This window comes from Leucopleurus acutus, assembly GCF_964270905.1.
Source record: "Leucopleurus acutus genome assembly, chromosome: 6".
In the NCBI taxonomy this organism is placed as follows: Eukaryota; Metazoa; Chordata; class Mammalia; order Artiodactyla; family Delphinidae; genus Leucopleurus; species Leucopleurus acutus.
This window is the reverse complement of record NC_139149.1, coordinates 15,239,822-16,393,254: the sequence shown is the minus strand read 5'-3', so window position 1 is coordinate 16,393,254 and position 1,153,433 is coordinate 15,239,822. Positions and strand designations below refer to the sequence as shown.

At 37.5% G+C, this 1,153,433-nt stretch overlaps 2 pseudogenes across 2 annotated transcripts; one reads left to right on the top strand and one right to left on the bottom strand.

The window, feature by feature from the left end:
• Positions 1-191,760: 191,760 nt before the first annotated feature.
• Positions 191,761-193,203, bottom strand: LOC309962954 (small ribosomal subunit protein mS31-like; annotated as a pseudogene). The gene is made up of 2 exons: positions 193,156-193,203; positions 191,761-192,939 (listed from the first exon to the last, which is right to left on the bottom strand). The product of its transcript is annotated as a small ribosomal subunit protein mS31-like (transcript).
• An 855,929-nt stretch (positions 193,204-1,049,132) lies between these two features.
• On the top strand, positions 1,049,133-1,049,860 carry LOC309962926 (large ribosomal subunit protein uL22-like; annotated as a pseudogene). The gene has a single exon. The product of its transcript is annotated as a large ribosomal subunit protein uL22-like (transcript).
• The last annotated feature ends 103,573 nt before the right edge of the window (positions 1,049,861-1,153,433 follow it).

Genomic DNA, 1,153,433 nt, shown 5'->3' with positions numbered 1-1,153,433 from the left:
CTCTCTGGGACATTTCTTCACTTTAGTCTTCTTTCTCATCTACTGTTTGTTTTATTCTGACAACAATAATTTTAATATCTAGTTCTGTGATTTCTCTCTTTCCTAAGATCCTGCTCTTGTCTAAACATAAAATATGTACATTTCCCTGAAGCTATTTTCTTTGGCTCTTTTTCTTTCATTCTGTTTAATTATCAACCTATTTCATCTTACAGAATTTCTTGGAAATTCTACAGATCCTTCATTTTGGATTTATATGTATGTGCGCAGCAATAGAAAGGCCAGGTCACTCACTGTTTATAAATAGGTTGTTAATAGGCAGACTCGGGGGTGAAGCTGGCTGCTGTACTGGGAGAACTCTTAACATCAGGTTAAGGAGAGCTCTCCTTAGGGGGCCTTTGTTCTCCTCAGACACTAACTGCATGTCTGTGCAGAAGAACATTTCTGTCTAGACATAGATATCAGACTTTGTTTTGTGCACTCACATGGAATGAATAATTTCCACCTAAGTGTGTTCTATTAGACATGTGATTTAAGCCTGAGCCCTCGTTCTGGTCCACAGTGTACCCTGATTTCTAAATGTAAAGTGTCTCTGAAGCTCTGCCAACAGGCGAGTACCCTCTTTGAGTCTTTTCAGGCTGAAAGTGTCATTATCCTGTCTTCTCACTTTATTGTAGCTTGCCAAAGTGTTCTATTCCCCTGTGTTTATGGCCAAGGTTGAGGCTGGATTCCTCAATGCTCCTTCTCACTCTTTCCATCTTCCAATAATTGTTGGAATTTCCTGTCCATGGATCACTCTTTTCCCATTCTCTTTGCTATAGGTTTATGCCATGTTATGAATTTCTTTATTATCATTTTGTGGAATAGGAGAGAGAGAGAGAGGGAGTGAGAGAAAGAGAGATTATGTGATGCTGCTTTCCTCTGCCCTCTTTTACTTCTAGAAATGTACAACTACTCCCGTTTCTATTACTCCTAGTATTGAGTCTACCTTTGGTTCTACTATTAGCATGTAATTGGATCTAATATTTGTTTACAGTACCTTGTGACAGGAACCTTGTTATGAGATTTGTGTATTTCATTATTTCACTTAATTATCACCTTATCTTTACAGGTGTTACTATCTCCATTAAACATACAAGGAAATAGAGGTTCAAAAAATATCTTTCAGAGCTTGAATTTGCAATTTGGTCTATCTGACCACAAAGGTCATAGTCATCCTATTATGTTAGGCTACAGCTACTCTCTGCCTTCCAACAGGCGGTGTTTATAGATTTGCTTATTTGTTTGCAATTTGTGGCATACTAAATGACATCATTTGCACAAGATGAAGGACATCTGTTGATCCAGTTTTTTCCAGATGTTTTATTATAGTTTTCTATGTAATGACATTTTCCTTTTATATTTTACTTGGACTACATTTATATTAAATACCAACAAACTGGAATTATATTCTCTGTGGGAATATTTCACACCTGAAATGTAATATGAAATTCAAGGTGGAACTATATTTAACTAGCCTGAGTGTTCCAATTACTAATAAACAACTCTGTAAGGTGTCAGACACAAAGTTCTAAGGCAATTTCATGTTTTTCCCCAGGCTGTAAATCTTACCAAAACACTCAATAATAAGTATTTTGGCAAGATATATTTTGAGAGTATTTTATGTATGTGTTTTCTAAAAACATTGGCTTATCTACTACCTAAATAGCAGATTCTTGCAATTTACTAGTTTTAGTTGGGTTTTCTTATACTGGTCCATCTTGGAGTCTTATAATAAGTATGTAGTTATGCTTATGAATAAATGTTGAACTGCAAAGCAAGAAGACAATTTCCATCCTTCTTTTGATTGTCTAGATTCATGAGAAAGAAAAGTAAAAGAGAAGCCTAAGGGACTATGCAAAATAATTTATTTATCGTGAAGCTTAAATTTAAATATTCTTCCTAACTTTTTTTTTCAAATCCTTAGCTGTGACCTTGTGAACTTTTTAATCTCTATGCATTTGCATACTTCTCATTTTTTAAAATGAGAAAATTGGAATAGGTTAATAGTTACAAAAATATTTTTCCAAAAACCTTTTGTTAAAAACATTATAATATAAAATAGATAATCAACAAGGACCTACTGTATAGCACAGGGGACTTTACTTAATACTCTGTAATTACCTATATAGGAAAAGAATCCAAAAAAGGATAGACGTTTGTATATGTGTAACTAAATCACTTTGCTGTACACCTGAAAATAACACAACATTGTAAATCAAATATACTCCAATATAAAAATAAATAAATAATTTTTAAAAACTTAAAAAAACCCAATATTATACAAAATCCCAGTATATTTTAAAAATCAGATAAAAGCTGAGCATCTCTGGTAGAAACCCTGTGAGATCGAACCTGGAGGAGACTGGAGCCCGACTCCTCAGCCTTCACCTCACTTTAAATGGCAGCTTCAGGGTACGTCTCATGAACCTTTGGATGCTCAGGAAAACTGCTGACATACATGGCATCTAAAAATGCTTCAGTTTCTAAATGTACATAACACTATGACACAGAGTGATGAATTTGGGGGAAAAGAGAGGACTTACCTTCAATGGAAATAGAAAAGTATAAAAGTGATTGCTCATGCCTCATTTTAACTATTTTTTTTTGGAGCTTTCTGTAATTAAATCTACCTGTATTTCTCATTACTGTATATAGTCATTTGTATAAGATGTTCTAGGACCAAGGAATTTATTGCATTTTTCATAATGACATAAATAACAATTTTTATAGTTTTATATGCCACTTCAGAGAAATAAGCTCAAAGATCAGAAGCTCAAATATGGAGTGTTTGGCGCCCCAAGAAGTCTATATTTTTGATTCTGAAATCACAGACAGGATGAAGTTCAGTACCAGACCTATTTAGCAATAGATTTTCCATTCCACAGAAATCCTCTCACTCCTGATTTCCTTTTGCAGTTTTAATTGAGTCACTCAGGGGAACCTTAAATAGACCTTTCCTTATAAGGCAAGGTGCTTCTCTAAACTTTTTGATGTCAGGTATCATACCTCTTTCTTTTTGAATTCTATGCAGTATTTAGAGTAATACCTCATGCATCAAATGAGCTCAACCAATATCTGTCTTTGTTGGAAGAGGGGAGAGGGTATCATGGTTGACAGAACTGCTTCTGTATGGGATTTCTAAATTTCTGTTTTATACTTAGATTTATTTTGAACTCAGCAATATGATGTGGATCATGAAAAAAAATATCAGGTGAATGATGAATGGCAGAAAGTACAGTGATGAAGAATAAATTATAACATTTAATAGTTAAACTTATCTATTTTTCTAGTAGTGTTGCCTGAGCTATGATTATAGATTAAGACAGAAATGGTGAAATTGTAAGCAAAATAGGAAACAATGAAGTTTTTTGAAACATAGAAATTATTTTTAAAGTTCTCTGGTATGAAAACCTTCTTTTAAGTTCACATGAGACATTTTGTAAAACAGTGTTCAGTGTTTAAAAGTTGCATTTCATTGAGCATGAAAATACACATGTTTCAACTTGAAATGGTAGTGTGCTGGGTTGAGTCTTTGGGGATCAAAGATCAAAGGAGACACAAATTTATTAAATGAAAAATGCAATAAAGCCTCAGTATAAATATGAATATATCTTGATACACTTAATAAGTTCTGAGTCTTTTAGGGTTGTAAGAGTTTTTCCAGTCTCTCAAAAATTCATGTTGCAGAAGGCAATTTTATCCAAATCATAAATCCCTACATCAACGTTTTAGAGTTCCCAATTATCCAAATATTCATTCCTCCAGAGATAATAATGTACAGTTGGTAAATGTTCGAAAGAATGCTATTTTAAAAGTTGCTTCTTAGAGATGACAAAATAGTGGATATAACATCTAATATCAATCATATCTTGATACCAAAACAATGAATTTCAGAGCATTATGCATGCTCAAGGATGAGCATCTCAAATCATACACCATAAAATGTATCATTAAGGTTTGTATTTTCATGGGAATGTCAGCCATCCTCCAGGTCTATATTGTCATAATAAGCTTGAGCTCTATCTAGTTGTGAGCTCTATCTAAGTGGGCAGGACATATCACTAGCAAGGTTCATTCTTGTTTTGGTGAATGATAAGCAATTAGGCATGAAGTCTAACCTCCCAATACTTACATAAAGACGGCCACGCTCTGAGTTTCCCGAACCCATCCCATGGCTTCTGGTATCTCTGAGTAACTAAGTCTTTTTCTTTAGATAGTAAGTTTTCCAGAATTGTTCTACAACAGAATATCACTGTTTCTTGTCACTCTATATTTTTAGAACATTATAGGGTGGGGGAAGTTAGGAGGGATTAACTGTCAAAGGTTTCACTAAACAACGTATTTCTCTCATTACTATTTGTCAACTTTGAACTCAGAAACTCTGAGGCTCAATTAGGTGGGAATGTTGGACCTGCCCCACTGGATCTGCAGGATTTTCAGTGTATTTTTTTTAGCTGTCGTTTTCTCTCCTGAGAATCCCAATATGATTGCATATGATTTATATTTTTAGAAGTTTGTTAATATTATTAATCTGCTGCTGCTTCCCGATGTCCCCAAGCTCCTGTTCTAAACACTGTTGTTATTATTGTTGTTTCTATACTAACACTTTAATATACTTTTTTGGGGAAATTGAAGTGTTTTGCCACCTTGAACTAGAAGCCTGGGTGTATTTTATGAATGTCACCAATTTGAAAAATTCTCATGTGAAACTTTTGTTGCAACCATCTGACAAGGAACTTTAGGAAAGCTTCTATATATTCTTGTCAAACAGTCTTGCTTTAAGATTTTAAAACAGCTTCCTGTGGTGTTTATATGCTGAACATTGCAGATGGTAACTTCCAAATGAATTTCAATAATACTTTTCCAACCGCTATCAGTCATCGGTGTTGAAAATATAGAATGCTAGGCAGTCTGGTGAACATTAAGGAGATCAGGACTTAGAAGTAGCAGTCGTATGTGTTGTAGTCTTTGCTCTCTCAATTACTGACTATTCAACCTTGGGTCCTAAATTTTCTTATCTATAAATGAAATCGGACTAGAAGATTTCAGACTTTTTTTCAGATCTGTTTCATTGTCTCATGGTTTTAAGATACTAGTAAATTCTAGTCAGTGTTATTCCCATAAGAAAGCAATTATACTCCAATAAAGATGTAAAAAAAAAAAAAGAAGAAGAAGACTGGCTTACATTTTCAACGGATTTTTAACGTTGCAACAAAATCCTAGCGCTGTCACAGAAGGAGAGTGTTAGCACTTTCTGTCTTCATACTAGTTTTTCTCTGTTATAACTCTTTTAAAATAGAAATCCTTTGCACATTCTGTTACATAAGTTTCAAAGCCTGTGTAGATGTAGAATAAAATATGCAGAAGTCGCTAAAGTGGGTCACACAAGTTAAGTCTAGTCTTAAATTTTGTATTTATTTCAAGCATACATGATGTTCTCAGTGGCTCCCTATTACCAATATATCATCAGGACAAAAAAGGCCCTTTGTGAATTAGCCCCTCCTATTAGGAATAGAATTATGAGAGATACAATTAACAAATAAAGGAGAATGGTTAAGTTTAGTTACTGTTTCTGACAAGAAAAAGAGAGATTTAAATTACCAAAAAAAAAGCATAAAAGAAAAGGAAAAAAAATTATCTCAGAGTGCAAGTGTGATGCCACATATGCCCATTTAGCAACTACTGATGTTTATTAACTCAGATCTGTTATTTGTTATTTTTGTTTGTTTATTTTGTTTTCATTTTTGATACCTTGGATCTCAGCAGCTTGATGTGCTTTGCATATACTTTGGAAAAATACCAAAAACAACTAGGATATCAAACCATTCCCAATATCAGTGATGGCAGGGAAATACCAAGAAGTGGATATATGGTCTTAAGAATATGAAATTATGACTATTTAACTTTTTGTGGCCTACACAATTGATCTACAAAGTCCATATGATTCAACTTAACATAAGCCTAATTTGGTATATGTGTAGGCAGGAGGTCAGCTTCCAGGGAGGCACCAGGAGAGAACTTGAGTGGTGTTAAAGGTGATGAAAGAAAAGATACACTTTTTATTTTGTATGATGTTGTGAGTCCCTGTATTTGTGTTTGACAACAAGTTGTAAAGCAAATCCCTGTTCTTCCCAGTGACCCGAAGGCCAGCCAGAGTGAATAAATCATTAGCAGTGATGCCTCAAGTCCTCTACCTACTAGTGAGAACAAACAATTTATCATCCAACCTGGGGAACTTGTGAGAGCAAAGGGAGTGCTGTTGGTAATTACACCTTGAAAATGCTCCAAAACCTGGACTGTCTGAAACATGTTATGTAGGGTGACCCTACTTTCCCGGGCACCACTGCAATGACTGATTATGAGACTTGCACTTGAGAGCCTGGGGTCTACTTCCTGGTCAGTCTTAATGAGTTTAATTGGGATGGGCAGAGCATGAGAGCATGTTACTATAACTTTATAATTCTTGACTTTATCAGATACAAAAACCCCTTTACGATAAATATTTTAATACTCCTTTATGATCCTGATATTCACTAAAAACTATAACCAACCTATACAAGTTCTTTTGAAAATCAATGTAATGCTCTTACTGAATTATGGGAGAAAAATAAAAGAAAGTAATTGATAATAAAATAAGACATTATGCCATAAGTAAATGTTTGAAATATCTTCACTACAAAGTAAAGTGAAGGAGCCAAATGTTTGTAACTACATAGAAGAAATAAGTTTGGATTAAGAAATGTAAGATAATATTCAACTGGATATTATTATCATTTTTTGTTTGACATTTTAAAATAAAGGCCAAGTAAATGCATTTTTTTTTCTACACATAGGGTCACATAAGTGCTATAGCTACAAATGCATACTATCACAGATTCATTGTTTGGCAAATCAAATGTCATGAGTAATATTACAATTAGTGACACGATTTTCCAAATTGATGAACAAAACCTTGATAATATTCCTAAAAATGATGAACAACCTTACCTTAATATTCATGACTGTAGTAGTCCTGAAAATTTTCACATATATTAAATCAATGAAAAATATTTTCTGTTAGAGTCAAGTTCTAGGCTCTGATATTTATAAATAAATTTTTCTTCTATAAGAATGCCTGGTAGGGCATCCACATGTGTGCAGACTGTAGCATGGAGTCTATATACAGCCAAATCCTGCATGTTGCGGAGAATCTAGAATGTCTGGCACTTGCCCATTGGATGTCTATGTGCCCCCAGTTTTGATGACAATTAAAACTGACCCTGCATATTTCCAAAATACCCCCGATGAACCTTACAATTTACAAAATATCTTGAATCTATGGACTCTCATTATTCCTTCTGGTCACCAAGGAGGAGTGAGATCAATGATAGGATATGATAAGAAGGAAACACGTCCTCTGTGGTCTTCTTCCCCAAACCCTATAACCCCAGGCTGATTATTAAAAAAAAAAATCAGACAAATCCCAATTGAGAGATAGACTACAAAATACTAACTGTAGTCCCCAGAACTGTCAAGGTCATGAAGACCATAGAAACACTGAAAAATTGACAGATTGGAGGAGAATAAAGGCTACACGATAACTAAAGGGAATATGGTTCACTGGATTGGACTCTGGAACAGGAAAAGAACATTACTGGAAAAACTGGTGAAATCCAAATTAAATCTACGGTTTGACTAATATTAATAGGAATGAATCAGGATTTCCCTGGTGGTGCAGTGATTAAGGATCCGCCTGCCAAAGCAGAGGACAAGGGTTTTAACCCTGGTCTGGGAAGATCCCACATGCCATGGAGCAAGTAAGCCCAGGAGCCACAACTACTGAGCCTGTGTGTCACAACTACTGAAGCCCACATGCCTAGAGCCCCTGCTCTGCAACAAGAGAAGCCACTGCAATGAGAAACCTGCGCTCTGCAATGAAGAGTAGCCCCCACTAGCCACAACTAGAGAAAGCCCTATAGCAGCAATTAAGACCTAACACAGCCAAAAATAAATAAATAAATAAATAAATTTTAAAAAATAGTAATGAATCAATGTCCGTTTCTTAGTTTTGACACATGTACAGTGTCAATGTAAGGTGATAACATTAGAAGAAACTAGAATTTTGTGTGGAATATATGGGAACTTGCTGTTCTATCTTTGCAACTGTTCTGTAAACCCCAAATTATTCCAGAACAAAAGTTTATTTATTATAAAATATAAATGTGGCTTACACCTGATATAGTCACAGCCCAGGCTGCAAGTTGACTAGCTAAATAAACAGATAAATAAATAAATAAATAATTGTGAACAGGTCCTCAAGTAGTACAGGAGAATCATGCAAAATATTTTATAAAACACAATATAAAAGTATAAAGCCTGTAACTACACTGTATGGGAATTAACATTTATATGGCATCAATATAGCTCAGAGATGTAATCATTTCAGTAGAACATGCCAGGAAGATTAGTGTGTTTAGAATCCCTTTGGAGAAAAATAAAAAGCTAAGTGAGCAAGCATTTTGATTACTATTGTGTATGCATAGCTGCTGTGTCTTTAGTCTGTTATTTATTTTTATATTTATTTATTTTTCTCTATTTTTTCTTTTTATTTTTTGGCTGCGTCAGGTCTTAGTTGCGGCACGTGGGATCTTCGTTGAGGCATGCGGGATCTGCTGTTGCAGTGCTCGGGGCTGTGTGGGTTTTCTCTCTCTAGTTGTTGCGTGCAGGCTCCAGAGCACGTGGGCTCTGTAGTTTGCGGCACATGGGCTCTCTTGTTGAGGCGCGTGAGCTCAATAGTTGCAGTGGCCGGGCTTAGTTGTCCTGGGGCATGTGGGATCTTAGTTCCCTAACCAGGGATTGAACTCGCGTCCCCTCGCGTCCCCTGCATTGGAAGGTGGATTCTTTACCACTGGACCACCAGGGAAGTCCCTGGTCTGTTATTATTGAATTATTTTAGCCATGCTTAAATCATACTTCAATAATCATATTATAAATATTATTTTGTAGCTCTAAGTTGAAGCCAGCTTTCAGCAGTGGAATTATAGGTTCAAAAATGTGGGTGCACTTTAAAAAAATTTAGTGTTATATATTGAGAAACGGCCCACCACAAGTGTTGCACCAATTTCTACTCCTATTTTTAAGAACACTGATGTTAATTTAGATCTAAATGTGTATGAAATGCGTCAAGCCATCTAGCTTATTTACATTCATTTTACTTATTATTTAAAACATTGAAATATGTTTAATGCGTAGCTACTAATTTCAATTTATGTTTTAATTCAGTATAGTAATTTTTCTTTTAATCTACTTAAAGTGACAAATTGGATATCTTATGTTCAACAAATTTAAAAAATGCTCATAAGTTTTTTTGGAAATATAAATTTCTACTGCCTCACATTCTTTAGTTTTGCTAAACTCACTTTCCCTTTCCTTGAACACTATCATTCTCTAATGATCTGAAATGATATTCCCTATTGGTAATCATCTCTAATTTCAGATCATATAGCCTGGCCCTTGTTTAATGTATTGATAATGATACATGATTGCTCTCTTCTATGATTTATTTATAAAGTAATATCATCTCCTTGGGGCAAATTTTCAAATAGATCTTTGGTTTCCTTGTTGAGATTATCTCTGACAATCTCAGTTGGTTTTCATGTGAAATTAAGGGTTGTGATATCTACAAAACTCAATTTTATCAGCCAGCATTAGAAAACTACAAGGAGCACAACACACTGGGAAGCCAGAGATGCTTGAGGGACACGAACAATTTTAAATGGCTACTTCCATGGAGATACTATGAAGAAATATCCCACAGAAAATTGATTTGATTTCCTTGTTTGCACACATATTTATAAAGTATTGATGGCTTACAGAGGTCTTTCACATCAATTTTTAAATTTCATCATATCATCTGCTGTCTGCAAGCTGAAAAACTAATTCAGGCTAGATCTGATGGCTTAAGAATCAGGGGGACTTGAATCTGAAGTCCCCAGAGCCAGTAGTGCTGATGTTTGAGGGAAGGAGAAGATGGGTTCTCAGCTGGAGCAGCGAAAGCAAATTTGCCCTTCTTCCATCCTTGTGTGAGTATATGTGTATGAATCATGTTTTGGTTCTTGTTAGTTTTTAGCATGTCCATCGCAAAATTTAGGCAGTTAATCCAAATCACCCCAATAGAACTTATTTGTATAATCTCAGTTTTTACTTTTAATTTTATTTTAAAACTTTACTTTTCATCTTCTTTTTTGTCTGTATTTCTTGTTAGGCTTTATTTCCAATTTCTAAATGTATTTAATATTAGAAAATTTCCATAAAATTCCATGTATACAAATCAAATATCTGGCTTAAGCCATCACATAGGCAAAGATATTAGTGTTAGGCTGCACATTTGTGTTTCATTTATATCAGTATTTTCACATTAAGAATTAATAATAGATTGTAAAATAAATTTAGTAGATTTCTAAAAGAAGTTTCAAAAAACAGAATACAGAACAAAAGTAATAGAAAACAGAGTGTATCACACCCAATAAGGGTGAATATTGTTTCAGGAAACATTTAAGTGTATGTATGTGTGTGTGTGTGTGTGTGTGTGTGTGTGTGTGTGTATGCATATACTGAATAGCAATATAAAATAGATTTCTTCCTACAGATCATTATATCTGCCTGTATCCAGTCAGAAAACAGAAAACATACCAGTTACTTTAAAAGACAGAATTTTTAATAAAAGAATTGTTCACTGGACATTCAGGAAGTGAACAAGCAAAAGCAAAGACTTATTGATCAGTTGGAGCTCCTGTTGCTGAGCTGGAAGGAGGGGCCCCATGGAGCTACCTCCAGACTCAGAGGAGGAACACCAGCTGATGGCACTGGTGTCTCACGAGGGTGCCATGATGTTGAATCTGCAAGTGTTGGAAAGACTGCTCACTGGGCTCAGCTGTGGCTACTTAAGGAAACTGCTTGGGTGGCACTTGACAGGAACAGGAAGGCAACAATGAGAAAGAGGAAGAAAATGGAAAAGACCTTTCCAGACACCCTCTCATACCTCCTTTTTGAAGACTCTAAAAGGGGATCAGATGGCAAAGGATAAATGTAATTTTCAGGGTCTCAACCCTAGCATCACAAAGCAGCCTGTAGAATGGTAGAATCAAAGCTAAGCAACTATAGCTTAAGAATGGACACAGTTGTTTCAAAAGGCTCTCTCTGAATATTTTTAAAATTTCACTTCCCTTCCACAAATTATGAGGCCAATTCTATATGCTATACCAATGAAAATAAGTGGAACAATCTTCAATTTTATAATAACTGCTTCAATTACACATATCTACTAAAAATATAATTGACCACAAATAATTTACCTGATTATCATGTTTTCTCATAGCTGTAGTGTCCTCAAATCATTGCCTTCTAATTGTCATGCTCTCCAACCAGAAATGTTTTTGTCTGAATGAGAAAACAGAGGCAAAACTGGAGTCTAAATATTCAAAACAAACAATAATAACAACAAAAATAAAACTTTGTGGAATCTTCAGTTTAAAAAGGAAGTGGTCAGTTGACAGGCATTATGCTGAAAGTAAGCAGAATGGAGAGACAAAGTTTAGGGCCAAATATAAAATCTGGTGATTAGACTATTCTTAGGTTGCAGCCTCTGTGAATAGGAGTATTAAAAAGTATAGTATTAAGTAAGTATAACAATCAAGGAGTCATTGGAAGAGGTACTGTAGAAATTTTCTGGGATTTGGTCTAGGATCTAATTTATGCAGATGACAATTTTCCCATTAAATCTTTCCTTTGAATAATTCCTTTTGGCATCAGGTGAGTGAACTATGTAGCTGGCTTGCGAAGCAGTATCCTTTTTGATTAATTATTCTCTTATTTTTCTTATTCTTCTATTATATTAGATAATAATTTCAAGTTTTATACTAGATGAAAGATCTTCAAGTACAGTTTTGAGACAGCCAATATTTCTTTTTCTAGGTCCATTTCATAAATGAATATTCCTCCCACTTACACGGTCACCTTTATAGATAACAGTGAATAGATCCATGCAAATGTTATATGGTTTCTTAGTAAAATGACTGATTGAAATGGCAGATAAAGTCAAAGAAAGTCTGGAGCACTTCTTTGGAATATCACCGATTAGAGATCCTTTGAGCTTGTCCAGCTGGTGAGTCCTCTAAGTCCAGCCTGGTGGTATAGAATTTGGAAAGTTAGTTATAAGTGATAAGAATAACAGTTGGTATTGACATGGGAAATAAAAAGCATAGGAGGAAAAGACATGTTTTGGGTGAACGTGCAGATGGAGTTAAGTTCAATTAAATGGCAGGTGGAAGGGTACTTCCATCTTCCACCAAATTACACGTTGTACTCTAGAAACTGGTGATTCATTCTCTCTCATTGACTGGATTAGGTACCCAGAAGAAAAATGGGTTGTTTTTGAAAATATACCAGTGTCATTTTGAGACCTAGTAGAAAGCCCGGGAACATTGATAAGTTCAATAAGTTAGGCAACAATAGTTATTTTTAGTACCATAGTGAGGTCTCTTTTGCTAAATAAAAATATCTGGCTTTGAAGAGGGTATTTGCTGCCACCAAGATAATATATGATTTTAGGTCTAGAGAAGTCTTTTTCTGAAAATTAAGGAGATAGCTTAGGAGTAAATACTAGGGATGTCAATATTCTCTGTATGCCTTCTAATTTCCATGGACAGTTCTTTGCACAAGAGTAGACTTTATATGCCTAGTTAATGAACTTTTCCATACTGTGGTAGGACTGTCAGACATTAATTAAAGTGGTGAAAATAGATTTTACTCAATAACTATGGAGAGTAGGGGAAAGATCTGAACTCTATTCTAATTTGCACAGAGGTGACTGGGCATTTTAAAGGAGAATAAGGGAATCGGGAAGGAGAGCCAGTAGGGGCTCAAGTAGAGTCAGGAAAGTGAAAAATTAAAAGTGTTGGTCAGTGTAAATCAATTAGGCCAACTGGGTCTGCTTAGGTGACAATATTGAAGTTCGGATTCTATCAGCTCATAGAGACTGAGAGGAGGCAGAAGCTCTATCCTTCCTGATGATTACATTTTAAATGGATGACTTTCAGGTCCTTGAGAGAGATACTCCTGATTTGTAGGAGATACATCTCCAAAGGACAGAAGAAGGATTCACAATTGTGAGCCCATTTTAGTAAATGATCTAAGAAAGAGTGGTAGGAGGACAATTGTTAGGTGTTGGGTGGAATAAACAGTAAATTCTTTTGATAGTCCTGGGCTTTTCCAGATGGAAACTCAAAATGGGGTGGGGGAGAATCATCTCAAGGACGTGGCTTTGTGTTGCTGGAAATCATGTTACAGTTTGGTCAAGTCTCTTAGTGCAGAAATTTGGATGAAGTCTTTAAGTGCCAAGAGTTCTTGCAGTTCTCATTCCAGGGTCATTTACACTTAGCAAATCAAGGAAAAGTGTTTTTTGGGGGCTCTAGGATCTGTGTCATAGAGCTTCATTCCAAAACTGGCCACTACAAACAAATATGTTTATGTGAATAGGTTAATTGAAGATTTGAATTAAAGAAACTTCTGGGTGTGGGCACAGTGAACAGCACATGGTAAGATATTAGACCTGAAATTCATTTTTCTCCAAATGTAAAGTTAAGATTCTCATTCTTAGTAGGAGTCACTGTTCTTGCCTGGCTGGATGTTTTATGAAATTATAGCCTTTGGTGAGAGAGAAATTTACTTTACTACTACTAAAAAATTATGGAATCTTGGAAATATATATCCCGTTATAGAAAATGCCCATGAGATGAGAGTGATGATTATAGAGGGCCAAGGAGATGGGTTTATTGTCAAAGAGTATCCATGTATTGTACCTAGAGTCACTGGACTTGCATTAGAGTAAATTTGCTTCTTATCTTTGGATCAGGGATGATATTTAAAATTTCTGGAGATACCAAAATACCAAGATTCATTCAACAACTTGAACAACTCTTTTTTTTTTTAATCTTTATTGGAGTATAATTGCTTTACAATGGTGTGTTCATTTCTGATTTATAAAAAAGTGAGAACAACTCTTTTCTCAATAGTGACTCACAAGATTTGTTTCTTTTTGTTTGTTTGTTTGTTTGTTTTTGCAGTACGCAGGCCTCTCACTGTTGTGGCCTCTCCTGTTGCGGAGCACAGGCTCCGGACGCGCAGGCCCAGCGGCCATGGCTCATGGGCCCAACCGCTCTGCGGCATGTGGGATCCTCCCGGACCGGGGCACGAACCCGTGTCCCCTGCATTGGCAGGCAGACTCTCAACCACTGCGCCACCAGGGAAGCTGCACAAGATTCGTTTCTGACATGATAGTGGAATTTAAAAAAGGACGTCTTGGTCAAGACACTCACTATTTCCATTACAATGAAATCAATTCATCACTTTCCTCTTTTATTATTTCTGGTCCTAGAATTAAGGAATTTGCTTTAAAAGTTTCTAGAAAATTGATACATCTATCTAAAGTATACTGAATGAAGTTGGACTGGAACCACATTGGGCTGGTATTAAACATCTTTTTAGGTGACTCTTGGCTGAGTAAAAGAAATGGATTGTCTACCACTTCTCCATATTTAACCGTGTTATCCATTCTTTGGTTGGACTACTTCTGAGGGTTGTCTTGCATGAACCTAGGTTCCATCATGCCAAAGAGAAAAGGTGATCTCATAATTGTGAACTGAATCTTAGCCCATGTGAGGCAGAGGTCTCTGTTGCTTGGACATCTCTTCTTTCATAGTCTTCCAAATAGCTCATAGGAATTCCTGCAGGGAATCTTTATAATGACCTTTCACTGATTCCTTTCCTTTGCCAAGACCATGGTCCCATCATGTACATTTCATAGGACAAATAGTAAAGAGTATCACCTTATGAATATTGCCAAATTTCTTTTCTTATCTTTTTTGAAGTATAACTGAAATTGGGCCCTACGCTAACCTATCAACTTACTCCTGATAGTTTAGGGAAACCACCCAGAGGTTAATGTGTGTATGTGGAGGGGAGAGTGTTAAGGAAGGGTTAAGAAATGTAAGAAGGAAAGAGCTACTGTGGAAGTCTTTCATGTTCAAAACCCTAAGTTTCTACTGTAAGGTGTCAACATGAGGTTTCAAGGATGAATTTTAGTAAGTTAGCACCTGTATTTAGTGGGCAGCATTCTTAATAAAAGATAATGTTCTCAGTCAAAAGGTTGTAAAAATTCTCACCAAATCATGCATTTTTTCCTGAATATAGTTTGGACAGGAAAAGGCACAGTATATATCTATATGTTAAAACTAACAAGTTTTATTTTGCCCAACAGGGCTGGGGATCAAATCATTCTGAGATATTCTAGAGAGTAAGTTACAACCCTACCATGGAAGGCAGAGTTAAATGAGGTCTAGTAGATTCTGTTTCTGATATAACTCTTTTAGGTTTGGCCACATTACCATGACTTGCACCTTTGTCCTTCTATTGTCTCAAGCAATGATGCTTGATAACTTTTTTAAACCCTGTGTGGACTCTGAGACCACCTGTGTTCTCCTTCATGTAGCTTTCTCTAGCTGTTCAGACTTTCTGTTGCTGTTACAATTCATGCCCAAATGATCCTCTCATGTGTTAACTTTGATTAAATGTGACAATGTACACAAACAAGCTTCAGGTCCTGTACAGCTCAAGATCATTTTTATTAATAGAATATATACAATCAACTAACTCTTCAGCAAATTGTAAGCCTGTGCTTCTCAAGGTCCATTCCTTGAAAACTTCCTCAAAAGATATTCATAGAGAACAACTCTAAAAATTAAATAGTCTTTTTAAATACAGGATATCTCAGGTTCTTTAACATGTTACTGTGCATTATGAATATACCATATGGGAGGTGGTGATAGATAGATAGATAATATCTAATAGCCTAATTCATAAATTTCATGGCCACAAGGTGCTTTTTTTAGGAGTGACGTTTTTTCCCCTTGGAGCACATTTTGATATATGTTGGTGTCTCTTTCTTGGTATTGAGCACATTTGCTATCATTTCACTCATTGCAACTAGAAACCCAATTAAGTTCCAAGTGATTATGGAGCTAGAGGGACTGAGATAACATTTATTGAGTCTTAAATATGTACAATGTTTTCAGCTAAACACTTTATATATATAGACCTAGTAAATCTGTACCACCTTGCTATATTATCTTTAGTATTTATGCCATTATATGGTTGAAGAAACTAAATTCAAGGGGCAATTTGCCCAAGGTTGTGCATATGAGAGTGGTCAACATTTGGATGTAATCACAATTTATAAAATGTTCAATAAACCTCTGCTTACTTTATCCCTATTATTATTTATGTCCCATAAAGAGCCAGGCAGAACTTTAGTGGTTGTTGATTTTTCAGGTTTTGTATATATTTTATGAGTGACATGAGTAAGGTTAGGTAATTAACCCACTTAAGTGAGTTAACCATGGACAAAACTCTATAGGAATTTTGTAATTGCTATTATAACTATCAGTTTTGCAATAAAAAGGACTCATATCACTGCATTATTTCCCATTTCGATATTTAGAGGCAATAACAAGCACAAAAGATTTCCTGGGGATTAATGACCATCTGAAGTTAACTGTCCTCTACTCTGCCTGAGGCCCTCAACTCCTCCTTATTAGTAGTAGTTAATTCCTTAAAAAATACCACATATTTGAATTGTTATTTCTTGAACAATAGCACTTTGACTCTGTTGGGTGATCACAGTACAGGAGTTCATTATTGAATCTTTTCATTTTTTTGTCTTCTCATTTGCATTACAATTAAAAGATGCCGAATCCTAAGCTGACTTAGTCTTAATGACTAGATATTTGAAAAACATATTATTATTGATGTTTAGGACATTATATCATCTTAAGCATGTCCCCTAAAACTTTGAACTGCAGAAAAAAATATTCTAGCGATCTATCAATGGTCAGGTGATATGAATTTCCTCATCATAAACCACAGAACAGTTCTCCAATATAGACAGTACAGAGGGTATACTTATCCTCCAAATAATAGTGTGTCTGGGAGTATCTGTTTCAGTAAACATTAGTATAAATTTATGTTCACAAGTGCAAAATCTTTTCTAGCAAAAGACAAATGCCCTTTGTGACCTAGCTGGCTTCCTATGGCAAGCTATATTTGATTTGTGGTTTTTATCTTTTGGTAAATTATCTGAATGTGTCAGCGAGGGTTTTCAGTACTCTGTAAACTCAGACAGATAAGGCAGCAAGGAAAATATCAAGTCAGTTCATTCCTGGAAGCTATTGACTGAGAGCTGAATATACTAATCTGGTAAAAATGATAGTTTAATGAACACTTTCTTGCTTATCGTTGAGAAAATCACTAAATAAAGAGGTGTAAGTGATGCCTTATTTGACCTAGACAGTTTATCTTTCTGATCTAGTTTATCCAGATTATCTTTTTTCATTCTAAACTGTTGACTTACCTTTTTTTTATCACTACAAATATGGCAAGGCATAAAAAGTCTATGATGACTTCCCTGTAGTTTCCCATGGATGAGATGTGGTTTTATTGAAAAAAAAATTAATGTTAAAATAACCCAGTTCATTGATGTCTGTTGAAAAGCATCTAACTGATAATATCTTGCTTTTGCTTTCCATTTCATTGTTTACATAACCTTTAGCATTTTAATATGAGAAGGCTGGTGCCTCACAGAAGGGAAAGAAAAGACATCTATTCTGTTCTGTCTTTAATCCATTTTGAAATCTCCCATTTACTGCCCCCTTTGTTATTATTCTTTCTTATGTAAAATATATTCTATTACTTATCTAAACAATACGACTGTCACTCTTAATGCAACTTGCCTTCTTGCTTGCTTTGCAATTTGTGGTGAACAAAAAGGGTGATTCTGAGGTATTTAATTAGTCTGAATGGCAACTTCAATGTACAGACAAGGAAATTTTTCCTTAAATCCTGGAATAAAAAAACAGTTAAAGGGGAATACTTACAATGTGCTGTTTGGTTGGTATATTTGAAACTAACATGATATTATTTGAGAATTTTTCTTTGTCTGCAATGCCTTATACACTATGAAGGGTATGACAAGCAGCTTGTTAGGTAGAATGTCTTACTATCAAGGGTTTCCAATCCTTTGGTCAAGTCAAGGCCATAAAGATTTCAGGCAAAAATTGTCATGGTTCCTAGAAACCAAGGAATGTGAACAAGGCACAACCATACTCAATTTCAGCTGGATTTGGAATAATAAACATATTCTGGGGATAGAAAATTGGCATGAGTTCATGGGAGACAAAATTCACTGTCATTTAGGTCATAGGCTCATCTTGCCAAAAAAGTAGAAGTGATATCTTGGGAAACTGAGGTCAGATCTTAATGACTGGAATCTCACAGCCAGCAAAGGGAGAATTTTGTGTGATTACCCCAGATAGCATGAATAAATCTATTAATTAGTGATTAGTAGGTGATTAGTGATTAGTGATTAGGCAGAGGTCTGGGAAATGTTCTCTTCTTATTAGGCTTACCTAACTAGGAACCACTAATGATCTTTGTGTGCTTATTCAAATGAGAGATGTACTACTTTTAGTTGTGTAATTACGGACAAGTTTATTTAACATCTCTGTGCCTCCATTTTTCTTTCTTTCTTTCTTTTTTTAATCTGCAAACTGGGAATAATAGAGGTATTTACATCATAAGTTTACTGTGAAACTAAATTGGGTTATATACGTAAAAACCCTTAAAATGATGCCTGAAAGATAGTAAATCTGTTGTATTTGCTAATTTTATTACATTGTTTTTCTATGTAGAGCTGACTTTTGCTAGAAGAAGGGGAAGATGGCAAGGCAAGGGCATTTCATTGAATAATTTGGACAATGAAAAGAGACAAGAATTAATTAATGAATGCTTTTTCTGTGTGCTAAACAAGCTTTGTAAAATTTTCCTGAAGTCAAAAATGAGTAGATTTGTTACCAAATTGAGTCATCACTTAATTTCCTTCATTCTCTTTCACACTAAGGCTTCTCCTACCCTACCTGCTCCCGTATTCTATAAACCAATTCAGAGCCTCTGAATGGTGGTCCTCCTCTTGCCTCCAAGGTCTTTTATAATCTGGGGTGATTTCATTTTGAAGCATCTTGGAGCATGACTTATTTTACATTCCTGACCTCCTTAGCTCCAATGACCTCCATCTAACTCTACTTAACATCCACTCCAATAGCCACATCTTTGCCCTTGTCGTCATGGACTCCTCCAAAACTGAAATCTTATATGAAAATACCTTAGTCAATGACTGCAACCTCATTCTCCCAAACTTCCTCTGCCTTTTCCAATTCACCTTTGCTTTGACTTCCTTGAGACCTGTCACTTATGACTCCACTTCTTTTGTCTCATGATACTTCTGTCACATCTACCTGGGACATTCCAACATGAGATAGTTCTCACATTCTACCTTCTCCCCTTTCTCACAGGAGTTCCTAAGCAAGACCAAGGAAAATCTTCTGACTACTCAGCTTTGTGCCTTACAGATTCCTACTGCCAAGTCCCGCTGGGCACTCAATACTGTCTATAGTGTTTCTATAGTGATGATTTCAGATCGTCTCTTTCCCATATTCTGCTTCTATTCCATTACCCTTCTATATATAAACAATAGAATTCTGAAGAGAGAATCTTATTTACCTCCTGCAGAAAATGAGTTTATATACAATACATTTATAATATATATATTTATAATACTCAGAATCATGGAGGATACACAATAAGTGCCATACAAATATTTAATTTTTTATTTTGTTTTGTTTTTCCTGTTTGTTTTTTTGGCTGTACCGGGTGGCTTGTGGGGTCTTAGTTCCCCAACCAGGGATTGAACCCAGGCCCTTGGCAGTGAAAGCGTGGAGTCCTACGTACTGGACCACCAGGGAATTCCCAATATTAAATGTTTTTATTATCACTGTACTCATCAGTAGGTGAAAGTCCCTCAATATTTTATCCCTCTACATCCATCTACACAATCCTCCATGCCTCTCCCCACTGTCAAAAAGGAAAATATACAACAAACTCCTGTCTAAGGTCACATCTTTTCTTGTATTATGGACCCATGTAGATCTCCAATGATCATTTTTTCACTCTATTCCCAGCTTTCCTTCTCTAATGGTCTTTCCCATCATTTAACATATTTTGACCTCCTCTATTCCTCTCTCCAACCATAAGCCCTTGATCCTATGATTTCTTTTCTTTCCTTTAAAGGGCTATAGAAAGGGAATAAAAAAATTATAGAAAATGAGCTTTATTAAAACTCTTTTGACCTTTTGAGTTTCTACCTTCTCTTTTTCCATAAATGTCTCAACCCACGGCAAACTAGTTTTTGCTAGATCAACACTTAACAAAACCACTGTGGCAAAGAGTATCCGTACTCAGTTTCTTACAAAATCGTATGGATTCCTTTCATTATTATAATTTTTGACAATTGTATTCTTCTGAAAACTCCTTTTTTAGGAGTAGTTGGTATTGAGTTCAACTCCCCGGTAGCAGCACATTTATAATCTCATTTATTGTTTCCTCTTATTTCTTTGTTCCAAATGTTGGTGTTCCTCCCTGATTCTCATCCCCATATGTGTGATTTCATTCACATTTGTAGTTGCAAGACTGTGTGTATCTTTTTTTTAATCACGATTTATTCCCCTGAATTAGTTCTAGAATGATAGAGCCAACTACTTATTGCATATGTATCAAACTCAAAATGTGAATCCAGAAATCATCATGTCTTACTGGCCCACCCAAAATGTGTTACTTTTTGTAATCACTATGCTACATAGTAGCAATCAACTATTAATTAAGGCAGCAAAAAATTTGCTAGTCCATGTTGAATCTGCCTTTTACCCTTGCTTCCAAATCTAATCAATCCACTCAATGATTTTAAAAATTATACTTCCAAAATCTCTATCAAGTTTATCTTATTCTTCACTACTAGTACCAATACACTTTTTAAGGCCCTGGTTTTATTTGGTCCAAACCATTCTCGACACAAACTCCGTGATGATTGCTTTGAAATACAGTCGTGACAGCAGCATAAACTTATGTCAAGTCTCTGCTTGAGGTACTAGTAAGTAGTAAGCATTCAGGCAAGTTGTTTGAATGGCACTTAGTTATACTAAGTTCTTTTCCTACTTCCCTTTTGAATCTTTAACTTTGTCGGTGAAAACAAAAGAGCCACACATACAAAGTAATTGAATTGTCAGAAACGCACCATCTCTCATCAAAACTATAACATCTTTGAACTTGAATTGACTCACAATGGCAGGTATTCCCCGAAGCAAAAAGTAAATTATTTCATTTATTAAACACGGATCTTTGTACTAATAGATGTAATGTTGTATTTAAAATGTAAAATTGATGAGTTTATAATGTGGAAAGGGAGATTTTATTTACCAAAGGTAGCAATTCCTTTATTACTTTTAATATTTATGAATTAAAACTATCACTGTGATTTGTAGAGCCAAAACACCAAAATTGGCAATTTGATTATACTTTTTGTAAGTTAACTGAAAAAGGTGGACTAGCCTCTTTAATATAAATGAGACATCTCTTGTTAGAGAAGTATTTTTATTGTTTAGTTGGAATGCTAGCTATCCAGTATATATAGTACTTAATAAATGATAGTTGTATGAATGTCTAGTTTCAAAAGATTTTCTCTAGGCTGCACAGAAAAAAGTTATTTTCAGGATGACTGTTTAAATCTGCCTGAGTTATTTCTTGCCTACTACTACCGTGCTTTTATTTATGATCGTTCCTTGTCATTAATCCATGCTTGCAATTTAATATTCATTTGTTGATATTGCACTAAAAAGTTTCCTTGAGATAGACTGCAACATTTCAACATTATGTTCTAATAAATGCCCTCACACAAACATCAGTGTTTATGAGACATAAATTAGAAAACAATGCTTTGTTTAGCACTATTTTAGTTTGTTTGTTTTTGCCTTTTCCAGTGATAAAATATGCTGCCTAAGAATTTGATTTCGGAACTATCAAAGACCATTTCTGAAAACATTAGTACAATTTTAAGGGAATTCAGGTTTCTTTAGTATAATTATAAAGACTAATTTACATAAAGCTGACTAGTATAAATTAAATCTTGAGATAGTTAAATTTTTACAGCCTAGTATTGGCAACCCAGTACTTTGTAAAGAGAGCTCAAATTTATTTAACTTTAATTATTTCTTCATTGAAAAAATTGCTTAATATTTATAACCAGTAGAAGGGCTAAGTTATGACTATTATGAAACTAGGCATTTTTGCCTTCATGGGCGCCTTTTTCTATAAAAAATATTAAAAATTATATTTTACAATTGTATTGGTATAACAGTGAATATAATCCAGGCTCAAATTACTATTATATCTTCATTATTATTATTATACTATTTATCTTTTCTTCTGATTTTAAAAGAAATTAAAATTGAGTCATTTCTGTGGGTCCCTACAATTTTCATGGGCACTGTGCCTTCAGTCCTTAATGGATAAGCCAGTGGGTCAAATTAACAACCTCTTGTTTCGAATTTTGTTGTTTCTACTCCTCACCCTCCTGCTCAGATGGTTGGTTGAACACTGAATTTTGAATAGCAAGTAGAAACAATTCATCTTGGTTTACTGGTTACTTACTCCTTCTAAGTGATCATTTAAAATTTTTTTTCAGGTCATTAAGTTAGTGAGGGCAGAGAGAAAGTAACACTAATTTTGTGTTTGGAATGTAAATAATAGGCAAATGGGGCTTCCCTGGTGGCACAGTGGTTAAGAATCTGCCTGCCAATGCAGGGGACACGGGTTCGAGTCCTGGTCCAGGAAGATCCCACATGCTGCAGAGCAACTAAGCCTGTGGGCCACAACTAATGAAGCCCGCGTACTACAACTACTGAAGCCAGCGCATCTAGACCCTGTGCTCTGCAACAAGAGAAGCCACTGCAATGAGAAGCCCACACACCGCAATGAAGAGTATCCTCCACTCGCCACAACTAGAGAAAGCCCACACACAGCAATGAAGACCCAACACAGCCAAATATAAATAAAATAAATAAAGTTAAAAAATAAAATTAAAAAAAAAAGGCAAATGGTATAGCAAAACACACGTCTCAGTTAAGATTTTGGTTGAAAAACTAACAGAAACTTCCTTTGTGAAGGTGTGAAGGAGTTATATTTTATTTAAAATACTGTGATTTATTCTCTATAATCAAAATCTGTAATAAAAACATTGAGGTCTACTAATTGATCTGGTATTATGATAATGATAAGAACAATCATAATGTGTTGTTGAAATTCTGATGGAAAGGAATTAAAGAAGCTAGCCCTATTAGATTGATTGGAACAAACTATGAAAATTAATGGCCTGTGAGTTCTTTCCTAATTTATTTGCTGACGTTGGCAAACTTTGGATAACACAAAAAAATATAAAACATATTGATCTTCCTCTACTTCAGATGCTTCCTGTCCGATAGTTTACAACTGAACAGTAAAATGACTGTCAATTAATCATTTTTTCATTAATATAAAATGACAATTTTTATTTTTTTAATTAATTTTTATTGGCATACAGTTGATTTACAATGTTGTGTTAGTTTCTGCTGTACAGCAAAGTGAATCAGTTATACATATATATATCCACTCTGTTTTAGATTCTTTTCCTGTATAGGTCATTACAGAGTATTGAGTAGAGTTCTCTGTGATATAGAATAGGTCCTTATTAGTTACCTATTTTATATATAGTAGTGTGTGTATGTCAGTCCCACAAAGAAACAGTTTTTAAAAGTATAAAGTGAAGCTTGATTGAAATTTTCAATGCATATAGATACATGAGCATGTTTATGTAAATATTAAGAAAGCACAAGAATAGTCTGTGCTTTCCTTAGTAAAAAATTCATTTTTCAGGAAATTTGCATTGATATAATTGCAAATGTACTATTGAATTCCAAAGTGAGACTTAGCAACTGACTGATTCAGTCAGCTATGCATTTGCAAGAGCTTTGAGATGAAAATTAGATGAATTTTAACAGTAAATTGTGAAGTCTAAAGTATTTATAGAAGTCCTACAGCTATGTATCATCATATTTCAGCTGATTTCATTTGTACTACTCACTGAACCTGAGCCACATAAAAAAGTTTAGTTCTTTCAGAAGACATTGCTATTCATAATTGGTTTATATCATTGTTCCTCTGCTGAAAAATTGTACTTACTTAACATTCAAGCACTCCTGAAATTCTACTGACTAGAATTTTATATTTGAAAGGAGAAGGAAAGAGGACGGGCCTTGAGTTTAGACAACCCTGCTCTTGCAGGCTAGCTCAGCCAGTATTCAGCTGCAAGTAGGCTGTTTTCAGAATCTGTACTCTCAACCATTATTCTTGGCTATGTCTTGAAAACTGAGTCAAACTCTCCCCCATCCCTATAAACAAAAGCAAGTAGGGGTGGAACTTTTAGGTGCATTTTGACTTGTGGAGGGAATTTGGTAATGTGTTGAGGTTTCTCTATTTGGTTAAAAAAGTCACAGGGCACACAGTAAATATTTATTACTTATTCACACACACACACACACACACACACACACACACACACACACAAGTAAACAAAAAAGGTTACTCATGCAGCAATATGGATGGACCTAGAGATTATCATACTAAGTGAAGTAAGTTACACAGAGAAAGACAAATATCATATGATATCACTTATATGTGGAATCTAAAATATGACACAAATGAACTTATCTACAAAACAGAAAGAGACTCACAGACATAGAGAACAGACATGTGGTTGTCAAGGGGGAGGTGGGGTGGGGAGGAATGGATTGGGAACTTGGGATTAGAAGAAGCAAACTATTATATATAGGATTGATAAACAACAGGGTCCTACTGTATAGCACAGGGAACTTTATTCAATATCCTGTGATAAGACATAATAGAAAAGAATATGAAAAAGAATGCATATATGTGTATAACTGAGTCATTTTGCTGTACAGTAGAAGTTAACACAACATTTGTAAATCAACTCTACTTCACTAAAATAAGTTTAAAAAAAAGCTTACCCATTTTTGGCAGAAGCACTTCCATTCACAATACTCAAGAATATATTAGTCTAGAGTGAATCATTAGCTGCTGTAACAAACAATCCCCAAATCTCAGCTGCTTGACACAATAAATGTTTATTGCTCGCTTACTTAAAATAATTCACAAGGAAGATATTTTTTCTTGGTTTTCCTTCAACCTTTAAAAGAATGTCAGGTCATTCTATCTTTAACCTCTTATTGCTCAAGGCATTGAAATCTGTATTTCGCCTACATCCAAAGCAAGGCATCTGAAATATATAGGGCACTTCAGTTCTCCCATTCCAAAGAATGTTAGAATAAATTTATCTAGATACAGGTTTAAGATCTAATGTCGATCAGAGAGAAATTCTAGGCACTCATAGACCAAGAAACATACAAAGGTGGTAGGTGGGGGGAATTGGCAGTAGGAGTGGTCGGCCCAGGAAGAAAGAGTACTATATCACTGATACTGCCAGTGTACAGTGATAATAAAATCAGACTGACTTTTAGTTAGTTTTGTTATTCATTTGATATTCTCTACAGACAATAAATCTTTTTATCGTCTGTACTCAGAGCAGACATTTCCCTGATCCTGCTCTTGATATGCCACTGGAGACCCTCTAAACAAAATATTTTTCACTCTTAACAATTAAACCTTCATTTGAAGGATTGAGTTCAGATTCAGTCTCCCTACTCAGTACTCAAGTTTGCCATTACACTTGACGTTCACACTTAACCCTAGCTTTCTGGCCTGGGGCTGAAATACCCTAAGTACTGCATGCCATTTTGCACTCCAACTTGATTTCCAGTAGGTATTTAACAAAAGGTTTTTAAAAACCAAACCAAAACCAAACACCCCAAATCTGTAGGTTATATCAACCTTTCTGCTTTTGACCTCTGCATTTATCCACATTCATAACACAAACCTAGATAATTTTCTTGTTTAAATTAGAATATGCTCAGCTCTGGAACGTTGTGGACTGCTGTGTTTTGTCTACAAGATTAGTGTTCTTTCTTCCACCACCAGTACCCTCTGCTGAACTGAACCATAACAAAATGTGACCTAATTTTAAGCATGAGCCCTAAACACATGGTTTTCCCCTTGACTTTTGACTTTCTGTAGTTGAATCAGTTTCTGCAGACTCTTCTAGCCAACCTCATGTCTAGCTCTTGTTGGTATTGAGTAGAATACAGTTATTTCTAATCAAGACAGAAATATAAAGACAAACATTCTTTTCTTGCCAAATCTAAAACTATGAAGAAAAATAACTAAGTAAAATCTGTATTTGGAAACTATATATTGTAAGTACTCTAAAGGCATTTTTCTTTAGCTTTTTAAAAATATTTTTCAAGGAACAAACCAAGATAATGAAAAGTTTTAAGGATTTTATCATGATCATTTTTAACGTGCCAGAAAAAATATATATTGATATTATGTATTACTTACTTTATATTTGCCATTTTGAAAAGCTTATTTTTGAGTATAGGAGGGAAATGACTATCTGTATTGGTGAGGAACCTGGCTTTTGTAGAAAAATGAAATTTTCAGATAATCCCAAAATTGGATTTTCCCTAGTATTTTAAATTTTAGCTTCTATCAAACATTTCATTTAAGCTTTTGGATTTTCTGTTATCTCTTGTGGAGACATAGTAATAGAAAATTTCAAAAGCCTGACAAGCACAAGAAAACAGAAGGAGCAAGAGGACTGCTTTGAATCATCCAAAGATAAAATAAATCCTGGTGTAACTGATCAACTGTACTTCATTCAGTAACGATTCAAGCCTTTTAGAAGAGAGGATTGGAAGAATAGATACTCTGGTAGTGTGCAGATGACAATAAAATTGCTGATCAATGAAGGGAAGAAAGTTAGACAGTATTCAGTAAATATTTTTACTAAAAAATAAAACAAACAAATGTATACAACAAAACAGAAATAGACTCACTGATGTACAGAAAAAACCTAGTGGCTACCATTGAGGAAAGGGAAGGGGGAGGGGCAAGACAGGGATATGGGATTAAGAAATATAAACTTTATTTTATTTCTTACTTATTTTATTTATGAAAAATTTCCTTGGAAAACAAGTAATTGATTGCTTAAAAATTTAAAATAGAGAGATAAGACAAAATAGTTAATTTCATCTCAAATTTCTTATTCATTACCTGATAGGGTTTAAAAAGAAAGAATAATTTGGAATATATCATCTGATCTGTTTTGTATGTTTCTTCTGAGTTTCTCTATCTTGACATCAGCATGAATATAGTACTCTCAATTTATTACTCAAAATTTTGACATTTTTCCTCCCTGAAAAATAAATTGGTAAACTCTTCACACTATATTAGTATTAGTTACGGCTCTTCAGAAAAACAGAACCAATTGGATGTACATATAAAGAGAGACAAAGAAATTTATCATAAGGAATTAGCTCATGTGACTGTGGAGGCTGGGAAGTCTTGAGATCTATGGGGTAAGTCAACAAGCTGGAGACCCAATAGAGAGCAGAGGGTGTAGTTCCAGTCTGAAAACTAGCAGGCTTGAGACCCATGAAGAGCTGAGCTGATATTTCAGATTGAATCTGCAGGGAGGAAAAAGTCTGTCCTAGATGGAAGACCACCAGAGAAGAATTTTCTTTTATTCAGAAGGTCAATCTTTTTATTCTATTTAGGCCTACAGCTGATTGGACAAGGTTCACCCACATTATGGAGGACAGTCTACTTTATTCCATCTATTAATTTATATGTTAATCTCATCCAAAAATAGCCTCATAGAAACACCAGAATAATGTTTGACCAAGTATCTGGCACCCCATGGCCCAGTCAAGCTGACATAAAATTAACTATCATAAACACCAAGGGGAAGTGACTGATCAAAGAATTATGCATTTTTCACTTAAGGGATATTTTACACTTAAAGGGCACTATTTGAATGTCTCTCACAAATGAAAACACCTCTTATCGAGAAAGTATATATAGCAAATCAAGTTGGTCAAGCACACAGTTCTAGTTGGGCCCCCTTCAAGTCTCTAACTCTGGGCAGTTATATGAAGTAGTCTACAGTAGATATACTGCCTTGTTATTTAAATTATAGTTGCAAGGCAATATACATGGTAGCATTATAGTTATAGGAGACAGTTATAAAAACTGAAATTTAGATATTATATGTATGCATTTGTATAATATTAAATCCTAGAGTCACAGCATAATAGATACCAGCCAATAAGGAGACATGAGTGTTATTAAAGATGTTTATCTGAGATCCCTTTGTAGGAAAAAATGCCTCAACCAACAATCACTGCCAAGACAGCAGTAATTTTATAGTCTGATTCACAGTGGGAGTAGTGAATATCATTTCTTAGTGCACAGATATCTGTCTCTTGTTGGGTAGTTTCCTTACATTTCATCTCTTCATTCTTGACAAGCTGGAATTAGAGTTCTCAGTTTCAAAGTGATTGGTGTGAAGTGGTGTTATGATAAAAGCTGCTGTGATACCAAGAAAACCAAAACCAGAGCAAAACATAAGATATCCCTTAACAACACAAGCTGTCAATAGAGAAATATTTTTGAAACACACACACAGAGACACATTCAGAAAATACATTTCTTGTCATTTGCACTGCACAAGATAGTAATTTTTTTTCAGTAACTTCTGAATATTTTCCAGAAACATAAGAAACTTATGTTTCTTTTGAATTTGTGTTAGCAGGTTTGTTTTCATCCCCCTATGTGAAGGCTTATGGACTGTATTGGAGACCTCAATCTTCCTTCTACAAGTCAGAAGCTATTCATTATAGGACCCCCATAATTGAAGGGAGTGTCTCACTGTGAATAGGAGTCAGGTTTGCCTTGCACTTTTCGGATACCACCTGGATGGATGACTTCATTTTCTCATCTTCCACCAAATATCACCTATACAATGCTCCATCGTACTCCAGTGCAAATAAAACCCATAGACAGATGAGTTTAGAGAGACTCCATATTGGGAAGGAAACCCAATGGAATCAATTCACATAGCTCAAGGGAAAGTGATGAGGAAAAGCAATTCAAGTGAATGGCTTGTTGCCAGAAATGGGAATAGATATTTCACATTCAACATCTAATTAGGTCAAATGTACTGCACAGCCTTGTAATGTTAAATTAACAGAAATGAATGCATTCTGAAAATCACTGGAAGATTCTGATAGGTCATTTTTCCTTAAGAATTATGATAGATACTTTCTATCATTTTGGGGGAAACGGGAGAGCGGCCAAGATGATGGAGTAGAAATACACTGAGTTCTCCTCCTCTCACGAGCACACCAAAATCACAACTATCTGCAGAACAACCATCGATGAAAAAAACTGGAACCTACCAGAAAAGATCTTCTATAACTAAAGACATAGAGAAGAAACCACAATGAGATGGGTAGGAGGTGCGGACTCACGATATAATCAAATCCCATACCCCATGGGTGGGTAACCCACAAACTGGAAAATAATAATATTATAGAGATTCTCCACAGAAGTGAGAGTTCTGAGCCCCATGTCAGACTCCCCAGCCTGGGGTACAGCCCCAGGAAGATAAGCCCCCAGGGCATTTATTAGCAGGTCTTAATTGCAGGAGCACCACAGAACTGGGGGAAATAGAGACTTCACTCTTAAAGGGTGTACACAAAATCTCACATGTACTGGGCCCCGGAGCAAAATCAGTAATTTGATAGTATCCTAGGCCAGACCTACCTACTTGTCTTGGAGAGTCTCTGGGGGAGATGGCGGACAGCTTTGGCTAACCCTGGGGACATGAACACTGGTGACAGACATATTTGGGGCATTCAACCATGTGAGCACAGCTGTTGGTGGTTGATATCTTGGCTCCTTAGTATCAAGACCTGGCCCCATGCAACAGCCTTCAGGTGCCAGTGCTGGGATGTCTCAGGTCAAACAACTAACTGGGTGGGTTCACAGCCCCACCCATCAGCAGACAGGCTGCCTAAAGACTAAAGAGCTGACAGCCACCTCTAAACACACCCCTAGACTCCCCCCTGCCTACCAGAGGATGAAGACCCAGTTCCACCCACCAGAGGGCAGGCACCAGCCCCTCCTGCCAGGAAGCCTGCACAAACCTCTAAACCAGCCTCATCCACGAGGGGGCAGACACCAGAAGCAAGAAAACCATGATCCCATAGCCTGCAGACTGAGTCCAGCAACAATAGGCCAAAACCTATCCTGGGACCAGCTGGGCCCTGGCCCTGCCCACTAGCAGGTCAGTGCAATCTGCAGGACACCCTGGACCCCATACCCAACTGTGTCAGGAACCGCTCCCCGCCACCAATGATCTGAAAGAGCTCTGGGGTCCCTGACCCTGCAGTCTGGCTCCAGGAACTGGCTCTGCCTGCCAGTAGTCTGGCACCAACCCCAGGATCTGGCTTCAGCTGCCAGTCAGTGAACAAAAGCCCCAGAGTCTTTGGGACCCTGACTCTGCCCACCAGTGAGCCAACACTAACCCTGTGGGGATCCTTAGGGTTCCACAACCAGCTGCCTTGTGACCAGGCCCCACTAAAGAGCAAGCAGCAGCATCAATACAAGGCAGCGTCTGGCAACCAACCAGACAAGGGCCCGACCAAGCCTAGCAGACCACACATATAGTCAGCCCACCACAACAGAAGGATGCATGCAGCCCTCTCAAGGCGAATCCCTGGAGAAAACAGCTTGGTGTAAGACATTTTGTTAGGACATAGCTCTATGAGATAAAAATTAAAACTAGTAAGAACTAATACAAATACACACATATACATTGATAATGAGTTATACATATAATCTTTATCTATATACATACATACATATATCATATATATTAAATCTAATTTCTAGATTAGACTGTGCTTTTATATGTAACACATAAAAAGAAAATCTTAAGATTTGATAAGTGTATCCTCCTTTCATGAAATTTAATCTATAAACCAGATATTAGTACATTTATGTTTCCTCTTATCCTTTTATTTTAAAATTATTTAAAGAAATACATCAAAAAGAGGACAAAATTTTTTAATGAAATAATGAATTTCAACATAACACCATCATGTTGGAGTGCATTCTAACATGACTGTAATTTTTTTCAGACCATAATTATAGTTTTGATGCCTCCCTTCCTTCTCAGAGGAAAACACTACAAATAATTTATGCTTTATACCACATGTATATTTTCTATTTTCTGTTATGTGCACAGTGCATACACATTTTATAATTGTATATTTATGCTGATTTGTTTGCATTATGTTTGAAATATATATACACATATACATATGTATGCATACATATACATATATGTATATATATGTTTCAAACATAATGCAAACATATATATATATATATATATATATATATATATATATATATGGAGAGAGAGAGAGAGAGAGAAAGGAAGAGAGAGTCTGGTTCATTTGCTGAATTAGTGTTCCATAAATTAAAATTAAATATCCATTTTATTTTTGAAATTCACTTATGTTGTTTCCAATTTCTTGAACTGTGCAACAATAAATATTCCTATAATTGCGTACTTATGAATATAGGCTAGTTTTTAAAATATATCTGAGTGGAATTTCTGATATATTGCCAAACTTTTCTCCAGATTAGATTTACCAATTTATATACTTACCAATAGTTTGTAATTATTCTTATATTTTACATTCTTGGCAACATTTTGTATTCATAGACTTTTAAAATTTAGTGTAAATAGTCTGTATACTCCAGCTTTTAGGTGGCTCCAAGTATCTGGGTAGGCTGAAAAGGGCAGCTTAGCCATCTCAACCTCAGTGAAAAACACCTTCCATGTCCTTTCCAGTTGGTTTTGTTGCTAAACCTGGTCAAAGCAAATTAAGAGAGCCATCTAACCTGCAATATATGTTTCTCATTCATTTGCTTATCTTTTTTTCTAATATGTTTTTAATATTTTTCTTTTGATTTGTAGTTTTGTTCAGATCACCTGAATACTAATTCCCTGTGTTATATATATTGAAATTATTTTGAATATTTGTTTTACTTTCTTACTTTATATGAAAAAAATAATTTCAATGTAGATAATATCCTAAATATTTAATTTATATTTTACACTTTTTGAGTGTTCAAAAAATCATTCCGTACCCCAAATATCCATAGTAAAGGCTTCAAGATACGCTTTTCAGTTTTGAGTCATTAATCTAATTAGGAATTAGTTTACATGTGCGGTGTACTATAGGGTACTATCATCTATCTATCATATTTATTTTCACATGCTTAATGAATCATCATTTATGTTATAGTTTTAACATAGCTTACAAGAGCCATGTTATTTGTTAGAGTCCCACTTTGCTCTTCCTTAGGGGTTGTGTTAGTTTGCTCTGGGGCTGCCATAACAAAATACCACAGACTGATATTTTGAGTTGGCTTCTGGTGAGGCTTCACATTTTGGATTGTAGATGCCTGCTATCGTGCTGTGTCCTCACTTGGCCTGTCCTTTGTGTGCAAGCAGGGCGGGGCATGGCGGGAGATGAGAGAGAGAGAGAGAGAGAGAGAGAGAGGGAGAGAGAGGGAGAGAGGGAGAGAGGGAGAGAGGGAGGGAGGGAGAGAGGGAGGGAGGGAGAGAGGGAGGGAGGAAGGGAGGGAGAGAGAGAGGGAGAGAAAGAGAGACAGACAGACAGAGAGAGAGAGAGAGAGAGAGAGAGAGAGACAGAGAGAGAGACAGAGAGAGAGAGAGAGAGGTCTCTCCCTCTTCTTTTTTTTTTTTTTTTTTGCGGTACGCCGGCCTGTCACTGTTGTGGCCTCTCCCGTTGCGGAGCACAGGCTCCGGACGCACAGGCTCAGTGGCCATGGCTCACGGGCCCAGCTGCTCCGCGGCATGTGGGATCTTCCCGGACCGGGGCAAGAACCCGTGTCCCCTGCATCGGCAGGCGGACTCTCAACCACTGCGCCACCAGAGAAGCCCGGCCATAATTTTTTATCACCCCAAAAGCCCAGACCTAAATATTTACAGCCTGTAGGATTGGAAAGGGAAAGAGAAAGGTTTACTCTGCATTATTTTCATGATCTAAAAAGGCAAAGGCAGTTTATTTAATAACATTTTTGGAGCCCCTACTGTGTCCCGAGCACTTATTAGGTACAGGGGTTACAAAAATTAATTTCGTATGTTTTTTTTTCTGATACAATATATAAACTATCTAGGAGACAAATACATATTATAACACAATAACAATCTATCTTCTATTTATCCACTAAGCAAGGATCTATTAAATGTTTATTATATGACAAATAAACTGCATTTACACAAGTTGTAGAGCATCAAATTGTAGAGATGACTAACAGACTTGGATGAGAGGTTAGAGAAATGTCAGATAAATATGACCATGCTGTGAAAGACAAGCTCTTACCTAAGTCTCAAAGTTCTTGCAGGCATACTTGAGAATGAAGGAGAGAGGAGTTTAAGTGAAGTTTTCAGGATGAGAGAGGGATTGATATTGGTCAGTCCATTGAAAGAATGGGTGAAGGAAAGCAAATCACCAACTAGTTATATTCCATTGGTAAATAATCCTGAAATAGAAAATGCACATGTAGTATTGCCAGTGCAAATTTTATGATCACCCATCACTTGGCAGTCAAAAATACATGTGGTCAATGTTTCAGATACAGAACTGAACATGAAATATGAGAAAATTCACATGGATGAAAACTGTAATTTTAGCATGGAAGATAGATTTTTAGCAGGCAGATATTGTTCTAAGGAGAAAGATATATTTTAATGCAGTGGCAAGTGAAAACTTCTCAAATGCCATGCATGTACATTTACATTGGGAAAGAAAGGGCTTGAATTCTATGAAATTTCAAAAAGTACAAACTTTTTTCTAATATTGTCTGAATTACCACAGTCAGATGGAGCCTCCTTAAGAAATTGGTGACAATATTAACATATCCATCTCTGTCGCATACGATGTAGTAGGTAAAAATATTGTGAATGTCAAGATCATTAATAATAATTTTTGGGTTATTGGAAGGCAGGAACAATTACACAATTCAGCTTTGCCAAGATAGACTATATGAAAAATAAAAAGAGAGGCAAAATCGATAGAAAAGGATACCCTATCAGATATTATTGCTGCCAACAAAATAATATTCAGTAAGACTTGAAAATATTAAGTGATGATAGATTCAGATAAATGTCATTAAAATGGTCAACTTCTATTATCTGTCAGTGGAAGGAATCATGATACAAGTAACTAAAATAAAAATTTTTATAACAGCTTTAAAAATGTTTAGTTCATATTTAGCCACCTAAGATTCATTATGAAGGGATATAAGAGGGAAAACGGTCAGTATAGTTTGTAATGCTACACAATGCCATTTACTTAGCCTGTGTTTGACTAAGTTAATGAACCAAAAACATATTGATATTCTGTTAAAAACTAGCTTTTTATTTGAAATTTGCTGATTTTTATGGGATATTGGTAGTGATAGAGAAAAAAATGTATTTCAAGTATATGTTACATATTTAAAACAGTTAATTTATTTATCTTACATCTTACCTTGTTCCACACTGGATTCAAGGCAACGAGCAAAACAATGTGTAATGATTGGTAAAAATGAAATAGGAATAATTCAATTGTAATGATAAACTATACATAAAATAATAAAAGTTAATCATGGTAATGTTGATAATAATGACTATGACTTACAGCCTTCCTTGTACTAAGCAACATTTAAGTAGTGTGCATATATATTATCTCATTTAATTTTTATTCAGCCACGTCTGTTGTGTGAGTTATCTTCATTTTACAGATGAGAAGATGGAGGCCTAGTGAGGATAAGAACCATGTTCGAAGTTGAACAGCTTGGGAAAGGCTAATGCTGAAATCAAGCTGAAGATTTTTTTTTCTCCATTACTCAATATGCAGTGTCCAATGGATACACTTATCTAATCTTTAAGATGAATATAATTGTGATAGGTAATTTCAAATTTAGACTCAATTTCTACCTCTTAAAGGCTGTATACACTATTATCAAAATATTAATTGCAAAGTAATAATTTCAGAAAAAAGAAAAGCATCACAGAAGAATTCAAAAAATTTTGAAAAATATGTTACTGGCATAGGTAAATTTTAATATATACTTGGCACTTTCTAGATCCTGATAATTTAACAACTCTGGGATTTTGTACCAATATAACATATAATTCTTATTTTAAGTATAAATATGAACAACTTTTAAAGGAAGAAGGTTTAGTTAATTTGGTAAATTAGCTGGCTAATTAATGCTTAAAAATGTGTTTGCAAGTTTAATGGGTGACAAAGTTAAATAAAAAACTTATCATAAAATAGGCTCAAACTCTAATACCCTCAATTAAAATGAATAACTGTTTCTTTGGGGCATATTATCATTTTAGTTTATTCAACAAAAAAATAGCATACTTTGCCAAAATTTTGTATATATACAAAAAATTATCAGGTGAATAATTTCATTTATATTTATGACATTATTTACTGTTTCCAAAGAACCTCTTTAATTAGATGCAAACTCAATTCTAAATATTTATAAAGATGACTTTCATATCGGAATGATTAATGGTTATTCACTGAATAGAAAACTGAAGATTTTTCTTCCAAGCTTTTCTTGCCGTTGATTAATTTTCTTACTTTGCTTCATAAGATAGTGTGGATATTTATTGAGTTAGGCAATAAATTATAAGCTTAGGAATGAACAGGGGTTTCTATACTGGGTCTAAATTGTAAAATTTTATACATACATACATACATATATACATATACACATATATGTATCTATACAAATATGCATATGAACATGTATATATATATATTAATTTTAAATTTCATGTTCACTTAGTTAAAATGCTCAGTGCTTAACATAAAGCCTTAATTTCTGTTTCAAATTTGTTCATGTCATTAATATGTTGGCTTACTTTGTCTGGAAACTTGGTAATTAGAGGACTCCACAAAGTGAGAATATGTGTAATTCCTTTTTGGCCCATGGAGTAACTGATGAGATTTCCTATTGTGCTGGCTACAAATGTGGTAAATTGAGAATAGTATTAAAATTGGAACACATGATAGGACTCCACTTCCATTATTTATGTATGTCTTAAAGCTTGTTATTGAATCTTTGTGACACAGTTTTCTCCTCTTATTTGTGTAGATATAAAACCTGTATTTCAAGGTTAATATAGAGATTAAATGTGCTATTGTTTTTAAAGCATGGTGCTTTGCACAAAATAATATGTTTCTGGGATTTTAATAGAAGTAGTAGTTGTAGTTGATTTAAATAACAGTTGACAATGGGATTAGACCAAGACAAATCCAGAAGCCAGACTTCAGGTTTTGGGGGTGAGGGGGTGAGGATTACATCAATCTCTAATTGTTTCACTTAGTTTAAAGGGGAAAAGACTGGGTTCAGTAAAGTTAACTTATAGCAGGAAGGAGTAGGCAGGTATTAGAAGTCCAGATAGGTAGAAACTGGAGTAGAGAAGGTCAGTGACACTAATGAACGGGAAATAGTGAGGTTGGCCCAAAGTCTTGGAAATGGAATATTTTCTCTGAGTTCTGTTTTATACACTCTTCTTGCCATGAGCTCTCTCTGACACACAGGTATCCAGTATAACCAGAAAGATGTCAGAAAACTGGAAGGCAACTGTTAAACAATTGCAGGCAGACAAATGGGTCACTAGCAAATTTTTCTAATTCCGCTGAAAAGTATTCTAGCAATAAATGGGAAGTAAAAAAGAGAATATTAAATATTTTGGGGTCTGCTGAATTACAATAAAAAATGCACAATCAAACCAGTTGTAAAACAATAAAGAGAACTGAAGAATTGGCGCATATGGAAATATTCTCATTTAGTAAAACAAAAACAAAACAAATGTACACAGACAGGTTGCAATGCACACCACAACAATTCAAGCCCCTTTGGAATCTATTGAATGAGTAGCTGAATTCTACTTGAAGATTGTCTTCTTCAGAATTGAATCAGTTTCTGTTTAATATTCAAAGCCATGAATGCTTAAGGGAAACCTTTTAAGGAGGGTCTAAGTAGTAAAAATTTCCAAATACTTCCTTTCTCACATTGACTTTTCCATAGCTGTCTTCATTGAGGACCAACTCTGATGACTCACTTCTCATTAGCATTGCCAATACCACCAAGTCTTCAATCCATAAATTTCAGTGATGATTGCTCATATCTCCCTCTTCATGTCTTTACATATTCACTATATTGAGACACCTGGCTTAGCTTCACCCATTAACATGCTTGTTTGGTAAGTCATAATATCTTCACTGGAAAATCTGTTTTTATATATTAATGCTTTATGTAAATAAGGAAGCTGCTACCTATGAATAGCTTAGGTCTCCATAGGCTATTAGTCTATTTGTTTGAAACCCCCAAGTCCAAATGTATTACTGATCATCGTGCCATCTCATGGTAGCAAGCCAAGAAGGTAAACATTGTTCAAATCTATGACCAGTTATGAGCTACTATGAAGTGAATTCCATAGATATCTGTTTCAGTTCAATAATCTGCCTGAATATGTGTGAATTTCATTATTTTTGCTTTAAAATATATTTTATTATGTGGTAGGAAGAGTCAGCCATCTACTTTTATTTTTCATCTATAAGCTTTGTTTACTTTTTCAGATGAGGTTTTGAATAATTTATATCAGCCCCTAGAAAAGAATCTTATTGGGGTTTTATAGGAATTATAATAAGTCTATACACAATCAATTACAATTATCTAAATTTTAAAATTTTGAAACCTTTTCTAAATTGTACTTTCTCAATTTTAACTTCCGTAAGAGATCAATCTATTTTCTTGAAGATGGTAGCAATGCAATATATGTTTGACCAATTTGGCATTTGAATTTTAAATTTCTCTTGTAAAGCTTTTGGATACTAGTCATATGTCCATGTACCTAAGCAAAACACTCTTTATTGGGACTCAAAATCAATAATCCTAAACTTCTGTCAAGTTCTGTAATGATACATCTGCCTGGCTGTCTTCCTTTTCTTAATTCCACACTAATTATTGTCACCTAAAAACACAATGTTTAGCTGTTCTAGGAAATAGGCTCTGAGCTTTCCTTTGCCTTCATTTACTTAATTACATGAGCAGACGTTATGCTATTTTTCAGTTTTTGGAACACACACTCTAATAAAATAATAGGAAGGAAAGTTTCATTTTCCTTTGCTTTTGTGACTGTCTGATATTCAGTACTATTTGTTTTTGTCTCCTTTCCACCAAACCCCAATTGAGCATAGCTATGAAAATCACATTTGCCCACCAAACTCCCACGTATATACACAACGAATAGGGCCTCTATCGCACCTAGAACTCACATGTCACTGGCCTTTTCCTTTTAAAACACCAAGAGTTGGAGAGTGTTTTCTTTTAAAATTTGCACTATAATACATTTTCCATAGGAATATCATATTATTACTGAGAATACTGTCTTTGGGATATTTTGGAATTCATCTTTGTTTTGGGAGTGAAACATTAAAAAATTATTAAGAAATCTTTTACAGAAAATCAATCTTTTCTTTCTTTCTTTCTTTCTTTCTTTCTTTCTTTCTTTCTTTCTTTCTTTCTTTCTTTCTTTCTTTCTTTCTTTCTTTCTCTTTCTTTTCCTTTCTTTATGCCAAATGTACTCTGTCTTTCCTAGATAATGGAGCACAGGAAAATATATTTTCCCCAATATTCTTCTTTAATTTACCTCTGAGAATTTTTAGTAAAGAAGACTTGTAAACAAAGAGAAAACGATAGGCATGGAATAAAATTATTCAGAGACTCCACAATTGGGAGGAATGCAAATGTTCTTTTTGACACTTGGTAGCAAAGTATGTTGTGTTCCCTCCTGTAATTACTTTAGGATTCTTTACAATTTTTAAAGGTCATATTTATATTTGGATCTACTCATTGACTAACCCTTGGTCAAATTTTAAGCTGAATAATAATTTTTCTTACATAACAGATTGTTTCTTTCAACCTGAATTTTTAAATTTTCTAAGGATGCATTTGGTTAAGTTGTGGAGTATGCAGAGATGATTATAGACTTCATTTTGCAGAGAAGAAACTTAGATGGAAGTATTTATTCAACACTACGGAGACAGTTGGTAGCATAGCCAAGGACAAATCTCTGATTCTTATAGTTGGAAAGTTCTATGAGCTTTCTTTATATATATATATATATATATATATATATATATATTTATTTATTTATTTATTTATTTATTTATTTATTTATTTATTTTTGTGGTGAAGGAAAGTACAGCATTTATTGCAGGCACCAAGCGAGTATGTGTGGCTCATGCTCAAAAGACCCAGACTCCAAGCTTTATTTTATTAAGATTTAAAACCTGAACACAAACATAATCACTTTTTCACTTCCATTTCTGTAACGAATACCTTTTAAATACTTGGTATATTCTGGATACTCTTTTAAGCAAGAGAAATAAAAGATAACTTCTACCCATTCCGAATATATGATGTGATTGAAAATTTTAATATGCAAGAGAGGTTAACTAATAATAACCAGCAATAACTGATTGGTATCACTGCCACAGGAGTTCAAATGTACAACTAGAATATTTGGTTCTGATTTTATCAAGAGAGTTTCATGGAAGAGATCAAAGTAAAATTATGTATACAATAATGGTCAGAATCTGGTTAGGCAGAGCAGGGACTGTATTCCAGAAAAATGACAAGGTATATTATAATTACATGTGTTTGGAGAAATAAAATAAACTTGCTCCAGGGTTATTACTGACAGATCAACATTGTAGAGTTAGACTGGGGTCAAATTACGGAGAAGATGAAATGTCTGACTAGAGGTTTTGTAGAATTGGGAGTTTCTGCAAGCATTGGGAGTCATGTAAGTGTATGAGCAAAGTTGTGACACAAAAACTATGGTTATATTTATGCTTTTTATAATGAAAACTGCAAAAAGGAGAGACAGCAGATGTTATAATTTGAAAACCTGGGCTTAAATACTTTTAACGCGTATTTTGTTGTTATTTGATTTTTGGTTGGAGGTGGGGTATGGAAGGACAATGTTCTGAAATAGTCAGTTGGAAAAAAGAAACAACTACACGACTTCAGCACCACTAATATGAAGGATGTGAATATAAAAATAATCATCACTTGAGAGGATCACAGTGGAAGAGTATCCTCAAGGTAGAAACAGCTTTCAGATAGGGCAAGAAGAGGAAGAGAACTTTCACAAAAGGTAAGAAAATTTTCCATTGTGGTGAAAATGAATGACTTTTTCTTCAGTGGGACCATGTATTACAGAGGTATGGGGGAAGGTTAGGAAAGATAGAAAGAGGTGGAAAATGGATCATATTAGAAGATATAGAATGTCATATTATCAAAGAATATCAAAAGATGGCTATACTTTTTGAATTGTTTGTGAGGCCAGCAGAACCAACACCAAAACATGTTACAAGAAAAAAAAATATGTTGCAAGAAAAAAAATTGAAAATGATTATCTCTCAAATGATTAAGATGCAAAGTATTATCAAATCAAATATATTAAAATATTCTAAAAATATTATACAGCATGACAAGGTGGTTGTTTCACATTCAAAAATTCAACGCAATCATCACATTAACAGAATAAAGAAGAAAAATATATGATTATCTTAGCAGATGCAGAGAAAATCATTTGACCAAAATTCATGACCTATTTATGACAAAAATCTCAGCAACCTAGAAATAGAAATAAAAACCCTTATTCTTATGAAGAATGATTGCACAAAAGGCATAGCTAACGTATTATGAAATGAAATATATAAGTTAGGAATAAGGACATTTCTTTCTATTACTTCCATTTAAGATTTTACTAAAGGTGAGTGCAATAAGGAAGACTGTCATGGAATAAAAAATGGAAATGTGTTAATTCACAGATAATATGACTGGGTAAGTATGAAATCCAAAATAATATACAAAGGAATATTAGCACAAATAAGAATATTTAGCAAGTTTGTGGCAAACTGAATCAATATCTCAAAAGTTATTATATTACTGTAAAGTCACAAGGAACCATTGGAAATGACGTCTAAAGACTATACCATTTATAATAACATTTAAAAAAATCAGATACCTTTCCATAAACTTAATGAAAAAGTTGCTGAAGGAAATTAAAGAAGACAAATACATGGAGAAATATAAGATTGGAAGACTCAATATTGTTAAGATGGAAATTTTCTGCAAACTTTTCAATTTTTTTGGTGGAAATTGACAAGCTAAATTCAAAATTTTATGTGAAAATGCAAAGGAACTAGAAGAGCCAAGATAATCTTAAAGAGGAAAAGAAATTTAGAAGAGTAATAGTACCATATTTTATAACTTATTATAGAATTATAGTAATAAAACAGACTAGTGGGGGCTTCCCTGGTGGCGCAGTGGTTGAGAGTCCGCCTGCCGATGCAGGGGACACGGGTTCGTGCTCCGGTCCGGGAAGATCCCACATGCCGCGGAGCGGCTAGGCCCGTGAGCCATGGCCACTGAGCCTGCGCGTCCGGAGCCTGTGCTCCACAGCGGGAGAGGCCACAACAGTGAAAGGCCCGCGTGCTGCAAAAAAAAACAAACAAACAAACAAAAAAAACAGACTAGTGGTGTAGGGATAGGCAAATAGATCCATGGGACAGACTAGAGAGCTCAGAAAAATATCTACACATATGAAGCAACTAGATTGATACCAAATGTTCCGTGAAATTCTGTGGGGAATGAACTGCCTTTTAATAAATGGTGCTAGAACATCATACTGCAGAATCACTTTATTAGACCTAAGAAAGAAAAGTAAAACACTAAAAATTAGAAAAATATTTTCATAACCTTGTAGTAGGCAACTATTTCTTGGATAAGATGTAAAGACAATAGTCCTAAAGAAAATGATTAATTAATTTTATTGAATTTGAAAACCTCTATTCATTAGAATATTTTATTAAAATAATTAAAAAGTGAGCCTCAGATGAGAAGACAATGCAAATATTTGCAAAATACTTACTCCCCCAATATAAAAAAGACTTCACAAGTCAATAAAAATTATGAACAAGGGCTTCCCTGGTGGCGCAGTGGTTGAGAGTCTGCCTGCCGATGCAGGGGACATGGGTTCGTGCCCCGGTCCGGGAAGATCCCACATGCTGCGGAGCGGCTGGGCCCGTGAGCCATGGCCGCTGAGCCTGCACGTCCAGAGCACGGGAGAGGCCACAAAGTGAGAGGCCCACGTAAGGCAAAAAAAAAAAAAAAAAAAAAAAAAAAAATTATGAACAACCATATTTTAAAGAATATAAAATTCTTGAGTATTTCATAAATAAAATGATTAATAAGCACACAAATAGATGCTCACCTCTGCCAATCACCAGATACAAGTTACAAACATAATGAGGAGTTCCATGTCATGCAAGACAGCGAGAGGAGGTCTACAGATCCACTCCCCAGTGAAGATTATTTTACGAATTATTTTTAAAAGACCTAAGTTATCTTCTCTCCCAAAAATTCACACAATGTTTACATTCTTTTTAAAGGTATATGATTGAATTGGAGGAGTGGGTGTAGAGAAGAAAACAGGGATATGCATTGTATTGTCTGCCTTTGCTATTTGAAAGCAGTGGGAAATTGAATGTAGTAGTATGTATATTCTTCAGTTGTCTTAATTGCCATTTTATTATCTGTAGTTTTTCTCATTTCTCCTTTGACATTTGTATCTTACATTCCCATGTATATATATATATATTTTTTTTCTTTTCCTTTTTTTTTTTTTCGGTACATGGGCCTCTCACCGTTGTGGCCCCTCCCGTTGCGGAGCGCAGGCTCCGGACGCGCAGGCTCAGCGGCCATGGCTCATGGGCCCAGCCGCTCCGTGGCATGCGGGATCCTCCCGGACAGGGGCACGAACCCGTGTCCCCTGCATCAGCAGGCGGACTCTCAACTACTGCGCCACCAGGGAAGCCCCCCATGTATATTTGAAGATGCTTCTTATAAACTGAAAAAGAAAAGTCTTATTTTTGAAAAATTTATTTTCCCTTTAAACTCCCCTCACTGTATTTTTGATGGCCGGTTTAGTGGCAAGAGGAATATATTTCTTCTCTACTACTGTGTTACAAATTACTCCCAAAATTTCCAGTTTAAAACAACATGCATTTTTTATCTCAATTTTTCTCTTGGTCAGAAGTCCAGTTATGGCTTAGCTGGGTCCTCTGCTTGAGAGTTTCTCACAAGGCTATACTCAGGATGTACAGGGTTGCTGTACATCTTGGGTACATCTAGGGCTGCTGAAATCTCAAGGTTCAACTAAAGAAGTATCTGTTTCCGGCTCATTCAGTGGTTTTTGGTAGGAGTCAATTTTTCATGGACTACTAGACTGAGGGCATCGGTTATGTCCATACTAGCTGCTGGCCAGAGGCTATCCTTGGTACCTTGACATGTGGTCTTCTCCAATGTGGCAGCTTCATAAAAGTCAGCAAAAGGCAAAAAGAGTCTGTTAGCAAGATGGAAGTCTTCGGTAGCCAAATCTCAAAATTGGGATATTGCACTGGTTTGGGTTATCCATCCTGACAATGACAGAGAAATTCCATTGCCAATACACAATGGGATCATGGAGCAGCAAGTCTGGAGTGTAAAACGTCCCCTGGGAAACCTCTTAGTTATTACTGAGGTTGGAGTTGATGAGAAATGGATACTAGTTCTGTTAAGTATTGAGATTCCAGTTTGTTTTTGTCTTCACTGCCCTGCTTTATTTCCATCTTTTCTTGCTGGTTGCTAGCCATATTTACCTATGCTGATTCAAGTTCACCATCACTAACCTTCCATGAATGTCTCCACCAGCTTCCACAATTATGTTGTATTTAATTCCCATAATAAATCGCTTGCCCATGACACTTAGTCCAGTTTTGTTTCCTTGATCAGACACTGGATAGAAGAAAGAAAAGAAAGAAAGAGGGGGGGGAGAGGTTGGGAGAGAAGAAGAAAGGAAGGAGGAGAGGAAAAAGAAAAATTACAATTGCTAAGTATTAAAAATGATTAGTAGTAGTAAAAATTGTAATACATTTGTTGAACATCTGTTACATGCTAGACAATGTGATTTAAAGTTTTCTGGACTATCTAATTTAATCCTCAGATATTTATTTTGTACTCACTATAACGTGCACTGACACATGTTTTAAGTGTGTACTACTGTCAGCTCTATTTTATAGATAAGCAAACTGTAGAACAGAGCAGTTATTTAAATTTCCCTGGGTCACAGAACTAATAGCTAAAAGGTCTCAAATTCAAACCCTAACAGTCTGGTTCTAGAGCTCACACATTTACACTTGATCTTGGCCAAAAGCCTGAGAAGCAGGAGAGAGCTCATGCTTATTTCTCCATGTCTACCATAAACATCACAACATTGCAAATGACATAATCAAGGCTCAAAATTAAAGTAACTCTCTAAAGAACAAAGTGGAAGTAAAGGATGAACTGGGATTCAACCTGGGTCTGTCTGACACTAAAACGTGTATTCTTTTTTTTTTGCGGTACGCGGGCCTCTCACTGCTGTGGCCTTTCCTGTTGTGGAGCCCACGCAGGCTCAGCGGCCATGGCTCATGGGCCCAGCCGCTCCGCGGCATGTGGGATCTTCCCGGACCGGGGCACGAACCCGTGTCCCCTGCATCGGCAGGCGGACTCTCAACCACTGCACCACCAGGGAAGCCCCTAAAACATGTATTCTTGACCAATATTAAGTTGGAAATGATATGACAATTAGATTACTCTCTTTAAATGTATGTGGCTAAAGCTACATTCATAGTTTCGTCATAATTCAATATTGTCATTCAAGAATGTATGAAAATTAATGGAGTATTCAACACTATTTAGAGAAAGAACTCTAAACCTGAGGAAAGTTTGGAGAAACCTACACATAAAATATTTTAAAACAGTTAATTAAAACACAGAAGAACCATAGATTTAATAAACACACTCCAAAATTATTGTTTTGAAAAGACCAAATAATGGGTTAGCATTTGTAAGCTAATCAAGAAAAAAAAAACTAATACATAATATTAAAAATGATAGAGGAGATATAAAGAAGACTTTCAAAAATCTTTAGGACATACACAACATTCTGTTAATAAACTAGCAATTCTCAATGAAACGATGATTTAAAGGAAAATGCAAGAATTGTAAAAGAGAGCAGTAGAAATAAATAGGAAAAAATGTACCATCTGGGTGTCAGACAATCTAGGGATTATTCAGACGTTGCTACATTTGATATCATGCTATGCAGGAAAGGGCTTAATGTTTTTATCCTAAATATTGTCTCTCAAACCTCTCAAACCTCTAGTTGTGAAAGGAAGTACAGAACATTAGAATCGGCATGGACTAGACAACAAAGAATCTGCATTCTTGTCTCCACGACTTCCAACAATTATTTATCTCAACTGAACTCTGTTCTTCAACTATGAAATAAAGACGTTGAACCCCAAGATACTTAAGACCCCTTCTGGCTATATAATTATGTAGAATGTCAGCTTTCTCTTTTGTAGGGTGGTAATTTAAATTTTACTGCTAACAAGACATGTTCCTTTGAGGTATGATATCACTTCATTATTATCCTTTACATGGAGAGGAGGTTTATTTTTCACAGAAAATGCTTCCTTTATTTGCAATTCAATCTTTTAAAAGCATGAAGGAACCAGAGGAAAAAAATTGTGGTAATATTTTAAAACAAATATTTAAATATTCAGATCACCACTGTCTCTCCAAATTACTGTTTTCTCTCTGGTACAAAGGTATAATTTAATGGATTGTCAGAAACAATTGTAGTGTACCCTAGTTATCTGGAATCACTCTCCCTTGTGCCTAAGACCATGTGAAGAGTCAGGACTACTGAAGCATAGTAAGGAGACAAATGCCTCCGTCTTTGTTCATCCAAAGCTCTTAAATTTGAGTTACCTTTTCCAGTGAAATAATTCCTAAAAATGAATCTATTCTAGCAGACCTCATAATCTCACAGAATCATATTACTGAATAGTACCTTAGCAGTAATTTACCTTGTTTTGGCAGGGATGGAAGGTACACAGAGAGGAAGAGGTGTATTGGGAGTTACCATGTTAGAGCCAAGATTTGACCCAAGCGTTGGGTTTTCTGAGCTCTTGAACTCACTTGGATTTAAGGCTCGTTAATCCTCAAAAACCTCCAACATATTTTATGCCACTTGTTACAGTTATTTTTCTTTATTAAACATTGTTAAAATTTTAAAAATTATAGTAGAACAGGAATCAATAAATGTAGAAGAAACGATGGGGTTGGAAAGTCAACATTTTTTAGCAATTATGGTAACAAAGAATCATCAACAGCTGTTAAAACTAGTAGACAAACATTTAATGAGGATCCAAAATATCTCCCCATGAAGAGAGCATGCGCGTGTTTGTGTGTGCATATGTATACACAGAGGCAGCATGCAGTGTATTAATATATTAACAACTGATGAGTCATGGTAAATAAGGGTGATCTGTGTTGTTTTTGCAAATTTACTACAAGTTTAAATTATTTCAGTAAAGACAAAAATTAACAAAACCTCTCAAATTTAAATAGTAATATGCTCTTTCTATAAGAAATGATATCTTCCCAAAATGTGTAAATAAAATTATTAACGTCTCTTTTAATATCCCCCTCTATTCTTTTTCTACTGAACTAATAAATGTTAGCAGAAAATTTGTATCACTCCATCCCTTACTACATGCCCAACCAAATATATACTTAGTTGTTTACATAAATACACATGCATAAGAATTTTTTTTGTTTGCTTTCACAAATAATTTATTGTTTGCATTCTGTAACTTGGATCAATACATCAAGAATATCTGTCCAGTTTAATACATATAGAAATAGCTATATGTATATGTTTCACTAGTTGCTCAATATCCTGCAGTATGGAATATTCCACTCTTTGTTCAACCATTTCTCTAGTTGTTTGAAATTCAAGTAGTTATTCTTTTCCACAATTAGATATCATTGTGGATATATATATATATATATATATATATTACACTGAATCTCAGGCTTTGGTTTCCAGCAGTATAAACACAGAGGTATTTGTTGTTGTTTGTTGTTTCTTTTTAATCACACAGATAGGACCTAGTTCATAAACTCTTGAAACAAAAGCTTTAGGGGTAAGACAGGGTCATACTAAAGGGGGCCTTTATCATCTTAGGCATCTTAAGTTTTCTGCAGTAAGGTTTCTCAAGCTCTTTGTGAAGGAAGTTAGATTTTGGTTTTGATCTTAATTTTGAAGTTTCCAATTCATCAGGAACCAGTACATTCTGTTCGTGCTACATGAGATTCAGCACATAAGTTCAACCATACCTGAACAGATCTAGAACTGGTGTATAAGGAGATTCATTTGGACACTGCCACATTGTATTTCTAAGGGCTTATTCTCACTTTCTCTATTTTCTCATTGTTGACACAGCAAGTTGTGGACCAGAACTGGGGCCGCATACCACACTGCGAGTCATGACTAAGAAGGATGATTAAATTGACATAATTTGCTAACTTAAATCCCTCTCTTTGCTTACTCTTAAATCTTTGCTTTCCTGCCCTGCTTTTTGTCATCGCCTACTGCATATTTTCCTATCCTTATTTTATCTCTTCTCACGTAATGCAGAACTTAGCAATTATATTTAAAATGCAAAAATGATAAGATAATACAGAAAATCAGAGTAGAAAACAACAACAACTTCCAAACCCTGGAAATCACACCCCATACCAATGCCCCTCTACTGATGACAATAAATATTGTGAGGTATTGAGTATTCTCTGGTTAGACATATGAATGAAACACCATTCAAAAGCTGAACAGGGCTTCCCTGGTGGTGCAGTGGTTGAGAGTCTACCTGCCAATGCAGGGGACGCGGGTTCGTGTCCCGGTCCGGGAGGATCCTGCATGCCACAGAGCGGCTGGGCCCGTGAGTCATGGCCGCTGGGCCTGCGCGACCGGAGCCTGTGCTCCGCAATGGGAGAGGCCACAACAGTGAGAGGCCCGTGTAAAAAAAAAAAAAAAAGCTGAACATATCCAACAATTAATGCATTTAATTGATTTGTCAGGACTATAGGGACCGGGTATAATTGAAAGGGATTCATATCTGCAAGATTTTACATCGAGTTTTTAGAATTACATTTTTTAAATAGAAACTGATTCTCTTAGTAAGACACTTGTATGACAAAGACACTCAAGGGGAAAATAGAGAATGTAGAATATAGGAGCATTATGGGACATTAGCCTTGCTCCACGCAAAAAATAGCTGGCTTAAACTGTGATGTTCTCGGTATATGTAAATACTATTATTTTTTCCTCCTTTATTTTAAAATCTCATAGAAACATTTATATAGTTCCTAATTTGCTGTAGATTCCTGGTGTCTGGAGGGCTGACTGAATATTTGCATAAGAGCACAAATACTTACTAAATTCTGTCGCAGATACCCATGGTTACCTATGGAACATTCTCCCCAACCTCTCATTACCTAAACCCTAATTGTGTTGAGATATTTACCCTCAGGGAAGTGTAAGCCAATCATGGAAATTCCTTGAAAAAGCTTATTTTATGAATGGGCATGTGACCTAGTTACAGGCTACTACATGTGACAAAAAAGAGGAAAATGTATTTTAGGGAGTTTCTAAGAAAGATTTACTAATTTGTAAAAACGGACATCTGGGAAGAAGCAGATTATTTTTCCACTTGATATTAACACATCTGCAAGTGACGCCTATAAATAAAATAGGCTTTTTTACCCATGAAGAAATCCAACATGCTTAGTATGGCAGAACAAAAAGGTGGGGGAAACCTGGATTTTTAACAATCTTACTTAGCCAATGAGCTAACCAACTCTAGAGCTGCTTTATTCCTGGACTTTGGCTAAGGAAATTAACTTTTCATATTGTTTTGGTCATTTTTATTCATGTTGTAACTAAACTCATTTACTTTCTTCACTGTATTAGTCACTAATTATAAATATTTGAACTAGATATTACCTGGCTCTTCTGCAACTTGAATTCTTGTGCTGTTTCTCAGCACTTTCAGAATTAGGAAGGATCCACACTTCTTGATGTTAATCCTAAATTACAGATTAAGATCTATAGATTAATACTAGTATGTAGGTTATATGAAAAGAGTTTATATTATATATATTTATATTTTCAAACTATAATTTGGGGTTTGTTCACTCTTCTACAGGTCTGTAGTTTGGTCCAAATCTTTGTGGACTTTATGGACTGAGATGTCTTCCTTTACAGTTTCATCAAGCAGTTTGTTGCCCAAAGAGAGAAAACCAAGAATAGGTTTCAGCTCTTGTTTCTGATGAATGCTGGCTATGTGAATTGATAACAATTTGCATCTATATACAACTCTCTTAAGATCATAATGGAGTTGGAGATAGTCATAAGCAAACAAATTCTAATTTACTGTTGAAAGTGTTTTGGAAATGCCCAGTAATGCTAGGGTTAAGCTGCATTTTAAAAGAAATTTACTTATAATACCTTATAAGTGCATAAATTAAAATAAAGATGTATATACATATTGAATCACTGTGTTTCACACCTGAAACTAATATAACGTTATATGTCAATTATATTTCAATGAAAAATAAGTAAATAAATAAATATGACAAAAAAGAAATAAAATAAATAAAATGGACCTAATATGTAATTAACATTAATCAAATGTAACATATTACAAAAGACATAATCCATTCCATGCATTGAGGAATGATTCGAGAATTCTAAATCTCCAAAAACATTCTTGGAAAGATAAGTTAAAAAAAAAGTGTAGTGGTTTTAATATTGTTCTTTTTATTTAGACATATTTAAAGACAGGTGTCCAATCCTGAGTGATATCTGAAAGTAGATTTGTTATGTTGTTACAAATATTTTACATCATTGATTAGGAAGTTTACTGGTACTTACAAAGTATAAACCATCAGGGTAGGTAAGAAAGTTAACACTGTATTTTTCTTAAAAAGAGCATAACGTTTTAAAAAATGGGAAACACTAAAAACATTAAACAGATGTGGTGTGAAATAAAAGTTTTAATGAGATTCCTCCCAGGTAATTAGAATCATGGAATACTGTCAGGTGATATAGCTTCCCTGGTATCAAAACTCTTAGAAAGATCTGATATTCCAGATAAGCTCCCTAAGCAAAATTATACCACAGTGTTTAATTAACAAGAAATATGCTTTTATATCCATATAGTTTCAAATTGAAAGAGACAATTTGGAATGCACATTCATTGTGTACTTTTGTTAAATATAGGTGGTAAGCAATATTTGGCAATATTTGAACATCAGTTTCTCCTCCATAACCTCTTTCACAGATTATAATGAAAGCAAGTTTCAGTCAAACGCTACTGCACATACACTTTTTAACAAAGCCGGAAAAAGCCAATCACACAATCCCTTGTGTAAGCTCAGTGACCTGTGGTCTCCATGTTTTGGAGCTCCAAAACACTCTGCGTGCCAGTTTGACCTGACAAAATGATGGTGTTCTAGTAGCAGAACTAGGGAGTCCAATAGTCAGACTGAGACATACAAGAGATGCTCCAAATGAGTGGCTCAACAAAGGGTCAACTAGTCAATATTGAAGAGGCTGTAGGAGTCTCATACACTATTCATTTATTTATTTTTTTTAACATCTTTATTGGAGTATAATTGCTTTACAATGGTATGTTAGTTTCAGCTTCACAACAAAATGAATCAGTTATATATATACATATATTCCCATATCTCTTCCTGCTTGCATCTCCCTCCCTCCCACCCTCCCTATCCCACCCCTCCAGGCGGTCACAAAGCACCGAGCTGATCTCCCTGTGCTATGCGGATGCTTCCCACTAGCTATCTACCTTACGTTTGGTAGTGTATATATGTCCATGCCTCTTTATCACTTTGTCACCGTTTACCCTTCCCCCTCCCCATAGCCTCAAGTCCATTCTCTAGTAAGTCTGTGTCTTTATTCCTGTTTCACCCCTAGGTTTTTCATAACATTTTTTTTTAAATTCCATATATATGTGTTAGCATACGGTATTTGTCTCTCTCTTTCTGACTTACTTCACTCTGTATGACAGACTCTAGGTCTATCCACCTCATTACAAATAGCTCAATTTCGTCTCTTTTTATGGCTGAGTAATATTCCATTGTATATATGTGCCACATCTTCTTTATCCATTCATCCAATGATGGACACTTAGGTTGTTTCCATCTCTGGGCTATTGTAAATAGAGCTGCAATGAACATTTTGGTACATGACTCTTTTTGAATTATGGTTTTCTCAGGGTATATGCCCAGTAGTGGGATTGCTGGGTCATATGGTAGTTCTATTTGTAGCTTTTTAAGGAACCTCCATACTGTTCTCCACAGTGGCTGTATCAATTTACATTCCCACCAACAGTGTAAGAGGGTTCCCTTTTCTCCACACCCTCTCCAGCATTTATTGTTTCTAGATTTTTTGAAGATGGCCATTCTGACTGGTGTGAGATGATATCTCATTGTAGTTTTGATTTGCATTTCTCTCATGATTAGTGATGTTGAGCATTCTTTCATGTGTTTGTTGGCACTCTGTATATCTTCTTTGGAGAAATGTCTATTTAGGTCTTCTGCCCATTTTTGGATTGGGTTGTTTGTTTTTTTGTTATTAAGCTGCATGAGCTGCTTATAAATTTTGGAGATCAATCCTTTGTCAGTTGCTTCATTTGCAAATATTTTCTCCCATTCTGAGGGTTGTCTTTTGGTCTTCTTTATGGTTTCCTTTGCTGCGCAAAAGCTTTTAAGTTTCATTAGGTCCCATTTGTTTACTCTTGTTTTTATTTCCATTTCTCTAGGAGGTGGGTCAAAAAGGACCTTGCTGTGATTTATGTCATAGAGTGTTCTGCCTATGTTTTCCTCTAAGAGTTTGATAGTTTCTGGCCTTACATTTAGGTCTTTAATCCATTTTGAGCTTATTTTTGTGTATGGTGTTAGGGAGTGATCTAATTTCATACTTTTACATGTAGCTGTCCAGTTTTCCCAGCACCACTTATTGAATAGGCTGTCCTTTCTCCACTGTACATTTCTGCCTCCTTTGTCAAAGATAAGGTGACCATATGTGTGTGGGTTTATCTCTGGGCTTTCTATCCTGTTCCATTGATCTATCTTTCTGTTTTTGTGCCAGTACCATACCGTCTTGATAACTGTAGCTTTGTAGTATAGTCTGAAGTCTGGGAGCCTGATTCCTCCAGTTCCTTCTTTCGTTCTCAAGATTGCTTTGGCTATTCGGGGTCTTTTGTGTTTCCATACAAATTGTGAAATTTTTTGTGCTAGTTCTGTGAAAAATGCCAGTGGTAGTTTGATAGGGATTGCATTAAATCTATAGATTGCTTTGGGTAGTAGAGTCATTTTCACAATGTTGATTCTTCCAATCCAAGAACATGGTATATCTCTCCATCTATTTGTATCATCTTTAATTTCTTTCATCAGTGTCTTATAATTTTCTGCATACAGGTCTTTTGTCTCCTTAGGTAGGTTTATTCCTAGATATTTTATTCTTTTTGTTGCAATGGTAAATGGGAGTGTTTTCTTGATTTCACTTTCAGATTTTTCATCATTAGTATATAGGAATGCCAGAGATTTCTGTGCATTAATTTTGTATCCTGCCACTTTACCAAATTCATTGATTAGCTCTAGTAGTTTTCTGGTAGCATCTTTAGGGTTCTCTATGTATAGGATCATGTCATCTGCAAACAGTGACAGCTTTACTTCTTCTTTTCCGATTTGGATTCCTTTTATTTCCTTCTCTTCTCTGATTGCTGTGGCTAAAACTTCCAAAACTATGTTGAATAAGAGTGGTGAGAGTGGGCAACCTTGTCTTGTTCCTGATCTTAGTGGAAATGCTTTCAGTTTTTCACCATTGAGGATGATGTTTGCTGTGGGCTTGTCATATATGGCCTTTATTATGTTGAGGAAAGTTCCCTCTATGCCTACTTTCTGCAGGGTTTTTATCATAAATGGGTGTTGAATTTTGTCAAAAGCTTTCTCTGCATCTATTGAGATGATCATATGGTTTTTCTCCTTCAGTTTGTTAATATGCTTTATCACATTGATAGATTTGCGTATATTGAAGAATCCTTGCATTCCTGGAATAAACCCCACTTGATCATGGTGTATGATCCTTTTAATGTGCTGTTGGATTCTGTTTGCTAGTATTTTGTTGAGGATTTTTGCATCTATGTTCATCAGTGATATTGGCCTGTAGTTTTCTTTCTTTGTGACATCCTTGCCTGGTTTTGGTATCAAGGTGATGGTGGCCTCGTAGAAGGAGTTTGGGAGTGTTCCTCCCTCTGCTATATTTTGGAAGAGTTTGAGAAGGATAGGTGTTAGCTCTTGTCTAAATGTTTGATAGAATTCGCCTGTGAAGCCATCTGGTCCTGGGCTTTTCTTTGTTGGAAGATTTTTAATCACAGTTTCAATTTCAGTGCTTGTGATTGGTCTGTTCATATTTTCTATTTCTTCCTGATTCAGTCTTGGCAGGTTGTGCATTTCTAAGAATTTGTCCATTTCTTCCAGATTGTCCATTTTATTGGCATAGAGTTGCTTGTAGTAATCTCTCATGATCTCTTTTATTTCTGCAGTGTCAGTTGTTACCTCTCCTTTTTCATTTCTAATTCTATTGATTTGAGTCTTCTCCCTTTTTTTCTTGATGAGTCTGGCTAGTGGTTTATCTATTTTGTTTATCTTCTCAAAGAACCAGCTTTTAGTTTTATTGATCTTTGCTATTGTTTCCTTCATTTCTTTTTCATTTATTTCTGATCTGATTTTTATGATTTCTTTCCTTCTGCTAGCTTTGGGGTTTTTTTGTTCTTCTTTCTCTAATTGCTTGAGGTGCAAGGTTAGGTTGTTTATTCGAGATGTTTCCTGCTTCTTAAGGTGGGCTTGTATTGCTATAAACTTCCCCCTTAGAACTGCTTTTGCTGCATCCCACAGGTTTTGGGTCGTTGTGTCTCCATTGTCATTTGTTTCTAGGTATGTTTTGATTTCCTCTTTGATTTCTTCAGTGATCACTTCATTATTAAGTAGTGTATTGTTTAGCCTCCATGTGTTTGTATTTTTTACAGATCTTTTCCTGTAATTGATATCTAGTCTCATGGCGTTGTGGTCAGAAAAGATACTTGATACAATTTCAATTTTCTTAAATTTACCAAGGCTTGATTTGTGACCCAAGATATGATCTATTCTGGAGAATGTTCCATGAGCACTTGAGAAAAATGTGTATTCTGTTGTTTTTGGATGGAATGTCCTATAAATATCAATTAAGTCCATCTCGTTTAATGTATCATTTAAAGCTTGTGTTTCCTTATTTATTTTCATTTTGGATGATCTGTCCATTGGTGAAAGTGGGGTGTTAAAGTCCCCTACTATGAATGTGTTACTGTCGATTTCCCCTTTTATGGTTGTCAGTATTTGCCTTATGTATTGAGGTGCTCCTATGTTGGGTGCATAAATATTTACAATTGTTATATCTTCCTCTTGGATCGATCCCTTGATCATTATGTAGTGTCCTTCTTTGTCTCTTCTAATAGTCTTTGTTTTAAAGTCTATTTTGTCTGATATGAGAATTGCTACTCCAGCTTTCTTTTGGTTTCCATTTGCATGAAATACCTTTTTCCATCCCCTTACTTTCAGTCTGTATGTGTCTCTAGGTCTGAAGTGGGTCTCTTGTAGACAGCAAATATATGGGTCTTGTTTTTGTATCCATTCAGCCAATCTGTGTCTTTTGGTGGGAGCATTTAGTCCATTTACATTTAAGGTAATTATCGATATGTGTGTTCCTATTCCCATTTTCTTAATTGTTTTGGGTTCGTTATTGTAGGTCCTTTCCTTCTTTTGTGTTTCTTGCCTAGAGAAGTTCCTTTAGCAGTTGTTGTAGAGCTGGTATGGTGGTGCTGAACTCTCTCAGCTTTTGCTTGTCTGTAAAGGTTTTAATTTCTCCATCAAATCTGAATGAGATCCTTGCTGGGTAGAGTAATCTTGGTTGCAGGTTTTTCTCCTTCAACACTTTCAATATGTCCTGCCACTCCCTTCTGGCTTGCAGAGTTTCTGCTGAAAGATCAGCTGTTAACCTTATGGGGATTCCCTTGTGTGTTATTTGTTGTTTTTCCCTTGCTGCTTTTAATATGCTTTCTTTGTATTTAATTTTTGACAGTTTGATTAATATGTGTCTTGGCGTATTTCTCCTTGGATTTATCCTGTATGGGACTCTCTGTGCTTCCTGGACTTGATTAACTATTTCCTTTCCCATATTAGGGAAGTTTTCAACTATAATCTCTTCAAATATTTTCTCAGTCCCTTTCTTTTTCTCTTCTTCTTCTGGAACCCCTATAATTCGAATGTTGGTGCGTTTAATGTTGTCCCAGAGGTCTCTGAGACTGTCCTCAGTTCTTTTCATTCTTTTTTCTTTATTCTGCTCTGCAGTAGTTATTTCCACTATTTTATCTTCCAGGTCACTTATCCGTTCTTCTGCCTCAGTTATTCTGCTATTGATCCCATCTAGAGTACTTTTAATTTCATTTATTGTGTTGTTCATCGTTGCTTGTTTCATCTTTAGTTCTTCTAGGTCCTTGTTAACTGATTCTTGCAATTTGTCTATTCTATTGTCCATTCTATCTCCAAGATTTCGGATCAACCTTACTATCATTATTCTGAATTCTTTTTCAGGTAGACTGCCTATTTCCTCTTCATTTGTTAGGTCTGGTGGGTTTTTATCTTGCTCCTTCAACTGCTGTGTGTTTTTCTGTCTTTTCATTTTGCTTATCTTACTGTTTTGGGGGTCTCTTTTTTTTTTGCAGGCTGAAGGTTCGTAGTTCCTGTTGTTTTTTGTGTCTGTCCCCAGTGGCTAAGGTTGGTTCAGTGGGTTGTGTAGGCTTCCTGGTGGAGGGGACTAGTGCCTGTGTTCTGGTGTATGAGGCTGGATCTTGTCTTTCTGGTGGGCAGGTCCACGTCTGGTGGTGTGTTTTGGGGTGTCTGTAGACTTATTATGATTTTGGGCAGCCTCTCTGCTAATGGGTGGGGTTGTGTTCCTGTCTTGCTAGTTGTTTGGCATAGGATGTCCAGCACTGTAGCTTGCTGGTCGTTGAGTGAAGCTGGGTGCTGGCGTTGAGATGGAGATCTCTCGGAGATTTTTGCTGTTTGATATTATGTGCAGCTGGGAGGCCTCTTGTGGACCAGTGTCCTGAAGTTGGCTCTCCCACCTCAGAGGCACAGCACTGAGTCCTGGCTGCAGCACCAAGAGCCTTTCATCCACAGGGCTCCTTAATTTGGGATGATTCGTTGTCTATTCAGGTATTCCACAGATGCAGGGTATATCAAGTTGATTGTGGAGCTTTAATCCGCTGCTTCTGAGGCTGCTGGGAGAGATTTCCCTTTCTCTTCTTTGTTCTCACAGTTCCCAGGGGCTCAGCTTTGGATTTGGCCCCACCTGTGCGTGTAGGTCGCCGGAGGGCGTCTGTTCTTTGCTCAGACAGGACGGGGTTAAAGGAGCCGCTGATTCGGAGGCTCTGGCTCACCCAGGCCGGGGGGTAGGGAGGGTCACGGAGTGCGGGGCGGGCCTGCAGCGGCAGAGGCCGGCGTGACGGTGACGCTGCAGCCTGAGGCGCGCCGTGCGCTCTCCCGGGGGAGCCGTCCCCGGATCCCGGGACCCCGGCAGCGGCGGGCTGCACAGGCTCCCCGGAAGGGCGTGTGGCTAGTGACCTGCGCTCGCACACAGGCCTCCTGGCGGCGGCAGCAGCGGCCTTAGCGTCCCATGTCCGTCTCTGGGCTCCGCACTCTTAGCCGCGGCTCGCGCCCGTCCCCGGAGCTCTCCCAAGCAGCGTTCCCAATCCCCCCTCCTCGTGCACCAGGAAACAAAGAGGGACGTAAAAGTCTCTTGCCTCTTCGGCAGGTCCAGACCCCTCCCCGGACTCTCTCCCGGCCAGCCGCGGCGCACCAACGCCCTGCAGGCTGTGTTCACGCCGCCAACCTCAGTCCTCTCCCGGCACTCCGACAAGCCTCAGCTCCCAGCCCCGCCCGCCCCGGCGGGCGAGCAGACAAGCCTCTCGGCTGGTGAGTGCCGGTCGGCCCGATCCTCTGCGCTGGAATTTGTCCGCTTTGCCCTCCGCACCCCTGTTGCTGTGCTCTCCTCCGCGGCTCCCAAGCTCCCCCACTCCGCCTCCCGAAGTCTCCACCCGCGAAGGGGCTTCCTAGTGTGTGGACACTTTTCCTCCTTCACAGCTCTCTCCCGCTGGTGCAGGACCCGTCCCTTTCCTTTTGTCTCTGTTTAGTTTTTTCTTTTGCCCTAACCAGGTACGTGGGGGGTTCCTTGCCTTTTGGGAGGTCTGAGGTCTTCTGCCAGCGTTCAGTAGGTGCTCCGTAGGAGTTGTTCCACGCGTAGATGTATTTCTTGTGTATCTGTGGGGAGGAAGGTGATCTCCGCGTCTTACTCTTCCGCCATCTTCCCGGAAGTCCCCACTATTCATTTAAAGTCAGAGTGTCTATAAACTCTCTTAAACACTCACCATATCTTGATTGTTACTGATTTCACCAAATGACAGCCAAATTCTAAGTTTTAAGCTATTTAATGAGTCATATACTTCTCCACTTAAACTTTTTTTTCCAATATTCATTGCATTAATTAGAAAGTCTTCTGGTAGTGATATGAGTATAAAAGAAATGGTGTCCCAAACATAGTTTGGAAACTTCTTGGGGCCATGACTCACAACTTTCTTCTGAAAAGAAATTAGCATTTCTGATAAAATAAGTAATTTTTGAAGAACTTCAGAGGGAATAGATTTGTTCTGAAAATTATGGAGAAACTCTTTATATTCCCACTTAGCTGGCTGTCCAAAACTATAGTGACTTTAATCAGGTTTTCTTTCCTTTCTCTTTCTGTCTAATAATGATTATTTCTCCTATAAAAATGTCCTAACAAGAATGAATCTATTTTTGAAGAATGAATTTGAAAAAGAACAGATACATGTATATGTATAACTGAATCACTTTGCTGTACACCTGAAACGAACACAATGTTGTTAATCACCTATACTCCAATATAAAATTAAAAATTAAAAAATGTCTTCCTGTAATGTCTTGCACTAGGTTGGTGTTCAATAAATATTGGTTTGGATAATGAAATTACAAAGAAAAGAATGAATCTTTTAGGCAGCCTATAAGGGTCCTTTTCTCCTTCTATGTAATATTATAATAAAAATTTAGCACATGATCATAAATAAATAGCCTGAGAAGTTTTCTTTGTCAGAGATAATGATGGCTGAAGCCTTTGTAGGAGTTGCCCCTTAGAATGAGGTCTTTTCATTAAAACACCACCTTTGGAGTAAATGTTACTGATTACAGCAACTGATTATCCCGAGCATGTTGTTTAATCTAGCTAATAAGTACAGACTCTTGCAGTGTCAATGTTAAAATAGTTAATTATAAATGATATAGACTTCTGTTTCCAGAAAAATGGAAGAGATATATTTTTCTCCATACCTTCAGATAAGCACAACTAAAAACCCAGGGCATAAGAAAACTCTAAGAGGTGGAGAGGAAAAAAAAAAAAAAACCAGACTAGTTAGTGGTCCTAGAATGGAAACAACAATGGTGGTGAGTTTGCTGAGTTTTCTTTTTGCCTTATATGACTCAGATTTGGTGCTAAAGAAGATAACAACCTGGAAACACCAGTAGATACAGACCAAAAAAGTGTTAACAAAAATCTGCTCCTCTCTAGTCAAAGGACCAGGAAAAGTACAGCCTAAAAGAACTGAAAACATTTATAAAATAATGGCTTTAATCCATCCAAACACCACACACACACACACACACACACACACACACACACACACACACAAAATGAAAAAAACAACAAAACAGTGGTTCCACCACCAAATTGGTTCGCCAGCAAAGGCCAATTGGAAAGCTTAAATTTCCACCCTCATAAGACTAGAGCAAGGCACCCATCCTGTGGTGTCAGTGGAGACCATGTGGGAGCCTGGATTTCCACCTCCACCAAGCAGTAGAAAGGTGTCCGCTCCCTTTCCACTGGAGTGATGGGAGAGTCAGGACATTCAACACCACCCACCCAGGGATGAAGTCATCTTCTACTTTCTCATTGGTGTTAGTGAAAGCTACATGAGAACAGTAACAAAGCATCCTCCTAATCCCCAGCCAGAGGGCATCAGAAGAGACCTGGTTGGAAACAGAATTCTTATATCCATCCACCATTAAAGATGAACCACAACCTGGGTAACAATAGGGGTCAATTGGGGAACCTTGACTTATATCCTCATTTGGCAGTAATGAGATGGCATACTCCTTTCCTCTGTCAAAATGATGATGGAGAAAGCTAGCTAAGACAGAAGAGTTACATCTCTGTAACAGAAGATCCAGAGTCCCATACTACACAAAATGTCCAGGTTTCAAACAAAAATTATTTGTCATGTTAAGAACCAGAAAGATCTCAAAATGAGTTTAAAAAGATAATCAAAACATGTCAACATTGAGATGATAGAGATATTAGAATTATCTGACAGAGAATTTATTTTAGCCACCATAAGGAAAACACTCAAAAACACTATAGATACATCAAAGTAGAATGATAAAATAAAATTTCAGGTAACCCAAAGGAAGGAGCCTATGCCATGCTGCATGAAAATTCATTCTTGGAAATAGCATACAGAAATCTGAAGTATTTTAGATGATAATCCAATTTGCCAGGAATCATCATTTGGACATCTTAATTAGATAATTATACTAAAGTTTAATTTCCAAAGAAAATAAAGCACTGTGTATTCATGTATAAGAAAAAGACATGGCTGCACCTGGATCAGTGAGGATTATGGGCATATTTACCTGGGGACTAAATTCCTGGACAGCAGGGATTTCTGAATTTTTCACAAACAGACAAAAGGTACATTATCAGGAGAGAAATATAGAGGTTATATGCACATTTATTATGTGAGATATGCAAATTGCTTAATGTCTTTGTGCCTTGATTTTCTTTTCTCAATTTTGGGGAATATTTAGAGTTAATCACTCAGTCTTATCCATGATGATGATGATGTTTTATTAACATAATTTGCCTGGGAAGAGCATTTTAAAATATTAGAAAACATTCAGTTTTTATTTTTTTTTCCATTTAACAATTGCAACTAATTGGAAATTAAGAAACTCACAGGATGAAGGGAAATGGATAAGAAGAGATAGAAGAGTTTGTTTTTAATTCTACCCTCCTTGGTTTTATTCTGTCCTTTTATCCTTTTATGTACCGACCCATCTATACATCCATTCATCCTTACATAGCTATTTAGGGACAAACTCTGAATGCCATGTTTATGATGAGAAGGGTGTTAAGAATACCATGTAGTACATAGAATGTTTTTAATTATAAATAAAATGTAACATAATAGATTGTTTTAAAACTCAGGCTTGACTGATGGTTGTATAGAGAGATAGATGGATAGAATATGTGATAAAACAAATATAATAAAACTTTTATTGTACAATTAGTTGTTGGGGTCCATAATCCTCTTCCCTGACCCAAGTATAGCCATGTGCCATTATTCTTATTATTACTTGTGAAAACACAGTGCTTTATTTTCCTTTGAAATTAAAGTGTAGTAGTATTAGTAAATTAAGGTATCCAAATGATGATTCCTTACAAATTGTATTATCACCGAAAAATACTGTTGATTTTGCATACTCTAGACATTCAAGCACGGATCTTCATACAGCATGACAATGGCTCCTTGCTTGGCTTATTTAACCCTAAACTTTACCTATAGCCCAAAACTCATTGCAGGGTAGCTTTCTTCCAAGAAAAAAAAATAGTAAAAGAAAAGTGGAAGAAGTAGAGCTCCTGTTGGGAATAAGAAATTATGATGTACTGGGTAAACAAGTTTTTCTCTTTCTACCTGAATCAAAGAACAGATTTATCATATTTCCATAAGGAAATTAACCTTAAATTTTGCACCTTTCACTTACTGGAGCATTAATGGAGGTGCCTTGTAATAAAAAACTCATTCTTTAAACTCAATAGCTTTTAGTTTTACTCTTATTATTTCCTGCCTTCAAATACTTAGGGTTAAGATGAAGAGAATAAAAGATAAAGTTCTGTAAATAGTATATATATCAAAATTGAATTATTTAAAAATATTCCAGTTAACCACAGGAAGTCAAAGAGTGAGAAAGAGAGAGAGAGAGAAAGAGAGAGAGAGAGACAGAGAGAGAGAGAGAAACTTGCCAAAATAGAATGGCAGACTTAAGCTATATATGGGGATAGTAGGCTAAAATATATGATCCAAATTTACGTTGTCTGAATCTCATTTCAAATATTGTAAATAGACAGACTAAAGGATAGAAAAGATATGTCATGCCAACATTAATCAAAGGAAAGCAAGAGTGACTATATTTATACCAGATAAAAAAAGGACACATACAACAACAACAAAAAATTATCAGAGAGAAGGTGGGACATTTCATAATGATAAAATAACCAATCTACCAAGAGCACATAGCAATCCTAAAACTATGCAACAAAAGCAGAGTTGCAAATATGTGGAGCAGAACTTGAAGAAACTGAAAAGAAAGTAGACAAATCCGCCATGGTTTTTGGAGAATTCAACACTCTCTCTCAACAGCTGATAGGCCTATTTGGCAGAAAACCAGTCAAGATATTAAAAAAAAACAGTAGCACCACCACCAACTGAAGGGATCTAATGAACATCTATAGAATATTCATCATTTTTGGTGACTATATATGCTTTTCTGTTTTTTTTTTTTTGGCTGTGCCACACGGCGGCGTGTGGGATCTTGGTTCCCCAACCAGGGATGGAACCTGTGGCCCCTGCAGTGGAAGGGCAGAGTCTTAACCACTGGACAACCAGAGAAGTCCTTATTTATTTATTTATTTTGGCTATATGCTTTATTTTCAATTCCCCCCAAACATATACAAACACAGACCATATCATGGGCTGCAAAACAAATTTCAACAAATTTAAAGGAATTTAAATTCTATAGAGTGCAGTCTCTGACTACAAAGGACTCACACTAGAAACTAATAACAGAAAGATAGAAAAATCTCTAAAATATTGGAAACTAGACAACACATTCCAAAATAATCCATGGGCCGAAGAGGGAGACACTAAATAAATTAAAATACACACTGAACTGAATGAACATAAAGATATATCAAAATTTGTGGAAAACAGTTAAAACACTGCTGCTGAGAGGGACATTTATAGCACTAAATTCATGCATTAGATAAGATGAAAACACTCAAATCAGCAATCTAAGCAATCACTTCAAGAGCCTAGAAAAAAGAAATGCAAACAAACAAACAAACAAAAACCTCAAAACAGGAAAAGAAAAAGAAGGAAAGATCAGAGGAGAAGTGAATGAAATTGAAAACAAGAGAGAAATAAAATAAATGAAATAGAACTATTTCTGCAAAAAAAAGATCAATAAAATTGAACAAGAAATAGATCCACGCAAATATATCTATAGGGTTTTTGACAAAGGTGCAAAAAATTCAATGTAGGAAAGATAGCCTTTTCCACAAATGAAGAAAAAATAAAGAACCATAAAGTGTTTTGAAAGAAAAAGTTGGGGAAAATCTTCAGAACTAGGATTAGGCAAAGAGTTAGACTTGTTATCAAAAGCATGATTCTTAAAAGGAAAACTTGTTAAACTGACTTCATTAAATTAAATATGTTTCTCTTCCTGGGACACTGTTAAGAGGATGAAAAGACAAGCTACAGATTATGATTATGACGTAATTCATATGTCTGACAAGAGCTAATGCCAAGAGCTTATAATGCACTCTAAATCTCTATAGTAAAGAAACAATCCAATTATAACATGACCAAAACACATGAAGAGACGTTTCAGAGAAGATATGCAGATAGCAAAGAAGTCCATGAAAAATGTGTTCAACATCCTTAGCCATTAGGGAAATGCCATCCAATAAGTGTGATATTAGCTCTGGAATTTTTGTAGATGTACTTTACCATGTTGAAGAATTTTCTAGAATATTCCTATTTTACTGAGAGTTTTCATCACAAAAGGGTGTTGGATTTTGTCAAATGCTTTTTCTGCATCTATTGATATGGTCATGTCATTTATGATTTTTTTTGGCCTTTTTTTAAAAGAAGAAGGTTATCTATGAATAGTTTAGCACCAAGTTCCCCTAATAAGTACATTTAGCCTGTTGATGTGTTAGATTACATTAATTGGTTTTCAAATGTTGAACCAGTCTTGTATACCTGGGATAAATTCCACTTGGTTGTGGTGTATAATATTTTTATTCATGGTCTAATTCTACTTGCTAATATTTGTTAGTACTTTTGAATTTTTGATCATGAGAGATATTGGTCTGTAGTTTTCTTTTCTTGTAATGTCTTTGATTTTGGTATTAGGATAATGCTGGCTTCAAAGAATGAGTAAGGAAGTACTACCTCTGCTTCTATTCTCTGAAGGATATTGTAGAGAATTAGTATAATTTCTCTCTTAAATATTTGTTAAAATTCATGAGTAAATCCATCTGTGCATGGTACTCTGTATTTTGGAAAGTTATTAATTATAGATTCAACTTACCAAGTAGATACAGGCTTATTCAGATTGTCTATTTCCTCTTGTGTGAGTTTTGGCAGATTGTGTCTTCCAAGGAATTGGTGCATTTCAACTAGGTTATCAGTTTTGTGGGCCTAGAGTTCTTTATGGAATTCTTTTATTATCCTTTAATTGACATGGGATACGTAGTGCTGCCCCATCTTTCATTTCTGATATGTCCTCTCTGTTTCTGTTAGTTAGTCTGCCAAGAAACTGATCAATTGATTGTTATTTCTGAAGAACAAGCTTTTGATTTCATTGATTTTCTCTATTGGTTTCTTGCTTTTTTATTTTATTTTTTCTGTGGTACGCGGGCCTCTCACTTTTGTGGCCTCTCCTGTTGCGGAGCACAGGCTCCGGACGCGCAGGCTCAGTGGCCATGGCTCATGGGCCCAGCCGCTCCGCGGCATGTGGGATCTTCCCAGACAAGGGCACGAACCCGTGTCCCCTGCATCGGCAGGTGGACTCTCAACCACTGCGCCACTAGGGAAGCCCTGGTTTCTTGTTTTTAATTTCACTGATTTCTGTTCTAATTCTTCTTATTATTTTCTTCTGCTTTATTTGGATTTAATTTGCTCTTCTTTGTCTAGTTTCTTACAGTAGATACTTAGATTATTTATTTTAAATTGTTCTTTACTTCTGATATATGCTATTAAAATTATAAATTTCCCTCTAAGTACTGCTTTTATTGTTTCTCATAAATTATATACATTGTGTTTTCATTGTCAATTAGTTCAAAACATTTTAAAATTTCTCTTGAGATTTACTCTTAGACCCCTGTGTTATTTAGAAGTGTTGTTTAATTTCCACATTTTTTCAATTATCTTCCTGTTATTGATTTCTAGTTTAATTTCATTGTGGTATGAAAGCAGACATTGTATGATTTCCTTTTGGTTAACTTTGTTAAGGTGTGTTTTCTGGCTCAGAATGTGGTCTAACTTGGTGAATGTTCCATATGAGCTTGAGTAAAATGTGTATTCTGCTATTGTTGGATGATGTATTCCTTGGGGTCAATTCTCCAAGGAGACAGTTCTTGTACACATACAACCAAAAAACAGAGCACCAACCTACATCATGTGAAAACTGATAGAACACCAAGGAGAATAAAAGAATCACTATCATAGTTGGGGACTTCAACACATCTCTTTCAAAAATAGACAGATCCAGGCAGAAAATTAGTTAGGACATAGTTGGATTGAGGAACTAACTGACATCTATAGACTATGCCATCCAACACTTTCTCAGAAAAATAAAAATTAAGCAAATTAGTTGCCAGCAGGTTTAGAGAGTGAAAAAATAATATAGTTCAGATACTTGAACAGAAGAGCATCAAGGAAGAAATAAGCAGAGATAAAATTAAAAGTTTCATTTTTCTTACTCTTAACTGAGCTAACAGATGACAGTTTGTACAAAATAATAATGGCAACAATGTAATTGATTATATATACTTAACACATGTATCTTATGTATATATATATACATATATATATATACACTAATGTATGCTTATATATAGTGAAATGAATGAGAGCAAAAATACAGAAAACAAAAGGGAAGAATTAGAATTATTTTGTCGTTATATGGTACTCACACTATCTGTGAAGTATCATAGTGTTATTTAAAAGTGGACTTGGATTAGTTATAAATGTATATTGCAAAGTCTAGGGAAACCTTTAAATAAAGAGCTGTAACTGATATGCTACAAAAGGAAAGAAAATAAAATCATTAAAAAGTGTTCAACTAAACCACAAAAGACAGAAAAAGAGCAGACAACAAAAATAGGAACAAAGAGGACTTCCCTGGTGGTGCAGTGGTTGGGAATCCATCTGCCAATGCAGGGAACACGGGTTCAATCCCTAGTCTGGAAAGATCCCGCATGCCGCGGAACAACTAAGCCTGTGTGTCACAACTACTGAGCCTGTGCTCTAGAGCCTGGGAGCCACAACTACTGAGCCCTCATGCCACAACTGCTGAAGCCCACATGCCTAGAGCCGGTGCTCCACAAAAAGAGAAGCCACTGCAATGAGAAGCCCGTGCACCACAATGAAGAGTAGCCCCCACTCACTGCAACTAGAGAAAGCTCCTGCGTGGCAACGAAGACGCTTATGCAGCCAAAAATAAATAAATTTATTAATTTAAAAAAATGGGAACAAAGAACAAGGTCAACAAATAGCAAACAGTAACAAGTATAGTAGATATTAATCCAACTATACCAATAATCACTTTGAAAGTCAATGGTCTAAATTCACCAATTAAAGGACAGAGATTTCAGATTTGATCAAACCATACCACTCAATTACATGTTGTCTACATATAAAGACACATATATGTTATAAGTAAATGGATAGAGGAAAATATATCATGTTAACATTAATCATAAAAAAGCTACATTAATTTCACACAGAGCATACTTCAAAGTAAGGAAAGTTAGATTAAGAGCAAGAGAAATAAAAGATGTTCTTTGAATATGTAATTTGGTATCTGACATTAAACTGGGGGAAATTCTCAGTCATTACTGTTTCAAATATATTTTTCTGTTTCTTTCTCTCTTCTTCTGGTATCCTCATTACGTGTATGTTGCACATTTTGTAGTTGTTCCACAGTCCTTGGGTACTCTGTTCTGTACTGGGTAAAAGGAACAGCTGTAAATAGGCCTTTAGTAATGTGGTGGTGAGCTATGCATATGGGATGCTGTGGGAAGCATTCTATAGCCTATGAGTAGGTCTCCGTATTTCAATAAGCCTACACTTCTGGCCTGTGAACTTCCCAAGTGTTTCTCAGGGTTTTATTCCCCCATAGGTGGGACAGGATGGCTAGGGTTGGCTGGGGTTTGGTATTTCCCTTCTCCCAGGTCAGTTAGACTTTGATAATACTCCAGCAGGTTAGGCTTTGGTTAACTAGATTCCCCTGGGGTCAGGTCTTGTTAAGAACAGAATGCTTTTGTATATTTCAAAATGGTATCCTTTTCGTCCTCCTGCTGGAAGCATCAGGGGAGTTTTCTCCAGTATTTACTGTGAGACCCTGGTTGATCTCCTAGAGGTAAATCTCACAATACTGTGAGACCTCCCCCCATTACTGGGCCCCCCTGGAGTTTTTCACTATTAGAGTTGTTCATGCTGAGCCTCCAGCAATTCAGTAATTACAGGTCTGGTTTTCCTACCCCAGCTCTGGTTCCTGTGTGGTTTCTGCTCGTCTGTGCTCTGGTAAGTCATGAATCCCTGTATGCATCTGTCTCTCCAATACCGGGGGCAGTCCTTTGTCCTGTCCTCCCTTCTCTTATGACTTTAAGAAGTGTTGATTTTTCAGTCTGTTCAGCTTTTTGCTTGTTGTTAAAATGGAGTGACAACTTTCAACCTCACTGCATGATGGACCTGAAACCAGAATACTCCTTATTTATTCTTACTCAGAAAACAGATGAGCTTGTCTCAGAAGGCAGCTAGGGTTATGAACACCAAAGCTAATCCTTCCCAATATTTCCAACTTACCTGAAGGAAGAGACAAAGGTATTGTCATTCGCTCAGAGTTCAAAGTTTATAGTTCCATTGTCCCAGATATGAAAGCTAAATATCTATTTATTTGAGTAGGGTCTACATAGTTACCTGAATATTCACAAAGCAGAAATATTTCATTACATATTTATTTCCTATTAGAAGTATCATCAGAAAAACATTGAAATGCTTGCCACCTTTATTTGTTACTGCATAGCAACTTAGTTTTTGAGCCTGAAAACCTAGTGACTTAGCTCAACAATATATTATCTCCTTTCACAGTTCTGGAGGCTGACAGTGTTAGTTGGCTAAGATTGTTTGTTGAATGGATAAATGACCTTGAGTCAAACCAGTACATTCCATATTGATTATTTCTTCCATTGTTTTTAGTGAAGTTATTTGGTAAGTATTTGCTGAATAAATAGATACATAAATGTACCTGCAGATAAATGGTTGTTGAAGTAGAAAAATCTTTCTGTCGATTATTTCTGTAGTAGTCATAGCTCACAAGTAAATTAGTGATATAAATCTCAAAGTTGCCTGCTCATTTAAAGAAAAGTTCATGAGCCTTGCTAACAACAGATATTTCTGTGCTATAATTAGATTGAATTGGCTGATTGAATTTTCAAAGGAAAAGCATAAACTTAATTATATTCGTTTTGTTTATAAATATTAATCATTACTTACTTAGGGTTTACTATATTAAAGTTAACATGCAACATTTGGGGAGGTTAAAAAAAGTACTTAAAAATACTTAGAAAAGTATCTGTCATCATAAAACTTATGCCAAATATATTCTTCCTGAGTGAGGTTAGCAAGAAGAGAATTAGTCAAAGAAATGAGATGACTTCTCTAAATTTAATGTAATAATTGTCTTTAACAAAATAGTATAAATAATTGCCAGATATTCTTTGTTACGTATCTTGCTATAGACCAGTGTTTACATCTTTTCACCTTCAACATCACAACAAGGGAATAATTACAACAAAAAATCACAAAATTCTGGTAATGCTATACCAGACAAAACCGGAAAAGATCCATTATCAAATAACAGTAGAAATGCTGTCTGAGTTTCAAGTGCACAGGCAAAAATTCACCAATTACTTTTATCTTCAGAAGACACATTTTGTTAATTTAAAATTAGGATTTAAACGTGAAGGACATTGTTTCCTCCAGGCTTTCTAAACCAAATTAATATGGGCAACTTAAACCTTCCTTCACCTTCTAATCTTTGAAAATCTAACCAGGAAAATGTTTTTGTCTCAATATTGTATTATCATATTAAAGATATCTTATTGCCAGTTTTCCTGCTATTCTAAGTTCAGTGACTTTTTTTTTTTTTGCGTTATGCGGGCCTCTCACTGTTGTGGTCTCTCCCGTTGCGGAGCACAGGCTCCGGACACGCAGGCTCAGCGGCCATGGCTCACGGGCCCAGGCGCTCCGCGGCATGTGGGATCTTCCAGGATCGGGGCACGAACCCGTGTCCCGTGCATCGGCAGGCAGACTCTCAACCACTGCGCCACCAGGGAAGCCCTCAGTGACTTTTCTATTAAACTTAAGCAAAATGTTACTTACATGAGAACTTTTACTTTATAGTATCCCTAAAGGACACTTGAAGTCAGTTTTGTAAAATGAAATAAATTATTTGGTATCATTTCCTGAAATAGCATGCAAGTATATTAATTGCAACCTGATTCATTAATAAAATGTTTAATATATACTAGCCCTTCCCTGATTTCGGAATTCTCCTGAGAAATCCCTTGCTACTTCAGCATAGTACATTATCTTGGAAAGAGATGTATTAAAGTTAGGAAATGAAAATGAATGATTCAGCAAGGACCATTCTTTTATTTGCAGAAAGTGAGGTCATGAGAAATGATTTTAAAATATAATACTGTAAGTACTAATTTATAGAAGATGTATGTTTTAGTAGGTACCAGATAATTTATGGAAATTTTCTATGTGTATTTAAAAACTTAACAAATGTTATCTACATTTCTGTGTTTTTAATTTAAATAATCCTATATGATAAATGAGGACAGTATAAATGTAAGAATGCATACATTCACAAAGGGTTGTAAGAAATGTAGAAAGATTTTGATAAAATAATAATGACATTTGAAATATCAGTAAAGTTTAATTTCTCATTGATGGATATAATTTTTTGTTATTGTGGTTCAACATTATGGGACTTAATAACAATTGAAGTTCATGTATTCTGGACTTTGGGAGAAATAAAACACATGTAATGCTGATTTAGTCTCCTTTGTGGTTTATGCTATCAAAGATTTTTAACACATAACACCTATTCATATGTATATCGATATCCTGCGTATCACGGGGAGCTGGTATCTCAGAAAGCTGACTTAAATTTTAGTGGTCTACAATATATTGCTTTCTAAATTTACTATAAAGATGTCTTCATGGAATGAATGAATTAGATGTCCCAAAGTACCTTATCTTGTGTTTCTCTTTGCAAGAGAATTTATTACACAATTTAATTTATTCCTATGGTCTTTTGATGACTCCATGTAATCCACAAATATGTCTTTATCACATTTATTCTTCTCATTGGGCTTACTTATTTCATGTTTCTTTGACCTTCATTTGAGTGTCTTCCAGCAATGCTTCCTCATTTATTCTTCTGCCATAGGACAGGATTCCCATGCTAGCATCAGTATTCTCCCTAAAATAATGCAGTCTGGCACTTTCCTCATATTATCATAGGGGAAAGTGTTCCCAAAGTGCATCGCTGTTAAGGACCACTGCTATAGGTGATAAAAGACTACAGTGCAGTCTGGATGAAGATAGACATATCATTTCCTATTGCTGCCATAACAAATTACCACAAACTTGGGGGTTACAAACAGCATAAATTTAATATCTTACAGTTCTAAATGTTAGAAATCTGACATGGCTCACATTGGGCAAATATCCAGGTGTTGGTAGGGCTGTGTTTGTTTCTGGAGGCTCTAGGGGAGAATGTCTTTCCCTGTCCTTTCCAGCCTTTAGAGGTCACTTAGCTCGTGGCCCCTTCCTCAATCTTTAAAACCAGCAAAGTTGCATCTTTCTGACTCTTCTTGCAGAGTTACAATCTCCCTCTCAGACCAGCCTGAAAAGGTCACTGCTTTTAAGGACTCATGTGATTAAATTTGGCCCAACTGGATAATCCAGTATAATCTCCCCTTCTCAAACTCCAGACACTTAGTCTCATTTCCAAAGTCCCTTTTAGCAGGAAAGATAGCATATTATTTCACAGCTTCTGGGGATTATGGCACAAGTATTTGGAGGGGACTTGTATTCTGCTTACCACGAGCATCACACATTTTCACACAGTAAATTAGGAATGAAAGCTATACTTTGAGATCTGAACTTATTTTCTCCTCATATTTCACTGATATCGCCGCCCCCCGCCCCGATATTTAAGTCAAATCTCATTCAATTCTCAGTTCTATCCTGGTTTCTTCAATTCCAACCACCTTAAACCCATCCCTATTTCCACAAATGGCCTCCACTTATCATTAATTTCTTATTGTATTCCTTTTCTTCCTCTAAGAATTATTTTAAAAGAATATTCCCAGGTGTGTGGCCTTCAGTCCTGCCTCATTCAGCTAGAGAAAGCATAACAGTGCCCTCAGTAAACTGTACAGTTGATACATTTTCACCCCTCAAGATGTGTTGGAGATTTAAAAAAAAAAAGGTATAGATACTTCATTTTTAACCTGGATCAGGGCTGAAATACATCATGTGCTACATTTAGTGATTTAAACTTCTTCCCCTAAGTATTTCTATGGAATCTTTTTCAACTTTGGTGTCTAGTTTAGACTCAGTTCCCCTATGAGTACGTTGATCTGACATGTAGGGTGATGTGGTATTTAGATAATCCATTGATTTATACATTAAAAAATCTGACCAAGACTCATTACCAACCGTTTGAACATGGGCTATTTACTTAAACTGACTTATTCCCAGTTTCTTATTATGAAATAGAGTTGAAAATACCTGATACATTACTTTAAAAGTTGATTTTGAAGAGCAGATAAGAGCATAAAATATTAAAAATTGCATTATTAGAAACTGTGATTACATTGTCTAAAAGAAGTTCTGACAAATAATTCTAATTCCAGCTACAGTTTGATTTATATTTAAGATAAAAATGAGACAAAAGATATATTTTATAACTTACCTTTACACTTTCTCTTTTTTCTTGTACACCATATGTTTATAGACATGCTGCATGCTGTAAACTGTGATTCTTATCATTAATAAGGTGTTTTAAAAATTTACTTTATTCTTATTGTTAAGAGAAAAAATCCAGTTTATCATCTCAGTAGAAAGGCAAGCCATTTGCACATGGAACTCACCCACAGAAAGTATAAATGTAAATTGAAAGAAAATGTGATAAGAACAGTCAGTGTGTATGCACAGAGGCTGACTTACCCAGAAATATGAAGAGATTACAAAGTCTAATATTTCTAATAATAGTGACACTTATTAGGTGCCCTATATGATAGGTGAATTACATATTAAGTAATATATAAAAGTTTCAATATTAAGACTCACACCAAGCCTGTGATTAAAATATTTCTGACTCTATTTTCTGGATGAGAAACCTGAGACTCAGTAAAATTAAGTAAGATCCTTGAAGTTACACAGTTATTATAAATGCTGTGCCAAGATGTAAATCCAGGTCAGGTTGATTTTGAAGCTTGAGCCCTTATCGACTGTGCTTCATGAAGAGGTCTGTGATGCAATGACGAGATTTGAAAGAGGGACTGGCAGACACTGAGACCCTTCAGTGCTAGACAAGAATTAGACACACTGCTCAATGTATTCTTCTTAGCAAATCTGACATCTTTTTATAGCAAGAAGAAATGATTAAATACTTGTAATCATTTGTTAAAAGCTATGGCTATAGCAAGAAACCCCCTTTGTTTAATTTTGCTGTGAATCTCTTTAAATATAGGTCCTTTTATTGTTTCTCAAAAATGAACCAAAATACCCTCTTAACTAGCTCTCAAATAAAAGACAATAATCATAAGACTAGACTCACAATACAGGGGAAAATACAAAACTCTTCAATTTCTAGTGCTCACTCCACAAATGGTTGAAGTGGCTACCACTTAATTAATGTATGATTTTCTGTTTCATATTCATTTAGCTGACACTAATATAAATTGTCACCAAGTTTATGGCAAACTTGACAGCTATTAAAATTCTAGAGGAGAGATTCTAAATTTGGATTCTAACTGTGACCCACAAATATCAGAGATTCACATTTCAGAAGCCTGTGTGCATGGCCTGATGCCTTCGATTTATTTTACATTAAATAAAATTACACATAAAGTGAAATTAATGCATTAACCATCATAACATTTGGCACCAAAAGGTATTTTTAACTTTGGAATATAATTGTTAAATTTCAAAATAATACCTTGAGCCTTCCCTGCTTATAACATAACATAATGGAATTTCTTGCTTCAAATACTTTGAAAGATTTCCAAACTCTTAGAGTAAAACACAAAATCCTTATTATGATTCAAAAGACCCTCTAGGATATGACCCTAGATTACCTCTGCAGCCTGATGTTCTTGGTGTCTCTTGTCCAGCTATAAACATTTTCATTTAATTACATGAACTTTCTAAGTACTTCCTTGCCTCAAAATCTTTGTACACATAATTACTCTAATCAGAATATTCTTCACTATATATGTGACTATCTAACTCTTATTTAGCCCAAATTCTCAACCAACCTCAGCATAATTTACTCTCACATAAAATTCAATTATTAAATGTTTCCTTATTCACATCACAATTCTGTACATATTGCGTTCTGATATGAGCCCGATGTTATCAACAGGGTTGAGACACAGCAGTGAACATGATCATTCACAATCCCTTATCCATAGGCTTAGTTATAATTACTGTACATCATTCAGAACAGCAAACTCTGGTGATTATGAAATGGTAGGTTTATTTTATTTTCATAGATATTTTGATGGAATTCCTCCAAGAATTTTGTACACTAAACATCTTAGCCAATATATAAGAACTTTACTCAGTGTAATCTGCTTAGAGAAAGCAATTTATGGAATTTATTGTATTATTAATTGTCCTCCAAATCAAAGAACATTTCATCTTGGAAGACTGCTTTGAACAATTTTACAATTACTGAGACCTGGAGAAAATGGTGCGACCTATCTAATTCCAACCCCACTCTTTGTTCTCTCAGTTATATCTTCATATCTGCACAATTCAGGTTTCCAAACACTCACTGTATAAATTTTCATTTTGTGAACTTCCTTTTGCTATTGTACTTAATTTTTAAAATAGTTAACCTTACAATTATTCTTATCATCCCCATTTTTATGACTGCACTTATAAATTACTATTAATAATCACTGTTACAATATTGTTTTATAGCACCACGAAAGAGTCATTACTTTTCACAACCTTTTATTAAAGCAACTTGCATGTCATCCCTGTGAAACTCTTGGGATAATTAGTTTTGTAAACTCATTGAAAATTTGATCTGTCCTAAAAGTGTTACTTCATGCTTCTGATGTGTATGTGAGGGTCGATGGAGATTGGTGGGAGCAGAGATTAGATGATTTCAATGTCCTGAGATTTGAGTAACAAGTTGAGGTTCACATTCACTTTATCTATTTCCCAAATATATAGCTTTCATGCTGATCCTATTTAAATTTTTATAATTACAGGAAGTCCCATACATATGAATCTTCAAGTTGTGAACTTTCAAAGATGTGAACGTGCATGTCCAATCATGTAAATTAGTTCACGTGTCTGGTGTACTTTTCAAGGTACTGTACTGTAAGATTAAAAATGTTCTCTTTATTTTTTGTGTTTGTGTTTTATGTATTATTTGTGTGAAAAGTATTATAAACCTATTACAGTGCAGTACTATATAGATGATTGTGTCAGTTGGGTATCTAGGCTAACTTTGTTGGACTTACAAACAAATTGGACTTAATGAACACACTCTCAGAATTGAACTCGTTTAAATGTAGGGGACTTACTATATTAGTCTAGGATAATAACATTTTTAGTCTAAATGCATGCAAATTCTACTCCATCATTTTTCTCACGTATACCTTTTTTTTTTTTTTTTGCGGTACGAGGGCCTCTCGCTGTTGTGACCTCTCCCGTTGCAGAGCACAGGCTCCGGACGCGCAGGCTCAGCAGCCATTGCTCACGGGCCCAGCCGCTCCACGGCATGTGGGATCTTCCCAGACTGGGGCACGAACCCGTGTCCCCTGCATCGGCAGGCGGACTCTCAACCACTGCTCCACCAGGGAAGCCTCTCACGTATACCTTTATTCAGGTGTGTCAACTACCTGCTAATTCAATCCCAAGTGCAAAATAATTAATTAATCCATTCATTTATTCAACAAATATTAATGGAATATTGACTCTGTACTTGTCCCTAGGGATTCAAGTTCATAGACCACACCTTTGAAGAGTTTGTGCCTAATAGAATAACCAGAAAAGTAAATAAGCAAATGAAACATAAAAATGCCACAATACATGAAAACCCAGTGTGTTATGAAAGTATAGAGATATGACAAAATGAAACTGTCCCAGGAGTATTATAAAAAGTTTTCTTTAACAGGCAATATTTGAGTTGAGTTTTGAAGAGTGAATAAGAGTTAATCACATGAAGATATGAGGAAATGTTTCAGGCAGAAGGAAGGGCATGTTCAAGAAGATGTGTCCACATGGTTCACCCAACATAAAATCTGTCTTGTAAATGGAGCAGAGAAATGTGTAATTGATTAATTAATGAGAGGATGAATAGGAAGGATGAGTAAAAAATTATAGACTTGTCAAACTACCATAGGAATTTGGACTTAACAGATTCTGTAACAAAATTCCTCAGATGTATACCTTTTTTTAATTGAAGTATAGTTGATTTACATTGTTGTGTTAGTTTCAGGTGTACAGCAAAGTGATTCAGCCACATATATATTCTTTTTCAGAATCTTTTCCCTTATAGATTATTACAAAATACTGAGTATATTTCCCTGTGCTACACAGTAGGTCCTTGTTGGTTATCTATTTTATGTATAGTAGTGTGTATGTGTTAATCCCAAACTCCTAATTTATCCTGCCGCCCCCCCCCAACCTTCTCCCCTTTGGTAACCATAAATTTGTTTTCTATGTCTGTAGGTCTATTTCTTTTTTTATATATGAGTTGATATTTATCATCTTTTTTATGTACCATCTTTTTTTATACCTTAATTCTGGAGTTTAATTCCTATTCCCTGTAAAACCAGGACTGATACTTAGGAACACTAACAATTTTCTGCCACCAAAAAACAACAAATAACTGTTTCCAATGCCATCATGTGCTGTTTTATTTTGAACAATCCTAGCCCCTGCCCAAGTCTTCTTATTGTGTTCTGACTTACATTTCTTCCTAGCTCCTCAGTGATTTTTTCCTCCAAATTATTCCTGGCTCCTATATCTCTAACCCTTCCCATATACTGGATCATCTCCAGCTCATCAAATTCATTTATTAAGATAAACTAACAAACAAATCAGTGTTTGAGAGCAATTACGCTTGACAAGAAGTCTGGGAAAGAAATGTGGATAGACTTATTGAAATGTGTGCAAGTGAAAATATTTATGTGATACCCTTCTCTCCTTGTTGGCATAATGAAGATTAAAAAATTCTTAACAAACTTGGAAAGACAGAAATTATACAATACAAATGAAACTATAAAAATTGTAACAAATATTAATATCAAAGTAAGTTAGTTACAAAAACTTATCCTAGCTGAAATGGGTGAAAAATCTGATTTCTCTTTCTTAGAACACATGAAAAAATTTCAGCGTTACATAGCAAGCTATAGGGTGGTGCCTAAAACTTTACTTGGAGTAATAGTAAAAGCTGTAAAATATTTAATAGGAAAGAATTTGGTGTTCAACTCACTGTTTGAAAATTAAGGAAAAGAAGAAAGGTGAGTTAACTAAAGATGAAGTAGGATGCTAATGAATTAGAAAGCAACAATAAATAAAAGACAAAATTGCTTTAAAGCACAAAAAAATTAAGGACATATAGGGAAAGAAAAAGTTTTCCTCAGTCCTCTTAGAGTCCCTGGCTGGGTCTGAAAATTAAACTGACAAAGGTAGATTAAGGGGAGAAAAGCATAAAAGTTTTATTAAATTTTTACATATACATAGAACATGTAACAAGAGCATGAGAACCAAAGAAGAGACCAGAGTAGGACACTTTTATACTTTTCAGACAAAGAAACAACAGATTTGTGAAAAATTGACAAAGTGGTTGGGGATAGGAGTAATAAGTGGTGAAGTAGTAACTAGGAAGATGAAGGTTAGTTTAACAAAGTTTGTACAGATTTATCATCCCGAAATTTCCTATCTCAGGTGATAAGAATGTCCTCCCTCCTGGAACAGGGAGAATGCCTTTCACATGGGAGTTTTACGACCTGTTACAGGGAAGAAGGGTGAAGGGGGTGATGTCAGAGTTACCTCCTTGTTTCTCTTCTTTTCTCAAAGTCCTCCATCTTAAGAGAGTCAGTATACCAAGGTGCCATAGTTTGGGGTAGCATGTTCTAAACCTCATCAGAAACATCTAATCAAAATAAATGGGAGAGTATATGTATATGTGTGATATGAATAAACAAACAGACAATAAACCAAATACATTAATAAAATGTTATTTGGAATTTGAAAGGGCACAAAGTCAAAATATTTAAAAATATATATAATAGAAGACAATGTTAGGGGCAAATCTTTGTTAATATATATGAAATAAAATTCCCTTGTATGCTTCTGGGATGATATATATTACCAAACCCAATGAAGAAGCAGTATACATTTAAATAAACCAATACCCATGAAATAAATTTCTAAATTTTTCAAAAAACTATATCCAGAAACAGCCCAGATGGTTTCTAAGAAGGCTATTTGCAAAAGTTCTCTTTGTGATTTTTCCAAACTTACAGTTGTGATAAAAAGGCAAAGCTGGTTTGAACTCACATGTAAAGAAAATTTTCGGAGCAGATGGTTTTCCTCCTGTAAGGATTGTACCGAAGATTGAAATTTTAAGTATTCAATATGTTTCACAAGCTAGGAAAACTTCATAATAGTCAAAAGGCCCAGTTCACAAGAATATTTTGGTATCTGACTTGTTTTGCTTATTAAGATTAAGAATTTAACCATATACATGAATGTTTATTCTATTTGTATTGTGTTCCATTGATCTCCATATCTGTTTTTATGCCATTACTATACTGTTTTGCTTACTGTAGTTTTGTAGTATGTTTTGAAATCTGAACATATGAGGGTTCTAGCCTTGTTCTTCTTTCATAAGATTGTTTTGGCTATTCCAGGTCCTCTTTAGGTTCACCCTAGTTGGAGTCCTTAGAGCTTCTTGAATTTAGATGTCCATTTTCTTCCTCAGATTTAAATGTTTGGGGCTATTATTTCTTCATATAAACTCTCTGTTCCTTTCCTTCTGTCTTCTCTTTCTGGGACTCCCATAATGCATATATTGGTCCACTTTATGGTACGGCATAAGTCCCTAAGGTTTTTTCACTTTTCTTCATTCTTTTTTCTTTTTATTCCTCTGACTAAACAATGTAAAATGACCTGTCTCTGAGTTCTGATTGTTTTTCTTCTGTTTGATTATGTATTCTGTTGAAGCCCTCTAGTGAAGTTTTCAATTCAGTTATTGTATTCTTCAGATCCAGAATTTCGGTTTGTCTCTTTTTTATGGTTTCTGTCTCTGTCGACATTCTCATTTTGTTTGTGCATCCTTTTCTTGATTTTCTTTAGTTGTCTATCTGCATTTTTTTTTTTTGGTAGATCATTGAGCTTCTTTGTCTTCAAAATAAGACAATTATTTTGAATTATATATATATATTTTTAGGTAATTCATAGATCTCTGTTTTGGGCAGTTAATTTCAAAAGATTTATTTTGTTATTTTGATTTGGCCATGTGTCCCTGTTTCTTTATATGTCTTTTGATTTTTTCTGAGTTGTATGAATTTGAAAAAATAGCCACCACTCTCAGTCTTTGTAAGCTGCCTTTGTATAGGGCCATGCTCCACTCAGCCTAGCTAGAGATTCAGAGAACATCTGAAACATCTTTGGCAGACTGACAATTCTCTGAGTTTGTAAGTGTAATTTCTCAATTGGAGAGGTTTCCTGGTTTCTTTTTCAGGAGTTCATAATCTCTTGCTCCCTCTGGTGTCCGTCTGTGATACAGCAGGTTCTGTGGTCTCTGCTCTCTCTTTTTCTCAGTGGCCCAGGCATCCAAAGTATGCCAGCTCCCTATTAGCCCCCTGAGTCAGGTGAGACAAAAGTCAGTTCCTTGGGCAGCCCTCTGAAAAACCAGAATCCCAGATACATGCCCTACTCTTTTCCTTTCTTCCCCAAGGAGAAGTCATGAGTTGGGATCCTTCTCCCAATCATACTGAACCACACCCATCCTCTATCTGTGCCCCTGCTGGCCCTCTGGTATCACAGCAAGCTGCCTCCACTCTCCCTTGCTTTCAGTGGCCCCCAGACATCCAAACCATGCTGGTTTGGTTTCATCAGTGCTCCGAGTCAGGCAGACAAAAATCAGTCCCTCAGACAGCTCTTCAAAAAGCTAGAGGATTGCCCACATTTCCACCCTTCTCTTGCTCTCCCAAGGGAGAGGCTAGGAGCAGTCTTCTCTCCCAGTGGTCTTGAGCTGTGTCAGCTTGTGTCCGGAGTGACTGAGGGTAAAGTGAAATGGCTTCTCTGACATTCTTGGCTTTGCACACACATGGAGTACTGTAACTTCTTACACGATTTCTGCAATTCTCATCAAGACATTTTGGTCCCTATATTGTTGTAGGTTGTCTCTGTGAGGAAATGGTATCTGAGACTTCCTATTCCATCGTATTTCTGACTGGTATATACTTCTTTAGCAATATTTACACTGACAAATAAATGATTTAATGTTTTTGTGTTTAATTTAGGAAAAATAAGTATTTATATATATGAAGATAGTTAATCCTAAATTTGAACATTACCAGTCTGTAAATTTGATTCTGCCAAGATGTCAAAGGTATATTTTAGCTTAGCAAAGCAAAGGTCATTATCAGTGGAGTTTATTCTTCCTAAGGGTTCCTGCTTATCTGCTTCTATGTTTAGAAATATCAATGTAAAAATAACCAAAAGATACAAATTTTGTTTTTGCCCATAAGAAATGATGATAAAGTTTTGTGAGATTCCTTGGCACGCTTTTATAATACGAAGAGATCTGGGAATCCATGTTAAGTGCTAAAATTGCCTTTTTAGTTGTGAGCACGGCTATTCAGATGAATTTTTAGTTTCATATTTTTTATAATTTTAATTAAAATATATGCTAAAACAGTCATGAAAAATTAGACACCCATTGTTACAACGGAAGGAACAGGGATTTGCGAGTCACATTGGCCTGGTTTTAGATTCTTTATATGTTTTTCCTTCACTGTGGAACTTTAGTGAGTTACTTCAACTCTTTTAACCTCCGTTTCTACATGTGCAAAGCACGAATAATGTTGTTTACCTCATATTATTATGATAATTAAAATCAGATATCTTTACCTCAGATTGTTATGAGAATTGAAATCAGATAAAATGCCTTTACTCTACATTCGATAAATCTTAAGCATTATCATGACAAAAATTATTTCCTTGAACTCATGGTTCAAACCTAATTCTTTTCATGAACTGTGTTTTGGAGGCTATGGGATGTGGCACAAAATAATGATAAGCATTCAATATAATACGTTAAATGAAACTCTTAGAAAAATAAATCCAAACGTTTTGTGAATGTTGTTTAAAAGGTATCTCAGAGTTTTCTCATATTTTTTTTAATTTATGAAGATGCTATTAAGAGCATAATACTATTTGAAGTGATCAAGTATTAAAAAAACTTTTATTACAAAGCATCATATTACTTTAGTTATTTAAAGAATTCTATTTTTATATTAGATTTTGTCAGAATCTTTATGACTAGCAGAAGTGTTTTCTAGTATCTATAAAACTTCCATGTTTTTAATTGTATGCTGTTATGTTATACTAAAATAGAATATTAATGAAAGCACAGTGTAATTATTAGGCTATCAACTATATAATTATCAACTATATTGATAATTACAGTCAGGAAATTTTAGTATCAATATGTATACTTATATTTCAGATTTTATTGATGCATAAAGGTGTTACTTCATTACAGACTAATGAAAACACACAGGGGGACTTCCCTGGAGGTCCAGTGGTTAAGACTGCACTTCTACAGGGGGTACGGGTTCGATCCCTGGTCAGGGAACTAAGATCCCCCATGCTCTGTGGTGTGGCCAAAAAAAAAAAAGAAAAAAAAGAAAATACACAGAGGCAGACTTACTGTAAAACAATCCACTTAAACTAATTGAAGGATAAATAATCTGGGAACACTATAAATGAAGAAACTATAGATCAAACAGAAGAAAATGGTGGGATCATAACCTGGTGGCTAACACTTGTACTAAAATGTCAGAGTAGAACCTGAATATCATCAGTCAGAACTCTGTTTTGTGTCCACGCATATGTTCATAAAATATTATTGAGCCCCTAATGGCAGCAGTTTGATTTCAGCAAAATAATAGCATGTGTTATATTGAATTATTTTTTGCAATTTAAATTTAAGAGTTTATAGTTATATTTGTAGGTTTCTCTAGTTGTATAATAGTTATAAAGATGATAACATGGAGTTTACATTTATATAGTCAGTAATATGAAGATAAAAAGGATTTAAGGCAATACTTTTTTTTTCTCCCTTAAAAATTCTCCAAGCATCCACAGTCTGACAAACACTGATGGAGCACACAGTGCTACCAAGGGCATGGTCCATTTCTGATGAATCCATAGGCTTCTTACTTCCAAAGACACAGACTATACTTCAGCTCTTTCTAGGTAAGACATAAGTAAGGGCTGATTGAGAGGGTGAGGTTGATGACTTATTGGAAGGCAGATATTATTATCACTTTATTCACCAAAATAAAAGCTGAGAGAGATTCATTATAAGGGGCATTTCACAGACAATAAGCAGGTGGGTAATTTAAACCATTGAGAATTTAAACCACTGTTTGTCTGATTCTAAAGTATCTCTAACGATACATACTCAACACTGAAAATAAATAGTAAAATATTATCCCATCATAACTGAAGTTTTTTTGTTTGTTAAACACAAGAATTTGCTTTTTGAGGTCAAAATAGTTTAATGTGCATTAACATGCAGATACAACATTATTACTAAAAGAGGAATTTAAAATTCTGCAAGGAATGATGTGGAAAATGTCAGTTCGTACTCTCAATGCTACCAAAGCATTTTTACTAGTGAATTTTTACTTGTACATTGAAATCATTGACTCTTTCACAAATATAGGACTAGAATGCACGATCATACATCTTACAGCTTTATGATTCCATTACGTTCTTGAGGCAACAATCTAGAGAAACGAACAATTTCAATATTTGGAATGCATTCTGCTTTCTCTTGTAGTAAAATTTCCTATGTACCAAGAAAGCCAGTTTCTTAGTGTGGCATAAGATTTGCTTCATTATCTGGCTCCCAACTCCCTTCCCAAGGGCTGTCTCCTAACACTTCCCCGGGGTGCCATGTGGACTGGCCACGCCCTTGTCATTATTATTTCCTGAAGACAGCAGGCACTTTTATGTTCCCACTTCACTGCATGTGCTGTTCCCTTTGCCCGGAACCTAGTCTGTTCCCACTTTATTCTTGATGAATCCTTCCTCTTCCTCCAAGTCTCTGCTCAATTTTAAACTCTTCTGAAAGGTGATTAGACTCATCCCACACCTTGTGTACTCACTAGACTAGCTTACAACTTTACCTGAGTCTTCAAATCACATCAGATGTTATGTTCTACGAGCAGTTACTCCCATGTAATTTTTAAAATCATGACTTCTATTCTAAGCACTTATCTATGGCAAAAAAAAAAAAAAAAAAAAAAGCATGTCTTTCTTACATTTATGTCTCTAGCACCCAGCTGGATCATTACATTATAGGTCATAAATAAGTCAGTATGAATGGATTGACGTGGTTGATGTGAAATAACTATAATCAAGTCATCCATACAGGAGACAAATTACAACTTCCTTGTTTTCAAGAGAAGAAACAAAGTTTGATTTTAAAATATCAATTCATAGTTGGGGCACTTGCCAAAGGAATGGAATTGTATCTTAAAAATAATGAAAATAGAAGCTGATATGCAAGACAAGGAGTTTTATTGTGAATTTTGTGTGTGGTGCTAAATAATTGATATGGATGTTTATATTTGATGCACTTGGTTTTAAAAATGTTATTATAAAATGACATACTGTGCATTTAGAAAGCATGCAAAATACAGATAATTATTAAGAGTATAGCACAATTTTTATAATCACACTGCATAGAATGCCTAATTTTGCTGTAAATTTCTTTCAACATTCACAGACATTTTAGGATGTCATTAACAAAAATACATTATTTAAGCATTTATCACAGCTTAATATAGTCCATGCTAGGCTTTGAGAGATTCAGTGGTGAGCAACATTAGAATCTTTGTCTTTGTTAAACTAAATTAATCAAGATATTAATCAAATAATTTAAAAAATGTATAATTAAAAATAGCATAGTGTGTTATAAAAGAAAGATATATAGCATCATGACAGCACATCCCATAGCTTCATGACCCAGAATGGGGTTAAGGAATATTTTTACTGAGGCAACAACACATAACTTGAGATTTGAGTGTTGAAATTGGATGATTTTAATAATATGTAGAAATGCTGAAAATGCAATGTCAAGTAAAATAAATATTTGATCATATCACTTTCCCTGGATAAATAAGATCCTTCAATAAAAAATGAGTTTATCACAATGGAAATGGGAAACCACTGGAAGGGTTTTCACGTAGAGGAATTCATCAGGTATGGTCTATGATATTTGGCTTTTGTTAAAAAATTAGCCACAAAACCTTATTTGCAAAGCAACTTACACTTCAGTTTTATGAATAGGGGCAAAAAAAGACATGCCTCAGAGGCCAAAAGTATAATATTGGGGAGAGGGGGAAAGTCTCCTGTTCTCATTTAGTTCTGTAACCCCCCAAATAATTGTCCCTCCTTCCAAAGAATGTTTAATTTACAGCCACCCAAACATAAGAGTGCACTATTGTTACAAAAGTCTCTTCAAACATAAATCCAATCATAAAAATAATTGGTAAATCTATGGAAGAACTTACCATAGACTTTCTTCATATGGAAATTTTGTGTCATGCATGTCATATGAGGTTTATAGATTTGTATTCACATTCAACTTATTTTTCAGAAATACAATTTCTGGGAAAACATACAGTTTTTACCTTGGATCTAGCAGGTTTGAAATACAGCTTAGCCTTCTCTGATTCTTGATGGAATAACTAGGAGGGAACAGAAACTATAAAAATCTCTGCAATCTCTATCCTACATTCCATTGGTGTAGCAATATATTATAGTGTTCTATTTCGGTATGGAAACAAAGCAAAGAGAGTGATTCATGAGAACAGGGAGTGCTTTTGTGAGATACAAAATATATCTATAAATATAAAATAATATATATATTCCTTTATTCTTGTCTCAAGCACATTTTGGTAGTGAGTTTTATTTGTCTCCAACCCAGGGCAGAGGGAGATCACTTGACAGTGCCCAATGAGATGACACAGACAAGTTTAGGACCTTGTGGGCTTCAAACTATAAACACTAGTGAATGCTATGGAGTCTGAAATCCTCATTATATACATTTCTGTGTGTTAAGCTCAACATTTAAGATCAGACAGACACAGTTTTGCACGCTGTTTCTGCTACTTATTCACTGTGTGCTTTCAGACAATTATGCAACCTCTCCGATCTGCAAAATGAGAATAACAACATGTACCTGACAGGACCGTGGTTGGGAGAAGGTAAGGCAGAGCAGAGAAAATTCTTGGCATAAAGAGGCTTGGGAGGACTGTATCTCAGGAGATGGGCTGTAAATCAAAGGATAAGACATAAGTTTACCAAAACTTTATGTGTGTATATATATATATATTTTTTAACTTTTAATTGAAGTATAGTTGATAACATTTTATATATTTATATAGCTAATTTGTGCATACACATAGACACACAGACACACACACACACACATATATATATAAGAACAGTGCTAGATTGCCTTGGTAATGGCACTATGAAATGACAGATTTACTTTGAAGAACTATTGTGTCAAGAGGCATTTAGGCATTAATTTCAGAGATGTTTTATCAGATGGACAATAGTACCTGGAAAGCATGTATCACACAAAAATTGTGAAATGGTGTAGGGAAATAAATCCTGATGGTCTGACAGGAAACTATAGATGAAACACAAAATGTTTGTGTTTCTATTTTTTAGTTTAGTAAATATATTTTTGTTTATTTCTTTTCATTCTTTCACCTTCCTTCCTCCCATTCATTCAGATTCTTACTGTCATCTATTTTTATCTGAATTCTTTACTACAGTTAACATTATTTTCCTTCATCCATTGGATGACTAACTTTTGCCCTGCTCAAGTGAATCAACCTCACTACAGAAACCTACCTTTATTATATATTGAATGGATAAACAACAAGGTCCTACTGTATAGCACAGAGAACCATATTCAATATCCTGTGATAAACCATAAAGGAAAAGAATATGAAAATGAACATAAATATATGTATAAGTGAATCACATTGCTGTACAGCAGAAATTAACACAACATTGTAAATCAGCTATACCTCAATAAAATACATTTTTTTTTTTGGCGGTACGTGGGCTTCTCACTGTATTAAAAAATACATTTTTTAAAAAGCCTACCTTTATATTCTTCAATAAGTGTCTGAAGATTTGTGAATCCATGTCCACCAATACAAATCAGAGGCGAGTGCAAGCAGGAACTGTTCTCAGGGAGAATTCATTTTCTCTTCACACGCACACACGTACACTTAGAAATATAATAACATTTACCTTTGAGATTTGAAATGAAAGATTTTTTGCTCTTGTAGGTTTCTGACAAAGAACGTGACTAAGACTTTTTTTTTTTGCGGTACGAAGGCCTCTCACTGCTGTGGCCTCTCCTGTTGCGGAGCACAGGCTCCGGATGCACAGGCTCAGCGGCCATGGCTCAAGGGCCCAGCCGCTCCGCGGCATGTGGGATCTTCCCGGATGGGGGCACAAACCCGTGTCCCTGCATCAGCAGGCGGACTCTCAACCACTGCGCCACCAGGGAAGCCCTTAAGATATTTTAAATAATCTATTTTTATTGGTCTGAACTATGGGACCATATTTTAGTGTGGACACCTGTAAAGGTTGGAATGCAGTAAATCTAGTCAGAAAGTGTGGTGAATACAATGTTGAGAGTGAGAAAGATATTTATGGATGAAACACCACGAATGCAGGTGTGTAAGAATATTTTTTGCATAATAAAATTTGCATCTTTCCGGTCTCTCTTATTACTGTGAAATATGCTCACCTTAAAGTTTATAACTAAAAACAACAAATGGTGAAGGCAAAGATAAAAGGAATAGGTTATTCAAGTGACCGAGTATCCTCTCAAAATTCCAGTAAAAAGATGCACTCCTGCATTATTTTACAAGATACACCTCAGAATAAAATACATAAAGCAAACACTTTCCTATTAATTCAAAAATATTTTACACCATTTGTGTGAATCTGAATTATCTTTGCTTTCTATCATTCATTGCTAGTTTTGTAAGAATGTTATTTAGGATGCTGATTTTATTAGTAATTAATAGTATAACAATTAAATTTTTTACCATTATTATGTATTATATACTTTATATTTATCTAAATAGTTTCTACCCTTATATTATTTATACTTAGAAAACTATTCATACTAATACGATAAACTAAATCACATTATGAATATCAACAAAAAGCTTCATCAGGGCTTCCCTGGTGGTGCAGTGGTTGGGAGTCCGCCTGACGATGCAGGGGATGCAGGTTCGTGCCCCGGTCTGGGGAGATCCCACGTGCCGCGGAGCGGCTGGGCCCGTGGGCCATGGCCACTGAGCCTGTGCGTCCGGAGCCTGTGCTCTGCAACGGGAGAGGCCACAGCAGTGAGAGGCCCGCGTACCGCAAAAAAAAAAAAAAAGAGTCATCATATAAACAAAAAGAGAAGAATTTTTTTGCATGCGTCTCCTGAAAGTGGTTCAGAAAACAGTTTTTATATTGATTTGACCAAGAGAAATGAAATTTACATATGTTTTCTGATTATAACAATAGCTTGACTTCAAAATAATTTTAAAATACGGGATATCTTTTCCTATCTCTCAGGTTTTAGTCTATTTATATCTACTGCAATGGATAATTATTTAGAGCAAAAAAAAAAATCTCAGTTTAGAATCAAAAAAGAAAAAAGAAAATGTCTTTCCTCACAATTTAATTACCAGGCAAGTTAAATCTTTTTCCTATGATAACAAAAGTCTTTACGACAGAGTGGCAGTGAGTTCTCTCTCCCTTTTCCTTTTCTTTTTTCATTTTTTAAGTTATGTATTGTTTCTTAGAACCTGCAATAACAAGTATGACTCCTGCAGTGACTGTAATTTCACGGATAACAAAGGATTCTCTGCTGAAGTTAACATTTTCATATAAAAAAATATTGAGCACCCAAACAACTTATATTTGATCATATTGATGTTAGTGGGGAATTATGTAATCAATAATTTTCTTTTTAACATTTTACCTCACTAAAAATTTTATCAAAAACAAAACTCTTATAAATACAAAATAAAATACTGGCCAAAAAAAACCTCCAGTGAAATTAGGTTGCAAAATATTTCTATATAATATAGAGAAGCTAGATTTGTGCCCTTCAGAATAATTCTTTTATCTTATCCCCATACATAATTCATAGTGGGTTCAAAATCTCCTGACTTTTGAATAAATATATAGACTTGAAGGAAATTGAAATAGAAGAAAAGACACCCTACCTGGGTAGGAATATAATACCTGGTTGTGGGTTGAAAAGTTCAAAGATAAGGACTTTATTATCAGGAAAAAAAAAATAGACAACCTTGGAAGTTTGAAAAAATTCCATTTTTTTAAATGAAATACAATCAGAGCCATTGACATATAAACAAAACAGAATCAGAAATGATCCTTTGTTCAATACTGGTGACAAGAAAGAATAATATATTTGGTACTCACAGTTTAGAAGTTGGTGAAGTGAAGTGTCTTTAAAAACTTCTCTTCTACCCCCTATTTGACATTCACATGCTGTTTAATTTGGGAATGCTGTAATAAAATGTATAGAGCTCTCTGTTGGGAATCATGGTATCTCCCAGCCTTGCCATAAAAGTGAATTATTTAACTTCTTTGAGCCCCAGTATTTTTTACTTGGAAGTTAGAATTATAAATAACTTAAAATATCCTGTAAAATGAAGACTGAGACAAATTCATAGATATGCAAACTTACCAAAAAAAGTAAAACATCCCTTCTATCAGGAAAGTTTGGAATCAAGGTAATGAACTATTTTACAATAATACACATATCACACAATAAGAATTAGATTTGTGGAAATGGAAAAATACAAGTCAATGAGGCTTATTTTATCAGCATCCATCCTGTTTTTGCAGGAGTTACAGAATCTGTAGCCATTTGGTTTTGAGTATTATAGTTCTACGCATCTTCAACAAGAGCTCAAGAGCTCTTTTATAATCAAGTTGACTTCTGTAGTTCTTTCTTGATAATTATCAAATGTAGCATGGTTACAAGCATAGATTTAAAACAAGATTGGCTGGATTCAAATCTAAACTATGCTACTTATGAGCTATATGACTACGGGAAAGTAATATAGCATCTCTGTGTCTGCTATTTCTCATCTGTAAATGAATTGTTATAAAGACAAAAGTGGCTATTATTTGCAAAGTGCTTGAACAGTCTCTGACACATAGTAAGCATGCTATAAATGTTTGAAAGAAATAATGATTGGGCTTCCAGTTTAGAAGTTCCAATTTATAACTTTTTCCTAAGAGAGAGATCTCTTCTTTAGGGAAAAAAGTACTAGATTCCTGAATCTTCAAGTCCGAGGACCAGACTCAGGACTGTGATGCATTCCCCAAAGTAATTGATGCCGACACAGGAAGGTACTTGGTATAGAGCTAATTAAGCAGTTATGGTGATACATGACTTGCCTTCTGGAAATGAAACTTCAATGTTAGGAATGCTTTAGAGACTTGGAAAACACAAATTAAAGATCACACTTTGAAAGAGCTGGGGTGAAAAAGCTGAGATTCAACAATAGTTCTCTGACTCCATAGCCTGCATTATGTCAGTCTAGCCTTTTTAACATTTTATTATGGATTATGAACTTCAAACATATACAATAAAAAAAATTACAGTGTAATGACCCCCATAAACCCATCATCCAATTCAACAGTTATCAGTTAAAGGCCAACTTTTTTTTTCATTTTCATTAATTCCCCTGTCCTATATTATTTTGAAACAAATTCCTACATTTTATTTTATTTATGAGTATGAGAATTCTTTTAAAAAATCATAATTAAAGTAACACACTAAATAATTGACAATAGTGTATTAATAAAATCAATTATCCAGTCTATGTTCAAATTTCTAAGTTTCTTATAAATGTCATAATAAAAATTTTAATTTTCTCTACTTGAAATTACTGAAATGACTTTTAAAATCTTTAATTTAGTGGTTCCTACAACTCTTTTTTCCCTGTCCTGTAGAGTTTCCTGTAGTTTGGATTTTGGTAGTTGCCTCACAGCACATTACAGTGTAGTTTGACATGTTACTCTCTCCTCTGATTTCCTAAAAATTGATAATCAGGTCCACATATAGTTTTTTTTTTTTCAGAATTTCTTTATAGATAGTTGATTTAAAAAACTTTTTCAGGGCTTCCCTGGTGGCACAGTTGTTGAAAATCTGCCTGCTAATTCAGGGGACATGGGTTCGAGCCCTGGTCTGGGAAGATCCCACATGACACGGAGCAACTAGGCCCGTGAATCACAACTACTGAGCCTGCGCGTCTGGAGCCTGTGCTCCACAACAAGAGAGGCCGCGATAGTGAGAGGCCCGCGCACCACGATGAAGAGTGACCCTCGCTTGCCACAACTAGAGAAAGCCCTCCACAGAAACGAAGACCCAACACAGCCAAAAATAAATAAATTAATTAATTCAAAAAAGAAAGAAAACCTTTTTCATTCCATCAAGAAGCAATTCTGTTTGGTTGAATCTTTTTTTTGATTAGCAGTTATTAATGACATTGTTTAGATCAATTCAAAAAGAGTTGCAAAATGTTCATGTATTAAGTACACTATGTCTTCATTTTTATTGAACTACTTCTTTAATGATAAACTTCCATTCATCTACTATTTGGCTCTCCAGGGGTTCAGTTTGCATAGAAAACATAGGATAAATGTTTGCTTTTCCCTTTATTTATTAGTTTTCAAATAAGGAGCTGCTTCCCAAGTCTCTTCCAAAGCAGACCAATTAGTTTTATTATTTTTGCTTCCACATGAATTAATAAAATTAAACATTTTTGCTTTTTAACACACTTTAATATTTTAAATATTTTTAACATTTTTTGATAAAACTGTATAACCTAAAGAAAAGTTGAAAAATGGTGTAGTGTACAGTCTATAATCACCAAGCAATTTTACAATTAACTTTTTACTATATTGCTTTATCACATATAATGTATTCATCATCTATTATATATATACATCTATTCATGTCTCTATCCATCAATCAAGCCCGAGTTTTTAACTACACTACTATGCTTCCTTTTATTTATCATTAAAAACCATCTATGAAACACACAAGGTTCTTAGTATTCTTATCCTCATAAATATGTCATTTGATTTGATCCCTAAATAGTGGTAATAGAGGAATGAATGGATGGATGGATGGATGGATACGTGAGGGGATAAAGGGACAGAATGAAACCGAGAGGGGAGAAATTCAAACAAAGCTTTTCTATCTCTTCTTCTCCATGTCCCTTAATCCTATGGATTTCTTACCTTTCCAATTTATTGCAAATCTAAAATGGAAAAAAAAAGGCTGTATATTTTCCAATACTTCAAAATGCTATACATAGGCAAACTATGATGACAAAAATTATCATAGTTATTTATCATCATTGTTGAGATTTAGCCATCAACTCATTTAATCCTCACAAATATCCCCCAAATTGTAGAGAAGGAAATCAAGGCACAACAACATTAAGAAATTTGTTATGTCTCATAAAAATGTGCATATATTCCTCTTCTGATAACTTAATTTTAGTCTCTTTGTGAAAACATCAGTAATCCCTGCTGTTCAGGAATTACAGCGGTCAGGTGGTTATGCCCATATTCTTTTCACTGACCAAGCATTGCCATGTTTTTTCTTTTTTTTCTTACTTGTGAAGGCACATTAATTTATTTTCCTTGGAATTACACTTTAGTGGTATTAGTGAGTTAAAATATCCAAATGATTTCTTGCAAATTGGATCATCATCTGAAAATACTACTGACTTCAGCATGCTCTGTACTTTCAAGTACAAATCTTCACACAACATGGCAATAGCTCCTAAACTTTACCTATAGCCCAAAACTCATTGCAGTGCAGGGTAGGTTTTTTCCAAGAAAATAAATAAAGAAAAGAAGTAAAGAGTATTTTGGGAATAAGAAATTATGATGTGCTGAGTGAATAAGTTGTTCTTTTTTTGCTTGAATCAAAGAACAGATTTATCATGTTTCCCTGAGGAAATTAATCTTAAATTTTGTACCTTTTAGTTGCCAAAATAGTAATGGAGCTGAATTGTAATAAAGGACTCAATTCCTTGAACTCATTAGTTCTTACTCTTACCCTTTTCTCATTATCTTATTTAAGGATAAGATGAGAAAAAAAAAAGTTAAAGTTTATGTGAATTAGCAAGTAGTGAGAAAATCCTAATATATGAATTAAATAGAAAGTAAAGGCTCACTGTGTGAGTTTCTTTAAGGTTTTACTCTTTTCAGATCAATTTGGGCAATTTTATTGATGGTTTCCATATCTGAATCAGTAAAGAAAATCCATTATTAATTAAACTAAACAGCTTGGAAATCTAGATTCATTGCATATCTAACAAAAAGAAGAAAACAAAAAGCATAACTGAGTTTGAAGTGTTGTGAGGTGTTGCATACATTCATGTTATTTTTCCAACTCAGTGTATACATATTGTAATGGAAAAATCATATTACATACTTCCTCTCTGACTTCTTGGGCAAGATTGACATGAAATCATCTCTGTTCCTCTTTATGCTTTTCTTTCTTTAGCCTCTTCCACTTTCAGTTCTCCTGAATACTCCTTTCATATCTATTCCTATTTTGCCCTTATAACTTAGCTAAGAATCTTTCTTCCCCCCTGGAATGCCCTTATTACTCATGTCAATAGCATCTGCGTATCAAGCATAATTCAGTTAAAAGCCTACCTCATCTCGTCAGGGAGTCCTAAAAATCCCCACTTCTATGGCTTTTATTAGGTTTCCTGCTTTGGAGATTCTTCTCTGTATTCCTACTCCTTACTTCTCTGTAATCCCCCTTGGTGATTGGTATGGTCAAACTTCTGAATGGTTGCCACTCTAGTTGGTGTAAAATGGTGCACCTTTATGGTCTCGTTGGTATTTTCTAAAAATTTTTTCTCTTTTGAAAAGTGTATGTATTTTCTACCATGATAATCATTAGGATAACACTAATTGCTTAGTAATTTGACAGTTACTTTCTTTCTTTTTTTTTTTTCCAAAATTGACCGTATACACCCGAAAGATCCAATCTCATTCATTCTTATCTCTTTGTCATGAGTATCTGGCACAGAGGTACTCCTTTTCAAGGCATTCTATCAACTGTCAAAAGATAATCACTAGCTGTCACATTGCAGCCTTATATATTTAGATTGATTGAATATTAATGAAATCTAAGTATTTAAAATAATTTCAGACATTTATTTCCCACATTTATATGCAATTTGTTTTAGTCTATAAACATTACTGTTTATTTTTCTTTCATATTGGCATTTTATAAATATATGTAGAGGTTGGCCAGTTGCTCTATCACACCACCAGCCTGTTAAGGAAAATGCTTTGGATTTCTTAATTTTTTGGGGGGGGGCAGATGTCTAAATGTGGGGGTTTTGTTTGTTTATATTCTTGTATTCCTTTCAGTGAAACTGTCCTTATAAACCAGAATCACTGTGTTCTCACCAACTGAAATTACAGAGAACATATTTTAGTTCTTGCCAGACTTAAAAAAAAAAAAAAGAGTTCTCTTTAAATAGGTAATAGAAATAAAAGTTTAAAAAAACAAAGTTGAGTAAGAAAATAAACTAGTCAATATCCTCCTATTACTCAACTCCTGTTCCATAAGAGAGTATTTTCACAACCTGGTTATCTTAACTCATAATGGATATGGCTATTTAAAGATATAATGTAAAAATTTGCTTCTCTACCTCCCCCCTTACTCCACTGAGATTGAGAGTCGAGCTCCAGTTTTTGGTTGCTTCACTTATTCCTGTGGAGGAAGATGATAAGGTTTAAGTTGAAGTCCAAAATCACTTGGACAAGTAAATATTCAGAGGCCTTAGGCCCTACTGAGTCTCAGCCCTAGCCCTACCTCACTCCACTCAGCTCCACCGATTTGAGGTGGTGATAAGTTTGAGATTTCCTAATGCTTGTCCTCAAAGAGTATCATGTTAGAAGAGGGGAGATTTTCCTTCACTGATTTCTTACCCATAAGAAACATTTGGAGGAATTAATTCCAATTGTCTTAACTATTTTATTTTAATTAGGGAGACAAGATTTCTTAAAATAAGAATAAAAACATTTTACAGACCAGATCAAGCCAGCCAACACAAAGTTATCTTTGTGTATTATTCATTGTATTATATTTACCAAAACCTGTATAGCATATGAACCTCGAAGATAAATCTGCACTTCTATTTTTCAAGAGGAGAAAAGGCACACAAACAGAGGAAATTTCTAAATGTACAAACTGACCCCTTTTTTCTTTTCTTAGCACAGAAAATGTTAGACATCCTAAACTAAAATTTGTAAAATGTACCCTAAACTAAAATTTGTAAAATGTACCCTAAACTTTGGTGGATAAAGTGTTACTTTAATCATGTTGCAACAAACATATTTAGAAAGAAAATTCATCCCTCCATTTCTAAGTAATTGATATTTATAAAGTAAGTTTTGAGTGTTTATTCAAATTGATCACACATTTGGTGAAATGTAAAAATAAGTAGGCAGGGATAATGTACAATGCATGGTTGGTGCTATGATTGAGAGTGATGGAAAACATTAGAGCAAGAGTATCTTCCAGAACATTACTGGTCAGGGAGAGTTTTAATTGTGAATCTCTATTTTAGAAGTAGATTTGTTTTTAAAAAGTATTTAAGGAAATGTTATTGAAATGTGTCCAATAGTGTTCTAGTGCAAAAACTGTGTAGTAGTATATGGCATCACAGAGCTTGATACTTTTAGCACTAAAAAGCAATTTAGTGTGATCAAAGGCTTAAGAGTGAAGAATTTGCTGTGGGAATGTACTGGAAAAGATCTGGCTATACAAGACCTGTTGTCCTTATTCAGGAATGTAGTCAGTATTCTCAGATCAATGAGGAACCGTTAATTGATTAGAATATGACTAAAATAGCCTTTTGTAAGAACCTCACTCTGGTTAAAATGTGATGAATAAATGTGTAGGAGACAAGAATTGATGTTGGAGATGAATAAAGAAAGGATATAAGTTAAGAGCTTGGCTTCAACTGCACAGGCATGTGATAACATTGCTTTATACTAGACTGGCTGGGGTAGGTTGAATAATGCCCCCCACACCAAAGATATACACTTGTTAATCTCCAGAACCTGTAAATATGTTACCTTACATGCAAAAGGAATTTTGTAAATGTGATTAAATTAATAATCTTGAAATGGGAAAATTACCCAGAGTAGTTTGGGTGGGTTCAATGTAATGACATGAGTTTTTATAAGAGGAAGATAGAAGGGTTAGAATCAGAAAGAGGAGGATGAGAAGATACTATGCTGTTGGCTTTGAAAATGAAGAAGGGGGTCATGAGCCAAGGATGCAGGTGGGCTCTAGAATCTAGAAAACTAGCATAAGTATAGATGGTGATGATGAAGAGTACAAGTATTCAAGGTAAATTAATGAAATTAATAAAAATAACTTGGACCTAGATAGGATATGATGGGTGAGATAAGAGGAATTATCAAGAATGACTCTAGGCAACTTTGGGAATTGTCTATTTGAGGATGGGAACAGCAGAAGAGGACCAGATTTACAGCAGGAAGGTTACGAGTTTCTTTTTGGCTATATTGAACATGAGTTGCTTTTAAGATATTCAAAAGCAAATGTCAAGTATGGCACTGAGATTATGCTTCTGAATCTCAAAGGAGAGATTAAGGCTAGAGGGCCTGTGTGTGATAAAAATAATCACTAACTTCAATGACAATGAAGTTCTGAATGAGAACTGTTTACATTGAGATATGGGGCAGAAGCCAAACTGGAATGGTGTGAGGATAGCTGGTGTAAATACTTTTTACAAATAGTTTGGCAGTGAAGTAGAGGAGAGAGAATTCTAGAAGACAAGGAATTCAAGAGGTCAAGGGAAGTTTAGAAGGTTTTCAAAATGTTTGTTTAATATCAGAAAGCTTATATACTTTTTTTATGATAAGGATTTCTTTTTAAAGAGGAAAATGTTAAATATAAAAAAGAAAGAAAACATTAGTGGCATTGCAAACTTTGGGTTTCTAAAAGGTGAGAGGAGATAAGAATGCAATCAAATGGAGACATGGTCACATTGTCCATAGATAAGAAAATGACTACTCTGTATTATAACAAAAAAGAGAAACAAGAAAAGATTATTATGGACAGAAGTGAGTTACAGTTTGTGGTTAATGGAACATATGGTGTAAATGAAATATGTATATATAGTATTTACATATATATGTGTGTGTAAATATCATTAATCAATTACTTACATGGAGAGAAAGAGAGAGATAAAGTGAGAGGTTGAGAGACTAGACCTTAGATTATTTATCCTCTAAGAGCAAGGCTGGATAGATAGTGAAAGAATGAAAGTGAGCTTAGATATTGAGTAATAGAATTTCATATTGTGATTCCCTGTATCCTTAGCATCTTGTAAATGCTTGACAAATAAATGACACACAACACATTTTGACTACTTCCTTTTTTATTGCTCTATAGGTTTTCTTACCATAATCACTACTCATACACTATTATTTAACACATTTTTGACCGGAGAAGTATTACGGCCACAGACGTTAGTTTCTGCAAAAATCCCCCGGTCAATAATGTGTTAATATAATTGTTGTTTGAATAAAAAACTCTCCTAGGAAAAGTTCAATTTAGAGATTGCTTATAAAAAATTCCAGCAAAGCAGATTTAAAGAGCTTGTATGATTAATTGCTATTCTTGTTGTCTTTATGTAAATAACCAGGCCAAGTTTATTGAATCTAGACTTATTTTACAAACATATTAGTCTCAATTTGACTATCTTTGGTACAAATGGGTGTAACTGTAGAGAGAAAAATTATGTTTCAGCAGAAGCTATAATACACACTTATAGATACCAGATTTTAGTTCTATTAATTGTCTTTGAGATTTTTGCTATTTGCCTGAAAACTGGACTGGATCCTGAATTTTTCTAGTTTCCTCCAACATCTGGCTAAAACTCTCCAAATTAACCTTTCCAATATTCCTCCACCCTTTATGTTACCTAACCAAAAGGGGTTCACTTCTTGGTGAGTTTTTAATCAGAGACAATACCAAGAGTAATTGTCACACAAAGTGAAGTTTTTATTTGCAGCAAATAAAGAGACCAGGGGGAATCATTTTCCAAAGACATGGCTCCCAGAACCAGGAAAGGTTAGTTCTTTTATTAGGGCAGGAGATGAACATTCAAGCAGGAAACTTTATCATTACAGGTAAAGGTGGGCATAATCTCCCACAAGCGTAGTTTGGGAACATGCTTCTTCATACATCCCATGTTATGTTAATCAGGCTTAAGCTCCACCTGGGGAGGAGATTTCAGCATTAAAATAAAGCAAAGGTAACTTTTGGACACTCTTTGGTTTGTTTGCACAGTCTCCAGTCTTGTGGTCTGGCTCAAACTGTTTTGAGGGGGCTCTTGATAATGTATTATCTTCTTGGAGCTGTCCACGCCCTGAAAAGAAACAACTCAAGAAACAATACTGGATACCTTCTGCTCTGGAGTCCCCTAGGAACACAAAGGCCTCCTTGCATGAGCTACTCAAGGTCAGGGGCTGACAGGTGATATCTGAACTTGGAATCATTGAGACAAAAACTGCCCTTTTTCTGAAGCCCTGCAAACTAAAGCTAGATGACTTGACATAAACTTCAGAGAAATGACCACGGTAGGTCATGTTTACACAATCTTCTTAATGCTTGTTGCTATATGGGCCACTCAGAAAGTTTACAACTGATGACATCATCAGAGACATTCAAACTACAAAAGATGCTTCAACACTGACATCTAGAAATATTCTCAATTGGCTACCCTCAGAACTCAAACACTGGTTTATAATTTGCTCCAATTATTAACCATTGTTTTTGTTTATTTGTCTTTTTGTCTCCATAGAAATTCCTCTTATTAAATACCTGGTTGCTTGCACCACAGGCCTGACTTTGAGAGCCCACCTGCATCAACCCCTCCTGAAATGAGTTTAATTGAACTGACCTACAGTCTAGACTAAGAGCCTCTGGGTCAAAGAGATGGAACAACCTACCAGCTTAACTTTTAATATGTGAAACTTCCAGGGAATTTTCAGAGGAGGAAACTGTTAAGGCCCAGGGTAAGCTGCCCACAAATATGCCACAATGGATATTGATTATTTTGAAATAAAGCTACTTAAGAAACAGCCAATGCAAGAGGAACACTTTCACTCTTCTCTCTGTCTCCCCAAAAGCAAGAAATAAATCTCTCATGTGAAAGATAACCTCACTGTACCAAGAGATAGAAAGCCAACCTTATCACCAGAGGTAAGGAATTCAGGGCCAAGAAGCCTACATCATCAAACCTTGTTTCCTCTTTACTAATGTACTACCCTAAGCTCAAACTTCGCTTAAATTCCTTACTAATCAAGCACCCAAATCTAAATTTTATTGTCCTGTCAATTCCTCTCAAATTTATTGTTTGCCGAAAAAATATAAAAGCTGCCTGCTTTAGCCACTTCTTAGGTTTTATTCCTGTGTGCACAAATTAAATTTGTTTCTTTTTCTCCTTTTACTCTGTCTTGTGTCAATTTTATTATTAGTCCAGCCACAAGGACTCAGGAAGGGTGGAGGGGGAAAGTTCTCCCTCTCTGACAGCTGCAACTCATTTGGACATTAAGGATGAAATAGGTAAAAACAAATCGAAATAAAGAAAGATAATTATACATGAGTAGCTCCTTTGTGGTGGGTTTATCTTGGTATTTTCAGGAAAAAGAAAGAATAGAAGGATTGTTTGACAAAGGTGATGTATCCACATTTACAATATTTAATGTCTTTATACCTTCTTTAGTTAATTTTAACTGCATATTTTAAAATTTAAGTGACATTTAACAATACTATTTAGCATTCATCCATGACTATCATTCTTTTTTTATATTTGCTGAATCTATATTCTTATTCTTTGCTTTAAAAAGTAGAAGGTACCAAAAAGTTGGCATATAATATTCTTTAAAAATATGCAGTCTAGGTCCACATGTTCCATAGTTATAGTTCCAGCTAGACTTGATTATATTGCATTCAGTTTCTTGGAAGAGAGCAAGGTAATTGATTACATTATTGTTTATATTAAATGCCAGTAAAATAATATTTTAAAAACCAGTTTGAACTGCCCCAACAATGCTGTACATAAAAAGACAATCCAAGAAGAAATCAATATAATTGAGTAAAAAGACAAATCACAGTTGCCAGCAACCATATAAATAACACCCACTGCAGGCTGCTTGCCATTATTAACTACAGTCTTATATGCCTCACTGTAGCCAAATATGGAAGGAGGTGTGCATAGATATATCTAACTAATGGGGAAATTGATTTTCTGTATTTCCTAAGCTAATATGACTTACAAGTTTCTCTCTATCAGAGTTGCAAGTCTTAAGGCAAATGAGTTTTGAACTAAGCAGTGAAAGAGATGCTCACCTTAAAGAAGAGGAAGGTGAAATATATTATGGAGAGAGTGGCATGAGCAATAACATGGAATTATAGTGAGTAAGAATTTAGGGATAAATTGAGGATGTTGAATAGGGCAAAGAGGATCCACTACATTGGCACTCAACAAAAAATACAATTATAAAGGTGTTTGGTTTAGGAGGAAGAAAAGGAGAAATAGAATAGGACTACTTTAAAGAGATTTTTGACTGACGGTAGGATAGATTCATGGAGCGAGGTACCATCCTACTATATATAAATGGAATGTTGCACTGATGATCATGGGCTAAAACTTGACTAAGTCATTGAGCTTGTGCTAAAAGTCTCTAAAAAGCTTGCTTTAAAATTGAGCATGTTTAAAACTTTAAAATATTAGGCTATGAATGATTGAGGTATTGTCTCTTATTTAAGCCATAGAGACCTAAGGCACTCTGTTGAAATGGTATAACAACCAGTTACACTTATACTGATTTTATGGTATCAGGACAAAACTACAAAGTAGTCACATGTTTCTCAATGGGTTAAGAACACTAACCACAGCCATTTGGAAGATAATAAAAAAAGTATGTTGATTACAAAAGCTATAATAATCACATTCCTTCAGTAGAATTGGTTTAAAAATAAAACAGACTATGTGTACATTGGGAAGAAAAATAATGTAACTAAATATAAAGTTTACTGAATATGTTATAGATTATTTTAAAGTTTAACTTGTAAAGTGTCTTGTATTTTTAAATCACAATTATTAGAGTCTAGGGAATAAAGTTTTTCTGCAACTAAACTGATCTACGATAATACCCACACATAAATGCTATGACATTACGAGTCAAGTATCTCAGTGGAATCAGAAAAATTCAGTGAGATTTATATATATTGCCTTTGGGATGCCAAGTATGTGGACAGTATATTTGAAAATTTTCATTTTATTTTCAGACTGTTGTGGTGACAGATAAATAGTTATAAATGGTGGAATAAGTACAACCAAAAGGTTCCTAAGGAAATACTTTTTTAAAAATCACTCTTTATTCCAGCTATTAATCCTATTTTGTACTGTATCTAAAATATCTGGTACTGTATGTTTTGGAACAAATTAATAACTCCAGGAACTAAGTGAATTATTTTACTAATTTTTCATTCAATCATTCATAAAAATATATATGCACAAATAAATTTTGGGTGTGAGATAATTTTTTCCCCTTTTCATATTAATAAAAATGCATATAATGAGAGGGAAATGTTGCATGTGCATCACGTGTGTATGTGCTGTGATATTTGGGAACTGAGAGTACATAAGATGAATAAAATAGCCATTACTACATCTAAGGACCACAGAAGAATATTAATATTCCCCATCCATATGACCTATCCAATCAAGATTATAGACTGATAATAGAGTGATACTGATGTATGTCATTTACCCAAGGAGAATATATCCTAATCATATTTGTTCTACTTGTCAGGGAGGAAAAAATTTTCCTCTACCCTTGTAGGTTCTTCTGGCTGGTCTATGGATTAAACTGACATGAGACATTAACAGAGGAAAAACAAACAAAAGTTTAATAACATGGGAGAGATCCAGGTGAACTGAGTAATTTGACAAAATGGCTGAAATGCTCACCTTAAATACAATCTTCAGCAAAAGACAAAAGAGGATATTGGGGGTAGTGTTACTGAACCAAACTTGGGTCCACTTGCCCACACACAGCAAAGCCAGTCTACTGACACTGGGTCGTGGTGAAGGAAATTACTGCATTTATTGCAGGGCACCAAGCAAGGAGAATGGGCAGCTCATGCTCAAAAGACCTGAACTCTCCAGTGGCTTTCAGAGAAGAGGTTTTTTTTTTTTTTTTTTTTTGGTTTTGCAGTAGGTGGGCCTCTCACTGTTGTGGCCTCTCCCGTTGTGGAGCACAGCTCCGGATGTGCAGGCTCTGGACGTGCAGGCTCAGCAGCCATGGCTCCAGACGTGCAGGCTCAGCGGCCATGGCTCATGGGACCAGCCACTCCACGGCATGTGAGATCCTCCTGGACCAGGGCACGAACCCCCCATCCCCTGCATCAGCAGGCGGACTCTCAACCAGTGCGCCACCAGGGAAGCCCCAGGGAAGAGTTTTTAAAGGCAGTCAGTGTGAGGGAGGGGTCTTCAGGGTCTGTGATCAGCTCATGCATAATCCTTGGATTGGTTGGCATCAAGGTGAAGTTTCAAGCATCATCAGCTGCCTGGTTTCAACCAGTCTAGGGTCTATGTGCTGTGGTCAGCAGTTCTCATCTGGTGAGGCTCTGCTTCCTGTAAAAACAACTTGGGAATGTGACTCTGGACTTTATCTGTACCTTTCAGGGAACTGAGAGTTCAGTGATTCTGCTATGTGACTGATTTATAGTCTAAATCATTACCAGTTTTCTAACCCAACAACTATTCTTTGTCTCTACATCTTCACATTCCTAATTATTAACTCCTGAGTCAGCCTTTTGAGACTCAGGAGAGGCCTGAGAGACTAAAGCAGAAGGCTTTTACTTCACAGGACAGGGACACAGGGGCTTGTATTTGGTTTAAATCCTCCTTTTTCTCTGATACTCCTCAATCTTGAGGGGAACAGGTTCAGGAAAAGAAAGGGAGTAAAGTTCTGGATAGAGAGGTTAATCATAAACTTAGCAGAGGAACTCAGTTTTAGGGGACTTGGTGGTTTCAGTAGTGGATGGGACTTCCAAGGGGAGGGAGGAAATTGACATGGAGGTGGAAAAGCAAATGTTTGGTGAAAAATATTTGCTGGGCCAGGCAGAGACAATGGGACACAGATAGAAATTTTAAGACTTTGCTAGCTTCCTCTCTCTACTCATTGAGTTCATACTATAGTTACCTATGGTGACAGCTTCCTTTCTGGGACAAATCCTCTGTCTACATTCTTTAGGCAGTTAGGGGAAAGGTCAAAGTTTTTTCCTGCGTCTTTTAGGCCTTGATTGTTTTCAGCTAGAAATAATCTGCATGTCAAAGAGACATTTTGGGGTGGCAAATTTTGTTCACCTACATACTCTTTTCTTAATTCATGCAGTTGATAGAAATAGCGATATATTAATAATATGAGATAATATCTACTTTGTTTGGAGAATTTATTTGATATTCTCTTTAGGGTGTGAAGAAACCCTGAGGGGTAAATTTACTCCATTTTTACTCACTATATTACTTTCTAATAATTGGTTTTTGGAGTGCTGAATGTGACATGCATGATATGAGAGAGATCTGAGTAGTTATGGTCAAGATAAGGAATATTAGAGGTAATGGGGATAGATGATGGCTTTTCCATTTCTTTAAATGGGGAGACTGACTGATGTCGAGGGATTTTGGTCCAAATAAAAAATGAATTAAACACCTAAATTTAAGATAAATTTGGGCTAATGGTTTGTACATATCCTGTGTCTACCCAAGAAATCTTCAGTAAGTTTTTATATTGCTTCCTCGTGCATTGTGGAGTTGTATTATTTGATCTGTAATCTACCAAATTCTGTCCCTTGATTTTACTTTATCTTTAAAATGCAATGAGGTGAAATTTCAGAATTTGATGTGGCGTAGGTGGAACTGAAGTTATTCATAGGAGGCCACCAAATTGGGGTGAGATAATTTTAGTTTTATATACTTCATAATGTTTGTTTTATACTTTTAATTACTAACTCAATTCTGTAATTCCCTCTATAGCATGTTTGATAGGTGCCCGTGTATAAGTTATTATTTAATTTCATATGTTTAATTATTGCATTGTAGTCATTGTGTACTCTGTAATCTGTGGACTTTATCTTCTCAGATAGATTCTGACATTTTTATGAGCAAGAAGAGTGTTTACCTCCCTTCATTTTCTTTACTCATTATAGATGATTGATTTATTTTATATTCTTTATAGACTATCAGTTTACTGTTTCATTTTTAAAACTTTTGTTTACTGCATTCTATGTGTTAGGGGCTATATTAGACACCAAAGTTACAAACACAAAACAAATTATAATCTCCAATTTTTATAACATGGAATGATAACTATAGCATATTTGTATTAGTCATGTCCTTTTTATTGCCTATGAGCAAGATTTAAATCACATTGATGTTTAAGGATCCACTAAATAATACAAGCGCTAATATAATATGTTAATTGGGGTTAAGGAAAAACAAAATTAAAAAAACAGAAGTGACTTGTGAATTCCAGACAGAAAGGGTTTAATATAGGGGTCACAGACGTATGTGAGTGTTGGAAGAGCTGAAGGGGTTGGAGTGACAGATGTTGCCATTGAAGATCATGGAATGTGTCAGTCGGGGTTTCATCAGAGAAAATGAATCAACAGCAGTGATATAGAATGAGAACTTTTAATATAAGGTTTAACCTTATACTATGTGGGAGCTGGCTGACCCGTTTATGTCCAGCTATTGCTTCTGTGTCAGGTTCAAGGCTGGGGTCAATAGGGCAGGCAGTCAAGAAGAAAGGATGAATGTAGAGGTGGAAGAGAGCAAGGACAAGTTGGAATGCATAGGGGCAAACTGTAACCCATGAGGGTGAGCAGGAACCCATGTGGACCTCTCATGGCTTCTAACCTTCACTTCTGTGATATGAGCAATCTGAACTAGACGCAGGTGACCTGCATCCCAGAGCTAAAAGTGCATCTGTTTGTGGAGTCAGAGAAGCTGAAGAAGGAGATACTGAAGAAGCTGTAAGCTCTCGACTGGGCAGCTGCTTCCTGCCTGTAAAAGAGAAACAGTGAACCCATCAGAGTGCAGGCTGATAAAGAGCCCGAGCCACCACTGACTTGTAAAGAGTGTTCTTGAATGCTGCTTGACTTTCACCTTGCAAATCTCAGTGAATTTATCTTGAGGCCAACTTCATCCCAGAACTCAACAGAGGAGAGAATTCTGCAAAACAGAATTCCCAATTAGCTGATACCAAACCAAGCCATTAATAAGACTGCATAAGGCTCACTGAAGATCAACCCTAAAGCACGAAAGCAGGACACCTCCAAAGTTTACTACAAAGCTGCTCTAATTCTCAGGAATCTCTAAGAAATTCTCACCAACAGTTTGAAGCAGCAAAGTGTGTGGTTCTTAGTAGTCATTGAATCTCCTGTCTGCCCCACATATCTGACTACAATTTTACTAAAAGAATAATGGCTCTGTTGTCTTTCTTACCTTCCCAATTTCCAAAGCGTTTCTCTTATTGAAAAACTTCAAATCCAGAGTCATGAAGAGAAAGAGATTCTGAGAAATGCTGTTCCTGACTTCTCCCTTGCAATGCAGTAGAGCCCTTACAATGGAAGTCCTGGGGATGCTGAAATAGCCAAAAATAATCCAGAAAATACAAGTATTCAGTGATTTTATGCAGAGAAGGCTCCTATAATGTATCCTGAGAGGATCAGGAAATGACTATCAGAGGTGATGGTATATGAGCTGACTCTTAAGGAAAAATACAAGTGTTCAGGCAGCGACTCTAAAAGGAGAAAGTCGGGAAAGGAGGGCAGAGAAGACAGCTTATGCAAAGGCACAGGTAGGTGGGAGCACACAGTCTACCCCAAGAACTGTGATAATTGAGGATAACAAAAGTGCAGGGCCCATGAGAAATGGAAGGAGAGGGATCTGGAAAGGCAGGCATAAGGGGTTTAAGGTTCCCTTGTGAGGGAACAAGATGACTAAGTATGCTTTGTAAACAACCAATAATAGCCAGGCAACAGGAAGGGAGAAGAACTGAGAGTGTGATTGGACACAGAGAGTACAAACAGGTACCTATTTCAGAGACTTTATATGAGAAATGATGGAAAATGACTGAAATATTGATAGTTGGACTAAAAATATAAAATAGAATTGAAAGATAACAAGATGACCAAATTAAAGAGTTTAATGAGTTGCAGAGGTCTCCTGCGATCCTAGCTTGGGTGGCTGGTGTTCTGTCAATTGCTCTAGAGAAGACAGGAGAACTAGAAGAATCCAGAGGGAAATGGTAAGCTTGGTTAAAAGCCTATTGGTGTTGGTATTCTGTGAAATATTAACATTGTTTAGTGTGCAGTTGTAAATATGAGCATTGAACCCATGGAAGAAACTCATGGTGGAAACATGTATTTGTTTAGAATAACACTAAAACATGGTTGAGATACAGGCATGAATGAATGTTTGTTGAATAAACAAACAAAGTCATGGATAAGAAACCTCTGATTAAGTAGTTAATAAGGACTCAGTACTATGTTTCAATTGTGGATTAAAAAAAAGTGATTAATAAATTGTTCTTGCCCACAAACCAACAACTAATCTATTTGTATGTATGTGTTTGGTTCAGACTTGAAACTTAAGGAGGTATAAGTAATGTACTCATAAGAAACTGAACATAAATAGTAAAAATAGTGCGTATTTTACAATTATATTTTTTGTTGTACTCTCAGTGACAAATCTCACTATTTCTGTGATTTTAGCTTCAGTTTCTTCATCTGTGTAAAGTTGGGAGAAAATGAAATTAGAAAAGCATGCATAATAAATTTTTGACATAGTATTGAAATTCTATAGGTGCTTTCTAAGAATAGCTGTGATTATATACATCAAAGTTAAAAGCCCAAAAGAAACATTTAGATATTCAGCCATCTAAATGTTTATAAATGTCCTGCAATGGGATAGACCAGACATCCAGATAATCAACTCTATGTTGCAATTTTCATGCAGATTTCAGTTTAATGTGGAGACAGTACCTAACCACACTAAATAAAAATATATTCTGTCCATGCTTACTTTGTCCAATATTTCTGGTAGTAGAATGTTTATTATTTGCTGGAAAAAATAGCAGTTGAGGTTTCATACTGTGATGATAACAAATGAAAACAGAAGTACTACTTTTCATAATCTCTGTCTTAAGGCACTGCTTGATTGTAGGCACTTTAGCTTTTCTCCAAGGTCTGAACCACTGGTAATAAATTTTAGGGGAAGTATAAACACATAATATAGACATATAGTCAGATATAGCCATCCCCTTTAACTTCTTAAAAGGTCTCTGAGTGCCATTCTTTCCTCCTTAGTTTTCTGCATTCAATCATTCAAGAGAGGAGCTTAGACATGAATCATGGACAAAATGTTGTTCTCATGTATATATAATTATATCACAATACTAGAGGGGAAGAGGGTGGCTTTTGCTACAAGATAGGTTGGGATGAAAGTTTTATTTCCTTCTGGTTCTTCCTGTCTTTTCTCCTTCTCATGTGGCTAGATCATATCTGGAGGGTTAAGGAGCACTACTGTGGAGCCCACTTGAAATGAAACATAAGTCAAAACTGCCTTAGGACTTGTCATTTAATTGCAAAAGTGCACAAATCAGCTGTCCTCATCTACAAATGTGCCGATGCTGGAAGATAGAGGGTGTGTGGTAATGGATAACTAGGTCCTCTCATTTTTTTTTTTTCATAGTTTAAGTCGGGGTTGACAAACTTCTCTGTAAAGGGTCAGATAGTAAATATTTTAGTCTTTTTAAGTTATGAGGTCGCTGTTGCAACTGTTCAACTCTGCTATTACAGTACAAAAACAGCCATGACAATTTGTAAAGGAATGAAGAGGCAGTATTAAAGGACATTACGGTAAGGAATGTCGAGTGATATATTTCTGAAAAAAAAATTTAAAAGTTAAAAGACAAAAATTCTTGTCCTTGATAATATCCTTAAGTTGGTTGATTAGCCAAACACAGTGCTGTCCTGCCTCTGAATTTTGTTGAGTAAGGCAATGCATTTCCTCTTCTATAAGCCATTTGCAGCTTGTTGTTTCACTTGCAGCCTAATTTATCTTAAATGAATTAATTCCCTTCGGCCAAGTAAGTAATAAGATATCCAACCTTAGCAATTCATGCTTCAATAGCTATGTCATTTATGGAAATTGATTTTGATATTAACTGAGTGGTTAGTGCTAACTGAGCTGTTATAGGTTTGGTCCTCATGAGGTCATATACAATCATTCTACTTTATTATTATGGTCTCCCACTTTCTGGACATTTTCCACAGTTCAGTAAGTTGAAAAAGCATAGTGAGTATCATTTTATTCATTTATTCAATAATACTTATTGGTCAGCTTCCACGTGCAGAGACTGAACTTGCTACTGGGGATTTAATGGTAAGTAAAGCAGGTATGAACTTTGTATATATGCAGCATGCATTCTTGTTGGTGACAAAGACATTCATCGGATAAGCACAACACTATGTCTTGAAAAACTGTGATATGTGCTATAAATGACAAGTACAGAGAAGCATGAGAGTCATAATAGCCAGATATGATCTAATCTGAGGATTAAAAAAGATTTTCATGAGGAAACAATCCTTGAGTTGAGAGCTGAAGGATGTTTAGGAAAGAAAGAAGAGAGCTTAAGGCAAGGGGAACATTCACAGCAAGGCCCAAATCACAATGATTTGTTAACCCAGGATTTGAACCCAGCAATATGTATGATCAACTGTGAAAGACTCATATACAGTTTGCAGTGAGATTCTTGCAATGATACAAGTATAAATTAAGGAACTTCTACTCATTACTAGTTTTTTAGGTATTAGTTTAAAAATTATTTTTTCTATATAGAACTGAGAAGATTCATTAAATCTATTTAGCTTCAATATCTCATTGCAAGCCATTTTCCTTAATAGATTGTTTCTACCCTTATGTTTTATGAATCATACCACCAGTTATAAGATTTCAGATGTATAGTACTCTGCTTTATAGAAAACTCCACTGAATAGGCATATCAAATGCCATATGTACCAAACAGAATACACTCTCTCTACCCTTATCCTACTTCTAGCAGCCTTACCTCAAACTGGTTTCTCTCCTTGTATTTCCTAACTTGGTTGATGATGCCAAATTCTATCCTGCCCCCCAAGCCAGAAACATAAGGAGAACAGGTGACCCACTCTCTCTTCCTCATCTCTCATATCCTATCCCTGTAGTCTCTGCCTCAAATACTCTTCTGTTTCCCCATCAGTTGATTTAAACTAGACTTCCTTTATTTTTCATCTGGATGAGGGAGTAACCCTATGATTTTCTCCAAATATGGAATAGGTGTACTCTCCCTATGGCTACAGAGCTAGCTTGGTTGTCTACCTACCACAGAAGCTTAATCTCCAATAGAGATTAAGTAAATCTCAATCTAGTAAATCTTTGTGATGGCCCTGAACCCAATCAGATCTGGATCCAATCAGGTCTGCGCCAGATGACCCTCTCCTCTTCTTGGAATGAGTTCAATGTCTTAAGCAATTATCTATTAATAGAATCTGGGATAAGTGCTGAAATGCCCAGAAATTCCTTAGACTTTCTCAGTTAGGGGCCTAACCCAATGTTTACATCTGGTGCTACACTCCACATATCCAACTACGTATGCCCATTTATTCCAATGTTTCAATTCTAATTGGTAGAATGGTTTGCACAATTTCTACTCATTTTGAGGTACATTAAAAGAAAACTATGAATTATTTTCATTGACTTCTATTTCCTTGCACCTTAAACTCAGGAACCTTGTGGTTATGCTGAAAGTGTATTATTGGTGCAGTACAGCTATACAAGGCAGGTTGAGCCCAAAATCCCACTTGGCGGTCCTCCAAAGTTAAAAAAAAAAAAAAGTAAAGTAGGTGAACTTTAAGCTATTTACCAGTTTAGTATTGCAACAAAGAGAAACACAAATCAAACTCAAAAACTAACATTTGAAGATATATAGACTATGCAAAGTCACTTTAAGAAATTATATGAAAAAGGCTTATAGCAGAATATGCTGAAAGATTTCTTTAATTTTTTTCATAAGTGCATCTCCTAAAAGTCTTCTTAAAATCTTTATTTTCATATAATTGTTCATAGAATCTTCCCTCTTGTACCCTAAATCCTGCTTTCCTCCACTCTTCTGTTTATCATAAGCAGCCAACATCTATTCCCCCCATATCTATTCTCACATGGAACAATTTGATTGGTTCTCATTCTTGCCTTTCTACAGTTGTTTCATCAGTAAGAAGGCTGGAGAGGTTGCTTGATGATTAAAGAATTCTTCCCTTTTAGAAGATGGAGGGAAAGAGACAACCAATAAATACGTGTACTCTAACTATTTTGTTTTTAGTTTAACTCAGTCAGAAACAGTTTATATATATGATATATGATTATATGTTTAAGCTTATTGAAATAGGTATACTTCAAGTGAAAGTAATATCCCTTTTATTGGTAGAGAAAGATGCCCAACAATATTCTTTCTTTCTTTCTTTTTAACATATTTATTGAAGTATAATTGCTTTACTATGTTGTATTAGTTTCTGCTGTATAACAAAGTAAATCAGTTATATGTATACATATAAATCCATATCTTCTACCTCTTGTGTTTCCCTCCCACCCACCCTATCCAACCCCTCTAGGTGGTCATAAAGCACCAACCTGATCTCCCTGTGCTATGCGGCTGCTTCCCACTAGCTATCTATTTTATGTTTGGTAGTGTATATATACCCATTCCATTCTCACAGTTTGTCCCAGCTTAACCTTCCCCCTCCCCATGTCCTCAAGTCCATTCTCTAGATCTGCATCTTTATTCCTACCCTGCCCATAGGTTCTTCAGAAACACTTTTTTTTTTTTTTTTAGATTCCATATATATGTGTTAGCATATGGTATTTGTTTTTCTCTCTCTGACTTACTTCAGTCTGTATGACAGACTCTAGGTCCATTCACCTCACTACAAATGACTCAATTTTGTTTCTTTATATGTCTGAGTAATATTCCATTGTATATATGTGCCACATCTTCTTTATCCATTCATCTGTAGATGGACAGATGCTTCCATGTCCTGGCTATTGTAAATAGTGCTGCAGTGAACACTGGGGTACATGAATCTTTTTTTTTTTTGTGGTATGCGGGCCTGTGGCCTCTCCCATTGCAGAGCACAGGCTCAGGACGTGCAGGCTCAGCGGCCATGGCTCACAGGCCCAGCCGCTCCGCGACACGTGGGATCCTCCCGGACTGGGGCACGAACCCGTATCCCCTGCATCGGCAGGTGGACTCTCAACCACTGCGCCACCAGGGAAGCCCCCATGAATCTTTTTGAATTACGGTTTTCTCAGGGTATATGCCCAGTAGTGTGTTTGCTGGGTCCTATGGTAGTTCTATTTTTAGTTTCTTAAGGAACCTCCATACTGTTCTCCATAGTGGCTGTATCAATTTACATTCCCACCAACAGTGCAAGAGGGCTCCCTTTTCTCCACACCCTCTCCAGCATTTATTGTTTGTAGATTTTTTGATGATGGCCATTCTGACCATTGTGAGGTGATACCTCATTGTACTTTTGATTTGCATTTCTCTAATGATTAGTGATATTGAGTATCTTTTCATGTGTTTGTTGGCAATCTGTATTTCTCCTTGGAAGAAATGTCTGTCTAGGTCTTCTGCCCATTTTCGGATTGGGTTGCTTCCTTTTTTGATATTGAGCTGCATGAGCCACATGAGCTGCTTGTATATTTTGGAGATTAATCCTTTGTCAGTTGCTACATTTACAAATATTTTCTCCCATTCTGAGGGTTGTCTTTTCATCTTGTTTATGGTTTCCTTTGCTGTGGAAAAGCTTTTAAATTTCATTAGTTCCATTTGTTTATTTTTGTTTCCATTTCTCTAAGAGGGGTCAAAAAGGATCTTGCTGTAATTTATGTCATAGAGTGTTGTGCTTATGTTTTCCTCTAAGAGTTTTATAGTGTCTGGCTTTACATTGAGGTCCTTAATCCATTTTTAGTTTATTTTTGTATATGGTGTTAGGCAGTGTTCTAATTTCATTCTTTTACATGTAGCTGTCCCATTTTCCCAGCACCACTTACTGAAGAGGCTGTCGTTTCTCCATTGTATATTCTTGCCTCCTTTAGCAAAAATAATGTGACCATATGTGTGTGGGTTTATCTCTGGGCTTTCTATCCTGTTCCATTGATCTATATTTCTGTTTTTGTACCAGTACCATAGTGTCTTGATTACTGTAGCTTTGTAGTAGTCTGAAATCAGGGAGTCTGATGCCTCCAGCCCCATTTTTCTTTCTCAAGATTGCTTTGTCTATTTGGGGTTGTTTGTGTTTCCATACAAATTGTGAAATTTTTTGTTCTAGTTCTGTGAAAAATGCCATTGATAGTTTGATAGGGATTGCATTGAATCTGTAGATTGCTTTGGACAGTATAATCATTTTCAGAATGTTGTTTCTTCCAGTCCAAGAACACGGTATATCTCTCCATCTGTTTGTGTTGTTTTTAACTTTTTTCATCAGTGTCTTACAGTTTTCTGCATACAGGTCTTTTGTCTCCTTAGGTAGGTTTATTCCTAGGTATTTTATTCTTTTTGTTGCAATGGTAAATGGGAGTGTTTCCTTAATTTCTCTTTCAGATTCTTCATCATTAGTGTATAAGAATGTAAGGGATTTCTGTGCATTAATTTTTTATCCTGCTACTTTACCAAATTCATTGATTAGCTCTAGTAGTTTTCTGGTAGCATCTTTAGGATTCTCTATGTGTAGTATAATGTCATCTTCACACAGTGACAGCTTTACTTCTTTTTCCAATTTGGATTCCTTTTTCTTCTCTGATTGCTGTGGTTAAACTTCCAAAACTATGTGGAATAATAGTGGTGAGAGCAGCAACCTTGTCTTGTTCTTGATCTTAGTGGAAATTGTTTCAGTTTTTCACCATTGAGAATGATGTTGGCTGTGGGTTTGTCATATATGGCCTTTATTATGTTGAGATAAGTTCTCTTTATGCCTTTCTGGAGGGTTATTTTCATAAATGGGTGTTGAATTTTGTCAAAAGCTTTTTCTGCATCTATTGGGATGATCACATGGTGTTTATGCTTCAATTTTTTAATAAGGTTTATCACATTGACTGATTTGCATATTTTGAAGAATCCTTGCATTTCTGGGATAAACCCCACTTGATAATGGTGTATGATCCTTTTAATGTGCTGTTGGATTCTGTTTGCTAGTATTTAGTTGAGGATTTTTTCATCTATGTTCATCAGAGATAATGGCCTGTATTTTTCTTTTTTTGTGACATCTTTGTCTGCTTTTGGTATCAGGGTGATGGTGGCCTTGTAGAATGAGTTTAGGAGTGTTCCTCCCTCTGCTATATTTTGGAAGAGTTTGAGAAGGATAGGTGTTAGCTCTTCTCTAAATGTTTGATAGAATTCACCTGTGAAGCCATCTGGTCCTGGGTTTTTGTTTTTTGGAAGATTTTTAATCACAGTTTCAATTTCAGTGCTTGTGATTGGTCAGCTTATATTTTCTATTTCTTCCTGGTTCAGTCTCAGAAGGTTGTGCTTTTCTAAGAATTTGTCCATTTCTTCCAGGTTGTCTATTTTATTGGCATACATGTTGTTTGTAGTAATCTCTCATGCTCTTTGTATTTCTGCAGTGTCAGTTGTTACTTCACCTTTTTCATTTCTAATTCTGTTGATTTGAGTCTTCTCCCTTTTATTCTTGAGGAGTCTTGCTGGTGGTTTATCAATTTTCTTTATCTTCTCAAAGGACCAGCTTTTAGTTTTATTGATCTTTGCTATTCTTTCCTTCATTTATTTTCATTTACTTCTGCTCTGATCTTTATGATTTCTTTCCTTCTGCTAACTTTGGGTTCTTTTTGTTCTTCTTTCTCTAATTGCTTTAGGTGTAAGGTTAGATTGTTTATTTGAGATTTTTCTTTTTTCTTGAGGTAGGATGGTATTGCTATAAACTTGCGTCTTAGAACGGCTTTTGCTGCATCCCATAGCTTTTGGGTTGTCATGTTTTCATTGTCATTTGTTTCTAGGTATGTTTTGATTTCCTCTTTGATTTCTTTAGGGATCTCTTGGTTTTTTAGTAGTGTATTGTTTAGCCTCCTTGTGTTTGTATTTTTTACAGTTTTTTCTCCCTTAATCGATATGTAGTCTCAAAGCGTTGTCGGAAAAGATACTTGATACAATTTCAATTTTATTAAATTTACCAAGGCTTGATTTGTGACCCAAGATATGATCTAATCTGGAGAATGTTCCATGAGCACTTGGGAAGAAAGTGTATTCTGTTGTTTGGGATGGAATGTCTTATAAATATCAATTAAGTCCATCTTGCTTAATGTGTCATTTAAAGCTTGTGTTTCTTTATTTATCTTCATTTTGGATGATCTGTCCATTGGTGAAAGTAGGGTGTTAAAGTCCCCTATTACGACTGTGTTACTGTCAATTTCCCCATTTATAGCTGTTAACATTTGCCTTATGTATTGAGGTGCTCCTATGTTGTGTGCATAAATATTTACAACTGATATATCTTCTTCTTGGATTGATCCCTTGATGATTATATAGTGTCATTCTTTGCCTCTGTAAATGTCTTTATTTTAAAGTCTATTTTGTCTCATATGAGAATTGCTACTCCAGCTTTGTCTTGATTTCCATTTGCATGGAATATCTTTTTCAATCCCCTCCCTTTCCATCTGTATGTGTCTCTAGGTCTGAAGTGGGTCTCTTGTAGACAGCGTATATACAGGTCTTGTTTTTGTATCCATTCAGCCAGTCTATGTCTTTTGGTTGGAGCATTTAATCCATTTACATTTAAGGTAATTATTGTTATATATGTTCCTATTACCATTTTCTTAATTGTTTGGGGTTTGTTTTGTAGGTCTTTTCCTTCTCTTGTGTTTCCTGCCTAGAGAAGTTTCTTTAGCCTTTGTTGTAAAGCTGGTTTGGTGGTGCTGAATTCCCTTAACCTTTGCTTGTCTGTAAAGTTTTTAATTTCTCTATCGCATGTGAATGAGATCCTTGCTGGGTAGAGTAATCTTAGCTGTAGATCTTTCCCTTTCAACACTTTAAATATTTCCTGCCACTCCCTTCTGGCTTGCAGAGTTTCTGCTGAAAGATCAGCTGTTAACCTTATGGGGTTTCCCTTGTATGTTATTTGTTGCTTTTCCCTTGTTGCTTTTAATAATTTTTTTGTATTTAATTTTTGAAAGTTTGATTAATTTGTGTCTTGGCGTGTTTCTCCTTGGATTTATCCTGTATGGGACTCTCTGCGCTTCCTGGACTTGACTGACTATTTCCTTTCCATGTTAGGGAAGTTTTCCAGTATATTCTCTTCAAATATTTTCTCAGACCCTTTCTTTTTCTCTTCTTCTTCTGGGACCCCTATAATTTGAATGTTGGTGTGTTTAATGTTGTCCCAGAGGTCTCTGAGACTGTCCTCAATTCTTTTCATTCTTTTTTCTTTATTTTTCTCTGCAGTAGTTATTTCCACTATTTTATCTTACAGGTTACTTATCTGTTCTTCTTCTTCCTCAGTTATTCTGCTATTGATTCCTTCTAGTGAATTTTTAATTTCATTTATTGTTTTCTTCATCATTGTTTGTTTGCTCTTTAGTTCTTCTAGGTCTTTGTAAAACGTTTCTTGTATTTTCTCCATTCTATTTCCAAGATTTTGGATCATCTTTCCTATCATTACTCTGAATTCTTTTTCAGGTAGACTGCCTATTTCCTCTTCATTTGTTTGGTCTGGTGGGTTTTTACCTTGCTCCTTCATCTGCTACATATTTCTTTGTCTTCTCATTTTGTTTAACTTACTGTGTTTGGGGTCTCCTTTTCGCAGGCTGTGGGTTTGTATTTCCCATTGTTTTTGGTGTCTGCCCCCAGTGGGTGATGTTGGTTCAGTGGCTTGTGTAAGCTTCCTGGTGGAGGGGACTGGTGCCTGTGTTCTGGTAGGTGGAGCTGGATGTTATATTTCTGGTGGGCAGGGCCATATCCAGTGGTGTGTTTCTGGGTGTCTGTGAACTTAGTTTGATTTTAGGCAGCCTCTCTGTTAATGGGTGGGGTTGTGTTCCTTTCTAGCTAATTGATTGGCATTGAATGTCCAGCACTGGAACTTGCTGGCTGTTGGCTGGAGTTGGGTCTTATCGTTGAGACAGAGATCTCTGGGAAAGCTCTCATCAATTGATATTAGGTGGGGCCAGGAGGTCTCTGGTGGTCCAACATCCTGAACTTGGCTCTCCTACCGCAGAGGCTCAGGCCTGACACCTGGCCAGAGCACTAAGACCCTGTCAGCCCTGTGGCTCAGAAGAAAAGGGAGACAAAAAGAAATGAAAAAAAAATACTAATAAATAAGAAAAAAATATTAAAATAAAATATTTTAAATAATAATAATAAAAATAGAGAGAAACCAAAGCAATTATCAAATCCACCAATGATAACAAGTGCTAAAAACTATACGAAGATAAACATAAAAATCAGAAACAAATCAGTCACTGACAGCAAACCCAAAATTTACAGTTGCTCGCAAAGTGTACTGCTTCAATTTGGGGTGATTCATTGTGTATTCAGGTATTCCACAGATGCAGGTACATCAAGTTGATTGTAGGGATTTAGTCTGCCTCTCCTGAGGCTGCAGAGAGAAATTTCCCTTTCTCTTCTTTGTTCACACAGCTCCTGGGGTTCAGCTTTTGTTTTGACCTCACCTCTGCATGTAGGTTGCCCTCAGGCATCTGGTCCTGCCAATACAGGATGGGGTTAAAGCAGCAGCTGATCAGTCATGCTGGGGGGAGGGAGAGGTACCATAGTTATAATTGGAATGCAGGGCGAGCTTGTCCCTGGATCATGGGACCCTAGCAGTGGCGTGTTGCACAGGCTCCTGGGGCGTGTGGATAGTGACCTGTGCTTTCACACAGGATTCTTGGTGGCTGCAGCAGCAGCGTTAGTGTTTCATGCCCATCTCTGGTGTCCGTGCTGATAGCCGCGGCTTGTGCCTGTCTCTAGAGCTCGTTTAGGTGGTGCTGTGAATCCCCTCTCCTTGCGCACCCTGAAACAATTGTCTCTTGCCTCTTAGGCAGGTCCAGACTTTTTCCTGGACTCCCTCCTGGCTAGCTGTGGTGCACTAGCCCCCTTCAGGCTGTGTTCACGCAGCCAACCCCAGTCCTCTCCCTGGGATCTGACCTCCGAAGCCTGAGCCTTAGCTCCCAGCCCCTGCCCATCCCGGCAGGTGAGCAGACAAGCTTCTCAGTCTGGTGAGTGCTGGTCAGCACTGATCCTCTGTGCAGGAATCTCTCTGCCTTGCCCTCTGCACCGCTGTTGCTGCGGTCTCCTCCATGGCTCCGAAGCTTCCCCACCACGGCTCCGAAGCTTCCCCACCACAACCCCAGTCTCTGCCAGTGAAGGGCCTTCCTAGTGTGTGGAAACTTTTCCTCCTTCACAGCTCCCTCCCAGAGGTACAGGTCCCATCCCTATTCTTTGTCACGGTTTTTTCTTTTCCTTTTGCCCTACCCAGGTAAGTGGGGATTTTCTTGCCTTTTGGGAGGTCTGAGGTCTTCTGCCAGTGTTCAGTGGGTGTTCTGTAGGAGTTGTTCCACATGTAGATGTATTTTTGATGTATCTGTGGGGATGAAGGTGATCTCCACATCTTACTCCCCTGCCATCTTGAAGGTACTCCTCTCCCAACACTTTTTAATGCAACTGGTAATCAGAACCCTCAATAATAAATAGAAAATTTACAAAATTATCCTATAGAGACTCTTTCTGTTTTGGCATGCCACTCTAAAGACAAAGTCCAAATTTTGCGTTGAAGGAAAATGGAAAACTCATTTTTCACAGTGACAGTTCAAAAGTGGAGACTTTTGATAATCGAATGATTTGTAATTAGTTAAATGAATGCCTGGGACTCCATCCTTTCCCAATTCCACAGTCCTTTTTTTCAGATAGAAGCACAGCTGTGTGTATTTGGCCTATTCTTTGTTTCAATTTTTGGAAACAAGATAAAGCATGTATATAAATCTACCTTGTAAAGTCTACAAAGAACTGCAATGTATTTTTTTAGGTAAAGTTAACGGTTTTAATATGGTCTTGTGTTTAGTAAATACTGACAAGCATAATTAGAACTCTCTTCTTGTGAATGCTAAGAAGGAAGAAGGACATGTTCCAACCTGGGAGTGAATTTGCTTTGTCAATTTCATAATTGCTTTTATAACTCCATAATATAAATACTTGATCTCAGAAGAGATATCATAGTGTAGAGGAAAAAGAAAGGGAATTCAGCTCACTGCTCTTCGTATCCCAGACAAGTTATTAACTATGTGGTCTTGAGTTAGTTACTTAAAATCTTTGCACATCAGTTCTCTATGTGTAAATGGAGACAATGATATTAATTTTCAAATTTATTATATTATTGATATTACATATAGTGTATGAAAGTTCATGAAATACCTATGTAATTTAGACAATAATCTAAGATGACATTATTAAAAATGGGGACTGTCTGCCTTGTAGATGAATAAAATGGGAAATTTATCAAAATAAGTGGAGAGATGGGCTATATATGCTATTATTTTCAACTAGAGAAGGGAAGAATTTGCTAATAAATCACTAAATGATTTCCAAAATTCAATGAATAATTTGACATATTTTCTACTACTAAACTTGAAGGTGTTTCATTCACAAAGTGGGCTGACATTTCCCCATTTCAGTCTGCTGTTTCAGCATGGTGGGGCTGCAGCCCTTGTACTAACTTCAAATGAACAACATCAATAGCAAGCCTACAAAGTGTTACAATTCTACAGGAGCTGGTTTGTTTATTAACAAGACAATCAAATGTTCACACTCTCTAACAGCATCTGCCTTTTATTTATTGTGATCTCATGCAGCCACTGGAAACTGAAAAGGATGCAAAGTTGCTCACAGAAACAATTTTTCCTTAAGGGTATCTCTCCCTACTTTTGCAGTGTTTCAGGAACAGTGTGATATTGATCAGAGTAGGTATAGATTTGCCATTACCCTTCCCAATGTGAAATGGGTGCAAAAGGCCTGAAGGTCAAAGGGTCAATGAGCACTTATTTCTACCTGGAGAGAGGCCATTCAGATGGTTTACTCTGGTATGTCACTATCATTCCATCAATTCAATTCAAGAAAATGAGTAATTACTAGGTGCCCAGCAACGTGCAATGTACAAGGGATACAAAAATCAGCTATATGCCAGCCTTGCTCTTAAGAACAACTCAGTTTAATAGGAAAAATGATTGTAAAAAATTATCTTTATTATGATAGTTGCTTTGTTAGAGAGACAGATCAAGGCAAAGTAGTAGCACAAAGACAGGAGAAATAGTTAACTAGTTTTGGGGTTCATAACTAAGTGATACATTGCTTCACAGTGAAATTATTAGATCCATTAGTAATCAAACCTATTAGGTGGGGCTTAAGCCTGACTCTCTGTGTGTTGAATTTTCCTTAGTATGAACCGTATTGCATTGGGACCCAATCTATTTTGAGTCAGAGACAATAAAAAGGTGATAAATAAAAATTGTATCACGAAGTAAGTAGTTCACAAAATCGACAAATTCAAGAAATGAGCAAGATATTCTCTGCTAATTTTGCTACTAAACTGAAACAAAACCATAGATTTTAATTTAAACAAAATGGATACCATTGTACATGGACACAATTCAAATTTTACTGACCATGTTTGTACCATTAAACTGTCAGCATGATGATAAAATTCTAAGCACATCAAGATTTAATTTGGGCAAAGATTCAGGGCTATAGCATATTAATTGCTTTTTGCTGACATGCTAAAGTTGATGGGTATATTTTAATCCAATGTCCAGAATGGTTGGTGAGTTGTTGTCTATGTATATAATTTAGAGTCCTATAGATCTGTCTTTGTTATCTTTTTTGATACTATATCTTCTTTCATTTGAAGCAAAGCCCTGTTGTATTGGCAAGAGATATAACTGAACACTTTATATTTTTGATTTTAGTATGATAAGGTAATCTCCTGAACCCACAGAACCAGATCTTATTTCTGGGAGCAGCTCTCCTTCACTTTCTAGCTCTTAAAAAAAATATACAAAAAAGCAAAAACCAAAACAAATAAAAACCCTTCTTATAATAAAGGCAGTTTCTAGGGAGCAATACAATCCTGGATGTCACAAATGGTAGAATTACATTCATTTGCAGGATTCTGAGACGCTATCCCAGGCCCAATTTTATTTTGATGATGTGTGTTTTTCCCAAAACCCCATTTGAATATGAACATTTCAACTTCACCCTTTCTTGTATCTTGCTTCTGGTTTGGAGGTATGGATATGATCACATGTCTCTCTGTTATCTCCTGGATCTCTCTAATTTCTGAGTATTAATCAGATCTTTTTAACACAGGATATATTTAACATATTTGTATGTTCTCCTAATCTAGTTTTGTTATCTGAGCACCAATTCTAAGCAACTTATTCAGATTCCAGACTCTTTCTCTTCCATTTTTAAAAAATTTAATGCACAGAATTTATTGCCCTAACATCCATCACCTTATGTGATACAAAAAAAAAAAGTTTTTATTTTACCTTCACAATGAGAACTCTCAGAATTTACTCTTAACAACTTTCATATAAGTTATACAGCACTGGTAACTATAGTCAGCATGTTGTACCTTACATTTAGTACTTACTTATAACAAAGTTTGTACACTTTGACCACCTTAATCCAATTCCCCCTCCACCTACCTCCCACCTCTGGTAACCACAGAACTGATCTTTTTTTCTATGAGTTTGGTTTTATGTTTTTTGTTTTTGTTTCTTTTTTGATTTCATGTATAAATTAGATCATATAGTATTTGTCTTTCTCTGACTGATTTATTTCACTTAACGTAATACCCTCAAGATCCATCCATGTTGTTACAAATAACAGGATTCCCTTATTTTTTATGGTTGAATGCTATTTCATTACAAATTATATTATATATATATTATATTTATATTACATATATATATTCTTTATCCATGTATTTGTTGATTTGTTGATGAACACTTAGGTTGTTTCCATGTCTTGGCTAATGTATAAACAAATGCTGCAATAAACATAAGGGTGCAGATATATCTTCCATGCAGTGTTTTTTTTCCTTGGGATATATTCCCAGAAGTGGAATTGGTGGATCATATGGTGTCTGTATTTTTAATTTTTTGAGGAGCCTCCAGACTGTTTTCCATGGTGGCTATATCATTTCTTCTCTCATTTTACCTGGATTTTGGATCACTGGCTTCAGTTTCAAATTTGAGATTAATATAAAGAGTACCATTAGCCCTTTTAAACCAGATGTATTTTGTTCTCTTAATTCCTGAAGTTATTTCCAGTGAGCTTGTTATATCTGGGGACACCTGATCAGAAGAGAATAAATGAATAACCACAATGGAAAGAGGAAAATGCTTTCACTTATTTCTTTGTCTTGCTTACCAGGAGATGATACTGTGCCTTAAGGCTCTGTGTTAGACATGAACAAAAAAATAACCATTATAAGTATTATTCAATACTAAAATTCAAGCAAAGATTATATAACTCTAGAATAAATGAAAATAAATTCAGGAAATTTCTACATATAAAAAGTCTTAGAAGCTACAGCCTAATTATTTCTCAAGGGTGGGAGCATTTCACATCTGCTTTAGTGAAAGACTTCAGAGTTTCTATAGGTAAATAGTCAGGAAAATTCCTGTACAATTTGCTGTATTAAAATGCAAATGTATTTTCTTTCATTCTGTTTAATATCCCCTGATCCATAACCTAAGTTTATGACAGAATATACAGACATATATTTTCCTGGATTTGGTTTAAAATTTGTGGATGCCTAATACGTGCTCAGAGCTTTTATGTATTGTAAGAAATGTAATTCTTGGGTTCTGAAGGAAATGGGAAATTTATTTAAAAACATGAAACAATTACCAATTATATTTATTGATTCTTATTTTACATAAATATACACATGTGTTTCTCTGTGGTTAAGTGTTTCTACCTGTGTTACACAATGTGGTAGAAGCAGGTCCTGCCCAACAAATATTCCATGTCTTGCCTCCGTTTCCATGCAGTCAGCTGGGGTTCTGTGGCCAATACTGATCCTTGGACTATGAGTCAGTGTGCCCTTTAGGCTTGCTTTCCCTGTCCTGCTCATCCTGGGGACAAATGTTCAGATGGAGTAATTAACAGATGAAGAATGGTCATGTGGCCTGCATTAGATGTTACATAATGGCAAGTAAACCTTTATTGTGTTTAGTCACTCAGACTTCGAGGTTTCACTCTTATAGCAAACAGACTTAATTTTCTCAACTAATACTACACTTATATAATATTTAGGTCATTTAATATGTGGACTTCTCTAAACAATTGCTCTGTATATGATGGGGAAAGAATACCATAAGGGTCCTCACCTATTATTTCAGAGCTGAGCTGGATTTTAATTTGTTTCCTATTTCTACACAGCTCTTAGATCTGGAGCCAAATTATAGATCATCTTGTAAAATAGGAAAAAGCATCTGACTTCCAAGATTACTATGAAGAAAAAAAAATGTTATAATGCAGGTAAAGTATATAGTACAGAGTTTGGCACATATTAGATGTTAAATAAATAGAGCACTAGACGTTGGGTTAATTTCCATTTCATTTTCAATTAGCCATAATCTCAACATTTTCTAAGTGAGAAAAAATCACCAAGTTTTTATACTTTTACTTATATTTGGCATATTCATTTAGAGTTTTCGTGAAAGTCTGAAGTATAAGAAAAGCCCTTTGATAGTGTTAGTGATGACGAGGAAGACACCAAGGTAAATTTACACAGTATTTTCAGGATAAAGTATCACATTGTTACATCAGAGATAGAAGTGGGAGGCAAGTTATCAGTCTTTTTTTTTTTTTTACATCTTTATTGGTGTATAATTGCTTTACAATGGTGTGTTAGTTTCTGCTTTATAACAAAGTGAATCAGTTATACATATACATATGTTCCCATATCTCTTCCCTCTTGCATCTCCCTCCCTCCCACCCTCCCTATCCCACCCCTCTAGGTGGTCACAAAGCACTGAGCTGATGTAATTAGACCACACTCAGCTGGGTCACTGTGAGTTGGAATGTGTGATACATTTTTATTATTGTTTCCATTTTTCATTGCCTTCCCTTTGAAAGGATAAACACTCCTGCCCCATTGCCATCAGTCTAGGCCATGCGAATTGCTCACAGACTTAAACGTGAGTAGATATGAAGTATGCTACTTCTGCACAGAAGCTTTAAGAGCCAAGTGTGGTTCCTATACTTCCTTTTCCCTTCTGTGTAAGAAGAGCTATGCTCTAGTTAGGAATGTTACTACAGCCTGGAACAGAGTCATAGATAATCTGCAGTTTACATTTATCATGAGTGAGAAATAAGTCTTTGTTGTGGTAAGCCTTGAGAATTTTGGGGTTGTGTGTTATTGTGGCATAATCTACTGGGTTGGCTTAAAAATGCCTTTGGTTTTTAAGTAAAAATAAGACACATTTTTCATTTTCACCAAGAATTTATTGAACAACATATTCACCCTTTTGTTCCACTACCTTCTGCCGTTTTTCAGGCAACTTCATAATTCCTGTCTTCCCAAAACTTTTTATCTTTGTGAGCAAAGAACTGTTCTAGGTGCCTTTTACAGTCTTCCAGGGAATTGAAATTTTTTCCATTAAGAGAATTTTGTAAAGACTGAAATAAATGGAAAGCCAAAAGTGCAATGTCTGGTGAATACGGCTGATGAATCAGAACTTCCCAGCCAAGCTGTAACAGGTTTTGCCTGGTCATCAAAGAAACATGCGGTCTTGCGTTATCCTGATGGAAGATTATGCGTTTTCTGTTGACTCATTCTGGATGCTTTCCGTCGAGTGCTACTTTCAGTTGGTCTAATTGGAAGCAGTATGTGTTGGAATTAATTGGTTGGTTTTCCGGAAGGAGTTCTTAATAGAGGACTCTCTTCCAATCCCACTATGTACACAACATCACCTTCTTTGGATGAAGACCAGCTTTTGGTGTGGTTGGTGGTGGTTCATTTCGCTTGCCCCACGATCTCTTCCGTTCCACATTATTGTATAGTATCCACTTTCATCACCCGTCACAATTTGTTTTTTTTGTTTTTCGGTATGCAGGCCTCTCACTGTTGTGGCCTCTCCCATTGCAGAGCACAGGCTCCGGACGCGCAGGCTCAGCGGCCATGGCTCACGGGCCCAACAGCTCCGTGGCATGTGGGATCTTCCCGGACCGGGGCACGAACCCGTGTCCCCTGCATCAGCAGGTGGACTCTCAACCACTGCGCCACCAGAGAAGCCCCACAATTTGTTTTAAAAACGGAATGTTTTCATTACATTTCAGTAGAGAATCGCATGCAGAAACACAGTTGAGAAGGTTTTTTTTTTTGCTTAACTTTGTGGAACGCAAACATCAAAGTGAATAACATAACCGATCTGGTGCAAATGATTTTCAACGCTTGATTTGGATATTATGTCAGCTATCTCCTGCGTGGTATAACGTTGACTGTTCTCAATTAATGTCTCGATTTGATTGCTATCAACTTCAGCTGGTCTACCGGGACTGTAGAGCAACGTCCTGGGAGAAATCTCCAGCATGAAACTTTGCAAACCACTTTTGACAAGTTCATTCAGTCTCAGCACCTTCTCCATACACTGCACGTCTTTTTTTTGTGTTTCAGTTGCATTTTTACCTTTCTTGAAATAATAAAGCATAATATGCCAAAAATACTGCTATTTTTCTTCCATTTTCAATATTAAAATGGCTACACAAAAATTCACCAATTATGTCTTTTTTTTAAATGCACGCTGATACGACAGCTGTCGCATTGTTCTAACAAAATTGTTTTGAATGAAGTTAAAGACAGCTAAATGCTACTAGAGCCATCTTACGGAAGAAACCAAACGACCCTTTTGGCAACCCAATATTAAAAGTTGAATAAAGCAATACCCAGATAGGACTTTTAGCTGTATGTCTTTTTCTACTCTGTGAGGGAGAATTGATAAGCCAAGTAATTCATCTCTTTCCTGGTTCCATATGGCTTAGATTAATAAGTATACTCAGAGCTTTTCTTTGCACCTCCATCTATAGCCACAACAATACATTATTATTATTTTTAAGAGTCGCTTTTATTTTGAAGTACTTTAAATAATAAAAAATACATTTATATTTATTCTTGTAGTTACCAATTCCAGTGCCCTGCCTCCCATTTTATAGATCCATATTTCTATTCTATTTCCTTTTGTCTCACAGACTTCCTTTAATATCTTTTAGTTTAGGTCTGTTGGTGATGAGTTCTTTCAGTCTTGTATGTCTCAAAGCATCTTTATTTCGTCTTCATTTTAGGAAAATATTTTTGCTGGGTATAGAATTTTAGGTGATATTTGGTTTCCCTTTTTACTTTAAAGATGTTACTGTATTATTTTCTGCCTTGAATTATGTCCAAAGTGAAAGCAACTATCATTTTTATTTTTATGTCTCAGTACTTAATTTGCCTTTTTTTCATCTGCTTTAAAGATTTGTCTCTTTAAGATTGGATTATGATGTGCCAAGGTGTAATTTCCTTCATCTTTCTTGTGCTTTGGGCAATTGGGAGTTTGCATTTGTGGGTTTCAGCAAATTGGAAAAAAATAGGACTATTACTTTTTTAGTATTTTTCTACCCCTCTTTCTTCCATGGACTTTAATTACATATTTAAAATCTGCTAGAAGTTGTTCTTTGGCTCTCTGAAGTTGTGTTCACTTTTTTCAGTCTTTTTTTCTGTGTTTTAATTTGGGTATTTTCTAATGTTATGTCTTTAAATTCACTAAACTTTTTTCCTGCAATATCGAATGTACTGAATCTCAGGTTCTATATTTTTCATTTCAATCACTTTAGTTTTTAACTCAAGAATTTTATTTGTATCTTTTCTATATATTCCATGTCTCCATCATCCTTAACCTTTCATTTAACTATATGAACACACAGAGTGTAGTTATAATTACTGATTTGATGTCCTTGTCAGCTAGTTCTATCATCTGTGTCATTCTGGGTCTGTTTTGATTGATTTATCTCTCATATGGTTTGTATTTTCTTGCTTCTTTCCATACCTGGTAGATTTTTATTGAAGGCCAGACATTCGGTTTAGGAATTTTATCTTATTGAGTTCTGGATATTTCTGATTTCCTATAAGTATTTTTAGCCATGTTTTATGATATAGTAAATTACTGGGAGGAAGTTTGATCTCTCTGCCTAGCTAATAAACTTTGTAAGGTAGAGCCAGATCCACATGTTGCCTAAGGCTAATTTTTCCCCATTATTGAGGCAAAATCATTCTAATTACTCTACCCAATACCCCATCAATTATGAGATTCTCTATAATGGCTGATGAGAACAGGAACTATTCACAATCCCACATCAGCTTGAGATTACCCTTTCAGGTGGCTCTTTCCCCTCCTTTGGTTAGCTTCTTAACATGCTCACAGTGGTAAATCTTCAGCTTAGCACTGGAAGGGAGGCCCTATGCAGATTTCCAGAGTGTTATCCATGTGCTGTCTCTCCTCTGTTAATCTTCTCTGCTTACTCTTGTCACCTTGGTCTTCCTGGGCTCTCAGCACCATCCCATCAACTCAAGTTACTGCCAGGCTCCAGCTAGATTCTCCATCCCTGTGCCATGGTCTAAGAACTCTCTCAGGTTGACAAGTTGGAGAATCAAAGGCTTACTTCATTTGTTTCCCCCCTTACAGGGATCATTATAGTTCATATGATGATGTCCAATATCTTAAAAAATGTCTTGTATAGTTTGCATAATTTTTACTTCTTTCATACAAGAGGGTATAGTTCATCTCTGTTCGCCCATGAGGTTAAAGAAAAAAAATCTCCATTACAATAGATTTTATTGAAAAAAATGGCCATTTGTCTAAGATATTTCTTATATATATTACTTTTTTTCCCTAATAAATGTGTATAAATTATTTTCTTTCTTACAGTGATTGTTGCTTTTGCTGTTTTGTTCATTATAATTTTAGAAGACTGACATAATTTCTACAATTCCTTAAAGTCTCTATATATGGAATTTAAATAATATCTCATCATCTCCATTTCTTTTGTCCTTTCTACCTGTCTCCTTTTAAACACCACGTATGACACAAGAATTTCTCTAAAAGACACCAAACAAATATTCAAGTCATCCTTTGTCATAACACTTTTATTTTCAGTGAAGCTGTCTTTTCTACATTGGGGAAGATAAGACGACTCTTGTTATTGTAAATTGGAACGTGTTACCCAGTGACATTCAGACAGTGGTTTTAGTTTTTCCCTTTAGAGTTACAAACAAATACCTCTTATTTCTTCTTCTAGGTGACATCTGCTCTACAATGTGAAGACAGTTACATGCATCCCTCACACTCATTTGCTTTAATGATTCTTTCTGAAAAATCTTTTCTGAAAGACTCATCATCTTGGTTATTGTTCACTGTCTTCAAACTTTTCAGTAGCCCCTTATAATGCGGTTTTCAGGAGGGAACAAGGTAAAAGAAATGCAATTGAAACATCACAGAATACAGAAGAACTCTTTTTTTTGTTTGTTTTTTGTTTTGCGGTACGAGGGCCTCTCACTGTTGTGGCCTCTCCCATTGCGGAGCACAGGCTCCGGACGCGCAGGCTCAGCGGCCATGGCTCACGGGCCCAGCCGCTCCATGGCATGTGGGATACCCCCGGACCGGGACACGAACCCGTGTCCCCTGCATCGGCAGGCAGACTCTCAACCACTGCACCACCAGGGATGCCCCAGAAGAACTCTTTTTTTCTGTGATTCATACCCTAAAAGTCCTTTAATAGTATATAAAAAGTGTGTTGAAACTATTGCATCAGTTTATAGAGAGAAACTCACATTTGACCTCTGCAAAACTGAAATTATCAGATAATTTTCATGTAATTATTAAAAATACATATGATATATTTATTTTGCTATATCTTCTACAATCAACAACTTTTAGAAATTTTATTTTAAGATTTCAAACCCTGCCAAATTTACATAAAGATACACGTTTTTCAAGTTGCATTGACACACTAAAAAAAAGTGTCTCAAAAAAACTCCCTGAGTAGGAGATTATCTGTAACAATTATTACCTAATATACTTTTAGATTTTTATATTTAAAAAATTTACTTAATGTGAGCATTATTAACTTTAAGTCAATAATTATCCTCAAACATCTGAGTTGTCACAGGACTATAACCTTCTCTAGGGTAGGAAGCTAATCTTATTTTTTTTGTTGTTTATCCCTGACTATCTCATCCTACACTTGTCACAAAACAAGCATCTAATTCCTAGGTGCTAAAAGAACAGATAGGCTTTAGCTTTCTCAGAGAAAAAGTGGGCATATTACAGGGCAGCAGACATTGATCCTGTATAACAAAAGATTTTATAAATTCAAAACTACACCAAAGAGCTCTGCTTTGAAAAGCTACTTTCTTCACCTGAACTATTCAAGCAGATAGTTGGTGACAAGTTGTCAATGTTGTATAATAATGTACTGGAGTGAATTCTTGGATTCAGCAGAAATTTTATCTAGATAAGCTTTAGAATTTCTTCAAATCCTATGACTTGATGGTACTAATTTTCTGAGACATACGTACAATATAGGGGCCTTAGTTGTTTTATATAATCATATTAAGACAAAAAGTATACAAAAAGAATAAAAGGATATTTGTGTTCTTTGACGTTTTCAGTCTAAAAGGTAACAGGGGCATATGTCATGCTCAATCTGAAACAATAGCATTCATATAGAATATTCTATATTTTATGATGGATATGATGGAGAAAACCATCAAATTTAAAATTTGCTATTTTTTATATCATTTGACAATAGCATTCTCAGCTTAGCTGTGTTTATAAACACATTTTTCAATATAGGTTTAAGCTGAATCTTGTAGGATGATGGTTAGTCAAAGGAGGGCAAGAAGGAAGCTGTCTATGCCATGGTAGAAGCATGAGTAGAACACGAAAAAGCAAGAGGAACCGAAAGTCAGTTTGTATTTAGCAGATGATGAAGTAGGGAGTGATTCTATGGTTAGCAAAATACTCCTACTACAGTATTTTCAGCTTCTTGATTCTGAACAATGGTATTTTTACTTTTTTCAAAATAAAGTATGTAGAAAAGTCCACACTGAGATATCCTTAAAAGGCTGGGGAACACTACTTCTAGAGAAGAATATTCTCTAGAAATGGAAGAGGAAAAAAAGGTAAAATGTGAAAAAAATTTGGCCAAAGAAAAGATAGCAGAACTTTATCATGTAAATATAATGAAGAGAATATAGTTATCCTGTTCAATTTGATTCACCTCTATTTTTAGTTTTTTTAGATCAAGTTAGAATGAACCTAAGTGAATGAAGATTTCCAGGGAATTTATTCCCCTGAGAAATGTCCATGTATTCTAGAAATCAAGGGGACCACAGTCAAAAACCAAAGTATTCATCATAGTGACCTCAATGTGCTTTCATCTTCAAATTTCTGCAATGCAAGGGTTTTTTTTTGTCTTTTTGGATATTAAAACAGGAGTCATTCTTTCTCAGTTTAGCTGAGACTCCAAGGAAAAAGAGAAATAGACTAGGTAGTTAAAACCTCCACATCCTAAAGCAAGCTGCCAGACAACATAGGTAGCAGAAGCTGAGGCCATGAAAACTGCTTCTGCCAGTGTTAGGGATCACTCAGCTCACCTGTGAAACAGTGAGGGTCAAGAGTCACACAGAGCAATCAGTTCAGATAGTGTTATTGGAAGTCTATGCATGTCCCAAGCTCCCTAACTGCTTACACTCTCCATAGGAGAAGGGGGGGGGGGTGATATTTTGCTCCCAGTTAAGATAATTGGAGACAAGACTAAAGTTCTGATGATCAGTGTTTGACTCTCACCAAGGGCTTACAGATGAAAATCTGTCTGGAGTTGCCTCTACATGACACTACCAAGAAAGAAGGCTGCACTGAGAGTAAATTGCCCTCTGGTGGAGGTGAGGAAAGAGTGGAGTACTCCCAAAGTCAGCATTATCACTGGGAGAGGGTCAGCCTGGGCTTTCGTGAACATTCTGCCAAAAACGGTCAGTAAAAAAATAGATATAGACTGAGAGAGGAAAGTAGGGGTGGGTGTGGGGTGGTAATTGCTGGAAGTCTAGAGGCTGACTGAGGGAGGGAGTCTTAAATGCCTTGCCAGAGAAGAGAAGACGAAGTGTCAGGATGATCTCTGAAAACACACAAACAAATAAAAACAGAAAACAACATAAAAGCTCAGGAGAGAAAGAGCAGCAATTGTGTGCTTCCACCTTGTGCAGGGGAACCACTGTCACATTATAATGTCACCACACATAACAGTGTGCTCTCTGGTTAAAGCAAACCACACCCATCCGAAACCTTAGCATTCCAAGACTGAACAGGGCTAAGCTAGGGGTGATAACAAATGTTAAAAATTAACTAAACCTAAGAGAATTGATTATTACAATGGGCAGACCAATTCGTCTCTGAAATAAAGAAGTACTTGGGACAGCAAGGGACAGAGAAGCTATGAGACATGCGTGAAATTTATTTCATAGTCAGAAAAAGACCATATCCACGGAGGATCTTTGAAGGGACCTTAGCAAAAATAACATTACTTTATAGAGATAAAATAGCTAGGAATAAACCTAACTAGAAATATATAATGTCTATATAAAGAAAACTTTTAAATAATTTTAAAGGACACAAAGCCTTTGCACAAATGTTCTTGGAGAGGAAGGTTGAATAACATAAAGATGTTAACTCTTTAATTTGTTTTAAATTTAGTATGATCCAAATAAAAATGCCAATAGTTTTTCTTGCATCCTTTTTTTTTTTGCACTGTACGCGGGCCTCTCACTGTTGTGGCCTCTCCCGTTGCGGAGCACAGGCTCTGGACGCGCAGGCCCAGCGGGCATGGCTCACGGGCCCAGCCACTCCGCGGCATGTGGGATCCTCCCGGACCGGGGCACGAACCCGTGTCCCCTGCATTGGCAGACGGACTCACAACCACTACGCCACCAGGGAAGCCCTCTTGCATCCTTTGATGTTAGGACAGGACTAGATAAAGTGCTTTTTTGGTTCACTTGGAAAAACATAAAGAGATACAAATATCTAATAAATTCCAGAAAAAGAAAAGCAATAACCAGCTTCAATAGATATTAAACATTAAAGCCCAATAATATAACTGTGCTTTACTGGCATATAATGCAATAAAATTGTATTTAGCTAGACAGATCAATAAGTAGAACAGGAAGTCAAAAGTAAACCCAAATGTATATGGGAATTTAGTATACAGTTGACCCTTGTACAACATGGGTTTGAGCTATGTGGACCCATTTATAAGTAGAGTTTTTCAATAGTAAATATTACAGTACTACACAATCTGAGGTTAGTTGAATCTCTGGATGCAGAACTGTGGATGCAAACCACATATAGGGAGGGCCAACTGTAAGTTATACATATATTTTCAATTATGTGGAGGGCTGTCCCCTCTAACCTCTGAGTTGTCCAAGAGTCAACTGTATTTTATAGGTATGTGTCATCTCAAGTCACTGGATAATTAGGTGGATCACTCAATCAATGGTATTGGGAACACTGGGGGTCATTTGGAATAATCTGAAGGTGGATCCTTCATACTGAATGTTACAGTGATTTCTAATTGCATCACCATTCAAATGAAAAATAAAATAAATCCATAAAAATACAGGAGGAAAGACAATAGAAAAAATATTTCATAACCTCTTAGGTGCTGAGAACTTTTAAACTATGATTCAAAATACAGAAGCTATGAAAGTTTTTTTAAAGGATAAATTCGACAACATAAAAATATAATATCATATATACAGCAAAATACCACAACCTAAATCCAAAACCAAACGACAAACTGAGAAAAACTTATTTGCAATTTATATTACAAAGGATTAAGGATTTCCAGAAACAAGTAAGAAAAGGATTAATGAATCAATAGAAAAATAAACAATGAATATGAATAGAGAATTCAAAGAATAGGAATATAAATACTTTAAAAATATTACAACATGTTCAACCTCCTTTTAATAAGGAAATAAAAGTAAAGACGCTAATGAATATCATTTTTTTAATCCACATGATCAAAACGCATAAATCTGATAACACTGTGTGGTTGAGGCCATGGGAAAAACTATTGACATTTGGAATATAAATTTATAAAATCTCCCTAAAGGAAATTTGAATACATTTCTTGAATTTATAAACTCAAAGTGCCTTTTGACCCAGCAACTCAAATTCCTGGATTTTATCCTACACACGTCTTCAAGTATGTGAAATGATATATGTCAGCCTACCCAACTGGGAAGAGCATGTGGAAGAGCTGTATTATAAATCCATGTTTTTTAATCTATGGGAGAGAAACAACCTTTTCTTTATTTTACTATGAGAAGTATATCTTCAAAAACCAGGTGTCCAAGAGAGCAGTGGTTCCAGTCACCGAAAACCTTGAAACATCTCTGGCTTCTAGGATAATCAGCAATTTGTGTGCAAACCATGTCTCATTTCATCCCTCAGCATTTGACAGAGAGCCTTTGGAGAATAGGTGGCTAACAATTTTTGAATGCATAATAGATGGAAATACAAAGTGCATTAGCAATATTGCTATATTTATCATTCTTTATCACTGCTACTACATTTAGACTGAAAATTTGGTACATTGGGAATTGTCTATTCCCACTGGAATGTACGTTCTACGAGGGAAGGAATTTTTACAGGTTTATTATCAATGTATTTCAAGTACCTAGAATATTGCCTTATACATAGTAAGCAATAAATTGTAATGAAAAAAGGGAGCAAATATCATTCATGGTATCTTTGGCACTGTCATCTTTGGCACATGTCAAGAGCCATGGTATCATTGGCACTTTTACTTGAAGTACTTGTCCCCTTAATTTCTGTTTGCCTGCTGGTTACTAACTGTCCATATGCACTTCTGATAACCACTTTCTAACACCTGAGTCTTCCTATTTGGGCCTGTTTTACATGGGTTCTTTTACTTAGAATATTACATTATTATTTTTAAAAATTCTCCTTCAACTGAACTTCCAAAAGTTTTTGTCATAAATAAGATAATACATCTTATTATTTTTGTCTTTAAATTAATTTATGGACATTTCTTAAGACTCAAATGTGTGTAGAAGAGTTTTTGTGACTACACAGGATCTGCAAAGACATAGCTTCTCTATTAGTGGTAGTGAAGGCACAAAGATAAAAATTTTGCAAATTAGGACAATATTCAGGAAGTGAAAATTTCCGGTGGTCTACCTATACCATAAACAAAAATACGTTCTCTAGAACAATAATAACTCTCTCATTCCATGCCCCTGTGCTCTATATTTTAAATGTCTTTCTCCTGGTGGACTCATTTATGGCTTCTGAGTTCCTTGATCTCTTAGCAAATTATTTAAAGATCTTACCAAGTAGAACATGGGTTCTGTTAATAATAAAGATTTAGAGGCAGATGGGATCAATACAAGGTTAAGCGTTTTCTACTGGAGTTACACTGGTCTCATATCTAGATAGTGTTATTGTCTTGAAGCCACTTTAGTAATGATTTGCTGGCTTCCTGGAGACCTTGTTTGTTAGGAGAGCTCTATTTTAAGGGCTACATTAAATTTGATCTTCCCATTATTTAAGGATCTGTCACATTTTATCTCTCAAAAAATGACAGCTCTCAGTGATTAAGGATTAGTCCAACTCCATCCATTCAAGTCTTTTACTGAAGGATGGATACTAAATAAGTAATAATTAATAGAATAAACTCAATGATGAAAGTGCCTTTGAACATGCCCTTCTTCATTCACTGTGCATCTATAATTTGTCAGCTCCTATTTAGCAAAAGTCTCTGCCTCGTCCTGATCCAGCCCCTTCCTTCTGGGTTAGAAGCCACTCTTCCTTACTTCCATACTGCAATAGGTATAACTTTACCCTAGCAGACAGATTATACTGTATTATAATAATTGTTTAACTTCTCCATAACATCCTACACTAAAAGCTCGTAAAGACAATGGCTATGTCTATGTTTCTGTATTTTGTGCCTAGCAGAGAATGTGGCAAATAATAGAGACTCAGAAAGGAATTGCTGAATAAATGGATAAATAAATGAATAAGACTCTTAATTAGCTCTGAATTTGGAAAGAAAATGTATATAAGTCACTGAATGCCAGAAGGAAGAATGATAATTAAAGATGCCTATTTCTGCTAAAATTGATTTTAATGCTGATTGGTTTTAATCTTAGGAAATATACTGATAGTTAAATATCAGTTTCTTTATTTACCAAATAGTTGTAGCTAAAACTGTTCTTTTATGTTATTTATATATTTTGAAGAAATTAACTCTTCTAGGTGTATGCCATGAAATTCCTTTAGCAGCCTGAAGTCCCTTATGTATGGGTATATGCTGTCAGTTCCTGGATGATGATCTGTCCACACTATATCCCTGCCCCAGGCACAATGGCTGCAATATTACCAATGAAGGAAAACTAAGTTCTACTGAGAAACTGCTGTATTTCTCACAAGAGGTAGACTATCCCTTATTAAATACACTTTATTAGCATTTTCAGCTTGCAAGAATTCACCTTGATATGATAAAACAGAAAAAGAGAGACATTTTCATTTACATTGAAGTATGACATACAGAGTAGTGTACAAACCACACATTATAAATATCTACACATCTTCCAAAACGTAAACTTGTCAATAGATAGAAAATTACTAGCATCCCAGAAGCTCTCCTTGTGACCCGTCCCAATTTCTGCCCCTTTCTCCTCCCAAAAGACACTATCCTGCTGTCTGACATCTTGGATTAATTTTTCCTGCAAAGTATACCTGCAAAGTATAGACACGGCATTACACTTATGTAGCATTTTTTGTCTTTCCCTACTAGCAAATTACAGGCATGGAATTATACATTATATATATTTTCGGTCTTCTTTTATGAGATTCACCCATGTTGTTGTATATTGTGTATGGCAATACTTTGTTCATTATCTTTTTGTAGATTATACTACTGTCTGAATATTCCACAATGTGTTTATTCATGATATTGTTTATATGGACATTTGAGTTGTTTCCAGTTTGGGTTTGTTATAAATAATACTGCTATATACACTCTTGTCTATAATTTTGACACAAATACATGTATATCTTTTGGCTATATACCAAGGAGTGTGTGTGTGTATATAATTGTATTTACTTCGTTCCTGAAAATGAATTGAAGTTCACAGGTAAATGAAGTAACAGAGCATAATGGTAGGAGCTGAGGAACAAATGTGTAGAAGATTCTGAAGTTTTCCATTTATTGACAAATAACTGAAAATCTGGCTAGATGAGTGGGTGGTCATCTATCATTGTCATCCTGGATGAAGAAATAAAGAAATATTAATTTTAGAAGTGTAGAGGAGCATCTGTAGAAGACTCTGTCTTACTGATTCAGGGCTTAATTTATAACTGATTCTAAAACAAGATATATCTCTGCTGTACTCATGATGAAATTTAAGCCAGCCATCCACATTCATTTCTTAACCGATGTTGTCCCAATTTTATAGATAAGAAAATTGAATCTCAGTGAACTTAGGTAAGTTACCCAAACTTACCCAAGTAGTTGAAAAACCAACTATTAAGTAGAGGATTAAAGATTTAATTTATGCATACAGTATATATTATATACACATGCGTATACATGTATACGGACATTTTATTCAGAATATGACTGAATAAATGACAAAAGCATTTCATAGACAATATGAAATACTTGAGTTGGGAGAGAGAAAAAAATCACTGTTGTCTTATACAATTAAGGGATATTATACAGATTTGTGTGTCTAGAACTGTTCTTTATGGCAAAGTTGACCTTTTCCTAAGGTCAGAGGTGACTGGGAAAAGGAATGGGGCATTCCTTTCTTGTGGAGATATACCATACTAAGCTACTCTCAGTAAATACAGATATGTTAGTAAATAAACCTTCTGCTAGTCAATGGCTTTGCTTACATGCTCTTCCATTTTCCACTCCCGTAAGCTACAAGACTCTCACATTAGATTTTCAGTTCTTTAAATACCTTTAGGTGTTAGGAGAAATTGAAACTGCTTGGGAATTTGAGTTCTATGAATAACTCTCCACAAAGTTTGGAAATAAAAAGAGAAAAAGGAAAGCTTTGTAAAACATTAAAAAATAATTGAAGATTTTATTTCTGATCAAAAGATCAGAAAAACTGGGAAGCGCAAAAGTTAAAAAGTAACTGAAAAAAAGATAAAAATTACGGATGCTTGAAGAACTCTAGGAAGTCATTGTTTCCTCATCTTAGAGATCACTGTTGTAGAAAATGTGCTCTAAAATATCCTTTTTTTATTCTAATTTATGCAGTGAATCCTAGAGGGTTTTAACTATAAGTGACTCCCCAGATACGGTGGTCCTGGGACCAGCTGAACAGGTAAGATAATTGATTAGATAGAAGGGATTAGAGAAAAACAGTAAATGAGAATTATGATGAAGGTATATGCCAAGGCTTTTAGGAATGAGACTTTTGAGTTCAAATGGTGAAGTGAGACTAAAATCCAAGGGAAAAATGAATAACATGGCAGAGTAAAATGTTATGTTCTTACCACCAAAACAAAAACAAAAAATAAAAAAAGCAAAAAACAAAGGGACCATAAGGACATCTTGAGAGCTAACAGAAATGTCTGTTACCTTGATTGTGGTGATGTTATCACTAGTGTTTGCATAGGTCCAAACCCATCAGATTTCCACATTAAATATGTGCAGTTCTTTTTATGTCAATTATACCTCAATAAATCTGTTTTTCTCTTTAAGTATTAGATCAAAAAGAAAGTCTGGAGCTTCCCTGGTGGCGCAGTGGTTGGGAGTCTGCCTGCCGATGCAGGGGACATGGATTCGTGCCCCGGTCTGGGAGGATCCCACATGCTGCGGAGCGGCTGGGCCCATGGGTCATGGCCATTGGGCCTGCGCGTCTGGAGCCTGTGCTCCGCAGCGGGAGAGGCCACAACAGTGAGAGGCCCACATAACGCAAAAAAAAAAAAAAAGAAAGTCTAAATTTAAACCAATCAATAGTGAGAAACTTGAATTTTCTTTAATTATGTGATTCCAATATTGTGAAAATAAGAATAAAGGCTCAAAGGACCCTACAGTTATAAATTTATGATGAGGCAAAAATTCTGTATACACGAAATTGGACATCAATAGCTTTAGATGGGCTTTAAGAGTCTGAGTTAACTGATACATATTAATCACTTTAAGTATGACTGGAGCTGCCTCTGCTGATCTTATTGGGCCATCTCAGACCCTGAATACTGTACCTTGATTCTCTCTTATACCTTAACTATCTAGTTCTCAAACCAGAGAAGTTTAGAAAGATAAAATTAGGATGAAGAGGGAAAACACCAGAATAGAAAAAAGTGATAACTGACAGATTGCAAAAGGGGCTATAAAAAATAAGACATGGTGCTCAAAATAGCATATGATCACCTGGGGATTTACATAAGGATGCAAATGAAAGGGTCTAAGTTATCAAGGTAAGTGGGTAAGATTTACAAAAATAATGAAGTTTAAAACAGTAACCCCCAAATATGAGGCATAGTCCCTTTTTGTGGACCATCTCCTTCTTCAACAGTGTGAGATAACTGAGCTATAGCTGAAATGAGTCAGCTCTATGTTCCTTCATTAATATATAATTTGGGCACATTTCTTAACCTCTTTGAGACTCAATTTCAGTACCTGTAAAATGGTACTATTATGCACATCGCTGGTTTAACAAAATTATTAATAAAATACCATGTATAATATATCATCTATATATCTATATCTAAAGTATGTAACATAGGATTGGTGTCCAATTGACGGAAGTTGTCAGTTTTAACCATAAGACCATAAGATTAAAAAATAAGATTACATTTTTGGCTAGGTCTGATTTCAGATGCCACTCCTGGGCCTTTCACCTTTCCCATTACTGTTTAAATGGTGGATCTTCAGATTTGATTGCTATATACTGGACAACATTTAAAATGGACGTTTTGGATTATAATGAGGAAAAGAGGTCCCCATATGCTCAAGGTGACATTCCCACACATATCAACACACAGTAAGTTGTAAGCAGTTTATAACAATAAATGTGGGTGGCAATACCAGTGACAATTTTTTTTTCCCTGAATAAAATTAAGCTCAGAGGAAAAAAGTCTCACACATTAAATCCCATCACAGCCACCAAGCTGACAACATCTGAGGCTAATTAAATGCTTGTTTAACATAGTTTTCTCTAACCAATATCTCATTACTAGAATCTTAATTCCATTCCCTGAAGTCATGAGGCACTCTCTTGAGTTTCTCTTTTCTCCTTCCACAGTGTAGGAATGAGAATAACATGAGAATAACATGTGCAAAGATGTCTATCTAATGTCAATACTTTCATTTCAATAAGAGGCTTCTTGTTTTCCCATTTTTACTTGACAGGTATGGCTGTATTCCTGGAATTGAAATTAACCTTCTTTATTTTTCTATTTGACTAATAAAGATATTTATTGGAACAGAGAATAAAGGGGTTTACACAAAATGAAAACAGGGCATCACATCAATTAAATACTTGGACAAAGCAACCATTTGTTACACAAATTAAAATTCAATGCAGAAGGCACATTAATTCTATTTATTGGGAGCTTACTCTGTGCCAATGAGGAAGAAATCAGCTTCCACAATAAATAGAAGTTTGTCTTGTTGAAAGGTTAAAATCTCAACTAACAAAGAGGTACTTAACATTTTACTACCCAGAACAAACATTGCAACCTCACTGCATATCCTCAGTGTTTTACTCTGCTGGACAAATCAATTCTGAGACTCCTTCACAGATCCAAAGTCTCTCACAGTAATATGTTTCCTTTCAAATGCATGGTATCAATATTTCTTTTAAATAGTCTTCATTTTCTTCTTTGTCTGCAAGATACACCTTTCTCTCTGTTGTTAAGTATCACATGGTCTCCCCTCTTCTCTCAATGTCCAAGGTCCCTCTTCTCCTGTTCACTATAAGACAATTCTTTGAAAGGATCCTAGGTTTTGTTCATGTATGAATTATAAACTTGCTGTGTTAAGGAATATGGATGCTGTGGTCATCCATTATGGGTGGATATGCATTCCCCATCTTTTTTCCTGAATTATTATTCTTATGAAGAAAAAATTCTCAGTCTGTGGTCTTATTTCACACATAAAACATATTCCCAGTGCTTTCTAAATATCATTATTAAATCCTACAGCAAACATAATAAGATGTGTCTAATACTATCAATTTTAAAAATGAGGAATCTAAGATTTAGTCAAGGTAAATCATTTACAAAATATTATACAAATAAATGATAAAGCCAGAACTTTAAAGAAGCTCTGATTATTAGAACACTTGTTCTAATATAATGGTTTCCCTTCTTTATCAAAATACTCACTGTGTATTTGTAACACATGGAGAAAATATTATCTCCCAAGCAACTGGCCCAAAAGTTTCTTGTTGGGGCAAATGATTTTGATAAGTCTGTTGACACACAGAGAAGTGCAAGTATTTTAGAGCAGAAGGAGAAAGCCATCTAGCTCAATAAAGAAAAGAAGGAGAAAGATGGATATATGGGCAATGCCTGGGGATCTGGGTGTGGAGAGGGAAGTCTCTGGTTCATAGAAGGATTGAATAGGGGCTTTGAGAAACGTATGAAGGACTCCTGGAGTCTACGGCAGTGTGGATGTACATTCTGGATATCATCTTCAGTAAATCTTCAGTCAATATTAGATTGTACTCTGATGACTTTTGGAGGAACAAAATGTGTTTGTTTTATTAAAGCATGTGGAGAAATGCCAAGTTCTGCTGCAAAGACGGACAACTACAACAGATGCTGCCGAAGGGGCCAGCCAACGTGTGGGTAGGGCATTCATCGCTGAAACATGTTGAGGAGAAACGAGAGGAGAAAAGGCCTAACTCCTGTCACTGAGGACTTAAAATCTAGTTGAAAATTGAAATAAACATTTAATGTTTTGACAAGCTGAGTTGGTATTACAAGAGTAAGGAGATGGCTCTGTCAGAACTCTTGAAGAGACTTAAAGCCATTTTTGTGATATTTAAATAACATGATTTTTAATTTTTAAAAAATTTTTATTGAAGTATAGCTGATTTACAATTTTATGTTAATTTCTGCTGTACAGCAGTGACTCAGTTATACATATATATACATTCTTTTTTATATTCTTTCCCATTATGGTATATCTCAGGATATTAAATATAGTTCCCTGTGTTATACAGTAGGACCTTGTTGCTTATCCATTCTATATGTAATACTAACCCCAAGCTCCCAGTCGATCCCTCCTCCACCCCCCCCTTAGCAACCACAAGTCTAAATAACCTGATTTTTAAAAATTTAAATAATTCAACTTATTATAGTAAGAACAAAGATGTACACTTATCTATTTAGAAAATAGTACAAAAATAGTTCCCATATTGTTTTTATTTTACCGGAAACTGAGATGCATGCATATCCCGTTTTGATTTGGGGAAATAAGAATTATTTTCCTAAGATAATATCATCAGCTAGGATTGTTACATAATGCCAAAATGGCTAAGCTTTTACCATATGAAAGTAACAGAAATCTCAAGTGAGGCCCTATTCTAATTCTTTGTTACTTAAATAAATTTATTCTGTTCTCAGATTCAATGTTAACAAATGTCTGAACCCCTGCATACTCTGTTAGATACCACAAGGAGCAAAGAAAATAAATGGCAAAAGCTCTTGCTTCTACACGTTGCCATGAAAGAAGCAGGGCTGCTTAAATTGCTTTCTGGAGTCATCTAAACGCAGAATATCTTGTATCTGAGCCCCTCTCCCTAAACCATTCATAGAATAGGTGTGATGTGGGACAGGCCAGTTGCCTGTCTAGATCTAAAGAATCTAAAGAAAAATAAAGCAGAAATCGAAAGAAAAACTAAAAACACAATGTAATTGTGACAGTGAGCTGCTTCTTCTTTTTTTTTTTTTTTTTTTTTTTTGGGTTCGCGGGCCTCTCACTGTTGCGGCCTCTCCCGCCGCAGAGCACAGGCTCCGGACACGCAGGCCCAGCAGCCATGGCTCACGGGCCCAGCCGCTCCGCGGCATGTGGGATCTTCCCGGACTGGGGCACGAACCCGTGTCCTCTTCATCGGCAGACGGACTCTCAACCACTGCGCCACCAGGGAAGCCCTGCTTCTTTTTTTAAAAATCGTTATACTCTACCATTTATCAAGGTAATAGGACTATTTTTGTATTATTGTGTGCTCTGTTATATTCTGTCATGTGAACAATTTTTCAGGGAATTATATCTGAAAACATTATTGTTGTACTTTTGTATCACTCTAATGGCCGATTTTATGCCAAGAACAGAATGTTTTCCTAAAAAATAATAATAGATAATAATTTCCTTTGACAAGGACTATAATGAGAGCATAAAATGGAGGGGGAGAAAGTATAAATTTATTCTTGTGACAAATATTTCAATGAGCAGAAAATGGTGCACCATTAATCTATTTGTATGACAGGCTTTGGTTGGACTATCATGGAACTCAGAGGATGTCATATCCTACATCAGTTTCTCTCTCCAGGGGGAAAATTATTCAGCTCGTGGAATATGGACGAATACAGACTGAAAGTAAAAAATGTACCCTGCCCAACTACACATAGGAGGGGTTCTCTCAGCAATTCTGTAAACTCCCATTTTCAAGTGCCGTATGACACAGTTCCCATAATTCATCAGCTTTATGAGGCCGAGCTCAGTAGTCACTTGCTTTCAGAAGAAAATTAAAGGAACTGTTTCTGATAAGTTTAAGAATCATTATCAGGGTGGCTGAAATGATAAAACCATAGAGTTCTTATCACAGAAAATTTTTCCACAGAAAAGGAAAGAAATAAACATTTCCAAAAGTCACTAAACTTTCTATGAAAAAAAAAGAGTAGTTAACAGTTAAATAAATTGTGTAAATCTGTATAAATCAATGGGGTAACCAAAGATCAAACAAAGGTCATAATGTATTTGAAGTCAGGACTTCCCTCAGTCTTTGTGTTTATATATTTTCTATACTTATCAGATTAATAGTAGAGCTCTTTTCTGGGTCAGTGGAAATAATATTGGCTATATATCTAGATGAGGCTTGGAATCTGATCCTACATTATGAGTGTTGATTATCAGGCAAAATGTCTAGAAGAGAAATCTAGAACAATGAAAACAGACCAGATCTCATTTTTAGTACTCTGTAGTTTTCTAAAGAAATTTAAACTTTGAAAAGTACCTTCTAAAAATAAACCTGCCTGAGTGTATATGTTTTGATATAAGGCAGAATCTTGGAAGAAACTAGCATGTCTCAGGCTTGAGTTCAATCATAGGTAAACTGGGACTTTTGCTGATAAGAGTGGAAAATACTGCACACTGCTTGAGCCCAGGACAGGTAAACACTAACTAGGCAAAACCAGGGCTAAAAAACCAGAAATTGGTGTGGAAAGAGCTTGCTTTACACTCTGTCACGTACATCTTCTTGAGCTTACCATACATAGTAGTTTTCATGGTAGCCCCTAAAAAGGTAAGCCTAAGTCCAAATCCCTGGAAACTATGAATGTTAGCTTAGGGGAAAGGGGTCTTTGCAGATGGAATTAAATTAAAAATCTAGAGATGTGATCATCTTGGATTACTAGGCGGGCCCTATATAATGGCAAATGTCCTAACTATTAGAGAAAAGGAGAAGATGCAGAAGAGGAGGTGGCGTTGTGATGAGAGAAGCAGAGACTGAAGTGATGCAGCTACAAACTAAGGGGTGATAAGAATTGCCAGCAGCCACCAGAAGACAAGCATGGAATAGACTCTCTCCAGAGGGAGAATCTTGGGAGAGAGCACAGCCCTGCTGACACCTTGATTTCAAACTTCTGGCCTCCAGAACCGTGAGAGAATACGTTTATGTTTACTTTAAGCCACCCAGTTTCTGGTAATTTGTTACGACAGCCCTAGTCAACTAACATACTCTGTCATGTCCGAAGTGAAGTGGTAAATAAAAACATGCAAAGGGAAAAAAGGAAAGATGGATATCCCCATTTCTTTAACCATCCAAAACCATTGGGAAGTCTTAGGTGTAAAATATGCTGACATCTAAGAAGCGTGGCCAAAACAAGCCTGGATCCGGCAAGATGAGGGACAAGCTCCAGATGGGAAAGGCCCAGGTTGAGATGGCACCTTCTGTATACCTACGACAAACAACCTCTAATGAGAAAGACCAACTCTGCTCTGGTTCATACAAATATTACAGTTAAAGAAAACCAATCTTGTGAGAAGGCAGGCACGGCAGTGGGAGGCTGGACAGACTTGAGTGAAGGAAGTCTGTTGGCAGAAAATCTGGCAGATTCCTGGGGAAGACCAGAGAAAAGGGAAAGAGGCAGATGCTCGCCCATCTCATGTTCTGGTTGTAGCCAACACTGCTGAACCCTTGACTATCAAACTAGTCCCCATGCAATGTTAGCAGCCTACCATTCCCCACTAAGATGACGTGGGGTTATCCGACTATCTGAGTGGGTTGAGATGACCTGATGGAATGTATAAACTCTACCATGTTCTGGTCCTATTTTTTCCAAAGTTTATGCAATTAAAAATATTTTTTATTTTATATTAGAGTATAGTTGATTCACAATGTTGTGTTAGTTTCAGGTGTACAGAAAAGTGATTCAGCTATACATATACATGTATCTATTCTTTTTCAGATTCTTTTCCCATTTAGGGTATTACAGAATATTGAGTAGAGTTCCCTGTAATATATGTTCTGTTTCTTAATAGAGCCTCTTCAGAATTCCTAATGAACTCTTTAGAACTGTTTTTCATTTGTTTCTTGTTTTCAGAAGAATGTGAAAGTCCATAAGAAGGCACAATGCTTTCACTTTTCTTAAATATGTTTGTGTTTATTTCAACTGTTCAGCTGACAGGGGTAAAAAGTAAGAGAGAGGGTTTTAAATTGTTTCCACAGTGTTCAGCATGGTTTAACAGTCAACTGCCTCTCTGATATATCAGGAATATTATGCTGTGTGAAATATTCTTTCATTTGATAATGACAACATCATTTCTATTTTATGGTGCAGGTGCCATGGGGCAATTTGTGGTGATGAATCAGCATCATTTAGAGCTTCCTAATATGATAATTTTCCAGTAATCCTAAAACCTCTGCCCTGTTCATATCAAGGTTTAGCTACAGGCCTCTGAGTACCCCTCTGGCTACAGTTTTCAACCTGTTAGTCAGCAGGGAGCATAAAAAGGGGAGCAAGCATTCTGTGAAATGCAGTGAGTAAAATAAAATATTTTGACATAGTGACAGGGTTAAAGTCAGTTTTACCATGTACTTGCTGTGTAATAGAAGTTTCTTCCCTTCAGAGTTTCAGTTTCTGTATCAATCAGGAACTATAATCTGCTCCCACAATTAATTTATCCATTTATCTGGAAACAAGAATTTTGGTAGCTTCCAGTTCTGGAAGACTCTAAACGGCATTGCAATACATTTATATGTGTTATTTTTGGTGAACATAGGTACTCATTTCTATTGAGTATATACTTAGGAGTAGAATTACTGGGGTGTATTTTATATGCATATTTGTTTTTTTGAAGATGCTGCTTAACAGTTTTCCTAAGTGGATATATAAATTTTATTTTCTACCTCTGTTATGCAAGACTTCTAGTCGGTCCACATCCTCCCTGACACATGATATTGAACATAATCACATCTTAGCTACTTATTTTCTCTCCTAAGTTTCTTTTGCAAGACTGTTTCTTTTACAGTCTTGCACATTGTAGTAGGTGACAGCTGCCTTCCACACCTATGTGTCTGCACTGATTGCTCTCTCCATTTCTCTCCCTAAATCCAAAGAAGCACAAGCCCTGATAATTCTATTTCAAAACATCTTTCTAATGTGTCAGCTTTCCTCTGTCTCCATTGCCAACTTCCGATTCTAAAGAAAAACACTTTCTCACTTGGTCAACCTCAAGAGCTCCCTAACTAGTCTCTCCACTTCTCTTGTTCCCTCCAATTCATTCCTCATATAGCAGCCAATGGGATGTTTTCAAAAGTAAACTGATTCTTCCACGTCTCTGTTTACTCCTCATGTAAAATGTTCTGTAATTATACTATAAATCTTGAAGGTTCATTGTTCAGAATGTCATTCCTTTTTACACCTGGATAATATTCTATTGTCTAGCCATACTACATTTTGTTTATCCATTCATCTGTTGATGGACATTTAGGTTGTTTACATCTTTTGGATATTGTGAATAGAGGTGCTATGAACATTTGTGTACATTATGCTAAGTGAAAAAATTCAGGCACAAAAGGCCACATATTATACGATTGCATTTATAGGAAATTATACATAATCGGTAAATCCATAGAGACAGAAAATGGGTTAGTAGATTCCCGGGGGTTGGAGGACAAGGAATGGAGAATGACTGCTTAATGGGTATGAGGTTTCCACTCAAGGTGATGAAAAAGTTCTGGAACTAGATTGTGGTGATAGCTTTTTTTAAAAAAACTTTTTTTTTTTTAAAACCCTTCATATAATTTCCATTTTACTTCTACTAAATTCCAGATTTCTCGTCTTGGATAATCTGAGTTCTTCTGATCTGGCTTTCTGATTTGGAGCCATTCTCTGCAAATTAAGTAAACTCCAGCCATTTTTATCCCCTTTTAGTTCCTATAATGCACTGACGTAGGACTTGCTTGAAGCATCATTCCTCCTATTCTCCGCCATGGCTGAATATTCCAATCCTGCTCTACCTCCTGTAAGTCTTACTTTAAATGTTATCTCCTTAGACAGACCTCTTCTCATCCTGTACAAGTAGCCCTCAGGTTCGCCTCCTGCCCTTGTGGTCATTCAGTTTGTTCGACCATGACTCTTAGTTATCACCTTTCTGCTTCATTCCAAGTTTGTAATAATTGACTTATTTGTTTACCTGTTTAACATCTATTGTTCCCCCACTAGCATTGGGAACAAGTTTGTTTCATTCAGCAACAGTATCTGGCACATAATCAGTGCTTAACAAATATTTCTTGGACAAAATATTAAATTATTAACACATGCCTTTCTATGGTCTACACTGGAAGTTCACATTTCTACAAATGTTCCAAATGAAAACACTGCAGACACTTATGTGGAGCATTCGTATTCTGCCTAATCCATATAGAACCCCAACAAATGTTATTTTAAATAAATAAGGGAGTGAATAAATGAATGGAAATGTCGACAGATTTTCTTAGAATCTTAAATGTAAAGAGTTTCTTGGGCTTCCCTGGTGGCGCAGTGGTTGAGAGTCCACCTGCCGATGCAGGGGATACGGGTTCGTGTCCCAGTCCAGGAAGGTCCCACATGCCGCGGAGCAGCTGGGCCCGTGAGCCATGGTCACTGAGCCTGCACGTCCGGATCCTGTGCTCCACGATGGGAGAGGCCACAACAGTGAGAGGCCTGCGTACTGAAAAAAAAAAAAAAAGAATTTCTTATCTCAAGAGTAACACTTTTCAATTTATTTTAGTTTTCTTAATTTTAAAAGTTTTATTCTTTACATATATAAAATATAAATATAGTCACTCTACTTATATATATTATGTATAATATGTAATATCACTCTGTTTTCAATCTAAATCAAGTCCCACATAGCCAAGCTCTGTGACTACTTAAATTATAGACACAAAGTAAATTTTATTTTTTGATCTTTCTACAATTAAACTAATTATGAAAATAGTTAAATATAAAGATAGAAGGGTTGTAATCATCCTCAGTCACTTTTGTGGTACGTGGCAAATTTCTTAGTCTTTCTGTGACTCACCGTTTTCTACTTTTAAGTAAAAAAATTGGGCTAAATGAATGTTATAGCATCATGAGTTCCACGGCTCCAGGTGGAACATGTAGAAATCCCTTCTACATGTCTGCCATTCACTCTATTCAGTTCTGCCACTTCCATAAAAATAAATTTAAAAATAAGCCACTAGATTTTAATTCCAACGGGAGTTATACTTCTTTTGTTTATACAATTCCTTATTTATTCCTAAATTATTTTTTTTAAAGTCTCATACCAAATCAGAATCACATTTTTTTTTTTTTTTTTTTTGCGGTATGCGGGCCTCTCACTGTTGTGGCCTCTCCCGTTGCGGAGCATAGGCTCCGGACGCACAGGTTCAGCGGCCATGGCTCACCGGCCCAACTGCTCCGCGGCATGTGGGATCTTCCCGGACCGGGGCACGAACCCGTGTCCGCTGCATCGGCAGGCGTACTCTCAACCACTGAGCCACCAGGGAAGCCCCAGAATCACATCTTAATAAATCTGGTTGTCTAGCAGCCTTTGTCATTGCATATTTTTTTTAACATCTTTATTGGAGTATAATTGCTTTACAATGGTGTGTTAGCTTCTGTTTTATAACAAAGTGAATCAGCTATACATATACATATATCCCCATATCTCCTCCCTCTTGCATCTCCCTCCCACCCTCCCTATCCCACCCCTCTAGGTAGTCACAAAGCACTGAGCTGATCTCCCTTTGCTATACGGCACTGCTTCCCACTAGCTATCTATTTTACATTTGGTATATGTAAATATATGCAATATATGCAAATCAACCAATGTGATACACCATATTAACAATTTGAAGGAGAAAAACCATATGATCACCTCAATAGATGCAGAAAAAGCTTTTGACAAAATTCAATACCCATTTATGATACAAACCCTCCAGAAAGTAGGCATAGAGGGAACTTACCTCAACATAATAAAGGCCATATATGACAAACCCACAGCCAACATTGTTCTCAATGGTGAAAAACTGAAACCATTTCCACTAAGATCAGGGACAAGACAAGGTTGTCCACTCTCACCACTATTATTCAACATAGTTTTGTAAGTTTTAGCCAGAGAAAAAAAGAAATAAAAGGAATGCAAATTGGAAAAGAAGAAATAAAACTGTCACTGTTTGCAGATGACATGATAGTATACATAGAGAATCCTAAACATGCTACCAGAAAATTACTAGAGCTAATCAATGAATTTGGTAAAGTAGCAGGATACAAAATTAATGCACAGAAATCTCTTGCATTCCTATACATTAATGATGAAAAATCTGAAAGAGAAATTAAGGAAACACTCCCATTTACCATTGCAACAAAAAGAATAAAATTCCATTGCATTTTGCAAGAGCTACATTTCAAATCGCGTCTGGGAATTTAAACACGGTTGTAATTAGTTGAGCCCTGTAAATTGCAGATTTTATATCCTTGTAACGTATCTCAGAGATTTTGTGTCAAGACGTGAAACGATATAGTATGTCAAGATTTGGGAAAATATATGCCAAAGTGTGATGGTTTAGTTGAAAACACAGCTGGCTGGGAAAAAAAGCTGGGAAATGGTAGGATGCAGGAAGCATGGTTAGTGCGTTTGGAATGACTGTAAAAATATCTGTTTACTATGCAGTTTCTTCTTACTGTTAAGATGAAGTACTCCAGGAGTATTTGGTAGTATTGTCCCCCTTACTTTAAGAAAACTATACTCAATATTTTGTAATAATCTATAAGGAAAAATAATCTGAAAAAGAGTATATATATATGTACATATATAACTGAATCACTTTGCTGTACACCTGAAACTAGCACAACATTGTAAATCAACTATACTTCTATTAAAAAATTAAAAGTTTTAAAAAAGAAAATATAAATAATACAAAATAAAAAAGAGAGAACTAACTACTGACAGAATAAAGAAAGAATATGAGAAATGGTTGGAAGTCATGAAAAGAAGGTGCATAAATTATCCTGAATAGATAGGAAAACATTGATTGAAAATATTGGAAGAATTTACATAGATGCTGTGCCTAAGATGTGCACTGCCTTTTGTTTTCCTTTCTAAGAATTAGCATTTCTAGCGATCCTTCCTTTTAAGAAGCCAATCAACAGAGACATGCCTTTACTCCAAACAGCAGCAGTGCTTGTGTAAAGCATGTGAAGCCGAGTACAACTTTGTTGTGGAATTATTTCATGTTTGTGAGATACTTCCCTCATGTGACTATAAGATTTCTATGGGTGGAGATAACGTTACAGTTTCTTCATGTGCCCATGGAACGGTGGTAGGCAACTACCACCGTTCCATGGGCACATGAAGAAACTGGAAGTAAGTCAGAAAGAGAAAAACAAATACCATATGCTAACACATATATATGGAATCTAAAAAAAAAAAATGTTCTGAGGAACCTAGGGGTAGGACAGGAATAAAGACGCAGACATAGAGAATGGACTTGAGGACACGGGGAGGAAGAAGGGTAACGTGGGACGAAGTGAGAGAGCGGAATGGACATATATACACTACCAAATGTAAAGTAGATAGCTAGTGGGAAGCAGCCGCATTGCACAGAGAGATCAGCTCGGTGGTTTGTGACCACATAGAAGGGTGGGATAGGGAGGGTGGGAGGGAGACGCAAGAGGAAGGGGTTATGGGGATATATGTATATGTATAGCTGATTCACTTTGTTATACAGCAGAAACTAACACAACAATGTAAATCAATTATACTCCAATAAAGATATTAAAAAAATAGAACAGTGGTAGTGCAAAGATGACTACTTACTGTCTAAAGTCTGGTTAATTCATTCAATTCCACAACTATATATTGACCACTTATTCTATGTCCCAATATAAGCTGATGCAAAAAATTAAGCAGAACCACAAATGTTTTCTATCCCAAAGGGGCACCTCAATCCTCTTTCACATAGATAACACTTGCTTGATTTCAAGTCTTGTCATATAAAGCTGAAGCACTGGGTTTGAAGGTATGTGGCATAGTTCTGAGATGCTTTTGTGAGAGGCAACCTGGTCCTGTTGAATATTTCTGGAAGGGCATTTGAATTGATTTATTAATTGATTCAGGGTGGGATGGAGGGCAGGGCTTTAACAAATGAAAACTTATCCCTGAGCCTCAGGGAAAACTGAAAAATCAGTGGAAAACTTTAGTATCTTCGTTAATGAAGACACAGCTTTTAATGTAGTGCTTTAAAAACCATATTAGCACATACAGTATTCCTAAATCCATTTATGATGAAAGCTAAGCAAAGCTGAGAGATCTTTATGCTATGTAGCTAGAACGGAGAACGTAAATCACTGCTGTGTTCTGGATTCCATGTTAAGCACGTCACATAAACATTTACATTTTACTCTTGTAACACACTTCTTTTTAAAAAAATGTTTATTTAGTTATTTTACTTATTTATTTGGTTGCGCCGGGTCTTAGTTGCAGCACGTGGGAGCTTTAGTTGCGACATGGGAACTCTTAGTTGCGGCATGCATGCAGGATCTAGTTCCCTGACCTGGGATCAAACCCCGGCCCCCTGCATTGGGAGCGTGGAGTCTAGGCCAGTGGACCACCAGGGAAGTCCCTCTTGTAACACATTTCTAGGTAAACTTTATTCTCTAATTTTGCATAAGGTATAACTCAGGCTCAAGGAAGTAAAGTGTCTTTCTCAATTTCATGGAACTAAAAGGAAGCCGAGCCCTCGATAAAGGATGTCCTATGGGACTTACTCTCCCAGCTCTCTTGCTAATATGTAGAACAGTACAGAACAAAGTGGTGTGCATTAATATCCCTGCAACAGATTTTACGTATAACTTAGATAAATGTATATGATTTCACATTTTTAGCAAGGGTGGTTATTGAAAATTTAACAGTTGCTACACATAAATAGCAGATGTCATTATGCTTTCCTCCAGCAGAAAAACATTAAGGAAAAACTATACAATTGAATTTTACATTTGAAGTAAAGGGTAATCACAATAGACTATAAAGTTATTCTCTGGAAGTCGTTCTGTAAAACAAATGTTACTGATTTTAATTAGAGGTACATGTATGCACAATTTCACATTTAATGCTGAAATGAGAAATTAAAGAATTCAGCCACAGTGGCCTTAAGTCAATTCAGAAGAAAACATGTCTCACTTCAGAGCTTAAGCAGTAAACACAGCTTTAAAGTTCTATCTCTGAATTTCAGGTCAGTCTTTTTTTATTTTCTTATCATTTAGAAGGTTCAATTTTTAACCAAGTTACCTCCTATATATATATATATCTCTTTCCTCTGCCCAGGAAAAAAAATACCATTATGAAAATATAAAGTTTTCATTATGAAAATACAAAGTTTCGCAAAGACAATAAGAAACTCTTCAGAGGTTTTCTTTGAAAAGATGTTTTTGGGTGATTTCGATTTCTCAATAACTCTATCTCTTCATTTGTAATGCATATGGCATTTCACTCTAATCCCTTTTTTCTCTGATAATCACTGCAGAAACCACTCCTGATTCACTTTAATCAACAATGGATTGGGTTAGTTAGGAGACCTGCTTGTATTCAAATGACCTAAAATAAAATATAATGGTCAGGTCTTTTCGTATTTGCTATATGTCAAATAAACTGCTCCATTAAGAAATGGAAGGAAAACATAGCACGTCCTTGCAGAGAAGCATGTAATTACTGTATATTGCTTGGAGGAGAAAGTGCACACTTCTCCCAAAATGCTATTTAGAGTCTTCCATTTCTCAAATTTAATTTGCTCCTACATGGGCTTTGCACCCCCAGTGCTGACAGGCTAAGTGTAGAGATTGGGCAAGAGGTGATTGGGAGTGTTAATGGTGGAGCACAGTTTCAAGGGTTTGTTTATTCTTGTTGATTTATTTGTTTGGTTTTTAGAACAGAGGCTCAGCACAGGACAAAGAAGGTTTCAGAGCAATCTTCCTCAGAACGCTGTGGTGTGGAAACACCAGGATGAGTGGGCGAATGAATGAAGATATTCCTAAGCTTGGGAATAAAACTGAGGTTGGAAACCATTTGTCAAGTAGTCCAACGCTCTATCAAATGGAAAGATCTAAAACAGGAATTAAACAGTTTTTGCATTCCCGTAATTCTGTGATTTGCCTTTCTTGTTCATGAAAGACATTGTTCACTGATCACGCAAATATTCTCCAGAGAGATCAGATGTTGCAACACCCCTCTCTGCTATGATCACCAACAGAGTAGATTTACCAAGAGCTGAAACTGAGCTCATACAGTTAGAAGATGTGAGGTAAATAAAACAAAGAAATTAAGATTGGAGCCTCTCAGCCTAAGTATTGAAAACCCATGCATTTTCTCTTCACTTGAGAAGGCAGTATTCCTTGTGGCTAAGAAACTGGACTCTGGAGGCTTGTCTGGCTTTGCATCCTATCTCTGCCAGTAACGACTTGTGTAAATGTGCTGTAATTACATCTCTGTGCCTAAAATAAGACAAAACTAATAAACATGACTTTATGATGTTGTTGTGAAAATTGAATGAACTTACAACAATGAAAAAGGCACTATCAATGATGGAGATTTAATTATGTCAGATTTGACGGCCTTCCTCTAGCCCTAGCCAAAATGAACTCTTAAAATGAAAAGATTGTTGCCAGCTTCATTATCTTCCATTTCTTTTCCAAACTTCTGCTCTTGTCAGTTGGTTTTTCCATAGGCTTCTTAACATGTCTCTAAGTGTTTTCTCAGGTGGTGTGATAGTGTTTTTCGTTTGTTTTTGTTTTACTTTTTATTGAATATTTGACATGTAGCATTGTGTAATTTTACGCTGTACAGCCTGTCACTTTGATACATTTGTATGTTATAATATGATTGAAGTCGTAGTGATATTTGTCACATTACATAATTATAGTACAATATTACTGTCTGTATTCATTATACCATGAATTAGTATAATTCCAATAATTAATAATTCATTGACTTATTTACTACTTGTTACAAATTTGTACCCCTAAACAAAATCAATCTTATCCCCATCCCTGCTGATGGTCAGTTTTGTGTGTCAACTTGACTAGGCTATAGTACCCAGTTATTTAATCAAGCATTAAGCTAGGTCTCTCTGTGAAGGTATATTGTAGGCATGGTTAAGGTCTACAGTCAGTTGAGTGGGGGAGAAAAAATGGTCCTACATGATATACAAGCACCATTCAAAAGTGGACAGCTTGAGCAATACAGCTGGATGTTCACATTGCTTGAAGGGAGAAAAGCCCGGAAGTATACATGTATATTGATTCAAGGGCTATGGAAAATAATTTGACTGGATGGCCAGGGACTTGGAAGGAAAACAATTAGAAAGTTTGTGACAAAGAGATTTGGGGAGGATGTGTGTGGATATACATTTCTGAATGGGCAAAACCCATGAAGATATCTTTTCCAATGATTTATGCATCTATCTTGACACTGATGCTGCAATCTTGATTACTTTAGCTATATGATAAGTCTTGAAATAGGATAGGCTGATTCCTCCTGTTTTACTAAAAATTATTTTAAAAAATCGTTTTAGTTATTTGAGTTCCTTTGTTTTTCCATATACGTTTTAGAAAAATTTTGTCAATAATCAAAAAAAATTTTACTGAAATTCGATAAGGATTGTGCTAAGGGGCTTCCCTGGTGGCGCAGTGGTTGGGAGTCCGCCTGCCGATGCAGGGGACGCGGGTTCGTGCCCCGGTCCAGGAAGATCCCACATGCTGCGGAGCGGCTGGGCCCATGAGCCATGGCCGCTGAGCCTGCGCATCCGGAGCCTGTGCTCCGCAACGGGAGAGGCCACAACAGTGAGAGGCCCGTGTACCGCAAAAAAAAAAAAAAAAAAAAAAAAAAAAAGAATTGTGCTAAACCTGTGTATCAATTTGGAGAGAACTAAAATTTTATGTTTTTTTTTCCATTTAAAAAAATATCTTTTGTGATTTATTTCATCAAAGTTCTGGAATTTTCCATTTAAAAATCCTATACTTCTTTTTTTGACTTACATTTAAGCGTTTTATTTTATTTTGGTTCTTTTGTAAAAGTTTTTTTTTTAATTTCAAATTCCAATTGTTCATTGCTGTTATTAGAAAAGCAATTTACTTCTCTGAATTAGCCTTTTACCATGTGACCTTGCTATAACCACTATTAGTTTTAAAAGTTTTTTTTGTTTGTTTTTTTATTCACTGGGATCTTCTACACAGATAAATATGTCATCTGTGAATAAAGACTGCTTTATATCTTCCTTTCCAATGTGCATAACTTATATTTTCTTTTCTTTTCTATTGGATTTTCTAAGATTTCTAGTACAATGTTGAATAGGAGTGGTAAGAGACAACGGTTTTGCTTTTTCAGATCTTACGGGAAAGTGTCAAGTTTCTAACTTTTAAATACATTGTCAGCTGTAGGTTTTCTGTAGGTGTTCTTTGTCAAGTTGAGAAAGTTGTGTTCTGTTTGTAGTTTTCTGAGATTTCTTTTGGTCATGAATTGATGTTGGATTTTTTTTCAAATACTTTTTCTCATCAATTAATATTGCCACTTTTTTTTTTCTTTAGCCTGCTGATGTGATGAATTACATTAATTGATTTTTGAATTTTGAACCAGTTTTGCATACCTGGAATAAATCCCACTTAGTCATGGTGTATAACTCTTTTTATACATCATTGGATTCCATTTGCTAATATTTGGTTGAGGATATTTACATTATGTTCTTGACAGATATTGGTCTGTAGTCTTCTTTTCTTATAATATCTTTGTCTGATTTGTGTAATAAAGTAATGCTGTCCCCTAGAATGAGTTAAGAAGTATCGCCCCTGCTTCTTTTTTCTGGACTATATTGTAGAAAATTGGTATTACTTTTCCTTAAATGTTTGATATCATTTGCCAGTGGAACCATCTGGGCTTGGTGATTTCTTTTTTGAAAGATTACTATTGATTCAAAATTTTTAATAGATATAGGCCTATTCAGATTATGTGTTTCTCCTTGTGTAAGTTTTTGTAGTTAATTATTTATATACTTGGATTAATATCTACCATGTTTGTACCTATTTTTTATTTGTTGATTTTTTGTTTGTTTGTCTATTCCCATTCTACTTCTATATTTTTCTGCCTTGTCTGTGTATAATTGATCATTTTACCTGGTTCCATTTTATCTCCTCTTTTAGTATATCAACTGTATTTCTTTTTGAATTTGTTTTATTGGTTGCTCTAGAATTTCCAACATGTATTTTTAACTAATCTAAATTTATCTTCAAATAACACTATGTTGCTTCACATGTAGTAGAGTTACTGCATAACAAGTAGACAGTTCCTCCCTCCTTATGACATTTTTGTCATTCAATTTACTTATCTATATGCTATAATTTCCCAATAATACATTGATGCTATTATTATTTAACACAAGTGTCTTTCAGACCAATTAAGAATAAGAAAAATAAAATATTTTATTTTACCATTGTTTATTCTTTTCCTGACATTTTCCTTTCCTTTAGGTAGATCTGAGCGCCTGTCCTATATTACTTTTCTTCTGCCTGAAGTATTTCATTTGACATTTTTTGCAAAGAAGTTCTAGTGATGATGAATCCTTCAGGGGTGTGTGTGTGTGTGTGTGTGTGTGTGTGTGTGTGTGTGCGCGCACATGCATATGACAGATAATGACATTATGTTTTCTTTACTTTTGAAGGATAATTTTGCTGAATATAGAAGGCTTGGGTTCTATTTGTTTGTTTGTTTTATAATTATACTGCTTGTTCTCTGAGCAAACTGGATCTGTGATTTAGTGTCTGTAATTAATTTTGGAAAGCTCCTGACCTTTATTACTTCAAGTATTTCTTTGCTGGATTCTCTCTCCTTTTCCTCTTGTATTCGAATTATGTGTATATTACGCCTTTTGAAATTCATAGTTCTTGGAAAGTCCTTATTGAACTATCCTCAAGATCTCTGCTTCTTGCCCTCAGTGTGTCCAGTCTACTGATGAGCCGTCAAAGGAATTCTTCATTTACATTTCACTTTTCTTCCCTATAATATTTTGATTCTTTTTTAGAATTTAATCTCTCTGCTTACATTACTGGTATGTTTTTGAAGGTTGTTTATTTTTCCATTGGATTCCTTAATGTGTTAATTATAGTTTTTTTATATGTCCTGTCTGGTAATTTGAAAATATGTATCATCTGAGTCTAGTTCTGATCCTGGTCTTACCTATTTGTACTATTTGTTTTTCTTTCCTTTTTTAAAAAAAATTTTCTAATAGGCTTTATACATTTTAGTTACTGTTGTTGCAGGTCAGACAGCTTGTACTGGGTAGTAGGAACTGACATAAACAGGCCTTTAGTGTGAGGATTTATGTTAATCTGGCTAAAAGTTGGGTTGTGCTTAATATTTTATGTAGTTCCAGATGCCAGAAACTTCAAATTTTTCTTATATCTTTGTTTTTATCTCTGCCATTGACTTTGAGCTTCCTAAGAACCCTTCCCCAGAGATTCTTGGTCTTGAAGCTCTTTTACTTGTAAGCTACTGATATTATACTGAAGTCCTGATGGTGTGGATGTCGTATGCAGGGGGAGGGGAGGGCAGAAGCATTCTACAATCTTTTGATTAAATCTTAGTCTTTTAGTGGGCCTGTATCACAAGACTGTGACCTTTACCAGTGTTTCTACAGTGGTATAGCTTTCCCCTTAGGTAAGAAAGTAAAGATATAGGGACCTGGCTTGGGAGAATCATTTTTCTCCATTAGAGAAAAGACTGAATAGAATTTTTTTTTCCCTAGAGAATAGATCTTTGTTATAGAGAATGCTCTAGACATTTGAAAACAATGATTACTCTTCCTCTTCCTCAGCCAGAGCTAAGAATATATATTTTTCATGTCTTCACCATTAAAACCAGGTGGGGCTCATGGATGTAAAATTCACGAAGTATGGGGGCCTCTAAGACTGCAGCCTCTGCCACTTCTTGCTCTCACTAGTCCATGTTCAGCCTCTAGCAATGATTCAAAATTAATATTTAAGTTTTCCTTGTAGTTTTTATCTCTAGTGATTTCTGTTCCAGGTAAGCAGTTCTTGGCTTTGACTCTCTGGATTCACCTGTCTCTACAGATTTTATGATGAAAGTTTCAAAATTTTCTGCTGTTTCCTTATGGTAAGAATGGTGGTGACAACTTCCAAGCTCTTTACATGTCAGAGCTGAAACTTGGAAGACTCCTCGTTTTCTTTATACATTAGTAATTAAGTAGTATCACAGAACAAAGTATAAAAACTTAAAACTAATAAGAGCAGAGCTATTACCACCTCTGTACTTGAAGAGATGAGAGGAAAAAGAGGATCCCATAGAGAAAATTTAATAGTAAAGCTTCTCAACAGAAGCCATGATCTTCCATGGATGGTGAAGCCGAGTGATACCACACAGTGAGGCAACTCTCCCACCACCCATTTCTTCAGACTGATCTTCTGTGTTTCCCCATTGGCCACCTTACTGTTAGACAGTGGGTGGGGGAAGGGCAAAGGATGTTCTGGCAAACAGAAGGTATCCAGCACCACTTTTACTAGTGTTACCCACCTCAACTGGTAATAATACCAACAACCATCTATGGCGAGGAGATAATGATGGGGATATTAATAAGGAGGAGAAACCTGGCTTCTGTGGGAGATTTTCAGAACAGAGAACTCTCCATGTGCTCAAGACTTTGTTCATGTCTAGTAAATTTTCATAGTTTTGAAAAAGTGAAGAGATTATAAACTAGATCAGAAAATGCAGAGTAAGCAGGGGGGAAATAAAAACCAAGCCCTTAAAAGCAGGACAGTGCCTGAGTTCTTCCATTGTGGGGATTAGCTCCCTTGTGCTTTCAACATTCCCTCTACTTACAAAGTCCTCACGGAATCTCTCCTGCTCTACTTTTTCCCCATGCTCTGTAGTTTAATTCAGATACTATTTTTTCTTATAAGAAACATTTCTCATAGAATTTACTCTTTTATTTCTCTAAATTTCCATAGCACATTTTGATTCCCCACATTTCTAGTACATTACACCAGGCACTGTTGGATTTTATGTGTGATTGTTTTCATTCATTCATATATTAAAAATTAATTATTAAATTAAAGGCAAGTCATGGAAAATGGAATCATATAAAACACTAATATAAATTGTTAAAAATGTGATGTGGTTTGCAGAAGAAGCTAAACCTGCAAAAATAAGTTATGGCCATTTCATAAAAGGCTAGGATATGTGTGCTAAGATAATGAGATTGAATTTGTTTCTGGAATCCTAAGTGATTCTGAAATAAGAAGTAACTGTATGTGCAACTGAGAGTATGCGTTATTTTACCTTCATCCTTAAATTCCTCGGAATACTCTATATACTGATAAATAATTGTTAGATTGATAAGTAAGTGAATTTAACATTTTTCTTGTAGAAGCAAAACTGAGGCCTGGAAGACGAGGTTGCTCATGGTGATATAACCAGGTGGTGGCAGAGATTTCTAGTCTAGAAGTCTATATTACAACATGATGTGATTTCCCCTTGCTTTCCACATCTCTGTTCATGTTTGTGTTCATGGTATCAACTATTATAATTTCATGGTACAATGCCTAACCCCTGCTTTCTGCTAGACTAGGCATATTAGCATATTTTTTCTGCCAAATGAGTCACAAGTGATTAATAAAAATTAGGGAAATAATCTTAGTGTATAAAGGGAAAAAAGCATTAGCTCTCCCTATTTACAACCTTTATAAGTCCTAAAATATTCCATTTAGATACACATTCATGAAAGAGGAGACCATGCAAATTAAATCCCCTTCCCACCCCAAATAACAAAAGACAGTAAAAGAGTGGAATGTTGCTTGGTAATCTAAGAGCAGAGGAAGAATAAGTTTAGGGTTAGAAGAGTAACATATAAGACTTGTACTTAGACATTTTGTGCCTGGAACTTTTGTAATTTGCTTCTCTTGAATACAAATTTAATACTTTAGATCAGAGGTTTCCAAACTTTCTCTGTTCAAGGTGCTCTTGGTACCATATCTCAGTAACTTTTTCCTAGTGACCCAAAGCCAAAAGAAATAGCTAAGAGCCCTGTTTACTAAGCACTTAGGTCCAAACAACTTAGTGAATATTTATGCCTTAACAAAGTAGCAGCCACTTGAAAGAAAATAATACAAGTAAAACAGAAGAAATTAACTACAATCATGTAAGGGCTACTGCTTACTAAAAGGATGTATGTGCTTGTTTGTCACTGCACAGCTTCTCCAACCTCAGAATCAGATGAGCTAAGGTCACCATCATTTCCTGTTCCTGGTTAATTTTCATGCAGTACTTGCTGATTATCATAGTAACCAACAAAACTTGGCTTTGAAAGCTATGATATTGAAGTATATACAACATGATCTGATGTACAGCCTGCATTACTTAGTGATAGTTCTTCACTCAGTGTCATCAAATATCTAGTATCACTGTGCTGTCCATGAAAATTTAAAATATCCCTTAGCAACCCTGTGGCTTCACCATGATGCCCTGGGGAAACTTGTCACACAGCTTGGGAACCATAAGCTTAGATTATTGCAGAATTTCCTGTAGAAAAAAAAAATTTGTTTTCATCTTCCTTAGAGGTTAGAAGTAGATTCGAAAGTAATAAAGCCATAAATATGACATTTATGCATAATTTTCCCATATGGCAAACACCCTTGATTACCAGGTGATATAGGGTAGAGGTCTTCAGGCCAGAACCTGGAGAAATGTGTTCTATTTTATATTCTGTCAGTAACTCCCTGTGACTATTTGGAGAAATACCTCAATTTTTATTTTCTATACCTCAATTTTTCTATACCTCAATTTTTATTTTCTATACCTCAATTTTTATTTTCTATTGGTAAGACAGAGAAAATTATTTTTGCTTTCCACCAGACAAAATTTCTTACTGTTAACTGATGAATCCATGTGAATGTACATTGATATAGAAGACACAATTTACAGGTGATGTTATTATGAACAGTAATTACAAATAGATACAATTAAAAATTGATAAATGACCCACTTAAGCTAAGGAAATAGCCTTCCCTTGTGCTTTTCTCATTCTGACTCTACATTTTTTACATACCAGAAGAGAAATTACTGCATATCATAATATAAACCTGGCTTCCACACCCACCTTTGCCCAATTGCTCTATAAAATTTTAGAACTGATTTTGTTTACTTAAAAATTTCAAATTTTAATAAATAAATCTGACACATGAATACATGTTCATTTTAAAATTTTAAATACAAATTAATAAAAGCCCTCTCCTTGTGTCTCTGACCATTTCTACTAACTAGTATTCACATGAATAATAGCCCCTGTTAACAATTTATTGTATTTACTTCTATTTTATTTTTAATGCACTAAAATGATTATTATATTAGGGTTCTCCAGAAAAACAGAACCAATAGGGTATATATCGATATATAAGAAAAGAATATTATGGGAATTGGCTCATGTAATTATGGAGGTGGTGAAGTCCCACAATATGCCCCATGCAAACTAGAGAACCAGAAAATTCAGTGGTGTAATTCAGTCCAAGGCTGAAGACCTAAGAATCCTAGGGGTCACTGGTAAAATTCCCAGAGTGAAGGCCGGAGGACCAAGGGCTCTGGTATCTGAGAGCAGAAGAAGATGGATGTCCTAGCTCAAGAAGAGAGAGAGAGAATTCACCATTCACCTGCCCTTTCATTCTGTTGCAGCCTTCAGCAGATTAGATAACGCCTGCTACTTTGGTAAGAGTTGATCTTTATTAGCTTACTGACTCAAATGCTAAGTTCTCAAGAGCCACCCTCAGAGACATACCTGCAGAGACACACCCAGAAATAATGTTTCACGAGCCATCTGGGCAACCCTTAGCCCAGTCAAGTTGACTTATAAAATTGACCATCACAAATATGTATGTAAATTTAGAACTGTATGGTCCCTTTGTGTATAAAGATAAATAAGTTTTAGGTATTGATGGAGAAACCATTTTTTATCAGTAGGTATAACTCACCTCAATTTTTTATCTGCTGTTTCACATTCTATTAAATTTTGTGCTGGATATCTTCCATATGTCTCTCCAGATCCAGTCTTCACTCTTCCCCACCCTGCTCTGTGCCCTGGGAAACACCTGAAATGACTGCCTGGGAGATTCTCCATCTCCAACACTTTTCTTGCCCTTTGTCTTCTGGTTGCTCTGGCCAATGATGTGAAATCCATTGGTATGAAATTCAGAAAGGGAAAAAGTAAGACTGGGGCATTTATTCCCCATATTCCATTGTAGCAGTTAAAGAAGAATTTCTATAAGCTGCTACCATCATATTAACCCACTTAAACTGTATTCATGGTTTTATATATATATATATACACATAATTTTTTAAAGCAGAGAAAGCAGAAAACATAAAATAAATTATCAGGAAGGAGCCTAGATATCTCAGTAATATATATAATAATAAGTTTTATATATATATATATATATATATATATATATATATATATATATATATATAATCCTGGTTCACTACAAATAGAGTCCACACTTCTAGCCAAAGGCTGCACTTTGAATTGTATAGTAGATCCTATTCTCACTAATTTCCTTAAATACATCACTCCACCAGTTTTTGTCTCTTTCATTTATTATATCTATATTTAGGCTTGTGAGTTATCTTAGGAGTCAAACCTGTTGTGTTTTCTCCTATCTTAAAACAAACAACCAAAAACCCCCAGTTCTCTATATTCTGTTTCCCTTCTTCATGTTTAGAACTCCTTTTTTCCTCTTTACAACAAAACTCCTTAGAAGACTCATCTAAACTCATTTTTTTCTAAATTTTTTTCATATTATTACTTGAACCCATTCCAGTCAGGTCTATTGCTCCTGTTATTCTACCAAAATTACCCATGCAAGGTCAGCAATGAGTTCTTAGTTACCAAGTGAAGAGTCAATTCTTAGTCTTCGTCTTATGGCTCTATCTACGGCATTTGCCTCTCTCATCTCCAGAACACATTTTTAACTTGTATTCCAGATTATCAGCACTCTCCTGGATTTCCTGATTATGCTCTGACCATTCATATTCAGTTTTCTTCACTGTTTTCTCTCATCTGCTCTAATGATATTAGTTACCAAGGGCTCAGTCCTTGGATTTCTTGTGTTTTGTTTGTTTTCATTTACAGTTATGCTCACCAAGTATCATTCAGTCATGTGTTTTTAAATGCAATTTCTACACTAACGATTTTAACATTTAGAGCTCCAAACTGGATTTCACCCTGACCCAAAGACTTATAGAATCAACTTTTTACTTGACATTCCTTTTCTACCAGGCAACTCAAAAGAAACGTGTCCCAGACCGAACTCTCAGACTCTAACATGTCATCACTACCATCTGTTCTTCCTGTGGTCTTTGCCATCTCAATGTAAGGCAACCTGTGTTTTATTTTACAGTCCTGTGAAATTGTGCTAGATATCTTCCAGCTTGGATCTGTTAACTGCTTTCTTTCTAGAGGCTAAAACATAGAATATAGGTTTTCAATGTGATAGACTGAAAGAATGAATGTATCTTTTGAAGAATTATGGATTATATCAATTATAAAAGATAACTATTTGTCCTCTTAAGTGCATTTAACTAATATTCCCTTTGCTCTAATATAGATAATAACACACCTGATATTTTTAAACATATATCTGATATGCACTTTTTTCTTTCATTACCAACTTTTATAAGTTATTTTCTTCTAAGTATAACTCTTTTAGACAGGAAACATGATCACATTTTTAAACCCTATTTGAAACTAAGCATTTAAATTTTTAATTTCTTTATATGTTCATTTCATTTGTGATTACTGAGATGTCTAGGCTCCTTCCTGATAATTTATTTTATGTTTTCTGCTTTCTCTGCTTTAAAAAAAATTATTATTCTTACTTTGTGATGAATTCTTGTAGTTTTCTTAGTTCATTTTTTTCTACTAGTTTGAAAATGTGACATCTCACTAATAATTTTCAAATGGTTGCACTTGAAATTTTAACATGTGTATTTAAGCTTTTATCCTTCTATGCAGTGCCTTATGTTAATATTTTTCTTTATGTTTTTACCATATAAATCTAGAATCTTAGCATTTATTTTTCTCTTCCTCCCACCGCCTGCCATCTTTTACATCCGTGAGGTAAAAAGCCTATTCTACACTGAGATCCTCAAAAAATTAAATTTATTTTAAAATTTAAATTGTCATTTTTCCTTTATAAACTACTTGTATTTAAGCCGAAGTATAAGTTATACTTGTTTCATAGTTCTTCACTATTTCTTGTATAATCTCCCTTAGAGTCATTGTTCCTTTTATCAAAGTGTGCCTTCTAGTAATTCTCTCAGATAGGGGTGTTGGGTAAGAAATGTATCCTAGGCATGCTTTAAAAGTTTTTATTTTAGCTCTCATAGTTGACTGTTAGTTTGGTTGAATATAAAGTTCTAGTTACTTCAGATATATGAAGCTATTCCTTCAGAATCTTGTACCTATGGTTACTAATGAGAATTCACTTTTCTACCTGCTGATTATTCATTTAATAGTTGTTTCCAACTTCAAATTATCCCATGGAACTTCCAGTGAAAGAACTCCTTTGATTCTAAAATGTTATTGTGATATGAAAAGTTATGGGTTATTTTTAATTTATTTTTCTTATCTTGGGCTGACAATAAACACCTAAGGACTTATGTTTTCTCTTTAGGTCTATAGAATTAAAAATTTTTTTCTTTGTATGTCTTCTTACCTACTCTCCCTGCTCTGCTGACCCATTTGTATGTAACAAGTATTGATAGATGATGGAATTTTATTTATTTTCTCTGTGTGTTAAATTTTATTTTATTCTCTCTGTATTCACACACACACACACACGCGCACACACACACACACACACACACACACACACACACTTGTCTGTTGTATTCTATGGGATTCTCTTTCGAATCTCCCAGCTCAGCAATTGACATTTTTTTTTTTTTTTGCGTTACGCGGGCCTCTCACTGTTGCGGCCTCTCCCGTTGTGGAGCACAGGCTCCGGACGCGCAGGCTCAGCAGCCATGGCTCACGGGCCCAGCTGCTCCGCGGCATGTGGGATCTTCTCAGATCGGGGCACGAATCCGTGTCCCCTGCACCGGCAGGCGGACTCTCAACCACTGTGCCACCAGGGAAGCCCAGAAATTGACTTTTTAGCAGGGTTCTTTTTAGCTCATCCTTTGCTATATCTGACCCCCATTTTGATTTTTTTTTATGACTTTCATATTTTTCACTTCAAATATGTCTACCCAGATCTTTTAGTACTAATATCTACATCAACCTTTTCATAACACTTTTACCGTAGTCTGACTTTATATTTTGGTCTGAACAATATGAATTTGATTGTATGCAATTTGCTTTTATTCTCTATTTCACATATATATATGTATCCCATTTGTTCAATCAGATTATAAGTCATTCAAAGACACTTCATTCTTTTTTTTTTTTTGCCCTTTCTGAGCTCTTTTTACCTTGATGGGTGCAAAATATATATACGATTCATTGCTTCAAAAGCAAGAGCCTACGCTATTTGCTTCCTTGGGTCTTCCATTTGTACTCCTGAACATGAACCTTCCCTCCCAGTCCTAGAAGTACATGATCTCTTATTTTTTGCTTCTCCCCTGAGCTCATGAATCTCTGAAGCTCTGTCTTATCTATTTTGGTCTGTTTTTCAGCATCATTCAAGTAATTTGGCTGCAGGAAGTATTCACTGATTGATTACAAACGATACTGCAGTGCAAGAAACAGTGTTCAGTAAACTCAAAGTCTCACTTGTTCAAATTAGATTTAATTTTCACTCACAGTCACACATTGGCAATAACAATACTTTCCAGGAATTACTTAAGGTTACAACAGAAGTCAGAAAGAATTGTTATCTTGAGAAAAAATACAGAATTTATGGTCCCTGAGAAAAATACTTTTGTCATGCAATTATTTTATTTACATTTAAAAATCTGCCTTCTCTAGATAGCATACAACTTAATAATAGAAACTGCTATAAAAATAATAATGAGTGTAGAAATTTATATCATGAAAACACCAAAGTGAACAAACAGAACACATGATGAGCAACAAGTTTGAATGGAGACAACCTAGAATCAACCCTTCATTTTAGTAGCCACAGTTCCAGAATGTCAAAGAGACTACCAGACACAAAATGATAATTAAAGTACCTGCATTCACCCATTTCCATTGTGCTTATTAGGCATTTATATGCAAGGAGAACTTGGAGCTCTCACAGAGATATTTGATTTTGCAATAATTATTTTTATCAAATGGCCAGACACAATCCCAACAGTCACTTTAAATCTAATGGTTGAACTAATCAGTCCAAATGAAGATATGAAAAAGTGTGAAAAGTTAAAAAGAGATTACAACAGAAAGAACAACAAATTACCCAGAACAGCCATTATAGAAATCTTTGCAATTTCCCCTTTAGGAAATAGTACAAGTTTTTTGTTTTTTTTTTAATATTTCTTATAAAATAATAAAAAAGAGTTAAATCCATTTTCACTTATTGTTAAGCATTGACCTTATCTTTGCATTCAAAGTCAACCAGGAAACAAAACCATAATTGGATATGAGAGCCACAATTAGTTTTAAAATATAAAATCAATTTTATTCCATTTGAAGTAACAATTTATTTGTAGAAAGAAGCTTATGAATTTGGGAATATAAGACATGATGGAAGATGTCAAACAGTGTAAGATTCAGTCCTTGTACCAAAGGGACAAAAAGTGAAATTACAATCATACTCCCAGGGCATTGGATGCAATCAAAGGGTATATTTAACCATGAGAGCAAATATGGAGTTAGAAACTCTTAAGACTGAAAAATAGTCTTACTCTGAAACTTTATGTGGGCATTGTGAAGTTAAAGAAAGTTTGCAGAAAGGAACACATGCCCACATTCTTACATGTAATTCTGAATTTCAGTGTTTGAGAAATAAAGTGTTTCTTTTTTCATAATCCACTTGGCAGACAAGCCTGATCTAACAGTCAGGTGACCTAAAATTCTTATGTATCTCACTTAGTGAGGTTATTCACATGTTCTGCTGAAGAAATGTCCTTGTGCCCCTGCCCATCCTGGCAGTGTTACTTATATATCATGTATCTTTCTAATTCTGAGAAATTTTGAAATCTGAACCATACCTTGTCCCAAGTGTTTTGAGAAGGAAGAGTAGTTTTATATATGAGGATTTAATAAGGAGCAAGTCACCCAAAGCAGAAATTCTATGACCTTAAATCAAAATGTTACACTATTTTGAGATGTTAAAAATACAATTCTACTTATTTATTCTCTATCTATATCCAATTGAGTATGTCCCTTTAAAGCATTCAATGATTCCAACAGCCTTGCCATTTATGGCATTAGAAATTTCTGTTTGTTTGTTCATCTGTCACCGATCAACCAATATGCATATTGACATGAACATTAAATCATATAATTCTCACAATGACCTTGAGAGTGAGAAATTAGTAATTCTGATTCTTACGTAAGAAAATGGATACAGAGAAGCTAAGTGATTTGCTAGTGGCACACAGCTGGTGGATGGGAGGGCATTGATTTGAATCTGGCCTCCTTCTTCAGCTTCCTCATTTTCCAAAGAAGTTACCTGGAGCCTAGGATGTTAAATCTCACTCCCCTGATGAGTGAGAAAGCCAAGTTCAATGCTTTGATCAGATGACTTGCTGCCACGGAAGAGTAATTTCTAGAGTAATTTGCAATACTACCTCTGTCATATATCAGAGCAGATTTGAATCCAGGAGCTATAAGTGTGGTTTGTCTGCTACTGTTGCTATCTGGAAAACAGAAACCAATTTTAGCCATCTTAAGCAGAAAAACAAGGATTTTGTTAGAGTGAGAAGTAACTTTCAAGTAACTGGTAGGCCATTTTGCAGTTGATCTTAAGAAGTTAATAAATGAAGAAGGAAACCTATTAAAAGTAATTGAGGGCTTCTCTGGTGGCGCAGTGGTGGAGAGTCCGCCTGCCAATGCAGTGGACACGGGTTCGTGCCCCAGTCCGGGAAGATCCCACATGCCGCGGAGCGGCTGGGCCCGTGAGCCATAGCCGCTGAGCCTGCGCATCCAGAGCCTGTGCTCTGCAACCGGAGAGGCCACAGCAGTGAGAGGCCCGCGTACCGCAAAAAAAAAAAAAAAAAAAAAAAAAGTAATTGAAAGAAAATATGCTTAGGCAAAAACTGATTAGTATCCCCTTTTAATTTAAATTAATTATCTTTTTAGAATATCTGATTATTTATACTCTTTATCCCTTTCTCTTTCTTTCTTTCTTTCTTTCTTTCTTTCTTTCTTTCTTTCTTTCTTTCCTTCCTTCCTTCCTCCCTTCCTTTCCTTCTTTCTTTTCTTCCAGTTTTATTGAGATATAATTGGCATGGAGCACTGTATAAGCTTAAGATGTACAGCATAATGATTTGATTTACATTCCCCATGAATTGATTATCACAATAAGTTTAGTGAGCATTCATCATTTCATATAGATACATTAAAGAAGTAGAAAAAAAATTGATAAGAAATCTTAGGATTTACCCTCTTAACTTCCATAAATAACATACAGATGTTTTAATTATTTTTAACATTTACATTACATCCCTAGTACTGGAAGTTTGTAGTACCTTTAGCTGCCCTCATCCAACTCTCCTCCCCCCTCCCCCCTGCTCCTGGTAACCACAAATCTGATCTCTTTTTCTATGAATTTGTTTGTTTGTTTTTGGAGTATAATTGACCTACAACACTATGTTATTTTCTGTTACAGGATATAGTAAATTTTTTCTATATATTTTGAAATGATCACCACGATAAGTCTAGTTACGATATGTCACCAAAAAGATATTATCAATACTTAGTTATTGACTATGTTCCCCACACTGTACATTTTATACCAGTGATTCATTCATTTTGCCACTGGAAGTTCGCATTTATTACATTCTTAATGTGATTGGTCTTGTATTTTGTTTCCTCCTCAGTTTTCCTTTATGCACTTCTGAAATGCTTATGTGTTAAGGGACAGATAAATTATGACATAAAAAAGAGGATAGAATCTTAAACATCTCATATCAAGTTTTTAATTTAGTATCATACCAATACAATTTTATGTATTCTGAATTAGCTAAGGAAATCATTGTTTCACCTCAAGTTCCTGATGACCTGTCTGAAAATGTTCATTTTTTCTTAACATGGAAAATATTTTACCCCCAAACACATTTTATTTTCCACATATATTATCTCTCCGAAAAAAAATACTTTATTTTCAATATCCAGAAAAGTATAAATAAACATCAAAAGATAAAACGAACACTTGGATCCCCCGCCTAGGTTAGAAATACAGCATTACCAATATAGTCGAAACCGGTCTTGGGCATTTCTGTCCTATCACATTTATTTTCCTTCTTCTTCTCCAGACAAAACTTCTGTCCTGCATTTGATGATTATTAGTCCCATGGATTAATATGTACTTTTATGTTGTGTGTATCTAGTGAAATCTATTAAAATTGTTGTCCAAAATGTTCTAATAAATGTATCTTCTCATCCCAGTGTCTAAGAATATTATGCACTGAAATCGAGCAGGACCCTGTGGGGCTCCATGGCACAGAAGCCTTTCAGTGGCCCTGTTTCTTGTAGGAAACAGACTCCAGCCTCCATGACCTTCCCTGGATTTCAAAGGGCAGATTCGAACAGCTGCTAGTCTGAGAAGGGAGGGGATGCAGAGACAAGGGAAGAGCAGCCAAGAAACCACCTGAGGCAAGATTAAAGGAACCAGAGAAACTCATCAAGATTAGGAGACCACCTGAGGCAAGATTAAAGAAGTGCAGGCTGTGCATACCCCCAGCCTTGAACTATTGCTATAAAAATTCCTCACCAATTCCTCCCACGGTTGGGACACACTGTTTTATCAGGGGCATGAGCCTGCTGTGTCCCTCTTTGCCTGGCAAAGCAACAAAGCTATTCTTTTTGATTTCACCCAAAACTCTGTCTCTGAGTACGTTTCTGCACCGGTGCACAGAGGCCGAGCTTTTGGCAATATACCGCAACCTTACCTGGACCCGATATGAACAGATACTTTGTCAATATGAATGATCTAAAACAGGATCTAGGGGCTTCCCTGGTGGCGCAGTAGTTGAGAGTCCGCCTGCCGATGCAGGGGACACGGGTTCGTACCCCGTCCGGGAAGATCGCACATGCCGCGGCTAGGCCCGTGAGCCATGGCCGCTGAGCCTGCGCGTCCGGCGCCTGGGCTCAGCAACGGGAGAGACCACAACAGTGAGACGCCCGCGTACCGCAAAAAAAAAAAAAAAAAAAAAAGTGGGGTCCTGCATATTTTTATATGTTTATTAGCCACACATGTTTCTCTCCATCTCAGTTGTTAATTTATATTTTTGGCATTATCTCATGTAAATTTTAAGCTATCTTTGTAGAAATCTAAAAGAAATATATTTGTAATACTAATCGTTATTGTGTATACTGTAGATCCTTCTTCAAGGCTATGATTTTTCATTTCTTCATGATGGTTTTAGATAAACAAGTTTTTTGTTGTTGTTTATTAATTAGATTTTACTTTTTTCTTTCAACTTTAATAAAATTAAATATATCAATCGGTTCTTGCGTTCTTTTGTATCTGTTTTAAAAGTTCATTCTATACCCAAAGGTAATGATTATATCCCAAAATACTTTCTTCTAAAGAGTTTTAAGTGTTGCTCTTCATATGTGAGGCTTTGATGAACACAAAGTTGACTGGTATAATAGTGAGAGAGATAGTGTGAAGGGGAAGACTAAATATAAATTTTTAGGGAATTCCTGGTGGTCCAGTGGTTAGGATTCTGCACTTTCACTGCTGAGGGCGTGGGCTCAATCCCTGGCCAAGGAATTAAAATCCCACAAGCCACAAAGCATGGCCAAAAATACATAAATAAAAATTTTAAAAATAAATAAATAGAACTTTTTCTTCCCCAGGTAAATATCCAATGACCCCAGCATCATTTGTTGTAGAGACCATCACTTTAGAGTAATTGCAATACCACCTCTGTCATATACCAAGTTCCTTCTTATGTGTAGGTCTGTTTCCGTGCCCTTCATTCTTTTCTATTGGCTGGATTCTTTTCACATATATTTTAATTTTCCTATCAAGTGATATCTATTCAGGTATATTTTCTTCCTAATTTTATCCACATGCAATTTTATTCTCCTTTATAAATATTTCATATCATTTTTGTATGGTGAGTCGACATAGTAATCTCCATTTTTATTTTATGATCCTGTTTTCTGACTGTTAGATTTTGCATTTTAATTTTAATTTTTACTCATATTTTATGAGATCATTGACTTTTTGATTGTTACTTTTATGGTGACAAATCCAGACTGTTCATGATTTAGATTACAAATGTTCCTCCTGATAGCCTGGAGCCCGGTATCAATTCCAATTATTTAAATTAATTTAATTAAAAATAAAATTAAAATCCTTTTCTATCGAAAATAATTAGCATACTCCAAAGACTCTACTCTCGATTATTCTCAATATTTTAGAAGGTTGGAAATTAATGGCAATTAGACATGCTGTAAAGTTTAAACATTTACAATAAATTAGATAACATCATTGCAGCAAAAGGCAGTCTAACTGAGATAAAGTGTTAATTATCTCCAAAGAGTTAGAATAGCATTTTTATGATAACCATTTGCATTTTAAGAAAATAATTGAATTTTTATCAACCATCTTCTGAATTAAAGAGAAAACTATCGTTTAAAAATTATCATGGCACTACTAGTAATTCTGATAATCTTCTTATCCCCTGACATATTTATAAAGGCACAGAAAAATAAAATAATTTTTTCAGATATGTTTCTCTGGTGCCATTGAAACTGATTATAACAAAAAAATAGGTTTATAAATGTTCAGTTTGTGTACATGGTATTATGGGAGAAATTTGAAGAAAAAAATACCTTAGCTATGTCTCTAAGTACTCGCGAAGTTTATAATCTGAGTGGGGAATCAAAACTACGAAATATAAAAAAATGAATAACCAGAAGAGAGGTTATGTGGAGTATTGAGGTATTTGAGGTGTGACAAAGAAATATATGCCATGCAAGACCAAGTCATGAGGCAATAAGTAACTGAAAAGAGCAGGCTTGTGGTTCACCAAGTGAATCTGGATGAGAACACTGGGAATCTGCATAGAATGGAAACGGAAAAAATATTTATTGAACATCTAGCATAGGTTTAGCATTGTGCTTAGAGTTTGCTACCTTATTTAATCCTCACAATGCTGTGAGGTCAACGTTTTTGTTTCTCACAATTTTTAAATGAGAAAACTGTTACTGATAAAGCTTAAATAACTTGCCCAAGACGGTGGAGTCAGGATTTGTATTCATATTGCTGCGATTCCAAAGACAATTCTTAAAATAAAACATGGGAAACAAAGTCCTAAAGACCTTAATAAACCATTCTATTAATCTTTCTAAACAATCTATCTAACCATCTAAATAATCTGTATTTCTGATTTTCCCATTTGGAAAGGAGCATGTTTAGCTGGGACCTGCAATCTATTTTATCCCTAACCAATCTGGGTAAGGAAGAATAAGATTACCTCACCAATTCCCTTGTAAATTGCAAGTAACAAGTGTCCATACAAACATACCGATGGACTTTACTAGCGAGTCCTTATCTATGAAATGGTTTTAGTGTCATGTACCAGGTCCATCCTGATTGATAAATTCAATAAATGAAACCAAAATGCGTGGCTTTATAGAGCATAAACATATGACATAAGCTATGCAAGTGTTTGAGTATACATTAAGGAGGTTTTATAATAAAAATAGCCCTTTTGTTATGATGTTCCACTTAGATGTTGAATCAGGGTCAGGATACATTCCAATGTGGTGAGAAAGGACTTGGGGAGAAAGTGGTTGCTCCGTGCCTCTCATGTATCATGTGATTAGCTGTACCTTTCATTTTCTTCTTTGTAGGATGTGCTGGTGGGGAAAAAAAAATTAAGAAAAAGTGCACACACGGGCACAAGGGCAAAGGCAAAAAGAGCAGGCAGAAGAAAAGCTGGGGCTCTCTGCTCTCCAAACCTATTGGTGACCTGAGCTGGGTTTAGTGTCTTGGGAGACTCTCACCCTCAAACCTCCCCAGGGGCCACTGTCCCAGGCAGCCCAAAGGTATCTATGCCCAACAGACCTCGTCTTTGGCAATCCCTTGCCAAACAAAGAAAACACAATTTGTCATTAGGAGGGAGGTTCCTTTCACCAAGAAGAGAAAGGGGGGCGGGTCCTGGAGGCAGAAGACAAGGCAGAGTGGCAGGATGCCAGCCTTATTCAGTTTGATACCAAGCACAGTGCACTGAACATAACTATTCAATAAATATTTGTGGAAGAATAAGCTACAGTTTTATTTGTATCTTATATTGCTCTGAACAGCCCTGTGGTTACTATTTAGTTAAAATTAATAAAATAATAGATTTTTTAAAATATCATTTAAATAGATGACCGCTGTGAAAAACTATGGTTTCCTCAATATTTGAAAAATCTATTCCAACCTTCCTGTCCATTCCTTGTTTTTTCCTTCCTAAGAAGTTTGCCTTAGAAAAATAGAATCAAAAAAGGCTACTAGAGTATAGTTAATAATACTATAATGCATATTTGAAAGTTACTAAGAGAGTAGATGTTAAATGTCCTAACCACAAGAAAAAAAAATTGTAACCATGCATGGGGACAGATGTTAACTTAGTGTGGCTATCATTTTGCAGTATATTCAAATATTGAATCATTATGTTATATCCCTAACAATAATATAATGCTATATGTAAATTATAGCTCAATTCAAAAAACAGAACTTGTAATGATACATTAAATATTAATACCACCACCAGAAAAATAAAAAGGGCCACCAGAAGTGAAGTTAAATTTACTAATTTCCTCTTATTTAACTCTAAATTTTTGTTGTTGTTGGTAATGATTAAATTTATCATACCCCTTCCAAATTTGATTAAATGACTTCCCAACAAATTTCCCTTCTTCCCTCTATCATCCACATGCAGAGCACCCAACTTCTGTATGTGGATAATACAGAGTCAGTGCTGCCCTCCCTTGTCACCATGTACTGAATACTCAGCAACAATTTCTCAGGATTTCTGAATTCTAGATAAGCCAAAAAAGATGAATCTCCCCTTTGATCCACATCAAAGAGATTTATTCATTCACTTGTACTAAACTCCACAATAGTCATGGAGTCTATATCTTAATTAACATTTTAAAAAGAAAACAAAAATAACAAGAAATTGTCATTTTTCCATCCTTCTGTGTTTTATAATTGGAGTTCTTTTTTCTTATAACACTCCAGTTCAGCAGAAACAGCCAATTTTCTCAAGTAATTAGGTTGTCTATTTTGGGTAAATATGCTATAGTGTGAGAGTATGTAAAAGTGTCTGTGTGACTTGATATAAATTGTGTTAATTAAACACACCATTGTTGTAAGCAATATCTTTTAAAAACAACCACCAGGGATTTAGTCTTTCACATAGTAATCAAATTCTGGTGCTTAGAAGACGTAAGTCTAATGAGCCCTGGGAACTAACACCAAGTGAAGATTTTATGTTCTCAGTGACCTGGATCCACTGTGGGGCAGAGATGGGGTGAGTGTGTCAATTGAAGTCATCAGTGTCACTCTGCAAGGCAGTCATCAATAGGGCTAACACTGAAGACAGAGCTGAGAGCAGAAAAGCAAATGTTTACTGAGTACAGACCGTAACCCCCAAACAAGGCCATGTGCTAGATGACATCCATGCATTTCTTTTAAAAGCTGCTATAAGCTGTTCTTTTCACAAACATATGGGGATATATTTTCTCTAAAGAGGGCTAACTTGAACCCAAGTTTGCAGACCTTGGAAGTAACTTAGTAACTTCCAAGTTACTAAGTAACTTAGAGGTCACTAACTAAAGAGAGGTTACAGACCAAGAAGAAACTTTACAGAAAGCAAGGAAGCTGGGAACATCCCGTGTATCTGATGGAAGCTTATGCAATTGGAGGAAAACTCCTTACAGAAAAAAATACAAAATTGTGAATAGAAAATTAAACATGGGGCCTTGGGAATTCGCACATGAAAACAAGTAGCTCCAAAGATGCTGTTGTGCATTATAACATAATAAAACACCTCCAAAATGTAATAGCTTAAATCAATAAATTACTATTATCCTTCACATTTCTGGGGGTTGATAGGACTGACTAGGAAGTGTAATAGGGAAGAAACTTTGTATTCTGCTACAGGTTAATCACTAAAGGAATGCTGTCTATAAGCTTAAACTATGCATAGTGGCCCATCTCTGGGAACCCTGCATCTCAGGTAATGAGCATTAAGCTAAAATAACTTTGCTCAGATCATAGGAAACATCTTAACCTGACCCACCTGTGAATGGCTACAAGAAGGAAGAAATTAACAGATCCCCTCTGGAGGCTGACCAGAACCAGGAAATGTTTGACTTTACTCCTCCCCTTTCAGTGTAAAAGGAGCCTGAATTCTAACTCAGCCAAGATGGTTCTTTGGGACACAAGTCCATCATCTTCTCAGTCTGTCAGCTGGTCCCAACAACTCATCTCTCCATGTACTGGCCTGTCATGTGGTAAGCAGTACGAGCTTGGACACAGTAACAGTGTTCTTCATGTAGCTGGAATTGGATACCAACTGAAGCTAGAGTCAGCTGAGCATTTGATGAGCTGGACAACCAAGATGACTCATTTGCATGGCTGGCATTTCCTGCTGGTGGTCAACTGAGTGCTTAGCCAGGGTTGTTGACCATGATCTTATCTGGGGCTCTCATTATGGCTTCTTCACGTGGCTTGTGCCTCTGAGAGCATGGCAGGGTTCTGAGAGGTGGTATCACAAGACGCAGCTTTCCGAAAAGAATGTAACAGATTTTACAAGCCCTTTTAAAGAGTTATCAGAAATTGCATACCATTACTTCTACTGTTTTCTACTGGTTAGGCAGTCATTGGTCTAAGTCATTAGTCTCTTAGTCATTCCCTAAGAGAAAGGGAAATAAACTCCATGCCCAATGTGGGGAGCATGACAGAATTTGTAGCCATATTTAATCTACCTCTGCAAAGCAGATAAAATCCTACTGAAGAAATTAACAGAGCACTGTGAAATTTCAACAATGGTAAACTTGAACAGACAAATAAGCTGGTGATAAACACTGGAGTTTAAAAATGACCAAAACAAATAGGAAATCTTATTACTTTTCTGCCCTTCTTTTAATCCGATGCTGATGCAAGAAGTAGAGAAAATGGTAAGGGCAGAAATTTAAGAGGTTAATCTATAAATTGCACCAAGGAAGAACGAGAGAATATTTTCAGCTGGGAGAATCAAGATTACCAATCACACTTACATTACATATAAGAAAACTGACTAGGGTAAAGTAAGTGAATTGCTCAAAATGACAAGCAAGTAAGGGACAGGATAAGATTAATTCTGGGTTTTATAATCTTATAAATTTACAAGTTACAAAAACTAAAATTAAATTAAAAAAGAGTTAAATTTTTTAAAATCTCTTTTTCACTTATTTTACGTAAGTAAATGACAATTTACTTATGTAAATTTACACCAATTTAAATTTAGCCACAGGTAAAAACGTTTGCGGAGTGAGAATCCAAGTTTTTAGTTTGAACATTCATTCTTGTACTCATCATAATGTATGCTTCCCGAAGGAAGATAATGTGTCTCCTTTACTCAACTTTGCATTTCTGGGATTGAGCACAATGCCCGGTACATGACATAAAGACATTAAATAAATACTTTAAATAAATAAATAGCTTTTATTCTTTTGACTTTCTCAAATGTCTTAAAAGGTAAATGTAATTTGTTTGTCCAGTTGATATCTCAACTTATCAGTAAGGTAATATACTATGTATATTGTTTCTTGTTCTCCACCTTCTTCCCTGGAAGCCCACACTGAGGCCTGTTAGAATGTATGTCACTGAGGTTTCCGGTGCTTTATTATATAGCAATAGCTTACCAATAAAAAAAGTATTTTTGTTTGTTTTTGGTTATTGTTGGGTTTTCTTTTTTTCTTAAATTATTGTTTTGAAAAAAATAAACAAAAAGAAATCCAGAAGGTTACCATTACTTTTTGTCACTAAGAATACATTAATAGTATCATTCCATGCACCAAAATATAGAAATCTGAGGACTTGGAATCATCCAAGGAGTAGGGACAATTCTTAAAGCTAGACAGAAAAAAGCTAGCGACAAATGTCTTCCACTTTACAATTTAACTTGAGTTTAATCATTAGAAAATATTGAAATGAATTTTCTAGGATAATACAAACAATAAACTGGTTTAGTCTTCAGTTTATTGTACTTGCCCCATTTTTAAATTCCATTTAATTAAATGATAATAGGAATCATTAAGCTAAATGCATAACTAGTCTCAGCAGATTTCTATGTACGAAAATGTTCATATCCAAAGGTTTTCAAAAGGTTTCTGTTGAAGTAAAACTTAGCAGTGATATAAGGGAATACACGTTCACCTAATCATATGACTATCAGGCTACTGAAGATAATTGAGGACTTGAAGCATTTTAGGTAAGAACAAAAATCTTAGTTCCAGGTTTCTTTTTCCAGGGAGACATAGCATCAATGGTTCTGCAGAATTGAGATAAGCATAGCTATACCAATCCCCCAAATTCCCAAATATAAAATTATGTCTCATGGCCTTATCAAATTTTCTCCCGTTCTGGGTTGTATACCAGTGAAAGGGAAATGCACTGGTGTACAATGCTTTAGATACTTATGATTAACAGAGAAAACAGAAATTATAAGGCCATGTAACTGGATGGATGCTCATGGGAACAATGAATACTATAGGTACAATTAACAAAGCAGGTCTCCCACCCCAAAGTCAAGATTCTGATTGGGAAGGAAGGAAACTCTAAGATTCGAATTTAGTGACATCTGGGGTGATGCATTTAAAAATCTTGAGTTCCCATGACATTTACTATTGTCCTGCTCCTCCCTATTGAAGGCCAGTTCTATCCCCATACTGGAAGATGATTAAAAACCTCTATTGATCTGCTCTCAATTACTTTTTGGCCATTACGTCATTAAAACAACATAATAGAGTCAAATAAGTGCTGGACCTTGAAAGGAGGAAGAATACTGTACACTAAATGACCTGCAGAACTAGCCATTAAGTACAAGCAAGAATTGGGAGTGTATTTATATGAGTGGATTCTGAGACTCCTAGATCAAGGGGCTTAAACATGAAATTGGATAAAGTTGAGATTGTTCATAGCGGATCCGTCTTCCATTTTAAGGATTTTACCCTCCGGAAAAGACCCTTGGAAATAGAACTAACAAATGGAAACCAGAAATGCCCTAAACACTGTGACAGATAGTGGACACAGGGATCAAAAGGCTCAGAGAATTAGATATGCTAGAGAGGAGATCCTATGAACACTTTATATTAGGGGCTCAACGTGAAAAACAGTAAAGAATAAATATAACCTCCTAAACAGTACTCCGGGATCAATTTAATTCAAGGAATAGTAGAGAGATATTTATTAAACTCTCCCAAGGGCATATAAACAGAAGAACTTGCAAGGTAAAGAAAATTAATTAAAAATTTTCATAGAAGAACAAATTCAAGACAATAATTTATGACTATAATGTTTAGAGAATGGGAGAAGGAAAAGAAAAAGGCTTTTCAAGGTGTTAATGGATGTGCATTGAACTTTCCAATCCCATATTAGAGTGAAAATGTGAGGAGTAGGGAAGGAAGGACATAGAGCACAGACTGGCATTTTCCCAATTGTAACATGTCTTTACAGGTTTAAATTTCCCCAGGGAACAAATGACAATATTTTTAATGACCGAGGGGATGACCTCTGCTTCTGTGTGTGTATTGGAGCTAAGCAGTTTCCTCAGTCTGGGGCATCTTCTAGCCTGCCTTGTGTCTCAGCTGAGTACATTTAAAGGGAATGGGAGTATAAATATCTCTTAGAGACACGGATACTGTGTTGGTTGACAATATTATACAAATAAAGATAATGTGAAGTAAGATAAGTGTTCAAAGAGAGGTAGTTTATGTATGGCAGTGCAACTCTAAATTCTATTCGTCAGTACTATTGTATCTGACATGTGAGCCTTATGTAAGGATTTAGATAAAATCAAACATAATACCCATAACAAGCTATTAAAACTTGGATTATTTTCACTAAAATCCTTCAAATTATGACTACGTCAAGAACAATAATATTCATTTGCAATATGCCTGATGCTTACCTGTCCATACTTCCTGCACCTCTGCCCAAATTTTACATATATGATTAAATTTATTACATAAAATTGTATATGAGTATATATATATATTACATATAACTGTATGTGATATAGTTACATGTATATGTATATACTTATACATATAATTTATTTTTAGGTTTGAAGGTGAATTCCTTGGAATTTTTTCCTGAATTCAGTTTAAATTGATATGTGTAAGAAAAGTACTTCGAAGGCAATCAGCTTATTGTGTTACAGTGTTCTGAGGAAGATAAAATTACTTTGGCCTAAGGTGACAATAAAGTTTCCTTGATAAATGGGATAAGCTTTCTAATTTTTTTCTTTTTTCACCTGGAGGTTGAAGGGAGAATGATGAAATGTTCAGAAGTAATTGTTCTATAACTGTCCATGGAGTTGCTGTCATAGCCTAGAACCTCTTGCTATGGTGTCTTAAACTATTCTTTTTTTCTTTTTTCTTTTTAAAACATCATTATTTTCATAATTATGTTTCCTTATAGAGGGATCAGCATGAAAATCATCAGCCTTGTATTCAAGCTCCATTATGGCTTGAAAGTAGCCAGAATTCTATTTATTGCCACTCGCCCATAAGTCACAGTAGAAACAACAACAACAACAAAACAACAACAAAAAATGTTATCTGGACACATAAGACCATATTCTTACTTTTAGTCAGGAAACTTCCCCATTTTTCACCTATTTAAAAGTTATTGTTGAACACTCCAAGGAGAAGATACTGTGTAGACTTAAATCAGTCCACTTATATCCTAAACTTTCTTCGGGACCCATCTTAGTAGACCTCAAAAACAAAGTTCTGGATTCATCCTGACTTAGATGAACACCCTTGGTTTTATTCCCACATAACTTAGGTGTACCTAAGTAGGTTCTGAATTATTCCAAGATGTTCTAGAACATGTCCCCTTGAAGTTGTACTCAAGCCATTTAAATTTACCTTGATAGCTATTGCTGCCTCAAATAAAGTTTCTTCCTTAAGAGCAAGGAACCATGTCTCTTTGTCTTTCCCATTTTTCTTAATAGAGTGTAGTACAATACCACAGTACTTGGCAATGTATTCCATATTTGAATACATCTTATTTTATAAATATGCTCTATAAGTCAAATTTTATTTTGTGCTCTCCTCTATTGGTTTATGTTACAATTATGGCAGCTATCTTCTTATTGATCACCCAACTTCAGTTGGCAGTACCACCACTCTAATTCCTTTCTCTCTCTTACCTATCTGTTTGCAGCCACAAAGGCTGTTAGTTAGCTGGTTGGTTACTTTAAACAGTGCTGGAAGGTACTAGGGAAGCTGGCTACCTAAGAAACTCTGCAAAGAGTGCATCAGTATTATTTATTTACTTAAAAGTGTAATTATCAACACAAATTCCCAATGTTATCAAACTACCCTTCTTCCAGACATATCCAAATTATCTTTGGGACCTGTCATTTGATAACCTGGGTTATTTTTAAATATTTATTTGTTTTATTTTTGGCCACATCAGGTCCTAGTTGTGGCATATGGGGCTTCTGTAGTTGTGGTGCACGGGCTCCAGAGCACACAGGCTTACTTGCCCCGCGGCATGTGGGATCTTAGTTCCACGACCAGGGAATCGAACCTGCATCCCCTGCACTGGAAGGCGGATTCTTAACCACTGGACCACCAGGGAAGTCCCAATACCCTGGGTTTTCATAACCTAGTAAGGTCCATAGTTTCATGGGTAATTCCCTTCTGGTATCATGCTGTGTTCTCTCACTCTCTAACTCCCTCTCTCCCTTTCCATCTTTGTTCTGCAGCTGATGGATACTTAGGAAACCTCCTAGAAGCAGAAACAGCATGACATTATTTATTACACAACTGGATGATGAGAAATTCCCCTCTCCAGTATGGAAACAAGAAGGAAAAGAAGACAGTACAGTCAGCTTCTTTATATACTTGAAGTTAAAGGAATTATACAGTTGCATAAAATGAGCAGTTAGTGAGATATAAAAATATAAACTGTCTTCTATTGTGCCACTTCATATGAATTCTATCACATCAAATCATAACAACACTGTGAAGGTATAATAGTCATTGTAGCAGCCAGCATTTATCTAATTGGAAAATAACTCATTAACTACTCTATGACCTTAGGACGTATATCTGTAGGAAGCTCTCTATATGTTAATTCAGTGCCTACAGAAAGTGTGATTGGTAGGAGAATCAACTTTTTGTTTGTTTGTTTAAATGAGTCCTGCAGAACCAAGAAAGTTCCCCAAGTTATACAGCTAGAGTGACATTTTATGGATAAAATGTAAGTTCTTGTCATCCCAAACCTAGGCCTTTTCTCCAAAGGCCTATTTGTGAAATAAGAGAAATTGTTTTAACTCTTCCTCCTTAAACCCTCTCTGTCCATCTGGACTTTCATAGTTTTCAATAATACCATTGGTTCTCAAGACACCTACATCTCTCCCCTCTCTTATAACCTCCCCAAAAGCTGTGGGTTTTTTTTTTGTTTTTTTTTGCAGTACGTGGGCCTCTCATTGCTGTGGCCTCTCCCGTTGCGGAGCACAGGCTCTGGATGCGCAGGCCCAGCGGCCATGGCTCACGGGCCCAGCTGCTCTGCGGCATGTGGGATGCTCCCAGACCGGGGCACGAACCCGCATCCCCTGCATCGTCAGGCGGACCCTCAACCACTGTGCCACCAGGGAAGCCCAAAGCTGTGTTTTAATAATAAAATATTTAAAAGATCTAATTCACACTGTAATGAGAATGTTAAGAATAGATTAATGTGCTACTTTTTCAGATATGTTACTTTTTTTTTCCAAATTACCTTCTTTTTTGATGTTTAAACTCATAAATTTCATCTTTCACATTTTGCTTATCCTCACCCTAAAAATGTAAACTCAATTACAACAGGTCCATTGCCTGTCTTATTCAATACGTCATTACCAGTGTAATGGTATGGAGTGAGTATGTGATAAATACTAATTAATGAATTGTTTGATACTGGTTATTTGTTTGAATGAATCCAATATTTTTTAAAGATTTTTTTGATGTGGACAATTTTTAAAGTCTTTACTAAATTTGTTACAATATTGCTTCTGTTTTATGTTTTGTATTTTTGGCCACAAGGCAGGCGGGATCTTAGCTCCCCACCCAGGAATCAAACCCACACCCCTTGCATTGGAAGGTGGAGTCTTAACCACTGGACAGCCAGGGAAGTCCCTAATATCCTAATATTTTTCTTTCTTTCTTTCTTTTTTTGGCTATCCATCTAATTTTTTTTTTTTTTTTTTTTTTTTGTGGTATGCGGGTCTCTCACTGTTGTGGCCTCTCCCATTGCGGAGCACAGGCTCCGGACATGCAGGCTCAGTGGCCATGGCTCACGGGGCCAGCCGCTCCGCAGCATGTGGGATCTTCCCGGACCCGGGGCACAAACCCGTGTCCCCTGCATCGGCAGGCAGACTCTCAACCACTGCGCCACCATGGAAGCCCTATCCATCTAATTTTAATTATTCTGCTTAAAAGGTGGAATGAATTCCATAGCACAACTCTATTCCTAAGACCTGTCAGTATTATGAATAAAAGTCAACAAAATTTAACAACTGATTATCAATTTATTAAAAATGTTGATTTAAGCATCTGCAATGGTGACTTCAACCTCGATTCCTGGCTCAAGATGGAAGTGATCTGCTTGACAATCTCAGAAGGATGTGCAGGTCAATGAGTCGCTTGTGCATCCTCATCTGAAAACGATCCCAAGTCTTAGAACCTTCACCGCAAGGAGTTTTCCTTGTAGTTTCCTTGTTATTCTCAGAGTTTTGGTAGGGATCTGAACCGGTCCTTTCACTTTGAGATTCTTTTCCTTCGCATCAATGATCAGATCAGCACATACCCTCTCCAAAGACTTCATGTTGCAGCTGGTGAGGGTGATTCTAATCTGGTGAATCACCACCTGTGTCTCCATGGGATTCTTTCTGCTATCTTTATTGTTTTATTTTATTTTTCTGGAGTATAATTTTATTTTATTTTTTTGGAGTATAATTGCTTCCCTCTTAAGCTTCCCTCTCACCCCCCAATCCCACCCCTCTAGGTTGTCAAAAAACACTGAGATGATCTCCCTGTGCTATGCAGCTGCTTCCCACTAGCTATCTATTTTACACTTGGTAGTGTATATGTCGCTACTACACTCACTTCATCCCAGCTTCCCCACTGTGTCTGGAAGTCCATTGTCTATGTCTACATCTTTACTCCTGTCCTGCCATTAGGTTCATCAGTACCATTTTTTTTTTTTTTAGATTCCATATATATGCATTAGCATACGGTATTTGTTTTTCTCTTTCTGACTTACTTCAGTCTGTATGACAGACTCTAGGTCCATCCACCTCACTACAGATAACTCAATTTCATTTCTTTTCATGGTTGAGTAATATTCCATTGTATATATGTGCCACATCTTCTTTATCCATTCATCTGTCGATGGACGTTTAGGTGGCTTCTACGTCCTGGCTATTGTAAATAGTGCTGCAATGAATCTGATTGAAAAATGAGCAGAAGACCTAAATAGACATTTCTCCAAAGATGACTTACAGATGGCCAAGAGGTACGTGAAAAGATGCTCCACATCACTAATCATTAGAGAAATGCAAATCAAAACTACAATGAGGTATCACCTCATACCAGTCAGAATGGCCATCAAAAAATCTAGAAACAATAAATGCTGGAGAGGGTGTGGAGAAAAAGGAATCTTCTGCACTGTTGGTGGGAATGTAAATTGATACAGCCACTATGGAGAACAGTATGGACGTTCCTTAAAAAACTAAAAATAGAACTACCATAGAACCCAGCAATTCCACTACTGGGCATATACCATGAGAAAACCATAATTCAAAAAGAGTCATGTACCAAAATGTTCATTGCAGCTCTATTTACAATAGCCAGGACATGGAAGCAACCTAAGTGTCCATCAACTGATGAATGGATAAAGAAGATGTGGCACATATATACAATGGAATATTACTCAGTCATAAAAAGGAATGAAACTGAGTTATTTGTAGTGAGGTGGATGGACCTAGAAACTGTCATACAGAGTGAAGTAAGTCAGAAAGAGAAAAACAAATACCGTATGCTGACACATATATATGGAATCTAAAAAAAAAAAATGGTCAGAAGAACCTAGGGGCAAGAAGGGAGTAAAGATGCAGACCTATTAGGGAATGAACTTGAGGATACGGGGAGGGGGAAGGGTAAGCTGGGATGAAGTGAGAGAGTGGCATGGACATATATACACTACCAAACATAAAATAGATAGCTAGTGGGAAGCAGCTGCATAGCACAGGGAGATCAGCTCGGTGCTTTGTGACCACCTAGAGGGGTGGGAGAGGGAGGGTGGGAGGGAGGGAGAAGCAAGAGGGAGGAGATATGGGGATATATGTATATGTATAACTGATTCACTTTGTTATAAAGCAGAAACGATCACACCATTGTAAAGCAATTTTACTCCAATAAAGATGTTAAAACAACAACAACAACAACTCTATAAACAATAAATTCTGGAGAGGATGTGGAGAAAAGGGAACCCTCCTGCACTGTTGGTGGGAATGTAAATTGATACAACCATTATGGAGAACAGTATGGAAGTTCCTTAAAAAACTAAAAATAGAGCTACCGTATGATCCAGCAATCCCACTGCTGGGCATATACCCTGAGAAAACCATAATTCAAAAAGAGACATGTTCGGCTCTCTTTAAAAGCCATGGCTGTAGCACATCTTCCTGACCGACTTGTTCCTCAGCAAAAGTGAAGAGTTGTGAGTCAGGAGTAGATGCGTGTGACCCAAGGCTCCTCTGCAGCGGTGACAGAGTCTTCCTCAAAGAGCTTCTTTCATTTTTAATTATATTTTTTATCTTATATTTCCATGGTCCTTCCACTATTTGCTTTTAGCTAATCACTAATCCTAAAGTGAGAGACTGTATCAAACTTCTGAGAGCAGTAAGTAAAAAATCACCTGTGGGGCTTCTCTGGTGGCGCAATGATTGAGGGTCTGCCTGCCAATGCAGAGGACACGGGTTCGTGCCCCGGTCCGGGAAGATCCCACATGCCGCGGAGCGGCTGGGCCCGTGAGCCATGGCCGCTGAGCCTGCGCGTCCGGAGCCTGTGCTCCGCAACGGGAGAGGCCACAACAGTGAGAGGCCCGCATACCGCAAAAAAAATAATAAATCACCAGTGTCCACATTACCGAGGTGACAAATTCACCTGTAATTCATAACACACATGATTTATCTCCACAGCTTAGTTTCTTTTTCTTTTTTCTATTTTTCCCATTTTATTTCTTATGTTCAACTCTTTTATACATCTAACATTATTTTTATGTGCCATGTAAGATAAAGATCTTTGTGTTTTTAAATATTAGCTCATAATTTTTGTAAAATAATTTACTGAGGAAAACACAGGTTTGAAAAGGCTAGTCTAGGCTTGATATAGAGATTTGAACATTGTGAGCATAGAGATACATTTTTTGAAGCTGACAGGTTGGATGTGATCTCCAGGAAGTGTTCTGAGTATGAAAGCATATACCCTTAAAATTTTTTTCTACTCAAAGTTATTTATTCTTGGATGAATTTAAATAACTTTTTCTGAATTTTCTATTTCATTCCATCTATTTGTGTATTTATTCTTATGCATACATAAGAACGTGCAAGATTATAGATTATGCAGTGTTTCAATTTCCAACTATATTTCTTGATATCTTCTGTTATTTATTTATCCTTATAAACTCAAAAATCAAGTACTCATGATATCTGCTTTGCCCCACAAAACGTCTTAGTAGCTTCTACCTAACAGCCTGTTCTTCATACTAAGCCAGGGTTTATAATGAAAGATCAATGAATTTAAACTATATTACTTAAGAGAGCTAACATCTGAGAAATGTGGAGAGAGTTCCATTGACATGACTGAGTATTCTCTGTTTCTGGTGAAGCTGCTGAACTAATTGTTGATGTTTATATGTTCCATATAAAGAAGTCAGACTTGGACAGAGAGAAACCTCTGAAAGCACTTGCTTTAAAATTAAAATCAGTTAAAATCATGAATTTGAAGATAAATCTAAGTGAGGTAGTTCCTATGGACCCTGTATTAGTTTGCTAGGGCTGCTAGAAGAAAGTACCACAGATAGAATGGTTTAAATAACAGAAATTTATTTTCTCACAATTCTGGGGCTGGAAGTTCAAGATCAAGGTGCCAGTAGGATTGATATCTACTGAAGTTTCTCTCCTTGGCTTACAGACAGCCACCTTCTTGCTGTGTCTTCACATGGCCTTTTTTCTGTGCCCATACATCTCTGGTGTATTTTCCTCTTTTTATAAGAACACAAGTCTTATCAGATTATGGTCCCACTCATATGACCTCATTTAATCTTAATTAACCCCTTAAATGCCCCATCTCCAAATATAATCACATTGGGGGTGAAAGCTTCAGCATATGAATATCAAGGGGATACAGTTCAGCCAATAATAGATCCTATGGACTTGCCATGCTTTCTTTACCCCTCTAGATTTGGGGGTTTTGGTGGGACTATGCAATAAGTATTTCTATATTAATGCAAAATGTTGTTTGCTTCCTCTGAAAATGGAATAAGCTCTTGATGTCATTTTCAGTTGGTTCCTTTATGCACTAAATTTTGTTTTAAATAAATTACTTGTAGTTTTTTTCTTCCTGAATAGTGACAACCTTCTATATTTTCTAATGTTTTTGTAAGAATATTTTTGCTTTAAAAAACTTATCAACAGTATTCAGATACTACAATCACATATGCAAAAATCAAAAATCAATCATTTAATTCAATTAATCTTTGTAGTTTATAAAGTTTCATATGCATAGTTTTAGTTGTTCTTCCAGACTCACTTGTAAGATAAGTTGGGTGTGGGTGGATATGAGGCTATTCAGAGCAGATTTGACAGGAGGTAACATGTAGGAGAACTACTGAAGAATCATCCTGAGATGAGCCTTCGACAAAAGACATCAATGTTAGTTCCTTTTCCTCCCTACTAGGAAAAAAAAAAAGTAAGAGTAGCAATCTCTAATCTTCTTGATGCTTAGAAGGATTAAGTTCTAAGAGAAAAACTAAAATGAAAGAAGAATTTAAGGCAAGAATTTTATGTGAAGGGGCCACCCCTTGACTGGTAGCAAGATAATGGCTACAAAGCCCAAAGAAATTCCCAGGCATACAGAGAAGAGTGTACTCTGTTTATTCAGAGCACTACAACAAGGTTGGCAAGAGAGATGTGTGGTAATCTCCTTGGGTAATACACTGTTACAAAGGGTAAAAAAAGTGTATGTTCTATGTAAAAGAAAAAGCAAGGAAAATTCCTTTTCCTGCAATACCTATAACCCCATGACTTCTCACCTCTTCATAACCTTGGCTTTGAGTTGACGAACGATATATTATATACTAAATTTTACCTCGTTTTGTATGAAAACAAACATAAAAATTACTCTTTCTCTGTGATGACTTCTTATACAACCCAGAAATGCCCTTCTTGTTTCCAAGCTTCTCTTCACAGATCTGCTTCTTTAGCCAGGTTTTTTTAAATAAGAATAGCTGCACTAGTGTATACTCAAACGTACAGTTTAAAAATAAGATAGCAATATTCTGAATATTTCTGAGAATAAATGTTTTCTTGTTTTTATTTTGCGTTTGTGGAGTCAGTGATACAAGTACAAAACAGGAGATGCCAAGAAGTCAAGAGAAATAAATGAGTTACTCACAATGGGCATGAAACTGTTAAAGAACAAAGCCTTCTGCAGGTGCAGGAAGCTTAGCCCTATGATCAAACAGGCTCTTGGTAGTGCAGGTATGTGTAGTAATCATCATGAAGTAAGCATAAAGACAACATCTTTAAAATGGTGGTGATGTGATGCTGAGGTTAGAAGATATTTCTTCTTCACTTTCTTATGAAGATAGCCTGTTTCCAGGAAAAGGAGATATTCAAATATCTGATCCCACTTGAAGGGAAACATACAGGACAGCTATAACTTGTTATTCAGTAAAATATTTATTAATCTATTAGGTATATATTAAGTGGAAGGCACCAGAGGTATAGAAATGAGCAGATTTGTGCAATAGAGTTTTGGACACAGATAAAAATAAAAATGCGCAGACATGAAAACAGAAACAAAAATAGAAATGAACAACTCCAAGCATAAAAGGTACAATGTCTATAGTAAAAGGAGTAAACTTGGATTAATTAAATACTGTAGAAAAAGAAATTAACAGTAATAGTACCTGATATAACTGAGAGGACTGAGAAAAGCATGAACCTGGTTTCCTCCTGACTTTACTTCTTCACATTTTCCCTTTGTTAATTTTGCTTTGGATCCTTTTGCTGTAGTAAATCATAGTCATGAGTAAGACTATACTGATTCCTGTGAGTCCTGCCCTGACATAGTTGGTGTTAGAAGTGGGATGTGCTAGCGTGACCTTGACCCACTGAAATATGGCAAAAACATTGTTTGGGAAAAAGCAAGTTCAAAGGGTGGAGAAGGATAAACCTCCACTTGTTGGGTGTCTATAAGTTAGCCATGGTATGAAAGAGCAGCTGAATTGCTGTCTATTGTGAAAGGTAAAAGTTACACATGGAATTTAAAAATGATTTTTCTACTCCAGGAGAATCAGCTTGCTGGATTCTCTAGCTATTTTTGGTAATCCAACTACAGTGAGGAGAAAAGAATGCAGTCCGGTAATATCTTTGGATGTTGTCTCTCTTCCCAGTGCAAGGAGAAACAAAGAGACCAAACGTTCCCAAATGTGATCTTTAGATAGCCCAGAAATGTTAAAAGTTTATATTTTCTCTCCTCCAAGTGGGAGAAGAAGATTAGATCAGTTGCCAGAATTGGATCAAAGCTTTAGATAAACCAGACGGGGGATAAAAGGAAGAATACTCTTGCCATTTCTTCATCCTAACTGCTTCTTCAACTGCTGCAGACCTCCTGCCTCCGCTGTGCATTGCAGCTGGAGCTCCCCCAGAAACTGTGAACTTAAACCTGTAAATGTGAAATTTACTGATAAAGTTATAATAAATTTACAAGAGCATATAAAGAGATTTTTAATTGGCTTTGTACTTTGTGATTATTGCATCTGAATATATAATAAAATTTTTGTAAATGTTTGTAATTTCACAAATCCTAGAGGGAGCATCACAATCAGGGAAAGCTGCAAAGAAATGTGCTCTTAGGATACAGATTCCTTGCTTTTTATCATGGGTGAGTTGGTTGGAATTGAGGTTCTTGACGTATTTTAAAAATATGGCTTTGTAACTGATGTTTCTGATTCTGATTTTTGCCTACTATTAGAGCCCCTGAATAAAGGGAGATACAAGAACAGAGAGTCAATCTCCAGATGGAGATACAATTTTGATACTGTAAAAACAGTTTTTAATTGCTTATGAGCTCTTATAAAATAAGATATCTGACCCTTAGAGGCAGATACTTTTCTAGCCTAATGTGCATATTTTTGAGTGGATCAGTTTGGACACTCAGACTTACAAGACAAAAAAAGCTCAGGAGATCTTTGCTTGTCACTTGGAGTTGGAATACAGCTGTCTGGTCCTATTGAATTTTGGCTTTGCTGCTGCTAACAAAAAGCCACTGAATTTTTTAGAATCTGAATTCAGATACTCATTACCTGGATCTAACTCCAAGCTAAAACCTAATATTGCCTGTTATGGGCTGTTTTGGCCTCAGCATGTGCTATACTAAAACGAGGCAGGCATACTTCTCTAATAAACAGAACTCAGATTCCAAGACTGCTGCAGGTTTAGGATCTCCCTCTGTGGGATCATAAACTATGAAAATATCCTTGATGCTGACTGAACCATCTGTGTCATATACTAATGTCCACAGAAAAGGGCTTATTCTCTGATGGAACTATCTGAGCTCTGGACCAATTTTATATTTCTGAGACTGATTGCATTCCTAACTTGTGATCTCTGCCAAAGGCTGAAAGTTGGGAAGAGGACACATCATGGGGATGGTGAACCCTCCACCCACGTCCGACAGATGAGACTCTTGACCCACTGGGGAATGTTCACTGCTGTTGACCTGTGTTTGGCTTTTCTGATTTGTTATAGCTTGCAGTCATAAACCGATAGCTTGAGCCTACTTCCCTCAACTTTCTCCTGGTGCCGCAACTCAGTAAGCAGTTTTATTACTAAATGCAGCTATTTCCAGAAAAAGGAATTGTGTTTGGTAGGTTGCTCACTAGGTGAGTGATCAGAATGAAAGGGATGGAGGGTGTACAAACTCATTGCAAAAATTTTTGAAAACTCAGGATTTTGTTCTAATTTCTAAACATGAAGTGTCTTTCTGATTAAGTTGTATACAAGACTTGTTTTTTGTTTTTGTTTTATTTTGTCTTTTTTTAACTGGAGAAAAAGCTTGGACTCTCTTGCATACAACTTTTCTATATGAATGATTTGGGTAACAGTAAGGATAACTGAAAAAGTATAAAGTTATGATTGCTGAATGAGATACACTTACTTTTTACTAACAGTGAAAACAAAACCCCGGTACCTGGGCAGACATGGGGAATGAAGAGGGGATTAATGATCTTTATTTTTCAAAACTGTCCCTGGAAGCTTTTTCCTCCTACCGAAGCAAAGAGAAAAATCCCCAGTGTTGACTTTCCAAGCTGCTGTGAGCATTTTGAATCAATCTTACTGCTGGGCCTATGATCACACCTGTCTCTGAGACAGCAGGGGGTGGCCTCAGCACTTTCCACGCAGAACACCTCCAGATGCCATTCACATTTGCGATGAGGATGAACTGGTGTCAGGGACAAGCAAAACTATTTGGAATTGCCTGTCTCAGGCGGTTCATTTGAAACCAAGAACTGAACTGAGTTAAGTGGACGAGACTTAGAATCCTAGGGCAATAGGCCCCAGGGTGGGAGGCCACATCAAGGGCGCTATTAACTTATACTCTGCCTAATTAATGTAGATCCTGTTTGTGGGTCCCTAACAATGATAAATTCTTTATTATATTATAATGTCCTGCATATGCCCTCTGGGATTATACTTTTTATGTGTGTATCCTGTCAAGACACTGCCTTACTCCTGGAAGGCATTCAGGTCGACTTGAACTTACAGACCAGAATGCTGCTGTGACTAAATTGATGCTGTGGGCCAGGTTAAAAAGGGTAAGGAGGACGGCACTTGTTTTCTAAGATAGACTTTTATGGTAAATGGGATTTGTTTTAACTGAATAAATTCATGACCCCTAAAGGTTATCACTGAGATAACACTGCAATTTGGTGGGTTCTCCTGATAATAATTTTGTTGTAAATATGCCTTGACCAGAGGGCAAGAGGAGGACCGTGCAGAAAAAAGTTGAAATAACAGGGCTGAAACTACTTTCCTTAGTAAAGCCTGATTGCAAGGCTGGCCCTGGGCTGGGGTCTGTTAACTTAGGTTTCAAGGGGGTTCCAGTCATCCCCAGAACTAGTAAGAGTGGTTCACTGTGCCTAAATTGTTTGTACAACAATATGTTTTATGCTGAACACCTGCTTTCCTTCTTGGAGTCTGTAATTTTGATACGTGATAGCCAGAGGGTGCATGCATAACCAACTCCCAATAAATGAGTCTTTAATGAGACTGGTGAGAGCGTTTTACACATGTTGTCATAACTCACTGCTAGAGAAATTATGTGTCTACTGGGAGAGGACTTTTGGAAGCTTATGCCTGATTTCCTTGATACTTTACTACATGTGGCTTTTCCCTTTGCTGATTTTCTTGATATCTGTATTTGTTTACCAGAGCTGTGTAACAAAATACCACAGACAGGGTGGCTTAAACAACAGAAAGGTACTTTCTCAAAGTTCTGGATTCTAGAAGTTCTGGATTGACATGTTGATAGGGTTGGTTCCTCCTGGGGCCTCTCTCCCTGGGTTGCATATGGCCACCCATTTTCTGCCTCTTCACATGGTTGTTTCTCTGTTCATGTGCCCCTGGCATCTATCTGTGTTCCCCAATCTCCACTTATAAAGACACCAGTCATATTGGATTAAGACCCACTCTAATGGCCTCATTTTAACTGAATCACCTTTTAAAGGCTCTGTCTCCAAATACAGTCCCATACTGAGGTACTTGGGGTTAGGACATCCATATATGAATTCTGGAAAGGGTGGGAGAGGCATGATTTTAAGTCCAGAACAGTATCTATTGCTGTAATAAATCATAGCCATGAGTACAACCATATACTGAGTTCTGTGAGTCCTCCTTGTAAATTTTCAAACCTGGAGGTGGTGTTGGGGGCTTCCAACAAAATCAGTATATAGTCATTTTTTGGTAAACGTTCTGTGTGTGCTTGGTATGAAAAAAGATTATTTACCAGTTTTGGGGTATGTCATTCTATATGTGTAAATGTTGTCAACTTTGTTAATCATGTTGTCTTCATGGTAATTTTTTTTTCTGGAATGTTTTTTGGTGTCTTTGTTATTTTATTTTATTTTGTTTTATTTATTCTATTTTATTTTTCTGCTGGTTTTCTCTCCTTTCTGTGTACCTTATTTTTGCATCGTGAATCAGGCATTTAGTTGAAAAACTATTTGTAGCAATTCTTTTGTAGAAAAGAGGATTTACTTTTTCTCTTGCAAGGTGCTGGAGACAATGGCAATCTAAATCAGTTCATTCAACTCCAGGTTTTGAAATGATTTGAAATTGCTTTACAGCCACTAAGTCTGAACTACTTCCAATTAAACCATAATTTGGGGATGTAGCTTTTAAGAACCCAATGTACAGTTTTTCATCCAAGCCCTACAAGGCTGTTGATACCTCTGATACCCGTCTCGGGCATTTACTTTCCTTTACTCAGTTAAAAAATCCCCTAGAAAAAATGTTTCTCAGTTTTATTTCTCTGAATTTCCATTTTCTCTTGGATCTTATTCTAAGAATGTTTCACAATCTTGTAAGCTCTCAGGATGTTTTTTACTTTTTATCAAGCATTTCTGATCATCCTCAGTAGGTAGATAATTCCAAACTAACTAGTATAAAAGTAGAGGTCCTCTTAGCCTTCATTTCTCATTTATCAAATGTTATTATATCTCTAGTTTGAAGGTTTATGATGATGGTCAAACTAGATGTTTGAGTCAGCCCTTTGAGAAGTTTCTTGGCTGTGGTCTACATATACAAACTCCTTGTTTTCTTCATTTGATTAGCCAGATCAAAGAAATAAATCTTTTGGGATAAGCCCTTTTTTAATGTCTTATTTTAGTAAATGATACATTCATCTATCACATGAACATTGTGCTGTTAGAAAAGGCATTTTAACCTTATTTACTAAAAGAAAACTTCTCATTTGATGTGAGATCTATGTTTTTTTCAAAGATTAATTCAAGCTCTTTGTCTTTCTGGGAGACAACTATAATCTACTTTTCTCTTAATAAATATCACTCTAAACCTTCTAATATATTTTATATTAAATATTGCTTGTAAATGTACTTAAATCCTACAATCGTCTAATGAAAAACCATAGCATTTATAGATAGAAAACTGTAGAAGCTGCTCTGGGAATAGATATGTTCATACAGTCAACTTTTTTTTCCTTTGGCCACACCACAGGGCATGTGGATCTTAGTTCCCAGACCAGGGATAGAACCTGCGGCTCCTGCAGTGGAAACATGGAGTCTTAACCACTGGACCACCAGGGAAGTCCCCATACAGTCAACTTTTGTATCCAATTATTTCAAAATATTCTCAGGTGTCTTATAAGTAAAAAAAAAAAAAAGAAAAAGAAAAAAAATTAAAAAGTGTACTCAAAAAAGCTAGAAAAGTATTTTGAAGGAAGTGTAGAGGAAACAAGCTACACGATTTTGAAATAACGTGTTTCCAAAAGAACTTCTATCACCAGTAGTAAGCACTAGGGAGAAGAGAGCTCTAGACCTCTCCTTAGCAAGCATAAGTTTCTTTTATGCTTTATCAACTCTTCTAGAAGAGCAGAGTCTGATGGGCAACTTAAATTTCCACTGAATTGTATTTTAAAAGGTAACATAATACTATTGAAAATAAAAGAGATGCTGAAGGTTCCAAGCACAGCAGAGTTATACATTCTTTTCCACAGAACTGATGAACAACTAGAGCATGTTTGTGAAGTTATATTTATTAATAGAATTATATTTGTAATGCAATTCAGTGGATTTTTCATTAAAGGAATTGTGCAATAGTTTGTTAATGGATGTAGTTGTTGTCTGATGATATTTAAGCTTGAACTTTTAAATATTGGATTTTTTTTTCTAGTAAAATTTTTAAATTATAATATGAATCTCCAACAGCTTGAAATAAAAATTTCCATGGTCTTCAATTGAACTGTATGCCGCTTTCTTTTAGAATGTCCTGTTTTTCATTAAAATAATTTCTAAACCACTCTATATGTTCAACCTTCTGCTTAACACTCAGATATGGGTTTTTGGAAAGGCCACAGGTCATCAACTCCATGAAGTGGCGAATTGGTCCTTGTTTTGGAAAATCCTCCAGGTATTTATCCAGAAATATATGTTCATGAAATTCTGAACCATCATCATCAAAACCTGCTTCGTTGTTAGCTGGGAACTCCCACAATTTCCCCTCTTTTGTCAACTGGATCATCTCTTCAAAACCATTCTGAAAGTGTCGTACGTACTTTGACTGCCGCTAACTGCTTAGAAAATTCTACATCCCAAAGAGAAGGTGCTGCCTCTGTTTCAGGTGCCTCTTCAGTAACTGCCTTAAGCTCAAAATTATTAAGCCTCTTCCCCTTGAATATATTTTTCCTAAAACTTTTTCTCAAATCAGCAGCCTTCTCTTGGCCAACAAAATCATCAGTCCCTTCATCAAACTGAATCTGATGCACTGGTCTTGCGCTAACTCTCACTGTGGCAGATCTGGCAACTTTCATATCTGATATGATGTTAGTGAAACTAATTTTAGGTCTCTCTCCATCCTTCTGTGCCCTCGAGTCTTCTTCGTGCTGCTGGAGCTGCTTGAGCAGCTCTGACTTGTTCATCTGCTTAACAAAAGGGAGAGAGTCTGCAACCGCGGATGCAGCAGCCACAACTCAGGGACTCACTTCTCTTTGGGGGTCATCTTCTGGAGCTTTCTGAAGTCTGCCAATTGAAGCCTCCAAACTTTTAAGTTGGCTTCTGTTGGGTGGCTTTGTTGTTTGTACATTTACTGTGCTTATTTCAACTTTCATTCCCTTAAGAATCTTTTACGTCTTTTTACGTATTCTCCTTTACACTGTGTTGGCTCTCTGTCTCCTTGGAAATCTCACGAGTTGGAACAGACTGCTCATCTTTCTTGCTATAGATCACGCTGTTAGTGCCAAAATATCTTTGGATATTATTTTTTGTCCTGACCGTGTTCATGCAGAGACGCGAGTAGCACGATGGCGGCCGCCGATACCTCTGGGCCTCCGGAGCACAAAGGGAGGCGGGAAAGGGGGCGAAGAGGGAGGAGCGGAAAAACAGAATTGGGCACACAGGGGCGACAACGCGTCCTCTACATATTGGATATTTTTAAAGCAGTATTGCTCATAGTGATATGGGGATGAATGTAAGGAAATGGAATTTTGATTTGATATCTACTGCTTTTGACTGTTCATCATCTATCTCCTCTTCATTGGCAATGAAATGGTGAGTTTCCTTTGGAAAACTACCCTTTGTTTCTCATGCTCTCTTGATTCTACCCTGTCTAATTAAGAGGAATGTGACTCACTAGGCCAATCAGACGCTTCCTGTTGGGAATTTGAATCTTGAGCGGCATGGTGAGAATAACAAAATGTTTGGAGCTCATTTATCCCAATAATAGTGGCCTGAAAAGTCCAATCAGTTTGGCTGCCTTGGTCCCAGAAGATGCCTTGTGTCCTGTCCTCTGTATTACCTGATTACACTGCTTTCCTTTATTTGTGCCATACCAAATTCTTCCAGTAACTTTGCCCTCCTTTTCTAAGTTAATCAGAATTGTTTTCTGCACACAAGTGCCTAACCAACTGGTGATTTTTATACAGAAAGCACATGGAATAATAGGTAAATCTTTTTGTTTTTTCTAATTTCAATTTTTAATTGTTGTTTTCATAGAAATACATTTTATATTGGAGTATAGTTGCTTTACAATATTGTGTTAGTTCATAGTGTACAGCAAAGTGAATCAACTATACGTATACATATATCCACTCTTTTTTGCATTTCTTTCTCATTTAGGTCACCACAGAGCATTGAGTAGAGTTCCCTGTGCTACACAGTAGGTTCTCATTAGTTATCTATTTTATACATAGTATCAATAGTGTATATACATCAATGCCAATATATCCCAATCCATCCCATCCCACCACTTTCCCCCTTTGTATACATACATTTGTTCTCTACGTCTGTGTCTCTATTTCTGCTTTGCAAATAAGATCATCTATACCAATTTTTTCAGATTCCACCTATATACCTTAATATATGATATTTGTTTTTCTCTTTCTGACTTACCTCACTCTGTATGACAGTCTCTAGGACCATCAATGTCTCTACAAATGACCCAATTTCATTCCTTTTTATGGCTGAGTAATATCCCATTGTGTATAGGTACCACATCTTCTTTATCCATTCCTCTGTCGATGGACATTTAGGTTGCTTCCATGACCTAGCTATTGTAAATAGTGCTGCAGTGAACACTGGAGTGCATGTATCTTTTCGAATTATGGTTTTCTCTGGGTATATGCCCAGTAGTGGGATTGCTGGGTCATATGGTAGTTTTATTTTTAGTTTTTTAAGGAACCTCCATACTGTTCTCCATAGTATCAATTTACATTCCCACCAGCAGTGTAGGAGGGTCCCCTTTTCTCCACACCCTCTGCAGCATTTATTGTTTGTAGATTTCTTGATGATGGCCATTCTGACTGGTATGAGGTGATACCTCATTGTAGTTTTGATTTGCATTTCTCTGATACTTAGTGATGTTGAGCATCTTTCATGTGTAATGAAATTTCTGCTTGTGCTAAACTTATCTACTGCAGTGGTTCCAAAAACTGGCTTCAAATTAAAGTCAATGAACTTTAAAACCATGTTAATTGCCAATTAATTCAGACTGTTGAACATGAAGACCAAGCAAAAATGTGTTTTGTTTGTTTGTTTTATTGTTGTTGTTGTCAGTGCTTTTCATTTTAGCTTATTGTTTTAAATGTGGTTTTATTCTCTTATTTCAAAGAAAACATCTTTTATTGTGAGTTCTAAAATAATATTCCATATTCCCCTCCCTTTTCCTAAGGTCATACAGTCTTAAAGTATGGTTTACCTCAATTTTTATAATATCTTTTATCTTGGGTCAGTAGTAGTTTTATTTGTTTCATTTTTATAGAAAGATTTGTAAACAGTATAAAATACCAAATAATTTATCAAGATCTGTATTGAAAAATGTAGTCCCCTGACTCTTTCATTTCCTATTCCTATTTTTCCTTCTCTGTCTTTGAACTAAGATTTTCCTTCTGGTATTTATTTCATATTATTAAGTAAATAGTCATTTTTTCCTAATTTTTCAATTTTACATAATAAGTATTGTAATTATATTAGTCAGTGTTTTTCAGAGAACCAGTACCAATGGGATATATATTATTATTTATATTATTATTGTATAAGTATTATATTATCTTACTATATATGTTCTTATTGTAGGATATATATCAATTTATTTATTTATTATATATTTATCATTTATTTGTATACATATTATAAGGAATTGGATCATGTGATTATGGAGGCTGAGATATCCCAAGATCTGCAGCTGGCAAGCTGGAGACCCAGAAGAGCTGATGGTATAGGTTCTAGTCTGAGTTTGAAGACAGAAGACCAATACATTATCTTGGAATCAGTCAGCCAGAGAAAGCAAATTCTTTCTTACTCAGCCTTTTTATCCTAGTCAGGCTTTCAATGGTTTGGATGAGGCCCATCTACATGAAGGAGAGCAATTTGTTTTACTTAGTCTACTAATTTGAATGTTAATCACATCTAATTATGCTAAGAAGTGAGCAAATAACGTGTGATCTCTCATCTATCTCTCATCTATCTATCTATCTCTCTCTCTCTCTCTCTCTCTCTCTCTCTATTTTTGGAGCTGGAGCCCCATCCCTTATTCAATGCTGTCACTACTATTGGGTTCATGTCACTCTAATTCAGTTATATTACCCTAACGTTGCCCCTGTCTCCTTCACAGAGGCAAGGTTCTGTGAGCAATTGTTTAGCTTTCTTTTGGTTATGATTAATGATTCTTGGCTTTGGAGTATATTTTACCCAGTAAGCAAGACAAAGCCAGATAAAGAAGAATCTCAGTCTCAAAAGCAGTGTCATGGAAAATATCAGTGATTAATAAAATCCCATCTGACAACAGCTTAGATATGCAATATGTTAAATTGGAAATAACAATGAAAATAAACAAAAAGAATATCTTTTCTCATGTTCTCAGTGAAAGAAGTCCAATAAAAATTCAGCAAACTTCCTTAACACCAGTACACGTTTCCCGATTATTTTGTTTTTTGATGTGTTCTCTCATAAAAAATAGCTACGCCCTTTGCAATATGATTGATTCCATGTTTGGGGGCAGGAATAATTTAATTTGGACTTTGAATATACTATTATTGCCAGAAGGAAGGATTCTTTCAAGGCTGCCTGGTGGGAGATGACTAATATTAAAAAGACAAAAGGAACCATATTAAAGGGGCTTATAATGGCTGACTCTGACAATTTTAAATTAATGATGACAGGAAAAAACTATCAGAATTAATGGAAACAAATTCAGTTCTTCAAAGGCCATGATTTCATAGTGACATGAAACTGAGAGGACTTCCCTGGTGGCACAGTGGTTGAGAATCCATCTATACCAATGCAGGGGACATGGGTTCGAGCCCTGCTCAGAGAAGATCCCACATGCCGTGGAGAAACTAAAGCCATGAGCCACAACTACTGAGCCTGCACTCTAGAGCCTGTGAGCCACAACTACGGAGCCCACACTCCTAAGAACCTGTGCTCTGCAACAAGAGAAGCCATCGCAATGAGAAGCCCGTGCACTGCACCAAAGAGTAGCTCCTGCCTGCCGCAACTAAAAAAATAAAAGCCCACTCAAGAAATGAAGACCCAACACAGCCATAAATAAATAAGTTAATTAATTAATTAATTAATTTAAAAAAGAAAGTGAGAAATTAACATAAAGTGTATTAATTGCAATACAAAAGTAGGAGAGTATTATTGTATACACATTAACTGTTTTTTCTATTAAGTATATGTTTTTTATAGACTGCAAAGATGTACATGTCCTTATTTCTCTCAGAGTAATAGATAATAATAAATTCTGTGGTGGGGGGAAGGAGTGTTACTTATGCAAATAATTCTAGAGAGGTTAGTGGCTGTACCATGAATAAGAAAAATAAAGTAGTCCCAATGCCGTGTAAAATAGACAGGTAGATGAGGGTCCTGCAGTGTGTTTCAGTTTGGTGTATTGGCTAAATTGTTCCATAGAGGAGAATTTAACATGTAGATGTGATCCTTCATCTAGCATGAAAGACATCTTTTGAAGGACCTACTAAATGGAATTACATACAGATAAAATATCCTTATGTTTGCTTGTTTCTGTTTTTTCCCAACATTTTTATCCTAGTAAAATACACATAACATAAAATTTACCACTGTAACCATTTTTAAGTGTACAGTTCAGTAGCATTAAAATACATTCATGATGATGTCCTACCATCACCACCATCCATCTCCACAACTTTTCATCTTCTATAACTAAAATTCTATACAAGGTAAACAAGAACTCCCCATTTGCTCATTTTACCCCAGCCTCTGGCAACCATCATTACATTTCGTCTCTATGATTTTGACTAGTCTAAATACCTTATATAAGTAGAGTCATACTGTATGTGTCTTTTATATGACTGACATATCATTTAGCATAATGACCTCAAGGTTCATCCATGTCATAGCATATGTCAGAATTTTCTTACTTTTTAAGTCTGGATAATATTCCATTATATGTATATACCACACTTGCCTTATCCATTCATCTGTCAATGGATACTTGGGTTGTTTCCACATTTTAGCTATTGTGAATAACGCTGCTATGAACATGGGTGTATAGACATCCATATAATTTTAATAATATCTAAGAACAGACAAAACATTAGATTATATAATACTTACTAAAAATAAGAGTGTGCATAATTTGTCTCAAAAACTAGGTTAGAAAAGTCTTACAGGCATACCTCAGAGGCATTGTGAGTTTGGTTCCAAGCCACCACAATAAAGCAAGTATCACAATAAAGCAAGTCATACAAATTTTTTGTCTTCCCAGTGGGTATAAAACCTGTGTCTTGTGTTTACATTATTCTGTAGTCTATTAAGTGTACAGTAGTAGCATTATGTCTAAAAAAACAAGGTAAATATTTTAATTAAAAATTCTTTATTGCTAAAAAATGAAAACCATCATCTGAGTCTTCAGCAGGTCATAATCTTTTTGCTGGTGGAGGGTCTTGCCTTCATGTAGATGACTGCTGGCTGAAAAGAATGGTGGTTGCTGAAGGCTGGGGAAGCTGTGGAAATTTCTTAAGACAAGAATGAAGTTTGCTCCATTAATTGCCTCTTCCTTTCGCAAACGATTTCTCTGTAGCAGGCAATGCTGTTTGATGGCATGTTTCTCACAGTAGAACTTCTTTCAAAATTGAAGTCCATCCTCTCAAGCCTGGCTGCTATTTTGTCAACTAAGTTTATATAATATTTTAAATCTTTTGCTGTCATTTTCATAGTATTTTGTTATATGTTACAATTGTCATGATACAATTTTCATAGTATTTTCACCAGGAGTAGATTCTATCTCAAGAAATCACTTTTCTTGCTCACCCATAAGAAGCAAATCCACATCCATTAAAGTTTTATTATGGGGTTGCAGCAATTCAGTCACATCTTCAGGCTCCACTTATTTTTCTTTTTAACATCTTTACTGTAGTATAATTGCTTTACAATGGTGTGTTAGTTTCTGCTTTATAACAAAGTGAATCAGCTATACATATACATATATCCCCATATCTCCTCCCTTTGCATCCCCCTCCCCTCTAGGTGGTCACAAAGCACCGAGCTGACCTCCCTGTGCTATGTGGCTGCTTCCCACTAGCTATCTATTTTACACTTGGTAGTATATATAAGTCCATGTCACTCTCTCACTTCATCCCAGCTTACCCTTCCCCCTCCACTTTTAATTCTAGTTTCTTGCTATCTTGACCACTTGTTACTCCACTGAAGTTTTGAAGACTTCAAAGTCATTCACCAGAGTTTGAATCAACTTCTTCCAAACTCCTGTTAATATTGATATTTTGACCTCTTTCCATGAATCACAAATTTTTTAGTGGCATCTAGAAGGGTGAATCCTTACCAGAAGGTTTTCAATTGGCTTTGCCCAGATCCTTCACAGGAATCACTATCTTTGGAAGTTATCGCCTTAGGAAATGTACTTCTTAAATAATAAGATCTGAAAGTCAAAATTACTCCTTGATCTATGGGCTACTGAATGGATGTTGTCTTAGCAGACATGGAAACAACATTAATCTCATTGTACATCTCCAACAGGGTTCTTGGATGACCAGGTATGTTACATTGTCAATAAGCAGCAATATTTTGAAAGAAATCTTTTTTTTTTCTGAATAGTAGGTCTTAACAATGGGCTTAAAATATTCAGTAAACCATGTTGTAAACAGATGAGCTGTCATCCAAGCTTTGTTGTTTCATTTATAGAGCACTGGCAAGTAATACTGCTGTTTAGATTTTAAACAATCTTTACATCTTTATGTTGTCTCCTGACTTCTGTCTTTCAGTGTATGTGCTCAGTTATCCACTGAAAACTGAAGCCCTCCTATTTTAGTCAAAACCATACAAAAACTCTAGAAATTATCAAGCCACTAACAACAAAATATCAGAAAGAGAAATTAAAGAAACAATCCCATTTACCATCACATGAAAGAAACTGAAGATAACACAAATAGATGGAAAGATATATTGTGTTCTTGAATTGGAAAAATCAGTATTGTCAAAATGACCATACTACTCAAGGCAATCTGCAGATTCAATGCAATCCCTATCATATTACCAATGGTATTTTTCACAGAACTAGAACAAAAAATTTTAAAAATTTTGTATGGAAACACAAAAGACATTTAATAATGAAAATAATCTTAAGAAAGCAGAATGGAGCTAGAGGAATCAGGGTCCCTGACTTCAGACTATATTACAAAGCTACAGTAATCAAAATGGTATGGTACTGGCACAAAAACAGACATTGAAGTATGTACATTGTTTTTTAGACATAATGCTATTGCATGCAATAGATTATAGTATAGTGTAAACATAACTTTTATATGCTCTGGCAAACCAAAAAAAAATTGTGATTTGCTTTATTGCAATATTCACTTTATTGCAATGGTCTGGAACCAAACCCACTATATCTCCTAGGTATGCTTGTATGTCAATGAAGAAATTGGGTTAGGACCAGCAAGGAAGTGATTTACTGAGACTTGAAGTAAAGATCACTCAATAGAAGTAAAGATCACTCCTCCATGCCCTGTTCCCACTCTGTTCCAAGTGTTTATTCTGAGAATCCCTTGTTTTAGAGCTTAATTTCCAAGCATGTGTCTCTACCTTCACGTGTGCCCCTGAACCCACCCTCCACAAAGTGGCCAGAGTAACCTACCTCAAATGTTCAGTAAATATCCCAATTCTCTGCTGAAAACTCTGCAAAAATATTTTATCATCCACGGAGAAAAAGTTAAATTTCTTAACTCAAAAGATGAGATCCTGTTCCCTGTCTATCTCTAGCTTCACGTTCATAGCACTGTATGCCTCACACTTAACCTTTTACCAAATACTGAGCTGTTTTTATTTCTCACACATAATGCAGAGGGAAATTGTATCTGCTTCTCAGGATCGTTTTAAAATGATATATCTAAAGAACTTAATATTTTCCTCAAGGAAAGCGCTCAATAAAATTACCTTTTGAAAATTAATAGTATAGTGTTAATTCCATATATGACTTCCTTCATTCTGTTTCCTCCCTGTGGGACCCCATCAACTCCCCTGTCCCCTTCCCCTTTCTTGATCTTGTTAACTCCGACTTCCTTTCCTCTCCCACACCCCTCCCCCAACACATCTCACAGCTCATGTCCTTCAAGAATAGATACCTACCTGCTGTTTGCTGCCCCAGGCTCCGTTTATCATTAAGATATAAAGATATCCTTCTGAAATTGTATCTTTCCCACCTGTCTTTCCCACTGCTCTGGATTTGTCTCGAGAACAATAATGAAGATTTACTCATTTTTGCATTCTCAGCATTCAGCATAATAAACGGCACCCGATAGGAACTCAATATTTTTTAACATAAGATACAGCACTATTAAAGAAGTGATACTTGAAACACCCAATGTACACAAGAAAAGCTAAAAATTATTGCAAAAATATTAACTTATTTCATACATGTTGATCATTGCTGAGTTATGGCAGCCACTGTTTTGTTTTGTTTTAACAGCTGTCTATTCTGAAGCAGTGCACAACTAAATATGACATGCAAATGTTTTAGTAGTTCTTACACAGGCATACTTCAGGTTTGGGCCTTCTGACATATTTCTTTCTGTTAATTAAATCAGAATATCTGGAAGAAATTAATTCAAAATCCCACAGAACATTTTTTGCTGCTTGAAACTGGGAATTAAGTCAAAGAAATACAGACTAAATTAAAAAGAAACCATACACAGAAATAATACATAAAGGAATGTAAACTGTTTGTTGTTGTTGTTTTTTAATTTCAACTAATTAATCTCTGGTTTAATCTCTGAAATGTATTTGAAACCCATAAATAGGAAACTATTGCATATTTTTGACCCAGTCTCATCTGATTGCCTGACTTGTTACTCTAGTAAATTGGATATTGGTTAATTGCATACCTTATCAATCTGCAAGCTGCAACAGACGTTCTTTAAAATGTAATGATTCTAGATAAATACTGTTGTGGTTTTCATTTCAATTTTTGATCACATCACAATAATACAATATTTTCTCATTACATTTCACTATAGATCATGTCCTGACAATTTTTTTTCTAACCTGCTTACCAAATGTTTCTTTTTGCAGTATTACATTTTGTTAAAGTGGGAGTGCTTTAGAGTAGGTGACATCCTTCCTAATCAGAAGCTATTGTTAGTCATCAAAATTAACTTAAGTCAATGGAATAAAAAAAAATGCAGAATAGCATTCTATTAGATTGACCTTTGAAATGTTTTCATTTGTATAAGCAAATTTAGTAACCAAGGTCTTTAAATACCCACTATTATTTTTTCCTCCTTTAAGGGTAATACAGATGAGTTTTGGCAGCCACATAAGAAAATAGGGTATCTCTTGGAAAATATAGGGTGTCATCTTGTAAATATGGGTAACCATATGAAAAATGTAAATGCTATTGTGTTTAAAGAAATAGAAATGTGATGAGTAATATATACATGAGCTTGAAATGCTGTTTCAACTAAATTCCATTTTTTGTCATTATAAAAACTGAATTATACTCATATTAAGAAAGAAATATATATTTTTAAAAAGTAAAAAATTCACCAAGACTAACTTTCATTCTTCTTGTGTACATATATATTTTTACATATCAGATTTTTTCTCTTTATTAATCATAAGCCATTAGTAAATATTATGTCACAAATCATAACAATCCATTTAATTCTCAATAGTATCAAAAATAAATTATAAATAGCATACACAAAATTAACAGCCTCAAGAAACGTGTGTTTTCTTTTTGAAGAAAACGTAAATCAGAAATTACAAAGGATAAAGGTGATAAGTTAAAAGCTGATATATATACACTACTATGCATAAAATAGGTAACTAATGAGAACCTGCCGTATAGCACAGGGAACTTCACTTCACTGTACAATAGAAACTACCACAACATTGTAAAACAACTATACCCCAATAAAAAAAGAAAGAAAAATAAATAAAAGCTGATATAAAAACTTGCAAAGGCAGTTTTAAAATATGTATCTCTAGTCAAAAGATGTAAATATTTTCTCTCTGTTCACTTGGCTTCCATTGTCTCATTCTCGCTTTTCCATGGTATCAGTTTTTTCAAGGATATGCCCATTCCCCACACAGCTCAGTTGCTTTAAGGGAATTTGATCTTAACTTTCAATCTACAAGTGCATCCTGATTTAGTTAGTCCACTCAATACTTCTAATTATTAAGCCACCACAGTTAGGTAGGAGTGACCTAAGCCAGTTCAAATAAAAGTCACGTCTTTTGTTTAGAATGCTGGGACAAAGATGCTCTCCCTTTCTGTGTGCAGGATGGAGTCTGATGGGATGCCTAGAACTCCTGAAACCATTTCGCTACCATGAGATAAGTGGCCAGAACAAAAAGTTGACCCATAAAGGAGAGAACACCGGAGAGAATTAAGACAGAGATCTGATAAAACCATAGCTGAAACCCAGACTTCTTGCTGCTTGAACCAGTAAACTTCCAATATTTATTTGCTAGGGCTGCTGTAACAAAGGACGACAAACTAGGTGGTTTAAATGACAGAAATTTAATGTCTCACAGTTTGGAGGCTAGAAGTCTGAATCAAATAAGCTCATGATCTGAGAATCCAGGCACTTTGGATTTTGGGGGGATAATATCAACCCACTACATTCTGCCCTCTGGCCAACTAAAATTCACATAATTCTCATGTGCAAAATACATTCACCCTAACATCCCCAAACTTTTAACCCAATTCGGCATCAATTCTAAATCAAAAATTTCATCTAAATATCATTAACTCATAAGGTTCCTAATCTTACTATCTGAATCATCTATATCAGGTATGGGTGAGACTCTGGAAATGTGCCATCCTGGGTCAAGATTTCTCTCCATCTGTGGACCTGTGAAACTAGAAAACATGCTATCAGCTTCCAAAATACAATGGCGAGACAGGCATAGGATAGACATTCCTATCATGAGGAGGAATTAGAATGAATAAAGAGGCCAGAGGTCCCTAGTAAGCCCAAAACTTGGCAGGAAAAGTCCCAGTAGGAAAATCTCTGAGAATAATTTTCTGTGGCTTGTGTTTTGTTCTCCGGGTCCATAGCGGCAATAGACCTGCCCCCTCTGCCCTCTGCTTCTGCCACTATTTTCTCAGAGTCATTCTTCCTTTTTCTTAAAGTTAGCACATACTCATGGCCTAGTAGCTCCATTAGCCTATTTCCTGCCTGTAGAATCCCAGAGGTCTGACAGCCTTCCTACATTTTAGTCTTTTTGTCTCTTTCATTCCTAGCTGGAAGTGTTTCCACTGGTATAATATTCTCAACATCCATGCCTGTCTTCTATGCGTGAGAAGGGCATCCACATCATTAAACAAACAATGCTCCGTAGTTCTTTGCTGGATAATCCCTTCTCTACTCTGGGCTTCTGTTGAGATGGCTGATGGGAGTCACGAATCACAGCCTAATCTTCTTAGCAGACGGTTGTTCAGCCATACCCTTGTCTTTCCCTCTAGGACATGCTTTCTCAATAGTAAATTTCCTAATTTTAGCATCCTTCACTATCTGGATAGAATGAGAATATACCAATGATCAGGGGCTGGTTCTTTTTTTTTTTTTTTTTTTTGCGGTACGCAGGCCTCTCACTGTTGTGGCCTCTCCCACTGCAGAGCACAGGCTCCGGACGCGCAGGCCCAGCGGCCATGGCTCACAGGCCCAGCCGCTCTGCGGCATGTGGGATCTTCCCAGACTGGGCACAAACCCGTGTCCCCTGCATCGGCAGGTGGACTCTCAACCACTGCGCCACCATGGAAGCCCGGTTCTTTTTTACTAAAGAGTTCCTTCCTCAATTTATCTCTTTCCTTTTTCATTTTACCATAAGCAATAAGGGAAGTCAAGCTGACTTTCAACACTTTGCTTAGAAATGTCCTCACATAATATCCAAGTTTATCACATACAAGTTTTACTTTCCACCAAACTTCCAGTCAAATTTTCTGCCATTTCTATAACAAGAATTGCCTTTTCTCCAGTGTCCAATAACATGTTCCTCATTTTCTTCTAAGGTCTCACCAGAGTCATCTTTGATGTTCCTATTTCTACCAACATTCTGTTCATGTATATATATATATATATATAGATAGATAGATTATATATATATATATATATAATCTAAGTTGATAGAAGCTTTCTTCTATAGTGTTCCTCACTTCTTTCTGAATCCTCACTGTAATCACATTTAATTTCCAGATTTCCAAAATTCTTCTCTTCAAAGCAATCTAAGCTTTTTCTTAGAAAAACCTAAAAATTCTTCCAGCTTCTATCTATTGCTCAGTTACAAAGCCACTTCCACATTTTTAGGTGTTTGTTACGGCAGTGCTCTACTTCCCAGTACCAAAATCTGTACTAATTCTCTAGGGCTGCTGTAACAAATTACCACAAATTTGGTGAGTTAAAATAACAAAAATATATCATATCAGAGTTTTGAACGATAGAAGTCTGAAATCAAGGTGTCAGCAGGGCCATGGTATTTTGAAGGGTCTATGGGAGAACCCTTCCTTGCCTCTCCCTCAGTTTTGTAACTTTGGCTTTTTGTAACCTTGGGGCCTCCTGGCTTGTAGTTGCATCACTCCAATCTCTGCCTCCATCATCATGTGGCTTCCTTCTCTATATCTTTCTGTGTCTTCTATTTTTATAGGAATACTAGTGATTGGATTTAGGGGCTACTCCAAATCCAGGGTTATTTAATGTAAAGATCTTTAACTACTTACATCTGCAAAAATGGAAGATTTGAATTTGAGGAGAAGGGACACTATTCAACACATTACAGTTTGCATGTCATAATGTTTTGCTTTCATTTTATTTTACAGGACACCCCAAATTGTTTTCTTGTATCTTTTTCTTTACCACAATCTCCAAAGGATGACTGTTTCTATTCACCCTTTTCTCTCCCCAGGAGCACTGTGGTTGGTAGACTGTCTCCTTAAGTTGTAAACACATTTTAGATTTGCCCTGTATCTTGTGTTAGAAAATATCAAAGCACATTTTCATTATTTTTTTAATATATAGAGAAAACATTTTCCTTCTGGGAATAATTTTACATCTTTCTTAACTTTTCCAGAAGTTGTTTTCATATCTACTTGGTTCCCTGAAATTATTTTTGTTGATGGAGCTTGAGGAATTGTTCTACCAGAGATTTATCATTATTTTTCTACTTATAGTAATTTGAAGTTTAATCAACTGCCATGTCCTCAGCTACTTTCTCCAAAGTCTGAATTTTAATAAAAATATTAACCATAGACTATAGTATATTATAAAGGTATATTTGAAAGCTTTCTGAAGTAGACAACTAGAAATAACCTTATTATTATTTTAGATTATATTATTTGTTTAATTATATGCTGGTGAAATAATATAATTGACAAATACCAGTTCTTGTACAATTAAGTAACACATGCATAAGAGAGGTGACAAACAGGTATGTATGAAGTTAGGAATACAAAACAACAAATTCTTGAGTAAAAAGTTGTAAACAAAGACTTACGCAGATGCTTCTAAAATAAACAGATTTCGGGACTTCCCTGGTGGTCCAGTGCTAAAGAATCTGCCTTCCAATGCAGGGGACGTGGGTTCGATCCCTGGTTGGGGAAGTAAGATCCCACATGCCGTGGGGCTACTGAGCACGCGGACCTCAACAAGAGAGCCCACGTACCCTGGAGCCTGTGCAGCACAACTAGAGAGAAACCCGAGAGCCACAATGAAGATCCTGCGTGCTGCAACTAAGACCCAACGCAGCCAAAAACATAAAATAAAATAAATAAATAAAATAAATAGATTTCCCTGTTAGCTAAATCATAGAGTTTTGACTGTGGTTTAGGGTGTTCATTAGTACTTTTTTATTACAATTTACAAAATTCTAAGGTAGTGTAAGCAAATGATAACAATTATACGAAAAATAATAAACCATTAGCTCACTTAATTGAAATAGAAAATTAGAGTTAAAATTACTTCAGACATACCTGAATTGAGGTGGCCAATTGGTGATGTTAGACTTTAATTCCTTGCCTTAAATTCAGGATTCTCAGAGTATATGGTCACAACAGAGGAAGAAGGTATCTCTTCAACCAATGGACCTGGAAATATACGCACAAATGATCCAAATTGGCCTCCCTCGGTTCATTGGGCCATTGTCCATCAATATCTGAGTGCAGAAAGGGAATGAGTACCATGATTGACCAAGCCTAGGTAATGTGTCTACTCCTTGACTCAGGTTGATGACATTGTCTTTACCTGAAACACACTGACTCAGCAAGATTACCATGGAACTGTGGAGACACTGGAAAGAAAGAAATGTCAAGCCATGTTACCTCTCTCAACCCCTTAACTCCAGAATAAAATATGAACATTGATTTTCTATTTGAAATTGTCACAAGCGACCAGGCATTACTTTTGAATAATAAAAGTATATGTTATTGCTATTTTGAAACTGTTGTTTGTTGGATTAAATTAAAAATTATGGTATAATGACTGTGCTATTATTTCTTTTTTGATCACATTCCAAAGCTGGAATAATGTACTTCAGGATTATTTTGTTCTCATCCTCTAGTTCCTGGGAGTGTGGCTCAGAGAAAGACTGTCTGGTCACTATTAATCAGATGACATATGGGCTGATGCATCCAGTCTGAAGAACTCAAAACAGAATCTCTCCATGAAAAGATTTATATAACCCTGCTGATTTTGGCTCTGTCATGTTCACCTTGTTTATTAATACAGGTGCTACTGTCTTTTCTCTACATGCAGACAACTGGGGAGAAATTAGTGAAGTTCTTTGTTGGACTACATCTCTGTGCAGCCTCAAAAGTTGAAAAGTCCATTATTTTCCCTTTTGATAATCACAGACTGTTTCAGAAGCAAATAAGCTCTAAGAGTTAGAAGGAAGGAAATTGCAATCTCAAATTTCCAAATTTCAATTGACTGAGATATAAAGGCAAGAGGAAATAGAAGCTAATTATGAGTTTAATTGCTGGGAGAAAATATCACAGTATGGAATATGGTTATCAAATATCTGCCTTTTCCCTCATATTTATTTCTGGGAGTGAAGCAAACTAATTTTTCTGATGCAGTGGCTGTATTTACTTAGCAGAGCAAAATGAGTAAGATATGTATGCAATTACAAACACTTAAAACAATGACAGGGTTATTGATTAATTACTTAACCAATAGGAGTAATTGAGACAATGCACCATTGTAATTTTTATTCTACTCTTTTCATTTATAATTTTACCTTGAGCATTTTCCAATATCATTTGCCTTGTCAAAATATTTTTAATTGCTGCATACTATTTCTTTAAACATCTTTACCATTATTTACTTAACCAGCTTAGTTTATGAATGTTTCCAATTTTTACAAATCCAAAAAGAGCCAAATCTTTTTCTGGGCTTTGAAATACTTCCAGAAGTTTTATTTCAAGAAATATAAGGTTATTAGTATTTTTAAATTCTTAATACATAATCCCAAATTGCTTAAAAAATGATACCAGATTATACTATACTAAATATAAATTATATAGTAACAATATTAATCATAATTATTTGACTTTTTTTAGCTTTTGATTTGCATTCTCACAACTTAATAGTGTTCTTTATATAATTAAAAAAATTTTTAAATTAACATCACTTAAAGATTGTATGCTACATTGGTTTGTGAGGGCTGCCGTAACAAAATACCCCAGATCCTTTGCTTAAACTACAGAAATTTTCTTAAGTTTTGGAGGCTAGAAGTCCAAGATCAAAATGTCAGCAGGTGTAGTTTCCATATTTAAACCATCATTTTTTAATATAAAATCTCAAGTCACCCTTGATTATTATATAACATTTGAAAAATATGGTAAATTATAAAGAAAACCACTCATATAATCCAAAACTCTACTGCCCAGAAATGTGTCATGAAAATGTTGCTCCTTCCCTTTCAGAAATTTTATGTATTTATATCCAACTGAACTTAATTAGGGCCATACTAAATATAGTGCTGTTATTTTTAAATCCTGACATTACATTGGGTACAATTTTCATGAAATAAAATATACTTTAAAAACATACATTATAAATATTATATATTTTACTTATATTTCATAATTCACTTATATTTCAAAATTTATTTTATCTTTTCTCCTTTTTATTAAAGATAGGAAATTTTAGTTTCTCACACTTTCGAGTAACACTGTACTGAACAAATAAATTCCTATACAAAATTCTTATGTATCAATGATAATTTCTAGGTTATACATTCCCAGATGTGGAACAGCTGCCTAGAATTTGAATCTCGCTACCAAGTTTAAAAAAAATCTAATTACAATCCTTGTCATATAATTCCAAAATCTGATTCATCTCAGTGCTGGCATTAGTTCATTGACTTTTCTTATTCAAGTTGCAATTTTCATTGCTTTTGGGTATGGAGAGCGATTTTTTTAAAAGTGTCCCGGGCATTTTCGCTATTATGTTGGAAAACGGTGAGTCCTATTTAAACCTTTTATTTTAGCAGACAGTCACCTGAAAAGGAAGAAACAGCTTATCCAGGCTAGGTCGGTGGGTGCTTCTAGATGGGGGGAAGGGAGTAGCCATCCTGCAGGGACAAAGTGCCAAGCCTTGTGACAAGATCTTACCTTCTGTGCTGCCCAGGTATGTGGAATCTCTATGTAGGGCTGGTAGGGACAGAAAGTACTTCCTGGACAGACGCTTGTTAGAGCAAGATTCCTTTCACCAGTGCTGCCAGGCCACTCAGAGTCTCAGGGCCTACAGGAAAGGAGAGAGCTTCCCTCTGTTTGCAACTGACCCTCCTCATTGGGGCCGTCAGCAGGATTCCTTTGGATCAAGAGGAGGAATAATCCTCCCTGGGCCACCTTCCATTGCTAGGATGGTAGTCAGAAAACTGTGGGCCATGGTTACTTTTTCTGTTCGGTGGCAATTGTAAGTCATTCTGTTGCCTATGTTGTTACCCCAATCCTGGGTCACTATCCAGTCTGCTTTTCACTCTCCATCTTTAAGCATTCTTGGTTGCCTCCTCGTGAATTTTTTCTAGGGTTTATAGCTGTATTTAGTGAGAAATGAGTCTACACCACCTTGTAACAGACCGGAAGTCTCTCCGTGATATCTTTTAACTAACTATTCCTGAGTTTATGTGTATGCTATATTTTTTCTTGTGTCTCTCTTGAATAGCACATTATCACACACATACACATTATCACACACATACACAGTATAAATCATATCAGCAGTGGCTTCATTACAGATGCAGTCAACTTCACAGCCATAAAATCATGTTTCTTTGAGAAAAAAAAAAGCGTAAAATTACCTTTAAGAAATATAGACATAAACAAAGGTTTTTGCTCCAGGACACAGCATAGTACTCTGAGGGATTAAGTATCTGACTTAGCAATACTTTGACACTGTTCTTCAGAGAGGACACTTTCTATCAAAAGGCAAGGTTTTATTGCCTCTAAATGGAATAAAATCCTTTTTGCTTTTTTTTCAGTCTATCTTGCCTCCTGTGGCTATTGCAGCTGTCTCAGGCTTCAAATTTGAGATATGTCTGTAGCATGAGTAAAAGAATACAATGTTCTGAACTTGGCTCTTCCATGCTCATTCTCTGGTTTTCTGCTGAAGCCTCCAGCAAACTCCACTCCTTCTTTGAACTTTCCTTGACCAGAGTCAGTGAGTGACCAGCTGTGCATAGTATGAAGATTCTGGAAACAGCATTTATGATGCTCTATGCCCAAGGTTGGAGGTGTCCAGCACATTCTATTTAGAAGGAGAATGCTATAATGGAAAGAACGTGAAATTTGCAGGTAAAGAAAACCTGGTTTTTTAAGCTCTACTTCTTACTAGCTATGTGACATTTTGCAAGAATCTTGAGGCTGAGTTACCCCTTCTGTAAAGTGGGGAATAATGCCCCCATATTTTGGAGGAAGATTAGGATTAATGTAAGAAAAAGACGATACACACAGTACAGATTTAATAAACACAGCTATTAAGGTTATGTGCAAAACCACAAGAAAGATAGACACTCAGAACAGCCTCCCAGAGTTGCCAATATGCCTTTCCAGCTCGTTTCTGCCTAGATCTGCTTCTCAGCACATTAGAGCATGAACAAGGATGCTGCCCTTACCCAGTCAATGGTCCATGAATGAGTATTTGTTTATTTATGTCAACCATATTTTTTCTCCTCCTCAGTATGTCATATGAAATTCCCAGAGAGAACTGTAGATGTCTGACATTTTCTGCTCTGTATTTCTAAATCCTACATATGTCTCATTACCCTTCTTCCTACCCAACTTGTTCACACAGTCCCCTTTACGTATAGTTTTTGTGTCTCAGTTGACCTTGAAGTAGGAAGGACATATCTTGCTCTGTATTTGGTCTCTGAACTGAGCCTCACTCTTTTTTTTTAACTAGTCCTCATTCTCCATGCTATTATTAACTCTAAAAAATTCTCCTTTCCTTTCCGTACTTGGTTGTCTCCTTTTTGATATCCAGCATGATGCACATTCGATAAGTAATGGTGATCCTGGGGACAGACACTGACAACGGCAGGGCCGGTAAATGGCTCCACCAGCAACTTGTGCGGTAGCCATGGGAGTAGGCTTTAAAGACAGGAGTAACATCTCAAAACAAACTTCACTTTCTTTATAAGTTTGCCTCAGGATGGTCTGATCATCATGAGAGTTCGGAGACCAATGACTTTTACATGATTTCAGAGCAAAATAAATATGAACAATTGATGCATTTTTAAAGTGATGACATGACTAAGATGGGTCTCATTTGTCCACTCTCCACTTCTGGGTTAGAGACAGCAAAAAGATACATTTGCATGAATTTTGGAAAGTAGAAGTGAAGTGGCAGACATTACTCTCTGAAGGTTAAGTTCAGTGAGAGACTGCAAAGGTGCTGGGGAGTTCCAGCTTGTCCTGGCTCACCCCACTTCATGGCCAGCTCTTCTTCCTGGCTTCTGGTTGACCAACAATAATCCCAAGAGCACCACTGGAGGAAGAGGCAACAGTCTTCTACAGGCATCTCCATAAGCTGTCCTCCATGCCCACACCCTGGCAGGTGGGCACCCCTGGCTTAGCAGACTTCCCTGCAAGCTCTGACTTTTCCACCTGCATCAGTGTTTAGGAGGGCTGGTTAAGGACTCTTCTCTGATCCTCCAGAACCCTTTGTGGCCTTAGTTCCCAAACTCCTCTCTCAATTGTGTTATGTCTAGTTCCTCTCATAGGTGCTTATTCTTTAATAGTCATAATAGTTCAACTTCCCTGATCTAATCCTGACTGACATAGAAATGTTCTATTTTTTTTTTCTTCAGTACGCGGGCCTCTCACTGTTGTGGCCTCTCCCATTGCGGAGCACAGGCTCCAGACGCGCAGGCTCAGCGGCCATGGCTCACGGGCCCAGCGGCTCCGCGGCTTGTGGGATCTTCCCAGACCGGGGCACGAACCCGCGTCCCCTGCATCGGCAGGCGTACTCTCAACCACTGCGCCCCCAGGGAAGCCCAGAAATGTTCTATTTTTAATTTTCTATTTATAATTATAGCTATTAGCAGTTGTTTGTTTTATTTCTGATTCCAAGGACTATAGATTTAAGTAGTATTTTATGGACACATATAAAGGACATTTTATTGCTATTAATGAATGTAATGTTCAGCATCAGGTTTTTATCAAGAGTATCCTAAATATTTTGTATTAAAACAATAAGTTGAGTAGAGGGGTCAAGAGTATGATTTGGGGATCAGTAGACCTGGTTGGAATTCCATCTTCCTCATTTATTGTTTGGGTGATTTTATTTTTACAGTTATTTAACATCTCAAAATATCAGTTTCTTCACATGTAAAACTGAGATAATATTTATTTCGTGGCATTGCTCAAATTATTTAGTTCATTTAACGAAATCTCTGGCACATAATAGGTAATATTATTATGAGGTGACTACCATTTATTAACTCTCTGTACAAAGCATGCACTATGCATCACCTTTAATTAACAGCACTCAGTGTGATAGTTCTTATAGTTGTTCTTTTCTGGACAGGAAGATTGAAGTTCAGGCCCTCCTCCTTATAGACTGAATGTCTGTACTAACTTATAAATATGTGTCATAAAAAAAGCTTTATTTAACCTTATGGAATAATAATCAGGAAACATAGTAATTTTGATTCACCAGACTAACTGAAGAGTGAAAAGACATGAATAAGCCAAAGAGGTAGGTCACCCAAGATTATATTTACCTCATGTTTCACCATGAATCACATGCATTTCTCCAGGAAATTTGTTTCCTAAGTTAAAACAGTGAACTTGTTTTGCACCTTCTCAGTAAATATGACAGTGCAAAAACACTGAGTTAGTTCTGAAGGGTAATTGAAAAACAGAAGCAAATTGACCTCATATTCAAAACTTTCCACTGATAATTCTCCACACACACATAGTGCGCTAAAGCCAGCTAAAAATTAATAGACTTTTAAACCTTAGAAGAGCACATCAGCTTCTGTGGAACTATTACAGCAGCAGTGGCTGTTATGAGTTGTGTAATCAAAATTTTTGTAATCTTTTCCCTCCAGCTCTGACACCTAATATCTGTGCATCTTTGAACATATTTTTAAGTCACCCTGAGATTCAGTTCTGTCATCTGTAATAGGAGAATAACATGTACTACTATGGGAATAGTGCGAACATTAAAATGAAATTATAAAAAAAGACAGTTTGATGATATACAGACAAAAGACTTGAAAAGACATTTCACCAAAAAAGATAGCTAGATGGCAAATGGGCCATGAACATATGCTTAACATCATTATTCATTAAGGAAATTGAAATTAAAATTACAACAAGCCATCACTATACACCTATTATAATGGCCCCCAAACAAAATGAAACTAAACAAACAAACGAATCTAACAATAGCAAGGGCTGGAGAGCATGCAGAGCACCTAGAACTCCCATGCACTGATGATTGGAACGAAATATTATGCAGCCACTTTGGAAAAGAGTTTGTATTAAGTAAAATATACACTTGCCCTATGACCTAGTAATTCCACTCTCAAGGATTTACCCAAGAGAAATTAAAAATTATATTCACGCAATACATTTTATATCTAGGTTTATAGTAGATTTATTCACAGTCACCAAAAGGAGAAAGATCCAAATGTTCTTCAGCTGGTAAATGTGTAAACGAACTGTCATAACTCCATACAGGGAATGCGCCCCAGCAGTAAAGGGAGTAGACTACTGATGTGACAGCAAGGATGATCTCAGCTGTGTCAGGCTAAGTGACAGAAGATAGACTCAACAGAAATCTATGTGGATGACGGAATTGTTCTAGATCTTGATTTTTGTTATAGTTATGTTAAAGTATAATGGTATCAACACTCAAAGAACTGCACACTGGAAAGAGTGGGTTTACTCCATGTAAATTACACCCCAATAAAAAGACAACCTTGCATTTGTTCAGCTTTTTGTAATTTACAGTGTGCATTTTGTACATCTTCTATTCTCTCTTCAGACAATTTAGGTGGTAGATATGATTCTTGTCTTCATTTCACAGTAAAGAATGAAACACTGAATACAAACAAAACAGGATCAATTCCAGGTTTCCTAACCAGATTTTCTCTCTGGCAGACATTAAGATGCTGAGGTGTGTTTCTCTGAACCTAAGTAGTTTGATATTTTAAAAACACCCTATGGTATTTTTCCTATTTAATAGCTTTGTGACAAAAAATATCCCAAGGTATCACACTTTTGAAGCTATTTTTTCTCATTCTAAGAAAAGAGTGCAAACTTTCCTGGGATAATGGACTATCCATTGAAGTTTCATATTTTGAATCTTTATTCTATTGCTATTCTTTTCCTGAAAAAAAAAGAAAGTTAAATCATACATCAACACACCTCCTGCGAAACTACCCCAAGGGAGCTGCTTGTGGAGAACCTAAGAACAGGTTAGTTTTGTTTCTTCCTGTAAATTTTCTCTCCAGGGATGGTAAATGAGACAAGCTAGCTGGTCAGCTTTGAAGACACTCAAAGCAATCATGTGGCACCATGCAGATTACTTTTCTTTAGTGAGACAGGCATTTATCCTGCTTCTTTTCTCCTGTAGAGAAAGGCAGCCACACAAAGACATTTAAACCTGATGCGACAAGCAGAATAACCACTCACCCTGACATAAAAGTACTCCCTGAGGAACAATAGCAGACCTCTTTTCCCCCAGTATTTAACCATCAGATGAACTGAGAGGCCAAACCAGGGCACTAACACTTTTCTAGCTATTCAGACTGGTGACCACCAACCCCTCAGTGTAATTAGGGAACAATCTTAATCTTCTACTTTGCTAAAGAAATTTAGGCTGATTTTAAGTGGGAACCACAAGGGTACACTCATAGGAACTGAGAGAGAATTTACTTTGGTTCCTTGTAACTTATGAGCCACATTCACTGAAGGGGAAGGATTAGTGGAGAACCATTAAAAGACCCATAGAACATGTGGTTATTTGGCATCAAATTGAGATACGTAGGAAGGGTCAATAAGGGGGAAAAACACTGAATTTAGAGTCACTTCTATGTCTGCTACTTATTTATTATTGGTAACTTTAGCAAGGCCTGGGGCTTTTGTTTGGTGGTTAGTCAGGACTCTTTGATCATGAGACAGAAAGTCAACTGAAATAACTGAGAGAAATGGTGGTTTGGGTATAAGAGAACCAGATGTCTTTTGGAGCCTAAAACAGAACAAAAGCTGGGTTGGCAAAAGAGCTGAAATAAGAGCTGGGATTCCAACAAAACGCTCTGCTCCCAGGTGAATTTCTTTATCAAATTTGTGTCAGATGCCCCCTTCTAGAACAAAAAAATGTAATCAGAGGGATGAACAACTAGACTGACAATATTGAAGGGTAGTAACCTCTGGGCAAGTAAACTGTGTGGGGCTGGGAATAATTTCTACTATATCTTCTCTGCCTGCCACTCTGTAGGCAGGGGTAGGGGAAATTTCTAGTCAAGCACTCTAGTGATGCATTCTGGTTATTCTCTAGTGTGGTGAACACATACTTTGCAATCGAGTTGGCAGAGATGCTGCTTTGTTCAATGTGGATTCCTGGGCGCTACCTAAGATTCCTCAGGCTGGAATGCAGGAATTGGCATTGTCATAATATTCCCTAGAACATTCTTAGGCACATTAAGAATGGGGACCCAGTGCTCCACACCTTTCATTTGTAATTGAAAATAATCAGTTTGATGCTTGTTAAAGTCCTTTTAATTCTAGAAATGGACTCTTCTTACCAAGTGTAAGGTCTAGAAACTATAATCTGCTATATGGAACCTTTTGAGTACACTCAAATGTGGAATTTGCAGGGGTACAATCTGTCAGATTTGTTCCCTAATATATCACTGGCACTTAGAGCAGTGACTGGAACATAGTAGGCACTCAATAAATATTAGCTGCCTTTGTTAAACCATTGAATGCTCTTATGCATATTATTATATGGTAGCAAAATAATGCAAAAGTAAATAGTAAAAGAGAAGAACAATTACTTTGTTGTCTAAGAATAGACTCACAGTGCTGCTAGATCATAAGCTGGAGTAGTACATTGTTAATCCATATTCATCTCTTTATGCACTCTTTATATTCTCTTCTTAAACTTCATCACTTATAGTGAGCCAAACCACCAGCTTCCACCCAAATTCATGTTCTTTTCACTGCAAGACATTATTTCCTCATGGGCTTTTTTTCTTTCTAGTTTGTAAGTATCAGCAATTTGAATAAATTTGCTTAGTCAAGTGCAATCCACCTGAGTTTACCTTTACTAGTCAAGTGAAGTATAATAACAAATCTCTGTATGTATGAGACAGAACTTTGGAAAGACATCTACTATCTTGATGACATATGTAGAGTACTGATGATCTTGTTTATCTTAACCAATCCCCTCCAATGTTTTCTTTTTTTAATGTTAAATATATGTTTAAATATTTTGCTGTACATGACCAGCACACCCAGTGAAATGATCAGTAAAACCAGTGAAATCATACAGAAAAATACAATTAATTCCACCTATCACTTCTTTATCTCCTAAAAAGAAAAGAAAAAAAAGCTTACAGCCTGACATATAATATGTATTCACACATAGAAGTTTTTGTTGTTGTTTGTTTTTGTTGTTGTGTTTTTAAAGGGAAGGTATTCTCAATCTCAAGATTGCTTTGGCTATTCAGGCTCTTTTGTGTTTCCATACAAATTGTAAAATTTTTTGTTCTAGTTCTGTGAAAAATGCCATTGGTAATTTGATAGGGATTGCATTGAATCTGTAGATTGTGTTGGGTAATATAGTCATTTTCACAATGTTGATTCTTCCAATCCAAGAACATGGTATACATGTTATATCTTTCCATCTGTTTGTATTGTCTTTGATTTCTTTCATCAGTGTCTTATAGTTTTCTGCATACAGGTCTTTTGTCTCCTTAGGTAGGTTTATTCTTAGGTATTTTATTCTTTTTGTTGCAGTGGTACATGGGAGTGTTTCCTTGATTTTGCTTTCTGATTTTTCACTGATAGTGTCTAGGAATGCATGAGATTTCTGTGCATTAATTTTGTATCCTGCAACTTTACCAAATTCATTGATTAGCTCTAGTAGTTTTCTGGTGGCATCTTTAGGATTCTCTATGTATACTATCATGTCATCTGCAAACAGTGACAGCTTTACTTCTTCTTTTCCAATTTGGATTCCTTTTATTTCTTTTTCTTCTCTGATTGCTGTGGCTAAAACTTCCAAACTATGTTGAATAATAGCGGTGAGAGTGGGTAACCTTGTCTTATTCCTGATCTTAGAGGAAATGCTTTCAGTTTTTCACCACTGAGAATGATGTTGGCTGTGGGTTTGTCATATATGGCCTTTATTATGTTGAGGTAGATTCCCTCTATGCCCACTTTCTGGAGAGTTTTTATCATAAATGGGTGTTGAATTTTGTCAAAAGCTTTTTCTGCATCTATTGAGATTATCGTATGGTTTTTATCCTTCCATTTGTTAATATGGTGTATCACATTGTCATAGAGAGTGAAGTAAGTCAGAAAGAGAACAACAAATACTGTATGCTAACGCATATACATGGGATCTAAAATAATGCTACTGATGAACCTAGTGGCAGGGTAAGAATAAAGACACAGATATGGAGAACGGACTTGAGGACATAGGGTGGGAAGGGGAAGATGAGATGAAGTGAGAGAGTAGCACTTACATATATACACTACCAAATGTAAAATGGATGGCTAGTGGGAAGCTGCTGCATAGCACAGGGAGATCAGCTCAGTGCTTTGTGACCACCTAGAGGGGTGGGATAGGGAGGGTGGGAGGGAGGTTTAAGAGGGAGGGAATATGGGGATATATGTATACTTATAGCTGATTCACTTTGTTGTACAACAGAAACTGACACAACATTGTAAAGCAATTATACTCCAATAAAGATATTTAAAAAAATAAAGGGAAGGTATTATACACATTTTGTTGCAACTTGCTTTTCTCAATTAATAGCACCTATGGATATTCCTCCAGTTATCAGATTATCTAAATCAGTTTTAGAATTTGGATTTAACACAACATTTTTACTCTTTACTATAAATAGATATTCAGATTGGCCTCAATGCTTTGCCAATATAAACCATATAACGGTGACATTTTTTTCACATATATATTTAAACACATATTTAATTTTCTACAGATTAATTTTTCAAAAGTGTGGGTCAAAGGGCATACAAGTTTTCAACTTAAATGGGCTCTTCCAAATTAATTTTTAAATAAAAGTTAATATTTTCTCTAGCAATATGTCCATTTCATAATACCTTCACCAATATTAGATGTTGCTCTATTATTTTCCCTTAATTTTATAAGACAACATTGTGTCTCACTATAGCTTTACCTTTTATTTTCCTAAACTACTGATGAGGCTGGGCGACTTTTTATACGTTCGTGAGTCATTTTGCTGCAATTAAATTTCAAAGAACTTGGAACAATTATTTAAGTTACCCCTTCAGGAACCTCCTTAGAAACATTCCCTTTAACTTGAAAAATGAAAATAGGTTACTTGGTGTCAAGTATATGGATACTGACATTGTGAGAGAGTGGGACACTGGATGGGAATGGGCCTCAGTCTTGATCAGGGAGAAGTGTGAGGAAAGCCACGTGGGGGAGCTTGAGCTACTGGCAAAAGCTGGGGACATTTAGTGCTAAAGGGAGACTAGACCCAGTGTCCTTCTGGAAGGACTCTGGGTACGTGGAGAAGCAGGGCTGTGCTGTTACGTCTGGATAGAACAGAACTTAATTAAGGAAGAAGAATAGATGTAGAGAGGCTTTGTTTTCTCAACCACATGCCAGGCCAGACTGGAAGAAGAAACAAATCTGCCAGCAGATCACAAATGAAACGTGGTAAGTAGTGACCAAGAGCCAAGTTTTCACATGTAAATCAAATATAGAAACACCAGCCAATGAGTCCTGTAGTTTTGTGTAAATTCTGGCCCTACTTAGAAGGCTATGTTTTCTTCTGAGAAAAACAGAATAATCAGCTAAAGCTTCTGAGCAGCAACCAGATGGCCAGGGGTATGGGTGACCACAAAGCTCTGGTGATTTACTGAGGGAACACCTTCATTACCCCCTTGCCATCTACATCCTGTGGAATGTCAGGCCCTTGCATGTTTACAACAAAGGAAATGTAGACCTAACTGGATGAAATGACCTCTGGAAGCCTCTCCCATTCCTTGAAGCCATTTCTCACTCCAGACCCTAGACACCCACCTATTCCTTTGTAAGCCTGATGCATTTGGAATTCTCAAATCTGTTGATATGGTCATTGCCGTGCACCTCAACTTGAGGGGTAATCTCTTTCTAAGCCTCTGAGAAAGCAGCCACCTTTTACTCTCCAGGGCCCCTCTACACAGAGCTATCATTCTTCTGGCAGCCTGGGGACAGCAGGCTTACTAATTCACTTCCCTCTGCTTGGAGATAGGTCAGCTTGAACATGCCCAGGGTCTTTCTGAACGACCTGATTCAAGGCAGGCTAACCTTTCAACAGAGAGAGTCACAGAGAATTGCTGGTTCTCTGTGGGAAAATCACACAAAAAGAATGATTCTGCTGCCCTTCGGAGAAATTGAAGTCTGCCTGAGATACCCGTTGTTTCTTCTATTCCAAAGAAGATGCATTGTCCACAGAGTGAACACCGATCAACTGAGCTAATTTGACTATCTTAATTCAAGGAAGGTAAGCAAAGAAAAAAGGACTATTGGAATACAATGTCACTTCTGATTTTTCCCCCTTCAAAATGGATGGTCAGTCCCCCAGATGAGTCACTTTTTCAGTGACTCATTTTAATGGAATAGACCAATGCCTCTAATTCAGAAAATCTGTCTCCTCTTTAAAAACAATTTTGACATAATCCCATTTACAATATAAGTAAGTGGCTGCCAGTTCCCAAAGTGTTTATCCCTGAGTATAATATGATACAGCAAAATGGCACAAGATGCAGGTCAAGAGAGTTGATAGAAATAAAGAGGGAGGGTCATTTTTGAAGATGTTGCCAGTGGGGCATGTTATTGCTAAAACACATTGTCGGAAACAAATTATATATTATAGCAGCCTCACTGATAGAGCTGCAGCTTCTGAAATAATGAAGATGCAAAATTACATGGTATTAATCCTTTGGTACCTCCATCTGATTCTCTTTAATGACATTTCATGCTTAATAATGCCATAATGATATTTTGTATTGACTGTTCCATAAACAGAATGCCATGTGAGCATATGTCATGTGCACGCATGCATAGCAAACGGAAAAAGAGAAGACTTAATTGTATGTGTGAAAGATAATGTCAAAATACTTTTACAAGTTAGGTTACATTTTATTACACACGTGGTAGGAGATGATGTTCTGTATCAAGCTGATAAGGTCAAATTTGGCAGATCTACATTACATTAATAGTGCTTTATATGAGATGAAATTCAAGTAATCACTTTTGAAAATTTAAAGAATGAGATGATTCGTATATTTAACTCTTCCTAATTTTCTATTTTGGAAATTAATTGACAACTACAATACCAATTATTCAATTTGACCAACAGCTATTGGACTGTTCTATACATCTGTTAGGTTTTGACTATCTCCTGACCCCCAAGTTCACATCTGTCTCCGCCACAGAAGACTGTCATCTTATCCCAAGGTCCCCAAAAGTCTCAACACATTAAGCATCAACTATGAATCCAAAATCTCATTTATATCTTAGAAGTCCCAAATATTATATAAATTAAGTATCTGTGAGACTCTAAGAATAATTTATTCTGGGGCACAATTCCCCTCCATCTGTGGACCTAAAAGTACTTAAGAAACAAGTTATTGGGTCCCAAAATATGTTGAGACCAGCTTAGAAAAATATGTATAGCATTCTGGCTCCAAAATTGAGAGAGTAAAAGGGAAAAAAGGAGTCACCCTTACCAAGTAGTTTGGAAATCCAGCCAGGTGAACTCCATTTGCTTTCAAGCCCTGGAAATAATCCTCTTGGACTCATGGCTCCAACCTCTGGGCTTACAGCACTGTCCCCTGGATTTGCAACTCTGCCCTCTGTTCAGGCCAGGAGAATTCTGGAGGCCTTTGATATTGCACTCTTTCTGCCCCTTTCAGTGCAAGCTGGAAGAAGTTCTGCTGTATAACGTTCTCAAGAACCATGTGGGTTTCCTAGGTATGTTAGTGGGGATTCTCTCCATTAAGCAAGAGGCTCATCTATAGACCTTTCCTAGATAATCCCTTCTCTATTTTAGTTTTTTACCGATATGGCTGAGGGAACATACCCTTATGTTTCTGAGATGTTCTCTGGTATCATTGGTCAGATCTGTGGGTTGTACCCTTAATCTCTTCAAAGAGTCTTTGTGTGACTGAATGTTCTGATCTTTTCATCTTTCTAAGATGTTAGCAAAAAGTTAGCAAAAAGAACATACCCTTATGTTTCTGAGATGTTCTCTGGTATCATTGGTCAGATCTGTGGGTTGTACCCTTAATCTCTTCAAAGAGTCTTTGTGTGACTGAATGTTCTGATCTTTTCATCTTTCTAAGATGTTAGCAAAAAGTTGCACAGCCACATCCTCAGTCTTTATTCTAGAGTATGCTTTTCTGATAAGATAGCTCTTAATTTTAGCAGTTTTGCCATCTGGAGAGGCTGAAAATTCCCCAAACTACCTAATCCTACTTCCTTTTGGTTTAACAGGTTTTTCCTTAAATCATTTACCTCTATCCTCTCTCATTTTACTGTAAGCAGTAAAAAATAAACCAGACCACATCTCTAACACTTTACTTGAAAATCACCTCAGATAAAGGTCCAATTTCATCATTTACAAGTTCTGCTTTCCATGTAACTTCAGGACCCAATTGCGCTAGGCTCACTGCCACTATGTAACAAGAATTTCCTTTCTTTCACTTTCCAATAACATTTTCCTCATTTCCTTCTGAGGTCTCAACAGCAGGGACTTAAAGGCTCGTATTTCTATTAACAGTCTGTGCATAATAATTTGGAAATTCTCTGAGATGACTTGCATTTTTTCTGCCATGCTTCTTACTTCCTCTGAGCCCTCACTAGCAGAATCTTTAACATCCATATTTCTGTTGACAGTCTGTTCAAGGCAATCTAGACATGTTCTATCATGTTTCTCAAAATTCTTCCAGCCTCTGCCCAATTCCCAAACCACTTCTTCATTTTTAGGTATTTATTACAGAAGCACTCGACTTTCAGGTACCAAAATATTCAGAAACTTTCTATTGAAGCTGTAACACATTTTCACAATGGTAGTGTTTTAAAATAATACAATAAGTCAGATATCTAACATAGGTCTCACCAGGATAAAAATCAAGGTGTCAAGAGGCCTGCGTTCCTTTCTGGAGGCTCTAGGGGAGAAGCCATTTCCTTGCATTTTCAGTTTCTAGATGCCACTGACATCCCCTGGCTCATGGCCCCGTTTCCCCACCATCTTCAAAGCCAGCAACACTGCAGTCTCTTTAATCTTTTTGCAGTCCTCATATCTTTGACTCGCTACAGCTGGTAAAATTTCTCTACTTTTAAGAATTCATATAATTAGGTTGGTCCCACCTGGATAATTCACAGTAATTTCCCCATCCCAGTGTCCTTAATCTTAATCACATCTGCAAAGTCCTTTCTGCCAGAAGGTAACATATTTATAGGTTCTAGGGATTAGGACATAGATAACTTTTTCTCTTTTAGGGGTGTGAGTGGGGAGGGGTGCATTATTCTGACGACCACACTATAGAACTCATTGTCCCACAATAAAATTAATCAGATAGGTGGAGAAGAATTCTGTTCATGATGAGTCAGGTAAAAAAGAAAGCTTGAGGATAAAGCATTTCCTTATTTAGTGGGTTAAAAAATAAGACAAATCTAAAAACATCTCGGTTTAAGGAGTGATTAACTCATTTATAATAAACATATGCACAAATTCCCTACTGTGTCATTTCCTGGCTAGTTAACAATTTCACATACCATAAAAAATTGAATAAAGCTTTAAGGCCAACCTTGAAAGCTATTTCCAAAGGAAAAATAAATTGGAAACTCATCTTCTATCCAGTCTATCCTCCATGTGTAGATGTGCTCCAAGAAAGTGTTAGAATTGAGGTCAATACCAAAAGAGACAGTGTATCTTTATATAAACTCAAGCTAACAAGATTAATAATTTAGGAAATTGGCAGAAGAAAATGAGATTTGTTCAAAAGTTGTAAGGAAAGTATGGACAGTAAAAATCAAATTTATTTCACCAAAGTCTCTGGACACTTGAATGAGTCCTTAGTATTGGAAGAAACAATTTTAATATAAACAAAATGAAGTCATACTCCAAGCAGCTACTGTGATTGGCTTCCCCAAATCCATTTCCAACCATTAATTCCCCTGCTGGCTTTAACTACAGAAGTTTGAAATTGAAAACTGTGTCTCCTAATCTACCTACTATAGCTCTGCATAGCCGGGACATCCAATTTAGGTGTGTAAGAAAATGTTTAGGTCATCTGTAAGATTCAAATGGATAAAACATTGCTTTCTTAACTACAGCTGTACCATTTCCCCCTTCTTCCTGCCTTAGATGGGAAAAGGAGGCTTAGAACTGAGGAAGTGATATTGTTACCATAATGTCAGGGTAAGGAGAATTGCAGAGGTTCTGGCCCTGACAGTGCGAATCCCACAGAAACTGCCTATCTTTTAAGCCACTGTAAATCAAATCTTCTTTGAGTATAATCTTAACATGTTGCTAAGTAATAAAATCAGTGAAAGATTTATAGTAATTTTAGTTTTATAAAAATATTTAGGGAAATGAATGAATGCTAAAGATCTGAATTGGGGATGGGGAAGGGCAACTATTTCATAATACATTGGATCATTGAATATTATTCGTTATTTTTTTTTTTTTGGCGATATGCGGGCCTCTCACTGTTGTGGCCTCTCCCATTGTGGAGCACAGGCTCTGGACGCGCAGGCTCAGCGGCCATGGCTCATGGGCCCAGCCGCTCCGCGGCATGTGGGATCTTCCCAGACCAGGGCATGAACCTGTGTCCCCTGCATCGACAGTCGGACCCTCAACCACTGCACCACCAGGGAAGCCCTGAATATTATTCTTATACTGATGCAGGACCTTGTCAGATACAGAGAGCTGGGCTGAGCAAGGGATAAGGGGGAAGGCCTAACTCACACTATTGGGAGAAGATATAATTACCAAAATCACTGTGAATAGAAAAAAAAAAAGAAAAGAAGAAAAAGAAATGTAATCAGAGAGTAGAAGCCATAGTCTTTGGGAATAGTGATCTTAGAGAGAAATAATGATTTTTCTCTGTTTCATCAAGCATGCTTGAATTGTATTCTGTCAATTTTACAGATTTATTTTTACAAAACTTCCATATCTTTTACAACTGTCCTTTCATTGATGATGTCAGATTCATGGAAAGAATTTTGAAAGTCACCTTATCTTCATGGGAACCTGGCCTGTACTCTGAAAGTGTCAGCAGCCTGCCTGAGTTTAACAGGGTCTTATTCATGTCCAGTAGACTACAAGAGAAATAGCAGAGACACAGACAAATGTCACATTGCACATTCTTTATTTGGGAAAGGCCTGAACAATAAAACTGTATATTCCACAAAATAAGATGCTTCCCACTTGTGGCATCTGATAAGTCTTAAAATATCTCTGGGATGATCCAAATTTTACACTCAGATGTCCTCCAACTACTTTGCATGCACCTGAGGGAATAATTGACACTATTCTAGTTTATAGGGAAGGAATAAGTTCTGGTTCTATTGGACCATTAAGTTGTTAAATGGTTATGAACCGCTTCTGCCCCTCCTTAAGGACCATCACCACTAAAACTTCACTGCCTTCATTTGGGTGTTTGATCTGGGCAATTCCACATGCTCCATAAGAAATAATTTAGTATGTCTGTGAGATAGATGACAGGGTTTGGATCTTTTCTCCTGGGAGATTTAACCTGGAAATTCTTTTTAATGCTAATAGTAGTTATTCATGTCAAGGCTGGCATATTGATGGAGGAATACACTCCTAAATCTGTTTTTACAGTTTGTGCATACTTTGAAGGATTTTATCACCATATGGTCTTCAAAGATTTGTTGTCATTCGACCCACAGTGGTTACAAAGTAACATGTATATCGTTGTTACAGGTACACTACACCTCTATCCTGAGAAAGAAGTCTACGCTAAAAATGTTAAAGGCTAGAGGAAAGGGAAGAGGTGTAATCTATGTGATGAAATAGAATCTCACTTATACCACAGCAACCTGGAGAGACATAGATGGTCATTGGATGAGAGATGTATACATTTTTCCTTATTATGTGTCTACAAAGGGATGAAAGAAATAAAGGAAGGGTAACACCAGAAACTGTTGCTCTCTGTGATGAAAAATCTGACTAGGAAATGGCATACAGCTTACTAGTTCAGGGACAGGACTGACAAGGTTCAAATTCTGGCCATGCCTCCTTTTACCTGCATCATCTTAGCAAAGTGATTTAGTATCTCTTCGCTTCAGATTCTTCATATGTAAAGTTGGTAAATAATAATATGCCAACTTTGAATTAAAATCAGCTCATCTTTCACATGTTTGAAGAAGACAATTGTTCTTGCCTAACCTACATTGCCATTTTGGTGGGTTGTGGGAGAAGAAACTTAACAATATATGTGACCGGGGTTTGAAAATAAATAAGTGTAAGTGAAGATTACTATCCATGTAGGCCCTCATCTATGCAGTAACATATTTAAAGTCAAAGACACCACAACTGAAAGAACTCACTCATTTCTTCTGTTAAGCCCAACTGCTGCATATACCAAAAAAATTAAAAAAAAAAACACTTACAGTATATGATTTTGAATCATATAAATATTGCCCATTCTGTAAATCATGATTATTTGTTCAGTTTTCCTCCAGAAATCTGGTGTGTTATTAAATATATCCCCACAGATTCCATCTCAATTTTCTTTTATTAAAGCTACTAAAACTACTCTTATCATTTTTTCCTTCAAAATTTACTTATCAATGTTTCAAACAACAGCAATAATAATAAATTACAAAGTGTCTAATAAATTATCATGGAGGAACGCTTCAAAGTATCTGCAAAATTTGGATTGGACTTTGTAATAACTGGTGTGGTAGGCAGAATGATGTCTCCACAAAAATGTCACACGCTAACTCCCAAGTCTTGTGAGTACTTTATATAGCAAAGTGGACTTTGAAGATGCAGTTAAGATTATAGACCTGAGATGAGGAGATTATCATGGATTTTCCCGGCTTAATGTAATCATACAAGTTCGTAAAATCAGAGACCATTTCCCAGTTTTGGTGAGAGAGACATAACAGTGGAAGGAAAGTCAGGAGAGATTCAAGAGAGAGAGGGATTCAATCCACCATTGCTGGCTTTACATTGGATGGAAGGTCATGAACCAAGGAATGGGGGCAGTTTCTAGAAACCGGGAATGTCCCTTAGCTCACAGCCAGCAAGGAATAGGAGACTTCATGCCTACAACAACAAGGAAGTAAAATCTGTCAATAATGAGAATGAGTAAGGAAATGGATTCTCTCCTAAACCTTCCAGAAGGGAGTACAGTCTTACTGACCCACGTTGGACATCTGACCACCAGAACTATAATATAATAAATTAATATTTTTAGGCCTCTAAGTATGTGGTAATTTATTATAACAACAGTAGGAAATACAGTTGACATAAAGTATATCCTATGTGTTTATTATTTTTATTATTTTGCTAAGATATTATTCCTAATTAATTTCATAGAGTCGTGTGATTATCTAGGACAATTCTTGGTCCTCAGTTTACATATGTAACCCATTCCTGTGGATCGATATCTGAGCTCTGCTTTATATGCTTGTTTATGGATATTCACAGAAGCAGTGATGGGCTTAAAGGTGTAATTCTTTAAGATAAGCAGAAGGGGATGGGAATCAACCTTGGAACAAGTGAGTATCCTGGGGATGGGGATAACTTCAGTGCCTAGCCAAAGACGACTGTGAGCTAACTTAGAGAAGGCCATCAAGACAGTTTCTTTTAGAAAACTCTAGGGGGTTCTCAAAAATTGGATATCTTGAGAAATCTTGTGCCTTGAAAAAGTTAACCAATTCCAAAGTTGAAGTTAGAGAGCTCAACAAGAACAGTCATTCCCAACTGCTTTTTGGTCCACGACAGCATTTAAGTTGGTCCCTGAAATCCCACTTCACCAATGTTTGTTGGCTTCATGTTGAGAACTTGGGGATGTGACATGCCCAGGAAACTAGGAAATGGCATGTGTGAGGCATGAATGAGAACCTCTCTGGCCACCCTATCTAAATTGCAACCTTGTCAAAACTCCTGATTCCCTAACTCACTACATTTTTCTCCTAAGCACATCTACAATATCATATAAATGTAATGAGAAGTCTGACCCCATTTTTTGATGTTTGACTGCTGACAGCTTTAAAACCTCACTGTCTCTCTTTTTCTCTTGTGCCCCACATCTGAGCAATGGTAAGAAAGCCTGGGTGATCCCTGTTAGTACAGGCAGGTGATTCAAAGTATGCAAGCCCCTGACCACATGTGGAAACTCTCCACCAGCACAGACTCTTAACCACGATAAAAACCCAAGCCACCTCCTTTCCATGCTCTCTCAAGCCACTACAGACCTGGTTGAGAGTTCTGCTCTGCTCTCCTTAGAGACCCCAATCATGTAATAAATATTTTTACAGCCTCTTTATGAGTATAGTCAAATATACTCTAAGAACTAGAGTGCAATGCCAAATAAGAGAAACTTGGTATCTATTATATATCTTTATTCACTTAGGAAATATTTATCAAGGATCCTGTGATGAATAAGACAGATAAGTGCCTTGATCTCACAGAGCTGACAGCTATCTTTCTAATCTACTTCTCTTTTTGGAAATGTGAAAATATTAGATTCTGAACTCTACCAACCTAAGAGTCCATGTTTAAATGTTAAAAATTAATACACTTCTTCAAAAATATTACTTGTTTTTTATTCAATCATCCAATATCTTGTTGATTAGTGAGGCAGAGGCAAGTTTACCTCAACTTTCCTTCTTCTTGAGTATGCAGGAAGACTACATTCCCAGCACCTAGATGGAGAGACATATGACTGAATTCCGGCCTATAATAGGTAGAAGAAGTAAATTGTAAGCTACTTCCACTTCCAGCCTCAGAAATTATCCATGAAATACTTTTCCCTTTCCATCATGATTCTGGAAGCCATGAGTTTCAGATGATTTCATGATAAAGTACAAACTGTCTGGACCAGCAGATCACCCTTTGGAGAAGAATCATTGAGTATAGTTCCCTCATGAATGACTGTCACAAGAGCAAGAAATAAAAATTAGTTGTGCTAAGGCTTTGAGATGTAGGGGCTGATTGTTACTGCAGCAGAGCCTGGACTAACCTGACATGTGAGGTAAATGAGATATTTATTTTCCTGAGTATTCCGAGCCTAATACAATTGTTGGTCATATTATCTCCAATGATAATATCTCTTGATGTCAGCAAATATACTGACCACTTACCATTTTTAAGGATATCATTAAGAACAACTAGTGCAGATATAAATGGAATTGTTCAATCTTTGCTCATTTTTAGACCATGATATTGACACATCCATTCACTATTGACTGTATTAGCTGTTCAATTTGAGTGGATCAAATGCTGGATATTTCAAAGAAGAACAAAAATCTGTCACTTGGTATTTCATTACTGTGACAGAGAGGTAAAAATAAAGACATCGCCTTAGATATTTCTGTTGCTCAGTTGGCTCCCTTCTCATTTTTCATTAGCTGCAGGGAATTGCCCTCTAAATGATTAATTAAGACTGGTGTCCTGAGGTACCCAGCACTCCTAAGTGATAATTACTTGAGATTAAAAGCCAAAGACCAACAGGCTTTAAAGTGTTTAATGGGGCAAAGTAACAAGGCTGATGTATGTGCTTCACTGGATTTGTCACAGAGATGGTCTAGAAAACAGATGATTCTAACTTACTAGGAAGAGTATCACTTTCAACACATGCTGCTCAAATATCACGAAGCTCATGGAGCCAGTAAATCAACATTTCTATTACAGAAGCAGCACTTGAACAAAAGTCAGAAGCTCCTGAAGTGGCAGCTGTTAAAAAATATGTCAGTGGAAATTTTTCCCATTAATTTTTAATTTAAATCCATAACATTTCCATGCGTTCATGGGGTTATCTTCATAGGTACATATGTTGGATTACTATTATACAACTTTGGAATAAGACCTGGTAGCAGTGTTGAGGATCCAATCCCTTCATCTCCTATGACAGGCTAATTGGACCATTTGACTTTTGGAAGACAATTTGTCTCAAATATTAGGAACTGGGATTCAGAGAGCCTATGGAGTCTGTCTGCATCATTTGAGCTGAGATTTAGGCAACCTTTGGTGGGCATCTTCTACCTTGTGTCTGGAAAAGAAAGACCACAGATTTATAGGGAGAGAACATTGAAGAGACATCAGGGGATGAGTAGGAATGATGGACTACACAATCCCAGTGAAAGGGACACTAAAGTGTAGTTATTTTGGTTTTGGTTTCTAATAATAGCTCCATCTTTCTGAACCTGAATGTGGTGCAGTGTCCATATGGTTTTATAATATGGTATGTTTGTTTATCTAAGTGTTGAAGTAGTCTTTTGTTACCACCACCGCCATTAATAACAACAAAACACTAAGAAATGAGTGGATTTTAAGTTAGCTTAAACACAATATCTAAGATTGCCTCATATCATCTTTCTGATATTAAAATCACCATTTAGTTTCACTTACCGTCTGCCATAGAGAGAGTAGGTACTGAGTATAAAATGAATGATTGATCCTAGACACCAAAGGAACACCTAGTCGGTCGTAGATCCATGGAGAAACCATGATTATTCATGATAGAATCAACTGGGTACTTGTTTGATTTGGATGGATTAATCACCGGAGACTGGAAACTAAGAGATGCATGATAGTTTTTAATTTTTTTTCCCCAGTTCTTACTCTCCTGTTTAGTTCTTACTCTCCTGTTTAGTTCTCCTGCCAAAGGGAAAAGCAGCAATGAATGTTACGATTTGGGAAGATGCTTTCTAATTTCAATGTTCAGCAACCACGCACTAGCTGCGATATATTTTCAGAAAGGAAATTTTTTGGGGAACATAATTTTTACAGGATGTAACAGCACTATATGCTTTTCACAGCTTCCACTCATAACATTTGTGATATTTCAGGGAAAACTGCAAACTTTTATAAAGCTACAAAACAGATCTCTAAGGGGACCCATTTTAGCTCAGTTAATAAAAGTTCTCAGAGTATTTCAAGTTTTAAAAAATAGGCAAAGCATGGAGACCAAGACATCAGAACAGTCCTTCTTTCAAAATAAATTACCCTGGATCCCAGAAGAAGGGAGAGTTGAAAACTAGCATCAATATATGAGGAACTTGTATGGGCTTTGTGGCATATTTTCTCTAAACTTCTTTCTATTTAATTTTATATTGGAGTGATATAGAGAAAAGTGAAAGGATTTTTTCAGACTTATTGTTCCTTAACTTTAGGTTGGAGTGATATATATAAAATAAAAACTGAAAGAAGGAAAGCAAAAGAAAAAGAGACATTGTGGGAACAGGTATTACAAATTCCACTTAAGCATTTCTCAGAATAATGGTGTTACAATGAAAAGTCATGAAAGGAAAATAAAGTGCTATACATTTTCACTTTTGCTATGTGGGGCATTATAGTTCATAAATGTAATTTTGTAGTTGATTAAGAAGGACATAAACTGGAGATCAGATAAGTAGCTGTGAAAAAATTTGGCAACTTAAACAACATTCCTGTGCTTTAGTAACACTTGTCAAATGGAAAATAGGAAATTCAAACTAACACTTTTACCTGAATTTGATCTTAATGATATTCAAAAAAGTTTTGCATGCCTTATTTACTGTGGTAGATGTTTCAAATAGTTTATACAAACTTCAAAAAATATTCTAGCCTTAGCAATACCAACTTTAGAGTATTTTTGAAGATTAAGTGAGTATTTGGAAGCATGTAATATAGTCAGGGTTAGAAACAGAATTCCAAAATATTGGATCTATTTTAAATATGACTCAAGTGAAGAGTTAATTTAAGTTGTACTATTTCCTTCTAACATAAAATTGAAAGTGAATAGTCTTAAAATATATCCTTGAAACAGAGAAGTTTATAGGCATGTTCAAGGTTTCATAGAGGGAGAGTGAAAATTCAAACCTACGGTAAGTATAGTACTCTCTCACTTTACCAATTTTCTCATAATATATGGAATAATGTATGTTAAAATGTTTTCTGAAGTGAAAAATAGTACAAAATATGTGTATATTCATGCAAGAATGATTCAATAATTCATCCTTTTGACCAATTACTATTCTACATATACTCACGTGACAAGCACTGTGGTAGGATTTGGGACACAAATTCAAAAGACAAAATTGCTTCCATTTTCCAGCATAACACATGAGCAAGTAAACAGAAAAAGTAAATCCAGAATAATATGATATGAGATGGAATGGAGGCATATTCTAAGTTCTATAGGAATAAAGAGGCATAGACTTGCCTAGGTCTTTTGGTGGAAATAAAGGTGGAAGAGGATGTATTGAAAGCTTCCCAAAGATGGCAGTTATTCCCCCCTACTTTATTGAAGTATAATTGACAAATAAAATGGTATGTATTTAATGTATACAATGTGAAGTTTTGATATATGTATACTTCGTGAAATGATTACCACAATCAACAATTAACACATCTATTACTTCATATAATTACCGTGTGGGTGTGTAAACGTGTGTGTGTGGTGAGATCTACTCTCTTAACAGATTTCAAGTGTATAATACATAATATTAACTATAGTCACCATGCTGTCCATCAGATCCTCATAATTTATCTATCTTATAACTGAAAGTCTGTACCAATTTGTAACTAGTGGGAGCCGGAACCAAACTCAGGTTCGGCTGCTCTTTGCTCAAAAGTCAATGTTCAAGAGACAATGGCTGATGGAAAATGAAAGACGTTTTATTCAGGAAGCCAGCAACTTGGGGACACGGCAGACAAGCATCCCCCAAACCATCTTGCAGTTGCCGACCAGGCAGCAAGAACTTTTCAAAGAAAGTTTCAAGGGTGTGCAGATGGGAACTACGTGCAGAACAGCATAGTTAGCTCCAACAAGTATCTTGAAACTGGTCATGTGGTGGTCTGGTCAGTGTCATCTTGATTGTTTTAAGCACAGTTCATCTTCAACTCCAGGGTCAGTTTATTCCTATTTCCTTGAGGCCAGTTCTTGGAATTATGCAAGCCATAGACTCAAGACGGAGCAGCTTATGTCATGGCTACAATCTGGTCATCATGCAGTCAGCTTTTTCCCTCTGGTGGTTGTTTTAGTATCTGCAAAACAACTCAAGAATATGTATCGGATACTGTTATCTATGTCCTTCAGGGAGGAACTAAAGATTCTGTGACTCTATTGTTCTAATCATTAACTGCTTGAGCCTGCTCTTTTGTGACTCAGGGGAGGTCTGGGAGACTACAGATCTTCTACAAGCAAGAGACAGGGGACACAGAAGGGCTTTTGTACCTGGGAAGGCTCTGCAGGGTCATGCTGAGTTTCACTTTGACCAACATCTCCCCATTTTCCCCACCTCCCACCCCCTAGCAACCTGAATTATGCTAAATGGAATAAGTCACACAGAGAAAGACAAACACTGTATGACTATCATGTAAAAGATCATGTACATGGCCAGAGAGTAAGGTCAAGTTCCAGGTGTGGAGAATTCCCTTCTATCTCTTGTTTTCTCTTAGCTAAGCATACCTGGACATACCCAGACTTATTACTCCTCCTATAATTCTTGACCCACTGGCAAGGAGACTAAGTCACTCATCCCCTAGTACTAGAGTCTAAGTGTTATTTTGTTCTGTTTCACATGTTCACTTTCCTCTGGGTGGATAATTCAAACCAGAGATATCAACACAGATCCACACATCTTAGATTAAGGGCAGAAGAAGTCAGATGTAAGAGGCTACCCCAGATCTTGTAGACTAAGCTGCTTTGTATAATCCATTTGTTACAAGAGTTCTACATTTGGTGTAGACACTTACCTATCTATTATTAAAGTTACACTTTGTTTCTTAGATCAATTAAGGTAGCACTCAACTGCAAATATATTGTAAATACAGAAAACAGTGGACCAAGCAGGATTTCTTGGTTGGTGGTATTATTTTAAAATTTTTATTCTTTTCTTACATAACAAGAAGACTAGTATTAGAGATAGACAGCCCAAGGCCGATGAAGATGATAAACAATCATACAAAGAGTACAAGAGATAGCTAATTAGTGATGCAGCAGTCCAAGGAAGGAGTTAACTTTAGCGGTTATAACATGGATTATATTTTAGAAGTTTCAGCAGTAGTAAACATTTATGCTTTTTAACAGAAAGTTCCTGAATGCTTTACATACACTAAATCTATTAATCTTAACAACAGCAACAACAAAACTCTAAGAAAAAGAGCATTATTATTATGGTCCTTGTTTATAAGTGAGGAAATATTCCTAAGCAGAAGCTTTGAAGCCTGGAGTAGATATTAGTATATCAGACAGATGTTAGACAAGTAGCACAGTGTCAGGTGTAATCTATTGTAGAGTCAGGACACATAAACAATGTATAATCAGAGTCCCAAGCAGAAATCACAGAAAATTTGCAACCAAGCCAAACTGACAAAGGAGACTCTGAAAGCAGAGTCACTACATAGTAACTGCTAATATACTAATAAGGGCATTAGCCTCTAGTTTGCTCTGACAAGCTGTCCTTAACTGATATCTAGGAAGAGTCTTGAAGTAGGATTCAATCAGCAGGATTTTCCTCCCACAGTGTAAACTGTGCTGGGTAGGATGTGGGGAAGGTGATGACAATGGCTCATTTCCCCTGGGGTATAGCCTGGAGTGAGGGCTAAAATTAAGGGGAAGTATCCACACTCCTTGGTGGATATTGCTGGACAATAGTCATCCTGAAATGAAACTGGTTATCCAAATTATTAGGACAATTTAAAAGTCATTTGATTTCTGCCTCAAAGGATACAGTCAACAGAATGAAAAGGCAACCCACAGAATGGGAGAAAATGTTTGCAAATCATATATCTGATAAAGAGTTAATAGCCAGAATATATAAAGAAGTCTCACAACCCAACAAAAAATCAAATTGAAAAAAAATGGACAAAGGAATTGACTAGACATTTTTCCAAAGAAGATACACAAATGGCCAACAAGCACATAAAAAGTGTTCAAAGTAAATAAAATCAAATGCAAATCACGATGAGATATTATGTCATACTCATTTGGATGGCTACCAGAAAAATAAATAGATAAGTAAAATAAAAAGTGTTTGTGAGGGTATGGAGAAAATGGAGCTCTTGTGCATTATTGGTGGGAATGTAAAATGGTGCAGCCATTGTAGAAAACAGTATGGCTGATCCTGAAACAATTAAAAATAGAATTACTGTATGATTCAGCAATTCCACTTCTCAGTATTAGTGGGGAGGAAAAACTTTTCCTCTACCCTCTTCGCTTTATGGTCTAGGGACTGGCAAGTTAAACTAAAAGAAGACAGATTAACAGGAGAAAAGGCATACAATTTTTATTAATATTTTACATGCATGGACTTTCACAGAAAAGAAGTGAAGCTCAAAGAAGTAGTTAGAATTGGGGGCTTATACACCATTTTAACAAAGGAAAGAGTGTTTGGCCTTTGAGGCAGGATAAATCATGGGCCAGTTATTAGGAAATATATGGAAAAACTAATGGAAGATATGAGGTTTTTTAGTAAGGTTTATTTAAGCAGACTCATCTTGGTGCTCACTCTGTCTCTGTCCTTTTGCTGGTATTGGAAAGGGGGGCACCTTCATAAGGGAAATTTATGCTTCATTCACAAAGGGAAACTTGTACTACTTTAGGCAAATAAAGGGAGGACAGAGAACTCTTCTGCATCTGCTGATTTTCAGTTGTCTTAATCTCAAAATAATCCTTATGTCAAAGCGGCATATCCTGATCCCCTTCAACACATAGCCCAAATAATTTAACGTAAGGGTTTCCAACAGATATTTGTATTGATGTCCATAGGAGCATTATTCACAGTAACCAAAAAGTAGAAGTGGCCTAAGTGTCTACGGACAGATAAATGGATAAACAAAATGTGATATATACATTCACTGGAATATTAAGCCTTAGAAAGGAAGGAAACTCTGACAACATGGATGGACCTTGAGGACATTATGCTAAATTGAAATAAGCCAGTCATGAAAAGACAATTAATGTATAATTCCATTTATATGAGGTCCCTAGAGGAGTCAAATTAATAGAGATAAAAAGTAGAATGGTGATTGCCAGGGACTGGAGAGAGGGGGAAATGAAGAGCTATTTTTTAATGGGCATAGAGTTTTAGTTTCGCAAGATGAAAAAAGTTCTGAACATTTGTTGCACAACTTTGTGAATGCACTTAACACCACTTGAACTGTATACTTAAAAATGGTTAATATGATTAAAAATATGAACATGGACTGCCATGTCAAGAAAATTGGACTTCTTTCTGTAGGCAGTGGACAGCTGGCCGCTGAAAGTGTGTAAAGAGAGAAATGACATAAACAGATTTGTAGTTTGGAATTACAGTCTAATCGACATGAAGAAGATGCATGGGGATTGGGAGGGGTAAGGAGACTGAAAATAACTAAGACTCTATCCAACACACATGAATTTTGAAATATTATGCTATGTGAAAGAGGTCAGTCACAAAAAAACACATATTATATGAGTCCATCTATGTGAAATGTCCAGATTAGGCAAATCTAGATTGATAGAAATTGTATTAGTGTTTGCCTAGGGCAAGGTGGATGGAGGGGCTGAGAGGAGACAGAGTATGGGGTTTCTTTTTGGAGTGATGAAAATGGTCTAATATTGATTCTGGTGATACGTTGCATAACTCCGTGAATACAGAAAAGATTATTGAATTAGACATCTCAAATGGGTGAATTTTACCTTAATAAATAAATATATATATATTGTATTTAATTTTCTCTCTCTCTTTCTCTCTTTTATATATATATAGTTCTTAAAGTTCTTTCACAGCATCTAATGTGTTTAATATCATAGATTTCTGATCAGAATGGGCTTATTGCAAAGCTCTCATCAGTGGGTCTTCCTGGGCCCCATGAAACTATAATCAAGGCAGTAAGAGGCTGAGATGCTATTTTCATTTTCATCCTACAGACCGTAAACTGAGATGTCTCACATTTGCAAACTCTCACTAGTGGGCCTTTCTCAGGTAGCACAGGGTTCAACCAACCACAGGATGGTTTGAAGACTGGATTCTGTATAAACGTATTATGGGCAGGACACAATAGAAGTGGTAATATTTGCTCCTGGAAAGTCATGTTACTACTGAGACTGAAGGTGGAAACCATGGGATAGAGAGATTACCTGGCTCTCCCCGCTTACTTACAACTTCCCACCTGTGAGGGCGTGGAGCTGGAGAACACAGAAGAAAAGAGAAGAGAATGAAGAAGGAAAAAGAAGAGTGTAGAGCATTATTGCGATTGCATTCAATCAAAGTTTATGGAGAAGAATAAACTTTAATAGAAGAAGATATCAGTGCTTCCTCCTACTGCAGGAGCCAAGGAAGATAGACCATTATTGATCCTGTAGAATCAGCCTAGGGAAAACTTCAACATTACCTGGGTGGGATTGTGACTAGGATCCCCCTTTCATATAAGAACTGTATTTCAGGGAAACACCTGAGAGAGATCAGGATTTAGAAGTTGGAAGCTACCTTGATGCTTTAACCTGTCATTTGCATCATGACTTCATAGCTTGTCACATATGCTTTTGTAAAAATGTTCATCTTCTAAGTGCCTGATACTTTGTGAAGCTAGTAAAAAGAATAGTTAAACACTGACATTATTAAGTTGATCCAGAAAAAAAAAGTCATGGCTGACAGGACTGTAGAATGTTGCTTTCTACAAATTAATGAAGAAAAATATACTGTGGCTCTCTCTAAGGTAATAATTCAGTTGGCAAGAGCAAGCCAGAAGGAGTTTGGCAGTAGAATTTCCTTCTCAACATTCATTACCACCCCTTCAAATCTACATTGAGGTCCCAAGGGAAAAGTGGTGAGAAGAATATGAAGTGTTTAGGGTTTTGTTGGCATTGGCTTTTGCAAGAAAAAAGTATTACTATTACAGAGAGAAAATTTTAACTCTATCACAACAAAATTGTGGTTTAAAAACAGATGCTTCTAGAAAGTCCTCCATTCCTCTCTTCACTCATGTAAATTCTTTATGAAAAAATCAAGCTCAAGGTGCTATTTCTCATGGAGCTCACCAGCCCTATCTGATCTTCACCTTCTCACAACAACTTAGTGTTTGCACTGAATTATCCAGCATTTGGTATATATCCTTTTCTAATGATGACTTTTCCATGAGTCTCTTTCTGTTTTTCCACTGTAAGAGAATTTCTCTTTGTTTTTTTTTTGTTTGTTTGTTTTTTGCGGTACGCGGGCCTCTCACTGTTGTGGCCTCTCCCGTTGCGGAGCGCAGGCTCAGCGGCCATGGCTCACGGGCCCGGCCGCTCCGCATGTGGGATCTTCCTGGACCGGGGCAAGAACCCGCGTCCCCTGCATCGGCAGGCGGACTCTCAACCACTGCGCCACCAGGGAAGCCCTGTCTTTGGTTTTGAAGTCTAGCTCACCAATGTGCAAGTCAGAGAACTAGAATCCTACAAGAGGAAAATGTGTGCATCCATTAATGTGTAGAAAAAGAAAGTATGATGTCATATTGTTCATTATTTCTGTTGCATTTCACCTCCATCTCAATGTCTTTATTAACCAGCTTTTGACCTTTTAGCTTAATCACATATTCTAGGTTCTGGGAATCAACTCTTAGACTCAAGAACATATTTGGCTTTTCAGTTTTATTTTTACCCTGACCACTTCCATGAAGTTTTCCTTTGAAGTCTTTCTCTATTCTGATTTTTCTTGGCTACTGTCTAACTTACGGGGCCCTGGTCTCTAGGCCAGTGTCAAGATTGGGTTAATTGACTTGTCTTTCTGCCCAAAACACCTTGATCTGCGGCAGGAAGACTTTTATTACATGTATAATCTTCATGCTGCCAGTCATAATTTTGAGCATATAACGGCAATTGAAAAAATTTTCATTTAGTTATGTGATTAAAATTCAATGAAGCAAACCAGGAAACCAAATAAACAGCTTTGTCTACTAGGCTTCAAAAGTAATTTTAATGGATTCTCATTCTTCTGATGAGTTGATTGAATTGATTGGTGACCCTGGCTGTGTGTAGACACAACCTAAATGAACCCAGGTACTTAGTGGATCATTGGTATGGAAAATCTTTTGTTGTCTCTTGATTATACACAAAGAACAAGCAGAGAACAATAGAACAATTGCGTACAATACTGCATCTACTACAGTAATTACATGCTGTCATGACTGATGCTGGTTTTCCAAGCCTCTGAGAGACTAGTTAAAAAGAATAAGCATTTCTTCAAACTTAATATATGACAAGAAGCAAGGTCTCTCTTCTCTGGAGAGCAGCTATTTCTTCTTTCTGTCGCTTTCCAGCAAGCATTTTGTATTTCTTTGAAGTAGCAATTGTCATTGTTTGTTTTACATTTACTGACTTGATATAAAACAAGTGCTCAGCCAGGTATCCTAGCAACGCAGAGCCTTTTTTATTTCTCTCTGGTGCTTAGTTATTAAATGCTCTGGAGCCTTTTCTCAAGCTATTAAGGGACACATATGGCTCATCTAAGGCAACACACTTCATCTTGGTCTAACTTATTGGAAATCAAGATTCATTACCATGGATTATTCACCTCAAAAAGGGACACTCTTGGCCCTGAATGATCTCAGGAGGCTGGGAATAACTCCAAAATGGTGTTAACCTAGACACCTTGAGGAAAGCAAGGCCGCAGATTAGAAAGGGATGATGTCTCCTTCTCCCATGGGGCTCTGTCTCTCATCACCTTGACAGCAGGCTGCACTCCCAGGCTGAAGGATGTAGGAGTCAGCCAAATTAAATGTGGTCCAGCTCTGTCACTAATAAGTCTTGTGATTTTCAACAGGTGATTAAGTTCAGGCTTATTCATGATTTAATCCAAGAGAAGGGGGTGTCAGTCATCTGAGGAGACTGAGTGGACTGCCTGGCACTCTGTGTATCCTCTGAGGTGTTGACCAAAATCCCAAGACAAAAGCAGTCAATGGCAGAGGACACTATCCACAGGACAAATGAATGTGGGAATCGAAAATGAAACAACGATAGCAACAGTTGGGGAAATGGGCTTGGGAAAGGAGCTTCTAGAAAGGCAGAGATCTCAGACTCCAGACAGAATGGTTCTTTCTTCAGTACCAGAGAAAAGCAGAAGTAGTCCTAGTCTTTGGAAGGGGGTGGAAGTGGGGTTGCTACTACTGGTGTGTGAGAGTCACTTGTGAAGTTTTCAGAAATTTTGCTAGCTTGTTTTTAAATCTGCCACTGTTAAAATTAAATTACATAAACTTACAATAAAAAAATACGTTAGAACACAACACCAAATGCTGACGAGGATGTGGAACAATGAAAGCTCTTTCATTGCTGGTGGGAATGCAGAATAGTGCAGCCAAATTGGAAGACAATTTGGTGGTTTCTTAGAAAACCAAACATACTCTTACCATAAAATCTAACAGTCACACTCTGCTATATAACCGATGGAGCTGAAAACTTATGGCCGCACTCAAATCTGCACATGGATGTTTATAGCAGCTTTATTCATAATTTCAAAATTTGGAAGCAATTAAGATGTCCTTCAGTAGGTAAATAAATAAATAAACTGTGGTGCATCCGGTGTTCAAAAGAAATGAGCTATCAAGCCATGAGAAGCCATGGAGGAATCTTAAATGCATATTACTAAATGAATGAAGCCAATCTGAAAAGGCTACATACTGTATGATTCCAACCATATGATGTTCTGGAAAAAACAAAACTATGGAGACAACAAAAAGATCAGTGGGTTCCAGGGGTAAGAGGGGAGAGAGATAAAAAAGCAGAGCACAGAGGATTCTTGGGGCAGTGAAAATACTCTATACGACATCATAACGATGAATACATGTCATTATACATTTGTCCAGACCTATAGAATATACAACACCAAGAGTGAACCCAAAGATACTGTGGACTTTGGGTGATTATGATGTGTCAATGTAGGTTAATCCTTCGAAACAATTGTATCACACTGGTGCGGGTGTTGATAATAGTAGAGGCTGTGCCTATGTGTGAGGGCAGGGAGCAGATGGGAAACTTCTGTACTTTCCTTTCAATTTAGTTGTAAGCCTAAAACAGCTCTTAAAAAAAGTTAGAAAATGCATTTAAACAAAAGTAATACTCAAACTCCTCAGTCCCTTATTATTTTATTATATTCCAATAATATCTATGTATTGGTATTATTTACACTAGGAATTAGCAAATACTATAAATTAGAGCTTTGGAAGGAGAAAGCTGTATTGACTTTCAGAGCACTTTTTTTTTTTTTTTGCGGTACGCCGGCCTCTCACTGCTGTGGCCTCTCCCGTTGCGGAGCACAGGTTCCGGAAGCGCAGGCTCAGCGCCATGACTCACGGGCCCAGCCACTCCGCGGCATGTGGGATCTTCCCGGACCGGGGCACGAACCCGTGTCCCCTGCATCGGCAGGCGGACTCTCAACCACTGCGCCACCAGGGAAGCCCCAGAGCACTTTTCATATATCCTGTGAGGCAGTCAGTGTGATGACCATCATCATCTTATCACTGATGTAGATATTAAACATTTAAGTGACTTATTTGAATCATATCTTAAATGGCTGCATAGAGATGGAATCCTAAGTCTCCTGATTCCTAGTCCCCAAATATAACTTTTCTTTCTCACACTCCATTTATTTTTCTTTTCATAAGAGACCAGATAGTAGAACTTTGGTGATTTCATGTCACCCTTTAAGCTTGCTTAGCAGATCATTGTGTTATGTCTGAGACACACCTAATTCCCTGTTACTCTATGGGCCATATATTCCACTTTCCTCAAGGGTAGTAATACCTCCCCTGTCTACCTTACGGGTTTATTGTGAGAAAGAAGTGACAAATGGACAGGAAAGTACTTTGAAATAAATATAGTGCTGTTAAAATTTTATGGAGTATTTTTATTAGATGCTCTTAATTTGTATTATCATCTCCCAGTTATAATAATTACATTGCTAGTAAAAAGACACAAATGGTGTTTGTTATGTTTATGCTTCTGCTGTTTTCTCAGACTCTTTCAGCTTAAATTCAGTATGCCAAGGTAATAAAGATGTTAAAAAACAAAAAAGAGAGAAGTAAATTGGACACATGAAATTTCTGCCACATTCTCTCTTCACTCAACTGATTAGATTCATTTTACGGGTATGGTGAGTTTGTAGCTCAAGTTGAAGGAAGTGGTAAATGTAAAGAGAAAAAGTGGATGATTTGGAAGTTTTTACTAAATTTAAATAAGTAATTTAACTGAAGGTTATAACAGTAAGAGACAGAAGAAATGAAAAGGAAGTTAAGCTGTGACCAATATGAAGGCAAATGTTTCTTAGCAATATAAATTGTTCTTTGGTGGGACGTTGTGTGGAGGAGTCCAGAAGAATTAAGTTGTGTGGTTAAGTTGTCTAGGGCTTGTGAAACTCAAAATTGACTTCCATTAATCTGGAATTCTGTAAGAGGAAGGAGTCAACTGTACTTAGAAGACAAAATTACACTAGGTGACTGGATTATCACATAACGCTATTACAGATACAGGAGAGGAAAAATTTTCCTTGACCCTCTGAGCAATCCTGGCTGGATCTGAAAATCAAAGTGACAAAGACAGATTAACAAGAGAAAAACATACAAATTTATTTATGCTTTACATGACACAGGAGCTCTCAGAATAAAAGACCCAAAGATACAATTAGAACTGAGTATTTTTTGCTAGGTTTAATGAAGAGTGGATAGCTGTGGAGGAATATAATAGCAAAAGACAATGAGGTAAGTGCAGTAAACTGGGGGAAATTCACCAAAACCTGTTTGCATTCTTCTTAGCATCCCTTTGTTTTCGGAGATAAGAAAGCTCCTCTCCTCTGAGTATAGGGAGGGCACCTCTCAAATAAGTGTTTTATGACCTGTTTCAGGGGAGAAGGGTAGGGAGGAAGTTCAGAGTGACCTCCTGCTTCTGCTGTTTTCTCAGACTCTTTCAGCTTAAATTCAGTATGCCAAGGTGCCATATTTTAGGATACTCTGTCCTGAGCCCCATCACAGGCAAAAGTTGAAAAATGTAAATTTAGACAGAAAGAAACATAAGCCTTAGTTCTGATATCCTTCACAAAATTATAGACTTGGAATTAAGGAGGGAAAAATCTCATTGATTTTTTTCAGCATCAAACTTACTGAGTTTTAATTTTTCTTGCTCCCCTTACTTTTATGTACGTTACATGTGTATTTTTATTAATATCTGTAGCTTCATGTAACATTAGATACTAACAAAATTTTGGAACTCATGAATTAATTTTTAACCTCACATATAGGCAGTAGATATAGTTGAAGATATAATGGCCAAAATTTTTCCAGGATAATAGAAGTCAACAAAATATATGTCCAAGAAGCTCAGAGAGTGCATCAGGATGAACATAAAAACAGACTCAAATATACACACACACATATCTATAAATGTCATAGCCAAGGGGCCTAAAGAAAAGATAAAATCTTCATTGTAGCCATGGGTGGGGAAAAAAAAAGAAACAATGCATATAGAACAAAATTAAGAATTGCAGAAAACTTTCTGTCAGAAGAAAATAGAGGGAGTTACTTTTTTTATTCTGAAAGAAGGAAATAAAAACCTATCAACTCGGCATTCTAAATTGAGAAAAAAATATCTTTTAGAAATGAAAATGAAATAATAACTTTCAGGCAAACAAAAGCTGAGGGAATTCAGGCTTAGCAGAACATTCTTCATGCAGAATGAATGTGATACTTGATGGAAATTTGCCTATACACAAAGAAATGAAGAGCACCAGTATGATAAAAAATAAGGGTTAATACACAAATTTTAATGTTTCTATTATTATGTGTAATGACTTTAAAGACTTTACAAAGCCAATTTAGTAATAATATATTGAGGATTTTTAATGTATTTAGAAGTAAAATGTATGACAAAAATAGCAAAGATAAAGGAAGAAGTTAAATTATATATTTATATATATATAAAAGCATAGAGCAACCACTAAAAATAATTACAAAGCAAGTAAAATTCATAAGCCAATAGTGGAGATAAAATGAAGTTAATGATAAATTCTCAGTACAGAAGATGGCCAGAAAATAGAGGAAAACTGAAACGGAACAGATGAGACAAATAGAAATAACTATCATGATGATAGATTTGAATCTAAGTATATCAATAATTACAATAGGTATAAATGATCTAAATATTCCAAACAAAATCAGAGATTGTCACATTTGACAAAGAAAGTGAGACCCTATAATATCCTCAAAGATTTTTAAGAATATAAAGGGATTGTGAGACAAAAAAAAAAAAACCTCTTTGAGACCAGCTAATTTATTCTAATATACATATATTAATTAGGTTGGGAAGGAAATGCAGATTCTGTAATTTTAATATATTGGATTTCTGTAATTTTAATATACTGTCCATAACAAAGTAAAATGAAATACTATAATTCCAAGATCTACAGTAAATCTTGGGATTGAGAATGGGAAAATATTAATGGTGCATGATATTAAGTGCCTGTCATCCAACCACATTAGAAGAGCACATGTTCAGCTTTTAATAATCTAGCCAAAGGGAAGGTAAAGCCACTTCTTTTATACATATAGACTCACGTATATTTTTGGCCAACATACTGGTGAACATTTTTCTAACAGAGAATACATAGACACCCAAGTTAGCACATGGGCACTGACATAAAAATAGCTAGAGGAATCCCTTTAATCATGACTATATAGTGATAACTGGACTGGAGAGGACTTCAAATCAAATGTCCTTGCCCAGATGATATATATATATATATATATATATATATATATATGTAATATTTCAACTATCATCTGACTCCACCATCCTCAGCACATTCAACATCATTGTCCACACTCTTTCTGCAATAGTTCCTTTACTTACTACAGTTAAGAAGCACTCTCCTGGTTTTCTGTCCTCTTTAAGGAGTGCTTCTTCTCAGTTTACTTTGGAGATTGACACCTTCTACCTCACACTAAATTTTGGCATAACTTAAATCTATCAGTTCACTCTATTCTCTCTTTCTAGCCAATAATACATTTTTATTGGATGGATTAATGTATGAATGAGCATGTAAATGTTAATTAGTTCCAAATTTTCCAGGGAATGAACCAATGTGATTTTTCTTGGGAGCTTTCTTTCTCTTTGCAAAATTTATAATATATTTTATTTAACCCAATGTACCCAGAATACTATTTTTTTAACATTTATTTTATTGAAGTATGGTTGATTTATAATATTGTGTTAGTTTCTACTGTACAGCAAAGTGATTCATATATATATATATCTTATTTTTCACATTCTTTTCCATATGGTTTATTACAGGATATTGAATGTAGTTCCCTGTGCTATACAGTAAAAATTGTTGTGGGAGCTTTCAATTTATAACTATGTTTGTTCCTTTCTTTGGAAAGCATTTATTGCTTTGTCTTATTTCATACTGAGGGTTGATATCAAATCTATTGCTTACAGATACTTATCATGCATGAACCTGTAATGGATGCTGTATAGTTGTTTAATGGCTTTTATTTTTCCAAGAGTTGTGCTAGACACTTTATATGTTTCTCATTAAATTCTCACCACAATCCTGTTAGATATGTATTACAGTCCCAAATTAAAGATGAATATGTAAGTGTCAGGGGCTAAGTCAGCTGCACAAAGCAAACCCATCTAGTTAATTTTGAAGCCAGCATTAATAGAGGGTTGGTGAGACCTTCAAGATGGCATAGGAGTAAGATGCGGAGATCACCTTCCTCCCCACAAATACACCAGAAATACACCTACATGTGGAACAACTCCCACAGAACACATATGAATGCTGGCAGAAGACCTCACACTTCCCAAAAGGGTCTTGGTGCTCTGGCTGTGTGTCAGGCCTGTGCCTCTGAGGTGGGAGAGCCAAGTTCAGGACATTGGTCAACCAGAGACCTCCCAGCTCCACATAATACCAGATGAAGAAAGCTCTCCCAGTGATCTCCATCTCAATGCTAAGACCCAGCTCCACTCAAAGACCAGCAAGCTACAGTGCTGGACACCCTATGCCAAACAACTAGCAAGACAGGAACACAACTTCATCCACTAGCAGAGAGGCAGTCACATATAGGTTGACATCTTTAAAGAGTTCTTTCGTGTGTTTCTGAGAGAGTAAAACTAGGCTCAAGGGAAAGATGTAGACAGAAAGCCTGAAGTTTAGTAGGGGAAAACTATCCTAAGAAATCCTTCTTCTGTCTACTCATGTGCTGCTTGATTCAATCTTTCAATGGTTTTCTACTTGAGGCAGTAATTCAGGTCATTTATCTCTTTGATGCATTTCCAGAAAACTCATCAGAATTGAAAAACTTTGAAAAACTCATCAGAATTGGCATTTAGCTAGATTGACTAATAAAAACGAAAGAACATACCAAATAATTTATCAGATGGGGGCATTATTACCAACCTTACAGAAATAAAAAAGATTATAAGAGAATACTGTGAAAATTATATACCAACAAATTAGATAAACTAGATCAAATAAATAAAGTCTTATAAATGCATACTTACCAAAACTGATTCAAGAACAAATAGGAAGTTGGAAGAGACCTATAACAAGTAAAGAGATTGAACCTGTGATCAATTACCTCTCAACAAAAAAATTCCAGGGTCAGTTGGCTTTGCTGGTGAATTCTACCAAACTTTTAAAGAAGAATTAACACTAATCCTTTTCAAGCTCATAAAAAAAAAAAAAACAAAAACAAAGGATAGAAGAGAACACTTCCTAACCCATTCTGTGAGGCCAATATCACCCTGATACAAAAGCAGAGAATGAAAGCACAAGAAAACTACTGATTAATATTACTGTTAAATATAGATGCAAAAATCCTCAATAAAATATTAGCAAACTGAATCCAGCAACATAGTAAATCATTATACACCATGACTGAATTAGACTTATACTAGGAAAATGGTGTTTCGATGTAAAAAAATCAATCCATGAAATGAAGTGGGGAGGGGGGAAGCACATGATCCATTCAGTTGATGCGTAAAAAGCATTTAACAAACTATAACACCATTTCATGATAAAATACACACACACACACACACACACACACACACACACAGAGACATTGAAAACTAGAAATAGAATGAAACTTCCTCAGCATTATAGAGAACATTTATGAAGAACTCATATCTAAAATCATACTCAATGGTGAAAGACAGTGCTTTCTCTCTAAGATCAGAGAGAAGAAAAAGATGGCTGCTTTCATCACTGCTATTAGCATCACTATTTAACATTGCACGGAAATGGTGGTAGAAATGGAGATTCTGCATGGGCTCACATAGCCACTGTTGAGTGCTCAATCTGACACCAACAGAAATCAATGCTGATATGACACCGTCCCTGGGGTGATCAGTCAGGTACCTGGTGGCAGATTGATTACACTGAACCACTTTCATTGTGGAAGGGACAGCATTTTTTTCTTATTGGAATAGACAATTACTCTGGATATGGACTTGCCTTCCTAGCACTCCATTCTTTCACCAAAACTACCACCCACAGACTTAAGTATGTCTTATGTACCACCATGATATTCCTTACAGCACTGCTTTGACTCGACGAACACACTTCACAGCAGAGGAAGTGCAGCAATGAGCCAATGGGCCCATGCTCATGGAATTCACTGATTTGATCATGTGCCCCACCATCCTGAAATAGTGGGCTTGTTAGAATGATGCAATGACATTTTGAAGACTTAGTTAAAATGTCAGATAGGTGGTAGTGTCTTGCAGGGATGGTGCAAGGCTCTCCAGAAAGCTGTATATGCTCTGAATCACCACAACTACAAGAGAACTCAGTTACAGAAGTGAGGACTGTAATTGCCATGAGGATTTTCTCTTCATTTTATTGTAACTGTATGTGTGTGTGTGTATACATATATATCACACATCTATTGTATATATATATCAATGTTATATCAGAGCATTTAAGTTAGGCAGCATTATGACCTTGTTATTGTCTTTATTTGGAGGTTTAGTATGGTTTAAGGAGTTGCATATGGGTGTCAAGTTGACAAGGGGTGGACTTGTAATTATTAATCATATGTATCAACTTGACTGGTCACAGTGTACCAGATTAAACATTATTTCTGGGTGTGGCTGTGAGAGAGATTAGCATTTGAATGAGATTAGAATTTGAATCAATGGACTCAGTAAAGTAGATGTCCTCCTCAATGTGGATGAACATCACCCAGTCCATTGAGGAGCGTAGTAGAACAAAAGAAGGAGGACTTTGCCCCCTTTTTTTGAGCTGAGACATCTCATCTCGTCTTCTCCTGCCCTTGGGCTTCTACTAAATTATACCATCTGCTTTCCTGGGTCTCTAGTTTACAGACAATTAACTGTAAGACTTCTCAGCCTCCATAAATGTGTGAACCAATTTCTCCTAATCTCTCTCTCTACCTCTCTCATACTCTCTCATATATATGTGTATATACACATACATACATACATCTTATTGTTTCTGCTTCTTTGGAGAACACTAATACTTTTAATCATTTTGTCTGAAATAATTATCACAACCTCTCCAATCTAATGCAGACAATATTTAAATTATGTGATCATGGTTTACAATTATACAACTTATTGGGAGACATTTGAACAAGATATAGGTCCTCAGATTACAAATATAACTGATGTTCTCTCTAAAGTGTGATTATCTGTAGATATTTTAAGCCTAAAGATGTCAAACACACACATACAAACCTTTAGAAAACCAATAAAATTATGGTATACAGCAGTGGTATTTCCTCGAATGGCAGAAATAATAAAATTTAACTTACAGAAGACATTATTCTAGTGTAAAGTAATGTGAATGGAGTTATCTTCTAATGATATGAGGAAAAATATTTTCACATTCAGCTGAGGAGCTGAAGGGCAAATAACTCCATTTGTGGAATTTGATGAGCCTTAAAATGCGAGTAATTTCTCTTTATCTATAAAGAGAGCCGTGAAAGTCTCAACATAAGTCTAGTTCCCATTTGCTCCTCCATCAGTATGATTAACTGAAGTCTTTAGGTGGTTATTATGAGTTCTAATAAGGAGTCTGTGAGTGAATTTTTACAGTCTTTTAGAGTAACACTTCTGCTTACCGAACTCTGAAGCAAACATTTCAAGCCAACAGACATAAGACTGCTAGTGAAAGTACAGTTTTCCAAAATGTCACAATCCACTCCTTAGACATAGAATGTGTTATTGAGGGAAGACTATGTTGGCTTTCATATGTGGGAGTTTTCTCCTAGGTCAGGAGATACACATGAGCAGTTGAAATCTCAAGGCCTCCTACATCCACTTGGACTCTCATGATTCTCCAAGTACATGGTGCCTTAAAAAGCTAATTCCCGGTCTTCCCTGGTGGCGCAATGGTTGAGAGTCCGCCTGCCGATGCAGGGGACACGGGTTCGTGCCCCAGTCCGGGAAGATCCCACATGCTGCGGAGCGGCTGGGCCCGTGAGCCATGGCCACTGAGCCTGCGCGTCCGGAGCCTGTGCTCCCCAACGGGAGAGGCCACAACAGTGAGAGGCCCGCGCACGGCAAAAAAAAAAAAAAAAAAAACAACTAATTCCCAAAGCTCACATTGTATCTTGCTGAGTCTTCATACACCACACATTACTGAAAATAATTGAAAAATAGCAAGGAACTAATGAAAAATCCAAACTTTAATTTGGCCAGCCACTGGAAGCTGTCTGTGTATCTCACTTTTTAAATCGAAATTCCTTATTTTAAAATAATTAAATATCAATTTACTCTCTTTAAGTTTTTCAAACTACTTTAGCTAAAACCAATGGTTCAATTGTTTGCTTCAAAAAGAAATATGAGTATGTATATTCTTGTAAATTATAAAATTCAATTTTTATCATCTTCTATTCTTGCATTAATCTTTTTTTATCAAATGATGAGTTTAAGTAGATAAAATATCACCATTAAAAATATATTTACCCAGATATACACATACATACACGTGCATACACACCCACTACAGATCAACCCAAGAACAGCCCTCATGTTGATTTTCAGCTTAAGTCCACTCTTAGGTTTGTACTTGAAGCAACTGATTAACATAAGGTGAAATATATTGCAATTAAACTTTGAAATAATTTTAAGAAAGTGATGGCATCAAAAGAAAAGGGTAAAACCAAGATTTGCATATCATACCATTTTACCTTCTTCTTTTCTATATTCTTATGTAAAAAATGCTTTTTTTTCTCCTGACATTTCTTTTTAAACACCTTTTTATTATCCTTTTCAGTGGGTAAACTGATTTACTGTCTCGCTGCCTAAGCACTACTACTGGTGAACAGACCTTATCTCTGGCCTAATATTGAATTTTTTGTTGTTGTTTTTGCTTTTTGTTTTTTTTACTTCATTTTGATTTTGGACACCTGGATCTCCTTGTATCTATTAATGGGAAATTTGAGTGACTGGAAAATATCTAATACAGTATTTAGTACTTGTGTATCTTTAGAACACTTCCAAAGATATAGTGAAAAAAAGTGAAATTTTTTTTGAAGGAAGGCTTATGTTTTTTTTTTCCTATTCAATACAGAGCAAAGGGAGATTTGACCAATATTTAGCTCATCTGATACCATCGTCTCACCTGATTTCATTATGTCATGTATTTCCAATTGCACACATTAATCTGCAGCATCCTGCGATTTCCCAAAGTAGAAGTCATATTATGAAATTAAAAGGCTTTTATCAAGGTATTATGTCTGTTTACCAATGAACATGTGAAATAAAATCATTGCTTTCTAAGTGAGGTCAAACCTCACGATGGCAGGCAAATCACCCTGCCAAATCAGCACCACATCACACAAATTTCTCAGACTATGCCACAGTGCAGAGATGGCATAGGGTCTGATCTGCTTTGGTAATGAATTAACCTCATCCATGAGTGTATTTATACTACACACCAGTCCGAGAGATTGTGTATTATAAATGATAAAAAAATGAATTGAGTTAAGAAAATTGTTATGATCTCCAAGGGTCCTTCAATGCCTGCATTATATGATTCTAAGACTCTTACCTAGAAAACATCTGATTTAATTGACCAAATATGTTTGTCTATTGAAATTAACAGATACTGCAGATGTGAATCCTGGACTGGAGAATTGATAAAGTTAATTGTGTGAATGTTTTCTTTCCAGGCAGACAATCAAGAGAGTTAATCATTCAAAGCTTTTTGAAAATGGAGGTTATTGGATAATATAGTCTAATTATTCTACCTAAATCACAGTATTCTTGAATATTATTAATATTAGCCTTTTTTTCCACTTACCCTCTCATATTATTTTATTAGCCCAAACCTGATGTGGATAGACTCCTTCTAGCATTTTCAATCGTGAAAAGTGTTAAAAGGAACATCAATTGTATATAAATAAGGCTCCATATACATCCAATATTTAAGGGTAAAACAACATTAATAATATCTATTTTATATCTAATACCTCTCATTAGTTTTACCTGAGGTTTTCCATGTCTTTTAAAATATCTTTTAATTCTTAAATTCCGCTCTCATCCTCCTTCTTCCAAGCAATTTATTTGTAGAAGAAACCAGGTAATTTATCCTATATAGTTTCATACACTCTGGAGATATTAATTTTTACTAAGAATTCAACCAAAATGCTATTAATACAATGCTAACCATTTAACATCATATTTCACTTGTTATTTTTCCAAGGTTCTTTTACAGGATCTGATTTGATCCATTTGGTCCTTCCATCACAAGTAAAATCCTTAATGAGAATGGCACCTCTAGGGAACCGTAATGAGATACGAGGTTAAAGAAGCCGTGTCAATGCATGGGTTTGGATTTATGGCAAGCCCGTTCCCCTGGGCCTCTCATAGTGTCCCATGTCAGAGCAAACTGACCCCGAACCATTGCCTGGCCTCTGTCTGTAGGCCACAGGCACTGATGTGGTTTGCACAGTGGAAAAGAAAAGGGGAAAAAAAAAAAAAAGAAGCCAGGTCAGACTGGTCATATGTTTACCCTTAGTTGTTTGAGGTCGGCTGCTAAAAGCTGAGTTGCCATCAAGGTGAGATCCCAGGGATGCTTATCAAACTTCAGTGGCAATAAGCAAGGCAAAATTATTTTAAAGGAATACTGAATTTTAAAACAAGGGAAGAAGCAAAGACAACAGGATGCAAATCAAGGGAAGATTTGAGCAAACAATTTAATAGAGGCATAGCCATAGCCAGTACAAGTATGTGGAAACAATTTTAAGGAATATTTCTTCTAAGGCCAAGTTTGAAGTTTTATATAAATCTTAACAGACTGGGCACATATTAGGTTACATTGGAAATCCAAATATTAATTTCCTAATTTTATGGAGAAAATATTAAGCTCAGATTGATTTCTTATTTGAATAATTCTTTAATTTCAGCATACTGCTTTCAAATGATCTTAGTGTTTTTAATTCTAACATTCTATGTTGCCTAGACCAAGAAAAATATTAGTTTCAAAAACATATTTAGCATTCCCCAAAAAAACAATTTGATACCTACATAATCAACCAAAAGGATTTTTTTTTAATTCTAAGTTCATTAATCAACCAAGTTTGGAATCCACTGCTTAGATCAGACCAAACCTCACAGTTCTACCTCTTTTTATTTTATTGTTTGTTTGTTGACATATTTAAATGATAGAGACCAGAAGTAACAAGATACACAGAAAATTTTTCTTATTTCGGAGTCAACCTTGTTTTTCAAACTTGGGCAACTTAGCTTCTAAGAGCCTCCCTTTCCTCTCCTTTAAAATAGAAATTAAAATACACACCTTAACCATGAGTATTAAATCAAATAATTTAAGAGACTGGATGGTAGTAAGTACTCAATAAATGCTAGCTCTTAATCTTCTTTTAATCAATAATGCATTGTTTAAAAAAACAGGTGCACTAATGGCTATATTTAATGCCGGCATAATTTTGCCATTAATTATTTGTAAAAATAAAAGAAGCAATGAGTAGGTTTATTTTAATTCATTTTTAAACATATAGGTCTTGCTGTTGAGTTTATTAATTCATGCGTTTATGTTCAGGGTAAATTAGGGTCCTCTAGAGAATCAACGGATATTTTTTCTTCAATAACAAATCATTTCTAAAAGGGAAACTTAAAAAGCATCTGCAAGCTTTGAAGATTATAACATTTGCTGGTGTAAACATGGGAGAATACATGTAATATATATTACTAGTGGCCTGTTGGTCAAAGAAGTCAGAAATGCTCCCAGAGGTAAAATAACTGTGAGAGGCACATTTAACAACAAATAAGGTAGGAAAGAATTTTCCATGACCTTCTTGTTCTTGTCTCTTCCAGTCTCAACTAGTACATTAATCACTCAGACAACGAGACACACTAAACAGCTGGCCTGAACATCCTGTGAAGTCCTGGAGTTTTCATAATTGGTGTTGGCTAGTAGGGCTAGCCCAGGAATACTCAGGATGGCTACACTGAACGTGGAGATGCAAAAGATTTCTTCATTTGTCTGCTCCTCCGGGGAATCATTTGTTTGGAACCTGGAACCAACTGAGATTTTCTGTTATACAAGCAGCCTTTAGGTTATCCAACCACACTCAGCATGGGCTTGGCTTGCCAAGGAAAACCTCCCTGCTTCAAATTCTAAGATTTTCCTTTATACTTAAATTGCACATCTGGTAGCAGATTGCAAGCTTTTCAACCCCCACACAATTTCTACTTTTTCTGGGAAAGGGGATTACTAACCACGTAATTCAAACTAATATTATCTCTTTTTACAGAATTAACGAGAAGCTGTAATTACCAACACTGTTTACCTGCTACTCTGGGAGTATATTTCCAAGGCACATGAATTAGCCATCGTCAGCTTTATAATTAGCGTGTGACAACTTTAATTCCAAAGGCATGTTTAATCAACAGCAACAGATGGAAATGCGCCTAGTGGTAAGTCATCCCCTTAACAGCTCCTGATAGCGAGTTTGTTCCACTGGCTCTGAATTATAAGCTATTTAGCATAGTAAGTGCTAAATTACTGGTAATATTCTCCATCTTTTTTGGGCTATCAGAGTTACAATACATGAAAGTAATTATAATCACTGACATGTATGAGTACTCACTACATACTAAACACTATTATTGTTTTAACTTAATGAAGACTCTTATATTAGGTAATTTTAATATGCCCATTTTACAGGTGAGGGAATTGAGCCTAAGAAAATCAAAGTGACTTGCCAAGAGTTCCACAGCTCTTAGCAGTAGGGTCAAATTTGGATTCACTATGATCGTGCTGTAATAAAATACCTTTGTTATTCTCAATCGTATGGGGCTGTTTAGTGGTTTGGATTCTGCTAAAAAATTTGTGTTATTTTGTGGATCTTATGATTACAGGATCCAGTTTTTCTAACTTTTCTCCTCACAAGGAGCAGTCATATACATAGAGGACAGCAGCTGTCTGCTTGGTCCTTTTATTAATTCTACAAACATGTATTGACTCAGAGTCAGTCACTGTGCAAAGTTTGGACTCACCATTATCTATCTTGAATAGCAGCTGCAGAAACTTTTGGGGAACCCTCTCAGAGATGTTCTTTCTACCTCCCAGAGATTCACTGAAGTTACCTTCACCAAGCCTACCATATATACAGCACCTTGTGACTTTACCTCCAGCCCCCATAAGCCAGCCCCTTCTAGGGTTTCACCACTGCAGGAAAAAGATGATCCAGCAGGCTCGGATCTCCATTTCTAAAGTTCCCAGACTTAAGATATCAAATCAGATGCAGGGAAGGGATGCCAAAGTTTAGGAGTTTGGAGCACTTTGACCTCTCCCTATCAAAACACAATTTCTCCTTCCCCACTCTACTTCAGGGGACAGTATATCTAGACCTGGTACCAGTGATTTTTAAACCTATCCTAAACATTGAGATTATTTGAGGAATTTAAACAAAAACCTCAGCAAGTGTGCCCAAATCCATATCAAAATCTCTGGGGGTGTGGCCTGCACATTTCTCCCTGTGAAAACCTCCTCATATAAATGTCATGTCTAGCTGGGGTTGGGATGTATAGCTTTAGACATTCAAGCACAGAGGGTTCTTTAATGTTTTTCTGAAGTAAAAAGTTGTGTGTTTATATTAAATCCCAAAAGTCATGGGTAAATTGCCTGTAACGGTCATTTCTTAGGCACAGAAAGTGGAATCTGAAAAGGTTCTGGCCCCTACAATGATTCTGAGGGGGTTTGTCCCCTCTAATTTAGAATGTGTTGTTGTTAGAGAAATGACGACTGCCACGTGATCACACAAATACCACTTTCATTTCTTTGTAATTAACCCCGGGATGACTTTTATTCATTTTGGAAATGTAGAAATATCTAGCTGCCAAACATGGTTTAATAGCCTTAGAATTAAAAAAGAATACATTGCATTTTTTTCCTTTTTTGGTCCTCAACGATCATTGGCTTTTTGCCCCTTCGCTCGGTTAATGAATGGTAACTCTAAGATGTTCAGATCCATTGCCTGATCTTTCCACCCTTGGTGAAATTCTTTAAAACATAGGCACATGTGCCCACATACACACACACACACACACACATCATATCATGTTAGTAATAAAGGGCCTTTAGAGATCTTCGATCTACAAATGGGGAAACATGCATTATCTTTCACATAGCTTGATTCGTTTACAGCCACATACGTAATGTGACTTAATTGAACTGATTCACTGACAGTCAGGTATATGTTAGTAATACAACCCAAATGTAGTTTTTAATGTACCAGGCCATCTCCCTGAATATGAATAATGAAACTATCCTTTACATTACTAGGTGGCCTATGGACAAAATTAGACTATTAGCTAAGATTATAAAATAATTAATTCATCTAAAAAAAGTAAAATGTATCATGAAATCACTATTTTGTGCTGCACACTCAATAATTAAGTAAAAACAATAAAACATTCCAACTAATTCGACTTGGTCATGTGGGATAATGCACAGGTATGCATTTCCTTGCCACAAGACACTGAAACTTTTTATAAACCTAAAGGGGGAAATAACCACTTAAATATAACAATGATACAAATAATATTATTTCTACAGTGTGTCGTCAGTTTTTTATAAAGGATGAAAGGATGCCTTGAAGTAGATCCTTTGACATTGTCCCCTTCTCTCCAAGGCCACCTTTATGTGTGTATGTGCATAGGGTCCTGCATACAGAAGTGTCCATTCTTCGTTCAATACTCTTCTGTCACCATCTTGAATTCTTAATATAAATAAGGACTTTGTATTGTTATTTTGCATAGTCCATACAAATTATGTAGCCATCCCCCTTCACCCCTGCTCTTTACTCTTGAAACTAACAAGTTTATGCCCTGATGTGTCTGATATTTCTCGGCTTAAGCTCAAAGCTTGATGGCGGAAATTGACCCTTGACTCTCTCAGGCAAGATCAACACTTATTTCCTCTTGCTCTGTGCTCCTGACCGCTCCTGATGTTCTCAACACCTCATCAACCTCAGGAAACCTGAGGACACAATCCAGTGGCAGGGCTCTAACCTATGACGCCTGCTGGGTTTGCTCACACTCCCCTTATCACCCACTCAAGCAACTGATGAGAATCAAGCCATTAATTAAAAATTGGAAATGATTCCTTACAAAATGCAGTACACAAAGGGATATATACATATTTTCCATGCTTTTCTTTTATAACGTTGCACCTCACATTTAATCTTTACAGTTAGTATTCTTGTTCCTCTGACAACACACTAAGAAGCCATCTCAGAGTTACCCATTCTTCTCACTTTAATCTTGGTTCTATTAGCTTCAGTGTCAGAAAATGATATGTTCTTCTTTTTCCTCAAATTCTGGTCGGATACTCCATTTCCAATCTTACTATGGCACACAAATGCAGAGTCATTCTAATGGTGAAAATGCTTTTTCTTTCCATGAAAAGAGGTATGGGCATATTTTCTCTTGTTAAAAAAGTAATTTCTTAAAAGGCAACCAGCTCATTGGATTGGGGTGATTGAAGTATTTTGCCCTAACAAAATGACTTAATCAACACACACACACACACACACACACACACACACACACACACACACACACACTCCCCAACTGGGAAATTAATGGAGCCTATATTCAAGATGTTTAGTATTTTCAGACATGCTGGCAAATTGAACTATCAAGGACAGAGCTGCAAACAAGAAAATCATCTCACAACCATTTTATTAATATAAAGGAACACTTCAATATGTGAAGAGTCCTAGATTCAGAAACAGTCTGTGAATATTTTCTCAAGGATATCATTTGAATCCCATGAAAATATGTGTAAGAAATAAGAGCAAATGGGAGAGGATACAGAGGTTCTGTGAATATTATCCAGGCTGTAGTTAGGTTTCTATGTCATTGATCCTACACTCAAAATAAAATTCACTCTCCCCAAAATGATTGGCATTTATTTTTTCTTGGATTACACACACTCTTATTTTTTCCTCGGACTATACACAGTCTTATTTTTTCCTCATCAAGCTGTTAATATCATAAGATATTATTTAAAACATCCTTTCTTTTTTTATTAAACTTTTGAAAAGCTAATCTGCAGGCAAATAATTGTGTGTGTCTGCGATTGTAAAATTGTTATCTGCAGAGTCAGTTTCTGTGATCTAAAACTCTGGAATTCTATTCATTTGTGTGTGTGTGTGTGTGTGTAATTCCTAAGTGCTCATCTATGCTAACACTCTGCTATATTATGAAAGTATTTATTGCTAAGATGGTCTTATTACATGATTCAAACAAGTCAAAGTCAATTTAAAGACAGCTCTTGAGCACTTCACATTGGTGTGGTCAGGAACATAAGATAGTTCTCTAGGAAAAGACACTCACTTAGCCCCATGTTATAGTCATTGCCTATGTCTCTCAAGTTCAGAGTTGCTGGCCAGACTCTGATTATAGGGTCAGCAAATGACGACTCCAAGTACTGTTTGAATGACAAGCTTTGGCTAAATATGATATGTGGGCACACGATCAAAGATGTGGCCAATGCCGTTAACTTGCTTAACTGCCATTTAGCAAATTCGTCAAAAGCCACGTGTGAATACCGAGACTTCAGAAGTGGGATAGTTTAATAAGCCATGTAAGGTGAAGTGTGGAAGAGAGGACCAGAAATAACAGTAACAAATATTTATTTTTTTACAGACCTTATGTTGAAAGGTAAATATGTGTTTGTTTATATTTTAAGACCTCTGAGAACAAGGTCAACTTAAGTGTGCGACTGACATTTCCTCTAAATGAACGTGAGAAAGCAAAACAATAGCTATTAACCAAGAATAAAATAGAATCACCAGGTGCAACTCACTTAGCAAGTACTCTATCAGTCTACCTTTATTTTATAAAAATGTCATCTGACCAATAATACCATTTTTGCCCACTCAGGATTATTTTCATTCATGGAAATAAATAGGGTTACTATTAATATTAAGACTAAGCAACTTTCTAATGTCATATGTGACGTTATTACACCCTCTTTTTTTTTTTTTTTTTTTAGCGGTACGCGGCCCTCTCACTGCTGTGGCCTCTCCCGCTGCGGAGCACAGGCTCCGGACGCGCAGGCTCAGCGGCCATGGCTCACGGGTCCAGCTGCTCCGCGGCACGTGGGATCTTCTCGGACCGGGGCACGAACCCGTGTTCCCTGCATCGGCAGGCGGACTCTCAACCGCTGCGCCACCAGGGAATTCCTACACCCTCTTTTTAAGAATAACACCGCCATTACCAGCAGTCCACTAATAAAGCATAACTTTTGGTAGCCTGAAGACTCAGGAATTTCAAAAAGTAATTCATTAAAATTAAACTTCCCAGAGAAAAGGGTTGTAATTCTGCTACCTTACTTAGTATGACATATTCTTTATGTTATCCTCAGTGGTAGCACATTGTCATTCCCTGGAGAGAATTTGCTTTGGAGGGTTAGTCTGAATTTGCATAAAAGTGTGATGAATCTGAAAATGATCAAGCAATGAAATTCCATTCTCATCTTTAAAATATATACACTTACATAGCATGTACTGTGCATTGATTATTTTCATTTAAGTTACTAACTTCTGTAAGTTTGAAACATACACACACACACACACACACACACACACACACACACACACACACGGTATCAGAATGCATTAGGCAGGCTCTTCATATTCTGTATGCTCACCTGCTACATTCATTCACAAAAAAGATGGGAAGAATTACCCTGGAGTAATTTCTGGGCTCATTTGTTTACTATACACTTGCTCGATTTTATTGTTATCCTTGTAACATGTAATAAAATAAGCCAACATGTGTCACACAATGTTAGTGAATAATTATAAGGCAGCATGACAACTCTACAATTTCTTGGGAATAAAGAATAAAAGCAACAGGAAAACAGAGCAGAAAGGAATTTGAAAATATTCTCTTTCTAATAAAATATGAGACCTTCACAGTTTTATACACATTTAAATTTATATATTTTTTTCCTATCAGTTCTGGGAACTGTTGGATATTCAGAGTTGAATATACTTGATGAACTTACAATCAATTAAATAGTATTAAAATTTTTAAATTGGCTAAAAAGTTGGCATTATAAGTCCAGTATATTTTTTAAAAGTAATTTTATTAGTGTATAGTTGCTTTACAATGTTGTGTTAGTTTCTAAGTACAGTGGAAACCACCAGGCTTATGAGGACTTTGGAATAGGGTCAGGGAAAACTCTTTGGATGGAGGTGATATTTTATTTTCTCCTGCAGGGCAAGTGAGATAGAATAGCTTAACGATACATGGATGTCAGTAAATCACAATGCAATTATTTAATATTGGGCTTCTCAGCTAGACTCTAAGATCTCTGAGCTCAAGACAGGAAGAATATCACTTCTACCCCCTCCTATTTTCTTAATGCCTGGCAAAGAGTAGATGTTTAATAGTATCTTTTGAACAGATAAATGAAATGCAACAGCTGCATTTTTAATATAAGAAAGGGAGACATTCAGTAAAGGATTATTCTGGGAATATAAAATTTGACCAAAGTCCTGTTATTTGTGGAATAGAAAGTTTAGAGCCTTTGGTTTCTGGAGATTAAATTAAGTATAAGGCTAAGATGGGGGGTTGGTGCTACCATTAGTATAAACAGGGAGTCAGGAGAAAAGTTTGTCTTGAGTTCATAGGAGAAAAACTTAAATTAAGGACATTCGTATTTAGAGCTGCAGAATATTTTATACAGCAAACCGTCAGGTCAGTATTTCAAAATTCAGCACTGGATGCCTGAAGAGAGATCTAAGCCTTAACATACAGATTTTTGGAACTCCACTTACATACACCCGTGATAGATAGATGAAGAGCCGGATAGATAGGGCTAGAGATGTAGATATTGTACATTCAGATTTGAGGTTGGTATAGGTGTAAGTATAGATTTATATATATTTAGGTATACATGTACACTTTAAATATTTAAACATTTTAAAATTATGGTAAGAGGTAATAATTAGAACTGATAGAATGAATAAAATTTCTAAATAATAGAAATTGTTTAGAATACAATTTATCCTAAATTAGAATTAATTAATATTAGAATAACATTTATAATTAATTATGCATTAAATTTAATACTGAATATTTTAAAATGTATAAATCAAAATTTTATAAAGAACACATAAATATGTTATAATCTTATAGAATTAAGCACATTTTGGCTCTTTTTGAAGTAATTTTATTTTCTTTTTGGCTCAAGTCTAGACTAAAAATTTAATATGAAGGAGAAAAGCAGGAACTCATTTTCTACTAACAGTAAGCATTGATATTTTAAATCACTTTGATTTATTGACTCAGCTTCATTCAAATTGTTTTGGGCCTGTCATATTGGCAAAATATGTGATGTTTTAATTTCTTTTTTTCTCTTGACTTAGGAAGTATCCTTATCAAATGATCTTTTGCCTAAGGACAACTCCAGCAAGTTAGTTTTTATTATTGTTTTCCATAATAAATTATACTATAAAATGTCACCTCAGGACATAAAAGAGGACTTTAAAAAATAGTAAACATGCTCCTCTTCTGGATTAGAATATTTACTATCTAAAGTTGTTATGTCCACACCAATTAATCTGTGAATGAAATTCAACTGAAACCAAATTTCCAAAAGTGTTTTCCTATAGTTGTAAGTAGTCAAAATAGTCCTAAAGGTTGGTAGAATAAAAATATTAACACCCCAAGTTGAAATATAAAGGAGATAGGGTCTTGCCCTGTCTTGCATAGAACATGTACCCACTAAATTATTGTTGAATGAATAAATGAATTAATTAATGAAAAGAAAAGCTGGGAGAGTTGCAAGAGGATTGATAAGACTCTTTTGATACAGAGTGTGAAAGGAAGGCCTAAAAATCATAGTGGAGCTGACACTGAGAAAAATCTGGCAATACAGCTCCCACACCAAACACGAGGTATCATTAGATAAATGTAAAGCTGGTGGACCTGGGAGGGCAACCATAGCAACATTAAATCTCAAACCCAACCCAATTCCTAAATAACTTAAACCGGGCCCCCATAATAAAGGCAAAGCAGATAGAAAGGCATGCCACCTATTATCAGGTATAAAATCTATTTACCTTAGTCACTACTGTCCCACACAAGAGGTCTTGATTTAAAGAACAAAGATTATAAGGCACATGGAAAGACAAAGCAAAAAACAAAACAAACTGAAAAAACCAATAACATACTTCCAAGAGACAAAGTAATCAACTAAACAAAACCCACATATTACACAAATGCTAAGACTATCTGAAAAGAAATTAAAGATTTAAGGACATTTAAGGATGCAAATGGAAAGGTACGTGAGAAAAGATCTGATGGGAATTTTCAGCAGAGATATCAAAACTACATGAAAATATTGAATGGAACTGAGATGAAAGGAAAGCACAGTAATGGAGATACAGAACGCCTTCAGTGGGCTTATCAGTGGACTCAATTCAGACGAGAAAAGCATACGTCAGCTTGTAGAGACATCAACAGAAACAAACCAAACAGAAGCACAAAGAAAATAATAGATAAAAGAGCATCCAAGAACTATGGGACAACCTCAAATAGTCTAATTTGTTCATAATTGGAATACTGGAAATGAGAAGACAGGTAAATTGAAAGAGGAAATATTTAAAACGATGAAGAGGAAGAATGTTCTAAAAATTATAGCCAGAAAGATCCAAGAACCTTTATCAGCAAGCAAACAAACGATTATATAATTTTTGTAAGTTTTATTACTTTGACAGAAAATATGCAGTTATAAACCTTTTTTTTTTTTTTTTCCGGCCTCTCATACAACTTCCTTGTCCCTTAATGCTGTGGCTAAGAGTATGCAGATTTCACTTCCCAGTCTCCCTTGACAGCTGGTTTCTTGTTAGTTTCCAGCAATAAGAGGCATTAATGGGAGATCAGATGGCAAGAGCATGAGAGAAGCCACTTTCTTCCTCTCTATTTTGTCTGGCAGCATTTCTAGATGTGTGCATCTGCTAAGAATTTCTAGCTTCAATCACAAGACTCAAATTTCTTTGTTCTCCCAAAATGGTAGCTGCACCTCTGTTAACTCCAGTACTGGCCATATGCCCCCTCCTCCGATTTTGAAGGCTCCAACTTCTCCTCACTGTAACTCATCCAGCTGGGTTGTACTGGCCAGGGGCTGTTGTTTATCACAGATACTAACATCTGAGTTAATTTGCTACTCCCTTCTCTCTCTCTGAACTTCCGATACATGCAAATAATTTTCTTTATACTTGTTTCAGTTTTCCTGAAAGAATACTGACTAACAAAGAGAAAAGATCCACAAGGGTACAAAGTAGCTCCTTGTTCTTACTTGTTCAATTTTACGTTATTAAAACCAAACTCAAATATATATAATTTCTGAGCAAGAGGCAAATACTAAAATTAATCATACATTGAATATGAACATGTGCTTCTGTTACAAGGGAAATATGAATCAAGATACTTAGCATGCTACTAAAAACATATATTATCATTGTGTGTTTACAGAAAAGCATGTAGGTATCCACATCCCTGTTGGAGAAGAACTCCCAAGCTGACCAGTGGGAAGTGCCCTGTGGTAAACCTCTACATACTCACAGTAGGGGAAATGTAAGAAAACTAATTCTGATTGAGTCCTTTATTTTTGCTCGAGTTTCATGCATATTTGATTTGATTTAATTCCACCACTCCACACATTTATAAAGAAAGGTATTCTAATCTTCTTTTGTAGAGACTTTTATATAGATTAAGTGGCTTTCTTCAATGTAAACCAGGTTCTGTATGACTTCAAGTTTCATGTTGCTTCCATTATAACATTGATTTTTGATTAATTTTCTGTAACTCTTCTGGCTTTGGATGAACCATTTTGCCGACAAGTAATGTCAAAGATTGTATAAAGCACACATAATAAGATATAAGGCCTGTAACTGTTCTTTAAACATGGTAAACACTAGCCCCATGTAGCTATTTAGATTTAAAGTTAATTAGATTTAGATGAAATCTAAAATTTAGTTCCTATTAGCACTACCCACATTTCAAATGCTCAGTAGCCACATATGGCTCGTGACTACCATACTGACTAGCAGCACAGTTATACAATTTTTTCTATCATCAGAAAATGCTATTGAACGACATTGATTTAGAATATAAGGCCTTCACAAAGGGAAAGTAAACTCACACTGTGTGCTCTCTTATGAATTCTATGTCATTCCCAATGTTGCTCTTTAATACATTTCAAGGGCATGTCACAGAATTTCTAAAATTAGTTTTCAAGGGATAAAGCAAAAAGAATAAACTCTTCAGGCCAGATGCCCACAAAACTTAAAATCCAATATTACATGAAGATTTCTTTAGCACACTGACAAATAAACAGATGGAGTACTCAGGATTCAGGTACTATTTCTCACATTGGAAACAATGAATAAAATTCAGAAAATGATGAACACATACAAGAAATTATTGTCTAGAATCTGTAAAATATGAAGTAGCAATCACTGCCTTAAAGAAATAGGAATAAATTATCCAAATCACTTTGATGAAAAAGGAGTAGGAAAACTATTTTTAAGAATGTTTAAAGACACAGACCTAATAGAGAATGGACTTGAGGATATGGGGAGGGGGAAGGGTAAGCTGTGACAAAGCGAGAGAGAGGCATGGACATATATACACTACCAAACGTAAGGTTGATAGCTAGTGGGAAGCAGCCGCATAGCACAGGGAGATCAGCTCGGTGCTTTGTGACCGCCTGGAGGGGTGGGATAGGGAGGGTGGGAGGGAGGGAGAAGCAAGAGGGAAGAGATATGGGAACATATGTATATATATAAATGATTCATTTTGTTGTAAAGCAGAAACTAACACATCATTTTAAAGCAATTATACTCCAATAAAGATGTTAAAAAAAAAAAGAATGTTAAAACTCACCTTCTAAAACAGTACATTGACATCATGCCTAAGAAGGAAAATCACATTGAATGATGCTTTAAAAAGATCAACTCTTAACATGAAAAACAGCCAAAAAGAGCTGCCACATTTCTCTAGCAATAAGTATCAATATGTGGATTGACAGCAATATGAGAGATGGGGATTTTATTAGTCACACCCAAGTTAATGATGGCAGCACCAGGAATTCCCTGGCAGTCCAGTGGTTAGGACTCCACCCTTCCATTGCAGGAGACACGGGTTCAATCCCTGGTCAGGGAACTACTATCCCACAAGTGGCACAGCCAAAATTATAATAATAATGGCAGCACCAAGGGCTGCAGCATGACCATTGCCACTCACACACTGTGAAGCAAGTGACTCTTGTTCTCACCTCTAGGGGAGGAGCTCCACCTTGTGGAGTACAGCAAAGAGCATAATAACGTCTACCAGCAGGGAGAGCAGCAGTCCCAGGATGTCGACCCCACCACTTGCCTTGCTGGTTCAGAGGCTGCCAAAAAGACATGAGTCACACAGGCACTGGATGGAACAACGCTTTACTCAGAGAAAAGACAGAGCAAGGTCAGCGTCTATAGTGAGCATTGGTCCTTTATGGCCAGAGGGTTCCACCCTACCGCCAATGTAGGGAGATGGTCTCAACACACTCTTCTTGTGCTCCAGGCAGAGGACCACCGCCAGCAACAGATACAGCAGTGGGGTTAGCCACATGCCACCACAACACAGGCAGAACAAAGATGTACACATCAAATCTGGAACAGGAAAACTTAGTCCTAAACAAAGCAATATGCCCAGCACAGGCTCTGAGGACTCTTTATGTCCATGTAAGGAAATGTTCCAGAACCACTGCAGCATACTCTTGTGCAACTGTGCAGGGGTACCAGGTTCTGCACGACTGCCTTTCCCACACAGTCTCAAGTGGACTGCTCTTCTTCTCTTCCTTAGTTTTTCTGTATGTGTTACAGACAGATAATACTCCATGTACATATATATATATTATCAGTGTCAGAGTGCCATTGGGAGAACAAATGAAACAAATACTGGCTACAAGAAAACGTGAATTTTTCAAACCAGGTGAGGCCATTTTAATACAAGCTGTTGTTATATGAGTCCAAAATTTGAATTTGGCAATTTCTTATTAAGAACATAAATGTATCAAAAGTATGGTGGCAGGATTGGACCTGGTCATCCTTGACTAATATGTTTGCTTTCCTGATTCTTGTCAGCCCACCAGGGACTTACTTCTTAGACTAATCTCTCAAGATTGATATTACTCTCTCCATCATACAGTAAGGAATCCTTGGCTTTATAATACTTAAGTGATTTTTTTTGAGTCACATCATAAGTAAATAGTAGACTATAAGACACCTTACATATCTCACTCTTAATTTCAAGCTCTTTCCAACAAAAGTACTGAAGGAAATTAAATAAATAGAATAGATTTGACCACTCATAACTACCTCTTCAAATTTTACCACATTGGACCCGGATTATCATTTCCTACTGGAAAAAATGTGAAAAGAAAGTTAATTAGTAGGTTTATTTGACAGAAGCCAAAATCAAACCCCAAATAAACGACGATGAGAAAAAAGTATTCCAACAAACAGATTACTGAAATCAGTAGGAGAAAGAAGAGAAAGAAAAACACAACAAATCTACACCAATAAAGAGTTCTATCTGATAGGAGAAGAAAACTTTTAAATGAAATGAAAGCTTACTTTTGCAATCAAAACTATTTGTGAAATGTAATGTATGCACTGGTAAGTCAGTGCACAAATAACTGGGCAACAGTACTATTTGGAATAATAATAAAAGTGTTCACTTGCAACTTGTATTTTGAGAATCTATAAAATGAAATTGAAAAGGGGGTTTCAAGATACAAACAACACCATCTTACTTTTATACTGTCCATTGCAATTTATTCTGGAGGGAAAAACAATCCAGATTCTCTCACCTGACCAAGTTGGAGTTATAGTCACAGTACCTAGTGGTTCCGGGGTGGGGGGCAGGGGGAAGAATATAAAAGTACATTGCCTTTCCTGGTTACAGGGTGAGATGCCTTCTTGTTAAATGTTATAGCATTTCAACATAAATTACCTCCTTATGACTTGTTACCAAGGAAAGCCACAGGAGTTCAGTCTTATACATTAAAGAATGAAATGGATTTAGAGAAAAAAATAAACCCTCAGTAATTTTGGCAGAAAAAGTATAGGTTTATCCACTAAGAAAAGTGAGTGTTACTTTGTATCTTGAAAAATTAAAACAAAGTGATGATTCCTTGGAACAAACTCAAAATGAAATCTAATATTTTGTAATCTGGCGACTCAGGTTCAAGTTTGGAAACCACCGCAACAAGCCCTGTAACTTTGGGCAAATAACCTCTTTAACTCTTTACAGCCTGCATTCTAATAGTAATATTTCAGTGGGCTTTTGAGAAGATTGCATGATACAAGGTTAAAAGAACACAACAACAAACATAGTATTTGTAAATTGTAAATCATGTTGAATATACACCATGGTTATTATTATTGTCAATTGAGGAACGGGTAATTAAGGATTACCTCAACTGAAGTTTGAAGAACTGGTAAAATTCACCAGCCAAAGACATAAGGAATACATTTGGAGTCAGTAAAAGGTAAGTTTCTTCAGCTTGCTGCAACAAAGGATAGAGGAAGCATGTGGAGAGCACACACCGGGGAACTTTGGGGCATTTTGATAAGAGAGAGTTAGGAGAGACTGAATGACTTTTTTTTAAAATAATGTTTGAGATACAATTCATATACCACAAAATTCACCCTTTGAGAACATATAATTCAGTGGTTTTTAGTATGTTCAACAAGTTGTGCAACCTTCACCACTCTGTAATTTCAGATCATTTTCATTACTCCAAAATGTAACTCAAAAACCATTAGCCATCAGTCCTCACTTCCCACTACACCTAACCCCTGGCAGCCACAAATTTGTTTCTGTCTTTATGGATCTGCCTATGCTGTTCATTTCATATAAATGGAATCAAACAATATGTCAATATTTTGTAACCAGTTTCTTTCATTTAATGACAGTTTCAAGGTTCATACATGTTGTGCCTTACTTATTCCATTTTACTGTGAATAATACTCTATTGAGTGGATAAATGGCATTTTGTTTATCCACTTATCAGTTGATGAAAATTTGGGTTGTTTCCACTTCTAAGTTTTTACAAATAATGTTGTTATGAACATTCATGTACAGATTTTTGTGTGGACATGTTTTCAGTTTTCTTGAATAAATACCTAGGAGTAGAATTGTTAGGTCATATAACAACTCTATGTTTAACATTTTGAGGATTTGCCAAGCAGTAAATTACCAGGTTCAGTAAAACACAATCCATAAATAAATGAACATTGAGAGAAATTGTCTTCCAGATTCAATTAATTGAGTGGTTTTTGCTTATCATGTATATTATATTTCTATTTCAAAAGAAGAGCTAGAGAGAGAACCATTTCATAGATTCTTTTTGAAAAGTGGTCATATTTTCTGAACTAAGAAAATTTCTCCCTCTCTTTCTCTCTCTCCCTCAGTAATTTAAGAAAATATGTTTATTAATTTATGCAAATATTTTTACTTACAAAATAAATTAACTTCCTGAAATGAATAACTAAAATACCTGAAATTGAGAAGGTTCCTTGAACAAGGTGTGACATATACCCTTTCAAAATAATGAACAATCAAAACATTCCTGAAATTTATCCCCTTGATAAGCAATATGACTCAACAATCCACCCTGATATTAGGATAAGGCTTGTACCAAAGAATTTGGTACCAAAGTTCACTGAGACTTTTAACCAGTGAAAAATACTAAAACGTGGAGTGCTTTTCAGCAGTTATCATAGTTGAGTCAAGTTTTATTTTCTCAGAAGGAAGCAATGTGTCATCTGAAGGATTTATAAATTTGGGAAGACTGAAATAACTAGAATGGACATTTAGCAACTCACCCAATGCAACCTAAATCATCACTTCTGTTTGGAAGTTAACAACTTATCTTTCCAAATGCCCAGGTTAACATCCAGCCATCTTCACATTAAGAAGAACTGGGAGGTTGGCATGACAACTGAGTGTAATGTATAAGAAGCAAAATTGACTCAGCAGAACACAGATCGGAGGTTATTCTGACCAGCAAAGGTTATTGAAAATTGTTTTCCATGGCAATTTCTTTCCAAACCAAACTATTTCTTAAACCTGTAGGCCAATGTGTCTCAGTATATCTATAGTGAGTCTGTAGCATAATTAAGCCACCAATTAAGCCTTACCAACTCCCATTTTTATATTCTGTAAATATGTGGCAACAACAAAGAAGTCATTTGCTAAAACAAGATCTATTATACTCTTTTCCCCCTACAAATGCCAGTATTACTAACATCATTCTCTACTCTTTGTTGCCATTCCTTTTGTTACAATTTAATTTGATTTAAGTATATCCTACTTATACCTCAAGGTCAAACTGCAGTTCATCCTGGTTTATTAGGAATTCTATTAGGCATTCCAGTTCTCTCAAGCACTCTCCTTCTTTTGAGCATCTGTTATATGTTTCATAATGTCTCTCATTTGCTATTTACCAAACATTGCCGGATGGCATTCCTTGAACTGTCGTCTGACAGTTAAATTTTGTTTAACTGAGCTTATAAGTTGGCATTGGCTTCACAATAAACTTATAAAATGCAAGGAGTTAGAGTCTGTGTTTATTTCTTCTTTGTGGTCACATGCTAAATATGAGAAAATTAAGGACTAGAGATATGAAATTACTCTGGTTGTAACATGGAGATTGGATTGAAAAGGAGCAAAAATGGATGTAAGGAAGACCAAACAGAGTTTAATTTACCCAGTTGTCAGTATATTTTATATCAACAGGGTATATATCTAACACAGATCAATATAAATTCTGGACTAATTGAGGAATTAAATGCAAATGAAACCATAAGGAACACATGTAAAACTGTACTCAAGCTAGGTAAGTCTTGCTTAGTATAAATGCACAGGTATACAACATAAAGAAAATTCCTAGAAAATCTGAGCACCATTTAAAAAAAAAAAAACTAAAAAAATGCTTTAACTATTACATAAAAACTTAAGTAGGATCAATTTTTGACATATTCAAATAAAAATGTTAATATCCCTGATGAACAGAAAGCCTTAAAAATCTACGATAAAACCACTCTGCATCATCAGAGAAAAATTGTCAAAGAATATGAACAAAATATCATCTAATAAAAATATAAATGGCTAATTAACATACGAAAGCATATATTTAAAAAATCACATTAATATGCCAATATCATACGGATGGGAATAAATTAGTACTAATTCCATGGAAGTCGATTTGGCAGAACTACCAAAAGCCTTCAAAATATTTATACCTTTCCGTCCAGTATAGCTACATCTATGAATTCCTTCTGAGGAAGTAATCAGAGATGTGTGCAAAGACTTTAGGACAGTAATCAGTATTCTTAATCATATACAAAATATGAAATTTCATTGGTACAAGATCCAAAGAACAAATCAGTATGTCTATGTGATGGAATGTTATGTATCATCATAATCATGGTTTTGAAAGACATGTTTAATGATATGGAAAAATAGGATAATATAAATTTGAGTGAAAAATATTGATGTACAAAATGATAGAGAATATTATCCGAACTGAGTATCTATATTTATATCATGTATATCATACAGCATTTGTCTTTCTCCATCTGACTTCTTTCAGTTAGCATAATGCCCTCCAAGTCTATCCATGTTTGTCTTAAGAGATGAATTCTTTCATCCTCCCTTCACTTCCAAATTTCTAGACTCCATAAAGACCACTCTGGTTTGAATGAATTCTTCATTTAGGCAATAATACAATTTATTTTGTCACAAGTTTCTTTAACTACACATGTACCTACTTACCTGAATTAGAATTTATATTTACTGTGTTCTCCTCACTAATTCATTTGCAAGCCATTTCTTAAGTTGAGTTACTTTCTTGGGTGGTTATAATTCCATATGTTGTTGAATTTTTTCTAGATTGTCTCTAAGAAAACAATTTTGCATCAAATATTAGGAGCAGTTTACTAATTAGATACCAACCCCAACTCCTCTTCCTAACCCACTAACTTATCCTCTATCTCGAACAAGGATAAGTCTGAGACCCAAGAAACACTGAGTTTCCTGGATATTGTCCAATGGGTTAAGTCATATGAAAAAGATCCTTTATGATACTGAAACTGAGCCTCCCTTATGAAAGGCAATATGTATGAGACAAAATGTAAGGGCTTCAAGTTAAATATTTCCTTTACCTGCCATTTAGTAGCTATATAAACTTAAATAACTCAATTAAACTTTGAGTCTCAGATGACTCATCCATGAATTAGGGATAATAATACCTCCCTCAACAGATTGTAATGAAGGTTAAATCATTTAAAAGCTATAAGATGTCTAACACAGATATCTGCTGCATTGCACCTTCATCATTCTGAATTCTTAAACTAGTTATACCTGTATAATTAGACTAAAATGGCCCAAACTGGTGTGAATAGCTAACTAAAAATTTGGTGGATATTTGAGAACTTGATATTTAGGTGAATATCAATACCATTTTATGCTATATATTGTGTAGAAATTCCCAATTGGTTATAAAAAGTCTCATCATTTGTTTTCTTGGAGGAAGAAAACAACATTGAAAAATGTGTGCTGAAAGAAGCCAGATATTAGGTAAACAAGTCTCTAGAGTAACTTTTACAAAGCGGTGTCACATTCTGACAGGGAAAAACATGCTTCCCTGTAGTCTCAATGTGTATGTCAGACAAGCTTAGCTGCTGCATTGGTATATTTTCAGATCTTTCCATGCCATTTTTAATCATGTGAAATCTGGTACAATATTGAGTTATATTTTAGATCACAAAGTACAAAATAGAACATATAAAATACGACAACCCAGCAAAAGAAAGAACCAAAGTCTTACATAGTGAGATTTGTCTTTTTTATACGTTTCTAGAAAGCATGCTATCAATTTTCCCAGTAACTAGCCACTGGAGTCATATTTCGAAGCAACATCTACAGAGTAAAAGGTAATGCATGGCAGTTAGAGTACACATGAAGGATAACTATTCTATCTCCACACAATACAGTGTTTGCACTATGAGGGTAATCAAATTGCAACAACATTTGGGGATAATGGTGAGCAAGAGCGTTAGAACATCAGACAGATTATCAGTGATGACATAATATGTTTCACAGTGGAGGAAATGTGATGACATCATAGGGGAAGATAGCTAATTTGCCAAGGCAATGGGGACTGTCACTCCATGAGGGGATGAGTGGAAGGAGGATGATTTAGGGTCAAATCAACAAAGGTTGCATTGCATTCCTGTGTGATTTGTTCATACCAAAGAAACATTGTCCCTCTCAAATTCCTGATGCAAAAGTTACATTTCAGAGCCAGACACAAAAGAAAAATCTGACCTGAATACAATTTTAGCTTTTCAGGAAAATGCCAAAGTTCATCTTACTATAAGGTGAAGTTAGAAGACATTTCATATTTCTAAATATAGGTAGTTCACAAATCTAACCCCCCCAAAAAAAATAGTACCTGTGGGCTCACTAATCTAGTATTAAGTAATTGAAGTGTTGTGTTGTAATCAGGACCACATCAATGAGGTCATTTGATGAAGTAATCTAATTCTTACAGTGGACTCTCTGGCATGTTTTCTGCCTATGAAGACAGTAATCTAACTTTATTATATAACTTTGTATCCCTTTACCTTTTTCCTACACTGCTCTACTGACTGGCAAATGTTAATCATTCTTTAAGACTCAGTCCATGTATCATCTCCTTCATGAAGACCTCCTTTGATACCTGCAGGATGAATGAATCACCTCCCCCGTGCATCTACAACACCCACCCATACAATTCTCTGTCTATATTTCCCATGATACTGTAACACTTCAAGGACAAAAAGGACCATGTTTATCAATGCCAGCCCAATGTCTCCATGCTATTGGACAAACAGTGTGCTAATAATTAAAAGCTATTTGGTAATAAGAATTGTTATATATTTCAACTGGTCTATCAAATAATTAAGTGGGTGACATTTTATAAATTGCTGTCAGAATGATAGAGTTTCTCCAAGATCTGGGCATCACTCTTACCTCCACACTTTCTGCCTGTCCACCCAGGGAGGGAGCTCTGATTCCAGGCTTTCTGCAGTCCCAAATCATCTGAGGAAGCAGAAAGCAGAAAGGAAGGGATGGCCTGGAAAAGAGAAACAAGACAAATGGATAGGGAGGAGGAAGATGACAAGGAGGACAGACGTTTGAATGATAAATAAGTCCAAGAGAGTTGGTGATCCTAGCTCCCGTAAATTTAAATCAAACACAGTCAACCCTACTAAAATGCTAGAATATATGTAGGAGACAAGCAAAGGCAATAGGAATAAATAATTGCTATTTTCTAAATAGGATTATGTAGTGTGTACCAACTCTTCCTTGTTTTTTAGGAAAAGCCTCCTGGCCTCAAATGTAGTACAAATGTAATGAATGATGACTTACATCTTTTCTTCTCATGTGGAAAAACCAGTGAGTGGTGGAAGGTTTGTGAGATTTGGAGTGGAATGAGAATTTGATTTCTAGCTCTCGTAGGAAAATGACTTTAGGAAATTTACCTATTTTTTCTCATCCTCACTTGAAAATTTTTCAAGTTGAGAAATCAGTAATATCTAGCTCCAGGAGCTGAGTGAGGAGTCAGTGAGATGTTATGTGAAAGAAGCTCAGGACATTCTGGTGTGCGTCCCAGACTTAACATTTTCTGCCTCCCTTGTTCCTCCTTTCTTCCTCATCCCTCCTTCTTTTTCTTTTCTTCTCTCTTAATTTCAGCTATTGAAATGTGCATTTGTTTGTTTGCTTATTTTACTGACTTTATATCTGAACATGCTTCAGAAAAATGAAAGATTAAATTTGTTGCTACTTAAATAGATGTGCTAGATCTTAAAGCGTTCTAAAAAACCTCGCTTGTATTACACTATAAAAAAAACACTGGTGACTCATGAAGTGAAGTTGGACCTACAGAAAGATTTCAGTAAATATGCCTGGACTGGTTTGTTGATATGGCTTGGTTTAAACAAAACATCAGACATTTGAGGCATGTAGAATATGTGATTGTTATTATTCATATAACTTCTATGTTGTTGACTCTTGCAATAGTCCCTTAATAGACACTTTGTTATTTCATATGTCTTTCAAACATTTCACTTAGAAGCATCAGGTTTGAAGAAAGTCCTTTAAACATTTCCAAGACTAAACCTATAATCTCCACAAGACAGTGTCATTTCCAAGTTATCTACAAAAGCATTACAAATGGTTTCATTCCCCCATGTTTGACATTGTGACATCATTTTATCTTTTCCCTCATTTTCCCAGTTCTAATTTAATTTCTCTCTTTAATCACTTTCTGTAATTCATCTTTTCTTCTGCAATCAATGATCCCTATTATCCTCAGTCCTCAACATTCTTTTTTAAACATTTTCAAACATTTCTTCATCACATCACTTGCCAAATATTGATTTATTGTTTATTATATGCCAGATACTCTTCTGATTGTTGAGGAAACAACAAGGACTAAGATAGACATAATTCTTACAGTCATGAAATTGACTAGAACGTAAGACTGTAGTGGGAGAAGAAGCATAAAAAATAATGCCAAATGCTGATACATGCCATAAAAAATAAGCTAGACAGTGCTTGAGGAGAGGGAGGTGGTGGAGCTATGTTATAGAGACAGGCAAGGAAAACCTTTGAGGAGATGGGTTTTGAGCTAAGAATTGAAAAAAATGGGCCAGGAGGAAATTATTAGGCTGGATGAGATTGGAGTGAAGGAATTGATCCTCTGGTTCTCTCTAATTGATGTAACCTCAGGCTGGCTGGAGCGCCCTGCCTCCCTTTATCTCCACATGGCTAATGATGACAGCTCTGCTGCTGCTGTTACATCCAGATTCTTGCACTGTCTCTTGTGGTTTCCCACTCTTCACCTATACCTTTGTAATTAGTCACTTTGTAAATAAAGTCTCCTTAAATTATCCTAATTTGAGCATACCATCTTATTCCTGCTGGTTCCCTGACTGATACAGTAATTTGTACGGAAATGACCTCAGGAAAGAGGCCGTCAGAATTGGATTCTGGTGTGTGCTAGTCATATTTTGAGTAATGTAGGATGACAGTCTTGCTGGGTGAGGGAGAAGGTAAATGGGACATAGGTGGGACACAGGTGATCTATGGTAATCTGGCTTTGCGATTACTGAAATGATCACTGCTGGTGGCATGAGATGAAGTGCAGGTAGAGGGTAAAGCCTGGAGAAATCAAAGCTCTGAGTCACTTCGTTGCTACCACATATAGTGACTATTGAACCACCTGGATTCTCTTATAATAGCTTAAGAATGCACATAAGAGCAAAAGAGTATAAGAGCTATGAATACAAATTAAGAACACAAGTGGAGAAACACAAGGCCACCACAGCAGTTTCAAATCAGTTTTTGTACTTATAGGACAAGGACCGGAATTAATGTTCTCAACTATGTGAAATCTTTCTCTTCCTACCTTCTCAAATGTAATCCTAGGAATTTTGTCTATAAACAAAACATTTCTGGGCCAGAAATACTTTCTCTCTTTATAACAAGGCTTCACATTATATTGAGTGCTGCAGGTTCCATCATTTTAAAAGGACAGAGACATAAATGATAAATAATGGTATATAAATTATTACAATCAAAAATATTGTTTATGGAGTTTGGAGCTTGGAGATTCAAGTATTGATTTCAGGTCCAGGCTCTGGATTTGTTTGGAACATGTGCAGAGTTGCAGGGCTGTTTCAATACTCAATCACACCATGTTTCTCAAGTGAGAAGACAAATCAGTAGGGAATGAGACACTGACCCATAGAATAAAACCATTTAGGTATATATGAAAAGACTGAAACCTTAAATCTCAAAGTATTCTCTTCCTGTGGATGTAATCGTCTTCTGCCTAAAAGCCTTTAAATGACACACAAGTTATTACTGACCCTCCTTAGGACTTAGCACCACTCACTGCCTCCAAACCAATAAAAAACTTGGACAGAAGTAAGCCTACTTGGGAGGAAATAGTTTATAGTTCAAAGAGTTTTTTAAAAATCTTGCTAATTAGTATTGGCAAGAACCTGGGGAATAAATGGACTCTATACGTGTTATACCAAGAGAGGAAAATAGAAAACAATGTTGCCAAATCCATTCATATTGATATGGGTATCTTTGTCCAATACTTGAGAAGTAATGGGTTGGCTTAAGGGCCTGAGAATGACACTATGTTGGTGTTATGGACTGAATGTTTGTGTCCCCTCCAGAATGCATGTTGAAACCCTACTCCTTACTGTGATGGTATTAAGAGATGGAACCTTCAGGAGATACTTAGAATTGGGTGACTAAGTGCGAAGGTGGAGACCTCATAAATGGGTTTAGTGCCCTTATAAAAGAGACTCCTAAGAAATCCCTATCTGACAATGCTGGCGTCCTGATTTGACTTCCAAGTCTCCAGAATTGTGAGAAATAAATGTTTGTTGTTTAAGCCATCCATTTAATGATATTTTGTCATAGCATCCTGAAAGGGCTAAAACAGTTGAATAGTAGTAGTCTGGACTCAATGATGACCTACAGTTAATAGAGTCAACATGCTGGAACTTAACTGCCATACTATATAGTATGGATTTCAAAGTTTCAGTAAGTGGGAATGTTCAGACTGGATCTATCATGTGAAAGGCTCAGAAAAACAGTCCTTTCACCAAGACAGTAAGGCATGAAGAAATCACTGGTAAGGGGGCTATCATTGTCCTTGAAGATGGTGGTGATGGGCTGCAAATATGCAGTTAGGTTTCCTTATTTCAATGTGAATCATGGGATTCCAGAGGAGTATGGTTTACATCTTTCAGAGACAAGGTAGGCAATAACTACAATAAACCAGAGGAATGGAATGGTATAGAAAGTACAGTAAGTCCCCCACATACGAAAGAGTTCCATTCCAAGAGCATGTCCAATTTGTTCATAAGTCCAACAAAGTTATCTTAGGTACCCAACTAACACATTCAGCTATATAGTACTGAACTGTAATAAGTTTATAATACTCTCCCCACAAATAATACATAAAAAACAAACACAAAAAATAAAGAAGACATTTTTAATCTTACAGTATAGTTCCTTGAAAAGTACAGTAGTGTAGTACAACAGCTGGCATACAGGGGCTGGCATCGAGTGAACAGGCAAGAAGAGTCACTGACTGGAGGAGGGAGAGGAGGTGGGAGATGGCAGAGTTTAAGGGTCATCAGCAATAGGAGACGGAGGGCAGGCTGCAATTTCACTCACGTCTGACGTGGATGGCACAGGTTCAGGTTCCTTGCTGGATTCAATTCTATCTACCCTCTTGAAAAAATGATCCAGTGATGTCTGGGTAGTAGCTCTTTTTTCCTCATCATAGATAACAGAGTAGGACTGGATTGTATTCTGAACAGTTGCTGCATCCTTCATGTACCGTTCTACGTTTGGGTCCTGTGCCTCAAAAACTAACAGTGCTTCCTCAAATAAAGAAAACCCCCTTGCCATTTCCTGTGTTGTGAATCTCTTCAGTTCTTCAGTTACTTCTTCTTCCTCTTGTCTCTCTTCATCCTTTCTCAGGGCCTCCAATTCCATCAGGTCTTCATTAGTAAGCTCCTTGTGTTGCACCACAAGGAGTTTAATGAAGTCGTCCTCTTGAAGATCTATCTGCAGCTTCTCACTAAGGGTCACTAAGTTGCTGAAGACCCCTTTGGACTCCTCATCCACCTTCTCAAATCCATGAAAATTGTGAACAAACTGCAGGCAAAGATTCTTTCAAACCCCATTCATGGTGATGGCCATAACCTCATGCCAAGCAAAGTCAATGTTTTTTATGGTCCTGTAGATGTTATAGTTGTTCCAAAATTGTCACAAGGTTATTCCTGATTCATCACTCGTCTTTACTGCCTGACGAAAAGTGTGACGTAAATAATATTTCTTGAAAGTCGCTGTAACTATGACATAGTATATTATAGTATATACTATACTATGAGTGACATAGTATTTGGTGGCAGAGGCACTACAGCACTTTGACTTTGGGATGAAAGTCATCCATGAATGTGGGGTGGCCTGGAGCATTGCCAAGCAGCAAAAGACTGTTGAATGGGATGTCCTCCAAGCAATATTTCTCTACCTCCAGGATAAAGTGGTGGAAAAACCAGTTTTGGAAAATGGCCTATGTAACCCAGGCTTTGGGGTTACTCTTCCACACAACAGGAAGAAAGCCCTTGGCTATGTTTTTAAGGGCTCTTGGGTTCTCTAAATGATAAACTAAGAGAGACTTCAGCTTCAGATCACCAGAAGCATTGGCACCAAACAACATTTAGCCAATCCTTTTCTGCTTTATAGCTTGGCATCAACTTTTCCTCCTTACTGATGTAACTTCAGTCTGGCATCCTCTTCCAGTACAGTCCTGCTCATCCACATTAAAAACCTACTCAGGTAAACTTGCCTTCATCAATAATTTCTTGAACCATTTCAGGAAATTCCTGGGCAGCTACCATATCCACACTTATTGTCTTGCCACTTACTTTTACCTTGTAAATGTTGGCTCTAGCCTTGAACCGATGAAACCAACCATGGCTCGCGTTAAAAGATGGGCCCTCTGGGGGCTTCCCTGGTGGTGCAGTGGTTGAGAATCTGCTTGCCAATGCAGGGGACACGGGCTCGAGCCCTGGTCTGGGAAGATCCCACATGCCGCGGAGCAACTAGGCCCGTGAACCACAACTACTGAGCCTGCGAGCCTGGAGCCTGTGCTCTGCAACAAGAGAGGCCGGGACAGTGAGAGGCCCGCGCACAGCAATGAAGAGTGGCCCCTGCTCGCCACAACTAGAGAAAGCCCTTGCACAGAAACGAAGACCAAACACAGCCAGAAATAAATAAACAAATTAATTAATTATTTAAGAAAAAGGCTGATGCTTGCTTTAAAAAAAAAAAAAAAGAAAAGATGTGCGCTCTGATTCTTCGCCACATTTCATCTTCAAGTCTTCATAAAGGCTTTTAGCTTTCTCTTGAATCAGCATTAAACTGAGCAGGACTCGACACTGATGCTGATCCTGCAATCTCCCCCATCATTTTTCCACACTTCTTGGATATTATTGTCAACATCATCGGCACAGCAGACTTCACACATTCCATGATCGTGTCCTTGTTCTTTAGAATTGTGCTGATGGTTGAACAATTCATGTTATAAGAATGAACGACATCTAATATCCTTTTGCCTGGCTCCACTCTCTCAATTATTTTCACTTTTTTTTCCATCGTTATCACTTGGCACTGGCACTTCTCAGCAGTACCTGCTACATCACCACTGCTTTTATGCCTGCTTCTAGACATCCTGTGCTGGAAATAAAGATACTGTACTACTGTACTCTATACAGTACTGTCAAGTACACAAAAGCACAACCACTTGTAGAGGATGCACGCTCGTGACAATGTACACCAGACACGTGAACTAACTTAACGTGATTGGACACGCAAAATCATGTTCGCATCTTTGAAAGTTTGCAACTTGAAGGTTCGTATGTGGGGAACTTACTGTATTTTTAACTCATAAAGATTTGTTGTGATGACATTTATTGTGAGGTCCCTAGAAATGAAACAAATGGCCAACCTTATAAGGTATTGCTTGTATTATATGGAGGATGACTGGGAAAAAATTCGACATCTGAGGAGGTGTATAACTTGAATTTCCCAAGCAAAGATTTATGACCTTTTACCCATTCTCAAATCTAAGCTGGTTCTCTGTTCTGAAGTACCGTTACTAAGGAGATGATCAGAGGGCCCTGAGGAAGAGCCATGCAATGTGGTCTAAGGATGTACTGTGAATTTCCCCCAAACTATTACTGTCTTGTCCCAGGGCCTTGGCATCTCTTTTTCATCTTGTCATAATATAGGAAGAGGAATCTTGATCATTTAGGTATCCCATAGAACATCACATGGGTCCATTACACTAATCATATTATAACCAACTGAACCTGGTACATGAGATGTAGAAAGCACTTTTGATCCCTTATTAAGACATCACATGCTAGAATGCTGGAAGTAAACCCTATGAAGACTCAGAGAAATATCACGTCAGTGAAATGTCTGGGAATTCAGACACTTAAAATATCCAAAAGTATCGAATCTAAAGAGAGATATATGTCACTGTACCTTGTGCTACCTTTTCTAAACAAGAGACACAAAGCTCAGTGAACTTCTTTGTATGTGGAAGTTTTGAGTGGAACATAGGTCCATGACTCAGTAGCCCAATGATACTGGAGGTGACTGTTGCCAAGGAAAATGTTGTATAGAACCTATGCTAGGCCCCAATAGGAAAATCATGGCACTGATCCCACATATCTTGGTCCCTGAAACAACTATTTGAAATGAAGCTCCTGGCTTACTACCGGTCCTGTTAGAAACTGAATGGCACACCATAGGTGACCAAGTGACTATACTACTCAAATTTAACATCATAACATGGGTAATATCAAAGCTACCAAATCTTCTATGTATATAATAACATTTCATTGTAACATAGAAAGTATATATATAAGATAGGCCCAAGCATGTCCGAAAGTCACAAGATATCTGTAGAACTGATTTTTCTGGCCCTGAGGGAGACACCATACAATACTTCTTTCCTAGCTTCTGGTGGTTGCCAGCAATCCTTGATATTCCTCAGCTTATAGAGGTATCATTTCATTTTCTGTCCCCATCTTCACACCACTTTCTCGGTGTGCCTCTGTGTGTCCTTTTCTGTCTCTTATAATGGAACTCGCATTGGATTGAGGGCCTACTCTAATCCAGTATAATCCCACTTTAATTCTTGCCTAATTACATCTGTAAAACTTCTATTTCCAAATAAGTTCACAATCTGGGGTTCTGGGTGGATGTGAATTTTGAAGAGACACTATTCACCCTACTACATCACCTAAAGAGGGGATGCATTTTATGACAAAAAAGTGCATCAAAGATCTCAGTTCCATGGAATTCACCACTCTACCACGTGCCCGACCATTCAGGAACATCTGGCTTTATAGAATGGAAAAATGGTGTCACAGAGATGGCTAATAAGGAACACTCAATCTATTGAAGGGGTTATCTACAGGATTTGCTATTTGCTATCTCTCAAATATCCATGATGCATAGGCCTGGGAAACAAGAACCCTGTTAATATTATACCTAGTGACCCAGTGGATGGATACTTGACTCATATCTCTGTGACCTTGGACTAAGTGCATTTTTATAGTTTTGGGCCTAAGGAAAGAATGATTTTATCAGAGACTAGAGAAACTGTTCCAATGAATTGAAAATTAAGACTGCTACCTGATCTTTTAGGGCTTTTCATACTTCTTCACCAATAGGTACAGAAAGAGATTATTGTCCTGGTGATTAAGTTCAATTTCTAGGAGGAAGTGGACTTCTGCCACTCAAAGAGCAAGAAGGACTATGTGTAGATCCCAGGGGATTCTCTGGGACACATCCAGTACTCCTTGTGATGGTTAATTTTATGTGTCCATTTTACTAGGCCATTGGGCCCGGTTATTTGGTTAAACTTTCTGGGTGTGTTTGTAAGGGTGTTTGTGGATGAGAATAACACTTGAATTGGCAGACTGAGTAAAGCAGATTGCCTTCCCCATTGTGAACAGCCCCATCCAATCCTTTAAAGCCTAAATAAAATTTTTAAATATCAATACATTTTTCTCTCTGAAAGCCTGTCTCTGACCTAGGACATCAGCCTTCTTCTGCCTTCAGACTCAAGCTGGAACTTCCACCATTAGACCTTCTGGTTCTCAGGCCTTTGGACTCAGAAAAGATTATTTGCTCTCCTGGGTATCTAGCTTTCTTAATTCAGATGTTGGACTTCTCTGTCTCCATAATTGTGTAAGCTGATTTCTTTAAAAAAAAGAAAAAAGAAAAAAAGAAAAAGTATGTAAGATTTACCAATAGAAAGCAGGTAATGTTAGAGACATAGCTATAGACATAGATGTAGGTATAGATATCTCCTATATGTTCTGTTTTTCTGGAGAATCTAGATTAATACTCTTTCATATCCTATAATCCTATATAATAAAAAAGCTTAATAATCCAATAAAGATAAAGACAAGACCACCAAGGAGGCGTATCCTGCAGGATTGAAGATTTTGTTCAGAGGAGGGGCTCACAGAAGGCTAGGAAACCGTGACATTGGTGGTGGAAAAATACCACTATTATTTTCAATTTAGACCTTGTTATCAACTAGAGAGAGAGAGAGAGAAAAGATAGCAGCTGTATTTCATATGACTGAATTGTGTCCTTTTTCAATTTCTTCCTCTATGTGAAGAACACAAGTTGTATAAAACATTTTAGGTTTTGTGTGAGAGTGTGACTGTGAACTGTCATTATCTCATGCTTTGGAGACTTTATGTATCCCCTGCATTAGGATCATGTTTTCATCCTTGTGATACAGGACAAAAGTGGGAGCTGAGGAACAAAATATATACATTGTGCTAGATATCTCTCATTTGTCCTTCCAGATCCACTCTCTACCCGTCTCTATTTTCCTTGTTGCCTTGCAAGATTGACCTATATGGACATCGTTGCCTGCGTGGCCTGACTTCTAGTTGTGTTTGGCCAGTGGGGATTCCAGGCAGAAGAGTAGAGGAAGGAGATTGAGGTCAGAATGCTTGTTCTTTCCCTGGGAGGGTGCCTTAAGTTAGCTGTGTTTATTGACATTGATTACTTGTTCTCAAGGTAGATACTATGTATGGCTCTCTCCTTTCTGTCTCCAGCAATTTCTCTCTCTACTCATCCTTTTGGGACTAAGGACAGTGACAGTTCTGCTGTTGCTTCTAGCCCTATGTTCCTCTAGTTCTGCTACACTGTCCCTTATGGTTCACCCTCACATTTATAATGAATCTTTTTTAAATAAACCCTCCACAATAATGTTAATATGATTGTGCCCTCTGTTTCCTGTTAAGACTCTGACTGATAGAACTGTTATATCTTAGATGATGTTGAGACAAACCAATGAAAAGACAAACAGGCTGGGAAGTTCTGTTTTTTCCAAGGTAATGTTTCTGGCTTCTAATTAACTTCATCTTTATACTAAATAGTGTACCACTGACAATAAACAGGGTCTCGGCAATCTTTGCAGTTCTTTATCTCCTAGGAGATAAATGGACCCCTCCAATTAGAAAGAGATGGAAGTTAAAAAAAGGCCAGGGAATTCCCTGGCGGCCCAGTCACTAGTACTGGCGCTTCCACTGCTGGGGCCATGTTTGATCCCTGGTTGGGGAACTAAGATCCCACAAGCCACATGGTGCATGCAGCCAAAAAAAAAAAGGCATAGGAGGATAACAAAGACAACAGGAGGTAATGGTGGTGGCTGACTCGCAAAAGTAATACAATGGACAGGGTAATAAAATGGCAGAATAAACTATTAGATATGAGTAGTGCTTGTTGGGGCAAAAAATATGAAAGCTGAAGATTTACTATTGTGTTAGGCTGTCGCTTCCCAAGAAAGAACTGTGAAAATATAATATAGTCTGTGTAATTATGGTCATGCCCTCCCCACTCCTATCTTGGGAGTTTTGGTTGGTTGACATAGCATTGATATATATATATAATAAAATATATTATTCACCATAATTCTTTAAATAGATGGAGATGTCAACTCTTTTTATAACCATCATAGAGATATTGTCCAACATTAAATAATTCAAAATGCAACAAAGTATGTTTTCTCTTAGCAATGTTGTACTAGCTTTTTTTAGACCATTTTTCCATCCGAAAATAAGTAGGTAGGTAACATGAAATAATGCTAAAATAATTTTGAAGTCACTGGAAATCTTCAAAGGCAGTGAGGCCTTCTGATTCTGTGGAGCAAGAGTGCTGAGAATTGAGCCAGACATTTGGAGTCACTCATCCCTCAAGGCATTTACAGTTTGAAAGGAGTGGCTGAGAGACTAGAAGCTCTGCAAAGCTCTCAGAAGAATTATAGGGCTGGATGAACAAAAGCCGGATTCAGGGCTGGCAAAGGAAGAATGGCTCTAATAGATACACCAGAATTTTAGTGAGGACCCCAAAGGACTGTTTGCTAAGAGTAGAGTAAATCAGAAATTGGCAAGACCTATAAGGAACTGAGGCCCAGCTTCCAATTCCTGATTGGATTAATATTAATATAATCATAGAACAAAATAGAAAACATAATTACAGACCCACACATGTATGAACAATTGATTTATAAAAAGATGGTACTGGGAGCAGTGGGCACAGTATGGTATTTTTAGTAAAGGAGGATGGTTTCATTAAGTACCCATAGGAGAAAGAAAATTAGCAGTGACACAAACTGAACCATACACCAGAATTCATTCCAGATAGAGTGTAGATCTAAATGTGAAAAATAAAACAAGAAAATTTCTAGCAGATAATTTAGGAAAATATCTTTATAATCTTGAGTTACAAAAGATTTCTTGAACAAGATCAAAAATAAAAGCACTAACTACAAATTAACAGATTGATAAATTAGACTATATTAAAATAAAGAAGTCCTCTTTATTTGTAAACACTATTAAGAGAGTGAAAATGTAAGGTATAGGGTTAAAGGTATTTGCAATATATGAGACAGATTATTTGCATAATCAATCAGAGACTACTATAAACCAGTAAAAAGTTAAAATCAGACAACCCAATAGGAAAAAAGCAAAAAGCGTAAGCAGGCATATCTAAATGGCCAATAAACTTATGATAAGCAGTTATATCTTAATAATAACAGATAAATAAAAATTAAAACCACAATGAGATACCATTACTTACCAGAATGACTAAAAAAAAATGAAGAATTACAAGTTTGGGGAAGGATATGAGAATTAGAATCCTCATAGCTGTTGGTAGCAATGTAAACTGGTACAAACACCTGGAAATATCTGCTAAAGCTGGGTATATTTATATCCTGTGATCTAGCAACTCCACTCTTAGACATATACTCAATAGAAATTCATTGATGTGTACACTGAATGACATGCATGAGAATGTTCACAGTGGTTTTGTATGTTTATAGTAATCCTAGTACAGGTTGATTTGTGTCTCCCAAAAAGAGATGTTGAAGTTTTAAACCATAGTACCTCAGAATATAACCTCACTTGGAAATAGGGTTGTTGAATATATAATTGGCTAAATTAAGATGAGATCATACTGGAGCAGAGTGGGTCCTTAATTCAATATGGCTAATGTCCTTATAAGAAGAGACATATAGGGAGAAAATGGCCATGTGATGATGGAGGCAGAGGTGGGACTTATCCATTTACAAGCCAAGGAAAGACAAGGCCTGCTGGCAAACATCAGGAGCTACAGGAAGCAAAAAGTCTTGTCTTCCATAGGCTTCAGAGGGAACATGGCCCTGCCAACACCTTGATTTCAGACATCTAGGCTCCAGAACTGTGAGCAATAAATTTCTATTTTTTTAAGCCAGCATTTTGTGGTTCTTTGTTATAGAAGCCCTAGGAATCTATTTTAATGCTCAAATATTCATCAAGAGTAAAATAGATAAATAGATCATGTCATATGCACAAAATGAAGTACTATCCAACAACAAAAATAATATTGCTACATGCAGAAAAACAACCATAAAGTTGAGTGAAAGAAGCCCAATACAAGAAAGTATATACTATATGATTCCATTTGTTTAAAGTTTAAAAACAGCTAAAATAAATCTATGGTGTTAAATGCCCAGATAGTGATTATATTAGGAGATGAAAGAGGGTGTAATGATTAAGAAAGGACACAAGGGGGCTTCCCTGGTGGCGCAGTGGTTGAGAGTCCGCCTACCGATGCAGGAGACACGGGTTCGTGCACTGGTCGGGGAAGATCCCACATGCCGCAGAGCGGCTGGGCCCGTGAGCCATGGCCGCTGAGCCTGTGCGTCCGGAGCCTGTGCTCCGCAACGGGAGAGGCCACACCAGTGAGAGGCCCGCGTACCGCAAAAAACAAACAAACAAACAAACAAAAAAGAAATGGCACAAGGATGACTGATTTCTGATGTTTCACTTCTCCACCTGGATGATGATTATGTACGTGTTCACTTCGTGATAATTCATTATATACATTTTATACGTTTGTACATTTATATTATATAATTCAATAATAGGTTAGTAAATAAACTTATAGTACATTTGAAATGTCATTCACTAAAGAAAATAAATAAAAAGCTTGACAAGAAGAAAGACAAATGGTTTTAATTATCTAATGCCCCAGAATTTCTCTCTTGTTGCAATGATAATAAGCAATCATACTACTGAAGTAATAGAGAAGGCAAGTTTGGGGCCAGAAATGAACTCTTTTTTGGCTAGTCCATCCCCAGACGATACTACACACAATTCCTACCCCTCGTCTAAATGAAATATTCCAGTCCTCCTCTTAAAAGCGCAGTATGGGGGCCTCTCACTGTTGTGGCCTGTCCCGTTGCGGAGCACAGGTTCCGAACGCGCAGGCTCGGCGTCTATGTCTCACGGGCCCAGCCGCTCCGCGGCATGTGGGATCTTCCCGGACCGGGGCACGAACCCGCGTCCCCTGCATTGGCAGGCGAATGCTCAACCACTGCGCCACCAGGGAAGCCCAGTGTTGAATCTTTTGAAGTGTGGTTTATCAGGCTGAGCTGACATTCTGTCCTCATTACTCATCAAAGAAAAACAAGTTTAAACAGCAGTTTAAACTTGAACTATTGAAGTCTTTCATGAGTTTTGTAAAAATTTTCTCTAAATAAAATAGTTGGTAGATATGACTCACACAACCCTGAAATAATTAAGAGTTCTCATCACAGATTGTGAGGAGGAACTACTGAGGATGACGAGGCTATCCATTATTGGATTGTGGTTAAGAGCAGAATCTAGAGCCAACTTTCCTTGGGTTCCGATTCGTGTTCCACCACTCAATATCTATGTGAGTATAGGCAAGCTACTTAATTTTTGACGGTATCTTAATATAAAAAATCTTCCTTTTAAGGCTTAAGTAAGGCTAATTAGTTCACACAGCAAATTGTGTTGACACAGCTGAGATTTAATGCCAGAGCAATTTGAATCTGAAATGTGACCTTTCATATTGTCATGCAGGGTACAGCTCAGATATTACCTTCTATCATATGCTTTCCCTTGATCATCCACATCTAACCGCCTTAAGTATTGTGCAAATTTATGTGATAGTATTTCTCATGCTATTTTGTTATTTACGTGTGACTGATACCACAGATAGATATCAGCATCCCTCTGTGAACCCCAATAAACTGGGAGATCCTTCAGGGTAAAGGCCTTTTACATGTACATCCCCAGTCTACAACTGTGTTTCTGCACAAAATGATCAAAAAAGATGGAAAAATTGAATAGACTTGCATGAGTTAGATATTTAGAAATCAAAACATATGCTCTATGAATCTGAAACATATACAACTCTTGTCATTATGCTATGTTTCTAGGAGGTCTATGAATTAGTACCCGATATGTGAAAATAGTTTGTCTCTGGCAAGAATTTGATTATATGATACCTTCTGTTTTAAACTGATTACTCATTGGCAGAAATGATTGACCAAAATTTTCACAAATTCCCAACAAGTGTCAAGAACCAAATAATCAGTGGAGAACTATATGGTACACACATTTTTTTTAAAAGAAAATCTTCAAAGCATGAGAAGATGAAGTATATATTTTTCAGGGAGTTGTGAAAAAGAGTATGGCTTCTAAACTATTTTGTTTATGAAATAATCAAAAATACCTTTCTGATGTGAGTTGTGTTGGAATTGTAAAGCATTTCAAATATGAGGTAAAGTGTTCATATAAAGAATTAAAGAGGATGGTTCTGAAATGCCATATAGTTCTGCATTTTTAGTGGTTCCTAATCAGTGCATTCACTTTGATTTTACATCTATAATTTCGTTTCTTTCTACCAAACTCCAATTTCCAGAACGATGAGAACAACCTTGGTAGTGCTTTCTACTTTTCAGCTCTCATGATAACAATGCAAAGTATTCCTCTAAATGTTCTATAGTTGAACACTTATCTAGGCTGGTAATTCAGTAGTCATAAAACTATCCTGAAAGTTGAAAAAAATCGCTAATTCTAGTCTAATACCTTGAGAGTTATATAGGATAAATAATTTAAACAGTTTCATTTGGGCCCTACACCAGAACTATAGATTCTACAAAGGAGTAATGACAAGATCACTGATCCAAACAGCTCTAAATCCACTTCCCCTTAAAACAGTTTTAAATCTCTTTAAACTAATCAGCCAGTAACTCAAATGAATTCTAAATATTGTAAACATGAATAAGCCAACAAATTATTAATGGAATTGTTTACCATTTACTAAATTTGCATTATAAAATAATGTATAATAAAATTTGTACAAAGGAAAGTACTCCGATTTTATCATCTTTAGGTTCTTTGCTCTAAATTAATTGATAGTTGTAAACCTGAAGGTGAAACAAAGGAATCAAAGGTTTTTACTTAATTAGATGATTTGTCCTGAAATTTTCCTATTATTTCTGAATGTATATATTTTTCTGTTGCTAAGAGGTTGGATCCACAAAGATTGGAGCAAGCCAACTGAATATATTTTGAGATATTTTGTAAATAAGTATTTTAACCATTTAATTGACTATGTGTATGTATGTGTTTGGAATCGATTGTAATGCCAGTAATTGTGGGATATAATAATTATAAAGATTAAAAATAATGACAATAGGAGATAGTCATCTCTATTTAAGGTTGACTTAATTGAGAAAATTTCTAAGAAGATATTAATCAACCAAAAATCATTTCAAGAAAAATAAAATTAAATAAAAAGATTTTAAGATCACTTTAGTTATTACCATAAAAGTAAGTAAACTTCAGACCTTATCTTTTAGCATAGATGTCAGTCTTGGTTCAAGTTGAATATGCTATTAATATTTAGTATCTAGTAACAATAAAAGACACAGCAAGCAAGAAATTCATAATTTCAGTTTGATTAAGTAAAAGTTGCTAGAATCACTACTTTAATTAAGAAATCCAGATGGCTCCAGATTTCAGGCATTACAACATGCTGCCACCTTGAGAGGTGTCATCTTGGGTAGGTTTCCTCTTTTAAAATTATCACAGCTGTTCTCTAATGGAGAAAAACACCCATGGAACACAACTAATGATTTATGGGAAATTCAGTTTCTGATCGGACAGTCTATTTAGTTCCAGAGCATGGTCTTAGTATTATTATCTAGTATGTGATTTAATTATTCAGAAACAATGATTTCTGATAACCTGAACCTCATAGCTTATTGACCTATTTTTTCAAGAGCATTTCAACACTACACAGACTTGTCCTCTTGAAACAATAACAATAGGTCTACAAAGACAATGATTAATTTTCTCATTTTGGGGAGAGAAAAGTGGGGAGGCAAGACAGGGATATGGGATTGAGATACATATTACTATGTATAAAATAAATAAGGATAAGCAACAGGGATATCCACCTACTGTGGGTGCACTGGTAGGTGGGGCTGGACACTGGCCCAGCTGGCTGTGAGCCTGTGGTATGTGCGGTAGCTGTGGGCCCACTGAAGGGCAGAATTGGCTTCGCGTGCAATTAGTTGTGCGGCCCGGGAATTCTGCAGGCCTGCTGGTGACCAGGGATGGATTCACACGCAGCTGTTTGTGCAGCTCAGGTGGGCATGGCTCAAGTGCCAGCCTGTTGGACGGTGGGGCTGGGTCCCTGCACACCTGTCTGCTCAGCTGTGGGAGGGTATAGGGCTGCTTCTGGCCTCCCAGAAGATAAGCTGGAAGGAGGATTCCAAAGTGCTTGCCAAGGCTCATGTTATTCCAGTAGAATGAGTTCCCCCAAATGGCTACTGCCCTCAACGTTCATAGCAGCACTATTTACAATAGCCTAGACATGGAAGCAACCCTACTGCCCAACCACAGATGAATGGATAGAAAAGATGTGGTATATATATATACAATGGAATACTACTCAGCCATAAAAATGAATGGAACCTTATTTGTGACAACATTGATGGACCTAAAGGGTATTATGCTAAGTGAAATAAGTCAGAAAGGGAAAGAAAAATACTGTATGATTTCATTTGTATCTTAAGATTAAAAAAAAATCTTAAAACCAAATCAATAAACAAACATAACCCCACAGAAACAGAGTCATAGATACAGAGAACACACAGGTGGTTGCCAGAGAGGAGGGAGGCAGGGAGAGGAGAGAAATAGGTGAGAGCGATTAAGAGGTGTACACTACCAGGTGAACAATAAATGAGTCGGTGCTTTGTGACCACCTGGAGGGGTGTGATAGGGAGGGTGGGAGGGAGATGCAAGAGGGAGGGGATATGGGAATGTATGTATAAGTAGAGCTGATTCACTTTGTTATAAAGCAGCAACTAACACCATTGTAAAGCAATTATACTCCAATAAAGATGTTAAAAAATAAATAAATGAGTCATGAGTAAGAAATTTACAGTGTGGGGAATATAGTCAATAACTATGTACTATCTTTGTATGGTGTTATATTATAACTAGGCTTATCGTGGTGAACATTTCCAAACATACTAGAAATATTAACTCACTATGTTGTGTAACAGGAACTAACACAGTGTTTTAGGTCAATTATACGTCAGGAATAAACATGCAAATAAATAAACTCATAGGAAAAGAGATAAGATTTGTGGTTACCAGAAGAGGGTGTAGGGGAAGGGGAATTGGATGAGCGCAGTCAAAAGGTATAAACTTCCAGTTGGAAGATAAATAAGTACTAGGGATGTAATACTCAGGATGTAATGTACAACATGAAAAATATAATTAACAATGTTGTATGTTATTTATGAAAGTTGTTAAGATAATAAATTCTGAGTTCTCATCACAAGGAAAAACATTTTTTTCTATTCTTCAATTCTCTATATGAGATGATGGACATTCACTAAACTTATTGTGATAACCGTTTCATGTTGTATGTAAGTCAAATCATTATGCTGTATACTTCAAACATATACAGTGCTGTGTCAATTCTATCTCAATAAAACTGGAAGAAAAAAGGGAAAAAATTATAAGGTGGTGACAAAGACATCACTGAATACTGAATGAATACCACATATATTTATAAATATCAACGTTTTTTAAAAGTATTAAAACATATTGTTACATCTTGATTTCTCTGTTGTTTTTTTCATATCATCAATTACACAGGTAATGTTTCTTAGTGATATTCAAGAATTTTACTTCATACAATATTGTATTATTACATTGTACTCTGTTTTAATTTTTTAATTAAACTTTAGAATTTAGCTCTGTGCACTGAATTTTATAGCACTGTATCGAATCAATGAGTTTCTATACCCTTTTAAAAGCACCTATACATTCTCAGAGTATGTGATGAATAGAACACATAGCATGATTCTGTACTAATAGTTGTTTTCAATAAATAAGCATGTTTTGACTATAAACTTGTGTTTTCATACTCTAAACAAATAAAACAATGCAATATAAATTATATAACATTTTAAAAAATGCAATTTGTGTCAGGATGAAAGAAATATAATAAATAATAATAAATAATAAATAAATATAACTTGCATAACATATTGAAAGGAAAAAGTTCAGCAGATTTTATTGGAGTGAAATGATGCAAGTTTTAAATTGGGACAGCAGGAATGAAACGTGAATAGGTTAAGATGTTTCATCACCTTACAATGGTAAAAAAACCAAATACCTTTGGAATGAAATACCAAGGAAGGCTTTCCTTGTGATTTACACCATTCTATTTTTCTTTCCCTTGTTTTCTGGGTATGATCACTGGAATCACAACGTGAATTTCAACAGATGTAAAAACAGTATCAACCTGTCAAATAATGCTTGGAGGAAACCTGCTTTGGCAATCGACCGTATAGAGAAAGTTTTGAGGTTTTCAATGAACTTAAGATCAGTCTGAACAAATAATAACATCATATGATAGCTTTTAAATGGCTAGCAATCCCTTTAGCTGAATTAAGGGAACTAGAGCTCTACGGGATTCACATTAATTGAACTTTTCTGTTCAGTAGCAGATGTAATGTGTTAAGAGAAGACCTGGAAAAGAAGACTATATTCACAAATCCAGAGGAAGGTGTTCATGATGATGAGGGTTCTACTCATCATATCAGGGAACACACAAAGAAAAAAGTAAAACTTAAGAGATTGTGATATCTAGCTTGAAAAGAACCATCTTCTAGTATCTGAATGGCTGCCAGTGTTTTTGTGCAGTTTTGCTTCTAAAATAAGAACTTCAAAAGTTGGGTGGAAGTAATAGTTGTCAGCTCACAATATATATGTGTGGTAGATTCCATTTTTGTTCCAATTCTTCATTCCACAATATATCCACACCCTTATCATGTGACTTGACAGTTTCTGTCACCAGAGGCAGAATATAGTTCCCTGCCCTATTGATTTTGATCTTGTCTGGACAATGGAATTTGGGTCACTATGACACTTAGGCAGTTGAGAGCCTAGGAACAGAAAGTTCCCCAGATGGACAAGATTGTTGAGGGATCTCGGAGTGCACGCTGGAGGGCTTACCAAAGTGCTGGCAGAAGTGTCTTGATGTCCCAAATTCTACTTTTCTCCTTCCCCAAAATATTTTCTCAGAGCAGGAGGTCTGGACCAGTGTGGGTAGAAGGAGAGGGGTATGTCCTCAAGGCAAAGGTGGCCTTGGCCGCTGCTAGGGCAGCTTCTCTTCCATCTTCCACCCCTACTCTGGAACTCCAACTACCTAGGCAGCAGTGCGAGTACAATCCGGGCACAGCCCTATGGTGGGGGATCCCAATCCAGCCTCCATAGAAGTCCTCCATCCCTCTACTGTCCCAGAGGAGTCTGGCGTGGAGAAAAACCTCAGAGCACCCGATCAAGCTGAGGGGCCCTACAGGACTGACTGTCCACAAGTCAATCCTGGATGAGCCCCCCAAATTTTGTTGTCGAAACTCGATACCTGATCACCAGTGCAGAATAGAAATGTGGAGATGGAGTTTTAGGTGAAGTAGAAAAGAGTACCTTTTATTCCTTTGCCAGGAAAAGGGGGCCACAGTGGGCTAATGCCCTCAACACTGTGCATCCCACCCTGGAGGGGGTAGTGAGGCATCTTATAGTGTCCAAGGAGCAGGGTGTGATCAGCTCGTGGACATTCTTCTGATTGATTGGCATCAAGGTGAAGTTTCAAGCATCATCAACCTTCTGGTTTCAACCAGTCTAGGGTCTATGTGCTTGTGGTCAGCAGTTTTCATCTGATGGGGATCTACTTCCTGTAAAACAACTTGGGAATGTGAGTCAGGCCTTTATCTATACCTTTCAGGGAACCGTGAGTTCGGTGGTTCTGCTATGTGACGTATTTATAGTCTAAAGTGTTACCAGTTCCCCAGCCCAACAGCTATTCTTTGTTTCTCTATCTTCACATTTCCCAATTATTAACTCTTGAGTCAGCTTTTTACTTCAAAAGACAAGGACACACGATTTCAACACCAGAACTTTGCTCTTAACCAACAAGTTCTACTGCTTCCATAGATGAGATTTGAGAATATTGTACACTCTTTTACTCTCTAATAGTCTCAAGGCATATGCCTTGCCAATTAATTACAATAAAACTGAAATCCATTACTAGGTTTAAAGGGTGAGATTGTCAAGAACGGAGTGAAACTCAAGGATAATCTTGAGGATAGGACAAGTGTGCTTTTGTGTCCATTAGTTACATTTTTCAAACTGCGAACAATTAATTATCCACTTAAGGTCATGAAATAAGTAATAATGTCATTTTTTGGTGGGGATTAACAGCAAAAACAAAAGCATGCACGTATTTTCAAGATAATATTTTCTTGCCAATGTTGGGATTTAGTTTGTGTCTATGGTATATGTTGACTTTAACAAGACTATCCTCATATTATTTATTTCAATGAGCTAACGGTGCACTGTCATTTTGAGTGATTTTTTAAAATTAATTTTATTGAAGTATAGTTGATTTACAATGTTGTGTTAATTTCTGCACAGCAAAGTGATTCAATTATACATATATATATATATATATATATATATATATATATATTCTTTTCCATTATGGTTTATCACAGGATATTGAATATATAGTTCCCTGTTCTCTACAGTAGAATCTTGTTGTTTACCCATTCTCTATATAATAGCTTGCATCTGCTAATCCCAAACTTTCAGTCCATCCTTCTCCCATCCTCCCTCCCCCTTGGAAACCACAGGTCTGTTTTCTATATCAGTGAATCTGTTTCTGTTTCATAGATAAGTTTATTTGTGCCATATTTTAAGTTCCACATGTAAGTGATATCATATGGTATTTGTCTTTCTTTTTCTGACTTACTTCACTTGGTATGATGATCCATGTTGCTGCAAATGGTATTATTTCATTCTTTTTTATGGCTGAGAAGTAGTCTATTGTATATATATACCACATCTTCTTTATCCATTCTTGAGCTATTTTTACAAGATAAATACATTTAATGATAATAATTTTTATGTAAACCAATACAGTAAATATTGAAAATAAATTATGTCATTTGATCTTCACAAAAATCTTATGAGGAAAACATTAATCCTTACTATAATGAGGGAATAGAACTTAGAGAAATTAGGTAACTTATTCCAGATAAAACAACATATAGGTGTCAGCCAGGTAGTATTCTAGCCAAGTGTATCACCTGTTTCTTAACCAATGCTATCTCTGCCAATAATACAAACTACTGCAGTTTATAACATGAGGAAAGAGCATTTGCTTGAGATCCTGTGCCAATGCTATCCATGTAAGTAATGCCTAAGAGTGGCCTTCAAAAAATATATAATATGTATTTTGTCTTTTAGCATTGTCTTGTGCAGCAAGGTGGAATTGCAAAAAACTTGAAATTTCCACCAGATATTCTTATGTATCTGAAAGTGACATTCATAAAATTAGTGAATTTTTAGCTCATCAACAAATAAAATTATTTTTATTTAGAATCAGAATAAATAACACTAATAAATATGACCTTACTATTATGTTTTTCAGTATTTGAATGAGAAAAAAACAAGGATTTCTTAGCTGGTAGTTTCTATCCCACAAACATCAAAAAAAGAAATATAGTCTAATGAACGAACAAAGAAAAATCTTGCGGATATTGTTTGGTTAGAATCTTTCACATGTAGTTGCAGACTACTTATATGCCTGTAATTCTTTAACAGAAGAAAGAGAAAGAAAGAAAGAAAGAAAGAAAGAAAGAGAGAGAGAGAGAGAGAGAGAGAGAGAGAGAGAGAGAGAGAAAGGAAGGAAGGAAGGAAGGAAGGAAGAAAAAGAAAGAAAGAAAGAAAGAAAGAAAGAAAGAAAGAAAGAAAGAAAGAAAGAAAAAGAAAGAAAGAAAGAAAAGGTCACAAAAGGAAAGTGTAGACTTTGATTGAATTGGCTCCCTGGGAAGCTGATCTAAGGTAGGCACATATATCAGCTTCACTTGAAGGCAGTACTCAGATCAACTCTGTGGAGAGCCCCAGGAAAGGCAAGAGAGGGGAGTGAGGCAATTTACTAACCCCGAAACAGAAGGCACAGTGATGGTTTTGTGGATATTTATAGAAAGAAGACAAGAGTCACCACATAGAACCTTGTTCCTTCATCACAAAGACCGTATTTTTTTCTCAAAACTGAGATTCCAATTGGGACTTGCCAACCTGAAATCCAGGAGGTAGACAAGCATATTTTCAGTTCTTCCTGAACTCACCTACTCTATCTATCATCACTTTCAGTCTCACCCAGGACATTTATGTCATCTGCTGAAGCATCTGTCCTCAAACCTGTCCTCTTCCTCCCACTTCCCAGGAAATCTCCAATTGTGAGTTTTCTTTTTAATTCTCTAGCTTTCCTATAATGGTTTTGGTTTTTAAAAATGCTTACTTATGGGGGAGGTGGGAGGAGAGAGCATACCAAATCCTCAGAGACTGAACTGCCCTTGAAGACAGTGGACATTTGATCTAAATCATCAAAAGTCAAAGTTGTATTTGAAAAGTCCAAAAAGAACTCTATGCTCAAGCTCATCAAAAAGCAGTATTAAAGCTCATTTAAAAGCAGTTTTCAAATTAAACATTTAAGAATTCAAGCTCTGAAATTATATGAAAACGACTACAAGCTTCTCCCACATGGAGAAGGGATGGGCTTGAGTTACGTCTCACAAGGGCAGATCTGAGGGCAGTCTTTTGTTTTGTTTTGGTTTTGGTTTATTATTGAAGTTTAATTGATGTACAATGATATGTTACAGGTGTACAGTATGGTGATTCACAATTTTAATACTTGATTCATTTACAAGTATTATAAAATATTGGCGCTATTCCCTGTGTAGTACAATATATCCTTGTAGCTTATATTATACATAGTAGCTTGTACCTCTTAATTCCCTGCCCCTATGTTGCCCTAATCCCCTTCCCTCTTCCCAGTGGTAACCACCAGTTTGTTCTCTGAATTGGTGAGTCTGCTTTTTTTTTTTGCTATATGCACTAGCTTGTTGTATTTTTTAGATTCCAGATATGTGATATCAGACAGTATTTGTCTTTCTCTGTCTGACTTATTTCACTCAGCATAATACTTTGCAAGATCATCCATGTTGTTGCAAATGTCAAAAAAAGAATAAAATTTTGCCATTTGAGGGCAGTTCTGAGAGCCAAAGGAGATGAGAAAGCTTAGGTAGAGCGAAGGTGACCTGGGAGACTGGATGTATTCAAACTCAGGCTGGGTGACCACCTGACATTGATCTTGTAAAAAGATGTCAGCTTTCAGAAGCAGGTTGCCTTGGATGACCTTAAGATTTATGTCATCTGTCTGTATGCAAACAATTACATTTAAATATATTCAATTAGAAAAGTATATACACCTTTGGAAAATTACAAAAAGAAATAAGTGTTTAGGAATGCTTGGATACATGCCTTTTTGGTCTACTAAAATCCAAGTTTTATTTACCAATCAGACCTCCCCTGGCCTTTCATCATAATTTATAGAATCACACAACAAATATTCATTCATGGAGGACATGAAGACAGCCAGCATGAGTGAGGTGCTAGCTCTGCAGGCTGGTGACCAACAAAATATGAGACCCTGACCCAAGACGGCAAATTCAACAGGAAGGATGGAGGTTCATGCCCTGAAGTGTGACTGGTAATGAACATATAATCAGCCACTTAGTTACAATAGGGAGAAGTGCACAAGCACCAAAGACCCAGATCCTAAGAATGTGGAGCCTTAGAAATCTTTGAAAATATTATGAAGGCTGCAGTTAACATGGATTCGGAAATCTGAATGCAATATTTTGAAATAAGGCTAAAGCAACTAGGAGTCCAGGCTTGGTGAAAGCATCAGATGCCCATAGAGTCACCAAAAGTCTGGAACAAAAAGGGATAAATAACAAGTTGTGGCTTTAGATGCTGAATTTTGATGCCGAAGGTTTATATTCCCTGTGTTGTGTTGGGGGTCATTGGTTTTGATGTAGGCAGGAAGAAGGAGAGCCCTGCCCAGATCGACAATGACCTCTGAAAGTTTCTTATTTAAACACACCCTCAAGTGTATACTCCCTCTCCCACACTGTGCTTTGGACTACTTCTCCTCTCTCTGTTGCAGCCAAAGTAAATACTATAGTAAAAGTCCATATGATCATTCCCAAACTGATAAGAAGAAAGAAGCCTATTTCCTTTTTACAGTATTTTCTAAGCACTTGTAGTCAATGAGGGGGAAATTTTAAAAACAGCATCACTATTTATTTATGGCACTTTGTTATTGAGTTGTTAAGAGTTCTGCTTGCTTTTCCCTCAACAATCTCCTTGTTTGTCAATTTGTTCTTGGTCTTCTGCAGCTAAACTTTAACTCTTTAGCCATAGAGTACCTGGTGTTTTTTTTTTCCTCTGCTAGCCTATTATCTGTATACATGATGGCTTTAAATGCAAAGACCTGGACCAGGGAGACAGATGCTCTCTCCACATCTAGCAATTTGAACTTCAAGGAAAGCCTCTGATTGGTACACAGGATCATTCACAAAAGGACCCCTACCTTCCATGATTGCCCAAAATGAAGGAAACTGAACTTGAACATCGCCTTTATAAGGTACATTCATGTAACTATCAAATCATGTGAAAATTACTTAACTAGATGCAGGTCAATCTCAAAAAGCTAAAAAAAACCCCACTGTGTGTCCAAATCAGTTCACAGGACTTAACCTTCATGCTGCCTGCAAGATAAGTGCTGACCCACATACACCTGACGAAAACCACTGCCTAAAAATGAAGGTAAATTAAACACAAAAGAAAACACACACATGCACACTTGGCTCTAAAAGTAAGCTTTCAACATAATCTTACTTTCTGGTGTATTCCCTCATGGTTTTTCAGAGAACATTTTAGAATGTCTTCCCCAGACTTACTAATGACCTGTTAATGAAGTGACACAGACTGCACTTACAGAAATTATGGAGTTGCTGAACCTAGCGTTAAATTTTGGTACATTTCAAGGATATAAAATCAATCATCCTGATATTAATAACTGTCACTTATATGCCCTTTACATCTGTGCTACTTCTTGGTCCCTCCATCTTGATGAGTATCATAGGTGACTTTGGAAGCCTGGACATTCCCATACCCGATTAAACTATTTTCTCTGTGCATTTTTTGAAACTCAGTTTTCTCTAGGGTAGTTATTTTCGATTAAAAATGCCCAGGTGTGCAGATCACTGTGGTCAGTGAAAACCAAGAAGTAAGGAAAAAGGGGAGCTGCTCTTGAATAGGCTATAGCTTCTGAATATGAAGATGGTAGCACCACTTGTCTGACAACCTAGAAAGACGGTCAAAGGCATTGCAGAACTTGTTAAAACCTGACTTGGCCATCTTATTCCTTCAGTTCCTCACAGACTCTGACTTTGGATTCTCTCTCTCTTTCTCTCTCTCTCTCTCTGTCTCTCCCTCTATCTCTCTGTCTCTGTCTCTCTTTCTTTCTCTCTCTCTCTCAGTCTCTCTCACTGCCCTTTCAGAATTGCATATGAATAAATGTACTAATTAATTTTTTGACTGGGCAATCAAAGAAGGGCTGATGAATTGAGATCAGAAAACAAAATTAAAGTGAGGCAGTGAAACCTGCAAAGAAATTGTAAAAAGGAATGCATTTTATAGTTTCTGATTCCTCACCAATTAGCAGTAGAGCCACTTTCAGTACCATCCCTCCACATCCAACCTATTTTCATCCATCTCTCTAACCTCACCCCCATCCCCTTCTTTAAAACCAGGCTTCACTATTGCTCCTAAAGTTTATATTCACTAGTCATCTCTATGCATCCTCTATCTTCTTTATAATGCCTTGAACTAAAAAAACCGTTCAGGAATTTTATATGAAACTTAGCAAATTGAGTAACAGCCAATTGCCTATGAAAGTAAAGAAAGATGTTGGTGCCCGGAGAATACAAGGCTTCCATCCCAGGAGTGTGCTGGGCAAGATGTGGTGTGACAGACATTACACATACACAAAAGCCAGCGAAAGTGCACAGTCATGGGCTTTCCAGGTCTTGCTATCCTGATTTTCTCCTGGTATACAATCACATTGACAAACAGAAGCAGTAAATGATGAGGGAAGGTCAGGTTTTATGTGAAAGAGGGCAGTCAAAGTAAGAACCAGCTGGCTGGTGGAAAGCAGACAAAAGCAATGTTGCTTAATTATTAAAGCGCTAATTCTAGTACTATAATACTGTTTCAAATCCTTGTTCTGCCATTTACTAGCTGCATGACCTTGGGCAAATCACTTATAACTTTATGCCTCAGTTTCCTAGTCTGAAAAATGGGATTAATAGGGCCAACTTTATCCTTGTGTTATGAAGATTAAATGATAAAAAGTGTTTAAAACTTTAACACATAGTTAGGTCTATATCAGTGTTTATTATTTTAACATATGAAGCTAACAAACATGTAAATATATTTGAAAGTTCTTAGTGTATCATTTTATTTCAGCTCAGTAAAATAGCTATGCTCTTAATAAAGGCCCTGAGCATTAAGAGCACATTAAACAATGGTTAGTATCCTTTGTTTAATATAGTGGGATGGATATAATTATTTTAGAACCATTTTAGAAGTAGTTTCTCAAAAGAGAAGCGTAAACAAGGAATACTATTTTTCATTCAGAAGATATACTGATTTCCTTTGGGGGGAAAATAACTTATAAAGCATAGCTTATTTCCTAATGTTGCAAGAATAAGCAGTGCTACATATGAAGATATAAATGAGAGAGAGGTGGAAATATCATTACTGCCGAACTGATAATGCACTGAAAAATGTGCTTATATTTTGTAGGATATATTGGAGTAGCTATACGGAATAATGATCCTTTACAGGGTGAGAGTACATTGTGAACTTTATTTTTGCAGACTTCAAGTACTTATTTGCAATCAATTAAAAATGTATTTGACATCAGCTGTGAACTAGATGCTATGTGGAGTGCTAGGGATACAAAGATAAATAATATATATTGATACAGTCTGTATTTAAGGAACTGTCAAGCTGGTAGGGAGGAAAAACCAAGAAATTGTGATACAATGTAATAATTATGAAAATAGGTTTATACTAAGCACTGCTGTAACACAAAGGAAAGAGTAAGCAATTCCTCCATAGAAGCTGGCAAATTTTGATAAAAGATATACTGTATCGAATAGTGTCCCCCCTCAATTCATTACTACCTAGAACCTGTTGAATGTCATCTTATTTGAAAACAGTGTCTCTACAGATGCAATTAAGATGCAAGTTAAAGTCATATTGGATTAGAGTGAGCTCTAAACCTAATCACTGGTGTCCTTATAATGAGACACACGGAGACACAGAAGCACAGATGCACACAGAGGGGAGACGTCATGTGAAGACAGAGGCAGAGATTGGAGTTACGTTGCTACAAGCCAAGGAATGTGAGAAGTGCCCAGAAACTGGAAGAAACAAGGAAGCACTCTCCCCTAGAACCCGTGGAGGGAGAATGACCCTGCTGATACCTTGATTTTAGACTTCCAGCCTCTGGAACTGTGAGACAAATAAATTTCTGGTTTTTTAAGTCACCCAGTTTGTGGTAATTTGTTATGGCATCTGCAGGAAACTAATGCAGATAGGCTTGACAGAGTAGAAAGGATTTGAGCTGTTTGGGGTACTTTACATAGAATTTTTTTCATATGAATGAAGGGAGAAAGGTCATTGCAAGAAAGGAAATAGGATGTGCAAAGCTTGCAGGTGAAAGTAATGTGGTCTATTTAAGGAACCATAGTGTCTTGACAGAGGTAAGACCCAGAGTTCCTAGATGTGGGGTTCATAGAGGTATTTGCTTCACACTTGTCTCTTTACAGGGAGGCTGACTGCACTGAGACTTGCCTCAAGGTGCACATGAAAGGCCCATCAAGGGTAAGAGCTACCTCCTTTATCTTCTAATTGTCCACACAACTTTTGATTCCCCCATAGTAACCATATCGATTCCCTAACAGTTTTGTTTTTCTTTTTTGCATGAATTTCCCCTAAGTCTATAATACCTTGGATCCTCACTTAGCTCTTGAATGATTTTAGGACCTCCTTTCAAGATATCCTTATCCAGATACTGCCTTCCCCACTAGATTCTGAGCTAGTACACAGATATTCACATGTGTAATTAAGAAATATGTTCCATATCCTAGTTATACAGAAATCATACCAGCAAGACGAGTTCCTCCTAGAGGTATATTAGGCAGGTAAAAAAGAGAGTTGTACGACATATGATGAGGGCCTTCTATTTCAAGACATCAAGAGTTAATCATTTTCATCCAGGAAGCGGTTTAAACCAAGCTAAATAACATTAAATTCTGTGATCTAGAAAGCCATCCTTCAGAAGGAATAGAATTACTCTAGGGGCTGAAGGAAAGGAAGTGAATGTCAATTTCATCTTCCACCTTTGGTCCCTGTAGGTTCCACAGGTTTTTTGTTTGTTTTTTACTATTATTTACATACTTATCAGTACAGTTTCTCTCTTTGACTATTTGAAGAAATGAGTCAAAGAAGAAATGGATTGTGAAAAACTTTATTTGATGACCAATTACATCTTGTTATTTAATCACCTAGGCTGCCAACAGTAATTTTAATTAATAATTACTTTTCAGATTTTGCTCATATCAATTCATTTACTATCATTATAGGTGAATGGAACATTTTTTTTCAAGAATATTCTTACTCTCTGGGCCAGTGCTCTATATTTCCTGATGTATTTGGCAATAAGGAAACTCTAGGTGTCAATAAAGGGTTAATGTGGGATAAAAAGACAGAAGAACCATATCCAAAAATTCAAGGTGACCAAGTTAAAAAAAAAAAAAACTAATTTCTTATATTTTGTTGCTTGTTTATATTGCTAAGGACAGAGGACCAGGGAGAGAGACCTTAACAATTCATCTTGCATAGACAGTGCTCTGACCTCTCCCTCTGTCTTCTCCAAACCTTCCTTGAAAAGGCCACCCACAGCAGACCTCTGTTAGAGGCACACTGCGGAACGATGCACAGGTTAGAGATCACACATGGGAGAATGCAGAGAAGGAAAAACTAACAACTGCAGGAAAGAACACAGTAATGGGAATACAGAGGAACTTGAATGAACCGTGAACACAAGCACATCTAGAAATGTTTAGGCATCTTGGGAAGGACACCAGATTGAAAGTAGGATGGTGAACCTGAGTCTTTTTAATTAAAAATTAAAGTTTGGGATACTTCCAAAAAGACAAAGAACTCACAGGTGCTGGAGCTATATATGGCTAATTTTATAATGCAGAAGTATGTAAAAAAATATTAGGAATTTCAGAAAACTATTATCATTCAGAGAGAAACACATTAAAACTTTTCATCTTCTAAATTTTTATATTTCCACAATTTTATGCAATAAGCCATAATTTTATAATGAAAAAATATAAAAGAGGTCTGTTTCAGCTTCAGGATTCCCCTTGAATTGGACTGTGATACTATTAAATTATAATTATCCCTATGCTTTGCAATGCAACAAACCATCTTCATTTATATAGATTCATTAAGAGAAAAAAACAAATAATTAATGCACTTATGTCTTAGTATTTAAGAGATCGCCAGACATTCCTGGCTAATTTAGCAAGCCAATCTGAAAAGTTCCATAGCCTCCCTCACTCTCTGGATATCTAGTTCCTCAGTTTGAAGAGGAAATGAAATAAACATGAAAACCCTGTGAATATCCCTGCCAAGGCCAGCTCCCTGGAGAAGATAAGCTAACAATATCTACCTGAATTATTCTATTTTTCTGTTGTTTCTCAGGTATCTTGACATTTAAAATACCTAAATATCTGTGATCAAGAGTTGTGATATTCACATCATCTGAGAAGAGGAAGGACAAGAGAGAATGGGTAAAGGACAAGTGTGGAGACAGAAACTGAAAACCAGAAAATAATACAAATGATAAAAAAAGGCATATGAGAAATCTATTCATAAACTAAGCCCATTAAAAGCGGTTAGTGGGGCTTCCCTGGTGGCGCAGTGGTTGAGAGTCCGCCTGCCGATGCAGGGGACACGGGTTCGTGCCCCGGTCTGGGAGGACCCCACATGCTGCGGAGCGGCTGGGCCCGTGAGCCATGGCCACTGGGCCTGCACGTCCAGAGCCTGTGCTCTGCAGCGGGAGAGGCCACAACAGTGACAGGCCCACGTACCGAAAAAAAAAAAAGAGGTTAGTGGGGGACAGAGATAAGTGTGTTTGAGGGTAGTGTTATTATTGTGTAGTTTTTACTGAGCTAAATGTTATTTTACAATCCAACTTTGTTCCTATTTTCTAAGAACCTGCAGGGAGGTCTATTTGCCCCTAATCGTCAGAAAAGTCAGTTGAAACTTTAGGCACGATCTCGCCATCTAGCTGCAAAAATAATCCCGAGCATCTCTGTAGCCATCCCTGAGGGATATCCAGGAGCACTTAGAGCCTCCTGGCTCTGCCCAGGAGTTAGAATGAATCCTCATGACTTCCTGGACACAGTGCTATGCTTGTTCTTTCTCACAACTCCAGAAACTGCCCTCCCACATCTTTATAGCCTGCCTGACTCTGTCTGAGGAGATTTCCCACACCTAACCTCATTCCTGCTGGATCTTTTGTACTCAACATTCCATCCAGATCAGTCCAAACTCTGAAATTTTGTTCTAAACCACAGTCTCCATGTTCATTCCTGTCCTGCTGCTGAATAAGTCTTAGTAAGATCTGGAGGAAGAAACAAATATTTGCATTCCTTTGGAAAGTCGACATAGTCTATATGGGGAAACCAAGGGAGAATACAGAAATTAGAAAAATAAAATAAAATAAAATAATATAAAGAGATATAAAGGAAAATTTCCAATTGTGTTTTGGCAGGAAGAATTTTGGCGATCTCTTTTTCTTAAAAGAATCCCATAGTTTCTTTTTTAAAGTATTATATTTTAAATCTAAAATGCATTCCAGGGCGTCCCTGGTGGCGCAGTGGTTGAGAGTCCGCCTGCCGATGCAGGGGACACGGGTTCGTGCCCCGGTCTGGGAAGATCCCACATGCCGCGGAGCGGCTGGGCCCGTGAGCCATGTCCGCTGAGCCTGTGCGTCCGGAGCCTGTGCTCCACAACGGGAGAGGCCACAACAGTGAGAGGCCCGCGTACCGCAAAAAAAAAAAAAAAAAATACATTCCAAAAAACTGAGTCCTCCTTGTACTAAAATTTTGCAACAAGTCTTCAAGAAACAAATGTGACCTAATCCTAGGTTAAGGACAGATTTATTCATTGCTTTTTATTTGCTTTAAGGTTGACTGTATGAAGCCCAAAATGTTAAGGGAAAAGAAATCAAATATTCAGAAATTTTAATCCACATTATCAAGAAAATTATTTAATTATTTATTTTAAGTAAGATTAGTCAAATCCACTAACAAATGGGAACTCCATATCCAAGATCATCACGGTAAGAACTATCTAAGATTTTAAAGAATTGAAATTCTTCATTTTTCTGTATTCCATTTCTATTTCCCCATTGGTGGTGAAACTCAGAAAATGCAAAGAGCCTGTGTGCATGTGTTTTGGGAACAGCAGCCAAAGCATCATGGGATGAGGGGATTGTATATCATTCAGCAGTTCTCTTAGGTTACCAAGTATCCCAAATGACAATGTAGTGGTTAGGAGGCTAAAAGTTGAGACCCATAAGCTAAGTCTCTTACTTGTTCTAGCAACGAGGGGTTACCATAGATTAATCTAAGTTTACATATCTCTGGGTCTAATATAATGCTAGAAGAGACCCAAACCATTTCCCTCAACACACACGCCATGGAAGAATACTTATTATTAGCAACTCTGGACAATATTCTATCTAGACCCTTAAGGAATATTTTAGAGTCATGTAAGATGCCCCAACTTAAATCTGTCTTTGTTCTCATCTCTTTCTCAAGAGCTCCCTCTCCATTTCTTCCCTAACTTCAACTCTGTCAAAACTAACTTCATCAGTAAAGAGATAGGAAAGACTGAACTGCAATTTTTATGTTTACATATTAGATTCTAGTTATCTTTATTTCACAAACGATGTGTGTGTGTGTGTGTGTAGATATGACTATTGTGTCATTCACTGAGGATTAATTGGCACTAAAAATTGACATTTTATTTATGTTCCCCCACTTAAAATATACTGGGAAACAAAGAAGTTCTTTTTAAAATGTATCTCTCCTGCCAAGGAACCAGATTTCAGATTTTATTCTCTTTTTTTTTTTTACTATTCCGGTATTACCACATAGTTATCATTTTTCCAACATTTTTTTAAATGGGTGTGATCTAAGAATAATACAAACTGTCTGAAGCTTAAAAATCACATTATCCTGAACACTGCAGAATGATTGCTAGCAAATATTTTCCAGTATGTTGTTACATAATTTGACATACAAGTTAGATGTTGTGTAATGCATATATCAGGACAGAACCCTATGTTCACAGATTTTGAAAATATAATTTTTAACTTCAATAGAATAGAAACTAGATACCTATTTTCAGAGTGTAAATTCATTCTGGAACACTGACAGAGTGATTGATATTAAAATGAGCCCTGTATTCCAAAGTGACAGCCTACGCTAACATGCAACTTTCAAAGTCAGGACAAATCACTAGGATATACAGCCAATGTTTTTCTTCTTTTCTTTTCATTATTTCTTCCAGTATGTTCTGCATGGTATTTTCTAAGCCAAATCTAAACTAATTCTAAACCAAATCAACCTGACACCAGAGCACATGATTTTTATGCTATTATTTTCATACTGATCTTAGTAAATGTAATAACTCAACAATTAATATATACATATAAGCTTTCTTATTAGGCCCTGAATTATACAGACAAAATAGAAAACCCTGCCATCAGAGAGCTTAACAAACTGTTTTCATCAATTCAGCATACTTACTGTATGTTTTTAAAATTTTATATGTGTTTATTTTTAAATTTCCAAACATGAATCGCCCTTATTTACCATTATTCTGAAACTGGTAATTCACATATTAACCCCCATAGAAATTAACATTGATCCAACCATTCCAACACATTTTGAATTTGGATACATTTATTAACATAAAAAATACGTGGAGCCCCACATCACAAATGAGAGCAATTTCCCATTTATTCAGCATGTATCTTCAAAAAATATTCAGAGCTCTTTTCCCAGGATTATTATTGCTAGGCAAATGTCTTCCATCACTATGCTCAAGGCTGTGCTAATAATTATTTGTGAGCTCTCTGTAACAAACTGATATCATTTATTATAAATTTTTTAAAATGTAATTTTCAGGTGAGATGACCACATGTTTATGGATATTTGGATGTTTCACTCCATTTAATAAATTAATATATATTAATGTATATCTTAATATATATAGATATTTTAAAATTTAAATGCACATCTATAAATAAATATCATTATGTGTATTAATATATACGCCTAAAATATACACATATTTAAAAACTTGAATTGTCATCAAAATCTACACATAGAAACCTACCAGGGCTTCCCTGGTGGCGCAGTGGTTGAGAGTCCTCCTGCCGATGCAGGGTACACGGGTTCGTGCCCCGGTCCGGGAGGATGCCACATGCTGCGAAGCGGCTGGGCCCGTGAGCCATGGCCAATGAACCTGTGCGTCCAGAGCCTGTGCTCCACAACGGGAGAGACCACAACAGTGAGAGGCCCACGTACCGCAAAAACAAACAAACAAACAAAAAACCTACCAAATAGCAAAATCTGGAAGCATCTGTGCTAATAGCCATCATAATAGCATTGGATTAATACAAAAACAATCATAAACTCTGGGCACCTTCCAATTTTCCTTAACCCTCTCTAGAGCAAAATCTGCAAATATTCAGAACCTAGATCTGTGACCCACTGTGAAGTACCTTGGAAAGAATGAAAACTAATATTTTATTAAATCCAAGTCCACTTCCAAAGCATGATAAATCAACTCTAAACAGATATTTCCTTCAGTGAGAATGATTAGACTATGGAAAATTTCTTAACACAGGGAAAGACCACAGAATCCATGAATTATTCTAATTATATCCTTAAAAGGGTATTTGCATGAGGATTGAGAAGAAAACATTAGAAAATATCTCTGATTTTTGCCCTCAGAGAGAACTAAGAGGACATAGCTTACATAAAAATATTTCCAGTAGACATGAGAAAGGTAAAATCATAGGAAAGAACAAAATTTAGAGACACAGAAGCCACAAAAATGAATTTTTTAGACATTGGAAAAGCTAAATTCTATAGATTATCCAAATGATTAAGTAAAGGACAAATTTGAAAATGTTATGCAATTCATGAAATGACAAAGATTTCAAAATATCAAGGAAGAATATAATTTACATGGAGGCCAAATTTTAGGGTTCAGTGTAGTAGATACTAAGTGTTCCTTATAAGAAGTTCCAAAATAATAAATGCTCACTGAATCTTAACAAAACTAATAAAAGTGATGCCCGTCCAGTCATTTTAAGCTAGAAGCGTAAGATGCTTATACATAAAGGATTACTCACTAGCCTGTTGAAGAAGAGAAATGAAGTTAAATCTTAACTTTGTCCATGGTAAATTACAAAGGAATTACAAAGGATTACAAGCTGCAGAGATTTGAAGGAAAAAATGTGATATATTTTAAGAGTTAAAACTCAGTCAAACTTCAGTTATGACAGAAAGGTAAACAAACAAGCAAAACCTTATAAATGCAAGTGCTCAAAAATAAACCAAATAATACAATTCTTGAATAACATTCTTGTGTTAAATAAGAGAGTAACAACCAAAAGGGTATTAAAAGAAATAATTATAAATGTTTTAAATAGCCAAAAATCAAAGACATATAAAATTACTTTAAATAATTGGCTCAGAATTTTTTTTTTTTTTTTTTTTGCTGTACACGGGCCTCTCACTGTTGTGGCCTCTCCCGTTGCAGAGCACAGGCTCCAGACGCTCAGGCTCAGCGGCCATGGCTCACTGGCCCAGCAGCTCCGTGGCATGTGGGATCTTAACGGACTGGGTCACGTACCCGTGTCCCCTGCATCGGCAGGCGGACTCTCAACCACTGCGCCACCAGGGAATCCCTGGTTCAGACTTTTAAATTCCTTTATTAAAAGGGCCAATTCAATTAGACAACTTTTTAAAAGAGAGAGAGAGAGGAAACGGTCAGTGGCAATCTACTTCTAAAAAATATATATTTAAATATTTGCAATGGTAGTGAGCAGGTGGAAAAAGGAGTAAACTACTTTTGCAGGCTAAGAATAACAAGAAAGCTTCCAGTTCAGACACAACAATTATTTTTCTCTTCTCCCTGGTAAAATTCCACTAAAATTATATTAAATGATTGAATTTAATTTTTTTACCAAAAAGATCTAAAAAAGATGAACCATGAGTTGCACATGATATTTCAATAAATTTATAGCAGAACAAAAGATAATAAAATCTTTCTAAAATGAAATGGAAATGAAGCAGTAGTCTGACAAGAACCAATATTCCTTACAGAATATCTGGAGGTTTGGGCAGGCCAAAGGGTGGATGGAAGTGAGAAGCTGGGATATGCGTTAATTCAAAGCAGTATGTTTAATCACTGTGCTAGTTGTCTCCCCACACTAACCTACAACTTCTCTGCTTACCTCTTCCTGGATTTCTAAGTACATTTTATTCTAGGTAAAACCAGATGATTATTTTTCAAAAAAGCAAAAGCATCTACACTGAAGAGAATTTGATAGTTTAGATGTATGAAAAATATCATCAAGAGGTAGATATTCAATCAAATTTCACTCATATAAAAAGTATTATATATATAAATATAAAGAAACATACCTCTCAGTTACTAATAGTAAATAATATTCTTCAAAGAAGTTTTCAAGTCAACACAAGGTTAAAACATAATTAAAAATTCCATATCAAAGGAACCAGAGTTCCTTTGGATGTTTGGATGGTGGTGGTTAGGATGGTTGGTAACCACTGAAACCTCTGAATGTTATACCTAATAATAAGTAATGTTGTCATACGTCAGGGCAGGGTAAGGCTGGGACCCCCAAATCTTAGTGGCTTAATACATATACATTTGTTTCTGGCTCATAAACAGATGAATGCAGGTGATTGGTGAGTGACCTTCTGTCTTGTGACTTCATGTAGTGGGAGCTCAGAACTTTCTGTTGGATCTTCTGTAATCTGTTAGATGATAGGAAAAGATCAAGACTGGTGAATCACATGAAGCTTTTTTTGACCATACCTGAAATGCTTCTATCATATCCATATCCATTCTATTTGTCATATCTCTCATTATTACACATAACTTGGAAATGAAACCTACTTCTGTGTACAACAAGTAAGCAAAAAAGGGTTTGTTAAAAAAGAGTCCAGTTTCTGCCACAGTTACAAAAAAACAAAATTGTAAATATCTGTAGTAATTATTGATTTTTAAGATTAGTATAATACAAAGTAAAAAGCTGGGCATAAAACTGCAATGTAAACCAGCATATATTACTGATTAAAATTATTATCATTTCCTTACATTATTTAAGGAGAGATCTTAACATTAATACATTTCTATTTTCAAAATTAATCATAGAAAGAAATAAATTTAAATAACCAAAAGCAGAATTTTAAAAGCAAGTATACTTTTCAAGACATGATAAAAATAATCTATGCAAAACAGTACAAATGAGAGACAAGAACAATAAAATATAAACTAACATTAAAAAAACAACACCTAAGAATGCTAAAACCTGAGAATTCAGGAAGTAGTTCAAGATGGTGGCATAAAGAGAGCCTGAAGTAACCTGCTTCCACAGACACAACAAATGCACAACTACGTTTGGATCAATTCCCTCTCAAAGGGACCTGAGAACTAACCAAACACCTTTTCCACAATGAAGGATGAAAAGGACAACATTGACAGAGGTAGGAGGAGCTGAGAAACATTCTCACCAAAATCCCATGCCCCAGCATAGTGGGCGCATGGTAGGGAGGGATCTTATCAGATGGGCACTTCTCCCAGAGGAGCAAAGGGATTGGTGTCCCACATCAGGCATCCCGATCCCTAGGATCTACACCAAAGAGATGAGCCCTAAACCTTCTGGCTTAGAAAACCAATGAGGCTGATGTTCAAGAGTCCCAAAGTATTGTAGGAAATTAAGACTCCCCTCCAAAGGACGGGAATGTGGTTTTACTTGCTCTGAGACCCAGCAAAATAACAGTACTTTGAAAAGTTTCAAGACTATATGTAAAGGAGAGACATTTGCAAATCTAAAATCATCTGCTGGAGGGACAGGGGTTACTGGAGATGCTCCCCCAAGATGCAGGCACTGGCAGACACCCTAGCTACATTCCCCACCTAAACCATTAACACAGGCAGGTGAGCTCTGATGGCACCAAGGGATCATGGCACTGGCCTGCTGCACTGCTAAAGCCAGAGAGCTCTGGTGGTTGTAGCACTTCCTGCTTCCTTGCTGGGACAGGCACAAAAGGCTGCAGGATTCTCCTGTTCCCTAGCTAAAGTCTATGAGTTTGGGCAGCTGCAACACTCCCCCTCCCCCGGCAAGCCAGACAGCAGACTGAAACACATCCCCAAATCTTCCTGTGAAAAAGGATTATTTGCTTAGACTGGAGCTTCACCCTAAGGGGTAAGCTTCAGGTTTCCTACACATCTACAGGATAAGGAAGCCCTCCCGGGGGATGTAAGCAGGGAGACACCATCCTTGTGTCTAAGACAAGGGCTAAGAAACAGAGGCCAGAGCCCTGATCAAATCATGCTACATTACTTTTCCTTTGTACCTTTATATCAGTTTTGTCATATAAATTAATAATCATCCTTACTGGAACACTTTTCTCTCCTAATCTGAGTGTAATAGCAATGGGATACAAAGAGTCCACGGTCAGGTAGACTTAGTTCCTTATCCATGATGTCCTCATGCATTTATATCCTACTGTTATGGACTGAATATTTGTGTCCCCTCAAAATTCATATATTGAAACCAAACAAGCCCCCACTCTCTCTCACACTACCCCACCATATGATGGTGTTAGGAAGTAGAGCCTTTGAAAGGTGATTAGGATTAGATGAGGTTATGAGGGTGGAGCCCTCATGAATGGGATTAGTGTCCTTATAAGAGTCACTGGAGAGCTGGCTTTTTTTTTTTTTTTTTTTTTTTTGGTCTCTGCCACGCAGCAGGTTCTGCCTGGAATATGAAGAACCTCAAAGACTGTTACACAAATGAATATGTCTCCAAATTAAGTCATAGAGAAATAGCCCTTAAGACCATGATTCTTATTTTGAAACAGCCTTTTCTTTGGCTCTATAATTCTTAGCATTCATTCAGATTACAAAGACTGACTCAATAATTTTAGTCAGTTTATTTGTTCCACATAATAATAGCTGACTGGAAGGTCCTCTTCTTTGAAAAAAAGAATCTCCTCTGGGCAGCTAAGAAACAATACTTGAAGGATAATGTTTGATCATGAAACAATAGAGTTGAAGTTAAAGCCAATAATTCCATGACACAAATATTTAAATGTAGAATGTAAATTGTCAGACCTGTTTCATTTCATCCTTTTCAAAAGGAGTGAGCAGGCAGGTGTTAGAGTATTGAAGCAGAGCTGCAGGGTTTTAAAGGGCACAAAATAATCAGTTGAAATAACAAAAGAACGTCAATTGACTGGGTGCTGTGACTATAAACAGATGATGATGGTTATTTTTGTTTAATGATTTTGATTCACATGGTTACAAAAATATAGAATCTCAGAATTATCTCTAGGCACTAACATAGCTCTCTCTTAGCTGATATCCTGTCTCTTCTATAAGTGGTCAATGAGTTTACATTCAAACACCTCCACTGATGAGGTCACATTATCTCTTGAAACACTGCATTCTCTTTTTGGCCAATTCTAGTTACAATAAAATTCTTTAAAATTTGTAACTAAATTTTATGATCCCATAAGATTCAAACATTCATCTGATCTTTATCCCTTTGAATGACAAAAAGCAAAGCTAATGACTCTCTTGGACAATAGCTCCCAAATATAATTCCCAAAACAATTCTCCAAGGTAATCACTATTCTTATTTTGTACTTAAGTACACTAAACCTCACAGAAATTAAAAAATTTACCAAGTCTATACATCTAAGGATTGTCATGCAGATGCTGGGGTCTAGAACTATCAGAATTGTTAGCTGAATGCATTCTAACTGATTCAAAAGGTAAGAAAAGTGAACTGCTTTGACTTTTCCTTACTCATTCTGTCTTGGTTATAGTAAGAATGTGTATTATTTGCCAGGCACTGTGGCAGTGCTGGGAACTCCCATAGAGACTCTAATACAGAGATAGAGAAGGATAAATACAATTGCACAGTTAAACATATAAACTGTTGGGAGAGAAATTTTAAAAACTAAGGGGCTCAGGAGGGCCTGTAACATGATTAGGTGATCAATCTGGGGACTCAGACTCTAATCAGGGGGTAATCTTTTTTAAGGAACTGTGAGTTCTAGTGTTTGGAAATAAGAGGTAAAGGCAGAGTGGTTCAAACTGGATGAAAACACAAGACTCACAAGCATTGTTAAAAAAACATTGGTATTTACAACAAGAATCCACTGAATTATTTGAATGGGGTTGGTCTTTAGAACAACAAGCGTCTATTGAATTATTTGAGTGGGGTGAGGTGACACGATCATGCTTACATATCCAATGTATCACTGTTGTTGGCAGATGATTTTAATGTGTTTTTCTGTTTTATTTCGCTTTGTTTGGCTTGTGCTGTGGGGGTGGTGCTGAATTATGTGCATATTAACAAGCTCTACAGGTAATTCTGATTCCTGCCAACACTTGAGACCCACTGAAGGAGACTTTTATTTAGCACATTTGGTTCTCAGTCCTGGCTGCACATTAGAATCATGAGGGAGCTTGCTGAACTCACTTTCAAAAATTATCACTAAACCTATTTAATTGGTCTGGAGTGGAACCTGAGCATCAGTACATTTAAAAACTGATTTTAAAAAGTGTAGACAACTTTGAAAACCACTGGATTAGCCCATTAAGGAATTGACTCTAATTGCCCCAGGGAGAAGGATTTCCTAGCCTGGGAAGACAAAGAGGTGATAGATTATGGGAAGTGCATCCAGTTCCCACTCAAATTCTTGGCATATGGCTAGATATCAGAAGAAGGGATTGATGCCTGGACACTCACTGAGAGTACTACAACCTTGGTAATAGGTGAGAATATTCCTGATGGCCAATGCTGTAGGAGAACAGGGTCTTTCGAGATTTTCTGCATTGATGTACTGAGAGCTCTGCAGCACATGGAGATTAGAGACGGGGTGATATCCAACAGTTGCAGAAACAGCAAATGTGGGTCTACCACAGGTATGAACTAAGGACCAGGCCCTTTGCCCATTCTGACATTGTACACCTTGGGATGCTCATGCAGTCTCATTAGGGCAAGGGAAGTGCCAATTCACTGGAATTAGATAGCCCATAAGCCAAGACCCTAGTTCTGTAGTTTCTAAAATCAGGGTCCAGAAAATCAATTCTATGGCTGAATAGGCACAGTGTGCAAACTTACAGAGAATGAGAACGAGTCTAAATGGTTGATTAAGAAGCTACAGAGAACAGACTTGTGTTTGCCAAGGGGGAGGAGGAATGGAGGAGGGAAAGACTAGGAGTATGGGATTACCAGATGCAAACTATTTTATATAGGATGGATAAACAAGGCCCTACTTTCTAGCACAGGGAACTATATTCAATATAATGTGATAAACCAAAATGGAAAAGAATATGAAAAATATATATATATATGTATAATTGAGTCAATTTGCTGTACAGCAGAAATTAAACACAACATTGTAAACCAACTATACTTCAATAAAAATTAAAAACAAAGAAGTTATCTTGAATATGCTACAATATAACTAGTTGCTAAATTGCAGTATTTTAAAGTTAATATTTAAGCATTTTTGGTTTATTTATGAAAATCTTGTATAAATTTATTTGACCAGCACTTCAGAAACAAACAATCAAAAACATTTTTATCTTTTTATGGCTGAGTAATATTCCATTGTATATATGTGCCACATCTTCTTTATCCATTCATCTGTTGATGGAAACTTAGGTTGCTTCCACATCCTGGCTATTGTAAATAGACCTGCAATGAACATTTTGGTACATGACTCTATTTTTTTTTTTTTTTTTTTGCAGTATGCGGGTCTCTCACTGTTGTGGCCTCTCCCGTTGCAGAGCGCAGGCTCCGGACGCACAGGCTCAGTGGCCATGGCTCACGGGTCCAGCCACTCCGCGGCATGTGGGATCTTCCCAGACCGGGGCACGAACCCGTGTCCCCTGCATCGGCAGGCAGACTCTCAACCACTGCGCCACCAGGGAAGCCCTATTTGTAGTTTTTTAAGGAACCTCCATACTGTTCTCCATAGTGGCTGTATCAATTTAAATTCCCACCAACAGTGCAAGAGGGTTCCCTTTTCTCCACACCCTCTCCAGCATTTATTGTTTCTAGATTTTTTGATGATGGCCATTGAGTTATCTGTAGTGAGGTGGATGGACCTAGAGTCTGTCATACAGAGTGAAGTAAGTCAGAAAGAGAAAAACAAATACCATATGCTAACACATATATATGGAATCTAAGAAAAATAAATGCTCATGAAGTACCTAGGGGTATAAAGACACAGACTTACTAGAGCATGGACTTGAGGATATTGGGAGGGAGAAGGATAAGCTATGATAAAGTGAGACAGTGACATGGACATATATACACTACCAAATGTAAGGTAGATAGCTAGTGGGAAGCAGCTGAATAGCACAGGGAGATCAGCTAGGTGGTTTGTGACCACCTAGAGGGGTGGGATAGGGAGGGTGGGAGGGAGGGAGATACAAGAGGGAAGAGATATGGGAACATAAGTATATGTATAACTGATTCACTTTGTTAAAAAGCAGAAACTTACACACCATTGTAAAGCAATTGTACTCCAATAAAGATATTAAAAAAAACAACAAAAAACCCCATTTTTATCATCATAGCCTACAGAAAAATAAGAACAAGACAACCGTGATATTTATATTTTATTTAGTGCTTATTTTCCTTCAGGCAATGTTCTAAATGCTTTGAAGCTATTATCTCATAGCAATCCTGCTATTATGATCTTATTTTAAAAATGAATATTCCTAAGGAAATGACAAGATAAATAACTTGCCTAAAATGCCTGAATTAATAAGCCGTAGAGACAGGATTTTAATCCAGGCAGTAAAACAACTAAGCTATCACTACGGGTTCATATAATATTCTAGATAGATAGATAGAGATATGTGTGTGAGATGCATATTAATTTGATCATGAAAGAAAGTAGAAATATAAAATCATGATTCAAAATACATATATTTATTATGAAAATAATACTCATTTTAACTTAAGTAAAATTATGTTAACAGACCTAATTCAAAAGTTGATATTTAGTGAATAAATAATATATTTTAAAGGAGTATATGCAAAGGCTTTAGCACTGGCAAAATGAGTATATCTGAAACTAACCCAGCTAAAATGTATAACATAACTAAATATTAATTAAAAGACAAGGATATATTAAGAGATTCCAATATTTATTTTATAGGATTTTGTAAAGAAGAATATGGCGGGAATGGAGGAGAAAAAATATCTGAGCAGCTAATTATTGAGAAATTTCCAGAATTGAAAAAAATTGAAATCTGAGAAATAAGCAGCATATATATTAAAAATACTCATCTTAGTAAAACTACTGAAGTTGATGAATAAAGACAAAGTTAATTCTTTCAGAGAAAGAAACAAGATTCTTTCAAGTAGCAGTAAGGTCAACATATACACACTACTATACATAAAATAGAAAATCAACAAGGACCTACTGTATAGCACAGGGAACTCTGCTCAGTACTCTGTAATAACCTATATGGGAAAAGAATCTGAAAAAGAATGGATATATGTATATGTATAGCTGAATCACTTTGCTGCACACCTGAAGCTAATCCAAACTTGTAAACCAACTATACTCCAAAATAAAATAAAAATTAAATGAAAAACATACAATAAGGTCAATGATACATTTTCACTAGCAACAATAGAAGCCTGAAGGTATTAGAGCGATACCTTAAAAAGCTAAGGGAACCATATACTCAACCACATTATCATGCAAGAATAAATACAAAATATAATCATTTTTACATGCAAAAGACAAATACTTTATCACTGATTTAAAAGTATCATGAGCTGTTGCACTTCAACAAGAAGGAAAGTGACTCCAGATGAAAGAAATGGGTTGCTAGAAACATGAACACAGAAACTAGCAACACATGATTGAATTTTTGGGCCTCTCACTGTTGTGGCCTCTCCTGTTGTGGAGCACAGGATCCAGACGTGCAGGCTCAGCGGCCATGGCTCACGGTCCCAGCCGCTAGGTGGCATGTGGGATCTTCCTGGCCAGGGCACAAACCCGTGTCCCCTGCATCGGCAGGTGGACTCTCAACCACTGCGCCACCAGGGAAGCCCACACATGATTGATTTTTAAAAGCCATAATATTTTTGTATATTTTTTAAAAGGGATAAGGCAAAAAGTCTGCAGAACAATAGTAAGGTACAAAGCAGGAAATGAAGCCTTTTTATAAACTGAAGATCTTCATCATTGTCAAAGAATAGATATAACAACGGATTTATTTGAACAAACTTATTACAAATGCATCTTAAAATAAATGTAATCATAGAAACCAAAGAAATGTAACTAATAGCCTAGAAATCAGGAGAAGGAGAAAAAAGTCTCAAAAACAGAAGGCAGAGAAAACATTAAAAAGCAAAGAAAACAGATGGTAAAAAGAGAATACAAAATAAATGAGTAGAAAATTTACTTCTGTACTAGTAAACACATTAAATGTACACGGATTATTGAGTTAGATAAAAATTATATAATGTAAACTAATTTTGCAACATTATGTGGCTTACTATATACTCATCTGAAAGAGAACTGCACAGAAATGTATATAAATAAGAAGAGGAAAATGATGGAATAAAGATATATTAGCTAAATACTAATTCCAAAATCAAGAAATTGGGATGGTAATATAAATATTGGAAAGAACGTAAATTAAGGCAAAAAGCAATAATTAAAATCAAGATAATCCCTATAAAACAATTAAGAGAACAATTTATCAAAATGACATGAAAATCTTATACTGATATGACATATATAGTCCTGACCTCTATACAATAATAGTATTTCAAGGAAAAATTTTAAATTCCATAATTATAATAGAGTCTTTTTAATACATTTTTGCAATAAACATATAGATCAAGTAACAAAATTTAGGATAAAAGGTGTTGAATAATAATGAATTAGCATGATTTAAAAGATGGATAAGTCTTCATATAAGATGTAGAGAATGTATTATTTTGCTCCACGTTTTGTACAAGATTTCACTGAACTAAGTATTTGCTAAATGGAAAGGAACTCCCTCAAATATATTGGAAACTTCTCATTTTGTACCATTATTCTTTACTTCTTTTGCATGAATGTATTCTTTGGAATTAATTCTTTATTCTTCAATTTGTTTTACCTTTTAGCTACTAGTATTCACTGAAATATAACAAAAGCGTTATAACATAAGCAATCTGTTCTTGATGAAAATACTAACCAACAGCCTACTTGCCATCATTTGAAGCATTAGAAATTAACCCCCAAGCTCCCAGCAATTTCTAAAATAACACTGAAACACAGAAAACATTTGTGCTTGTATGTGTGTAATCTCATTTAAAAAAAAAACATGCTTTACTTCCATGTTTATAAGTTTACTTTTGTTTTCATAATTGGAGATTCATTTTAACACTGAGCATTTAGCAAAGGCTAAATTTGAGACATCCAAACACAATCTCCCTTTAATGGCATTGAATTCAAGATCCTTACAGGTGATTCTGTTGTCCTTTCTCCTCGTATTTGGAATGTTACTCAAACCTTTTCCAAGCTCTTCATTCTCTTAAAATGTTTTATTGAGAATATGGGGCACATATATACTTCTTTCCTGTATAAAGTGTGTAAAGTTTGGATATTAACAACCAGAAAGTATTCTATAGGCAAACATTAGAAATTCTAAGTGATATGCCTCTAGTAGTGTTTACAAATACAATACAACTTGTATCATATTGTATATAATTTACTCAAAAATGTTTCAAATTAACTGCTACTAATTGTTTTTAGTTTATGATTGCATCTTTATTAAGGGGTCAGGAGACTATTGTAGCATATTCATATTTTCTACATTTAATGCACATGCAGAACTTATATCTTATGTGATTCTTATTTAGAGAAATGATTTCCACGTCAACCAATATATTTCCCATTAAACCATTTAAAAATCGCTATTGGGTGACTGGTGAAAACAATATGAATTTTTTAAAAATTCCTTATAAAATTGACTTATATACATGCAAAATATTCTTTCAGTTCAAATATGCATTTTAAATATGTATGTATCTGAAGCATTGAATTTTGTATTTAAACATCACAGATTAAACACGCACGTTTCTCTGCTCCCTCCATTAATTCCCATTGAAAAGACAGCAGAAGAATCAGCTGGACAAATCAGCAAGGACATAAGAATTTAGGAGAGGATGGATGGCAGATAAAAAATGTCAAAAAAAGTTTTAGAAGATGAAAATTGGATGGATAAGTAGCAGCAAACTTGTGTTTGAGACGTTCCACAGAGTTAAGTTCCTGTGGCAGGATTAACAGCTAATCTGTAGACTTTCCTCTAGCTTTAGGGATACCTGAGGGTTTGACCCTTAGATAAATCCTCTTTGAAAGACCAAGTAAGGAAAGTATAGGAGTACTCTGTCCCCGAGATAAATGATGAGGCTGCTGAGTTTGCTCTGTACCAGACTAAGCCCTTGTACCTGGTTGTCGAGATTATTTATTAAGTGACCTGTTATTGATGAGTAACCTGAAATTGATAAATAAGCTGTAATTGAGGAGTAATGTGCAATTGATGAGGTGCAGTTTCACCAGGGAATGAGAGCTAGTCAAGGACCCCAGAGAGAGCTGCATGACTAATGAGGTCTAAATAAAGGCATCACTGAGAATGGCTTTCCTCAACCTCATCTCACATGATGACTTGGATTCTACGGGGAATGACAGAGATGTTTGAAATCTCCTCCAAGAATCCTGAGAGATCTACTAGCTGTTGCTATGTTTGTTCTTCTCTCTGTCTTATATTCTTTTTTAAACTAAGTAAACTTAGTACTAGGTTTACTGTGTCTCCAGAATTTGATTGTTAACCTCAACCTAAAACCATTGTGACTTGCCAAGCAGAGTTGATGTTAAAGGCTAAAAGAAGGAAGGGGGAGCAGAGAGGCTAATTTGTATCATAGACCACCAGAAAGTCCAACAACTTGGAAATACTGCCTTTGGGAGTAACAAAAAAAAGGCTTTCCTGAAAAACTTTTAATGAGTACATGTATCCCCATACTTTACAGCAACTATCCTTTTCTTAACCCTAGAGAAGGCCTACAGGTTTGCTTTGTAGAGACAATGCATTTGGTTTATATAGCACAGTGTCTCTCCCCTGGACTCCAGAAAGAAAGCTGAGACAGAGAGGTTCAAGAGAACTTGTTGGACTTTGGGGCACCAAGGATGACCAAGGGGAAGAATGAGGCACCGTATTTAAAGCAGGGAATTTGTGTAAAAACCTACACCCAACTGTGTACTCTAATTTTCCTTCTTCGCTCTTGAAATGTAGGTTTTGAGATGACACTAAAAATTGTAGGATAGATAAGGCATCTATGCTTCTGGATATTTGGAGTTTCTTCTAACAAAACAACCACATCTTATGAGAACATCTCATTCTGTGGACCAATAGTTGAGGAGCCCTGCCCATGCATAGAGAGTTTTAGTCACCCTCACATTAGAACTGATAAAATTTGTCAGATATGGGAAAAAGACTTTACTAAGAATAAAGACTCCCACCCGAAAAAGAAGATGCTGATCAATGGAATTGGGGAGTTAACTGAAGAAGAGGAAGTCATGAGGTCAGTGGAATAGGACTGGGGGTCAACCAAGGAGAGAGGAGAAGGAAATCCCCAAGTTGAGGGGGAAAGATGTTCTGGGATAAATGCTCTGCTTTGGGCAGAAAACAAGTCAGCACCCACTGGAGGAGAAGAGAAGAGAGAACCTAAGGAGAGTTCTTAGGAGAGAAATCTCCTAAGGAGAGAAGATTTCGAGGAAAAAAAGAAAATTAGTGCAGATAATTGACCTGATGTACTTAGTGATATTAGGATGAACATTTTAGTTGAGAGTCTGGAGATAAATTAGTGACCACTAAAAAGGAAAGGAAGCCAACAGTATAATTACTTAAGTATTGAGTTGAGAAAAAAAACACAAAGTTAATAAAAGTAAATTTCAAGCTATGATATTAATATAGTTGTGTGATAAAGACAGTAATATCGATTTAATGGAAACTGTAATATAGCTACAGTGGAAGGCCAAGAGATGAGCATTTATTATTTGTGGGAGAGCACATGAAGCTCAGTCCAAATACTCTATAGTAGAAAGTCCATAGATAATGCTATGATCTCATTATTTGAGAATATGGAAGTAAATGTAACATAAATAGCTAAATAACTTAAAAATGATTGCTTCTGGGGGGGCACAGAGGTGGAAACAGTGAGGAGTCAGGAAAAAGATTACCTTTTTACATTAGATAGTATTGTCTTGTTTTTTTAAAAAATATTTTTACTTGATAAACATAAAAAATTAACAAGTTCACTTTAAAAAAAATTGACAGATTTCTAAAAATTGAATGCTTCCTCTAATCCTTCCTATAGAGATAACCCTTTTTAACCCTTTGCTGTAAATTCTTTACCCTGTCTAGATCTAAGTCCAGTTTATCACTTAGTGTCCTTAGGCTAGTTTTTAATCAGTTTCCCTATGTGCCCATTACTTGATAAACATACTGTTGCGAGGAGGTCATCAGGAGGATGTCATGGATGGTTTACCCACCAGTGAGGCCCAGGCAAGCGGAGGCTCCCCATCTCCTCCCCTGTCCTTGGAATGTACAATCCACCTACTATTCTTATACTAGAAGCCATTTCAAGGACACAGCCTTGAGAGAGCAATGTGATGTTGGGACCATTTGGACTGAAGCCCATCAAGACCTCTATATAAACTTTCAAGATTCTGGTGGGCGAGTGGGTGGGGCTACTCATCTTGCTGCACCCAAGACAAGACTCATATGTAAATTCCCTTGCTTATTAAACCTACCACCTGCCAATCTGGAATGGTCTGCCTCTTTGTTCTCTCCTTGCCATTCATGTACAGGGGCTGGTTCGTGAGCCAACACACACCTCTTAGCATTGTTATGAGGATCTAATAAAATCATACACAGTGCTGCATAGTGCCTAGACTGTTTCCATTTTATCTTCACAAAGATTATAGGTTTGTAACTTCTTATATGGAATCTTATAAAAGATACTGGTTTGCTTTTTGCTTTTATTTAACTAAATATATAAGGTGAAAATAAATATATTTTCAGGCATATTTTCTCTGTCAGTAAAGATATAAATCAAGTTTTTTCAATCTTGGTGCTACTAGCATTTTGGGTGGGATAATTCTTTGTTGTCCTGTGCATTGTAGGATGTCTAACAGCATCCTACAATCTAGTGGCTCTATCCACTAGATACCAGTAGCAGGACCTCCATTTCTCAACTGTGACAACCAACAATGTCTCCAGACATTACCAAACATCCTCCAGGGGCAAAAATTGTCACAATTTGAGAAACACTGATACACATCTACCTCAATTTCCCCAATGTCTATATGTATCTCTGATTGGTGGATGTTTATTTATTTTTTTAATTTGATAAAACATGCTGAATGAAGATCCTGGTTTAAAATTTATAATCAAAATACTGTGAACATTATTGTACACAAACATCTGGTTATGTCTCATATAATGGCCTGTAAATAAAACAGTAAGGCATATATAATTAAGATTTTAAAATTTATAGTGATTTTAAAAATGCATAGATATATAAATACATGTATATAAATAAATATATGTGTATATATACACATATTTCATTGTCCCTAAAACCATCAGATTCTTTACAATAAATCTTATCCAAATAAAAATAAAACCATTTACCATTATTCCAAATGTCTCATAAACTTGGGAGCAAGAAATTTACTTGGAAAAATACTGTCACCTGATTTTCAGGTATCATAACTGAACTATGAAAATGCTCTTGAGAATATTTTTCTCTAGAAAAAGAAATTTAGGGCACATACTTTTGTACCAGTAGAAAGCTGCATATTTTTCCCTTTTCATAGAGGTCTTAGGAGACCATTAAAACATACTTATTATTTATGGGAGGTTCATATATCAGTTTGGAAAATACATCCTTCAGGATTGACATTTACTTGGTTTCTTGAGGCAAATAGATGTGCTGCTTACTTTATAAAATTAAATTTTTGAGGTGTTTTATGTATGGGAACAGTTATACCATATGTTACTATCAATTTGCTTATTCCAGATACATGATTAACAAGCTTTTAAAAACAAATAAATATAAATAAGGGAATATAATAATACAAGAGATGGACAGAAACAGCCCAAAGAGGAAAAGACAACAAAAGCATTTATTTTTCATTGCTTTGGTGATCAGAAAGTTCAGATATTTTCTTTCCATGAACAGAAAGCTGTCCAGATGCAGAGAAACATAAAAACCAACATAAAGTGTTAATGAGATTGAGTAGGTATAGGTAAAAAGTCTCCATCCTGAATATTTCATGATCTGTCACCATTCAGAGGGTGTCAGGATTTACCTTCCTTGCAGCTCAGTCTTCAAAGACACAATAAAAACAAGCAAACAAACTTCTGGTGCTTGACGACATCTTCAGCATAAATGTTCCAGAGACCTGTAATGCTTTAAGAATCTATAAAGAGAATTATAGTTGGAGCCAGCTGTATGTGTACTTTGGTTTTGGTTGTGGTTTTGTTTTTTGCTATTTGTGAAATGTGATTTCACACATGTCCAAATGCTTCCTTTCTATCCTCTCTAAATAATCTTCATACAGCTTTCGACAGCATCTACTTAACCCGGCACTCGTCACCACTTCGTATAATTAAAGCAGTCTCTGAATAGGCTAATGCATTATACAGGAATGATAATATTTTGTGTTCAATAAAATATTTTTATTACAATAATATGTTTTTCTTTGCATAAACTTTGAGAACGCAGACCACTAAAATTTTTTAAAACACTATACTTCCATTACCAAGAGACCATCACTTTTCTCACTTTTTATTATATCCTCCGAGACAATTTTTATGCTTATAAATGCATACTTTTTTTACTAAAATAAAATTATATTCTACACGCTGTTTTATAACATGTTTCTTCAGTTAATGACCTTCACTTTTCCATAGCAGTATATTTTTATCTTATATTACACTCAGTTCTACAAGCAGATTTCCTCAAATGTCCCCAAAATGTCCTTTACAATTGGTTTGTTTTTAAGAGAGTTTATTTCAGAAGCGCACATTTCGTTTGATATTCATGTTTTCTCAGCTGCTTTTACCTTAACAAATCACTTTTAATGACACTCATTTGTTGACAAGACCTAGCCTGATGTCCTACAGAAGGTCAATCCTTGTATCCTCCTGGTATCATTTGTTTGTCCCTTGAGGATCCTGTAATCTGAAAGTTAGATCTAAAATCTAGAGGATTTAAGTTAATCAAGTTTGCTAAAATATATCCGAAGTGATATTATGTACTTTATATTCCATCTCATCAAGAAATTTATAATATCTGGTTCTTCCACCATTAATACTGATAAGACTCACTGTTTATTAGAGTGATGGCAAGCTGAGCCCTCATTGTACACAAACATTTTCCTCCTTTCAACTAGAAGCTAAAACTGTGGTATAACTTTGTTATTCCCATATAAATTTCCAGTTTTCTCATCAACCATGTGTCTAATGGTTTTGACATCCATCCATAATCCTTTTCTGAATTAATATTTCATTAGAGGGGTTTGTAGAACGATGATTTGTTGTTGTTGATCTGGTTACTTCTCTAAAGTAAAGCTATCCCTCACCAGCAGGGCTTATTTTGTTATAGTTACTAATTCAAAATTATGATCCATGCTTTATCTTTTCCCTTTAGTTATCAATTTTGAAAGGAGTGGATTGGGTTCATTGCCACCTCAAATGGCAATTTCTAACTTTCTCTCTTTGTAACATTTTGGACTCTTGAATTTTCAGTGGTTTATTGCTTCAATTGGCTAATTTTTTTATTCTCAAATTTTTACAATTTGTACAGTGTGATACAAAGTTGATAGATCTCTTCATGTTTATTGTTGTGTCATTTAACTTAACTCAGTTGTTACTATTTCTTAACTTCAAATTGTGAATATTTTAAACATGTAGAAAATAGAAATTGTAGAATAAAGAATCCCACATTACCCTGCACCAAACCTCAAGAATTATGAACACATGTTCAAACTTGTTACTTCTATATTTCCAACCACTCTCCTCTCTATATTCTTTGGAAGTGAATTCCAGACATACACTTTATTTCATCCACAAGTAATTTAGTGTACTTCTAAAAGACAAAGACTCTTAGGAGAGCTACCGACCATTATATACCTAAAAATCTATTAACAATGATTTCTTAAATATCATTAAATATCTTGTTAGTGTTTACATTTCTCATTGTTTTTAAATGTTGTGTGTGTGAGAGAGTGTATGTTTAAGCTTTGCTTGTTTGTTTGAATCAAGATCGAAATAAAGTCCATGCATAATAATGGATTGATATGTCTCCTAAATCTTTTTAAATCTACAAATTCACTCCTCACAATATTTTCCCCCCTGAAATTTTTTGTTGCTGTCTAAGAAATTAGGTCCCTTATCCTGTAGAATTGCCTATAGTCGGTATTTTGTTGATTTCACCTCCACAGTGTCAATTGATCAATTAAGGTTCAATATAAGTGTTTTTTTTTTTTAGGATGCCTATTAAATGAAGATTGTAAAAACCCTTCCCAGTTGAGCAACTATTTTCAAATTAGCCTGCCATGTTTTCCAGTGAGCACATGCCCGTGATTTTAGGTCTATCAGACACATCTTTGCTTCTTCCTACTTCTCCCATCAAAGCTTCAACAAAATGAGTCTTAGGCACCCATAAAGACTTATGCTCCATTTGCTCGAATCGTAGGTTAATGAGGAAACATTGTTATACAGTCTTGTTGGAGATGCCCATTGGTCTTAATTTTGCTATTGCTCTATTTTTATTGGTGGATATTTTTTAAAAAATTTTATTTTATATTGGAGTATAGTTGATTTACAATGTTGTGTAGGTTTCAGGTGTACAGCAAAGTGATTCAGTTACACATATATCTATTCTTTTTAAAATGCTTTTCCCATTTAGGTTGTTATAGAATATTGAGCAGAGTTCCCTGTGCTGTACAGTAGGTCCTTGTTGGTTATCCATTTTAAATATAGCAGTGTGTACATATCGATCCCCAAATCCAAACCTACCCCTTCCCCTCACCCTTCCCCCCGGGTAACCATAAGTTTGTTCTCTAAGTCTGTGAGTCTGTTTCTGTTTTGTAAATAAGTTCATTTGTATCATTTTCTTTTAGATTCCACATTTAAGCAATATCATATGATATTTGTCTTTTTCTGTCTGATTTACTTCACTTAGTAATGATAATCTCCAGATCCATCCATGTTGCTGCAAATGACATTATTTCATTCTTTTCAATGGCTGAGTAATATTCCATTGTATATATGTACCACATCTTCTTTATTTCTTCATCTGTCAATGGGCATTTAGGTTGCTTCCATGTCTTGGCTATCATAAATAGTGCTGCAATGAACATTGGGGTGTATGCAAGACAATTAAACACTTACATTGTCACTACTACCATCTTCCCCGAGTTTCTCCATTAGCTTTTAAAATTCCCTTGCTTTCTAGTACAGTTGGATACCTCAGTCTCACTTTGCAACTTTCCAAAACTGGCACTGGCCATTTTTCAAGAAGCTCTATTTTTGTTCTAATGAGGACTCATATTAAAGACCAAATCTGGGCACTAGTGGTGCCCATTGCTAGAACTAGAAGTTTTAACTTTTTAAAAAAATGATCAATTCATAATAATATTTTCAATTCAATTTTAACATTCCAGTGATTTCACTTAGTTTTTGACTTTATATGTGCATTTCTTTTCCCTTATATTGAAAAAATCCTGAGTCTTAATATCATTAATAAAATAACTTCTTTGACTTATCAGGCAAAATAAAATAGTTTAAAAATAACATACAATTAAGAATAAAACTTTGAAAGGAAGCTTAAAATGCCTTTTTTCTTTTAATGCATAGAACATTTTCCACTAAGGTGGTAGAATCAAAATTTTATGTTATAAAGCCATTGAGAACAATACTTTCTGGGTATAATTATGCTAGCAGTTTTGGACCAGCTCTTAGGAGAAGGCCATATATAGAGAGAGGATGGCTTAGGATAGCTTCCTGGTTTCTCCCTCCAAGGGCTACCTCTACTTTTGCTACAGTGGAATGGAAATTTCTCTGAGCTGTGACATTATCAACACTGTTTTGTCTAACATTTTCTCCTCTTTTTTCCATCTTTTCTAGCATCCATGCACTATTCTTTCTATAGATATGCCCACAGGATTGCCCACAGTATAGATCCTCTCCTTCTGACAAATGTGTGTGTGTGTGTGTGTGCGTGTGCATGTGCGTGTGCATGCTGTGTTCTCTAAATTCTGCTTTCTCCACGTCCCCCACCATCACTTCTGGATCATCCCCATTGTATCTGTCACTCCACCACTAGCCCACTGTATTGTTGTTTCTTGTTCCAAGTCCATTGGTTTGGGGGAAATTTCTCCCAATTTATACCTTATTTGGTTTTTGTGACTTCTGTGGTTTCTCTCTCCTCTTGTATCAGTGAAGGTTTAAGTTATAGAGCTCTCATTTATGCTTCTAGTTATTTCAAGGTTTTAGAAGGAGAAACAAAGAGATCTGTGCTTGAGCTTGCTGCCATGTTCCTATTAGAACTCGCGACCCTTAGGTTGCTGCTGCCGCTGAATCCAAATTCATTTGTTGGATTATAAAACGCCTGAGCTTATACCCAAAGGTGATGATTGAATATATAAAGGAGGGAGAAAAGGCCTCGGTGTAGTTTACAACTGTGTACCTCAGGCCCCAGGGTCTCTGGGGAGTTAGTAAGAACAATCTAAATTTCCATATGCCTATGAAACATCTTCCCTTGGCTGAAAAATGAATACATTTCAGTACATTTATGGGGTATTGACTATTGAACCCTATTTTTTTTTTTTTTTTGCGGTACGCGGGCCTCTCATTGTTGTGGCCTCTCCCGTTGCAGAGCACAAGCTCCGGATGCGCAGGCTCATCGGCCATGGCTCACGGGCCCAGCCGCTCCGCAGCATGTGGGATCTTCCTGGACTGGGGCACGAACCTGTGTCCCCTGAATCGGCAGGCGGACTCTCAACCACTGCGCCACCAGGGAAGCGCTGAGCCCTATTTTTAAAAAATTAAGGATGGTAATAGGCAGGACATAGAAGACAATTTGTGTTAACAAACATTTGATTTGGGTACTAGGTTAAGTCTCTGCCAATGAGGGAAAAGATAGTCAGGTATTATACGCATGATGATGGTAAACAGAAGATCCATTTTATTTCATCCTCATTACATTTTTTCCTATAAAATCTGAGTAATTGTCCTTTGAGCAAATTTCTTCCAGGAACACCCCAGGAACGTTACAATTTGTTAGCACCATTAATTTTTTTGTTTTTAAGATGTTTTTGATGTGGACCACTTTTAAAGTCTTTATTGAATTTATTACAATATTGATTCTATTTTATGTTTTGGTTTTTTGGCCACGAGGCATGTGGGATCTTAGCTCCCTGACCAGGGAGCAAACCCACACCCCCTGCATTGGAAGGAGAAGTCTTAACCACTGTACCACCAGGGAAGTCCCAGTACCGTTACTTAATCTCATATTATATTCCAGACAAAGACATATTCTTCTTGCTGAGCAATTCATGTACTTCAAATTCTAATGATTTTATATTTATATATTTGCAAAATAATATATATAAAATGTTTCTAAATGTAATTTGAAAAACTCTTATAAAGTATATTCCATACATATATTATTTAATCTAATTATTTCTCCAGATTTGAATAAAATAAAAATTTCCCTGATCATTACTACTATCACCCCCCATGTTACTTTTTATTTTAAAAAATTCATGTAGGCATTTTAATACAATCTTCCCACCTAATAACTTTGCCATATATTTTTACCATTTTCAAATATATTTAGATTTTGCAATTGATAAAGTGCAATTTCACTTTAAAGTATGTTTTTTTAATACATAGTTTTTTCAACAAATTACATTTCATCTATTACAATTAAAGTACAGCTACATCATGCCACCTTAAATATAACTATTTTACAATAGAAAAGCAAATCAAACAAGAAAAGGTTGATATTTTTTAGTTAGCAAGGCTACAGCAAGGGCCATTTTTCAAGGAGGGCAGAACTGATCCTGTCACTAGAGGACACTGTGTTTCTAGGGAACAGAAAAATAGTTTATCAAGAAGGTGAGAGGGATGACATTTAAAGAAATAGATAAATATCACATATGCCTCCACAAAAGCTGGCCACTTTATATCTCACCTTTGCGAATTCCCATTGAACTATACCTGCTATAAACATTGATTGTTTTTTCATTAAAAATATATTTATCATTTATTTTTTCAAAACAAAAATAATACAATCATTGTATAATACTTAAAAAACAAATAAGCTAAGATAAGCAAATAAAAATTGCTACAATCTCACGAATCAGTCATAGGTACTGTGAACATTTTATATGAGGTTTTTAGTGTGTGTTTAAATATCTAAAGATAGAGATTTAAGAGTTTTTCCCCCACAATATTATATATAGTTTGACTGTCAGTTTTATTTGCTGAAATATTGTAAACCTTAGTTTAGTATATGATTAATATGGGCACACCTTGATTAAGTTATCTAGTCCACTATTATTAAGCAATTACTTCGCTTCTAGTTTTTCCCTTTTGTAACTACTGTTTTGATAAACATATTAGTAAAGGTTTTTAAAACATATATCTTGGGAGTTTTTTAAGATTAATTCTGAAAAGTCATATGGAGATACTGATGGGTTGGGTATGTATAAACTTTTGAGATGATGACAGAGACTGCTAATTGTCTGCCCAATATGATGATCTGTTATAAAATATCTTTACAAATATGTGGCTGTTTGCAGACTGCCAGGTGATACAGCTCTGGCAGTAAGACTTAATTGAAGTCAGAACTCTGGAAAAGTTCTTTAAAAGGAAGGCTGACCCTGTTATCATGGTTCCCTTTTGCCTCTAGCATTGGAGTATGACTAGGAGAACATCTTCTCAGGGTTGGAGTTTTAGCAACCACATGACAAAAACAAACAGCAACCTAGGAATGTCTGGATGCACACAAAGGAAGTATGGGAGAGTAAGACAGACAGACACAATTAGAATGAGGTTATGTCTTTATGGAACTGCCATGCTATCCCTGGATTTTCCACCTCCAGTTTTCTCATTATGTGAGAAAATAAAACACCATTTGGTTAAGTCACTACCACTTCAGCTTTTGCTATGGACAATTTAATTCCTAATTGATAAAATAGCTAAAGGCCTTCCAGAAATGTACAGTCCCACCAGAGACATAGTAAATAGCCTGTTTCACTGTGCTCTTACTATCACTGGATATCTTGTGTTTCAACTATTTTTTCTAACTGAATAGGGTACAATTTGTTTTTATTTAAAATTGTGTTTCTTTGAGTACTACAGGTATTACATTTTTTTAAACATTATTGACAATTTGTATTTTTTATTTTGAAAATTATATGTCTTTTGTCTATTTTTCTACTGGGATATTTGCTTTACTTAATTTATAAAGTTTCTTTGTAAATTGAGATTATTAACTTTTGATTTTCCATATAAGCTATGCATATGATTTTTCTTTTTTATTGAATTATAGTTGACTTACAATGTTGTGTTAGTTTCTGGTGTACAGCAAAGTGATTCAAATACATATATATATATATATATTCATTTCATATTCTTTTCCATTATAGTTTATTACAAGGTATTGAATATAGTTCCCTGTGCTATACAGTAGGACCTTGCTGTTTTTTTATCTGCTAATAAAAAAAGTAGTTTTTATCTGCTGATCCCAAACTCCTAATTTATCCCTCCTCCCCCCTTTCCCATTTGGTAACCATAAGTTTGTTTTCTAAGTCTGTGAGTCTGTTTCTGTTATGTAGATAAGTTGATTTGTATCATTTTTTTAGATTCTACATATAAGTGATATCATATGGTATTTGTCTTTTTCTGTCTGGCTTACTTCTCATAGTATGATAATCCCCAGGTGCATCCATGTTGCTGAAAATGGCATTATTTTGTTCTTTTTTATGGTTGAGTAATATTCCATTGTATATATGTACCACATCTTTCTCCATTCATCTGTCAATAGACACTTTGGTTGCTTCCATGTCTTGGCTATTGTAAATAGTGCTGTTATGAACACTGGGGTGCATGTATCTTTTTGAATTAGAGTTTTCTCCACATATATGCCCAGGAGTGGAATTGCTGGATCATATAGTATCTCTATGTTTAGTTTTTTAAGGAATCTCCATACTGCTCTCCATAGTGGCTGCACAAATTCACATTCCCACCAAAGTGTAGGAGGGTTCCTTTTTCTCCACACCCTCTCCAGCATTTATTATTTGTAGGCTTTTTAATGATGGCCATTCTGACCAGTGTGAGGTGATACCTAAATGTAGTTTTTATTTGCATTTTATCTAATAATTAAAGATTCTGAGCATCTTTTTCATGTGCCTATTGATGATCCATATGTCTTCTTTGGAGAAATGCCCATTTAAGTCTTGTGCCTATTTTTTGATTGGGCTGTTTGAATTGTATATGCTGTTTGTATATTGAATTGTATGTGCTGTTTTTATATTTTGGAGATTAAGCCCTTGTTGCTTGCAACATTTGCAAATATTTTCTCCCAGTCTATAGGGTGTCTTTTCATTTTGTTTATAGTCTCCTTTGCTGTGCAAACTTGTAAGTTTGATTAGGTCCCATCTGTTTATTTTTCCTTTTATTTCTATTGTCTTGGGAGACTGATCTAAGAAACCATGCTACTAATTACGTCAGAGAATGTTTTGCCTATGTTCTCTTCCAAGAGTTTTATGGTATCATGTCTTATGCTTAAGTCTTTAAGCCATTTTGAGTTTATTTTTGTGTATGGTGTGAGGGTGTGCTCTAATTTCATTGATTTACATGTGGCTGTACAGCTTTCCCAACACCATTTGCTGAAGAGACTGTCTTTTCTCCATTGTATATTCTTGTCTCCTTTGTCTAAGATTAATTGACCAAAGGTGGGTGGGTTTATTTTCTGGGCTTTTCATTTTGTTCCCTTAAGCCATATGTCTGTTTTTGTGTCAATACCATGTTGTTTTGACTACTGTAGCTTTGTAGTATTTTCTGAAGTCTAGGAGGGCTTTGTTCCTCCAGCTTTGTTCTTTTTCCTCAGGATTTCTTTGGTAATTCTGGGTCTTTTGTGTTACATATAAATTTTAGGATTATTTGTCTAGTTCTGTGAAAAATGTCATGAGTAATTTGATAGTGATTGCATCAAACCTGATTTTTCTATTTTGTTATTCATACTTGTAGATTACCACAATTTTTATCTTGAAATTTTTATTTTTGTGTGTTTTTTTCTTTTCACTGTGACTTCTGTTAGTATTTCAATACATAGGAAATCCTTGAAGTCTTTCTGTACCTCAAAATCAAATATTGACCTTTCTATCTGGTTGTATTTTAATACCATACTATTTCATTTAAATCTTCAGTATAGCTAAAATCTATTTTCATATGAGGAAAATATCCAACTTAAAGTTTTTTCTGTGGTGAACTATTTATCTCCATATCATTTATCAAATAGCAATTTATTTTATCATTTATCTTTAATTATTTTACATACTATTTTCTGTTTCTTGATCAGGAATATAACAATATTGTGGATATCTACTGTGTACCAGAATTACTATACATAGAGTGATGAATCAAACGTTCTGTCCCAAGAGAATTAGCTAAGTATTTTGGAAATAAGTAAATAGTTTATTTCAGTAAGATATGATCAGGACTGGCAAGACAGATCATCTCAAGGTACTCTGTATCTTTTTCCTTCTATTTCTATACAGAATCACATGTTAAAATAATATTTCACACACTTCATTTCTAGATTATTCTAGAAAAGTGTATATATTAGTCAAGCAGGTAGGGGGGCACACTATGCTTGGTGTGTGTGTGACATTACTGGTTGAATTATGAGGGCAGTGCCTTCTACTATGACCTACCTTCATGGGGATGTAATGCTTTGCTTTTAAATGTCACCCAGCTCTGCTCGTGGTTCTAGAAGGCAGACATTCTCACACTGTCCTCTGGAATCCTCAGAAGAATTCATCCATATGCCACTAGTTTAGCTTGGTCACCCCACAGAAACTCCTACCGTATAGAAACACCTATATTAAGTCACCAGCAGGAGCTGCCTTGAAAGGAATGACATTCCCCAGAGGAGGAAAATAACCATGCCATCAAAGGTTCTCTACAGGCTCAGATTTTCAAGCAAGATACAGTATCTGACAAACTGTCAGAAACCCAGCATGAAATGAGCCAATATGAAGCCAAATCACAGTGCCACTGTCAGAGGGGAACTCAACTGTCCTATTCTTTTCCTTGAAAATAAACAAAAATAAAATGTTTTGATACTGTTGCTTTATTTCTTGACTCCAGGGGTGACAGTGTTTCCTCTGATGATCAAATGAAGTTAAAATTTTATTTTATTTATTTTTTTATTTTATTTTATTTTTGTGGTACACGGGCCTCTAACTGTTGTGGCCTCTCCCGTTGTGGAGCACAGGCTCCGGATGCGCAGGCTCAGCAGCCATGGCTCACGGTAGCCACTCCGTGGCATGTGGGATCTTCCCAGACAGGGGCACGAACCCGTGTTCCCTGCATCAGCAGGCGGACTCTTAACCACTGTGCCACCAGGGCATCCCAAAATTTTATTTTTAAAGTGAATTCTGTGTTTGTTTGATTTTATATTGACCTCTGGAATCATGTGGGCCATCACTTTGTAAGCTAAAACTTGAAGACAGAATAATGTCACGATAGTTACTCTTTGTAGAAAGTAGTCTCAGGCAATGATCACAGCATCAGGGTAATCTGGGAAAGATTTCCATGTTGAATCTCAGAGAAAAAGTTAAAAATTAAGACTACAAAATATTGACAGGTAGCTGTGATTCTGAAGATGTTTCAGGTCTCCAATGCAAACGATGATTTCAACAGACCCCTGAATTCTCAGATTCTCTGACAGCTTTCAGAGGAATACATATTTATCATAGAACACTACCATGAAGTTTATTTACCTGGTGTTTGCCCTGAAAGTCTGGAACTTTACTATCCTGTTGCACCAGGCTGTACCACACACAGGTCAAGAATATGCTCTTCTACTTTTCTACATTCAAGGCTGACTGTGTGTGTATGTGTGGATCTGCTTCCCTGGACATAAGCCATATGCTGATCACGGCTCTCAGGGACTCAAAATCCTGAAAGCTAAAGGGAAAACAGAAATAAAAAATCAAAAAGAGTGGGGCTGTTTGCCAATAATTCTGCTGCATTTATATATTCTTCCCACTAAAAAGGGAATCTCCTAACGCTGTGGCCCAGGTGTCTGCTAGAAGTACGACTTAATGGCTCCAACAAAGATGCAGTCTCACACTGTAACACCTGAGAGGCAATGCTTGAGGAAGCCAGAGTTTCCCACTGTATGTTGGTGGGGTTTAGGCCCATCAGAACTCAGAAAATGAAAAAGAGATAAAGAAATTCTTCAAGGACTTGAGACTTAATTGAATTGGATCTATAGGTCATGCACCCCAATTTTGTAACATATAAATGATAAGAGGAAACAAAGTTTTAAGGAAAAAATTAAGTGATTTCTTTTTATTTTTTATTTGAGATTTTACTTCAGTGTGCGTGAGAGCCAACTTCCTTTTGATGGATATGTTGAATGGTTAATATTTAGGTGTAAAGTAGACACTTCTAAAAAGTTTCTGAGGTAGACAGGATTTGACATTTTCTAAGTGTGTCTGTGACTATCAACACCTTTTGGAAAGTAATAAATATTGCACAATGAATTTATATCACAGATGTTACATCTGTTCCTCGATGTTGGCATTATAAAGAGATTATAGTGGTTCTTATGTGATGGGAAAGTCACTTATGTCCTTTCTTCACCTTTCTTCCTTTAATATAGTAATTAAAATCATCTGAGGTATTAGCTATTAAGAGAGTCTTTGTATGAATGGAAATTTTAGGACTTCACATTTATATGATGTCATATGTTTATTAGGTAGTTAAAATCTAATTCAATATAACCATTCTATTGGGTTACAAACTCTGGAGCTTCCCAGGTGTAATCTGAAATTAATCTTATACATGGAAGGGCAGGGAGAGACCAAAGAAGGAGGCAGATTTCTCCAGATGGGCAGGTGACAGTTTTAGTGAGCAAGGAAACCTACTTATGAGACTTGTCTTGGGTGGCCTTAAGCTTGCGGTGACAGCATTATGTGGCAGCTTGAAGCAAGATCTTGGTTCTCTGCCTAGGAATCAAACCTGGGCCACCGAGGTAAAAACCAGGAATCCTACTACTAGACCACCAGGGACTAGTGGCTAGAAGCAGAGCCCTGGCTCTTGTCTTCTTTGAAAAAAAAAGAATTTTACAAAGAGACCAAGGTTGTAAAGACCACAGTGTTAATTGGAAACACAGTACATGTGGGAAAGCACACAAAGAAGCAGTTTATTAAGGACAGAAGCAAAGCAGAGCTACACACTCAGAGGAAAAGAGTGTGCGTGTCCTCGCTAGAGAGGAGCGCTAAAGGGGTAGTTTAAATTGCTTGTATAGAGGTCATCTATCCAGGTCTTTGGTTTCCTCTGGCCAATCATCTTGCTTTGTTCCTAATATCTGATCTGACTCAGGGTCCTCTCTGAGGTGCACACACACCTTTTAGCCAAGATGAATTCTAGTGTGAGGGTATCTGAGAGGCTGGCAGAACATATTATGAGCTAGTGCCCCTTCTCTTTTTGACCCCAGAGGAACCTTCTGTGCATGTGCAGTTGAAGAGGTCTCCTTGATCTCAAGAATGAAAGATGTGGTCATCTTATCTTTTTACTCAAGCAGAGCTTAGTTCCTCTCCCCTCCTACCATTATCTTTTTCATTGAAGTGTCAGAGGGGGACAAGCTCCAACTGTTCAGCCTGACAAACTCCAGATGCCCGGCCTGGGGCCCATCTACCTCCTGCCTCAGCCTCAAGATGAGTAGTTTTCCACACTTGCCCACCAAATCTTAAAACTTTGTATCAAGGCTCTAAATGAGTTCAGTCATGTACATTGTCTGGAGAGTCTCAATACCATATTTCTATATCAAGGATTTGTCCTTGGTGCAGATTCTGGGAGTGGGGAAGGCAAACAGAATATACATTACAAGGACAGGGGAGGGGGTGGGGAGAATTCTATTGCCTGGCTCCAAATCATGGGTCAATCTGCAGTTACATTTTCTTGATGACTTCCCTCAACACCCTCTAATGAGAAAAAAAATAGTTAAAAAAACTACTTCTACCAGAATTCAGATAAGCACTGTGGCTGTGGTCCAGTCCTGGGCTTGTAACTGAGCAGGACCCTATAGGGCCTTCCCAGGACAGATCTCTCCCCTATATCCTCTGCTGTAGCTCCTCTCTGAAGTACCTAGATAATAGTATCTGTTGCACATTTCTTGACTTGTTTTATAGATGCTAAAACCACCACCAAAAGAAATAAATTAACTACTTGATAAGCATGACCTGTTGATGCCTGAGGATTGATGTTAACCCCTGTGACACTGCTCTGTTACCTCACCATCAACCAATCAGAGAATTGAGCTGATCACATACCCTGTGAGCACCCTCCCTCACCTGGCTTTTGAAAAGGCTTTGCTGAAACCCAGAGGGGAGTTTGGAGTTTGAGTGTTTTGAGCACTAGCTGCCCTGGACTCCTTGCAATAAATGTCCTACAAAAAACGCTGCACTTTCTTTTACCACAACTTGGTTCCAGTAGATTGGCTTTACTGCACGTGGGTGAAAGGACCCAAGTTTGGTTCAGTAGCAGGCTCTTGCCATTAGTCAAGAGTGATCTAAGAGCACTAATCTACTTTTCTTACTTGGTTCAGTCATTCAGTCAACAAACCTACTGTAAGCTGGAACGACCAGCCCTCTTACCCCTCCTAAACCATGTCTAGCTCATGCGCCCTTCTCTGTTGTTCAAATGTGCTTTCTCCTAAGCACTGTGGAGGGGACAGACACCTTAACAGATTTATAGGGTTCAAGGGGATATTGTTAGTGACTACACCAAAAACAGACACCAGGATGAGATGGGAGCAAGAGTTAAGCTTGAGTGAATCTCACAGGTGGTGCTGAATTAATATTTTCTTCCTCCTGCCCCAATTTGGGTCCTGCTCTGGTCTTTGACTCACATTGGTTTTACTAATTCCTTCTCTCACATTTTTCTAACACTGGAGGTGCAAAGATTACCTCTCCATTTTAGGTCTCAGACCTTGTTTCTGGCCTTGGTCACAAAGGATCTGAGAGGACATACTTCCATAGCATTCTGCCTCTGCAACATGCAAGTCTTGCTGTTAATTGTGCCATTTGTTGGTCTACCTTTGTTCCTGGTGTGTCCAAGAATGGCTTGACCTCATTCTTGCTCCTAATTCCATGGATCCTGACCCCCTGGGAGAGTCTGTGTTTGGAATTTGTCATCAATCCTTTCCTTCCTTGACTAGAGGAAGACTAGGTAGAGATTCAATCTACCCCAACACCCACTATGTCATTTTGATTAGATTTTTCACATCACTGTGCTATTATTCTTTTTCTCGCTTGTGTACTTGGATGTATTTAACTACATTTTGTCTCCAGTTTTGCTCTTATCCTTTACAAATGTTCAGTTTCTGTTGTTTCCATCTCCCTCTTGGTTCTATTCTGGATTTCTGTCCCAAATTGAACTTGAGGTATGACATATGATCCTCCACCTGGGACAAGTCATTTATTGCACGTTCTCCTGTAGCCCCGCAGTTGTCCTTTGACCTTTCTTGGATTTATTCCCTGGATCTCTGATTTGACCTTGGGTTTTTTGGTAATTCTCACCCTACATATCCCAGAAATAACCTATTTTTTCCCTTCATTATCACTACCATTCCTAATCACCAGCTAACATTTATTGAGTACTTACCAACAAGCAGGCATGGTGTTAAGCACCTAATATTTATTATCTCACTTAGTCTTTCTAAAATCAGTGAAAACTTAGTCTTTCTAAAATCAGTGAAAAGTAGCTAAATTAATATCATCAAATGCCCCCACAGAAGTGTTGATTCATAATAGGCTTCTATATAGTTCTAGAATGAATGATGAATGACTCTTCATTTTACAACCAAAGAACCAGGGGCTTAGGAACTTATTTATATATATATATTTAGTTACTTACTTACTTACTTATTTACTTATTATTTTATTATTAATCTGGGGGAAGGTGAAACTGTCAGTCACAAATAAAAATAAACAAGGCTTGGGAATATATTCAGGGAAGCCAGAACTAAAAAATGGTATAGCAGATATAAAAAGACTATAGCTATACAATAACCAAAAGAAAAACTCAATGGCTAAGCTAAATGGCAAATCAGGCAACTAGTAATTATAAGAGTTAACTTTTATTAAATGTTTTTATTAAATGTGAGAGAGTGGCATGGCCTTATATATACTACCAAATGTAAAATAGATAGCTAGTGGGAAGCAGCCACATAGCACAGCTTATAGCTATTGAGTTCCCGGTGATATTCCAAATGCTTTTGCCAACGTACTAGTCATTTTGTGCATGTTGTTTTTCTTTTCCCATCATCCCATGAAAGAAAAATTAAAATAGTTCTGTGTTCTTAGAAGAATGTGATTAGGACTATAAGGAAGGAAAAATGTTTCCTCTACCTCCCTAGGTTCTATAGCTGGGTCTATGAAATGAACGGGCTGCAAACAGATAAACAGGAGAAAAGGTGTACTGATTTATTGATTTTAATATCACATGAACAGAAGAGTCACAGGGGAAAGAAAGTGAATATTCTCTCCTCCCTAAAAAAAGCAGTGAGATTTAGGAGCTTATATATCATCTTAATAGAGGAAGGGGAGAGAGAACGTAGGCAATTTAGGGGAGATGAAGTGATTTTTAGGAACGATGAACGAGCCCTTAGAAGGATAGATGGGAGGTGTGATAGTTTGTGACCAAGTTTGGGTGTGGTGCTAACTTCTAGTTTCTTCTCCAGTGATAAAACTCCGTCTTCTCTGGTTGATGAAACTTCTGAGGAGGGAATTGATGATAAATGAAGATCTGTTTTTAGGCAGGTAAGGGGAGTTCAGAGAAACACTCTCCCTGCATTTGTTATTTTTCAAATGCCTTCAGCTCAAAATAATCAATATATCAAAGTGGCATATTTTGGGGTGGCATGTCTTTAAATCCTCTGGGGCAAATGGGCAGAAATTTCAGAGAGGTATATATTCAAGGAAAGCAAAACTTTGTATGAACTTCTTTTCCTGATGATTTTCTCCATCAGAAATGTATTCAGGCAAAAGCTATGCAACCCCTCCCTAGGGTGCTGTGGAATGAATTCCAGCATATGTTGGGAGTTGAAAAAGTGATATCTGTGTTATCTTTAGCTTTAAAGCATCTATAGCAAGACACCTGGGGCAAAATAAACTTAAACAAACAAAAAAAAGAGATGATTGGGCATTTGGCTCTTCCTTATTAAGGAAGAAAACAAGGTACAGAAAACCTTGAGGGGAGAAATTTTACATAAGTAGAAATTCAGGCATAGTGTGGAGGCACAGTGATTATTTTCACCAACTACTCTTTACTGAGACAAAAGTTTCCACTACTCTAATTGCAGATATATTCACAGAAAGTATTTTTCCACTCAATTTCCTCAAGCATCTTGCCTTAGTGCAACTGGAGACCCTTTTTTCTGTGTTGGTGATTTCCTAAGCTACACAATTTGATTATGTTCATGGCACTTGAATCCTTGAACAAATATCTTGTATTTATTAAAAATTTACTGTATGATATTTGGATCTTACAGTAATTTCTTGGATCAGAAAATATGAGTTTTGTGAACTAGAGTGGATTTGACGCACCTGAATTATAACGTGGAGCCAACTGAATATTATTTCAAAGTTTTTGCATACATTAAAATAACAGGTACTAATATATACAATGGAATATTACTCAGCCATAAAAAGAAATGAAATTGAACTACTTGTAGTGAGGTGGATGGACCTAGAGTCTGTCATACAGAGTGAAATAAGTCAGAAAGAGAAAAACAAATACCGTATGCTAGCACATATATATGGAATCTAAGAAAAAACAATGGTTATGAAGAACCTTGGGGCAGGGCAGGAATAAAGACGCAGACATAGGGAATGGACTTGAGGACACGGGGAGGGGGAAGGGTAAGCTGGAATGAAGTGAGAGAGTGGCATGGCCTTATATATACAACCAAATGTAAAATAGATAGCTAGTGGGAAGCAGCCACATAGCACAGGGTGATCAGCTCAGTGCTTTGTGACCACCTAGAGGGGTGGGATAAGGAGGGTGGGAGGGAGATGCAAGAGGGAGAAGATATGGGGATATATGTATATGTATAGCTGATTCACTTTGTTATACAGCAGAAACTAACACACCATTGTAAAGCAATTATACGCCAATAAAGATGTTAAAAAAAATCACATGTACTAATTTTCACATTTTCTTTTGGTTGATCATCACAAAGGATGATTAGATGTAAATATTTAACTTAATCCTTTCCTCCAAAAGGATCAGAAGATAAGTCTTCTGACCCAGGTTATGTCTGCAAAGGGTACTCCATCCTGTTTTCAGCATAGCTGTTCCCTTGGATATCTCTAAGGCTTTGTTTGAAAACCAATAGGAAAGGATAAAGTCAACAAAAAAATGAAGCATATTAAATACTGTGAATAGTCAATATGAAACAAGATATTGAGTAGTGTCTATAAATTGTACTTTATACTGAACTTTTGGAATGGAAAAATAAGGCTGATTTTACATGGATTTTTGTTATGAAGTCTAATATCTTACAGATTAGGTCAATTTTCTCCAGAGATAAGCTGCAAAGTGTGATGGGAAAAAAACTGGCTTTTGAAGTTGGAGAACTTAGTACGTTCAAGTATTCACCTGCCATTAGGTGACCTGAAAAACTCTTGTTATCTCAATCAGATCACTTTACTCATCTGAAGAACTAGGAAAATGTAATAATACCCAGTCTGTAGGGTTATTATACAAATAAGTATTCAGAATATTGTGAATGTTTTCTTATATTTATTCAAGAAACATTTATTGAGACTGTTATACACCAATTACCAAGGATATACAGGAGAATAAAATGAAGCAGTAGTTTGTAAAATTTAAAGGAATATACACATTATGTAGTTTTACTCAAAAGTCTTCATTAATACATCACTGACTAATGTATAGTTTAGTCCTGATATTTAACTTTAGTGTTGTAAAATAAACTTAATATATGATACATTGAACAGATTGAATGTGACCGAATTTGCAAAGGAAACTCAGGTATATAATTCTTAACAGTCTCCACCCAACCCTTGCACACATGCCCCCAACACATCTTTTTCTCTCTATTAACTTTCAGTGTACAAATTTCCTTCTTGATCTTGCTGTCCTTATGCTAAAACACAACTGTTTTGCTTCCTCAAATTATAGGGAATTGGGGATGTTTCATTGTTGATTTATTCTGGAATTACACTGCACAATGACAGAAAGACAACAAATTATCATTGTTTTGGATGTTAGAGAATAATTAGATGTTTGCGTATCAGAAGAGGAAATATCCCCAGTGCCTATGATAAATGGTGAAATCAAGCAATTTAGGAGTCTCAACTAACAAAATCATAACACATTTGTTGTGAGATTGTCTCTGTGTTTCTAGCTAATGCTGCTCTACTGATGTTTCTAAGTGCTAAGAAATGATTTCTCAAAACATGTGATATAAAATACATGACATGATGAGCCCCAGAGAAGAACTATTAGTTGTCTTTCTTCATTAATCATTTTCTTCTGGTAATTGGAGATGTCAAACTTACCCTGTGTTTCTCTTACCAAATTTAGGGAGCTCTGTATGTTGCATCTTTAGCATTGTAATACCTAGCTATTATCTTAAAGTGAAGTACTTTGCCAAGGATATGGCCTTTAGTATCATAGGGGTTCCTGTGCAGGGCCCAGGATTTGTTGGGCAGGAAAATGCTCAGATTTTCTAGAGGTAGTCATGTAGTTTGGTGATAGTTTAAATACACAAATTTTTATTCAAGCACAGATAGGTTTGCATCTAGGCTCTGCCATTGATTTACTCTGTAAATTTCACCAATTTATTTAACTTTCTAAGATTAATTTCCTCAGTTATATAATGAAATAATGGCAGTCTATACTTTAAGTGGTTATAAGGAGTATTTAAAAACGTAATGAATGTAATAAAATTATTACCATGTCTGATATTTAGTAATCTGTCAATAAATATAAATTGTTGTTCATCACAGTCAAGATTAGAAGTATCCTAGTAGGTTTTGTAACCTAAGGACAATAAAGCTTTTCAATTTGAGAACACAGAGGATTCAGATGAGATCCAGAAGAACAAAACAAAACAAAAGCCATTCAGTTATCAAAGGGAGAAGAAAAGGTAGATGAAATAAACATTTCCATTAATGCCACTGCATGAATGGAAGTTCTACACACACACATTGTCTCATTGAATTAAATCCTAACATACCTTTTAAAAAAGGAATTTTTAGATAACTTTTTTTTATTTTATTTTTTTTTTATTTTTTTTTTTATTTTTTGTGGTACGCGGGCCTCTCACCATTGTGGTGTCTCCCATTGCCGAGCACAGGCTCCGGACGCGCAGGCTCAGCGGCCATGGCTCATGGGCCCAGCCACTCCGTGGCATGTGGGATTATCCCGGACCGGGGCACGAACCCGTGTCCCCTGCATCGGCAGGTGGACTCTCAACCACTGCACCACCAGGGAAGCCCCCAGATAACTTATTTTAACAGCAAAAGAGACTGAGAAATATTGATAGCTAGAGTAATATACCTGAGATTACATAGCTATTGAGTTGCAGAGCCAGCTTTGGATCCTGTGTCTTTTTTTAATTTTTTTTTTCCCACAAGCCAAGATTAAATATCAGGCATGCTCAGATTAGGAAATCTGCATGTAATACATATTCAAGTCAAATTACAAAGGTTTGGGATCATGGCAGTGACCAGATTGTATTCGAGAGCAGTGATGTAACTCTGATTCACCAGTAAAGACCATTTCCCGCAGGACATCCTTGGAAACTTCCCATCAGGGCAGGACATGAATGGCTGGGTCTCAGTTCATACCTTTGTGTTTACAAGTGACCATGGGTAACTGGGTGGGAGATCAAGAAGTGGCGTTGACAGAACATGCCCAAGAAGCAGAGTGCCAGTGACTCTTAGACTGTCTCAATTCCCATGAAAGTAATATAAAATAGATAGGAACTATAATAATAATATTCATTATACCGCTATGCCTTTATATCAGGCACTGTTAATAGGTACCTTCATCATACTAATGCTATTTTTTTAAGGAGCCATGCAACACTAATGTTAGTGTTTCCATTTTATAGGTAAATGTAAGGCTCTAAAAGATACAATAATTTCCCCAAGGTCATGTGATTAAATAATGGTAAAGAAACTAAATTGTATTAGAAATTAAGAAGGGTACAGGGCCCGTGAATTCTGTTACTAACTGAGAATCAGCAAAACCTCCAGTAGATTATTTTGTATTTCAGTATATAGCAGCACTATGTGAAGAAAGAGTACTTGACATTGACAGAGGATTCTTTGTTTTTAATTTTGCTTTATGGTATAAAGTGTAGCCTTCAACATATCATTCAATTAAACTATTTCACCCTCAGTATTCATTGTTGTAAAATATGAGAATAATGTTTCTCCTGTTTATTTCACTGTTAGGAAATCATGAATTGGTACTATATAAATTCAAAGATAATATGCAAATATAACATTATTTTTGCCTATCTTCCTGGAACTACTTTTAAATAAAATGGGTTTAATACACATGAAAATGCTAGACAATTATAATGAAAAATCAATAATCATTAAGGATAAGTGTAACCATTCCTGGGAGTATATAGGTGTTTGAATATTTGTACATAGAAAGGTCATTACTGTGCTTTCCATTCTCATTATTAATACAATCCAAGATTTTTTTTTTTTTTTTTTTTTTTGCGGTACGCGGGCCTCTCACTGTTGTGGCCTCTCCCGTCGCAGAGCACAGGCTCCGGACACGCAGGCCCAGCAGCCATGGCTCACGGGCCCAGCCGCTCCGCGGCATGTGGGATCTTCCCGGACCGGGGCACGAACCCGTGTCCCCTGCATCGGCAGGTGGACTCTCAACCACTGCACCACCAGGGAAGCCCAATCCAAGATTTTTTAAATCATATTTGTTCTGAATCCTATTTTTTTTGATATCAAGAAAACAAATCTCAGTGGGGACAGCTAACATGTCCAAGACCATATTATTAGTTAGCAGTGATATTGGGACTAGAATTCAGATTTTGTACTTCACAAATTTATTTTCCCTACACACCACTCTCTTCTGTACAAAAGGATGGATTTTTATACCCAATGGAATGATGGTGTAAGAATTAATTTAGTTCCTTCTTCAGAGCATTTGTATTTTTTTTTAATGTTTGCGAACCAGTAGTTTATTTATTTATTTGGATGGAGCATGCAGGATCTTTGTTCTCTGAACCCATACCCACTGCAGTGGAAGTACAGAGTCTTAACCACTGGACTGCCAGGGAAGTTCCGAGTATTTGTATGTTAAAAGCCACCTTTGAGCTCAAAACTTTAAAAAGGGGCACTGTAAAGCCGGTTCCCGGTTCTCTGGTGGCTTATATGGAAAGTTCTCTCTGCTGCTTTTATAGAACTTATTTCTGCTTCTGGATATTCCCTTATGAGCCCCAAGATGGATCCCATTTTCAAACTCCCTCCTTCCTTTATCTCCCCAATATTCTCCAGATTCCAAGGGCCCCTTTCCTGGTCCTCTGGCTAGTAAGCCACTTCTTTATTCTCACCACTCTGCAATGTGGTTCCTGAAGCTAAATTTGGTTGTGTCCAAGTGGCAGGAGGATAGAGAAGTGAAAAACAAGAGAGTTGTCCCCCAAAACTTTCTGGACCACAGTTCCTCTGATGAGAGAGAAGGATTTCTGTATCTCAGTGTTTCAGGTACCTGCATGGTCACTTCTGCCACTGAAATGCAGCATCAGGAGTTGGAATTGCCTAAGAGCAGGACTGGGAAAGAAACAAAAAGGTGGGGGGAAGGCGGAGATTTCTCACTGCCTCTGCCCCATAGAGACGTCCCTTCCCATTCACTGGACTCAAAATGAGAGCCTCTCTTGGAGATCTTCCTATCCATATCCGGTGCACATTGCCATGATTTATTTTGCCTTAAAAACCAGTAATAGGGGGGAGAAAAATAATAAACGGAAAATCATCATATAATTCATATTTGTGGAGATTTCCTCATATGAATATATTTTACACAGGTCTCTACTTAGCTCTGCTAGTGTAGGAGTATCCCTGAATTAAACAAACTCTGACACAATTATCAGAAAGCCCAAGAATAAGAAGACTTGAAACTATGATTATTCGCTAAACCATGTTTCCCTGTTGAGACCTAATCTAAATGGTCAGCATCCTTCCATAGACATTCTTTTGCTCAGATTCAACACTTCTTTTAATCTTTAAATGCAAATTTAAATCTTTAAATGTAAAGTTAATCTTTAAATTTAATTTTTTTTAGCTTTATTGAGATATAATTGACATATAACATTGGGCAAGTATAAGGTACACAATGTTTTGATCTGATACACATATCAATACATTGCAAAATGATTACCATCATACCGTTAGCTGACACCCCCAACAAATCACATAACTACCATTCCCTTTTTGTGATGGGAGGGTTTAAGATGTATGGTCTTAGTAACTTTCAACTATATAATACAGTATTATTAGCTATAATTACCTTGCTGTACATTAGATCTCAGAATTTATTCATCTTATAACTGGAAATTTGCACCCTTTGACCAATATCTTCCTGTTTTACTCTCTCCAGCCCTTGGTAACCACCATTCTATCTTTTGTTCCTACAAGTTTGGCTTGTTTAGATTCCACATATAAGTGATTTCATACAGTATTTGTCTTTCTCTGACTTACTTCATTTCACATAATGCCTTCAACTTTCAGCCAAGTTGTTGCAACTGATAGTATATCCTTTTTTCCCAAGGCTGAATTAAAGTTCCACTGTATATATATATATATATATATATATATATATATATATATATATATCACAACTTCTTTATCCACTCATCCATATACAGACACTAAGGTTGTTTCCATATCTTGGCTATTGTGAATAAAACTACAATGAAAACGGGAAGGTAGATATCTCTTCAACATCTTGTCTTCATTTCTTTTGTATATATACCCCACAAGTGGGATCGCTGGATCATACGGCAGTTCTAGTTCTAATCTTTGAGAAAACTCCATACTGTTTTCTATACTGGCTGCAATTTGCATTCCCACCAACAGTGCACAAGGGTTATTTTTTTCATATCCTTGCCAAGACTTCTTTTTTTGATGATAGCCATTCTAATAGGCGTGAGGTGATCTCTCCTTGTGGTTTTGACTTGCATCTTCCTGATGACTAGTGCTGTCCAGCACTTTTGCATGTACCTCTTGGCTATTTGTATGTCTTGTTTAGAAAAATATCTATTCAGTGCACCTGCCCATTTTCTAATCAGGTTGTTTGATTTTTTTTTGTTATTGCTATTTTGTTGTATAAATTCCTTACTTATTTTATGTATTTCAGAGCTTCTCCTATGTCTGCAATTTCTCAAAATAATCTTTATACCAAAGGTATATTCTCAGGTGACATATTCTGCTACTTTTCACTTTCTTCCCATCTCTCAAAAACATTGAAGGTCATCCCTAAACTGGATTTTATTTTTTTTTTACTTTATTTTTATTTATTTATTTATCTTGCAGTATGCGGGCCTCTCACTGTTGTGGCCTCTCCCATTGCAGAGCACAGGCTCTGGACGTGCAGGCTCAGCGGCCATGGCTCACGGGCCCAGCCGCTCCGCGGCATGTGGGATCTTCCCGGACTGGGGCACGAACCCGTGTCCCCTGCATCATCAGGCGGACTCTCAACCACTGCGCCACCAGGGAAGCCCTAAACTGGATTTTAAATAATCTTCCTGCTTAACATTTAAAATTCTCAATTTTTCTCTACATTCATTTTAATATCTGCTTCAAATCAACTTTCTAACTTTTCACTTACCATTTATCTTCTCAAATCAAAAAGTTAAAAGAGCTCCCCCAGGCTCCTCATATTAAGATTAATTTACAATGTTCTACAAGACAGCCCTTGAAAAGGTATCTTATTTAGTTTCTCACCTTTTCCTACTAATGACTCACCACTTCACTCAGCTAAGGTCTCTAGCTGGTTTTCTAATTTTCAAGCAAGACTACCTAGTGTGTTCTTGGTTTTGCTTATCTTTTACAAATCTTCATTATCCTCAGTTTTGATAAGGAAACCTAGTCTTTGAATTTGTTTTAAACCTGGTGGTATTTGAGTTACACTGTCTTATGTTATATCACCTAGCTTTTGATTGTTTATATTTCTCTATAGTGCTAATATCAATTTAATTTAACTTACTTTAAAAAGTGATTAATAATGTGGGTTGTACTTTGGAAACATCATGTTTATTTGTGGGGATTTTTTTGAAATTAAATTAAAATTTTTTTATCAATTGCATATTGTGTAGAAGACAGCATAAAGTCCCACCCAAATCCTTTATGGATTATGAAACTTTTTGGACACACTGGTCTTTTCCTTATCTTAATTCCCATAGACTGTATTCACATAAAATTATATTCTCTAAGATAACTTCTACGTTTAATAGTTCAAAATTTTACCTACAACTAAGCTGGCATTGGTAAAATTAGAATCCTATGCTTTTATCAGAAACATAAAATGTACATTTTGGTTACTTAGTACTGTAAAGGGTTGTCAAATATGAAATATGCACATTTCCAAGAAGTATAATATAATTTCTGATGTATTTAAAAATGAAATTAAAAACAACAAAGAGCCAAGCCATAAAATGTATTTAATTGTTAAAATAAGAAACCTATTTCCCAGATACTTCCAGAGCTTGTAACTACATTTATCTAAACTATCACACTCTATATCTCCAGTACACTGCACAAATGGACTAATGGCAAGCAAACTATCGACCTTAGTTCATCCCAAAGATTTGGCCCTCATCTTAAAAGCAGCAATAAATCCTCACATTTCCCCACACAGCTCATCATCAGTTTGCTGAATAAGCATTCTGGACCACGTGGACTGTATTTCCAGAAAGATGCATTCCCAAAGCAATATCCTCAGATATGCTGAATCAGCATGCTGACAAGGAACACAAAGAGACACATTTAAATGTTTTGTCTGAGCCAGAGTCTATTAGTAGAGATGAGTATTCAACATAAAGACAAAAACATACAGGTGGTAAGAATCTTTTAACCTAATACATGCATGTAAGTACGTGCAGTTTTTTACTTGATTATAGCTTTTATTTGATTCAAGAACTTGTTAGTTTCTGCCTATGAAGGACAGGCTATAAAACCATGAAGTTGTTTTCATAAATCTCTAAATCTGATGCATTACTGTGATTACAAGATTTGACAAGATGATTTAGGATGTTTTGCCTTATTTAAATCAATTTAACTCTGTGATGCTACCATGTTGTTAAAACATGTATTTTGATTTGTCAGCCTACTTCAGAAATACAATGGCTATCGATTTTTAAGGCAACCATTTATTGGGCTTCTAGGAGCTGGTGATCCAATCTATATTTAGCTAGACTTTTGGTTATAAAGAAAATAATCTCTAGGTGGTTATGGCTAACAGTTTTGAGGTTGTCTGTGAGCTATACCTATTCCAGATTGCTATCACTATAAAAAAGCTGAAAGTTGAAAAGGCATTATCATCAGATGTCCATCTTATACCAGGTTAATTCCCCACCACTTAAAAATATACACAAAAACACACTTAATAATCCATAATAACTCAAATCTTTGGCGTTAGTATTTTTTCCATTACTGGATCTCTTCAGAATTTCCAATGACTATGTTTGAAGACCATCAAGATTCGGTAAATCAAGCACTATAGCGTACAATTTTCTGATTATCCTGGCCAAAAAAAAAAGAAATAGTTTCCTATAAGATTAAATAAGATCATATATAAGTGGGAAATAAAAATCTTACTTAGAATTGGTGCTGGTTGATGATAGGCTGATTCATTCAAGAGCTAAATAATGTGTTCTCATATATTCATTTTAAATAATTTACAGCTCAACAAAATAATTTATCCATCTAATGGCATTTTATAATCTTTCACAAAGAAATGGAGGCAGAATATAAATCCCATGCACGCGAAAGGTCTATTAATGTCAAATAAAGACCTTTCTTCACTAACACCAATCCACTGCTTTTCAACTGATTGCTCAAGCTCCCTGATTCCTCTTGGCTCAACATCTCAGATCTTTCTATTCATATCAAGTCCCTTTGATTCTGCTGCTCCTTCTAGTTCCATTCCCTGGATGAATAGAAAGCATTCTCCCAGAGATAATTTTAAGAGTTATGTTCCTTCTATATTATTTATAATTCATTAAAGCACCCTCATTTTATTCCAACCTCACATTATTTAATTGAGTTGGGTCCCTCTCATATGGATTTCTTGCTAGAGGAGGGGGTGGACCAATAGACAACTATAGAAACACTGCCATGTTGAAGCTAAGCATGTTTAAATCTGTATTTAAAGACCTCCAAGATATTGAAATAAATCTGATTTGCAGTCTTCTTTTAGCGGTTTGCCAAACCAGCACTTATGAAGAAGATCAACAATATAAACTAGATAAAAATGAAAGAATGAGGACTGATGGGGTAGGAAAAGGCCTATATGCTTGATAATAGGACATTGAGGCACTTGTACCAAGACCTAGGATGAATCAGAGAATTAATTGTCAGACATTAAAATAGGTAATTTCTGGAGTTGCTTCCAGTTCAAGTGCTTTAAGGGTAATTATTATAAATGTATTTGTCATTTCTGTGTTTACTCTGAACTGTGTGTTGTATTTTTGTGGTTGTTGCTTAAAGTCATGACCTAAAATATATTAGGCAAAATACATCAAGTCAGCAAATCTTAGGTGTACAACTCAATGAATTTTCATAGAGGTATGTATTCACCTAACCACCTTCAAGATCCACGTATAAAACATTACCCCAGGGCTTCCCTGGTGGCACAGTGGTTGAGAGTCTGCCTGCCGATGCAGGGGACGCGGGTTCGTGCCCTGGTCCGGGAGGACCCCACATGCCACGGAGCGGCTGGGCCGTGAGCTGTGGCCACTGGGACTGCACATCCAGAGCCTGTGCTCTGCAATGGGAGAGGCCACAACAGTGAGAGGCCCGCATACAGCAAAAAAAAAAAAAAAATACCCCAGATGCTTCCCTAATGCAACTTACCAGTCCATGAACTACTCCAAAGGTAACCATCCTTCTTACTTCTATCACCATCAATTAGTTTTGTCTACTCTTAAACTTTGTATAATGGAATAGTACAGCATATGTTTTTTGCATGAAGCATTTGCCTAACATGATGACTGTGAAATTAATCCATGTGAATGCATGTATAAGTAATATATTCTTTTTATTGCTTTGTAATATTCTATTACAAAAAATAAACCAGCCATAAAAAGAAATGAAATTGAGCTATTTGTAATGAGGTGGATAGACCTAGAGTCTGTCATACAGAGTGAAGTAAGTCAGAAAGAAAAAGACAAATACCGTATGCTAACACATATATATGGAATTTAAGGAAAAAAATGTCATGAAGAACCTAGGGGTAAGGCAGGAATAAAGACGCAGACCTCCTAGAGAACGGACTTGAGGTTATGGGGAGGGGGAAGGATGAGCCGTGACAGGGCGAGAGAGAGTCATGGACATATACACACTAACAAACGTAGTAAGGTAGATAGCTAGTGGGAAGCAGCCGCATGGCACAGGGATATTGGCTCGGTGCTTTGTGACAGCCTGGAGGGGTGGGATAGGGAGGGTGGGAGGGAGGGAGACGCAAGAGGGAAGAGATATGGGAACATATGTATATGTATAACTGATTCACTTTGTTATAAAGCAGAAACTAACACACCATTGTAAAGCAATTGTACCCCAATAAAGATGTTAAAAAAAAAATTAAAAAAATAACCATAATTAATGTATCCATGTTCACTTGCTGAATACTTGTGTTTACAATTAAGTTATTATTAATAAAGCTGTTATTAATATACATGTGCATGTTTTTTGATTATATATGCACTCATTTCTCCTAGATATATACCTTAAGATAGAATTGTTAGGTCATAGGTAAGGCATATGTTCAACTTTGATAAATATTGTCAAACAGTTTTTGTAAATGGTTAGATCAATTTTCCTCCTCACTAACTTTTAGAAGGGTTCCAGTTCCTCCACAAATTTGCTGACACTTGATATTGTCAGTCTTATTAATTACAACTAATTTGGGTGGGTATGTAGTGATACAATCATCCCTCTGTATCAGAGGAGAATTGGTTCCAGGACTCCTGTGGATACCAAAATCTGCACATGCTTAAGTCCCTTATATAAAATGGTGTATTGTTTGTATATAACTATATACACATCTTCCTGTATACTTTAAATCATCACTAGATTACTTATAATACCTAAAGCAATGTAAATGCCATGTAAATAGTTGTAAATATAATGTGAAAGCTATGTAAATAATTGCCAGCACATGGTAAATTCAAAATTTGCTTTTTGGAATTTTCTGGAATTTTAAAAAAATATTTTATGTCTATGGTTGGTTGAATCTATGGATACAGAACCCATGGATACAAAGGGCTGACTGTACCTCATTGTAGCTGTAATTTGTATTTACCAGATAAGTAATGATATTAACCTTTTTATCAGATACTTACTGTCTCAATGGATATCCTCCTTTATAAAATGGTTCAAGACATTTGCCTATTGTGTTGTTTTCCTTTTTTTAAACTGAGTTATAGCAATTCTTTATATATTCTGGAAAAGACTGCATAGTTAGACATAAGTATTGTAAAGATGTTCTCAGTGTGTGATTTGTGTTCACAATCTGTTAATGACTTGTTTTTATGAACAATGATTCTTGATTTTAATGAAATCAAGTTAATCAAAATAATTTGTACTTTTTAATGTTTATGCTCTTTTGTCATGTTAAAGAAATCTTTGTCTCCTCTGTAGTCTTAAAGATACTTTTCTATGCTTTTTTTCTATAACTTTTTTTAACCTTTCATATTTAAGTTTATATTTCATCCCAATTAACATTTTTTCATATATTTATTTTTATTGAACAAAATAAAAGTGATAAAACCATTCCCTGGGCTCCAGTGTGATGAGTGAAGGTACTGTAACAGAAACTATACCAGAGGCTATGTGCATTCTTTCTAGATATTCCCACTGCCCTTATCTACTGAGTTTCCCCTTAGCATGATTAGACCTTACTCTTTTTTTCTTTTTTCACCTGTGATTTCTTAGAGTGAAGGAGAAAAAGAAGCTCTGAAGCAACATACTTTTATTTTGTATGTTTAACTGATTCAAACTTGACTTGGTCTACTATTTCTTAATTAATGAAAAATGAAAACTCCTACATAATGCTCTAAGGCAGGAACTGCAAACATTTTCCATAAGGAACAAGAAGGATGCCTTTGCAGGCCACCCAGTCTCTGTGGCAAACACTCAACTCTGCCATTGGAGCACAAAAGCAACCATAGATACTGTATGCATGAATAGGCAATATTTTGTTCTGATATAAATTTATTAAAAAGAAAAAAACTGACAGGGAGGTGGATTCAGACTGTGGACTGTAGTTTGCCAATTCCTGCCCTTAAGGAAAGGAAAAGCAACTACCGTTTTTGTCTGTCTAGTACACTATAGGTGTCATTCCAGAATACAAAATAGTCATGCAGGTTAAAATTTTATTTTTAAAATTTTCATTTCCAAGAGTCGGTCCATTGGCTAACTACCACGTTGGTTAGCCTGGTAGCTAACGTGATTGAAAATGTGACTAGTTTGAATAATAATAAGCATGATTCCAAATTAACATTTTTATTTGATATGATGTAAGGGTCAAGGCTGATTTTATTAGCTGAGCCTGCCTTCTGGCTCTGCTCCCAGTAGCTGATCCTCCTCTGAAGGAGGGTCAGAGCAACATAGCTCAGTATCCAAAACAGGAGAAACTCAGAGAAAAATTTCCTGAGTGGAGTCGACAAACAGGAATTTCAAGCAGTGAAATATAGGACAAATTCAGTCTAGAAAGTGAAACATTTTGAGCTCCTAAATTATACTTAGAAGTTGAAACATGAGGTCAACACCTCTCTCTCTACTTATAATAATAGAATTTCAACTAGCTACAGGTGTTGCCTTAATTACCCATATATACACTCATTAATAGTTTTTAAAAACCTAAACAGTGGATGCTATAAACTCCATATTTATGGAAGGAACATTTGTAATTAAATCCAGCGAATGTGTTTTCAAAATTCAGTTTTTGCAAAGCTCCCTATTAGGATTCTCTTAGCCTTTTTTGTTCTTTGTGTTCTCACTCTGCGTAATGAAAGCCATGCCATCCTGCAACGCTATCAGTAAAAATGCATCTAATGACGTGCAAAATACTTTCAGTCCTTCAGAAAAAAAAGTTGTATGTATTAAAATTTCCGAAATAGCAGCAGATCACAAATAGTCCAAAGCAATATCTGCATCAATTTTGGTAATAGTCCAGCTTATACCCAATCTCATTTTAAGGAAACTAGATATTTGCAAAAACATTGCAAAAATACAGCCTGGATATTAAACTAGCTTGATATTGGAGATGAACAAACAAATGAACATGTGATCAGTGAAAGAACACCAAACGCTTGAGAAATACATGTAGGCTGGACCAGAATTATTGTTCCTCCTTTGCATGTATTTATGGTGAATAAAGAATGGGAAAGGCCAAGGGTCCACTCCGTGTGCAGAACAGTCTTTCCATGCCCTGCAGTCCCACTCTCCACCCCACTCCAACCTGTTCTGTGTCCCACATGACTGATCTCTACAGAATGTATCAACCAGCCTTTTTTGCCCCATAGATTTTGGTTGAGTTCATCCAGAGGGAGGCACCAGCAGGGGAAAGGAAGACAGAAAAAGAAACATGGTAGTATTATTCCTTCAGCTACTTCTTAGCTGGCTCCTGTTTCTCGCACAGGGTCACAGCAGCCTTCTCATGTGCCACAGCGACAGTTCTCTCCAGATTCTTCCAGTAAAGCACCTTCCAGTTGGACCTTTGGACCTCAAGGTTGTATGTTTCCTATTGTTGTTGGCCCTGGCGTGCATTGCTGCCTCTGTTGGTTTCATTTCACTATGCTGGTCCCTTCCTCAAACTCTGTTCAGTTGAACCTACCTTTTTTAAGCTTTTATTTTGAAAGAATTTCAAAATTATAGAAAATTTAAAAAATTGATACAGAGAAATCTTATGTTCCTATATCCAAATTGACAAATTTCATTGTCTTGCAATATTTGTTTTACATATCTTTTCTTCATACTTATATATGAATATATATTTGTAAAATTAATTTTTATAAACAATTTCCCCATAATACTTAAGTGTGTCTTCTTTGTAACAAACATATTCTTTTACATAACCACAGTGTAGTTATTAAATTCAGGAAATTTAGCATTGAAATACTGATCTATAGCCCATATTAATTGTATTTTTCAATTATTTCAATAATGACTTTACAGCCATTCTTTTATTCTAATATAGGCTCCAGTCCAGAATCATGTATTGAATTTAGTTGTCTTGTCTCAAACCTCACTTTTGAGTATATTATCTATTTCCTGATGAGACTGTGAATAATACACTCCATATGAAAAGTGATGAATAAATGCCCCCAGTAGTCCTGATTGGAATTATGAGTATAAAAGTTATATTTCCTTGTTTAGTCTGCACACTTATTGGTCCAGAAAACAGTGTCCCCATTCATTCAGTGTTCATTAAGTTCCTGCTGCCACGTATGGGCTAAGTGCTAGGAATTAGAATGTGCAAGAGGAAGACATCAAAGAAATAGAAAAATAATTCTTATGTCCTATGAGTTCTAACCTTAAGAGACATGAAGATTTTTCTTTTTTCCCTCTGAAAAACAAAAGGAAGGTTATAGCAAGAACTTTAAAATTCAAAGTATACTACTGGACAGGACTGACAAATACCTGGAAAAATTCTGCTGTTTTATAAGCCTTGGGACTTCCCTGGTGGCTCAGTAGTTAAGAATCCACCTTCCAATGCAGGGGACACAGATTCGATTCCTGGGACAGGAAGATCCCACATGTCGCAGGCAACTAAGCCCATGAGCCACAACTACTGAAGCCCGCACTCCCTAGAGCCTGCTCACAGCAACTACTGAGCCCATGTGCCACAACTACTGAAGCCCTCATGCTCTAGGGCCCATGTGCTGCAACTACTGAGCCAGCATGCTGCAACTACTGAAGCCCACACACCTAGAGCCTGAGCTCTGCAGCAAGAGAAGCCAGCACACTGCAATTAAAGTAGCCCCCCCTCACCACAACTAGAGAAAGCCCGTGTGCAACAACAGCCAACGCAGCCAAAAATAAAATTTTTAAAAATAAATAAATAAAAGCGTTGCTGGTGCAGATGTCAAAAACTAACCATGGACCATTTCTACAGAGCCCAGTTGTGGTCTCAGAAATTTTCACACCACAGCGAACAAAGAAGTCATTATCAATTGATCAAAGCACACATCTGCAATGAAATCATTTTTTCCCATCTCTGATCTAGGAATAAGCATACATTGTAAAAATAATGTGAAGGACCCAGGACTGAATGAGGTAAAGGACACTAGCCAGATAGCCTGTAGACAATGCAAAAATGAGTGACCCAAAGCAAAACACCAGCAAATTCAGAAAATATGAGCAAAGCCTTTTTACTCAAATAACAGACAGCTTTTGTCTCTCAGTTATAGGGACGCTGTTTATTGGAAGTAAAACCAGACAACAATCTATCAGAAGATTTTTATACTTGGGCACTGAAGTGGGATTTGAACATACAGAGGTGCATTCACTGGCCTTTAAAGAATCTGATAACGACCCAGCCTTACTCCCCAGACTTACTACAAAGTGGGTAGAAGAGAGTCCGCAGAGAATTTGCAAAAGACCAAGTCAAATTAGAGATGTAAATAAAACAAACATTAACATCCTAAGAAAATGAAACAGAACTCTAAGCCATTCAGCTGAAACCAGCAGAACAACTAAGAGGAAGCAGAGCCCCTAAGGGTCATATTTGAGCCATGGTGAAGACTCTAAACTACCTATAAGCTTAATTTGAAACCAAGTAAAGTGTTTTTTTGTTTTTTTCTTTTTTTTAACCATTCCCCTAGGTAGGCAGCTGTCACCAGATCAAAGGCTGTTTAATATTCCAGAGCTGGCTAATCAACAAAATCAAAAGGATCTTGGATTTCCCCAAGAGGTGACATCCATTTCATTAAGGCTTATATGAGTGAACAGAAGGAGAACATTATTATAGGTTTTGCCTCAGGACACTCAAATGAAAATCACATTTCACTATCTTGATTGCATTTGCAATGCACAAAACAAAGGGGAAAAAATGTGACATGTTGCACATGGAGCAATTTTTCCACATATAATGTTCTTGTCCTCAAGGTAAATCCAACTAGTCATGCAAAGTTCTCACTTCCCACTTGGAAACACACACACAGACACACACACACACACACACACACACACACACACACATAATATATAATATATATATTTAAGTTCTTGAGTTAAAAATAAAACAGCAGAAACAAAAGTTGCTGTTTTCTCAAACGACAGCATAGGCACTTTCCTCCTGAAAGATGGTTTAATGCGGGTCATAGAGATAGTAGCAAAGCTAGGAATCTGGACATTTACTCCTCTCTGAAAGGGAACATACAGCAAGATCCAAGCCTTACACAAGACTGGCCATGGGTGTTGGCCATGTACGGGACCACCTACACTACACAATTTTAACTTAATACTTAGTTGTTTAAGACACTTAGGCTCAGTGAAAATGAAGGTAAGAGAAACTTCATAAAATAAGAGAAAAGCGTGAGTAGGAATTGAAGTCCTGGGGAATGTAAGAGTGTGAATTATTGGGAGCATCAAAGAGCGAGGCACCCAGCGGTGAGCGTGCCAGACCCAGACTTCCCCCTCTTCACGACATTACTGCCCTCTCTCTTTCTACTGGCTCTTTAATATGGTAGAGCCATGCCAAAGCCATAAATTCCTGCCTTTACACTTCGGATATTGAACTTGATCTGACTTTTGCCAAAGGAGCATTTCGGGGGCTCCTCTTCGTTACCAAGATTAGAGCTGTGAAAAAAATTAACACCCATGTGGAAGGTGTGAGAAAAAGATGGCTTGTAACTTTTCTTCTCTTTTCTCCTCATTTTCTTTTCATTTCTTCTCCACTTTTCCACCCCGCTCCATGTCTTTTTCCTTCTTCTTCAATCAGACTTTTGGTACATGAATTTTAAAAGGACACTTCATGTCAGGATTTAGTGGGTCAGTTTAGAATAAAGAATTAAGTCAATTAGCTCTACAGTCAGACTGCCCAGAGCACAGGTTGGCACACATTTTCTGTAAAGGACCAGATTGTAAATAATTTAGACTTTTCAGGCCTTAAGGATGGCTGTTGTAACTACTCAACTCTGATGTTGATTCATAGACTTATGTAAACAAAAAGGTGTGACTGTGTTCCAATAAATTTTTATTTATGAACACTTAAATTTCACATAACTTTCACACATCACAAAATACTATTATTTTTTTGATTTTTCCTCATTCATTAAAAATGTAAAAACAAGTCTTAACTCATAACACATACATAAACAAATGGCCAGCCAGATTCGGCCAACAGGCTGTAGTTTATCATCCTCTATGCAAGAGTTAAATACTAGCCCATCACCTGCCACATCTGTGACCTTAGTCATGGTACTTAACCTTTTAATTTACCTCATCTGTAAAAAGGTGGTCATTTGTTTTCTGGATCCTAGCTGGGTCTTGAGTTGTTTTGTGGATTAAAGATGGTAATACATCCAAAATACTAAATATCACCTTACGTATAGCAAGCTTTCAATAAATGCTACCTGCTATTATTACTAAAGTTATAGACTAATTTACATCCACATACTTGTAATCAATGTGCCCCATTAATAATTTACAAGAAAAATCATATTATACCTTACTTCAAGTTAAATTACATGATCTTGTCTGGACTTAAAAAGCAGTATATGAATTCTATTTTCATTATTTTGCCTAACTTAGGATAGCTGGTATGAAAAAGAGAGGGAAAGATGAGAGAGAAAGGAGATTTAACCTTAATTTATATCTGTTTCATGATTGGTGCCAAGGACATTTTGTGCGTGTGTGTGTGCGTGCATGTATATATATATATATTTTAATTTAATATTTAATAAGTCTTTGTCATATAGTATCCTCCTTTTGTCCACTGTAGAAATAAAAGTTGAAAGAGTAAATAACTTGACAAATATCACATGACTAAGCGAGTAATTGGCAAATCAAGACACAAAGGCGTTTAACTTCAGAGGCACAGCTCTTTCAATTACTACTATGTGTTTGCCTGGAGAAGCTGTTAGCTCAAGTCTCCAATTTTATTTATTTACATGTTTTTAATGAAAAATTTTGTACACAACAAAAGCGCAGAGAAGAGTATCATGAACCCTCCTCTCTACACCGCCTCTTGAAGAGTCAACTAGTGACCAGGCTTGTTATATCCCTACTCTCTGCCTCCCACCTCAGATCGGCACATTAATTTTTAAAATATGTAATTCTAATTCATGTAATGATGCATTAAAACTGGATATTCAAGAAAAAAGTAAAAATACCGAAAATAATGTCATTGCAAGAATCCCAACACAATTCTTTTTGCTATTCTCTATCAGGCTTTATGTAGGTGATATAATTTTTATTAGTATTTTGTCATAATTTTTTTTATTTATATAAATTTCATAACTTTTGTATTTAATCAATATAATACAAATATAATTAACTGTCCTCAATTATTAAACATTCCATTTTAGATTGAAGCTTATATTTGTCACAAATTTAAAAATCAGCTTTAGAAAACAATTTAATTTACTGCACGTTGCTGAGCTTTTCACAAAATTCAAAGCAGGCTTGAACTCCCAAGCATTGGGAAGGGTAGTACTAGAGCAGCTACGGGGACCACAGTGGCAAAGGTCTACTCTCTGAGGTGCTGCTTCTCAAGTTTTAATGTGCAAATAAATGTTCTGAGGTTATTACTAAAAGGCAGATTTCTACGCGATACACAGAATGGGTCCTGAGAGTTTGCATTTCTAACAAGCTCCCAGGTAACGCTAATATAGCTAGTCTTTGGCCCAATCTTGAATGCAGAGTTCTGAAACCCTCTATTTAACATGATGTAGCAACAAATAATTTATCCAGATTTTGGTTCACATGTTTGTATTCTTAGTTGTATTTATACATACACACACACACACACACACACACACACACACACACACATATAGTGTATCATATGCATATATAGACATGATTTTGATGCACAAAAGTTTTATTTCTGTGTTTAGTACCAAAACTGTCCATCTTTAATCTTTTTCATCTTTTCCCCCTGTTATTTCTATGCTTTGAGACAATTCCATTTCCAAAGTCATGCAACTCATTGAATCACATGTGAAAGAATTCCAGAAATTGGTTTCTGATGCTAAAATAATCAAATACAATATAGAAATGTGAAGAAGAAATTAAGAACCGTTGACCCTTGAACAATGTGGGTTTGAATTATGTAGGTCCATTTATCCATGGATATTTTTTTCAATAGCAAAGTCTACAGTACTACGGGGTCTGTGGTTGATTGAATCTGCGGAAGGGGAGGAAACATGGATATGGAGTTTTTGAAGGGTCAATTGTAAGTCACCAATAAAGATATATTAGTCTCATACTAACTTCAAGGCATCATATTAGATGCATTGAAAATATAAGTAAAAGAAAAACCTTTCCTTATTATCTCATGGAATTTATAAATTCCTATTTCTCTTTCAATTTGGTCACTTCTGGATTTTATATATTGGCTGGGCATGAAAACCTATATGAATTTCGGTAAATAGAAAATTCCATTTAAATCAAATCAATTATTTAAGAGTTTCAGTGGTGATGGTTGGAGTTTTATTGATTAGAGTTTGCAAGCCTGTCATATGTCACTCCTTCTTATGCATATATATTAGTAATGCCATTAATGCTACCAAATGTGTCTTGTCTTTGAATGCCAGGCTGTGTTTGCTTAATCAGGAAATTGAGTGAACAAGAGTATAGCACTATTTACTTAACAATAAAAGGATTTTTTCTATCAAATGCAAGTCTTTATTCAAATAGCAAGCATAATTACCTAACTATTAATAGTTATTCTCTAAAAATGTCAACCAATGGTCATTTTTATTAACTTGCTAATTTCTCTAGAAGAGATAACTTTCCTGACTTTTTTTCTTTCATCTTCCAAAAAACAAAGAAAAAAAAGATGAAGATAATGAGACCATATTTTCTACAATTCACTTTTACTACATCCCAAGCTACATCCCAAGATGCTTCATATACTTTATGTATTGACTTACTGTTAATCCTATATATGGATAAAAAAATCTGCATCAGTTACTTAAACTTATCAGTTAATATAACTGATAATATAAGTTTATAACAAACTTAGCATTTAATATAACTGCTTTAGAAAGCCATCAGGAGATTTAAAATAATAGTTTCTTGATTTCTTTCCATGGCATGATTTTAAGGATTAAGGTCTTTTTGCTTCTCTGAACATTCTGATCTGTATAAAAAATAAACTGAACCGGGCTTCCCTGGTGGCGCAGTGGTTGAGAGTCCGCCTGCAGATGCAGGGGACACGGGTTCGTGCCCCGGTCCGCGAAGATCCCACATGCCGCGGAACGGCTGGGCCCGTGAGCCATGGCCGCTGAGCCTGCGCATCCGGAGCCTGTGCTCCGCAGCGGGAGAGACCACAACAGTGGCCACAAAAAATAAAGAATAAAATAGAAAATAAAAAAATAAACTGAACCAAACTTAAACAGTGATATCAAACAACTTGATCACAGATTTTAAAGATCAACTGGGAAAATGGCACAGAAGACTCAAGCAATTTGCTTTTTAGAATCTTATTGTTCTGGCTAGTCTACTAAATTGTGCCCAGCTCTTAATCCATTCCCTGGAAACTAATTTGAAGTACATGGGCTACTAGTAAATGATCTGGTTTATCACGCCTGTATTTGGGATGATATTTGGTGATAGTGGTTATAAGAATTCCCTTACTTTCAGGCATGTTATATAATGTTCACCAATTGGGGGTCCCATTCCAGAGTTCACTGTAAATGTCCATTGTCCCAAGATATAGGTAACTTTAAGTGATTTTTCTGTGCATGAAATGGCCAGTAATTTAATTTACTAAAGTGCTTGGAGGCATGTGTTTATAGATCAATAAAGAGAAGTAAACATTTGTCCCATTACCAAACATATCTCAAAACACAGAAGTACTGTTTAACGCTAATGTGCTTTTTTGAGTAGAGAATCCATTTTCAGAATTCCCTTCCTGCTGCAGAAATATCACTTTTGGGGGTGGGGACATGGTTAGAAAATTGTGACTAATGGCCCAAATCAAGGTACATCCTAATAGACTCTAGCAAAGATACAAAAAGTCAGTCTCACCAGACATTTTTTGGAGCAAAGCACTCTCAGTCTATATGTGAATTTAAAGGTTATATCATTAATGTTATGAGTTTCAATCAATACAGTTATAATGACATTTAACCTTCTCCCAGTTCCCTAGTCTCCTTACCCTAAAAATGAGATAATTTTTTTCAGAGGTAGAACTTCTGAATTTCAGCCACAAAAGGCTATGAAGCAAAATGGAAAATAATTTTGAAATTAGATCTTGGTTCTTGCTGAAGTGCAATTTTCTCACTCATAAAATGGGAATGATAATGTCTCATTCATAATCGAGGATTGAACACATGTAAAGTGACCTCTCTAGTACCTGATATGGAGAAGAGGCTAGCATTGAGAGCTGATATTTTTATCATTATTATAATCATTATCACCTACTGGTGCAAATATACCAAAATGACTTATCTGGTAATTCTCTGAAAGCCACAAATATTTTGACTGTTTTTAATAGAAAGTATGTATAGGACATTGAATTTTTAACTACTATTAAGAATTGATGGGTTCTAGGAAATGGTGGGCTAGTAAACTGGTTCTCCAAAAAGAAAAAAGCCCTTATTTGAAGAGTTTGCAGATTTCTGTGGTCCAAACTCTCCCACCATGGCCAATTTTATGTACTGAATCTGAAGTTTAGAAGACATGCACAAGAGGGTCTCACGGTCTGGGGCACACTGCCTCCAGCACACTGCTGGCCTAGGTCAATTAAATGATAGCCAGTTATTGGAAAGACAAACTCAATAAATAACAAAATCAGAAAATGACCAACTCATTAAATGACAAATAAGTCAAATAACCCATTTACAAAGTGACAAATTTGTCAAAAGCCAATTTTCCAAAAGCTAACTTGCAGAAAAGTAATGTACCATATGATCAATTCCCAAGGCACCTTAATTACAAAACATATCAAATACCTTAAAGAGGAATTGAGAACTTTTTTCAACTGTTGTGCTTCCAGAGGCAGGCAAACACAGGGGAAGAAAAAAAAAGCTTAAAAATACAAAGAAGATAGATACTTACATGGGTGCGAAAACCCATTTAAATATAAACTGGAATATGTAACATGCGTGATCCTGACATTAAACCAAACTAGACTAAGAACTATGCAGCTAACGTTCTGAAATCCAATGAATAATTAAACTTTGAAAAATGAAATCCTAATCCATATGGCAATCTATTAATTTGCTATCTGCTATTTTCATCAACAGGCAAATTGAGTTTTCAGGGAATCGGCTTTACTTGAATTTATTCTCATTATCTTTGTGTGCTTTGTACCCAAAGATCCTGAAACACAGAGACTATTACTAACAGCAAATTTAGTCACTGAGGTCTTGATATGAACTTCCAGTGATTTTTTAAAAGCTTATTGTCAAATCATACAGATGTCTAATTATTTTAAATATAATTCTTCACATTAGGGGTAGGAGAGCTACCGAAATACAAAATGTAAATTCTCTGGCTTTGAAGTTGCACTTAAACTATCTAGGCATGATTTAACTTGTATAACTCACTATAAACAAAATGATTAAATACTCAGTTTGCCTTTATCTCATCTCTTTCACCAACTCCCCTTTTAGTGGCCATCTGTATCTTTTCTGAGTACACCCCTAACACTGCAGATATATCCTTTCATCTACTTGCAGGCTTACACACACCCTCAGCTAATGCCAATAGTCTCTTCCTATGCTTTCCTCAGCCTAATTAGTCTCAGAAAATGGCACTTTAGAAAGTATCATAGACATAGAGGTACTGAGATCTGAAAGGGACCTTGCATGTCATTTAACTTTATATTGGATTTTGTGAATTGGGAGATTGGGATTGACATATGTACACTAATATGTATAAAATAGATAACTAATAAGAACCCACTGTATAAAAAAATAAATCAATAAAAAAACTTTAAAAATTTATATTGGATTTTATTGGGGGTGAAATTAAATTCCAAAGAAGTCAAGTGATTTACTGAAAGTCACCATAAAATAAGTTTATTCATTAACTTTTTAGTTGGAATAGAATATTTATGGTCATAATTTCTTTGTAGCTCTTCTCATCAAATGATGAACTCTGTTTCTTTATCGTCTTGAATCTGGGTGGTCCTGGGACTTGCTTTGACCAATAGAATCTGGTACAAATCCAGAGACTAGGCCTTACAGGCCTTTCAACTTCTGCCTTTTCCCTCATGGAATGTTGCCCTGAGCCCACCAGGTAAGAAAGGCAGTTTAGCCTAGAGGATGAGAGGTCACATGAAGAAGAGCTAAGGCCAGCACTACCCACCCACCATGTGAGTGGAGCCACCTTGGACATTGCAGACCAGCCTACCCTCAAGCTAATGAAGCAGGATGGAATGAGCCCTGATGAAGGAGCAAAGTAACCCTCCGAATAACTTACACAATTGTCAGAATTAATAGATCACTGCTGTTTTAAGTCACTAAATTTTGGGATGGTGCGTTACACAGAAGTTAATTGATTTGTTTTTAAATGGCATTTCAGGTAGCCTACAAGAATATAAACACTGCAGATTTTCAAAAGCAAAGGAAATAATTCAGTATACTTCAATTAAAAATATATATAAACTTCTGGGGAGGGAGGATTGGGAGTTTGGGATTAGCAGATGTAAACTATTGTATATGATAGGTAAAAAACAAGGTCCTACTGTAGAGCACAGGGAACTATATTCAGTATCCTGTGATAAACCATAATGGAGAAGAATATGAAAAATAATATATATATGTATAACTGAGTCACTTTGTACAGCAGAAATTAAACACAACATTGTAAATCAACTATACTTCAATAAAATTTAAAAATAAGTATGTATATACTTCAATAAAAAATAATATTCAACTATATTTTAATAAAAAGGGAAAGAAAATAATTCAGAATATCAAGATGAAGGGCAAAGGAAATAATTCAGAATATCACGATGAAGGGGAAAGTAAAGGTAGTAAAAAAAATAGATGGGCATAGATAGAGACAAAAATAGATTCATGTATGGGCATATGGTCTACAGTGTCCTAAAGGAGAACCCTATGAGATACTTAAGAACAAGTCAGCAAGACCTGAGAGAAGCCATTCCATGAAGCAGGGATATGGTCAAATCATGAGTGTTGAAAGGCAGTTCTTCATGTATCTTTAACATTTCTGCATGTTTTGTAGGAAAGAACACCAACTGCCTTTGTTCTGGACTATCTTTTCAATAATGTTGGAAGAAAAAGACACTATCCTCATAGGAGCAAAGGAAGGCATGCTTATTCTGAGTATTATATATTGTTTCCCTAAACTTAGGTCTCTACTCCTATAAGACAAGCCCCTGTGTGTGCAGGGATCTCTGCTCCACTTTACAGCACCTTAAAGGAACTGAGATTAGGGGAACTGGTGCCAAACAGGCTGATGTTCATGCTGCTTGCTCTCCTGTGAGTAATCAAGTCATTTGTCCCTGTCTCAGGAGCCTTGTGTCATCTGCCAGCATCCCTGAAATTTCAGCAGGCTTGTTAGCCCTCAAGAAGGAAAAAACCATCTCAGACCTTTCAGTGTTAACAATAAAGTCTTTCACGACATATGTACAAATAAACACCTAGGTAAAGTTGTTCGCTTGTCTTAGGAAGTGTGTTTATGTGTCACCCATTATTAAGATGAGAGGGAAAAAAGAGCCCAAATCATGGAACCCCAAAGTCAGTATTCTCTTTTATTATGCATAGTAGGAAATTTTACGATAAATTCTCAACAAAGTATTAATAAATGATAATAGTTTAATTTATTACCCTTTTCATGCTTTCTAAAGTTTAATAAGGGAAAATACTTTAATCCAAATAATGAACAACCAGTGGGTAACTGCAGGATTAATCAAATAAATGATAAAAATATTTTCTGGCAGAAATTTCTAACTTCCCCCAATTTCTATGATTCAGCTTGCTGCTCATTTTAGCCACAATATTGTACAAAGGTAAGAGCAAGAGTTTGAGGTTAGGAATACCTGGGTCCAACTGTGATTGCATAGTTTCTATATTGTGCAACTTTGGGCAAGCGATACAGTTTTATTAGTTTCAATTTCCTCACCTGTAAATTGGTGTTTAATTGATAAAATGTAATGACACCAATCTGATGGCATTATTTTGAGGATTACAAACATCCGTGGTTTATTTCTATGCATTCAAATAACTCAATAAATGATAGCCTCCATTATCATTTCACAAATAGGTATTGCTATTTGGTTCTTTACCTAGAAATAAAACCATGGCTTCTAGTTCATCTCAGCTGTTATCAGAAGGGAGCTCACAGGACATGAATGCGGAGTCACAAAGTGACTTCACAAATAGAACATAAGCTCCATGAGGAAATGGTCTGTGTTCTATACCAGGCCCTAGAACAATGCTGAGGACACAGAGGATGCTCACTAAAGGTTTACTCAATAAATTAGTAGATAAAATGACCCGGATACCTTTGAGATTAAGTCCATAAAAAGAGAGCAAAAACAGGAGAGGGAATTCAAATACCCCCTGTGATGGATATCACTGAATCTGTGCCCCTTATGACTGCCATGATAGCCCAGGGATGTCTCAGGATCCAAGAAAGCACCAGTTACCTCTAAGGCGTAAGTACCTGCAAGCGAATGGAACAGAATGGACTGCAGTAGCCAATGCTGCAGCACAATCAGTGGAAGGATCTTAATTCATAATGGCCAAAGACCTGTGTTTCTAATTTGTAGTAACATGAGGGAGGCAACAGATGAAGTCAACCCCAGAGGTCTCATAACTATACCTGAAAATAATATAGGGGAGAGGTAATTCAGAAATTGACACCTTTAAAAAAAAAACAGAAGTAAATAACATTTTTGATTATTTTTAAAACAACCTAAACTTATTTGTTTAAAAAAAGAAAAGAAAAGAAAAGAAAAAGAAATAAATGAAGGAAAATAAAAAGGCCCTAAAAGTAAGAAAAAAAATTAAGAAGAAAATAAGAGTCATAAACTCAACCACCTTGAGATAAGGACATTTGAAGATTATTGAATTTTAAAGGTAGGTCTGCTTATCTACTAGAAATCCTCTTTTTAACAGATAAGGAAACAGAGGCGCAGAGGGGCTGTTACTTTTACGAAGTTGCATTCCAGTTCTCTGGTTCATATATTGATGACTGAAAGAAGAACTAAAAGGAGAGAGTTTATCTACTAGAAATGCATCACCAGCTACCACCTGCCTGCCTGCTAATTAGTTAACATTGATCCAAAACAATTTAGGCCAAAAATTTTTTCCAGAGCTGAGAGTTCCAATGATTTTGCCTTTTAAATATCAAAGTTAAAAATAACCTTTACAGAAACATCACACGAGGGCAACAAAACACTACACATTTGGCACCTTTCAGGGAAACAAGCTCCTCTTTGCAGTATTCCAGCTCTTTGCTGTAGCACAGGCATGACTTGCCAGATCAAATCCATCATAATGAAGAGCAAAAAAGCTGGAAACACTTTTTGTTCCCTGTAAAATGAAGAAAAATTAGAATCAGGAAGTCCTAACATGTACTTAATTTGGATCAAGTCATCGGACTTGGAAAGTATACTCTTTGAAATCACACTGCCTCAGCTCTCAGATGATTCATAGGGATTTGTTGACTAGGTATCTGGCAAATACTCCACACCATTGTTACTGGCATGCATGTCTAACAGATGTTAAAAATGAAAGGCTGACAGTTTTTATAGTATAATTAAATCTCTCCTTATTTCTCAAGTGCTATTTAATTTAATTTTAATCAAAAGTAACAACCATCCATAATTGCTGTAATAGAGGCCTTCATGTTCTATGTGAGGCATTACCTATCGTACTTTAGGAAGAAGCCTTGCAATGGGAATGTCTCTTGCTAGAAGTAGTTTCAAATCTTTCAAAACATTTAGAAGCAATGAATATACTCAAGGAAGATGAAGCTTCAGGTTGGGCCATAAAATGTTAAAAAGGCCACGTGGTCAATAACTCAGTAGGATGTTCTTTGCCAGTTTCCTGCCTTTGCTTTGTAACTGAAATCAGAGGAGATTTTTCTTAGAAGGGCTGTTATGAAGACATGTACTAGAAAGGGGTGATTTTTATTCTGCAAGACTGGTGAAAGTAACTGCACAGATGATCCTAGACATTGGTCTCTGTCCATTAGGGTTGCTACAACAAAATAGCATAGACTGGATTATATGCTTATAAACTTTTATTTTATTTGTTTATTTGCTTGTAAACAACCAAAATTTATTTTCCATGAGTTCTGGAGGTTGGAAGTCCAAAATCAGGTTGCCTATATGGTCAGGTTCTGTGTCTGGTGAGGGCCTGCTTCCTGGTTCATTTATGGTCGTCTTCTTGCAGTAACCTCACATGGCAGGAGGGGAAAAGAACTCTCTCAGGCCGTTTAATAAGGGTGCTAATCCCATTCATGAGGGTGGAGCCCTCATGACCTAATCATCTCCCAAAGGTCCCGCCTCCTAATCCATCATCCAGGACATTAGGTTTTCAACATATGAATTTTGAGGGGACACAAACAGTAAATGTATAGCAGTCACTGAGAAGTCACTGAGTTTAACTTGCAAATATTTATTCCATCAATTTCATTACAAGCATAGCTTAGAGTATCCATAAGGCTTAGGAAAAAGTGGAATCATACATTTCAGAGCTAGAAGGGACATAGGGGATGAGCTGGTCTGACACTGAAATTTTGAGGAAGGTGGAATCCAAGTAGCAGACATGATTTATCTAAGTTTGCATGTCTCCTGAGTTGATATACCAGAACCAGGACCCTGGTGTAAAGACTCCAAATCCAGTTGCTTTTACATCTGACCACACTGTCTTCTCATTAATGATGTTTTGGTAAAAAAAAAAAAAAAGAAAAAAAGAAAAATCAGTCTTACGGAAATTCTATTACAATAGTTCAGAACTGCTACACTTTTCTGTGTAAAATTTACCTGATTACTATTTCATTTCCAGTAGAGACATTCTCCATCTCCCTCTAAAGATGTTGTCTCTCTGGCTCACAATTTTATGGAGTTAGCACTCAGACTAGCATACTGTCCATTGTTTGAACTTAATTAATATATTTTAAATTACATCAGGCCTACCTCTGTGGTTTATTTTAACATACTGACAGGAAAGTTGTACTCGAAACAGATGTAATAAATTGTGGTAATCTTGGTAGCTTTTTCTTGGTTGACTCTAATGGAAACCTCATTTGGGACAAATGTTGACCGTATTAGGAAATAACTAGGGCACATAAACCTCTCATGTAGTGGAACACAAAATGGTGACTGGGTAAACGTTTTGAATCCAATGTTTAGAGATGTGAAATTTAGGACCCCTTGGTGGAAACGAAAGTCCTATCACATGCCTGTGGGTACTAGAGTGGTGAGCCTGAACACAGAATGGCTGGCATTGGGAGAGAGGCATAATACAGATGTCTGAAAACTGCAGAATGCAGCCCTCTTGGTCAAAGGTGATACATAGATCAAGTCCATTTCAAATGAGTATGCCTCATATCTGAGCTTCTCTCTGAGAATAGATTAGAGTGATGAGTGGGGGAAGGAACACTGGGCAGTAGGTTTGGGGGAAAATTTGGTATAGCATTATTGCTTGAGTAGGCAAAAATGAGATTGAGAGATAGGTAAAAACTGGGCAACTTTTGAATACTTAGGCAAGAGGAAGGTTAGAGCTACTTTTGGAGGCCAAAGTATATTGCTTTTGAATGTAGTACTTTGGCTTGAATGGGAGAATGTCAACCCATAGAAGAAAGGATTGGGACATTTAGTAATTTTTTTGTGATTTGGTATGGGGAATTATAATAATAATAAAGAAGTAATATTTGTGTTAATATATAGTATTATTATAGTAGACATAATATGAGGAAAAAACAAAATTAGAAAGACGGGAAAAAGTCATTAAGTAGCACAATTTTAAAAAGAGATAAAATTTTAGAAAGATAGGAAATGTTGAATATTTATCAAAAAAGTTATCAGAAGGGGTATCTATTTTTCGGAGAATTAAAGATAGATTTAGTTAGTAGAAATAAATGAAGTTGCTTTAATAAATTTAGGAAAAATCATACCAGTCAGTCAAAACTAAAAAATAAATTAAAAATTTAAAAATATATATTTAAATCACACACACACACACATGCACACACACACAAACACAAGAATGTCTATTTCCTTGTGACTCCAAATTGAGATGAGCAAAGTACACAGAAGGTGTTGGACCAGAGTTCATATCTCATCTAAAACTGCACTATCCACAAATTATGGTAATCACATTAAATAGATACAATTCTCTATCAATAGAGTAAACTAAAAGAAGAGGCAGACATGCAAATGATGTAGTTAGCTTTTTCTCGGGGTAAGATCTGGGAAGGAATTTAAGAAGGATGGGACAATGAATAATGCAGCCACAAAAGGGGAATTTCATGTAGGACATAAAAAAAGGGTTAAGTTAATTCTGTATGCCTAAGGAAATGTCTGGTACCAGAGATATTTTTTTCTTTTTTTTTTTACCTGCTAACCAATTTTTCAAATTTGTGTGATTAACGGTTCATGTACTTGCATAACCACATTGACTCCCCCATTCTCCTCTATGTAGAGCCATGCGGAAAGAAACTTCGGACCTCAGAGTAGAGGAAACTCTTTCTCTGGGTGGGCTGTACAAACTGACGTGAGATTAGAGCTATTGAAGCAGCCCGTGACTTTGACTGCTTTTCCTGTCCTTCTTGTTACCAAGCAGCATTTACACCCACTTCGAGGAGGTATGAGAGAAGAAAAGGACCTTTAATATACAGTCATCCTTGGCTTTTCGAAAGTTTTCTTTACACCACTTGCCTCATGCAAAAGACCTATAGTAGTACCTGTTCCACTAACCAAAAGAAATCCAAAGAGGATTTTTGCTTTTATGAAAAAAGGTGAAAAGTGAAAATAGCATTCTTGTTTGTTTTGCAGTGAGCCCCCAAGCTGCAAGAGTGATACCATCGGGCTCCTTCCCTGGGAACTACACCAGCATCTCAGCATCAAATTGCCATAGCTTTAAAATTGTGTCTGTAAGCATCCGTGCTTTATCTCAATTTATTCAGTGCATCCATTAGCAAAATGCATCCTAAGGTATTTGCTTCTATGATTTACACATTTGCGCTTATGAAAGGTTTCATAGGAACCTACTTTCAGATAGCAGAAGAGACCATAATGATGATATTGAGAAAAAGTTAAAATCAGTAGAATAAATGTATATGACTTGATAATGAGATTTGCTACATAGGAAAAAAATTTAAATGGTAAAGAATTATTGATGCCATAACAAATAATATAAGAACAGTGTTTAGAATGATTTTCACACTCACTGTATTAGTTTTGTATTACTGCATAACAAATCACCCCAAAATTTAGTGACTTAAAACAACAACCACTTATTATCTCATAAGATCTATGGGTCAGGAATCTGGGCATGGCTGAGCTGGGTCCTTTTGGCTCGAGGTTTCTCTTGAGGTCACAGTCAGGGGGAGTTTGAAGGCCCCACTGGATTTGTGGGACGCATAGCTTCTAAGCTCACACAAGTGATTGTTAACAGGCCTTATAATCTTTCACTGCATGAATCTCTCCACAGAGCTACCTCACAACGTGGCACATGGCTTCTCCCAGAGTGAGAGAGACATGGAGGAAAAGCATCCGTCATGGAAGACATACTTCTTTTGCAACCTAATCTTGGAAGTGACAGGACAATCTTGTCCCTGTTTTGCATATGTGGAAATCAAAGCCCAAACAGTTCAGGTAAGTGTACTAAGGTTGAACAGATCTTGAGTAGCAAAATCAGGATTCAAATCCAGACAGTGGGCTGGAGAGCCTGTGGCTTAAATACCACATTACACAGTGTTTCCTATCATAATGCTCAAAATGTAACACAGATGATGAGAATGGTGTTATTGATGGTGTAAAAGAAGAACAGCTGTTTGCTTAAGTCTTAATTAAAATGTTTCAACATGAGAACATCTCCAAGATACATGTTCTAGAGTAAGAACACAGCTTAAATATTTGCTAGGAAAAATTGGGGAATGTCACTCGCAGTTCAGTTTTAGTCTGAGAAATGTAACTGTTCAAATTCATGGAAGGGATGGGAACACTTAGGTTGTATTAACACAGGACAAGATGGAAGAGTAGAAAGCTTGGGTTCACCTCTTAGCAGCAATGGTTAAACAATGTATATTCGCAAGAGCGACGGAGAGGAGCAATTGGGGTTAACTCTTGCATATAGTCTCATAAATGTCTCAACTCCAGAGATCTGATTAGTATAATTTTTCCCTGTATATTTTGTTATGTTTTTCTTTTACCAGTCTTTTTCCCCACTTGGACAATGCTTTACATCATTTTCTGTGGTCTGGCATCACAGCCATAAAAGCTATTTTTCAATTCCCATGACTATCTCTAACTATATTGGCTCCAGTTAAAATTAAAAAAAAAAAAGATTACAGAGATTTTTCTAGTTTTATTTGGCCACTTCCAAAAATGCTTCAATATGCATTTCCCAGGTTATCAAACTAATATTTTAAAGTGCATATTCAAACAATCAAGACAAAGGAGAGTGAATTGTTGAAGACGTTAAACACAATCGTGACACAACTACTCTTCTAATTCAGTCAATAGAAAATATGTGTTAAAATTTTTAAAAAGATGAAATATGCTTCCCAAGCAGGATTTGCAAGGTCAGAAATCAATCTGTGTGACAAATTTTGGCTCTTGAAGTTTAGAGTTATTTTCCGTGAGGAAATGTGCTTTGGTGAGTACAGCAGAGATTAAACAGTATAATGGAAATTTACTAGGTTGTCTATTTCAGGAGAAAATACTAAAAATAAACTTTACTCTCATTTACTCTTCACTTCCTGATGTGAACCACGCTCAGTAAAAAATAGCACCCAGTTGGTAGTTACTGGACTGGGGACTAGCTTAGCTCTGCAACCAGTTAGGATTATCTTGGTTAAGCCCATAACATCTATTTCCTAGTGTGTAAGAGAGAGACATCAAAATAGATGTGACTTGAAGATTCTCTTAGGTTTAATATTCCCTGATTTTATTATTTCAAATTTACCACATACTGACCCTTTCATTTCACTCAAACTTATTCAATATCCCATTTTCAGATCTTTCAATTGGATTTCCTGATTATTATTCTGAGGGATCCTTCAGGCAGTTTTGATGAGGCCCATCTGAGCATGACTCTCATTATTATTCCCCAAGATTGAGCTGGAAATGATTTTCACATGATCACTTCTACCAATAAACATCAAGATTCTGACGGTCATGGAAAAAACATGCCCATTATTTTATAATTGTTGAACCTGAAATATGTCAGATAATTCATATGAATGCTTAAGAGAAATGAATAATTTTTCTGAGTGTTAGTATATTTATATAGCATCAAACACAATATCAACATTTCTTCAGCATATAATTTATCATTACTTAATAAGAGAGATAAAAGAGACCTAATATTGGAAAATAAGAGTATATAAAAATGTCTAGTATAATTTTATGCCTACTTTAATATCTTGCAGCAATAGATTTAACTAAAAATCTCCCATTTTTTCTCATAAGCATTGTCAATTATATGCTTTTCAGAAGTTTAATCAGCAGATTAATTAAGTGCTGTATATAAGAAGAATGCTATTTTAATTGTGCTCTAAAGTGCAATATAAGAATATGCCATCTGTTAATATTTTGATAACTGTGATAGTCATTAATGCTTCTCAGTAATGTTTCCTGCTATCTACCATAGAGGCTCATGATAAACTTGTACTTCTTGGCCTCCCATGGTTAGATAGAAGCATGTGAGTTCAGGCGAGTGAGTTATGTGCAAACTTGATGAGTGTTATTTCCTGGTTTCACATCTAATTGCCGATTGTGAGATATCTCAGCACCTTCTCTTTTCCCTCTGCCAATGTTCTGGATGGCAGTTCCTCCATCAGCCCAGGTCCAGAGTGAAGACAGTAATGACACACAGCAGAGCTCCAGCCAATCCTAAAGAGAGAAACAACATAACCATAAAATGAATATTTGTTCTTTTCATTTGTTTTGTTCTTATTTGTCATCACCACGTCACCTAACCTGACTGATACAATAACTACTAATATCTTCTATATTCATAAATTTAGGCTTGGGATACTACCAATTTCCTCTCTGCAGTCTAGCACTGAGAGAGAAAAGCCATTTGATAAAAGTAGGTACCACCAGATATTGTTAGTAGAATCTTAATCTTGAATTTTTTCTACAGATTCTTTCCAAAATTTGTTCAGCTGGGTTATTCCATTCAAAATCTCAAGATATCCTGCCATTAGATCTACTTGCTTTACATTATTTTCTTTACCTTTCTTTCTAATTTTCTATTAAGGCAATAATCATGTGGCTCATAAATTATTATTTATTATGCTCCAGACACACATCTAAGCCCTCTAAATCTATTAGCTAATTTAATTCCAGCAACCACCCTAACAAATATGTACAACTATGGTCTCTGTTTATGCTGAAAAAATTGAGATCTTGAGATGTTAAGTAAAATTCCCAAGGATACCTAACTAATAAGGTACACAGCTGATATTCAAAACTAGATAACTTAGCTCTGGAGTTTGTACTCCTAATCATTAATCAATACTGTACTACAATATGAGTCTTCCCTGGCAGTCCAGCGGTTAAGACGCCATGCTTCCGCTGCAGGGGGCACGGGTTCAATCCCTGGTCAGGGAATCCCCGCATGCCACACGGCATGGCCAAAACAAATAAATAAAATAAATAAATAAATACTGTACTACAATATATTCTATTTAAGATACTGAAAGGATTAGTAGGTATTGACAGAGAATTGATAACTATTAAACGAACTTCTGATGAAGGACTGTGTATATATTCACACACATATATACATGTCAAGATCTTTCCCCCAAATCTGGATATTTGAATATTTATACACTTCCTTAAGTTTCTTGGGAATATGCTGATAAAATAAATAGAGAGAAACAGCCTATTTCAAGTTATTGCTCCTTTGAACCAAATAAAATGTTAAAAATCAAATCAGCACATATATAAAAATAAATGAATCACTTTGCTGTACACCTGAAGCTGTTGTTATACAACATTGTAAATCAACTATAGTCCAATAAAAATAAATAAATATTAAAAAAAATCAAATCAGCACAGATACTTTCACATCCAAGTATGATGGATTAAGAAATGCAGGATGACTCCTACTCACTGCATAAAACAACTATAAAAACCTGGACTTAATATCAAAACATCTACCTGAAATTACTGGAGAGTAAACAAAAGCAGACAGTTTGGGAGCTGGGAGGAGTTTAAAGATGGCAGACAAAACAGCACAAGTAATTTCTCATCCCTACAGCTTTTCATTGGATGCTAAATGTCCTCTACTTTGTGAGAACAATGACTCCAGTGAGTCACATGTAAACCTCTCTGCATTCTGACTAGGGAACCAGAAAAGTGAAGCTAGGAAACCTGAGAACACTGAAAAGAGTGGAGAATCCTGGAAGGAAGTGAGCCAGAGAAGGAATCCACACTCTTCTTAGCTACATCATGTTTTATTTGAAAAGTTGATTGATGCAAAACAAAACAAAACAAGAAAACTTCAAGTGGAGAGATCAGCTGTACAAAAGCATGTGTGTTTGGCCGGGATAGAGCCAGTCAAACAGAGATATATCAAAAAAAACCCTCTTTTCCTATTTCTTTTCCAAAACAGATGTCTAACGACTTTGACCAAAAACCCCAAAACTTATTTTTTCACCTTGGCTACTGTTACTTTTACAGCTGATTCCTCCCAAGAGAATGGATGGCTGTTTTATACATGCTTTAATGCTACCAAAAATGCTAGAGCTCATCAGGAGGACCATACTGATGAAAGTTTAACATTATTGCGCAGACAGGGAAATAGTAACATGTGCTTTAGTGTTCTGATATGTACCAACCATAATGGAGAACTAGGTAGAAACAAACAGGACAGAGTGAAACATCAAAAAAACACCATGTCAGTTCTACTCATAAAACTGCCAAAAGAAGCTAAATGGCAAGATGCTTCTTTAATTTGGACCTCAGTTACCTCATCTAAAAATGAAGCTACTTGGATTTGGTAATTTCTAAGGTCCTTTTCCAGCTTAACTATTTTATGGTCTTAAGCTATTTAAACTTGATAAGGAGTCAGAATTTCATTCTGAGCCTGAGCAGCAGAGCAGTTGCACAGAGCCTCCATGGAATACCTATGTCAGGGCTTCCCAGAATATGGGAATTTTACTCTTTCATAACAGAGTAAAATTCCAAAAGTACTTTTTTGGGGGCTTACTTAATTAGTGAGGCCATCTTTTACTCATGCCAAATTAAGGGATTTATGAAAAGTGAAGAATAAAGATAAGAAAAACTATCATATATCATCTATCCCCTTTGTGAAAAAAGAGAAAATGTTAATATCAAAAAGGAAGAACAACAGACCTAGAAACAAACTCATGGTTACCAAAGGGGATAGCTGGGTGGTGGGAGCAGGACAAATTAGGAGTTTGGGATTAGCATATATACACTACCATATATAAAATGCGTAAACAGCAAGGATCTACTATATGACACAGGGAACTATACTCAATATCTTGTAATAACCTATAATGGAAAAGAATCTGAAAGAGAATATGTGTGTGTATCTGTGTGTAACTGAATTACTTTGCTGTACACTTGAAACTAACACAAAATTGTTGATTATACTTCAATTAAAAAAAAGTTAAAGGAATAACATGATGTCAGAATAAAGCACATAGCTCTAAAATTAAATTTATGAAAAATGTACTATATTGATCTTCTTCTCACTGCAACACTGACCAAGAGAAATTTTGTCTAAAAGCTGCTTTTTGGAGTGTTTGGAACCATTGGTCAATTCTGTTGTGTTTCTCCTCCTACGCTCAAACTTGGGTGAGAAGCTATTGTGTTCCTGAATCATAAAGCCTGCTTCTTTATCACCAAGTTCATATCATTTTGTCCCTCTCTTGATATCATCTAGCCAATATGAAAATTACTGTCAGTCTCTGAGAACAGGCGAGACTACTCTCAAGAATACCAAACAAAATCAAGGATATAGAACAACTAGAATTCTCCTACACTGCTGATGGAAATGTCAACTGGCACAAGTCTCTGGAAAACAGTTTGCTAGTATCTTATAAAGGTAAGTGTAGACCTACCATATGACTGAACAAGGCCGTTCCTTGGTTTACCCAGGAGAAATCAAATCATATGTATACACAATGACTTGTACTCAAATATCTATAGCAGGTTTATTCATGATAACCCCAATTTGGACAAACAAGCAAAAAAATGCCCATCAACTGGTCAATACATTGAATTGTGGTATATCTTACAATGGTGTAGTGCTCAGCAGTAAAAAGGAACAAACTACTGATGCATGCAACATCTTGGACAAATCTTAAAAACATCACACAGAGCAAAAGAAGCCAGGTATAGAAGAATCCATCCTGTATAAATGCAAGTATATGAAGTTATGAAACTAGCCAAAGTAATCTAAAGTGAAAGAAATTACCTCTGTGGTTGCCTGGGGTAGAGGGCAGTGATAGTTGATTGCAAAACAGTGCTTACATGAGTATATTGGTCTGTCAAACTCATCAAAGTATGTATTTAAAATGTGTGCATTTTGCTATATGTAAATTATACCTTAAAAACATTTGTTTTATAAAGCAAAAGAAAAATACATGTAAAAAATTTGAATCTTCATTTCCCAAATCTTGATATATCCGTTTTTACTCATAAAAAGAATATTCAAATATAAAGTTATTTCATGCTTAAAAGAATTAGTGGGAAATGGTGCAAAGTATGTACTTATAAAGTTGATTTAATACATGTAGTCATTTCAAGATGACTTGCTTTGAGGCAGAAATGATACGTATGTTCCATTTTAGTTTTTTAAAAAAATGCGTGTTAGCTAAAGGTGACATTTGTAAGTATACTTCTTCAGGCAACTTTTATTTCATCTAATCTGATTGTTGTTATAAATGTATATATAATTTACTAAAGTGTAAATTGCATATTATTGAAACATTCTGCCAGCTCCCTTAGGGGATAAAGGGAATGTCATATTATGTATCTGACAATACCTGACAGATTGCCTAACATTACTGAATATATTGAATTGCATTAAGTTAAATTGAAATGAGCTGAACCAGAAGCAGAAATGTACAGTATAAAGGGCACTGAGCTAGCGTTAAGAAACTTACGTTCTAGCCCTGGTTCTGCCTCTATATAAACTTGGATGAGTCACTTCATTTCTCTCAACTCCATTCTTCTCATTCACTGAACAAATATGTCAAGGCCTACTTTGTGTCCAAACCCTGATCTGTAAGCTAAGAATAGTGGCCTGGAAGGCCTGGCCTTGAACATCATACAGATGACTGTAAAATGGAGATGAACATGATTACACTAATATAACACAACAATGCAGCAAATACCAGGTGAAGAACCAGAAGGAAAGTAGGCATGGGGTGCTAGATCCTGCCTTAAACCCAAGCCTGGAGAAACTGCAGAATTGAGGGGGTGACTGAGAGTCACCTTAGATTTTATCACTAAAATTTCTGGTGTAAGTGGAAGCTAGAAGCATCTTTATGTGTAAGGGAAATTGCAGCCTAGAGTGGAAGAGGGCCAGATGCCACAGATGTGCTATATGTTGGAAGAGAACAGGTCTTATTATCCTGGATGGACCATGGCCTGCATTACCACTCACGTGAGGTAGGAACACAGCAGTGATAACCAGTGCCGGCCAGAAGCAGGTGGATAACTTCTGGGCTGTGCTAGAGCTCAGCTACAGTGGAAAGCAGTAAGAATCTGTAGCAATGGTATTTTCATTCACTGCTAATGGGAGTGCAAACTGATGAACCACTCTAGAAAACTAGCATTAACTACTAATGTTGGACATACAGATACTCTAAGCATACATAGAAATTTCACTTCTAAGTGTAAACCCCACACGTTCACCAAGCTACATAAAAGAATGACCATATCACTTTTTTTGTTGTTTTAGTTCAAAGCTGTAATAACATTATTAAGGTGGTTCACTGCTTAAAAGAAGAGGAAGATCCTGTATTTATCTCAGTAGATGTCAATAAGACATTGGATAAAATTCAACACTACTCTTGGCCAAGCCACACAGTAAACTAAAAATGGGAGAGAAATGTTTAACCTAACAAAGTATGTCACTAAAAAACACACAACAAACACTCTATAACATAACTAAACTGAGACTTTTTCTTTAAGAGTAGAAATAAGATAATGTTACCTATCACCACTTCTATTCACCAATGTACAGAAAATACCAGATTAGAAAGTAAGGCAATATAAACAAATAACAATATGAAGGTGGGAAAAAATAAATAGAACTTTATTTATAGATTATATGATTATCTATGAAAAAAAGAAATAAACTAAAGCACCTACCATAAATTATTAGAATTCAATAGAACTGTTTTTCTAGAATTCTTGGTTAAAAGATCAATATCTGAAATTGTATTGGTTTTTCTATAGCAATAAGATAATAACAGAAAAATGTAGTTTAAAATACTCTTTACAGCTGTATCAAACAAATAAATTATCTAGGAATAAATCTAAAAATAAATGTGCACAAAATTTACAGAAATATTTTTTTATGATTAAGAGCCATTATAGGACACCTTATAAATAGAGAGACAGACTGTGTTCACTGACTGGAAAACAAAATCTTGATGTTTGAGTTTTCCTGAAATTTATCTAAATGTTTAATGCAATCCAAACTAAAATCATAACAGTATTTTTAATGGAAATTTACATGTAGTTCTAAACTGTCTATAAATGAACAAAGATCTAAGAATAAAGAAGACAAATCCTGGAGAAAGAACCATAAATGTTAATTTTTCTTAAGGATTTATCATAAATCAGTAGTAACGAAGGAAATGTGTCATTAAATGTAGATAGACAAATAGAATAATGTATAAAAATAGAGAGTCTGTACATAGAATGGCAGAGCTAATAAGGAAGGTCAGTAATTAAAGGATGGATTTTGCAATAAAACTACTGGGATAATTATTATGCAGATTTAAAAAATAAAATTGGCCCCATTCCTATGCAAATCTAAATTCTAGTTGGGTTAATAGACATAAAACAAAACTAAAATTTTAGAAGTTAACGTAAGAGAATATGTAGACCTTCTGTAGAGAATTGTTTCTTAAACAAGATAATATAGCACTAACTTAAAAAGGAAAAAGTGATAGATCTAATTACATAAAAATTAATACCTCCTGCTTATGAAATCACACAAAAGAACAAGAAAAGAGAAGTCACATTAGGAAGAGATATTTAGAACATGTACAACTGACAACAAATTAGTATTCAGAACATACAAAAATGCATATTGATAAGAAAAAATTACAAATGAACAAAAGACTTGAAAAGTTAATTTATAGAGAAGGATTTACAAGTAGTCAATTGATATATAATAAGAAGCTCAACCTCAAAAACAATCAGGGATTTTTCAAATTAAAACCACAATGAAAGAGCATTGCGCATCCAATAGATTGGCAAAAGCTAAGTCTGACAATATGTAATGTAGGTAAGGATTAAAAAAATACTCCCATACTGTTAGTGGAAGTGTAAATTGGTAAAACAAACAAACAAAACAAACAAACAAAATTCTTCAAGATAAAAAGCAATATGTTGGAAAAGCTAAGATTTTTATATTGTAAGATCTAGGAATTCTCCTAGCTTCATACTGTGGAGATACTCTTGCAGATGTGCTCCAGGACATAAGTACAAGATTTGCATTATTGCACTGTGTGTAGTAGCAAAAAACCTGAAACAATTCAAATGTTCATTGATAAGGTAAATAAGTAACTTACATTCGTACAATGAAAAACTATACACCGGTGAAAATGAGTGAATTAGACTTATGCCCAATAACATGGATGACTCTCAAAAACATATATTGAGTTAAAAAGAAAGTTTAGAAAAATCTTTCTGCATTTAATAGAAATTTCAAAAATGTACAAGATTAAGTAGTATATTATTCTGAATATAAAAATATATGTCATGAAAACTAAAAAAATCAAAAGATTAAATAAAAAATTTAAAGAGTATAAAGGGGAAATTAAAAATTACAATGAAATATAATAGAGAGAAGCCTTGGAGGAAATATTGAGTCTGTGTGCCAGTAACTGAACAGTGTGATGATCTCAGTCCCCTTCAGTTGATGACCCAGATAATCATGGGCTAAATGGGCACACAAAAGACAACATCAACCTAGTCAAGGACCAAGAGAAGATTTCTATTTTCATGCTTCTCAGTCCCTCTGTACCCTCCTATTGCCTACAAATCTTGGCCAATCCTCCATTTATAACATTTGAAAGCTCTGTAAAATGATAAGAGTTCAGATAATTATCACAAATGGAGAGTGTAGAGATAAGGTGACATCAATACCCATTGTCTTTCATGTCCAGCAAGTTCACAATTGTAATAAGGCCAGGAAAACATGGGGAACATGATATTTACCATTAATTTTTTGGTCATGAAACTTTGATCCTAATATTTACATCCAGTTAATCAAGAATGATTGAAGGAAGAAGGGCTCTCACCCATCTCTGTAATTCCACACTTTTGCTCTTGCTTTGGATTGAGCGTATTCAGCCTGAGAGTTGCTTTTGTTTTGGTTAATGTCAACGATAGTAGACTCTTCTGGTAGCTTCTAAATAGAGTGAAGGATGGTAAATTGAGGGAGAGGTATTTTCGTCTTCAATGTTTAATCTTCACTGCTCCTAACACTGAGTTGTCAGGTTCAAACAGCCTCCAATCGATAAGCCGTCACTCAGAGGATGTGAAGTCCCTAAGCAGTATGCAGAGCGCATGTGTTCTATTAGGCTCTAAGGTGGTGTCTCCAGAAGCTCTGAAATCAGTTGTTGAGACTGTATGTAACTGGTGCATGCTATCAGCCACCTGGTCGCCTGTGGAGAAACAGCAGACCTCCAACAGCTTCCTGCATTTTGCCCTGCACAATCTTCAGTCATCCTATCTTTCCTCCTTTCTCTAACAACCATTCTTTACCTCCCCCTGCCTTCTCTTGTAGGTGAGAAAGGCCTAGGAAAAGAGGTTTCCATGCATACCATCAGCCTCTGAATCTCCTGAAGATTTCAAGTTTCAAATATCTCTGTCCTGGGAATAAATCCCTGCCATTGAAGTATTGAAGCTCTTTTGTAGATGGGAGAGATTGATTCTGTACTTTTAAACCTTTCTCTCTCCCTTTTTTTTTGTTTTGTTTTTCTTTCTTTCTATTTCTTTTTTGTTTTTAATATCCCTCTCATCCTGTCTAGCAGAGTAGATCAAATACAATGAACAAGATTATTCAAAGGTCACTCGGAGCCCTCTTAACGGCTAAGGGGAAACCTAGGTAGACTCCTGGGTAATCCCATGTCATACAGTGGTATTCAGAGCTCCCAGGGAGCTTAGCAGTAGCACCTGTTTCTCCAAGCAACAAGCCTTTTTGAGTTGAAGATACCGTTATGGAAACCTTTAGCTCAGTGCTTTGTGACTGCCTGGAGGGCTGGGATAGGGAGGGTGGGAGGGAGGGAGACGCAAGAGGGAAGAGATATGGGAACATATGTATATGTATAACTGATTCACTTGGTTATAAAGCAGAAACTAACACACCATTGTAGAGCAATTATACTCCAATAAAGATGTAAAAAAATTTAAAAAATAATGCAGATAAGTAAATATTCTGAGACACTGAAACACCTCCCTCAAGCTATCCTTCTCTTTGATGAAAATATCCCTAAAATGTATTACATCCCTTTTTACCTTCTTAACCTGAGCATTTAAAAATTATTATGCTTGAGACAGAGTTGTTGTTATGGGCAAACTAACTGTATTTACAATAATAAAGTGATGCCCTTAAGTACTGGAACAGTGTAGAAATTCTCCCTCACATATTGTATACCCAGATTGTGATATTTTTCACATACAGAAATTTTATTTCTCTACAATTTACTTGTTCACAATTACTAATATATTTAAATTGAGGGAAGAAAAATTACTACCATGAAAACTTTTTAAGGCAGTTGACTACATAAAAAAGGAACTTCTTTGTTGTTTGATTTCTAGGTAGCTTATCACATGTTTATTCTTTTAAAAATGGTTTTTAAAATAAGATGTGTAAAACACGTACAATAAAATTTGTATAATTTACAAATCTTATGTCTGTAGACTTAAGCCATGTAGCTACATTGTATAGCAAAATAACCACAAGCCAGATCCAGAAACTACTCTAGTATATTAGAAAGTTCCCTTGAGCTTATTTATCATCAATAATATCTCCAAGAGGTAATCATTATTTTAAATTTCATTATCAACTGATTTTACCTGTTCTTGAACTTGATATAAATTGGATGATATGGTATATATTCTTCTGCAAGACATTTTTGGTCTAATAATTATGGTAATGTCTGTAAGATTCATCCAGGTTGTTGCATGAATCAGTTATTATTATATTTTAATTGCTATGTAGCAGTCCATTGTATGAAATATTCCATAATTTATTTATCTATTTTTTTATTTATGGATATTTGTATTGTTTCCAATTTTCACATTTTTTTTAACAAAACTGCTATGTGCCTATATTTTGGTAGACATATACAGTCTATTTTCTTGAGCACATATGTTAGGAATGAGTAGCATTTAGTAAGCACTGCCAAATAGTATTACAAAGTATCTGTAATGATTTTTATTCTCACTGCAATGTATGAGTGTTCCAGTGTTCCTATATCCTTGCTTATAACTTTGTATTGCCAATCTTGATTTCTTATTAAAAATTTTAGCCACTTTGGTGGAAATGCAGTAGTGTCTTCGGGTGGTTTTATCTCAGATTTTTTATGGTGATCTTTATAATCATTTTGATTTTATTTTTATTGGTTTTGTTTCTTCATTAATACCTCCTGTATTATACAATTTTAATTAAACTTTTAATTTTGAGATAATTATAGATTTATATGCAGTTTAAGCAGATATTTGATTTTACTATTTTTGTCTCTAATATATCTGTGCCTTATATTATATAATTTTAATGTGGTTTTTCAAAGCTACCCAATAATGGATGCTATCAGTATTTTGTGTAAAGCAAAAGTACATAGACTTTGAAAGAATTTGAGATTTATAAGTAAATTAATGAGATTTTAAGCATGGATTTGTGACTTTGGGAGGAAGGGAGCTGCAAGGAACTCCTACTTTAGTTTGTAGGTAGGAGTAATCTGATATCCAGACAATGCATTGAAAATATTATTTCTGTCCAGAGTGTTTTGAAATGTTGTATATATTTTACATCACAAGAGTTTACACAACCAAGAGTTCCAAATATATAAGAATTGAGTTGTCTAAGCTATCCAAAAAGACAGTGCTACTGTGTCTTTGAATTCATTTTATAGTAGACAATCTCTTTTTTTCCTTAGTCAAACCACTATTTGTATTTTAACCTTGGAATCTATGATTAGACTCTCCAGAACAATAAAAATTTTCTAAAGACTATCTCTTACATCACTTCCTACATAATCCCTGCCCAGGACTCCTGACTCAAGAGCAACAAAATAGCATGATATGCCACAAGTTGAGTAGAACTGGCACCTTTAACACAAAATTAGGAGTATATGCATCTGTGTTTATTCTATAACAAAATTAATATTTGTTGATATTTCCAGAAAAAAAATGACTAAAGTTGAGAAAAAGTGTGCTAAGATAAACAACAAAAAAGAATCAAACCCATCTTCATTAGCTATTTCTTTATACAAATGCCTGCCTGAGACAAAGATTAGCTTTTAATTTCAGTCTCAGATAATTCAGGAGAACGTACAAAACATATATTGGTGCTACATTTCTAACAATTCTATATATAAAATTCTTGGTAAAAATAAAAATGTACATACATATTTCATAAAATAAAACATTGAGTTCTTATTTTATAAACTCATTCTTGCTGCTTTACTGGGTATTTTACTGGGAAATCATATTGGTAATAGACACAGCAATAAAACAGTAGTAATATTATGCTTATTTATATATTAGGAAAACATAGTCAAAATAGCCTAAACATCAGCTACCGAAATACTTTCCCAAGTTCCTTTTATATGTGCCCTTGAATTCATTGTTCTTTTCTCCTCCAGCCTCCTCATGCCTAAATCATGTCTTCTCAGCAATTTTTAACGTGTCATTTCTGTTTTTATCTAAAATTGTTTCTCTTTCATCCTAAAAAAAAATCATACACCCCCTCCACTCCAAAAAAACCCAAAAAACAAATAACTCCATGACTTTTCCAGTTCCACTTGGGATCTCCTTATTCATATCTGTCTTTTCAAAATGAAGAACTGCAGTATCTTTGACCTTGCACACCGTGCTAAAGCAATCATAAATGTTGGTTTATTTGATTGATATACCTGCTTCAGTGATGGTTTCTTTTGTTACCAAGGCTCAGTAGTATTCCTCTCGAGACTGTATACACACACACACATCCCACTATGTAGATAATCTGAGATATACAAAAATTTTCACCTTTCATCTGTAATCTTCACACATACTTTCAAAATTCATTTGGAAGAAAAATTATAAAATGAGCCTCCTTGGTTCAATGTTTTCACTACATAATCACTTCCTAATTGAATTGTATTGTGCAAAGAGCAAAGCTTCACCTAGAATTTTTCATTGGAAACTGTCAGAGGTATTTGTATTTGGTATAGGCTTATTGGTAACAGCTGAGTAGGAAGCCGAGCGAGAGCAAATTGCAGCTATATCAAAAATCAGACATTTTACTGAGCTTTTAAAATAGTTCATATAAAATAAAATTTCATTTCAGGGCACTATTTCTATAGCATCAAGACTGCATGTAAAACTAGGTCCTACACAAGTAAAATATGTTTAGTTCCAAGCTATGTGCTCCAAGCTCCTCTTTAAATAACATTGATTTGTTCTTAAAGAATGGCTCACATTTCTGGTTTTAAAACTTATCTTTTCAAAGAGTGGCTAGTCTATGTTATTTTCCCTCTAATCACTTCTCCATTAAAAGAATTTCACACTAATATTCCGTCATCTCTGGTCTCTCCTGTGGTTTATATACAATTAGTTATTAACTTCTCTAGGCTTTATCTTCTCAATGTCTTTGATTTATAATATGATATAAATTACCTTCAATTCTTTCCACTATACCTTATTAATCTTTATGGAGATGCTTATTAATGCCACAATAAAATCAATGAAATACCACTTCACACACACTGGAATGACTAAAATAAAAACTATTGACAAATATTCATGAGGATTTGGAGCAACCAGACCTCTAGATCATTGCTTGGCAACAATGTAAGTGGTACAATCATTTTGGAAAACTATTTAACAGTTTCTAAGGATGTCAAAACTATAACTACCCTATGATTTATCAATTCCAGTTCTAAGCATTTATCCAAGAGAAATGATAAAAATGTGTCCATTAGGAGACATGCACCAGCATGAACTAGAAGCAGCAAATGTACAACAAAAGAATGGATACAGTTTCACATACTCAATGGAATAAAGGAATAAACAACATGGATACATCTCAATTATATGTTGAATTAAAAAAAAACACATAGGGACTTCCCTGGTGGCACAGGGGTTAAGAATCCTCCTGCCAATGCAGGAGACACGGGTTCAATCCCTGGTCTGGGAAGATCCCACATGCCGTGGAGCAACTGAGCCTGTGCGCCACAGCTGCTGAGCCTGTGCTCTAGAGCCCATGAGCTACAACTACTGAAGCCCGTGCACCTAGGGCTCATGCTCTGCAACAAGAGAAGCCACTGCAATGAGCAGCCCGTGCACCGCAATGAAAAGTAGCCCTTGTTCGCCACAACTAGAGAAAGCCTTCGCACAGCAAAGAAGACCCAACGCAGCCAAAAATAAATAAATAAATGTATTAAAATATATATATATATATATATAAAAGACACAGAAAACAGTATATGCCATCAGATTCCATTTATGTAAATTCCAAGAAAAAAATGAAAGTAATGGTGATAGGAGTAAGAACAGTGGCTGCCTCTCCTGGGCAGGACATTCATAGGACATGTTAATGAGGGACATTTCTAGGATGATAGGGTGAGGGTTATTCACACTGATACATTGAACTGTATTCTTAAATCTGTTTACTTTGTTGTTTATAAATAATATCACCATAAAGTAATTTGAACTATGACATTAGCTTTCAAACCTGTCTTTCAATATCCATTGGTATCAATATGCTGGAAGGGAAGGTCCCTGCTGCTTTTGGTTTCTAACTAGTAGAACTGACCAAATAATCACTTGTTAACAAAGATCAAAATATTACCTCCAGTAATGTTTCAAAAAAATGACCCCTTACCACTCCCCCAAAATGCAGAGCTCTCAGATAATGACTAGATGAGATAATTTGGCTTCTAATCAATCTTGATCTTGAGATTGCCTGTGGGAACAATCCCTGAGTTACACCAGAGTTATAGACACAAAACTATGGATGTAGCCAAACTTCCCACCCCCATAGGACAGTTTTTCCTCAGGTTTAGCAGCAAAGTGCTTAGAGCAAGGAAGCTTAAAGAAAGAGAGTGTGCCTGTGGACCTTGGAGAGTCAAAATGAAGATAAAGCAATTCCTTCCAGAACAATAACCTGGAAACACCATGACTCCTCCTATTGAAACAGGACCCAATAATTAACGTGTGGGAGGCTGAAAGTGTTCATACCAATGTTCCTCCTCCGATGAAAATGATCAGGAGAAATGTCCTTCACTAGTGATGTGGTTTCCCTCACACTGAATAGATGAATTTTGTCCATTATGGAGTATTTATACAATAAAATATGTAATCACTAAAAATTGTGTTTCTAAAAAACTAGTAAGTTCAGGAAGTGCTAATATTGTACCAGTAAAATATTAGCAGTATTTTTAAAACAACTGCAATACTACTTACAAACACTATAAAAAGTAATCACCACTTCATTAAAAAATATATACATATACACATGTATGAAATATACTTTTATATTTTATATACCATGTAACTATTAAGACTGATCATCTATGGATGTTTTGCATTATTTTTATTATGCTTTATGTATTTTTATGTTTCAAACTGTTTATTAATTTTTTATTGAAGTGTAGTTGATTTACAATGTCATGTCAATTTCTGCTGTACAGCAAAGTAAGTCAGCCACACACATATACATACACATTCTTTTTAAAATTCTTTGTTGATTTGTTTTAAGTTAATCTAAACAATAAATTAAATGCACACAAAAACTTAATCATATATTTAAGAATAATACAAGATAGATTCCTATGACTTCTAAGGAAAATATTAAATTTTGTAGAATAATCCAACAACCAATCATTATCATCATAAAAAAGCAGTGGCGTTTGGTTAGTTGGTCACTGGGAACATAAAGAAGCCCAGGTTCAAGAGAAGTAAGCAACACATAAGGGCATAATTAAACACACCTAAATTAAAAGATACTTTGCCACACACAGTAAGTACCATACAAGAGGGACAAACAAGAACTATAGAAAATAAAGAAAAAACTGCCAACTATTTCTGTGGTGCAAAATTTCCAAAGAAAATTTCAAGGTGAGCCAAGTGTCATAAATGGTTAGAACTCTAAAAGGAAAGGACTTGCCACTGGATCCTGGTTAATGGTGTGCCACTTTTAATGTGAACATTGCCCAAGTGAATACATGAGATGAGAATGGCCACGTAGGACGTGTAGCCTTCTTAGACCATATTTCACATGTGCAAATAGATGAGAAGCACGAGAACCTCAGAATCCTCTTCAACACGTTAGGGGTCATCACTAATACAAATAAAGAATTAGAATAACTCTTCTTCGTGGGTAACTTGCTTTGATTTGCTGTTTTCCTGGGACTCTTTATTCTAAAAGGTGGTGGAAATAATAATAACATACAGGGTCCTTGAATAAAGATTGCCATCGTAGCACAACCAGGAAAAAGAATTTAGATGTTGGCCAGGAGAAAAAGGGAACAGGGAATAAGAATGTAATTGAGGGTCAAGATACACATTCCCTGATCAATTCAAAAGTAGAAGGCATAAAGATGAGCACGTCCAGAAAAGAACATTCTTCAGGCTGGAGTTTGACAACAGAATAGATAGTTAAAGCAAGCCTGGGAGATTACATTCTGCGGTTTCTTGTTTAGCAAGAAAAAGAACGGGTGCTTTAATCTACAGACTTGTAGCTCTTGGTGAGGTGGGAACAAAACATTCTTAAACTCTTATAATCAGGAAGATGGTTAAATATAGCTATTTATTGAGTGCCTACCAAGTTTTATTTATTGTGTTTCAAATGCTGAAAATTTTATCTCTAATCTTTACAACAGTCCTGAAAGTTAGAGGTCATTGAGTTCATTTTGAAGATAAGAAATCAGTGGCTCAAGGATGATACCCAACTTGTAATGGATAGGACCAGAGACTGAGTCCCAGGTTTATCTAATGCAAGAGGCTTTTCTCTATTATATCATCTTTACCACAGAAGAAAAAAAAATCAACTTCTCTAAAGGAAGTATTTATATTTCCATACAGTAAGTGCAAAGAATAATACTGTCAAGACTGCTGGAATAGTTTTCATCTACTTTCTCCCCTGTTTTCCTTTTGATAATGTTTTTACCTCTCTCAAGAAATGCTACAGATTTCTATCATGTGCCTTTAATTTGTATGTTCTCCTCATTAGTTTCCTACAGACATTTCGGGGCCTGCAGATGTCAGGTCCCCAGGCTGTAAAATTCACTAAGCATATTGCTCTGAAATATTATCCTTCCACAAGCCCCATCTAACTTCTGTAAATCTGCTCTGAGTTGCTTTCCTAACTTGACTTATACGGCTTATGGGTTTTTACACACCAATTTTGTTCAGTGAGTGAGAAAAAATAGTTTTCTAGAATTCCCAAACTCAATTCTTTTCCCGCTCTGCACATGTTTTATCTTTGGCTGGTTTGCAGACATGAATAACCAACAATGTTGACAATCTGTGTATTCCCACTTGAGTGCCACCATATTGGCAGCATAACAGAGAGATTGTGTCTTTCATGATAAATGAGAGAACTGTTGAGTGATATTAGATATTTTATGCACTGCAAGCCTCTCAAAAGTTTTGCATTTTATTCAAATACATACATACACAAAATTCTCTGTCTCTTACTGTCACTACCTCTATTTTGTTTTTTACACTTTTTGCCCAAAGATAGAGGCTCTGAGGATGGAGAAGTTCATTTTCTGTATAGTCCATTTTGCTTTACAGTAGCCTACATAAAGCATTTCAGGAACCATAACTTTTCTCTCCAAGTAGCCCATAAAAATTTTTCTGAGTCTTACTCATTTGAGACATCTGTTCTCTACTAATACAGGGCATAATCATTAAATAGTTTAAATTTGAACTCCTTATTGGGAAAATCCATGCCTTCTTTGATTTATTTTTGCAGAATCAGTAGCATCCATTTACTCCATGATCATTTAATGAGCACCTACTACAGGCCATACATTGTACTAAATGCCACATAAGTACAAATGAATAAAACAGTCTCTATTTTCAAGGAACAAACTGTCTCATGGGAGAGATGGTCAAGTAAGGAGACAAATACAAGGCAGTGTGACAAATGGCTCAAAGTAGCTCAGTACAAAAGATTGGAGTATCACAAAGCATGAAGCTCTCAACTATTCTCTGGTTTGGGTGATAATGAAAAAAGTTTTTATGGAGCACACATCTGAGTTGATCTAGATGGAGTTAGCAAAGCATGTGAAGAAAGACAGGGACTGCAGGTGGAGAAGCAGTGTGGTCAAAGTTATGGAGTCTTGCAAAAACATCACCCATTCAGAGAAGGGCAAGCAGTTTAATTTTAGTAAAGAATAAGGGCCAGCTGAAGAATTCTAGAAGATAAGATAGGAAAGTTTTATAGAGTCCACAGTTTGAAGTCTTTGTATATCATTCTAAGAAGTTTGAATTTTTACATAGGCAGGAGTTTATCTAGGTAGGATTTTTCAGGTTGTGTGTATGTACATTTAAAAATAATTTAGAAAACAATCTGAACATGTTATGCCCTTTCATGCACAAACCACAATCATGTATGTGTACACACAATCAAATATTGAATCATCTGGTTAAAGGCAATATAAATAAGTACTACCATGTAAGGGCATTGCACTTTTGAGAGGACGCAAATGTTGTTTGCAGTCAAAAGAAAAATGGTTTCTCCCTTAAAGTGTCAACATTTAACATTTAATATATTGTCAGGATATTTAACCATTAATTATTTAAATATTTGTAATGTGGAAAATACTTAAAACTATCCCATTCAACTTCATACAGATATGATTATCTTAGCTATTATAATTGTTTTTTTCTTTTCCGCTAACAATGTGCAATTGATCTTTTCATAGGTTAAAGACTTCAGTTTCTAAACTTAATAAATCTAGATTTGTCATTCGGCGTTTTGAAACTATATAATGTTGTGGGATACTATTCTTTAATTGTTACAGGCATATGACAAAAAATCAGAGGCTGAATGCATCATGACTACTTGATAAAGAGGACAAGTGATGACAATGGTAACAAATGCTTGATTCCTCTATGAATAGAAGTGCTCTGTAGTGGAGTGGAGTGGAGTGAAGTGGAGATCATGGTAGGGAGTGGCATCATCAGATGGACACGGAAGGTGTGGTGGACTCACAAGAACCTGTCTCTTAGCACCAAGTCTAATATTTATATCTCAAACTCTCTTTGGTTTCTGATATATGACATCGACAGTAACACTAAAGCAAAATAACTTTTGAATTTCATCGCCTTTTTTTTTCTATTTAATATATTGTTATTTTGTTTTTAATATTTGGATAAGACATATAAACTTCAATAGTTTATACCCAAGTTTTATTTATACATATTTAGGTAAAACTATAATTAAATAGTTTAAATCAAAGTGGGATATCTGTAATAATTATTTTAATTGTCCATTCAATAGTCAAGCTTGAAAAGCTGTAGTAGGTGAAGAAGAACCATTGTTGTTAGCTACTTCATTAGAGAGATGTCAAAGCATAGTGTAAATTCGCAGGTAGTGTATCCAAAAGACCTAGGTTCACATCTTTTCTCTTTAAGTTCTTATGAGTTATTAATCTGTTTCCAAATTTTGAAAATGGAGATAATGATATCTGTCTTTCAAAAATCCGTGAGATTATTTGTGTAAAGTATCTGCACACTACTTGTATTTAATAATGTTAATTTCCCCTTTTATATATCTGAACTCTGATTTTATCCTCTATAAAATGGAAATATTAATACACATGTGATGTGATATGTAGAATCCTAGTCTTTATAAAAGCAAACACAAGGTTCCAGCTACTTTTTTTATAGAAGTAGAAACAGAAAGATCATGTTTTCCATTTTGAAACAAATATCTCTTAAGTGACTTCTCAGTAATGTCCCTGTAAGAAATGTAGGTACACATTTTCCTAAAGAACAGATATATCAATAAGAACTTCTGTGAGAGTTTGGGTATTTATGTGGATGAGACTTTAAAAGGCTCTCCACTCCCACACGAGTTAGAAAAGAGAGCTTTGGAAAGGGGATGAACCAATTTCTGTTAGGTTCCTAGCAAACAATTGGAAGAAAAAGATCTAGACACCAAAACCTTCTCCAGAGTGTCAAAGTTGGGGAAATCAGGAAAAGTGGGCTAGGATAATCCTTGGTCGATACTTATCAAGAGTGGTGAAAAAAAATTACCATGCAAAAAGAAAAAGATTGTTATATTGACAATATTAGCTACCATTTATTGGAAAGTCCTGTGTGTCAGATATGATTCTAAATGCTTTGTATTACTTGCATTTAATCCTTATAAAAGCCTTGTGCTATGCATTCTGTTCATGTCCATTTCATAGATGAGAATATTGAGGCACACAGAAAATTAGGTGACTTGTCCAAAAACACCCTGCTAATAGCTGGCACAGCTGGCATTTGAACACAGGCAAACTGGCTTCAGAGCCCACCTTGTAAACCACTGCGTAGTTCTGCCTCTGGTGCATCATAACAGAGAGTGAGCTTTTGGACTTAATAGAGGGAGATGGTGAGAGTGGTCCTTGGTCCTCATGATGATGAATTATAGTTAATGTCCTAATACGGCAGAAGAGACATGTGGGCCACAGAAACCACATTATTTACAAGAGTGCCTTCCTGGCATTGAAGTCAGTCTATGAAGTGGTCCTGGGCTTGATTTCAAACTGATGAAGTAGGACTGGGCAGGAGTTGCCCCTGGACATCCTGGACACTGATGGGTGGGCATGCAGAGATTCTCAAGCATGTTGGATAAGGGGCAACATAGCTGAAGAGGGTAGGGTGAACATTTGGCAATTGAAACATGATAGTGTGGTTAACTGCTGGAGTGAGGGTATTATTCCCACCACAAGAAAATAATTCCCCACCTAATGTACACTTATAATATCATTTTACAAACTGCATATTTTAACACAAATATTAGTATTCCTTCACTTACACTTTTCCACATGCATGGACAAATGCGTATGTAATAAAAATTGCAATTAACATGAGTAAAATGTGGGATTGGTAGTAAGATTATGATTTACATAATCAATTCTGGTGTCAGAAAGAGGGAGATCCAATATGCTTCTGGCCCATGTGTTGTTCTTTGGACCCTTGCTCAGCTCCTGGAAAATGTCCCTCATTCTATTTGGTCACTGGGTGACATGAGGTGATGCTTCCTGAGTTGTGTGTCTTGTGACTCTTGCTTCATTCGCAAGTTATACTGCCTACACCTCTGAAGTCCATGTTATCTGCCATATCCCCTGGTCCTAAGGTCCATGTGCCCAGCAGCCTTCCTATGCCAACCAGAGGCCTCCTACAGTAACTGATGCTTTAGGTCAAGATTGATGTTCAGCGCCCTAGAACACTTTTCTACTTTCCATTTTCTGGGCTGGATTCTGGTTGCATTTCTCTGGGAAGCCTCTCTTGAGCCCACCCTCCCCCATAATACCTTCAAGTCCTTTCAAATCTACCTTTTGGTCAGCAAATTCCTGCACCACATTGAATATGAGGCTTCCCTCAAATGCTTGGACTTTCTCTAAGATAGTGTATGGTCAGGCCACTCAAGATGGCTGTTCTCTCGCTCCCTATATATGCCCTGCTGGACCAGTGCCTGCTTCACCTACACCTACTCTCATGACTGACATTCCTATGTGCTTGCCCCAGGCCACAGATAAGATAATGATTATTCTAACTTAGATCAGAATATCTCCACTGTGATAGCTTAACAAAGGGGTGGTGATGGTTGTGCCCCTCTGCTGGTTCCCTTGGTAACTGATGAGCCAACCTGATGTCATTTGTCAATTCACCCCTATAACTAGTAACCCACCCCCTGCAGCAAAGACTGCTGCCTAGTCCTGTCTGCCTTCTTCCCCACCAAATGGGATGTCACTCCAAGACCTTGTTTCAGACGTATAAGATCCCCCATCCATTAAACCACTGATGCCTCTGCCGCTGACGCCAGGGCTCTTTCTTTGGTCCCAAAGATGGGCAACTACAAGGCTTGCATGCCTGTGGGATACAGCTCAACAAATGGACACTGTGAGAAAGACCTTCTCTAGGATTCTTTCAGAACTCATGAGCTGTTTCTAACCCATGTCTGGAGTTTTTTAAATCTCAGGATTTAGAAACTAGGTCACTCATATCCGACCTCTTGCCCTCTGACTTACTTTCTTTAGATCCTCTTCTATTTCCACTTGACTTAAGACACATCTTCCTTTTTTCTCAATCTGACCTCATGGTCCTGCAGGACATAAATCCAAATTACAGAGAAGGGAATCTATGTTGAAAATATTCTAAAAACTTAAGGCACGTTATACAAATATACTTAAATTTCGTTTCATTCCTTCTAAAGCTAGTCATGAGAAGGCTGTTTCTGTTTCGTTGATGCAAAAAGAATGAAAAACCAGTGACCCGAATGGTTTGCTAACAATATCCTAAATACCTTGTTGATCGGAACTGGATTACTTCCGTGATCCAGTCCACACACGTCTTCACTATCTGCCTGCAGCTCTCGTTGGTCCACTCCCTTCTTTTTTTCTCTAAGATTAAATCAGATTGTAAAGGTGAGTTGAGTGAGTTCACAGGTAAATTTCCGAAATAATTGCTTTTCATCTTCTCAGTTGAATGTGAAATCATATTGTATAATCAAATAACAAGGCTTTGGTAGTAGTCAGCATCTACCTCAGCCTCGGTTATGCTCTTAAAACCCTGTCACATACTTTCAGTGGGACAGAGACATAGGAGACCTGTTTGCACAGCTTTTTAAAATTCTAATAAGTTTCTCTGAAGCATATTTCAAAATACTGGAGTCCCTCCCCACTGCTTCTGCACTGGCTCAGAGGCAAGTCTCCTCTTTCATCTTCAAACAACTTCAAAGTTTATTTTCGAAAGAAGAGTTTCTTTTCCCATGGAATTCAAAGAGCTTTTTGGCCTTCTGTGAGGGAAGAAGCTCCAGGTTTTCAGGAATGCATTAAAAAAGCTGCCAATGTTTTAGTACCTCCCTGACCTTTAAAAGCATTCAATTTTCTTTACCTTTGTTTTTTGGCTGGCTTTGTTGGAAGCTGAGGGAAGTGCTTGGGGCCTATGGGAAGCTGGTCTATCTGAAATGAGGAAATGCCTAAAAAACCTTGCCTTTTTTTTTTCTCTCTCTACCTATGGATTATTGAGAAATTTTTTTAATGGATGGAAGAAAGGAAAGGAGAGAGGGAAGGAGGGAGGAAGGAAGAGAGGGAGAAAGAAAAGAAAAAAAAGTAAAGGAAAAGAAAGAAGATAAATTTTCCACTTGTACAACCTCTTTTTTTTCTTTGTTTTCGGTTTGTTTGTTTTTTCTTTTTTCTTCTTTTTTCTTTCTTTCTTTTTTTTTCTTGGTCTGATAGCAATCAGGACATTTTCACTGGGAAGTTTAACTTTTTGTCTTTCTTTATTTCAATTTGAATCCTCCAGAGATGGGAGTTTGCCACCTGGAGTCTGTCAGATGCTTGTCTCAGACCACGTCCCTCTCTGTAATTAAAGCAGGCACTAGGGCTGGGAGGTCGGCCTTGCAGCAGGTAATCTGGGGCTCAGTCACAGCATTTGCTCCAAGGTAAGTCTTCTGCTACTTCCATCACTCTGGCAAGGATGTTTGAAGCTCTGGGGAGAGGCGATTCATTTTTGACATTGTCATTGGAGGTGATGAAGGAGAAGGGAGGATAGAAATTTCTTCTTGGGGATTTTTTAAACTTGTGAAGAATATTTTTGTCCCCATAATTCCTGTTGGAGAATTGCTGAAAGCCTTGGACCAGAGAAAACTGCATCCAAGGTGCTTATTATCACTCCTCATGCGATGTACTGTTTGCTATTTTTCAGTAGTGTATGTTTTCTTTCTCCAAATGAATCTTCAGCACTTTCAAGACAAAAAAAATTTTTTAATACCCTTAGTGTTCCCTACAGTTCCCTTTGCAGTGACACACATAGTAAGTGCTTGAAAATAATTAACAATATATTTTTTCCTTAAGTCAGGATGAAGAGTAGATTTATCAAGAAATTCTGCTTCCATAGGAAGTCTATGAAAAGCAATGAGTCTCTTTTTTTGTGAGACAGTGAAATACTCTTTTCAAATGTTTAAGTTTGTTTGGGGCCTATCCTTTGGTAAGGAAAAATATGAAAAGTCATAGAAAACTATTTCAAATAAAACCAACATATTGCAAAATATAAAGCCTTCATCTTTCTTGTTTATTTTTGTTAAAATGGCCAAAATCTCACAATACCTAATATGAGAACTTCTGGAATTAATACTGAGTATAGTCAGATTGTTACTTCAATTCATTGCTATCTCAGTTATTGCATTTCAATTCAGTAGTTTTCCTCTATTCAAATTTGGATTATTGGAAAAATAAATCAATGCTCAATTATTTTATATAAGTGTAAAATTTTAGAACTGAAAAGAGCTTTAAAATTCTGTAGTTAAGTTACAGCATTTCCACACATGGAGAAATAAGAAAAGACTGAGAGATTTGCTCAGAATCATACAACCACATAGTTCATTTGGCACAATCAGAAACGAGGTGGGGGAGGGAGGATTTATATAAACAGAATTGGCCTTGACCATAATTTTCACAAAGCAAACTTTTTTTTTTTTGCCAACAGGCATGACTTTACCCTTAGAGAGGTGATTTTTTTTTTAATTTCACTCTCCTTGTAAACTCACTGTGTTTAATGGATAGATGTTTATTTTGCTAGGCAAGATAGGATTTAGACCAGATTTTGAGGAAGGATGAAATTTCTTGAGAAATAATCAAGATGCCTTCTTTCCCCTATAACAATATAGCCTGTTGTTTTCAAGAACTGAACATACTCCCCACCCAGCCATGGGGATGGCTCTGAATGGAAACCTTGAAAACGATCTGATAGGCTTTCAGAAGAACAGCCTTCTCTCTTGAGTCTATATCCCCTTAAAAATAATATCTACTTTTCTCAGTTCTGGCTCACTTCTTTTTCTCTGATAACCTACAATCTGTACTTCAGAGACCTAGCACCTTAGAGCTTCACCACCCCTTCCAGCTGACCTGTGGCACTGGTAGATATTCTGAGTTCACTGGAAGAAGATGCCTCCAGGTCATGGACCAGTCCATCTACATCTCTTTCCTCCCCCACAGCTCAGAAAACACCACAGGAGACCAGGCTGAGAAAGGCTCAAGAGGAGAGGAGTCAAGTAATGGGCCAACTTGCCAAGAAGCTTACTTCTGGCTACCATAGTTCTCAAGGATCCAGGTGGCAGCCTCTCTGACCCAGGGACAGAACCTACAAGAAAGAAGCCAAAGGAGTCAAGATTTCCTCTCTAGAAATGGACCAAGAGAGACCTCAGATCAGATTTTCCAAAGTGATCCATGCCAGATTTTCAAATTTAAAAACTTCAGAGTTAGTGTCTGAGTTTGAAGAGACTGTTTATTTCTAGATGAAGAAACACTTAACTTCATTGTGAATGAAATAAATTATCTTCTTTCAAAAGAAGCTATATTGGAGACACTTCAAGAAACTGAAGTGTGTTTTGGGTGTGCCAGTTTTGAGTAGATATGCCCCATACCCAAAAAGGAGGATGTTTGGGAGGAATTCTCCAGGTGTACATCATAGCCTAGTCACAAATGCCATCAAGGAAGAGAGATTTGAAGTCATCTTTGACCAACTCCATTTTGTTGACAACCAACTCAGTAAAATGGTTAAATTCACGAGTCAGGCCTTTCATTACAAGAATAAATAAAAATTATATACACCTCCAAAAGAAATCTATACCTTTGACAAGTCTATGAGCATTTTAGGCATCAACGATTCAAACAATCTCTGTTGAGAAAGCCAACTCAATTTGGTTATAAAATTTGGTGTGGGGTAACTAATCTTGCCTACTTGGTTTAATTTGAACCATGCCAGGCAAAGTCAGTACTTCTTATAAACAAGGACCTTGGGTTGGTGGGAGTCTGATGATGAAGTTTGCTAACACTGTTCGGAAACAAAGCCAGTATCTCTACCACTCACGTGTTTTTGACACTCACCACATGGAGCTGAGGATAGCTTGGAAGAAGAGAAGAATCAAAGCAGTAGGAATAATTCATGAAAGTAAGACTGAACACCGCCTTCTCAAAAACAGCACAGAACTCAAAAACAGAAAGAAGGGGTGTTTGATTTCTAAATGGACAAATAGAAAGAGATTAGTAGTGTGCTGCTGACATGACATCATTAACATCTGCTCTAAAACAGTTGGCTTTGAGCCTCTGAAAAAAACCAGTCACTACTCAACAGCAGCCTAAAAGAAGATTCAGATCAATCGACTAGCAGCTATGAGAGTGTTCAAAGATAACACTGGAGGGATGAAATAGATGGATCAGAATATCTATAAGGCAGGGCTAAAGTTCGAGGCAACACATGGTACTCCAGCTTGATCAAATACATCATCAATGTGGCCTTTAGCAATAATAGCAGCTGCGTAAGATTTGTGTCAGTTGGGCCTGGATAGATCTCCTGACGTCCCAAAGGCATGTTGCATGTTTCTAAGGGTGATACAATGTGGAGCCCACAAGACAAGGGAACAAAGGATGCTATGACCAAATAGGAACTGAGATGAGATATAATATCAATATGATATCTCACTGGATAATTCATCAAGGCAAGAAGACCAATATGCCCTAGCCATGTGTACTCCTAGAATACTAGGTGTGAAAATTGTCAAACAGATATACATGGAAAATGTTTCAAAACATATCAGCACAAAATAGAGTCTGAGATGATGCCAGTAACTGTACGCATGAAATTCCAATTTCTGAGCATAACATGAATATTATCATTTATTTTGTTATTTTGTGTTTCCCAACAAAATACCAAATTTTGTTTCGGCTCTGGTGGAGTAGGTTGGTTTATAATAAGGCAAACTCCTTTCTTTTTCTTTACCTCAAAGTAAACAACTCCAAATCTCTATGATCTATTTATTTTAATTTGCAGGAAATCTAATGTCTTCTGTTAGTAAAACAACGCTCCATGAATACTTTCACATTTTTGAAAAGCCGAGGCTTTCTAAATAAAGTATACTTTTAACCTGGAGTTAAAAGATTTAAATAGTAAACATGCTTTAGAAGTTAGAGGGACTTAACTTAAGGGACTTAATAGACTTAAGGGACTTAAACACCTATCTCCCCCAGAGCCATTTCAAATGTGATACACCAAGAGACTTTGCCCTCTCCTTGCAAAGGATTCCAGAGGATTCTTTCTTGCTCTCCCTTCTTCCAGGAGAAGAGGAACAAGTTTGCAGCCACCCCGTATAGGTTCTGAGCCTCATAATATGTGGTTCCTCTCCTCTGATGTTAACCGTTACTGCACAAACAAATAGCATCAGGCTGTCACTGTGCTGTCCCATGGGAAATTGGAGGGTAGGAAACCAGTGATGCTAAAATGCTCTCATCCAGAGGTCTGGGGTTTCTACTCATACAAGTATATGCATATGGCACATTAACTTGTTAGTAGGTAACGTCTCAGACCCTTCACATTTTGGAACTTAACATTTCTTTTATCACTTCATGTGGGTCAATGGCTTAACCACCATACTTTTTTCTTAATGAAAGTTTTGATTAGAACCTTGTGGAAATCAGTGTTGGTAATTAAGTAATAATTTAATAAATTAACTAATTAATTTAGTCCTCTAAATCAACTTTGTCAATTAACATATAAAGAACAGTGGCCAAGAATATTTAAATGACTTTCCAGGATAAATAACCATCGGGTCTAATAAAATCTTAGTGGAAAAAGTATCTAGAAATCTATTACTGAGACTTCTTTCTTTCTTAACTCACACATTCCAGTCCATTCTGCATGCTATTATATTTTCAAGTCTTTCTCAGCAAGGTTGCATTTCTAATAAGATTCCAATTCCAATTCTCCCTTCCAACTATAGCATTGTTGGTGCTTGGGGATCTCAATATCATCCCATCTGTGTTTAGACCACAGCAATTTTGACAGTTTATCTAGATCATAAAAATATGGACATTCTCTAATAATATTTTTGAGTAGAGGATGGTGGAAATTCTTAATTGGAGACAGAATTATCACAGAATGATAGACTCCCTAGATAGCAGAATCTGAACCAATTCTCCCAGAAATATATCAGGATGGTTTGATTTTATGAGGTAAATGAGTGATATTTTTCTTTTCTTTTTTTTTCTAGAATGCACATCAAGTTTACAAAAGACCAAATTCTGTGGGAGAGAAAAATGTTTGTTGGACCAACAAGGCAGGGTAAGTTACAATGAGCTTCTTGGGCAAAGATAGCATATAAGAATACTACCAGAGGAAACAGTACAGAAAAAAATATCAACAGAAAGTGTATTTTTGACAAAATCTTATTAAATATTCACTAAATATTAGCCAATATACATACAACAGGCACTGATAGATAATTAAATAAGTGGTGTTGAGTCTTTATTTTTTATTTTTATTGATATATAATTCATAGAATTCATCATTTTAAAAGGTAAAATTTAATGATCTTTTAATATATTAACAAGATTGGGCAACCATCACCACTATGTAATTCCAGAATATTTTATCACCCCAGAAAGAAGTCTCATACCCAATCACAGTACAATTTGTCTCCCTTTTCCTCTAACCCCAGTTCCTGGGAAACACTAATCTATTTTTAGGCTTTATAAAGTTGCCTATTCTGGACATTTCATATAAGTGGAATCATATTATATGTGACTTATTTGGGTCTAGCTTCTTTCATACCATCAGTGCTGAATACATAAACAAAATGTGGCATGTCCATACAACGGATTACTAAACCACATCATGGAACAAAGTACTAATTCATGTTAATACAAAAATAAACCTTGAAAATGTATGAAAGAAGATAAACCCAAAAAAGTTTAGAATTTTTTTGTTTTACTTTTTGGTTATTATGAATAATGCTGCTATGAAAATTCCTGTATTTTTTTGTGATTATGTTTCGGTTCTCTTATATAACTAGGGGTAGAATTGTTCCTGTCACATTATAACTCTGTGTTTAACATTTTGAGAAACTGCCAAACTGTTTTCCAAAGTGACTGCCATTTTACATTCCTACCAGCAACATCTGAGAGTTCTAATTTATATATACCCCAGCAAAACGGTTGTTACTACATGAACTTTTGATTATAGCCATTCCAGTGAGAATGAATGAGTAGTATCTCACTACTATTTTAATTTGCAGTTCCTTGATGTTTGATGATGTTGAGCATCTTTTTATGTACTTCTTAGCCATTTGTATATCATCTTTGGAGAAATATCTGTTCAAATCATTGTTGATTTTTCAACTGAATTATTGTCTGTTTATTTTTAAGTTGTAGGAGCTCTTTATATATTCTGGACACTAGGCCCTTATAAGATTATTATTTGTAAACATTTTCTTCTATTCAGTGGGCTATATTTTCATTTTCTTGATTGTACCCTTTTAAACAAAAAAGTTTTTAATGTTATTTAAGTCTCATTTATCTATTTTTCTTCCCTTGCTTGTGCTTTAGGTATCACAGCAAAGAAACCCTGGCTAATTCAAGGTCTAATAAATTTACATTGATTTTTTTTCCTAAGAATTTTATAATCTTAGTTGTTACATTTAATTATTTGATCCATTTTGAGTTAACTTTTGTATGTGGTATGAAGTAGGGAGTCCAATGTCATGTTCTTGAATTGGAATATCCAATTGTCCTAGAACCATTTGTTGAAAAGACTGTATTTTGACCATTAAGTTTTCTTGGCACTTTTGTTAAAAAGTCAATTGACCATAGTGCATGGGTTTATTTCTGAACTCTGAATTCTATTTTATTGATTTATTTGTCTCTCACCATGCCATCACCATACAGTCTTGGCAGCCTTGTATTTTTTCTAATTAGGGAGTATGAGTACTCTAACTTTTTTGTGTGTGTGTGAGATGACTTGCTTTGTTTTTTTTTAACTTTTTATTTTATATTGTAGTATAGTTGATTAACAATATTGTGGTGGTTTCAGGTGTACAGCAAAGTGATTCAGTTATACATATACATGTATCTATTATTTTTCAAATTCTTTTCCCATTTAGGTTGTTACATGGTATTGAGCAGAGTTCCCTGTGCTACTCCAAATTGTTTTGGCTGTTCTGGATACCTTGCATTTCCATGTGAATTTTAGGATTAGCTGTTAAGTTTCTAAGGAAAAAAAAACTAGTTGAGATTTAGTAATAATGGCAAGGGGGATTACTTTAAGTCTAGACTTCAATTTATAGAATGCTACAATTCTACAATATTATGTCTTCTAATCCATGTCTTTCCATTTATTTAGTTCTTTAATTTCTTTCAATAATATTTTATAGTTTTCAGGATATAAGTCATACATTCCTTTTGTTAAATCTGTTCCTAAGTTGTTTATTCTTTTTTATGTTACTATAAATGAAATTATTTTCTTAATTTCATTTTTGTGTCACTCATTCTATTCATTGCAAGTGTACAGAAATATTTTTATTTTATATATTGATTTTGTATCAAGTCACCTTGTTGAACTTATTTATTACCTCTCATAGTGTGTGTGTGTGTGTGTGTGTGTGTGTGTGTGTATCTATGAGGGGTAGTAGATATTCTAGAAATGAAATTACAGAATCAACTTAGAAGTAGTATGTATAATTTTACCATAAGCAACATAGTGTCATACTAAGAAGCACAAATTCTAGAGTCAAACTTCCAGGGTTCAAATCCCATCTTGGCTACTTCTGAGTTAAGTATATTTGGGCTATTTAAATATACTATTTAAATATACTAAATATACTATTTAAATTTAAATTTAAACTGAGATTTAAATTTAAATCTCAGTCTCCTTTTTGACAAATGAGGTTCCAGTGAATACCTACTTCATAGAGTTTTTCTGAGGATTAAATAAGTTAACATATTACAATGTCTGCTAACAGTGAGTATTATATAAATATCAACTATTATCATTTATATATAGAAAATACAAAACAGGCAGAAATACACATTTCATAATATAAATTATAGTAAAGTAAAGCTTAGCAAAATCTTGTCAGTTGTTGGGGATTCCCAGAAGAAACAATGATTCTCAATATTGAAGGTGAGGCAGATTCCTCTAGGGTATATTCAAATCTTAGGTCAAAAGCATATGCTTGTGATTATCAGGGGTCTGAGTGTAAGAAGGTGGAGAAAAGCAGTACAAAAGTCCATGAATTGTGCCATTTTCAATATACTCTACCATCCTCTCTAACCTTTGAACAGCCGCTAGAATTATGGTGCATTTTCTTAACCAAATCACCAATATGACATTATGAGCCAAAGTTTTACTTTTAATTGTACACATAAATCCACAATAGGATGAATACAGGGTCTGCATTAGGGAGTCTAGAAGCTCTGAGCTTCTCATTGCTAATATGCATCAACTCCACACCATTCCTCAAATTTGCTTTTGGACTAAGATTGCTTCAGTCATACAAGGACATGTGGCCCTTTCAGTCATGGTAGTTCTAGGTGGTTGACTTGGAAAAGAACTTATCTTGAACTCTGGGACTGTGGACACAGGAATGTCTGACTGGGAAATGGCCTGAGAGTATTTCTCTCTTAAACTTTTAGTTTTGAGGCGGCAAGACAGGATGTGGGAGAGAGATGAAATAGTTGGCAGTACTGAAACCTTACATGTGGTTTGTATCTTAGGGGAGCCTCAGGCTTTTTCTTTTCCAGTTAGCTAACAATCCAATGGGGTCAAGTGGAATGCTAGAAAGAAAGAGGAAATGCATGATTGGTCTGGGTATCTTTATAGGTAAAAATACTCTTTAACTTTCTGTGATTAAAGAATATAGGTCCAGAATATATGGGATAACTTAGGCAAGTTGTAAATGATGTACGAAATGAAAAATCCTCAGGAGCATGGCTCTGCAAACACTATCATGCTAGGACATTTACAGCTGTATTAAGCTTAAACAAAGCAGAATGATCTAAAATTTTCAGATGAAAAAGGACAGTTTGCAGGTATGCATATGGACATGCATATGCACACATGAACATACACAAAAGAAAAAGCTCTTATTTTTTACATTCTCATTCACAGAAGTAATTATAGAAGTATTTTTCTTTTTTTTCTTTAATAAATACTTTATTATTTTTAAAAATCTTTATTGGAGTATAATTGTTTTACAATGGCGTGTTAGTTTCTGCTTTATAACAAAGTGAATCAGCTATACATATACATATATCCCCATATCTCCTCCCTCTTGCGTCTCCCTTCCACCCTCCCTACCCCACCCCTCTAGGTGGTCACAAAGCACTGAGCTGATCTCCCTGTGCTATGTGGCTTCTCCCCACTATCTATTTTATGTTTGGTAGTGTGTATATGTCCATGCCACTCTCTCACTTCGTCCCAACTTACCCTTCCCTCTCCCCATGTCCTCAAGTCCACTCTCTACGTCTGCATCTTTATTCGTGTCCTGTCCCTAAGTTCATCAGAACCAGTTTTGTTTTTTTTTTAGATTCCATATATATGTGTTAGCATATGGTATTTCTTTTTCTCTTTCTGAACTTACTTCACTCTGAATGACAGACTCTAGGTCCATCCACCTCACTACAAATAACTAAATTTTGCTTCTTTTTATGGCTAACTAATATTCCATTGTATATATGTGCCACATCTTCTTTATCCATTCATCTGTCGATGGACACAGGTTGATTCCATGTCCTGGCTATTGTAAATAATGCTGCAATGAACATTGTGGTACATGTCTCTTTTTGAATTATGGTTTTCTCAGGGTATATGCCCAGTGCAAGGGGGTTCCCCTTTCTCCACAACCTCTCCAGCATTTATTGTTTGTATATATATATATATATATATATATAGTTGTTGTTTTTGCTGTACTCAGGCCTCTCACTGTTGTGGCCTCTCCCGTTGCAGAGCACAGGCTCTGGACGCACAGGCTCAGCGGCCATGGCTCAAGGGCCAGCTGCTCTACAGCATGTGGGATGTTCCCGGACTGGGACATGAACCCGTGTCCCCTGCATTGGCAGGTGGACTCTCATCCACTGCGCCACCAGGGAAGCCCTGTTTGTAGATATTTTGATGATGGTCATTCTTACCAGTGTGAGGCGATACCTCATCGTAGTTTTGATTTTCATTTCTCTAGTGATGTTGAGCACCCTTTCATGTGTTTGTCAGCAATCTGTATGTCTTCTTTGGAGAAATGTCTATTTAGGTCTTCTGTGCATTTTTGGATTGGGTTGCTTGTTTTTCTCATATTGAGCTGCATGAGATGTTCATATATTTGGAAATTTATTCTTTGTCAGTTGCTTCATTTGCAAATATTTTCTCGATTCTGAGGGTTGTCTTTTCATCTTGTTTATGGTTTCTTTTGCTGTGCAAGAGCTTTTAAGCTTCATTAGGTCCCTTTTCTTTTTTTTTTTTTTCCATTTCTCTAGGAGGTGGGTCAAAATAGATCTTGCTGTGATTTTATTTCATAGAGTGTTCTGCCTATGTTTTCTTCTAAGAGTTTTATAGTGTCTGGCCTTACATTTAGGTCTTTAATACATTTTGGGTTTATTTTTGTATACAGTTCTAAGGAGTGTTCTAATTTCATTCTTTTACATGTAGCCATCCCGTTTTCCCAGCACCACTTATTGAAGAGGCTGTCTTTTCTCCATTGTATATTCTTGTCTCCTTTATCAAGGATAAGGTGACTGTAGGTGTGTGGGTTTACCTCTGGAGTTTCTATCCTGTTCCATCGATCTATATTTCTGTTTCTGTGCCAATACCATACTGTTTAGATTACTGTAGCTTTGTAGTAGTCTGAAATCAGGGAGTCTGATGCCTCCAGCCCCATTTTTCTTTCTCAAGATTGCCTTGGCTATTTGGGGTTGTTTGTGTTTCCATACAAATTGTGAATTTTTTTGTTCTAGTTCTGTGAAAAATGCCATTGGTAGTTTGATAAGGATCGCACTGAATGTGTAGATTGCTTTGGGTAGTATAGTCATTTTCACAATGTTGATTCTTCCAATCCAAGAACATGGTATATCTCTCCATCTGTTTGTATCATCTTTAATTTCTTTCATCAGTGTCTTATAGTTTTCTGCATACAAGTCTTTTGTCTCCTTAGGTAGGTTTATTCCTGGGTATTTTATTCTTTTTGTTGCAATGGTAAATGGGAGTGTTTCCTTAATTTCTATTTCAGATTTTTCATCATTAGTGAATAGGAATGGAGATTTCTGTGAATTAATTTTGTATCCTGCAACTTTACCAAATTCATTGATTAGCTCTAGTAGCTTTCTGGTAGTGTCTTTAGGATTCTCTATGTATAGTAGCATGTCATCTGCAAACAGTGACAGCTTTACTTCTTTTCTGATTTGGATTCCTTTTATGTCTTTTTCTTCTCTGATTGCTGTGGCTAAAGCTTCCAAAATTATGTTGAATAATAGTGGTGAGAGTGGGGACCCTTGTCTTGTTCCTGATCTTAGCGGAAATGGTTTCAGTTTTTCACCATTGTGAACGATATTGGCTGTGGATTTGTCATATATGACATTTATTGTGTTGAGGTAAGTTCCTGCTAGGCCTACTTTCTGGAGAGTTTTTATCTTAAATGGGTTTTGAGGGCTTCCCTGGTGGCACAGTGTTTGAGAGTCCGCCTGCCGATGCAGGGGACACGGGTTCGTGCCCCAGTCCAGGAAGATCCCACATGCTGCGGAGCGGCTGGGCCCGTGAGCCACGGCTGCTGAGCCTGCACGTTCAGAGCCTGTGCTCCGCATCGGGAGAGGCCACAACAGTGAGAGGCCCGCGTACGGCAAAGAAAAAAAAAGTCAGTTTTGAATTTTGTCAAAAGCTTTTTCCGTGTCTATTGACATGATCATATGGTTTTTATCCTTCAATTTGTTAATTTGGTGTATAACATTGATTGATTAATGTATATTGAAGAATCCTTGCATTTCTGGGATAAACCCACTTGATCATGGTGTATGACCCTTTTAATGTGCTGTTGGATTCTGTTTGCTTGTATTTTGTTGAGGAATTTTGCATCTATGTTCATCAGTGATATTGGTCTGTATTTTTCTTTCTTTGTGACATTTTTGTCGGTTTTGGTATCAGGGTGATACTGGCCTCATAGAATGAGTTTGGGAGTGTTCCTTCATCTGCTATATTTTGGAACAATTTGAGAAAGATAGATGTTAGCTCTTTTCTAACTGTTTGATAGAATTCACCTGTGAAGCCATCTGATCCTGGGCTTTTTTTGTTGTAAGATTTTTAATCACAGTCTCAATTTCAGTGCTTGTGATTGGTCTGTTTATATTTTCTATTTCTTCCTATTTCAGTCTCGGAAGGTTGTGCATTTCTAAGAATTTCTCTATTTCTTCCAGGTTGTGCATTTTACTGGCATATAGTTGCTTGTAGTAACCTCTAATGATCCTTTGTATTTCTGCAGTGTCAGTTGTTACTTCTCCTTTTTCATTTCCAACTCTATTGATTAGAGTCTTCTCCCTTTTGTTCGTGAAGAGTCTGCTAGTGGTTTATCAATTTTGTTTATCTTCTCAAAGAAGAAGCTTTTAGTTTTATTGATCTTTGCTATTGTTTTCTTCATTTCTTTTTCATTTTTTTCTAAACTGATATTTATGATTTCTTTCCTTCTGCTAACTTTGGGGATTTTTTGTTCTTCTTTCTCTAGTTGCTTTAGGTATAAGGTTATGTTGTATATTTGAGATGCTTCTTGTTTCATGAGGTAAGATTGTATTGCCATAAACTTCCCTCTTAGAACTGCTTTTGCTGCATCCCATAGGCTTTGGGTTGTCGTATTTTCATCGTCATTTTTCTCTAAGTGTTTTTTGATTTCCTCTTTGATTTCTTCAGTGATCTCTTGGTTATTAAGTAGTGTACTGTTTAGCCTCCATGTGTTTGTATTTTTTATAGATTATTTCCTTAATTGATATCTAGTATCATAGCATTGTGTTTGGAAAACATACTTGATACAATTTCAATTTTCTTAAATTTACTAAGGCTTGATTTGTGACACAAGATATGATCTATCCTGGAGAATGTTCCATGAGCACATGAGAAGAAAGTGTATTCTGTTGTTTTTGGATGGAATTTCCTATAAATATCAATTAAGTCCATCTTTTTTAATATATAAATTTAAGCTTGTGTTTCCTTATTTATTTTCATTTTGGATGATCTGTCCTTTGGTGAAAGTGGGGTGTTAAAGTCCCCTATTAAGGTTGTGTTACTTTCAATTTCCCCTTTCATGGCTGTTAGCATTTGCCTTAAGTATTGAGGTGTTCCTATGCTGGGTGCATAAATATTTACAATTGTTATATCTTCTTCTTGGATTGATCTCTTGATCACTATGTAGTGTCCTTCTGTGTCTCTAGTAATAGTCTTTATTTTAAAGCCTATTTTGTATGATTTGAGAATTGCTACTCCTGCTTTCTTTTGATTTCCATTTGCATGGAATATCTTTTTTCATGCCCTTACTTTCAGTCTGTATATGTCCCTAGGTCTCAAGTGGGTCTCTTGTAGACAGCATATATATGGGTCTTGTTTTTGAATCCATTCATCCAGTCTATGCCTTTTGAGTGGAGCATGTAATCCATTTACATTTAAGGTAATTATCAAAATGTATGTTCTTTTTACCATTTTCTTAATTGTTTTGGGTTTGTTATTGTAGATCTTTTCCTCCTCTTGTGTTTCCTGCCTAGAGAAGTTCCTTTAGCATTTGTTGTAAATCTGGTTTGGTGGTGCTGAATTCTCTTAGCTTTTGCTTGTCTGTGAAGGTTTTAATTTTTCTGTCGAATCTGAATGAGATCCTTGCTGGGTAGAATAATCTTGGTTGTAGGTTTTTCCCTTCCATCACTTTAAATATGTCCTGCCAGTCCCTTCTGGCTTACACAGTTTCTGCTGAAAGGTCAGTTGTTAACCTTATGGGGATTCCCTTGTATGTTATTTGTTGTTTTTCTCTTGCTACTTTTAATATTTTTTCTTTGTATTTAATTTTTGATAGTTTGATTAATATGTGTCTTGGTGTGTTTCTCCTTGGATTTATCCTGTATGGGACTTTCTGCACTTCTTGGATTTGTTTAACTATTTCCTTTCCCATATTAGGGAAGTATTCAACTATAATCTCTTCAAATATTTTCTCAGTCCCTTTCTTTTTCTCTTCTTCTTCTGAGATCCATGTAATTCGAACACTGGTGCATTTAATGTTGTCCCAGAGGTCTCTAAGACTGTGCTCAATTCTTTTCATTCTTTTTTCTTTATTCTGCTCTGCAGTAGTTATTTCCACTATTTTATTTTCCAGGTCACTTATCCATTCTTCTGCCTCAGTTTTCTGCTACTGATTCCTTCTAGAGAATTTTTAATTTCACTGATTGTGTTGTTCATCATTGTTTGTTTGCTCTTTAGTTCTTCTAGGTCCTTGTTAAATGTTTCCTGTATTTTCTCCATTCTATTTCCAAGATTTTGGATCATCTTTCCTATCATTACTCTGAATTCTTTTTCAGGTAGACTGCCTATTTCCTCTTCATTTGTTTGGTCTGGTGGGTTTTTACCTCACTCCTTCATCTTCTCTGTGTTTCTGTGTCTTCTCATTTTGCTTATCTTACTGTTTGAGGTGTCTCCTTTTCACAGGCTGCAGGTTCATAGTTCCCTTTGTTTTTGGTGTCTGCCTCCAGGGGATAAGGTTCATTCAGTGGGTTAAGTAGGCTTCCTGGTGGGGGGAACTGGTGCCTGTGTTCTGGTGGATTAGGCTGGATCTTGTCTTTCTGGTGAGCAAGACCATGTCCAGTGGTGTGTTTTGTGGTATCTGTGACCTTATTATGATTTTAGGCAGCCTCTCTGTTAATGGGTGCGTGTTTTTCTTGTCTTGCTAGTTGTTTGGCATAGGCTGTCCAGCACTGTAGCTTGCTTGTCATTGAGTAGAGCTGGGTCTTAGCATTGAGATGGAGATCTCTGGGAGATCTTTTGCCATTTCATATTTCATGGAGCCTTGAGATGTCTGGTGGACCAATGTCCTGATCCTGGCTGTCCCACCTCAGAGGCACAGGCCTGACACCTGGCTGGAACATCAAGACCCTGTCAGCCACGTGGCTCAGAAGAAAAGGGAGGAAAAAAAGAAAGAAAAAATAAAATACAATAAAGTTATTAAAATAAGAAATAATTATAAAGAATTTTAAAATTAAAAAGTAATTTAAAAAAGAAGAAAAAATAAAAGAAAGAAAGAAGAGAGCACCCAAACCAAAAAAACAAATCCAGCAATGAGAACAAGTGGTAAAAGCTATACAAAAAAAAAAAAAAAAAAAAAAAAAGGACAGACAGAACCCTAGGACAAATGGTAAAAGCAAAGCTATACAGACAAAACCACACAAACAAGCATATACATACACAGTTACAAAAAGAGAAAAAGGAAAAATATATATATATTATTGCTCCCAAAGTCCACCACCTCAATTCTGCGATGATTCGTTGTCTGTTCACGTATTCCACAGATGCAGGTACATCAGGTTGATTGTGGAGATTTAATCCGCTGCTCCTGAGGCTGCTGGGAGAGATTTCCCTTTCTCTTCTTTGTTCACACAGCTCCCAGGGTTCAGCTTTGGGTTTGGCCCCCCCTCTGTGTGTAGGTCACCTGAGGGCGTCTGGTCTTCGCTCAGACAGGACGGGGTTAAAGGAGCAGCTGATGTGGGGGCTCTGGCTCACTCACGCCAGGGGGAGGGAGGGGTATGGATGCGGGGTGGGCCTGCGGCGGCAGAGGCCAGCGTGACGTTGCACCCGCCTGAGGCACACCGTGCGTTCTCCCGGGGAAGTTGTCCCTGGATCCTGGGACCCTGGCAGTGGAGGGCTGCACAGGCTCCCAGGAAGGGGGGTGTGGATAGTGACCTGTGCTCGCACACAGGCTTCTTGGTGGCGGCAGCAGCGGCCTTAGCGTCTCATGCCCGTCTCTGGTGTCCGTGCTGATAGCCGCGGCTCGCACCCATCTCTGGAGCTCATTTAGGAAGCTCTCTTAATCCCCTTTCCTCACGCACCCTGAAACAATTGTCTCTTGCCTCTTCGGCAGGTCCTTAGTTTTCCCCGGACTCCCTCCCGGCTAGCCGTGGCGCACTAGCCCCCTTCAGGCTGTGATCACGCTGCCAACCCCGTCCGCTCCCTGGGATCTGACTTCCGAAGCCTGAGCCTCAGCTCAGAGTCCCCGCCCGCCCCGGCGGGTGAGCAGACAAGCCTCTCGGGCTGGTGAGTGCCGGTCGGCACTGATCCTCTGTGCGGGAATCTCTCCGCTTTGCCCTCCGCACCCCTGTGGCTGCACTCTCCTCCGTGGCTCCAAAGCTTCGCCACTCGCAGTCTCTGCCCATGAAGGGGCTTCCTAGAGTGGGGAAACCTTTCCTCCTTCACGGCTCCCTCCCACTGGTGCGGGTCCTGTCCCTATTCTTTGTCTCTGTTTTTTCTTTTGCCCTACTCAGGTACGTGGGAAGTTTCTTGCCTTTTGTGAAGTCTGAGGTCTTCTGCCAGTGTTCAGTAGGTGTTCTGTAGGAGCAGTTCCACGTGTAGATGTATTTCTGATGTATTTTGGGGGAGGAAGGTGATCTCCACGTCTTACTCTTCCACCATCTTGAAGGTCTCATAAATACAACGTGGCTCACTCTCCAGTTCTCGAAGTATTTTTCTTCCAGAGTATTATATTCCACATTATTCTCATACTCAATTGCCAAGAATATGGAAAAAAAAATTTGAAATTTCAAAGACCTAAATATATTTTTGATATGTTGAATTACAACTGATATTAAACTAAAACAAAAATTTAAAAAGTGCAATTGGGTAATCATTTGCCTAAAGAAGTCAATGAGAACATATTGTTAATTAAGCCAAATACAAGTTTTAATCCCATGCAAGGTTCTTAGAAGCTTAAAGTTCTCTTATGTGGCCTACTTGGCCCTGTATATGGGGTTGATCACAAAGCATGCTATGTAAGAGTAAGAATAGGTCAACAAAAGCCTGACATTCTCTGAGCTCTACCCATCCCTGACTCTGAAGCTAACTTACAATCCTCCCTGACTTCTAGGCACTGATTTCTCCCAATTGAGTCTAAGCCTCAGTTGCAGATTGTACTTAGTCAACCCTCCCTGGGGCAAAATTCTGCCATACCTGAAAAAGTGTTGTGCCATTCTTTAGATACTCCAGTAGCATTTTCTTTGTATGTGATGCCCCTCTTGAATTCTTTAATTTGAACTATGCATTCCCTGCTTAGAGCACACTCTACAAATGTGTTGATTCTCCTATTCCCATAATTTCTAATTTATCATTGAAACTCAATGACAAATAGTATTGCCCAGCAAATATTCAATCTGCTATTGTACATTTCTCAACCTCTATTACAGTTAGGAAGGAAATAGTTCATTAATTCTGGCCACTGGGCTGTGAGCATAAATATTTAGGAGCTGGTACACCACCTCTGCCCTCTCTCTTCCCTGGACGCTGGTAGCTATATGTTCCAGTTGGTGTAGCTACAAGATGGTAGACTCTACACCAACTTTATATGGAATAATTCCCATTCCATATTAGATGTATAATGTGGGTGTGAAATAAACTTTGTTAAGATAGGCCATTGAGATTTAGGGGTAATTTGTTAATAGCCTGCCTGCTTATTTGAATCTGAAAAGCAATTTTCAAATACTTTGCAAACAGATATATACATACATTTGGAATATCATTTTGAATATGCAGAAAGTACACCCACCTATCATTTACCACAGTAAATGTACCTTTTAATAAAGAAAACAAATGAAGTACTGAGGGTGTTGTGACTTTGTTAAATTAACATTTGCTAAGCAGAGATCTAGTGTGCAGGACTATGCACCATGATTCAACAAAAGTCCACAAGGGAATAGAAATAGAGAAGTTTACTGCTCATGGGTCATGGAGGAAGTACATGGCATACATCAAGGGGCCACACAAGGAGGTCAAGGCAGGTTGCAGGAGGAGAGAGCAGCAAGACATGGGCACAGGCCTTCATTAGGGTCTGTGGAAGGAGTGCTTTGGGATTCCAATACTAAGGCTGGATTGGTCAATTCAAACCAAAAACAACAAAAAAAGAAGTTTTGTTAAGCTCTGCAGGGGTCTTATCTAAAGAGCACACAATAGGAAGGCCTTGAGAGATGAGGGAGACTGTTATCATGAGGGTCATTGGTGGAGTTATATTAGGAACTTACATTAACTTATGATTCTGTTATCCAGGGAATATGCTCACGGCAGGGGCTAGTGTCACTTGTTCACACAAAAGGGATGCCAAGACATCAATATTATGGAATAGATTAACTAAACTCATGACAGATGAATATGCTTTACAGAAAGGTAAAAAATAGGAATGTATTGATTTCATCAATTCTCCTGTCGTTTGATCTTGGCATGACCCATTCCCATGATAAGAATGTCAAACAATCTGACCGTCCCTGCAAACTAATGTCCAGCTAATATCTGGATTTAGCATTCCCAATCTCTTGCTTGTAATTGGAGAATCAAATAGATCACATTTGTAATTGGAGAATCAAATGGACCACCTAAAGATTTCATAGTCAAAGGTCATTCTGAGTGACAACGTCAATAGAAAGGACATAACCAACACAAACAAACAAATTGAATTTTGTTTTCATGGTTGGGATCTGTGTTGTTCCCAATGTACCTCTACCTGTAATTTCTCTGGTTACATGAACTCTGCAAGCTGGACAACATTGGCTCAAAACTGAGACTGGTGAGGGAAAGCCGAAGAGACCATCAAACCCCAGCAGGACATATCTACCCTGTCCTACAAGTACTCTTGTGTATTATTTTATCATGTTGGTCAAAGTTAACAAACTTCCATGGTTTAAGTCACAAGAAAATGGCATGTCATTGTCTTTTTTTTTTAAATCCATAGATTATATTTATTAAGATGTAATTCTATGTCTGTTGATTTTATGCCCTTGAAAAGTGTTATGACAAATGTTCGTGAGGATGTGGAGAAAAAGGATGACTTGTACAATCTTGGTGGGAATGTAAATTGGTATATCCACTATGGAAAAGAGTATGGAGATTCTTCAAAAAATTAAAAATAAAACAACCATGTGATCCAGCAATCACATGATTGGGTATATATTCAAAGGAAAAAAACTGAAATTAGCTTCTCAAGGAGGTATCTTCATTCTCATTTTTCATTACAACATTATTCATGATAGCCAAAATGGAAACAACTGAAGTACTCAAGGATAAATAAAATGTGGTATATAGAAGAGAATAGTATTCAGAATATTCTAACAATAAAATATTATTCAGTTATAAAAAAGAAAGAAATCCTGCCATTTGTGACAACATGGATGAAACTGGAGAGCATTATGCTAAGTGAAGTAAACTAGACCTAGAAACACAAACACTGTATGGTATTCATTTATATGTGTAATCTAAAAAAATAAATAAGTTAAACTCATAGAAGCGTAGAGTAGAATGTGGTTGCCAGGGACTGGAAGGGGAGGAAATGGGGAGATGTTGGTCAAAGGGTGCAAACTTTCATTTATAAGATGAATAAGTTCTGAGGATGGAATATACAACGTGGTGACTATTCTTAATTACACTGTATTGTACACTTGAAATTTGCTAAGAGAGTAGATCATAAAGGTTCTCGCCACACACACATAAAGGTAACTATATGAGGTGATACATGTGCTAAGTAACTTAATTGTAGTAAATATTTCACAGTATATATGTATATGAAATCAGCATTTAGTATAATTTAAATGTATATAATTTTATCTGTCAATTATACCTCAGTTAGCTGAGGGGAGAAAATAAAAGTGTTAAGAACGGTTCCTCACTCCTGCTATCACTGTTGTAGTTTAAGGCCTTAGTAGCTTTTGCCTTATTCATGTTAATTCCCTTGGTCTGAAATTTTCTTTTTCTCCTTGTTGAAATACTACTTCTCAAGCAATGATCAATTCAATGTCACTTCCTTCTATGAAATCTTTTCTAATTTCCATTTCTTCAGTTAGATTTTAGTATTTTATTTCTCTGTGTTATGGTTGAACTACAGTCAAATCAGCAGATGTATCATGATATACATGTTTATTTGACCTATGAACCACCTTGAAGTCAGGAAACTTTGTGTTATTGAGGATTTGTTATCTATTATTTCATGTATTATACTTCTCTATGGAAAGTAGAATATATGTGTGTAAGTTAATTTTAATTTTAATCTGGGAGTAGTTACTTAAAATGTGAAGTATCCTATTCAACAATCTTCCTTCCTGAGACATCTATGGGAAAATGCTTCATAGATCATTAATTTTAACAAGAAGGTACAAAATTTGCATAATGGAGTTTAAGTAAATTTTCTTTGGTAAAATGATAAGTGTTTAAGACAGAAGATTGGCTAAAGATTTGGATAAATTTTTCTGTGTAAGTATGAGTGAGTCATAGGATATGGTTAACTTAGATACTTAATACCTTAGGAGCAGCATCTTAGGTATAAAATTCCAATTGATCACGTATCCATGTGATCAATTAGTAGAAAATTCTGAACCTGATTTATCGAGAAATTGACTGATTCTGCCATCAGAATTCTTATGCATTTGAGTTGGAATAAATGCTTCATGCATGTACTTGTCATTGAATGAAAGAGCAAATGAGTGTGAATTGCACCAAGCTGAGCTTCCAAAAGTAGCCACTTTTGTACATGATGATAATATGTAGCAAAATGTGGACCAAGAATTGCACTCATTTTAACACACTACCTATAGTTTAAGCAAACAAGTGAGTTACACACATTGCAGAATGTAAGGTTGGATGAGAAAAGACATAACCCCCACTTCACTCTTTGAATCAGAGACTAGGAACAATTACATCAGAGGACTTAATGACTTTGAGTGACCAAAATTAGCTTAGCTCAGTTTGCAGTGGGAATCATAAAGGCTTACAAATATATCTTGAACAAATATATCTTCTGACCTTATTCTTGCACACATACTGCTCCCTCTGCCAGGCCTGTCCTGCCATCTTTTGTCCTATTTGCTACTGGGGACACCATTCATATATTACCTAGTTTGGGATGACTTCCCTAACACTCTACTTATGCTCCAGCCTCTTCTATCTGTTTCCTTGCTTACTTGCACCTTTGGAGCTACTCCTCTCTATTAAAATTTCTCATTTATTCTTCTCAATCACCCACTAAATTTATCTGAGGGAAGGAGCTGTTTCTTATTCATAACTCAACCACAGGACCTCACACAGAATCTGACAAACACTAGATATTCAGCAAATACTCATTGACAAACATAGGGTGCAAATTTTCCATATATACATGGAAAATAAAGACCATTCCAAATAATGTACATCTTCTACATATATTATTTTATATGGCTTACATCTTCGAAAGTGTGTAACTCACTTGTTTGCTTAAACTATTTTTTCAGCCAAACTCTTGAAAGTTAAAAAATGTGTTTTGTAAATAATTGACTTCGATTTCATGATTTTACCTGATATGATTAAATTGGAAATGTTTCACTTCAGTGACACTAATTTGCTAATCCTGCTTCATCCATTGATAAAAATTAATTCAAGAAACACCCTCGCATTGCTACAGGAAGCAGTAATTTGCCACATCCATCATTTTTTGTTTTCTGTGGAGCATAGTTGCCAGGGTTTCTAAATTAATATGATGAAACTGAAGGCAATTGTAATTACAATATTTTTATCTCTTCCTCCATCATTCTTCATCCACGTTATTCTATTGAACTATATGTGAAAAGGAAAGCCTACTAATCTTCTTGTGTTATTATTTGCTATCAAATTGATTCATTATGTTTCTCTTTTGTTCCTAATTATAGTTATCCACCTTCCCCATCTGCAAAAGTAGAAGAAATATGTCTTTGGCTCTTGACATCTTTTATTTCCATGCAGTATAAAGCTGTTTATAGCATGTAGGTTATCGATCAACAGATGAGTGAACACCTACAGTGGAGAATTGGATAACTGTAAAATTAGATACCTGAGATCAGGGAGGTTAAAGTCCAGTTGGGATAATGAGGCATAAATTAAAAGCCAATAAAACATAAATATTGATATAGAAGTGTAGTGGAGATAAAATCTGAAGGATAAGATTTTAGGAACAACTCCTCTGTGAGGGTACAAGGGGGTTTCATGGGACAAAAGGAGATTTCAGATATGGGAACTTTTGAGAGCAGAGGATTGTAGGCAGAGGTGAAGGAAGGTCATGAAGAAGAGGGAAGTTATGAGGAAGGCATGTTTTGGAGAGAGTGAAAGAGTTGGCCCTCTAGAATAGATGGTATGTATAGGTGCATAATAAGAGATGGATTTGTATAACTTGCATGAGGTCAAGTGCAGAGAGTATTGTGACATGAAGGGGGATTGAGGTTGCAATTTTTAAAGGAATGTTCACAGAAAAACTATTGTGAAGATAATATGTAACTGAAGCCCTGAGGAAGGTGAGCCAAGCCAATATCTGAAGGAAGAACATTCCAGGAGTCAATGACCTGAGCTAGAGCTTGCCTGTCTTGCTCAAGAATGATTGAGGATGTTAATGTGACCCAATGATTGTAGCATTATCTCAGCTTAATGGAAAAATTACACATAAATCTCATATTTGGGATCCATTTCTTTAGCCTTTATTTTGTCCCCGTTTATAACTTTGTGTCTCTTTGTTTTTACCAATAATTTAATTTCTCCACATTGTTAAAAGTGCTCACCAAAAAAAGCCTTTGAAAACGTTTTTCACAAATGCAAAATATATTATCATGGGTCTATCATACTGTACTTAAACATTTTTTTTTTCCATTTATTTTTTTTTGTTTACTTATCATTGCAAACCATTGTAAACATTACTTCAATAAGCATCCTTACATAGAGAATTTTGTCCATATTTCTGATCCTTTCCTTAGCCACAGTTGTCAAAGTGTGATGGATGACTATGGAATCAAGAATGATTCCCCATGAAGCAAATATCCCCATTTCATATCCTTATTATAAAGTAATGGATTCCCTGCAAAGCTTAGGGTATGTATAAAAAGGGAGTGCATTGAGATATAGCTAAGTTATTAAAGCTAGATGGATTATTTTCCCTCAAAGGAGAGAGAAATATCACATTATATCATTTATATCATTAGTTTAAGCAAATTGGTATTTAAGAAATGAGTATTTCTAGGTGTTTTAGAAAATGTTCTCTTAGATTATAGAGGCAAAGAAAAAAATTGCCACTAACTCAAAATATAAACAAGAAAATAAATTTTTAAAAATCCATGAAGTATTAGCTAATCAGTAGATTGTGAGAAGAAAATAAGTATATAATTTTGGGGATATAAATTTCACCTAGAGTGCTGAAAGAAAAAGAAAGAAGAAAGAAAGAAAGAAAGAAAGAAGGAGGGGGGGAGGAAAGAAGGAGGGAAGGAAGGAAGGAAGAGAGAGAGAGAGAGAAAAAGAAAGAAAGAGAGAGGAAGGAAGGAAGTGAAAAAAAAAGCAGGAAGAAAGAAGTATCAGACTTGAAAGCCAACTTCAGGGAATGAGTTTCTAAAATCTACCTTGATCACCTTTACGAAAGCCCAGATACTCTCACACTCCCACCATTTCCCTGTTGGTAAGATATAGGGAAAAGAGAAAGAAAAGTTCAAACAAGGAAGAAAAGTTCAAACATGATAATCACTGCACACCACTTGATATAGGGAGATTAACAGTAAACCATAAGTAATATAATGATTATTTGGGTCCTGGAGAGAGATGGCTCAGCCTTTTCCAGCTTGGAGAATGCATTCATATACAATTACACAACAAGGGAGCTCAAGGCTGCCTTTAAACCTGTCTCTCCACCCTATAGTCAAAAACTACCGGAGGAGATAGCATTTGGTGAACACCCAGAATTACAGAGTTCCAGTGCTGCTTTTCTCAGAATGTCTCCTAACTTGCTGTAGCAACAACTGCAAGATAGGACCGGTGTCCTAACAACCTGAATTTCTCCTGGTTTTTAGAAGGTCATGATTTTCAAGGCCACAAAGATTCTAATGTCTCTTGAACTGTCAATTGGACATAAAGGCAAGAACATTTTATTTCTTGCTTTTCAAAAAAAAAATCATGGTAATTAATCTTTCATGTTGCAGGAGATATACAACCAGATTTTAAGAATCATTGCAAAACTATATTAATTAGTATATTATGGTGTTTGTGCAAGAATAGAACAATGGAACAGAACAGAGGTCTAAAAATAAATACCACCCTCAAATAAAATGTTCCTTAATTTAGTATAGAAACATCACAACAATTTTTTTCAAGAAATGATGCTGGAGCAATTGAATATTGATTAAAAAAAAAAGCCTTACCCCAAACCCAAATTACACCACTCACAAATTGATATGAGTTGGAACACAGACTTAAATGCAAAAGGTAAAGTAATTAGTCTTCTAGAAGAAAACATAGGGACATATCTTCATGACTTAGAATATGTTAAAATGTATTCCTCTTGACATAAAATATACTTATCAAAGAAACAATTTATAAATTGGGCCTTATTAAAATTAAAAATTTTAAAACAAATATTTGATTAAGAGCATAAAAAAGCACCCACAGTTTGGGAAAAATTCTTAGAGCTCTCTTTTGTATACTATATATTGAAGAAAAAAATAGTTTTCTGAGCTTGCTTTATGAACGTAATAAAATATATTATCTATCTGAGATCAATAGATTTTTCTTTTGTTTCCTAGTTATTTCAATGCCTCTGTTCCCTCCAAGCTTTTTGTGGTTGTTTTGTTGATTTTCTTTTCACTTTTTACCTCTGTTTTTCCTTTTAGAGTCTTTTTCTGGTGTATGGTGATCCTTGCTTGTCTGTTCACATTAAGTGTGGTCACTAAAAACCACTTGGAAGTTCTGAGGCTGTGGATTGTGCTTTTTAACCATGGGATTTTTTTCTGGGTGCATCTAGTTTAGGACATGTCTTTAGGGCAACACTGATATCTGTGTCTTTATGTTCTCCTCTTGGCCTAATCAAATTTCCTAGAAAAGATTCTTCCACCATCTCCTAGTTTCTTGAGAACAGAATAGGAAAACGGAGTTATTGATATGAATATTAATTTGATCATTGTACAAGTCAGTATCTTATCACCCCAATAAAATGCTCCCAGTGTATCCAAGTCCAGAAACCATACATACAACAAAGCGAATTTCTAATATTCTGCTCAAGGAAATCCTTAATGTAGGCCTTCATTTTAGAGGGCTCCCCTCTTATTCTTTTCTGGCAGCAACCTTTCATACAGAGTAAGGAGTTTGCACAGTGAAGTGAAGATGTCTGTTTAGAGAGTATGACTCCTCTTCTAGGTCACAGCTCGGATACCTAGGTTCCTAAACTTCCTGCCCAAATGGCCCAAATCCCACTCCTAGTGTCTATGTGGGCATCACATTGGACCCCAGCCCCAGTTTCATCCTCATGGGGAGCAGACTGTGCTCTTAATGGGTCTGAAGGTTGATGAAGTATTGGATATTTGTGTGAAATGTACTCAAAGCTTGCACATCAAGATTCAGATATCTACATATGTAAAGTTGTGGCCGTTGACAGTTTGAGATGGAGGTAGGTGAGGGAAGAGCAAGAGATAGCCCTAGGTCTAGGACAAGGGCTTGCTCTTTCCTTTTTCCTACAATTTAAGGCAGAGCTATAAAGAGTCCTATCATGCTACATTTAAATCTGGTTTTCCCATTTGTTATGAAAGCATATGGGTCAAGGTAGGAGGATGAAATATTATTATTTAGTAGGTCTTTTTGCTTGATGTAAAATTTTGAAATATTTACATAAATATTGGCCTCTATTAGTTTGCTAGGGCTGACATGACAAAATACTGCAGACTGGGTGACTTAAAAATTAGAAATGTATTTCTCACAGTTCTGGAGGCTAGAAGCCCAAGATCAAGGTGTCAGAGGGTTTTGTTTCTTGTGGAGACTCTCTCCTTGGCTTGCAGATGGCCACTTTCTCAATGTGTCTTCACATGGTCTTTCCTCTGTGCACATGAATCCCTGGTGTCTCTTTGTGTGTCCAAATGTCCTCTTATTAAAGAACACCAAGGAGTGTGGGAGGGAGACACAAGAGGAAGGAGATATGGGGATATATGTATATGTATAGCTGATTCACTTTGTTATAAAGCAGAAACTAACACACCATTGTAAAGTAATTATACTCCAATAAAGGTGTTAAAAAATAATTAAAAAAAAATAAAGAACACCAATGTTAAAGATACATAAAGCTAGAAATTAGTTAAAGCCATGAAAACAGGTTTTATTCAGTAACTACTGACAGTAGAGAAAAGAGCTGAGCTTCATTTTAATTTGTGCAGAGGTGACTTGGTGTTTTTAAGGGAGATGAGAGTATAGGGAGAGAGCTGGGACTCAAGTGAAAAATTATGAAGGGCTGGTCAAGGTAAATGTGATCAGGTCAGCTGCTAGCTGGCAATTACTGAAGTCAGGATTCTATCCTTCCACAGAAACTGGAAGACTGAGGGCCTATCCTTCCTGATGATCATATTTCCAAGGAATGGCTTTCAGGTTCGTGAAAAAGACACTTCTGAGTTGTAGAAGATACATATACATCTCAAAGCGACAGAAGACGGATTCACAATCATAAATGCTCTAAGAAAGGGAGGTCAGGGTGAAATGGAGTGTGGGGAGGTGGGCTGTGGGGTCCTGGGCATGGAAGCTTTGTTTTTTGTCCCCTGTTTCTTGTAGGCAAGACTCCAGCCTCCATGACCTTCCCTGACTTCCAAAGTGCGGATTAGAACATTTGCTAATCAAGGGAGGAGCAGCCAAAAAACCACCTGACGCAAGATTAAAGGGACCAGAGAAGCTCATCAAGATAAGGATACCAACCACCTGAGACCCTGCACACACCCTAATCTTGTCATCAATCCCACCCTTGAGGTATTTTTATAAAACTCCTCATCAAGTCCTCCTGCTTTGGGACACATCGTTTTTTGAGGTAGGAGCCTGCTGTGTCTCTCTTTGCTTGGTAAAGCAATACCAAGCTTTACCCAAAACTCTATCTTCAACATTTGATCTAGCACCGGTGCAGAGAAGCCAAACTTCTGGTGTCAAAGGGCCTATCCTCAGGTGTTAGAAAAACAGTAAATTCTTCTGGCACCTTTGAGTTTCACAGGCAGGTGTTTTAATAGGGAGCTGGGGCCATCCTAGGGACATAGTCTCATGCTGCTAGAAACCATGCTACAGTTTGGTGGTCCCTCAGTGCAAGGATTTGGATGGAGTCATTATGCGCCAGAGTTCTGAGGACCTCACCAGTCAGAGTGGATTAGGGCCCATCCTAAGGACCTCTTTTTAACTTAATCACCTTCTTAAAGGCTCTTTCTTCACATACATTCACATTCTGAGCTATTAGGGCTTAGGATTTTAATATATGAATTTGATGGGGGACTCAAATGAATTGAATTGAATCACCCATTATATCGCAATCTGTATGGAGTCCTGACCTGAGCATGTCAGCTGTCAGGATGGACTTGCTTTTGCTCACTCTTAGTTTTAAACCTACATTTGACATCACTTCCAAAGTTTCTTATTGCTAACAATTCTGGACTCTTGTAGACTTCTGCAACAAAATTCGGTTTCTTCTCAATGTTTATTCCATGTTTTTTAGGTAGCCTAATTTAGTTACTGCTTATTTATATGCCTTTTACTTTATAATATTTTAGTAATTCTGTCTCCCTTTCTTTTCTATTTTTTTGTCTTTGTCTGTTTAGGCTTTTTTACAAAAATTTCCTATATAGTTTAATTGGGTCAGGAACTGTAAAAATAAATTCCTATGTTCAAAGTGAAGTTTTAATTCAGAAAGCCAGATCCTTTCTTTAAAGATTATTTATTTTTGTATTTAAAATGGCTTACTGGCTGTAAGTATCTTTATTGAGAAAATAACAAACTATTTATAAGATATGAGCCTAAGGACTTTTCCATGTCTCACATCTCTTTATGCAGATGTGGGCCAGAGGACATTGTGCTACTGCTTCAGTTGTAGAGATTCATAAAAGATCTTTGCTCTTAACCATGAGAACAAGCTGAATGATCTACAAAATTATAGTCCTTTTAAGATCATCAGAGATCTGGAGATACAAAGAACTGTAATGAAAAATATATAAACCTATATATATATTCTGTTATATATATATATGTATATATATATACACATATATATGTATGTATGTATATATATTATATATTTATTATATTGTATATAACACACAATATGTATATAAAATAATAAAATAAACCAGAATAAAGAAAAAAAATAATTTTAAAAGCAAAATGTTAGTAAAATAAAAATAATGAAATGGAAAACTGATAAAAGGAGAAACATCAATATAGCCAAAAGTTGGCTCTTTGAACTTTCATTAAACTTAATAACCCCCTTGGAAGACTGAGGACAGAGAAAGAGAGGAAGGGGTGAGTGTACATAGGGAGAGAGAGACACAAATCACAAGTATCAGAATGGAAAAAAAAAAAGAGAGTCACTACAAATCCTAGAGATATTAAAAGATAATAAAAATGCAAATAAATCCAACAACTTATAAAATAGACAACTTTCTTGAAAGATATATCTTACCAAAATTAATACAAAAGGATATAAAAAAATCTTAATAGCCCTATATTCATTAAAGAAATTGCATTTGTGTTTTTAAAATCTCTTATAATGTAAATTCTAGGCCAAATGACTTCACTAGGTAATTCTATCAAACATTTAAAGATGTAATATCAATATTACAAAAATTATTTTAGAAAATAGAGACATTGAGAACACTTCCCAACATTTTTTTTTTTTATGAAACTGGCAGGACCCTGGTAGCAAAACCAGATAAGGACATTTCAAAAAAAACAAAAAAAATCACTGTATATATCTCATGAACATAGACACAAAATCAGTAAATGTACTTGATAGCACATTGAATATGTTAAAATGATCATATATTATAACCAAGTGATGTGCATTCTAAGAATGCAATGTTGTTTTAAAAATAAACTCAATCAACATTCACCATATTAACAAAATTAAAACTATGTGATAACTTCAAAAGATGCAGAAAAGAAATTAGAAAAAGAAATCAATACCAATTTCTTATAACTCTTACTAAATAGGGATAGAAGGGAACCTTTCCACATGTTAAAAGGAATCTACAAAATAATAATGATACCATAATGCTAAATAGTATAATATTGTAAGATATTTCCATGAGACTGGGAAGGAGAAAAGAATGTTTGCTCTCCCCACTTATATTGGCCATTGTACCTAGAGGTCCCAGGCAGTTCAATAAAGCAATAAAGAGAAGTAAAAAAAAACATAAAGATAGGAAAGGAAGAAGTAGAAAACAATCTTTATTCACAGAAAAGAGGTTTTTACATAGAAAATCTTAAGAAAACTCCAAAGAGCTATTAAAATTCTTAAGCAAATATAAGTCTCAAATCACAAAGTCAATACAAAAAAATCCATTATACGTCCATGTAATATCAATGAACACTTGGAAAATGTAATTTAAAACACAATACCAATTATAGGAGAATTCAAAAAAAAATGCTTGCTTACAGGTAAATGTAAAAAAACATATGCAAGACCTCTATGATGAAAACATTAATAAGACATTATTGATAAAAAAATTAACTCCAATAAAATTTTTTTAATGATTCTAAAAGAAAAAATAGAATTTGAAGTATAGCATTGTAAGATTATTACACTATATAGGAAGTAATATGATCTTTGTTGAAGGTAGACTGTCATAAGTTAAAGATGGATACTGTAAATCCTAGAGCAATCACTAAAACAAAGAGATGCAACTAATAATGCACATAGTAGTAATAAAATGAAATCAGAAAAAAAAATTAAAAACACCTAAATAAATGTAAAGATATAACAGGTTCAGAGTTGGAAGATTCAGTATTGTTAAGATGCAAATTATTTCCAAATTGATGTAGGGAGTCAATGTAATTTCAATAAAAATTCCTATAATCTTTATAGAAACTGACAAGTGATTCTAAAACTTTTATGTAAATTGAGAAAAACTTGAATAGCCCAAACTGTCTTGCAAATAAAGAACAAGTTTGGAGAACTTACTCTATCAGATTCTAAGACTTACTCTGAAGTTCCAGTAATCAAGAAATTATAAGATAAATAGATCAAAGTAATCAAATAGTATCCAGAAATAGATCCCCATATAACCAATGATTTTGTTTTTAAATGATTGGGCCAAATCAATTCAATGAGGAAAGTATACTCTCTTCAGAAAATGGTGCTAGGGCAAGTGGAAATCTGTGTTGTAAAAAAATGAGCTTAAATTCCTACTTCATACGACATGCAAAATTTAATTTAAGATGAATGGTAGACCTAAATGTATATACTAGCACTGAAAGTTTTGAGAAGAAAACATTAGAGAATGTCTTCAAGACCTTGAGGAAGGCCAATATTTCTTAAAGCAGACACAGAAAGCACTAACTATAAAGAATAAAATGATGAATTGACTTCCTCAAAATCAAAAATATCTACTAATCAAATGATTTACCATTAAGAAAATGAATAGACAGGTTACAGACTGGGAAAAATATCTGCACCACATATCTGACAAAATATTTTTATTTAGAATATATAGAGAATTCCTACAACTCAATAACCAAAAGACAAAGAACCCAACAAAAATAGGCAAAAAACTTGGATGGATATTTTGCAAAAGATAAAACACAAATAGTTAATAAGTAATCTTAGCCATCTGGGAAATGCAAATTAAAAACACAATGCTGGGAGTTCCGGGAAGATGGCGGAAGAGTAAGACGCGGAGATCACCTTCCTCTCCACAGATACACCAGAAATACATCTACGCGTGGAACAACTCCTACGGAGCACCTACTGAACGCTGGCAGAAGACCTCAGACCTCCCAAAAGGCAAGGAACCCCCCACGTACCTGGTTAGGGCAAAAGAAAAAACTAAACAGAGACAAAAGAATAGGGACGGGTCCTGCACCAGCGGGAGAGAGCTGTGAAGGAGGAAAAGTGTCCACACACTAGGAGCCCCTTCGCGGGTGGAGACTTCGGGAGGCGGAGTGGGGGAGCTTGGGAGCCGCGGAGGAGAGCACAGCAACAGGGGTGCGGAGGGCAAAGCGGAGAGATTCCAGCGCAGAGGATCGGGCCGACCGGCACTCACCAGCCGAGAGGCTTGTCTGCTCGCCCGCTGGGGCGGGCGGGACTGGGAGCTGAGGCTCCGGCTTTTGTCGGAGCGCCGGGAGAGGACTGAGGTTGGCGGCGTGAACACAGCCTGCAGGGCGTTGGTGCGCCGCGGCTGGCCGGGAGAGAGTCTGGGGAGGGGTCTGGACCTGCCGAAGAGGCAAGAGACTTTTACGTCCCTCTTTGTTTCCTCGTGCACGAGGAGGGGGGATTGGGAACGCTGCTTGGGAGAGCTCCGGAGACGGGCGCGAGCCGCGGCTAAGAGTGCGGAGCCCAGAGACGGACATGGGACGCTAAGGCCGCTGCTGCCGCCGCCAGGAGGCCTGTGTGCGAGCGCAGGTCACTAGCCACACGCCCTTCCGGGGAGCCTGTGCAGCCCGCCGCTGCCGGGGTCCCGGGATCCGGGGACGGCTCCCCCGGGAGAGCGCACGGCGCGCCTCAGGCTGCAGCGTCACGCCGGCCTCTGCCGCTGCAGGCCCGCCCTGCACTCCGTGACCCTCCCTACCCCCCGGCCTGGGTGAGCCAGAGCCTCCGAATCAGCGGCTCCTTTAACCCCGTCCTGTCTGAGCAAAGAACAGACGCCCTCCGGCGACCTACACGCACAGGCGGGGCCAAATCCAAAGCTGAGCCCCTGGGAGCTGTGAGAACAAAGAAGAGAAAGGGAAATCTCTTCCAGCAGCCTCAGAAGCAGCGGATTAAAGCTCCACAATCAACTTGATATACCCTGCATCTGTGGAATACCTGAATAGACAACGAATCATCCCAAATTAAGGAGCCCTGTGGATGAAAGGCTCTTGGTGCTGCAGCCAGGACTCAGTGCTGTGCCTCTGAGGTGGGAGAGCCAACTTCAGGACACTGGTCCACAAGAGGCCTCCCAGCTGCACATAATATCAAACAGCAAAAATCTCCAAGAGATCTCCATCTCAACGCCAGCACCCAGCTTCACTCAACGACCAGCAAGCTACAGTGCTGGACATCCTATGCCAAACAACTAGCAAGACAGGAACACAACCCCACCCATTAGCAGAGAGGCTGCCCAAAATCATAATAAGTCTACAGACACCCCAAAACACACCACCAGACGTGGACCTGCCCACCAGAAAGACAAGATCCAGCCTCATACACCAGAACACAGGCACTAGTACCCTCCACCAGGAAGCCTACACAACCCACTGAACCAACCTTAGCCACTGGGGACAGACTCAAAAAACAACAGGAACTACGAACCTTCAGCCTGCAAAAAAAAAAAAAAAGGAGACCCCAAACACAGTAAGATAAGCAAAATGAGAAGACAGAAAAACACACAGCAGATGAAGGAGCAAGATAAAAACCCACCAAACCTAACAAATGAAGAGGAAATAGGCAGTCTACCTGAAAAAGAATTCAGAATAATGATAGTAAGGTTGATCCGAAATCTTGGAGATAGAATGGACAATAGAATGGACAAATTGCAAGAATCAGTTAACAAGGACCTAGAAGAACTAAAGATGAAACAAGCAACGATGAACAACACAATAAATGAAATTAAAAGTACTCTAGATGGGATCAATAGCAGAATAACTGAGGCAGAAGAACGGATAAGTGACCTGGAAGATAAAATAGTGGAAATAACTACTGCAGAGCAGAATAAAGAAAAAAGAATGAAAAGAACTGAGGACAGTCTCAGAGACCTCTGGGACAACATTAAACGCACCAACATTCGAATTATAGGGGTTCCAGAAGAAGAAGAGAAAAAGAAAGGGACTGAGAAAATATTTGAAGAGATTATAGTTGAAAACTTCCCTAATATGGGAAAGGAAATAGTTAATCAAGTCCAGGAAGCACAGAGAGTCCCATACAGGATAAATCCAAGGAGAAATACGCCAAGACACATATTAATCAAACTGTCAAAAATTAAATACAAAGAAAACATATTAAAAGCAGCAAGGGAAAAACAACAAATAACACACAAGGGAATCCCCATAAGGTTAACAGCTGATCTTTCAGCAGAAACTCTGCAAGCCAGAAGGGAGTGGCAGGACATATTGAAAGTGTTGAAGGAGAAAAACCTGCAACCAAGATTACTCTACCCAGCAAGGATCTCATTCAGATTTGATGGAGAAATTAAAACCTTTACAGACAAGCAAAAGCTGAGAGAGTTCAGCACCACCAAACCAGCTCTACAACAACTGCTAAAGGAACTTCTCTAGGCAAGAAACACGAAGGAAAGGACCTACAATAACAAACCCAAAACAATGAAGAAAATGGGAATAGGAACACACATATCGATAATTACCTTAAATGTAAATGGACTAAATGCTCCCACCAAAAGACACAGATTGGCTGAATGGATACAAAAACAAGACCCATATATTTGCTGTCTACAAGAGACCCACTTCAGACCTAGAGACACATACAGACTGAAAGTAAGGGGATGGAAAAAGGTATTTCATGCAAGTGGAAACCAAAAGAAAGCTGGAGTAGCAATTCTCATATCAGACAAAATAGACTTTAAAACAAAGACTATTAGAAGAGACAAAGAAGGACACTACATAATGATCAAGGGATCAATCCAAGAGGAAGATATAACAATTGTAAATATTTATGCACCCAACATAGGTGCACCTCAATACATAAGGCAAATACTGACAACCATAAAAGGGGAAATCGACAGTAACACATTCATAGTAGGGGACTTTAACACCCCACTTTCACCAATGGACAGATCATCCAAAATGAAAATAAATAAGGAAACACAAGCTTTAAATGATACATTAAACGAGATGGAGTTAATTGATATTTATAGGACATTCCATCCAAAAACAACAGAATACACATTTTTCTCAAGTGCTCATGGAACATTCTCCAGGATAGATCATATCTTGGGTCACAAATCAAGCCTTGGTAAATTTAAGAAAATTGAAATTGTATCAAGTATCTTTTCTGACCACAACGCCATGAGACTAGATATCAATTACAGGAAAAGATCTGTAAAAAATACAAACACATGGAAGCTAAACAATACACTACTTAATAATGAAGATATTACTGAAGAAATCAAAGAGGAAATCAAAAAATACCTAGAAACAAATGACAATGGAGACACAACGACCCAAAACCTGTGGGATGCAGCAAAAGCAGTTCTAAGGGGGAAGTTTATAGCAATACAAGCCCACCTTAAGAAGCAGGAAGCATCTCGAATAAACAACCTAACCTTGCACCTCAAGCAATTAGAGAAAGAAGAACAAAAAAACCCCAAAGCTAGCAGAAGGAAAGAAATCATAAAAATCAGATCAGAAATAAATGAAAAAGAAATGAAGGAAACAATAGCAAAGATCAATAAAACTAAAAGCTGGTTCTTTGAGAAGATAAACAAAATAGATAAACCACTAGCCAGACTCATCAAGAAAAAAAGGGAGAAGACCCAAATCAATAGAATTAGAAATGAAAAAGGAGAGGTAACAACTGACACTGCAGAAATAAAAGAGATCATGAGAGATTACTACAAGCAACTCTATGCCAATAAAATGGACAATCTGGAAGAAATGGACAAATTCTTAGAGAGGCACAACCTGCCAAGACTGAATCAGGAAGAAATAGAAAATATGAACAGACCAATCACAAGCACTGAAATTGAAACTGTGATTAAAAATCTTCCAACAAAGAAAAGCCCAGGACCAGATGGCTTCACAGGCGAATTCTATCAAACATTTAGAGAAGAGCTAACACCTATCCTTCTCAAACTCTTCCAAAATATAGCAGAGGGAGGAACACTCCCAAACTGCTTCTACGAGGCCACCATCACCTTGATACCAAAACCAGACAAGGATGTCACAAAGAAAGAAAACTACAGGCCAATATCACTGATGAACATAGATGCAAAAATCCTCAACAAAATACTAGCAAACAGAATCCAACAGTACATTAAAAAGATCATACACCATGATCAAGTGGGGTTTATTCCAGGAATGCAAGGATTCTTCAATATACGCAAATCTATCAATGTGATAAACCATATTAACAAACTGAAGGAGAAAAACCATATGATCATCTCAATAGATGCAGAGAAAGCTTTTGACAAAATTCAACACCCATTTATGATAAAAACCCTGCAGAAAGTAGGCATAGAGGGAACTTTCCTCAACATAATAAAGGCCATATATGACAAGCCCACAGCAAACATCATCCTCAATGGTGAAAAACTGAAAGCATTTCCACTAAGATCAGGAACAAGACAAGGTTGCCCACTCTCACCACTCTTATTCAACATAGTTTTGGAAGTTTTAGCCACAGCAATCAGAGAAGAAAAGGAAATAAAAGGAATCCAAATCGGAAAAGAAGAAGTAAAGCTGTCACTGTTTGCAGATGACATGATCCTATACATAGAGAACCCTAAAGATGCTACCAGAAAACTACTAGAGCTAATCAATGAATTTGGTAAAGTGGCAGGATACAAAATTAATGCACAGAAATCTCTGGCATTCCTATATACTAATGATGAAAAATCTGAAAGTGAAATCAAGAAAACACTCCCATTTACCATTGCAACAAAAAGAATAAAATATCTAGGAATAAACCTACCTAAGGAGACAAAAGATCTGTATGCAGAAAATTATAAGACACTGATGAAAGAAATTAAAGATGATACAAATAGATGGAGAGATATACCATGTTCTTGGATTGGAAGAATCAACATTGTGAAAATGACTCTACTACCGAAAGCAATCTATAGATTCAATGCAATCCCTATCAAACTACCACTGGCATTTTTCACAGAACTAGAACAAAAAATTTTGCAATTTGTATGGAAACACAAAAGACCCCGAATAGCCAAAGCAATCTTGAGAACGAAAGAAGGAACTGGAGGAATCAGGCTCCCAGACTTCAGACTATACTACAAAGCTACAGTTATCAAGACGGTATGGTACTGGCACAAAAACAGAAAGATAGATCAATGGAACAGGATAGAAAGCCCAGAGATAAACCCACGCACATATGGTCACCTTATCTTTGACAAAGGAGGCAGAAATGTACAGTGGAGAAAGGACAGCCTATTCAATAAGTGGTGCTGGGAAAACTGGACAGCTACATGTAAAAGTATGAAATTAGATCACTCCCTAACACCGTACACAAAAATAAGCTCAAAATGGATTAAAGACCTAAATGTAAGGCCAGAAACTATCAAACTCTTAGAGGAAAACATAGGCAGAACACTCTATGACATAAATCACAGCAAGGTCCTTTTTGACCCACCTCCTAGAGAAATGGAAATAAAAAGAAGAGTAAACAAATGGGACCTAATGAATATTAAAAGCTTTTGCGCAGCAAAGGAAACCATAAAGAAGACCAAAAGACAACCCTCAGAATGGGAGAAAATATTTGCAAATGACGCAACTGACAAAGGATTGATCTCCAAAATTTATAAGCAGCTCATGCAGCTTAATAACAAAAAAACAAACAACCCAATCCAAAAATGGGCAGAAGACCTAAATAGACATTTCTCCAAAGAAGATATACAGAGTGCCAACAAACACATGAAAGAATGCTCAACATCACTAATCATGAGAGAAATGCAAATCAAAACTACAATGAGATATCATCTCACACCAGTCAGAATGGCCATCATCAAAAAATCTAGAAACAATAAATGCTGGAGAGGGTGTGGAGAAAAGGGAACCCTCTTACACTGTTGGTGGGAATGTAAATTGATACAGCCACTGTGGAGAACAGTATGGAGGTTCCTTAAAAAGCTACAAATAGAACTACCATATGACCCAGCAATCCCACTACTGGGCATATACCCTGAGAAAACCATAATTCAAAAAGAGTCATGTACCAAAATGTTCATTGCAGCTCTATTTACAATAGCCCAGAGATGGAAACAACCTAAGTGTCCATCATCGGATGAATGGATAAAGAAGATGTGGCACATATATACAATGGAATATTACTCAGCCATAAAAAGAGACGAAATTGAGCTATTTGTAATGAGGTGGATAGACCTAGAGTCTGTCATACAGAGTGAAGTAAGTCAGAAAGAGAGAGACAAATACCGTATGCTAACACATATAGATGGAATTTAAAAAACAAAAAATGTCATGAAAAACCTAGGGGTGAAACAGGAATAAAGACACAGACTTACTAGAGAATGGACTTGAGGCTATGGGGAGGGGGAAGGGTAAACGGTGACAAAGCGATAAAGAGGCATGGACATATATACACTACCAAACGTAAGGTAGATAGCTAGTGGGAAGCAGCCGCATAGCATTGGGAGATCAGCTCGGTGCTTTGTGACCGCCTGGAGGGGTGGGATAGGGAGGGTGGGAGGGAGGGAGATGCAAGCGGGAAGAGATATGGGAATATATGTATATATATAACTGATTCATTTTGTTGTGAAGCTGAAACTAACATACCATTGTAAAGCAATTATACTCCAATAAAGATGTTAAAAAAAAAAAAAAACACAATGCTATACCACTATACATCAACTAAGATAGCTAAGCTATAAAAAGACTGACAACATCAAATGTTGACAAAGATGTATTGCAACTGCATCTCTCATAAATTGTTTTTGAGACTATGAACATGTAAATTCTTTGTAAAACTGGTTGACATATAACTAAAATTTTAAACACAAATCTACTTAATATCCTAGCAAATTTACCCTTGTTTATTTTTTCAAAGTAAAATGAAAATGTATGGCCACAAAAAATCTTGTGTACCTATTTTAATAGTAGCTTTATTAGTAAACTAGGAATAGCCTAGATAGCCATTACCAGATCAGTGAATAAACTGTTTATATTCAGGCCATGAAATAATACTTCAGCAATAAAAATAATGAGATGTTAATATGATATGGGTCAATCTCTAAAACATGCTGATTAAAAGAAGCTAAACATTAAAGATTAAATACTGTAAAATTTTACTTCCTTAAAGTTTTAAAACAGGTAAAACTAATCTGTTGTATGGGAATCACATAATTGGTCACTTTGACGGTGGAATTCAGTGAGCAGAGGAATGAAGAAACTTCTTCATTCCTATGAAGAAACTTCTTCATTCTTCTATGTAGAGAAAGATGGAGAAACAACATTCACAGTAGTAGTTCTGTTTTTTCTGATAGGCGAGCTTGAGAGCTTAAACTGAATCATTAGGCAAGACATATTACAGTGGCAGTAATTTTTTCTTCTGGTCCCTGAAGGTAGTGTCAGTCAGTGGGAACACAACCCCTGAGAGTAGCATTGGGAGTTGAATGTGTGGGTCCCTAGATAAGTGCATGTAGGAGCATTGTGTTTAGGCTGTGGACTGAGAGTATTTGTCAAGAGGGTCCAAGGTTGTAAATGGAGACTCATACCACCAAAAAAGGTAAAGAACAAGGCAAACTATCTGACTTTAAATTTCTGATTTTTTTTTCAAAATTTAAACACAAATTGTTTTTAAACCTCCAAATGTTTCCCCAAAAAATGCTACATTGAGCAAAATAACAGTCTTGAGGAGATGGACAGGCAAACAGAAATTCTAATCTCTACCAATCCCCAAAAACATTACCGTGCATATACTGGAATTTTCATCTTTCTTCTCTTTGTGTCACTCTATTATGTTTCATCTGTATTAAAAATAAATTAGGTAATTTGCTTTGCTGCCCATCCTCATTTCCTTGAGCATTTCATTTTTTTTTAAATAAATAAATAAATTAATTAATTAATTTTTGGTTGTGTTGGGTCTTCGTTTCTGTGCGAGGGCTTTCTCTAGTTGTGACAAGCGGGGGCCACTCTTCATCGCGGTGCATGGGCCTCTCACTATCGCGACCTCTCTTGTTGCGGAGCACAGGCTCCAGATGCGCAGGTTCAGTAGTTGTGGCTCACGGGCCTACTTGCTCCGCAGCATGTGGGATCCTCCCAGATCAGGGCTCGAACCCGTGTTCCTTACACTGGCAGGCAGATTCTCAACCACTGTGCCACCAGGGAAGCACGAGCATTTCATTTCTTAAAGCAAATGAAAATATGCTATGATCATAATGCATGACAATACAACTCAGAAAATAGAAACTGAGCATTTTAATTGCCATTTAAAATCCTTTGGTATTTCATTTACAAAAATTTTTCTTATTGTCCTACATACGCATTTCTGTGATACCTGAATAAATGACATCTTCCATAATTATTTAATTGTCACCTCTGAGATCCTTAGATTTTGAGAACCGAAAATGAAATATTCCTTTATACCCTACAAAAAAGATAGCAAAGTTTATATAGCATCTGTTTATATGAAGGTCAAAAAGAGAGGGGGTGCCACCCCACAGTAGGTGTTGTTAACCTACCCATAGGCCTCTTCACTAGAATCCATCTTGGCTAACAGATGCACAGGTGCACATAGGACCCAGAGAAATACCAAATACAGATTCAGAACCAGGCAAAGCAAGATGATTGGCCAAAGGAAACCTGGAAGAAATGCCCCATAATAGTGATTCCAACTACTGTGAGGGTATGACTCTCTCAGCCCACCCATGTGTCTATCCACATGTACTCTTTTCCTCTTAATAAACACTCTACTTGTTTCACTACTTTCTGCCTCTGTGTGGAAATTCATTTCTACACAGCTGACAGGCCAGGACCTTGTCACTGGCCACTGGTCCCCTGTTGTCCAGTGGTTAGGGTTCAGGGCTCTCACTGCCACAGCCTAACCTCAGTCTCTGGTCAGGGACAGAAATCCTGCTCCAAACTGCTGCAGGCCGGGGCCACCTGAGATCAGAGGGAAGGTTAAAGGTTCTTTCTGAGCCTTTTGGGCTCAGTCTTTTGCTTTCAGTTCAAAATAATTCTCATGCCAAAATGGCACATCTTGGGGTGGCCTGCCCTAATTTCCATCATTATCATGCCACTCATGTACTTCAAAATCTTCAGCAGACACAACTGCTTGTGGGGATCCAATACGAATACCTAATTTGGGTACAAAGATATTAATCTATCTTCAAAATCCACTTGTGAGCTTATTATCAAAAACAGCCTGGTATAAAATGTGCCATTATAGATACACACCCTTCATTTTTGCATCTATTTCTGTCTCTCTGAAGTATCTTGCTCTAATTTTCTCACTTATGCAAATCCAAGATCTTTTTTCAGTCAAGATTCTTTTTTTATGCTTTGAGCATAAGCCCACTCTAAATGAAGTAACATATGAAAGGTTAATTGTTGGTGTAAAGTGATTTCACTATAACAGAGAACCAGGAATAAGCTCCATGCACGTGAACTGAAAAGTCAAAAACCTATGCCCATTTCTCCCTTCTCATTTCTCCCTTCTCTGCTTCTCCCTAAAAAAGCACAACCTAAAAGTTGAGAGTTACGTTTTTTTTTTTACATCTTTATTAGAGTATAATTGCTTTACAATGGTGTGTTAGTTTCTGCTCTATAACAAAGTGAATCAGTTATACATATACATATGTTCCCATATCTCTTCCCTCTGAGATACGTTTTATTTGGTGGACAAAACTGAGGACCTTAGCCTGGGGACACAGCATCTCAGATAGCTCTGAAAGACAGCTCCAGAGAGGTAAGGGAGGAGCCAGGATATGTAGGAGTTTTTGCAGAAAGACCAGGTAGTCAGAACATCAACAGATTATTGTTAATTAAAGAAAACCGAACATCTCAAGTTAATGAATTTAGCACTTCTCTTTGTACGGGAAGATGCAAGGGTGTGGGCTCACTGAAATCATTCCTTTGATATGCACCTTAACTATCTAGGGCCAGTGGTTGATGGCTTGATGGTGACATCCTGTTGAGTTCCCTCAGGACTCACTTTCTGGGGCAGCTGTAGTGGCTGATGGCTGCTACATCCTTTGTTTACTGATATGGCAGGTGGCATTCTTACTCCACAGGACCAACTCAAATCTTGTCTTTCTGTGGACAAGTTGCCTCTGCTTACTACTTATTTACACATAGTCCGACAAGGCCATCAGAGTCAACCGTGCATGTTGAGTTTTCTTCCTTTAAGGCAACACCAGTACCCACTTGATTCAGATGTTTTTTTCTTTAAGGACCACTATACACCTTCTAGCTTCCACAGAGTCATGCATTTATCCCTGGAAGGGCCAGCCTTGGCCTCTAGCCATTTTTGCATACATTGACAAATTTCAAATAACTCCTAGAATTATTTGAGTATAAACTACTTGAATTGGGAATAGCAAGCTTGTTCATGAACCATAGCTTAGACACAACCCCTAAGAATGCTCTCTATTCTTTGGGTTAGTGGAAAGTGTTCAAATACAAAGAGAAATTTGGTATAGAAACAAGAGAGAAATTTTGTAATAAGAACGATAAGTGACTTTTAAAGTTTACTTGCTAATCTTAGGACAAGCTATCACTGATAATCCTTTTTCTTACTATATAACCTATTTAAATAATTCCTCATTAGATGTTTGGACTCAAATTCATCAGCAGTAACTTTAGAATTTGGTATAGGTAAACAAGATAATTTTGGATCCTGGTCCTATAATTAAAAAAACAAACAAAACTTCCTTTGTTTTATCATTACAACTGTGGCTATTTGCCTAAGAACTGTATAGCATATGTCAGTGAAAATTCTGAAAAGTATGGAAATTAATTGGAAAAATTCCAGTATATAATGGGAATATCATAAATTCTATCCCATGCTCAGATAACTCTAAAATGCGGAGGTGTTTTCCTAATCTCTGTACTAATGTACAAGATTGTCTTCATGGATTTGTAATAATTTACATGTAGGGAGCATTAGAGATAAATATATTTTATCTATTTTATCTGCAGGCTGCAATTATTTTTTTCTTACTTGCATGTGTGTGTCTCCACAGCAATAGCATCTGCTTTTACTCATTTTTCCATCATATTTGTAGCATGCCCCAAATATGGATTATTTGATTCTAGACTGACATGCTTTGAAGAGAATACATCTCACAAAGTGATGCCTTGAGCTATATATAGAAAGGGGATTTTCTGACAAGAGAACATCATGGTATCTCTTACACAAATGTTAATATCAGTTTCCCCTAACAAAACCTGTAAATGGTGCCCTGAGGCATACCTTGCACTTTTTAAGTGTTTCCTTAAAGAGAACAAGAACAGTGGCCCTACCAAGCAACAAGTATTACAAAATATGCATTCTATTAATACTTTCTCTTTCCTAGGTTGAAAAAAAATGGCCTAAGAAGAGGATCATAGACCTACTGATTAGGAAACTATTGATCTGTGTTATGGTCTGAATGTTTGTGTCCCCCAAAATACATATGTTGAAATCCTAACCCCCAGGATGATAATATTAGACGGGGGTCTTTGGGAGATTAGATCATGGGGGTGGAGATCTTAAGGTTGCCATTAATGCCCGCATAAAATTGACCCAAAAACCTAGCTTGCCAATTCTGCCATGTGAAGTTGCCAAGAAAATACAGCCATCTATGAAGAAGCAGACTCTCACCAGACACTGTATCTGCCAGTGCCACAATCTTGAACTTACCAGTCTCCAGAATTGCGAGAAATAAACGTTTGTTGTTAATAAGCCAGACAGTTCATAGTATTTTTAGTATAGTATAGCAGCTCAAATGGACTAAAGCAACCTGGGGTTTTTGATAATTTGGATTTGATAGGCTAAGTATTGCTTTCAAACTGTTGATGGTGAAAAAATTTTAAATAGTGAAAGTTAAGTTCTATGAATCATTTTTATGTCCCTTTGACACTTAAAATAGTAGTTATTTAATAATTGTTTCTTAATTTATTAAATGACTGAAGGCAAAGGGAAATTAAGGAGACATTTACTTTACACAATTATTTTCAAATGGTACTTCACAAATACAATAGAAGGACGCATATTTAAAAAGACATTCTCTGAGCAGTCTACATCCTCATTATAAATGGCCTTTAAGCGCAGCACATATTCTCTTCCTCAGCCTTCTTGCTCACATGAAGAACAGGTGTTATTCTTTGGCTTAATGTCTATTTTCAGTTTCCAAAATTGTGGTGGATATAGACACTAATTACAAGCCACCAGCAATCTTCTATCTCTCCATCTCTTACGAGGCTCAGCAATTGCTAAGTCAAGTTGAGAAGGGAGTAAAAATTCAGAGAAATCACCAACTCCTATCAAAATCCATATAGTTAGTTCTTATGCCTGGCATTATTTTTCTACTAGAAAAATCTTTGTAAGTCTGCCCTTTACATTTACCAGTGTTAAATAATATCAAAGTTGAACACTAGTTAAGGTGGTAAAAGCCAATATTGCTCAGAACTATTGTAATGGGGAAAAGAGACCTCATTATAGAACTGGGCTCAATTCCAAATACAAATGGGCAAAAGGGAATATATATCCAAAGAGCAGGGTAGAAGTCAATGGACAGAGAATTACTAAGAGGACACACCAGTGGTTTGGGGGGATTCTGGCTAAACCAACCTAACAGAATTCTTTCTGAAGGCAGATCAGGGTGATCAAACACTGAAACCGTACACCTCAGATTGGGATTCAAAACAAATCACACCTCAGATGGGACTTGAACCCACAATTTCTGGCTTAAGAGAGCACTCAAATCCACAATCTCCCAGCTGAAACTGCACATCTTGTCTCAGGGCTTAATAAAGCTCAGGTTCTTTGCATCTCAGCACAGAAGGAATTCAGCGAGAGACAAAGCAAGAAGTAGATTTATTAATAACCTTTGTAAAGAGGTTGCAGGAAAATGGGGCATGAGAGGATTGTCATGTCTCAGGTCTTGGGTGAGTCTCTGGGGTGGGCCACCAAATGAGGGTCCTTGGCTTCACGCAGTAAAGAACTCGAGAGCGAGCCATAGTAAAGTGAAAGCAGATATACACTTTCCATGGACAGAATGCAGTCTATCTCAAAGGATGAGGGAAGCCTTGGGAGAAACACACTCCACAGACAGAGTGTGGGCCTTCTCAGAAGAAAAAAGGTGCTGAAATATAGGGTGGTTCGTTTTCATGGGCTGGGTAATTTCATAGGCTAATGAATTGGAGGATTATTCCAACTATTTCAGGGAAAGGGTGGTGGTTTCCAGGAATTGGGTCACCACCCACTTTTTGGCCTTTTACGGTTAGTCTCAGAACTGTCGTGGTGTCTGTGGGTATGTCATTTAGCTAATGTATTAAAATGAGCATATAATGAGGCTCAAGGTCTCCTGGAGGTCGAATCTTCCACCATCTTGAGCCTAGTTGGTTCTAACCAGTTTATGTCGTATCCTCAATGGGTCTATAATTCTTTTAAAAGTTGTGTTCTGCCCCCTTCCCTCCTGTCTCAACACCACCTAGGTGATGGTGGACTTTAAGGACTCTATTACATATTGAGGGTGATCAGATATGGAGGATGAGAAAATTCTAGCTAAAAAGAATAACAGGTATTTTGCAAAAATTGAACAATGCAGAGATGAACATAGAAGTCCAAAAGTGGAAGTCCCATAGAAAAAGAGTTTAAGGGAGACTGAGTAGAGTTTGATCAAAAAGAGAATCAATCTTTGGCACCAGGAATTAGACTTCTTGAGCTTCCCTTGAAATGCTAGGGGACCTCCTGGGGGTCCAGGAATTGTGTTATGCTTAGGAGACATAAAGATATATAAAGTACAGGTCTATCTCTGTGAACATAGGGCTTTAACACCTAATTATGATCCAGGAGAAAGTTATCATCTCCTTGTGAAAATAATATAACCTATCAAACAATTAAACAGAAATATCCAATAGCCTCTGCTGAGACTGAATGGAACAGTTGATATGGGGAATTGGAGAAGGGTGACCCAAGTAAGTCACAACACTTCATGAAAGATGTAAATCAAGAGCTAACAACTGACATTTCAGCCTCCACGAACAAATGGATGGAAATAGTTGCACTGGTATTTTTTGTTCTAAAATTATTATAAGACATTGAAATTTGTATCCCTTACTTTGACAAATTCTAAAAGACAGTAATCATTTCTCTTGCTCTCAACAGTTTCTGTGAATTACCTAATGTGATTCACCCAAGGCCCAGCATATGTCACTCCACCAGACAGATTGCAGACATGGCAGCCACAGGCACTGAGCTCTGCTGCACCAAGCCAGCTCCTAATGAGAAGATGCCAACTCTCTGCAATGAGCCAGGCCCAGAATCACAAGCTGAAACCAGCGCTTGAAGTTAATCTTAGAGTCATTAACTCTTCAACTTACTCCAGTGTGAGTTAATGGATTTTGGTTAAACTGACTTCACAGACATTTTATGAAATTATTTGACCAGTTTAAGAAAGATCTTCTATATTACCCAATTTCTACTCTAGCAGAAAGGCTGCTTCCAAGAGACCTTCTTTTCAATTTATTCATATTCAGCTTTTTTTCTGAATTAACCATCTATCAAGGGAACCCATCAAAAGAGTAGAAAAAAGTAAAGGACCCCATCAAAAAAAGTTCCCTGGCAAGTGAGAGGGGGTGCATGACATTAGGAGCTCTGTTTAGGGAAGGAAATGTTGTCCAGGTTGTGGATGACATTTTTGTCAGTGTCTATCTACCAATAATGGAGGTTGGCAGATTCAGGGTGAAGTGTTTCTGGAGCTCCTCTAGACACTTCCTAAGAAGCCCAACTGCCCTCTCATGTGAGCTGGTTGGTGTGCAGTACTGGTCCAAGGGGAATAAACTTCTTTTCACAAGACATGCCACCATTTGGAAAACACATGGCTGCTTGGACTTGCTGGCTGTAGGGATAGTTTATTGTGGGTTAAACTGAGATTAAGATATGAATTATTACATATGATGATTTTCTTAAAGTTTAACAACTGGACTTTGCAGAGGTGGAATAGGTGTCTGTCTGGACTGTATGATTTCAGTGGCACTGGTTAGCTTGCTTATCCAAATTCTCATTTTGCTCCTCTCCCTCTATGATATTGTCATAAACCACCTTGCACGCTATTCCTTAAGAGGCCCATAATTTACTTGGTCAAATCTCACTGTGGAAGGCATCATATCTTTTCCATATTTGGGCTCGAAAAGATTAACTATATTAACATGACAATCAAAAAAGACTCAAACCCATTGACATTTATCAAGTAGCAGTTATGTGACCTATATGTAAAGCAAGACATCTATAGAGTAGAATTAGTGCCTTAGTTAATGATTTATTAATAGTTGGAACAGCACTAACATAAAATTGACATACAGTCTGTAGTTTATAAGGTGAAAGAAGGCAGTGCATACAGATTTCTATAATCCATGAGCTGACAAAATGAGAAACTGATTGGTGTTGATGGATCAAATTAATTATAAGGGACTACCTCCTGGAGATGTAGCTACCTTAACGCAAACTATCTGAAGATGAATATTTACAAAAGTATTCTTCACTTTATGGAAGACTTTTCTCACTTTCTCATCTTCTCTGCTATATCCGTTTGTTAAAAACAATAGAACAAAACAAGAATTTTAGGAACACTTTTCTGAGGCAAGGGAAGGTGAAGATGCATTTATTACATCTAAATTCCCAGGCTAAATTAACTCTCTAAAATAAAAACCCATTCTAGTAGTGGCACAGTGGTTGAGAGTCTACCTGCCAATGCAAGGGACACGGGTTCGAGCCCTGGTCTGGGAGGATCCCACATGCTGCAGAGCAACTGGGCCTGTGAGCCACAACTACTGAGCCTGCGCATCTGGAGCCTGTGCTCTGCAACGAGAGGCAGCAACAGTGAGAGGTCCGCACACCGGGATGAAGAGAGGCCCCAGCTTACCACAACTGGAGAAAGCCCTCACACAGAAATGAAGACCCAACACAGACAAAAATAAATAAATAAATTAAAAAAAAAGACTATTCTAAGCTTCCTTGGGCAGCTGTTAAATACTTGTTCAGATTGTTTTAGTTCTTACAAAGCCTGGCTTGATGTAACACAGACATCTTCTAGAAGGCCAGTGGTCACCTGCATAAAGGAGTTTGCATAGTTTGGGGGGCATTTACATGAGACAAGTCAGACAGTTGTCCCACAAAGGAAGATGGAGAGAGCAGTGTTGTGAATTTTCAGTGCAACTTGATTTTTCTTTCTATTACTGATTGGAGAAATACTGATAATAATACCATTACTTAAAATTAGTTGGCTTACATTCTAGTTATAATTGTAACCTAATTACTCTACTCCCCTTCATAAAACAGGAAATTTGGTATTGTTATCCTCATTTTATAAGAGGAAAAATGGTAGCTGACTAATTAGTATTGGGCTGACCAGAAAGTTTGTTCTTTTTTTTTTTTTCCTGTAAGATGGGTCTAGTAGCGCTTGGTTGTCTTTAACTTTATTCAAAACAATTTTGTTAGATTGTATTGTAACAGCTGTCATATCAGTATGCATTTAAAAAAAACTTGTCAAAATTGGTGAAATTTTGTGTAGGCATTTTACTATTGAAGATGGAAGAAAAAAGTAAACTTTTCAGCATGTTGTGCTTTATTATTTCTAGAAAGGTTAAAATGTAACTGAAACACAAAAAAGGATTTGTGCAGTGTATGGAGAAGGTGCTGTGACTGATCGAATGCGTGAAAAGTGGTTTGCAGAGTTTCATACTAGAGATTTCTCCCTGGACTATGAACTGTACAATAATGTGGAACAGAAGAAACCATGGGGTAAGTGAAATGAACCACCACTAACCACACCAAAGGCTTGTCTTCATCCATAGAAGGTGATGCTGTGTATATGGAGGGATTGGAAGGGAGTCCTCTATTATGAGCTCCTTCCGGAAAACCAAACGATTCATTTCCACAAGTACTGCTCCCACTTAGACCAACTGAAAGCAACACTCAACGAAAAGTGTGTGGAATTAATCAACAGAAAACGTATAATCTTCCATTAGGATGACACAAGACTGCATGTTTCTTTGATGACCAGGCAAAAACTGTTACATCTTAGCTGGGAAGTTTTGATTCCTCCACCGTATTCATGAGACATTGTACCTTTGGATTTCCATTTATTTCCGTCTTTACGAAATTCTCTTAATGGAAAAAATTCAATTCCCTGGAAGACTATAAAAGGCACATGGAACAGTTCTTTGCTCAAAAAGATAAAAAGTTTTGGGAAGATGGAATTACAAAGTTGCCTGAAAAATGGCAGAAGATAGTGGAACAAAACAGTGAATATGTTGTTCAATAGAGTTCTTGGTGAAAATGAAAAATGTGTGTTTTATTTTTACTTAAAAACCGAATGATTTTTTTGGCCAACCAATATTTTTGATGCCAGGAGAAGGAATTAACTTTCAAGTGACCAAGGTTTCTGCTCTAGTTCCCATCTTTGATGAAAGGAAAAATAAGACAAATATTTTTAAAAGTTGGGTACCTTGGAGACTTTCTGCCCTCCTGGTTTTTTTTTTATTATTATTGTGTGTGTGTGTGTGTGTGTGTGTGTGTGTGTGTGTGTGTGATTAATGCCCCTCACACTCCTTTTTGTGGACAACGGTGAGTGTTCCAACACATTACCCACGGGGGGCAACCTCCGGATGCCACAACATTTCAATATTTATTGCCCATTTCTTAAGTGGAAGTTTCTTTTGTTGAGGTAGGGGAAACAAGAATTATATTAAGGTGTCAAATATAATATCAGAAGTTTTCCTATAAACAGAAAATTATTATCCTCTAGTATCTTTTCCTTGTCATGTAATTCACATGAAGAAAAGCACTCTTCTCTTTTTGACTTCTACAACTTGGGACTTGCTTTTCTAACATTGTTATTACACACATGATGGTAAAGATCTCAACTGATGACTTTCATTTATTTTTAAAAATTTTTATTTATTTATTTTTTAATGAAATATAGTTGATTTACAATATTAGTTTCAGGTATACAACATAATGATTGAATATTTTTATATATTATACTCCATTTAAATTCATTACAAAATAATGGCTATATTTCCCTGTGCTGCACAATATATCCTTGTTGCTTATTTGCTTCATACATAGTTGTTTGTATCTCTTAATCCCCTCCTCTCTAACTTGCCCCTCCCACTTTCTCTCTCTCCTGTGGTAACCACTAATTTTTCCTCTGTATCTGTTTCTGTTTTGTTATATTCGTTTGTTTGTTTTATTTTTCAGATTCCACATCTAAGTGATAACATAGTGTATTTGTCTTTCTCTGTCTGACTTATTCCACTAAATATAATATGCTCTAGGCCCATCCACAGTCAAAAATGGCAGAATTTCATTCTTTTTTTATAGCTGAGTAATATTCCATTGATCATTTGATGACCTCTAACAAATTTAAGATAATAAGTTCTGAATACTAAACATATATAATCTAAACCAGATAGCACAGTCATGAAGAGAGACAGAGACAGAGAAAGAGGGAAGAAAGGAAGAAGAATGAAAGAAAGAAGAAAGGGAGAGAAACATAAAGAAAAGAAAGAGAAAAAGCAATAAAGAATAATACTGAAAGAAATGAAATAAGAAAGAACTGTCAAGTTCACAAGTCAAGATAAGGTCAAAGCCTGACTGATCCAACCTGTTAAGATAAGAACCACTTTCAGATACAGACAATTTATTACTTGCATAGACAGTGAATAGAAGAATAAACCAGATGTGCTTCTTGTGGTTCTCACCACACACCCAGAAAAGAACCACATGAAACAAAAGTTAACAACCATGCAAGTCAGAGGATATGCAAGTCAGAGGATACGTAAGTCAGAGGATATGTAAGTCAGAGGATATGTCAGAGGATTTGTAGAAGCCAAATCTAGACTGGAGTTAAATGTTTTTTGTTTTTTGTTTTTTTTAATTCTATAAGTCTATTCTAGGGGGAGTGAAGTAGAAATTACCTCAGAGGCAATGAGAAATCCCATGACAGCCTCTAAGGGAAGTTAGGAGGGCAAATGGGAGATAACTCTTAGCAGATTCAACAGCCCACCCATCCTCTCCTGTCCATGGAGGATCACAAAATGTCCTATCTACACTCTGTTAAACTGCAGCTCAAGCCTTTGTCTACAAGGGTGCATGCAAAATCTCTAGGATGGGCCAATTACTTTCCTACAAGAATCAGGGTTATGATAAAGTGTACTCTGGAGATTAAGAGCCTATAGACTGAAATTAAAGATTTATTATTACCTTCCTCTTATCAGCTTTCATTCATTCAATTAAAACATTATTGAATAATTCCTGAGCATATACTCTGTGGCAGGCATGGTGCTTTATATTAGAAAAACAAAGATGAGCAAGATGCACTACTCTTCCATCAGGAAGATAGAAGAGTGATGAGGAAAACAGTCTTGAAGCCATTTAACAGCGCTGGGACCGAATCCTGCATTGGGAGCAGAGGGGCCACAGTGCAGGTCAATGACTTCATAGAGGAAAGCTTCATGATCAAGGCAACACAGACTGTTTAAATCTTGAAAGATAAAACACTGTACTCTAGTTTTATAAGGGAACTAGGCACACAATCCCAGACAAATGTTACCAGTGAAAAAAGACTTAGTGGCAAAAATCAAAGAATTTTAAGTTGCTTGGTGAGACGAAATGTGTGTCCATCCCCTCTATTTCTGATGGTGGAAGGATAGAGTAGGCAGAAATGTGAGGGGGGCAGAGGGTACATTGAGATGGTGCTCAGTCATGCTCATCCTTGTGTGCACCACATTTTTAGGCTTTTATTGTGAAGGCTTTAAGGAGCTATGAAATACTGGAGAAGGGGGGCGACAGTGGAATATGTTGTACATCACTGATCATGGTGAGGAGAATGGTTTGGAGAAGGTCATCCTGGGGGTCCAAAGCTAAATTAGAAACTTTAAGTGAAGACAAAATGGAAATTAAGGAAAATCTGGTTTTAAAAGGGAAGGCTGCAAGCAAAATGTGAACCTCAGAAGGAGATTATTGTAATTCACATGAAGAAAAACACTCTTCTCTTTTTGACTCCTACAGTTTGGGACTTGTTTTTCTAAAATTGCTATTGAAATTAACAGTTTAATTCACTTTTCCATTTATGAGATAAATGCTCATGTAATACAGTGTCATGGTGACACTTGTTTACTTTTGGATTTAATTTACATTGATGGCCTATTTGCCTGTTTTTATGGGAATTGAATTAGGTTGTCCATGTATAACACACAGCAAGTTTAATGAGCTTCAGACCTGTCTCCCAAAGCTACCTCTGTGTAAAAAGTGTTTCACCTGGGAAATTAGAATCTCTGTTGCCACCTTCATTAATCTGAAAGGGGAATTTGCTCTCCTTTGTATTACATATCTACAACAAGTTGAAACAGGATGATAAATAGTGATCTATCAGTTTCTGAAACAATTTACACTAAATCATTTTTGATTGTTTCTAGATGTCAGTTACTTCATATGCAAGTACAAAACAAATGCCCAGGTGCATTTGAGTCCTCAGGGTTTTCTTCACAAATACAAAAGCTTTTCGGTAACTATTCCACATAAGCAGAAGTGGAAAGATAAGTCCTATAAAGACAAGGAAAACACTCCTGGACAGTTAATTATTGAGCAAGAAGAAAAAACAAACATGACTTGCAAATCTAATAAAGAAAGGTTCTTTAATAATGCTCCCTACCCTTCTGGCACTTTGTACAGTTCAAGTCACCCTCATATACTTTATCCTGTGGGGTTCCCATAGAGGCCTTTTAAGGTAGTTCAGCCAAGCCATCTATGAGAGGTGAAGAAACTTGCCTAAGCACAGTGCCGAAAGGAACGTTCCCCGTTATAGGCTCTCGGTGTTTACGTGTAGTTGCAGTAACTACAAGTTGAAAGAGGCAAAAGTGGTTATTCTCTTACACAGAACTGAAAGTCTAATTACAAAGAATTATAGTCTACTAAAAAGTAAGAATTCTATGGCATCTAGATATATGGAACAGTAAGCTCTTCTTTGAAGATATATCCTACAAGAAAACTGTCTTACCCACGCGACCCAGCAGAAGCAGACACTTCATCATGGTTACGTAAATCTGTGCAGAAATGGGTCTAGAAGACAGCTAAGAAGGCAGGAAGCAACAGGCTACAGGCAATTGGTGAAATCAAATTTGTTTGCATTTCCTTCTCTGGCCGCATCTGTAGCCCTTCCCTGAGATATAGAAGTGAAAGTTTCTTCTTTGGCTAAAGTCTCTCCCTTTACATCTTTTTCAAAGCTGAACCAGGCTAAGGACCATTTTAGGCAAAATCCTTGTTCAGATTGGAATGAGTCCACCACCCATGCCAGGTATTTATCAAACACAGCGGTAGATATTTTGCATTGTTTATGATTTGCTCTAAAATATGTTTTATAACCTCATTTTTAGGTAAGAAAATGGAGGTTCAACCAGTGAGAGCTTCATGTCCAAATTCAAGTGATATAAGCTTCTGAAGTGAAAAACAATTGGGATTCACCTTTAGACTTAGAGCTTACATGTCTAGCTCTCTTTCCTAAACATGTGGCCCCCACTGTTAACTAAAATCAAGGAGATCATTAAATGTTTTTAATGGTGAAATATAATAATGAATATGATACAAGACTAGTTTTCACAGGTATGCCATTACTAATGATTAAAATCTGTATGCATTTGACCGAAAAGGCCAAAATTGGTGTTGGCACCCACCCTCTCACCATGGTGTTGCTGTACTGCTAACATTGTTTCAGACTGTGGCACTTGCACTAATATTTTTCACATTAGGAAGAAGGGCTTTATGAACTAAAAGAAACCATATGTAGTTTCTGTAGATGTAAGTATGAATTGGATATTCACCAGGTTGTGCCTGACAGTCACGTGCCCTAATGGGAACATCAAAAATAGGTACCAAAAATGTACTTTTACATTCACAATCTTGTCTTTGAAAACACTTGTCTCTTCTTTGTGGCTAGGTTTATGGATGAAGATAATAACCACCAATTCACAAGCAGATCACACTGCTTAATACTTTGCCTCAATGCACTTGCAAAGTGTTACGTGTGCCATTATCCCACTGGAATTTCTCATACAGAATGCCCCAGGTGTCTGCGTGTGTTCAGTCTCCACTTGCATGCCCTACAGACATGCCTGTCTCCTAATTGTAGCTGGGTCTCTTCTAGCAGCATTGATAAGACTTCAAGTTTAAAAACTCCCAGCACTTTCTCCCTCCCCCGCTGATGTGACATGTGGTTGGTGCTGAATGCTGCCTCAGTCATGGTGTTAAAACAGACTCTCAAATTTCAGCATTTCAGCTGACTAAATGATGGCTTCAAGATTCCTTAGGTGCTCTGGAAACACTGGCTAGGGGTTTGTGCTATTAATACTGTCTTCTTTTCTGCCCTTTCGAGCATTGAGATACCAATTCCAGGAACTTCATTGTCAAAGACCAAGTCTTTTCAGCCAAATTCGTCCCATAGATCAAGCCAACAGAAGACCCTGCCTCTGTTTAATTTCTGCTCAGCTCAAACTTTCTGCTGCAGCACTGAGAGACAGAAAGCCACAGGCTTTCAAACACTCCAGATATAGATGATTACTAATCTTTGACATGCAAAACTGTTGAAAATCTCAGCACTTATACCCTGGGGAAGTGCTGCTAGACTGGAAGGCATGAAGTCATTGAGAATTTACAATTCATTTCTCTGAAATGCTAAGAATAAGGCTGTTAATGCTCACAAAGCACGGAGGCAGGCCCTCTGTGGAGAAGGGGATTCGGGAATGGAAGCTCAAAAGGAAGCTCAGAGATAAACCATGCGGCCTCCGTTCAGCTCCAACCCAGGCAGAAAGACAGCGCCCCGTGATCACATTCCACCCCCCTGCCAGCCAGTCCATCATCATACTATTGCCTAAACAACTGCAGATTAATATTGTGTATTGAAATGCAAATCTTCATTTTTTTGTTTTTTTTTGTTTCATAACACTTCGGGAGAAAATGACACATGCTTATTTTGAAAGACGCAAAAAAAAAAACAGTAACAAGTACAAAGAGCACAAACTGAAAACCATAACCCACACTCCTTCTAGTCAGTCACCAAGCACTGGAAGTCTTCATTGGTGAAATTTTTTTCTTTTAATTATTACCACCCCCATCTTTTTCTCATTAACTGCCCCCCGGAATATTGCAGTTACTGTAGTTTATCTTTCTTCAACTCTTTTGGCCACCAGTACTGAAAACCTGTCGATAGTCTATCTAACACCATTGTTATTATGCTGTTTTCCCATATGCAGTTGACCCTTGCACACACTGAGTGGCTAGGGGCACTGGTCCTCTGTGCTATGGAAAATCCATGGTAGCCCTCCTAATCCACTGTTCTGTATCCATGGATTCAACCAACGGCAGATCATGTAGAGCTACAGTAAGTATTTATTGAAAAAAATCCACATATAAGTGAACCCACACAGTTCAAATTTGTGTTATTCAAGGGTCAACTGTGCAGACTTTAAATTCTTTCCTGATTTGTAGGGATAATGCTAATACTCAATATTTTAAATTTCTACCTCCCCACTGGCACTTACTTTTAAAATAAAACCATTTAAAATTGTGTATGTATTATTTACCCATTTCTTTACATATGTGATTCTGTAACTTCCCTTCCCTTCTCTTCTCTTAGCTTCTTCCCTTCCAGAATTATTTCACCTTCCTCTATCTCCATTGAGTTATGAAACCTTTAAAAATGAGGCTAAATTAAAACCACCATAGGATACAAGTACATTACCGCTAGAGAGCTGAAATTAAATTAACTGAACATACTGTGTATTGGCTAGAATGCAGTGCAAGTTGGTAGATGTAAAGTAGTACAATCCATCTGGAAAATAATTAAGAAGTTTCTTAAAATTAAACATACACCTTCCTTAAAACCTAGCCAATTTACCTCTAGGTATTTACCAAATGAAAATAAAAATATATGCTTATGCAAAGACTTGTACATGAATGTTTATGCCAGCTTTAATTGTAATAGCCAAAAACTAGAAACAACCCAAATATTATCAATGGGTAAATGGATCAACAAATCTTTCTATATCCATGGTGGTATGGAAAATACTCAATAACAAAAAGGAATGAACTGTTGTTATATACAATAACATAGATGAACCTCAAAATAATGATGTCACTTGAAAGAAGACAAATCCCACCAAAAATGTATATACTACATAATTTCATCTATATAAATTACCAGAAAATTAAAAGGAATCTACAGTGAGAGAGAGCAAGCAGATCAGCATTGCTTGGAGAATAAGGGATAGACATTGATGCGGAGAGATTGAAAGGAGAGATTCCAAAAAGACATGAGTTACTATATTGTAAATCAACTATATTTCAATTTAAAAAAAGGACATGAGGAAACTTTAGGGGTAAATATATAGGTTTATTACCTTTATTGCAGTGATTGTTTTATGGATATTTATGTATGCCAAATTTCATTAAAATATATACTTTACATACATGTACTTTATTGTAAGTTAATTATACCTCAAAAATCTGAAAAAAAATCAGCTAAAATTCAAGACTAAGAAGAATCGGCTTCTTATCTGTAGCTCAGCAACTTTACCTGCCTGATGAACCAAAGACCAGAGAGATAATAAGACACGGAGACAGGACAATTTTTCAAATAGGTTAAAATATTTTAGACTCATGAACCTATGAAGGCAGAGGTTCCATACATATGAATTTTTTCTAAATGACCAAGATCTAGGGAACAATATATTGCTAGAACTAGGGACTAAAGGCAGAAGAGTTTTAGTGTCTTTGGCTAATAGAGGGTACTAGAAAAGTGATGTCCTGACAACAGGGACAGAGAGAAGTTGCAGAGATCCCTAATTTACACAGGCAAACTTGGGGTCAAGTGGCAGTGGATGGGTAGCCAGTCAGTCTCATAGGACCATGATAGTGCACCTGGGGCACATCACGAGCTGTATTTAGGCTGCTTTACTCAAGACCACAGAACCATAAAATTATTATATGACAGGTGCTTTTCCTTATTGTCTTGGATAGAAGGCTTATTGGAAGGCATTGTTCTTAGAGAACTGACTGCTTAAAACCCCACCAGACGTTTGAAAGTCTTCTATTGCTATAATTTACAACTGGTTAAAGTTATAAATATATAGCCAAAACCAAAAGAGCAGAGAGCAAGGCTGGAAGTCTTGAACATGTATGGGGCTGTACCCGCTCTTGAGACCCTGTGGGGACTTTCCATCTATATGGCTTACAAATAGAACTATACAAATCCTACACACTTAAAATTCTATCTCTATCATGAAGCTTTTCCAGAACAATCTTCTATGATACTTCCCACATATTATTGCATATTATTTTGAGCCTATTATTCTCATCACAAATCTCAAAAATGATTTCTTCCTCCTTTGATCTTCCCCAAATTATATCATCTATATTGTTCATATTTTACTTCATTATATTTGCCTTACTGTGATATTTAGATGGGGAGACTGTGTCTTTTGTTGACAACCAGGAAAGTGGACTATAAAGTGTGAAAGAGGCAGTATGGCAACCTTACAGGATACAAATCCCCAAATACATATTACAGAGAAGAGTTACATATTACTTTTTTGTTCCTATGATAAGAGATGGAAAGAGAAAAGAGAGAAAAAAAAGAATAGCAGAGGAAAAGAGAGAAAGTTAGTTTCTGGTACTGATTACAATAAATTCAATTACACACCATTTTTAAAGTAATATTTATTCTCCCAAGATTTATTTTTTGTCTTTTTAAATTGAAGAATATTTGATATATAACATTATGTAAACTTAAAGTGTACATGTTAATTTGATACATTTATATATTGTAATATGATTGCCATTGTAGTGATAATTAGTACTTCTATCCTGTTATATAATTATAATCTCTTTTTAGTGGTTAGAATAATTAAGGTCTAGTCTCATAGTAAGTTTCATTATTATTATTTTATTTATTTATTTTTTACATCTTTATTGGAGTATAATTGCTTTACAATGGTGTGTTAGTTTCTGCTTTATAACAAAGTGAATCAATTATACATATACATATGTTCCCATATCTCTTCCCTCTTGCGTCTCCCTCCCTCCCACCCTCCCTATCCCACCCCTCTAGGTGGTCACAAACCACTGAGCTGATCTCCCTGTGTTATGCAGCTGCTTCCACTAGCTGTCTATTTTATGTTTGGTAGTGTATATATGCCCATGCCACTCTCTCACTTTGTCCCAGCTTACCCTTCCCAGTACCCATATCCTCAAGTCCATTCTCTAGTAGGTCTGTGTCTTTATTCCTGTCTTACCCCTAGGTTCTTCATGACATTTTTTTTCTTAAATTCCATATATATGTGTTAGCATATGCTATTTGTCTTTCTCTTTCTGACTTACTTCACTCTGTATGACAGACCCTAGGTCCATCCATCTCATTACAAATAGCTCAATTTCATTTCTGGAATATTCTGAGTAATATTCCATTGTATATATGTGCCACATCTTCTTTATCCATTCATCTGATGATGGACACTTAGGTTGTTTCCATCTCCCAGCTATTGTAAATAGAGCTGCAATGAATATTTTGGTACATGACTCTTTTTGAATTATGGTTTTCTCAGGGTATATGCCCAGTAGTGGGATTGCTGGGTCATATGGTAGCTCTATTTGTAGTTTTTTAAGGAACCTCCATAATGTTCTCCATAGTGGCTGAACCAATTCACATTCCCACCAGCAGTGCAAGAGTGTTCCTTTTCTCCCCAAACTCTCCAGCATTTATTGTTTCTAGATTTTTTGATGATGGCCATTCTGACTGGTGTGAGATGATATCTCATTGTGGTTTTGATTCACATTTCTCTAATGATTAATGATGTTGAGCATTCTTTCATGTGTTTGTTGGCAATCTGTGTATCTTCTTTGGAGAAATGTCTATTTAGGTCTTCTGCCCATTTTTGGATTGGGTTGTTTGATTTTTTGTTATTGAGCTGCATGACCTGCTTATAAATTTTGGAAATTAATCCTTTGTCAGTTGCTTCATTTGCAAATATTTTCTCCCATTCTGAGGGTTGTCTTTTGGTCTTGTTTATGGTTTCCATTGCTTTTCAAAAGGTTTTATGTTTTATCAGGTCTCATTTGTTTACTTTTGTTTTTATTTCTCTAGGAGGTGGGTCAAAAAGGATCTTGCTGTGATTTATGTCATAGTGTTCTGCCTATGTTTTTCTCTAAGATTTTGATAGTTTCTGGCCTTACATTTAGGTCTGTAATCCATTTTGAGCTTATTTTTGTGTATGGTGTTAGGGAGTGATCTAATCCCATACTTTTACATGTACCTGTCCAGTTTTCCCAGCACCACTTATTGAAGAGGCTGTCTTTTCTCCATTTAATGTTCTAGCTTCCTTTGTCATAGTTAAGGTGACTATATGTACATGGGTTTATCTCTGGGCTTTCTCTCCTGTTCCATTGATCTATCTTTCTGTTTTTGTGCCAGTACCATACTGTCTAGATTACTGTAGCTTTGTAGTATAGTCTGACATCAGGGAGCCTGATTCAACCAGCTCCATTTTTCTTCCTCAGGATTGCTTTGGTTGTTCAGGGTCTTTTGTGTTTCCATACAAATTGCAAAATTTTTAGTTCTAATTCTGTGAAAAATGCCACTGGTAGCTTGATAAGGATCATATTGAATCTGTAGATTGCTTTGGTTAGTAAGGTCATTTTCACAATGTTGATTCTTCCCATCCAAGAACATGGTATATCTCTCCATCTGTTGGGATCATCTTTAATTTCTTTCATCAGTGTCTTATAGTTTTCTACATACAGGTCTTTTGTCCCTTTAGGTAGGTTTATTCCTGGATATTTTCTTCTTTTTGTTGCAATGGTAAGTGGGAGTGTTTCCTTGATTCCTCTTTCAGATTTTTCATTATTAGTGTATAGGATTGCAAGAGATTTCTGTGCATTAATTTTGTATCCTGCTACTGTACCTAATTCATTGATTAGCTCTAGTAGTTTTCTGGTAGAGTCTTTCGGATTCTCTATGTATAGTATCATGTCATCTGCAAACAGTGACAGTTTTACTTCTTCTTTTCTGATTTGGATTCCTTTCATTTCTTTTTCTTCTCTGATTGCTTTGGCAAAAACTTCCAAAACTATGTTGCATAACAGTGGTGAGAGTGGGCAAACTTATATTCTTCCTGATCTTAGAGGAAATGGTTTCAATTTTTCACCATTGTGAATGATGTTGGCTGTGGATTTGTCATATGTGGCCTTTATTATGTTGAGGTAAGTTCCCTCTATGCCTACTTTCTGGAGAGTTTTTATCATAAACCGGTGTTGAATTTTGTCAAAAGCTTTCTCTGCATCTATTGAGATCATAATATGGTTTTTATCCTTCAATTTTTTATTATGGTATATCACATTGACTGATTTGCATATATTGAAGAATCCTTGCATCCCTGGGATAAATCCCACTTCATCATGTTGTATGATCCTTTTAATGTGCTGTTGGATCCTGTTTGCTAGTATTTTGTTAAGGATTTTTGCTTCTATGTTCATCAATGATATGGCCTGTAGTTTCTTTTTTGTGACATCTTTGTCTGGTTTTGGTATCAGAGTGATGATAACCTCGTAGAATGAGTTTGGGAGTGTTCCTCCCTCTGCTTTATTTTGGAAGAGTTTGAGAAGGATGGGTGTTAGTTCTTCTCTAGATGTTTGATAGAATTCACCTGTGAAGCCATCTGGTGGTGGGCTTTTGTTTGTTGGAAGATTTTTAATTACAGTCTCAATTTCAGTGCTTGTGATTGATCCATTTATATATTGTTTCTTCCTGGTTCAGTCTCAGTAGGTTTTGCTTTTCTAAGAATTTGTCCATTTCTTCCAGGTTGTCCATTTTATTGGCATATTGTTGTTTGTAGTAGTGTCTCATGATCCTTTGTATTTCTGCAATGTCAGTTGTTACTTCTCTTTTTTCATTTCTAATTCCATTGATTTGAGTCTTCTTCCTTTTTTTTTCTTGAGGAGTCTTACCAGTGGTTTATTAATTTTGTTTATCTTCTCAAAGAAGGTTTCAGTTTTATTGATCTTTGCTATTGTTTTCTTCAGTTCTTTTTCATTTTTTTCTAATCTGATTTCTTTCCTTCAGCTAACTTTGGGTTTTTTTGTTCTTCATTCTCTAATTGCTTTAGGTGTAAGGTTTAGGTTGTTTATTTGAGATGTTTCTTGTTTCTTGTGGTGGGATTGTATTGCTACAACTTCCCTATTAAAACTTCTTTTGCTGCATCCCATAGGTTTTGGGTTGCCATGTTTTCATTGTCATTTGTTTCTAGGTATTTTTTGATTTCCCGTTTTATTTCTTCAGTGATCTCTAGGTTATTAAGTAGTGTATTGTTTAGCCTCCATGTGTTTGTATTTTGTACAGACTTTTTCCTGCAATTGATATCTAGTCTCCATCACATTGTGATCAGAAAAGATACTTGATATGATTTCAATCTACTTAAATTTATCAAGGATTGATTTGTGACTCAAGTTATGATCTATCTTGGAGAATGTTCCATAAACACTTGAGAAGAAAGTGTATTCTGTTGTTTTTGGATGGAATGTCCCATAAATATTCATTAAATCTATCTGGTCTGTGGTGTCATTTAAAGCTTGTATTTCCTCAAAAATAAACTCAAAATAGTTTAAAGAGCTAAATGTAAGGCCAGACACTATCAAACTCTTAGAGGAAACCATAGGGAGAACACTCTATGACATATATCACAGCAAGATCTTTTTTGACCCACCTCCTAGAGAAATGGAAATAAAAACAAAAATAAACAAATGGGACCTAATGAAACTTGAAAGTTTTGCACAGCAAAGGAAACCATAAACAAGACTAAAAGACAACCCTCAGAATGGGAGAAAATATTTGCAAATGAAGCAACTGACAAAGGTTAAACTCCAAAATTTACAAGCAGCTCATGCAGCTCAATAACAAAAAATCAAACAACCCAATCCAAAAATGGGCAGAAGACCTAAATAGACATTTCTCCAAAGAAGATACACATATTGCCAACAAACACATGAAAGAATGCTCAACATCATTAATCATTAGAGAAATGCAAATCAAAACTACAATGAGATATCATCTCACCCCAGTCAGAATGACCATCATTAAAAAATCTAGAAACAATAAATGCTGGAAAGGATGTGGAGAAAAGGGAACACTCTTGCACTGTTGGTGGGAATGTAAATTGATACAGCCACTATGGAGAACAGTATGGAGGTTCCTTAAAAAACTACAAATAGAGCTACCATATGACCCAGCAATCCCACTACTGGGCATATACCCTGAGAAAACCATAATTCAAAAAGAGTCATGTACCAAAGTGTTCATTGCAGCTCTATTTACAATAGTCAGGACATGGGAACAACCTAAGTGTCCATCAATGGATGAATGGATAAAGAAGATGTGGCACATATATACAATGGAATATTACTCAGCCATAAAAAGTAAAGAAATTGAGTTATTTGTAGTGAGATGGATGGACCTGGAGTCTGTCATACAGAGTGAAGTAAGTCAGAAAGGGAAAAAAATACTATATGTTAACACACACACACACACACACACACACACACACACACACACACACACACACATATATATACATAATCTAAGGGGAAAAGAAGGTCATGGAAAACCTAGGGGTAAGATGGGAATAAAGACACAGACCTACTAGAGAATGGACTTAAGGATATGGGGAGGGGGAAGGGAAAGCTGTGACAAAGTGAGAGAGTGGCATGGACATATATACACTACCAAACGTAAAATAGATAAGTAGTGGGAAGCCGCTGCATAGCACAGGGAGATCAGCTCAGTGGTTTGTGAACACCTAGAGGGGTGGGATAGGGAGGGTGGCAGGGAGGGAGATGCAAGAGGGAAGAGATATGGGAACATATGTATATGTATAACTGATTCACTTTGTTATAAAGCAGAAACTAACACACCATTGTAAAGCAATTATACTCCAATAAAGATATTTTAAAAAAAAAGAAAAAAAGCTTGTGTTTCCTTATTTATTTTCATTTTGGATGAACTGTCCATTGGTGAAAGTTGGGTGTTTAAGTCCCCTATTATTATTGTGTTACTGTCGATTTCCCCTTTTACATCTGTTAACATTTGCCTTATACATTGAAGTGTTCCTATGTTGGGTGTGAAAATATTTGCAATGTTATATCTTTTTCTTGGATTGATCCCTTCATCATTATGTAGTGTCCTTCTGTGTCTCTTGTAATAGTCTTTATTTTAAAGTCTATTTTGTCTGATATGAGAATTGCTACTCCAGGTTTCTTTTGATTTCAATTTGCATGGAATATCTTTTTCCATCTCCTCACTTTCAGTCTGTATGTGTCCCTCAGTCTGAAATGGGTGTCTTGCAGACAGCATATATATGGGTCTTGTTTTTGAATCCATTCATCCAGTCTATGCCTTTTGAGTGGAGCATTTAATACATTTACCTTTAAGGTAATTATTGATATGTGTGTTCCTATTACCATTTTCTTAATTGCCTTGGGTTTGTTTTTCTAGGTGTTTTCTTTCCTTGTGTTTCCTCCATAGAGAAGTTCCTTTAACATTTATTGTAAAGCTGGTTTGGTGGTGCGGAATTCTCTTAACTTTTGCTTGTCTGTAAATGTTTTAATTGCCCTGTCAAAACTGAATGAGATCCTTGTTGTGTAGAGTAATCTTGGTTGTAGATTTTTCTCTTTCATTACTTTAAATATGTCCTGCCACTCCCTTCTGGCTTCCAGATGTTCTGCTGAAAGATCAGCTGTTAACCTTATGGGGATTCCCTTGTATGTTATTTTTTGCTTTTCCCTTGATACTTTTAATATTTTTTCTTTTTATTTAATTTTTGATAGTTTGATTAGTATGTTTCTTGGTGTGTTTCTCCTTGGATTTATCCTGTATGGGACTCTCTGTGCTTCCTGGACTTGATTAACTATTTCCTTTCCCATGTTAAGGGAGTTTTCCACTATAATCTCTTCAAATATTTTCTCAGACCCTTTCTTTTTCTCTTTTTCTTCTGGCACCTGTATAACTCAAATATTCATGCTTTTAAAGTTGTCCCTGAGGTCTCTGAGACTGTCCTCAATTCTTTTCATTCTTTTTTCTTTATTCTGCTCTGCCAGAGTTATTTCCACTATTTTATCTTCCAGGTCACTTATTCATTCTTCTGCCTCAGTTATTCTGCTATTGATTCCTTCTAGAGAATTTTTAATTTCATTTATTGTGTTGTTCATCACTGTTTGTTTTCTCTTTAATTTTTGTAGATCCTTGTTAAATGTTTCTTGTATTTTTTCCATTCTTTTTCCAAGATTTTGGATCATCTTTACTATCATTACCCTGAATTCTTTTTCAGGTACACTGCCTATTTCCTCTTCATTTGTTTGGTCTGGTGGGTTTTTACCTTGCCTCTTTATCTGCTGCATATTTCTATGTCTTCTCATTTTGTTTAACTTACTGCATTTAGGGTCTCTTTTCACATGCTCCATGTTCTTGGTTCCCATTGTTTTTGGTGTCTGCCCTCATTGGGTGATGTTGGTTTTGTGGCTTGTGTAGGCTTCCTGGTGTAGGGGACTGGTGCCTGTGTTCTGGTTGGTGGGGCTGGATCTTGTCTCTCTGGGGTGCAGGGCCATTTCCAGTGGTGTGTTTTGGGGTGTCTGTGAACTTAGTATGATTTTAGGCAGCCTCTCTGCTAATGGATGGTGTTGTGTTCCTGTCTTGCTACTTGATTTTCATGGGGCATCCAGAACTGGAGCTTGCTGACCATTGGGTGGATTTGTGTCTTAGTGTTGAAACAGAGGTCTCTGGGAGAGCTCTTGTTGACTGATATTATGTGGGGCTGGGAGGTCTCTGGTGGTCCAATATCCTGAACTCGGCTCTCCTACCTCAGAGGCTTAGGCCTGACACCAGGCCAGAGCACCAAGACTCTGTCAGCCACACAGCTCAGAAGAAAAGGGAGGAGAAAAGAAAGGAAAACAGAAATAATAATAAATAAGGAAAAATTATTAAAATAAATAATAATTATTAAAAAAAGAGAGAGCAACGAAACCAATAAACAAATCCACCAATTATAACAAGTGCTAAAAACTATACTAAGATAAACATAAAAATCAGAAACAAATCAGTTGCAGACAGCAAACTCCAAGTCTACAGTTTTTCCCAAAGTCCACCACCTCAATTTTGAGCTGATTCATTGTCTATTCAGGTATTCCAGAGATGCAGGGTATATCAAGTTGATTGTGGGGATTTAATCCATGGCTACTGAGGCTGCACAGAGAAATTTCCCTTTCTCTTCTTTGTTTGCACAGCTCCTGAGGTTCAGCTTTTGTTTTGGCCACACCTGTGCATTTAGGTCACCCTCAGGCATCTGTTCCCACCCAGATATAACGGGATTAAAGCAGCGGCTGATTAGGGGGCTCTGGCTCACTCATGCTAGGGGTAGGGAGGGATATGGTAGTTTTAAGTGGAATGCAGGGTGAGACTATGGTGGCAGAGGCTGCTGTGACATTGCAACAGCCTGAGTGTATTCTCCTGGGGAACTTGTCCCTGGGTCATGGGATCTTGGTATTGGCATGTTGCACAGGCTCCCAGAGGAGTATGGATAGTGACCTGTGCTTGCACACAGGATTCCTGGTGGCTACAGCAACAGTGTTAGCATTTCATGCCTGTCTCTGGGGTCTGAGCTGATAGCCATTGCTTGCACCCATCTCTGAAGCTCTTTTAGGCAGTGCTCTGAATCCCCTCTCCTCACGCACCCCAAAACAATGGTCTCTTGCCTCTTCAGCAGGTCCAGACTTTTCCCCAGACACCCTTCTTGCTAGTTGTAGTGCACTAGCTCCTTCAGGCTGTTTTCACACAGCCAACCCCAGTCCTCTCCCTGTGATCTGATCTCCGAAGCCCGAGCCTCAGCTCCCAGCCCCCATCTGCTCCAACAGGTGAGAATACAAGCCTGTCAGGCTGGTGAGTGCTGGTCGGCACCTAACCTGTGTGTGGGAATCTCTCTGCTTTGCCCTCTAAACTAGTGTTGCTGAGCTCTCCTCCATGGCTCCGAAGCATCCCTCCCACCCACACCCCGTCTCCACCAGTGAAGGGTCTTCCTAGTGTGTGGGAACATTTCCTCCTTCACAGCTCCCTCCCAGAGGTGCAGGTCCCTCCCCTATTCTTTTGTCTTTGTTTTTTCTTTCTTCTTTTGCCCTAACCAGGTATGTGGGGATTTTCTTGCCTTTTAGGAAGCCTGATGTCTTCTGCCAGCATTCAGTAGGTGGTCTGTAGGAGCTGTTCCACATGTAGATGTATTTCTGATGTATTTGTGGGGAGGAAGGTGATCTCCACATCTCACTCCTCCACCATCTCGAAGGTCCTCCTCATTTATTTTGTATTTAGTGATTTTCTGCTATTTTTCCCAACACATTTACCTCATTTCTGTTTCCTACTGGTCCCTACGTGTATGAGTTTGTACCACTAGAGGAGTACAGTAAGTCCCCTACATATGAACCTTCAAGTTGCAAACTTTGAAAAAACAAACGTGCATCTGGTTCCAGCAAGGAACCAGAACCTGTGCCATCAATGTCAGGCATAAGTGATATTGCAGCCTGCCCTCCACCTCCTACTGCTGACGATCCTTCAGCTCTACCATCTCCCACCTCCTCTCCCTCCTCCATTCAGTAACTCTTCTTATCTGTTCACTCGATGCCAGCCCCTGTATGCCAGCTGTTGTACTGTACTACTGTACTTTTCAAAGTACTGTACTGTAAGATTTAAAATGTTTTCTTTTTTCTGTGTGTTTGTTTGTTTTTATGTATTGTTTGTGTGAGAAGTATTATAAACCTATTTCAGTACAGTACTATATAGCTGATTATGTTAGTTAGATACCTAGGCTAACTTCATTGGACTTAAGAACAAATTGGACTTAAAAATGTGCTCTCAGAACGGAACTTGTTCGTATGTAGGGGACTTATTGTAGATCGAATGTACACAACAGTTATGCCTTCAGAAACAATATTTCTCAAAGAAACAATGTGCTATAAGACTATCAACTTCTGGTTTTGTTTCTAAACCTAAGAGGGAATGCACAGAAAATCTAAAGAGTCTAATATTCTGACATTCATTTATACTTGTTTTGGCATATATTACCTGAATATTTTCTGAAAATGCTACATCTTCCAAATCATTTTCTGTGTTTGTTAATTAGTGAGATTCAAATGCAAACATCAAAATAATGTAGAAGCAAAGAAGAATGGCATTAATAATATATAGAAATCCATCTGGAATTATTTTTTAAAGATTATTTCAATTATTTTTGAAAGCTCTTGTAACTAATAAATGAGTTTAGGAAGACCATATGCTATAAGATCAATATATGTTCAATTGTATCTCTGTACACTATCAATAAACAATATGTATTGAAGTTTACTACAGATTAAACTGTATATGTTTACATATCACTTTTTGTTTTGGTGTTTACACATACGTGTACATGTGTTTTTCTTTACAATAATATTTTACTGTATTTTTCAGTATATTTATGTGAAAATTTTTGTTTCAGGAAATGGTGGGTGAGTCTGTAGCTTATTATTTGAGTGTGTATATTTTTGTATATATTTATGTATTTGTCATTCTATTAATTTGTTTTGAGGTGTACTCATGTCAATGAATGAGAGTATAATTTGATGTGGTTCATTCAGTTCCTATTTTTATTTATAAATTATTCATCTTAATAAAGTTATTTTGTAAAGTTGACTTTTCAGCATTTATTTTAAAATAAAATTACTTCTTCCTTTAAAAAATATTCACTTATAGCATCATAAAATATGAAATACTTAAGGATGAAAACTGACAAAATTGTGCAAGACCTATACACTGAAAGTTATAAAATATTAATGATAAAAAGTAAAAATAGAAACAAATAAATAAATGGAGAGATATGCTGTGTGCACAGCTTAGAAGATTTGATATTGTCAAGATGACAATTCTCCTCCAAATAAATGTATAGATTGATGCAACCTCAATCAAAATGCCAGCAAGCTTTTTTTGTTTTTTTCAGAAATTAACTAGCTGAATCTAAACTTCAAGTGCAAATGTAAATGGGCCTAAAATAACCAAAATATCTTTGAAAAATAAGGAGAAAGTGGAAATACTACCACTATCTGATTTCAGGACATATTATAAATATACTGCAATGAGTAACTTGTGTTTTTAATGTAAAGATTGACAAATAGATTAATGGAACAAAATAGAGTCCAGAATAGACCTACATCTACATATGTATAAACAACTGATTTTCCACAAAGGTGCAGAGGCAATTGAATGGAGAAATGATACTCTTTTCAACAAATAAGGCTGGAACATATACAAAAAAAAAAAAAAAAGAACTTGGATCCATGTCTCATACTATATACAAAAAATAACTAAAAATGGATGACTTAAATATTAATCTTAAAACTATAAAAATTTTGAAAGTGAACATAGCAGAAAATCTTTGTGATCTAAAGTTAGGCAAATATTTCTTAAACAATACACCAAAAACACAACTCATAAAAGAATAAATTGGTAAATTGGACTCCAATCAAACTTAAAATATTTTGTTGTTTGTTGTTAAAATATTTTGTTGAATATTTTCCTGTTAAGGAAATGAAAAAACAAGTCACTGATTAGCAGAAAAGGTTTGCAATTCATGTCTCTAATAAAAGACTTGTATCCAGAATGTATTAAATCTCTCAAAATTTGAGTCTTTACCTTGTTATAATTCCAATATCTGGATTACCTATGGTTTCTATTTCAGTTAAATGGTCTTGTCTACTGGTGTATATGGTAATTTTTATGTAATTCAAAACCTTGTGTCTATAAAATTACAGTGACTCTGTATGATATTATCTTCCTTCATAGAGGAATTAATTTTGTTTTGGAGGTAGGTGCAGTAGAAACAAATAATGCAAATCTTGAGGGAAGGTTTAAACATTTTTGTGTGTGCTTTTCTATCTTAGTTTGCCCTTTTTCTATGGTGTGAGCTTTTAGTAGTCACAAATCAAGGTCTGGAATATTAATCAGGTCCCCTCATTCTTGGTTAACCCTGAACTCTAATTATTTTTCACTCTAATAACATGAAAAAATCAAACACCCTACTTATATTTTAGCTTTTAATCTCTCTGTTGGCTTCTAGCCTTATGATCATTCACAGGTTAAAAATCAGCAAATATCTCAAATGCAGAAGTGGTAGAGGATGCTGGGCTCACCTCAATACAACTTTTTTCTCTCTAGGATATTTGTCTTTCAAATTCTGGATATGTTGCTTCTTAATTTTGTACCTTCAAATAGTTATGAGTGGTATCTCATTGTAGTTTTGGGTATTTCTCTAATAATTAGTGATACTGAACATCTTTTCATTTGCCTACTGGCCGTCTGTATGTCTTCTTTGGAGAAATGTCTGCTAAGGTTTTCTGACCATTTTTCAATTGGGTTTTTTTGTTGTTGTTGTTGTTATAGAGTTGTATGAGCTATTTGTATATTTTGGATATTAAGTCCTTGTTGGTCTCATCATTTGCAAATATTTTCTCTTATCCTGTATGTTGTCTTTTTTTTTTTTTATGGTTTCTTTTGCTGTGCAAAACTTGTTAGTTTGATTAGGTCCCATTTGTTTATTTTTGTTTTTATTTCTATTGCCTTGGGAGACTGACCTAAGAAAACATTGGTACATTTTATGTCAGAGAATGTTTTGTCTTTGTCCTCTTCTAGGAGTTTTTCAAATAGTTACTTTGCAAAATTAATTTTATATAGCTTTTATAGTTGTTGATAGCAAGAGTATTGGTCTGATAGAAGCTACTCTGTCATTGACGGAAGTAGATGTCTCCCTCCTAGGTTATTTAATAATATAAAGCCATTAAATATGAGAAAGGAAATAACATTCAATTTTCTCCAAAGTGTTCTGAGCAATTCATAGAATCCATATCATCAATCTTTATCATATCCTTGTCAAAACTGGTAACTCATTAACTATCCAAAGTCACCCAACAAACCTGTCAGAGGTCCAGAAATAGAAGCTGAACATTCAGTCCAATCCCCTGAGCCACATAGACTATTGATGTCTGATATAAAAATTACATCCTCATTCAGGAAGTACTACCAAGTTATTCTATCAGTGACATCTGTCACTTTCTCAGCTCCACATTCTCTGTAAAAGAAAGAAGAGAAGAAATGAAAACGTTTAGTCTTAGATTTTCAGTCAGATCGGGTGACTAGTATTAGTTTTTAATTCTTTAAATTATTATTATTAGTTTTTTATTCATGATAGTCATCTGAATGCTGATTATCCTTACCAGAAACTTGGATAAAATGTAAACCTGACACTATAGTTGTTAGATCCTAGGCTAAAAATTAGGTAGGAACCAATATGTAATTCTAACATGTCACAGAAGTAACAATTCAGCTATTAATTCAGTAAGTATTTATTTAATATATACAATGTGAATTACTGTTTTCAGTTCTAGGACATTGCACTGTACATAACATAGAATTCCCTAACTACATAAAACATACATTCTGGTGGAAAATAGAAATGATAAACAAATCAATATATAATGTGTATGTCAAAAAGTAATAGATGCTATTAAAAAAAAAGCAGGGTAAGCTACAGAGAAGAGGGGGAATGTCATTTCAGATAAGGTGAAGAGGGAAGGTTTTCTGAAAAATTGACTTTTGAACAGAGGTCTTAATGAAGTCAAGGTTGGGAAGAACCATGCAAATTTCTGTAGAAGTACCATCCAGGCAGAGAGAAAAGAAAGCAGAAAGACTCTAAAACAAGAAAGTTCTTGGAATATTTGAAGAAAAGCAAGCAAGTTTGTGGCTGAAGCATACTGAGTAAAGATGAGGGATTTGGAAATGAGATAAAATAGAGAGTAAAAGGCAAGATCAAATACAGACTTGTAGATCATGATAAGTATTAGAGTTTCATTGTAAATTTAATAAGAAGCCATTGGATGGTTAGCTAAGGTGAAAAGAATAAAAAGGGGATAAGAGCAAAAAGAGAGAGACCAATTAAGAGGCACCATTCAAGGTGAGAGATTATGGTGGCTTGGACTACAATAAAGGGAAAGAAAGAGGTGAAAATGGAAGGGTTCCAAATAGATTTTGTTGATGGAATTAACAGGATTTGCTGGTAGATTGGATATAAGAAAAAAATGAGAAGTCAAAGATGATTCCAATTTTTTGGACAAGTAAATTGGTGAATGAAGGTGCCATTTACTGAGAGGAAGAGCCCTGGAAAAATGGCAGACTTTGGGGAGGAAATCACAACCATCTGCATCCCAGATTCTTCCCTGGCTTGGAGCTCATTAATATAAATAACAGCTGATAAAACTCCTTATGACCTATTGATTTACTTCTCCTTTCTATGCTCTTTCTTCCCTAAAAACCTCAGTAATCTGTGATCAAGTAGAGATCTAAGAGGATATGTGTGGATCAAAAGGAAAATGGATAAGACAGTTTATTGGATGAGAAAGGTAAGGATATCCTGAGCTGAAAAAAATTTAAGCTTAACTGAAATCAAAGATGTGCTTTTCAGATTGGTGTAATGTATTGAGGAATAAATATTTCAAATTGATTGTTCAACCAGTGCTCAGGTTTCTTCTATAGGCTCCAGATCTGTTTTTGTATAAGAGAAAATAACCTCTTCATTCATCCTCATACTTTTCTTACCCCTCCGCTGGCACCTCCTCTAAGTTTATAGGGTCAGATGCTGAGGGAAGGGACCAGGGCAAGTGTAAAGACACTATTTAATTTTCATTTATTAAAACGTTTGAGACCTGACACTAGATATTTGAATGGCCTATGTGTAGGTGACCATGAAAATTTCTTTAGTGTAATCCATTATTTTCAGCTAATTGGATCACTATCATCTGATATTATGGTGCCAGTCAGCCCTGGGTAAGTCAACAAGGGTGCAAGTCTCTTAGGAGTACTACAAATCCCATAAAATTCTATCCCATGGAAATGTTTCTCACTGTCATCTCCTTTTCCTTGACAACTGCTTCAGACACTATAACTCTGGAGACCTCCAAGTGGGAGGTAGGGGGCACTATTGAAAAAGTGTCTAGCTGACCATAATTGCCATGTTGCATCATCATAAAAAGTACTACAACTTCATTTTCCTGATAGTTAATTGTGAAGAAATGCTCTAAGTATATTGAATCTGAGTGTACAGTACATAGGCTGAAATATTAAAATTTTAAGAGCTTCTCATGCATTCTCAAATATGAGCATGTTATACACTTCTATTTCCTTTGTAAGAGCTTGCAATCTTTGAGCAATAATCTGTCATCTAATTTACATTTTTATAATGTGTCACAGATAGGAAAATATTCTCCCTCAAGCCTACGTATTTTCGCTTCTGAATTTTTTTTGTACTGCATAAGGAGCTACAGATTTCATAAAATAATTACAGCCAAAGAGAAAACCCTATACCATTTCTACAAAATACCCAATTTTATCACCTGAGAATTTTAAAGCATATTGCTTTCACAGAATTACCTAGATTGAGTCAGAAATATTTCTTAACTTTGCTCGTTTAATATGCCAATCTCATGAGCATGTAAGTATTTTAAAACATCTATGTTCACATTGGTCACATTTTCCTTAAATGCTATGTTCTTTTATGGGTACAAAATACACCATAATAGTATTTCTTTTAAAAAAAGAAATACCAGTCTCCATTTGCCCTCAAAAATTGGCAAAACTTTCCATTCTCTATTTTCACTAAATATTTACAAGCCCTTTTGATGTTGTACCTGGAATATAAGTTGCATCTCAAAATTGCACTATAGTTTAAATATAAAAATAAAGTAAAATGATGATAATTCCTGTTGGTATGTTGCTGATTAGAAGAGAGTTAATTAACCAGTCCTGAAAACAATATATTCAGTAACAGAGTGATAAAAGTCACAAAACATAGGATGGGCCTAGATTGTTTAAGGCCCTAAACAATATTGATAAAATTGTCAGGATTCTTTGAAAAGCACTAAAGCTATAAAATCAGAAGGGATTAAGCTAGCATAACACCTATTTCCTTGGGACCATGGAAAACCCCTGCCTCAACAGGCCAGGCCTTTGACTATTAACTTGATTGATAATGTGTTCTCTGTAAATGAGTGGCTGGAAAGCGTCAATGAGAAAGCATGATAGAGCAAATCTGAGGTTATTCCATCTTCCCAATAACCTAGAACAAGAAAATTGAGAAAAATTGTAATTTGGAAAAAATGTACAGAAGTTTGTGAAAAATTCTGCATGATTACTATGTTGTGATAGTCCCTTTAGAGACTTAAAAGCATCCTAAGTAAGAAAGGAAAATTTAAGTCATTTGGTTCTCTGAAATGATATCTAGTATCTAGTCATCCACTTAGATCTGGTGATAGGCCACTTTTCTCTCTGCTCCTAACAAAGAGACAGGTGCTAAGCCTGCTCAGATATTTGAAACATTAAAAAAAAGAAGAGACATATTGGATGTAGACAATATCTGATTATGATTTAGTTACTAGGAAATTAAGAGATATATCTTAAATCTTCTTCCAGCTGATGTCTATTTTACATTTCTTAACCTTTCATTTATTGCTTTAAGAATAGAATGTATTAATTCATTTAGAGCCTGGCAAGGAAAAGCAAATATCTCCTGATCATTGACCAAAATAGTGTTACCACCTTTGTGATATTTTGTTTTGTTTTATTGTTTTAATCCCTCTTAATAATAGCTCACCTGGAAAAGATATCAGTGGTGTAAGAGCCAGAACTATTAATTTACATAGACAGAAAAGTTAAAAGTATAAGTTCAAATTTGGAGGTTATACCATTTGACTCCATCGATTTCTTATCAAATATTTCAGCTTTAGTGGAAATATATATCATTACAAGAAACAAATTAGGCCAATATTATTGAGAATGAAACTGCCAGTTCATCATAGATTTATCATATTTGTTTTCTTTTATTTTCTAAAATCTTAGCATTGCCAAGTTAGATCCTTATATCATACACATGGAGGCTTTATTTTCCCACACAAAATTCTCAGGGCTATGGTTTTGTCATTGTAAAATTTAGGTATTCTTAGTGTAGCTATTAACTTGATAACTTACATTGACAAGGTGCAAATAAAATGACCAGCACAGGTCTGAATGGAGAAAAGCACCACATTGAACACAAGAATATTGAGAATGGTATTATTGGATCATGTTTACCACTTGAGCTGATGGGAGATCTAGATTCTTCTTTCTTTTCTTTCTTTCTTTTCTTTCTTTCTTTCTTTCCTTCTTTCCTTCTTTCTTTCTTTCTTTCTTTCTTTCTTTCTTTCTTTCTTTCTTTCTTTCTTTCTTTCTTTCTTTCTTTCTTTCTTTCTTTCTTTCTTTCTTTCACATCTTTATTGGAGTATAATTGCTTTACAATGATGTATTAGTTTCTGCTGTATAACAAAGTGAATCAGCTATACATATACATATATCCCCATATCTCCTCCCTCTTGCATCTCCCTCCCACCTTCCCTATCCCAACCCTCTCGGTGGTCACAAAGCACTGAGCTGATCTCCCTGTTCTAGATGCTTCTTGATGGGTGGACAAGAATGGGGCAGTGCCTTTGACATAAAGCTCATAGTTTTGAGGTTTGGGTGTTAAATATATATATAGTCAGTTGACTTCAAGACTCCCTGCCTAGATCTGAAGGGGATGTGAGTGGAACTAGCCTTTCTTCCCATTTGCAATTCATCCCTAAAGCCATTACCTTCCAGTGGCTTCTTTCCACATTCAATGTTGCGCTTGTAATTTATTTTCATCTGAATACATACTTTGCTCGATAATCCATCAGCCCTTAAGGAAGGACTCTTCTGTGGATCTGATGATGCGGACTCAGGGTCACATTCAAATATGACTGAAATCTGCTAAATACAAGCCCTAGAAGTTCTTCCCTTTCTCTCTTACAAGGCCTATTTTTTCTTTAATTTCTAAAAGAAAAGAAGGTATAGATAAGATGTAATACAAACCTGCTTCTCCGGAAACACAGTTGGTACTCACTCTCATCTACAATTTTCACAGGTCCCTTTCTCCAATCAAGTTAGTCATCTTCTTCCAAAATGCAATGCCTTTACAGTGACCCAGTTAATTTCTCAGAGAATGATGGGTGTTCTCTTGTTTTATGGCATTGCTCCCTCTATTTGACATATTTTTGTTCACAAGCATTTTAGTTTGACCTCACCTTTACCAGTTTACCTCCTCAGTTTTCTGTCTGAGATCCTTTTTTCTTCAATTGTGTGAAGTCATCATTCTGGATATTCCACTAGAGGACTTTCCTACAGTCTCCTGTAAAGTCCTCTCTTGCTTTGGAAGGGGTAGAGGATGGAAAGAACATAAGGAAAGTATGAGAATCCCTATGCTGTTAGAAATTACCTAACTTCACAAACTACCAAAGTGAATATTCTTATTTTGTAGAGGAAGAATTAAAATTTCAGAGATATTACATAGCTTACTCAAAAGAGCAAAAAAGGATAAGGAGGTGGTTGAACTGCAGTTTGAAGCTGAGTTTGATTTCTAAGCCAGTGTTCTATTGATCTTGGAGAGACAGCATTGAGCGGGAAGCAGTGGCTTTAAGCAAGATCTTAGTTCTCTTTCATCCAGGCTACCCAGGAATTGGACCTGGGTAGCATGGATGAAAACCAGGAATCCTAGCCGTTAGTCTACCAGGGTCTAGAGGCTAGAAACAAGGTTCCACTGGCTCTTGCTCCCATTGAAAAATGCATTTCTCAAGGGGGCAAGAACTGTGAAAACAGGCACAAAGTTTATTATTAGAGACACAGCACAAGTGGAAGAGCATACAGAGAAACTGTTTAGTTAAGACTAAAACAAGGCAGAGATACACACCCTGAGAGAAAAGGTGTGAGTGTCCTCCCTAGTGAGGAGGAGCACAGTAAAGAGGGGTTTAAATCATTTATATAGGGCAGTTCTTCTGGGTCTTTGTTTACCTTTGGCCAATTATCTGGTTTCTTTTTCCACACATGACCTGCCCTAGGACCTTCCCCAACATGTGTGCGCAACTTTTTTCCAAGGTGGATTCCAGCCTAGAGGCCTATGGGAGAGGGCTTGGTATCACCTACTATGGGGTTGCACACCTTCCATTTTCACCCTCAAGGAGACTTTCTGCACATATGCATTGTCTCCCTTGCTCTAATGATGGGAAATACGTGAACTCTTGATCTTTTATTCAAACAGGGTTTAGCCCGTCTCTGTCCCTGCCATAACTGTTATCTTAAAGTGTCCATAGGAGACAAAGTCCAGTTATTTACTCTGTTCCTGTTGTTATTTCCATCTCGAGGTGCAAATAGGAGGTTGGTTGTAAGTATCTAGCCTAGAGCCCACTTGCCTCTTCCTCAGGAAATGTAAACAAGAGGCTAGTTGTAAATGCCTAACCTGGAACCCATCTATCTCCTGACTCACTATCACATTCTCTCATGATTTTGAGTTCTATATGAATTCTAGAAGATCATCACACTAAAGGCTTGTAACCAGAATTGAGTGAAAAAGTAATAAAAGTTTTATTACTAATGCCCCAGCTTTGAGCAAGACTGGTACTATACTTGGACATAACAGCCCACAGGCTCTAATTTGAGAGTTAGCAAATTAGTATCCTCGTATCTTTTCCCACCTGTACATCCACTTATTTGGAAATAGACATATGATTCTATTCTCCCCATAGGTGTGAGCTGTAACCCAGGCTAAACTGAGCTGACTATAATATTCCATCTCCTTGGCTATAATAATTGGTCCCCAGATGGGCTCTTAAACCAAGCCAAGCTAATTAGAATCCTCCTCTGGGACATTTTTGTAGGAGTGTCATGGAAATACCTCTTTTCTCTTGGGTCTTGGAATTCCAACTGGCCATATTCCCTGATTTATGGCAAGCCTTTCGGCTTTAACTGCAACTTTAAAAACAATTAAGGCAGCATGAAAGAGAATATAGCTGCCAGTTCATCATGAGAATACAGCAGAAGTGAGAAAGCAGGAGAGAGTGAGACAAGAAGAGAGCAATAGAAGGAGATAGAGAAAAAGAAAATGAGCTAATAACTTTGATTCCTGGATGAGTTTATCCTTGAAGTTCCATCCCTGCACTTTTTGGTTATATGAGCCCCCCCAAAATATTTCCTAATTTAATGGATTTCTGATATGCTATTTTTTTGTATCTAAAGATTCCTAATTTACAAACCACCCCAAATTAATTATGTCATGATTATTTATATTCCAATCACCAATTAACTCTCTGGTTTAGGAACTGAAAGATAAGATAAAATGCAAGAAAGTATTATATCACCTGAAAGGATCAAATGTGAATTCATCATGACATGGTAGCCTGTCTCTGTAGGCTACTGTAAAAACAACAACAACAACAACAACAAAACACCTATCTTGGTGTATGACTCCTAGGCTCTGATAGAAACTCTGCAGGTAATTATATATGTTACTTTGTGCTTCACTGTCTTCATATATAAAATGAGGAGAATTGTCCTAAATTAACTCTAGCATTTGCTCCTATTCTAAAGTCCTCTTACTCTCTAACATAGAATGCTTTTCAGATTAGCTTTAGTAACAAAAGTTCAGATATGTCACAAAAGGGGAGACATGAGAAATAAGAGAAAGGCTACAGGGATTGGACTGTAGGGATTGGACTAAGCTATAGGGTGGTACCAATCTGGTGAACACAGACAGTCTACTTTCCATGCTGCAGTGAGGACAGCATAAGTATCACAGAAAAGGGAAGGCCTGGGAAGAGGAGATGGAAGAACTCCTAAGGGAAAAGATATTCCCAAAGGATGCTCTGGTATGGGATATTCCCAGATCTCTGGAGTTCTGGAATTGAGGGAAAGTATAAAGCTATTTGGTTCATATATTTTGGCTTGCTTATGTGAAGTGGATAATTCTAGTTTTTATTGAAACATATCTATTAGGGAGATTGGTTTTCCTCCAGTGACCAATCACAAGTTGTGTTTTCTCAGATGCAAAAACTTATATAGCATAATCCTCCATGCATAATAAATGCATGGAAATATATTCTTGGGCTATTCATATTTTAAGAAATTACTGTACACAACTTCAATGTGGAATGGTTTGACAGTACCTTATATTGTATTAAATCCTTCCATTCTTACAATAGCACACTTCAGACTATTTACTTAGGACCCATGTTGACACATGACTAGATGTGTTAAGGTGAAAAAGTGACTGACTTTGGAGTCAAATTTGATTGCCATTTCTACCTCCTATTATCTTGTAAGTGTGGCCAAGGTCTTAGTAATTCTAAACCTACTTTCTCATATGTAATGTGTGGATCATATTTACTACAACATAGGGCTGCTGTAAGCATTAATTCAGATGACTTATGTAAAGCACTTGGCACACAATAGGTGCTCAAACATATTAATTTCCTTCTAACTAGTCAAACCCGATTTAATAAATAAAGCATGTTATTGTTTTTAATTTTATTGAGATGATTACATGCTTTATTTTTCTTTAACTCAGCTTAGTAAAGTCTTTAAGTCATACCTAATTTGACTTAATTCTTTGTAACAATCATATTATGTTTTTAGATTATATAAATATTTTTGAGATATCATTGACATACGACATGATATTAGTTTCAAGTGTACAACATGATTTGATATTTGTATGTATTGTGAAATAATCACGATATGTCTAACTGACATTCATCACCAAACATAGTCAAAAATTATTTTTTTCTTGTGAAGAGAACTTTTACGATCTACTCTCCCAGCAACTTTCAAGTATACAGTACAGTATTATTAACTAGAATCACCATGCTCTACAATCTATTAATGAGTTATTTATTTTATAACTGGAAGTCTGTACCTTTTGACCCTCTTCACTTATTTCACTTATACCCCACCCCTCTGCTAACCACCAATATGTCCTCTGTATCTATATTCTTAAATTATTTCCCAGATTTTAGGGACAGTATTAGCAAAAAAGCATAATTAGGCATTCAGATGGTTTATTTTCCACTGAAATACTCCCTCATCTTCTAGGAAATTCAAAGAAACAGAAAAGCTCAAGATTTTGCTGCTTTTCTCTGTATTGGTCATATTCTAGTTGTTAGGGTGCATTGTTCATTGGTCTTTCCACTTTAAGACAGAAAGAGATAATTGCACCAAAAAGCTATTTCCTGATTTAACAAAATGAAAAACTTGGTAAAAGTTTAAAAGAGTTGGATTGGTTACTTTATAAAAGAGATGATTAATGTAAGTCCTAAACAATCTTTTAATCATGCTGTGATTCAATGTAAGTAAGATATTGATTAGGTTTTCTTCTTTTTAATCAAGCACAGAAACAGGGTGCAACGATCATTATATCAAAGAGGATTTGAAGCTTGATATTCACATACACTCATAATAGCAAGAGTGATTAATTAATGCCATTATATTTGTTCTGTGCTCCTGCTTTCTGAACAATTTCATACAAATTCCTGTATAATTCTAAAAACAAATCCATGAAGTGGGTATTATGTTCCTCATGTTAGGCACTGGAATTAACTGGCTTACCTCATGTGATAGAGATTTGAATTCTGCTTCCAAACCCAGTTAGGAATTTGGGAAACGTTGAGGAGATGGCAGTCTGAATACACCCTGGCTTCTCTTTACTTCAATTACAAACCATCTGACTTACTAGCTATTGAGCACCAGTGAAGCACCTGGGGCTTGCAGGGGACATGCCCTCATCCCTTGCTATTCAGTAATGAGTAGACCAGCAACAAAGCCTTCATGTGGCATTTTGTGATAAATGCAGGATCTTAGGTTCCACTCCAACCTATGAATCAGAATCTGCAATAAAGCAAGATCCCCACAAGATATATTTTCAAGTTAAAGATTTAAAAGCTGACTGTAAAGAGTGAAACTAAGGCTACAGGTATTGGAGAATCTGGGGACAGCATCAGGATGTCCCATGACAAGGAACAGTTGACTAATCATGGGAAGTAGTTGATCCTAGAGATTCTTGAGCTGAGGCAGCTTGGAGGAGAAGTTGAACTGATTCCTCTTTCCGTTAACTTTTAAGAGCTTGCAATAACATGGTTGTGTAAGACAAACTCGTGGTATTTTGACAGGTTACTTTCACTCTGGCTGTTGTCGTCAGCTGGCCCACAGAGTTGGCAACAATGGTACTGTCCATCACTTGTGAAACTGTCTTCACTTATAGGATTCTAACAGTTGGGCATGCACCCCAGTGAACAGCCAAAGAAATGAATATACCTAAGAGTCCTTCTGGCTCTCTGACTAAGGAATCCTAGCAGTCAGAAACCCTCAAAACAGATACCAAATGAAAGAGAGATGTGCGTATCAGGAACCCAATCTAAGTGTATTAGGGAAAGAAGAGCAAGTTGAACAAAAAATATGAAAAGAGCACCCTAGTGCTTAAACAGAAAAATCAGTATCATGCTACATTTTAAATATGAAATATAAATATTTTGAGTGCATTAAGAACTTCCCAACTGATTTCTATAGCAACTAGTTGGTAAGATCCAAAAATCTGATATCTCCCTTATTTTAAATGGATCACTCCCTTTTATCACCGTGCCCCATGACTCAGTGAGTTTATGTCACAATTATCCTTTTTGTAATTGTCATTACTTGTGTAAATGAATCTCTGAATATCTCTGCTGTAGAATTTGTCATACATTTACTACCTAATCATCCTCACTCCATATATATGCTAAAATCTAGTGATACTTTTCCACATTGACATATGTCAATTGGATTAAAGACCTCCTATGAAAATTTCAAATTTTCTTTACTTTTTCTGTAATTTTTCTAATCTTCCCAGTATGTTTTCTGGATCTCCTTCTACATCAGGAGCAGAGAAGCATTCTATCCTCCAAAGTTGGCCTCCAAAATATATTCAATCTATCTCTATTTGATCCCTGCTAAAGATAAAATCTGATAATCTAATTAAAATAGTGACCAACACTGACTTAATGTGTTCCCTTTCCTTTGAAATAAATCCATTTTTTGTTTGTTTGTTTGTTTTGTTTTGTGGTACGTGGGCCTCTCACTGTTGTGGCCTCTCCCGTTGCCCAGCACAGGCTCGGGACGCGCAGGCTCAGCGGCCATGGCTCATGGGCCCAGCCGCTCCGCGGCATGTGGGCTCTTCCCAGACCGGGACACGAACCCGTGTCCCCTGCAACAGCAGGCAGACTCTCAACCACTACACCACCAGGGAAGCCCGAAATAAATCCATTTTAACAGATGTTATTGGTTTAACCTAAAACCATTCTTGAGAAGTCAGCACCACTTAGAATCAGTGGAAGGAATATTTGAGACCATTTGATCTTTCATCTTCCCATACACTATGTGAGTCATTTCCTTATGAATTTATATTTTTTATATCTATCTTAACTCTGGGTCTTTGAAAGGAAGCACAAGAAATTAAGTGAATTTGTTACCACAAAGCTGGATTAGAGAATATGTTACAGTCTTCTATATTTCTTCAAGACCTTAAGCCTCAAGATCTCCATTCTCCCTGCAAGTCCCTCATCTAACCTCTGGGTACAGGCTGGGAAGCTGAAGGATGCTGAGCCCTGAAGACAAATCTGCAGTATCTATTATCCAGCTGGAGAGGGGGCCAGGCGCTTGGCACACCTGGCCATGCACAGATTCAGGAATTAGAACAAGAAGAATACAAAAAATAAATCTGGAAGAGACACAAGAAAGCTCCCATTCCATATCTTAAAGTAAAATTGTTTTAGCAGAAAGGGAGCCTAGACCAGGAAAGAGAGGTTGCTGTAAATCAGTGTTTCCCCAAAGTTGATTGATGATCAGAATTACCTATAGTACAAGTTGCTAGTCCTCTCCTTAGAAATTCTGCTTCAGTAGATTTGGTTTGGAACTTTGTAATTTTTTTAATTTATATTTTCATATTTATTGTTTTATTAAAGTGCCATTATCCTTATTATGCCCAGGCAAGGTTTTGAATCACTGCTCCATTGACAACAGGCAAAGCCCCACCAATGACAATAGAATAGAAACTAACTCCTGTTCAGTGTCATTTTGTGCAAGATTTGTGCAGAGCTCTTTATTTTTCTTCAGTAAATTATATGCTCATTTTGTATATGAAGCAACTGAGGCACAGAGACATTAAATTAGCCCAAGATGTCACAGCAAGGAATTAGCAGAACAGAAATGTATGCTCTCTCTCTCTCCACATTATTCTTGTTCTAGATATGCTTTAGATTGTGCCATCGTTAACCTCTGTTCTGAAATTGGAGAAAGATACTATTTGGTGTAATTTTCCTTTTAGTTTGCCAACTGTTAATGTTTTAGCTTTGTGAACACACCTAGATTCTAAATTGAAAGCTCCTGTAGCCTTAGAATGAAACTACAATATTGAGTATCAGTGGAAAGGTCTCATTGTGTATATTGAAAATCCTATCGTTCGTTTCCATGCTGAGCTGAAGCAGTGTGATTTTCTTGCTGGCAGGCCATTTATCACTCCCCACCAGCCATCAATAATTGATTAGGGAGATTGGATTCAGCACAGTGCAGATCAGCCCACTTTATCAACACAGGGTATAGTTTGTGTCAAAATGTGGTAACCCTTGAAGCTCTCTGCTTACTCATCTTTGATAGACTGTCTGGGGATTTTCACTTACTCCTTTCATGAAAGAAGAGAAAGAAAGAACTGGGCACAAAGGAAAATAACTAGCTGGCTTTGTTTATGCCAATATCCCTAAAATAACTTGCTCCTTATCATTTGTTTCTCACCCTCACCTAAAAGCAAAGAACAAAAGGATGTTTTAGGTTAAGGAGCCAATCCACAGGCTTTTTAAGGCAAAGCCTCCAAGCCATCTCTTATACTCCCAGAAAGGCGATGCAGATTCTCAACCTGATCCCCTCTCTCTTCAGGAACTGCCACTATTTTCTCTCCCCAAATTTCTATTTCCACTAAACCTTGGTAGCAGAATAACACAGAGTCTTGCCAGATTTTGTGCTGACCTTAAAGATAAGAGCACAGGGCATTTGGTTGAAAGCATCACAGTGAGAAACAGGAAGTGAAAGCAGTAAACATGAGCAAGTTGCAATGATTATGGTCTCGTAACAACTCCTTTCTGTGAAGCTTCAGAAAGTCCCGACTCCTTTCTTTAAAAAAAAAAAATCTGTCCCTGCTTTGAGCTCTGCAGGTAGGACTCAGCAAATATCCCTTTTTCTTTGGATCTGTATTGATAGAAGTCTCTTCCTTTTTTATAGTGCTTTTCTGCCACAAAGACCTGAAGATTCAATTAACACACAATAGTAGGGACTACCCCTTAGTCTCACATGGGCAGCTGGCTTTTCTGAGTCATTCCCATCAGGACAGGTTGGAGAAGGAATGAGAACAAACAACAGTGAGAATCGACGTGTGCCGGGTTGGTCTAATGTTGTCAATGGAAAACTGATTAATTTCTCATGGTAGCTCTAGGAGGTAGGTACTTTTTTGTCTTCACCAAGTTACAAATGATACAACTAAAGCAGGAGAGGTTTTATAACTCAGAGTAACCAGAATGTGAACAAGGTAGGTATGGATCTAGACCTGCACTCTCATATACCACTGGCGTTTCCTCTGCTGCTCTCTGATCACAGGCTTCACCCACCCTAGTGGGCCTGTCCTCCACACCGGAAAGTCATCTTTGGCATTTCTCCTCACTTGGTCAATTTTCCTAAGATTACATTAAGAGAGAAGTTTTTGACATTGATTATAAAGTAATATGTTTTCTCTTTTCCCTAGAGACTTAAGTTCACCTCATATGTTTGCATGTGTGAGTCTGAGTCAGTTGGTGTGCTGGGGCTGGTGACTTCTTGAAAGCAAGACTTTCAGGGATTTTTTAGTTCTCCTCTCCTTATCCATCCCTTCAGCTTCCCTTCTTTTCATGACAAGAGTGTCTAGGAAAACAGAGATAATCACTTCCAGCACTAACATCAACCAGGTCAGATCACAACTAGATGTCAGCATTTAGTAATATAATTTTCTCCCAATCTCAGGAAAAATAATTCGTGTGCATAAGTAATATGAAAGAAAGGCTTAGCTTCTTTCAGAATATGGACCTTTAGAGAAATGAGCAAGCATTTGAGCTCAAAGATTGTCTGAGGCTTTTAAAATAATTTCTTACACTCACTTAGGAAGGAAGAGATGTTATATTATTACTTCTAATTTTGTTCATTTTTTTCTTTATAATATGACCAAGAACCTAAGTTCCTCCTTGGTGTAACTGCCAATGATGTTAACAGGACATATAAGCACTCTTCAAAGAGGTAAGGGTGCTGCTTACCTCTGAACAATTTTGCAAATATGTGTGTTTCCTACTCTTTCCTAACCTCTAATTCCCCTCTCTCTCTCTCTCTCTCTATATATATATATATATATATATATATATATATATGTATATATATATATATATGTAATAAAACTAATGACTAACACCCTACGTAGATGGAGTCAGACCTTCCTCCTGAACTTTCTCTATCAGAAACCTTAAGAAATACCTGTGTCCTATATTTTGAGGAAAGGAAAAAACATTCAATGTTAGAAAAATAACTGAGCATCCTAAAACACAAAGAGCAAAGGGGAATATTAACCTTGACTCTGTCTCTTTATTAAAAAGGATGAAATATATCTAGAAATTTATATAAAATGTAGAATAAAAATAAGTCAGAATAATACCAACTTATGGTTAACTTATGAGCAAAACATAAATATTAGGCATATTATATCTATAACAAACACAGATGATCCTGGGAAAATTAAATGGGAAAGTAGATAAAACTTATTCATGGTATTATTCAAAAAACATGATTGAACACTCAGTACACTTCCACTATGTACTGGAGCTGCTACTAAAACAGGTTATAGAAATGAAAGTTCTGGTACTTTCACTGAAATTGTTAATAGACCTGTGAGGGAGGAAGACAAGAATATAAACAAATTACAATGGTATATGATGGTTGAGATGCAGGGATATATACATAGTATATATCACAGTCTCTGGTCTGGTCCAAAGAGAGAAGGAAAAAATTTACAAGAGAAGGAGTTGCTGGAGGAGTTGTTTTAGCAAGAAAGAAATGTACAGATAGAAAACAAGTTGGACAGAACATTCCAGGCAGAAGAAACAGCATGTTCATGAGGGCCAAGGCATGTGACAGTAGAGTGCATTTGGAGAGAACTTCAAATTATTACTTGTAGTTAAAGATAAACTTACCATACAATTCAGCAATTGCACTCTTAGCTATTTACTGAACTGATTTGAAAACCTACACACAAATATTTATAGTAGCTTTATTCATAATCACCAAAGACTAAAAGTAACCAAGATGTCTTTCAACAGGTGGATGGACTGTGGTCCATCCATACAATGGATTACTATTTAGTGATAAAAAGAAACAAGCTATTAATTCACACAAGAACATGGGTGAATGAAAGAGGCCAGACCAAAAAGGATGCATATTGTATCATTCAATTCATATGACATTCTGGAAAAAACAAAATCCTTGGGAAACACACCAATCATTGTCATGGGTTTTAAGGGGAGAATATTCAACTAGGGAAGTAAGGAGGATTTTTAAAGTGATTTAAAAAGTCTGCATGGTACTCTAGTGGTGGATATACAACACTATGTATTTGTCAAACGCATAGAATTTACAGCATAAAGAAGGAAGCTTAATGTATACAAATTGAAAAAAAAAAGCAAAAAACCAGAAGGTAGGGAATCAACCAGGTTGGAATGCAGATTGTGACAAAAGAATTTATAACATAACCTCACTGAAGGTGGTTTTAGAAAAAGTTCCTGATCTAAGTAACTTCCGAAAACAGTGCTTTGACTGGAAGCTATAAAACTAAAGAGACGTTGACGGCTGTACACACAAATACTATAATCTAGTGGGTAAAGTTGCATCTCATGGGGGTATGAGTTAACAATTCTGAAACTGATTTGCATATATATTGGGACTGAACAAATAAATAAATGAATGGTGGGAGCTGTGTTTCTCACTGTTGGAGTTACAAGTTACAGATAAGCAAGGGAAAAAGGCTAGAATCATGAGAAACAAGATTAGGCTCAGTGATATCAGTATGAGCTCATGTTTACATACCTATTATACAGACTAATATAGACATAATTATAGATACGTTTTAGTATACATACATATATTGCCTAGCTATGCCTATTGAGAGAGTCTAGAAACAATGATACCCAGGTAGTAGCAGGCATATCCAATGGCTGAAAATTGATTCCTAATGCTACTTTCCAGTATAAGGAACCATGGTTTTTGGGTTTTAGGGTGAGCAGGAATATGTACATAAGGTACCTCTGGAGTATCTTGTAATGCCAGAAAGCAAAGAAGTGATCTGAAATAAAGGAAGCACTCCCAATGGCCAAAGCTGGAACAATTTGAGGGTGAAAATAAATAATGGAGTATTGGACTAATAACCCCAATATTAAATAAATATTGAATTGAAAATGATATAAATAAATGCTTGAATGACATAATAAATGGGGGTAGAAAACATACATTTTACATACAGAAGAATTCCAAATAATTTTTGTAGCTACTACTCCCTCCAAGTAATGTAGTTTAGCAGCCTCTTTCCCATCCCCATTGAGTGTGGGCTGCATTTTCAGAGTAGAGCATGAAAAAGGTTAGCAGGAGAGGTTGCATTATAGTGGGGAAGGCTGGTAAACACTATCTTGGTCAGATAATCAAGTTTTGCATTATCACTTCTAAGCCATATTTATGGTATGTGCCCTTTTTTTTTTCAGGTGGGAAAAAGGGCAAGGTGTTTATTAATCCCACAACCCCCAGCAGCAGCTGTCACCTGTGACTGGGGTGGGTGGGAAGGATGCAGAGGCCAGAAAGGAAGTGTCAGCAGCAGAGAGTACAGAAGTCCCTCCCACTACACACCCCAGAGCTGCTGCCCCCAAATACGCATGAGACAGGCCCAGTCTTTTCCAACTCTCTGTTCACCATGTTTCTCACTGCCCTGCAAGAGGCCAGCCACCCCAGGGGCAGTGTGTCCTGGTCTGACCTCCTGGGCAGCCAGGCTGGGCAGGAACAGTGCACAGGTTTGACAGACCTGGGCATGCATGTGTGCAGGGGACACAGGTGTTGGGAATGGCACCTTACTTCTGTGGTCCAAAAATCTATAACCTGAGTTTAACCATGATAAAAATGACAGACAAATTCAAATTGAGGAATGTTATACAAAATACCTGACAACTATGCCTCAAAACTGTCAAAGTCATTAAAAACAAGGAAAGTCAGAAACTGTTACCACCCAGATTTGACTAAGGAGACATGACAACTACATGTAATGTGGTGTCCTAGATGGGATTCTGAGAGAGAAAAGGGGGCCTTAATTAAAAACTAGTAAACTCCAAATAAATGAGTTTAGTTCATAGTAATGTACTACCACTGGTTCCTTACTTGTGACAATTATACTAGATCAATGCAAGACCTTAAAATAGGGGAAACTGGGTGAGGACTACACAGGAAATCCTTATGTTCTCTTTGCAACTTTTCCGTAAGTCTGAAATTATTCTAAAATTAAAGGTTAAAGAAAATATTAGTCACGGTTAGAAGATGTGAAGGCTGGAAAAGTGGAAAATATGGGAGACAGAGGTCTCCATAGGGTCTTAAATGCCATAAGAGTTTGGAATTATTGAAGATTGTGAAGGAATAGGACAAGAAAGATCTTGTGGTGGTATCTGTCAAGAGACTCATGAGGTGATCCAGATGAAAGATCCTTATTCAAATCAGTATCTGTGGAGTCAGAAGAGCAGAAATGACATAACCTGGTGACCAATTATTATAGAAGGTGAGGAAAGGACACATCTCAGAAGGATCCCTGGTTTCTGTTTGAGTGATTGAGTAGGGAGTGATGCCCTTACTGAGATGGGGACACAGGGAAACAAATATGCTTAGGAAGAAAGATGAAGATGTATTTCGAGTTTTAAAATGTTTCCTTAGAATTAACCATGAGAAAGCTAAGGGGTGGTTTCCAGTTTTCAGAAAGCAACTGGAGCTTCTTACTTCCTGCCTATGCTCCCTGCATTCCATTGGATCCAGTATCCACATTCATGCACACTCTATCTTCTCTCTCTATTAAAATTTGCCCTCAAGTAAATGATCATGTTGGAAAGAGCCTGATAAATTATTTCATGCTAAGGGAAGTAATGACTTAATGGAGTACTATTTCCAAATATACTTAACTTTGGACAATATAAAATAATCAGATGAAAGCCAAAAGGGAACTGGGAGCAAGTAGGGCTGGACTCTTTGGGTGATGCTGGGCACCAGGGCAGCACGTACTTCCACCTGAGATAGTGGTGAGGAGGTCCTCTTAGGGGAGAATCTTCTCCATCAAAGTAGCAGTCTACATATGAGGGGGCCCAAGTGCTGCTCAGAAACAGGAAATTCAGTCACCAGGAGTAGCAGAATGGGCAGAAGTTCTCAAACAGGTCTGATAAAGACCACAAAGAAAACAACTGCACTGTAAGTAGGTTTTAAAGGGCTTTGCATGCATTCATCTCACAAATATTTTCTGAGCACTTTGTACATATGTCAGCCTCCACTGTAAGAAGTTTGGTAGATCAGCAAGTTGGACAGGTAAATTTCCTCCTCATAATAGAGCTTACATTCTAGTAGGATAACAGAGGTAATATACAAGTAAAGAAAAATAACAATTTCTGGTTTTGAAAGTACCATGAAGGAATTAATAGGGTTTATTTGAGTGAAAACTTGATGGATACGCATGAGGCACTCGTTCAAAAAAGGGGGTAAAAAGCATGCAAAGTTTGTTAGCTTAACATTTTAGGAAGAAACATGGAATTATCGCCTCTAATCCTAACAACATACATTATTTAATTAAATCCTCAGAAAATAAGTTCTATGCTTATAGATTAGGAAACTGGGAGTTAGTCATTAAGCAACTTGCACACAATTTGCGAGGGGCTGAATTGTGTGTCCTCAAAATTCATATGCTGAAATCCTAATCCCAGACTGTATTGGAGATAGGGCCTTTAAAGAAGGGATTAAGTTAAAATGAGGCTGTCTGGGTGGGCCCTAATGCAATCTGCCTGGTGTCCCGATAAGGAGAGCAAAGTTGGATGCACTAAGAGATACCAGGGAGGTACACACAGAGGAAAGACCATGTGAGGACCCAGAGGAAGGCAGCTCTCTGTAAACCAAGGAGAGAGGCCTTAGAAGAAACCACCGCTGCAGACAGCTTCATCTGGGACATCCAGCCTCCAGAACAATGGGAAAATAAATTTCTGTTGTTTAAGCCACCTAGTCTTGGGTATCTTGTTATGGAAGCCTGAATTAGGAAAACCCACCCAGTCCTTCCCTCCTGTTGTGTGTCTCCTTTACTGATAACATAGAAAATCCATTTCTGACACTTCTGGACACTAAATGTGTGTGTGTTTGTGGTTCCCCAATTCTCCACTACACCATCTGGGAGTCCTACTACAATTTAACTCAATTTGAACACTGGAGAATGTGTCAGAATCCACAGATTAAGGACTCAGTCCCATGAGACTGCTTCCACACCACTTCAGATGCCAATCACAAATAGTAGGTCCCCAGGGTACCCACAGCTTTTGTCCAATGTGGCTACAAACTGCAGGTTTTCATGAACTCTTTCCCCTTTGGATTTGATTATTTGCTACAGTGGCTCACAGAAATCAAAGAAACACTAATTTACAGTCAGATGAAGATATACACAAGGCAAGGTCTGGAAGGGTCCCAAGAGCAGGAGCCTCTGTTCTTATAAAGTTTGGAGGTGTCACATCTCAGTAAGTGTATATGTTCACCAACCTGGAATCTTTCTGTAACTCCTTCTATTGGGATTCTCACATAGCCATGATCAATTGTTAACTCCATTTCCAGCCCTTCTCCCTTCTCTAGAGGTTGGGGGTGGGGCTGAAAAATCCCAAACTTCTCACCATGGTTTGGTCTTCTGGTGACCAGCCCCCATCCAGAAGCCATCTAGGAGCCCACCCGAAATCATCTCCTCAGAACAAAAGATGTTCTTATTTTTCTTTCTTTTTTCTTTTTTTATGATTTCTTTCCTTCTGCTAACTTTGGTTTTTGTTTGTTCTTCTTTCTCTAGTTCCATTAGGTGTAAGGTTAGATTGTTTATTTGAGATTTTTCTTGTTTCTTGAGGTAGGCTTGTATAGCTATAAACTTCCCTCTTAGAACAGCTTTTGCAGCATCCAATAGGTTTTGGATCGTCATGTTTTCATTGTCATTTGTCTTTAGGTATTTTTTAATTTCTTCTTTGATTTCTTCAGTGATCTCTTGGTTATTTAGTAACGTATTTTTTAGCCTCCGTGTGTTTGTGTTTCTTACGTTTTTTTCCCTGTAATTCACTTCTAATCTCATAGCGTTGTGGTCCGAAAAGATGCTTGATATGATTTCAATTTTCTTAAGTTTACTGAGGCTTGATTTGTGACCCAAGATGTGATCTATCCTGGAGAATGTCCCATGTACACTTGAGAAGATAGTGTAATCTGCTGTTTTCAGATGGAATGTCCTATAAATATCAATTAAATCTATCTGGTCTATTGTGTCATTTAAAGCTTCTGTTTCCTTATTTATTTTCATTTTGGATGATCTGTCATTCGTGTAAGTGAGGTGTTAAAGTCCACCACTATTATTGTGTTACTGTCAATTTCCTCTTTTATACCTGTTAGCAGTTGCCTTATGTATTGAGGTGCTCCTATGTTGGGTACATATACATTTATAATTGTTATATCTTCATCTTGGATTGATCCCTTGATCATTATGTAGTGTCCTTCCTTGTCTCTTTTAACATTATTTATTTTAAAGTCTATTTTATCTGACATGAGTATTGCTACTCCAGCTTTCTTTTGATTTCCATTCCCATGGAATATCTTTTTCCAGCCCTTCACTTTCAGTCTGTATGTGTCCCTAGGTCTGAAGTGGGTCTCTTGTAGACAGCATATATATGGGTCTTGTTTTTGTATCCATTCAGCAAGCCTGTGTCTTTTGGTTGGAGCATTTAATCCATTCATGTTTAAGGTAATTATCAATATGTATGTTCCTATGACCATTTTCTTAATTGTTTTGGGTATGTTTCTGTAGGTCCTTTTCTCCTCTTGTGTTTCCCACTTAGAGAAGTTCCTTTAGCATTTGTTGTAGAGCTGGTTTCATGGTGCTGAATTCTCTTAGCTTTTGCTTGTCTGTAAAGTTTTTGATTTCTCCATCGAATCTGAATGTGATCCTTGCCGGGTAGAGTAATCTTGGTTGTAGGTTCTTCCCTTTCATCACTTTAAGTATATCATGCCACTCCCTTCTGGCTTGTAGAGTTTCTGCTGAAAAATCAGCTGTTAACCTTATGGGAGTTCCCTTGTATGTTATTGGTCGTTTTTCCCTTGCTGCTTTGAATAATTTTTCTTTGTCTTTAATTTTTGCCAATTTGATTACTATGTGTCTCGGAATGTTTCTCTTTGGGTTTATCCTGTATGGGACTCTCTGCGCTTCCTGGACTTGGGTGGCTATTTCCTTTCCCATGTTAGGGAAGTTTTTGACTATAATCTCTTCAAATAGTTTCTCGGGTCTTTTCTCTCTCTCTTCTCCTTCTGGGACCCCTAAAATGCGAATGTTGTTGCATTTAATGTTGTCCCAGAGGTCTCTTAGGCTCTCTTCACTTCTTTTCATTCTTTTTTCTTTATTCTATTCTGCAGCAGTGAATTCCACCATTCTGTCTTCCAGGTCACTTATCCATTCTTCTGCCTCAGTTATTCTGCTATTGATTCCTTCTAGTGTAGTTTTTATTTCCTTTATTATATTGTTCATCTCTGTTTGTTTGTTCTTTAATTCTTCTAGGTCTTTTTTAAACATTTCTTGCATCTTCTCGCTCTTTACCTCCATTGTTTTTCCGAGGTCCTGGATCATCTTCACTATCATTATTATGAATTCTTTTTCTGGAATGTTTCCTATCTCCACTTCATTTAGTTGTTTTTCTGGGGTTTTATCTTGTTCCTTCATCAGGTACATAGTCCCCTGCCTTTTCATCTTGTCTATATTTCTTTAAATGTGGTTTTTGTTCCACAGGCTGCAGGATTGTAGTTCTTCTTGCTTCTGCTGTCTGCCCTCTCGCTCTTAGTGTTCTTATCACTCAGGAATTTACAAGGGTTTCAGGAGCCCCGTGTCCGGAATTGGGTCAAAGACAAATATTAGAACAAAAGGTGCTCCCAGTGCTCTTATCACTTAGGAAATTACAAGGGTTACAGAAGCTCTGTGCCAGGAACCCAGGACAGACACCACTATGTATTTGCTATTATCTCACACAGCCCTAGCAAACTAATACATGAACTAAGATGATGACATAGGAACAAAAATCAGGTATATTTAGTCTCACTCACTGTGATTTCAATTACTGTTATAGATAGCACCTTCCCAGAAGTTATTTTTAAGCTTTTTTAAGGATGCCCCATGGAGAATGTATGTTCTTTCAAGATAATTTCAAAGGCACATTCACAACAGACATAGGGGACAACATATTCAGGAAATAAAGCTATAGTGGAGGAACATCAAGTCCATCCCTAGGACTCCATCTCCAGAACAATTTGGACTGTGTGTTCAGTTAGCACCAGGAACGAGCATATTAATTGAGTGCTAGGCTCTGGAGTCAAATTTATTGCGTTTAAATCCAGGTTCCCCTACTTACTAGTCATATTATCATGGGCAATTTATCTGTATATTTCCTTATTTTCTCATCTGTAAAATAGGGATAACAATGGAATGTGTCAGCTCACTGGGTGGATGTGAGATTTATGAACAGGTTCAGTGCAATCAAAATGGTACCTGATTCATTCACACTCAATAAGCATTAGCTAATATTATCTCTGAAGCAACAAACTGTATTTTTTATAGAGTCGGTGTTGGGAATGTGTGTTGTCTTGTTTTTCTCCCTTCTGTATCTGCAAGACCTAGTAGGTTATGAAGAAATAGTTGTTGAATGAATCCTACTTAAACTCTATGACTGACCAAAGTATACAGAGCCATAAAAATTGTAAGAAACTAGGAAAGAAGCTTAGTTCAGTGGTTCCTCTGAGTCTCTTTTCCTTTTGTCCAAAATGCTACCCAGAGCCACTCAGATGAAAGGACACTGCCTGTGCTGGCTGGTTTGTACCTGGGCCAAATGGGAGAGTTGTGTGGACAGTTATTTTCTGCCTGGCCCCTCAGTGTGTCCCAGGCAGCAAATCCTTCTCTTGTGATCTGCCTTTCTTGGGAAATGAAAAAGAGATAAAGAAGTGCAGACTTGGTAGAAGGTGGAAGAAGGCTATCAACTTTTCTAGATAATCAGTTCAGGCAAAGAATGCCATTCTCTCCAGCAATGACAGATTCTGCAAATTCAAAAATCTTTCAAGATCACAGACAGAACATCCCTTGGGGGCAGATATAACTTGAAGTCTTAGGTGGCAGAATTATCTAAAGGGACAAAAATAAAATTCTTTAGACCAAAAAAACACACCAGCCAATTGCTAGAAGCCTGCAAGCAAGCAAGTGGATGAACTGTTTGACGTGTGAAAAGTGTTTCATAAGGGGGGGTGTTTCTGTGCCTAAAGGAAATGCGATCACCTTGAGAAAGTGCAGCAGCCAAAAATGTTCCTGTTCTCTAATGATTAACAAGGTAATGATTTATCTTTTTGTGATTACTCTTGAATATGGGACACAGATACTTTATCATCAAAAGCAGCACTGATTTTACATTCCAGTGAGAACAGAAGAAAGGTTTAATTACTCTCCATGGCATCTGCTTATTCGAGCTGTCTTATGAATAATCATGGAGACCAGTGTATCCAGATGGTCAGGCTGTTTTCCTTTTTCTGCCTTCCTCTTCCTTTCTCATGATTAAAGACATTTTCTTTTATATCCATAAGAGTCACCTATTGAAAGATGATTGGGGATGTGGCTCCAAATGCCTGGGAAATATGGAAAAATAAATCCCAATAACAGGCAAGCATACGATACTCACACTGATAAACTGGTGGCTTTTTGCCTCACCCCAGAAGGTTGTTACTGGATAATTAAATAGCCTTTGCCTTTGGGAAAAATCATCCCTTTACTGAAAACTGGAAACTGTTTACTCATGCATCAGAGGAGGGAGTGGTCTTATTTAGATGATGTAAAATCAGATTTGAAGAGAAGTAATTAGCAGATAGCTTGCTTTGTTAAGATTCAATAACCACAAAAATTAGAAAACTATCACTAATTCATATCAGTACAGAAAAACATACCTCACGCTTTTTTCTAAATAACACACAGGCCAAGATATGTTGTTTAGTGCTCTCCTCAAAAGAAAGGAGGGAGCTTGTTCATGACTAAATACATTTGGGAGATATTACCTATTATACATCTCCTAGAGATTCACAATTAGGCTCAGAAATTTTACAGTCATTTGTTTAAACCTGTTCAATATAGGTTCTTAAACTGACTTCAGAACAATTTTTGTTATTGTTGCTTTTACAATAGCCCTGCAAAATGCCAGCTCTATGGCTCTCATTTGGGAAAGATCGCTTTATACACATAAACTTACTTCTGTATTCTCCCAAGGCATACTTTTCTTTATGATAGTGCCTTTTAAGCTCCAATATTTAGAACTGTACTTACCTCCTTTGGATGACTATTCTGCTTTCCAAACCAGGCACAGAGCACAGGGCATCCACCCCAAATGGTCTTGGAGAATTAGCCACTTCTGGCTAGAGAGGTATTTTATGGCTTAAAAAGTAATAAATTGTCCTATTCTCAATGCAGCACCAGTAATAGCAGTTGCTTCCCACACAGAGTAAAGATTAACGGCAGGTCTTGGGTGGATTTATAGGGCAGGTTATTATACCTTGGAAATAAGAGAGTGTTACTAATTCTCTTTCCTTTGCTTTAATAGACTGACAGCCTCCTGGGATCCAGGGAACTTCATGAGAAAAATAACTCTCCAAATAAACCACCTGGGAATGGGGACCTGAGAGGGGACCCTGCTTTCTCTGTGACCTATCACACTTCACTGATGCAAAGAGACAGCAGGAAAAGGATCAGTTGTTACACTGTGTTTCTAAGAGTGTCCATGCCAGAGGAATTTGTGGTTGGAGTGGATAACTGTAGTGTTCACCCCTCGACCACTCCCTGACACTCATTACCTTCTCCTGGGGCTACTTATAGTCACTGACAATCTGTTTCATCTCAGGACCAGTTCATAGTATCCACATCAACTCTCTTAAACTCTTCCTTCTCACACTCAAGAGAGACCACGGGTGATATAAACCCCAGAGACACAAGAAAAAAACACTGATTTCCACAGCTGGGAGCTGAAGGCCTACTTTACCATTTCTTAATCCAGCATGTCAGCTCCTGGGACCTCAGTTTACATTTTAGGGCCACCAAATGTCCACTTGTTTAAGAGGGGAGTTTTTGAATACATCATCAAGTAGGAAATGCCTGCATGGTACCCCTTTTTTTTTTTTAACATCTTTATTGGAGGATAATTGCTTTACAATGTTTTGTTAGTTTCTGCTGTGTAACAAAGTGAATAAGCTATATGTATTTATATATCCCCATATGCCCTACCACTTGTGTCTCCCTCCCACCCTCCCTATCCCACCACTCTAGATGGTCACAAAGCACCGAGCTGATCTCCCTATGCTATGCAGCTGCTTCCCACTAGCTATCTATTTTACATTTGGTAGTGTATATATGTCAATGCCACTCTCTCACTTTGACCCAGCTTACCATTCCCCCTCCCAGGGTCCTCAAGTCCATTCTCTACATCTGCATCTTTATTCCTGTGCTGCCCTTAGATTCTTCAGAACCTTTTTTTTTTTTTTTGCTAAGATTCCATATATGTGTGTTAGCACATGGTATTTGTTTTTCTTTTCCTGACTTACTTCACTCAGTATGACAGACTCTAGGCCCATCCACCACAACACAAATAACTGAATTTCATTTCTTTTTATGGCTGAGTAATATTCCATTGTATATATGTGCTACATCTTCTTTATCCTTTCACCTGTCGATGGACAATCAGGTTGCTTCTATGTCCTGGCTATTGTAAATAGAGTTGCAATGAACATTGTGGTACATGCTTCTTCTTCTTCTTTTTTTTTTTTTTTGTGGTACGCGGGCCTCTCACTGTTGTGGCCTCTCCCATTGCGGAGCACAGGCTCCGGACCACAGGCTCAGCAGCCATGGCTCATGGGCCTAGCCGCTCTGTGGCATGTGGGATCTTCAGGGACTGCAGCACGAACCCACATCCCCTGCATCGGCAGGTGGACTCTCAACCACTGTGCCACCAGGGAAGCCCCCATGCTTCTTTTTGAATTATGGTTTTCTCAGGGTATATGCCCATTAGTGGAACTGCTGGGTCATATGGTAGTTCTATTTTTAGTTTTTAAGGAACCTCCATAATGTTCTCTATAGTGGCTGTATCAATTTACATTCCCACCAAAAGTGCAAGAGGGTTCCCTTTTCTCCACACCCTCTCCAGCATTTATTGTTTGTAGATATTTTTGATGGTGGCCATTCTGACAGGTGTGAAGTGATACCTCATCGTAGTTTTGATTTTCATTTCTCTAATGATTAGTGATGTTGAACATCCTTTCATGTCTTTGTTGGGAATCTGTATATCTTCTTTGGAGAAATGTATATTTAGGTCTTCTGCTCATTTTTGGATTGGGTTGTTTGTTTTTCTTATATTGAGCTGCATGAGATGTTTGTATATTTGGAGATTTATTCTTTGTCAGTTGCTTCATTTGCAAATATTTTCTCCCATTCTGAGGGTTATCTGTTCCTCATGTTTATGGTTTCTTTTGCTGTGCAAGAGATTTTAAGCTTCATTGGGTCCCATTTTTTATTTTTGTTTTTATTTCCATTTCATTAGGAGGAGGGTCAAAAAAGATCTTGCTGTGATTTTATGTCATAGAGTGTTCTGCCTATGTTTTCCTCTAAGAGTTTTATAGTGTCTTGCCTTATATTTAGGTCTTTTATCTATTTTGAGTTTATTTTTGTGTATGGTGTTAGGGAGGGTTCTAATTTCATTCTTTTACATGTAGCTGTCCAGTTTTCCCAGCACCACTTATTGAAGAGGCTGTCTTTTCTCCATTGTATATTCTTGCCTCCATTATAAAAGATAAGGTGACCATATGTGTGTGGGTTTATCTCTGGGCTTTCTATCCTGTTCCATTGATCTATATTTCTGTTTCTGTGCCAGTACCATACTGTCTTGATTACTGTAGCTTTGTAATATAGTCTGAAGTCCAGGAGCCTGATTCTTCCACTTCCATTTTTCTTTCTCAAAATTGCTTTGGCCATTCGGGGTCTTTTGTGTCTCCATACAAATTGTGAAATTTTTTGCTCTAGTTCTGTGAAAAATGCCATTGGTAGTTTGAGAGGGATTGCATTGAATCTGTAGATTGCTTTGGGTAGTATAGTCATTTTCACAATGTTGATTCTTCCAATCCAAGAACATGGTATATCTCTCCATCTGTTAGTATCATCTTTAATTTCTTTAATCGGTGTCATATAGTTTTCTGTATATAGGTCTTTTGTCTCCTTAGGTAGGTTTATTCCTAGGTATTTTATTCTTTTTGTTGCAATGGTAAATGGGAATGTTTCCTTAATGTCTCTTTCAGATTTTTCATCATTAGTGTATAGGAATGCCAGAGATTTCTGTGCATTAATTTTGTATCCTGCTACTCTACCAAATTCATTGATTACCTCTAGTAGTTTTCTTGTGGTATCTTTAGGATTATCTATGTATAATATCATGTCATCTGCAGTGACAGTTTTACTTCTTTTCTGATTTGGATTCCTTTTTATGTCTTTTTCTTCTCTGATTTTTGTGGCTAAAACTTCCAAAACTATGTTGAATAATAGTGGTGAGAGTGGGCAACCTTGTCTTCTTCCTGATCTTAGAGGAAATGGTTTCAGTTTTTCATCATTGTTAATGATGTTGGCTGTGGGTTTGTCATATATGACCTTTATTATGTTGAGGTAGGTTCCCTCTATGTCCTCTTTCTGGAGAGTTTTTATCATAAATATGTGTTGAATTTTGTCAGCAGATTTGTCTGCATCTCTTGAGGTCAACATATGGTTTTTATCCTTCAATTTGTTAAGATGGTATATCACATTGACTGATATGTGTATATTGAAGAGTCCTTGCATCCCTGGGATAAATCCCACTTGTTCATAGTGCATGATCCTTTTAATGTGCTGTTGGATTCTGTTTGCTAGTATGCTAGTATTTTATTGAGGATTTTTGCATTTATGTTCATCAGTGTTATTGGCCTGTAGTTTTGTTTTCTGTGACATCTTTGTCTGGTTTTCATATAAGGGTGATGGTGTCTTATAGAATGAGTTTTGGAGTGTTCATCTATATTTTGGAAGAGTTTGAGAAGGATAGGTGTTAGCTCTTCTCTAAATGTTTTTAGAATTCGCCTGTGAAGACATCTGGTCCTGAGTTTTTGTTTGTTGGAAAAATTATAATGACATTTTCAATTTCAGTGATTGTGACTGGTCTATTTATATTTTCTATTTCTTCCTGGTTCAGTCTCAGAAGGTTGTGCTTTTCTAAGAATTTGTCCATTACTTCCACGTTGTCCACTTTTTTGGCATATAGTTGCTTGTAGCAATCTCTCATGATCCTTTGTATTTCTGCAGTGTCAGCTGTTACTTCTCCTTTTTCATTTCTAATTCTATTGATTTGAGTCTTCTCCCTATTTTTATTGATGAGTCTGACTAGTGGTTTATCAATTTTGTTTATCTTCTCAAAAACAAGCTTTTAGTTTTATTGATCTTAGCTATTGTTTCCTTCATTTCTTTTTCATTTATTTCTGATCTGATTTTTATGATTTCTTTCCTTCTGCTAACTTTGGGGTTTTTTTGTTCTTCTTTCTCTAACTGCTTTAGGTGTAAGGTTAGGTTCTTTATTTGAGATGTTTCTTGTTTCTTGAGGTCGGGCTGTATTGCTATAATCTTCCCTCTTAGAACTGCTTTTGCTGCACCCCATAGGTTTTGGGTCGTTGTGTTTTCATTGTCAGTTGTTTCTAGGTACCTTTTAATTTCCTCTTTGATATCTTCAGTTGTCAATTTGTTATTAATAGTGTATTGTTTAGCCTCCATGTGTTTGTATTTTTTACAGTTCTTTTTCCTGTAATTGATATCTAGTCTCATAGCATTGTGGTCAGAAAAGATATTTGATACAATTTCAATTTTCTTAAATTTACCAAGGCTTGATTTGTAACCCAGATATGATCTATCCTGGAGAATGTTTCATGAGCACTTAAGAAGAAACTGTATTTTGTTGTTTTTGGTTGGAATGTCCTATAAATATCAATTAAGTGCATCTTGTTTAATGTGTCATTTAAAGCTTGTGTTTTCTTATTTAGTTTCATTTTGGATGATCTGTCCATTGGTGAAAAAGGGGTGTTAAAGTTCCCTACTATGATTGTGTTATTGTCGATTTCCCCTTTTATGGCTGTTAGTATTTGCCTTATGTATTGAGGTGCTCCTATGTTGGGTGTGTAAATATTTACAATTGTTATATCTTCTTCTTGGATTGATCCCTTGATCATTATGTAATGTCCTTCATTGTCTCTTGTAATAGTCTTTATTTAAATGTCTATTTTGTCTGATATGAGAATTGCTACTCTAACTTTCTTTTGATTTCCGTTTGCATGGAATATATTTTTCCGTCCTGTCACTTGCAGTCTGTATGTGTCCCTCAGTCTGAATTGGGTCTTGTACACTGCATATATACAGGTCTTGTTTTTGTATCCATTCAGCCAGTCTATGTCTTTTGGTTGGAGCATTTAATCCATTTACATTTAAGGTAGTTATTGATATGCATGTTCCTATTACCATTTTCTTAATTGTTTTGGGTTTGTTTTTGTAGGTGTTTTCCTTCTCTTGTGCTTCCTGCCTAGAGAAGTTCCTTTAGTATTTGTTGTAGAGCTGATTTGGTGGTGCTGAATTCTCTTAATTTTGCATGTCTGTAAAGGTTTTAATTTCTCTGTCGAGTCTGAATGATATCCTTTCTGGGGAGAGTAATCTTGGTTGTTGGTTTTTCCCTTCCATCACTTTAAATATATCCTGCCACTCCCCTCTGGCTTGCAGAGTTTCTGCTGAAAGATCAGCTATTAACCTTATGGGGATCCCCTTGTATGTTATTTGTTACTTTTCCATTGATGCCTTTAATTTTTTTTTTTTATTTAACTTTTGATAGTTTTTGTCTTGTTGTGTGTCTCCTTGGATTTATCCTGTATGGGACCTCTGCACTTCTTGGACTTGATTGACTATTTCCTTTCCCATATTAGGGAAGTCTTCAACTATAATCTCTTCAAATATTTTCTCAGACCCATTCTTTTTCTCTTCTTCCTCTGTGACCCCTATAATTCGAATGTTGGTGCATTTAATGTTGTCCCTGACATCTCTGAGACTGTCCTCAATTCTTTTCATTCTTTTTTCTTTACTCTGCTCTGCTGTAATTATTTCCACTATTTTATCTTCCAGGTCACTTATCCATTCTTCTGCCTCAGTTTTCTGCTACTGATTCTTTCTAGAGAATTTTTAATTTTATTTATTGTGTTGTTCATCATTGTTTGTGTGTCTTTTAGTTCTAGATCCTTGTTAAACGTTTCTTGTATTTTCTCCATTAGGTTTCCAGGATTTTGGATCATCTTTTCTGTCTTTACTCTGAATTGTTTTTCAGGTAGACAGCATATTTCCTCTTCATTTGTTTGGTGTCATGGGTTTTTACCTTGCCTCTTTATCTGTTTAATATTTCTATGTCTTCTCATTTTGTTTAATTTACTGTGTTTGGGATCTCCTTTTCACAGTCTCTAGGTTCATAGATCCCAGTATTTTTTATGTCTGCCCCGAGTGGTTAGGTTGGTTTAGTGGCTTGTGCAGGCTTCCTGGTGGAGGGGACAGATGCCTGTGTTCTTGTGTGTGGGGCTGGATCTTGTCTTTCTGGTGGGCAGGGCCACATGCAGTGGTGTGTTTTTGGGTGTCTGTGAACTTAGTATGATTTTAAGTAGCCTCTTTGTTATGGATGGTGTTTTGTTCCTGTCTTGCTAGTTGTTTGCCATGGGACATTCAGCACTGGCATTTGCTGGCCGTTGGGTGGAGCTAGGTCTTCACATTGAGTTGGAGATCTCTGGGAAAGCTCTCACCAATTGATATTACCTGGGACGGAAGGTCTCTGGTGGTCCAATGTCCTGAACTTGGCCCTCCCACCTCAGAGGCTCAGGCCTGACACCAGTCCAGAGCACCAAGACCCTGTCAGCCACATGGCTCAGAAGAAAAGGGAGACAAAAAGACAAAAAGATGAAAAGAAAGAAAGAAAGAAAGAAAGAATAATAAATTAAAAATTTGTTTTTAAATATTAAATTAAAAAATAATAAGAGGAAGAAAATAAGAGAACAACAAAACCAATAAACAAATCCACCAATGGTAATAAGCACTAAACACTAAACTAAGATAAACATAAAAAACAGAAACAAATCAGTCACAGACAGCAAACCCCAAGACTACAGTTGCTCCCAAAGTCTACCACCTCAATTTTGGGATGATTTGTTGTCTGTTCAGGTATTCCACAGATGCAGGTTCATCAAGTTGTTTGTAGGGATTTAATCCACTGCTCCTGAGGCTGCTCAGAGAGATTTCCCTTTCTCTTCTTTGTTTGTTCAGCTCCTGGGGTTCAGCTTTGGTTTTGGCCCCACCTCTCTGTGTAGGTCACCCTTAGGCATCTGTTCCTGCCCAGACAGGATAGCGTTAAAGCAACAGCTGATTAGGGGACTCTTCCTCAGTTGGGCCAGGGAGAGGGAGGGGTATGGTAGTTATAACTGGAATGCAGGGTGAGCCTGTGGGGGCAGAGGCCAGCGTGACATTGCAACAGCCTGAGGTGTGCCATGTGTTCTCCTGGGGTGTTTGTCCCTGGACTGTGGGACCCTGGCAGTGGTGTGCTACACTGGCTCCTGGGGGGAAGTGTGGTTAGTGACCTGTGCTTACACACAGTATTCTTGGTGGCTGCAGCACCAGCCTTAGCATTTCATGCCTGTCTCTGAGCTGATAGCCGTGGCTCGTGCCCATCTCTGGAGCTTGTTTAGGTGGTGCTCTGCCTTCTGTGGGCAGACAGGGAAGGAATCCCCTCTCCTCGTGCATCCTGAAACAATAGTCTCTTGCCTCTTTGGCAGGTTCAGACTTTTTCTCAGACACCCTCTCTGCCACCTGTGGCCCACTACCCCCTTCAGGCTGTGTCCATGCAGCCAACACCAGTCCTCTCCCTGGGATCTGACCTCCGAACCCGAGCCTCAGCTCCCAGCCCCCACCTTCCCTGGCGGGTGAGCAGACAAACCTCTTGGGCTGGTGAGTGCCGGTCGGCACCAATCCTCTGTGCGGGAATCTCTCCGCTTTGCCCTCTGCACCCCTGTTGCTGCGCTCTCCTCCATGGCTCTAAAGCTTCCCCCCCACCCCCCCATCATCTCTGCCAGTGAAGGGGCTTCCTAGCGTGTGGAAACTTTTCCTCCTTCACAACTCCCTCCCAGAGGTGCAGGTCCCATCCCTATTCTTTTGTCTCTGTTTTTTCTTTTGCCCTACCCATGTACCTGGCTATTTTCTTGTCTTTTGGGTAGTCTGTCAGCGTTCAGTGGGTGTTCTGTTAGAGTTGTTCCACATGTAGATGTATTTTTGATGTATTTGTGGGGAAGAAGGTAATCTCCACGTCTTACTCCTCCACCATCTTAAAGGTCCCCATGGTACGTTTTGAGAGATTTTCAAGGGGCCTCTGTTGCCCAAGTAAATACTGTATGCCACTGAGCTATCTAAAAAGCTAGATTCAATATTAATCCTAAAAACATTTTAATAAGATTAGATAGCAATCTATATTTTTGACATAATTTCAATAATGGATCTCATAATAGAGTCATCCATGGTCATATGATAATGATGTGCAATCCTTGCTACCTAGCACTTGATTTCCGGAGTTACACAAGATACAGGACATTATACTGATCTAGTTCAAGTTTCTGAACAGATTCTGGGGGAAAACCTACATTGCACTGTTCAAACTAGCTCCTTCTCTGGAGCTAGCCATCACATTGCCTTTATCCCCTGCTGGATCACGATCATGAAGTGAGGTAGAAATGAGGGATTTCACAGAACCAGGTGAATTTGTAAGGCTGGGTAGTGTGAGCAGTGGTTGGGGGAGGGCTCAGGGCAGACTGTTTTCTTCTTACCCTGACTTAGCCACTTGCAAGAACTAGGACTGACTTCTCTTGAGTCTCAATTTCCTCACTTGTTAAATGTGTTAAAACATTTAATATTAGTGTTAAGAAAAAGAATGGCAATGCATCCTATTTCGTATGTTTGGTAAGAAGACTTCAATAAGTTAATAAATATAAAGTGCTTAGAACAGTGTCTGGTATATACCAAACTGTCCACAATGCTAGTTTCTTGGCATTTAGTCCTAATTTAATTCTTAAAAATCCCTATTGAGATAGGTGTCATAATGCCCAGTTTCTAAACAAATAGAAACTCAGGCAGCTTGTCACCTTCCCTGGGTCACCTAGTTAAATTGTAGAGCTAAAATTCAGATCCATTCTAACTCCAAAAATCTCTGCTTTTGTCCACAACACTGGACTACATCTGCTTAAACCCTGCCACACTTCATGGCTGAAGTACTTTATATTTCTAATTCCACTTCAGGGACCATAATAACTCCTTAAATTAATATATAGTAACACTAAATATGGAAACCACACATACTTAGTGATATTGTATCGTCAATTAGAGGAGGTACTTAGGAGCTGAGCAGTTTGGCTATGTATCTCAAAGTTTCTTTATCATGATAAATACCTTTCACATTTATCTGTGCCCAGATGAAAATGCCATTCTCAGATCCGCAGTTGCAGGGCACCAGCTTCTGAGCTTTGAAATCCATCACTGCATTTGCATCAAAGCTGTTCTTCCCATTCTACCATTCCTAGGAAACATTGGACTCTTGATGGTTGTTTTAGCTCAAGAGCACTCCAATTGCCTTACCTAATTGTCATTAGAAATACAAATTGGTTTAGGTTACTTCTACCTGACTTTTCTTTCCTTCCTTCTCCTCAACCTGTTTTCCTTTCTCCCTTCTTCCTTCCTTCTTTCCTTCCTTCCTTCCTCCCTCCCTCCCTTCCTTCAATAAGAATCAGACTTTTATCATGGTTTGTCAGTTCTCTCAGGCTCTTCCAGTGTCCTTCCCATTTTCTTTCACAAGCATTTCCTCTAATTCATTTCTTGTGTATTTCATTCAATCTTGGCATCTGCTTTTCAGAGGACCCAGACGAACACAAGGATGAATCCTATGATAAACCGCATGATAGTTAGTTGGTAACTTCAATTCTACCTTTCATTCAACTCTTAGCACCTAAATATCCATTAGATTTTTAAAGACAGAACATCTGTTCCAGAGGGCAATTATATATACATTTTCAATATCAATGTTACTATTTACTGTTGCAGTGACTTTTTCCTAAAGAAAGGAAAGAAAGGAGGAAAGAAAATATATCATTTATTGAGTGTCTACTACATGCCAGACATACTGTTCTGATGGGCCATTTTATTTCAACTTCAAAGGAATCTTGTAATTTAGATTTGCATACGAGTTTTAAAAAGTTTAAGCATAATATAAGAAACCTAAGAATCAGAGAGGTAGAACTCAAATTTCAGTCCTGGACTTGTGCTCTTATCTGTATATCTAAAGACTCTAAAAGATAGTACTCTGTACTGCATTTTAGAGATATTTTCCAGATATACCAGAATATAATTATATGAACACACACACATGTATACCCACAAACACTGATAGTTAAGGGATAATATGATTATAAGCATATGCCTACATATATATAAATACATGCATAGTTATAGATTTTGATGAATAAGCACATAAACGGATTCTGCATACAGAGTTCGTGTGTGTATGTCATACAGAGTTTGATTTATTCAAAGAAGCACACATATTGCCATCAGGGTCTTTCGTTAAAATGAAATAACCTGTTTCTACTAAATAAGTGCTTTAACATATGGAGAGCTGAAAATGTCAAAGACAAAGCATCATTACATTGGGAGTTCTGATCTATATTTGAGCTCTATTCCATTCTGCTGGTGCCCTTAGATGTGTTAGATAAGAGTGGATCAGGTGCCCATAAACAGCACAGGAAACTAATCACTCACTGTAGGAAACTAACATTCTTTTATTGAGTCCTGTCAAAACCTATCTGGTCTCTGTTAATGCAACCAGGCTTATTAGTTGTAAGTAGATGAGATCATCCAATAATTCTAGAAAGGAAAACAAAAATATATTTGCTTTCACAAATGCCTCAATTTGTGATGTTCTCTATGTAAAGAAGGTAGAATTGGTCTGAATAACAATAGCTCCATGTGGTGAATGCTCACTATATATCTGAAATAGTACCAGATGCTTTGCATGCATTCTCTTCCATTTCATAACATGTCCAAAATCACATTGCTAATAAGTCATTGATCCTGGGTTTGTCCTTCTCCAAAGCCTATGTAGGTCACAAACACCTGCATCTGCTGTACTATCTCTCACTGATCCTCCTTTTTCCAACAACCCACTTTTGACCCCATCTCCATTCTTAACTATCATCAGTGACTCCACCACCCCACAACACATACACACTCAGTCCCATTATTTTTATATTATTCTTGGTGTGCATGAATGTCCTCGAACCCCCAAAGGACTCATTCAACTTCATCTATGAAAGAAGAACCAGATTCATTGCATCTTACCTGCTTTACAAGGCAGTGTCCATCACAGCAGTGATGACAGCAGGGCTGCTGAGGCTGCCTTGTTTCATGCTGGCTCCCTGAGAAGGTAATTAGCCGACTTTGTCTGAGTGCCCTCTGTGGCTGAGTGAGCTCCCCTTCACCAACCTGCATGGAAACAGACCATGCTTCAGTCGTTCAGGTATAGATCCCTGGCTGTAAGTGTGGTCAAGTTGCTAAGACTCAAAACAATGGTTACATTTAGGCAAGGCACTTTTGGAATAACACAGATGCCAAACTCTTTCCTAATCAATCATGAAAATGAGTCATGGGAAGCTGACTCAAGTTTGGGTTGACAAGTTGGTGATTAAAGGAGGTGACCTCTATCTACAACCAAGAAGGAAAACATGAGGTGCAGCTGGTATTTGGTACATGGGTCAGCAGGCACAGATTCGGGACTTTGCAAGAGGAGGGTTTAAGATAGGAAAGAAAGAAGAAGAAATTTGTTACTAATTGAGCACCTGCTACTTAGCCAGGCTAAATTTTACACAGTCTGTACAAGACTTCATTCATTCATCAACCCTCTTCTTGGTGCTGTAACAAACATTGTTCCAGGCCTTGGAGATTTAATTGAGAAAGAAACAGAAAAGGTCTCATTCTTACAAGCTTGTATTAAGAACCAAGAGGAAGGAAATAAATATGTAAATAAATAAATAAAATGATTCCAAAGAGCAGTAAATGCTACAAAAGCAATACAGTATTGTGCTAGAATGCGGTTATGAGAAGGATCATTTCTTATTGAGTGCTCAGGGCAGGCAATTCTGAGAAGAGGCCACTTTAGCATATCTGAGTAATGAGAAGATGCCCGTCTCTGCATGAAGATTAGTCAGAAAAATCTTCCAAGAGAAGGATCAGGGCCAGCAAAGCAGCTGGCCATGGGAATGATAAAGGACTACTGAAGAAAGAGTCCTGACATGAGAGATAGGCTTTACCAGCACAGGTAGGACAGTTACTGTCAAGGTAAATTGTTTGTACTGTAACCCAAATGTAATGGAAATCCATTGGAAAATTCCAAAAATAAGGAGTGGCATCATTTGAGTTGTATGTATTAAAATCCTTCTGGCAATTATGTGGGAATGGATTGTGGGAGACTAGCCTGTTTCAACTTAATGAGGGACTTCCCTGGTGGTCTAGTGGTAACGAATCCACCTCCCAATGCAGGGGACACAGGTTTGAGCCCTGGTTGGGGAACTAAGATCCCACATGCCACGGGGCAACTAAGCCCATGCGCCACAACTACTGAGCCCATGCGCCACAACTACTGAGCTCGTGTGCCTCAACTTGAGCCCACGTGCCACAAGCTGCAGAGCCCACGCGACCTGGAGGCTGTGAGCCACAACTAGAGAGAGAAAACCTACACTCCACAACTGGAGAGAAGCCTGCGCAATGCAACAAAGGGCCTGTGTGTCACAACAGCTACAGGAAAAAAGATCCCGTGCTCCTCAACGAAGATCCCACATGCCACAACTAACACCTGATGCGGCCAAAAATAAATAAATATTAAATTTTAAAAAATTTTAAATAAACTTAATGAAACTTTGCCCATAGAAGCCAAGTGGCATTTCAAAAGTTGCACAGATTTTAAAATAGTAGAGCTAGAATTTGAACCCAAGAAAGCCTTGGCTCCATAGTAAAGGAGATATTATACCCTTTGAGGCTTTTCCTAGGGCACCAGGTGGCCACAACCTATCAACCTAACCTGATGAACTGGTTTCTTTGCTCATGGAAGGCATCGGTCAAAGTTTATGGAAGTTTTTTGTTTGGTTTTGGTTGCAGTTTGGGGAGGGCACAGGGTATTTTGAAGCTGCTGTCAACACCTTACTTTACTGGAAAACGTTTCTTTTTATTATTATCTAACTCCTAATTCCTTTTAGATCCCACTGCCACCTGATTTTGCCCAATCCCTCTCTGTTTTTATCTTAACACCTTTATTGTGTGGCTTAGAGTTGGGAATGGAATTGGGGATGTAGTACTGGTTGTGTACACTCTCTGAAAAAGTTGGATTTTTGTTGAGTGAGCTCTAGGTGAAACATTTTTAATTTTTGGAAGAGGTTGTGTGGTAATGACATATAAGTTTTTAAATAAGTAGTATACCCATGCTTCTTATTATAACAAATCAGCTGTAGCACACCCATCTTCTACCAAGAACAAAAATAAGTGCTGGATAAAAGGTAAAGCACATCTGTTTGAAAGCATCATAGAACTACCAAGACAACTAAAATTAAGAGATCAAATCCCAGAAGAAAAGCCCAGAAATGTGACCCCAACTGTCAGAGTCAGTCTTTCTCACAAGGCATTTGAAGAAGTAGCATCAATCTTAAATGCACTTCTTTAGAGAAGAGAAAAAGGGAAACACGTTTCAATTCATTTTGTAAGATAAAAAACATCTTAACCTCAGAAACTCATGAGGTTATAACAAGGGAAAAAAATTTCAAATCAACTTCTCTTATGAACAAAAACACTAAACAAAATATTAGAAAATTATACCAATGATGAATAAAAAATCTAATGCAACACATATGAAAATAAAATATATTAAATTTATGTAACTGAAGTTTATACCAATAATTCAACATTGGTTTAAATTAGAAAATTATCAAATTCTCTCCTTTGTCTTAAAAATAGGAGGAAAATCATGGGATCATCTCAATAAAAGGTGCCTCACACCATTTACAAAATCAATTTCAGATAAAGTATAGATAAATATGAATGGTAACAACAAAGGTTTTAGAATATAGTATATGATAGTATTTTCATGACCCCTGGGTAGGTACACAATAAACAATAACCATGAAGAAAGTAGTGATGAATTAGACTACCTAAAAACTTTTTTTAATAGAAAAACTGTCAAGAGAATGGAAAGGCAAGGCAAGCCACAGAGCAGAGGAAAGTATAGGTACCACATATATTTGACAAAGCCCTTGACTCCATAGTATATAAAGTAGTCCAATAGATCAATAAGAAAAGACAATAAGGAAAATCCAAATAAAATAGGAACATGAAATTTGAACATTCAAGTCAAAATAGAGGATACCTAAATAGCCAATAAACATATTAAAATGTGAGAAACTTTATTAATCATCAGGATATACCAGTAACATCTACAGTAAGATACCATCATACAACCACCCAAATGGTAAAGTGACAAAAGATGGGTAAGTATTGGCAAGAATATGAAACAACAGCAGCTTTCATATTTTACTGGTTGATGTACACATTGACACAATTACTTTGGAAATCTGTTGGCAGTATCTATTAAAGCAGAACATACACATAACATAGAACTCAGCATTTCAATTCCTAAGATGTACCCAGTAGAAATGTATACCTATCTATGCATATCAAAGGATATGTACAAGTATGTTTACAATAACACTGTTTGAATAGACCCAAATTGCTAACAACTCCAATATTTAACAAAATTAAAATGGGTAAAAAATAATACAATATTCATACACTGGAATATTATACAGCAATGTGAATGAACTAACTACTGCTACTCACAGATACATGGATAATATCAAAAACATAATATTGAATGAAGGAAGTCAGGCCCAAAAGAATACAAACAATTAAAAGTAATCTGCTAACAAACGTAGTAAGGTAGATAGCTAGTGGGAAGCAGCCGCATGGCACAGGGATATTGGCTCGGTGCTTTGTGACAGCCTGGAGGGGTGGGATAGGGAGGGTGGGAGGGAGGGAGACGCAACAGGGAAGACATATGGGAACATATGTTTATGTATGACTGATTCACTTTGTTATAAAGCAGAAACTAACACACCATTGTAAAGCAATTATACCCTAATAAAGATGTTAAAAAAAAAAAGTAATCTGTGGAAATGGAAGTCAGAAAAAGGTTTATCTTTGTGGACAAATAGTGACTGGAATGAGTCAGGATAGGGTTTCAGGGCTACTGGCAATACCCTCTTCCTTGTTCTTTGTAGTCATTCCCTTTGTAAAACCTATCAAGCTATTCACTAATGATTACTACTTGCATTGCATGTCTACTGTGGGTTGGCTACAACTGGCTTTGAAGACCCGTTTATCCCAGGACCAAGGCAGGAAGAGAGGAGTCCCTTTCTTGGATATGACAGTCTTGTAGTGGAGGAAAAGAGAGAAAGATGCAACCACACAATGTCTCCTGCTCAGGGAGGTATAGACCACATCCACTTACATTCTGTGACCAAAGGAGTTCACGCAGCCAAGCCTGATGTCAACAGGACAGCAAGTGCAATCATTCCACTAGGATGGTGTCTGTACTGAAGAGGAGAAAATATTTTGATGCATATTACAAATTTTCTTCAACGATATTCCTTTTGGCAGAGTAATTTCACACATTTAAATAGCAAAACCGTTTCTTTCTTGATAAATATAAAGCTTTCAATTGGAACAAGGTAAAAAGAAATGGTTTGTAAGAATGTCCTAAAATTCCCAAAGAAATGATATGAAATTGATTCCAAATGAAACTGCTTATAAGTCTGCTCAGTAAGATTTTTCTTGTAGCAAGGCTTACAAATACCCAAACAACTAATGTCCCTCATCTGTCTAAAAAAGTTGAGTTGCTAATCATAATCATACTAAATTACATCTTTGGAGCTGTTTTGGAACCTACTTTTATTCTGACCCTAGAGTGTTATTTGTAAAACTACTGTGGAAATTTTTATTAGGGTCATGAGACCATTTCCTCTCAACCCTCAAAAAAAGGTTAAAATGGTGCATATGCACATATATATGCATTTCAAATGCAAATAGTTCAGATTAGATTATTTACAGCTGTATTCCTTTAAATTATGTATAGTTTAAAAAACAAAGTTTCATATTTCACCCAAGAGAGTAAGATTAACCCTTCTGTTCAGTGACCATAACTCAGATTACTTTGCATTGTCTCTAGGAGAAAGAGTTCTTTGAAACTGGGTGTATGTGAAGGTGTTAGTCAGAGTGTGGAGGCTGAGAGGTGATAATGTTCATGGAAGACCTACTGTATGTCAAGAGGTCTGTTAGGCACTTTCACACATTATCTCACATTTCTCACAAGCGGGGAATCTACTGCTTCCTTTTACAAACATTTTGGTGCATCACCTTTAGCGCTGCCAAGAGTCTTGTAAAGTTGCTACCTAAGTAACTGACTCAAGTCCACACAGCTGTTAATCCAAAGTCCACACAGCACACTCTCTAACAACTCACTCTCACTCCTTCTTTTATCCACTCTTTACTAATATTTGGAAACTCCAAAGTATCAGATCAGTGCTAAAAAAATAATAATAATTCAAAAAGGTTGCAATACTCCATGCATATGAATTGTCATTTCACTTTTAATTCAAGCATACCTTGTTTCATATGCAGCTCTCTCTGGACAGTGAAAGGAAATGTGTAAGGAAACTGTTGAAGAAGTTGTTCATCCCTTGGTACGTTGTGACTTATGCCTAATTTTTGGTAGTGTTGTTGATATGCAAAGCTTCTTCACTGACTGTTGTCAAAACTTAGGAAATGAAGATGAGAATAATTGCAGTGGTGAAATTAAAGTGATGCATGTGTGTGTGTATCTGTATGTGTGTGATATGTGGGCACAGCCTGGCAAATGTGTTTGGGACAAAGATCTTGGAATAGACAAATAGGAGTACCAGTTGATAACCTGCTAGTGTATTACTGCACACCATCAAAAGCATAATAGCTGTCTAGTGTTACTTACTGTAATTTAAGGCAGAGATAGAATAGAAATGATGGAAGTTACAACAGCCCAGAAATTCCTTTCATTGCACCTGAATTAGCAGGGCTTAAATTAGAAAAGAGGTACCTCACTGGGACTTGCTTCTGACTTGATGACTTAGGCTGTATATATTCCTTAATGTATGATTATTTAAAACTCAGTTTTAACATGCTTTCAAATGATTTAATATGCCTTGTCAGGAAGGAGGAGGAAAAGGACAAAGAGGAGGAGGGTGAGGACAGAGAATTGATAATAACCACCATCTGCAAGTAAAACTCCAAGCTGTAGTTGGCTCACAGCTGATTTTGGTCTTTCGTTTTGATCTTTACCAATGTCTATGCCATCATATGTCTCTGTCTCTGCACAGACTCATTACACATAGTGATGTTCTTTTATTATTTCAAGGAATAACACAGCACTTACAGCTATGGTCCCAGTCTTCCCACTCAGTCTTAGAACAATATAAAAGTTCAGAGACAAGGAATCAAAGGAGACCTACCTTGTATTTTTTTTTCCAATGGGAGGACCCAGAACTTAGATGTGTGGATGCCACTCCAGACATTCCAATGTTATACAAAAGAATCAACCTTCACTTATATGTAAAAGTAATTACTTAACTAGGACAATATGGCTGTTGTTTTATCAGAAGAGCTTCATTTCTCAAATATAGATATGTAATTTTTATGTAAGATTCTTTAATTTCAAATATATCAGCATGAAAAAAAGTGTGGAAAAGGCAGCACAGTGTAAGGAAATATAAGGATTCTTTTTGCTTTTGGATCTGTATTTCAATTAACAACAGCCAGACACCATGTGTTTTCACTTGCTGTGTGCCCCTCACAGTGACAAGTGCTTTTTATGGATTATCTCATTTAATCCTAACAGTACCCAAAAGGCTGGTGCAGGTATATTACTACAAGGTCAATCAGTAGTAAGTGAAGTTCAAAAAATAAAAATGACATAAAATGTGGTGCCACAAGGTAGAGGAATGACCAGTGTACATCTGTGTAGTTAACCTGGTGAATGTCTAAGGTGGTGGTGGGGTGAGACAGGGCCGTTCAGCTGTGCACCCCAAAACTGTATGGGTTCTGCCTGGAGTTCAGTCACTTACAGGTGGTTATTTATTCCAACTGTTGGATCCTCAGGACATTGCACTCAATTACTAATCTCTCAGTGAGTTGGTGCCCATTTTATTAGCCTTATTCAGGGATATTAGGACTCACCCAGTTTTCCTTTCCCAATCATCCAGAAGGCAAGAATTTTAGCCCATCCCTGTTGGAGAAGAGAATTGAAAGAGAGCTTGACCCAATCTTCAGCATGTGATAGGCATGGCAATTTGGGACATGGCATCACAAAGTTTTAATAGATTTGTATTTTGGGGAATAACTTTCCTAAATTTATGTGGCTGTTAAGAGGTGAGATTGCAGTGGGAACCCAGGTTGTAGATCATGTTGGTAGGGTAGGAAATGTGTCCAAGGCCAGAGATTAGATTGAACCAAAGTTGGTTTAACTACCAAGTCTGTAATATACTAAACTATCCAGGAAGTGAGATGAGGAAGAAATCAAGAAATAATGGATATTTAAAAGTTAATAATTCATATGTTTTACTTTATTTAAGAAATTTTTGTGCAGAAAAAGAAACTATCATTTGCAAAAAGCTTACTGTGGTTTAGGGCCTATTGCAAAAATTTACAGAAGTAAAACATACAAAGTCTGTAATCCAGTATAATGCTTCATTTAGGAAATTGAACACATAGTAAGCTCTTAACAAATGGACATTTCTTTCCTTCCCTCCTGTCATCTTTAAAATTTTTAATTATTTTATTTAAACAATAATCTTCATGAGTTATTTCTCAGCATCCCTCCTCTTACAGCTGAATAATCTGGCCCCTGGGGAATTAAATAATCCTGCCAGTTCACAGTGTGCTTTGGAACAGGGTCTTGAATATAAGTCTGCCTGGCTCTCAAGCCCATGGGCTCACCCTAATACAACTTCTGCCTCCTCCTCTTACACTGCTAATTCAGGAACTCACGATATGATGTTGCAATGTCTGTCTTTATTTGTCTTTAATATCTCCTTTCAAAAAGCAGACAAGAACATAGCTAAGCTGGCAATTGTATTTCAGCAAAGGCAAAGGAAAGAAAAACACTCTGATACAATCTTTCACATAAGAACACATCGCTGTACATTCTGCTTCACACGAAGCACGAAGGATTGCCGAGGAGGCCTCATCTTCTTTTCTGTTAGAACAAGCTGAACAATTTAGCCACAAGAGGATAGATGTCTGTGTATTGGGTTTTCAGGGCTGATAATGAATTGTTGGTCCAGGAATGTCCTTCAAGGACCATGGGTACAAATATTACTCTATGTGGTAAAGCATCAAACGGATAAACCAAAAATACCCCAAAAGAAAGGCATACCAAAAAGGAGATTTGGGATCTTTTTTTTTCTTATTTAGTGTAATGTTATCTGGCACTTGGCTAATCACAGAAATCAGAGGTTAAAAATGGCATTGAGCAAGAGAAACAGAAATCCTCTGAGTAGAACCAAGCTCTACAGAACCGTCTTGATAGATCATGAAACACTTGAGACCACAGTGGCATCCTGCAGACTATTCAGACCCCAATGGTTAGGATCTAACACTACAAAGTCCCAAAACTCTCCCACAGAGAAGGAAAACAAAATATTTTCAAATTATACCAAGACAATTTCATTAAAAAAGAGTTGAGTGTCTTTCTATTAATGAAGACTGAGTTTTGCATAATGAATTCCTCAATTAAATGGTCACCATAGCAAATATCTTCAATCTTGACTTTCATGGATTCATACACAGATTCATTCATTCTTGGCTAGAGTCACTCAACATTGAATGAGCATCTATTTTTTTCTAGGCACCATCCTAGGAATTGGGAAATACAACACTGAAACAACCATGGCTTCATGATTTGCAATTGATCACAACTTATTAGGGAAGACAAACAAGAAAACTAACAAGTTTAAGACCGTTGAGTAAGAACTCACAAACATTATGGATGTGATGCTATGGAAGCCCAGTGAAGAGGCACCTAAATCAAACTCAGGGGTGTGTGTGTGTGTGTGTGTGTGTGTGTGTGTGTGTGTGTGTGTGTATCTAGGGGGGATTATCAAGGAATTAAGTATTGAAGATGAGTAGGAGGGGGCTATATATGTTGTTGTAGCTGGGGATTGATGGAAGGTATTGAAAGCAAAGACAATAGCCGTCTGAAGGCATGGAACAGTGTGACATTTAGAAATCCATGAATAACTTGGTCTGCTGGATCTGCCAAAAAGGTGTTCAGATTCACATCTCTAGTTAGGCAAAATCATACATTTCATTACTTTTACAGCATTGCTCCTCTCTTTGGATTTTTCATAGCTTGGTTCAATTTTGTTTGTTTCTTTTTGAGATAAAAGCTGTTTGACCTTTGCGACAAGAAAGGGATATTTATATGAATTGACAATCAACCTGTTTCAAAGTCAAAGCTGCACAAAGGTGATCTTACAGAGCTTCACACAATTAGCTAACACATGTTTACTGTAGTAAGATTTCTACTTTGCCTGAAACATTTTACATTGCCTGACCTTTATATCACACTTTAATATTCATATTTGGCTGTGAACTATCACAACTCTGTACAGTTTCAAAGCTGTTAATCTGATCATTTCTTTCTGTTCTTCTCACCTTTCTCAGTTTAGTTATTCTACTGACAGCAAAAGAAGAAATGGATTTAATTTAAATTTCACATCAGTCAGGACTGATGACCCAAGGGAATATTCAGGGCATGGCTTCCTTTCAGCAAGAATATTGTGGGTGAAGAAATTGAAATGAATGCAGTAATTCACAGTATGCACTCAACTTTATCAATCAATAATTATTTCCTTCCTTTCAACCCTATGCCATGCAAGGTATTGGGCACTGAGGCAAATAAATTCATGTGATGCCATCAGGAATTACCCTCAACATGTTTAAAGATATAAAACATATAATTTAATTTATTATTTTATTTATTCACCCAACAAACACTTCCTGGACTCATACCCTGTGTTATATAAGAGAGATGCAAGAGTGAACAGGACACAGACATTCCCTTGAAGGAGCTTGTATGTGTTCACATGGGGATTGCTGACAAGTAAAAAGAAAATTGTAATACATTGTGACAATTATTAGTATAAAAATAAGTACAGGGTCACCAAAACCAATCTTGGAAGCCCCAGGAAATCCCTCTAAAGAATGTGACCTCTTAGCTGATATCTGAGGAGTGAAGCAGAGTTTCTTAGTCTGAAAAGGAAGAAAAGAACATTCCAGCCTGTTATGGACTTAATTATTGTGTCGCCCTAAAACTGGTCTAGTCTCAGAATGTGACTGTATTTGAAATAAGGCATTAAAAAAAATGATTACATTAAAATGAGGCCCTTAGAGTGGGCCCTAATTTAATACAACTGATGTCCTTTTAAGGGGAGTTAACACAAATAGACACCAGGAGCACATTCACCAAGGAAAGACGATGTGAGGACACAGCCAGAAGATAGCTGTCTATAAGCCAAGGAGAGAAGCCTTGTTGTCCAATCCAAGTTCATGTGCCCAATGCACAGTGAGGCCAAACAAATGGAAACTTTGGAGTTTGGAGCAGAGGAAGGTTTATTAGTCAAGGAGGTGCCAACCCAGAAGATGGGAGACCTAGACTCCTCTCAAATCCATCTTGCTCACTGGTCGGTACTCAAGTTTTTTAAAGGCAAAAAGGTGAAGTGGAAGGGGTCTTTGTGATTTGCAGACTTCCTGGCACCATCTTGTGACTCGGTGTGTCACTGGTAATTGTGACTGATCTATGTGTTCCTGCAAACTAGTAAACCATGGTCTTGTGGCCATATACATACTCTTCTTTTTTAATCAATTCTTTATTTTTACTTTTTTGTCCACACCATGTGGCATGTGGCATCTTAATTCCCAGACTGGGGATCAAACCCACACCCCCTTGGAAGTGCAGAGTCTTAATCACTGGACGACCAGAGAAGTCTCACATTTCTGTTGTTTAAGCCACTCAGTCTGTGGTACTTTGCTATGGCAGCCAGAGCAAACTAATTACATAGCAATCGGGAACAGCATGTTCAAAAGCTCAGAGATAAGATAGAACTTAGTATGATGCAAGATCTGAAAGTAGGGATTATACCCATGTGTACAATAAACTCCTAAGGAGTTGTGTGTGTATACATAAAATCATGAGGTCAAATCCACAAAGAACTCTGGTTGGAGGATTGGAGATGGAATCATCTGCATGGAAAGAATAAAGGCAAACACAGGTTTAGCAGTGACAGCTGTCACAGAAGTAAGCAGATATTGACCATAGAAGCAGTGACATAAATGACCAGGTATCAGGAAGCAGAGAAGCAACAAAACATAAAACAAAGAGATGCTTCGAAGCAGAAATGGAAGACACACTTTCCTGGAATGGATGGATTCTTAGGGCAATGTTGACAGCCCCATGTACCAGGCTATAGCAGGAAGTTAAAAAAAATCAATTATTTGAAGGCCTGGAGCCCTGTGAAAGTATGAAGGAAATGACTATTTTAGACCTTCCAGTGATCTCTCCCCAATTCTCTGTTCCTTCTTAACATTAGCAACACCCAGGTTTTATTTCTTAGCTCTCTTGTCTTCACTCAACCTTCATTACCTTGAGATCTTTTTTAAACATCACCCATACACTGATGACTCCCAAATATATAACTTAAGCCTTGTCATTTCTCTTAACACCAAACCCACCTATCCAACTGTATATCCAATATTTCCACCTAGATGTCTAACAGGCATCTCATATTTATCCCAAACTTAATATTTGATTTCCACCCCACCCCTCAAATTCTACTGCAAGCCCAGTCATCCTCACACCCACCACTGTCAATTCTTTACTTACAGAAGTTCACATCAGAAACATTAAGTTGTCCCTGAGTTTTACTCTTCTCTCACACATCAAATCTAGACCATCAGAAAATTTCACTGGCTCTACCTTCACAATATATCTGGAATTCAACCACATCTCATGAGTTCCATTCCTGTCAACCTAATCTGAACCAACGGCACTACTCACTAGATTGTTACAATTCCCCCCACACTGGTCGCCCAGTGTATGTCCTTGTCTTCCTTGTGTGTATTTTCACTACAGTAGCAAGAGTTATCATTTTAAAAGTTAAATCAAGTTTCTAAACCCCACCACTGTTGACACTCTGAGACAGATGATAGTTTGTTGTGTGGTGGGAGTACCCTATCCTTTATAGGATATTTTTTTTAGCAGCATTCCTGATCTCTACCCACTGTCAGTAACACCTCCCTTCACAGTTGTGACAACCATACATGTCTCCAGATGTTACCAAATACCCCCTCAGGGGCAAAATTGTCCCTGGTTGTGAACTACTGAAATAAATCAGATCATAAGATTTAAAAAAAATCAGGATAAAAGCCTAAATCCTTCTAGGGAACTATACAGCCCTCCATCCTCTGCTGCATCCCTAGCCCTTTAATTTTCTTTCCTCATCTCTCATTACTCTCCCCGTTGCGCCTGCTGCTCCAGTCACACTGAATGGCTTGCTGTTCCATGAAATGCCAGGCCTGCTCCTTCCACAGGGCCTTTGCAGCTCATTTCTTACCTCTAGCAAGTCTTTGCTCAACTGTCACCTTTCAAATAAGTCCTACCTGATCACCCAATTATAAACTGCAATCTAATACAACCACCTCTACAGTAGTCAAAAGTATCAACTGTTTTCTCCTAATTTTACTAGCACTGTCACCTTCTAACATATATAATTTACTGATCCATTTAGCATCTCTTTATAGAAGACCTACTCTCTAGTAGACACTGTTCTATGCTCCTGGGGTTTAGGAGTAAATAAAACACAGATCCTAGATTCTAGCTGGGGGAAAACAGACATTAAACAAATCAACAAATTAAAGATATAACATGTCAAGTAGTGCTAAATTCTTTTTAAAAAACTTTTATTGAAATACAGCTGATTTACAATGTTATGTTAGTTTCAGGTGTACAGCAAAGTGATTCAGTTATACATCTATATGTATATATATATTTATATACACACATATATATGTGTGTGTGTATATATATATTCTTCTTTAGATTCTTTTCCATTATAGGTTATTACAAGATATTTAGTATAATTCCCTGTGCTACACAGTAGGTCCTTGTTGGTTATCTATTTTATGTATAGTGGTGTATATATGCTAACCCCAAACTCTTAGTTTATACCTTCCCTCTCCCCCAAAAACATAAAGCAGGCAAAAGGGTGAGGAGTGCTGGTGGGGACATTGAAATTTTAAATACGATAGTCAGAAAGGTCTCACTCAAACTGTGAGATTTGAAAGATCATAACTTTAAGTTTCTTTGTATTGTCAATCTTTCCCCATAAGGCTGTAAGCTCCATGGGGCCAGTGATTTTCTTTTTTTCTGTTTTTGATCTCCAAGATAGCTCTACCAAATTAGACAGAGCCTAACACCTAGTAGGGGTTCAGTAGATATTACTTGAACTTTTCTTGAATCAAAGAAAGTGTTATAAAATCTTTAAAATTTTGTTCTTGCGGTATAAGGGGAAGAGGTTCAACCTGGAAACATGTCACTTATATTTTGCATGAGTCTGTTACAAATGTATCACAGACAATTGGCCCTGGGATTTCCTATAATGTCTGCATGAAAAGGGGAATAGCAACATGAATTAATGTGGTAAGCATGATATAAATGGGGCATGCAATGTTTCCAAGGTACAGAGATGGGGGAATTTATTTCAGGTGGCCAGACAAGGTATTTAAAATGTGCCTTGAAAGAAGGGTAGGATTTCAATGAGGTGAAAAAAGGCAGAAGACCATCCCAAAGATAAAGAACGCAGTGAATCAAATATCATCAGTGCCAACTCTGAGCTTGTGTCCATGCCAGTAAGAGGTCTCTTGCCTCATTAGTTTATGGCTAACATGACTAGAGACACCATTATATTATTGCCAAGCCCAGGTTCCTCTTGCAAGTAAAAGGGGATGCTATTAATAATTACACCAGGAAATGGGTATAACTTGGAACTGTTACAAACAGACCTTGTTTATGTTATTGTGAACCTTGTCTTCCATTACTGTGTTTCCTTTTTTATGGTCTCCATTAAACATGTGCCCCTATGTTGGTTTCTAGCTCAGTGAGAGAGAGATGGGATCCTGCTTTTCCTTAACCCTCACTCCCAATCATTCCAGTGCCAGGGGAGGTCAGAGAGCTCCCCGTGGTTATTGTTTGCTATTTCTTAATTACCTTCAGTTCAAAAGAAAACCACAGTGACATATCTTGGAGTGGTGTATTCTTATCCCCTTCACGAGAATCAATGAGAACAGATGAAATACTTTCTGAACAATAGTAAGAATCTGATTTAAAATATACAGTAGATGGATAAACAACAAAGTCCTCCTGTATAGCACAGGGAACTATATTCAATATCCTGTGATAAACCATCATGGAAAAGAATATAAAAAAATATGTCTATATGTGCATAACTGAATCACTTTGCTGTACAGCAGAAATTGGTACAACTTTGTAAATCAACTATACTTCAATAAAAAATATGTATATATATATACATATATATATATACACACACACATATATATACTGTATATATAAATGTGTGTATATATACAGATATATATATATATATATATATATATATATATATATATATATACAGTAGATCTAGTTCCCACAAGGAGGCACAGGAGCAAGAGAAAAGGATGTGGGGTTTGAGCCAAACTAAGTACTGACATGTGAGCAAAGCTTTGTTGAAACTAAAAGTGAATCTGCAGGGACCTCAGCCTGCTGACTCCCTCCAGTGACTTCCAGCAACTCAGCCCTTACTCCAGCTCGTAGGAGCATCAGGAGGAAAGATTGTGTGCCAGGGATTCCAGGGTGAATTCCAAGCCAAACTTTTCAGATAACTCAAGTCTTAGGGAATTGGGGAAATGGCTCCCACTGTCTCCCAATTGCATTATTCTCTTTCTTTTTATCTTTGTTTCTGGTGTCTTTTTGGCCTGAAACATCCATACCAACTACCCATATCATAAATTTCACAATGGAGTTGAAATGTAACTTCCTTAGTGGAGGCCTTCCAACCTCCCTAGTGAGTTTTTCTCACCGCATTCTCATAACATCTTGTACACTCTCTATTACAACATTGGCACCCAATTAACAGAGTATTGGTATGGTCTTTAACCTTGCACATACCTCCATGATTATTTACAGGAATGTCCTCTATTCCTTTCCCTTCCTGTCTCCCACCCCATGCCTATCTTCTAGTCCAAAGGACAATTTCATTTTCACTTTTATGATTTTGATCCTTAGTAAGTATAAAGAAAAATAAGCAACAGTAATTTGTTGACTTTGTCCAAACCTTTGCCTTCCAACATCAATCCATCTCTCCATCCTCTCCTCCAACACTTATCAAGTACAGAGCTCTGGTACTATTCCAAGTAACACAACAATCCAGCTCCATCTTTTATCCATGGTTCTTCATGTTAAAAAAGGCAAAAGAGAGGATATTATGTAAATGTTGATGACAATAGGGACCTAGGAAGATGAGAAATATTTTCCAAAGGGAAGGGAAATTAGAGAGCAGAAATATTTTATTTTCTTACTTCCAAGGTAAAGCTACAAAACTGTGGAAGTTAAGAAAATGAGATAAAATAGTACTTAACTAGAGCCTCCCCAAATTGCTTTTGAAGAGATTCGTGTATTCAGATTAAAGCTTTTAGGCTTTAACAGCCTTTCATAGTATGGGCCTGGTGAGGATGGTGCTGTCAGTGTGTGCTTGGATGAGCTGATGTAAAATATACACGATACATTAGAACAAACTGAATGACTTCACTGGCTAAATGTGTCATTTCTCCCAAACAGTGTTTGTATTTGTTTCACTTCCATTGCGTATTTTGCCAGTAAAAAATATCTCAGTCCATAACAGAGATTGGTATTGTATGATTTTTATTAATAACTACTTATATGTTGTGAATTTCTCCAAATCCTATTTCTTAATGTTGTGTTATAAAGTTCACACGCAAGAATTTTAGTGCATGAACAGCCTTTGTAATGAAAGAACAATAACTTTTTGTAAATAACCCCAAATAAAATTCTTTGGAGTTTTTTTCCCTTCCTCCTTTGCAAAGAGAAATGACTTCAAGTGCTGTTATTGATGACATTAACTTCATACAGAATAATCCTTAATGAAAAACACTCAAATATTTACAGAAATATATTTGGAGAATTTTTTAGTGCTGCATTGTGATGAAGCCTACATATTTATGGCTTTAGAATTGACTGGGCTTTGTGTTAAAATATATAATATCTCTATTGTAAATAGGGTACTATAACTTTTCTCTTTTGCTCATTAAATTCTGATTAATCTTACGACTAAAGGATTATCTATCTGAAGTTTCTACTATGTACAGAGCTTAATTGAAAAGACCTTAATATTGAAAAATAAGTAAATAATTTTTACACAGTTTGGCAGGTTCTGTACTGATAGGTACACATAATGGAAGAAATACAGGAAAAGGCATAACTGGGTGGAAGAGAAAGGATGTATTAGGGCAAGGAAGTGAAGAAATCATTTTTAGCAGGAAAGAACAGAATCTTCCAGGACATAAAGAAGAGAGAAGAGTATTCTTGGGTACCTGAATAATACCCACAAGTGCTTAGAGGTGTAATAGGATTTGGTAAGATGCAGATTCAAAATTAAAGGTCAAACAGTAGGAGAGTGAGAGATGAGTAGAAACATCATAGGCTTCGACCAAGTTGTGACACCTGTTTGAATAAGCCAAGGAGTTTGTGGTTCTTCTGCAGACAAGGAAAAACCAGAGAATTCTAATCAGCAGAGGGTCCATAGCTTGCCTTAAGTATTATCCATAGTAACTATAGCCTACTTTAAACTACATCCCAGAGTGTTTTTATTCTTAAATGGTAAAATAGAAAGTAAACGTCAAAATCATCAGGTCTTTATTTCTTGTCTTTTCTTGCATATCTTCAGAGATCTTTAAGTTAATAACTCCCAAAATATGCATTCCCTTGTGTGAATCAGCCATCATACGATGGATTCAGGTGAAAAAAAAGGCAATTAGTAATTAAATTGAGAAAACAAACAAAAAACTCCTGAAATTAGACAGTTCTAGGGGCATTTGAAAATTTATCTAATACCTATGAAGTGGCTGCCACTTGTTTCCTTTCTTTCAACTTATATTTTTCAGAAATTTTGACAGTTGGATATTAGATCAAAAGTTGCCCAGCAATATTACCAAAGCTACCACCAAATAGGAAACTGAAACCATCCAGCTATAAAATGGGCCTGGCCATCTTGCGGGGAGGGGGGTGGGTACCACCCTGTCAAGGCTCCATCTCTCAGATACTGAGCTTTTTGTCCTTTCTGCTACACATTGCCAGGATATATAAATTGTGAAGCCCAGATGTTCAAAAGGAAGCACAAAGGTGGTCAGTCCTACAATCCTGAGAATCCGTTGGCATGCTTCATGTATCACATCGTTATTATGTACAATACCTTGAACCTTCATGACACTGCCACATTGCTTACCATCATTCATTCACCTGAATTTTGCTTCACAAAACCCACTTAGACTTTCGATGTGTTTGTAATTCTCTTGACTTTCAATTTCACAGTATTCCCTAAAGTTAATTCTGAAACCATCTCATGTTTCTGGAGAGTGTATTTCTTCCTAGGTGTGATAGTACAGCTGAGATACATTCTAATCACTTGGGATAAAGTTATCAGTTCTCATTTTCTAGATTTTTCAGCATGAGAGTTTCTATGAGTCCACTCCTCTCATCCCAATCTATTATTGAAGAAGTTTTTTAGATCACTGCTAAAGACATTATGTTATGAGAACTTGAAAATATTTGACAAAAGCTCAAAAAAGGTATTGAAGAAACTTTGTCCACAGGTTCAGAGCCTTAAAGAGAAAGAGTAGGATAATTTGAAAAGAGAAAAGCAGTTACAAGCAGACTAATGCATCATTTATCTATCACCATCATCACTATAAACATATTTAATCATACTGTTACAGTTTTAAATTAAAACAAGGTACCATTTTTATTCAGCAAAAGTTTAAATAATAATATTACCAATGCTCTATGAGTTCAGAAAATATGCACTCCTACCATGTTAGAAAAGGGGTAAAATTGAAAATTTTATAAGAAAGCAGTTAGAAAGTGTGTCATACAAATGATAAGATGTTTCTACCCTTTGCTCCTCTGATGTTATTTCTAGGAAATCACAGAAAAAAAGAGTTTTGTAACAAGAGAGATTGTAACAAGGATTTGTTACATACATAGAATGATCATCCCAGTATTGCTGATACTGTGGGGAAATGAGATAATCAAGTGTTTAACAATAGAGTATTGGTTAAATAAATGATAGTAAAACCATAATATATGTATAATTAATATGGTAAAATTCTTGTGATAATGGCACATGAAAAGATACAATATTCTACATACACACAGTACTATACATCATTATTTTTTAAATGTGTGTGTTTTTGTAATAACCTATAATGGAAAAGAATCTGGAAAAGAATATATATGTGTATACACACACATAAATATATATGTGCGTGTGTGTATATGTATATGTGTGTGTGTATACATATAACTAAATCGCTTTGCTGTGTCCCAGAAACTAACACAACTTTGTAAATCAACTATACTTCAGTGTGATTTTTTGTGCAAAAGTGTTTATCTGGAAAGTAACACACCACATTAGCAGTGGCTATCTTTTAGGTAGTAGGATTTTAGGTGGTGTTTTTTTCCCCTTTAATCATTCTCTTTCATCCAAATGCTTTATAATAACCATGGATTGCTTTTCAATCAGAAAAAAAAGTGAACATTTTAAAAGAATTCTTGAAGATATTTTTATAGCTATCTGAACAAGTTGCTAGCTAACTATTGTTGTCTAAATACTGACGGGGTTGGTCAACACAAGGTAATTTACTCACCCAAGAGTAAGTCCTTAACAAGGCTTATGCTAGTTGGCATCTTACATTGGTTTGTCACATAAACTGTGTAATAAGAAAAGGCAAATATCTACCCATAGAGTTATTGTAGAATGTCCTTAAAGTCTTTTGTGAGTTCTTAGGCTTTAAGAATCTCACTCCTCTGGTACACTGAAAATACTGATGCTCATGCTTCACTGCCAGAGAGTTAATGAGTTTGAAGTGGAGTCTAAGGGTGTGTGATCTTTAAAGCTCTTCAGATATTTTTAATGTGCAGCCAGAGTTATTAATTTTGGGCCACTCAAAGTACAGTGCTGACCGTAAACGGTTCCTTACAGTCCACAATGAGATGCATTTATCAATTAAGAGTGAGGTGAGCTCTGAAACTGAGAGTAAGCATTTAGAAATGTCTATAGTAATTTGACATTGTTGTGACATTCAAGCAAGTGATTAGTAAGCACTACTCATTACACAAGGTATAGACCAGTCAGGGTGTTTTGAAGTCACTTGACAAATCACGTGAACTGCATATTTGTCAGGTGCCGATGTCACCTATCAGTTCAGGATGAAGTGGAAAAGATTAAAAAATGAAAACTGGTCCTTCTAGATACAAGGTTTAATGTGCCAAACTTATCAGCTATGTTGTAAGCTGTTGGATATCCCCCACAGAATTTAGCACAAACCCCATCTGCAGCAGGTATTCCAAAAGCTTCTTGAGTTGTAATGAATGATGATTTAATGTTTCTTCCATTCAAGAAATTAATTGAATTTTAAATGGGGCCATTAGTGTCATGATGTCTTTACAATGAAACAATTTACTTAAGATAGCCACGCTTTCTAACACTGTGATTAGACTGACTTGAGATATATTTAGCATCAGAACTATATTTAGCATCAGAACAAGCTTCTTAATGTTCTTTAAATAATCTTATGCCTCTTATTTTACCCAGTTGATCTACTCATAACAGCCCTTACTGGGCCCAGGTCTACTGTTTCACTTGCAGTGAGAAGCTGTTCCAGTTACACCAATGGCACTTTTAGACCATGGCTCAATTGTCTCAACCTTGTAAATATTGTACATAGACCTATATTTGTCTCTGCCTAAATAGCAGTCTTCTCCTTCTCTCACTTTTTAAGCATTTGAGGTTAGAAGGTATTTACCAAGCACTAAAAACTGGATTGTTGAAATTGCACATTTTGCTGAACAAATATCCTCTGTTCTAACCTCAGAAGGTTGTGTAGAACTAAGGTAACATTGGCATAGAAATCCAAGACTGGATCTTCATGAATTGATGCTGTGATTTACCAAGACTAAAATTGTCCTCAATTATTAGTCTGAGAAAGACACAATAGTTGGCCTCCATAATTGTGACTTGATAGATGTTGTCTTTGTCAGCAAAGATAGCAATGATTAGTTTTGTGGAATAGTTTGAGAAAGCATGTCATATTTATATTTTCTTAAAATACTGTTAATAGATAAAGAAGTGAAGGAAGTGTCACATGGTTGAATAGTGTTAAGTAAAGATGGAGAAATGGGGAAGGAGGAAGGTTTATATGTAAAATTCTGGACAAATTAGGTGTGCCTAAAGCAGAGCTTACATAGGCTACTTAAGGAATGTGCTGAAAGACAACTTAAAAAATATAACGTCCTCTGAGAAAGTTAAAAAAATATTCTAACATTGTTAAAATGATAAACAAAACTTTAATCAGGACTATTTTATAGGTATTATTTTATAGGTATTATGTAATAAGAGAGAGAGAGGGCTCAATTCCAAACACAGTGAGGAAACGTGGAGATTTAGAGCCAAGGGGCAGAGTGGGAGTCAATAGATGAAAAATTATTGTGAGAACACATCAGGGTAAGAGGATTCTTAATAGACTTACTTAACAGGATTCTCACTGAAGACAGGTCAGGATGATCAGATATCCAGGGTGTGGGGGATGAGGAATCTGATCATACATCTAGAATGATCAGATATCAAGGTACGCTGGTGGGTGGTGATTCTCAAAACAGACTTAGCAGGACTTTTTCTAAAACTGGATGAGGCAGATGGAGGACAAGGACAAGGCCTACTTGTAAAGAAGACCCAGAGGAGCCCATCTAAAATTTGGTCAAGGAGCTAGTCTTTGCCAGGGGTCCCATAAAATGTACATCTGTGCTTTTATGTATAGGTTTACATACTGAAATAAACTCTTTAAAGAAAACAAACATGTTTTTATAGAAAATGTGGGAAATATAGGACACTTAGGAATGAAACACCCATTATCTCACCACCCAAAGGCAACATATTTTTTTATATTCATTTTATTTCCTTCCAGCAGGTATAACTTTAAAAGCATAATGATAGGAAACCAATCCAATCAAAAGAAAGAGAACTTTAAAAAAAGTGTGCAGGCATTATACAAGAGTGAGTTAAAATTCTTCACTGAATACACAGCACTGGAGACAGGATTCTTACTCCACCCCAACCCCAATGGCATCTTGCAGATGGAATTGTTGATTTGAGGGCAATTGTCTCCCATGGATTTTACCAATGTGTGACAATTATCCAAGTTCCTGGGCTGAGAAGCAGCCCTGCTGTGAAAATGTATAGTGCTCAGTAGCCCTCAAAATTTCTCATTTGTTACCCAGGGTGAGATGCAGAGGTAGCCTTGGGGGTGGGTAGAGAGAAAGGAGAGCAGAAAGATTTTGTACACCAATTTGAAGCTTGCAAAACAGAGGGACATCAGTTAAAGTTTTTGGCAAGTATGAGTCCTCATTCTGCTGTGCTTTTTTGCATGGCATCTATACTGAGACTCTTTAATTTGGGATCTTTTCAACTGCTGCCTCGACTGTGAGATGAAGATAATGATACCTTCTTTCCCAATTCATAGGGATTTTGTTACAATAACATCATATACATTTTCAAAGAGCTGGAAAAGTTTCAAGTATAAACACACATGAGCTATCACTTGTGTAATTTATAGAGGAGTCAGTAAACTTTTTCTGTAAAGGGTCAGATAGTAGATATTTAAGGCTTTGTGAGTTATATTGTCTTTCTCTACTATTCCAATCTGCCTTGTGATGGGAAAGCAGCCATACACTACAAATGAGCTTAGCTGGTCCCAGTACAAACTTTATTTATAGATACCAAAATTTGTGAATGTGAAATGAATTTTCACATTCGTTTTAGATGTCATTATCTGCTTACCATATCTTATTTCCTTAACCATAGTTTAGGCTACTAGAGGGCAGAGCCCATGCTGGATAAATGTTGAATAATAGATCAAAAGCACTTGGCCCTGAATTTGCTAAAGAACCATAGAAAAGAAAGGTATCTGGTAGAATTATTGATGCTTTGTTAACATAGGAAATTTATGCTAAGTCATTAGTGAAGGACTGGGGATGCCAATATCCATCCCTACTTTTTTTTTAAACACAGCAAAAATCCCTCTTAAGATCACAGTGATAACCAGTATGCTTTGGAAAACCAGAGTGACCAGGAGAAATGTCTTAGGTTGCCAGGACAGCAAGAAATCATTTCAGGAAGAAAGAGTTTTATTGCAGAGACTGAGCTGCTGAGGAATTCAATTCTTCCGTGCTCTCCAAGGCCAGCCACAGGGGCTCAGCACTTATCAAATTCAGGTCGGCCTGCACAATAAACTGTTGCCTGGGATGAAAAGTAGCAAGGCTCCTCAGGGAATGAAGGAAGGCAGCAAATCCCTATTTTAGGGAAATTTTGAAATAATCTCTTCTCTGAAGAACTGCAAAATGTGGGCAAACAAAAGCAATATGTGAGTGAGTAGTATTGTTTACTTCCTGGACTTCCAGTCAGTAAACCCAATAGATGGCTTACATTTAGGCTAGAAAATAACATCTAAACTCCACACTGCATCCTGATGTCTTGTCAGAAGCATAGCAGGGCAAGGGGTAGAGCATCAGGCCAGTGGAACTTTGCCAGCCTGAACTTGAATTCTTGGAGGAAGAATTACCCTATAGGCAGAGGAAAGAACATTCATTTTTGGTGACACTGTGAATTCTGACTCTTCCTCCAACCTGACAAGGAGTCTCACTTTGACCAAACTTTAGTCAGTTTCCTCTTCCTAAATAGGCCTTAACTTCTGTACTTTCAAGTCTGTCTTTGCATCACCCAGCTTTTGCAAGAACCTTGCTAAGTTGGTTTAGCCAGAAATCTCCACCCTCCATATCTGATCACCCTGGATATCTGACTGGGTTTCTCATCCTCCACCATCTCCCAGGTAATGTCTGATCACTCTGGACTGCCTTCAGCACGAATCCTGTTAGGTAAAGTTTAGCCAGAATCCCCCCTTATCCCTAATGTCTTCTCTTAGTAATTTTCCATCCACTAACCTGTTCCTTGGCTATAAATGTCCACTTTTCCTATTATATTTGAGCTGAGAACACTCTGTCAATGTGGAAATGAAGAGGTAAGAAGACTGATCTTGCTCCCATAGACCTCTGGTCTTTCTTATAAAGGATATTCTTGATATTATGGCTGTAGTAAATTCCAGTTTTTATTGAAAGGTGGAAAAGTCACAGAGGAAATTAAGTCAACCACCTAAAACTAAACTTATGACAATTCTATTACATTGATGATGATGATGACACAACTTTATTGCATTTCCATTTATTATTTTTTACACTCCTTTTAAAAATTTAATTTTATATTTTTATACTGCAGGTTCTTATTAGTTATCTATTTTATACATATTAGTGTATATATGTCAATCCCAATCTCCCAATTCATCCTAACCCCCTTTCGCTCCTTGGTGTCTATGGATTTCTTCTCTACATCTGTGTCTCTATTTCTGCCTTGCAGATCTGTTCATCTGTACCATTTTTTACATTCCACATATATGCGTTAATACACAATATTTGTTTTTCTCTTTCTGACTTACTTCACTCTGTATAACAGTCTCTAGGTCCATCCACGTCTCTGCAAAACACCCAATTTTGTTCCTTTTTATGGATGAGTAATATTCCATTGTACATATGTACCACATCTTTTTATCCATTCGTCTGTCAATGGGCATTTAGGTTGCTTCCATGACCTGGCTATTGTAAATAGTGCTGCAATGACCATTGGGGTGCATGTGTCTTTTTGAACTATGGTTTTCTCTGGGTATATACCCAGTAGTGGGATTGCTGGGTCATATGGTAATTCTATTTTTAGTTTTTTAAGTTTTTGAAGGAACCTCCATACTGTTCTCCATAGTGGCTGTATCAATTTACATTCCCACCAACAGTGCAACAGTGTTCCCTTTTCTCCACATCCTCTCCAGCATTTGTTGTTTGTAGATTTTCTGATGATGCCCATTCTAACCAGTGTGAAGTGATACCTCACTGTAGTTTTGTTTGCATTTCTATAATAGTTAGTGATGTTTAACAGCTCTTCATGTGCCTCTTGGCCATCTGTATGTCTCCCTTAGAGAAATGTCTATTTGGGTCTTTTGCCCAGTTTTTGATTGGGTTGTTTGTATTTTTTAATATTGAGCTGCATGAGCTGTTTATATATTTTGGAGATCAATCCTTTGTCCTTTGATTCATTTGCAAATATTTTCTTCCATTCTGAGGGTTGTCTTTTGGTCTTGTTTATGGTTTCCTTTGCTTTGCAAAAGCTTTTAAGTTTCATTAGGTCCCATTTGTTTATTTTTGTTTTTATTTCCATTACTCTAGGAGGTGGATTTAAAAAGACCTTGCTGTGATTTACATCAAAGAGTGTTCTTCCTATGTTTTCCTCTAAGAGTTTTTTTTTGTTTTGTTTTGTTTTGTTTTGTTTTTTTGTGGTACGTGGGCCTCTCACTGTTGTGGCCTCTTCCATTGAGGAGCACAGGCTCTGGATGTGCAGGCCCAGCAGCACAGCTCACAGGCCTAGCCGCTCCGTGGCATGTAGGATCTTCCTGGACCGGGGCATGAACCTGTGTCCCCTGCATCGGCAGGTGGACTCTCAACCACTGCACCACCAGGGAAGCCCTCCTCTAAGAGTTTTATAGCGTCTGGTCTTACATTTAGGTCTCTAATCCATTTTGAGTTTATTTTTGTGTATAGTGTTAGGAAGTATTCTAATTTCATTCTTTTACATGTAGCTGTCTAGTTTTCCCAGCATCACTTATTGAAGAGACTGTCTTTTCTCCATTGTATATCCTTGCCTCCTTTGTCATAGCTTAGTTGACCATATGTGTGTGGGTTTACCTCTGGGCTTTCTATCCTGTTCCATTGACCTATGTTTGTGTTTTTATGCTAGTACCATATTGTCTTGATTACTGTAGATTTGTAGAATAGTCTTAAGTCAGGGAGTCTGATTTCTCCAGCTTGGTTTTTTTCCCTCAAGACTGCTTTGGCTATTCAGGGTCTTTTTTGTCTCCATACAAATTTTAAGATATTTTGTTCTAGTTCTGTAAGAAAAATGCCACTGTTAATTTGATAGGCATTGCATTGTATCTGTAGATTGCTTTGGGTAGTATAGTCATTTTCACAATATTGATTCTTCCAATCCAAGAACACGGTATATCTCTCCATCTGTTTGTGTCATCTTTGATTTCTTTCATCAGTGTCTTATTGTTTTCTGAGTACAGGTCTTTTACCTCCTTAGGTAGGTTTATTCTTAGGTATTTTATTCTTTTTGTTGCAATGGTGAATGGGACTGTTTCCTTAATTTCTCTTTCTGATCTTTTGTTGTTAGTGTATAGGAATGCAAATGATTTCTCTGCATTAATTTTGTATTCTGCAACTTTACCAAATTCATTGATTAGCTCTAGTAATTTTCTGGTGGCATTTTTAGGATTCTCAATGTATAGTATCATGTCATCTGCAAACAGTGACAGTTTTACTTCTTCTTTTCTAATTTGTATTCCTTTTATTTCTTTTTCTTCTCTGTCCCTGAATTATTTTTTAACTAAAAGCATCACAAAGTATTCAGTTGTCCTCATTTTATATCCTAAGTCATCAATGACTTTACCCCATGTATCCAATTATTTCTGTTTATTCTACATTTCAAACACCACTCAGATTCATGCTTTATTTTCATATCCACTATTTTTCCCTTACTCAGAATATTCAGTTCTCTCACACTATTATAATCATTTTCCAGCATGTATTTCTGCTTTCAGAATTGACCTCTCCCTTACAAACTGGCTGCCATATTATCAACTGATTGATCTTTCCAAAGAAATCGATTGCCTCATTTCTATGCTTTAAAACCTCCACTGGTTCAATGTTGATAAAGGACTAAGTTAAAACGCTTTACCGTGACACATGGGGATTGACTCTGAGGTCTGACATTAGCTTGTCTTAAATGCAAGTGCAGCCCCATCTGAAAAACTTCAACTTATTTTGCACCTCTGCATTGTTATTATTTTTTCTTGATGTCATGAATATTTACACTTATCGCAGTTGGTGTAATGTTTTCCTGTTATGTGATTCCTACCTGGATGTAAACTTCCAAGAAGAGGGAATGTCTTAGTGATCTCTGCATTCCTAGCCTTCAGTAGAATCCTGTACATAATAACCACTTCTTTTTTAAAACAAGTGAAAGTATGCAATTCTGCTTTGTTCCCCTTATGCTCTTGTGTTATATAAGAAATACACATTTAAACATTAGAGGCACAAGTGTAAATACATTGATAGGTATTTAATTACCAGAGAAGAGGTTAGAGGGAAAGAAGAGGAGCATCTCATTATCAACATAATCAGTAATAGTACTGATATCTTATACCTTACATCTTCTACCCATATTATCATATTACTATTACACATGACTATAATTACCTCTTGTATTTTCATTTAAAAAATACATTTTATACTTATTAATTTTCAGTGAAAACAAACAAAAATGGTCCAAAGTATTATCACCCAGATAACCTAGATATATCCATATCTATATCTATATCTATTTCTATATATCTATATCTATATATCTGGACAGGTTGGGTGGCAAAATTATACATATATATATATCACTATATCACTATATATATATTACATATATATACACCCACAGACTATATACATGCATACATACATTCACACACTCACACAATGCAATTATTCAATTTATTAACTTAATTTAGTTCCCTAAAGCAACCACTGATTACAGTTTCTTTTGATTCCTTCCTGAAATCCTGAAATTGTTATATGCTTTACTAGCATAAATATATATAATTATATATTATATAAAGATCCAAAATGTTTTCTTTAACAGTTCCTCTACCATTATCTAAAAAATATCACTCGTTTCCAACTTTTTTGCTACTATCAAAAAATAGTGTAATAAGTATTTTGTTATCAAGACCTTTTAAAATCTGCAGGGCCAATTTCTTATAGTGAGGTTGTTAAATAAAAGGAGCAGGTCCTTTAAAATGTAATGCATGGTGGGGCTTCCCTGGTGGTTCAGTGGTTGAGAATCTGCCTGCTAATGCAGGGGACACGGGTTCGAGCCCTGGTCTGGGAGGATCCCACATGTCGCGGAGCAACTAGGCCCGTGAGCAACAACTACTGATCCTGCGCGTCTGGAGCCTGTGCTCCGCAACAAGAGAGGCCGCGATAGTGAGAGGCCAGTGCACCACGATGAAGAGTGGCCCCCGCTTGCCACAACTAGAGAAAGTCCTCACACAGAAACGAAGACCCAACACAGCAAAAATAAATTAATTAATTAATAAACTCCTACCCCCAACATCTTAAAAAAAATGTATGGTGATAAATTGCATTCTAAAAATGCACATACAGAGTTCCCAATGAGAGTATCCCCTTATCTTTATCCTCCACTGTTTATGAACATAGATTCTGAGAGGAAAAGTAAATAAAGAAGCTAACATTTGAGCTCAGCCCTGTTTGGTTTCTGAAACTGTGCTTAAGTCACCATAATCTAAGCATTATGCTTAAAAGAAAGCCTAAATGTTGCCTACATTGTACAGACATTTATAACCTATTAAATTCTATTGAATCTGTAATCTCATCTGATTTCTACAATAACCAATGAAGCTTAGAATCGAAGTGATTAATTGAATTGCCTAAGGACATATAACTACCCATTATCCACACTCTGTTCACTTCCTTATTCAGGGCTCAAATAGTCTAAAGTGAATTTAGGCACGTAACCTTCTTACCCAAATTTTCTAATTTGTTAGGTGAGGAGGAAAAACCAAGAGACTGAATTAGATGATATCTATGGTAACTTATTTTCACGGGTTTTTTATTCTATTCCCTTAAAGGAGGAATTAAAATGTGTTACCATTTATTTTTAGGTACTACCATCAGAGTACTATTTGGCTGTGGAAAGTGTGTGTGTGTGTGAGTGTGAGTGTGTGTGAGTGAGTGTGTGAATGTGAGTGTGTAAGTGTGTGTGGACAAAGACTGGGAGAGGAGGCAGAGGGCTATTGTCCTTATGTTTTAAAAGAGCCATAACTAGCAAGGTATTACATTGAGTCACAATACAAGAATCTTAAAAGTGACACTTTGCTGGCATTATAAATTTCTGTTAACTGCACTCCCCTTGAAGGAGTTTGAGTTAAATATTCAGTCCCAAGTTTTAAAGAGCTCTATTAGAAACCCAGGCGTTTCCTTCAATGATGTAGAAACAAACAGGATTCTCTGTTAAATCATAAATTCATTAGACAGAAAAGATTAAAAATCTCAACAGCTAAAGATGAGTTACCAGCTTTACCCAGATATGTTTACCGCTTGAAAGCTTGCTCTTCATGTGTCATGATTAGTTTGACTATTGCTGAAGTAAGGTATTTTTATATTTTCCCATCTTCCTTCATGTTTGAAAACAGAAAGTGAGGCCATGTGACACTGGACCAAAGTCTCCACTGAATCATTACTTCACTGGGTGATCTTAGGCTGGGCTCTTGAATATTTCAGTTTCCTAATGTGTAGACTGAAAATTACAAATACCCCACCTACTGTAACCTCTGTGTAGACAAAAATGACAATGTGAGAAGAGTGTTTAGTACTAAATACATTACTCTTGCTATCCATTGCTGTCTGCCATGCTTAGCACTTGTAGAATAGTGAGGAGTTATAATCAAGCACAAAGGACTTGGTTTTGGAATAGTACTTTTATTTTCTTAAGTCCAGAGAATATAAATAAATGCTATTTTTATTATTCTTATTTATGGAATCTAACATCTATCTTGATGTTGGTTCTTGTTTGCACTAAATAACTCAACAGATATTTATTGAGTGCCTACATTCTTTGGAACTGTGCTGGTTATTAAGGGACCATTAGCCAATGCATTTTTGTAGTTATGGTCTAATTTCTACACCCTCTTCTTGTGTTCTTGTTTGCTTTTCCTCCTTCATTGGTTTCTCTGAAGGCTGGCTCCTCTCTCTTTCTACTTCTCATTCAGACCTTCATCATGTTATCCACATCATAAATCATCTTCTTCTTCAATACAGCCAGAATTAATTTTCAGATGTATGTGCATTTAATCATGGCATTCTTTTTGTCTAGTTTCATAAATGCTTTTCTCTATTTTCTACCATGTAATTCCATACTCTTGATTGTGACTATCAAAAGTCTTTGTAATCTCACTTCAAAATCAATTTCAGATCATTTTCACAGTCAACTTAGAGTCAAAACCATCAGTATATTGCATATGTATTTTGTGTTTTATCATAAAGGGTAAGAGAATGAGGAATTACTAAAATTTAAACAATAAAAAAATAAAATAAAACACTTCATCAGGAAATAGTCAACATCCTTTCAAGGTAAGATGTTTAATGTTTTCCTTTGGAAAGCTTCATATTTTCTTAAAACCTAATCTGGGCCAATGAGGGAAGGGAACGTGAATTTTTTTCCATTGAATCCCTTCCAAACATTTGTTCTATCTGATCAAGATGGACTTGTTCCCTTTGCAAAATGGAAAGAACACATTATGCCCATCCATTAAATGGTTGATTGCTAACAGGCTTGGCCAGATGTGGGGGTTTGCCTAGCCTAGGTAATAACACAACACTGTTCATTTCTTCAACTAGTACTTATTATTTCAAAAGCAATTCATCGTTTTAAATAATGAGATAACTCTTGGTGAGAATCACAAAAGCAATTCTTGCCAGCTGGCATTTGTCAGTGAGTAATATATCACCAAGGGGAATGGACGCTTTTGATGGGTGAGGCTAATACATCATTTGGATGAAATGCTGTGATGATATATTGAAGAAGATCAGGATGTCCAAGAAGGAGATTGGATCTTTTCCCTTTTCAGACTGAGATAAGAGGAAAAGGATGGGGGAAACCTCTTTAATTTATAAGAGTAACAAAGAACCCTGAAGGTCTTTAAATAACAGTTGTGTCATTGGTGAAGTGTAATAAGGATGGTCAAAGGAATTGGGAAATTTTTCTTTACAGAAAAATAAAAGAAGTATCTTTCCAGTTGTTAAGCATTACGAAGTGGATTTCCTTACTAAGCCAAATATATGGTAAGCCTTTCTTCCTGCAAAGTTACCAAGCAATGCTGAGCCTTACCTTGACGTGATTAAGCAAATAAAACTGGGTAGAGATGCAGATTCAAAACCACCGTGCTCTTTTACAGGAGGTTGAGTCCTTTCACCTCTGGGGGACTAATTGGTAGGGGTTGCTCTTACAGGCCAAGTGTGCTTCTAACTTAATAATAGATGAGGTCTCTAGTTGCCATGGCAATGGCAAGAGTATAATATTTCCCCATTTGGAATTTAATAAAGCTAGCTTTTACCTGAAGAACAGCATTTCAGGATAACATGAAAGTCAGTTATTTGAGAAAAAGGAAAGAATTTTATTTGGTTTCAAAAACTCCAGATTGTCACAAAATGTGCGCATGTACTTGGTGCTGTGCTTGGGCACACATACACACACAGCACTCTAAGCCACCTCAATTTGAAAGGTACTGTGGTTCTTCAGAGAACCTTCAAGAGCTTCCTTCCTCATTAATATATAGCTTAGGTTTTAAGTGCCCTGTGAAAATCATGCTATTCTCAGAAACATACACTACAAAGTATCAAAAGCCTAAAAGAGCAGCTAGCTTCTACACAGAGCACTGGTAAGAGGCTGACTAAAAGAGGTCCCTTTCCGATGGGTGCTTTTAGGTTTTCAGTGCTCTTATGTTGTACGTTATGTCTGATTATTAAAATATTTGGAGGTGGTGTTTGGTAGGATGAAAGAATGCTACTTGCCACAAGTTAGAGACACCTTGAGGGATCTGAATACCAAAAAAGTAGGGAAAATAGGGCAAGTGACATAATACCGAGTTTCAAAAATAGGCAATTATTTTATGAGTATAGGCTTTGGATATTAAGAACATCAGAAGGGGAATTTAATGCGAAGGAAAATTTTAAAAAACAGTAAAATCGTTTATTTCCCTTGACTGTATAGTTCATATCTGTCCATTTTCTTGAGAGCTCAATACCAAACTAAATGAAAATATTTACTGAGCAGTACTGCTTGTCTGACACTGTACTTGGTGCCGTGAATAAATCACAGGCCTTTCATTCAAGGAGTTTATAACTCAATGGAAAATGGATATTGGGAGCAGAAAGAAGCAATACATAAAAGCACAAGGTAGAGTAAGATAAGGCAAAGAAACGAGTTGCTTGGTGGGTGCAGCAAAATATTCATAAAGGTGATGATTAAAATTCTGCTACTTAAAAGCTGGCTTATTGTCTTATACAAGTCTGTATCACTGGTGCATAGCAAACTAACGGCATTTGATGACTCTAAGTGTTTAAATGAAACAGTAAATGAAAACAAAGTTAACGAATATATAAATGAACATATTAGAAATGACTTTTGTGTGTATGTCAAATTTTGTGACATATCTAAGGTTTCTCTCCTTATTTCAAAAACTATCTGGTAGGAACTTGGTAGAAAATTGAATTCAAATAAAGATGGTTCAACTAAAGAGAAATATATATTTTTATTGGTCAGGGGAAGGGATTACCAGAATACCTACTTTGCACAGTCCTGCCCTTATGGGTCAGGGTGCATTTTGACCATTTGCCATGGGACAGTATTTCCTTGATTTATAAACATGGATTTTCAATTCTCACTAGGGGAACATAGAACAATAAGGCTTAGGTCATGCTCTTTGTACTAGATTGTTTATAAAACATATCAAAAGAAAAAGAGAGTGAAGCCTTGTAAGGCCTTTAAATTTTGTGTTATATTATGGGAACATTTGCATAATTGTTTCTTTGTAGAATCTTTGCAAGGCCACTTCTCACTGAGTCAGATGAGAAAGGAAAAGTTGGATGTTGCCACTGTTAATTATCTTGACTATAGAAGACAGGAACATGTCGTTTTGAGTGTCCAGGTAGTGTCAGTGGACCTTGACCATAGATATATTTATTTACTTATGCTTAAACTCCAGGAAAGAGAGCTCTGGAGTAAAAGGACTAAGCAATCAATACTGGTAATATCAGGTAATATCTGATTTGTAAACTGTTTTGAATAGAAAATAAAAAGATTCTGTGGACAATCCCTTTTGTACGCTATCTTATCTTGAAATTCAGACGTTTCATACATTGTTTTATAAAACGATCTCATCAAATAGCTTGGCACCTTAAATGGGAGAAGAAGGTCTCCTTGATCTTAGTGAAAAATTCCCTTAAATAGTACGCTGTGAAAACAAACAAACCAAAGGATTTGAGATGGAGGGAGGGAAAAGAGTCCAGCCAAAGGGAAGTGTAAGGGCAGAGACATGAGGCTGGGAACGTGACTTGTGCCACAAGAAGCACAGAATGCAGTTCCCTTGGTCTAAGGTCTGATCCTCAGATGTTAGTGTACATAGCAAACACTAGGCAGCTTACTGAAGATAAACATTTCTATACTCCACCTCTGTACATGGCAGATGTGGGTGGAGTCTAGGAAACTGCCTTTGTAACAAGTATCTCCAGGAATGTTTTAAATCTTTTGAGAACAATAAGAACTTTACTTTCAAATTTTAGTGGTGTGTTTGTTTTAAATACCTATTTATGTTAAACATAGAGTGTGGATGTTCTCACCTGCATAGGTAGGTCCAGCTGGTCATGCACATGTATGAAGCATGCTGGTATTACTGAAAGTAGGGGTCTGGCTGCTTGCCACTCAAAAGCCAATAAAGAGCCAATGTTGGTGGAAAGGAACGTTTGCTTTATTTTGGATGCTGGAAACTGGGGGGAAGGGCGGACTTCTGTCCAAAGGCCAACTCCCCGCCACTGACAATCAGTGGGCAAGAGCTTTTAGAGACAGAGGGGAGGGGGTTACATGCAGAAACAGCAGAGTCAGCTCTGACAGTCATCTTGAAATTCGTCATGTGGTGGTCTGACCAGTGTCCCTTGATATTTTTAGGTACAGTTAATCTTTAGTTCCAGGGTCGGTTTGTTTCCATTTTTTCTAGGCAAATTCTCAGAATTGTGCCTGCTAATGTCATGGCTACAGCCTGGTCACCATGTAGTTAACTTCTTCCACCTTGTAGGGGTTTCAGTATTCACAAGACAGCCCACAGGATATGGCTCAGAATATTATCTATAGCCCTTGAAAAGAAACTAAATGTCCTTAACTATGCTTAATGACTAACCTATCATTATTTAGTCTTATTGGGCTGTTTTCATTTGTTTCTGCATTTTCTCACTTCTCTGATTAAACCTATTCTTTGGCTAAAATTTTTCCACAGACAAAAGGCAGGTGGAGGACTTGGTGGGAAAGGACCCTAGGGTCCTGCTCCATTTCACTGGGTGTATGACAGTGGGATGTGGGGTGGACAGTGGGAGTTGGAAGCTTTAGATTCTGGTTAAGGAAGCAGCTGTTACATAGCTCCAGCCAATTGTTGATGTGGTCATGATTTATTTCCTCAGTTAAACGATTGTGTGTGAGCCAAACTGATATCTCTGAGGGCTGGAGATTGACCATGGAAGGCTTCTTTTCAACTGCTACTTAGAGTTTAGGTGTAGGTGGATTTGGAAGACAGGGAAGCGAGGAGGCTACAGAAATTGACTGGCCTCATGAAATTGCAGGACTCGATGTTAGTTCCTTAATTTGTAGGCAGTGGGGAGCCACTGAAGACTGGTGAGCTGAGGAATGACATATACATTAGTCGTTTCTAACTTGGCAATTGGACTTCCAATTGAGGAGGCAATTTGTTGTAATGGAATGAGCACTGGGTTTAGTGACAAAAAACTCCCCTTTGTGTCCCAGTTATGCCACTTATTTCTTGATTGAATAAAGGAAGGCTACTTAATTTCTGTGAGTTTTTATTTCCCTTCTCTGTAAAATGAGCAAATAGGTTTGTTGTGAGGATGAAACAATCTATGACAAGGGATTTACAGTTTACTAAATGATATTCAGGTATATTTTTCTAGAGTTTTGGGTCAAAGGGAAGAGAGATTGGAATCTCAGGAATAGCATTGGGAGCCCACAGTAATGGCCAAGAAGAGAGGGTGACATTAATGTTTACATAATGGTCAGGCTGATGACATAATTCGGGAGACTAAGGAGGATGAGCAAATTCCTCTGGAAACCCCTCTGCTATACTCTATGTGGGTGACAGAGGAGAGTACATGGAAAAAAGACTAGAACCACAGATGAGCATCTGTTGTACCATCTGGGAGGTGCTTTCCTGTAAGTTCTGTAGGTGAATCCCAGCATGGCTGGGAGTACAAAATCGCTAGTGACCGCCTTCAGGTCACCATGAGCCGTTTAGCTATCAAAGTCTCTACAGCAGTATTGCTAACAGGTTCAAAACCTGGCCTATGGATTCAGATGGACCTGGGTGAGAATATTGGCTCTGCTACTTATTAGCTTGGGCAAGTGACTGAGACTCTATGACCCAGTTGCTCAACTGTAAAAATGGGAAGAGGCATAAGACCTTAGCAGTGTTGTGAAGATAAAACAAAATGATACACATAAGACAATTAGCAAAATGCCCCTCATAAAATGTACTTAAAAATAGTTGTTATTTATATTGGTGAAATCACTCTTCTTTGTCTCATCTGCATAATTTGAAAACATAATCACTATACACACACATACGCACATACACATATACACACTGTACACACACACATATATGCGCAAACACACACATACAGACATACGCACATATGCACTATACACACATGCACACGTATGCACTATATGCACACACACATACTCACATATGCACATACACACTATACACACATACTCACTATACGCACACACACACACACACCCTATAAGCACACACACGTACACATACACACTATACGCACACACACATACACACATGTACACATCCACCTATACACACTATATGCATACACACATATACGCACATACATACACACATTCACATACACCTATACCACACATATGCACATACATACATACACACATACTCTCACTCACACACGTCAACCTCATATACTAGTTTGGAGAGTTTGGGGGTATTAAGGAATCAGAAAATTGGGCTGGTTCATTTATAATTTGGAAGTGCACCACAGCCATGGAGTTAAATAAAAAATGCTAAATATATATACATATGTATATTTAAATCTCTGTGTCTCATAAAAAACTCAAAATAAGAGTAGAGATACATTTTTAAAAGCATAAACCTATGTGGATAAAGAAAACAAAAGAGGAGACAGCAGTAACACTATAATGGAACCCAGGAAGCAGATGGCAAGTAGTAACTGACTCAGCAGACAAAACAATGACAACAAAACAAAAAATTGGAAATGATTCTAATAGTGAGTTTCAGAGGGAGACTGCATACACAGTTAAGTTGATTTTTTCACCATAACCTTATTAGGGTTCAGAGATTGGCAGCCCCAGTACTTCTGAATGTGAAAGTGCATGTAGGGCTGGAAAGAGAAGGTATGAGTGAGAGTCCCCATGAGAAGCAGTGAGATGCTCAGATTATTTTTTTTTATCCAGTGCTCTGGATCATTGATTTTTCCTCAACTAATCAAAAGATTGAAGATTTGTCCTCTAGACAGATTGATCCAGAGACTCTGGAGTCATGACATCAGGCACTGCTATGGGTGAAGGCTCTATTCCAGAAAAAGTGGTTTGAAGTAAAGCCAAAAATTAAATGGGGTTATCTACATTATCCTTCCCTTAGTTTGCTCCCATGTTTGCAGATTGGAGATATTATTTCAGAGGAAACTGACCAGTTCAAGGGAAAATAACTACAGACACTGACATTTGAGGGACCCCAGGAAATGACCAAGCAGATCAGCTATATCAAGCCTTACCAGTTGAGAAGACCACTGCCCACCTCACACACAGAGAGATTCCAGTTAGCTTTGTAGCACCCCCATTCTTGAGTAGATATACAAAGATTAGTAGATATTTGAAGGAAGTCTCGAATGTAAAAACATATCAGCCCAAACTAACAAAGAAATAGGAAAAAATAAGGAACATAGAGGAAACAGAAAATTCACGGAAAGTGAAAAAAACCTCAAAAACTAATTAGTATATTTAGATAAGAAAAATGCCTACTTGAAATGAAATGAAAGAGAGAGAATAATTGACAGAATTAATACCACCAATATCAGCTCAAGCGTCACCAATTCAAGACAATGCCTAGGGTTGTGGAGTAGTCTGCCTTCTGCCTTTCTGTCTTCCCCAGAAGATGTCTTCTTTGTACCTTTCCACCTGGGCCAGAGGGTGAATGTAAGGGGTTAAAAGGGATTCTTATAAAACTTGTGAATAGCTGGGTGCAATGGCCTGAGGATATGGGTCATTTTCACCCACAGCAACCAGGGGAAGTCATTATTAACATATGATGAACAGACCAGGAAAAGCACATGGCACAGATGGAATATTGTCATGTACCCATCAAAGGAGTTCAGTAGTCAGTAGTTGTTCTCCCCTCCTGGGGGGATATGCTCTGTGTGGAACTGAACAGTTGTACTGCAGGGGGCCAGGGTGGGGGACGATTACAGGAGTGGTAGGGGGAGAATGTTGAGAATTATCTAAACAAAACCTGAAGACTTCCTCCCAAGTCTCCTTTCATGTCTATTATCCGCATGCGTTGCTTGGCCTCAGTTCCTAGAATGCACAATTGGCAATTAATTGACAGGTATTGAGTGGTATAACTTAATGGAATGTATCAGGTATCTGGGAGGCACTGAGAATATAGTAATATCATGAGAAGAGGCTGGAATGACTACTGGCTCTCCCTTCTGCTTCATAGATACTGGCAGAGTATCCAGCACTGTAACAGAATAGCAGTAGCAAAGCAGGCAGCTACCAGTGAAAGAAGCACCCCAAACTTGGAGACTTCCCAGGAGCCAATCCTTTTTGAGGGATCCGAATAGAGACAATTATTATGCATCCCACCACAGCCTCCCAAGCTTTCAGGTTTCATGCAAATAGACAGGTATTTCTTCCCATTGCCATGACATCTTCAGTCACTTTCCTTCCTGTGATGGTCAGCGTGCACTCATTTACACCCACACTGTGATGGTTGGAGTGGGTCAGCCCAATGTTCACCTGGCAGGATATCTGGACAAGAAGCACAATATAGCAGGGAGCAGAGTAAAGGTAATGCATATGTTCCTGCCACAGTGGGACACAAATCCCCAACCAGAAGATGGCAGTGATAACAGGTAGCATCCACTCACATTCTGGCACAGGACGCTGCCCAGATTTCTAACAGCCTAAGACTGACTGAGTAAGAAGTGAAAGAGAACTGTGTGAGGGGACGTCTATGTTGTGCAGCTCCCGCAGCCTGACTCTTTGGTTGCTAACAGAGGTGAGAACAGATTGATCCCTGGAGGGGACCGGCTAGATTTTGGCATCCAACCAGCTTACCAGTTAGTGGCCAGAATCTGGTTAGAACACTTTTCACCATTCTATAGTCCTCATTTTCTGTAGAAGATATAAACAGCAAGTCATAGACTTTAGCTGCATGCTGGGTGACGTAGAATTCTGTGGCCAAGGATTGAAGGGGCTCTATTTTCAGAATGAACCATGTCTGCATATACCAATAGGAAACAGAGTTGTCTCACAAATCCAACAGGTGTAGAGTGTAAGGGGGCATCCCCAGCTTGACAAGCAGTGCTTCCTTCTCAATGTTGAGGTTATCAGAGGACTCTAAAGTCCAAGGACACAGTTTTAACACTGGAGCCACCCTATTAGACTAAATTTTATACTATACTAATATCAAAAGGATGGTGTACAAGTTTAGTGTCCCATTCATCCCTGTCTTCCAGAGGGTCCACACCTCCTTTAATATTCCTCCTGTAAATGTACTTATTTATCACTTTGACTGTGGGGAGTGTCCACAAGCTAATATTTTTTGAGTTGTATGGATCAATTCATCGTGCTTGATCTGTCAACCTAAAATTCATAACAAAGTATTTTCAGAAAGGAGCTATCTGTGGAGGCCACACTAATGATTTTATTGGTTTACATGGTCTCCCATGGGGACATCCTTCAATTGGATGAGGCACAGTCACGTTGGTCAAAGTACTTAGACTTCGTTGCTTCCTTTCACCAGTGTTTTTAGTGTACTAGCAACATACTGTCCCAACAGCAGGGCACATGAAGATAAGATCTTAGCAAACATGTGGTTCACCACTGCCCATTTCATTCCAGAGTGGCACATAGGGATATATCTAATAGGGTCATACATCAGACTCTAAGAGATGGACCTCAGCTCTTGGACTGGGGAATGTTAAACTACATCATTAGAAAAGAATACCCTTCCTCTGGAATAAAGGGCTGGGACCCAACAGCAATTTCACAAGGGACCTTGACCTTGTTCTGCTACTTCTTCATTTATTGGTAGCAAAAATACCAGTTAGCTTCCTGGCATAGTCAGAAAGCTGAGGTTAAAGCCTTAAGATTATAGCAACGTAAAATGGCAGAAACATGGCCTTGACTCCTGATGCTCCATTTCAGCACTCATGGATGGGGAAGCACCAACCCCTTCTCCGCATAACCAAAGTATCCAAGGCCTTGAGATTGAAGGTACCTGTTGTGGCAAATCAGTGGCTTCTAGTCTTGATCTATTGAAGGATGAATTGCCTTAATCACTCAATTACAGTCAGTTTCCATAAAACTGTGTGGGAGACCCAGAGGCCATCCTGCAGGGGGTCCATCAAATTAATCCTTACCTCTCACTGTCTGACATGCATCTCAATCTCAACATGCCCCAAAACAAAAATTCTTAAATTCTCCCCACTAAAACCTAGCTCCTCTATAGTCTTCTTCAACTTGGTTACTTACAATTCTATCCTCCCAAAGAATTTGTAGTCATCTTTGACTTCAAGTTTTCTCTCACATTTCACATCCAAATGGCAATTATCGTTGATTCCCCTTTAATAATACATCCAGAACTCAACAACTGTTCACTGCTGCCTTCATTGTCTGAGTGACCATCCTTTCTCACCTGGTATAATAGTTTCCTAGGACTGCTACACACTGAGTGGCTTAAACAACAGAAATTCCTTGTCTCACAATTCCAGAGGCTGTCAATCTTACATCAATGGTTGGTTCCTTCTGGAAGCTGTGAGGGAGAACCTGTTCCATGTCTCTCTCCTAGATTTTGGAGGTTTGTAAGTATTCTTTGGGTAGTAGATGCATCATCACGATCTCTGTCTTCATGCTCACATGGTATTCTCCCTGTGTGCATGGCTGTGTCCAAACTACTCCTTTTTAAAAGGACACTGGTCATATTGGATTGGAGCCCACCCTAATGACCTCATTATAACTCGTTACCCCTGTAAATACCTATTTTCAAATGAGGTCACATTCTGAAGTACTGGGGGTTATGACTTCAATAGCTTTCTGGGAGACACAATTCAATCTATAACACCTGGATTACTTGAGTAGCTTTTTAACTGGTGTCCCTGTTTCCACCCTTTTCGATACTACCTATTCTCACCTCAGCAGCCAGAGTAAAGCAGTAATGGAATTCAGTAACGCTGCCCACCTCTGAGTAAAGTCCTCTCATGGCTCCCTGTCCTGTTTAGAGTAAAAACCAAGTCCTTAAGATGCCGTCCAATGTCCTATGTGATCTGATGAGAAAATCAAATGGCAATTATCAATAGTCCACCTAGGATAAAAGTTTAAAATCTCAAACTATCAAAGAATCATTATTGTTTTGCCCTTCTCTGCAAACACTGTCATTACTTTGTAGCTCTTTAGTATAGATCAGGGGTTGTCAAACCATGGCCTGTAGGTCAAATGCAACCCATCACTTGTTTTTTCTAAATAAAATGTTATTGGAACTTAGTCACGCTCACTTGGTTGCTTGTGGTCTATGGCTGCTTTCAGCTACAGTGATGGAGTTCCATAGTTGTAATTGATCGTATGGCCCAAAAGGCCTAAAATATTTACTACCTGGTCCTTTATGGAGAAAGTGTGTTGACCCCTGACACAGATCTTCAATATTTTACTGATCTAGACAAGTACGCCAATCTCTTTTTAAATCCTAAGTGTTTTACTGAGCAAACACCAGCAGCCTCTTTCCAATTTAACCACATCAAATGCTCATTTGAAGTGTGTCACCTTATGACTTTCTTCTGGGCACTGGGAGGTCTCACTTTCCCTACTTAATTATTATGTATTCCTTGGCCTTCTCTTCTCCTGACGACCACAGTACAAGTCCTGAAGGGCATCTTAAATATATTTATGTAAAGTAAGGCCTATAATTCTGAAGTTTTAAGAAATTGAAGTGTGATGACCTCTAAGCTTTGGTTGGTGAACGTTTTTCTTCTTTCTCTTTTCAGAGTAGGTCTTATAAAGAGCAAAGTCTTACTTTTAAAATTTTGTATGTGTATGTGTCTTTTCTTCGCCCCCAACAAGAGTTCATTTCTCAAACTATACCTCTCAGGTATTGTCTCCTGTTCATGTGTCCCCTTAAGCCCCAATGCTCCTCTTTTTTTTTTTTGAGCTCCCATCTCATGCCATCTCATGACTTTTGTCTTTGCCATGCTTTCCACCAAGATCCCCCCAAATATACACATGGCTCACTTCTTATTTCCTTCAAATATTCACTCACATGTTGACTTCTCAAAAAAGACTTCTTTGACCACAACTTAAAGCTGTTATTGACACACCTGACTCTCCTGTTTCACAACATAGAACTCACCAATGTATAACATACTATACAATTTACTTTATAATTTTGTTGTTAACTGTCTTCCTTCTTTGAGTATGCACTACATAGTGAACTATACACTGTTCTGTGTCTAGAACAGTGCCAGGCATATAATAGACACTCAGTAAATATGACTGGCAGAAATTAGAATACAAACAATTCCACATACAATAACACAACACCAAACCAACAGCGTCGAGTTCAGGATCAAGGTGTAGCAAGAGTTACACACTTCTTGGCATTAATCATTCATAAAGGGGATAGTATTTACTAAGTGTCTATTAGAAGGCTAGCACTCTTCTATAAAACAAGAGATGTACAGCCTGCTATATTTTTCTCTTTAACACTTATCACTCCCTGACTTTATATAATAGACATATATTTACTTGCTTATCATCTACCTTACCTCCCCAACTTTCCTCCAAGTGGTATGCCAGCTCAGTAAAAACTGTCATTTCCCCTGTTGTGTTCAATGCTCTATTCCCAGTTCTTGGAAAACTACCTGGCCCATGGTGGCATCAAACGGTAACTGAACTAGTATGATTTGTCTTTGAGGTTCTCCCCCATGTACAGTATTTCATTCTCTTCCAAACTGTCCGCCTTACTCCCTTTACCAGCTCTTTCCTTCCACATCTGAGGCTTTTTGGTTTAGTGTTTTGTAAAGATGAGCAGTCTTCACCCTTTGATATAATATATTGCAATGATATTTTTAATAGCAGCAAATATAATTTGGAGATAGTATCATTGAATCTAGTATCCTTCTCAAACTTCATAATAGCTGTTTGTTCAAAAGGAAGATATGAGTTTAATGTAGCAGCACTGATTTTCTCATGTGAATTGTAACTGGCTCTACATATTAGGGAGAAAGGCAACAAAGCTCTCTGTATTAAGTGCCCACTCTGAGTCAGCTTCATCACATAACTGAATTGTTAACTTGCATAACAACACTTTGAGCTAAATTCTACTACAAACTTTTTACACTTGAGAAACTGAATCCCATGGAAGTGAAATTCCTGCTCCAAATTCATACAGCTGATAGCAGGCAGAGCTGCATTTGTACCAAAGGCTTCCTGGCTCACGTCTTCTCATCATCCTGCTCTCCAATCCAAAGTTCCCAAAGCATTTTAAATGCCATGAATGTGTGCAAATAAAGAGAGATTTATTATAGCTAATAATAAGAGTCTCCATGAGGTCTTTAGGAAATAAAATTGGAGTGTCAAAATCAAAAAACAGTAAAAAAGGCATAATTACAATAAAAATATATTAACATGAAGTAATATGCATTACAACTACTGTGTTAGCTAAGAAGTGATCTACATGCCTGGTGTGAGAAGCTATGAAAGAGGGAAACTGTAGCTCTTGTATTTTAGGTCAGTGTATCTCACACTTAAATAATGGATAAATCTAAAATAGATAACTAATGAGAATGTACTGTATAGCACAAAGAACTCTACTCACTGCTCTGTGGTGACCTAAATGAGAAGGAAATCCAAAAAGGCAGGGATATATGTATATGTATAGCTGACTCACTTTGCTCTACAGTATAAACTAACACAATATTGTAAAGCAAATATACTCCAATAAAATATATATATATATATATATATATATACATATAAAAAACAAAAAGAAAAAACAAAACAGTAAAACTACATGGAACTGAATTCAGCCAACGTGAATGAGCTTGAAAGATCACCTCAAGCTCTGGATGGAACCACAGCACAGGTGACACCTTGATTTTAACTTTGTGAGACTATGAACAGAGAACCCAGATGTTCTGTGCCCAGACTTCAAAGCTAGAGAACTGTGAGATAATAAATGGGTGTTGTTGACTAAGGGAGAAAAGAAAGATCTACTTTAGAGTAAAAGGCTGAAAAATATATAGAAAGAATGAAGAAATGATGAAGTTAGATAATCAACAGTTTGCAACTATAATAATTAAAAAAAGTGATTCAGGCAAGCATCTTCTAAGGGGGAAAGGTTTGATTACAAACAGGTTATTTACAGCATCTCAAAATATTTCCCTACAAATTATGTATTAATTTCAAAAGGAAAAAAAGTTAATATGGTAACGACTCCTTAACTAAATAATCAAAATATGTCAAAATAAACAACAATCACCTGAGAAGGGTACATCATCATAATGTGGTATTTTAGCCAAAAATGCATAATTTGAATCTAATTATGAGAAACATTGGAGAAACACAAATTGGGAAGAATTCAATAAAATAATCTCCTGTATTTTTGAGAAATATCAATGTCATAAAAGACAAAGAAAGGCTGAAGAATCCTCCATATTTAAAAAAATCTGGAGAGATGCGACAGCTAAAAGTAATATGTCACCCTAGACTGGGAATAAAAAACCTACTATAAAGGACATTATTGGGACAATGGGTAATATTGCAGTGTGGACTGTAGTTTAGATAAAAGTATTGTATCAATGTTGAATTTCCTGAATTTGATAACTGTACTCTGGTTATGTAAGAATATTCCCACTGAAGTTTTAAAGGGTAAAGGGACATGATTAATGCAACCTACTCTCAAATGGTTCTGGTGGGAAAAAATTATTTTTTACACACATGCACACACATACACACAGCATAATAAAGATAAAATGTTAAAATTTAGACAAATGTTAACATTTTAAAAATCTGGGTAAATTGTTATGAGTGTTCTTTGTACTATTGTTACAATTTTTCTGTAAGTTAAAAATTGTTTCAAAATAAAAAGTAAAATCAGATTTTTTCAAATTAAAAAAAAATCCCCTTTAAAAGAAGAAAAATAAATCACTCTCTGACCTTTAGGATTTACTTGAATTTTCTTTACTGCAGCATTAACTGACTGTGCTTAAAACTTCATGTTCATTGATTTTATACAACTGAAAACAGTTTAAAATATTGAAAACTATAAAAACAAAATTTGTTATCAATACTTAGTGTGGTTCATGGAGATGTTTGATTACAGTAAATGTTTATCCCAATATAAAATATAACTGTGATATACAAAGTGTAGGATTTTTTAGTTGGTCTTGAGTATTGTACCCACTACTATGTAATTACTCAATTATCCCTCTATTCTCCCCTTTTGGAACGAGTGCATAACTTTTGCATGGTGGTTGATTTTCATTAGAAACAAATATAATATTTCCTACGAAGTCCTCTTCTGTTTGTACTGATATTGTTTGGTCTGTTTGTAGTCTGAGTCAATTAAAATAGTACTAAGTGGCACTCATTCTGCCATAAATGCATTTGAAAGTAGGCATTGAATATGCCAGCATTGGGTCATAAGGTGATCATGTAGGTGATCCTGATTATATTTATTTTAAAAATTAATAAAATCTCAAAATATTATTATAGAAAAATAAATATTTTTAAGAGTATGAATACATATCTGTCCCAGCCATCCCTTCCACCCCTTACCTCATCCTGAATAGCCAGTTTACAAAATACTGTGATGGGCTATTTCTAGTTCTTGACATATATTTTCTTTTCATATATCAATATCTCTCAAAGTTTATTGGCACAACTGAAATCTACTAACTATAAATAAATAGAAACATATTTCAAAAATAGGTTTTGAACACAGACTGTTACATGTTCACAGAATATGGAGTTTGAATTTACAAAATATTTAGTGAGTTTAAAAGTCAGATTCATTATTTTAATGTTGATATGTATCTTGGTATTAAGAAGAGACCAAAACAAAAAAGATAAAGAAAAAAACAAATAGGTGACAGAAAAGGGCATACAGGGTTATCTGAATTGACGTTTGCCTTTCTCCTGACACACTGAAAAGTTTTGTTGATTTTAAACACGCTTATCATTAGCTTCTACTCTCTATAAAGAAACAAAATTCTTTGGCTTCCCTGGTGGGGCAGTGGTTAAGAATCTGCCTGCCAACGCAGGAGACACGGGTTCCAGCCCTGCTCTGGGAAGATCCCACATGCTGCAGAGCAACTAAGTCTGTGCACCACAACTACCAAGACCATGCGCCACAACTACTGAGCCTGCATGCCACAACTACTTAAGCCTGCACTCCTAGAGCCCATGCTCTGCAACAAGAGAAGCCACTGCAATGAGAAGCCCATGTACCAGAGCAGAGAGTAGACCCCGCTCACCACAATTAGAGAAAGCCTGCATGCAGCAACAAAGACCCAACGCAGCTAAAAATAAAAATAAATAAATTTATATATATAAAAAAAGAAACAAAATCCTCTTCCCTTCATGAAGCTTTTCTTGAATGCTAGATAAAGGTAGTTTGTATACAGGAAGGTTTCTACTGTGCCCACAACTGTTTCTGGTACATTTCCCATCTGCTTGTAGCAAATCAAAACCTTTTCTTATGGCTTTCCATTTGTCTTACTGCCATTTATAAATACATTTGCATCATTCTTCATTCATATACTCTACAATCCCAGGTTGACCCACCAATTTAACTTACTTAGTATGGTAATTACTGAGCAGAAAACTTTAATTGCTTTGTGAAACTGTAATGCAAATTACTCAATAGGGACCTTACTTAATTGAAGTCTGGCAATTTGTGTTTTCCAATATTCACCAATTCATATAACCGAAATTGCTGTGTTACATTGTAGATACATGTCTATTAGCTACTCTTCAGCATTATAATTTTATCTCATGAATTTTACTAAGAAGTAATGAGAATTCCTCTTGTCAACACCTTGACAATTAGTTATTACCTTATTTCTTATAATCTAAGACATCATTGATTTTCAGAGACACCATTATTTTATAACCACTAAGAAAGAAAAATTGCAGCTAAAATTGACATTCTTCTGTCATATGATAACTGCAATTTCCGACTGCTAAAATATGTTTTTATGTTCATTCTAACCATGTCTAAGTGACACCAAAAATTAATTAAGGAAGAGCACAGTTTTAAAGAGTGCCATAGATGCTGTACTGTTTAATTACACAGTACTAAAATCAGTAAAGTAGAATTTTTCTGTTGTTTGAATTTTGAATGCACATACATTATTAATATAATACAGCTATTTTATTTTTAAATATCCTTACCTTAAAATTTGTATGATGTTGGGTCTTCATTACTTGTGGGTATGTCTAAGTGTTCTGTTAAATTGTAAGCTCTCAGTGGAAAGGAAATATGTCTTCCTTATGTAATATTTGATATATTCAAAAGTTTATTAATGAATGTGAATGTATAATTTGTCAATAATTATAAAATGAAAAGCTGTGAACAAACCACTCAACTTAAGTTGTATATTCCCCAATATGATTGATGCTGGATGCTCTATGTATTCTCTCTGACTTAATATTTCATCCACCATCAGTGGTAACAATATCCTCAACTTTATTTTTCATGTTCATCTTGTCTTATGTTATAGTGTTACTCCCTCACACATGACTTTTTGTGTGATATATTATTTTTTAGCTTTATAAATATGTTATCAAGGATTTTGTCCTCAACATCTATTTGTGCTGTTGCATGTAACTGTAGCTCATTGATTTTGCCTGTTCTATAATATCTCACTGTTTGAATCTCCCAAAATTTACATATCCCATTTTTCTGAAAATTTGGATTTTGTCCAGGGTTTTGTTTGTTTACTTTTGCTAATGTGAAAAAGACACACTATACATTCATTTGCAGGTTCTCCTGGTAAACCAGTAAGAGTTTTTCTAGTGAACAGACACACACAGAGCAATGGAATAGTTGTGTTATATAATACAACATATATGTCCAGCTTTATGAGTTAATGCTTTCTAAAGATGAATCATTCACACATCTACCAGAAGTATAAAAGTGTATCTATTTCCATACATTTGCCAACAATCAGTATAGTCAGGATTCTTGATTTTTTTGTTGTTACTGAGTTTTGTGTTTTAATCTAAGGGTATAAAATCAATCTAGTGGTATTCGATTCTATATTTACATACATGGTTTAATCATTTATAATACAAGTTTTTGTGTATAGTTAATTTCTTGCAGCACAATATTTTCTTGAAATTCATTTATTTTATGAGTATCAGGAGTTCCTCCCTTTTTGCTGTTGAGTAGCAATCAATTGTATACACATAAATCAATTTGTTTATTCATTGACTTATTGATAGTTTTGGCTATTATGAATAAAATTGTTACATTGACTTATTGATAGTTTTGGCTATTATGAATAAAAATGTTACAAACATTTGTTTATAAACAGAGTTTGCCCAAAGATAGTTTTTATATTTCTCTTGGATAAATAGATAAGAGTGAATTTTATGGATCATTTTTAAGGGTAACATTTTAAAAAGTGGTCAAAAACTTTTTCAAAGAGGTTATATAACTTTATATTCCCACTAGTAATATTATATGAATGTTACAGCTATGCCAATCCTTACTAACACTTGATATTGTAAGTATTTTTTATTGTGACCATTCTAGTGGCTGTATAGTGGTATCTCATTGTGGTTTAATACTGCCTTTTGAAGCAACTAATCACATTGAGCATTTTTTTCATGTGCTTATAGGTAATTTTTTTATATTCTAGATGAAGTGTTCAAATGCTTTTGCCAATACGGGGGGGTATTTCTTCCATATTAGTGAATTATAAGTGTTCTTTATATATCCTAAATAAAAATCCCTTTTCAGATATATACATCATAAATGCTTTTGCACTCTGTGGCTTGCATTTATATTTTTTTAACAATATTTTTGAACATCATAAAATTTTAATTTAGAAAAGCATCTTTTTTCTTTTATGCATTCATACTTTTTTCATTTTATCTATAAAGTCTTTATCAACCTTAAGTTGCAAAATTTTCTCTTATTTTTTCTTCAAGAAATTTGTATAACTTTAACCTTCATATTTATGTCTAAATTCTGCCTTTTGAGTTAATCTTGTTACATGGCGTGAGGCAAGGATCAGGACCCATGTGTGCCAAATGATGTCCTGTTGTTCAGTATCTTTTGCTGTAAAGACTATATATTGTCTTCCCCATTGAAATACGTTGACACTTTTGATGAAAATAAGTTGACAATGTATATGTGGGTCTATTTCTGGATTTGTTTCTGTTTCACTAACCTATGCAAACTTCCCTATAGTACATTTTGAAATCAGACAGCTTAAGTGTTCCAGCTTTTTTACTGGTTAGCTAAATCCTTTGGCTGTTCTTGTTCCTTTGCATGCCCATGGATGGACTTAGAGGGTATTATCCTTAGTAAAGTAAGTCAGACCGAGAAAGGCAAATACTGTATGATATCACTTACATGTGGAATCTAAAAAATAAAACAAACAAATGAATATAACAAGAAAGAAACAGACTCACAGATTAAAAGAACAAACTATTGGGGAGAGGGAAGGGGGAGGAGCAAGACAGTGAGGGAATTAAGAGGTGCAAACTGCTATGTGTAAAATAAATGAGCTACAAGGATATATTGTACAGCACAGGAAATATAGCCAATACATTACAATAATTTTAAATTGAGTATTTTTTAATAAAATATTAAATCACTATGTTGTATGCCTGAAACTAATATAATATTGTAAACCAACTGTAATTCAATTAAAAATATGTAAATTCAAGTCCAGTTCTTATACCATTCATTCTTCAACTGTTTTCTACTTTCTTTTCATTGTTGGTATATATTTCCTCCACATCATTAATGAAAGCCCATAACACAAAATAATGAATTGTCAAGTCAGACTCCCAAAAGTTAGAGAACTGATCTATTACCAATCTTTAGTAAAACTTTCAAGCTTATGAGTAATCATGAGACACAGACAATGCAGAGAGGACTGGGACCCTCTGTGGCTCCCAGGTCCTTTCATATTGCATTGAATACAGTCAGCCCAGGTTAACATATGAGTTCTCTAAGTAAGTCTCTAAGTAATATCCCCAGCTGTATTTCACAGAGAAGTGAGTCATTTTGATCATGAAACATTTCCATTTTATGCTGTTACTAGTTTTTGTGTCCTTTTCCAGGGAACTATGCCCCATAAATAAATTAATCCCAAACATGTTTATCATGAACAATGCTAGACAACCAGAATCATTCTGATAAAAATGTTCCATGGTAAGGACTCTCCCAAAAGAAATGTTAGTTTCTTTGCCAGGACATTTACCATTAGCAGGTTTATAAGAGGATTTACTAAGTCACCTTCTATGTTTCCTGTGGGTGTCCTCCTTGAAAGGAAGAGAAGGTTTTGCACATCTGCTGCTTAATTATTTATAGTTCAGTGCCTAGCATAACCCGCATACTAAGTTCTGCACAAAGTGACTGTTCTTCATGTTTTTCTGGACCTTTCTGTGACAGTGACCTCATGGTTATTCAGTCCTTAATGCCACAAGACAATACCAGTCAGAGGTTAGCTTCAGCTGACCTCAATTTCTACCCCACTAGCTGAAGGACTCTGTTTCTTAGGATCTTAGTTTCCTCAACTGTAAAACAAGAGGGTGGTATCAGGTGACTTCCAAAAAGGCCTTGATTCATTTTGTGCACTTAATACATTTTTTTTTTCTTTCATGTCAAGCAAAGCTCTACTACAAGTCACTTTCCAACGGTTTACCTCCTGCTTAAATCTTCAACAGACTGCTCCTACTTACAAGCAACAAATTTAAAAAGCATCCTTCCTAGACTCATCTCATTTCATTCCAGTGACTTATTGGATAGTCTACCTTGATACTCTAGATTTCAGAAACCAGTCAAATAATCAGGTGAACTTTTTCCCCATTTCCCTTACATTATATGAGTTTCTCAGTATCAGGCAGTTTATTTTCCTTTTATTTGGCACATTCATGAAGTGGCTTAGTAATAAGAGATATAAACTCTTAGAAAACCCAGATTTCATATTTGATAACTGATTTATAGTGTATCATAGGGTTGGTTCTATTTAGTAATATTCTCTGTCAGAAAAAAAAAGGAAGTAATAATTATTCTGCCTTAAAGAGTCCCTACTTGTTCATATTGAAAAAAAAAAGTGTTATAATTGTATGTGGTTGCTGATATCTTTCATAAACAGATATCATGGAATCTTGTCTATTAGTGATAACCATTCATTAATCTTAATGTTTATAACTATTTTCATGGTACAGTTAATAGTGATGGCCAGTTAAAATACACCTGAATTTAAAATGTAGCAGGATGTGACTCTCCAGATGACATTCCTAATTACAGTCAGAGTGGGCTGATTATTTCCCTCCCAGACATATTTTTAAAGCCTCAAATCTAAAAACACATTTTGTTTGGACAACAGATAAAGAGCAATGACAGATGGAGCAGTCTGCTGGGTAGCGATTGGAAAAGCAAGGGGATGAGAAGAGCATAAAATCCACCACCTCCACCAACAAAAATGTTATGTGCTTTAGCTATCTCAAACTTATACCTGCTCCACCTGAAGCTTCTGCTTTTCAGTTCACGGCTACTCCACCTCTTCTTTTGCTCCATCCAGAAAACTTGAACTTTTCTTCCTCTCACATTCCAGATCCAATCCACTGGGAATGTTAATGAAATCTAGATTCAGAAAGAGGTTAAAGTTGTGAAGGCAAATTGTATTCAGGCCTATTGAAATAGGGCAAAAGAGACCCCAGTATCGAAATGGGCTTCATTCCAAATACAACAGGGGCAAGTGGGAATTGATAACCAAGGGTCAGGAAAGTTCATGGCTGTAAAATTACTAAGAAGAGTCATCAAGGGTGGGTGGGGGGGAATTCTTTCTGAACCAGTCTAACAGGATTCCTGCTGAAGACAGGCCAGGATGATCTGATACCAAGGGTGGAGGAGAGGAATAGTGATCAGATATTGAGGGTGATCGGGTACCAAGGGTGGGGAATTCTGCTAAACAGACTTAGTAGGGTTCTTGTTAAAAATGGATTTTACAAGAATGTACACACATGTGCCTGGAAGAAGGTTCAAGGACCTCACTAACTTTCGGTCAAGCACAGAATCTCTGTAGGATTGGCTCTACTCTCAAAACCCATCTAGCATTTGAACCCTTCTGACCATCTTCAAGCAACCTACTTGTCTGAGCCACCATACTGCTCACCTGAATGACTACAAGAGCCTTCTATCTGCAATCTCTGCTTCTTTCCTTGCTCCTCCTCTCCACAGAGTTCAGAGGGATAACCTTTAAAATGTGAGTTAGATCCCTTTTAAAATGTAGAATGTTAGTTCTCTGTTCACTGCTCCCTTGACACTTTGATTCAAAACCCACCCCAGTCACTGAGAAGCCCCTACGTGACCCACTTCTTTGATCTTCCCAGCTGCTCTCCCCCTTGCTCTCTCTACCCCAAGAACACCAGCCCTCTTGTTCCTTTGTGAGTACAGCAAGCCATGCCCATCATAGAGCCTCACTCCCTCCCTTTCTTCCGATGTTGATTAAATCTCACCTCTACTATAAGGTCTACCCTGAACACCCTTTTTAGCCATGCAATCTGTTACAGCCCCCAGTCCATTGTCAATTCCCTTAATATTGCTCTACATTTTCTTTTTTTCACAATAATCATTTTCTAACCATACTATATCATTTATTTTTATATTTATGAATTATTATCTATCTGTTCCCTGATAGAATATAAATCTCACAGGACAGGAATTGTTTCTTTGATGTATCCTAAACTTTTGAAACAATGTCTGAGGTGCAATAAAAATGTGTTCAATGGATGAATTAGTGCAATTTCCTTATTTTCTTCCAAACTATCACTCTACACCAAGACATCGATATTGGATCTGGCTCCGTACTAGGTCCTTGGGACACAAGGAAAGATAATAGGTGCTGCCTGACCTAAAGAAAGTCACAGTCTAATTGGGAAACACAGACCATGAAGAATAGATTATAATACATTGCTGAATGGATGTGGGGTATGCATACTGGGAACCCATGTTTAATGGGACGGGTCCATATTCCTCTTCCTTTTTATTCCCCAGATAGTACTTTGGTTGCCTTCTTTTATCCTGCATTTTCACTCTCTAGGCTCCTTTTTATGATGGGTATATTGTTAGACAGAATAAATTTTTAGGATTTAAACACTGTCAGGGTTCATCCACTGTGGAATATTAAGGAAGAAATATCCTCAGTGCAAAAATGCCTAGGAAACTTGAGATGTTCCCCATAATAATGTCGGTAGCCTATGTTATATGATGCCCAGAGGCAAGAAGAGGAAAATAAGATCATGAGATGACAAGCCATGGGATGAGTGTCTCTGTAATTGAAGTGATTAGATTTGCTTTCTCCTTCTCCTTCATTGTCCCCAGCTTATTTTTTGATGAAGTAGCTTGTTATGGAGATGGTAGAACTAGGAAAGATGTAATATATATAAAGCTGTCTGAAAGTGTACTATTTGAGCTGGGCTTCAGTCATTGCAGCATGTGTTTTAATGATGACAAGTAGCATTGTGAAGTAAATAATATGTCCTTTTTTTAGTGTACAGGGATGTTTATTGAAGCATTATTTATGATGGCAAAATAAAAAAGCAAAAAGACCCATGAAACAAACTGAATGCCCATCAGTCAGGTAATGGCTGAATAAACTTTGGTATACCATCACTACTGAACACAGGGAAATAAAAATAGCATCATAACAAACTGAATGAAGAAGCAGGTATGTGAATTTAATTATCTTCTATTAAGCCAGATACCAGCGACTTGGAAAATGTACAATGTTATTCTTTACATTGATTTTTGTTTTTGAAAATATAGGTATTTTTCATTCAACATATTAACTGTGTTAACATTTATGAGTTTGTTGGAGTTTATAATGAATTAATACGTGAATATTTTGGCAATTATTATTGATGAGAATTATTAGGAAACTACAAATTTAACTAGAAGAAAAATTTGACAACCCAATAAAAAAATTAGCTCATGACCTGAGCAGACTTCACAAAAAGCAAATCCAAATGATTGATAATTACATTAAAAAGTCTTAAATTCTATTATTAAAAAAATATATAGTAATTTTAGTAGTATTGGACCAATGTTAATGTCCTGGTTTTGATCATTTTCCTGTGGTTACATAAGATGCTAACATTAAGGGGAATAGGCTGAGGGTATGCAGTAATTCACTATTCAATTTTTTGTTTGAGATATAATTGAAAAATAAAATTATATACATTTAAAGTATACCATTTGATGTTTTGATATATGTATACATTGTGAAATTATCATGACAATCAAGCTAATCAACATACCTATTACTTCCACATAGTTATTTGTATGTGGGGGGGTGGGGGGGTGAAAACACTTAAGATCTAAATTCTTAGCAAACTTCAAGTACACAATACAGACTAAACTAGAGTCACCATGCTGTACATTAGATTTCTAGATTTTATTTATCTTGAATAACAGAAACTTTTACCAACATGAAACCCTTTGACAAAAATTTTTGACCAACATCTCCCCATTTTCCCCACTGACCAACCCTTGGAACCCAGTATTCTACTCTGCTTCTGTGAGTTCAAATACTTTTAGATCCAACATGTCAGTGAGGGCATGTCTTTCTGTGTCTGGCTTATTTCACTTAAAATATTGCCTTCCAGGTTTATCCATACTGTTATAATATCAAAATGTCCTTTTTTAATGCTGAATAATATTCCATTGTGTATATCACACTTTCTTTAACCATTCATCCGCTGACAGACATTTAGCTTGTTTCCATTTCTTGCCTTCTGAGAATAATGCTGCAATGAACATGAGAGTACAGATGTCTCTTTGCGATACTGATTTCATTTCCTTTGCGTACATACCCAGAAGCTAGATTGCTGGGTCCATATGGCCATTCTATTTTTAATTTTTTTGAGGCACCTCCATACTGTTTTCTATAATGGCTGTACCAATTTACATTCTCATCAACAGTGCACAAGAGTTCATTTTTCTTCATAGCCTTGCCAACACCTGTTATTTTTTGTGGTTCTGAAAACAGCCATTCTGACTGAGATAAGGTGATGTCTCACTGTGGTTTTGATTCGCATTTCCCTGATAATTAGTGATGTTGAGCACATTTTCATATATCTGTTGTTTTTTTGTAAGTCTTCTTTTGAAAAATGTCTATTCAGATCTTTTGTTCATTTTTTAATAGGGTTGGTTATTTGGTTTTTGTTATTGAGTTGTCTGAGTTCCTTATATTATAAATATTAACCCCTTATCAAATATATGGTTTGCAAATATTTCCTCCTACTCTGTAAGTGGCTCTTCTATTCTGCTGATTGTTTCTTTTGCTGTGCAGATGATTTTTAGTTTGAAACAATCCTGCTCACCTATTTTTGCTTTTGTTGCCTCTACTTTTGGTGTCATATCTGAAAAATCATTGCCCAAACCAATGTCAAGAAATTTTTTTTCTATTTTTCTTTTTCTTTTTTTCTAGTAGTTTCACTCTTTCTGGTCTTTAAGACTTTAATCCATTTAGAGTTTTTTTTTTTGTATTTGGTGTGAGATAAGGGTCCAATTTCATTCTTCTGCATGAAGATACACACTTTTCCCAGCCTCTGTCTTCTTTAGTTTTCTCTGGTGCTCTCATGGAGACCACAGCTACCAAGGGGCAGTTGCAGCTGTGCAAAAGAGGCACAGAGACCCACACAGAAAATAAATTATTCTGGAACACTGTGAAGAAATGGTTAACTCAGCTGAAGAAAAGCATTTATGGAAGACTTCCCTAGGAGGAATAAAACAATAATGTTAAGATGAGTCAAGGGAGGTGGGAGAAAGGCATTCTAGTAGAAGGGGCCAGCTTGAGCAAAGGAACACCAGGCTTCAGAAGCCACACAAAGGACATGGAGGAACTGCCTAAAGGTTTGGTGTTTCTGGGACTCCAAATCATGCAGGGCATATGATATTCAAGATATTGCATGTCTTCCTATATTTTCACCTTCCTCTACTCTCCAATCTTTTCTGCCATGTACACAGTCTCTGGATGATTTTATCTGTACCTACTTATTCAATGTCTATATCTCTCCAGACTCTGATTTCTAGCATCATCTCTCATTTCTTTTGTCTTCTATGCTCAGTGATTTTCTAGACTGTTGGAGCACGCTAATTTCATTGATATTTTCTTGGCTGCTTCCCTTTACAACTTCCTAAAGAATTCAAGATGCTTTTGTAAGTACACACTCCTTTGGGATTTGACTTTGACTTTTATTACTGTTTCTTACTTGTTTTTCCTTTCTCTCTGACAATTCTTTGCATGCCTAACTTTCTGGGTTCCCCGCCTTTTCCCTTAAACATTGGTGGCATCAATTCCTTTAAGACTGGTCTTGAGTTAGTTCATTGAGGCGTACAAATTCCACCAAAATTTGTCTAATGATCCCTAAAATTTCTGTCCTACATTTTCAAATACCTAATGAGTATGACCTCCTGAATATGTCGTCACCACATCAAACTCAGTACTTTCTTAACTAATACTATCATCTTTCATTAAATCTCAATTGCTGTGACTTTCAGACCCCTTGGGTGATTGTTGACATCATCTGTGATGTTTTGGCTCTTCATGCATTGTATTTAAATGCAATCAATTGCCACCTCCAGGGCCCTCTGCCTCTAAATTATCTCTGAAACTTCCTCTCCACTTTTACCATTACTCTGAGACTTCAGTTCTATGTCTCTTCTCAGCTATGCAATATAAGATAATTCCTTCACTTTCAGCCTCAACTTGTTCCAATTAAGGAATGTTATTTGAATAAGAGTATAGAAGGTAAAGTATGCTGTACTTTCTTCTCACAAACCTTCCATAACTTTCCTTGACTGCACGATTAAGCATATATTCTTAGCTTACCTCTGTAGCAAAGTTAGTTCCATCCTGCCACTGAAACTATATTTTATAGCCCTTCCCAACACATGGCCCAAGGTCTGGCCAAATTGAACCTTGCACTTCTCTTTATAGGACTTGAGCATTTCCACTCAGGCTGCCCATGCTCATGCCTCCATTTGTCATGTTGTTCCTAGTAGCTCCTTGTTTCTAAATTGGACCCATTTTTTTAAGGCTCACTCTTAAAAAGTCATTTTTTAAGGACTTTTCTGAATTCTTCAACCAGAGTAATTTTCTACCAAATCTATGTATGCTTTGAACTTGTGTATAGCTTTCTAAATGTACCTAGCATAAATTATTTCATACTGTAATTCTTTATAAACAATATTTATCTTCTCCCATGGAGTATTTGTAAGCCCTTTGATATCCCAGTCTGTTATTTTCTTTTACTCAGCTCCTGCTTTCCCCCAAACATATAGCACATGGTACATTTTTTTAAAAGCTGATTCAATATATATGCAAATATACAATTATGAATGTCATCCATAGATACATGTGTGCATGCATGGAAATATCTCATTTCCCTGGAATATTTCAGTAGCACAGGATCCATTTTTATGCACTTACAGGCTCTCAACTATGTTCAGAATAGTTTGTCACTTTGAGAAACATATGACAATATAGTGTTATTTAATGTACATATGAGTATTTATATACCACGATTTCTCAACCTTGGCATGATTGAATATTTTGGGTCTAATAATTCTTTGTTGTGGGAGGCTGCCTGGTCCACTGTAGGGTGTTTAGCAGCATCCCTGGACTCTACCCACTAGATACCAAGAACACCACTCCCCTATTGTGACAATCAAAAATGTCTTTTGCTGTTAGCACTGCTCACTGGGGGGCAAATTCACTCCCACTCTTATTGAGAATGATAGTTTTATAACAGTGAGTATCCAACCATATATCCACATGTATTAGTAAGAGTAGGTTGTGTTATGCATCAGTAACAAAGCCTAGCCTTATTACAGTATGTGTCTCTATCTCATTCACTCATAGCCCAGTGGTGATATTCCCATCTGGGAGTTTTCCCTGAGTGGGCTTTTACCGTGCAAGGGCTCAAACCTGGGCTCCTCCTGTTATGAGTCTTAACAATCTCAGAAGTCTCTGCTCTGAGCTGCATGTAGTGTGTGAGAGATAAAGCAGTGTATTGTGGAATATAATTAGAAGCCAGACCTGAAAATAGATTCCATTTCTTCTACTCAGTTCACTCACGAAAACAAGTCTCATGTGTCACCTCTATGGAAAGGAGTTTGGGAATTCGAACCTTCTTGTGTCCAGAGGAAAACAAAACAGTTTGATAAACATATTGTTTCAGTCACATTACATATGAATCATTGAAATTTAATAATAGGAATTTTTGACCATTACTGACCATTAAAAAAATGAATTCAATAATAGTTTAGAAATTCTATGTGTGGAAGTTTCATTTCCGTCCACTATAGAGTTACAGAGACTGAATTTACCACACATTCCCTCTGTCTCACACACGTGAAGCAACTGCAAAACAAACAAAATACATGAAACAGCAATTGTCAAGATAGTGATCTTTAACAGAAAACAAACAGGGCAAGCTTTATTTGTAATAGCCCCAAACTAGAAAAAAGCAAAATGTCCACGAACAGATTAATGGATGAATAGACTGTGGCATATCCATAGAATGGGGTATCACTCAGCAATATAGAGAGATGAAATATTGATAAACTTGACAATATGGAAGATTCTTAAAATAAGAGTGCTGAGTTAAAGTCATCCGACAAAAATACAATACTTACCATATGATAACATTTAAATAAAACTCCAGAAAATGCAAACTAATCTACAGTGAGAGAAAGTCCATCAGTAGTTGTCTGGGGACAGGGGGAGGGGGAAGGTGAGAGGGAAAGGTTACAAAGGGGCATGAGGGAAACTTAGGAGTGATGGAAATGGTCACAATCTTGATTGGGGTGACTGTTTCAGGGATGTATACATATATCTATACTTATTAAACTACTTACCCAAATCTGTGCAGTATATTTTTACTTTAGTTATGGTAACTTAAACATTTTTTTCATTTCATTGAAGTGTAGTTTATTTACTATGTTGTATTAATTTATTCTGTACAGCAAAGTGACTCAATTTTATATATATATATATATATTCTTTTTCATATTCTTTTCCATTATGGTTTGTCAGAGGATATTGAATATAGTTCCCTGTGCTATACAGTAGGACTTTGTTGTTTATCCATCCTATATATAATAGTTTGCCTCTGCTAATCCAAAACTCCCGATCCTTTCCTCCCCTACACCCTCTTGGCAACCACAAGTTTGTCCTCTATATTTTGAGTCTGTTTTTGTTATGTAGATATGTTGATTTGTATCTTATTTTAGATTCCACATATAAGTGATATCATAAGGTATTTGTGTTTCCCTTTCTGACTTACTTCACTTAGTATGATAATCTCTAGGTCCATCCATGTTCCTGCAGGTGGCATTATTTCATTCTTTTTGATGGCTGAGTAATATTCCATTGTATATATGTACCACATCTTCTTAATCCATTCATCTGTCAATGGACATTTAGGTTGCTTCTATGTCTTGGCTATTGTAAATAATGATGCTATGAACATAGGGATGCATGTACCTTTTTGAATTATGGTTTTGTCTGGGTATACCCCCAGGAGTGGGATTGCTGGATCATATGGCAACTCTATTTTTAGTTTTTTGTAGAACCTCCATACTGTTTTCCATCGTGGCTGTGCTTTGTGCGTCTGTAATTATTTTGGCCTTAGAGGGAGTTAACTTTCTGGAGAGTCTGGACAAACCAAAACACATTAAAATTGAGTTACATTATGGTAGTTTTAATGTAATTCCATTTTAATGTGCTTTGGTCCATCCAGAGCATCCAGAAAGTTAACTCTCTCTAAGGCCAAAATAACTGCAGACACACAAAGCCTGACACCCTTAACACAGGCCTCCCTTTCTTATATTACATGGACTTGGCCTTACTTTCTTAGGAAGTAGGAATCAACATTCATAGGGAGGAGTAGCAGAAAATAAATAATAAAACTTCAGTCAAGAAAGAAGAATTTAAATCAAAGCTTTTGCTCAGAGTCAAAGTGCCCAATATTTGTTTCAAACATACTGGAATTTCATCAAGGCCAAAATTTGCTCAAGATTCCCAGGTCAAATGAATTATTTGCATGTTTATGGGATGCAGGGGCTGCTTTAGCCTGAGCCGTTGAAAATGCATCAGTGGCCTGGCCTTGAGATAGTGGCTCTGAGATGTGTCTATTTTGAACTAAGTTTCAGAGATTCAGCAACCCTCTCTACCTTGTGCAAGGTCACTGGCTCCCCAAGGTTTCAGGCCTTATTTTACTTAAGCCTCATTTCTCCACTTTCAGATCCTAAAGGAAATTTTTATCAAAAGCATATTCAGTGCCAGGCCAAAGATACCTGTCAATGAAAAAAAAATGTAAGTTTTCAACCATCCGTACCATTGGTTTCTCAAGAAGGAAATCATTGATCTCTCTGTTAGAGCTGTGGAGAGAAATTTATTAAAAAAGAAAAATATGGCTTGTGTGAAAATCAATGCAGTTGAGAGAAAAAAAATGCACTAACAGAGACTTTGTAGATATTCCACAAAGAGGGAGAAAGAAATGACAATTGAATTTCAGTGAAATACAAATACGATGAGAAATGAAATCACTTTGTTCATGCAGTTTAATTTCTAAGAAGAATGTCTTGAGGGAAAATATTCTGTAATTTTAATTCTAATCCTGAAGCAAATATTATAAGTTTTTTAAAATGACTGCCAACTTTAAATAAATAAGAGAATGTATTTTTTAACTTATATGAAATAAAAGTTTTATCCTCCAGAGTCTGACCTATTTTCATACATATTGATTTGCTAGCTTCAAATGAGGTTTCTTTCCTTTTTCTCTTTTTACAATTGGCAAAAAGAAAATTAATCTCTCCCAAGACATGGTAATACAATTGCCTTTGCTTCCATTTTGAATTCACTGATAGTCTAGCATGGAACTTGATGTATTTTCTTGAAAGTGTTAGGAGTAGAGACGTGACTCAAAACTATTATATCTATAGTAGAAAATATATTGTAGCATCACATTTTCTATAACTACTGCGAACACAACCATAAATATATGAAGAAAGAAACATTTACGGAAATCTCTACCACATGGAAGAGAGTTTTAAACTCATAAGTATGATTTAGGGCAAAAAACAAATTATTTGGAGGTAGCAAAACTTGAGTTCAAGACCTGTCTTCACCCCTGTTAAGATGTGGTTAGTAGAATGTTAAACTGAAAATTCCTACTGAGATTCTAATGTGGCAGACATTAAATATCAAAGTAAATTGTGAAACAGACCATCCAATTTTGACGACTCTGAACACCCCCCCCCCATTCCTTATTCCCATTGAGGGCATTAAAGGATGAGGAAAAGAGCAGATTGGTGCTATGGGGTTGGATGGATTTGTCTGAAGAACTCTCTGTTGTGAGTTCTGTGGCTCCATAAGGCAGAACTTTGGGAGACATGGGTCCCTTCTCTCAAACCTGGTAAGAAGATCCTTAAAAAGACTAGTCAGTAAGTTTTATAAATTATAATTCCACTCTGTAATTGAGAGATGAGAGTGGATTTGAATTCCAACCCCCCCCCAAAAAAAAGCCACCAGAAGATCATTTTAGGACTTACCCAGGGCAGCTGCCTAAGGAAAGGTAAGAAGAGGTAGAACATTGAATTCTTAGTCATTGCAGAAGTCTTTGCAAGCCATGTGACAAACAAGAGACAAGGCTCTGCTGCTATAAAAGTCTCCAGGAGAGATCATTAGAAGTTGGGGTGGAGGAGATATCAGAGTACCCACATTCCAGTCTCAAAAGCACCCAAACGAGGAAGAGTCAGCTTTAAAGATCTCCCAGTCACAGGAAGTGCAAATCTAACAAGTCAAAAGTAAGGGAGGACTTGAGCTATAAAAATGAGATGCTGGCTGTCCTTCTCTGGACATTCCCACCTGCCTAAGGCCCTATCTGGGGAGGAAAGTGTTAACGATTAAATGGAATGAGATATTCTAATTTGAAATTGTGTTTTATGATTTAAAGTGATCTTAGGATTTTGTATTCCCTGAAAGTCACCAAAAAGCTCACAAGATTCCTGAAGGGTCATCTAATGGGGCAGGGGAAACACTAGCCCCATTGAGCTGTTTAAAAGCAAGAGAGTGGGCAGCAAAAATTACTTTATTTTCTGTTTGCATCCCATTGGTAGAGCTTGTTTAAGACACAAGCTACATGGATAATTTTAGGCCTCACTAAACCTGTGTTTCCTTACTGTGACTGAGAGGACTGAATATGATAGAAATAACTTCACCTACCACGCTTCTGAATATTGTTCTCCAGCCCTTTCTTACCATTGCTAGGTTCCTGCTGCCTTCAGAGTCTCCTCTCCTGCTTTCTCTGGCTTCTTTCCTTCATTCAATTATTTTTTCTCCTTTTGAGTCAGTAGTAGAATTGCTGTCACAGAATTTTTGTGAAATGGAACAGGTCAACTTTTAGGCCTACAGCAGAAAAACTTCTCTTTAAAAGTGTAGAACAAACTATGAGGGATACACAATTAATAGTAGATAAAATAATTTGAAAAGTAAAAGAATATGGGGTCCATTCTGGAAGGATCAATCAGCTATTCACACCCTGACAGCAAAAATGGAATCTTTGAATGAAGACCTTGAATCATTGAGAAAAAAATGAACTATGTTCATAAGATTATAATTAATAGAGCAGTGGCCAAGGAATCTGGAATAGCTTTTTATCAAATACCATACCAATAGATAATTCGTAGCTATCAAATAGTTGATACTGAAATGATAGTCATTGAATTAAAACATGAAAAAGAAATACCTGGTATAATTTTTTGAAAAAGACAAAGAAATGTTTGCTCTTAGACATAAGCAATCCAATATTGTCATCACAAGAATGATTACAATTAATAAAATATGTCAACAAAGTCAACTATTTAAGATAAACACACAAAAGTTGATCATTTATATATATATGTGTATATATATATATATATATATAGCAGTAACTAATTTGAAGATCTAACAAAAAATTCTCAACATGATTTTTAAATTGGAATATCCTAACTTTAATTTAAACTGCTTACCAAGGTAATTGTGAGGGGGAAATATTAATTACACATATGTAACAAGAGCCAAACAGGAAACAAATAAATGGAAAGCCATACCAGTCTTCTTGAGCAGAAGAACAATGTTGTAATTGTCACAAATCTTCAAAAGTCCATTTATACTTTTAAACTAATGTCAAAAAAATACTACAAAGAAACACAAAAGACTCAGGTTTATATTGAGGATTAAGACATTAGAACTAAATACTATTTTTAAAGCAAAGTTGATATGATGAGACTTGTGGACTCAGTTGAAGCTACAAATGATATGAAAACATGATATAAAGCTGTAATAATTTTAAGCATGGTAAAATGATGGCACAGAACAAAGAAACAGACCCATGAACTAAAATAAATAGCCTTAGAAAAACCCAAGTATATATCAAATGCAATGATGTATTTTAAATGAAGTACCATAAAAATTGTCAGGGAAGGAGAAGATTTTTTTAAAAATACTGCTATAATTATTAAGCCAGTTATTTTAAAAAATAATAAATGTTGTCTTTATATATTATTCTAAAACATATTCTAGAAGGATTACAGTATAAAAGTAATGGAAGAAGTCACAAAGTTGGAAACCCAACAGATTTGACTGAAAAATATTTAATAAGTCTGTACTTCAAAGGTATTATAAACCTATGTAAAAGATAATCAACAAACTGGAAAATTACATTTGCAAAGAATTTATACCAAATACAAGGTTAATTAGCTATACTTTCTAAAGAGCCTACAAAATTGAAATTAAAGTCCTTAATTTTCTGGTAATCAAATGATAATTCACAAAATAAAATATATAATACAAATAGCAAATAATTATATATAAGACTTTGAACTTAGTAATCAAAGAAATTCACATTGAAACAATGGGATACCATCTTCACCTTTAAAATTAGCAATTATGTTTCGTAAGGTTGATGAAGTATAAATTGGTACTGGTCTACAGGTTTTTCAACCATTCATCATTTTATTTATTCATTAAGCAAGTAATTGTTCAACACTTAATATGATTAAGGCTCATGGCATTCAACTCATAACTGCATCTTTCATTTCCTGTCTGCTCTTGCCTCTCAATAGGCCTGCCACCTTCATTTAGATGGATTTCTCTATGTTCCTTCAATTGCATTCCTCACATGTTGGCTTCTATCAGGCATAAAAGAACGTCTGTTGCATCGCTGGAGAAGCAAAGTGATTGTATTAGCTTGACTTGCTGCTGTAACAAAGTACTATAAACATAGTGAGCTAAAACAACACAAATTTCATATTTTACAGTTCTGGAGGTCAAAAATCAGAAAAGGGTCTCACGGGGCTAAAATAAAGGTCTTGGCAGGGCTGCACTCCTTTCTGGAGGCTCTAAGAGAGAATCCACTTTCTTGCCTTTTCGAAACTCTAGAGATTGCCAACATTCCTTGGCACGTGGCCCTGTTCCATAATCAAAACCAGTAATGATTAGTTGAGTCTTTCCATTAATGCCATCTCTCTGGTCCTAATTCTTCTGCTTCCCTCTTTCCCATTTAAGGACACTAGTGATTAAATTGGACCACCCAGATAGTCCAAGATACTCTGTTTATTTTAATACCTGAAGTTTAGCAATCTTAGTTCCATCTGCAACCTTGACATATAATATATTCACAGGTTCCCAGGGTTAGGATATGAACATATTTGGGGGCCATTATTTTGCCTATCATAATGATATACAGGGAAAGAAATGAAACAACATAGATTTTTATTTATATAGTTCTGGTTTGGGATTTTCACTCATCACTTATGTTCTTTATCTGTGACATTGTGCAAGATTCATAATTTCTCTTAGACTCTGAGTCTTCATGTTTACCATAAGAAAAACAACCAAACAAGCTATAAGAATTATATAGATATGTGTACCATGTAGCACACAGCAAACATTTAATAAATGATGCCTATTATAATTATTCAAAAAGTTACCAATATTTTAGCTTTAAGACCAGTCATATTTCTATAGGGTACATTTATATGCATCCAATGAAGCAAATGTTTGACTCTGTGGCATCTAACTGACCATGCATCAAAAAATCCACCATTAGTTGCATGCCAAGCATTGTGCTAATGCCACCCAAACTAATATCCAAAATGCAGATGCCATATTTATTATGAACTTTAAAGATCCAATCAATGACATTTTTTAAAACACCCAAAATATTATATATCATTTTGTTTCCAGGTGATTTAAATGTAAAAGAATCTAACTTGTGAAACCAGAGAGATTATTAAAGCAATTAACTGAAGTTGAGGAATGATTAAACAAGGTAATTGTGAAGGGGGAGAAAATAGTGTGCTAATCACAGTTATGTAACTGGTTGAAGTGGGATGGAGAGTAATATTTTTGGAATTATTTCTTATTACAGATTAAGTATGCATTTTCTGGGAATAATTCTTATCAATTTGTATGATATTGCTCATTATTGTTTTCACTACTCATTTGGGATTAAAGAAAACATTTTGTTTTGGGGATATATTAGTTAATGCTTTTAGTTTTTTGGTATACTTCACATAGCATTATAACTATGCTTCATGATATAAATGAAAATAACAATGAAAGTGGGGCTTCCCTGGTGGCGCAGTGGTTGAGAGTCCGCCTGCTGATGCAGGGGACATGGGTTTGTGCCCCAGTCCAGGAAGATCCTACATGCAGCGGAGTGGCTAGGCCTGTGAGCCATGGCTGCTGAGCCTGAGTGTCCGGAGCCTGTGCTCCACAACGGGAGAGGCCACAGCAGTGAGAGGCCCGCGTATCGCAAAAAGAAAAAAGAAAATAATTTTGGGAAAAGAGCCACATATTTGGTGATGTGTAAAGCATAATACATCCGATGGTTCTCAATGTCAGTAAAGCAGCCTTGATATGGCTTTCTCAACTCCCTCTACCTGTCAAAATCCTGTCTGCTTTTTCCTCAATTCATTCAGTATAAGTCATTTTTATCCTACATTTTCATAGCTTTTACGGAACTATATTATAGCACAGTATTATTTAGATTCGCCCACAAGTAGCTATTGCAATTCTTACATATGGGACCATGTCTTAATCACCTGGGATTTTTTAACCACCCCCCTAACATAGTAGCTTGTACTGTTCCCTGAACATATTGACATATTGCTACCCAGTAAATTCCAGCCAAATCAAAGTAGATCACTGAATCACATAGAGATGAAAGATCTGTAATAATAGAGCCATGAGACATAGATAAATATAAACAGGTGATAACTCAAAAGTCTTGACACTTCATTTTATTCGGTTTTGGAACTAGGCTTTATAAAATGCATTAGCTCTTTAAATCCCCTAATCCTTGATCAGCCATCTACACTTCGGGTGCTCATAAAGTGGATCAGAGAACTCTCCAGGCCCAACAACATATAGTATTATCTAGTAAGGTTTTTGGACCTCAGGCTCTGTGGAGTCTCTTATTTTGAAGAGCTGGGTTAGAACATTTGTGATCTCATCTGTAAAGACTACTCTGGTCCCTCCATCTTCAACCTGGAGTATTTCTATGCATTTGCTGGACCTCCAAGGTCTTCCCTTAAGGACACAGTTTTCTATCTCACCAGAGAGAGGTTACACACTCAAATTTTTAAAGCCTACTGCCATAATTTGTGCAAAGATGTGCTTTGCACAGTCAACATTTAAAAAAAAATAGTAAAATGAAAGAAAGAATCAGGATGTACCCAAGCAGAGTATTCAATCTCAAATGGATACAGGTATTATCATTCCCTGCTGCTACTGTTCACATTCATAGGATCTCTCTTGTCTCTGGATTCACGTAAGTTTTCAATTTCTGGTAATTGGAAGAAAGGTACCCTAAACCACCACCTCAGGTACTCCATTATGGTGCTCACATTGCCTTTCAAGTTGATGGTGCTCTTTAGAGGCAATATGTGGCAGTGTATGCGTGTGTATAGGTCTGTTTCATTGCATCAGCTGTTTAAGAGGGAGGAGAAAAAAGAAATATTCAAATTAAGCAACCAAAAAATGAAAAAGAAAAAGTCATCTACACAAAAGAGAGAGCCTTAAGCTTTGCCCATACCATGGAAAATCTCTACATGTGGTAGCAAAGCCACGTTTGTCTTCATGATCAGTGTCATTTCCTCCCCTTCTCCTGGGTGAGGGAAGGATTCTCCTGTAGACTCTAAAAGTTACTCTCAGTATTCAGTAGAATTCAACTTTAACTTTCAAACCAAATAAAGACTTTGAAGACTCAATTCAGAAGCCCTTTAAAGTTCATCACTTGGGTTTTTCTTGGCTGATCTACACCTTCCTCTGCCCAAGCTTGGGAAGAAGGAATACATTTTCCTAAGTAAGATGATGAGAGGTAATGATAAATATTCTGAATCAAAAAATTGCTTTTCTTTTAAATATAAACTTGCATGAGGGAATGTAAATGATGTATATTATAAATGAAACATTTTACTAAGTGCATGAGCCATCTTATTCAGCCACATATCACTGGAGCAGGAGTTTATATGCTACTTGAGTAAGACAAACCATAAATAAATAAATAAATAAATAAATAAATATATAAAATAGAAAGCACAGTGAATTATTTTTGAAGATGGTGATAAGGATTATGGGTTAAAATCAAGCAGAAGAAAAAGATACAGAATGTCAGCATTAAGAGAAAGGTTTGCAATCTTAAGTAGGTTTATTAAGGGCAGGCTTTACTGAGAAATAATATCTGAGCAATACATAGGGGAAATATACAAATACATACAAGAGTGAAATTCCAGAATGAAGAACATTACCAACCACTATAGACTATAATAACAATGAAAGATGTGATAATAATAACAATAATAATAACAAATTTTACAATTGTATGGAAACACAAAAGACCCTGAATAGCCAAATCAATCTTGAGAAAGAAAAATGGAGCTGGAGGAGTCAGGCTCCCTGACTTCAGACTATACTACAAAGCTACAGTAATCAAGAGAGTATGGTACTGGCACAAAAACAGAAGTATAGATCAATGGAACAGGATAGAAAGTCCAGAGATAAACCTATGCACTTATGGTCATCTTACAATGGAGAAAAGACAGTCTCTTTAATAAATGGTGCTGGGAAAACTGGACAGCTACATGTAAAAGAATAAAATTAGAACACACCCTAGCACCATATGCAAAAATAAACTCAAAATGGATTAAAGACTTAAATGAAAGGCCAGATACTATGAAACTTGTAAAGAAAAATAGAGGGAGAACACTCTCTGACATAAATTGCAGAAAGATCTTTTTCGATCCACCTCCTAGAGTAATGAAAATAAAAACAAAATAAACAAACGAGACCTAATTAAACTTAAAAGTTTTTGCACAGCAAAGGAAACCATAAACAAAACAAAAAGAAAACCCTCAGAATGAGAGAAAACATTTGCAAACAAAGCAACCGACAAGGAATTAATCTCCAAAATATACAAAGAGCTCATGCAGTTCAATATCAAAGGAAAAACAAACAACCCAATCAAAAAATGGGTGGAAGATCTAAATACATATTTCTCCAAAGAAGACATAAAGATGGTTAAAAAGTGTGTAAAAGGTTGCTCAACATCACTAATTATTAGAGAAGTGCAAATCGAAACTACAATTAGGTATTACCTCACATGAGTCAGAATGGCCATCATCAAAAAATCTAAAAACAATAAATGCTGGAGAGGGTGTGGAGAAAAGGGAACCCTCCTACACTATTGGTGGGAATGCAAACTGGTACAGCCACTATGGAGAACAGTATGGAGATTCCTTAAAAAACTGAAAATAGAGTTGCCATATAATTCAGCAATCCCACTCCTGGGTATATATCTGGAGAAAACCATAATTTGAAAAGATATATGCACCCCAATGTTCATTGCAGCACTATTTACAATAGCCAGGACATGGAAGCAACCTAAATGTCCATTAACAGAGGAATGGATAAAGACGATGTGGTATGTATATATACATATACATATATATATTATATATATATGTATATGTATATATACACAAAATAATTCCTTTTGCAGCAACATAGATGGACTTAGAGATTCTCATATTCAGAAAGAGAAAGGCAAAAATCATATGATATCACTTATATGTGGAATCTAAAAACAGGCTACAAATGAATTTATCTACAAAACCAAAATAGAGTTACAGAGGTAAAAAATAAACTTATGTTTACTGGGTGGGTAAAGAGTGAGGAGGGATAAATTGGGAGATTGGGATTGACACATACACACTACTATATATAAAATCGATAACTCATAAGGACCTACTGTATAGCAGAGGGAACTCTACTCAATACTCTGTAATGGCCTATATGTGAAAAGAATCTAAAAAAGAGTGGATATATATATATTTGTATTGATATACACCTGAAACTAACACAACATTGTAAATTAATTATACCCGAATAAAAACTTAAAAAAAAATTCTCTCTCCATTTAGCCCCATCTGCACTTACAAAAAAAAAACTCACTCAAGTTATATATAAATTATCTAACCACAAATATACAAGATATCAGTTCTCTAGTGTTTTAATGGATTTTAAATGTCTTCAAAACATTCTGCTTTGATGCTTCAGTAAACATTATCCTATATTAAGTGAACTGGGAGACAATTAAAGTTCCCAAAACTTTAATGTATTTTCCACCTCTTGTCCTTTCCAGGGCCATGAAATCTCCAGTATCTGTCACACTTAAATTAATGTAAAAAAACTCATTATCAGTCACTAAAATTTTAACAGGCAAGAAAAAAAAAAGAAAATGCATTTATTGAACCCACATTCAATGACAAGAACTTAACATGTATTACTTCATTCTAATCCTCACTAGGAAGACAAAATTTTTTTATGTATTATTTTCTCCATTTTATAGCTAAGAAAAAATTAGATTTAAGGAATTTAAATTACTTGTGCAAACTCACAGAGCTAAAAGCCAAGACAAAAATCTATCATATATTATTTGCATAATCTCCATTGGGTAGCTAAAAACACTATGACTCGGAATTTAAATAACATCCAGAGTTGCACAGCTAAAGAGTGACAGAGTTACATAGTGTCAACTGGAAAAAACAAACAAACAAACTCCAAAACGTACAAGGTAAGAGCAGTGAGTTTCAGTTTAATGTATTCTATGCAGGGACTTTACTGAAGACTATAGCCCAGGAGACCGACTCTCAGATAGCTCCAAGGAAATGCTCAGAAGAGGTGGGGAGGGAGGAGCCAGGATATATACACATTTTTTTACTGGGAAAAACATGTAGTCAAGCATCAAAAGGATACTGCTAATCAAAAAGAACAGACATCTCAAGATAATTATTTTAGTGCTTTTCTATATATGGGAAGATGCAAGAATCTGGTATCATTAAAATTTTTCCTTAGATATACGTCTTAACAATCTAAGGGCCATGTATCTAAAGCACAGAGTGCTTCCTGGTTTTCTCCATCCTGAATTCCTCTAAGGGTGCACAGGCAATGGGCAACTGTGGTGGGTTGCAACTTAATCCTTGGAGAGCTGGAATGGAAGGCAACATTCTTTGTTTTACCGAGGGTTGCGAAGTATTTCATAACAAATTTTTCCCCTGGTGCTAGGAACGCTCATTTCTAGGTCAAGTGAGGATTCACCTACAAAATTTCTCTGGGTCCTCTCTCTTTCTAGTCTATTATGATACAGGAAATGTTTCTTCTATGTTGCTTTCTCCCACATCTAGAGTTGCACTATTACAATTAATTTTATAGAGAGCTGTATATGTGACCGAAGGCCTCAAGACTTTTAACCGTCATTAGTTTTGTTAGAGACCTGGTTACACATAGGGTAATGCAAGAAACAACAATCTTATAAAATAAGCAGGTTATAAGTAACCTGTAATGCTAGTAGCATTAATACATTTATGGTACGTCAGAGAGAGCGACAAAGCATAAATAGTTTGAAAACAACAAAGAGAGAACAAATTAAAGCAATGATTAGTACAACTATTTGCAATCTGTATTGCAATAAGCCACCAAGTTTAGAAGGGAGCCAGCTGGAGAAGCCAAATTCTGGAGGGATCAGATAGAGAGAAAAAGATAAATGTTTTATCTGCATTTACAAGGGCATATTTTATTAAATTGCTGCAAGTCATAGTTAGTGTAAAAGGTTTCCTCATATCTGGGAAACAAATATTAACAGCCAGTAATATTTCTGACAAAAAGTTATAAAATTATTAATTATATTAATCAGTTTATACAGTCCCATGTAATTAAGTTTTGATGATCGTGATTTTTTGTATTTTATGAAGCTATCAAATTTTTCCTTAGAGTTTTAGAATTTCTTACCCAGTTCAGCAGTATGATCTAAAAGTCATCAGAAACCTATATTTGTCAAAAAGTCATTTTAATGAATCTTCTTGAAGAACTTTATTTTTGTAAAAGCATCAGAGTAAAACAATAACTGTCTATAAATGATAAAAGACTAAAAAATGGCTTGCTAAAAGATCTGATTACAATACAATTGACAAGGAAATTTGATTAGTTCTCTCACATACAACATTTTAAGGTAGTAATTAGAATTATGACTGATAACTTACCAGGACATATCCAAATTTTAGTAACTTCATATAATAATATTTACCCATATGATATATGTAAGAAGGTTTATCATCAATGTTCCCCATGTAATTTAACATACCATATAAACCTAGTTAGTTTTGCATCTCTCTTTGCGATGTTTCAGGGGCCTTCTATAACATCCCAAAGTTAGCGAGAGGTCAAAAGAGCTACATCTAGAATTTGATTTTGGGAAGTTTGTCAAAGATAAAAAAAGGTTTTAAAGTAATTGGTCAAATAGATTCACAGATCACTGTGAAATAATACTTATTCGCTTAACCAAAGTGACAAAATATTTAAAGGCAAAATACAGAAAGTTACAACAGTCCACTTAAAATGTAAAGAAAATTTTTAGAATCTGTTATCAAAGGCAAATCAATATTTCAAGAAAACTTTGTTCTTTTAACACAGAGAGAATACTAAATTTTTAGTTTTCTACCAGCTTACTTTTAATATTAAAGTGTATTTACTCAATTAAATTTTATTCTAATCTTAACCAGTCCTGACCATGCACAGAACTCCTTTCTCAGGGTTCCTTTCCCACCAACCTATAAAGTCCTTTTTTACATTCATATTTTGCATATGCTTCCCCTTTCTTTCTCTCTCTCCAGGACAAAATTACTTCCTTTTCCCTTAAAAAAAAGGCATTTCCATTCTTTAAACATTTTTCTTCTTCTATTGTGTACAAAGATGTTTTCCTTATTAATTTTAATAGTTTTACTTACATATATTAATTATAATTCTTAATCTTTAAAAAAATTTCTAGTGAAGACAAAGAAGTGAACAATTATAAACTTTTACATTAGCATTCTGTAGATTGGCAAACATAAATACTATTTACGATTTTTTTTTGAATTTTATTTTATTTATTTTTTTATACAGCACGTTCTTATTAATCATCCATTTTATATACATCAGTGTATACATATCAATCCCAATCTCCTAATTCATCACACCACCACCCCCATCCACTGCTGCTTTCCCCCCTTGGTGCCCACACATTTGTTCTCTACACCTGTGTCTCAATGTCTGCCCTGCAAACTGGTTCATCTGTACCATTTTTCTACATTCCACATATATGCATTAATATGCAATATTTGTTTTTCTCTTTCTAACTTACTTCACTCTGTATGACAGTCTCTAGATTCATCCACGTCTCTGCAAATGACCCAATATCGTTCCTTTTTATGTCTGAGTAATATTCCATTGTATATATGTACCACATCTTCTTTATGCATTTGTCTGTTGATGGGCATTTACTTTGCTTCCATGACAGGCTATTATACATAGTGCTGCAATGACCATTGGGGTGTGTGTGTCTTTTTGAATTATGGTTTTCTCTGGATATATGCCCAGTAGTGGGATTGCTGGGTTTTATGGTAATTCTAGTTTTAGTTTTTTAAGGAACCTCCATACTGTTCTCCATAGTGGCTGTATCAATTTAAATTCCCACCAACAGTGCAACAGGGTTCCCTTTTCTCCACACCCTCTCCAGCATTTGTTGTTTGTAGATTTTCTGATGACGCCCATTCTAACTGGTGTGAGGTGATACCTCACTGTAGTTTTGATTTGCAATTCTCTAATAATTAGTGATGTTAAGCAGCTTTTCATGTGCTTCTTGGCCATCTGTATGTCCTCTTTGGAGAAGTGTCTATTTAAGTCTTCTACCCATCTTTTGATTGAGTTGTTTGTTTTTTTTAAATATTGAGCTGCATGAGCTGTTTATATATTTTGGAGATTAATCCTTTGTCCATTGATTCATTTGTAAATATTTTCTCCCATTCTAACGGCTGTCTTTTTGTCTTGTTTGCAGTTTCCTTTGCTTTGCAAAAGCTTTTAAGTTTCATTAGGTCCCACTTGTTTATTTTTGTTTTTATTTCTATTACTCTAGGAGGTGGATCAAAAAATAGCTTGCTTTGATTTATGTCGAAGAGTGTTCTTCCTATGTTTTCCTCTAAGAGTTTTATAGTGTCTGATCTTACATTTAGGTCTCTAATCCATTTTGAGTTTATTTTTATGTATGGTGTTAGAGAGTGTTCTAATTTCATTCCTTTACATGAAGCTGTCCAGTTTTCCCAGAACCACTTATTGAAGAGACTGTCTTTTCTCCATTGTATATCCTTGCCTCCTTTGTCATAGATTAGTTGACCATAGGTGCATTGGTTTATCTCTGGGCTTTCAATCCTGTTCCATTGATCTATGTTTCCATTCTTGTGCTAGTGCCATATTGTCTTGATTACTGTAGCTTAGTAGCATAGCCTGAAGTCAGGGAGTCTGATTCCTCCAGCTCTGCTTTTTTCCTCAGGACTGCTTTGGCTGTTTGAGGTCTTTTGTGTCTCTATAAAAATTTTAAGATTTTTTGTTCTAGTTCTGTAAAAAATGCCATTGGTAATTTGATAGGGATTGCATTGTATCTGTAGATTGCTTTGGGTAGTATAGTCATTTTCCCATTTTCCCATTTCTTCCAGTCCAAGAACATGGTATATCTCTCCATCTGTTGTTATTGTCTTTAATTTCTTTCAACAGTGTCTTATAGTTTTCTGCATACATGTCTTTTGCCTCCTTAGGTAGGTTTATTCCTTGGTACCTTATTCTTTTTGTTGCAATGGTAAATGAGAATGTTTCCTTAATTTCTCTTTCAAATTTTTCATCATTAGTGAATAAGAATGCAGGAGATTTCTGTGCATTAGTTTTGTATCCTGCAACTTTACCAAATTCATTGATTAGCTCTAGTAGTTTTCTGGTGGTATCTTTAGGATTATCTATGTATAGTATCATGACATCTGCAAACAGTGACAGTTTTACTTCTTTGCCAATTTGTATTCCTTCTTTTTCTGCTTCTTCTCTGATTGCCGTGGCTAAGGCTTCCAAAACTGTGTTGAATAATAGTGGTGAGAGTGGACATCCTTGTCTTCTTCCTGATCTTAGAAGAAATGCTTTCAGTTTTTCACCATTGAGAACAATGTTTGCTGTGGATTTTTCATATATGACCTTTATTATGTTGAGGTAGGTTTCCTCTTTGCCCACTTTCTGGAGATTTTTTTTACCATAAATGGGTGTTAAATTTTGTTGAAAGCTTTTTCTGCATCTATTGAGATGATCATATGCTTTTTATTTCTTCAATTTGTTAATATGGTGTATCACATTGATTGATTTGCATATACTGAAGAAAACTTCCATCCCTTGGATAAATCCCACTTGATCATCATGTATTATCCTTTTAATGTGTTGTTGGATTCTGTTTGCTAGTATTTTGTTGAGGATTTTTGCATCTATATTCATCAGTGATATTGGTCTGTAATTTTCTTTTTTTGTAATATCTTTGTCTGGTTTTGGTATCAGGGTGATGGTGGCCTCGTAGAATGAGTTTGGGAGTGTTCCTTCCTCTGCAATTTTTTTAAAGTTAATTAATTAATTTTTTTTTCAGGTACGCAGGCCTCTCACTGCTGTGGCCTCTCCCATTGTGGAGCACTGGCTCCGGACGTGCAGGCTCAGCGGCCATGGCTCACAGGACCAGCCGCTCCACGGCATGTGGGATCTTCCCGGACTGGGGCACGAACCCGTATCTCCTGCATTGGTAGGTAGACTGTCAACCACTGTGCCACCAGGGAAGCCCTGCAAGTTTTTGGAAGAGTTTGAGAAGGATGGGTGTTAGCTCTTATCTAAATGTTTGATAGAATTCACCTGTGAAGCCATCTGGTCCTGGACTTTTGTTTGTTGGAGGATTTTTAATCACAGTTTCGATTTCATTACTTGTGATTGGTCTGTTCATATTTTCTATTTCTTCCTGCTTCAGTCTTGGAAGGTTATACCTTTCTAAGAATTTGTCCATTTCTTCCAGGTTGTCCATGTTATTGTCATAGAGTTGCTTGTAGTAGTCTCTTAGGATGCTTTGTATTTCTGCAGTGTCTATTTTAACTTTTCCTTTTTCATTTCTAATTTTACTGATTTGAGTCCTCTCCCTCTTTATTTTGATGAGTGTGGCTAATGGTTTATCAATTTTGTTTATCTTCTCAAAGAACCAGCTTTTAGCTTTATTGATCTTTGCTATTGTTTTCCTTGTTTCTATTTCATTTATTTCTGTTCTGATCTTTATGATTTCTTTCCTTCCGCTAACTTTGGGTTTTGTTTGTTCTTATTTCTCTAGTTCCTTTATGTGTAAGGTTAGATTGTTTATTTGAGATATTTCTTCTTTCTTGAGGTAAACTTGCATAGGTATAAACTTCCATCTTAGAACTGCTTTTGCTGCATCCCATAGGTTTTGCATCGTCGTGTTTTCATTATCATTTTTCTCTAAGCATTTTTTGATTTCCCCTTTGATTTCTTCAGGGATCTCTTGGTTATTTAGTAATGTATTGTTTAGCCTCCATGTGTTTGTGTTTTTTTTTTCCCATTTTTTTCCCCTGTAGTTGATTTCTAACCTCATAACATTGTGGTCAGAAAAGATGATTGATATGATTTCAATTTTCTTAAATTTACTGAGCCTTGATTTGTATCCCAAGATGTGATCTATCCTGGAGAATGTACCATGCACACTTGAGAAGAAAGTGTAATCTGCTGTGTTTGGATGGAATGTCTTATAAATATCAATTAAATCTATCTGGTCTATTTTGTCATTTAAAGCTTGTATTTCCTTATTAATTTTGTGTCTGGATGATCTGTCCATTGGTAAAAGTGAGGTGTTAAAATCCTCCACTATTATTGTGCTACTGTAGATTTCCTCTTTTATAGTTTTTAGCAGTTGCCTTATGTATTGAGGTGCTCCTATGTTGGGTATATATATATTTATAATTGTTATAACTTCATCTTGGATTGATCCCTTGATCATTATTTAGTGTCTTTCCTTGTCTCTTGTAACATTCCTTATTTTAAAGTCTATTTTTTTCTGATATGAGTATTCTAGTCTATCTTTCTTTTGATTTCCATTTGCATGGAATATCTTTTTCCATCCCCTCACTTTCATTCTGAATGTGTCCCTAGGTCTGAAGTGGGTCTCTTGTAGACAGCATATATATTGGTCTTGTTTTTCTAATCATTCAGCAAGCCTGTGCCTTTTGGTTAGAGCATTTAATTCATTCACGTTTAAGGTAATTATCGATATGTATGTTCCTATTATCATTTTCTTAATTGTTTTGGGTTTGTTTTTGTAGGTCCTTTTTTTCTCTTGTGTTTCCTGCTTAGAGAAGTTCCTTTAGCATTTGTTGTAGAGCTGGTTTCGTGGTGCTGAATTGTCTTAGCTTTTGCTTGTCTGTAAAGCTTTTGATTTCTCCATCTAATCTGAATGAGATCCTTTCCAGGTACAGTAATATTGGTTGTAGATTCCTCCCTTTCATCACTTTAAGTATATCATGCCACTGCCTTCTGACTTGTAGAGTTTCTGCTGAGAAATCAGCTGTTAACCTTATGGGAGTTCTCTTGTATGTTATTTGTCATTTTTCCCTTGCTGCTTTCAATAATTTTTCTTTGCCTTTAATTTTTGCCAATTTGATTACTATGTGTCTTGGCATGTTTCTCCTTGTGTTTATCCTGTATGGGACTCTCTGCACTTCCTGGACTTGGGTGGCTATTTCCTTTCCCATGTTAGGGAATTTTTCAACTATAATCTCTTCAAATATTATCTTGGGTCCTTTCTCTCTCTCTTCTCCTTTTGGGGCCCATAGAATGTGAATGTTGTTGCGTTTAATGTTGTCACAGAGGTCTCTTAGGCTGTCTTCATTTGTTTTCATACTTTTTTCTTTATTCTGTTCTACAGCAGTGAATTCCACCATTTTGTCTTTGAGTTCACTTATCCGTCCTTCTGCCTCAGTTATTCTGCTGATTCTTTCTAGTGTATTTTTCATTTCAGTTATTGTATTGTTCATCTCTGTTTGTTTGTTCTTTAATTCTTCTAGTTCTTTGTTAAACAACGTCTTGATCTTTGCCTCCATTCTTTTTCCGAGGTCCTAGATCATCTTCACTACCATTATTCTGAATGCTTTTTCTGGGAGGTTGCCTATCTCCACTTCATATAATTGTTTTTCTGGGGTTTTATCTTGTTCCTTCATCTTGTACATAGCTCTCTGACTTTTCATTTTGTCTATCTTTCTGTGAATGTGGTTTTCATTCCACAGGCTGCAGGATTGTAGTTCTTCTTGCTTCTGCTGTCTGCTCTCTGTTGGATGAGGTTATCTAAGAGTCTTGTGCAAGTTTCCTGAATGGAGGGACAGGTGGTGGGTAGAGCTGGCTGCTGCTTTGGTGGGCTGAGCTCAGTAAATCTTTAATCCACTTCTCTGCTGATGGGTGGGGCTTGGTTCCCTCCTTGTTGGTTGTTTGGCCTGAGGCAACCCAACACTGGAGCCTACCTGGGCTCTTTGGTGGGGCTAATGGTGGACTCTGGGAGGGCTCACGACGAGGTGTACTTCCCAGAATTTCTGATGCCAGTGTCCTTGTCTTCATGGTGAGACACAGCCACCCCCCACCTCTGCAGGAGACCCTCTGACACTAGCAGGTAGGTCTGGTTCCATCTCCTATGGGGTCACTGCTCCTTCCCCTGGTTCCCTATGTGCACACTACTTTGTGTGCGCCCTCCAAGAATTGAGTCTCTGTTTCACCCAGTCCTGTCAAAGTCCTGCAATCAAATCCCACTAGCCTTCAAAGTCTGATTCTCTAGGAATTCCTCCTCCAGTGGCCAGACCCCCGGCTTGGGAAATCTGACGTGGGGCTCAGAACCTTCACTCCAGTGGGTGGTCTTCTGTGATATAAGTGTTCTCCAGTTTGTGAATCACACACACAGTGTTATGGGATTTGATTTTATTGTGATTTCACCCCTCCTACCATCTCATTGTGGCTTCTGCTTTGTCTTTGGATGTGGCATATCTTTTTTGGTGAGTTTCAGTGTCTCCCTGTCAATGATTGTTCAACAGTTAGTTGTGATTCTGGTGTTCTTGCAAGAGGGAGTGAGAGCACATCCTTCTACTCTGCCATCTTGAACCAATCCCCTATTTATGATTTTTAAAAACATGTGCTTTTATTAGAAAAAATTTATGTGTGACACCCAACACATCTATTAATAGTCTTAAATACCTTTAGTTTCTCTGTAAAAATTATGTTTAATAATTAATATTTCAGAATCTTATTTTATCTAGATATTTAATACACTTCCATCATTTAACTTAACTTAGCAAAACTCTTAAAGTTTCAAGTTACCAAAATTCTGAAGAAACTCTTTTTAAGTAGACACAACAAATTTCCATATTAAAAAAAAATGTATTCTGAAAGAGTTCACATAAAAGCTTTTATCTCATTTCTATCTACTTAATTAATTTGTTCTCAACAAGTATATTTAGATTACCCATGAAAATTTCATGAGGTATTACAAGTCAGCCATCATCTCAAGCTATTTTTCTTTTTTTTTCTGATAAATTTTGTACCATAGATAATATGACCTTATTTGACTTTTAATAAACCTAGTTGCAATAAAAGTAAGATATGTTTGTATTAATTAAACCAACAAACTTAAACTTTAATACTAAACATTAATTTAATATTGAATATTTCTCAGATCACATAAACTTGAAATTAATTTGGGTTAGTTTCTATTACATTGAGAAGTATTTAATTTATCATTGCTTACTTTTAAGTCAATTAAGTAGAGTTCTTTTACAAATTAATTTTGATAATACCACACAGAGGTAGAGACATATCTACAGTGTACACACAGACATATAGACAGACAAAATAAGAGATCATAATTCTTCATTTTTAAAAGTTATGAAGAAAGTGTTACAATATAAACTTACTAATTTATAATAACAGTTGGAATAAGTTGTTTATCTGCTCAGAAGGCTAAGGCTTTTTACTATTCACAGAAAAAATTTTTAAGGTATTTGTTCTTGATAAAGCCTTAGGGAGACTGTGAATCAGATTTTGAGTGAGGAAGACTTTCAAGCAGTTTGAGTTTTAAAAAGCTTCTTCTCCCCCACCCACGCCCCACCACTTTTTTTTTCCTTTTGGTTTTAAGTTCTTCATGATTGAGTTAACCAGGCTTAGTCTCAGATCACTGTGGGCTGTATTTATATTTCTGATTTGTAAAGATTTGCAAGACAAAGACAGTTGCTTTTAATTCCCCAAAGAACTGGGCTGCCACCTAAATGAGAGCAAAGATTGATTGGTCTAACTACATTTAAACATTTTTGTTTCTTTACATCTGTGAAAAAATTTCCAACTAAATTAGAAATCAAAAGACTTCTATGTTCTAGAGCTTTAGGGTTTAATGTATCAAGCCTTCAAAAGTTTGCACATGGCATTCAACAAAGGCTGTCTTTCTGAGCTCACAAGTCAAACCCAGGCCAATTCACCATAAGGGAAAAAAGAAACAAACAAACAAAAACCACTACATTATTGCTTTTATTAGTCCCTGAATATTAGCTCCTAGTTTTTACCTCATACTATGTGGGCTCAGGTAACCCTATGGTTTTTCTTTAGCATGTTTAAATAATATTGCCTGGGAGGTGGATATATATGCCTTGTTTTATAATAGCAGGCAGAGGAAGCATTCCCCAGTGAAACATACTGTCTGTCCCCAAATATAATCAGGCAAAAGAGATGCAACCACTGTACTTAAAGTCTCTTATACCTTTAACTTTACCCTCCATTAGGACTCCACTAGCAAGTCTTGGTCTTACGAGTCATCTCAGAAACTTCCTTTCCATCTCTTGGCCATTTTATCTATTTTTTGTATGAAAAGATTTGGGGTCCACAGTGAGGGGTCAAGCCAAAAGATCCAGGCCCTTTTGTCAATCTTTAACTTGCTTAATTCACTTTTGCCCCCAAGCAATTGCTGGTCAGATATCTTGGTGTCATTTTTTTTTTCTTTCTGTCTTTTAAATTTTTCTAAATTGGGGTAAATGGAGCGAACTTGTTTGGAGCCCTTTAATGTTGGGGGGTAACTAATAGGGCGTCCCTTTGGCCCATCCAACCTTAGGTAGTGTTGTATCAAAACTTTTGTTTTAATCTAATCAGTGTCCATTTTATTTATCCTATTTCTTAATAACCATATAAAGATTTCCATCCTGCTGGGATGAGTCCCTTTAAAATGTCCACCTTTTTCGGAAGAAGTCTCTTGACTTTCCCCTCAGCTTCTTCCTGTTCCCTTTTTAATCAGCCTAATTAACACTAATTGACCTTATGTTTTGTATATGTGAGACCCATTGAGGGAAAGCTGAAACCACAAAAAAGCCATCTCAAACTGTTTTTTGGGGTATTTTTTGTTTTAGATTAAGAAAGTTCTTAAGGTTATCTGTTATATATCTTTGTATCCACCTTTTGATTTTGTCTTTCCATAGGTACCAATAAAGCAGCTGTTTATAAATGAGAGTTCTCTAAAGTTTACCAGTTTAGAAGTTTTTCCAATTTAAAGGATCCATCATCTGGCCATTTATGACTAGCATTTTAATAGGAACTCAAATCAATAAGATGCAAGTGGTGTCTCCACAAGAGAGAGCAAAGTTTGCAACCTTCAAAAGATCCAGAAAGTTTACTCCCAAAAATAGTCTAAGAAAGTAAAGGCCTTCATTGTACAGGCAGATACAATCAAGGTTGAGATGATAGAGGCCCCTTATGGGCTGGGACCCCCTTATGATAAATTTCTCTTACGGCTGGTGTGGCCAGACAAAGAGACTACTTGGAATCTCAGTCTATTTGATTGGCTGCCAAATATACACTGTATGTGTACCTTTCTGATGGCAGAGACCAAGCTCTCAAAACACAGAATGAGATGCCTATGAAGATCAGGTAGAACATTTACAGCTCAAGGACACAGGGGGAGAAATGTAAGCTCCTCCTAGAAGAGCCTTTGTTCCTTTAAGGTCAAAATTTTGAAAAGATATTTTATCAAGCCTGCTATCTCTAACTGCATAGGCAAAAACCAGTTTGGAATGTCAAAATAGCCCCATCTTGGTCATTTTTAGGGTGATATTTCCTTAGTTTCTAATTAAGAAATTACTTGCAGTGTAAGCTCCCTACATATTGTGCATGAACCTGGCTGGGGTGTTAGTCTGAGACTGGTAACCTGTCATCTATCTTTCTTTTGTTTTGAAAGCTTTGTTTCCCATTCTTCGGTTGGTTTGTAGAGATAAAATCACTATTGATAATTGTGTGATGGGCTGATGTGCTGTTTGTGAGCTTAATTCTTCTGGGTGTCACCCTAGAGTCATTTCAGCTCTTTTATGTGTCTTCTCTAAGACCACCATAGGTGCTCAGAGTACTAGGTGGACCAATTTTTTGTACCTCCCCAGACTAGTGTAGTTTTAGTTAGTGAGTGGGTTTCCCTATGAGATCACTCTAACAAGTTTCTCAGTTGCCTGAGAAAGCTGTAGCCCGTTAGGAGGATATGCATCCCTTTTCTTTGGAGCTGGGGGTGCTCATTTGGTATCTTTACTTCTATTCTAACAAACTCTATTGAAATAGCTGAATTGAGGAAAGACATCAGATCAGCCTTCTATCTAATCACCCAGCCCAAACCACCTCAGTGTCTCTGAGCAACACCCTCCCAGCCTTTGCTCAATTGGGGTAACCCAGGTACCTCTTCTTGAAGTTAAGTTCAAAGAAAACCTACTTCTCACAGCAAAGAGTTTATCCACTGCTGAATAAAACTGAGGATCATCAACAAATTACAGGAGATCCAAGATCAGGAAAGACTCCCCCAAATTCACGTGGGCTTGCCAAGGAGGCAGATGGGCAAAAGGGTCTCTTGTTGGTACCAAGGCTTTGGATCCTCATAGAGTTCAGGCAAGGAGAGAAGTTTACGCTGGGTCCCATTATGGTCCCCAAAACTGTTGACTGAAAGAAAAAAAAAAGCACAGCATGAGAGTGGTGAATTTCAGTTTTATTTGGGGACCTTACTGAGGACTATAGCTTGGAAGACAGACTCTCAGATAGATCTGAGGAACTTCTCCAAAGAGGCAGAGGAGCCAGATATATAATATATGAATTTTTTGTTGTGAAATACATGTAGTCAAGCACAAAAAGTTTACTGCTAATCACAAAGAACAGACACCTCACATTCATAATTGTAGTGTTTTTCTATATATGGGAAGATGCAAGAATCTGGGGTCATTACAATTTTCCCTTAGATATGCATCTTAACTATCTAGGGCCCTGAATATTTCCTGTTTTCTCCATCCCGAATTCCCCTCAGCGCTCACTGTCAGTGGTCAACTGCACTTAGGTAGCAACTGAAGCCTTATAGAACTGGAATGATGGACAACATTTTTTGTTTTACAATAGTATTGAGCCCCAGATCATGCATATTCTCCAAGACATCAAGCTGTCTCTAATGCATTCTGAAAAAAACAGGAAAGAGACCGTTTCATTGGCAATTAGAGAAGTGTAATTATTCAAGGTATTTGATGACTTGGGGCCATCTATAGATTGCACCATGAGGCAATACAAAGTCAATTTCCACATGAATGGTGCCAATACTGCATGCCAGGTTATTGGGAGATGGAATGCGCTGAGATGGTTTCTTCGTAGAAGTGTAGTTTAATGGAGCCTGGAATATGTGGGAAAGTTTCATACTGAGGAAGACTGGGAACCAGGAAAAAAATGAGGAGCAGGGCAAGGGCTGGTACTAAAATGGCATCACAAAGCAATGCAGGAGTCCTGAAAGAAGAGTGTATCTTCCTTGCATTTTTTCCCAGTGCCAGCCCTGCTTAACATTGATGGAATAATTATTGGGGCCCAATTATACAGTAAGCTGAGGTGATTTATGATGCTCTACAACCAGCACTGAATCAACCTGTCTCAGTAGCTGTAAGTCTGCATAAAGTTTTAATTACGAACATCAGAAGTTGGTCAGAGCATATGGAGAAAAATGGATTATGAATTTATGATGCAGTGAATTTCCCTGCTGAGTGACTCTTCCCCTGATCAGGGTCTGGTGACAGGATGACAAAAAGGCATGTAGGAGAAGCCAGATGCTTGACAAAGCATCCACTACCTTTTAAAAGTGAGACTGGGGGCCGGAGCTGTGGGAGTGTGTCAGAGGGAGTGCCAACGGATGTCATTTGGCTTTGTGACATTCTAATTCTGACCTCAGATGAGATGTAGCTACTAGTGTTGTGACATGACACGCTCTTCCAGATTGGCATATGACAGGGTAGAATTGTGCCATGGAATGGTCTTGGCTTGCCTAGCAATTCTTTCAACTCTTCCTATATAAGAGGATTTCTTAAATTGATGAGCTATTCACTATATTTTCTCTTTAGGCTCAGTAAGCACTTATTGAGAGCCTATTATCTGCCAGACATCCAACAACCAGTCTGTTTGGGTGTGCAGAGGCCTGAGTGCCTGGCACACCTAGGGACAGGTTTGCAGGGTCATCACAAATGCAGAATTCCCGGAGGGAGTGGTTGAGTCTCTGACTGCAAGACACACAACTTCTCCCTTGGCTTCTTCCTCCTTCCTTTATATTCCCCACAAGTGTCGATCTATAAACTTCCTGCAGGTTAATCTCCATCTCAGATTTGACTTCCTAGGGATGCTGACTTTCAAAACTCAGCCTCTCATTGGTAGACCCCTCAGTTTCCTGGGTGAGCACCCAGAGCCTTATATACAATTTGGTAAAATGGAAAAGCATATTCATTTGTTCTTATGCCCATTAATCATGTATTTATTTAAGCACATTTCATTACAGTGCTCATCATGTAGCAAGCACTGTGTTAGGCTTTAGGGGGACAGAGATGAAAGAAAGTTCAGCGCTGAAATAGTGTTCAGCGTCATGGAGAATACAGACAAACCATAACCGCCTAGTATGGTCAAGAGTATGGTACAGTCAGGCACAGGGAGCTGTGGGAATGCTGAGGAGGAATACCCACCTCAATATGAATATTGGGGAGAGAGTCAAAGAAGTTTCTGGAAATGGGAGCAGTTGACTCAAGTAGGAGTGTTGGCCGTATGCTCTTCTGGCTGATCACAAACTGAGGGAAGTAATCAGCGAAGAAAAAAGACAGGCTCTGCCAGCTGGTCCTACAACCGACCAAGCGGATGCTCACGTATGCACAGACAGGCAGAAGGCCCTGCACCAACATTTCAGAAAAAGGCCACCCACCTCCTCAGGCTGTGCATCTGCGACTCACCTTGAGTCTCAGATCCTGGTTTCTCCTGGATTAAAATTCCAATTTAACAATCACAGTGTGTAATTGATACCCCCCACCCCTGGATTATGCAGAAGGATTGTCTTGTCCATACCTAATAAGCAAGAAAGTTGACAATCACTGCAGCAAGGTCACTAAACATGTGTGATTGAATAGTATGAATGTCTCCAAACACCCAGGGCAAGAGAAGCACGTGGTTATTGACAATAATCTCTGTGTAAAGGGCTCACCTGCTGGGATTACACACCTTGTCATGTTTCTCATATCAACCACTACTGCACACTCCAAATTTAAGCTGATGATAAATTAATAAATAGAATTTAGTTTGAGACTGAGGCACAGGGCTTCAACCTCCTTTTTAACTCTGGCTGCTTGAGAGATACCCCTCTAATGAATTTATTTTTAAAAAAATCTTTAAAGTTATTTCATAATGAAGCCAATCTGATCCTGTCTCCTTCTGAATATATGTATATGTATAAAACATAGGTAAATAGATAGGTAGATAGATATTCAGCAATCACACCCCAGTTCAGTGTAGCCCATTTGAGGCTAAAGGGAAGACCTAAAAGACTTAAGAGGGTAAACAATCCAATGAGCCACACGATGTTCTGAAAATGTACTGCCCTGTATATCTGGAGATCAATTTTTCTAAATTGGTTTCAAACAAACAAATGAATAAAACAACTCACTGATGTTTGCACTGTTAGAAAAGGGTTAACGCAGTTACACTTTATAGTATATTGAGGCAATCACATTTCAGAGTTGCAATTTATTATTTCTCTCAAATATGTAGATAGGTATTATATTTAATGTGGGAGCTGGTGAATGCTTATGATATACAGAGCAGATATAAGACAAAACACCAAGAACTAATAAACATGACAAAGATGTCAAACGTTACTAGTAAGTTAAAAGTAGGAAATGCAAACTAGACAAATGAAATCCCATTTTTAAACTATCAAACTAGCAGAGATTATGCCCAGTATCAACTGTGAAGGGACATGGGCTTTCCTGTGCACTGAAAATGTACGTGTAAACGGATAACTCCATTCCAAGGGACAATTTACATCTGTCAAGAGCCCTAAAAAATACATGTATTTTCACCAATGTGCTTCTAGACATTCATATTAAAACACACACACACACACACACACACACACCACCACCACCACCATCATCACCATCAACAACCAAAAACAAAGTTTATATTAAAAATTGTCTATCATAAAACTTTTATAATGCCAAACTAGAATGATCATAAACATTCAATAATTGGACAAAGGATATGCCTAGACAATTCACAGAAGAGTGTAAAGCAAGGACTGTCATTTGTCAGCTGGTTCTACTAGGATTGAGTCAACAGCCACTGCAGTCACTGACCTACAATACACCACAAAAGGAATTCAGGCTGAAGGACGGGGCGAGGGACTCTGTGCTTTGGGAAGACAGTCAAGACAGGCCCTTAGACAGTTATCATTCAGGAAAAATTTTAATGAATCCAGATTTTTGCATCTTCCTGTACATAGAAAAGAACTAAAATTATTAACTGAGATATCTGATCCTTGTGACTAGCACTAACCTTTCACCGAGATGTATGCTTGACTGCATGCATCCCCTAACCAAAATCACTTATATACTGGCCTCTCCCCTCTACTGCTTAGGAGCAGTTCCTCAGAGCTATCTGACAGGCTGTCTCCCAGGCTACAGTCCTCAGTAAGTCCTCAAATAAAACTCACAGCTCTCATGTTGCGAGTGGTATTTATTTTCCAGTCAACAAGAACAAATCCAAAAGGTCACCAAACATAAGAAAGTTTGCTTAAATTCAATAGCAATTTCAATCTGAAAGATAAAATGGTATTTTACATTTTTGGTGTCAGAATTGGAAGTGTTTAAAAGACTAAGATCAATTGCTACTAGAGAAATTACTGAAATTCACATTTAAACATTTCTGATTGAAATATGAATGGTCCCAGTCATTTCTTAAAAGAAATCTGGTTATGCTATTAACATTAAAAATGCATATGTCCTTTGACCCAGCTTTTCTGCTTTAAGGAATTTATCACTTAAAATCAAAAACAATCATCTCTAAGATGTCAGTATTTATTGCAATATTGTAAGGAACAGTCCTCAAAAAGTAAATATTGGTTAGAGGGAAATGGTTGAATAAATTATTATACATCTATACAGATATAATGAATGGAATATTTTATAGCTATTACAAAATAAATTACAGTGTGTAATACTGTCATTTATAATAAGGTATATAATTTGATCTTCATCCTCACTTCTGGCATACAGCTCCTAACACTCTTTGAATACCCTGTGATGAAAGCAATAAGTGTGTCTCTTGTTATGTTAATGAGGTAACTTTTGGAGACACCTAAGGATGAGGGTTGATTGCCATGAGAACCAACCATGTAATTAGAGGTTTGGAATTTGTACTCCCCCCCTTCCCCAAACTTTGGAGAAAGGAAGGGGCTGCAGGTTTAACTGTCAATAGCCAATGATTTAATCCATCATGCTTATGTGATGAAACCTCTATTAAAACCCAAAAGGAATGTATGGAGAGCTTCCAGGCTGGTGAACCAGAATGCTCCCATGTGCCACCATGTAGGACCCCAAACTCCACAAGGACACAAGCTCCTTTGTTCAGGACCTTGCCCTTTGTGTATCTTCATCTGGCTGTGGATTTGTATGCTTTAATATCCTTTGTAATAAACTGGTAGTCTAGTGAGTAAATTGGTTTCCTAAGTCCTGTGAGCAGCTCTGGCAAATTATTTGAACCCAAGGAGGGAATCATGGGAATTTTTGACCTATAGCCAGTTTGTCAGAAGTATCTGTAGCAACCTAGGCTTGCAAGTGGCATCTGAAGTGGAAGGCAGTCCTGATTGGGACTGAGAGTTTAACCTATGGAATTTGATGCTATGTCCGGGAAGACTGTCAGAATTGAGCTGAAGTGCAGGACACCCAGCTACTATCCAAGAATCTCTTATTGGTGTGGAAACTCCCCATCCACACACACACAAACACACACGTTGGAATTTGTTCCAGAAACCTTACAGTTATATCAGTTAACTTGGAGATTTCAATAAAGTATTGGTTCGCTAAAGAAAGAAAGATGCAAAAAAAGTATATGATTCCATTTTTGAAAAGTTATGACTGCAGTATATCATATGTAACCACATAGGGTATTAAAAAACCAGTGTTTGTATATCTATGTCTATATGTTTGTGTATATATACATAAGAGTGATGAAAAATATGGAAGAACATATCCAAGGTGGTTAATCCAACTTAGCTAAATAAGGGTGGGAAAGGGAGGCAAGCACAGAAAAGAAGATTGCAAGTAAATACCAAAGACAGCATATATGATATAATTTCACTCATGTTTTTGTGTAAAATTATATGTCATGTCTACATAAAAACATATAGCTTAAAGCAAATATTAATTTTCACAAGACTTACATGGGGAGATTAGTAAAGTACATCTTCTTGGCTTTCATTCCCAGACATGTTTCGAAAGACACACAGAAGCTGTGGTTTATAAAGAAATCCAGGTGACTACAATGCAGCCCATCCACACACAACATGTAAATATGACATGTATTCACAATTTCTTTTTTAAATAAATTTCTTTTTTTTTTTTTTTGGCTGCATTGGGTCTTCATAGCTGCATGTGGGCTTTCTCTAGTTGTAGCGAGTGAGGGTACTCTTTGTTGCTGTGCATGGGCTTCTCGTTGTGGTGGCTTCTCTTGTTGCAGAGCATGGGCTCTAGGCGCACGGGCTTCAGTAGTTGCAGCACGCAAACTCAGTAGTTGTGGCTCGCGGGCTCTAGAGCGCAGGCTCAGTAGTTGTGACGCACGGGCTTAGTTGTTCCACGGCATGTGGGATCTTCCCAGACCAGGGCTTGAGTCTGTGTCCCCTGCACTGGCCGGCAGATTCTTAACCACTACACCACCCGGGAAGCCCCACAATTTTATTCTTCATGACTTCAGGTAAAATGCGGTGTCTGCCTTTTCTTCAAAGCCCAGCATCCCCTAAGAGCCTTGGCAAGGTCTGGTTTCCCAAGCTTGGGAAAACACATGACCCAGGACTTGCTTTCAAAGTGGAGACTACATATCCTAGCCTCATCAGTGTGTATGCTTACCCTATCCAGGTCCTCAATCCCACCCTACCTCCTAATCCATCCACAGGGCTGCTGTATCCACATGGCAAAAGGTTACCCTGTCAAATGTTCTAATCCTATTACAAAGCGAGTGTTACTCTTACAGATTACACACTTTATAAACATTTGTGGTACTCAGTTGCATCCAGTCCCTTGCACAACACCTGGCATATGGCAGACGTTCATACAATAAAAAATTAAGCTTCGGGTGAAACTGAGAAAATAGGCAGTCACCCATTGCAGCTCTTGCTTCTATACATCCCAGCTTTACTATTGGGATCCCAGCAAACCTACCCTCACTGGCTCCAGTGGCACAGGCAAAGCCTCTGTGCTGGGGAGTCAGAGCATTCTGCATTCACTGATAGTGAGCCCAGCAGAATGGATTGCGCTCTAATCATGCATAAGGTATTAGGCCCATTTGCAATGAAAATTCACTTACATTCAAAATGATCATTCCATTGCAAAATCCGAAGTTAGGAACGTATTGACCTAGTTGCATATTTGTTCTCTATCCAGCCAGGATCATGAGTTTTCAATATTAACTAGTTCAAAAATGTGCCATTGATTTATTGAACTTAGATTCTGCCTTTAAGAAACTTACACTCTGACTGAGTGGAATCCAAATCCATCTGAGTGGAGCCACATGGTGATAAATCACAAAAACATATATCAATATACAAAATTCTAATAAAGCACAGACTTTGCATTCCAAAGATGAGTTGCAAAACTCACATGAACAAAGGCAGAGACATAGTGATATGGACACAGTCCCCCAAAGAGCCTTCGTTGACGAGAGCACCAGGCATTTAGATTATTAAATTCCATGACATTTAATAATCAGTCACACAACTTCATAGTTTTACTATACATTTTTGTACCTGTGTGCATGCATATTTTGAAGTCATTTTCCTTCTGAGAGAGCAACATTTGCTACCATTCTCCTCACCATCTGCAAGCCTCAATTATAGTTATTTTAAATGTAAATTCCTTGATGTAAGGAACAGTATATTAAGTCTGTTATGGATGATTACTGTGGTTAATGACAAAAATTGCATATTAGCAAAAAAATATAAATATGCTTCTGTGCAAATTAACATGGGAGTTACTTTTACAATTTAATGTGAAAGATTGATGATAAGTCTGTCAAAACAAATGGGGCTCATTTCTGTAAAATTCAGGGTCATTTTTACAACTGGAAATTGACTTGCTTAAAGGCATAATAACATAGATGGGGAAAATGTTACAGTCAGCAGTAATGGAGGTGTCTCCCCACCAAAGTGACAGTCTAGGGCAACAGTGAGAGCAGAAGGACACTCAAAAATAGTAGCATACTAAGTGTTAGATGTTTAATGTAGGTAAGTTTTTAGCATTTCATCCTCTATATGACCATGTGTTTTTCAGTATTCATTGTGAAAATAAATAATAATAATAATCAGAAAAGAAACTTTTCATGAATTTTGTTTATGTAGTCATAGCAGTAAATAGTAATAATTACAAAAAGTAATAGACTTGTCATGTTATTACTTTTTTAACAAAAGAAGATGATGTGAAAAGTGCTTCCCAACGAGTGAATTCCTCAAAGTTCACAGAATGATTTGCACCTAGAATGACAGAATTGAGGCAATCAAGTTCCATTTCCTCTTCTTTCCAATTAGTGTGTTATCATGGTTTATCTCAAATTTGCTCTCTAAATACAGAAATACATAGAAGGACAGTGGTGGGAGACAAGGATCACACATGAGACAAGCCTGAAGGATTCGCAACTGCTTACTTGCTTCCTTACTCTGACGACTCACTATGAACAGGAATATGTGTAGCTGAGTCCACATGTGTTGGAGGGGCCGATTTTATAACCAGGGTTTTTCCGAATTAACTTCCAGTGGAATCCGATGTTTATTAAGAGATATATTAAAAGTGTGTTAAATTGGGGCTTAGGTGTATATTATTAAAAACTTCACAGTAACCATAGTACTTGTTTAGCATTTAGAGCCACAAAATATTTTTTTTTCAGGGAGGAATGCTTTTTTACCGACATTCTTTAAAATTGCCAGAGCATAGTGAAAATAAAAGCTAAGCCAACTTTAGATAATTATATTTTATTATTTATTAACAAGCAATGCACCTGTTTTCACCTGTACCTGGGTGGATGGCTCCTTGCTCCCTGCCTCTGTACATCTGCCTCTGGAACCCCCACGGAAGGCTAAATTGGGTTTAATAGTGTAGCAAATATAATTTAACAGAGAACACAGTTTAGGATCTTTTTCAAACTGTAAAATTTTAAGTGTTGTCTCTCATCCCCAGTCACGGACAAGGTCATAGCTGGAAAATACTTAGCCCTTCCTTCCTCTTCTTCTTATGGCAGACATTTTTCAACCATCATAAGACTTTTTTCCCAAGGAATCAAGACATGTCTTTGGATGCCTTATAAAACTGCAGTCTAAGCCATCCATACAATTGTTCAGCACTGGTCTAAAAATTGAAAACTATTTGCAGTCTTGAATTCAGTCTCTAACATGGCACTCAAGTGAATTATATCATCAGGATCTATGAGGAGGGCTTGGCACCCTGGAGGTGCAGGGGCCACCTTGTGTACCAGGGGAGCGTGCTGTGTTTCTGTGTATGTGCAAGGTGGGGTACAGGGAAAATAACTAAGAAAGCTAGTCTTCATTCCTATTACAGCATGAAAAAAACAGGAAGCCCTCAGTATTCTCAAATGACAAGAAAGAATATTTATCAAGTATTTACTATAGTCTAGTCACCATTAAATGGTTTCAAGTGTATTAACTATTTGTATCTTTTCATACCCCCAATGAAGTAGGTACTGTTATTATCATTCCCTCTTCACAGATGAGACCCTGAATCTGAGAATGTGAACAATTATCCCAAGATCACACAGTTAGCAGTAGAGCTGGGAGTCAACCCAAGTGACAGGTCTGCAAAGCCCCACAGAGAAACACACTCTCCGTAGCATTCTGATGGGCTGACGTCCAATCCAACTCTCCCTCTGCCACTCCAGAGTCCATAAGATATTTTGCAGAGGCATAATTTTGATTCAGCTTGCTGTAAGGCCAGTGTGAGAGAGTAATAATTTAGTGAATGTGACAAGCCAGGGAAAATAAAATATGAAAATTATCTGAGGTAGATTTAATGTTTCATTTTCATTATGACATAAGTAAAACTTTTAGGTGATTTAAATATTTTATTTATGGGGGGGTTGCCTCTAAAAAGAAAGTCAACTACTAAAGAGAGAGTGAAGATCTTAAGAATATGCTCATTGCTTCATATTCACTAATTCAAATAAGCTTCACGGCATTACTGAAAGTGAAAGATTATTCATTTTGCAGAAGAGGAAATTAAACTCAGAGAGGTTAAGTGACTTGCCAAGTGCATTGTGAAACTGTCATTTGAACTCAAGTCTTTGTAATTTTGGGGTCCAAGTTTCACCGTTGATAGGTGTCCCCAGCCTTTCCCAAATGTTTGCTTTTCAAACAGCTCTCCCAGACTATCACTTCTGTGAGGGTCTTTTACTTGCCCAAGGATGGAACTCTCCACCTGTGGGTCAATAGTCACTGTAAGCCAAACTCCACAGTTTCATTTTTAAAAAGGACAAAATAGAAAAAGGGAAGGATAATAGTTAATTGCAGGTTGTCTTATGTGGTTACTAACAATGTCAAGAGGAGCTGGCACTAGGACAGCATAAATTTATTCAATAAAATCCATCAATTGCCTATTCACAGGCAGCTTCTGTGCTGGGCTTTAGGATGACAGAAAGACAACACCAGACCCTGGCCATCAGACAACATTTCAAGTTTCTGGCATACAAATCAATTGAGGAGCTGGTCTTTTAAAAAGAATTAGAGTGTTTGTGTAAAACTTTTTTGTTGTTGTTGCTAAAGACGTAACAAGTCTTGAGTCTAATGTGCACTCCTACTGAAACATCAATCAAGGGAAAGCCAGTTTTCTCTCCGGTTTCTGGGAAATGGAGTGCCTATTGATTCACCAGCAGTTCTTGGGTCCCATAAAATCAAACATGTTGGGATTCTAAGGGCTTCCTACCCCGCTCTGCTCTCTCCTTCTCCAGGGGTCATGGCCATCTAAGTCTGATGAGACCCTCACAGGAATGGACAGGTTCTCAAAAAATTGCGAGCTTGGTGAATTCATTCTTGTTGCTCTTTCCCCCTCTCTGTTCTTCTTCTCTCCAAGTACCTATGATGCTAATGTTGCCTGAGGGTCACCTGGTCTGGACTAGACAATGTGTGAGTAATGACACTATCCCCAGCAGTCAAGATGGGATTTAAAGCCAAACTTGTTTATGGTTTTCTGTTTTGCTATTTTAGACCTGTTGGACCTTTGACAATATTTTTACCCTGAAAATGGGAAGCATAAGGGGCACATATATTTTAATCCCCTCATTTTAGTTTCTGTATCTCTAAACCAGTGGTTTTCAAATGGGAGTGATTTGGTCCCCTCGGGGATATTAGCCATGTCTGGAGACATATTGAGTTGCTACGAGTGGGAGGCTAGGGCAGCTGGTGGGTAGAGGCCAGGGATGCTGCTAAGTACCCTTCAATGCATAGCACAGCCCCATCACAAAGAATCATCCAGCCCCAAATGTCAACGGTGCTGATGCTGAGAAACTCTGCCCTGATCTCTCTCACACTCATACTCCCAACTCTCACTAACGCCTGACCATGAGGAAAGTGGGTATGATCAAGAGAAAGTGGAACACACCCCTTCCAGCCTGGATGTACCAGGAGATACAGGTGTCAGGTCGACGGTGGGAAAAGAAGGGAAACAGGACACAAGAAAGCAGGCAGTCTGGTGTTTGCCTCCATCTCCCTCTCTTTGGGCAGACAGTCCCAAAACCAGAGGTACATATGATCCATTAAGGGGACCCTCAATGTCAGAGAGGCTGCCACCCCAGTGAGGATTCTCTGCAGTACTATCAAGGGCTTAGGCAAGGCTGAGTAGGGGATGCAGATGCAGATGCAGATGACTGAGCAGGAGAGCCGAGGAGAGGAAAGGAAAGGAGGGAAACAGAAGAAGACAGAGAGAAGAGAGGAAAGGAGAGGAGAGTGGAGAGGGGAAGGGGACAGAAATGGAGGGGAGACATGACAGGGGCCTAGAGGTCTCAGCAGCGCTGGCCAGCAGAACAACCAGGTACCCAGCACAATTATTTCCAGCTACTGATAACATCAGTTGACATCATGGGAAGAAGAAGAGGATGGGAGGAACACTGAAAGATTGCATTTTATTAAAATTATACTGATAGTTTTTACCTAATGAGAATTTTTGAATTATTGGCTTGTATTGAGGTAACTGGAATGAACTAAAATAATTTAGTTGGACAAGATGATTAGATAAGCTCAAGGGAAGAAAGTGTACATTTCTTCTGTATTTTTGAAGTATTTTTACCTCTTTTAGGTTCATATTAACTTCACAGGTTTGCAAGAAGGATTAAATGAAACAATAGATAGAAAGTATATAGCAAAATGACTGTCACAGGGTAAGAACTCAGTAATCAGGAAGGAGGAAAAACTTCTTTTCTATTTAATATGTGTAGCAGACAGAATTTCTAAATGGTCCCCCAAAGATGTCCCTCCTGGTCACCAGAACCTGTGAACATCATATCTCTCCCATAATTGTGTTTTGTTACATGACATAATTGACCTTAAGACAGGGAGATTATCTGAGTGTTCCTGATATAATCATAGAGCCCTTAAAAGCTGTTTTCTCTGGCTGATGGCAGAAGGAGCAGAAAGATAAGTCAGAGATATTGGAAGGCCAAGAAGAACTCTGCATGCTGTTGGATTGAAGTTAGAGAGGGCCACAGGAGAAGGTGTGCCAGAGGCATCTTGGAACAGAAAGTGGAGCCAGGGCTGAGAGCTCACAAGAATCCAGGGACCCCAGATCTACAGCTGCTGGGAGCTGGATTCTACCAACAGCCCAAATGAGCCTGGAAGTGGATTCTTGCCTGACATTCCAGATAAGAGCCCAGTTGGCCAATGCCTTGATTTTGGCTTTGTGAGACACTAAGGAGAGAACCTAGCTGACCTATGCAGGACTTCTGACCTACAGAACTGTGAAATAAAAATACATGTTTATTTATTTATTATTGGCTGTGTTGGGTCTTTGTTGCTGTGCATGGGCTTTCTCTAGTTGCAGCGAGTGGGGGCTACTCTTCATTGTGGTGGGTGGGCTTCTCATTGCAGGGGCCTCTCCTGTTGTGGAACACGGGCTCTAGGTGCACAGGCTTCAGCAGTTGTGGCACATGGACTCAGTAGTTGTGGCTCGCGGGCTCTAGAGCGCAGGCTCAGTAGTTGTGACACGTGGGCTTAGTTGCTCCACGGCATGTGGGATCTTCCCAGACCACGGCTCGAACCCATGTCTCCTGCATTGGCAGGTGGATTCTTAACCACTGTGCCACCAGGGAAGCCCAAAAATACATGTTTTTTTTTAATTAATTAATTAATCTATTTTTGGCTGTGTTGGGTCTTTGTTTCTGTGCGAGGGCTTTCTCTAGTTGCGGCAAGCGGGGGCCACTCTTCATCGCGGTGCGCGGGCCTCTCACTGTCGCAGCCTCTCTTGTGGCAGAGCACAGGATCCAGATGCACAGGCTCAGTAGTTGTGGCTCACGGGCCCAGTTGCTCCATGGCATGTGGGATCTTCCCAGACCCGGGCTCGAACCCGTGTCCCCTGCATTAGCAGGCAGATTCTCAACCACTGCGCCACCAGGGAAGCCCAATACATGTATTTTTTGAGCTTCCAAGTTTACAGTAAATTATTATGCAGCAAAAAGAAATGGATACAATTTGTGACGTTGTCTAATTCTGTGGGATCGCAAATCAGAGAAAATTCATACTCCCTTTACTTAGTACAAAGCCTTTCTTTGTCTCCATATCTTTGCTGTCTTAGTGTCTCAGGTACTGCAGTGTCCCCCCACCAATGGCAGGTTTTTCATGAAACTAATGGAGCATCAATGCATAGGCCTTTTCCAAGGAAGAGATTCAAGCATAACCATATGTGTTTAGAAATTTTGCAAAATATGACAATTTAATTGTTTCTGGCTCTTTCCACTCTTCCTTGCCCCTACTTGCAGTTGACACTGGGTGACAATGGGCAATTTTATCATGAGGCTAAGATAAAGTTGAGCTCAAGAAATATTCACTTTGAGTTCAGCCTATTATTTTCATGTTGCTCACAGCTACTTCCCTGTGTAGTTAGGTTATTGTGAGCCACAATAGCCTAGGAATCTCTTTCAAGAATGTTTCAACTGGGTGAAAGGTGAAATGTCATATCACTATGTGAAAGTATCTTATGGTGTCAGGCATCTGAACTTTTTGAGTAGCAGAGGAAATACAAGTTTTGAAATGTGTAGAACTAGAACTATGGAAACTTATTCTAATTATTAACGGTATAAACTTTTATTCAGAAAGTTCAGTGATCCTTTATGCTTAGAAAAAATAGTTTTCTTCTGTCCAGAATACATTTGATAATGCTGTGTAAATAATTATTCACACACAATATACTTTTCTTAATTGGTAGGAATCACATGAAATAGAATCTATCTGAAATTCTCAGTTTGTAGGGGATAGATATGTAACAGTATCACAGATGAGTACATTTGTGTATGAAATCCTGTGCTTTGTTTATCCCCCTGTATTGAATCACATCCTGATATGTCAGTGCATTTTGTCCTGATGAAATTTTAATGTCCCATTGGAATAACACAATAGATTACCTTAATAGCATGCAGAAATGTGTGCTCCAATGACAAAACTTCTATGTATGTTCACCAACAAATGAGGGTATGTAGTATAAGAATAGTTTTATTATTAAAATATACAGCTTAATATAACATATTTATGTATTTTAAACCAATTTGGATTACTCATCTAATTTCAGTTTTAGATTAATTGTTTTTCTTTCAGAATTGTTGACATATCAAAATCCAAATACAACAAAAAAGAATGTTTAACCTTAAACATTAAAATCCAAGCAGAAAGTAATTACTAATAACTAGTTTTCAAATTGAGGGATATTATCAATAATAATAATAGATCCTCAATAACTATATTAATCATAATAAAGTTTTGATCCATCATAGTAAGATAATTTGACTTACGTATCTCTTATTTCTAAAAGATATTACAAAATCCTTGCATTTTTACATGATGTAAGTAGGATTATCTATCAAGAGAAAGAAGTAGAAACATAATGCTGAGATGTGTCAGTTAAAGTTAATTAGTAAAAAATACATTGTTGTTTTTCTAGAATTTCTACATTATGTGGTATTTTCAGCTCTTTTCTATTTGCAATTTGTCTTGATTTCTTTATTCTTTCTAAATAAATATTCGCTTTTTGCTTAATTTTGTATCTGTGTAATATATTCTTTTTCTTAAAGACAGTTTACCAAATTGCATAAATTTTGTGTCCCATTTCTAACTTGCCATGGCCTAGGCATAGACTCAGTCCTGCCTAAGTCCCTCCGTCCAGCCTGGCCAGGGTAGGCTGTACACCAAGGATTCAGCTGCTTCTTCATGGAAGACAATCAGGCTGCCTCCCTTTTCTCATTCCTGAGATGAGCCCTGGGACTCAGTTGGGGAAAGGTATTCCTTGAATAGAAGCCCTGCTGCTTTCCCCAGGCCAGTGTTTAAGACAAGCCTTGGTTTCAGTTCAGTTAGAGCATCCTACAGAGGAAGCCAGGAGTCCTCACAGTGGTTATTCTGAAGTGCCTGTGGTTAGAAGCCCTTTGAGCTTTATGACTAAGACCCACAGACTACATTCACGTAAGACCACATTTGCTCCTGGATAAGAATACACCAGCTCTCACTCTTCCCACAGAAAAGGTGTTCATCCTCTCTTGGCTTCTTTCTCCTCTCCTGTCCCCTGTGTTTACTCATCACACACTAGACTCCCTATCAGGCACGATCTTCCAGCATACCACCTAGAAGAAGACTTGGAGAAAGTCTGCAGAGAGGCTGACATATGACAAACGTCAGAGACAGAGGAGGCTCAAAACCTCTTGGGTGTTTAGAAGTTAGTCACAGACTTATTCAATGAGATACTTTTTCCTTATGAGATTTTGAAGTAGTGATAAAGTAGAAAGAGGTAGAGAAGTAGTTAGTGTTACCAAGCAAGGGCTCATTGCCCAATGTGCATAGAAACAAACACTATGGCCCTGGCTTTTGAGAAAAGAAAAAGCTTCATTTTGAGGTCAACTGGTAAGCAGACAGGAGGCAAAGCTCTCATATCTGTCTCCCTGATCTGGGCTTTGGTCAATCTTTTATGAGTTCGGGAGAACAGGCTGGTACGCAAAAGCACCCATGGAGCAAGTTTCCTTTGGAGGGCTTTAAACTTGGCCATCTATGGTAAGGTGTGGAATGGTGGATTTTAGCTCTGGATCTTCCTGGACAATGAAACCCTCTTTTCCAAAAGGGTTCGACCTTCTGGTTCCAGTCATGTTCCAGTTTTCTTGGTTCCACCAGGAGGAAGTATAGGTTCTGAGTGTTGAGAAGGGCTTTCCTACTTTGTACATGCCCAGGTAACACGACTTGCAGTTTGACCTCTGCTGTATCTGCAAGACAACTAGACATCCTGTTATCCACGGAGTAGGACCAGTTTGAGCTGGTCCCACAGTTACAGTGGCATTAAAGTTTGAAATAAAATTGTCAAAGTCCTAATCATCTCCTTGTCTATACAGTCAACCTACCATTCTCTCTCCTCTGATTATTAAATAAGCATTTATTAGATATCTTACATGTGTGAGATACTGTCTGAGATACTATAATCCCTTATTTACTCATCAGTATTCACCACTCTAAACTCCAAGGAAGCAGGAACTTGTTCATATTAATTCTTCAGTATCTATCATAGTGCCTACATTTAGTGGGTGTTCAAAGATATTGGTCAAATGAATAATTAGGTCTATTTTAGACAGTAAATCTTTCTCTTGTTAAGTAAAATATACTTTTCTGATTACAAATGTAATACATGTTAAATAAAAAATGGTATAAGGAAATAACTGACATGATTTGGGCATATTTTTCTTTTTTTTTTTTGTGGTACGCGGGCCTCTCACTGTTGTGGCCTCTCCTGTTGCGGAGCACAGGCTCCGGACGCGCAGGCTCAGCGGCCATGGCTCACAGGCCCAGCCACTCCGCGGCATGTGGGATCTTCCCGGACCGGGGCACGAACCTGCGTCCCCTGCATCGGCAGGCGGACTCTCAACCACTGTGCCACCAGGGAAGCCCTGGGCATATTTTTCTCATATTTTTTTGATTATTATGTGTGTTCAAGTATCTACTTATCATTTATCTATGTAGTTGTATTAAAATTGGGAGTTATTATGTATATATTTTGGGTTATTTTATTATCATTGAATATTAGGAGTATTTTAAACTTATTTAAATATTATTCAAAATACATATATTGAATTCCATTATATGGATGTACTATAATTTATTTAAGCAATCCAGTTTCAAATTATATTAAAGTTACTCCTCAATTTTGTCTTTACTAATAGTATTGTGATGAAGACGGTGTGTGTGTGTGTGTGTACGTATGTGTGTGTGTGTGTGTGGAGGGGTGGGTATGAACAGGTCAGCGTAAACCATTCACCAAATTTTGGCATGAAGAGGTATAATTGCAGAAAAGACTGAACTGAGTTGGGACATAGAAATGGTCTACAGACAGATCCAAGGCTAGGACTTAACTTGAGCTGAACGTTCATGATAATGGGAAACTTTAGAAACAGACCATAAATCTAAAGGGATGTACTAACCATGCCTTTTTAATTTTCTGATGCTTTGACATCTTGGGGCTTTGCTACCCCTACCAACGTTAGCTAATTCCTAGAGATAGCAAACAACTACCCCAGAGCACACCTTTCATATGCAAACCAACACTCCAAAGCCCACACCCCTAACCACTCCCTTGTGTCACTCTCACCCTCAGGGCCACTATTGCACTGTCTTAATAACTCAGGGCCAAGTATCAGACAACTAGGGACAGCCTCTATGCCTCAGAACCCACTGAGATGGTTCAAACTCGCCAATCTTAAATCTACTTATCCTGCCTGGCCCATTCCTCCCCGTGGAAACCACAGTAAAAGCTCTTGCTCATGTTTCCCCCTCATTCCTTCTGCCTCTTAACTGACCCTAGTGCTTCCCAGTGTAGCACTGTGTGGTGTGGCATGTCTCCGGTTTCTAGGGATTTGTGGGTATACAAACGTTTATTCCTTCTAGATCAAAACTATTAGAAAACAATTACAAAAATTTCAAAAGGCAAAACTTTAATTTGCCACATGCTAGCCACTATTTACATAACATTTACATTGTCTACAACATTTATATAGCATTAGTTATTATAAGTAATCCAGAGATGATTTAAAGTATATAGGAAGATATGCCTAGGTTATATGCAAATCCTATACCATTTAACATAAGAGACTTGAGCATCCTCAGAGTTTGGTATCCCCAGGGTATCCTGGAACCAATCCCCCACAGATACCTAGGGACTAAAGTATAAACTCTCTAATAAAACATGGGGATAAATCTTCATAACCTTGGATTTAGCAATGGTTTCTTAGATTTGACACCAAAGCAAAAAAAAAAAAAGAAAAAAAAATTTTCATGACAGTCATTTCTACTTCTGTATGTCTTATCATGGTCTGATTAAAGCAAATCCTGGGTACCCTTAAAAAAAAGGGTCACACCAATACTCCTCTGTCACAAAAGTAGAAATGGAACAGAAATAATAGCTAGAAAAGCAAACCTGCTCAAGACAGACACAAGTTACATTGGAATCAGGGGAAGTGCATGATGGGGTCTTGGAAAAAACTCTATACTTCTTGCTGCTCTAACTGGTAAGTTTACCCTGCACTTTGAACCCATGGAAGTTTCTGTTCCTTGTAAGAGTATCTTAAAGGTGCCAAAATAAGACATGCTCATGTAAGACACAAGCTCCATTAGGTTCTAGGGTGTCCCAGTGCTTTGCACACAGGAAACACTTATTAAATATTTGTTTAATGAATCAGTGACAATGGATCTAGGCAAACACCTGCCTACCTGTGCTGCAGTGTGGGAAGGGATGTGAAGGAACTAGATAAAGTGTGGTGAAATCTTGTGGGAAGAAGGAGTGATATAATTTTTATTTATGCTCCATCCCAAGGGTTTCCTTGTCTGCTCCTCTGACGCCAGTCTCTTGTTCCTTACACCCTGAAGTCCCCTCCGTCCCAGTGTGCCCAGAAGCAGGGAGAGGGGGGGAAACCAGACATGGCAGCCACTCCTGCCTGCCATTCGTGAGCCTCAGCACACAGCTTTATTAAAGAAAGGAGTTGAAAGTAATCATTAAAATGAGTTTTAGGGATTACTCTTAGATTTCATTTATCCCTGCTCATTCCTTTCCCCTGCAGGCAAGAATAATGAGTTGCTAGCATTTTTATTCTCAGAAATTCAATGAAATTCTCAACTCTAAGGAAAGTATATTCCCTCAGAATTAGAAGAATATTATCAGATACATTGTCCAAAGAAGAATCTGCCCAAAGTTAAATTTTTGAGGCAAGCTTGATTTATCTTAATACAATAGAATATTATACTTACATAAAATATTCATATGATTAGGGAGAAAGTTGTCTTGAACTTGAAGCAATTCAGACTCTGAGGAAAAAGCCTTGAAAAATTACATTATGAAAATGTTTCTCTCTTAGGGTTTTGAAGTTCATACAAAAATTTGAAAAGAGATACACTTTTAAACTTTCTGTAGGAGGTTTTCACTTACATAGACATTTTTAAACCACAAAAAAGAGATCTAAGGGGCTGAGTAAACCTGCTTACTATCAAAGGCTAACAACCAACACTATATTTGCCATAATGTTTTAATATAAAGTTATCACTGAGAGGTGATTTTTTCCTCTGTTGCTTCATGTATGTGTTCATATAATACTATTTTTAAAAGTATACAATTAAATTACAGTTATAAATCACCTTTATATTGCTAAAGGAAAGATCATTGTAAAAACCCTATCCCATAAGATCTGTTTAATACAATGCATCTGGTATAAAGCAGTGTTCAATAAACGCTTAATGAATAAATGAAAACAATGAATGAGTGAATGAATCTTTTCTATATGTTCACAAACCATCTGCTTAATACCCTAGGATGTTCTTAGAAAGATCTGTTGTGTTTACAGGTCTCTAGTTACTGAAAATTAGGCAATATTTATCATTTTCAGGTTATGTCATAGATTTACCACATATTAGAAATTCCTGACAATGTTTCTCCAATTTATTCCTGAGGTAAGGTTGTCTCCTAGGGAGTTTATTAGCACTTCTTTAATGAGATGAGTGAATGATGAGTCTCAGATGACAATTCTTCTTTGAGTTAAAGGGAGACATGATTCTCCAGTTTTCCCATTTGTGGTATGCACAGTGCGGAGGGGAAGTACAGAAGCAGGAAGATGAATGAGTATGGTCTGAAAAAGTCAGTATTAAAAAATCCTAATTACTTTATCAATCAAAAAAGATTAAAATATTGATCATCCAGCACCCAAATCATTAAGAAGAAAGAATGCCTCCTCTCTATGTTGCATTGTTCCTAAGTATTAAATTGAAGTTAATTTCTTACACTAAATGATAATGTCCACTAATCCTAATAGCAAAAGCCAGCAAAGACAAAACAGCAAGAATGCCTCACTGAGGTTGCTATGGGGATAGAATCAAGACAGAGGCAAGTTCTGTGGTATGTACATGAAATGTCAATTAGGAGACCAGTTGCCACTCTTACCCTCTCCTGTTACATCCCAGCAGCTCTCTGTTGCCAGGATTGGCTCAGGCTTTCTCCTCTGTGTTGTGGAAGCATAAGCAACAGATGAAAAGGAACTAATGGTACTGGGAGTAGTAATGTAGATTCAGAGTCTGTCTGTGAAGAAGGCAAGTAACCAATGGAAGAAAAACAACTGCGTTGTGGAAAAAGAGGAGTTTCATCAGTGACGGTGCTCAAAAGTAAAAGACACCTGGTTGTCTTTGGAAGCTGCAACATGCAGTCATAAAGCCTGGAGCCCATTTTCTTATTCTTATCAGCGAGAAATCATCATTATCAACTATATTTCTTTGATGGCTGCCTCAACATGTCAGTAAATGAGTATCTAATTTACGTGAGACACAGAGCTGCATTATTTTTTATCATCCCCTGTTTAATTCTTCCAACAAGTAAATTGAGCATCTAATAGGTGCTCATAATTGCTAATTAATTCTTTAAATGTGTATGTTGATCCATACACACATATATACATGTGTGCATATGTATGTGTGGGTGTGGATATTTTCCCACCATTTATGTACTTAACTCACCTTTTTCTATAACATTGACTCATCTGGTATTCAGAAACAGGTGTGTATTTTAAGACATGAATTTAAATATAACCAGTATCTTGTATTTTTGAGAGTACTGCTGCCAGATTTGACCTAGATGATGAGCTAGGTACAATTCCTCCCCAGCAGGGCAAACAAATCTCCCTCAAATATTTCCAAGCCTAAATTGCATTCTGTTTCCTAACAAGCCCAATACCTTTCCTTCTTCCCTTGCAGTCCTTTCTTCCTCTGTCAGCAGCAGCACATGTACCTAACTCTCAAGGATGTCTTGCTACATTTTTTGTCTGTTGAAATATTCTTTGGAGACATTCCTCGAATTTCCCCTTTTTATTTTCCCTTTTGATTTCTTCATTGCTTTTCCTCTGAAATCAGATTCTCCAATATTTCCTCCTGGTCTTCCTTATTGCGGTCTCCTTTGGAACCTTCTATTCTGGGAGTGGAGAGAGAAGGAGCCTGTCTCCTTCTGTCCTGTCTTCCCTGTTCTGCCTCCATGCCCTCTCTCCTGACTTCCTTCTCCCCCACCAGTGTTCACACAAGCCCATTTTTACTAAAACAGACCACTTGTCTCCTTCCAGCAGGAACTAGCTTCTCCCCTCCCCTGCCCATGACTTCCTTGCTCTATGTATCTTTCACCCCAGCTACTTCATGTTGTCATTTATCAATCTTTTCCATCTACAACCTGAAATCCATCTTCTCTATTTTCTTCCCACCTCTGCCTGGCAATGCCTTTCAAAGCCTAGCTCTCTCCCTACAGCCACATTCACTGGGACAGTTGTGACCAGCTCAATGGCTTTCTGCCTCCTTTCGTTCTGGGCCCATGGGGCTGCCTTCTTCCCTGTGCTGACATGCTTTCCATGCATTTTGCATAGATATGACCTTTCTCATTACAAAAGCGACAGACCCATTCACTTTCTGCAGAGGGCCCAGGGTGTCTTGTTCTCCACATCTGGAGCACAGGTCCTGACTGCCTGTTCTATTCAGATGCTTTTGTGAGTTTTAGTGGGTTTTTTCCTCTTTCCTGTAAAAGCTAAACCTGTAGTAACCTTAAATTAAAAAAAGTCACACCTGGCAGGTGGTGAGCCCTATTTTCCCCTATTTTAAACTTGTGCAGTTCATTGAAATCCTAAACATTCAGGGTTTTTTCCTAAGAATTAATAGAGAAATATAACTGCAGAAATTCAGAGTAACTTTACAATTTAGATTGGGGTGGGGGGACAGTGTCACATAACCTTTGCTTAACCTAATGTAAATGAGGTAGAACATCCCATGGATTTGGAAGTGTTTCTCAGATCTCCCCTAAATTCACAGCCCTACTGTGTGTGATATTTTCCTGCCTGACAATATCTTTCAGTCCTTTTTGAGAGTGGCTCCAATCTCTCTTCTCTATCAGTTATAAAAATATAGTATAGGAATCAGCAAACCATGACCTACGGGCCAGATTTAACCCACCATCTGTTTTTATAAATAAAGATTTATTGGAACAGAGTCATGTTCATTTGCTTATGTTCTGTTTATGGCTGCTTTTACATTACAAGGACAGAGTAGAGTAGTCGTGACAGAGACCATACAACACATTGTATTAGTCAGGGTTCTCTAGAGAAACGGGACCATTAGGATATAGAGAGAGATATATAAAAGGAAATTTATTATGGGAATTTGCTCACATATTTATAGAGGCTAACAAGTCCCATACTCTGCTGTCTACAAGCCAGAGAACCATGAACGCAAGTGGTATAATTCAGTCTGAGTCAGAAGACATGAGAATCAGGTAAGCCAATGATGTATTTCCTAGTCTGAGGCTAAAGGTCTGAGAACTTGGGGGCTGCTGGTGTAAGTCCTAGAGTCCAATGCCCTGGAAACCAAGAGCTCCAATGTTGAAGGGCAGGAGAAGATAGATGTCCAAGGTCAAGGAGAAAGAGACAATTTGCCCTTTCTCCTCCTTTTTGTTCTACCCTGGCCCTCAATGGATTGGATGGTGCCTGCCCACATGGGTGAGGGTGATCTTTCTTAGGTCTATTGGATTAAATGCTAATCTCTTCTGGAAACATCCTCACAAACATACCCAGAAATAATGTTTTGCCAGCTGTCTAGGCATCCCTTAGCCCAGTCAAGGTGACACAGAGAATTAGACATCACATCCAAAAAGCCTAAAGTCTTTACTATCTGGTTTTTTAATAAAGTTTGCCCAACTCTGAAAAAGTGCCAAGAATTTTCTCTTCTCTTCTTCTTGCCATTAACTTTACTTTTCCTCCTCATTCCAACTCCATTTCTTCCTTGTTTCCTGGTTAATCTCAACAGTTCACACATTCCAGCTCTTCTGACTCTGAATTCCATTTAATCATGTTCATGATGCATTCAGTGGAATCACACATAAGGTGCTGGTTACAGTCTTGGTACATTTTCTCTTGATAGATTCACCAGAATCAATATGATTTCTCTGCTGCTTGGAGATTCACATCAAACTCTTTCACACCTGGCATGCTGGTTACTGAAGATAATATTCATTGAGTATTCATCATCCTGTGCTGGGCAGTTGGCTGCCATGCTGGTCAAGTTGATTCTCTTGTTCCACTTATTAAAGTTCCATAATTTTTAATATATTTTCCCTATGTATTTCTTTCTTCTATATCAACTGCTATAGAACCTATAGGAAATAACAAACCAAGAGCATTTTATTTCTTCCCCTTTTTGCCTCTATCTTGTTATTTTTATGTTTTTGAATTCTTTCCACTACTCTGCCTCATTTATCCCATTTTCAGCTACCATTGACCCTGACCAATGTTCCTAACTACAGCTGGGAACAGGTAACTTAGTTCCCACATTAGCTCCATTTTCCATCCCTCCTCTTGTCTCCTTTGACCGTTATAGTCTACAACATGACTTACGCTGCCTCCATGTACTTGTCATCTCTCCTCCTCTGCTGTCCTCTGATCCACCTGACTGAACTGTTGCCTTAACTCTTACAATTTCTTCCTCTTCTTCTTACCTTTCTTGTGCATAGTGGCTTCTTTTGAGCATGTGCCAATCATTCCTGAGGGAACGATAGCTGCCGCCTGCAGTAATTTCTAGAGGTAATATGTCGCCATTTATAGATTCTGGAAAACGAAGAGACTAATTAAAATATCCAAGTTAAACCTTAAATTATGAGTTGCTTTTTTTTTTTCATTCTGTAATTCTACTAGGAAGTATCCCCCAGAAAAAGAAGGGAGGAGGGAGAAAAATGTCATGACTCCTTAGTGTATGCCAAAGACTTCTGGATGCTTACAAGAACATTACTGAATAGATTCCCCACTACAATCCTACAAGACCAATATTATTACTTCTGTTGAGGGCATAGACAAGTAAGAAACTTGCCTCAGGCTACATAATAAGGTCACATCCCAGGGATTTGATCACACAGATGTCTGACTCCAAAGCCCATGATCTTTTATACAGCAGCCAGTTCTTTGCAATGTTACTTACTTTTTATATTGTCTGTCTTGTTTCTGCAATAGGACAAAAACAAAACACCGTACATTTTATCAGCTATCATAGAATTTAGGAAAGATTCCTATAAAATTACACATGAATTATCTGTGGATTAGCTGTCTCGGCTGCTGGAACAAGTTAGATACTTGTGCTGCTATATTAAATTGTTTCAAGCAAAGAAACAAATGAAAAATTCAACAGCAATAAAAACAACACTGAAAAACAATGATACAATTTCAGTTTGGATACCAGCTAAAGAGCCATGGTGCATTCAAATTGGGTATGTGGTGAGAGTTTAAGTAAGGAAATTTAACAGGATTTAGAAAAGCTGTGTTTGAACAATGGATGGGCTCAAATATTAATTAGTGATGGTATTCAGGTTCAAGGATATATGCAGTCACAAAACAAAGGAGAGGCAGAGCCATCCAGGGCATCAATTCTCCTGCCCCAGATTCTTAATTCCTAGACTGAGCATGTATTCCCTGATTCAGGTTGAAGGATAATATTTTGAAATGAGCTATCTGCTCAAATAGCAAAGAACATATGAGGTTACTAACCATCTCCATTTGGTGGCCAGATAATTCCATAATTTACATTATCTTTTCAGGAAGCCATGCTCAATAAATACATAGATTCTAGATCTGTTTATCTGAGGTAATCCTTCACTATCATGCTTAAAGCATTCTATACCATTTGTCTGTCAGGAGAGTGATTATCATCATGTTTGTAATTATCATCATGTTTACCTGATGATTAGACCAAGTCTCCTGCCTTCACTGTTATTCCCAGGAAAATCTTGAGGGAGATAAATAGGTTAGAAGCGACCTGCTTAATTCCTGCCCTCCCTCAAACCAACAAGGACCAGCAATACTGGGGGTCCATTAACTATCCTTAGGGTGAAAAACTTAGAGAAGAAACTGGGAGGAGCTGTAGTCTTCATGAGAGGGCTGCAATAACCAGGCAGAGAGAGAATTGGAATAAACATTCATCACTTCCTCACACCCGCAACACCCCAACAAGTGCCTCCCGTTGGCCCAAACCAACCAGACATTAGGGGGCAAAGAAGCTTGTTCTTACTGACCATACATGCCTCTGGGCACAAAACAGGATGGAGAAAGGTAATGAGTCCCTGAACAGGTATACCATAAGGGGAATTAAAATATGAAATAAGTGTTCAACTCTTACTAAACTCTACTGAATTACAAAATCAAGTTAGGAACATTGTGAAAATGACTATATTACCCAAAGAAGTCTACATATTCAATGTAATCCTTATCAAACTACCAATAGCATTTTTCACAGACCTAGAACAAAAAATTTCACAATTTGTATGGAAACACAAAAGACCCCAAATAGCCAAAGCAACCTTGAGAAAGGAAAACAGAGCAGGAGGAATCAGGCTTCCTGACTTCAGACTATACTACAAAGCTACTGTAATCAAGACAGTATGGTACTGGCACAAAAACACAAATATAGATCAATGGAACAGGATTGACAGCCCAGAGATAAACCCAAGCACATATGGTCACCTTATCTTTGATAAAGGAAGCAAGAATATACAATGGAGAAAAGACAGCCTCTTCAGTAAGTGGTACTGGGAAAATGGGACAGCTCTATGTAAAAGAATGAAATTAGAACACTCCTTAACACCATACACAAAAATAAACTCAAAATGGATTAAAGACCTAAACATAAGGCCAGACACTATAAAACTCTTAGAGGAAAACATAGGCAGAACACTCTATGACATAAATCACAGCAATATCCTTTTCAACCTACCTCCTAGAGAAATGGAAATAAAGACAAAAATAAACAAATGGGACTTAATGAAACTTCAAAGCTTTTGCACAGCCAAGGAAACCATAAACAAGATGAAAAGACAGCCCTCAGAATGGGAGAAAATATTTGCAAAAGAAGCAACTTACAAAGGACTAATCTCCAATCTCCTGCAATTAATCTCATACAGCTCAATATCAGAAAAACAAATAATCCAATCCAAAAATGGGCAGAAGACCTAAATAGACATTTCTCCAAAGAAGATATACAGATTGCCAACAAACACATGAAAGGATGCTCAACATCACTAACCATTAGAGAAATGCAAATCAAAACTACAATGAGGTATCACCTCACACCAGTCAGAATAACCATCATCAAAATATCTACAAACAATAAATGCTGGAGAGGGTGTGGAGAAAAGGGAATGCTCTTGCACTGCTGGTGGGAATGTGAATTGGTTCAGCCACTATGGAGAACAGCATGGAGGTTCCTTAAAAAAACTAAAAGTAGAACTACCATGTGACCCAGCAATCCCACTACTGGGCATATACCCTGAGAAAACCATAATTCAAAAAGAGTCATGTACCACAATGTTCACTGCAGCTCTATTTACAATAGCTAGGACATGGAAGCAACCTAAGTGTCCATTGACAGATGAATGGATAAAGAAGATGTGGCACATATATATGATGTAATACTACTCAGCCATAAAAAGAAACAAAATTGAGTTATTTGTAGTGAGGTGGATGGACCTAAAGACTGTCATACAGAGTGAAGTAAGTCAGAAAGAGAAAAACAAACACTGTATGCTAACACATATATATGGAATCAAGAAAAAAATGGTTCTGAAGAACCTAGGGGCAGGACAGGAATAAAGATGCAGACTTAGAGAATGGACTTGAGGACATGGGGAGGGGGAAGGGTAATCTGGGACAAAGTGAGAGAGTAACATGGGCATATGTACACTACCAAATGTAAAATAGATAGCTAGTGGGAAGCAGCTGCATAGCACAGGGAGATCAGCTCGGTGCTTTGTGTCCTACTAGAGAGGTGGGATAGGGAGGGTGGGAGGGAGATGCAAGAGGGAGGAGATATGGGGATATATGTATACGTATAGCTGATTCACTTTGTTATACAGCAGAAACTAACACACCATTGTAAAGCAATTATTCTCCAATAAAGATGTTAAAAAAAATCAAGTTAGGACTTTTTTTCCCCACAAATAATCTAAAAAATTATATGCTTCCAATTTTCCATTAATGGGATTTTACAACTTTTCATTGCATCCCAGCTGAGAGCTGTTTCTTAGCTAGATCACCTTAATCCATCCTGTTGTCATTTGAGTACTTTAATTATTAAAGTAGAACAGCTAGTCTTCTCTTCTAAACACCTTTAAAATGTGACAAATTTACTACTCAGTTTTTTTTTTCAAGAACAAGGAGCATAGTTCCCTGACACAGACAATTTTACGTACTACATGTTAACATTGGTCCAACATGTCAATGATTTAAAGTCAATAACAAGTATGTATTAAGTAAATATTTCATATCCAGGTCTGCCTCAGCTAACAGTGGGCTTACAGATGTGTGTGTGTGTGCAGTGGAGGGCAGTTGAAGGAAGGAAGAACATCATTCCCATTTTCAAAAGTTTTTAGAAATCTCCAAATATCTTTTTCCAGAAATGGTTCAAAGTAGTTTTATTTAGTACATTATTACAAGCTCTGTTGTAATTGACATTTAAGCAGTAAACCCTTTACAGAAAACATATTATAGAAAGCCAGCCATGTTTTTAAAATTGATTCAATCAATAATTAGCAGCAATGTTCAAATTGTGTAAATTTTTATTAGAAATACAGAATATATCTTTGTACTTCTTCCTCAAACTTAGAAGATACTCCTGGTACAAAATGCTATTTTCCAACTAGTCTATTTCCTTTCATAAATTTCATGAGAGGATTACGAGTCATAGAAGAGATTGGTGATGGTCAAATAACTAATATTTATTGACGACCAATAAACATGGTCCATTTTTAGGCCTCATGTGACTACCTCTTCCCCTTATTAATTCTGAGACTTTATTCTTTTTTTTAAATATTTATTTATTTAGGCTGCACTGGGTTTCAGTTGCAACACATAGGATCTTCATTGCAGCATGCGAGAGCCTTAGTTGCAGCATACGGACTTCTTAGTTGTGGCATGTGGACACTTAGCTGCAGCATGCGGGATCCAGTTCCCCGACCAGGGATCGAACCCAGGCCCCCTGCATTGGGAGCATGGAGTCTTACCCACTGGACCACCAGGGAAGTCTCGAGACTTTATTCTTGCCGTTTAACTTCTGAGCTTCCATGTCGTCATTGGTACAGGTAAGTTTTATTTGTGTCCCATAAGGATGGGAAAGTATTTTGTAAAATGTGGTGCTATACAAAGTTGGTTTTTGACAATATACACACGAAAACTTACGATCTCTCTATTTTATAGAAATTTAAAATTTCCATAGCTGTTTTAGTTGGAGCTGGTTTGCTTTTGTTCTGCCTTGATGGCCCTGGTGGAGTGTATCAGAGAAGGTAGTGAATTCCTGGTGAGATCACCATGATTTTAAAAATGGCTGATGTGAAAAGTCCCTTGAATCAAGACACACTACTGCCCACCCATCTCTGGAGACCTTCTGGCATATAATGAGGGAACTTGGCTGACCTCAATGTTAAATCAAAACCCCTTACACTTCCCCCATGAAAGATTGGAATGTGAAATCTTGAACTAAACTTTCCCTTTGGGAGTGAGCCCTGAATAGGTCAGGAAAGAAAAATAAAACCTAGAAAAAACATAAAATAGTAGTTTAAAGGCCACTTTACCAGAAATAAATCATTTTTGAACTTTCCAGAGTGGATGAATTATCAGAAACAATTGATCATTGAAAAATTTTATTATCCAGGCTCCCATCCTTTCATCCCCTCAAAGTCTGTCTTTTTTTTTTTTCATGTTCAACTATCATTAACCCAACAAAATTACAGCTGCCACTCTGAGACTTCTGTTTAATGAGAAAATAAACTGAAGGCATTTTGCGGAGTGTTTTAAATTGAATCTCATTAATTTGTTGTTTCAGAAAGCAGTCACCTTTAGCAATCACTCCATTGCTTCAAACAGCAGAGAATTTTTTGCAATCAAATTTATTATGGCCTCTCAGTATGGGAAGGGGCCTGGGCTAATGTCATAAGTGCCTTGTCATTCTGACTATGCTGCTTCATTTCCTGGAAAACTGAAGGCATCCATTTTCTTTCATTTGCTAATCTACTTAGGAGTGATTTCATATTTTATTTAACCCTGTACTCTATGCAAGGAGAATATTTGCCTCACTGGGATCCTTCCAGTGGCTTGATCCTTCCTCATGGCCCAGGATGTAGCCTAGGATCCATAGATAAGTCCAAATTTTAAAACTTAATTTTATATTCCTGGCTTTGACTTACTGCTCTCAGGACCACCTAACCTATAGATACTGAAAGTTGTTATTTTAGTTTCACTTACTCTGAAGCAAGGTTTTGCCTGTCAGTAGCTTATTTGAGAGGTGATCTGAGGAAGCAGAAGGAAAGAAGTGAAGTGAATTAGAAATAAAAGAGAGAAAAGAGCCAACACAAATCTCAAACCCATGTCGAGAGTTGTGAGTTAAATTTTTTCTGGGTCAAAATGAAGACTGTAGCCTGGGAGATAGCCTCTCAGATAGCTCTGAGGAAATGCTCTGAACTGATGGGCAGGGAGGAGGTCAGTATATGTGTGATATATGTGTGAAGGGGGATATGTGCAATCAAGCACACGTTTTTGCAGAAGGTTGCTGCTAGTCACCAGGAGCTGATATCTCCATTGATTTTAGTACTTTTCTAGATGTGAAAAGATGCAAGAAATTGGGCTCATAAAATCTTCTGAAAAATATCTATCTAAGGCTTGTTCTGCCAGTTTTCCTAGAGCACAGAGTACCTCATTCCTAATCTCCACCCTGAACTCCTTTCAGGGTGTGTTGAAGGTCAACAACTACAATGGCTAATGACTTCATCCTTGTAGAGGCTGATGGAGAGCAATTATTTTTCATCCACAGACACCACTGAAAGATGGGAGGCTGAGGCCTTATTTTGTAGAGGGTTGTCCCCCACCATGCTAACACACCAACCCTTCTGGGCTGCACTTTCTTTTGGGCTCACTTGCCTCCCTTCAGAGAGCAGAAACACCTAGCAAGGTGAAGAGAGCTGTCCAGTCCTGCTGTGCTGAAATCAGGGGCCCTAGGGAAAGGGCAAGTCATGCTGCTGCAGGGGGAGCATGGGTGTCTGAGGCATCAGTGGCTGTCTATGCAGTATATTCCACATTTTAGTTCTCTTGTGTTTGTTTTGCCTCTTTTAGCCAGTGGAATTGCATATAGTCAGATTCAAGCTAGAGTCTTAATAACACTGAACTGTGCACTAGAAAAAAAAAACAAGGTTGAGTTTCAATGATAGTTGTTAGTCTACATAGTTGTGTTACATCATTCATGGGAAGAAAGGCCTCATTTTTTATTTTTAAAGAGCCCTATGGAGATCTTGGCATTACATAGCATACGTGTAAAGCAGGAAGAAATCATCTTGATGTCATTCCTTTTTTGTTTGTTAATGCTTCTTACTGATATTTTCTCCTTCATTTTAGAAGTGTCATTGTTTCAACTTATTATTTCTCTTCCTCCCTCAATATCTTTTCTTCTTCTTCCTCTTTTTCTCCTTCTCCTTCCTCTTCTTCTTTGTTTTGTTTACCACTAGTAATGATTTAATACAAGCAATACAAGCAAATTTGCAAATTCTAAAAAGGAATGTCATCTATTAATAAATGGTTCTTGATTTTGAATACATTATAAAAACAATAAAAACTTTTGGAGTCAGACAAGGCTGAGTTCAAAGCTCTTTGGACCAGTCATTAGTAATGTGTCACCAGAAAACTTAACATTTTTTTGGTTTTGTTTTGTTTTTTAGTTTCTCTATTTTCTTTTTTTCCCTCTTGCTTTATTGAGTTATAATTGACAAAACTGTGTATATTTAAAGTGTACAAAGTGATGATTTGATATACATATACTTTGTAAAATGATTATCACAATCAAGTTAATTAACACATCCATCACCTCACATAATTACTATTTCTGTGTGTCTATGGTGAGAATGTTTAAAATCTACCCTCAGCAAATTTCATACACAACACAGTATTATTAACTATAGTCACTATACTGTACATTAGATCCCCAGAACATATTCATCTTATAATTGGAAGCTTGTACCCTTTGACCATCATTGCCTCATTCTCCACTCCACCTCCTCCAGCCCCTGGTAAGCGCCATTCTATTCTCTCTTTCTATGAGTTCATTTCTTTTTTTGATTCAACATATAAATGAGACTGTATATTATAGTATTACTCTTTTTCTGTCTGGCTTATTTCACTTAGCATGATGTCCTTTAGGTTCAACCATGTTGTTGTTAATGGCACGATTTACTTCTTTCTTATGGCCCAATAATATTCCTTTATATTTGTATCACATCTTCTTTATCCGTATCCATTGACAGACATCCACCAATATTCCACATCTTGGATATTGTGAATGCAGTGAACAGATAATGCATTTGAGATGCTGATATTTATTGTACATACTTATTTGAGGTGCTGGTTTTTCAACGTATTTTCTTTGTAGTAGATTCATTATAGATTCATTTCAATTAAGTTGTGTGACTTGTTTGGGAAATATTTGCATCTAGGTAAGATGCAAGTAGCCCTAATACAAATGGATTAAACTCTGTATGTGAAATTTCAGAGTTTAGCAACTTTGAGGGAGATATGATAAGAGGAAGCTAATATCTACAGGTAAGTTGAACACTGACCAGGAACATAATCTCATACTCTGGTGCTTGGTTAGAATGTATGAAAACGCCAATCCCTAACATTATGCATGTCTGAAAAATAGCTCTGAATAATTTCTATTTTTAAAAAATGGAATTCTTTCCCTGGTGACTTTTGGATATTGATTCTCTGTTTATTAGCAGTGCATGTTTTTTTTTTTTTGAAGAGAGCTGAAGTTTCCATAGTCTTCCTCAGTTATATCACTTGATCTTATTTTTGTGTTAACTACTGTAGAACTTTATTTTTTATATTTCATGGAATTAACTTTATTTGGAGATGTCTTGGTGTTTTTCATCCTTTATTATTATTTTTTCCTAACATAATCACAATTTACTCATTGAATCTTCCAATATGTCCTTGAACATTTCTTCTATTTTATTGTTCAGTTCTGTTCTTTTTGGGCGTTGATTAGGCTTTTATTGATTTTCTCTGTGTTTTTCTCACTTCAGTCATGTTCTGCTATATTCTGTAATTCTTGATGTTGCCCATTTCATTTTATTCAGTTTTTGTAAGTTTGTCTCGCATTACCCTGATCATGCTTATGATGTATTTCTTGAATGGTATTATATTTCTTTTGCATTTTCCCCTAAACTCATCCAGTTTACTCTTCCTCTTCAACCAATACTATGGTTTCTTCTTTAAGATACTGCACACCTCCTTTGAGTTCTTTAAAGCATTCTATCTCTCTCCTCTCTCTCTCTCTCTCTCTCTCTCTCTCTCTCTCTCTCTCTTCTCCCTCTCTTCATAATTTTACTTCTTTGTTGGTAAAATAAAACTGAAATGCAAACATTACAAAACTAATTTTTTCTTTTTTTTAATGTTTTGCTCACAAGCCATTTGCTTTCTCGTTTTTATATTTTAATTGGATATAATATATCTAATATAAAACTTATGATGTTAAATGCTATAGTTTGATTATCCTTGTCAAATACATACATGCCCCCATCATAAACTATACCTCCCATCAAGATATAACATTTATATCATTGCAAAAATTTCTGCTTGCCCTTTCATAATCATCCCCTAACTCCTTCCCAGAGGCAAACAGTGTTTTGATTTATTTTCCTGTGGATTAGTTTAGTCTGTTCTTGAACTTCATAAAATGGAATCAACCATACAACACATTCTCTTGTGAGTTTGGTTTCTGTCTCTCAGGATTTTTTTTTAATTCATCCTTATTGCATGCATTAGTTGCTCATTTTTTTATTGATGAGTTGTATTTTAATATACGGATATAAAACAATTTGTTTATTCATTTTGTTTTTGATTGACATCTGTGTTGTTTACAGTTTTTGAATTTATTTTAAAACTGCTATGATCTGATTATTTTAAATTATTGCTCATTAAGTGGAGGTATTTCTCATTGCCCAATAGTTAAGAAAATAGTGTTGAGTAAAATGTTTGGTCTCTGGACTGTTGATTTTCTCATCAGCAGTTGACCTAGCAGGTATGGCTGTACTCTGGGCTAGCAGGAAGTCTTCAATGCTCAAAGGAAAGAACTCGCCCACATTCCACCCTCCTTTTGTCAAAGTTCTTTATGTGGTGTTTCTTTATTTTTCTGCTGATGAAGAACAGCAAGGCTTATAACTTGCAAATGTCTCTTGCATTTTGTCATTCCAACAGCTTGCTTCTTACAAAGATGATGTGCCTGCAGATTTGTTTTTCTGCTCTGACTTTCTTGACACTCTATGACATTTAACTGTGCATAGACAGTTTGGAGCAACCTTCTTCCTCTCACCAAGATTGCTATTCTAAACTATAGTCGTTGGCTTTTCCCCTCAAATTATATGACTTCCTGGGGAAACTCCATGCTTCATCTACTCTTCAGGAGAGGATAATAAACATAATTACCTTTTGAGTGCTTACTATGTGACAGTTTCAAGCACTCTGTTTGTAATGATTCAATTAATCTTTACAATGCCCACATGAGGTACCCAAGTAATTATACACAGTTTACATATGAAGAAACTGAGGCACAGAAAGTGAATACATAATTTTCCCAAAGGCACATGGCTATTAAGTGATGAAAAAAGGGTTAGAGCTCAGGAATACTAGCCCTCTTACATGCACTGCCACTGTACTTCCACTAGCATTGCCATTCTATAAAGATTTGTGGTAAACTTCGTATAGTATGTGCAGCTTCTTTTTTATGAACTGGATTTCTGAGCTATGGATGTGTACCTTTTCTCTAAAGATAAGAGTATTATTTTCCATTTCTTTTTGGTCTTTTGTTTTACATAATATCAATAAAAAAAGAAGCAACTTTAGTCTGCCATTGTTAATAGAAAGTCTTAAGAATTTATTTTTAACAGCATCTTCAGTCCAACCAAAGCATTTTTCAAATTGCTCAAAAGAGGCAGTCACTTTGTTAACTCTCTAATTGAGGTCCACGTATTCTGTATAGAGATATTGGCAGGTTAAAGCCTAGGGCAGAAAGGGAAATACATGGCTGCTATTCTCTTGTGCTTATACTTGTTTTACCATAAAGATTTGTTACCCAGAATGCAACAAAGGCCACAATGCAGCAAGAAGTCAGAAAAGTCAACCCATCAAAGCCAGTTCATATCCCTCCTGCTTGAATATTTTCTCCTAAACTGGTGGACCACTAGCTTAACTCACTGAAGAACATCAGGAGAGTGTAAAGAATGAAGGGTCTCAATTACCTTACTGAAAAATAAACTATAGAGAAATTTCAACACATCAGCAACATAATCAAAAGCAAAACAAGCATCTGAGAATGGAAATAACACAAAGGCCAGAGTTAAGATTCTGAATTCTACCCCTGAATTGACCAACATTTCACAGTGTAAACTTTAAGAAGTCCCTGCTCTCTATAATATGGGAAAAATATCATTTGTCCTACCTAGCTCACAGAAATCATATAAGTTAAATATGTTATCAGATAGGAAAAGCCTTCAGAAAAATAAGAGTTACCATATCTTGAAAAGGTATGTTTTAGTTTAATCATTTGCATTTGCATTTGATTAGTTTAATCAAATCGTTTTCAGATGCATTATCTCATTAGGGCTCCGCAAAATGCCCTGTGAGTTAGGAAGAAGTAAAGTGGAGGAACGCCTGATTTATGTAGCATCACAGAGATAAAGTGCTGCATATGAATGGTTACTTGAACCTCAGTTATTTACATTATGTGACCTGTACTGTAGAGGGAAGCTTCTAATACATGTTGAGATTCTCTAATGAGCCAAGCACTCCCCATTCATTGTGTGAGTAACTCCACTCAACTATGTGATAAAGCAGGCATGGTGGACCCCATTTTACTGCAGAGGAAACTGAGGATTGAGAAGGTGAAGTCAGTCACAAATGCATCAGTGAGCAAGTGCTAAAGCTAGGATGTGAACTTCATTCTCTTTGACTAAAAGCTGTATTTTCACTGCATCTTGATTTAGATTTAATTTCTCCTTGTCATATTAGAGTTTAGCTTAGTCAGGTTCTCTGATCTCCACACATCAGAGGAATTATCTTTTCCTTTGAAGCTCAGCTTTGAACTTCATTTTCAGTGTCTTTTGGTACTGTTCAGCTTTTAGAGAAAATAAGCCAAACAAATAAAATGTTCTCCATATTATTTTAGCAGAATAAGACCCAGAATCTAAAATAATTCAACAAGATAACACATCAGTTAGCAAAAGCATTGAACATGGTCCTTTTTGTAATTTAATTAAAGGGTGTGGTTTTCCTTTAACTGGCAAGCTCATTTCAGACAATGCAGGAAGTAACTAATGCGTCCCTGCATAACTGAAGGATCATGGTTTGGTTTGGTTATTTTTTCCCCTATCATGTACTGATGATAAAATTTCTCTATAATAGGATAATTTCCTTAATGTGGGGTTAGATTTCTGATGTGTCTTAAAAAAAATGACTGTTTGTTTTCACAAAGTGTGTTTACTTAACAAGTGATATAGGAAAGATAACGAGACAGGCTAAAGTTTTTATTAGTACATAAATTGACTGGAGTTGTGTGGTCCCTTTGGACCACTTTGGTTCATGGATCCAAGACTCATCCTCTTTGCAGCATCAGTGACAGAGAGGAGAAAAACCTCAGAGTGTCAGGCTAAAGAGCAAAGTCAGAAGGAGAAAGACAAATGCCATGTGATATCACTTATATGTGGAATCTAAAATATGACAAAAATGAACTTTTCTACAAAATAGAAAGAGACTTACAGACATAGAGAATAGATTTGTGGTTGCCAAGGGGGATAGGGGGTGAGGGAGGGATGGACTGGGAGTTTGGGATTAGCAGATGCAAATTATCATATATAGAATGAATAAACAACAATGTCCTACTGTATAGTACAGGGAAAATATTCAGTATCCTGTGATAAACTATAATGGAAAAGAATACGAAAAGGAATGCATAGATCGATCGATCGATAGATATATCTGAGTCACTTTGCAGTACAGCAGAAATTAACACATTATAGATCAACTATATTTAATAAAATAAATTTAAAAAAAATTTTTAAAGACTGACTTTACTCCAATTTTCCAAAATGCAAGAAGGAAATAAGAGGGACACCTCTGAGGTCAGGGGATCATTAGCCTGAGATGCTTAGATGTGAAGGCAGGGGAAGCCTGGGGAGGGAGGGGCACACAGGTTCATAAATATCCCTCTGTGGGACAAACATAGAAGTGGAACATTGTCACACCCATTTTGCACTTTGTATATGAAGGCTTTAGTAATTTTACAATTCAAATGGCATATTGCAAGCACTTACTGAATATTTAAAATTGGACATTTTGCAAAGCCAGGCCAAAGAGGTTCATAAAAGAAATGCTGATTGTTTTCAAACTAGAGCAGAGCTATAATACCACTCAAAACATTACATTATTTTCTTCAGCCTCTGTTTAAGCTTACCAAGAGCACGGAGAACATTTTTTCTTAAAAGCCTTTTCATTTACTATATGGAGTACAGCACAATGGTGTAATTTTCAAAATTGAAGCAGCTCAAGAAATAATTAGCATTCCACTAAAATGTCTTCTTTACCAGCACATATATTTGCAGAGTCAAAAACCATAGTTTAAGCTAAATCAAGTAAGTAGCAAAACTTTAATCGTATATCTGTATATTTTCTTACTTACTATATTCTAATTATTTATTTTAGAAATTTCAGTTGTATAAGTTCTATATTTTAGTACAGTTCAGAAGCATGATGGTATAACACAGGTTAACCAGCAACTGTCTTCCAGCTAAAGTGTTAAAAACCTATGTATCATAAACCAGTTTATGAAAAGCAATGATTTTCAAAACTGTAGGATAGTGCCACTCAGCCCATTTTCTTATGAATGGGTTGGGGACATTTACGAGAACATACCCTAGATATGAATCCACTAACAATTCCAAGATCAACAGAAAGTTTATCATTAGAATACACATAAGAGGTGACAGCGGCAAACTCATCCCAGAATTTATCATCAAAGTCCTAGATTCTAGTCTGTTTACAGCAATTACTTTGCCTTGGAGAAAGTCACTTATCTTTCCTGAGCTTCGGCTCTCAGGCCTAGAAAAGGAAATGCTTTCCAACACTGGTTAGTCACAGGCATTTTCCATGGCCTGAATAAATAAATAAACTTGCTCTACACGTTATTATAGTGATAGAATATCCTTAATTTGAGAAAGGATATTCCCTATTCTCCAAACTATATATCTATTACTCTTCATAAATTTCATAATATTTATTTTACTGTGTTACAGGGCAGACACTTATTGACAAAGAATTACACTTTTGGGCTTAAAGATAATCGCTGGAACTGTGGCTGCAAGGAAGCAAAGGTCTTTGGGTTCGGAATGTATTTGGTGATGCTATGGACATTAGTTAGCTTATTAAGCTGAAGACAGAAATTTAAAAAATGGATATCTAAAGTACACTCTGGAAAAGAAAATTGAACGTTTGCCATTAATATATAGTAGTACAGTAGGCATATAAAATACTTCTTAAGGAGATAATTCTGCTGTATAGAGACATGGGGAAAACATATAGTGATGGGTCCTAAGATTTCTTCCTTTTAAGCAAATTAGTGAAATATTGGACTAGTGACAGTGAGGTGAGGTCATCACCTTAATGACTCTCAGAAATAGCAACAGATAAAAATGGTGAAAGCTAAAACTCCTAGCAAGGTATTTTGAATTCTCTGAAGGGCTAAAGTTAAAACAAAAAGCTAAAATGATGGCTAAAATAATAGCCATTATTTACTGAGTGCTTTCTCAGTGACAAAGAAACAAGGACTTCATATTGTTATCTCTTGCACTCGTGACCACAATTCTATGTGGTTGATATTATTATTACCCCATTTTGCAGATGAGAATATTTTTCTCAAACTTGGAGAGTTCTGCTCAAGTCAAATAATTAATAAGCAACAGAGGTAGGATTTTATTCTAATTCATTACAGTTTCATGATCTGACTATTACACTATCTCTCTGTATTTATTCTCTGAAATAATAACTCTAGTCTATCCCTAGGTGATCATAAACTAAAACAGAAGGTAAAATTTTTCCATAAAATTATGGAAATGGGAACATATATTTTGCTCCTTGGTTGCTTAAACTACTCGTGAATCAAGACAACTCTAGTAGAATAGCCAATCTAGGTACAATGAGAGTACAAAAGAAAATCAAACATTCCAAGTGTGGCTAGATGAGTGAATGTCTCCATGATAGAGAAAGAAAGAAATCTGAGATCAGAATAGCTGGATAGCAGAAGCAGAGTTGTTGAGCATCAGAAGTAAAGTCCTGGGGAAATGGCAATGTGGATGATTCCTGGAAATTAGAGAAGAGCAAAGTGGAATATATGAACATCTGAAACAAGACAGATGAAAGTCTGTGCCCATGAATCCTTAGTATTTGTTTAATGTCTCCTGACACATGCAGTTGGGCTGGGAAGAGAAAGTTAAATGAGGGAAATGGCACCAAGCACTTTTAGCTTTCACAAATTGTCGAGAAGTGAAGACAACTCTGAGCTGATTGACGGTCCTCTGAAGCACACACACATATGGCTACACGGTTTGTGGGGACTTCTGCCTCCCAAATCAGTGGCTTCATTTGCCTGAGTGAGAATGGGAACTCAGGTTCTACGAACTCAAAATTTATAATCTGCTTATTTCTTCAAAAAACACATTATTAATCTTTTATTATTTCCCTTAACTGCAGATAAGACATTGTTTTATTTAGCATATAGATTTGTTACACTGCAGTGCTAAGTTTCTGTTAATGGCTGGAATGTAGTATAAATACAGCTAGATAGAAACCACACTCCCACTCATACAATACCATTAAATTTATTGGGAATGTTGTGCTTTATTTAATCAGTTTTGTAACTAACTGATTATTCTATTAATGCATTTCAGAGTCATCCAGTCCAACGTGGGTGACTTTTGCAGACAAAAAAGGGGGAAAAAATATCTATTTAGTCTCACCAAAAATGTGCTCAGACAATTATGATTTATGTTTCATTCCTCTGGAATGTTTTTAACTCTGCACATATTCTGCTCTCAAGGAAAAAAATCTTTTTCTGGGTCAGTAGCAAAAACAACAACAAAAACCATTAATATTAACTCTCCATGTTTAATTCTGGGATCAAAATATTAAAAGAAAAACATGCTTTCCTAGTGTTCCTGTCAAATATCCTGTCTGTTTTTTTTTTTCATTAGTACTGAGATCATTTGTAGCAAAAACATGTGAGTGAAGTATCTGAAGGCAGTCTGTTGTCTACACATGTGTAGTGTATCACACTGAGTCTTGGCATAGCATAGGAAGAATATGTCTCTTTTTCTCTATGATTGGTCTTCATTGTATAATGCAATATTGGTAAGTGTTATTATTATAACTATGATTTATTAAGTGTCTACTGTGGACTAGGTGCTTAACACAAATAACTTCTCATCAGAATCCAATGTATATGATTAGGGCCATTATCTGCATTTTACAGATGAGGAAAGTGATACGCAGAGCCATTAAAGAAGTTGATCAAGTTGAGAAATGGCAGGTCTGGGCCAAAGTTTGACCGCTAGAATGAGGAACTCCACACTGCTGTCTTTTGCACTGTCTCACGCAGAGCAGTGTGGTTTTGGGATTGTGGAATTTAGCGTCTCACAGATCTCTTTGAATGTGATGCATGACACAATGGAATAGAATAACAAATACAATAGTTTTGTACAAGTAATACAATAGAATCCCATAGCAACACATTCAAACACTACTTTCTAGGATTAACAAGAGCAACAGCATTTTTTCATCATTTTCTTAAGAAGAATTGTCTATAGAAAAAAAGAATAGAATTGTCAGTTTGCCTTCTCAGCCAAATAACAGGTAGACTACTGTTCTTTGGTGCCATTTGTATTACTTGAGTTTATTTCGTGTGTTGCCTACATTCTCAGAGTACAGTATCACTCAAGTGCAAAGTGAAGACAGGATGGTGTAACTTATTCATTAATTTTCACAGCAGTTGGTTCTCTGCTGACATTTGAAATTAACATAAGGGGAAGTTCAAAAAATGTAGCTGCATTTCAAAACACACAAAGCACTATGATTTTCTAGAAATTCTGCAAACTGATTAAATTGAATTAGTTCAAGATGATCACCCAGCAAAAGAGAGAAATATTAAACACTATATATATCAGGCAATTTCAAAGGTCCTGACTTTTGGTGTTTAAATGTTATCTGGTATCAAAAATGGCACTCCAGTTAAAACCACAGGGTAACAAATAAATAGGAGCAGTGATGATAAATAAATGATACCTTATATTGTGGAATAGTTCCTAGGACTGGTGTTGCTAATAAAAAGTGTAAATTACAACTAGATTTATAAAATTGAAAAAAAACTTGGAAAATTAAAATGTTATGCTGAAATTACCATCCTCAAGAAAAAAAAAAAGGAAGAGAAAGTGAGAGAGTATTTTTGTTACATAACCAAGTCAGAAGAGCACAGTGAACAGAGTTGCTGCTAAAAGAGTATACTTATTTGTGAACAAGCTGATAGCAGCTCTTTAAAATTTTTTAGGTTCTTTTATTCGTTAGAATAACCGAGAGCCCTTTCACATTGTAAGATAAGTCAAAATAAATAGTTCATTTTCTTCTGGCCAATTTAAATCCATGGACAACATAGAACTTGATTTATTTGACAAACACTTGGATACCAAAAGAAACTTGAACATATTTATTTCTCCAGACATTACTAAAAACATTTAATAATGGTTATTTCACTAATACAGTCCATCTGAATCACCTCTCTAAGTTTCAGTTAATTAAAATGCTTGCAACTTTTCATACAAGTGAAAAATTTTTGATAATTCTCCCCAAAATCTTTACACCATCTCCATGCTATTTTCTATCCAGTGCTTAATCCATATGCTCAAACTATATCTACAAAGGCCCAGGGAAGTGAAAAAAGCAGACAATTATCTGGATATCTCAAAACCAAATTTCTACTGGAATATAAAGCTTTTTAAGGGCTTCCAAATAAGTTAAATATATTTATGAAGCTTACTAGGGTCAAAAGTCTACTTGCTTGTTTATTGGCTAAAGCTGATCCTTAAAAAACCTTCAATCAAACTCCAGAAGTAATTGCTAGCTCTAGCCACTGCAGAGAAATGGAAGTCATGAAGTGGAGTGATCATTGCACTAATGCTCATCACTATATAGCCAAGGGAGGACCGGTCACAGGAGTTTCAGACTCCTAGTACTCATGGAGTGTCAAGGCCTATGGACTCTATGGCCCCAGATGCCCTTGAGTCCGCCAGAAGGATGGTCTTTGTTCTCCTTTTCTCTGTCTATATCTGGTGAAGCAGGTTATGATGATTAATTTTATGTGTAAACTTGACCAGGTTATGCTGTCCAGTTGTTTGGTCAAATGACAGTCTAGATGTTGTTCTGAAGGTATTTTTTAGATATGATTAACATTTAAACCATTAGACTTTGAGTAAAGCAGATTACTGTCCATAATGTGGTTGAGCCTTATCTAATCAATTGAAGGACTTAAGAGAAAATATGAGGTCTTTTTCACTTAAAAAGAAAATTCTTCCTTGAGAAAGCCTTCAGATTTGAGCTACAATATCAGTTCTTCCCTGTGCCTCCACGCTGCCATCCCGCCTTACAGATTTCAGACTTGCTAGCCTCACAATCACGTGAGCCAATTCCGTAAAATTTTTCTCTCTGTATTTATATTGATATCTATTAGCTATACCTAATAGATATCTATATCTAATAGATACAAACATATAGATACATGTATCTACAGATATAGATATATAATTGCTTTTTTTTTTTTTTTTTTTATGGTTCGCGGGCCTCTCACTGTTGTGGCCTCTCCCGTTGCAGAGCACAGGCTCCAGATGCGCAGGCTCAGCGGCCATGGCTCACGAGCCTAGCCGCTCCGCGGCATGTGGGATCTTCCCGAACCGGGGCACGAACCCGTGTCCCCTGCATCGACAGGCAGACTCTCAACCACTGCGCCACCAGGGAAGCTCATAATTGCTTCCTTTTTTAAACTGAATTATAGTTGACTTACAATGTTGCGTTAGTTTCAGGTATACAGCACAGTGATTCTGTTATGTATTTATATTCTTTTCACTTAAAGTTTATTTTAAAACACTGAGTATATTTCCCTGTGCTATATAATTTCTTCTTTTTCTCTGGAGAACCATGACTAATACAAAACCATTCCACCTCTGATCTGGTCCAGTCCTGTGCACGTGCTTCACACTCTATTTAAGCATACCTTGAACGAAGCTGTTACAGCATTGCTAGGTCTTAGTTCCACATAACTATCAGGTCCTCCAAGCTTTCAAGTTGTTCTACTAACCCCACATAGCCCAGTATCCATAGACTCCTTTAACTCTAGCGTGTTCCCATCTCTCAGTCAATCTGCATGCCTTACCCTCAGTAGTCAAAAAATACTTTCTGTCCTACTGCTCTGCCCACTGGCCAAAAGGAGACTTGTTGGCACACGAAGCCCTCTCACCTTTTAGCTCAAAGCCCTGCAAAATGATCCTTCTAATGGGACTTTGAAGAGGTTAACCAAAGAACCCCAAATGTAGCTAGGATAATACCAAAGCTCATAAGCAAGTATGTACATTTGAACCAAACAGTGACCTTGGCTTATAATCTTATTGTAATCAACATTCTTTTGGAAGGAAAGTAATGTCCCACATCCACTAAATGAATGAAGACATAATAGTATAGCTGTTACTAGTCACATACATATGAATATCATAGAATTTTTTTAAAAAGAACAACTTGCCAATCTCCAAATTTGAAAGTGCTATAGAATTTAGTTTACCTAATCTTAAAGTCAAAAGCTTTAGAATATATCATATAAATATAAATGTGATTTTAAAAAACTCAATCCATATAAGAATAATCTACTTTTCAAGCAAGCATTTTCATATTTGACAATGCTTTAATGCAAATGATACTCCAATAAATTTAGTCTAGTCTGTGTTTTCTACTAACTAAAAGTTAATAGTGATTATAGAGGATACTTATGCTTATTTGTATTTGTTTGCTTAAGTTTCAGGGGATACAGAAGGAAGGAAATATTAGTGAATAGACAAGAAAGCTGATGAAATCATGGACGTGGGTAATAATAATAGCTATGGACTTACCATGGGCCAGGCTTTTAAAAACTACTGATGGCTAAACCTCACCCCAAACCATCAATGTGAATCACTGCGAGGAGGACCAAGTAAGGCATTAGAGTTTCTAAAAGCCATCTGAGTCATTCTAACGTGTAGCCCTTTGCACCAGCTAGCCCAACTTGTGGAAGCTTAGAAGGTGCTTTTCCTGTGAGGATAGCATGTGGAAAGGCCAAGTACCAGGTGAATGGTGAAATCTGGCCATCATAGATGTGTGTAGATGAAAAGGTCCACTAAGTGAGATACCTAAGAGGATACTGATGATGTCTTTCTAACAAGGGATATGCTTTAGAGATAAAGTATCAGAATGAAGATCCAGTCTGGCAAGTACAGACAGGCAGAAAATTCCCCCAACAAGCCCTGTAGAGGGAAAGGGAAAGCTGGTATATTAGGACTCCCTGTCTAGTGAGGCAAGATGTGTTCAGGAGAGCACTGAGGAGAACTGGGTCCCCACCTAAAATGCATTTCAGAACCGGCAGCTTGCCTGGAATTAAGCCTCATTTTCATTAAGGCAGACAATGAAGTCTGAAGGTTCATGCCATCAGCCAGCCTCTATGGAGGGAGCAAGGGTATTGGGAGGACCTTGCATCTGGACGGGAGTGAGTGGATGCTTCCCCTCAGTACATGCTCCCAAAGTGGTTTCTTTCAACAATAAATATAGATAAAATGTTGATATAATGTTTTAGGATAATAAAACATTAGCTAAGGTGTAGAAAAAGTCAACTTATTCAACATGTGATTGAAACCGCAGGAGTTAGACCTTGAGATATGAGGAAAAAGTAGTCAAAAGGTGGTGCCTTTGCAATGTACCAGCTTTCCCGCCAACCAGCGGGGAGCGCCTTCCATCACCCTAACTAGCTCTACTTCTAAGCTTTCCAGCTTGATGTAAGAAGATGAATTTCCTTCTGGAGATATTCCAGTTAGATGGCAAATTTGAGAGTTCACTGGGTGTGTGGCATGGCACAGATTCAAGATTTTACAAGCCTTCAAGTGTCAGAAGGAAGCCCAGCAACACAAGTTTACATGTGCCCGTGATGATGGCTGTGGTCTGTGAACTTCCCCGGCTGGAGATGCTGACTAAAAGCTTCTACCCAGGCTGCAGCCGCTCCAGTGGCAGCTTCTATCCCAGCATCAGCAAAGAAAGGCCTCCTTACATGATCCAGAAGCAGTTCTTAGAAGAACAGAAATCACGTGGTTCTGGGTAAGTTAGATGAAAACTGGAAAGATTGGGCACCCATTTTGGGGCTTGTGGAAAGAGAATGTGATCATGAATCAAATAAGAATCACATCTACAAAATGATTTAAAAACATTAAGGACATGTTGACAGTATCTACTATACTGGAAAAGAAGAGAAACTTTTTAAAGAATTTTCTTCCATTGTTAACTGCAGTTTTGTCCTTCTGTGGACTGATGCTGAGAATAAAAGGAATTTATATTTGTAGGTATGATAAATATCAATTAAAGGTCACTGCTCTGGATGAAGTTTCCCAGTGAGGGCAAGACAACTGTTTCTATCTCTTAAAAGTCATGATATTATCCATTTCAAAAAACAATTTAGCACCACGGCTCAATTTCAGGAAAGTGCCATATAAAGGAAGTTTAACTCTTCCGGGTATTGGGGAACTCCCAAACTTACAAAAGATCATCACCATGAGAAAGAATGTATAGAGATTAACATCAGCACCCAAAGATGATATCCAAACAGTGTAATTTTATAGCAATTTGTAAATATGTGCAAATAGTTAGATCTATTTTTACAACATTCAGTTTAGCAGTACATGTATAAATAGACTAATTCTAATATTTAAAAATTCTAATTAATTAACAGTTTCTCCAATCAAATTTTAATGTAAACATGATTTCTGTGTAATTGCATTATTTGTCAACATCTAATATTTATGTAGTGTTGTTACTAGCCCCAGCACAATACATATACCAAAGAAAAAAGATAAAGATCCTGTCTACAAAGAGTTTATAATCTAACTTGGGAATATATGAATTGCAGATTAGAAATACAAACTTCAAATCACCTAAGGGATCATTAAAGGAAGATTGGAATCATGCTTAAATATCAGTGCTAATAACAAGGGATGTTTCTGAGTCTCCATAAAGCAAAAAGGAGAATGATAATAAAAAGCATTTATCAGCATTGAATTTACAAAGTGAAAAGCTATAATGGAAAGGAAATAAACATTAATGAGGTGAGGGAAATTGGACTTTATCGATTTACAAACTAACTAAATAGGTAACTAACCATGCATATTTTTATTTGGAATCAAGAACCTAAAAGGTTTGGAATCAGCAGTCATCAATAATTTGTACTTATTTAAATACAATGAAAGGGCTGTTCTAGCTATTAAAAGGCTATTCATGCCTTGTATGATTAAGAACTTTCAAAGAATCATATCACCACAAGTGATATTTAACAAAAAATTTAACTGGGCATGGTGACCATCTTTGGATAAGGTCAGTTCCTTAAGGTCATTATAAACATCAGCTGTTGTCAGTCTTCCTCAACACTGTCACATGAGCACATATTCACTATAGAGTACTTATCTGAAGATGTGGGTTAAATGAAAACAATCTGTTGGAAAACAGAGAATTTCATGTGTTATTATAACTTTTTACTATGACTAATTAAAAAATAATCAATGGCTCACAAAAAAAGTGTATGATTAAATGAGAGGGTTTTTTTTTGTTTTTAAGGGAATTACAAACATGTTCTTTATTTTTTTTTCAAATAAAATTGTACTTTTTTTAGAACAACTTTAGATTTACAGAAAATTGCAAGGATAGGATAGAGAGTTACCATATATCGCACTCCCAGTTTCCTCTATTTTTAATCTTATTTAGTATGGTACATTTGCTATAATTAATGAAACAATAGTGATACATTATTATTAACTAAAGTCCACACTTTTTCACATTTCCTTAGTTTTTACATAAAGTCCTTTTTCATTTCCAGGATCCCATCCAGGATACTGTATTACATTTAACTGTCATGTCCTTTTAAACTCATAGTTGAGACAGTTTCTCAATTAATAATTATCTCAAAATTAAAAGTTTAATTTAAGTATTTCATCCTTGTTAGTATTTAGTTCTATAAGTTTCTACAAATGCTTACAATTCTATGACCACCACCACCAGAATCAGGATATAGAATAATTCCCTCAGCCCTCAAATATTCTCATGTCACTTTGTTATGAAATCTTTCCTCTACCTACAGCCCCTGATAACCATAAATTTGTTTTCTGTTCTGTATTTTACCCATTCCAGAACATTCTAATATCTTATAAATGGAATCATATAGTATACTGCATTTTAATTCTGGCTTTTTGCTTTAACTAGCATCATTCTCTCTCTTTCCCTCTCTCTCCCATTCCCAGCTTGTAGCAAGATACAGATATGTATTTTAGCCTTCCATTATTCAGATCCCACATAAACAGCAGTCTTAGGTTTATCTGAAGTCTCCACACAACACACTGTTCTGAAATAGTGAATGAGTACATTCATTGGAAGATGAACTTGAATGATTTTCATCATTTAAGAATCCCCCAAAATGCAACATTATGGCTTCCCATCAATGCTAAATATACCACTGACTCCTTCACTCCTGAAAATTCAGCCTTGAAACATTGCATTTGACTTTCACAAGTAGATAAGTGACATTATTTCACATTAAACAGATCCTAAGCCACATTTGATGAAAGTTAGATTTCTGAGAAATGATCCTTCTACGTCTACCTGTTTTGAAGACATGGTTTAGAAACCACTTTGCTACTTTACACACCCAATGTGTTTTTCTATTTCCTGTGTCTTGTTTGTTGGGAGGTATAGAACTTTATAGTCAAAGTTCTTAGTTTGTTACAAAAATTACTTCTCAAATATGTGATTTTAATCAAAAGCAGAGCATAAATTGATCCACAAGTATATCTAATGACCTTATTCGAATTTCATGAGATTTCGTTTCTAATTCAGTATTGTGGGCATTCAGCACTGCCTTCAGCAACATGTTAGGGCCCAATCACTAATAGATGACATTTGCTGTATAAAATATTCTTGCTTGTCACTGAGTTAAATGTCTCTTTAAGTCATCTTCCAAATATTCAAATGCATTCCATTTATCTTGAAGGAATTTATTAAGCTCAAAATCTTTGCTGAAGTGGCTGGAGAAAGAAAGACTTGATGTTTGTCTTCAGGCAGCTCATAGTCCAGCAAAGAAGAGAAACAAGTAAAGAAATAATCTACTATATTATCTGATGAGTGGCAGATGTTTCCAGAGGAATCTCAAACAGCACAAAGAAGGGACTTCTAATACACTATGCTAGCAGTCACATATCTTGGCTATATGACAAGCTCTTATGCTGGAATTTTACTCATAATAGATAGAAAAAATATTTTATACAACAAAGGAGAATGTGAGCAAAATCTGGGATTTCAATTGGTGGAATATAGATCGATGAGAGGATAGAGGGAACTTGAAGAACAGGAGAGATGATGCAATATGAATACACAGGATTTGAAAGGTACGTTGAGGGCCTGGCTGAATTTGGTGAATATTATTTTGATTTGACTACACATTTCATAGCAGGGTAAACTTTTTTTGCTTGGGAACTCAGCAGCCTAGGCATAAACGTACAGAGGAAAGCTGATGGAAAGAAAGTAGTGATAGAGTTTTTATGTTAATCTGTTGGCTAGTTGGTAGTTAGTTAGAAAGATAAGTTGTAAATCCCACTGCCTGAGGTTAATATCGTGAAATGGGAGCAACACAATCCATTGCAATCAGTTCTTTGTCATCTTTTTTAATAAAAATATTTTTAAGACTGTCAACACCAGTATTTTCTTTTAGAAATGAGCTGTCCATACTATTTGAATTACTAGTGATAATGCAAAGATCTCTGGTAAACTCTAGAAAAAGTCATCTTTCATCAATTCCTGGATATGGTGATGACAATCTACAGCACAAGCCTTAGAGATAAAGTAGAACTAATTCAGGCTTAACTTTTGGGAACTGAAACTGGAAAAGAAGAAAAGGCATAAGCAGAGTGCAGAAAACAGAAAACAGAAACCTAGAAAGAGAAAAGAATCAAAAATGGAAAATGGACAATACAAAAAAGAAATTGCTATGGGGTGTAAATATCAGAACTGACAATAGAGAAAATCCCATTTGAAAATCCAGTTTTTAAAATTTTCTTTGATATAGCTTGTTTGTTTTGTTTTGTATTATGTTTAAGGAATGCAAAGAAGCAAAAATACAGGTAGAAAAAAAAACTTTGGATAGGTTAGGATTCTGTGTACCAAAATATGACAGAATCTAGCATATGTACTGCTACTTGCAATTATTAATACAAAATATTCTCTTTTCTCTGAACAAGTTCAATCCTTGTGATACAAGCATAAATAGAGTTTAAAGGCTAGTGAATAATTTTTGGTAGGTGATTAATATTTTATAAATCTTTATCAAGCATGAGAAAATGTAGCATGATTAGAGAACTATTTTCTTCTTAATCAACCAGTTGTATAAAAACTGATTTTGTATATTGGACAGACAATTTTAATTTTCAAGGGATTAGAAAATAATAAATAAAAAATGTAATAACAAATTAACCCCGTGCTTAATAAAGGCATTTAATGATTCAGAAGCATCCTACGTTAGATTGCTTCATGTTCATTATGAGGAATATCAATTAATATTGCACTGGAAAACTGCAGAAAAAATAACCCACAGAAGGCTTTAGTTGAGAGGATATTAGCTAAACCACATTTTTGTGAATTTTTTTAGATAATGTTCTGAAAGTAAAAAGCAACTTGGAGATTTAAATTACCTACATCTTTTCTAAAACCATTAAAACCACTTCATGTATCCTGCCATATTGCAAATAATTAATTACACAATGGTCATGTCTTCTTGACCTTGGGCTCCTTAACAATAAGGAGTGCTTCTTATTTATCCTTTTGCCTAATACTGTACTTCAAATATAGGTTCTTCATTAGTTTGTTGACCAAAACTAATTAGCAAAAATCAAACAAAGTAAGTGCATTTGAAAGTGATGTTGGCCTATTTAAATGGAAGTGGACAAAGAGATTTCTTAGGAGATAAAACAATGCAAAATATCCTATTAATTTGTTTGGTCCTCAGTGATATTGCTAACGACCAAAAGTCAGTATGGAACAACAGCAGGATAAAAAGCTGATGATATATTTTAATGCAGCTGACAGCTAGTACATTGAGAACCTGTGCCACCAAATGCTTAATCAAGCTTGGATCAGATGGAAGACTCAAGGTAAGTTAACCTGTGGGGTGGCATTTTATGTATGAGTGCTATGGGTAAAATCACCATCTGGAAAGCCTATGGTAAAGTACTCAACCCCAAAGCATAATGAAATCTAAATATATATAATAATGAGTGTTCCTGCAGACTCTATAGTTTTACTTTTAATTCATGCGCCTCGATGTTTTCCAGGAGATCCAATTAAAACATAAAGAACATAATAAAATTGCAATGTTTCTACAGAAATGCATTTGTTTCTTAAAACACAACTCTATAGAATGATAGGTTCTATATAAAGTATCATTAGGGCAGGGCATAGGTTCCCAGCACTTATTAGGCACGGTTGGAAGGGGCTTGTCATTATTTTGGCAGTTGCATGGTAGGTTTCAAATTCAGGTCTAAATGCATTTTAATCATTAGTAATTTAGTACTTATAATTTAGGAAGACAAATAAAAGAACCACAACTCTTACGACTATAGAAATATTTGAGTATAATTTTGAGCAATATGAATTTTTGAGCCACTTCTGCATTTGTTGTAACACTAATCACAATTATGGCAATAATATTTAGCGTTCCATAGCTGTGGAAACCTTATTGCTTCAAAGTGCTGATGCATCCATCTTATTTGATTCTCATAATTCATTCACATGGTAAGGCCTCTTCCCAACCATTTCACACAACTCAGAAGGGCAGGAGTAGGGGCTGCAGGCTTAGAAGCCCGCTACAAAGGATCACACTTGTTAATACTCTGAAAAGTCCTTTGAGCCTTCTCTATATCCTCAAGGGAAGAGAGCAAAACATTAGCATTGCACCCATATTTAATGGGGAGAAAACATTTTTCAAGTTGGTTTCCACCTCTTTACTAAAAATCCTTTGGCTCCACTACTTTGTTGCCATTATTTCCTTAAAAATATTCATGTTTTCTTTCCTCCTCTTCCTCCTACCAGACTGTTGTTTCTTTGTTGTTTAATTAATTCATTAAAAAAATAATCTTGAGTGCAAGTGTGTGTTGAACAAAGATCTAGGTGTCAGGATGAGAGCACTGGAAATACTATTCTAAGAAACATTAGAAATTTCTACCTTCTTTTTCCTCCTCATCAAAGCTCTAAACATGCTATATTTTCATAATGTTAAGTATGAAAGAATAGTCTATTTTATTTATCTTTTTATATGAAATGTGTTTTAAATAATAGTTTAAACTTTGTGTATGCACGTTTCAGTATGTCTACATGTGGAAATAAATAACAGTGAAATAGACATTACTCTGCTCCTATAGCTTCCTTTATGATAGCTTTTTTCCAATAAAAAGAAAAAAAATTAAATTAACATCATCTCTAAAATGTTATTAGCAATATTTTATTATTAACAATATTCTTTAGTACTACTCATAATGATATCTTACTAACAAAAGTAAGGTATAATAATTATGTCTTTAAAAATATATTTCACATAACCAGCAAAATGTATGTCATACATTCAGCATGAAAACATATAGGAAATATAGAGATATAGTATGATATTTTCCAAGGATAAAATAATGTTCTTTGTATTGTATTCTCTGTCTCACTGTCTCTCTGTCTCTGTCTTTCTATATACAGCTGATCTATGAACACCTTGGGGGTTAAGGGCACTGACCCTCTGCACAATGGAAAATCCATGTATAACTTTATGAGTTGGCCCTCATATCCACAATTTCACCTCCTAGATTCAATGTAGTACTGTAGCATTTACTATTGAAAAAAACATATAGTTCAAAACCCATGTTGTTCAAGGGTCAACTGTATATATGTTTGTGTGCATGTGTGTGTGTGCTCACGTGCACAGGTGCATTATATATGTATAGATGTGTGTATGAATTTGTATTTATTTATACACTTACATAATGTATATGTGCTTATACACACATATTATATATAGCAAATTAAATTAATAAGAATCTTTCCACTTTAATATCAATATAGCTAACTCTTGACTATCCAGAATGTGGATATTCTCATTTTTGGCCCATTTTTTCTCATTCCTTTACTTATTGTCAGGCATTGTATTTCTTCCCCAATCAGCAACATATACACAGAGAGTAAGGCGAGAAACAGGAAGAAAAGGTGATCTTACTATAAATCTATTTTTCTGCTTCTGACAAAAGTTTTCAAGGTAGAGATGTTGGTGATTGGAGATAAAGGTTATCTTTTATCTGTGGTTGGCATTTACCTTGTCTCTAGCAGTCCCTCCCCTCTATGGATCACAAAAAGGGAAGACTCTATCCAAAGTCTTCTGAATACCTTCCGTCTCAGTACCTCATCCCCTGCTCTATAGTTTTAGGAACTGGGAAGTACATTCTAAGATTATCTAATAGTAGCTGTAAATTTAGGGCCACATTTCTTCATTTGATAGATTGAGGAAACCATAACAAACATATCTAGTCCTGAGTGGTGGGTTGTAAGTAAAGAAGATGGTAGTGATTATGTAAATTCATTGCTATCAAGCCCCAGAAAACATACAAGAATGTTTCCTAAGGAATGATAAAAACTTTGAAATTCTTATAAATATCACCATGAAACTAGATTACTTTTTTTCAGAATTTTCAACTTCCCTGAGAATATTTTGGTCTTTAGTAATGTGTCTTTGTACACAGTGACTTATAATCCTATGTCTTTTCTAAGTTTATCTACATAAAGATGTTTTAATAAAGAATACTTGTATAAAAGTTCCATTAGTTAACACAGTAACATGGATCGCTTTAGTTGGATCTCTTCAAGTGGGCTTTATCATTTTCTAGAAAATAATTCGGTATTATGTTTTCTAAGATTGTCTGATAAGAGTGTTTTTGCTTTATTCTGTTTTCACCGTTGATATGTTTATTTTGTTAGATTAGAATCCAAATAAAATTCATACATCACATTTATTTATAATGTCCCTTAAACTTCTGTTTATCTTTTATTTTCTTGCAATGCATTTGTTGAAAAAAATGGACTTTTTGTTGACCAGAGTTTTCCACAGTGTAGATTTCACTGATTCCACACATGGGGGTATGTGACATATTTCTCTGTTCTCTATATTTACTGTACACAAGTAATCAGAACTAGAGGCCTCTCTATTTCAAGTTAATATTTTTTTGCAACACTCCTTCAGGAAGCTGTACACTTATATCAAAAGAGGGATAATGTCTGGTTGTCTCTTATTTTATGGTAATGGTCATTGTGATCACTGCCTGGATGCATTATTTTACTATGGATTGTAAAAATACAAATATTCTGTGACCAATATTTGCTTTAAAAATTAGAAATAAGGCTATAACAGCAATGTCATTGATGGCTCTGCAGCTGGTACAGAGGCTCCCCTAAGTTGGAGATGTCAAGAGAGAGAAAAACACTTCAAGCCACAGCATTTTTCAGCTCTTAAGAGCATGTGTGAAGCATATGCTATGTTTAATTATAAAGGAAGAAGAATTAAAATATGGTATTAAAAAGTGTGTCAATTTGACTGCTTGAATGCTGTGTGAAAATATCTTTGAACATGTGCAGAAATGGGACAGCTGAAAGGATGTTTCAGTGAAAGACAACTCAGGAATATGAGAAGAAAAATCTTTACTTGTAGTTTTTTTATGGTACAATGGGATTATGCACAGTCACCACTTTTCAAAACCTTCTAAGCATCCAAATGTATTAATCCATCCTTTTATCCACCCACCCACCCATCTACCCATCCATCCATCCATCTATCCAATCAGTGATTATTGAGCTCTGCTATGTGCTGGGTAATAAGAAAGTAGAAATGATCTAATTAGAGCAAGCTAAGTCCCTAGCCTCATAAGGCTTACTTACATTCTGGTGGGAGAGAAAGGTTACTTACAATTGGAAAAAAAGCAAATGATATAATTTCATATACTGATAAGTGTGCTACAGAATAATAAAATTGAGAAGATAAATTACTATTAGATGTTAGGATGTTAGGGAAGAACTCTCTGGGAAGATAACATTTAATGAGAGAACTAATGATATGGAAGACCAAACAACAATATCTCAAGGGAAAGTTCAAGAGGTGAAATTAATTGCAAAATTTTCAAGGTAGGAAGAATCTTGACCTGAGCTTTGACTTTAAGATTTGAGGCTAAAAAAAATGAATTAATAATGATGCCATTTTTTGAGATAGCAAAAACTGTAGGAGCATCAGGATTAGAGGCGGGGGAGAGGCAACCAAAAGTTCAGTTTGGGAAATTCTCAGTTTGGGGGATCTTTTAGGCATCCAACTAGAAATATGAATTTGGCAACTGGAACTCAAAATTAAAGGTGGAGATAAATGTTTAAAACATTCCTGATCTTAAGTAGTTAGGATTTAAGGGATTCTAGCCATTGAACTTCAAGTCACATTGTTGAAGATGTGACTCTGACTTTGCCTTCCAGTACTTTCCTTAGTCCCCAGCTATGGTAACTAGGTTCTGATCTTTTTCCCTTTGCCCAAATGCCTGAGTGGGTCACCTACCTCTTACCCAGACCTTGCCTTAGGAGCAGAGACCTTGCTTAGGTCCTGTGTATACTGTCCCTAGGACAAGGGTCCCATTTCTAATATACTAACCTTGCTTTACTTTAAATGGTGTATCCCCCTACCTCTCTCTCTTGCAGACCTTGGGAAGAGTGAGGGAATTTCTTAATGTACAGTCTCAGAAGATAGACTTGTAAGTTTAATGCCTGAATCTGGCTGAAGGAGAGTTGTTCTTAAATCAGCCACCAGAGCAAAGGAGGGAGATGTAGGCAAGAGAATATTAGAGCTGAGATGCTGAACCAAACACCAAAGGGTCAAGGAAGGAGAGATTGAAGAACAGCAAGTCAAAGGGGTTGGATGTCAAATTTCAGAGACAATAAAGGAAGACAGGAAGGTTGTATCCTTCAATAGAAACTAATTTTTTTTAATAAGCTGGGTCAGATATGTTGCTGTGAGTATCCCCAATAAAAAATTGCACATTCCCTTACTTCATTCCCTAAATATCCCCTACTTACATATTTCCTTATGCAGAACTCCACTGCCTGGTAGGACAGCCTGTTATATTTTGAATTATTTTCTTACCAGATGATATACTAGATTCACCTGTTTTCAACAGCCAAACCATGTCTGTCTGTGTTTCTTAAAATGTGTCCTGTGGAAGATTATTCTTGTGAGATGTTTCAGGAAAGGTTCTGTGGTTCAGTTTGTTCAGGAAACACTGTTTACATTATCACCACTTGAATCATCCCAACACCTAGTAGAATATTAATAAAGTATGTCTCTGAAGCCCACTGAATTTTGTCCACAAGTTTTATTTTTTCTTCAGGAAACACGTATTAACCACCAATGGAGATGATACCTGGGGAGCAATCATAGGTAATTCAGCTGCCAGAAAAACTAATCTTTTCCCACGCCTATGCTGAATCAGTCAGCCTAACAGCCATGCATCTCAGTCAGAAGGTCCACACAGTGGTCCCTCTCATCTGGATGCTTTAATTGACTGGGGCCCATTGATTTCATGGGGTATAATAAGAACACTGCTAACATAAGAACCATAATGCTGAGGACATCCAAATGAATCACATCTACTCCATCAAGCCTTTACTGAACACTCTGTCCTCATTAGTTTTCCTCCTTTCTAAACTCCCATAATACTCATAAGCTCCCATAATACTCAAATATCGAATGGGTAACTATTCAATATTTAATTGTACACAGCCTTATATTTCTGGCTCATTGCTTCTATTCTTATAGCTAATCATCCCCCACTGCTACTTGCATGTCCCATATGTTTCAGTCACAACAAACACTCAGAGTCCCCAAGCAGCTCTGGGTTTTTTCACTTCTGAGCTTTAAAATAAGCAGTTTGGGATATCCTTCTCCCTTCTTCCCATCCTGGCCAATTACTACTGGCTCTTCAAGGCCTTGGTCAAATGTCACTTCAGCTGCAAAATTTCCCCTGGCACAGGGACTCACTCTGTGCTCTGCTTCTCATGGAATTTTCTATAAATCAAACTGTCATATTTAACATGTTATGCTTTGCTATAAACATGAGCCACTGTGACTATCCCCCAGCTCTTGCTAGGAAAGGCAGAACTCTGTCTTCTTCAATTGTGCATCTGTTTTGAAAAGTTGACTGTTCTGGGAGAGTCAACTCCTCAGGAAAAAGGAGAGAGAGAAACCAACTGATTTGGGGGAAAATAAGAGCACGGTATATCAATAATTGTTGCTTTTTAGTGACAATTCTTGTTTTTAAATTAAAATTGTGTGGGGGAAGAGTGGCTTCAGATTGTAAATTTTAATTTTAGCTCACAATGACACTTGGACATTCAAATAAGAGGTAGTTTCTTTACTCTTGATTAACCTGAATATGTTCTTTTATACAAGGCTTCACACCCCGATTAGCAAGAAAAAATTTACTAAATATCTAAATGGACTAAATTTTAGTCCAATTCAATAGTTAAATTTCCTTAAGGGTGAGCTTTCAGTCTTTCTGGCATAAAAGTGCTCACTCTAGAATAGCCTCTTGAACTCTTTTTCCTGGTATCTAAACACATGGTAAAGCAGGCTACATAGGCTTCAGGAAGTGGAATGTAAGGGTCAACTCTGACCTCACACCAGTCCTTGGATCTCCAGGATGATCTTTCTTTGGCATTTCTGGTTGTTGCATGCTTTGCTGACAGGTGAAGAGATCTGCAGCCAGTTTGACTCAGAGTCTGATCTCTCTGGGCTTCAGCAGTAGTTTGGGGCACTCCCTGTTGATTTCACTTCAACTCAGCTTTCACTGGCGCTTGTTCCTTGTCCATCCTCTATCTTGTCCCTTGGCATGGATGTCTACCCACTTTCTCCCATGGAAGGTTACCTTTTCCTCCCACCAGTATTCATCCTCTGTAGGCTACTGGCTGGCAAGTCAGCATCCATACTACATTGGAACTGAAGGTGACCCATAGGGCTAAGCTGCTATAGCTCCCTCTACTCAACAATACTGCCCAACATGACTGATGGAACAGGAAGGTTCATAAGATGGTCTCCTTTCAGTAGTACAGCAAATGATTTCTCAGTGCTTCTATCACATTATCCAAGTCAGCTTTCTCTCTGAGTTAGAAATTTATCTGGCTTTTTCATTCTCCTCCCAGTTTCTTTCCTTTCCTTAGTTCAAGAAAGGGCCTAACTTTCACTCTTCTTTCCATTTATCTTTCCTTATATAAAATCTAGCCTGACATGCCTGTCTATTAATATGCTTAAAGAGGAAAACCAAAGATAGAATATAGGCAGTATTTTCTCAAGAAAGTAACTTAGATTGAACTTAACTGTCTTGCTGTAAAATCCCATTTTTAAAGGTAATAGGCCGTATATTAAAATTCCTAATTCTCTGTCTCCTCCCCATATGCGCAGGGATATGGATACCATGGGTCAATTAAGGTGAAAAATCATGTAGTCAAGAAATCTAAGGGGAAAAAAATCACACTAATACTTGTTGAAACATTTTTTCTATTAAAAAATTGAATTTTCTCTCTATGGAGAGGTAATCTCTGGAACAAAGAGCAATGAGTTATTGGGTATCCATCCAATAAATTTTACTAAGTACCTACTATGTATTTGAACTGTGTTAAGCTTCACTTTGGAGAAATACATTATATATGGGTTATTATAAATATAGGCACATTCCCTCCCTCCTACATTTTAACCTTTGGGTAGGATTCCAACAAGAGAATGAGCAGCACCTACGCAATATCATTCTACCAACAGATTTTACTCATAATTGTTGTTAAATAAATATTTGTAAGAATAAAGTGAACTAAAAAAGACAATGACCATGTTTTCAAGATTGAATAGCGACTTAATTCCACCAATCCATGAATTTATTCTTTTGCAGTTTGAACTTCTAAAGTCTAGACTAAATTTCCCAGCATCGTTTCTGTTTTGGCATCTCCTGCTCCCATATAAGACAAGGTCACTCCTTATTTCTCGTTTCTTATCTCACACAAGTATTTGTTCATTGAACCCAGAACATAACTTGAAGGGATCTTGTGAAAGCATTTCATGAAAATACAAGAGAGAGCCAGTCTGTTACTAAACATTTCTTACCAAATTTTTACAGACTGAGAACTAGTCTTCAGAAGAAAACTCAACCATATTAGCTTTCATACCTAGGCAAACACCTGTTTCTGTGTGATTTACAGATGTTGGCATATACCTGCATTTATGTTTGCATTGTAACCTAATTTTAGCATTGATAAAGAAAGCCATTAGCTTTCCTCATTCCTGTTTAAAAGGAGTTTATATGCAACAAAGGCAACATTCAGAAATGTGTTATGAACTGATTATATCAAAAAAGCACACGAGGTAGTCTACAAAATAAATTACATTCATGCAGAATTTTCTCATTTCCATTTGACTTGCACTGCTTCCAAAATTCCATTTTCCTTTTATTTAAATTTTTTTTTCTATCTCGTATCATCTAGCAATTAGGGATGTATGCTATCTGGTTGTGAAGAAATATGTTATTACGCAAATTCAGTAGAAGATATTGTTTAACTATTGTTAAACTAGGTTAAAAGTCATGAGAGTTCACTCATAAAGCAATAACACCTTATCACCTTGATAAGCATATATAGGGCTAGAGCCAAGTAAAATAAAGTCCACTAAAGAAGCTTATTACCAAATCAAGGAAATTTGGATTTTATCACCATCCCAAGCAAAGTTCTTTAAGGAATAAATATGTTTTCCAACTCCTGCTCCTCATTATGAGTAATATACTCTCCAGCTCCTATTCCCCCTTCTTTCTACTCAGCATTCACATGCTAACTCCATTTCCTCCCTAGGCAAGTTGTTCTTTCAGATCTTTTAACTATGCTCTTTTTTATATTTTCAACTTTCAAGAGGAGCAAATTCTTAAAATAAAAACAGAAGAAAATTTTGGCATTAAGTTAGGAAGTTATTGGTGTGGGGCGCAGGGTAAGCTCCTCTCTGCTTTTGATATTACATCATGCATTTGACCATCTACTCTGACCTAATCAACATAAGCCTGGATAACCACTGAAGTTCAAATAGGCATTCTTAGAACACTGTGCTAAAAGACTCTTTGCCCTCAAAACTAGGGGTGGTCTTTTAGAACAGAACTACTCAAAATGTGCTCTGTGGCCTAACTGTTAGTCCCTAAACTGTTTGTGTCCAGACGATGTTTATTAGTAAGGGTTTTTCAGAGAAACAGAACCAATATATGATAGATGATAAGAGTGACCACAGAGAAGAAGGTTGCAGTTCCCACTGTCCTCACCAAGGTTCCAATAGCATTTTATGAATAAGCACTTCTCATTTTGTTGTTTGCTTTCGGTTGACTTCCAGAGCCCAGAAGTGGTCACTTTTTATTATTTTTCCAAGTTTTGTATTTGCTGGGGAGAAGATATTTTATATCTTTCCATGCCACCATGCTAGAATCTTTACCTTTGAATACTGAATATAGATTTCAAATACTTTATGTGAGTGTGTTAATTTGATCGTAGGAGTAGGTTTTTTATATACTCATCAGATTCTACAAGGAGTACATGATTATAAATATTCAAAATTATAAATTATATGGTCTTTATGTGTCTCATGAGTAACACTACAAGTACTCAATAAACAGCTGCCGATGAGAATGGAAGTGAGAGTGTTTGGTTAGCCTGTAGGTGGACTTGCACACATCAAAAGAGAATGATTAATAAAGCATTAGAGAAATGGGGAGTCTGGAAGGGACCCCAGTGCTTTTAGTTGCTATCATTTGGTGAACTTTACTCTATTTGGCAACTCAGGGTATCCACACCCCACACTGGCTTAACTCCAGGTGACAGGGCCAAGGTCTCCGTAGCTAACGAAAATGCTCCCCAAATACACCTGACATACAAAGGCTCTTCTCTATTTGATTATTTTCCAGACAAACTGCAAAGTCAAAATGCTGAAACCCAAATAGAAGACGCACAAAATGAATCTAATGAGAACATGCTTCATTGCCAAAGATGGGTAAAAATATACAATAAAATATTACAGTTTAAAGACTGAAGAGGTTAAGAACATGGACTTAGGCCTTGAAGGACCCATGTTTAGTTAAATCCACCACTTAGAAGTTGTGTAATATTGAGCAATTGAGTTACTTAGTTAACCTCTTTGAGTCTCATTTTCTTTTCTTAGAAACGTAAGACAGTGGTATCTATTTTATAGTCTTTGTAAAGTCTAAATGAGTGGATCTATATAAAGTGCTAACCATACTAAGACCTCAGTGTGTAGTAATGACTACTCATCATGTCCCTTTCTTGTGGTCTGTACATCTTTCTTTGTCAGCTTAAAGCCTTGGAAAGGAAGTACTATGGTATTCAGGAAAAGCTGTGGTTATCAGTGGACGCACATGAAGCACAGAAAATCTTTGGACAGTACGCAGAATACTTGGGTTATTTTTTGACTTTTTTCTCTAGAAATTCACATGCTGGAAACACCCATAACCTTTGGCATTTATTCAAATCCTCTGAGGGAATGAGAATAGCATTCGGTAACCTGTGACTAGAGAGCAATCTTGAGACCTCCTTGCCAAACTACCTCATTGAGATATAAAGAATTTATAGCAGTAGAGGGTAGTAGTAGAGGGTATAGAATGAGGAAAAAATGAGATCTACAGATAATTGCAAAATGAGATGAGACCAGCCAATGATTGCAAAGTCCTTTCTTGTGAAAACACGTGCCTAAGTATGATGAAAATATGCACTGTCGTTTCCCGTATTTTAGAAGTTATTCTACCTAAATAGACAGCATAACCAAAGTTTTAAGCTTTTGTGAAAAAAATTAAAAAATGAAAAGCAACAGCAAGTCATTTTATCTGTGTGTGCTTGTTTAGGTTTTTTTTTTTGTTGGGGGGAAATGTGATGGACATTTTTACTATTCATTCCCACAATATGAATAATTTAACTTGAGTGCTTTGTAGTGATTGTTACTGCCTCTAAAAGAGAGTTCTAAATATATATATATATTCTAAATATATAATATATATTTATATACCTATATATACATATACATATATATATATATATATGTGTGTGTGTGTGTGTGTGTGTGTATATATATATATAAAGCTTTTAGTTTTCTATCTTTTCTCCCTAACTAACATTTCTATACTCTCATATTTTAGGTCAGTGGATGAATACTAAAACTATTATCTTTCAAGTAAAAAAGGATATTTGTATATTTAATATTTGCTTTCATTTTTGATATAGCTTTAGAATCACAAACTTTATTAACATTGAATTCTCTTTTCTCTTGCCTTTAGCTAATTGTTTAGAATTAATTTTCTCTTTTCTCATGGTAAGACTATAAACTCTTCTAAGGCAAATTTAAAGTATTAGTTGACTTAAACTTATTTTTTACCTGACTTCCTACTTCCATCAGTATTCAGAAAAAGTACTGTAGTGGAATATTTTATTATTTTGGTTGCCATATTCAACCTCCCTTCCTATTTTATAAAAATCCCCATTGCTTATAACAGTGGTGAGACATAGTGTCTTACTTCATTCACCAGAAATTGAAGGAGGATGTACTTTTACCTCCCTGCTCCCTGGCAGAAGCATTTGATCCTTGATTAACCAATTAGCCATTCCCACTAAGTAATCTAGAATCTACAGCAAACACCACAAGCGAGTTAACAGATGGAACATGTCCTCTATTGCCATCAAGCCCATAAAGAAGGCAGCAGCAATATCCTGGCCCAATTGCTCTTGCTGCCAAACTCTGGAATGTTTCATTTTCACGCCTCTCACCAATTCTAGGTTCTTACAATAAATCTCCACTTTACCTAATATACCCAGAATTTGTTTCTGTTTACAAACAATTCTGAATAATAAAAATGTTCCTCTCAAAACCATTATTGTGTGTTTAATCAAAACACTGCCTAATTCTTGATACTGCTTATGCAGCTTTATACCTTCATTAACTCATTCATTTATATCATTCAGATCATTCATTTAGTGTGTATCACTACGATTTGTATAAAAAAACATGGGTTTTACTATCAGGCAGGTCTGGATTTAAATTCTGATTTAATGGGACAGCTGCAATTAATATGTACTCTTCAGTAGTGTGTGACATAAACATATAACTTATTTTGAAACTCACTGTATAAGAGAAAGCGACAAATTCGGGATCAGAAAATGAATCACTACCTCTGCCTCTAATCTAGGGTAAATGATCGGCTCTGTTCTTATTGACCTTATCTGTAAAGAAAGTGTTGTCCAGCATGATTTTCAAGCCAATTTCTAGTTCTAAAATTCTATAATTCACATAAAACTCTGGCTTCACATTTCAAGACTGTGACTGTATTTTGCAATCATTCCCTACGTGTTTGTATATGTTTGTGCACAGGCACCAGATGTTTTATATAAACTCATATTTTTGGTCAAGTTCCCAAAAAGTATCAGTATCATGGCATTTCATGGAAGAGGCTATTTATACCCAGAGGGATAAGCAGTTTGTATTGCCCCCAGACCCTTCATGTTCTGGTTCTACTGACCACACCTATCAGAGCAATCTCACATGCCATTTTTTTCTGCCTGGAACGATATGATCTATTGTATCTTATCCTTACATATCTTGTCTTTAACTGACTTTTCAAGTGTAGATTTACTTTTTATTTCTCTAGGGAGCCCTTCTTAAACCTCTCCCAACCTCTCCTCCTAACCTAGGTTAAGTTTCTCATGATGAACATTTTCAAACACTCTACTTCTGGAAAGCAGTCATCCCAATTGTATCTCAATAATTATTTTTATCATTGCTCCATTAAGCTCCATGAAAGCAGAGTCTTGGTCTTAATTGTATTTCTAGTACTATGCACTGAGCCAAGTCCATAGTGGGTACACAACAGGTATTTGTTGAACTGAAAAAATGAAAATTACTGCCAAAATGCAAGCCTGGGTGTCTGATTCCAACTTCCAGCTCTCTACTCAACTGTGATGATTTACACTTCAGACATGTATCCTGTGCAATAAAGCCTTACTGATATTTGCCATGACTTTGAATCATAGTCTTTTTCTTCCACTAATGTCCTGGGAATCACATATTATATATCTTGGCCAGCATCTCAACCTGCAACTGCCTTCACTGTTCTCCCAGTGGCAAGCTCATCTATCTTTTGACAACTTGGATAGGCTATCATGGTTCTGTTTTGGATAACTGATGACAACATAACGTGTAAAGACACCCTGGGGTTATGAGCCAAGGTATGGGAGCAATTCCAGACTCCATTACTTTAATTAAAGGAATAACTCTCTAAGGGTAGAATTCACAATTCCCAGGAACTGGTGGGTCATATTGGCATTTGACTAAGTCCCCTGGATTATGTAAAAATGAAAGCCAACACAAATCATCTCTTTATAAGAAAATGAATAGCATTGTCAAGGAAATAAAAAGTGCATTTGTAAGTGACTTAAAGTGCCAAATAATTTGTAAGCTTCTTGAATCTTTGTAAACAACTAGAGGGCCTGATATTTTATAGGTACTCAATCAATGTTACTGAATTGTAGACTGACTAAAATAGTTCTACTTAAGAGGGCTATGTATATTATGTATCCCTTATTGATATTAAAGTCTTATAGAAAGAGTATTAATTTAATTCAAAAAAATTGAATAATAAGAAGAAATGTGATAATAAAAGAAACACAGTCCAAGATACATAAAAATGTGGTTAAACACTTCCAATCTCCAAGGATAAAATGAAGTACATCCAGATGACTAAAATGATGATGGTAAAGTACCTGATACACAGTGTAACTGTGTTCATTCCTTCATTGAAATGTGATACTGACTTGTCTTATACTTGGGAGAGTTTAAGAGTTCACTCTCAGGGCTCCACTTTTCATTCCAATGTAAAACAAGGATAGCTAAAATGGAGACAAACAATAATAAACCTACAGCCACACTCAAGCACAGAATGAACTTTAGTGAAGCAGAAATGCAAAGAGGAAGGGAGAGACCTGCTTGGCTCCAGGTTCATAAACTAGCAGAGAGCTGGGTATTAGCCTACAGTGGATAAAGGGACTAAAGGTATGTCCCTGGAGGGGATGACAGCTCAGAGCTCACCTTTTAAAAGGCTAGAGCTGAATTCAATCAGGAGAAGAATTGAACCAAGCTACCTACTATGATATGGCCAACATGACTATCTGAGGCTCTGGTTTCTGTCGACACCATAGTCTCCCCTCATACTTCGTTGTCTCTCTGAGTCCCTTTTGTTCTTATAGTTGCATTATTTTCTTTCTCTCTCCTTTTCGCTAGAGTCTTTCTCTCACTCTTCTTCCCACATCCATCTCTCTTTTCCTCAATCTCACATAATTTCTCAAATACAGACTATTATTTGACTCAGGGAAATTAAAAGTAGTGAATATAATGGCCACAAAAGAAATATCATAATTGATGAATAAAAACTATTTTGGTCAAAAAACTTATTAATGCATCAAATTTTCATTAGTAATTTAATTGAGAAAGTATTTGCAATAATGAAAATAATTTTAGCAGAATAAAAATTAAAAATGTTTAACTATGATATATAGGCAATTAATCAATGAAATACAATGGTGTAAAGGAATCTTTTCTGGAAAAAGCTTTCTAGATGATATTTATTTGGCTTTATACTATTTAAGTAAAAATATTTTGTTCAAAACACTCTCAGGGTTAAAACAGTCTCAGCTTGAAACAACATGGAAAAATGTCACTCAGGAATCCATAGGAATTACTCAAAACTTATTTTAGAGGTCAAATGAGATGACCTCTAAAACCACTTACACTAGTGAAACCTTGTTTATCCTATTTCCCATTATTCCAATAAAAAAGTTTTTCAGTAGCTAGAAAGGCAATGTCCCTTGGTAGATCAGTACATTTTACAAATCCAAGCATTTTATTTTTAAACTCCCACAGTTCAGTGGTGTGAGACTTGAACACAGCCTGATCTTTAAGGAAATTATAAACACATAGGGTTTTGTAATAAGTTTTTCAAACTTAGATTGCCTAAATTTAGAGTCAACAAAAATTATCTATAAAAGAGAAAATAGCTTATCATAGAAAGAAAAAAAAAAGTTCTCTTATAGTTTCATTCCCATTTTGAAAGCTGGTATTTTTTATCAGATTACAATTGTCTCTTATTTTGCCTGAAAATAAGTGGAGAAAAACCAGTGGAGAAAATGAGGACATTTCAACCTTGCAAAGATGCACAGTTCCTCAAGCCAGCGTTAGCTTTCCGTGCTGGGGAGATGGAGGTGCATGATCCAATCAAGCCATCAGCAAGGCCTAGTTGTTATGATGTAGATGAAACACCTGCCTGGAAGGCTGGGTTCTCCTCAGATTGGTTACAGAGAACAAAAATTTTCCTTTCAACCTAGGAAAAAAATCGCCAACTATTACTTCCACTTAGGAAGTCATTGAATAGATGTGCTGCTAGTTCTCAGGAGAAAAAAAAAAAAAAGCAGATTTACCAGGAAAGAAATGTCAGTCATTTTTTTCCAGTCCATATCAAAGGTTAATGTATGTTCAAGAACCCGCTCAAAACATCTTCTTTCACACTTCAGAGAAAAAATATAGCCTTGCTGAAAATGCATATGTTCTGTGGCCTTACCCCTTTGGGATGTCCTCTGGTCTTGTCAACCCACTGTTGTCCATGTGAGGCTCCTCTTGTCTGTACCCACCTCCCATATCCCAGAAGCATCATATATGTGATCTGCATCCTTTTTTTATACACAGAGGAAAGTTAAACATCTGAGTGAACATATCTTATATAAGGTTCTTAATATAGCAATTGTTACTTAGGTAAGGATTGGATTTTTAGTAGTGTTATGTTTGTAAGCAAGGTCACTTCTTGTTCATGATGGGGAAGGACATCTCAGTATGTCCAGATTCTTTTCTAAAGCAAAGAATTTTTATGAGGAATATTAAATAAGTGGAGCTTGTAAGCTCCACTTATTTAATATAGATGACTCTCTATGAATTATATAGATGATATATAGATGACTCTCTATGAATAGATGATTCTCTATGAATTAACGTATAGATGACTCTCTATGAATTAACCTTCCATGGAAGGTTAGTGGATATCTTCAGGTACTTGGATAACTGACTCACAGACAGCAGTGAGTATTTATTTTAAAAGCAAAAGATTCTCTCATTGAAGATACTTTAAAGAGAATCAAAGACCATATCCATATTATCTTTGCTTCTCCTATAAATAGAAATTATCACAATTCTAAGCACATTATAGATTCCCAATATTTTTGTTATATGGATGGATGACTTACTAGTCAAGACTGCACATGACTGCAAGGAACAGAAAACCTGACAAAATATGACCTAAACAAGTAGGAGGTTTATTTTTTCCTCACAAAGAAAAAGGCTTAGTAAGAGGTAGTTCAGGGATGATGTGGTGGTTCTGTGATGTCATAATGAGACCTAGATGTCTTCTATTTTTTTTCCTGCCTTATCACCTTTAGTATTTGGCTTCCAGCTTCATGCTCTCAAGACAGCAGCAATGACGGTTGGTATTACGTCTTTGTTCCAAGAAGGCGGAAGTAAACGCAAAGAGTAAAGGGGAAAGAGATATGAGTCAGCTCAGTCTATCCCCTTTTATCTGAAACATAAAAGTTTTCCTAAAGGCCTTAACCAGTATTTCCACTTACATTTCAGCTGCCAGAATGGGATCTTATAACCAAACCTAGCTTTAAGATAGCAGCTGGGGAAATCAAAATTTTATTCACACATATTGCCTCCTTCCAGATGAAACTGAATAAGAAAGAAGGACAGAAAATAATTATATATGTATATATATATATATATATATATATATATATATATATATATATATATATATATATATATATATATATATATATGGCATGAGACTCGAAAGAAAGAGAGAAAGGAAGAAAAAGAAAAAAGACAGACTGAATGAATATAAGGTGGGCAATTACAGATTGAGAACTGTCTAGATGTAATGACTGATGGGTGGAGCACACCTTAGCATGACATAGAAGACCCTTTATCATCTGGTCCCAGAGATTCAGAGGTACCCGCCTTTCACTGAAGAAGTCACGTATGTGATTGTTGACGCATATAGTTTCCTGTACCTGGAATACCTACTTCTCCCTGTTCACGTACAATACTATTTGCCATCAGGACTCAGTGTGGGTATCATCATATCTGCATGGAAGGCTTATCCTGCTGTATTAGAAATGGTTTGTTAATTACCTACTAGAAAGTGAGCTCATTGAGAACAAAAACTGTTTTATTTTCTTTTGTGTTTTCAACTCTTAGACCAATGTTTTGATAGCTTACTTACTTCTTATTACATGTCTGGAGGGCAGATATTACATGTTTCTGGTTAAGATGTATGAACGAATAGTTATCTCACACAATCTGTCAGGGCCAGGGAATCCACAAGAAGGATTCAGATCTTTCTCATTAGTTTTTAATCTGTTCAAATACATGAAAGAATGGTAACCAGTGCTCCAACATTATACCTGATAAAGCAAAGTTTAAGTAATCAAATACTTTGGGGGTATGAAAGGTAACCAAATGTGCAGAGAGAATGAGTCCATGGAACAGGAGTAGTGAGTGCTGTGCTGAACTGGTAGATACACACCACACCTAAAGATATTGAAATGCAAGGATGTTTATCCACTGTGCCGGCCAAACAAAACTCATCTGTGGCTGAATTTGATCAGTAGGCCAACAGTTGGCAACATCTGGCAAAGGATATTACCATAAAAATGTTAGTTCAAAATTCTTGAAAAAGAGATCTTACCAATTTCACTGACCACAAATTGTAAACAATCTCAGAAAACATTCATAAAAGATGCTTACTTTTACTTCATGTAGAATCCTGGTGAACTCTCTAAGAATGATCATTTGTAAATCATATATATAGGTCACTGAATTATTCTTTTCCACTACAGAGATTGTTGGGTACAAGACAACTAAATTTTGGAAGATACTTACAAAATAATGTGACATATCATAGAGGCTCAAAAATGATTTTTATTCAATGCATGAATAAATGAGTTAGTGACTCTAATTTAGTTTTCAAAACCAGAGTCAGTCCCACACTAACTTCACAGAAGTACATGACATCCCTTAAGTACCTGTTTGGTTATTGATGGCATTACTGAGTAAATGAATTAATAAATTTTTTAAGCCTGTGGTTAGTCATATACTAACTAATCTCACAAAAATTCATGGTACCTGTGATAATTTAAACTGTTGCTTCATTTCTTCACTTCTCCCTGCAGCCATACCCTCTCATGGCCTCATTGGGGGTGACTGTGTGTTCCTGATCCTTTTACTGAGGACCCAGCTTTCTGATTTGCTTTGGCCAGTGGCATGAGGGCAAAATGACAATATGCCAGTTATGATGGTAGACCTTAAAATTTTTTTTGTATTTTCACTTCTTTATTTGCATCTGTGATATTTGTAGGGATGAAAAACCTAATATATAAAGGTTTGATCAGTTTAAGAAGAGCATTTCTTTCCTTCTTTTATTTTATATTTTAAAGAAACATCAGCCACATTAAAAAAAATCATTACATAAATATTGAAACTGGAGTCCCATGAAAGAGCTAATAATACTTTTAATAAGTTTTGTTTCCTATTGAAATTTCTTGTGAGGCTTTCTCCATGAATCTTATTATTTGACAAGCAAGAGGTTATGGAAAATAATTTTAGAGAGTATATGAAAAATTAATGAGCTTAATTCATTCTACATTTTTCATCCTAAAAATACCAAAGTCTTCTAGATATTCTATACTTTTGCAAAGAAAAAACCATTAATTCCTCTGTTGCATAAAGGATATTTTTCTGTTGACTACTTTGATTCAAAAAATAATTTATGAGGGGAATGGAATTAGTATTCTATGACAAAAATTCAATACAAAGCATTGCTCATAGGTTATTTTACTCGATTCCTTAATATAAATTACTCAATAAGCTTTGATATTTGAAATTAGAAACTTGAGGCTTAGTGAGTTTAAGTAAGTTGTCCTAAATCATGCAGTTGAAAAATATACAGGTGAGATTTGAAACCAAGTCTATCTGACACCAAAGTTTTGCTTATTTAACTGTATTACATCATAATGTCAGAAAACGAATTGGGTATAAAAGGATAAATAAATACAAAATAAATTAAATCATGCCAGAAAGAATATAATCTCCTTTGTGTAGTTTTTAGGAAAGGAAATGGGTTAAGAATGAAAAACTTATTCATTTCCCCAAAACTGGGAACTCTCAACTTATATACAGAAATAAGGAATAAAAGAAGGTATTAATATTTTGGATGAGAAAGACCTCAGTCCAAGAAGTTTATGATGTTGAGACACATGTTCTACATCCCCAGACGTTGACAAGTTGACTTTCAGCTATAATGCCATGTTCCATGGTATAGGAGACAAGATGATTCTAGGTGATGTAAAGATGTAGCTTTAATAACATGAATCATCTAGTTGAAGACATACCCCAGTGCAATTTTACTAGAATATACAGAAGAGAAAATGCAATAATTTTAGGAGTACAACTCCATGAATATTCACAAGGTAAGTCTTCCACTGTGGCCATCAACTGAGTCAAGGGTAAGAATATCACCTGGAAAGCCCCAGTTTGTGTCTCTCCCATTCTTTATCTCTTCCTCCTTTTCAAAATCAACTACTAATCTTAATTCTGAAATCACAGATTAACATTTCTGGTTTTTGAGCTTCATTTATATTGAATCATATAGTATGTATTTGTGTCTGGTTTCTTCCACACAACATTATTGTTTTGTGTAGCAATCCATTCTTTTAGTGTATAGTATTCTATTGTTATGAAACTGAAAACAACCAATATATTTATCCAGTCTATTGTTGATAGCTATTTATTCACATTTTTTGCTATTATTAATAATGCTATTATTAAAACTTTGATACATGGCTTTTGGTGCATACACATGTGCATGTCTGTTGGGTAGGAGAGGGAGTGAAATTACAAGGGAACTATATGCATATGTTCAACTTTAGTAGATAATAGCAAGCAGTTTTTTCAAATGTTTGTAGCATTTGAGCTGCCTCAAGTAGAACAGGGGAGTACCAGTTGGACCACATCTTTGCTAAAATTTGCTATTTTAATTTTTAGTTTTAATAGTTTTGGTGTGTACCCCATTGTGTTTTTTTATTTGAATATCCCTGCACATTTGTCTGTTTATTAGCCATTTGGGTAATGCACTTTTTGAAGCGTCTTTTCATGTCACTTGAACATTATTTCAATTGTTTTGTTCTTTCTTACTTATAGATCTGTAGAAGTTTTTATATACTCTAGATATAATCACTTTGTTAGATATATTATTTGAAAATGTTTTCTCCCAATCTGTGTCTTGCATATTTACTTTATTTCTTGAGTCTATAAATAAGAAGAAGTTCTTAATTTTAATAGCCTAATTTATCAATCTTTTACTTCATGGTTAGTGCTCATTGTGTCCTATTTTGGAAATCATTTCCTTTCCCCAAATCATTGGAGATATTTTTCTAACTTCTGGAAGCTGTACTGCTCTCATTAGAATTTAGATCAACAATACTTATGAAATTACTTTTATATATTGGATGAGGTTCATATCTGCTATGGATATTCAGTTGACCCAACACCATGTATTCAAAAGACTATCCTTCCTGCCACTGCTCCTCAATGATACTGTGGCATAAATCAAGCATTTCATGAATCTTAACTCACTTCCATGGATCTACTCCATCATTCTAGTGCTGAAACTACACTCTTTAAGTAACAGATTTTTATAAATACAAGGAAAAATTTCTTCCCATATTTAATTATCATATTTGCCATTTTCTATTCTCAGTTCTTTGTATTTCATTTTACATTTTAAAATTTTCTAAACAATCGACTTGGAAAGAATTAACATCTCTACCTTATTGATTCTTCTAATACACTAACATAAAGTGTGGATGTGAGTATTTGTATCCATTTAGCTATTTTTTAAAATTTCTCTCAATTATATTTTATAGTTTACTGTACTGAGGTCTTGTACCTATTTTGTCCTGGGTATTTGATTTTTTATACTACTGTAAATGGTACACTTCAGATAGAATTCTTGGATTATTTGTGATGGTATTTAGTTATACACTTGATTTGTATACACTAATATTATATCTGGCAAATTTGATAAATTCTCTCATTAGTGTTAATAGTTTATGTGTAGTTCCTTTTGGAATTATCAACGTACGATATAATTATCTGCAAATAATATCAGTTTATTTCTTCTTTTCCAATCCGATATGTTTTAATTTCCTTTTCTTTTCTTTTTCTAATTTTTTCTAGCTTCATTTAACTGGCTGGGAGATTCAGTAAAATGTTGAGTACAAGTTGTCCTAGTGAGTATATTTTTCTCATTCTCTATCTCAACACTTTACCATGATGGACACTTTAGGTTTTTTACAGTTTAAGGAGAAGAGAGTCCCTTATGAATAGTTGTCCAAGAATTTATTTTTTAAAAAATTTTTGAATGGATGCTGAGTTTTCTTAATGTTTTGTCTAATCTTTTGAGATGATCATATGATTTTGTTTTTACATCTTTATTGGAGTATAATTGCTTTACAATGGTGTGTTAGTTTCTGCTTTATAACAAAGTGAATCAGCTATACATATACATATATCCCCATATCTCTACCCTCTTGTGTCTCCCTGCCTCCCTATCCCACCCCTCTAGGTGGTCACAAAGAAACAAGCTGATCTCCCTGTTCTATGTGGCTGCTTCCAACTAGCTATCTATTTTACATTTGGTAGTGTATATATGTCCATGCCACTCTCTCACTTTGTCTCAGCTTACCTTTCCCCCCCTGTGTCCTCAAGTCCATTCTCTAGTAGGTCTGTGTCTTTATTCACGTCTTGCTCTTAGGTTCTTCATGGCCATTTTTTTTTAGATTCCACATACATGTGTTAGCATACGGTATTTGTTTTTCTCTTTCTGACTTACTTCACACTGTATGACAGACTCTAGGTCCATCCACCTCACAACAAATAACTCACTTGTGTTTCTTTTTATGGCTGAGTAATATTCCATTGTATATATGTGCCACATCTTCTTTATCCATTCATCTGTCTATGGACACTCAGGTTACTTCCATGTACTGGCTATTGTAAATAGAGCTGCAATGAACATTGTGGTACATGGCTCTTTTTGAATTATGGTTTTCTCAGGGTATATGCCCAGTAGTGGGATTGCTGGGTCACATGGTAGTTCTATTTTTAGTTTTTTAAGGGACCTCCATAATGTTCTCCATAGTGGCTGTATCAATTTACATTCCCACCAACAGTGCAAGAGAGTTCCCTTTTCTCCACACCCTCTCCAGCATATATTGCTTGTAGATTTTTTGATGATGGTCATTCTGACCGGTGTGAGATGATATCTCATTGGAGTTTTGATTTGCATTTCTCTAATAATGATGTTGAGCATCTTCCCATGTGTTTGTTGGCAATCTGTATGTCTTCTTTAGGGAAATGTCTATTTTGTTCTTCTGCCCATTTTTGGATTGGGTTGTTTGTTTTTGTGATATTGAGTTGCATGAGCTGCTTGTAAATTTTGGAGATTAATCCTTTGTCAGTTGCTTCTTTTGCAAATATTTTCTCCCATTCTGAGGGTTGTCTTTTTGTCTTGTTTATGGTTTCCTTTACTGTGCAAAAGCTTTTAATATTCATTAGGTCTCATTTGTGTATTTTTGTTTTTATTTCCACTTCTCTAGGAGGTGGGTCAAAAAGGATCTTGCTGTGATTTATGTCACAGAGTGTTCTGCCTATGTTTTCCTCTAAGAGTTTTACAGTGTCTGGTCTTATATTTAGGTCTTTAATCCATTTTGAGTTTATTTTTGTGTATGGTGTTAGGGAGTGTTCTAATTTCATTCTTTTACATGGAGCTGTCCCGTTTGCCCAGCACCACTTATTGAAGAGGCTGCCTTTTCTCCACTTATATTCTTGTCTCCTTTATCAAAGGTAAGGTGACCATATGTGCTTGGGTTTATCTCTGGGCTTTCCATCCTTTTCCATTGATCTATACTTCTGTTTTTATGCCACTACCACACTGTCTTGATTACAGTAGCTTTGTAGTATAGCCTGAAGTCAGGGAGCCTGATTCCTCCAGCTCCGTTTTTTGTTCTCAAGACTGCTTTGGCTATTCGGGGTCTTTTGTGTTTCCAAACAAATTGTGAAATTTTTTGTTCTAGTTCTGTGAAAAATGCTGGTGGTAGTTTGATAGGGATTGCACTGAATCTGTAGATTGCTTTGGGTAGTATAGTCATTTTCACAGTGTTGATTCTTCCAATCCAAGAACATGGTATATCTCTCTATCTAATTGTATCATCTTTAATTTATTTCATCAGTGTCTTATAATTTTCTGCATACAGGTCTTTTGTCTCCTCACATAGGTTTATTCCTAGGTATTTTATTCTTTTTGTTGCAATGGTAAATGGGAGTGTCTGGTTAATTTCACTTTAGGATTTTTCATCATTAGTGTGTAGGAATGCAAGAGATCTCTGTGCATTAATTTTGTACCCTGCTACTTTACCAAATTCATTGATAAGCTCTAGTAATTTTCTGGTACCATCTTTAGGATTCTCTATGCATAGTATCATGTCATCTGCAAACAGTGACAGCTTTATTTCTTCTTTTCCAATTTGGATTCCTTTTATTTCTTTTTCTTTGCTTATTGTTGTGGCTAAAACTTCAAAAACTATGTTGAATAATAGTGGTGAGAGTGGGCAACCTTGTCTTGTTCCTGATCTTAGTGAAAATGGTTTCAGCTTTTCACCATTGAGAATGATGTAGCTGTAGGTTTGTCATATATGGCCTTTGTTATGTTGAGGTAAGTTCCCTCTATGCCTACTTTCTGGAGGGTTTTTATCATAAATGTGTGTTGAATTTGTCAAAAGCTTTTTGTGAATCTATTGATGATCATATAGTTTTTCTCCTTCTATTTGTTAATATGGTGTGTCACATTGATTGATTTACATATATTGAATAATGCTTGCATTCCTGGGATAAACCCTACTTGATTGTGGTGTATGATCCTTTTAATGTGCTGTTGGATTCTGTTTGCTAATGTTTCGTTGAGGATTTTTGCATCTATGTTCATCAGTGATGTTGGCCTGTAGTTTTCATTCTTTGTGACATTTTTGTCTGGTTTTGTGGTCAGGGTGATGGTGGTCTCGTACAATGAATTTGAGAGTGTTCCTCCAGCTGCTATAGTTTGGAAGAGTTTGAGAAGGATACGTGTTAGCTCTTCTCTAAATGTTTGATAGACTTCGTCTGTGAAGCCATCTGTTCCTGGGCTTTTGTTTGTTGGAAAACTTTTAATCACAGTCTCAATTTCAGTGCTTGTGTTTGGTCTCTTCATATTTTCTAGTTCTTCCTGATTCAGTCTTGGCAGGTTGTACATTTCTAAGAATTTGTCCATTTCTTCCAGGTTGTCCATTTTATTGGCGTAGAGTTGCTTGTAGTAATCTCTCATGATCATTTGTATTTCTACAGTGTCAGTTGTTACTTCTCCTTTTTCATTTCTAATTCTATTGTTTTGAGTCTTCTCCCTTTTTTTCTTGATGAGTCTGGCTAATGGTTTATCAATTTTGTTTTTCTTCTCAAAGAACCAGCATCTAGTTTTATTGATCTTTTCTATTGTTTCCTTCATTTCTTTTTCATTTATTTCTAATCTGATCTTTATGATTTCTTACCTTCTGCTAACTTTGGGGATTTTTTGTTCTTCGATCTGTAATTGATTTTGGTGTAAGGTTAGGTTGTTTATTTGAGATATTTCTTGTTTCTTAATGTAGGATTGTATTGCTATCAACTTCCCTCTTAGAACTGCTTTTGCTGCATCCCATAGGATTTGGGTCGTCGTGTTTTCATTGTCATTTGTTTCAAGGTATATTTTGATTTTCTCTTTGATTTCTTCAGTCAGCTCTTGGTTATTAAATGGTGTATTGTTTAGCCTCCATGTGTTTGTATTTTTTACAGATTTTTTCCTATAATTGATATCTAGTCTCATAGCATTGTGGTCGGAAAAGTTACTTGATACGATTTAAATTTTCTTAAGTTTACCAAGGCTTGATTTGTGAACCAAGATATGATCTGTGACCCAAGATATGATCTATCCTGGAGAATGTTCCATGAGCACTTGAGAAGAAAGTGTATTCTATTGGTTTTGGATGGAATACCCTATAAATATCAATTAAGTCCATCTTGTTTAATGTATCATTTAAAGCTTGTGTTTCCTTATTTATTTTCATTTTGGATGATCTGTTCATTGGTGAAAGTGGGCTGTTAACGTCCCCTAGTATGATTGTGTTACTGTCGATTTCACCTTTATGGCTGTGAGTATTTGCCTTATGTATTGAGGTGCTCCTATGTTGGGTGCATAAATATTTACAATTGTTATATCTTCTTCTTGGATTGATCCCTTGATCATTATGTAGTGTCCTTCTTTGTCTCTTGTAATAGGCTTTGGTTTAAAGTCTATTTTGTCTGATATGAGAATTGCTACTCCAGCTTTATTTTTATTTCCCTTTGCAAGGAATATCTTTTTCCATTCCCTCACTTTCAGTCTGTATGTGACCCTAGGTCTGAAGTGGGTCTCTTTTAGACAGCATATATACGGGACTTTTTTTTTAATCCATTCAGCCAGTCTATGTATTTTGGTTGGAGCATTTAATCCATTTACATTTAAGGTAATTATCGATATGTATGTTCCTATTACCATTTTGTTAATTGTTTTGTGTTTGTTATTGTAGGTCTTTTCTTTCTCTTGTGTTTCCTGTCTAGAGAAATTCCTTTAGCATTTTTTGTAAAGCTGGTTTGGTGGTGCTGAATTGTCTTAACTTTTGCTTGCCTGTAATGGTTTTAATTTCTCTGTCAAATCTGAATGAGTTCCATGCTGGGTAGAATAATATTGGTCGTAGATTTTTCTCTTTCATCACTTTAAATATGTCTTGCCACTCCCTTCTGACTTGCAGAGTTTCTGCTGAAAAATCTCTTGTTAACCTTATGGGGATTCCCTTGCATGTTATTCATGCTTTCTTCCCTTGCTGCTTTCAATATTTTTTCTTTGTGTTTAATTTTTGATAGCTTGATTAGTGTGTCTTGGTGTGTTTTTTCTTGGATTTATCCTGTATGGGGCTCTCTGTGCTTCCTGGACTTGATTAACTATTTCCTTTCCCATATTAGGGAAGTTTTCAACTATAATCTTTTCAAATATTTTCTCAGTCCCTTCTTTATCTCTTCTTCTTCTGGGACTCCTATAATTCAAATGTTGGTGCATTTAATGTTGTCCCAGACTTCTCTGAGACTGTCCTCAATTATTTTCATTCTTTTTTCTTTATTCTGTTCTGCAGTAGTAGTTATTTCCACTATTTTGTCTTCCAGGTCACTTATCCATTCTTGTGCCTCAGTTATTCTTCTATTTATCCCTTTTAGAGAATTTTTAATTTCATTTATTGTATTGTTCATCATTGTTTGTTTGCTCTTTAGTGCTTCTAGGTCCTTATTAAAAGTTTCTTGTATTTTCTCCATTCTATTTCCAAGATTTTGGATCATCTTTACTGTCATTACTTTGAATTATTTTTCAGGTACACTGCCTTTTTCCTCTTCATTTGGTAGGTCTGGTGGGTTTTTACCTTGCTCCTTCATCTGTTGTGTGTTTCTCTGTCTTCTCATTTTGATTAACTTACTGTGTTTGGGGTCTCCTTTTTGCAGGCTGCACATTCATATCTCCTGTTGTTTTTGGAGTCTGTTCCCAGTGGGTAAGGTTTGTTCAGTGTGTTGTGTAGGCTTCCTGGTGGAAGGGACTTGTGCCTGTGTTCTGGTGGATGAGGCTGGATCTTGTCTTTCTGGTGAGCAGGTCCACGTCTTGTGGCATGTTTTGGGGTGTCTGTGAACTTATTATGATTTTAGGCAGCCTCTCTGCTACTGGGTGGCGTTATGTTCCTGTCTTGCTAGTTGTTTGGCATAGGGTGTACAGCACTGTAGCTTGCTGGTTATTGAGTGGAGCTGGGTCCTGGCGTTGAGATGAAGATCTCTGGGAGATTTTCACCTTTTGATATTACATGGAGCTGGGAGGTCTCTGGTGGACCAATGTCCTGAACTTGGCTCTCCCACCTTAGATGCACAGCCCTGGCTCCTGGGTGGAGCACCAAGAGCCTTTCATCCACACAGCTCAGAATAAACAGGAGTAAAAGAGAAAGAAAAATGAAAAATGTAATATAAAATATAATAAAATGAAATAAAATAAAGTTATTAAAATAATTGTTAAATTTTTTTTTAAAGTAATAAGAAAGAAAGAAGAGAGCAGTCAAACCAAAAAACAAATCCACCAATGATAACAAGCACCAAAAACTATATTAAAATAAAGACAAAAAAAACAAACAAAAAAACGGACTGACAGAACCCTAGGACAAACTGTAATAGCAAAGGTATACAGACAAAATCAAACACAGAAGCATAGACACTCACAAAAGGAGAAAAAAGGGGGAAAAAAATATATATATATATCATTGCTCCCTAAGTCCACCTCCTCAATTTAGGATGGCTCGTTTTCTATTCTGGTATTCCACAGATGCAGTGTACATCAAGTTCATTGTGGAGCTCTAATCTGCTGCTCCTGAGGCTGCTGGGAGAGATTTCCCTTTCTCTTCTTTGTTTGCACAGCTCCTGTGGTTCAGCTTTGGATTTAGCCCCACCTCTGCATGTAGGTCACCTGAGGGTGTCTGTTCTTTGCTCAGACAGGACGGGGTTAAAGGATCCGCTGGTTCGGGGGCTCTGGCTCACTCAGGTCGGGGGGAGGGAGGGTACAGCGTGCGGGGCGAGCCTGCGGCTGCAGAGACCAGCATGTCGTTGCATCAGCCTGAGGTGCACGGTGCATTCTCCCAGGGAAGTTGTCCCTGGATCCCAGGACCCTGGCAGTGGCGGGCTGCACAGGCTCCCAGGAGGGGAGGTGTGGACAGTGACCTGTGCTTGCACACAGGCTTATTGGTGGCTGCAGCAGCAGCCTTAGCATCTCATGCCTGTCTCTGAGGTCTGCGGTGGTGATAGCCGTGGCTCACGCCCATCTCTGGAGCTCCTTTAAGTGAAGCTCTTAATCCCCTCTCCTCAAGCACCATGAAACAAAGAGGCAAGAAAAAGTCTCTTGCCTCTTCGGCAGGTCCAGACTTTTCCCCAGACTCCCTCTCGGCTAGCTGTGATGCACTAGTCCCTGCAGGCTGTGTTCACACAGCCAAACCCAGTCTTCTCCCTGCGATCTGAACGAAGCCCGAGCCTCAGCTCCCAGCCCCCGCCGGTCCCAGCAGGTGAGCAGACAAGCCTCTCGGGCTGGTGAATGCTGGTTGGCAGTGATCCTCTGTGCGGGAATCTCTCCGCTTTGCCCTCCGCACCCCTTTTGCTGCGCTCTCCTCCATGGCGCCGAAGCTCCCCCTTCCGCCACCCGCAGTCTCCGCGCGAAGGGGCTTCCTAGTGTGTGGAAACCTTTCCTCCTTCACAGCTCCCTCCCACTGGTGCAGGTCCCGTCCCTATTTTTTTTGTCTCTGTTTTTTCTTTTTTCCTTTTGCCCTACCCAGATATGTGGGGAGTTTCTTGCCTTTTGGGAGGTCTGAGGTCTTCTGCCAGCGTTCAGTAGGTGTTCTGTAGGAGTTGTTCCACATGTAGATGTATTTCTGGTGTATTTGTGGGGAGGAAGGTGATCTCCACATCTTACTCTTCTGCCGTCTTCGATCATATGATTTTTTATTCAATTATTGTGATGGACTACATTGATTACATTTTTCCAGTGTTAATCTTGCAGACCTGAAATAAACTCATTTTCACTGTGATTATTTACCTTTCCTCCATATCACTGGAGTCTGTTGTCTAAAAGTTGAGACAAAATTTTTTACGTTAATGGTTACAAATGTGAGTGATGTCATTTTCCCTTCCTGCAGTGTCCTTCAAAATGAATATATATTATCGTGGCCTAGTAAATAACTTAGTGTTTCTTTTGTGTAAAAGAAGACTTTGTGTAATATTCCTGTCCTCCCTTGTTGTTAGGAAGAATTCACTGTGGAAATCATCTGTGTCTGGTATTCTGTTTGCTTTATTCTGAGTTTTGTTTTAAATGGGAAAGTTTATGGATGCCATTTATTTACTAGATATTAAATAACTAAGATTTCAATTTCTTCTGTGTCCAATTTGATGTTGTTTTTTTCTAAGAAAGTGTACATTATATCTACATTTTTCAAATTGTATTGATATTGTTGATAATATAATATTAACTAATGTTTTGTTTCAGTGCACCACTTTTCATTCCTGACATTTGCTGTGTGAACCTCCACTCACACTCTTTTACTCTCTTTTCCTTGATTAATGTTATCAGGGGTTTATCAAATACATTTTTTTAAAAAATCAGTTTTGGTTTTGTGGATAGCCTCTAGTACAGATTGCTACTTCATCAATTTATCCTTATCAGTTTGTTTCCTTTTACTTCCTTTTTGATTTAATTTTCTCCTTTTATTTTTCAGTGTTTGGAGAGATACTTAGATTATGATTGTTCAGCCATTCTGCTTTTCTGACCTGCCTCTAAATATAGGAATTTCCCTATAAGCCCTGGTAAATTGGTAATGAATGCAACCCTATTAACAGTTTATTGTTCAGATGAGAAATCTTCTTGTAATTTACATCAGTGGCATAATTAATTTTGATATGTCATAGCTTCATAATCTTTCATTTCAAAATAATTTTATTTTCTTAGGATTCTTATATGATCCATGGGCTATTTTTTTTTTTTGGAGTTTTTGTTTTTAACATCTTTATTGGGGTATAATTGGTCTACAATGGTGTGTTAGTTTCTGCTTTATAACAAAGTGAATCAGTTATACATACACATATGTTCCCATATCTCTTCCCTCTTGCATCACCCTCCCTCCCACCCTCCCTATCCCACCACTCCAGGCGGTCACAAAGCACTGAGCTGATATCCCTGTGTTATGCGGCTGCTTCCCACTAGCTATCTATCTTACGTTTGGTAGTGTATATATGTCCATGCCTCTCTCTCGCTTTGTCACAGCTCACCCTTCCCCCTCCCCATATCCTCAAGTCCATTCTCCAGTAGGTCTGTGTCTTTATTCCTGTCTTACCCCTAGGTTCTTCATGACATTTTTTTTTCTTAAATTCTATATATATGTGTTAGCATACAGTATTTGTCTTTCTCTTTCTGACTTACTTCACTCTGTATGACAGACCCTAGGTCTATCCACCTCATTACAAATAGCTCAATTTCGTTTCTTTTTATGGCTGAGTAATATTCCATTGTATATATGTGCCACATCTTCTTTATCCATTTATCCAATGATGGGCACTTAGGTTGTCTCCATCTCTGGGCTATCGTAAATAGAGCTGCAGTTAACATTTTGGTCCAGGACTCTTTTGGAATTATGGTTTTCTCAGGGTATATGCTCAGTAGTGGGATAGCTGGGTCATATGGTAGTTCTATTTGTACTTTTTTAAGGAACCTCCATACTGTTCTCCATAGTGGCTGTACCAATTCACATTCCCACCAGCAGTACAGTAGTCTTCCCTTTTCTCCACACCCTCTCCAGCATTTATTGTTTCTCGATTTTTTGATGATGGCCATTCTGACTGGTGTGAGATGATATCTCATTGTAGTTTTGATTTGCAGTTTTCTAATGGTTAGTGATGTTGAGCATTCTTTCATGTGTTTGTTGGCAGTCTGTATATCTTCTTTGGAGAAATGTCTATTTAGGTCTTCTGATCCAAGGGCTATTTTTAAAAGTATTTCTTAAATTGAAAAATATGGGCATTTTCTAGTTATTTTTTAGTTACAGATTTCTACTTAATTTCTAGTAGGGTAAGAATACATAGTCTAAATTCTTTCAATTCTTTGAATTTTGTTGTAGCTTACTTAATGGATTAGCCAATGGTCAATTTTGTAATCCATTTTGTAAATATTCCATATGTACTTCAAACATCTGAAATGTTTTTCCAGTTGTTGGTTGTATCATCCAAAATATTTTGACTAGGTTGTTTCATTTATTGTGTTATTTATATTTTCTATTCCCTTAATAATTTCTTTTTGTCAGCTAGTTCTTACGAGTTTCTGTGAAGTATGTAAAAGTGTCCCACTATGGTTGAAGTTTTGTCCACTTTCCCTTTTATTTCTGATCTCTTCTGTTTTATATAATCTATAGCTGTATGCTTAGATACATGCCAATTCATTATTGTTATTTTTTTCTTTGTGGTTGACACGAATCATTTTAAAATCTCACTTTTTATCTCTAGCAATGCTATATGAGAGGCTTAACTCACAGAAAGCATGCAGGACAATCTATACCACAGAGCCTCTGTCCTCCTCAGAATTCCCTAGCAACACTAATAATTCCCTAGTAACCCTGAACACTTGGTCCTGCCGGAGCTTATTCATCCCGAGCTTTTCCGACTTCCTGGTAGGATTATATGGCTGGAGGGAGGTGTTACTAAAGTGTAAAGCAGGTACAGACATAACAGCCCAACTAGGTGATTCTGCACTGGTCAGGCCTTTTCTTGCTACAGCTTTTGTATTTTAAGTAGCATTTATCTTCTAAGTCTACATGTCTTTTTTTTTTTGTGGGGGTGGGTTGTTTGTTATTTTGAATCCTCAGTCATGTATCACTCCATCATCTTTCTAATTACACCATACATCCAGGTTGTAGTGGACTTAATTTGATTAAATAATGCCTCAAAGTTCCTGATAAATTTGTGGTTCCACTGATTTCCCAGACTCTACTCTTCTTATAAGACATTTTCAAGATTTGAGGATTGTTACTATGTTACCTGAGTTGACCCTACTAACATTTTTCATTTTTGAAGGCTGCTGGGGTCCCTCTCCCCTTTTGAAGTATATGAATCTAATGTGCTACCTAGTTTATGTTAAAGCAACCCTCAAGTATTCTTTATGGCAACAGTGAACATGCTCTCTCTTCATCTGAATTTTTCTACTTATTTTGGCTTGTGAAGTCTCTTTTATAGCAGATTGTGTCACAAATATTTGTAATAGGATCCCAGCTTGAGGTTAAAATTTTTCCATATTAGGATTCGGCTATCTTTGTATATGTTTGGGATACTTGTAGGCTAAGTCTTTTAGAGCTCTAATTATATAATAGATCATAAAATTCTTGAGAAAAAACTTTCCTGTGAGTGATGAAGAAATGAAGTTTACAAACATGGTCTAAGAACCATGGGCCTACAGAAGAGTGAAGCAGTAATTGTGAACATGGCAGTGCCAGTCCTTTCAATTATCTACTGGCCCAACTCCAAGACACATACCTGAGATCGAGTATTTAATTAAGAACAATGAAATATAAAAAGAACTGGTTCAGAAAGAATTTGTGTCAAAACCTTCTGCAGGGATGCCTGACTGGACCAGCCATGTTGGAAGGAGATATACTTTTTGCACACATGTGCACCTTTGATACTGAGAACACAGAGCTTTGCTCCAGAAATGGGTGAGCACCAGAAGCAGCTGTGGCAGTACTTGGAAGACAAGGGCCATAGTGGTACTTTTGCAGGTACTAACTCCATAACAGTTGAATTAGGTGTTGTAGCTTTGGTAGGTGTTACCACATAAGCCAGAGAAAGAGATGGGAAATATAGTTTATGCCATGGAACCACCAACGTGGCTGGCCCATGGAGTACATAGGAGACATGCCTTAGAGAATTTTCAGAACCTTCTGGGAGAATTTAAAGGGAATACAGTTTCTTCGGAGCTGAGCCATAAAAACATAATACTATATTTATTATATCATATATTTTCATTATGTTATAGCATGCTATATTTAAATGTCATACATTTATTACATATGTGTACATATTACATACACACATTTTACATATATATTGATATTATATATATATATATATATACACACATCAGATAGATAGATAGATAGATTTGTATATGTAAGATATTTTATATATACACATACTGTAGATAACCTCTTCCCCAACACACACACACACTTACCCAGTAGGCTGTAGCTGCTTGGAAATTAATTATGTATGCTTTAGACATTGGGAGATCCAGGATAAGGATCTAGCTGCTTGAAACAATTAAGATAAATGACTTCTCCGAAAAGTTTAAGAACTTGTGAATGTTAATGGTGCAAAAAATCTGAATTTTCATTAAACATAAAGCATACTGATTTTCATGTGCATGTTACCAATATTTAGATAATAAATTTTAAAAAATCAACCCCATGCTTACTTTATACCTGGTTTCTCTAAAACATAGGTTTGAAAATTGAATAAAAGTATAATAAAATGAACTAATTTATTTCTATCATTTGTCACAGTATCTTAGGATATGTGACCATTGGGATTATAAATATCACCCTAATAGATTCTATTTAGAAATGTAATTACTATACTGATCAAACACCACCTGGCTTATCAGACAGAGGTCGTAAGGGAAACCCTGGGTGTTTAATTTTGACTTTTACATTTCAAATGTTTTAGCATTCAAAATGGGGTTTTCATGTAAAGAGAAATAAAAAGAAATAAGGAAAATAGTTAATCAGAAGAAAGGATTATTTTTTACCCTAATCTACATTTCCTTGTGCCTATAAAACTGCACAAACTGATCATTAATAAGGCAATTCAATTAGAGACTGTTAATAGCAAAAACTTTTAGTTAATCATTCATTGTGATTAGGTTTCTCATCTTTAATTCTTTATCTCAAAACAACATTTTTCTTTAATGTCTTCAAAAACAGAAAGAGTATCATGATATAATGTAGAATGAAAATCATGATATGCTGCTTAAAAATTTGAAAAGGAGTCGAATTCACTTAACAGAAAGAAAGCAGTAGAATCATCACAAACACTAGTCAATATTAAATTTTATTTTCGAAATACTACAGGCCAAACCACTTGCCCAAATATGTAACAACCACAGACACTAAAACTTACATAGAGGAGCTTCTCTGGTGGCACAGTTGTTGAGAGTCCACTTGCCAATGCAGGGAACACGGGTTCATGCCCTGGTCCAGGAAGATCCCACATGCCGTGGAGTGGCTGGACCCGTGAGCCATGGCCTCTGAGCCTGCGCATCCGGAGCCTGGGCTCCACAATGGGAGAGGCCACAAGAGTGAGAGGCCCGCGTACTGCAAAAAAAAAAAAACTTACATAGAAATCCTACAGCACCGACATCAGTCATTTTCACAGACGTGCTCCCCACGTTGTTAACAGGGACAAATTTTCAAAGAAAAATCTGGAAAAGAGCAGAGTGATAGACTTTAGCTTGCACTTTGCTGACTTGAAGTCATAGGTATGATTTTAAATTATAGAAAGTCCATCAAATTGTGCTGGGAGTGACCACTGTGTGTACACTGAGAACTCTGTGCATGGCCTTCATAGCTCTGTGGGGAAGGCTAAGGGTTCCTTACACTCAAGATGGCAAGATATCAAAGGTGTTGACTCATGATCACTTTAACCCATCATGGAAGTGGGAGCTGTTTGTACACAGACAAGCACCATTCTCCTCAACATAGTTTTGGCAGATCATTACATTCTCAAAAACTGTCTAGAAAACATTAAGTTAAATAAAGTAACACAATTAAGTCTTCTCATATAATTATCCAACTGTTTCCCATCTATTAATCATGTCTATCTAAGATTAAAGACTTGGAAAGCAGGAAACATGACCTAAAGTTTTGAGGTTTTCAATTACATTTGACAAGATATAGAGAGTATACCAAATCATTCCTTTTTCTCTCTTTTGTTTTATAATTTTTCACAATTTGATTATAATTTTCATGTTGTTAATTACGGAAAAATAAAGTATAGGAAAAAACATGAGAAAAAAAATTACCTGCAGTGCCATTACCCACAGAAGGGCTCTGTAATATCTTGGTGCATTTTTGAAGTTCCACACCCACCCATCCACCACTTCTAGAAAAACTTGTTCACTTTTTTGTTTCCTGTGTTTTTGTATAATTGGAATCATACAAATTTTTCACACATAATGTTAAATATTCTTTGGTATCACAATTATATAGTTGCATAATTATCTGTTTGTGGTAGAAACAGTTGAATATTTATTAAAGACACACACTTCTCTTTTACTGTGTAGAGTCCCAAATGGGAACAGCCCTTCTTACATCTAAATTGTGTCATGTGACTGTGTTTTGGCTGATAGTATGTACATAAACAATGTATGCCATTTCTGGTTCTAGCACATAAGAACCTCCTCCATATACTGCCACTCTTTCTTCTTCCCCTATCTGCCAGTTTGAAGTAAATGACCAGAGATATCTAGGAAACCACATGTTATGAGTGGCAGGACTTCCATCATCCTGGGTCCCTGAATAACAGCATGGAGTGGATTCCCAGCTCCTCTCTCACCTGCTGTATATACATTATGTTAGAAAACAAAATGCTAACCACTCTTTTAATCCATTCTGGGATTTGGAGTTTATTGTTAGAACAGCAAGCATAAATTTAAATAATATACCATCATCTGTAAATGGACCATAATTTACCTCTTTTATTATTGTTAAATATGAAGTGGTTTTTCCATTTTTATTATACATAGTTATAATTATGATATTTAGAGATAAATCTTTGTGCATACATGTATCTTCAGGATACATTCCTAGAAACTGCATTGTTTCAATGAGTGAACATTTTAGGCTTCTGATACACATGGCTAACTGAACTCAAGAAAAGTTGAAAGAATGTACACTTCAACAAGTTGTGTATAAGAATGCCTGGTTCGACATTTTGATGGAGATTGGTTCAAGATGGTGGAGTAGAAGGATGTGTGCTCATTCCCTCTTCCAAGAGCACCAGAATCACAACTAACTGCTGAACTATCATCAACAGGAAGACACTGGAACTCATCAAAAAAGATACCCCACACCCAAAGACAAAGGAGAAGCCACAGGGAGATGGTAGAAGGAGTGCAATCACAGTAAAATAAAATCTCATAACCACTGGGTGGGTGACTCACAAACTGGAGAACAATTATACCACAGAAGTCCACCCACTGGAGTGAAGGTTCTGAGCCCCACATCAGGCTTCCCAACGTGGGGGTCCAGCAATGGGAGGAGGAATTCCCAGAGAATCAGGCTTTGAAGACTAGTGAGATTTGATTGGAGGACTTTGATAGGACAGGGGGAAACAGTGACTCCACTCTTGGATGGCACACACAAACTAGTGTGTGCATTAAGACCCAGGAGGAAGGAGCATTGATCCCATAGGAGACTGAACCAGACCTACCTGCTAGTGTTGGAGGGTCTCCTGCAGAGGTGGGGGGGTGGCTGTGGCTCATTGCAGGGACAAGGACAATGGCATCAGAAGTTCTGGGACATAATCCTTGTCATGACCCTTCCCAGAGTCCACATTAGCCCCACCAAAAAGCCTGTGGTCTCCAGTGCTGGGTCACCTCAAGCCAAACAACCAACAGGGAGGGAACTCAGCCCCACCCATCAGCAGACAAGCAGATTAAAGTTTTACTGAGCTATGCCCACCAGAGCAACACCTAGCTCTACCCACCACCAGTTCCTCCCATCAGGAACCTTGCACAAGCCTCTTAGATAGTCTCATCCACCAGATGGCAGACAGCAGAAGAAGAAGAACTATAGTCCGGCAGCCTGTGGAATGAAAACCACAGTCACAGAAAGATAGACAAAATAAAAAGACAGAGGACTATGTACCAGATAAAGGAACAAGAAAAACCCAAAAAAAACAACTAAATGAAGTGGAGATAGACAACTTTCCAGAAGAATAATTCAGAAAAATGATAGTGAAGATGATCCAGGACCTCAGAAAAAGAATGGAGGCAAAGATCGAGAAGATGCAAGAAATGTTTAACAAAGACCTAGAAGAATTAAATATAATATATTGCAATCAAATTACAAATGGCATTTTTTTACAGAACTAGAACAAAAAATCTTAAAATTCACTTGGAAACACAAAAGACCCCAAATAGCTAAAGCAACCTTGAGGGAAATAAATGGAACTGGAGGAATCAGACCCCCTGACTTCAGACTATACTACAAAGCTACAGTAATCAAGACAATATGGTACTTGCACAAAAACAGATATATAGAACAATGGTATGGGGTAGTAAGCCCAGAGATAGACCCACATACCTATGGTCAACTAATCTATGACAAAGAAGGCAAGGATATACAATGGAGAAAAGACAGTCTCTTCAATAAGTGGTACTGGGAAAAGTGGGCAGCTACGTGTAAAAGAATGAAATTAGAGCACTCCTTAACACAATACACAAAAATAAACTCAAAATGGATTAAAGACTTAAATGTAAGGCCAGACACTATTAAACTCTTATTGGAAAACATAGGAAGAACACTCTTTGACATAAATCGCAGCAAGATCTTTTTTGATCCACCTCCTAGAGTAATGGAAATAAAAACAAAAATAAACAAATGGGACCTAATGAAACTTAAAAGCTTTTGCACAGCAACAGAAACTATAAACAAGACAAAAAGACGATCCTCAGAACTGGAGAAAATATTTGCAAATGAATCAACAGGAAAATGATTAATCTCCAAAATATATAAACAGCTCATGCAACTCAATATTAAAAATACAACAACCCAATCAAAAAATAGGCAGAAGACCTAAATACACATTTCTCCAAAGAAGACATACAGATGGCCAAGAGGCACATGAAAAGATGCTCAACATCACTAATTATTAGAGAAATGCAAGTCAAAACTACAATGAGGTATCACTTCACACCAGTTAGAATGGGCATCATCAGAAAATCTACAAACAACAAATGCTGGAGAGGGTGTCGAGAAAAGGAAACCCTCTTGCACTGTTGGGAATGTAAATTGATACAGCCACTATGGAGAACAGTATGGAGGTTCCTTAAAAAACTAAAACTAGAATTACCATATGACCCAGCAATCCCACTACTGGGCATATACCCAGAGAAAACCAAAATTCAAAAAGGCACAAGCACCTCAATGTTCATTGCAGCACTATTTACAATAACCAGGTAATGGAAGCAACCTAAATGCCCACAGACAGATGAATGGATAAAGAAGATGTGGTACATACACACAATGGAATATTACTCAGCCATAAAAAGGAACAAAATTGGGTCATTTGTAGAGATGTGGATGGATATAGAGACTGTCATACAGAGTGAAGTAAGTCAGAAAGAGAAAAACAAATATCATATATTAACACATATATGTAGAATCTAGAAAAATTTTTCAAAAGAACCGGTTTGCAAGGCAGAAATAGAGACACAGAAGTAAAGAACAAATGTATGGACACCAAAGGGGAAAAGCAGGGGGTGGTGATGGTAATGGGATGATTTGGGAGGTTAGGATTGACATATATAGAGTAATATGTATAAAACAGATAACTAATAAGAACCTGCTGTATAAAAATAAATAAAATTCAAAAAAGTTCAAAAAATTAAAAAATAAAGAATATTAGTAGACATTTTACAATGAAAAGGAAAATAAAATAAAAATTAAAAAAATAGGGCTTCCCTGGTGGTGCAGTGGTTGAGAGTCCGCCTGCTGAAGCAGGGGACACGGGTTCGTGCCCTGGTCCGGGAAGATCCCACATGCCACGGAGCAGCTAGGCCCGTGAGCCATGGCCGCTGAGCCTGTGCGTCCGGAGCCTGTGCTCCGCAATGGGAAAGGGCACAACAGTGAGAGGCCCGCGTACCGCAAAAAAAAAAAAAAAAAAAAAATTAAAAAAAAATAATGCCTGGTTCTCTGAAGATTCAGTCTTTCCCAAACTGATAGGTTAAAAAAAATATTTTTATTTCTTGGATTATAATTTAGGTTATATTTTTCTTTCTATTCTACCTTTTATATTATAACTATGTATGTTTCCTAATTTATGCTCAGATATAAAACCGGTATCTTTACCCTGTATGCCCTGAGCCAAATTAGACCAGGTTTGCCAATAGATCAATTTAATCTTACTCAAACTTGTGTGTTAGATTTGTTTTTTCTGCTGTAGTAGATTTAGCATGCTAGTATGAGCCTTAGCATATTTCTGCTATAACCTTTTCTTCCTCATCTGAACTTGGGCCAAATGATCTTTCCTCTACATCATCAGCTGGGATAGAAGCCCTAACCAGACCTCCAAGATGATACCCTAACAACTTGCCTGGCCCTTCTAGTCCCTCTTCCCAGGGGCCATGCACTGTTGCACACACTCGTAGCCAATTATTTCAGTAATGTTGCCTCCTGCATCATTGCAAGTATTGTCATTACCTGAAGACACCTTATGTTTTCACATTCATTCTTTTAATCATTCATGTTTATGAAGTGTCTCCTATGTCAGACATGTGAGAAGCATTGATGTTACTCTAATAAATAAAACGACATGGTTCTTTCCTTCAGAAAGCATAGAATCTAGTGTATATGAAAGAGAGAGACAAAGAGCTATCAGAAGAAACATATATTACCAAAAAAATATATATCAGTAAATACATAAGTGCCAAAGACAAAACCCAGACAAGCAAGATGATTGATTTTATCAATGTTATTATAATAGAAAGAGTATCTCAGTTTCAATGATCAGAGCATCTCAGCCAGGTGGTTTTGACTTTTATCGGGAGAGGTAAACAGGTTGCCCATGGGATGCTTTACAGTTAGGGTTGTTGTGTAGGCTAGGGAAGTCACAGTCAGTTATCTAACAGGAAATTCTTTCTCTTATAGTTAGGTAGTTTCAGGATAATTACTTTAGAGCAAACAGTTCTAAACTTTGCTAATCAATCATGATCTTAGTCAATCATGAGACAAGAACAGGAAGTTGGCATTATCAGTAGATTCAGATGTTGAAATCCTAACACTTAATGTGATGGCATTAGGAGGTAGGGACTTTGGGAGGCAAATAAGTTATGAGCGTGGAGTCCCTGTGAATGGGATTAGCATTCTTATTAGAAGAGACATGCCTCTCTCTGCTCTCTATCACGTGAAGATACAAGGTGAAGATGGCCATCTACAAGCCCAAAAGTGCACCCTTTGCCAAAACCTTGATTTGGGGCTTCCCAGCCCCCAGAAATGTGAGAAATAAATGTATATATCGATAGAACATTAATTAATTAATTAACTTTAAAAATATTTTTCTACTAATAAATTTCTTCTTTTTCTCCTCATGTTAAGCAGAGGCTTAGAACATGTTTGTTTTTTTTTTTTTGTTTTTTTGTTTTTTGTAAGGAAGAGGTTGCATCTTGTTAGGTGGAAGCATAAAGTTGTTGCAATTGTATGGAAGTTGAAATATGTGTAACAGGATCTAGAAGGATGTCAAGTAGTTGAAAGGGCAGAATGTGCTGGATATTAAGTATTTGTCTCTCAGCTTCAAACTGAACTTTGCAGTGCTGGATCTGAAACTCTGCAAACCTTATTTCCAGCTTGTCACCTGGGACCTGTCAGTTTCTGTCAGTAGGGGCTGTCAAAAGGTGATAGGAAAGCCGGAAGGCTGGAGGAGGGAGAAAACAATTGTACCTTTTTCCTCCATCCCTATTCCTATCAATCTTACTACAGCAACTATTCTTCACCCTTGCAGCAGGGAGCAGCAGTGGGTTTCTATTTGCAACTTTTTTCGTATTCCAAAACCGTCTTTACGATGCCTAATACCAGCCCTTGCCATCTGGCACCTCCTCCCACCATCTGGATCCCAGTTCTTCAGGGCACCTCCTCCAAGATCCTACCCTCCATAGTTGCTTCCTACAGTTACTTTTTCTGGGATACTCCATGTCCCCTTGAGCATTTTGAGTTCTCTAACAACTGATTAACAAAATTTTATATTAAATTATCTCTGTTAAAGTAACTGTTGCATTTTCTTTCCTAACTGGACACTAAGTGGATATAGTAAGGAGGTTTCATGACAAGAAATGACTTTAGATTTTAATCCTGTCCATTGAAACTGGGCTACAGAATTAATTTATAGATTTCATGAATGAAACTAACGACCCAAATTTGCCATTTTAAGCAGCTTTGCACTAATCTTGGTTCCTAGGCTATTCACTTAAACTTTACTGTGTGTTTCTTTTTTTTTCTTTTCGTGGGGCTGCTGTGGTGGTGGTCATAGCTCTACTGATCACTTGTTGGTGAACTTGTACCAGTTAACAGCAAAAGTTTCAAGCTCAGACTGTCTGGGTTCAAACCATGCCTCCTCTACATACCATTTCTGTTGAACTTGGATCGATGACAACTTCCCTTTGCCTTGTCTGTAAAATGTGGGGTGCGGGGAGAGTTAATGATTGCCTCTAATTTGTGATTATGCAGTGAAGATTAGATGATATAATTTTAAAATAAAATTATAAATCTAACTGGCCCAAATAAGGACCCAGTACATTTTTCTGTTTTTATTGCCATTTGTCATGTAAACCTTGAACTTCACAATATTTTATTGCTAATGCATCTCACATGAAAGTGTGTGCATTTCTCATTACAGTTTTAAAGAGTTCGTCTAACCTCTGAGCTGCAATTCTGCAAATCATCTTTCCTTATTGAACCAGATCCATATGCTCTTAGGACAAGGTGTGTGCTGTGAGACAATTAGTGTGAGCCCTTTCTCTGTGGTCTGTGAGAAAGGCAGTGCTTATATTCTTGGGACATGAACACACTGTTTTGATTTCTTTTGCATATGAAGCATTAGTATATCAGCAGGGAAAGCATATGAAATACAAGAAGTAATTTTATTTTTTTAATTACTACATTGGATTTGTGACCCAAAGTTCACAACACAACCCTGGGTCATTGCTGTCAAATTACTTGTTGAAAATAATTTGAACAGGCTGACAAACCTGTGATCAGAGGGCAAGGTCAAAGTATGGTCTAGGGTGTGAGATTGTCTAATGTTGCCAGCAGGACTGAAATATCGTGGGAAAAATATATTCCCCAGGCTTGCCCCAGTGCCATCTCTCCCCTCCACCCGATGTAATCTGCCTTTCATGTGTCCAGTTCTCATCTAGAACTCAAAAAAGAATTTGAACAAGTATGTTTTCTCTCTCTGTACTCCGTACTTTGTACTCTATAAACATGATTTCTTGCTAATCACTCTGGTTTACTGAGCACCTCTATATGACCTCTCTATGAACAATCTCATCACACACTTTAGACTTCTGGAAATGCAAATTCACACATAAACAAGACACTATTTTTAACCATCAAACTGGCAAAAATTAAAGAGTGAAAATAGGGCTTCCCTGGTGGTGCAGTGGTTGAGAGTCAGCCTGCCGATGCAGGAGACACGGGTTCGTGCCCCGGTCCGGGAAGATCCCACATGCCGCAGAGCGGCTGGGCCCATGAGCCATGGCCACTGAGCCTGCACGTCCGGAGCCTGTGCTCCGCAATGGGAGAGGCCACAACAGTGAGAGGCCCACGTACCACAAAAAAAAAAAAAAAAGAGTGAAAACAGCTAAAGTGGGCAAGCATGTAGGAAAATTGACTCTCATACATTGCTGATGAGTATGTAGATCACTAACAATTTTTGTCAGGTTATCTGGCAATAAACAAAAATATTAAAATGTTCACAATCTTTGAGCTCAACATTTTCACTTTTAAAATTTTACCATACTGGAAAAAAAACACCAGAACTTAAGAATGGAGCTATAAGAACATTTGTTTCAGGATATTTTTTTGTGGTTGAAAGGGAAAAATTCTGATTTTCCATAAATAAATTGTATTCGAATAAATTACAGAGCATCTAGATTTCATATTTTAGAACCGTTAAAACAGAAGTATTCCTGGGACGGATATGAAAATTAAATGAAGAGAATGGATTGGAAAAGAGTGTGTATAGTCTGTTTTGGTTTTTTTTTTAACATCTTTATTGGAGTATAATTTCTTTACAATGTTTTGTCAGTTTCTGCTAAAACAGAAACTAACAGGCCTTGCCCTGTTATAACAAAGTGAATAAGCTATATGTATACATTTATCCCTATATCCCCTCCCTCTTGCGTCTCCCTCACACCCTCCCTATCACACCGCTCTAGATGGTCACAAAGCACCGAGCTGATCTCCCTGTGCTACGCAGCTGCTTCCCACTAGCTATTTTATACTTGGTAGTGTATATATGTCCATGCCACTCTCTCTTTGTCCCAGCTTACCCTTCCCCCTCTCCATGCTCTCAAGTCCATTCTCTATGTCTGCATCTTTATTCCTTTCCTACCCCTAGGTTCATCAGAACATTTTTTTTTGTAGATTCCATATATATGTGTTAGCACCTGGTATTTGTTTTTCTCTTTCTGACTTACTTCACTCTGTATGACAGACTCTAGGCCCATTCATCTCACTACAAATAGTTCAATTTTGTTTCTTTTTATGGCTGAGTAATATTCCATTGTATGTATGTGCCACATCTTCTTTATTCATCTGTCGATGGACACTTAGGTTGCTTCCATGTCCTGGCTATTGTAAATAATGCTGCAATGAACATTGTGGTACATGTCTCTTTTTGAATTTTGGGTTTCTCAGGGTATATGCCCAGTAGTGGGAGTGCTGGCTCATATGGTAGTTCTATTTTTAGTTTTTTAAGGAACCTCCATACTGCTCTCCATAGTTGCTGTATCAATTTACATTCCCACCAACGGTGCAAAGGGGTTCCCTTTTCTCCACACCCTCTCCAGCATTTGTTGTTTGCAGATATTTTGATGATGGTCATTCTGACTGGTGAGGTGATACCTCATTGTAGTTTTGATTTGCATTTCTCTAATGATTAGTGATGTTGAGCATCCTTTCATGTGTTTGTTGGCAATCTGTATATCTTCTTTGAAGAAAATGTCTATTTAGGTCTTCTGCCCATTTCAGTTTTTTTGATATTGAGTGTCATGAGCTGCTTGTATGTTTTGGAGGTTAATCCTTTGTCAGTTTCCTCATTTGCAAATATTTTCTCCCATTCTGAGGGTTGTCTTTTCGTCTTGTTTATAGTTTCCTTTGCCGTGCAAAAGCTTTTAAGTTTCATTAGGTCCCATTTGTTTATTTTTGTTTTTATTTCCATTTCTCTAGGAGGTGGGTCAAAAAGGATCTTGCTATGATTTATATCATAGAGTGCTCTGCCTATCTTTTCCTCTAAGAGTTTTTAGTGTCTGGCCTTACTAGTCTGTTGATATCATGACACATGTTACAATTTTGTCCGAAAAAGTAGAAGAAATAAAGAAAATACCCAGATATGACTTTTCCTGTGTGTTTAAGTTTAGAAGCACAAGAAGGATAGACACCACAGGGATACTGTTGGCCATATCCATGTGTGTGTTGGGTGGGAGTCCAGATGAAAAGGGGTGTTTGAACCACTGTCACCTTTTTCTTTGTGAATATTTATAGCATTAAGAAGACTTGTCACAACACCATGCTTTTCAGTTTTAATTTGAAATCAGACAAAATAAATAAAAATATGTCATAAGAGATAAAAAAATAAATAAATCTAAGAACTCCCTAAATTTCCACATCTGATCAGGAGATAATTACATGGTATTTGAATCCAAGTCTGTATGATTCCAAAGCCATCTTAGGTGTTTTACCCACACTTCCTCTGGCCTCGTGAAACGCACATTTCAAGGGAACCAGCAGAGTCAGTATTTTGCGGGACAGCATACCTGGTTCCTTTAGAAATCACATCCCATGGGAAGCTGTTTGTTTCATGGGGGATTCCAGGTGCCTGTTGGTAAGAAAACAAGTAGAACACATTCAGCCTGGTGCTGGTGTCTTTCTGCAACGTTTAGCCACAATGAGCCACATCCAGTGGCACCCGAGAGTATTGGAATAACACCATGGCACCACACGGAGCAGGCATAGAAAATCGTTACCCAGCACTGAGAAGATAAGAGGAAGAGGCCGTACTTGTTGTCACTTTGATTCCTTTTTCAGGGCCAGGGCTTCCTCCTGGGCAAGCAAAAAAATCATGAGTTTGTGAGGAAGCACAGCAGGTAGAGCTATGAGCTCAGGTAAGCGCAATATATAAATTGTATCTAACCACATACCTGTCAGCCTTCCATGTATGGGGGTTAAAAGAAATGATAGCTGGGGAAGTCTTGTTTATTCAGTGGTTTGTTTTTTATGCAAATGCTATCCCATAGGGAAAGAGGAGTCCGTGAAGAATTCATAAGCAGCCTCAGAAGCAGATGAGAAAAGCAATAAGCCTCTGTGAAAAGTCCTGCATCGTAACATATCCCCAGGGACCTCATCTTATCAGCATTACTATGCAATGTGAATTAAATCCGCTGCACAGAGCAGCTGCCTGATGCTGTGCAGTTGATTACCATCATCCCTGGAGGCTGAGGTTTTCTACATCAGAGACCTGGCATCAAGGGATCAAACTATGGGAACCACAGGACTTACTGATCTCGGTGCCAACGGAGCTTGGCATGCCCTTTGGCTGAAGGGTGAATGTTAGAGCACAGAGGTATGTCTTGGTCTAAATTCCGATTGCATCAATTTGAGCAGTTCAGAGAGGACACGGGGTGAGAAGATACAAAGAAGGACAGTGGTCACAGAAATGATTTTAAAATCATGGTAACGAAATATCAAAGCATTAAATCAAGAGCAGCAGGAATCTGTAATGAAGTGTTCATGGAGCCAGAGTCAAAAAAATTCAGGGAGGTCCATGCAATCCATTGTGGAAAATGCTGTACTGTGAATTCAGAATAAGCAAATGAAAGGAGCAAAATGAATCCATCAGGACCGAAGGCCCTCCAGTCCAAATCTGAAATGCAAGGGGAGAGAATTTCAGATTCTCTGTTCCTGAAGTCAAGCCAATTCATTTCCCCTTGAATCATCATTTTATAATCCATGTGGATATGGGATCAAAAGGGGCCCATGAAAGGAACAAAGTCCTGTCACATAAAAACAAGCTTTTGCAGATTTCTTTCTCCAGGTATAATCCAGAAATGGTTCTTGTTGTTAGTCGGGAAATGAAATCATTGCAGAATGAGAAAGCACAGAGAAATAGCAAACCCAGCTAAATTTCTGGCACACTTAATTGTAATTTAAAAAAGTATATGTTTGCTCTTGTCTTTAGGATGAAGATCTAAATGTCAACAAACAAGTGCTATTGTCAGGAACTGAGTAATTAAGCAACTTTTAAGCCAAAGCCAAATAGCCTCTGTATCCATAGCCCTGTGTGATTAGAGATGATTCTCATAAAGAAGTTTTTCTTCCCTTAAATAATTCCTGCCCTCAAAAGTCTATCACATCCACATCTCTCCTTTCCTGTCTTTTCCCCAACATTTCTAATAGAGCGACTAGCCAGTACATATGCATTATTTTATTTTACTTTACCTTATTTTACTTTTTAATCTAATTTTATTGTTTTATTTTGTGTGTGTGTGAGGGCATAGATGTGTCCCAAATCACACAAAAGAATAATGGAGACCTTAAAGATAGAAACAAGATTTGAGTCCTAATTTGATGCTTTTCTAACTAGTTTGCAGTAAATTCTGTCCAATTCCTCTCCCTCACTCCACCTGAAGCTCCTAACAGATTATTTCTGGAGTATCCAGATTTGTGGTGTTTGATATTTAAATAGGCACAAAATGGCAAAGAAGGCTCACAGTCTCATGCACACAAGGCAGAAAAGAAACCATCCTGTGAAGACCCACTCGTGAACTGGGGTTTGGGCAGTGAAAGGAAACCCGTCCTAGAAGAGATTTTCTCTTGAACATATTCATCTGGCGGCCCACAGAGAGAATGGGAAGGAAGCTGCTTCTAAGAATGGCCAAGGGGCAAAACCAGGCAAAGAGGCTCAAAGTGTTCCCAGGGTAGCAGGTCAAACAAAACTCCTTACTGGCCCTCTCTGCCTGTGTTGCAACGCAATCAGTGGGATTATCTGCAAATTCAAAGAACACCCTCTCCATCCTCGGGGGTTCAGGCCTGCCCACTGTCAGGTCTAAGAACACTGAGGATGCCCTTCAAGCTGGCTGCCTTCAGTGCAGAAATGCAAACAGAAAGGCTAATAGGCCCAGGGACAGAGCACAGAACATTTTTGCAGACACCAGCCAGACAGCTGATATTTGTTTCTAAAGTTCTCTTCATCTTAGGGTCAAAACTCCTAGGGAGGAAATGAAAAAAAAAAAAAAAAACTTCTGTCAAACAGTTACCTTTGTCTACAGAAATGGATCCCAACGTTTTGAAGCATGAAAAATTTTTTTAAATAAAAAAGTTGTGAATTTTTCCATGACACTAGTTATATTCAACTATTGGTTAATAGAGAGCATTGATAGTGACCAAGTAACTACATAAATCCAATAACATATTAAAATAAATGCTTATGAAATTAATCACAAGAACCTCTGTATACTATTGATAAATTGTGCAATGTTTGTGTGAGATAGCATATTTATTTAGACTACAGAGAAAGTTTTATTTTTAATTGAAAATAATTTTTGAAAAGCACATATGGTGGGAAAAAATTTTGAACTTTTCATTGTTATCTTTATTTTCCAGCAGCCTTTACCCCTAGACTATGTTTGTACACACACTGGTCATGATGTTGGGGGTGGCATTGGCAGGAGGAAACCTAGAATTGAGACATAGCTGTCAAGATTCTGGGTTCTAGGTTTTATTCGCTTAACTTTTCACTAAGGGAATATTTAAGTGTTTACAAAATCAGAGCAAACCAAAGTTATACTCAGATAGACAACACCAGCTTCAACAACTAGATACAAATGACAATCTTATGTCATATTGTTTCTGACACTTTTTTCTCATGATTTTTTTAGCATCTTTATTGGAGTATAATTGCTTTACATTGTTGTGATAGTTTCTGCTGTATAACAAAGTGAATCAGCTATACACATACATATATCACCTTATCTCCTCCCTCTTGCATATCACTCCCACACTCTGTATCCAAACTTTCTAGGTGGTTGGTCAAAAAGCACTGAGCTGATGTCTCTGTGCTATGCAACTTCTTCCCACTAGCTATTTTACATTTGGTAGTGTATATATGTCCATGCCACTCTCTCACTTTGTCACAGCTTACCCTTCCCCCTCCCAATGTCCTTATGTCCATTCTCTACGTCTGTGTCTTTATTCCTGTCCTGACCCTAGGTTCTTCAGAACCACTTTTTTTTTTTTTGCTAGATTCCATACGTGTTAGCATACCATATTTGTTTTTCCCTTTCTGACTTACTTCACTCTGTACAACAGATTCTAGGTCCATCCACCTCACTACAAGTAACTAAATTTCATTTATTTTTATGGCTGAGTAATATTCCATGGTATATATATATATATATGCCACATCTTCTTTATCCATTCTTCTGTTGATGGACACTCAGGTTGCTTCCACATCCTGGCTATTGTAAATAATGCTGCAATGAATATTATGGGGCATATGTCGTTTTGAATTATGGTTGTCTCAGTGTATAAGCCCAGTAGTGGGATTGCTGGGTCATATGGTAGTTCTATTTTTGGTTTTTTAAAGAACCTCCATACTGTTCTCCACAGTGGCTGTATCAAGTTACATTCCCACCAACAGTGCAAGAGGGTTCCCTTTTCTCCACACACTCTCCAGCGTTTATTGTGTGTAGATTTTTTGATGATGGCCATTCTGACTGGTGTGAGGTGATACCTCATTGTAGTTTTGATTTGCATTTCTCTAATGATTAGTGATGTTGAGCATCCTTTCATGTGTTTGTTGGCAATCTGTATATCTTCTTTGGAGACATGTCTCTTTACGTTCTGCCCATTTTTGGATTGCATTGTTTGTTCTTTTGATATTGAGTTGCATGAGCTTCTTGTAAATTTTAGAGATTAATCCTTTGTCAGTTGCTTCATTTGCAAATATTTTCTCCCATTCTGAGGGTTGTCTTTCATCTTTTTTAGGTTTCCTTTGCTGTGCAAAAGCTTTTAAGTTTCATTAGGTCCCATTTGTCTATTTTTGTTTCTATTTCCCTTTCTCTAGGAGGTGGGTCAAAAAGGATTTTGCTGTGATTTATGTCATAGAGTGTTCTTCCTATGTTTTCCTCTAAGAGTTTTACAGTGTCTGGCCTTACATTTAGGTTTTTAATCCGTTTTGAGTTTACTTTTTGTGTATGGTGTTAGGGAGTGTTCAAATTTCATTCTTTTACATGTACCTGTCTAGTTTTCCCAGCACCACTTATTGAAGAGGCTGTCTTTTCTCCATTGTATATTCTGGCATCCTTTATCAAAGATAAGGTGACCGTATTTGTGTGAGTTTATCTCTGGGCTTTCCATCTTTTTCCATTGATCTATATTTCTGTTTTGGTGCCAGTACCATACTGTCTTGATTACTGTAGCTTTGTATTACAGTCTGAAGTCAGGGAGCCTGATTCCTCCAGCTCTGTTTTTCTTTCTCAAGATTGCTTTGGCTATTCAGGGTCTTTTGTGTGTCCATACAAATTGTGAAATATTTGTTCTACTTCTGTGAAAAATGCCATTAGCAGTTTGATAGGGATTGCATTGAATCTGTAGATTGCTTTGTGTAGTATAGTCATTTTCACAATGTTGATTCTTCCAATCCAGGAACATGGTTATCTCTCCATTTGCTTGTATTGTCTTTAATTTCTTTCATCAGTGTCTTATAGTGTTCTGTATACAGGTCTTTTGTCTCCTCAGGTACGTTTATTCCTATGTATTGTATTCTTTTTGTTGCAATGGTAAATGAGAGTGTTTACTTAATTTCTCTTTCAGATTTTTCATCATTAGTGTATAGGAATTCAAGAGATTTCTGTGCATTAATTTTGTATCCTGCTAGCTTACCAAATTCATTGATTAGCTTTAGTAGTTTTCTGGTAGAGTCTTTTGGATTCTCTATGTATAGTATCATGTCGTCTGCAACAGTGACAGTTTTACTTCTTTTCTGATTTGGATTCCTTTTATTTCTTTTTATTCACTGATTGCTGTGGCTAAAACTTCAAAAACTATATTGAATAATAGTAGTGTGAGTGGGAAGCCTTATCTGTTCCTCATCTTAGTGGAAATGGTTTGAGTTTTTCACCATTGAGAATGATGTAGCTGTGGGTTTTTCATATATGGCCTTTATTATGTTGAGGTAAGTTTCCTCTATGCCTACTTTCTAGAGAGTTTCTATTATAAATGGGTGTTAAATTATGTGGAAAGCTTTTCTGCATCTATTGACATGATCATATGGTTTTTCTCCTTCATTATATTAATGTGGTGTCGCACATTGATTGGTTTGCCTATATTGATGAATCCTTGCATTCCTGGATAAACCCCACTTGATCATGGGGTATGATCCTTTTAAGGTGCTGTTGGATTCTGTTTGCTAGTATTTTGTTGAGGATTTTTGCATCTATGTTCATCAGTGATATTGGCCTATACTTTTCTTTCCTTGTGACATCTTTGTCTGGTTTTGGTATCAGGGTGATGGTGACGTTGTAGAATGAGTTTGGGAGTGTTCCTCCCTCTGCTATATTTTGGAAGAGTTTCAGAAGGATAGGTTTATAATTCTTCTCTAACTGTTTGATTGAATTTGCCTGTGAAGCCATCTAATCCTGGGCTTTTGTGTGTTGGAAGATCTTTAATGACAGTTGCAATTTCAGTGCTTGTGATTGGTCAGTTTATATTTTCTATTTCTTCCTGGTTCTGTCTCAGAAGGTTGTGCTTTTCTAAGCATTTGTCCATTTCTTCCAGGTTGTCCATTTTATTGGCATATAGTTGCTTGTAGTAACCTCACATGATCATTTGTATTTCTGCAGTGTCAGTTGTTACTATTCCTTTTTCATTTCTAATTCTACTGATTTGAGTCTTCTCCCTTATTTTCTTGATGTGTCTGGCTAATGGATTATCCATTTTGTTTATCTTCTCAAAGAACCAGCTTTTAGTTTTATTGATCTTTGCCCTTGTTTTCTTCATTTCTTTTTCTTTTTTTTCTGATCTGAACTTTATGATTTCTTTCCTTCTTCTAACGTTGGGGTTTTTTGTTCTTCTTATTCTAATTGCTTTATGTGTAAGGTTAGGTCGTTTGGGGGGGATGTTTCCTGTTTCTTAAGGTAGGATTTTATTGCTATTGACTTCCCTCTTAGAACTGCTTTTGCTGCATCCCATAGGTTTTGTGTTGTCATGTTTTCTTTGTCATTTGTTTCTAGGTATTTTTTTATTTCCTCTTTGATTTCTTCAATGATCTCTTGGTTATCTAGTAACATATTATTTAGCCTCCATGTGTTTGTATTTTTTTACAGATTTTTTCGTGTAATTGATATCTAGTCTCATAGCGTTGTGGTCAGAAAAGATACTTGATATGATTTCAATTTTCTTAAATTTACCAAGGCTAGATTTGTGACCCAAGATATGATCTATCCTGGAGAATGTTCCAAGAGCACTTTGAGAAGAAAGTGTGTTCTGTTGTTTTTGGATGGAATGTCCTATAAATATCAATTAAGTCAGTATTGTTTAATGTGTCACTTAAACCTTGTGTTTCCTTATTTATTTTCATTTTGGTTGATCTGTCCATTGGTGAAAGTGGGGTGTTAAAGTACCCCAATATTATTGTGTTACCATCGATTTCCCTTTTTCTGGCTGTTAGCATTTGTCTTATGTATTGAGGTGCTCCTATGTTGGGTGCATAAATATCTACAATTGTTATATCTTCTTGGATTTATCCCTTGATCAATATGTACTGTCCTTCATGTCTCTTGTAATAGTCTTTAGTTTAAAGTCTATTGTCAGATATGAGAATTGCTACTCTAGCTTTCTTTTGATTTCCATGTGCGTGGAATATCTTTTTCCATCCCCTTTCAGTCTGTATGTGTTCCTAGGTCTGAAGTGGGTCTCCTGTAGATAGCATATATATGGGTCTTGTTTTTGTATCCATTCAGCCAGTCTATGTCTTTCGGTTGGAGCATTTAATCCATTTACATTTAAGGTAATTATCAATATGTGTGTTCCTATTACCATTTTCTTTTTTTCTTTTTTTTTTTTGTCATACAGAATTTTTTAATAATGGCTTAGTCAAATTTATTGATGCTTTTCTTTTTGTTTCTTTTGCTTTTTTTTTTAACATCTTTATTGGGGTATAATTGCTTTACAATGGTGTGTTAGTTTCTGCTTTATAACAAAGTGAATCAGTTATACATATACATATGTTCCCATATCTCTTCCCTCTTGTGTCTCCCTTCGTCCCACCCTCCCTATCCCACCCCTCCAGGCTGTCACAAAGCACCAAGCCAATATCCCTGTGCCATGCGGCTGCTTCCAACTAGCTATCTACCTTACTACGTTTGTTAGTGTGTATATGTCCATGACTCTCTCTCACCCTGTCACAGCTCACCCTTCCCCCTCCCCATAACCTCAAGTCCGTTCTCTAGGAGGTCTGCATCTTTATTCCTGCCTTACCCCTAGGTTCTTCATGACATTTTTTTTCTTAAATTCCATATATATGTGTTAGCATACGCTATTACCATTTTCTTAATTGTTTTGGGTTTGTTATTGTAGGTGTTTTCTTTCTCTTGTGTTTCCCACCTAGAGAAGTTTCTTTAGCATTTGGTGTAAAGCTGATTTGGTGGTGCTGAATTGTCTTAGCTTTTGCTTGTCTGTAAAGGTTTTAATTTCTCCATCAAATCTGAATGAGTTCCTTTCTGGGTAGAGTAATCTTGGTTGTAGTTTTTTTTCCCTTTCATCACTTTAAATATGTCCTGCCACTCCCTTCTGGCTTGCAGAGTTTCTGATGAAACATCTGCTGTTAACCTTATGGGGATTCCCTTGTATGTTATTTGTTGCTTTTCCCTTGCTGCTTTCAATATTTTCTCTTTGTATTTAATATTTGATAGTTTGATTAATATTTGGCTTGTCATGTTTCTCTTTGGATTTATCCTGTATGGGACTCTCTGTGCTTCCTGGACTTGATTGACTATTTCCTTTCCCATATTAGGGAAGTTTTTATCTATAATGTCTTCAAATATTCTCTCAGTCCTTTTCTTTTTCTCCTCTTCTTCTGGGAACCCTACAATTCGAATGCTGGTGTGTTTAATGTTGTCCCAGAAGTTTCTGAGACTGTCCTCAATTCTTTTCATTCTTTTTTCTTTATTCTGCTCTGCAGTAGTTATTTCCACTATTTTATCTTGTAGGTCACTTATCCGTTCTTCTGCCTCAGTTATTCTGCTATTGATTCCTTCTAGAGAAATTTTTATTTCGTTTATTGTGTTGTTCATCATTGTTGGTTTGCTCTTTAGTTCTTCTAGGTCCTTAATAAACATTTCTTGTATTTTCTCCATTCTATTTCCAAGATCATCTTTCCTATCATTAGTCTGAATTCTTTTTCAGATAGACTGCTTATTTCCTCTTCACTTGTTTGGTCTGCTGGGTTTTTACCTTGCTTATTCATCTGCTGCGTATTTGTCTGTCTTCTCATTTTGCTTAACTTACTGTGTTTGGGGTCTCCTTTTCACAAACTGCAGGTTCATAGTTCCCATTGTTTTTGGTGTTTGCCCCCAGTGGGTAAGGTTGGTTCAGTGGGTTGTGTAGACTTCCTTGTGGAGGGAACTGGTGCCTGTGTTCTGGTGATGTGGCTGTATATTTTCTTTCTGGTGGGCAGGACTGCATCCAGTTGTGTGCTTTGCAGTGTCTGTGAATTTATTATGATTTTAGGCAGCCTCTCTTTCAATGAGTGGTGTTGTGTTCCTGTCTTGCTCGCTGTTTGGCATCAGATGTATAGCACTGTACCTTGCTGGTCATTGAGTGGAGCTGGGTCTTAGTGTTGAGATGGAGATCTCTGGGAGAGCTCTCACTGATTCATATTATGGGTGTCTGGGAGGTCTCTGGTGGTTCCAGTGTCCAGAACTCAGCTCTCCCTCTTCAGAGGCTCAGGCCCAAGAGCTGGCCATAGCACTAGGACTCTGAGAACCACACGGCTCAGAAGAAAAAGAAGAAAAAAAATAAATAAATAATATAAGGTTATTAAAATGAAAAAAAATTAAATTATTAAAATAAAAAAGTAATTAAAAAAGAAGAAAAGAAAAAGTAAAGAGCAACCAAACCAATCCACCATGATAACTAATGCTAACAATTAAACTAAGATAAACATAACAATCAGAAATTGGTCAGTTGCATACAGCAAACCTCAAGTCTACAGTTGCTCCCAAAGTCCACTGCCTCAATTTTGGGATCATTCATTGTCTATTTAGGTATTCCACAGATGCAGGGTACTTCAAGTTGATTGTGGATATTTAATCTGCCGCCCCTGAGGCTGCACAGAGAAATTTCCCTTTCTGTTCTTTGTTCACACAGCTCCTGGATTTCAGCTTTGGATTTGGCTGTGCCTCTTCATGCAGGTGGCCCTCTGGCATCTGTGCTTTGCCCAGACATGACCGTGTTGAAGTAGCAGCTGATTAGGGAGCTGTGGCTCACTAAGGCCAGGGGGAGGGAGGGGGTACAGAATGGTGGGGGCGAGCCTGCAGTGGCAGAGGCCAGTGTGACATTGCAACAGCCTGAGGCATGCCATGTGTTCTCCCAGGGAAGTTGTCCCTGGATCACGGGACCCTGGCAATGGTGGACTGCACAGGTTCTCAGGAAGGGGAGATGTGGATAGTGACCTGTGCTTGCACAGCGGATTCTTGGTAGCTGTAGTAGAAGCTTTAGAGTTTCATGCCCATCTCTGGTGTCCACACTGATAGCTGTGGCTCACGCCCTTCTCTGGAGCTCATTTAAGCAGTGCTCTGTATCTCCTCTCCTTACGCACCCCGAAAGAATGGTCTCTTGACTCTTAGGCAGTTCCAGACTTTTTCCCAGACTCCCTCCCATTTAGCTGTGGCTCACTAGCCCCCTTCAGTCTGTGTTCACACAGCCAACCCCAGTCCTCTCCCTGGGATCTGACTTCTGAAGCCCAAGCCTCAGCTCCCAGCCCCCATCTACCCTGGCAGCTAAGCAGACAAGTCTCTCAGGCTGGTGAGTGCTGGTTGGCACCAATCCTTTGTATGGGAATCTCTCCACTTTGCCCTCTGCACCCCTGTTGTTGCTCTCTCCTCCATGGCTCTGAAGCTCCCCCCTTGCCCACCCCCCATCTCTGCTAGTAAAAGGGTTCTTTAGTGTGTGGAAACTTTTCCTCCTTCACAGCTCCATCCCCAAGATGCAGGTCCCATCCTTATTCTTTTGTCTCTGTTTTCTCTGTTTTCTTTTACCCTACTCAGGTACATGGGGAGTTTCTTGCCTTTTGGGAAGTCTGAGGTCTTTTGCCAATGTTCAGTAGGTGTTCTGTAGGAGTTGTTGCACATGTAGCTGTGTTTTTGATGTATTTGTGGGGAGGAAGGTGATCTCCACATCTTACTCCTCTGCCATCTTGAAGGTCTGTCCTTTACTCATTATTTTAAAAGCAATTCCCAGATATGTATTTCTTCTAGAAATATTGATATTTTCACATAATGTTTTCATTGTTGTTGTTTTCTTCATTTGTTGTTGATACTAAATACAATGCCATTAACACACCTAAAAAAAATTTAATAGGGGCTTCCCTGGTGGTGCAGTGGTTGAGAGTCCGCCTGCCGATGTAGGGTACACGGGTTCGTGCCCCGGTCTGGGAAGGTCCCACATGCCGCAGAGAAGCTGGTCCCATGAGCCATGGCCGCTGAGTCTGCACGTCCGGAGCCTGTGCTCCACAATGGGAGAGGCCACAACAGTGAGAGGCCCACATACCGCAAAAAAAAATTAATAATGTCTTACTATTTCATAATACCCAATCCATATCCAAATTTGTCTGATTGTCTCAAAAATGTTTTTTTCTTTAAGTTGGTTTTGTTTAACTCAGGATTCAGTCAAGGCTCATGTATTCCATTTAGCTGTCTCTTGTATATCTTTCATCTCTAGCAATTTGGGTCATCTGTCTCAGAGCATTAATGTCATGCTGGATGTGGCTGTTTCTTCTTTGTGGAATATTTAACCTGTTCCTCTTTCATCAGTAACTTCTGCAAACTGGTAGTTAGCTAGATTTAGAGGCTTAAATAAATTGTTTTCATTTTCTTTGCAAGCACAGGTGTATTTCTATTTATAATACACCAGGAATCATGTATATGTAGTAGATCCTTTTTCAGCATGCTAGATGGAGCCTTAGATTTCAGAAAGTATTAAGACAAGAGTGACTTAATGAACATGCATGGAAAAGGATAAGTGTTGCTTTGAACTGGGTAGAAGGAAGGGGAATTAAAAGAGGAAGCTAGAGTTTGTCAGACTGGGACAGAGCTGGTTGGAACTTGCTTCTTCCTCAGACTGATGTTGTGAGGAGAATAGCACCAGAGCTCTATGTCAAGTTGAGATTTGAATGGGAAAGGTGGCTTACATCCTGCTTTCCACATTGAATTCTACGAAGGCACTTCATCTCAGAGACAACTCTCATCAGAAGACGGTAACCTTCCATAGCTTATCAGCAACTTTGGAAACACTCTGAAGTTCACCCAGTTGGAGTGCAGAAGTTAGCAAAGAGGATCAGGACATGGAAAGGAGTATTTAGACAGGTTTGCTGAAGATGTCCAACATGGAGGCAATTTCCTTACTTTCCCAATGAGATCATCTTTTAAATGCATTTTGGTCAACTCCAATGTATAAACTTTTATGGATATAGAAGAAATCATCAAATATCCACTTATAATAATACTTAATTCATTAATTACACATGTACATTTAAAATCTCATATAGCAATATTTTGTTCTTATATATCATGAGACAGTTTATTCACATTTTTGACAACCCTTTCGACATAAGTGATGAACTATGGTGACACATCACTATTTTTGGCAGAATCTAATATTGGGTTCTGGAGTACACCACCTTCACTTCCATAGAAGTTGTTTGACATACAACAAGTTTTGAACCTTGTGCAACACTGTGTTACTGGAGATAAAATCTTATCCAAGGTCCCAAGTATCTTTCTGCAAAACTTTAGAATAACTGCCTTTTTTTTTTACTGCAATTGGTGTAAATTTTTGGCCTCTTCAACATAGTCATTTAAGCTTTGCTTTACAAAGATATTTTTTAAAAGCTTACCTATATTTTAACTACTTTCAATTATGAGCTAATACCCCCAGTAAACTAAGGTAAATCTGTATTAAATCATTTTGTCTATTCTGTCCATAAACACCCCAAATTTTTAATTTCAGGCTTATGTATCTACTGCACTCTACTTAGTATTGATACAGTGCTATTCAAGATAGAAGGGGGTAGGGAGAGAGAAGCAGAAAGAGAGAAAGGGAGAGAAACTATAATATGAGATAAGGCTTGAGTGATGCAAAGTAAGATAACTTCCTCTTGGAGGAGATATGGGGATATATGTACACATATAGCTGATTCACTTTGTTATACAGCAGAAACTAACACACCATTGTAAAGCAATTATATTCCAATAAAGATGTTAAAATAAGAAAAAAGGTAACTTCCTCTTTTCTGAGGTATAAGTTCAGAGGAAAAAATTTGCCTTTTATTTGGGAACATGTAAACAATGACTTCTCCCCATCAGCCATGTGAAAAAGCAAACCTAGGAAAGCAGAAAAAAGAAAATAGTATATTTGAGTAATTTTTAAGTCTGAAATAACTGAGGAAGAATCACTGAATTTGACTGATTATTATTGGAAGCAACTGAATTAAATATTTTACTATTAGGCAGAATAGAGACCCTTGGCAGAAATTAAGATATTATAGGAAAATAAAATAAATTCCACTTTTCACAAATGAGCATATGACTTCATATCTGTAACTACTCTATATATAGTGGGGTGATTATAATAGAGGAATTAATAAAATTTGCTTCAGTACAATGAAGATATATTGAGTTCCTCTTAACTCCCAGAAACTGGGCGAGGAACTAAACACAGAAAGATGGCAAGATAGATCCAATCTTAGTAGAATTCCCTCATTAAAATTTTCAGTATTCTGATCATATCCTGTCCTTCCTAACACCATCTTAACACCAGACCCTAATTCTAGATTCATGCATTTGGCTGCATTCATGAATATTTTCAGAAGACTCAGCACCCACTCTCTAAGCCCATCCCACTCTTATTCATTGTAACCATTGCTGATTAGAGATAGTCATTAATTAAATTAAGACTTCAATCAACACAATAAATTAAATCATTAGCTCACTGGCCTAATTTCATTGCAAATATTACTACTTCTGCAAGTAATGGCAATGGAGCGCTCACAAAGAAGTTTTTAAAAAGTTTAGTGATGTGTTAGCTAAGCCTCAGTTTCCTCATCTTTAATTCAAGCTAATAATAATATCTAGCCTAAAGAATTGTTGAGAGGACTGATGATAAAATGCATGCAAAGCAATTAGCACAATGCCTACGTGTCATAATTGTTTACATGGCTATGTTGTAGTTCTTGTAGATATTGTTGCTGTCTAAAGTACTGGGTCATTGTTGTCACTGCTGTTGCTGAGATTACAGTTGTTTTGTTGTCTACAAAGGTTTCTATGAATCTGAAATCAACAATACATATCAAGGACCGATTCTCTTTCCTCACTGGCATTGAGATCAGCTCATCAAACCACCTTATTTAAGTCTGACAAACCAACTTTTCTCATTGAACCAAATCCATCATTGCTTAAAATAAAGGGTATTTTTTGAAGCTTAATAGGTGAAAGCATTTCATCTGTGGTCAAAGAAAGTAGAAATGGCAGTGCATTTACTCCAGGGATGTGAATTCAATGTTTTGTTTCTTAAGTATATGTGGAATTAGTAATTATTTGGAAAGATTATGTAAAATATACCTAACCTCAGCTGCTGATAATTCTAATTTTTTAAGAAAAGAACAGTAATCAACTTAAAAAGCAAAGTTACATAAAGAAGTGTTTGTTTTAGAGAAATATAATACATTTCAGTCAAGTCCAACAAATTTTAACTGATTATCTGGTAAATGCCAGGCCTTGCTCTAGAAACTAGAAGTATAAAGAAGAAAGAAATACTACCCTTGATGAACTCTGAGGAATTGTTTGTTTGAACACATTCTACCATTAACAGTATCCATTTCTGATGGATGATCTATTTCCCCATCTTCAACTTGAATTCACACTCATTACCCCCACCTTCCCCTAAGCCACAGGTATAAAAAAATCCTTCCTCAAAAATGCTTTCAGAATTCTAATTACTCCATTTTCCACGGCCCACCCCTGCTGTTTTAGCCACTCCTGATTCAACTGAAATCTGTAAATACAAAAATTGAATTTTGAATAAGTAAATAATTGCTGCATTAGGTCATCAGTGCAAGTTCTATAGAGATATTACTGTTCTAGAAGATAAAGTCACACTATTACTTATATGTTACAAATATAATTTATATGGTGTCATTTCAAAATTATGGTAACTGTATAAAGGCATTAACTTGGAAGTAAAATGACAAGAAAAGATCTGACAGAACAGCAAAACAGATGGAGGGAAAGCATTCTCTGAAATAGATACTCCTGCTTGAAAGAAAAAGAAGCAAAGAAGCAAAGTACCATTTTCTGAGAAACTGTCCCCACCTCTGCTAAGCCTTCATTTTCAAGTTAATCTGCATAACAATGGCATAGACTAAATGTAGTCTACTTTTAGAGAAAATGAAGCTGAAACTTAGGAAATGCATTTTAATCAAAGTTACGTAATTAATAAATGGCAGAACCAGAATTTTGACCCATGTCTATCTGCTTCTAAGACACGTTCTATTCCCATTGTAGAGAGATTACAAAAAATTCAGTTACTTTATTTTGTAGTATATTTGACTATGGTGAACAATCTTTAATCACTTATTTATGCAGTGTTTTGAAAGCATTCAGTGTGATCATATATGATAGTCATATGGAATTATTAGGCACAGGAACATTAGTCTAACCTAGGTTCTCAACAGAGGGGATTCTGGGTTAATATGAACGTATCCTCCCATCTTCAGACACTGTGAATACTGAAAAACACATTGGGTATCACCTCCAAGATCATATAATAAATATGCAGAAGAAAGAATAAAGCCTGAGGAATAGGTGAGCTAGTCAATCAAGTGAAAAGTATAAAAGCTTCTGTATGAAAGTCTATAATGTGCAAAGCACTAGGACAGACTAGAGCTCTAAGTGTCAGAATCTTCCATCCAGAAAAACAAAAGTTGATGGAGCTATGGGCTAAGACTAAAAATTCTTAATTGCAGTAGAGAAAGAAAAAAACCTTGAAGTTTAAGAGAGTAAGTTGTTGCAAATAAAGTAAGTATTATGTCAGAAATGGGGAAGTAAATTTTTGTAATAATATCTGTGTAGCTTAGTACAACCTAAACACACAAAGAACTACTTAAAATGTTTAGAAAAGCTCATGGGTGATAGAAACAAAATTATTAGAAGGGAGTACCTGTATGACACAACACTAGATCCTAAAGCTAATATTGTGAAGAATGGGGTTTCTTTTTTAATGTGCCCTTCTGCTTCCAACTAGGGTAGAACCTAGGGCATATTTGCAATAGTATTATCCTGATATATTACCCTTATATTTCCATTCACTTATTCAACAATCATTTATTGGACATCTATCTTCTGCTCTTTATTCACAGATGCTGCCGGTATAGACTGTGCATCTGTTTTGTGACCATGAATCAAGCTAACTGGGACACAGACAGTTCTGGAGCTTATTTCTTATTGGTGGATGTAGACACTTATCTACTAATTACACTGTTAATTGTTTACTTACAACTCCTAAGAGATAATACAGCTGTGTGGCCTGATATGGTCCAGGAAGCCAGGACTCCCTGGGGATGTGAAACTGAAGTCTGAATTAACTAGGCAATGAACTGTAAATTGGGGAGGACACAAGAGCATTCCAACTGGGGATGACAGTGTTGAAATAGTCACATGAATCCCAGTCTCATTAGAGCACACACCGAGAGAGGCAGAGGAAGGTGGGAGGTGGAGCTAAAGAGATCAGATGCACATCCTTGTCGGCCACAAGAGGAAGTCTAGAATTTATACTGTGAGCAAAACAAAGCCATTGTGGGACTTCCCTGGTGGTGCAGTGGTTAAGACTCTGCCTGCTAATTCAGGGGACACGGGTTCGAGCCCTGGTTCGGGAAGATCCCACATGCCTCGGTGCAACTATAGCCCATGCACCACAACTACTGAGGCTACGATCCACAACTACTGAGCCCACACACCTAGAGCCCATGCTCTACAACAAGAGAAGCCACCGCAATAAGAAGCCCACGCATCACAATGAAGAGTAGCCCCCACTCGCCGCAACTAGAGAAAGCCTGCGAGCAGCAGCAAAGACCCAACCCAGCCAAAAATAAATGAATAAAATATATTTTTTTAAAGCCATTGTGCTAGTCCAAGGGAGGCAGGAATGCACAGGTGTTTACTCTCTCTCACATTCCTCAGTAATGTGAGGAGGAGGAAGCCATGAAAAGGCAGATTAATATGAATAGAGGGTTTACAATGAGTGACGCACTCAACATGTTTTATTTATCTAATCCTCAACAAAAAATAATCATCATTTCCCTTATACTGAAAACTGAGTCTCAATACCTTGACATAGATCTTACTTCTACAAAGTGAGTGAGATGTGATCTGACTCTTTTCTGCTTGACTCCAAGCCTTGCACTCTTTCCCTTTGCATCTCCTTCTTGTACCCACTCCTTCTTAGCAAGAAATTCTACCATCTGTCTCCTGTCACTCCCTCCTCTTACCAAATCATCATCTTCACCTCACTTGCACACCAGCCACATTCCTCAGGAAAAAGGGACTTGGTCTACTTTGTTCACTGCTGTATCCCTGGCACTAATGAGTTCCTGATAACATCACATGTTTGATAAATATTTATTGGATGAATTCCAACATCCCGTCCTCCACCATCTGTCCTTTTCTCATTCCCTCAGTGTTATTTGACACTTCTGTGCTAATAATTTACAAGTCCTCATTGTTAACTTTGACTTCTAACTGGAGCTCCAGATTGGTATTCCTAGACACCTTTTAATGTCTCACTAGCACTTCTAGGTCAACATACTCCTCTTCTTTGCTTCAACACTTTCATCTAATCTTTCGTCATTTATTACAAATGAATCACCTTTTCCCCAGGGACTTAATCTCAAACCCTGAGATATCTTCATAGCCTTTTTGTTCCTTACTTCTCACATCTAAATAACTCAAAAGTCAAATGGGATTTCTCTACGTCTAGCATATCAATGTGAACATAACCTGAATTTTTTTCTACCAACTCACATTGTCAAGTACCTCCTAACTCTTTGTTCTAATTCCAAAGCATACTTCCTCAGGCCATTTCAACTCTGTTTCTTGTTCTGCACATGTCATCTTGATTTTATCCTACACTGGTTTATTCTCTTGTGTTCTTCCATAATGAGGGGAGAGGCAGCCATTTAAAAGAAGGACAGAGGGAGGGGGAAGGGGAAGCTGGGATGAAGTGAGAGAGTGGTGTGGACATATATACACTACCAAATGTAAAACAGATAGCTAGTGGGAAGCCAGCATGTAGCACAGGGAGATCAGCTCTGTGTTTTGTGACCACCTAGAGGGGTGGCATAGGGATGGTGGGAGGGAGACCCAAGAGGGAGGAGATATGGCGATATATATATAGCTGATTCACTTTGTTATAAAGCAGAAACTAACACATCATTGTAGAGCAATTATACTCCAATAAAGATGTTAAAAAAAATAAAAAGAAAAGAAAGACTGATGTGGATGGAGTGTTTGCAAGGACTGAGAAACTTAACATACTTTATTTATCTAATTCCACTGACCACAGAAATGTTTTCAAATCAGCAGTCTTGTGCACACTGTAAATTTCCTGAGGATTTGGGAGTGTCCCATAGGCGAGACCACCTCCAGCATGAACCAGCATCTACCCTTTTGGCCCCCTCTCTTCCCACATGCTGGGAGTGGCAACTTCTTCACATTCAGCTCCCACACCCCACATACCCTCCTACTGCTTCTTCTCAGTGAGTAGCCCCACCCAGCAGTGTGCCTTCTCCTGGATTCCTGGAACCCCAATGAATGACATTTTTTCCATTTTGATACAGCCCCTTGGACTTCAGGTATTCTTCTTCCTTCTCTGTGAGGTTTTCACATTTTCATGTTTTCCATTTATCACCACTATTTCCTACCATTGGTCTGCAGAGAATCTCTTTCCAAATACTTCCATGCTTCAGAACTCTGTCCCCAGATTCTACCCCCTGTACATGTCTGTCTCTAAAACACAGATTTGCTCAGACCATCCGAAAGTCAGGACTCATTAGCATGGTACTTAACCCATCCACAAAGTGAGACCAACAGCTATTTCTGTTACCTCCAGCCCACATTTCTACTGTATGTTGCTCTTCCTGTAGCACTCAAAGTGCTGGTCATCTCAAACCCATTGTCATTCTCCTTCAGAGCAATATATTCACTGGTTTTGCTCATCTTTTTTCCCTTCCAAAAATGTTTTCCTTTTTTCAATTCATATCCAAACACCAATATTATTTATAGTTTTTTGAGAATTCGATTTCACTCTTTCATTAAACCTACCCTAAACCTCACTTTCCATTTATTTTTCATTATCAGCACCTTATAACTCTCCATTATAATACTGTTTACTGCTACCTTAAAGTTCACTGTGCTTTATAATTCACACTTTGCGTTTTTCTCTCTATATTTTAAGATCTGTAAAGTCAGAAAATGTATCCTATGTTTCATCCCTAGTTCTTAACACATACTAAGTGTTCAATATTTTTCAATATTATTTGATTAAAACATACAGAAAAAATATTCATCTGAATACTAATAACTGTTATAGGAAAAGTTCCAGCTAATTTTCTTACCTGTAGGACCAGAATTGTTCTCCATGAAATCAACTTCAAAGGTTAATTTGATGTGACTTTTATTTTTTTCCCAGCTCTTTCTACACATCTGAGGGGACCAGAGTCAATGGGGGTTTGGTGGGGACAGGTAATTGTGGCACAAAGAATTTGTTAAGTAACTTCAGTTGAAATGCCCTATGAGCTTCTCAGTGGTTGGAAAACCCAACCTGAAAGGCTCCTCTGTAGCCAATAATTCCAAAATGTGAAGATAGCTGCTGGCACAATTACAACTCATTACACACAAAAATATAAATAGAAACACCCCAGGAACAAGTGAGCAATTTGCAGTTGTTTTTGGTGGTGGGCAACTGTACTTCTACTTAATAAGGCATGTTCATTTCACTCAACTTGCTCTTGGTTCCCCATAGGTAAGCACACTGTGTGTGTCATATGTTCACTGCTCATTGAATTACATTTAAATGTTCAGTTTCCTCTAAAACCTCATTTTACAGCCAAAACTTATAACCAACTGGATATGTTGTGCTCAGTTCTCCCTGACTCCTGTGGCTTTCTGATTTTGCATTCAGTGTGGGTTGAGTGGATGATAAGTAGATTTCAGAAGCTTTGATTTGAGCTTTTTGAAATTTCTTCACTCTGAATCTTGAAGATCTCTGTTAGGCAGAAGTAGCTTAGGTGGACTAAACATGCTATTTTCCCTTTTACCTGTCTATTAGAGTGTTTCCCTTCAAGCTGACGTTTTTAATGTAGTTTGGACCACTTAGTCATTGCCACTTCCTGAGTGTCCTGGGCTCCCACATTTTTTAAATTTATTTTTTAAATTAATATTTATTGGAGTATAGTTGCTTTACAATATTGCATTAGTTTCTGCTATACAGCAAAGTGAATCAGCTATACGTATACATATACCCCTCTTTTTAAAATTTCCTTCCCATTTAGGTCACCACAGAGCACTGAGTAGAGTTCCCTGTGCTATATGGTAGGTTCTCATTAGTTATCTATTTTATACATAGTAGAGTATATATGTTAATCCCAGTCTTTCAGTTCATCCCACCCCCCTTCCCCACTTTGTATCCATACATTTGTTCTCTACATCTGTGTCTCTATTTCTGCTTTGCAAATAAGTTACCCATATTTTTAGATGTTGTATTATCAAGTGGTGGGAACACACATCAATTGCCAAAGGAGAGATTACACTCACTCAGGTTGTTACTAACTTCTCTTTCTCCCCTATTGCCCATATTCACATTAATTTATCTTACATGAATATGATCATTCAAAACTTATGCATATCTTTGCATTCGCACATTCACTCCAGAAAGTTATCTTGCTTTTACTCCCAGGAGAGTAATTGGGTGACCGCAGGAGAGTGTCTGCTCCATCTCATCCATCTGCATTAACAGATGTGATTCTCCTTCTGATATATTAAGGGAAAGCAGTAGTCCAGAAAAGCATATTAAACAATGGCATAATAAAGTTTATACTTTCTTCATCAAGTTGCTTGATGCTTAAAGCCAAAGACAGGCTAAGAGGGACAGTTTGTTTTGTGAGTGATGGATACAGGATATGAAAAGAGGAAGAATATCTGTAAGCTACTAAAAATTGATGTTACATGCAGTATATTGTTCCTTTCAACTTCCATGTTTGAAATATATTTGATATGGAGGTAAAAGAAGCATGCAGCCGTCACAGCTTCAGCTCACTGGTGATATCCTTCACAGGGCTCAATACGCATTATGGATCTGACTTTTCTTTGCCCCAGTATCAAAAGAGTACTTTAGCAGAACAAGAGAGAATATTGAATGGCTTAGAGGATAGCAACTGCTACTTTCCTCATCTTCCACAATCGGCAGCCATCGTGGGTACCTAAATATAGGCTTTAGATTATCTTGGAAAATGATGCATTGTGGGAATGAAAGGCAGACTTTCTCTCTCGCTCGCTCCTTGTGTTTGCCTTGCAATCCCTAAAAGAAAAACCTATCTTCAGCCTCTTTACCATATGGACACAGCTGCGTCCTCCACCCACCCCCCACCCTGCAACACACAGAAGGGCTACTTATCAATATGTGGCTTGTGACCGTCTTCATCAGACTTGTAATTTTGTTAAACATGCAGATTCCAGGATCCCGTGCTATACACACTGTATGAGACTCTCTTGTTCCCTGAAATTGAAATCCTCTGACTTAAAATTAACACCAAACTTTTCTGATCCCTGGAATTTACCAAAGATGTATATTGTGTGTGTATGTATTGTGCGTACATATGTGTGTGTATATATCTACACACACATATATACATTTCTTCCAACTGATCAAAATATTAAAAGGGTCTCACTTTCATACTCTGTAGCCTGTTCCAGACTTTACATGCTATATCTTCTTCTTTTCATTTCTTCTTGATCCCAAATTGTTTTAATTCTTTTGTCTGTCTACAATAGCAATCATAAAAACTGTTGGTCTCTACCTTCAGTATAATAAATATAATTTTCTGCCGTAGAAAATTCTGCATAAGTTCTGTCTGAGTTGTCTGCTGTGAAGAGAAACAAGTACATGTTGGGGAAAATTTTGTGTGACACCAGTTCATGTGTTGAAATTTTCACTCAGGTGTCAGGCAGATAGACTCTCTGAAAGGGAAGGTTAGAGCTTATGTCATTGATCTCCTGTTCACTTGTTATATCTTAAAGCATTCCTTTAAATTTATCATACCCTCCAAGTCTTTAATATTTAAATTGAAAGGAACACTGCAAAAAATGTATATAAAATAAAACCAACACGATTTTATATACTTATGTGTCATATTGCTCAATAGAACACATTTTATAGAACCATAAATAGAGAAATATAAATAGATCTGATACACATATTTATGTCTATTTCTACTACAGTGAGTATTCAAATAATTACTCTGGAAGTCAAGACATGTTCATCTCACCAGCTCTGGGGGTCTTTTAGTAAAATAATAAATCAGCTGCCAGCAAAGGTAAAAGGTACAAAGTATCAAAAGATACCCAAGGATTTTACTGAGAGACTGTTTCAATTTGCAATGAGTGGAACAATGAAGGTATAAACAGCAGGGGTTTAGATGTGAGCTCTTCAGGACAAAACAGAGTTCTATGAAAAGACTGTCCTTGGAGAAGAGGGATCATGCCCAGCCCCACAGGTGAGAAAAGGAAGGATAACGAGTTGTGGGAGGTTTTGAAAGTAGAAGGTACAGAGGAGAGGTAGGCCTCTGAGCTTTGCTGAAGAAAGGTATGGTCTAAGCAAAGTGCTTTCCCAGCCATTCTACCAGTGAGTCATAAATCCTCTGAATGCCTCCAGCAAATGGAGAATATAAGAGCTGCTGAAAATCAAACCCTGAATATACCAAGGTACAAAAGTAATCTATCTCCTTTCTATCTTAAAAAAAAAAATAGAAAGCTGACATTTCAGGAGACATTCAGTAATGAACCTATAACTGAGACAACAGCAATTTCTAGGCAGCAGGACTAGAAAAATCCATGAGGGAAGTTTCTGAGGTGAAAGAAGGTTTGGGGTGTTGGTTATGATAATAACCAGGGTGAATACATTTGTTAAAACTCATTGATGTGTATGCTTGAGATCTATGCAGTTTACTGTATGTAATTTTACCTAGCTTTTTAAAAATCCTGTTGAATACTGTTTATAAAAATTTGCTAGGCTGCTTTAAACATTTTTTAAACATTTTTATTGGAGTATGATTGTTTTACAAAAGTGTGTTAACTTCTGCTTTATAACAAAGTGAATCAGCTATACATATACATACATCCCCAATTCTCCTCCCTCTTGCGTCTCCCTCCCACCCTCCCTATCCCACCCCTCTAGGTAGTCACAAAGCACTGAGTTGATCTCCCTTTGCTATACGGCACTGCTTCCCACTAGCTATCTATTTTACATTTGGTAGTATATATACATCCATGCCACTCTCTCACTTCGTCCAGCTTACTCTTCCCCCGCCCCATGTCCTCAAATCCATTCTCTACGTCGAAGTCTTTATTCCTGTCCTGCCCTTAGGTTCTTCAGAACCTTTTTTTTTTTTTTAGATTCCATATATATGTGTTAGCATACAGTATTTGTTTTTCTCTTTCTGACTTACTTCACTCTGTATGAGAGACTCTGTCATTCCACACCACTGCAAATAACTCAATTTTGTTTCTTTATATGGCTGAGTAATATTTCATTGTATATATGTGCCACATCTTCTTTATCCATTCACCTGTCGATGGACACTGAGGTTGCTTCCATGTCCTGGCTATTGTAAATAGAACTGCAATGAACATTGTGGTACATGATTCTTTCTGAATTATGGTTTTCTCAGGGTATATGCCAAGTAGTGAGATTGCTGGGTCATATGGTAGTTCTATTTTTAATTTTTTAAGGAACCTCCATACTGTTCTCCATAGTGACTGTATGAATTTACATTCCCACCAACTGTGCAAGAGAGCTCTCTTTTCTCCACACCCTCTCCAGCAGTTATTATTGGTAGATTTTTTGACGATGGCCATTCTGACTGGTTTGAGGTGATAGCTCACTGCAGTTTTGATTTGCATTTCTCTAATGATTAGTGATGTTGAGCATTCTTTCATGTGTTTGTTGGCAATCTGTGTATCTTCTTTGAAGAAATGTCTGTTTAGGTCTTCTGTCCATTTTTGGATTGGGTTGTTTGTTTTTTTGATATTGAGTTGCATGAGCTGCTTGTAAATTTTGGAGGTTAATCCATTGTCTGTTGCTTCATTTGCAAATATTTTCTCCCACTCTGAGGGTTGTCTTTTCATCTAGTATATGATTTCCTTTGCTGTGCAAAAGCTTTTAAGTTTCATTAGGTCCTATTTGTTTATTTTTGTTTTCATTTCCATTTCTCTAGGAGTTGGGTCAAAAAGGCTCTTGTTGTGATTCATGTCATAGAGTGTTCGCCTATATTTTCCTCTAAGAGTTTAATAGCGTCTGGCCTTACATTTAGGTCTTTAATCCATTTTAGTTTATTTTTGTGTATGGTGTTAAGGAGTGTTCTAATTTCATTCTTTTACAGGTAGCTGTCCAGTTTTCCCAGCACCACTTATTGAAGAGACGGTTTTTTCTCTATTGTATACTCTTGCCTCCTTTGTCAAAGATAAGGTGACCATATGTGTGTGGGTTTATCTCTGGGCTTTCTATCCTGTTCCATTGATCTATTTTTCTGTTTTTGTGCCAGTACCAGATGGTCTTGATTACTGTAGCTTTATAGTATAGTCTGAAGTCAGGGAGGCTGATTCCTCCAGCACTGTTTTCCTTTCTCAAGATTGCTTTGGCTATTTGAAGTCTTTTGTGTTTCCATACAAATTGTGAATTTTTTTGTTGTATTTCTGTGAAAATGCCATTGGTAACTTGATAGGGATTGCATTGAATCTGTAGATTGGTTTGGGTACTATAGTCATTTTCACCATGTGGATTCTTCCAGTCCAAGAACATGGTATAACTCTTGATCTGTTTGCATCATCTTTAATTTCTTTCATCAGTGTCTTAAAATTTTCTGCATACAGGTCTTTTGTCTCCTTAGGTAGGTTTATTCCTAGGTATTTTATTCTTTTTCTTGCAGTGGTAAATGGGAGTGTTTCCTTAATTTCTCTTTCAGATTTTTCACCATTATTATATAGGAATGCAAGAGATTTCTGTGCATTAATTTTGTATCCTGCTACTCTACCAGATTCATTGATTAGCTCTAGTAGTTTTCTGGTAGCATCTTAAGGATTCTTTAAGTATAGTATTATGTCATCTGCAAACAGTGACAGCTTTACTTCTTCTTTTCCTATTTGGATTCCTTTTATTTCTTTTACTTCTCTGATTGCTGTGGCTAAAACTTCCAAAACTATGTTGAATATTAGTGGTGAGAGTGGACAACCCTGTCTTGCTCCTGATCTTGGAGGAAATGGTTTCAGTTTTTCACCATTGAGAATGATGTTGGCTGTGGGTTTGTCATATATGGCCTTTATTATGTTGAGGTAAGTTCCCTCTACACCTATTTTCTGGTGGGTTTTTATCATAAATGGGTGTTGAATTTTGTCAAAAGTTTTTGTGCATCTATTGAGATGATCATATATTTTTTCCCCTTCAATTTGTTAATATTGTTTATCACAGTGGTTGCTTGCATATATTGAAGAATCCTTGCATTCCTGGGATAAACCCCACTTGATCATGTTTTATGATCCTTTTAATGTACTGTTGGATTCTGTTTGCTGGTATTTTGCTGAGGATTTTTGCATCTAAGTTCATTAGTGATATTGGCCTGAAGTTTTCCTTCTTTTTGATATCTTTGTCTCTTATTGGTATCAGAGTGATGATGGCCTCGTAGAATGAGTTTGGGAGTGTTCCTCCCTCTGCTGTATTTTGGAAGAGTTTGAGAAACATGGGTGTTAGCTCTTCTCTAAATGTTTGATAGAATTCACCTGTGAAGCCATCTGGTCCTGGGCTTTCATATGTTGGAAGATTTTTAGTCACAGTCTCAATTTCAAAGCTTGTGATTGGTCTGCTTCTATTTTCTATTGCTTCCTGGTTCAGTCTCAAAAGGCTGTGCTTTTCTAAGAATTTGTCCATATCTTCCAGGTTGTCCATTTTATGGGCCTATAGTTGCTTTTAGTAATCTCTCATGATCCTTTCTGTTTCTGCATTGTCAGTTGTGACTTCTCATTTTTAATTTGTATTTCTAGTGATTTGAGTCTTTTCCCCTTTTTTCCTGATGAGTCTGGGTAATGGTTTATCAATTTTGTTTTTCTTCTCAAATAACCAGCTTTTAGTTTTATTGATCTTTGCTATTGCTTCCTTCATTTCTTTTTCATTTATTTCTGATCTTTATGATTTCTTTCCTTCTGCTAACTTTGGGGTTTTTTTTTTGTTCTTCTTTCTCTAATTGCTTTAGGTATAAGATTAGGTTGTTAATTTGAGATGTTTCTTGTTTCTTGAAGTAGTATTGTATTGCTATCAACTTCCCTCTTGGAACTGCATTGCTACATCCCATAGGTTTGGGGTCATCATGTTTTCATTGTCATTTGTTTCTAGTTTTTTTTTTTTTATTTCCTCTTTGATTTCTTCAGTGATCTCTTGTTTACTTAGTAACATATTGTTTAGCCTCAATGTGCTTGTATTTTTAACAGATATTTTCCTGTAATTGATATCTAGTCTCATTGTGCTATGGTCGGAAAGGATACTTGATGCAATTTCAATTTTCTTAAATTTACCAAGGCTTAATTTGTTACCCAAGATATGATCTATCCTGGAGAATGGTCCATGAGCACTTCAGAAGAAAGTGTATTCTGTTGTTTTTGGATGGAATGTCCTATAAATATCAATTAAGCCCATGTTGTCTAATGTGTCATTTAAAGCTTGTGTTTCCTTATTTAGTTTCATTTTGGATGATCTGTCCATTGGTGAAAGTGGGTTGTAAATTCCTGTACTATTATTGTATTACTGTCAATTTCCTCTTTTACGGCTGTTAACATTTGCCTTATATATTGAGGTGTTCTTATGTTGGATGCATAAATATGCACAATTGTTATATCTTCTTCTTGGATTGATCCTTTGATCATTATGTAGTGTCCTTCTTTGTCTCTTGTAACATTCTATATTTTAAAGTCCATTTTACCTGATATGGGTATTTCTACTCCAGCTTTCTTTTGATTTCCATTTGCATGGAATATCTTTTTCCATCCCCTCACTTGCAGTCTGTATGTGTCTCTAGGTCTGAAGTGGGTCTCTTGTAGACAGCATATATATGGGTCTTGTTTTTTGATCCATTCAGCCAATCTATGTCTTTTGGTTGGAGCATTTAATCCATTTACAGTTAAGGTAATTATCAATATGTATGTTCCTATTACCATTTTCTTAATTGTTTTGGGTTTATTATTGTAGGTCTTTTCCTTCTCTTGTGTTTCCTGCCTAGAGAAGTTCCTTTAGCATTTGTTGTAAGGCTGGTTTGATGGTGCTGAATTCTGTTAGCTTTTGCTTGTCTGTAACGGTTTTAATTTCTCTGTAGAACCTGAATGAGTTCCTTGCTGGGTAGAGTAATTTGGTTGTAGGTTTTCCCTTTTATCACTTTAAACATGTCCTACCACTCCCTTCTGGCTTACAGGGTTTCTGCTGAAAGATCGGCTGTTAGCCTTATGGGGATTCCCTTGTATGTTATTTGTTGTTTTTCCCTTGCTGCTTTTAATATTTTTTCTTTGTGTTTAATTTTTGATAGTTTGATTGATATGTGTCTTGACATGTTTCTCCTTGGATTTATCTTGTACGGGACTCACTGCATTTCCTGGACTTGATTGACTATTTCCTTTCCCATATTAGGGAAGTTTTCAACTATAATTTCTTCAAATATTTTCTCAGTCCCTTTCTTTTTCTCTTCTTCTTCTGGGAACCCTACAATTTGAATGTTGGTGCATTTAATGTCCCAAAGGTCTCTAAGCCTGTCATCAATTCTTTTCATTCTTTTTTCTTTATTCTGCTCTGCAGTAGTTATTTCCACTACTTTATCTTCCAGGTCACTTATCCATTCTTCTGCTTCAGTTACTCTGCTATTGATCCCTTCTAGAGAATTTTTAATTTCATTTATTGTGTTGTTCATCATTGTTTGCTTGCTCTTTAATTCTTCTAGGTCCTTATTAAACATTTCTTATATTTTCTCCATTCTATTTCCAAGATTTTGGATCATCTTTACTGTCATTACTCTGAATTCTTTTTCAGGTAGACTGCTTATTTCTTCTTCATTTGTTTGGTCTGGATGATTTTTACCTTGCTCTTTCATCTGCTGGGTGTTTCTCTGTCTTCTCATTTTGCTTAACTTACTGTGTCTTGGGTCTCCTTTTCAGAGGCTGCAGGTTCGTAGTTCCTGTTGTTTTTGGTGTCTGCTCCCACTGGGTATTGTTGAGTCAGTGGGTTGTATAGGGTTCCTGGTGGAGGGGACTAGTACATGTGTTCTGGTGGATGAGGCTGGATCTTGTCTTTCTAGTGGGTGAGACCATGTCGGTTGGTGTGTTTTGGGTTGTCTGTCACCATATTATGATTTTAGGCAGCCTTTCTGCTAATGGATGAAGTTGTGTTCCTGTCTTTCTAGTTGTTTGGCATAGGGTGCCCAGCACTGTAGCTTGCTGTTCGTTGAGTGGAGCTAGGTCTTAGTCTTGAGATGGAGATCTCTGGGAGAGTATTCGCCATTTGATATTAGATGAATCTGGGAAGTCTCTAGCGGACCAGTGTCCTGAACTCGATTCTCTCACCTCAGAGGTACAAGCCTGACACTTGGCTGGAGCAGCAAGACCCTGTCAGTCACATGCCTCAGAAGAAACAAGAGGAAGAAAGAAGGAAAGAAAGAAAGAAAGAAAGAAAGAAAGAAAGAAAGAAAGAAAGAAAGAAAGAAAGAAAGAAAGAAAGAAAGAAAGAAAAGAAAAGAAACGTTATTAAAATTAAAAAATACTTATTAAAAATTGAAAAATAGTGTAAAAAAAAAGAGAATAAAAAGAGAGAAAGAAAGAAGAGAGCAACCAACCAAAAAACCAAATCCACCAGTGATAACAAGCACTAAAAGCCATAAAAAATAATAAAAAAAAGGACAGGTATAACCCTAGGACATATGGTAAAAGCAAATCTTTGTAGACATAATCATACAAAGAAGCATGCACATACACACTCACAAAAAGAAAAAAAGGAAACACACACACACACACACACACACACACATATATATATATATATAAAGGCGGAAGAGAGCAACTGAGTCAATAAACAAATCTACCAATGATAATAAACTCTAAATAGTAAACTAAGATAAACATAAAACCAGGAACAAATTAGATGCAGAAAGCAAACCCGAAGCCTACAGTTGGTCTCAAATTCCACCACCTCAATTTTGGGATTATTCATTGTCTATTCAGGTATTCCACAGATGCAGGGTACATCAAGTTGATTGTGGAGATTTAATCTACTGCTCCTGAGGCTGTTGGGAGAAATTTCCCTTTCTCTTCTTTGTTCACACAGCTCCCGGGGTTCAGCTTTGTACCTGGTCCCACCTCTGTTTGTAGGTTGCCTGAGGGCATCTGTTCTTCGCTTAGACAGTACGGGGTTAAAATAGCAGCTGATTAGGGGGCTCTGGCTCATTCAGGCGGGGTGTGGGGGCGGGAGGGTTACAGATTGCAGGGCAAGCCTGTGGTGGCAGAGGTCAGCTTGACATTGCACCAGCCTGAGGCACTAAGTGTGTTCTTCCCGGGAAGCTGTCCATGGATCATAGGAACCTGGCAGTGGTGGGCTGCATAGGCTCCCAGGAAGGGAGGTGTGGATAGTGACCTGTGTTTGTGCACAGGATTCTTGGGGGCTGCAGCAACAGCCTTAGCCTTTCATGCCTATCTCTGGGGTCCCTGCTGATGGCTGTGGCTCGTGCCTCTCTCTGGAGCTTGTTTAGGCAGTGCTCTGAATCCCCTCTCCTCACGCACCCCAAAACAATGGTCTCTTGCCTCTTAGGCAGGTCTAGACATTTTCCTGAACTCCCTCCCAGCTAGCTGTGGTGCACCAGCCCCCTTCAGGCTGTGTTTACGCAGCCAACCCCAGTCCTCTCCCTGGGATCCGACCTCCGAAGCCCGGGCCTCAGCTCCCAGCCCCCGCCTGCCCCAGCGGGTGAGCAGACAAGCCTCTTGGGCTGGTGAGTGCTGATCAGCACTGATCCGCTGTGTGGGAATCTCTCCGCTTTGCCCTCTGCATCACTGTTGTTGCGCTCTCCTCCATGGCTCTGAAGCTTCCCCCCCACCATCCTTGTCTCCACCAGTGAAGGGCTTTCCTAATGTGTGGAAAGTTTTCCTCCTTCACAGCTCCCTCCCAGAGGTGCAGGTCCTGTCCTTATTCTTCTGTCTCTGTTTCTTCTTTTTTCTTTTGCCCTACCAAAGTATGTGGGGAGTTTCTTGCCTTTTGGGAAGTCTGAGGTCTTCTGTCAGCATTCAGTAGTTGTGCTACAGGAGTTGTTCCACATGTAGTTGGATTTCTGATGTATTTGTGGGGAGGAAGGTGATCTCTACGTCTTACTCCTTCACCATCTTGAAGGTCTCTCTGCTTTTAACATTTTTTATGGAAACTCAATGGGTCAAATAGAGCCCAAATATCTTGAGGAAAAATTGATTTGGAGAACTTACCCTACCAGACAGAAAGTCTTCTTTTAAAGATATATTAATTAAAATTATTTGGTACAAAGAAATACAAACAGAAATAGGATGGAGACCCACACTTTTATGGATATTTGAGCTCTGAAAAAGTGGCACTGTAGCAGAATAATGAAAAGGCAAGCTTAAAAATAAATTATTTTTGTTTGAGTGGATAGCTATATGAAAAAGAATGACTCAAATCCCACTTAACATCATAATAAAAAATGCATTTCTGCTGGATTGTAGAATTAAATACTGTGAAAAGTAAAATAACCTTCAAAAGATAATATAAAATAATATCTCTATAACCCCATGTTTGGCAAAGATTTATCTATTAAAGAAGACTGTAAAAAAGTAATGAACTAAAAAAAATCCAAATTGATAAACAAGAGCAAACTGAAGACAGTAAGAACAAATCCCAGAATAACAAAAGGAAGAAAAAACATCAGCCAAAATTAATGAATTAAAGAAACAAACAAGCAAGAGAGAACAAGTATAAAAGTTTATTTTTTAAAAACCAAATAAAATAAACTTCCAGAAGTACTTTTAAAAATAGATAAGAGATGTACAGACAGAAAGAGAATCATCCCCCAAAGAATATAAGAAATACAAGAAAACTGTAAGTACAAACACAGCAGAGTTAAAAAGGCAATGAGAGTTCATCATAAGAAACATTTTGACAACAAATGCAAAGGCTTAGATGAAATGAAGTAATCCCCTGAAAATTATGAATCACAAATTGTTGCACAAGAAGAAATAGGCCTAGAGAATTTTCTTGATAAGTTCTACCACACATTCAAAAATCTTATGAATTCTGTCTCATAATCAAGGAATTGATAATCCCAAAATTAGATAAGCTCCATTGTGAAAATAATGAAATGAAACAATCCTCAGATAATTTTGTGAGTCTAATTTATCCTTGGTAACAAAATCAAACAAAGATATTAATGAGAAAGTAATCTTATCGGTCAATCTCACTCCTGATTATAGACAACAAAAATTCCAAATAAAACATTAGCAAATAAAATGCAGACATGACTTTCTATTGTTTTAAATTAAGTACAATGTAACTAAGTGGGTTTATTCCATAAATATAAAATCACTTCCAATATTAGAAAGTGCATTAGAGTAATTTTTCAAATTAGCATATTAAAAGAGAAAAATCATATGATTTTCTAAATAAACACAATAAACAAACTCAGAATAGAAAGTAACTTCCTTAAATGGCTACTACAAACATCAATCTGACTTTTCAGCATCCTTGGTCTCTGCTTATCCCAGCAGAGAATGAGATTATCTGTGTAGCCTCTCTTGCTGCTGGATGTGATCATGTGACAGAATTCTGGCCGTTAGATTAAGAGAGGAAGAAATGTGCATACTTCCAGGCTTGGACCACAAAAACCTCTCTTGGTTCCAGGCTTGGACCACAAAAACCTCTTTATGCACTGTCGTTCTCTATCTACCTGTTTACTGAACTGGCTGGCCGTGAGGATCAAGACCCACAAGATAGGAGTTATTAAATGTGTAGCAAAACACCTACCACCACAGCTAGCAAACAGAACTAGCTTTCTCAAGATCAAGAAATAAACTCCTATCTTTAAACAGATTAAATTTTGACGTTATTTTAGCAGCTAAGGTTATCCTAACTGATGCACTTGATAAATGATATCTAAGTTCAAAGTGAGAATTCTACTACATGTAAATATAGAGGTCGCAGTCAGCACAATAAAACAGGTAAAAGAAACAAGGATTAGAAACAGGGATTAGAAAGGAAGAACGGTGTTTGTTTTTAGTCACAGAATGCATGACTCTCTGTGTAGTAAATTGAATCAATTTCAACAACAAATAACAAGAATAAATAAAAATCATTTAAGAAATTTTCCAGGGCTTCTATGGTGGCTTAAGTGGTTAAGAATCCGCCTGCCAATGCAGGGCACACCGGTTCAATCCCTGGTCCAGGAGGATCCCACATGCCATGGAGCAACTAAGCCCATGCACCACAACTACTGAAGTCCATGCGCCTACAGCCCGCACTCCACAACAAGAGAAGCCACCGCAATGAGAAGCCTGCACACCGCAATGAAGAGCAGCCCCCGCTCACTGCAACTAGAGAAAGCCCGTGCATGGCAACGAAGACCCAATGCAGACAGAAATAAAAAATATATAATTAATTTTTTAAAAAAGAGAGCTTTAAAAAAAAAATTTCCAGATATAAGATCAATGTAGAAAAGCCTATTGCATTTGTACACACTAGCAATAAACTCCTCAAAACTGAATTTAAAAAAGATACCATATATTATTGCAACAAAATATAAGTAACCTAACAATAAGTGCAAAAAAACAAAAGATACAGACATTGCAAAATTTATAAAACTTAATTTAAAAGTATTTTTTAAAGTGAAATAAAAGAAAAATATACTATGTTCATCGTTGTGAAAACTCAATATTGCAAAATGCCAATTTTTCCCAAGTTATCTACAGGTTCAAAGAAATCCTCAACAAAATTGCAACCTGATTTTAGTAAGATTTGAAAAGCCCCTCTAAAATGCACATGGAAGACAAAAGTGTCTAAAATACCAAATACATTCCTGGAAAAGAATAACCATGCATAGGAATTGCTTTGAATGATATCACTTTGCTTTAAAACTAAAATAACTGAAGACATGTGGTGGTGGCACACAATTCATCAAGGAGACTGAAAAGACTCCAGAAACGGAAAAAACAGGTATATGTAAATTAAGCCAAAATTAGAGATCATTGGGTATAGCATAGAAACAATTGATTACCCATAAATATAATAATAGGTCATTTGTTTCATATATCTACACACACGCGTGCGCACACAAATTCCAAATGTAATGAACACTTAAAAGTGAAGGGAAGGGCTTCCCTGGTGGCGCAGTGGTTGAGAGTCCACCTGCTGATGCAGGGGACACAGGTTCGTGCCCCAGTCTGGGAAGATCCCACATGCCATGGAGCGGCTAGGCCCATGAGCCACGGCCACTGAGCCTGCGTGTCCGGATCCTGTGCTCCGCAACGGGAGAGACCACAACAGTGAGAGGCCCGCGTACCACAAAAAAAAAAAAAAAAGTGAAGGGAAAAACATGATATCAAAAAAAAATTTTAGAAGAAAATCTAAAACAGTTTTGGATGATCTTGTGCTTAAAAAGTATAAACCATAAAGGCAGAGTTTGATACTTTAAACTATACAAAATATGAGAAATTCTGCTTATCAAAAGGAAATATATAAAGAAGGCACAACTGAGAAAAGCTATTTGGAACAGATATAACTGACAAAGGATGACTGTCTAGGCTTTTTAAAATCCTATGAATCAAAATACAGTCAACCTAAATAAAAAAGGACACAAGATGTGGACAAAGAGTTTTAAAAACAAAGCATGAATAAAGATGTAAATGATCTACTTCATTATTAATCAGGGAAACACCGTTCTTGTTTGACAAAAAAATAATAAGTCTACCAAAGCACACTTCTGAAGAAAATGAAAAATTTGTAACAAATGATTTCAAAAAGAAAGTAATATTATCTAATAAAGCTAAACATACACATACCCTACAACTCAGCTAGGCACACCCAATGCTCATAACAGCCTTTCTTGTGATGAAACACCCACACAGCTGGAAAACACCTAATGTTTATTAAAGGTAGTTGGACAAATACATTGTGATTATACATACAATGGAATATCCTACAGCCATGAAATTGAATGACCTGTGGCTACATAACTACACAGCCAATTCTCAACAGCATTATGTTAAGCAAAAAGTGAGAAGGACCTAAGAACACACATAGTAAAGTTCCATTTGTTTACATTTCAAAAGACAGAACTAGAAAATATATAGTTTATAAGTACACATGTGGCAAAGCTTTAATAAAAATAAAGATTATTAAATAAAAATAAGGCTTGCTGTTACCTTTGGGAGGGATGAAAGAGATATGACTGGGGAGAGATATATTGGAAGTCTCAAAGATACTGGTAAAATGGATAATGGGATTCATACTATTAATAGTCTTTAAATTATGCCTATTCTCTGTGCATGCCTTTTGTGTGATATATTTTATTATTAAAAATATTAACACAAATAAAAGCTCAAAGTATATGGAACAAAAACTCTTACTCCATTGATATTACCAGGATTTTTCTCTCTTTATATAAATGGAAGCTCTAATTTTATTTGTGTTAATTAATTGCACAAATTTAAGCCAAGAAAATAAAAGAATTTGATGGTATAACTAGAAATGGCAAACAAAAGTATGCTTAAGGCTCACATTGACACTCAATAGAACAGACTTCTTGAATTCTACCACACAGCATTTTCAAAATTCTGTTTCCGACAGGTACTGTACAGAATATTGTTGAATTTCGACATCATTTTCATGTAGCCTGTAATCATTGTACGTCAAATTTTTCCAGCCTGCTTAAAATAGTCTTAGAAGCTCTCACCTTTCAGAAGTACATTAAATAAGACCAGTCTCTGAATGTGGCCCAAGAGGGAAGAATTACCCATAATTTTTGGCATTTGTGTGATTCTTTACAGGTTGTACAGATTTGAAATGTTACAGTAACAACTCCAGCCCTGGATGCCAGGGAAAAAAAAATCCCACAGCTCATTGATTTATTTAATTTATCTTACTTCCAAAGGCCCCTGCCTCATCTCCTGTTCTTTGTATTGTCTGGAAGCATTTGTGCCCTGTGCATTACTCTGTGACTTTGTACCTGCTCTTTCCTTTATTGGAATTCCTCCCTTGGTGTTTCACTTATCCTTTTCAACTTCCTTGGCACTACTTCTTCCATAAAGCATTGTCAGTGCCCCTAAGCATAGGCCACTGGCCCTCAAAGTGCGGTTCCTGCAGCAGCAGCAGCAGCAGCAGCAGCAGCAATATTACCTGGGAGTTCATCAGAAATGCAAACTCTTGGACCCAGCTCCAGACCAGCTAAATCAGACACTCTGAGGGTGGGTTCCATAGTGCTTTAGCCAGCCCTCTGAATGATTCTGATGCACATTAAGATTTGAGAATTGTTGGGTTAGACAAAATGACTCTTCACTGTGTTTCTATACCAGCTTCTACTCACCTGTATCACTGAACACTCACCATATTATGTTAAAACCCTACATTTGCTTGTCTGACTCTTTACATGAGATCCAGAGGTACAGACTGTGTCTTATTCACCTTGGTATCCAAAGCACCTGGTTCATGGGAGACACTTAGGAAATGTTAACTAAACTGTAAGAACTAAAAAGTTTTCAAGATGGCAGTCAGAGACACAAAGAAGATAAACCAGCTCCTCAGGACCCTGGGGCTCACACCAATCTTACTACCAAGGACTCCATCTGAGAGCCTCTCTCTCGAGAAGTGAGTCATCTTAGGAAAACTTTCTTATAAGAAAATAAATAATGAGTCAATGTGTTTGCAAAGGTTGGTTCCAAAGCTAGGCAAGCCTATTTGCCCAGCCACAAATGCAGCAGGAGAATGACGATTTTAGATTCAAAGGGAATCCATCCTAGTCAAAGGCCTCAACGGAGCTTGAGGGTATGGCAATGAGCCTACTCCTCTTTTTTTCTTCTGTCACATCTGAGGCCATGAACAACTGTGGATCACAAATCCATAGTGAGGAAACCTCTACACTGAGAGTTGGAAGAGAGGGAGAGTGTGGCATTATGTAGACCTGGAGGTTGTATTAGAATCATGGTAAATAATGGTTGAAAATAGTTGGATAGCCTGAAATTAGGAGGATGTAGATGTGTAAATTATGACAAGGCAATGTCTCAAAGTCTGCACAAGCTAGCATAAACATTCTAGAATCCAAAGGGACCTAAAAAATTCATTAGTAGGTATGAAGATCCTTGTCTCTGGCCCAATCACATATGTTTCATAAATTTCTTTTGGAGAAGGAAAATTGTTCACATTCAGGATTTTCATAGGCAGGAAGTGAGAACAGGTAAGAAAATGCACTTGATAGAGGTTGAGGTTGGAAGCATAAAGAATCTCATGTCAGAGGGAGAATAGAATGGTTAAAAATAAAGAAAATCTGAAGACTGATTAATATCAATATTTCTGAACATTAACCGTACATAAGGAGGCAAATCTAGTATGGGTTGCAATATTGGTACTAGGTGCTGTAGCAGGCACTGAAGTCCAAAGAACCAGGTCAGATGTAGTCACTGTCCTCAAAGACATCACAAGCCAGTAGACAGGGAGGTGAGTTCCAGGCTGACGCTCCTCATCTTCACATGTATTCATTCCTCACTTCCAAACAGTGCTAATGCCTCCAAACTCAGACCCTTACTCTCCTGCCTAGACCAGGGTTTCTCAAATTTAATTCGATTGTAGTGAATTTGGGATTCATGATATTTTAGGCAAAATAACACATATTGTTATTTTTTACTTGAATTAACTAAAACTATCAGTTTACACTAATTCAAATAGTACCTCATGTTAGCATTTATTGTTTGTTCACCATTTATTTATTCAACCTAAATTTATTAAGAGCTTACTTTGTACTAGGTCCTGTGCAAAGCACTAGCGATATGATGGCAAACAAGAAAAACACAGTCCTTGCTCTGAGTCTCATGAAACTCTGTCCTGTATAGACAAGTGGTGGGTCATGAAATAACTGGAAGTATGAAGGAAAGAGGAAGAAGATCTACATACAAAAGAATGAGTGAGTCAAAAAATCTGCCGCACAAATGTGATGGGTGAGTCAAGTCACAAAGAATGAGTTGCTGCTTACCAGCAGACACTGAGGACAGGGAGTAGCATGGGAAATTATTCTTGAGCTAAGAAAAAAGCAGCTCACCAGAGAGAAGAGCACCTCCAGACAAGACTAGTGGTTGTGGCTAGAAGATACTCGGGTCTGGACAGCAACAGTAGGTGAGACTAAAACACAGGCTGATGAAAAGGCCTTAGTAGCCCAGGCCAGGAGTTTGACATTGATCTTGTATGTGAGCAGGGACAACTGAAGGGTCTAACAGAGAAGTGATTTGTTTAGTTTGGATTTTAGACACAGCCCTGAAGCACTGGAGGTCTTGTGTGGTGAAGTTCTGAAAGCAGGCACTAGCCAGAGACCTGAGGGGGATTTGGGGCAAAGAGGGAGGTTATTGGAGTTCTCCTGGGGTTCCTGATACCACAACAGAATGCTAACCTCACCTTTCTCTGGCCTCAGGTAAAGATAGCCATTCAAGAGTGGGCACACACAGAAAGCCCTGGCTGGCTGCCTGACTACAGCCTGAGGGATGGAGGCTGGCCCACAGACCAGCAGAGTGGTGAATAGAAGACAGACCGGTTATAAGAGGTTCTTTGTAGGGTGGAAAGGAAAGGTGTGTCTCTGCACACAATTTGCGTCTCTCTGTGTTCTGATACAAGACCTCTTCATCTCCCTTACTTACTTACTTATCACTTACATATTTTTTCACTTTTATTGAGATATAATTGACTTACAGTTTTGTATAAGTTTAAGGTGTACGGCATAATGACTTAACAAACATATATTGAGGAAAGATTACCACATCAGTTTAGTTAATATTCATCTTCTCTTATAGTTACAATAAAATTTTTTTCCTTGCATTCAGAACATTGGGGATTTACTCTCTTTGCAACTTTCAAATATGCCATATTATCTTCAGTGTTAACTACAGTCATCATGTTGTACATTACATTCCTAGTACTTATTTAACTGGAAGTATGTACCTTTTAATGGTATTGAAAATAATTTACTGGTTCTGGTCTAGTCAAGCAAGACTAGATAACGTATGGTTATAATAATATATTATCTAGCATTGTAGTTTTTCAGGATGAGTTATATAATAATTACAGAGCCTATGATTTTTAATGTATGACAAAATTCCTAAGGTAGAATCTAACAGTACATTAACGGTGAATATAAAAAGCAGAGAATGTGAAATAACTGATTTAGAACCTCCACATAACCCTTTCAAACTTCTGAAATATAAGTACATCTGTGTCCTTCCTTTTGTGAACTAGGCAGTTTTATTTATTCTCTCTCATTTGAAGATAGAACTGGTTCAAATAAAACCCACGTCAAAGACAAAACTTGTTTAGTTGGGGATTTTGGGGGAGGATGTTTCCTATTCCACTACTCGTGATTCTGCAAAATGTCTATAAGCCTCTATTTCTTCTCCTTAAGGCCCCTGGGAGGGATGAGGTTTTTAAAGCTACAGAGTCATGCCAGTGGAAAGAATATTGAAATGAGGTCAGATAACCTAAATCTTTTAGTCCTTATATGGCTTTTTACAAGTTTAACATGACCTCAATTTCTAATTGATAACACTTGCCTGCCAGAATTTTTACAAGATTTAAATAAAAAGTAGCCGATAAAGTGCTCAGTAACATGTAATATGACATACATATTTTAACATCAATATCATCATGATCAGCAATAGATACTGAAAAGTCATCATAATATATAAATAGCTCTTTGGAGTGTAAGGGATCAAAGGAATGAGGAAGATGATATTTTCCATAAACTACTAAAAGCTGAAGGTCAAGTAACTCTCTGAGAAACAGACATGGAATAATTACAATGTTCTACAACCTGTCCTGTTGTTAGCACAGTCAGTCAAAAATAAGTTATTTGCCAGATTTTAAATCTCTGTAGAAATTGAAGACTGTTCATTTAGCACTAGGGTCCATAAACTCCCAAAGACAAAATCTAAATTTTCTGTGCAGTGGAATAAATGATTGTAGGCAATCTCAGTCATCCAACAAGATTTATTGTTGGGGATTGGAGTAGATGGGCCATAAAACCCACCTCTGTCTATACAGATGAATTTACTTGGTATTTGCTGAATTTTTACCTTAGTGAGCACTGCTTAGATTGAATGCTTTAGAAATGATAGAGAAACTAAAAACAGAGCTATAGTAAACTTTTTTTGTTTATTTGTTGTTGTTGTCTCCCAATGTTAATTTTTGAGAACCACCCTTCCCCCACTTTTAGCCCATGAGCAGAGGTAAGACTGAATCAGTCCTCAATTCCTGGAGTGGAACATGTGACTTAGCCTTAAGCCAATAGGAATATTTTTCCAATCCATGTTTATCAGTTCAGAGATAGACTTGTTTCCCAGTAGAACTAAAAATATGCAATGAAATTTGAGCAGAAACTTCTAGGGAAGAACAACTTAACCGCTAGTATTAATACATTGCTGTTGAGGCTGTCTTGCTTCAAAGGGCCGAAATTTAATCCAAATGAGAATAGAGCCGGGTCAGCAAGATAAAAGTCAGGAAGAGGAAGAGAGAGAAACTGAATTCTGCAGTAAACTGTTCCTGAGACCTGTCTTTACTGCAGGAATTTTCAGGTAAGCTCACCTTTTGCTTAAGCCAGTTTGCCTTGGGTTTTCTTTGGCTTGCAATGGAAAGAGGTTTAAACGATAGAGAAGTGGAAAATTTGATTATGAGATTCAGAAAGTTATGAATAATCAATATTCCCAGATTTAATAGAAATCAAAATTAATCACATGCCATCAAAAGCCACTCACATCCATTCAGGCAAAGCCATGGTAAGAAATTAAACTAACCATAGAACGTTAGAGAAGAAATCATATGCTACCAGGAATCCGAATATGCAGATGTTCAGAAACTAGGCAAGCAAGCAGATGAAAATCAGATAGATTTAGTTGCTAATGGGCAAGGCAAACCCAGAGTAGCAGTTTAACAAATATTTATTTAATGATTTTTATTAAGAGTAAAACAAGTGATCAAGAATCTGTTTAGTCACACGAATCAAAAGGACATGAAAGAGCTAATAATGTAAAAATGATAAAAGTACAACATGAAAAACAATAATAAAAGCTAGCATTGATTGTCTATTATGCCAGATATTATTCCCTGCAGTTTATATCTACATTGTCTCATTTTATATTCACTAGATCTCCATGAGATAAATGCTGTCACCTACATTTTCGATAGATAAAGCCATGCCATAAGAGTGTGGGCTTTGGAATTAATGCTTGGTTTTCAGAAACTGTTTCCACATTATTCTCAGTTCTTTATTCCCTCCTTGTGTTAGAATAATATATCATGCCTTCAACATTGCAGTGCCTCCACTATGGTGGAGAATATATTCCCATGCCACTGATGGCAATTAGCTTTGGCCATGTGAGTAGAAGTGACAGTGGGCCAGCTCTGGACTGAGGATGTATAAGCATCCCATGTCGCTGCTCTCTCTCTTACACTCCTGAGATCCACCATGAGAAGGATATGTTCTGGGTAGTGAAGACACAGACCTGAACTCAGCCAGAAGTCTAAAGTCCAGCTGGGCTCAACCAAGTCCTGCCTCAGTCAACCAAATCACACGCACATCCTAAGAATAAAATAAATGTTTACTGTTGGAATCCACTAAGAGGTTAAGATTATTTTTATCACAGAAAATAGAAGAGACATTGATATTGAAGCACATACCTGTTCATACCAGGAAGTGTCTTAAGGAGGTAGCCACTAATCCAAAGGCAAAACCAGAGCTGACTGACAGGTGGGATCAAGAAATGGTTCTGAACAACTGATCCTCTTTGTGCCACCAATAAATTGTGAATCCATCTACTATCAGATGTGTTTTACAAAGTGATTCAGTTCCTGTTGGAAGGCATTAGAGCAAAAGCCCAGGCCTTATTATGCAGGCAAGTTCAGTATGAAATCCAGACTCTGCCCCTTCTTAGTTAGACTATCCTGTTATGCCTTGTTTTTTTTGTTTGTTTGTTTGTTTTTTGCACCCACAGAATATGACAAATAACAGAACATCTAACTCATTGGGTTGCTGTGAGGCTTTATTGATGTAACATTTATCAAACTCTGCCTAATCCAGAGCTAGCACTTAATAAGCACTGGCTCTTTCTAGGGTAGTTGTGTCTGTCAATATTGTTTGTCAATATCCTTCCCAAACAATCATACTGACCTATTTTGACATGGGGGGTCCACCAGTGTAGTAAAGTGTATTTGAGCTGGAAAATATATTTAGCAAATGTAAATCAATTCAAAGATCTGGTTATTAGGTAAAAATTACGTTTCTGCCTTTTCTTTACTCTTCTCTTTAGATGTCGGCACCACTCCTAATTACCAAGCCCAATCTCCACTGCTCTCTACAAACATAACATGACCGCAAAGGTTGAGAGAGGGTTGAAAGGTTTTAATTTTAGCTAACAGAACTTTAACTCTTTAATTGCAGGGGTATATGAACTGACGATGGTTCTGCGTGTTTCCTTCAGAAAGAAAGATGCAAAACAGAAGCAGTTATTCATCTGGCAGTGATAGTAAATATCTTCATTCCAGAAACTCAAGTTTCTCCTTGAAGATGTTGACTTCAAATGGATTTTAAAGATTTATTTTCTTTTAGTTTTACTGTTCCCTGATTTGATTTCAATGACAAAAAAGCCAACAAGGTCAGAGGTTGTATCTTCATTGATTATAATCAATGGCTTACTAAAGTGAGATGAACATTACAGAGATAAAATATCTGACAACAATTTTGTAATAACACAATGCTACTTGGGAGCCCAGATGACAGGTGGTTATGCCATTAAGATGTCCTTGGAGAAGGGAAGAGGGTGGGTGGAAGTGTGTTCATCTCCTCTGAGAGGAGAGTTCAGTGCTCTGATATTCTTGAAGTAAAGATGCAAATTCAAAGGGCAGTAAGAGATGCAGGAGTAGCATCACTCTATGTGAGCATTTGCTACTGGTAGATACTTCGACAAACTCTTTACCTAATGAATGATTTAATTCATACAACTGGTCTATGAAATCGATATTACTGTACCCTCTTGCTGAGGAGTGCTTTTCCCATGATTACACAGCCACTTGATCCTACATATATTTACACCAAAATATGTTTTTAAACACTTTACTAACATCTTTCCTTTTATGCATTTAGTTATTCTTTCAATAAATATTTATTACGCTCCGTCTATGTGCCGAACAAAAATCCTTGCTCTAGTGGAATTTACATTCTAGGAGGCATGAGAGAGACAGACAGTATATGAATAAATAGATTCAGATAATACATGCTATGTGGTGGATTAGTAAAGCACAGTAAGCAGGAACAGGCAGTGTAGCAGAGACTGATACTATTTTAAGGAGGTGGTCACCTCAATGCAGGCTTCATTGATAACGTGATTATTGAGAAGCTCCTAAGGAAAATGTTCCCTCCAGCCATGCATATATTTGGAATAAGATCATCCCAGGCAGAGAAATAACATGTGGAAAGGATCTAAGACAGGGCCGTGTTTGATGTGTCCAAGAAAAAGCAGAGAAACCAGAGAGGGCAAGAGTGGTGGGAAGATAAGATTAGAGAAATAGTGGGAAGACATCACATAAGGACCTGTACGCCATTGCAAGGACTTTTCCTCTGAGTGATGTGGGACGTCTCTGGCAGGTCTGGAGAAAAGCCATGGCATGAGCTGACTCACATCCTAAAAGGTTCACTTTGGGCTCTATACTAACAATAGTGGGTAAGTGTAGAGGCAGGGAAACGATTTAGGAGACTACTGTGATAATCCAGGTGAGAAATAATGATAGCGTGTATCACTGTGATTGCAGTGGAAAAACCTGCAGAAGGTAGAACTGCACAATTTACTGATGGTTGGACATGAGATACGAGAAAAGGAGAGGATTCAAGTATTATTCTAAGTTGTATGGTTTAAGCAACTGAATTGAGTAAATTAAATCTGGATTAGTACATCTGTAGGGTTAAGACATGGACTTAATATAGAAGCACCTAGACAGCCCAAGAGGTGGAAGGAATGGATGAAGGGATAAGGAGATGATGGATGGAATGAAGAGAAAAAAGGAGAGACGGATTCTGAAACCACCTATTTATTTTGACATTGAGTTTGAAAATAAGGTGGTAATATTTTTTGAGGCAACATGAAAATTCTGAATAAATTCTATGTGTTTGGAACTTTGAAAATCATTACAAAAAGCAACTTTAGAAATAGAAATAAATAAGCTGCCATTATTCCATTCAAAAGATGAATAAAGTATAAGTGAAGATTTTCATCTATTTTATGCCATTCTCAGAAGTGCACTTAAGCTGATGGTTTACATTTGCTTCCTGAAGACATGGTCCCACAGATGTTTGCCATGGTGAAGCATATGCACGGGTACATATGTGTCTTTAGAGCTTATTAATAATTACCTACAACAAATTTCATTACAGACCATCACTGATATCACTGACTGCAAAACTTTGTTCTCATTGGTGCATATATGTTTGATTTTTACAACTATTCCAAGATGATTTGGAGGTCACCCTCATGTCAAGGTCAATCAGATCATGATGGGGGCTGAGAGTCAGAAAACAAGATGCCATCATAAAGCAATGGAACTACTCTCCTTGTGTGGCTCAGAAATTATTTCCACACACATCTTGAACAACAAAATATCAAGACAATCAGCTAATCTCTCAATATGATTTCTTTTAAAAATAGCTCTACTCTGAATATATCAATTAATGTGTTATTTAATAAGCTTGACATTATGGTCATAAGTTTAATGAGGTATTGGCAATACAAGGTGGTAAATTAATTAGTACAAATTCCTCTTATTTTATTTATTGATTTATTTTGATGAGTCTCTTGTGTAGTATTTTTAGGTGGGTAGATGGTATATTAGGGAGGCCATTAGTAAATGGGAAATGTCTGAGATTTCAAGTTTAATCCCCGATTTAGGAGATTACTCTTCATTTACCCTAAAATGATTTACAAAATAAAGAAGATAAAAAAAAGGAAGACACAGTGCCAGCCAAACTGAGATTGGCTTTTTACTCTTTACAAAAAGGATGTTTCCTTCCTCTCTCTTGTATTTCCTCTTTATTTCCCTGGGAGAAATAGTACGAGAAAAACACATTACTCAAAATAAGCCTGAGACTGAAAGAAAATAATGAAATCGAGTGATAGGTTACAAATGAGAAAAGAGTCCAGCAAATGAAATATCTAATAACAATGAAGATAAAGAGAATGTGTAGGAGCAGACAAAAAGCAAAAGTGGTGGAAGGGAAGACATATAGATTCAATCACAGACAGGGCCTGAAAATTAAATGCCCCCAACAAAAGTTGGCTTGCAGAGAAATTAAAAAGAAAATGGGGATTGCAGATGGGAGGGGATAAGTAATGCAGTCTTTTCCTTCACAGAGTAAAACCTGGCTTTAGAGAGAAGAGGCCATTAATAAAGCTTATCCACTCAAACAGCATCAAGAGAGATCAATCCAACATGGCCCTTCAGTGAAAGCAAAACCCAGTGTTTGCGCAGCTGACTGTGTGTCCACAATAAAGCCAACATGTAGGAAGAGCTCTGGATTGACAAACAGGAGCTCTAGAATCTAATTCCAGGTCTGTCACAGCTCACCAATGTCCTTCAGGAAATCCCTGGACCTCAGCAGCAGCATCTATAAAGTGGGAGAATCTAACTAAATGGTTTCTAAGACCACTTCTGGCTCTAGTATTTAACGACCTATACAATATCTTCCATTAAACGTCAGGAATTTGAGCCAAAATTGGTAGAAGGACAAACTAATCAATGTCAGACTTCTTGATCAATGTTTTTGATTTCTCTTCACTTTTACTCCTGGAAAGCAATCTTTTCCAAAAAAAGCAAAAAAAAAAAAAAAAAAAAGCAAAAGCTTTTCCAAAAAAGTTCACTACCTTACTAACTTGTCCATCTTTCAAATCTCATGATTTATTAAATCCCATCAGCCTGGAAATACCCATAATGAAAATGTAATAATTCTCCCTTGTGTCTCTCTAGGATAAGATCACAAGGTGTAGAGAACCATCACTTACTAGAGCAGTATCTGTGAAATGCCAGAGTCTTCTGCATCTGGAACTTCTTAATTCCAAAGAATGTTGGAATTGGAATGATCTGAGAAAACATCTAATGATCACTTCACAAAGGATTATCAAATAATCTTTTGTAAAGAGCCACTTTCTTTAGCACATTTAAAATATGTTACATTTTACAGATTAAAACAGTTTTTAAAAACATTTTTTAAAAACTCAGTTTACATATAACTTCTATTTCATCAGTTACTTTAAAAAAACCTACACTTCCCACTCACATATTTCACCAAAATTACTTATACCTGTCACATAAAGCCACTTAATTTTAAAAGATGATGATTTGTTTATGTGTCTAAAGCTCTAATGGATATAAGAAAATGCAGCAGTAAGAGTGGAGAGAGTCTAGAAATATATGTCATTAATTAGCATTGTTATCATTTTATGGAATTATTTCAGTGCAAAATATAGCAAATCCAAGCATCCACAGAGGTAAATTCCCCTCTTGCCATACACGCTAACCGTCACCCTATAATTTATTGAGGTATCAGATGTGTGTGTATACAATGTGCTATACACAGAATGTAAAGAACTATTAGAATAATTGAAAGAAGCTGGATGTTTATTATACTGATGACTCAAAACCAGTGAGTGTTTTACAAAATGTCAGAACTTAGAAAATTAATTTTCCATTACCTGGGAAATTTAACTATTACCACACCTCATTCTGACCCCACCCTAATACCCCCCAGACCCCCACTCAACTAAGCCAGATAAATGATGTATTTTTGCATTACTTCCTTTAAACTTCAAGGAAAGTTCCTACATAGGTCTTGGAGAAATTATTGACTTTGAAGATCTAATCAGAAATTCAATCTGTAGGAAATTGTTCTAAAGAAATAACCATAGATGGCTGCAAATACATCTTATCATATGCATAATTAAAATTTTTAAGTAACTACATATCAAGAAAGAATATATATATATATATATAAATAGGTATAATTACATTCATATCATGTAACATTGTGTAAAAAAAAATAAAAAGTCTCAGACTTTTAATAGAGATGCTCACAAATCAAAAGATGCCCAGAAACTAATGTTTAAGGGGATAAGTAAATTGTAAGAATACGAACTGTATTATTCCATTGTTTTGTTTTGGTTTTTTTTAACTGCATATGAAATATATACATAGCACACTGTTAGCAGAGGTTGTCCTACTGTTTCTTATCTGCTTGAATATTCCTCTTCTGTAGATCTCATCATATTATTCAGGCCTTTCTTTTCTCCAAAACAGGTCAAGCAGCTCAAACACATTATCTGGTTACAGCAAAAGTATACCTTTCTATTTTAGTTTCAATATTTTTTTATCTTCCTATAGGAAAACAAAGTCGACTTCAAATACATTGAAGAAATTGAGGTCACATACCTCTCATTTGATGAGTCCTCTGTTTCTCAAACTGTCCATTGATTTTAAATATTTAAAACCTCAAGTACTCACTTCAAAAGATCAAACTAACATAAAGGCAGTCATTTCAGGCCCAGTGCCAACCAACTTGGGAGAGACCATAACATAGGTCAGAAAAAGGGCAGAACACTTCAATGCACCAATAGTCACAAGGACTCATAACATTTAAAGCCAATTATGTAGCTTGCCTTTCTCACCACAACATTTCTGAACAGAGGAAATTAAAGCATAAGTAACTTCTAGAAAAGGGGGGAAAGCATTAAAAATAAGACCATATGACTTTTAGGTATGACATTATGTGAAAAAGGAATGGCATTTGCATTGGTACCCATGATGCTTAAATACCAGCCGACTTTAATTTTTCTAAGTCAAACTTTCCTCAACTCTTCAATAGAAATAATACTGCCAGCTTCATAGAATTATGGTAAACCATAAATGAGCTAATGACTCTACAGTACTTAGTAAGTACAAGAAAAAAGCAAGCTCTCAAATCGTAGGTAATGGTGGCAGTTCTGGGAATGATGATATTAAAGGAATCTTGTAATCCTAGTGTTGTTTATTTCAGTCATGCTGCTGAGAGTTAATAGAGGTAGGAGTGGAGATTATAGGTACAGCAGCAGAAACAGCCATAGTGGGAGTAGCTTTAGCAATAATCATATACTGATTATGTTCCCATTCCTGAAAACCAATGAAGGACCTAATCCCATAATGATCTATACCAGGAATCAGCAAGTTGTAACCTGCCTCCTGGTTTAGTACGTCCTGGGAGCTAAGAATATTTCTTACATATCTTAATTGTTGCATTTTAAATGATTATTTAAGCAACTACATAATATCCTTAACTTTGTCTCTTGACCTACAAAGTCAAAAATATTTACCAGCTGGCTCTTAAGAGGAAAAGTTTACTGATCTCCACCCTATATTGTTGATTACTGTAAAACTCCCAGGACATCCCTTATCCTTTGTCTAAATGTTCCTCATATCCCCTAATCTGACCCACTTTAACAACCACCTTCAAATACCCATACCTTAGCAAAGTTCCCTAAATTCTCAAAATCTATTTCCCCACCTTCTTAAATCATAGATTAATAATGAGGTTGATCAGTTGTCCACATGTTTCGAGACCAATTCTTAAGTCCATGCTTTGCCCAGCATTCCTGACTCTCGGGCAAGCCATCTGTCCTGGAAACATGAATTCTGCTTCTGCAGTAAGAGAAATCACTTTAATTTTATTCATTAGAACTGATCTGTAGCCAAGCAACCCTTCATCATTCTTTTTCTAATGTTGACCTGACCCAATATTGTCTTGCAATTGATCCAGTCAACACTTAATTAAGGAGGTGAGTATTGATGGTAAATAGCCACACTTTAATTTATAATGACTTTATTTCAAGAATTGTTTACCTGTGGGAAAATGAGATTCCTTCTCAGTGAATTCAAACAGTGTCTATCAGAATCTCCAAATCAACCCAAATAGATTTGCCACAAGTATTTTATGTTTCAGATTTCCCCAAGGCAACAGACCAAAAGTACAATTTATGCATAGACATGATAAGCTGTTACTTGTTTCAATGTGATTTGCAGGCCACTGTTAAATCTTTCCTAACCAAAATAATTTATTTAACTTACCTTCTACAAAATGACTTAAATTTTACCATTATAGAGACCCCTTGGCTAATGAATGTCAATGCTTTCAGGTGTAAATTTATGGTACCAAGAACCAGCATTAACACATGAGGTTCTTTTAATTCACTATCAGCCTAGGCCTTTTTGATCCATCTCTGAAGAAAATGTATAACTGAAGAAATTGTAGGTTGTAAGGAAGGATACTTCAGAATGCAAAGCAATATTCTAGAGAAAGTAAGTTTTATTGAGATTCCAAAGTTAGGGATGAAAAGTTGGAAGTATACTCTGAGACTAATAATGTATTGGGAAATAAATTAGTAGTGTCTGCCTAAAGAGCTATAATAAAAAATATTCCAGAACTAGACACAGATATAGTAGGAAATACTACAGTCATAAATGAAAACTTCCAACATGGGTAGAGAAATAGGAAGTAACATTACAGGTGCTCTATATTTGACTACAGTAGGGCAGTGGTTCTCAAATTCCAGATTTCATTAGAGTTTCCTGGATGGTTTGTTAAAACACGTTTCTGATGCAGAAGGTCTGAGTAGGTCTTGAACATGTTTATTTTTAACAAATTCCCAGGTTATGCTGATGTTGCTAGGCAGGGACCACACTTTGACAACCATTGGCCTAAGGTGTTACATGCCATCCACTTCACATTGGACTGAAGAAACCTAGGAAAGGAACATGGAATTTCATGTCTATTATCTTTAATATCTTTAATCTTTGGAAGATTATACACATTTAAACTGTTCTTAGACCTGTACCTGTAAAGCCTCATATAATACTGTTATAGTACAAGAAGTTCTTGGAGAAACTCTTTCTTCAACTTCTTAAACTAGAGTTGTCAGATTCAGCAAAATAAAAGAAAATCATATATAGACACATATATATGTATAAGGTACATATGTGTATACATATACACATACCCACATATGTATACATATATGTATATATATATACAAGACATCCATTTAAATTTGAATTTTATATAAATAATAATATTTTTAATTATAAGTATGTTCCATGCAATATGTATCTGAAATTCAAATTTAACTAGGCATTCTGTGTATTATCTGGCAAACTTATTTCTGAAAAGCCAATGTGGGAAAGCTTCTAGAAAAGCAGAATGCAATAATTCCATCTCCTAAACCAGAGATATAGAGAACATTTAAAAGACGATTTCAGAAACCCCATAGTACTGATTATGAGTACTTTGAATTAACGATCCATCTCTCAAATAGATGGTGCTTGTTTCTGTTTAGCAGGCTGTAGAAGTAATAAGGCAATAAGGGATAGAGACCTAGAACTGATTAGAAAGAAACCAAAAAAATGAGCTGGGTGGGACTAAATGTGTGCCATACCTCTCCACTCTATCACTTTGACCTTGTTCTGTAGTAGTCTTAAACACTCCTAACAAGACAAGGAGGGAAAGCTGAAAGCAGTATGAGGCTATGTGAGGCTATGTCAATCCATATCCAATAAGGAAAATTCCAGGTACTTTTAAAAACTGAACTTAATGCAAAAATTTTGTTACAAGGAGATGGAAGATCTGGAGGAATAAAAGAAGGCGGCAAGTGTAGCAGGAGGCTGCTACCTCCCAGAGAGCTGAAGAAACAGGGGTCTGCTACCACCCTGAACCCATGATCTCTGTCCCATTGAAATTGCCATAGTTGGATGTGAGTTACCTTATCTGGAGTCAATGCACACAGCCCGCTAGTAACCATTGCCAACATCTCCATTTTTTTCTGCCGATGGCACCACTGCCAGCTTATAAAGCACCACCAGAAACTACAAGAAAATGCCTCTCCCTTCCTCTTAATTTCCAGCCTCACTCCAATATCTGCCATTGGTTGAACTTGACAGGAAGTCAACTGGCAAGGGAATTTGGAGACACACAGTCTAGCCTTCCACCCTCGTCAGCAAGGGAAGAGTACAGAAGGGTTAGCACGAAGCTGAGAGAGTGGTGTCTAGCCACCACTTGGCACAGTCAACTCCTAGCAATGCGTTTTCATGCCCACTGATCTTTCTCTATTTCACCTTCCACACAGCAACCTTCACTGTACCGGGTTTCAACACAACAAAAAGCAGTTAACTTTCATAAATTTGAGTACACATTCATTTCCCCACTCAGTCAAATAAGTGCCTGGATAATATTAATTCCCTTTCTAATCTAGTTATAAGCCCACTTAGCTACACCATTACTTAAAGAGGCAATTAAAACACTTCTTACATTTGATATTTATAACTTCCTTAATCAATGACCTATGTCATGTTCTCTTTGCCCCAGCCAATACCTCCGCAGGCTGATATTCTTTACCCACTGTTTGACCTGAACATTTATTTGTGAAGGTTCTGTTTACTTATTGGCCTTGCTTTTACTGGATTTCTATAATCTTCCATTAATGTTTAATATTGTATATGGAAGAACTAAGAGGCACCCCAGATAATGCCCTGAATTTCATAGTTCCTCCAGCCTCTATTAGCAAAATTTTATTTCTACCTCATAATCAGAATAAACAAGCCACAGCCTGTATAGCAATCTTATCCTCTTGGTTAGATGAGGAGGTCAAAATAACCAGGCAGCAGTCTCAACTTTGACTTTATTGAAAAAAATACAGTGATTCATTTTTTTTCACTTCTAGGAAGTTTTTTGTTTCTTTTTGTTTTTTTTTAAACAACTTTATTGGAGTATAATTGCTTTACAATGGTGTGTTAGTTTCTGCTTTATAACAAATGAATCAGTTATACATATACATATGTCCACATATCTCTTCCCTCTTGCATCTCCCTCCCTCCCACCCTCCCTATCCCACACATCTAGGTGGTCACAAAGCACCGGGATGATATTCCTCCGCTATGCAGCTGCTTCCCACTATATATCTATTTTATGTTCAGTAGTGTATATATGGCCATGCCACTCTCTCACTTGTCCCAGCTTACCCTTTCTATTCCCATATCATCAAGTCGATTCTCTAGTAGGTCTGCATATTTATTCCCGTCTTGCCCCTAGGTTCTTCATGACCAATTTTTGTTTGTTTGTTTGTTTTTAGATTCCATATATATGTGTTACCATACGGTATTTGTTTTTCTCCTTCTGACTTACTTTACTCTGTATGACAGTCTCTAGCTCCATCCACCTCACAACAAATAACTCAATTTCATTTCTTTTTATGGCTGAGTAATATTCCATTGTATATATGTGCCACATCTTCTTTATCCATTCATCTGTTGATGGACACTTAGGTTGCTTCCATGTACTGGCTATTGTAAATAGAGCTGCAATGAACATTTTGGTACATGACTCTTTTTGAATTATGGTTTTCTCAGGGTATATGCCCAGTAGTGAGTTTGCTGGGTCATATGGTAGTTCAATTTTTAGATTTCTAAGGACTTACATACTGTTCTCCATAGTGACTGTATCAATTTACATTCCCACCAACAGTGCAAGAGGGTTCCCTTTTCTCCACATCCTCTCCAGAATTTATTGTTTCTAGATTTTTTGATGATGGCCATTCTGACGGGTGTGAGATGATATCTCATTGTCGTTTTGATGTGCATTTCTGTAATGATTACTGATGTTGAGCATTCTTTCATATGTCTGTTGGCAATCTGTATGTCTTCTTTGGATAAATGTTTATTTAGGTCTTCTGCCCATTTTTGGATTGGGTTGTTTGTTTTTTTTTAATATTCATCTACATGAGCTGCTTGTAAATTTTGGAGGTTAATCCTTTGTCAGTTGCTTCATTTTCAAATATGTTTTCCCATTCTGAGGGTTCTCTTTTGGTCTTGTGTATGGTTTCCTTTGTTGTGCAAAAGCTTTAAAGATTAATTCGGTCTGATTTGTTTACTTTTGTTTTTATTTCCATTTCTCTAGGAGGTGGGTCAAAAAGGATCTTGCTGTGATTTATGTCGTAGAGTGTCCTGCCTACGTTTTCCTCTAAGAGCTTGATAGTTTCTGGCCTTACATTTAGGTATTTAATCAATTTTGAGTTTATTTTTATGTATGGTGTTAGGGAGTGATCTAATCTCATACTTTTACATGACCTGTCCAGTTTTCCCAGAACCACTTATTGAAGAGGCTGTCCTTTCTCCACTGGACATTCCTGCCTCCTTTATGAAAGATAAGGTGACCATATGTGCATGGATTTATCTCTGGGATTTCTGTCCTGTTCCATTGATCTATCTTTCTGTTTTTGTGCCAGTACCATACTGTCTTGATTACTGTAGCTTTGTAGTATAGTCTGAAGTCAGGGAGCCGGATTCCTCCTGCTCCGTTTTTTGTTCTCAAGATTGCTTTGGCTATTTGGGTTCTTTTGTGTTTTCATACAAATTGTGAAATTTTTTGTTCTAGTTCTATGAAAAATGTCAGTGGTAGTTTGATAGGGATTTCATTGAATAGGTATATTACTCTGGGTAGTAGAGTCATTTTCAAAATGTTGATTCTTCCAATCCAAGAACATGGTATATCTCTCCATCTATTTGTAGCATCTTTAATTTCTTTCATCAGTGTCTTATAATTTTCTGTATACAGGTCTTTTGTCTCCTTAGGTAGGTTTATTCCTAGATGTTTTATTCTTTTTGTTGCAATGGTAAATGAGAGTGTTTACTTAATTTCTCTTTCAGATTTTTCATCATTAGTGTATAGGAATGCCAGAGATTTCTGTGCATTAATTTTGTATCCTGCTACTTTACCAGACTCATTGATTAGCTCTAGTAGTTTTCTGCAGCATGTTTAGGATTCTCTATGTATAATATCATGTCATCTGCAAACAGTGACAGCTTTACTTCTTTTCCAATTTGGATTCCTTTTATTTCCTTTTCTTCTCTGATTGCTGTGGCTAAAACTTCCAAAACTATGTTGAATAAGAGTGGTGAGAGTGGGCAACCTTGTCTTGTTCCTGATCTTAGTGGAAATGTTTTCAGTTTTTCACCATTGAGGACGATGTTGGCTGTGGTTTTGTCATATATTGTCTTTATTATGTTGAGGAAAGTTCCCTGTATGCCTACTTTCTGGAGGGTTTTTATCATAAATTGGTGTTGAATTTTGTCAAAAGCTTTCTCTGCATCTATTGAGATGACCATATGGTTTTTCTCCTTCAATTTGTTAATATGGTGTATCATATTGATTGGTTTAAGTATAGTGAAGAATCCTTGCACTCTGGAATAAACCCCACTTGATCATGGTGTATGATCCTCTTAATGTGCTGTTGGATTCTGTTTGCTAGTATTTTGTTCAGGATTTTTGCATCTATGTTCATCACCTATATTGGCCTGTAGTTTTCTTTCTTTGTGACCTCCCTGTCTGGTTTTGGTATCAGTGTGATGGTGGCTTTGTATAATGAATTTGCGAGTGTTCCTCCCTCTGCTATATTTTGGAAGAGTTTGAGAAAAATAGGTGTTAGCTCTTTTCTAAATGTTTGATAGAATTTGCCTGTGAAGCCATCTGGTCAAAGGCTTTTGTTTGTTGGAAGATTTTTTTTTTTTTTTGTATTTATGGCTGTGTTGGGTCTTTGTTTCTGTGTGAGGGCTTTCTACAGTTGTGGCAAGCAGGGGCCACTCTTCATCGTGGTGCACAGGCCTCTCACTATTGTGGCCTCTCTTGTTTCAGAGCACAGGCTCCAGATGTGCAGGCTCAGTAGTTGTGGCTCATGGGACTAGTTGCTCCATGGCATGTGGGATCTTCCCAGACCAGGGCTCGAATCCGTGTCCCCTGCATTGGCAGGCAGATTCTCAAACACTGCGCCTCAAGGGAAGCCCTGTTGGAAGATTTTTAATCACAGTTTCAATTTCAGTGCTTGTGATTGGTCTGTTCATATTTTCTATTTCTTCTTGATTCAGTCTTGGCAGGTTGTACATTTCTAAGAATTTGTCCATTTCTTCCAGGTTGTCCATTTTATTGGTATAGAGCTGCTTGTAGTAATCTCTCATGATCTTTTGTATTTTTGCAGTGTCAGTTGTTACTTCACTTTTTTCATTTCTAATTCTATTGATTTGAGTCTTCTCCATTTTTTTCTTTATGAGTCTGGCTAATGGTTTATCAATTTTGTTCTCACAGAACCAGTTTTTAGTTTTATTGATCTTTGCTATTGTTTCCTTCATTTCTTTTTCATTTATTTCTGATCTGATCTTTATGATTTCTTACCTTCTTCTAACATTGGGGTTTTTTTGTTCTTTCTCTAATTGCATTAGGTGCAAAGTTCGGTTGTTTATTCGAGATGTTTCCTGTTTCTTAACGTAGGATTGTATTGTTATAAACTTCCCTCTTAGAACTGCTTTTGCTGAATCCCATAGGTTTTGGGTTGTCGTGTCTCCATTGTCATTTGTTTCTAGGTATTTTTTGATTTCCTCTTTGATTTCTTCAGTGATCACTTCGTTATTAAGTAGTGTATTGTTTACCTTCTATGTGTTTGTATTTTGTACAGATCTTTTCCTGTAATTGATATCTAGTCTCATAGCATTGTGGTCAGAAAAGATACTTGATACAATTTCAATTTTTTTAAGTTAACCAAGGCTTGATTTTTGACCCAAGATATGATCTATCCTGGAGAATGTTCCATGAGCACTTGAGACGAATGTGTATTCTGTTGTTTTGGGATGGAATGTCCTATAAATATCAGTTAAGTCCATCTTGTTTAATGTATCATTTATAGTTTGTGTTTCCTTATTTATTTTCATTTTGGATGAACTGTCCAAATCAGATGAAAGTGGGGTGTTAAAGTCCCCTACTATGAATGTGTAACTGTTGATATCCCCTTTTATGGCTGTTAGTATTTTCCTTATGTATTGAGGTGCTCCTATGATGGGTGCATAAATATTTACAATTGTTATATCTTCTTCTTGGATTGATTCCTTGATCATTATGTAGTGTCCTTCTTTGTCTCTTCTAGTAGTCTTTATTTTAAACTCTATTTTGTGTGATATGAGAACTGCTACTCCAGCTTTCTTTTGGTTTCCATTTGAATGGAATATCTTTTTCCATCCCCTCACTTTCAGTCTGTATGTGTCTCTAGGTCTGAAGTGGGTCTCTTGTAGACAGCATATATATGGCTCTTGTTTTTGTATCCATTCAGCCAGTCTGTGTCTTTTGGTGGGAGCATTTAGTCCATTTACATTTAAGGTAATTATCAGTATGTATGTTCCTATTCCCATTTTCTTAATTGTTTTGGGTTTGTTATTGTAGGTCTTTTCCTTCTCTTGTGTTTCTTGCCTAGAGAAGATCCTTTAGCACTTGTTGTAAAGCTGGTTTGGTGGAGCTGAACTCTCACAGATTTTGCTTCTCTGTAAAGGTTTTAATTTCTCCATCAAATCTGAATGAGATCCTTGCTGGGTAGAGTAATCTTGGCTGCAGGTTTTTCTCCTTCATCACTTTAAATATGTCCTGACAGTCCCTTCTGGCTTCCAGAGTTTCTGCTGAAAGATCAGCTGTTAACCTTATGGGGATTCCCTTGTGTGTTATTTGCTGTTTTTCCCTTGCTGCTTTTGATATGTTTTTTTTTGTATTTAATTTTTGACAGTTTGATTAATATGGGTCTTGGCATGTTTCTCCTTGGATTTATCCTGTATGGGACTCTCTGTGCTTCCTGCACTTGATTAACTATTTCCTTTCCCATATTAGGGAAGTTTTCAACTATAATCTCTTCAAATATTTTCTCAGTCCATTTCTTTTTCTCTTCTTCTTCTGGAACCCTTATAATTCGAATGTTGGTGCATTTAATGTTTTTCCCAGAGGTCTCTGAGACTGTCCTCAGTTCTTTTCAATCTTTTTTCTTTATTCTACTCTGCAGTAGTTATTTCCACTACTTTATCTTCCAGGTCACTTATCCATTCTTCTGCTTCAGTTATTCTGCTATTGATCCCTTCTAGAGTATTTTTAATTTCATTTATTGTGTTGTTCATCATTGCTTGTTTCATCTTTAGTTCTTCTAGGTCCTTGTTCAATGTTTCTTGCATTTTGCCTATTGCATTTCCAAGATTTTGGATCATCTTTACTATCATTATTCTGAATTCTTTTTCAGGTAGACTGCCTATTTCCTCTTCATTTATTAGGTCTGGTGGGTTTTTATCTTGCTCCTTCATCTGCTATGTGGTTTTCTGTCTTCTCATTTTGCTTATCTTACTGTGTTTGGGGTCTCCTTTTTTCAGGCTTCAGATTCATAGTTCCCATTGTTTTTGGTGTCTGTCCGCAGTGGTAAAGTTGGTTCTGTTGGTTGTGTAGGCCTCCTTGTGGAGGGGACTAGTCCTGTGTTCTGGTGGATGAGGCTGGATCTTGTCTCTCTAGTGGGCAGGTCCACGTGTGGTGGTGTGTTCTGGGGTGTCTGTGAACTTATTATGATTTTAGGCAGCCTTTCTGCTAATGGGTGGTGTTGTGTTCCTGTCTTTCTAGCTGTTTGGCATAGGGTTTCCAGCACTGTAGCTTGCTCGCCATTGAGTTAAGCTGGGTCTTAGCATTGAGATGGAGATTTCTGGGAGATTTTTGCCATTTGATATTATGTGGACCTGGGAGGTCTCTTGTGGTCCAGTGTCCTGAAGTTAGCTCTCCCACCTCAGAGACACAGCACTGACTCCTGGCTGCAGCACCAAGAGCCTTTCATACACACAGCTCAGAATAAAAGGGAGAAAATGTAGAAAGAAAGAAGGAAGGAAGGACAGAAAGAAAGAAAGAAAGAGGATAAAGAAAAGAAAGTAAGGTAAAATAAAATAAAGGTATTAAATTAAAAAAATAATTATTAAGAAAAATTCTTTTTAAAAAGAAAAAAAAAAGGACGGATAGAATGCTAGGACAAATGGTGAAAGCAAAGCTATACAGACAATATCTCACATAGAAGCATACACATACCCACTCACAAAAAGAGGAAAAGTGGAAAAAATAATAAATCTTGCTCTCAAAGTCCACCTCCTCAATTTTGGATGATTTATTGTTTATTCAGGTATTCCACAGATGCAGGGTACATCAAGTTGGTTGTGGAGATTTAATCCACTGCTCCTGAGGCTGCTGGGAGAGATTTCCCTTTCTCTTCTTTGTTCACACAGATCCCGGGGCTCAGCTTTGGATTTGGCCCTGCCTCTGCATGTAGGTCGCCGGAGGGGTTCTGTTCTTCGCTCAGACAGGACACGGTTAAAGGAGCAGCTGATTCGGGGGCTCTGGCTCACTCAGGACGGGGGGAGGGAGGGGCACGGAATGCGGGGCGAGCCTGCGGCAGCAGAGGCTGCTGTTACATTGCACCAGCCTGATGCTCGCTGTGCATTCTCCCGTGGAAGTTGTCCCTGGATCCTGGGACCCTGGCAGTGGTGGGCTGCACAGGATACCCAGAAGGGAGGTGTGGAGAGTGACCTGTGCTCAGACGCAGGCTTCCTGGTGGTGGCAGCAGCCGCCTTAGCATCTCATGCCCGTCTCTGGGGTCCGCGCTGTTAGCCGTGGCTCACACCCGTCTCTGGAGCTTCTTTAAGCAGCACTCTGAATCCCGTGTCCTCGTGCACCAGGAAACAAAGAGTGAAGAAAAAGTCTCTTGCCTCTTCGGCAGGTCCAGACTTTTCCCTGGACTCCCTCCCAGCTATCCGTGGTGCACCAACCCCTTGCAGTCTGTGTTCATGCCGACAACCCCAGTCCTTTCCCTGTGCTCTGAAAGCCCGAGCCTCAGCTGCCGGGCTAGCCCCGCCCACTCGGGCTGTTGAGCAGACAAGCCTCTCGGGCTGGTGAGTGCCGGTTGGCACCGATCCTCTGTGCGGGAATCTCTCCGTTTTGCCTTCCGCACCACTGTTGCTGTGCTCTCCTCCGTGGCACCGAAGATCCCCCCCTCAGGCACCCGCAGCTTCCACCCTGGAAGGGGTTTCTAGTATGTGGAAACCTTTCCTCCTTCACGGCTCTCTCCCACTGGTGCAGGTCCTGTCCCTATTCTTTTGTCTCTGTTTATTCTTTTGCCCTACCAATGTACGTGGGGAGTTTCTTGCCTTTTGGTAGGTCTGAGGTCTTCTGCCAGCGTTTAGTAGGTGTTCTGTAGGAGTTGTTCCACGTGTAGATGTATCTCTGATGTATCTGTGGGGAGGAAGGAGATCTCTGGGTCTTACTCTTCCGCCATCTTCCCCCTCCCTCCTGTTGGAAGATTTTTAATCACAGTTTCAATTTCAGTTCTTGTGATTCGTCTGTTCATATTTTCTATTTCTTCCTGGTTCAGTCTCGGAAGGTTGTGTGCACTTTCTAAGAATTAGTCCATTTCTTCCAAGTTGTCCATTTAATTGGCATAGTGTTGCTTGTAATAATCTCTCATGATCCTTTGTATTTCTGCAGTTTCAGTTGTTATTTCTCCTTTTTCGTTTCTAATTCTATTAATTTGAGTCTTCTCCCTGTTTTTCTTGATGAATCTGGCTAATGGTTTGTCAATTTTGTTTTGGTTTGTCAATTTTGTTTATCTTCTCAAAGAACCAGCTTTTAGTTTTATTGATCTTTGTTATCATTTTCTTCATTTCTTTTCCATTTATATCTGATCTGATCTTTATGATTTCTTTCCTTCTGCTAACTTTGGGGTGTTTTTGTTCTTCTTTCTCTAATTGCTTTAGGTGAAAGGTTAGGTTGTTTATTTGAGATGTTTCTTGTTTCTTAACGTAGGATTGTATTGCTATTAACTTCTATCTTAGAACTGCTTTTGCTGCATCCATAGGTTTTGGGTCATCATGTCTCCATTGTCATTTGTTTCTAGGTATTTTTTGATTTTCCCTTTGATTTCTTCAGTGATCTCTTGGTTATTAAGTAGTGTGTTGTTTAGCCTCCATATGTTTGTATTTCTTACAGATTTTGTCCTGTTATTGATACCTAGTCTCACAGTGCTGTGGTCAGAAAAGATACTTGATACAATTTTAATTTTCTTAAATTTACCAAGGCTTGATTTGTGACCCAAGATATGATCTATCCTGGAGAATGTTCCATAAGCACTTGAGAAAAAGTGTATTTGTTGTTTTTGGATGGAATATCCTATAAATATCAATTAAGTCCATCTTATTTAATGTATCATTTAAAGCTTGTGTTTCCTTATTTATTTTCACTTTGGATGATCTGTCCATTGGTGAAAGTGGGGTGTTAAAGTCCCCTACTATGATGGTGTTACTGTTGGTTTCACCTTTTATGGCTGTTAGCATTTGCCTTATGTATTGAGGTGCTCTTATGTTGGGTGTATAAATATTTACAATTGTTATATCTTCTTCTTGGATTGATCCCTTGATCATTATGTAGTTTCCTTCTTTGTCTCTTGTAATAGTCTTTGTTTTAAAATCTATTTTGGAGAATTGCTACTCCTGCTTTCTTTTGATTTCCATTTGCATGTAATAGTTTTTTCCATCCCCTCACTTTCAGTCTGTATGTGTCCCTAGGTCTGAAATAGGACTCTTGTAGAGAGCATATATACAGGTCTTGTTTATGGATCCGTTCTGCCAATCTATGTCTTTTGGTTGGAGAATATAATCCATTTACATTTAAGGTAATTATAGATATGTATATTCCTATTACCATTTTGTTAATTGTTTTTGGTTTATTATTGTAGGTCTTTTCCTTCTCTTGTGTTTCCTGCCTAGAGTAGTTCCTTAAGCATTTGTTGTAAAGCTGGTTTGGTGGTGCTGAATTCCCTTAGCTTTTGCTTGTCTGTAAGGATTTTAATTTCTCCATCAAATCTGAAAGAGATCCTTGCTGGTCAGAGTAATCTTGGCTGTAGTTTTTTCTCCTTCATCACTTTAAATATGTCCTGCCACTCCCTTCTGGTTTACAGAGTTTCTACTGAAAGATCAGCTGTTAATTGTATAAGGATTCCCTTATGTGGTTTTTCTTGTTTTTCCCTTGCTGCTTTTAATATTTTTTCTTTGTATTTATTTATTTATTTATTTATTTATTTATTTATTTATTTATTTATTTATTTTTGTGGTACACTGGCCTCTCACTGTTGTGGCCTCTCCAGTTGCAGAGCACAGGCTCTGGACGCACAGGCCCAGCAGCCATGCCTCACAGGCCCAGCTGCTCCATGGCATATGGGATCCTCCCGGACCGGGGCACAAACCCGTGTCCCCTGCATTGGCAGGTGGACTCTCAACCACTGCGCCACCAGGGAAGCCCTGTATTTAATTTTTGACAGTTTGATTTATATATGTCTTGGCATGTTTCTCCTTCGATTTTTCCTGTATGGGACTCTCCGTGCTTCCTGGACTTGATTAACTATTTCCTTTACTGTATTAGGGAACTTTTCAATTATAATCTCTTCAAATATTATCTCAGTCCCTTTTTTTTCCTCTTCTTCTTCTGGGACCCTTATAATTCGAATGTTGGCACATTAAATTTTGGCCCAGAGGTCTCTGAGATTGTCCTCAATTCTTTTCATTCTTTATTCTGCTCTTTAGTAGTTATTTCAAATATTTTATCTTCCAGGTCACTTATCCGTTCTTCTCCCTCAATTATTCTGCTATTGATCCCTTCCAGAGAATTTTTAGTTTCATTTATTGTGTTGTTCATCATTGCTTGTTTCATCTTTAGTTCTTCTAGGTCCTTGTTAACAGTTTCTTGCATTTTGTCTATTCTATTTCCAAGATTTTGGATCTTCTTTACTATCATTATTCTGAATTCTTGTTCAGGTAGACTGCCTATTTCCTCTTCATTTGTTAGGTCTGGTGGGTTTTTACCTTGCTCCTTTATCTGCTGTGTGTTTTTCTGTCTTCTCATTTTGATTATCTTACTGTGTTTGGGGTCTCCTTTTTGCAGGCTGCTGGTTCCTAGTTCCTGTTGTTTTTGGTGTCTGTCCCAGTGGCTACATTTTGTTCAGTGGGTGGTGTAGGCTTCCTGGTGGAGGGCACTAGTGCCTGTGTTCTAGTGTATAAGGCTAGATCTTGTCTTTTTGGTGGGCAGGTCCATGTCTGGTGGTGTGTTTTGGGGTGTCTGTGGACTTATTATGGTTTTAGGCAGCTTCTCTGCTCATGGATGTGGTTGTGTTCCTGTCTTGCTAGTTGCTTGGCATAGGGTGTCCTGCACTGTAGCTTGCTGGTCGTTGAGTGGAACTGGGTCTTGGCACTGAGATGGAGACCTCTGGGAGATTTTTGCCATTTGATATTACTTGGAGCTGGGAGGTCTCTTGTGGACCAGTGACCTGAACTTGGCTCTCCCACCTAGTGGCACAGCCCTGACACCTGGCTAGAGCACCGAGAGCCTATCCTCCACATGCCTCAGAATAAAAGGGACAAAAAAAAGAAAGAAAGATAGAAGAAGATTAAATGAAATAAAATAAAGTAAAATAAAATAAAATTATTAAAATAAAAAATAATTATTAAGAAAAAATATTTAAGGAATAAAACAAACAAAAAACAGACAAAACCTTAGGACAAATGGTAAAAGCAAAGCTATACAGACAAAATCACACACAGAAGCATACACATACACACGCACAGAAAGAGACAAAGGAAAAATATTTATCTATCTATCTATCTATCTATATATATATAAATGGAGGAAGAGAGCATCCAAATCAATAAACAAATCTACCAATGATAATAAACTCTAAATACTAAACTAAGATAAACATAAAACCAGAAACAAATTAGATGCAGAAAGCAAACCCCAAGTCTACAGTTACTCCCAAAGTCCACAGCCTCAATTTGGGGATGATTCGTTGTCTATTCAGGTATTCCACAGACTCAGGGTACATCAAGTTGACTGTGGAGATTTAATCCACTGCTCCTGAGGCTGCTGGGAAAGATTTCCCTTTCTCTTCTTTGTTTGCGCAGCTCCTGTGGTTCAGTTTTGGATTTAGACACGCCTCTGCGTGTACGTCGCCTGAGGGCATCTGTTCTTTGTTCAGAAAGGATGGGGTTAAAGTCGCAGCTGATTCGGGGGCTCTGGCTCATTCAGGCTGGGGGAGGGGATGGAGTGGTACTGATGCAGGGCGAGCCTGCGGCGGCAGAGGCCAGCATGATGTTCTACCAGCCTGAGGCACCACGCATTATCCCAAGGAAGTTGTCCCTGGATCACGGGACCCTGACAATGGTGCACTGCACTGGCTCCCAGGAGGGGAGGTGTGGAGAATGACCTGTGCTCACACACAGGCTTCTTGTTGACAGCAGCAGCAGCCTTAGCATCTCATACCCATCTCTGGGGTCTGATCTGATAGCCACGGCTTGCACCCATCTCTGGAGCTCCTTTAAGCTTGCCTCTTCGGCAGCTCCAGACTTTTCCCGGACTCCCTCCCGGCTAGCCGTGGTGCACTAAACCCCTTCAGCCTGTGTTCACGACACCAGTCCTCTCCCTGCGATCTGACCGAGCCCAAGCCTCAGCTCCCAGCTTCGCTTGCCCTGGCAGGTGAGCAGACAAGCATCTCGGGCTGGTGAGTGCTGGTCGTCACCGATCCTTAGTGAGGGAATCTCTCCGCTTTGCCCTCCGCACTCCTGTGGCTGCGCTCTCCTCTGTGGCTCCGAATCTTCCCCCCTCTGCCTCCCGCAGTCTCCACCCACGAAGGGGCTTCCTAGTGTACGGAAACTTTTCCTCCTTCACAGCTCCCTCCCACTGGTGCAGGTCCCATCCCTATTCTTTTGTCTCTGTTTATTCTTTTTCCTTTTTCCCTACCAAGGTGCGTGGGGAGTTTCTTACCTTTTCTGGGGTCTGAGGTCTTCTGCCAGCATTCAGTATGTGTTCTGTAGGAGTTGTTCCACGTGTAGACGTATTTCTGATGTATTTGTGGGGAGGGAGGTGATCTCCGTGCTCTTCTGCTATCTTGAAGCTCCTCCTTCAATACTGTGATTCTTATAAGATTTTCTCCTGTGAACTAAAACTCTTAGTCCAGAAAAGTCCAAAGTTGTGAGAAAGGGAAACAAACATGTGTGAGTGTTTTATTAGGTGCATTAGTGACATAGGTCATTCTTGCTTCCACTCTTAACATCTAGACTTTTGTATTCTCGTTGAGAAGAAAACAGCATGACATATTCATCACCGGGTCAAAACATATATTGCACCCCGTTGGAAAACAGCCTAACCATACAAGGTGTTGTCTTCCAAAACACGTCAAAAGTGTCCTCTCATTCTTTAATGCCAGCGGCTTCAGAATGTTGTGATAAATGCTGTAACCAGTGGCTTCCACAATGTAGGATTGCCAGAGAGTCTGACTCACTTTCTCCTGCAATTTATTTCTGTGTTGAAAATCTGAAGAGACCAATCTCACATAGAGCACTGTGGTTTGAAGCTAAGATACTGATGCTACTACCATACCAACTGCCATCACTGATTGGAGACACCTTCTTTTCTCCTCGCCCTACCTTCCAATCTCCTTCCAGTACTGCCCATTGGCAGAACATAGCAGAAATCTGTCAGGAAAAAGAATCTGAAATGTAATAAGCAGTCTTCTGGCTCCAGTGACAGAGAAGAGTCTATAAAATGACAAGTATGGAGCTGAGGAACAACAAAAACCATCCAACACAGGCACAGTCCTCAAAGAATATCAAGTTGACAAATTCATAATCATTCATTCCTTCTCCCAATCTCAAAATTACTATTAACTATTTAATCCAATTTTCTTGATCTAAAGCCCAGTCTAAAGCCTAAGAAGAAGGAAATGTCTAATTTTTCTTTTCAAGGACAAAACAGAGTTTTACAGAATAAAAAATGAGACTACTATATCAGTAATCTAAGGATTACTGAACCCTTAATACGGACCAGGCACTTTTCTAAGCATTTTACTTCTATTGCCTCACTGACATTTCAAAAACTCCTGTGCTTAAGCACTATGATGGCCCTAATCTCAATGATGAGGAAACCGAGTTGCAAAGAGGTTAAATATTACAATTTGCCCAAGGTCGCTAGTTTGTGTTGGTTTCACTCTATCAATAACCTGTGTTGTGTCTGGACCAGCCCTTGTGGTTCTTATTATGATTGCAAGGGACCCTTCATCAATAACCATCCGGAAACTCTGAAAAAATTTTAAAAAGTTTATTAGCCATAGGTCCTGGAAAGCACACGGCACACCTGGGGCCATCAAGCAAGGTCAGGGATACAGAGAGAAAAAGAGAATGCACAGGCCTGGGGTGCTGATATTATTAGAGTTGAGGATGGGGACCGAGGGATTCAAAGACTCACTCTTCACTGGTGAATTTAAAACATAAGAACAGGAATTTACCACACAGGAAGAAAAAAAAAAAAAGGAAAGTGGCCCGAACGATCAGTTATCAAAATCAGCCAAGATCTCTAAAACAAAGTGTCTGTGTGTTAGGGGGGTATAGGGGAGGGTGAGGTTAGCCTGGCTCTTTATCTAGTCATGTGGCTGGCAGTGTGTTTATTCCAGATAACCATCTTTCTCTGAAGCAGATGCCTCTTTGAAGTGGATGCTTCTACAATCAAAGCTCAAGTCAGGCACTCGCAATACAAACAAACAAACAAACCCACCAGGTCTTACACTATAGTCACCCAGGTAGCAAATGGTTCGGATACAAGCTCAGCCTACCTGGCTCCAAAGTCCATATGCTCAATGACTACAACTACCCTTCTGATTTCATCTCACTTTAACATGCAGGACCCCTTATAACCAAGCTGACATTTTTTTGAAACAGTTTGCTAGGACTAAATTTAGCTTAATTGTCCTATTGAGCTTTATTATCAACATACCCAAATGGACTAATGAATTAAATGAACATATATTAGTGTTGACCTGAGACAAATAAACTGTCAGATGTTTCGCCAGCAGAGATGGGTCTATTTGGCATCAGCAAAGAATTGCAATTTGGGGTCTAAAACCATGGTGAGCCATGTGCAAGTTCCCAAAGGGCAAGGGAACGAGAACTCTTTTACGGAGGTGAAAAGGAAGTGGAAGAGCTCTAGTAAACAGAGTCCATGGTTTTTTATTGGCTGAGTCTTTGCCAGGGAAGAAGAGGAGTCTTTCTTCTTCCTGTTGGACTCTGCTATTGTCTCAGGGTGCTCTGCCTTCTGGTCTCCTGACCTATTTAATTGAGGGTTTTTTTAATTAAATTTTTACATGAAACTCACAACCTCAGCCTGATTTCTTGCTATATGAACTTGGGCCTAAAACACAGGTAAACTGAAAGGAATAGCTAACAATAAGTACATATTATATGAGTGGATTAATCATTTCTCTCTGCAAAGATGTACAATGTACCCACCATGTTTGATACAAAATAAGCCCACTCTTATCTGTACAGTATATAAGAATCTTCAAATATGAGGTATTTGGCAACTTCCTCTTCTGTTCTGTACCAAAGGAAGAAGAGCTACCAGAGTCCAATGTCTATGTTTTAGAAGGGAGAGAGGCAAAACTTACCATCTCTCTTAAGGAAGCTAGACAAGGTTATTGGGTTACAAAGCCCAAGAGATATTATACTGGCATTTTCTGAGGTCTGACACCATGGAAGCAATATATCAGGGAGCCCTGAGTAAGGGTTTGACCTTTGGTGCCCTCTCTAAAATCTTGAACACACTTTAATTACCTTTGAGTTATGAATAATATTGAAGCCAATTAGAATCAGGTTACAGTTTCAAGGGTGGACCCATAAAAAGAAGCCTCTCATTCTTACAGCAAACACCAAGAGAGTCTTTAGATGTCAGATTTTCCTGGTCCAGGACTTACATACAATCAGGAGCCCAGCATCTCCTTGTCCTTAGCTAATAAAAATTGAAATTGTAACATGGACCTTATTAACCCTTCATGAAAAAAAAATTAATGAATATCCTCATTGTCCTTCATCCTAGAAGTGTATCTGGACCAGAATAAAAGAAAAAGGAGTCCTCTGATAAAATTGGTAAGATAGAAACAATGTCCCAAAGTGTCCCTTCTTCAAGTTATGTTTTTTCTTCTTGTCATTCTTCTCTTCTGCAGCTCCCATTCCCGCTTTGTGCTCTTACTCTCATTCACTGCAAGACCACTTTAGTCCTGCTGTTAGTAAGAAGTTACTGAGGATACATCCTTAACTATAACTTTGGCTCCTTTTCCTACTATGCTCTATCAAATACCTTCATGAACTTCTCCTGTGCTCTTCATCCCCAACCCTAACCTAACCTAGACAGTTGGGTCCTCATGGTATTCTCTTGGAAAATGACTTTTAATATGCCACCAAATCCCTAGTTCACTGTTCTCTTTCTGGTCCCTAAGATACAAAAAAGTCAGACTGAGAGAGTGTCTAGTCTTTAATCTGAAGAAAACCTGAATTTATTGACCAGTTACCCAGGTGCTGATCTTCTATTTTATTCCCTAAAGCATCCATGTTTTGATGTTTTTTAATGAAATCTTAAGACATACGCTTCATACCTAAACTACCAGCTGCACCCCCACAGCAGGCATCTCCTTAATGTGACAGGCAAGCATATTATGCTAAGTAGATAATCACAACAATTAACTGAAAAGCTTATAATTTCATCCTGTTGCGTACAGTTGGCCTGTCAAAAATAATTAGGTTAAAATAGATCTCAAGACAACTAAGAACTATTAAGTTGGCCAAACTAAATGTTCTGTAATTTCGCTGCTGGCTGAAACACTAGAGAGATATTTAGTAGAAGAGTCCAACTCAATTGGAAGTGTTTCACTTCTGTTTCAGTGATTCTCAACATAAATATTGAAAAAAAAATCTATGTGGCAGAATTTCAAGGCAGAAGGGCTGGCCAAAAAGATAATCTCTCAACATTCACAAGCAAATAAGAAAACATATAGAAGTATATAGAAATAGTTCTATTAACAGTTCTGAATCCAACCTTCAGTTTTGCTTGCCCTCATGTTTGGCATTTTAATTGAGCAAGAGCCAGCTGTTTGCATTCTGTTCTCTTGTCTCCTCTCACAATCTAATTATGTGTGGGATTTGGAGCACCTTACTTTACCTCTTTAGTTGCTACTTTCATTACTGATAAAATAAAATTCTCAAACTGAAGTGCAAAAGTATTACCCACTTTAACATTCTTTAATTCTACTAAAATTCTCTACACCAAAGGTGAATGAACAGACTTTAGTGACAAAAGTTTGACTCAATCACAGCATGGTCACTGCCACCTGAAGAGAGATTTTCATTCTTCAAGAATGATGCCATTCCTTATTTCTTTCAATTCCCACTTTATGTCTTGCTATTACAGGTAGAATATAGATCATCATTATCTTCAAATGCTTGCCCCCAGAAAACTTTCAGTATAGTTAATGAAGCAGAATTGAAACACATGACACAATTAGAGAAACAAAATAGAGTGGAAAAAATATGTGAAAGTAAATACTAGCATATCAAAATCTGGCTAGTCTAGGAAATGAAAGATCACTGTGGCTTAAATCATCAACTGCTTGGAAATTTTATTAAATATTTTTTATATCCTAAAACAAACCATGTATATTGTATTTAAATAATTTGGACACTTATATAGTGTGAAAGATCACAAAAGTACAAGAAGAGCAGTATAGACACAAACTGTATTGATGATGCCTCTTTTCACAGAGGATATTTTTATAAGTTTTCTTCTTGTAGGGTTTTTAAATACTGTTAAACTCTTCTTCCTGATTTTTTTCAGAAAGAATCTGAGGATGTGTTCTTTGCCTTTTGAATTTATTTCTCATCCAAAATTTCCCCATCAAACTTTTTTTTTATCTTTTACAAAATCATGATGACCAAAACATGATAATTTCCTATTTTCAACTCCTAGATCTATTTGTATGTTTGACCTGCCTATTTTCAACTGTTTCTCATGCTTGCTACTAAAGAAATCTATTATAGTCTGTAACACACCAAGTCACTCTGCATGATACATTCTTTATTCATGAGCCCTGACAGTAAACTAGGACCTCCATGAACACAAGGATTCTGTCATATTCATCTTTAAACCCCAGTTTCTGTACAGTGTTTTCCATTTAGTAAATATTAACAGCAGATACTATTGGTTTCCTATGTAAGAATGATTCTTCCCCCTTTGGCATTTCTAACAGAGCTTAGAGTTCATTTAAGCACCCACTCTTTTCTACATTACCATGTGCTTCAAGAGATGAGTCATCACCCCAGTCCCAGTGAGTAAATCACATTCTAAAAGGAACAATGGTCTCATTCCCTTTGCCAGTGGTTGAGGTTAGGTGGTAATTGGAAAGAACATTTTATCTCACACAATAAAAATTTCCATGGTATGGTATTTCTAAGGTCAGTTAACTGAGCAATGAAATGAGGTCATTGAGGACCCAGGTTCTTTCTATCTTTTTCCTTCTACTATCCTCAGCAGGTTGGCTTTATCCTCAGACTGGATCTGCTTCTTTGTAAGATGACAGTTCCCAGTTCTCTGATGTAACCTACAAACAGGAAAATGCAGAACAGAAATTTTAGCTAATGAGTTGCTAAGAAAAGTCCTTTGGCATTATGTTAAAGATTTCTCTTGCCAATTAAAATAGACACAGAAAGAAAAGGCCACTCTCCTCTTCTACATATTTGTGTTCTTCATATGTGACATTTGGAACTATGACTATCATTTTACAACCCTAAGTAGATCCAACTTGAAGACAGAACCAACATGTTGAGAAAAGCAGAGCAGAAAAATAGAATAAGCCCTGTTGATTTAAAAAAAACTTGACAACTGCCCCACCGCAGGATTTACAATATAAATTTTCCTTTTTTGTTTCATTGTCTAGGGTTTTTATCTTACTGTCAAACTCACCACAAAAAATATATTTTATTAATGAAAAATTTCAATCCTGTAAAAATCACTGGAGTGTAGAAAGGAATCAAGATACATTGCTTAAGCCAGGGTTTCTCAACTGCAGCACTATTGACATTTTGAGCGAGAAAATCCTTTGTCATGGAGGTGGTAGGAGGCACTGTACAATGTTTATGAACACCCTGGCCTCTACACACTAGATGCCAGTAGCTGCCTACCACTCAAGTGTGACAACCAAAATGTCTCCAGAAATTGCCAAAAGTGCTTTGGCACAAATATTTGACCCCAGTTGAGAACCACTGGTCAAAACCTATCATTTTGTAGATAAGTAAACTTAGATTCAGAGAATGAAGTTTCTTTCTTCAAGAAACTTTCTCAAGATCACACAACTATAAAGTAATAGAGGGAATAGAAATCCATGTGTGGCAATTTTCAACAAATGCACATTGTGTGGCTACTCCTCTTTCATCTATAGGCCACTATGTTTAATGGATTAATGAATCAATCAACAGTATGTGAATAAAATTATGGAGATGTATTAGCATTAGGTTTACTGTTCATGACCAGAAGTCAAAATAAGTGTTTCAAATAAGATTTTGTTTCCTCACATGAACCTGGGCCTAGTAGGAAGATTCTTACCAGGACCCTAGTTTCTTCTGTCTCCTTGTTTTATTAACCTAAACACACAGCTTCTGCTTCAAAGTCCAAGATAGTTTCTCTAGTGCTGGCCATCATATCCTCATTTGAGTCATGGGAAAAAGGAGGAAAGGAGGCAGGAAGTGGTCACAGCATCTCACCTCCAATGATGTATCACACTTCCCACACCATTTCATTCCTTCCCATGGCATAGAACCCCATTGCAAGGAAGGCCAGAGACAGTCATCTTTATGTGGGGCAAATGTCTCCAGCTTGCATTAATTGTTCTACCACTGAAGAATAAAGGGAGACATGATTTTGAGGGACAATGAGTGTCTGAGCTACAGGAAGAATGAGAAAGATAGGAAGACAGGACAAAAGAAAGCAGAAGGGGGGAGGAAAAAGGAAGAATATTAATGTAAACTGCATAGAACCTAGTAGATCCTCAATAAAGATGAGTTATCTTTCCTCTTCCAATCCTCCTTTGGAGTTGATTAAGTACTATCACTAGCTGTTCTGATTATAAGAGGAAGTGGCCAATTATTTAAAACTAATAGTAAAACCTAAATGCAAAACCTAAACTAAATTTAAATTAAATGCAGACCAGAGTGCAGAGAGCAGAAGCAAGAAGAACTAAAAAACTGCAGCCTGTGGAGGAAAAAACACATTCACAGAAAGATAGATGAAAAGGCAGAGGGCTATGTACCAGTGGAAGGAACAAGATAAAACCCCAGAAAAACAACTAAATGAAGTGGAGATAGGCAACGTTCCAGAAAATGAATTCAGAATAATAATAGTGAAGATGATCCAGGACCTTGGAAAAAGAATGGAGGCAAAGATCAAGAAGATGCAAGAAATGTTTAACAAAGACCTAGACGAATTAAAGAACAAACTAACAGAAATGAACAATACAATAACTGAAATGAAAACTACACTAGAAGGAATCAATAGCAGACTAACTGAGGCAGAAGAACGGATAAGTGACCTGGAAGACAGAATGGTGGAATTCACTGCTGCGGAATGGAATAAAGAAAGAACAATGAAAAGAAATGAAGACAGCCTAAGAGACTTCTGGGACAGCATTAAATGCAACAACATTTGTATTAGGGGTCCCAGAAGGAGAAGAGAGAGAGAAAGGACCAGAGAAAATATATGAAGAGATTATAGTTGAAAACTTCCCTAACATGGGAAAGGAAATAGCCACCCAAGACCAGGAAGCGCAGAGAGTCCCATACAGGATAAACACAAGGAGAAACATGCTGAGACACATAGTAAGTGAATTGGCAAAAATTAAAGACAAAAAAAAATTATTAAAAGTAACAAGGGAAAAATGACAAATATCATACAAGGGAACTCCCATAAGGTTAACAGCTGATTTCTCAGCAGAAACTCTACAAGACAGAAAGGAGTGGCATGGTATACTTAAAGTGACGAAAGGGAAGAACCTACAACCAAGATTACTCTAGCCGGCAAAGATCTCATTCAGATTCGATGGAGAAATCAAAGCTTTACAGACATGCAAAAGTTAACAGAATTCAGCACCACCAAACCAGCTTTACAACAAATGCTAAAGGAAATTCTCTAAGTGGGAAACATAAAAGAAGAAAAGGACCTACAAAAACAAACCCAAAACAATTTAAAAAATGGTCATAGGAACATACATATTGATAATTACCCTAAACATGAATGGATTAAATGCTCCAACCAAAAGACACAGGCTTGCTGAATGGATACAAAAACAAGACTCATCTATATGCTGTCTACAAGAGACTCACTTCAGACCTAGAGACACATTCAGACTGAAAGTGAGGGGATGGAAAAAGATATTCCATGCAAATAGAAATCAAAAGAAAGCTTGAGTAGCAATACTCATATCAGATAAAATAGACTTTAAAATAAAGAATGTTACAAGAGACAAGGAAGGACACTACGTTAATGTTAAAGGGATCAATCCAAGAAGAAGATATAACAATTATAAATATATACGCACCCAACATAGGAGCACCTCAATACATAAGGCAACTGTTAACAGCTATAAAAGAGGATATTGACAGTAACACACTAATAGTGGGGGACTATAACACCTCACATATACCAATGGACAGATCATACAAAATGGAAATAAACAAGGAAACAAAACCTTTAAATGACACAATAGACCAGATAGATTTAATTGATATTTATAGGACATTCCATCCAAAAACAGCAGATTACACTTTCCTCTCAAGTGTGCACGGAACATTCTCCAGGATAGATCACATCTTGGGTCACAAATCAAGTGTCAGTAAATTTAAGAAAATTGAAATCGTATCAAGCATCTTTTCTGACCGCAACGTTATGAGATTAGAAATGAATTACAGGGGAAACAACGTAAAAACCTCAAACACATGGAGGCTAAACAATACGTTACTAAATAACCAAGAAATCACTGAAGAAATCAAAGAGGAAATCAAAAAATACCTAGAGAAAAATGACAATGAAAACATGATGATCAAAAACCTATGGGACGTAGCAAAAGCAGATCTAAGAGGGAAGTTTATAGTTATACAAGCCTACCTCAAGAAACAAGAAAAATCTCAAATAAACAATCTAACCTTACACCTAAAGGAACTAGAGAAAGAAGAACAAACAAAACCCAAAGTTAGCAGAGGGAAAGAAATCGTAATGACCAGATCAGAAATAAATGAAATAGAAACAAAAAAAAATAGTAAAGATCAATAAAACTAAAAGCTGGTTCTTTGAGAAGATAAACAAAACTGATAAACTATTAGCCAGACTCATCATGAAAAAGAGGGAGAGGACTCAAATCAATAAAATTAGAAATGAAAAAGAAGTTACAACAGACACGGCAGGAATACTAAGCATCTTAAGATACTACTACAAAAAACTCTATGCCAGTAAAATGGACAGCCTGGAAGAAATGGACAAATTCTTAGAAAGGTATAACCTTCCAAGACTGAACCAGGAAGAAATAGAAAAAATGAACAGACCAGTCACAAGCAATGAAATTGAAACTGTGATGAAAAATCTTCCAACAAACAAAAGTCCAGGACCAGATGGCTTCACAGGTGAATTCTATCAAACATTTAGAGAAGAGCTAACACCCATTCTTCTGAAACTCTTCCAAAAATTTACAGAGGAAGGAACACTCCCAAACTAATTCTGGAGGCCACCATCACCCTGATACCAAAACCAGACAAAGATACTACAAAAATAGAAACTTCCAGACAAATATCACTGATGAATACAGATGCAAAAATCCTCAATAAAATACTAGCAAACAGAATTCAACAACACATTAAAAGGATCATATACCATGATGAAGTGGGATTTATCCCAGGGATGCAAGGATTCTCCAATATATGCAAATCAATCAATGTGATACACCATATTAACAAATTGAAGAATAAAAACATATGATCCTCTCAACAGATGCAGAAAAAACTTTTGACAAAATTCAACAACAATTGACGATAAAAACTCTCCAGAAAGTGAGGATAGAGGGAACCTACCTCAACATAATAAAGGCCATATATGACATACCCACAGCAAACATTATTCTCAATGGTGAAAAACTGAAAGCATTTCCTCTAAGATCAGGAAAAAGACAAGGATGTCCACTCTCACCACTATTATTCAACATACTTTTGGAAGTCCTAGCCATGGCAATCAGAGAAAAAAAGAAATAAAAGGAATGCAAATTGGAAAAGAAGAAATAAAACTGTCACTGTTTGCAGATGACATGATACTATACATAGAGAATCCTAAAGATGCCACCAGAAAACTACTAGAGCTAATAAATGAATTTGGTAAAGTAGCAGGATACAAAATTAATGCACAGAAATCTCTTGCATTCCTATACACTCATGATGAAAAAATCTGAAAGAGAAATTAAGGAAACACTCCCATTTACCATGGCAACAAAAAGAATAAAATCCCTAGGAATAAACCCACCTAGGGAGAAAAAAGACCTGTATGCAGAAAACTATAAGACACTGATGAAAGAAATTAAAGATGATACCAACAGATGGAGAGATATACCATGTTCTTGGATTGGAAGAATCAATATTGTGAAAGTGACTACACTACCCAAAGCAGTCTACAGATTCAGCGCAATACCTATCAAATTACCAATGGCATTTTTTACAGAACTAGAACAAAAAACCTTAAAATTTGTATGGAGACACAAAAGACCCCGAATGGCCAAAGCAGTCTTGAGGGAAAAAAATGGAGCTGGAGGAATCAGACTCCCTGACTTCAGGCTATACTATAAAGCTACAGTAATCAAGATAATATGGTACTGGCACAAAAACAGAAACATAGATCAATGGAACAAGGTAGCAAGCCCAAAGATAAACCCACGCACCTATGGTCAACTAATCTATGACAAAGGAAGCAAGGATATACAATGGAGAGAAGACAGTCTCTTCAATAAGTGGTGCTGGGAAAAGTGGACAGCTACGTGTAAAAGAATGAAATTAGAACACTCCCTAACACCATACACAAAAGTAAACTCAAAATGGATTAGAGACCTAAATATAAGACCTATAAAAGACACTATAAAACACTTAGAGAAAAACATAGGAAGAACACTCTTTGACATAAATCACAGCAAGATCTGTTTTGATCCACCTCCTAGAATAATGGAAATAAAAACAGAAATAAACAAATGGGACCTAATGAAACTTCCAAGCTTTTGCACAGTAAAGGAAAGCATAAACAAGATGAAAAGACAACCCTCAGAATGGGAGAAAATATTTGCAAATGAATCAACAGACTAAGGTTTAATCCCCAAAATATATAAACAGCTCATGCAGCTCAATATTAAAAGAAACAAAAACCCAATCCAAAAATGGGCAGAAGACCTAAATAGACATTTCTCCAAAGAAGACATATGGATGGCCAAGAAGCACATGAAAAGCTGCTCGACATCATTAATTATTAGAGAAATGCAAACCAAAACTACACTGAGGTATCACCTCACACCAGTTAGAATGGGCATCATCAGAAAATCTACAAGCAACAAATGCTAGAGAAGGTGTGGAGAAAAGGGAATACTCTTGCACTATTGGTGGGAATGTAAATTGATACAGCCACTATGGAGAACAGTATGGAGGTTCCTTAAAAACTAAAAATAGAATTACCATATGATCCAGCAATCCCACTACTGGGCATATACCCAAAGAAAACCATAATTCAAAAATACACATGCACCCCAATGTTCATTGCAGCACTATTTACAATAGCCAGGTCATGGAAGCAACCTAAATGTCCATCGACAGATGAATGGATAAAGAAGATATTGTACATATGTACAATGGAATATTACTCAGCCATAAAAAGGAATGAAATTTTGTCATTTGTTGAGATGTGGATGGATCTAGAGACTGTCATACAGAGTGAAGTAAGTCAGAAAGTGAAAAACAAATATCGTATATTAACGCATATATGTGGAACCTAGAAAAATGGTACAGATGAACCGGTTTGCAGGGCAGAAATTGAGACACAGATGTAGAGAGAAAGCATATGGACACCAAGGGGGGAAAGCAGCGGGGGGTGGGGTGTGTGTGATGAATTGGGAGATTGGGATTGACATGTATACAATGATGTGTATAAAATGGATGACTAATAAGAACCTGCTGTATATATATATATATATATATATACACATATATATATGTATATATATATATATACATATATATAATTAAATTCAACTTTCCTGGTATTTTTATTCAAACAAAGAACTAAGGGTTTCATCTCATTCTCTTTCTAACAGCTTTTTCATGTGAAACATCGTTATTATAATTTTTTAATTCTAGAGTTGTATTCTGCTGCTTTCTGACACTAATTCATCATATCTGCTGTGCTTACAGCCTTTACTTCTAAGCTGGTTTCCCCTCAAAGCTGTAGGAACACAATATATTATTAATTTTTTTGAATCTCATGCTCATTTCATAGTAGATGGTGTAGGAAATATATTGCATGACAAATGGTTATTAATGAAGTTTGCTGGTCAATCACAACTCATGTGGACTTTTTGTTTACAGGTCTGATCATGCACTGAAAGGGTACATTTAGGGAATTCTCAGAATAATTTACATTGTTTTCAACAACTAAAACTTGAGGCTGAATTACTTTTCAGTTACATATTTATGATGGATAATTTCATTATGTTTTTGGTACTTAGCAAACTATGTATCAAGAAAAAAAAACTTCATACATTTATTCTATTCATTCAAAAAGTTTTCACTGCGTATCAGACGTTGTTCTAAATGCTGAAGAATATTGCATCTTATTGAGAGCAAATGAAAGGTAGAGGTAAGACTCTCAGATCTGCATCATCTCCTGTAGAAGTTTCTTCTGGACGCCAGGTTTGAGGTTGGCATCCTTCCTCTGCACTCACACATCAGTCTACCCATGACCCTCTCATGGAACTCTCCCCACAGAATCACAGTGCTGGTTCCCTTGCCTGTCCTCCTCTTAGTTTAAAAGCTCCTTGAATAGAAGAATCATCTTTGTCACCGCTAAATACTGTGTACCTAGCACTGAACACAAGTTGGTTGGATGAATAAAGAAAAAAAATCACAACAAAATTTACAACTCGTATTTTATTTAATTCAACAAAAATGCAAACTATGGGAATATACACTAAAAATTATTAAAAGAAACAAGGAATGATGTAGATTTGAGAAGCCATGAAAGGCTTCGAGAAAAAAAGTAATGAAAATCTTTATCCAAGTAAAGGTATTGGCTCTGTCTCACAAGGAACCATTCTCACTACTCTAATATTAAAGTTTCAAGTTGTCTGTAACTTGCATTGTCAAAGGAAAAGGAAGCTCTGAGATAGTCTACTCTCTCTTCAGCAAGTAAAATTCTACATTTGCAACTCCTAAGAACTGGCTCTTGAAAAGCTACCATTTTCTAAAGAAATAGCTATGTAAGAGATACGTACTTGAATGGCTAATGCTTTCTCTTTACTCTGTTGGATATGTTGTCCTGGGATGGCTGAATTCACACTGGCTGAGAGGCTGACAGCTCTGCAGCTGCAAATGTCACCAAGAGATAGATGTGATCAGGCAGACTTCACAGTGACCTGGTAGGAGATGAATCAAGAATGATGGAATGATAAATTACTTTGTTTTATAACAAAAAAAAAATTAAACCAAGTGAACTGTTATGCAAATTTAGCACATTTTGCAGACATTAAAATTTGATATTGGAAATAGTTTAAATGGCTTCAAAACTCAGTGCTTTTTCTCTAGAATACTGTATTATGTTTTACTCTATATTTATTACTAATATAATGTTATGAAAAACACCCAGAATTTGGGAAACTGTACTGTGCAATGTGATTGCACTAACAGATTTTGGAGTGCTTGGTAGGCAAGCAGTAGGGCACTAGAGCAAGCCAGTAGAAATTTATGCCTTCTTTACTTCTCTCCATCATATCCTTTGTTACTTTATTTGCAACTGATTGTAAGATGTACTTTGTACTTTTACCCATTTAAGTGACACTTCTGAAGAAAATAATTTTTGCATTTTTCTATAAAAGTATTTCCTTTGCAGCCAAAGCACAGACCTACTGTTTCATTCATTTCCTTTTTCTCTCTCTTTCCTACCACTCATATTTTTATTCAATGGGCATTTATGACACACTTTTGCATAGAACCATGCTTAGTCATGCAAAAGGCAAAGAAAACACATATATTCCTTTTAGGTCAATCTTGTCTGAGATGTTAACTGAAATATTTCCTGTTGCTCCACAATTGGTGACCAGAAACCAATGGTGAAGGCAAAGGTATGAAATGCTCATTATTCTGAAGAGAAACCCAAACAACCAGTGGGAGACACCATCTTTAAAATATTTTGAAAGGCCATTAAATGAGTTGTGCTGCTCCATCTCAGACACTGCCCATCTTCCATCCCATTCTGTATTTGAAGACTGGGAGAGCTAGAGAAAGGGTAGGAGCATTATAGTTATGAGTTATTGGCTATCTGTAACTGCTGGAGCTTGTTCCTGCCTTTCCAGGAAGGAGAGGAAAAGGTGCTTCCTTGACAGCAAAGTGGAGGAGGGAATTGCTAAGAAATGCAAACGAAGACTTAGGAAATCTCTTAGAGTTGGCATGGCTAAGGAGACAACAATTAAATGCAGTGTGTGATCTTGGGTTGAATCCTAGAACTAAAAATTGATGTTAGTGAAAAAGTGGTAAGATTTGAATACGGAATGTAGTATAGTTAACAGTATTGTACAAATATCAATTTCCTAACTTTGACCATTGCACTGACTGTTATGTAAGGTGTTGAGATTAGGGGAAGAGGGGTAACATATATATAAAAACTCTCTGTGCTAATTTGCATCATTTCTAAAGTCTAAAATTAATTTAAAATAAAATAATTTAATATAGGTAATGTTGATACAAGAGAATATATAATATATATTAAATATGTACATATATAGTAAATTCACTCTCTCTCCCACACACACACACACACACACACAAACACACACACATGCATGCACTTGCCATCCTAAAAACAATTCTGCTGCAAATTACATAGAAAATCAAGGTAAAATACAACAGCATATTCTCAAAGAAGAAGTTGAAAACCAGAATGGTAAGCATGAAGTGTCCTGATATGCCAGCTTTTCTGAGAGAATTTGATGATCTCTATCACCAAGAGCAGTAGTTCTCAAGCATCAGTGTGTATCAGAGTCACCTGGAGAGTGTTAAAACACACATGGCTGGGGCTCACTATCAAGGTATCTGACTCAACAGGTCTGGGCTGGGGCCCAGAAATGTGCATTTCTAACAAGTTCCCTGGTGACACAGATGCTGCTGGTCCAGAGAAGACCCACTGAGAACCAGTGAAGTGAGAAATGGGGAACTAAGAAGTAGAGCAGATTCCAAAAAGGATTTCATACACATGACTCCTCCAACACAGTCTTGTCAAGGTAATCATGACCTCTATGATTAAAAAAAGTGAAACCCCAAGGATCAATTCTATCCCTCACCTTACATGAGCTATCATTAGCCTTTGCCACATATGAGTGTTTTCTCTTTTTGAAATATTTTCTCAAGTTGTGTTCTACAACACTAACTCTCTTGATTTCTTTTTCTAACTTCACTGACCTTGACTTCTCAGTCTCCTTTCCCTGTTCCTCCACATCTTTCAAGCTTTAAGTGCTAAAGTAATCAAATAGCATCTTAGGCTAAAACTTATAAATGTATACCTCCAGGCTAGACCTCTCCAGTGAATTCCCAACTCATATATTCATTTTTCTCCCTAGACATTTCCATTTAGACGTCTGATAGATTTATAAAACTTAAATGACTTTGTATTTGTCTCCCCATAAACTGCGTGTTCCACAGGATTCCCTATCCCAAAGAGCAGCAATTCAAAATATTTCTTGTTTTTCAGGGAAAAATGTTGGATTTAGTTGTTCTTCCCTGTATTGCTTTCTGCTTTTATTGGTCTCCCAGCTTCACCTCTTTTTTCCATCTAGCAGAGAGAAAACTCTTTTAAATTGTAAATGGGATCACATCACATTGTAGTCTAAATCCTACCAAAGTCAACATCTTTTCAACTGTTAAAAGCTCCTCTCCTCCTGCCCTGTCACTCACTGACACAAGCTTCTACCAATCTCTTTCCTCCCACCCAAATTCACCCTCTTTGTAGTTCTTTAAATTTATTCAACTTGCTCCTCCATTGACAGGTACTTGCTTCTCTATCTGCCTAAAACATTCTTCTCCCATTCCTTTAATCCTTCAGGACTTGATTCAAAAGTTGTTTCAATAGGCTCTCCATGTCTACCCTGTACAAGATTGTCAGCTTCCAAGACTCCTTGTCCCTTTTGCTATGCTTTATTTTTTTCCATAACACTTCTTGCAAACTTACACACTATGCAATTAATTGTACATTGTATATTTCTCTCTACAGAAAAATAGAAAACAAGAACATAAGTACCTAACATCAGGGACTTTGTCTACATCTTTCACTGCTCTATTTCCACACCTTAAATAGTTCCTGGCATACTACTGTTTGTCAATAAATATTTGCTAAATGAATGAAATTACCCAGATCGCAGATCAGATAGACAGATGAAAAATCTCAAAGATCGGTTAAGAGATATGGAAAACAAAATGAGTAGGTCTAATATTGTCTAATAGGGGCTCTAAAGAAAGAGAATTTGTACAATGAGGCAGAGGCAATATTTGGAATAAATGGCTGATAACTTTACAGAATTTATATAAGGCATGAATCTTCAGAATTAAATAATGTAATGAATCTCAAATAGCGTAAATAAAATGAGATTTTGTACATTTTAAAAGGTTATGGTGAAACCAGAGAACATCAAAGACAAGAATAAGATCTTCAAGGAGGTCAAAGAAAAAGGTCAGAATAGTTACAAAAGAAAGCTAGACTACAGCAAATTTTTGACATAAAAATGAAGGCCAGAAAACAGAGATATTAGAATAAAAGCATTGAGATAAAATGATGGTTGTATACTAGCATCTTGCAAGAACAAGAAATGAACAAAGAAATTTTTTTATCAAAAAAAAGTGATTCACCTGTAAACCCTCACTAAAAGATAAACTTTAGGAAGAAAGAAAGTGAGATGGAAGAAGAAATGATGAGTAAACAAATAGGTACATATTTGGTGACTAAAATATATATAAAGTAGAAACCACAATGTCTTACAAGATCAAAAATTATTGAAATAGAATACTGGAAAAATTACATATAAGGCTAAGGACAGTTGAAGAAAACTAATTTTCTATTGTTCAGGAAGGAATAGACTCACTTTATAATTTGCCAAGTATTTATGTAACAATATATTAAAAATAGAGACAGAGTGGGAGAAAGGAGATACAATGTTTTAAAATTAACCAAAGAAAACAAGAGAGAAAGAGAGAAATAAAGAGAGAGAAGCCTACAAAAGCTGGAAAATAAAAAAGCACAAAATATGGTGACAAAACAAATCCATACACAAAACAAATAACAATAATAAATGCAATAAATGTAAATTATTAAAAGCACTAATTTAAAGAAAGGTTATCATACTGGATTCAAACATTAAGTAATTACTCCAAAAACATAAGTCCATAGAAATGTTGAATGTTTAAAAAATAGAAGAAAATATATATATTTGTCAAATTCTAACCAGAGAAATTAGTGAGGTTATATTATTAGGCAAAATAGACTTTGAGGGGAAAAGCATTACTAGAGATTAGTAGGGCCAGTACATAAGGATAAAACTAGTTGAGGAGAAAAAACAATTCTAAACCTGTGTGTCAGAATTTCCGGCCAATGGACCCAGAACATTGGGGTACCCTGGTGACTCATTGTTGTACCATGAAATACTGATGAATGTATATCATGATAAAATTTTAAAGCAATGTTTGTAATAATTTAAAACTTTACAATGGCTAAATTATATTTGGACATTATTAGTATGACTTCCTTTGTAAATTATCTAAATTCAAACACTCTTATTTTATTTTGTCACCTTGATCACATTTATACCTCTGCACTAAAGAGTGCTCTGCACTATCTACACCACATAACACCTGCTCTTGACCTCTGGCTTAATCACCCCAACTAGTCCATTTGTCACTTTAGATCTAATTTTTAAAATACTCAATTAACTTCTTTGTACAGTGTTTGCATGTATACATTAATATCCAAAATAAGAATCTTTAAATTTAATTTGCTTTCAGCTTTTACATTCTTCCTAATATGCACAGCATGTACGATTGGAAACTGAGACCTTACTGTTACTGGCATTGTTAATTTTTTTTCTCAAGCATTTTTTCTTTATTGTTTATTTTTTTAACAGCTTTATTAGGGTATAATTGCTTTACAATGGTGTGTTAATTTCTGCTTTATAACAAAGTGAATCAGCTATACATATACATATATCTCCTCCCTCTTGCGTCTCCCTTCCACCCTCCCTATCCCACCCCTCTAGGTGGTCACAAAACACGGAGCTGATCTCCCTGTGCTGTATGGCTCCTTCCCACTAGCTATCTATTTTACATTTGGTAGTGTATATATGTCCATGCCACTCTCTCACTCGTCCCAGCTTACCCTTCCCCCACCCGTGTCCTCAAGTCCATTTTCTACATCTGTATATTTATTCCTGTCCTGCCCCTAGGTTCTTCAGAACCATTTTTTTAAATTGATACAGCCACTATGGAGAACAGTATGGAGGTTTCTTAAAAAACTAAAAATAGAACTAACATACGACCCAGCAATCCCACTACTGGACAAATACCTGGAGAAAACCATAATTCAAAAAGAGTCATGTACAACAATGCTCATTGCAACTCTATTTACAATAGCCAGGACATGGAAGCAACCTAAGTGTCCATTGACAGATGAATGGCTAAAGGAGATGTGGTAGATATATACAATAGAATATTACTCAGCCATAAAAAGAAATGAAGTTGAGTTATTTATAGTGAGGTGGATGGACCTAGAGTCTGGCATTGTTAATTTTGTTATCTGCTATTAGAAGTTTCAAAGTAGAATATAAGCTATATTTATTTTTACTTCTTAATTTATTTGGTTTTGTTTTCTTGTTTATTGGCTTTGATATGGTGAATAGCTAAAGTAGGAAGGAATCTGATTCTATGAAATTTCTAATGAATTATTGTTTGCTTGTTTATTTTTTAGAGTACTTTCAGATTCACAGAAAAACTCAGCAGAAAATACAGAGAGCTCCCATATACCCCCCAAACCATCCCCTCACACATACACAACCTCCTTGCTATCAACATCCCACATCAGTGGTCCATTTGTTGTAATCAATGAACTTATGTTGACACATCATTATCACCCAAAGTCCATAGTTTATATTAAAGTTCACTTTTGGTTTTGTACATTCTATGGGTTTTAACAAATTTATAATGACACATATCCACCACTACAGCATCATACAGAAGAATTTCACTGCCTGAAAATCCTCTGTGCTCTGCCTGTATATCCCTCCTTTCTCCCTAACCCCTAGAAACCACCTCTCTTTTTTACTGTCACCATAGTTTTGCCTTTTCCAGAATGGCATATCATTGGAATCATGCAATATGTAGCCTTTTCAGACTGGCTTCTTTCACTTAGTAATATGCATTTAAGTTTCCTCTATGTCTTTTTATGGCTTGCTAGATCATTGTTTTTTAGTGCTGAATAATATTCCATTTTCTAGATGTACTAGTTTTATACATACATTCAGCTACTGAAGGACATCTTGGCTGCTTCCAAGTTTTGGCAATTATGAATAAAACTGCTACAAACATCCATGTGCAGGTTTTCATGTGAATGTGTTTTCATTTCATTTGGGTAAGCACCAAGGAACACTGCTATTTTTTGCTTTTAAAAATTAAAAACATTTTAAAATAGATAGCTAGTGGGAAGCAGTCGCATAGCACAGGGAGATCAACTCGGTGCTTTAAGACCAGCTAGAAGGGTGGAATAAAGAGGGTGGAGGGAGGGAGATGCAAGAAGGAAGAGATATGGGGATATATGTATAAGTATAACAGATTCACTTTGTTATAAAGCAGAAACTAACACACCATTGTAAAGCAATTATACTCCAATAAAAATGTTAAGAAAAAAATTTAAAACATTTTACAAAAGAATATTTGAAAACAATAAAATACTTATTAAACAGGGCTCTATCATCTGCTGTTTCAACTATAGTATATTTATCAAAAATAGTTTGTTGTACATGAATTAAATAATATTCATATTTTGTGGATTTTTATCTCAAATATGGATTTATGTGCTTCAATAAGTCTTCTGTTCCTCAGCCTAAATTGTTCCAAACAAACTATACCAGCACCTTAAACTCAACAAGCTATTTGAAGCAGAAAAGAGAAAGAGAGAGAAAGACAAATAATTTTTTTAAGTGTTTGCATTTACAAAGTATAAAACATATGAATTTAATTAGATTGGTCACCGAAGTATCAGGTCAAATATATAAAGCAACAATGAACTGAGTTACAAAGAAAAACTGATAAATCTACACTTCTCTCAGTAATTGATAGATCAAAACTACCTTCCTCATCACATACACACAAAAAAAGACATCAAAGATGAAAACAATGCATAAGGCCTCTATTTCTTTGTATACTATATTTTCCTATTTTATCGGGTTTTATGCTTACAGTAGCTCCAAGCCATTTCTTTTGCCCTTCTGCAAGCAACTTGTATTATTGTGTCATTTCTTTTTGTCAGATCAAATTACACTTTTATTCTGTTCTGCATTCGAATCCTCACAATTGTCTTACTCTAGCTTCTATACTCAGATATTTTCAATGTTCCATAGCTGTTCTTTTTCTTTAGTTCCTGCTTCCTCTAGCATGAAAGTTTTATTTAAATTTATTTCTGTCTCTTTTCTGATCTAAATTTATCTTAACTATTACTTACAATTTACCCATATTAACTTAATATACCATTTTATTTATTTCAAACCAAACTACCTATTTAAATGTTATATTTTTAAAGCTTAAAAAAACTAAAAGCATAACCAAATCATATTTAAACAAGTTCTAAAATAATGCTCATAATAGTTGACCCATAAAATACAAGTCACTTTATTTGGGACTTTAGGGAGAACAAATGTACACATAAAAGATTAAATAGATAAAACTTGCAATGTGATTGTGTGAAAACTCTGCACCTATTTCTTTTGGGACCAAAAATATTGAATTTAGTTTTACAGTATATTAGTCTACATGATACTCTCTGTTAGTAATATTTTAATACAGTACTAGTTATTTGGGAAAAAAAAAAACAAGTTTCAACCTACAGTTAGGAGATCTCTGGAAAGAAGCCTGGTATGTAGACAAAATATTATATAAGTAATAAATTAGAAACTATTCACAGAAACAAGTTATTCAGATTTTGACGAATTTTTTTTTACCTTTTTAACATTATATCCAAGTACAAACCTAGATTTTTTTCAGTATAAACATATATTTGCTAGTGGCTGAGGTGGGCCCTAGCACTCTGAGTTCTAACAACCACCCCCAGGTGATTCCGAGACACTAGGGTAGATTATATCAATACATTATCCACAAAAGGGTATTGTCCAGAAGGGTGTGAAAATTATTACTTGGGAGAGAAAAAAACCTTCAGTATTACAGGGCTTACGCCAAAGCTCTCCCTTACCGAACAAGATCTTATTCCTTAGTATTTAATTTCATGGGAGAAGAGCAAATGTCCAAAAATTTCTCTTATGAGAGCCTAAGAAAAAAAGTTGAGAAACATGGGGGTTGATCAACAAGGATAAGGGAAGCATGAAAGCCGTTGTAGATGAAAAGAACACTGATCCGAGCCCTTTAAAAAATGAGTAGCACTGAGAAAAGCAAAATGCAGAAGAGGAAGTGAGTTCCAATCGAATCCATGCCCACTTCTCAACTGCACTGACCAGAGTAACTCTAGTACGAAAACGGGGTCAAGACAAGGGTAAGATCAAAAACTTTAATTCAAAAGTTATTGGGCTGGTTCATTATCTCAAAAGGACAGAAGTAGTTGTTGTCTCAGAAGTGAGTAAAATAAAATCCTAGTTAAAACTGCCGGGTGTCCAGAGCAGTATGTAGAAGTGGCACTGAGCATCAGATCCAAAGTGGTTGTGCGAATCCCACTACTGGAATCAAGACACTGATAGTTTGGGATTCAGGAAAATCAGAATAAGTTTGGGAAATGAGGTCCAAGATACATGAAAAAAAAGGATTTAGAACATATAGGGTGAACAATAAAGGAAAAAGAAAAGTTCACTTTGGGTACTAGTTGCCTGGAACAATGAGTGTGTGTGTGTGTGTGTGTGTGTGTGTGTGTGTGTGTGTGTGTGTGTGTGAGAGAGAGAGAGAGAGAGAGAGAGATATGTACAGTGATTGCATAGATCAATATGCAATCTGTTATTACTGGTTTGTTCCCAGAATTCACTTGTTGCTGGTTTACTACTATATCTCCATTATCAAGCACATAATAGACGTTCAATCAACATGTGTTGAAGGGATAAATCTAGGATGTGGTAGGACTGCCATTGCTGTCCTTGAAAACCTAGCTTTGTTCTTTAGGCCTGCATATATTAACTTTATGAGACGAGGGACATTTCAGAATATAACGAAATCTGTACCGTGCATGAGTACCTGTTTGTGCACAATTTGTGGGGATCCCCAGTTGCCTAGTACCCTTCTATAGAAGAGCCAATGTTGCAAGCACTCGGAGACTTTGACATTTCTCAATAATGACTTCCAGTTGGTTAAAATCAAAAAATGCTTTTTACAAAATGGCAAAAATCACAAGGACTGATTCTATCCTTGCAGTGGCATTTAAACTTGATGTTCCTTCAGGCCATTTCCTTGTCCTTCCCTTGGCCTAGTGGTTCCTATACTACCCAAAATCTAACACCCAGAATTTCACACTAAGAACCCAGGAGGAAGTCAGAGAAGTTTTTATCAATTAGTGATCACTCCCAAAGTGGGTCAATTTTATGCTCAGAATCATGACCAAAATCTAAAATCAAGCCTGTCTCTCCTTTCAAATTAATATGAGGATCTTGGACCCCTGTCTGTGAAATTTCTATCCTAGAGTTTGTAAACCATGTGCTTTTAAATAATTTAAAACAGATGAAACAATAGAAATCTCCAGCAAAGCCACATAACCTTTTCGCTAGAAATCACAATAAAACTTCTCTAAGTACATACATTTCACTAATTACAACAACCTGAAAGGATTTAGTGTCACTTCTAACTGGTTGGCATGTCAAAAATGATGCTTGTCAGGCCTAACAATCTTTTCATATAACTCTTGAAAGAGCCACAGCAAGATGAGAATGGAAAGTACATAACACAAAGCTTTCCTTCTCCTTCATTTTCGTCTCCCTTTTAGTTATGTCTCATACTGGCTAAATCTTTTCAGAAAGAGTAATTTAAGGACTTACAGCTGCAGAGGTGCAAAGCCAACTGCACTCTGTTTAAAGAAAGAGTGAGTCTAAGTACTGCATTCCACACACCAGGGCACCAGGGGAGGACAGACATTCATAAATCTCACATTCGTCTAAGGAAGTAAGACTCTGGTGCATGATGGATGTGTAACAAGCTTCCCCCAAACCTCCTTCTGGAGGCACGTGTCTACTTATAAGAGCAAGAGGCCCAGGGTTGTGTGATATAGCACTTGGTCACACATTCAACAAGCTTATTTAGCACCATCTGTATGCAAGTCACTTTGTGTAACCTGGATGATTTAGAAGATAGCCTTACTAAGAGCTGCTGCCTGGATCGATCCTATGTGTAGAAAGGGGCAATGGCTGTTAATATATCATGATTTAAAAGATACTAGAAGGCCTCCTCTGCCTAAAACTACTGCATCTCATGGCCTGGTATGGCTTGAATAAAAAACAGGGAACTCTGACTACGAGACCTTCTGACCAGGCAAATTCCTATCTCTGTACAAAGCTGAGGACTTTAACTTTATAGCAGTACCTCCATGAGAAACAAGGGGATTTTAGTAGGCTACCATGTAGATTGCATATGTATTCTCTGGCATTATTTTTTTGTTGATTAAGTCAAGCAAATAATTTCAGTTAAGATTCAGTCATCATTCTCCCCAGACATTGACAAGGGCAAGCATTCTAGTCTAGCCTAACTCAGTATAGGAAATATGAAATCCCAGCTTAGAAGCCTGCTCCCTTAATCGGAGTGTAGTACCTGAATTCTTTCCAGGAAGCCATGGAGCATAAACCCCTAGGCTGTCTTCAAATGATGTGCTGTCTCCAAAGCACAGCCATTATCGAAATTTCAAATCACTAAAGATAGATGACTTTGTCACTGAGAGAGGAACAGTGAGATCCACTAGGAGATAGGAGAAGCTGGCCAAGATATTTAATATATGATTTTATGGAAATTAAAGGAAGAAATTAACTGTAATCAAAAACTTTAAGCAGGTATTTCCAGGGTTTTATTGCATAGAATGTCAATTCTCAAGGCTTAAATAATTGCATCTTGGCAGACTACCCAGTAAAAAGAACATGAGTTCTGATATCTGGCAGATCCAGTTTGACACATAGTAATGTGACATATTCTCTTATTTTCTCATTCATACCACAGATATTTATTAGAGTTTAACATGGATCTGTGAGAAATACAGATTTACATAAGACAAACACAGCCCCTACCTTAATGGAACACACTATCTAGCTGGGGGAGAATAAAACCAGCTGTTTTTAAATAATATACAAATATATAAATATAAACATTTATGAGACATAGTAAAGAAAATACATCATGCTCTACAAGTATTAATGGGGGCATCTGATTTAGATATTTAAAGAATCTCCATCTTAGATTGGAAGGATAAGGAACTAATTAGGCAATTCTGGGTGTGTGTGAAAGAGTTCCAGGCAGAGAGAACTGTCTTTGCAAAATACCCTGTACATTTTTCATCTGATTGGTAAATATCACAGTTTGGTGATACTCTCTAGTGAATTCATGGAGAAAAATTTCTCTTCTATACTGTTCATGTAAATTGGTAAAACACCTATAAAGAGCAATTTGGAAAAATCAAAGTAAATTATTAACCCACACACCTTTTGATCTATTAACTCAGTGTCTGTGACTATAGCCTATTCATGTACACATATGGCAATATGACAGATGTATTTGTAATAACATTTTGTAATAACAAAATGTTGTAACAACATTTTGGTTGATAATTCAAAAATACGGAAACAATTTAATATCTATCAATTGGGGGGCTAGATCAATAAAATATAATAGATTCACCCAAAGGAATACCATGACACAAAACATCACATAGTTATAAAAAGGAATGATGTAGTGTTAGAGGTATCAGTCGGTTGTTTTCTTTTTAGGAGACACTGCTGGGATCCTGCCTAGAGCCTCTTCACTGGGTTGGTGAACATATTCTCAAACTATGATGAGTGCCAGTTGCTCAGGGATGTGACCTTCCTGGAGAACTACCTTCAGCCAATGAGAGCTTCCACTTCAAACAGATATGCCTGGGAGATTATACACCCTCCAAGAGTCTAAGGGATGGTTGTCTACAGCCAACATCTGACTGATTTACAGGCATAAAAGCCAGCCCCCTTTCCTCAAGGTATAACAATTAGTGATGTGATTACTACTCAGGACTTCTTGTGGGAACAAGTTGAAGCTTGACTTCAGGAGAAGCCCAGATGTGTCCATCATCTTCTCCTGCTGTACTCCATCCCTCACTTATAGGTTTCCCACCTGAGAGTACTTGTTCAATAACTCATTAGAACAAAAATATCCATTTCAGTATCTGCTTCAAAAGAACCTGAACTAAGAGGGTTTTGTTTTGTTTTGCTTTCAAGATCTCCCAAACCATTAAATATATAAAACCACATTTCATAATAAGTAATTGAGAAAGAAGGGGAAGTGGTTTGAGACGTGGATAGTTGATCAAAACAAAATATCCATCCACTTTTCCAAAAAAGGTTTCAAAAACAACTCAATTTACTCTGCAAGCTGAAAAATCCATTTTATTCCTTAAATTCTCAAATCAACTAATCCCTACTACCTCAAAACTATGATCAAGTTTTCTGCAGCAGTTCTTGACAACCTGACACCTGTCCTGAGGGAAAGTGGATTCCTAGAGCCTCTCAGAGCAGATAAATATGGCCCACATGCTCCCTAACAGAGCCCACAACTGGGATAGATGGAAAAAACAACCCAAAATACACCAAAGCAAAAGGAAACAAACACAAAATCTCATCCCCGAAACAATCTCCACTGATTATACTCAGAAACAAATGGCTAGAGATACAGTGTATAGTCATTTCCATTAATTCTCTTCTGATTCCCATTCCATTGTGAAGTTACATTCCATCCATCCTTATAAGCCTCCAAGTCACATTTCTGGAATTGTTATTTCAAGCTTAACATAAACATTCATTAAACATTCTTGCCCATTGGGAACCTATAACTGAAATGATCATTTCCACAGCTGCCTTTAGTTTGCCTTAATCCAATGGAGTTGAGCCACCATATGTATAGTTCACATTTTTGGTGCAAATTTGAAACTTACAAACCACACCTGATGGTATATGAAGGTCTGCTCCCTTATCTGTGTTTGAAAAACCTATTTTGTAAAAGTCCAGGAATATCATGGCCCTTTAATATTGTGGGTCTCTAAACAATGGTGATTGATTTTGTTTGGTCTGGCAAACACAAATTATCCCATAATCATTTTAGCCTGCCAGCCATGCTTACACTGATTTGTTTGTGTTTTAGAGAAGAAAATGCAGTGATTGTTATGCAAAATGGAAAGGGTTAGAGGCAAATAAAAGATTTCTCTGTGCTGAGGAAAAATTCAGCTACTTTAATTTTCTACACTGAATGGGTTTCATTTGATATCAGAGTAAAGTGAATTTGAAAATAGAAAAGCGTACTTCACTTTTCAAGTAAACTGGTCCTTTAGACATCCATTATGAATTTTTGCTTCACAGGCTTGCTCCATGCAGAAAAGAAAAAGCAGATGCTAAATGGGATGACAGTTTCTACCTTTCCCATTCCCAAAACAGTGCTACTTATAATGACACCACAAAAATTCAGCAATGGGTTTAACACACACACACACACACACACACACACACACGTAAAATATTTTCACAAATATTTTAGAGGGAAGAGGAAAAAAAGAAGGAAGGAACAGAGGAAAGAAAGAAAGGAGGGAAAAAAGGAAAGGGGATAAAATAATAATCTTTGTGTCTGCATAGCTGATCCAATGACATCTGTTATCAGATAAAGGATAGTGTAACACTGTGGAAACACTAGGTCTTCCTTATGCTACTAACTAAGTCTAAGACATTGAAAGCCAGTATCCTTTTCTAGGTATCTATTTCCTCAACTGAAAATGAGCAAGCAGCTCTACTTCTCTAAGTCTCCTCCTAGTGTTGACCTCCTATTGATTTTAAAGTAATTTCTGCAACAGCAGACATTTGATAAATGTCCCTATAGTACCAGCTGGAAGGTTGATAAAAGACAATAGGGTACCAGGTTTCCAGAGAACAGTGCATAGTTTGAAAAGTAAAGAGTCACTGAAATGTTCCAACAAAGAAAAGTGTCAAGTCAGCAATGTGGAAATACCCTTTTGGGTAAAATAAGAAACAATTATCCTCCATCAGATATTTCTGAGTAGTCGCCTTGATGGTCTTCACCATTTCAGCTTTGTCTCTGAAGCATATACCTCCCACATTAGATCTAATTACTCTTCACTTTGGATACTCTAAGTTACTCTGACTTGGCTACAAAGTTTAAATGCAAAGTATCATCTATTTTCACAATGTTCATTTTCATTGTTTGACTCTTCCTTCATTTAGAGATGGGGATAATATGGCCAATTGTGCAATATTCTTATTAACAAACTCTTTATATCAAAATAAAACAAACAAAACAAAAATACACATGCCAGGTATTTTTGGTATTTGCTGCTGTTGAGATTGTTTCAGAAACTGAATCTGAGTAGATATCTAAGTTTCCAATATCTCTCTCTATAGCCCTGAAAATTTATGTATTAGTTTCAGCATTATTGTCCCTAATAACATGAAAGACAGTAAACCCCATGTGAATCTCATTGAGGTCTGTGTATACATTCAAATTAGCTCAACATTTATTGAGCACTCCCTATGTATAATGATCTCACAGGGAAATTCTGGAATAGAATGATGTGGAAGATAGCAAAATTAAAGCATAGGGTTCAAGTTTCAATGAAATTATAATTTTCTGTACTTTACTACTCAAAGGTAAGCCATATCCATCATCTATTTTGGTCCTTTAGTCCTAAAGGTCTTTAGATCTTTTGTGGTAAGCAGTGCAGGAATTCTCTCTTTCCATAGACATAAAAAACTAGATGATTATGACTTTCCCAAGTTGCTTCAAACTTGTGGAAGAATCAGCAATAACACACAAGGCTTTATACTAAAAGCAAAACCTCTCTCTTACACATCAGATTAAACCCATAGGCTACCAAACTTGAGTTCAAGGAGACAAGCATGAAACAATACTATTAAAGACAATAAAATATTGCATACATGTGGCAGATAAAACATCTGGTTTAACAATTCAACAAATATTCATTGGGAACATAATATGTGTCAATTCCTATACTAAGCATCAGGAATAAAATGATGAATAAAATGTAATCTATATCCTCGAGAATCTTCAGGTAATTTCTATTATAAAAGTCAGAATAAACCACAATTTAGAAAACAAAACAGAATAATTATTATAGTAATATTTAAAAATTAAACACATTTGTAGCCTTAATGAAATAATCAGTACCAGATTTGCCCTATGGTCATTAAAAAAATAAAACCCAAAAAACTATACAGAATGTACAAAGCATCTATTTTTTTTTAACATTAGACAACATGCAATATAGGGCTGTGATCCCTGAGACAAGGTTAACCAATAAGTTGAGCCCTACAATGGCTCCGGCTTTCTGCCAGGAGGTACTTTCTGGACCACAGTGTAAGATACAGAACAAAACAGACACTGGCAGTTACAATGAGTTTAAAAAACAGATGTCAGGGTTCAGGAAAGTGGATCCAGTTGATAATTGTGAGGCAGACTACTGGAGAATAGATAAGTGTATAGGACAAACATCCCCCAAAGTACAGGAATCTCCATCGGGTTTATCTTGAATCTTTAAGCCTGAGGATGGAACAACTGCTAGACGGCAATAAATTAAAAAAAAAAAAAACTTCTAGAGATCTACAGATTCCATATGATCTTTATCAACATTCCAAAGGTCTTTTTTGAAGAAATAGAAAAGCCAGTCTTCAAATTTATATATAGAATTGCAAAGAGCCTTGAATAGCCAAAACAACATTGAAAAAGAACATAGCTGGAGGACTCATAATTTCTGATTTCAAAACTTACTCCAAACCTATAGTAATCAAAACAGTGTGGTAATGGTAGGCACATACACTAACAGAATAGACTTGAGAGTCCAGAAATAAATCCTTAAATATAGGGGCAGTTAATTTTTTACCAGAGTTCCAAGTCCATTCAATGGGAAATGAATAGACTCTTCAAAAGGTGTTTCTGCGACAGCTGGATTCTCACAATCAACAGAATAAAGTTTGGCCCCTAACTCACATCATATACCAAAAGGTACTGAAAATAATCAATGACTTAAATATAAGAGCTAAAACCATAAAACTTTTAGAATAAAGCATAGGATAAAATCTTCATGGCCTTGAATTAGGTAATGGATTCTTAGCAGGAGCAACAAAAACAACAAAAACAAAAAAAAATAGATAAATTTGATTTCATCAAAATTAAAAACTTTTGTGGATCAAAGGATATTATCAAAAAAGTGAAAAGACAACCCATGTAATAAGAGAAAATATTTATTATCTTCCAAATTTCCTCTAAGTCTTTGTGCATATTCCAAACTGTTTTAAAGGCTTTGTCTGCCAGTTCCATCACCTCTGTCATTTCTGGGTTCGTTTCCATTGTTCAAGTTTTTTTCCAGACTATGGGTCACATTTTTCTACTTGTTTCACATATCTCAATTTTTTAATTGGATATTGAATAGTGTGAATATAGAATGTTGAGTTTTCTGCATTTTGTTGTATATCTTTATGCATTGTCAGATTTTGTTTTGGTAATTAAGTTACTTGTATATCAGCTTAATTCTTTTACATCTTGTTTCTTAAGCTTTGGTAGGTAAGACCTATAACAGACTACTATACACAGCTAATAAGGTGAAAACTTCTGGTGTCCCTGTTGAATGTCCTGGGTTCTCATTAAAATCTTTTTCCTCCGGAGAGTAAGAATTGTTTTGTTTGTTTTGTTTTAGTGTAAATAATTTGTTCATAAGAACATTGCACAATTGGCCATATTTTCCTTATCACTAAATAAAAAAAGAGTCAAACAATGAAAATGAACATTTCTGACTTTAATTATTGCATCTTCTCTCTTTCTTTCTTTGTCAGTTTAGCTAAAGGTTTGCCAATTTTGTTGATCTTTTAAAAGAATGAACTTTTGGTTTTATTTTGTTTTTCTGTTCTGTATTTTATTTACCTCCACTTTAATCTTTTATCATGTTCTTCCCTCTACTAGATTTAGGCCTACTTTGTTCTGGTTTTTCTACTTCCTCAAGGTGGAAAGTAGTTTATTGATTTGAGAGCTTTCTCCTTTGGAGAAAAAATCCAATTCTGATTCAGAGAGGAATTCTGACTGAAGACATTCTATCATCATTTGATTAATTCATCTGCTCAGGCAATCATAATTTCCAATACAGTTAGACATTTATAAATTTAAAAAAATTAAATAAACCTTCACCTACACCCAGGAAGTATAGGTAAGATGGATGGACACTCTACTTGTAGGTTTCATAATCTAATGTAAGAAAAAAACCCATCTCATTTAATGAATATTCTCCCCTAAAAAAAACAACTCTGAAGCAGAAGAACATTGCAAAATGGCACTCCAAACTGAACTAAATATCCTCAAACATTTGGAGATATATATTTATTTAAAAGGAAAGGTAAAACTAGAATCAAAAATTTGAAAATTAAGAACAAAAACTGATCTGTACAAAAAGGAACAAATTTAATGAAATTTATTAAACTTAGAAGAGAAACCGAGAAAAAGGCAAACTCATCTAAGAAATAAAGAATAAATTACAAATTGACAAGGAATAATAAATCTGAGTTAAAATTTAATAGAGTGCTTTAAAGAAAATTAAAATACACACACACAAGAAAATTAAAATAAGAGAAAGGAATGAGGACCACAGAGAAAGTTGTTAAAATGGAAGACAAACCAAAAATGTCCAACATATATATATAACAGCTTCTAAAAATGTGTGCAGTAGCAAAAGAACAGGAAAAAATATAATTCAAGGATGTGTTACAGAAATAGAGAAAAATGTGAATCCTTATATTGAAATGTTCCACGATGTACCTGTCAATATTGACCTAAAAGGATCAGTGCTCAGACATTTCCTCATGGGAGGAAAAGGATAATATCTAAAGCCTATATTCTGAAAAAGTAGAAAGACCACAAGTCAAAAATAGGGGGGAATAGGAAGAAAGAAAAGTAGATAAGTTAATTGATTGTTGTGGAGGAAATAGGTGGAATCAGAGATTACCATTTAAAACTGACACACTATATAGTAAAATATCAAGTAAGAAAAAAAGGAATTGAGGACAGTATGTGGTGTAAAAGTACAATATACTTTAGAACCAAAATGCAAACTTCCAAAATAAAGTTTTAGATAATAAATAAGATCCAGCAAATAGGAAAAGAAATATAGTAAATTAAATGTAATTAACACATTAATGTAAAACAAAATAACAGAGTTGGCACTAAACATATCAATCATATCAAGAAATGTGATTACATTTAATCAACCTATTAAAAGAAAAATTATTTTCAAATTCACTTACAAAGGAAAACCTATTTATTTGCTATTTACAATAAACATACCTTAAACAGTGATTTAGTAAGAATCCTCACAGCATGGGAAAAGTGATGGCTCATTCTAAGTGAAGCTGAAAGGCCAGAATTGCTCTGGCAGACACTGGAGAAAGGCAATGAAAGGCGTGGTTCTTGGGAAGGACCAAGTTCCTTCATTTATTAAGACCATAAGTATATCACTGGTAAAAAGAAATTAGTGCCACCCTAAGTATCTAAAAAGTGATGAGGAGGAACCTATTATATCCCCATTTATTTCACAAGGCCGGCTCCTGAAGAAACCAGACATATCCTGGTGGGTGATAGTAAATGATCACATACTCAAGCAAGTAATGTCCCCTATTATTGCAATCACAGTGCCAGGTGTAATATCTTTGCAACAGCTGAGTAACACGGCCTAAGATATGTGGTCAGCAGTCATTATCTGGTAAATGCGTTATTTTCTCTTGATCAGAAAAGAGAATCATAAACAGCTTTTATTTACATAGAAAGGACAAAAATATATATATATTTTCAGTTTTCCCTAGGGCTAAATTAACTATCCTACCTATATTATACTCTAGAGATCTGGGCATCCCATAAAATATCACATTAATCTATTACATTGATAACTTTACATTGATTAGGCCAGATAACACAAGGTTGCCAGCATGCTATAAGGCTTTGTAAAGCACAAGAGCTCCAGAGGGTAGGAGATAAACCCTATGAAGTTTCAGAGACCTGGTGGGACTCTGGGTTCTGGAGACTGTGAAGTCCATATCTAGTGATACTGGACTAGAGTTTGTATATTGGGTGATGAAAATCTTCCAACTTTGATTTAGGGCCTGGAGCAGGAAAGGGCTCTGGGAATGGTCCAAACTAACATGTAGGCAGTTCTCTGGCATGAGACACAGAAGAGCAGATTATATGGTATAGGATGTATCAATGGTAGAAAAAGAAGTGGTTTGAGGTTTGTGGCAAGCCTCAGTGGGGGAATCACAGTAAATTTGGTGTTCTAAAATAAAACCATGACATCTCTTAAAACCTTTTAAAAAACAGTCCCTGCTCTCATAGAGACAGAATTCTTGACCATGGTTCATTTAGTACTATTTCTTGATGACACCAACCCCCTTGACTGCACCAGGCCCTCTTCATTTTGAAAGGGACAACAGTTTTTCCTCATGGATATAGATACCTGTTCTGGGTACAATTTCACTTTTCCTGCCCACAAGGTGTCAGCATCATCATTTTCCAAAGGCCTGTGCCATATTTTACTTACCAGCATGGAATCTCACTTAGCATTTAACAGACCAGGGAACCTACTCCAAAGCAAAGAATGGGATTATAACTATGGAAATCCCTGGTCATATTAATACACTGCACCTGAAAGCTGCTGACCTGGTAGAGTGTTTCCTGCTGAAGTCATAGCTGAAGTACTCCATAGTTTGAAGGCAATACATGCAAATACAGTGCCCTCCTCCAGAATGCAGTATATGTGTTGATTCAAAGATCTCCATATGGCAGTGTGTCCACAATGGGAAGAGTACAGGAGTCCAAAAAACAGAATGTGGGAGCAAGAATGACCCCACTCACCATTCTTCTCAATATTCCACTGTGAGCCATGTACTTCTTGTTCCTGCAACTCTAGTTTCCTCAGAGTCAGAAGTTCTCATACTTAAAGGGGACACACTCTCAGGAGGAACAAAGCAAGAGAATCATTGATTTGTAAGCTACAGCTGTTGACTAGGCACCGAAGGCCCCTTGGATTTAGGAACCAGTGGCAAGAAGAGGAATAACTGTCTTAGCAAGAGCAAGAGACCTGAATTATCAGGAGGAGGGAAGTTTGCTGATATACTATGAAAGCAGGGAAGAAAATAGGTAAATCCACAGGATTGACTTGGGCAGCTCTTAGTACTGCTTTTCCCCATTGGGACTGTATATGTACAAGTATAGTACCCCTGATCTCATATTGGAGCTCAGGGATCCCTGGCTGTTGCGAACAGGGGCTTAGACTCTTCATATATGAGGCTGTAAATCACAGTACTAGTAAATCACAGAAGTCAGCAGAGGTGGTAGTGGAAGGTGAGGAGAACCTAGAATGGACAGTGGAGAAAGGAGACAGTAACTATTAATTGTAGCCCTGAGACTCTCTTACATGTTTTATTTCCCATAAGGGACAGAAGTTCACTGGTCTCCTATAAAAGCTGCTTTCTGAAGGTATATGGAGAAGGAGATCTAAGTATTGAGAGGGATGGGATGTGATAGGCAAAAAAAAAAAATGTTACTTTTTTTTTTAATCCAGATCCTCCTTCAAGGAAAGATGGACCATGAGGTTGCAGAGATTGCAGTCAGGAGCCTCCAGTTCTTAGCTCCTTTAGCATCTGCCCCAAATGCAGACCCAAGCTACCTCACCCATGGGCATGGACTTCCCAGGAAAGCTCACATCTGGTAACTGAGCTAAATAGATAAAGTCTCAGCCATTTTTCTTGTTACAGGACAGATCTGACAGGTAAAATAGAATCTATCTCAGCCTCTTGTAAGAATCAACGCTATGGCACTTGGATATTTCCAAAGGCAAAGAACAAAATATTTACTAAACAATGGTCTTCCTGCTCTAACACTTATGCAAAATAAGTGTTAGCCTAAAAATGATCTTGTATGTTGGTCCTATCACAATGGAATTTTTGCAGTGTGGCACTTTTGTGTGAGGAAAAATGTTATGAATTCACTTAATGGTATTCAGTGGTATATGTCATTATTTTAATGAGTTGAATTATAATGGAGTTGATTTTTACACTCCAGGATGATTTTATAATTGATAAAATCACCTTTCTCAAATAACCTCCTCTCTTAGCTACTCAATTCCATATTGTTGGTTTTCTTTCTCAGTTTCCCTATAATACGTATCTCATATTATAAGAATGAGAAGCAGTGTTCTTCCTATACAAAAGTAATCCTTAAGCAGAGGTTTTTGCTGCCAGTGGGTTAGAGGGCCTTTCCTTTGTAAAGTCAGCCTGGGAACACTGATTCATGGCAATGATTCGAGACAGAAGACTAGACTTAAGGAGTCCAAAATTCTTATTCTGTGTATGATCTTAAATTTATTTAATCTCCCTGACACATAGTAGCCTTATCTTTTCTATAGAGATCATATTACCTGCCCCATAGGATGATATTATTTTTGTAGGATCTGAAACGTTCTCATAAGAAAATGCACGGAAAAGTTAATGATAGAGAGGGACCTTCAACATGGTGGAAGAGTAAGACATAGCTATCAACCTCTTACCCACAAATACATCAGAAATACATCTACACGTGGAACAACTCCTACAGAACACCTACTGAATGCTGGCAGAAGACCTCAGACCTCCCAAAAGACAAGAAACTCCCCATGTACCTGGGTAGGGCAAAAGAAAAAAGAAAAACAGAGACAAAAGAATAGGGATGGGACCCGCACCAGTGGGAGGGAGCTGTGAAGGAGGAAAGGTTTCCACACACTAGGAAGGCCCTTCGTGGGCGGAGACTGCGGGTGGTGGAGGCGGGAAGCTTTGGAGCCACTGAGGGGAGTGCAGCAACAGGGGTGGAGAGGGCAAAGCAGAGAGATTCCCGCACAGAAGATCGCTGCTGCCCAGCACTCACCAGCCCGAGAGGCTTGTCTGCTCACCCACTGGGGTTGGCGGGGCTGGGAGCTGAGGCTCAGGCTTCAGTCGGATCCCAGGGAGAGGACTGGGTTTGGCGGTGTGAACACAGCCTGAAGGGGTTAGTGCGCCATTACTAGCCGGGAGGGAGTCTGGGAAAAGGTCTGGAGCTGCTGAAGAGGAAAGAGACCATTGTTACGGGGTGTGCGAGGAGAGGGCATTCAGAGCGCCGCTTAAAGGAGCTCCAGAGATGGGCGTGAGCCGCGGCTATCAGCGCGGAGCCCAGAGACGGGCATGAGACGCTAAGGTTGCTGCTGCCGCCACCAAGAAACCTGTGTGCGAGCACAGGTCACCCTCCACACCTCCCTTCCAGGGAGCCTGTGCAGCCCGCCACTGCCAGGGTCCCGTGACCCAGGGACAACTTCCCCGGGAGAACGCACTGCACACTTGTGCAACGTCAAGCCGGCCTCTGCCGCCGCAGGCTTGCCCCACGTCCATACCCCTCCCTGCCCCCGGCCTGAGTGAGCCAGAGCCCCTGAATCAGCTGCTCCTTTAACCCCATCCTGTCTGGGCAGGAACAGAGGCCCTCAGGCGACTTACATGCCGAGGCGTGGCCAAACCCAAAGCTGAACCTTAGAAGCTGTGCGAACAAAGAAGAGAAAGGGAAATCTCTCCCAGCAGCCTCAGCAGCAGTGGATTAAAGCTCCACAATCAACTTGATGTACCTGCATCTGTGGAATACATGAATAGACAATGAATCATCCTAAATTGAGGTGGTGGACTTTGGGAGCAACAATATATATGTATTTTTCCTTTTTCTCTTTTTGTGAGTGTGTATGTGTATGCTTCTGTGTGTGACTTTGTCTGTATAGCTTTGCTTTTACCATTTGTCCTAGAGTTCTGTCTGTCTGTTTTTTGTTTTGTTTTGGTTTTGGTTTTAGTATAGTTTTTGGCACTTGTTATCGTTGGTGGATTTGTTTCTTAGTCTGGTTGCTCTCTTCTTTCTTTCTTTCCTTCCTTTCTTCCTTCCTCCCTCCCTCCCTCCCTCCTTATCTCTCTTTCTTTCTTTCTTTCTTTCTTTCTTTCTTTCTTTCTTTCTTTCTTTCTTTCTTTCTTTCTTTCTTTCTCCCTTTTCCTCTGAGCCGTGTGGCTGACAGGGTCTTGGTGCTCTGGCCAGGTGTCAGGCCTGTGCCTCTGAGGTGGGAGAGCCAAGTTCAGGACACTGGTCCATCAGAGACCTCCCGGCTCCACGTAATATCAAATGGTGAAAGCTCTTCCAAAGATTTCTATCTCAACACTAAGACCCAGCGCCAATCAATGACAAGCAAGCTACAGTGCTGGACATCCTATGCCAAACAACTAGCAAGACAGGAACATAACCCCACTCATGAGCAGAGAGGCTGCCGAAAATCTTAATAAAGTCATAGACACCCCAAAACACACCACCAGACACAGACCTGCCACCAGAAAGACAAGATCCAGCCTCATCCACCAGAGCACAGACACCAGTCCCCTCCACCAGGAAGCCTACACAATCCACTGAACAAACCATAGCCACTGGGGGCTGACACCAAAAACAACAGGTACTACAAACCTGCAGAATGCAAAAAGGAGACCCCAAACACAGTACGTTAAAAAATATGAGAAGGGCTTCCATGGTGGCGCGGTGGTTGGGAGTCTGCCTGCCGATGCAGGGGACGCGGGTTTGTGCCCTGGTCCGGGAGGATCCCACATGCTGCGGAGCGGCTGGGTCCGTGGGCCATGGCCGCTGGGCCTGCGCATCCGGAGCCTGTGCTCCGTGGCGGGAGGGGCCACAACAGTGAGAGGCCCGCATACCGCAAAAAAAAAAAAAAAATGAGAAGACAAAGAAACACACAGCAGATGAAGGAGCAAGGTAAAAACCCACCAGACCAAATAAATGAAGAGGAAACAGGCAGTCTACCTGAAAAAGAATTCAGAGTAATGAGAGTAAAGATTATCCAAAATCTTGGAAATAGAATGGAGAAAATGCAAGAAATGTTTAACAAAGACCTAGAGGAACTAAAAAGCAAACAAACAATGATGAACAACACAATAAATGAAATTAAAAATTCTCTAGAAGGAAACAATAGCAGAATAACTGAGTCAGAAGAATAGATAAGGGACCAGGAAGATAAAAGAGTAGAAATAACTATTGCAGAGAAGAATAAAGAAAAAAAGAATGAAAAAAATCGAGGACAGTCTCAAAGACATCTGGGACAACATTAAATGCACCAACATTCGAAATATAGGGATCCCAGAAGAAGAAGAGAAAAAAGAAAGGGACTGGGAAAATATTTGAAGAGATTATAGTTGAAAACTTCCCTAATAAGGGAAAGGAAATAGTCAAGTCCAGGAAGCACAGAGAGCCCAATACAGGATAAATCCAAGGAGAAACACGCCAAGACACATATTAATCAAACTATCAAAAATTAAATACAAAGAAAACATATTAGAAGCAGCAAGGGAAAAACAACAAATAACACACAAGGGAATCCCCATAAGGTTAACAGCTGATCTTTCAGCAGACACTCTGCAAACCAGAAGGGAGTGGCAAGACATATTTAAAGTGATTAAGGAGAAAAACCTACAATCAAGATTACTCTACCCAGCAAGGATCTCATTCAGATTTGATGGAGAAATTAAAACCTTTACAGACAAGCAAAAGCTGAGAGAGTTCAGCACCACAAAACCAGCTTTACAACAAATGCTAAAGGAACTTCTCTAGGCAAGAAACACAAGAGAAGAAAAAGACCTACAATAAGAAACTCCAAACAATTAAGAAAATGGGAAAAGGAACATACATATCAATAACTACCTTAAATGTAAATGGATTAAATGCTCCCACCAAAAGACATAGACTGGCTGAATGGATACAAAAACAGGACCTGTATATATGCTGTCTACAAGAGACCCACTTGATACCTAGGGACACATACAGGCTCAAAGTGAGGGGATGGAAAAAGATATTCCATGCAAAGGCAAATCAAAAGAAATCTGGAGTAGCAATTCTCATATCAGACAAAATAGACTTTAAAACAAAGACTATTACAAGAGACAAAGAAGGACGCTACATAATGATCAAGGGATCAATCCAAGAAGAAGATATAACAATTGTAAATAATTATGTACGCAACATAGGAGCACCTCAATACATAAGGCAGATGCTAACAGCCATAAAAGGGGAAATTGACAGTAACACAGTAACATAATCACAATAAAGTAGGGGACTTTAACACCCCACTTTCACCAATTGACCGATCATCCAAAATGAAAATAAATAAGGAAACACAGGCTTTAAATGATACATGAAACAAGATGGACTTAATTGATATTTATAGGACATTCCATCCAAAAACAACTGAATACACTTTCTTCTCAAGTGCTCATGGAACATTCTCCAGGATAGATCATATCTTGGGTCACAGATCAAGCATCCGTAAATTTAAGAAAACTGAACTCCTATCAAGTATCTTTTGCGACCACAATGCTATGAGACTAGATATAAATTACAGGGGAAAAAATGTAAAAAATACAAACACACGGAGGCTAAACAGTACACTATTAATAACCAAGAGATCACTGAAGATATCAAAGAGGAAATTAAAAAATACCTAGAAACAAATGACAGTGAAAACACAACAACCCAAAACCTCTGGGATGCAGCAAAAGCAGTTCTAAGAAGGAAGTTTATAACAATACAATCCTAACTCAAGAAACAGGAAACATCTCAAATAAACAACCTAACCTTAACCCTGTAACATTTAGAGAAAGAAGAACAACAAAAAAGAAACAGTTAGCAGAAGGAAAGATATCGTAAAAATCAGATCAGAAATAAAGGAAAAAGAAATGAAGGAAACAATAGCAACGATCAATAAAACTAAAAGCTTGTTCTTTGAGAAGATAAACAAAATTGATAAACCATTAGCCAGACTCATCAAGAAAAAATAGGGAGAAGACTCAAATCAACAGACTTAGAAATGAAAAAGAAGTAACAACTGACAGTGCAGAAATGATGAACAGACCAATCACAAGCACTGAAATTGAGACTGTGATTAAAAATCTTCCAACAAAAAAAAAAAGCCCAGGATCAGATGGCTTCATGGGTGAATTCTATCAAGTAATTAGAGAAGAGCTAACACCTATCCTTCTCAAACTCTTCCAAAATATAGCAGGAGGAACACTCCCCAACTCATTCTGAGGCCACCATCACCCTGATACCAAAATCAAAGATACTACAAAAAAAGAAAATTACAGGCCAATGTCACTGATGAACATACACACAAAATTCCTCAACAAAATGCTAGCAAACAGAATCCAACAACACATTAAAAGGATCATACACCATGATAAGTGGGATTTATCCCAGGTATACAAGGATTCTTCAATATACACAAATCAATCAATGTGATACACCATATTAACAAATTGAAGGAGAAAAACCATATGATCATCTCAATAGATGCAGAAGAAGCTTACGAAAAAATTCAGCACCAATTTATGATAAAAACCCTCCAGAAAGGAAACATAGAAGGAACTTTCCTCAACATAATAAAGTCCATATCTGACAAACCCACAGCCAACATCGTTATCAATGTGGAAAAAGTGAAACCATTTCCACTAATATCATGAACAAGACAAGGTCATCCACTCTCACCACTATTATTCAATATAGTTTTTGAAGTTTAGCTACAGCAATCAGAGAAGAAAAAGAAATAAAAGGAATCCAAATCGGAAAAGAAGAAGTAAAGCTGTCACTGTTTGCAGATGACATGATACTATACATAGAGAATCCTAAAGATGCTACCAGAAAACTACTAGAGCTAATCATTGAATCTGGTAAAGTAGCAGGATACAAAATTAATGCACAGAAATCTCTGGCATTCCTATACACTAATGATGAAAAATCTGAAAGAGAAATTAAGGAAACACTCCCATTTACTTGGAAGAAGTGAGAGAGTGGCATGGACTTATATATACTACCAAATGTAAAATAGTGGGAAGCAGCCGCATAGCACAGGGAGATCAGCTCCGTGCTTTGTGACCACCTAGAGGGGTGGGATAGGAAGGGTGGGAGGGAGATGCAAGAGAGAAGTGATATGGAGATATATGTATATGTATAGCTGATCCACTTTATTATAAAGCAGAAACTAACACACCATTGTAAAGCAATTATATTCTAATAAAGATATTTTAAAAATAAAAATTAAAACATATATATATAAAAAAAGAAAAGTTAATGATAATATAGTATAGAGCAATTTTAATACCTCAGATACAACCTTGGAAAAGTCTGAGATATTAACTCATTCTTTATATTTAAATAAAATAATATTTTGAGTTAATTTTTTTCTAAGCAATAAAATGTTGATTTGGCTAGAAATGGGGAATAATTAAAGACAAATAACAATAAAAATAAGAATGCTATGGGAATTAGCTCATGTTCATGCTAAAATGTGTGAGATTATTTAATTAATGCAAGAGAGAATAATAATGATAACAAGCCAAGCTTTTTCCAAAATAAACCAGTATCCAAGAAATTACTACTTAAAAACTAGCAAATTAGATTGAATTAGTCTTTTATATTACAATGAAAAAAGAAATAAATAAATCAACAGACCTTGAAAAGGCAGAGCAATCATTAGATATAAATTACATAGGATTACCCCCCCAAAATTATATTCAATAAACTTTATGGCTATGTAACTATCATTTCCAAAATAATGAAGAAAATGCATCATGAACTGTGTATTGGGATATTCCTAAAGTATTTGATTGTCATGGCTCATAAAATTTTACTGGAAAAAAATTAGTAAAATTAGTTCTATATGAGCAGAGGACCACGGCCTGAAACCCTGGAAGAAAATAAAGGAAGTCAGATAGGACAGTAAGTTGAGATGTGCCCAGTGGGTCTCGGTTGCTTATCTGTAGAGCAGCTGCATAAACTCTCCCGGGCCTTTGTTAATAAATGGGACATATGTGTTCATATATGCCCATATACACATACATCTCCTAACAGAGAATCTCTGGTGAAACTGAAGAATCTGTATTTTTAACCAGATGCTGGTATGCATCCATGTTTGTGGATCATTAACATGGCCAAATTTGTTGGAAAAGGGAGAGCCTAAGCTTAACCAATAGCCAAAATGCAAAGTTTATTTAAAATGTTTATGCAAGTGTCCTATCTGGAAGAAACAGGAAGAATAATTGTCTGAGCCTCTAAAGCAAGACTGTGCTGCCAAACCAAATCCATTAGCTTTGGGCCCAGCTCCACTTTCCACCTGTCAATCAACACATTCCCAGCTGATTCATACTTGCATGTGACCCTCTGGTTGTACCAGTTCTGCCACAAGAATGCACCCTTCTTACTCCTATTGCATCAGAACTATCATTCTAGTCCAGTACTTCTCAAAGATTGTTCAAGTGTTACATGAATAAAAATGTTTGGTGATTAAATAAATATGAGAAACTTGGTTAACAGTACACTATGGAGCTCCAAACATAAGTTATAAGAGGCGGTGTTTCCAAATCATAAATAGCCATGAAACACTTTTAAATTTCATGGAATGTCTCTTGGGTCTACTTTTCTGTGGAACACATTTTGGAATCACTGTTCTATGTACAAATGTTCTATTAACATAGAATTTGAACATAGAACTGTTCTATGTTCTATGTTCAAAATCCTAGTTCCAGTTGTGAAGACCTCAGGTCCCTTGGCACCTGACATTGTGTACTAGTCATATTTCATTTTTTTTCTGGTTTCCCATCATCCAAATCATTTTTTTATTGGAAAAAAAATTCTAACTTCATCAGTCTTGGTGGGAAACAAAGCTTTGATTCACAAAAGCCCTGCAATTGTCTGATTTACTATTGAGTTAATCCTTTGTTCCACTCCTGACAGTTATATGATGATAGTGTGTTCTAGGCTCAGCTAATTGATACTTCCATCAAGGACTTTGTGATAATGAATCAATAGTTCATACTCACTGAGGTAAGAATTAATCCAGGACAATGACATTTAGTGTGTAATAAGAGCAGTGTGTGCAGTAGTGGTGTGAGTGGTACCCAGCAGACAGTGTCTCATAGTGATGCTCCTATGAGCTCCTCCAAGTCCTACAGTGCAGCTTTTCCTATGGTGCCAGTTTTTTACTCTCCATTTGCTGCTGCTTATCTTCTAATCTTAGTTCTCCAGGTCACTAGTAGCTTCATAAATCACTCAATGAAATCCTGGAAATAAATTTCCTTACTGCTTAAGTTATATTGTGTATGATCAAGAAATATGATACATTCGAACAGTCATTAAAGACTGATTGTCATAGCATTCAGTTTCTTCTCATAAGGTAATGGAATTAGATCTTCTAGTTTTAACAGTTTAAGGTTACTAGTTTCTTCAAACCTGGTTCTATTTGATTTAAAATCTTTAAAATTTTTACACTACACTTTGGTTTTTCTAGAAGAATATATATATTTGAAGTAAGAAACATCAAAACAAAACCTCCAGAATAATACATCATTATTAAAATAATTCAAGTCAACAGATGTTTAGGACATCTACTTCCTTTCAAAATAGGGTAATAAGGACCATATATCTTGCCATGATAAAAAAAAAAACTTAAAAAATGGACAATATGTGAGAATCAATGGCACTAAAGACATTGGAAATCATATAACGAAGATCTTAACTCAATTTGACCTCAGATTCCACCTTATAGAACTAGAAAAATAAGATCCTGTCTGAAAATATATCTGTAGAAATTACATGAAATATGCCACAAGTAATTAAACAATTTAAAATAAAAAAATATTAAGAGATTTGGATGGTATAAAAAGTGTTGATATGTTTCTAATCAGTTGCAATAATTTCTAAACAGTCTTCCTTAGGATAGAGAATTATAAGACTGTAGGAGAAAAACTATTCAAAGAAATAATGGCTGAAGTGTTTCTATAACTGGTAAGAAGTACGAATTTTGATTCAGAAGCACATCAAATTCCTAGCAGCATAAATAAATCTAAGAAGTGTCACATAAATCAGGTAGTTGTAAAGCACAGTACAACAATGTTAATAATAATTTTCAATATTGTGTTTAAATTGCTCTAAAGCATTTTCTGAGAATTTTCTCTATACACTAACCTATTGATTCCCTTCTGTAAAAGACATTGTCATTAATTTAAGAATATTTAAAAATTAATTCTACTATCAAAAATATCACAAATAACAAAAGGTGGCGAAGTGTGGAGAAAAGGGAGCCCTCGTATACTATTGGTGGGAATGTAAACTGGTGTAGCCACTGTGGAAAACAGTATGGAGGTTTCTCAAAAAACTAAAAATGGAACTACCATATTACACAGGAATTCCACTCCTGGGTATATATCCAAACAAAACAAAACAAACAGTAATTCAAAAAGACACATACACCACAATGCTCTTAACAGCATTATTTAAAATTGCCAAGATATGGAAAAAACCTAAGGGTCCATCAACAGATGAATTGGTAAAGAAGATGTGGTTCATATATACAGTGGAATACTACTCAGCTGTAAAAAAGAATGGAGTTTTGTCATTAAGTTAAGTGAAATAAGTCAGAGAAAGACAAATACTATATGATTTCACATATATGTGGAATCTAAAAAATACAACAAACTAGTGAATATAACAAAAAGGAAGCAGACTCACAGATATAGAAAACAAATTAGTGTTTACCAGTGGGGAGAGGAAAAGGAGGAGGGGCAATATAGGGGTAGGGGATTATGAAGTACAAACTATTATGTATAAAATAAGCTACAAGGATATATTGTACAACACAGGGTATATAGCCAATATTTTATAGTAACTATAAATGGAGTATAACCTTTAATAATTGTGAATCACTCTATTGTACACCTGTAACTTTTATAATATCATACATCGACTGTTCTTCAATTTAAAAAATTTGAAAAAAAAATTCACTTAAGAATACTCAGAAGTGTTGTAGTATAACAAAAAGAAAAGTGAAGCTGTATTCAGAAGACCTAGGTTGAAATCTCACCTGTACTACTTACCAGCTATTTACTACTGCTCCCTTTACAAGCAAGAAGCAGTCATTGTCTGAAGGACAGAGATAGAGATATTCATCCCAATTCTACCTATAATTTATAAACTCATCACCAGTAAATCATTATTCTTTACCTGAATTTTTTTTTTTCTGAAAAATGCTTTTAAATTACCTTACCTGTTGTTCAGGGATATTAACAGAAGATAATTATATTATTCTAATAATATTTTAATAATAATATTAGAAGATAAATGCTAAAAGACTTTGAAAACAAGAACGCAAAAATGTTACTTATTGCTTGAGAATTTTTTAAATTGAATATTCTGGTCTTGCTAGCTATCATCTATAGAGACAGAACCTTCTACTTTTGCTGCTGTTTCATACGTATGATGTATGTTGTACTAGATAAGAATTTGGGAGACTGCTTCTAGGAGGGCATACTTACTTTACCACTTGCTAGAAAAATGCCTTGAGTCATGTAAGAGAATCTCAGCATTGGAAGGGATGATAAAGGTCATATTTAGGGCTCAAATATTTATTAGTAAATAATGTATTTATTAGTAAACAATCTAATCTTCTCTACTAAAGTCCTGTTAATGTGTGGTTAAACTTATGATTGAATATGTCTCATGATAAGAAACTCAATACTGCCTAAGGAAGCCAATTCTGAGTGTTAAAAATTATTCAACCTTTGTGAGATTTATTTTCACCCCAAAGAATAATGGAGTGATATTGGGTTGGGCCAAAAGTTTGCTCATGTTTTTCCATAACATCTTACTAAACACTGGAACGAACTTTTCGGCCAACCCAATAATTGCAACCATTTATCGATTACCTACTATATATCAAGCATGGAATTAGGCACTTTATATAGTTAAATTCTAATCATCACAAAAACCCTGCAAGATAAATATAACTATCCTCCTTTGACAAGTGAGAAACCTGAGATTCAGATTTAAGTGGCTTGCCTAAGGCCATGCACTTCTCATTAGCAAAATCTAACTCTTGCTTCTAGTCTGCCAAAATTGCTGTAACAATCTCAATGAAATCATAAGAAAAAGATTTGCAAACTGAAAAAAAAATAATATAAGCTGCTTTTATAATTACAGAATATGCCTGTGTGGTAGAAACAATGTCCAATTTCATAAAGGCAAGCTCTGTTCTTGGCATGACAGAGATACTCTATAATAGTTTATTTAATTGAATCTTGAAAACAGAACAGTGCCCTATTACATATATTCAGTAATGCTGAGATCTACTGAGCCTTCATTCCGGCAAGGAAATTCATAAACAAGAAAGGTAGCATTTCCATAAAAAACAAACATTTTCACTACCTCTAAAAATGAGGAAATACTGTTCTTTCAGAATCATTCTGATGATTTGGGTTGTAAGTATTTTGAGGATATATGTTATATTTTCTATTCTGATTTGAAATTAAGAATTTAGGAAAGAGTCCAGGAAAACTCCTGACTTACCCAGGACATACCATTATGGAAGACCATCATGATTTTTAAAGTCTTAGGTTTCAAAACTGTGAGAAAGTGTCAAGAGGGCAGCTTTTAAGATTTCAACTTAAAATAATTTTACTGTAATATTCCCTATCAATCAATATTTTACTGACTGAATGACAATTCCAAAAAATTATAAAATTGTGCACATACTGACAGGCATAAAGTTTAAAATTCCTCAGAGAAAACACCAGGAAGGGAATAAAACAAAGTGTTCTCATCCTGCCTTTACTCTCCCAGGGACTCCACAGACACCTCCAAACCTGAAGGCACATTGAGGGCTTCCTGCCATTGGCAGGTACACTTCAGATTTCTCAGACTCCTCCTCTCCATTCTTGCCCAGACAATCACCTTGGGACCATGATCTTTCATCTTATAGACTTCTTAGTCCATAATTTTCTGCCTTATTCCCATACATCTGACCTTAGCGGAATTCACCACTTGAGTCTGTCCAGATTTTTCAGTTCATTTTAACAAATACATTTTTCAAGTTTACTATTCCCCAGACTCTTTGCTAAATCATGAAGATAAAATGATAAACAAAAAGCAGAAGGTCCTGACCCTCATGGAGTCCAAAGTCTGGTGAGAAATGATCACATCAATAAAGGCAACATTAGCACTTAAATAAGTGCTTTAAATGAGAGGGTCATGCAGCCAGAAGTACCTTCAACAGGGGCAATTGATCATTCAAGGGGGTCAGGAAATGTTAAACCTGGAGACATGACAAATGTGCTGAGATCAAAGCAAATTTTTTAGGAATTAAATGCAAAGAAAGCCTAAATCTATAGTGACTGAAACAAAAAAACAGAAAAACATATTTATATTTTTTTGTTCACAGTTCCCTATTTATGTGCTTTATCAATGTACTAGTTTCCTACTGTTGCTATAACAAGTTGCCATAAACTTGATGGCTTATGAAAACACCTACTTATTCTTCTACACTTCTGGAAGCCAGGCAGCTTACCACAAAAGCTCCCAGTGCCTGTAGAGAGAGCAGACTTCTATTTTAAAGGAGATGTAAAGAAATTCTAAGCTCCTTACAATTTGGTTAGAGCCAGTAGTTCTCTATCCTGACTGCACATCATTATCACTGGGGACTTTTAAAAATGAATTATGCATCAGCTACACAACATGAATTAAATCAGAATGACTGGAGATGGGTTCAAGTATATCAACTTTGTAAAATCCCCCAGATGCTTGTAATACGTAGCCACTTTGGTGAACTACTGTGTTAGTCTACAGGTAATGAAGTCACTCAACAGGTAAAAGGAGTAGAGAGCAGGGGTCCCATAGGCTGGTGGAAAGGTAAAGAAACTAAAGCCAATCATCTAACATCAGGAAGATCCAGGATTCAAGGCCAAGCTATGAATCTTGTCCACCACTTTCACTGTGCACACCGCTATCTAGAATAGAGACATTTATATCATTACTTGCTTGAGATTCCTATGTCTTAGAGAGTAAGTGTGGTAGGCTGAATATGGTCCCCAAAGATTTCTATGCCTTGATGCCCAGACACTATACATTATGCTACCTTGCATGGAAAAGGAATTTTGCATATGTTGTTAAGTTAAGGATCTTGAGATGTGCAGATTATTTGAATTCCTTATAGCCACAGGCAGAAATAACTCTCATGTCAGTTTCATCTTCCCACCACTCCTGCCCCGTTCTTCCTGCTGCAGAGGATATTAGGAACCCAAAAGGCTAGACAAGCATCAAGAAGTGAAAAGCTTGACTGTGTCTTGAATTATAAATGGGAGTAGGTCAAGTGCGGACGGTTAGGGAGTGGTTGAGAAAGGCTTAAATGTGAAGTGGAATTAGGTTGGACAGGTGGAAACAAAAAGATAAGAAACAAGAGAGAAATGAGAAGAGGGCTTTATAAACAGTGAAAAGATGAAAAGTAACACAGAAGGAAAAAAATGAGTATGACTGGAACAAAGGATATGTTGAAGGAAAACTTGGAATGATAATGTTTAAGAAGTTACCAAAAAAATCTGAGCTTAGATTTGTTTTGATAGAGATGTTTCAGATCACTGAGAAGGGAAAATAATATATCACCAAGAATGCAATTCCAAAACTCTCCCCTGCCTGACATAAACTACTGACCAATATAGAAGTATATGCTCTTATTCTTTCTCAACAAAGGGAAAACCCTGATTCAGGCACAGGTATATACCCCACAGGACATTAGCATGAGTCAGCTCCAAACCCATGCTCTCCATGTTTGTCCAGACTTCCTCTAATTCAGTCTGAATCAGGTCCAGATATGCCTTATGGCAATTCCATGTCTTGGGCTAAATGCTAAATTCAACCTTTCTCTGGCACCAGTGACTGAAGAGAAAGAAGGAATATGGTCCTAGGTAGACACCTTGCCTTCAATGGGTCTGTGGGGAAACCAACATGTCTGTCGACAACTGCAATACAGTGTGGACATTTCTGGGATGGAATTTTACACATATGTACTCAAATGTTAGTCCTATTCTCTGAAATTAGATTGCAGCCTCCTTGAAGTTACACTTTACTCTCTCCTAGCATCTAGATTCAGGCTGATAATCACCCATTCATTATTTATTGAATGCACAGACAGAAAAACAGAAGTTTTAATGTAATTATTAAATTAGTGCAACTTGTCCTAAATAGAGCCAACTGCTCATTTTTTTCAATAAAATTACCATTGTGAAGAGTGAGATGCTTTTCACTCTAAGCTTTAATAATGATTAGATTATACTCACTAATGTAGAAAAGCAAATTCAAATGAATCAAAATGTTTTTCATTTAAAGGTGATTTAGGAGATTGGTTCAAGATGGCAGAGTAGAAGGACATGCACTCACTCCTTCTCGTGAGAGCACTGGAATCACAACTAACTGCTGAACAAGCATCAACAGGAAAACACTGGAACTCACAGAAAAAGATACCACACATTCAAAGACAAAGGAGAAGCCACAGTGAGATGGTAGGAGGGGCACAATCACAGTAAAATCAAATCTCATAACTGCTGGGTGGGTGACTCACAAACTGGAGAACAATTATACCACAGAAGTCCACCCATTGGAGTGAAGGTTCTGAGCCCCATGTCAGGCCTCCCAACCTGGGGGTAGAGCTACAGGAGGAGGAAATCCCAGAGAATCAGACTTTGAAGGCTAGTGGGATTTGATTGCAGGATGTCAACAGGACTGGGGGAAACAGAGACACCACTCTTGGAGGGCACACACAAAGTAGTGTGTGCATAGCGACTCAGGGGAAGGAGCAGTGACCCCATAGGAGGCTGAACCAGACCTACTTGTTAGTGTGGGAGAGACTTCTGCAGAGGCAGGATGTGGCTGTGGCTCACTGCAGGGACAAGGACACTAGCAGCAGAAGTTCTGGGAAGTAGTCCTTGGCATGAGCCTTCCTGGAGTCCACAATTAGCCCCACCAAAGTGCCTGCAGGCTCAAGTGCTGGGTCGCCTCAGGCCAAACAACCAACAGGGAGGGAGCTCAGCCCCACCCATCAGCAGACAAGTGGATTAAACTTTTACTGAGCTCTGCCCACCAGAGCAACATCCAGCTCTACCCACTACAAGTCCCCACCATCAGGAAGCTTGCATAAGTCTCTCAGATAGCCTCATCCACAACAGGACAGACAGCAGAAGCAAGACGAACTACAATCCTGAAGCCTGTGGAACAAAAACCGCATTCACAGAAAAATAGAAAAAGTGAAAAGACAGAGGACAATGTACCAGATGAATGAACAATATAAAACCCAAGAAAACAACTAAATGAAGTGGAGATAGGCAATCCAGAAAAAGAATTCAGAATAATGGTAGTGAACATGATCCAGGACCTTGGAAAAAGAATGGAGGTAAAGACCAAGAAGATGCAAGAAATGTTTAACAAAGACCTAGAAGAATTAAAGAACAAACACCTAGAAGAACTAAAGAACAGAAAAACAGACAAACAATACAATAACTGAAATGAAAAATACACTAGAAGGAATCAATAGCAGAATAACTGAGGCAGAAGAATGGATAAGTGACCTGGAAGATAGAATGGTGGAATTCACTGCCATGGAACAGAATATAGAAAAAACAATGAAAATAAATGAAGACAGCCTAAGAGACCAATGGGACTACATTACGCACCAACATTCACATTATATGGGTCCCAGAAGGAGAAGAGAGAGAGAAATGACACAAGACAATATTTGAAGAGATTATAGTTGTAAATTTCCCTAACATGAGAAAGGAAATAGCCACCCAAGTCAAGGAAGCACAGAGAGTCCCAGGCAGGATAAACCCAAGAAGAAACATGCTGAAACACACAGTAATCAAATTGACAAAAATAAAAGACAAAGAAAAATTATTAAAAGCAACAGGGAAAAAATGACAAATAACATACAAGGGAACTCCCATAAGGTTAACAGTTGATTTCTCTGCAGAAACTACAAGCTGGGAGGCAGTGGTAAAATATATTTAAAGTGATGAGAGGAAAGAACCTACAACCAAGATACATTACCCAGCAAGGATCTCATTCACATTCGACAGAGAAATCAAAAGCTTTACAGACAAGCAAAAAGTAGGAGAATTCAGCACCACAATACCAGCTCTACAACAAATGCTAAAGGAACTTCTCTAAGTGGGAAACACAAGAGAAGAAAAGGACCTACAAAAACAAACGTAAAACAATTAACAAAATGGTAATAGGAACATACATTATTGATAATCACCTTAAATGTGAATGGATTAACTGCTCCAACCAAAAGACACAGTATCGTCGAATGGATACAAAAACAAGACTCATAATATACTGTCTACAAGAGACTCACTTCAGACCTAGGGACACATACAGATTGAAAGTGAGGAGCTGGAAAAAGATATGCCATGCAAATGGAAGTCAAAAGAAAGATGCAGTAGCAATACACATATCAGATAAAATAGACTTTAAAATAAAGAATATTACAAGAGACAAGGAAGGACAAAATAATGAACAAGGGATCAATCCAAGAAGAAGTTATAACAATTATAAATATATATGCACCCAACATAGGAGCAGCACAATATATAAGGCAAATGCTAACGTCTATAAAAGGGAAAATTGACAGTAACACAATAATAGTGGGGGACTTTCACACCTCACTTACACCAATGGAAAGATCATCCAGACTGAAAATTAATGAGGAACCACAAGCTTTAAATGACACAACTGACCAGAGAGATTTAATTGATATTTATAGGACATTCAATTCAGAAACAGCAGATTACAGTTTCTTCTCAAGTGCACATGGCACATTCTCCAGGATAGATCACATCTTGGCTCACAAATCAAGCCTCAGTAAATCATATCAAGCATCTTTTCCAACCACAACATTATGAGATTAGAAATAAATTACAGGGAATAAAAAATAAAAAAAACACAAACAGATGGAGGCTAAACAATACGTTACTAAATAACCAAAAGATCACTGAAGAAACCAATGAGGAAGTCAAAATATACCTAGAGGCAAATGACAATGAAAACACAACGATCCAAAACCTACGGGATGCAGCAAAATCAGTTCTAAGAGAGAAATTTATAGTAATACAATCCTACCTCACGAAATAAGAAAAATCTCAAATAAACAATTGAATGTTACACCTAAAGTAACTAGAGAAAAAAGAACAAACAAAACACAGAGTTTTTTTGTAGAAGGAAAGTAACCATAAGGATCAGAGCAGAAATAAATGAAATGGAAACAAAGAAAACAATAACAAAGATCAATGAAACTAAAAGCTGGTTGTTTGAGAAGGTAAATAAAATTTATAAACCTTTAGCCACACTCATCAAGAAAAGGAGGGAGAGGACTCAAATCAATAAAATTAGAAATGAAAAAGGAGAAGTGACAACAGACAATGCAGAAATACAAAGCATCATAAGAACTACTACAAGCAACTCTGAATAAAATGGACAACCTGAAAGAAATGGACAAATTCTTTGAAAGGTATAACCTTTCAAGGCTGAACTCGGAAGAAATAGAAAATATGAACAGACCAATCACAAGTAATGAAATTGAAACTGTGATTAAAAATTTTCCAACAAACAAAAATCCAAACCAGATGGCTTCATAGGTGAATTCTATCAAACATTTAGAGAAGAGCTAATACCCATCCTTCTCAAACTCTTCCAAAAAACTGCTAAGGAAGGAACATTCCTAAACTCATTCTCTGAGGCCAGCATCAGCCTGATACCAAAACCAGACAAAGACACTAAAAAAAAAAGAAAACTACAGACCAATGTCATTGATGAACATACATGTAAAATTCCTTAACAAAATACTAGCAAACAGAATCTAATAACATGTTAAAAGGATCATACACCATGATCAAGTGGTATTTATTCCAGGAATGCAAGGATTCTTCAATGTATGCAAATCAATCAATGTGATACACCATATTAATAAATTGAAGACTAAAAACCATATGATCATCTCAATAGATGCCCAAAAAGCTTTTGACAAAATTCAGCACCATTTATGATAAAAACCCTCCAGAAAGTAGACATAGAGGGAACTTACCTCAACTTAATAAAGGCCATATATGACAAAACCACAGCCAACATTGTTCTCAATGGTGAAAAACTGAAAGCATTTCTTCTAAGATCAGGAACAAGACAAGGTTGTGTTCTCTCACCACTATTATTCAACATAATTTTGGAAGCTTTAGCCACAGCAATCAGAGAAGAAAAAGAAATAAAAGGAACCTAAATTGGAAAAGATGAAGTAAAATGTCACTGTTTGCAGATGACATGACACTATACATAGATATTCTAAAGATGGAACCAGAAAACTACTAGATCTAATCAATGAATTTGGTAGTGTAGCAGGATACAAAATTAATGCACAGAAATCTCTTGCATTCTTATACACTAATGATGAAAAATCTGAAAGAGAAACTAAGGAAACACTCTCACTTACCATTGCAACAAAAAGAATAAAATACATAGGAATAAACCTACCTAAGGAGACAAAAGACCTGTGTGCAGAAAACTGTGTGATGAAAGAAATTAAAGATGATACAAACAGATGGAGAGATATACCATGTCCTTGGATTGGAAGAATCAACATTGTGAAAATGACTATACTACCCAAAGTAATCTACAGATTCAATGCAATCCCTGTCAAACTACCAATGGCATTTTTCACAGAAACTCACAATTTTTATGGAAACAAAAAAGACCCCAAAGAGCCAAAACAATCGTGAGAAAGAAAAATGGAGCTAGAGGAATCAGGCTCCCTGACTTCAGACTACTATATAGCTACAGTAACCAAGACAGTATGGTACTGGCACAAAAACAGTAATATAGATCAATGGAACAGGACAGAAAGCCCAGAGTTAAGTGCAAGAAAGCCCAGGCAGCTATGGTCACCTTATTTTTGATAAAGGAGACAAGAATATACACTGGAGAAAAGACAGGCTCTTCAATAAGTGGTGCTGGGAAAACTTGACAGCTACATGTAAAAGAATGAAAGTAGAACATTCCCTAACACCATACACAAAAATAAACTCAAACTGGATTAAAAACCTAAATGTAAGACCAGACTCTATAAAACTCATAGAGGAAAACATAGGCAGAATACTCTATGACATAAATCACAGCAATGTCCTTTTGACCCACCTCCTAGAGAAATGGAAATAAAAACAAAAATAACCAAATGGGATCTAATGAAACTTAAAATCATTTGCACAGCCAAGGAAAATATAAATAACACGAAAAGACAACCCTCAGAATGGGAGAAAATATTTGCAAATGAAGCAACTGGCAAAGAATTAATCTCCAAAATTTACGAGCAGCTCATGCAGCTCAGTATCTAAAAAACAAACAACACAATCCACAAAGGGACAGAAGACTTAAATAGACATTTCTCCAAAGAAGATATGCAGATTGCCAACAAACACATGAAAGGATGCTCAACATCACTAATCATTAGAGAAATGCAAATCAAAACTACAATGAGGTATCACCTCACACCAGTCAGAATGGCCATCATCAAAATATCTACAAACAATAAATGATGGAGAGGGTGTGGAGAAAAGGGAACCCTCTTGCACTGTTAGTGGAATGTAAATTGATACAACCACTATGGAGAACAGTATGGAGGCTCCTTAAAAAATTAAAAATAGAACTACCATACAACCCAGCAATCCCACTACTGGGCATATACCCTGAGAAAACCATAATTCAAAAAGAGTCATGTACCACAATGTTCATGGCAGCTCTATTTACAATAGCCAGGATATGGAAGCAACCTAAGTTGCTTGATCAGATGAATGGATAAAGAAGGTGTGGCACATATATACAATGGAATATTACTCAGCTATAAAGAGAAATGAAATTGAGTTATCTGTAGTGAGGTGGATGGACCTAGAGTCTGTCATAGAGAGTGAAGTAAGTCAGAAAGAGAAAAACAAATACCGTATGCTAACATATATATATGGAGCCCAAAATAAATAAATAAATGGTTCTGAAGAACCTAGGGGCAGGACAGGAATAAAGACACACATGTAGAGAATGGACTTGAGAACATGGGGAGGGGGAAGTGTATGCTGGGATGAAGTGAGAGAGTGGCATGGGCAAATATACACTACCAAATGTAAAAGAGATCTCTAGTGGGATGCAGCCACATTGCACAGGGAGATCAGCTTGGTGCTTTGTGTCCACCTAGAGGGGTGGGACATGGAGAGTGGGAGGGATATGCAAGAGGGAGGAGATATGTGGATATATGTATGTGTATAGCTGATTCACTTTGTTATAAAGTAGAAACAAACACACCATTTTAAAACAATTATACTCCAATAAAGATGTTAAAAAAAATAAAATAAAACATGTAGGAATAAACGTATCTAAGGAGGTCAAAGACCTTTACTCAGAAAACTATAAGACACAGATGAAAGAAATCAAAGATAACACAAAGAGATGGCGAGATATACCATGTTTTTAGATTGGAAGAATCAATCTTGTGAAAATGACTATACTATCCAAAGCAATCTACAGATTCAATGCAATACCTATCAAATTACCAATGGCATTTTTTACAGAACTAGATCAAAACATCTTAAAATTTTGTACAGAGACACAAGAGACCCTGAATAGCCAAAGCAATTTTCAGGGAAATAAACAGAGCTGGAGGAATCACAGTCACTGTCTCCAGATTATACTAAAAAGCTATAGTAATCAAGACAATATGGTACTGGCACCAAAACAGAAATATAGATCAATGGAACATGACAGAAAGCCCAGAGATAAATCCATGCACCTATGATCAACTAATCTATGACAAAGGAGGCAAGGATATACAATGGAGAAAAGACAGTCTCTTCAATAAGTGGTGCTGGGAAAATTGGACATCTACATGTAAAAGAATGAAATTAGAACACTCCCTAACACCATACACAAAAATAAACTCAAAATGGATTAAAGACCTAAATGTAAGACCGGACACTATAAAACTCTTAGAGGAAAACATAGGAAGAACACTCTTTGACATAAATCACAGCAAGGTCTTTTTTGACCCACCTCCCAGCGTAATGGAAATAAAAACGAAAATAAACAAATGGGACCTAATGAAACTTAAAAGCTTTTGCACAGTAAAGGAAACTATAAAAAAGACGAAAATACAACCCTCAGAACGGGAGAAAATATTTGCAAATGAATAAATGGACAAAGGATTAATCACCAAAATATATAAACAGTTCATGCAGGTCAATATTAAAAATACAAACAACCCACTCAAAAAATGAGCAGGAGATCTAAATAGACTTTTCTCCAAAGAAGACTTACTGCTGGCCAAAGGCACATGAAAAGCTGTTCAACATCACTAATTATTAGAGAAATGCAAATCAGAACTACAATGAGGTATCACCAGTCAGAATGGGCATCATCTGGAAATCTACAAACAACCAATGCTGGAGAGGGTGTGGAGAAAAAGGGAACCTTCTTGCACTGTTGGTGGGAATGTAAATTGATACAGCCACTATGGAGAACAGTATGGAGCTTCCTGAAAAAACTAAAAGTAGAATTATCATATGACCCAGCAATTTCACTACTGGTTATATACCCAGAGAAAATCATAATTCAAAAGGACACACGCACCCCAATGGTCATTGCAGCACTATTTACAATAGCCAGGTCATGGAAGCAACCTAAATGCCCATCGACAGATGAATGGATAAAGAAGATGTGGTACATATGTACAATGTATTACTCAGCCATAAAAAGGAACGAAACTGGATCATTCATAGAGATATGGATAGACCTAGAGACTGTCATGCAGAGTGAAGTCAGAAAGAGAAAAACAAATATCATATATTAACGCATATATGTGGAATCTACAAAAATGGTAGAGATGAACCGGTTTGCAAGGCAGAAATCGAGACACAGATGTAGAGAACATATGTATGGACACCAAGGGGGAAAGCAGAGAGTGGTGTTGGTGGTGGTGTGATGAATTGGGAGTTGGGATTGGCATATATACACTAATATGTATAAAATAGATAAATAATAAGAACCTGCTGTATAAAAAAATAAAATAAAATTCAAAAATATAAAATAAAATATAAAGGTGATTAAAAAGGATCTACTTATGCCTTTTATCCATGAAATTCAATGTTCTGTATCCTCATGTTGTCAAAATAAGCTCTGTGGATTTTCTTCAATAGAATCCCCTGAGACACTTGAGAAAAATGTAGATTCCTGGGCCCCATAGTGGAACTGCTGCATGGGATTCTCCGGAGAGAGAAGGGTTTTATATTTCACAAACACATCAAGTGAATTGTTACACACTAAAGTGTGAAAACCACTGCCGAACATTCTATATAATTGGTGTTTGTCCCTATTTGTCCAGCTAGCAGTCAGCTTTACTCCACTCTGAACTGAAAGAAGATAGCCTTTCTTGTCTGAAAAACTGGAGATTATATAGTAAATAGAATGTTAAGATCTCATCTTTTTATTTTTGCTTGAAGACTTCGTATTTACATCTAAGATGTTATTCCCAACTAAAATTGTTAGAAGTGACTAACTGACCAGGCAATAAAAACTAAATGTATTGAATCACTGATAAGTGCTAGGGCTGTGCTAAGACTTTTATCATGCATGATGTATAGTATTACTTCTCTTTTCACATATTAGAAAACTGGTGCTCATATAGTTTAAGTTCATGCCTAATATCACACCATACATTTAATAACTGGAACAGCTATTCAAACTCAGTTCCAACATCTTATATATTCTCTACTTATATTATCTAGAGGGTCAGACTGTCCTCTGAGATCAGTCTCAGATTTAAAAAAATAGGAAAGAAGGAAGAGAGGGAGGGAGGCAGGGAAGGAAGAAAAGAAAGGAAAACCTCTAACAATTTTACAGAATCTATGTGTATTAAGAACCAGAGTATAGGTCAATTCAGACTCTTCAGCCCCTGAATATTCTTCCCTTAATGCTCCCCTCATCTCTGGGGCATGATTTTACTTACTTGTTATGGTCACAAACATTCATTGTATATTTGGAAAGTTTTGTCAATTAGAATGAAGCCTTCCTGGGCCAATAGGTTAAGAAAGATATAAAGAGACTTTTAAACTGTGGACCAAAGGGTCCAAGAATTTCCTTACCAATTACTTTAATAATTGGTGTCTTGGACTCAACCACTGAATATCAGTGTGACAGGTTAGATTTATTCCTTTTAGTTTGTGTGTTTTCATAAAGAAGAGGGAAAAAAATATCCAATATGCAGTATGTGGGAAAAGAAAAGTCTGTTTCGGTAACAAAGCAGATTAACTTTAAAATACATGTTCTTTTCTGCAATCTGCAAAGTCCATACATAAAGCAATAGAGAAGACATACATCAATGGGGGCAAATTATATTTTAAAATAGGTCAAGTTCTATGGACTTGATCAGGATTACCAGATCAGCAGTTTTTTTTTTAATTGTAGTATAATTGCTTTACAATGTTGTGTTAGTTTCTGCTGTACAACGAAGTGAACCAGCTATATGTATACATATATCCCCTCCCTCTTGGACCTCCCTCCCACCCACCCCCATCCCATCCATCTAGGTCATCACAGAGAACCAAGCTGAGCTCCCTGTGCTATACCGCAGGTTCCCACTAGCTATTTTACACACAGCAGTGTATTTACCAGATCAGCAGTTTTGAATGTCATTTTTTATAAACTTGGTTTCCTCATATGCTGATGAAATTAATCGTATATTGTTTTATTTATCCTGAAAGGAAATTATATGTTGGTCCTTCGTTTACATGCTAAATCCACACCAAACATTCACCCAGCAATCATTGCACCTAACAGCCATTTTTGCAGCTCCATCCCACAACCTCGTATCTTCAGGTATGACCCAGCCAGAATCTGCTGATATCAGTCAGTGCTTCCCATGTAGGAGACTACAGACTACAGCTCTATGAGACTGAGTCTCCTTCCTAACCATTCTTTTATTAAGGATCAAAAACGTACATGAGGTAAATGAATAAAATAATGATTGATTTTTCTTCAATCCAAAAACACTAGAATTTACACATCCACATTCAAGATGCACAGCAGGGGAATAAGCAATATTCTCAATCCACCAAATTTTATGAGAAGCCTCTTTTGGAATTGGATTTAGAGCTATTTCTAAACCCCACAAGAAAATTATCTTACTATTTTATAGCTACACTAGCTGGACCCAAATTTGTTTATCCAGCTAACACTACTTCTAAAATCACAAAGAATAAAAATGCACCACCATCGTGGCTACTCAAAAGAAACTCTGAGGGCAGTTCCAAAATCAGAGTTCCCCAAAATGCTGTGAGCAACTTGTTATAAGCACACAGCAGGGAAATCTCAGTTCGGAAAGTAACAATGCTCATTTGGAAATAGTATGTCTCTTAACTCCCGTTTACAAAAATAAAAACAAACATGAAGAACCTAGTTTGGCTTTAAAGACTAGTTACATCTAGAGTCATTAGAACGGTGCCCAAATGAAATACAGAAAGAAGGCATTTTAGACAATGGACGGGGCAATGGGAATTGAAACTGATAATGGCTCTGGTGATGACAATGGCATAATAGATAACTGGTAATGGCATTGGAATGAGTAAAAAGTCACCCTCCTGTTTTCCAGGGGTGTGTGGGGTGGCCGTGGCTGCCGTGGCTTTAAGCAGGATCTCAGTTCCCTGACCAGGGATTGAACCCAGGGCGCAGGGCTGCCCTGGGTCTTTTTTCCCTTTGGAATGGAATTTCAACAAAGAGATGGAAAATAGTGAAGTAGGTAGATGTTTACTAAGAGAGGAATACGCGCAGATAGACACACAAGCAGGCTCAGTAAGAGAGAGAGAGCGACGTGGGCTTTTGGGGTGGATTAAATCACTTACACGGGGGCAGTTCTTCCAGGTCTTTGTTTTCCTCTGGCAAATCATCTTGCTTTGTTCTTTGTTCACTTAGGGCCCTCCCCAGTAGGCTGGCACACCCTTTAGCCAAAATGGATTTCAGTCCGAGGGTCCCCAGGAAGTTAGCAAAACTTAATATGATCTGGAGTCTCCTCCTTTTTGACCTGGAGGAGGCTTTTTGCGCATGTGCGGTTGAGGCTTCCCTGACCCCAAGGATGAGAAATATGTGACCTCTTTACCTTTCACCCAAGCAGGGCTTAGCCCCTCTCTGCCCCTTCCAGTATTCATATTCAAAATATGAATTTCAAAGAATTATGAAGGATGATTAAAGGAAGAGGAATGATACTTGAAATATATCTCCAAGTTTTTAATTGAGGCAGCATAGACAGGAAGACCAATAGATGGAGAGAAAGGAAACCCAAATGAGCTCAAGCCCTACCACTAAGTAGCTGAATGCTTTGGGGCAAATTTCTCTTGAGCTTAATTCCCTAACTTGAAAAATGAAGAGATGAACTAGTCAATCCCTTATATACCTTTTATTGCTGTCATTTTCTTATTTGGGGACTTCATGAGAGGAAGAAGGAAGAAGGGATGACAGTTGTATACAGCCTACAGATGGCCCAGAAGGAGCAAGGATGTTTCCTAAGAAAGAGAGTAAATTGATGCTCACGAGTGATTTTTTTCCTGAGCATTGCCTTTCACAGAGAGAATAACTCTGGGAGTCAGAGTCCCCACACAAGCCTGATTATAGTTTGAAATATTGACATTTGGTGACATCACCCCACTACAGCCTATCCAAGATTTTTGCTGTAAGATGCAGCTTCTTTCAAATATAAGCCAAACCCATATCTTTAGAGCCCATGCTGTTTCTTCTTGTCTCAAATAGCAACCAGCAAATGGATGTTAAATGTACAATCCATCCAGCCTAGATTTGTTTCCTCTGGTGTCTCATGTATTTTATGATCAGTATATCCATTAAGTGCTCTCCAACAACTTCATTAACTCTCTCTCACCTTTTAGAAGCCTCTCATTGCCTTCCCTGCCTAAAATCATGTTCCTATCTGTGCCTTAGACTCTTCAATTGTATACAAATATGTTTCATTTGTTTCTAACTGGAAGGCACACATTTTCCTGTGACTTATACCACCTTTTAATATCAGCTTATTTCTTTCCTTCATCTCCTTCCTCTTTCTATATGCACCGTCCTCCAGTTAAATTTCTCTCCCACGGCGCTCACTGATGAGCCGATGAGGCTTCAGGCTGCACTGACTGTGTAGCTTATTTGTTCCACAACTGCCTGGCACGGAATTGCTCCCGATCAGAGCAGTTGTGCACTCAACGAGTCAGAGACAGTAGCAACTTCACAGGCCGTCAGTAGCTCATGCGTGCTGTCAAATTAACGTGGCTGAACTAGCACAGGGAAGCCAAGTCTTTGCTGTCATGGTGGTATTCTGGTAAGGAGATAATATGCTGCATCCTAGTCTCTTTATTTTTCCTGTAGGACATTTGAAGAACTCTTGGGGGAATTTCTTAGCACTCCTGCAAGTTGCTCTCAGCCAACCTTTCTATCATTTCTAAACTGTGTCCTCAAAAAAAACAACACCGGACCTTCCCTGGCAGTCCAGTGGTTAAGACTCCACACTTCCACTGCAGGGGGCACGGGTTACTTCCCTGGTCGGGAAAATAAAATCCCGCATGCCACACGGTGCAGCCAAAAAACCCAACCAAACAAACAAAGAAACCTCAACACCGTTCTAAGATTTTCACAAAACAGAGCCTAGAGTTAGAAAATAGAAGAGCCAGAAGAGACCTGAGGTGTCTTCTAGCCCAGACAGCTGGTTTGTCAGAAGGAAATCAAGGCGGACAGAGGTGAGCTTACTTAGCCAAAGGCACCTCCTCAATCAATACCTTAATTTTTCCTAGTGGGCACAGGGAGAATTTAAGCTAAGATAAATGTTTAATGGTTGATCTACCTCAGTAAAGTGTTGACAAGATAAGTTTCAAATTTATATGAAGCTGGCAGATTTGCAAGCTACTAGCTCACCCATCAGAGCAACTCAGTATGCACCAGTGGAAACAGAAGAAGCATTTTCAGTGAGGTAAAGATGAGACATTCCCATGGGAAGTGCTGTTGGTATCGCAGCTGCACCTAGGCTGGGTTCTGGGTAGAACCAGCCTGACAGCAGGGCTGTTAATAATGTAATGCAAATTGCTGGAGTATCCAAGAACCACATGGGTTAAAGGTTTCACTTTTGAGCTTAACTTTTTTCTTAACCAACATATTTTTATTGACATGAAATATGCTAATACACACATATTCCCACAGACATTGTTTTCACACACTGGGAATAGGCAATTCTCTTCTGCAACTCTGCTTCTTTCACTATGCAATATACAGAGGCTGTGCGTTCCTCCCAGGGTGCACATCTAGATCTACTGCATTCTTTTTGTTTGCTGAATAGTATTTCAGTGTTCATATAACCATATTCATATATTTACTTTTTTAAACTAGTCTTTTTCTAATAATAGAAAAAGTACAAGACCTTATTAAATAAAAATAATTTGAATGCAGGAATAAAATAAAAGTGAAACAATCTTCCTTTCCCTCAATCTTCTTCCTACTCCCCAGATCTCTGCCAAGACTTTTTGTTTTCTGTTAACCTTCATGGCTTGAGATAAAACACTTTGCTATCTTTTTGGAATTTACCAACTTGAGAGCATTTACTGATGCCCTGTCATCAAAAATGAGGAACTTGGTCTAGTTAATCTTCCTTTGTCACCCCTCTCATGATCCATGAACTCCTCATTCCAATGTTACTGTGTTTATACTTTCAATATATACATTCTCAATGTTTAACATATTACATTTTAAAATGAGACTACAATTTAGTCTTCTATACTTTGTATTTAAGGTGTTGCTAAAACTCAACATTGGGACTTCCCTGGTAGTCCAGTGGTTAAGACTCCGGGCTTCTACTGCAGGGGACATAGGGGACATGGGTTCCATCCCTGGTTGGGGAACTAAATCCCACATGCCACGTGGCCAAAAGAGAAAAATCAATCAATCAATCAATCAACATTTTCTTTATTATGACTTTGTAATTCTATACCAATAACAGTTTATTGGTAGAAGAAAAAATTTTATGTACCTTTATTCAGAAAATATCATATTTTCTCTTTCATTTCTTTGACCTCTTTTGGGATATAGTTAACTGCCACTGTTTCTGATATCTGATGTTTTCTTTTCCCAGGATTAATTTTTCCTTTTCTTTTTTTTCCTAGAGAATGCCCTAAGGTATACTTGTTCATATAGGATGCCTAGGAGAAAAATTTTCTGCATTCTTACATGTCCAAAATGATTTTTATGTTTTGCTCTTAAGCTTATTTGAGAACTTTCTTAGAAATAGAATTCTAGGTTCAACATTTTTCTATCAGATTTTAAAGATATTGAAATATTATGCTCTGGTGTTCGATCTGTTATTGGTCTGATTCTTAATCCTTTGTGATTAACATAACTTCCTCCTAATAACCTCCACTTACTAAAATTATGAACAGTCAAATTTGTATGATTGGTTTGTCATCATTAAGTTCAGGTTAAATTCACACTCTTTCTTTTTTCAAAAATTGAAATGAGTAGGCAATTTGTGGACTTTAACATTATGGATGTATTCTGTTCTCCAACAGCATTTTACCTTTGACGACCTTTGCCTGAAGCAATTTTCATAGTGGTGAATTGCAAAGTAGCAATTTTCTAAATTGTTCATTCCTTCTATTAAAAAAAAAGAAGCTTTTAAAAAAATCTTTCCCTCTTTCTCTCTGCCTCTGTCTCTCTGTCTCTCTTTCTCTCACACATACACACACACAAATATATACATATACATATACATATACATATACATATACATATACATATATATATATATGTATATATACATATACATATACATATACATATACATATACATATGTATATCTTGACTATTAATAAGGACTCATAAAATTATCTTTATTCAATATTTACAATTCAAGTTCTGATTTTAGTAAAGTGGAAGTAACTTGTTTTGTACTAACTCTTCCAGAAATAACAACTATAAACAATGGGAAAATATAATAACTGTTTGAAATCCCTGAAGGCAGAACTTAGAAGGAATCTGAACCTTGAAGGGCAAGAATCATACTGAGTGAGACCCAAGTTTATCCACCCTTTCCCCAGAGAGTATCCCCCAAGCACAGGGCATTGCACAGCTAGAATTCAAAAAGAGAACTCCAGTATCATTGGTCTGAGGAATCAGAGGAGGAGTGTGGGACTCTCAGAGTTGCACAAAATTGAAGGGAAAATCCTAGAAAGAGGGAAAACTTAAGGAATCCCCAAATCTACATATAAACTCTTGTCAAATCCTTGGCCAACTCCTGAACTTACATCTTTGGAAGAGGCCTGAGAGACCAAGAAGAAAAGAACAGCTAAAAAGCTGAGACAGCTGAGTAGAGGTGTCAGCAGGTGGACATAGAATTCAGAGTTCTAGTCCTGCCATGATAGAGGGGCTTGGTAAATACCCCAAGTGTTCTGCTGAAATCTCACAAAGCCCACACATTAAAGACAAAAAATAGTTAAACAGATTTGCCTTAGGACTGAGGGAAAATCCAAAATAGACTCACACTAACAATGCATAACCCTAAAGATAAAGAAAAATATCTTAAAAGCTGCTTAAAAAATATGACACATGATTTACAAAGAAATGACAATAAGAATGACAGATGATTTCTCATCACAAACAATGGAAGCCAGAAGATCATGTTTTGACATTATTAACTTACTAAAAGAAAACCAAAAATCAACCTAGAATTTTGTATTCACAAAAGACAAAATAAAGATATTTTCATGTAAATGAAACTAATGAAATTGTTACTAGTAGACCATCATAAAAAGTATTAAAGGCCTCTATTCAGGTAGTAGGGTAATGACACCACATGGGAAATTGGATCTAGGGGAAGAAAGGAAGAACACCAGGAAATATATGTGTAAATATAAAAAAATTCTTTTTCTTTATTTTTTTTTAATTCTTCAAAGGTGAACTAACTCAAAACAAAAATAATAACACCGTACTGTGGAGTTACAACATATGCAGACGTAAACTATATGACAACAATAGCACAAAGGATAAGAGAAGATGTACATGTGTCATTCTGGTGTAAGTGATTCTTACCTTATATATAATATTATTTTACTAATATTTTATTTATTTTTTACTGCAATTCAAAATTAAGTTGGTTTGTAGTTTTCATTTTTGTGCTACTTTATCAGGTTCCAGTAACAATGTTGCACTTCTTTTGTATAAATAATTTTCTATACTCTGGTAGTACCATTTAGCATTAGAATTATCTAGTCTTTGAAATTTTGGTACAATTACTGATGAAACTATCTGGGACTGTAGCATTTTGGGAGGCTATTTTCAAGAAAACTTGCATTGCTCAAAAGGAACAAGAAATCTGAGAACAAGTGTTGAGGACTAAAGGTCAGGAGGAAATCCAGCAAAGAGAGCAGCACACAAGAATTTGACTTTTCTATTAATTCTAAATTGAAAAGAAATCTAAGAAAATGCAATAATAAAGGAAACAACTGGCCTACTCAGAAGACTGGCAAAAAGCCACAAAAACTAGAGGAGGATAGTCTAGTAGGAGCCATTCAGTCAATTACAGACACCAACATGGTGGAAGGAGGAAATAAATCCTCTGGCACAAGATGTCCTCAGGGAGAGGGAAATCAAGCCTCTGGAACAGGATGTCCTCAGGGAGAGGTAAGAGAGAACTTAATATTTATTATTGATGGTGTACCAGGTACTGTATTGGGACTTTCACATGCATTTTTTTCTTAATGCTGACAACAACCTTATGCAGTAAATAGCATTATACTATTTACTAGTATAATAATAATAGTATCATTACTTCCTTTTTCTAGATAAAGAGAAAGGAGTATCCAAAATTAATTAACCTTCCTAAAGTCACATAGCTAACAACTGTTGGCAAAGCTGAGACTTAAAGTCAGTCATGCTTGACAAAAACCCTTCCTTTCTGTTTGCCTTACATTTTTACCTTTTTCTTACTTTTTTATTGCCTCTTGTTTCCACAAGACCAGTGAGACCAATAAAATTAGGCGTTAGAAATGAGAATGAATACTGTAACATATAGATATTCATGGACTAGAGAAACACTGCTCTGCTCTAGAGGAAAGAGACCAGACAACTTTTCATGAGTCATGAGCACGTCCCTCATGTCAGAGCCAGAGCGGAGTCTTCCTTGGTTGTAGATTTATAGTGGCCTTCTTCCTCTGATAGATTAGCACAATTTTATCAACATTTTAGGTGCAATCCCTTTGTTGTAAGGTAAATCTTACAAGGAAAATAGCAATCCAGCATAGAGCTTGAGCTTAGAGGCCCTGGAACCCAGCTGCCCAGTTCCACCACTTACTAGTTATGCGAACTTGAGCAGGTTATTTATTCTTTCTCTGCCTTACTTTCATCATCTGCAAACTGTGGACAACCATACTACCTAATTGTAAGGTTTTTTTAATTAAATTAAACTAATTGAGTTTATACCTGTAACGTAGAAAGAGCAGCTTCACACATAGTAAGCATGCACTGGTTAAAGAAAGGTGAATATGCATAGAATCTTCAACAATGACAATGTCTGCATAGATTTTATAGAACCCCTTAAGATACCACAAAGCACAATCATAAAGTGCTGTTCTCAACCCTCTCATTTATAATTTTCTTGAAATGGCCCAACATAACACGGAAACAGAAAAATAAAACCCTCTCTCCACCTTCATGCATCAAAACTGAGAGAGAGATCTTCTTAAAATGTTTTGTAAAAAGGTCCAGAACACTAGGACAGGCAGTTTTACAGATACATTTTTACCAAGTTATAAGAGAATAAAATAATCTCTCTTGAATTAAAAAAAAAAACTATTGCAGAAAGTATAAAAACAAAAGATTAATCAAAAATGAATTAAAGGATAGCAAAATAAGAAAAAAAAGTGTTAACTAATCTCATGTAAATATAATCATCACCAAAAAAAAATAATCATCACTTATAATCTTAGCTTTCATTATATATATTCAGGTATTTTATGTCCTTCAAAAATATTTTGTATTTTCTGCATAGATGGCTTAAACAAATTTGTAAAACTTATTCTAAAGAACTATGTATATTTGTTGCTATTTTTAAATAAAACTCTTGAAGATTAAAATCCTACAGTAAAACACTATTAAATATAATTCACCACAGTAAAATTAAAATTCATGTTTCAACATCAGAAAATCTATTAACACCGCATTAAGAGAGTAAAGGGGAAGATCATATAATCTTCTCAATAGGTATAAGAAAAAATATTTGATAGAATGCAACAGATGTTCACGGTAAAACTCTAAGCAACCTAAGAATGGAAAAGAAATTCTTTAGCCTGAAAAAAGATATCAGTATAAAGTTGATATACTATCAGCTTTAGTAGGTAGTATACATAACAGTGAAAAGGAATGTCAAAACATTCCCATTAAATTTAGGAAAGAATTAAACATGCCCTTTATTCCCACTTAGAATCAGTATCACACCAGTGGTCCTGGCTAATGCTTTGAGTCAACAGAAAGGAAAAGGAAAGCATAAGAATTAAAAAAGAAAAATAGAAATGTCAATATTTTCAAATTTATGATTATTGCTATAACAAATCCAAGAGAACCTATAGATAAACTATTGACATTAATAGCAGTTAGCAAGATTCCTGGATACACAAACCAATTATATCCATGTATACCACTCCCAATCAAATATAATCAATTATATATAACTGACAATAACCAGATATCAAAAGCACAATATTAAATAAAATCCTAAGTTACAGAGTGGTATATACAATATTTTATTATTTAAAAAACTTAAAAACGTGTACGATTTGGGAGTGTATACATAAGTAGATAAAAGCATAAAAGCTTCATGAATATGACAACCAACAAATCAGGCAAGGGTGGGCTACAGGAAAGGAAGAGGAAAAGAATGGGAGTAGGGAGGAGTATACAGGGGTCAACTGTTTCTGTAAAATGGCCTTTAAAAAAACAAAGCAAACGGGACAAAACGGTAAGTTTTGATAAAGCTGGGGGTAAAACTGACTTCAATGTATTGATTTCCATACTTCTCATATATTTGTAATATTTCCAAGATGCTTTTACTACACCCCCGCCCCCAAAAATGAAAACAAGTAGTGCAATAAGGGAAAATGTGTGCTAAAATTTTAAATAGCATTAACCTCTCTACACAGGTGGACCTATTACAAGCTCCTGCCAGAAGGAGGGGTCTTCCTCTAGCTCTATCCAGGCACTACCAATCTGCAGCTTTAGAAACTGACATAACATGACATTTGCAGCAACATGGATGAACCTAGAGATTGTCATACCGAGTGAAGTCAGACAGAGAAAGAGAAATATCATATGATACCGCTTATATACAGAATCCACAAAAAAGTACAAATGAACTTATCTACAAAACAGAAATAGAGTTACAGATATAGAAAATAAACTTATGGTTACCAGGGGGTAAGGGGGGAAAGGATTAATTGGAAGATTGGGATTGACACATACACACTATTATACATAAAATAGATAACTAATAAGGACCTACTGTACAGCACAGGGAACGCTACTCAATATTCTGTAATGGCCTATATGGGAAAGAATCTAAAAAAGAGTGGACACATGTATACGTATAACTGATTCACTTTGCTGTACACCTGAAACTAACACAACATTGTAAATCAACTCTACTCCAATAAAAATTTTAAAAAAAATACAGAGGTTTCCCAACCTTTGCCAATAACTCATATTCCAAGGCTACTGGAGAAACCCACAGGCCAGCACAGCTGCCAGAGCAAGTGAGATCTGCGGTGCCTCAGGGGTACTTTCACCTCTGGCCATGGATTGTTGCTTCTCTTTTTTCCCCAGAGGAAAACAAGAGATCAATAGATGCATTGCTGGATGAAGACAAATGACTTCATTGCTTGGAAAATAAACGACTTCCACTACATGTTTTATGCTTTTCTCGTTTTGCATTGTTGTCATTCATCCTGTCCCTAGAACTTGTCTGTGTCATTAAACCCTAGGAGTTTCTGAATATTTGGAGAATATGGAGTACAGTCCTTTATCTCTCATCATTTAATAGAAATCCTGCAGACAAATCCATTTTGTCTTTGTGGTTATCTGTCATGGAGACATGAAGGTATTTTCCCACAGTCTTCCCTGTGTGATCCCTTTTAGACACAAAGTGTCTCTACCCTTCGGGTATAAGACAGCCCAGGCAAGGCCCCCTGATACAAACCAGGATGTAACTTGGCATTATCCTCAAGAGAGCTCAGAAAACACCCACTGGGTGAAACAAGTTAGACAAGCAGAATCAAAGGCACACTCCTGAGGAGCTTCATGCTGAAATACAAAATTTCAAGTCCCTAAGGGCAAGGCTCACATCACACTGATTACAACATTTTTCAAATCAGTTCAATATTGAGAGCTCCCTAGTCAAGGTAAGAGAAAATGCATTTCTATCACATTAGGTGTCCTCACCTCTTGGCTCATATAAATACCCAGGGGGCTTAGGTGAGATGGGGAGGAGTCTAGTTCTTAATCCTTGGCTCTTGGCACCATCATTGCTCCTTCTGCCACTTGGGGATCCTGGTCTCAGCATGTTGCACCACGTGTTGGGTCCTGATGTTCTCATCCGGCTCAGAGATGGCCTCACATTTATCCTTCTGCTGACTTCAGACCAGGCCACCCAGAGGCCCATGGTTCTCTGTCACACATGTGCACCCTGCAGTCACCCTATTTCTGCTCAGAAACCCTAACACCCCAGCCCCAGGAAATGGTCTTTATCCATCCCATACTGTACTGAGCCACTGTAAAACCTGATTCTCTTTTCTTCCTCATCATTTAGGTCTCCACCTCTTAAAGTAGTGGAGTAAAAAGGGGATGTAAAAGGGGGATGGTAAGAAATGATGGTAAAAAGGGATGGTTATTATAAGTGCCTGGCAAATTCTAGTATTGGTCCTCAAGCACATAGGCACATGAAAAGTTTAAAGGCACAATGCAAGTGTTGGGCATCTGATGTCTCAGGAGCTGCCTCAATAAAATGGGAGGCTTTGGTTAAGTCAGTCGTTTATAAATTGTGATCCTTGGAACATTAGTGTTTCCTGAAGTGCCTTACACCTGCTTCAGAGGTCAAGTGTGGCCAAGTCAGTAGGGATCCAAGACCTCCCCTCTTACTTTCCAGGTTCTCTCTTTAAACCAGAGAAGTTTTGTTTCACGTACATAATTTATATAAATTTCACTTAACAAATGAGTACATGTCCTTTAGCTCTCATAGTTTAACATATGGGACAGATTTGCAGACAAATCTAGATTAATTGATCTCCATGTGTCCTGGATGTCAAAAGGAGCTCTGTGTTGTTAAAATCTACCAGGCACTATAGCATCTGTAAATCTGTGTAGAATATTGATTTTTATCCTTTAACATACCTCCAAGTTTCCGTACCAATCCCAACTGTACAGCATAATACTTTTAACTATAGTATTTTCTCTTTATAGACATGGCCAAGTTTATCTGAATAGAAATTCAGTGTCACAGAAGATTATCCAATGCACTTTTTTTAAAAAGTAGTGAATTAAGGTGAGAAAAAAAAGTATGAGTATAGCCCTTCTTTCACTTACAATGCAGTCAGGAGCCAAACACTATTGGAAGAAAATGTAAAAACATAAGGAGTTGTGACATTGCATCTGACTCCATATATTTATCCCATCAAGTGAAGTCCTAGAGCAATTGTTTGCTAAAGAGCCATTGTAGCCAGCCACAACCATCTTCATCTGTTAAATTTGATCTGCCTTGATCTGATTCTTCACTTGGTGCCTGTTTTCTAGGAAACCCTATGAAGAAGAAAAAATTCCCAGCAACAATGTCAGCCAAGTGTCTCTGGCTGACAGTTTGTATAGAACTTCTCCAGTTTCTATAGCCACACTCCATGAGAGAGAGAGAGAGTCTCCATTCTGAGAACTCTAATTCTATCATTTGTCATGGATGTCGGAAGCTAATTTTTATAGTTTTGCAATAAGCAGCAGTTTGTAGATTACCCCATTGTAAAGCCCTTTGGGATTTTCTAATAAAGGTAGTACCGCAAAAGTTTAGGCCATGCCAGAGCATCAGTCACTACATTGGTATCATCCACGTGCCCCCAGAGAAAGCCTGAGTAGATTAGAAAGAGATCTGGAAATGGAGGATGCTGCATATTACAGATCTGGACTTCAGAAAAGAATGTTCTTTTTCATATTGTGCTGATAATGTTATCTAGTTTATATGGTTATCTTGTTTATATGCCTCTGGAAAGCAAGCAGGTCTCTGGTCTGTGGACCCAAAGAAGACACACCTTGTATACTGGGTAATGAAGGAAAGCCAGGCAATTTGGAATTGCTCTAAACTGTTGCCTCAAGGCCATTTTCGTTTCCTGCACTTAAAAGACACAGCGACTTGATGGGACCTAACAAATTCAAGAGTAGTTATGTTGGCATCTTAAGACCTGTTAAAATGAGGAGAAGGAAAACCATACTCCAACTCATGCCTTTTTCAAGGAAATCATACTCAAACTCTTTTAATGGCAACCAGTGGATATTTCAGAACATCATGAGAGAAATATCAGTTGAAAGGTATTGTGTATTGTTTCTTGTTTGGTTTTTCACTGTCCCATTATTTTCTGTAAATTACATTGCTAAACAGTATATAAATTTTCATTGTGTCTGGAAGAGGTATTTGTTTGAGTAACCAAAAAGTCCTTCTATCAGGATTATATGTACCTCTATGTAAGAGAAACCTTACATCACTGGCTTAAACAAATAGGGGTTTCTATTTCTGACATGACAAGTAGTCGAGAAGTAAGCGATTTGTATAGGTGCAGTGGCTTTACCATGTTACCAGGAGTTCGTGTTCTTCTATCTTTCTTTTCCACAACCTTCATTTCAGTATGCCCCTCAACCTACAGTGACATGATGGCAGACTGCATATGTGTTCCAGGAAAGAAGTAAGCACAAAAGGTGAAATGTGTGTGATAGCCAAATCATCCTTTTTTCCCCCTCAGGATGATAATAGATCTACTGAAACATCCACTAAGTCATCTAAGTCTTAGATGCTAAAACTGGGGCACAGGGCTGTGCCTAGCTGCGAGGGAGTCTGAAGAGGTAAGTTTTTGGTTTTAAACTGGAGACATTGCCATCTGCAACAATATCAGGGAATTTTTGTTAATAAATACAGGTTCCAGTGTTGGGTAAGAAAGTAACAGTGTCTAACACAGTCTGGATTTGCTTTGGTTCTCTCTAAAACTTAGTAAATTTCATGCTATCTGCGGCATAGCATTCTAAACTTTCTCTTTTAACCCGAAAAGATATCTTTTATCAACTAACTTGGGGACTCTGTTTATCTCCCTAGCCCTTGACTTAGCAACAAGTAGTTACCTTGAGGCAATCCAAAATAAGCTTCATTCGGAAACAACCCCTTTGCCTGTCAGCTCACCTCTTAGCAGAAAATACTTAATGGAAGATGCCTGAGAAAGGCTAGAGGCCACAATGTAATCTGCTAAGGCTCACCACCTCATAGCAGCGCTTATGATGGTTTATGTTTGATGCACAGAGGTAAATATTTCCAACATTGCAAGGCTTCGTATTATAGGACTTTGGTCAATTTATACTGCAAGGCACAAGCAGAAAGCATTTCCATTAGCAAAGCTATATTTTCTTCATATCCACTTGCAGAATGGCTAGCTCTACCCTAATTGATTCCACTCTTGAAGAGTTTTGCTAAAATAAGAAAGAAGTAACCAGCATATGCCAATTATCTGATTTTTTTCCTTCAATATCCTTCAAGGCTATATCTTTGGTCAACATGTGGTCTATATCCCATTTACTACAGGTGACAACTTGACCAAAAGTTTTTCTGCTACATAACAAGGATCACCAGCTTGCAATATCTGGGTGCTCACCACTCATAGCCTACCTCTATCACTCAGCCAACTGTACCTTGTTCTACATTCTATAACTGTTGGACCCCTATCTAATCAAATTCTCTATTAGTTAAAACTGCATATAGCTGCCTATGACAGAACATTAACAACAATGTTTTCATCAAAATGTCTCTCATGAGACAAGAGAGCGATATAGCACACTCGTGATGTCATCAGGAATCAAGCTTCTTCTGTTGTTCTGCTCGACCATCTTCAGCAAGTGACTCTCATCCTTGTGATCAAACTTTGGATGTTTTATAGAACTGTGTCATAAAGGATGTAGGGAAGTATTTTTAACTTGGGACATTTTCACTTCCAAACAATGTTGGAGTTCTCTTTGTAAGAAAGAAGGGAGAGTGGATATTTATTAGACAGATAGCAGTGTTTGCCACAGGTTCTGAACACCAAGCTGGCGTAATACACTTGGTAAGGTGCATAGAGAGAGTCTGTTTTGTGAACCACAGCCAAGTCCTGTGGGAACATTTGATTTCAAGTGAAGTGTGATAGGAAGAGATCTTCTGATCCCCTTTACTACATACTCTGGTAGAAAAAATATGGAATCATGATGACATCTAGTTGATTATCTTAATATTTTGATTAATTCACCTGTTGCCAGAGTAATACTGTATAACACAACTCCATGGTACTAAACAACCATCATTTGTTTTCTTCCTATATCTGTGGATTGTTTGGGACTTGGATGATCTAGGTGGGGCTCAGCCAGTCTTGGCTCCAGGCCGTAAGGACAATGTTGGCTCAACATGATTGTCATTCTCCTGTATCAGTGGACTAGCTGATATCTGTTCTTCCCAGCCAAGAGCCAAAAGCACAAAAGGGCACACCCATCCATGCAAGCATTATTTCAAGCCTCTACCAGTATTATATCTGCTAACGTCCTATTGACTAAAACAAGTCACATAACTAAACCCAAACTCACTCTGCTTCCTTAAGTAGAAACTCCAAAGACACATAGCAAAATGCGTAGATACAGAGAAGGGTAAAGAATTGAGACTAATAATCAAATCTACCATAAGCCGGTGCATTCATGATATCTAACAAGGCACTCATTTCCAACTTAAAGCAAGTGGGACAATTTTTATATATTCTATTATAGGTAAATATATATATAAACAAAAAATAATTTCTAGACAATAAGATTTGTTTGTAAGAATGCATGGTGTCATTCTTCACTTTGTACAAGAGACAGTGATAGTAATAGTTGCTTCATTTTGTGTTCTTCCTATAAGAAAGGAAAATTACTCCATAGTTTATGTCAGAGAACTTCAGACTCATGAAAAGATCAATCAAGGGACTCTAGTTATTTGCAAATACTTTTGGAAAGTTGTGGTTTATATTTTTAAAGATAAATTTAGAGATAATATATCTGTTTATGCCATGGAATGTTATTCCTGGAAGTATTCTATGAAACTGTTTATTCCAAAATCCAACCAAGTCTAGGAATTATTTTTCTACCTTCTTTATTGATGAACAATCAGTCTGTACTATACTTCCAGTGGTGGGATGGCCACATTTTCAGAAGGCAGATCATTCTATTGTTCCATAAGCCCAGTTGGCAAAATTACAGAGTCTTCCTCCCCTTGCTCTTAATTCTTAAAATCTAGAAAATGTTTTGCCAATTTTATTTCAAAACAGTATTCATTACTAAGGCTGTCATAGTAAATTGCCACAAACTGAATGTCTTAAAGTAACAGAAATTTATTATCTCATAGTTCTGGAGAGTAGAGCCTAAAATCAAGGTATTGGTAGGACTATGCTTTCTCCAAAAGAGATTCCCTCCGAAGAGGACTATGTTCTCTTTAGCAAAGAATCTTTTCTTGCTTCTGGTGGCTCCTAGCATCAGGTGGTTCCTGGCAATCCTTGGCATTCCTCGGCTTATAGTTAAATTACTCCATCTCTGCCTCTGTCCTTATAACACCTTCTTCCCTTGTGTCTTCGTGTATCCTCCTTCTCTTCTTATAAGGACACTGGTCATTGGATTTAGAGCCCATCTTAACCAGTATGATCTCATCTTAATTTAATCGCATCTGGAAAGACTCTATTTCTAAATAGAGTCACATCCTGAGGCTCCAGGTACACATGGATATTTGGGGGACATTATTCAACCACTAAGAAGACCATTTCAAATATTTGAAGAGATATTATGATCCCACTTTGGTTTTATCCTCTTAGCCTAAAACCCTGAGTACCTTCAAGTGTCCTTAAAGTATTTTGCCCCAGACCTTTACCATTTAGGCCAACTTCTTTCAATTATATTCAAAGGCAACCATAAATTGGTGTTGTGAACTGTTAATAGGTAATTTTATTTATTTCAAGCATAACTACTTTAAAAACCTTCACGAAAAGTTATTTGTAACTTTTCATACCCAAGAAATAGTACGTAATTTTGTCTAACTAATAATTTAGCCTGGTGAGCAAAATACCTGCCCCTTGGATCCTGTACTTGGCGATCCAAGATGAGAAAGATATTACATTAGAAATCATCTGCTGATGCTGACTCTTATACTCCATCGGGTCCTTTTTTTATTGTATTTTACTACCTAAGTCAAAGACCAATACTGGTCAAGACTTACTACCCACGATTGAGCTGTAAAGAGAATGCTGAAAAGGGCATCAGAGGCTACTGAAAATATAGGTCATACTCTGCTAGGGCAAAAATGCCCCTGGCCCAGGACTTTATTAGCATTAGAGTTTCATTACTGCCCTTTCAGCTCTGCTTCAGAGCCTCCCATTGAAACCCAGGGATTGCAAAAGGATGTGAATATTGAAAATATGCCTTATCCTACCCTAAAACACCACAGTAGGGACCACATCTCAATTAATTCGATCAGATAAATAAGAGGTAGAATAAATGCAACTTTGTAGATGAATGTTCAGCCTCTGAACAGATATGGGCTTGCATTCACAATTCTGGATCAGCTACTTACTCATTAAATGTGACCTTGCTCAATTTACTAATCTCACTAAGCCTCAAATTCTTCATTTGGAAAATGGGAATGATAATCATTTTATAGTTTCGTTTTTTTTTTCAATACGCGGGCCTCTCACTGTTGTGGCCTCTCCTGCTGTGGAGCACAGGCTCCGGACGCGCAGGCTCAGCAGCCATGGCTCACGGACCCAGCCGCTCTGCAGCATGTGGGATCTTCTCAGACCGGGGCACGAACCCGCGTCCCCTGCATCGGCAGGCGGACTCCCAACCACTGCGCCACCAGGGAAGCCCCCATTTTATAGTATTTTATATGTATTTTATAGTGTTGTTTTCAGGACTAAATGAACAAATGCATGCAAGGTACTTAACAGAATGTCTGGCACTCAGTATAACATTAGTTGTTTTCATTAAAATAGTGGGAAACAAAAGAAAACAATTTCAAAAAGGAAGAACAAAGTTGGAAAACACACACTACTTGATTGAAACACTATGATACCACATCAATCAAGACCGTGTGGCACTGGCAAGGGACAACAATAATTTGATTTGAAAATAACAGGTAAACTATTTGAACACATACTTCACCAAAGAAGACATATGGATGGCAAATAAGCACATGTAAAGATAGTCAACATGCTTAGTCATTAGGGAAATACCTATTAAAGCCACAGTGAGATGCCACTACCCACCCACTAGAATTTTTAAAATTCAAAAGATTGAAAACACAAAGTGTTGGCAAGAATGTGGAGCAGCTCTAACACTCACACACTGCTAGTGGGAAAGTAAAATGGTACAGCCACTTTGGAAAACAGTTTGGCCATTTCTTACAAAGCTAAACATACTCTTACCATATAACCCAGTATTGCCCTCCTAGGTATTTCCCAAGAAATATGTTTCTACGCAAAGACCTGCACATGAATGTTTATTGTTGCTTTATTTCTAATCACCCAAACCTGGAAACTACCCAAATGTCCATCAACTTATGAATAGATCAAGAATTGTGGTATATTCATATAATGGATTAATGTTCAGCAATAGAAAGAAACAAACTACCGATATGTGCAACGGCATGGATAAATCTCAAAAACACTGTGCTAAATAAAAGAAGCTAGACACAGAATACCACATACTATATGATTTCATTGTATAATGTTCTAGAAAAGGAAAATCTATAGAGACAGAATATAGATCAGTGGTTTCATGCCAATAGCTCAATGGGCTGCAGTAGTGGGGAAGGGATTGACTGTAAAGGGACATGAGGCATATTCTGGACATAATGAAAATGTTCTAATTGTGATGTTGGTTACATAACTATGCACATCTGTCAAATCTCACCAAATTCCACGCTTCAAAATAATAAATTTTATTTCATGTAAAACATACTTCAATAAAAATAGTTTATTATAGTAACATTTAAGACATTATAAGGCAATGTTTGATTTATCATCAAAGGAGACAGAAAACTAGAGAATCATATAGTCATCTGAATGTTAATACATCTTGTTCAATGAACCCATTTTTTAATTAATTTTATTGGTGTAGAGTTGCTTTACAATGTTGTGTTAGTTTCTGCTGTACAGCAAAGTGAATCAGTTAGATTGACATATATACACTACTATGTATAGAATAGACAACTTATGAGAACCTACTGTGTAGCACACAGGAACTCTATTGAATGCTCTGTGGTGACATAAATGGGAAGGAAATCTAGAAAAGAGGGGATATATGTATACATAAACTCATTTTTTAAAGGAGGACAGAAGTCCAGAAAGTGAACGGATCACTAATTGATTACACATGAATTGACCTTGATCATCTAGGAAGGCTTTTTTTTTTTTTTTTTTTTTTTTTTTTTTTTTTGCAGTGCACGGGCATCTCCCTGCTGTGGCCTCTCCCACTGCAGAGCACAGGCTCCGGACGCGCAGGCTCAGCGACCATGGCTCACGGGCCCAGCCACTCCACAGTATGTGGGATCTTTCCGGACCGGGGCACGAACCCGTGTCCCCTGCACCGGCAGGCGGACTCTCAACCACTGCGCCACCAGGGAAGCCCTAGGAAGGCTTTTCAATCGAATGCAGTTGCCATAGAAATGCATTGCTAAACCCCCATTAATTAAATAAAATCCACAGCCTTCCTTCCTATCACTCCTCAGTTTTAGGTAAGTGTTTTAGGTAAGTGACTGGTGTTGGTGAGGAAGAAATTTTCCTCTACCCTTCTAGGATCTTCTGGCTGTTCTAAGAAATAAATTGAGATGAGGGAGATGAACAGAAGAAAATCAAACAAAAGTTTAGTAACATGTACACATGGGAGAGACCCAGGAAAACTGAATAACTCACCAAAATGGCCCAAAATTTCACCTTAAATACTATTTTCAGCTAAAGACAAAAAAGAATGTTGCGGAGTAGGGGGTGGAGACTTCAAAGGGGAAGGGAATTGACATGAAGATTGAAAAGCAAATGTTTAGTAAATAAATGTTTGTTGGGCCCTGCAGAGACAATGGGACACAAAGTGGATTCTGATCTCTCAGAGTTTCTCCCAGCACACCTAGCCCATATATTTTTTTAACATCTTTATTGGAGTATAATTGCTTTACAATGGTGTGTTAGTTTCTGCTTTATAACAAAGTGAATCAGCTATACATATATCCCCATATGCCCTCCCTCTTGCACCTCCCTCCCATCCTCCCTATCCCACCCCTCTAGGTGGTCACAAAGCACCAGGATGATATCCCTGTGCCATGTGGCTGCTTCCTACTAGCTATCTATTTTACATTTGGTAGTGTATATAAGTATATGCCACTCTCTCACTTCATCCCAGCTTACCCTTCCCCCTCTCTGTGTCCTCAAGTCCATTCTCTACATCTGCATCTTTATTCCTGTCCTGCCCCAAGGTTCTTCAGAACTTTTTTTTTAGATTCCATATATGTGTGTTAGCATACGGTATTTGTTTTTCTCTTTCTGACATACTTCACTGTGTATGACAGATTCTAGGTCCATCCACCTCACTACAAAGAATTGAATTTCATTTATTTTTATGGCTGAGTAATATTCCATTGTATATATGTGCCACATCTTCTTTATCCATTCATCTGTCGATGGACACTTAGGTTGCTTCTATGTCCTGGCTATTGTAAAGAGAGCTGCAATGAACATTGTGGTACATGACTCTTTTTGAATTATGGTTTTCTCAGGGTATATGCCCAGTAGTGGGATTGCTGGGTCGTATGGTAGCTCTATTTTCAGTTTTTTAAGGAACCTCCATACTGTTCTCCATAGTGGCTGTATCAATTTACATTCCCACCAACAGTGCAGGAGGGCTCTCCCTTTTCTCCACACCCTCTCCAGCATTTATTGTTTGTAGATTTTTTGATGATGGCCATTCTAACTGGTGTGAGGTGATACCTCATTGTAGTTTTGATTTGCATTTCTCCAATGATTAGTGATGCTGAGCATCCTTTCATGTGTTTGTTTGCAATCTGTATATCTTCTCTGGAGAAATGTTTATTTAGGTCTTCTGTCCATTTGTGGATTGGGTTGTTTGTTTTTGATATTGAGCTGCATGAGCTGCTTGTAAAGTTTGTAGGTTAATCCTTTGTCAGTTGCTTTGTTTGCAAATATTTTCTCCCATTCTAAGGGTTGTCTTTTTGTCTTGTTATGGTTTCCTTTGCTGTGCAAAAGCTTTTAAGTTTCATTAGGTCCCATTAGTTTATTTTTGTCTTTATTTCCATTTCTCTAGGAGGTGGGTTGAAAAGGTTCTTGCAGTGATTTATGTCATAGAGTTCTGCCTATGTTTTCCTCTAAGAGTTTTATAGTGTCTAGCCTTACATTTAGGTCTTTAATCCATTTTGAGTTTATTTTTTGTTAGGTGTTAGGGAGTGTTCTAATTTCATTCTTTTACACATAGCTGTCCAGTTTTCCCAGCACCACTTATTGAAGAGGCTGTCTTTTTTGCATTGTATATTATTGCCTCCTTTATCAAAGATAAGGTGACCATATGTGCATGGGTTTATCTCTGTAGCCCATATTTTTTACAGATATCTCTGGTGATATCTCAATTCTAAGAACAGGCTTTCTATCTAAATTCTTTTAGGCAGTTAGGGGAAAGGTCAAAGTTTCTTCCTGAGTCTTGATTGTTTTCAGCTGAAAGTAATCTGCATGCAGGAGACATTTTGGGGTGGCAAATTTTGCTTCTCTATACTGGAAATGAAATGTAGAGGAGACATGTAGACAAGGAATTGGTAAGAGGAATTCCTACTTAGTCCTGGAAAACCTCCTTTACACAGTGATTTTAGGAGCCACTTTGCAAGGTGACAGCATGTTGAATTGGGAAGTCAATAATACAATCTTGGATGGCTGGGGGAAAACAGCAGAATGGATGGAATTTTTGAAAAATAAAGGCTCTTGAGAGTGAAGCAGCATGTGGGTAGGAAAACAGAGATGCTGTCAGAGTAATGTGACTTTGAAGATCAAGGTGTGGACCTTGGTCCGGCTCTGAATCAATAGGGAGATTTTTTGTCAGTTTAGTCTCCAGATTCTCTCAAGAGAGATCTGAAAACTCATTTGACTGGCCTAGGGAGCCATTTGCTGGAGCGCATTCTTGATTGGAAAAATGATATAAATTGTTTGAGAACTGAGAGTGTTTATTGAACCCCCTCTGAGTAGAAGGGCTGGGGAATAAAGTGGACATCAAAGAGCTAGATTCTAGACCTGGCTCTGCCAGGTTAACCTGTGTAGACTTCTGGGCTTCATCTCAAATTCCTCAGTGGTTAGGTAGAAAGATAAGAAAAGATAATTCTGGGGTAAGTGGGTGATGCTAGAGACATATATAATAACTGACTGGTTATTTGGGTGAGACAGTCTTATATAAATGGAATGATAAGGGCTGTGCCTCTCTAAATACTTATACTCTATTCTTTGTAGGACTGCAGGCAAAGCTGCAGCCTTTTTTTTTTTTTTTTTTTTTTTTGCGGTACGCGGGCCTCTCACTGTTGTGGCCTCTCCCATTGAGGAGCACAGGCTCCAGACGCACAGGCTTAGTGGCCATGGCTCATGGGCCCAGCCGCTCTGCAGCATGTGGGATCCTCCCGGACCGGGGCACGAACCCGTGTCCCCTGCATCGGCAGGCGGACTCTCAACCACTGCACCACCAGGGAAGCCCTATACTCTATTCTTTTTGAGAAGAATAAGCAATATCCCAGGGAGTTCATATTTGAATTGATCTCTAACTTAGTTCAAATGAGGAATGATTCCAAGGAGGTGATCAAAAATTAATATATGTGTCCAGGTAACTCTTCAATGGGCACTGAGGTTCAAAGGCAATGAATGTACAGAAGGAGGAAATAAGATCATGTAACTAAAGATCAATAGGAGACAGTGGCTTGATCTATAAATACCATGTCCAAGACGATAATCTCAAATTGAGCATATAAGGTTAAACACAACCAAATGTCACATTCCTAGTAGAAAAAGATCAAAGAAATCAGAAATAAGTGCTGTGGAGCCTTTGGTGTAATGCTGATGTGCAGCATAGACGAAAACCGAACTGCTCACTTCCCAAATGGCATCTATCCTTCTGTCAAAGGGAAAAAGAAAATAGAATGGGCATCCATGAAGACAATATAATTTCAGGGTGGTGAAGAAGAGTTCTTTTCATCTGAAAGGCACTACCCTTTAACAGTGTGGAAAGCATCATTCTCATCATTGCAGCTGAAGGAGAAAATAAAATCTAAGGTTAAAAGGAATGCAGCATGCAGGAAAATGGTGTCCCTCTAATCCGCTGGAGGGAGCCACATCAGTGGGAAGGTTTCTGCAGAGAACAACAGATAAAGAGTCACCTCAAATTGTGTGTCTTATTTTTGTTAATACTTCACAGAGTGTAGCCAAATAGCATGAACTTCACACAAAAATTTAAGAATGTATTTTCAGAGGAGGCACTGAAAGACTCAGAGCGTGTTCCCAGAATTGAAGACTAGCTTGGTAATTATCTTTCTAATTTGAGTAACAATAATGGCAATTACAATAATTTACATTCAGTAAGGTGGGAAATTTCCCCATGGTAACTAATCCTATGAAATGACCATTAAACAAGTACAGTTTTCCATAAAATCTACCAGGATAAATGGAATTGGCGCTCACAGACGTGACAGTGAGGGAAACTGTCCTAGCCACTCTGTCTTTACAGCCCCAGAAAGCAAGCCTTATTGAGACCAACTGCACATTCAGTAATGGACAAAGGGCACAAAGAATGTCACCTACAACCACCAAAGCCTTCACGAATTTCTAGACGTGGCCCTTCCAGTGGACAGAGTGGGGTTAGTGTTTATCACGTGGCTCAGCCACGTGTCCCAGATGTCTTACTTCTTTGTGGACTCCTGTTTTGTTCTATTCCACGTATTTTCCTGTAGTATTGGGCAAGCAACAAACAGGCACGTGCCCTGATTGTGCTGATGGCAAATGAAGCAAAGCAGGAACCGGCCTGCTGGGGAGAGAGTGGGCGGAGGGAGGGACTCACCAGGTTGACAGAGCTGCTGACCTTGCTGTTCATGAGTGCCACGAGGCCATTCACCAGGTCGCTGGAAGAGAGGGAAGGCTGCTCAGGTGCCCGCTGAGGCTCGCAGGCGCCATGCATCAGACACAAGCCAGCCACCTCCCGGAAGGAAACCAAAACCCCCGTGGGAGACTGGACGTCAAAATAAAACCCTGCACATAAGAGGGCGCAGAGGATGCTCAAGTGTTTGCAGATGAGATGATGTGGCGTCTGGGATCTGCCTTCTGTGGGAGGGTATAAGCAGATGGCTGAAGAGGATGGAAGCTGAGTGATGGGGCTGGTTTCCCTACTTTGTATATTTCTGAAATCCTTCAGCAATTAAAAAACGAAAATAAAGTACACACACCTCCTCCAAAAAAAACTCAAATTGTGTATAGCACAGGGCCCCATATTCAATATCCTGTAATAAACCATAATGGAAACGAATGTGAAAAAGAATATATATATGTATATATATATATATATAACTGAATCACTATATATATAATTGAATCACTTTGCTGTATAGCAGAAATTAACACAGAATTGTAAGTCAACTATACTGCAATAAAATAATTTTTTTGAAAAATGAAAAAATAAATTTGAATTGGAAGCACATGGAAACAAGGAGTAATGTGGAGCTCATCATGGATTCTAGAAGAAAGGAAATCAAGCAGTACAAATTTACCAGCACTCCTCAGGTGCGATTCTTCTAACAGGCCAAACAACAGAGCATCTTAGGTACAAAATATGACAATGGCTGTGGGAATACTGTGCAAATGTCAGATATATTCTAATATAAAATACTCTTTTCCATGATTTTCCTGGCTTAATGACAGTCTGCTTGTCAATTATATTTTTCTATAGAAATGTATAGTGTTCTGATTGGTCAGTCAGTGTCTTGTGATTTTGATCAATTTGGAATTTGGATCAGTTCTTTGACCTGTCGTAACCCAAAGAACTAAAAAAAAAAAGTTTTATTTTGTATACAGTACTCTGGCGGACCCTGAAACTAGACAACTCAGCAGGGCAAAAATGCTGCATAGGCTTAGCATAAAATACCTGCCATTTTTTCTAATATCTCACCATGACACCCCAACCTTATTCATATTATCCCAAAGCTATTTACCATCTGTCTTAGACTCTTTTGGTTACAAATAATTAAAACTGAACTGGGCAAATAATTAAAGCAAACAAACAAAACAAGTGAAAAAAAAGTGAGGTGTATATGATCTTCTTCTTACGAAATGGCTTTCTCTACTTCTAGGCACACATGGTAGAATACGGCCGCCCCCTAATGCCCAAGTTTGCGTCGCCTCAATTCAAACTCAGTATATGATAAACTGAAATCTCTCATCCACATTTCAAAAAAACTTAGGGTTAGGGTTAGGGTTAGGATTAGGTTTTCTAAATACTGAAATCAGAGAATTTGATTGTCCCACCTCTGATCCAGCATCCACCCCCAGGCCAAACAACTGTGGCTACAGAGGGGTTCATAAAGTATTGACAAGAAAGTCATAAGAGGATGAGAGGGGCTAGATAGACTGGGTGGATGGGTATCGTTCTCCAGAAGAAAAGTCTTCATGTCTTCAGAAATGTAGCAAAATATCCTGTACATCAGTGCTTCACTAGCTATAATACATCTACGAATCACCCAGGAGGTCTTGTTGTACTGATTCTGATTCAGCAGTTTCTGTGGGGCCTGAAAGTTTGTATTTCTAGCAAATGAGGTTGATACTCTGATCTGTAGGCATACTTGTCATTCAACAAAAATCGCTGGTCTCCTGTTTACACTTCAATGATTATCATCCTGGGACAGCCAGCATGGTGAACTACTCAGATCCTGATTCAAAAAAGGAAGCTGCCAGGAGCAGCACAGCTAGCTGAGAGCCTCCCACTATCCTAGCTTTTAGGATCTGTCTAGGCTTTCAAACTGAGGCCAAATATTGTTTGGGCAGCTCCCCAACAGTGAGTGAGTACAGTCATGTTACAAGGCCTTGTCATTTCTGTGCCAGATAATGGAGCTTAGGTGATGACGTTTATAAAGTTCAGCCTCCTGGGGCAAGGAGCAGGGCAGAGAGGCTAGAAAATGCACCTGAGAGTTGGAGTGGAGAATTAGCAGCCCAGCAGGGTAAATGCTAAATTTAAGGTCTAAACAGAGCACTGCAGTATTGGGAAAAGGGAAAGAATGGTTGTGGAGAAAGGTGACCTTCCTTAAATCAAAGAAGAATCAAAACATGACCTTGATGTCTGTCTTTAGATATTTAAGAATTGTCTCACGGAAGATGGTTTTAAGTTTTCTGTGGTGCTTTAGAGAACAAGACAATGTTTCTAATAGAAAATATATTCCATTTCAATAGAAGGGAAACACTTGTTTTCAATGGAGCTACCATACCATTATATGACTTATGAGAGGGGGTGAGTTTTCCATTGCTGGAAGGATCCACGAAACGATTGTTGGAACAGAAACTTGGTTGATGGTATGATCAGATTAATTATAGTTAACTGACGCCAGAGACCAGACAGGCCTAAGGGAATATATAAGCTACTGGGGTGAGGACCAAGGTCCTGGCATAAGGAGGCATTTAATCAGACATTATTTCTCAGGTCTAGTTATGTTGTATTCCAGACATCATAACAGGTGCTAGTGACCAAAACTCTCTCATTGACCAAACTTTGTCAGGTTCCTCTAAACTTTCTTCTCAATTAGGACTCAATCTTTGGACTTCTGTGTCTATCTTTGTAACACAACATTTTAGCAAAAATTCTGCTAAGTCAGTTTAGCAACAATCCCCACCCTGGATATTTGATTACTCCTGATATCTCACCAAATTTCTCATCCCAGAGGGGGAAGATAGTGGAAGAGTGAGACGTGGAGATCACCTTCCTCCCCACAAATACATCAGAAATACATCTACACGTGGAACAACTCCTACAAAACACCTACTGAACGCTGACAGAAGACCTCAGACCTCCCAAAAGGCAAGAAACTCCTCACGTACCTGGATAGGGCAAAAGAAAAAACAATAAACAGAGACAAAAGAATAGGGACGGGACCTACACCAGTGGGAGGGAGCCGTGAAGGAGGAAAGGTTTCCACACACTAGGAAGCCCCTTCATGGGCAGAGACTGTGGGTAGTGGAGTGGGGAAGCTTCGGAGCCGCGGAGGAGAGCGTAGCAACGGGGGTGCGGAGGGCAAAGTGGAGAGATTCCCGCACAGAGGATCGGTGCCGACCAGCACTCACCAGCCCGAGAGGCTTGTCTACTCACCCGCCGGGGCGGGCAGGGCTGAGAGCTGAGGCTCGGGCTTCGGTCAGAGCGCCGGGAGAGGACTGGGGTTGGTGGCGTGAACACAGCCTGCAGGGGGTTAGTGCACCACGGCTAGCTGGGAGGGAGTCCGGGGAAAAGTCTGGAGCTGCCGAAGAGGCAAGATATTTTTTCTTGCCTCTTTGTTTCCTGGTACATGAGGAGAGGGGATTAAGAGCGCTGCTTAAAGGAGCTCCAGACACGGGCGTGAGCCACAGCTAACAGCGTGGACTGCAGAGATGGGCATGAGATGCTAAGGCTGCTGCTGCTGCCACAAAGAAGCCTGTGTGCAAGCACAGGTCACTCTCCACACCTCACTTCCAGGAAGCCTGTGCAGCCGCCACTGCCAGGGTCCCAGGATCCAGGGACAACTTCCCCGGGAGAACACATGGCATGTCTCAGGCTGGTGCAATGTCACGCCAGCCTCTGCCGCTGCAGGCTCACACTGCACTCCGTGCCCCTCCCTCCCCCTGGCCTGAGTGAGCCAGAGCCCAAGAATCAGCGGCTACCTTAACCCTGTCCTGTTTGAGCGAAGAACAGAGGCCCTCCGGTGACCTACATGAAGAGGCGGGGCCAAATCCAAAGCAGAGACCCGGGAGCTGTGCGAACAAAGAAGAGAAAGGAAAATCTCTCCCAGCAGCCTCAGGAGCAGCAGATTAAATCTCCACAATCAACCTGATGTACGCTGCATCTGTGGAATACCTGAATAGACAACGAATCATCCCAAATTGTGGAGGTGGACTTTGAGAGCAAGATTTATTATTTTATCCCCTTTTCCTCTTTTTGTGAGTGTGTATATGGATGCTCTGTGTTAGATTTTGTCTGTATAGCTTTGCTTTCACCATTTGTCCTAGGGTTCTATCCATCCTTTTTTTTTTACTTAAAAACATTTTTTTCTTAATAATTATTTTTTATTTTAATAACTTTATTTTATTTTACCTTACTTTATTTTATTTTCTTTTATTCTCTTTCTTTCTTTCTTTCTTTCTTTCTTTCTTTCTTTCTTTCTTTCTTTCTTTCTTTTCTTTCTTTCTTTCTACATTTTCTCCCTTTTATTCTGAGCTGTGTGGATGAAAGGCTCTTGGTGCTGCAGCCAGGAGTCAGTGCTGTGCCTCTGAGGTGGGAGAGACAACTTCGGGACACTGGTCCACAAGAGACCTCCCAGATCCACGTAATATCAAATGATGAAAATCTCCCAGAGACCTCCATCTCAATGCCAAGACCCAGCTTCACTCAATGACCAGCAAGCTACAGTGCTGGACACCCTATGCCAAACAACTAGAAAGACAGGAACACAACACCACCCATTAGCAGAGAGGCTGCCTAAAATCATGATAAGTCCACAGACACCCCAAAACACACTACCACACGTGGACCTGCTCACCGGAAAGACAAGATCCAGCCTCATCCACCAGAACACAGGCATTAGTCCCCTCCACAAGGAAGCCTACACAACCCACTGAACCAAATTTAGCCACTGGGGACAGACACCAAAAACAACAGGAACTACGAACCTGCAGCCTGCAAAAAGGAGACCCCAAACACAGTGAGACAAGCAAAATGAGAAGACAGAAAAACACACAGCAGATGAAGTAGCAGGATAAAAACCCACCAGACCTAACCAATGAAGAGGAAATAGGCAGTCTACCTGAAAAAGAATTCAGAATAATGATAGTAAAGATGATCCAACATCTTGGAAATAGAATAGAGAAAATGCAAGAAACAGTTAACAAGGACCTAGAAGAACTAAAGATGAAACAAGCAATGATGAACAACAAAATAAATGAAATTAAAAATACTCTAGAAGGGATCAATAGCAGAATAACTGAGGTAGAAGAACGGATAAGTGACCTGGAAGATAAAGTAGTGGAAATAACTACTGCAGAGCAGAATAAAGAAAAAAGAATGAAAAGAACTGAGGACAGTCTCAGAGACCTCTGGGACAACATTATATACACCAACATTCAAATGATAGGGGTTCCAGAAGAAGAAGAGAAAAAGAAATGGACTGAGAAAATATTTGAAGAGATTATAATTGAAAACTTCCCTAATATGGGAAAGGAAATAGTTAATCAAGTCCACGAAGCACAGAGAGTCCCATACAGGATAAATCCAAGGAGAAACATGCCAAGACATATATTAATCAAACTGTCAAAAATTAAATGCAAAAAAAACCATATCAAAAGCAGCAAGGGAAAAACAACAAATAACACACAAGGGAATCACCATAAGGTTAACAGCTGATTTTTCAGCAGAAACTCTGCAAGCCAGAAGGGACTGGCAGGACATATTTAAAGTGATGAAGGAGAAAAACCTGCAACCAAGATTACTCTACCCAGCAAGGATCTCATTCAGATTTTATGGAGAAATTAAAACCTTTACAGACAAGCAAAAGCTAAGAGAGTTCAGCACCACCAAACCAGCTTTACAACAACTACTAAAGGAAGTTCTGTAGGCAAGAAACACAAGAGAAGGAAAAGACCTACAATAACGAACCCAAAACAATTAAGAAAATGGGAATAGGAACATACATATTGATAATTACCTTAAATGTAAATGGATTAAATGCTCACACCAAAATATACAGTCTGGCTGAATGGATACAAAACAAAGACCCATATATATGCTGTCTACAAGAGACCCACTTCAGACCTAGAGACACATACAGACTGAAAGTGAGGGGACGGAAAAGATTTTCCATGCAAATGGAAACCAAAAGAAAGCTGGAGTAGCAATTCTCATATCAGACAAAATAGACTTTCAAATAAAGACTATTACAAGAGACAAAGAAGGACGCTACATAATGATCAAGGAATCAATCCAAGAAGAAGATATAACAATTGTAAATATTTATGCACCCAACATAGGAGCACCTCAATACATAAGGCAAATACTAACAGCCATAAAAGGAGATATCAGGGCTTACCTGGTGGCGCAGTGGTTGAGAGTCCGCCTGCCGATGCAGGGGACATGGGTTCGTGCCCTGGTCTGGGAAGATCCCACATGCCGCAGACCGGCTGGGCCTGTGAGCCATGGCCGCTGAGCCTGCGTATCCGGAGCCTGTGCTCCGCAACAGCAGAGGCCACAAAAGTGAGAGGCCCGCATACCGCAAAAAAAAAAAAAAAAAAAAAAAAGGTCTTCCAACAAACAAAAGCCTAGAAGCAGATGGCTTCACAGGCAAATTCTATCAAACATTTAGAGAAGACCTAACACCTATCTTTCTCAAAGTCTTCCAAAATATAGCAGAGGGAGGAACACTCCCAAACTCTTTCTACGAGGCCACCATCACCCTGATACCAAAACCAGACAAAGATGACACAAAGAAAGAAAACTACAGGCCAACATGACTGATGAACATAGATGCAAAAATCCTCAACAAAATACTAGCAAACAGAATCCAACAGCACATTAAACGGATCATACACCATGATCAAGTGGGGTTTATTCCAGGAATGCAAGGATTCTTCAATATACGAAAATCATTCAATGTGATACACCATATTAACAAATTGAAGGAGAAAAACCATATGATCATCTCAATAGATGCAGAGAAAGCTTTTGACAAAATTCAACACCCATTTATGATAAAACCCTCCAGAAAGTAGGCATAGAGGAAACTTTCCTCAACATAATAAAGGCCATATATGACAAACCTACAGCCAACATTGTCCTCAATGGTGAAAAACTGAAAGCATTTCCACGAAGATCAGGAACAAGACAAGGTTGCCCACTCTCACCACTCTTATTCAACATAGTTTTGGAAGTTTTAGCCACAGCAATCAGAGAAGAAAAGGAAATAAAAGGAATCCAAATCAGAAAAGAAGAAGTAAAGCTGTCACTGTTTGCAGATGACATGACACTATACATAGAGAATCCTAAAGATGCTACCAGGAAACTACTAGAGCTAATCAATGAATTTGGTAAAGTAGCAGGATACGAAATTAATGCACAGAAATCTCTGGCATTCCTATACACTGATGATGAAAAATCTGATAGTGAAATCAAGAAAACACTTCCATTTACCATTGCAACAAAAAGAATAAGATATCTAGGAATAAACCTATGTAAGGAGACAAAAGACCTGTATGCAGAAAATTATAAGACACTGATGAAAGAAATTAAAGATGCTACAAATAGATGGAGAGATATGCCATGTTTTGGGATTGGAAGAATCAAGATTGTGAAAATGACTCTACTACTCAAAGCAATATACCTATTCAATGCAATCCCTATCAAACTACCACTGGCATTTTTCACAGAACTAGAACAGAAAATTTCACAATTTGTATGGAAACACAAAAGACCTAGAATAGCCAAAGCAATCTTGAGAATGAAAAACGGAGCTGGTGGAATCAGGCTCCCTGAGTTCAGACTATACTACAAAGCTACAGTAATCAAGACAGTATGGTACTGGCACAAAAACAGAAAGATAGATCAGTGGAACAGGATAGAAAGCCCAGAGATAAACCCACGCATATATGGTCACCTTATCTTTGATAAAGGTGGCAGGAATGTACAGTGGAGAAAGGACAGCCTGTTCAATAAGTGGTGCTGGGAAACCTGGACAGGTACATGTAAAAGTATGATATTAGATCACTCCCTAACACCATACACAAAAATAAGCTCAAAATGGATTAAAGACCTAAATGTAAGGCCAGAAACTATCAAACTCTTAGAGGAAAACATAGGCAGAACACTCTATGACATAAATCACAGCAAAATCCTTTTTGACCCACCTCCTAGAGAAATGGAAATAAAAACAAAAATAAACAAATGGGACCTAATGAAACTTCAAAGCTTTTGCACAGCAAAGGAAACCATAAAAAAAAAAAGACAACCCTCAGAATGGGAGAAAATATTTGCAAATGAAGCAACTGACAAAGGATTAATCTCCAAAATTTATAAGCAGCTCATGCAGCTCAGCAAGAAAATATCAAACAACCCAATCCAAAAATGGGCAGAAGACGTAAACAGACATTTCTCCAAAGAAGATATACAGCGTGCCAGCAAACAGATGAAAGAATGCTCAACATCATTAATCATTAGAGAAATGCAAATCAAAACTACAATGGGTTATCATCTCACACCAGTCAGAATGGCCATCAAAAAATCTAGAAACATTTTTCTTTCCAAGATTTTAACTTTTCTCTCTTAAGTATTTTCAATTTTTGAAGAGCCTTCTTCAACAATGAAGTTTTCAGCACAACTGCTTTATTAAGTTGTTAGAAGCCTCAGAATTTCTAGAGTCAAGTTAATTCTAAAATTGTTAAGCCACTAATACTAAAAAAAAAAAAACCCTTGAAACCTGTGATCGCTAATAAGATCTTGCACTTTGAACGTGTCCAAGGATGTGATCTACCCACTTCCTGCTAAAACAGATTAATGGAATTGCACATCACTAATCATGTATTTAGTAATACATGATTAGTGTATACATGTATACACTACATGTAATACATGACCATGTATTTAGTGATATTTAAAGATCATGTTTTGATATAAAATTCCTTCTGGTTTACATTTTTAAATCTTACTTATGGGGAAAGAAAAATGACTGTGTTTAATAAATTGTTAATCAGTTCTGAAAATTACAAAAAAAGTAAAAACTTGCTATGAGACTCACTTGCTCATTATACCCAGGATGGGTGGGGGAGAATATGGCATCCTTAAGGTTTGTTTTACACAAAGGAGATCTGTGTGATTTGAGGAAAGGAAATAAGGTATTCATGGCTTTTCTTTGAGTATGAAGAATTAATGAATTAATGTCTATTTTAATTTATCTATTATCCATAATAATATAATTATTTATTGAGCATTTACTAGATACTGGTCACTCTGCCACGCATTTATATGAATTATTTCATGAAAGCCTCATACCCAATGTTATGCTAGTAAACCAGCTCTTTAAAATTAAATTAAATGAACTTTTACAATAGCCCTGATTTGTAATGTTTGCCAATTTTTGTGAACTACCATGAACAGTTTAACAACCAGCTCAAGAAACTCCTGACTATTGAACAGCTGTCTCTCAAGAATTAGTACAAGCTTGGTCCAGTACAATATTACTTAAGAAACTGTATCTGTTAGAATACTGTGCCACAAACTGCTGTTGAAAAGAGAACTACAGTACAGTGGCCGAATAAGGGGAGTTTATTTCTCTCTCACGTAACAGTCTGGGATGGGCTAGAGGTCTCTGCTTCTCAAAGTTATCCTCTAATCCAGGCTGGAGGGTCAGTCTGCCATCCTCAACTGCATAGCTTCAAACAGAGTTCTAGCAACAGCCTTTGCAGACAGCAGAAAGCAGAAGGAGGAAAATCAGAGCAATCACTCTTAAGATTATCTGAGCTGCCCATATCCTTTCCATTCACATTCTTATTGTAGTCACTTAACCACACCTACCTGCAAAAGAGGCTGGAAAATGCTGTGGTAGCCCTATGCCCAGCTAAAACATGAGTGCGTTCTCTAGGAGTGGACGGGGCCCCCATGAGAGTCAGTCATTTCTGCCACACACCCCTGCACGGAATGGCCATGAGGCAGGAGCGTCCTGAGGTCACCATTTAAATCCCAGCTCATTTTATCAGCTATCTGATTTTCAGATGAGTTGTCTCAGTTTCCTTGTCTGTAAAATAGAGACAATAATAGTACTTACCACATGGGTTTTTTTGGTAAGGAATAAACAAGTTAATAATATTGAGACCTTGGAATAGTTCATGGTACATTGTAAGCATTCAATTTAAGGTAGCTAGTGATTTTCTCATTTAGTAGACATGGGAAGAGGCATATGAACATCATACAGCTGACAAGCAACGATAAGAATTTGCGTTTTCTCCCTCCTACTTAATTCTAGACGTTTTTGACAAATCATGTTGCCTGCTTTGCTTCCCTATCACGCTTGTATCCCAGGCTAAACAAAAGGACTTTCAAGGGAAGAATCAAAGTTGTAAACAGCAGAGGCCAGGAGAGGTATAATTGTATTTGCAATCCTGAGAAGTTTTCAGGGTAAAATTTAAATGACAGCTGAATCCTGTGGAAATGAAATTCTTTGTTATGCAGTTTTGGCCAAATCCCATGTCAAATAATTCAAGCACAAAAATGTACACCAACCTGCAGTGACAATCTTAACACTGTGGTTGGGTGGTGGGCAGATCGACACAGCTTTGTGAAAAGCTACTGAAATACTGTTTTGAATTACTCATTATTATCTGGATTTCTAGGATTTTGTTCCCTTCAATCAGTATGAATAACTTAAAGTTAGTTGAACATATATAGCAATAGTAATTTTAAAAATTATGGCCAATTTTTTTTTAACTCAAAGAATGGCATACATCTTCTCCGGAGTGAATTCCCCACAGACTGGTATTTGATATCATTTTCTTGTGACACCACTCATTTTCCTGATGTGGCAGGTACACTAACTTGCCACAATTCTGGAACTTTGTCAATCAAAATTCATTTTCACTGACAAAAAAGCACTCATCTTTTCCTGGTGGATTCTATATTTTTTCCTTGAACTTAGTTGCTCTGTTTGACAGTGTTAATGATTCCATTAAATGTCCTGATGGAACTAAAGAAAAGAAATAGAGAGACATCTGGGGTTTCTCTGAAACATTGTCCCCAAACTCTCTCATCATGGGATTAAGAACAGGGCTAGTAGGATTATCTAGTGCCCTGAATAAATGCAGATCACTCTACTCCTCTCTCTGCCTGAATGATTTTTGTTTGTCATATTGCAGTTATTTGAGGAGCCATGAGGTTGCCCTGAGAAATGAGGGTAAGTAGGAAGGTGTTTTGCCCCAAGGTATTGTGAGGTAGCACAACACAAGGAGAACCTAAATTGGGAAGGAAGAGAACCACAATGGGAGACAGCATGCCAAACCTTGTCTGGAAGGTTACATGGTCTGAATATGAGAGATTGAACATCACAGTCAAAAACCAAAATGGAGTGTGGAAGGGAAATAGATCAGGACTATTTACTCTGCTGTCACCAGAGAGAGAGCTCAGATCCATTTTTATTTGGTGTCTGGATTGTGGTCCCTGGGTCCCAGTGGCTGCTGGGTTGAGAAAGAGAAATCTTGTTTCTAAAGACAAAGCCGCTTCCTCAAATCTGGGTCTGAGAAAGGGGACCATTTTCCCACTCTGGATCAGATGAAGATCAGTTTCACATTCTACCCATGTTTGTGGCATCCCAGTGCCTTCACATTTCTGCCCAGCTATCTCTACTTTCCCTCTGCAGATGCTGTGGCACTACTCCCCTCCACTTTTTACAATATGTCCAAATTTACCTGTCCACTCTCCTATTCACTCAGCTCCTACAGTCTGTTTTCCAAGACTGTCATTTTGAGTAAATGCTCAAGAAAACAAATCAAATACAATGTTTGCCTGCAGTGCCTGTTTTTTTATTAGGTACACTTGCATTCTCAACAGCGTGGCCAGGACGTGGCACTAAACATTAGGTCATGTGCCATTGGTGACTTACATCTTTTTTGTTTTTGTATTTTTAATACACAAAAATCACACCATATCTGCAAATTGTATGTGGTTTTTGGATGAACATTATCTCTATAAGTATGATTTTTTAACAGAAAACAGCACATGCACCACCTGTCCATCTTTCAGCTTCAAAAATGATCAACATTCTGCTGTTCTGTTACTAATGTTGAATGTTTATCTTGTTTTCCATACCTTGCAATTATAAATATGTTGCAAAGAATGGTACTTAGGGTATATTATGTATTTAGTTCATCTCCTTGGCACAGATACCCAGAGGCAGAATTTCTGAGAGTAGTCCATCCCATCTTTAAGTACTCCACGTATCAGGGGGTTAAACAATGGTCCACTGGTTCTGTATATGCTCATGCATTGCCCATTAAAGACAAGCCTTACTCTTTTTGGTTGCTTTGCAGATAAGGAATGACCCAAAGTGGGCTCCAAGCTCAGGATTAAGGACTGCTTTACGCTGTGGGCAAGTCTTTGGGCATCACTTTATGAATGTCACAGAAGCTGTTGCTGTGATTGTAGAGAAATGTGAGGAGCACGGATCAGAGTCACAGTCAAAGTTGCCAATAATTTCTTTGTGTATTTTAACCAAAGAACAGTTTGCACGCAAATTATTTTTTTCTCCCTCCCCCAAGCCCTTCTTGACAACACAACAAATGATAATCTGAAATCAAACACGACACTCTACCTGCAGGACCCGATACTGACAGATGGAGCTGTGTTTAAGTAGCTTCATGATGCCAGTTCCAATAAAGAAAAAGTACACAAAAGCCCAAGTCCGATGGGGAAAGAGCAAGCTCTCTGAATTTTAAAGGGAGTCAGGTAAGCATATTGGTGATGAGAATCATCCGACCTGTCAGTACACGGGGCAACGTTTCCTCTGATTGGCTGGAAGAGCCATAGCTGTGGACTGCGGCCAACTCAACATGGGTGGTGGGGTGGTGGAAAGTTTGGGGATGCTAAGGGCTTTCGTTTAGCTTAGATGGGGCATGAGGGAACCCTGTCAGATTTTTGATCCATGTTAGGCTGGTGGGTGTGCAACAGCTGCTTTTGTTATCTGAGGATAAGTCATCCTGGAGCTGTGGGACTGCTCTAGGCTTAATGATTCTGGGGTTTTGTTAAATAAAGGCACTCAGATGACATTCCAGTGAAGGATAAGGCCTCAGAAGGCTCCAGAAAGGAAAACAAGCTTTATCTTGAATTTTTGGGTTTGGTTCTTATGGGGTGGCTGTTTTCTATCAAGTTGAAAAACCTATGAAATACTTTGTGGGAAGAAAAAAAAAAAGCGTTTTGTCCTCAACCTGATTTGAATTTGTTCCAACACCATCTGGAGAGAATGTTAAATTTGGTCTCTTTGATCAAATATGGCAAGGAACTTTGCTTCACTCTTTGTGACCTTTTTTTTTAAAAAAATTGAAGTAGAGTTGACTCACAATGTTGTGTTAGTTTCAGGGGTACAGCAAAGTGATTCAGTTATATACTCCTTTTCAGATTCTTTTCCACTATAGATTATTACAAGATATTGAATATAGTTCCCTGTGCTATACAGTAGGTCCTTGTTGTTTATCTATTTTATATATAGTATTGTGTATAGGTTAATTTCAAGCTCCTAATTTACCTCTCTTCTCCCCACTCCCTGCTATCCCCTTTGGTAACCATAAGTTTGTTTTCTGTGTCTGTGAGTCTATTTCTGTTTTGTAAATAAGTTCACTTGCATCATATTTTAGATTCCACATATAAGTGTTATCATATGTTATTTGTCTTTCCGTGTCTGACTTACTTCACTTAGTATGATCATCTCTAGGTCCATCCATGTTGCTGCAAGTGGCATTATTGTATTCTTTTATATGGCCGAGTAATATTTTATGTTTGCGGACTTTTTAATCCTCACCTTTCAGGAACTAGCTTATATCTGTTCCATAGCACTCACAGCAATCTAGAGCAGCGGTCTCCAACCTTTTTGGCACCAGGGACCAGTTTCATGGAATATAATTTTTCCACAGACTGGGGTTGGGGGTGGGGGAACGATTTCGGGATGATTCAAGGGCATTACATTTATTGTGCAATTTATTTCTATTATTATTAATTGTAATATATAATGAAATAATTATACAACTCACCATAATGCAGAATCAGTGGGAGCCCTGAGCTTGCTTTCACTTGCCACTCACTGATAGGGTTTTGATATGAGTCTGCAAGCAATTGATTTATTATGGTCTCTGTGCAGTCAGACCTCTCTGCTAATGATAATCTGTATCTGCAGCCACTCCCCAGCGATAGCGTCACTGCCTCAGCTCCACCTCAGATCATCAGGCATTAGATTCTCATAAGGAGAGTGCAACCTGGATCCCTCGCGTGCACAGTACACAGTAGGGTCTGCGCTCTTGTGAGAATCTAATGCCGCCTCTGATCTGACAGGAGACAGAGTTCAGGCAGTAATGTGAGCAATGGGGAGTGGCTGTAAATACAGAGGAAGCTTCTCTGCTTCACCCACCCCTCACCTCCTGCTGTGCGACCCAGTTCCTAATAGGCCACAGACTGGTACTGCTCTGTGGCCTGGGGGTTGGGGACCCGTGATCTAGAGTTCTTGCCAGAGATGTCCTGGGTGCTTCATTGATTTGGAATTGGCTTCATCCTTCAGTTGTACTGGAGAGTCGTCCTGTATCCCTGTCACCATCTTTAAAACCCACTGATACATGGAGTCCACTAGCCTTACTGGTTAATCTTTTTGCCAAGCTCTGTAGGAAATACTGGGGTTGCAAAGATAAATAAGACAGTCACTAAACTTGAAGAGTTCATAGGAGGGACAGGAGACAGACATTAAATACATCATTATAAAATAATGAGCAATAGTCAGGGCAAGTTTTATAACCGCCAGAAAGGTTATGAGGAGACAGTGACCCATTCTACCTGGGCTTGTTGGTAAGAGCTGCCCAGGAAGATCTGAGGAGAGTTCACCAACTGCTCATTAAGAGAAAGGTAACCCACAAAAAGCTACTATTTATGGAGTACTCAGAATGTGCCAGGTTTTAAGCTAGGTAATTTAATTTAATTAAGTGCATATAACAACCCCATGCATTAGATATTATGAGTCTCAATGTACAGCTAAGAAAGCTGAGAGAGGTAATGAGCTGCAAGATACCCACTAAGAAAGGGTCAAAACACAAAGATGAATTTAGTATTTTTCTGACTTCAAAGCCTGTGCTCCTTGCTCAATATAACACTGCTTTTGAGCAAAGAGAAGTAACAGAGGTGTGCACCCAAGCAGAGAGGTGGGGTTACTACCACCAACTTTTCCCATCTCTTCCTTTACCTTTTTCCTTCAGAAGAGACTCAGTATCCTGACATTTTTCTCTGCCTTCTCAGTCACCTGATTGTGACATACTAACTGCATTCCCTTCCTCACCCCTTCAAAATATGCATTCCTTGACAGACTCCCCAAGACAAACCTCAGAAATTCATATTCCTGTAAGAACAAACCAAAAAAGTGAAAAATCCAACAAAATCTTCTAAAAATGACTGATGGGCTTCCAGCCTCCTCTAGAGTCTAGATGGCTTTGCCGTGTCAATGGTCAGGGCAGCCTGGTATCAAACCATGATTTGTGCATTTTTTGCAGAGCTCTCAGCTGGTCTCAATTAACTAAAAGAACACCTCTACTAGTTTGGTCACAGCCCTACAAAGGCATATGGACAATTTCTGAAGAATAGGATGAGCTAGGACCTTAGCAAACTCCAACAGGAACACTAAATACAATGCCCCCCTCCCGACAAGGTAGAAGCCAAGAGGATAGAAACTCTGACTCAAGAGTTACCACAGACCACAGGTTTTGACTAGTTATTGATCAGCTGAATATTGATGAGTTATTGATGAGCCTCTCTGTTGTCTTTGGACATTTATTATGCACCTTTATTTGTGTAGAAGGAATGAATTATTGATCAAATTTCACTCTACCGCAGCACATGGGGATGCACCTTGGTTTGACTTAGCTTGTGAAATATTTCACAGATTTAGTGACATTTACTCAATGTGCAGGTGCAATGGCCATGTGTACTGTGTGGTTATACTGAACAATGTCTCATCACTTACCTTGCAGTTAACCTTGAGACCAAAATGGGTAATACTGGCCTTTCTGACTAGAGATGCAATGCCTGTCTCACTAGTCACAAGCCCTTATTAGATGCCTCAATTTTCATAAGCCATTGACAGTCCAAACCTAGCCCAGCTGACAATTAAAGCACATTATTTTATTCTTAACTGGAAGTAAATAGTTCAATGTCATATGAATCTCCTAGGGCAGGGGTCCCCAACTCCTGGGCCACCAACCGGTACTGGTCCAAGACCTGTTAGGAACGGGGCTGCATAGCAGGAGGTGAGTGGCAGGCGAGCGAGTGAAGCTTCATCTGCCACTCCCCATCATTCCCCATCGCTTGCATTACCGCCTGAACACCCCCCTACCCCGTCTGTGGAAAAACTGACTTACACGAAACCGATCCCTGATGCCAAAACTGTTGGGGACCTCTGTCTTAGGGGGATTCCCATGCATATTCTGATTTCATAGGTCTGGGGTGAGTCAAGATTTGGTATTTCTAACAATCTCTTAGAAATACTGCTGATTCTTTGACCACTCTGAGTAACAAGGTTAAAGACTACGCTCAGGGTCCTTATCAGAGAGCAATCTCTAACACATGGCTACTCAACCACTTTTGAGGATCTAGAGAAATGAATAAATTATGTAGACTTTGGAAAATCCTCAGTAAATAGTATTTATCTCAGTTGAGCTTTTGAGGATTTCTTTAAAGCATTAAACAATACTTCAGTGTATGTTAATATAATTTCTTGTTTAACTCTCAAACAGGCTTAAGAAGTAGCTACAGTTATTGCATTTATAGATGGGAAACTGAAGTTCAAATGGTTTCAGTAACTCACCCAGCCAGTCAGCGCTTAAACAGCAGAGCCAAACTTGGACCCAAATTTACTGTGATTTATTCTGCCTTTTACTTCTGATTTCATTTTACTTTCTTACTCTTAGTTCCATTTTCTATTATTTTTCTTAGTTACTTTAAATATATCTTTATTGCTATAATGCATGGACTCTTTATGCTATCTAAAACACTTGGTTTTCTTATTCATTAAATTTCTTTATTAAAGAAATAATTCAAGTATGAAAAATTTGAACATAGAGCAAATCATAATTAAGGAAACACAAAAGCGCTTCTACTTTCTACCCTCAGAGATAATTCTTAAAATCCTGGTTACTCCCTTTCCATGTATATGCTTTGTGATTGCCTTTTTTCATTTAGTCATATAATTTAATCATCGACCCATACTAATGAACATACTTCCAAAATGTCATTCTTAATAAGATACTTGTTTAAATGAGTAGAGACTAATTTATTTGTTCTATCTCTTGTTCTTGAGTATTTACATTGTTTCATTTTTGTTTGTTTTAGGAATTTAAGTAATGTCACAGCCAATAATACCCTGTGTATTTGTATCTGTGCACATTTTTAACTGATTTTTTTCCAGTTACTAAAGTGACACAGAATGTTATTTTTGAACCATCTTTATCTAAAACAAGTAAAGAGGAACTCCCTTCCATTCTGAATTCCATTTCTCTCCCTAGAATCCTCTCAATTGGGGTGTTTCCTTCAGTATCTCTCTACTTTGATACACAGATGTACATAGTGAATGGTTCTAGGATTTTTTATATGAATGGGAGCAAACCACAGGCCTCCTGAAATCACATTTTATAAGATATATTTCTTAAAAAATATACATTGCTTGGTGTAAGTGTCGGAGCAGCCTTTCATTCCACCCTGCCATGACTGCCCATTGTCTTCTGTTTATCTTTGTCAGGTTGGTAAGTGGTAATTAGTACTCAGTAGTACTTTTAAATTAATTTGAATTCTATAAATATACACAAACACATTTTTCTTAACACTTTTAAAACATTGCTTCTATCTTTAAAGTTCTCTTTGTCCGTCCTTTCCCCACAGTCCTTGCCCCTTCTTCCACCCTTCAGGAGTAATCACATTTAAGAATTTGTATGCATTATTTTAGACCTTTTCCCAAACTTACATATGCAAACAGACAAGTTTACACACACTAAGGATATATACTGCCCTATATGTGTGTGTGTCCTTTTTAAATAAGTGATATAATCTACAAGTTGCCTTGTGAAATGAACAATATTTCTTAGCGAACAATTCATACAAGTGTAGATCAGTGTAACTATTGTGATTTGAGGCCAGATCATTCCTTGTAGTGGGAGGCTTCCTTGTGCACTGTAGGATGTTTAGCAGCATCCCTGACCTCTACCAGATAACAGTAGTACTTCCTTCCATCCCCTTGCATTTGTGACAATCAAAACTACCTCCATACACTGCCAGATATTCCCTGGGGAGCAAAATTGCTCCTGCTTAAGAACCAATGATACAAATGTACCTCATTCCTCTTTCATACTGCATTACATTCCAAATCATTTAGCAGTGTTTTCCTGTTACAATGTTGCAATGGAAATCTTTTTACAAGAGAACAATTCTCTTGCGAGATAATATGGCATAATGGAAAGAACACAGTTTCTGGAGCCAGACTACCTGACTTCAAATTATAGGTTCAAAGTGTGTAAAATGGGGATACCAATGGGAACTAATGAGGATTAAAGGCATTTAAGTATGGAAAGCATTTAAACCAGTGGAAGCAATTTATCAATAAATGATACCTATTATCACATGACTCCACAGGCATGCGTGCAAGTGTTTCTCCAGGATAGAAACTGAGCAATTACATAGCTGGATTGTATAAGAGATGTATGTCTTTAATTTGAAGAGATGTTGCAAAATTTCCTCCCAGAGAAGTATAGCCATTTATACATCATCAATAATATATTACAGTTAGTACCTCATGCACTCACCAGCATTTTTATATCATGTTCTAACACTTTTTCTAATCTTGTGGAGGATAAGCAGTATGTCATTTTTATTGTAATTTGCATATTCCTAATTTCTAGAGTTTGAGCAATTTTTCATACATTTATGGGCTATTCATATTTCCTCTTCTGTGAATTGTCTGTTTCCATTTTTTGCCATTTCTACATTTTTTGTTTCTCTTTTTCTTATCGATGTGTAGTACTTCAACTATTTTGCTTAATAACCTCTTGTTTTATGTGTTACAAATATTTTTTCACAGAGTTGCACTTGATTTTTAACTTTGTATATGGCGATTATTGCAATGCAGAGATTTAAATTTTCAATGCAGTCAAATGTATTGATCTTTTCACTTGGAGTTTTGCTTTGGGGACGTCCTGTTTGAAAGAAGGCAGGTTATGAACAAACTGTCAATTGATTGGGAATTATCTATTTTACCAGTCCAGAGAAAATTAGAAGCAGAAAATAAGATGACAGAAAAGGGAATAAGAGAAAACACAAATATCGTGCATGAAGTAAACTAATATTGATGAATTCACCAATATGCACTAGGGCTTCCCTATATATTAAATCCATTTCACTGACAGTTGATCATCTCACACTTCAAGAGAAGACAGAAAGAATAAATGAAGATGCCATCATAGTAAGCTCATAGTAATTGCGGACAGTCAGTGTAGGAGCCAAGTTTAGTAATAACTCCTGAACAATTATGGTACAGTTTAATCATTGGATTTGGCAATAAACCCTGACATATTTTGAACATTCTGTTTGAGTACGGTATTCCCTGGAATTATATTTACATCAAAAGTGGCTGAAAGAAATGTTGGTGTCTTTGTTATTTTAAAAATGAAATATTTTGAAAACGCTGCATCTCTATGAAGTTAAACAAAGTGCTACTATTTCTGAATCATAGTAACATGGCATGAAAATTTTTGTACCCACCTTACCTTTTCTGGTTGTGGTGAATATCACCTCTCTGACTGGATCCCTACTGCTATCAATCTAGAAATAAGGATGGTCAGAAAAACAAAGCAAAATGAGGAAAGTGACTTGGACTTTGTGAGCATAATAACACATTGCAGTTATGGCAAGTGCTGGTCAACCTCACCAGTTTAACATTTAACCATAAAGCTGAGTCTGAAAGGAAAATTTTCTTCAACCCCTCAGACCAGGGGCAAAATCTGATTTTATCCATCCTCCCTCTCAACAAAACTACATTTACTAAAAAAGAAAAATAAGCTGTGTGTAACCATCTAACTTTAGTCAGGTTAGAGGGTGAGAGGAAGAAGAAATAAGACATTGTGAGGAAGTTAGGGGATTAGAAGACCAAGAGGCCATGAGGGGAAAGGGAGAGAAATCATAGAGGAGGGCTCCTTTATGCCTCTCTGAGGTGGACTAAGTGTGGATTGACAGGAGACAGAAGGAGGGAAGTTAAGAACTGTTTCCATTCACAGGATTTGGTGCACAACTCTTCTTGGGATGGACTTCTTGCCTAGCTTAAGTTTCAATATCTTGTAAAATACTTCCAGATACAGTGAAGTATTTGCAAAGACTAAGGGAGAAATAGTGGCTGGATACATAAGCAACTCTTTCCTGAGGAGTCTGATAGGAGGAAAAGCCTGCAGTAAGTGAAGGCAGTAGCCTTACCACACAACAGGTACATTCCAGAAAAGCCCTTCATTTCGTCTGCATCTGGCTTGGTCTGTGGAACTGACAGGTGGTTATGGATCCTGGGTGAGGGTGACCAGACTGATGGAGGGTAGCAAATCAACTCTTTCCCTGAGCAGTGATAAACTTATGCATTAGAGACAACTCTGCAACTAAGGAAAGACTTGAACTTCAGTGAAATGACCCTTAATAAAAAGAAAAGGATGACATGCAAGGAAGACATGTTTTACTTTTATGCAGCTACTGTATTCCTGTAAAGTTGGATGTAAATTAAATACATTTTCAAAGGATAAAAGTATTTTTGCACTTTTTTAGGTGTAAACTTTTTATTGAAGTATACATGTATATTTCAGAAAAATATCCAAGTAATTAGTTTCAGCTTGGTGAATCTCTCAAACTAAGTATGTCCATGTGACTGGAACCCAGGTCATGACCAGCTCCCAGGAAGACCCCTCATGCCTCCTCCAGTCACTATCCACCTACCCCAAAGGACCTCACCCTATCCCAACATCTAACAGCAAAGAGCAGTTTTCCTAGTCTTGATCTTGATAGTAACGTCTAATCTAAAGTCATAAAAATTTTTCTTATGTTTTATTATAAAATGGTATAATTTAGGGGCTTCCCTGGTGGCGCAGTGGTTGAGAGTCCGCCTGCCGATGCAGGGGACACGGGTTCGTGCCCCAGCCCAGGAAGATCCTACATGCAGCGGAGTGGCTAGGCCCATGAGCCATGGTTGCTGAGCCTGCGCGTCCAGAGCCTGTGCTCCGCAACGGGAGAGACCACAACAGTGAGAGGCCCTCGTACTGCAAAAAAAAAAAAAAAAAAAAGTATAGTTTTATATTTTATATTTAGCTCTAAAATCCATTTTGAATTAATTTTCACATAAGATATAAATTATAGGCTGAGGTTCTCTTTTTTTAATATATGAATGTCCAATTGTTTGTTGTAAAAAAAAAACAACAAAACTATCCTTTCTCCATTGAATTTTCTTGGCACTATTATCAAAAATAATTGGCTGTGTTTCCACATGTCTGTTTCTAGCTTCTATTCTTTCCATTTATCTATCTGTAGATCCTTTCTCCAATACTAAACTGTCGGGATTATTATACCTTTATACCAAGTCTTAAAATCAGGTAATGTATTTTTATTCTTCTTCTTCAAAGTTGTTTTGGCTATACAAATCTCTTTCCCTTTTCAAACAAATTTAAAAACCAGCTTTTGATAGCTACAAAAAATTCTAAAAGGATTTTAATTACATTGAATTTGTAGATCAATTAGTGAAAATTGACATCTTAAATATCTGCTTCATCACATCCATGAACATAATATCTCTCCATTTACTTATGTCTTCATTGATGACTTTCATCAGACTTTTGTAGTTTCCAGCATAAAGATCTTGCACAGATTTTATTCGATTTATGACAAAGTATTTCATTTTCCTTGGTGGTATTTTAAATGGTACTTTTATTTTTTACTTTTGATTTCCAGTTGTTCACTATTAGTATATAGAATTGCAACTGATTTTTGTATATTGACTGTGCCCTTCAGCCTTGCTAAACTTATTTATTCATTATAGCAAGAGAATATAGAAAGGAGAGGACAAAGGGACTAAAGTTAGGAAGGGTTCTTACTTGGAGTCAAGATAAACAGAGCAGAGCAGCCCGGAGAGATACAGAAAAGGAACGGAGATGAAAGGAGGCATGGTCAGAGGCAGTATTATTTAATCCTCCTCTAACTCAGGTCGTCTTTCATCAAACTCTTGAAAATCCCAGAACCTGCTACACAGTGCATTACTCAATTATACATTTACTTCACTCCAATTTTGTTTAATATCTTCAAATTTTACTTCCTCTACTCACTGCCATCCCTTCAAAATTCTTAGATGACTTTTGAAGTCAAGGGACAGGGCTTAAACACTGGCTCACGGAACAATCATATCTCATTCTCTGTCTCTCTCCCACCCCTAACTCTTTTCCTATATTTTTTACAATGTTGAAACAAGCTGGGGATCTTTTCTTTAACAAACACGTATTTATCATGTACTAAGTGCAAACTACTGTACAGGAGACTGTGGGCTTGGAGTTACAGAGCAGGAACAACATTACAAATAATTAACAACTTGTACAACATCTAACCTATTTGAAAGAACAAAGCCATAGCCTGGGACAGGATCCTGCAGACCCTGCTGGGCCAGGTGTCAACCTTTTAACTAAAAGGTTGAATGAGGGGACATGGGGTGTCCTGAGGGAAGGGGTGAGTGACTCTTTACCAAAGGTTATAGTCAAATTTCAATACTGTGATAACGGCTATGTCCCTATCCACAGTGGTCCCAAGAACTGGAGAGTTTATTGCTCTTGCTAATCAGAAAGACAATATACAAATGAATGATGACAATATCATGAGGAATATATTGAGTTTCTCAAGAGGGCATGAGGGAAGTTTTATTGAAATTCAGGGAGGTAAATAGCATTTCTTTTGGGAGAAAGAGTAAGGACATGTCAAATGGCAAAAATAAAACAATGTAGCTTGATGTCCTTTATTCAAGGAGAACAATCTGTGTATTAGAGGAGTACAGTGCCTAACAAGTAGTGGAGCACTCTTCCTGAGGGATCTTGGGCAAAAACGAATTTTATAGAGTGTGAGAGGCAGCATCACAGAGATAACATGATTGGCTGGGGTTGCATATATTGAGACAGGCTGGGACCTGGGACCTGGGATCCTTTGCTGCAGGGCTTGCCCCTGGACACACGTCTCTTCAGCTCCTCAAGCAACTTAATACAAAGAAACTATAAGGGACCAAAAATAACTGTGTGCATGTGCAGTTGGGGCAAATTACGGACAAAGAGATACAAAAAAGACCAAAAAGCAACCCAACTGCCACTTCTGAAGAGCCGGGAGCAGAAACAGGGTGCTGGGAGCAAAAGCAGGGTGCTGCACATGCCCCCTGCACTCAACACCACTAAAGAGATGGACAAGCCACCTAATGCCCCCCTCCGCCTGACCCCTGGACACACGCCTACCTTCACCCCATATAAGAAACCAGCTTACTGCCCACTTCGGGGAGTGCGCAAGCAAGCAAGGGAACCTGTTGTTTGTTCTCGCTCCCCCCTGCTGCAGCAGGGGCCCCAATAAAGCCTTGCATGAATTTCTTGTCTGGCCTCTAGTCAATTTCTATTGATTGGGGAAAGCCAAGAACCCTAGTCGGTATCAATATGACCTTATTTAGAAACATCAAGGAACAAAAAAATAAGTGTAGAGCACAGAGTGGCTAGGCATTTGGGGATAGGGCTGCCTGGAGTGACTGCATTTCTGGTCAAGTGGAGTATTTATAAGAACGTGAAAGTTCCATCTGCTGACGTGGCATTCCAGACAAGAGTAACTCCAACTTGGGCTTAGATGTTTACTTCAACAGACATTTTTGTTGAGTCCCAAAGACCTGTGTTGTTAAAACAGAGCTAGTTGTTAAAGCAGAAGCAGTAAAGGTAAAGAAAGGTGACAGATTAAGCAAAGGCAGAGAGGTGAAAGTGCACTGGGTTTGCCTGTAACAAAGAGGCCCAGGAAAACAGTGAGAGATAAAAATGTCAACTAAAACAACAATAAAACAACAGTGGGGGGGAAATGAACAAATTTTGGGATTACCGATTGATTCTTTGGACATTACAATATATCATAGAATTCTGGGGCTGAAGAGGGACTCAGGGATCCTACAGGCCAAACCCTTCAATCCTTTTGTTGTATAGGTGAGGAAAGTGAGACCTGTGGGCAAAAGGGAAGATTATACAGTTACTGACCTCAGAAGCACAGGCTTCTCAGTTCACAGCCTTCTCCCCCAGGCCTCATTGCCCTCCTCTTCTCAAGTTTTTTAAAATGCAAAATAAATAAATGCCTGTAAGCATTAGCTTCTGATGAAGAGCCTTTGATTTCTCCCCCAGAGGGCTGGCATCCTGCCTTACTTCCTGAGAATGCATTCAAACAGATTCCACTCTTCAAGTCTCTGCTCTCTCTTCAGGTGCTTTAATAAAAGTGAGCACTGTAAGTGGATGCTCTGGTGTCCCTCCACACACACAGAGTCAAAATCAGCTTTCTTTCCTTTTCCGAAGCAACGATAGCACAGCTCAGCTGTCTGCTGGAAGACTGATGAAAAACACGTTATATAATTTTCCTCCTCTTTCCTCATCTTTTCAGACACAAAGCTAGTGTCCTGAAGGCTTTTCTCCCTTCCCCTTACTCTCACTCCTACATTAGACTTGCTTGTTATTAAGCAAGTTGTTATTAAGCTACATTCTCTTCTAAGATATTATTGGGAATCATTTTATTTCCCTTTCTTTCATTTCTTCTACCAGTCAAGAGGAAAAGAGATAAAAAGCCTGCTTTGAGAACAAGTAGGAAATCTCACAGTTTTGAACTCACCCAATGTTCATCTCTTCCTGTAGATTTTGGGCTTAATGGACAATAATCATATTTCAGGACCCAATAACAGAGCTGAACATTTTACCCAGCCTTTCCCTAATATAACTTTACAATTCTAACTTTGTAACATTTAACTCTTCTGAGCACAAACTTTTAACCTATTTATGACTCTTCATAACAGAGTTTTATTTCTTAAATATTATCTCCCATTAGTATTATGATTTTTATGTAGACTGTAAGGTTTTGAATAATTTCCACTGGCACTTATTGCATTCTTTCTGTGACTACATAGCAAGCTCTACTAAATGACAAACATACATCAGCACAGTTAGTGGCCACAATCAATCCTCTGAGATAGACATTTTTATTATCTTCTTATACATAGGGGGAAACTGAAACTTAGAGATATTTAATTACTCACCCTTAGTCTTCTAGCTAATAATTAGGAGAAACAGAACTTGATTCCAGACAGCATGAGTCTCATACTTTCAGACACATCCGCAATATTATCCAACCCTATTCCAAGATGTACTTTATTTTAACCAGCCCCATTCCAAGTAGTTAATTAGAGCATAGTACCCTAAAAATTCACTCTATAAATTTCATTCACATTGGTCTAGTGATTTCAGAGAGTAAAGATTTACTCCTTATGAAAGAAAGAAAGAAAGAAAGAAAGAAAGAAAGAGAAAGAAAGAAAGAAAAAAAAAGAAGGGAGGGAGGGAGGAAGGAAGGAAGAAAGGAAGAAAGAAAGAAAAGATACAAATAAACAAAACAACAGCAATGGAAAACTATGACTAGAATAACACACTGAAACATTTTTATTCATAAATATAATCATAATAAAACAGTTTCTTTTCCAGGAGGTCAGTGTTCTTGACAGTTCAGCAATTTAGGACCTCATCTCCAGCAAAAGGTGCCCCCGAAAAGCTCTTTGATGTCACAAATACCACATGCCAACTTCCATGCAATTTAAATAAAAAGCTAGGGACTGAGGTCATTGCTAAATCATCATCAACTTGTATGTATTACACAGTGGTTACATTTGGCTATATAGGGTATTTTTAACTTATAAAGTATTAAAAAAATAGTAAATTAGAAAATGTGTACAGAGGGGTAGACAAGAAGCAGATACATAGAAAACAAGAAAATCACAATGAACAATAAGACAATAGGATAAGAAGAAAACCTAAATCAAAGGAGTTAGCAAAGGTATAAATAACATCCTTGAGCAATTTAGAGAAGAAAATCGGCTTAAAATAATGATGACCACCAAAGATCGCCTATGGTATTTCAACAGGACAGTGCATGATTTTGCTAATGAAGAACCCAAATCATTCCCAAGAGGATTAAATATCATTTTTAACACTTTTATTAATTGTCCTGAGAAGATAAAATACATGTTACATATTTTATTTATTTTAAAATTTACATTTGTTTTATTTTTTCAGTGTCATTTATTTTCCTTTTAGCTACTTCCAATTTATCTTAACATTTTTGTTGAGTTTACTATTTCTTCACGATTTTCCTGGAACTCCAATCCCTCACACTCCAACTGCTTCTGTTACCAGGGAACATCAACACTGTGCTCTGGAATCTCTGTCTGGTGCTCCCATTTTATAGGAGTGATTGCTTTGCTAAATTTTATAATTATATATTTTTTGGGCATAATTTTTCATAATGTGAAAATATTTATTTTCACATTTATTTTTGGGCATAATTTTCATAATGTGAAAATATTATCCCAATGAGTACTTTTCATCCCTCATTTGCTTTCCTTCTTTATTTCTTTATATATATATATATATATTTCTTTATATATATATATATATATATGTATTTTTGTATAGATTCTCTGTTGTTCTTTCTGGGGGTTCTGTACTATACCTCAGAGGAGCAAGATTTTTATTTATAAATATTTTGTGCTCATATTCTTTTAGCCCCTAGTGACTCTTAGAAATAGGAGCAAGGCGGCTGAGGGACTGTTTACACGGAAAGGCTCTCTATATCCCTTTGCTGTGGTAACAAAATGTCTTATCTGTGTGATTTATTAATTAGCTCCACCTCACCTGCTTCTTAGTTCCAAACTATGTGTATAAAAATTCCTGTCACCAGTCCATGCACTTTGCTTCTGTTATTACAAACAAGAGATTCAAATTTTGTACTGCAGAATGTGTATGTCCCTTTGGAGAAGTGTACTCAGAGATCTGCAGCCTGGGGCATCCTCACTATATACTCCCTCCTGGGCTTCTGTAGTCCCTCTGCCTTTTTCATGGTTCAGAGTTCTGGTTCTCTACTGCTTTTACTGAAGAAGAAATTGTGTCTTCACTTGTCATTGTTGCATTTGGGTGATTCTGGAGAGGAAAAACGGGAAAGCCAGACTTTGTGCCATTATCTTCAAGCTGCAGGAGGCACTAATCATTTTCTGAAGATCTGGCACTGAAAGCATTAAAAACATCTAAAACTTGAGCATTTTTTAAGTCAAACTGTATTTTCGCTGGTTTGCATAGGTATGACACAAAGCAGTGGCTGGACCCTTCAAGTTATAGAATTTTGTCTGGCCTAAGATGGAAACCATTCTACTTTAGTTAGTAACTCTGAAGAATCCCACTCTTATGCTTGTCAAAAAGGGATAAATATTAGCAACATCATTTTTAAAGTTGGGGAAACTAAAATATATAATATTTGGAAGAAATGCTTCAAATTACATGAGATGAACAGATGCTAACTATATATATGCTAACTATAATTTGTGGCCTTCACATACATTATTAATTCTCAGAAGAGCCTTTTGAGAATTAAAATTCTTATTCTTGAATAATTATTTTCTTGGCTTGACAGAAATTATTTTTCTTGACTTCACAGATGAATAAACTGAGGCTCACAGAAGGAAGTGATTTTCCGATGGCTATTTAGGCAGTAAGTAGTTTATAGGTGATTTACATAGTTATTGCAAAATAGTCACAGAGTCTTCTCTTCAATTCTTAAGCAATTGAGAGCAGATACCGGACACAGATGAAGATTTTCATCAGTGAACCTGTGCTGAAAGATATGCTTTAGTCCTCTCACTACATCCCTAATCTAGATCTTAGGACCTGCTGGGGGGAAAGCTAAGTCTACAGAGCAGACTCTGGGACACACTTATCCCACCATCTTCAACAAGGCTTGCAACCTGCATTACACCTCATTTAGGGAGAGCACGTTCGAGAAAGCTGGACAGAGCTCATATTCCACCCAGCACATATTGCTACATGGAATAAGAGCAGAGAGAGATTTAACAGGCATATCTGAGAGGAAAAGAAAGTAGGCAGGAGCTGGGGCTACCCAACTCCACCAATCCTATGTCAATCCTCCTCCATGTAGGCAGAGGAGAGGACTGAGGACCGAGAGAGGTTGGGATGTCCCTCCAGTACTATGCTCTCCTAGAGATAGGGAAGCCTTCTCTCCTTTATAAAAACAGAAATAATGGGTATTAAGAGTCTCGGTCACTTTGTAGGAAAGATATGCTGTTTCCAAAGTCGTGAGCCATCCAGTGCCCTCTCTACCTGCCTCCAGGACTGCGTCAGCAGAGCAGAGGAAACAGGAGCGTTTGACTCTTACCTTTAATTTCCAACCTTCACCACTGATTAAAAGCGGATGGCTGGAGGACAGAAAGCCTCGCTCTCAGGGGGAGTTTCATTGGGTCTCTCACTCGACTCCCTACCACTCCCACCAGCTCCCTGTTTATGGTGTAAACTGCAGCCTTCTCCAGAGCCATTCTTCCAGTCTGGGAGTTAAGCTGTGTCTCACACTCTGTCTGCTCCTTCATGGGAAGGTCAACACATCACTAATTTTTCCTCTCCTTCCATCTGAAGAACACTTACACTGAATCTCTCCCCTCACCCCTCTTTTTTTAACTGGCTCCTTCTTAATCTGTCCGATTTGCTTTGCTTTCTTTCTCTAGCCTATTAATTGTTTCCCTCCAAGTGTATTTCCTACTCATGCCCTTGAATTTCTGCCTGTGCTCATCTTGAATAAAGTTCACCCTTCTTACTTAATAAACATCTACATAGATTGTCCTCTTTACAAAGTCCTTTCAATTAAGGCCTCCTTAATAACTCTGGAAGGTGGTTGGATGGCTTTAAATCTACCTCCCTGGGCCCTCCCTTTCTACTTCTTGCTCAAATCTCCTCCCCCTTATTTCCACCCTGATTCACTATTATTTGCCTGTCATTTTGTTTCTTCCAATATACCTCCTTTAGCTTTTCAGATAGATCTTCATAGACATTTGCTCTGGGGTCAGCTGTGTGGACCCCCAAGCCTCAACACCCTCTGGGTATATATGTGGGAGTGCTAATATTAATACCTAATCTTTCTGGCTCATTTCCCCAAACTGCTGATGCATGAACCTCAGCTTCCTGAAAATTCCCTCTTAAGAATGTTTAAAATCTCCAGAAGCATGTGTGACATATGCTGCCCTTTCCTGGAGTCTGTGCCATTCTGCTGGCCACGGCCATGTCCTCCTGCCACCCGGTGGGGCTGTCTCTGTCCCACTGCTCTTTACAGTGAAGCCATTCTCTGAAAATTGCTCCATTCAGCACGGCAGGCACCGTCACTCCATCGTGCTGCCCCTCTGGGTGTCAAGACCCTCTTGTTGATTCCCACCTCAGCATTTCTCATCTGGCGACACCTCGAACGTGCCAGAACTCAAATCTGCTCTCTGGTGTATGACAGGGTGACAAAGACTCCCAACTCTGTTCTGAACTCAGGTAAAGGTGTTCCAGGGGAGGATTGCTGGGAGACTATATTTCTTTGCTCAGGCTGCCACAACAAAGTACCACAGAAGGGTTGGCTTAAACCACAGAAATGTAATTTCTCACAGTTCTGGAAGATGGAAGTCCAAGATCTAGGTGTCAACAGGGTTGGTTTCTCCTGAGGCCTCTCTCCTTGGCTTGCAGATGTCTGCCTTCTCTCTTTTGTCCTAGCATGGTCTTCTCTCTGTGCATGCCCAACCCTGCTGTCTCTCTCTAGGTCCTACTCTCCTCTTTTTATAAAGGACACCAGTCAAATTGGACTAGAGGCCACCCTAAAAACCCCATTTTAACCTAGTTCCCTCTTTGAAGACCCTCTCTCTAAATATAGTCACCTACTAAGGTACTAGGATTAGGGCATCTTTGGGATACATGATTCAGCCCATAATAGGTACCAAGCAATTCAGATCATAGAGAAACAGTTCTTTCTCTCTTTCTCTATGGTATGGACATGCATTCTAAAGCCTAGAATCTGGTAACCCCTTCCTCACCTCACTGAGAATTCCTGCACAACTCTAGAAGCTAGGCATGCATTGGTACTGTGTGGCTCTGTTCCTAAAGACCCCACAGACCTCATGCCAAAAGCCATACCTGGAGCCAGGTAAGTTCAGCACACATACCCAGACACACCAGAACCCTCAACAGTGGAGACCATCTGGACTTAAAATGAATTACTGGTAAACATGATGCTCAGAGCATTGTTTAGACTGTGGGCTCTACAGCTAGACTTGTGTGTGCCATATTAACACAGCCTAACTTCTTAGCTGTGTGACCTTGGGCAATCCACTTAACTTCTCTGTGCCTTAGTTTCCTTATCTCCAACATAGAATTGACAATAACAGTACACATCTCAAAGGGTTGTTGTGAGGATTAAACTTGTCAATACAAATAAAGCACTTAGAACATAGCAGAGTATATAGGAAACATTCAATAAATTCTAACACTTATTACAGTATTTTAGTGCTATGGGGAAGAAAGTGGGCCCAGAAACTTAACCTGAACTCTCTCTATAAAATGTATTCAGTAAGGACTTCCTTGGTGGTGCTAGTGGTTGAGAATCTGCCTGCTAGTGCAGGGGACACAGGTTCGAGCCCTGGTCTGGGAAGATCCCACATGCCACAGAGCAACTAGGCCCGTGAGCCACAACTACTGAGCCTGTGCTCCGCAACAAGAGAGACTGCAACAGTGAGAGGCCCGCGCACCGCGATGAAGAGTGGCCCCCACTCGCCGCAACTAGAGAAAGCCCTCGCACAGAAACGAAGGTCCAACACGCCAAAAATAAATAAATAAAATTTTTTTAAAAAGTACTCAGTAAATATGTGTGCAACAAGTGTATTATTATTACAACATTTATTTACCACATTTTAATGTTTATTCAGTTCTTACATAGATTATTTTATTTAATCCACAAAAAGGTAATAATTTTCATCCCATTTTATAGATGAGAAAACTGATGACCAGTGATTTAAAGAAATTTGACCAAAATATCACACAACTAACAGGCAGAGTAGCTAAGATTTGAACCTCTCTCTTTCTCCCCATATCTCTTGCCTCGTAATTAGTACTGTACAGTCCAAACTCCTATCCTGCCTACCTTCTACTGCAGAGCAAAAGTGAACCATCTCCACCTCTTGTGGGTAAATGTGTTCTTACCTGGTTGTCCTTCACTGTATCATTTAATTCTGTGCTTAGATCACCACTTGGACGTTGCTGAAGGCCAGTTTGGCTAGAACACCTTGAACAAGTCTGTGATCAAACAAACGTGGAGGAAAATCTGTCAGTATGAATAGAGGGGTCCATCACCCCTTGGGTCAAGTGAACCATGGCTTTGCACCAGGAGTTAGCAAATGTTTCCTGGAAATGAGCAGAGACTAAATATTTTGGATAGGAAAACCACATACCCCGAATCTCTGTCATGACTATACAGTTCTGCTATGATAGCACAAAAGCAGCCATAGATAACACATAAGTTCAACGTCATGGCAGTGTTCCAATAAAATGTTATTTACCAAAGTGGGCAATGGGCCGTATTGGACTCAATTGCCAGCCCCTGCTTCATACACATTTCTGATTTTAATTTTCACCACAATCCTACAAATCTGGTGTGTTCATTCTTATCCAAAGGTGTGGAAAGGGACTCAGTATGGACTAAGTGCCAGACCTACAAGTCTGGGAGGGAGGAAGCCATGAGAACATTAGCCTTAGGACCCTTTGTTTTGTTCCAGCGTGCTGAGTTTTCTACTCTCCATCCTGATCACATGAGCCTGTATATTTGTGTAGCTGCTTATGTTGCGTTCAAATCCTTGGGGATTTGGGATAATGGGCAGTGTGATCTGACAGTCACTTTTCCAGTGCTTCCTGGCAGCCGATGACAGTGATGTTATTATTTACCTTCACTTGTTAGATGCACAAGTTGAGTACTTAAGAATCTGTTTATACCTTTCTTGCTCCTTTAAGTGAACACAGATAAAGTACCACAAGATAAGGTGATTTTTCATTCTCACCTTTTAGTTTCTAGATAAGAATATGAGCTTTGGAGTGAGAGTTGTATTTGGTTTTCCGTAAATCAGAGATAATATTACTTGCTTTGTAGGAGTGTTGTGAAGAATCAATGAAAAGATGGTTAAACACAATATGGCGTTTAGAACATAGTAAAAGCTGATTAAGCATAGCAATTATTACTTATTTTTCTGTATTCTCTCCCTTCTCCCATGTTCGCCCCCACTTCCTTGCCAGTGCTGGGCTGGTATTCATCAGTTCTAGTTTTGGGAAGTTAGCACAGCTCAGGGTTTCTCAGCCTCAGCACTGTTGGCTTTTGGGGTCAACTAATTCTCTGTTGTGGATGAGGCTGGTGGTGAGGGGGCTGGTCTGTGCATTTTGGAATGTTTAGCAACATCTGTGGCCTCTACCCACTAGACCACAGTAATGACAGTAGTGACCACTCTTTTGTAACAACCAAATATGTCTTCAGACATGCCAAATTTCTCCTGGGGGAAAAAATTGCCCCCAGTTGAGAACTCCAGACCCAGCCCATAATGAGCCCCTTTCTCTAGTTTCCATTCCAACACCTGGGGAGCCAGCTGTGGGCTCCCTGACCTCTGCGTCATTGCCCACAGATTGGATCAGGAGGGAGAAACCGATCTAAGCCAAGCCAATCAAAATTTACCTCTTGTGAGTATGAAATTAAAAGTGAAAGCTAGCCATTCTACTTCATCAGGACTCTTACCCCAAGGGGATGAATACTCAAGGGAGACAGGACCGTATCTTAGACCAGCTTCTGCTCATGAAAAAGAAAGACTGTCTGCAGAAACAGAACATGATGCTTAGAGAATCAGAGAAGAGAGATGCAGGCAGAGCCCTGCAAGGGGTTTCTGGCCATTTCCACATTCAATTTTCAGGCCTTGGGGAGGCCTGATGATCCTTCTATCTTGAGTTTGGTGAACTATTCCAGATTCTTTCTAATACATTCTTTACCTGCTTGCCTGTCTTCTACTTTAAATTCAATTGTGTATCTTGCAAACAACAGTCTTAACTAAGACATTATTGAGAGGGTTGTTGAGGTTTTAGAGGGACAGTAAATAGCACCCCTTTCCCTTCCTCTTGAATTTGGAACTGTGTCAGTTAGTGTCCAGGCATGAAAAAAAAAAAAGAAAGAAAGAAAGAAATGCTAGCAGTGTCAAAAAGAGAGAGTTTTACACAGCAAGTAGCTTACAGAGGTTATGGGAGAAATGAAAAACCCATGGTTTGATGAAAGAACCCAGAGATTAATACTGTTAAACCACCCTCCTACAGTTCATTCAGTGAGCGATCTCAATTTATTTCCTCCTTTTCTCCTTATCCTTTGGTTTGAGCTTGGCCGTTTGACTTGCTTTACCCAATGACATGTGGGTGAATATAAAATTTTACCAGTTTTGAGACTAGATCTTAAGAATTCCAGTTTCAGATCTGATGTGTAAAGAATTTAGAAGTAATTACTCCCATTTTACAATAAGAAAAAGCTGGAAAAATGGAAAATCAGTTATTTTTCTTATACCAATCAGAAAACTGATGTTTCAGGGCAAACTGCCACCCCAAAATTTAGAGAGACAGACCTAGCCAGAGACCCACAGCTGAGGTCTGCTTACCTGGACCCGAAGTTACTGGAACCATAAACTGATAGGAGCATTTAAATGGTAATTTTGAGGAATTGCTGGAGGCTGATGTGGACTAGCTTGAGAGTGAGAAACTCCTGGGGGCCATGTTTTTAAGAGGTCCCCAGACTTTTGCAGGATTTATCTCCAAAAACCCCACCAAGTTCTCATGGTGAACATCTGAGAAAGATCTCCTCATGGTTCCTTGGAGAATAGTCATTGTGAAATATACCCAGAATGTTCTCTGTAACAAGAGAAGAGTATTCTCCAAGAAAAAAGACTTTGGCAGAACCTCATCCCAGTTGGAAGAAAGGTATCTCATACAGTCCAACTGCTGCAGACTTCCTATCTCATCTAAGGAGGAAAAATTAATTAACAGGAGTCAAGTAAACAGACTGAGAACACAGCTAGGGAAAGGTGTAGGAAGAAGTGGAAAAAGTTATATGACCAGAGAAACAATTGTGAAGGTCACAGCTCCAAAGACTGAAATTTAATAGGAATGCTATATAATGTTCTCTCTTTCTCACACCTTAACACAACACCAACAGGGTTCCAGTATAATAAAGTGAATTACAGCTGAAAGAACTGAAAGACGCTAAGTATTCCTGAGGAGTACTTAATGAAGACCAAAGTCAAATCGAAAAACAAAATCCAGGAATCTAGAGGAATTTGAGGCCATTGGCACTTATAGCTATAGCAAATGTTAAACCCTGTGCAAATCCTAACCATATTAACATAAATCCTCACACTAAAGATTTATTTACCTCAGTTCCTAATACCTGATATAACATGTCTGGCTGCCAAGAACAAATTACAAGGCATGCCAAAAGGCAAGGAAAAAGATACAGTCTGATGAGACAAAACAAAAGGCAAGGAAAAAGATACAGTCTGATTATCATCAGAAATAGACATATATAACATAGACATTAGAATTATCAAACAGGAAATTTAAAATAGCTATGATTAATGTGATAAAGTCTCTAATGGAAAAAGATTCACGAGTAGACAGGTAAGGTAAGCAAAGAGATGGAACCTAAGAAAGAATCAAAAAGAAATATTAGAAGTTAAAAACACTATAACAGAAATGGTTTCAATGGGCTCATCAACAACTCAACACATCCAAGGAAAGAATCAGTGAAGATGAAGACAGGTTAATGGAAAATTACCAAACTGAAATGCATAGAAGATAAAAGAGTGAAAAAAAGCCAAACGGAAAATACAAGAAATGTGAAACATTTCAAAGGATGGAATATATGGATACTCGGAATAAGAGAAGGGGATAAAAGAAAGAACGAAGCAGAATAAATACCTGAAGAAATAATGACCAAGAACTTTCCATTAATAAACACCAAAGCACAGATCTAGGAAGCTCAGAGAATACCAAGAGCAATTAATATTAAATTAAAAACAAAAATTTTGTTTTAATATTAAAAACAAAACAAAAATTGACAACATGAAAAACACTTAGACATATTCAAACTGCAGAAAATCAAAGACAGAAAATCTTGAAAGAAGGAAAAAGAAAATAAATAAATTTTTATTGAGGAATAATGGTAAAAATCACAGCATACTTTTTTTTTACATACTAACAAAAATTATTTTTAATGGTGTGCTGACAAGTAGATTAGGTTTCCTTCAATTTCTTTATTTCTAATTTTTATTTTATATTGGAGCAGAGTTGATTAACAATGTTGTGTTAGTTTCAGGTGTACAGCAAAGTGATTCAGTTACATACATACATGTATCTATTATTTTCCCATTTACGTTATTATGGAATATTGAGCAGAGTTCCCTGTGCTGTACAGTAAGTCCTTGTTGGTTATCTATTTTATATATAGCAGTGTGTATTGTCAAACCCAAACTCCCAATCTATCCCTACCCCTAGCTTTCCTCCCGGCAACCATAAATTTGACAACAGACTTTTTAATCAGAAACCATGAAAGAAGAGAGTGGGGTGAGATAACTAAAAGATTGAAAGATGAAAAATTTTATATCCAGCAAAATTATCCTTCAAACATGAAAGAGAAATAAAAAATTTCTCAGGCAAAAAAAAAAAAAAAAAAAAAAAAGAAAAAAGAAAAGAAAGAAAGAATTCAACAGTAGCAATCCTACTGAGAAAAAAATGTCAGGAAAATGCCTCAAAAAAAGGAAAACTATATAAATCAGAAAATCAGATCTACATAAAAATGCTCAGAGAATTATAAAAAACAAAGAGAGAAAACTGAATAAAGAATAAATGTAATGAATAGTACCGTTATAAGCATGGTAGATATTTACCCACAATCACTTTATATATAAATGGTATAAATATACCAATTGAAAGTCAGATACTGTCACAGTGGATAAAACATAAATAAATAAAAAGACTCTCAGGTCCTTGCTTCCTCCTTTGCCATCTTAAAGTGATTATCAGCACAGAAGCTGAGGGATCTCTTCACAATATCAATTAGCTCATGTCCCTTCTCCGCTCAGAACTCCGCAAGAATATTTTATTTTACTCAGAGCAAAAGTTAAAAGCCTTACATTAGCTCTCCAACCTTGTTTTTATGATATGACTTTCTCCCTCTCCTCTCTGGCCACTCTCATCTCCTTGCTTCCCCAGCTTGTGAGGCAGGCAATTACCTCCCAGATTTCTGTGTGGCTAACTCCCTCACCTCCTTCAAAGTTTTGCTCAAATGCCACTTTCTTTAAAGTCTACCCTAACACACTATAAAGTTTACTTGTTTATGCCATTTGTTGTTCATTATCAGCTATTACAAATTCATTATAAACTCCAGTAGGCAAGGATTTTTGTCGGCTTTGTTTGCTGATCTCCTAGGACAGTACCTGGCTCAATAAATATTTGTTGAATGAATGGAGTCCCTAACAATATCTACAGACACCTTCCAAAATTTAAGGCTTATATTCTGACACACATTGTGTTCTGAACATGTATCTTTACCACAGATACCACAGAAAATTCAGCAAAATACAGCTCTGGGGCCAAATCTGTCCTGCTGCTGTTTATGTAAATAAAGCCTTATTGGAGTATAGCCACACCCATTTGTATAGTTATTGTCTATGGCTGCTTTCAAGCTACAGAGGCAGAGTTGAATAATTGCTCCCAAACTTCTGTGGTCTTTGAAAACTAAATATTTACTATCTGTCACTCTACAGAAAAAAATTTGCTACCCCCGATATAGATATACATCTGACCCACTGATTTCAAACATACAAACAAACAAACAAAAAATTAAACATTTCAAGTCTGTCTTTCTTTCATTTCTTTCTTTTCTTATCACAGAAAGAGATACTTTCACTAGTAAAGTCTTTCATTTCATTTTATTTCTCTGATTGAGTGCATTATGTGGAGGGAGAGGATGCAGAGAACACAGGGAGGGAATATATAGGAGAGAGTAGGTGCATATTTTAATGGGCATTATATGGAACAATTGATAACTTCTTCTGAAAGTTGAGCCCTTTCATATGCTTTTAGCTGCAGAAATTTTCTTCACACAAAACTCAAAGTGTTAAAAAAAAAGTGTTGAAAGAATGCCTTCCTTCTCAGCTGGTGAGCCTTATCTGGTTCTTGTGTGTGACCTAATGAAGAGGGAGTAATTTAGAGAACTGCTAGCTGAGATGAGAGGGTGCGGGATGCATCTATTTTATCTGCAGAGAGGTCTGGGGTATACTGGGTGCTCCTAAAGGGTGCCCAGGCCCTGGGTAGGTGTTGATGGACAATTATCAGACAAAACAGCCAGATGAGAACAGTGGGACGTAGAGCAGCAAACTCTTGAAAGAACTACAAATGGATGCAGCCCCAGAAACTCTCCTGGGAGAACCCCAGGTAACTTGCTCTGCCTCCACGTCAATGTTCTTTCTGTTTTGCCACAATGAGTACACAGACAAGCAGAAGTATGGAGAGAGAAATTCAGCCACAAGGAGGTATGTAAATAAAGACTACTCAAATGAGAATAGATTCTATCGATTCAGAACTTGTTCTAACAAAGAAGTCAGAAAACATCTTGGTTTGGAAGAGGCTCAAAACTTGAAGTCAGGAAGAGGAGTGGGAAAACTTTATAGTGGAAAAAGGGGGATAAGGCCTCAGGTATGCACTGGTTGCAGCCTGTTGGTGTGGGGAAACTAGAAGTGATCAGACTAAAGGTGAAGCACCTCATGTGATGATTTGGGGAACACATTTGTCTTTTACTGGTTGTCCCTGAGTTGGAAACAAGGGCAAAGAACAGGGAAGTTGGTAGTCATTGATGAAGTCCTTACTGTTCTGGGAACTACTGCAGACATTGTGGTTGGCTTCCCGGACTGGCTGCTGTAGAGGTTATGGGTCAGAGATCTATTGTCATGTATGGTCTGGCCATTGTCTATTTGTATATTCAGTCTCTCAGAGAAAAAGAAAACTATTTTTATGGTTCTTTGAATAAATGCAAAGAAGAAAAAGGAAAAGTTCAAAGGAGGAGAGATGAAGAAAAGAGGATGATTCATAACAAAGAAAGGGATTGTTACATCTTTGATTAGATAACTGACATCACTTAGGTGGAGAACAGTGCAGAATGAAAATCTACAATATCCTTCCCACTCCTGGTCATATATCTGAAAAGGCGAAAACTCTAATTCAAAAAGATTCACACACCTCAATGTTCATTACAGCACTGTTTACAATAGCCAAGACCCAGAAGCAACCTAAATACCTGTCAAAAGATGAATGGATAAAGAAGATGTAGTACATATATACAATGGAATATTACTCAGCCATAGAAAAGAATGAAATTATGCCATTTGCAGCAACATGGATGGACCTAGAGATTATCATACTAAGTGAAGTAAGTTAGAGAGAGAAAGACAAATATCCTATGATATTACTTTTATGTGGAATCTAAAAAATACAATACAAATGAACTTATTTACAAAACAGAAATAGACCCACAGACATAGAAAACAAATTTATGGTTACTAAGGGGTAAAGGGAGAGGAGATAAATTAAGAGTTGGGGATTAACAAATACACAGTACTATATATAAAATAGATAAACAAGGACCAGACCTACTGTATAACACAGGAACTATATTATTTATGTATATATATATATATATATATATATATATATATATACATATACATATAAACGAATCACTTTGCTTACACCTTAAAATAACACAACATTGTAAATCAACTATATTTCCTATAATATCTAAATCACCCATCTACATCCTTCATGTCCCTTTAATAAAGAAGCAACAGTCTGTGTTTTGTTTGTTCTTCATTTCCACAAACTGAAATGAGACTTTTACTAAGTCATTCCTACTTCTTAAGGCTGGCATTGTGATTAAAAAAAGATGTGTTGGGCTTCCCTGGTGGCTCAGTGGTTAAGAATCTGCCTGCCAATGCAGGGGACACAGGTTTGAGCCCTGGTCCGGGAAGATCCCACATGCCGCAGAGGAACTAAGCCCGTGCACCGCACTACTGAGTCTGTGCTCTACAGCCCACAAGCCACAATTACTGAGCCCATGTGCCACAGCTACTGAAGCCCGAGTGCCTAGAGCCTGTGCTCTGTAACAAGAGAAGCCACCCCAATGAGAAGCCCATGCACCACAACCAAGAGCAGACCCCACTCACCACAACTAGAAAAAGCCCACATGCAGCAATGAAGACCCAATGCAGCCAAAAATGAAAAACTTAAATAAATAAATTTAAAAATAAAGATGTGTCTTCACACATCCTGTAAAATATTCTGGAGGCTGAGGAAACCCGTACGTAAATATAAAAGCACAATTAGATAGATTGATAATACCCACCTCTTGGAAATGTGGGACATCACCTCAGGAGCACTCTGCTTCTAGAAGGCTTGTTGACATTTTATTATCCACCCTGTAAGGTAAGGTGATAACTCAGCTATTCTAATTCCTACCAATCACAACATTAGTACACAAAATATTTCAACTTAAGGGTACCACTTGGAGACCTTCAAGATGGCAGAAGAGTAAGAGGTGGAAATCACCTTCCTCCCCAAAAATACATAAGAAATATATCTACATGTGGAACAACTCCTACAGAACACCTACTGAATGCTGGCAGAAGACCTCAGACTTCTCAAAAGGCAAGAAACTCCCCACGTACCTGGGTAGGGCAAAAGAAAAAAGAAAAAACAGAGACAAAAGAATAGGGACTGGACCTGCACCAGTGGGAGGGAGCTGTGAAGGAGGAAAAGTTTCCACACAGTAGGAAGCCCCTTCGAGGGTGAAGACTGCAGGTGGCGGAGGGGGGAAGCTTTAGAACCTCGGAGGAGAGTGCAGCCATAGGGGTGTGGAGGGCAAAGCAGAGAGATTCCCACACAGAGGGTCAGTGCCAGCCAGCACTCACCAGCCTGAGAGGCTTGTCTGCTCACCCACCAGGGCAGGAAGTTGCTGAGAGCTGAGGCTCAGCCTTCGGAGGTCGAATTGCAGGGAGAGGACTGGGGTTGGCTGCATGAACACAGCCTGTAGGGGGCTAATGCACCACAGCTAGCCGGGAGGGAGTCTGGGAAAAAGTCTGGACCTGCCAAAGAGGCAAGAGACTATTGTTTCGGGGTGCACGAGGAGAGGGGATTCAGAGCACCATCTAAATAGCTCCAGAGATGGGCGTGAGCTGTGGTTATCAGCGTGGACCCCAGAGATGGGTATGAGACGCTAAGGCTGCTGCTGCAACCACCAAGAAGACTGTGTGCAAGCACAGGTCACTATCCACACCTCCCCTCCCAGGAGCCTGTGCAGCCTTCCACTGCCAGGGTCCCGTGATTCAGGGACAACTTCCCCGGGAGAACACACATCACTCCTCAGGCTGTTGCAACATCATGACGACCTCTGCCACCACAGGTTTGCCCCGCATTCCGAACCCCTTCCTTCCCCTGGCATGAGTGAGCCAGAGCCCCTTAATCAGCTGCTTCTTTAACCCCATCCTTTCTGAGCCAAGAACACAGGCCCTCAGGGGACCTACATGCAGAGGTAGGGCCAAATCCAAAGCTGAACCCCAGGAGCTGTGCGAACAAAGAAGAGAAAGGGAAATTTCTCTGTGCAGCCTCAGGAGCAGCGGAATAACTGTCCACAATCAACTTTATGTACCCTGCATCTGTGGAATATCTGAATAGACAATGAATCATACCAAAATTGAGGCAGTGGATTTTGGGAGCAACAATATTTTTTTTTTCCTTTTTCTCTTTTCCTGTGTGGCTGACAGGGTCTTGGTACTCCGGCTGGGAGTCAGGCCTGTGCTTATAAGGTGGGAGAGCTGAGTTCAGGACATTTGTCCACCAGAGACCTCCCAGAGATCTCCATCTCAACGCTAAGACCCAGCTCCACTCAATGACCAGAAAGCTAAAGTGCTGGACACCCTATGCCAAACAACAAGCAAGACAGGAACACAACCCCATCTGTTAGCAGAGAGGCTGCCTAAAATCATAATAAGGTCACAGACACCCCACAACATACCACCAGACACGGTCCTGCCCGCCAGAAAGACAAGATCCAGCCTCATCCACCAGAACACAGGCATGAGTCCCCCCCACCAGGAAGCCTACACAATCCACTGAACCAAACTTACCCACTGGGGGCAGACACTGAAAACAATGGGAACGACAAACCTTCCACCTCTGAAAAGGAGACACCAAACACAGTAAGTTAAGCAAAATGAGAAGACAGAGAAACACACAGCAGATGAAGGAGCAAGGTAAAAACCCACCAGAACATACAAATGAAGAGCAAATAGGCAGTGTACCTGAAAAAGAATTCAGAGTAATGATACTAAAAATGATCCAAAATCTTAGAAATAGAATAGAGAAAATAAAAGAAACGTTTAACAAGGACCCAGAAGAACTAAAGGACAAAGATGAACAACACAATAAATTAAATTAAAAATACACTAGAAGGAATCAATAGCAGAATAACTGAGGGAGAAGAATGGATAAGGGACCTGGAAGATAAAACAGTGGAAATAATTACCACAGAGCAGAATAAAGAAAAAAGAATAAAAAGAATTGAGGACAGGCTCAGAGATATCTGGGACAACATTAAAAGCAGCAATATTCGAATTATAGGGGTCCCAGAAGAAGAAGAGAATAAAAAAGGACTGAGAAAATATTTAAAGAGGTTAGTTGAAAACTTCCCTAATATGGGAAAAGACATACTTAATCAAGTATAGAAAGCACAGAGAGTCCCATACAGGATAAATCCAAGGAGAAACATGCCAAGACACATATTAATCAAACCATCAAAAATTAAATACACAGAAAAAGTACTAAAAGTAGCAAGGGAAAAATAACACACAAGGGAATCCCCATAAGGTTAACAGCTGATCTTTCAGCAGAAAGTCTGCAAGCCAGAAGGCAGTGGCAGGACATATTTAAAGTGATGAAAGGGAAAAAACTATAACAAAGATTACTCTACCCAAAAAGAATCTCATTCAGATTCGACAGAGAAATTAAAACCTTTACAGACAAGCAAAAGCTAAAAGAATTCAACACCAACAAATGAGCTTTACAACAAATGCTAAAGGAACTTCTCTAGGCAGGAAGCACAAGAGAAGGAAAAGACTTACAATAACAAGCCCAAAACAATTAAGAAAATGGTAATAGGAACATACATATTGATAATTATCTTAAATGTAAATGGATTAAATGTTCCAACCAAAAGACGTATACTGGCTGAATGGATACAAAAACAAACCTGTATATATGGAGTCTACAAGAGACCCATTTCAGAAATAGGGACACATACAGACTGAAAGTGAGGGAATAGAAAAAGTTATTCCATGCAAATGGAAATCAAAAGAAAGAAGGAGTAGCAATACTCATATCATATAAAATAAACTTTAAAATAAATACTATTACAAGAGACAAGGTGGACACTACATAACGTTCAAGGGATCAATCCAGGAAGATATAACAGTTGTAAATATTTATGCACCCAACATCAGAGCACCTCAATACATAAAGCAAATGTTAACAACAATAAAAGGGGAAATTGACAGTAACACAATCTTAGTAGGGGACTTTAACACCCCACTTTCACCAATTGACAGATCATCTAAAATGAAAATAAATAAGGAAACACAAGCTTTAAAAGATACATTAAACAAGATGGATTTAGTTGATATTTATAGGACATTCCATCCAAAAACAACAGAATACATTTTCTTCTCAAGTGCACATGGAACATTTCCAAGATAGATCATATCTTGGGTCATATATCAAGCCTTGGTAAATTTAACTGAATTGAGATTGTATCAAGTATGTTTTCTACCACAACACTATGAGACCAGATATCAATTACAGGAAAAAATCTGTAAAAAATACAAACACATGAACGCTAAACAATACACTATGTAATAACCCAGATATCAGTGAAGAAATCAAAGATTAAATAAAAAAATACCTAGAAACAAATGACAATGAAAACACGACGACCCAAAACCCATGGGATGCAGCAACAGCAGTTCAAAGAGCGAAGTTTATAGCAATACAATCCTACCTCAAGAAACAGGAAACATCTCAAATAAACAACCTAAACTTATATCTAAAGAAATTAGATAAAGGAGAAAAAGAGAACCCTCAAACTTAACAGAAGGAAAGAAATCAAAATGATCAGATCAGAAATAAATGAAAAAGAAATGAAGGAAACAATAACAAAGATCAAGAAAACTAAAAGCTGGTTCTTTGAGAAGATAAACAAAATGGATAAACCATTAGCCAGACTAATCAAGAAAAAGAAGGGAGAAGACTCAAATCAATAGAATAAGAGATGCTAAAGGAGAAGTAACAACTAACGCTGCAGAAATACAAAGCATCATGGGAGATTACTATAAACAACTATATGCCAATAAAATGGACATCTGGAATAAATGGACAAGCTCTTAGAAAATCACAACCTTCTGAGACTGAACCAGGAAGAAATAGAAAATATAAACAGACCAATCTCAAGCACTGAAATTGAGACTGTGATTAAAAATCTTCCACCAAACCAAAGCCCAGGACAGATGGCTTCACAGGCAAATTCTATCAAACTTTTAGAGAAGAGCTAACACCTGTCATTCTCAAACTCTTCCAAAATATGTCAGAGTGAGGAAGACTTCCAAACTCATTCTATGAGGCCACCATCACCCTGATACCAAAACCAGACAAAGATGTCACACAGAAAGAAAACTACAAGCCAATATTACTGATGAACATAGAATGCAAAATCCTCAACAAAATACTAGCAAACAGAATCCAACAGCACCTTAAAAAGGTCATACAACATGATCAAGTGGGGTTTATCCCAGGAATGCAAGGATTCTTCAATGTATGCAAATCAATGAATGTGATACAGCATACTAACAAACTGAAGAAGAAAAACCATATGAACCTGTTAACAGATGCAGAAAAACTTTCGACAAAATTCAACACCAATTTATAATAAAAACCCTCCAGAAAGTAGGCATAGATGGAACTTACCTCAACATAATAAAGGCCGTATATGACAAACCCACAGCCAACATCATTCTCAATGGGGAAAAAGTGAAACCATTTCCACTAAGATCAGGAACAAGACAAGGTTGCCCACTCTCACCACTCTTATTCAACATAGTTTTGGAAATTTTAGTCACAGCAATCAGAGAAGAAAAAGAAAAAAAAAATCTAATTTGGAACAGAAGTAAAGCTGTCACTGTTTCCAGATGACATGATACTATACGTAGAGAATCCTAAAGATGCCACAAAAATCTACTAGAGCTAATCAATGAATTTGGTAAAGTTGCAGGATACAAAATTAATGCACAGAAATCTCTTGCATTCCTATACACTAATGATGAAAAATATGAAATAGAAATTAAGGAAACACTCCCATTTACCATCACAACATAGAGAATAAAATACCTAGGAATAAACCTACCTAAGGAGACAAAATACCTGTATGAAGAAAACTATAAGACACTGGTGAAAGAAATTAAAGATGATACAAACAGATGAGAAGCATACCATGTTCTTGGATTGGAAGAATCAACATTATAAAAATGACTATACTACCCAAAGCAATCTACAGATTCAATGCAATCTCTATGAAACTACCAATGGCATTTTGCACAGTACTAGAACAAAATATTTCACAATTTGCATGGAAACACACAGGACCCAAATAGTCAAAGCAGTCCTGAGAAAGAAAAACCAAGCTGGAGGAATCAGGCTCCCTGACTTCAGACTATACTACAAAGCTACAGTAATCAAGAGAGTATGGCACTGGCACAAAAACAGAAATATAGATCAAAGGAACACGATAGAAAGCCCAGAGATAAAACCACACACATATGGTCACCTTGTTTTGGTAAAGGAGTCAAGAATATACAATGGAGAAAATAGAAAAGCCTCTTCAATAAGTGGTGCTGGGAAAACTGGACAGCTACATGTAAAAGAATGAAATTAGAACACTCCCTAACACCATACACAAAAATAAACTCATAATGAATTAAATATCTAAATGTAAGGCCAGACACTATAAAACTCTTAGAGGTAAACGTAGGCAGAATACTCTGTGGCATAAATCATAGCAAGATCCTTTTTTACCCACCTCCTAAAGAAATGCAAATAAAAACAAAAATAAACAAATAGGACCTTATGAAACTTAAAAGCTTTTGCACAGCAAAGGAAACCATAAACAAGACAAAAAGACAACCTTCAGAATGGGTGAAGATATTTGCAAATGAAGCAACTGACCAGAGATTAAGCTCCAAAATTTACAAGCAACTCATGCAGCTCAATATCAAAAAACAACCCAATCCAAAAATGGGCAGCAGACCTAAACAAACATTTCTCCAGGGAAGATATACAGATTGCCAACAAATACATGAAAGAATGCTCAACATCACTAATCATTAGAGAAAGGCAAATCAAAACTACAATAATGTATCACCTCACACAAGTCAGAATGGTGATCATGAAATAATCTACCAACAATAAATGCTGGAGAGGGTGTGGAGAAAAGACAACCCTCTTGCACTATTGGTGGGAATGTTAATTGATATAGCCACTATTTAGAACAGTATGGAGGTTCCTTATAAAAACTAAAAATAGAACTACCATACGACCCAGCGATCCCACTACTGGGCATATACCCTGAGAAAACCATAATTCAAAAAGAGTCATGTACCACATTGTTCATTGCAGCTCTATTTACAATAGCGAGGACATGGAAGCAACCTAAGTGTCCATCAACAGATGAATGGATAAAGAAGATGTGGCACATGTATACAATGTAATATTACTCAGCCACAAAAAGTAATGAAACTGAGTTGTTTGTAGTGAGGTGGATGGACCTTGAGTCTGTCATACAGAGTGAAGTAAGTCAGAAGGAGAAAAACAAATACTGTATGCTAACACATATGTATGGAATCTAAAAAAAAAAAAAGTTATGAAGAACCTAGGGGCAGGACAGGAATAAAGATGCAGAGAATGGACTTGACGACATGGGGAGGGGGAAGGGTAAGCTGGGATGAAGTGAGAGAGTGGCACGGACATATATACACTACCAAATGTAAAATAGATAGCTAGTGGGAAGCAGCCGCATAGCACAGGGAGATCTTCTTGGTGTTTTGTGATCACCTAGGGATGAGGGATAGGGGGAGTGGGAGGGAGACGCAAGAGGGAGGAGATATGGGGATATATGTATATGTATAGCTGATTCACCTTATTATAAATCAGAAACTAACACACCATTGTAAAGCAATAATACTCCAATAAAGATGCTAAAAAAAAAAGTGTACCACTCCTCCACTTTTTGAAAAAAGAATATAAATTGTCATTTGTGATTTTTAGATAGAATAGATTTTTCTTAGTCTGTACCATTTTTGCTGTCAGCTCAACTGTCAATAATAAATAATGTATATAAGACACAATTATAGAAGTTTACACAAAGTCAGGTTTTAAAGTGGGCTAATTTTTATGGCTTCCTACCCATAAAATGGTCTAATTTTTAGCAATTTTCTGCTCATGAAAAGCCCTTTTTAAAAATCAACTTTTCTTTGAAACAGAACATGAACAATGGCTATTTTCACTTACAACAGCACTGAGCTTCTAAATGTTGATTGGTATTTCATGAGAAATGTGTTTTTTTCCCTCACCTGCTGATGAAAGCAAATCTATTGCAAATTACATAAGTGAAATTCCATATTATCCTTTGTTATCTAAGTCCTAGAAATAAAGACTTTTCACATGAGCACTTTTCACATGTGCTCTTTATAGCACATGTGAAAAGAATAGATGCTATATAAATGGATGTTTGTTGAATAGCCATTGCCCATAAAGTTTGAACATTTATAAACCTCCATCAGGGTTCAGCCTGATTTAAAATCACTGTTGCTCGAGGTCTTCAGTTGGCATCAGCTCTTCCTTAACTTGATCTCTATAGGCAATAAAACAACAATAATATTTCCTCATTTGTTGGCACAGGGCAAATGTAACCCTGGCCTCAGAGTCAGGAGGCCAGTGTTCTGGACTTGTCCCTGTCACTAATAGACATGTGGTTGGTGGCAATCCCTGACCTTTCTGGACTGTAGTTTGCTCACCTGCTAAATGAGGGATCTGCATTAGATAACCTCCGAGGACCTTTTAAAGGCAATGTGATTAACTGGCTAGCAGCTGACGTTCCCCAAATGTTATGTTTTTTAAAGAGCTGAGGTGCCAAGCTGATGGTCTCTGTGCCCTCTGAAGCAAAGTGCTGTGAAATATTGTTTAATTTTATAGCTTCATCAAAATGAAACATTTATATTTTCTGCAAAATATGTAAATGAACAAGTAAAGTAAGTAAATGCTTGCATGGAAACATGCAGAAGGAAGAGAAAGAAAAGAGGAAAATAAGTGACAATGGACATTTATGTGTAGGATATCCCCATCTTTGGGGATATCCATAGAAAATATCACAGTCACAACATGTTGGGATGAGAATGGGATTAAAGGAATTGTCAGCTTCTTTCCAAACAAGCCATTCATTTATTTGTCTACTCATTCACTTTATTCGTCCAACAATTTTTTGGCAGACTATATGACAGGCACTCTTCTAGACTCTTCTAGAGATAAATAACACAGACAAGGTTTCTGTGTGCATGGAACTTACGTTATAGAGGAAATGACAATGAACAAGTGAACAAAGGTTAAATAATAAAATTTTTAGTGAGTGATAGCGTTATGAAGAAAATAAAACATGGAACATGAAGAAGAGTGGGAGGTGGGGAACAAGAGGCATGAAGGGGATGTAGATTAGATGGTGAGGGAAGGAGACAATCATCTGAAGACCACATGAACACCCTCAGGGGAATCCAGGTCCTCCTTTATTGCATCAGGGTCTGATTATGAGAGGTGTACCCACTTTGCCTGGCATTAAACACGTCTCTTCATTGTGGTGAGCCTTGGCACAAACACCCATGGTGTTGGTATGTTATTGCTCATTATAGCAGAGTGTGAGTTAAAGCAGGATTGAGTTACTGAGAGAGGAAAAAGAAGTACCAAAGTTGAGAAGACAGTGAAGAGGTAAAGAGTAAAGGTTAAGGGGGGTTATCAGAGGCCAGGTAACAAATACGAGGATAGACTTACAGAGCAGCACAATCAAGAAAGAATCCAAGAATAGGTGAGCATCCATGAACTTGGATGCCCATCATCCTAGAAGTCAGGGAGCAGAGTAAGTTTGTCAAAGAGGTAGGCAGCTGACCTAAAGAAAGAAAAATGTAACAGAAGCTGAGAGCATGAATAGACAACCCTAAGTTCAGGAAAAGTACACCTGCAAAAACATGGTCAGCAAATAATTGACCAGCAATATCCCAATATTAGTTAGCAAACATTTATTTTGTGCTTGCTGAGAGCCACTTCTGAGTAAAAATGGCAGGTAGAGGGTGATAATTGGTAGGGTAAGACTGTCAGGAAAGGACAGACATAATTCCTCTGTCATAAGAAGTTCCTTCATGATTCTGTGCACCACATGCACCCATCTGTAAGGACTTTGGCAGAATAGCTGGAGCAGGGCCTGGGTAAAACGCAAAATGGCATCATAGAAAGCTCTCTTCATATACTTTTCTAAACTTACTATCCCATTCATTTTATTCCACTGAAGATGGTGATTTGATCAGGTCAAGCAGATCTAACTGTTAGCACCAAAATTCTTCTTCTAGGGCTGCCCATTTGGTGATAGCTTTTCCATGCTATTAGTAGTAGTGGTAAATATAAATTTAATTTCCTTTCTTGTACGATTAATGTGATGTTCAACACTTTTCTTCACCAGTCCCCAAACTTTCTCTCCAGCTTCATTAGACATTATACTCAAGTCACTTTTCATTAGATGTTATACTCAAGTCACTTTTCAGACCTTTGCCTGTTTGCTCCTACTCTTCCAAGAGTTCTTGACCTGGGGTCCACAGATTTAGGCATCCAAGGATGGATTTCATGGAAACCACAAGTTCTTGGTAACTTCATGTAAATTATACATGCAAGTTTACATGTGCATTTTGTCAACTTCTTAAAGGGGTCCATAACTCCCAAAAAGTTAAAAATTATTATGCTATTCCCCCAGCCTCAAATGGTTATTTTCCTATCAGCATCCTTAGGTGATATTATTTATTCTTATTCTTTAAGACCTACATGATGTCATCTCCATTCTAGATTTCCCAGGTCAAAATCAAATCAATCTTTACTCTCAACTTCCATCATGGTTTGGATGAACCTCTAAAGAGAACATATTTCAATTTGCCTTATTGTAAGGTCAATAATTAAATGCCTGTATATCCTAATGGACTGATAACTCCTTGGGGAGAGGAAAACCCATACTACATTTGTCTTTGTGTACAGTAGTTGTAGTAGTATTTTATAAATAGTAAATACACAAAATAAAGGTTTCTGTGTTAAATTGAATAGGGTGCTGTCCATTTCTATTGGATTTAACAGACTCTGGAGGTGTCTGCCTGGGTCTTTGTCACCCACTGTACTTCTCATTCCTTTCTGACTTTGAACTCTTGTTGACATAAGTTCCATTGGCTTAAGTAGAGTAGCTTCTTCCATGCCTGAGCAGCCCTACTCCATACACATACTTCTAACCTCATTCTTATATGGCATTAACTCTACATTTAGCCCTAAGCACAGGTCTCTGCCCACTAGTTCCCTGCAGTTCTGTGTGAACTTCATTTTCAAGTCAGCTTGTCAACATTCATTCAACAAAGACTTTTGGAAGGGGTTTTTATTATGTACCAGAGACTGAATTTAGTATGGGGAATCAAATGGTGAATAACAGACACTGACATGCAACCACCACCTATAGTTTGCAGAACTCTTGAAGGTCAGTGTTGGTCCCTGATGTGATACCAGGCTCATATCACGCTTTAATTCCTCAATGATTATGTTCACCTTTCTCTGCTGGGCACAAGAAGTAAGTTGTGAGTGCTGACTCTCGTCAGCCTCTAAAAGACCCCGGAAGGGTGTGTTGCTGTTTTCAGAATTTGATATCACATACATAACCAAAGTTTGACAGCCACACTTTATTTTTCTAGTTTTACAATTCTGTTTTACTGTCATCCATGGACTGCCTTGTACTAAAGCATAAGGGTTACACACTAGGATGAAAGATGTTTCCTCCAAATATGGATTAGTTGCAAAGCAATCATAATAATGAAATGGATTGTGGGTGTAATGTGTCTATGTTTTCTCATTATAACATATTTTGCTGTGATGTTCCTGTAATAAATGTACCACTTGTATGCATTAAAAATGATATAAATGACCATTATAGAAATATTGTCTTTCTCCCATGACAATATTGAGGACTGCTTTTTTATTGAAAAGAGTACTATCATTTGCATGTTAAATTTTAAGTGTATTTCTTTATTTTAAATTATAAGTAAGAGAAAGAAGTTTAATAGAACATTTGCTGCACTTTTCTTTTTCTGTTGTTTCTCATTTGTCCTGATGTCTTTGAGACTCCCAATTATACAAGGATCATTTCCACATTTAGATGGGTCTGATTAGCTAATGCTATGAGAAGCTTCTGAAAAGCTCAGACCTATCTGAGTGAAAGAAACCTTGATTTTGTCTTACATAGAGAATAAAAGAAATTTTTAAAAGTAGTGACCCCTTCAATGTGAAATGTATCAGAGTATGGCCAGGTCCCCTTTATCTCCATCCTTCCTCCTTAATCTCCTTTCCATGAGCTGTAGAGGAAACAATTCACCATGTGTGTATTTGTTATGACCATTGAGGTTTCTAGCTCTTTAATTTCCTGGAGTGTTGATAGTTCCAAAGGGTTTCTGGTGCTTGTTTACCTGGAAAGATTCTAAATGTTTGTATTGATGACACAATAACCATGCCATCCATTGGTGCTGAAATCGCACTATTTATACCTCCTTCTTTTTTCCCTAGGCTTCTATGCCAGCTTAGCTTTTCCTTCCTTGCTCAATGCATCTCACTAATTTGTCTTCTTTGAACTTCTTACTCTAGTCACTTTCAAGCAGTTTAGGTTTTAGTTGCAGTTGTCTCATGTGTATGTCATAATTTATTAGATATATGACTTTGGGCAAGTCACATAATTGTTCTCAGCATCGTTTCCTTCTGTGAAAAGTGGGAGTAACATCATTTACTTTGATGGGTTCTAAAAGAAGACATCCCTCCCTTTTTTGTGTCATATTCCTACCTTAGTCTCCAGAAAATGAAATTAAGCCTTTTTTTTTCCCTCTGCCAACATGCTCTGGAAGTGTCTTCTGCATAACTCTCCATCTACTTGCTGTCATCACCAAGAGAGGTTCTGACTCTACAGATGAAAAATTCACCTTCATTAGGTCATGTTTCACCCTTGCATAGAGTTATGATATTCAAAGTTACTGTTCACTCATGTCGTCTTCTTTTGGACCAGGGTCACTCAGGCGAGGTGGGTGCTCTACCTCCACTTCCTACTGCCAAGCCACAAGCACACCTGGACAAGGTTATTGAGTGAAGAATGTTGCTGGTTTTGCTCTGCACTTTCCTGAGAGTTTGGAAGGTATGCCTGCTCTACTTGCATCTGGGTGGGAAAATCAGAGTCTACTCTGTAGACCTAGCACTGCAGGTGGGCCCCCAACATTAGGGTAAAGAAAAACAAGGAGACACCATCACTTTGGCCTCATTTCCCCACCATGACCTCCCATCTAGCTATAGCAGAGACCTTGTTCTTTAGGGATGGCTCAGCCCAACAATAAAACTAATACTTGGATTTCACTTGCTCTTCTTGTATCTATATTCCTATTGTTTATAACCCCAAAGAGTGGAAGTAAGCATGTTAAAATATAGTACACTCAGGACTTCCCTGGTGGCCCAGCTGTTAAGACTCCACACTCCCAATGCAGGGCCCTGGGTTCAATCCCTGGCCAGGGAACTAGATCCCGCATGCAACTAAGAGCCTGCATGCCACAGCTAAAGATCCTGCACGCCACAACGAAGATCCTGCACGCAGCCTGCAGCTAAGACCCCTCAGAGCCAAATAAACAGATAAATAAATATTAAAATATATATATATATATATATATATATATATATATATATATAAAATACACTCATGCTTTCCCATACCCAGCCAAACCTCAACAAATTATATTGACAAATAAATGAGAGCATATGTAAGAACATTTAGCATTCCTTACATTTTTGTTTATTCTTTCATTTTGGACATGGTATCCATTTCCTTTTATGATGTAGTTTATACATGTAAAGTACATAGTGACATGTTAGACATTAAGTAGAGTGCTCCATAAAGTTTGTTTTATCTTGATTTAAAAATGGCTTTTAGGTGTTCAAAAGACACAAGGCACTTGTCTTCCACAGCAATATGAGGAGATGCTTTTTGTTCTGGCCACATCATTTTATTTTCTTGCTTTGACTTTTACTTCATCTAATGACATAATTTTACCTTTATAAATCCTCTAATTAAAAACTTACAAACTCGTTGCTTAAAGTTAATTCATTTCTGCCATTCAATATAATAGGTTTCATTTATGATCAATACTTCCCATATTATATACATACCTTTTATACATGGTATATGAACTAATATATATAATTTACTTTCCTTTATCCAGCATTTAAACCACTCATCATCATGTGAGTAGTTAAGGACCCTTTACATTAACTCTGCCTTTAAAATTGTTAACATATTTCATCAGTAACTCATGTCTTTTTCAACTCTTCTAAGTCTTCTTTGAGTAGAATTATTATTTATGTTTCCATTTCATTTGTTCCTATTTCTTCTTTGGTTGAATTTTCATTCTCTTCCATCATCCATAACTATAATATATTTGGTTTTACTGTACTCACCTCCTCATTCTCTCCTCCAAGTAATTTTTGCCTCAAAATAAAAGAAATAGATTTTACAGATGAAGAAACAAATTCAGAGGTTAAATTACTGGCTTGAAGTCTTACTGGTAGTAAGTGGCAGGACAGCATTTACACTCAAATTTTTATTTTAGATTTGAACTTCAGTGCTTTTTCCACCAGACTAAGTGATCTTATAAGTACAATTACTTCATTTCCTTGAGGCCCACCTGGATTTATTATCAGGTTTGGGATGTGTTATAATAGACATGCCCAACATTATTTAATAACTTGTTAAATTTTGTTAGTTGGCAAGTTTATACAGATAGTGAATTCCAGTTTTAAATTTTGGATGAAAGATATCTTTCTCCAAGTAGATATATAGATAAAGGTATAACTATGCCTCTATTTTTCAGAAAAAGTCTTAAAACATTTGAATTTAACTTTGCCCTGTGTGCTTCTTTATAATAAATTTACATTTCAAGAGTAGTGTGTTTTTTGTTCCCTGAATCCAATGTTCTATTGGTATTAATTACTAATATTTAGGGAGAACATTTAATTACTAATATTTAGGTAGAACATTAAGTTTAATAACTGTTTTCTTGATTTCTCATGAGATTCTCCCCACCCATTTCTGCAGATAAAGAAATTGAGGTCCAGAAAAATTGATACTTGTCCAAAATCACAAAGTTATAGCTTAGCAGAAGCTTGGAACTAGCTTTGGTCTCCAAATTCCCTTTAATTTTTTTTTAACCTAGTTTTGTTTTTAGCCTAACCAGAATAAATTTGAAATTTGTGCCTAAGAGGCATTTTTTTATTCCTTTCCAAAGAGTTTCAGTTTTTTCTTTGAACTATAGTTGATTTACAATATCATGTTAGTTTCAGGTGTACAGCAGAGTGATTCATTGCCTAAATATATATATATATATATATATATATATATATATATATATATACGTGTGTGTGTGTGTGTGTGTTTGTTTGTTTTTGTGTGTGTGTTCATTTTCAGATTCTCTTCCCTTACAGGTTATTACAAACTATATTGAGTATATGCATCTCTTTAGCTCTTCTTAGATTAAAGTAAGCTTTCTGATGGATGATTGAGATAACCCAAGGCTTATTTTGTCCAGCATGTTGTAGAAACTGAGTTAATTTGTTTAAGTGAACCACAGGTTCACTTAAAAAACCACAGGTTTTTTGTACTTAGTTCCATCCAGTAGAGGAACTAGAGAGGTAATATTTAAGGTTTTAAGGTCCAGATACCTGTAATTATATGATAACTTACCAGAAAATTTTCAAGCCTTATAAAATGAAAATGGACTTAGGAACCGAATTCATTTGAAATGATTGTCTTTACAAATACCAGCATGGACATGTTGATAAAAGGACAGGGTTCTGGGCTTCCCTGGTGGCGCAGTGGTTGAGTGTCTGCCTGCCGATGCAGGGGACACGGGTTCGTGCCCTGGTCCGGGAAGATCCCACATGCCGTGGAGCGGCTGGGCCCGTGAGCCATGGCCACTGAGCCTGCGTGTCCAGAGCCTGTGCTCCGCAACGGGAGAGGCCACAGCAGTGAGAGGCCCGCGTACCACAAAAACAAAAACAAAAAAGTACAGGATTCTATGAGATGCTTTTGCCTCGTCTCTCTGTTTTTATACCAAACTAATTGACATCCAGTTGCTGGCAACTGTTAATTAATAAATAAAACATAACTTTGATTTTACAAGTCCTACTGAATAATATGTGCAATTTATGGGGGCACTCTAAAGAGTTGTGTTTTTATATCAGATCTTTAGCAGTCAATTACACTGAGCTGGTCAATTTGCATATTTGTGTAGATATTTATACTCCCATAAGATGTCTATTGATTTTTTACTTCTCCTGAAATTATGACTTCCTTAGGATGGTTGTAAGAATTCATTGGTCTTGACCTCAATTATTCATTTTCCTATTCTCTCTTCTCCTGGGGCTCATTAGGAGAATATATCTTGAAAAGTAAAATGCATGTTGCCAAATCTATATAAACTGTTTTCACTGGAGTCATTTGCTTATTTATTCAACAAAGCATATTTGGGCCATTGCCATGTGCCAGATGTTCTGCAAGGTCCTGGGGATTCAGGGGTGAGTGACCAATATATGGTCCCTTCACATTCATGGAGCTTCCAGTTTAGCAAATAAGAACAAGCCAAAATAGTAAAGACCAGCAAAATGAGAACCAAAAAGGTAAAGTATAGAGTGCAATGGGGTTGGATAGTATATTAAGAAGCTGAGGACTACAGACAGAAAGAGTCCATTTCCACATTGTTTGGGAGAGCGAAAGAGTGGAGGAGAGGTATAGGTGGCAGAAAATTAGGAACAATGAGACAGGCAGAGAGAGAATCAGAGAAGGAGGAGAAAAGACAGAATAGCATAGACATAAATAAATAAATAAACAAACAAACAAGCAAACCAATTGAAAAAGAAGCTGAGTGACCAAGGACTAAACAAGGCCTAACAAAGATAAAGATGAAGTGACTTTGGAGAGGGTGTGGTTGAACACTTGTTTTTGTCTCCTAAGATTCCCTTCCTCTCCCTCTGGGTGGCAGTACACTGCTTTGTATTCTGGAAACCAGTGTTCCTAGTGTCAGCCCCCATGGGTTCAGAAGGATTGATCCCAGACTCTGGCATTGTCAAGCTGGTGTTGGTGGTATGTTCTCAGCCTGTCAGACGCACAGCTCGGATGTGAGCAACAACCCCAATCCAGGCCAGTGAGAGTAGTCCCACGAATTTTTGCTGGAGTGATTAGATTCTAGTCTTTCCCTGGATGGTTAAGCTGATGGAGCCTCTGCTTAGAGTTGCTGGTGGCCACTCTTGGTAGTATGTGAGGGAGCTTAGTGAAGAATAAATCCAGCCCAGAGGAAAACAGAGTTAATTTAAGATAGAGATTACTGGAGAGAGTTTGAGTACCTGGATCCAGCCATACCTGATTTGTTTAAGGGTGTCTCCTTTTAGCCAGCTGTGAATTCAGTTGTTCTAACACCAAGCATTCTGACTCTATGTGGTTTAGGGCATTTGTGGATTGAGGGTAGTGGGGAAGGGTGACAAGGAAGAAGGTCACATGCAATTAGAATTGTTTTGTCTGTCAAGATGGCACATTTTGAGAGATGAATGCCCTCCCTGGCCCTTTCCAAGGCTGGGTCAGTCAGGTCTGGATCAATTTCAGGCTTGTAGACCATGTTAAGTTATGTTAAAGAGCAAAGACCCGCTCTGTGTAAGGGGTGTCTGTGGAAAAGAGCGACTTGATCTTAGGTCCAAACTTAGAGGGTCGGGCCTAAAACTGAGGTCTTCTAGCAACAGTAGAGTTGGTGAAGCAGGCATTCTACCTCAGTTTATGGCCTTTCTGTGGATATGAGAAGTAGGAGCCAGCAGTAATGAATATTGGGTGACACCAGAGTTGGCAAATAAGACAGGGTAGAGGACAGAGATTTTCCAAGGACTTCACTAATGATTTACTTGTTTCTTACTATGTTCCAATTTCTATGTCAGGTTTTCTCAATGGTTTTATTGTTATTATCATTATTGTTGTTATTTTTATTATTATTACATTTAAAAATTTAATCTGAAAGTGTACATATAGCAAATAACTTCTATAACACAACTTAACAAATTAAAAGGTTGTATTTTGTCTTTTCCTTTTCTTATCTTTGTACTACCTAATCCTTTTTTAAAAAAATCCAGTTCAATTGATACAGCCACTATGGAGAACAGTATGGAGCTTCCTTAAAATACTAAAAATAGAACTACCATATGACCAGCAATCCCACTACTGGGCATATACCCTGAGAAAACCATAATTCAAAAAGAGTCATGTACCACAATGTTCGTTGCAGCTCTATTTACAGTAGCCAGAACATGGAGGTAACCTAAGTGTCCATCAATAGATGAATGGATAAAGAAGATGTGGCACATATATACAATGGAATATTACTCAGCCATAAAAAGAAACAAAACTGAGTTATTTGTAATGAGGTGGATGGACCTAGAGACTGTCATACAGAGTGAAGTAAGTCAGAAAGAGAAAAACAAATACCATATGCTAACACATATATATGGAATCTAAAAAAAAGAAAAATAAAAGTTCTGAAGAACCTTGGGGGAGGACAGGAGTAAAGATGTAGACATAGAGAATGGACTTGAGGACATGGGGAGGGGCAAGGCTAAGCTGGGACGAAGTGAGAGAGTGGCATGGACTTATATATACTATCATGTTCCTTCTGGAAGTTCCAGAGAGAAGTCCATTTCCTTGCCTTTTCAGTATCTAGAGGCTGTCAGCCTTCTTAGGTAATGGCCCCCTTTCATCTTCAAACCCAGCAGCAAAGCACCTTCCAATCTCTCCTCTCTGACCTCTGCTTCAATTCTCATATCTTCTTCTCTCTGACTCTGACCCTCCTGTATTCTTATTAGGACCTTTGTGATTAGATTGAACCATCCAGATAATCTCCCAATCTCAATATCCTTAATGTAATCACCTCAGTGCAGTCCCTTTTGTCATGTAAATTTCTGAGGATTAGGGTGTACACGTCATTGGGGGCCAGTCTTCTGCCTATCACAATTATCAAGAGGAATAATTCAGATATTATTATTTGGCTGGGCCAGGAGGCTTGGCATTTGACTCAAGTCAAGAAACAATTATTAAGGTTTGATATGTCCAAACAAATGAGAGACTGTTGTGTTACTGATGGTGGAGTACCCCACCATCAAGGAGCTTACAAGATAGACCAAAAAAGACAAAGTGAAGCACAGCAGAATGAGTGTGGGTGCTCTTGCTGTTCAGACATGAGAGACGAGCCTCGGCAACAATGCATCAAAGGAATTCAAGGTTCTGATGGGGCTAGATTAGGTGACTTTTCAAGCCAATTTCAATCCTTATTATTTCCATGATTTCTGCTGCTGAGTAGATTCTTAGTAACAAATTGAATTTAAGATTTGTCCTCTGTCAACTTCTTAAAGAACTTGTGACAGTGCGTATACAAGAGCACAGTGCAAGATAAGAAATTTAAGAATGTTTATATTTCTAAATTATTACTTTTCGTGTTACATGTCCCATGTATTTTTTTCTGGCACATATGTAGCAGTGCTTTCTCTTATTTGTCCTGAAAATTATTGTTTAATAAAATTTCAAGAGAACTCTTTTAAAAAGAATGAGATAGAATGGAGTCCATTTGACAGAATTGGGTCTTTTAAGCTTCAGAACTGAGTATATTGAAACTCTTGAGTCTTTAATCTTTTGACTATAATGTCAAAAAATATATATAAGTAAGCAAACATTTTGAAAGTGTTGGAGAAAGGACAGGAAAAATTTAAGCAGGAATTTATTATTCAAATCCTTGAAAAAGGGCTACCCAATGGCGTAAGTGCTAATAACTTCACCTGTATCTTTATGAAGGACGTAGACATTTTCAGTAAAAATGATTGAAACCCAAACAATACTCTGGTAAAAACTCAGTGACTCATTTTATCCTTTTGATCCCTCTTTCTCAAAGAAATTCCTTCCATAGAGTTTTACTGTACTTTAAAATGTTCCAGGGACTTCCCTGGTGGTGCAGTGGTTAATAATCCACCTGCAAATGCAGGGGACATGGGTTCAATCCCTGTCCAGGAAGATCCCACATGCCACAGAGCGACTGAGCCTGTGCACCACAACTACTGAGCTTGTGCTCTAGAGCCCATAAGCCACAACTACTGAACTCATGCACTACAACTGCTGAAGGCCGTGTGCTCTGGGGCCCTCGTGCTGCAACTGTTGAGCTCGTGTGCTGCAACTGCTGAAGCCCATGCACCTAGAGCCCATGCTCTACAAAAAGAGAAGCCACCACAATGAGAAGCCCGCACACCACAACAAAGAGTGGCCCTGGCTCACCACAACTAGAGAAAGCCTACACGCAACAACCAAGACCTGACACAGCCAAAAATAAATAAGTAAATAAAAATGAAATGTTCCAGGGATTACTCTTTTTTAAAGAATTTCTTTGGGCTATTATTCATCCTTTTGCACCAATCCCTTAGGATTTTTCAAGGCAAATTCAGATTATTAAGACCTTGGGGAGAAAATCCAAGCTTTTGGTCATTTAAAAGAGTCTGCTGACCACTACGATTTCCAAGTAATTGGAAGCATTGGCATATGTGGATATGATTAGCCACATCTGCTCAGAAGGAAGCCTGGATGGCTTGTTGGAAATAGGATGGCAAGAAATCATTCCTGGGTGCCTCCTACGTCCACTCCTGAGAGACATTAGTAAGCAAACAACCCACCAGGAGTGACTGACTTCATTTGTTGTGAATGCTCTCAGACTACAGAAAAGCTGCATGGCCGGGACAGGAGGGAGAAATGATTGCCCTCCTAGAAGAGTCAAAAGAAACAGTGACTTTAGTGCTGTGTACCTTTTAGTATTACTGTATATTATGCTTTTTAATGTTAAGATGATAATTACAGAGAAAGTCTCCTACAGAACCATAAATTAGGCATGCTTTCTCTACCTGGGCTTTTTGTGCTTTATTCACATCAAAAGTGTGCACATTTTTTGTGCACACTTAATCCTACCAGTTTAACAGGGCATGTAAAATATGCCTTGCAAATTTGTCATTTCTTAATCTTAAGCTTGATGAAAATGAGAGCCAGCTAACCATTTAGATTCTTAAAAACAACAGCTTGCCCTTCAATAACTTAACTTTAATTTGGCCAAACTCAGGAGGTCCTGAAGGAATCTCTATGAATATGGTGTGTAAACAGGTCAGATTTCTTCAAGTACCAAGCAAAAGTAAACCAGATTCAAGCTCACTTAACTCAGAAGAGAATACATTAGCTCAAGGAAGTAAAGAATCTAGGGGAATATCTTCAGGCATTGTATGTGGCATGAAGCTCCAAGAAGGTAGCATATGCATAGTTTCTGTTTGACATCTTAACTGTCCCCACTCCAGAATACTCATAGAACACTTTCCAGAGTTTGAAAAATGGGGCTGTGTTATAGGCTGAATTAAATCCCCTCAAAATTCAAATGTTGAAGCCCTAACCCCCAGTACCTCAGAACGTGAACCGTATTTGGTAATAGTTTCTTTAAGTAGGTAGTTAAATTAAAATGAGGTCTTTAGGATGAGCCCTAATCCAATTTTACTGGTGTCCCTATGAGAAAAGGAAATTCAAACACAGATAGGTACAGAAAGAAGATTCTATGAGGACACAGGGAGAAGATGGCTGAAGACGGCCATCTACAAGTCAAGGAAATATGCCTCAGATCAACACTGCTGACACCTTGATCTTGGGCTTCAAACCTGTGAAAATTAATTTCTGTTGTTTAAGCCACACAATCTGTGGTGCTTGTTATGGAAGCCCAAGTATATTAATATAGGCTCTGAGATACTTGACTCTGAATTTTAGAATTCTCAGCATTTGGATGGTGACTATTGTTCAGAGAGCTTCTGCCTGAGCATCCAGAAAAAAAGATGTGAGGACAAATGTTCATAGTGAGCCAAATGTCCTGACATAAGGGTAGATCAGAGTAAATTCAGCTTACTATTCTTGAGGATAAACTGAATTATAGATACATTATTTGGTAGGAAGTGATTCAATTTAGAGGGTGTCTGGAGGCTTGAGACTTAATCTGAATATTAATTGCAAAGATGATATTCTTGTACAAGTCTGCTTCATCGTTTTATTCTTAATTAAAGACCATTGTATGTTTGATGTTTTCCCTCTGGTTATAGTCATTGTATTTGCATGTAGAACATTTTATTTCCCTCACTTCTTAACTAATTTTTCTCTATCAACCTCAGAAGAAACATCAGTGTTTGTCTTCAAAAACCGGTGGAGAAAAATATTTGTAATTGTAAAACAAAACCCCAAGCCTCCCAAGTTATGACAGAGTACAGTGTCTTTACAAGGCAAAACTGTCAGGCAAAGAGACATTGATTCATTCCCTGAAAATAGCCTTTTCTCACAGTGGACTCCCTACAAGAGGCTGAGACAAAGCCATGAAGGGCCTCTGATTTTTTGGTCCCCCATTTCTGGAACATTTCCACTGATAGCCAACCTCCAGGGAATTGCATAGCAATCTTGGGTCCACCACACCTGTGAAAGTCCTTCTGGAGGAAGTTGACAGAAGCTTTTAACATCCTCATCCTCAGTCTCTTTCATTTGACCTGCTACTGTGCACGTGTAGTAATAATTCTGTTCCCAGCCAAAGAACTTACTTCTCATAATTCAGTCATAGAGAACCAAGTCTCCAGTGGGAAAAATCATGTGTGCAGAATAATGCTGACTTTTCCTTTTACTTTTTCTTTTTCTTTTTTTTTTTTTACTTTTTCCTTCCTAAAACTAGTATCATATTATTCCCAATCCATTTCTTTCTATTCTTGGGAACATAGGAAAAGTATAATCCCCACCCTTCTTGCATTTAGGTGTGGGTCATATGACCGGTTCTGGCCAGTGGAATGTGGGAGAAGTGATGTACTCCTTTCCCAACCTGAATCCCCAAAAAAGTCTCCAAGATGTGACTCTCCCTCTTTACTGGTCACATGTGAGGATGGCATAGTGTCCCAGGGTGGAAGAAATCTGGGTTCCTAAGCTATTTGGAGAAATTCCTGCCTGGAGAGACACCTAACCATGAATCCCTGCATTGCAGTTAGTGTCAATAAGAAAGTACATTGTACACTATTGAGATTTTTAGCATTATTGAATCTCACAGCTAATTTTTTAACCCTATGTAATACAAATTTTTTTTGATTTGTGTAGGAATGGTGATGGCCCTCAAAGATTTAGTACTTGTGAAGGAGTGAGCATATTATAAAGATAATTTCAATTACACTGTAGCTTAAGAAATACTAAGCTGAATCAATCATGTAATCCCTCTAAATCCAATCCTTTTCTTACCTTTCCTTCTTTAACTCCAATCAAAAGTGTGGAAGGTTATTTCTGGTTAGTCTTAGGTACCTGCCAAAATGGTGCCTGTGAGTGGCAGTGTTGCAGGAAGACCACTGGTCCGAAAGCTGGGAGGTTAGAGTGAAGTCTCAACTGTGCAGCTGACCAGCTATGGAACCATAAATAAGTCAGTTCCCTCTTCATATTATATTGTAAGCATAAAGACGTACTTGCCATATCAAGGGTTTAAACTATATACCTGAGCCCCTAATATTTTGAAATTTGAATTTTCAAATTCAGAGCTCAAAGCCTGGCAGCCTGTGAGTGTATAACTGTGGTCATTTGGACTTCATTGTGTCTTAAAAATAAAGGTATTTCAAATGCAAACCCAAGTTCCAGCTTCACTGATAACACTTGCTTACTCATACAGGAACAAAAAGTTGGAGCTGAGTAGCAGCTGCCCCATTTAGATGGGGTAGGTACTTCCCATGCCACAGTCCCTACCACTCCCTAATTATACATTGGTCTAATTTTATCCCTTAGTCACTGTATACATTGGAATTTGCATGAAGGATAGAGTGAATTTAACCTTGCTTAAACTTGCCCATATGAAGGATGTAGGAGGAAAGTGGATACTGAGACAGAACTGAGATACAAACTTGGCAGAGACAGGAGCTGCTAGGAGCTAAGGGTGGAAACCAAGCTTGAGAGCAAGCATTGGGGTCTGTAGCTGCATCAGTCTAGAACAAGGTGATAAATTGAGATAAGATTATCATAGTATTTCCTAGACAATTTCACATAGTGCCTTTGCTATTCCCTTGATAGGTCAAGTATCCTAAACTCTTTCTTTCTCAAGTTCTTCATCTATAATAAAAGGGGTGAATATATACCTCTCTTAGTGCTATTTTGAGAGTTAATGAAATGGTTTGTGTAAAACACAAGACCTAGCACATAATAAGTGCTCAGTAAATGGTGGCACCACTGTCCTCATCACAATTGATAAAGGTGATTTTTAGATACGTAGCAATGGGACTTGATTTGGAGAGAGTTGTGAGATAAAAGTGGGGGGTTGACTTTCATTACTGGCAAGCAGGGAGGACTCAGGGAAACTCCCAATGAGGAAAAGGAAGGTAATTTTGCCAGCTTACACTTAAGCTTGTTCTTAACACTCATGACAGGCGACCACCTATATCACCTCCCTCCCTCCAGACAGCAAGTCAAATGTATACAATCACTCTTTTTCCTTTGTTTGGTGTCTTTCAGACTATATGCCACTCTTCTGAGATCTTTTCTCTTTCAAATTTTATTATATATTGCTTTCATTCATATTATAAAAATGAGGGAAAAAACAGAATTCATATCAAAGAGAATGTTTAAAGGAACAGGTATTGATTAAGCACCCATTATGTACCAGTCACTGTGCTTGGTATATTCATCCCAAGACTACTGCAGATTTGATATCATGAGTTCCCTTTGATGGATAGTGAAACTGAGATTATGACATTTTTCTGTTTTATTTTCATCACAGCCCTTATCCATATATGAAATATATTTTTTTATCCAATTGTCAGCTTGCTTTGTTGCCTATTTGCCCTAATCTAAGTTCCACAGGAGATGAGATCTTGCTGTTTTCTTTAATACTTCATATTTCAATATTTCATTCATACTTTAATGGTACCTGGCCTATAACCTGGTGACATAAATATTTTGAATGAATGAATCAATTAATTAGTGAGTGAGTGAATAAAAATCCCATGGCACTACCTCCTGGCATGTCCGTGCCTAAGTCCACACTCAATCTGCTTTGACTATGAAGATAACTGCTCAGAGGCACTGAGCATGGCAGCATGGCATGCACACAATGGGCCTTTGGTCTTCCCATCTCCTTCCACTAGTTATGAGAAAAGGTGCCTTGGGCAGAAGACCTAAATAGACATTTCTCCAAAGAAGATATACAGATGGCCAAGAGGCACATGAAAAGATGCTCAACATCACTAATTATTAGAGAAATGTAAATCAAAACTACAATGAGGTATCACCTCACACCAGTTAGAATGGGCATCATCAGAATATCTACAAACAACAAATGCTGGAGAGGGTATGGAGAAAATGGAACCCTCTTGTGCTGTCGGTGGGAAATGTAAATTGGTGCAGCCACTGTGGAAAACAGCATGGAGGTTCCTCTGAAAACTTAAAATAGAGCTACCATATGATCCAGCAATCCCACTCCAGGGCATATATCTGGAGAAAGCCATACTTCAAAAAGATACATGCACCCCAGTATTCAATGCAGCACTATTTACAATAGCCAGGACATGGAAGATATCTAAATGTCCAACAACAGATGAATGGATAAAGAAGATGTGGCATATATATATATAATGGAATATTACTCAACCATAAAAAAGAACGAAATAATGCCATTGGTAGCAACATGGGTGGACCTGGAGATTATCATACTAAGTGAAGTAAGTCAGACAGAGAAAGACTTATATCACTTATATGTGGAATATAAAAAAGCATGCAAATGAACTTATTTACAAAAGAAAAATAGACTCACAGACATAGAAAACAAACTTATGGTTACCAGAGGGGAAACCTGGGGTGGAGGGAGACATAAATTGGGTGTTTGGGAATAACAAATACACACTACTATATATAAAATAGACAAACAACAAGGACCTACTGTATAGCACAGGGAACTACTTTCAATATCTTGTAATAACCTAAAATGGAAAAGAATCTGAAAAATAATATATATATAAATAAATAAATATATATATACATATATATATATATATGAATCACTCTGCTCTACATCTGAGACTAATAAAATATTGTAAATCAACTATACTTCAATTTTTTTTTAAGGTTCCTAATTGCCTCCATTCTTCCAAAAATGCCTCCTCTTGAGGATTGAAACACCAATGATATTAGGTGTGTCTACATTATTGTCTTTTTGCTGGAAGATCTTGCCATATGCCCTGTATGGAGAAGCAGGAAGAAGATGTTCCTAATGCAGAGGTATCTACTGTCTCAGCCAAGAAACGTCCTGCTCACATCATCTTAGGGCAGGGGACACACAGAGGCATAGTTATCCTGTTCTGGGCTTTGTCAGATTTGGAAGACTGGCAACTCTGGTTGCTATCCAGATCTCACCATGCCTGGTAATCTTATTCCAATAGCTTTTACTGCCTTCAATGGAATAAAAATACTATCAAAGGTGCTTTTACACCCATGGTGCCATGTTATCCTCAAAGAACTCCATGCACTAGAGCTGGTGCTATTAGTCCCACTTAACAGGCCACAAAATAAAGGCTCAAAAGCCAAAATGACTTCTCTAAGGCCACAAAAAGTTATCAGCAGAGGTGGAAGTCAGGGACTTGAACTAGGTTGGGATATTTTTAATAGGCCATGCAACATCTTGGCCTCTTCACTTGTTCTACACAGCTGTAATGAAGGCTTAGTATGTTCTGGGTTCTCAAATAGGTACAAGGGCACAGAGGCAGGAAGCTTGATGTGATGGACATAGTGCAGACATTTAGTATCACAAAGACCTGGGACTTTATTCCTAGGCAGAAATCAAACCCAGGCAGCCTGACCCATTGTCCACCCTCTTACTATACTCGAGCAGGACCGTATGGGGTTTTTCTGGAACAGACCTCCCCTCTTGTCTGTAACCTTTTGGCCTTCTCTGAGAGTAAATTTAATCAGAGAAGTGAGAAAATGCAGGAAGAAGGGAAAAGAGTCAAACAAGACAAAGTAATAATAGTTTAGCCATTAAACAAAGTCAAGGAACTTTAGTTCCTCCTCAAGAGCTATAGATAATATTCTGAGCCATGTCCTCTGTGCTGTTTTGCAGATACTGAAATCCCACCAGGTGGAACAAGTTAACTGTATGCTGCCCACAAGCATGTAGACCCCAGACTGGTGAAAACCAGAAGACTGATGATGTTGACCCCTAGTTACCTCACCATCAACCAATCAGAAGAATATCCACAAGCGGATCAGTCACCTCGCAACCACCCTCCTTCTCCCTATCTTTAAAAACCTTTCCCTGAAAGCCTTCATGGAGTTCAGGCCTTTTAAGCACTAGCTACTTGGACTCCTTGCTGGGTGCCCTGCAATAAATGCTGCACTTTCCTTCACCACAACCTGGTGTTGGTAGATTGTCTTTACTGCATGAGGGCAAATGGACCCAAGTTTTGTTTGGTAGTATCACCACTATCCTACAGGTCTCCTGCCTAGAAGGGCTGACAAATCTAAACCACGTTACCATGTTTCCTTTGGTTTCTGCTGAGCTTTGAACACAGAACTTTTGGCAGCTGTGGCTTCTGTCTGAATTCAGTACACTCTGCTCTCTTCAGAGTTAGCCTCAACTTCATAATGGATGGCAATGACCCACTGGAGTGAAAACGACTTCCATGATCTAGCATGTCTCTTATCTACTATCTCCAGGAGTCAGTGTCAGCATTTCTTACGTTAAATTGCACCAGGGACTTTTCCCCATTCCTTGACAGCAGGACAGATAGCCCCATGTGAGCTTAATTACTTCTGCAGTTATGTGGACACAATTTTGCTGAAATCATCTTGGGCCAATAAACTAAGGTCTATCTTCGTGCCAAAGAATGATAAAATCTTCTAGAAGAGGAGCAGCTTCCTCCTTATAAATAGAATCAGGCTTCCATTGGTTGCAACAAGCCATTTGCTTTAGAAGAAAAAAATGTGCAGTGAAGAATTATTAACAATTTTTAGAACTGGTACAGTTTGGGCAGCATATTTGTCTTAAAAAGACATTGGAAGCAAACATTTTCATCAGGAGGGTGAACTGACAGTTAACAGCAGACATATATGGGAAGCCAGTTAAAAATATATGGTTCTACCCTGGGTTTGTAAGGAAACGGTGAGTGAAGAGAAAAGTTTGTAAAGGATCCATACCTCAAAAAACAACTCTGTGAGTTGTACACTTAAAGAGGGAAAAAGACTGTTAAGGAGAGTCATATTTTGATATTCCAGAAGTGCTTGATGGTACATAATCACTTCCTTTCAGTAACATGCCTCTGGGAAGATGAAAGATTAAAAACCACAAAGAAGGATCATAGTACACCAGCTCCCTATCTCTGTTCCCAGGGACAGAGTATTTATGGCATCAGATGAGAGACAATGCTAGAACTGAAGTCTCTTTTCTTCATGGACTTGAAGAAAAAAATAGTGGTTACCAGGGAAATTTTCCTGGATATTATACCTTTTTAGGTCATTATTTCACTTCTCTTTCATCGAAAATTGTGTTTTATCTTAACAGGATATTTGTGGTTTGGGAAACCGGTAAAACATTGGAGAGTGAAAATAGACTTTATGGCTCAGATTGAATGTCATAAATCACAAAATCTTATTTTTTTTTAATTTAAAAATAATATTCAATCATTTGTTAATAGTGAGCCACAGGATACAGAATTGAAAGAAGCCCAGAAGTCATCTAACCTAACCCGGGGCAGCGTCCGACACAAAATCTCTTTCACTAGAGATTCTCCGGCTTGACCTGGGCCCTTGTGGGGTCAGAGAGCTCTCTCTAGTTTCCCTAAAAGGTTTTCTTTAAATTGGACCTCACTGTTTTATCCATCTCTTGATCCTAATTCTTTTTACCAAGATGATATTTAAAAATAAATTAAAGGTATTTCTATTCTCTTCATCTTTATTTCCCTGAGGGTCATCCTAACTCCTTACCATCTGGTTACTTCCTGTGGGTTCTGTGTGTTTTCTCAACTTCCATTTTAAAATGTCACATCAAGAACATGACACAGACTTAAATTTATCAACATCTGTACACTGGTCAAAACAATGTCTGGCACATGGCAAGTGCTGAACAGGCTGGGCCCCGCTTCTTCTCTAGGGATGTTCCAACCACGGCTGGAGAACACAGAGGGAGTATCCCCTTCCTTTGTCTGGAGAATGCTTTTCCATTAGTGTCCTAAAAATATGAGGTATTGTTACCTAATGTTAAGACTTTAGGTCATTGGAAAACCAGAATTGGTGCCAAGCCATACCTCTCACCTCTTTCAATCTAAATGTAGCAATTTATTTATTAGCCTCGCCATGCACAGCTTGTGGGATCTTAGTTCCCTGACCAGGGATTGAACCTCGTCCCTCGGCAGTGAAAGCACAGAGTCCTAACCACTGGACCTCCAGGGAATTCCCATAAATGTAGCATTTTACATTTAACCCCTAAGACTATCTTGGAATTCCTCTAATACTGTAGATAATCAAAATCTTCAGGCTGTTTTCCTTTATATGAAAACTTTCTCCTTTGGGTGAAAGATACAGACTTAATGACCTTATCTTTTGTGTTTTACTCTGGTAATTCGTGAACATTTTGAATAAGACGAGACTAAGAACAGAGCCCTGTTTTCTACAGGTAGAGATTCTCCTGCAGCTTGATGGCAATTTATTAATCAACAAGATTTGGGGGAAGTTGTTTTATCTCATCTCTTTGTAATGGACTTTTGAACATTCCCCTGTTTCCCCATTGTGTCTATGTGATCATGGTGAGAAGCGTCATTTCATGCTTGGCTGAATGCAGATAGACACTGTAGAATTCTACTGATCCGCCATCGTATGTGTCATCAAAGAAGCAACGAGTGTAGTCGGGCTTGACTAAGAACATGGGTTCTGGCTGCCCTGTAATCAATATTTTCTCCCCAAAATATTCAAATGCCACCCATTTATTAGTCTACTCAAGAATTTCGAAGAGTTATGTCAAAAAGAAATGTTTGCCCACATTTCTTGAGTGTCACCCTTTGGTGGGTGCTACTCTACAAACTCGGCAACATTATTAACTTAGTGCTCACATCAAGCAACAAAAGTTAACTGTTACCATGTCCATCTTTCAGCTCAGGAGATGGAGGCATGGAGGTAAGTCACTTGCCTAAGGCCAAGAGCTAGAATGCTAGAAACAGGATGCAAATCTGGACAAGCTGGAGCCAGAATGCATTGTCCTCAGCACTAGCCACTGCCTTTCCTGCTCTCTTGGTGTGCTGCTGCCTCAGATGCATTTCCTGCTCTCTGCCAGCCCCCTCCCTCCTTGTCCTATCTCTCATATTTCATGATACCTCAGCAGTAACTTAAAATACATATGCAATCCTACATCCTCTCTACCCTGCAATTTCACTGATTTTAATCGTAATTATTTAATGCAACTGGGCACTTTCTTACCTTCTTCCCAATGATATGTCAGGTGGCAGCTCAATCTTTAGTAGTTTAAAACCCAGCCTCTTAAAGAAGATAGAAAGAAAATAAGAGTTGGACATATCTGTTTTTTGTCATTCTGACCATGACATTTTCCTCCATAAGTAAGAGGTCAGTCCTTTCCTTGTCTAAATCCTTTCTCTGTACAAAGCTTAAGCAAAGTCCTTTTTGCCAACTTCATCATTTTGCCTGAGCATCTCTGTTCTGGTTCTTACTATTAGGAGATAATTGTGTTACACTATGCAGAGGTTATAAATGTATTAGAAGACAAAAAACTAATGAAAATTTGAGATTATGATTTAGGGGAACTTAAGAGAAGTCTATAGGAAAGAACATCAGCAAATTAAATATTCTATCAAATGAATTATGCACGAGGAAATAACTGGCATCCTTGTGGGGTACTTAGTTATCTTTTGAAAGAACAAATTTTGAATCATGATGGGTAGGGGAAGTGAACATCACTTGGAGGAAAATGATCAAGATGGCTTTCCTGATTGGGGGAATACCTGGCTGAGGGGTAGTAATGAAATTGCACTAGCTGAGTGGAATGATAAATATGAGAGAGGAGAATGGTGAAAGAATGACTTAGAAAGGTGTGCCATGTTTTCCCAGGTCATTTAAGATCATTCAATATCACCTTTCATTGTGGAGAGACAGAGAGAACAAGTGACTTGTAGAAAATCACACAACTACTTAGGGACACTTTGATAGGACCAGAATTCAGGTCTCCCACCTCCCAGCTGAGTTTAAAATGGTCTGAAATTGAAGTCAAAGATAATTTGTTTTAAGCCTTCACTAGAGCTAGGTTTAAAGCTGTAGGGGCTTCCCTGGTGGCGCAGTGGTTGAGAGTCCGCCTGCCGATGCAGGGAACATGGGTTCATGCCCCAGTCCAGGAAGATCCCACATGCCGCGGAGTGGCTGGGCCCGTGAGCCATGGCTGCTGAGCCTGTGCGTCCGGAGCCTGTGCTCCGCAATGGGAGAGGCCACAACAGTGAGAGGCCCGCGTACCGCAAAAAAAAAAAAAAAAAAAAAGCTGTAAAGACCTCAAACACAGAAAAGATAGCATAAAAAAAAAAGAAAACAAAAAATCAACATAAAACCATAAAATAAGGGCAAAGAAGTTCAATAGAATCCTGTTTTTTTCTTTGATTTTTTTTGGCCCACAATGACTACTTTGATGCTTCTTTTGCACTATCAAAATCAAATTTTCACAGGTTGATTTTCACACCATCTGTTTCCCTTCTACTATTTATAATAATACAAGACTGTGTTTATGGAATCTGATTTTGCCCAGCTTGAACTGGCATGGGAAGGGAGCACCATGGAGCAGAGGCAGCGTTACAGTGGAAGCTACCAAAGCAAATATTCTGGTTGGAGAGGCAAATGCCACATTCCATAACAGCACTAGGTGCAATTTTCTCAGGAAATAATCCATGTGGTGCAGGTGATAATATAATAGATTTCTAAGGGTCAGGCAATAAATGAGTACTGATGAAGCCAATAAAAATTTATTGGAGAAAATGGAGTTTAAGCAGAGTTAGGAAAAAGTGGAAAGGCATTGCAGGCAGAACTCTCAGGGAGAAAACTAGCTGTAAATTTTATGGAATAAAGAGGTTAAGTTGGGATGCACGAGAAATGTGGCAAATTGGGGAGGGTGGAGCCAGATTGTGGGAAATTTTTATGTCTCAAAAAATGTTAATTATGTATCTGATAGATGCCAGGCACTGTGGTGGATGCTGGGAAATCGTTGGAGCACAAGATCCATGGACTTGACAGTTCAGAAAGAAAGATGTTCTATTCCAAAGGAATGACACAGTAGAATAAAGGTGATGATCGAGCAAACACCAGGGCTGGTGTGAGCAAGTCATAGGAGCATCAAGCCCAACCCAAGAGGGTTGGGATGCAAGCCCATATGAAAGATGTGATGTTTAAGCTGGACCTAAAGGGAAATTAGGGGTAAGGGAGGAGGAGAGGAATGTTCAGGGTAAAAGTAGGAATAGCGAATGTAAATATACAGAAGCAAAAGTGAACCATCTGGGAGATGGTTCGTGTAACCTGACATAGAGGAAGAGGTGAGAAGTGATATAAAATGAGGGTGGAGAGGAGGGTGGCAGCAGGTCATAATGCCCCACTGGATCATTACTACGGAGAGGAACCAGGGGTACCTGAATGAATGTCTTACAGTTCCTGACCCAAAGGTGTTTACAGTATAGCAGGGTGACAGGTAAGTCATTAAATAAAGGCATACCCTAATACCATGATAGAGATAGGTGAAAGATCTACTAAGAAATAAATCCATGGAATTTTGTCCACAAGTTATATTCATTCATGCAGCAAATATTTATTGACTACCTTCTATTATGTTAGACACTCAGGATATAAAAGCTCATGAAAATTATTTCCCATTCTTAAGGAACTCATAATCTCCTGGGTGTGACAAACAAGAAAGTTAACATTTACACCCAAGTGTGATAAGAGTCATGGCAAAGATACTCACAGGTCACAAAGGGAGAACAGAGAAAGCTATTGTACCCAGCCTGAGGGCCAGAGAAGACTATAGGAAGAGACAAAGTTTGTTTATTAAAGGCTGGGTAGGAGATAGCTCCACTGGCAGGAGCAACTTCTCTAGGTGTATGATCTGGTACATATGAATCTGCCGATGTGATCCCTCATGTACACAGTGATGCAATCCATATGGAAATACTCTGTGACAGGGTTCATGGCACAACAACCCTACATTATGGCCCACCATAACTCATTTTAGTAGAACCCAAATCAATCCTCTCTTGAGCCTAGACCATATATTCAGATGGTCTCCCTGGGCATGATTTTATTACTTGTCTTCATGTTTTAATCACACACTCTAATAAAACATGGGCCATTTAAAGGCAGTCAATCACTCAGGGACCGAAGTCACCTGGTAGGGTTTGGTTGTCTGCCAACTTAAAGCTTGGCCCTGTATTGCTAGGCAAAGAAAGATTGCCCCTAAGATAAATATTTGGAGTTCAGAAGACATGGCCAGACTGCAATATTTTTAAGTTATGGAAGATCACATTTGGAGCTTCAATTCTCAGGTATATCTATCGTCTTAATTTATTTGGTTAAATTAAAAAATACACAGGAAAACAGTGAGGCTTAAAAGTACAATACTAGTAGGAAAATCTCAAGATAAACTTGTGCTGAACAAATATTAAGTCAGCAAAGATAAAAATGTAAATTTATAGTCAGAACTTTTGTTCTAACTTTTAGTGTCCTAGTAAAGACATTAGGCTTACAGAAGGAAGAAGGAAGTGGTTTTGGCATATTTTTTCTTGCTTTTAATCTTGGATCAAGAAGAAAGGTAAGCTCCACGTTTGCCAGAAATTTCCTGTGGTAGTAGGAAGATCACTGGTTTAGGATTCAGGAATTCAGGAATCTCAGCCAAACATCTCAACTCTCTCTGAGCCTGGGTCCCTCATCTTTTAAAAGGAGACTAATTATAGGAGCACTAGTGGAAAGATCAACTTTCTGAGCCTCAGTTTCTCCATCTGTAATGTGAGATAGTTGTATTGATAAAGGGAAGGCTGGTAGGCACCTTGAGGGCCAAATAGAAATAATTGCTAGTGGCTGCTAAGAGCATGTCCTAAGAAGGATGCTACAGTGATATCCTGGCCCAGAGGGACAGCTCCGTGATTAATTAAAATCAGGCCATGGGCCAGCCTGTATTTCTTCTCATCGTAATATTCATGGCCTTAACAGAGGCACAAACTATTAAGGAAGAGAGAAAGGTAAATGGGGGAGTGAAGATTTAGGATATTATATGTGAAGTGCATTCAAATCTGAAGAGCATAACTAGACTGTAATCAAATGTTCTGGAGCTCAAAGGATCTTTCTGGGTCTGGTGAAAAATGTTGCATATCCTCATAACTCTTAGCCCAATCAGTTAACATTTAAACCTGTATTATTCTAAAATCATCTAAATTGTCACTTCACACCCATTAAGATAGCTATTATTAAATGTTTTAAATAACAAGCGTTGATGAGGATGTGAAGAAATTCTAATCCTTATACATTGCTGGTAAGAATGTAAAATGATGCAGCAGCTGTGGAAAAGAGTTGACATTTCCTCATAAACTTAAACATAGAATCAGCATATGATCTAGAAATTCCACTTTGGGGTATATACCCAAAATATTTGAAAGCAGGGACTCAAACAGATATTTGTACCACATGTTAATAGCAGCATTATTCACAATAGCTAAAAGGTGGATAAAACCCAAACGCCCATCAATGGATGAATGGATATACAAAATGTGGCATACATATACAATGCAATAATATCTAATCTTCAGCCCTGACTAGCAGTTATTAAACAAATTTGTTATTAAACAAATGTCTTCCTCAGAAAAGTACATTTTTGTTGTTTGAAATAGACTTAATATATACCCTTCATAACTCAGATGGGATGTAAAAGTCACTATTGGACGTTCAGAGTACACATTTAGAAGTGATTTATTTGATATTGTTTTTGAAGCACCAGCAAAAAAAGTTGAATGAATTCATTTGTTGTTTTATTTATCAGATACAACTGAAACAGATATTGCTAAAGCCATTAGAAAAGAAACCTCAAATTCAAGTGGTTAATTAATAATATTTGCCAATATTATCAAAAAGCAAAAGCTTTTACTTGTATTGACCAAATGAAGGGGGAAGCACATGCAGACTGTCTATCATTCTTAAGTAACAAAAATATAATGAAATGATAATGTTTTAAAAAATCAACTTACATTTATATAGCATTTTCCCATAAATACATTCATGTATGCTGGCATATATACTTTTTTATACAAAAATATAATATTCTGTATGTAAAATAATATCTATTAATTATCACTGTAATGACAAATGGGAAGTTTTTTAAACTGTATTGGCTATTTCAATGAAGACAGTACAGGATATTTGAAATGTTGAATTACGCTTCCAACTCAGGGTTTTCCTTGTTATTTTATAGACTGGAAAAGAAGGCAAGGCTTCCTTTGCATTTTTAACCTTCAGGTTTTCAAATTAAAGTACTTTGGGCCAAAGGGGAAAAATTCCAGTCCATACCTGGAGAGAAAAGCATACTGTGAAAGTTAGATCCTCTTCATGAACCCAGGTAAGAAATGAAATTTGGATGATTACTGTAATTCACCAGAAACTTTATGTCTACTTCTCAGTTGACTCCACAGCAGGGCAATGAGATGGGTACTACCATGTCAATTGTACAGACAGGTAAACTGACCCTCCAAAGGGCCAAATACATGTACATGACCTCACAGCCAGTAAATTACAGAGCCTGTGCTCTTTCCACACTGTTAAGTGCATATCCTGAGAGGCATTAGGGAGGTAATACAGGCTATGCAAGATTTATAAACATTTTTTAAGATCAGTATGTGCTTGGTAGCAAATAATTTTTATTAGAAGTCCTATATTATAATGCTAAATTATATATATTATGGAGTTATTATAACTATATAGAGTTGACCTTGAACAACACATTTGAACTGTGTGAGTCCACTTATAAGAGGATTTTTTTTCAACAGTAAATTCTACACAGTCCTTGATTGGTTGAATCTGCAGATTCAGAATGACAAATAAGGAGGAACCTCCTTTATGAAAGGCTGACTATAAGTTACATGCAGGGTTTTGACTGCACAGAGGGTCGGCTCCCCTAACCCCCTACTCCCATTGTTCAAGGGTCAACTGTATATATGCTATATGTGTATATACACATATAGCATAATAATACATGTCTATATTACTATACTATTATGGATTTTTAATTTGAATTGTTTATATATGCCAATTTAATTTAAATCTGTTAATTTTATTTAAATATGCTAAATCCAATCTATTAATTGAATAAGTTTCTGGATACATATAAAAATATATGTAGACATAATCCTTCAAAGGACTGACAATTTAACGTGGAAGATAGAAAATTGATCCTAATGTAGGCAAATTGGGTTAAGTGCTATGATAGAGATATAAACAGTCATTAGTATGTAATAGAAAAAATTCATACAGATGTCTTATTCAGCCAAGCATTTAGAAAAAATAATTTTTAAAAACTGATAAATGAAAATTATGATTTTATATATGGAATGGCCTCGATGGCTATGGATTGAGAATATAACTTGGACTCTAAAGAAATTCTGTGGAGAATTTGTCTTTACATCTATGAAAGTCAGTAACAAGTTTATCTGCACTGAGGATGGGGTAAGTACAAACTTGTTTTAACTACAACGAGGAATTTTTGACAGGGAGGAAAAAGGACTTTCTGAGATATATATATACGGGTGTGTGTGTGTGACTTTGCAATGTGAGGAGTCATTATTCAAGAATAATAATAACTCGGTGCTTTTTATTTGGTAATATGCTCTCATGTATATTATTTCCTCACTAGTTTTGCTGTCAAGTAGGTATGGCTGGTATTTTATCTTCTTTTTTTTTAATAGACCAATTAATCAAGGCTAACTTACTCATCAAGGTTTATATAGCTGGTAAATAATGAACTCAAGCCTGAAATATAGGATTCCTTAGTCTAAAGTTTGTAAATTTCGTATTATAGAGTCCAAATTCAATTTGAATGTAGTTCTGCTCAGAGGGAGGGAAATGGGTGAGAAATGCAGAATTTTATTGATGAAAAATTTAGAAATTGTCTTCAGGAGTTGCAAACTTAATGCCTTGCAGGGCCAGATAGGTAGTGTAAATATTGAAGCAGCTGGTTATAAGTTGGAGGGAGTGCATGTTCTGTGAAGCAGTCAGCAGTCTGGGTTAAGCCTCAGTAACAAAGAATTCCCAAATCTAAGTCACTTAGCATGTGATACCCATTATATTGGACGGAGAAGAGAAAATTTGGCAAGTCACTCACTGGCTTGCTAAAGTGGCTAAAGGCTACTCTGGAGTGACACATGCACTTCCACTTGATGCTCATGGTCATGCCTAACTCCAAGTAAGAGTTGAGGGGAAGAGAACAGAGGAAGTGCTGTCCTACCATGTATCAGAAAGTGATGACAGAAATATTTAACGAGGGGATGCAGGCTCCCTTCGTGTCACCAAATATTCAGTTCATTCTCCTTTTTACACAAAATAATACATTCTCATCACTAAGGGAGACAGCCCCAGAATCCCATTTTGTCAAAGTATCAAGCTAAAAGTCCATACTCTCTGGGCGACCTGTGAAGTCTTTACTTCAGTCCCAGATGTCTTCTTGCAATCTGGAGATCTTTGAACTAAAAAGTTAAACTTGCCTCCTCCGCATATCGACACACACTATGGGCTGGGGCAGAAAAACAGCAATGAACACTCCTGCAATGAAAAATCGCAGGAGTTGGACAGCAAACACTGGTTTATAGATATGCTGAAATCCCATGGTGCAGATATTTGCAAGGACTACCTTCATTGAAGATGGGGATATTCTTTGGTTAAACACTGATTCTACTCCTTGGAAGAAACTCTCAAGGCCCTTGCTCTCTGCAGCCCTCGGTTCTGCTTTCTGAAAGGTTCTTCTTCACCTATTATCTTTATCCACATGCATAGTAGGCATTGGGGAATACACTCTCTTTGGGGCTGAGTAGCTTTCTCAGACCACTTCCTGAACACAGAAAGTTTCAGGGCCCAAAGATTAGGTTAATATTTATATGATCACAGATTGTTTAGTACATGCTGAAAGTTTCTTTGGCTGTAAGTCTCACAAGAACTTACTAGGTGTATTAGTCATGGTTCTCCAGAGAAACAGAACCAATAAGACGTATATGTAAAGAGAACGAGGATTTATTACAAGGAATTGGCTCACACAATTATGGAGGCTGAAAAATCCCACAATCTGCACACAGAAAGCTGGAGGACCAGGAGAGCCAGTGATGTAGTTACAGTCTGAATCCAAAGTCCTGAGAATCAGGAGGGCCAATGGTGTAAATTCCAGCCCAAAAGCCAGCAAGCTCAAGACCCAGAATGAACCATTGTTTCAGTTCAAGTCTGAAGGCAGAAAAAAAAAGATATCCCAGCTCAAGGCAGTCAGACAGGGGAAGTTCCCTCCTATTAGAGGGATGATTTGCCTTTTTGTTTTATTCAGGCCTTCAACTAATTGGATGAGGCCCACTCACATTAGGGAGGGCAATCTGCTTTACTCAGTCTACAGATTCAAATGCAATTCTTATCCAAAAACACTCTCACATACACCTGGAATAATGTTTGACCAAATATCTGGGCACTCTCTGGGGCAGTCAAGTGGACACATAAAATTAACCATCAAAATAGTACTACCTGCATTTTTTTCCTAGTTATAATCCCTAGATTATGTTTTCATGTATGTGTGTGGTTTGTGTGTATTTGCTTTCTCAACCCCATGATTCTCACTTTTGCTTTCTTGATTTATTTGTGGGTACCTTAAGTACAGCAGGCTTCAGTGAAAAGCCATTGTCACCTCTTCTCTGAGCGATTTTGTTTAATTGAGGGATTTACTGGATACCACAACAGTACTCTGAGACATCTTAGTCTAATCATACTCTTGATTTGATCCTTGTAATAAGGCTGAGTTCTAACCAGTATTTGTTTTTCAAAGGCCTTTTTGGTTTTATGTTTTAGTTGTTGGGGTTAAGAAGCAGTTGTCATTTCCAAACCTACAAATACATGGATTTCATTATTCTTTCTCTTCTCTTTTATTTCTTTTTGAAAACTGGCCAATTGTCAGAGCTCATTTCTTTCATGTGATAGCTCAGTATTACCATTCTGTTTTCCTACTTCTTCCTCCAGTTACTGCAGATAATATTTTTACCAAATGTTTGCCATTGAATAAGATAGAAAACCATCCTTCCAGCTTTTGATATCAGTTTCCTTACCACCTGCCAAATGACCACTAAGAAAATGCAACATATATTCAGTTATGGTTGTTGTTATTTTTGGTGGTGTTGTAATGTAGAACGCACTACTGGACACTAATTTCTATAGCATTCAGCACAGGTGAGGTTAGGCTGCTATAACAAACAACTACCACCATTTTAGAAATTTGTAACAATATAAGACTATTTTCTGCTAAGACTACATGTTTGCTGTGGGCTCTCTTCCACATTCTTCACTCCTGGACCCAGACTGACAATGCAGCCACCATCCCAAACACTGTCACTTGCCATGACAGAGGAAAAACAAGAATGAGTCTAATTGTGCACTGGCTCTCAAACATTTGCTGTGTGTTTAACTGGCCAAAGCAACTCACACAGATACAAATAAATCCTAAGGAGTGAATAAGGGCAATTTAATTGTGTGTCAGAGGAAGACAAGTGGAAATATTTGCTTAATAATAGTATTGATTACCACACACTTCCTAACTGCATACATAACCTGACTTTTCCAAATAAAATAAGTCCTTCATTTGGATGTGAGTTTTCAGTTTCTAATCCTCTGTCTAAATACACATTCACATTTTTACAGATAGGATAACTGAAATTCTGAGGATTCATACAAAGAAACTCAGCAAGTGAGTTTCAGGACCTAAACCTCACTAAATTGCACAGAGCAGTGTGTTGTTTTAGAAAAAGCCCAGGCTTTGGTCTCAGTATGAACTGGGTTCAAGTCTCAACTACACAACTATGTTTCTGAGTTTATGTAGCTAAGTTAGTTTACCTCTCTGAACTTCGTGTTCTACATTTGCCATATAGAAAGACATTAGAGCTTGCTATCTTGCATGAGCTATTGTAAAGATAAAGCTTAAAAAATTATTGAAGGTGCTTCAACAATTCTACCGTTAAATTAACATTTGTTGCTGGAGTGTGTCATTTTGGTGTAGACAAGTCAGGTCTTGCTAGTTGAGCTTACACTTTCAAGGACCCCTAAGCAAAATGTGATTGCTCTTGGCATGTGTGTGTTTTTGAAGTCTTAGTCTTTAGGAAGTAACAGATTGTCTCATGAGAAGAGAGACTCAATTAGGCAACTAAGCAACAAAGAGGATTTTTTTTTTGTGCTCAATAGTAAAGGCTCAGTGTGACTTCAAATGTTTGCTTGAGGAAAGAAATCAGAGAACAAAATGCCACTTGGATCCAGAGTCCTTTATTGTCTCCAAGCTCAAGGATCTCTGAAAACTGATTCTCCAAGGACTACCCTTCAGTTTGACTGAAGAGTGTGCTGACTATGCTAATTCCTAAAGGAACTTACTCAACTCATGAAATTTGATGGGTAGGAGTCAAAATGAAATGATGCTGGGCTTCATTCTGATCTCTCTTGAAAAATCCATCTAAACTGTTTAAGAGTTAGGAATGAGATACTTTCTTCTGAATTAACTGAATGTTTCAGTCTGAAAGCAGTGGTTCTCATACCACTCCATAATTTTCCATAAGAATTAGTTGAGTGTATTAGAACATTATGATTCCAAGATTCAGCCACCAAATTCCAAGAATTTGATTTGATGGTTTGGGGATCTGGCCTGGAAAGCTGTATGCATGAAGATCATGATTTGAGAAATTCTGGACCTACATCTTCCGATTTTGGCTGCAAATTAGAAATCACCTGGCCAGTTCTTAAAATTGAACTGTGCCTGGGCTCCATCCCAAATATTTGAGAATTTCTGAGGGTTGCAGGCCCAGGCACAGGAATTATTTTAAAGCACCCAAGTGATTCTAATATGTAGCCAGGGTTGAGAACCTCTGTCTCTAGTCTAAAGAGACCTCTGTCAGGTTAAAGAATGCTATGCCAGTGTCCTGAAAGATATTTGATAGGATAGGTTTCTCTTTACTTTTAGTATCACAGAAAATTAGAGTAGAAGGTATCTAATAGGACTAAGGCTTTTCAACTTAGAATGTCTGCATTGTTCTAACAGGGACAAAAAAGTGTCAAGAAAGGAAATTTCCAGACCAGACTAGAGAAAAATGGTGCAAAGTTAACACCACTTCCCAGTCAGATCCATGCAGATCCTACCAATCTTTCAGCACTAACAAATCCCTAAACCCTCCTTCCACTCTTCATTTCTGTCCTCCTGGTTCTCCAAACTTGTCTTTCTGTGTTCAAATTCCTGCCCTCAACAGGGGTCTGAAAGCTCTTTTTTTTTTTTAAGTTCAAATGCATTTCTTTTAAATTTATGCATATACTTTTTTTTAATAGATCTTTATTGGAATATAATTGCTTCACAATACTGTGTTAGCTTCTGCTGTACAACAAAGTGAATCAGCCATATGCATACGTATATTCCCATATCCCTTTCCTCTTGAGCCTCCCTCCCAACCTCCCTATCCCACCCCTCTAGGTCATCACAAAGCACAGAGCTGATCTCCCTGTGCTATGCAGCAGCTTCCCACTAGCTATTTTAAATCTGGTAGTGTATATATATCACTGCTACTCTCATTCCATAGACCATTTTTCTCTCAACCAGCTCTTATACCAGGTCTCTGCAAAGGCTTTTAAGTTATAAATTGAACTCCTAAAAGCTCATTCCTTTCTACAGATGTTCTGCTGCCATCTCATCCTAACTGCAATTTGGATTTTCCTTAGCCACATACTTCCCTGAAAAGCATCTCCAAAGGAGACCACTACTCCCATTCTCACCCTTTGAGTTACAATTCACATACTTATTGCACTGAACTGAAGCTTTCAGATAATTACAGGGCTCTCATCTCTCAGTGAGTGAAATTTTCTGATTTAAATTGCACACCCATCATCTCAACATTGTGTTCAACTGATCTCTTCCCTAAAACTTTGTGTTTAACTCAACATATACTGAGCATCTTTAAAAAGCTAGGTACCAGTTATGTAAATAAGCATAATAGGATTTAAATTCTTTTTCTTTGAGTGTAATTTTATTTTAATACAGCAGGTTCTTATTAGTTATCTATTTTATACATATTAGTATATATATATATGTCAATCCCAATCTCCCAATTCATCCCACCATGACCACACCACCACTTTCGTCCTTTGGTGTCCATATGTTTATTCTCTACATCTGTGTCTCTATTTCTGCCTTGCAAACCAGTCGATCTGTACCATTATTCTAGATTCCACATATATGTGTTAGCATTTGTTTTTCTCTTTCTGACTTACTGCACTCTGTATGACAGCCTCTAGGACCATCCACATCTCTACAAAAGACCCAATTTTGTTCCTTTTTATGGATAAGTAATATTCCATTCTATATATGTACCACAACATCTTTATCCATTCATCTGTCGATGGGCATTCATCTGTCGATGTCCTGGCTATTGTAAATAGAACTGCAATGAACATTTTGATACATGACTCTTTTTGAATTATGGCCTTCTCAGGGTATATGTCCAGTACTGGGATTGCTGGGTCGTATGGTACTTCTGTTTTTAGTTTTTAAGGAATCTCCATACTGTCCTGAATAGCAGCTGTATCATTTTATATTCCCACCAACAGTGCAAGAGGGTTCTCTTTTCTCCACATCCTCTCCAGCATTTATTGTTTGTAGATTTTTCTTAACATTTTTATTGGAGTATAATTGCTTTACAATGGTGTGTTACTTTCTGCTTTATAACAAAGTGAATCAGTAATACATACGCTTATGTTCCCATATCTCTTCCCTCTTGCGTCTCCCTCCCTCCCCCCCTCCCTATCCCACCCCTCTAGGTGGTCACAGACCAACGAGCTGATTTCCCTGTGCTATGGGACTGCTTCCCACTAGCTATCTATTTTATTTTGGTAGTGTATATATGTCCAGGCCACTCTCTCACTTTGTCACAGCTTACCCTTCCCCCTCCCCATATCCTCAAGTCCATTCTCTAGTAGGTCTGTGTCTTTATGCCCATCTTACCCCTAAGTTCTTCATGACCTTTTTTTCTTTTTTGATTCCATATATATGTGTTAGCATACAGTATTTGTTTTTCTCCTTCTGACTTACTTCACTCTGTATGACAGACTCTAGGTCCATCCGCCTCACTACAAATTACTCAGCTTCGTTTCTTTTTATGGCTGAGTAATATTCCATTATATATATATGCCACATCTTCTTTATCCATTCATCTGTTCATGGACACTTAGGTTGCTTCCATGTCCTGGCTATTGTAAATAGAGCTGCAGTGAACATTGTGGTACATGACTCTTTTTGAATTATGGTTTCCTCAGGGTACATGCCCAGTAGTAGGATTGCTGGGTCATATGGTAGTTCTATTTTTAGTTTTTTAAGGAACTTGCATACTGTTCTACATAGTGGCTCTATCATTTTACATTCCCACCAACAGTGCAAGAGGGTTCCCTTTTCTCCACATCCTCTACAGCATTTATTGTTTGTAGATTTTTTGATGATGGCCATTCTGACTGGTATGAGTTGATACCTCATTGTAGCTTTGATTTGCATTTCTCTAATGATTAGTGATGTTGAGCATCCTTTCATGTGATTGTTGGCAATCTGTATATCTTCTTTGGAGAAATGTCTGTTTAGGTCTTCTGCCCATTTTTTTTTTTTTTTTTTTTTTTTTTTTGCGGTACGCGGGCCTCTCACTGCTGTGGACTCTCCCGTTGAGGAGCACAGGCTCCAGACGTGCAGGCCCAGCGGCCATGGCTCACGGGCCCAGCCGCTCCGCGGCATGTGGGATCTTCCTGGACCGGGGCACGAACCCGTGTCCCCTGCATCGGCAGGCAAACTCTCAACCACTGCGCCACCAGGGAAGCTTCTGTCCATTTTTTGACTGGATTATTTGTTTTTTTAAATACTGAGCTGCATGAGTTGTTTATATAATTTGGAGATTAATGCTTTGTCCGTTCATTCATTTGCAAATACTATCTCCCATTCTGAAGGTTGTCTTTTCAACTTGTTTATACTTTCCTTTGCTGTGCAAAAGCTTGGAAGTTTCATTAGGTCCCTTTTGTTCATTTTTGTTTTTATTTCCCTTACTCTGGGAGGAGGGTCAAAAAAGATCTTGCTGTGATTTATGTCAAACAGTGTTCTTCCTATGTTTTCTTCTAAGAGTTTTATATTGTCTGATCTTACATTTAGGTCTTTAATCCATTTTGAGTTTATTTTTGTGTATGGTGTTAAGGAGTGTTCTAATTTCATTTTTTTTACATGTAGCTTCCAGTTTTCCCAGCACCACTTATTGAAGAGACTCTCTCTTCTCCATTGTATATTCTTGCCTTCTTTGTCATAGATTAGTTGACCATAGGTGCGTGCATTTATCTCTGGGCTTTCTATCGTGTTCCATTGATCTATATTTTTGTTTTTGTACCAGTACCATACTGTCTTGATTACTGTAACTTTGTAGTATAGTCTGAAGTCAATGAGTCTGATTCCTCCAGCTCTGGTTTTTTCCCTCAAGATTGTTTTGGCTATTTGGGGTCTTTTGCGTCTCCATACAAATTTTAAGATTTTTTTTTTGTTTTGATTCTGTAAAAAGTGCCATTGGTAACTTGATAGGGATTGCATTGAATCTGTAGATTGCTTTGGGTAGTATAGTCATTTTCACAATATTGATTCTTCCAATCCAAGATCATGGTATATCTCTCCATCTCTTTGTGTCATCTTTAATTTCTTTCATCAGTGTCTTATAGTTTTCTGAGTAGAGCTCTTTGACCTCCTTAGGTAGGTTTATTCCTGTGTGTTTTATTCTTTTTGTTGTAGGGATGAATGGGATTGTTTCCTTAATTTCTCTTTCTGACCTTTCATTGCTAGTGTATAGGAATTCAAGTGATTACTGTGCATTAATTTTGTATCCTGCAATTTTACCAAATTCATTGATTAGCTCTAGTACTTGTCTGGTGGCATCTTTAGGATTATCTACGTATATTATCATGTCATCTGTGAAGAGTGAGAGTTTTACAACTTCTTTTCCAATTTGGATTCCTTTTACTTCTTTTTCTTCTCTGATTTCTCACACTAGGACTTCCAAACCTATGTTGAATAATAGTGGAGAGAGTAGACATCCTTTTCTTGTTCCTGATCTCAGAGGAAATGCTTTCAGTGTTTCACCATTGAGAATGATGTTTTCTGTGGGTTTGTAGCATATGACCTTTATTATGTTGTGGCAAGTTTACCTCTTTGCCCAAATTCTGGAGAGTTTTTATCGTAAATTGGTGTTGAATTTTGTCAAAAGCTTTTTCTGCATCTATTGAGATGATTATATGGTTTTTATTCCTCAATTTGTTAATATGGTGTATCTCATTGATTGATTTGCATATATTGAAGAATCCTTGCATCTCTGGGATAAATCCCACTTGATCATGGTGTATGATCCTTTTAATGTGTTGTTGGATTCTGTTTGCTAGTATTTTGTTGAGGATTTTTGCATCCATATTCATCAGTGTTATTGGTTTGTAATTTTCTTTTTTTTGTAGTATCTTTGCCTGGTTTTGGCATCAGGGTGATGGTGGCCTTGTAGAATGAGTTTAGGAGTGTTCCTTCCTTGGCAATTTTTTGGAAGAGTTTGAGAAGGATGGGTGTTAGTTCTTCTCTAAATGTTTGATAAAATTCAACTGTGTAGCCATCTGGTCCTGTACTTTTGTTTGTTGGAAGATTTTTAATCACAGTTTCAATTTCATTACTTGTGATTTGTCTGTTCAAATTTTCTATTTCTTCCTGGTTCAGTCTTGGAAGGTTATAACTTTCTAAGAATTTGTCCATTTCTTGCACGTTGTCCATTTTATTCGCATAGAGTTGCTTGTAGTAGTCTCTTAATGTGCTTTGTATTTCTGAGCTGTCCATTGTAACTTCTCCTTTTTCATTTCTAATTTTATTGATTTGAGTCATCTCCCTCTTTTTCTTGATGAGTCTGGCTAAAGGTTTATTAATTTCAATTTTCTTCTCAAGAAACAGCTTTTAGTTTTATTGATCTTTGCTAGAGTTTTCTTTGTTTCTATTTCATTTATTTTGACTCTGATCTTTATGATTTCTTTCCTTCTACTAATTTAGGATTTTGTTTGTTCTTCTTTCTCTAGCTCCTTTAGGTGTAAGGTTCAATTGTTTATTTGAGATTTTTCTTATTTCTTGAGGTAGGATTGCATTGCTATAAACTTCCCTCTTAGAACTGCTTTTGCTGCATCCCAAAGGTTTTGGATCCTTGTGTTTTAATTTTCTTTTGTCTCTAGTTACTTTTGATTTCCTCTTTGATTTCTTCAGTGATCCTTTGCATATTTAGTAACGTATTGTTTAGCTTCCATGTGTTTGTGGTTTTTACGGGTTTTTTCCCCTTTAGTTTATTTCTAATCTCATAGCACTGTGGTTGGAAATGATGCTTGATACCATTTCAATTTTCTTAAATTTACAGAGGCTTGATTTGTGACCCAAGATATGATCTATGCTGGAGAATGTTCTGTGTGCACTTGAGAAGAAAGTGTAATCTGCTATTTTCGGATGGAATGTCCTATAAATATCAGTTAAATCTATCTGGTCTATTGTGTCATTTAAAGCTTGTGCTTCCTTATTAATTTTCTGTTTGGATGATATGTCCATTGGTGTATGTGAGGTGTTATGGTCCCCCACTATTATTGTGTTACTGTCAATATCCTCTTTTATAGCTGTTAACAGTTGCCTTATGTATTGAGGTGCTCCTATGTTGGGTGCATAAATATTTATAATTGTTATATCTTCCTCTTGGTTTGATCCCCTGATCATTATGTATGGTCCTTCTTTGTCTCTTGTAACATTATTTATTTTAAAGTCTATTTCATCTGATATGAGTATTGCTACTCCAGCTTTCTTTTGATTTCCATTTGCATGGAATGTCTTTTTCCATCCCCTCACTTTCAGTCTGCATGTATCCCTAGGTCTGAATTGTGTCTCTTGTAGACAGCATATATATGTGTCCTGTTTCTGTGTCCATTCAGCGAGCCTGTGACTTTTGGTTGGAGCATTTAATATATCTACATTTAAGGTGATTATAGATATGTATGTTCCTGTTACTATTTTCTTAACTGTTTTGCATTTGTTTCTGTAGGTCCTTTTCTTCTCTTGTGTTTCCCACTTAGAGAAGTTCCTTTCGCATTTGTTGTTGAGGTGGTTGGTGGTGCTGAATTTTCTTAACTTTTGCTTGTCTGTAAAGCTTTTGCTTTCTCCATCAAATCTGAATGGGATCCTTTCTGGGTAGAGTAATCTTGTTTGTATGTTCTTCCCTTTCATCACTTTAAATATATCATGCCACTCCCTTCTGGCTTGTAAAATTTCTGCTGAGAAATCAGCTGTTATCCTTATGGGAGTTCCCTTGTATATTATTTGTCAGTTTTCCTTTGTTGCTTTTAATAATTTTTCTTTGTCTTTAATTTTTGTCCGTTTGGTTCTATGTATCTCGGCGTGATTTTCCTTGGGTTTATACTGCATGGGACTCTGCACCTTCTGAACTATTTCCTTTCCCACCTTAGGGAAGTTTTCAACTATAATCTCTTCAAATATTTTCTCAGGTCCGTTCTCTCTTCTCCTTCTAGGACCCCTATAATGCGAATGTTTGTGTGTTTAATGTGGTCCCAGAGGTCTCTTAGGATGACTTCATTTCTTTGCATTCTTTTTCTTTATTCTGTTCCACAACAGTGAATTCCACCATTCTGTCTTCCAGGTCACTTATCTGTTCTGCAGCCTCAGTTATTCTGCTATTGATTTCTTCTAGTGTATTTTTCATTTCAGTTATTGTATTGTTCATCTCTGTTTGTCTGTTCTTTTATTCTAGGTCTTTGTTAAACATTTCTTGCATCTTCTCAATCTTTGCCTCCATTCTTTTTCCAAGGTCCTGGATCACCTACCATTATTTTAAATTCTTTTTCTGGAAGGTCGCCTATCTCCACTTCATTTAGGTTTTTTTTTTTTTCATTTTTTCTATCTTTCTGTGAATGTGGTTTTCATTCCACAGACTGCAGGATTGCAGTTCTTCTTGCTTCTTCTGTCTGCCCTCTGGTGAAAGAGGCTATCTAAGAAACTTGTGCAAGCTTCCTGTTGGGAGGGACTGGTGGTGAGTAGAGCTGGGTGTTGCTCTGGTGGGCAGAGCTCAGTAAAACTTTAATCTGCTTGTCTGCTGATGGGTGGGGCTGAGTTCCCTCCCTGTTGGTTTTTTGACCTGAGGTGACTCAGCACTGGAGACTCCAGGCTGTTTGGTGGGGCTAATGGCAGACTCCAGGAGGACTCATGCCAAGGAGTACCTCCAAGAACTTCTGCTGCCAGTGTCCTTGTCCCCACAGTGAGCTAGTCACTCCCCTCCTCTGCAGGAGACTCTCCAACACTAGTAGGTAGGTCTGGTTCAGTCTCCTATGGGGTCACTGCTCTTTCCCCCTGGGTCCTGATATGCGTACTCCTTTGTGTGTGCCCTCCAATAGTGGAGTCTCTGTTTCCCCCAGTCCTGTTGAAGTCCTGCAATCAAATCCCTACTAGACTTCAAAGTCTAATTCTCTGAGAATTCCCCCTCCTGTTGCCAGACCCCCAGGTTGGGAAGCCTGACTTGGGGCTCAAAACCTTCACTCCAGTGGGTGGACTTCTGTGGTATAATTGTTTTCCAGTTTGTGAGTCACCCACCCAGTGGTTATGGGATTTGATTTTATTGTGGTTGTGCCCCTCCTACCATCTTGTTGTGGCTTCTCCTTTGTCTTTGGATGTGGGGTATCCTTTTTGGTGAGTTCCAGTGTCTTCCTGCCAATGATTGTTCAGCAGTTAGTTGTGATTCCAGTGTTCTCACAAGAGGGAATGAGCACACATCTTTCTACTCTGCATTCTTGAACCAATCTCAAGATTTATATTCTTAATGATAGGGAAGGAAACTGAGTCTCAGTGAGGTATGATTTGTCAAGTAAATGAGATGGAGAGGCAGGATCTGAGCTTAGATCTGTTCGACTGCAGAGTGCAAGCTCTTGATATCAGTTTATTTTTAAATTAGTTATTTATTTATCATTAAATAGTTCAGAAATACACAAGATTTTGTAGACAGATAAGTTAGGGAGTGTCCGGAGGAAGAGAACCAGATACAGTTTTCTTGACATAAGAGAAATTTAGGCCTAAGGCACTTTGTGATACAAGCCTGGCCACAATGCCCACCATACAGAAGAACAGGTCTCAGTAGTTAATGAATTTAAGGGAACAAAGGAATGTAAGAACAAACAGCTATTACCAATCCAGGAAAATAATGTAATCATATCAGAGACAATAAATCAGTCACAAGGACTCCCAGTTGTTTTTCAAAGGTAAATGTTAGCCTGAAGCACATTCTTGAGCTGTTCTGAAGGGTTTAGACCCTCTTGAGTATTCAACCACCAGAGTAACTGGAGCCAGAATTGATAATCCTGATCTTTGCTGGTCTTCGGGACTTCAATCAACTAGGGCCTGGACTATGTCAATCTAGAATGACCTTGGCCTCAGTTCTATGCTGACATCTCCTCTTCACCATGCAAACACAGGTAGGACTCACTCTACCTGGATGACTATACCCACCCCTCAAGAATATGCATGCACTCTTATCTTAAAACTTCCCCAATTTTGCTGTTTGGAGAGACACGGCTTTAGAAAATATCCCCAGTGTTCTCCTTACTTGTTGCAAGTAATAAAATACTTCCTTCTCCCATTCTTTGACTTGGTTGTGCATTTGACTTGACACCCACCAAGAGGTAAACCCAGTTTTCAGGTAAAAGTATAACATGTAATAGAATGAACATCTGAGTACTGGCCACTTTGCTTAAGAAATACAATATTAAAAATACAGTTGAAAGCCCTATAGATACCAGTCTAATTGCATTTGCATCACTCATCTTCCTTCCCCAAAGCTGACAACAGATAGAGCTGGAGTTGGAATGGCTCTTCAGAGTTGTCTCCAATTGAGATAAGAGGCCAGGCTTTTGTACCCCTGCATTTTTTCAAGTTCTCATGAAATATGTATGCAATTTAACTTTATATAAGGCCTTAAAGTGACTTATATTGTGGATCTATTTCTTCATGCACTATAAAATAACAAATTAGGAAGTCATTGGTGGGGGGGTGACTTTTTCTGGAGAAACCTGAGGCAGCATGGTTTGACAGAATGTTAATTTCTTTGGGATTTTCCAGAACACAATAAGAGTGTAAATTTTAGTTTTAAACGTGTGTGGGGCTAGATCTTGGAATTTTAATGTTCTTACATGTTCTTAAGCTGATGCTTATAAAGAACTATGGAATAGTTTGAAAACCACTGCCATAATAGTGAAACATCCAATTAATTCAGAAGAAAGTACCTCATTCCTAACCCTTATAAAGTTTGATGAATTTCCCAGGAGGGATAAAAATGAAGCATAACATCACTTCATTTGACTCCCACCCATAAAATCCCATGAATTCAATGTACTCCTTTGAGATTTAGTATAGTCAGCATGCTTTTCAGTCTAATCTAAGAGTGGTCCTTGAAGAACTTGTTTTCATGCCTGGGGTCACTGAGATAGATGTCCTTCCACATCCCTTCATTGTCATGGATCAAAGAATCCCATTAATAAGGATCTAGCCTACCATTTGAGTACAGATATATATCTCTGTTGGAATAAATGTGCTTCAGGGAGGACAGACAATGAAATTCCCAAGGAAAATTGTTCTAAGACAAGAAGTTTGAGTGTGTGAACTAAGTGGCAGGAACAGAATATAAAGTAGCTGGTAGTTCCAGCTGTGGTATGAGGTGGGTCTGGCTGTCTGACTCTCTCTTGATCTAGTCCCCTCTCCACCCCCGTACCCCAGAGCACCTGTGTGCCATGAGAAACAAGATCACCAGCTGAAAAGAACCATGTCCCAGGTGCCCATCAGCTTTGCTGTGGTTGACCCCTCTGAAAGAGCTGGCAGTGATAACAGAAGCATGGTGGAGAGGGAGGGGGTCCTCAAGATAAGTGGTCTGGATGGGGCAGCAGTGAAGCTATCAGCCTGCCATCCTCATTCATGTGGGAACACACCCTCATGCCTCACCCCTGTCCTCATCTCAGACTTTCATGACCCTTCCCTGGTGCTTTTGGAAGAAGTAACTAGTGTGGATATTCCAGGAAATGAGTGAATATCATGCTGTTTGGGCTTGTGTCATTCAGATTTTGTGGAATATTTTACTCACTAGTGAATTAAACCTGGAACATACTGGCTAACATTTAATCCAAGATTATTCTGAATTCTTTTGCAGTCCCCACATATATCAAATTTGAAATCACTACTCCTAGGAAATGTTAAGGCTAGTAGAAATAAAGCCATCTATTGTGCTCTTTCCCAACCTACAGCTTCTCTCCATCTTCAGGCACTGTCATCTTCTGTTCTTCTATTAGATGAGAGTTGTTTTTCTTCTTTTCAGGAGGACAGTCCCTCTTGTCATGCTTTCCCATTTGCCTCCTTTAGGATCTTTTTCTATTAATAATTCCCTTTCTCTCACACATTAAATTTTTCTGTTCTTTTCTGGCAATTTTCCTCTTCTAATACATATGTTTAAGCCTATAGGTCCTAAAAGCAAACAAAAGACCAAAATGCAAAGCTTCATCCACTCATAGAGTAGGAGTTCCTTGGATACTACTGGTGAAACCAAGCAGGACCCTGTGGGGTTCCTGGGCATGGAAGCCTTTCAAACAGTTGCTAATCAGGGAAGTGAGGTGATGAAGAGACATGGGAGGAGCAGCCAAGAAATAATAGTGCAGCCTTGGGGTAGGGTCCTGATTCTGCTTCAAGGGATACACATAACAATATCTTTGAGCTCTTTACAGAACTAAAATCCCCAACAAATGGAAGGTGTTCGCATTTTTCACTCCAGAGAAGATCATAGTTTGATAACCTTGAGAAGTTCATCAAGAGACCACCGGAGGCCAGATTAAAGGAACCAGAGAAGCTTATTAGGACGAGACCACCTGAGGCCAGATTAAAGTAGTGCAGGCCCTGCACACACCCTAATCCTTACCAGCAACCCCACACTTGAACCATTGCTATAAAACTCTTCACCAAATCCTCCCAAGTTGGGACACACAGTTTTTGAGGGTCACAAGCCCCCTGTATCCGCCTTTGCCTGGCAAAGCAATAAAGCTTTTCTACTTCACCCAAAATTCTGTCTCCAAGATTCGATTCGGCACCAGTGCACAGAGGCCGAGTTTTTGGCATCACTGGTTACCACTTCGTTATTCATTCTCCCTATGGTTTCCCTTCTTAAAAAGACTAGGGAGGGACTCCATCCCAGTCATATGCCACAGGGTAGAGTGAAGGATTCAATGTGTTCATGCCTTTTATCCACAGTTGTGATAAAACACAGAGTCACCAAAGCCAAGGGTTGGTCCAGGAATTAATTGGAGTGCATACCAGGAAGAAATCCAATAGCCAGTTTCCCAAATTTGAAAGATGCCATTCTAAAGTAGAGGTACGTTCAAATGGGTACCAGCCAGAGAGCCCAGATGGCCCTGAGAGTGAAGTTCAGGAGAACAGCAGTAATTCTGGAGCCAGCGTGGAGCTGCTACTGTATGTGATTTGTCCCTGGTGTCCAGGCTTTCAGGTGCCCATCTAAAATCATTCAAGGTAAAACAAGAAGTAGGCAAGAAAGGGAATATTGGAACTTGAACTTGGGGGTTTTGTTGCTATATCCATTTTTCTGCTAAGAAAGACTCAAGTCCAAGACTCAGGTAGTCCAAATTCGCATGTGCATGTATCAGCTGACTCATTGACAGGCATGTGGATGGCAATCAAGAGGGTTGGCTACAGGTTAATCCTGACTATTAATGAGTCCTATATTTTAATTTTTTTTCTTAACCTTTTTATCTAGATCTTCTCTCTAGAATCAAGATGAATTTTCCTTTAACCTGCTCAGTGCCCTAATGGTTACATTTTGTAAAATTCCTCCCTTTCTTGCCCAGAAGATATGAATGAAAAGGATTCACAAGTGCTAACATCATTGAAAATGTGAATTCTGAGAAGAGGAGGGATACCAGAGGCCTGATTCTCTCAATGAAAACTATTATAAATATCCCTAAAAATAAAAACATTAAGATTTAAACAAGCAAACACATATACGGCAATAGCATCCAAATTCTACTTGGGGTAAGATCTTATGTAGGAATAATTTTAGTTCTGAAGGCTGCTTTAGTCTAGGAAAAACAACTGAATCTACATGCCTCCTCTTTTTATTTCAAAGAGATAATCTCTATTTTTCCCTTGTCAAAACTTTCAACAAGCCGCTGTTCTTCTAAACATACTTACCTGTCAGCAGCGAGCTTTGATTCCTGTGGTGTTGATCTTCAGCTCAGACACGAGCTTATTTTTGCAAAACAAAAGTACATGTTAGTGCATCTTAGCTGCCAGAGTTTCTGCTCATTTTCTCTGAAAGCACAGATTCCTCACCTCCGAGCATCAGTCTCACTCTCAGCAGGCCTTATTATTCAAAATGCATAATCTCCTCTTCCATTATCACAAAACTGCTTGGAGAAAAACAGACATTTTTAACTTGCCAGTTCCTTCACAGCCCCACTCAGCTTTCTCTGCTGGTGGTGACTGAAAAACTCCTTGGTGAGACCAAGGTCGGAGTCTGTTAATGTCGCTGTTGGGGGGCTCTTCTGAGCACCTTTTACCAGGTGTGCTCCCTGTCACTGTGCCTTTGTAGGGGGGCCTGATGACAAGGGCATCTCAAAACTTCTTTTTCTTATAACAAGATATTGAATATAGTTCCCTGTGCTACACAGTAGGACCTTGTTGTTTATCTACTTTATATGCAGTAGTGTGTATATGTTAATCCCAAATTCCTACTATCCCTCCTCCCCCGTTTCCCCTTTCATAACCATAAGTTTGTTTTCTATGTCTGTAAGTCTGTTTCTGTTTTGTAAATAAGTTCACTCATATCATTTTTAGATTCCACAAATAAGTGATTTCATAAGATATTTGTCTTTGTCTGACTTACTATCTTAGTATGAATCTCTAGGTCCATCCATGTTGCTGCAAGTGGCATTATTTCATTCTTTTTATGGTTAATATTCCATATTCTTCTTTTAATGAGGGTTCAAGAGTACCTCAGAGATTTGTGTTGCCTGACAAAATGTAGCAGTATGAGATTAAATGGGCTGAAAAGCTGAGGGCTTTTAAAACGGAAATTGTAGGAGTGTGGCAAGGTATGAAAAATAACTGCAAAAAATGTTAAAAATCTCTCCCCTCCTCTCTCTGTCTCTGTCTCTCTCTTGTTTTCCACCTCCTCCCACTCCACCCTGCATTATTCGTTTTTCTAAAATCTATATATTGTATGGAGATGCGAAGAATGAGTCAGAACCCAATTTAAACTTTTGAGTTCCCTTCTCACAGGAAGAGATAAGCTACTTAAAATCTTTCCTTGGATCTGCCCTCCGTCCCTTCTGGACCTCTGGACCCAACATTTGTACAAATTACTTTCCCTCTCTTACTCATTTTAGCTACCTAATTTTTCTGATTCTTATCATCAGCAAGCTTCTTTCTCCATGACCAAATCAAATGATAATCTCTGCTGACCCCAACTTCACGTAAGGCTGTGAGTGTGTTTGTGGATTCAAAGGATATAAAACTGTATAGGGAAATCTCTATTCCCACATTATTTCTGAGTTTAGTGAGGGGTCGTTACATGAACTAATCCTTACATGAGCACCAGGAGGGAAGCACCATTATCATGGTACTTGATACAGGAAGTACATGAGGAAATGGGGGCTCACACAGTTTAAGGGATGTTTCGCTATTCATGCTTAGAGCCATATTTTGAATTTGTTTGCTGATTGCAAAATGTTTTCTTTTTCCCATTCACCATACTGTTCTCACAGTTCAAGGAAACAGTCACTCTCCTAATGCTTCTTGTACACACTTAAATGCCAGAGGATTGGCACAGGCAACAGTCCCTACAGTTCATGTGTTTAATCCCCACGTTGGCATCAGCTACAGCAGTGACGATGGGGAGGAGGAAAGAAATGTGAAAACCTATTCAGAGGGAATGATCCAAGACTAAAGGATGCATAGAAAGCTTTTCTCAAACAAAAGTTAACCAAGAAGTTATGGTTTTTGTTTTGTTTGATTTTGTTTTTCTGTGTCATGCTCAGACATTAAATTGCACAGAGAATGAGACAGTAGACAGCAAAGAAAATTTACATTAAAGAAAAATGGATTTCTGGTTTTTTCATCAAAATACATGTTGTTCTTTCTAGTGGCCACTCAATATAAGAAATAAAGTTATAGAAATATCCTTGATGGAATCCCTGCTTCAATGACTGTAAACTCAAGAGACTGAGAACATTTTCCAACTGTCGTAATTTTTCTGATAAACAGAATTGAACCATCTACTGGTCTAGGCTCAGAGCACAGCAGGAGGTAAACCTACATCAGGCATCAGTACAGGGAGAAGATAGGAGGTGCTTTATGGTGTCTGGGATTAAACCAGTTGGCTTTCCTAAAATAATTTTCAAGTAAATTACATCAAATCATTTATTATTCAATTATTTAATGCCTACATGAGCTAGATCTGGTGATAAAACAGTCAAAAAGACAGATATATAGTAGATTAATGATCTTTCGAAGATGTCTATGATCTAATCCCTTGTGAATATGTTATATTATGTGGAAAAGGTACTTTACAGATGTGATTAAGGCTAATGGCCTAGAAATGTAAATAGTCTGTTCGGGCTGCATTAACAAGATACCAGAGACCTGGTGACTTAAACAACAGAAATCCACTTTCTCACAGTTCTAAAGGCTGGAAGTCCAAGATCAAGGTTCCATCACGGATGGTTTCTGGTGAGACCTCTCTTCATGGTTCGTAGAAAGCTGCTGTCTCACTGTGTCCTCACATGATGTCTTCTCTGTGTGTGCTCAAAGAGAGAGAAAGACATCTCTGATGTCTCTTCTTCTTCTTGTAAGGACCCCAGGCCTGTCAAGTGAGGGCCCCAGTTTTGTGGCAGGATTTAACTTCCTTGAAGCCCCTATCTCCAAATACAGTCATATTGGAGGTTTGGGATTGAGCATATGAGTTTTGGGGAAGCACAAATCAGTCCATAACAAATAATATCCTGAGTTATCCAGGTGGGTTCAGTCTAATCACATGATCCCTTAAAAGCAGAGACTCTTCCTTGGCTGAAGTCAGGAAGATGGATTGGAAAAGGAAGGTAGGAGCGATTTGAAACATCAGAGGAATTCAACCTGCTATAGTTGGCTTTGAAGATGGAAGGGGCCACAAGCCATAGAATGTAGGTGGCTTTTAGAAGATAAGAATGACCCTTGTGACAAGAACTCAGTCCTATAACCACAAGGAACTGAATTCTGTAAACAACCTGAATGAGCCTAGAAGCATATTATCTCCCTGAACCTCCAGAAAGGAGTACATACAGCTCTGCTGATACCTTAATTTCAGCCTTTGAGACTCAGAGCAGGGAAACCAGCTGAACCCACTGGATTTCTGACATACAGAACTGTGAGACAATAAATTTGTGTTGTTATAGCCTGCAAAGTTTGTAGCAACATGTTATAGCAGCAATAGAAAACTAATATAGATATGATCCCTTCTCTCCTAGAGCTTATATTCTAGTGGGCAAGATAACAATAGAGTAAGTTGACAAAACGATTGCAAAATGTAAAATAATTGCTCTGTGAAAAGTAAGCAAACAGATGAAACAGAGAATGCCCTAGGGGACCTATGTTTTAAAATCTGTTGGTAAAAGTGATATTTAAGCTGACCAAAAAGGAAGAGGAGGAGCTAGCTGCTCAAAGAACCAGAAAAAGAGCATCCCATGCAGAGGGAACAGACATGCAAAGGCCTTGAGCTGTGAGACAGCTCAGGGTATTCAAGAAAATGAAAGATGTTCAGAAGGTTGAGAACAACAAAGGACAGAATTTAGAAAAATGAAGTTGCAAAGATAGGCTGAGCAGAAAGAATGTGGTGCTTTTTCAAACATGATTAGAAATTTGGATTTTATTCTAAGTACTGTAGGAAATCCTTGTAAGATTTTAAAAGGAGAAGGGTGCTATGAGGTTGGGATTCTGAAACAGAAAAAGGACATAAGTAGAAAAACTGGAGAAATTCCAAAAATGTCCTTAGTTTAGTTAATAGTGTTAATTTCTTGGTTTTCTTTCCTTTTTTTTTTTTTTTTTTTTTTTTTTTGCAGTACAGGGGCCTCTCACTGTTGTGGCTTCTCCCATTGCAGAGCACAGGCTCCGGACACGCAAGCTGAGTGGCCATGGCTCACGGGCCCAGCCACTCTGCGACATGTGGGATCTTCCCGGACCGGGGCACGAACCCGCATCCCCTGCATCGGCAGGCGGACTCTCAACCACTGCGCCACCAGGGAAGCCCCAACTTCTTGGTTTTAATAATTGTATCATAGTTATGTAAGGTGTTGACATTAGAAGAAGCTTGGTGAACTATTTATGGGAACGCTCTGTACAGTTAAGAGTTGTATATGTTTGCAACACTTCTGCAAGTCTAAAAGTATCTCAAAGCAAAAGGTTAGAAGGAAAAAGAATGTCATGACCCACTTTTAATTTAGGAAGATCATTCTCACTTCTCAGTTGGAGGAAAGGTTGTAAATGCCAAAGAGTGAGTGTGAATGTGTGAAAACCAGTTAGGAAACTAACTCAGTAATCCAAGTAAGAGACAGTGAAGCAGAGAACTTGGTAAGGGGCAAGTTCAAAATCTGTTTTTGAAGTAGAATCCTCAGGTTTGATGAAGAATGACATGTGTGTGTGTGTCACGTGCGAGAGCGCACATGTGTGAATCTGTTGTTGGGATAAACAGTGAAGGAGGAATGGGAGAAATCAAGTCTTAGGTTTCTAGCCTGAGAAATTAGGTAATGGCCTCATTTACTAATGAGAAGTTTGCAGAGTGTGGGGAGAAAGAAATATGAATTTTTAAGGTTAATGGGTCTCAAAATGAGGATATCAAGGGTGCTGAAACTCTAATGTGAGGTCTGGGCTGGAGATGTGTGTCAGGTGGCTACAAGCAGCAACGTGATATTTACATGCCTCTCTCTTGTGGTAGGAGGTAAGAGGCATCTTCTTATAAATGACCAGGAGACATAACGTACAGGAAAGAACCTCTTAAGTTCGGACCAGCAGACTCATGTTAGAGGGTCGAAGATTGTCCACTAGAAATAGAATGCTTTTAACTTTTCACTGTGCCTGCCTTTTTGCTTTCTCGATAAAATTACTATCAGAAATGCCGTGATATCACAGCTCTGCTAGGCAGAATCAAGAAAAAGAAATTTGTTAATGCTTGAGTCAGAGAAAAACTGGGAGAGTAATGGCAGGTGAATCAAGACTATGGACCATCTATAGAAAGGACTCTGGGAACAGAAATTTTGTCAGCATTTTGAGCTAGGGGCTTCTCTTTTCAGTGACCACTTCTAATACGTGCATACATACATACATAAAATGGATAGATAGATAGATAGGTAGATAGAGATAGACTTATAAAATATATATGTGTGTGTGTACACTTATGTTTTTATTGACCTAAAACAAGTCAGCTATTTCTTCATACCAGACATTCTGGCACAGAGGTTGTGGCATCTGAAAATCATTGCTGAGTGTCTTAATCAGAAAATCCATAAAGGAATTTCCAGGCAACATATTTGAATGTAAAGTGTAAGAAATTTTATATTAGACCCCAAATCAAGGCACTGAGATCGGACGCTTCTTAGTGAAGAATTAGTGAAACATTGATGAGGTCTCAACTAGGTTGATAGCCACGTGAGATGGGGAAATGTGCACACTTACAGACAAATAGTGTATCAAAGCCAATGGTGAAGGAGAATTCCCCTCATTTCCCTCTTTTCTTAGAATTATTGCATAAAACATTCATTGATCTCTAGTCCAGACTTACAGAGTTCAATTCCTGTCTCCCTCCTTCAGCACAACATGTGAGATTAAGTTTTAATAAGAGACTATTCAGAGGCCAGAGACAAAACCTGGACCACATTTCCACGTAGCTTGGATTGCGTTGCAAAATGGATAGTCTGAATTTCTTGGTTAGTTTGTCCAGTTGTTACATAAGAAACACATATTCCTTTTAATTAATTTTTAAAAAACTGGATTTTAGATATTTTGCATAATATAATATGTTACAAATACCCTTTTTGATACAACAAATACATATCTATTATTAAAGAAAGTATAATTAATTTCATTGGCATGAATTTAATTTTGTTTTCCAAACGGAAATATATTCCAAATAAATTTACATTTTTCAGTTTGATTTAGAAACTTGAGGACAGAATATCCTTTACTGCACAAGTTTCTTAGTTTTCATTTAAATCTATTGAGAAAAATAGGGGCAGGGAATGTTAGATTACAACCCTAACCCATGACTCTACGAGGTTGCACCTGACTTTTCTAGTGCTCCCTTGCTATGGAGCAGAAGGCTCCATTGTGCGAAAGCTAGAGATGCTTGTATGATCCAGTTCTCTACAGTTGCTATTGCTGTTGCTTTCCACTATAGATGCCTAATTTACCCTGAGAGTGGTCCAGCTTTCGGCTGCTGGGCAGTGTCCAACCCCAGCGATCTACTACTCCCAGCATCAATTTCTTTGCTGTTGACCCCAGCTGCAGGGGTACATAATAGTGCACTGGCATAGACTTCCTTTCACAAGGCAGTTACTTCAGTATCACAGTCCAGTGGGGGAACAAAAGGAAGCAGATAGAGCTCTTTAAAAAGCTAGGGAGTTGTTGGCACTACCTGCTGAGTCTATTGAGAGGAACTCCCAGACCAAGTTGACCCTTCAAGGAAAGAGCGGAGATATCCCATGAAGCAATTGTACAAGCCTCTTAGTGGAACTTCACTCTTTAAGCGGATCACCTGGTGGTTGACATCACTTCCTTGCTTAAAAAAGCATTACCGTTTTCTGTGTTTTAACTTGGTTATCTTTTTGCAGACAGAACCCCCTGCTGAAATCTTCAGACATACGCTACTCACCCCAGTATACCCTCTGTGGCAGTGGGTAAATGGCAAATAAAAAGGTTCTCTCCATCAAGTCGATTGACGAGGGCAGGTGGCAGGGTACCCAATGATGCTTTTGCTCTCCAAGCTGCTTAATGTCTCCGAGATCAAACACAAAGAACATGGGAGGAACAGGTGATCAGCGGGTGACAATAGATGACTGTACTCGGTCCTGGATGAGTTGTGTGACTCAGACAAAATGGATGGCCCCATTTAAAATAACTTCAGAATTATCAAAGGAGGTCTCTGTAGTTACCGAATGTGCCTTCAGACTCGAATATTATTTTTCAGCCCTGCTGGTGCTACTATTGCAGGGTGAGAAAGAAATGTAAAAAGGGATTTCTCATCATTCAGGCTTCTTCTTCATATGCTTTTCCCAAAGACGAATACAAATTTTATACGAGGGTTTGGGAATGAGCCTGGGACAGTATAACCCCATCCACAGAAATGTTTGTGGGATACAAGAAAATAGGCACGCTGTGTGGCCCACAGGTTTTCACCAAGAAAAAAGTATATAATTTTGCTATTGCTCATTAGGGACATTGTGTCCTGCCCCCACTAGAGAAAAGGTAATCATAAGAAAAGTTACATATTTTAGTTGTTATATTTATTGACCAAGTTTAATTTCCCAGACTGAAATTTTTTGTCAACTTCTTTTATTCTGTAATAGAAATACAAACTGCCCTCTACATATACATCAAACTTTTATAATGGCTAAAATGAAACCAAAATTTCTCCCAAAATTTTATATAACAAATATGTTTTGTTTTTTTAAGTATTGATGTTTTTAACTAATATCATAAAAACGCAAACAGTACCAAGGGGTATCACATGAAAAGTCTGTCTCCTTCCCACTTGAAATCCCCAGTTTCCTCATTCTCTCTCTCAGAAATAACCACTATTCCTTATTTCAATGTATAGTTCCAGAGATCTGCATATTTACAAATATATACATATATATATATATATACACACACACACACATTTTTTCATTCTTTTTTCATGTTTTACGCAATTGAGGACCTACCATCTTTGCTGTTCTATACCTTGCTTTTTTCCATTTAACTATGCCTAAGAAATATTTACATAAAGGTACATATATGTTTACCTAATTTTCAATGGCTACATATCATTCCATAATATACGCACTTCAAAATTTACTTTTCCTATCCCCTATGGATTGACATTTAAAATGGTTTTCACTTTTTGCTATTATAATCCATGCAGCAACTAGTTCTTACACAGATTTTTTTGCACGTATGTTCAAAGGTATCTGTAAGATACATTTTTCAAATGCAAATTTGAAGGAAAAACACTGCATTTTTGACAGATATTACTGAATTGCCTTCCCAATAGTTGGTACCAATCTAAATAACCACCAATAATATATATTCCCTATTTCCCCTATACTTGACAGCACGATGTATATTTACACTTAATTTATTTTACCCATTTGAAAATATTATTTTTAAACATGCTTTTCATTAATTATAAAGGAAGCTGAGTTGGTTTCCATGCATTTAGACACCTTTTTTGTGAATTGCCATCTTTTTATCATTGATTTGAAATGCCACATACATATTAGGTTGAGCCATATGAACTTGCCATTTTCATAGGTCAGAAAGGACTCACAATCAGCAATTTCATATAGTACAACCAGATAGACAAACAGACAGATAGATGGATGAATGCTACTTACCTCTATCAAAATTTAATTAATATGACTTAAAAATACATAACAAGGTACTTCTTTATTCTCCTTTTTCAGAAATATCTTCTCTGTTTGTCTATCTTATTTTTTTATATGAACATATAAAGATGTCTTCTTTTTCCAAACAAATTAATATTGCCATTTAAAAAATTTGTACTAAATTATATTTTTAATTCAATTTAGAGATAATAGCTTTACGCTATTGAATTTTTCTATCCTCTTCTTCTGGGATACAAAAATGCAATCTTGTAAAAATATCAAATCCTTTATGTCTCTCAGTCAGTAGACATTTAACATTTTTCTTTTATATAGGTCTTATTTTTTTAATTAATTTTATTTCTAGGTATTTTATAAATATCATGATCATTACAATGAGATTTTTTTTCTTCTATTATATTTTCTAGTTTTGGGTCTTTAGAGAAAAATGCTACTTTTGAATACTAACTTTATAATCTAATACACATTTTTTTTCTGTAAATAATTTTAGTTAATTTCATGAATTCTCAAATATATAATCATACCATTTGCATGTAATCATAATCTCTTACATTTTTATACTTCTTTTTCCTTCTTACATGTAATTGTATCAACTAGTACTTAGAAAATAATATTTTGTTCTTAAGTTTCTAGTTTCTGGTTTGAAATTTTATATATATATATATATATATACACACACATATATATATTATATATATATAATATATATATATATAGGGAAGAATCCCTTTATTTCTGTGAAAATTTTACCAAGAGTTTTTATGCAATATGTCTGTTAAATTTCATCACATACTATTTTGGAATACCTTTGACAGACAGTGAAAGGATTATATGACTTTTCTCCTGTTATCTCTACTAACAGCAAATTTTATTAATAAATTCACTAAAACTGAACCATCCTTGCATTCCTGATGTAATTTCACTCATTTTTCTTTCATGCATTGCTGAATTCCATTTACTAATGTAGTATTTTATTTCAGAATTTCATATTAATATTCATGTGAGATTTGTTTGTAGCTTTATGGTGCAATATTATCAGTGCAATAAAGGCCTTAGAGAAAGTAAATTGGAAATTTTCCACCTCTCTCAATTCTCTGAATAACTTGGCAATATTTGAGCCATTTGACCTCTGAATATTAGCAAAATTTCCCTGTGAATTTTTCTGTATCTGGTGTTTTAGGGAAGAATAGTTCTTTGGCAAAATTTTTGATTTCTTCTAAAATATTTAATATGTTTTATTTTCTCTCAAATATTTTATTTTAATCATTCCTTCTATATAATTTTAGTGTATTTTATATTTTTCTCAGTTTTTCAATGAAACAGGCTATTGACAATATAATAGAATGACACAGTGAACATACTTTGAAGGACTTTTAAGGAAGAATTTAAGTCAATGATCAATTATCCATGAAACCTTTGTGTTTATCTGTGTGACCTCTCTAGTTCCTAAATATTAATGACCAACAGAATCAGGAGACAGAGAAAGTAGTTTTATGTGTTTATGTCTTGTATGTGTAACGTGGGTCTAAGGGGGCTTCTGACAACATTTCTACCAACAATGAGTTTCAATTCACTATTATATACTTGCATGAAATCTTAAAATCAGAATATAATACAAAATTATGAAAAATAAGTAATTTGCCCAAGTTTTTAAAGCTAATAAAAGGTTGAGCTAGGACTAGAGAGCATGCCTGAGAATTCTAAGACTATTTCCACTCTACTATATTACTTTCTTTTCTCAAAAAGCAAGAAGAATTGTAAGATGACTAATTTTAACAGTGTAGCTTGTAGTTTAAGTGTATATAAGGGTTTTAAACAATTAGTAATGATTCTTTAAATGAGAAAATACTGTCAGTAAGCCAGGAGAATTTTTTTTTAATTTCTCTTCATCATATCTATCAGCATAGTAACTACATTTAAAAAATAATTTATGTAAATTATAGTTAAGATAAGATTTGTCATGCATTATTCTGGTCTCTCTGATATGCAAAGAAATGCTTATTAACAACCAAAGAAGTAATGTTTTAAACTACAAAAATTATTAAAAGACAATGTCATTTTGAGCTCTGCTGTTCATTTAAGGGAAATATTTGTGAGAATTGTTGAGTGTTTCTGGTAGGTTCATGGGAAAGGTAAGAACTGTCCTTAAACACAATAGACATTGGTGAAAATAGATATTTGGAATAGATATTTGGAATTTGGAGACTTTTTTTTTTCAGTTTCAAAGCCACATAGGTGTGTGCATAGATGCCAAAATGACATTTAAATGGTATAGTGATAAAAAGAGAATTTTTCTCTTAAATCCTTTAGAATTTTCATTTGTCTGATTATGTTCAACTAAATGGAATATGAGACTGTGTACCTAAACAGAAGTAGAGTTGTATGCATTCTGACAACTAGAACCATTTCCTTTTTTAGCCATTATCACCAATATGAATGGTTGGAATCGGGTTAGGTACATTAAGACACATATGCTTGGGACTTTACAGGCACCAAAAGCTCAGAATTCCATGAGAGTTGGGCAGTGAGCCACCCAAGACTGACATAACCTGATATATTCATAAAAAATATTTTATAAGCCAACTTTCATCAACAACTTCCCTGGTAACTACCTACATCTTATGGTGGCTAGGAAGTTGGGAAGGGGAGAAAAGATGGAAAAAATTAACTCAAGGAGATCTTGATTCTATATTTTCCAAACCTTCAGTCCTTTCAATATTCTAAATATACCATAGCTAGATGTTGCAATGTCCCATACCAAACATCAGAAATCAGAATGATCAGAATGAGCCTCATAGGAGAAATAAACCTTCACTTTCTTCCTTTCACCTATATTCATCTAGAATTGAAGCAGGAGAACATTACCAAGGACATTCTTATTTTGTTAGCTATGAATGAAGAATATAAAGGACTGGCAATTATAAAATTTTTGCTTTAGGAAACTTCAGTCAATAGAGGAAGACATACTTGAAATTTTTGTCTGCCGGTTTGTGTTATTAACCATTTTTTAATTAATATAAATTCCTGTCTGAATATTACTATTCCTCAACAGTATGAATTTGACTGTGTCAAACTTGGTTATTATATAACAAACAATGAAATTAATCTTACCATGATTTTGCACTAAATCTTGGTGGAAGAGAAAGGTCATAAAACATGAGTGACTACAAAAGTCACTGCATCCTTCCAGGCCTCAGTCTCCTCACCTGTGAAAAGAAAGTGGTGGCCAGATTAACTTGAAGATGCAAAACTTCCAGTTGCTAAACTGCTCCAGTTGCTAAGCAACTCTGGAGTTTGCTTCTTCTTTTTTTTTAACAACTTTATTGGAGTATATTTGCTTTAGAATGGTGTGTTAGTTTCTGCTTTATAGAAAAGTGAATTAACTATACACATACATATATCCCCATATCTCCTCCCTCTTGTGTCTCCCTCCCAACCTCCCTATTCCACCCCTCTAGGTGGACCCAAAGCACCGAGCTGATCTCCCTGTGTTATGCAGCTGCTTCCCACTATGGAGGTCGCTTCTTTACTTATATCTCTTCTAAAGTTGGGAATCTTTCCATGAAATGTAAGTTTCAGTTAGGAAGAAGGATAGGAGGAGCAGTCTTCCAAGATAAATAAATCATTCTTAAATGATCAGTGAATATAGAGGCATCCAGCACTACATAATGAAGCAAGAATATCCATTATTTTGAGCACAGTCCCAAATATTCACCAATAGTTTCAGAGACTTATTCCCTGATAATAGAAAGTCATCTCCTTCCATTGAATTTACCTCTTTTATTATGAGGCAGAGACTGAGGCTACATTTCAACATAGATAAGCATAAGTTTAGAGATTTCTCTTTACTTTCTCTCTAGATGTCCAGATGTAAATGTGTGTGGTAGGAAAAAACTATTTTTACCTTGATAGCTTCCATTTCTAAATATTAAACATCCTACCCATGACAAAATTTAAAATCAAACATTAATTATAGATTGACTCTAATGACAGGATATTAACTAGAAGAGTCCACTCACAGGGCAAAAGAGCATAATTCTATATTATAATATTTAGAATTGTGAATGCACTCAGTATTTGTCCTGTGGCGTTAACTGTTATCCATGAACCAGTTAGACAGTGAATGCTAATTGTAAGAAATGCAAAAAAGAGGTCAATATTCACGATGCTGAGGGAGCTATAAATATAAAATATGATTTCTGTACTCCCCACTGGGAGCTATAAGTAAAGCTGAGTACAAGGGACAGATATCTTGTGTGGGAACATCAGCACAGCAGCAGGTTATGTGGGAAGACAAAGTCACAGGATTTTATGGTTCTTAATTGTTCCAGCCCTCAATTATACTTATCTGTAAGTTGGCCATGAGTGATAAGAGCCAACGTTTTATTGGGAGCATTGAAAGGCACCTTGCCTAACACCTGGGCCACAGTGCACTGGAAATCGCTAGGACACTATGGCAGGAAGGCAAATGCTGGTGGCCCCAAAACTATTGCTGATTGCTGAGCTAAAAGTGTTGTTTGAATCATGTTTCTATGACTTCATCTAGCAAGATGGAAAACAGCTCATGTTTTGACAACTGTCGGATGTTCATACATCGACAGTTATGAGGAAATTCTGAGGGAAAGTTTGCTATGGAAACTGTCAGGAAAATGTGGCTAAGTGGCATCAAATTGCAGAAAGTACTTTACAGTAATTAGAAGTGTTTATGAACTAGGTACATGGTGAGGGCCATGTACAAAAAAAACAAGGAGTATAAATATTCTGATTAAATTTCCATGGCAGGAGAGACAAGAGACTATGGTAGAGGCTGTTTTGGAAGAGGAGGTCTTATACATGCTTAAAGTGCTATATGTCAATTATATCTCAAAACTGGAAGAAAAAATAAAATAAAATAAAAATGCTCTTTGGTACCATAAAGTGTATATATTTTTTAAATGGTAAGACTACTTCCACTTTCTTTTTTCCTAATGGGAGTTGTAATCATATTTTGTCTAGAAAACCATATTTAAAGGCCATAGAGGAGTGAAGAGTGTGTTTTTAATGCAAAATAGCATTCTAGAACATTTGGCTTATATGGTGACCTGGAGCTGCTCATTGAACTACAGTCCATATTTATGCCTTGCACAGAGTGGCAAATGTGGTAACTGGATTAGGACTCTGGAGACAGGAATCTGGGTTTGCCACCATGAACTGAGTGATCCTGGGCAGTTTATTAAATCTTGAGACACAGTTCTCATTACCTAAAGAATGAGCACAGTTATTTCTGCACCACTTACTCCACAGGTCAGTGGGGACAATAATGGAAGATAATTGCTATTACAGTGTTTTGATTAAAATATGACAATGAGTAGAACTCTAATACTTTGTTCATTTATTTGACAAATGTTTTACTAAACACCTAAGGCATGGTGGGCACTATTTTAGGTGCAAGAAATTCAGTGGTTAATCAAATAGTACTTGCCCTTATGATCTTACATCTTGATGGAGGAGTCAAATGTAAATAAACTTAGAATATCAAGTAGTGATAAATGCTAAGAAAACTAATGAAGCGGGGGAGAAAATAGACACTGATCATATTTGAGTGCAGAAACACTTCTCAACAAGTTACCAGTGAAGAATTTTCTGATGAAGTGATATTTGAGTAGAGATCTTAATTGCTTGAGAGGTGAGCCTTGTGAAAATCTGGGGCATGAGCATTAATGATTAAAGGAGCAGGTACAAAAAACTGGGGTATGAACATATTTGGAGTGTTTGAGCAACAACAAGAAGACCAATGAAGCTAGAGCAGAGAGAGAAGAAGAGTAATGGACAATGGAAAGGCAACCAGGGCAAATCATGTATGACTAATCATAATGATTTAGGATGTTATTTCAAGTGCGATGGAAAACTATCGGAATGTTGTGAGCAATAGAGGCTATGCACTGATATCTTCTTTCAAAGGATTATTTTGGCTTCCATGTAAGAATAAAAATGGAGGCTTCTGCAGTAGTCTGGTTCACAGATGATGGTGGCTTGGACTAACGTAGGTGCAGTGAAGGTAATAGACTCAGAATGTGTTTTAAAGGTAGAGCCTAATGAGTTGTGAAAGAAATCCTTTATCTTAATGGAGTAGACCTTTGAGCACTGCTGTGACTGCTCCCTGGATAAAGGGTATTGAGCCTTTATATTTCTGGGCTCCTCTAACCTAGTAGATCCATGAATCCATGGATTCACAATCCATGAAGGTTGTTTTAAACTAAACTTACAGTATCTCTGAGAGGAACTGGGGAGGTAATGGACAGCTATATCTACTCATTTGTCTACCCTTTACACGATTCGTTTGCTGGTTGGTAATAAACCAAAATGAAAGCAACTTCCAATGCAATAGAAAATATATTTTCTTGGTAGAAAATAAAAAAAAGCAAGGAAATTAGTTGAGAGTAAGGTGCTGGAGAGCTGGTTTTGAATATTTAAAGTGAGGGGAGGTGTAAAATAGTTATATTGAAGAGAGGAAAAGTAAATTGACTAAGGAAATGTAGTGAGACTAAGAAGCATGATAATGACCCACTTGAAATTAGTGGTGATTATTTAACATTAGACTAGTTAGCATGGCAGTGTATTTTTCATATCCATGTATGGCTGCTTGTAATCAGGAGCACAGAGGTTAGAGCACTGGAGGTAACCACCTTCGGATTCTGCCAGGAAGTATGATGCAGGAGAAAGGGAGCTGAAGAGACATGGAATGTAAGTTGGGTAAGAGACACGAGAGGATGGATACTGTAAAAGTGGTTAGGTCAATAGATGGAAGGACTATTAAAGTACGCAGACTGAAGAGAATATTCTAGAAAGATAGAAGGTGTTCAGAGATGGAATCTTTGAAATTGGTAGTGTCATTATCAGTAATTGACCAGGTTTGGGGTATGGCCCTGGTCATGCGTGGCTACACAGACTCAGTAGCTTAAATAGGAAAGACATTCAAGTATTTTTGGCTGATGATTGAGTCTAGTAGGGGCTTCTAAATCAACTTTGAGACTCTGAATTCTTTGTAGAGCATTTTTATTTGTATTTTTGGTCCTCTTATCAACCTTGTGTTAAGTTTGAAGTGTTTAGGATATTTTCTTTGAGAAGATAGGATAACAGGGAAAATTCTCTTCCTGTAAAGCTCATAGAAAATATAGATTATTTGGGATCTTTCTGAGACTTAAACCCTCAAGTGTGAAAGCACTGTTTATTAGAGATCAAAATTTCATGCTCTAAGATGAAGTATTACTTGAAGACTTTGATTCATTTATTTCCTCATCCTCTTTTCCATCCTCTTCTTTTTTCTCTTTCTCTTGCCCTCTCTCCTTCGTTGCTTCCAGATAGACAGAGAGATAGATAGATATGTCAATAAATTGGAAGGTAGATAAATAGGTAAATAAAATATCTTTGCAATAGATCTTAATTTACCCTTTTGCATTCAAATTTACCTGAAATATACTGAGAATCAAATTATATCACTGCTGGATAGCAGCAGCTTTTCAGCATCAGAAGGGATAATACAGCCATGAAACAAATATTATACGTTTCAAAGACTTATGAAACATCAGGCTGTGTGTCCATAACTCCCAGAAAATTAAGAAATACACACGGAAAACAGAATCTAAAATAATAAGCCACCCTGTGTTACAGATAAGGACAAATTAACATAGAAGGTATGACTATATAGTAAATGATTTAATATTTTTTAACCAAACACATCAGAACTTATATTTCAACTTTGAGAGTTTCCCCCTTCAGAGTAGCCACCTGAATAGGTTATATATTATATATTTATTCCAGGAATGAGTTTAGCAAGGATATAGACTGGTTTAGTTGCAAGTATTATAGACCAACTCTGAGAGCAGTTCTCAAAGAAAGATGACTAATGTTTTGAGCTATGGCCCCACCATTGTACTAAATTCCTGACCCTCTAAAGTGACCATTTTGCAGTAGAGAACTCTCCTTTGGGGCTTTTGCCTCCTGACCCAAAGGAGAGAAAAAAGTAGGGATACTTGATAGTAAGCATTCAGTTTCCCTAGTTCACAGTCCCACAGTCCATTGAGTTACAGTTAAAAAACATTTTATTCTTCAACAAAATTAAAATAGTTAATACCAGAATGAGGCCATGGTTGGATTCCTGGGGAAGCACCTGCAGCCTGCCTTGTGAAATGCCAAGAGGAGCAGAGAGAGGCAGCTTCAGCAGAGGTCCTTTCTCCCATAGAATTAATTCATTGCAAGAATATCTCCCCCAGATCATGGCTGGTTCAATCCACACTGTTCATGAAAACACAGAGGCTCAAATGACAGCCACCTTAGTCACCTGGCTGACTGAGGATTCATTAGTGATCAAAACTTGTGCTGTGGGAATCCTGATGTTATTTTTAACGTCCCAAGCTCCTTTACCTGTGATTCTCAGTAAAAGCATTATCCAGAATGTTGTTAGAAGTTGATTTGAAAAAATTTGGCCTCTGGAACATCAGGTGTTCCTGCTCTTTGCTCTCCTGTGGGTCAAGAACAAATCTTCTCTCACAACTCCTCTCATGTCCAATTTCTATCTGGTGGGTAAGGCTATTTTCCTCCTCAGCTTCTCTGCTCCCATCATGCTGCTCTTTGAAAGAAATCAAAGTATTCCAGTGTATCATGCCTACCTAAAGAGTGGCAATCCTGTTGTTAATATAAAATGATATACACTCTGGTGAAGAGATTTTTATTTTCAAAGTTCTATCTACTACATTATTTTATTTCCATCTCCCCGAAAACAAAAGATTCAATTTTTATATAATTGGGAATAGTTTAATGTTCTTGGGGAAGGTTATTTTCCTAGTTATAATGTCTGTTCATTTTTATGTAGGTAATAGGGGGATTTCAATGACATTGGCATTGATGACAACCTTGTCAAGAATAAGAAGGAAGGCCCTGGGTTTGTCATATATGACCTTTATTATGTTGAGGTATGTTCCCTCTATGCCCACTTTCTGGAGAGTTTTTATCATAAATCGGTGTTGAAATTTATCAAAACATTTTTCTGCATCTATTGTGATGATCATATGGTTTTTATTCTTCAATTTGTTAATGTAGTGTGTTACACTGATTGATTTGTAGATATTGAAAAATCCCTGCATCCTTGGGAAAAATACCATTTGAACATGGTGTATGATCCTTTTAATGTATTATTGGATTTGGTTTGCTAGTATTTTGCTGAGGATTTTTGCATCTATGTTCATCAGTGATATTGGCCTGTAATTTTCTTTTTTTGTGGTATCTTTGTCTGGTTTTGGTATCAGGGTGATTGTGGCTTCGTAGAATGAGTTCAGAAGTGTTCTTTAGTCTGCAATTTTTTGGAATAGTTTCAGAAGGAATATTCTCTAAACATTTGATAGAATTCACCTGTGAAGCCATCTGGTCCTGGACTTTTGTTTGCTGGAAGTTTTGTAATCATAGATTCAATTTCAGTACTTGTGATTGGTCTGTTCATATTTTCTATTTCTTCCTGGTTGAGTCTTGGGAGATTGTACCTTTCTAAGAATTTGTCCATTTCTTCCAGGTTGTCCATTTTATTGGCATACAGTTGCTCATAGTAGTTTCTTATGATCCTTTGTATTTCTGTGGTGTTGGTTGTAACATGTCCTTTTTCATTTCTAATTTTATTGATTGAGCACTCTTCCTTTTTTTCTTGATGAGTCTGGCTAAAAGTTTATCAATTTTGTTTATCATTTCAATGAACCAGCTTTTAGTTTCATTAATCTTTTCTGTTTTCTTCATTTCTATTTATTTTTGCACTGCTCTTTATGATTTCTTTCCTTCAACTAACTTTAGGTTTTCTTTGTTCTTCTTTCTCTAGTTGCTTTAGGTATAAGTTTAGGTTGTTTATTTGAGAGTTTCCTTGTTTCCTGAGGTAAATTTGTATTGCTATAAGCTTCCATCTTAAAACTGCTTTTGCTGTGTCCAGTAGGTTTTGGATTATCATATTTTTATTTTCTTTTATCTCTAGGTATTTTTTGATTTCCTCTTTGATTTCTTCAGTGATCCATTGGTTGTTTAATAGCATATTGTTTAGCCTCCACATGTTTGTTTTTTCTGAAGGTTTTTTTTTTTGTAGTTGATTTTTTATAGCATTGTGGTTGGAAAAGATGCTTGATATGATTCAATTTTCTTAAATTTACCAAGGCTTGCTCTATGGCCTAGCATGTCATCTATCCTGGAGAATTTTCTTTGTGCACTTGAAAAGAATGTGTATTCTGCTGCTTATGGATAGAATGCTCTATATATATAATTTAAGTTCATCTGGTCTAATGTGTCATTTAGACCCTGTGTTTCCTTATTGATTTTCTGTCTGGATGATCTGTTCATTGATGTAAGTGGGGGTGTTAAAGTCCCCAACTATTACTGTGTTACTGCTGATTTCTCCTTTTATGTCTGTCAACAATTGCTTTACATACATGATTTACATACATGAGGGGCTCCTATGTTGGGTGCATATATATTTACAATTGTTATTTCTTTTTCTTGGATTGATCCTTTGATCATTATGTAATGTCTTTGTTTCTCTCTTATAACAGTCTTTATTTTAAAGTCTATTTTGCCTGATATGAGTATTGCTACTCCAGTTTTTTTGGATTTCCATTTGCGTGGAACAACTTTTTCCATCCCCTCACTTTCAGTCTGTATATGTCTCTAGACCAGAGGTGGGACTCTTGTAGACAGCATATATACAGGTCCTGTTTTTGTATCCATTTAGCCAGTCTATGTCTTTTGGTTGGAGCATTTAAAGAAGGAAAAATATACCATGGTCTTGGATTGGAAGAATCAATATTATTAAAATGACTAGACTATCCATGGCAATCTACAGGTTCAATGCAATCCTTAGCAAATAACCAATGGCATTTTGCACAGAACTAGACCAAATAAATCTAAAATTTGTATAGAAACACGAAAGACCCTAAACAGCCAAACCAATCTTGAGAAAGAAAAATGAAGCTGGAGGAATCAGGTGCCCTGACTTCAGACTATACTACAAAGCTACTGTAACCAGAACAGTATGGTAGTGGCACAAAAATAGATATGTAGATCAATGGAACAGGATAGAAACCCCAGAAATAAACCCACACACCTATGGTCAATTAAACTATGACAAAGGATGCAAGACTATACAATGACAAAGACAGTCTCTTCAATAAGTGGTGCTGGGAAAACTGGACAGCTATATGTAAAAGAATGAAATTAAAATATTCTCTAACATGATATATAAAATAAAACTCAAAATGGGTTAAAGATATAAATGTAAGAGCAGATCCTATAAAACTACTAGAGGAAAACATAGGCAGAACACACTTTGACATAAATCACAGCAATATATTTTTAGATCCATCTCCTAGAATAATGGAAGTAAAAACAAAAATAAACAAATAGGACCTAATTAAAAGCCTTCACACAGCAAAGGAAGACATAAAGAAAAAAAACACAAAAAGACAACTTACAGAGTGGGAGAAAATATTTGCAAAGAATGCGATCAACAAGGGATTAATTTCCAAAATATACAAACAGCTCATACAGCTCAATAACAAAAAAAAAAAAAAACCCAATCAAACTGGATAGAAGACGTAAATAGACATTTCTCCAAAGAAGACACATACAGATGGCCAAAAAGCACATGACAAGGTACTCAACAATGCTAATTATTAAAGAAATGCAGATCAAAACTATAGTGAAGTATCACCACACTCCAGTCAGAATAGCCATCATCAAAAATTCTACAGGTAATAAATGCTAGAGAAGGTGTGGAGAAAAAGGAACCCTCCTACACTGTTGGTGGGAATGTAAATTGGTGCAGCCACTATGGAGAACAGTATGGAGGTTCTTTAAAAAACTAAAAATAGAGATACCATATGATCCAGCAAACCCACTCCTGGGCATATATCTGAAGAAAACCATACTTCAAAAAGATACATGCAGAGACCTTCAAGATGGCGGAGGAGTAAGATGTGGAGATCACCATCCTCCCCACAAACACATCAGAAATACATCTACATGTGGAACAACTCCTACAGAACATCTACTGAATGCTGGCAGAAGACCTCAGACTTCCCCAAAGGCAAGAAACTCCCCATGTACCTGGGTAAGGTAAAAGAAAAAAGAAAAAATAGAGACAAAAGAATAGGGACGGGACATGCACCTCTGAGAGGGAGCTATAAAGGAGGAAAAGTTTCCACACACTAGGAAGCCCCTTCACTGGTGAAGATGGTGGGTGGCGGGGGGGAAGCTTTGGAGCCACAGAGGAGAGCGCAGCAACAACGGTGCAGAGGGAAAAGAAGGTAGATTCCTGCACAGAGGATTGGTGCCAACCAGCACTCATCAGCCTGAGAGCCTTGTCTGCTCACCAGCTGGGGATGGTGGGGATTGGGAGCTGAGGCTCAGGCTTTGGAGGTCAGGTCCCAGGAAAAGGACTGTGGTTGGCTGCATGAACACAGCCTGAAGGGGGTTACTGCACCACAGCTAGCTGGGAGGGAGTCCAGCAAAAAGTCTGGAACTGCCTAAGAGGCAAGAGACCATTGTTTTGGGTAGTGTGAGAGGAGGGGATTCAGAGTACTGCCTAAACTAGCTCCAGAGATGGGCATGAGCTGTGGCTGTCAGCGTGGACACCAGAGACGGGCATGAAACACTAAGGTTGCTGCTGCAGCCACAAAGAAGCCTATGTGCAAGCACAGGTAACTATCCAAACCTCCCCTCCTGTGCAACCCACCACTGCCAGGCTCCCGTGATCCAGGGACAACTTCCCTGGGAGAACACATGATGTACCTCAGGCTGCTGCAATATCACACCGGCCTCTGCCACTGCAGGCTCATCCTGCATTCCGTACCCTTCCCTCCCTCTGGCCTGAGTGAGCCAGAGCCCCCTAATCAGCTTCCTCTTTAACCGTGTCCTGTCTGAGTGAAGAACAGAAGCCCTCAGGTGACCTACACAGAGAGGCAGGGCCAAATTCAAAGCTGAAACACAGGAACTGGGTGAACAAAGAAGAGAAAGGAAAATTTCCCTGTGCAGCCTCAGTAGCAGCAGATGAAATCTCCACAATCAACTTGATGTACCCTGCATGTGTGGAATACCTAAACAGACAACGAATCATCCCAAAATTGAGGTGGTGGACTTTGGGAACAACAGTAGACTTGGGGTTTACTTTCTGCATCTAATTTGTTTCTGGTTTTATGTTTATCTTAGTTTAGTATTTAGAGCTTATTATCATTGGTAGATTGTTTATTGATTTGATAGCTCTCTTCCTTTTTTTAAAAATATAGATATACATATTTGTTCTTTTTTCTTTTTTTTATTGTTGAAATTTATTTAATTTATTTATTTATTTATGGCTTCATTGAGTCTTTGTTCCTATGCTAGTTGCAGTAAGTGGGGGCTACTCTTCATCGTGGTGCACAGGCTTCTCATTGCAGTGGCTTCTCATTGTGGAGAATGAGCTCTAGGTGTGCGGGCTTCAGTAGTTGTAGCATGTGGGCTCAGTAGTTATGGCTCACGGGCTCTACAGAGCAGGCTCAGTAGCTGTGGTGCATGGGCTTAGATGCTCTGCAGCATGTGAGATCTTCCTGAACCAGGGCTCGAACCCATATCCCCTGCATTGGCAGGCAGATTCTTAACCAGTGTGCCATTAGGGAAGTCCCCCTTTTTGTGAGTGTGTATGTGTATGCTTCTTTGTGTGATTTTGTCCATATAGCTTTGCTTTTACCATTTGTCATAGGGTTCTGTCTGTCCATTTTTGGGGGTTTCTTTTAGTATAGATTTTAGTGTTTGCTGTCATTGGTGGATTTGTTTTTTGGTGTGGTTGCTCTCTTCTTTCTTTCTTTCTTTCTTTTTTCTTTTTAAAATGTAAGTTTTAATTCTTTCTTACATTTAATAATTTTTTATTTTATTTTACTTTTTTCTTTCCATCTTCCTTTCTTTGTTTCTTTCTTTCTCCCTTTTCTTCAGAGCTGTGTGGCTGACAGGGTCTTAGTGCTCCAACTAGGTGTCAGGACTGTGCTTCTGAGGTAGGAGAGTCGAGTTCAGGACATTGGTCCACCAGAGACCTCCCAGCTCCACGTAATATCAAATGGCCAAAGATCTTCCAGAGATTTCCATCTCAACACTAAGACCCAGCTCTGCTCAAAGATCAGCAAGCTACAGTGCTGGACACCCTATGCCAAACAACTAGAAAGAAAGGAACACAACCCCACCCAGTAGCAGAGAGGCTGCCTAAAATCATAGTCAGAACCCCCAAAACACACCACCAGATGCTGGGTCTACCCAGCAGAAAGACAAGATCCAACTTCATCCACAAGAACACAGGCATGAGTCACCTCCAGCAGGAAGCCAATACAAGTCACTGAACAAACCTTAGCTACTGGGGGCAGACACCAAAAACAATGGGAACTACAAACCTGCACACTGCAAAAAGGAGACCCCAAACACAGTAAGTTAAGCAAAATGAGAAGACAGAGAAATACACAGCAGATGAAGAAGCAAGGTAAAAACCCAGCAGAACAAACAAATGAAGAGAAAATAGGCAGTCTACCTGAAAAAGAATTCAGAGTAATGATAGTAAAGATGATCCAGAATCTTGGAAATAGAATGGAGAAAATACAAGAAATGTTTAACAAGGATCCAGAAGAACTAAAGAGCAAACAAAGAATAATGAACAGAACAATAAATGAAATAAAAAATTCTCTAGAAGGAATCAATAGCAGAATAACTGAGGCAGAAGAACGGATAAGTGACCTGGAAGATAAAACAGTGGAAATAATTACCGCAGAGCAGAATAAAGAAGAAAGAATGAAAAGAATTGAGGACACTCTCAGAGACCACTGGGACAGCATTAAATGCAGCAACATTCTAATTATAGGGGTCCCAGAAGAAGAAGAGAAAAAGAAAGGGACTGAGAAAATATTTGAAGAGATTATATTTGAAAACTTCCCTAATATGGGAAAGGAAATAATCAATCAAGTCCAGGAAGCGCAGAGAGTCCCAAACAGGATAAATCCAAGGAGAAACATGCAAAGACACATATTAATCAAGCTATCAACAATTAAATACAAAGAAAAAATATTAAAAGCAGCAAGGGAAAAACAACAAATAACATACAAGGGAATCCTCATAAGGTTAACAGCTGATCTTTCAGCAGAAACTCTGCAAGCCAGAAGGGAGTGGCAGGACATATTTAAAGAGATGAAAGGGAAAAACCTACAACAAAGATTACTCTACCCAGCAAGGATCTCATTCAGATTTGATGGAGAAATTAAAACTTTTACAGACAAGCAAAAGCTAAGAGAATTCAGCACCACCAAACCAGTTTTACACCAAATGTTAAAGGAACTTCTCTAGGCAGGAAACACAAGAGAAGGAAAAAACCTACAATAACAAACCCAAAACAATTAAGAAAATGGTAATAGGAACATACATATCGATAACTACCTTAAATGTAAATGGATTCAATGCTCTAAGCAGGGCTTCCACTGTGGTGCAGAGGTTAAGAATCCCCCTGCCAATGCAGAGGACATGGGTTCGAGTTCTGGTCCGGGAAGATACCACATGCCACAGAGCAACTAAGCCTGGGTACCACAACTACTGAGCCTGTACTCTAGAGCCCATGAACCATAACTACTGAGCCAATATGCCTAGAGCATGTGCTCTGCAACAAGATAAGCCACTGCAATGAGAAGCCCGCACACAGCAGTGAAGCATAGTCCCCACTCGCCGCAACTAGAGAAAGCCATGCACAGCAACAAAGAACCAAAGCAGCCAAAAGTGCATAAATAAAATAAATATATTTTTTAAATGCTCCAACCAAAAGACATAGACTGGCCAAATGGATACAAAAACAAGACCCATATATATGCTGTTGACAAGAGATGCACTTCAAACCTAGGGACACATACAGACTGAAAGTGAGGGGATGGAAAAAGATATTCCATGCAAATGGAAATCAAGAGAAAGCAGGAGTAACAATTCTCATATCAGACAAAACTGACTTTAAAATAAAGACTATTACAAGAGACAAAGAAGGACATTACATAATTATCAAGGGATCAGTCCAAAAAGAGGATATAACAGTTGTAAATATTTATGCTCCCAACATAGTAGCACCTAAATACATAAGACAAATGCTAAAAGTCATAAAATGAGAAATTGACAGTAACACAATCATAGTAGGGGAATTTAACACCCTACTCTCACCAATGGACAGATCAACAAAAATGAAAATAAATAAGGAAACACAAGCATTAAATGATATGTTAAACAAGATGGACTTAATTGATACTTATAGGACATTCCATCCAGAAACAACAGAATACACTTTCTTCTCAAGTGCTCATGGAACGTTCTCCAGGATAGACCATATCCTGGGTCACAAATCAAGCCTTGGTAAATTTAAGAAAACGGAAATCATATCAAGCATATTTTCCAATCACAATGCTGTGAGACTAGATATCAACTACAGGAATATATCTGTAAAAAATACAAACACATGGAGGCTAAACAATACACTACTAAATAACAAAGAGATCACTGAAGAAATCAAAGAGAAAATCAAAAAATACCTAGAAGCAAATGACAGTGAAAACAGGACGACCCAAAACCAATGGGATGCAGAAAAAGCAGTTCTAAGAGGGTAGTTTATAGCAATAGAATCCTACCTCAAGAAACAAGAAATGTCTCAAATAGACAACATAACCTTATACCTAAAGCAATTAGAGAAAGAAAAACAAGAAAACCCCAAAGTTAGCAGAAGGAAATAAATCACAAAGTTCATATCACAAATAAATGAAAAAGAAATTAAGGAAATGATAACAAAGATGAATAAAACTAAAAGCTGGTTCTTTGAGAAGATAAGCAAAATTGGTAAACCATTAGCCAGACTCATCAAGAAAAAGAGGGAGAAGACTCAAATCAACAGAATTAGAAATAAAATGGGGAAGTAACAACTCACACTGCAGAAATACAAAGGATCCTGGGAGATTACTACAAGCAATTATATGGCAATAAACTGGACAGCCTGGAAGAATTGGACAAATTCTTAGAAAAGCACAACCTTCTGAGACTGAACCAGGAAGAAATAGAAAATATAAACAGACAAATCGCAAGCACTGAAATTGAGACAGAGTTAAATATATTCCAACAAATAAAAGGTCAGGACCAGATGGCTTCATGGGAGAATTCTATCAAACATTTAGAGAAGAGCTAACATCTATTGTTGTCATACTCTTCCAAAATATAGCAGAGGGAGGAACACTCCCAAACTCATTCTACGAGGCCACCATCACATGGATACCAAAACCAGACAAAGATGTCACAAAGAAAGAAAACTACAGGCTAATATCACTGATGAACATAGATGTAAAATTCCTGAACAAAATACTAGCAAACAGAATCCAACAGCACATTAAAAGGATCATACACCATGATCAAGTGCAGTTTACTGCAGGAATGCAAGGATTCTTCTATAAACGAAAATTAACCAATGTGATACACCATATTAACAAATTTAAGGAGAAAAAACATATGGTCATCTCAATAGATGCAGTAAAAACTTTCGACAAAATTCAACACTCATTTATGATAAAAAAAAAAAACCTCCAGGATGTAAGTATAGAGGGAACTTACCTCAACATAATAAAGGTCATATATGACAAACCAGCCAACATCGTTCTCAATGTTGAAAAACTGAAAACATTTCTTCGAAGATCAGGAACAAGATAATCTTGTCCACACTCACCACTATTATTCAACATAGTTTTGGAAGTTTTAGCCACATCCAACAGAGAAGAAAAAAAAATAAAAGGACTCCAAATTGGAAAAGAAGTAAAGCTGTGACTATTTGCAGATGACATGATACAGTACATAGAGAATCCTAAGGATGTTCCCAGAAATCTACTAGAGATAATCAATGAATTTGGTAACATAGCAGAATAAAAAATTAATGCACAGGAATCTCTTCCATTCCTATACACAAATGATGAAGAATCTGAAAGAGAAATTAAGGAAACACTCCCATTTACCACTACAACAAAAAAAATAAAACACCTAGGAATAAACCTACCTAAGCAGACAAAAGACCTGTATGCAGAAAACTATAAGACAGTGATGAAAGAAATTAAAGATGATACAAACAGATGGAGAGATATACCATGCTCTTGGATTGGAAGGATCAACATTGTGAAAATGACTATAGTAGCCAAAACAATCTACAAATTCAATGCAATCCCTATCAAACTACCACGGGTATTTATCACAGAACTAGAACAAAAAATTGCACAGTTTGTATGGAAACACAAAAGACCCCAAGTAGCCAAAGCAATCTTGAGGGAAAAAAACAGAGGTGGAGGAATTAGACTCACTGACTTCAGACTATACTATAAAGGTACAATAATCAAGACAGTATGGTACTGGCACAAAAATAGAAATACAGATCAGTGGAACAAGATAGAAAGCCCAGAGATAAATGCATACACCCATGGTCACCTTATTTTTGATAAAGCAGGCAAGAATATATAATGGAGAAAAGACAGCCTCTTCAATAAGTGCTGCTGGGAAAACTGGAAGCTACACGTAATAGAATGTAATTAGAACACTCTCCAAGACTGTACACAAAAATAAACTCAAAATGGATTAAAGACCTAAACGTAAGACCAGACACTATAAAACCCTTAGAGGAAAACATAGGCAGAACATTCTATGATGTAAATCACAGAAAGATCCTTTTTGACCCACCTCCTAGAGAAATGGAAATAAAAATAAAAATAAACAAATGGGACCTAATGAAACTTCAAAGCTTTTGCACAGCAAAGGAGACCATAAACAAGGCAAAAAGACAACCCTCAGAATGGGAGAAAATATTTACAAATGAAGCAACTGACAAGGGATTAATCTCCAAAATTTAAAGCAGCTCATGTAGCTCAGTATCAAAAAAAACAAACAACCCAAAAAAAACACAAACAACCCAATCCAAAAATGGGCAGAAGACCTAAATAGAAATTTCTCCAAAGAAGATATACAGATTGCCAACAAACACATGAAAGGATGCTCAACATCACTAATCATTAGAGAACTGCAAATCAAAACCACAATGGGGTATCACCTCACACCAGTCAGAATGGCCATCATCAAAAAATATAGAAACAATAAATGCTGGAGAGGATGTGGAGAAAAGGGAAGCCTCTTGCACTGTTGGTGGGAATGTAAATTGATACAGCCACTATGGAGAACAGTATGGAGGTTCCTTTAAAAACTAAAAGTAGAACTACCATACAACCCAGTAATCCCACTACTGGGCAAATACCCAGAGAAAACTATAATTCAGAAAGAGTCATGGGGCTTCCCTGGTGGCACAGTGGTTGAGAATCTGCCTGCTACTGCAGGGGACACGGGTTCAAGCCCTGGTCTGGGAGGATCCCACATGCCGCAGAACAACTAGGTCCATGAGCCACAACTACTGAGCCTGCACATCTGGAGCCTGTGCTCTGCAACAAGAGAGGCCACGAGAGTGAGAGGCCCACGCACCGTGATGAAGAGTGGCCCCCGCTTGCCACAACTAGAGAAAGCCCTTGCACAGAAATGAAGACCCAACACAGCCAAAAATAAATAAATAAATTAATTAATTAATTAAAAGAAGGCTCAACATTTAAAAAAAAAAAAGAGTCATGTACCACAATGTTCATTGCAGCTCTATTTACGATAGCCAGGACATGGAAGCAACCTAAGTGTCCATCAACAGATGAATGGATAAAGAAGCTGTGGCACATATATACAATGGAATATTACTCAGCCATAAAAAGAAATGAAATTGAGTTATTTTGTAGTGATGTGGATGGACCTAGAGTCTGTCATAGAGAGTGAAGTAAGTCAGAAAGAGAAAAACAAATACCGTATGCTATCACATATATATGGAATCTAAAAGAAAAAAAAATGGTTCTGAAGAACTTAGAGGCAGGACAGGAATAAAGACGTAGATGTAGAGAAAGGACTTAAGGACACAGGGTGGGGGAATGGTAAGCTGGGACGAAGTGAGAGAGTGGCATGGACATATATACACTACCAAATGTAAAATAGATAGCTAGTGGGAAGCAGCCTTATAGCACAGGGAGATCAGCTCGGTGCTTTCTGACCACCTAGAGGGGTGGGATAGGGAGGGTGGGAGGGAGATGCAAGAGGGAGAATATATGCAGATATATATATGTATAGCTGATTCACTTTGTTATAAATCAGAAACTATAGCTGATTCACTTTGTGATAAATCAGAAACTAACACACCATTGTAAAGCAATTATTCTCCAATAAAGCTGTTATAATAAAAAGCTACATGTACCCCAATTTCATTGCAGCACTATTTACTATAGCCAAGACATGGAAGCAACCTAAGTGTCTATTGACAGATGCATGGATCAAGAAGATGTGGTGTATATATATATATATATATATATATATATATATATATATATACACACACACACACACAATGGAATATTAGCCATAAAAAGAATTAAATAATGCCAGTTGCAGCAACATGGATGAATCTAGAGATTATCATACTAAGTGAAGTAAGTCAGATAGAGAAAGACAAATATCATATGATATTACTTATATGTGGAATCTAAAAAAACAAAAATGATACAAATTAACTTGTTTACAAAACAGAAACAGACTCACCAGACTTAGAAAACAAACTCATGCTTACCAAAGGAGAAAGGTGAGGAGGAGGGATAAATTAGGAGGTTGGGGTTAACATATACATACTATTATACCTAAAATAGATAATCAATAAGGACCTCCTGTATAGCACAAGGAACTCTACTTAGTAGTCTGTAGTACCTATACGGGAAAAGAATCTGAAAAAGAATAGATGTATGTTTTTGTATTACTAAATCACTTTCCTGTACACCTTAAACTAACACAATATTGTAAATTGACTATACTCTAATATAAAATTAGAAAAATAAAAAATAAATTTATAAAAGATACTAATGAACATACTTCCCAAGCAGAAAGAGACTCACAAACTTATGGTACCAAAGGGGAAATGGGGGCGGGATGAATTAAGAGTTTGTGATTAACATATACACTCTACTATATATAAAATAGATGAATGACAAGGACCTACTTTATAGCACCTACTTTATACTCAATGTTTTATAATAACCTATAAGGGAAAAGAATCTGAAAAAGAATATATATAATACATATATGTGTACATATATATGTATAACTGAATCACATATATATGTACACCTGAAACTAACATGACACTGTAAATCAACTATACTTAAAGAAAAGAAAAGAAAAGAAAAGAAAAGAAGGTCCTGGAGAGGAAGGAGCTGGATTAATAAAAAATGTTTCCAATGACTAGGGATATATTGTGCTTGTCAGGGCTGGAAGGTGGGGGACATGGGAATATTCTGGTCAAAGGTTACAAACTTCCAGTTTTAAGATGAATAAGTTCTTGGAATTCAATGCACAGCATTGGGACTATAATTAATAAAACTGTATTATATACTTGAAAGTTGCAAAGAGAGTAGATTTTAACGTTTCCACCACACACACAAAAATGATAATTATGTGAGGTGATGGAGGTATTAACTAACTCTATTGTGGCAATCATTTCATTTCATTTCACAATAAATTCATGTATCAAATCATAACACTGTACACCTTAAACTTAAGCAGTGTTATTTGTCAAATGTATTTCAGTAAAACTGAGAAGAAAAAAGAAATGCAAATTCTCATTTCTCACTTCATATCTACTGAAAACTCCAGAGGTAGAACTTGGAAATAAGTATCTTAACAAGCCCACAAGGTCATTCTAAAGATATTCAAGTTCAAGGACTATTGCCCTAGAGAAATCTTGCCTATGACCAGGCCTAATATGCCTTTTCCTCCTGTCACCTTTTAAGCTTAGGCCAGACAGACCTAACTTCCATTAACTTACTATTTCTGAATCCCTGCTTCTCTGTTCATTTGTGATCACCTGAATTCCAGATTGCTAACTGTCCATTGATAAAAGTGTCTGCTTGGTCAGACCCAGCTTGCCTGCCACAGTATGTCTGAGTCCTATTAAAACTGGATGATGCCAGTGTTAACAGTTTATGAGTTACATTCTAATAAGTAACAACACTGCTGCACGCCTCCTATTATATCATGACTAATATCTGGGTACAACCATCTCTCAACGCAAAGCTGACCTCACACAGCAATTTGTGTCTTGCCATGCCTCTGAGCAAAGGCATCCAATAGGATAGATATTTAAGAAGTGCTGGGGTAACAAAGACCTTTGCTTATTGAAACTTTAATCATCCCTATTCCCCACCCCCGCAAAGAATCCTCAGCAATTGAGAACCAACTTCAGAAATAAATCACAGCATTTTCCTGGTAAAATCAATACTAAGAGACTTTTGAACCTAGTGTCTTGTTGAATATAAACTACCTCATCATACTGGTGGTAGATGCTTAGTTGAAGCCGATGAGAGGTATATAAAATGTAATAGCACCCCAGGTATAAACAGATGATATAACTCCAGTCATTTTGCACTTATGATGCTGGATTTGAAAGGCCAAAGGGAATTGTGTTCCAGGGCCTGAAGAAAGTGTTTGTTGCTAACACAGGGCAAGTGCTAACCTCTGTGGATCATATATGAGGTTAACTCCAGGCACTGGGGAAATGTTATTGTAAAGCCAAATTTAACAGTTAGTTTTAATAGGAACAATACATCAGGGATCAATGTGTATGTTTGTTTTTCTCCAGGTTTTTTTCCAAGCAGCTTCATTTCCCTATAGCGAATTCTTTTCCCAAAGAGCCAAGCAGAATTTATTAGTCCGGAGTTTGATAAAACATAAGTTTGAGAAGTGATTGGGAGGGTGTTGTTAGTTACTGGCTGCCTCTTAGTCCTGAAAACCCTCTATGGATGAGGCTGACTTGAGAATGTGTTTGGAGACCTTGCCTATGGTACTGTTGGATCCAGGTACATTCATGGTTTTTGCACAGCTAGGACAAGGAAGGTCTTGTGTCTGTAAAATGTATAGGTACAGCAGTATAGAGAATGAGGTCATGTTTCTAACTAGGTAGAGCCTGGTGAGAAGAAATTCATCCAAGGGTTCCTGAAGGCAAACACTGAATATTCAGTCCTGCATTGCTTCCCACCAGAACACACCTAATCTTGAGGGCATGTTCTGCAAATACCTGTATCTGAGCATATTTGATGGACGAGTGGGCAAGGTGCCAGGAGCCAACTTGCACAGGGATTTTGTGGTTTTTGGATTTTGGGTTTTGGCCCAGAGGATTCTGGAAAATGAGTGGAATCAGAAGGCCAGATAGTGTTTACCTACGATACTGGATCCCAGCCTGGTCTAGTCATCTATATGAGCCCTAGTGAGAGAAGCAGAAAGTCCTGATTTCATAAGTCACTTAGTAAGGAGATGGAGTCCAGGTGAGAAGAACTTTCGGTGTGGAGGAGGTGTCCTCATACCCACTTCTATGAGTAGCTTTGACATGGCAAGGACAATAGTGCCAGCATCACTCAACAGGGCACTGGGGACAGCACCTAAATCAGAGTCATCCTGATCATGTTATACTGGCCCTGTTAGCAATGGAGGTCATAAGGTGTTGCCCTTTCATAGCCACTGATCACCAAGGGTAAAAGTCCAGAAGACTAAGAAAGATTACAGAGTGATGAGGTTCTAGGGAAAGTCCCAGTAGATTTTGGGTATCTGTCTCATGTGACCCATGTTTATTCAAATACTGGTAAAGCTTGAGTTACACAAGAAAGCTCAGGTCTATGAAGTCCATTAACAAGTCAGTCCTGCTTCTCTTTCCTCATGTCAGCTCTTTGTTCTAAACCTTCCAGAAACTCCACTCCTACAGGATAAACTCCAAATACGTTATCTTGGAATTCCAGATCACTAAGTCTGTCCCCACTTAACTCAATGATCTTCTCACTCACTCTCCTCACAGCACTTTGGCCACACATTTGTCTCTATAGTATCCTTCGGTGCTTGTCTTATTTCTGCCTCTTGGCATATTCCTTGCCTGTCAGGGCCCCAGGTCAAGCTCTGCCATTTTTTCAAGCTTTTTGTAATCACCTCAGCCCACAGAAATCTTTCACATTCAAATTCTTTCTTAGTCCCATATTTCCTTCCTTTATTATTTACTTAGCTTTTAGCATTCATCACCTTATTTGTTAGTCATATTTTCATGTAATATTTTGTTCATCTCCTTGAATTTCAAGCCCATTTGCTTCTCAGCCTCGTCCTGGGCCTAGACCACTGTTGAGCATGTGAAGTTGGTAAGGATTATTGCATGACTGAGTTGCTGATGATCTGAAATTTGTATCTTGGTGTGCTTGTCTCATGCTTCATTTTTGTTGAGATATGGAAGCAGAGCAGAAAGTGCCAGTAAATGGCCTGTCAGTAATGAGTATATTCATCAGGACTCTGGCTCTCATGGACCCTTGCCCTTCTGGTGTCCACCTCTGCTGACTGGGTTTCCAGACCATTCCAGAGAGTGGGTGGTTTGAGCCATTTGCTGACTTTCTGAGTAGGAGCGTGGTGCCCTGGGGCAAGGATGAAATTTTGGGGCTCATTTTCATTTTTGAACATAAGCTCCCTGGAGCCTAGAGTCGTTTTCTTGGAATAAAGTTATTTAATCATAGAGTGTCAGAGGAGAGAAGAAATGTGTATATCGTATTATTATCTTTATTAATGAGCCACATGAACTTGGGTTTGAATCATGGTCTTACATTTATGACTGTGGGACCATAACTTAGGTCAGTAACTTTCCTAAGACTCTGTTTCCTCAACTGCAAATTGAAGATAATATTTCTTACTTAAAAAGTTTCTGGTGGAGATTAAATGAGTTAATATATGTGAAGCGTCAGCAGTCACAACTGACATATAACAGGTGCTTACTAGATGATAACTGTAATATCAATTATAATTATCAACCAAGTAATTAGTTTGAGTATATTTCTTATAATAGGTACCAGAGATATAAATGAGTTATCATGCATTGTCTTTTTCCCAAATGCTCTTAAATTCAGTTAGATAAATTGAACATAAGTGTAAAAATTTGAATCCTTATGATTGAAATCCTTCTTTTGGAAGGATTATTGAATCCTTCTTTTGTGCCAGGTACTAAGACATATCCAAGCTACACAAAAATGACATATTGCTACCTACTCTTAAGGAGGTATCAATGTAGCCAGAGAGCTGTATGTAATTTGCAGTAACAAAATAGGAAAATTAGGTGCATACATGGAATGTAGATATCAGAGCCCTTTTGTCTGCAAGTAATAACTTTGAAAAAGTTCAAACTGTCTTAAGTATTAATGGTGATATATTGTTTTTAATATCAATAAGTCAGACTAAAGACCTCAGAGCCACCAGTCACATCTTAGTCTATGTAAATTCAGTTGTAAAATGTATAAACTGCATGGCACTATGCAGTGGGCCTGCATTGGGTAGGATTCAGGGCTAGTGAATTAGTAGTTCAACATTATCAAGACACAGATTTTTTTTTCTGTCTTTCCACTCTGCTATCTACAGTGCTGACTTCAAACTTGGGATTGTAGTTTGATTCATGATGGTCACTAAAGCTTCAAATTTCCTGTCCAGGAAGATAGGTAGATGGCATGATTGATAGATGATAGATAGATAGATAGAAAGTGTGTAAAGGAGACAGAGAATTAAAAGTCTTTTAGTCTGACTGGGCCAACATATTCACTTAGACAAGTATGATATCATGTTACTGGCTTAAGTTTGGATTCCTAAACCATTGGTGATGGTGGTTGCCTCAGACTAATTAGGGTACATCTTTGGAATTAGGGCCCACATGGCTGCTGCACAAATGGGAGAGGATGGAAAATACACTGGAAGTCAAGCACGATGTCCAGAACTGGGTCTATGTCCAATATGAGACAAGCCGACCTTGTGTCTTTATTTATACATTGATTCCTTTTATCAATATTCTTCATCATATTCCAGTGTCACGATTTTTTAGTGGGCTAGTTATTTCATAATGCTAAAATATACTGTCTCTCATTACAATTACAATGTCTAAATTGTATAAATCCCCCAGAAGGAAAGTGGGCAATTATCAAACACAGAAATCATGGATTCGGTTGGGTCCTACTGGCCTACTAACTAAAGGAAGTTTTGTTATTTTTCCTCACTGTTTTTCTAAACATCTCGGTATTTCATTTCCATATTCTTGTTCAGAATACAAGTAAGCCACCCATCTATCACCAACAGTGAGACATTAATTCTGGCAAGTATTAATGGGTCTTAAAGGGTAAATAGGATTTTACCAGACAAAATAGGTGACAAGAAGAATTTCCAAGGCAGAGGGAATATCGTAAGCACAGATAAAGAAGCATGAAATTATGTGATACATTTGTGAGAAGGTAAATGCTCCAGGACTGTCAAAGCATTAGGCTTGTAGGGAGGAAAATTGAATGTGGAAATGGAGTTTGAGGCCCGTGTACCAGTTGTTTTCTTAGTTGTAAGCAAGAGATACTGTGACTGGCTGATTGATGCCCCAAAAGGAGATGTAGATTTAAACAGATTTTGAATAGGTCACAGAATCTCCTAAAAACCTGGAAAAATCAGGCACAGAAAACAGGCAAGAAAAAGACTAAGTGGCCCCCAAATTATCCCAAAAGTCTCCCCCAAATTAGTGCTGGGATGACACCACTGCCCTCACAGCTTCTCCCACAGACACTACAAATGCTGGACCCTGGACGCTAGACCCCATTAGATGCTCTGTCATTGCTGCTCCTGAAAACTTTTATTGCAGCTGCTGACCCACAGCCGGCGTGAATCCTTCACTGCTGCTGTGAGTCACTCACTCCCGGGTCAGAGTCAGGGGCAGACATATCTGAGAGACAATATAAGTCAAGTGTCTGACACAAGAGAGGCTGGAACATTTGGGATCATCTTCCATCAAGACTCATATGGTGGATAATTTCCCAAACTTATAAAACATTTATAATTAATTCTTTAAGCAATAGAGGATGTTACTGCTGATGGCAAAAATGATGGGGAGAATAATAATAACAGTGACCATCACCATTTAATTAATGCCTATATTATGCTTACCCTTACAACTTGATGAAGGGCATTATTATTCTCATTTTACAGATAACAGTCTTAGAGAAGTCATCCATGTAAGGTACTCAAAGGGGGAGTGGCACAATAAATATGCTCTAGAAAGATCCCTTTCACAGCTGTGCAGAGGAGGATTAGGAGGCTGGAGATGGTAGTTAGACCCATCAGAGGATGAGAGCTTCAACAAAGGAGGAGAGGAAGGATTAGAGCAGTTGTTCTGGAACTATAGTGCCATGCACACCAGCATCACTTGGAGGGCTTGTGAAACCACAGGTTGCTGGGCTCTAACTCCAGAGTTTCTTGACTCAGCAGGTCTGGCTGGGACCCAAGAATTTGAAACACTAACAAGCTCCAAGTTGATGCTGCTGCTACTTATTGAGGGGTCACATTTTAAATTGAATGGACTGAGTGGATTTAAATTAAATGGATTAAAGAACTATTTCTCAAACCTCAGTGATATATGGACCACTTTTAGTGAAATACATTATTGAGACCACCAATACCTCCCCTCCATTTTTATTATAGTAGTACTTAAAAATATACAGATATAAAATTAGGTATAAACTTCTTTTGCATATAGCTCATATACAACAATAAAACCTAAACCATATTTAAATTAAATACAAAGTATGAAATTAATAGAATTTAAATTAACATTAATTTTAATGTAACATATTACAGTGTTCTGCTGAAATTAAAGGACCAGTGTTGTATTCAAGAAAAATATATATATAACCTTAAAACCAATTTTGGTTTTAATCTCTTTTTGTAATACTTGTGTAAGGAATGGCTATTTGCATAAGTATATTCAACAAAATGGTATTAATAACTTCCAGGCTCTGTTTCCAACCTCATGCTTAATCAAAACTCTGCCAGTGAGCACTACCATAGTGGAAGTTTTAATAAGATGTTTCTTAGTAGCTCTGCGAAGCTAGTTTCTTGTGCATTCTAAGCGAATTGTGGCATTATTGAAATCTGGATTAAATAGTTACCTAGTGCAGTTATCACCGAACTTAGGAACATAAAAATTTCTCATTACATATTTACTGCTATACTTTTGCTGCTACTGATCTGTTTCAAGTTGAAATGTGCCATGGTCTGATCCATAAAAGCCTTTAATTCACACACAGATATGGTACTACCATACGCTATATGATGATTTGATTCTACTTTTGCAATTCTCTTCTTAAATTAATGCAAAACTTCTATCATATATTATATAGCATCTGACTTCATTTGGATTCTCCAGAAGCAATCCCTAAGACAAGGATCCTAATGAATGGAATCTATTAGGAAGTACCCTCAGGAAAGACTAGTAGGGGAATGAAGAAATGACAGCAGCATAGAAGGAAGCCAAGTGAGGGTCTGATGTCCTTGCAGAGGATAACGTTGACTTAATCCTGCAGGGGAAGTCTGGAAACATGGTACGTCACACCCAGAGTTCTCCTGACTAGGGACAGGGGAGCCTAAATATTTATGCTCATTCACTCATTACACCCATCAGTCATTGGATAAAGGAGGTCCCAGGAGAGACATAAATTACCAGGCACTTCAGGAAAGCAGGCTCTGGCAACCTGAGTGTAACCCTCTGACAGATAGGTGCTGACTGCTGGGTGTAAAAGCAGGCCATGAATCAGTGCATGAAAATGAGGAAAGGATTGAATGGATGGAGCCTTCAGAGACTAATCCCAAAGCCTGGAATAGGCATGTCTTGCTCATTCATTTTCTTCAGATCCCTGCTCAAATATCACCTTCCTAGGGAGCCCTTCCCCATCAACTCTATTAAAACAACACCTCTCCCATAATTCACTGTCCCCTTACATTTATATGTTTTGCATTTTCCCACTCACCAGTATAAATACATACTATTTATACATTTATGTGTTTTGTGTATGTACAATCCTGCTAGAATATAAGCTCCACTAAAACAAGGACTTTTTGTTTATTGCTACATGCCCAGCAGTAAGAATAGTTTCCTGACACATAGTAGACACTCAGTATATATTTATTTTATTTTATTTTTTTACAGTATATATTTATTGAATAAGTACATGAATGAATTAATTGATTAAGCTGGAGAGTTAGGCAAGGACCAGATCAAAGAAGGCCTTGTAGTCCAAGGTAAAGAGCATTCTAAAAGCAAATCAGTTTTAAGCAGGCAGGCTGACATGATCAGACTCATCTCTTAAAAGCTCATTCTGATTGGAGGAGGAAGTATGGGATGCAGAGTAATAAGCTAAAAGATGATGGTGATAATCATGGGGAGGATGATACTGGCTTGGACTTGGATCATGACAGTGGAGATAAAGAGATGTGAACATACTTGAGAGGTACTTAAGAGGTGAAATCAACTGTGAAATATTAAATATTGATGGAAGAGGGAAAGGAGGATGTCAGATATGACCACAGAACAGGATAGATAGGAAACACTGAAACTAATCATATTTTATATGAATCATGAGATCATTCCAGACTCGCAGAGTTTTAAATTGAGACATCGAGGCGGCAGATGGACATTAATGTCTGGAGCTCAGAGGAGAAATCGGAGCTGATGATATAAGTTTATAAGTTTATCTACCTATGGATTGTTATTAAAACCTTGGGTACAGATGAAATTGCTTAGGGAGAGAATAGAGGATAAAGAAAAATGATGTCTGGTAGTGAGCCTTAATGAATGAAAATAGCATAGCTAGGCAAAGGACTGGGGATCCCCTCCAAGGAGACAGAGGAGGGCCCATTACATAAGTAGGGTAAAACTAAGAGATTATTGTATCAAGAAAATCAAGAGTAAGAGATTGTTTCAAGAATGAAAATACCAAATTCTACTGAAAGACTGAATAAAATCCAGTTGTACCTTTTGCAAAAGTACAAAAGCAATTTAATGGAGATAGTATGGCCTCTTCAACAAATGGAAGTGTAGAAAATGGGCATCCATATTCAATAAAATGATTCTTGACCTACACTTCACATGGCATAAGAAAATTAACCCAAATGAAGTATAGACATGAATGAAAAAGGTAAAACTATAAAAGTTCTAGAAGAAAACATGGGAGAAATTTGTCATAATTTGATTTAAGCAAAAAGTTCTTAGATATTATACCAAAATTACAACCAATAAAATTGAAAAATTGGACCTTATCAAAATTAATAACTTTTGATCTGTTAAGGACACTGTTAAGAGAATAAAAAAACAAGTCACAGAATTGGAGAAGATATCTGCAAATCACTTATCAGACAAAGGACTTGTATCAAGAATATCTAAAGAACTCTCAAAACTCAAAAATGAAACAAACAATTCAATTTTTTTAATGAGCAAAAGATTTGAAGAGACACTTCACCAAAAAATATGCAGATGGCAAATAAGCACGTTAAAAGATGTTTAACACCATTAGTCATTATGGGAGTTCAAATTAGATCCACAATGGAATACCATTACATATGTATTAGAAGACTAAAATTTAAAAATACTGACAATATCAAATGATGGCAAGAATGTAGACCAACAAGAATTCTCATACTTTGCTGGTGGGAATGTGAAATCTTTCAGCCAACCTAGAGAACAGCTTGGCTATTTCTTATAAAGTTAAATATACACTTTATATGACCCAGTAACCTGACTTCTAGATATTCATTCTTGAGAAACAAAGCTTACGTTCACTCAAAAAAATAAACACAAAATGTTTATACCAGAATTATTCAGAAATTCCAAAAACAGGAAACAATCCAAATGTCTTCAACTGGTAAATGGATAAACCAATATAAATACGATGGAATGTAGTTCAGCTACTTTTGCATTGATTAAAATAGTTGTCCTGATTAGTTCCTGGTTAGCAGGGACTCTAAGTACCTGCCAAAATGCAGTTGTTCTGATACTCTCCAATCATCTCCCAAAGTAACCTTCTACCATTCCTTAGTGGAGGAAATGCCTTTAAAGTTTTGGGGTATCTTCTGCTTTTTTTTTTTTTATTGTTGTTCTTGTTCTCCATTTGAGTTCAGGAAAATCAGGTGACTACAAACAACTCAATTATCTCAAAATATGTTAATTGGGGTCAGTTAACACATGTAAAGTGTTGAAAAAGACCAAAACAAGTTTAATCAGAATATAAAATAAGACTGGTGTGCATAAAGCTAGTATATATAACCAGTGAAACCAGTCTAACTAATTGAACAGCCCCCATGGACCTGTATCTGGATATATCTATTGGTCTCTTCTGACACTGCAGTTCCTCTTTGTTCTTCTCTGCTCCTGTCACACCCTACCATTTTTCTCTCATCTCTTGGATCTGTTGCATGAATGCTTCTTCATAGATGTTCAGTTTTCTCTGGTCTTTCAGGCTACATCTGCTTCTATAAACTGCAAACACCTTCTCTGGCCCTGCCCTGAATTTGGCACTGGCTCAGCTCTTTGTAACTTGACAGACACTGCCTGTTGGCCCTGAACTCTGTAAAAGGGAATCAAACCAGACCCACCTGGAGAAAGTGGCCTTGGCATATGACTAAGAAGGAAAGACTGGATTTGCCGAACAAAAGAATAAAGTCATTCTAAGAAATTTAGAGAGCATATGCAAAAACTCCATGATAAAAGAGAGAGGCAAGGGGAAAACCTTTAGCCTAAATGCTAAAGCACAGCATCAGTGTTTGGGGGCCTGCTACACCAGAAAGAAAACTAAATGTTCAGACCTGCATACTCCAGCCATGGCTTCAGTCCGCATATCTAATGTGTCAAAGTTCAGCCTTCCTGTGCAGCGACATCAGTTAAATAATGAACTTTCAATAACAGCCCAGAATGTCATCAGACTAACAGACACTTCTGCCATTTTCTCCTGCACGTGCTAAATAAATCCATCTGGTATTGATCTCCAAAGCTAAGTTTCAGCCTTACTGTGATTCTTACCAACAAAGCAGAGTAAACAGTTCCTGGAAGAACCTAAACATGCTATCTTTTACTCATCAGATGAGGCCTCTGTAGATTACTAGACAACCTGATCCAGGTTGTAACTTTTGGGGGTCTCATTACAAAAGTTACCAGCTTGGAGGCTTACCATGTCCAGCTGGAGCTGAGCTACAGGGACTGAATAACAATGACAGTATAAGAAACTAAGAGAAAATAAAAGGTTCCTAGAATACAGTCTAAGTACTGGCAGATTTCTGATTCATGATCACCGTTGCTACACAAAGATAACACAAGAAGGAAGATTGCTCACCCCAGGGTTCTGGCATTTAACCCTGGTAGACTGGCTGGATGCCATTTTATGTGGCAGTGTCCCCATATGGACACATTGTGGCCAACCCAATGGCTGGAGTTAAGGTATGGGGATCAGTTCCATGTACTATAACCAGAAGCTTCACCTGTCTCTGGGTCATTTCACACACTGTCCCCTGCACCTGGAACACTCCTGGATTCTATGCCCCACTCCCTTAGCCATGAGAAGGAAAAGTCCTCTTCTGGCCCCATGCTTAGAGCGATAGTTCTCAAATGGTTCCCAGACTAGCAGCATCAACATCACTTAGGGACCTGTTAGAAATGCAAATTCTTGGACCACAACACAGAACTACTGAATCAGAAACTCAGTAAGTTATAGCCCAGATATCTGTGTTTTCATAAACCATACAGATGATTCTGATTAACCTTAAAGTTTGAGAACCACTGCTTTCAGGGCCCTAGTCTGGTCCTCTCCTAGCAGTGTCCCTCTCCACAGAATGGGAATCATAGAGATCATGCCTTCTCCTTCCAGACCTCATTCCTGGGACGTGGGATCCCAGAATTCCTGTCTCAGGGGCCTCAAGCTTGCTTCTAGTGTCTGTCTACTCTGAATCTATCCTGAGGGTTGACCTGGCCACGGGCCTGTGCATCCCCAGGTCTGGGAGTTGGTCAAGAGGGAGCTGGGCAGGGAGCAATCATGTGGATGGAGCTGTCCTTCCATGCATGTGCACACAAGGCCCCACATGAGACAGAGGGATCTGGGCATGGGAAGCAAAGGGAACTTGTCTGTGACCAGGGAGGGGTCAGAGATCAGCTGTCCCTGTGCTGCCCCATTTCAACACAAAACTCAGAGCATCTGAGAATTCTGATTTTGAACCCAGCCTTCCAGATTGTTATGAAGGTATATTTTTCAATGATGGAAAGATAAAACTTAGTTGATTACCTAGTTTGATTTAAACTTCCAAATATTCAGACCTATGATACATAAGCTTCTATTTGTATATTTTTCCCAGTCCCCGCAAAAGTTAAGGGAGGCTTGTCTGCTCTACTTATCTGCTTATCTTCTGCTTAACTTTGGGGCCTTAGCCCCAAAGTATTTTTTCTTGCAAAAGCCTTCCCTGATCCATTAATTCATGCTCTTAGTAGAAGTTGCTGATTTGTGCTTTCTTGTTTCTCTGTAATTCCTTGCCTTATAACCCGTGAACTGTACTATCAACCCTTGTTTAGTTATATGCCTGTTTCCTCTAATAAACTATGAGATCTGAGATGGTTTGTGTAGATAAACCAGCATATAGCATAACATAGTGTCTGGTATATAATATGCCCAATAAATAAATAATGAAGGAATTAATTATAATAATAACAAGGATAGCAAACATATAGATAGCCCTCACTATGTGACAGGCAGTATTCTAAGCAACTTTCATGTATTAATTCATGGAGTCTTCACAATAACACTATGAGACAGATATTACCATTACTGCCATTTTTAAAATAAAGTAATAAGTCCAGAGACATTGAGAAACTCCCATAGTCACACAGCAGCAAGATCAAGAGACAAATCTATGTAAATTGGATTTTCTAGACTCTAAATGAGTGAATGAATGAGTGAGTGAATGAATGAATGGAAGAGAAGCCAAGAATTACTACAAGCCATATTCTCCGGAATGTTGAGTTTAAAAAACAGACAAGCCAAATTTATCATCAAAAACAGGAAACAAGCTCAAAATGTTAAAGAGTTGGAAATAGTGTGAGCCAGGGAAGAGCTAAGAGAGAGGAGAAGGCCATAGGTAAAACAGGGTCTTAAAGCCTGGTGGTCATTTTCATTGACTTCCAGTCACATGGTGAAAGGTCAGCCTGGTTTAGAAACAGAATCAGAGCAAGCTATTTAAATATTCCAAGTTGCCTGTGGGCCCACATCTAAATTTATTTATTTATTTATTTTTTTGTGGTACACGGGCCTCTCACTGTTGTGGCCTCTCCCGTTGCAGAGCACAGGCTCCGGACGCGCAGACTCAACGGCCATGGCTCATGGGCCCAGCCGCTCCACGGCATGTGGGATCTTCCCGGACCGGGGCACGAACCCGTGTCCCCTGCATCGGCAGGTGGACTCTCAACCACTGCGCCACCAGGGAAGCCCCCACATATAAATTTTTAATGGAGTTCTAGGACCTCCTGATGCTGAGGCGTGTCAACCTTAATTTCATATTCATACTTTAGGGATGGAGGCTATTTGGTAACAAAATGATCTCCAGTTAATGTAATGTCCTGACCAAAGCACCCATAGACACCAGTATAAGATACAAAGTAGAAAAGTGCCTAGCATTGCAGAAAGCAGAGCACAGCTCTACTGTATATAGCACAGGGAACTCTACTCAATATTCTGTAATAACCTATATTGGAAAGGAATCTGAAAAAAGAAGAGATAACATGTATATGTATAACTAAATCACTTTGTTGTACCCCTAAAACTAACACAACATTGTAAATCAACTGTACTCCAATATAAAATAAAAGTTAAAAAAACAAAAACAAAAATCAGTACAGCTTGCCCCTTGCACACAGTGGTACAGTCCAATCTGACTCTTAACTCTATGCAAGGCCATTTCTTAAGCTCCCAGAAAGTACAGATTTTCCCAGAGACCCAAAGCATCTGGGGGACCATATCTCATAGTGATTGACAGGTTGACAGTGGGGTCAGATTTCTTAGATTAGAGTCCTGACTCAAACTTTTAACAGCGCATGGCTTAATGCTCCTGAGCTTCAGTTTGCACATTTTATTACAGTGTGGATAACATCTACCTCTTGGGTGGGGCTGTTATGAAGATAAAATTGGAAAATTCAGTCATTCAGCAAATATTGAATGATGGTCAACTACATTCTCAGTACTCTTTTAATCTGTGGATAGCAGCTCACAAAGAAAATATGGCCTATTTCTGCTGGGTCTGGTTCACCGAAAGTACCCACTAATTCTTAAACCAAAAGAGACCTCCTCGAGAGATTTATCCCTCTCTTCCCTGACTATCCCACATCACATTATAAGGTACCTCCAGAGAGCAGTATGGAATAGAGGGGTGAGGGGAGTCCACATGTGGCTGAGTAAGAGCAAGAAAGGGTCCTCCAGAGCAGCGCAAGGCAGTGTAACCTGAAAGAAGAGCCAAAATCACTATAAAAGGAGAGCCAAAGCCTCAGTCATAAAACAGACCTGCATCAGGTCCAAGGGGACCGTGAGAGTGGGAATGAGAGTTTTGGGCTGCACCCTGCAGGCCCACAGCCCTGTGCTTTCCCAGCTTCAAGACCAAAGAAAGAGCCCAGAGTCAGCAACAGAGACATCCGTGTCTTAGTGGATGGGGGAGCTTACACATCTGAAGCAAGGTCCTAGAGTGACACCCCACAGTGTGCCATAGAAGGTGGGCAGGACATGGCATCAATTTTGCTCCTGGGGTGGGGAAGGGGAGATTGCCAGTCATTGGGGGAATTACATCAGGTTGGCTTATTAGTTAGCAGGGAAACTAGGAGAGGGACATGCCCCTCACTGCCCCTTTGATAAGAACAATCACTTGCTGGGGTCTGGGGCAAGTATGAAGGAAGGTCAGTCATGTGAGCAGGATGTAGGTGGAGCAGTCCCTGGTCCAGCAGGTGATGTACAGAGAACAAGAGAACAGCCGTCTTGAGTGGCCTGACCATAGAGCCGGTAAGTAGGCTGGTAACTGGTAAAGCAAAGCAAGGCTACTGACACTTTTTAGATTATGTTCAGCAGTGATGATGGTAGGTTAAAGGAAAACCATACAATAATTTAAACACCTTACAATCAGGGACTTTGTTTTATTTACTTTTGTGATGCTACCAAGTACAAAAAGGCTCATTAAAATAATAACAGTAATAATAATCATAATAGCAACTGCCTTTCATTGAGTGCTTATAACGTGCTAAGCCCTGTAAGAAACACTTCAGATCGCATTTGATCTTTACCATGATCTACTGTTGAACATTTATATTCACACTTATTTATTTCGTTACAAAAGGAGATCCTGAGGCTTACACATTGGAGGTGACTCACACAAAGTCACTGGGCTAATTAATAGTGAAGGTGAGATTCAAACTCAGATCCATGGTCCTACACAGTACTGCCTCTCTAAGGAGTACAGGTGAGCCCTTGTTGGTTAATAACCAACCGCAGCTCTCTGGATCTTAGTTTATTCATGTGTAAAATGGATCTAAATTGACACTACCTTGTGAGATCACTCTGAACATTCAATGAGCTAATTCATATATAGCACTTATCACAATGGCACATAAGTACAACAAATAATAGCTACTATTATCATTAGACATATCATTCTGGCTTCCAAATGTTTGCTCTTTAAATGAACATATACATCTTTGTCATAAAATGTTGATACTAGCTTGATTAAGATAATAAAAGCATAATAAAAAGTAATTACAACTGGATCATGATGGTAGAAACTCTTATATTATGTTTTTACCTTGAAGAGAATTAAGTAAATTAAATTTAGTTATGTAAGAAACCACTGCTCCAAACTACTAACATATTTGAATGAATCAATTTTATACTTCTATGTATGAATCAGCTTCTTGATAAACATAAAAACCCACTCAGGGCTTGTCTAGTGCTTTATACTTTTAGATAGTGGTTCACAGACATTGTCTTATTTGATCCTGACCACCACCCTGGGAGTAAGTACAATCTCATTTTTCACAAAGGACTCTGAGCGCCCGAAAGAGAAGAAGCTTGCTGCAGGTGGCATGTCAAACTAATAAATGATCTGAGATTAACTCCAGACCTCCCAGCTCTCCATCTACTTTTTAAGCCAGACTGCAGCTCTGAAATTGGAAAGGACATAGCCATCCTAGTCGCAAGGAATAAAGGCAAGGAGACGGCAAAATAGATCTCTTGTTATAGGAGAAAAGTTAAAGGTGATTAAAGTTATCCAGATCAACTCAGTTACAAATGTTTAACTATGCTAGGGATATCCTTGCCCCCTGATTTGTGGCTCGTACTTCTCATGGAGGTGGTTATCCAGACTGCTCATGGAAGCCCCAAGAAGAACAGAATGGAAAGCAAAAGATGTAATGATTCTGGACCGAATAATACATGTCACAGCCAAGGAGAGTTTCCTTCTCTGTGAAAGACAAATTAATTCTTGCCTTTTAAAATAATAATGACATCCCCTACCAGTTTCCATCTATTTTTACATAGCACTTATCAGCTGTAAACACAAAGGCACTGAGCTTGGTTGAAATAAAATTAAACCTGCATTGATGAAAGCACCCTCGAGGCACTCAGCATGATGAAGGTGATGAAATCATGAAAAAGCAGATGATTAATAAGAGTCCATGCTTCTTACATTTGGAGAAAAGTTCTACTTATATTCAGAAAAACAATTATTTTTCAGAAAAACAATTATTATAATAATATTATAATTGTGTCAGTGTGGTTATTCATTGTGAGCACAATGACCAAAACAGAGCAAAGTTCAATTGAAAGATTATTCTTTTTAAGAATTCAATTCAACCAAAATAATTTCTTCAGACTATTATTTTCTTAGCAGTAACCAAACAGTTCCACAATCCTAAAACCAAACATTTTCCATTTTCCCATATTGTTTTTAGTCCTTAGGGCACATAATTTGTGCACTGTAAAATTTCAGTTTCTGCCTTTTTAACTTATGACTAGATTACAAGGGCTTTCACATTGCTTTGCTTTCATATATGCTGCTCTCTCTGTAGAGCAGGGGTCCTAAACCCTCAGGCCGTGGACCACCACCAGTCCACAGCCTGGTAGGAACCGGGCCGCACAGGAGGAGGTGAGCGGCGGGTGAGCAATTAAGCTTCGTCTGCTGCTCTGCATGGCTCCCCATCACTCGCATCACCGCTTGAACCATCCTCCCGCCCCCCGCCCCCGTCCGTGGAAAAATTGTCTTCCAGGAAACCGGTCCCTGGTGCCAAAAACGTTGGAGACCACTGCTGCATAGAACATCTCATCCTTGGGGTCCATCTATCATGGTCCTCTTTTTCCTTCAAGAAAGAAACTGCCTTTGTGATGTTTTCCTTAATTCCCCTTAAAAAGTTATTCAACCAGCAGTACAAGAGTGTTCCCTTTTCTCCACACCCTCTCCAGCATTTATTGTTTCTAGATTTTTTGATGATGGCCATTCTGACTGGTGTGAGATGATATCTCATTGTAGTTTTGATTTGCATTTCTCTAATGATTAATGATGTTGAGCATCCTTTCATGTGTTTGTTGGCAATCTGTATATCTTCTTTGGAGAAATGTCTATGTAGGTCTTCTGCCCATTTTTGGATTAGATTGTTTGTTTTTTTGTTATTGAGCTGCATGAGCTGCTTGTAAATTTTGGAGATTAATCCTTTGTCAGTTCCTTCATTTGCAAATAGTTTCTCCCATGTGCATAGTGCATAGGACACCAGCACACAGGGGCTCATATACCATAAAAAGATACTTGAAAAGGAACTTCAGCATGGGCTGCTGTTGAAATTATGGATGGTGTTTGCCCAGAAAGCAGGAATACAGGGCCTTAGCCCTGAATCCTCACTTCCTTTGAGCCAGCATTTTGTAATATGCTGAGACAGAGATCATTGCAAAAGGGAAACTCAAAGCCAGAATTAATTACTGGTTTCATCAACTCACCCATATTTACTGAGCTCCTGCTAAGTGCTGATCACTGACTCTATAAAGATGATGACACACAGTTTCTAAGTCCTTACTCTTAAGAATGCAGAGTGAGAGGAACCACAGTAAACAATTAATAACAATAATGAGGATGTTAATGCAACGTGATAATGCTAAGAATACCTGGGCCAGGTGCTATTGGAGCAGAAAAGGTTGGCAGCTTAGACAAAGAGGAAGTCAACTAAGCTTCCCATAAGAAAAGACACTTCAGCTGATTCACAAAGGAGAAGTAAAAGTTAGCTAGGTGAGGAGAGTACGTGTGTGTATAAGTGTGTGTGTTTACACAGGCATGTTGGTGTAGAAATAGTGATGGGAAGCAGAAAGCTGCAGATAGAAGGAAAAACATATGAGAAGTCCCAGAGGAAAGAGAGCTTACGTGTATCTGGGCAACTGCTAATAGAAGGAAAAACATATGAGAAGTCCCAGAGGAAAGAGAGCTTACATGTATTTGGGCAACTGCTAATAAATTACTTTATGAGATTCAAGAATTAAAGAGGTCCCTCTATATCAGGCCAAGGTAACTTGTCTTTTACTAAAAGTTAAGGGAAGCAACTGAAGAAGGTTAAGCCTAAGAATGATATTAGCAGTGAGAAATTGCTCACCATAGCAGTTGGTGTTTCATATAGACCATTTCCCTAAAGAGTTCCCCACCTACTCCCTCTTGTTCTGGGAAATAACAGGTCACAGAAAATCCTCTGCTTATACTAGTGAACAGTCCTTCCTCTTTTGAAATGTCCCCAAACTGCTTGCTTGTCCCCTTGCAGCCAAAAACTGCCAAATGTAACAAAGAGCAATTAGAAAATCTTTTCCAAACTCTCAACTTAGTAGAATGCTTGCCAATCAGAGATTATCTTGGTGTTTCCTTTTATTACTCTAGAAAACTGACTCTCCTTTCTATACCTTTGAAACTCTGCTGAAACAAAAGTGACAGCTGATGGGTCCCTCTCCAAAAGTTTATGATTCACAGCCTGTGTTAATTTTGTCTTGGACTTACTTTTGTCTTTGACATCAGAGATGCCATAGAATAGAAAGTAGACTGAGGATGAGGGAGTGGTTAGACTAAAGGCAAGAAAACAAATGAGGATGCTGATGCTGTAATCCTGGTGAGGAAAAGAGGGAGGAAGGAGGGAGGGAAGGAAGGAAAGGGAGGGAGGGGTGGAAGGGACCTTAGCCAAGGAATGTCAGTAGAGATTAAAAGAAACAGATGGATTCAACAACTACTAAGAAGGATGAAAAGAAGTTTCTGATTTCCAGATAGGAATGTTAACATTCTCTAAATGAATGTCAGCCAGAACATGGTCTGTCCCTAAATAATCAAACTATGCTTTTTAAAACAATAAGTGGAGGAAAGATTATAAGCCATTTTCAAAAAATAAAAAGACCATGAACTGAATGGATACAAAATAAACCCACAAGATTTTTAAAGTAGGCCCTCCAATGTTAGAACAAAGGTAAAGACGTGCAGGATTCCTGCTCATAGGTCCTCATATGCAAGAAGGGCTGTCAGGTCAGGCCGCCTGGGAATCATCTACAGCCACAGACACGAGGCTCCTGGAGTAGAGGAAGAGTGAGACTCTCAGCCAGCACCCCTGGTGTTCAGGGCAGAATTCATTGACCAGGTCACACGTTATTAACTCCTCAGGATGAATCAGAAGTGATGACACGTGGGAGTTAGATTTTCTCTCTCCTCCATTTCAAGGGTTCCCCCTACAATTGTGCTGACCTTACTATTCTGCTTGCCCTTTTTCCTGCTCAGCTGGTTGCCTTTTCCCTCCTAGATTGTGAGCCCCTTGGAGGCAGAGCACGTTATCTGTACTTTCTCACTCTCTGCCTCCTTTTCCACTTCTCTTTTTCTGCTTCTCAGCTTCTCTGTCTCTCTCTTTGCCTCTTCTCTGCCACCATCTCTACCTCTTCCTGAGCAACCAAAAGCTTCCTTTGGTCCCTCCTACAGCATCTTTACCAGCTCTCCTAGAAGGCATGGGACTGAAACCATGACTTTAAATAACTTATTTTTTTGTTTTCATCTCTCGCCTGATGACAAGCACATTTGTGCAATCCAGCTTAGGCTCTCTTTTGGCATTCTAGGCACACGAGTGCACACACGCACACACACACACACACACACAATCTGTGACCTTCTACTTACTTAATTAGCTCTTTAAAGAGAATCTCATGGACAAGAACTATGTGATTATATTTGTATCCCTAGCAGCCAGCATAGCTCCTGATACCTAGGAGGTACTTAACCAATATTTGTCAAATGAATGCTTAATAAATGCAGAAAATCTTAACTAATGAAGAATATGAGTCAGGCATCCCTGAAGCAAGTAGAGTAATTAAGTACTAAACTGTGAAAATGATTAGAGGAGGTGTAAACAAATCAATGCCCCACAAATTTTCCATCACAGTGAACATGGGTAATCAGGGCATCTCTGGGTTTCAGTGGGAGATGGCAACTATGGATAGTCTGACTCCCTGCATATGAGGTATCGTTCCCACATAAAACTATGTCAGCTCATTCAAAAAATATTTAGCAAATAAAGTACACTCAGAGATTAAGATGGATGAAGTCAAGGTCCTCTACCATTTTTCCTTGCCCGTTAAACTCTCTGAGTTGGGGAGAAAAAGGGGTTGCTGTCTGTAAGGGCAGTAATGCAAGAGGCCACTGCATGTATGGGTCCCTCTGCAAGATTCAGGCTCCTTACATATCAGAAATGAACTGCTTCCCCCATCCAAAAAATACTCAAGTTTTTCCCAACCACCCCAGTCCAGGGAAAATTCAGCAGACATATGGTAGAGCTTCCCTCAAAATTCATTCCCTGAAGGCATGAGTTCTTTGAACAATTTGAGAAACTGGCACAAACTGGAAAGGACGTTGACGGTTGGAAATGTAAATATGAAATTTTAATGAGGGCTCTTCCTTCTCACCTAAAAGGAGATGGTAAATATTTCATGCCCTGCTCAGGGTGGCTTCAGGCGTCAGGTACCATTAATGAGATAGTCATCATCTTCTCCAAACAACTAGAACTGGTTTGTGATATTTCATAATACCTGAACCTAGCCCACCTCTGCCACTCCACACAGCAAACACTCAAGCTTCCAGGGTCAAAAAGATCACAATCATCTTAAGAATATGCTGCATTTTGTTTCTTCCTTTGGTCCAGTATTTTTGGCATGTTAGAGCAAAGCTCCAATTTATTGGAATATGCAGAAAACAGAAATCAACTTTTGATGAAATAGACTGCAATTAATTGAAATTTTTACTTCATCCAATGTTCTTAGAAATCTATTTTGCTTGCAATGAGCTACTTTGATCATAGTGACTCTTCTAAGCCCAAGAAAGGGCTGGCATAGTGGTAAAGAAGAAGTGAATACAGCAAGAGACAAGCATAGAAACAGAAAGAAAACTTCAGGAAATTACAAGACTCAACAGGGAGTGGGAAACCTTTGCCGGAGTCAAAATCAGGATCTAGGACAACAAATCCCAAAACGGCCATGTCAGGAAGGTGGCTTTGGAGAAGAAAAGCAAAAACAGTAGGAGTGTTAAATACCAAGTCAGGTGACCCAAAGAATTTCATTCTTCTAGGCAGGAGCTGAAGACACCAGGCCCAGGGTGGGAAAATGTAGAGTGAACAAGAATAAAATGAGAGCAGGCTTTGTTCAGCTGACTGGTATAAGGCAAGATTCAATCCTGTGTACCAATAGCCTTGAAGGGAACCTAAGAAACTCAAGGATAAGTGCCCTGCAGTGCCCACCTAAGGACCCAAGGACCAGGTCATTGACTCCAAGGGCAGTTAACAAAGTAAATAAGCCCACACTTTCTGGTCTATCTCTAGATGTATGATCTTGGGAAAATTAGTCAACCTTTCTAAATCACAGTTATGGGATTTAATAGTACCTGGCCCATGTGTGACTACCTCCCTAAATGCACACAAGGTGTTGTTTCCAACCTGATTTTGTTCCCAAACCATTTGTAATGTTAGCTCTCCACCCAATATATCTCCTTCACAAACAAAACAAAACAAAAACCAGAAAAAAGCAATAACTATTTTTGAAATTACTGCTTCTCTTTCCAAGTGTAAGAAATAGCTACTTAGACTATCATCTGACTGATTCTGGCAAGAGGAATGAAAGCCAACAACACCTGGATATTTAAAGAAGTGCTGAGAGCCAATTAGAAAATACACCAGGGCTGAGCCTCTCTCCTTTTTGCAACCTCCTCCAGCCTCTGGGTGGCGCACTGTCCACTTGCCGGTGTCCAGGGCCTTCTGCCTACCTCCTTCCCCCTCAGCGAAATTAGAAAAAGACCACATGAACGTCATTTATAGGAGAGTGTGCAAGTCTAGGGTTACTTCTTTCACATCAGATATGTGTTCTAAGCTTTATCTCAGATGAGGAATAAAAGGGATATTAAACATTTAAGAAATTTAAAAGGAGATATATTGCTAGAACCATAGCAGTCATAGCTAATCGCCAAAGACTACTCTGCCGACCGCTAAGGCTGGTCCCAGCTCAACCTATGGAAAATAATTCAATCTTCCTTTAATAAATCAGAATCATTCATAGTCTCAAATTTATCACTCAGAACATTAGACATTTTATTAAAGGGAAATGGAGACTGTGTGCTAATTCTAGGTCATAGCCTGGAAGTTCCTCTTCAGAGAAAAACCACAATATTAAACTTTAAGAGTCTCATCTGACCTTTTCTCCTAAAACTGAAAACAATACCATTTAGTCAACTGAGGAATCCAGTTCAATGGTGTTTTCCTTAGTTTGGACCTTTCCTGTGATCCACAGCAAAAGGGGTCTCCGTCTATTCTTATTTACGAAACTCATTACCCAACAAACCAAAAATGGCCTCCCATGCAAGCTGACCTGAAAACCTTCCTGACCGCAACTTGATAAGAAACATTGAATCAATTAAATCCAAGCACAGTGTCCTGAACTGAGTTTTATGGCTGGTAACATGAGCAGCCCGGCTCTTCTGTGCTTTTCAATTAGTTGGGAAGGTGGAGGCAGCCTCCTAGCTCGGGTTTGGAACGCGCTGAGGCTCCTCTGGTGGGTGCGGCGGGTAATTAGTGGGCACATGGCAGAACAGTTGGTTCCGCAGCACGCAGCTGTGGGAATCAAAACCACAGAACTCCCACCTCCAACCACGTCTCCTCTCTTCTTGAGTTTGCTGCATCGAACGTAATTCCAGGCAGCAGGGGAAAAGTGCATAATGAAAGATGGGGAGTCCGTGCATGCCTGCCTTCATTCTGAGTTTTGAAAATTGGCTTTTTTATTAGGAAGCCAAGGTACCAGAGAGCCCCAGGGAGGTCAAGCAAATGGAGGCCAGAGCCCTGGGGCCAGAAGTGTCCCCTCCCGCCGTGATTCAGCCTTTGCAAATGACAGCTCTTCTCATTTCACACCCCAGGAGCCGCAGGTGATGGATCGAAAGGGTAGCGAGTGACAAGCTGCTGTAAGAATAACAGTTCAAAGTTGGAGCATTTGAGCCAGACTACCGATCGTGGGCGAGTTGGAGAGACGGACTGAATCTCAATGTATAGAGGCCCTCAACTCTGTTGTAGTGAGGATTATAATATGAGCACCAAGTATACTGAGCATCTATTATGTGTCAGATTGTTAAACCTCATTTAGTTGTGACTTGAATTATTTTATTGGATAAGGAAAAAAGGGTTCAGAGGGGTGAAATAGCTTACTCAAAATTACATGAGGAGAAGGAGTTGAAGGTGGTCCTTAGACCGAGGCCTGCCTGCATGTGGCCCTTTATATCAGATCCAATCACTATAATCCTTGGCAAACACAAACTCAAGAGCATTCTGAGGCCCAGGGGGGCCCAGTGTTCTTGCCAACTCAACCTCCTAGAAGGTTCACTTTTAGGAGATGTGCTTTTCGAAAGGAAAACCAAAAATAAATAGATTATGGCCGTCCAAGAAGCTATACTTACTCTCTTTTGGGCCTAATTGCAATTAGCACATAAACTCAGCCTCCAATTATGATGTATTTAGCACTGGAAATTAAATTCATTAATTATTGTGAAGCCACCACTGAAATGTTACAGCAAGTCCATTCTCTGAATAAAGTATTTTAAAATTAATGACATACTTATTTCTACTTATTAACAATTTAATAGCTATGCATTAAGCATTTTGAATTAAGCGAAAAAGAAAAAGGTTGGATGGAGAATTGGGAGATAATCAAATCAGCAGCACCCTCAACTGGAAAGCAATAGAATCAAGACCCCTAGAGAGAACTGTCTTCTGTCTTCCTAGGAGTTCAAACATGAGAAAGATAGTTGAGCCTACCCTTAGTCCAGTACACAAAGTGCGCTGCACTATGTGGTAAGGATAGAGGTGTGCTTAGGATGCTATGAGAACTCAGAGGAGGATTTGGAGGAATCACACTGGGAGAGACAAGGAAGACTTCCTGGAGGAGGAGGTTGAACCAGTTGTTTAAAGATTGTAACAGTTGACCAGTCCAAGAAGTAGGAGGGAGGAAAGGAGAGTAGATCATTCCAGAGAGGCACCCAAACATGAAAACATGCACACAGGCTATAAGTAGGAAACTGTGTGCCATGTTGTTCCTACAACCTGTTTGGTAAACCAGATGTAGAACTATTAGATCTGGGGGAGATTTAAACAGAGAAGACACCATGGAGAGTCTTGAATCAATGAATGTTAATAAGTCTGGACTTTATCTCATCAGACAACATTTTTCCATCATTGTGCTCACCAACCAGGAAACAAATTGGCATTTCACAACCAGGAGTGAGACAGTTCATAAGTGTATTACTAATAAAAATTTAAATAACTAAGATATGATTAACTTTTTATAAATTACAAATTCAAAGTTAGTCTTATAATGATATTCATAACCCTTAGTTACTCACTGTTCTATACATTTTCTTGAGTTGGAGTAAAAAAGAGAACGTTGAAGAAGCATGCCAAGAAGCAGTCATAACAAGACCAAGGTGCCTATGGGAAAATCTCCCATGTGAACAGCATCTGTCATGTGACTCTGAAGAAAAGGTTGACAATGTCTACAGTAGTGGTGGGATGTCCCTGAGGAACTGTTAGCTGAGTTTTATTACCATGTTTTCTTTGGCAAAGTTGTCATTGTCTGGTATGCCACCTCATCCTACATAGAACTTCCTCTCCCCTTCTGGACAGCTCTCATCATCAGTTTTGTTCAACAGTCAATCTCAGCATCTAGAACAATACTTAAGACCAGAAGATGCTCATGTATTTTGGTTATTGGATTAATAAACTAGGACTAAATTTCCTAGTACCAATCATCTGTCATCTGGAGCCTTGCTTGTTATGCAGCACTATATAGTGACAATAGATAACTGATTCAAAAGTTGACAGCGAATGTGAGTTCTGATAGAGCAAAAGTTTAAAGTATATGGAATTGGTTTTGGAAACAGTTAGTAGGCAGCAAAGAAATTTTTGTAGGAAGTATTATGGACTGAATATATGTTTCTCCCCAAAATTCATATGTTGAAATCCTAACCCTTAAGGTGATGGTATTAGGAGGTGGGGCCCTTGAGATAATCAGGTCATAAGGGTGGAGCCCTGATGAAAGGGATTAATGTCCTTATAAAAGAGAACCTAGACAGCTCTCTCACTCCTTCCACCATATGAAGACACACAGAGAAGACAGCCACCTCTGAATCAGGAAGCAAGGCTTCACCAGACACCAAATCTTGATCTTAGCCTTCCAGCCTCCAGAACAGTGAGAAATTTCTGTTGTTTATAAGGTACCCAGCCTATGGTACATTGTCATAGCAGCCCAAACTAAGACAGGAAGCTAGAAAATAATGAGGAAACTATTTTAGAATGTTAGAAAAATCCTGAGAAATTATTAGACAAAGTTGGAAAATGATAAGAAATCTACCATAAGAAGCTAGATAAATGGTCCATTTATGGTGTGGTGAAATATTTGGTAACCTCATATCCTTGGCTAAACCATTACATTTATAAATCCAATCACAGAGACAGCATCAGTCCTAGAACTAGATATCTACACAAAACTCTCATCTCTCTTGGGTGGTTTAACAAGAAGGTCAAAGTCCTTGTGAATTTTCTGACACAGTATGTATTGTAGCATAAACTCTTGGATAAGAGTCTTTCAGGAAAACAGTCATTGAGCCCTGACCCTGCCACTGACTCTCTAAGCTACGACTTGCCACCTGACCTTTCTGTGCCCACATTACTTCATCTGTAACCTGGGCACTGGGGAGATGGGTGGACAAGGAAGAATGTGCATAATGCACTTGAATCTGTTCTCCAACTGAGAATAAAGAGCACTCTGTAGCCAGGAAAGAAAAGCCACCCAGAAAGTCAAACAAAAGCCTTTCTCTGAAAAATGAGGAATATCTTATGCAACCGACTGCTCTGAACTATCAGAGAAATTTAAAAAGAATTGAGAATTCATTTTACAACAAAAAAAGATCAAATATAAGAGACAACAGAATAGGTGGAAAAGAGTGTGAGGAGCTAAGGAGGAAAATTGAGGAGAAAAATGATATAATTGCAGAAATTTATACTGAATTAGAAGCAAAAAACGTACTGCATGTAATGCTAAAGGAAATGGCAAGGAGAGTATCAAAGATATGTAAGAAAAAACAAAACAAGAAACACAAAATTCAGGTCACTGGTGTTTCCTGAAAAGATAATAGAATGAAATGAAACAAAGTAAACTTGAAAGATAATTTTAGTCATAACTATTTATCTATGTTTAGAATAAAAATCTGAAAAAATTTAAAGTTAATTTTTAACTGGATAGTGGAATTTCAGGTGATTTTTATTATTTTTCTCCATTCTTATATTTCATAATTTTTCTACAATAAAGTCTCTCTTTGCAGTTATAAAAAGCAATGAGAGTTTGTCATATATGGCCTTTATTATGTTGAGGAAATTTCCCTCTATGCCTACTTTCTGCAGGGTTTGTATCATAAATGGGTGTTGAATTTTGTTGAAAGCTTTCTCTGCATCTATTGAGATGCTCATATGGTTTTACTCCTTCAGTTTGTTAATATGGTGTATCACGTTGATTGATTTGCATATATTGAAGAATCCTTGCGTTCCTGGAATAAACCCCACCTGATCATGGTATATGATCCTTTTAATGTGCTGTTGGATTCTGTTTGCTAGTATTTTGTTGAGGATTTTTGCATCTATGTTCATCAGTGATATTGGCTTGTAGTTTTCTTTCTTTGTGACATCCTTGTCTGCTTTTGTTATCAAGGTGATGGTGGCCTTGTAGAATGAGTTTGGGAGTATTCCTCCCTCTGCTATATTTTGGAAGAGTTTGAGAAGGATAGATGTTAGCTCTTCTCTAAATGTTTGATAGAATTCACCTGTGAAGCCATCTGGTCCTGGGCTTTTGTTTGCTGGAAGATTTTTAATTACAGTTTCAGTTTCAGTGCTTGTGATTGGTCTGTTCATATTTTCTATTTCTTCCTGATTCAGTCTTGGCAGGTTGTGCATTTCTAAGAATTTGTCCATTTCTTCCACAGCCAACATCATCCTCAATGGTGAAAAACTGAAAGCATTTTGACTAAGATCAGGAATAAGACAAGGTTGCCCACTCTCACCACTCTTATTCAACTTAGTTTTGGAAGTTTTAGCCACAGCAATCAGAGAAGAAAAGGAAATAAAACGAATCCAAATTGGAAAAGAAGAAGTAAAGCTGTCACTGTTTGCAGATGACATGATACTATACATAGAGAATCCTAAAGATGCTACCAGAAAACTACTAGAGCTAATCAATGAATTTGGTAAAGTAGCAGGATACAAAATTAATGCACAGAAATATCTGGCATTCCTATACACTAATGATGAAAAATCTGAAAGTGAAATAAAAAAAACCACTCCCATTTACCATTGCAACAAAAAGAATACAATATCTAGGAATAAACCTACCTAAGGAGACAGAAGACCTGTATGCAGAAAATTATAAGACATTGATGAAAGAAATTAAAGATGCTACAAATAGATAGAGAGATATACCATGTTCTTGGATTGGAAGAATCAACATTGTGAAAATAACTCTACTACCCAAAGCAATCTACAGATTCAATGCAATCCCTATCAAACTATCACTGGCATTTTTTACAGAACTAGAACAAAATATTTCACAATTTGTATGGAAACACAAAAGACCCCGAATAGCCAAAGCAATCTTGAGAACAAAAATCAGAGCTGGAGGAATCAGGCTCCCTGACTTCAGACTATACTACAAAGCTACAGTAATCAAGACAGTATGGTACCGGCACAAAAACACAAAGATAGATCAATGGAACAGGATAGAAAGCACAGAGTTAAACCCATGCACATATGGTCACCTTATCTTTGATAAAAGAGGCAGGAATGTACAGTGGAGAAAGGACAGCCTCTTCAGTAAGTGGTGCTAGGAAAACTGGACAGGTACATTTAAAAGTATGAGATTAGATCACTCCCTAACACCATACACAAAAATAAGCTCAAAATGGATTAAAGACCTAAATGTAAGGCCAGAAACTATCAAACTCTTAGAGGAAAACATAGGCAGAACACTCTGTGACATAAATCACAGCAAAATCCTTTTTGACCCACCTCCTAGAGAAATGGAAGTAAAAACAAAAATAAACAAATGGGACCTAATGAAACGTCAAAGCTTTTGCACAGCAAAGGAAACCATAAACAAGACCAAAAGACAACTCTCAGAATGGGAGAAAATATTTGCAAATGACAAAGGATTTATCTCCAAAATTTATAAGTAGCTCATGCATCTCAATTACAAACAACAAACAATCCAATCCAAAAATGGGCAGAAGACCTAAATAGACATTTCTCCAAAGATGATATGCAGACTGCCAACAAACACATGAAAGAATGCTCAACATCATTAATCATTAGAGAAATGCGAATCAAAACTACAATGAGATATCATCTCACACCAGTCAGAATGGCCATCATCAAAAAATCTAGAAACAATAAATGCTGGAGTGGGTGTGGAGAAAAGGGAACACTCTTGCACTGCTGGTGATAATGTGAATTGGTACAGCCACTATGGAGAACAGTATGGAGGTTCCTTAAAAAACTACAAATAGAACTACCATATGACCCAGCAATCCCACTACTGGGCATATACCCTGAGAAAACCATAATTCAAAAAGAGTCATGTACCACAATGTTTATTGCAGCTCTATTTACAATAGCCCAGAGTTGGAAACAACTTAAGTGTCCATCATCAGATGAATGGATAAAGAAGGTGTGGCACATATATACAATGGAATATTACTCAGCCATAAAAAGAAACGAAATTGAGCTATTTGTAATGAGGTGGATAGACGTAGAGTCTGCCATACAGAGTGAAGTAAGTCAGAAAGAGAAAAACAAATACCATATACTAACACATATATATGGAATTTAAGAAAAAATAATGTCATGAAGAACCTAGGGGTAAGACAGGAATAAAGATACAGACCTACTAAAGAATGGACTTGAGGGTATGGGGAGTGGGAACGGTAAGCTGTGACAAAGCGAGAGAGAGGCATGGACATATATACACTACTAAATGTAAGGTAGATAGCTAGTGGGAAGCAGCCGCATAGCACAGGGAGATCAGCTAGGTGCTTTGTGACCACCTGGAGGGGTGGGTTAGGGAGGGTGGGAGGGAGGGAGACGCAAGAGTGAAGAGATATGGGAACATATGTATATGTATAACTGATTCACTTTGTTATAAAGCAGAAACTAACACACCATTGTGAAGCAATTATGCTCCAATAAAAATGTAAAAAAAAAAAAAAGAAAGAAATGAGAGCTCTTGTAACCTTAGCACGTTGCTCCAAGGTGTCCTGGAGGCTCAATCAAAGGCAAACTAGACCATTGTAGAGTTACACCACTTCAGTGAAAGCAGTCTTTGTTCACCTCCAAGATAGCTTTTGTGGTTCAGCCATGCTATTTCCTCTTTAAAATCAGACAGCATTGGAAAGATTATTGTCAAGGTCTGTTTTTCTTCCCAAACAGATGCACCCTATGGTCTTTCACTACCAACTATGCCAAAGAAAACGCCTCCAAATTTCTAAAACCCAGATAAGGTTAACATTTAGCCCACACCATTTCTTAGTTTTATCTGTTTCTTCTGTCTAGAATGATAGATGAAAGTTTCAGAGTGCAGAGACAGTGTTGTAAACCTCTCTCACCTGTTTCACACTGCCTAGCACAATTTAAGAAACAGAGACAATTCTCTAAATCTTTCTGAAATAGATGCCAGTTATCAAGCCAGTTACGTTTCTCCACTTCAAATCTGGACCAAGACACCAAGTGCAGGACAACATAGTTCTTTTTGCTCCTAGATGGAAATAAATTTTTGCTTTATTTAAATCTCCAAAAGGCAGCAGCCTTGCCTTTTCTGCAGTCCCAAAGAGAGCAATAATATAGGGCACATGAACGTTCCATGTTCACACTTGCTTCCTTTGTGAACTCTAACTAGTAAAGATCAATGACAACAGAAGAGGCTTGCTCTGCAAACCATCTAGTGGAATATACAGAAGCTATTAGGAATGGTCATTAATCTTCACACACGCAGAAGGTCTATCTCTGTGATCCTTCTCAAAGGGAGTCCTGGGGTTATCTGATGCCCAGTCTTTTTCATTTCCACATAGATGAGAGTTGGTGGGTTTCATTTGTCAGAGAAAGCTTCATACTTCAGTTTAGAGAAGAAAGCAATTTCTTGTTTCAAGAGCCAGCCCCACATGAAATTTGTACAACTGTCCAAGGTCGAGGTGGAGTTTCTCATCCATACCAAAGAGCAAGAAGGACCACAGAATGTGGTGACACAAAGACACCACACAAAGTTGTGGTGACACAAGTACAGGTTGGCTACCAGTCTTAAGCATGTGACCACAAATGAGGGATTAAAATATAATAAATTTTAAAAATTTGTAAACTGGCTTCCTCCCATGCACCTTCCTCCACCCAAAATAGTCAAGGAGATTAATAAGTGCCCATCCAAGAAGGTGAATGCATTTCTTTGAGTGGGAAAAACAGATCTTTGATGGTCTCAGAATTTACTGAAGAACTATTTTGTGTAGCTTGTTCCCTTTAGTTGTGAATCTAGTAGACCTTCCATACAGAAGGAAGTCCGTAATATTTCTTGAGTGATTAAATGAACGACTATAAACTCAGTCTATATATTTTTTTAACTTAACATGCCCTCATCAAATAAACCATATTGTTAGTCTCCTTTAAAACTTAATGCAAGTGTACCACAGGGAACTCTACTCAGTATTCTGTAATGACCTATATGGGAAAAGAATCTAAAATACAGTGGATATATGTATATGTATAACTGATTCACTGTGCTGTATACCTGAAACTAACATAACATTGTAAATCAACTATACTCCAATAAAAATTTTTTAAAAAATTTAATGCAAGTAAAGATTGCTCAGGAGGTATCTCACATTATTTCTTTTTGCTCCATTCTGTAGCCACTCCAATCCTTCAGACATGTATAAAAATGAGGAATAAATTGCTATGACATTTTACATTATCTATAATGATTAAAAGAAGGAACAATAGGAAATTTAAAATCCCAAATTCTATTTACACGTATATTTGGGAAAATAATCATTTGTGGTACAAAGTACAAGGGTCAGTACATAAAAGAGTGGCTCAGTATAAGTCTTCTCCAGGAAATGCAGGATGAGACAGTCATACATACTTATGAGAATGCAAACTTTGTTTTCACTTACCTATAGACACTGATAACTTTAATAAAAGCATAAGGACTTAAAATAATTAACATTCAAATACATATTTACTTAACATTTACCTAGTTCACTTATTTATATTTTCCAATGCCTGTCTTACTTAAGACTGTGCTAAGTGTTGAAAGGATACAAAGATAAATAAGACCCAGTCTAGGGACTCACAATGTAAATGGTTACAATTCAACATAGAGTTAACTCATTCAGCAAATATGGTTTGAGCATCCATGATTTGTCAGGCATTATGCCAAGTACTGGTATGATGTGACAAACATATGAAACACCCCCTGAACTCAGGGAGTTTACTGACCATCTAGGACTACTAATGAATGCACAGAGAGACACAGAGTGCAGTTGGATGGAGCTGGGGCTGGCAGGAGAGTAGGTCTTAGGGGAGGTCAGAGAAGCATTAATTAAAGAGGTTATAATAATATTCTAACAATGAAAGTGAAAAACAACGTTCATCAAAAATTGGACATTTGTTTTTCCTTGCTGCAGGCATAAACCAGTTTTCAGTCTTCTGCAGTGATGACTATATCTTTGTTGGCTACATGTTTATTCTTCAGTATGCCAGCCTGGCCTATTTCCTGCATCAGTCTCTAAGCTCCCATGGTCATACCCCCTGAAATATTTTTCAAAGTCTTTTTATAAGCAGAGATCCTACTGGGAGATTTTCAATATCAGTAGAGTAAGCAGATTATCAATTAAAATCAAAGTTTGCAAATCCATTTTTAGCAGAGTCACAGACCACATAATCCAAAGAACTATTATACTAAAACAAGTACATTGCACATAAAATATTCCTTTTAATATATGGCTAGGCCTCCAAGAAGAAATGGCAGTCTCCAAGGTCCTTACCCTTCCATCAAAGCTGAAAGGGAATCTGGGAGTAGTCAGCAAATTTAAAGGTAAGGTTGCCCTAAGAGCAAATGTAAACAGCAACATTGAAATCTAGAGACCATTTCTGGGGACAGAAGCAAAGTGGAGGAACTGAATCTGAAACACTTACAACAAAGCAAGAGACCGTCAAAGGAAGACAAGTATGAGAATCCCCCAACAGAAGCCAACATATATCTTCTCTGAAGGAAATCATCTGTAATTTAGGCCCACAGGATTCCCAGAAATTAAATCAAACAAATACAATACAATCAAAGATCACAAAACAGACAAGAAAACAAACCATCATGACTGAGATGCAACAGGAATAACAAACAAATAGGATTAGATCTCTAAGAACTTTGAACTCTGAAATTACCAAATATTGACCATCATACAATTATCAGTATAACACATAAAGAAATACAAATTGGAATCATAAAAATAAGAAGAAGTAAGAAAATATTTTAAATGACCAGGCATGTTTGTAATTGCTTCTATAATTGAAAACAAAATAACAGTTGTTTAAAAAAAATCAAAGTTTGGGTTAAATATCAGATTATACATAACAAAGAATAAAATATTATAGTAACAGAACTGGCCAAGAAGACAACACAAAGAGTTGAGAAGTAGGAACAGGGGGTTAAGATATATGGAAAAAAGAATGAGATGGTCTTACAGCTGTCTTATCAGATTCCCAAAAAGGGGGGAATAGAGAAAATGGGTCAGCGATGATATTTGAAGAGATAACTATTGATTAACATGAAATATAATGTATCCCAAGCAGGGTAAATAAAGAACTCTATACCTAGATATATTGTAGTGAAAACAACACATAGATCAACAAAAGATCATACAAAGCTGTCAGCAAACTTCTCAACCACAACAGAAGCCAGAAAACAGTGGAATAATATCTTCAAAAGGGCTGAAAGAAAATCACTAAACCTAGAATTGCATACCCAGACTTCCAATAAAAAACTCCTAAATAAATAAATGAAGTGATCATAGAGGAACCCTCCTACACTGTTGGTGAGAATGTAAATTGGTGCGGCCACTAGGGAGAATAGTACAGAGGTTCCTCTAAAAACTAAAAATAGAGTTACCATATGATCCTGCAATTCCATTCCTGAGCATATATCCAGACAAAAGTATAATTCAAAAAGATGCATACACCCCTATGTTCATAGAAGCACTATTTACAATAGCTAAGACCTGGGAGCAACCTAAGTGTCCATCGACAGATGAATGGATAAGGAGGATGTGGTGTAAATATATACAATAGACTACTATTCAGCCATAAAAAGGAATGAAATTATGCCATTTGCAGCAACATGGGTGGACCTAGAGATATCATGATAATGAAGTCAGAAAGAGAAAGACAAATACCATATGATAGTGCTTATATGTGGAACCTAAAAAAAAAAGATACAAATGAACTTATTTACAAAACAGAACTAGACTCACAGACATAGAAAACAAATGGTTACCAAAGAGGAAAGTGGGCAGGATAAATTATGAGTTTGGGATTAAAATATATACACTACTATATATAAAACAGATAACTGAGAACATATATATATATATATATATATATATATATATATAACTGAATCACTTTGCTGTATATGTGAAACTAACACAACACTGTAAATCAACTATATTTTAATTAAAATTAAATAGTGATCATAGAGATAAGAAAAAATAAGCAATAAAATTGTTAACACATATAAATCTAATCCAAAATTATCTTATAAAATATTAAAAATAACAATAATATCAAATGTGGGGACTTGAAGGACAGAAATAGAATACTGGACAGAAATTACAAATTAGGAGTGGGTGTGTGATCAGAGTTAAAGTGTTCTGAAGTTCTTCTATCAAAGGAGTTTTTAAAGAAAGATGCAGACATAGAGAAGAGATGTGTGGACACAGTGGGGAGAGGAGAGGGTGGGATGAATTGGGAGATTAGGTTTGACATAAATACACTACCATGTGTAAAATAGACAGCTAGTAGGAACCTGCTGTATAGCACAAGGAGCTCAGCTCGGTGCTCTGTGGTGACCTAGATGGGCAGGATGGGGGGGGGGGTGGGAGGGAGGTCCAAGAGGGAGGGCTTGTATGTATACATATAGTTGATTCACCTTCGTTGTACAGCAGAAACTAACATGACATTGTAAAGCAATTATATTACAATAAAAAAAAGAAAGAGATGGTTTGAGTAAACAAAGAATTAGTTATGCTATAGAATTTAAGCTGGATGGTGCATTATTGCTATACTCATAATTTACATATATGTTACATGCCTTCTTCGGAAATTATAAGAAACTAATTTTGAAAAAAGAACTTTGCTAAAATAGTGTTTTCTTCCTGGTGCACAACACAGAGAAAAAACAAACCTTTTGGTGTCCCCATTCTCCTCAAGACTCTGCTAAACTCCTCCGCTAGTCTATTTACTTAGGAACATGGACTAATGTCATGAATGAAAAATGGAGGAGACATTTAGTTATACTCTTTTTTTCTTCTTACCTGATAACAGCATCCTCTAGATTAGCAGGGATCAAGTGAGATTTGTGCTTGCAAAATAGAAAATTAGCTGCATAAAACTCATTAACAAGCATCAGCATCTTCTAGGCAGAGGACAATTTCACAGACACAGAAATTAAAAACGCTGCTCTATCAGTGTATGGGGGAGGGAAGCAGGAACAACATTTCTGCTGTTTGTATTAATCATTGAATATTTTGTGTATGAGGGTGCTTGTGCTACACGTGTGGGAATTGTTGGAGTACAATATATGCTGGAGGGGGTGTGGAGAAAAGGGAACCCTCATTCATTGTTGGTGGGAATGTAAATTGATAGAGCCACCATGGAGAACAGTATGGAGAGTCCTTAAAAAACTAAAAATAGAATTACCATATGACCCAGCAATCCCACTACTGGGCATATGCCCAGAGAAAACCATAATTCAAAAAGACACATGCACCCCAGTGCTCATTGCAGCACTATTTACTATAGCCAGGTCATGGAAGCAACCTAAATGTCCATTGACAGATGAATGGATAAAGAAGACGTGGTACATATAAACAATGGAATGTTACTCATCCATAAAAAGGAAAGAAATTGGGTCATTTGTAGAGACATGGATGGACCTAGAGACTGTCATACAAAGTGAAGTAAGTGAGAAAGAGAAAAACAAATATCGTATATTAACGCATATATGTGGAATCCGAAAAAGTTGGTATAGATCACCTTATTTACAAAGCAGAAATAGAGACACAGACTTAGAGAACAAGCATATGGATACTGAGGGGAAAAGGGGCAGGGGGATGGATTGGGAGATTGGGATTGACATATATACACTATTGATACTATGTATAAAATAGATAACTAATGAGAACCTACTGTGTAGCACAGGGAACTCTACTCAGTGCTCTGTGGTGACTTGAATGAGAAGGAAATCTAAAAAAGAGGGGATATATGCATACGTATAGCTGATTCACTTTGCTGTACAGTATAAACTAACACAATACTGTAAAGCAACTATACTCCAATAAAAGTTTTTTAATTAAAATAAAAATAAAAACTCTGGAGAATTTAGGGGGGAAAAATCTCTGTTATATCAGTGTATGGGGGAGGGAAACAGGAACAGCATTTCTGCTGTTTGTATTAATCATTGAATATTTTGTGTGTGAGAGTGCTTGTGCTACATGTGTGGAAATTGTTAGGGTACATATTCCGAGAATTGCAGGACAACATTAACTGATGCAAGTGAATGACACTAGGAATTAGGTATGGCAGTGAATGTGTTTAAAATATGGGTGTGTTATGGAGGTTTACACATCTCTGTGTCTGAGTTTAGGTATGTCTGTTTTTACATGGGAGCTAATAGTACTCTATTATATATACTGAAGATAGATTTGTTGGGCAGAATTTTGTGTGTTGTAAAGGGTGATGTATGGGAGTTTGTACAGGAAGGTATTAGAATGTGTGTGCGTGTGTGGTGTCTGTGTGTGTGTTTGAGTACTGTAATATTTTGTATCTTCTCCTAATTTATCCTTTTAAATGACCAAATTATGTATTATTAGGAATTTTGCTGAAGGCAGTCGGGTGCTAGTGTCTTTATTCCTCTAACTATGAATGAAAAAAAGGTCCTTGTTGGCCCAATAAGCACATTGAACCTGTCCTCAAATGTTAATGAGAACACTGATTCACTTAATATGCTTGGGTAACTGCTCTGCCTCAAATAAATAATTTCTACAAGCTGCCAAACCCTCTTGGTTTTGTTGTTGTTGTTTTGTTGTTTGTTTTTTTCCCCAGCACTTGGGCAAAAGGAAATATCCAAAGGCCAATTGCTCGCCCAAGAAAGCCTGACATGTTAGGGACTTTTCTGTCACAAATCTGACTTGAATTCACATGTAATAACAGAGCAAATGTTCTGTTACTTGTCAGAGTAGAGAATGGATAATTAAATATTTTGGTTTAATACATTATCCGTACCATCATATCAAAGTAATTTCAAAAATATTACATTTAATCTTAATGATAAAATTATACCCAATTAATCTCTATTAATATTTCAAAAGAATCTATATAACAAAAAAGAAATTGAGTTGGAATTACCATCCTACTACTCATTAGCAATATGACAGTGTGTGTCATCTGAAGTAGATAACTCAGATTGCTCTAAAACTAAGAAGATAATCCCACCTAACTCACAAGGTTTTCCGAAGATCAAATAAGATACAATACATATAACAGCACTGGAAAACTTCAAAAGTTAGTACAAATGTCAATTATTTTTACTATTATAGTTACTATATTTACTTTGTAGATGTGCAAAGATGCTAACAATTCTGGTAAATAGTATTTCAATGAACCAATCTTTGGTGTGCCTAGATCTTTCCTTTTGTGAGTACCATAGTTTTGACTAATGTCCAGTAAAACAGCAAAGTTGCTGAACCAGAAAATCTGTGTATTCTGAAAGGCAGCCTCAATACCTATTATGCAAATCAGGGAGACCTCATTCCTCTATGTAACTCCTTCCCACGTGTAGACTCAGTTTAAGAAGCACATTTCATTACTACTGTGGAAAACACATTACAACATGGTTTTATAAAGTCTTTAGTAGGAAAATCTCTATAAAATAGAATATTATCTGAAAATAGAAAATCCATTTGCTGTGAAATTAAATATCACAGTCTCATATTGCAAAGCAATAAATTGAGTTTTTTCTCTCACTGATATTTTTCTCTCACTGATATTAACTGTACTTTAAAATTTTGAGTGACATATGTAACACTTTGTGACAAATTCTAGCAAAAGTAACCTTTTTAATCAATATGGTTGTAAAAGTGCCATATCTTTGTTTTTACAGTTGTTTTGAACATGGTCTTGTGTAAAAAAAAAAACCATAAAATCAATCCCTGATTTCCTTATTCTCAATCATCATGACTTTTTATCATTATATCTGTCTCCCTTGACTCATGCATCTGCTTCTTTCTCTGACTGTCCTATACATTTAGATGAGAGCTGCAAGAATAGATACAATCTGAGGACTTGTACACTAAATCCTCTAGCCATCAGACCCAGTGACCATCTTTCTTAAAAAGATGGTTGAGACCATTTGCACAAGGCCACATATCACTGTTTCCATTCAGTCACTGACTGGAGTATAAGGCCACTTGACCACCTCTCTTCTATATAATCATCCCCACCAATGCCCAGGACCTCCTTGACTTCATCCAGCTCTCCACTGCTCCCTTACTTTCCAGACCCTCTCACTGTGCCCTCAAGAACTACCACCAAAGTAGTTAAATGATCTTTTGTTGGAATAAGAATTAAACTTGTAATGGTTATACAGACTTCAGGGGAACATAACATATAGTAGAATAAACAATATACAGGTTTCTTTGCTCACATTATTTTCTCTTAATGTACTTCTGAAATGTTAGGTATTATTATTGTTGTTGTCTCTATTAAGGCAATAAAAAAAATGTTAAATGAAGTGCCTGAGGTCACACATGTACCAAATGACTGAATAGAGATTTGAAACAAGCAGTCTGCTTCCAGAACCCTTAGACTCTCCAACACAACTTGTTATGTACACAGCTGATTCTCCAGCTCCTCGAAAACTTCCCAGAGAAATCCCTACATATTCATATTCACTGTAACCTGGCTTTTACTGAAGGTAGGACTTTTTCTTGTCTGGGTAGATATTGTTTCTCTCACATCCCAGGTGTAACAGTCCCCTCTTCTCCCCATTGCCTTTCCACACAATTAAACCTCCTCCTTTGAAAAATAAGATATTTGCTTATATGCTCCATTTCCACATCTTCACCTGTTATCTACAGTCTTGCTAAGACCTGATGAGAAACAGAAAGCAGAAGAATCACAATAAAAGGTGACAATATAAAAGGCAGAGGAAACTGAATTCTGGCCAGGCAGATCCTCACTCTGATCAGGTTGTGAGACTGCTATGCTTTCACCATAACTCCACAAGGAATTAGGAAGACATCAAGAATCCCCAGCCTCTCATTTACACCCTCAATTTCACATATGTCCTTTGCTGGTTCAGGGGAAATTATATCCAAGGCATCATTCTAGACAACTTCAAGCCCAGATCATCCACTGCAGCCTAGCTTAGCTAGTCTACCAGCTCTGTGTCTCTCTCCATACAAGTCCTGACATGACCCTGGATGACTTCTCGATGTGTATAAATGACATATCACCCAAATGTCTCAACTTCTTGACCTCCTCATCCCAGATGATCATCTCCCCCGTCATCCCTTTATCTCCATTGTTTGCACACCGTTACCAGAACAGTTGAATGATGCCAGAAATACCAGACTAGATTAGCATTTTTATAAATTCATGATCACTAACTTCAAATGGACCCTCCCCTTGTCTGACAATCCAGCTACTCTGCCCTGGTGAACTCACGCTCCCACTCTCCTCGATGACTATTATGTATATTCTCCAGTTTCCTCAGACCCCTACCCTTACTGCTTCACCCCACCTACCCATTCACCCTCAGATGACACTGACATCTACTCTTAAGAAGAAAGAATCCTTGAGACAGGCACTTCCAACCCCAACTCCATCACTACCCCTTCTCCTCTCAAAGACCAGAACCTCCATCTGTATTTAGATAGCAGACCTCCCCTTCTTCTCAGGAACATCTCACTGATAGCTATTTGTCCCATTCAGGTATAATTAACATCTTACTCTAAAGTGAATCTTCTCAGAGATAAACATTTAAACATCTTCAGGTCTAATCCATCTTTAAAAATAAGCTAACTTTAGCTTCACATTCTACTCTAATATCACCCTGTTTTATCCTTCAAAGTCAAGCTCCTTGAAAGTATTTTCTATTCTTATTTTCTCTATTTTCTCATCACTCACTCCTAACTGATTCAACAGAAATGGCTCTGACTAAAGACTCCAGTGACATCCATGTAGTTAATTCTAATGATTGTTTTTTATAGACCAAATTACTTGTCTTCCTGCAAATAATTTCATTTAATTATTCAAATAATAATTAATCATCACTTACTAGGTGACCTCAACATATATCAGAGTACAAAATAGACAAAATCTCTGACTTCCAGTATTTCAGTTATATGAGGCTAAGGGAAGATATTCCACGAACAAAGCAAATAAATGTATAATATGTCAGGAGTAATGAGTATGAAATAAATATAAGAAGGTAAGATAAAAGAGCTGGAGAGTGCCCAGATTAGAAGGCTATAATGTTATCTTCTACAAAACATGTGAACAGAAACCTAAAGGAATTGAGAGAGCCTGCTTCTCAGATGTTTGGGAAAGAAAGTCATCAGTAGAGGAATTATCGAGTACAAAGATCCTGAGGCTGGGACATTTGTGTTCTAAGAAGAACAAGGAGAAAGGTGTGGCTGGCATGTGGTTAGCATGGGGGACAGTGGTAGAGATGAGGTCAGAGAGTTAGTGGGGATCAGATTGTATAGAGTCTGGGGCGACGCAGTAAGCAGCCTGGATTACGCTCTATGGGAGAAAAGATGGAGCAGTTTGGGCAGAGGAATGACATAATTTGACTTCTGTTTATAAAGGATTTTTCTGTCTGCTCTCAGGGAACCAATATGGAAGCGAACATTCCAGAGAGGAGATGATAACTCTTTGGACCAAGGCAAAGAGAATATAATGAGAAGTGATCAGATTATGTGATATATTTCAAAGGAAGAGTCAACAAAATTTGCTGGTAGAGTATGTGGAATATGGGAGAAACAGAAGAAGGAGTCAAGTATTGCTTAATTTTTTTGGTTCTAAAAGCTGGAAAAAATGAAAGTGCCACTTACTGAGATAGGGAAGATTGCAGCTGAAGCAGATTTGCTGAGGGGTGGTGAAATCAATTTTGGACAAGTCATTTTATCAAGTAGGCAAATCATTTATCAAATTGATTTAAAATCTGGAGTTTCTAAAAACCCTGGACTGGATATAAGATTATGTGAGTTATCAGTGTTTAGATGGTATTTAAAGCCATGGGACTAAGTGAGATGATTTCAGGAGTGAAGGTAACTAGAGAAAAAGAAAGGTTTTGAGGACCGAGCCTTTGGGCACTCCAAAATTTAGACACCAGGAAGATGAGAAGGAGACTGAAAAGAAGCAGCTTGTTAGTCTGGGAAGAGAACGAAAAGAGAGGTGAGTTACAGAACCAAGCAAAGAAAGTGTTTCAGATAAGATGGGAACTGAGAATTTATTGGGATTTGCCAGTGTGGAAGTCATGAGTCACTTAGACAAGAGCAGTTTCAGTAGAGTAGTAGAGATAAAACTCATTAGAGTAGGCTCACAAAAGACTAAAGGAGGTAAAGTAAAGAAGCTGAAGAACATACAACAAGACTCTAACTCTATCAAATATTTATTTGTAAGGATGGGTTTATCTGGAAGGGAATGTGGGCCATTATTATTGCTTTTAATAATGGGAATGATTGCATCATGCTTGTATGCTTATGGAAATGACACCATGGTTAGGGAAAACAATGATGGGACCAATAGCAGCTTCAGGAGCAAGAGCAGACAGGGGATGGGGTACAAGGAACAAGGGGAGGAGCTAGTCTTAGCTAGGAGGCGGAGAGTTAATCTGTTATAACAGGAGTAAAGGCAGAATATTTGGGGATAGAGTCAATCAAGTTGATGGTGGGAATAGGTGGGAATATGGTTTGTGGCACCCTTTCACTTGGCTCCATACTCCATCCTCTCCTGGTTCTCCTATGTCTTTGGCACCTCTTCCTGTTTCATTATAACCTCCTCTATCTGGAAGGCAGAAGCTCTGTGCAGGGCCATCTAATCTCCCTTTATAATTTCTTCATAGGCTATATTACCTTAGCAATGCTTTCAATACCATCTAAATGCTTTTGACCCCCAAATTTATGTCTCTAGGTATAATGTCTCCTTTAAGGTTCAGACCATACATTCACATGCTTCCTTGACATCTCATCTTGAATAGCTCACAAGCATCTCGAACTCAACATTTCCGAAGTCAAATCAGTGATCTTCTCCCCAGAAACCTGGTTCTTTCCACAGCTCCCCATTTCAGGGAACCATTTATTGAGTTCGAAAAGCCAGAACCTCAGAGTCATTCTTGACATTTCTTTACATTCTACACTTAAACCATCACTAGTTCCTGTCAGTTTTAACCCTTAAAGATGTCTTAAGAGAAACCACCCACTTCTCTCCATCTCCACCACGAGCACCCAAGTCTAGACTGCCTGGATGTAGGCACACCTGCCTTGTTCTGATCAAACTTCCACACTACAAGCAGAGGAATAGTTTCAGAATTCAAGTCTATGTCCCCAGACTCACGTCCCCTGTGTCAAAATAATTCATTTAAAACTTAAAAGTAGCACAATTTTTAAAATGACCTACAAGACCTAACATGTCCTGGTCCTTCCTGCCCCTGCAGACATTCACCCCCTCACTCTCCATGCTCTAGCCTCTCTGGCTTTCCCACCATTCCTCTTCCTGGCTAGCAGTCACTACCCTTCCTCCTCACCTTTTCAACCTGCAGATCTCAATTCAGATATCACTTCCTGAAAGAAGTCTTTCCTGAGCCCCTACGAGTTGAGTCCCCTTCATGCACCTGCAATCAGCAATCCATACCCCTCTTTCCTAGCATTTATCACAGCTCTATGTTTACATTTATTAAACTCTAAGAAGGCAGGAATTTTGTCTCTTTTTTTTCTTTTTTATTGTAGTGTCATTACCACTTAGCACCTTCCTCACATATAATAGGTGTTCAATATTTGTGTAGTTACATGAATGATGGGTAGTTATCGCAAGGACTACAACAATTGATGAAATAAAGAAAGATACAGGCACAAAATACAGTACTTTAATACACATAAAAGGTAAAAATATTTAACGTGACCAAGACAGCCACACACAGCTAGGCACACAGGGTACTCCCTGTCCATAATGAGCCCGAATCATTCAAAAACTTCAGCACTTTTAGCACTGCTCAAGATGGCCTAACAAAGGAAAACTTCCAGGGAGATAGAAACCCTATGTGGTGCTCCTTATTCTGCCACTATCCAGCTGTATAAATTTTAACACGATATTTTATGTCTGGCTCTTGATCCTCATCTCTGTAAAAGAAGAGGCTGATCAAAATTGTCTCCACAACGTCTTCCAGGTGTGAATGAAAAATATTGCTTTCCATATCAGTAAACAAAGGATGTTGCAGCCATCAAGCCATCACGTTACAGATGCTCGACAGTGAGCCCTGAGGGAACTCAGGATGGAGACAAACGCTCAGCCACTGCAGTCACCCCCAAATGTGCACCTGAGTGGATTCAGGATGGAGAAAACCAGGATACTGGCCCCAGATGGTTAAGATGCACATCAAAGGAATAATTTCAATGAGCCCAGACTCTTGAATCTTCCCATGTATAGAAAAGCATTAAATTCCTTAATATGAGATATCTGGTTTTCTTTAATTAACAGTAATATTTTGATGTTCACACTACCTAGTCTTTGTTGCAAAAACTCCTGCTGTCTCTTTTTTTTTTCTTTTTTATTGTAGTGTCAATAGTGGCACACCCCGCTTGCCTCCTTGGAGCAGTCTCTCAGTGTTATCTGAGATGCTGTGTCCCAGGCTTAAGTCCTCAGTTTTGTCAGCCAACTAAAACATAATTCTCAGCTTTTAGGTTGTGCATTTTTTTCCCGCAGGTCAGAATCCAATACCACCTATTGTCATTGACAAATAAGCTGTATAAGCAGGAGCAATAAAGGAGAGGCCTTTGTGTCCCAGGACAAGGTGGGCTTTGATCTGGACCATGAAGGAAAGAATCAGAAGAGGGCAGAAAAGGACTTTCTAGAAGAAGCACAGGGCTGAGAACACACATGGTATTTAGGTAATAAGTAGTAACACACCCAGCTTGAGGAAGAACCTCTTCCCCCACCCTTCCCTTGCCTTATTCTTTGCAGAAGCCGTTCTGCAGCTGCTGTGATGCCCAGACTCCATTTGTCCCTCCAGCTGGAAACGGTGCCTGGTGCCTGGTGCCTGATGCCTGGGGATTCTCTCCTTAAGGCCTCCGATCACCCTGCTTGCAGCAGCCTCCATTCCCCCACTGGGAACCTCTAGAAACGTGGGAAGGCCTGGGCTGCACAGGAACCATACACTTGTCAGTAATGCCAACTCTGTGGCCATGCTACGACAGCACAGACAGATAACAGAGAAACCTTATCTCCAGGGTCTTGTGGAAAATGCCAGGGATTTTATTTCCATCTCCTCGACAGGGAAATCAGCCTGAACCTGGAGTCTCCACAGAGGCTGTTTAATAAGACATTTGTTTACTGCCTTCCTGCTACCTCTGACAATATAAGCCTTTCTGATTCTTTTCATGATTTGACTCTAAATGAAAAAGTATGATCTTGCAGCTGTGGGTCGACAAGCCTGTGACACCACCGGTAATCCGCCACCGCTCCTGCATATGAGCTGCAGGATGGAATAAAGGCAAAAAAACCCCATGTTTCTGGCAAACATAACCCTTCCTCCCATCTGGGACAGATTGCAGCCTTCTGGAGACAGTCAGGGGAGCAGGGGAAGCAGAAGTCACTCTTGCTCATTTTTCCTTAAAAAAAAAAAAGATAAGTCACTTTAGTAAATGACAGTCGTCTTCAGGCTTAAGATAATTTTAAAGCAGATTTTTAAAATTGTTACAATGAACTGATGACCCTACATCACAGCGAACTTGGGGAATGAAGTATAATTGTGAAATTGGAGAGTAAGTGCAAGGTCAAGTATGGTCAAGGAAACTGTGGAAAGCCGACGGGCTAGAGAAAAATGAGCAAGAATTATAGTTTTCCTAGAAGGTTGCTCTTTCTGTCCCTGCATCCCTGACTTCCTCTGAGTCTCTCACAGAGCTGGGAAAAAAAGGGACTTTGCAGAGCTGGGAGTCACACATCTCACCCTGCCCTTCACCCTCTGGAACTTTTCAAGCACAGGATTTGTACTTGACCAAACTCCATTTGCTTCATTTCACCTCCCAGCCCACCATGCCCCAGTGTTGGGGAGAGTTGGGGAGAGGGAAGGGAGGAGATCAGAAGCCTGCTTATCAGTTTTATTTCTATATGGTTTCACTATTCTAATTACGGGGGACACAGCAATTAACCAAAGATCCCTGTCCACACGGATCTTCCATTCTAGGGGGGAGGGTCACACAGTCAATGAGAAACACTAAATAAGTAAATTATATGATGTGTTAGAAGGTGTTAAGGAGTCTGGATCACATTGTCTGGAAGAAGAGATGGAGCAATTTGGGCAGAGGAATGGCATAATTTGACTTCTGTCAAGAGAGTATGGTTCTGTCTGCAGTTGGGGAGTCAATATGGCAGGAAGTATTCCAGGGAGGAGAGGGATAACTGTTTGGACCTCTGGATAGGGTCACCAGATAATTTATCCTCCAAACTGGGATACTTGACAGTGAAAGGAGGCCCTATTAATAATTATATTGAAACAGCAGTTATGAACCACAAGTGTACTGGGAAAATGTGGGGGCAGGGTCATGCTAGCCTTAGGAGAAAGAAAGCAGGACAGGGAGAGGTGAGTCTGGAATGTGGGTAAAGGGAAATCATTAGCTGTTTTTAGTAGAGTGATCAGGGTAGACCTCACGGAGGAGGTGATGCCTCACCTTTCTGAATCCCCATTTCCTCATCTGTAAAAGAAGGCAATTAGCCTAAAATAACTGCTAAGGTTGCCCACAGTTCAGACATCCTACCATCAATAGTCCAAGACTGAGGGGCTACTCTTCCCGGGTCAGCTGTGAGAACAGGAAGAGGAGGATGCCTAGGATTTTTAAGGGTGTTCATCAGAGAAGTCCATAATCGTGTTTGTAAATTGCACACTGCAATCTTCTACTCTCTTTTCAACAAATGAATGTACATTCTCAAAGCTGCACAGGCAAAAATTCTCCTCTGCGGCTGGTAGCCTGTGTTCTAACTCACAAACTTATGTGATAGTTTACATTCCGGAGGGGCAGATTGGTGCCCACACCCACGGTGATCATAGATCCTCAAACTGACTACTTTGTCCTGATCATGTATTTTTCTGGTCTTGAGAACCGAGGCAGTTCTGAAAAAGAGAATTTTGATATTTTGAACAAAAAAGCTAGAAATGACAGAAAACCAGCCAGGTGAAAGTATCCAGTGACAGTTGATATATGGGTGTGCAGGAGAGTATAAAAGAGTCAATCCAACTCAAGGATTAAGAGCACTGGCTTCAAAGTCAGGCAAAGCCAGGTTCTGATTAGCCACAGTTATTTAACCCCCATGAACCTCAGTTCGCTTACTTGTTAAATGATGCTAGCAACAATCTCACAGGGCATAAAGTACTTACCACGGCAGCCAGCCCAAGCTATTGCTCAGTACTTGGGGAGTACGGCAGTTGCTACCGTCATGAACATTGAGCTGTTCACTTAGAAGTGATAGTTAAATGGACCCGGGGATGGAGAAAGCCTAAGGGAAAGCAGAGATCATCGTCTAACCACCTTGGAAAACACTTGCATTCAGGAAGAGAACAAAGCAGAAGCACAAGAGACAGAGACAAGCACAAGAGGAGACTGCGGTAGGCAACGATGTAGAAAGATGATTGGGAAAGGTGCTGATTCAGAGAACGTGGCTGGCTGCCATCCTCAAATGCAGCAGAGAGAAGGAACGTCATTGAAGATCACCATCGCCATGGGAAATATGTAGGTAATAGAAAAGCTTGATGGTTCGTGCTGGACTAAAGGGAGCTAAGGAAGCTATTTTGAAGAGTAAATTCAGTAGATACATTTGTTCAAGAAGAAAGCAAGCAAAAGGAAAAAAAAAATGCTAGCTGTGGTTTGATATCTGTGTTTAAAGGCAGTGGAGTAGGATAGATTAAATGGGCCAGAGGAAGAAGTGCTAATTTGAGAGCAAGAGTCTGAAAGACACTGGAAACGGTGCCCTCTAGAGCCTAAGTAGAGAAGTTACAATAGCCTCAGACCTTTCCTTGCCTGCTCTGCTGACTACCAATGTCCAGAAATATTAGGGTATCTGCCGTTATTCCAGAGCAGGCTATGGGAACCTGGTAATCCTAGGGGGCATTTGTTGAATGAATGACTGAATATAACAGAATTCATAGTTCTTTTACAGGAGACCTTGCGCTTTCCTTTCTCCTGTAGGCCCAGCTCTCATTGCCCTTCTCTGGAATCCTCTCAGGTAGATTAATCCTCCAAGTCTGCCCCGGCCTTTCCCCAGGTTTGGATCCTTCACTCTGACCAGGTTGGTCCTTCAGATCACAAGGTTACCGTAAGCTTGCCCATCCCATGCCTTTGTCCAGATTGGCTTCTTGACTGGGATGCCCCGTTGATCCTGTGCCACACAAAATCCTTCAGGACCTAGCTTGAATCTAGAAGCCTGCTCTGGCAGGCTCCCCCAAGTGTCCTAGCCCAAGGCCAACTCAGCTTCTCTGAATCTGCCCTTAGAATGCATTGTCTTGTGTTGACAGTGATATTTCACGTGTGCAAGCCTAAAACCACACACTGTTAGGATACACATGGGGTCATATGAAGACAGCTGTTTCTTTGATGCTCCTCAGAAGAATATCAAAAATCAAGTGGCCTCCTTGGCTCATGTAAGACTTTGTGCTTGAGCCCGCCTAAAAGAGATAGCCAGATAGAGATTCAGATCTCAAAGACTTCCATTCTGAAATATCTGCTTCACCAAGTACTACTTCAGCAATTACCATGACTTGGTAATAATAAATTGTCCCCATATGTAGTGGCTTAAACAATGATAACATTTATTTTGCTCACAAATCTGCAAATTGGGCAGGACTCAGCAGGGAAAATGTGAGTCCATTTCTCCATTTTCTTTTTCAGCCGGTGGGGCAGTTTCAAGGTGGGAGCTAGAATCCTCTTCTGAAAGCTCACTTGCCCCCATCCCTGGTGTCTGGGCTGGGGAGACTCACACAGCTGGGGGCTGGACAGCTGGAGCTTTTCTAGAATTTGTATCTCTATGTGCTCCATCCATGAGGTCTCTCCAGCTAGGCAGCTTCAGCATAGTCAGACATTTTACCTGTTGGTGAAGGGCTTCCAAGGTGCATGTTCCAAGACTGAGTGAGCCAGGGCTCAAAGGGAGGAAAATAGACTCTACCTCTAGAGGGTGAAGTTCAGCATTACACTGTAAACAGAGTAAGTGAGGTGAGACAGATATAGCATAGCGTGGTCATCGTTAGGAATACCACCTGCCACACTTACCTTTTTTCTCTGGTCAATCTTTGGACCCCTCCTCTTCTGGTACCAACTCCATTTCAATGGTGCTTTGAGTACTCCCAGGTCTTGATGTTTGTCTCAGTGTCCTGCCAATAGCTTTAAGGTGCAAGAGTTTGAATTTGAGGTCAGACTGAAGCAAAACCCTCTCCCTTTCTTGCTCCTATACAACTTTAGGCAAATAATGTCATCTTTCTGATCTTTAGCTCTCACGTGGACATAAATGAGGATGAAACTACCTCCCCATTCACTGTTCTCAATAAATGATACCATCCTTCTACCCCTATTTCTCCTGCACTTGGCCCCATGCAGACCTGAGACCTCCCTCCTGCACCTGCCTGTGTGGTCAGCCCCTCACCCACCTTTCTAGACATTGTGAGAAAAAAAGAACAAAAGCAGGCCTCAAATAAATACAAGTAAGTGCATACCCTCCACAAGCACTACCTTCACATGATAAACTACTTAATCACGTGCTAATAATGAACAGGCGACTTTCCTGGAGCCAGACGTTGGAGGCTGAGGGTACCCTCTGTGCCCTGGTGGTAATTACTTCCTTGACTAACTCCAAGAGGCATTAATTTTGAAACTCTCTGCTTCTAAAGGGGCCCACACAATTACAGCTGATGTCTCTTTTCCTTTCTGGATTAAGGAACAAAAATGCCAGACAGGGAAGAAAGGGAGAGTCTTTTTGAGGCAGAGAAAAGCAGATGGAAATACAGTCAGTTGGGACCCATCATGAAGGGAGAAGTGGAAGCTGTGGAAAGAAGACAGAGGCAGCCCTGCCTAACACCGAGAGCCAAACAGATCTGGGTTCTAATGAATCCTCCCTCTGGTGCTTGTGAAACTCCTGGTCTTTGGCTACCTAGCCCTGAGCCTCAGTTTCATCTGTAAAATGGGATTGTGATAGCTGCCTTGTAGAGTTGCTCTCAGTTACAGTGATAGTCTTCCAATATGGTGCCTGATCCATAAATTAATGTCAGCAGGAAACTGCAGATACCATGACAATACAGCTTTTACTGCTGCTACTACTACTCCTATCATTAGCCAGGCTAAAATATCAGCCTGATTTGACAATACCCCATTATTATTTAATACCCAAGACATCCAACATTAGACCAAGGCAAAGGCAAATAATGTAAGAGCAGAAAGAAGCAAATCCTTTGTTTAGTGATCCAAGTGGTGATGTTAAGTCTTTCCTATTAACACTTTCTGGCCATTCAGATACCATCAGAAGCTTTGTCACTCAAGAAGCTTCGTCACTCAAAAAGTTCTCCAAATCAAAAACTATGAACTCAATTTGAATCCCAGCTCCACCACCTCCTATCTGTCTGACTTCAGACAAAAGAAAACTCTGTTTCAACTTCTTGTTCTATAAGATGGAGATCATAATACCCACACCACATGGTTGTTTGAGAAATTACATGCAATAAGTCTAAAATGCCTGGTGCACAGTAGGGGCACCACCAGTATCACAATACTTTGTCTCTTTAGACCCAGGACATAGTCAAGCTTATTCAGCCTTGGGCAGAAGTGCATCCTGCAACGTGTTGTTGTCCACTCCCTATACACACACTCACCTAGATGCACACACTTAAACACACATACTCATTCACATATACAAAAACACACTCACACACATGCACACACTCATGCTACACAAATTCACATTTACACTTACATAAACATGTTTATACACATGCACACTCACACGGGTACACATATACATTCACACACTCACATATACTCATGCACACATTTACACACTGACACATGCACACACAGACTCACACACACACATTCAAATTCATGGCCTAGAATGGGCGGCTGTTCTCCCCCACTATCCCTTAGATAATCCCCCTAAATGACCTTGGAGGAGAAGGCAGTTTCTGCCTAGAAACATCATGCAGAAGAGATTGTTCTGACTCTGTCCCTTGGGTCATAATGTATTTCACACCAGGCTGTGCAACTTATGGACCATTTTCTCACGCTTTTTAGGATTAACAAATCCAGTCTGATCATCACAATTTCCCAGAGACTATTATAAGAACACATTCGTGGGTGCTACTGCAGATCTCCTGAATCAGAATATCCAGGGCTGGAGTCCCGGGATCTATATTTTTTAAAGATTCTTGTATGATTCTAATGATCCATCAGATTCAAGAATCACTCATTTGATTCTTGCAATCACTCTGCATGCTGGCTTCAGGTGGAATAATTAATCCATTTCATAAACAAGGAAAGTGAAGATGGGTGAGATTTGACCAAATGACAAACCAGTGAGTGGTAGAGACAAGTCCAAAATGGTTTTCTGATTCGTAGTTCATTCCTGCTGGTAACCAGCTGTGTGACTGTGGAAAAGTCACTTAGACTCTCTGGGCTTTCATTTCATATATGCAGTTGAGCTAGAACTCCAGGCTCCTTACCCCTAGAGAAGTATGGTAAGAATAATATGAGTGAAGGGAGGGAAAATAGCCATACACTTCTAGTAGAACTAGGAGGTGCTGTCCTGATTTAAATTCAGGACCTAGAACGTCTCTAGGAGTTAGACTTCCGGTTTATAGATTACTGGGCAGAGCGTTCCTATCTATTTCTATCTATTGGCCAGGAGTGGGCACTTGATCCAGAGTCCCTTCCAGAGGAAACTGGAATGGGGATCAAGAGCAATTTCCAGGTCCTTCTGATGACTAGAACTTGTTGCATGGTTACTAAGGTGGCCACCATCCCCTGTCTTGTGGCCTGAGGAACTGAGAAATCCAGTCTTCTGAGAGAAGAAACAGCCATGCAGCGAGAAGCAAAGATGACAGGGCCAAATAAAAGCCCTCCCTATGGCTCCCATGTTCTGATGCCTGTCCATTCCTGAGACCTTTGACATTCTCTGAAACACTCCATTATCCTTATATTGAGCCCCACTTTGTGCCACAGCTAGTTCAGATGAGTCTCTGTCACTGTAATCCAAAAAGCATACAGGTACCCACTCACTTTAATAGATGCTTTTGCTGACAATGGAAACAATATACAAGACAGAGGCCACGTCTCTCTATTCTGTGGCAGTTCCATGGAGGCCACGGCCCTCTTCCTCCATCCAGTTACTTCCCTTGGGATGGTTCCCAGCCCCTCAGAGGTAGAGAGGGTGTTTTTATTCACAATAATTACCACTTTGCCATCTGCAGTAATGAAGACCATCATGTTCTGGAATCTTCTTTCAAAAAGATCCAAGATGGCTTCTTGACATCCTGCAGCTGTTTATTCAACCCAAAAGCAGGGAAAGGAACTAAGAAATAACTTTGGAGTTTATGTGACTTCGTGAAAGGCAAGTCTATTCAGACTTCTGTTTGGGGCTTAAAAGCCCTTATTTTTCAAAACCCTGACAAGAAAGCTAAGGGCCAATATTCGGTAGTTCTGCAGTGAGTGTATTGTACTATGTAACAGCTTTTTTTATATTGGTTTCACTCCTGGATCCATTTTATGTCCCTAACCTTGATTTACCTTTTTTTTTTCTTTCTTATTTTTTAACATATATTATTGTTACATTTTAAGCCTTCTTAAATCCTTTCTGGAACAAGAAGCAATATAACAAAATAAAAACAGATTTCCCCTTTGTTACCAGAAGAATCCTTCCCCTTTTATGTTACACATAGGCATGTAAAATGATGGATAGTCAGAAATAAAATATTTAGACTCAATGTTCCATCAGTCACACAAGGCATTTATTGTGTCTTCTTATGTACAAGGAACTGTAAGGACTACAAATAAGTGTAACAAAGAGCAAGAAGCTTCCAGTATAGCTTAGAGACAAAGGACTTTCACCCAGGAGAGAAAAAACATCCAGGAATGCAGGGCCATCAGTGAAGGTGATCCTTGTGGGCTGAGGGGGAAGAGTAGTTCCATGAAGGAGGAAGGACTTGAATTGGGCTTCGAGGAATATAGAAAATTCTAATATGTGGGGAAATGATAAAGATAACAAAGCACAGGAAGGAGAGAATTACAGTCTCGGGAGAATGGCGTAAACTTGGAGTCCTCAAATTTGAGCATTAGAAAGCCCTGGAGGGCTTGTTAAGGTACAAACTCTGAGCCCACCCCAGAGTTTCTGATTCAGCAGGCCTAGGGTGGGGCCCGGGAAGTTGCACTCCCAACAGGTTCCCAGGAGATTCCCTTGCTCTTCATTAGGGACCCACCTTCTGAAAAACACTGATCCAAACAAGAGAGCTTCTCTGACGGAAGTTGTCTGGTTACACTGAGGGGCACATAATAAACTCAGGAGGAATACAGACCCAAGCTTACCTCCACTCAACCTCTGGCTTCTCACTCCCAGAGTGATTTTAGGAAAACAACGTGACATCAATGCCTCAGTTTCCCCATCTTGCAAAGAAGAGTAAATGATAGTATCCTTATTGTGAGAATTGGAGGTAAATAATGGGGTCTGGCCTAATGTGTGCCCAAAAAGTGGAAGCAAGTTCTGTGATATTTCCATTTTTCAAACCAATATCTTCATCATCTAACAAGTGTGTCTTAATGCCCTCTCTGTGCCACGTGCTAAATACATACTGTAGTTGGGAACAGAAGACATAAGTGCAAATGATTATGATATGAGACATCATAAAGGGAGAACCAGAGGATGGTAGGACAATAATTACGAAGTTCAGAGGACATTTAGGTTGAGTTTCTCATGGAAAAGAAACAGGAAGATGAGTAACAAGGATTCTCATCCAGGAAGGGTTCACCTGGACCAGTTGCAGCAAGGGATCCCAGACCACTGGAGGGGGGCAGAGCAGGGGGAGACTGAGAACAATAGGGCATTACCTGAGGGGGAGGCTCAAAACAAAAAGAACACTTTAAATAACCTTCACCCATATTGACAATTTTGTCAAGGATAATGATTGTAAATAATAATAATATATCAATGACTATTTGAGTACCTACTGTGCACCAGGCACTGCACTTTTCATAAATAAATACCAAACCTCATGACAGTTGGGCAAGGTCAGTATTATTAACTCCATTTTACAGAAGAGGAAACGGAAGTTCAGAAGGCAGACTCTTGCCAAGGTCACAGGGTCTTGGCGTGGCAGGTCCATGATTAGGTCTATTTGACTCCAGATTCATGCTGTTTCTACCTCATGGCATTGTGACTTTCCAGAGTCCTATTATTCAAAGAGATGTGTCAGGGCTCCTCCTGGGATACAAAGGGAAGCCCAGCCCCCATCCCTGATTCCACCGAGATGGCCCTGATTTTATCTGTTCTATAACAAAGAATCCAGTTAAGATTCCACTGTGGACTAGAAAGACGTATTTGAAGTCACCACTCTGCTCCTTAGCTACTACTGGAACCCTTGAAAATTCTTCTTTGTGTGAGCCACTTTCTTTTAGTACAAGAATGCCACATAGCAAAGTGGTTAGGATAATGGCATCTGAAGTCAGGCCACTTGGGTTCAAATCTCTACCCTAGAAGCTTGAGCAATTGTGACCTTGAGCAATTGCTTAACCTCCCTAAGCCTCATTTTCTTCATCTGTATAATGAAGACACTAACAGAATTATCTTCATATATCTGTTTTGAAAATAACTGAAATATGTAAATGCTTAGAACATTCAACATAGAGTAAGCACTAGATCATTGTTAGCTCTTACAACTATCGTCTGTGAATCAGTGCTAATCTGAAAGGCTGCCTCTGAGTCACCCTATATCTACCTATTTATCCCAGTTCCAGAAATTATGATCTGAAAGGATACAACAAATATGTTACCTCATTCTTTACCAGCCAAGTCTGTTGAAGTCAAATGCTCATTAATCCTCTCATTCATTAATTCTATCATTCATTCATTCAGTCAAGATTTATTGAGCATCTTTTGTGTGCCAGGCAAAGTTCTAAGTGCTGAGGATACAAAGATGAATTAAGGGAGACTAAGTCCCTGATCTCATGAACTTAATATCTTACTGGGAGAGATAGACAATAAACAAATAAATATAGATATGTGAGAGATTAGTGTGGGAAGAAAAATAAAGCAGGATAAGTAGATAGGAATATGGGGTGGTATCACATAGAGGGACCGTAGAAAGCCCTTCTGATTAGGTGACACTGGAACACAGACCTCAATGGAGTTAGAGAGCAAGCTACGCATATGTTTGTGGGCAGTGTGCTCCAGAGGGAGAAAACATCTGGTGCAAAATCCTTACAGGTGCTTGGAACTTTGGAAGGTTTAAAACCTAGGAGACAAAATCAGGGATGCAGCTAAAGGACAGATAATGCACAGCTTTTTACAACATAGTAAGGTATTGGGTTTCTTTCTGAGTATGATGGGATGTTACTAAAGGGTTCTAGGCAGAAGAGTGACATGATCATGTTTACCTTTTGAAAGATCAGTTTGGCAGCCATGGAGAGAATAGACCATGAGAAGATGAAGCATGGGAACAGGGAGACGAGATAGGAGGTTTTGGTGACAGTCAAGGTGAGGGATGAAGGCGAAGTGAGCCAAGTGGTCACGTTCTAGACATATGTCCATCAGGATTTGATAACGAATTTGGATGTGTGGGTGAATGAGAAAGAGATGTCAGTAATGACTCCAAGGCATGGAACAATCTTCAGTACATGGTCTTTAACATGTTAAGTGGGAAACCTTCACCTAGGGAGTGAGAAAAGACAGAGAAGAAGAAGCTTTGAGACCCTTTCACCTTTAAAGCTCAAAATGGGGAGGGGGTCTAGTAAACGGGAGTGAGGAAGGGGAGGAAATGTGATAGGCAGGGATCTAGGGAAGGTGGTGAACTAGAAGCCATGAGAAGAAAAATGCTTTAAGAAGGAAGAACTGAACGACTGTTTCAAATGATGCTGCAAAACTGGTTAAATAGAGAGGGCAGACAGCAGAAGCAAGAAGAACTACAATCCTGCAGCCTGTGGAAGGAAAACCACATTCACAGAAATATAGACAAGATGAAAAGGCAGAGGACTATGTACCAGATGAAGGAACAAGATAAAACACCAAAAATCTACTAAATGAAGTGGAGATAGGCAACCTTCCAGAAAAAGAATTCAGAATAATGATAGTGAAGATGATCCAGGACCTCAGAAAAAGAATGGGGGCAAAGATCGAGAAGATGCAAGAAATGTTTAAAAAAGACCTAGAAGAATTAAAGAACAAACGAACAGAGATGAACAATACAATAACTGAAATGAAAACTACACTAGAAGGAATCAATAGCAGAATAACTGAAGCAGAAGAACGGATAAGTGACCTGGAAGACAGAATGGTGGAATTCACTGCTGCGGAACAGAATAAAGAATAAAAAGAAATGAAGACAGCCTAAGAGACCTCTGGGACAACATTAAACACAACAGCATTTGCATTATAGGGGTCCCAGAAGGAGAAAAGAGAGAGAAGAGACCTGAGAAAATATTTGAAGAGATTATAGTCAAAAACTTCCCTAATATGAGAAAGGAAATAGCCACCCAAGTCCAGGAAGCACAGTGAGTCCCACACAGGATAAACCCAAGGAGAAACATACCAAGACACATAGTAATCCACTTGGCAGAAATTAAAGACAGAAAAATTATTGAAAGCAGCAAGGGAAAAATGACAAATAACATACAAGGGAACTCCCATAAGGTTAACAACTGATTTCTGAGCAGAAACTCTACAAGCCAGAAGGGAGTGGCATGATATACTTAAAGTGATGAAAGGGAAGAACCTACAACCAAGATTACTCTACCCGGCAAGGATCTCATTCAGATTTGAAGGAGAAATCAAAAGCTTTACAGACAAGCAAAACCTAAGAGAATTCAGCACCACCAAACCAGGTCTATAACAAATGCTAAAGGAACCCCTCTAAGTGGGAAACACATGAGAAGAAAAGGACCAACAAAAATAAACCCAAAACAATTAAGAAAATGGTCATAGGAACATACATATCAATAATTACCTTAAACGTGAATGGATTAAATGCTCCAACCAAAAGACACAGGCTTGCTGAATGGCGACAAAAACAAGACCCATCTATATGCTGTCTACAAGAGACCCACTTCAGACCTAGGGACACATACAGACTGAAAGTGAAGAGATGGAAAAAGATATTCCATGCAAATGGAAATCAAAAGAAAGCAGGAGTAGCAATATTCTTATCAGATCAAATAGACTTTAAAATAAAGCATGTTAAAAGAGACAAGGAAGGACACTACATAATGGTCAAGGGATCAATCCAAGAAGAAGATATAACAATTATAATTATATATGCACCCAACATAGGAGCACCTAAATATATAAGACAACTGCTAACAGCTATAAAAGAGGAAATCAACAGTAACACAATAATAGTGTGGAACTTTTACACCTCACTTACACCAATGGACAGATCATCCAGACAGAAAATTAATAAGGAAACACAAGCTTTGAATGACATAATAGACCAGATAGATTTAATTGATAATTATAGGTAATTCCATCCAAAAACAGCAGATTACACTTTCTTCTCAAGTGCGCACAGAACATTCTCCAGGATGGATCACATCTTGGGTCACAAATCTAGCCTCAGTAAATTTAAGAAAATTGAAATCATATCTAGCATCTTTTCTGACCACAGCACTATGAGATTAGAAATGAATTATAGGGAAAAAAATGTAAAAAACACAGACACATGGAAGCTAAACAATACATTACTAAATAGCCAAAAGATCACTGAAGAAATCAAAGAGGAAATCAAAAAATACCTAGAGACAAATGATAATGAAAACATGACGATCCAAAACCTATGGGATGCAGCAAAAGCAGTTCTAAGAGGGAAGTTTATAGCTATACAAGCCTACCTCAAGAAACAAGAAAAATCTCAAATAAACAATCTAACTTTACACCTAAAGGAACTAGAGAAAGAAGAAAAAAACAAAACCCAATGTTAGCAGAAGGAAAGAAATCATAAAGAACAGAGCAGAAATGAATGAAATAGAAACAAAGAAAACAATAGCAAATATCAATAAAACTAAAAGCTGGTTCTTTGCGAAGATAAACAAAATTGATAAACCATTAGCCAAACTCATCCAGAAAAAGAGGGAGAGGACTCAAATCAATAAAATTAGAAATGAAAAAGGAGAAGTACAACAGACAACGCAGAAATACAAAGCATCCTAAGAGTCTACTACAAGCAACTCTCTGCCAATAAAATGGACAGCCTGGAAGAAATGGACAAGTTCTTAGAAAGGTATAACCTTCCAAGACTGAACCAGGAAGAAATAGAAAGTTTGAAAAGACCAATCACAAGTAATGAAATTGAAACTGTGTTTAAAAGTCTTCCAACAAATAGAAGTCCAGGACCAGACAGGTGAATTCTATCAAACATTTAGGGAAGAGTTAACACCCATCCTTCTCAAACTCTTCCAAAAATTTCCAGAGGAAGGAACATTCCTAACTCATTCTATGAGGCCACCATTATCCTGATACCAAAACCAGACAAAGATACTACAAAAAAAGAAAATTACAGGCCAATATCACTGATGAATATAGATGCAAAACCCTCAACAAAATACTAGCAAACAGAGTCCAACAACACATTAAAAGGATCACACACAATGATCAAGTGGGATTTATCCCAGGGATGCAAGGATTCTTCAATATAGCTAGACTCATCAATTCTAATTTTGTTGATTCGAGTCCTCTCCCTCTTTTTCTTGATGAGTCTGGCTAAATCAATCAATGTGATACACCATATTATCAAATTGATGAATAAAAACCATAAAAAAACAAACTGGTTAAATAAGTTGAGGAATGAAAATTGAGCATTGGATTAGGCATGTTTGAGCATCAGTGACCTTGACAAGGTCAGCTTAATGCAGCATCAGTAACAAAAGCCTGCTGTGAGTTATTTCATGAAAAAGGAGGAGTTAGGAAGGATTAACTTCACTTTGAGAAGTTGTGCTATAAAGAAAGCTAGAGGGAAATTTGGAAGAGAGTGGAGATAAAAGAGTGTTATTTCAGATGGGAGATATTAAAGCAGGTTGTTGGTTCATGGGGATGATCTAGAAGAAGAAAAATACTGAGCAAAAGACAGAGGGGATGATCACTGGAGCTACACCCTTGGGTAGGGAAGAAGGGATGGACCCAGAGAACAAGGACAGAGGCCAGACTCATCTGTACATGAGGAACAGGAAGTGGGTGCCCTGGGCAGCAAACATGGGGTCAGGGACCCTTCCTAAGAGGAATCTCATCTGATAAGGAACCTGAAGCCCCCAGACATTAAGAGATTTTCTAATCACACAGTTAGTTAACAGCAAAACTATTCCTAATCTCTGGTGAAATTATACCACCACCTCAACCCACTAAAAAATATTTATTATTCTTTCTACACCCCTTTAGAATGTCCCTAACAGACTCATCTTTGTTGCTGTTTTGTTGTTTATTTTCTTTAGTGATCCGGAATTTCTTTTGAAACCCATGGTCATCTGCCACGCACTAATATAATGAGAAGTTTGGAATTATGCCCTGAATGCCCACTTACAGAGATTCTAAAGTCCCCCCACTGACCATTTGAGAAAAAGAAGTATATATATAAAAACTGAATCTTCCTAGCACTTCTTCACAAGAGGGCCAAAATCCCCCAAATTCGGGCTGCAGTGCCCACAGAATGCCTTGCCCACAAAGGATGTTTGTTGAAATCTACTGACTAAATCAGTTAACCATTTATACTACAGGTGTTGGAACTACTTTTTTTTTTTTTTTTTTTTTTTTTTTGCGGTACATGGGCCTCTCACTGTTGTGGCCTCTCCCATTGTGGAGCACAGACTCCGGACGCGCAGGCTCAGCGGCCATGGCTCACGGACCTAGCTGCTTTGCGGCATGTGGGATCTTCCTGGACTGGGGCACGAACCTGTGTCCCCGCACCAGCAGGCAGACTGTCAACCACTGCACCACCAGGGAAGCCCTTTGTGGGAGGTTTTGATTACTAATTCAACCTCCTTCTTATTGATCTGTTCAGATTTTCTAGTTCTTTATGATTAAATTTCAATAGGTTGCATGTTTCTAGGAATTTATCCATTTATTCTAGGTCATTCAATTTGTTGGTTTATAATTGTTCACAGTAGTCACTTATGAGCCTTTGTATTTCTGTAATGTTTTCTCTTTCATTTATAATTTTATTTATTTGAGTCTTCCTTGGTTAGTCTAATTAAAGTTTTGTCAATTTTGTTTCTCTTTCAAAGAACCAACTTTTAGTTTTGTCAATCTTTTCTATTGTTTTTCTGTTCTCTAGTTTTTTATTTCTACTTGAGTCTTTATTATTTCCTTCTTTCTACTAACTTTGTGCTTAATTTGTTCTTCTTTTTCTAGTTCCTTGAGGTGTAATTCTAAGTTATTTGAGTTCTTTCTCTTAATATATGCATTTATAGCTATAAACCTCCCTCTTATGTCTGCTTTTGTATCTCATAAGTTTTGGTATGTTGTGTTTCCATTTTCATTTTTCTCAAGACATTTTTTGATTTCCCTTTTGATTTCTTCTTTCATCTATTGGTTATTCAGGAGTATGTAGTTTAATTTCCACATATTTGTAAACTTTTCTGCTTTATTCCTGTTATTGATTTCTAGTTTCTTACCATTGTGTTAGGTAAAAATTTTTATATAACTTCAATATTCTTGAATGTGTTAAGACTTTTTTTGTTCCCTAACATATGATCTATCTTGGAGAATATTCTAGGTGCACTTGAGAAGAATACGTATTCTACTGCTGGTGGTTGGAATCTGCTGTGTATGCCTGATAGGCCCATTTGGTCTATAGTGCTGTTCAAATCCCCTGTTTCCTATTGAGTTTCTCTCTGGACGATCTATCCATTGTTGACAGTGGAGTATTAAAGTTCCCAAATATTATTGTATTGTATTGCTGTTAATTCTCCTTTTAGTTCTGTTAGTTTTGCTTCATATATTTAGGGGTTCTGATGTTGGGTGCATAAATATTTATAATTGTTATAACTTCATGACCCCTTTCTCCTTATATAATGACCTTCATTGTCTCTTTTCACCATTTTTTGCTTAAAATCTATTTTGGCTCATATAAGTGTAGCTGCTCCTGCTTTCACTTGGTTACCATTTTCTTGCAATATATTTTTCCATATTTTCACTCTCATGTAGGCTGCATATTGTTGGATCCATTTTTATTCAACCAGCCATTCTGTCTTTTAATTAGAGACGGTAATCCATTTATATTTTAAGTAATTATTAGTAGATAAGAATTTACTATTGCCATTTTGTTCATTGTTTTCTGACTGTTTTGTAAATCCTTTTTGTTCCTTGCTTCCTCTCTTGCTGTATCCTTTTGTTATTGGTAATTTTCTGTGGTAGTATGCTTTGACTCTTTTATCACAATCTTGTGTATCAACTAGTGATTTTTTCCTTTTTGGTTATCATGAGGCTTACATAAAATATCTTATAGTTGTAGCATTCTATTTTATGCTGATAAGAACTTAACTTTGATAGCATGCAGGAATTCATACTATTACTTCTCTCTGCCAGTTACAAATTATGGTAGTTATAGTTATTTTTAATAGTTTGTTTTTTTAATGTTTAAATTAGGTTTTTAAGTGATTGGTATACTACATTACAACATTAGAGAATCTGACTTTGACTATATATTTAGCTTTACTGTTGAGTCTTACATAGTCATGTGTTTTATGATGTTAATTAGCATATTTTTATTTCAGTTTGAAGAGTGCCGTAAAGGGAGTTTTTGTAAGTCTGTTCTAGTTATAATTAACTCCCTCAGCTTTTATTTGTTTTGTTGTTATCTCTCTTCATTTGTAAAGGACAGCTTTGCTGTGTATAGTATTCTTGGTTGACAGTTTTTTTCTTTCAATATCTTGAATATATCCTCCCACTCCCTCCTGGCCTGCAAAGTTTCTACTAAGAAATCCACTGATAGTCTTTTGGGGACTCCCTGGTACATGATAAGTGGCCTTTCTATTGAAGCTTTCAAAATTCTCTTTGTCTTTGACTTTTGACAATTTAACTATAATATGTCTAAGTGTAACCCTTTTCAGATTCAACCTATTTGGGATCCTTTGGCCTCATGAATTTGGATGTTTGTTTAACTCCCCAAGTTTGGAAGATTTTAGCCATTACTGCTTTAAATAGACTTTTTGTCCCTTTATCTTTCTCTTCTCCTTCTGGGATTTCTATAATGCATATACTCTTTCTTTTAATAATATTCCATAAGTTCTTTAGGCTTTCTTCATTTTCTTTTCAATTTTTTTCTTCTTTTTTCCTTTTTCTCCCCTGCCAGAATAATTTCAAATGACCTATCATCAAATTCACTGACTTTTTCTTCTGCTTGATTGAGTCTGTTTGGTAAAATTCTCTCTTGAGTTTTTCAGTTCAATCATTGTATTCTTCAGCTAGCTCCTGGATCTCTATTTGGTGTTTTGTTTCAGTTTTTTGATGGTTTCTATTTCTTTGTAGAACTCTTCTTTGTTCATGCTTTATTTTCCTATTTAGTTTAGTTGTCTGTGTCTTCTTATAGTTCACTGAACTTCTTTTAGATGATTATTCTGAATTATTTATTCATAGATCTCTATTTCTTTAGGATAAGCTATTAAAGATTTATCAGTTTCCTTTGGTGGTGTCATATTTACCTGATTCTTTGTGTGACTCTTGATTTGTTGCATTGCTGTCTGTGCATATAAGTAAGCAGTCTCCTCTTCCAGACTTTGTAGGCTCACATCAGCAGGGATAGTCCTTCATCAGTCAGCTCAGATTGCAGTACTGGACAGGTCATCTGGTAGCATCCATGGGCAGGTGGAGCTTCCTATCAGGGTCTCTAGTTGGGGAAGACCATTGCCTCTACTCTGAGGTGGGGGAGGTGATGCAGGCTGGCCTCCATTGGGATGACCTGCTGACTGCACTTTGAAGTCAGGTGGAGTCACTAGCTGAGCCCTGCAAATGCCTCTGGTCAGATGAAGTCACTGGATATGTTCTTTGGCAGAGCAGGGAAGTGCCACTGGTTGGACTCTATAATTGAGCAGAGCTATGGGCTGGCATCCACAGTCACTCCTTGTCAGATAGTGTCTCAGATGTTGTCACTAGCAGGACTCCATGTTCAGGCAGGCAAGGTTTCATGATTGGGCTGTGCTCTGAGATCATATGGGGTGACAGGCTTGGCTTTGAGATAAGGTAGGTCACTGATTATGCTCTACTGTTGGGTGAAGTCACTGTCTAGGGCTCTCTGCTTTGGTAGGGCCTCTAGCTGTATTCCACGATTGCATGGGACTAGAAACTGTGCTCTGTGGTCAGGCAGGGGTCACTGAAGTCCCTGATCAGGTGAAGACACAAGCTATGCTCCATATTTAGGCAGAGTCACTGGCTGGATTATGGCTGGATGAGGTCTCAGGCTGTGTTTGGTAGTCAGACAAGGGTACAGGCTGAGCTCCAAGTTTTCAGGCACCCTGGTTATGTGAGGCCACAAGCTCTATACTTAACAGTTGGGCAGAGTTGCAGGATTGGATCCATGCCCAAATGGAGCTGTAGGATGAACTCCATGGCTGTCCAGGCTCTCTGGCCAGGCTTCCTGGTCAGGGAGGACTGGTGGCTATTTTTAGCTGTCAGGCAGGGCTGGAAATTTTCTTCCTTCCCCAGGCAGGGATGTAGAACAGGCTCCATGGCTGGTACAGCCACAGGAAGGACTGCCAAACCAAGCTCCCTGGATAGTTTGGGTCACTAGCTCAGTTCTGCAGATGGACAGAACCACTGGATGGGATCTCTCCTCAGGTACCCCTGAAAGCAGGAATTCAACTTGCCAAGATCTGAGCTATTGTAAGCCCTGCCTCACTTCACGTCTATCTGATCCCTAGTGGTCGAATCCTGTAGACCTCCCCAGTTACCCTCATGAGGCAAGACTCAAGTGGGCCATCTGGGAGGTGTCCCACAATGCTGAGGACACTGCATTGTCCACCCTGGGCTCTCTTTTCTCACTGAAGAAATGATAGGTCCATGGGGCCCTCTTGGTACAGTGCTGTGCCAGCCTGGGCACGGAGTGATGCAGTCAAAGGGAAACTGCTCCTCCTACCTTTCTAATTCATCCATCTCAGTCTCCATGGTCCGGGGGGCTACTTTGACTTCACTCTTGGATTCTGGGATTATCACATTGGTGTCTTGTTTATGGATAGTTGCTAGCTGGTCTCTTTGTGAGCCAGACTGAAGTTAGGGGCAACCTATGTTGCCATCTTCTCACCTGCTCTTGAAAAAGGGTATAAATGAGGATTTAAATCTCAACATTGAATTTAAAAGTAAATCTCAATGATAATGTTGCAGTTGTCAAGTGTTTAATAAAACAATTAGGGGAAAGCTAGAAGAGTAATATTAATGTCTTGTCTCTAAAAAAGAAAGTAGTGTAATAGGGCAACTAATGAGAGTAACAAGATTTCTAATCACAGTCCCAACTTTCGTAGCTGTGTGACCTTCAGCCAGTCATGTTGATACTGAACGAATCAGACCCTGCTGCTTGCTGCTTACAAAATCAAACTCATCAACATTAGTATAGTATCTTTAATCAGAAGGCTAGCAATCTGGGGAGATGGTGGACTCAGTGTCCCCAAAGAAACACCTCTGAAAATTCTGCTTGGCCTTGAAAGTTTTAAAGGAAAGGAGGGAAGTAATCTCAGTTAATCATTGAGATGGGGGTGTCAGAGTCGTCATCATCACCCACTGCGTGCAGCCTTGTGTGCAGATTTGTCAACTCCTCGTGATCTTCTTTTGGATGTTATCTTGTTCACACAGCTTGGCCACACAGTTTGTTCAGGAGATTACTGAAGGGGAAGCTAGGGAAGCAATCTGGTCACCTGTTAATTACTTATTCTTCATTTCTACTTCTTTGATCTACAGAAAGAACCGACAAGTTAGGCAAGGTATTGTGTGATTAAAAGATTTGAAAGGTGTGCTCCAGTAGAGCATGGGGGTGCCTAGTTAAAAGTTAGTTACAATATAGCTTTGCTAAAGTGACAAGGAAAGGGGCTTCCTGTTGAGGATGGTTTCCTGCAAAGAGCTGCTTACAATGTAACCTCTCTGAGACTCAAATTCCGTGATTGTAAAATAGTACCTATCCCCCAAATTAGCTGAGAAGATTCAATAACATAAAATATGAAAAGAGATGTGCCAGTTACTGCCCCCGCATCTGGGCTTCTGAAGCCTCACCAATCTTGAGCTCCTTCTTCCACACTGAAACATCTGCTTATCCATAACAAACTCTCAAGAAATGCCAGGAACTTTTAAATCACCTACTGTGCATGCCTATATGGCCAGCACTTCAAGTGGTGAATTTGCAGGTGAATGGATTTTCCTAGCATTTCTTTCTCATCCCTTTAATTCTTGATTGGATATTTCAGCTTGACAGGGAAAGTTAATCGAACAACTAATTGCCATATACATAAAAATTGGTGAATATCATTTCTGATGTACTATAACTGCCGAAAAAATATGTTAGGCACATTCTGCTTTTCCCCTGACTAAAGCATTGAGTAAATTCAGTGTGGAGTGTCAATTGCCCTGGGAGTGTATGCTAATTAAAAATGGAGAGGGGCTTCCCTGGTGGCGCAGTGGTTGAGAGTCCGCCTGCCGATGCAGGGGACACGGGTTTGTGCCCTGGTCTGGGAAGATCCCACATGCCGCGGAGCGGCTGGGCCCATGAGCCATGGCCGCTGAGCCTGCGCGTCCGGAGCCTGTGCTCCGCAACGGGAGAGGCCACAACAGTGAGAGGCCCACGTACCGCAAAAAAAAAAAAGAAAAAAAAGGAGAGAAGTGGAGAGAGGCAAGTGGTGTGCAACACTCAAACACTTGGTTCTGGTAAAATATTGCAAGTCTGACTATTTGTATTGTAAACACTTAGGGCAGGAATGATGTCGTTTTGAATCTGTACAGCCCCAAGGATACTGTTGTTACTCTATACATGAAATAAAATAGTAATATTCAGAGTTTGCTATGTACATTTGTCAAACCGCTTGAGTCTGATACATCCAGTTGGGATTTCTCCTAGCAGCTGCTTAGAAACTAATTTCTAAGATGACAGAAAGTTCTCTCTTTCTTTCCAGAGCTTGTTGTTTTTGTCATCCTCCAAGAATAAAGAAATCACTCATCATCCAGAGAGCTTTTCTGAATTGATCAGAGAAGCTGTTAGTCCCCCCAACTCCACTTTTTCTGACCATGTATATCTCTCTTGTTTGCTCTTACAGAAATCCACCCAAATTAAAGATTTACACTTATCCCTCATTTCTCATAAAATAAAAACTACTAAAAGTAACTTCTTATATAGTGCAATTAAGCTAATGAAATATCCAATTACTAGATAATATGTAACCTTAACCAAACTATCCAGGTTCTAATCCCAGCTCTTTCATTTATTACTTGTATGACTGGGCAAGTCTTCTAATTCTCTGCACCTCATTTCTTTATGCATAAAATTGGGATGATAATGTTACCTACTTCACAGAGTGGTTAGAAAAAGTAAATGATTGAATATATGTAAAATATTTAGAATAGTGTTTGGCACACAGTAGAACTATATAAGTACTGGCTATTTTTATATAAGCCACAAAAATCTAGCTAATGTCCAGTGCAAAGCAAGAGACATCTAATGCCCATCTGTAACAGAAATAGTTTAGTTAACTACATCAGTCACAGAAAACCCATCGACACAATCCTTCCATTTGACCTCCTCATCCTCCAAGACCAATAGTAGTTGAAACAACTACTACCTAAAACAAACCCAATGATAGGTGTCAGCTCAACATAGAAACTGTTCATTAAGAAACCTGTCTTACTCTGGTCTTTGCTTTTGTTTTTTGCTTAATTTTTATTGAAGTATAGTTGATTTACAATATTGTGTTACTTTCTGCTGTACAGCCAAGAGAATCAGTTATATATATACATATATACACTCTTTTTTAGATTATTTTTCTATATAGGTCATGACAGAGTACTGAGCAGAGTTCCCTGTGCTACACAGCAGGTCCTTATTAGTCATCTATTTTATATATAGTAGTGTGTATATGTCAACCCCAATCTCCCAATTTATCCCTCCTCCCCTCTCCCCCCTGGTAACCATAAGATTGTTTTCTACATCTGTAACTCTAGGAATGGATAGAGAAGATGTGGTAAATATATACAATGGAATATTACTCAGCCATTAAAAAAATGTAATAATGCTATTTGCAGCAACATGGATGGACCTAGAGATTGTCATACTGAGTGAAGTAAGTCAGACAGAGAAGAACAAATATCATATGATATCGCTTATATGTGGAATCTAAAAATAAATGGTACAAATGAACTTATTTACTCTGTTTTGAAGGAGTTGAACATGAGCAGTTAAGTTTGTTGGGAAAAAGAAAAGAAAAAGAATATCTATGGTACTAGTATGTGAGGCCAGTCTCTTTTAGTGAAACACAGTGAGGAGCTCAGAGCATCCAACAAAAGGGACATAATGGGATCACTGCCTCCTCCCACCATGCTCTCATCCTTAATCTTCAGCCACGTCTGGCTACTCACTATTCCCTAACACACCCGGTGTTTTGTGCCTGTGGTCCTCATAAGTCATGCTCCAACCACATCAAATATTTCTACCTCTCCTTACCACCCTTTCCTCACAGTACACTCTATTCAACTTGACTCAATAAATTTCTCTCTGAAACACTCCCAGATCCCCAAGCAAATTTGACAGCTCTCCACTTTACATTCTGCACAAACTAAACACTTAACTTTCTTTCTTACACTTCACTTGCCTGTCTCTTATTTCTGTTAAATGCTGAGATTCTTGAAGGCAAAGGATTGTCCATAATATTTCTGTATATCACTAACCTCTAGGAAAATGAAACATGCATAATAGAACAGCAATAACTGCTTAATAATATAATTAACTCAACTATTGATTAGGAGAGGGTACTTGGACAAAATAGGGAAATTAGCAGCAGTCTTATATGCAGAGAACACAGACCACTCCTTAACAATTTCCTGAAGGTTAGTCCTGCCAAGAAATCTCCCCAAATTCTCAAATCACTTTGTGAACAAAAAAGATAAGGAAACTCTTATAAAGTCAAACTCTTAGAATTCTAATATGTTGAAATTTATCCTGGTTCTAACTTAGGAATCCCTTTCAGAAAATCAGTGACATCAGTTAAACACTGTTTTGATTCTCTCATTAGTGTCCTGATGAAGAAAACATATCATCTGGAAGTGAAGCCCTGCACACAGAAGATCTTACAGGATCAGAGGTTCTAGTTGCTGTGTGTTGACAGTGGAAAGGGGAAAAAAAAGAATCAAGAAAACATTAATTTCCCCAAATTACTAATCTAGGAGTATTGAGGCAAAATCTGAGGAGTAATTCCTACCTTTTACTCCACTCTGCACTGATATGTCATTGCCCAAAGTGACTTCTTTGTTCCAAAAGAATAGAACATTCAATTAGTTCAATTAGTTGCTTTAACTGTGCCAGGAAATCAGACTTAAGTACTATGCTCATATGAAAAAATATATATATTACAAGAGTTAGTCAAAAGCACTCTATAAAATCCATCCTGGAAGCCCTTTCTGAGATTCAGATCTGCATAGAACTTACTCCAGTAAGTGCATCTCAACAGTGACACCTATAGATGCAGGAGGAAATGTGTTTGTTTGTCATCTCACTGGTAGGGAAGTCAGCTAAGTTACCTTTCAATTCCAAAGAAAATACTCCTTTGTACTTTCATTATATAAGGTACTTACTTATCATTCATTTGCCCTTATTTAATCTGGCTGAGTTCTTCTTTTTGTCCCTGAAGCTGAAGTTTAAAGTATCCCAGAAAGTCATATGCACACAGTGCATTTACATTTGGGTCAAACTCATTTTCATAAATAAAACAAATAGCAGAAAATGAATCACTGTTTGTCCATTTTAACATGGAAAGCATGGAATATCTGACCAAAGTTAATCTGCCTTAAGATAAACACAAAAAAGAAAATTGAGGATGAAGCAAATTAATCAACTGTGAGGTGCTAGTGAAAACAGAAGGTACCTGACATGCATCCTTGCCAAAGTCAAATTCTTTAATAAGGATTAAGCAAGGTGAAGATTACTATCTAAACTGCTTACACTTTGTCATTCAAACCACAAGGATTTATTCAATTGAATTACAAAATAGAAAATGATTAATTTTGTGTTAGCCCTCTTCTCAGTTGCTCCAAAAACAAAATCTGGGGACCTTAAATTCTCTGAATAAATTTGATTATGTTTATCCTTCCTGTTCAGAGCGCCTTTGTGACTTAGAGTCAATGACATTCGCCTCCCACATCATACAAGTACTACAGTCAACCTCACAGTACAAATAGGATCAGAGTTCTGTACATAAATAGTGTCTACATAATAGCACAATTAGTTGAAAATGGAAAGTTCAAACAGCATTTTCCATGAAATGACACAGAGCCATGGTTTGTTTCTTTTTTTTTCCACTAAGCTGACTGAAATAAGTTTTTGTTTTTAAAAAAACAAATACAAAAACCCAGTCTTCATTCAAACCAATCAAATCAAAGCTAAAAAGAAAACTACTACTACCAAGTGCTACCCCCAAGGGAAAAGAAAGAAAGAAATTCATTATCTAGGACTAACCACCTAAGTCCATGCATGAGCATACAAAAACATTAAAGTCTTAAAAGGCTTGAATAAATACACCGAAAACTAATCTCTGTAGTTTCTGGCAGGCAAAGAAGCATTAACAACAATATAACAATAATAGCATGGTGTAATGGAGAGAGAAACTAACTAGAAATCTGAAGATGTGAGTTTTGGTTCATTTCCATCTGTGGTAGATGACCTGGGGAAGATAAATACCTTTGAAAAAACATCTAAATTTCCATTTCCTTACCTGTAAAATAGAGTACATAGTTGACCCTATTTAACTCTACAGGAATCAGCAGCTTTTTGAAGTCATCATCATCACCAACATTTTCATCATACCCACCACCACCACCATTAGAGAAAGCATGGTGTGAGCCTATTTCCACAGTTTCATTAACTGTTACTTAATTGAACATAAGTGGCAAAGATGTAAGGCCTATTTTCATCTTTTAAAAACAGTCTTTGAAAAGTTAACAATGCTAAACATTTTTAGTAACTTGAGCTAGAATTCTTATGAGTAGACACACTGAATTGTCCAATTGACCTCTGTACCAAATTTATATAAATAAATGTATTTATTTATTTTTCTGATTACCAAAATGGCAGGATATTTTTATTGTTAGCAAATTTGGAAACTTTTGAGAGATGTGAAGAATAAAATTAATCTCCACCCCAACTGATAATACTGCCCCCCACAAAAGTGCTGTTAGCAAATTGGTGTTTTTACTGAGAGTTCATTTTATTTTTGTGCAGCTTGAGGTGTATTTTTGTAAGAATTATCTGTATTTTTAAACAGCTAGTTTTTTGATTGGCCCATTCCATCTTGTTATTTTTATTTTATATTTCATTAAATTGTGCTCCTACTGCTATAAAAAGTAAGTGGCCTCAAGTGTTTCAATAAAACTTTTAACAATGCAGATTATATTCATTTCAAGAAAAAAAAAAGAGGCAAAGGATTCCAAATAACTGGATCTGATTCCATTTTTCATCTTAGTAACAAGAAAAATAAAAGCTACATAGTATTAATAAAGAGGTATGCTGAGAAGTGAGATAAGGGCCCAGTAAGATCTAATACAATTTCTATCAGTTCTGTTTTCATGAAGGCCCTCAAAACAAATGTCAGTAGGGTCACCAAATGTTGAAAACTGTCCCTCTTTACTTTTATTTCCCTCCCATCAGCAGAGAAAGTCATATAAAGTTTGAGCTCTGAGCTCCACCTCAGGATGAGAGCAGGAACAGGACAGGAGATGCTTTGGCAGCCAATTGAAAACACCCAAGCATGAGCTCTAGCGAGCCTCGGGCAGAAAGACCCCTCCAAGTTCTCACATGGCCCAGGACTCCTCTGTGAAGACTTCTCTGATTGTCACATCAAGGGGACCTGGCCTTTGCTCCTTGTGCTTCCTTCTACTGAAGCACCTACTATATCAAATTGTGTTTGTTTACACATCTGCAGAACTCGACTATGAACCCCTGAGCAGCAGGGTCTATATCCATCTTCTCTGTATCTCTAATAAACACCTAGCACTCAAGGAAATTTGATAATTAAATTAATGAACAGATGAAGTTTGGCCATTTGGAGGGTACGTCACTGTCATTCACATAAATCTCAGTTCTACATCCAAAAAATCATTGAAAAGCACTTTAGATCTTCAAAGAAGCCCCTTGAAGAGATGAAAAGGGTAATTACATTGCAGATCTCATCATTTCCTGACTGCCCCAAAGGCCCAGCTATCATAATAGCCCCTCTCAATTCCCCCTTCTTTTTCTCTCCCCTGGCTCCTTTGCTCTCTCCAAACTCCTGTTTGGGCATTGTAGGAGTTGCCCTATTTCTTCTTAATAATTTAACTTTGCTCAGCACCAGTCTAAAATTACACTGATTATTTAGAGCAACACAACAAAAATCCAGGCCTAGCAGCCTCCTGAGAGCAAAGTAACCTTTCTCCTCAGAGCAGGCTTGAGGGAAGGCTATAAATACTTAAGCATTAATGTTATCCTAGTCAAAGAAAAAAAAAGAACTAATGATTTCCTGGATCCTCTCTGGGGATGACCTCAGTTCCTCCATCCCTTGATCATCTTATTAACATTTCCTCCCTAAAGTCTTCCCCGCTTAGAGTCAGGAACTGTCAGCTGTAAGTAATGGGCCATGTACACAGATCCTATTCCTGCGATGAATGGGGACTATCTCCACTCCCACTCCCATGTCTCCACAGGGTGCTCAATGCCTGTGTGTCATCCTGAGAAATTTTCATCAGCTTGCTCAGAACTTGCCTGAGGAGAAGGGGGCCTGGAGTGGAACCATTTCTTTAATGGGATTTTAATGTGATCTTCAGCAAACTAATCTTATTTAGATATCATAGGAAGCCATGTAATCTCATCTGGGCACTCTTATTTCCTACAGAAAAGGGAAAGCTTTGTAATTCATTTTCAGCAACAGGAACACTTTAATAAAATCTGCTTCCGAAGGTTAAATGATGAGACAAACAGCTGCAGCCCCAAGACCCTATATCCATTTCATTGATTAGGGCAAGCATGACAACAAAATGACCACTACAAACGTTGTTTAAATAAAATTTATGCTAAGAGCTTATGTCGCTGCCGTAGGCCTCGATTTTTTGCCAGTGTTTTAAATGTTGAGGGAGAGCATGATGAAACAAGCTGGGGTCTGCAAGGATTAAATCCCTAACATGATTCTGCCAGCTACACACCAGTTGCAAACTTGACTCTTTCTCAGCCTCAGTTTCTTTACTAAAAATTATGATGCAATGGCCTGGATTCAGACACGTAGCAACCATGACAGGCTCATAAAATAGGTGCTCCTTCAAAACATTTTTTTTTCATGGAAAGGCATTTTATTTTAAATATAGCAGTGTGTACATGTCAATCCCAAACTACATTTTTAAAATATTTTTCCAAGGCATGGTGAGAGAAGGGGCTGGAGACCACCATGGGGCAGAAGCACAAAGGAGGTGAACTGGGACAGCAATGCTTTGTCTCTCCATTATCAACAACAGCTCTGGGCCCAAGCATGTGTAACCCACTCTCCCCAGGAGGGGTTCCAGGAAATACAATCTTCTCCCTCTCACCCAGGGATGTTTTGATACCTCACAGATTGACTTCCTGGAATCCCACCTAATTACCACATGCTTAATCAGTCCTGCCTACTTCAAAAATCACTGGAAGATCTAGAACATTACCACCCATCAAGTTGAACAAATTGCTGTACTGAATGTTTGTGTCCCCCCCCTAAATTCACATGTTGAAACCTAATCTTCAGTGTGATGGTATTTGGTGGTGGAGTCTTTGGGAGCTGATTAAGTCATGAAGGTGGAGTTCTCATGAATGGATTAGTGTCCTTATAAGGAGACCCCAGGAAGTTGTTTCTGGGATGTCACCAGACACTGGATCTGCTGCTGCCTTGATTTTGGACTTCCCAACCTCCAGAACTGTAAGAAATAAATTTCTGTTGTTTGTAAGTCAATCAGTCTATGGTGTTCTGTTATAGTAGCCCAGACGGACTAAGACAGTCTTTACTACAGCTCCCTCTTCTTTATGTGTACGTCTCTTGCCCAAAGTGTGAACCCCTTCAATTAGGACCTGTGCTTGTCCATTTGTCTACCCCAAGCAGCTAACATAGGACCTGGCACATAATAAATGTTTGTTGTTAATAAAGATTTTTGCTGAGTAAATGTTTGTTGAGTGAAAGGATGAGTCCATGCATCATGCTTCACAGCTACAGACCTAGAGACTCCGTAGACATTACCTTCTTCAATTCTCACACACACACAAAAAATCCATGATGTAAGTATTACTTCCTTCTTAGAAATTAACAAAACTAAAGTTCAAAAAAGATCATTTGTATAATATACATTTTGTAAATGGCCAGTTGGAATTTAAATCCTGTCTTCTCTGATTCCAAGATCAAGTTCTTCTCATTTTTTCATGATTTCTCACCAACTTATATGTAAACTATGAGTTAGAATTAATATAAATTGATTCAAAGCATAAATCATTGATTTTGTTAAAGTAAACATTACTTCTTAGACCCTTTCAACTTGACTAGATGACACAGAGTAAACAAAAATCATTAAGACAGTACCCATTTGTTGACTTATGTCTACTGAGGTATTTTCTCTCCTAGAACTTCATCTCCATGCTTCTAAGAAAACATTTCCCTAAGGGAGGGCCAACCCTGTGTAAGGTAATGAGGAGGCACCACCTACGTATATGGTAAGATTTGAAGGAAACTTCTACTTGTTCTCAAAATATCCCAACCGCTCCATCTTAACCCAGGTCCCAGGAAACAGATTCTGATATAAAGATTTTAATGTAAGAGGTGTGGTGGGAGTATATTCAGGAACAATACTTGTAAAGGGAGTGAGGAATGGGTTGGGAAAGAGGGAGGAGTTGAACCACAGTGAAATTTCTAAAGCGGCTTCAGGTGATTCTACAGGGAGTTTTGGAACTGTATAGCTCTTCGGAGTTATCCCCAGTTAAGGTAAGGAAGCTAGACCTTTATACCCCAGCGTCAGCCAGTGTTAGATGCAAGCAACTCCCTGCAAGGGGCATGAACTTGGTTGAGTCAGCTTCAAAAGGGCAAAGACAATGCCAGGAGAAGGATGCAGCTTAGAGCAATCAACAGCTGACATTCTCAGCAGCTAAGGAATGAATGTGTCCATCGTAAGTGGAGGGTGGAGTGGGACGGGGTGGGGGGGGCATCTGGGCAGTGTAGCTTCCATTACGTCACTACGTTTGGATCTACTTGCTCCATCTGTTAGCTATTCCCACTGGGGAATAGCTTCTCCAGGACCCATGCTGGTCCTGTTTCTCGGGTAAATTTTAGGTGGAAGGTTTGTGGGGTGAACCCTATCTCCTGCTGCTATACCTGCTCTCAAGGCCTTAAAGGATACTCATTGTCTCTCTTTTCTGCTACTCATCCTAGATTTCCATCTCCACCTGTTAGCACCTTGCTGGTTTAGGTGGCTTACATAATGGCATGTCTGAGACCTTCATCCTGAGAGGCCTGAGCCCCTAGTCAATATGTCCTTCTCAAGCTCTGCACATATTCATTTATGTCACGTTGGGCAAGAGATTATCAAGAGGACTGCCCACATACAGTGGATCACCTGGACGACAAACTATTTCTCTGTCCCTATTGTGAAACAGCAACCCCACCTCCTCCTGACCATCAGGATCAATGATCCCTGCCAACCAGTGACTCCTCCTGCTGGCCTCTTGACATGAGTAGCACAAGGTAGGTTGGTAGCAACACTAAATGAATACTTAATGGACCCTTACTCTCTCCCCTGATGGAGGCATTCCTTCTCTCAGAATCAAGACCTCTAGACTTACAAAGTGAGGAGATAAGAGGCACAAACTCCCCAAAAGGGTCACCACTCCTTCTTCTACTCCATGTTTCTCAGACCCTTGTAACCTATCTAACCAAGGTTGTTTATTTAGAATGTATACTGTGTCCCCCAGCTGATGTTACAACTGCACCTTCCAAAAGCCATTCATCATCCTATCAAGCTGGCAGCCTCTGGGGAGTGTGCTATATGATATGGCCAGAGGATCTCATGATCACGTGCCCACAGCCTCACCTCCTTTGCTGTGGGACCCTTCATCTTGGATATTATGCAAATTCCATTGTCATTGAATCACATCTTGTAGATCCTTGGATACTAGTGCTAGATGAGGCACTGGGTACAGAGAAAGAAAAATCGTACCCAGAATATTCGTTGACCTCACTCAGGACAAATTACTGTCCTTCAAGGGTGAAAGGGCTCCAGTGTAATCAATATACCACAAAATGGTGGTTGCTTTCCTTAAGGGATGGTGTTAGAGTAGGGGCTCAGGATCTGACTCTGTTGCAGGAAGGTTGAACACTCAGCAGCAGCACATTTATATCAGCCTTGATAAGAGGAAGCCCACGCTACCAGTCTTATGCACAGCTTCCATCCCTACCATCAGGGCACTCATTTGTGAGCCCATTGCACCTGCATTGCAGTGTCTGATGACAGAGGCTGGCTGACATGAACTGTCCGGGACTATCTCTCTCTTTACCTATTTAGTGTCTCTCCCATGGTAGATGCTCACTGATGGGCATACACATGGCTTACAAAGACCACCCTTTGTGCCCACTCCCCTATGTCCATTCACATGACTTCATGCTCCCAATCTTTCAATATTATTCATTCCAGACCCCTTATCAACTAGCCAAGACATTCATCAATGGCTATGAGTTTATGCATGTTCTTACCTAGGGCCAATTTTATTTCCAAAAAAGTGGATAATTGATTACAGCACCCAAATCTTTGCCCCTGAAAAGTTTTCCCAGTGCTGTTGTCTTTTAAGGAAAGCCTTGAATGGGGCTGAAGTGTAGCATTAGTTCATTTTCAGTGTATATCTCTTGCTCCTAGGGACACCATGTTCTAGTAACTATCTCTAGAACTCTCTGTGGCTTGTGCCCAGGGCTGCCATTCCAACCTTGCCACTCATTACAATTTTACCCATTTTGCTTCTGATTAACTGTCACCAGCCAGCCTCTATTATTTCGAGATCTGATCATCCCCACTGCAACAAGGGAGCATGGCTCTGTGACAGCACCTCCTACCCTCAGCCCTAGTTTAATCTCGGTGCTCCTAGGTCCCCTCTCACCAGGGCGTCCCTAATTGCTTTGGTAAATGGAGTGTCCTACAGACCCTCCTAAAGAACAGTCAGCTTTCCTCCTTTTCATAGCATATCCACAGAAACATGCCTCATTTTCTAAGCATTTGGTGCCTTTCTTCTATTGTCTGCCACAGCAGTTGTGGTGTTTCTACTTCTCATTGCTTTCTCTAAGCTTCCAAGAGTCATTCCAGCAGCTTGTTAGCACAGTCTCCCAGGGTCCTTTACTGTATCATGGGAGAGTTGAATCCTGTATCACAGGAGAGGGCTCTCATTTTCATCAATTCTCCCTTAGCCGTCTTTATGTTTTATCACTACTTGATTCAGCACCTTCAGGATCCAATCCCATAAATATTATCCCAGCTCTGCAGGTATGTAATGGCTAGGTCCTGCAGTGCCTTTGGCATAGGGTTTGTTTTTCCCTCAGCAGGCTCAGAACCTGACTGGCCAAGTTATGTCATGATTTGACAATATTTATGGGTTTGCCGGCCAAGAGAGGGGAGTGAAGTTTCATCACAAGGTCAGCACATGGCATCTTGCAGGCAGAGATTTCTGCATTGTCTTCAAGCAAGGGAGGGAAAACTGATATTTCAAAGGAAAGAATTTGCCCTTTCTGCAAGCCAGAGGGTACAGGGAGAGAGATGATCTCAAACATCTTGAATGTGCTGGCACAGATGTCACTGTCCCAAGACTTCAAGTCCCAATCTATCTAAACTAGAGTGCTGTCTTTGTCACAGAAGACTTGCTGAGGCTTAGAATTTAACCTTATCTGGACTTCAACAACCCTGGGCCTGATCCTCAGCTAAACATTTTTAGTGACTTGAGCTAGAATTCCTGTAAGGGTAGACACACTTAACTGTCCAGTTGATCTCTGTGCCAAATTTACGTAAATAAGATTTATTTATTTTTCAAATTACCAAAGTGGAAGGACATATTTATTTTTAGCAAGTTTGGAAACTTTTGAAAAATATAAAGAATAAAATTAATCTCAGGTTTCTCTGCTCTCCAGCTGCAAAAGACTTAGAGTCTCTTTTATGCTACCAAGGAGGTTTTCTCACTGTCATAGTTTACCATAAATTGGTGATGAATCACCTTTAGCCTTTTGATATGTCTCTCTAATGCACCAATAGTACTTAGCAACAGTCATCTGATTACATATTCTTTAGATTCACTACTTCCCCTCTACCTTCCAAACATCTGAGATATTGTACCTTCCAGTGATACCCTATACCAGCTTTGAGGATTGTACCTACTACATACCTTGGGGTCCTCCTTGCCAGCCAGCCAGTGGGATCTAGTTCCAAAATCCCATTTGAGAGACTGCTCCCTAGGGTCACTTCTGGTACACTCAGTCTTAGGTCCAAGATTTATATACAACAGTTTGATAGAGAAGTGTGCTTAGCAACAAAACCTCTGAGGAAATGAAGGAAGCCAGTTGAGCAGAGAGAAGCTGAGTTACAATGCATCAGGAACACCAATCACAGCCATGCCCATAGGGAGCTCTGCCATTAGGAGGGCCTTTCAGAGTTGTCCCCAAATGTGTCAAAGGGAACTGACCTTTGTACCCCTGAATCACCAGTCATTGAATATGGCTGGTGTGCCCCTTTGGGCAAGGCAACCCCTGTGATTCTTGGAAAGGGATGCACTGTGAGCCATCAGCAGCCAACCCTGAGCAGCTGGGGGAATGAGAGACTCTGTGCAGAAGTGGGGACCTGGGTTCTGCCCCATGAAATCCATCACCCCTTCCTTTGAATTAAGGCATCAAGGGATGCCTTAATTCATGAGATATTTTTCATGTGCAAAAGATAGTAAAACATGCTTGCTAATTCATAACATTAATGTGCTAGATCATAGCAGTTTATGAGATTAAACCCAGCAAAGAGCAAAGGGGTAAGAAATAGAAGCTAAGTCTGGCAAATATTGATGAGACCAGAGATAAGAACATTGTGGGCTTTGCACAGTCCTGTTTAGGGACCTCCAGCTTGGACAGCCCCATAGCCAGGGGATAGTAGAAGAGTTCAAGGCTCCCAGAAAGGAGAAGACAAGAAGGAATGAGAGGCACAAGCCCCTTAGATACCCTCATCCACCAGAAGGCAGAAAGAAGAAGCAAGAACTACAAACCTGCAGTCTGTGTTAAGAAAACCACATTCACAGAAAGGTAGACAAAATGAAAAGGCGGAGGACTATGTACAGATGAAGGAACAAGATAAACCCAAGAAAAACAATGAAAGGAAGTAAAGATAGGTGACATTCCAGAAAAAGAATTTAGAATAATGATAGTGAAGATGATCCAGGACATTAAAAAAAGAATGGAGACAAAGATAAGGAAGATGCAAGAAATGTTTAACAAGAAGAATTAAAGAACAAAAACCTAGAAGAATTAAAGAACAAACAAACAGAAATGAACAGTACAATAACTAAAATGAAAAGTAAACTAGAAGGAATCAATAGCAGAATAACTGAGGCAGAAGAATGGATAAGTAACTTGGAAGACAGAATGGTGGAATTCACTGCTGCAGAATAGAATAAAGAAAAAAGAATGAAAAGAAATGAAGACAGCCTAAGAGACTGGGACAACATTAAATGCACCACCATTCATATTATAAGGGTCCCAGAAGGAGAAGAGAGAGAGAGAAAGGACCCCAGAAAATATTTGAAGACATTATAGTCAAAAATTTACCTAACACGGGAAAGGAAATTGCCACCCAGGTCCAGAAAGCACAGAAAGTCCCAGGCAGGATAAACCCAAGGAGAAACATGCCAAGATACATAGTAATCAAGATGACAAAATTTAAAGACAAAGAAAAATTATTAAAAGGAAAAAATGACAAATAACATACAAAGGAATTCCCATAAGGTTAAGAGCTAATTTCTCAGCAGACTCTGCAAGCCACAAGGCAGTGGCACAATATATTTAAAGTGACGAAAGGGAAGAACCTACAACTAAGATTACTCTATCCAAAAAGGATCTCATTCAGATTCGACAGAGAAATCAAAAGCTTTACAGACAAGCAAAAGCTAAGAGAATTCAGCACCACCAAACCAGCTCCACAACAAATGCTAAAGGAAGTTCTCTAAGTGAGAAACACAAGAGAAGAAAAGGACCTACAAAAACAAACCCAAATCAATTAAGAAAATGGTAATAGGAACATACATATTGATAGCACCTTAAATGTGAATGGATTAAATGCTCCAACCAAAAGACACAGGCTCATTGAATGGATACAAAAACAAGACCCATATATATGCAGTCTACAAGAGACCCAATTCAGACCTAGAGACACACACAGACTGAAAGTGAGAGGATGGAAAAAGATATTCCATGAAAATAGAAATCAAAAGAAAGATGGAGTAGCAGTACTCATATCAGATAAAATAGACTTTAAAATAAAGAATGTTAAAAGAGACAAGGAAGGACACTACATAATGATCAAGAGATCAATCCAAGAAGAAGATATAACAATTATAAATATATATGCACCCTACCTAGGAGCACCTCAATACATAAGGCAAATGCTAACAGCTATAAAAGAGGAAATTAACAGTAACACAATAATAGTGGGGAACTTTAACATGTCACTTGCAACAATGGACAGATCATCCAGACAGAAAATTAACAAGGAAACACAAGCTTTAAAGGACACAATAGACCAGATAGATTTAACTGATATTTACAGGACATTCCATCTGAAAATAGAAGATTACACTTTCTTCTCAAGTGCACACAGAACATTCTCCAGGATAGATCACATCCTGGATCACAAATCAAGCCTCAGTAAATTTAAGAAAATGGAAATTACATCAAGCATCTTTTCTCACCACAACACTATGAGATTAGAAATCAATTACAGGGAGAAAAATGTAAAAAACACAAATATATGTAGGCTAAACAATACGTTACTAAATATTCAAGAGATCACTGAAGAAACCAGAGAGGAAATCAACAAATACCTAGAGATAAATGACAACAAAAACACGATGATCCAAAACCTACGGGATGCAGCAAAAGCAGTTCTAAGAGGGAATTTTATAGCAATACAATCCAACCTCAAGAAATGGCTTCCCTGCTGGCACAGTGGTTAAGAATACACCTGCCAATGCAGGGGAGGTGGGTTCAAGCCCTGGCCTGGGAAGATCCAACATGCCACAGAGCAACTAAGTCTGTGAGCCACAACTATTGAGCCTGTGCTCTAGAGCCCATGAGCCACAACTCTGAAGCCTGCATTCCAAGAGACTGTGTTCTGCAACAATGGAAGCCACCACAAGGAGAAGCCTGTGCACCACAAAAATGAGTAGCCCCCGCTCACTGAAACTAGAGAAAAAGCCCACATGCATCAATGAAGACTCAACAGAGCCAAAAAAAAAAAAAGAAAGAAAGAAAGAAAAAAAAAAAACAGGAAAAATCTCAAAAAGAACAATTGAATCTTGCACCTAAAGAAACTAGAGAATGAAGAACAGACAAAACCCAAAGTTAGTAGAAGGAAATAATTCATAAAGATCAGAGCAGAAATGAATGAAACAGAAACAAAGAAAACAATAGCAAAGATCAATAAAACTAAAAGCTGGTTCTTTAAGAAGATAAACAAGATTGATAAACCTTTAGCCAGACTCATCAAGAAAAAAGAGGGAGAGGATTCAAATCAAGAAAATTAGAAAAGAAAAAGGGGAAGTTACAACGGACACCACAGAAATACAAAGCATCATAAGAGACTACTACAAGCAACTCTATGCCAATAAAATGGACAACCAGGAAGAAATGGACAAATTCTTAGAAAAGTATAACCTTCCAAGATTGACCCAGGAATAAATAGAAAATATGAACAGATGAATCACAAGTAATGGAATTGAAACTGTGATTAAAAATCTTCCAAAAAACAAAAGTACAGGACCAGATGACTTCACAGGTGAATTCTATCAAATATTTAGCGAAGAGATAACACCCATCCTTCTCAAACTCTTCCAAAAAATTGCAGAAAAAGGAATACTCCCAAACTCATTCTATGAGGCCACCATCACCCTGACACCAAAACCAGACAAAGATACTACAAAAAAACAAAATTACAGACCAAAATCACTGATGAATATAGACGCAAAAATCCTCAACAAAATACTAGCAAACAGAATCCAGCAACACATTAAAAGGATTGTACACCACAATCAAGTGGGATTTATCCCAGGGATGCAAGGATTCTTCAATATATGCAAATCAATCAATGTGATAGACTATTAACAAATTGAAAAATTGAAAACAATATGATCATCTCCATAGATGCAGAAAAAGCTTTTGACAAAATTCAACACCAATTTATGATTTAAAAAAAAAAAGAAAACTCTCCAGAAAGTGGGCAGACAGGGAGCCTACCTCAACATAATAAAGACCATATATGACAAAAACCACAGAAAACATCATTCTCGATGAAAAACTGAAAGCATTTACTCTAAGATCAGAAACAAGACAAAGATGTCCATTCTCACCACTATTATTCAACATAGATATGGAAGTCCTAGCCACGACAATCAGAGAAGAAAAAGAAATAAAAAGAATCCAGATTGGAAAAGAAAAAGTAAAACTGTCACTGTTTGCAGATGGCATGATACTATACATAGATAATCCTAAAGATGCCACCAGAAAACTACTAGAGTTAATCAATGAATTTGGTAAAGTTGCAGGATACAAAATTAATGCACAGAAATCTCTTGTATTCCTATACACTAACAATGAAAGATCAGAAAGAAAAACTAAGGAAACACTCCTATTTACCACTGCAACAAAAAGAATAAAATACCTAGGAGTAATCCTATCTAAGGAGAAAAAAGACCTGTACTCAGAAAACTATATGACACTGATGAAAGAAATCAAAGATGACACAAACAGATGGAGAGATACACCATGTTCTTGGATTGGAAGAATTAATATTGTGAAAATTACTATACTACCCAAAGCAATCTACAGATTCAATGCAATCCGTATCAAATTACCAATGGCATTTTTTAAGGAACTAGAACAAAAAATCTTAAAATTTGTGTGGAGACACAAAAGACCCCAAATAACCAAAGCAATCTTGAGGGAAAAAAACAGAGCTGGAGGAATCAGACTCACTGACTTCAGACTATATTACAAAGCTACAGTCATCAGGACAATATGGTACTGGCACAAAAACAAAAATATAGATCAGTGGAACAGGATAGAAAGCCCAGAGATAAACCCATGCACCTATGGTCAACTAATCTATGACAAAGGAGGGAAGGATATACAATGGAGAAAAGACAGTCTCTTCAATAAGAGACTGTCTTTTCCCAGCAAAGTGTTGGGAAAACTGGACAGCTACATGTAAAAGAATGAAATTAGAACACTCCTTAACACCATACACAAAAATAAACTCAAAATGCATTAGAGACCTAAATGTAAAACGAGGCACTATAAAACTCTTAGAGGAAAACATAGGAAGAACACTCTTTGACATAAATCACAGCAAGTTTTTTTTTGATCTACCTCCTAGAGTAATGGAAATAAAAACAAAAATAAAAAAATAGGACCTAATGAAACTTAAAAGCTTTTGCACAGCAAAGGAAACTATAAACAAGATGAAAAGACAACCCTCAGAATGGGTGAAAATATTTGCAAACCAATCAATGAACAAAGGATTAATCTCCAAAATATACAAGCAGCTCATGCAGCTAAATATTAAAAAAAACAAGCAACCCAATCAAAAAAATGTACAGAAGACGTAAATAGACATTTCTCCAAAAATATACAGGTGACCAAGAGGCACCTGATCAACATCACTAATTATTAGAGAAATGCAATCAAAACTACAATGCCATATCACCTCACACCAGTCAGAATAGGCATCATCAGAAAATCTACATCATCAGAAAATCTAAAATCTACATCATCAGAAAATGCTGGAGAGGATGTGGAGAAAAGGGAACCCTCTTGTACTGTTGGTGGGAATATAAACTGATACAGCTACTATGGAGAACAGTATGGATGTTCCTTAAAAAAACTAAAACTAGAATTACCATATGACCCAGCAATCCCACCACTGGGCATATACCCAGAGAAAACCATAATTCAAAAAGGCACATGCACCCCAATGTTCATTGAAGCACCGTTTACAATAGCCGGTTCATGGAAACAACCTAAATGCTCATCGACATACGAATGGATACAGAAAGTGTGGTATATATACACAATGGAATATTACTCAGACATAAAAAGGAATGAAATTGGGTCATTTGTAGAGACATGGATGGACCTAGAGACTGTCATACAGAGTGAAGTAAGTCAGAAAGAGAAAAACAAATATGGTATATTAATGCATATATGTGGAATTTAGAAAAATGGTACAGATGAACCAGTTTTCAAGGCAGAAATGGAGACACAGATGTAGAGAACAAATGTATGGACACCAAGGGGGGAAAGTGAAAGGGGGGTGGGTGGTGGTGGTGGGATGAATTTGGAGATTGGGATTGACATATATACACTAATATGTATAAAATAGATAAGTAATAAGAACCTGCTGTATAAAAAAATAAAATAAAGTTCAAAAAATAAATAAAGAAAGAAGGAATGATAGAGAGAAACAGAGAAGGGAAGGCAAGCTGTCCATAATGGAATGCTTTACAACAGACTTTCAGTCTTTCATCATAGGTAACCTCTCCTCAATTGTGGGAAAAAGTCAAGATGAATATCCATGAATTCAATTCTCTCCTTCAAAGAAAAGAAAGAACATGTTTCTTGCAGACAAAGGTACTTATATGTCCTTCCCCCCAGATTTTCTGTGTCCAAACTCACTTCAGATAAACGTTTCTTGATTTTTAATATTTTTATGTGGTTCTGTCATTCTTTCCATCTGTCGTTAAATCATTTTTGAGATCCCAGGAAGTGCCAGGCTCACCCCTGTACTGGGCATGCAGGGACAGAGTTGCTACCCCCAAGGGCCTCACCGCTTAGGGGGAAAAACTACCTGTGAACAAATACAACACAGCTGGTTGTAAGTGCTCTACTGGGCAAACACACAGCACTTTGGGAATGGAGAGGAGGAGCAGCCCAGATAGCTGTACAAGGTGATTTAGGAAACATCACTGAGACACCTTGAATGTGTTGACTAAACCAACCAAGTTCACAAAATAGTTTTGTCATCTCATCTTCTGTTTAATTTTCCACTCTGTCACTTTAAGCCACTTTGAGCCACTTCAAGAACTACTATGTTTCAGATGCTGTCTCTGAATTTTTATTCCCAATATGGGAACAAGAACTTTTGAAAAGTACAATAAACTTTGTCATATACAAATACTCTTTACATAAAATTCTAATATAAATGGCTTACCTCTGTGTATATTTCTACAATGACAATAATAATTTTTATTTAGTTCAACTGAAACATCAGATATCTCAAGTTGAGAAAATGAGAGAGAAACAGGGAGAGAAAAAAAGAAAGAGAAAAAGCACTAGAAATGTGAAATGAAAATTGAGGAAAGCAAAATGCATAGCAGTGATAGAGTAGAAATTTTTATATTATAGCCTTGGAATAATTGGAAGAAATTAACCTTGAACCATAGAGTTTCACTCCTACACTTTTTAGATTGGCCGGAGTTAAAATACACATTAGGTTAGGACCTAACAGAGCCAGGTTCACGTGTTCTAATACATTCAAATGCATTCTGCAATGAAACTTGAGGAAAGCGTTTTGGAAATTTGTAAATATGTTATTCAAAGGATAAGGTTTCCTTATCACTTAAGAAGCCAAACATCTGCAAGTAACAGGGATTGGACCACAATGATTCTAACAAATAAGGGTTTCTTTTCCTCTTAGCACATGGGTATAAGTTGACTGCTGCAGCCTCCATCATCCAGTCCTTACTCAAAGCCAAAGGAGAGAAGCAAAGTGCTGTACTAGCCAACCCATTCCTATTATATTTTCAGAAAAGCAAATGATTCCCCAGAAGTGCCTTCAGCAGTATTCTGTATAAGTTGGTGGTCAGAAATGGGTCCCACAGCCATCTATAGCTGCAAAGAAGATTTAGGTAAAGAAATATTTTGGTGTCCAGCCTCTATATTGAGAAGTACCAAGGAAGAGTGGGTTGGGGGGAGCCAATTAACAGTATTAGCCACAGTTTTCATGAGTAAAGTTAAGCCATATAACATTAGGGTAAAATTTTGATAAATATCTGTTCAATCATGACAGCTAAGATATTTAAATAAAGGTTATAAAACATTTTCTATCTGATACATTCAACTTACTGAACACCTCTGGGAATACAGTGGGATCTTAGAGTATGGAACTTATAGGAAGGACCATACACAAGAAAAAAAATTACCCATTTGATGGATCTATATATTATACTAAAACAAAAATTAGGTAGCTTCATGCTAAAATTTCCAAAGAGTGAGGACCTAAAAAGTTTCTAGAGGAATACAGAAAATAAATGGAATTAATTGTACATAATCAAATAATGTCACTCATACAAGACTTTCTCTCTGGTCATTAGACTCTATCTTAATATAATGGAAGTCTGTAGGTATTAAGTTTAAGCCTTATAAGATAAACTTATTCTTGTGTTGCATTCAAATTTAGCTTAGAATACAATGTTTTAATTGTAAGAGGAATGACTGGCTTTTAGCAATATACATTGAAAACACTGATGAGTTGACAAGTGACTAAGCTGTCCCATTGCCTCTCTGCTGCTCTTCCTGAAAACCATGACCACACAGTTTGCCCCCATGAAAGTGAAGCTCCCTCCAGGAGGCTCCAGGAGGTTTTCCCCGTGATGCTCTTCAGACCAGCCTTAAATGACAAGATGCATGCTCATGTCTATGCAGTTGCCATCACACCTGCTAGAATCTGCAGCCAGAACTATTGTTCTTCTCTAACTGAGTGGGGCTGACTGACCACAGCAACTCAACAGATGCCTAGATAATGCTAACCCATTTCCCTCCATCATCAGGATTTGCATACTTTGTCTGTATCTGTGAGAATTATAACATTTACCCTTCCCTGGACAAGGGACCCCCATTTTCTTTCCTTCTCCACCTCTAGGGAAGTTAAGAGCAACATTAAAGCTTTATTTTGTTTACTCAGTAATGCCCCAACTTGTTTAGAGATGTGCTTCTCATATTTTATGTGGATATGGATGGATTTTTTGTTTACTTGTTTCAAATCCACCTTGGACTGATACATAGTCTTACTAAACATGACTAAACACAGGACATGATAGGAACTCATCAACATCCAAACTAGTGTACATCCTACTCAATAAGACAAGTCCACTGGTCATGCACTTTGATGTCACAGCAACATTGGATCACTGACAGTTTCTAAGTAATCTTAATTTCTGTACTCATCTCATGGGAATGAAAGTTTACACAGTGGTCCTTGGACACATGTAGAGTAGCACTGGTTTAGATAAAAGGCACCTGCTCTTACTTTCTTTTTGGAACTAACATTTAGTGTTTAACTACATAATAGTATCAAGATTATTGACATTCTCTTAATTTTGTCTGTGGAATTCATTCTTTCATTTTATGAACACTAAAATATTTATGAAGCTTTCCTCCTAAAATTCCTAAGTTTTCCACCTTCTAATTCTCTTACTCAAATGTAACCCTTGATGGTGGCAAAATCATCATCTAGTTCTACCTCACAGAGAATATTCTGGAATCATGATTAACCACCAATCTGCTGGGACTCCCTACTAGCTAAATGCTTCCAAAGGGGAAAAGAATCCTTACATTAGACAATGTGTCGATACAAGCCAAAGGTTGATTGAACATTATGGGTGTATGAATCAATTCATACAGCTGTAAAAAGTATTCTGATTCATGTTCTGTGGATAATTTGCAATTGAAAATCCATTAATAGCATAATTGGAGATGAGTAATGCTAAGATGTACTGACCAGGTATGTCAAAATAAGTATGTGAAATGCATTCTAAAAGTGAGGTAAGATACTCCCCATAAGCTGTCCAATTTATTCTCCCCTCTACTAAAAAATAATTGAAAATGATTTAGATTGTTCTGAGACAAATCTGTTGACAGGGACACTAATAAGATGAATGAAAGTAGAGAGAGAAGTATTTGGCAAAACAACAAGAGCTTAAAAAATTGTGAATTTGCAGGCTGAAAACAAATATCCAATACATTTCAGAGGTGATTTCAACTGGGACTCAAAAATTAGTAGAAGCATAATGAAATGCTGATGTTTCAAAAACAAGCCAAGCAAGAGAAATGGACAAGAATAACAGTGTCACATTACCAGAATTAGAATTCATTCAAAAGATACTGAGCTAAATTTTGTTTTCCTTCCAAAGTGCCTTATATAATTAGAATGAGGGTATGTTTTCCATGTCTGCAAGCATGATTGTTCTCCAGTGATCCAATCCAAGGAAAAAAGATGCTGGTTAAAACTGAAATATTGTGCATTAGGGAAGTGATATTCATACTGCTATTTTCATTTCAATTCATTCTGTAAGACCTACCATTCTGGGGATCTGATTTTCACACCATAATATGAATATTCAAAATGCTACTTTACATATCACATATGGCTTGGATATAAGTGATTTCTCCCCAGACTGGAGGAATTTCTCTCAAACAAATCTATGCATGTTCTTTTAGATATTTTTATTTAAAAATAAAGTCTAGAAAGAATTTTTTAAGTAACCCAGGAAAAATATTTGAACTAGATATAAACAACATTTCTTCACTCAGATTTATAAAAGAGCCAACTTAATTTTTTCCCAAACTTTGGACACTAATTCACTTAAAATCCAAAATTATTAAAAGAAAAATAAAGCTCAGATGTTGACATTAAGATTTGGAGATAAAAACACAGAAATGAAAATAAAAGTGAAAATGACAAAAGCCATTAATACAAATCCTATGGGCAGGATATAATATGTTATTGAAATAATGCTAAATATTCAGTTAATTAACTGGTATGCTCAGAGCAAGAGAGAGTTTAGTTAACTTAAATTTTCTAGATGGTTGAAACTTTCCTTAAAATATTTTTTCCATTTTTTTGTGCTCACCTCTTAAAGTACCTTGAAATCATAACTGAATATTAACTCAAATTGTACAGAGATAGAAAAGTAAAAGATTTGGGTTGAGCATGATGCTTTTCCACAGGGTCATACCTGAGTATGTTTGAATCTATCACATTACACAGTATGAATTTTCCAGGAAGGTCAGGTAGGAAAACCTACTACTTACTTGGTGCTTATGATGTGCTTGGTTACCCTGACAGGTGCTTTCATACTTTAATTCATTTATAATCCCAGATAATCTTTGAGAGATAAATTATTCCCATTTTACAAATAAGAAAGTCAAAGCTCAGAGAGGTTAATGAACTTTCCCCAAAATCACACAGTGAGTAACAGGCAAAATTGAGATTCTAATGCAGGCCTGTCTGACTCCAAATCCATGCTCTTTCCATCATGCCACTGTAACCGAGGTTCTACACCTAGTTCTACCATGATTGGGCTGTAACACCTGAGACCATATTTTTCACTTCTATTGGCCTTAGTTTATGAATTTCTAAAATTAGAGGTTTCCTATCTGTGGCAGAAACTACTAGCTGTCCCTAATTTTTTTATTGTATTAGGACTCCAATTTTCAGCTAGGCACGTGGCATAAATGTTATATTTCCCATGTTACCTTGCCATGTGACTAAGACAAATGACTAATCACCAATGTGATGTGAGCAGAAATGATAAGTACAACTTCTGGTCACATTCTTAAAGGAACTGACCATGCCCTTATTGGTCACTTTACTCCTTCTTGAGAGCTGGAATGCAGAGATGATGGCAAGAAATGTTGGACTTTATGGACAAGCACAACATTCTAGATTTGGTAGAACAGGAAAGGAGGAGACACCTGGGTGCCTGAGAGCATAGAATGCCAAAGCTCTCCATGTTGCTTACCTGGAGAACAACATGTGAGGGAGAAACGTCCCTGTCTTGTTTAAGCTATTGTTTTGCCTCTTTATTACATCTGACTCTAATCCTAACTAGGACTGGTCTCCTCCAACTCTAGATCTTATAATTGCAATTTTTTCATAGCAGTTTTTTTATGAACAGGAAATATAGTATGTTTGATAATTGAATAAGTGAGCAAGAATTACTCTCGTTGGGTGTGGAGGCCATTTGATTCTTCCCCTAAAAGTAGCAAATAGAAATAAAATTTTGTGGTTTACTTTCATTTAATCAAGATTTTTCTCTACTATTTTATACAAATTTCTGCAAAGAAAGAATGATCAATTTTCTCTTGTCTGTAAAGGGAGCTTTTTAAAATGACTAAGTAATCTAATTACCGAACACTTTCTTATGGGTCATTTTTTGAAAACCTCAGAAAGGGCAAGGATTTTAGATACGGTCAGTCATATTGGAACCAGAACTAGGATGAACATGTAGATCAAAAATTTTAAGCTACATCTGATGTTTTTATTCCAAATATATTGTATCTAAGTACAAAAATCCCTGCTCTAGTTATTCCATATATGTGAATTTAAGACATACACAAACACACATACCGTGAGGAAATAAAACGTTTCATAACCAGAACTCCAAAGCAAGACTTGAGAATCTAACTGGAAAGCAAAGCAAATCAATCTTTCGTAAGGGAGCTGAGAAAATAAGGAGAACAGGATGGAGTAGGGGGAGGATGGTTAAATTACTAGTGCAGCACAGCATTTGATTTGACCAAGATGAGATTTAGAACAGTTGTATGATTGCAACTGAGTTCTCGAAGACAGAGAAGATTGAACTGGAAATCATGCCAAGAAGAAATGATTGTCTTCCCTCTGTTGGCAGAAGAAACTCCAGGAGGGAATAAATTTCCCACAAAGCATAACTTGAACAAAACCATCAGTCAGGGTAAATGCAGAGAAAAATCCAAACTCAACAGCTCTATTGAAGCAGACTGGCTCTGCCGCCTTGTTTGGCTATAAGCTACAGCTCCAAGAATTGAGGAAGTATTTTGTATTAACAGTAGAACAGATTGACAGCCCACTTCTCTGTAAGGGAGCCAAACCCTCACATTTTCGTAATGCCATTGTCAAGATGATTATTCATTCATTAATTCAATAAGTACTTACTGAGTAACTACCCTATGCTATGTGCTGTTCTGGAAGGTGGAGATACAGCAGGAAGCAAAACAGTCATGATCACTGTTCTTGTGAAACTTACATTATTGGGAAGAGGGAAGGACAGATAATAAACAAATAAGGAATATTTCAGGTGCCAATAAGTACAATGAAAAAAAATTAGCAGAGAAGTAAAATAAGAACATATTGTAAAGGCACAGTGTGGTTTCATATAAGGTGGTAAGAGAAGGCCTACCTAAAAGACAAAATTGAAGCAATAACTGCATAAAGATATTTGGGGTAATGATGCATTGGGAAGAGGAAAGACATAGTTCCAAGGCCCTAAAGCTGTAGCATGCCTGCTGTGTTCAAAGAACAGCAAGATGGCCAGAGCACATGGATCTGAGTGAAGAAGGTGGAGAAGGAGGAGAGGTAAGAAGTGAAGCCAGATAATTAAGGACGTTGAAGGCTCAGGATAAGGAATTGGACACCACTCTGATAGGAAAAAATTGGTTGGCTTTGAACAGAGAAAAAAAATGATCCCCTTTATTTTCCAGGAGGACTCCTCTGGCTGTTGAGTGGAAAATAAAGTAGATGAACAATGGTGGAAATAAGACCACTTAGGGGCTACCACCACAAGCCAGGTGGGAGGTGACAACAAATGAAATGGTGGAAATAGGAGTCGAAGAGGTGAGCATGGCTGGATTCTCAACAGATTTCCTAAATAAAGCTAACTCTATATTGCATTATGACAGAAAGAAAACTACAAGGTTCTTTCTTGGTCTGAGTACCCAGTAGGTACAAAGTTGCTGTATATTGAGATGGGGAAGTTGGTGAGGGAATCATATATGTTCAGGTTTAGATTTGTTATGTTTGAGATAGTTATTGGACACTTGGTAGAGAAATAAAGCAGGTAACCAAATGTCCAATTTTGGAATTTAGAGGAAAGATTAGGACTAGAGAGATAACTTAGGGAATGAGGATTATATATCTAGTGGATGAGAACACCTGGGAAGCTAGTACAGATTGAGAAAAGTAGTTTGAAGACGTGAGTTTGAGAGGTCATAATAATGATGAATGGGCAGAGACTTCTAGTTGCCTTTCCAATACCATTTTACTCTTCTTCCTAATAAAAGAACCTTGATGTTATTGAAAAGCTGCAATGTGGGCTTCCCTGGTGGTGCAGCGGTTAAGAATCTGCCTGCCAATGCAGGGGACATGGGTTCAAGCCCTGTTCTAAGAAGATCCCACATGCCGCGGAGCAGCTAAGCTCGTGCACCACAACTACTGAGCCTTTGCTCTAGAGTCTGTGAGCCATAACTACTGAGCCAACGCACCACAGCTACTGAAGCCTGCTTGCCTAGAGCCCGTGCTCTGCAACAAGAAAAACCACTACAATGAGAAGACTGCACATTGCAACAAAGAGTAGCCCCCACTCGACGCAACTAAAGAAAGCCTGTGCACAGCAATGAAGACCCAACGCAGCCAAAAGTAAATTAAAAAAAAAAAGCTGCAATGTTCCAAACTTAAAAAAAAAAAAAAAAAACCCTACATTTCCTAGAATTTCCTTGCAGAAAAGTAGAGTGTATTAAGGTAACCTTGCAAAGGATGTTGACTCAGCTTGAAAGTGTGCCCTTTTATACTTCCTCTTTCCTTTTCTTTCTGCCTAGAAGTGTTTATGATGACCAGCACTGCAATAGCCATTTTAATTCCATGAGAAAACATAGAGAAGAGAATCCATATGCTAGGGAAAATGGGGCAGATAGAAGGAGGTTGGGACACTGATGACACATGAGCCACCTTACCAGCCTGGACTGTCTACCTGTGGCACTCAAGTCACATGAGAGAGAAACACACACCTTGTTTAAGCCACTATTTTTCTGAAATCTCTTATTAGCAGCCAAACATAAACTCTAACTGATGCAAGGATGGACCAGCAAAGGAGCTTGAGAATTGGCCAAGTGTAGCAGAATAGAAAGAGAGTGGGTCCTAGAGGCTTAGTGTCTTCAAGAGGGAAACTGGGTCAGATCCTGTTAATAGGCTGAGTAAAAGGAGGACCAAGAAATGGCCACTGGATTTTGTGACACAGAGGCCATTGGTGAGCTTGACAAGAATGACCTTGTTGAGAAATGATAGCAAAAGTCTGAATAGAGTAGGTTTAAGAAAAAATAAGAGTGGAGGAACTGGGCATAGATAACTCTTGGGATTGGCCATCATGGAAGGAAAAAAGTGGGGTATTACGTGGAGGAGGTATGTGGGATTCAGAGAAGGTTAATTTTAAGATTACAGAGTTTTAGATGATGATGGGAATGCTACGGTAGAAAGTGAGAAGAGGTGATGCAGGAAAGGAGCAAGGACAACCAGTGGAGTGGTGTCCTTGATGAGGTGAGAAGGGTGGACCCATAGTCCAAGCCCATGCTTGGTGATGAGGCTCATTCTCCCTTCTCCCTCTCTTTCAGTTGCTTACTTTTTATACCTCTGATATACAAGCTAAGCACATGCTCATCACTATCCTTTCAGGACATCCATTGTGCCAGCAATTACACCCTAGATCCACAAAGTTTAGCAGACAAAGTGAGACAGAGAAAAATATTAGGAGTCTGAAGTCAGACAGACCCAGGTTTGAATCCCTGCTCTGTGTCCTGAGATGAGTTCTTAACCTCCCCAAGCTTTCATCTCTTTATAACACTGCCCGTTGGAGTTGCTGAGAGAAAGAAATGATACATGTGCAAAAGTATATGGTATGTTGTCCTGCAAGGTTAACTATTACAATTATCAATTACTCTCCTTCACATGCATTTTTAACTACGTGCCTTCTAGTCACAGTGCGTAGTGAGGCAGGAGGAAAAGTGGGAAAGAGCATTACTGCCTATGAACACGTGATGTTCCCATGTACCAAAGAGAGTTTTTTATGGTTTCATGATATTGTCAAGTGATCTGGTCAATTAAAAAAAAACTGGTTCTTTCCCTATTCGATTTTAGAGAAAACTAGAGCGGGGACTTTGCCCTTTTAAATGTTTCATTAAGCAAGATAAGTGCCTGCCCTACACAACCTCTGTAATAACCGCCATGGCGCTTGTGATGGGAGAAGATTCCACCCTACCTGAGCACAGTTGAATCTATGTTCTTTCCCAGGGCAAAGACCCACCTGATACATTCATCACCCAAACCTGTGGCAAGTGATTTTCTCTGCCTTTATCTTGTTACCTCCCAGCCTTGCACCACCATATGGTCTATTACATGAAAATTATTAACAGATTTTCTGCCATGGGTAAAAAATATATTTTCCACTAGATACAGCAAAGTCCCTGTAACTTTCTCCCAAGAGAATGAACCTAGAATTGTAAGTGACTCAGTGGGATAGGTAGAGAAGAAAGCCATTATGCTGATGGGTCTATAATTTGCGGTTTCTATTGGCATAAAGAAAAATATAGTCAGTTTGCTATTTTTCCTAGACAAAATGGAGGTCAGAGGACTGCATTCAGAAATAATCTTAGACATCAGAGGACTGGCACATGTGATCTCTCTTTATGGAATGCCCTCTCTTACCTATTCACCTAGGTATATTCAACTCTTGCTACAATACTGTGTCACCTGCTCCAAGTAATGAAGATGTCACCTGTACTCTCTCACTTGGCCAAGTGAAGAGTCTCCCTGTGATTTCCAAAGCTCCCAGGGCTTATCACTATCAAAGCATTTATCACACTGCATTAAAATTTTGCATTTACTTGTCTATTTCACACACACACACACCATATTTCCCTGACAGTTATTTTAATTGCTGAAATTTCAGTGCTTAGCACACAGTAAATATTCAGTAAATAGTTGGTGAAATAATCTAAAATTCACTAAAGTTTCTTTTAAAGAAGAAGCTTAAAATGACACTGTCAACGTCCAAGAATTTTCTCAATTGTTAAATACATTTGAAATAAGTATACTTTATAAAACACACACACACACACACACACACACACACACACACACACCCCAAAATACATTAAAATGGTACAGTGTCTCTGGGAGATAGAGTTATTTCCTTTATTTCTTTGATTTTTGTTGAATTTACCTAAAGTTAAACAATAAATATATTACTTTCATTTTTTTTTCAATAATAATAAATTTAAGGTATTTTGTTCTATTTAATGATGATGACAAGCTACTAACTGACTGACCACTAGTAAGATACCTGCTTGGAGACATATTTTCTAGTAACTGTATGGTTTTTTCCAATTTTATCAACCTTTTGGAGACTCTGTTTCATTCATAAAATATGTGGTTAAATAGATTGCTGTGTGGATTAAATAAAACCACATATATATAAAATGCCTTTTGTAGTACTTGATACATAATAAGTGTCCAATTAAAAAAGGTGGTGGGTTGGACATAGTGCTTTTAGAAATGAAGTTTATAGTCAGGAAACAAAAATTTCTCTTTAGTAAAAATAGAGAAACCACTGTTGTAAACCACCATGACAACTTTAATTTCTCAGTGGAATATGAGGCAACTTTTGCTTCACAGGTATCTGTACTCACTATCGTCAGCTACCTGAGTCCTTGTTCACCCCCCCATTCTTCAGCCCTGCCAGAGCCTGGGAACTATACCAGCAGCCAACCCAGGCCTCTGTGGCTGTATGAGCTCAAGACACCCCCCTAAACCCCCACAACTGACACCTAAAATTATACAGGCTGTCAGGGATAGACACTCTGGCTGTGTACTTGCATGCCACCAGCTTGATGCCTATCAGCAACCTCTACTTCTGTGTTCTCATAGCAAGACCCAGTAGCCACAGGAGTGCATGCTGATAACCAGGGTCCCCCCAGCTGCCAGTGTCCTGCTGTTGACCCTGGTCTTGCTACCTTCTCTGGCCACTACCACTACATGTGTGTTTGCAACCAGCCCTGCTATGACACATGCATCTGCAGCTGGTCCCTGTAGCCAAGTGTACACACACCACTGGCTCTGACTACTACCGCTGCTTTTCCTTGACCTACCTTGCAAAAAATGCCGAAAGGACTTTTTTTTTTTTTTGCAATATGCAGGCCTCTCACTGTTGCGACCTCTCCCATTGCGGAGCACAGGCTCCAGACACGCAGGCCCAGCGGCCATGGTTCATGGGCTCAGCTGCTCCGCAGCATGTGGGATCCTCCCGGACCAGGGCACGAACCCACATCCCCTGCATCGGCAGGCAGACTCTCAACCACTGCGCCACCAGGGAAGCCCTGAAAGGACTTTTTCAAGCTGAAAGACTGCTAACTATTAATATAAGATCTTATAAATTAAAAACACACTGGTAAAGGCAAGTACATAGTCAAATTCAGAATACTCTAATACTGTAATATAGAGGTATGTTAATCATTTAACACTAGTATAAAAGTTGAAGGACAAAAGTATTAAAGATAGCTATAACTACAAAACTTTGCTAAAATATACACAATATAAAAAGATGCAAAGAATGACTACAAAAACATAAATATTGATGGGGGAGAATAAAAGTGTAGTGTATGTGATTAAAGTTATCAGCTTAAAATAGACTGTTATATCTATAAGATGTTTCAAGTAAGACTCATGGTAAAAAACAAAAAGCTAAACAAAATAGACAACAGTACATACACAAGGGACTTCCCGGTGGTTCAGTGGTTAAGACTCCACGCTCCCAATGCAGGGGGCCCAGTTTTTATCCCTGGTCAGGGAACTAGATCACGTATGCCACAGCTAAGAGCCCACATGCCGCAACTAGACCCAGTGCAGCCAAATAAATAAATAAAAACAATACATACACAAAACAAAATAGACAATAATAAATACACAAAAGATAAAGAGAAGGCAATCAAAGTATACCACTATGGAAAATCATCAACTCACAGAGGAAAACTGCAAGAGAAGAAAAAAAAGAACTACAAAACAACCAGAAAAGTGATGGACAAGACTGACTGAAAAATGTTCTGTCCCAGGTAGTTCCCCTGCCTCCTTGGTCAACTGCCATTCACTCCACTTTCCCTGAGACTTCCTTGGACCCCACACAGAGATGCGGCAGCAAGAGCTGTGTGCTCTGCTTTAGGAAGGGACTGAGGCATTCACTGTAGCAAATCTTCCTGGTAGCCATAGGAATCCACAATGCTTTGGGAATGTCATCCTTCATAAGCAAGGGTTTTCAATAATAGTTATACTTTGGCATCACCTGAAGAGCTTTTAAAAAATTACTATTGCCCCAGGCTCCTTCAGGACCAGTTTAATTAGAATATCTGAGAATAAGGACCCCAGGCTCCAGGAGTTTGATAAAGCTCGACAGCTAATTCTACTGTGCAGCCATGGTTGAGAACTCTTCTATCAAAGCTTCGCAGTACTAGAAATTTCCCCGTTGAAATGCAAAAATTTTGAGCAAAAGTGAAAAGTAAAACAATTACCAGTCATCAACATCTCTCGAATGAATTAATTTATGAGATGATTTCAAATGTTGAGCTGTCCATGAAAGACTAGGAGTGAGAAGGTGGGGGTGTACAAGAGAGAGGTGCGGTGCTGGTATCAGGGAGCAGTATGAAGTTTTCGTAGGAACATTAGTATCTAAGCTCACGCTTGAGGTTAGCTCACCCACAAGTCAGAAAGCACTGTTTCCCAGGATAAAGGAAGAATTTACCTGCTCATCAACTTTCAACCACACAGAGGTCTGGAATCAAAAGTCAACACCATTGTATAGAAACCCATGCTGGTGAGGTGGGGAGGAGACACTAGCTTCTAATGCAGTACAAACAGATACAAAGGAGACCCAAACGACTGCTTCAGAACAAAGAAAACATTGCCTTACAGGCAATGACACCTCCAATTCAGCTAGATGCAAAGTGAAAAGGACTGAGAGCTGACACTTGGATTTCAGCCCCCTTCCCTTTACCAGTAACTGGATGCCCTTAGGCTAGCCATTTAATTTCTCTTGTCCTTACTGTCCTTGTTAGAAGAGGAGCCATCTTGTGATCTCAGAGGCATCTTCTGGTTCTGGCATTCTGTTGCTCTCTAGAAGGTAAGTCATGCTCAAGGGAAATGCATCAGTGTGTTCACCCCCTCGTCACACCCTTCCTGTGATGCCCATTTGGTTGCATAGCTCCGGGCCATCAAGCCAATCCTTCCAGCTGAAAACCCTAACTCCTGAAACATCACTATTATGTCCTCCCTTTTGTCAGAGGTTTCATTTCAGGTGACTTTCACTGTGAAATGGTGATTGAAAAAATCAACAGAGAAGGAGCCAGGCCTTCCAGAAACACAACAAATATGAATATTAGCCAGAGCAAGAGAAGTCCTGTTGGCACAGATGTTCTTGACTGAGACTTCTTCAGCTTTCATAAAATAAGCAAAATCTATCCCAGATTTTTCACCTACCCCATTCTGTTTTGTTGCTGCACTCCAATTGTCTGATACCTCCTACCTCTGGAGGTCCAATGGGGGACCTGGCCAGTATAGACCTCATATGAGGAAGGGTGGACAAGGTGGCGGGCAGACAGATCTCTCACCCACAGCTGGGTGGAGACCAGCAGACCACTGCAAGATTATTTCAAAAGACAGTGTGAGAGTTAGAAGGAGGGAAGGAAAGCCAAATGGCCAAATGACTGTCAAAGTGAGGAGTCTCATTTTGGGTATCAGAAGTTGATGAACTGAGTGGAGGAATTGGGGACCCAGGATGAAGAGGGCAGGAGACTATCGGTACCATAGAGAAGCAGGAGGGTGCTGTGGGCAAACACAGATGCAGACAGTTCAGCTCTGAAGTGCCCAAAGTGGTTTGCAAGGTGGGTAGGTCACAGCCAACTAAGAGTCCCAGATGAAACAGACACAAACGACCAGCACTTCTCAATAAAAACAAGGAAAACTTTTTCTTTCCTTAAAATCTTTATTAAATCAAATGAAGCCAGAGTCCCGTGGCTGTGATTTATTGCACTGGGAAAAGCCAGAACAACCAAATGACACATTTTCTTTTTCTCCTGGCAAGTAATCAGCCTCTGTATTGCTAAGGGGCCTGTCAGCAGCCCTGTCAAGGAGAAAGAAAACTCAGCTACTTAGAAGTACCAGGCTTTTTGCATTACTCACTTTCTCCTTTGCCCTTAAAGACATAGTCCTTTTTTGCTGGTCAACTGTCTCTGTGTAAGTAAGACAGGGAAAGGCCTGGCAGTGGCAGCATGGCTGTCACTGACCACAAGACTGGAAATGCTGTGCTGGAGGAAAATGAAAGGTCACATTGCCCCACCATGTGCAAATTCTGCATAATAATCACTGATAAAACTTGCCATAACTCACCTCTGTTAATCCTTGCAGCTGCACTGAAAGTTTAGCTCCAGTTTACAAGGGGAAAATAAAACAGAAGTTCACGGAGATTAATTCACCCAAGGCCAGGCTGATACTGGGGGGCCAGGATTTGAATCCAGGTCTGCCTGCCTTGCCAGGCCATTCTGGTGCCAGAGCACGGTGCCTGAAAGGAAACGAAGGTTAGGTGGCATCTAATACTGTGCCTGGAATGGAGCAGATGCTTCATTGATGTTAGCTGTCTCCTTCCCTCTCTTCTCAGTGATGACAGTTGCTCACATATCATATATATAAAGATTGAATATATCTGTGATGTTCAATTTTGCCTCCCAGGAGATATTTGGAAATGTCTGGAGACTTTTTTAGCCTTCACATCTAGGATGGGGGGATGCAACTGTCATCTAGTGGGTAGAGGCACAATATGCCACAGTACACAATATGCCACAGCACACAGCACACAGGACACAGGACACAGCACACAGTACACAGGACACAGGACACAGTACACAGGGAACAGTACATAGGACACAGTACACTGCACACAGTACACAGCACACAGTACACAGGACACAGTACATAGGACACAGGACACAGTACACAGGACATAGTACATAGGACACAGTACACAGCACACAATGCACGGGACACAGTACACAGGACACAGGACACAGTACACAGTACACAGCACACAGCACACAGTACACAGGACACAGTACATAGGACACAGTACACAGGACACAATACACGGGACACAGTACACAGTACACAGGACACAGTACACAGTACACAGCACACAGCACACAGTACACAGCACACAGTACATAGGACACAGTACACAGGACACAGGACACAGTACACAGCACACAGTACACAGAACACAGTACACAGGACACAGGACACAGTACACAGGACATAGTACATAGGACACAGTACACAGCACACAATACACGGGACACAGTACACAGTACACAGGACACAGGACACAGGACACAGTACACAGGACGCAGTACATAGGACACAGTACACAGGACACAGTACAAAGTACACAGGACACAGGGCACAGTACACAGCACACAGTGCACAGTACACAGCACACAGTACACGGGACACAGTACACAGCACACAGTATGCAGTACACAGGACACAGTACATAGGACACAGTACACAGCACAGTACACGGGACACAGTACACAGTACACAGGACAGTCCCTCCCACAACAAATACATATATGATGCAAAATGCCAATAATGCTAAGGATGAGAAACACTGGAATAAATAAAGTAAATGCATGGCAGTATAAAACAAAATAAAAGAGTATTCATACTCTTCCTCTTTTATTCCCTGATGCAGCCGTTCCTCTCACTGTCTAAATGAAAGCAAACTCCCAGACAGAGCCAGTGGCTAGTGCCGGGTTGGAGCACATGGATTTCCACTGAGTCCATGGAGCTTGCATGTGCTAACCATATCTGTTGAGCCCTTTCCCTCTCCAGATACTAGGTTTCTACTGAGTTACTCAATTCTCCCAACCACTGCTCCCAAAGCCCTCCCTTGATAGGTTAAAAAAAACCCAGACCCATTGTGCCAGGGTTCTGGATTCACATGTGTGGTATTTGGAAGGCAAAGGGGAGGCAGACGTTTTCTGGCTGCAGGGTCATAGAGATGTGGGGTTTACCTTGAGCAGTCAGCAGCCCCATGGAGTGGAGAGGCAGTTGTGCAGTGGCAGTACGTGGATGGCAGAAGCACTGCTAGTGGCAGCGCCCTGATCCCCCTCCTCCCTCACTGGGGTGGAGGTGGATGTTCCCCTATCGGGCCAGTGCAGCCACCTTGTCTCAGGAGCTATTCCTGGATGCCAAGCCCAGAGCAGCTCCTCCAGCCTTCCCAACAGTTACACCAGCTTTTGATGCTGGTCCTGGAGCCTATCACCATTTCATGTCAATCCCCTTAATCTTGCCCACTTGCCCATAAAGTCCTTTTATTAAGCTATCTTCAGTTAAACCTTCTGCCTGCCCTTTCAGTTTCCTACCAGTAACCTGGCTGACCTTCCTTGCCATTGCATAATATGCCCTTCATGGGCAAAGTAATCAATATTATTTTTACATATTTTAGCTATTTTTTCATGCACATAGATCCAGAGAAAAGTTGGTGAGTTTATAGAGATGCCTGGCGTGCAAGACCTGCATAATCAAATTTTACTTAGTGCAATAGTAGTAGTAGTAGTAGTAAGTGGTAATAAAAACAATAATAACAATAGCTAAAATATTAGTGTTTACTATGTGTAAAAAAACTATGCCAGACCCTTTATACTCACTGTCTTATGAACTTCACACAACCCTACAGAGTGTTTATCTTCCACTGTTTACAGATGAAAAATTGAGTCATAAGTAAAAGCCACATATCTATTAAGTGGCAGAAGCATGATCTAGACCCAGAACTGATAGAAAAGCCATTAATGTTTTCATTATACCTTTTATTTATGTCTTCAGTAGACAGAACTCTTGCAGTGGCAAGTGGCACAAACCCAACTGGATCTTGCTTAAAGGTAAAATGAGGTTATAAAATACTGCAGAAGCTCACAGAATCAAAACAAGTGCTTAACAACCTGGGTTTGGAAATCATGGGATCTGAACACCTGAATCCCCCACCAGCCCAGTTCCAAATCCAGCTCCATGGAATAAGACTCAGGTTCCCCTGCCCAGGACTGTGTCTATCTCTTTACATCACTTCTCTGAGACCAGCGTCCTCTTCTCTGATAGGTCTTTCCATGCAAGCAGATATATGAGATGAAAACTATGGAACCAGCCAAGCAAATCTAATGCTCATAGGTCTCTGATTGGTCAGCTGGGTTGCATGTCCACCTTTTAGAAAAATTGATATAGCCAGAGGGGTAATTCAATTTGAGTAACATCTCAATCCCTGGGGGTGGGAGAGAGGTGATGCTTTGATTGGCAGCTTGCTTGAGAAGCACAGGAATGAAGGGAGACCAAACCAGAAGAAAGAAAAGGGGCACTGAGCAAACAACCACAATAGATACACATTATGAAGTCCTTGCAAGTCACCTTTGTCAATGCATGTCTCATTTGGGAGATTTAAAAGGATGATGACTCTGTCTGAACTCAGATAGTACTTGACCCCTTGAAACCTTTAATTCTCTACTTTTTCTGAAAACTATATGAGATGAAATGTCTGGTACCACCAAACCAGGGCACAAGCTGGAATGATGAGACCATAAGCATTTTTAGTTCTTGACCTCCCAGTAAATAAATCCCCTAAGTGGCATGTGGCCAAGTACACCAAGGTGATTTCAGTCTAGGCACAGGAAAGCATGTAAAGAATGGAGATTTAATGTCTCAGGGTAGCCTCTAGAAATCCAGCCCAGAGGTAAACTGGGAAGTATAATGAGAAAATAATGCTAACAACGATAGTAGTAGATAACAGTTGGATCTCATGATGTACGAGAAACTGTTCTATGTACTATGCATGTGTAACTAATTTAATCTCCACAACAATCCTACAAGGTAGATACTATAGTATTATCCCCAGAGTGAGTTTAAGTAACTTGCCCAAAGTAAGTGGTCCAAACACAGGCATTCTCCCCCTAGAACTCATACCTTGAAGCACTACCCTATACCCTATGGTAGAAAATAATCTGAAATCATTAGAGCAAACCTGAACTTGCCTAATTGTTGGATTGCTGTTGTAATTAAGAACTTAGAAAGCAAAAGAAAAGCCCCTTCTCACTTCTCATATATACACACAGATGTCATCTTACCAATGGAAAAATGTCAGTAGTGAGAGGTAGGTGATGGATTTCTTCAACAGGACACACAAAACATATCATCAGGATAACAGCTGGTAAATTTGACTACATAAAGTTAACACTTTTACATAACAAAAGACATGATAAATAAAGTTAAAAGATAAGTCATAAACCAGATAAAGCACTGTTAATGCTCAAAGCTAACAAAGGATTAAAATCCTGAATATAAAAAACTACAAATTAATAACCCAAGAGAAAAACAGACAAACTATAAAAAGGCATTTCACAGACATATGAAAAGACTGTCAACTGCTTGTGCAGTCAGGGAGATATGAATAAAGCACTGTAGGGGAGCAAAACTTACCACCCCCAAAATGTCTCTTTTGTATGCAAATTATTTCAAAATGAAAACCATCAAGGCCCAAAAGACTCAGGAAGAAAATTGATGTTCCTCTGATTACCTAAAAAATTTAGACAGAGAGCCTGTTCCCCCAATAGAGCTACCACCAGCGAGATCTGCAAGGAATATGGGTGAGGTGTGAGGGAGTAACAGGACCTAGAGGTCAGAGTCCACTTGTGTCCCATTGTCTCTGCCTGGCCCAGCAAATCTTTGTTTACCAAACTTTTGCTTTCCCATCTCCATGTAAATTGCTTTCCTCCCCTTTGAAGTCCCAAAGCCCTACCCTCAGCATCCTCTTTAGTCTTTAGCTGAAGATGGTATTTAAGGTGAGGGCTTCACCCATTTTGGCAAGTTACTCAACTCAGTTTTCCTTGGTCTTTCCCATGTTTACATGAAACCTTGTTTAATTTTTCCTGTTAATCTGTCTCATGTCAATTTAATTCTTAGACCAGCTAGAAGAACCTAGAAGGGTAGAGGAAAATTTCTTCCTCTTTGACAGCACCAATGAGAAACCAGTTCACACCCATCCAATCGGCAATGAAGCTCAAGGCTCACAAGTCTGGTGCTGACAAAGGTGTGGAGGATGGGAGCGTCATATCCTTCCAGTAGGAGGTGAGATGGTGGGACAAGCACAGTTCTTTGGAGAATAATCTGACAACACCCATCAACCCCACATCCAGGCATCTGTCCTAAAATCACTCACATGTGTGTGCAAGGGGATGTCTATCCCCAAGAATGTGGGTAATGCTGAACTGTTAGGTGGTGTTTTGGAAGGGCTCCGAGGAGCTCAGTTCTTTTATGTCTCAACAAAGAAAGAATTCAACAAGAGGCAAAGAGGTATATCAGAAGTGATTTATTAGAGTAGGATACTTGTGAAGCTTACAAGCGGGTGGGCGAGAGGGTGCTGCGCCCCAAGAACTTAGTGGGCTATGTTTTTATAATCAAAGGAAAAGTGGGGAGGGGGAGAAGACCACCTTCTTCTTCATTCTTGAGTAGACATCACACTTCCATCATCAGCCCTCCTCCAGTTTGGGCAGGGGAGTTTTCTTGGCCCTATATGGTCAAGCCAGGACTGTCATGGCACTATGGAAAAATTATTTTAGGTTTCAGTACAATGAAGGTCTTTCACTTTGAAATGTCACCTTTCCATAAATTGTTGTTTTTCATGTGTGCTGAGAGCATGTCTTAGGGGTCATTAACTTACTGAGCTCACTGGGCAGGATGTGGGTCTCATGCCACCATTGTTTTATTGTTTTGGGACAAGTCTCATGCTTCTGCTGCATGGGTTTTTTTTGCTAAGCAGGCCTGCTTGGTTTTGTGGTTAAGCAAACCTGCTTTCTTGAATGATCCTTAACTTACAGGGGTCTCCCATACTTTTTTCTTTACTTAAAATCCCCTAGTGGGATTAACTATTTAATTACCTAATTTGTCCCTTTACTCTGTCCCTATCAATGTGGGCAATGTTTGTAATTTTGAGAAATTTCAAACAACTGTACTTTGCAAACCACAGAACAATCATAATTTAAATGAGGCATGTTTCTATAATGGGATATTCCACAACAGTTCAAAAGAATGAAGAGACACAACATACATCAAAATAGATAGAAATGAAAATATAGCATTGAAAGAAAAAACAAGTTATACTATGATATGCAGAGTTTATACCAATTTTGTAAATTTTAATTTACATAAACTATATACAGTATAAATTTTAATGTACATACAGCATTTACATATAATAATAAATGTTAGTTTATGTTTGTAGAAATAATTTCATTCTTAATTAAATTATTATAATATTTAATTTAAGCTTAAAGTTTATGCAGTATATAAATATAATTTTATATAAGTATATGTTATATATAAATTATGTTTATATTAAATATAAAACTTAACTCATATACAGTATGAGTTTATATCTTTTAAGTTTATAATATTTTATGTGAATATGAATATATCGTAAAAATGTGAAATACATGTAGAATAGTTATATTTGTTGCCGTAGTACTTGCCTGTGGGAGAACATGGGAGCCAGAAAGGATACAGAAGGAAATTTTTAATTATATTTGTAATGTTTTATTTCTTAAAAAAATAAATAAATCTGTGTAGAAGGTACATGAGTGTTTTGTTATATTTCTATTTCTAATATTTTTTACTTTAAAAAATTTATGTAACAAAAATATATGTAAATGCTTCTAAGTTTCATTCTTCCAAGGGAAGCAAGAGCTTGGTTGATGGTCTGAGGCAGCAAGTGGGTCGTGTCTGGACCTTAGGGCCTGGTGCAGACCTGGCGAAGGGACAGGTCAGCTCGTGAATCTGCCTGGTCAGGAATGGAAAGAAGATAACAGAACAATCTCCAACACAACTCCCAGAGGAGACTCTGGGTGCTGGGGGGCCAGGACACTTCAAAGCAACCAGTGCAGAGAGGATCTTTCTGAACAATAGGAGCTAATCCAAAATCCATTTCAATTTGGTTTAGGAAAATATACCCATGCCTTGATCTTAAGGCAGGGATATCTGATGTTCTGAAAAATCACACTGAGGTCAGATTCTGAAGATGAGAGCTGGTTTAGGAAGAGTTAGCAAGGTGGCTAGTGTCTTGCCCCCTCATTGGGCAGCCTACCAATTCTAGGCTGAGCTGGTAACCCACAACTCCATCTCTCCACCTCTCAAGCAGAAGCACCCCAGGGTTCCTCTAGACTTGGTTTGTGGGCCCTTGAGCAAGTCACTTTCTTCTCTGAATTTCTATTTCCACACGTGTGAAACACAACATGTGTGCCTGCATATGTGTGTATGTATGCCCATACACACACACACACACACACACACACACACACACACACACACGACCTTTCTCCAGAACTACTGTCTCTCTGTTTCATACAATTGTGTTAGGATCATTCACATATGGCTCTTGCCAATAATGTTGATAAATAGGATGAGCTGAATAACGAGGGTTGAGAAGCAGGGGATGGTCATTATAAATCCATCCACCATAACTACATAGAGAAAAGCCAGTGTTGATTATGTACAGTCATGTAGGAAGGCCCTACCCCTTTCTAGCTTTGAGAGCTTGGACAAGTTATTTCACCACTCAATTTCCTCTTGTGTGAAACAGATTAATATCATCCACCTTTTGTTGCTGAAGGGAGAAAAAAATGCGATAATATATGTGAAATCATATATAGAACCCCCCAAACTGTAAGTATTCAATAAGTGATAATATCTGTGTATTTATGTCTACATAGGAGTGTTTATCTGTAGGCATTTATGTCTGAATATGGATATTTATCTCTATATATGGATATCCAAGCAGTCTTGAGTCAGCCCAAGAATATCCAGGGGAAAAAATAATGATTAGATTTGTCAAGCGAAGTTTTCCAGGCTGCCTTTCTGACTCCAGGCAAGTGAGCACTTGGCACTGTTCTCAGTATTCACAGCCACAGCAGTTTCAATATCCCCACCACAACAGTGCCTGGGGATACCTCTTTGTCAAAGTTCCTCTGGTTGACTTTTTTAAATGTCTGGGCCCCCCTGTTATGTTTATAAGATGTTCATGGGTGGTGTACTTGGAATTGAAAAAGCCCAAGATCACCTATCATTTTGTTCCTGTCCTCATTGGCAACCAGTATATCACTCCACTGGGTCCTTGAAATCCAGTGAGCCATGCCCTAGACCCCAGGCCCTCCTTAGCCTGCATCTCCCTGACTCCTATGTCCACTGTTGATCAATAGTATTGATTCGTTTGCTTAGGGTTTTCACTTTTACTTCTTAGCATAAAGTAAATAAAAGTCTTAGTCTGGAGTTGAGCTGTATGCTAAAAGTAGCCTTTAAAATGTTTTCCATAACTCAAATTTACTCTCTTGTTTGACTCCCTAATCCACAAAAATAGCAGAACAATTTCTGTGGGCTGGGAGTTGCCCCTCTTCCAGTGCCTTATTCCATCTGGTTAGTCCTCAGTCTGTAGGATCAGGGAGATGCTGAGTCATATCTTACCCAGCCAACTGGCCCCTCAGTTCCAGCCACTCCTGGGTCCCTTGGGTATATAGAAAAAAGTCTATCGCCTCTGGATTGGCCTAGTTCCCAGGAAACGCTGACTTCCTATGTAAGGTCCCTCTGCTTAGACTCACCATGTGCCCTCCTCTCCCCCTGGGTCTTCCTTCCTAACAGAGGACCCACTAGGGAAAGACAGTAAGGGCCCTCTCTGCTCTTGGACCTCATAAGTCTATCTTGGGTTCTGCCTGACCATCACCCCACCCCCAGGCTATTTCGGAGACCCACCAGCTTCCCATTTCTCATCACCTCTCTCTCTTCTCTTTCCCTCAGCCTGGAGTAACATTTTCCAGTCTCAAAATCTGGGAAATATTGGGAAGAAAGACAATTGATTAATATTCTAAAGATTTTATCCCACCCAAAATGTCATGTGTGCCCAGGTCCCAGTATACATGAAAGCGGAGGAGAAGGAGGTGGACTTCTATCAGTCACATGCATTATTGAATTCACACAGGGTTCCAGGCACTCTGAGTAGCACTGAGGATATAGAAATGAATAGGACAAGGTCTCTGCTCTCCAGACACTCCTAGTCTAGTGGGGGAGGGAGCCAGGAAAACAAATAATCACCATGCAATATGATAAGTTCAATAAAGTGGTACTCATCAGATCAAGGAAGGAGAGTTCAATTCACTGGTGGACAGGGATGGTGTTTTGGTCAGTTTGGGCTGCTATAACAAAGTACCACATAGACTAGGTGGCTTATAAAAAACAGAAATTTATTTCTCACAATTCTGAAATTCCAAGATCAGGATGCTAGCATGGTCGGGTTCTGCTGAAGGTCCTCTTCCGGGTTGCGGACTGCTGACTTCTCCTTGTATCCTCACTTGGTGGAGAGCAGAGAGAATTCTCTGGGGTCCCTTTTATAAGGTCACTAATCTCATTCATGAGAACTCCACCCTCATGACTTTGTTATCTTCCAAACCAAATACCATCACACTGGAGATTAAGATTTTAACATTTGAATCTGGGGGGAAACAGACATTCAGTCCATTGCAGATGGTGAGGGTGATTCAGAAAGTCTTTCTGGAATGGATGCCGAAAGGTCCAACTGACCAGAAGCAACCCTTCCTTCTCCTCCCTGCAGACACTGTCAGCCATACTCCTACAATTCCACTGACATTTGCCCACTGGGATTGCTACTTAAGAAGTCCTACTTTTCTGGTCAGCGGCCTGAGGTGACCTCTAAAAACGGTTCGCTATTCACTTGACCCAGAAAATCCCACAAAATCATGTAAGTCAAGAGGTTCAAATCTTCGTGTTCACTTTAAGAACACTCGTGAAACAGCCCAGGCCATTAAGGGTATGCATATCCGAAAAGCCACCAAGTATCTGAAGTACGTCACTTTAAAGAAGCAGTGTGTGCCATTCCGTTGTTACAATGGTGGAGTTGGTAGGTGTGTCCAGGCCAAACAGTGGGGCTGGACACAGGATCGGTGGCCCAAAAAGAGTGCTGAATTTTTTACTGCACATGCTCAAAAATGCAGAGAGTAATGCTGAACTTAAGGGCTTAGATGTAGATTCTCTGGTCATTGAGCATATCCAGGTGAACAAAGCCCATGGTGCAGGACTTATAGAGCTCATGGTTGGATCAACCCATACATGAGCTCTCCCTGCCACATTGAGATGATCCTTACTGAAAAAGAACAGATTGATCCTAAACCAGAAGAGGAGGTTGCCCAGAGGAAAAAGATATCTCAGAATAAATTGAAGAAACAAAAACTTATGGCCCGGGAATAAATGATGCAAAAAATAAATGCAAATAAAAGTAAAAAAAAAAAAAAGAAGTCCTAAAAATAAATTATTGGTGGTAAGTTATTATGTTATCAGGAAAAGTAACACATTTAGCCTACAAATATACTAGGAGGGTTTATTTATGATCAATTATTAATATGACCCATCTTCACCTAGTAGAGACAGGTAGTAATTGAAAAGAAAACAGAAGGAAGGCTTGAACAGGGGCACTATCTTGGCTTCCCTAGAAGGACAGCCTAAGACAGGGATTCTTATTCAAGTGGTTTATGAAAGAATGCTTCCAGGAGAAGAGAGATGGAAGCAGAATAAGACAGGTGAACAAGAGCAAGGATGTGGTCTCAGCTGGAGATGAGCTTCAGTGTAATTTAGGATTGGCCCCACCTTGAGGCAAGAAGGGAGGAGAGGATGGTACAGTGGGGGACCACCTCTTTTGAGAAGGCTCCCACTCTCTGGGAAGGAGACAGCAGGGAGTGGTTATCAGCCACACCTCACAGCAGGGGATGAATGTCCATCAGGCAACTGGAATGTACCAACAGCATCCAATACAGGCCAGGGACCAGCAGGGAACCTGGGGTCCCCAGCATCCACAGGGCACTCAGTAGAAGACTTGAAAGACAAAGAAGAAAATGAGGCCAGAAAAGGAAAGTTCCATCAACCTGGGAGATTCCTAAGGACGGTTCTTGATAAATTGTATTTCTCCTCTGGTAGCCCCCTGAAAGAAGGGAGTATTTCCCCCACCTTGTTCTGCACTTGCCCAACACTCAGCTTAGAAAAGCCTTAGAATCTAGCAATGGGAGGCACCCCAAAGCCCTAATCTGCCTTGCCTCAACTGTGACTGCAAGATCTCAACTCCTCACTCTCCAGGTTGGAAAGGCTGTCAACAGTCCCTGCATCCACTACTGGTCCCTGACCAGCATTTTCCCCTTTAATCTCTAGCAATGCTAGCACTGCCTGGAGCATGACACTTACACTATAGTTGCAAATGTGGGCAGGAGATGAGATACTGCCAACTCTCACTTCCAAATGGTTCTCTGTGGATTCTCCTCAGCATAGCCAGCCTTGGGGAGCTTCTGAGAAACAGATAAGTAGCCCAGTTCTCAACCGGAGAGTATCACTGCCATACTGGGGAACTAGCTTCTGCCTTGGCCAAGCTTCAGGGGAAAAAAGCAGAAGTAAATGTGAGCATTGGCTCTTCAAGAGTCTGAGGGACTAATGGTATGCAAATGAAAAAAAAATCTTTGTATATGTTGTTAAGAATCATGGTTCATAAAATATGCCCCACCCAATCCTGGGATTCCTTTAGCTAAACTAAGGTCTTTTCTTCTAAAATCAAATATTAGCCATTTTCCCAATTCAAATAAATTAATAAATAGAATTTTTTCTATTTACATCTTCTTTCTATTATATTCTCTTACAACTCTGTCACCTGTTTGTTTGCTAGTAAACATTTCTAAGCAACAAAGCAAGTATCAACTAGCTATGAACAAAAAACTGTGGGAAAACAAGTTATGTCTGGTTCATGCTTAGTGAATGTGCAGTCATGGTTCTGATCTTATATTCCATACAGAGGATATTAAAATAATAACTGCCATTTTTAGCTCTACTATGTGCTAGGCTTTGAGATGCTAGACATTTTAACTCTAGTATTCTCATGTGTAATTTAGACAGCATTACCCCTATTTTACAAATAAATACATAAATGGATAAACTGAGGCACAAAGAGTCTCAAAGTTAATAAAACTTTATACAAAAATTAATTTTGTTGTGATGAGGGCATGTAATAAAGAGGCCTGAACTAGTCTTGAAGGTCAGCTAAGGTGTCCCTGAGGAGGTGATATTTGAGACAAGTTCTAAAAGAGGAGGAAATGGGAGAAGGGGGTCACAGGAAATTGTATTTGCAAAACCTGCATTAAAGAGCACAGCTGCTTTGGAAAACATTCTGGCAGGTCCTCAATAGGTTAAATGTAGGGTTACCATAGGCAACTCCTTCCTGGAGAAGGAATGAAAACACAGTCAGTTTCTGAATAAACTTCTAGGAAAACTCCAATTCTAAGGAAGGATGGGCAAGTCATGGGGGGAAGATCCACAAGGACTAGACTTCCTCTTTTCTCCTCAATTTCCATACTCCATCGGTGAGTTTAACACAGTGAATAAAAAAGATGGGCTACCCCATGGTTCTCAACCAAGGGCAACATTCCCAGCAGGGGATATCTGGCAATGTCTGGAGCCATTTTTCATTCTCATAATTGGGAAGTGGGGTGGTACCTGCCCAGTGAGCACATGACAGAAACACACTGTCCCAAGTGGAGAATGGTGTCAACTGGGCTCTAAATTGAACTACAGGCTTTGAAGCAAGCCTCTTTCTGAAAGATAATTTTATCATTCCTAGTAAGAAATGATAGAAAGACACAGACAGGCAGACAGAGAGTGAGGGAGAGAGAGATGTGAGCAAAAGTACTAGGCAGAGACAATCCCAGCTCAACACCATAAAAACTTTCTAGAAAACTTTCCTTTCCCCACATACATTCCACCCAGGGCTACTTTCATTCTGGGTCTTTCTCTTTTCTAAGTCAAAATTCACCTTCTTGATGTTTTCCTTAGAATGTTAGTGTTTGATGGCACTTGGTCAGCCATGAAGACTGGAGGAAGGTACGTCCCCAATAGCTTCAAGATGTCTGGGGCATAAAGTAATCCCGTGACAGATGTGAGCACTATTATTACACACAAAGGAGGAGGTGGTAGCCTTGGGCTCTGAGCAAACTTGAAGAAAGGTCCAAACGCTGGTCAGCCCTGCATTTTTCACCCAAAAGTTTATCATCTTTCTGAATTTCTATCATTAGAGCCAATTTGGGGGTGACAGTTCCTTTAAATTCAATGACACAGAATCCATGCATTGCATTTTACTCCTCATCCTGTATGCAAACACAGAGTAGTCATTATGACTTATATTCAAATTTCTTTCCATGTTACTTTCCTTAATATTCTCTGCTGCCACTTTAGCCACCACTGCTACAGCTCCATTAACTACACCGAACAGTCCAAATGCAACACCTTGCCCAATCCCCCCCCATAAAATTACCATTTACTCTGTTCACATTAAGTAATGATTTGCAACGTCCTTCTCCCTTTTCCTGTTCACAACTCTGCCAATAGCATTTCTTAATGCAAACAGTAAAAACTGAGTTACAAGTGTGATCCAATTTTGCTCTGCATAATTAGTGGATTAGACATCAGAGAAAATCCACTTATTTTCACAGCTCATCCAACTCCCCACCTCCCCGACCCCCCCACACACAGAAATAAAGCCTCCAGGAGCACAAAGTGAGAAAGGCCTTCATTTCTAAGTGACAATCACAGCTAACAAATTGTTTTTCAGATGACTCTAAGTATGATCCTTTCTCAGTTGTATTTTTTCCCCTAAGAAAACAAGGCTGGGGATCTGAATAACGACACCTGAGTGAAAAGTATGCATTGAAGCTGCACAATTTTTGCAAGAGATTCTGGAATGAACTCTTGGTAGCTGAAAAACACCAAGCCACTCAGCTTGTCTCAGCTTGGCTTCTGGAGCTGGAAGGTTTGGGTTTAATTCTTGGCTCTGCCAGCTTATAATATTGGGCAGGTTGCTTAACTTTTCTCCATCCTTTTCCTTACCTCTAAAATGGGCAGGGTTGTGAGAGTTAAGTAGGATAATACCTATAAACTGCTTGGAACAATGTCTGGCACATAGTAAATGTTCAAAATGGTCTGCATTATTCCTCTATGCCTAGAGCCCAGCTGCAGAGAGCAGGGACCCTCAGCCTAACCATTCAACCCACCCTGCATGTTGGGTGGGCATCAGGGCTCAGGACTGTGACAGAGGCCTGGGCCCCATGTTATGCTCATAAACATGTGGTCCATCCACCCAGCACTGCCACAGGCTGCCAAAGATGGATGCTGGAAATGGCTCGCCCCAACGTGGCCAAGGCTTAACTAAAGAAACAAATGGAAGGTGCTTCTGCCACTGCTCATGAAGTAGGGGAAGAATGCAGGCAGGGAAGGCAGAGACAGCAGTGAGGGGAAATGGGACTTCTCAGATTTTCTCCTGCATCTTTTCCCTCCCAAATGTCTACATCAGCTATGTGCAGAATAAGTTAAAACATCAACAGTTGAGTGGATAAGCACTCCTGTCACCAAAAAGCAATCATGGTTGGGTAGCTCTCCTGCTACCTTAGCATCGTAAGTATGATTGCCATCATATAAGTGCTTTAGGTGCATTTTCCCATCTAATATTCAAGACAACCTTGTGGAGTAAGAGCTAGTATTACTCTGATTTTACAAATGAGGAAACTGAGTTCCAGAGAACTTAAGTAAATGCCCAAGATTGTGCAGTTTGTAACTCACAGAACTGGAACTGAAAACACAAATGTATCGACTCCAGAGCTCATACTCTTCATCACCAGGCCCTGACACCTTGCAGATTCCCAGAGCTTGGATGCGTGTAAATCCAGGATTTGGAAAGATGGAACTGACTGAGCGATGTGTAGTGCCTCTATCAGTTCTGGTTGGAAGAGAGAGAGCTTAGTAATAAGACCCACCCAGGTAACAGAGAGGCTTTCTTCTCAGTAAACTGAAGAGTTCTTTTTAAAAATGCCATCATAGGGAACACAATCGCTCAGGATGGTGGAGTAGAAGGACGTGCACTCACCTCTTCTTACGAGAACACCAAAATTACAAATAACTGTTGAACAACCATCGACAAAAAAATGCTAGAACCTACCAAAAAGGATTCCCTACATCCAAAGACAAAGAAGAAGCCACAACAAAGGGCACAATCATCATAATATCAAATCCCATACCCACTGCGGGGGCAAACCAAAAACTGGAAAACAATTATACCACAGAAGTTTTCCCACTGGAGTGAAAGTTCTGGGCCCCACATCAGGCTTATGAGCCTGGGGGTCTGGCAATGGTAGGAGGAGCCCCCAGAGAATCTGGCTTTGAAGGCCAGCTGGGTTTGATTGCAGGAATTACACAGGACTGGGGGAGCAGAAACTCCACCTTTGGAGGGTGTGCACAAGGACCCGTGCACATCAGGACCCAGGGGAAAAAAGCAGTGATCCCATAAGAGACTGGGCCAGACCTACCTGCTGGTATTGAAGGGCCTCCTGCAGAGGTGGGGAGCAGCTTTGGTTCACTACAGGGACAAAGACACTGGCAGCAGCAGTTCTGGGAGTACTCATTGACATGAGCCCTCCTGGAGGATGCCATTAACCCCACCCAAGAGCCTGTAGGCTCCAGTGTTGGGTCACCTCAGACCAAACAACCATCAGGGTGGGAACACAGCTGTATCCATCAGCAGACAAGCAGCTTAAGGTCTTACAGAGCATGGTCCTGTCCATCAGAGGGACAAGAACCAGCTCCACCAAGCACCAGTCCCTTCCATCTGGAAGCCTGCACAAGCCTTTTAGATAGCCTCATCCACCAGAGGGCAGACAACAGAAGCAAGAAGAGTTACAGTCCTGTAGCCTACAGAACAAAAACTGCAATCACAGAAAGTTAGACAAAATGAAATTACAGAGGAATATGTCCTGGATGAAGGAATAGAATAAAACCCCAGAAGAACAGCTAAGTGAAGTGGAGATAGGCAACCTTCCATAAAAAGAATGCAGAATAATAAGAATGAAGATGATCCAGGATCTTGGAAAAAGAATGGAGAAAAGGATCCAGAAGATGGAAGAAATGTTTAACAAAGACCTAAAAGAACTAAGGAACAAACAGAGATGAATAATAGAATATCTGAAATGAAAAATACTCTAGAAGGAATCAATAGCAGAATAACTGAGGCAGAAGAAAACGAATAAGTGACCTGGAAGATAGAATGGTGGAAATCACTGCCATGGAACAGAATAAAGAAAAAAAGAATGAAAAGAAATGCAGACAGTCTATGAGATCTCTGAGACAACATTAAACACACCAGCATTTGCATTATAAGAGTCCCAGAAGGAGAAGAGAGAGACAAAAGACCTGAAAAAATATTTGAAGAGAAAATAGCTGAAAACTGCCCTAACATGGCAAAGGAAACAGTCACCTAAGCTCAGGAAGCACAGAATCCCAGGCAGGAAAAACCTAAGGAGGAACACACTAAGACACATAGTAACCAAATTGAAAAAATTTAAAGACAAAGAAAAAATATTAAAAGCAACAAGGGAAAAGACACAAATAACATACAAAGGAACTCCCATAAGATTATCAGCTGATTCCTCAGCAGTAACTCTTCAGGCCAGAAGGGAGTAGCGCAATATATTTAAAGTGATGAAAGGGAAGAACCTACAACCAAGAATACTCTACCCAGAAGGCTCTCATTAAGGTTTGATGGAGAAATCAAAAGCTTTACAAACAAGCAAAAGCTAAGAGAGTTCAGCACCACCAAGACCATCTTTGCAACGAATGCTAAAGGAACTTCCCTAAGCAGAAAAGAAAAGGCCACGACTAGAAATAAGAAAATTATGAATGGAAAAGCTCACCAGTAAAGGCAAACACACAGTAAAAGTAGGAAGTCATCCACACACAAATATGATATCAAAACCAGCAATTGTGAGAAGAGGAGAAGACAAATGCAGGATATTGGAAATGCATTTGAAATTAAAAGATCAGCAACTTAAAAAATTCTTGTTTATATACAGACTGCTATATCAAAACCTCATGGTAACTGCGAACCAAACATCTACAATAGATACACACACAAAAAAGGAAAAGGAATTGAAACACAACACTAAAGATAGTCATCAAATCACAAGAGAAGAGAACAAAAAAGGAAGGAAGAAAAAAGACCTACAAAAACAAATCCAAAACTATTAACAAAATGGCAATAAGAACATACATATCAATAATTACCTTAAACATAAATGGATTAAATGCTCCAACCAAAAGACATAGACTGGCAGAATGAATACAAAAACAATACCTATATATATGCTGTTTACAAGAGACCAACTTCAGACATAGGGACACATACAGATTGAAAGTGAGGGGATGGAAAAAGGTGTTCCATGCAAATGGAAATGAAAAAAAAGTTGGAGTAGCAATACTCATATCAGACAAAATAGAATTTAAAATAAAGACTGTTACAAGAGATAAAGAAGGACATTACATAATGATCAAGGGATCAATCCAAGAAGAAAATATGGCAATTGTAAATATATATGTACCCAACATAGGAACACCTCAGTATTTAAGGCAAACACTAACAGCCATAAAGGGAGAAATGGACAGTAACACAATAATGGTGGGTGAATTTAATACCCCACTATCATCAATGAACAGATCATCCAGACAGAAAATCAATAAGGAAACATAGGCCTTAAATGACACATTAGACCAGATGGACTTAATTGATTTTATAGAGCATTCCATCCAAAAGCAGCAGAATACACATTTTACTCAACTGCACATGGAACATTCTCCAGGACTGGCCACAGGCTGGGCCACAAAGTGAGCTTTGGTAAATTTAAGAAAATTGAATCACATCAAGCATATTTTCTGACCACAATGCAATGAGATTACAAATAAACTACAAGAAAAAAAAACTGTAAAAAACGTGGAGACATGGAGGCTAAAGAATCAATGGATCACTGAAGAAATCAAAGAGGAAATAAAAAAATACCTAGAGACAAATGAAAATGAGAGCACAATTATCCAAAAGCTATGGGATGCAGCAAAAGTAGTTCTAAGAGGGAAGTTAATAGCTATACAATCTTACCTCAGGAAACAGGAAGAATCTCAAATAAACAACCTAAACTTACACCTAAAGCAACTAGAGAAAGAAGAATAAGCAAAACCCAAAGTTAACAGAAGAAAAGAAATCATAAGGATCAGAGCAGAAATAAATAAAATAGAAACAAAGAAAACAATAGAAAAATAATCAATGAAACTAAAAGCTGGTTCTTTGAGAAGATAAGCAAAATTGATAAACTTTTAGCCAGACGTATCAAGAAAAAAAGGGAGAGGGCTTACATCAATAAAATTAGAAATGAAAAGGAGACGTTACAATGAAACCACAGAAATACAAAGAATCATAACAGACTACTACAAGCAACTATATGCCAATAAAATGGACAACCTGGAAGAAATGGACAAATTCTAACAAAGGTACAATCTCCCAAGATCAAAGCAGGAAGAAATAGAAAATACGAATAGATCAATCACAGGTACTGAAATTGAAAGTGTGATTTAAAATCTCCTAACAGGTGGCAGAGTCAAGATGGCATACTAGGAGGATGCAGAATTCACGCCTCCTCACAACTAGTGCATCTACCAGGTGGGGAACCACGGACACCTAAGGGGATGGGAGGAACCCTCAGCAACCGGGTAGGATGTGGAGTGTGGGGAGGGAGTGAAGGGGGAGGACAAGTGGAGGCAGGACAGGACTGGCACCCCTGAGGGATGGCTGAGGGAGGGAAGGAGTTCCTACATCCAGCGGGACCCACCCATGTTTAGGGGTCCAGCAGGGACAGGGGAGACTCTGGGAGAGACAGTGGGGGGGGCAAACGAGTCAAAAGGAATGGGGCCAATGTTTTCCCTGTCCAGTTAGACACCGGGAAGCCGGTAGGGCTCCTGGGCCTAATCATCTGCCCTCAGAGCCTCCCTCCTGCTGTGCAGAGCCCAAGCCCCGCCCCTACACCCCCACCCAGGGCCCCACCTCTACACTCGGAGACCCCCTGTGAGACCCCCTCCAACATGCTGGGCCTAAACCCCACCCACACACCCTCACTCAGAGGGCTACTGCCAAACTCTAGAACTCCACACTCCAGAGGCCCTCCTTTCAGGGTGCTGCCTCTCCCCTTCCTGTGCAGGTCCTAAGCAGAAGCTCCACCCCACACTTGAACATCGTGCTGTCTAGGCCCCACCCCATGCTCAAACATCACCCGCCCACCCACCTAGGTCCTGCCCCACCTTAAACCCCGGCCCTGCCTAAGTTCCACACCCTGCCTAAACTCTGTCCCCATAGCCAAGGCTTTTTTTTTCTTTTTCTTCCTCTTTTAGATTGGGGTTCTCTTTTACATTGTTGATTCATTGTTGTTGATTCTTTTATACTTTTACTTTTCTTAATAAATCTTTTATTTTTCTAATTTTATTGTATTCTTTACACTTCGTTAGTGATCTCTCCTTTTGGCTTGTTGCCCTCCACCACCATTTTTTTTTCTTTTTTCTGTTGTGGTTTTATTTTACCTTGTTGCAGCTGTATCAATTATAGTTTTATTTTTACTAACATATTTTTTATCTTTCTAATTTTATTTTGTTTTTTATTTTTTGAAAATGTATTACCACTTTTTTTCATTCTTTCATCTTTTTTTTTTTTTACGGTGCCACAAAGCTTATGGGATGTTGGTTCCCAAGCCAGAGGTCTGGCCCAAGTTCCTATGGTGGGAGTTCCAAGTCCAACCTGCTGGACTAACAGAGAACCTCAGACCCCAGGGAATATCAATCAGATTGAGGCCTCCCAGAGGCCCTCATCTCAGGATGAAGACCCAGCTCTATCCAACTGCCTGCAAACTCCAGTGCTGGACTTCTCAGTCCAAACAACCAGTAAGACAGGAATACAGCAACATGCATCAAAAAACAACAACAAAAAAAAAATGAAATGACAAAAAAATATGTTACAGATGAAGGAGAAAGGAAGAAACCTACCAGACCAAATAAATAAAGATGAAATAGGCAACCTCTCTGAAAAACAATTCAGAGTAATGATAGTAAAGATGATCCAAAATCTAAGAAACAGAATGGAGAAAATAAAAGAAAGGTTTAACAAGGACCTAGAAGAATTAAAAAGCACACAAAGTGGTGAACTACACAATTACTGAAATTAAAAATACTCTAGAAGGAATCAATAACTGAATAATGGAGGCAGAAGAATGGATAAGTGACCTGGAAGATAAAAGGGTGGGAATAACTGTCAGGGAGCAGAAAAAAGAAAAAAGAATGAAAAGCATTGAGGACAGGTTCAGAGACCTCTGGGACAACACTAAATGCACCAACATTCAAATTATAGGGGTCTCAGAAGAAGAAGGGAAGAAAAAAGGATCTGAGAAAATATTTGAAGAGAATATAGTCAAAAACTTCCCTAACATAGGAAAGGATGGAGTCAATCAAGTCCAGGAAGCACAGAGAGTACCATAAAGGATAAATCCGAAGAGAAACACGCCAAGACAAATATTAATCAAACTATCAAAAATTTAATAGAAAGAAAAACTATTAAAAGCAGCAAGGGAAAAACAAAAAATAACATATAAAATAATCCTCATAAGGTTAAAAGCTGATCTCTCAGCAGAAACCCTGCAAGCCAGAAGGGAGTTTCAGGACATATTTAAAGTGATGAAAGGGAAAAAACTACTACCAAGATTACTCTACCCAGCAGGGATTTCATTCAGATTCGATGGAGAAATTAAAAACTTTACATATAAGCCAAAGTTAAGAGAAATCAGCACCACCAAACCAGCTTCACAACAAATGCTAAAGGAGTTTCTCTAGGACAGGAAACACAAAAGAAGGAAAAGACCTACAATAGCAAACCCAAAACAATTAAGAAAAAGGTATTAGGAACATACATATTGATAATTACCTTAAATGTAAATGGATTAAATGCTCCAACCAAAAGACATAGATTGGAAAATGGATTAAAAAAACAAGACTCATCTATAGTCTCTACAGAGACCCACTTCAGACCTAAGGACACATACAGACTGAAAGTGAGGAGACAGAAAAAGTTATTCCATGCAAATGGAAATCAAAAGAAAGCTGGAGTAGCAATTATCACATCGGACAAAATAGACTATAAAATAAAGATTATTACGAGAGACAAAGAAGGACACTACATAATGATCAAGGGATCAAGCCAGGAAGAATATATAAAAATTGTAAATATTTATACATCCAACATAGGAGCAACTCAATACATAAGGCAAACGTGAACAGCCATAAAAGGGGAAATCGACAGCAACACAATCATAGTAGGAAACTTTAACACCCCACTTTCACCAATGGGCAGATCATCTAAAAGGAAAATAAATAAGGAAACACAACCTTTAAATGACACATTAAATAAGATGGACTTAATTAGTATTTATAGGACATTCCATCCAAAAACAACAGAATACACTTTCTTCTCAAGTGCTCATGGAACATTCTCCAGGATAGACCACATCGTGGGTCAAAAATCTAGCCTCAGTAAATTTAAGAAAATTGAAATCACATGCAGTAACTTTTCTGACCACAATGCTATGAGACTAGATATCAATTAAAAAAAAAAAGAAATGTAAAGAATACAAACACATGCAAGATAAACAATACACTAATAAATAACAAAGAAATCACTGAAGAAATCAAAGAGGAAATCAAAAAATACCTAGAAATAAATGACAATGGAAACACAATGACCCAAAACCTATGGCATGCAGCAAAAGCAGTTTCAAGAGGGAAGTTTATAGCAAAACAATCCTACCACAAGAAACAAGAAAAATCTCAAATAAGCAACCTAACCTTACACCTAAGACAATTAGAGAACGAACAAAAACACCCAAAGTTAGCAGAAAGAAAGAAATCATAAAGATCAGATCAGAAAGAAATGAAAAAAGAAATGAAGGAAACAATAGCAAAGATCAATAAAATTAAAAGCTGGTTCTCTGAGAAGATAAAATTGATAAAGCATAAGCCACACTCATCAAGAAAAAAGGGAGAAGGCTCAAATCAACAGAATTAGAAATGAAAAAGGAGAAGTAACAAATGATGCTGCAGAATTACAAAGGATCATGAGAGATTACTACAAGCAACGATATGTCAATAAAATGGGCACCTGGAAGAAATGGATAATTCTTAGAAAAGCACAACCTCTGAGACTTAACCAGGAAGAAATAGAAACAGACCAATCACAAGCACTGAAATTGAAACTGTGCTTTAAAATCTTCCACCAAACCAAAGCCCAGGACCAGATGGCTTCACAGGTGAAGTCTATCAAACACTTAGAGAAGAGCTAACACCTATCCTTCTGAAACTCTCCCAAAATATAGCAGAGGGAGGAACACTCCCAAACTCATTCTACAAGGCTACCATCACCCTGATACCAAAACCAGAAAAATATGTCAGAAAACAAAGAAAACTACAGGCCAATAGCTCTGATGAACATAGATGCAAAAATCCTCAACAAACTACGAGCAAACAGAATCCAACAGCACATTAAAAGGATCATACACCATGATCAAGTGGGATTTATCCCAGGAATGCAAGGATTCTTCATTATATGGAAATCAATCAATGTGATACACCATATTAACAAATTGAAGGATAAAAATCATATTATCATCTCAATAGATGCAGGAAAACCTTATGACAAAATTCAACATCTATTTATGATAAAAACTCTCCAGAAAGTGGGCATAAAGGGAACCTACCTCAACATAATAAATGCCCTATATGACAAATCCACAGCAAACATCATTCTCAATGGTTAAACACTGAAACGATTTTCTCTAAGATCAGGAAAAAGACAAGGTTGCCCACTCTCACCACTCTTATTCAACATAGTTTCGGAAGCTTTAGCCACATCAATCAAAGAAGAAAAAGAAACAAAAGGAATCCAAATTGGAAAAGAAGAAGTAAAACAGTCACTGTTTGTAGATGACATGATAATATATAGAGAGAATCTTAAAGATGCTAGCAGAAAACTACTAGAGCTAATCAATGAATTTGTTAAAGTAGCAGGATACAATATTAATACACAGAAATCTCTTGCATTCCTATACACTAATGAAGAAAAATCTGAAAGAGAATTGAAGGAAACACTCCCATTTACCATTGTAACAAAACAGAATAAAATACCTAGGAATAATCTTACCTAAGGAGACAAAAGAGGTGTGTGCAGAAAACTATAAGACACTGATGAAAGAAATTAAAGCTGATACAAACAGATGCAGAGATATACCATGTTCTTGGATTGGAAGAATCAACATTGTGAAAATGACTATACTACCCAAAGCAATCTACACATTCAATGCAATCCCTATCAAACTACAATAGCATTTTTCACAGAACTACAACAAACAATTGAACAGTTTGTATGGAAACACAAAAGACCCTGAATAGCCAAAACAATTTTGAGAGAGAAAAATGGAGCTGGAGGAATCAGGCTCCCAGACTTCAGACTATACTACAAAGCTACAGTAATCAAGACAGTGTGGTTCTGGCACCAAAACAGAAATATAGATCAATGGAACAGGATAGAAAGCCCAGAGGTGAACCCACGCACCTGTGGTCACCTTATCTTTGATAAAGGATGCAAGAATATACAATGGAGAAAAGACAGCCTCTTCAAGAAGTGGTGCTGGGAAAACTGGACAGCTACATGTAAAATAATGAAATTAGAACACTTCCTAACACCATACATAAAAATAAACTCAAATTGGATTAATGACCCAAATGTAAGGCCAGACACTACAAAACTCTTAGAGGAAAACATAGGCTGAACACTCCATGACATAAATCACAGCAAGATCCTTTTTGACCCACCTCTTAGAGAAATGGAAATAAAAAGAAAAATAAACAAATGGGACTGAATGAAACTTAAAAGCTTTGACAGCACAGAAAACCATACACAAGACAAAAAGACGACCCTCAGAATGGGAGAAAATATTAACAAATGAAGCAACTGACAAAGAATTAATCTCCAAAATATAAAAGCAACTCATATACCTCCATGTCAAAAAGATAAACAACTCAATCCAAAAATGGGGAGAAGACCTAAATAGACATTTTTCCAAAGAAGATATACAGATTGCCAACAAACACATGAGAAGATGCTCAACAGCACTAATCATTAGAGAAATGCAAATCAAAACTACAATGAGGTATCACCTCACACTGGTCAGAATGGCCATCATCAAAAAATCTATAAGCAACAAATACTGGAGAGGGTGTGAAGAAAAGGGAACCCTCTTGCACTGTTGGTGGGAATGTAAATTGATACAGCCACTATGCAGAACAGTATGGAGGTTCCTTAAAAAACTAAAACTAGAACTGCCATATGACCCAGCAATCCCACTACTGGGCATATACTCTGAGAGAACCATACTTCAAAAAGAGTCATGTACCACAATGTTCATTGCAGCTCTGTTTACAATAGCCAGGACATGGAAGCAACCTAAGTGTCCATGGACAGATGAATGGATAAAGAAGATGTGGTACATATATACAGTGGAATATTACTTAGCCATAAAAAGAAATGAAATTGAGTTATTTGTAATGAGTTGGATGGACCTAGAGTCTGTCATGCAGAGTGAAGTAAGTCAGAAAGAGAAAAACAAATACCATATGCTAACACATATATATGGAATCTAAAAAAAAATGGTTTTGATGAACCTAGGGACAAGACAGGAATAAAGACACAGACATAGAGAATGGATTTGAGGACACATGGAGGGGAAAGGGTAAGCTGGGACAAACTGAGAGAGTAACATTGACATATATACACTACCAAATGTAAAATAGATAGCTAGTGGGAAGCAGCTGAGTAGCACAGGGTGATCAGCTCAGTGTTTTGTGACCACCTAGAGGGGTTGGAGGGTTAGAGGGAGACGCAAGAGGGAGGAGGTATGAGGATATATGTATACATATAGCTGATTCACTTTGTTATACAGCAGAAACTAACACAACATTGTAAAGCAACTATACTCCAATAAAGATGTTTAAATAAATAAATAAATAACTCCCAACAAAAAAATTCCAGGACCAGATGGCTTCACAGGAGAATTCTATCAAACATTTAGAGAAGAGTTAACACCTATAATTCTGAAACTCTTCCCAAAAATTGCAGAGAAAGAAATACTCCCAAACTCATTCTATGAGGCCACCATCACCCTGATACCAAAACCAGACAAAGATACCACAATGAAAGAAAATTATAGGCCAATATCACTGATGAACATAGACACAAAAATCCTCAACTAAATACTAGCAAACAGAATCCAACAATACATTAAAAGGATTATACACCATGATCAAGTGGGATTTATCCCAGGGATGCAAGGATTTTTCAGTAGCTGCAAATTACTCAGTGTGATACACCACATCAACAAATTGAAGAATGAAAACCACATGATCATCTCAATCGATGCAGTAAATGCTTTTCACAAAAATTTAACTTCTACTTATTACAACAAGTCTCCAGAAAGTGAGCATAGAGGGAACCTACCTCCACATAATAAAGGTTGTATATGACAAGCACACAGAAAACATCATTCTCAATGGTGAAAAGCTGAAAATATTTCCTCTAAGATCAGCAACAAGACAAGGATGTCCACTCTAGCCAATATTATTCAACATAGTTTTGGAAGTCCTAGCCATGATAATCAGAGAAGGAAAAGAAATAAAAGGAATCCAAACTGGAAAAGAAGAAGTAAAACTGTCACTGTTCACAGATGACATGATATCATACATAGAAAACCCTAAAGATGCTACTAGAAAACTACTAGAGCTCATCAATGAATTTGCTGAAGTTGCAGGATACAAAATCAATACACAGAAATCTCTTGCATTCCTATACATTAACAATGAAAGATCATAAAGAGAAAGTAAGGATACAATCCCATTTATCATCACAATAAAAAGAATAAAATACCTAAGAATAAACCTACCTAAGGAGGCAAAAGACCTCTACTCAGATAAATGTAAGATACTGGTGAACAAAATCAAAGATGACACAAACATATGGAGAGATATACCATGTTCTTGGATTGGAAGAATCAATGTTGTGAAAATGACTATACTACCCAAAGCAATCTACAAATTCAATGCAATCCCTATCAAATTACCAATGATATTTTTTACAGAATTAGAACAAAAAATTTTACAATTTTTATGGAAACACAAAAGACCCCAAATTGCCAAAGCAATCTTGAGAAAGAAAAACGGAGCTGGAGGAATCAGGCTGCCCAACTTCAGACTATACTACAAAGCTACAGTCATCAAAGCAGTATGGTACTGGCACAAAAACAGAAATATAGATCAATGGAAGAGGACAGAAAGTCCAGAAATGAACCCACATACCTATGGACAATTAATCTATGACAAAGGAGGCAAGACTGTACAATGAAGGAAAGACATTCTCTCCAATAAATGGTGCTGGGAATACTAGAAAGCTAAAATTAGGGTTTCCCTGGTGGCACAGTGGTTGAGAGTCCTCCTGCCGATGCAGGGGACACGGGTTCGTGCCCAGTCTGGAAAGATCCCACATGCCATGGAGTGGCTGGGCCCACGAGCCATGGCCGCTGAGCTTGCGTGTCCGGAGCCTGTGCTCCACAACAGGAGAGGCCACAACAGTGAGAGGCCCGTGTACCACAAAAAAAATAAAAAAATAAAATTAGAATACTCTTTAACACCACACATAAAAATAAACTCAAAATGGATTAAAGACCTAAATGTAAGACCAGATACTATAAAACTTTTAGAGGAAAACATAAGCAGAACACTCTCTGATATAAATTGCAGCAATATCTTTTTGGATCCATCCCCCAGAGTAATGGAAATAAAAACAAAAATAAACAAATGGGACCTAATTAAACTCAAGAGCTTTTGAACAGCAAAGGAAACCGTAAACAAAATGAAAAGACAACCCTCAGAATGGGAGAAAATATTTGCAAATGATGTGACCAAAAAGGATTAATCTCCAAAACTTACAAACAGCTCATGTGGCTCAATACAGTAAAAACCAACAACCAAATCAAAAAATGGGCAGAAGACCTAAATAGACATTTCTCCATAGAAGATATACAGATGGCCAAGAGGCACATGAAAAGATGTTCAACATAGCTAATTATCAGAGAAATGTAAATCAAAACTCAATATGATATCATCTCACTCCAGTCAAAATGACCATCATCAAAAAATCTACAAACAACAAGGGATGGAAAGGGTGTAGGGAAAAGGGGACTCTCCTACAATGTTGATGGGCATGTAACTTGGTAAATCCACTGTGGAGAACAGTATGGAGGTTCCTTAATAAATGAAGAGTAGAGCTACCATATGATCCAGAAATTCCACTTCTTGGCATATATCCGGAGAAAAACTTGGTTCAAAAGTATACATGCACCCCAATGTTCATTGCAGCACTGTTTACAATAGCTAAGACATGGAAACAACCTAAATGTTCATTGACAGATGAATGGATAAAGAAGATGTGGTACATATGTGCAATGGAATATTACTCAGAATGAAATAATGCTATTTGCAGCAACATGGATGGACCTGGAGATTATCATACTAAATGAAGTAAGTCAGACAGAGAAAGACAAAAATCCTGTGATATCACTTATATGTGGAATCTAAAAAAAAAAAATGATACAAATGAACTTAGTTACAAAACAGAAGTGGACTCAGACTTAGACAACAAACTTTTGGTTACCAGGGCAGAAGGGTAGGGGGAGGGATAGATTGGGAGTTTTGGATTGACAGGTACACACTACTATATTTAGAATAGATAACCAAAAAAGACCTACTGTATAGCAGTGAGAACTCTGCTCAATATTAAAAAATGGGGAAAGATTTGAAAAAGAATAGATGTATATACATAACTGAATCACTTTGCTGTACACCTGAAAAAGAATTCTTTTAATAAAATAAAATAAAGATAAAAAGAGGAAGAAAAATTGCCATCCTAGGGAAAGGGAAAGGGGGTGGGCCCACATCAGGGTAGGAGCTTAAGAGGTACAAACTATTAGGTATAAAATAAGCTACAAGGATATATTGTACAACACAGGGAATATAGCCAATGTTTTATAATAGCTATAAATGGAGTATAACCTTTAAAAATTGTGAATCACTATATTGTACACCTATAACTTATATAATATTGTACCTCAGCTGTACCTCAATTCAAAGGAAATGCTATCCCTAGATGTCATATCTCAGCTTAAACCTGCCCCTTTTCTGCTGAAATAAATGCAAACGGCCTTGCCTTCATTCAATGTGTTCTTGTTGGCTTCAGCATATAGTAGGCACTCAGAATATAGGTGATGAGGTAAATTTCCAGAATGGAATTCTTTTCCCATGTAATTATTCACCACAAATGTTTATTGCCCTCACAAGGCACCACACTCAGTGCTGCGTGGTTACAAATACCTAAGACATAATCTCTGACCTTAAGAAGTTTACAGTCCAGTGGGGCTCCATGGCAGAATGTTGGACATGAAGGAAAAGATAGATGGGGGGCTCAGAGGAAGATGTAATCAGCCAGTGTAGGAAGGTTCCTAGCAGACTGGATAGAGGAGGTGCCATTTGCCAACAGCCAGCAAAATGTCAGGTCTCCTGGGAGCTCTGCACACTGGGAGTCAGCCCTTAAAAACAGTGGGATGCCCACAGCAGAAGCCATAGCATGGAAAACAAACAAACAAAGTCTCATAAAGGAGAGCTCTGACGCTTGAAAACAGAGATTGGAAGCTATTTAGGGAGAGTTTTGACACATCCAAAGAGACTGACAGAGGTTCCTAGACCTGTCTATGATGTAAACGTAGGACTTCTGGACTTATTTTTGGTTGTTTTGGGTGACTTCCTTACTGGGAAGAAGTTTTTGTAAATGTGAAGTTGATTTTGTAAGAACTTGAACTTAGAAGTCAGACAGACCCAGGCTCAAATCTACGCTCTTCTACTTACCAGCTGTCTAAACGCTCCATGCCCCAGGCCCTCCCACTTGGGAGATGAGGTCATTAAAAAGAATTTTAAAATACTATGCATGAAAATGCCTAACACTGTGGCTGGCCAAGAGCAAAGGATCAATAAAGGTTACCTCCCTAGGTCTGCTAGTGATTGGTTTCATTTGCACTTCAGCCAGTCAAGAGTTTTTCTCAGAGCTTGGGTTTGAGACCTTGTAAACAAGGGAGACCTTGAAGGAGTGGACTCTTGAAACCTTTGGTCCATAGGTGACATTCTCCCACCTCCCCCACCCCTACAGGAATGCAGCTAACACTCCCCAAGTGAAGCTGAGAGAGGAAAAATTACCCAGAGAAATTACTTCATGTCAAAAAGTTACCTGGTTTGTTTGAAGAAAACCACATTTTCCCCCTTTTAAACACAGAGAAGAGATCTAACAAAAACTTTTTCCCAAACGCGATCCATTCTGTTAAGAACATTACTGTTCAAACAATCAAAACAAGATGATTTGGGCTTCCTTGGTGGCACAGTGGTTGAGAGTCCACCTGCTGATGCAGGGGACATGGGTTCGTGCCCCGGTCCAGGAAGATCCCACATGCCGCGGAGTGGCTAGGCCCATGAGCCATGGCCACTGAGCCTGCGTGTCCGGAGCCTGTGCTCCGCAACAGGAGAGGCCACAACAGTGAGAGGCCCGCGTGCCGCAAAAAAAAAAAAAAAAAAAACCAAGATTATTTGACTGATTCTTTTAAATGATTGAGAATCATTTAGGTGGAAGTTGGAAACCTTTTTCTGCAAAGATTAGAGAATGAATATGTTAGGCTTTGAGGATCCTAGGGTCTCTGTCACAGTACTCAGCTGTGCCATTGTGATACGAAAACAGCCGTGGACAAAACAATGTAAATAAATAAGCTTGGATCTGTTGCAATAAAACTTTATAGACACCAAAATTTGAATTTCATATAATTTTATGTATCACAAAATATTAATCTTCTATTGATTTTCCCCCAACCATTTTAAAATGTCATTCTTAATTTTCAGGGTTATAGAAAAACAGGCAGGAGATAGGATTTGGTTCATGGTCCCTTGCTTGCTGGCCCTGACTTAGACACTTAGGCCCTCAAAAACAAAAACAAAAGTCTCAGGAAATATTTTGTCCAAGCCCCACATGTTATGGTTGAGTATCAGACCCACAGAGGGGAAGTGACTTGTCCAAGATCAGCTGAGGAACACCAATGAATGTCTTTCTCTCTCTCAAACAGTATGAGATCAATGTCAGAAGCTCCATACAAAGAGTATGGCTCTTCAACGTCAGGCAATTGCTGGCTTAATAATGGAAAAAAAAAGAAAAACCAGTTTTTCAACTGCTGTTGGTTACATTCAATGTCAGACAGCCAGTTTAACGGATTCGTCCACTCCCCAGAACTTTTCAGTTTACTCTCTCATTTTACAACTTGGTCATGAGACAGCTGTGTTAAAGAGTCTTAGAAGTGGAGTATGATGAGTGATTTTGTGTCACATCAAGGACCAAAAGTGTCTTTTTACTGCCTGAATCGTATTAGGAAACATTCTGAAACACTGAAATATGTCTTCAACCTTAGGAAACTATAAAAGACAACACCGTAACTTCACCTTCACACAAACTACACACGGAAATAAAAACTACAAAATGTAAAAGGCGATTTTCTCTTTTGAAAATTGCTTTACATATTTTAATTCTTGTATTTCCCTTAGGGGTTAGATATTTCTGTCACATAGTTATCCAATTAAAATGAAAACTCTCTGCTTTATCCTTTAGGCGAGGACAGCTGCCAGCTGCTAAGTTTTATAAAGTCTTTAATCTTGTCCATAAATATTTAACAAGAATTGGTTGGTACACAAGCTGAAGTAAAGTAAGAAATCAAAGAGAGAATCTTAGAAATAACCTCTGTGTTATGTGAAACCTGTGTAAAACAAAAGCCGAATGACCAATGTCCTCCTTTTTTTTATTAAAATAACCACTAAGATATTTCTGAATATTTTGATCACTCCTTTAGCTTACTTGCCCTCACAAATGCATAAAAATAGGTAGGTTACAAAAAGATATTAAAGGTGAGTTTCTGTGCCCTTTTCTCCAGGATCCTACCATTTGTTTCTGAGACAAAATCTCATGTTTCCATGGAAACCCACAATGAGGATCTCTAAGCACTTGAGCAGCATTTGAAAATATAGACACCTCTTTTTCATTCTCATACACACACACACACACACACACACACACACACACACAACCATACAGACCCACATACTCACACCTACACAAAGACCACCACCACCACCACCACAATCCTACACATCCTTATCACAATATCCCAAACAGGCTAAAAACCCACAGTTAGCAACTAACCATAAATACACCAAGGATTCATGCCCTCTCTTCTTTGATCTGCTGAAAAGAGAATGCTGCCATTTGCCTTGGCCTGGTCTTTGGACTTCATCCCTTTCCCTCCCATCACCCAATTCCATTTTGCAAGCCTGCAAATCTTTGAGTCATCTTTAAGGTCATCTTTACTTCCACATCTTCCTGGGCAGAGACCCCTCATGAGTTTTCCTCATTCATTCTCTTTCATGTAGGATCACAGAGCTTTCTAGAGAATGAAGAATTTATGCTACTGGCAGAGATCGTTTAGACAAGAAGGTTTTCCCCCACTTGCCTCTGTAACAAATTTCAGGATTCAGCACTCCTTGCTGGTGAGAAATTCTTCTTTAAACCTAACTGAAATCTCTTAACTGTTCCTTAAACTCACTTGATTGTGTCCTTGCTCCATCCACAGAAGAGAGAAAAATTAGAAGGCAACCACTTCCTTTATATCAGGGTAGATTGGCAGATGAAAGACAAAGATCCAAAAGGAAGGAGGAAAGGCAGGAGGGAGGAAGAAAGAGAGAGAGAAAGACATTAATTGATGTTCCTCAGCCTTCCTTACTCAAATTCAGGATTTTCTAGTTCTAGACACCCCAGAGAACTCAGACTCCTTGCTGTGGGAGTTACTGTGGCCTTTAAGGTTGCTTCCCTGTAACATCTGTCCATCCTGATTCTGTCCCTTTATACCAGGCCAACATGTCCACTGCGCTTACAACACTTCAATCATTTACTCAACAAACACTTAGGGAGGGCCAGCTATGTATCAGGCACTGCTCTAGGCACTAGGCTTATAGCAATGAACAAAGTGACACAAATCCCTGCTTACAGACTGCCCTCAGCTTGCTCTACACTGGCTCTGATTCCATGCCTTCTCCAGCCCATCCCTGACTCACAGCTCTGCCACCCATTTATGATCCTGATCTTTCCCATTCCCCACAGGATGCTAGTATTGATTTCTCACTCTCTTGATTCTAGACTCTCCCACAAGTTGGCTCAGAGCTTCCAAGTGACATTGTTGCTTTTATACTGTCTCAAACTGAGTCCCCAGACACCCCAATAACTTGGGCAGACAGTCGTCATCACAATAGTTTTTAAATTTTTTTATATGTTGCATTTCCTGTGTGCCAGGAATTAAGTGCCTTACACATACTAATTCATTTAATCCTTTTAACAGTAGCTAAAATGAGGTATTGCACCTTAGCCCCATTCCTTGACTGACTGATGAATAGCGAACTTATGACTTGCCCAAAGTCACCCAGCCGAAAATTGGCAAACCTGGGGTTGCCATCCCGCATTTGAGAACTTGGATTTTCAATTGCTCCAGGCATTCCCGTTACCTTTGGTTATGTTTTTGCGTATATTACCTTTTCCCCAAGATCATCTGAAATGCAATCCTTACCATACAAATTATCCACCACCCAAGTTTTCCTCTCTCACATCTCCAATGAAACTTAAGTGGCCCTCAGCCAAGGGCATCACCTTGCAGATACCACTGCTTTCATCCCCCAGGCTGATAAAGAGGGAGACATCAAAGATCCGTTTTGTCAAGCTGAAAAGAACCAGTGCTCATGCATGCACCCTGCATCTTAGTTCTGCTATTATAAAAGGTGTTTGGATTTTACTATCTCCTCCCATATTGTGCTTCATTATATTGTCCACACGACATCCTCTACCCTTGACATATCTCATCCCTCATGTAATGATGATTACCAGCCTCACTCTCCTCTAACTTCTCTAGGGCAGTTTCCTACAGATCTAGGTTTTGTTTTATTTATCACTTCTCTCTGCCCTTTCTTGCTTTAATTAAATTCAGCCTCAGGACATAGGAAACCAGAGAACTTATTTTTTCTTCCTTTTGATGAAAGCGATATTGTTTCCTGGGGACAGCAAATATCTCCCCCACCTCCCAGCCTCCCCAAATTCACTAGCTATGTCTCAAACAGCCTTTGTCCTTTGTTTTCCCATTTCTGCTTGAATGTTTCAAGGTCCAATTTACATTTTCATAGTTTCTGATCCAAAGGAAGGAAATGAATGTGAAGTGACCTTCATTTTCCCCTCTTTTACCATCAGTTCCTATCATTCTTCCAAAACACTGAAAAGCGCTGATTTCTCATTCAGCACAGTCTTCACAGCTCACAAGAAAGGTCCTTCTTGTTATTTACATAAACAGGTGGATGGAAAAGAATTCATCTGATGATAACAGCTCTCAGTTACCTGCAGTTTCTGAGAAGGACTGGCCAGCAGATCTCAAACCTCAGCAAATGTATGCTCACCCACATGGTATGGTTTGAGGGTTCACCACAAAATCAGATTCTCCCAAGCCTCATTTACAACAATAACAACAAAAATACTGTTCTTAGGATCATGTAAAATCACTGATATTTTGGTACAAATGAACATACTGATTTCCTCCAAGACTGAAGTGGCCAGTGATTATATTCAAGACAAAGGCACATCCTTCTCCAATCCATTCTTCTTCCACATGATAGTCAGAATGAGCTTTCTGGAATATTGTGCTACTATTCTGCATAAAAACCCTTCATGGTTATACGTTGCCTTTAGGCTGAAATCCAGGCTCGGTAGCCTGACAATAAAGCCCTGCATCACCAAACCCCCTCTGCCTCTCAGGCTCACCTCTCACACACCTGGCATTTCCCACTCTGTGGTCCCACCATCCTGGAACCACATCCCTCTGTTGCAGTGGTCAGCCTTGCACGCCTGCTCCCTCTTCACTTGGCTAATTCCTTTTCCCCAACAAGACTCACCCCACATTTCATCTCCTTCAGGAAGCCCTTTCTGACAGTCTATCCTTAGCCTGCTCTGAACTCTGGGATGACCTTGTACTTCTTTCCATCATGGCTGTAAATGTGATGGTCATTGTCTTCCCTAATTATGATCATCCTGTCAGCAAAAAGGATGTTTTTCATTTGTTTCCCTGATGCTTCCTAAAAAGGAGGTAGTTCTCTAATAAGTAGATAAACAATGGAATAGATGATTCAATGAATGAAGGGCAAAAATGGAGTTAGAATCATCCGAAACCATCATCCTAAGGGTCACAATTTTCCTGAGAGTCTCCCCTGATTGGAGGGACCAGAAAGCCCAGCAGGTACGTGGAAGTGTCATATAAATAATGTCCCCAAAGTCACTGAGTCCAAGAGTCTCAATTTTGCAGCATTGGAGTGATAAAGGGCAGATCTCCAGCATTTTGCCAAGGGAACAAGCTGTTCACTGCCGCTCTGATTGTAAAGGCATTAAGGTGTCATCAAGCTCCTACAGGCAGAGCCAGCATGGATTGCTGATAGGAACTTCTTCAGCCCAGCTGTAGGCCAAATTGCTCCTGTTGCCAGCAGCCTCCTGATCAGTCCCTTGAAAGTCTCAATTCCTCCTAGAGGACAGGGACATGCCAAACCTTGAATCTGCTACCAAGACTTCACTCCCCTGGAGCTAATTCAAACTTATCTATGGCAACAGGAGACCACCTACAGAACTCAATTTGGCTAAAGATCTAAGCACTTGATTTTAGCCAATACTTTCTGATTCATCATCATCACCATCACCACTAACATCAATATGATTTTTTTAAGTGAATGTAGCACAGGTCTTGAATAAGCATACAAATAACCACATATAGGAAAAGATATTGTTTACAGTTCTGACATTCAGAAGGTTGATATCCTTAATATTTGATTTCTGACAAGTTTATAAGGAAAACAATAAAACTTTATTTTTGAAAAGGAGGCAGAGAGAAACTTTCACTTCTGGGGAACATACATTTCCCTAATCCTCCCACTAAGTATAGCTAAAACCTCTGAACTTATAGGTAAGACAAACAAGAAGACTCTGAAAGATGGAGGGAAGAAAGCAGACCAGCTAGGAACTTTGGACCTGAGAAATGACACAGTGGTGGGCTCCCTGGGTTTTCTTTTTGTCCCATATACACACCCCAGACTTGGAGCCTCAGGAGCTGGCAACCTGGAAAGGCCAATGGATGCAGACCCAAAACAAGATCCTGCAAAAGTCTTCTCTCCCTAAGGAAAGCCTAGCAAGGAGCAGCCTAGCAAGGCAGATAACTTTTAGACCATAATGCTCTCCTCCAACTAAACATCACAGATAAAACTGTGGCCCACCCCACCCATGCCAGCCAAGGTGGGGAGCTTACAGACCATCTTCCTTGGTCTGTAAGAAGGTCTCTGAACTCTTCCATCAGAGTGATGGCAGAAAAGGCAGAGTAGGGAGCAGGACAAGCAGTACAGTTGCCTGCAGTTAACAGGCATGTAATAGGCAGTAATGTGGTCCCTCACCCCCATGTTATGGTGACCATGTGGGAAGCCTGCACTATAACAGCACCAAGTAAGGAACCTACCAGCAGTAACAAGGCACCATGCTGAGGTTCAGAAGACGCCTGGCATTGAGTCAGGACTTTCACCGCCACCCACTGCGAATGAGGCCACACTGCCCCCGACCATGGAGGCTATGTAGGATCAGTGACAAGGTATCTCTGCCCTCGCAGGCAAGGGTGGGATAAAGACCTCATGGTGAACCAATCTCTTACCCTCACCCAGCAGTAAGGAGGAACTTCACCACCCTTGGAGGTCAACAGAGTGTATAGGGGACTTAGTATTCCCACCCCTCCCTGGCAGTAATGAGGGTGGGCTCCCTTCCTCGGATGGAGTGATGCTACAAATGCCAGCTAAAAAAGGTCTAACTAAGACCCAGAGTCCCTAACATAATGCCGCAAATGGCTTTGATCAAAAAGCGCTCATCACACAAAGAACTAAGAAAACCTCAGAATGGCGAAAAAATAGATACTCACACAGAGATGTTAGAATTATCTGACAAGGGTTTTAAATCAGCCATCATATAATGCTTCAGTGAACAATTTAGAACACATTTGAAGCAAATGAAAACATAGAAAGACTTAGCAAAGAAACAGAAAATCTCAGCAAAGAAACAGAATATATAAAGAAGAACCAAACGGAAATTTTAGAATAAGAAAATAGAAAACCTAAATAAGAATCAGTGAATGGACTCAACAGAAGATATAAAGAAGAATCAAATGGAAATTTTAGAATAAGAAAATAGAAAACCTAAATAAGAACCAGTGAGTGCACTCAAATCAGAATGTAGAGGACAGAAGAAAGAATTAGTGACATTGAAGATAGAACAATAGAAATGATATAATCTGAAAAACAGAGAGAAACAAGCTGGAAAAATAAATAAATACACACACACACATGCACAGATGTTCAAGAAACTGAAACAAGGGTTACATGGAATCTCTCTGCCTTATTTCTTATTACTGCATAGACAGTTATCTCAAAATAAAAAGTTTAACTAAAACATAAAAAGAAAGCAGAAAACAGGAAACGCTTTGACTGACAATTCACCAAAGAGCAAATAAATATAGCAATGCTGGGGCTGGCGGGGGGTTGATGTTTAACTTTACTAATCAATGAATTTAAGACAGATTTTTTAAACAAGAAATAAGTTTCCAGCAGTTTCTCCACATAATGGAGAAGAAGTCCCCTGGTAGCAAAACTTTCGTTTGGGTGCAATAGGACCTTTTGAGTTTTATATAACATAATAATTTTGTGGCTAACTTATGTTATGTGTCTTTGTGCCAGGGACATTATACACTTCACATGGATTATCTCATTTAATCCTCACAGGGATCTTAAGAGGAAGGTACTTAAATAAACCCTCTTTCACAGGTGAGGAATTTGAGTCTTAAAGAGATTAAGAAAATTGCAGCAAGACTACCCAGCTCAGAAATGGTAAAGCCAGGATTCAAAGTCAGGCAGTAAACCCACAGAGGATACTCTCACACCCAGTTTTTAGGAGAAGCTCCCTCCACCTGGTAGACAGATATCTTGGAAGGAATGGATCCGTTTCATGAACAGCCCAAGAGCTTTCTGAGATCACAGTCTTGGCCCCCACTCCCCAGCTCCCAGATTCTAAACTAGCACCTTGGCTGGACCAGGTGTTCCTGGCCCTTAAAGTCTGCAGAGAGAAAGGATGCTCAGGGCACCAAAAGGTGGGAGGCATCTAATGGCCCAGGCACTATAGGGTCCCTGAAGCTCACGGGCTAGATCTGGGGTAGCATGGGACAGTGCTATAAGCATGACTCTCACCTCCAAGCCAGCCAACCTGACACCATGGTTGAGCTTGAACACAGTGAGTGAGTGTGTGTGGGGCATGTGGACAAGGACCTGAATTGCTCAGGGCAAGCCTTCAACAGCCACCCCCTCTGCAGCCTCTGACAGAAGGTACTGATCAGACTCTCTAGTTACCTTATTCCCAGGCATTCAGAAGTCAGACAAATTCTTCCCTGTGGATTCTCAGATGAGGCAGGGATGGGGATGTTGCTGGGAGGCCTCAAGAGGGCGTATTAAACTCCCTGCTCGTATTGTCTATAAGTGCTGAAATCATCCTTTGGGGGTAATTAGAGCAATATAATCACATTTGTACCCCAAATAAGTAAAGCAGGCCGTACAGATTATATTCATTATCCAAGAAACGTATATGGAAATAACAGTGGAGTGTCATTTCCTTTTTCTAAAATAGGCAATAAAATATGATACTTCATGGCAATGGAGGGAGTTCAGTGGAAATGGAACTCTGAGACACGGCTGAAGGGACTGTAAATGCATACAAGTTCTCTGGAAAGTGTTTAGCGCCGTGTATCCCATCCTCTGTGGGAACAGCAAAGATTTATGGGAAAGATGCTCATGGTGGCATTGTCTACGACAGTGAAAAATTAAGGGAAAGGTTAAATAAATCAGAAATACCTGTACAGTGGAATAGTATTGGCCACTCAAGTTATGAGAAATATGCTTACTGGTCTAAGGAAATGCTCATAATATAATGTTAAGTGAAATAAAACAAGGCATAAAACTTAATATGTAGTGTGATTTCCATTGTATACATGCACAAGGTCAAACTAAGAAGGAAATACAACACAACATAAATACCTAGTATCTCTCAATGGTGGGGTTCAGAATAGTGTTTTAATTACTTGTTTTCAAATTTTCCAAATAGTCAAAAATTGCCGTGTTCTTTTTATAATGGGAGGAAAACAAAAGAAAAAGAGATGAGTCCTGTTTGTGACCTCTGGGAGGTTACTAATGACGAAGGTAGACATAGGGCAGTAGAATAAGGGCTGAAGCAGGTAAATGAGAGAAGAGAGGGTGCCACCGTGTATTATGGCCACACATATGCCTTTCTGAGCATTAGAGAGCCACTGGCAGGAGGAAATGGATGGTTTATGTTTATTATCTGTCACTGTCACTGTCTGAGAAACAACACCCATAGGGGAGTGTCAGATGGCACCCCGTTTAGGGAAAGGCAAAAAAAAAGTAAGGGTCTAAATGATCTGTAAGCCAGAGAGCACCTAGATGCACAGTACTTGGGCATAAATGGAGATGAGCACGCTGTGTTACTGAGAGTTTCTGTTTCCACTCTTTCCTTCCACCTTGAATCTCCTCCAGCAGATGCCTGGGAAAAACCAAAGGGCCCAGTCCCTCCCCACACATACCACTGCCTCTGGGGATGCTCAGATCTCTGAGCCTTAGGCCAACTGGCAGCAAGTTCAAAGCTGCAGACAGTGTCCAATTCTGCAAGTAACGGCCACAGATGTGAACCCAAGATCCTTGGGCTCAGGAGGGAAAAGCAGCACTTTGGCTATTCCTAGGAATTTGCAATCTTTCCATTGGGTTAAAACACCCAGTCCCTTGGCAAGGAGCAATCCCCTGCCATCTTTGTATGCAGGTGAGAGAGATTAAAAATGTATCTATGTTTCTAGAAACAGAAGGCCCTAGGGAGCAATGAGTTCAGTTCAGAGAAGCACGCACCCACCTTTTTAAGGTAATTCAACTACAGCTTGAGACACAATAACACATTTGGAAGGGACTATCAGCAAAGCCTTTGAGAATCCTCTGATGTGAGCCAAGCAGACTACAACCACAAAACAAGACAGAAGCAAACTGTGTTGATTCTTCTAATGTATGAAGCGCTTTCCGTACATCAATGTAGAAGGAATAGTCCTAAATAGGTTAAATAATTAATTCTTTCCTGAATTTTAAAAGGAAATTTCAGGTCTCTATAGTTATAAAATAATTTGAAAGAGGAAAACTGTGTATCTTTGGACTGTGACGTATGCACATTTTGTTATAATTATATAAATTTTACACTGTTTATCATTGTCTCCTTTCACAGTTATCCAATTTTCATTTCATCGTTATGGGTTTATCCTTTTAGCATCATCCATTCTTTTATCATTCTACTTAATGTCATTGTATAATCAGCCTGAAATAATTCTCTTTAGTTTATTAGTCTTTTTCACCCTCTTTTCCTGGCACTGTATTAGCGCTTTACGTGTGTTATTACATTTAACCTTCAGAGTAACACTCGGTAGGTAATAACCATATTATTGAAGAAGAAACTTGAGCCTTAAGTAAGTGAAGTGACTTGCCCAAAATTACACAGTCATCAGGGAGAAGAGTTTGGGTTGGTCTGGGGGTTGCCATCTTCAAAGCCCTTCATTTACCCATTATCCAACACTACCCCCACTAAGCTCTACTGATGACATGGAAGACACACTGAGATCCTCTGAAGATTCATCCTGAAGGACACTTAACCCAGTGTGATGGCCTCAGATAATAATGCTGCCCATTGACTCCAGCTACAAAAATCTTCCAGAACCTACAGTGTCCATAATTACTGAGCTTATCACCACACTATTTGCTGCTCTTACAGGGGAACAGTAGATAATGGAAAACCTTTTAGAGGAGGATAAAACACACCATTTTAAAAAGGCAAGAATTGTAGTACCTATTTCTTCGTGGAACATGTTTGTAGAGTATAAGCTCTAGTTTTGCTGTTTTCATCGCTGCAGAGAAAAAAGGGCATTTAGGAAAATCACTGTTAAATTTTTCTCTGGGCTCTAACTATCAAGCAATTTTGTATTACAATTAATTGAGTTTTTTTAAAAGACACTGTTCTAAGTGTTTAAGACACTATACAGAAGGCTCATGAACCTTTGGCTCTTGGTAGCCTATCCCATATTAGGAGATTATGTTCTATAATTAGAAGAATGATACCTTATTCACCGTCATATTCTGTGACATTGCTCAAGAAAAGACCTCTCTCCTATTACATATTTCAGATTACTGCTCTGTTTTAGGTGTTTTGCTTTTAATGTAATCAATAGTATCATATGTGATGCTTGTGAAACCATATCTTTGAAAGAGGAAGTGCAGCAAAACAAAATTTTTTTAAAAATCACACATTTTTCTCCACTCTGCTCTTTCAAATCTGCTCTGTGGGACTAATTCTTTTTTTTTTTAATTCTTTTTTATATTAAAAATGTTTTCTCTATTTTTTCTGTCATTCTTATATATTTAAAAATTCTCTACTTTTAGACTCCCAATCTTTTTTCATAACATAACTATTCAGTCTCAAGCAAGAGTCAAACTCTCATCGGTACTTAATAGCAAAGCTGCTTCTTCAACCAGGAGGGGGTCAAGACCACATTCTCCATTTCCCCACCTAGAGCGTCTGGCCCTTTCCTCAACTCAAAAAGACATCTCTGCTTCCTCCAGGGGTGGAACGGAGGAGAATTCTCAGGCAGGAAAGGATGACTTCCAGCTGCAGCAGAGGGTTAAGGCTGATTCTTCCTCTCGGGGCCCTTTTGCACGGGTATTTCACAGCCCGATAGTTGGTGTCCTCTCCTCCAACTGGCTGCCAGGGGTTCCCTCCTCAGCCCTGCCCCTGCAGCCTTCCCAGACACAGCCTGACTCTGTTAGGTCCTAATGCCCCTACAAGTAGTCAGCTTGAGCAAAGTCCCTCTAGGCCAGCTCTCTTCCACTTGGCTCTTAATTTATCTCATTCATCCTTGTCTCACAAACTCTGGAAGCATAGCCTGCTCCCAAAGCAACCAGCTCTCCCACTGGCCACAGGATCTCACCTTCAGACTCCCAACTCTGGATCCTACAGTCTCTGTGCCTCCTCATGGTCCCCAGATGAAAAGGTCCAGCTCTCTGAAAGTTCCTTCTGAAGTCCCTCTCACTAGGTAGAAGTGAAAGGGAAGTACCCACCTCCCCTTTCCCATCAGGACAAGGGAAAGAACACACTACAACATTTTGACAACTTCCTCAAAGAAGTCTTCTCTTGACTTTCCAGCTTCTCCTTACATAGACAGATTAGGCTGCAATAACAAATTAACCCCCAAATGTCAGTAGCTTAGCAAAACTTTGTTCCACTCTCAGGAGAAGCCTGCTAAGAATCGGGATGTCTTGTGAGGGCTGTTGCTCATCAGGTGATCCAGGATTCCAGGCAATTTCAGTTTTGTGGCTTTGCCACACCACCAAGACTAAGGAAGAGAGTGCAGGTAGAAGCCACACCCACTCTTCTACGATTGGGCCTAAAAGTGACAAGTGTCCCATCCCTTTACAGCCTATTGACCAGAACAGTCCTGTGGCCCCACCTACCTGCAAGGAGGCCAGGAAATGAAGGAAAGCACAGGAGATATTGGTGAGCATTCCTATCTCAGCAACATCCCCCAACATGGATAAGGGGCTTATGGACTTTAATTTCCCTTGCAAGTCCTTCTTCAACAGTAGAGCATCTTGCTTTGTTATATGGGGGGTTTTGGCACCTAATGTCTTGGGTATCAGCCAAAATAAAGACAGAAAGAGTCCCATTAAAACATCCTATTACACTGTGTTAGCACTTTAAAAGCTTACTACATACAATGAAGAGAATTAACATGTATTGAGCTTCTAACAGATACCAGGCACTGTTTCATGTTGTTTACATGTGTGACCTCATTTGACCCTCACACGAATGCTGAGTAAGATATAGGTGGTAATTCCCTAGATTATCACATGAAAGAAGCTGAGTCTCAGAGACTAAATACATTGGCCAAGGTCAGTTCATTAGGGAAAGAGTCAGGTTTTCAGAATCCAGATGTGTATTTCACAACAGCATTCTCTTCCACGTGGTTCACATTTTGCCCATCTCAAGCAAATATACCCAATGCACCAATCCATCCTCTCAGCACCAGAAATATTCAGAAAGCTATAACAATGAATGTGAGATTAATATTAGAATTATTATCAGAATTAATGATCTTCACTGGATTTTAGAAATGTATAAATATCACTAGGCTCCAAGTAATAGAAGGTCTAATAATCATTTCTTGCATTTCCATCTAATTGTTTTCAATCTCATCATGTGCTCATACGAACCATGCATTCCATGGGCTCTTGCCTTCGTGATGCCCTCAGACTTATCCATCCTTGACACATGGAAAAATCTAAGGGGGATGGTAGAGGGAGTGGATAAAAAGTTTGATGTCCCATGTTTGACCTCTTCTCACTTGCCTACTCTTCTCACCTCTATCTTGATCTCTGTGAGGTCCATTAGTTTGACATCTACTTCCTGTACACCTAGAATAATGTCAACCTTGAGATATTCCATCCACAAATACCAAAGATTTATGCAATTTGTAAGACAGTCACATTATAAATCAAATAAATATGTCATCCCATGATTCCAACCTTCCTCATTCTTGGGAAAATTGGTGTTAATGACCTAGGTGCAGGCACATAAGAGTCCCAAGTTGGAGAGAATCTAATGAATTGGACTGAATGTACAGTGTGTGGTTTTGAATGGGTTTTGAATGTGGCTTTGACAGTTCATCCTCAGGAGTATGTAGCATATAGCAATTCAGAGAGTGAGGAAACAGGCTTAATGAGAGTGTCAGCCTTAACTACTGCATTCTATGAGAGAAAAGAAAAAAACCTTTTCAAAGGATTCCCCAATCCTGGGCAATAATCATTGCCTATGGCTCCATACATGCCGGAGTGCTTAAGGAATCAACCGTGTAGAGGGTAGAAAAGACAGAACAAAACAAAAAGACGAAGAACCACATAATAAGAATTGAAGTTTTAGGCAATGCTAGATGACCTCTCCAAAAGCTAGCTAAAGATTCCCCATGCAGGTAAGCCTTAGTGTCGGCTGGAGGCCACTTGTGTTTTCCTCCTCTCCTGAGGAAATCCAATTCAGTGCCACAAGTATTTACTGAGCTCTCCTGTGCAATGGCCCAGCACTCTTATTACAGGGAATACAGACATGGGTGTGACACTAACCTTGTCTGTGGGTACGTTGGGTGGGAGAGAAGGGTAATACACAAAAAAGGTAAGGGCCCAAGGCGAAGGTGGACAAAAGGCCAGTAAACAAGACTGGAGTTGAAGGTTACAGACCATTGAAGAGTCCCATTTGACTCAGTACACATTCACACACTTGCACACAGCTATGTTTGTGCTAGGCCCAGCTGATTCACACCATTTATCAGCTCTTCCTCCCTTCCCTGGAAGATGCTGCCTCTAGATACACAGGAGATTACTTTGCAAATCAACAGCAAGTTAGGTAGTAATATCTGATTTTCCACCTATCAGGCATTTTGGTCAATCACTCTTCTACTCTGTACTCACAGGTTCTTTATTGAACCTGTGTTTTTTATTGAACACAGGTTTTTTATTGAATTCCTACCCCAATCTGCATGGTTTTCTCATTAAATTTCAGGTTTCAGAAACTTATTTCATTTAACACACCTATTGTGAACAGACACCATCAAACCGGATTTGTGCTGGACGCTAGAGACAGAAAGGAATATGATACAGTCTTTATTCTTCAAGACTTCATGCTGTATTGGGGAAGACAGAAGATGCAAAGAAAACATGTTGTAGGGGGTTCCTTCTTAAGAAGGAACTACCAGTGTACTGGGGATTCTGACCTCTGGAAGAAAACAAAGATCAGAGGCACAGGTTGCAGATGAGGCATGTGGGGAGATGGCAGGCAGGGAACGGTGCGTGTGTAGGAGGCATGGTGGACGTCGCTCGTGGTCAACCCAGCAGACAGTCCTCTCCATCCTCCTGCTTGGGGGCAGAGACACCTGGATCACAGAGAAGAAAGCAAGCACCTCCACCCACCACCCAGGGTGTGAATCATGATCATTCTAAGTCAGTGGAAAATCCATCTCTCTTTGCCAGAGATTGGTCTTGGGGTGGGCGTAGTTCTGGCCAATGATTCATAAGGGGAAGTCCATCATGGGAGGCCTTCACTTGTAGGATAAAAAGACAGATCTCTGAGAAGAAAGCTTTTTTTTTTTTTTTTTTTGCGTTACGCGGGCCTCTCACTGTTGTGGCCTCTCCCGTTGCGGAGCACAGGCTCCGGACGCGCAGGCTCAGCAGCCATGGCTCACGGGCACAGCCGCTCCGCGGCATGTGGGATCTTCCCGGACCGGGGCATGAATCCGTGTCCCCTGCATCGGCAGGCGGACTCTCAACCACTGCGCCACCAGGGAAGCCCGAGAAGAAAGCTTTTTGATGCCACTGTTCTTGGGGCAATGCTGTGAGCACATGGTGCCCTGGTGTTGGAGCACCCATCTTGTGGCCATAAAGTGTAAACTGAAGAAGAGGCAATGCGGGGCTTCCCTGGTGGCGCAGTGGTTGAGAGTCCGCCTGCCAATGCAGGGGACATGGGTTTGTGCCCCGGTCCGGGAAGATCCCACATGCCGCGGAGCGGCTGGGTCCGTGAGCCATGGCCGCTGAACCTGCGCGTCCGGAGCCTGTGCTCCGCAACGGGAGAGGCCACAACAGTGAGAGACCGGCGTACCGAAAAAAAAAAAAAAAAAAAAAAAAAAAGAAGAGGCAATGCAAGATGGCAGATCACAAAGATATATAGAGTCTGCATCCCAACTGAAATTGTTGAACTATCGAAAGACCGTGGAACTGCCAACCTATAAGTTGCTTTGTAAGATAACAAGGAACATCTTCATAAATCAGGTCAATGTTCACTGAGTGTCTGTAACCTGCAGCCAAAAGCATCCTGACTCAGGTGGGATAGAAAAAGTCTTATGTACTTCTCACAATAATTCTGTAAGGCGGGAAATACTATTAACTCCATTTTACAGATAAGGAAACTAAGACAGATCATTTAAATCATTGTCTCAAAACACAAAAATATAAGTAAATGCCCAGATGGAGATTTGATCAATGGGTCTAATTCTAAGTTTGTTCTCCTCCCACTATGAAATCTTATTATCACAAAAAATGGCAGAGCTCATTACAAAATTATTAGCATAATGACCAGGTGTCAAGAAAATGGATACAAAATTCTACTGAGAAGCAATTTGAATCTATTCTCTCTTAAATTCAATAAAAATTTACTGAGGGTCTGCTCTGGATTAGGCACTGGGTTACAGAACTGTCCTCAGTCAGGCCCCTGCTCATGGCTTCAGAAGAACAACCAACTTTATACTCCAGAGCAGCCTTACCTTGAATCAATATGACGTCAGATGTCAGTGGGCAACCACATGATTCAGTCATGCATCTAGAGGTAAAACATCTGCAAAACAGAAAGTTGGAACTCTTCATGAGCATGGAAAGACAATGGAGTATGAAAAAGTCAACTCATCCTTTGGACGGTGCCCAAAGCCCCCATGTTTGATGCCATGTGGACCAAACATTAAAATGAGTGGAGACATCCTTCACCTCCTCTTATTTGGCTGTGGTGCTTTGTCTCCCTTTATCACCACCTCCCCCTTACCCAGCTCAGAGGAGGCAGACCTGCTGTAAACTCACCCTCATGATCCCTAACTCTGACCCTATGTCACCCTCCTCTGTATTGCTGCTGAAGATGCGACCAGAGCTCCCAGATCCTTTTGTGCTGTTGTTGATCCTTCTTCCAAATCTCTTGCAGTCAAGGTGCCAGGGAACTAGGCACTTCCCTGACTGCAGGCTCACAAGCTGCCTGAGTAGCCAGGGATTTAGCTCTTTAATCTCATCCGCAGGGGTGGCGAATTTTCCAGCATGAAACAGCAAGAGTCTTATACGTAGCTCCAGGTTTAGTCTATGAGAAATGTTGAAAATAGGTATAATAATAATAATAGCAAATATTTACTAAAAAGTGGCTTTAGGGCTTCCCTGGTGGTGCAGTGGTTGGGGGTCCGCCTGCCGATGCAGGGGGCGCGGGTTCATGCCCCGGTCCGGGAGGGTCCCGCGTGCCGCGGAGCGGCTGGGCCCGTGGGCCATGGCCGCTGGGCCTGCGCGTCCGGAGCCTGTGCTCCGCGGCGGGAGAGGCCACGGCGGTGAGAGGCCCGCGTACCACAAAAAAAAAAAAAAAAAAAAAGTGGCTTTATTATAACTCCATTTTTTTTCCAAGACACCAATCCCCAGAAAAAACATTTGCTTTGTGTCATATTCTCAGAAGTGCAGCTTGTTCTTAGTCATTCTCTCTCTCCTCTTGTCTTTCTCTCTTCCCCTTCTCCTTCTATCTCTCAGATCGGATGAAAGTATTGATGAATGATCAGTTTCAGGGCCAAGAAAAGCCTCCAGGAGAACTCTTCAAGACTTTGATGTGAGGCCTGGCCTGCTCAATATTTTCATCGTTGATTTGAGTATTGGCAACGAAGCATGCTCACCAAATTCTCAACTGAAGCAAAGCATTTAAAGAAGATTCTTTGATGCTGATACCTGTGTTCAAAACTATAAGACAGTCAAATGCCAAGTCCTGTACTTAGCGTCAAATGTCAATTTCCCAAAGGTTAAATGGGCATCTGGCTCAAAGGTGAATCTGTATTTAAAGGTCAGAATTTGTGTGTGTGTGTTGCATTGTTTCATATTATACATATTTTTTAATTTCACAGTCAAATTTTCACCATCACCTCCATGTGCTAACCATCATCTCCTGCCCATTACTGCTGAAACAGTTTTTTCACTACTCCGTCTGCATCCATATTTGCCCATCCCACACTCTAATCCGTTCTATTAATTGTAACCAGTGTAATTGGAAGAGAGTTCTGAACATGTCACTGTCCTATATACACCCTTCACCCCAAATCTTGAGATGAAGTTCAATTTTTTCAATATTCTTTCTTTCAATATCCTTCCTTCCTTCTTTTTTCTTTCCTTCCTTTCTTTCTTTCCTTTTTTCTTCCTTTCTTCCTTTCTTTCTTTTCTTCTTCTTTCCTTCAACAAATCTTTACTCAGTCTAATCCCTGATGACTTCTCCAGGAACTCCTTGCCTGTCTGGCCACACCAGCTTTCTCGTGGTTGCACCTTCCCCCTAAGGGTTCCCATGAAGCTTCCTCTGCTCAGGAGCGGGGATAATTCCATCAGAGAAGACATCATTTTTTCCTCAGCTTCACTGACACTTGACTGATGTCAGTCTACTAGAATCTAAGCTTGCTAAAGGGAGGAACAATATCTATCTGATTCATCCTTCTCTCCATCCCCAGCTAACAGCCTGGCACACTGCAAGGGCTGACCTAACATTTGATAAATGGAAGAATTTAATCAGTGGAACTGGCTGTTCTACAGAGCATCAGTTTCCCCAGAAAGTCCCCAAGGCCCTTGCTGGGGCCAGAGGGAGGTAGAGTAGGTGAACTTAGGACCCCACAATCCACTTTGCCCAGAGAAGATCTGCGTGGGTCTGATTTAGATGCTGGGTCTCTGCAGAAGAGTTTATTTTGAAAATAAGCATTCTACTTGTAAGTTGTGTAAAAGTAAACTTTAAAACCAGGAACATGGAGAAAAGGGGTTGATAACAAAGGGAAACAGGAGGATGACAGACTTGGAGGATGATAGACTGGTTTGCATCTTGATTGTGGCAGTAGTTACACAATTGTATGCATTTGTCAAAACTCATAGAATGTGCTGAATTTTACAGTGTGTAATTTTTTAAAGCAAATAAAAGTAGGAAAGATTTGATTACCTTTGGAAGTTATTTACAGATTCATAAGAGGAAGGAATTTCATATCATGAAAAAAATGTATGCCATGACCAAACACAAACACACAGAGCTTAGGAGGACTTGGAATTAGATTTTCTGTTCACATCCAAATACAAGGCTCGCCTGAATACAAGGCATGCAGCCATTTTTCCCAATGAGAAGAACAAAAAATTGTTTCAGGCCCTCTTCAGTATATCAACTATTAGAGCAGATTACATTGCCAAATGACTATAAAATTTAGTTTTATATTTATATAAAATATTATATAATTAATTAATATAAATATTTAAATATAAATATTTAAAATCACATATTATATACAATAACATATTGATTTAGAAATATTGCTTTTGGGGATTCCCTGGTGGTTCAGTGGTTAAGAATCTCCCTGCCAATGCAGGGAACATGGGTTTCAGCCCTGGTCCCGGAAGATCCCGCATGCCGCTGAGCAACTAAGCCCGTGAGCCATAACTACTGAGCCTGCGCTCTAGAGCCCGCGAGCCACAACTACTGAAGCCTGCGCGCCTAAAGAAACCACCGCAAGGAGAAGCCCACACATGACAACGAAGAGTAGCCCCCGCTCGGCACAACTAGAGAAAAGCCCGTGCACATCAACGAAGACCCAACACAGCCTAAAATAAAAAAATAAATAAGAAATATTGTTTTCTTCATTCACACATTTTATGAAACAGCTTTCTTGGAACGCTTCACGTACACTGCTGACAACAGTATGCCTGCTGTCACCAAAGACATTTTATGAGCCACATAACACAAAAACATGTCTCATCAAAACACATCATCTTTACTCCCATAATAGTTGTTTAAAATATAGGATTTTGTGACTCCACATGATGTCACTGAGATGATTTTTATTAGCCTTGTAGTTATATTCCTGATTTCCTTAAAACAAAGCTTCTCGGCTATAGTACAACTGACATTTGGGCTTGATAACTCTTTGTTGCGGGGACTTGTCCTGCGAGCAGCAGGATGTTGAGCAGCATCCTTGGCCTCTATCCACTAGGTGGCAGTAGCACGCACAACTCCTATCAGTCATGACGGGCAAAAATGGCTCCAAAAATTTCCAAATATCTCCCAGGAGGCAAAATCGTTCCCAGATAAGAACCACTGCCAGAGAGCAAACTCTTACTGTACTGTTGTATGATATTATTTTTTAATTATTTATTTATAACAGCCTCAATATTTTGAACTGCAAGGTCAAATACCCAGAAACCATTACTAAATTTTTCAGAAATTCTTTTGCTGCTTTTTTTTTTTTTAAGATGTTGGGGGTAGGAGTTTAGTAATTTATTTATTTATTTTTTCTGTGTTGGGTCTTCGTTTCTGTGCGAGGGCTTTCTCTAGTTGCAGCAAGCGGGGGCCACTCTTCATCATGGTGCGTAGGCCTCTCACTATCGCGGCCTCTCTTGTTGAGGAGCACAGGCTCCAGACGCACAGGCTCAGTAGTTGTGGCTCACAGGCCTAGTCGCTCCGCGGCATGTGGGATCCTCCCAGACCAGGGCTCGAACCCGTGTCCCCTGCATTAGCAAGCAGATTCTCAACCACTGCGCCACAAGGGAAGCCCGCTTCATCTTTTACTGATTCTATTATTTGAATATTAATGCATTAAAAGTAGCATCAACTAAAGTATTTAAAGACTCTCCAAGGGTTATTCTGGGGAAAACCTCACCTGAGATGCAGGCACACAGGATAACTCAGCTTAATCTCACCTACAACATTCCCACAAGTGAGCATTCAGCCTTTGCTTGAATAATTCAAGTGACAGAAGTCTCATGACTTTAGCAATTCTGATGGAATAGTTGCTCGGGTCTCCCTGCCCTGAACTCCTAGGCATCAGGCCAAGTTCTGCCCCTTGGCAACAGGGCACCACTTTAAATATCTCAAGACAACAAATGAAGTCTCACTTTAGTCTTTTTTTTTTCCAGGCTACAGTTCCCCTGGCTCCTTCAGCTCATAAGACATGTTTTCTCAGTATGACTTTGTCCTAGGCCTTGTCACTGGCCTCTGATAAATGTGGCTTAGAATGAACCTGGTGAGAGTCTGATCAAGACAGAGAGAAGGGGACTTTGATCATCTATGTCCTGGACACTTTGCAGGCCAGAACTGTTCAGCTTTTTGATAAAAAAAAGGTCATACCATTATATAATATTCAGTTTAGGAACTATAAAAAAAATCATATAAATGCCACACAAGTTAATTATTTCATCTTCCATTAAGTAAACCAAAGAACAATAGTAAATGCTCTTCTGAACCTAATTTTTCCCAATAATGAGAGATGCTTTAGTGAAATTAAAGGGTCACGGGAAAAACTGACCATGTAATATCTAGAGAGCTCCCATCCTTCTATAAACACAAGGAAAGAGAGAGAGACAAAGAGAGAGCAAGACACTAAAAGATGGAGAAAAAAAATATCAGCCTCTTATTAGTATTTTGTATATAGTCTTATTTAGGCTTTATTTAGTGGTTCATTGTGACTCTCAGATTCCTTACTTGTGTGATTGCACAAAACCAATCCTGCTCCACTGGTTTTAGAAGAAAAGTCACGCTGTTGTGACAGTCAGATGCCATGATACTCTGTATCCTTTAGCCACAGAACATGAAAAATAAATAAATAAATAAAGCTTGATTTCTGCTAAACCTTAGAGGAATGACTATCCAGGCCTATTTCTCCTAATGCTTTATCCCAGACAGTGCAGAGTTTTATGATTGAGATTCAAAGCCACCACATAAGAGGATTAGTACATAAAGGTGCAGGTACAGAAAAAGTGTACTTTATAATGGTGCCCGCCACTGAACTGAACGATGTCTGATGACAACTTTCCTATCTGGCCTTCCAATTATCATTCCTCCAAGAGTCAAGGCACCCAATAAATGTGGATTGACTCATGGCCCTTGATAAGGATGCTTTGAAGAAGCCATTGCTAGTTTTGGCAACATTGAAACCTAAACCACATGTGTTTTTGAGGACCTCTCCTCCCAACCACTGATATATCTTTTTCAGGGAAGAAGTCAATGCCCACCAGTTACCTTCTCTGTGGGATGTAATGAAAATGGGCCTTGAGCAACAAACCCTGACCTCTGGGTTATTGCCAACCTCCTTTCCTCTTGAAGACTCACCTGACCCATGGTCCAGCTCCCCCAAGACCAGCTGAATACCTGGATGAAAGTCTTGTTAACACATGTCAACAGCAGATGTCTCCTGGTTAACAGGCAGCTCCATTTTAGACGGCTGCCTTAACTCAAAGAATGACTTAATAGAGGCAGTTCAGAGCAGAAGGCAGTCCTAGGAGTCAGATGATTTTGACCTTGCCCTCTACTTTACTCTGGGTAGGTAACCCTCTGCTCTTCAGTGGGACGCCGAGGGGTAGGACTGCCGTTTGTTTGCTTTGGGTTGTGGACTTTTTTAACACTTCATGAGACCTTTTGTTTAAGGTTATTACCTCAGTCATTTCTTCAAGTGTTCAAATTATTGACCACCTCATCTGAACCGGTAGACAAGCCTAATTCTCACATCTGCGGCAGCAGGCAAGGGCCAGAGGCTAAGAACCACATCATCTGACCATCAGAGTTTTAATTTCCTCCACCGTGAAGCAGGGAAGGCAATGAAGCTGAGAGCAAGACGCCTGCAGCCTGTAAACAGCCATCCTTCCCGCTCCCAAGCAGAGATCCAACACCAATTTAGTCTTCTCTGTCTAGAAAATCATTATTTGAAGACCTGAAAAGGTTAAGAGAGTTCCAGTTTTCACTCCTTGTACTTTCATCTACAGCTCGAAGAGAGGAGGGAATCTGACAAGCAAGGGGCTAATTTGCTTCCCTCAAGCACCCACAGGGAAAATATTCAGATTGTCTGTACAGATAAAATAAAGGTCTGTCAAGATAAAAGAAAGGTGGTGGGTCTTGGGTGGAGAAGAGTATAAAATGGGAAAAGCCAGCTGGCCCTCTTCCTCAATTATACGAAGGGCAGTTCTTAAGAGCCTACTGTGTGCCAAGCATTGCCAGTCACGTCCTCCCAGGGGCTCACAGCCTAGGGAGTGGCAGATAAGCAAACCAAAGCTTAGAGAATTGACTGAGGTTTAAAGCAGTCATAGTGAGGCCAATAAAACAATAGTTTAGACGGAGGGAGTGTACAAATATAGGGAATTACATGGGAAAAAGCACTGAATTCTGAAGCAGCGGAGCATTCAGCTGATGCAGGAAGAAGAGTAGCAGGCCAGCAGGAGATCCATGGAGGAAACATACTATGTCAACGGTGACCACATTCATCGAGAAGTGGCCTCTGACCACCCAAAGCTCAGGGTCCAATTTAAAAAGCGAACGCTTATGTAACAATTAAGATTAGTTAAGGGATCCTTGTATGGTTCTGACCCTAAGCCCAGTAGAAGAGCTCCAGGCAGGTCAGCAAAATACGAGAAGAAAATCAGGAGTAAAAGCCCTAGGTAGGCCTTGAAGAGCAAACGTAAAAGGAAAGAAGGGGAGAGGGCATGCAAGGCAGAGGAGAAGGATGAAGAAAGACACATTGGTGGAAATAAGCAAGACAATTAACAAAGACCTGTCAGGCTGCAGGCAACGGCTTGTGTTGGGAAAGAGCAGACATTCATATTATGGGGGCCTAAAATTAATAACAAGCAGGACAGAATTAGAGTGTCGTATACTCAGCTGGATGGCAGAGAGTTCTGAAATCTCTTCCTACTCCTTCCCTTCTTGTCAGACCCAGAGATATTCCATCTTCCCCTCCTCTGTTCTCCCAGGTAAATAAACACTGGGGTAATGGAGAATATCCTCCACACCTTATCTCAGAAAGAGGCCCCTTTTCAGGGGCTGTTATGGCCTCTGAGAAAAAAGGCGTAGATGGGAGGAAAAATGAAGCCTTCCTCCACCCCCCACCTCCTCCCATTTTATACACAAAGAAGCAGAGGCCCAAAGAGAAACACTAACTAGAGTTTCCAAGACCACACCCCTATCCTTGATAGACAGAGGCACTGATTAAGGTCCCGAAAGTGCATGAGGACAGCACCAGATTGCAAAGCAAGAGAAGTGGATGACTTAGGTCTGAATGTTAGGAGAGAACATAATCTGACAGCAAGAGGAAACGGAGATGGGGTGGTGAGATGACAAGATGAGAACTAAGAAAGTGATGGCGGGCTGGAGTAATCATGGGGTTTTTCGGTGTTGTTTCTTATGTTTTGGCATCTTAAATACCTCGCTGGCAGGGAGAGACTGTCCCCATCAGGGCTACCCAGTTCCTAGAGGTAACAAAGGGCTCTGCCAGGAACAAGTCTTTCACAGGCAAACTATGCAATCCAGAGCCCACATTCTAAATCATCTCCTCTATCGGCTTCATGCACTCTAGGAGACTATATTCCTTTGCCCCAATCACCCAGGGCCAGTTACCAGGCAGCTAGGGACAGCCCCTATGCCCCAAAGCCCACTGGAAGTATTCAAACTACCCAATCCTAAAGCATTTACCCTGCCCTGCCTTTTCTTTCCCTGTGGGCTAGGCTTTCCCCTCACTACTGCTTCCACCTCCTGAACAAACCTGGTACTTCCCCGCGTGACCCTGCAGGGCATGTGTGTCCCCTTTTTTCAAGAAATATACATAATAAAAATTCTTCTTTCAATGGCATTGGCTTCTCTGTGTCATCACTCGGTCGGCTTTATAAATTAAGACTGAGTCACATATCATGGGACCAGATAACATTTTATCATGAAATGAAAATTTACCTGCAAAGCATCCTCTCTGGTACAAGATTACAGACAATCTCTTAGATCTGAATAGCCCAGCCGAAATAACAGAGCAGGCTAATACTTCCTGAGACCAATAATGTATTCATAACCAATACATTAACTTTTAAATGAAACATTAATAAAACATCTTAAAATGACATGAAAATGAGTAGCATGCAAACATATATACATATATATATATATATATATATATATAATGCTCATATATATGCATATGTATATTCACAGTCACATTTTTTTTCAATTAAAGCAAGTTCAAACGATACAAAGGGTAGCCAGCAGGCAGAAGAGTAATTTTATGTTATTTATTAAATACAATGACTAAACCTCTGGAATAACTTCATCTTCAAAAAGAATCAAATGTGATAAATGGTAGAGGCAGGAAAAATGTTAACTGTCAGAAATACAAAGAAAAATAAACACAGTTAACCTAATTCTGAAAACAAGTATACAGTTTCAAATGATTATGAAATGTGTGGGATCACAGGAACATACAGAAGTTGTCATCTTAGAAAGGAGACAGCAAGAGAGAAGAGAAATGGGAACATATGTATATGTATAACTGATTCACTTTGTTATAAAGCAGAAACTAACACACCATTGTAAAGCAATTATCCATTAAAGATATTTTTTTAAAGATATTTTTTAAAAAAAAGAAAATAGAAAAAAAAAAAGAAAGGAGACAAGACTCAATTTCCTTGAATAGACAAATAAAGGCAGAGAATGGTGACTATACAGAGATATCATGAAGTGGCATTGTTCTTCCTTCCTTCCTTAGAAAAAGAACCTCTGACATTTTAGTTGGGCAAATGGCTACCTAGAGAAGATTGCATTCTTCAGACTTACTAAAGCCAGGGGACTAACTAACTCTTAAGTGAGTTGTAAGGTGATGTGTTGTATGTGATTTCTGGGGTGTGTCCTTAAACAAAGGGATGCACCTGTTTTCTTCCTTTTCTTCAACCTCTTTCCTGGAATGTGAATACAATCATTGGATCTCAAGTAGCCATGTGGCTCATGAAGATGGAAGCCACACCCAAGGTACAGGAGAGCATTAAGCTGGAAGTTATCTGAGTTCCTGAAGATCATGAAAGTAGCCCCGAACCTCCCACTTCTTAACTATACATAAGAGAAAATAAATTTTATCCTGTTTGAGCCACTGCTATTTCAGGGGATGTTTCCTTACAAACATGAGGGTAAGGAAGTTAATTATTTGAGAAGCCTCACCTTGGAAAACTTGTCTTCTTAGCAAAGCAGAAGGTAAGATTATAAGCAGAGAGAAAAGAATGAGGAATAGATGAGGTGAGGGCTTGTGTATGGCAGAGTGGGATAAAGGAAGACATAAGAGAGAACCAACAGAATAGAACTAAAAGGAGTCTTCTGCTGAACTGAGGCCCCAGCTGAGAAAGGAGGGCATGGAAACTTACTAGACAGACAGTCTCATCCCAGTTTTCCACGACAATGCACACCTATGACAATACTGGAAACAGAATACAAACACTGGGGAGCTGTGTGTGGTTAGTGATGGTCAAAGCAGGCAAAATGAAAGGGTAAGGGAATAAGAAAATCTTGGGTGCCTGTAAAGGCATAGACAAAAGGATAAGAGAACCCAAAGAAAGATAGAAGGAAAAAGAATAGGAAAAAGCTAAGGTTCAGGGTCATGATGAGGGTAAAATCAGATTCAGAGAAAAGAGGAAGATGGGGTGCCAGTAGAATTTTAAAGAATTTGTGGACACACTTTTAAAGCACCATACCCACATCTACCTGTACCCATAAGCTTTAGTGTTTTACTTCTTGCTGATCCTACCTGCCACAGATCATGCTACACATGCACCTTCCATACTGAGAGGCAAGAGGCACAATTCTGCTGCAGCAGGTAACCTAGAGTCACCCAGTAAGACTCCACATAGAGTCAGGGAATCCAAGAGCTGCAAGGGAAAAAAAAAAAAGCCAATTGCACAGCCATGTTCCCTTACTGCTTAAAATAAATTATAATGAAAGGTGTATTTCATTTCTTCTCCTCCCCTTTCTCAAAAAAAAAAAAAAAAGACCTGATAAGTATTATAGCTAGACAGTAAAACAAAACATGTTGAAATAATTCTGCTAAGAAGTTCAGACAACCTTTGAGTTGGGGCCAGCCTAGCACAATGAACTCTAAAGGTCTGAGGCGATCTTTGTTTGTTTGTATGATTGTTTGTTGTAGAACAGGTAAGGGAGCAGAAGAGTATGTGGCAGAAGGAAAACACAACATTTCGAAAATAAAATGTCAGAGCTTTAGGTGGCATGAAGAGATTTAGATTTACTGATAAAGGCTAAAGTTTAAAACATGTCCAAACAGGAACCTATTTGGTATTTGTTTTCAAATCTCACGTTATTTGCAGTTACAACTGAAATGCTGGTAATATTCCCAAGCACGAAGAAATTGATTCTCACACATTTACTTACAGCTTCTGGTAGTTTATGAGTTTCTGGTAAATACAATGTCTGTCTTTTCTCCAACTTTTACACATTCATTTGCCAGTCTAAGGGAAAGATAATCACAGGCTTCACTCCTTCCTTGTGACAGATGTATAAAACAGAAGTCACACAAACATAACGATGCAATGTATACATTCCACAGTGTCTGTGTTCCTGCCATATGTTCATGTAGTGCCTGGTGTTGTGTATAAACAGTTCTGATCAGTTACGTGGAATCCCAATTTTGTTGCACTGTGATCACAACATCTGAGCGACCTTGAAAGGTCATTCCCTTCCCATCCCATCTAGGATAATACTCCTATGCCCCTAGATGAGTCCTTGCTGAAAACCTCAGAAGAAGGAAATCCTGCAAACTCTTCTAGTAAACTTGTTTTTAACAATGTACACAGTAAGATTCTTATTTTTGCTATCTTGGAAACTGTTTTCAGGAATGCTGGCATTTAACCTTTCAGCTTCACTAAATGCTTTTTTAATGTAAATAGATATACTTTAATCTGTCTTTGTGGGCCAGTAAGAAGTCTGTACATCAGATTGTATTAAAGTAGAGCCCACTTAGAGTTTGATACAATCAGCTCTCATGCCAAGAGTGCCCCAGAGCGGGTGCACGATTCTCTGGCACCAGACTCAGAAGTCACAAGTGCCAACATCATCTTTCGTCGCGACTGCCTCCCTGATGACAGGAAGGTCATTTTGCACCCCCAGGTCCCCCTGTCTGTCACTGTCACACAGAAATGGGGAGGCCAATCTTTGATTTTTCCCTGACAAGTGTCTAAGCAAAGAGTGTTTAAAATAGGTCAAAACTAAGAAATGTCCCCTAATTAACTCTTTCTGTGCACACCCTTCCTCCCCCTTCAGTGTGCTTTCAACAGCCAGTGCCTGTGTATCTTCTTTGGGAATGCCCTTATTCTGGGGTTTACATCCCACCTTCTACTGGGTAACTGTTAATCAAAACTGTTCACCAAGGGAGAAGGGAAGCCTAACTCCTTTGCTCCAGGCAACAAAACACTAAGGTGTAACTTACCTTTCCCTGGGAATCTTCCTGAAGACTTAGCCTGAGACCACGTGCTGCCTTGGCTCCCTCCCCCTTCCTGTCCTGCTCCCCCAGCCCCTCCCTGGTCTCCATTGGGAGCCCTTCTTGAATAAAGCACTTGTACAGGAATTCCCATGTCTGGGTCTGTTTCTGCAGAACCGACCTAAGACAGAGCCAAACCCATAAAAGCAATCAAACTAACAAAACTTTCAAAAGGAGTTATATCTAGTGGGTACCATCAAGAGTTTCCAAGTTAAGACAGGACTCTGTGCCTTTGACGTCTATGGATATGGTAAGAGGAGTAATTTAATATTTGTTGAATTACGAGGGGTCTTCTGAAGACCTCTTGTACTTGGACCATCACTGCCAGTGATGTCCAGATGATTGAAATGAGAAAGAAGCAGTCATTTGATATTTGGACTAGGCAAGATGGGTGAGGTTATGCTACGCTTAACAACCAAGCCCCCATGTCAATGGCTAATGACAAAAGAAGGTTTATTTCTCCCTCACACTACACACGACCAACATGGATCATCAAGGAGCTCTGTTCCGTCTTGGCCTTTATGTCCACATGCACCATGGAAGGGGAAAGCGTATATGGTGAAGCACACGTTGGCCCTCAAAGCTTCTGCTTGTAAGTGACACGTATCACTTCTGCTCATATTTCATGGGCTAAGACAAGTCAGAAGTCCATGACTAACAGGAAGTAACAAGGAAGTGAATTCTGCTGTGCCTGGAAGGATGGGAAACAAAATATTTGTGAACAACTCTCATGATTGGGTCATGAGATCAATCTCCTAAGTATCAACCAGCAGCACCGTGAGAAATGAGGTGTTGACTGCTTCTAAAAAGTGAGGCAGGCACGTGACAACTTTGAGCTACCAGAGTTCCTATGAGATTTACTCATTCAACAAACATCTCTTAATATCTTCTCTAAATAAGGGACTATGCTGAGGCCTGGAGGCAGCAGACCATTGTGACCCTGGCCACGTGCTCTGGCATCAGAGGGTATGTGTCAGAACCCCAGATCCACCACGTACTAGCTGCACCAGGTCAAACAAATTACCTTTCTGACTCAGTTTCACTATCTGAAAAATGGAGATAATAGAAATAATAGAAGGTATTTTATAGAATTGATGAGGCAATTAGAAATGATAATGCGTGCAAACAGCCAATCAATGTAAGCTATTACCTTCATTATTATTCCAAAAATAAATGAGACATGGTACCCACCCTGGAGAAGCTCACTCTTAGTTACAAGATATGTCTTTTCAACTCATGTCAGTTCTGTTTGAAAGATATTTCGTGAGAACCTACTAGGTGCAGGGTGCTGGACTGGACACTGCAGCATAAGAATGAATCAAACCCTGTCCCCGCCCTTAAAAAGTGGAGAGTTTGGTGGGTGAAACAGAAACAGATAATTTCAGTATTCTTTTTTTTTTTTTTTTTTTTTATTTTGCGGTATGCGGGTCTCTCACTGTTGTGGCCTCTCCCGCTGCGGAGCACAGGCTCCGGACACGCAGGCTCAGTGGCCATGGCTCACAGGCCCAGCCACTCCGCGGCATGTGGGATCTTCCTGGACCGGGGCACGAACCCGTGTCCCTTGCCTCAGCAGGCGGACTCTCAACCACTGCGCCACCAGGGAAGCCCAATTTCAGTATTCTTGAGTGACAAGATGGAGGCTAGGGGAATGCAAAAGAGAAAGATTTAGCTAAATCAAGGGTAAACAGACAGCTTTTCAAGGGAGAACTTTTCCTGGGATGCATTTCATATGTGTGAAATCAGTTCTGCTTTAACTCAAGGTCAGCAAAGAAAGCTTTCAAGCCCTGCATCTCCCAGAATGCCTCCCTACCCCGTCAGTGTTTGGCAGGTGTAGCTGATGGCACAAGCGACTCTCTGCTGATGGCACTCTGCTCTCATCCTCCATGCAGACTCTTAGAGGCTCTCTTCCACAGGACTGCCCGTCAAAACTCGAGAAGGATATGCAAAGGGCACCTATCTGCCCCAATGAAATACTGGGTTCTCCTCACAAAGTGAATTGTGATAAACAACTGAAATGTCTCCAAACAGCCACAGCCTTCATGTCACAGGAGTTCTGTGAGCAATTCCACACATCTATGACACTATTTTACCCTTGCTGGGGGAGAAATTTTTTTAAATTCTTTTCCATGATTCATCTGCTCTCAGGAACACAAAACCTCCGAATGCATTAAAACGAATATCGGCATCTATCAGTTGTATGAATTTCCTATCTCTTAGCCCAGAAAGGCTAACATAAGCTTTCCCTATGACTACAGTCAGATACAATGAGAATAAGATCAACAGGCCAGACACCTCCAAGAGAAATAAGGCATACTTTTCCATATTTGAAAGACCATAGACATATAATATAAATGTGAAGCCAGAGGGCCCTGTTTTTATTTACAATCCACTTGCAAAAGACGGTTTCTATGGCAGCAGGAAATGTCAGGGTTTTTTTCAAAGGAGCTCTTGAATTTACAAAGATTCACTCACCCCATTAGAAATCTTTCTTCTTCTTTGATGGTATGCCAGAATTGATGAATTTGGAGTGATTTATGCCACAATGCTCGTTCTGCAATGTTCCAGAAGACGACACATGGAAGGGGCTTTCGCTTTCTTCTCTGCCAGTGGGTTTCTTACCGGGGCATCTGCCTGGAGGTTTGTAGACATCCACATGGAAAGGAAGGAACAATGGTTAATTCATTCCATTAGACAAGGAACAGTGGGCGTGCATGAGTGAGAGAGTGGATGCAATCTGCCACTGATGCTTTGAAAGGATGCAGCTTAAGAATTTCCAGTCCCCTGACTGATAGGCTGATCAAATAAACACCTGCATAATGACTCCTGTAATCAAAAGATGAAAGAAACACTGAATCTATCTTTTCATTACTTGTGATTGTAACTAGTGGACTCGGCATCCGTCAGAGACTAGAACTGCTAACATTACTCTCACATGTGCAGGCCAGACTCCATTTCAGCAAGCAGGTGGTTATTGGCACCAAGGGCCCACTCGTTGAGAAACAGCCTCCCAGGAGGTTTTACATCTTGGGTGGCGTGGTCTTCACTGTAAGGGAAAGGCAGTGTTGAGGGGGTGAGAGAGGATGCAGACAGGGAAAAAAGAAAGGAACATTCCCAGAAAAATAAATGACAGTGGCAAAAAAAGGTAGAGGAGGCTGATCCGTACAATCGCCAGCCCTGACCTCTCTCCCAAGCCAGACTCACATGGCAAACCGCCCACTGGACGTCTCCATTTAGATGTCTCTCCAGCAACTCAAGCTCGCCGCCAACCGGAACCTTCAGCCCTCGTGCAGCACCGGCTTCTTTTCCTGTGCGTACAGCTCAATAAATGACACGACCATCCACGTGGTCAACAGAGCCGGAAACTGGGCGGTCATCCCAGAGTCGGCCCTCCGTCCTCTCCTACGCCTCAGGGTTCCCACGCTCTGCGCTTCCCAGTGGGTCGCAGCCTGAATTGCCACCTCCTGCCTTAGGGGGGCGCCCTCACTGCGCTCCCCGCCCAGGGTCTTCCCCTTCCATCCGTCGCCACACTGGTGCCAGAGTGCTCTTTCTACATGCAAATGCAAGCGCGTTTGGGGTTACACTCTTACTTAAAATCCCCAAAGGAGCCCAGAGCTTTTGCAATGGTTTGAAAGCTTGAACTTAGCGATCAAGACTTGTCCCAATCCAGTCCTGCCTGGCTCTTCTCAGCAACTACCTCTGCCCGTCTCTACAAACATCATTTCCTCTGCACAGTGACTGTTCCACGTTGCCCCGAACAGGCTCTACCGTTTCACAGCGGCTGCCTTCCAACAAGCAACGACCAGGTCGTGCTCAGCTGCAGGGGGCGGGTGGGCTGTCTCAGCATCAGTGTGACATGACACCCACTGAGACAACTAAGAAGTGGAGTCACTGGGCCTCTGAGACCACAAACTATGAACGATGGCCGTACACCCATGGTTTTGTTCCGCTCCCTCTCCTCTGGCACCCGTCGTATTTCACTTTGTAATAGTGAATTGAATGGAGCGAGGGGCCATCAAATACCCTGCTGACAGACAGCCGTGTGGCTAATATTACAGAGTGAGCTGTGCTGGGAGCTCAGTGCTGTGGGTGAGTGATAATATCCCCATTCCTTGGTTGAGAAAAGTGCTCCAAAATATGGAAAAGAAGCAACATCGGTCCCTTTTCCATAGGAGTAGACTCATCATGTCCTGAGGAGAGAAATCCAACTCTAGACCCAGGCTTCCCACTTGCCTTCTCTTTCCTCAAATTTAAAAGCTACAAAGAACTGACCTCTGGATCCATCCGTTCTTGTCCAGGGCCAAATAATCAGAGCTTGGTGAGAGTTACAGAAAGAGAGCTCTGCCTAAGATTTCCTGTTCTAAACAGGGCACCTGCACCAGCAAAGAAAGAAAAACTCTTCCCTCTTTGACGGAGGAATTTCAATATGTAAATATACATACATATACCCGTGTGTGAATACACATACACACACACACACACACACACACACACACACAATGCTTCTTTGCAGACTTATCTGAATAGAAGAATATTAGGAAAAAACCCAGATATGTATCAATAGAGGACTCACTAAACCAGCTGTTAAAAAAGAAAAAGAGGGCTTCACTGGTGGCTCAGTGGTTGAGAGTCCACCTGCTGATGCAGGGGATGCGGGTTCATACCCCGGTCTGGGAGGATACCACATGCTGTGGAGCGGCTGGGCTCGTGAGCCATGGCCGCTGGGCCTGCGCGTCCGGAGCCTGTGCTCCGCAACGGGAGAGGCCACAACAGTGAGAGGCCCGCGTACCGAAAAAAATAAAAGATGAAAAAAGTATTTTAAACCACATATGCCATAAATGTGTTATCTATTCAAAAATTAAATTAAGAAAAGATCTTTCCTATTTGTATACCCCTTTACAGTTTCAAAAGCTATTTCACATGTGTCACCTCATTGAATTCTCACAATTCTATGAGTTGTTATTATTCCCACTTTATAGATAAGAAAGCTAGTTTTGGAGTCATTAAGTGACCTGGAAACAGGGTCATGATTAAAGCCATCAAGATGGCCACAGGTGGCCATGGTAGTGGACCTTCCCACCAGGCCCTCTGTCTGACAGCATCCTGCAAACCTGGGGGAACTCACTGTGTTTCGTCTTGTGAAGGAGTATGCCACTCTCCTCTTTCCACACTCCTAACTGTGATGCCAGAAAAATCTAACCTTCAATTTAAAAGGTTATCCTGCGTTGCAACACAAATACCTCTGAGAGACATGACACACTTATAGTGTGTACAGAGCTTTGGCTTCAAGAGTGGGAAACTGACTCTGTTAACTCATAAGGGTAAATTAATTGAAACCAGTATAATAACGGGTAGGGTACAAGCAAGTAAAAGCTTGTTTTCCTCTCACTGCTACCTGCAAACATCCTTGTTCAGGGTTCCCTTCCTTATCCCTGGCAACAACTTGGGCAGATCAGATCCTGTAGGTTTTCTACTTCTTCCAGTATTGATGAAGTGTTATCTTCAGGCATAAACAGGACAATCCAATTAGCTACCATCAAGGAGGACCATGTCTCATCCCTGTTTGAGCTTTTGTGCACCCACACACAGGGCAGACCCACAAATCTGTAGACAGAATGGGGTAAGGAAGGTGTGCCGGCAAGAGTCTAGCCTCATTAAAATTATTCCTTGGATATGCACCTTAACTATCTAGGGCCAGCATCCTGTTTTTCTCCATCCTGTATTCCCCTCAGGGTGCACCATCAAGGTGGCTACAGTGGCTGATGGCTTGATGGTGGGCAACATTCACTTACTGGAATGGCAAACTACATTCTTTGTCCAAAGCACCTCCTCTTGGTTGTAAATTTGGCCACAGTTTGGAAGGCACTTCATGACCAATTTGTCCTGCATCGTTAGGAAGGCTCATTCGTAAATCAGGCACGGATTCTGCTGATAGGCCGTTCAATGTGCTAATTCTTTGTCCACAGAACGACAGCATTAGGAAGCTCAGAGAGTCTATGGACCACTGTAAAAGCTGGGTTGGTTACAGAGAGAACCAAGAAATCTGCAGAGCTCCAAAGAGCAGGAACATTCTGCTCAACATGAGGACACTGAGATGAATTTATCTTGCATACTAAGTCTCCTCAATTAGAGAGGAAAAACTCAGGTCTTCTGTCACCCATGGTGGGAGCCAGGCACCTGACTTTACAGTTGAACTAAGACATGATAGAAGGAGGGGGCAGCAGGTGAATGCTAGGGGCCAAAAAGTGGCAAATGTTTACTAACCTTCCTTAGTAACATGATTGGTAAATCTGTTAATGAGCTTCCTTCCAAAGCAACAATGGTGGAGACTAGCTCTCTCTGCTGGGAATGAGGTGCACTGCAGGCAAAGGTGGTAGAGCCATCCAGCCAAGGCATTTCCCAGGAGAGGCGACCAGGGTAGACCACAGAGGTAAAGGGATGGAAACCTCAGAAGGGAGACAGTAAAGGGAAGGCAAGTTCCCCAACCTCTGCTGCTCACTCCCAGCTAGTCTAGGCAGGACTCATCCCCTGTAGTTCATCTTTGCAACAATTCAATACAATGCTGTAGATTTCTGACCAGGAAAAAAAATGCAACCTTCTTCATTTATTAATTATATTCATACAATAAAAGTATTTGTGGCTAATTCTCTCTTCTAGGTAGGGCCAGTAACTTTTCACTGTCTCCTGCGGGTCGCCACTCTTAGTCTTTTGCATAACCATTTAGAAAACCTGAATGATGTATTTTAATATTGCTGTAGGTGCAGTTTGACCTTTAAATCACATTATTTAAATATTAATGACATAGCAAGGAAGCAGCCTACTGACAGGTGTTATACAACTCAGACCAAATAGGACACTAAATCCGCGAGCGCCTTTGAAACTCCCATTAGAGATAATGAGGTACAGGCATAGATTTCCACCCAGTGTCCGGCACTGGTTTGCTCCACATCCAGCCAGAATAAATTAACCAATCATTCTTCCTTCAAAATGCTGTGTAATGACTTGTGCAGTTCCACAGAAGGATAACAGGAAAGCATCTATTTTTTTCTCAGTCTTGGAGTAAATGCCACATTCTTGCAAGAGCTGGATTCCATGCTGCTGGATGAGAGTTGCAGCCTTTGTTCTGGAAAGGCCAAGAACAGACACTCCGTTCTGTCCACGTCTTCCTCCTACCTGGCTTGACAGGACTGGGTGCTCCCAAGTCACACTCTAGGTTTCTTGGATCTTTTAGTAGGAAACTGAGGCATCACAGGCGGCAATGACTTACCCTCCTAATACATCCAGTGAACTGAGGGCATCTCAGCTCCCAGGCCAGGGTTTTCTCAACCTCGGTACAACTTTCATTTGTGGCAGGATGATTCTTTGCTGAGAGGGGCTGTCCTGTGCACTGTCAGATATTTATCAGCAACCCTGACCTCTATGCACTAGATACCAGCAGCAATTCCCCAGCTGTAATACTCAAAAATGTCTCCAGACAATCTGTCTCCAGCAGAGGGGCAAAATTGGCCCTGGTTGAGACTCACTGACATATATTAATTAGATACCTCAGTGTCTTCACATTGCTCCACAGCTATTCAAAGCCCTCACTTCAGAATCCAACAATCTGGACGAGTCACCTGCTGATTAAAGTTGCCATATTCTTCACGGTGCTCTAGACCAGAAAAGGGAATTAAAGTTGCAATGGAATATAAGAGACCAGGAGGATGACTCTGAGTTAATCACCTTAGATTGAAATAAGAGAAATCCATGAATTCTAGGGGAATTCTTTCTCTAACCACGCTGGATCTGACATAACATAGTCTTAACACTCAATTAAAATTGAACCTGACTCTACTTATTTTAGAAATACTTGGTTTTTTCTTTTGTTATTTTCACTTTTATTTTTTTTTAATTTTTAAAATTTTTATTTTATATTGGAGTATAGCTGATTAACAATGTTGTTTTAGTTTCAGGTGCACAGCAAAGTGATTCAGTTATACATATACATGTATCTATTCTTTTTCAAATTCTTTTCCCATTTAGGTTATTACAGGGTATTGAGCAGAGTTCCCTGTGCTATATAGTAGGTCCTTGTTGGTTATCTATTTTAAATATAGCAGTGTGTACATGTCAATCCCAAACTCCCAATCTATCCCTCCTCCCACCCCCCAGCCCCAGTAACCATAAATCCATTCTCTAATCTGTGAGTCTGTTTCTGTTTTGTAAATAAGATAATAAATGTTTGTATCATTTTCTTTAGATTCCACATACCGTATAAGCGATATCAAATGATATTTGTCTTTCTCTCTCTGACTTACTTCACTTATAGAAATAATACTTGTTGATCATGGGTCACCATGCAATGAGCCGTGGTACAGACAATCTGGCTGTCATATTTTCATATTTGATTTGGTTTGAGTTAGATATTTTCTAATATTTGTAACTGTGCTAGGATATTAATAATATTACTCAAAATAATCCAAAAGACCATGCAATGGTCCCATCCTTCTGAAGAGTACATTCTGAGAATTTAAGCCGACAAGAAGCTGAGGAGCTGCTGAGAAAAGTACTGAGTGGAGATGCATCACCAATGAACCAACCAGTGACTGAGAACTTGAGCATCTATCTGGGCACTGTGATGCCCGCAGACAGACATCTCTTCATTGATGCTGTTTTTGTGTGTATTCCTGAAGATCTGTTGATGTCTACAGCAGAAAAAATAACTTGCAGGCTTATAATTAGGGTCCAGGTTACAATTTTGGCTAACCCAAGTGGATTTTATACCCGATACCATTTCATCAAACCACTAATACTCCGATAAACAAAAATGCACGTGAATCTCTCAGAGCACGCTGGAATAGACACCTCTCGAATATCACAGTGGGACCCCTGGTCAATTCAGTATGTTCCTCTGTTGCTTCACACAATCTAACCTCAACCTAGGTCGGTCGTTCTCAAAGGCCACAAGGTAATGCTGATGCAGCTAACCTTTGAGACCCACGGACCTAGAAAATGAGTCTCATGGAGAAATTATATCAAACCATAATTCATAAAATTGCTCATTTTCCTTACTACTACCAAACGTAATCCAGTTATCTCTGCATGTATTATTACTCACATTACTAACATCCACGATATTGTTTGTAGGTGGATTAGAAAAAGAACAATGCGTAATCAACAGAATCCTCATCTCCTTTTCTCCCTCGAAAGTCTTGAACTACATTAGAATCTGGCTGACGCCCACCAAATCTAAGAAATTCTGAGCATCTTGGCACCTTCCTCTTTATCCCTTATACATTATTAGGGAACATATGTTGTTTAATCAAAAGATAACATTACCCTGGATAATGTTCATGAGCACTGGCAAATATTTCATTTACAAGCTGCCATAGTTAATTATCTGGAAAAATATAAATATTCGCATTTGGCCAAATTCCTTGTACCTCCTCCCTCTGTATCTCTTCTGCAAACAGCAGCCCCAGCCAGCTGTCCCACTGCTTTTGCAAACAAAGCTTTTAAAATACAGGCCCACTGGTTTTTAAAAAGTCTGTTTCTAGTTGGCAATGCATCACTGTGAACTAATATGGGAAATAAGGCCAGAGCACGTCAGGGAGGATGAGAGATTCTGACAGAGGGAGAGAGGACACAGGCTGTCATCAAGTACCAACACCCCAGTAAGGATCAGAGGTTCCATACAGGTGGGCTCTGCAGCTACACTGATGGAGTCAAATCCCAGCCCTACCCCTCAGACCACCTCCTTGAAAAAGCGGGACAATGGCTCCTCACAGAGTTGTGGAGGATTACATGAGCTAATCCAAGTAAAGCTATTAGCTTAGAGCCTGGCATGTAATAAGTACTCTGTACATTTCAGCTGTTTCATTACAGTTTTTTTATAGCCCCCCAAATCATTTCTGAAGACAAAAGACATAACTGTTTAGAAGTAAAGATTGTCAACGCGAGTTCCTCCATAGAAAACCAAGAAAATCCTTGTCAAAACAGTGTTTTGTTCATTGCTAGTGTAATGTATAGCAGGCCAAGGCAGAAATAAGTCTTGTTAAGATAGAGTCCTAGAGATGGGTTCAAGATGATGGAGTAGAAGGACATGCTCTCACTCCCTCTTTTGAGAGCACTGGAATCACAACTAACTGCTGAACAATCATTGACAGGAAGACAATGGAACTCACCAAAAAAGATACCCCATAGGCAAAGACAAAGGAGAAGCTGCAGTGAGATTGTAGGAGGGGCGTATCACAATAAAATCAAATCCCATAACTGCTGGGTGGGTGACTCACAAACTGGAGAACACTTATATCACAAAAGTCCACCCACTGGAGTGAAGGTTCTGAGCCCCACATCAGGCTTCCCAACCTGGGGTCCTGGCGATGGGAGGAGGAATTCCTAGAGAATCAGAGTTTGAAGGCTAGCGGGATTTGATTGCAGGACTTCAGCAGGACTGGGGGGAACAGAGACTCTACTCTTGGAGGGCACACACAAAGTAGTGTCCGCATCAGGACCCAGGGGGAGGAGCAGTGACCCCACAGGAGACTGAACCAGACCAACCTGCTAGGGTTGAGGGGTCTCCTGCAGAGGCAGGGGGCAGCTGTAGCTAACCAAGGGACAACGACACTGACAGCAGAAGTTCTGGGAAGTACTCCTTGGCGTGAGCCCTCCCAGAGTCCACCATTAGCCCCACCAAAGAGCCTGGGTAGGTTCCAGTGTTGGGTTGCCTCCTGCCAAACAACCAAAAGGGAGGGAACCCAGCCTCACCCAGCAGCAGACAAGTGGATTAAAGTTTTACTGAGCTCTGCCCATCAGAGCAACAGCCAGCTCTACCCTCCACCAGTCCCTCCCATCATGAAACTTCCACAATCCTCTAAGATAGCCTCATCCACCAGAGGGCAGAGAGAAGAAGCAAAACGAACTACAATCCTGCAGCCTGTAGAACAAAAAACACATTCACAGAAAGATAGACAAGATGAAAAGGCAGAGGTCTATGTACCAGATAAAGGAACAAAATCAAACCAAATAAATAAATAAATAAATGAAATGGAGATAGGCAATCTTCCAGAAAAAAAATTCAGAATAATGATAGTGAAGATGACCCAGGATCTCGGAAAAAGAATGGAGGCAAAGACCGAGAAGATTCAAGAAATGTTTAACAAAGACCTAGAAGAATTAAAGAACAAACAAACAGAGATGAACAATACAATAACTGAAATGAAAAACACACTAAAAGGAATCAATAGCAGAATAACTGTGGCAGAAAAACAGATAAGTGACCTGGAAGACAGAATGGTGGAATTCACTGCTGCGGAACAGAATAAAGAATGAAAAGAAATGAACATAGCCAAAGAGACCTCTGGGACAACATTAAATGCAACAACATTCACATTATAGGGGTCCCAGAAGGAGAAAAGAGAGAGAAAGGACCCAAGAAAATATTTGAAGAGATTATAGTTGAAAACTTCCCTAACATGGGGAAGGAAATAGCCACCCAAGTCCAGGAAGCACAGAGAGTCCCATACAGGATAAACCCAAGGAGAAACATTCCAAGACACATAGTAATCAACTTGGCAAAAATTAAAGACAAAGAAGAATTATTGAAAGCAGCAAGGGAAAAATGACAAATAACATACAAAGGAACTCCCATAAGGTTAACAGCTGATTTCTCAGCAGGAACTCTACAAGCCAGAAGGGAGTGGCATGATATACTTAAAGTGATAAAAGGGAAGAAACTACAACCAAGATTACTCTACCCAGCAAGGATCTCAATCAGATTTGATGGAGAAATCAAAAGATTTACAGACAAGCAAAAGCTAAGAGAATTCAGCACAACCAAACCAGCTCTGCAACAAATGCTAAAGGAACTTCTCTAAGTGGGAAACACAAGAGAAGAAAAGGACCTACAAAAACAAACCCAAAACAATTAAGAACATGGTCATTGAAACATACATATAGATAATTACCCTAAACGTGAATGGATTAAATGCTCCAACCAAAAGACACAACTTGCTGAATGGATACAAAAACAAGACCTATATATATGCAGTCTACAAGAGACCCACTTCAGACCTAGGGACACATACAGACTGAAAGTGAGGGGATGGGAAAAGATATTCCATGCAAATGGAAATCAAAAGAAAGCTGGAGTAGCAATACTCAGATAAAATAGACTTTAAAATAAAGAATGTTACAAGAGACAAGGAAGGACACTACGTTAATGTTAAAGGGATCAATCCAAGAAGAAGATATAACAATTATAAATATATATGCACCCAACATAGGAGAAACTCAATACATAAGGCAACTGCTAACAGCTCTAAAAGAGGAAATCGACAGTAACAAAATAATAGTGGGGGACTTTAACACCTCACTTACACCAATAGACAGATCATCCAGACAGAAAATTAATGAGGAAACACAAGCTTTAAATGACACAATAGACCAGATAGATTTAATTGATATCTATAGGACATGCAATCCAAAAACAGCAGATTACACTTTCTTCTCAAGTGCACACAGAACATTCTCCAGGATAGATCACATCTTGGGTCAGAAATCAAGCTTCGGTAAATTTAAGAAAATTGAAATCATATCAAGCACCGTTTCTGACCACAATGCTATAAGATTAGAAATCAATTACAGGGAAAAAAGTCACAAACACATGGAGGCTAAACAATATGTTACTAAATAACTAACAGATCACTAAAGAAATCAAAGAGGAAATCAAAAAATACCTAGAGACAAATGACAATGAAAACACGATGATCCATAAACTATGGGATGCAGCAAAAGCAGTTCTAAGAGGGAAGTTTATAGATATACAAGCCTACCTCAAAAAACAAGAAAAATCTCAAATAAAAAATCTAACATTACAACTAAAGGAACAAGAGAAAGAAGAACAAACAAGACCCAAAGTTAGTAGAAGGAAAGAAATCATAAAGATCAGAGCAGAAATAACTGAAACAGAAACAAAGAAAACAAGAGCAAAGATCAATAAAACTAAAAGCTGGCTCTTTGAGAAGATAAACAAAATTGATAAACCATTAGCCAGACTCATCAAGAAAAAGAGGGAGAGGACTCAAATGAATAAACTTAGAAATGAAAAAGGAGAAGTAAAAACAGACAACGCAGAAATACAAAGCATCCTAAGAGATTACTACAAGCAACTCTATGCCAATAAAATGGACAACCTGGAGGAAATGGACAAATTCTTAGAAAGGTATAACCTTCCAAGACTGAATCAGAAAGAAATAGAAAATTTGAACAGACCAATCACAAGTAATCAAATTGAAAGTGTGATTAAAAATCTTCCAACAAACAAAAGTCCAGGACCAGATGCCTTCACAGGTGAATTCTATCAAACATTTAGATAAGATCAAACACCCTCCCCACATACCTGGGTAGGGCAAAAGAAAAAAAGAAAAAACAGAGACAAAAGGATAGGGACCGGACCTGCACCAGTGGGAGGGAGCTGTGAAGGAGGAAAGCTTTCCACACACTAGGAAGTCCCTTCGCAGGCGGAGACTGCGGGTGGCGGATGGGGGGAGCTTCGGAGCTGCGGAGGAGAGCGCAGCAACAGGGGTGCGGAGGGCAAAGCGGGAAGCTGCGGAGGAGAGCGCAGCAACAGGGGTGCGGAGGGCAAAGGGAGATTCCCGCACAGAGGATTGGTGCCGACCGGCACTCACCAGCCCAAGAGGCTCGTCTGCTCACCCGCCGGGGCGGGCGCGGCTGCGAGCTGAGGCTCGGGCTTTGGGCGGAGCGCAGGGAGAGGACTGGGGTTGGCAGCGTGAACACAGCCTGAAGGGGTTAGTGCACCACGGCTAGCAGGGAGGGAGTCCGGGAAAAGGTCTGGAGCTGCCGAAGAGGCAAGAAACTTTTTCTTCCCTCTTTGTTTCCTGGTGCGTGAGGAGAGGGGATTAAGAGCGCTGCTTAAAGGAGCTCCAGGGACAGGCGCGAGCTGCGGCTAAAAGCGAGGACCCCAGAGACGGGCAGGAGACGCTAAGGCTGCTGCTGCCGCCACCAACAAGCCTGTGTGCGAGCACAGGTCACTATCCACACCTCCCTTCCGGGGAGCCGGTGAAGCCCGCCACTGCCAGGTTCCCGGGATCCAGGGACAACTTCCCCGGGAGAACGCACAGCGCGCCTCAGGCTGCTGCAACGTCACGCCGTCCTCTGCCGCCGCAGGCTCGCCCCGCACTCCGTGCCCCGCCCTTCCCCCCCGCCCCCCCCCCCCGGTCTGAGTGAGCCACAGCCCCCAAATCAGCGGCTACTTTAACCCCGTCCTGTCTGAGCGAAGAACAGACGCCCTCCGGCGACCTACACGCAGAGGCGGGGCCAAATCCAAAGCTGAACCCCGGGAGCTGTGAGAACAAAGAAGAGAAAGGGAAATCTCTCCCAGCAGCCTCAGGAGCAGCGGATTAAAGCTCCACAATCAACTTGATGTACCCTGCATCTGTGGAATACCTGCAAGGAATCATCCCAAATTGAGGAGGTGGACTTTGGGAGCAAGATTTATGATTTTTTCCCCTTTTCCTCTTTTTGTGAGTGTGTATGTGTATGCTTCAGTGTGAGCTTTTGTCTGTATAGCTTTGCTTCCACCATTTGTCCTAGGGTTCTATCCATCTGGTTTTTTTTTTAATTTTTTTCTTAATAATTATTTTTTATTTTAATAACTTTATTTTATTTTATTTTATTTTACTTTATCTTCTTTCTTTCTTCCTTTCCTTCCTTCCTTGAATTTTTATCATAAATTCAACACCCATTTATAATAAAAGCCCTGCAGAAAGTAGGCATAGAGGGAACTTTCCTCAACATAATAAAAGCCATATATGACAAACCCACAGCCAACATCGTCCTCAATGGTGAAAAACTGAAAGCATTTCCACTAAGATCAGGAACAAGACAAGGTTGCCCACTCTCACCACTCTTATTCAACATAGTTTTGGAAATTTTAGCCACAGCAATCAGAGAATAAAAGGAAATAAAAGGAATCCAAATCAGAAGAGAAGAAGTAAAGCTGTCACTGTTTGCAGATGACATGATACTATACATAAAGAATCCTAAAGATGCTACTAGAAAACTACTAGAGCTAATCAATGAATTTGGTAAAGTTGCAAGATACAAAATTAATGCACAGAAATGTCTGGCATTCCTATACACTAATGATGAAAAATCTGAAAGTGAAATCAAGAAAACACTCCCATTTACCACTGCAACAAAAAGAATAAAATATCTAGGAATAAACCTACCTAAGGAGACAAAAGACCTGTATGCAGAAAATTATAAGACACTGATGTAAGAAATTAAAGATGCTACAAATAGATGGAGAAATATACCATGTTCTTGGATTGGAAGAATGAACATTGTGAAAATGACTCTACTACCCAAAGCAATCTACAGATTCAATGCAATCCCTATCAAACTACCAATGGCATTTTTTACAGAACTAGAACACAGAATCTTAAAATTTGTATGGAGACACAAAAGACCCCAAATAGCCAAAGCAGTCTTGAAGGAAAAAAAGGAGCTGGAGCAATCAGACTCCCTGGCTTCAGACTATACTACAAAGCTACAGTAATCAAGACAGTATGATACTGGCACAAAAACAGAAATATAGATCAATGGAACAGGATAGAAAGCCCAGAGATAAACCCATGCACCTATGGTCAACTACTTTATGACAAAGGAAGGAAGGATATACAATGGAGAAAAGACAGTCTCTTCAATAAGAGACTGTCTTTTCCCAGCAAAGTGCTGGCAAAACTGGACAGCTACATGTAAAAGAATGAAATTAGAACACTCCGTAACACCACACACAAAAATAAACTTAAAATGGATTAGAGACCTAAATGTAAGACCAGACACTATAAAACTCTTAGAGGAAAACATAGGAAGAACACTCTTTGACATAAATCACAGCAAGATATTTTTTGATCCACCTCCTAGACTAATGAACATAAAAACAAGAATAAACAAATGGGACATAATGAAACTTAAAAGCTTTTGCACAGCAAAGGAAACCATAAACAAGAGGAAAAGACATCGCTCAGAATGGGAGAAAATATTTGCAAATGAATCATCGGACAAAGGATTAATATCCAAAATATATAAACAGCTCATGCAGCTCAATATTTAAAAAACAAACAACCCAATCCAAAAATGGGCAGAAGACCTAAATAGACATTCTCTGAATAAGACATACAGATGGCCAAGAAGCACATGAAAAGCTGCTCAACATCACTAATTATTAGAGAAATGCAAATCAAAACTACAATGAGTTATCACCTCACACCAGTTAGAATGGGCATCATCAGAAAATCTACAAACAACAAATGCTGGAGAGGGTGTGGAGAAAAGTGAACCCTCTTGCACTGTTGGTGGGAATGTAAATTGATACAGCCACTATGGAGAACAGTATGGAGGTTCCATAAAGAACTAAAAATAGAATTACCATATGACCCAGCAATCCCACTACTGGGCATATACTCAGAGAAAACCATAATTCAAAAAGACACATAGGGCTTCCCTGGTGGCGCAGTGGTTGAGAGTCTGCCTGCCAATGCAGGTGACATGAGTTCGTGCCCCGGTCTGAGAAGATCCCACATGTCATGGAGCGGCTAGGCCTGTGAGCCATGGCCACTGAGCCTGTGCATCCAGAGCCTGTGCTCCACAACGGGAGAGGCCACAACAGTGAGAGGCCTTCGTACTGCAAAAAAAAAAGACACATACACCCCAATGTTCATTACAGCACTGTTTACAATAGCCAGGTCATGGAAGCAACCTAAATGCCCATCAACAGACGAATGGGTAAAGAAGATGTGGTACATATATGCAGTGGAATATTACTCAGCCATAAAAAGGAATGAAATTCGGTCAGTGCCCAGCACATAGTAAGTTCCCAGTAAATGTTAACTTCCATTAATGTTCCTCCTTGTCCTCACTTGGTACAACCCACAAGGCCCTCAGCCTCCCTACAATTATCAACCCTGTAGGAAGAATGTAGTGTTTCGCATGTACTTTAGTTAGTTACTGATTTGTTGGCATTTGTGGACAGCGTGCTCTTCCCAGATGTCTTTTAAGCCCATCTGTTAGCTCAGTGGTTTTCAAATTTGAGTGTAAATCAGAACCATCTGGGGCACATGGGAACCCACAGACTGCTGGGCCTACCCCTAAAGTCTCTGATTCTAGGTCTAGGATGGAGCCTGAGACTTTGCATCTCTAACAAGTTCCCAGATGGTACGCTTGGTCCAGGAATGATATCTGGAGACCTCCCGTAAGAGACACATCCTAGCATATAAGGAGTCTGCTTAGCTCCACTAGGGAAGACTTGTGATGCAGTGAAGGAATGCTTCAAATCAACAGGGGAAAATGACCAAAACCGAATGGACTGCAAGGCTTCTGCCTTCTAAGGAGGGAGCTGGGGGAGTGTCATTAACCATATAAGTGAGTCCTAAAATCTCTCTCCTACTCTTTTTCCCTTTCAGCAGACACCGGTGGGGAGGGAGAAAGTCTGAGGCCATTGTTCATGGTCCAATGAGCTGCAAACCACTTTTGTGAGCCCTTGGATGTGCAAAGAGACCCAGGGCTGAGCTAAGCGCTTTGGACATTTTCCTGTTGTTATTCCTTAGTGGGAAGAGGACAGGAGTTGAGGAGGGAAGAGAAATAAACAAGATAAAGGAAGGGAGCAAGAAAATGAGTGAGAAACGCCAAGGAACACGTTGTGAAGCTGGAGCTCGGGTTGGTGAAAATGGTGAAGGGGTTATAAAGAATATTGTCCAATTTTAGGTTGTTTGGATTTTTGTAGTATCAATTCTCTCTATTTTCCCAAATCTTCACTGAAGTCAATTACCACTTCAAGGCCTTGGGGTTTGGAGCACAGGTTTGTAAAGCAAGGAAGGAGGCCAAGTTCTGCAGCTCAGATGATGAATTTTGGAACATGACAGCATGAGCAGGACAGAAACATGCTCTGTGAACTGAATTACTCTGGGAAACAGAGGCTTGAAGCCAGAGGCAACCAGCAGAAATATAAGCCACCCTCTCCTAGAATCCCTCAAGAGACTGGGAATGACTCCGACTTCCTACTGAATTTGGAACAAGATCAGAGACAACTTCCTTTGAATCTCAGTGGTCAGGAGACCTCAGCAGACATCTGGCTAATACAAAACTACTCTGAGTAGTTTGTAGGAGTGAGCAGATCTCAGCTTTCTAGGTTAGGAACAACCATATAGTTGTTAATGTAACCATGAGCCCTCCTTCCTGCATTGCTTTGCACAAGTGGGCTAAGAAACATGGGGGTCCCTAGTTCTGTACACCTTGAAGTATCTTTAAGATGATGGCTCATGCCCAAGAGTTTGAGAATCATCATCCTTTGAGAATGAATATATTTTGCACCTTCCTAGTATGACTCAAAAGCCCTGGGGAAGGGAAGTACAAGTTTTTAAGTATGAGAAAAGAAAACATTAATTGGTTGGTGGCAGTTAAAAAGTAATGAGTAATTGGTATTGGCTTTCTGCTGTAATTTACATGGTAACATTTTTCTCCTCCACAATAAAATTCACAAACAACAGAGACATCTGTTTATTGGTCTTCTGTCTCCCATCTGCATTCATTAGGCATCTGGGTGGGGTGGCAGGAACTTCTAACTCTTCTACCCCTCCCCTGACTGAACATCTGATTCCACTTCCCTTCTTTCACCCAGAGGTGCCTCTTACCAAGCTGTAACTAAAACCAGTTTCTGTGGGTGTTTTTTAAGTACTAACGGCATACCCCATTTGCAGATGGAATCATCCTGGCGGTGGATGAAAAGCCAAAGAGTTTCTGAAAGTATCCTCCAGTGTCTGCCCGCACTCCGTGCCAGGTATGCACACTAAGGGGTGTGAAGAAGGGAGCTTTCAGTAAAGCTTTCACACCTGAGATCCAAGGATATCAGGTGTCCAGGGATGCAAGAGTGGCAGAAGGAAAAATTTTTACAGCACGTACAGTACCATCAAGTCCCATCAGGTACACACTTAAAAAGAACATTATCTTCTTTGGGATGGTTGCTATCACTTCTGTCCACTCCATGGAGCCGTTTCAACATAGTACCCTATCATCTCACATCAATGTCAAATTACTGGAGCAATAGGTCCATAAAAGGACTGTGTGTAGTCATGTGACTGAGCTGAAAATTCAAGAAGAAATGCACTCAGTTGTGTAGTAATGGAGAACATGTCTGATGCTTGGTACTCTTCTCTACTGCTATATTTTTTTCCTTTTGAAAGTTTAAGAAAAGTTTCCTTTTTTTCTACCCTCTATCTCAAGATGTAAGGTTTTGGTGGCAGATCCCAGTAGCAAATGCACTTAGTGACAATTGGGTTGCCACAGTCTACCTGTCCCTTCCAGACCCTAGAGTGCTCTAGCTACCTCCACCTCTTCCTAAACAAACTTTGGGCATTTTCACTAATGCAACCACAGCTGAAATTGAAGAATGCTAAACTTCAGAACAGACACTTGGTACATCAAAGCTAGAGCTATGTGCAGGCTGCTATAGTTTGGCCCAAAGAGAAGGTTTGAACTAGAAGATGTTAGTGGAGCTCTTTACCCAGAACAGTTCCTCCAGTTGCTGCCCTCACTCTCCTGGTTGGCTTTACCCAAGGAGGAGATGGTGCAGTTGAAAGATCTTGGTCTTCAGAGCCAAAGAGGCTTCAGTCTCAGTTCTGACACTGGCTAGCTGCATAGCTGAAGAGCCTTGGTCCGTTCACTCATCCCCTCTGAGACCCAGTTTCTCCTTCATTAAAACGGGAATCACTACATTTACCTCGTAGTAGCTGTACTTAGTAAGCACTCAGTAGATTTGTTTTTTTCTTTCATGAACATTGCTGTGGTCGCTGCTGTTGAAATACGACAGAAGGAAGGGATAGAATCCCAGGAGTGAGAAACTATTTCTTGAGAAGGAAGGAAAACACATTCTCACACAAAGGAAGGAAACCCCGCCTGGTCTCTGTCAGGTCCAGTGTGTGGCTGAACCACACTGACGCTATTCTGTCAGCTCCATCTTAGGCCCGCAGTCCTACCCCCTCCCCTTTCTGCATGACTGGGCGTTAGCCCACTCACAAGGAATGCACCCAAGCCAGATAAGTTCCCAATCAACTTTCACCCTTGCTTTCCCCTGATATGAGAACTGGAAGAATGCCTTTTACAGATGCAGACGGTTAATGGTCCTTGAGGCATAATGGTAATGAGACCCCTGGGGGAAAAAAAAAACCCTGGTTCCTGTTGGCACAGATGTGTTTCTCCCTTGGTAGTCAGGTTCTATTTCTAGCTTTGGACCTTTTAAACCCCCGGTACCCCTTTGAGTGGTGTGGAGTGAAGCTGTGAATGTCTCTGAATCATCCTCCGCCCAGTCCTGCCTGTATGGAAGTTACCTGCAATGAAAATCATCATTACACTTTATGGAGTTTTCTGCTTCATTTTTTGGTCTCAAAGTTCCTTCTCAGTTTGGAGGATATTATTCCATATTCCCACCAACCAACACCCAGATATCTTAACTCTGCCCTGCAGAGTTAAGAAATATATTTAGATAGCCCTAGAAAGGCAGAAAAGCCCTTCCAATTCTGCCCAACCTGAAAATTCCCCAGTCATGTACAAATGGATAGTGAACTCTTTAAAGGCTACCAAAATATACTTAAAGGCAGATCAGAAAGCCACGCCAATTGAATGGTCACCAATCAGAGACTGTCTCAAGACATCTCCTTTTGTTCTATAAAACCTATACAGCCCCTTCAAACCCCTGCTGAAAGGAAGTGACAGTGCTGCTGTAAGCTTACGAATAAATGGCCTTTGCTAACTGGGTCGCTGGTTTGTTTTTGTCTTTGACAGCAGGGTAACCTATTAATTCACCAAAAGTCATTAACGCCTCTCCCCTGATTTGTTGCCAGAGGGTAAGTTTGGAAGGGATGTGTCACAGGACACGTAGGCTTACACAGGGTCAGGACTGAGGCAAGAAGGAGAGTGTGGATTGCTTCCTGCAAGAAGGGGGACCTGGGGCAACAAACATGCACCAGAGGCAGACTGGGTTCCTGGGATGAAGAAGAGAAGGAAGCTAAATGAGAAAGGGTGTTTTATAAAGAAAGAAACAGAATGCTAAAGACAGATTTTACCACAGTCACACTTGCTTCCAGTGACTGGCACTGGCTTTGGAAATACTGTGATTCTGAGCTAAAGGCACCACCTGTTTTCAGGTGTAGCACATATAAATTTGCTCCATTGGACTTGGGTATAAGTAACATCACATTGCTTTATTTTCGGTTTAGATTTAATTTGGTAAGGTGCCTAATATCATGTAAATTCATACATAAGTCCTAGGAAGGGAGAAATGGCTTACACAGAGCAGAAAATTTGAGGAAGGGCTGCATGTTCTTACATCCCTATTGGTTGCTGCTGGAAGAAGAAGGAAGAGGAGGAAAAGAAGATGAAGAAGAAGAAGAAAAAGGGGAAGGGGAAGAGGAAGGAGATGGAGGAGAAGGGGAAAAGGAAGAGGAAGAAGGGGAAGGGGAGGGGAGGAAGAGGGGCGGGGGAGAGGAGGGGAGGGGGAGGGGAGGGGGAAGGGAGGGGAAGGGGAGGGAGGGGGAGTGGGAGAGGAGGAGGAGGGGAGGAGGAGGGGAGGAGAAGGGGGAGAGGAGGGGGAGGGGAGGGGAGGGGAAAGGGGGGGAGAGAGGAGAAGGAAGGGAGGGGAGAGGGAGGGGAGGGGGAGGAGGAGGGAGAGAAGGAAACAACAGGCCCAAGGCGGGGCCACTGCCCCCTGTACTGCAAACTAAGACTTAATTGCAGTTCCTGATCAGCACTAGTGAGGTAACCTTGCTGGAAACAATCCTTTCTTTTCTTTAGCTAATAACCTCCTTCTCCCTCTAGGTTCTATAAAAGCCTTAATTTTGTACAGTTCCTCAGAGCCACTTTTCTATTTACTAGATGGAATGCTGCCTGACTTGTGCCTTGTTGAATAAAGCCAATTAGATCATAAAATTTACTCAGTTGAATTTTGTTTTTTTAATACTACTAAGATGCTCAGTACTCAGGTTGGCAAGACCTGTTTAGAAGGCAGAATGTCCCTGGTCTGTACCAAGGTGGGCCTCGGAGATCCTTTGCCAAGACTTCCAAGCACATCCATTCCCCCCGCCCCCAACCTTGGCTCTGTGGAGCTACCGTTCCATCCAGGGTACTGTGGACAATCAGGGCCTGGGTCTTCACTTCTCATGGGGACCACCACCACTCCCAATCTCTCCCTGGTCATAGGAAAGCCATTCACTCATGAAATGTGCATCAGATACTATTATCTGGTACTTCAAAGAGGAGCTAAAGCAGAGGATATGGGGGTTGGGTCTGTTCTGGGAAAGCCCCAGAGGGTCCTGCTCGGTTACAGATGGTCTAGGAAGGGGAGTTGATCAAGTCAGAAATCTGCAAATGGTATTTGTGTAATTCTAGTTCCCAAAATGTTCTTAAAAAATAATGCCTGAGAGACATGGCATTAAATATCACCTGTCAGATATTAACTATATAAATCTGCACAGTAAATGTTTAAGATATTTTCAAGTAGAGTTGCTGACAGTTATTTAAGTACATGTTTTCCACAATATACAATTTTCAGGTAAACTCTTCCATTGTCTTGAAGGATCAGTGTTCTCAGAGAATATGTTCAGTGACACTTGTCAACAACCTTGTGGAATTGTTAGGGAACCGTTGACCAAAACCGCCTGCCTCCCCAGCTCAGCCAGCCTGCTCTGAGACCATGGGTCATGCTCAGTCCTGACTTCCCTCCCCAACTTGGAAGCAGGCAACACAAAGCCTTAGGCAGATGGCTGAGAGTATCATCTTCTAAGACCTTTTGACTCTTCGATCCCAAGGATTTGCTGGGAGAAGTATGTGGACCTCAACTTATACTATGTTCTACTGCATGGGGAAGAAGGTTTCAGCAACATTTTAGTAAAAAAAAAAAAATACAATTTCTGTACTGGAGAGCCTGTGGAAATAGAAGTAATGGTTCTAATGGGAAATCATAATGCACCTAGCACACCGTATGGCAGGAGTCACACTCTCCCCCACCTAACTCCCACCATATTTTTAAATAATATCAAGAAGTAATAGCTCATTTACAAGAAAAGCGTCTTGTGAGCAATTCTAGCTGCTTTAGCCTTTAGCATTTATAGCCTCCATGACAGAGTTAGATGAAGGATAAGGATGTTGGATATAGAAATGGGATGAGCCAGGCTGCAGTGTCTACCACAACAGAGTCAGGATTTGAACCTGGTCTATCTGACTCCAAGGCCTATTCCCTTAGTCATGATTTCTACAGACTCTGCTTTATTTGAAAAAGAAAAAAAAAGGTCAACCAATGAAACTTTAAAAGAGCTAAGTTATAAGAGTGAAGTTGAGAAATGAATGGACTATTCAAACTGGTTAATTGAGAAAACTTCATAAGGAGGCAAATGGAGGTCTAGATGAGAAAAGGACTGAGCCATTTAATGAAAGAGAAAAGGAAGGAGGTGAGGTGGGGAAGGGGAGGAGAAGAAGAAGAGAGACAGAGAAGAAAGAGAAAAAGAGAGAAGGAGAAGGAGGATGAGGGAGGGGAGGGAAGGAGGGAAGGAAGGAAGGGAGAAAGGAAGAAAGGGAGGGAGGAAGGAAAGTTTGGGTTTAGTGTATAATTCTATTTGGAATTTACTCTATATAAGTAATATAAGGATCCAAGCTTGCCAGAAAACTCTGAAACAATTTAATAGTTGTCTATGGCTTGAAGGGGAGTGGGTTTCACCACCCCAAAATATGCCAAACATAATATTTGGCATGAGGATTATTTTGAGCTTATCAAGGTCAATGTCTAGAGGAAACAAGGTTGTACCTGGAGAAACAGGCAAAGTGTCGAGGCTGAAGAGCAAGATGAGAATGGAGAACAACAAGTCAGCACACCTGAGAATAAAAGCATAGAGAGGGCCGGGAAGCAGTGTATAAGTGGCGACTATGCATGGCACTCCAGTTCTAAAATGGCCCTCATGAGCTATGTTGAGTGTGAGCAATGCACTGGCTCACAGGAGAGATGATGGAGCAGGCAAAGGCACTGATGTGATAACCCTGTTGCATTGAGATGGATTGTCACCATGGGGCATCCACCAAAAGATTTTCTCTATGGGTCTCAGTTTGTTAACAGCGCAAATATATATTGTCTGCTCTCCTTGCCTATTTCCCTAGATTCCTTTTTCCAGCTCTGCAGAAGCTGGTATGATTAAATGTACCTTGGCTTCATCATGCATCCCCTCCAGGCATTTGAATGGTCTTCTTATCATCTTAGGCCATGGAGCGTGGCTCCTTAACCCTCTGCCAAAGATCACTCAGTGAATGAAGCCAAATGCAGTTCTTTTAGAGCTGTCATTGACTCAGTGTAGGAACCATTCTCTGAGCACAATGTATGGAGTGTTTTCCTTATCACTGGGCCACGAAGGCAGCTTAAGTGGAAAGCTGGCATTTGAGGTTGGATGATTGGCTTCTGGCGTGTTTTCTCCCCATAAGGTAAGAACTTGGATAGTTTTAAAGATTAAGAGAAGATGGGCTCCATTATTTTTCATATTCATACTGGAGGCCTGTGGTCTGCATTCTGCATACATGCATCTCAGAGCAGACAGAGCAGACAGCAGTGCATAATTCAAACTTGGAAACAGGCACTGTGAAAGCCATACAGAATGCATGCATTCTCTAAGCAGGTAGAATGTTCAGCATCCTTGTCCTCTTGTACTGGGTTTTATTTTGCATCCTGCTGTTTGCTGTTTGCTTTCAGAGCCTCCATGTACAGTTGTAAACTAAGCTTATAATTTGTGCAGGTTGTGCACTGCAAAAAGGCTCCTCGTCTAAGGAGACTCCATTATGTTGTATACATTGTGGCTTTGTGTACTTACTGCACAAAATCTGGAAGATGGCAATAAGTGTCTTGTTCTAAAAAAACATGGAAAATATTCTGACAGATGGCAGTGAGTGGGATGTGTCTTGAGGAAGGGGTACTTTTTTCTTATTTGTACAAAGTCCCTAGATGAGTAAACTTTAGGAAACTTGAAAGACGGAGAGGTTTTCTTCCTTGCTTCAGTATATGAAGGTAGCCAGGTGTCTGTGTGGCCCTACATAGGTATTATCTGGTGGTAGCTCATCGAAATGATGGGCAGAAGGTCTCTTAATGGGAATTGAGGAGGCAGCCCTGGCTTGGCTCTCTTGTTCTCCAGAAATGTGAATGGTTTTCCTATGACCAGGGAGAGATTGGGAGTGGTGGTGGTCTCCATGAGAAGTGAAGACCCACTTCAGCAGTAGAGCCACATCTGTCTAATGGCTTCCTTTTTTCATTAATTTAAACCCCCTCCAAGGCAACCGTTGCCTAGAATAGTCACTTCCAACTGACTTCTATTTAGTTTTTAAAGTCACATGGGAAATACATGAGTATGGTCTCTCCCCTGAGTAACAAGAACTCTCAACTATAACAAATAAGCTCCAACTCTTACTTGGCCATTCCCCCCAATCCTGTCTTCTGAAGACAACCATTGCTACCCTTTGGCATCTCTGCTTCCAGAGCTTCTCCTTGCATTTACATCCACATATGTGGACCCATGAAACATATAGTATGGTTTCATGGGAGTAACTCTCACATAAATGGTGTCATAGATTGCTCTGCAGCTCACTTTTTTTACACAACAGTACATCTTTGAGATCTTTCTCTGTTAGAAGACCCAGAACTACCTCATTTACTTTAGCCACAGCAGTGCATTTAATAGCATGGCTGTGCCATAACTTACGAAGACATTCCTCTCTGGTCGGGCATTATAGTTGTGACTGGCTTTTTTTATGTATCAACCTTGCCTTGACATGCGGTGGTGATCCAGGCACATTTTAGAACCTGAGGTAGGCCCGACCTCTGAGAATTAGCTCAGAAAGCATCCCAGGAGAGAGGGATGCAAAGCCTGTAACTGAAGCTAAGGCTCTGGAATTTCTGTCTGAAGATCCTCATCCTACTTTCCCTAGTGGCTACAGATCAAATTTGTTGGAAACTGAGAAGTTACTGTTAAAGCAAGACACAGCCCATCTTCCAGTTTAGGAGGAGACTACAAAGAGAAACACATTTAAAAGTGGAATCAGATCCCTCCCTGGAACCAAAGCAATCAGTCAAGTGTTGAGTAATCCATGCATCCAAAACCCAAACCAAGTTGAAAGGTTAATATTGATCAAGTAAGGAAATTTCAGCTCTACAAACCAAGCAAAGAGGTCTTGAAAAATGCTAATTATTTTAAGTATTTATAATGTTTTTCTTCATTTTTAGCAAATGAGAAAAGAGATTAGTTCCCTATCCAATCCATGAAGGTAGAGGGTTACATTGGCTGAGAAAATCCACTGATGTGGACAAATGGAATCTACTACACCAGAAGGAGAGGAAATTCATTTTATTCATCATCCTTACCATTCCAGTTAATCTTGGATTACATGAAGCTCCAAAAGATTAAGTTGTATTCTGCTTCTTTTCCCACCAGCTATGCCTGGGGAGCTCCTACAATTCCTTCTTGACTCTGCCCAGCATCCTCTACTGCAAGACTACCCCTTCCCTACCAAACTAATTTCAATACCAGCATAGCAGTGCATACATATCTAAATATCATAGCACTTCTCGTTTTGTGTTCAAATAAATTACATGTAAGCTTTTTCAGAGGAGATAGTACAGTGTGTGTATTGTGTTCCCCCAATATATAACACAGTTTCTAGCACATAGAAAGTTCTCAATAAACATTTATTGACCTGAAGATCTCTAAGGAAAGAGAGTACTCTTATCATTCAATAATCGCTAAAGGTTTACAGAAATCGGACACGATGGGAAAGCAGTAAGTCACTAACTCATTTCAGCAATTCACCTCTAACTCCCCAAGGAATTAACTCTAAGAAGTAAAGGTTTTTCTTTCCCTCATTAAATTCAAGTATACTTCCTAAAATCTTCAGAATCTGGGATTTTATATTAAGGATTCTTAGTTAAATGAATAGATTTTAGAATCAAAGAACCCAACAAAACGTTCTACAGTTAATTGCAGCAGTAAGATCTAATAAAGAATTTTTCACCTTTTCTAAAAAGTGTCTTTCCATTTGATAGATAAAAGCTCTCAGGTTCCACTCTTGGAGATTCTGTTGTGTCTCCTGCATCAGGTTGAGGAAATGCCTCACGCCTGGGTGAGAATCTCTTGGCTGTCTCAGGAGCTGAGCTGAGGTTCAGGAGACTAGAAACCACTTCCAGTATTTCCTTTATGAAAGCACATGACCTTGGGCATATTTGTCAACTCTTATGCCTCAGTTTCCCCATATGCAAATTGGGAATAATAAATATGTCCTGCCTACCTAATCAGACTGTCAGATTCTATCACTCCTTACACCATGGCCAAGCATCACCTCAGCTGTTGGAGGCTTCCTCAGCACTGCTGCTATACACATTCCCATTAAGAAAAATATTAGATGCAGCTGCAGCGGACTGCATATTCTAAAAATGACCACAGCAATATCTCTAGTTTCACATATTCTTCCAGTATGTTGCCACTCCCTCCATTTCCCTCCCCTTGACCTTGAACAAGTCTTTGTGACAGTTTCCACAAACAGAATGCATGAAAGCAGTGCTACATAAGATTCCGAGTTAGGTTATAAAGGACATATCTATCCATCCTTTCATCCTTCTATCCACTCATCAATACATTTTATTTTTTGGATGCATTTCAAAGTAAGTTGCAGACATCAATACATATCATCCCTAAATACTTCAGCATGCATGTTGCTAAGTAGAGCCCAATATTTGTTTGCAGTTCTTTTTTGACAAAATGTACAGAAAGTGAAATACACAAACCTTACATGCCCAATTGAAGAATTTTATTTCTTCGTTTCAGTCATTGACATTTGAAGTCGTTTTTTACCATAGCATAACCCAGCCTATCCTGGCTGATTCATTCCATTGAATGTTGTGTTGCCCTGTGATATCACCCCCTCCCAAGATGCCCTAAATCTTCCATTCAGTCTGCCACACATGTAGCCTGGAGTTGGTGGACTGGAGAGAGGAGATGGTCAAGGAAGTCCCCAGTATAGTGATGTGGTAGCAAAATGGGACAGCGTACGAGTCGTCGAAATGCAAGTAGAGATTAAGAAGTCTAAACTAGAAGACTGTGGTGTCAGAGGCAACTTGAAGACATGCAAGTATCACTTCTCCCCCTCCCCGCCACCCCCAAGACCACTAGAAAATATTGGAAGGAGACCCTGAGTGTCCCCTTATACCCTGGCTGAGGATTTGAGCCAACTTGACTTTGTTGGCCCAGGTGATTACTCCCTCCTCCTTGAACACTTTCTTGTTCTGGCCTCCAGGATCACCCTCTATCCTTCCATGACTTTAAATACAGTCAATATGATAAAAATTCTCAAATTTACATTTCCAGCATGGATTTCTCCCCTGAACTCCAGACATCATGATCTGACAGCCAAGTTAATATCACTACCATTAAGTCTAATAGGCACCTCAAACTTAACATGTCTAGAATGGAACCTCTGATCATCCCCCCAACTTTCATTCTTCTTGCTGTCTACCCCAACTAGGTCACATTCATGGCAACTTTGCTCTTCCCATCGCTTAAGCCCAAAATCTTGTTCTCTCTCTCTCTCTCTTTCTCTCTCTGCCCCTCTCTCTTTCTCTATCTCTATCTCTCTGCCTTTATCTCTCTCTCTATCTCTCTCTCTACTTATTACATCAAGATTCATTATTATCTTTACCTTTAGTATGTATCCAGATTCTGATGACTTCTAGACAATTTTACCACTACTGTCTTAGCCTAAGCTACCTCCATCTTTCCCCTGGATTATGTCAATAGAGTCCCAGTAGGTTTCCCTGATTCTATCTTTGACCTCAACAGTCTATTCTCAACATAGCCTGAGTGATTCAGTTACACATAAGTCAGAACACAGCATGCTTCTGCTTACACCTCTCCAATGGTTTCCCATTCACTGAGCTAAAAGTCCCTAACAAGCTACAAAACCACCTGATTTGGTCTCCCCTTACCTCCTAACCTCACCTGCTTCTATACTCCCTCTCATTCACTGCTCTCCAAACACATGGGCCTCTTATCCATTCAAGCACCCTCCTGCCTGCCCTAAATCAAAGGAATGTTCTGCTAACCTAATTAGAAGATGTAGTCAGTTGCAGCCTTGCTCAGAGATCAGTTATGTCCACAAGGATGAGACTAATTTTCTCTTTCTAGTCTGCAGACTTCAATACAGAGGCAACAATCTCCTTTTATGGTCGCAAGGGGAGTTGTCACAGCTCTAAGCCTTGCATAGTCCCACGAGAGTGTCCGAAACAGAAAGCAAGGGAAGTATTAGCAAAAGGGCTCTAATCTCAAGTGCCTCATCTTGTCAGGGAGGTAAAACTCTTCCAAAGGGCACCAGCAAAGTTCCTCTCATATATCATAGTCCACAGCATACCCACTAGCAAAGAGGAAAGTGATTACTGAGAACTGAAATATTGCCTGCCATATCAGTAAACAAAGGATGTTGCAACTATCACGCCATTACATTTCAGCTGCTGGGACGGTGACCTCTGAGGGAACTCAGGATGGAGATAAACAGGCTGCCCACTGCCAAACCCATCCAACACTCAGCCCATGCAGCCACCCCCATAGTGCACCCTGAGAAGATTCAGGATGAGAAAACGTAGGATATTGGCCCCAGATAGCTGAGGTGCATATCAAAAGAATGATTTCAGTGAGCCCAGACTCTTGCATCTTCCCATACATAGAGAAGAACTAAATTCCTTAACTTGAGATATCTGGTTTTCTTTAATTAACAGTAATCTTTTGATGTTCAGAATACCTGGTCTTTGTTGCAAAAACTCCTATATATCCTGATTCCCCCTCCCCCCTTGACTCTTTGGAACAGTTTTCTCAGCGTTATCTGAGATGCGTGTCCTGAGCTTGAAGTCCTCAGAAAGTTCGCCAAATAAAACGTAACTCTCCACTTTTAGGTTATGCTTTTTTTTCAGTCAACATTACCATGATAGTCACCATCTGTCTCACTGGGGCTGGGCATATCATGGCAACATCAAAGTAGACATTATAGGAGCAAGGAGGAATGGGGCAGCCAGCATCTCCTAGATACCACTGACAGGCCACTAGATTCAGAAAGAGGAACCCTGGACCCAATACTTGCTCTGCCATTAAACTTAACAACATTTATAAGTAATGCCCCCCTTGTAGATCACTGCTTCCTCATCTGCAAAATGAGGAGGCTGGGCTAGACATTGCCTTCCACTTTGAATTTTCTCTTATTCTGTGAACTTCCACATGTCGTAAAGATCTGAGTCTTCCTATGTGCCATTCCTCATATATATATACATCTCCTAAAATGATAGAAATGCCAGGATGTCTTTGATCATCTACTTTAAAAAGAGAAGGGAAATTTTAATAAGAACATTTTGTACTGCTCGTTCCTGGCTGGTCTTTAAGAATAAAGGATCTTTTTCTACCATTACTGACATTTTAAAAACAGCCTTTCTGATTCAGTAATTAGGTCCCAAAATCATTCAGCATAAAACTATGGCTTCCCAACAATTATTCTAGTGAGGAAGTTAGAATGACCTCTCATATCTGTGTTGCTCATGATAATTCCTAGCCATTATCTTATTACTCAGTTTAAATACAAGAAAATGGAAATAATTCTCTCCTTGACGCCAGGACCTCTGTCATTAACAGAATATAGGATTGAAGTCTTTATATGACCATATGAGTAGGCTTGGCACCCTGCTCTCCGAGAGTAACTGGTGCTGAGAAGCCATACAACAAATAGTGAGCTCCAAATCCTCCAGTGGAAGGCACAGGGAGATCGATCTATCTATGGAAGATGAGAATGAAAAAAACAGACAGAGAGAACTGAACCATGTGTTTTTACGTGTTGCAAGAGTAAAGGGACAAGTAAATCAATTGCTGTGGTAGAAAGCTCCATTTGGATGTATCTTAGAATCTGCACACATCAGCCATCTCACTTCCTCACACCCTCTGCCTTTGGCAATGATTCACCTTGACTATTATCATTTGTCAGCCCTACTTCTTTGATTCTCATGTTCCTGCAACAGTAATTGCAAAAATGCTTAGAGATAGTAAAACACAATTCAGCCCTGGGCCCTTGCACACAGAGATTCTTTCAGCTGACCTCTTACCCGAGTGGAATGGACATTGATTCAGGTAAGCCCTCTCTCGGCACCTGTTTTCACAGGGTGTGTCACCTTTTTACCCCCAGCCACTGTCTGTTAGGGCCTTTGGGTCCGTACTTAATTGGTGACACAAAATGCGCGCACCTTAAGCAAGTGTAACATTAAACGTGCAGCTGCCTTCTGGTATTTATCAAAAGCTCAGTTTAGAGAAAAAATTATGATGGAGAATGTGTAAAATCTATGCTTTCTATCCTTCCATCCAGATATTCTAAGGTCCACTCTTGAATTAAGCTAGACCAGCAGGAATTTGTGAACGAAGACTGTCTTTCGCCTTTTTCCCTTTCATATTCTCAAAGGCTTTCACTGACTTGGGCTTTGGTATGACGCCATCAGTCTACATTGAGAAACACAAGAGACACACCAGTGGAACCTCAGGTCTCTACACGGAGGAGGTTGAGGACACTGTTGCATTATACAGTGTGCTCATTAGAGAGAATCCCAGAAGGAATGTTATTCTTGCCATAATATCAAAATGAATTGTGCCTCTCCTTAGGGATGGGTTTGTTTTTATTCTCATGTACTCTGAATAGTACAACCAAACAAATGTTCCGTTTCATTTAGTTTCTAGAATACTTACAGAACAATTTGAGGCCCATCTGTTTCAAGAGTAACAGATTGTATAGTCTGCATTTTTGTTTTGCCTTCATTCCTGGCCCCTTTTCATATCTCCACCAGTATATTTCTTTCTTGTTTCTCACCTAATCCTATTTATGGTGTTTTAAAAAAATTAAATGTATCCTTATAAATGCTTTAAATCATTTATGGACAATAGAGGGGAAGATTTTTATTCATTTGTTCAGGCGAATTAACATGAAAGTAAATCTTACCAAATTTTAAGAGGCATTTTAAATGTGGTCCTCCTTCCCAAAACCTCTGGGAGACATGATAACACATACAAGACATTCTGACAATTTCCTGGTAAGTGGCAACTAACAAGTGCTTCAATCAACAATGGCTCAAAGGTCTATGAGAAGGCTGTGTCTAACAACTGTGCAGAGGGATAACTAATGGCAGGAAGGAATGTGGTTACTGATTACTGGCCCAGAACTGGAAGGATGAGCACCAAAAGCAAATATTGTGTGTTTAATACTTTTTGCCAAAGCCCAGCCTTAGCATGGTAAAGAGCAATGTATGAAAGACTCCAAAATTTGACTGAAGTAATACTGGTAGCACAGAATGCCACATCAGGGCAAAACAGACAGCATGTGATACCCATAACAATTCCACACAACCTTGAACCACCACCTTGGTTGACTAGATCATGCAATTGTCACATGTATAGATTAGGAAGCTTCACTTTTACTCAGAATGAAGAAAGTTTAAGGTTGAAAATGAAAAATAAGAAGAGTTGATCATATCAGCTGCTGTAAAGAAAAATATAGCTTGCAAACTTTTTAAAAGCTAAATCTTTAAATTCTCTGGGCTGAATATTGGGAGATGGGGGGAGGTGGAATCTACAACAGGTGTAATTCAATTCTTGCATTATATGTTGCTAAAATGGCATTGCCTGATATTAAAAGTTCCTATAAAATAAAAAATCCTCATGAACAGCATCAGAAATAAAACCCAAGTCCTGAAAAATTGCATCTTCCAGCCCAGCCTCATTCCAAATCAAAATATGTATCTCTTTTATTCATAAAATGATACATATACTTATGACTAAAAGCCCAAAGTTGGGCATTTTGAAATGAGTTATCTAACCTCAGAAAGCAAATAAGATCATTTCCTTTCACATCTTTTCACTCCTAGCAATTACCTGACTGAATTTTAACCTGACTCTAAACAGGGAGGGAGCATCTATTTGCCCTGGCTGAATATTACAGCATCCATACACATGTTTTCTTCCTTTCTAAAAGTCTATCTCTTAATAAGATTTTTTACTGATTTCCTCAAGCAGATTTCCACTATCAGATATGCTGGTCATGCCTCACAAATGGCCTGTGTTTTAGTGGTTACTGGTCATTATGTAAGGAAAGAGGAGAACATCTCCTTCTGTGTGACTCAATGATTTAATAATTATTAATGAGACATTATGCTTTTGTACATTTCTGACAGATGATTAAGTACACTATAAATGTTTAAATTAACATCGTTCGTTCTCTGTGGTCTGGAAATGTGATGCCAGTTGCCTACCCGTGCTTCACACAATCAGAAAAGACAAATTAGATCATGGCAATATGGCAGCATTGTTGATTTTTTCAGTAATATTTACAATCTTCAGGTAAAATGTGAAATGAGAAAAAAACATGTATGATGATGGCAGGTCCCTTTAATTGAAAGATGTTACCCATACTCATTTGGAAGCAATTTATCTTGTAGGCAGGGGTGTTGGGATAACTTTTAGGCAAACTCCTTGAGCTGTGTCTTCTTGCATCAGGCTCCAGATGGCCAGAGGAGCCGCATTCTCACCCTTTCGCTCAAGGCTCATTTTTGCCAATCCTTGCACACAGGAACTTTGGCCCACAGACCAAAGTTGCATGTCAGAATCACCTTGAATTTTGCTTCATATAGATTCCCATGCCTCCCCTAGCCCAATTAAACCAAAATCTCTTGAGGTGGTCACAAGCACTGGTATTTTATTTTTAACTTCAAAATGTTTCTAAAATACAGCCAGGATTTGAGAACTCCTGACATATACAATCTGCTCTGCCATATTTAATACATGGACCCAAAATTCTTTGACAGGTCTCCCATTAGGAGGAGAGGTCTAGGGTCCCTCCTCTAGAATCTGGGCTCCGTGACAACTTGACCAATACATTAAGGCAAAAGTGATACCATGCCAGTTTCCAAGACCAGTCCTTACCAACCGGCAGCTTCTACTTCCTTCCTGTCTCTTAAGACCTCATTCTTGGAATCCAGCTACCATTCTGTGAGGAAGCCCAAGCAGCTGATCCAGAGTCTAGCTGAGCAACCAGACTTCCAGTCATGTGAATGAGCCACCTTGGAAGTGGCTCCTCAGCCCCCAGTAGACCTGCCCCAGATCTCATCACAGAGACGTGATGAGACCTGCCAAGCCCTGGCCAGACTTCAGATTCATGGGCAAAATAAATAATCAGTATTCTAAGCCATTAAATGTGTGGTGGTTTGTTAGGCAATAAATAACTGGAACAACTGCTCCCCCAGATGGTGTCATGGAAAGGGATTTGCTCTTTTAAAAGTTGAATCACAAGCATTAATGGGCTCAATGCCTCAAAAAATGCAGGCTTCCACCTTCTCTTTGGCCAAAATAATGAAACTCCCCTCCCTTCTTAACACATGATATAGCTCCTCCATGAAGCCTTCCCAATCTGCATTAATTCTCTGTAATTTTTTCCAATCATCTCAAGTCTTGTTTACGAAATTAATTAGCACTTTGGTCACATAAAATTATGAACTCAAAATTTTGGATAACAATTTTCATTTGAAAGATAGTTTGATGAGAAGATAATAATAGTCTTTGAAGAGCCAAATTCTGGAAAGGGGTACAAAGGCTTAGATGGAATTGATAAAAATCAGATTGAGTAAGTAAAGAATGCAATGATGGATGGAGAAATTACAACATGAGGGGGTAAAGGGGGTTGTTTACATAGTGAGGAGTTAAGTGTCAGCAGTGGGCCTTAGAATATGCACTAGCTGGTTCTGGCTGCCATAAGAAAATACCAGACTTGGCTGGTTTAAACAACAGAAATTTGTTTTCTCGCAGTGCTGGAAGCTGGTAGTCCAAGATCAAGGTGCCAAGGTTTCTGGTGAGACTTCTCTTCTTGGCTTGTAGATAGCTACCTTCTCGCTATATCCACACACAGCCTTTCCTCTGTGCAGGCTGGGGAAGAGAGGGCTCTGATGTCTCTTTCTCTTCTTATAAGGACATCATTCCTATCAGATTAGCCCCCAATCCTTATGACCTCATTTAACTTTAATTACTTCCTTAAAGACCCTATCTCCAAATATAGTCACATTGTAAGTGAAGACTTCAACAGATGGATTGAGATGGGGGGCAGGGAGGGGGACACCATTTCATCTATAACAGAATTGGAAATCCTTGGAAAACCTGGAGAATTACACCTTCCCTACATGCCCCAGGCTGGGTGGTCATTTTGCCATCACTGTTACTAATAACAATAACAATGACAATCATTATTGATCAAAAACCAAGTACCCAATATTTCACATTATCACATTTGTTCCTCAAAACAACTCTATAAACTAGGTTCTATTCTCTTCATTCTTATATCTGAGGAAGCTGAACAAAAGAAAGTTCAATAGCTTATCCATGACCTCATAGCTGGTAAATATCAGAACACGAATTTGAACACAGGTCTGTGGTCTTCAAAGCCCCTGCTTGCAATGCTAAACCAAGCTACCTATTTCTTTCATTCATTCCTTTGTCCCTTCAAAAATTATTGAGCACCAATTATGATCCAGGTCCTGTGTTTGATTCTAGAGATGCAAAGTCGAGCTGCAGAAAAAAAAAGTATTCTGACACCTGTTAAGACAGTAAGGAAGACTTTATTCAAGGGACTACCACAATTTGGGAGGGGTGGTGGGAGGGTGCAATAGGGGAGAGAGGTCAGGCTCAACCCTGAATACAACAAGGACAAGGGGGGATTTACAGCCAAAGAGCAGGGTGAAGGTCAGTGGATGAAAAATTACTAAGAGGAAACAGTAGGGATAGGAGAATTCTTGCTAGACCAACTCAACAGTATTCTTGCTGAAGGCAGACAAGGGTGATAAGGTATTGAAGGTGAGGGATTTGATTAGATATCAAGGGTAGGGGATTTTTCGATAAACTGACCCAGCAGGATTTTTGCTTAAATTGGACTAACTGGGCTAAGGGCAGGGTCCAAATCAGGATCTAGTCAAGAAGAGGGCTCAGAGGACCCTGACTAAAGTCGGATCAAGGAGAGAGTCTTTGCTACCCTGCTTGCAAGGAGTTTATAGTTCAATGAAGAGAAAGACACCAGTCAGCAGTTGCAGTGTGGCAAGATAAATCTGTGGATCTCCTACCACGCAAATCACTAGGCTTCCTCCAGTTCTCAGAAATCAGTATTTGCACCTATATACTCTGGTTTTGAAATTGGCAGAGAAAAGTGCAGGAGGTGCTGTGTGTGCCCCAGTTGAAACCAAGCCAAAGATGTCACGATTGTGAGACACTGCTTCACAGAGGTTAGAAGCACTTGGTAGTGATCTCAACCATGGATCAGGCTCCACCTATTTTTGACACTCAATAGCTTCAAAAAGCAGGTTATCCCTAGAGGCCTCCTACACAGGTTTCCTCAGAGCAAATCAGTTATCTCTTCGTGACACAGTCTTTGGTTTTCCTTCTCGTCTATTTCCTTGGTGCCACTAACCAAATTCCTGACTTGTGCTCAGCCAGCCCGAAAACACAGAATGTTACTGGACCATCCTTGCCTCTTGATTCAACTTTTATTTTAAAAGCTGGATTCCTTTGCAGGGCAAAAATAATCTGCCCCTAAATTGATTGGGAGGCTTTAAGAACTGCAGCAGAGGGCTTCCCTGGTGGCACAGTGGTTGGGAGTCCGCCTGCCGATGCAGGGGACACGGGTTCATGCCCCGGTCCGGGAAGATCCCACATGCCGCGGAGTGGCTGGGCCCGTGAGCCATGGCCGCTGAGCCTGCACGTCCGGAGCCTGTGCACCGCGACGGGAGGGGCCACAACAATCAGAGGCCACGTACCGCAAAAAAAAAAAAAGAACTCCAGCAGAATTAATGACCCCGGTTTATCCCAGTTCCTGTCGTAGACCTGGATATACTGCCAGATTGACTGGAAATGGCCTGGAATGATTCTGAAGTTGTTCCTAGAGATTGGAGGCACACAGTCGCTTTCTGGGGTGGTTTAAGCGCTGACCAGTATTGCCAAGAGGATCCTGAGGGAAGAAGCCTCGAGAGGTTCCTAGGGTCCACGCTTCGCCCTCTCTGCTTCCTCCACCACCAGTTCTTACACTTGCAACTCTTTCAGCCTTCTCTGTGCCAGAGCCTTACCTCTGCCTCTAGCCCCTGGCAAGAGCACAGAAATGATCATTTATTGTTTTCCATTTTTAATATTTGAAACTGCTTTTTTCCCTACACTTTCCTAAACACAGCACTGTTGGAAATATTTTAATGTTCCACATAAAACAAGAAAATTGTAATAATTTGTCCCAAAGATTTTCAGAAAAGAATATAAAACACTGGCATAATGACATAGTCTTTAGCTCAGGGTATTATATTTCTATTATATAGTTATGGACCTGTCTTTTCTTTTATTCCCATTGGATAGAACAGTTTGCTTTAAAACCTTTTAAGTTCTGTTTTAAACGTCATAAAATTTATATACTGACAAAACTGTACTGACATTTTCAAACTCCGAGGTATTTCCACAAGACAGTTTACATCTGGAGAAGCCCGGGGGTATATGTTCTGGTTGATAAAGCATTTAGATGTTTGGGGATGTCAGGCAAAATTCCAGTGAGGAAGGAGCATGAGATAACCTCAAAAAAGAAGTCAGGATGGGAGACAGTGAGTTTGGGGAAAACCTTCATTCCTGATGGGCAACAACTAAAATGCCCTGGGGTTCACCCTGGCAAACAGGGTGCGAATGACTGAAACTCTTTTTTTTTCCCCAGAGCTGTCAATCAAGAAGTGAGTTCAGGCAGTTGCATAGTCAAACTGCTGAATTCTTTCAGCTGAGTAATATCACCAGTGCAAGTAGGAAATGTGTTTAGATTTTCTCAGTGATATAAATAAATAATGTTTAACCTAGTTCTGTTATACTCTATTAGAATACATAGAAAAGGGGTCTCGAGTTCAGTGACCTCATACCTCGTCATGACCTAGAAAAACTGGTCACGTAGGTAACATACAGAGTGAAGCTTCCTGGATGTATTATCATTGGATGTAACATAGGCATGAGAGTGGGAGACCAACAAGATATGCCTGATTTGACCCTTAGCCATCTGGTTTAAGACTTTTCTGACCCAGAAATTCTAGGATCGTGGACATACGGACTTCTATGGTATGATAGTTAATTTTATGTGTCAACTTGACCAGGCCACGGGGTGTCCAGATATTTGGTCAAACATTTTTCTAGGTGTATCTGTTTCTGGGTGAGGTTAACATTTGAATCAGTAGACTGACTAAAGCAGATTGCCCTCCCCAGTGTGAGTGGGTCCCATCTAATCTGTTGAAAGCTTGAATAGAACAGAAAGGTTGAGTAAGGGAGAATATGTCTCTCCCTGACTATCTTCAAACTGGGACATTAGTCTTCTCCTGACTTTGGACTTGGACTGAAAGTGAAACTCACACCATCGGCACTCCTGGGTCTCAGACTTGCCTCTGCAGATCTTGGGACCTGTCAGCTTCCATCATTGTGTGTGCCAATCCCTCATAATAAATGTCTTTATATATGTATGTCATTATGTGACATACATATATAACTATATGTATATAATCATACATCATCTTCTAACGGTTCTGTTTCTCTGCAGAACCCTGACTAATATACTCGGTAACCGTGGGGTGTATAAATCAATCCCTGCACCAACAGAGGAATCAAGAGAGAGACAAACAGATGCAGACAGGTACAGAGCAGAGACACACAGAGAGAGGCAGATAGAAAGAAACAGAACAAACACACATGACAGAAAGAAAACAGGAAGGTATGCACACAGACATACTTATGCACAGAAGCACAAAGATAAGAAAAAGTTAAGAAAAAATACAATACCTCATTATGTTCTCTCTGATGCACTCACGGAGCTTTATTTCTCTATTTCAGGGAGTACATCTGAGGGGGAAACATGCCCCTTATATCTTAACTGCACCTCTGCCCAGTCAGAACCAGCTGTCAAAGATGCCTGTGAGCCAGCTACTTGAGCGGACTGCACAGCTCCCAGGAGGAGAGGAATGGCTCCGACACCTCCCGGATACGAACCTGCAGCCACACCCCAAGCCTGAGACCCTCTGTAGGTGACACCATGTAAAGATGGCTCACTGTAAACCGGGCATCTCAACGCAACTGCCCACTGGAGTCTCCTCAGACCTGACCCACCCTGGACCAGTTAAATCAGAATCTCTAGGGCCGAGGCATTGCTGCTTTTTGGAAGCTCCTCTGGAGAACCAGGAAGCAAACAGGTTTGGGTTCTACTGCTTAAGGCCATTCGCCTGGGTTGCAGAGCTCAAACCTGAGAGCAATGCAAGTAGCCAGGTTCGATGATGTTTGTCACCTGGGCACACGACAGTTATCACTGACATGCCACGAGGTCTACTTTCTGTGCCACTTTCAAAGCTCCAAAGAGCATGGACTAATCCCAATAGCACACTGTCACTCTCTGGTGCCAGGCTAAGTGCTCTACAGATGCTGCCTCATTTACTCCTCACAACACCCTGTGATGTAGGTATTACCTCCGTTTTTCAGGTAACGAAACTGAGGTCAGAGCGATTAAGTGGTTTGCTAAGGTCAAATAGCTAGTACGTGGCAGAGGCAGGGTTCATAACCAGATCTTCCACTCTGCTGCACAGAAAACAGTGATGGGAGGCTTGGGTTTTATTCCTTTCATGTTTCATGCTGTCTTCCACACAGATCATTCTGAAAACGAAAACCAGCATTGCCTTCTGTGCAGAGCACAGGGCCACACACAGCAAGGCACGCAGCGCTTCCATCTGGGTGATCTTATTCTGGCCACGCCAACTGCACAATACGCTGTCACTTTTCCCTTGCCTGGGAAAAGACACAATTAGAGCAACAGCCCACCACAAATGAGGGGGTGAAAGAGCTTTAAGTGTCTTCATTGACTTTAATTAAGCTCACCAGAGAAGTAGATCACAAGGGATTCTGCAGAACTTTCTTTAGTTTTATTTATCTTATCCTTAATTCTGATTTAACAAAAAAATATTTTCCTCAAACCTATTCCACCAGTTTAGGGTTTTCTTTATCTATTAAGAAACAGTGCCATCTACTGATACATTTACACACTGTTCATATGAACCATGAAAAAAATAATCATTGTTGTTTACACCTTAATGATGAACGCTTTCCAAGATGTGGCCCTCCTTTCCAAATGCCTGTTCTGCACTTATAACCATATATATTATTTTCTTTTATAGTGAAAATGACAAATGAGTTTGGAATTACACTAGGACTTTCAACCATAGGTCTTGAAAAATGGTGCCTCAAATCAAGATTTAATGAGGTAGGGAGCCAGGAGGCCCAGCACAGCAGTGACCACACCTATTCACCTGAGCCTGCCTGGGAGCTGCCTAGCCAACCGAGGAGGGCATGCACCCTACATTCCAAAATACCTAGGAATCAATCTAAAAATAAGTGTGTTTGACTGCTACACAGAAAATTAGAAACATTATTAAGAGAAGTCAAAGTATATCTAAATAAATGGAAAGCTATACTATGGATTGGGACACATATTCACAACAGGACTGAAATCTCCCCCAGAAGGAATAAAAATTGGTTCTGGAGGGATGAAAAAACTTACTGTCCTTATCTGTGTGTAAGGCACAGATATACAGTATATCTGTGGCATTAACATTTCATGGAGGTAGGGGAGTAATTAGGGGGAAGAAGTCTAAGAAAGACTCTTTGGAGGAATATTAGGGAAAAAAACCTTGAGAAGCCTGAATTAGGAGATTCAATATTGTAAATATATCAATTCTTCCGAACCAATTCATAGATTTAATTTACTTCTAATGAAAACTCCGAGAGAGACAGAGTAAATTGACAAGCTGGTCATAAATGTATATTGAAGGGAAAGGAAGGATGGACAGTTTACGGTATATCAAGACTCAAGGTAGTGCTACAGTAACAAGACAGTGGTACTGGCCCAGGCCAGGCAAAGAGACCACTGTAGACTGGAGAGCCCAGAAACAAATGCGTGTACTTTTTGACACTTGGTTTACAGAATAGTGGAGCGCGGACTATCTTGTCAACAAATGGTACTTGGATTTCCATAGGAAAGAAATGAACACTGACCCTTCATAACTTCTGGTGGATAGACCGGCAGTGTCAGCACCACCCGGGAACTTGGTAGAAATGCAAACTCTCCAGCCTCGCCCCAGATGTGCTTAGCCAGAAAGTGTGGCAGTGGGTCTCAGCCAGCTGGGTTCAGTCAAGCCTTTCAGGTGACTCTGATGCACAGGAAAGTGTGAGAGTCACTGTTGTAGAGGCTAAATTAAGGGACTATTTGCATGATCAAGGTAAGAAAAGGATTCCTAAACAAAACATAACTATAAAGAAAAAGACGGGTAAATAAAAATGCAGACCTTCTGTTCATCAAACGAGACCACAAAGAAAGTTAAAAGGCAAACTATGCAGTGGAAGAAGAAACTTGCAACACAAAACTGACAAAGTCTTACATCCAGAACATATAAGAACTACCTATCAGTAAGAAAAAGGCAGACAACCCAAAAGAAAAATGGGCAAGAGACCTGAATAGACACTCCTTAGAAGATATCATCCAAATGGCCAGGTACCCAGTAAATTTAGAAATTAGAGAAATAAAGGTTAAAATTACGGTGTAATACGATTACAGACCCATCAGAATAGCTGAAATTAAAGACCGGCAACATCCAAGTGTTGGCTGGTAAGACTATAGAACAGGAGTTGGCAAACTCTCCTTATGGAGTGCCAGATGCTAAAATTTTTAGGCTGTGCCGTCAAGAGATAAAACCAAGGATATATACACATACATGTATGTGTATGTGGTACTTATATACATACGTGTTGTATTTTACAATTTTAGTTTCATATATATGTGTGTGTGTATATATATAGTTAAAATTGTAAAATGCATATATTCATATATATATATATTTCATATTTAGTTCTGCCTCATGCTTGGCACTAGATACTCAATGCACAAAATACCAAATGAATCAATTACCTTTAAGAAAATAAGTACCTTTCTCTTTAATTAACTATATTCATTACATAAATAAAATAAATTGTACTTCCTCTAGAGCTGATATCAGTCTCAATTTCCACATCTGCAAGAGAATGGCTCATCAGCTTTCACTCCAAATAATTCGATGATATATATATATATATTTTTTGGGCTGCGTTGGGTCTTCGTTGCTGTGCGTGGGCTTTCTCTAGTTGCGGCGAACAGGAGCTACTCTTCATTGTAGTGCATGGGCTTCTCATTGCAGTGGCTTCTCTTGTTGTGGAACATGGGCTGTAGGCGTGCAGACTCAGTAGTTGTGGCACACGAGTTTAGTTGCTCAGTGGCATGTGGGATCTTCCCAGACCAGGGCTCGAACCTGTGTCCCCTGCATTGGTAGGCGGGTTCTTAACCACTGTACCACCAGGGAAGCCCCATGATGATGTATTTCTTAAAGACATTTTAAAGATTCCAGGATGATACCTGAAGGCACTTCTGACAAGTGCCTTGCCAAATGTTGTCACCTCTCTATTTGAGCTGTTCTTAGAAGTCTGAACCCAGGTATCCATAAACACAACAAAATTCAATAAAGGAGCCACATTCAGTCCTGCCTTATTTATTCAGTGATGTGAGGGAAGGCAACTTTTATGATACATTGAGTTTCTCTCTTTTGCATTTAGTAATTCATCCATTCAACAAATATTTACTTAGAGCTTACCATGCCAAAACTTTTATTTTCACCATTTTAATGCAAATATTTCTGAAATATTTTATATCTTTCTCTGACTTTTACACAAAGAAGGCTGAGCATAATTTAATCTTTTCTTAATGATTCAGCCTCATCATGGAACCAAACTATACTCTAAACTGTTGACTTTCAAATACTATACATTTTAAACGAGAAGCCGCATTATACAATTCTAACATGTGAAATAGATAAAAAGAAGAGTTGAAATGAGAAATAGGGGTGTGGCAGAATCCCACCCACTTGGTATTTCTGGGACAACACAGAAAACTAAGACTCCAGGAATCATCATTAGAAACTTCTGGTGCCACATGGTAACACTCTCAAAGGCTGCTGAAAGATAGAAGGCTACTCCTATGCTCAATAATCCTAAATTACAATCCAAAATTTCTGTCGTTTTCTTAAGTTTGAATGTGTTTTATAGTGTCCTTCTCAATGTCAGCAATCGCTTCTTGCTGCCTATCAGCATGGCTCTCTGTATCTGCTCTCCTCCGCCCACCCACCAGCAATGTTTGTGGTTTCTGCAGATGAGAAATCAAAGTCACCAATCTTCATAGGATTGTGGGTAGATCAAGAGTCCAGAGACTAGTAGGACTTGAGAGGCTCTTTCTTGAATAAAAGACATGGGCTTTACATTTTGGACCTTGAGTGATCTATTTTGACAGTTACACATGTTTTTCTAATTTCCAGATTGTCAAATATATACTTGAAGATAAGTAACCTTTAATGAAATCATAACATTCTCTAACACCATATACAAAAATAAACTCAAAATGGATTAAAAATTGAAATGTAGGACTGGAAACCATAAAACCCCTAGAAGAAAACATAGGCAAAACACTCTTTGACATAAACTGTAGCAATATTTTTTAAGATCTGTCTCCTAAAGCAAAGGAAATAAAAGCAAAACTGAACAAATGGGACCTAATTAAACTTAAAAGCTTTTTCACAGCAAAAGGAAACCATCGAGAAAGCAAAGAGACAACTTAATGAATAGGAGAAAATATTCACAAATGATATGACCAATAAGGGGTTAATATCCAAAATATATAAACAGCTCATATAACTCAACATCCAAAAAACAAACAACCCAATTAAAAAAATGGGCAGAAGACCTGAATACACACTTTTCCAAGGAAGACATACAGATGGCCAACAGGTACATGAAATAATCAGAAAAACGTAAATTAGAACCAAGATGAGTTATCACCTCACACCTGTCAGAATGGCTATCATCAAAAAGACCAAGTTTTTGGAGAGGATGTGGAGAAAAAGGAACCTTCATACACTGTTGGTGGGAATGTAAATTGGTGCAGCCACTATGGAAAACAGAATGGAGGTTCCTCAAAAAACTAAAATTAGAATTACCATATGACCCAGCAATTCCACTCCTGGGTATTTATCTGAAAAAAACAAAAACAAAAAAAAGAAGCACTAATTCAAAAAGATACATGCAACCTAATGTTCATATCAGCATTATTTATAATTGCCAAGATATGGAAGCAACCTAGTGTCCATCAACAGACAAATATATATATACATATACATTGGGTTGACCAAAACGTTCATTCAGGTTTTTCCATAATGGAAAACCTGAATGAACGTTTTGGTCAACCCAATATATACCACATCTTCTTCATATATATATTCTGTGTGTGTGTGCATATATATATATATATATATATATATATATATATATATATACATATACATATATATATATATAATACAATGGAATATTACTTAGCCATAAAAAAGAATAAAATTTTACCATTTGCAACAACATGGATAGACTTGGAGGGTATTATGCTAAATGAAATAAGTGAGACACAGAAAGACAAATACTGTATGACAGGGGTCCCCAACCCCCGGGCTGCAGACCGGTAGTGGTCTGTAGCCTGGTAGGAACCGGGCCACACAGCAGGAGGTGAGCGGTGGGCAAACAAGCAAAGCTTCATCTGCCACTCCCTGTCGCTCCCCATCACTCGCATTAGCACCTGAACAATCCCGCCACCCCTGTCCATGGAAAAATTGTCTTCCATGAAACCGGTCCCTGGTGCCAAAAAGGTTGGGGACCACTGCTGTATTATATCACTTATGGGACTTCCCTGGTGGTCCAGTGGTAAAGAATCCGCCTTCCAATGCAGGGGACACGGGTTCAATCCCTGGTTGGGGAACTAAGATCCCACATGCTGTGGGGCAACTAAGCCTATGCTCCACAACTACTGAGCTCATACTCCTCAACTAGAGAGCCTGCGTGCCACAAACTACAGAGCCCATGAACTCTGGGCCCCATGCACCACAACTACAGAGCCCACACACCCTGGAGCCCTCGTACCACAACTAGAGAGAAGCCCGAGCGCCACAACAAAGAACCCGCACCTCAATGAAAGATCCCATATGCCTCAATGAAGACCCCACATGCCACAACTAAGACCCAATGCAGCCAAAAAGAAAAGAAAAGAAAAGAAAGAAAATAAATAAATAAAATAAATAAATATTTTTTAAAATAGATATTACTTATATGTGGAATCTAAAAAGTAAAACAAACTAGTGAATATAACAAAAAAGAAACAGACTCACAGATATAGAGAACAAACTAGTGGTTACCAGTGGGGAGAGAGAAGAGGAGAGGGGTAATATGCGGCAGGGGATTATGAGGTACAAACTCCTAGGTATAAAATAAATAAGCTACAAGGATATGTTGTACAAAACAGGGAATATAACCAATATTTTATAAGAACTATAAATGAAAGATAATCTTTAAAAATTGTTGTAAACCTGAAACTTACATAATATTGTACTTCAACCATGCCTCAATAAAAAAAGAAGATGTGACCTTTAGTCAAGTAAGGAAATTCTCTACCATCAATTCAATGAGACTGAATTAGCATTGTAGATAGTGATTCCATTTTCTCAATTGAGGAATGTTTCTAGAATCTCTAAGAACCATATCTACTAGTAACTTTCAAATGCAAATATTTGGATTGACTCCTGTACATTTAAATTTACTTATATAAAATATTTATCTATAAGAACTGGGGAAGAAATTATTCTCCGCACCACACACGTACATAAACAAAATCTGTGCCCTTCATTTAACCCAACAGTCTTGGAGTTCACTGAATGAAAGAAGTTGTTGCCAGAAATAAACTGTTAAATTCATTCTAAGATGATATGCTCACCCCTGGCATTTTGGACCCCTGCTAACAGCAGCTGTCTTAGCAAATTGACGTAATTTCTTGGTATTATGAGAGTACTGGGTAAAAGAATGCATCAAATGGATTTATAAGGTGAAAATCTAAAACATACAAGTAGACAAAGAGCAAGCACACCATAAAGGCACACAGACTCAGTTATATCCAACGACCAGTTACAGAAACAAATTCAGTTCAATAACTTAACCCTGAATATATGTTTCTCTACAGGCCTTAAGCATCCTGCAAAGTCACCTACAACTTTATTTCATATCACCAAAACATTTTGTCTATATGGAAACTGTGGAGTTTGTGGAAACAACAGTTTTAATAGAACTGAATGTAGTATCTGATTTCACATATGTATAAAATCTAAAATATGAATAATGTCTTAAAGGATATCTCTACTCACCAGATTTGTGATGCTTGAATCTCTCCTGATTCTTGGCAAGTGGTTATCTGTTTATCGTTGGATATAGGGCCAGAGAACTTTCTGAATTACTTCTATATTTATTCAAGCCTTACTAGAATATATCCGTGTATTATTAAATATTTGTATTTGGTACAACTTTAATTTTGAGTTCGATGTGGGTTTCATTAAAACTATAAAATTCTTTCTAATACTTGAGAATACTCATACTTCAGATACGTAATGCTAAACTTGCAAACGTCAATTCAAAACATAAGCAGAATAAACAGATAATCTTTCATTTCTTCACAATAATAAAGTCTTACTTCTTGTATCTCATTTTAAGTGGTATGAATCCCTGCTCCCCAAAAGAGATCATTTAAATAAAAACAGCAATATTTTGAAATGATGCAAAATCTACTGATAACTATCTGAATGTGAGAAATATTTCTCTAAAAATTTAAATGGATTGCCCAGATTAATAAAATTACTTTAAGGCTACAAATCATATCCCTTTTGAGCAATCAACAGTTATCTTTCAGGTAACATAATTAAGTACTCATCTGAAAATAATTCAAGGTTCTTGAAATAGATCTAAAGGAAAATTCAGGGTAGATCTGATGCAAAGGATGGGGTGTTACGAAAACTCACCATACACTCAGAACAGACTTTGCAAATCCCCAGTTATTTTAGCTCAGTAAAAAGATAGAGAAAAAAGTTAACTGTTTTCTTTTTTGCTTTTAAGTTAAAAAGAAATAAACCTTTTTTCTTACCACAGCGAATATCAAATTTACACAAAACCTTGGCTCATCAAATAGAAGCCAAGGCATAAAAGATTATTCAACATTACAGTAAAAAATTGATAAAACCCAGAGTATGTCAAAGCTATTTCAGCAGCTGCTGGTACATTCTGGGCGAAAATATCCATGGGAGAAAGCCAAACTTTAAATATGGTCCAAGGCACCCCTCCAATTTGCACCAGGGATATGTTATCAGCTCTGCTCATTGAAAGAGACTACAGTCCCAGAAATCAGATAGAAACGCTTTCAGGGCCCCCTGGTGGTGATTTGTAGACCTCTGGCATCAGATACAAATGACCATGAATCAAATAAACCAAAGCAGCCAGGGCCCAAGACCAGGTTCTACAAACTGGTATCTCCTCTACATGATGCTCAGCATTTTTGTGTGTAGAGTTTGTCTATCTCAGCCAGAGTTGATTCAATCTCTCTACATGTAGCCTACCACAAGAAAAATGTTTTTTCATTCCTCTCAATTTGCTACAACTTAAAAAAAAAGAACATTTTTAGTACCTTGACACAAATAACCCTCCCTGTCTCCCTCTTTAGATAATTTTAACAAAAAGCATATTGTACAACACTGTGCTTAAGGGTACAAACTCATAAATCTGCATGGAATCTACCTATTCTCAGCACTGGCAAATGAATTACTGTCTGCTTAAATCTTTTAAGTGTCAATATGTTAAGAGTGGTGGATTTAACAGGTTATAAAGGAGTATATAACTGGTTTTCACCAGGAACTACAACCTAAAGAAAGAAGCTAATCAATGGCCTATTAAGTCTGTAATGCTCTACCTGGCCAGGTGAGGTTGATCCAATAAACCAGTCCTCTAAATCTACCAGAGAGATAGATGGCCCTATTGGTAGCACCAGAATTCACCAAAGAACCTGCACAAGGTGTTCAGCACTTGGCCAAATATTATAATCAACTGAGGAGTCTTTTATAATGAGGAAGCCAGCCTACTCCCAGAGATTCTGATTTAATTGGTTTGGAGTGAGGTCTGGATGTGAGTACTTTATAAAAGCTCCCCAGGTCACTCTTAAGGACAGTCAGAACTGAGAACCCCTGCACTATTCCTAGGGGCTCTAAGCTAGGCAGTCAGTCAGGCTGCATCCATGTCTATCTGTGGCTGAGTCCAGACTACAAAGGGTCACTTCTCTCATTCAAGTTGCTGACAAAATAAAGCATAATCTTACCGCAATTTACATTGAAGTTACATTGTTGGAAAAGTCTACATATGTTAAAATCATGCAAAAATACTTTGTATTTCTATGTGAAATGGAGTTCAGTACCAAGCTCAGATAATTAAACACATAAGTATATATGAAAGTCATGTGTGAAATGAGACAATACCTTGTATAGAAGACTGTCCTGTGAGCTGTAGGCAAACACTCTGTTCCTCTCCCACTAAACGCCTCCAACTATTTTGGGGTACAAACAAAAATGCTCCCACAGATTTCCAAAGAGCCTCCTAGGTGGCAGCATTGCCCCCACAAGAGGCAGGTAACACAGCCTTTGGCTTTAGTGCTTACACACGCCGTGTGCACTCATAGAACCCTGTTTTTCCTTTGTAATGATAGAGCCACATGTAAATATTTGCTTAATGTCTAACACCTTCATACTAAGGGCACCAAAAGAACAGCGACTGTGTCTGCATTTTGCTCACCATTGTATTCCTAGCGCTTTGCATGGTGCCAGTACACAGTGGGCACTCAATTTTGCTGAATGAATGATTGAACATGATTCCTCTGGTGCTGAGTGCTGACAGAGCAGACAGCTCCATGCATGACTGTGTACTAGAGTCAGAAAAGGCACTAATAGGGGTCCAGAACAGCCAATAGGACTATTGCCTTGATTATTAGAGTTCATGTGTATGTTTCCTGTTGTCTTAGATCAGGTTGCCATAACAAAATTCCATAGACTAGGTAGCTTATAAACAATAAAAATTTATTTTTTACAGTTCTAGGGGCTGAAAGTCTAAGTCAGGTTGCCAGCATTGTGAGGACCCTCTTCTTTTTGCAGATAGAGGATGTCTCATTGTAACCTCACATGGCAGAGAGCAAAAAGGAAAGAAAGCTCTCCAGTGACTCTTATGAGGGCACTAATCCCATTCACGAGGGCTCCACCCTCATGACCTCATCTATTCCCAACGGCCTCCCAAAGGCCCCACCTCCTAAAACCATCACATTGAGGTGGTAGAGCTTCAACATAAGAATTGGGGGGTGACACAAACATTCAGTCCATAACATCTATTAAATTTCATACATTTTTCCTTAAGAATTATGAAATTAAGCTTGTACTCTCGTTTACAGCAATGCCAAAGTAAGAGCCAAACCACAAAGTTTGTCATAAGTCCTCAAATATGGTTGAAAGTACTAGAATACAAGTTTGTCATAAAAGCTGATCCAGAAGAGGCAGCAAGAGAGAGCTACCAGTTCAATTTACTGCCTTCAGGTTATTCACAAGTAACATGAGCGGCCATGGTAATTAGGCCCCTGGAAATTATTCAGATATTCAAATGATCACTATTGCTATAGTTCATATGTGATGAGAAGGACCAGAACGAGTGATTAGATTGATTACTCCAAGTACAAAACCCATTGATAACTAGCCAGAACTAGTCATGGTGGGCTAAGAGAGAGGGCTTGTTCGGGCAGAAGTCACAGATAGGAAAAAAGATAAATATTTTTGATATCAGATCTTAAGAGCTTCCTCATTATCAGTGATGTGCAATCGAGTCTCTCCTCTCAACATATTTCTTATGATTTAGAAGGAGATATCATCAAGCCATATAAATCTGTCCCAGTTTATTGAAAATTTTGGCATTAGGTAACAGGTCTGAAGAGCAAACAGACAGGTCCTTAATCAAAGAGTATGAGCCGCATGAACTTTTAAAAGGATATATTTATCCCATTCTGACCCTTATTAAAAATAGGATAAGTTAGTACACTGTTTCAGTCACAAAAATCCAAATTCTCAAGACCTCAAATACAAGTGCAGAACTTGAGCAATTATGGCTGTATTTTCTCAGACACTGGTTTAGGAGCAGACTGTGGACTAAAAACTTTAAACTCACAACCATAATGACTGAAGGGTAAACTGCACATTTCTGCGTTACTTCATGGTCATAAGTTATTTTATGAACTGACAGCAGTGAGTTAAGTCTACAGATTTAGCCCATATTTCTCTTTGTGTGTGTATGTGCATGAATCAATCCCTCATTGTGACTTCTTAAACATATATATTTTGGGCTTCCCTGGTGGCGCAGTGGTTGAGAGTCCACCTGCCAATGCAGGGGACACGGGTTCGTGCCCCAGTCAGACAAGATCCCACATGCCGCGGAGCGGCTGGGCCCGTGAGCCATGGCCGCTGAGCCTGCGCATCCAGAGCTTGTGCTCCGCAACGGGAGAAGCCACAACAGTGAGAGGCCCGCGTACCGGAAAAAAAAAAAAAAAAACCATATATATTTTTTAGCTGAATAGGTATAAAGAACTGCAGTACACTCTACTGGAAAAAAAAAAGACATTGTATTTCTTGTATTGAGAACCTTCATGTTTAAAGAAAAAAGAATAGTTTATTATAGAAAAGCCCCATACTCTAGCGAAAATTATGACTTCAGGATGATGAACCTGTCAATCTATAAGTTATGAGTTAGAAGTAGCATCTGAAGTTGTTATTAATCTGCTCATTATTCAATGACCCTATTGTAGCCTTGACAGCAAGTAAAAAGATCTGCAGTGCTAACCTTGCTTCGAGTAGAAACACACGGGAGTAGGTTCTCAACAACAAAATTCTTTGAAGCTTTCTAAGTAAATGGGAGGCCTGTGGAGAGGTGATCTAATAAAACAGGTCCTTGGTGCTTTATGGTTTAAATCCTGTACCTCTAGGAGGCTTCATTCTTTCCCTGCTCAAGGTGTCTGAGCTGTACTGTGAAGAGGGCATGCCAAGGATTAAAGCGGGACTGAGAGCATGTTCATTCATTCAAGCATTTCCTACTGAGTACTGACCATGGGCCAAACACCACACTGCGTGCTGGAAGACAAATAGAGCATGTGCCCTTGGCATCAAGAGCTCAGAAGCATATTTTTGATGAGCTCTCAGGCTACTTCCAGCCTGCATAAGGCTTCCTTTACAGAGACAAAATAACAAGCCAAAGGAACACCTTATTGACATCACACAGCATTTATTGATAGGACCGTTCCAAGCGCTTCACCTGTATTTACTCATTTCATTCTCTCAACAACACTACAAGGTAGCTACTAACCTCATCTTCATTTTACAGATAAGGAAACAAAACACAAAAATTTAAGTAGCTTGCCCCAAGTTTACACAGCCTGACTCTAAGAATTTGTAAGTATTGAGAACGCCAGTTGATTTTCCTTCTCACATAGACATAAGGCAAACCAAGTGAAAAGGTGGAGGAGAATAAAGAGGCATTCTTATTGCATAGTCACATTGAATTTCCCCAAACAAAGGGGAAAACAATGTCAATACAGCCACCTAGATCGGCACTGAGCTAAAACAATAGGCTCATAGCTCAGGCCTTCCTTTGTCTATACCTGTCCTGTTGCCTCAGGAAGTCTCATGCTTGTGAATTCATAGGCAGCTACTTACAAAAATAAGCCCATGGTAATGCAACACTAAGTATAAGACTTGTTCATATTAAGTTGAGCAGAGAAGATTTAAAGAAAGAGGGGTGGGGGCAGGGGTGTAGGGCAAGGCAAGGGAAAATAACTAACCATGTATCCTTTTCTAGCACCTTTAGCTCCATTGCAATGTCTTATCTAAGAAAATTGATGGAAGATAAACCAACGCAGGAACTAAAGGGCCCACAAAATGTAGATGAGAATGATGCTGTAGATGTTCTGGAGAGGTTTACTGCATGGGACAATGAACGGGGCACGCGCATGACAGGAAGATACTCGGAGGCTGCCACCTAGGGGTCAACTGGAAGATGCGGGTGCATCACAGAAGGACCACCAATGCCTATGGGAACTCCTTAGGGAGTTCCTTGTCCATGGAAACTGCTGGGGCAGTTTGCCTCCCCCTGTGCCGGCGTTGCGGTAAGGAGCTAGATAAGGGATGGTGACTAGAAAAATAGGTAGAGTAACCTCCCCATTGCCAATATGTGACTGTTTGGCTAAGAAGAAAGCACTTCCAAGTAACAACAACAGCAACAAAAGGAGAACCAACTCACCATGGAAAATCAAGAAAGTAAATGACTCTACATTTTTTTCCTCTCCCTTCTCCTCACTGTAATACCCAAGGAAAAGCACAAGAAAGAGGAGGGAAGAAGAATGTAGCAGACAAAGGCCTCATTCCCCCTCTTCAAATCTCTGCAGAGGAACACCTAGACTGCTCTAGAGGGAGGTGAGAGATTTGAATTGAATAAGAGGTTGACATATTCAAGAGCTAGATTTTTAAATGACTAAAGATGAAAAGTCATAGAATCAAACTGGAATATTTTTAAGGGACCTCACAACACAGCAGATACAGGGATCTGACAGGACAGGGTAAGAGTTTAAAAAGTCAAACTGCAATCTTTGCACCCCAGTGAGCCTGAGATCCTCAATCAAACCAGTTACAGGCTGAGAAAATTATTCAATTAATATGAAAATAATCTCAAGATGTATCTTAAACTATACCAGTCCAAAACATGAGACATTTTGGTAACATCATAAGCTGAATAATTCAAGTTTGAGGCTCACTCAGTGGCTAATTATAAATGTCCTACTACCATTAATGAATACTTGATATAAAACATGCAATTTATTCATGCCATTAATAAATATCTGATACAAAATATATCCAGTGTGTACTGGACAGAGATGAGCAATTAATACCTACGTGACAGATGCGATTAACAATAAATATCATAATTCAAAGGAAGAAAATGATTTCTATTTGGATTTGTGCCTGAATCCTGAGCCAGACTGGCCACTGAGCCATCATCAGTATTTTGGTATTTCCCAGTTCATATTTTTCATAGATAGTGATTAAGAGATAACTTAAAGGACAAATAGATTGCTTTATTAAATTATCTAAAGAAAACGTACCTTCTTGTTTCCTTTTGCCTTAAAAAAAATATTTTAACCTGAATTACAGGCTAAGGTCAGGCTGAGGCCTCACAGGACAGGATGTGGGGATCCCACCAACATTGGGCTTAATTCTTCCTTTGTGATACCAAGAGCACTGGGTCTCTTTGTTTCAGTAGAATTGTTTTCCTTGTCTAAAACCAGGTATGTGATCCCTGTTTCACTGCCTCCTTCTAGTGTGTGTGGGTTACATAAGAATATATAATCAAATTTTTCTGCAATAAGCAAGCCTGATGTTTGTGTCAAAGGGGACACAGCTGCATCTTCTCCTAAGAGGAAGGCCTTCACAGTTCCCCTCTGAGCCTCTACTCCGAGAAGCTGGTACCCCAACATTCCTTCCAGCCCTGGCATTCCATGAATCCTTCTGGACACAATACCTCTGCTTTGTCCAACCCAGACTGGGCCCCCAGGATCCCCATCTGGAAAACAAGTCAGACATTCTGGTAAATAGGATGAGTGAGTCTCTGCACATCTTTACATAAACCCAAGCAAGGAAACCTTTGGAAGTTTGCAGCAGACTGTTCTCTGTCATAGGCTGGAGAATCAAGCCAGCTATTCATACATTTCATATTTTCAGTATAATATTCAATTAAGGTATATGAAGATACACTCCTTTGGGCTTTCAATAACCGTATTTTTCCCTATACTCTAAAAATGGATAAGCAGCATCAGTTTTCCGTGTGGGACTTCAAGAAAATCTCATGTCAATAATCATAACTCTCTACCCAGGGCTAACGCATTCTCTTTCCTTTGATGGAAAATGGTGACCCTGGCTTGGATATATTCTTCCCAATTAGTCACATGAATGTAGTTAGGATTTCAACCCATATTTCCAGTATAAAATGCAGAAATTCTTCCACCAGATGCTTTGATAGGTGCAGTTTAGTTAAACTTACTCAAAAATGATTACATGAATGTGTGAGAGATCCATTTCCCTTGTCCCTTATTTTCTCACTTTAGTGGAAATTCCAGTCCTCAGCTCCAAGGCTTCCCCACAGTTATTGGTTTTAACTGGCTTTCCCTGTTCTTTCTGAACTCTCTTTTAATTCTGCTCCATGTGCATGAATAATAATGACAGTTGTCATTTAATAAATGCTAAGCATCAACCTAAATGTGCCTAATATTTATAAACTCATTGAATTCTCACACAACCCCATGGGATAATTCTTGCTATACCCCTTTTACAGATAAAGAAATTGAGGCTAAATATCAAATAAATATTTGCCGAAAGTAACATAGCTAATCGATGGCTGAGCTGGAATTCAAGCTTATATCTGTTTTACTCCAAACCTGAGCCTTTAACGACTAAACTTAATTTTTCTCTTAAAATCAAAACATTTAGTTTGGAAACTATAAAATATTATATATGCTAAATATATGTAATATATACATAGACAGCATTATATATATAATTTATATGTTATATATTAGTTATTCATATTTATGTGTACTGTATTATATTGTTATTTTAATATATTTATATATTATATATCGTTACATACATATATATACAGTAAGTCCCTTACATACAAATGAGTTCCAGTCCAAGAGCACATGTGTAAGTCTAATTTGTTCTTAAGTCCCACAAAGTTCGCCTAGGTACCCAACTAACAGAATCGGCTCTATAGTATTGTACTGTAATAGGTTTATAACACTTTTCACACAAATAATACATAGAAAACAAACACAAAGAATAAAGAAAACATTGTTAATCTTACAGTACGGTACCTTGAAAAGTGCAGTAGTACAGTACAACAGCTGGCATCCAGGGGCTGGCATCACGTGAACAGGCAAGAAGAGTTGCTGACAGGAGGAGGGAGAGGAGGTGGGAGATGGTAGAGCTGAACGATCGTCAGCAATAGGAGACGGAGGACAAGCTGCAATGTCACTCATGCCTGACGCTGTTGACACAGGATCTGGTTCCTTGCTGGATTCACTTCTACCTACGCTCTTGAAAAAACAATCCAGTGATGTCTGGGTGGTAGCTTTTTTTTCTCGTCACAGATGACACGGTAGCACTGGGTTGCATTCTGAACAACTGCTGCAACATTCAGGTACCATTCTATGTTTGGGTGCTGTGCCTCAAAAACTAACAGGGCCTCCTCAAATAAAGAAAAACCCCTGCCATTTCCTGCATCGTTACTCTCTTTGGTTCTTCAGTTACTTCTTCCTCTTGTCCCTCTTCGTCCTTTCTCTGGGCCTCCAATTCCATCAGTAAGCTCCTCATGTTGCACAGCAAGGAGTTCAATGAAGACGTCCTCTTGCAGATCTAGCTCCAGCTTCTGGCTAAGGGTCACTAAAGCTGCTGAAGACCTCTTTGGACTCCTCATCCACCTTCTCAAATCCACAAAAATCGTGAATAAACTGCAGGCAAAGGTTCTTCCAAACCCTATTCATGTTGATGGCCATAACCTCACGCCAAGCAAAGTCAATGTTTTTTATGACCTTCTGGATGAGCAACAATACTCCTTCCAAAATTGTTGCAAGGTTGTTCCTGTTTTGTCACTTGCCTTTACTGCCTGACAAAAAGTATGACAAATAATGTTTCTTGAAAGTCGCTATAACCCCCTGGTCCATAAGTTGGATGAGCAACATAGTATTCGATAGCAGATGCACTACTTTGACGTTGGGATGCAAGTCATCCATGAACGGGAGGTGGCCCTGAATATTGTTGAACAGCAAAAGACTGTTGAATGGGATGTCCTTCTCCAAGCAATATTTCTCTACCTCCAGGATAAAGTGGTGGAAAAACAAGTCCTGGAAAATGGTCTTTGTAAACCAGGCTTTGGGATTACTCTTCCACACAACAGGAAGAGAGCCCTTGGCTATGTTTTTAAGGGCTCTTGGGTTTTCTGAATGATAAACTAAGAGAGGTTTCAGCTTCATATCGCCGAAGCATTGCCACCAAACAACAGAGTTGGCCTATCATCAACTTTTCCTCCTTAAGGACGTAACTTTGGTCTGACATCCTCTTCCAGTACAGTCCTGTTTCATCCACATTAAAACCTGCTCAGGTAAGTACATGCCTTCATCAATAATTTCTCCAAGTGTTTCAGGAAATTCCCGGGCAGCTACCGTACCTACACTCACTCCCTCCCACTTACTTTTACCTTGTGAAGGTTGGCTCTAGCCTTGAACTAATGAAACCAGCCATGGTTGGCATTAAAAGATGCACCTTCTGATTCTTTGCCATGTTTCTTTTTCAAGTCTT